The sequence below is a fragment of the Aquarana catesbeiana genome, linkage group LG01 (assembly GCF_042186555.1).
Source record: "Aquarana catesbeiana isolate 2022-GZ linkage group LG01, ASM4218655v1, whole genome shotgun sequence".
NCBI classification, from domain to species: domain Eukaryota; kingdom Metazoa; phylum Chordata; class Amphibia; order Anura; family Ranidae; genus Aquarana; species Aquarana catesbeiana.
Window position 1 is genome coordinate 523,887,889 of NC_133324.1, and position 861,355 is coordinate 524,749,243.

Sequence of the window (861,355 nt, forward strand, 5' to 3'; positions counted from 1 at the left end):
TGAATGTATCACAGGTGGACTCCAATCAAGTTGTAGAAACAGCTTAATGATGATCAGTTTCTACCTGAGCTAAATTTTGAGTGTCATGGCAAAAGCTGTGAATACTTATGTACATTTGACTTTCGTTTTTTTTTTTAATAAATTTGCAAAGATTTCAAACAAGCTTCTTTCATGTTGTCATTATGGGGTATTGTTTATAGGATTTTGAGGAAAATAATTAATGTAATCCATTTTGCAATAAGGCCGTAACAAAATGTGGAAAAAGTGAAGCGCTGTGAATATTTTCCGGATGCACTGTATCTTACCGGAGGGGCGTTCACAAAGGCTTCATCTGACTCTCCAGTGAGCAAACACGGAAGAGGCTTTAACACCTTCCCGCCCAGCCTATACTAAAATGACAGGCAGGAGCCGTGTTCTAGGAGGACGTCATATGATGTCCTCCCAGAACGCACCTCTCACAGGGCCTCACAGCGGCGTGACCTGTCAACTGGCTTTGTCCACCGCACACAGCCGATGACTGATCACTGCACCGCCCAGTGTCATGTGATTGCTGTGACCAATCATAGCAGATCACATGACAGTTGTAAACAATGGATGGCTGACTTTCATTTCCATCTATTGTATACAATTGTGTAGTTAGCTGTGATTGGACACAGTAAATACATGGTACAGACAGGCCAATCACAGCCCATATGTACCATGTGATTAGCTTTGAACAACCACAGCTAATCACAACAAAAGACACTGCATGAACTAGCCAGTGTCCCTGATCACTACCACACCAGTTATCTGAAAAGGCTGTACTGCACAGGTAACAGTTAAAAAAAAAAAATGATAAAAATTGTTTTTTAATTTCCTAATTTTCCAAATAGATGTGACAAAAAATTACAACTTCAAAAAATTTGCCATGCCTCTTACTAAATACCATTGAGTGTCTGCTTTTCAAAAAGGGGTAATTTGTACTGTCCTGCCATTTTTTGGGCCTGAGGGTGTCACTATATAAGGATCGATCAATTTTCAGATATACAATATATACCATCGTTTGTGGACTCTATAACTTTCCTACAGACTAAATAATATACACTGATTTGGGTTATTTTCACCAAAGAAATGGAGCAAGAATACATTTTGACCTAAATTTTATGAAGAAATATTATTTATTTGCAAAATGTTATAATGGAAACAAAGAAAACACATTTTTTTTCAAAAGTGCCTGGAATTGACATGGTTAAAGAGCTGATAAAGCAAGAAGAGAGAAAGCGGGGAGTGGGGTACCTCCTCTAGAAACAGAATAAGATGAGAAACTGGTATCGCACAACCTCACCCCAGTCAACCAGGGCTATCAGAAAGTGCATAGGCCAAAATCTCGCACAAGTAAACTAATTCTTGTCATAGTGTTAATGGTTTATATAATTCAGAGGAAATGAAATCTATCCATAAAAGCCAGATACTGTAGATTTTGTGATATTTATCCAAACATTGGTACCGCCACTCCTCTGCACACTGTTTTTTTTTGTGCCTTCATTAGCCAATCTTTGACTGTTTGAACCACTGAGGCTTTCCAGTGTAATGGTATAAGGCTGTTACCAGCGTTCAGAAGGTGGGGAACCAATGATCGCTTATAGGAGCCACAGGCATATGTGTATCATGGAGTAGTATTGGGATCATCTCCTAACTGATGTTGGTTGGTCAGGTTCCGTACTTCTCCCCAATATGATTTAATAAGGGACCGATCCCACCAAAGTTGTAAAAATGTGCCTTTCTGCCTGCACCCCCTCCAGTAGAGTGCGGACGCCGATGTTTCTGTGAAAATGTGGAATAGACTCCCTCAAGAGCTGGTTCTGGCCAGCTCAGTAGATTGCTTTAAAAAAGGTCTGGATTCTTTCCTAATAGACATAATATAACTGAATACTAACATTTATAGGTAAAGTTGTTCCAGGGTATATCCGATTTCCTCTCGGGGGATCAGGAAGGAATTTTTTTCTGCCGCTGGAGCAAATTGAATCATGCTTTGCTGGGGTTTTTTGCCTTCCTCTGGATCAACTGTGGGTATAGGATATGTATAGAGGATTGTATGATTTCTTCTTTTTTTTTTAGGATATATACACTATATTACCAAAACTATTGAGACGTCTGCCTTAACACGCACATGAAATTTAATGCCATCCCAGTGTTAGTCCGTAGGGTTCAATAATGAGTTGACCTACCCTTTGCAGCTATAACAGCTTGAACTCTTCTGGGAAGGCTGTCCATAATGTTTAGGCGTGTGTCTTTGGGAATGTTTGACCATTCTTCCAGAAGCGCATTTGTGAGGTCAAGCACTGATGTGGACGAGAATGCCTAGCTGTTAGAAACCATGATTTAGATTGAGACAGAAGTACAGTTAAATCTCACTTGTTTAAAAATAATAATAAAAAAGGTAAACCGAGTAAACATAGTCAAAACATAGCCAGAGTTCAGGAACCGGAACAGACAGTCAGAAAAGCCAAAACAGGGAGCCAGGGATGAGCGTAGCAGAACAGCAAGCAGGATCTGGAGCCAGAAGGAATGTCAGCCAAGCAAGTCTTTAACAGGAACACATGAGAGCATCTCTAGAGATGTGACCAAGGCGAAGGCAGAGATCATCTGGGCCGGACGGCTTAAGTAGGCAGGACTGATGAGCAGGATATCAACAGGTGAGTCACTGTGAAGAGATAGGTGCTGGCATTTAGCAGACAGCTGAGCTGCCGGCTTTCAGAAGAAAGGGCTGAGCCCAGACAGTACCCCCTCCTCAATGACCCCTCCCCTTCAGACCACCAGGCTTGAGGGGAAAACACCTATGGAAATCACGCAGGAGGACAGGGGCATGTACGTCCGAGGATGAGACCCAAGAGCGTTCCTCCGGACCGTACCTTTTCCAATGCACCAGGTATTGTATGCGCCCATGGAACCTACGGGAATCAACAATGGACTGTACTTCATACTCCTTTATAGTTCTCAACCTGTACAGGGTGAGGACTAGGCACTGAGGTGGTAAAGCGGTTGCAGACCAAAGGTTTTAATAAGGAGACATGAAATACATTTGAGATACGCATATTAGAAGAAAGGTCTAATGCGTAAGCCACTGCGAAGAACACGGAAAGGCCCAGTAAACCGAGATGCGAACTTCAGAGAGGGAACATGAAGTCGGTGGTTGCGAGATGACAGCCAGACCCTGTGCCCAACCTGGTAGGAAGGTGCAGGCAGGCGTCTCCGGTCAGCATGAAGTCTGTACCTATCGTTAGCATGTCGCAAAGCTTCCTGGTTTTGTGCTCAAGTGGAACGAAGACCACGGAGATGCTCCTCTAACGCAGGAATACTCTGCGGAATAAATCAGGTCAGGCAACATGGAAGGATGGAAACCATAGTTCGCCATAAAAGGGGACAATCGAGAAGCAGAATTCAAGGCACTATTGTGAGCAAACTCCGCCCACGGTAAGAGGTCTGACCAGTTGTTATGATGGTCAGAAATATAGCAACGTAGGAATTGCTCCAAAGACCGATTGGCTCGTTCTGCGGCCCCATTAGACTGCAGATGATACGCAGAGGAGAAAGCAAGCTGAATTCCCAACTGTGCACAAAAGGCTCACCAGAACCGGGACACAAACAGACTACCCCTGTCCGAGACAATCACTTTGGGTAGCCCATGTAAGCGTAAGATCTCCCGAACAAAAATGGAAGCCAGTTCCTTAGCAGTGGGCAACTTCTTAAGTGGAATACAATGAGACATTTTCGAGAACCGGTCAACCACCATAAGGATAACTGTGTTGCCCTGGGAGTTAGGTAACGCCACAATGAAATTCATAGACAGGTGGGTCCAGGGTTTTTCCATTGGGTATGGGTTGTAGAAGACCCACTGGAAGGTGTCATGGAGTCTTACTCTGAGCACACATGGAACAGGCAGCTACGAAGGCGGTTACATCAGCACGTAGACTAGGCCACCAGAATTGTTGGGAAATGACCCAAAAGAGTTGATTCTTCCCAGGGTGGCTGACAGCCTTGGGAGACAGCTGACAGTAAGTCTGGAGCACAGCTGTACAGAGACTTTCTGGGACAAAGCAGCGGTCACAAGGCTCCCCAATTTTGTCACCCAAAGGAGAAGTGAGACTGGTGCGAACCGTAGCCAGAATACAATTAGGAGGAATCACAGGAACCGCAACAGATTTCATCTTGGAAGTGGAGGAAAATTGTTGAGCGAAAGCGTCAGCCCTTACATTCTTAGTACTGGGTAAGAATGAGACAATGTATTTGAAACTAGACAAGAAAAGAGCCCATCGTGCCCAGGAGAGAGGTTTAGCCTCAGACAAGAATGTGAGATTCTTATGGTCAGTAAGAATGAGAACCGGCACAGTGGTACCTTCGAGGAAATGTCTCCATTCTTTCAGGGCTAAAATGATCGCTAACAGCTCTCTGTCACCAATCTCGTAATTGCACTCTGCAGGTGACAGTTTCTTGAAAAAGTAGCCATAAGGATGCATAGCGCTCTCAGAGGTAGGACGTTGAGACAGAATGGCGCCAACTCCAGTCTCAGAAGCATCAACCTCAAGGATAAAAGGTAATGTAGGATCAGGATGTGCCAACACAGGAGCAGAAACAAAGGCAGCCTTGAGACTCTCAAAGGCCTTAATGGACTCTGGTGACCAACTCTGTGGGTTTACCATCCTTTCTGGTCATATCAGTCAGGGGCTTGGCTAGAGACGAGAAGCTATGAATAAACTTCCGATAATAGTTGGCAAAGGCAAGAAAACGCTGCAGAGGACGTAAACCCACGGGTCGGGGCCACTGTAGGACTGCTGAAAGTTTTTCTGGGTCCATCGAAAAACCAGCAGTGGAAATTACATAACCTAGGAATTTAATCTGTTCACGATGGAATTCACACTTCTCCAATTTGCAATAGAGATCGTTCTCTCTTAGTTTCTGAAGCACGACAGACATCTGTTTGGTGGCTCTCCAGGGACTTGGAAAATATGAGGACATCGTCAAGGGGAATCTAGGATGGAAAAGGACCTGGGGGTCCTAGTGGATGATAGGCTCAGCAATGGCATGCAATGCCAAGCTGCTGCTAATAAAGCAAACAGAATATTGGCATGCATTAAAAGGGGGATCAACTGCAGAGATAAAATGATAATTCTCCCGCTCTACAAGACTCTGGTCCGGCCGCACCTGGAGTATGCTCTCCAGTTCTGGGCACCAGTCCTCAGGAGGGATGTACTGGAAATGGAGCGAGTACAAAGAAGGGCAACAAAGCTAATAAAGGGTCTGGAGGATCTTAGTTATGAGGAAAGGTTGCGAGCACTGAACTTATTCTCTCTGGAGAAGAGACGCTTGAGAGGGGATATGATTTCAATTTACAAATACTGTACTGGTGACCCCACAATAGGGATAAAACTTTTTCGCAGAAGAGAGTTTAATAAGACTCGTGGCCACTCATTACAATTAGAAGAAAAGAGGTTTAACCTTAAACTACGTAGAGGGTTCTTTACTGTAAGAGCGGCAAGGATGTGGAATTCCCTTCCACAGGCGGTGGTCTCAGCGGGGAGCATTGATAGCTTCAAGAAAATATTAGATAATCACCTGAATGACCGCAATATACAGGGATATGTAATGTAATACTGACACATAATCACACACATAGGTTGGACTTGATGGACTTGTGTCTTTTTTCAACCTCACCTACTATGTAACTATGTAAGATAAACCAACACACATAACTGCAACAAATCTCAGAGCACATCGTTAATAAGTTCCTGGAAAACTGCCGGGGTATTACAAAGGCCAAAAGGCATTATGAGGTACTCATAATGGCCTGTTCTGGTATTAAACACAGTTTTCCACTCATCGCCCCCCTTAATCCTCATGAGATTATATGCCCCTCTCAAATCAAGCTTTGTGAAAACCGTTGATCCCTTGAGGCGGTCAAATAACTCTGTAATCAACGGAATCGGATAGGCATTCTTAATCGTGAAACGATTGAAACCCCTATAATCAATACAAGGTCTCAGTTCACCACTCTTCTTCACAAAGAAGAAACCAGGACCAGCAGAAGATGAGGATTTGAGGATGAAACCTCGAGAAAGTGCATCTGCAACATACTCCTCCATGGCATTATCCTCCAAGACCGACAAAGGGTAAACCCGGCCACGAGGGGGTATGGCACCAGGTTGAAGGTCAATTGGGCAATCATACAACCGGTGTGAAGGCAAACTACTGGCTTGACCTTTGTCAAAGACATCTCTAAAATCGCGGTACTTCTCCGGCAGGGAGGAGAGTGAAGAGGTGCACAGGACCTTGGCTACCTTATGGAAGCATGTCTTACTGCATTGTGGTGACCAGGAAAGAACCTCAGCACGGAGCCAATCAAAAGAGGGGTTGTGCCTCTGTAACTAAGGATAACCAATAACCAGCGGAAACTTAGGTGAGGAAATAACTTGGAATTGGATTATCTCATGGTGAAGAGTCCCTACGGCCATGGACAACGGAACAGTCTCATGAGTCACATGGGCAGGCTGTAGAGGTCTCCCGTCAGGAGCCTCAATGGCAAGTGGAGTGTCACGCAGCTGCAGCGGAATCGAGTGCTTCAATACAAAGGCAGCATCAATGAACAGGCCTGCAGCCCCAGAGTCGATTAGAGCCTGTATCTCGACGGACGACTCAGCCCAAGAAAGGGTAACTAGAACCAGGGGCTTATCCTTCAGGATAACTGGGGACGAAACAACGCCACCTAAAGTCTGTCCGTGACAGGACCTCAAGGTTCGGGCGTTCCCTGGACGGGTAGGACAAGACTTAAATATTAAATAAAGGCACAATCTCTCCCTCCCCCTAAGGGTTCTCTTATCCGCAGAGAGACACGTGAAGCCCAAGTGCATGGGTTCATCTTCACTGATCGACTCGGTACCAGGAGGCATGGGAGGTGAGGGAGGCAAGGGTGGGACTGCAAAGCTCGGAGACAAATGTACAAGAGGCTTCCGCAAGCGCACCTTAAAAGAGTCTTTCTCTGAGTCTGGAGTCAAAGAGGATGGTAAACGTGATCAACTTCTTCAGCTCAGTGGGTATATCTCGGGCTGCTATCTCATCCTTGATGGTATCGGGGAGACCATGAGAAAAAGCAGCAACGAGGGCCTCATTGTTCCACGCAACCTCTGCTGCCGGAGTATGGAATTCAATGGCGTAATTGGCAACAGTTCTCGTACTCTGATGAACATGAGGCACTTGGCAGCAGAAGTGGAGCGTGCGGGAACGTCAAATACCCTTTTAAAAGAAGCCACAAACTCAGGGTAACTCAAGACAACAGGTTTTTGCTTCTTTCATAGAGGGCTTGCCAAGGCTCTCTCAGAAAGCAAAGATATCACAAAACCTACTTTGCTTCTGTCCATGGGAAACGCCTAGGGCAGCATCTCAAAGTATATCTTAACCTGGTTGAGAAACCCTCTGCATTGGACTGGATAGCCCCCAAATTCCTGGGAAAGCGGAGCGAAACCAGACATACCTCTTATAGAGGTAATACTCGAGGCAGGTGCCTGCACAGAGACTGGTGCAGCAGCAGGGATGGCCTGCAACACAAGTTGTACCAGAGCAGCCACAGTGGGAGATTCCAGGTGAGCCGTGCGACTCAGGAGCGTTTGTAATGCCATGGCAAACTGATCCATGCGGTGATCCTGCTCATCCAATGTGGAAAAAATATTACCAACAAGTGGATTGACTGCATCTTCTGAATTCATGGCCTTCACCTACTGTCAGAAACCATAAATCAGACTGAGACAAAAGTACAGGTAAATCACACTTGTTTAATAATAATAAAAAAAGGTAAATAGAGTAAACGTAGTCAAAACATAGCCAGAGTTCAGGAACCGAAACGGATAGTCAGACAAGCCAAAATGTCAGGGAGCCAGAGAACAGCGTAGTAGAACACCAAGCAGGATCTGGAGCCAGAAGGAATGTCAGCCAAGCAAGTCTTTAACAGGAACACAGGAGATCGTCTCTAGAGATGTGACCAAGGCGAAAGCAGAGATCATCTGGACTGGACGGCTTAAGTAGGCAGGATGAACAGGATATATTCAACAGGTGAGTCACTGTGGAGAGATAGGAGCTGGCAATTAGCCGACAGCTGAGCGGCCAGCTTAGAGAAGGAAGGCCTGAGCCCAGCCCTGACAGTATGGCAAGGTCAAGGTAAATATATAATGAAGGATAAGTAAAGATGAGTTTTTATTTTTAATAGCCTACTAGACAGAGCTGGTATTCCAAAAATCACCAAGCAAGAGAACCATCTTGTGCCCAAATGGGGATGTGAAGGGAGGCATCCAATGTAAGGATGGAATATGCTAACACAGGAAATATCTGGGTGGTAAAGATACTAGGAAATTTCCTTCCCCTGCATCATACATCCAAAAGCTAAGAAAGATGGCCGGGGGCTGGGTACAGTAGGCAAGTTTGTACAGCTGCTGTGGACCATAAGTTGAGAGGAAGGAGAACCACCCAAGAAACCATGTAAACTGGGGGATTTAAACCATTTTTGATACCATTTGGCAATAGTGTACCTCTTATCAAGGTCAAGACCTAGGCAGGGGAGGACAGACTAAACACCTTATCTCAGAAATGGCAACTGGTGAACTTAAGCCATGCAATGGATGAGAAAAAGAGGTGTGTTGAAGCTCAGGACCAGGCCTCATGTTTAAGCCATTGGAGGTCATATCATGGTGGAATGCAATAGTTGGGTTCCAGGTTATGTAAATAACCTCCTCAAGTAGAGGGGATTAGGAACTAGTCATCCAAGAGAAAGGAACTACCTTTGTGCTGTCTTCAGAAGAATCTGCCCGAAAACAAAAAAATCCTGAAAAGGGAAATGAGCAGTTGGTACCTAGAAAGTAACATGTCAGGAAAAAACACTTGGCACAGCCTTTTGGGAGTAGAGAACGTGTCAGCTGTCAGGTTTTTATGACAGAATTCAGGTGTTTGGAAGCCTATAGCCACAAACTCCCAGGGTTATCCCAGGGATTACGAACAATACCACTAATCTAGCAAATGGATGGTTTACTGCCTATACTGATCAGTATCCTTAACACAGTACTAGGCAACTCCGCTATTTGATATTCTACATCGAATTACAGGCATTCTAAACCCCATTGCCACGAAATGTTCTATGTCGGGTGCATTTTTTCAAACAGAAGGATGCTATACTAAATAAAGCACGGGAGAAGGGCAATATAGACTTTGATGATGCTAAAATTACCCTATATCCAGATTTATCAAAACGGACCTTGGCTAAGCAAAAAGCAATTCGTCAATTAACAAGAGCTCTTCAGGAAGCTGAGCTCACCTATACAGTGCCTTGAAAAAGTATTCATACCCCTGGAAATTTTCCACATTTTGTCATGTTACAACCAAAAATGTAAATGTATTTTATTGGGATTTTATGTGATATCTGACAAATACATATCTGAAAAGTCTAATGTGGATTTCTATTCAGCGCCCTGTACTCTGATACCTCTAACTAAAATCTAGTAGAACCAATTGCCTTCAGAAGACACCTAATTAGTAAATAGAGTCCACCTGTGTGTAATTTAATCTCAGTATAAACATAGCTGGTCTGTGAAGCCCTCAGAGGTTTGTTAGAGAACCGTAGTAAACAAACAGCATCACGAAGGCCAAGGAACACACCAGACAGGTCAGGGATAAAGTTGTGGAGAAGTTTAAAGCGGGGTTTTTTTAAAAAAATCTCAAGCTTTTAACATCTCACAGAGCACTGTTCAATCCATCATCTGAAAATGGAAAGACTGTGGTGCAACTGCAAACCTACCAAGACATGGCCGTCCACCTAAACTGTCAGGACGGGCAGGTAGAGCATTAATCAGAGAAGCAGCCAAGAGGCCCATGATAACGCTGGAGGAACTCAAGTGGGGGAATCTGTCCACAGGACAACTATTAGTCGTGCACTCCACAAATCTGGTCTTTATGTAAGAATGGCAGGAAGAAAGCCATTGTTGAAAGAAAGTATAAGAAGTCCCATTTGCAGTTTGCGAGAAGCCATGTGGGGGACACAGCAAACATGTGGCAGAAGGTGCTCTGGTCAGATGAGACCAAAATTGAACTTTTTGGCCTAAAAACAAAACGCTATGTGTGGAGGAAAACTAACACTGCACATCACCCTGAATACACCATCCCCACCGTGAAAACATTGTGGTGACAGCCTCATGTTGTGGGGATGCTTTTCTTCAGCAGGGACATGGAAGCTGGTCAGAGCAAATGGAAAGATTTATGAGGCCAAATACAGGGCATTCTTAGAAGAAAACCTGTTATGCCGCTATGCTATGCCGCAAAGCTATGATAGTTTTTCCGACGGAATTACGCTCAAGCTTTGTCTTGCATACACACGGTCACACCAAAGTCTGACCGTCCAGAACGCGGTGACGTACAACACGTACGACGGGACTAGAAAAGGGAAGTTCAATAGTCAGCGCGCCACCCATTGAGCTCCTTCTGCTAATCTCGTGTTCATCTCATGTTAGTAGAAGTTTGGTGAGAGACGATTCGCGCTTTTCAGACTCCTGCTTTTTTCAGATCGTTTTACTGCTGTTCAGTTTGTGCTTTCGGGTTTTGTATCTGGTTTTCAGTGCGTGAAGTTAGTTCGTATCTGTTTTTCAGTGCGTTCTTGTCCGCTCGTTACTGATTTTCAGCTCGCTCTTCACAGGCCTTGCTGTTCTTCAGTGCGTTCTGTTTAGTTCGTTCTGACCAGCCAACCGTTGGGAAGCCATGTTGTGGGTACGTGCTCATCGTAGAGTTCGTGCTGTGCGGGGACTTGGTGTAATAGTCCTATTTATGTTGCCTCAGTTGGGCCAGAAACTCCAATGACAGCCCTGGAAGCGGGCCGTCCTGGCTTGCCCCCCTAAAGCACCCGTGAAGTGCGAGAAAAATATGTAGAATATTTTACAGCTAGGGGGGCCATTGCTATGCTAGCACATTTTGAATAAATGTTCTCTTTTATCAGATCAAATCTTGATTTTCATTTACTGCTTGGGTTTATTTTTGCTGTCTCCTAGGTTCTCCTAGTGTACTTGTAGTGCCAAGTGGTTTTTCCATTATTAAGTAACACCCATTGTCACTGTAAACACCAACTTAACACAAAAAAAGGTATTGATCATTGAAAGAGGAAGCCACACATTGTTGAGTAGAAAGCCTTTTACTCCGTGCACATTCACATGTGCATTTTATAAAACATTTGGCGGTAAAAAAAACACTTTTATTTTTTTCAAAGTTTTACCTTGAAATTTCTTAAAAAATAAACAAACAGGCATGTTTCCAAACATAATATACACAACTCTGGAACTTACAAACTTCAACATTGCAAAAAAGACAGCAATATCAGACATTTTATAGTGTGAGAAAGGTCTTGATCTTGCCTTCATCAGATGGGGTGAAGTCACCCTTGTAAAAGCCAAATTTAGAAGATGCACACAAATTGTGAGTCATTTCCTTTCTGATCCCATACCTAATATCAACATGTGCTATCTCCTATATGGGGGATCAATGGACGTGTTTTGGGGGTGCAACGACTTCCTCTCACCTACTAGAGTTGGGAGGAAGTGGTTGTACCCACAAAACGCGTACATTGAAATCCCCTGATGGCAGATAGCACATGTTGACACACTGTGCATCTTCCAAATTTGGCTTTTAAACTGTATTAAAACTTTTGATAAAATTATTGTAAAAAAAAAAAATTCCAGGAATCTTTTTAGGATTTAAATTCTCCCTAGTACATCAATCATGTTCTTCAGTCTTTGTTCAATCTCCTTGGTTTTTTCTTTGATAATGTCCAAATCACGACTACAAAACATGATAATAATAATACACCATGTATTATAAATATGCAGGCATACATCAATTACCTGAATCTGTGGTGTCTGACACTGACCTTTTGTGGTGACAATCTCCTTCCTCCACATCCTCAGGTTGTGAGCTTTGTTCCCCTTCTTCAGGAGTTGGTGGGGGGGGTCCCCGGTCTAATCATATTTTCCGAGTCTTTGCTCCCCGATGATAATGAGACAAAAGGTATGCTTAGCACACAGATATTTTAGTCCAGAAATAGGGATATGAAACATTGCTTGGAAGTGGGATACAATTTTCTGTTTGGCAGAGTTCAAAGCTGAAGACATGATTTTTGACAATTTTCACACATGTAGACACCCCAAGTATGCACTGGAGTACCTATGTGGGACACCCTAAAAAAAAAAAGTTTGTTCTTGTGTCCCACACTAGTGCTCCAGAGTCGAGATGTGTAAACAGCTGCTGAATGTCATCTCCTTACATTACACTGAATCAGGTTTGCAATTCATTCTAGTTTGAAACACATCTAGACAACAATGTCCTAAACTTCTTTGAATAAAAATGATCATGACCAAATGTAGTTAACCCTGTATCTGGCAAAAACAGCGTATTTATTTGCGAACGAACAATGTTTACTACGACCGATTACTGTGCCAACGAACATGAAAGTAGCAATTTTCAACTGTCCAACAGTAAAGAAAAGCACATGGAGCAGCATGCAAGTAATAATAAGAATAGGAACACACAACAACAACTTACTTTTTAGAAGCACTTTCTTGATCCTTCTGTACTGATCCTGCTCCTTTAATTTGAGGTCCGACCAGCGTTTCCTCAGTTGCTTCTTGGATCGTCGTACCTCAAAATTCCGGCGCAGACTCTTCACAACTTTAGTCATGATCTTGGCCTTTCTCACATTTGGGTTTAGGTACGGTCCATACTTCCCATCATAGGCGGCTTCAATATGTTGACCATCTCCACCATCTCTTCAAGGACATATTTGAGACCTTAAATCTCCTCCTCCTGGATCGGGCCGTTTCTTGCTCCAGGCTTTCCTCCTCGTTACTATTAACCACCTGCTGTGTCTCCGCCATGTTCCTCTCCCACTGCGACGAAAGGGATGGGGCGGGGAATATTCTAGAAAGAACATCAGGGGTGGGCAATGTGGGCGTAGTTTCACGCATGCGCAGTGTATATAAAGCATAACACGCGTGCGTCGTGCGTAGGATCTGTGAGCTGAGGAAGGTGTAGCGGAAGCGCTGATCGTTATAACGAAGGTACAGTTTTAAGTTGGTGCATCAGTGGCCTTTACTGCTTATAGATTAAGGCCTATATTGGGTCAAGATTAGGAGAGTTTCGCCTGAAATTAGGGTTTGTCTTGTGTTGTGTCTTGCAGAGAAAATGGATCTATTCAATGACGAGGACTTTATGCCCATATTCATTGATATGTACAGGGAGCTGCCCTGTCTGTGGCAAGTAATCCACCCCTATTATAACAATCAAAGAGGAAGGCAGCGCTGGATCAATTGGTGGAATTTGTGAAGCCGGGGATCCCCACGGCAGACATCCCCTATTTGAAGGCCCTAATTGGTGGCATGAGGAGCACTTATAATAGGGAGCTCAAGAAGGTCCAGGATTCCCTGAGATCAGGAGCAGCAGCAGATGACATTTATGTCCCCAAGCTGTGGTACTATGACAGACTGCATTTTCTGGCAGGCCAGAATGAACCCAGGCCAGCACTCTCCAGTCTTCCTTCCACACTTCCTTCCCCCCCAGCTGAGGCTTCTGACGTCCAACCTGGGCCTTCCAGGCAGCAACATGTGGAGGAGCCCAGCTTGAGCCAGGTATAGCATTCTTCAAAATATTTCTGGTTGTCAAATTAATGATGTTAAATATATCCTAATTTTGATCACTAATTTCTGATTTCACAAAGTGGTTTACATATCAATAGACAGTAGTGGCCACAAATTTTTGGGACAAGAATGAAAAATGCTGGGGTCAGAATGATTGTCTTTTCTATTTATTAACATTCAATTTGCAACAGTCATGAGTTTAAAATTGTGTGTGATTGATGAACCAAAAACTAAAACGATGTCCCTTTTTCATACACCGGAAAGCCTGAGCCAGAGCGTGGAAAGTGGCAGCCAGAGGTGGCCGGGCCCAGTAGCCTGCCAGAATCGCAGGTCCCTCCCCTCCGCCTTCCACCAAAAAGTGTCAGGAAGAGGAGTAACGTGAAGAAGGCAGCAATTGGCCTATTTATGAAGGCTACTGCGGCCCTCAGAACCCCCCACAGTGTTCAAGAGGACTTTGCATACATTACAGCCTGCAAAATGCTGGAAATGGAGGAGGGCCAACGCCTCTTATGTGAGGAAGTGATGTTACAAGCCCTAAACAAGGGCTTGAGGGGCCAACTCAAAAGTCAAACCCACATTTGTGAGTTGAACCATGGTCCTCCTCCTTCACCTCCTGCCACACCTCCAACACCACAGCCACAGCCTGGAAGGAAGCGTCTAAGGAAGACCAGAGAGTGATGGCCTGGGTTCAGTCTGGTGTGGCAAAAGATGCAGGCTGTTGTATGACCACAGCCTGGGGCCAGATATGTCATCTGCTGCTGTTCCTGATCTCTTGTAGTCCTGGACCGGATTGTGCTCACTATTATAAGGACTCCTCAGGCCACCAATTTTGACTGTAAAATTATTGATGTCTGCCCTGGGGTACAAAGGCTTTGCATACCTCACCAGTTTCTCTAGCGTTGTCTTCCTCTTTATTTTGATATGACCCAGAATAAATGGATATTTTGTTTTCAGAAATACTTGCCTATGTGTTTTACTTCAAAAAGGACAGTTTTTTTTGAGTAGGCAGGTACATTTAAAAAATACAATGTCAAATTAACAAGGGACACTAACCAACCTCATTGAGATTTACAAAGACAAGATAATAATGGTGGTGTGAAAACGACATACAAAAAAAAAAAATGGAGAGCACTATAAAATAATTAAAAAAAAAAAACAACAGATCTTTATTCCAAATAAAATAAAAAATGACTATAAAAATTAATTGAAAACATTTCTCAATCAGTTAACACACCAAATAGCCAGCAGATGCCGAGACCTCATTAAATTGGCTTCCAGCTGAGACTCAATGACCATCTAATTGGGCAATCATGTGATACTCCATTGAGCTATATGAGTTTGTCTTTTTAATATTTGTTAGCTATGAGTAAGCACTCAGTCCTGAGTGCGAAACGCGTCAGATTACCTGTACTTTCTGCATGACAGTCTTGTTGTTTTGATGATCCCATTTTTTCAATAAAGTGAAGTTTTTTGACTACATCCAGTGTGCGGCATCCAAATCTTCTCCTCCATTCAAGCCCATTTTAGAAGACTAAGCGGCTCCGTCTTGTACTTGATTCTAAGCATGCATGGTTTTTGGAATTGCATACACACGAATGGAATTTCCGATAGAAACTTTTTCCATCGGGAAAATTGAGAACATGCTCTCAATCTTTTGCTGGCGGAAATTCGGCCAACAAAAGTCCGATGGAGCATACACACGGTCGCATTTTCCGACCAAAAGCTCTCATCGGTCTTTTGCTGGCTGAATGTCCGATCGTGTGTATGCGGCGTTAGAGTCTGCGAAAGACTTGAGATGGGGCGGAGGTTCACCTTCCAGCAGGACAACGACTGCCAGCCAGGGCTACAATGGAATGGTTTAGATCGAAGCATATTCATGTGTTAGAATGGGTCAGTCAAAGTCCAGATCTAAATCCAATCTGTGGCAAGACTTGAAAATTGCTTTTCACAGATGCTCTCCATCCAATCTGACAGAGCTTGAGCAATTTTGCAAAGAAGAATGGGCAAAGATTTCACTCTAGATGTGCTAGATTGCAGCGAGAAAGGTGGTTCTACAAAGTATTGAGGGGGGCTAAATACAAATTCACACCTCACTTTTCAGATATTTATTTGTAAAAAATGTTGAAAACCATTTATCATTTTTCTTCCACTTCACAATTACATGCCACTTTGTGTTGGTCTATCACAATAAAATACATTTATCTTTTTGGTGGTGATATGACAAAATGTGGAAAATTTCAAGGGATATGAATACTTTTTCAAGGGACTGTAGATGAGGCTTTCCATTTCATCTTCAGACGAAAAATAGTTGCTCCTATGTTTTCTGCACTCCCGCGGATCTCCCAAAATCTTGGCCTGCCTGCGGAAGAACTGGAGCTATGGCCAGATCCCCCAATGCTGACATTTCCAGCTGTACCAGCATGGGAACCGTGGCAACCTCCACGCACCATTTCTGGGAAATCTCTAAGACCACCTGAGAATGGGTGCTCCTGTTGATAGGGGCTTGGAGATGTAAAAGTGACAGATTTTATATATATATATATATATATATATATATATATATATATATATATATATTTATAGTGATGCTGAATTCCAATTCAAAGATCTTTGACTGGCTGTATAGAATACATATTTGACTATATAGAATGATGTCTACTTAACTATGCTAATTTTGATTGTAGGAACTATATGTATTTCTTTTACTTTTTTTTTCTATTTTGGTGGGGTTCCTTATGCCTACAAAAAATTAGAAACAATTGCTATGATACATGTGTGTTGATATATTAGGCTGATATTTGTTCAATTGCTGGCCTGCGGGCTTAGAGGTATGTGAATCGACTATCCTTTTGTCCAGATTATCCTACAAGTAGTAGGTCTTTATGATGGCACTATAGATTATCAAATGAATCAAACATGGAAATGTTTTTCATGGGTCCCCCCCTTTTCCTCCCTCCTTTCTTTTTCCCACATTCTTTTTTTTTTTCTTTCGGCTATACCAAGAGGTGTATTAGGACTATGGTGTATTAGGACTCCTGGGGGGGGGGTCTGACCACATGATAATGTTAATAATAAATCAATTATTATGTCCTCAGTAAAATTTGGGTCCCTCAATGTAAGAGGACTTAATACCGCACAGAAATGATCACAAACAATCTATAATATGCATAAACAGCGTGTCCACAAGAGATGCACTTTAAAACATCATCAGCTCCGCCCATGCCTACCCGCCATTAAGCTCTGTGGCATTTTTGTAATTGTAATTTGTAAATCCAGTAAGTAAATCTAGAGGTGTGGCTATAGGTTTTCATAAAATGATCCCAGTCTCGGTTGTTCAAGAGTTAAGCGATACAGGGGGTAAATTTCTTCCTAAATGTAAAATTGACAAAATGTTTATGCTCCTAACCTGGGCCAGATCCATATGCTGCTCGCGCTCCTGCATAAATTAGATTCTCTGGCTGAAAAAAGAATAGTGCTCGGAGGGGACCTAAATATTGCTCTTGATCCATTATTAGACACTATCGTCTACCCTTCCTCGCTTCTCCCTGTCTCAGCTTAACTGACTCAAGTGCCTATTCCACGAATTTCAGCTAGTAGACATGTGGCAGGTGCTAAATCTGACTGAACACTTGTCACTCCCTAACCCATGCCATATTTGACTTATTTCTGGTTTCACATAACTTGCTTAGCTGGCAACCTCAGGCATCTATTGGATCTCAATTATGGTCAGATTATTCTCCACTCTTTTTTTTTTTTTGATTAACCTACCACACTTCTCTAAACCAACAGCCTCTTGGAGGCTGAATGAAACCCTCCTAAAAGACAAATCGACTTGCGAGGCGGTCAGACACACAATCTCTCAATGCTTATTGGATCATGTACAGGACACAACTGCACAACCATTTAAATGGGAGAACCTGAAATGTGTCATTAGAGGGTCCCTTATTTCAGAGGGTGCATGTTTGAATAAGAATGCTCTAAGGATATTATATGGCTCCTGCAGGAAGTTCACACATTAGAGCTTGCCCATAAACGTTCACTTCAAGGTGATGTCTTTCAACAATTGGAAAGCAAACACAAAGATCTCCATCAATTACTTGATCAAGCTTACTTCCGACACAAGGACTGTACAAGTAGAATTATCTATGAGTTTGGCAATAAGGTAGCCTGTCATCTGCCACGTCAACAGAGGGAGGTTCCAACACCTGCCGGTTATCTGGCCCTTGGTCTATCTACGAACTTATTGAGCTTACTATCTGGTAAGCATGCATTCTTAAAAGTGGAGGATCACTGCAAGGGGTGTCGTTTTCATTTTCCACTTTTAGACACTGATCCCTATGAAGAGCTAATTGGGGACTCTTCCCATCCTTTAGAAGATTTCCTTTTTTGGTTCTGGGACTTTTTTATTTATGGTTCACTATCTTGTGTTTTTGACATTTTTGTGATTTTTATTTCATGATATTGACTGTTCACTATTGATTTGTGTGCTATTCAATTTAATTTTCGAGGATTCACATACACTTCCATAATCAATTGGGCGTCTTTTCAAATATGCCCTAACATATGTTATGAGGGTTTAGCGCAGTTTTTTTCTTTGTTTTTGTCCCATTATTGTGTATTGCACATTTGAACTGCAGCTCTTGTTAGCTTTATTTTAGAGCAGTGTTTTTGTTTCACATTTGTATATTGGTAGACCATTAGCTAAGTCAATCTGCAAAAAATGGGAACATACATACATATATTCTTAAACTACGTTGTCCTAAGAGGGGGCTGGTTCATTTATCTGAAGATATCACACAGACGTTCCATGATTACTACACGACTCTCTACAACATCCTCGATCCCTTCACGGCTCCCGATAATATTGTCAGGGACGTTCTGGCCATAGCGCAGCCGAAGCTCCGAGGCAGAGGCGGCTATGCATGCGCAGATGCGCTCCTGCAGGTGCCTGTCTTGCCGAGCATAGGCTGAGGCCTATGTACATGTGCATAAATGTTAGCCCGCACAGGCGAACGCATATGCGCAAATGTGAGCGCCTGTTAGCCATTTATGCTGGTGCCAAATGGCCTATATAAGGGCAGCAGCTGCACTGGTGCATTGCTGTCTGATCTGCAGCTTTACCCGTATACTTGTTCCTGTGATCTCTGCTTGATTTCTGTATTTGACCCGACTTATCCTGACGTTTGCTCTCCACCTATCCTGACCTCGGCTTGCTTTAAGACTTTGTTATATCTTTCATCTGCCGGATAACCTGTTGCCAACCTTTGCCTGCACTTTGACCATTCTCTGCCTGTAATTTATGCTTGTATCTGATCATCTGTTGCTGACCTGGCTTGTCTGACTCTGCATCCAGTTATCCATCTGTCCTGCTCTGCATGGTGCTTGGTGATGCCGGTCCACCATCTGCTGTGTGTCTGCATCTACTGTTCCTGCTGCCATCTGCTGCTTCAGCTATCAAGCCCAGCTCTGGTTACGCACCTGCCACACACCTTGACCAACGTAAGATCTTTAGCCACTTCCCTACCCGGCCATAGTAATATGACGTCCACAGATGGGATCTCCCATCCTGGGTGGACGTCATATGATGGCCTGGGCTTCCCAGCTGCGTTGCGTGTGCCCGACGGCCGCGATGTCTGCCGGGCACCTGCGATTGCCCGTTAACCGGGTCAGACCGTGGATCTGTGTGTGTAAACACACAGATCCACGTCCTGTCAGTTGAGAGGAGACCGATCTGTGTTCCCAGTACAGAGGAACACCGATCGGCCTCCTCCCCTTGTGTGTCCCCTCCCCCTACAGTTAGAATCACTCCCTTAGGAAACATTTAACCCCTCGTCTCCCCCTAGTGGTTAACCCCTTCCCCGCCTGTCACATTTATACAGTAATCAATGCAATTTTATAGCATTGATCGCTGTATAAATGTGAATGGTCCCAAAAACTGTCAAAAGTGTCCGATATGTCCGCCATAATGTCGCAGTCACGAAAAAAAAATCACGATCGTCGCTATTACTAGTAAAAATAAATAAATAATTAAAAAAAAAATGCCATAAATCTATCCCGTATTTTGCAGATGCTATAACTTTTGCGCAAACCAATCAATATACGCTTATTGCGATTTTTTACCAAAAATATGTAGAAGAATATGTATCGGCCGAAACTGATGAAAAAATATATATATATATTTTTTTTTTAAATTGGGATATTTATTATAGCAACAAGTAAAAAATATTGTGTTTTTTTTCAAAATTGTCGCTCTTCTTTTGTTTATAGCGCAAAAAATAAAAACCGCAGAGGTGGTCAAATACCGCCAAAAGAAAGCTCTATTTGTGGAGAAAAAAGGACATCAATTTTGTTTGGGTACAACGTCGCAGGGCCACGCAATTGTCGTTTAAAGTGCGACAGCGCTGAAAACTAAAAATTGGTCTGGGAAGGAAGGGGGTGAAAATGCCCTGTAATGAACCGGTTAAGGCAATCCTACCTCACCACGCTCTCGTGGCCACTGTTGCAACACCAGTGGCCCTTGAGCCAGGGTTGTATGAGAGGTCACCCTCTACACGTCAGGCTCTGCTACAAGGTATGTGACAGTATCAGATAGCCATGTCTGAGCATGCAAGAGGAACATTTCCGATGGACGAGATCTGCCAACACCTTGCTGCTTGCTACGTTCAGCAGGAAGAGCATGTGCAGTCCTTGGCTACACCTGCAGGTTCTAACACAGCCTCTTCGTCTGCTGCTACTGCACCCACAGTGGTAATGTTGCCGCCTGAACCCAGGGTTCCCACACCAGAGAGGTTTTCAGGGGATCAAAGTAAATTCAGAGCATTCTGCAACTCATGCCATGTTATACTTCTCCTTGCAGCCATGGGCTTTTTCCCTAGAAGCCACAAAGGTGAGGTTCATTATTTCATTGCTCAAAGGTGAACCTCAGACCTGGGCCTATCGGCTGCTCGAGGGGAACAATGCGCAGATACATGCCATGCCATCCTTCTTTGATGCCATGGCCCAGTTATATGATGATCCGCAAAGAACTGTCACAGCAGAAGCTGCTCTCCATGCGCTCTAGCAAGGCCACAGAGCGGCCAAGGACTATGTTACAGACTTCAGACGCTGGAGCGCAGATACCCAGTGGAATGATGCAGCTCTACGACATAAATTTCGCCTAGGCCTCTCTGAGGATCTAAAAGATGAACTAGCTCAAGTTGGAGTACCAAATACCTTGGAGGCCCTAATTACTTTGGCCATCCAGATTGACAGATGGCTCTGTGAATGCAGGACAGGGAGATCTACCCAGCAGTCCCGTCCTGTATGAATGATGCCAAGGGTTCCAGTTTTTGCTCACTCTGCTTCTGCTAGTTCTGTTCCTGTCAATGCTGCACCTGACTTTCTGGAACCCATGCAACTTGGATTGATGCGTCTTTCTCTGACATCAGGTGGCAAAGTAACCTTTGCTTGTATTGTGGAGAGGCTGGCATGTCCTGCAAATATGCATAAGTGTCTGTCTATTTCTTCTGCTAACCTGCCACCATTGTCTGCCAGTGCAACTCACTTAGCTCTCCCAATTTCTTTCCAGCTACCGGGAGGGGCAATCACAGTCACCACAATTATTGATTCTGGGGCATGCAGTTGCTTTATTGACTTGGCTTTCACAGCACAGCTATGGCCAAAGACTCAAGGACTTTCTGTATACCTGGCAGATGGCTCTTGTATTAAGTCAGGACTAGTACCTCCTTTACCTGTTGTTTCTCCCACTAATCACAAAGTACTGTTGAGTCTTGATGCTATCTCATCACCTCTTTTCCCTGTCATTCTGGGCCTACCCTGGCTGCAGACGCACAATCCAAGAGTTGATTGAAGTATAGGAGAGATAAGCTTCCAATCTACCAAATGTTGGGAGCACAGTCTACCAGCATCTCCAAATGTTCCCATAAGCCTGTTATATATGGACTCTTACTATGAGACATGTCAATTGGTACCTGAATCTTACCACAAATACCTTGATGTATTCAGCAAACAGGAAGCTGATACCCTGCCTTATGCATTGGCCATATGACTGCCGGATTGAACTACTTCCGAGGGCTGAGATCACCTTCGTGCAAATTTTCCCACTTTCTAAAAGAGTATATTGATGAAAGTTTGGAAAAAGGTTTCTACCTCTCCAGCAGGGGCAGGAATATTATTTGCTCAGAAGAAAGATCACCCTCTACGTCGATGAGTAGACTACCTAGAACTCAATAAAATTACAGTAAAAAAAACATTATCCTCTTCCCCTTGTACCTGAGTTGTTCCAGAGGTTAAGGTCTGCAACCATGTTCACCAAATTAGATCTGCGAGGGAGCCTACAACCTGGTTCAAATCCATGAGGGAGATGAGTGGAAGACGGCCTTCTGTACCAGATTCGGCCACTTCGAATACCTGGTAATGCCCTTCGGCCTGTGCAATGCTCCCGCCATCTTCCAGCATTTTATTAATGATGTATTCAGAGATTTCCTAGACATTTTCGTGATGGTATACTTAGACAATATCCAGATTTTTTCTGTGTCCCCCGATCTACGTCGGGGGCATGGCAAGAGTGTTTTGTGCCGGCTACGCCAACACGGACTATATACCAAGCCTGAAAAATACGAATTTGAGCATCCATCCATCCTGGGCTTTATTATCTCAACGGAAGGGGTTGAGATGGATCCCCAAAAGGTCTCTGCTACTCTAGATTTCTAGATTCCAGATTGGCCTGCACCCACAGACAAGAAGGGGGTTCAGCGTTTTGTGGGGGTTTGCAAATTTCTACAGGATATTTACCATTATCGCCCCATCAGACAACTTACCAGGCAGAGCTTTCAATTCCATTGGACTCCTGAGGCACAGGTTGTGTTTGAGATATTAAAGAGACTTTTTACCTCAGCACCTATCTTAAGTCACCCAGACCTGTCTCTGCCGTATGTACTAGAGCTGGTTCAGAAACTGCTGTAGGGGCAGTCGTGTCACAATGCCAGGGTCTCAAGAACTTAATGCACCCTGTGGCTTTCTTTTCTAGAAAATGCTCTCAGGCGGAGGAGAATTACGGTGTCGGGGATTGATAGTTGCTTGCCATTAAAGCTGCTTTCGAAGAATGGAGGTATCTGTTGGAAGCGGCAGCTCACCCAATATCGAAACCTCGAGTATTTAAGAAATGCCAAACGCCTGGGGCCATTCCAAGCTCGGCGGGCATTATTTTTCTTGCGATTCGTGTTCTATATTACTTACCAACCTGGATCAAAGAATGTCAAGGCAGACACATTGTCCCATATGTACGATGACCCTGCATAACCATCTATGCCAGACACTATCTGGTCCACAGGTAACTTTCTTTTGTTGCAAACGAATCTCATCGCACAGGTTAAACAAGCCTATGTGGGTGTTTCCAGTCCTCCCGGAGTCTCATTGGTACCTAAAGAAGGACTGCTTTGGCAAGAAGATAGAATATTCATACCAGAGAGGGTGTGAGTGTCTGTTTTGAAACTTCTTCATGATCTCCCTTTGGCAGGCCACTTCGGATTCCACAAGACACTTGATCCAGCACAGCGCACATCTTGGTGGCCCAATCTGGGCAAGAACTGTAAAGAGTATGTGAACTCATGCACCATTTGTACTCAGAGTAAGACCGCTAGAAGCAGAACCTGGGTTCTACTCAAACCATTGCAAGTCCCAGATAGAGCATGGAGGATGATATCTATGGACTTCATGCCTCATCTGAAGGATGCACAGCCATTTTCGTGGCCGTGGACCAACTGTCCAAAATGGCTAATTTTTTGCCTCTAAAGAATACACCCTCTGCCATGGAGACTGCTTGGGTTTTCATCAAAGAGGCTGCATGGAGTCCCTGCAAATATAATCTCTGATCGAGGGGTGCAATTCACTTCACGCTTCTGGAGAGCCTTATGTGAAGTCTTGAAAATCAAATTATCCTTGTCCTCTGCTTACCCACAGACCAATGGACAGACAAAGGACCAATCAGACACTCGAACAGAACATCCGATGTTTCACATCATTTGTCCAAGACGATTGGGCATCATTACTACCATTGGCAGAGTTTGCATACAAGAACGCCCGCCAATTAACTGGGCAGTCCCCATTCTTTGCCAACTATGACTTTCATCTGTCCTTTTTGCCTGATTTTGTCCCTGAAGCCACAGTTTCAGCTATTCAGAGCATGGTGGACTTTCCCAGCCATAATAATAAATTACTACAAGAAGCAATGTCTAAAGCTCAGGCAGATAACAAGAAAGCTTTTGACAGGAAGAGAAGGGGGGAACTGAACCTCCAGGTGGATGACCAAGTGTGGCTGTCTACAACAAACCTTAAGTTGGCTTGTCCCTCGAAGAAACTTGCACCTAAGTTCATGGGGCCATTTCTGGTAAAGAAGACACTTAATGAGGTATCGTATGAATTATCATTAACAGACTCGTTTATAATTCACCCAGTATTCCATGTTTTGCTTTTAAAACCTGCAGTGCCAGATTCCTTCCCAGATAGAGGTTCCGGGCCACCTGAGCCTGTACTTGTGACTGGGGATAAGGAATATGAAATAGAAGTTATTCTGGATTGTAGGAAAAGAAGGAATTCAGTTACAATACTTAATTAAATGGAAGGATTACGGGCCTGGAGGAGAACTCCTGGGAAGCTCAACAAAATGTCCATGACTTATCCATGCCTTCTTCCACAGCCACCCATAGAAAAAAGCCAATGGGGCATCTAGAGGTTGCTCGTAAGGAGAGGGCAATGTCAGGGACGTGCTGGCCATAGCGCAGCCTAAGCTCCAAGACAGAGGTGGATACGCATGCGCAGATGTGCTCCTGCAGGTGCCCGGCATAGGCTAAGGCCTATGTGCATGTGCGTAAATATTAGCCCGTGCAGGCTAACGTATATACACAGAAATACGTGTGCCTGTTAGCCATTTATGCTGGCGCCAAGTGGCCTATATTAGGGGTAGCAGCTGCACTAGTGCATTGCTGTCTGATCTGCAGCTTTACCAGTATACCTGCTCCTGTGATCTCTGCTTGATTCCCGTGTTTGACCTGGCTTATCCTGACCATGTTTGCTCTCCACCTACCCTGACCTTGGCTTGCCTTAAGACTTTGTTATATCTTTCATCTGCCTGATATCCTGTTGCCAACCTCTGCCTGCACCTTGACCATTCTCTGCCTGCCATTTATGCTTGTATCTGATCATCCATTGCTGACCTGGCTTTTCTGACTCTGCATCCAGTTATCCGTCTGTCCTGCCTGGTGATGCCGGTCCGCCATCCACTGTTCCTGCTGCCATCCGCTGCAGCTATCCAGCCCAGCTCTGGTGACGCACCTGCCACACACCTCTGCGATCAGCATAAGATCTTGCAGGCACTCTTACCCCACCGCGCTCTTGCAGCCACTGTCCCAACACCAGTGGCCTTGGAGCTGGGGCTGTACAAGAGGTCTCCCTCTCCACGTCATGCTCTGCCACAAGGTACATGACAAATATGCAGGGGCGTCAAAAGCTTCTTCAAAACATTTTGTCGCTTCCTAAACTAGACCAGTCCATTGGCAATTTATTGAATATTCCCTTCTCTACAGAGAAAATACTCCAACCGATTAAGGCACTTCCGTCTGGCAAGAGTCTAGGCCCAGACGGACTTTCGAGCATATTCTATAAACAATTTCAAGATGCTTTAGCCCCCAACCTGGATACTACTTTCAATTCAATTACTGATGTGCTCTTTCCCTCAACAATTGCAGGAAGCCCATATCACTCTTATAAAGACTAGAAAGACGCTACAGAATGCTCAAGCTACTGTTCCATTTCTTGAATTAATGTTGATCTTAAAATTTATGCTAAATTATTAGCATATAGACTCTAGTCGGGCATCCCTTCGATTATTAGTCTAGATCAGGTTGGGTTGGTTTTCATCTACGAAGCATGGGATAATGCTATTAAAATATTATCCCTTATTTCGCACTGCCAGTCACGGAAGGTTCTTCTATGCCTTCTTTCACTGGACTCCTGATGTTTTATTTTCTATATTGGGTGTTCTTGAAAACAACACTTGAGCAAACTGGTCTACCTCCGGACCTGGTACATAAATAAATGGCCCTTTATTCATGTCCAACAGCTCGTATTAGGGTGAATGGTTTACTTTTGGACCCTGTCCATATATCTAACGGGACCCGCCGAGGATTTCCTCTCTCGCCGCTGATCTATACACTCGCAATGGAACACCTGGTGATGGCAATATGTGCTAATAATTCAATACACGGAGTGGACACATTGCCAGCAAGCAGTACAAAATTAGCCTATTTGCGGACACTACTAATCCACTAATAGCCTTTCTTTCACTGTTAAAGGAATTGGAACTTTTTGGTACCCTGAGCAACTTCAAAATAAATGCAACAAAATCAAACGGCTTAGATATTTCACTCCCTGCAGGTACCCAAGATACCTTTGCAACTTCACAAATTATACAAGTTAAATCATAGCCTGCTTTTGTCCACTATGCAGCGACTCCTTAAGAGTTGGTCATCTATGCGACACTCCTGGTTGGGACAGATGTCCCACTTTAAGATAGATATCCTCCCCAGATTCCTTTACATCCTCCAAACAATTCCAATCCGGGTCCAGCGCTAACTTTTCCGATTGGCACAGTCTATTCTACTTAAATTTATCTGACATTTTGGTGGAGGCGAGACGATGGTGGTGCAGGCCTGTCTCATCTGGAATTATATCACACTGCAACATTAATTTATAGTAGAATACTGGACTGGTTTCATCATGGCTCTGTCAAGCACTGACCTCCCTCCCATGGTTGCTTCGCATTGATCACCCGCCTCCAGCACAGCTAACGCTTTTGCTTGCTTCACTCTTATATGTCTGGGACACGACCATCGTAAAATACAGAGTTTCTTCACGGCCGGGGCTGTTGACTCTGATATTGGGCAGCCCGGTGTTTTTACCCGGTTTGTCAGATAAGGGATTCCTTTGCTGGGAATCATCACATCCATCGCCTATCTGGCACGCACTGACCTCGAAGGGCCTGAAATCATTAGGAGAGCTTAGCTCCTTCTCTTGCTCCTATAGAGGACAGTAGCTTCAATATTTTCAACTACGTCATTTCTATGATGGATTGAGTAAGAAGTGGCACCATGGAGATCTGACTCTTAATTGAGGAGCTATGCCTTTCTGACTCAAAATGTCTACATGTGCTATCTAAAATATATGGCACTCTACTGTTTCACACATTTCCCAATTGTCCTTTTTATATTCGAGACTGGGAGCAAGAATTAGGCAACAGATTGGCCTAGGAGGACTGGGATAAAGCCTTTATTCTTACATTTAAATCCACTCCAGCCCCCCCACTCACAGGAACAAAACTACAAAACCTTAACTAGATGGTATCGCTGCCTGACTTTACTAAATGAGATTTAACCCTATCGGATCCATGTTGGAGATGTGGTGAGTCAAGAGGTACACATCTACATGTGTGGTTGTCATGCCCGTCAATAAAACTATTTTGGTTGGCTTTATTCAAGCACAGCCATTTGATTACGGGCAAGGTATGGCCTGGGACCCCTGAGGATGCTCTCCTCTCCATGATCCCAGGATCAATTGAGTCCAAACAGGGAATATTCAGATTCTTGTTGATAGCAGGGAGTGCATCGATCTCCAGCCACTGGAAATCCCCAGTAATACCAACAATACAGGAATGGGTAGTGGAAGTGAACAATACTATGCGTATGGAAGAGATGGTAGCTATAGCGAATGAAAATAACCCCAAGTTTAGGGAAGCCTGGTCCCTGTGGATGGAATTTCTTGATCCCCCCTCACTCCTATCCTCTATGAGTGAATAGACTATATACTGGCACATCGGCTTTGAAAGTCCTACCTAGTCATTTCCCAGGGTCAGACACTTCGGGACAACAAAGATACAGATTTATTTTATTTTACTTGGTAGCTGTGTATGGTTGATATGCTCTGGAGGACACTACTTCAATTTTTCCTTTTCCCTCTTTTTTTTTTTTTTTCTTTCTCTTCTTTGTTTTTTTTAATTACCTTGGTCTTCCCCTAAGGTTTAGAAAATTGGAAAATGTGGCCTTGATGGTAAACATTTTATTATTATAAACTGGTTTAATTTTGTTTTGGAATTATTGAAGAATAGGAGGGCATATAAAATCATGGGTGAAATACCAACATATAGCTATCTCTCAGGATCAAGAGGTTAAAAGTGTTACGTATTGCAGAGAGACTTATTAGAGTTGGGGAGTAAAACATCTGGGTGTGGGATAAGGAGACATAGAAGTGGGGAAAAAGAGAAAGGAAGAGGAAAGAGGAGAGAAAGGGAGGAGGAAAGAAATAAGCAAGGGGGGGGGGAGTTCAGGAGTAGTGTAGGAAGGGAGAGGGTCATAAGGGAATTGAGCAAACCTTGGTGCAACAAACCTGTTTGATGGGATCAGGAGGTGTTTCCGGGTCGACAAGGGGGTGCCAGTATAGCTTTCAGGGAGTCCGAGGTAAAGTAATTAATCCAGATGAGCTATAGGACCCTAAATTTGTCAAAGGTGTCATTGTCTAGGGCTAGCATCTCTTCCATGCGCATGATGTCATTGACCATTGAGATCCATAGGGGCAAAGGGGGGGGTTTCCAGAATAGGGCAATAAGCTGTCTGGCGGCTGAAAAGAAAAAGTGAAAAAAGGTGCGTTTTTGGAAGGCTATGGAGCCTAGGAGCATGGATAATAAAGCTATCTCTGGGGTGGGTGTCAGTGGCCGATCATATAAGCTGCTATATATGGCAAAAACCTGCGACCAGAGGGGTTGTATATCCTTACAGCTCCACCAAATGTGTAAATAGCTACCCTCTGCCGAGCCACACCTCCAACAGGAGGTAGGTACTGATGGAAATATTTTATGTAGAGATTGAGGGTCCCTGTACCATCTGGAGAGGAGTTTAACGTTTTTTTGCACATTATAATATATGGTATAACATATTGGATTCACTTGCTAAGTAGCATATCTATTGTTCATGCACTATAGTACTTTTTTTGCATCATTTATAGGTTTACATTGGAATATATTGCACATTGATGCGCCCTATATTGTTCTGTTTATTGTGTATTAGTAAATTACTAATTTAGGAGCAGCATCAGTTGGTTTAGTACACGTTGCACACACATTTTTTTGGCGCCGGTCCCATTAATTATTCATTCGATCTGTTTGCTAATTGCAATTTTTGGGGCTACCTATTAGTTAAACAAAATATTTTTCAGGATCTGAACAAACCCATTTAATTTGATTACTATTCACTATCACCCACAAGAGTGATATGTAATTATACATGTGAAAACGTGATAAAGGCTTTTTTTGATCATTTGACATTAATATTGCATAGTTCGTTTAGTCATCCACTTTTTATTTATTTTTTTTGTTGGTGAATCTATTTCATATGGATATTTTTAGCTTTCTTAATAATAGACAAATCAATTTGGCGGATATTTTTCAGGAACACATGGAAAATTATGTGAATTTAGATCAGGCATTTAGTCAGCTGAAACATGACATGGAAAAACAAATCAGAGTCTGGTGGGATGTGGCCACCCTCGAACTGTATATCAGGGAGAACATAATCCCCAGAAGTCTGAGGTGGGATATAGGGCCGCATGACAGCTTCGAGGACCCCAAACTTATGACCGAATGGTATGACTTTTTTAATGCTAATGAAAAGAAGCTTACGGAGATGATTGTTTGTAGGAGAAATATTAAACTTGGTCTCCTTCAGACAAAAATCTCATCCTCTAAAGATAAAGTATAAAGATAAAACTGCCATTTTGAAAAAAGAACTTATTAAATATGATAATGATATTAAAAAGAGAAAAATTAAAAAACACTTGAGAGATCTTAAGGACTATAAAGAAGGGAATGTGTATAGGTGGCAGGAAGATATGGTGAAAACAATATCACGAGAATCATCCATGGAACGGGAGGATGTGCCTTTAATTGGTCAGGTCTCTGTTACCCATATGGCTACCCCCAGGGGAAAGGGCAAAGGAACCCAGGGTGCTAATGTTCAGGACCAAGGTAGACCCAAGGGATCTAATTCATCTGTGAAAAAGTTACCCCCTCCCCTTAGAACTAATAATAGATCTACAGATGCATCTCGTTATGAGGTACATATGGAGAATAGATATTTACCTTTGAGAGAGAATACCCCCAAGAAACAGGAACATTATAGAAACCATCATCCTTCACATACATACCCTAATGGATACATACCCTAATGTACAATGTGGTGGGAATTATGATGACCACCACTATGATAATTATCCACCATACCCTCCTCCTCCATATTCATACTATAGGCACCATGAGACTTCACAAAGAAGACCCTATAGGGGAAGGTCTTTTAGAGGAGGTAATCGGGGTCGAGGGTACCATAGACCCCCCCCACAAGGGTATGATAGTACTACCAAACATCGGGGGAATGGAGGGATTGGAGGGATTGAACCTTACAAAGCAGCCCCCTGCCCCCACACAAACCGTCAGAAGAAAGAAAAGAGGATGTAGAGGAGGCAGACAGAAAAAGAAAGAGAGAAAACTAGAATCGGGCATTTTTAATCTAGCAGGTGAGACCTTTTCTGAGGATAAGTTGTACGTCCTTCAGGAAGGCCTCAAATTTGCTCCAGCTAAGTTCCTGGATAAATCTGATACCATTAAAAAAATTTTTTTGGGAGGTAAAATCGCAAGATAAACAGGACAAAGATACAAATTATGCACACAGTGGTCTTAAGAATAAGTCCACTTTTAATCCTAAACCTTATGGTCATAAATTTATTGATGGAACAAGAAGATATCAAGAAAATAAAAAGCGGTAAAAAGAGAAAAGTCAAATCAGTTTGGGAAGCAATAAAAAGGTTGGAAAAGAAAAAAGAAATAGTCATCCGTCCTGCTGCCGATAAGGGAGGGGGTTTGGTTATTCTTAAAAAATCAGTATATAAAGAGGAAATGGATAAAAATTTAGGTGATGGAGACACATATGTCAAGTTAAAAAGCAACCCCACTTCCAAACTAAAAAAGAAATTAGAGGAATGGTTAACGAAAAGCAAGCAAAAAGGGCATATTGGACAAAAAAAGAAGCCAGGTACCTTAGCCTTAGGGCCCCTAGGATACCAGTAATGTATCAAATACCCAAGATGCATGAAATAAAACAGACCCACCGGGTAGACCAATCATTAGTGGGATCAATTCCCTCTATTCACGAACAGGAGAATATTTGGATACTTTTTTTCAGCCTTCAGCAGCCAAGGGTCAGGCATTTCTGAGGGATTTAACATCCCTCAGAAATGCCTGACCCTTGGCTGCTAAAGGCTGAAAAAAAGTAGCCCTTACTGGCAAATGGAGTTATGAGGAGATACAATATCTGGATTTAGAAATTTTTAAGAAAGGCACCCAACTCTACACTAGAACCTTTTTCAAAGATGTAGATTGAAACGGGTACATCTCCACCCGGAGCTGTCATCATCCGGGGTGGATCAAAGCCATACCTAAGGGACAATTTGCTCGTATAAGGAGAAATTGTGACCTGGATGAGGACTACTGGAAGCAGTCTGGAATCCTGTTAGATAGGTTTTTAGAAAAAGGATACAATCAATCTGAGCTGCAAAAGATCAGGTTGGAGGTATCCAATGCTAATCATGTGACTAATAATAACAAAAAGAAGAATAACAATCAATTTGATTTAGCCTTTGTCACCGGGTATAATGTAGATTATAAACAGATTGAAAAATCAGTAAAAAACATTGGCCCATACTTCTCAAAGATAGCACCTTAAATAAAATCTTACCAAAAAGGCCCTCGTTTATATACAGGAAGGCGCCAGGCCTTAGGAACATGATAGCGGAAAATATAGTAGAGCCCCCAAGAACTGCAAAAAAATGTTTCTTGACACTTTTGGTTTCTACAGATGTGGACAATGTGAGTCGTGTAGGGTAACCGCAGATGAAAAAAGAAAAACCGACATGTTTATGGGTACCAATGGCAAAGAGTATAACATTGACAAGTTCATATCCTGCAATTCCAGATATGTTGTATATCTTCTCACGTGCCCTTGCGGGCTATTATACGTGGGAAGAACTACAAGATGTCTGTATAAAAGAATAAACGAACATGTAACCAACATCAAAAATGGGTATAAAATACATAGTGTTTCCAATCATTTTAGAACTCATCACCGTAAAAACCCATCTCTTTTAAAATTTTACGGTATAGACAAAGTTGTACCACATTGGAGAGGGAGTGATATGATCACCAGGGTTTCGCAGGCAGAAACTCGGTGGATCTTTGAGCTGGGATGTCTTGTGCCTGCTGGTATGAATATCGATATAGACCTGAATTGTTTTGTGACTGACTATTAAAAGGGTTTTTTTGGTTTTGGTCTTCTATAGATAAATACTAATTGATTTGACAGATAGGCCCCATATTTGAGGGGTCATTATTTTCTTTCTTTTTTTAGATATTTTAGGTTACTTCCAATATCTATTATTGGTCTGTAATACCTCCTGTGAAGTTTTTTATGTTTTTTTGTATTTTTTATGTTTTTGGGGATTTTTATATTTTTTTCATGGTTTAAATTTTTTTCATTTTTTATATATTTTTTAAAAATAAATTTCTAAAATAATTTTAAAATAAATTTGATTTAATTTTTCATATCTTTAATTTAATTCATATTTATTGGTATTTATTTATTTTATATATATAATCTTGGGGATTTATTAAATAAAATGTAAATAAGGTTATATATGTATGGTCAATATTTGCATATATATTCCCTATAGTTTTTTAGGATATATCGAGATCTGGCTTCGCAGACGAGAAGTTTTTTTCCCCTTTAGTCAGCTGTTTTGTTTCTGACCAATCACATTACAGGCAACAGTACATAGGCTCCAGTAAAATGGCGCCTGAGCCTATTTCCTGAAGACGCGTGCACAGCGTGAAATGTATTGAAAGGGAGGCTCGATACACTGTCACGAGTCCTCCGTTCCTGGAACAGCTAGGACACTAGCCAAGTCGTTTGATCAACACCCATAGAACGTAAGACACTGCTCGGTCTCTGCTTCCCTTCTCAGCTGCAGCTTAGTTTGCTGTTTTTTCATCCTGTACCTGCACATTGTTTGGGAGTTTTAGCTTGTTGAATAAAGACATTTTTACACTAGCCAAGCTTTCTGTGGCTTTATGGGGAGCCACTTTTTGCAGATTTGGCAGAGGCATTTAAATATTGTGATTCAGCGATAGAAGTCACATACAATATCTGCTGATTGGTGAATGGAGTTTTATCTGCCAAGATTTGGGAAAGATTCCTTGTTGAAGACACATGGTTAATATGCCCGAGGGTCTGCCACCGCTGGAAGTTTACCATAGAGATTTCTGGTGAACAGATGGTCCCCAGTCATCTCTATGACCCTCGGAGGCCTGGGCGCGATGTTATGACGTCACATCCGGGCCGGCAGAAGTAAACAAAGCCAAGGACGTGGCTGGAAAGGCAGAGAGTGTTTTTTTTTTTTTTTATCTCAGCCTTTCCAGCCTGAAGGAGAGATGTGGGGTCTTATTGACCCCACATCTCTCCATAAAGAGGACCTGTCACGCACTATTCCTATTACAAGGGATGTTTACATTCCTTGTAATAGGAATAAAAGTGATCCAAAAATTTTTTTTAAAGAGAAAGTGTAAAAATAAAAAAAATTAAGTAAAATAAAGAATAAAAAAATAAATAAATTTAAAGCGCCCCCGCGTGCTGTCGCACAGAAGTGAATGCATAGGTAAGTTGCGCCCACATATGTAAATCACATATGGCGATACCTCACACGTGAGGTATCGCCATATGCGTTAGAGCAAAAGCAACAATTCTAGCCCTATGGAGATTTTTAAGTACCGAAGTTTAGCGCCATTCCACGAGTGTGCGCAATTTTAAAGCGTGACATGTTAGGTATCTATTTACTTGGCATAACATCATCTTTTACATTATACAAAAAAATTGGGCTAACTTTACTGTTGTGTTTTCTTTTAATTCATGAAACATCACTGCGCAAATACTGTGTGACATAAAAAAAATGCCATTTTATTCCCTAGGGTCTCTGCTAAAACAACAAATATAATGTTTGGGGGTTCTGAGTAATTTTCTAGAAAAAAAAATTATGATTTTTACATGTAGGAGCGAAGTGCCAGAATTGGCCCGGATGGGAAGTGGTTAAGTTGTAATTTTTTGCCACTAATTTTGGAAAATGAAATAAAAAAAATTTATGTTTTTTTCACATACTGTCACCAGTGCAGTACAGTGTCATCATATAACTGATGTGGGGGTGATCAGGGACACTGACTTGTGACAGTATGTAAAAAAACCCAAAAAACTAGTTGCCGCCTGCCCACCGTCAAATGACGGGGGGGTGGCTCTGGCTCGACATCACATGACGGCATCCCAGAACGGCCAGCAATCAGTGCCCACCACTGCCCACAAGTGCCACCAATCAGTGCCCATTAGTGATGCCAGTCTGTGCTATCAGTCCCGCCTATCAGTGCTGCCCATCACTGCTGTCCATCAATGCCCATCAGTGCCACTTATCAATGCCCATCAGTACCCCCTATCAGTGCCCACCAGTGCCGCCTATTAGTGCCCATCAGTGCCACCTAACAGTGCCCATCAGGGCTGCCTATCAGTGCTCATCAGTGCCACATATCAGTACCACCTATCAGTGCCCATAAGTGAGACATATTAGTGCCTCCTCATCAGTGCAACAAATCAGTGCCCATAAGTGCCGCCTCATCAGTGCCACCTCATTAATGCCCACCAGTTCAGCCTATCAGTACCCATCAATGCCGCCTCATCTGCGCAAATCAGAGAAGGAGAAAAATTTACTGACAGAAACGAAGTAAAAAAATTATTTTTTTTTACATTTTTTTTTTTTTTTTTTAGTAAAAAATTAAAAACCCAGCAGTGATTAAATACCACCAAAAGAGAGCTCTATTTGTGTGAAGAAAATCGTAAAAATCTCATCTGGATACAGTGTAGCATGACCGCGCAATTGTCATTCAAAGTGCGACAGCGCTAAAAGCTGAAAAATGGTCTGGGCAGGAAGGGGGTGTAAGTGCCCTGTAGGCAAGTTGTTAAACTTTGTTCTTTCTTTATTACAGTTGTTTTTCTTTTTTTACTTTTACATATCTGCGACCAGAGCAATACAGTGTTACCACAGTAACACTGTACTACTCTGGGGAGGTGGTCAGATTTTTTTTTTTTTTTTTTTTACACACTATGATTGCTTTTTACAGTAATAATCACTGTTACAATTCCTTGAAAAAGTATTCACACCCCTTGAAATTTTCCACATTTTGTCATGTTACAACCAAAAATGTAAATGTATCTTATTGGGATTTTATGTGATAGACCAACACAAAGTGGCACATAAGTGAAGTAGAAGGAAAAATGATAAATGGTTTTCAAAACTTTTTACAAATAAATATCTGAAAAGTGTGGCATGCATTAGTATTCAATACCTTGTAGAACTACCTTTTCGCTGCAATTACAGCTGCAAGTCTTTTTGGGTATATCTCTACCAGCTTTGCACATCTAGCAGTGAAATTTTTGCCCATTCTACTTTGCAAAATAGCTCAAGCTCTTTCAGATTGGATGGAGAGCGTCTGAACAGCAATTTTCAAGTCTTGCCACAGATTCGCAATTGGATTTAGGTCTGGACTTTGACTGGGCCATTCTAACACATAAATATGCTTGGATCTAAAGGATTCCATTTAGCTCTGGCTGTATGTTTAGGGTTAAAGTATAAAAAACACAAAGCGCTGTGATGCTTAATAACTGATAAATACACATTAACCAAGTGAGGCTGCTATCAAAAAAGAGTGTTTTAGGGATCACTTAAAAAAGAATAAAATATGGTGTTTGAAGCGCTTCACAATGTGATATAATAAATGAATAAATGGCCTATAAGCCACTAGTAAAATGCTCAAATAAATCCAGCAGTGAATAATTACAATGGTAAAAATCCCTAAAATAAATCCAGCAGTAAAAAATGTGTGTAATTATATAAAATTAGTGACACCAAATGTGTAGATAAAATCCTCATAAAAAATAAAATAATAATGTGTTCAAAGAGTTCAATCCATAAAATGTATACAACAATCCGATTGACATAGAGCCTTGATCTAGTCCCACTAGCAAAGTTCTAGAAAATAGCACAGACTTGCTTAATTGGGGTGCTCATTGATACTTTTCAGCAACAATGTTTCTTTGCTTTTGTTCACATCAGCTGTGACGATCACCAACAGACCTCACAGAAAAAGCAGATAAGAGAAAAAAGAGATCATTGCGCAATGGTCTTGATACCAGGTACACAGGCAAACTTGTATCTAATCCACTCACGTGCGCCTAATAGTGACAAGGCATATGCAGGTTTCTATATAGCAGTCAGCCGCCTCAGACAGGAGCAGAATCGCTGCAGTACACTGTTCGATACTGCCAGTCTGCACAGAGCGTCCTTGGCTCCTCCCACGCATTGCGTCACGGTCACGTGACTTTTTCAAGGATAACTCAAGCTCTTACGGTCTCAGCTTTATAGCACAACGGCAGAGTGGTTGCCATGGCTACAGCGTGATTTTTTCATCATCCTGCTTCCTGCATATCCTTCATTACTGTTAAAAACTTCTTTTTATTTAAACATATAATTCATATAAATATCGTTGATTTCTTAAAAAACATTAATTTCATAAAAAAACGCTGCATATATATAAAATAATGGGTATCCATAATCTAGTTACATTATTAAACTCCCTCCAGTGGTCAAAATTAGGTATAACATCTCAAAAGGGATATGCATACAAAGCAATCTCCCAAACGGTGTTGATAATTGACCTATAATGAATAATTAATAATAATAATCAGTAAATCAGATAGGGTCTCAAGGAAATGGGGTATCCACATGCTGTACTGATATAATTAGGTAAAGAAGGGGGTAAATAATAGGTGATGACAATATATGATGCAAAAAAATAAAATTAAAATTATAAAATTAAATATGGAAAGCCAAATAAAATATTGTTAATAAAATTCCGTGATGATATGCTACCATAATAAATTAATAAAACATTAATAAGATATTGGCTAAAATTAAGAACTGAACCAAATGTTACTAATAAGAAATAAACCTAGTATTGGACAAATCCCTATAGGATTCCAAGGCTAAAAACAAAAATATGAAACAAAAATATGAGAATCCTCTAAAAATCAGAAATAAAACAATTAAGGTTGAATTCAATGTTCAAACCATGGGGTTCTAGTGTACGCATCTGGAATATCCATTTGGATTCATTCTTGCTGAGTTCCCTAACTTTATTGGAACCCCTCCAATGAGGCTTATACTTTTGAATAGCCCAGAATTGGAGACCCCTAGGGTCTCTATTGTGACACCTGTCAAAATGTTTTGAAGCACTGTGCTTTGGATAGCCTTTTCTAATGTTCTGGATATGTTCTCTTATTCTCTTCCACATTGGTCGTTTCGTTCTGCCAATGTATTGGAGGGAACAGGAGCACTGTAAAACATATACCACCCCCTCCGTCCCACATGATACAAAGTCCCTTATTTCAAATTCTTGTCCAGTACTTGTTGAGGAACATTTCTGACATTTGTATACATTTTGATTAGTATTTATGCAGGCATAACACCTCTTGCAGGGATAAAATCCTTTACCCTGAAAAAAGGATAAATCAGTTATTCTTTTGGGTGGGTTGGGTACATTTTTAGCTATAATGTCCCTTAGAGTTGGGGCTCGTCTATAGATAAATCTCGGTTTTTCTGGGAGTATGTTTGCCAAGGTAGTATCAGTTTTTAAAAAAGACCAATGTTTTTTGATAATCCTCTCCATCCTCTTATGTTGTACACTAAAGTCCATTATCAAAGGTATGTCATCTGTTTTATCATTTACCTTGATTTTATCTTGGATCAGCAATTCTCTTGAGGTTTGGTTGACTTCTGTTATTTTTTCTTCTATAAAATATTTACTGTAACCTTTTTCTTCAAACCTCTTCCCTGTCCACTGAGCTTGTTTGAGATAGTCATTGTTTTCTGAACAATTTCTCCGTAAGCGAATAAACTGGCCCTTGGGAATGTTAATTAACCATGGCTCATAGTGGCAACTTGTTACTGGTATATAGCTGTTCCTTTCCACCGGTTTAAAGAAAGTTTTTGTGCTGATGGTATTGGCTATTAATTCTATTTCTAGATCAAGGAACTGGATTTTTGTCTCACTAATTTGATGTTCAAGTTTTTGGTTCATATTCAGACGTTGGAAAAAAGATTTTAAACTCAGTTCATCACCCTTCCAAATAAAAATACAATCGTCTATGAATCTTTTATACAGTACCAGTTCCTCTGGAGTGTTTGAAAAAATGGCATCCTCCTCCCATTTTGCCATGAATAGGTTGGCTACACTCGGGGCATATTTAGCTCCCATTCCAATACCCGTTAATTGTCGAAAATAATTATCATTATACCAGAAGTAGTTATGTTGAATACCAAAGGCCAGGCTTCTGAGAAGAAATATTTTCTGTTTAGAAATGAGATGGCTAAATGAATCCATAGCCCATTTAGATGCTTCTATTGCATCACTATGTTCAATTATTGTGTACAGTGAAGCAACATCAGCAGTTGCTAACAGATATCTATCATTAGGGTCCAGGATCAGAGATTTTAGTATTTGTAATAGATGCTATGTTTAGGGTTGTTGTCCTGCTGGAAGGTGAACCTCCGCCCCAGTCTCAAGTCTTTTACAGACAGGTTCTTCTAAGATTTCCCTGTATTTGGCTCCATCCATCTTCCCATCAACTTTGACAAGCTTCTCTGTCCCTGCTGGGAAAAGCATCCCCACATGATGCTGCCACCAAGTTTCACAGTGGGGGTGGTGTGTTCAGGATAATGTGCTGCGTTAGTTTTCTGCCACACATAGCATTTTGCTTCTAGGCCAAAAAGTTCAATTTTGCTCTCATCTGACCAGAGCACCCTCTTCCACATGTTTGCTGTGTCCCCCACACGGCTTCACGCAAACTGCAAACAGGACTTCTTATGGCTTTCTTTCAACAATGGCTTTCTTCTTGCCACTCTTCCATAAAGGCCAGATTTGTGCAGTGCACGACTAATAGTTGTCCTGTGGACAGATTCTCCCACCTAAGCTGTGGATCTCTGCAGCTCCTCCAGAGTTACCATGGGCCTCTTGGCTGCTTCTCTGATTAATGCTCTCCTTGCCCGGTCTGTCAGTTTAGGTGGGCAGCCATGTCTTGGTTGGTTTGCAGTTGTGCCATACTCTTTCCATTTTCGGATGATGGTTTGAACAGTGCTCCTTGAGATGTTCAAAGTTTGGGATATTTTTTTATAACCCAACCCTGCTTTAAACTTCTCCACAACTTTGTCCCTGATCTGTCTAGTGTGTTCCTTGGCCTTCATGATGCTGTTTGTTTACCAAGGTTCTTTAACAAACTTCTGAGTGCTTTACAAAACAGCTGTATTTATACTGAGATTAAATTACACACAGGTGGACTCTATTTACTAATTAGGTGACTTCTGAAGGCAATTGGGTCCACTAGATTTTAGTTAGGGGTATTAAAGTAGGCTGAATACAAATGCACGCCACACTTTTCAGATATTTGTAAAAATTTTGGAAAACCATTTATCATTTTCCTTCCATTTCACAATTATGTGCCACTTTGTGTTGGTCTATCACATAAAATCCCAATAAAATACAATTACGTTTTTGGTTGTAACATGACAAAATGTGGAGAATTTCAAGGGGTATGAATACTTTTTCAAGGCACTGTATAAGCAACTATTTTATGAATGACATCCATTTATTCAGTGTATACTATTGTGATTAGCTGTGATTGGCCACAGCTAATCACATGGTACAGAAGGTACAGGCTGTGATTGGCCATGTCTGTACCATGTGATCACTGTGACCAAAAACAATAAATGATATGAACTGAAGTCATTCATTTCTGTACAGTTCTGCCATGTGATCTGCTGTGTTGGTTAAAGTGATCAAATTGTACCAGCAGCGCCCTGGTAAACTGATCGAGGTGCATTCCTGGGAAGACGTCATCTGACATTGACCCAGGATTAGAAAGCTCCCGCCTTGCCATTATTTGTCTATAGGCAGGGCAGGAATTGGCTAATGAAATATAAAGAAAAACATAACAAATATAGGTCAGGAATACAAGGTACTTCCGATCCCAGCGCTCAAATGGTACTAGGTTACTGCACTTACAGCCGCTATTATAAATAAACAATAAGATATAGATGACATATGATAAAAATCAAACATTAACAGCGCTTCATGTAAATCAGACCGATATACATTGATGTAATGACATCCTGTGCATTAAGTTTAAAAGTTCTCCAGTACTGTGTAAACTACACATTCAACACAAAGTCTACTTCTAATCATATGGTGCTCCTTACCATCCCTAGTATGGATAGAGGTGGAGACATGAACATCATTGAATCATCCCAAAAAAGTTCAGTATACTGCTTTCATTCAAGGGAGGTATAAAACTGACGTTCTCCAATCCACCAGTGCAAACAAGTATTCAGCTACTACACCTTCACCAGTCCACCTTGTGTGTCCCCTTTGTGTGTGCGCTTACCAGAGAGGATTTAAAGCTGAGCCTGTTAATCTCCTTTGCAGTATGGATCAGTGGCTGTCAAACACGTTATGGAGCCGGTGTTCATAGCATGAAAAAATTAGAGGGGATACCGCTCATAGTGTTACTCTGTTTATTAAAAAATAATCAAAGTCCCGCCTCATACAAGTTGTGCAGACTACACTATGAGCGGTATCCCCTCTAATTTTTACATGCTATGAACACCGGCTCCATAACGCGTTTGACAGCCACAACAAAATCCGTTGTGTATACAAATCCGACGCACAAAGTTCCACGCATGCTCAGAATAAATTAAGAGACGAAAGCTATTGGCTACTGCCCCGTTTATAGTCCCGACGTACATGTATTACGTCACCGCTTCCAGAACGATCGGATTTTCCGACAACTTTGTGTGACCGTGTGTATGCAAGACAAGTTTGAGCCAACATCCGTCGGAAAAAATCCATGGATTTTGTTGTCGGAATGTCCGATCAATGTCCAACCATGTGTACGGGGCATTACTGATGACCAGTGGAGCAAATATTCGAAAATACTCTCAAGGGTTCGATAAACGTGTCAACCCATAGAATCATTATGCTCTGAATCCACCCCGCAAAGACACTTAGTCTAAAACCATCTACTCCTTACTCTTTGCTAACCACCCCAGGAAACTTGCCACTTCTGGGAGAAAGAACTCTCATTAAATCTTACTGATGACCAGTGGAGTAAATATTCGAAAATACTCTCAAGGGTTCGATAAACGTGTCCACCCAAGAAAATGGTTACAAGGTCCTCAACCGATGGTACAGAGTTCAAACCCTCATTAATAAATTTGCTCCAGCAACATCAAACTTATGCTGGAGATGCAACTCCGAACCTGGCTCTCATATTCATATCTGGTGGTCCTGTCCCATTATCCGAAAATTCTGGAATGAAGTTCACAACATCAAAAGATAACCACCCTTACCTTAGACTTTTCCCCCGCGCAACTTTTACTGCACCATACCACACTACCCAGATGCTCTTATTTTAATCTTTAACAATGCACACGCTGAATGCAGCTAAACTATGTATCTTGGTCCTATGGGCAAATCCAGTGCCCCCTTAACTAAAGATTGGTTTCTGAGAATCAATAAAATTGCTTAAATGGAAGAGCTCATAGCCATCTCCCATGAAAACATCTCCAAACACAACACTCGTTGGGCCTGCTGGTCCCATTTTAAAACCACTTCCGAATACATCCAAATCATGAACCCGCACAATACCTAAAATTACCCCCTATTTCATCCTTTCATCGACCCCATAACACCTCGCTAAACATCAGGCTTATGGAGGGATCAAGGATGGATGAACCGAGGTTCAGGGTCATATAGGAGGCTTTTGCCCCCCCTATCTCAGTCTATTCCATCCTCCCATATGCCAGCCATACCCTCCCCCATCTCTACAACTTCTCCCCCAAAAACCGCCCCCACCATAACCCCTACACTTACCTTACCTGTAACCATATACCCCCCAATCCTCCCACACCCCCTCACACACAAACAACGGAACTAACCAAGGCTGCCAGCTGGATTGGCGGTCCTGATCCACTTACAAAACACAAGTAACCTACACTAACTGACACATATAACACCGAAAACATACCCAACATATCACCCTGCAGAAACACTAGGGGTCATTACAACCTAGGTGCCCCTGGACGACATAACCTATTACGAAAAGCGTAGGGAAGAGCATCGTGCTTGCATCACCTTGCATTGTCGTGGATGTTCCAGTAGGACAGGTTTGTCTGTGTGTTCACGGCCGGAGCACCAGATATTATAGGCGTTATATTTACCATTTACATGTGAGTGCAATACATCTTTATTTTATTTATAATAAATCGAAGGTTTTACACTATTGGAGCCTTTCTTATTTTTCATGCCATATATGCCACGTATGAGCTGGGGAGATACGATACGATGGGATCTGAGCTCCAATACCTCCATTTGATATCTTTGGATGTTTAATAACCACCTATGCATCTCGGATCTGAGTTTACCTGTTTAGCTCCGGAGGGCTATCTCTGTACAAGCTTCCCCGGATCCTCTGTAGTGGGGGGTCATGGGGCTCTGGTAAGCGGCTAAATTTTTATCACTGGTGGTGGATTTAACACAGCATCATTCACGTCATGGAAGGCTTTATATGTATTACAATTTGATGGACTTTTTCTAACATTCAGCAATTATTTGATCACTGGTGTTTGATTTAAATATATATGTTTGGACACTACACTTTATGTCCTATAATCATTTATCAATTAATTTTTTCAATTTTTCAATTCTTTGTTTTTAATAATTATTTTCGTTTTCAATTTTGGCACCGCATCCATTTGTGGTAACTTTTTCATGTCACATACATTTATGTCTCACGGGCAGTATCGTTGATTGATTATATTATTGAGTCATTATTGTAGTGCAATTCTATTATTTTCTTTTCATTACAACCGATCTTAAGAAACAGTCCCAAACCACAACACAATAACATCCAATATGAACTCGCCTCTTCATAAATCCGACGAACTCTGATTTCAAAGAAACAAAATCTCACCTTAACTCCAAACAATCCCACTACCCAACTGACCCAAATAATCTCTGTTACATACCATTATTCCTCTGAAGTTGGTATACATGTTTTCTTTTGGTGAGTAATACAAAATTCTTGTATATCCTTAGACCGTTGGGTCCATGTAATTACTGTTATACATGTTTGACTATTCCTAATTTTTTTCACTTCAATAAAATACTATGGGAAAAAAAAAGAAGGCTACTGTGATTCACAGTTTGAATGATAAAGTTTATTAATCACATCCTGCCAGGCCTATAGCAAAATAACGACCGGCGGTGGTTTAATTGTTGTGACTGGGCGTCATATGACGTCCTTCACAACATGCCGCTCATGTGTGGCTTGGACACACTGCAACTCTGATCACGGTAAAGAGCCTATGACATAGGCTCTTTACCATGTGATCAGCTTTGTCCAATCACAGCTGATCACAGTTTAAATAGAAAGTGTGGGCATTCCTCTATTCACGCTGAGTGGCTCTCCTGCTAGAGGGGGTTTGTGCTGATAATCAGTACATTGAATATCAGTACAGTCCCACCAGTGATGCTAATCAGTGCCCGCCAGTGGTGCCATTCAGTGCCCATCAGTGATGTCAATCAGTGCTGCCTTTCAGTGCCCATCAGTAATGCCAGTCAGTGCCTCCTCATCAGTGCACATCAGTGAAGGAGAAAAAATACTTATTTACAAAATTTTGTAACAGAAAAACATTTTTGGTCTTTTTTTTCATTTCTTTAGCAAAAAATAAAAGTAATCTGTGGTGATTAAATGCCAACCAAAAGAAAGCTCTATCTGTCTCAAAAAAAATTATACAAATTTTGTTTGGGTACAGCACTGCATGACCGCGAAATTGTCATTCAAGGTGCAACAGCACCGAAAGCTGGAAACTGGCCTGGACAAGAGGGGGGTAAAAGTGCTCGGTATTAAAGTGGCTAAAATATGCTGATTTTTGGGAGGTGCTAACGTGTAAGTGTTGCCTTACTTTCACTGGCGTGTGCTTTATATACTCCTGCAGGTCATGCAGTTATTGTAACCCTTATAAAAACAATTTCATATTTTGAATGCATTTTTGGTGCTTTTAAAATTGTTGAATTCAGTCATTTTCATTTTCTGACATTCTCAGCCCATCTTTTTTTTTTTTTCCAGACAGAAATTTAGTCAATTTTTTCATTTCAGGCTTTAATACAAAGTTGATATTTCTACTTGTACAGTATAATATAATCAATACATCACATTTCTGCTGTACCTTCAGTTATAAAGACATTTGCTTTTGGTGATTAATATGAACAGAGGCTTGAAGCTAATATTTACCGTATATCATAAAAGCGGCTTCCATATTGCTAAATGCAATATGCCCTGAATCGGGAACAAATTTCTCACCTTTTTAACTTCTCAAAAAAAACAAAAAAAAACAACTTAAGCAGTGCAAGTGCCTTTTGCATCATATTCAGAATGCCCTTTTACATGGTTTACATGGCTTGCTTAGCTACAGGATTAACAGAATCTTACTGATTGTTCCACAAGATGAAAAGTCTTGAGCAACAGATGCAATTTTGCATGACACACTTTTGTAGGGTTTGCAGTACGGGCACTAATGTGGGGGGCCAGTGAGAACAGTCTTAGATATTGCCAAGTAGCACAATTCAGTTTTAGATAGGTAGTCCCTAATGCAAAAAAAACTATATATATATATATATATATATATATATATATATATATATACACAGTATATAGTGTATCATACCATCTTTTACTCTGGATATTACTATAAATTAAATGGTCAATAGAAGACACTCGTAAAACTAGTTGAGCTGCTATTTTATGTCCCCCAACCGTTTCAGTAATAAATATTTTGGTACATTTATGACAAGCCCAAGTTCCTCTGTCAGAATGATATGCTAAAAATGTATGTACATACGTATATGTATGTATGAGGATCCTTTTATGATCTGGAGTAGAAAAGTAGTGTGATGTTGACCTGTATATAGTTCCCTTCACGCTTAACATCTCCACAGTGAAAAAATAGTATTTGAACAGAATATGGACAGCAGCACATTTCTTCATTTCATGGACATTAAATTATTTACAAAAGGAACCACAATATAAAAAAGGAGTCTAATTTTAATGTCACTTGAATGAATACAAATACAATACTTAAAGCAAGCTACTGGCATACACTCAAAAGTATTATACAAGCCACACTCTTGTGGTTGTGGACTCTGCATCATGTACATAGAAAAACACAAGTTGGCTGCAGTCAGAAAACTGCCAGATGTTAGTCTGCAGCAAATGTCTTATCTTCTTCCAAATGAAAGTTTTGTGAACTCTTATAGTGAGTCAAGATCAGTAAGATTTAGAAGGTTGAGGCCTTTTGCAGGACTTAAATAAGGATATGTGTGAGCTGTTAGTAATATGTTTGAACATAACCACGATTTACAAGGAATGTTTCAAGTCAGAGGCAGGTTGTAGTGGCTCTGCAGGTAAATTACAATTAATCCATGCCATAGTTTACGCCAAGGGCCAGCCTAATTTCACTTTTTGCTTGAGTGTTTTTCTTTTTTTTTTTCTTCTTTTTTTTAACAAAGGCTCTCTGTTAAGACACAAGCATACATAACTAAATTTTACCGTTTCACAAGAACATTGCTGTTATTCTGCCCAAACAGTTCTACTTTAAAATACTCAAATAACATGAACCTCAGGGATGCCACATTATTTTTTCCTATTCTTCTAATAAAGAACATATATTATTTTGCTATCTGAGAGCACCACTTCCGGTTTGAGATCCATGTATACTTAAGAAAGGGGCTTGAGGTATCAGAACCAAAAGCATTTTGAAATAGAATTGACTCAAGTGTCAAAAATAAGCTCTGCACCACGGAGTTCTGAATGTGAAGTCTGTAGAAATGTTTTCAGTAACCTCCCATCCCTGATGCCAGCCCCTTTTTTTCTTTTGTAGTTTATAGGATTACTCTTTTTAATAGGGTCAGCAGAGACTGCATCGATATCAGTGGTTGATCATGTTCACTTGTTCATAATGGCTTCTTATGTTGCATAGTGATCAAAGCTGCCCAGATACTCCAAACTGGCTTGGTAACAAAACTGGTATTCATCCTAAAACAGAAAAGAGAAAAAAAGGTTATCAGGGTTTTTCTCCAACATACATACAGTATCTCACAAAAGTGAGTACACGCCTCACATTTTTGTAAATATTTTATTATATCTTTTCATGTGACAAAACTGAAGAAATGACACTCTGCTACAATTAAAAAGTAGTGAGTGTACAGCTTGTATAACACTGTAAATTTGCTGTCCCCTCAAAATAACTCAACACACAGCCATTAAAGAGGAAGTAAACCCTGATGGGTTTTACTTTCTCTTTGTTTCCCTACAAAGGTAAAGCATAATGGGCTACTATGCATCGCATAGTAGCCCATTATGTGTCACTTACCTGACACAGGAGCCTGCGATGTCACCGCTGTCCCCTCTTCCACGAAGCGTCTATCTTCCTTCCGGGTATCGCAGCTCCGGCGCTGTGATTGGTCGGAGCCGCGATGACTTCACTCCCGCACATGCATGCTCAGTGCGCCTGCGTGCCGTTGTCTACGGCTCATGCGCCGTAGACATCGGTGCCTGTCTTGCAAAATTAGGAGATATTTCTTGCACCTACAGGTAAGCCTTAATCTAGGCTTACCTGTAGGTAAAAGTGGTCTGTAAGGGTTTACAACCACTTTAATGTCTAAACCACTGGCAACAAAAGTGAAAATGTCCAAAATCGGCCCAAAGTGTCAATATTTTGTGTGGCCACCATTATTTTCCAGCACTGCCTTAACCTCCTTGGCGGTATGATGTCAAATTTTTGCGTCTCAAAGCGGTACAATTGTTTTGCATAGAAATTTGGCGTTTTATATTGTAGGCCTGTAATTCTTAGCAATAAGACACTTAAATCTGTCCAAACAAGAGTCTAGCAGACATCCCCGGTATGATAAAGTTTTAAACACAAAATCATAAATTATAATATAATAAATAACTGAAAAAAAAAAAAAAATAATAATAATTTCCTCACGATTCACTATCGCTCAATTCTGCAAGTGTTCTAATTTACTATCGCTGTTTTCTAGCTGGTCTAAAACTGCTTTTGATGTAAAGGGACACTTTTTTGTTGCTATGGACAATCTCAAGTTTCCAGGCAGAAAGAACAGTTTTTATTATATAAAACTGCATGCAGGGCATTGGACAAACCACTAGGGAAAAAAGGGATGTGAAATGATTTCATACAGTAATGTAATCTGTAAGATTACAGTGTACTGTGTTATGAATTTTCTATTTTTTGAATTTGCCGCCGGGCTCCGCCCCCCTGCGTCCCAACATTCACAGGGAACGGAGCCCGGCACAGAGGCATCGGGCAGAGGTCACAGCCCGCAGACACAGAGGGGGGACATCGCAGGATCCTGGGGACAAGGTAAGTACACTGCACCAGGATCCTGCAATGCAATCCTGAGTGTGGCTCGGGGTTACCGCTAATGGTACTGAAATTTAACCCCGAGCCACACTTGGGAAAACTGCCAGGGAGGTTAACCCTCTTGGGCATGGAATTCACCAGAGCTTCACAGATTGCCACTGGAGTCCTCTTCCACTCCTCCATGATGATATTACAGAGCTGGTGGATGTTAGAGACCTTGCACTCGTCCACCTCCCGTTTGAGGATGCACCACAGATGCTCAATAGGGTTTAGGCCTGGAGACATGCTGGGCCAGTCCATCACCTTTACCCTCAGCTTTTTTAGCAAGGCAGTGGTTGTCTTTGAGCTGTGTTTGGGGTCGTTATGTTGGAATACTGCCCTGCGGCCCAGTCTCCGAAGGGAGGGGATCTGCTTCAGTATGTCACAGTACATGTTGGCATTCATGGTTCCCTCATTGATCTGTAGCTCCCCAGTGCCTGGCAGCACTCATGCAGCCCCAGACCATGACACTCCCACCACCATGCTTTATTGTAGGCAAGACACACTTGTCTTTGTACTCCTCACCTGGTTGCCGCCACACACGCTTGACACCATCTAAACCAAATAAGTTTATCTTGGTCTCATCAGACCACAGGACATGGTTCCAGTAATCCATGTCCCTAGTCTGCTTGTCTTCAGCAAACTGTTTGCAGGCTTTCTTGTACATCATCTTTAGAAGAGGCTTTCTTCTGGGATGACAGCCATGCAGACCAATTTGATGCAGTAAGCGGCATATGGTCTGAGCACTGACAGGCTGAGCCCCCACCCCTTCAACCTCTGCAGCAATGCTGGCAGCACTCATATGCCTATTTCCCAAAAACAACCTCTGAATATGACGCTGAGCACGTGCATTTAACATCTTTGTTTTACCAATAAATATTTCCAAACTACCATTAGAATCCTTAAAAAAAAAAATTCATACACTTATGGTAAATTAGCCTACGTAGGTATTGTCCTTACATCCCCTTCAATTAACACATATAAGGCTAACTTTCTACCACTTATACAGTTTCCCAGGATATCTTACATATTACAAAATTCAAACTGAATTGGTTAGGATGCATAGCAGCATTTAAAATGACGGTGCTGCCTAAGATTCTCTATCTTTTTAGAACAATCCCTATCAAAATACCAGGTAGCTTTTTCCAAAAGATTAATGCCCTCCTTAAAAGTTTTATACGGCAAGGGAAGATCCCAAAAATAACGTTTTCTAAACTACTAAAGCTAAAACAACATGGGGGAGTAGGTTTCCCAGCATTGGAAACCTACCATAAAGCAGTATTGCTAGAACAACTGCACGCATGATTTGAATCTCCTTCTGATAGACACTGGTTCTCCTTGGATAGGGCATCCACGGACTCATCAGACCTTATCTCCTTACTATTAGCAGCCAGAACTGGCCTTCCAGTACATATACCCAATCTCCCTGCTATCCAGGCATCTATGTACACCTGGAATGTGAGCCACCAAAACCATAGACAACAAATTACAAATATCCACATCACCGCTCCTATTCCAGTATTAGAATACATAAAAACACGACCTTGGACCTTTCACAGGGTACAATACATTATAGACATTGAGGTTAAAAACACGAAATATAGCCACTATGAAACCTACCAGGTAAAACATTGACTTACAAAATGTGATATAAGGTCCATAGAGGTAAATAGAGAGATTTGGCAAGAGCTCCAAGATAGACAATTTAGAAAGGGAGACATTTCAAGATTCTATGCCCATCTACAACCTAACGATAGCTGTATCAAAACGACGCCAATGTTGGCGTGGGAAAGAGATTTAGGCCCCACTTTCAGTCATTTGGAATGGAAACAAGCCAAAGGAATTACCTTTAAGGCATCTAGATGTGTTAATCACTGGGATAACTTCCTAAAAATGCTAAACAAAAGCTCCTAAACTGTTTCCCCCTTAAGTTATCCAAAATCTTTCCTGACTCCACAACTGAATGTTGGAGAGGATGTGGAGATACGGGGACTATATTCCATGTGTTTTGGAAGTGCAGATGCCTAGGCAGCTTCTGGAATGGGATATTCTCCCTGATATCCAAAGTCACAGGCTTCTTCATTTCCCCTACACCAGAGATGGCTCTCTTACATCTAAAATTAGACAGAGTTCCTAAACAATTACATTTTCGGATTGTACAAATTCTCACCGCAGCCCGTATGACTATAGCATATCTTTGGAAAACTAATATAGCCCCCAATGTGTTAGAAACTATAAAAAAAAAAAGTGCAGAATTCTGCCCAATATGAACGAACACTAGCATATGGTATAGACTCTATACAAAAATTTTACAATAATTGGAATTGTTGGCTCAGCAGATTTCCGATAAGAGATACATAATCTGAAGACCACAACAGGATCTGATCTCTTGGAATTTTTTAGGTCTTGGCATTATATGGTGTCTATATTATGTTTGGTTTTGTTCTCTTAGTTTTGCTAACCACTTTGCTTTCTGTAACCCTTTAGTTTTAATAAAAGAATCATCCTCCAATTGGGGAACAGAGTTATAGCTGACAAGCTTTCTGACTGTATCTTAATTGCCTAAATTTGCTTAATAGCATTTCTTGATTAATATATAATATGTAAGAAGATTTAATGAATGTATCTATGTAACTTGCAACTATTCAATAAAAAAACAATTCAAAAGAAAGAATATATTATCTTTTTTGTATTATCACCAAAATATATCTGATATAATTTTACACTGAATTTTAGTTAATAAATATATATTTTTAGCATATTGTTGTTATCACTTGTCTTCAAAATAGCATGGATAAACAAACTTTAATTAATTGGTTGTATTTGTGGAAAAATTTGAAAATCTCCCTTAAACCACCAATTTTGCATAATTCCATAAATATAATATTGTTTTAATATTTCAGTATAAACATTCTGACACTCCGAAACGCATGCATCAATACGCCTCCTGTCCATCACCAATGATGCTGTGACAGTTTGCCCTGCACCTCCTCTCCAGCCTCAAAACTCTGGAATCCACCGGCATGGCCGGGACTGGTGATTGCACGGACTACAGCTACACATACAGACATTGACCAGTGAGGTTTACTATAAAATGTGCCATATTTTATATTACTATGCAACTTCATTACCATCCAATACATTTGTTTGTTTTTAACGCTACACTTAGACTGGCACCGCTTCTCTCTTTTTCCATTTGATTGCAGAGCCATCTTCTACTCTGACAGCTGGCTGCCAATAGAGTGACTAATACTGGGACCCTATATATCAGGCTCACCCTAGCATCTTATGGACTTTCCAGTGTAAGGACTTTTTTTATATATCTTTTTAAATGTTCCTTATAACTCTTAGACATTATTTCTATATTTGCAAAATCTGTGTGTATCCTATTGTCAGTTCTGTCACCACTTCACATTTCTTTGGTACTGTTCCTAAGCACTCTCAAACACCCATTCCTTACAGTGTTGAGAAGCTGATGCCAAAACTATCCAATTTGTCACTTTCTCTATAAATATGTATATATAGATACACACACACACACATTGTTCATAATATCACTTTCACTTTGCATGTTGAATATGTATTTTTTTTACTTTTATTAAAACAATATTAAGCAAATATCCCTGAAAATGTGTGGCATAAACTTGTACTTTATCTTACCTCTGTCTGTACCATTGCTGGTCTTTGAGTTCGCAGCATCTTTACCGTCTGGAAAACATCTACAACCCCCTCATAGCGCATTCTTTCTAAGACGATACTGAGGGTAATGAAAACCCCTGTCCTGCCAACACCAGCACTGCAAATAAGGATAGAAAAGATAATGGAATAAAACAAGAAGAAGGATCACACAAAAACCGATGCAAAGAGCCAAAACATTTAATATGCAGTTTATTTTATATAAACAAATAATTATAATAGGATCAAGTCAAATGCAAATGTTCTGCATTTGAGCTTCCCTGCCAAATGGCTCTATTTTTAATATTGACATCAATTTTCTGTACCTGGTGGTCTCTTTAGCTAAATACGTATGGTTGCCAGCATCTTACTCTACCAAACAGTCCTAATTCTAGCCAGCATAAACACTAACTCACTTTAGTCTAGCCCAGTGTTTTTCAACCTTTTTTCAGTCAAGGCACCCTTTAAAATTATAGACAATCTCAAGGTACCCGTTAAAATTAGGGTTGTCCCGATACCACTTTTTCAGGACCGAGTACAAGTACCGATACTTTTTTCAAGTACTCGCCGATACCGAATACCGATACTTTTTTTTTATGTCACGTGACAGTGTTTTTTTTAATTTTTTTTTTTTAACAGTGCTTTTTTTTTTTTTTGGGGGGGGGGGGGTGAACGGTGTATGTGTGTGTGTGTGTTTTGTTTTGTTTTTTTTTTTTTTAAATTTACAATTTTTATTTTTTACAATAATTTTTTTTTTATTCTTTATTTGCAATATGTGTTTTTTTTGTTTTTGATTTTTTTTTAATCAGCCCTGTTGGGGGGCTTTGGTGAGATATCAGGGGTCTTAACAGACCTCTGATATCTCCCCCTTGAGACAGAGAAAGAGACAGAGGATAGAGATTCCCCAGTCCCTTTCTCTGCAGCCTCAGCTGCACTGAGAATGAATGGAGAGAAGACAGCGGCTCCTCTCCATTCATAAACTGACACATAGTAATCACAAGAGATTACAATGTTTCAGTTATGTGAATGGACAGAGTCAGCTGACTCTGTCTATTCACAAAGGAAGGAGGAGGAGGACGGCGGAACGGAGGGGGAGAACGGAGGGGGACAGAGAAGGAGGGGGGAACGGAGGGGACAGCGGAGAGGCACAGAGGAGGAAAGAGGAATGGAGGGGGAGAACGGAGGGGGACAGAGAAGGAGGGGGGAACGGAGGGGACAGCGGAGAGGCACAGAGGAGGAAAGAGGAACGGAGGGGGACAGCGGAGAGACACAGGGAAGGAAAGAGGAACGGAGGGGACAGCGGAGAGGCACAGAGGAGGAAAGAGGAACGGAGGGGACAGCGGAGGGGGACAGAAAAAGAGAGAAGAACGGAGGGGGACAGCGGAGAGGCACAGAGGAAAGGAGGGGGCATGGAGGATAATGCAGTGACAGTCAGCGGTGAGCGATCACCGCTGTGTCACTAAAGCAGCTGAAAGCCGCTGGGGGAGAATCTTGTATCTCCCCCATGCGCCGATCACAGCTGACTTTTAGGTATCGGGGAAGCATCGGGAGCATTTGCCCGAGTACAAGTACTTGGGCAAATGCTCGGTATCGGTGCCGATACCGATACTAGTATCGGTATCGGGACAACCCTAGTTAAAATTATGGACATTCTTGAGGCACGCCATTCTAAAACGTAAAAAACTATTCCAATAGTGTTACATAATGCAGCAACATCCACACATGTAGGACACCCAACGTTAGAGGTAATGTTTTTCTTCCAAAGCAAATACCCTTTTGCACACTGGCACTGACTAATATTCCAATGCTTCTCTTCTCCTTCAATTTATCTCCATCAATCAGCTAATGTGCCCCAGTGCTGAGGGAGAAGCAGAGGAGGGATGGACAAGGATGCTGTGGAGGCGACAGACATTCTCCTTATCAACTGATGACATAATTGGTTGTTAGGATGCCAATGTCTAGAAGGTCGTAATGGTTCATAATGAAAACCTGTGGCTTTGTGTAACTAAAGACAGGCTTCATCCACCTGCTGACTTATATACGGTTTTTGATACATTTTTAGGCATTTTGCCAAGGCACCCCTGAAGTAGCCTCAAGGCACCCTGGTTGAAAAAGGCTGGTCTAGCTCACAATCATTAAGTGTACAAAGGAGGCTGAAGAAAACAGAGGCACTAGGAAAAACCTATGAATACAGCTCAGGTTGGAGTTTAACTCCATACCTTGTGACTTTAGTAACCTGCTTATACTTGTAGAGCTGATGTAAGCAAAGAAGGGAAATGTGTATGGTCCCGCTGGTGAGGTATCACCATCAAGTAGTGTATAGCATACTTTGAAAAATGGCTGCTCTCCCAATCCAGTCTCTGTAGTTAACATATGTGAGATGGCCTCAGGCTTGCACCACTCCAGAAGCCATGCCCTCTGAAATGTTTTGCCCCACCCACTGGGGCTTAGTCATTGAGTGACTTTATGCCTTTAGTATGTCTTTCTGAATATCATTTAAGTGGCATTTCTTTTCTTAGGCTTTTTTCCCCTCTATTTTCACCTGGTAATCTGGCCCGTAACACACCTCCTGTATTACAGTACCCCCACTCTGGATGAATGCGCACAGGGGGCACCTTTGGACAACAGCATTGCCAGTCTGGGGGCGGGGGGGAGTGTTATATGAACTAGCAGATTTACACTAACAAATTTAAGTCAAATTCCTGCTGATGTTACAGTGGACAGCTTGCTCTTTTGAAAAATAGATAAAAATGCGTGTATAGGGCGCTCTGAATAGCAGGACTAAGCAGATGGTTGTCTTTATTGAAGATAAAAGTATTCGAATGGCATAAAATTTTCATACACTTTAAGGCATCACTCAGAAGAGTAAAGCAATCTCTAAAGAACAAAACAAAACAGAAAAGAGGCGCCTCTAAGTGCAGTATGTTTAAACTTTTAATATCCCAAAGGGATTAAAAACACTTACAGGAAGGATGTTAAAAGGAGCTCGTCACAAGTATGTTGAGGAGGTGATTCGGCATTAGGTATGTCCCAGTGTGTATCTAAAGTTCCAAGAGATAGTCCAGTCAGCAACATGAATCCCAAAGAGGCCAGCAAAGGGAAGCCGCAGCTCTGGGAACGCTAATGGTGCAGCCGTGCTGCTGGGGACAGCGTGGAACGCGAGTACTGGAAGTGATGTCAGCAGGAAGGGGACCAAAACCAGCGTGGACCGCAACCGGAAGTGAGGTAATCTAAATGGGACACGTTTCAGAACTAGTGATTGGTTCCTTCTTCATACAAATGGCTATATATTAAAAAGGCTTAACGTCTTATAGTCTAAGGGCGGGACTGAAACAGAGCAACAGTAGCCCAGGGTTATGGTGTGCTGTACAAGCACTAGAAACACAAGGGATGACACGAATAAGTGTACAGGGTTGCACAAAAATGCATACTAAATAAAAACAAGATAAATAAGACAAAACCAAATGGAGAGAAGGCTCTAATTTGTCAATGACAATGGGCATGCGGGTAAAAGCAACCGCATTGCATATCCATTCATTTATATGGACATGGTATAAAATAATATAATATTTTATACCATGTTCCCTATTGTTTTAGAAGTGACCCATAAGCTCTTTTCACTAATATACAATCGTTCACCCTATACAATGTCCCCCAATGCATATGAGGTTCTCCTAATATCCATACATGTATATATGTATTTGTAAATTAATGAATATGCATTGCAGTTGCTATGGTCTATCTTATACCTGCATGCCCATTGTCATTGACAAATTGGAACCTTCTCTCCGTTCTTTTTTTGTCTTGTTTATCTTGTTTTTGTTATCCCTTGTGTTTATGGTGCTTGTACAGCACACCATAACCCTGGGCTAATGTTGCTCTTGTTTCATTCTCACCCATAGCCCACCCTTAGACTATAAGAAGTTAAGACTTTTTAATTTCCAGCCATTGGTATGAAGAAGGAACCAAGCAGTAGTTCTGAAACGTATCCATTTTGAATACCTCACTTTCAGTTGCGGTCCATGCTGGTTTTGGTCCCCTTCCTGCTGACATTACTTCCGGTACTCGCGTTCCACGCTGTCTACGGCAGTGTGGCTGCACCATTAGCAGTCCCAGAGCTGCGGCTTCCCTTTGCTGGCCTCTTTGGGATTCATGTTGCTGACTGGACTACCTCTTGAAACTTTAGATACACACTGGGACAAACCTGATGCGGGATCACCTCCTCAACATACTTTTAACATCCATCCTGTAAGTGTTTTTAATTCCTTTGGGATATTAACAATTTAAACATACTGCTTTTGAAAAGTAACAGACTTACTGACCAGATCTCGATAAAAAAAGAAAGAGAAAGAAAGAAAAAGAGAAAAAAGAAAGAAAAAGAAAAAAATAAAGAAAAAGAAAAAAAAAAAAAAAAAAGAAAGAAAGAAAAAAAAGAAAGAAAAAATGGAAAGAAAAAAAGAACGAAAGAAAAAAGTAAAAATAAAAGAAAGAGAAAGAGAGAAAGAGAAAAAAGAAAGGAAAGAAAAGGAGAGGATGAGAAATAAAAAAAATGACATCACATCAAAGCATGCACTTTAATGTTAGTTTAATATTGGATGTACTTATAAAATTGATGTACAGACTTTACTATCACATTTTTTCCTCTTTTTCTGGCACTTATTGTGTTTTTTTCAGAGCATATTTCACTATTAATACTTTGTCCCCAATGCTATTCACTCCTATTTTATATTGGGTTCTTTGGTAGCACTGCACTGTTTTCAGTTAACAATTTTTTTTGTTAAAGGTAGAGTGAGATCACCTTTTTTTGTGCTAGCTGGCGACCTATTTTATATATACTTAATTTTTATTGAAGAGTGGTGCGCAGGTGTATCTTAGGTTATTATTGTGAGCTGTAAGCTTACAGTATGAATGCCCCTGTGGTTGCCAGTATTAATAGGTGGGCTAAACTGTGTCTTACTACAAAAGAGGTTACCCATTCATAATGTGGAGGAGTTTGAACAAAGGGGACATAGGGCAAATTCCAGCACCTTTTGTGGTATTATCTGTTTGTTTGGAACAGGATGCAGATTACTATGACAAATTAAAAGATTAACTTAAGCAGTGTGTGTTGAATTCAGTAGTTCTGTTTAACTAATTTTAAATTATTTAAAAGAGTAACAACAATACGACACAATTGAAAACCCAGACATACGTATTATAAGCAAAAGAAAAAACAATAGAAAACCATATGGGTTTTGTAGACACCACAATATGAATATAGTTACTAACATATAATACAAGGTGTATCCCCTAGGAGCTTATCCTTACAATCATATACAGTGGGGACGGAAAGTATTCAGACCCCCTTAAATTTTTCACTCTTTGTTATATTGCAGCCATTTGCTAAAATCATTTAAGTTCATTTTTTTTTTCCTCATTACTGTACACACAGCACCCCATATTGACAGAAAAACCCAGAATTGTTGACATATTTGCAGATTTATTTAAAAAGAAAAACTGAAATATCACATGGTCCTAAGTATTCAGACCCTTTGCTGTGACACTCATATATTTAACTCAGGTGCTGTCCATTTCTTCTGATCATCCTTGAGATGGTTCTACACCTTCATTTGAGTCCAGCTGTTTGATTATACTGATTGGACTTGATTAGGAAAGCCACACACCTGTCTATATAAGACCTTACAGCTCACAGTGCATGTCAGAGCAAATGAGAATCATGAGGTCAAAGGAACTGCCTGAAGAGCTCAGAGACAGAATTGTGGCAAGGCACAGATCTGGCCAAGGTTACAAAAAAATTTCTGCTGCACTGAAGGTTCCTAAGAGCACAGTGGCCTCCATAATCCTTAAATTGAAGACGTTTGGGACGACCAAAACCCTTCCTAGAGCTGGCCGTCCGGCCAAACTGAGCTATCAGGGAAAAAGAGCCTTGGTGACAGAGGTAAAGAAGAACCCAAAGATTACTGTGACTGAGCTCCAAAGATGCAGTCGGGAGATGGGAGAAAGTTGTAGAAAGTGAACCATCACTGCAGCCCTCCATCAGTCGGGGCTTTATGGCAGAGTGGTCCGATGGAAGCCTCTCGTCAGTGCAAGAAACATGAAAGCCTGCATGGAGTTTGCTAAAAAACAGCTGAAGGACTCCAAGATGGTGAGAAATAAGATTCTCTGGTCTAATGAGACCAAGATAGAACTTTTTAGCCTTAATTCTAAGCGGTATGTGTGGAGAAAACCAGGCACTGCTCATCACCTGTCCAATACAGTCCCAACAGTGAAGCATGGTGGTGGCAGCATCATTCTGTGGGGGTGTTTTTCAGCTGCAGGGACAGGACGACTGGTTGCAATCAAGGGAAAGATGAATGCGGCCAAGTACAGGGATATCCTGGGCGAAAACCTTCTCCAGAGTGCTCAGCACCTCAGACTGGGCAGAAGGTTTACCTTCCAACAAGACAATGACCCTAAGCACACAGCTAAAATAACGAAGGAGTGGCTTCACAACAACTCCGTGACTGTTCTTGAATGGCCCAGCCAGAGCCCTTACTTAAACCCAAATGAGCCTCTCTGGGGAGACCTAAAAATGGCTGTCCACCAATGTTTACCATCCAACCTGACAGAACTGGAGAGGATCTGCAAGGAGGAATGGCAGAGGATCCCCAATTCCAGGTGTGAAAAACTTGTTTCATCTTTCCCAAAAAGACTCATGGCTGTATTAGATCAAAAGGGTGCTTCTACTCAATGCTGAGCAAAGGGTCTGAATACTTAGGACCATGTGATATTTCAGTTTTTCTTTTTTAATAAATCTGCAAAAATGTCAACAATTCTGTGTTTTTCTGTCAATATGGGGTGCTGTGTATACATTAATGAGGAAAAAAATTAACTTAAATGATTTTAGCAAATGGCTGCAATATAACAAAGAGTGAAAAATTGAAGGGGGTCCGAATACTTTCCGTCCCCACTGTATATATAAGCACTTTCATTCACAAGCACTGCACTATTGGGTCCAGTTTGAAACCCATTGACTACACACAGGAAATTGCCATTTAACTAATGATGAGATTTTGGTAAAAGTTTTGGGTGCATTGTTAATTACCAAAGGGAATGCTTACACGTGTAATTGGGTATTTTGTGGGATTTTATTGTAATTAATTTAAATCACTTTGTAGAGATCAATTATTTCTTTTTTTTTTTTTTTTTTAAGAATTTGTCGAGCGGCATAAAAAACAAATAAAAATAAGAGTACAGAACACTGATGAAAACAGTTGACTTCTTTACAAGTGATTCCTGGTGGTTACTGGTTTAATTCTGACTGTACCTGCAATGGACTGATATTGGACCATCTTGACCAAACTGTTCCTTAGTTTTGTGTACTTGGCCAATGAAGTCAATAAAACCTTCTCCTGATTTTGGCACGCCTTGTTCTGGCCAATCAGTAAACTGAAATTGTCGTACTGTACGAGACTGACCATCCTGTGGAGAGACAGGTTACATTAAATGTTACAGAATCTGGTTACATTAAACAGAGAAAATTGTCGATAACAAAACATTCAAAGTTTTTTTTTTTGTCAATAATCAATGTTTTTTTTTTTTTTTTAACAATAACGGAAAAAATAATGGTGTATGGTAAACTGACAGTATGTAACATCATACATTTGAATATGTCATATAGGAAGTGAGTAGTGTTTATTTTAATGGTTTCTAAATCATTTTGACTAAGCCCCTATTCCTATACACTATACTTGTTTTCATTATAATCTTGGAATTGGACATACCCGTTTTCTTATCACTATGTAAAGTTTCTCTGCAATAATAATTTCTATACAGGTGGGCTAAAACTTGCCAAAATAGGATATCTGACTTACCGTAAAATCTTTTTCTTGGAGTACATTACAGGACACAGAATTAGTGCTCAGGTACATGGTGTTATGTTGCTGCCATGAGGCGATTGAACATTAGCAGAACAGAGCTGTAAGGACAACCCAGTATAACCCCCTCCCACTCCCAGCATGCCTTAGTTTTGTTAGCAAGCAATAGTAGAAGTGGATCATAAGAACAGGGGCAAGTGATCTATGTCCTGTAATACTCAAAGAATTTTCTTTTATGTTCAGTTAAAAATCCTACATTAGGGACACAGAATGATTATTCAGGCACATTGAGACGTTCAAAAGCAGCTGCCCTAAGGGGGTGGGCAACAGAGCAAACAAAACTGCCTGAAGAACCTTATGATTAAAACCAGCATCAGTTGTGGCTGAACATCCTCCTAGTAAAAACAAATGTATGAACAGAAGGCCTGGCAAATCTGATAAACAGATGCCTGATGTTCAAAAACACTAACTGATCTTGTGGAATGCTCTTTGACTAGGAAAGCGACAACCTAGCCCTGGAGGTTATTAACTTGATTGATAACCTGTCAAATCCACTCAACAATAATGGAATGAGAAGGAGGATTACCTTCAGATACGGCAAACAGAGTTGAAGTGTTGAAATAGAGCTGTAGCTAAGATCCACATCCAGACAATGGAAGCAAATCTCCATAGGATTTTTAAGCAGGACAAAGAGCAGGCAGAACAATGTTGTGGTTAAGGTGAAAGGAAGAAACCACCTTGGGAAGAAAAGAGGCCTGGAGTTTCAAAACAACCTCATCTTTGTGTAGCCCAGTAAAGTTTTTTTTTCTGCAGATTTAGGCTGTCAACTCAGCAACACACCTCACAGAAGCGATGGAGATAAGAAAGGCAACCTTGCAAGTAAGGACAGATAAAGGGGAATACCTAGAAGGTTCAAAGTGTGGTCTTTGGAGATCCAAGTGTGATAGTAGGCTTTGCGAGAAGTCAATTTCCTAGCCTTCAAGAGCATAGGGATAATCAAATATGATAGACCCTTGTCCCTTAGGACCTGGGATTCAAAAGCCAAGCTGTTAAAGCCAATGTCTGAGAAGTAGGGTGACAAACCAACCCTTGAAACAGAGGATCTGGAAAATCAGGGAGGGTCTACATTGGATCTGTCAGGAATATTGTTCAGTACAAAGATAATCACCAAAATGCCCCCTCATCTCGATCCTGCAGAGTAGGTGAGGAAGTGGCTTCAGAGGAGGAAGAGCATATATCAGGCTAAAGTCACCAGAGTATCCCCTACAAAGGCTACAGAATCTCTGGACATGGAGACAAACCTGCTTTAATTTGTTGTTGAACCTGGAAGCAAGGAGGTCCATGTCAAATGCTCCCCAAATTGTGGCAGAGGTCTGGAAACACCTCAGGGTGAAAAGATCATTCTTTAAAGTCGAGACTTTAAGTGAGGAAGTTTTCCTACCAGTTTTCCATGCCTAGGATGTGCATGGCAGTCAGATCCCCTTTTCTTTGAGCTGCGAGAGCTCTGGTGGTTAATGTAAGCCACTGCCGCTGCATTGTTTGACTGAACTCTGGTCATATGACCTCACAGAGAAGAGGTCTAGAGTTGAAGTGATAACCAAACTGCCTTTAATTCCAGAACATTGATAAGGAGCTGAGTTTCCTCTGATGTCCTTTATACCACAGGGTACCCAGGACTACTCCCCCGCCCGACAGCCTGCCATCCATCATGATCACAGAGCACCTTTCAAACCATTGGGAGGAAGAATCTTCCTTATTTAAGTGTCAAACTTGTGACCTCCGATGCCAAAGCAAACCTGCTTCTGCTGGTCAGACATATGGGATGATCTGGAGACTGCACCCTTATGTCCCATGCTGCCAGAATTTTGTAAAGATCCTCATTATAAAATTAAGGGTTGTATGGCACCTGAAAAGTCCGAACATAGGAGACTGGAGTCCAGGGAATGGAAAACCCTGGGAAAGGCTGTGTCTAAGGTCTGTTCAAGATACTCCAAGTAATGAGACAGTTTCAGCATTGATATCTGGAGATTTAGGATCCACCCAAATCTCTGCCTGGTCTGCAGGACACTGACAGACCCTGATTCGACTCTTCTCTCAAAAGAATGTTTTCCAGACGGTTTGACCACTTTGGGCACGCTCTGAAAGCAGAGAGAAAAAGGTGCAGTGTAGAGACTTGTGGACTTGGAGGACCCCCCAGTCCATGACTTAGAGCAGAATTGAGTTCCAGTATCTTGGACCTGGAGGCCTGAGAAAAATTAAAGGGATCTTTTTTTTAGCCTTAGGAGATGAGGGTTTCCCAGATAGATATTTTTCCTTCTTTTTCAAGAGCAAAAAAAAGCACACTTCAACCCAATGACGTCATTAATAAAGTTGTCTAGGGATTCACCAAAAAGCTGCTCCCAATGAAAAGGCATATGCCTTTCTTGTGCAGATGAGCTGCAGTCCAACATTTGAGCCAAAGTGTCATTTGTACCAAAAGGAGGCCCATCCTGTATATTATTTAGCCCTTAATATAGGGTTGACTGCAATTGACTGTGGGCCAGGCATTTCCCTGTTCTGCCTAGCAACATGACAGGGATCTACTGCTCCCAGTGAGAAGGTGGAGGAGCTCAGATGTGAGGAAAGATTAGCTGATCTGAATTGACTCTTTTGAGAAGACGCGGATAGGGGGGATATGATCAACATGTATAAGTGGTCCAAATACTGAACTTGGAGTAGAGTTATTCACTTTCAGGTCATTACAGAGGACAAGGAGGCGCTCTTTACATCTAGAGGACATTTTTTTTAAATCCACATATGAAAATGCTTCTTCACAGAAAGCTGTAAAAAAATGTGAAATAGCTCAATTAAGAACTAGTTCTGGCCGGCTCAGTATATATTTTTTTTAAAAAAGCGCATGATGCATTCCTAAATGCACAAAATATAACTGGATATTACCATTTATAGGTAAAAAACTGGTGTCAGGTATAAAGTCATATCTGCAGCAGTCTCCAAGCACTGCTTTTATGCCTAAATTCTACGGGCATTCTGACAAAGCTTACTATCGAAGATTGCTCGATCCCTTCCACCTTCTACACATTCCTGTTGGTTCATCACTATAATGGATTTACTGACCAAAAGACTCTGACTCGTTACTTTGGGTACACTTGTAAATGTAACAATGAGCTTCTGAATTCTGTAAACAGCAGACATTTCTAATCAAATAAGCTAAGAAAAATTGTAAAGAACAGGAACAGACAAAGCTCCATCTGCAGCCTATATATAAAAAAAGAAAAATAGTCATGTACAATATTTCATATTGACCTGCCAAAAAAAACAATTCAGTTTTTTAGTCAAAACCATAATTAGTTTAGGAAAATATCATTTAAAGCACTATATGTTTTTAAAAGCAGCATGCTGTATTTTATGCAGCATTTCCAATCTTACCCTGGCATCTGTGACTTTAAACTCTCTTAAAATGTACTGAGGCATGTTGTATTCAGCCATTGGATCCACAACAAAATATTGATATCGAGCAGATCGCTCAGCTGGCCAATACTGGTGGCACTTTTCCTGTATAATAGAGACAGCGTATTTACAGAGGCACAGAAAATATTAAAGATACATATCAATTTGCCATTTTAAGGCCTCATGCACATTGGACGTTATAGAAAAACCCAGTAGCGTTAGCTGTAGACAGCTGTAGCTGTAGAATGAGTTTTGCAGCATTTTTGCAGTAGCGTTATTTAGCTTTTTTTTTTTTAGCAAAGCTATACTCCCACAAAAGCTTATGGCTCAAAAACACATATAAACGCTGAATAGCCGTGTTTTTCAGCGTTTTTAAGCTTTTATCACAGTTAGAGAGTTTTTACAGCTGAAAAACTCCTCTCAAAACACACTAGTTCTGGTTTTTATTCCAGCCAGAAAACGCCCCTGCCAAGAAACACTGATAACAGCCTATGTGTGCATGGACACATACATGCTAGAGAGTTTATTGGCTACAGAAAAAAATGCCTGAAGTTAAAAACAGCAGCTGTAAAAACATCCAGTGTGCATGAGGCCTAAAGAGAAAAGAATGTGTGCAGTGGTAGCTAAATTGGTAAGTTTACGTAGAACACCTGTTAATTATTAATTGGTCTGTTGCAGTTATTCTTAATAACAACTTCCTGCCGCCTGTGCACATATATGTGGCCTCATAGAAGTGGGCCTTCTTCTGTGAGGCCGCATATATGTGTAAATGTGTTTGTGCTGAGAGCTCGCTGCACAACGAGCTCCCAGTACACTGACTGGGCTCTCGCCGACAGCCCTGGGTCTTGTACTAACGATCGGGAATCTGGTCTTCCACATGATTTGTCAAGGTGGCCATTAATAACAAGACAGAAAGCAATGGGGAATCCAAAATCGAATATTTGTCTCTATAAACAGAAAATCTTCCAGTGGTGACACCTATAGTCATAGGACTTCTATTTTCTGGCTGTCGTGTCTGTGGCCCTAAAAGTAAAGGAAAAGCTCCCCACAGGAAGTACAAAAAAAATATAGGTTAGATTTTAACACCAGCACACACTATCTAAAACTATAAAAACATTTTTTGGCTACAGCTCTGCTTTAAGTTATTGCACATATTACCACTACATACTTGAGCAATAGAACCATGCATGAAAGTTTTCATGTTCTATTAAGTGCTAAAAAAAAAGCATGCAAAATTTCTTCATAACAAAAGTGGTGTGTGAATTACCAGGGATGGTATTGCGGGAGGAGTTTCATTTGGTACATAATCAATAACCAACCAACCAATAACCAAGTCAAAGCATGCCATTTCAGGGCCACCAGACCCATCTGAACACTTCCCCATACCCTTAGGCTGGGTTCACACTATCTTTGTATGCAGCTCACAGCAGGGGTCCGGTGCGTGCCCGTTTACTGTTTTCACTGTTTTAGGTCTGATTTCAGCCCAAATTATATATGGTGTTATATGTAGGCATTCTAGGCATGCCACATTGGTATCTGTTAATCTAGTTACACATATCAAAGGGGACTTGTTGATGTTAATATGCAAATTTGTCATCTGTGGACTTTGTTCTGTGTTGGAAGTCAATAAAGTGCATCTCTCTGGAAGAATTGGGTTGCTGCAGAAGAGTACTTACATCATCATTATAATAACTACTAATTAATTATCTACCCACTATACTATATATCAATACAAAATGTACCAAAAGACGCACAGGGCCTCTGTGCAAATTCGCAACGGAGATGCAGCAGAGATATGTGAACCGGCTCTATAGAGAGCCAGTCAAAATCTCTTGCTATTGGGGAACCCGCATCCAATTCGCAATAGTGTGTATGCAGCCTCAAACTGCATCCCACAAAGTGTGTTCACAAAACACCACTGCTCTCCTGTGTGAAAGAACTAAAAGTCAGTGAAACTAGTAAAGTAGTTGTAAACCTTTACACATACCCAGTGAAGTGTTGAGCCTCAGGTGATACACAAAGATGATAAAATCCACCTACATAAGTTCTACCTGTTAATCTACAGCTATTCCCTTCCCCCATTAGAGCCTTTTAAAAACACACAGATCAAAGGATTTTTCTCAGCTCTGTCAGGCAGGGGGCGGGGATCTGACGTCACACACACTACAGAGTTAGAGCCTAGGTCAGCAACCTTGCCCCCGCCTTCTACTTTCAGGTGCCAGTCCTTCCCCCTTCTGCCTCCTCCGCCACGCCTTAGGTCCTTCTCTCTCCCTCCCCTCCAGCCTCCTCCGCTGCTGTTATCAGTGAACAGCAGAGAGCGAGAGGTAGCACAGCTCAGGGCAGGGGGGACAAGCTGGCCAAATTAAGTTAACAACATAGGAAGTACCCTTTTGGTGAGGTCTTCCCTGCCGATAACTCACCCCACCTCCCACACCTATCCCCACCCCCTATCAGCCCCACTGTATTACCTTCCTCTCTGCCACTCCTTGTCCTTGCTCCTCCTATCTTCCCAGCTAATCCCTCATCACCCTCTGCGCTGTTTACCACTATCTAACCTGTTCCTCCACCCTGTGCTAGGAACCCCATATCTCAGCCACTCTTAGGGAATCTCTAAACTCCACCCACTCCCTCCACTTCGACTCGAAGGACTCCATTTTCGTCCCTTCGCTGAACCTAATATATTCTAGGCTGTGGAATTCGTTGATTTTAATTGAATCATTCTCTCATCTTTGGTCTTCCTTTCCTATACCAGTACAAGGGTATAAGACTCTTAGCCGCATCGATGAGCTGTGGTACTAACGTTTTCAAATATGTCTTGCTGGGTGTTTCGCTCTTATGAAATAAGCATTCCCACAGATCATCCTGGATAACCCCGTTGGTGATCTCTTTTATTATCTCCCTTACTTCCCCCCAGAATTTTCTAATTTCAGGGTATTGCCACCAAATGTGCGCCGTTGACCCTATTTAGTTACATCCCCTCCAGCAAAATTGTGAGATTTCCTTCTGGCATTTATGTTCACAATCAGGTGTTATGTACATTCTCGCCAAACACTTGAAGTTCAACTCCAATATTTTAGAGTTAACAGACTTAGCACTTGTAATCCTCAGGATCTGCCAGGCTTCAGGGTCTGTAATCCTGCAGTCCAGCTCCTCCTCCCACTTCCTCATATATGCTGGTACAACCGTGTTCCCTAGCTCCACCAGGACTTTATAGGTCCTAGAAACCCCCTCCTCCTTTTTTTTATCTGTACAGATTTTCTCCAGCGGACGTAGATTATCTACCGACCTAATTGGCTGTGGGAGTGAGGCTATAAAGTGGCACAATTGGTTGTATCGCCATGGGTCTATGACGAGCAAACTATCTCTGTCGAGCAAACTATCTCTGTCTTTAAGTTCCTGGAATGTGCATATTTTTTCCTGGTTCATCACGTCTTTAAGTTGAACGTTATCCTCCAGTATCCACTTTCCAAACCACTCCTCCTTCCCCGATGCAAAGTAATCTGAATCCTTAAGTGACATTAGGGGTGAATTGTACCCCCATCCCTCCCTTTTATGCAATGAAACCCATATTTTGAGTGCGTGTCTAGTAATGTGCTGTGTTCTGGTGCTAAGTTTTCTTAAGTGGGGTGGGATCCATACTATCTTGTTTAACAAACTACCACTGATTGTGTTTTCTATTTTTACCCAGAGTTTATCTTTGTTATTGGTCACCCAATCAATTACCCGTGCTAAGGCGATTGCCTCATAATACTTTCTAATGTCTGGTGCTCCCCACCCTCCCGTACCCTTTTCTTTAGTTAACTGTGCAAAATTTAAGCGAGGTTTTTTCCCTCTCCAGATAAATTTTAAAAACATCGTATGTAAACTCCCGAGGAATGCCTGTGGAAGTGCCACCGGGAGAATCTGCATTTTGTATGTGATTTTAGGTAGTATTACCATTTTATAAATATTAATTCTACCGGCCCAGGATAACTGTCCGTGTGATATTCTATTTAGCTCTTGCTTTATTCCATTTAAAAGGGACATAAAGTTCGCCTGGAATAGGGCCTCTTTGGTTGTAGTTATTTTTACCCCTAAATATTTGAGTTCTTTTTTATTCCAAATAAATGGGAAGCATTTTTGGTATGCCTTATCTCTGAGTTTACCCCTATTGATATCCAATGCCTCTGATTTAGTCGGGTCAACCCTAAAATTAGAGAGCTTACCATAATCTGTTAGCGTGGAAACGATATTCGGAAGGGATATCCTCGGATGCGTGACGTATAACATAATATCGTCCGCATAGGCGGCCAGTTTGTACTCTTCTATGCCGATCCTACACCCGCTAATGTCTGGGTTTAGCCTGATCCTGGAAAGTAGTGGTTCAAGTGCCAATATGAAGAGTAACGTGGAGAGTGGACACCCCTGTCTCGTGCCATTGAACATTTCAAATGGCTCAGAGAATAAGCCGTTAATCTTCACCCTCACTGTTGGTTGGGAGTATAACGCCTTTATCCAACCTAGGGCTCTTTGCCTAATTCCTATCTCCTCTAGGGTACACATCATGAAGCCCCAGTCTACTCTGTCAAATGCTTTTTCAGCATCTATAGACAGAAGTAGACCTGGGGCTCCACTCTCTTTGATTTTCTGTGTAACTAAGAGCATTTTTATACTATTATCGCGTCCCTCTCTACCCGGAATGAACCCAACCTGGTCAGGGTGTATGATCTTTTTGATAATTTGTTTCAGTCGGTCCGCCAGCACTTTTGCGAATAATTTCGTGTCGACATTTACTAGCGAGATAGGTCTATATCTGGAGCACTGTGTGCTGTCTTTACCTTCTTTGAGGATAATAGCTATATTAGCCTCCAAAGCTTCTCTCCTCATTTCCCCTTTGTCCCCTATTTAATTCATATAAGCACACAAGTTAGGGATTAAATAATCCTGATATTTTTTATAGTAGAGAACTGTCAGCCCGTCCGGGCTGGCGCTCTTGCCAACTGGCGTTTCCTTAAGGGCTCTTCTTACCTCCTCCTCTGTTATGGGGGCCTCTAAAATATGTTGGTCAATTTCCAGGATTTTGGGCATACCACTTTCTTTAAGGTAACTTTTGATTTCCACTTTTTTTTTCCCCCTCCCTTCCTGGGCATCCTTTTTATTGATGGCGTACAACTCCCCGTAGTAGTCCCGGAAAATTTCCGCAATCTCGCTGTCTTTGAATCTGATATCGCCTGCCTTTGTTTTTATTTGATCAATATAGTTGGAGGATTTTTTCTTCCTCAGGGCTTTAGCCAATAATCTCCCTGGTCTATTACCACCTATGTATCTTTCTTTTTTCACTAGTTTGTAAGTTTTTCGGGTTTCTTGTTCTATTAGGGACTGCAAGGCCTCTCTCCTCCTTAGTAGACTCATTAAGACCTGCCTGTCCCCCGTTATCTTATGTAGTTGTTCGAGATCGAAGATTTCTTGATTGAGAATTACTTTGTCTTTCTCCCTTCTTCTCTTTACCTTGGATCCCACCATCAAGAAGATCCCCCGATATAGGCTTTGTGGGCCTCCCAAACTATAGCTTCTGATGTCTCGCCCAATACATTCGTTTTAAAGAAAAATTCCAGCTCCTCTTTGATGCCTTTATCTATTATTCTATCTTGGAGGAGGTCCTCATCAAGTCTCCAACTCTTAACCCCGATTTTGCGTTTACCTAATTTTCAGCTGTAGGCTTATTGGGGTGTGATCAGAAAAAGTCATTGTGCCAATGTCCGTGCCCACGACCTCCTCCAGGAGACGATGCTCCAAGAGGAAGAAATCTAATCTGGAGTACGTCGCATGTACGGGGGAGTAGAAAGAGTAGTCTCTTAGATCGTAATGTTGCGTCCTCCAAACGTCTACCAATTGACTTAGTCGCAGCTTCTTTTTAAGTTTGTTCAACCACATCCCGCCAGTCCCCCGCGCACGCGACGTACAGTCTTTACTTGGTTCTAAACACAAGTTGAAGTCCCCTGCTATTGACGTCCCCCCCCCGCCTCGCCTGAATTCCTCAAACTTTGCGAGGTACCTGTAAGAGTTTTTATTTGAGCCGTATACATTCGCCAGTGAGCATGCTGCCCCATTTAGTTTGCCTCTTAAGAACAGGTATCGCCCCTCTGGGTCGACCAGCCTCTCCTCTCTAATATAAATGATACATGCTTAGCGAAACCTATCGCCACTCCTTTAGCACCCCTAATCGGGGAATCACCATAATACCAGGTCGGGTGTTCCCTGGAATGGATGCTCTGATTCTTACCCAGGAAGAAGTGCGTCTCCTGTAATAGAGCAATGTCAGCTTTCAGTAATCTTAGTAAGTTTTAAGGTTAACCCGCAGGTGATTGGTTGCTAGGTCCTAAGAAACCAATCATCAGATTGTTAATATAAAAAGTCAGTCTGCCAGCTCCCACCCTCTGTCCAGAACTGTGCTGCCATTTGGTCTCTCTTGTGTGCACAGGTAGGATGCTATGGAACACTGCAATGAGAGGGAGGGGGTCCAGATGTCACTGCTATAGGGGAAAGGGGGGGGGGGACACTAGTGTGTGTGTGTGTGTGTGTGGTGATGTGAAGGGGCAGTGGACACTACTATGGGCAGGGCCACCCCCATAGCAGTGTCTTCTACCACCCTTCACACTCCCCAAACCCTGCATTCAAAGCGTGACGCACTCCTTAACCCTGCATTCTGAGCATAACACACTCCTTAACCCCACATTCTGATCGTAATGCACTCTTGATCCCTGTATTCTGAGCATAATGCACTTCTTAACCCTGCATTCTGAGCGTAAAGAACTGGTGAACCCTGCATTCTGAGCGTAACGCACTCCTGATTCCTGCTTCTGAGCATTACACACTCCTGATCCCTGCATTCTGAGCGTAACACACTCCTTATTCCTGCTTCTGAGCATTACGCACTCCTGATCCCTGCATTCTGAGGGTAACGCACTCCTGATCCCTACATTTTGAGCGTAACACACTCCTTAAAGCTGAACTCCACCCAAAAGGGGAAGCTCCACTTGTTTGCTTCCTCCCACCCTCTGCTGCCACATTTGGCATCTTTTGGGGGGGCAGATTCACTCCCACTTTTGTGTAAGATCGCTGCATCGTTGTGCAGTGATCTACAAAACTTCTGGCCCCTCCTCCTGTCCCCCCCTGCTGCCTTCCGGGAGACACACAGGTCCCAGAAGATAGCAGGACCATTTAGAAAATGCAGCTAGACTCGCTCATGCGCCGTAAGAAACAGGCTTCAAAGCTGTAAGGCTTCACGGCCTGTTTCCATTACTAAAGAGGCTGGCGCCTGCACCTGGAGCCAATGGATCGGCTTGGAGTACTGACTTTGCTGGCTCCCTGGACAGGTAAGTGTCCTAATATTAAAAGTCAGCAGCTACAGTATTTGTAGCTGCTGACTTTTCATTTTTTTTTTCTCCAGGCTGGAATTCCTCTTTAACCCCGCATTCTTTGCATAATGCACTGGTGAACCCTGCATTCTGAGCATAATGCACTGGTGAACCCTGGTGAACCCTGCATTCTGAGCGTATTGCACTCCTGAACCCTGCATTCTGAGCGTAACGCACTCCTGAACCCTGAATTCTGTGTGTAACGCACTCCTGGACCCTGCATTCTGAGCATAACGCACTCCTGAACCCTGCGTTCAAGTGTAACACACTCCTAAACCCTGCACTCTCTTGTACTTATTTTATTTTTGTGTCCACAAACATCTACGTTTGGGGGTAACAATGTATCATCACCCGCAGTAGATCACAAAGGCAATGTGTTTTGATCACAGTGCAGGAAACATACATGGAACATGCCTTTCTGGCACCGCATTCTGGTGTGAACCGGCCCTAACAACAGGACACTGTGCCTGGTGATCTTTGACTTCATCAGTGTTGTTCAAGTAGATCTCCATCTCTATAAGGTTCCCTACCCCTGAGTTAGAGAATAGAGCTCCAGTGAAACATGATACGTGAGTGGAGGGAAGGGACACATCCCCCTTTCCACACTGCTGTAGAAAAATATAGCCAGCTGAGGCTATGAGTCACCTGATGCGTGCTGAAGAGGGGGCGGGCCGTCTCCCTCTAGGCTGTTTTGTGGGCTCAGAGTCTTTTCAGTGACTCATTCATAAAGCAGAGGAGAGATCAGACAGAGAGGAATCTTTGACTTTGGATTTAAGATTCACACTATAGAGGGATGCGCTTTGTTAATTTTCATGTCTGATGTTTACAACTACTTAAATATTATATTCACCTGAGCTGTGCCCATGCAATGCAATGACATGCTGTGGGATTCTGTAGCCATTTGTGACTTTTTACACAGCTAGCAATTAGCTGCAGTGGTCATAGCTGGACGCATTTTGTGTGTGGAAGTCGCAGGGTGTATAATGGCTTGTGTGAATGTAACCTTAGAATCTGAATCAAACTCTTTCATCTTTTCATCTAGCCGAATGTTGAAAAATGAGCTACTCCTATTTCTGACTAGTAGCTGTGGGTTGCCTCCCCTATCATGCATCATCCCCCTATCATGCATCTTTGCATCCCTCTTGCCAATCATCAGCAGTTGGAAGACATACAAGAAAGAAGCAAATGTTGGATTGAGTCAGTTTATCAGCCACCAGTAAAAAATGACAATTCTGTCTAAGCAGACCCCCTAGTAAAAATGTTTTTTGTTTTGGATAAAGTAGGGGGAGATAGGAACCTCAGTTATTTTTTTTTCTGCCTATGTTCTTGTTAATATAATTTTCCTCCCTTTCCTGCCCTGGTGACACAATTGGAAACAAAGAAAGCTCAACAGGGATACAGACAGCAACAAAGCATTGTACCCTTTCCTCACTCTAATAAAAGTGCTTTTATGGCTGTGTGTATTCCTATTATGCCCTGTACACACGATCGGATTGTGTTGTCAGAAATTCCGATCGTGTGTGGGCTCCATCGGACTTTTTTCATCTGAGTTTCCGACACACAGTTTGAGAGCAGGATATAAAATTTTCCTACAACAAAATCCGATCGTTTAAATTCCGATCGTGTGTACACAAATCCGACGCACAAAGTGCCACGCATGCTCAGAATAAATTAAGAGATGAAAGCTATTGGCTACTGCCCCGTTTATAGTCCCGACGTACGTGTTTTACGTCACCGCGTTCAGAACGATCGGATTTTCTGACAACTTTGTGCGACCATGTGTACGCAAGACAAGTTTGAGCCAATATCCGTCGTAAAAAATCGGATGGACTTTGTTGTCGGAATGTCCGATCGTGTGTACAAGGCATAAAAGAGATTCTCTTCACTTACTGTCCCACTGCCAGAAATGAAGGAAATGGGGTGAATGATGCCACAAACAGCAATAAATACTATATCTAACTTTCTCCACTACAGTCAAAAATAACAAAAAGTTTTTATTGGAGTTCTACCTAAACAACTTAAATGCCAACTGATGAAAGGACACATTTCAAATGGCTACTTTCTTTTTTGTCTCAGTTTTACCATCTGCTGTTGTTTGGCAGTTGACAGCGAGGAAGCATAAGATGCTCTTCCACAGTGATATCCCTCCACCAAACTATGCACTCACCAGAAGATAAACAATAGCAAGCCTTGAACTGCTGATTAGGGATGAGCTTCGTGTTCGAGTCGAACCCATGTTCGACTCGAACATCGTCTGTTCGCCGAATTGCGAACGGTATGGGCCGTTCGCGCCAAATTCGTGTGGCGCGTCACGGCCCATATTTCACTGCGGCATCGCAGTGCATTGCTGGCTAATGATTGGCCAAGCATGCTCTATGACCCCCATGCTTGGCCAATCACAGCGCCGTCTGAACAGAGAGCCGTAATTGGCCAAAGCCAAGGAGGCTTTGGCCAATCATGGCTCAGGGGATTTAGTACATGCCCCACACTATATAAGGCCACCTGCACGGCGGCCCTGTGTAGTGTGTTCCGGCGTTTATAGATAGAGAGAGAGAGACAGACAGTGTCATTTGATTTAAGTTAGAGAGATTAGGCAGGACAGTCAGTCAGCTACACTTACAGTGTATTGTGTATATATATGCATCCCATGTGTTGTGTATATATATATATATATATATATATATATATATATATATATATATATATATATATTACACTGTATTCAGTTTAGCTAGATCCGTTCCTGTTATCTTGCTACTGACAGGCAGGCTTGTGTTGTTACAGTATTTACAGCTACCTGAAGAGAATTGCTGGTGTTCTTTTGATCCTATTAGTACCACAGTCAGGCAGCTAGATTATTTACAGTTATGCCCCGTACACACGGTCGGATTTTCCGATGCAAAATGTCCGATCGGAGCGTGTTGTCGGAAATTCAGACCGTGTGTGGGCTCCATCGGACATTTTCCATCGGATTTTCCGACACACAAAGCTTGAGAGCAGGCTATAAAATTTTCCGACAACAAAATCCGTTGTCGGAAATTCCGATCGTGTGTACACAAATCCGACGGACAAAGTGCCACGCATGCTCAGAATAAATAAAGAGATGAAAGCTATTGGCCACTGCCCCGTTTATAGTCCCGACGTACGTGTTTTACGTCACCGCGTTTAGAACGATCGGATTTTCCGACAACTTTGTGTGACCGTGTGTATGCAAGACAAGTTTGAACCAACATCCGTCGTAAAAAATCCTAGGATTTTGTTGTCGGAATGTCTGAACAAAGTCCGACCGTGTGTACGGGGCATAAGTGTAGTGCGTCCTCCTCACAGTGTTCAGCTAAAGCTACAAGTTAGTTTAGTGTGACCTCTGCACATTGTTCAGCTAAAGCTACAAGTTAGTGTAGTGCGTCCTCCTCACAGTGTTCAGCTAAAGCTACAAGTTAGTGTAGTGCGTCCTCCTCACAGTGTTCAGCTAAAGCTACAAGTTAGTGTAGTGCACAGTGTTCAGCTAAAGCTACAAGTTAGTGTAGTGCGTCCTCCTCACAGTGTTCAGCTAAAACTACAAGTTAGTGTAGTGCGTCTTCCTCACAGTGTTCAGCTAAAGCTACAAGTTAGTGTAGTGCGACCTCTGCACAGGGTTCAGCTAAAGCTACAAGTTAGTGTAGTGCGTCCTCTGAACAGTGTTCAGCTAAAGCTACAAGTTAGTGTAGTGCACAGTGTTCAGCTAAAGCTACAAGTTAGTGTAGTGCGTCCTCTGAACAGTGTTCAGCTAAAGCTACAAGTTACTGTAGTGCGTCCTCCTCACAGTGTTCAGCTAAAGCTACAAGTTAGTGTAGTGCGACCTCTGCACAGTGTTCAGCTAAAGCTACAAGTTAGTGTAGTGCGTCCTCTGAACAGTGTTCAGCTAAAGCTACAAGTTAGTGTAGTGTGACCTCTGCACAGTGTTCAGCTAAAGCTACAAGTTAGTGTAGTGCACAGTGTTCAGCTAAAGCTACATGTTAGTGTAGTGCGTCCTCTGAACAGTGTTCAGCTAAAGCTACAAGTTAGTGTAGTGCGTCCTCTGAACAGTGTTCAGCTAAAGCTACAAGTTAGTGTAGTGCGACCTCTGCACAGTGTTCATCTAAAGCTACCTATAGAAGATTGGTGGTGTTTTCCTGATCCTATCACTACCGCAGGCAGCTAAATAAGCTACAAGTTAGTGTAGTGCGACCTCTGCACAGTGTTCAGCTAAAGCTACCTGTAGAAGGTTGGTGGTGTTTTCCTGATCCTATCACTACCGCAGGCAGCTAAATAAGCTACAAGTTAGTGTAGTGTGACCTCTGCACAGTGTTCAGCTAAAGCTACCTGTAGAAGGTTGGTGGTGTTTTCCTGATCCTATCACTACCGCAGGCAGCTAAATTATTTACATGTTAGTGTAGTGCGACCTCTGCACAGTGTTCAGCTAAAGCTACCTGTAGAAGGTTGGTGGTGTTTTCTTGATTCTATCACTACCGCAGGCAGCTAAATTATTTACACGTTAGTGTAGTATGACCTCTGCACAGTGTTCATCTAAAGCTACCTGTAGAAGGTTGGTGGTGTTCTCATACTACAGACCCTTTCAATTTTTCACTCTTTGTTATATTGCAGCCATTTGCTAAAATCATTTAAGTTCATTTTTTTTCATCATTGATGTACACACAGCACCCCATATTGACAGAAAAACACAGAATTGTTGACATTTTTGCAGATTTATTAAAAAAGAAAAACTGAAATATCACATGGTCCTAAGTATTCAGACCCTTTGCTGTGACACTCATATATTTAACACAGGTGCTGTCCATTTCTTCTGATCATCCTTCAGATGGTTCTACACCTTCATTTGAGTCCAGCTGTGTTTGATTATACTGATTGAACTTGATTAGGAAAGCCACACACCTGTCTATATAAGACCTTACAGCTCACAGTGCATTTCAGAGCAAATGAGAATCATGAGGTCAAAGGAACTGCCTGAAGAGTTCAGAGACAGAATTGTGGCAAGGCACAGATCTGGCAAAGGTTACAAAAAAATTTCTGTTGCACTTAAGGTTCCCAAGAGCACAGTGGCCTCCATAATTATTAAAAAAAAGACGTTTGAGACAACCAGAAACCTTCCTAGAGCTGGCTGTCTGGCCAAACTGAGCTATCGTGAGCCTTGGTGAGAGAGGTAAAGAAGAACCCAAAGATCACTGTGGCTGAGCTCCAGAGATGCAGTCGGGAGATAGGAGAAAGTTGTAGAAAGTGAACCATCACTGCAGCCCCCCACCAGTTGGGGCTTTATGGCAGAGTGGCCCGACGGAAGCCTCTCCTCAGTGCAAGATACATGAAAGCCCGCATGGAGTTTGCTAAAAAAACACCTAACGGACTCCAATATGGTGAGAAATAAGATTCTTTGGTCTGATGAGATCAAGATAGAACTTTTTGGCCTTAATTCTAAGCGGTATGTGTGGAGAAAACCAGGCACTGCTCATCACCTGTCCAATACAGTCCCAACACTGAAGCATGGTGGTTTTCAGCTGCAAGGACAGGACGACTGGTTGCAATCGAGGGAAAGATGAATGTGGCCAAGTACAGGGATATCCTGGACGAAAACCTTCTCCAGAGTGCTCAGGACCTCAGACTGAGCTGAAGGTTTACCTTCCAACAAGACAATGACCCTAAGCACACAGCTAAAATAATGAAGGAGTGGCTTCACAACAACTCCGTGACTGTTCTTAAATGGCCCAGCCAGAGCCCTGACTTAAACCCAATTGAGCATCTCTGGAGAGACCTAAAAATGGCTGTCCACCATTGTTTACCATCCAACCTGACAGAACTGGAGAGGTTCTGCAAGGAGGAATAGCAGAGGATCCCCAAATCCAGGTGTGAAAAACTTGTTGCATCTTTCCCAAAAAGACTCATGGCTGTATTAGCTCAAAAGGGTGCTTTTACTAAATACTGAGCAAAGGGTCTGAATGCTTAGGACCATGTGATATTTCAGTTTTTCTTTTTTAATAAATCTGCAAAAATGTCAACAATTCTGTGTTTTTCTGTCAATGGAGTGTGCTATGTGTACATTAATGAGGAAAAAAATGAACTTAAATGATTTTAGCAAATGGCTGCAATACAACAAAGAGTGAAAAATTTAAGGGGATCTGAATACTTTCCATCCCCACTGTATATATCCCAGCTTAGTGCAGCTACAGGCCATTAATATGTCTGGAAGGCCAACAAGGAGAGGCAGACAGTCACAAGCCAATAAAAGAGGGCAAGCAGGCTCTGTGTCTAGAGGCAACAGTGCCGGTTGTGGAGACGGTGCATCCTCATCAGCACGTGGCCGTGGGACACGCTTGGCCTTTTTTTCGGCAGCTGGCCGTGTTGAGCCGCAACATGCTGAAGACTTGGTCGAGTGGATGACCAAGCCGTCCTTATCCTCCTCATCCTCTCTCACCCATGCTCAGGGTACTTTGTCTGGCAAAGCAGCTGCCAACGCGGCCTCTTCCCTCGTGTCAATGGCATCAGTGACTCCTTCCCTAGCCCCACCATGTCCTCCTGAGGAGTCCCTCGAACTGTTTGACCACAGTGTTGGGTACATGCTCCAGGAGGATGCCCAGCATTTAGAAGGCTCTGATGATGATACTGAGCTAGATGAAGGCAGTAACGTGAGCACGGACAGAGGGGGTGCCCAAGAAGGACAGCAATCTGGCAGTCATGCTCCCCCTGCTGCAGCATACTGCCAGGTTTGCTCCAGTGATGAGGAGGGAGGGGATGATGAGGTCACTGACTCAACGTGGGTGCCTGATAGAAGAGGGGAGGAGGAGGCACATCTCCAACGAGGCAGGATGCCCTCCAGGGGCCAGCCTAAGGGCAGCACACTGACTGCATCACACCGCAAAGCTCTGCATGTGCAGTGCGCTGCCGTCTCTGCGTGTTATTCCAAAAGTTCTTTGGTGTGGGCCTTTTTTGAGACGAGTGCATCAGATCGCACCGCTGCTATTTGTTGACCTGCCATGCAGTTCGTTGGCAAGCGTATCTAAAAGACCCACACCAAAGAACAAAGAGGACCTCTCCTTGCTCCTCATCAGCTGAGATCTCCAACCCCACTATACCTTCAGTCCTCTATGAGACCTGCACTGAGAGGAATGAAGGTGTAGAATTAGGTGTGTCACAGCCAAGTACTTGTGGGCAATCTGCTTTCGGTACACAGACCTCAGACTGTACCAGGCAAATTTCCCTGACCCAGCTGCTGCACCGCCGAAAGAAGTTCGCTTCCAGCCATCCACATGCCCAGCGGTTGAATGCTAGCTTGGCAAAATTGCTAGCACTTCAACTGCTACCTTTTCAGTTGGTAGACTCTGCCCCCTTCTGTGAGTTTGTGGAATGTGCAGTTCCTCAGTGGCAGGTACCCAAACGCCACTTTTTCTCACGGAAGGCGATTCCAGCTCTCTACCGGCATGTGGTAGGCAATGTCCATGCCTCGCTGGACAGGGCGGTCAGCGGTAAGGTGCATATTACCGCTGACTCAAGGTCCAGCAGGCATGGACAGGGACGTTACCTGGGAAGTTTCACCGCACATTGGGTGACTCTGCTGGCAGCTGGGAAGGATGCAGGACAAGGTGTAGTAGTGTTGGAGGTTGTTCTGCCACCACGCCTCCAAAATGCCACTAATGATTCTGACACACCTCTCTCCTCCACCCCCTCCTCCTCTTCTTCCTCCATGGCCTCTTTCTGTGCTTTGTCCTTGGAACCAGCGGTGCTCCGTAGGCTTTCAAGGTGCTACGCAAGAACGCAGGCCAGAAGATGCCATGCGGTGCTTGAGCTGGTGTGCTTGGGGGACAGGAGCCACACTGGGGCAGAGGTTCTGTCAGCTCTGCAGGGGCAGGTTCAGAGGTGGTTGACGCCACGCCAACTTAAGGCAGGAATGGTGGTTTGCGACAATGGCACCAACCTCCTCTCCGCCTTCCGACAGGGACAACTGACCCATGTGCCCTGTTTGGCTCACGTCCTTAATTTGGTGGTGCAGCGGTTCTTGGGCAGGTACCCGGGCTTACAGGATGTCCTGAGGCAGGCCAGGAAAGTCTGTGTGCATTTCCACCGGTCATATAATGCCAGTGCTCAGCTGGCAGACCTCCAAAAGGAGTTTAACCTGCCTAAGAACCGCCTAATCTGTGACATGCCCACCAGGTGGAACTTAACGTTGGCTATGCTGCAGCAGCTGCACACTCAGCAGAGGGCCATCAATGAGTACCTGTGCGACTATGGCACCAGGACAGGGTCAGGGGGGCTTGTTTTTTTTTTCCCACGCCAGTGGGCCATGATCAGGGATGCATGCACTGTCCTGTTACCACTTGAGGAGGCCACGAGGATGGTGAGCAGTGACAGTGCATGCATCAGTGACACTGTCCCCCTTGTCCACCTGTTGGAGCAATCGCTGCGTGGAATAATGGACAGGGCACTTGAGGCAGAACAGAGGCAGGAAGAGGAGGACTTCCTTAGCTCTCAAGGCCTCCTTTATCCAGACAGTGTTCCTGCGTGCCCGCCGATCACACAGGAAGAGGAGGAGGAAGAGGAGGAGGATTGTGTCAGTATGGAGGTGGAGCCTGGCACTCAGCATCAGCAGCAGTCTTTAAGGGATCAGTCCCAAGAAACACATGGACTTGTACGTGGCAGGGAGGAAGTGGCTGTGGACCACGTCGTCCTTAGTGACCCAGAGGACCCTGGACCGAATGCTTCAGCAAACCTACGCTGCATGGCCTTCCTGATCCTGCAAAGCCTGTGTAAGGATCCTCGTATTCGTCGTATCAAGGAGAAGGACCAATACTGGCTGGCAACCCTCCTTGATCCACGTTACAAGGGTAAGGTTGCGGACCTTATCTTGCCGTCGCAGAGGGAGCAGAGGATGAAACATCTTCTGGAGGCCTTGCAGAATGGTCTGTGCAACGCGTTCCCAGAGACTGGGAGGTTACAAACTCCTGTTTCTGAACAACGTGTTGCTGAGGCTTCGGTCAGTCAAAGAAGGAGCGGTGGAGAAGGTGGCCGTCTGACCGATGCATTCAGACAATTTTTTAGTCCGCAGCCCCAAGGTATGATCGGTTCCAGCAACCATCGCCAGCGTCTGTTTTACATGGTGCAGGAATATCTAGGGGCAAGATCTGACTTGGACACCTTTCCCACCGAAAATCCTCTGGGTTACTGGGTCTTGAGGATGGATCACTGGCCAGAGCTTGCACAGTATGCAATTGAGCTACTGGCCTGTCCTGCATCCAGCGTTCTTTCGGAACGCACATTCAGTGCTGCTGGAGGCTTTGTAACCGATCACAGGGTGCGTCTGTCCACCGACTCAGTTGATCGACTGACCTTCATAAAAATGAATCAGTCTTGGATCACCACCAGCTACCAAGCACCTGATGCTGATGTAACCGAATAATTTTTTTTGAAATGTCAGATCCCTTCAAAGACTGCCTATGCTGATGCTGAGTGACTATCCTGTTATGCTGAGTAATTATCCTCTTCCTCCTCAATGATCATGCTGGTAGCTTGTAAGAACATTTTTGGTTCTGGGCACCGCCACCAGTGCCTAAGGCCCAATTTTTCAGCCCCTGTTTAACAGGGGCATGTAATTACAATTTTTGATGCAATACTTTGCAGCAGGGCTCGTTCCTGCGTTCCAACTAGAGTATCTGTGAGGGGTTGCAGTGTTGTGGCAACAGCACCAGTGCTAAGGCCCCATTTTTCAGCCCCTGTTTAACAGGGGTGTGTAATTACAATTTTTGATGGAATTCTTTTGCAGCAGGGCTAGTTCCTGCGCTCCAACTAGAGTATCTGTGAGGGGTTGCAGTGTTGTGGCACCAGCACCAGTGCCTAAGGCCCAATTTTTCAGCCCCTGTTCAACAGGGACATGTAATTAGAATTCTTGATCTAATATTTCACAGCAGGGCCCGTTTCTGCGCCCACCAAGATTAACTGTGTGGACTTCTGAAGAGGAGCACAGACAGCAAAACAAATGTCACAGGGGTGATAACCCTTCCCTATGTTTTCCAAAAAGCTTAAAAACAGATTTTTTGGCTGGAGCTACACTTTAAAAATGTACCAGTTCAAAATTACAAACAGATTCTACTTAACAACAAACCTACAGTGCCTGTCTTGTTTGCACCACCTGTATACTGCTGTTCACAGTATATAGGGCCTGGGGGCCCCACGCCTTTCCTTTTTTTAATTTGGGTGCGGGGTTCCCCTTAATATGCATACAGGACCCAAAGGGCCTGGTAATTGACTGGAGGGTACCCATGCCGTTTGTCTCACTGATTTTCATCCATATTGCCAGGACCCGACATTACATTAAAGCTGCAAGCAGTTTTAAATGACTTTTTTTCCTTTAAAAATGTCATTTTGTGCAGGGACTGTTCTAAGCACGGGGAACACGTGCCACTTTACAGGCATACTATAGACACCCCCAGGTACGATATTTAAAGGAATATTTCACTTTTTTTTTTTTTTTTACTTTAACCACTTCAATACCAGGCACTTAGAAACCTTCCCGCCCAGGCCTATTTTTAGCTTTCAGCGCTGTCGCAATTTGAATGAAAATTGCGTGGTCATGCTACACTGTACTCAAACAATTTTTTTATCATTTTGTTCCCACAAATAGAGCTTTCTTTTGGTGGTATTTCATCACCTGTGCTGTTTTTATTTTTTGCGCAACAAATAAAAAAAGACCGAAAATGTTGAAGAAAAACAAGTTTTTCTTTGTTTCTGTTAAAAATTTTAAGTACGTTTTCTTCTTCAATGACGGGCACTAATATGGCTGCACTGATGGGCACCAATGAGGTGGCACCAATGAGATGGCACTGATATGCAGCACTGATGGGCACTCATAGGTGGCACCCATGGGCACTCATAGGCGGCACTGATGGGCATTCGTAGGTGGCATTGATGGGTACTTATGGGTGGCACTGATGGGTACTTATGGGTGGCACTGATGGGTGGCATGGATGGGCACTGATAGGCTAGCACTGATGGGCACGGATGGGCACTGACAGGTGGCACCGATGGACACTGATTGATGGCACTAATGCCCCTAAGGGTGGCATTGCTGGGCATCACTGCTATATAATGGTGCCAATCAGTGCCCATTTGTGGGCACTGATTGGCACAGATTGGACACTGACTGGGCAAATGTGGATAGCCATGGGGTACATACCTGGCCATCCACATGTTGCCCCTCTCCCTGGTGGTCCTAGTGGCGATCCCTGGTGGTCCAGTGTGGTGATCTGAAGGGGGGCTGCGCTGATAAACAATCAGCACAGACCCCCCGTCAGGAGAGCCGCCAATCGGCTCTCCTCTACTCGCGTCTGTCAGACACGAGTGAGGAAAAGCCGATCAATGGCTCTTCCTATTGACATCGTGATCAGCCGTGATTGGACACGGCTGATCACGTGGTAAAGAGCCTCCACCGGACTGACACACTGCTCCACCGATTGCTGCGGTGTGCGCCCCTGCGGGCGCACGGCGGCATGATATCCTGCTGGACGTCATATGACACCCAGTCAGGATAACTGAACCATCGCCCAGCCGTCATCTGCTATGGGCCGGGCGGGAAGTGGTTAAGCATCATTAAAATCACTGCTCCCAAAAAACAGCCGTTTTTAAAAGTTTTTTTTGCATTGATACATGTCCCCTGGGGCAGGACCCGGGTCCCCAAACCCTATTTAGGACAATTCCATGAAAATTAGCCTTTAAAATGAGCACTTTTGATTTCGAACGTTCGAGTCCCATAGACTTCAATGGGGTTCTATAACGTTCGTGCAAATTTTCGGTCCGTTCGCAGGTTCTGGTGCGAACCGAACCGGGGGGGGGGGGGTGTTCGGCTCATCCCTACTGCTGATGTGCAGTATGATGATACTAAAGTCCGGTGTGTTAACTGTGTGATAGGTTTCAATGGGATAAAACGCTGTGCAAAAGTAGCTCACCAATTCATTTCAGTGTGTCTTTTCACACTGGGCCGGTGCGCTTGCGGGACGTTAGGAAAAGTCCTGCAAGCAGCATCTTTGGGGTGGTTTGGGAGCGCTGTATACAGCGCACCTAAAACGCTCTGCCCATTGAAATGAATGGGCAGCCCCTGAAAAGCGCTTCGGAAGCACCGCAACATGCTAGCCACCCTAGTGGCTGAAAAGTGCTGCTTAAACAACGCTAAAACAAACGGCGCTTTAGCACTAACGAGGCCGCAGCCCCAGTGTGAAAGGGGTCTAAGATTTTTGGCAAAGTTTTTGACTGGGAAGGAAACCCAAAACCAGCTCTAGAGGAAATTGTGAAGCAACTGTTTTGCGGGTAGAGTAAGTTTAACCTTTTTGCTCTGGTAATCATTGCCTATAGTACAGAAAGTGATGAGAAATTCAAAATATTAGAGTTGTCAGGTAGGTTTAGGAAAATCTTCCAATGGGTAAGTGGTTTGAGTGGCAACTATCCAAGAATGGAATTTCCCTCACTTTGAAGAATTTCTTCTCAATTTCAATTGAATCTTCAGGAGAAGAAGAAAAGGCAGACCTTTCCAACAGATCACAAGCAGCGAAAAAAAAGCAGCAAAAAAAACCAAACTGACGATTTTCAACCTTCTACAAACAAAATATGGCGAAATATACACTTGAAATTAGATTTACATGTCTCTTGGAGACTCACGCATATCAAAGTTATTATGGAGTGTTTTGTTGATACAAGCTCTTCGGACTGTACCAGAGTCCTGGTTTCTGAAGCTCCAAGGTTGAGAGGTATAAAACCACACTGCAGAGAAAAGTAGGGAGAGGTGAAAACAGCACAATAGGTGGTGTTTAAAGAGGAGTTATTAGCCATTTTTGCTTTTGTAAATAAAGATCTGCCCTTACCTCAGGCAGTACTGACACAGTGACGCCAGCACTACCTGATGAAAACTATAGAGGGGTGCTTCAAAGAGAACGGCCTACTCGCATGGAGCTGACTGAGGAGTTGGATCTCCTCTGCAGGAAGTTATCTGCCTTTGTGCCAAAAGCTGCATTAAACAGCAATACAAATCTCCAAAAGATCAGGGAGTGAACCACGGCAGTGGAGGGAAGGGTGAGCGACGTAGCGGCCTGGCTGTATCGCAATGAGCAGATTCTTCGTTGCCAAGGCCGAGAAAATGGAGCAGGATAAACCCTGTTTGGTAGTTGAAATGCTGGGAAGTATAGGGCGCTAAATTCCTTTCTTTGTTCATCATTCTGAAGAGGAACTATAAACGTTAAACATTACACAGTGAGTGACTAACGCAAAAAATATCTTTATTTTTTTTTCATTACTCACTATCTTCACCACTAGCAACGGCCAACACGGGTGACGCTACCGTGTCGGGTGCATGTGAGTTATGTGAAGTCATGGGTTACATGGCTACCGTTTCAATGCTCAGTTGGCATAAAAGGACAGATGGATCGTATACCAGTAAAGAAATCACTAATTAACCACAGGTGCCTTGAAACACAAACGTCCATAGATGGATGTGAATGTCCAACCGCACAGGAGGTGTAAGTACTCCAAGGGGTGGTGATGGTCTGATGGTTGTCAGAAAACACCTGGCATCATACAGCGACTTCCCAACCGAGAAACTGGGTCCCAATGGGTCATTCAGAGAAAGTGCAAAAAAGCCTCTTACCAGATCCTGTGGATTCCCATGTCAGCGACAGGGAATCGCATGCGCAGTTTGTCACAAATGACGTGGAATGGGAGCTCAGGAATCGCCAATCCCTTGGATTGTGGTCTGTATGGATCTCGGCCGACAACCGGATGGGTCCTCACAACGAACCGTCCTCACACCGAACCGTCCCAGCGTGCATCAGAAGTTTCACAAACGGTCCCCCGAAAGGAGCAGTTGGAGGGACTGAATCTCATGCGGTAAATGTGGAAACAAAAAGAATGTGCCTCCACATGGTGCAGATAAAAAAAGGGGTGTTTTTATTGACAAAAACGACCATATACAAATAAAAGCGTGATCACGGTGGATAAAAACAAATGGGCAACAAGGAGAGTGGTGTATGTACCCGACGCGTTTCGACCTAGGGGTCTTCAACAGGGGCATAGACCACTCACTCCAAGTTGCCAAATATATATAATAAAATTATTTAGAGAAGGACCAATCACAAGGGCTGAAAAACCGGGAGATTTGATTGGGTGAATACAATCACATGACTTGCTTGGATGTCTAAACATGAAAATCATACACAATTTCTATATAAGTAAATGAATGACATTAGGGTGAAGCCCAGGAGACTGTATAAAGGTCTACCAGAAGAAAAATATATAGCTCTATGATCTCTCTAACAAAAATAAAGCATTTAAAGATTTAATGAAAACAGCACTCCTCTGCTGACAGTCCGGCAGAATGTATCGCCCTGTCGGCCAGAGGAGCCAATCCTCAATAAGAAGACAAAAGATGTTAAGTGGAGCTGATCAATAGGTGGCTATGTATTAGCCGGCCTCTATCCCTGAACGCCCACATGACCAGTCTGTGTAGGAAATGATGTCGCGTCCGTGGGCGTGTCCGACGTTTCCCTCTCACTGCTGTACGTACAATCCGTACACCGCAGAGGGATGGGACTTAAATAAACCTAGCGTCCCGGCAATGCAATCCAGCAAGCAACGGACGCTAAATGAGACAAAACAGCATCCCTATGGTGTATGTGTACAAAAATGTGCTATGCAGCAGACCGGGACCCGATGACCCGGAAGTGTGCATAGAACTCCTGTGAACCGGAAGTGTATGGGAAGTGGGGACACATATAGTGAAATATAATGTGTTTGGGAAATGACTGGCTGAAGTGAAATCGCATAAGTGTGTAAGAAAAAAAAAAAAAAAAAATACTGGAGTGACATTGTAAATGTCTCTTAAAATCCATATGTGTTTTGGTGGGACTGAAATAAAAAAATATTAAAAAATATGCGCTAGGGATTTTAAATAAAAAAGAAAAAAGTTTTCTAGTCCCACAAGTCCCACGCATTCCAGCTATCTATTATCTTCCTAAAGTCCATAAGGACTCAGTCAATCCCCCTGGCAGACCCATTGTCAGCGGGATTGACTCAGTCACAGCCCGTATTGGTAAATATGTAGATTTTTACTTACAGCCGTTGGTTCGTTCCACGCAGTCCTATCTCAAGGACACTAGAGACACCATTAGATTACTGGAACCTGTTTCGGTTTCAGAAGGGATGCTTCTAGTCACAGCAGATGTGGCGGCACTTTATACGTGCATCCCACATCACTTGGGCTTTGAGGCGGTGGAGAAACACCTATCTAGAGACAACAAGCTCCCTTCCCTTCAGCGTAATTTTATTATGCAATTACTCATATTTGCAACGGAACACAATTATTTTTGGTTCCAGAATCAATTTTTTCTACAGAAGAGGGGCGTGGCTATGGGGGCCAAGTTCGCCCCCAGCCTCGCCAACCTCTTCATGGCCCAGTGGGAGGAGGATGTCGTCTATGCGGCCCAGAGATCCGAGTTGATCCTCTGGGCCAGGTACATAGACGACATCCTCTTCCTATGGGATGGTGACCGTACATCACTTGACAGTTTCATGACCAGTCTCAATTCTAATGATAGAGGAATATCTTTGAGCTATGAGGCCAGCTCTACTAGTGTACATTTTTTGGACCTTGAAATATTTGTGGTGGACAAACATTTGGAGTTCCGCACGTATTTCAAGGCCACCGACCGGAACGGATTCATTCCTATTGACAGTTGCCATCAGGAGCAGTGGCTCAAGTCCGTTCCCCGTAGCCAATTTTTGAGACTACGACGCAACTGTACCAATGCTATTGATTTCCAGTCACAATCGCTAGTTCTGAGAGATCGATTTATTGAAAAAGGTTATGATCCCAGACATCTAGACGAGGAACTCAATAGGGCACTATCCACTGATAGAGAATCCACTTTGATAGAACGCCCCAAATCTACAGCTGAACCTATGCACAAATGGGCTTTCTTCACCACTCACTCCATTCAGTCCAAACAAGTGAAAGCTATATTCAAAAAGCACTGGAAGGTACTTTTAAATGACAATCTACTTGGGTCAGTTCTTCCTGAACGGGCGGCTGTTGTATTCAGGGGAGCACGGTCCATTCAAGGACAGATTGCTCCGAATATAATAGACCCCCCCAAAAGAGTTTCATTTTTTCAGGAATGTCAGGGTTATTACCCCTGCCGTAGATGCAATGTCTGCCTCCACAACATTCGAGGCAGACAAAAAAGTACCACTTTCCAATCCACAGTCACCTCCCTCACTTACCAGATGAAACACTTCACAACTTGTACATCACAATACATTGTCTACCTCATTACTTGCCCCTGCCACAAACAGTATGTTGGGCGTACCATCAGAACTTTCTCTATACGAGTTAATGAACATGTGGCAGGTATCAAGAAAGGCAAGGACAAACATACAGTTCCCCGTCATTATCTGGAACACCATAATAAGGACTCTACCGGGACTTTATTCCAGGTGATCGACAAATTTGTCCCACATTGGAGAGGAGAGTCCCGCCTCCGAGGAGTGTCACGCCTCGAGACTTATTGGATATGGGAGTTGAGGTCCTATTTCCCGTTAGGTTTAAACGTGGAGTGGGACCTCAACTCCTTCATCAACCAATCCTAAATTCCTTCTACATCTCTATGCATGTCCCTCCCTCCCTTTATATTTTATATTTTTTACTTCATTATTTCAACATTTTTTCTCCCCCCTCCCCCCCTCCTCCTTTTTTTTTTTTTTTCACCTATATTCACAAGTTGGTACACAGCTTATATATGGTGTACCTAGAGGGTTATCTATTCACCCAATTGAAATTGGTCCAATCAAAATTGACCCATTCGGTCTATGCTGATGACTTTTTGCAGTCAAGGGATCATAAGGTTGACTGCCAGATATTTGGGTCACCTTACAAATCCACACATTCCCTTCACATATATATTCATTTTAACACATTTTACAATGTGCGTTCCGGAGAATTTGTGTTCACATAATTTAATATTTTTTTATTTCAGTCCCACCAAAACACATATGGATTTTAAGAGACATTTACAATGTCACTCCAGTATTTTTTTTTTTTTTTTCTTACACACTTATGCGATTTCACTTCAGCCAGTCATTTCCCAAACACATTATATTTCACTATATGTGTCCCCACTTCCCATACACTTCCGGTTCACAGGAGTTCTATGCACACTTCCGGGTCATCGGGTCCCGGTCTGCTGCATAGCACATTTTTGTACACATACACCATAGGGATGCTGTTTTGTCTCATTTAGCGTCCGTTGCTTGCTGGATTGCATTGCCGGGACGCTAGGTTTATTTATTTAAGTCCCATCCCTCTGCGGTGTACGGATTGTACGTACAGCAGAGATGAGTGGGACGTTTGCTCTCCGATTGGCCCAGTGAGTCATGTGAGAGGGAAATGTCGGACACGCCCACGGACGTGACATCATTTCCTACACAGACTGGTCATGTGGGCGTTCAGGGATAGAGGCCGGCTAATACATAGCCACCTATTGGTCAGCTCCACTTAACATCTTTTGTCTTCTTATTGAGGATTGGCTCCTCTGGCCGACAGGGCGGTACATTCTGCCGGACTGTCAGCAGAGGAGTGCTGTTTTCATTAAATCTTTAAATGCTTTATTTTTGTTAGAGAGATCATAGAGCTATATATTTTTCTGCTGGTAGACCTTTATACAGTCTCCTGGGCTTCACCCTAATGTCATTCATTTACTTATATAGAAATTGTGTATGATTTTCATGTTTAGACATCCAAGCAAGTCATGTGATTGTATTCACCCAATCAAATCTCCCGGTTTTTCAGCCCTTGTGATTGGTCCTTCTCTAAATAATTTTATTATATATATTTGTCAACTTGGAGTGAGTGGTCTATGCCCCTGTTGAAGACCCCTAGGTCGCAACGCGTCGGGTACATACACCACTCTCCTTGTTGCCCATTTGTTTTTATCCACCGTGATCACGCTTTTATTTGTATATGGTCGTTTTTGTCAATAAAAACACCCCTTTTTTTTATCTGCACCATGTGGAGGCACATTCTTTTTGTTTCCACATTTACCGCATGAGATTCAGTCCCTCCAACTGCTCCTTTCGGGGGACCGTTTGTGAAACTTCTGATGCACGCTGGGACGGTTCGGTGTGAGGACGGTTCGTTGTGAGGACCCATCCGGTTGTCGGCCGAGATCCATACAGACCACAATCCAAGGGATTGGCGATTCCTGAGCTCCCATTCCACGTCATTTGTGACAAACTGCGCATGCGATTCCCTGTCGCTGACATGGGAATCCACAGGATCTGGTAAGAGGCTTTTTTGCACTTTTTCTGAATGACCCATTGGGACCCAGTTTCTCGGTTGGGAAGTCGCTGTATGATGCCAGGTGTTTTCTGACAACCATCAGACCATCACCACCCCCTGGAGTACTTACACCTCCTGTGCGGTTGGACATTCACATCCATCTATGGACGTTTGTGTTTCAAGGCACCTGTGGTTAATTAGTGATTTCTTTACTGTTTCACCATTATAAAGACCTATGTTCCTTTGTACATGCGCTGCATTTTTCTATATGCCTATTTTGTTGTTTTTGTCAAAGCAGCAGCTTTTTATTTATTTCACTGGTTAGCGCGGTGTTTTCTATTTACCTCTTGGATCGTATACCATACAGCCCCTGGAAGGTTCTGGCTATGTGTGTTTAATCATGGCTAGATCCAGGGCATTCATCTATCTCTGTTTATGTTTTCTTTTCTACTGTTCTGCCGTGCAGTTGCGCGAGACTTTCCATCTTTTACGAACACTGTTTCCAATGCACAGCCCCCCTGCAGGGCAAATGCTTTTTGATGCAATATAATCCACTACACTCGGGCCATCATGCAGTCCAAGTCAACCTGATCTCTAAGAGTCAGATGGCTCACAAAGGGTCCATTTTCAACATATTTCTAACTGTATGCAATGTTGTCCACACCTATAGTATCGTGGAATGTCCGAGGAATGAATGACCCCCTGAAAAAGGACCATGATCTCCTCATGTTTACGCAAATTCCACCCCGCCATCATTGGCCTTCAGGAGACTCATCTCCTGAGAGACAATGTGGGGTGTTTGCAATACACCTGGGTTTGCAATACACCTGGGTCATATCACTCCAGTCACTCCGCGTATTCACGTGGGGTGAGTGTATTGATACACAAAGCATTGGTATACCAGGAACTTGATTCGATGGTGGATGCTTCTGGTAGATTTGTCTTTAATTACTGTAAACTGTATACTTTAACATTGCTGCTAGCTTTTATATATATCCCACCCCCGTTCTCACGGGATGTGTTACAGTTGTTGCTGACGTACCTGTCAGGTAAGCCTGATGTCCCAGTGCTGATTATGGGAGATTTCAATTGCTATCTAGACCCTAAATTGGATAGACACCCCCCGGCCCCTCCCCCTAGGGGTAGCAGGGGTACTGCGTTGAGCTGCCTACTGGCGGAGGTGGGCTGGACAGACATATGGTGCATACGTAATCTGGGCGCGAAGCAGTTTCCTTGTTTTCCCAAAACCCACGGCTCATTGTCACGTATTGACCTCAGTATAGGCACGCCCAATATAGGTGATCACACATCCAGGGTGATCACACACCCACCTCGTTGCCCAAGGTGCCTTGGAAGCTTAATGCATTTTGGCTCAAACTGTTCACCTCCCCTGAGCGAATAGCAACCCAAATTGATCGATTCTTTCAATCTCATAGTCACGTTACGGATAAGATCCAAAAATGGGAAACTTTCAAAGCCTACCTCAGGGGGGTGTTTATTGCAGATATAGCTACAGTTAAAAGAAACTCCTCAGCCCTATTGGAACAGGTGGGGGACCAGGTGCGTCAGCTGGAACTATCTAATGTCATGGATCCTACGGACTCTGCAAGGGAGGCATGGATTTCGGCCCAGGATTCTCTGGACCCGCTTGAGATCCTCAACTGCAAAACGCAAGCGATTCTTCACCAAGCTGGCATTTTATGAGGAAGGGGAGAAAACGGGACACCTACTGGCAAGGATAGCTAGGTCGCAGCAACAGTCCCCGGCAGTTGGAGCGATCCGCGCTGCCAATGGCAGGGTGGTTAATGACCCAGAATACATTATATCTGAGCTGGCATCCTTCTACAAAGACCTCTACAGGGTGAGGGATGGCTACTCAGATACTGATCTTGAAACCTGTCGGGGATTGAGTTACCCTCTCTGTAAGAGGAGGCCAGGCAGCAGCTGGAGGCCCCTCTGACCTTGGAGGAGCTACAAAGAACGGCATGCTCCTTTCCCATGTGTAAAGCGCCGGGGAAGGATGGCATCCCCATGGAGGTCCTTACTCAATATGGTGAACAGATAATGCCACACTTACTAGAAGTATTTAATGCCTCCCTCGAGGAGGGACATCTACCGCCCTCAACCTCAATGACTAGAGCAAACATAATCCTGCTGCTGAAACCCGGGAAGGATCCGGTTGACCCAGGTTCCTACAGGCCTATATCTCTCCTTCAGAGCGATGTTAAAATCCTGGCTAAGGTCTTGGCGCTGTGGGTCAACCGGATCATAGCATCTATAATACACCCTGACCAGGCAGGCTTTATGCCGCAAAATCCACAGCCACTAATCTCAGGCGCCTGTTTCTAAACATGCAGCTGCAGGCAATGGGGAAACAGGGCTCTGTTGTCCCTAGACGCCAATAAGGCATTTGACAGTGTTGGCTGGCGATACCTATGGGCGGTGCTGTCCAGGTTTGGGTTTGGAGATCGATTCATAGCCTGGGTTAACCTGTTATATGCCTCCCCGCAGGCGACTATCAGGATGTCCGGCAGGATGTCTCATGCGTTCACTTGGGCAGGGGCACAAGGCAGGGTTGTCCCCTGTCTCCCCTGCTCTTTGCCATCGCTATTGAGCCACTGGCGGCTGTGGTGAGGACAAGCCAGGGGATTACAGGATTTAGGTTTGGTGACCTTCACGAGAAGATTATGTTATATGCCGACGACATGATGCTTTTCCTGGGGGACACCACTGCTTCTTTGGCTGAGGTGATCACCATTATTTCATGATTCAAGCACTTTTCTGGCCTGACGATCAACTGGTCCAAGTCGGCCCTGATGGTGCTAGATGGGGAACAAACGGTGGATCTGCCGGATTCCTGCCCGATCCCGGTGGTAACCTCATTCAAATACCTGGGAATACAAATATCACCTAAACTTGCGGACTATTGCCATTTAAATATACACCACTTACTGTCTAGATTTAGAGACAAAATTAACGCTTGGAATAATCTTAAACTTTTGCTGGCAGGTAAGGCAAATTTAATAAAAATGATACCGTTGCCACAGCTACTATATTTCCTACACAATTGTCCGGTTGTGCTCCATCTGAAAATCTTTAGGGTGGTTAACACCCTCTTTAGACGTCTACTATGGAACACAGGCCCCCCCAGAATTAAATTAGAACAGCTGCAGAACCCTAAGGATAGTGGAGGATTGGCAGTGCCTAACCCTTGGCTGTACTATATCGCGGCCCAAATGCAGCATCTGATTCCATGGCCCAGGATCCGGCTGGCTCATCGGCACGGCTGCTACTAATTGGATCTGGAGCGGAGAGTATTCCGATGGGTTTGGAGGCTCAGATGTTCCACAAATCTAACAAACAGACACCCACCTTCACTTTAATCCAGAAAATCGGGAATAAGGGTAGACAACTACAAGAGGTGACTGGCTTTACGGAATATAGTCCGATATGGGGAAATCTCTCCTATGTCGAACTAGCAAAACTAAAACAGGGACCCAGATGGTGCCCCTTTGGTGTGACTTTACTTTTGCACATATTTCAGAACGGCAAGTTAATGTCATTCTCTGAACTACAAGCCAGGTTTAACCTACCTACTACTATGTACTACCCTTATCTCCAGCCCTAACATGCAGTGGGTGCGCAGGGAGACGCTACCCACTGGACTATGTCGATCACCCCCATTTTCCATTTATTGCAGACCAGCGCGGAAACTAAAGGGATTATCTCACATTGCTACCAGATGCTATTTTCGCATCACTTAAAAGCTCACCCAACTAAGACACCATCCCTATGAGAAAAAGATGTAGGTCCACTCACGGGTGACCAATGGGAGGAAGTCCTGCAATCAATCAATATATGCTCTCTCAACGTGGTTCAAAAGATCTCCCAATTATATATAGTACTTAGAGTACACTACACCCCACTTATATTATATAAAATGGGTAGGCGGCCGGATTCTCTATGTAGCAGATGCAGGCGAAATCAAGGTGATCTCATCTACTTACTCTGGGGATGCCCAAAACCCCATAGGTACTGGAATGAGGTGCTTGGGACGCTTTGCATACTAGGGGTCCTGGAGGAAGTTGACCTGGAGGAGGTGACTAGAATAGCACTCTCTAGGGCATTGTTCCAGGCACGCAAAATTATTCTGATTGGCTGGAAATCGGTCTCCCCACCCTTAGTGGCATCCTGGATAGCATATATGGGAAATTCCTTGGTTATGGAAAAATACATTTATCAACACAGGGGTAGCCCTGGCAGATTCAAAAAAATTTGGGCACCGTGGCTGGAAACCCCTGGACTAAGTCCCAGAGAATTGGTAATGACTAGAATGTTGCAATGCCCTGCGGAAGGACCATAAAGGTTTAGTGATGGACAATAGCCAGATGTATGATATGTATTAGTATGTTGGGAGGAATGTACTTTTTGCATGAAAGTGTATTAATATGTGTTGCTTGTGCATTGGAAACTGTGTGAACTTGTTCAATAAACACCTTTTTGATAAAAAAAAAAAAAACAGCAATACAAGCTACCGCAGGTGGCTCATCCTGTAGGAACTAAGTGCTGCATTATATTCTATTTTGTCTGGAGCTGGTTCAGCTTTAAACAGCAAAGACGCTACAAAATCATTTTACTATGTAAAATATTCCTCTTATTTTCATTCATTCTGAACTTCATGCAATGGTGCAACCATATCTCAAACCTCCTATTATTTATTAATAAAATGCATCTTATAAGATTTTGCAGTAGTAAGTATGCAGTTATAAAGGAAAACACTTACTCTGCCAATCTCTCGAAGTTTTGTTAACATTACAACAATTGTGGAGTTATTTTCCCAAAGCATCCTCCAGAAATCTTCTGTGGTTTCTGCAAGAGGTCCTTGTGTTGCAATATAGGCTTTTTGTTGTCTAGAAAATGCAAAGTTACATATTAGTGTTTGCACACAAATATCACACAGCTATTTTTTTTTTTTACACTAAAAGATGCCATACCTGTATCCATCTATAAAGCTGGCATTAATATAATCTGAACCTTCCACTCCTCTGATTGGCTGCAGGCAAACTCTTGTGGTCTCATATGGCATGATATTAACAAGGCGGTTCTTAAATTTGTTGCATGGAAGATTGGCACTGATAAATCTTGAAGTGTGAGCTTTTGAATTGGCAAGGCGCTAAAATACAGAGAATAATTTGTACTTCATTTTACCTTATAAAACAATGAAAACTTATGTAACGATACACAGACACACATGCATACTAAATTTCCTATTATTTGAGCACTGTGTTTTTGTAAACAGTAAAATTAGGATTTTTTTCTACAGCTTACCTGTAAAATCCTTTTCTTGGAGTACATCACGAAACACAGAGCAGCCATAATAACTAACTGGGTTATACGCCACCTATAGGTGAATGGACACTGGCAAACCAAAAAAAAAAAAAAAAACAGGAAGTCCTCCCCTATATAACCCCTCCTACACAGGAAGTACTTCAGTTTTGTAGCAAGCAATAAACTTCCCAGACAAGAGGGGAGGGATCTCTGTGTTCTGTGATGTAAAAGGATTTTACAGGTAAGCTGTAGAAAAAAATCCTAATTTCTTTATCGTACATCACGGGACATAGAGCAGCCATAATAACTAACTGGGACGTCCCCAAGCAATGCTTTTTGAGGTTAGGGAGCCCATTATGACCAAAGAAACACCATCAGAACAACAGGATCTATATTGATGCCTGCAGTACACTCCGTCCAAATGCAACATCCTCCCAACATTCACTTGATAAAACCTAGTGAATGTATGTTCCTAAGATCAAGTAGCAGCCTTGCAAATCTGAGCCATCGATGCTTGATGACGAACTGCCCATGAAGCACTCACTCTTCTGGTAGAGTGTGCCCTTACTGGAAAAGGCGGAGCCTGAACAATCACTTGGCAGATCCACTGAGAAATAGTTGACTTAGATGCTGCCTGTCCCATCTTAGGACCTTCTGGCAATATAAACAGATCTCTCCATAAAGAGGACCTGTCAGGGCTGTGCTATCAAGGGATGTAGTTCAAGGGATGTAGCAATAAAGTTTAATCAAAAAAAAGAAAAAGCTTTAAGTGATTGTAAGGGTTCAATAAAAAAAAATAAAAATAAATATATCATACTTACCTCCACTGTGCAGCTCGCTTTGCACAGAGTGTTCCTGAACTTCGTCTTCTGGGGTCCCCTGGTGGCTCTCGCGGCTCCTTCCCACATCAGATAACCCCCTAGGAGAAGCGTTCTTCCGAGGGTGTTACCTTGCGGGCGTGCTCCTGAGTCCAGCATTTGTGTTCATAGACACGAATGGCGGACTCGGCCCCGCCCCCCGCGTCATTGGATTTGATTGACTGCAGCGGCAGCCAATGGCTGCGCTGCTATCAATCTATCCAATCAGGACACGAGACACCGGCCAGAGCTGGTGTGCTTGTTCCCGTTGCGCAAATTTCAGGGCTCAAGTAAGTATAAGGGGGGCTCGAGGGCGCTGCTGCATTAAAAAAAATGTCACCTTAATGCATAAGATGCATTAAGGTTAAAAACGGCGAAGGTTTACAACCCCTTTAAAGATACAGTGCCGAAAAAATAAATAAAACAAAAATTTTAAAGCACCCCTGTCCCCTCCTGCGCATATGCAAATGCAAACAGGCACATAGGTCCCACACACATACTCAAATGGTGATTGCACCACACGTGAGGTATTGTCACGAACGTCAGAACTCCAGACCTCCTGTGTAACTCTAAACTGGTAACCTGTAAAAGTTTTTAAAGCGCCACCTATGGAGATTTTTAGATACTGTAGTTTGTCACCGTTCCACCGATGTATGCAATTTTAAAGCATGACATTTTAGGTTCCTAATTATTTGGCATAACATCATGTTTTATATGTGTCACCAGACCAGTGTAAGCTAGTGACATTGTTCCTGATTACACCATACCAGTGCAATGTTGCCCCTGCCTGTAATAACCCTGGTCTGTTGATCCCGTTTCTGCCTGTTGCTTGGACTGACCCTTTGACTGTTTGCTGACCATGTCTCTGGCTGTCGCCTGAACTGACCCATCTGCATTTCTGACTATGTTCCTGCGAAACACCAGTCCTAGCAATCCCCTGCAGACAAAGGCACTCCTGGAACCACAGGAATGCATCTGTTCTTCCTTTCTTTAGCCTCTTCTACTTTGTGGCCAGTGAACATGGTATTCCATGCACCAGTGGTCTAGGCTTGCATGGCTTATAAGAACCGTGACTGCTATAGGTGAGTCTACACTAAGCTATATTCCATGACCACTTGTATAGAGGAGACCATTACAGTACATTGGTTTTGATGCAATTGGTTGATTTGTGTGATACACAAGATACAATGTTCGGTATATAATCAGTCTAAAAAGTGAAAAAAGTATCGCCTTGGGAGGAGTAGTAGAATGTGTTTTGGGTTGTAATTCTAAGTATGCCCATGCTGTGTGTGAGAAATTTCTTATTAACCACTTAAGGACTGAGCCTCTTTCTGAGATTTGTTGTTTACAAGTTAAAAACATTTTTTTTCCCCAGAAAATTCCTTAGAACCCCCAAACATTATACATTTTTTCTAACACCCTAGAGAATAAAATGACGGTCGTAGCAATACTTTCTGTCACACCGTATTTGCAAGCGCACTTTTTTTGTAAAAAATACACTTTTTTTAATTAAAAAATAAGACAACAGTAACGTTAGCCCCATTTTTTTTATATTGTAAAACATAATATTACGCCAAGTATAATGATATCCAACATGTCACGCTTCAAAATTGCGCCTGCTCGTGGAATGGCGACAAACTTTTTTAACTTTAAAAATCTCCATAGGCGACGTTTAAAAAATTCTACAGGTTGCATGTTTTGCGTTACAGAGGAGGGCTACAATTATTGCTCTCGCTCTACCGATCGTGGCGATACCTCACATGTGTGGTTGGAACACCGTTTTCATATGCGGGCACTACTCACATATGCGTTCACTTCTGCACGCAAAAAAGTATTTATTTTAATTTTTATTTTTACACTGTTTTTTTTTTTAAATGTCACTTTTATTCCTATTACAATGAATGTAAACATCCCTTGTAATAGAAAAAAAGCATGACAGGACCTCTTAAATATGAGATCTGGGGTCAAAAAGACCTCATATCTCATATTTACACTAAAATCCAATAAAAAAAAATTGGCATTTAAAAAAAAAAAATTAATTAATTAAAAAATGGCCCTTTAAGAGCTTTGGGCGGAAGTGACGTATTGACGTCGCTTCCGCCCAGCAATGGTATGGAGACGGGTTGGGGCCATCTTCCCCTCACTCGTCTCCATACCCAGCAAGTGATCGTTTTTCCACTGTGTTGGTTCTCCAGGACCTACAAAAATGTGACAGGTAGTCAATAAATTAGATGCATTAATTATGCTCCTACAATGGCTGAAGGTGCTCCTTGGATTTTGGGTCCCTCTATGTAACTAGACTGTGAAAAAGTCTTACATATTTGGCATCATCATACTTGGGAGAAGTAGTAGAATGTGTTGTAGCTTGTAATTCTAATGCCCCATACACACGATCAGAAATTCCGTCAGAAAAAACTTGGATGGTTTTTCCGACGGAATTCCGCTCAAGCTTGCCTTGCATACACATGGTCACACAAAAGTTCTCTGAACTCTCGACCGTCAAGAACGCGGTCACATACAACACTACGACGAGCCGAGAAAATGAAGTTCAATGCTTCCGAGGATGAGTCGAATTGTTTCCGAGCATGCATGATTTTTTGAGCATCCGAATTGCATACAGACAAACGCATTTTCGGATAGGAACTTTTTCCGACCAAAAAATAGAGAACCTGCCCTCAATCTTTTGTAGGCTGGAATTCTGCCAGCAAAAGTCCGATGGAGCCTACACACGGTCGGAATTTCTGACCAAAAGCTCACATCCGACTTTTGCTGGCGGAATTTCTGATCGTGTGTACGGGGCATAAGTATGCCTATGATGTGCTTTGGAAATATCTTATTGACAACTTTTATTTTCTTTCCTGCATTTTCCAAAAACTTGTGGCAAAACAATGCATTTTCAAAAGACTCACAATACGTAGTTAGGTTGAAAAAAGACACATCCATCTAGTTCAACCAATAAAAAGGGAAAATTAAAAAACATACAATGCCAAATGCACAATCCTATGCCCACAGTTGATTCAGAGGAAGGCAAAAAACACCAGCAAAGCATGATCCAATTTGCTCCAGCAGGGAAAAAATCCCTTCTTGATCCCCCAAGAGGCAATCGGATATTCCCTGGATCAATTTTGGTAATATCCAGTTATATTATGTACATTTAGGAAAGAATCCAGGCCTTTTTTAAAGCAAGCTACTAAGCTAGCCAGAACCAGCTCTTGGGGGAGTCTATTCCACATTTTCACAGCTCTTACTTTGAAGAAACCTTTCCTTATTTAGACATTAAATCTCTCTTCCTCCAGATGTAAAGAGTACCCCCTTGTCCTCTGTGATGACCTTAAAGTGAATATCTCAGCACCAAGTTCACTATATGGACCACTTATGCATTTATACATGTTGATCATATCCGCCTTAATCTCCTCTTCTCAAGAGAGAATACTGTAAATGCAGTTCCTCTAATCTAGCCTCATAGCTGAGCTCCTCCATCCCTCTTATCAGTTTGGTTGCCCTTCTCTGCACTTTCTCCAGTTCCTCAATATCCTTTTTATGAACTGGTGCTCAAAACTGAACTGCATATTCCAGATAAGGAATTGCTAATGATTTGTACAGGGGCAAAATTATATCTTTCTCTCCAGAGTCTACACCTCTCTTAAAACCTTTCAGAAAATACCTTGTAGTGTTTGCTTAGCAAAATAGAGTCATTTTGTGTTTGCCTCTACTGTCCTGGTGCTCCACGGCCCCCAAGAATATGACAGGTAGTCAGGAAATTAGATGCGTAATTTATGCTTCTTGAAAGCCCAAAGGTACTCCTTGGATTTTTGGCTGCTCTATGCATTTAGGCTGTGAAAAAGTCTCACACGTGTGGTATCCCCATGTTTGGGGTGTAATCATAAGTATGCCTTTGCTGTGTGTGAGAAATATCTTATTAAAATGACAACTTTGTGAAAAAAAATTCTATTTAAAGCGGGATTCCGTCCCTGAAAAAAAAAATTTAAAAGTCAGCAGCTACAAACACTGTAGCTGCTGACTTTAAATAAGTACTTACCTGTCCCGGGTGCCCGCGATGTTAGCCGCCCGAGGCTGACCCGTCCCTCGGCTCTCGGCACCACCATCCTAAGTAAGGGAAACAAGCAGTGGAGCCTTGCGGCTTCACTGCCAGTTTCCTACTGCACACGTGCGAGCAGCGCTCTGTGAATGGCCCTGTGGTGTTCTGGGAACACACACAGTTCCCAGAAGGCAACGGGGCTGCTCACTGAGGAGCAGAACACGCCGTGGAATAGGAAGAGGCAGATTAGGAAGACTGCCTAGCAACAAGGGTTTAGGCAAGTTTAATTTTTTTTTTCAAACTTTTTTTTAAAAATTTTTTCATGCAATTTTTTTTTTTTTTTTTAGGGTGGCCCTCCACTTTAATTACAATTTCAAAAAACTCACCACACCTCTTGCTAAATGCCTCCTTTCCAAAAAGGGGTCATTTGGGTGGAGGGGGGTATTTGCACTGCACTTTCACAGACTAAATAATATACACTGGACATGGGTTATTTTGTCATGTTACAACCAAAAACATACATTTTTGGGGGGGATTTTATCTAATAGACCAACACAAAGTGGCACATAATTGTGAAGTAGAAGGAAAATGATAAATGGTTTTCAAATTTTTTTACAAATAAATATGTGAAAAGTGTGGCGTGCATTTGTATTCAGCCCACCTGAGTCAATACTTTGTTGAACCACCTTTCGCTGCAATTACAGCTGCAAGTCTTTTTGGGGATGTCTCTACCAGCTTTGCACATCTAGAGAGTGACATTTTTGCCCATTCTTCTTTGCAAAATAGCTCAAGCTCTGTCAGGTTGGATGGAGAGCGTCTGAACAGCAATTTTCAAGTCTTGCCACAGATTCTCTGCTGGATTTAGGTCTGGACTTTGACTGGGCCAGTCTAACACATGAATATGCTTTGATCTAAACCATTCCATTGTAGCTCTGGCTGTATGTTTAGGGTTGTTGTACTGCTGGAAGGTGAACCTCCGCCCCAGTCTCAAGTCTTTTGCAGACTCTAAAGGGTTTTCTTCTAATGCCACGTACAGCGGACTTTCCAGCGGACTTTCCAGCAGACTTGGTCTGGCGGACCGGACTCTTTCGGACAATTCGATCGTATGTGGGCTCCAGCGGAGTTTTTTTTCCCAAAAGTCCGACGGACCTAGAAATAAAACATGCTTCAAATCTTTCCGACGGACTCGAGTCCAGTTGAAAAATCCGCTCATCTGTATGCTAGTCCGACGGACTAAAACCGACGCTAGGGCAGCTATTGGCTACTGGCTATCAACCTCCTTATTTTAGTCTGGTCGTATGTCATCACATACGAATCCATCGGACTTTGGTGTGATCGTGTGTATCCAAGTCCGTTCGTTTGAAAGTCTGGCGGACCTACGCTGCAAAGTCGTCAGAAAGACTGTCAGACCTAGTCCGTCGAAAAGTCCGCTCGTGTGTACGCGGCATAAGATTGTCTCATATTTGGCTCCATCCAACTTCCCATCAATTCTGACCAGCTTCCCTGTCCCTGCTGAAGAAAAGCATGGCGTGTTCAGGTTGATGTGCAGTGTTAGTTTTCCACCACACATAGCGTTTTGCTTTTAGGCCAAAAAGTTCAATTTTGGTCTCATCTGACCAGAGCACCTTCTTCAACATGTTTGCTGTGTCCCCCACATGGCTTCTCGCAAACTTCAAATGGGACTTCTTATGGCTTTCCATCAACAATGGCTTTCTTCTTGCCACTCTTTCATAAAGGCCAGATTTGTGTAGTGCAGGACTAATAGTTGTCCTGTGGACAGATTCTCCCACCTGAGCTGTGTTACCATGGGCCTCTTGGCTGCTTCTCTGATATTAATTAGCATTAACCCTCCTTGCCCGGCCTGTCAGTTTAGGTGGATGGCCATGTCTTGGTAGGTTTGCAGATGTGCCATACTCTTTCCATTTTTCAATAATGGATTGAACTGTGCTCCATGAGATGTTCAAAGCTTGGGATACTTTTTTATAACCTAACCCTGCTTTTACTTCACCGTAACTTTATCCCTGACCTTTCTGGCATGTTCCTTAGCCTTCAGTGATGTTTGTTCACTAAGGTTTCCCTAACAAACCTCTCAGGGCTTCACAGAACAGCTTTATTTATACTGAGATTACATTACACACATGTGGACTCTAGTTACTAATTAGGTGACATTTGGTGAGTGGCTTTTTTCTTGCAACCCTCCCAAATTTGTGGAAAATTTGTGATATTGTTGTCACATTCACACAATGACCATACTTTGTCATAAATTCCTGCAACTGCTTCAGTGTTGCTGTAGGCCTCTTGGTAGCCTCTCTGATCAGTTTCCTCCTGGCTCTTTCATCCAGTTTGGAGTGATGTCCTGATGCAGGGAGGGTCTGTGTTATACCAAATACCTGACACTTCTTACTTGTGCCTGTCCCCAACTTTATCCCCGAGATCTTTTGACAGTGCCTTGCCACCCAAAGTTGACTGTTGGCTTCAGTTGCACTACCAAGGACTGAAATGCTCCAGGAAATTTATTTTAATGCTGAGCTAATCAAAATGACCACAGCTGATCACAGTTGAAAGTCAAATGGTTTTGTGTGCCATTGAGAAGGTGATTAGCTACACCTGCTTGAGTTTACAAGTAATTTTTAGGAGGGGGTGATTTGTTTTCCAACTCAGTGATTCTGTTTTTGACTTTTTTTTTCTGACATGTTGGGTGTTAATATCTTTACTTGGATGTTATAAATTGCACTGAGTAAATACAGCTAGATAAAACAAAACTGTGTCTGTCTTTGTTTCAGGCAACAAAATGTGATCATTTTAAAGGGGGGGGGGGGGTGATTCTTTTCTATACCCACTGTAAGTAGAAGTGGTACTGGGGTGGGCTGGGGGTTGGGAGTGTGTCCACTGTTAGTTTACCATTTAGAAAAAATGTAATGGTGAACTAAGACTTTAAGCAAGGTAAAGGTATCACCATTTAATAAGAATGAACCACAATTCACTGCAGCTGACGATCTGGAGTCTGGAATGATGAAGATGACCTGGGTGCCTTTGAGTTCTAGCCTCCTCATGGAAGACGCTTAGAGGGGGACAGCACATAAATCAGAGCGTACTGATCCCACAGCACCACTAGATCATCTACTTCATCTGCCAGGGAATACTTGGCTCTGCTGACATACCCGCCCAATTCCCTCTTGAAATGGCATGCATTCAAATCCACATCTGATGTTTCTCACCAATGACAGATAAAACCCCTCTTGGTGTGGAGACCATGCTCTGGGAAAGAGGTCTGCAATATGCACCGTAAGGGGGGCCAGATTTTGTTATAGCATACAAAAATATATATAACTGTGCTTAGGATAAAGAATAGGTCTGCTGCCTCCCCTAATAGAGCTCCCCTAAGGGATCTCTAGATGATGAAAAACAAAACAAAAAATTTTGGGGTAGATGGCGCTACCTACTGATAATTAATACCAAGACGTGGATGAAAATAGAGAAGGGGGAGCAGAAGAACTGCACCACAAATAAGTGTTCCCCAACAATGCTCAATGTATATGATCCCAAACTCAAATAAAATACCAATGCTTCAACTATAGATGTGTCTGTGATATATCAGTGAGTGATATATTAACATCATATGCACCATATGGATGTGTGCCTGAGTGACCTTCCAGATTTTGCTGTTCTGTTCTTCTGAGAACGTGACTGACTTCCTTAGGATTCAGAATCAAGGCTTTTTGTGCCCCCTTTATGAAGGTGTTTCGTGGAAGCAGGAGGGATTCAGAAGGTAGTCTGACCCAAATGCATCAGGAAGCAGCAGGTGAAGGATTTAGCTGCAAATAAAAAGAATGGCTGCTCCAATTGTGATCATTGTTTAGCCATTGCAGGGGCCAAGCAATATTTCAGTTTTCCTGCACCATTAGTTTGTAATCCTGCTTGCATTCCACCCTGGAGCGTAGTAGGGCGGCCACATGCATGTCAGTGGCGTGTTGACGCGAGACACGGCTCTGCCCGGCCCCTCTCTTTGGGGAGGGGGGGTGTGAACACACAGTGCACTCAGAAGGCGAGGGATCCATGATGGACGCTGGATGCCCAGACTTAGGCACCAGCGTTACCATCTTGCCTTATCAGTTGTCCCCTATTATTTAATTGGGGATTGAATCATCAAGTACTCCAGCTGGGTAAATCTGCCCCTTCCTGTGTGGTCATTCCTGCAGTACACAACTGGGAGTAGGTTGCACTGCAGCTGACTGTGGAGACCAAGGTATGCTGAACTATGAGCAGATTGTTTTGATTTTAATCATGAGATATATAACTGGATACTAGGCAGATTTAATCTCTTAGTACTTTGCTTATGACTATATTACAATTTAAATGTCTCTAAGGCCCTGCATACCTGTGCATCTTATTTACAACTCTCTATATCTGCTTATCTATACAGATGAGCATCATAATAAACTCTCCAATGACTGATTACTAACTGGCTGTTTGGCAATACATGGTGGGAGTCTTTGCTCCATTACCTGGGGTCCCTGTATGTGCAGTTTTGGGCTAATTTCCTTGCGGTCCTCGTGGTTTCATCTAGTGCATGTCTGCGCTGCCTTCTCTGAGAAACAACTGATCACTTACTCATCAGTTATATGCAATATTTGTTTTTTATAATTTTGTAAGTATGACATATGATCTGTTTATACCATATATAGATACACAAATGCACTTTTCTTTGCGCTATATGCATTTTTATATTACTATGTTACTAATACAATATATTTATATTGTAGAACTACTACTACCCATTTGACATAATATATATAAAACACAAAGCGCTGTGATGCTAAATAGCTGATAATTACATATAAAACCAAGTGAGGCTGCTATCAAAAGAGAGTGTTTTCAGAGTCACTTAAAAAGAATAAATAATGATATTTGAAGCGCTTCACAATGTGCATGAAAATGAATATATAAGAATAAATATAAATAGTAAAATAAATCCAGCGGTGAGTAAAAATTCCTAAAAAATCCAGCAATCAAAATAGAGTAAAATTATAAAAAATTAGTGACACCAAATGTGTAAAAAAATTCACATAAAAAATCCACATAAAAATAAATATATAGGGATGTATTCAGAAGGTTCAATTATACAGGTGTAGAATGCTGATTGGTATAGAGCTTTTGATCACTAGCAAAGCTGTTTAAAAACACTTGCTTAATCAAGGTGCTCATTGACCTTCATAGTAACAATGTGCTTTTTGCTTCTATTCACAACCAATGTGAGAATCATAAACAGGCAGATAAGAGAAAAAACCAATCATTGTGCAATAGTTAGGATACCAAGGTACACAGGCAAACTTCAATCCACTCACGTGTGCCTTATAATGATAAGGCATATGCAGGTTTTACTATAGCAGTCAGCCACCTTAGACAGGAGCAGATTCAGTGCAGTACACTGTGTGATACTGCTGATCTGCACAGAGCGTCCTTGGCTCCTCCCACGCGTTACATCACAGTCACGTGACTTTTTCAAGGATACTTTTTTTCTCCTTCACTTGCTAATGACACATAAGTAATGTATTCCTGTTAAAAATACACAGTTCTTCTTAAATATAAATCAAGAATGTGGGAGGGGCCAAGGCCTGTTCTCAGATGAGATGCTGACAATATTGGGACCCTACACATGCTATCCCCTCTTCTTGACTGATGGGTCAGTTTTCACCATTAACCCTTTCACTGCCAAGGCCACATGCTGTATGAACCTACAGAAGTGCAGGTAGCCAAGGTAGCCAAGTCAGTACAGCGTACGCACCTCATTTCCCCCTCACCTATAAGCTTATGGTCACTTCAATGACCATAAGCTTATATCAGAATTGTTCAGCAGACAGTGCTGAACAATTCTATAACTCTGATCAGCGAGTTACAACCCGCTGATCAGAGTTATTAACCCCTAATCTGACAACCCCACCCATGCCACCATTTCCCTGCCCCCTGCTTCTCCACCCTTTCTCCAAAAGAGATATGGGGGTCTGTTTAGACCTCTGATATCTCACCAAAGACCACCCCAAAAAAACAGAAACATAGTAAGACCCCCCAGGTCTGCCTGCACTCACCCCCCATGGTGACGCCCCCCCCCGCACTCACCCCTCCACAGTGACACCCCCCACTCACCCCTTCACGGTGACACCCCCCCGCACTCACCCCTCCACAGCTTCCTCAGCTTTTCCTCCTGGCCAACCTGATCCATCAGGATTGGCCAGGAGGAGAAGCCGGAAGACAATAGCAAATATTAATTTGCTATTGTCACAAGTGGGTGGGTTCGGGATGCAATCCTCTTCGCCCTAAGACCAACTTTTTTCAAGCCAATTGGAGCCTCAGGCTCTAATTATGTGGCTTGAAAAAAAACAAACTTATGAGTCCGGCACCCTGTGAGGCAGCGGCACCCCAGCACTCCTAATGAACTGGCCGCTCCTGGTAAGACCCCTTTCACATGGAGCGAACGCTGTCAAGCAGATCCGCCTGCTCAGCGGGGGATCTGTCTGCTGATCTCCGCTGAGCAGACGGATGACAGGTCCGTTTCCGCTCCGCTGATGCCGCTGTCCTCTATGGGGCGGTCAGATGGAAACGGACCACCTGTCCATTTCCATCCGAAACCATCCGATCCGATCTGCAAGATGGATGGGGTATGGAATCTCCATCCATCGGTTTTTAGGGGACTGGACTGGATCGGATGCAGGTGGGTGTAAACCGGCATATTTATATCAGCCTCTATAGAGAACAATGGGTGGTTTGATTGGGCCCGCCTGAAAAATGGACAGGCAGACCAGATCATACAGGGCATACACAGCGTACATTTACAGGGATGCACAAGTGTTCAGTGCATCTCTGTGCAGGCAGTCCCATTGATGCCATTTGGGATGTAGCACCTGCACGAACAGAGCAGTTGCTCCCAATTTTACATCCATGTAGGCCCACATGCATGTCCCTGAGCTCACACTGCCTGCGTTCGGGGTCATGTACCCACACCCACACGGACGTCAGATTGGGAACAGCAGCTATGCCTGTGCAGCAATTGCATCCCAATTGACATAAATGGAACTGCCTGTACGGGGATGCATGGAACACCTGTGCATCCCTGTGTGGGTAAACATGGCCCCCCATGGGCATACACTTTAGTATGCCACATGTGAACAATGCTTTAGTAGCAATTTAGCAGGAATTTTGTAAGTTATGTTGTGTTTATGTGTACTATTAATGATTTGTGTATTTTTAGCGAAAATATTGTTTTGATAAACATTTGCGCAAATATCGCGCTGCCTTAAAAATCAGTAGCACCTTCTTTCTAGTCTACTGGCCATGTGCTTTCAGAAAATGTATGGTTTGATGGGTCTTTTACGAATTCTGAAAGCTGTAAGTGAAAAATGAAAACCTCCAGATTTTTAGAGAAATTTTTGGGTACATTCGATTTTCACCATTTTGCAAAAAGGCGCAATTTTAAATTTACAAATATTTGTTATTTATTAGCTCCATACAGGTTAAGCTTTTATATTTAGTAGGGATTTAGCAGGAATTTGGTATAATTAGCTGTGTTTTTATCTGCTACTAATGGTTTTGTATTTTTGTGTATTTGTATTTTTGTGTATTTTTTGCGTATATATTGGTTTGATAAACATTTACCGCAGGGTCTAAAAAAATCAGTAGCACCTTCTTTTTATTCTAGAGGTCATATAGATATGGTTTTGGGGGTCTTTCACAAATTCTGAAAGCTGTAACGGAAAAATGAAAACCTTCAGATTGTTTGAGAAATTTGGATATTTACATTTTTGCGCACGTTCGATTTTCACCATTTTGCAAAAAGGCGCAATGTAAAAATTACAAATATTTGTTATTTATTGACTCAATACAGGTTAAACTTTTATATTTAATAGGAATTTTGTAAAATTTGCTGTGTATTTATCTGCTAATCATAATTTTAGTGGATTTGTAGCAAAAATATTGTTTTGATAAACATTTGCGCAAATATCGTGGGACCTTAGAATTCAGTAGCACCTTCTTTTTATTCTACTGGTCATGTGCTTTCGGAAAATATATGGTTTGGGGGGTCTTTTACAAACTTTGAAAGCTATAAGTGAAAAATAAAAAAGCAAAGGAAAAATTGCAAAAATGGTCTGGCCACCTGAGTGTACAAAATGGAGCACAGGGCCTGGCAGCGAAACCGTTAATGAGAGCCTGATGCAGATGCTTGTCTCCCCCTCATTCTTCCTGCTCAATCAAGTAACTATTCGGTTTAGTGAGGCCCCATTCACCTATGAGTGTTTTTCTGCTTGAAAGTCTAAAATGGACAAAATCACATTCATTTCAATGGCCCCTGTTCAAATCTAAGTGCTCTGTCACGTGTAGCAAAATGCCTGTCGCTCAAAAAGGTACACAAGCTTCTTTTTGGCAGATTAGGCCCCATAGACTTCGCTGGGAACGCCTGAAAACGCATAACATGAGAGTTTCACAAGCATTTTGTTGTGTTTTCTGCTCAAACAGCAGCTCTCCGCCCCTAATCTCCTCCACCTCTACTCCCCCTAGAGCTTTCTATTGGCTAAACAAAAAGTTGTAAAACACTTGTAATACACTTCTAAAAATGCTAAAAAAACTCTCAAATAAAATTGCCTGAAAATTGCTCTGCTCTGGTGTAAATGTAAATAAAACCCTCTGTTTTTAATGTGAATTGCTAGACAGGGTCAACTTGGTTGTTTTGCAGGCTAGCTGGTAAGTGTGCTGGAAAATCTTTTTTTGTCTGTGATGTGCGTTGCCCTTCCATGTGCACCTTACTGCAAACAGGTTGGGGTGGTTGCCACTTTTTTGTACAGTTGGCTGAATTGGATGTGGGGACGCACTGGATGCCTTTAGCTGCCACTGTGCGTTTTCTGGGCGTCCCTGTGTCTTTATGGAGGGCTGAGATCCCTTCAAGCAAACCTGCCCTTAATCTATGCACTGCTATGTATGCTCCAACTTGGGAGACCCTGAAAATTTTAGAGTTAGGACCGCAGTATTCAAAGGAGCCTTTGCAAATGTGTGCAAACAAAAACCTCTGTTTTTAACGTGAACTGTTAGACAGGGTTGATTTGGTTGTTTTCCACAGGCTAGCTGGTAAGTGTGCTTTTGATCTGGTGTGAATGCAGCTTGAAAGATCATTCGAGCAGTGTCACAGCTTAGCAGTAGAAGCAGCATGATAAGCGTACACGCTCCAACTAGGGATGAGTTCACTTAGGCTACTTTCACACTGAGGCGTGCGGGCGCTGGCGGTACAGCGGCGCTAAATATAGCGCTGCTTTACCGTCGTTTTAGTGGCGCTAGCGGGGCATATTTTACCCCCCGCTAGCGGGCAAAAAAGGGTTAAAACCGCCCGCAAAGCGCCGCTGCAGTGGCGCTTTGCAGGTGGGTTTGGAGCGCTCCCCCCATTGTTTTCAATGGGAAGGGGCGCATTAGGAGGGGTAAATACACTGCTCCTACAGCGCTCCAAAGATGCGGCTTGCAGGGCTTTTTAGACCACCCTGCAAGCGCACCGCTCCAGTGTGAAAGCCCTCAGGGCTTTCACATTGGATTGCATTGAGCGGCTCTTTCAGGGCGCTTTGCAGGCGCTATTTTTAGCACTTTAGCACCTGCAAAGCGCCTCAGTGTGAAAGGAGCCTTAGGGAAAGCATGGCCACACAACAGCCAAACCATTAAGCAAAAGATGAGGACGATTGCCTGCTGTTACCACTCCTGACCATTCAAGCAATGCACAGTCTGTTGGTCGCTCTGATCAGGGAATTGGACAGCAGATAATGACCGTGTATAATGATGGTGGACCAAACAACTATATTATTCAGTCTTAAAAAAATATAATACACATTTTATTTCAGTGCAACCCCCTTTAAGGTAATAAAGCTTTTAAAAGAATTCTGCAAAGTGATTGGCAATATGTTGAGGGTTCATAATTTGACAGCATTATCGCCAAGCAGATAGGATATTTTAGTCTTTTATGGGGTGCTGGAGGTGGTCCACAGTGGCTGGCAGTGGTAGCTGTGCGAGTTGGGTGTAGTGCGGCGCTCCTGGTTCAAGCTGCCATCTTTTTCTGTGGGCCAAGCCCCGCCCCTACAGGGTACCTTTTGCTGTAGTTCCAGAACTGATGGGAACTTCATTTTACAGAAATAAAAATTGAAATACAAATGTAGATTCATACATAAATTCAAACTTCTAAACTAAATAGGGACAGACTTTTTTGTTTGACACCATGCCACTTGAATTTCTCACATCTGACAATAAAGCTTATTTTCCTGTAAAGAATAGGCATTTATTTTTATATGGATACAGTGTTGAAAGCACTTAAAAGCACTGTTTTAATTGCAACTTGTGTGCTTATTAGGGACATTTAGCCCTCATGCACACAGGCTGTTAAAAAAACGTTATGAAAACGCCAGTATTTTAGCAGTGACTTTTTTCAGCTTTTTTCAGCGTTTTTGTAATAGCGTTTTTTAGCGTTTTTGAGCGTTTTTCCGCGTTAGCGTTTTTGAGCGTTTTTTTTTTTTTCAAATTTTTTTTTTTTTTTTTTTCAATGGATCAAAAACGCTAAAAAACATTGGTGAATGACGTTTTTGAGCGTTTTTGAGCGTTAGAGCGTTTTTACAGCTGAAAAACGTCTCTCAGAACCCACTGGTCCTGGGTTTTTTTTACAGCTTAAAAACGCCTATGCCACTTGCAGCTCAAAAACGCCTAGGTGGGCATGAAGCCATAGACTAACATAGACAGGCCTTTTTAAGCTGCAAAAAAAGCTCAAAAAAGCAGCTGTAAAAACGTCCGTGTGCATGAGGACTTATTCTCTCTAATTGACCTGACCTCACTGGGGATGAAAGTGAATGTATTATCATAATTTTGAGTTGCCACAGGGCAAAAGTAGAGGGGAAATTTTCCATGGGGGACATTTGTTCCCGTGACAAGTGTCTAATGCCCTGTAAACACGGTCGGATTTTCCGATGGAAAAAGTGCAATCAGATTGTATTGTCGGAAATTCCAATCGCGTGTGGGCTCCATCGGACTTTTTCCGTCGGAATTTCCGACACACAAAGTTTGAGAGCAGGATATAAGATTTTCCAACAACAAAATCCGATCGTTTAAATTCCGATTGTGTGTACACAATTTCGACGGAAAAAGTCCGATGGAGCCCACACGCGATTGGAATTTCCGACAATACAATCTGATTGCACTTTTTCCATCGGAAAATCCGACCGTGTTTACAGGGCATTAGACACTTGTCACGGGAACAAATGTCCCCCATGGAAAATTTCCCCTCTACTTTTGCCCTGTGGCAACTCAAAATTATGATAATACATTCACTTTCATCCCCAGTGAGGTCAGGTCAATTAGAGAGAATAAGTCCTCATGCACACGGACGTTTTTACAGCTGCTTTTTTGAGCTTTTTTTGCAGCTTAAAAAGGCCTGTCTATGTTAGTCTATGGCTTCATGCCCACCTAGGCGTTTTTGAGCTGCAAGTGGCATAGGCGTTTTTAAGCTGTAAAAAAAACCCAGGACCAGTGGGTTCTGAGAGACGTTTTTCAGCTGTAAAAACGCTCTAACGCTCAAAAACGCTTGCTCAGAATAAATTAAGAGACGAAAGCTATTGGCTACTGCCCCATTTATAGTCCCGACGTACATGTTTTACGTCACCGCGTTCAGAACGATCGGATTTTCCGACAAATTTGTGCGGCCGTGTGTATGCAAGACCAGTTTGGCCCAAAATCCGTCGGAAAAAATCCGATGGATTTTGTTGTCGGCATGTCCGATCAATGTCCTATCGTTTGTACAGGGCATAAGAGTGGTAACCCCTTACATTGGAAAGATGTCCTGCCACTTCCTGTTAAATTACAGGACAGGAGGGTCTCCCATCCGGACCTAGCTGAGAGTATACCCCCCCTGTTAACTGATTTCTGGGAGCGGAACACTGGGTCCTCCTCTCCTGAAATCACTTGGGATGCGTTTAAAGCATATACGAGGGGACAATACATCTCATCTATTGCCCATATTAAAAAGAAACAATTAAAGGAGACCCAACTACTGCAACAGTCAGTGACAAATCATACCTCTACTTATAGCTCGGACCCCACACCATCTCATTTTGACTCACTTATGGCAGCTCAGAGAGAACTGAATCTTCACTTGACAGAGGTTACACGACTTGAAACTCATAGGGGCAGACAAAGAACCTTTGAACAAGGGGACAAAAATGGTCGCCTGCTGGCCCTATTGGCGCAGAATGACCAACCACTTACGCTTGTCTCCACTCTGCAGACTGCTGATGGGGACATGGTGACTTCACCCTCTGAGGTTTTACAAACGTTTACTGCTTTTTATGAAAAGTTATATACCTCCACCCTGCCCTCTGACTTTCAGCCTGTGCGGCTACGGGACCTGTTAGACCCCTTGGCGCTGGGCTGGCTGTCGGATCAGGAGCGTGAGACACTAGTTAGGCCATTTACGGCCCTAGAGGTTCTAAATGCCATCCAATCCTTCCCATCTGGTAAGGCGCCGGGGCCGGATGGCCTTCCAATTGACTTTTATAAGTCGCATGGAGACCTTCTGGCACCCCTGTTGGCCCAGTTATATAATATATGCCTGAAGGATGGCAAACTACCCGACTCCATGTATCTTGCATATCTGACTTTAATACACAAACCCTCTAAAGACCCAACCTCCTGCGCCTCGTACCGGCCAATTGCATTGCTAAATAACGACTTTAAAATTTTGACCAAACTACTTGCTCTACGACTATATCCCCTATTGCCTTCAGTCATTGATTCGGACCAAACTGGCTTTATGCCCCGTAGATCCACGGATGTCAACCTCAGAAGGTTATATACCAACATACATGCCCAACATCACAACACGGGTTCGAGAACTATAGCCTCACTTGACATAGAAAAGGCTTTTGACACCGTAGAGTGGCCTTTTCTTTGGGAAACATTGCGTAGAATGGGGTTCCCCTTGTTGTTTATTCAATGGCTCCAGGTATTGTACAAATGCCCCACTTCATCGGTGAGACTGGGGGGTGGACTGTCGGCCCCTTTTAGGCTTACCAGGGGAACCCGGCAGGGCTGTCCTCTCTCTCCGGCATTATTTGCCTTAGCTATTGAACCAGTGGCAGAGGCGCTCCGTACGTCCCCGCATATTAAAGGTCTTCGTATTGGCTTGCTGGAGGAGAGGCTGGCCCTGTACGCGGACGACATGCTACTGTTCCTTAATTATGCTGGCCCGTCCTTACAGGGTGTTCTGAACGTGTTAGACACTTTTGCGGGAGTCACCGGGCTAAGGGTCAACTGGTCCAAATCCATACTTTTTCCGATAGATCAGGCGGCCAAAACTACTTCCTCCCCAGACTGTGCACTAAAATGGGTGGAAACTTTTAAGTACCTGGGGGTCCATATATCCACACAAGCATCAGATTTCATCTCGCTTAACCTTACCCCTATACTTTTGGACACTAAGATAAAACTCAAAACGTGGAGTAATTTACTTCTGTCAGTCTGGGGACGAATAAATCTCCTTAAAATGAAAATTATACCCAAATTCACGTATCTGTTCCGCCACTCCCCTCAGTGGATACCTAAATCGTTTTTTAATACAATGAATCAATTGTTCTCATCCTTTATCTGGGGCTCCTCGCCACCCAGGTATCGGCTGTCGACTTTGATGCGGCCGACAACGCAGGGTGGTATGGCATTTCCTGATTGCTACAAATATTTTCTGGCTACCCAACTTGTGACAGTGGCCTGGTGGCTGCACCCTGACAAAACTAACTCTTCCACAGCCCTGGAGGCCACGATAGTGGGCTCTTTTGAAGCTTTGCAATTCCTAATATTCAGAGGCCCTCAAGCCCCATATCATTTGACACCCTCTATGCATACCACCCTGCGGGCTTGGCGGGCAGGTCTAGATATAGAAAAATACAAATCAACCGAGATCTCTCCTAACACCCCGATCTGGCTGAACCCTACTTTGCCACACATTTACAAACTTCCAGACCCCTTTGCTTGGACTAAGTATGGTATAAAAATTATCTCCCACATAGTGTCACAAATGTCATTATCTCCCCTTTCACACCTTTCGTCCATGTATAACATACCTCATCATTACCAATTTCGCTATCTCCAATTGTCACATGCTTTTGCTGCGCAGTTTCCGCGCGTTTCCTGCATCGTTGTTCAGTCGGGACTGGAGAAGACACTTAGAACTAAATGTGCAGAGAAACCCACCTCACAGCTTTATGAGCATTTGGTCTATGTGTCTCTCCCACCTTTAGATAAGCTTTGGTCTCCCTGGCAGCTTGATATACCCTCGCTGGACAATGATGATTGGGATGACGTTTGGGATTTCCCTTTCCGCTCCTTAGTTTCTATGCGGGATAGGCTGATCCAATTTAAAATAGTGCATAGAGCGTACTTTACTCCACATAGACTCCATAAAATGAACCCTACATGTCCATCGGAGTGTTGGAGATGTGGAATCTCCCCAGGAGATTTCTCTCATATTTTCTGGCATTGCCCTAAAATTCAGCAATATTGGAATGAGGTACTCGACACGGTAAATAGAGTCGCATCAACTACACTACCACATGCCATGGAAGTCTGTCTATTGGGGTTAATTGAAACACTTGTACCAACAATGGCAAAACGCACATTGGTAGGGCTATTGCTATTCTATGCCCGGAAAAACATTGCCATGCAATGGAAGAAGCCCACCCCCCCTTCATTGACACAATGGAAGAGTCTGGTCAATAATAACCTTCCTTTATATAGAGACACATACTTCAATAGAGGGTGCCCGATGAAGTACGATAGGGTCTGGCGTACTTGGTTAAAGGATGTAGAAACAGCTGGTTGAGTCTTCAATAATATGATGGGGGTTGCGGGGGGGGGGGGGGGGGAGTAGTGAGAATTTATTGGCTACGATTGGAGAGAGAACTTGACGTCTCAAATGACCTCTAAATAGATACAACAAGAAGCGAGCCATAGGTTAACTCATCATGCGATAAATAACACAAATTATAATAGCTTGTCATGTGATGTGTGGGATACTTTATATAGGCACCACAGGCTTTTTTTTTTTTTTTTTGTTTAGTTTTTAAGTTGTATATGTATTGTTTGTCTTGAAAATGCAATAAAAAAAATAAAAAAAAAAAATAAAAATTACAGGACAGGAAAGGAAAAAACAAAAAACTGATGGTGGTTTTAACCTTTACCCACTCTATCCAAAATGAGAGAAAACGTTTTGGCTCTTGATAAACTTTAAGCCTTTAATTATATATAAACATTTCAGAAGTACTCATTGCACTAAAGTGAGAAGTGTGCTTGGCATCCTGATCTCCTAATCAATTACTCCAATAACAGCTCTGAATATATCTTAACCGTTTACATTTACAGCTCTGAATATATCTTAACCATTTACAATAGCCATTGCTACTGTGTCTAATGCCGTGTACACACGACCGGACTTTTCGACAGAAAAGTTCCATAACAAGTTTTAGACTTGTATAGTGTCTAAAGCAGGCATGTCCAAAGTCCGGCCCGCGGGCCATTTGCAGCCCGCAGTCCGGTTTTATATGGCCCCCACATGCCTCCAGCTTTTGTCACCCTTGTGGCCCCCCTTGCTCCGCACTCTGTAATGTTTCTATGTATATAAATACACCGATCTATGTTCCGTAATCCTCGAGCACCTCTCACTGACAAGCAGGGGCGTGTTCCAAAACCCTCCGGGAAGCTGACAGCACGTGGCGCCAATAGCAGACACTGAGTCATATCACTGCGGCAGCTGCAGAGCTCTCAGTGCCTGTGATTGGCGGCAGTGATTGGCTGCGGCGCCGCGTGCTGTCAGCGTCCCGGCACGCTTCTGCATGATCCCTGAATTGATTGGCGCTCGGGGACAAGTGCACACCCAGAGAGATTATATTATTATTATATATATATTTCGAAAAACAACTCATCCTTGCCCTGATCTGAGCCTGGGGGCAGATTACAAGTGGGGGCCAGAAAGAATATATAAAAAAAATAGGTCATCCTTGCCCTGATCTGAGACTGGGGGCAGATTGCAAGTGGGGGCCAGAAAGAATATAAAATATATATATATATATATATATATATATATATATATATATATATATATATATATATATATATATCCTTGCCCTGATCAGAGCTTGGGGGCCACAAAAGTGATAAAGGCCAGATATCTCAGGAGAGAAAATAAATCATTTTTACAAAACTGAGCCCATCCTCTGGGATTTGTTTGGGGGCCAAAGAGGAGATATATATATCCAAATAACAGCTCATCTTCACCACACACAGCCACAAAGGTAGGAGAATTCTTGTTGGGCAGTGTATTAGTGTATCGGTCAAACACGCTTAGACCAAAACCCCTGGCACTGCGCTCACATGATCCCTTTCCCTTCTGGTCAATTTCTAAAATGGCGACTGTAAACAAGAGAAGGAAAGTTGACAGTGAGGGCCACCGTTTCCAGGACAGGTGGAAAGTGGAATATTTCTTCACTGAAATACGGAATCACTGTGTTTGTCTGATATGCCAAGAGACTGTGGCTGTTTATAAGGAATTTAATGTCAAGAGACACTACCAGTCGCGACATAGCACATACGACAAGCTAACAGGGCATGACCGCAGTGAAAAGTTGAAGCAACTTGAAGCTGTTTTAATGTCGCAACAGCGATTTTTCACAAGAGCCCGTGAGTCAAATGAAAATGCCACAAAGGCAAGCTATGAGGTGGCAACGTTAATTGCTAAAAATTGCAAATCTTTTTCTGAGGGTGACTTTATCAAAGAATGTGTTATGAAAATGGTTGAGAATTTTTGCCTGGCTCGTAACACTGTAGCACGGAGATTTGAGATTTCATCAGATATTAAGAGACAGTTGACATCCAAAGGAGTGAATTTTGACTTCTTTTCAATAGCCTGTGATGAAAGCACGGACCTATCTGACACGGCTCAGTTGCTGATTTTTATGAGAGGGGTGAACGATGAAATGATTGTGACTGAAGAGCTACTTGACCTCCAGAGCCTTACGGACCAAACAAGAGGAAAAGATTTATTTGTTTCTGTTAGTTCCGCCATAGATGACATGAAACTGCCTTGAAACAAACTTACTGGGATTATTACTGATGGGGCACCTGCCATGGCTGGTGAACGAAGTGGATTAGCAACCCTAATCTGTAACAAGGTGATCGAAGAAGGAGGCAAAGCTATTAAACTCTATTGTATCATTCATCAACAAGTTCTCTGTGCTAAACATCTCAAATATGACCATGTTATGAAACCGGTGGTAAAGACTATTAATTTTATTCCCTCTAAAGCCCTGTGCCACCGCCAGTTTAAACAGTTTCTACTGGACATCCAGGCTGAATACGAAGATGTTTTATATCACAACGATGTAAGATGGCTCAGTCGGGGGTCTGCACTGCAGCGTTTCTACCCTCTCAAAAAGGAAATCGGAGAATTCTTGGAAACAAAGGGACAACCAATGCGAGAACTATCTGATCCGATTTGGCTGGCTGATTTGGGGTTTCTAGTTGACATAACAAAGCATCTGAATGTACTGAACACCAGTCTTCAGGGGAAAGATGCAGCGGTGAACCAGCTTTATTCATACCTCAAAGCCTTTGGAACAAAGCTGCAACTTTTCATAAGGCAGTTATCACAAACACAGCCCAATCTCATACATTTTTCAGCGTTGCAGGAAATAATGAACAATTTTCCACAGGACAATATCAGTGCACAAATGAGCAGATATGCAGCAGACATCACATCTCTGGCTGGGGAATTTAAACGGTGCTTTCAGGATTTTGCAGCTATTGAAAAGGAGATCAGCCTTTTCTCCTCTCCATTCTCTGTTGACCCCGATGATGCTCCAGATCAGCTGCAGCTCGAGTTCATTGAGCTGCATTGTGACAGCGAGTTACGCAGTCATCACCAACAGCTCTCTCTTGTGAACTTTTACCGCCAACTGGATAAGAGCCGGTTTCAAGAGATTCGAACATTGGCTAAGAAAATGCTGAGCTTGTTTGGCTCAACATATATGTGTGAGAAGACATTCTCTGCTATGAACTTTAACAAGAACCGCGTGAGGACAAGACTAAGTGACTCTCACCTGCGGGACATTTTGCGCATCAAAACCACTGCCTTTGACCCAGACCTAGCTTATGTGCTGCAGTCCAGATCTCAGTTTCACCCTTCACATTAGTGCAGACAAGTTTTCTTTTTCAATTGAGATGAATATATTGTAAAATCTCAGTTAATGTCAGTTGGTCTAAATCAGTTATGGATATATTTGGACACAAGATGTATACTTGGTGTTATTATTATTATTATTATACAGTATTTATATATATATATATATATGTTATGTTCCTGTTTATATTTTTTGAACTTAAAAGTTGACAGACAGCCTTTATTATAATAAGTAATGTACTTTACAATTTTCCTGACATATATTTCAGCTTCCTGGATTTTTTTCTTCATCCGGACTTCAGATATGAAAGGCAGAGTGATTTAACACCTGTTTAGATTTGTCATCCATGTGACAAAATTAAAAGTATGCCGTTTGCAATAAACTTTGCATAAAAATTTAATTTGAATTTAATTTTAATGGTTCAAAAAAAGTCAGGCAAAATGGTCGGCCCTCATGCAGGTTCACTTCATGAAATCTGGCCCTCTTTGAAAAAAGTTTGGACACCCCTGGTCTAAAGCCTCGTACACATGATCGGACTGTTGGCCAACAGAGCGTCAGACTTTTGTACAAAGGGTGTGTGCCAGGAGCTTGTCTTGCATACTAATGGCACACAATTGTCGGCCAACAAACACAAACATAGTGACATACTACGTGCAATTTCAGCTCTTGAGCACCACCCTTTGGGCACCTTCTGCTAATGTCGTATTTGGTGAGCATTGATTCCGAGCATGCGTGTTTGTACTTTGGACTTGTGTGACGGACTTGTGTACACACAATACGAAAATCTGACAACAGACCGTTGTCCGCTGAAAATTTACTAGCCTGCCATCCAACATTTGTTGGTAGAAAGTTGGACAACAATTGTCTGAAGGAGCGTACTAATGGTCGGATTTTAGGCAAACAGTCTGTCATCACACAATTCCCTGACAAAAATCCGATCGTGTGTACGAGACTTAAGTCCAAAAGGGTTAGAACCTCTGCCTGTGTTTTTTTTTTTTATTGATATCCCAGTGATTGAGTACAAATGCATGGGGTGCATCTTATCAGGGGGACAAGAAGGTGAAGGAAAATCCAAAATTATGAGTTGTCACTATAACAGGAATAGAGGGGAAATCTATTGGGAAAACCACATTTCCCTGCAAAGTGCAACTCCCCTTGCAAAGTGAACAGCCTCTTCACCTCTAGTAAATCAATTCCAGTCTGAATATATTTCCGTAACTTCCGAGGGATTATTATTCCCTTAGACAGAAGTCTAAGCAAGTCGCAATTAAATCGGCAAAAAGTAGTACAGGAACCTTTTTCAAAGTCGCTGCAATTTAAACGGCTCCATTGCCGACAATAATTTGTGCGACTTGTCATGCGATTTGGAGCTGTCAAATCACATGACAAATCGGACCAGTGTGAACCGGGTTTTAGGCTCCATGCACACTAGCTTATTTTTAAGCTTCTAGAAGCTAGTTTGAGCATTTTTTTTGCCTCTAGAAGCAAACAGTGTTATTCTATGTGTCCTTGCACACTAAACTAGAAGCGTTTTGCCAGCTTCAGCTTTTAGGAGCAGAAAAAAATGTGATTTTCCAGCTGAAAAAAAAAGCAGACTGCGCCTAAACACTGTTAGCCAGTGGCCTGCCAACGTCCTTAACAACCAGTGTATTGCTGGTTGTTAAGGAGCAGGCCGGCAAGCCAGCCACCGCATCCAAAACAGATGAGCCAACAGCTGTCAGCAGGGTTCCCCGATGCCGGCTGAATGTAAACACAACTGCCGGCAATAAAAATTGAGAAAAATAAAACTGTGTGCCCCCCCCTTATGGGTCTGGTACAGATGTTAAGGGAAACCCCATGCCAAAAATAAAACAAACAAAAAAAAAGGTGTGGGGTCCCCCCCAAATGCATACCAGACCTTTAGTTCTGGTATGGATTTTGAGGGGAAACCCCATAATAATTTTTTTTTTTTTAAATGGCGTGGGGTTCCCTCCAAAATCCATACCAGACCATTATCCGAGCATGCAGCCTGTAAGGCTAGGTAAGGATGGGGGGGGGGGGGGACTAGTCCTGGGCCTGGCATGGATTGGAGGGGTCCCCCACACAATTTTTTATTGCTGGCAATTGTTGTGTTTACATTCAGCTGTCAGAAGGGAACCCCGTGACAGCTGATGAGTGATCCGTTGTTAAGGACTCAGCTATACACTCACCCAATCCTTGACAAAAACGTTTTTTGCTCCTGAACTCTCTTGAAAACATGGAGCCTTAAATAGGTTTGATTCAATGATCCTTCTAAGATCATAATTGATCCTTCAAAAACATCATACTTCAGACAATGGTTTGTACAATGCAACTTATGGCTAAATAAAGGAATTACAACAACAACAAAAAATCATATTTCAAGATTGCAACAAGGAAGGTTTTGGGTGTTAGCGTGCAGTGATTTTTGTTTCTCATCAATCCATGAACTGTTGTCTCAGAAACATTGGTGTTTTGCAAATCTGAGATGTGAAGCAATGTAGAAGGTTGCTGTTTGTTAAATAAAACTTTTTTTTATTATTATTAGGACTAGAGGGTTCTTTACTGTAAGAGCAGCAAGGATGTGGAATTCCCTTCCACAGGTCAGCGGGGGGGGGGCATCAATAGTTTCAAGAAACTATTAGATAACCACCTGAACGACCACAACATGCAGGGATATACAGTGTAATACTGACATATAATCACACACATAGGTTGGACTTGATGGACTTGTGTCTTTTTTCGACCTCACCTACTATGTAACTATGACTTGGAAAAATATTAGACAACATTAAAATCCTTTAGAGTTTACATAATTTTTCTTCCAACTGTAATGCTGGGGTATAAAAAATGTAAAAAGAAAAGAATTGCACTAGGTGCAAAAAAATGTGAAATGAAAATATATTAGTGAAAATGACAAAAAAAAATTTGAAAAATATCCTGCAGCTGAACACAATAACCCCGATATACGGGCACAAAGAATAAAAATAAAAGTATAAGTGCAGCGCTGTGTTTCCTGATTGATCTACTAAGCCTGTTTTGACCCCCCTGAATAAGGGAGGTCTCAGGCTTTCTGGTAAGCCTCCACCTTTTTACTCTCAGGTGACGGGCAGCACTGGTGGAAAAAAGTTTAAATCCAGAATCTCTTATTGGATATATACCATCCGGATATCTTTACTTACAAACTATTTTTTTTACACAATTTTTCATGGTTTTATTTGCCCTAATGGACGTTTAATTATCACTTGCACTTGATTAGCATAATTGCACTTATTGTTATCATTGTATTTGATTAGCACAATCGCACTTATTGCTATTATACATTATTTCATTATTTGTGGTATCTATCTAGCGCTGCACTTATACTTTTATCTTTAATGCTGGGGTAATTGGGAGTTCAAGGCTTTTAAAGATTGATTAATGGTGGGATGCAATATAACCCGGGGAAGCCCATTGGTGAAGAACACTGTTGATTATAGGGAAGATGTAAATACTATTATTAATTATTATTATACATGGTTTACTGTATATAGAGCCAACAGTTGGCACAGCGCTTTTACAATGAAAGGGAGACAGTACAGTTGAAATACAATTATTATACATTTCAATACAAGAGATTTAGTAGGGCCCTGCCCAAGACCACTTACAACCTAAAAGGGAGGGTTGAGTGGTATAAAGTATATTTGTGTTTGGATGAGTTGATAAATGGACGTTTAGGAGCAGTTGGCCATCTTTTTCAACTGCTCCTGAACTCTCCTCTGTGTTATCTTATAAGTACATGTACACAGGTTCATTTATAGTTGTTTCTATGCAGTTGCATTTAGAGGCTTTTTTTGGAACCCAAAAAAATGCGTTCAGAAGCTGTGTATAGAAGCATTTCAAACGCCAAACGCGGCTACCCGCGTTTAGGCGTGTTTTCATCTAGTAGCGTTTTTAAAGGGAAACTTTTGATTTATTACTTTTGAGCCTGGAAAATGCTAAAAACACACCAAAAACTCAATTATCAATGTATGCAAGCTTGATACACCATGTGATATTCCCCTCATAAGCCAATCATGCTGTACAATACACAACTTGCATTACTTGATGCTGAAGTTGAATAGGAATTTCACTCACCCGTCAACCATTGAGAATTTAACCTGACGACCCCCACATTGAGCTTTAGACCCTAATGTCTGGCTGTTCGCATTTCTTTATGACCCAACATGTTATAAAGTTTTCCAGCTAGCTAATGAGATTTATAAAATTGTCTCTTGCTTCCCCCAGCCTGTAACCCTATATCAATCTCTCACGTGTTATGCGAACTAGACGGGGTCTAACCTTTTCCAAGAGAACGTCAAAGGAGGTGGCAATTGACATGCATGTAAAATTAAAAAATTTCTTTGGGTAATTACGAATATTAGAAAAGTATCCTGTGAACATGCGTAGAGCCATCAATGGATGTGTCCAGTAGCGACGAAATCTGGTCCTCACGCAATTTTCTACATCTTTGGAGCCTCAGCAAAAGCAACATCAGGAGCACTTCCTCACACATGCTCATCATGGGATCCATATTAACAAACCAACCAAAAAATAACAGCTAGCTACAAGCACACTGCTTTCTCAGCTGCTACTCACACTGTTCTCTCACAGAATGGCTTTAATAAATACTTGTTTTTAGTGCTTTCTAATCATTTGGGAGGGTCTCCTGAGGTTATCTTTAGTAAACGCTCCTGAACGCAAACGCGGCTAAATGGGGCTTGTAAACGCTGCAAAACACACGTTTTTAAACGTGGATTACTAGCTGTGATGTTCCAGCATTCAGGAGAGGTTGAGAAACGTCCCGTGTACATGAAGCCTTATTGGGCAGAAGAAGGGTGGGCTTCCCTGAATAGAGGAGTTTGGTGCTTTTAAAGTATAATTAATACACAATTTTTTTCAATAACGGGGAGTAATTTTTTCACCGTGTCTGTGTATAGCTGTGTGCGTGCAGCTCACTGTACTGGGGTGAATAGGCAGGTAAGCAACTTTAATGCAGAAGAGACAAAGCATGCCTCTCCTGCATTAAAAGTCCTGCCTCTTTGCCCTTTTTTCGTTTTTTAAAGTTCTACTTTAAGGAGAACATCAGTGATTACAGCAACCTGCATGGCTGCAATATGAGGATTTAAATAACCAAGTAATTAAGCTTTCCAGTTGCATTGCATTTTAATTTATATATTCTGTGCAGTTCTTACCTTGAACTCTAGCTCCATGCCTGTAACATGTTCTCCAACCTCAATCTGAGCTAACTTCTGAATATATGTATACAGATTTCTTGCTGGAACTTCTGTGTTCCCACATGCCACGGCTTCAAACAAGGCATCATGGATAAAGCTGTATTGATCTTCTGTCTGTACCATGTAATTTCTCTGTGAGCGCATTAGTGTCACGTGCCCATAAATATCTACTGTTTTTTCATGTTTTATTCTTTCTAGCATTGCATCAATTACTATAAAACACCCAGTTCGCCCAACTCCAGCACTAGAAAAAAAAAGATCCAACAGTTAATATTAAAGATGAGCAAGGTCAGGTTCACAATGGAAGATCATTTTATACTCTTTTGCATGAATCTTGTTATGGGTTATTCATTAAGACATGCACAGCTTAGATAGACATTACATTTTTTAGTTTGGAATATTTGTAAAAACCTTTTAAACCTTCAATACGCTGCTCACATATTTAACAATACAAAGATTGTTGTGGGTGGATTAAACGAGGTATGCTCTAACATCTTACAATTTGTGTTTTAACTTTCCTACTCCCCCAAAGCAAAATTGAGCTAGAGCTTTTGTTTTGACTTTCCCTGAACCAAAACTGTTGCAAAGCATCATTCACAGTCCTAAACTGCCATGGCGTGGCCAGTAGACCTGTGGCTAGGATCCTAGGTATTCTAATAAGCGGTGGCTGCTCAGCTGTACAACTGAAAGACAAGCTGAAAAGAGATGAAAGAATGTAAGAATGTATACACATATGTAATTGTTGTAACCTGCAATTCGAGACAGATGTCCACCCTTGGATGCCAATACATTTTTGTCTAAGTGCAGACATTTGTTCCTAACTACAAATAATCGCTGAATGAGTAGATACATGCTTACAACCACAGACAGCCCCAGTTCCTTTCAGCCCGTTATTCAGCTATACAGCCTAAGCAGCCATTGTTGTTTGGAACACCTTGGATTGTTGCTGCTGGTATCTCTAGGTATACTTGCTCCATCATGACAGTGTATGACATGTGAATGAAGCCTAAGAGGCTGAGCTTGCTAAACTTGTTTTTTTTTTCCAACCCATCAGATGGTGGAATTTTTGCATCAATTAGTCTATTCTTGCCAGCGGTTGTAAACTGGCAGTAGTTACATGCAGATAGATATTTTAACCAATCCAGCATGTAGCCTGTCTATGCCAGGGTCAGTGTTTCTGCTGAGTTTTGGCTGCACACAAACTGGTCGCAGCTAATCTCCCAGTTTGTTTCCAGCCATAGTACAGAGTGTTATTGTGTTCACAGGTGCCATTTAGCTGCCTCTGAATGCAGCAAACTAGCCACAGATACTGTATTTGCCCATCTGAATGTAGCTTAAAAAATATCTGTAAAAATGTAATGGAAATGCTCTGGTCTAAACAGTATATTTGGTCAAGATAGTTAGCTTAAGGCCCCTATACCTGCAGTGAACAATGATTGGTCCTGCATCAGGAGGATTACATGTTTTTACTCTTCTGAGGAATGCAAGGAATGGAGTTGGATACTCAGGAACTCCATGGTCTGGCCAGGCTGTAAATTGGAATTGTCGGACCTCTCTCTTTTCGGTTGATCCATTCTGCAGAAACAAAATAGTCTTGTAACTACTTGTTAAAATTTTTAAAAAGTGATCTCTTTACTTGCAGTCAAATTTGTATAAAATGTGCAGTGCTAAAAAAGTCAAAAAAAAAAGTTCATAAACTGATTTTTAAAGTGCAAGCGATCTTCAAATCCCCCCAAAATAGCCAAATGTCTCACTCACCAGAAATCCTTAAGTGCAGCAATAACGTGTCACTCACAAAACAGCACGAGACATGTGAACACCAGTGAGAGCCGTCACCACACCAATTGCCACCCACATGTTTTGGGCACTCACCGTCATATATGCTGCCCAAACTTTAAGCAGCAATAAGGCTATTGTGAATTAACCATGCAGGTGTCACTGAGATCCTTTCAATCACAATACAGGTATCACAAGGATCCTTCCGACAGCAATACAGTTGTTACAGGGATCCGTCCAACAGTAATGCAGGCCATGCTAGTATCCTTCCAATATTCTCTGGGGAGCACAGCACAGAGGCTCTCATCCATCACATGTCATAAATCATAGACAAAAGGTGCCATATAGTGTAGTATTTAGAGTTGCCACCTCATTCCTTTAAACCCGAACACATATGAATTACACAGGTTCTGAAGGCTAATTTAATTCAGATCAGGCAACAAGTGAGTTTAATTACCACCTTAATCAGCCTCAGAACCTGTTTAATTAATATGCATTCGGGGTTTAAAGGGATGAGGTGGCAACCCTAGTAGTATTTATTAAAAAAACTATCAAGGTCCAATGCAGTAAGAGCCTCAAAAAAAAAAAAAAAAAAAAAAAGTAACCTTTTTTTGTCAAAAATGAAAAAAAGTGAATAAAAACATATGCCACAAACGCCAACACTCACATATATCGCCACCTCCGACACATCCAGCATGGCAGTCCAGCACGTCTAGCTGCCCTAAGCCTGTTTCACACTAGTGTGTGTCTTTAGGGGCCTCTAGTGGATGTACCAGTGGTCATGATTATGTAGCCTGGCACTTACAAAATGGTGTTGACACAACTTCCTGTCCAGCACCATTTTGTCAGTGATACTTCCTGTCCGGCACCATTTTACTGTGGACCAAGCAAGCTAAAACCATACTGCTGCTGCCCAGACCAAAATAGGAAAAAAAAAAGGAATAAAATATACGGAGAAAAGGGCCAGGACCCATCCGATATTTGCATACATATCCTTAAGGACTCAAAGCGGACTCCATCTTATTGTGGTCCGCCCAAATAAACGAATACATTAATCATTAACTTACTAACTGCAATAAATGTATCAATAATATCAGACTCCATTATTTAAAATATCCATCATACTCCAAAGTCACGATCAGGGGCTGGCTACAAAATCTCCAGAAACATTAAAAGTGATATTACTCATCTTACATATTTATTTTTAAATACACTCTACCCCTATATACTCTTATATATTGAAAGTATGTAAAAGTAAAGTTTTACACCCTGGAAGCAAGATAGGAAATTATATAATTATTTTTAAAAATATCAGAAAAAACTACCTAGATGCACAACATGATAATACATTCAAGATTCAATTGATATCCCAATCAATGTTATGTCCATGTGAAAAAAAGGTTTTCAGTTCATACAACCAGTACATTTAAGCTTTAGAAATTTCTCTGAATATGAATAGAATATTATAATATATTCAATATATATGTAAGATGAGTAATATCACTTTTAATGTTTCTGGGGATTTTGTAGCCTGCCCCGGATCCTGACTTTGGCATATGATGGATATTTTAAAGGGTTTGTTAACCCGCATGTCTTACTTTATATAATCTGCTCGGTCTTCTAATGATATGTCCCCCTGTGTATGTGTGTTGTAAAAAAAAAAAAAAGAAAAAAAGAAAAGCCGTATATACCTTATCTGTGAGCGCTGATCAGTGGTCATGTGACGCGCCACATCCCTCCTCTCCTCATCTGACAGATGCAGCCGGAGAGGCCCAGATCCCCTCGCTGATGTCAGTCTGGAAGGGAGGAAGAGAGGGCTGGAGAGGGCCAGAGAGAGCCGGCGCATCACCTGACTGCTGATCAGCGCTCACAGATAAGGTATATACGGCTTTTGTTTTATACAACACACACACAGGGGGACATATCATTAGGAGTCAGAGTAGATTATATAAAGTAAGACATGTTATTAAAGCAGCAGCAGGGGTGGACCCTGATACAGGAGCCGACGGGCAGGGAGGGAAGGGGGGAGGAAAACACAAGAGGAAAGACAGCAGGGCAGGAGACATGCAAACTGACCAAGGTGTCAGGGCTCAGCAGCCATGATTATCATGGTCAGTTTACATAGAGGAGGGGAGAAACTGGTAGGATCAGCCAGGTTTTTTAGGTGTTACATGGGTCCAAATGACACAGCACAAGCACTGTGTCATATAACATGCTTTAACCAGTTGCCGACCGCCGCACGAACATATACGTCCTCAGAGCGGCACGGGCAGGCAAAAGGACTTACAGGTACGTCCTTGCCTGCCCGCGGGTGGGGGGTCCGATCGGGACCCCCCCCGGTGCCTGCGGCGGTCGGCAAATCTCCCCCGGCGATCGGTGGTGAGGGGGAGGCCATCCATTCGTGGCCCCCCCCTCGCGATCGCTCCCAGCCAATGGGATCATTTCCCTGCCTCTGTATTGTACACAGAGGCAGAGGAAATGATGTCATCTCTCCTCGGCTTGGTATTTTCCGTTCCGGCGCCGAGGAGAGAAGACTGTACTGTGAGTTACACAAACACACACACACAATAGAACATGCCAGGCACACATTACACCCCCGATCCCCCCCCGATCCCCCCCCAATCACCCCCCCCCGTCACAAACTGACACCAAGCAGGTTTTTTTTTTTTTTCTGATTACTGCATTGGTGTCAGTTTGTGACAGTTACAGTGTTAGGTCAGTGAGTGTTAGCCCCCTTTAGGTCTAGGGTACCCCCCTAACACCCCCTAATAAAGTTTTAACCCCTTGATCACCCCCTGTCGCCAGTGTCGCTAAGCGATCATTTTTCTGATCGCTGTATTAGTGTTGCTGGTGACGCTAGTTAGGGAGGTAAATATTTAGGTTCGCCGTCAGCGTTTTATAGCAACAGGGACCCCCATATACTACCTAATAAATGTTTTAACCCCTCGATTGCCCCCTAGTTAACCCTTTCACCACTGATCACCGTATAACTGTTACGGTTAGTTTATTTTTTATAGTGTCAGGGCACCCGCCGTTTATTACCGAATAAAGGTTTAGCGCCCTGATCGCCCGGCGGTGATATGCGTCGCCCCAAGCAGCGTCCGATTAGCGCCAGTACCGCTAACACCCACGCACGCAGCATACGCCTCCCTTAGTGGTATAGTATCTGAACGCATCAATATCTGATCCGATCAGATCTATACTAGTGTCCCCAGCAGTTTAGGGTTCCCAAAAACGCAGTGTTAGCGAGATCAGCCCAGATACCTGCTAGCACCTGCGTTTTGCCCCTCCGCCTGGCCCAGCCCAGCCCAGCCCACCCAAGTGCAGTATCGATCGATCACTGTCACTTACAAAACACTAAACGCATAACTGCAGCGTTCGCAGAGTCAGGCCTGATCCCTGCGATCGCTAACAGTTTTTTTGGTAGCGTTTTGGTGAACTGACAAGCACCAGCCCCATGCAGCGTCAGGTTAGTGCCAGTAGCGCTAACACCCACGCACGCACCGTACACCTCCCTTAGTGGTATAGTATCTGAACGAATCAATATCTGATCCGATCAGATCTATACTAGCGTCCCCAGCAGTTTAGGGTTCCCAAAAACGCAGTGTTAGCGGGATCAGCCCAGATACCTGCTAGCACCTGCGTTTTGCCCCTCCGCCCGGCCCAGCCCAGCCCACCCAAGTGCAGTATCGATCGATCACTGTCACCTACAAAACACTAAACGCATAACTGCAGCGTTCGCAGAGTCAGGCCTGATCCCTGCGATCGCTAACAGTTTTTTTTGTAGCGTTTTGGTGAACTGGCAAGCACCAGCGGCCTAGTACACCCCGGTCATAGTCAAACCAGCACTGCAGTAACACTTGGTGACGTCCCATAAGTGCAGTTCAAGCTGGTGAGGTGGCAAGCACAAGTAGTGTCCCGCTGTCACCAAAAAGACAAACACAGGCCCGTCGTGCCCATAATGCCCTTCCTGCTGCATTCGCCAATCCTAATTGGGAACCCACCGCTTCTGCAGCACCCGTACTTCCCCCATTCACATCCCCAACCAAATGCAGTCAGCTGCATGAGAGGCATTTTCTTTATGTCCTCCCGAGTACCCCTACCCAGCGAACCCCCCCAAAAAAGATGTCGTGTCTGCAGCAAGCGCGGATATAGGCGTGACACCCGCTATTATTGTCCCTCCTGTCCTGACAATCCTGGTCTTTGCATTGGTGAATGTTTTGAACGCTACCATACACTAGTTGAGTATTAGCGTAGGGTACAGCATTGCACAGACTAGGCACACTAACACAGGGTCTCCCAAGATGCCATCGCATTTTGAGAGACCCGAACCTGGAACTGGTTACAGTTATAAAAGTTACAGTTACAAAAAAAAATGTAAAAAAAAAAAAAAAAACACATACAAAAATATAAAATAAAAAAAAATAGTTGTCATTTTATTGTTCTCTCTCTCTCTATTCTCTCTCTATTGTTCTGCTCTTTTTTACTGTATTCTATTCTGCAATGTTTTATTGTTATTATGTTTTATCATGTTTGCTTTTCAGGTATGCAATTTTTTATACTTTACCGTTTACTGTGCTTTATTGTTAACCATTTTTTTGTCTTCAGGTACGCCATTCACGACTTTGAGTGGTTATACCAGAATGATGCCTGCAGGTTTAGGTATCATCTTGGGATCATTCTTTTCAGCCAGCTTTCATGTAAAAGCAATCCTAGCGGCTAATTAGCCTCTAGACTGCTTTTACAAGCAGTGGGAGGGAATGCCCCCCCCCCCCAACGTCTTCCGTGTTTTTCTCTGGCTCTCCTGTCCCAACAGGGAACCTGAAAATGCAGCCGGTGATTCAGCCAGCTGACCATAGAGCTGATCAGAGACCAGAGTGGCTCCAAACATCTCTATGGCCTAAGAAACCGGAAGCTACGAGCATTTTATGACTTAGATTTCGCCGGATGTAAACAGCGCCATTGGGAAATTGGGAAAGCATTTTATCACACCGATCTTGGTGTGGTCAGATGCTTTGAGGGCAGAGGAGAAATCTAGGGTCTAATAGACCCCAATTTTTTCAAAAAAGATTACCTGTCACTACCTATTGCTATGATAGGGGATATTTACATTCCCTGAGATAACAATAAAAATGATTTAAAAAAAAAAAAATGAAAGGAACAGTTTAAAAATAAGATAAAAAAAATAAAAATAATAAAGAAAAAAAAAAAAAAAAGCACCCCTGTCCCCCCTGCTCTCGCGCTAAGGCGAACGCAAGTGTCGGTCTGGCGTCAAATGTAAACAGCAATTGCACCATGCATGTGAGGTATCACCGTGAACGTCAGATCGAGGGCAGTAATTTTAGCAGTAGACCTCCTCTGTAAATCTAAAGTGGTAACCTGGAAAGGCTTTTAAAAATGTATTTAGTTTGTCGCCACTGCACGTTTGTGCGCAATTTTAAAGCATGTCATGTTTGGTATTCATGTACTCGGCCTAAGATCATCTTTTTTATTTCATCAAACATTTGGGCAATATAGTGTGTTTTAGTGCATTAAAATTTAAAAAAGTGTGTTTTTTCCCCAAAAAATGCGTTTTAAAAATCGCTGCGCAAATACTGTGTGAAAAAAAAAAATGAAACACCCACCATTTTAATCTGTAGGGCATTTGCTTTAAAAAAATATATAGTGTGTGGGGGTTCAAAGTAATTTTCTTGCAAAAAAAAATTATTTTTTTATGTAATCAAAAAGTGTCAGAAAGGGCTTTGTCTTCATGTGGTTAGAAGAGTGGGTGATGTGTGACATAAGCTTCTAAATGTTGTGCATAAAATGCCAGGACAGTTCAAAATCCCCCCAAATGACCCCATTTTGGAAAGTAGACACCCAAAGCTATTTGCTGAGAGGCATGTCGAGTCCATGGAATATTTTATATTGTGACACAAGTTGCGGGAAAGAGACAATTTTTAATTTTTTTTATTTTTTTTTGCGCAAAGTTGTCACTAAATGATATATTGCTCAAACATGCCATGGGAATATGTGAAATTACACCCCAAAATACATTCTGTTGCTTCTCCTGAGTACGGGGATACCACATGTGTGAGACTTTTTGGGAGCCTAGCCGCGTACGGGACCCCGAAAACCAAGCACCGCCTTCAGGCTTTCTAAGGCCGTAAACTTTTGATTTCACTCTTCACTGCCTATCACAGTTTCGGAGGCCATGGAATGCCCAGGTGGAAAAAAACCTCCCCAAATGACCCCATTTTGGAAAGTAGACACCCCAAGCTATTTGCTGAGAGGTATAGTGAGTATTTTGCAGACCTCACTTTTTGTCACAAAGTTTTGAAAATTGAAAAAAGAAAAAAAAAAAAATTTTTTTCTCGTCTTTCTTTATTTTCAAAAACAAATGAGAGCTGCAAAATACTCACCATGCCTCTCAGCAAATAGCTTGGGGTGTCTACTTTCCAAAATGGGGTCATTTGGGTGGGGGTTTGTGCCACCTGGGCATTCCATGGCCTCCGAAACTGTGATAGGCAGTGAAGAGTGAAATCAAAAATTTACACCCTTAGAAATCCTGAAGGCGGTGATTGGTTTTCGGGGCCCCGTACACGGCTAGGCTCCCAAAAAGTCCCACACATGTGGTATCCACGTACTCAGAAGTAGCTAAATGTATTTTGGGGTGCAATTCCACATATGCCCATGGCCTGTGTGAGCAATATATCATTTAGTGACAACTTTGTGCAAAAAAAAAAAAAATTTGTCACTTTCCCGCAACTTGTGTCAAAATATAAAACATTCCATGGACTCAACATGCCTCAAAGCAAATAGCTTGGGGTGTCTACTTTCCAAAATGGGGTCATTTGGGGGGGTTTTATGCCATCTGGGCATTTTATGGCCTTCAAAACTGTGATAGGTAGTGAGGAGTAAAATCAAAAATGTACGCCCTTAGAAATCCTGAAGGCAGTGATTGGTTTTCGGGGCCCCGTACGCGGCTAGGCTCCCAAAAAGTCCCACACATGTGGTATCCCCATACTCAGGAGAAGCAGCTAAATGTATTTTGGGGTGCAATTCCACATATGCCCATGGCCTGTGTGAGCAATATATCATTTAGTGACAACTTTTTGTAATTTTTTTTTTTTTTGTCATTATTCAATCACTTGGGACAAAAAAAATGAATATTCAATGGGCTCAACATGCCTCTCAGCAATTTCCTTGGGGTGTCTACTTTCCAAAATGGGGTCATTTGTGGGGGTTTTGTACTGCCCTGCCATTTTAGCACCTCAAGAAACGACATAGGCAGTCATAAATTAAAGGCTGTGTAAATTCCAGAAAATGTACCCTAGTTTTTAGGCGCTATAACTTTTGCGCAAACCAATAAATATACACTTATTGACATTTTTTTTACCAAAGACATGTGGCCGAATACATTTTGGCCTAAATGTATGACTAAAATTGAGTTTATTGGATTTTTTTTAGAACAAAAAGTATTTTCGGTCTTTTTCCGTGTATAGCGCAAAAAATAAAAACGGCAGAGGTGATCAAATACCATCAAAAGAAAGCTCTATTTGTGGGAAGAAAAGGACGCAAATTTCGTTTGGGTACAGCATTGCATGACCGCGCAATTAGCAGTTAAAGCGACGCAGTGCCAAATTGTAAAAAGTGCTCTGGTCAGGAAAGGGGTAAATCCTTCCGGGGCTGAAGTGGTTAAAGAAGCAGTATCCATTTTTTTTGGGGGGAGGGGTGTTAACATACGCTTTAAATAATACAGTCTGATATTATTTATACATTTATCGCACTTAGTAAGTACATGATTAATGTAATAGTTTATTTAGGTGGACCACAATAAGACGGAGTCCACTTTGAGTCCTTAAGGATATGTATGCAAATATCTGATGGGTCCTGACCCCTTTCTCTGTATATTATTTACCTCTTTTTTTCCTATTGTGGTCTGGCCAGAGGCTGTATAGTTTCAGCTCGCTTGGTCCACAATAAAATGGCACCGGACAGGATCACTGACAAAATGGCACTGGACAGAACGTCACGTGGACACCATTTTGTCAGTGGCAGACTATATAATAATGGCCACAGGTACATCCACTAGAGGCCCCTGAAGATGCACTCTAGTGTGAAATGCACGTAGGGCAGCTAGACACGCTGGATGTCTCGGGGTGGGGATATATGAGTGTTGGCGTTTTGTGTCATATATTTTTTATTTACTTTTTTTGTCATTTTTGGTTATGTCTTTATGAGGCTCTTACTGTCAGTATTCTAATAAATACTACACATTATGGCACCTTTTGTCTATGATTTATGACATGTGATGCATAAGAGCCTCTGTGCTGTGCTCCCTGGAGAATATTGAAAGGATATTAGCATGACCTGAATTATTGTTGGAGGGATCTTTGTGACACCTGCATTGCTGTCGGAAGGATTCCTGTGACACCTGTATTGTGATTGGAAGGATCTCAGTGACACCTGCATGGTTAATTCACAGTAGCCTTATTGCTGCTGAAAGTTTGGGCAGCATATGTGACGGTGAGTGCGCACTATGTGGGTGGCGGTTGGTGTGGTGATGGCGGTCGGCTGTTTGTGACACTGCTGTTGTACATATGGTAATTTCATACAGTAGTACACTATATAGTCTTGCTTTCTTCCTATGCCATATCCGGAGTCCTAACGACCATAAAGAGGTTCCAGTTATTCTGGAGGTTATGGATACATGCGTTATTGCTGCACTTAAGTAAGCAGCCAGGATTTCTGGTGAGTGAGACATTTGGCCATTTTGGGAGGATTTGAAGACCGTTGCACTTTAAGAATCAGTTTGTGAACTGTGCAATTTTTATACACATTCTTTCCATGAAGATATTATATATATATATATATATATATATATATATATATATATATATATATATATATATACACATACATACATACATACATACATACATATATATATATATATATATATATATATATATATATATATATATAGGAAAAACACGTAGAACGATGCTTGATGCAAAAAGTGTCCTTTTACTGAAAATTATTCCATTACATATTTCAAATATAAGCAAGCCACTGTACAGTCGCTCTTCGTCAGGCTTTTCTGGCTGTGTGTGAAAAGCCAAACCACACTATGTTCTCTTATCAACACCCAGTCCAGTACACACCTGTGTTCACTTAACTAATTATCCTACACAAACCACCTATACACGATCAGACATCTAACCTTGCTGCATAAATCTAGTTACAGTAAACCATCCTAGATTTCCTAATAGAAAAATATTTACAACAGATTCATCCTGTTATGTATCATGTATCATCAGCATAACATTAAGAACTGACTAAATTCTCTCATTTAATTAATTAGATCTTTCCAATTATTTTTCACAAATATATATATATATATATATATATATATATATATATATATATATATATATATATATATATATATATATATATATATATATATATATATATATATATATGTTAATATTCTTGATCATGTCTCAAATTTCTTCATAGACTCCAGCTGATATTCTGCTATCTAGTATTCCCAACGGGGACTCTTTGTGAACGATCTAGAGAAAATACAATACAAAAATATGATCGTAACTTCTTTACAATCTCGTACCAAAAAGATTCCTACATAAATAAATATAAATCATAATCCTTGTTCATACCATCAGGATGCAAGGACTGTAATTTATTAATCCACCAAACTTCACGTCTTTTTAATTTCAAAATCCTATCGCCCCCTCTTTTGTCATGAGGAATCTCCTCTAGCACCATAAATCGTAAATCGGTGTCTTTGTGTCCCATTTCTGAAAAATGACGCGATACAGGAAGACCTGATTGGGGATGTCTAATTGTGCTGCGATGTTGTGCGATACGGTCTTTAATTTTTTGGGTCGTTTCCCCCACATACAGGAGATTACAGGGGCATGTGAGAATATAGATCACATATGATGACTGACAGGTGTAAAAGCCATTAATTATTATCTTATTGTTAGTTCTGGGATGATAGAAATTGTTGCCCTTAGTCATTAGGTTACATTGAATGCAATTAAGACACGGGTAACAGCCCTTCCTTTTACTACCGAGAAAAGTCATTCTTTAATCCTCCTGCCTATCAGGTTTAAATTCAGATCGTACCAAAAGATCGCGCAAGGTTTTATTGCGCCGATACGCTTTCATGGGAGTTAATTAAAACTCCTCTATCTGAGGATATGATCGTTTCAATATCGTCCAATGTTTTCTCAATACATTAAAGATCCTATCACTATAACTACTAAACTGGAAGACAAATGGATTCCTAGGTTTATCAGATAAATATCTTTTCTTATTGGAGATCTTGATAGGGTTCAAAATTTTATCTAATTCCTGTCTAATTAGACCTTCTGGGTAGCCCCGCTCTTTGAATTTACAGCACATTTCATCTAATCTCTGATCTCTTATTGTGGTATCACTCACTATCCGCATCTCTCTGAGAAGTTGGCTTCTAATGATAGAACTAAAGACGTGGGGGGATGGTAACTATCATATCGTAGTAGCTGGTTCCTATCTGTGGGTTTCGTGTATATATATCAGTTTCAATCCGTCCTTGTTTTATATATGCCCATATATCTAAAAAGGGTACAGAATCCCCGCCAATGTGGATTTTAAACTGAATATTTGGTGAAATACTATTAATCATCTCATCAAAGGTTTTGAGTGATTCAATGTTGCCCCGCCATATGGCAAAAATGTCATCTATATAGCGCCACCAAGTGGCGCAATGTTCCTGAAAAAGATCATTGACAAAAATATGTTTTTGCTCAAAATCATGCATAAATGAACAAGCATATGGCGGGGCAACATTGGAACCCATAGCCACCCCCGTCAGTTGCACATAGTAACGATCCCTGAAAAGAAAATAGTTATTATACAAGATCAATTTGAATAACTTTTCAAAAAAGGCAATCTGAGCTTCTGAGTACTCGTGACAGTTCTTAATTAGGTTCAACGCTGCTTCAATACCAGCCACATGAGGAATTGATGTATATAAACTTGTTACATCCCAAGTGACAAGGATACATCCATCTTGAATTTGTGGTAGGTCCCCAATTTTTGTCAGAAAGTCACCAGAGTCCTTGATGTAGGATGGGGTAGTTTTCACCAAAGGTGATAGCACTCTATCCAATAATTTGGCCATGGGTACAAAAATCGAATCTCTCCCCGATACAATCGGGCGTCCCGGTGGGGAATGTTTGTCCTTATGGATCTTGGGGAGTATGTACAAGACCGGGATACGGGTATGTGTTGGTAACAGAAATTCATACAGATCATGTGAAATTAACCCTTCTTTAAATGCTGGTTTAACAATACTCTCCAAGATCTTTCTAATGCTCCATGTGGGATCGGACTGTAGTGGTTTGTACACTGTGTCATCATCCAATTGTCGCTTGATCTCATTCTCATACGCCTGGGGGTCCATAATGACTACCGAACCCCCTTTATCAGCAGGTTTACAAATAATATCATTCCGTTTAGTCAATTCCCGTAACGCAATTCTTTCATGAGGGGACAAGTTGTTAGGTACATGATCTCTAAAGTCCACTTGTTGTATTAGACGTTTCACATCTCGAGTGACCTGAGAGGAACCAGGTATACCGATGGCCACGTCCATACAATCGACGAGGTCGTAGCGATTATGGAAGTCACAGGAGAGAAATATCTGACAATTCTTCAGCCAATACAGACACCGATTCCTCATCCAATTTTTTACAAGCAGATCGGAGAGAATTGTCCACCACTCGGATGCAAACCAGGTCCCGTTACAACAGAGAAGGGAGTCACTACAGATATCGCAACACACGAGGCAACCGTGGCCGATCAAGGGAGACTTAGTACATAATATCTCCAGGCGGGTTCTGTCATCGGATGAGGTAGGACTTTTTAACCGTGGTTTATCTTATTGCCCTAAGAGTCATCTAGATCCATTTCAGTTAGATCAAGACCTGTATCGCCTATTCCGTAATATTAGATGGAAGGTTAATTTTCTTCACAGACCACTTGTCCCTAATGAGATACCTGAAGGGAGGCTGAGTAATAAAAGTTTGGGACTGGTGATGAAATCTAAATCTGTTCCCCCCACTACTTATGTACCTGTTGAGATGTTTGTACAGGAGGTCACTCGAGATGTGAAACGTCTAATACAACAAGTGGACTTTAGAGATCATGTACCTAACAACTTGTCCCCTCATGAAAGAATTGCGTTACGGGAATTGACTAAACGGAATGATATTATTTGTAAACCTGCTGATAAAGGGGGTTCGGTAGTCATTATGGACCCCCAGGCGTATGAGAATGAGATCAAGCGACAATTGGATGATGACACAGTGTACAAACCACTACAGTCCGATCCCACATGGAGCATTAGAAAGATCTTGGAGAGTATTGTTAAACCAGCATTTAAAGAAGGGTTAATTTCACATGATCTGTATGAATTTCTGTTACCAACACATACCCGTATCCCGGTCTTGTACATACTCCCCAAGATCCATAAGGACAAACATTCCCCACCGGGACGCCCGATTGTATCGGGGAGAGATTCGATTTTTGTACCCACGGCCAAATTATTGGATAGAGTGCTATCACCTTTGGTGAAAACTACCCCATCCTACATCAAGGACTCTGGTGACTTTCTGACAAAAATTGGGGACCTACCACAAATTCAAGATGGATGTATCCTTGTCACTTGGGATGTAACAAGTTTATATACATCAATTCCTCATGTGGCTGGTATTGAAGCAGCGTTGAACCTAATTAAGAACTGTCACGAGTACTCAGAAGCTCAGATTGCCTTTTTTGAAAAGTTATTCAAATTGATCTAGTATAATAACTATTTTCTTTTCAGGGATCGTTACTATGTGCAACTGACGGGGGTGGCTATGGGTTCCAATGTTGCCCCGCCACATATGCTTGTTCATTTATGCATGATTTTGAGCAAAAACATATTTTTGTCAATGATCTTTTTCAGGAACATTGCGCCACTTGGTGGCGCTATATAGATGACATTTTTGCCATATGGCGGGGCAACATTGAATCACTCAAAACCTTTGATGAGATGATTAATAGTATTTCACCAAATATTCAGTTTAAAATCCACATTGGCGGGGATTCTGTCCCCTTTTTAGATATACGGGCATATATAAAACAAGGACGAATTGAAACTGATATATATACACGAAACCCACAGATAGGAACCAGCTACTACGATATGATAGTTACCATCCCCCCCACGTCTTTAGTTCTATCATTAGAAGCCAACTTCTCAGAGTGATGCGGATAGTGAGTGATACCACAATAAGAGATCAGAGATTAGATGAAATGTGCTGTAAATTCAAAGAGCGGGGCTACCCAGAAGGTCTAATTAGACAGGAATTAGATAAAATTTTGAACCCTATCAAGATCTCCAATAAGAAAAGATATTTATCTGATAAACCTAGGATTCCATTTGTCTTCCAGTTTAGTAGTTATAGTGATAGGATCTTTAATGTATTGAGAAAACATTGGACGATATTGAAACGATCATATCCTCAGATAGAGGAGTTTCAATTAACTCCCATGAAAGCGTATCGGCGCAATAAAACCTTGCGCGATCTTTTGGTACGATCTGAATTTAAACCTGATAGGCAGGAGGAGAAAAGAATGACTTTTCTCGGTAGTAAAAGGAAGGGCTGTTACCCGTGTCTTAATTGCATTCAATGTAACCTAATGACTAAGGGCAACAATTTCTATCATCCCAGAACTAACAATAAGATAATAATTAATGGCTTTTACACCTGTCAGTCATCATATGTGATCTATATTCTCACATGCCCCTGTAATCTCCTGTATGTGGGGGAAACGACCCAAAAAATTAAAGACCGTATCGCACAACATCGCAGCACAATTAGACATCCCCAATCAGGTCTTCCTGTATCGCGTCATTTTTCAGAAATGGGACACAAAGACACCGATTTACGATTTATGGTGCTAGAGGAGATTCCTCATGACAAAAGAGGGGGCGATAGGATTTTGAAATTAAAAAGACGTGAAGTTTGGTGGATTAATAAATTACAGTCCTTGCATCCTGATGGTATGAACAAGGATTATGATTTATATTTATTTATGTAGGAATCTTTTTGGTACGAGATTGTAAAGAAGTTACGATCATATTTTTGTATTGTATTTTCTCTAGATCGATCACAAAGAGTCCCCGTTGGGAATACTAGATAGCAGAATATCAGCTGGAGTCTATGAAGAAATTTGAGACATGATCAAGAATATTAACATATATATATATATATATATATATATATATATATATATATATTTGTGAAAAATAATTGGAAATATCTAATTAATTAAATGAGAGAATTTAGTCAGTTCTTAATGTTATGCTGATGATACATGATACATAATAGGATGAATCTGTTGTAAATATTTTTCTATTAGGAAATCTAGGATGGTTTACTGGAACTAGATTTATGCAGCAAGGTTAGATGTCTGATCGTGTATAGGTGGTTTGTGTAGGATAATTAGTTAAGTGAACACAGGTGTGTACTGGACTGGGTGTTGATAAGAGAACATAGTGTGGTTTGGCTTTTCACACACAGCCAGAAAAGCCTGACGAAGAGCGACTTGCGCTCGGAACTGTACAGTGGCTTGCTTATATTTGAAATATGTAATGGAATAATTTTCAGTAAAAGGACACTTTTTGCATCAAGCATCGTTCTACGTGTTTTTCCTATCTTTTATGGTGGAATTTTGGGAGTCCACACTGACGGTGTCTTGATTGAACAAGGATATCAAGAGAAGAAGGTAACCCACCTGATGTTTATTTATATATATATATATACACACACACATACATACATATATATATATATATATATATATATATATATATATATATATATATATATATATATATATATATACATACATACATATACACAGTCAGGTCCACAAATATTGGGACACGGACACAATTTTTATCTTTTTGGCTATAACTGCAGACTTTCCTCTTTAATTTGAGGGTATATACATCCAAATCAGGTGAACGGTGTAGGAATTACAACAATTTGTATATGTACCTCCCACTTTTTAAGGGACCAAAAGTAATAGTGGAAAAATATGAAAAAACTGTGCTAAGACAAATAGCTAATGGAGCTGTATCCAAAATACAGCCCCTCAAAAGCTGCAATTCTCATGTAAACATAGGTACAGGAAAACAAATCGGAAAAAAACTAGAATCGCGCTACCAAAAGATTATTGTCAGTAATCAAAATTGATCTTGTAAATTCATCTAATGATAATGAAAATCATAAACTCATTAAATATTGCCCAAACATCTAAATGTGCATATACATAATGATAATGAACCATTAATAAATTTGTGCTTATTAAGTTGAAATATGGTACATCAAATACAAAGTGTGAATTAAACGTTCATGTTGAGTCCAAAAATGATTGTGAAAAAAAACATCTGGTGAATGGATAAATGAAAATGAATTAAAACCAAAAGTGAACGTTTAAGGAAAAAAGAAAACACCCGTGCAAACATAAATAAATAAAAAGTCCATAAGATGCAGGCAGACTATCTTCAAAAAACGTTGGATAGGAGTTTATAGTTGAATCCACCACCAAATCAACAGAAATGGACTCTTACCATGACAGAGGATCAAGGAATGCGTGAATCCACAGAGCTGGTGGATGTTAGAGACCTTGCGCTCCTCCACCTTCCATTTAAGGATGCCCCACAGAGGCTCAATAGTGTTTAGGTCTGTTTTTTAGGATCGTTATCATGTTGGAATACTGTCCTGCGGCCAAGTCTCTGAAGGGAGGGGATAATGCTCTGCTTTTGTATGTCACAGTATATGTTGGCATTCATGGTTCCCTCAATGAACGGTAGCACCCCAGTGCCGGCAGCACTCATGCAGCCCCAGACCATGACACTCCCATCACCATGCTTGACTGTAGGCAAGGCACACACATCTTTGTACTCCTCACCTGGTTGCTGCTAGACATGCTTGACACCATCTGAACCAAATAAGTTTATCTTGGTCTCATCAGACCACAGGATATGGTTCCAGTAATCCTTGTTCTTAGTCTGCTTGTCTTCAGCAAACAGTTTGCGGGCTTTGTGCATCATCTTTAGAAGAGGCTTCCTTCTGGGACGACAGCCATGCTGACCAATTTGATGCAGTGTGTGGTGTATGGTCTGAGCACTGTCAGACTGACCCCCCCCCCCACCCCTTCAACCTCTGCAGCAATGCTGGCAGCTCTCATACGTCTATTTCCCAAAGACAACCTCTGGATATGACGCTGAGCACGTTCACTCAACTTCTTTGGTCAGCCATGGCGAGGCCTGTTCTGAGTGGAACCTGTCCTGTTAAACCGCTGTATGGTCTTGGCCACTGTGCTGCAGCTCAGTTTCAGGGTCTTGCCAATCTTCTTATAGCCTAGGCCATCTTTATGTAGAGAAACAATTCTTTTTTTCAGATCCTCAGAGAGTTCTTTGCCATGAGGTGCCATGTTGAACTTCCAGTGACCAGCATGAGAGAGTGAGAGCGATAACACCAAATTTAACACACCTGTTCCCCATTCACACCTGAGACCTTGTAATATGAGTCACATGACACCGGGAAGGGAAAATGACTAATTGGGTGCAATTTGGACATTTTCACTTAGGGGTGTACTCACTTTTGTTGCCATCGTTTTAGACATTGAAGGCGGTGTGTTGAGTTGTTTTGAGGGGACAGCAAATTTACATTGTTATACAAACTGTACACTCACTACTTTACATTGGAGCAAAGTGTAATTTCTTCAGTGTTGTCACATGAAAAGACATAATAAAATATAAAATAAAAGATTTACAACAAAAATGTGAGGGGTGTACTCACTTTTGTGACATACTGTATGTATATGTATATATATATATATATATATATATATATATATATATATATATATATATATATATATATATATATATATTATACACAGTATATAACTTTATTGCCAGCAGCTGTAGGATAGGTGTTTAGCGCTGAATTGTTTTGTTGTACATTTACTAGCATTTAAACTTACCTTATGAAGGGAGAAAGTTCGTACACAAAATGTTGCCAATTCAATGGTGTCTAATAGTGTTACTTGAATAATTCCATATGTGTCTGCACCTCGACTTGGCCAATACTGGTCACATTTAATCTAAAAAAAACAAAACTTTTTTTAAGTGTATTGTAACATATTAAACAACACCTTCTAGTTCAATCTTCATCCTCCTATATCAGTGATGGCAAACCTTGGCACCCCAGATGTTTTGGAACTACATTTCCCACAATGCTCATGCACTCTGCAGTGTAGTTGAGCATCATGGAAAATGTAGTTCCAAGACATCTGGGGTGCCAAGGTTCGCCATCACTATCCTATATATTTCACCTTACCTACCAAAAACTACCTATGCAGGTAAGGGGCTTCTCTAGATAAAAACAAACTCTGCAGCTTTGACCAAAGTTGAATAATGCCCTTGCCCTCCTGAAGTCTGACTGAAAATCTCCTCAAGATCACTTCATCCTGTCCTTAATGCTAGGATGTTGCTAAGAGACTCCTAGCTCATACCGTTCACCTCCACTATCCCAGGAGCGAGCTCTCTCTATGAACCACCACTCTCTCTGCCCTGACACAGTAGAAAGTGAAGTTTTAATTTTCTTTTTACTTTCCTTTTCTTTTTAATGTTACAGATGAGAGCAAAGAGTCTCTAAAGTAAGTGTTCCTCACTGCTAAGAACTTGGGGAAATGTAGCAGAAAGTGGAACCCGAAGACCCCCTGGTCACACGGCTGGCACTGTCTATTTTCCTTGGGCTTGCAGGTCTGTCTGTGTTGCCCTGACTTAATTGCTAGAGTGTAGGTGCTGAGTTGTACAGGCTCAGTGTCTGCCTTTGGGATCTTGTAGCATTCCCAGATATGGGGTTTGATGTTGTGGGGCTTTTCGCTCAGTGGTAGTGCTTCCCAGTGAGTTCACAGTCCACTTCAGAAATGTGGTTTAAGGCCTTGCTGGCCCACTTTTATTAATAAAACTGAAAGTGCACACAGAAAATTAGTTTCCCATGCAGGGGTTTCCACTATGAACATAAATGATGTTCAGGCTTGTGGCTCTCTCTAGCTGCGCTGCTGCTTAGGCCTTTTGCCTTCAGACCATATAACACAGCACCTCAGTGCTCCTGTACAAGCTCTGTACCGTGTCTCTTTTCCAGCTCCTTCCTGCATTGTCACTGACTGCACCTGCACTTTGCAGACATTCATGCTCTGGCTGCCCCTTGCAGCATCTCTGAACCCTGGGGAAGGATTGGGGTCCTCCTGACCTCTATGCAGAGACCTCCTGTCTCTGGGGTAGAGCCCTGAACTGTGGTCAGGTCCTAGATTATGTTTGTGAACACCTGCTGGTTTCAGGTAAGACCCAGACAAAGGATTGAAGACTCCTTCCCTCCCAAGTCACTTCAAAGTCTCCGACGTTCAAACCCTGATTCAGAACTCACATTCTGGAGTCCCTCAAACTTTATTTGAGAACCCTATGTTGTTTTCTCTTACATTATAAAAGTAGCAGGGCCTTAAAAACAGGGCTAGCTTGTAGTCTGTCTGCAGTGACTGGAAAGAAGTTTGTTTTTGAGAGTTCAGACATCTTTGGCATTGTTCATTATGTCCTTTGGGATTATTTTTTTAGGCTGTATTGTAAAGAGTTTCGAATGGACAAGGAGTTGTTGCAAGCTGAATGGTTTGGACTGGTAAGGTTTTTGGTGGAATGAGTTGGGTCTGCTGTTTTGAAGGTGGTCTCAGTATGAGAGTGCCCCTTTCTGTACTGTGAGCACTACAGGAACTCTGCCTAGCTTAGCCTGGCAAGAATTGCTAGAGGTTCTTGCATAATTCTACAGTTTATAGAATATTTGCTTTAAGCTGCAGGCACATTTGAGTTGGTTTAGGTAGGCGACAGGGATCCATACTTCATTGCCATAAGAGAGGACTGGAATGAGGACATTGTCAAAGCTTTTAACCATTTCAGCCCCGGAAGAATTTACCCCCTTCCTGACCAGAGCACTTTTTGTGATTCGGCACTGCGTCGCTTTAACTGACAATTGCGCGGTCGTGTGACGTGGCTCCCAAACAAAATTGACGTCCTTTTTTCCCACAAATAGAGCTTTCTTTTGGTGGTATTTGATCACCTCTGCAGTTTTTAATTTTTGCGCTATAAACAAAATAAAGCGACAATTTTGAAAAAAAGCATTATTTTTTACTTTTTGCTATAATAAATATCCCCAAAAAATATTTAAAAAAACATTTTTTTTTCCTCAGTTTAGCCCGATACGTATTCTACATATTTTTGGTAAAAAAAAAAAAATTGTAATAAGCGTTTATTGATTGGTTTGCGCAAAAGTTATGGCATCTACAAAATAGGGGATAGTTTCATGGCATTTTTATTGATAATTTTTTTTTTACTAGTAATGGCAGCGATCAGCGATTTTTATCGTGACTGCAACATTATGGCGGACACATCGGACAATTTTGACACATTTTTGGGACCATTGGCATTAATACAGCGATCAATGCTAAAAAATTGCATTGATTACTGTAAAAATGTCACTGGCAGTGAAGGGGTTAACCACTAGGTGGCGCTGTAGGGGTTAAGTGTGTCTTAGGGAGTGTTTCTAACTGTGGGGGGGAGGGGCTGTGTGTGACACTACACTGATCGCCGCTCCCGATCACAGGGAGCAGAGATCAGTGACAGTGTTACTAGGCAGAATGGGGAGATGCTTGTTTACATTAGCATCTCCCCGCTCTTACTCAACGTGAGACGATCGCGGGTATCCCCGCGGACATCGGGTCTGCGGAACCCGCGATCATGGAGCTCCCGGCGGGCGCGCGCCCGCGAGCCGCCTCTTAGAGGGCAAAGTACAGGTACGTTAATCTGCCTGTACATGCCCTTCTGCCGCAGTATATCTGCGTGAGGCGGTCGGGAAGCGGTTAAAGTATACAGTAACTAAAGGCACACATTTTGTTAGTTTTGGATAGAGAGGAGAGGGATTAGAACACCTGTCAGTTTTTATTGCGGTCTGTGTCTCCGTTAGGGAGATTCGCTCTCTCTATTTGTCCTGTTTACCATGATCATTGAAAGTAAAAGACAATCCCAAATTTTGGGCTGTCCCCAGAAAAGCAATAGAGGGGAAATCTTCCAATTGGGACACTAGTTCTGATGAGCCGGGGTCCCCAAAAGATTCCCTTAATTTGCAGGGATTTTCTCTCACTTTTTGTTTTGGCTAGGGGACAGGAAGTGGAGTTAAAGCTCCCCAATAGGAGACAAAGATGTAAAAAATAAACCTTACGGGGGTAAACCCTCCCTCACCCTATCCAAAAAAAAAAAAAAAAAAAGTTTTGCCTATAGTTCTACTTTAAGCCAGACTCCTATCAGTGGTCTGAGGTGGTACAGCTGCCTTGTGATTACATAACATATATATAGTACACATCACTAAACATATGCATTAAATGGACATACAAAAGTGCATTTTCCATGTGCAACAGTGAAAATTACAGAGTATTATAATAAAGTCCATAAATTAATGGGATAAGTCACCCAAGTGTTGATTGAGATGTGGAAAAAATCCTGATAACTAAGGATAAAGTGTTTGATCCACCACCACCAATGAAGATATTGGCCGCTCCCAGAGACCCATGACCCCCCACTAGAGAGGGTCTGGGTAAGCTGTTAAAAATGGTTGCTCCGGACCACCATCAAGGAACCAGATAGTATCACTACGATGAAATATTAGGGGCCTCAATGTCAGATGGATAAATGGCACAATGGCAGGACATCAAACTCTCAGCAACGTGGTTGACCATAAATGGAAAAGAGAGCTCCAATAGTGTAAAATCATAAGGTTTTAAGTAAAAGTATTTAAACACTCACATGTAATATCAGAATGTTGAACGACTGAAGAGAAGTCTGGGGCACTGTCCGGATGCCCACAGACAGCCCGTCCTGCTGGTACACAATAGCGATGGGGGGTATTTCATTGTAGCGATACTATCTGGTTCCTTGATGGTGGTCCGGAGCAACCATTTTTAACAGCTTACCCAGACCCTCTGTAGTGGGGGGTCATGGATCTCTGGTAAGCGGACAATATCTTCATTGGTGGTGGTGGATCAAACACTTTATCCTTAGTTATCAGGATTTTGTCCACATCTCAATCAACACTTGGGTGACTTATCCCATTAATTTTATGGACTTTATTATAATACTCTGTAATTTTCACTGTTGCACATGGAAAATGCACTTTTGTATGTCCATTTAATGCATATGTTTAGTGATGTGTACTATATATATGTTTCATATACCTTTCACTTGGTTTTGCACTATATGATGGCTAGTTGTCATTTGTATAGCTTGTTTCATTAGTGCAGTTCCATTTTTTCCAATTGTTCACCTTATGTCTGTGTTACACATAGGAACTTGCAGTTTCACTTTTGTTTACACATTTTTTTACCTACGCGCAGTTTTCATTTTCTTTCTTTTTGTGATTACATAAACCAGGGGTGTCAAACTCAGTTTCATCGCAGGCCGTATTAGCATTTTGGTTGCCCTTAAAGGGCCGGTTCCATTTGTAGGACTAAGTTTCCAGAGCACCCCTCCCCCTTACATCAGATGTCAAAAGCCCCCCCACTATCAGAATTTAAGAGTCCCCTACCCTTCCTTACATTACAGTGCACCCCCTTACCTTGTGCTACTGCAAAACTGGGAAACAGAAAGTACAGGGTCTGGAGGAGGACCAGAGGAGAGTTGGAGTCAGTTGCTGGAGTCTGCTGAATGCAGAGATTAGGGAAGGTGAGGGGGTGCTTCGGCTGCACAGAGAGAAGTCAGATCTGTAAGAGGAGTTCTGCCCTCCTCTCTGCTGCTGACTGCTGAGAAGGGGAGGGGGCTAAGACAAGCCTCTCTGTGGCTGCAGAGAGAAGAGCAGGATCTGGCAGAGGAGTTCTGTCCTCTCTACTGCCAACTGTTGAGAGGTGGAGATGACGGAGTGCTGCAGCAGCAGGAGAGATGCAAGGGCCACATGAAATGGCTTGGAGGGCTGAATTCGGCCCCCGGGCCTTATGTTTGACACATGTAACAGACGTTTCTGTATGCCTTGTTTTTGAGGGCCTGTGGCTCGCTTAAAAACGTCCTGATTAGTTATTTTCTAGACAGAGGTACAGTATGTGTAGCTGTTAAATAATCAAGAGTGCAAATGTTTAATGTAAAGGAAGAACTCATTAATGGTTTTGTGTTCCTTCCTTTAGAACACTATTCTTTTTTGCTTTCTTTGGGTTGATGGGCAGTGCCCATGCTGCACAGTATTTCTCCAGCACTTGCAGACTGTCTTGTAGGCCTTTCTCTGCTGCTTACAGTAATATGAGGTCATCTGTACACAGCATGAACACCAGTGTCACGTAAATGGAGTTCTGACTGAGCGTCGGAACTTCGGGGGGGGGGGGGGTGCGCATTGCAGCGATCGGTGGTGCGGCGTCAGTCTGAAACACCACTACACCAATCTAGGTAAAGAGTCTAGGTAAAGGCTCTTTACCACATGATCAGCTGTGTCCATTCATGACTGATCACGATGTAAACAGGAAGAGACGTTTATCTGCTTTTTCTTACTCGCGTCTGACAGACGCGAGTAGACGAGAGCCAATCGGCGGCTCTCCTGACAGGGGAGGTCTGTGCTGATCCCCCCCCCCCCCATGGATGCCCACTCTGGACCACCAGGGATGCCGTCAGGAACACCAGGGACATGGATGGCCAAGTATGTCCCCCATGGCCACCAGGGATGCCACAATGTGCCCAATATATGCCAATCAGTGCCCACAAATGGTGCCAGTCAGTGCCCATTATGAATGCCTGCCAGATCAGTGATGCCCAGCAGTGCGACCAGTGTCCATCAGTGCCACCCATCAGTGTCCATCATTGCCACCTATCAGCACCCATCCGTGCAACCTATCAGTGCCACCCATAAGTACCCACCAGTGCAGCCTATCAGTGCCCATCATTGCCGCCTATAAGTGCCCATCAGTGCCGCCTATCAATGCCCATCAGTGCTGCATACCAGTGCCACCTATCGGTGCCACCTCATTGGTGCCACCTCATCAGTGCCCGTCAGTGCAGCCTCATCAGTGCCCGTCATTGAAGGAGAAAACTTACTTTTTTACAAAATTTAATAACAGGAACAAGGAAAAACTTTTTTTTCTCTAAATTTTCGGTCTTTTTTTTATTAAAAACCTCCAGAGGTGATCAAATACCACCAAAAGAAAGCTCTATTTGTGGGAACAAAATTACAAAAAATTTGTTTGAGTACAGTATAGCATGACCGCGCAATTGTCATTGAAAGTGCGACAGTGCTGAAAGCTAAAAATTGGTTTTGGCAGGAAGGGGGTGTAAGTGCCTGGTATTGAAGTGGTTAAGCAATAGTCATCATGGATCCATGAGATACCAAAGTTGTCAAACAAATCAGATTTATTTTTATGAGGTGGTAAGCCAAATCATAGACAAAGGAGTGGCTGTGAATTTAGTCTACCTGGATTTTGCAAAAGCGTTTAACCCTTTCATGCCAAAGCCTATTTCTGACATTTGTTGCTTACAAGTTAAAATCCACATTTTTTTTACTAGAAAATTACTTCGAACCCCCAAACATTATATATATAATTTTATATATAAATGATATATATTATATATAATATATTTTTTAGCAGAGACCCTAGAGCAGTGATAGTGAACCTTGGCACCCCAGATGTTTTGGAAATACATTTCTCATGATGCTCATGCACTCTGCAGTGTAGTTGAGCATCATGGGAAATGTAGTTCCAAAACATCTGCAGTGCCAAGGTTTGCCATCACTGCCCTAGAGAATAAAATGGCGGTCATTGCAATATTTTATGTTACACGGTATTTGCGCAGCGGTCTTTCAAATGCAATTTTTTGGGGAAAAAAAGACACTTTCATGTATTAAAAAAACCAAAAAAATGTAAAGTTAGCCCAATTTTTTTGTATAATGTGAAAGATGATGTCACGTTGAATAAATATATACCTAACATGTTATGCTTTGAAATTGTGCACACTCGTGGAATGGTAACAAACTACGGTACTTAAAAATCTCTATAGGCGACGCTTTAAAAAAATTTAACGGTTACCAGGAGTTAGAGTTGCAGAGGAGGTCTTTTGCTAGAATTATTGCTCTCCCTCCGACGATCGTGTAGATACCTCGTGTGCTTTGAACACTGTTTACATGTGCGGGCGCGACTTACGTATACGCGTTTTCTTTGCTGCACAAGCTTTAAAAAAATTTTCTTTTTTTTTTTTTTTTTTTTTTTTTTAAATTTGTCCCTTTAAAAAATAAAAATCTGATCACTTTTATTGCTGTCACAAGGAATGTAAACATCCCTTGTGATAGTAATAGGTGGTGACAGGTACTCTTTATGGAGGGATCGGGGGTCTAAAAGACCCCAAATCCCTCCTTTGCACTTCAAAGTATTCAGATTGGCAAAATCGGCGTTTCTGAATACTGAAAAAAATATTTTTTTTAAATCTGCGCCATTGGCAGCCGAGTAAACCGAAAGTGACGTAGTTTCCGGGGTTTTACATCGGAGACCCGATCAGAGCCGAATCCGGCTTCGTTCAGTTCTCAGCCTAGGTGATGAAAGCGCCGAATGGTGGTTCGGGTCTCCCGGTGGGACGGGAGGCCCTAGAAGAGCGTCAGAAGGCGTTGGGAGACCAACCGCTGACTCTAAAAAACAGTACTGGGGTGATGCCTGTAGCTGCCGAACCTCCCCGGTATAACCCCTTCGAACTGAGAATGCATATATACAGTTTCTCACACATGGCTAATGTGTAGGATACAGTCTACAGGGTTCGAATACTGGCTAAAAGACCATATATAGAATGTTTATTATTATTGATTCATACTTTGAATGGTCTAAGGTTATTAGTGGTGTGTACCCCAAGGTTCAGTGTTGGGAACCTTATCTTTTAACATATTTATAAATAATAAAGAGTTTGGGAAAAGCACCATTTCAGCGTTTGCAGATAACACCAGTCAGGCAATGGAATAACATCCTTAATCACTTGTCAACCAGGCTTTTTCTAGTACTTTTTGTTTACAAGTTTAAATCAGTATTTTTTGCTAGAAAATTACTTAGAATCCCCAGACATTACACATTTTTTTTTTAGCAGAGACCGTAGGGACTAAAATGGCGATCGTTGCAATTGAATTATGTCACATGGTATTTACGCAGCGGTTTGGGAAAAAATACATTTTAAGAAGTTAAAAAAAAAAACAATATACCCCAATTTTTTGTAAAATGTGAAAGATGATGTTATGCCGAGTAAATAGATATGCAACTTATCATGTTTTAAAATTGCGCATGTTCATGGAATGGCGACAAACTACGGTACTTAAAAATCTCCACAGGCGACGTTTTATATGCCTTTAGGTTACCTGTTTAGCATTACAGAGGTCTAGCGCTAGAATTATTACTCTCACTCTAACGTTCACGGCAATACCTCGCGTGTGTGGTGTGAACCGTGACATACGTATGCGTTCACTTCTGCGCGGGAGCATGGAGGGATGGGGCTTTAAATTTTTTTTCTCTTATTTATTTTACTTTTTATTTTTACACTGTTCCTTTTTTTTATCACTTTTATTCTTATTGTAATGTATTCCTAGAGTAAACATCCCTTGTAATAGAAATAAGGATGACAGGTCCCCTTTATGGAGAGATCTAGGGTCAAAAAGACCCCAAATCTAGTCTTTACCATTAAAAGAGAAAAAGATAGAAAAAATCTTTACTTCGGTCTCAGTCTGATTCATGGTTTCTGACAGTAGGCGAAGGGGCCATGAATTCAGAAGATGCAGTCAATCCACTTGTTGGTAATATTTTTTCCAGATTGGATGAGCAGGATCACTGCATGGATCAGTTTGCCATGGTGTAACAAATGCTCCTGATTCGCACCGCTCACCTGGAATCTCCCACTGTGGCAGCTCCGGTACAATCTGTGTTGCAGGCCGTCCCTGCTGCTGCTGCAGTCTCTGTGCAGGCACCCGCCTTGAGTATTACCTCTAGGTAATGTCTGGTTCCGCTCCGCTTCCCCAGCAATTTGGGGGCGATCCAGTCCAATGCAGAGGGTTTCTCAACCAGGTTGAGATATACTTTGAGATGCTGCCCCAGGCGTTTCCCACGGACAGAAGCAAAGTAGGTTTCGTAATATCTTTGCTTTCTGAGAGAGCCTTGGCCTGGGCAAACCCTCTATGGGAGACGCAAAAACCTGTTGTCTTGAGTTACCCTGAGTTTGTGGCTTCTTTTATAAGGGTATTTGACGTTCTTGCATGCTCTGCTTCTGCTGCCAAGTGCCTCATGTCCATCAAACAGATGGAGCCTTCCATACCTAAAAAGAATACTAGCAGAGCCAGTGGACATTCCTGAGAAGTGGCAACAAAAAGATGTGTTTGTGACGCTTGATTTTTTCAGATTTCTGGTGAGTTTAACCGCAAAGGGGCGAGTTTCTTCTCACGCGGTGACAAGCCTGTGTGTGTGTGGTGCATGAATATATGAACTTTCATCACCCTTAAGAAATTTGATTCACTCACCTGAAACCACTTCAAGGGACTTTTTCCACTTATATGAGGAATTATATAAGAGCGTGTCATATGTATATAGATTGACATGAGCGCTGCTATGGTAGTTTAAAGTCGCATGACATTTTGGATGTTTTTATTGCTATTGGTTTTACAGAGTACGAGAACTGTTGCCGATTACGCCATTGAATTCCGTACTCTGGCATCAGAGGTTGCTTGGAACAATGAGGCCCTTGTGGCTGCTTTTTCTCATGGTCTCTCGGATACCATCAAGGATGAGATAGCAGCCTGAGCTTTACCCACTAAGCTGGAGAAGTTGATCAGGTTTGCCATCCTCATTGACTCCAGACTCAGAGAAAGACTTCCTTTTAAGGAGCGCTTGTGAAAGCCTCCTGTACTTTTGTCTCTGAACTTTGCAGTCTCACCCTTGCCTCCCTCACCTCCCATGCCTCCTGGTACCGAGTCGGTCTGTGAAGATAAACCCATCTCTGCGGATGAGAGAACCCTTAGGAGCAGGAAGAGATTGTGCCTTTATTGTGGCCAGGCAGGTCACTTTTTGAAGTCTTGTCCTACCCGTCCAGGGAACGCCCGAACCTTGATGTCCGGTTACATACAGACCTTAGGTAGCGTTGTTTCGTCCCCAGTTATCCAGAAGGATAAGACCCTGGCTTCGGTTACCCTTTCTTGGGCTGAGTTGTCTGTCGAGATACAGGCTCTAATCGACTCTGGGGCTGCAGACCTGTTCATTGATGCTGCCTTTGTATCGAAGCACTCGATTCTGCTGCAGCTGCACGACACTCCACTTGCCATTGAGGCTCTTGACGGGAGACCTCTACAGCCTGCCCATGTGACTCATGAGACTGTTCCGTTGTCCATGGCCGTAGGGGCTCTTCACCATGAGATAATTGAATTCCAAGTTATTTCCTCACCTAAGTTTCCACTGGTTATTTATTATCCTTGGTTACAGAGGCACAACCCCTCTTTTGATTGGCTCCGTGCTGAGGTTCTCTCCTGGTCGCCACAATGCAGTAAGTCATGCTTCCAGAAGGTAGCCAAGGCCCTGTGCACCTTTTCACTCTCCTCCCTGCCGGAGGAGTACCGTGATTTTAGCGATGTCTTTGACAAAGGTCAAGCCAGTAGTTTACCTCCACACCGGTCGTATGATTGCGCAATTGACCTTCAACCTGGTGCCATACCCCCTCGTGGCCAGGTTTACCCTTAGTCGGTCTTGGAGAATAGGGCCATGGAGGAGTATATTGCAGACGCACTTTCTCGAGGTTTCATCTGCAAATCCTCGTCTCCTGCTGGTATCTTCTTTGCAAAGAAGAGTGGTGAACTGAGACCTTGTATTGATTATAGGGGTCTCAATCGTTTCACGATTAAGAAGGCCTATCCGATTCCGTTGATTACGGAGTTATTTGACCGCCTCAAGGGAGCAACAGTTTTCACAAAGCTTGATTTGAGAGGTGCATACAATCTTGTGAGGATTAAGGAGGGCGACGAGTGGAAAACTGCGTTTAATACCAGAACAGGCCATTATGAGTACCTCGTAATGCATTTTTGCCTTTGTATCGCCCCGGCAGTTTTCCGGGAATTTATTAACAATGTCCTCCGAGATTTGTTGCAGTTATGTGTGGTGGTTTATCTCGATGATATCCTCATATTTTCCAAGTCCCTGGAGAGCCACCACACAGATGTCTATCGTGTGCTTCAGAAACTAAATATCGAGAAGTGCGAGTTCCATCGTGAACAGGTTAAATTCCTGGGTTATGTCATTTCCACTGCTGGTTTTTCAATAGACCCAGAGAAACTTTCAGAGGTCCTACAGTGGCCTCGACCCGTGGGTTTACTTCCTCTGCAGCGTTTTCTTGGCTTTGCCAACTATTATCAGAAGTTTATTCCTAACTTCTCGTCTCTGGTAAAGCCCCTGACTAATATGACCAGAAAGGACGGTAACCCACAGAGTTGGACACCGGAGTCCATTAGGGCCTTTGAGAGTCTCAAAGATGCTTTTGTTTCTGCTCCTGTGTTGACACATCCTGATCCTATGTTACCTTTTATCCTTAAGGTTGATGCTTCTGAGACTGGAATTGGCACCCTTCTGTTTCAACATCCTACCTCTGAGAGCGCTATGCATCCTTGTGGCTACTTTTCCAAGAAACTGTCACCTGCGGAGTGCAATTACGAGATTGGTGACAGAGAGCTGTTAGCGATCATTTTAGCCCTGAAAGAATGGAGACATTTCGTCGAAGGTACCACTGTGCCGGTTCTCATTCTTACTGACCATAAGAATCTCACATTCTTGTATGGGATCTTTTCTTGTGTAGTTTCAATGACATTGTCTCATTCTTACCTGGTACTAAGAATGTAAGGGCTGATTCTTTGTCACAACAATTTTCCTCCACTTCCAAGATGGAGTCGGTTCCAGTTCCTGTGATTCCTCCTGAACGTATTCTGGCTACGGTTTGCACTAGTCTCACTTCTCCTTTGGGTGAAAAAATTCTTGCTGCTCAGGTCCATGCTCCTTCTGAGAAACCTTGTGACCGCTGCTTTGTCCCAGAGAGTCTCCGTACTGCCGTGCTCCAGACTTACCATTCTCCTAAGGCTGCTGGCCACCCTGGGAAGAATTAACTCTTTTGAGCCATTTCCCAACAATTCTGGTGGCCTAGTCTATGTGTTGATGTAACCGCTTCGGTAGCTGCTTGTTCCGCGTGTGCTCAGAGTAAGACTCCACGACACCTTCAAGTGGGCCTCCTATAACCCATACCCAATGGAGAGAGGAGTTACCCAACTACCAGGGAAATACAGTTATCCTTATGGTGGTTGAATGGTTCTGTATTCCACTTAAGAAGTTGCCCACTTCTAAGGAACTGGCTTCCATTTTTGCTCAGGAGATCTTTCACTTACATGGGCTACCCAAGGTCATTGTCTCGAACAGGGGTAGTCAGTTTGTGTTCCCATTCTGGCGAGCCTTTTGTGCTCAGTTGAGAATTCAGCTTGCTTTCTCCTCTGCGTATCACCCGCAGTCTAATGGGGCCGCAGAACGAGCCAATCAGTCCTTGAAGCAATTCCCACGTTGCTATATTTCTGACCATCATAACAACTGGTCAGATCTCTTACCATGGGCGGAGTTTGTTTGCCCACAATAGTGCCTTGAATTCTGCTTCCCGATTGTCCCAGTTTATGGCGAACTATGGTTTCCAACCTTCCATGTTGCCTGACTTATTTGTGCCGCAGAGTATTCCTGCATTAGAGGAGCATCTCCGTGGTCTTCTTTCGACTTGGGCACAAGTCCAGGAGGCTTTGCGACATGCTAATGATAGCTACAGACTACATGCTGACCGCAGACGCCTGCCTGCGTATTCCTACCAGTTTGGGGACAGGGTCTGGCTGTCATCTCACAACTTACGACTTCGTGCTCCCTGTCTAAAGTTCGCACCTCTGTTTATTGGGCCTTTCCGTATTCTTCGCAGGAATAACCCAGTGGCTTACACATTAGACCTTCCTTCTAATATGCATATCTATTTCATGTCTCCTTAATAAAACCTTTGGTCTCCAACCACTTTACCACCTCGGTGCCTCGTCCTCACCCTGTACAGGTTGAGAACCATGAGGATTATGAAGTACAGTCCATTGTTGACTCCCGTAGGTTCCGTGGGCGCATACAGTACCTGGTGCATTGGAAAGGGTACAGTCCGGAGGAACACTCTTAGGTCTAATCCTCGGACGTACATACCCCTGTCCTCCTCTGTAATTTCCATAGATGTTTTCCCCTCAAGTCTGGTGGTCCTCCGAGGGGGAGGGGTCATTGAGGAGGGGGTACTGTCAGGGCTGGGCTCAGCCCTTCCTTCTCAAAGCTGGCTGCTCAGCTGTCAGCTAATTGCCAGCTCCTTTCTCTGCACAGTGACTCACCTGTTGATGATATCCTGCTCGTCAGTCCTGCCTACTTAAGCCATCCAGCCCAGATAATCTCTGCCTTCGCTTTGGTCACATCTCTAGAAACGCTCTCCTGTGTTCCTGTTAACCACTAGCTGCCCGCCCACTGTCATATAACGGTGGGATGAGGCAGCTCCCGTTCTAGGTGGACGTCATATGATGTGATCACCTTCCCGAGCTACTAGGGGGCGTGCGCAAGCCGCGTCACTGGGGACCCGATGCACGTGCCCGGCGCCCGCTATGTCCGCCGGGCACCCACGATTGTCCAGTAACCGAGCAGGACCGTGGATCTGTGTGTGTAAACACACAGATCCACGTCCTGTCAGAGGAGAGGAGACCGATGGTGCATCCATTGTACATAGGGACACCGATCGGTCACCTCCCCCAGTCAGTCCCCTCCCCCCACAGTTAGAATAACCTCCCTAGGACACACATTAACCCCTCGATCACCCCCTAGTGTTAACCCCTTCCCTGCCAGTCACATTTACATAGTAATCAATGCATTTTTATAGCAGGGATTGCTGTATAAATGTGAATGGTCCCAAAAATGTGTCAAGATATGTCCGCCTCAATATCGCAGTCACAATAAAATCGCAGATCGCCGCCATGACTAGTAAAAAAAAAATAATAAAAATGCTATAAATCTATCCCCTATTTTGTAGTCGCTATAACTTTTGCGCAAACCAATCAATATACGCTTATTAAGATTTTTTTTTTACCAAAAATATGTAGAAGAATACATATCAGCCTAAACTGAGGAAAAAATTTGTTTAAAAAAAAAAAAAAAAATTGGATATTTATTATAGCAAAAACTAAAAAATATTGTTTTTTCAAACTTGTCCCTATTTTTTTGTTTATAGCACAATAAATAAAAAACGCAGAGGTGATCAAATACCACCAAAAGATAGCTCTATTTGTGGGGAAAAAATGATAAAAATTTCATTAGGGTGCAGTGTAGCATATAGACCGCGCAATTGTCATTCAAAATGCGACAGCGCTGAAAGCTGAAAAATGGCTTGGGCTGTATTGAGGTGGTTAAAGACTAGCTTGGCTGACATTCCTTCTGGCTCTAGTTCCTGCTTGCTGTTCTACTACGCTCATCTCTGGCTCCCTGACGTTTTGCCTTGTCTGACTATCCGTTCCTGTTCCTGAACCCTGGCTATGTTTTGCCTACGTTTACTCGGTTTACCTTTTTATTATTATTATTATTATTATTAAACAAGTGTGATTTAATTGTACTTCTGTCGCAGTCTGATTCATGGTTTCTGACACATAGAAGGTCAGAGTGTTAAATTCCCTAACCTTCAAAAATTCCAATTCCTTTTGGGAAATTAGACCCTCCCTGGAAGCCAAATGCAGCAATCGATTGAGTTTATCCACTACAGCTGGAAAGGGATTAGAGGGAGGTTTTCGGGATGTGTGGGGGTCCTTCAATTGGCGCATCACCTCCTTTTCGTATAGATCCGATGACATTAGAACAATATTTCACCCCTAATCACTACCTTGAATAACCAAATTTGGAGCTTCGTCCAATTCTTGTAATGCCAGTCTCTCCTGTCTAGTCAAATTATCCAGTCCCTTCCAACCCCAATTGATGTGGTTGAGATCCTGTCTTACCAGATCTAAGAAGAGGCCAATCCACTTATGCTTAGATAGTGGGGGCATCTAGATCGAATTTTGACACCAGATAGTCTACTAAAGGTTACACTTGGCGTCTCGTCTTCCGAATCACTGGATTGATTTAATTCCAGTAGGGAGACAAGAGTATCCAAGGCTTCCTTTTCATCTTTATCTATCTCCACATGTGTTGGATGGTAAATTGGACTGTCTGCTTCTATGTCAGTAGCTGAAAGCCACTTTCCTCAAAAACAGGTTGAGGTCTTTAAAGATCTCAAACTCGTTCATAGAAGCCGTAGGAGAGAAAGATCAGCCCTTTTGTAATAATGAAATATGATGTGTATTGAGGGGGAACTCAGATAGGTAAGCGGGATCGACTCAATAACATCTAGGATTGGAAAATACATAGACCATTATCTCCAGCCTCTGGTGAAACTTATTTTGTCCTATTTAAAGGACACTGGAGATACTATTAGAAAAGGTACAATACCATAAGGATCTTATTTTGGTGACTGCGGACGTGTCCGCTTTATACACTTGTATACCACACAGTTTGGGCCTTTCAGCAGTTGAATTTTATTTGAACAAAAACTCAAATCTCTCACTTATACATAAAAATTATACTATGGAGCTTTTAAGATTCGTTACAAAACACAATTATTTTTGGTTTCAGGGCAACTTCTTTTTACAGACCAAGGGCGTGGCCATGGGGGCCAAATACGCCCCAAGCCTGGCTAACCTGTTTATGGCCCTTTAGGAGGAGGATGTTGTCTATGCCCTTAACAAGCCCGAATTGGTGTTGTGGGCCAGGTATATAGACGACATCCTCCTCCTATGGAAGGGGGATAAGGCTTCCCTCGATGCTTTCATGGCCATTTTGAACCGGAACGATCGAGGTATTGTTCTGAATTATGAGGCCAGTACCACAACTATACATTTTCTAGACTTGGAAATCACAGCTACTAATAATCGCCTGGAACTTAGGACCTTCTTTAATCCCACCGACAGGAATGGCTACATTCCGGTGGACAGTTGCCACCATCTGTGGCTTCAATCCGTCTCCCGAGGCCAATTCCTCTGCCTTAGGCGGAATTGTATGAGGGACAGTGATTTCCTCTCTCAGTTCCATATTCTCCAACAAAGATTTGTAGCTAAAGGCTACAAGCCCTCAGATCTCGACGCTGATATTAGTGCGGTCTCCCTGACACTATATATTAAAATGATGATGTAAGTACTCTTCCGCAGCAACCCAATTCTTCCAGAGAGATGCACTTTATTGACTTCCAACACAGAACAAGGTCCAAAGTCCACAGATGACAAAAAATCCGACAGAGTATATAATTCAGAGTCCCATTTTCTCTAGATTTGCGCCTTCATAGTCATACACAGACAAGACGATATGAACTATAGAGTGAACGCCATGTTATATTCACTAGACACTGAATGGCTGAGCAATTTGATTGGCCGTCTCCATTCAGGCCTTTGATATGCTTTAGTCTTTCAGACAGACAACAACCCCCAGCCGTGAACAGCTGCAGTCATAAACTGCCCCAATTTGCACTCCCGCATATCAACATCAACAAGTCCCCTTAGATATGTGTAAATAGATTAGATTAACAGATACCACCTGAACACCCTTTGAAATGTTCAATTAGGTTAACAGGCCATACCTCACACCTAGGTAGACTTGCATAAGATTAACACATCAAAGGGTCTTCAGCTGTCCCCTTGCTATGTTAAAATTCAGTTGACTTGGACAATTCAACTGAATTTCTGGTCAACATGGCACTCCAATACAACATTATACATAAATCGGCCAACATATTACAACACCCTCCTGGAGACTAAACCAAAAAGGGCCAGAGATGATAAATCCAAATGGCCTTTTTTTACGTCCTTTTCTATTCAGCATAAAGAGATAAAAAAGATCTTTAACAAACATTGGAAAGTCCTACAGAGTGATAAAATCCTGGGAGCCTTTCTCCAAGAAAAAGCAGGAGTCATCTTTAGGGGAGCACGCTCTATACAGGGCGACATTGCTCCTAATACTATTATGTATTTTGTTCTTTCCGGAATGTAAAGGATATTTTCCTTTCAGAAAGTATAATGTCTGTCTACATAATGCTCTAGGGCAGTGGTTCTTAACCTGGGGGTCGAATGACGATTTGCCAGGGGTCACCGAGTCCTGGGCTGTTCCTGAAGCCTGCACTGCTCTGCCAGCCTACCTGTGATTATAGTTGCCATTAAAAGTCTCCACTACAGTTCTCGGATCAGCAGATGACCTTGATCAAGAACACCTAAGTTGGTTGATCAGAACTCCTCCCCAGCACTGCTACTGATCCCACCCCCCACCAGCACTGCCACTCACCCCACCCCCTCCAGCACTGCTACTCATCCCACCCCCCACCAGCACTGCCACTTATCCCACCCCCCACCAGCACTGCCATTCATCCCACCGCCCACTAGCACTGCCACTCATCCCACCCCCCGCCAGCACTGCCACTTATCCCACCCCCCGCCAGCACTGCCACTCATCCCACCCCCCCCCAGCACTGCCACTCATCCCACCCCCCGCCAGCACTGCCACTCATCTCACCCCCCACCAGCACTGCCACTCATCCCAACTCCCCGCCAGCACTGCCACTCATCCCATTACCCCCACCCACCAAGGAGTAGGAGAATGAATAAAAATAGAGAATACATGGAAGGGAGAGTAAAAGAGGGGAAGGAACAAAGAAAAAGGGAGAAAAAGAATAAGAGAACAAGAAAGACAGTTAGAAAGAGGGATGGGGGGAGACAAACAAGAAATTAGGATAGAGAGAGATAAAAGGGAAAGAAAGGAGAACAAAGAGAAAGTGTTACATCCTAAAATGTACCATAAGGGGTTTTAATACTGTACGAGTGCAAAGGAGTGCTAGATGTCCATGGGTTAGGGGCGCAAATTACTTGTTTTGCCTTGGGTGCTGACAACCCACGCTACAAAAATAATTTTACTGTTAGGGGTCCCCACAACTTGGGAAATTTTATCAAGGGGTCACGGCACCAGAGAGGTTGAGAACCACTGCTCTAGGTAGATGTAAAACTGACACTTTCATGTCCACTGTTACCATGCACATATATTCTATGAAGCACTTTACCACCTGTGTAACGAGGTACATAGTGTACCTTATTACATGTCCATGTAAGAAACAATATGTGGGCCGGACTATTAGGAATTTCTCCATTAGGGTCAACGAACATTTGGCTAAAATCAAGAAATGATGTCCTAAACACACTGTTTCTCGTCACTATCTTGAACACCATGGGAAAGATCCAACTGGTACCCAGTTCCAGATCATAGATTGTTTTGTCCCCCACTGGAGAGGCGACTCATGCCTACGGGGTGTGTCTCGACTTGAGACCTTTTGGATATATGAGCTCAAGAGCTACTCGCCCCAATGGCATGAATGTCAACTGGGATTTAAACAGCTTTATCAATCATGCCTGATCCAGTTTTTTATTTTTTATTTTTCTGATTATCCCCCCATTTTATTGAGGTAATTGATGTAAGTAGGCTTTTTCCATACAATACCCCATTTTGAGTTTCTTTAGGCATAAATACATTTATTCCATTACATATATTGTCCCAGCATACAACTACATGGGCCTTTGGGGGTTTACACCAGGACCCATGTATGTATATCTTTTGCGTGCATTTGGATATACTACTCCATATGCATCAATTTGGTGCGCATGTTGAGTGGTTACTGCTTATGCTACTTGTGAACTATATATATATATATCCATATCCTTGATGCTTTTTGTTATGTTTCTGGGTGTTCATTATATATTGTTTTATATACACTGTACATATTTCACTTTTCCCCTTTAGTGGTAGTGGACTCCTGGGCTCCCTCTGCTGGTGAGTGCTACTATGCACCCTCCGGTAGGAGATTGGGCCACGATGAGCCCACTTGCTTATCTTGGGTTTCTGTCGCCTTGATGTGACATTTGATGATGATGCTGCGACGAAGCCCTATTCCCTCAGGGAAAATGGGAACTTATGTATCGCATGCAGAGACGGTCACGTGACATACTGCGAACATGTCATGTGACTTTGTTTACATTGAGAGGAGTGTAGGTACACATCATGCATGCCAGGGTCTCCATGTGATCTCTTCGAAGGGTCGCACTACATGACCCGACAACGTAATTGCGGCCGCTTTGTCATTGGAGAAGTAACCCGATTCGATATGGGATTTTGGCGTCACATGATCTTGCTGCCCAGACCCGCCCTCCTATTGGCAAATCCATTGAAGGAAGTGACGACGTCCTTACATTGCCCTGTTGATTTGACCGTGGCGATGCGCGGCTCAACTATCACTGAGCATGCGCACGTATTACGTTCATCACCGGGCTTGTGTACATTCCCAATGAGAATCGTGTGTGATAACATGACCTCCCAAACAGTGTTCTATTGGCCTATTCTTGTCAGGTAATGGCGGACTAAAGTGAGGCCTGGAGCGCACTACATGACGCTCGGTCTCCATTTTGGACCATATTATTCTGACATAGAATTTCATGAAATAAGCATTTTTAAACTAAGTTTGAGTTACCCTTTGTCATTTCAGTATATATACTGCCATGTTATATACAGTTTTAAATAAGTCTAGTTTGATGAGCCTGTTGTCTGGGCGCTCCCTTGGTCCCGCCCCTTGAAGGGCAGACCATCTTGTTAGGAAATGTATTTAACCCAACAGGAAGAGCCCTCCTCCTCACATTTATGTGGACTGTTATCTTATGTTTGATGCTTACACTCATTGTGTTTGGAATAAAAAATAAAAAGTGCAGCGCTATATTTAAATGAAAACACATCTAAAAATGTGAAGGTGATTTGGAGGGGTCTATATATAGATCACCTCTACATAAAAATATGATTATGACCAACACAATTATTCTATAAGTAATATCAAAAAGGATCTTGTGAAGGCACCTGTGAATATATATGCAATATACTCAATAAAGAAGTGTTCTCATACAAACGATATTACTGCATCATGACAGTCCTAAAGAAGGCATAAACTTAAAGCAGGGTTACACCCAAATTTTGAACAATATCTGTATGTATTCTCTTCCTTGCCTAGATGCTGACATGCCGTTTAAAAAAATTGAAATCGCCGTAATTACCTTTTATTTTTCTATTCTTCTTTGCACTTCCTGGTTCTCCTTCCGTGGGAGTAGGCGTGTTTCTAGCCTCTCCCAGACTCCTGGGAGCTAGTCTCAGGCTTCCCAGGATGCCACTGAGCATGTGCGGGAACGAACGGTGAATGCTGGGAGCACAGCATTCACCGCATCCAGGAAATATATGCTTGTGGGCTTCAAATGCCCACAATGAAGATGGAAACCACCTGCAGTGAATAATATAAGTTATTCTTTCCGACGAAATCTGACACAGGCGGACATATTACACACAATATGTGAGTATGTAATGCTGAGAAGAAAAGTTAGTGAATGAACTAAAAAAAAAACAAAAAAAAACGATAGATAGGTGGACCCCCGCTTTAAATCTTACTCAAAAGGTAACATAAAAAACTTTGTAGTGAGAAGGTGACAAATGTGAATAAATGGACTCAAAAAGTCTCTGGGGGTTTGACAGTTCTTTTGAATGTGGAAGTGATCCCAGAACTTATATTTGGATCTCACCCTACTAAGTGCATGTTTAAATCAAGGATAAATCTAAACATGCACTTAGTAGGGTGAGATCCGAATATAAGTTCTTTAGGACTGTCATGATGCAGTAATATCGTTTGTATGAGATAACACTTCTTTATTGAGTATATTGCATAAATATTCACAGGTGCCTTCACAAGATCCTTTTTGATATTACTTATAGAATAATTGTGTTGGTTATAATCATATTTTTATGTAGAGGTGATCTGTATATAGACCCCTCCAAATCACCTTCACATTTTTAGATGTGTTTTCATTTAAATATAGCGCTGCACTTTTTATATTTTATTTTTTATTTCTATACACAATTTGTCTAATTGTTAGTGCTGGCCGCTTTATACAATCGAGTTGGCGCAGCAGTTTCTTTTCTTCTATTTAACTCATTGTGTTTGAGCACAGCTGATTTTGGTTTTTACACATCACACTTGGCTTTTTTATATGTACCACACCTATAGCACATGCACTACTTTGTTTTAGTGTGCATACTAGCGCTACACTATTGATTTACTATGACTATTTTTAAGTTCGGAGTAGTTTCTCTATTGGGATCAGTCATAGTGGAAATTGGCTGTATTAACTCTTGCGATTCCCTGATCTGGTCTGTCTGTGTTTGGTTCTTTTCTTTTTTCCTTTTCTTTTCCTTTTGCTCCTTTCTGGTTGGTTTTGGTTGTAGTTTTTGACAGACCTGTGTCGTTCTGTATAGTGTGAGCTTTGTCTAAAGAAAGTCACTGATTTGTCTATATGTTCTGATTCACTCTCAGATGATGACACCCCACTCTTAGAAGGCCTACTATTTCTACCCCTGCCACATCTGGATCTACTTCTACCGCAAGGTACAGAGAGGTCAAAGATTAAATCACTTTCCCAATCCCGTATATTTTGGTAAATGTTTTCCTGTTTGGAGGTCCTCAGATTTTTCTGTACTCTCTCAACCTCTCTCTTTAAAAACTCATTATGTTTTTCCAAATCCTGATCCTGTTTGAATGGTTCCAGTAGTGCAGCACTCTCATCAATCTCAACCTAAATCTCATCCAGTTGAGCTTTTTCCTCCACTACAATCAATCGCATTATATCAAGTCCTCTATCCACACAACTCTTCTTCCATTTCTCAATGAACCTTGGGGTTTGCAGGTGTTCTGCTGGGATTACCTTCTCCCTGAGTCCCCTAGGAATAACACCCTGGGCAATAGGGGAACTCAGGGAGGAAATATCCCACTTCCTAATGAGATGTTCAATAATTATTTTTTTGTGATTCGTTTTTTGAGAGATTCATGAGATGGATCTGATGCTGTTGGATCTGGGTTAAATGCTGCTGATATTTCCTGGTCAATCTTATCATTCAATTTATATGCCATGTAGATCACTCCCAATATACCTTCCAATTTAAACTGCAAAAGTGGTAGGTGATCAAGCAATATTGAAAAGTTTTTTTGGGTCGCCGGATGACTGAGAAGGGATACTGAGAATATCCCGCATAGACAGTTACTCAAAACATGAATAAAAGACACCCAGGCAGACCAATAATTAATTAGTGCACAGGGTAGTTCAAAGTCAGAACCCTATCACTATGCTGAGGCCCCCACCTAAAAGGACCAGTGTGGTTCCTTAAGGTCATGCATAAACATGAAAAAAAATGGGGATTAGAGATCACCAAGAAACCTTATAAACGAACACTATGGACCTAAAAAATCAACTTTATTGAATATGGTTAAAATGAATTAGTGACTAAACGGTTATTCCTAGATAAAAACCACCCTCTACTAGGTCAACCCCCACTGCGCCTAGGATGTTTCACCCAGATGGTGCTACACATCCGGTGAAATGACACCTACCTATAGCTGCCACTTAATATGTAAGACAAATATGCAATGGAATTTAAATTTGTGCTGAGTGATACCCAATCACCCCCCGTGACAAAATTAAATTGTGGCGCTCTCTCTAAAGAATTAAATCATCTCCTACAGTGAAAAATACAAAATCTAAAATCTAAATCTAACCCACACCCTAATAATGGTGTGTATCTAAATAATAATAAACGACTGTACAACAGGTATCTGAAAAATGCCTGCTGGTACCCTCACAATGTGTTCATTGTAAGAAGTAAGTGAAAACAACAATAGTGACACCAAAAATACCTAATACATAACGTGACTTAGTGTTAATATTAATCAGATGTTGCTATACAGGTTCACATATAGTAGATAGGTGTACAATCTATATATATAGGTGCATAAACACAATGCAAAAAATAGTGTCCGTGATGGTAATCAAAACCAACATATGATGTGCAACGACAAGTCCTTCTGCTGTAAGCATGTGAATACTTCTACCAGAAATCTTCCACCACACCTCTGTGCTCAGTGACCACTCTCCCTATGGACAGTCACTCACCAGCTCCTCATGCCTCCACTTTCGTAAGAGGCTAAAAAGGCATAGATGACTGCTGCTACTGGCAAGGATTAGGCCATGTCCATCCAGGAGGTTCGTTCCATATAGAAAAAAAGACTTCCAATAGTGTAATACCGTAAACACTTTAATAATTCACACTGCAAATTACACTACAAAGGTTCCACTCACATTGTGTATAAAACAAACAGCACAGCAAACTCCACAGCACTCTGCCCGATTGAATATCAACCCACAGCTGAGATAAACCTCCTAGGGGGTGTGCGGTCACAGCGGACCCTCTAATCGCCAGCGTTCAAAGTGTCTCTCACCCTCTCGCCGCTTGCTTCATAGATGGGTATAGCTATCCTCCCCACTGGGTAAACTAAACAGCCAGCTTCTTCCTGTCACTAGTACGTGGTGTTCCTCTTCTTACGGCCACGCCCCCGACATGTTTCGATACGCCTGTACCTTAATCATGGGATAGGCCGTTTTGGACATCCATCATCCCTTATATTCCCTCCCATTGTCAATCTGACTGAGGACGCACAAGTGCGCATGCGCGCCTCCATATTCGACGGCCAATCGAATGTTCTCCGTCGGAGATAAGGGCACCCTAGTGCGCGTGCGCATCTCTCTCCCCAGCGTCTGCGCTCTACGAGTGTCCCCGTGACCGCAAAACCCCGCTGCTTTGTATAACACAGCTCATAATGTAGCTGCATATTCTAGCGCTGTAAACTTAATTCCTCCCAGCCAGCATAGATGGTGGGCTACCAGATAGCGCTATTATACCCTGACATGTTAAACGGAACCCTTCCTATACCTTTCACATATTGCAGCGATTCACCTATATAAAAGCATGTATCCACATTATCTTCTCTATGTTCTTATACACTCTCATAATACAATCTATTAAAAACATGGTTACAAACTCTTCTAACCATTGCTATGGTGAGAAAATTGGTATATCTTATAAATATTGAATGAACTATATTTACGTATACATATAAAACCAAAAAATTAAAACATTAAATTAAATAAGCAAGAATGGCTGAAATACATTATTTCAAACCCCAACCCTCACTGTTTAGTAAAGGATGGGGAATAGATTCTATAAACTTCATAAAATTACACTACAAATTGATCTGCTCCTAAATTCGATAGACAAATAATGCTCATATTAATAATAATTATAAAATCTACACGAAATAAAAATCCAAAAATTAAAAATTTAAAACTACCCAAAATTATTTTTCACTCGTAGCAGCATGAGTGAATATGGAATATTGGACCATATAGTCTACCTCCAGGGACTATCTAAAAATCATTTAAAAAACAGTTAAGATCTAGTTCGATATTTAAGCCTCTCGGAGTTAAACTCTTAAAAAGAAATATCCATTCCGTCTCTCTCCGTGATAGGTCCCTTACTCGGTTGGAACCCCTCCAGGACGGATGGACCACATCGATACCGCAGAATTGTAACAGCGAAGGGTCTTGTTGATGTTTGGTCTTAAAGTGCATGGATACACTGTGGTACTTGTATCCATTTTTTATGTTGGTGAGGTGTTCACTAATACGGATCTTTAACTGTCTTTTCGTCCTCCCAACGTAGTACAAGCCACAGGGACACCACATGAGGTAAACCACATGTGTGGTGGTGCATGTACTAAACTCTTTAATTTCAAACCTTTCCCCTTCCCTGTTGGTCACATTGGTGATACCTCTGTTACTGACCCTCACTGTTTTGCAGCAAACGCACTTCCTGCAACAGAAAAAACCTTTAAAATTAAAGGATAAAGTTCTCGGTTTTGGTGCGTCCAGAATCTTCCTCACTATTTGGTCTCCTATGTTCGGGGCCTTTCTATAAATGAACTTCGGACTTGTTGGTAATATTCCTCCCAAATGTTTATCTTTACAAAGAATATACCAGTATTTTTTATAGATGTTCTCAATCTCTCTATACTGGTAGTGGAAACCTGAGATGAAACTTAATTGGTGTTGAGGTTCACCTCTGGGTGCTTCTTTCTCTTTCAGGCACTGTTCCCTAGGGATATTGGCCACTTCTTGCACAACCTTAGTGAGCTCTCCATTTTTATACCCCTTCTGAATAAATTTCTCTTTTAAGAAATCTGATTGGGACAAATAATCTTCTATAAGAGTACAATTCCGACGGATCCGCAATAGCTGACCCTTCGGAATGTTTTTTATCCATGAAGGATGATGGCCGCTGGCTACAGACAGGTAGCTATTGCGGTCCGTCGGTTTAAAGTACACCTTAGTTTTTAACGAGTTATTAAATTTCTCAATAGTGACATCCAAGAAATTTATTGATTTATCACTAATCAGGTATTCCAACTTGATATTATTCGTATTCTTATTCAAATGTTCCAGGAAGAGTACCAAAGCTTCCCTAGATCCCTCCCATATCAACAAGATGTCATCAATGAACCTTCGGTAGAAAATCAATTGAGGTCTATGGATATTGAATACCTGTCTATCCTCCCATTCAGACATGAACAGGTTGGCGAGGCTGGGGGCATACTTAGCCCCCATTGCCACGCCAACCTGTTGGGAATAGAACTGTCCATCAAACCAAAAGTAACTGTGGGACATGCAGAAATCTAGTGCATGTCCCACAAATTTCTTCTGTATATAAGGGATGTCGTCTCTTTTGCTTAGTGCCCAGTTCAGGGCTAATGACGCATCTTCATGTTGTATACTTGTGTACAACGAAGCTACGTCTGCTGTTACCAAATAAGACGTTATTGCAGGGTTAAATTTCACTAGTTCTAGCCGGCGTAGCAAATCTGAGGTATCTTTCAGGAAAGCTCTAGTCGCCTTTACGCTGGGTTGGAGAAATCTGTCTAGATATTCGCCAAGTCTGGCAGTTACAGATCCAATCCAATTAACTATAGGACGTGGGGGAGGTTTCTCGGTGTTCTTGTGCACTTTAGGTAGTGTGTAAATTACTGGTATACGATTGGCACTGGGTACGAGATATCTTTTTTCCTTCGAGTTTAGGGCTTTTACCCCAAAACCCCAATCCACCAGTGCAGCCAATTGGGTACTATACGAGTCTGTAGGATCAGATTTTAGCTTTTTATAAGTATTTTGATCACTTAATAACTCCACCAGTTGTTTATGGTAGAACTCCTTCTCCATAACCACCACCCCTCCACCTTTATCCGCTGGGCGAATAATAATGTTTCTCCTCTTTTCCAAGGATTCTATCCCCTCCTTAAAATACTGGGGGTTCACTCCTTTCCTCACTGGAAGGTCCTCAATATCTTTCAATACCAAGTTCTTGAATACCTCCACATAATGATTGTTTGGAATTTGGGGATTGAAGATTGATCTATTTTTCAAGCCACTGTCTATTTTGTCCGATGTCACCACAGCTCTCATACCTGCTTCCACCGGATGGCTCAAGAAGTGCTTTTTTATGTTCATTGAACGAATGAACTTATGTGTATCAATATACACCTGAAATTTATTCATTCTTTTTTTCGGAGCACATTTAAGGCCCAAATTCAAAATATTGATTTCCTTATGATCCAACTCAATTCCACTCAAATTGTAAATTCCTGTGTTTACATGTCCCTCGGTCGTTTTTTTGGATTGCTTGGATCTCCCTCCCCTACATCCTCTCCTTCTTTTGGTGGGGGCTTTATATTCATCCCTTGTGCGTTTGGGGGTCCAGATCTTCCTCCCCCTCTCTGTTGTTGTATCCGGGGGTATCCTCTCGGGGTGCCCCGCCTCCCTCCCCTCCCCCGTGGTCATGTCTGAATGGGAGGATAGACAGGTATTCAATATCCATAGACCTCAATTGATTTTCTACCGAAGGTTCATTGATGACATCTTGTTGATATGGGAGGGATCTAGGGAAGCTTTGGTACTCTTCCTGGAACATTTGAATAAGAATACGAATAATATCAAGTTGGAATACCTGATTAGTGATAAATCAATAAATTTCTTGGATGTCACTATTGAGAAATTTAATAACTCGTTAAAAACTAAGGTGTACTTTAAACCGACGGACCGCAATAGCTACCTGTCTGTAGCCAGCGGCCATCATCCTTCATGGATAAAAAACATTCCGAAGGGTCAGCTATTGCGGATCCGTCGGAATTGTACTCTTATAGAAGATTATTTGTCCCAATCAGATTTCTTAAAAGAGAAATTTATTCAGAAGGGGTATAAAAATGGAGAGCTCACTAAGGTTGTGCAAGAAGTGGCCAATATCCCTAGGGAACAGTGCCTGAAAGAGAAAGAAGCACCCAGAGGTGAACCTCAACACCAATTAAGTTTCATCTCAGGTTTCCACTACCAGTATAGAGAGATTGAGAACATCTATAAAAAATACTGGTATATTCTTTGTAAAGATAAACATTTGGGAGGAATATTACCAACAAGTCCGAAGTTCATTTATAGAAAGGCCCCGAACATAGGAGACCAAATAGTGAGGAAGATTCTGGACGCACCAAAACCGAGAACTTTATCCTTTAATTTTAAAGGTTTTTTCTGTTGCAGGAAGTGCGTTTGCTGCAAAACAGTGAGGGTCAGTAACAGAGGTATCACCAATGTGACCAACAGGGAAGGGGAAAGGTTTGAAATTAAAGAGTTTAGTACATGCACCACCACACATGTGGTTTACCTCATGTGGTGTCCCTGTGGCTTGTACTACGTTGGGAGGACGAAAAGACAGTTAAAGATCCGTATTAGTGAACACCTCACCAACATAAAAAATGGATACAAGTACCACAGTGTATCCATGCACTTTAAGACCAAACATCAACAAGACCCTTCGCTGTTACAATTCTGCGGTATCGATGTGGTCCATCCGTCCTGGAGGGGTTCCAACCGAGTAAGGGACCTATCACGGAGAGAGACGGAATGGATATTTCTTTTTAAGAGTTTAACTCCGAGAGGCTTAAATATCGAACTAGATCTTAACTGTTTTTTAAATGATTTTTAGATAGTCCCTGGAGGTAGACTATATGGTCCAATATTCCATATTCACTCATGCTGCTACGAGTGAAAAATAATTTTGGGTAGTTTTAAATTTTTAATTTTTGGATTTTTATTTCGTGTAGATTTTATAATTATTATTAATATGAGCATTATTTGTCTATCGAATTTAGGAGCAGATCAATTTGTAGTGTAATTTTATGAAGTTTATAGAATCTATTCCCCATCCTTTACTAAACAGTGAGGGTTGGGGTTTGAAATAATGTATTTCAGCCATTCTTGCTTATTTAATTTAATGTTTTAATTATTTGGTTTTATATGTATACGTAAATATAGTTCATTCAATATTTATAAGATATACCAATTTTCTCACCATAGCAATGGTTAGAAGAGTTTGTAACCATGTTTTTAATAGATTGTATTATGAGAGTGTATAAGAACATAGAGAAGATAATGTGGATACATGCTTTTATATAGGTGAATCGCTGCAATATGTGAAAGGTATAGGAAGGGTTCCGTTTAACATGTCAGGGTATAATAGCGCTATCTGGTAGCCCACCATCTATGCTGGCTGGGAGGAATTAAGTTTACAGCGCTAGAATATGCAGCTACATTATGAGCTGTGTTATACAAAGCAGCGGGGTTTTGCGGTCACGGGGACACTCGTAGAGCGCAGACACTGGGGAGAGAGATGCGCACGCGCACTAGGGTGCCCTTATCTCCGACGGAGAACATTCGATTGGCCGTCGAATATGGAGGCGCGCATGCGCACTTGTGCGTCCTCAGTCAGATTGACAATGGGAGGGAATATAAGGGATGATGGATGTCCAAAACGGCCTATCCCATGATTAAGGTACAGGCGTATCGAAACATGTCGGGGGCGTGGCCGTAAGAAGAGGAACACCACGTACTAGTGACAGGAAGAAGCTGGCTGTTTAGTTTACCCAGTGGGGAGGATAGCTATACCCATCTATGAAGCAAGCGGCGAGAGGGTGAGAGACACTTTGAACGCTGGCGATTAGAGGGTCCGCTGTGACCGCACACCCCCTAGGAGGTTTATCTCAGCTGTGGGTTGATATTCAATCGGGCAGAGTGCTGTGGAGTTTGCTGTGCTGTTTGTTTTATACACAATGTGAGTGGAACCTTTGTAGTGTAATTTGCAGTGTGAATTATTAAAGTGTTTACGGTATTACACTATTGGAAGTCTTTTTTTCTATATGGAACGAACCTCCTGGATGGACATGGCCTAATCCTTGCCAGTAGCAGCAGTCATCTATGCCTTTTTAGCCTCTTACGAAAGTGGAGGCATGAGGAGCTGGTGAGTGACTGTCCATAGGGAGAGTGGTCACTGAGCACAGAGGTGTGGTGGAAGATTTCTGGTAGAAGTATTCACATGCTTACAGCAGAAGGACTTGTCGTTGCACATCATATGTTGGTTTTGATTACCATCACGGACACTATTTTTTGCATTGTGTTTATGCACCTATATATATAGATTGTACACCTATCTACTATATGTGAACCTGTATAGCAACATCTGATTAATATTAACACTAAGTCACGTTATGTATTAGGTATTTTTGGTGTCACTATTGTTGTTTTCACTTACTTCTTACAATGAACACATTGTGAGGGTACCAGCAGGCATTTTTCAGATACCTGTTGTACAGTCGTTTATTATTATTTAGATACACACCATTATTAGGGTGTGGGTTAGATTTAGATTTTAGATTTTGTATTTTTCACTGTAGGAGATGATTTAATTCTTTAGAGAGAGCGCCACAATTTAATTTTGTCACGGGGGGTGATTGGGTATCACTCAGCACAAATTTAAATTCCATTGCATAAAATGAATTAGTGCAAAAAACTACCACTGATGTAAACATTAAAAAATGACAATGTTGTCAAACAACTCAGAGACCTGCCGGCAGCACACCTCATACACCCACCACATACAGTCCACACTGCAATAAGTCTATGGGGATAAATGGACTCTCTCACAATCAGTGGGATAAGAAAGGATGAGATTATTCAAATGGTGAAGCTACTCAATCCACAGAGACCAAAACCCGGTAAGAGCTGTGAAAATTTGGGATCAACACCCTCAAGAACTAGCCCTGGACAGAACTTTAAAAAAAAAAAAGAAGCTGGATAGCTTCCTAAATGCACATAATATAACTGGATACTAACATATAAATAATCACACCAGGGACAGTTGATCCAGGAAATATACCGACTGCCTCCTGGGGTTTTTTTTTCACCTGCTGGAGCAAATTGGTTTAAGCTGTATTGTTTTTTTGCCTTCCTCAGGACCAACCGTGGGTATACTAGGATTGTGTATATGGAGGCTTTCTATTTATTTGTTTTTTTTTCCCCATTGGTTGAACTGGATAGACTTTTTTCAACATGACAAAATACGTAACTACTGTATGTACAGCTAGTCCTATAGTGAGGAACACACTATATTACCAAAAGTATTGGGTCGCCTGCCTTTACACACACATGAACTTTAATAGCATCCCAGTCTTAGTTCCTAGGGTTCAACATTGAGTTGGCCCACACTTTGCAGCTATAAGGCTTCATATGTACACTGCTGCTGTTAAACGGACATATAAGAGTAGTTGGGCATTTTTTTCAGCTGCCCCTGAACTCTCCTCTGTGTTATCTTATCAGTACATGTATACAGGGTCGTTTATAGTCGTTTCTAGGTAATGCAAAAAAATGCATTCAGGACGGATGTTCAGAGGAGTTTGAAACGTCAAATGCCCGTAACAGCTTGTAAACATGTGTAAACGCGGTATTTACAGGCGTTTTTCATTTTTTGGCTATTTAAAAAAAAGAAAAAGCGTTTTAAAAACGTTTCTAAATGCAAACACGGCAAAACGCCGCATTGGAAACGCGGCAAAACGGACGTTTTAAACGTCGTTTACCATCTGTCACGTTAAATCATTCAGGAGAGGTTGTAAAAATGTCCCATGTACATGAAGCCTAACAGTTTAAACTCTTCTGAGAAGGCTGTTCATAAGGTTTAGGGGTGTGTCTATGGGAATGTTTGACTATTCTTCCAGAAGCGCATTTGTGAGTTCAGGCACTGATGTTGGACGTGAAGGCCTGGCTCACAGTCTCTGCTCTAATTCATCCCAAAGATGTTCTATCGGTCAGGACTCTGAGTTGCTCCACTCAAAACTCGCTCATCCATGTCCTTATGGACCTTGCTTTGTGCACTGATCCAAATCATTTGGTGGAGAGGGGATGTGTGGGTTTATTTTTCAGGTGTTGGGCTTGGCCCCTAAGTTCCAGTGAAGGGAACTCTTAAGGCATCGGCGTACCAAGACATTTTGGACAATTTCATGCTCCCAACTTTGTGGGAACAGTTTGGGGATGGCCCCTTCCTGTTCCAACATCACTGCACACCAGTGCGCAAAGCAAGGTCCATAAAGACATGGATGAGCGAGTTTGGGGTGGAGGAACTTGACCTGCCTGTACAGTCTTGACCTCAACCCGATATAACACCTTTGGGATGAATTCGAGCGGAGACTGCGAGTCAGGCCTGACCTCACAAATGTGCTTCTGGAAGAATGGTCAAACATTCCCATAGACACACTCCTAAACCTTGTGGACAGCCTTCCCAGAAGAGTTGAAGCTGTTATAGCTGCAGCTGCAAAGGGTGGGCCAACTCAATATTGAACCCTACGGACTAAGACTGGGATGCCATTAAAGTTCATGTGTGTAAAGGTAGGCGTCCCAATACTTTTGGTAATATAGTGTATATACAGTGCCTTGAAAAAGTATTCATACCCCTTGAAATTTTCCACATTTTTGTCATGTTACAACCAAAAAGTAAATGTATTTTATTGGGATTTTATGTGATAGACCAACACAAAGTGGCACATAATTGTGAAGTGAAAATGAAAATGATAAATGGTTTTCAACATTTTTTACAAATAAATATGTGAAAAGTGTGACGTGCATTTGTATTCAGCCCCCTTTACTCTAATACCCCTAAATAAAATCTAATGGAACTAATTGCCTTCCAAAGTCACCTAATTAGTAAATAAAGTCCTCCTGTGTGTAATTTAATCTCAGTATGAATACAGCTGTTCTGTGTTCTGTTATGCCCCGTACACACGGTCGGACTTTGTTCAGACATTCTGACAACAAAATCCTAGGATTTTTTCCGACGGATGTTGGCTCAAACTTTTCTTGCATACACACGGTCACACAAAGTTGTCGGAAAATCCGATCGTTCTAAATGCGGTGAGGTAAAACACGTACGTTGGGACTATAAACGGGGCAGTGGCCAATAGCTTTCATCTCTTTATTTATTCTGAGCATGCGTGGCACTTTGTCCGTCGGATTTGTGTACACATGATCGAAATTTCCGACAACGGATTTTGTTGTCGGAAAATTTTAAAGCCTGCTCTCAAACTTTGTGTGTTGGAAAAGCCGATGGAAAATGTCCGATGGAGCCCACACATGGTCGGAATTTCCGACAACACGCTCCGATCGGACATTTTCCATCGGAAAATCCGACCGTGTGTACGGGGCATTACTCTGATACCCCTAACTAAAATCTAGTGGATGAATGAAAAACAAACTGCGCTAAATGATCCAAATAAACTTAAAGCAGCAACTCTGTTGTGAGATACATGAACCACAATTATAAAAAAGAGCTGCGCATCTCTTTTTTATAATTGTAAAATCTAGTGGAGCCAATTGCCCTCAGAAGTCACTAGTAAATAGAGCACCTGTGTTTAATTTAATCTCAGTATGAATACAGCTGTTCTGCGAAACCCTCAGAGGTTTCTTAGAGAACCTTAGTGAACAAAAAGCATCATGAAGTCCAAGGAACACACCGGAAAGGTCAGGGATAAAGTTGTGGAGAAGTTTAAAGCAGGGTTAGCTTATAAAAAAATATCCCAAGCTTTGAACATCTTACATAGCACTGTTCACTCCATCATCCAAAAATAGAAAGAGTATGGCACAACTACAAACCTACCAAGAAATGGCCTTCCACATAAACTGACAGGCCAGGCAAGGAAAGCATTAATCAAAGAAGCAGCCAAGAGGCCCATGGTAACTCTGAAGGAGCTGCAGAGATCCACAGCTCAGGTAGGAGAATCTGTCCACAGGACAACTATTAGTCACGCACTCCACAAATCTGGCCTTTATGGAGGAGTGGCAAGAAGAAAGCCATTGTTGAAAGAAAGTCATAAGAAGTCCTGTTTTTGCGAGAAGCCATGTGGGGGACACAGCAAACATATGGAAGAAGGTGCTCTGGTCACATCAGAACAAAATAGAACAAAACGCTATGTGTGGCAGAAAACTAACATTGCACATCACCCTGAACACACCATCCCCCACCGTGAAACATGGTGGTGGTAGCAACAAGAAAACCTGTTAGAGTCTGCAAAAGATTTGACTGGGGCAGAGGTTCACCTTCCAGCAAAATCCAAGAAAACGGGCAAAAATTTCACTCTCTAGGAGGTGCAAAGCTGGTAGAGACATCCCCAAAAAGACTTGCAGCTGTAATTGCAGCTTAAGGTGGTTCTACAAAGTGTTGACTTAGGGGGGCTGAATACAAATGCACGCCACACTTTTCACTTATTTATAAAAAAAAAAAAAAAAAAAAAATTAAAATCATTTATAATTTTACTTCCACTTCACAATTATGTACCACTTTGTATTGGTCTATCACATAAAATCCCAATAAAATAAATTTACGTTTTTTGGTTGTAACATGACAAAATGTGAATAATTTCAAGGGGTATGAATACTTTTTCAAGGCACTGTGTATATACTTATACATTTAAAATATATATATATATATATATACATACACATACACATACACACACACACACACACACACACACACACACACACACACACAAACACACACACAGTGGGGACAGAAAGTATTCAGAACCCCCTTAAGTTTTTCACTCTATGTTATATTGCAGCCATTTGCTAAAATCCTTTAAGTTCATTTTTTTTCCTCATTAATGTACACACAGCACCCCATATTGACAGAAAAAACACAGAATTGTTGACATTCTTGCAGATTTATTAAAAAAGAAAAACTGAAATATCACATGGTGCTAAGTATTCAGACCCTTTGCTCAGTATTTAGTAGAAGCACCCTTTTAATCTAATACAGTCATGAGTCTTTTTGGGAAAGATGCAACAAGTTTTTCACACCTGGATTTGGGGATCCTCTGCCATTCCTCCTTGCAGATCCTCTCCAGTTCTGTCAGGTTGGATGGTAAATGTTGGTGGACAGCCATTTTTAGGTCTCTAAAGAGATGCTCAATTGGGTTTTAGTCAGGGCTCTGGCTGGGCCATTCAAGAACAGTCACGGAGTTGTTGTGAAGCCACTCCTTCGTTATTTTAGCTGTCTGCTTAGGGTCATTATCTTGTTGGAAGGTAAACCTTTGGCCCAGTCTGAGGTCCTGAGCACTCTGGAGAAGGTTTTGGTCCAGGGTATCCCTGTACTTGGCCGCATTCATCTTTCCCTGGATTGCAACCAGTCGTCCTGTCCCTGCAGCTGAAAAACACCCCCACAGCATGATGCTGCCACCACCATGCTTCACTGTTGAGACTGTATTGGACAGGTGATGAGCATTGCCTGGTTTTCTCCACACATAATGCTTAGAATTAAGGCCAAAAAGTTCTATCTTGGTCTCATCAGACCAGAGAATCTTATTTCTCACCATCTTGGAGTCCTTCGGGTGTTTTTTAGCAAACTCCACATGGGCTTTCATGTGTCTTGCACTGAGGAGAGGCTTCCGTCGGGCCACTCTGCCATAAAGCCCCGACTGGTGGAGGGCTGCAGTGATGGTTGACTTTCTACAACTTTCTCCCATCTCCCGACTGCATCTCCGGAGCTCAGCCACAGTGATCTTTGGGTTCTTCTTTACCTCTCTCCCCAAGGCTCTTCTCCCCCGATAGCTCAGTTTGGCCGGACTGCCAGCTCTAGGAAGGGTTCTGGTCGCCCCAAACGTTTTCCATTTAAGGATTATGGAGGCCACTGTGCTCTTAGGGTCGGTTCACACTGGGACGACTTGGGATCCGACTTGTACGCCCTCAAGTCGCCCCAGAAAGAGATTCACATTTAAGTGAATGGGAGCGTCTTAATAGACACTACTGAAGTTGCTCCGACTTCAGAGCGTACTCCCTGTACTACCGTCTCGCATGATCCGACTTCGGCATGCGACTTGTGCTCAGATGATCTTGAGGGGGAACTCCGCGCCAAATTTTAAATAAAAATCCGGCATGGGTTCCCCCTCCAAGAGCATACCAGGCCCTTGGGTCTGGTATGGACCTTGAGGGGAACCCCCTACGCCGAAAAAGCGGCGTGGGGGGTCCCCCAATCCATACCAGACCCTTATCCGAGCACGCAGCCCGGCCGGACAGGAATGGGGGTGGGGGACGAGCCAGCGCCCCCCCCATCCTGAACCGTACCAGGCCGCATGCCCTCAACATGGGGGGGTTGGTGCCTTGGGGAAGGGGGGCGCGCTGCGGCCCCCCCACCCCAAAGCACCTTGTCCCCATGTTGATGAGGACAAGGGCCTCTTCCCGACAACCCTGGCCGTTGGTTGTCGGGGTCTGTGGGCTTATCGGAATCCGGGAGCCCCCTTTAATAAGAGGGCCCCCAGATCCCGGCCCCCCACCCTATGTGAATGAGTATGGGGTACATCGAACCCCTACCCATTCACCTAGGGAAAGTGTCAATTTAAAAAAAAACACTACACAGATTTTTAAAGTAATTTATTAGACAGCTCCGGGGGTCTTCTTCCGACTTCGGGGTCTCTCCGGTTCTTCTCCGCGCTCTCCGGGTCTTCTGCCGGGCTCCTCCGCTATTTTCTGCTCTTTTGCCGCTCTTTTGCTATAGCGGAGGAGCCCGGTCTTCAATCTTCTGCCTTCTGCCCTCTTCTCCTGATGTTGACACGACGCTCTCTGGGGCTGGAATGCACTCTGAGCGCTCCGCTCTGACTTATATAGGTGGTGACCACGCCCCCTTATGCCGTCACAGTCCCTGGGCATGCTGGGACTGGGACGTTTTAGGGGGCGTGGTCATCACCCAATGACCACGCCCCCTTATGCAGTCATAGTCCCAGCATGCCCAGGGACTGTGACGGCATAAGGGGGCGGGGTCACCGCCTATATAAGTCAGAGCAGAGCGCACAGAGAGCATTCTAGCCGGAGAGAGCGTCGTGTCAACATCAGAAGAAGAGGAGAGGGCAGAAGACGGAAGACCGGGCTCCTCCGCTTTAGCAAAAGAGCGGCAGAAGAGAGCGGAGGAGCCCGGAGGAAGATCCGGAGAGCGTGGAGAAGAACCGGAGAGACCCCCGAAGTCGGAAGAAGACCCCCGGAGCTGTCTAATAAAATACTTTAAAAATCTATGTAGTGTTTTTTTTTAAATTGACACTTTTTCCCTAGGTGAATGGGTAGGGGTACGATGTACCCCATACTCATTCACATAGGGTGGGGGGCCGGGATCTGGGGGCCCCCTTATTAAAGGGGGCTCCCGGATTCTGATAAGCCCTCCGCTCGCAGACCCCGACAACCAACGGCCAGGGTTGTCGGGAAGAGGCCCTTGTCCTCATCAACATGGGGACAAGGTGCTTTGGGGGGGGGGCCTGCAACGCGCCCCCTCCCCCAAGGCACCAACCCCCCATGTTGAGGGCATGCGGCCTGGTACGGTTCAGGGGGGGGGGGGCGCTCGCTCGTCCCCACTCCCATTCCTGTCCGGCCGGGCTGCGTGCTAGGATAAGGGTCTGGTATGGATTGGGGGGGGACCCCCCACGCCGTTTTTTCGGCGTAGGGGGTTCCCCTCAAGGTCCATACCAGACCCAAGGGCCTGGTATGCTCCTGGAGGGGGAACCCATGCCGGTTTTGTATTTAAAATTTGGCGCAGAGTTCCCCCTAAAGATTCATACCAAACACAGTGGCGGGGATCCAAGTCGGATCCCCGTTCATTGAAAGTCGGACACATGTCGCAGGGCAAAGTCGGATCCACAAGTCGCGTTGAAGTCGCGTTGAAGTCGTGTTGCCCCTGTGTGAATCGAGCCTTAGAAACCTTAAGTGCAGCAGAAATTTTATTGTAAGCTTGACCAGATGTGTGCCTTGCCACAATTCTGTCTCTGAGCTCTTTAGGCAGTTGCTTTGACCTCATGATTCTCATTTGCTCTGACATGCACTGTGAGCTGTAAGGTCTTATATAGACAGGTGTGTGGCTTTCCTAATCGAGTCCAATCAGTATTATCAAACACAGCTGGACTCAAATGAAGGTACAGAACCATTTCAAGGATGATCAGAAGAAATGGACAACACCTGAGTTAAATATATGAGAGTCACAGCAAAGGGTCTGAATACTTAGGACCATGAGATATTTCAGTTTTTCTTTTTTAAGAAAGACTTCACAACAACTCCGTGACTGTTCTTGAATGGCCCAGCCAGAGCCCTGACTTAAACCCAATTGAGCATCTCTGGAGAGAACTAAAAATGGCTGTCCACCAATGTTTACCATCCAACCTGACAGAACTGGAGAGGATCTGTAAGGAGGAATGGCAGAGGATCCCCAAATCCAGGTGTGAAAAACTTGTTGCATCTTTCCCAAAAAGACTCATGGCTGTATTAGATCAGAAGGGTGTTTCTACTAAATACTGAGCAAAGGGTCTGAATACTTAGGACCATGTGATATTTCAGTTTTTCTTTTTTAATAAATCTGCAAAAATGTCAACTCTGTGTTTTTCTGTCAATATGGGGTGCTGTGTGTACATTAATGAGGAAAAAAAAAAGAACTTAAATGATTTTAGCAAATGGCTGCAATATAATAAAGAGTGAAAAATTTAAGGGGGTCTGAATACTTTCCGTCCCCACTGTATATAAACACACACACACACACACACACAGGCAACAGTAACTCAAATAACCACTCGTTACAACCAAGGTATGCAGAATATGTATATGAACATAAAAGGGAAGTAACGGGTTCTGTTAAGGTATGTCCACAGAGATATATACTCACCACAGGCTACCCGGGTAGGAAAGCGGCTACTGAGGGTCTTAGTCAGGGCTAATCATAAAAGTACAAAATGTATTAAATCCAAAAATTACTAGCTAAAAAGATGCACAATGTGGAAAGCAGTATCATTGCAACTTCACACATATTGGTTCAAAAGTTTAAAACACTGAAAGTGAGGAATAGAAGTTGACAGGGGACAGAAAAAACACACATGACATTACACAAAAACAAAATGGTCCAGACGATGCTACGCTACTCTTTTTTAGCGAAACGCGTTGATGTCATCACAGTTACGTGACGCCAATCAGAGTATGCCCTGCTCTAACAGGGATTAGGAACGGAAGGCTACTCATTCTTCTGCCTGACCCAAACAGCATTTGCCGTGCATTGCCCCGTCGATCACTCTACCTTATCAGAGAGCTGGCTGACCTTAAGTGCGACTGATACACAGCACTGGCCCAGCATCGATACAGTGGAAACTGTAGAATGCCTGAATTCATCAGGATGTGGTAACGTATGGACGTACGTCCTCACATATTACTTGTTGGAACAGCTGATCTGAACTACTTCCTTTAAAGAGGTTGATCAGAAGCGTGCTACATGAATTTCTTGATTCTCAACAAATTCCAAACAGTGGTCCTCCCCTGCACATTCACTCACCTTGCAGTTAGCCTTGGTCATTATATGAATGGACAAAAGTGTTGTGCTTATTCTGCTAGTGAGTTTTTGAATATACTGAATACTGTGCACCTGGGTTGTAATCATACACACACACATTGAGAAGCACCCTGTGTGGATTGGACATCAAGTGTGAGGGAATCTTGCTGAACTTGTGGTACATGATCACCAATGTTTCTTAATCTTTGTGCCTCCCCACCATCTGGCCAATCACGCTAATAGGGTGGTTAGTCCTTCTCTTAATCCACATATCTGCAGTGATCTAATCTTGGACAGAGTGCTCTAAGGAGCTCCTAGGATTAAGGATACTGTCATGAAGATCCTGCCAGTAACCGGCGTCCCAGGCGCACGGGAACCCGGCCACGGGTCCCATTGCGCATGCGCACGCGTTCACGGGTGCGGTCACGCACGGGCACGCGCGCGCGCACTCCCGCTGGTGTCAGGCGGGCTATTTAAACCTGCCTGTCACACTCCATCCCCGCTGTCTGCTCTACAGCGTTCTGTGAGTGTTACCTGATCTGATCTGTGTATCCTGTTATCTGACCCGGCTTCCTGTTTGACGATCCTGCTATCTGCCTGCACCAGACCCTCTTGGCTTGCCTGACCATCCCTCTGCATTACCCCTGGTACCTCTGCTGTCCGAACGTTACTGACCACCGGCTTGTTGACCCTCCGCTGTGTTCATCAGCTTCCAGTCTGCTATTACCTGCTGTTGTTCCTGGTTCCAGTCCAGCGTTCCAGGCTATCTTCTGCTGTGTTCCAGTCCAGCGTTCCAGGCTATCTTCTGCTGTGTTCCAGTCCAGCGTTCCAGGCTATCTTCTGCTGTGTTCCAGTCCAGCGTTCCAGGCTATCTTCTGCTGTGTTCCAGTCCAGCGTTCCAGGCTATCTTCTGCTGTGTTCCAGTCCAGCGTTCCAGGCTATCTTCTGCTGTGTTCCAGTCCAGCGTTCCAGGCTATCTTCTGCTGTTGTTCCTGTCCAGCGTTCCAGGCTATTACCTGCTGTTGTTCCTGGTTCCAGTCCAGCTTCCAGTCTGCTATTACCTGCTGTTGTTCCTGGTTCCAGTCCAGCTTCCAGTCTGCTATTACCTGCTGTTGTTCCTGGTTCCAGTCCAGCGTTCCAGGCTACCTTCTGCTGTGTTCCAGCCCAGCGTTCCAGGCTATCTTCTGCTGTGTTCCAGTCCAGCGTTCCAGGCTATCTTCTGCTGTGTTCCAGTCCAGCGTTCCAGGCTATCTTCTGCTGTGTTCCAGTCCAGCGTTCCAGGCTATCTTCTGCTGTTGTTCCTGTCCAGCGTTCCAGGCTATTACCTGCTGTTGTTCCTGGTTCCAGTCCAGCTTCCAGTCTGCTATTACCTGCTGTTGTTCCTGGTTCCAGTCCAGCTTCCAGTCTGCTTTTACCTGCTGTTGTTCCTGGTTCCAGTTCTGCATTCCAGTCTCTGTCCTCAGTCTACACCTCAGACTACTGACTCCAGAGGGTGCCACCACTACTGGACTTTCAGCAACTGTTGATCCTGCCAGGCACCCATACCACTCTTCACTCCTGGCCCTCTGTCTCCATTCCAGGGGAACGGGAGTGGGAGCTGTAAGGGAGGTCTTTTCCTGCACTTCAGGCTCACAACCTACCAGGTACGTGACAGTAGCAGACAGCCATGTCTGAGTCTGAGCAGGGAACGTCTCCCATGGAGGAACTCTGTGCACACCTGGCAGGATTGACTGAAGCAGTCAAAAATCTGCAGCAAGAATACACCAGACTGGAGGAACGAGTGTTAACCCTGTCTAACCCCATTGGGGCCCAGGGAGCTTCCTCTGCTCCTGCTCCTTCAGTTGGGCCTTCCTCAACGGTGGTGATGCTCCCTTCGGAACCTAAGGTTCCCACACCTGAACGTTTCTTCGGAAATCGCCATAAGTTCAGAGCCTTCCGCAACTCCTGCGAATTATTTTTTGCTCTTCAGCCACGTACCTTTTCCCTGGAGGCTACAAAGGTGGGCTATGTAATCTCTCTACTCTCTGGTGACCCCCAAACCTGGGCCCATCGCCTCTGAACTGGCCAGGGTGGGTACACCACAGACTTTAAATGCTTTAATCGATCTAGCTATCCAGATCGATCAACGCCTACGAGAGCGCAGGTCTGAGAGAGCTATGGGGTCTTCTCGTCCAACTTGGGTTACCCCTAAGGTTCCCCATCACCCATCATCAACACCACCTACCTCCACGCTAAACTTACCTGAGCCAATGCAATTAGGAGTCCTGCGGCCTTCACTCACCCCAGAAGAACGACAACGTCGTCGAGAAAATAACTTGTGCCTGTATTGTGGGGAACCCAGGAACTATGTCAGGAACTGTCCCCTTAAACGCCGTAAGTGTTTATCGCTATCTACTGACTATGTGACATCTCTGGTTAAAAATACCACTCACCTTGCTCTTCCTCTTCTGCTACAGCTTCCAGGGAAGGATCTACAAATCACCGCCATTATTGACTCAGGAGCTTGCAGCTGTTTCATGGATTCTCGTTTTGCCATCCAACACCAAATACCTTTGTCACCTAAAGCCCATGGACTCTCTATCCATCTAGCTGATGGGACCGCTATCAAGTCTGGACCTGTCACCCAAGAGACTATGCCAATACCCGTTTTCGTTTCCAACGTCCATCAGGAACAGCTGCGCCTGGACATTATCGCTTCACCCCTGTTCTCCATAATACTCGGCATGCCATGGTTACAGGCCCATAATCCGGACATAAATTGGATCACGGGTGAGGTGACCTTTCCCTCTCCTTACTGCCAACAGTTTTGCAGAACCCAGAACATCCAGGAGAACTCTACTCTGTTATGCCTAGATACAGATCCTAGTCTACATCAATCCATTCCTTCCGCCTATCATGATTTTCTGGACGTATTTAGTAAACAGAGGGCAGAGGTGTTACCCCCTCACCGGACCTATGACTGTCCCATTGAGTTACTTCCTGGTGCTGAAATTCCTTTTGGAAGAATATTTCCCCTGACTGAGGTGGAGCAAGGGGCATTGAAGGAATACATTGACGAAAACCTCAAAAGAGGCTTCATTCGTCCATCCACGTCCCCCGCAGGTGCAGGCATCTTCTTCGTGCAGAAAAAAGATAAAACCCTCAGGCCGTGTGTGGATTACCGCGAACTAAACAAAATTACTGTGAAGAATCGGTACCTTCTCCCCTTAGTACCAGAGTTGTTTCAGAGACTGGGGACGGCTACCATATTCACCAAACTTGATCTCCGTGGGGCCTACAATTTAGTTCGTATTAGGGATGGAGATGAATGGAAGACCGCTTTTCGTACCCGTTATGGACATTTTGAGTACCGCGTGATGCCTTTCGGCCTGTGTAATGCCCCTGCCACATTTCAATACTTTATTAATGATGTGTTACGTGACTTTCTAGACCTGTTTGTCATCGTCTATTTAGACGACATATTGATTTTCTCTTGTTCCCTTGAATCCCATCGCAGGCATGTCAGAAGTGTATTGGGCCGACTTCGACAACACGGTCTATATGCAAAGGCTGAAAAATGTGAATTCGAACAGGAAAGTATTCCATTTTTAGGTTTAGTCATTTCCAGTAAGGGCATTAAAAATGACCCCCAGAAGGTCACGGCTGTTCTAGATTGGCCAGTCCCGACTGATAAGAAGGGAATCCAGCGATTCGTTGGATTCGCTAATTTATTAAGGGGTTCTCAGCCATCATTGCACCCATCACACAGCTTACCAAACAGGGTACACGCTTCCATTGGTCGGACGAGGCTCAAAAGGCTTTTGAGACTCTCGGGCCTTTTCACCTCCGCCTCTGTACTAAAGCATCCAGATTCCTCTCTGCCATTTATTCTAGAAGTGGATGCATCTGAAATTGCTGTAGGAGCAGTATTATCCCAAAGACAGGGAACCAAGGCCCTGCTGCATCCTGTGGCCTTCTTTTCTCGTAAGTTATCCACGGCAGAGAGAAATTATGATGTAGGTGACAGAGAGTTGTTGGCAATCAAGTCAGCATTGGAGGAGTGGCGCTATCTGTTGGAGGGTGCCGCTCATAGAGGTTTTAATCTTTACAGATCATAAGAACCTGGAGTATTTGAGGTCTGCAAAGAGGTTGAAACCACGTCAGGCCAGGTGGGCTCTCTTTTTCTCCAGGTTCTCCTTCCATGTCACTTACCGTCCTGGCTCCAAGAATACCAAACCTGACGCCCTGTCTAGGATGTTTCACAAACCTCAAGAGATTTCCCCTCAAGACACCATTTTGTCTCCGGGGAACTTTCTTCTACTTCAGGGAAACCTGCTTTCCCAGATTAAACAGGCCTCCGCAGGAATAGAATCTTCCATTAAGACAGAGCTCCAGGTTAAGGATGGGTTATTGTGGCATGAGAGTAGGATCTTTATACCTGAAACACTACGAGTTTCAGTACTAGAGCTTTGTCACGATCATGCGCTGGCTGGGCATTTCGGTGTGGCTAAAACCACTGATTTGGTTCAGCGCACCTTCTGGTGGCCTCAGCTGCGCAAAGATTCTAAAGAGTTTGTAGAGTCCTGTACCACCTGCCTTAGGAACAAAGGGCACAAAACAAAGGCATGGGGTCTACTAAAACCCTTGCCTGTCCCAGATAGACCCTGGAAAATGCTCTCTATAGATTTTATTGTAGAACTACCCCCGGCCGGGGGCTTCACTTCAATCTTTGTCATAGTGGACCGGTTGTCGAAGATGGCGCACTTTGTCCCAATGAAGGGTACCCCTTCAGCTACAGAAACAGCACAAGCATTCATTAAAGAGGTCGTCAGGCTCCATGGGGTACCAGTTAATATCGTTTCAGATCGAGGGGTACAATTTACCTCTCGATTCTGGAGGGCTTTGTGTAAAACCTTGGACATTGAACTCTCATTTTCATCGGCTTATCACCCCCAGACTAATGGGCAAACAGAAAGAACAAACCAGACCCTTGAACAATATTTGCGCTGTTTTTCTTCCTTTGCCCAAGATAATTGGATTGCTGTTTTACCATTGGCCGAATTCGCTTATAACAATTCTATTCATTCTGCTATCAAGCAAACTCCGTTTTTTGCGAATTATGGTTTCCACCCCTCATTTTTACCAAATTCTCTTCCAGAATGCACAGTACCCGCAGTTCAGGAGAAATTGGATTTCTTTACCTCTAACAACCAAGTTTTACAGGACACCATGACCAGAACCCAGGAGTACAACAAAGCAACCTTCGATAAAAAGAGGCGAAGTGAGCTCTTACTTGCACCTGGGGATCAGGTATGGTTGTCCACCATAAACCTCAGGTTGGCCTGCCCTTCCAAGAAATTGGGTCCCAAATTTCTTGGACCATTCCCTGTTAAACGGAGAATTAATGAAGTTGCATATGAACTTGAACTCCCGGATTCACTAAAGGTACATCCAGTTTTTCACGTGTCCTTGCTTAAACCATCTATTACCAACCCATTTCCAGGTCGAAGTACGGATCCTCCTGATCCAATCCTGGTAGATGGGGAAGAGGAATTCGAGGTGGAGGCTATCATGGACCACAGGAAAAGAGGTAACCAAAATCAATTCTTAATAAAGTGGAAGGGGTTTGGCCCAGAGGAGAGTTCTTGGGAACCAGAGGATAATATTCATGCTGAAGACCTGTTACAAGCCTTTAAGACAGCTCATCCAGAGAAATTTTTTCAAAGGGGCATCCTGAGGCTGCCCCTTGGGGGGGGGCAATGTCATGAAGATCCTGCCAGTAACCGGCGTCCCAGGCGCACGGGAACCCGGCCACGGGTCCCATTGCGCATGCGCGCGCGTTCACGGGTGCGGTCACGCACGGGCACGCGCGCGCGCACTCCCGCTGGTGTCAGGCGGGCTATTTAAACCTGCCTGTCACACTCCATCCCCGCTGTCTGCTCTACAGCGTTCTGTGAGTGTTACCTGATCTGATCTGTGTATCCTGTTATCTGACCCGGCTTCCTGTTTGACGATCCTGCTATCTGCCTGCACCAGACCCTCTTGGCTTGCCTGACCATCCCTCTGCATTACCCCTGGTACCTCTGCTGTCCGAACGTTACTGACCACCGGCTTGTTGACCCTCCGCTGTGTTCATCAGCTTCCAGTCTGCTATTACCTGCTGTTGTTCCTGGTTCCAGTCCAGCTTCCAGTCTGCTATTACCTGCTGTTGTTCCTGGTTCCAGTCCAGCGTTCCAGGCTATCTTCTGCTGTGTTCCAGTCCAGCGTTCCAGGCTATCTTCTGCTGTGTTCCAGTCCAGCGTTCCAGGCTATCTTCTGCTGTGTTCCAGTCCAGCGTTCCAGGCTATCTTCTGCTGTGTTCCAGTCCAGCGTTCCAGGCTATCTTCTGCTGTTGTTCCAGTCCAGCGTTCCAGGCTATTACCTGCTGTTGTCCCTGGTTCCAGTCCAGCTTCCAGTCTGCTATTACCTGCTGTTGTTCCTGGTTCCAGTCCAGCTTCCAGTCTGCTATTACCTGCTGTTGTTCCTGGTTCCAGTCCAGTGTTCCAGGCTACCTTCTGCTGTGTTCCAGCCCAGCGTTCCAGGCTATCTTCTGCTGTGTTCCAGTCCAGCGTTCCAGGCTATCTTCTGCTGTTGTTCCTGTCCAGCGTTCCAGGCTATTACCTGCTGTTGTTCCTGGTTCCAGTCCAGCTTCCAGTCTGCTATTACCTGCTGTTGTTCCTGGTTCCAGTCCAGCTTCCAGTCTGCTTTTACCTGCTGTTGTTCCTGGTTCCAGTTCTGCATTCCAGTCTCTGTCCTCAGTCTACACCTCAGACTACTGACTCCAGAGGGTGCCACTACTACTGGACTTTCAGCAACTGTTGATCCTGCCAGGCACCCATACCACTCTTCACTCCTGGCCCTCTGTCTCCATTCCAGGGGAACGGGAGTGGGAGCTGTAAGGGAGGTCTTTTCCTGCACTTCAGGCTCACAACCTACCAGGTACGTGACAGATACCATCCTCATTCATAGACTTTACACCTACTGGACTAGAATCCGGATATAGTGCTCTAACAAGTTCTCATACCAGGACAACACTATCACCAGATCATTTCCAATAATAAACCTCACATCAGAAATGAATCCAGTAAAAGTTAGTTTGTACTGTCTCAGGGGCCATTCACATGTAATGTCATGTGTGTTTTTTTTGTCAACTTCTATTCTTCACTTTCAGTGCTTTAAACTTTTGAACCAATATTTGTGAAGTTAGAATGAGACTGCTTTCCACATGTGCATCTTTTTAGCTGGTAATTTTTGGACTTAATAAATTTTGTACTTTTATGATTAGTCCTGACTAAGACCCTCTGTTGCCTCAGTAGCCGCTTTCTTACCCAGGTTGCCTGTACCTTGGTTTCTTCTTGTATGCAAAATATGTAGGTTGTGCTTTAAAAAAATATTTTTAACCACTTCCGGACCACCCACCATGTATATACTTTGCTACATTGACGTTATATACCGTTGTTATGGCAGCAGATAGCTGACATAACCCCAGTACAGTTTTAAACGGCGGACGGTCTGCTTTAACATAAAAGTGGTCCCAGCAGCGGATTCCCCAAGAGATCACTTTTATGGGTGGCAGGAGAGGTGACCCCTCCCATTTATTTTCGCAGCTTACGGGAGCTGTCGGTAGCACCTTAAATGATCCGATCACCTGATGGGCAGAAAGTCGACTGAGGGCAAGATAGCCCCCACTCTACTCTATGTCACTGGAGGACTGGAGCTACGTCAAACGCCACTTCTGCCCTCCGGCCTTAAAAGGAAAAAAAAATTTTCTTCAAAAAAAAAAAGACTGTTTTTTTTATTGCTTTTAAGTGTAAATGTGAGATCTGAGGTCTTTTTTGACCCCAGATCCCACTTTAAAGAGGCTCTGTCCTGTTTTTTTTTTCTGTTACAGGGGATGTTTACATTCCTTTGTAATAGGAATAAAAGTGATCAAAAATATTTTTTTTTTAAAGGGACAGTGCAAAAATAAACAATATAAAGTAAAATAAATAAGAAAAACTAAATTGTAGAAATTTTTAAAGCATCACCTATGGAGATTTTTAAGTACCAAAGTTTGTCGCCATTCCACAAGCATGCGCAATTTTAAAGCATGACACGTTAGGTGTCAATTTACTGGGCGTAACATTATCTTTTACATTACAGAAAAAAAATTGGGCTAACTTTACTGTTTTCTTATTTAAAATAAAAAAGTGTATTTTTTCAAAAAAATTGTGTTTGTAAGACTGCTGCGCAAATACGGTGTGACAAAGTATTACAACAATCTCCATTTTATTCTCTAGAGTCTCTGCCAAAAATAAATATATCATGTTTGGGGGTTCCAAGTAATTCTTTAGCAAAAAATACAGATTTTAACTTCTAAACAAGTGTCAGAAATAGGCTTGGCACTTAAAGGGGTTGTAAACCCTCTTTTTTTTTTGTTTTTTTAAAATAATAAACATGTCATACTTACCTCCACTGTGCAGTTAGTTTTGCACAGAGTGGCCCCGATCCTCCTCTTCTGGGGTCCCTCAGCGGCGGTGGTGGCTCTTCCCTGCATCGAGTGTCCACGTTGGAGAAGGCTCCCAAGTCCTGCATCTGTGTCCATTCACACAGAATGCAGGACTCGGCCCTGCCCCCCCGGTGCCGAGTCCTGCTCGTTCCCAGCCGGAGGATGAGAGCGTTCAGGGCTGCAGCACTACAGAAAGTTTTTCACCTCAATGCATAGAATGCATTAAGGTGAAAAACCATGAGGGTTTACAACCCCTTTAGGTGGTTAATTATTTTTATTTACATTTTTTTGTACACTTTTTTAAAATGTATCTTTGTTTCTATCACAAGGGGTGAAGAAGCTTTGGGCAGTGTCAGGTACCTTTTTTTAAACACCAGGGATCTATCAAACACATATACTTCCCAGAGGAGATCGGAGAACATCTCCTTCTCTGTAGGCAGCCAACTTGACCACTTACAGCAGTCCTGGGCTCCCTTGTGGAACAGCTGTAAAGCCGCTTGATCACTTTTATAGGAAAGGCGATCGCTGACTCTATGAAAGTGTAGTGGAGTATGAGTGCAGCTACAGCCATGATCCTGGGATAACTACTCATTGCCCAAGCCATATACAAATTTATATATATATATATATATATATATATATATATATATATATATATATATATACATACACACACATATACATACATAGATACACACATGCATAGATACACACACATACTGGCCAGCAAGTGGTTAAAGTCCATAAAACAGGCAAAGATTTTTCCACGTTTTGTATTGTGGAGATGATTCTTGATGGGAATGTGAAAAGATGTAGATGTGTTCTATGGTTTGGCATTAACCCTGTTTGACTTCTGTTCAGGACATTATACTATGTTGGTAGGTCGAGTCAACACAATGCGACCCCTTGTGGTCCTTTAATGTATTTGGTTCTGCCTTTCAGGGGTGACTATACTACCGCATAGCCTTCCATTTTAAAGAGGGACCAAGCACAATGTTTTGAATTCACTCCCACCAATTCAAAAGGTCACATCAGCTGACCTTGTGAAATGGCTGGTCTGAATGGTAAGAGAAATTCTGTGCCAGTTTCAAGGATGGATACTTGTTAGCCACAGACAAATGTATTGCTGTAGAGTAGAGGGTTAGAAGAACTGGGGTTTATAAAATGTACCTGCCTTTTGAAGAAAAAAAAAAATTGCAAAAATTCTCACCCGAGACTTTTCCTCTAGTCGTGTCATCATCACTATAGTGGCAGAACGCTGCTCCCATACCATCCGCCAGAAGTCTCCAAAGCTGTCTGGTAGAGGACCTTGTGTAGCTATGTATGCATTCTGTTTTCGGTATCCATCAATATAGTTTGCATTGACATAGTCACTGCCAAGAATTCCTGCAAAAAACAACATCCATTATTTATTGCTAGAGGACTAAAGCAGGATTGGATAAAATAACTGGCATCTGTATTTTAAAAAAATCAATCAACTTTCACTATATGAAATACAGGGTTATGATTTTACAAGACAATCAGTATTATTTAACCAGGCAAAATGCAACAACTTTGTAAGGTACAGTCATCAGTTACAGTAAAGTATAGTAAACCTGTCTTTTTAAACAAACCCGTTCCTCTTGGGCCTGAGGCAATGGGATTTTTTTCATTTCAAATAGGTTTTGCATTTCCATTTCCATACAAGTCTATGGGAATGCAAAACCTGCCTAAACCGGTCAGATGCAGGTCAGAAAACAGTCAACACCTTAGATTTGTCTTAAACCGATGTTAAACCAATGCAACTGGCACAAGCCCAATGTCCATTGACACAGTCAGGTTGGAAAAAAAAAGTCCATCCAGTTCAAGCAACAGAAAAAAAACCTGAATAAACAGAATAGATAAATGGAAAACCTCCACATACAGAATCCTATAGCCATAGAAGATCCAGGGGAAGGCAAAAAAACCCCATGAAGCATGGCCCAATTTGCTCCAGCAGAGGAAAAATAAATTCTTTCCTGATTCTCCAGAAGGCAATCAGATATTCCCTGGATCAATCCCTGGTGTTATTACATATACAGTGGGGACGGAAAGTATTCAGACGCCCTTACATTTTTCACTCTTTGTTATATTGCAGCCATTTGCTAAAATAATTTAAGTTTATTTTTTTTCCTCATTAATGTACACACAGCACCCCATATTGACAGAAAAACTGATATATCACATGGTCCTAAGTATTCAGACCCTTTGCTCAGTACTTAGTAGAAGCACTCTTTTGATCTAATACAGCCATGAGTCTTTTTGGGAAAGATGCAACAAGTTTTTCACACCTGGATTTGGGGATCCTCTGCTATTCCTCCTTGCAGATCCTCTCCAGTTCTGTCAGGTTGGATGGTAAACGTTGGTGGACAGCCATTTTTAGTTCTCTCCAGAGATGCTCAATTGGGTTTAAGTCAGGGCTCTGGCTGGGCCATTCAAGAACAGTCACAGAGTTGTTGTGAAGCCCCTCCTTCATTATTTTAGCTATGTGCTTAGGGTCATTGTCTTGTTGGAAGGTAAACCTTCGGCCCAGTCTGAGGTCCTGAGCACTCTAGAGAAGGTTTTCGTCCAGGATATCCCTGTACTTGGCCGCATTCATCTTTCCCTCAATTGCAACCAGTCATCCTGTCCCTGCAGCTGAAAAACACCCCCACAGCACGATGCTGCCACCACCATGCTTCACTGTTGGGACTGCATTGGATAGGTGATGAGCAGTGCCTGGTTTTCTCCACACATACCGCTTAGAATTAAGGCCAAAAAGTTCTATCTTGGTCTCATTAGACCAAAGAATTTTATTTCTCACCATCTTGGAGTCCTTCAGGTGTTTTTTTTTTTGCAAACTCCATGCGGTCTTTCATGTGTCTTGCACTGAGGAGAGGCCCATCTCCCGACTGCATCTCTGGAACTCAGCCACAGTGATCTTTGGGTTCTTCTTTACCTCTCTCACCAAGGCTCTTCTCCCCCGTTAGCTCAGTTTGGCCAGCTCTAGGAAGGGTTCTGGTCGTCCCAAAAGTCTTCCATTTAAGGATTATGGAGGCCACTGTGCTCTTAGGAACCTTAAGTGCAGCAGAAATTTTTTTTCGTAACCTTGGCCAGATCTCTGCCTTGCCAAAATTCTGTCTCTGAGCTTGAGACAGTTCCTTTGACCTCATGATTCTCATTTGCTCTGACATTCACTGTGAGCTGTAAGGTCTTATATAGACAGGTGTGTGGCTTTCCTAATCAAGTCCAATCAGTATAATCAAACACAGCTGGACTCGAATGTGTAGTACCATCTCAAGGATGATCAGAAGAAATGGACACCTGAGTTAAATATATGAGTGTCACAGCAAAGGGTCTGAATACTTAGGACCATGTGATATTTCAGTTTTTCTTTTTTAATAAATCTGCAAAAATGTCAACAATTCTGTGTTTTTCTGTCAATATGGGGTGCTGTGTGTACATTAATGAGGAAAAAAATGAACTTAAATGATTTTAGCAAATGGCTGCAATATAACAAAGAGTGAAAAATGTAAGGGGGTCTGAATACTTTCTGTCACCACTGTAAATGTTAACATCCAGTTATATTTTGTGTATTTAGGAAATAATCTAGCCACTAGTTCTTGTGGAAGCCCATTTTCACGGCTCTTATGCAGCGTACACACGATCGGACATTCCGACAACAAAATCCTAGATTTATTTCCGACGGATGTTGGCACAAACTTGTCTTGCATACACACGGTCGCACAAATGTTGTCGGAAATTCCGAAAGTCAAGAATGCGGTGACGTACAACGCATACGACGAGCCGAGAAAAATGAAGTTCAATAGCCAATTTTGTGTTCAATTTTATGCACCGAAATTGTGTACACACGATGGGAATTTCCGACAACGGATTTTGTTGTCGGAAAATTTGATAACCAGCTCTCAAATTTTTGTTGTCGGAAATGTTCAATGAAGCCTACACACGGTGGGAATTTCCGACAACAAGCTCACATCGAACATTTGTTGTTGGAAATTCCGACTGTGTGTACGCGGCATTACTGTAACAAAACAGATCCATATGCGGAGGTTAAAGCTCTGTTCCTCCAGACAGAGTCCTCCCTTCTCTTCTGTGATGACCTTAAAGTGAACTTCAGTAATTTTTTCAACTTTCCATCTAATAAATCTTCTGTCCTTGTTTTAACTTTGGATAGTAAAACATTTTTTTCTGCCAGTAAATACCTTATACAGCCCTGTTTCTCGTCTGGTAAAAAGGCCTGGGCTTATAACATCATGCACAGCTCTTCCTCTCTCACTCTTGTGAGAGTTTGCCAGGATGGGAGGGGGGGCAAGTCATAAGAATACCAATGAGTGCTGCAGGGCTGCAGAGCTGGAGGAGTGCCTCTGTGTGTCTGTGTAATCCAGAAAGTGAACAGGCAGTAGCTTCAGCTGCCCACAGTTAAAACGGTTGCAGCAAGACTCAGTGAAGGGAGATTTCTGCAGCAAATTTGGCAAGTAGAGAATCACAGTATAAATACAATAATATGAAAAGTGGTTGGAGGGAAGCTTCAGAATGGCAAAGCTGTTTTTAATACAAATTATGTGAGCAGACTGCAGTTCCTCTTTAATGTGAATAACTCTACCCCAAGTTAACTATATGGACCACTTACAGAATGTATCTGTACATGGTGATCATATCCCCCCTTAACCACCCTGCTAAAGGGTGGCACCTGTGCGCGTGTATATAAAATTGTGATCCAACACTTCCAGGTAGGAGGCACGCATGTGTGCCCCCAGCGACTCGCTTCCACTATGATTATACACAGGAGAAGTGGATTGGTGGGTGCAGGGTACCCAATGTCCTCTGCCACCCACCGATCATCAGGCAGAGAGATAGAACTGCGATCTGCCTATGTAAAAAAGTCAGATCGCCATTCTGACAGGAGGGAAGGGATGGAGTTTGTGTCCCTGGGTTTTTTTTTTGGGTATCACGATACCGGACTTCACTTATCACGGGGTGTTACTAGTAGTCATTGTAGTCATTTACACATTACTCCTTTCACCTGCTTTTTATGTTATACTAGATAGTGTCTGGTATGCATTAGTTTATATTCATGTTTTTTGCACTGTAGTTGATGTTTATTTGTATGGTCATCACCACTGACCCCATATGTCTTGTTAGCATTTCTTAATCATTTTGATTGTATGGTTTGTTTGCTTATTGTTTATCACTTTTCACATTGTGGTTTAGGGTCTACTGCCCTGCATTAGAGGGGGTGTGAGCATTCACCTCAAGCCCACATTTAGGGGGGTAGCGCCATTTTTCATCTCTTTGTGTCCTTTCCTTAGGGGTGATTCAGGTTTATACAGCACTAATCATTGTATTAGTGTCACGGTCCAAAAAGTGTCAAAAGTGTCAGTTAGTGTCAGAATGTCTGCTGCTATATCACAGTCCCGCTATAAGTCGCTAATCGCCGCCATTACTAGTATATATGTAGCAGAATACAAATTGGCCTAAATTTATGAGGAAAAAAAAAAAAAATTATTGGATAGGTTATAGCAGAAAGTAAAAAAAAATAAATAAAAAATTATACATATATATATATTTATTGTTTTTTTTTTTCATAATTGTCTGTCTCTCTTTGTTTCTAGCGCAAAAAAACAAACAAAAAAAAAACACAGGTGATCAAATACCACCAAAAGAAAGCTCCATTTGTGGGAAAAAAGGACATAAATTTTATTTAGGTACAATGTTGCATGACCGCGCAATTGTCAGTTAAAATAACGCATACAATAACTCAGTGCCGTATCGCAAAAAATTAGCTGATCTTGAAGGGGGCTGAATCTTCCGGAGGTGAAGTGATTAATCGTCATTTCTCAGGAGAGAATAAATTCAGTTCCGTTAATCTTTCCTCATAGCTGAGCTCCTCCATGCCTCTTATCAGTTTGGTTGCCCTTCTATGCACAGAATGCTGCAGCATAGCGGCGAGTATGAAGGTTAATTTTTTTTTATAAATCCCAAACTTCTCCTTAAAGTCTATGGTCTAACAGAACACCCAGATTCTTCTCAACCGCTGACTCTACCAGTTGTACTCCACCTTAAATGTATGATGCCTACAAGTGCCTAACTTTACACTTATCAACATTAAACCTTATTTGCCACATTGCTGTCCAATTAAACAGTGCACTAAGGTCTGCTTGCAAGTTGGAGACATCTTGTAAGAATGTTATTTCACTACATATCTTGGTGTCATCTGCAAACATAGAAATTGTACTTTTAAACCTGAAATCTACAGCAGGGGTCATCAACTACCGGACCGTGGCCTTTCTGCAGCCCGGCCGCGGGTGCAGGCGGCCGGCAAGAGACACCTGGGCGGCCCGGCATGAGACACCTGGACGGCCAGCATGAGAAAGCCGGGCGGCTGGCATATAAGGGCTGGGCAGGCGGCATGAGACAGCCGGGCGGCCGGCATATAAGAGCCGGGTGGATGAGAGAAGCGGGCAGGCAAACAGAGATGACATCATCTCTCTCCGCCCCCCGCATCACCGTTCTTCTGCCCTCACAGCCAGTGTTCTGTCAGCCTCAATGTCGGAGGTGCGGCGGGGAGCAGAGAAATGACATCATCTCTCACCGCTCCCGCCCCGCATCACCGCTCTCCTGCCTTCACTCGGAACCCACCATTGACAGAGTGTGAGGAGAGGGGAGCCAGTCAGCGGCATCTCCTCACAGAGGACGTCTAGGTATATAATCAGGGCACTGATCATCAGTGCCCTGATTACAATTAAGTGCCCACAAATGCCAGCAATAAGTGCCCACCACTGCCAGCAATCAGTGCCCACAAGTGGCAGCAATCAGTGGCCATTAGTGATGCCAGTCAGTGCTGACTATCAGTGCTGCCCATCAATGCCCATCACTGCTGCCCATCAATGGCCATCAGTGTTCACCAGTGCCGCATGTCAGTGCCCACCAGTGCCACATATCAGTGCCCATAAGTGCGGCATGTTTGTGCCTCCTCATCAGTGCCACCTAATCAGTGCCCATAAGTGCCGCCTCATCAGTGCTCATAAGTGCCACCTCATCAGTGCCCATCAGTGCTGCCTCATCAGCGCCCATCAGTGAAGGAGAAAAGTTACATATTTACAAAATTTACTGATAGAAACTAAGAAAACATTTTTTTTTCAAAACTTTTGTTTTTTTTATTTTTTAGGAAAAAATAAAAAACCCAGAAGTGATTAAATACTACAAAAAGAAAGCTCTATTTGTGTGAGGAAAATGATAAAAAATGTTACGTGGTTACAGTGTAGCATGACCATGCAATTGTCATTCAAACTCTGACAGCGCTGAGAGCTGAAAATTGCCCTGTATTGAGGTGGTTAAGGACACGTGGGTTTAACCTCTTCAGATCCGCGCTATTGCCAAATGACAGCAACAGCGCGGATCTACATGAGTATGAGTGATGAGTCTACTGACGTTGTTCCGTGCACGAGTGGCCTGCGCGCCCCCTGCAGGGCGCGCGGTGATCAGCGAGTCTATGAGACTCGCCTGATCACAGATCAGAGTAAGGGGTCGGTCCCGACCCCTTACCACATGATCAGCTGTCAGCCAATGACAGCTGATCATGTGATGTAAACAGAGCCGGTAATCGTCTATTTTTCCTCCTCGCGCTGACAGCTTGAGGAGGAAAAAAAAAACCCAATCACCGGCGGCCATGAGAGGGACATCAGTCCCGATCACGGCGATCATCTGCCCCCTGCCAGTGACACAGCAATAGGCAGCAGTGCCGCCTACCAGTACCCATCAGTGCCCACAGTGCCACCCATCAGCGCCCACATCAGTGCAACAACAGTGCTGCACATCAGTGCCACCTATCAGTGCCCATCAGTGTCACCTACCAGTGCCCATAAGTGCCCATCAGTGCCGCCCATAAGTGCCCATCAGTGCCGCCCATCAGTGCCCCCCATCAGTGGTACCTATCAGTGCCCATCAGTGCCACCTATCCGTGCCACCCATCAGTGCCCATCAGTGCCACCTTATCTGTGCCCATCAGTACCGCCTTATCTGTCCCCATCAGTGCCGCCTTAACTGTGCCTATCAGTGCCGCCTTAACTGTGCCTATCAGTGCCGCCTTAACTGTGCCTATCCGTGCCCATCAGTGCAGCCTATTAGTGCCCACCAGTGCCGCCTCATCAGCACATATCAATGAAGGAGAAATATTACCTGTTTGCAAAATTTTATAACAAACTATGAAACATGATTTTTTTTTCAAAATTTTCCATCTTTTTTTGTTTGTTTAGCAAAAAATAAAAATCCCAGCTGTGATTAAATACCACCAAAAGAAAGCTCTATTTGTGGGAAAAAAAATGATAAAAATTTCATTTGGGTACAGTGTTGTATGACCGCGCAATTGTCATTCAAAGTGCGACAGCGCTGAAAGCTGAAAATTGGTCTGGGCAGGAGGGGGGTTTAAGTACCCAGTAAGCAAGTGGTTAAGCAATCTAGTCCAGGTGCTTAATTAACCTTTATTTTTTCTGAATGTTTATGGACCACATCAGTTTTATGCCATTGGGGTTCATTTGGGGCTGTGTCAATACTATCCCCAATATGAACTTGAGATCTCCCATTTTCCTTTGTATACACAGAGCCGAAGAAGGTATTTAAAGCGGAGCTCCACCTAAAAGTATAAGCTTCGCTTGTCTGCCTCCTCCCCCCCTCCGTTGCCACATTTGGCACCTTGTGGGGGATGGGGGGGGTAGCGGATTTTAACAGGCACCCGCTCCCACTTCCTGCCTCCAGGCCTTGCTGCAGCTGGCCCATTGAGAAAGTGCAGTGCGATTCACGCATGCACAGTAGGAAACCGGCTGTGAAGCCGCACGGCTTCAGTGCCGGTTTCCCTTACCCAAGATGGCGATGCTAGCACCGAAAACCAACTCAAGAATCGGCTTGGGTGAGGACAGGATCCCTGGACAAGTAAGTGCCCTAATAAGTAATGTATTAATAATAAACAGTATTTGTAGCTGCTGACCTAAAATTTTTTGGTTGTGGGCTGGAACACCTCTTTAATATATTTGCCTTTTTGCTAATAATATGCTTTAAGAATTTTTGGGGGTTTTATCCTATCCTCTTTTGTAACCTGTTGTTTGGTTTTAATTTGTGCAGCCTTTCAAATGATGACAGTGTTCCTTCGTTTTATATTTTTTAATGCCCTTTTCTAATTCTTTACAGCTTTTTTTTTTCCTTACCTTTTGACATGGGCCACATTTATTTTCTTTTTAGTCTTTTAACCACTTAAGGACTGGAAGACTTGCCCCCAGGCCATTTTTTGCGATACGGCACTACGTCGCTTTAACTGACAATTGTGCAGTCGTGTGAAGCTGTACCCAAACAAAATTGATGTCCTTTTTTCCCACAAATAGAGCTTTCTTTTGGTGTATTTGATCACCTCTGCGGTTTTTATTTTGTGCACTATAAACAAAAAAAGACCGACAATTTTGAAAAAAAATAAACATTTTTTACTTTTTGCTATAATAAATATCCCCCCAAAAAAAGTAAAATGGAAAACTGTATCAAATACTTACCGTAATTTTCCTTTCCTGACGCCAATACATGGTAGCATACATATGATATAGCCCCGCCCCTATATCCACCCACAGGACCTGTTTACCTCTATAAAAGTCTGACTGAAAGCTACCTCCCCCATTCTCCGTATAAAGCACAAAGATCAGAGGGAGGGTTCGTATGCTGCCATGTATTGGCGTCAGAAGAGGAAAATTACGGTAAATATTTGATACTATTTTCCATTTTCCTGACGCCAACATGGCAGCATACATATGATACATAATGAGCTTTTGAGAGGGAGGGTTTAATGCTGCAAACCTAGTCTTTATTTGACAATAGACAAAGAATCTTGGATAGTTTTCCTCCTAAACTCTACTGTAGTAAGAGCTGCTGGATCCACCCTGTAGTGTTTTAAGAACGTATGATGTAATGACCAGCTAGCCGCTTTGCAGACTGTTTCCAGAGACACTCTTGCCTATGCCGCCCAAGAAGAAGACTACATCGCCTTGGTTGAGTGAGCTCTAACCACCTCCGCATCCTTCCTGGCCGCTCTATATGCCCGGTAAATACTTTTTATTATCCAGGCCGAGATGGTTCTGGCCAAGGCCTCTTTCCCTTTAAATTTTCTGGTAGGTATGATGAAAAGTCTGTCAGAATGTCTGAATATAGAAGTAAATATATTGCAAAATTTGCAATATATTTGGGACGTTGGCATACTCATACCTATCTGTATCCACAACGCCATCTTGTGGGGATACATTTAAATTTAAATTTGAATGTAGAAGTAGCCTGGAGATAGGCTTTGAGGACTTTTGGAATGTCCAACTCGTGCAGATCAGCATCTGATTCCGCTGGGAGAGCTGGAAGCACCCATTCACTGGAGAGTTGAAATATTGATGCCACTTTTGGGACAAAATGATCCAATGGTCTCAGCACAACCCTGTCTGGGAAGAACATGGAATAGGGTTCGGCTGCCCCCAATCCTTGGGAGTTCCGACACCCTTTCCCTGAAGTTATGGCTATAGGAAAGCCGTTTTTAAGGTGATATCCCATAATGAACAGTCTTTTGTCGGAGCACAAAGAGGATTTGCTAGAAAATTGAGGACTACTGCCAGGTCCCACTGAGGGAACCTATTTCTCTTGGGAGGGCGTAGTCTAAGTACTGCTCTCATTAAGTCCTCCACCAGCAGGTTTGCTGCCCATTTCTTTTGGGTAAAAGCCGAGATGGCTGAAATTTGCACATTAAGTAAACTTAGGCTGAGCCCCAAATCCAATCCGGATTGCAGGAAAGACAGGATTTGAGATACATTTGGGTCACTAGGGTCAAACTGACATCCGGCTGCAAAGCTTGTGAACCTATTTCATATTCTGGAGTAGATGGCATTGGTTGACCCCTTTCTGGAACTCTGTAAAGTTCTAATAACCTCTGGAGAACATCCTAACTCTTGTAACCCCTGCCTTTCAATCTCCAGGCTGCTAAGGCCAGTCATGATGGTTGTGGATGTAGGATATCTCCTTGCGACAGGAGATGAGGAGTCACCGGCAGAGTGATCGGTGGGCACACGCTGAGATCCATTGCCAGAGAGAACCATGATCTGAGAGGCCAGTAAGGTAATACTGTGATGACTGTCAAATTCTCTGTCAACAATCTCCTCAGGAATTTCAGGATTAAAGAAATTGGAGGAAAGGCATAGGCCAGTTGCACAACCCAAGAATGCGTCAAGGCGTCCGTCCCCTCCGCTAATGGATGAGGGTAGCATGAGAGGAATCGGCGCACCTTGCAGTTGGTTGATGAGGCAAAAAGATCCAGTTGCGAACACCCCCACTCAGTTTGAACACGTCGGGGTGAAGGGACCATTCGTTGGGATCCTCGAATTGTTTGGATAGGCGATCTGCTTCCTATTTCTGACAGCCTGGAAGATATATGTGACAATCACAGCAGAATCGCATCGCATTTGGGGTGCCCTGAAAGGATACGGCACCTAATGCGTGTTGTACAGCGACTGCCACGAAATTTAAAATCAGATTGTATGGTGTGTGATAATAAGTTTTCTCCTTCTTTGGAGGAGGTTCCAGATCCTCCCATTCCAGTGCAGCTTTTACTGCCTCAATAAATGGTGGTATCATTGCAAAATAAAAGCCTGAACCTTCAGGATCCTGTGCCGAGGAGGAGGCAGTATCTTCTCCCTCTGCCTGGAAGGTTTGCTGTAATACTTGCTCTGGGGAATCAGCCCGCCTAATCCGCTGGGCCGGAGTCGTCCCTGAAGTGCCTGATACCCCTCTAGTTAGAGAGGGTTGAATGGCTTGGTTTAGACCCGGTGCAGGGCCCACACTCTGTTCGTCTGCTTCTGTCCCTGGTTGTCCTAGATGACAGGAAAATTCTGCCAGGGAGTCGCAGACTACTTTCTTGAGCAAGGTTGACACCTGCTGACTCTCATACTCCTGGTCTCTGGCAAGCTGCCTGAAGCAGTTGCTGCAAATTAGCTTTCCTGGCATAGGGTCATCTCCACATGACCAACATTTGCCTTTTGGGCGCTGAGCCCTCGGAGTTGAAGCTGTGTGCTTTCTCTTAAGTGTACATTTGCGCCCTTTGTACTGGGGTCTGCCAGGACTGGAGGAGTCACTTTCCGCCCTGGTAAAATCCTGACGATCCAGAGGGCCTCTGGACCTCCTAGAGTGGGAGTGTGAGTGGCTGGGGCTGCAATAGACAAGAAGGCACGCTCGTCAGAGCATAACGCACTCTTTTTCCCGCATCTTCTTACTTACCCAACGTTGGCCCTTACCTGGTATTGCAGTGGTCTTGGTTATGTGGTGTTAGGCTCATGCTGACGGAAGAACCGAAAGGTACAAGGGGGACTGCATGGCAACAGAGAGAAATAAGGGAAAAGAAAAAGAAAAAGAAATCCATATATAGCCCCCCCTTTTTTTTGGGCAAAGAGAAGCAAATTTAAACAAATTAAATCTGGGAGAAACCCCCCCCCCCCATCCCCTAGTAATACATTCTTCCTTGCTCCCCCTCCCTTTTATCCCCATTACTAGAAAAGCAAGACTTACCGGTCACTGACTGTTCCTCAGAATGAGATGCTGTTTCTCTGGATGCCTAAATCGCATCCATTACCTGGCCATCTGTGCCCTTTAAATAGAGCACCTGTGAGAGACACTCAGTCCTCCCCAGCCTCTGTTCTAATCAAAAAAGGGCTAGTACAATTGGAGGGAAGCCAACGCCCATCCACACAAAAAGACACTTTTAAGCTGGCTTCACATCATACAATGCTCTGCAGATTTTTTCACTCAGATTTACCAAAACCACACAATATGAGGTCAAACCTTAAGAGCCTCAATTTGTATGCAATCAGGCAGGCCCCTGCACTACATGGTCCCAGCAAATGTAAAGGAAATCAGACAACAAAAGCTGCATAGTGTGTATGAGGTCTTTAGAGACATGAGAGCAAGAAAAAGAAAAGAAGTTCCATAGGAGAGATGCAGTCCCAGCTGCTGGATCCAGACCCCGCAGCATGCATACCACAAGAGGGATATCATCTCTGATTAGAGAACACCTCGGCCCCAAAAGACCACCAGAAGGGGCCCCCCATCTTGCTGTGTGTGCGTTTAGCAGCCTAAGATGTGGGACTGAGTGCTGGGAGAGGCTTGAACCCAGACGGACTCCAACGTAGTCGGCAGGAAAGAGCTTATCCTGAGTGTAACCGTCTGTAGGTGTTGATCTTTAAGGACAAAAAGCAGAATGGGGAAGGTAGCTCTCAGTCAGACTTTTATAGAGCTAATCAGGTCCTGTGGGTGGATATAGGGGCGGAGCTATATCATATGTATGCTCCCATGTTGGCGTCAGGAAAACTAAATTTCTTCATCAGTTTAGGTAAAAAAAAATATCGCAATAAGCGTTTAAACATAAGTTATAGTGTCTACAAAATAGGGAATAGATTTATGGCATTCTTTATTATTTTTATTTATTTTTACTAGTAATGGCGGTGATCTTCGATTTTTAGTGGGATTGCAGCAGACAGATCGGACACTTTTGACACTTTTTTGGGACCATTGACATTTATACAGAGATCAGTGCTATAAATAGCCACTGATTACTGTATAAATGTCACTGGCAGGGAAGGGGGTTAACACTAGGGGGCGATCAAGGGGTTAAGTGTTCCCTAGGGAGTCGTTTCTAACTGTGGGGCAGTGTACTGACAGAGAATAGAGAGAGATTGCTGTTCCTGATTACTAGGAACAGCAGATCTCTCTCTACTTCCCTGACAGAACATTTTAAAGCGGAGTTTCACCCAAAAGTGGAACTTCCGCTCATTTGTCTCCTTCCCCCCTCTGGTGCCACATTTGGCACCAGAGGGGGGGGGCTGATACCTGTGACCTTTGACAGCCAGCGCTTATAATCCAGAGTCCACAGAGATCCTCCTTATTGCGTAAGTGGAAATTCCATTTCACTTTTAGGCCCCATTCACATCTAGTGGGGACGCACGTTTTTTGGCACCTTTTTTCCCCTGACACACATAGGGCAGCCCATTGATTTCAATGCCCTATGCGCAACAAATGCGGCAAAGTAGCTCATGGGGCAATTTGGTGTGTTGCGGTTTGCTTTTTGGCCAGAACCATAAACGCTACATTTAGAGAGGAGTCAACAAGGCCTATGATAAAAGGTATGGAGGTGGATCGCTGATGTTTTGGGGATGTGTGAGCTACAAAGGCACAGGGAATTTGGTCAAAATTGATGGCAAGATGAATGCAGCATGTTATCAAAAAATACTGGAGGAACATTTGCATTCATCAGCCAGGAAGCTGCGCATGGGATGTACTTGGACATTCCAACATGACAATGATCCAAAACAAGGCCAAGATGACCCTGTCATTGGCTACAGCAGAATAAAGTGAAGGTTCTGGAGTGGCCATCTCAGTCTCCTGACCTCAATATCATTGAGCCACTCTGGAGAGATCTCAAAAATGCAGTTCATGCAAGACAGCCCAAGAATTTACAGGAACTGGAGGCTTTTTGCCAAGAGGAATGGGCAGCTTTACCATCTGAGAAGATAAAGAACCTCATCCACAAATACCACAAAAGACTTCAAGCTGTCATTGATGTTAAAGGGGGCAATACACGGTATTAAGAACCGGGGTATGTAACTTTTGATCAGGGTCATTTGGGTAGTTTCTGTTGCCATTATCATTTAAAAAGAGTAAACACAGTTTATTGATAATAAATGGCTTCAGCCAAACACTAACCACGAGTGAAAGAAATATTTTTGTGTTATCATTCATATTCTCTGAAAAATGGCCAAGAAATCATAAATTCTGCCAGGATATGTAAACTTATAAGCACAACTGTACATATACCTATGGAGAGACATTACTGCTGATCTTACACTGGAGATTTCAGTTTTCTCCTCTTGTTTTTAAACTGTTCTCATACTGTATTCCTCCATCCCCATTTTAATCTCTATATTATTGTGAGGGTCAAGAACATTGCATCCTCGGGACCCCTTCCCTGAACATGAGCGCAGAGTGTTTTTCCTGTCTGATTTTAGTAGAGCCTCCTTTAATTGAGATAACTGCTGACAGTTAACAAGAGGTAAATTGTTGACTTGCAGAAGAAGTTCGGCAACACATTGGGAAGATCTTGTACACTAAGTTCCCTTTGTATTTTATGTTTTGGTATGCCATGTTATTTCTTCTAAACTTTGCAGAAAGCCAAATATAATTTCTTATTTCATACAATATAGTCTTACAAGTTTTTATATTGTGACATATGTGAATATTATATTCTATATATACAAAACAAATTTTAAATAAGAAGTCTTATTATTTCAATTAAAATTCTTGTATTGCACAATTATTTACCTTCAACAGGCATAAGGATAACCCGAGAGTGATCATAGGCAATAACATTAGCATAACGATTTTTGGGTTTGTTGACTTCAAGGTTGGAGTGCTCCCATGTAAACTGCTGTCCAGGATCAATTGACTGAAAAGAGAGTTTAACATCAAGTAGTGGAAAATAATGCCATATACGATTTATGAATATATTAAATAACATTGTCCAAACAGAACTGTAGTTTGGTAGAGGTGATTTCAAAAGCTAAACAATGTGTTTTAAAAATCTTCAAAAATAAAGCTAATCTCATATTTATACATATTTATATTGTAGCTGAAGACAGATATTAGAACACAGTCAAATATTAGAAAATTCTACAGACTTACACAAAATGAAAAATTTTGGATAGCGGAGAACAGATACAATTTCTGTCAGGTTTTTATGTCTGCCTGTGACACCAATAACTCTATAAGGAATTGGAGGTACAGGCATCCCCAGACAGGAAAGCATAGACCGCAATAAAAACTGTGCCAGAAGTTCTAATCCTTCCACAGTACACTAAAAATTTACCATCACTTTCTGTCCTCACATTGAAAGGAAATTATTATTATACAGGATTTATATATCGGCAACAGTTTGCGCAGCGCTTTAAAACGTGAGGGCAGACAGAACAGTTAGAAAATTATTAAATACAGGAGGAATCAGAGGACCCTGCTTCATTAGAGCTTACAATCTAGGAGCGAGGGTCAAGTGATACAAATGGTAATAGCTGTGGGGGATGAGCTGATGGAGAAAATAAAAGTACAGTTGTTAGGTGTGGGCAGAATAGGCTTCTCTGAAGAGGAGGGATAGGGACACAAGCAGAAATTAAAGCCTAACAGACGTTTTCCCCCTCTCTACCCAAATAGGGATAAGCGTCAAAGAACTTTGTTCAGATACCAAATATACCAATACTGTAGCTGTGTCCGCATTAAATAAAACAAATATTTAAAGGCAGCTAGAGTAAATACCATAACTAGCCTATAAACTCATCTGCACTTTTTAAAACGGTAGTAAACTCCAGTGCACAAATCATTCCCAACTATAGTGCCACCAATTTATACCTTTTAAAACACATTGCAATCTGATTTATCCACCTACCATGCCCATTGCTTCTTTTCCAGTGTAGTTTTGTTTATATGTATCTCAGCTGAAGCCTGCCCCATTTTAGCTCCTGTCTGCTTCCTGCTCTCAGCATACTTCCGCCCTTCCTCTGTGTCTCGCGCATGTGCAGTGGACCTTTGCGCTCTGTTGATGCTGAGCGCCGATGTTACATCCCCTGTGACGTAGCAAGTCACATGGGGTGCATCAGGAAAACCTTGCAAGATTACCCGCTGATGATGCAGGCACTGCACAAGAGGAATAGACTGACAGCCCACAAAGCATGCCATAAATGGGAGGCATGTGCCGGTGACGTCATTGAAGTAAACATTGGCGATCTGTTCTAAAGGGCGCACATTGGAGCAATATGAAAGACATTCACATGTAAGTTACTCTAGGCTGCTTTACATGGGGAAAACTATTGAATTAGAGTTTACTTCCACTTTAATGTTGCTTGAACTAGATTTGGGCCATGTTGGCCCAAACAAACTATTTTCTACATTAACAGGAGTGCGCTGGATGCCCTGTATAAACTGTTTGTAGCCCAGCTGTGTCCTGGCACCCAGAACAAAATTGAATTGGGCAGAGCACTGCCCAGCCATTCATAAGCAGCTTTGTATTTTCTGAATGAATGAGTCTGAATGGATCATGACGTCATCCAAACGCCGTTCTTCACTATGTTCTGCTGCTCCAGTGAGAGTCATGGATCTAAATGTTCTTCCTGACTGGATGTCTAGATTTTAGGTGTGGCTGCACATATTTACATATCCTTTGGCAAGTAAAACAATTCCTATACATTATAAACTCACGGGCACTTTGTCAGGTACACCTAGTACTAGGTTGGACCTTTCACCTTCAGCACTGCCTTAATTGTTAGTGTTCGTGGCATAGGCGTTGGAAAAATTCCTAATGTAAACAAGCATCTCCCCGTTCTGCCTAGTGACAGTGTCACTGATCTCTGCTCCCTGTCATCGGAGCAGAGATCAGTGACGTGTCACACACAGCCATGCCCCTCACAGTTAGAAACACACCCCTAGGACACACTTAACCTCTACACTGCCACCTAGTGGTTAACCCCTTCACTGCCAGTGTCATTTACACAGGAATCAGTACATTTGTATAGCACTGATTGCTGTATAAATGCCAATGGTCCCAAAAATGTGTCAAAAATGTCCGATGTGTCCGCCATAATGTCGCAGTCACAATAAAAATCGCTGATCACTGCCATTTAAAAAAAAAAAGTTATAAAAATGCCATAAAACTATCCCCTATTTTGTAGACGCTATAACTTTTGCGCAAACCGATCAATAATCGCTTATTGCGATTTTTTTTACCAAAAATATGTAGAAGAATACTTATCGGCCTAAACTGAGGAAAAAATTGTTTTTTTATATATTTTTGGGGGATATTTATTATAGCAAAAAGTAAAAAATAATGCATTCTTTTAAAAATGGTCTCTCTTTTTTGTTCATAGCACAAAAAAAAAAAAAAAAAAAAAAGCGCAGAGGTGATCAAATACCACCAAAAGAAAGCTCTATTTGTGGAAAAAAAGGACGGCAATTTTGTTTGGGAGCCACGTCGCACAACCGCGCAATTGTCAGTTAAAGATTTGGCCAGCCAAATGGTCCGGGGCTTAAGTGGTTAAAGTAGAACTATAGGCAAATCTTTTTCATTTTGAATAGAGCAAGGGAGAGTTATAAGCCCTGACAGCCAGGTAACAACCGCGCAATTGTCAGTTAAAGCGACGCAGTGCCGAAACGCAAAAAGTGCTCTGGTCAGGAAGGGGGTAAATTCTTCCGGGGCTGAAGTGGTTAAAGAACTTCAGTCTAATGGATAAGCAGTATATAATTTTTAAACAACAAACATTCTCTGGCATATAAGTCTTCCATCATAAATAAAATGCTGTGTAAAGAACTGTTTATGGACTCAAATTCTTACCTCATATTCCTGAGATAATTTTAGGTTGTCATTGGCTTTTAAGTGTTCTGTGTGGTCAGAGAGCTCAGCAATCGGTATTGGTGGGTGATTAAGCATGCCTTAAGGAAAGGAAAAACACTTAGTTTACAAAATAAAAAGGAGGTCAGCAAAAGGCTTTGAAAGTGAGATCTGCAGTAGAAGGACAGGTATTAGAACCAGTTAAAAGTAAAATCTTTTTATCCTAAAAGTTAGAATATAAATGAGACCTGCATATCCCAGCAATGGGCCATATTCATCATATTCTGTAATTAAGCCTTTTGAAAGGGACAAATAGAATAAAAAAATATTTATGCAAGGATTTTTCTACAAAAGCACCAAAAATTATCAAAGAAGTGTCAATGAAAGACATACATGTGAATCCTAGATGTACTATAATGGATACAATGGTGGAATGGGTTCGCCAAGATGGTTACACATTGAAATTATGGCTAGTCATGACAGTAGAGATTTCTCTTGTTCGGCTCACAGATTCCTCCATTCACAATAAACAGCAGGGATGGAGGCATTTCCCCTGCTGGCTATTTCCCCTGCTGGCATCTGTTGCTCCTTGAATACCCAGACAGTGACTGCATCTAATTGGATGCAGTCACTGTTTGGCCACAATTTTCCACCCAGCTTTCATTTTTCAAGTGAGGGTTGTCATACTGACAAGTACACATAAGGCTTGAATTTCAGCCAATTCAGCAGAAATCTGCCAAAATTTTAGCCATGAAAAGCAGGTTTAAGCCTCATTATTGCAAAATGTTATTACTTAATAACGTAATAAAATACCCTAATCAGACTTGTAAAAGTGAAAAAGAGGCATGCTATTTCACAACATTAACTGCTGGTATCTTGTAACATATAGAGGTGCATTTATTGTTAACAAGCTTTCTCTATATACAAACATTCCTAACATGCCCCCTTAGGAAGGAATGGGAGCATACCATCTTTGTCTAGGCATCATCCAATTTAAGTATCAATTTCTAGCCTAAAATGCATGCCTAGGGATTATGCAATGATTTCTCACAGAGACAAGCCCCCTGCTGCTGCCTCTCAGCCTGGGAACTGCTAGAAAGTTATAAAATATTTATTGGGGAGAAATGCTTTTTGACTGATTACATTTTTTCTTTTAATTACTGTATATTACTGTTGTACACTGACATGCCAATAATTTATTCACACAGTCTAAAATGTATTCACACAGACTCAGCCAATGAGAAATCCCAAACATTAGAGAATGGGAAAAATGTATATTAATAAATCCATAGCTGTTGAATTTTAAAAGAGGTAATATCAATGGCAAGATATGGCTGCCTTGTAAGCACTATGAGCCCTGTCACTGCACACAGCCTTTGGGTCTAAAGATTTGGGTGGTGACTATAGAACATTTTAAAGCTCACCACACACATTATACTCAGATCACATCACAATGTATTGCAGGGGCCTGCCAGATTGGATACATACTGTATTGATTGTAATGTTTTAGGTCCACCTATTACATAGTTTTGGTAAATCTAACATTGATTTACAAAGATTGTAGTTAGACTATAACATGTATGGTGACTTTATCGATCAAAAGTATATAAACGTCACTTCATACCACACAATATCATGAAATAATCCTCGCCTACTTAAAATGAATTACATGACAAGCTGAGAAGGCACAGTGAGGTGGACGCCTAAAATTTATCATAGACCTGTGATAACAATTGACTGACATGACGCTTATTAATACGATAATGTGTTTATCTCAAGTCCACAACAGTGCCTTCCAAAGTTCAACGTGACCTCTTTTTTTAGCAGCTCTTCTCTGCTCACTTTTTGTCCTCCCAAGAAAGGTTTGTTGGTGGAGTGCTCCGTAGCAGAAGCCCAGGAGCTGGTTTAGTTCTTTGGCTTAGTGCAGAGCATGGACTATCACATGGCCAGTACTGAACTGACTGGGGTCAGGAGGAGCCACTGGCACTCAGTGGGTAGCCTGCTGTGCTCCTGACTGGATTTGAGGTCTAAAGCACAATGGGCCACATGTACACAGTATAGTATGAGAATAAATACACATTCACAGTTTTGAATAACTAACTAGCTTTTAAGGACTTCAAATGTGACCCTCAAATTTGTGGTAGGCACACAATAATAATTTTCTTTAGCACCAAAGTAAATTGGAAAGAATCCCTGTTTAACTTCAATATTCATTAAATAACAAAAAAACAAAAAACAAAACAGTATTCTAATGTCTCTCATGGACTCTGGCAAGTTGCAAGTTCTTATTTATTAATCTTAAAGGGAGTCTCACTCTCACTCTCACTGCAGAAGACTGCAGGATTTTTAATGTATTTCTTAGTTTTAAATAAGGATCTGGATGAGATTACTTCCTTTTCCCCCCAATACGAACCCTGAAGTGACACACAAATACACACAAAGCATACACAGCACATGAAGATATTACATATACCATAAACACAATGCAGAAACTTTAAAACAATGGTTTACAGTTTTGCAGGTGATCCTGAAAAAAGTTGTGTTCAGTGGTCATGTAATTGATGTACACCTAGAATTGAACAGTTTTATTACAGTTGAAAGGATAGTTCACCTTTACAAAAACTGCCTATGCAGATAGGGGGTGTCTGTAGATAATATTATATATAATATCTGTAGTTATTATCTGCAGCTCTGACTTATATTGCATAATGCCTTAACTTGAATACTCCCAGGACATTGCTAAGTGAGGCCTAGTCATTAGTGCTCAACTCCAGGAGTCACAGGAGTGAGCTCTCAAATGCTGAGCTCAGAGCTACTGTATCAGGGGAGAGAACTAACCCTTTAAAAGTTTAAATATTTTGCAGATTCTATTAAAGGAACACTCTGACAACATCTCAATATTTATAGGCGATAAAAAAGGTCTTTAGCAATATGACATTTAGGACTTATAAAAAATAAAAGTAAACTGGCTTATCTCACAGGTGATGCAATTTATTAACAATATGTGGAGAGCTATTGAAAGATGGCAATATGTTTTACAGGTATATGCAATTAAGGGCTTTGAAAATACAAGGTGACATATATCAGCTGCACCACAGTCATGCAGCCACCTTCGATGAGCTGTGCGTTAAATATCACAATATTAATGAAGCCTATTCAATGTGTTGATGTCTGCATAGCCGTGGTAAATATTTGGATGTGTGCAAACATGTCTCCATGTTTGCAAAACCCATTCAGGGCCACAGCACGAGATGCACAAGATGTGTGACTTTGGTCTTCAAGTTTCTAAAGACGTATTTAAAACATTATTTACAAACCACAATACTATAAAACACACACTTAAATTAACCGTGCTATTTTAGCTGCTCAATAAATGGACACACTTTGCCAATGTAGATACACGTCGACACGATGGCACGGACAGGCAAATGGGTGTACAGATATGCCCCTTTAAGTTTGCTGCCGTGCCATGCCGTGCGCGATGCCGGCACATGCCCACCGCAAGCTCCGTGAGTGTGATCGCGGGTCCTGAGGACTCGATGCCAGCGGGGATACCAGCGATCGTCTCACGGGGAGGAAGAATGAGGAAATGCTGATGTAAACAAACATTCCCCTTTTCTGCCTAGTGACAGGACACTGATCACTGCTCCCTGTAATTGGGAGCGGTGATCAGTGTCATGTCACACATAGCCCATTCCCCTACAGTTAGAATCACTCCCTAGGACGCACTTAACCCCTACAGCGCCACCTAGTGTTAACCCCTTCACTGCCAGTCACATTTACACAGTAATCAATGCTTTTTTAATCGCACTGATCGCTGTATAAATGTGAATGGTCCCAAAATAGTGCCAAAATTGTCCGATCTGTCCGCCATAATGTTGCAGTCACGATAAAAAATCGCCACCATTACTAGTAAAAAAAAAAAATATTAATAAAAATGCCATAAAACTATCCCCTATTTTGTAGACGCTATAACTTGTGCGCAAACCAATCAATAAACGCTTATTGCGATTTTTTTTAACCAAAAATATGTAGAAGAATACGTATCGGCCTAAACTGAGGAAAAAATTTTTTTTAATATATTTTTTGGGCATATTTATTATAGCAAAAAGTAAAAAATAATGCTTTTTTTTCAAAATTGTCGCTATTTTTTTGTTTATAATGCAAAAAATAAAAACTGCAGAGGTGATCAAATATCACCAAAAGAAAGCTCTATTTGTGGGGAAAAAAGGACGTCAATTTTCTTTGGGAGTCACATCGCATGACCCCGCAATTGTCAGTTAAAGATTTGGCCAGACAAATGGTCCGGGGCTCAAGTGGTTAAAGTAGAACTATAGGCAAAACTTTTTCATTTTGGATAGAGCAAGGGAGAGTTATACTTTCACTTTTAATGATAATGGTAAACAGTATAAATACAGAGGGTAAATCTCCTTAACGGGGACACAGACAGCAATAAAAACTAACAAACTTTCTAATCCCTTTGCATTCTATCCAAAAGTTAAAAAAAAGTTTTGCCTAGGAAAAATCTACAGGATGAGTGGAAACAAACCTGTTTTAAACAAACTCCCAACAGAAATAAATCAGCATGCATTCAAAATAGAAATATTACTTCTTGATGATTAACTGTTTAACATGCAGTCGATTTTAGCAATGTCTTTGAGATTTAAAGGACGAATGTGGACTTAAACACACATACGCTTCTCTCTGCTGCAGAATCAGTATGATGCTGCATCTTTTCCCCACCAGATTTAAGCCTGAGAACCGAGCGATCATGTGACCACTGCTTGCTCAGTTCTCGGTCCACTCTGAGCAGAGAGCGGTGACTGTCAGTCACCGCTCTCTGCTGTACCTTTCCAGTGTCCGCTGAAGCAATGGGCTGGGGAGGGTTAGGGAGTAGATGTCTCAGGCTCATGCTGAGAGCCTGAGCCAGCTGGCGGTCAGACATCTGGCTGGATCTCAACATTATTGTCTGGATCCTTCCAGAGTCTGGAGTGGCTCTGTGATGTCAGCTGGCAGTGTGCTCTAAAGCAACCAGATAAGACAGTGCTTTCCAGGTTGGTCCCTTGAGCTTTGGGGATGCGTTCCCAAATGTATACAATATGAGCCAGGTATCACAGCATCACAGTTTTATTGCCCACAATAAAATAAGTTAAAATCAATGTGTAAGCTGAATGATACCATGCTGGGAGCTTGTAGGCATTGGTGGGTAAATCTTCTTGAGGTCCAGTACACACCCCTGTCCTCTTGTCAAAATAAGATCCTGGGCCTCTTATCTCGGGCAGTGCACTTTAGCCCATTGTCGGCTCATTCTGGGTCACAAGACAACACAAGCGCACCGCTGTGACCCACATGGGAATTAGGGTTGTCCCAATACCACTTTTTTAAGACCGAGTACCGATACTTTTTTCCCCGATACTGATTACCGATACTTTTTTTAATATCATGTCACAGTTTTTCTCCTTCACTGATGTGCGCTAATGAGGTTGCACTGATGGGGCACTGATAGGCTGCACTGATGAGGTGGCACTGATTGGGGGGGGCACTGATGAGGAAGCACTAATATGCAGCACTGATGGGCACTGAGAGGATTAGGTGGCACTGATGAGGCAGCACTGAAGGGCACTGATGGGGGGGGCACTGATGAGGAGGCACTAATATGCAGCACTGATAGGATTAGGTGGCACTGATATGCAGCACCGATGAGCACTAATAGGTGGCACTGATTATGCAGCACTGATAGGATTAGGTGGCACTGATGGGTACTAATATGCAGCACTGATAAGCACTGATTGGATTAGGTGGCACTGATGGGCACTTATATGCAGCACTGATAGATGGCACTGACTGATGGTTGGCACTGATATGCAGCACTTATGGGCACTGAAATGCAGCACTGATTGGCAATTGCTGGCCTGGCATAATAAATTACATGAATGATGAGAGGAAAGGAAGGATTTTGCAATGCTATATGGCATATACAATTGCAAAATCCTTCCTTTCCTCTCATCATTCATGTCATTTATCATATAGTATATGCTGCAATGCCCATCTTGGTACACTTTGCACTCGGCCACAGTAAGCAACAGTGGACATCTTGTTACACCCAGCCTGAATTATATGGGCTGGGTGTAACAAGATGTCCGCTGCTGGCTTACTATGGCCGAGTGCAGGGTATACCAAGATGGGCGTCTGGATGTTCAACCTCTGTCGGACAAACGGAACGTCACTTACGTTACCGAATGTGACAGCTTCGGTCACCGATTCTGATGGAACATGCGGCTGCGCCCTGCACCCCGGCCAGTTTACCTAGTTCCACTGCTGCCAGCCTGTTGAGGACTCTCTCTCCGCTCTGCCTGCTGACTTCTGGTTGTGAGCAACGTCGCATCATTCCGAGGTATCGGATTAGGCATTGGGAGCATTTGTGTGAGTACAAGTGCTCGCGCAAATGCTTGGTATCGATACTAGTATCGGTGTCAGGACAACTAATGAAAATCATGGTAAAAAAAATGCAATAGTTCTCTTTTAATATATTACAACTGAAACCAGCCCTGAGTAGCACCAGGGTATCCCAATTGTTCTAAGTATGCCAATAAGTTGTAGCTGGGCCAGGGCACATGCATGAAGGATGAAGCATTGGTTTGAAGAGAACTAATGTTGAACTGCCAATTTTCCTTACACACCAAATATGTACAAATATTCTGATATGCTAACCAATGACTATAGCAAGCACTTATATTGATAAGAGCACAATAGATTTTTTTAAAGTCCACTAAGTCTTTATTCGCCACAATAAAAGGGTCACAGCAGTAGTCAACGTGGCTCACTGTTCCCTTCTGTTCTGGTGGGGCTCCCCAACACTGCATAGCACTTGTTCCATCTAAAGGGAACAGAAAATGCAAATAGACTTCCCTTATCCCTTGCTTCCTCACTCTCTTCTCCTGTCTCTGATGTTACTTACAATGCAGAATGTCAAGGTGCCTGTAATGTCATGTATCGGAGCACTGAAGAAAAGCGGCTTTGAGGAGCAGGTCATGTTAGGAGGAAGCTAAGAATAAGGCATGTGACAACGTGACCGTAAAAAAAAAAAAAAAAAAAAAGTTTTGCGGCGTTTTCAAGGCACTTTGGAAGCGCTGCCCATTCATTTGAATGGGTAGAGGCACTTTGGGAGCGATATTTATAGCGCTCCCAACCTGCCTCAAAGATGCCGCTTGCAGGACTTGACGTCCCACAAGCGCACCGCCCAAATGTGAAAGCACACATTGCATTGAATGCAAGGCATTTTTAAGGCGCTTTTCAGAGGCGCCAAAACACCTGAAAACTGCTTCAGTGTGGAAGGGGTGTTAAAAGTATTATCACCAAATGTATACACTACCCTGATGCACTTGCCAGATTTTTCACACAGCAATTTCCCTGCTTACATTTGCCACAGCAAAGCTACACAGTACATTCTCAACAGACGGGTAGGATCTTTCCAACCACAGCCACAGGAGTTTCCACATTTATTGAGAGACTATTCACATACAGTATTTACTTATGGTACCTGGGTGGTTAAACTTTTTTTTGCTAGATGTCAATAATCCTATTTATTTATAAACTTTAAGCCTCCTTCACAAACTGCCCTTTTGCACTAGCGATATGCTTGGATTAACTCTAATGCCCCATACACACGATCAAAAATTCTGCCAGCAAAAGTCGGATTTGAGCTTTTGGTCAGAAATTCCGACCATGTGTATGCTCCATCGGACTTTTGCTGGCAGAATTACAGCCAGCAAAAGATTAACAGCATGTTCTCTATATTTCGGTCGGAAAAAGTTCCTATCCGAAAATGCGTTCGTTTGTATGCAATTCGAATGCGCAAAAAAATCACGCATGCTCGGAAACAATTCGACGCATGCTCGGAAGCATTGAACTTAATTTTCTCGGCTCGTTGTAGTGTTGCACGTCACTGCGTTCTTGACGGTCGAAAGTTCAGAGAACTTTTGTGTGACCGTGTGTATGCAAGGCAAGCTTGAGCGGAATTCCGTCGGAAAAACCATCCAAGTTTTTTCTGACGGAAATTCCGCTCGTCTGTATGTGGCATATGAGTTGATTTACTATAGGCAAATAGACTGTGTGCTTTGCAAGTGAATGAAGTTGCACTCTGCAAGGGCAATTTGATCCAGAGTTTAGTACATTGTAAATGAAAAGCTTCACTTTGCAAAGAATACCCAATCACATCACATGCAAGGAAAATAAAAAACAGCATTTTGCTTGCACATGATTGGATGATGGAACTTAGCAGAGCTTCCCTTCATTTACTAAGCTCTGTACATTTGCAAAGTGCACAGTCTGTTTGCTTTTAGTAAATCAACCCCTATGTGTGGCAAGGGTTATATATTGGCAAAAGAGTGCACTCGATATTGGACAGTTTGTATGCAAGAGATTCATTTGGAGGAAACTTGCTCACTTTATATAAAGCTACCATTTGCTTTAGGCTAATTCAAGCCTGCTTCTAAACAATTGCTCAGATACAGCTTTGCTGCACTACAGTTTTCATTTGTCTATGTGTATATGCTTTGTAAGCATCTTATTTCTTTAAGTGTGGTATCTGGAATCCATGTACATTTCCTATTAGCAACAGCCATCTACTACTGGCAATAAAGTGCACTTGATATTGGACAGTTTGTATACAGGAGATCTGTTTGAAAGCAACTTGCTCATTTTCCGAACAGCTGCAGAAGGATATTTACAGACTGTTTTTCTATACCAGCGTGAATGTCTGGACTAACCTTAGAAGTGGCAAATATTGGTAATAGAGGGCACTTGATACTGAGCAGTTTATATACAAGAGACCCTTTATAAGAGATCAATTTGGAAGCAACTTGTTCATTTATCCTGCAACTTTCATTCGTCATATGCTAATTTAATAACTGTTTTCTAACTATTGTTCAGATTCAGCTTTGCTGCACTACAATGTTAATTTGCTTGTGCTTCACACTCTTGTTATTTTCCCATTGGTGCTATAAATCTGGACTGGTGCAACGGCCCTTCATATGACTAGTGAGCATCTTCTAGGGACATTGCAAGCAGGGCCGTCCCTACCATGGGACCCGGTGGGACCATTGGTCCCGGGCAGTAGGTTTTGAGGGGCAGCACATTGACGCCCAAGAAGACAGTGGTCCCGCCCGATCGCTTTGCTCCTTATCCCACTGTGTGGATGGCCCAGCGCCACTGCTATTAGTGGTAATGGCAGAGCACTCGCTGCCATACTCGCACAGCTGGCTGCTCACCCATCCTCTCCAGGGCTCCCCCCCCCCCCATTTCTGATGACATGTTGGGACAAGAGAAAGTCAACTGACTGAAAAGTGATTCGCTGAACATACCATTTCAGTATATCTGCTTACTATTATCAGTGTATGAGTGGTGAATGGAGTGCGTTTGTGGTATGCTCAGCCATGGCTCCCCTTTGTTTTTAAACGACAACGTTGTCATTTTTACTGTTAGGGCCTGTATCTGTCACTCACGATAGCCCTCTTTTTTGGATTGCTGTATACATTTTTGTGTGGTGTTTTTTCTACGTACTTAATACATTTTGGCCTTATCCAGACAGTGCCTCAGGGTTTTCTTGTCCTCTTGAGAGATTATTTCTCTTTGTTTTTTCTTGTATGCTTTAGGACACTCCTAATTGGTATTCCGCATCCTACATACGGTTGATTGCCTGATGTAAGCCTCTTCTGTTAAATAATTAAATATGTTTATTGGTTGATCCGGGCTGACCTCACCCATTTTTCGCCTGTGAAAGTCAACTGACGGGCTGACGGCCAACAGCGTAAATGGGAGGAGCTTTCTGCTGAGCAGAGACCCCATGATGAAAGAGGGATCGCTGGAGGCATGGATGACGCTGAGAGAAAGTAAGTGCCAGCGCCACTAATCCCATCTCTACCACCCCTGCCTGTGTCTAACCCCCCTACCACTCCTGCCTGTGAACCCCCCACCACTCCTGCCTGTGTCTAACGCCCCCATCACTCCTGCCTGTGTCTAACCCCCCCGACACCTATGCCTGTGTCTAACCCCCTGCCTGTGTCTAAACCCCCCTCACCACCCCTGCCTGTGTCTAAACACCCCCTACCAGAGTCTAAACCCCCCTACCCCCCCCCACGCCGCCTCTGTCTGAAGCCCACCACCACTGTTGCATGTAAATCTGACTTCCTGATAAATTGAATTTTTGTTTTAATTGTCATGATATAAAATAATAGATGTGGGGGCCTTTTTGTGGGCGTGATTTTTTTTGGGGGGGAGGGGGCAGCATTTCATTCCTGGACCCAGACAGTGCAATATCAAAACTATAGGCATGCAATAGCCCTGGTTGCATGCCTATAGTTTTTGACTTTATAGAAATTCTTCTGCATTTGAACAGCAGGTTTATTTAAACTGGGTGGCTGCAAAGAGGTTTATTTACTGCAATTCAATGCAATATTATGTACTCTCTACAAATAGAATCCATGTAGATGTAGTATCCACAAATTTCCTAACAGTATAACTATTTGTGATATTTTTGTACTACACTATTTGTGTACTACCCTTTTTACTATATTGTGGAGTCTCTAGCAGGGGTCTCCAAACTATGGCCCTCCAGTTGTTTAGGAACTGCAATTCCCATCAAGCCTAGTCATGTCTGTAAATGTCAGAATTTTCCAATGCCTCATGGGACATGTAGTTCCACAACAGCTGGAGGGCTGTTTGGAGATCCCTGCGTCTATGTTTTTTTATATAAATATATGCTACTTTTAAAAACTATTCATTACAAGTCACGTTTTATTAGATTTTTCTTTTTTGTGTGTTGCATTTCCATTGTTATGGTGTTCCAAAATCTTTAGCTATTTATACTAAAGCCACGTGCACACGATCGATTTTCTGACCGGAAATGTGTGATGAGAGGCTGTTGGCGGAAAATCTTACCGTTTGTATGCTCCATCGGACAACTGTTGTTGTATTTTCCACGGACAAATGTTGGATGGCAGGCTTTAAAATTTCCACAGACAAATGTGTGTTGTCGGTTTTTCCGAGCGTGTGTACACAAGTCTGTCGGATGAAAGTCCAAAGTACAAACACGCATGCTCGGAAGCAAGGACGAGCCAGAAGCGGTCGGTCTTGTAAACTAGCGTTCGTAATGGAGAATTGACATTTGCGACATGGCAAATTATGAAATCTCAAAATGCAGCGCACAATTGTCTTCTCATTTAATGGGATAATAATGAAGCTGCTTTGCTGGTGATACTGATGGAGTTCTGCCAAACGTATTTTAAAAGGCTTTTATTTTCTAGTGATATCAAGAATAATATTATCATGCTTTTTTTTTTTTTGGGCAAGTTACCACCACACCATTATCCCATAGTTTTTAAGGTCAAAGATACAATTATGTTGGTGTCCCTTGTCAATTTTACATTGTATTTTTAAAAACATAACTGCCTACTCCCAAAATGTCATTTGAAGTAAAACACATAGCCAAGTATTATTCTCCACAATTTTTTTATTGTGCATTAACCACTTACGGACAGCCCGCTGCAGTTTTATGTCGGCTGTTTGAAGGAGGATATCATTGTTATGGCAGCAGGTAGCGGCCATAACCCCGGCATCCTATTCTTCAACAGGCAGTCCACTACAAGATAAAAGTGGTCTCTGCGGCAGAATCGCCGTGAGATCACTTTTATCGGCGGCAGGAGAGGGCCCCCCCTCCCGCCGCACTCCTGTGCCTTACGCCGCTTACCGGAGCGGGGGCGATTGCTTCCTGTCACTAGCTGGGTATAGAGATGAGTGAGGGGAAGATGGCCCCCACCCGTCTCAATACCATTGCTGGGCGGAAGCGACGTCAAAACGTCACTTCCGCCCACAGCTCTTAAAGGGCTATTTTTTAAAACAATTTTTTTAAATGACAATTTTTTTTTTTTATTGCATTTTAGTCTAAATATGAGATTGTAGGTCTTTTTGACCCCAGATCTTTTTGACCCCAGATACATTCCTTGTAATCGGAATAAAAGTGAATATTTTTTTTTTAAAAACAAAAAGTAAAAATAAGAATTTTTTTTTTTTTTTTAAACGCACCCCGTCCCGACGAGCTCACGTGCAAAAGCGAACGCATACGTGAGTAGCGCCCGCATATGAAAACTGTGTTCAAACCACACATGTGAGGTATCGCCGCAATCGGTAGAGAGAGAGCAATAATTCTAGCCCTGGACCTCCTCTGTAACTCAAAACATGCAACCTGTAGAATTTTTAAAACTTTTCCTATGGAGATTTTTAAGGGTAAAAGGTTGTCGCCATTCCACGAGTGGGTGCAAATTTGAAGCATGACATGTTGGGTATCAATTTACTCAGTGTAGCATTATCTTTCACAATATAAAAAACAAAATTGGGCTAACTTTACTGTATTCTTTTTAATTTAAAAAAAAGTGTATTTTTTCCCAAAAAAAGCACGCTTGTAAGACCGCTGTGCAAATACGGTGTGACAGAAAGTATTGCAATGACTGCCATTTTATTCTCTAGGGTGTTGGAAAAAAAAGTATAATGTTTGAGGGTTCTAAGTAATTTTCTAGCAAAATAACTGTTTTTAACTTGTAAACAACAAATCTCAGCTCGGTCCTTAAGTGGTTAAAAAAAGAAAACAAATAAAATTAGACATGCTATCTGCCAATAGAACTTAATCAAAAAGTGCATTCTATGCATCCAAAAATATAGAAAATATACCAAATCAAATCATTATTCAACCAAAAAATAAAATAAAAGCCTCACGCATGTGTCCTACTTCTTAATATAGGAGGTCACCAATGCCAAAAGTTGGTGAAAGCAGGGGTCCGTTATCTGGAGATAATTCCGAAAATCATCCGTGTTATTCTCCTGGAGCTCCTGCAGCAAAGGCGTATGACATAATTGGTCACCATTAATAAAGCAAACAATTTTTGGTCCAAGAAATCCTCCTCCTCCTCCTGTTCCTGGACTTAAGTCAATGCAATAACTCCAAGGCCAATAATGAATAACACAGTATCTCCCCCGATTCCGCAACATGTCTGATTGACGAACGGCTGTTCAGAAACGAACTTAAAAGCACGAAATGAAAAGCGCAAACTGAAAAACGCAAAATGAAAAGTGCGAATCAACACTCACCAAACTTCTACTAACACGAAATTAGCAGAAGGAGCCCAAAGGGTGGCGTTAAAGAGTTGAAACTACTTGTAGTACGTCACTATGTTTGTTGGCCGACAATTCCTTGCCGTTTGTATGCAAGACAAAATCCAGGCACATGCCTTCGGACAAAAGTCAGAGGTTTTGTCTGCAGAAAATCCGATCGTGTGTACGAGGCTTTAGTCTTAATTCTTTACAAGTGGGTACACACTTTATGAAGTAATTTTTGACTGATTACTGTAAATATAGAGATGTGCAATTGACAACATACATTCCGAAACAGAAGAGGAGCATGCATGTTTGCAACAGGTTCATTATGCTTTGTTTTATCAAACATCATTATTCACTTTTGAAAAGAGGGTGGCAGGGTTAGAATCTTAGGTTTTATTGCTTTCTGTATACCTATTGGGGAGATTCCCTTCACTTCCTGTCCTAGTGACAGACGGTGAGGGGGCATCCAACTATGTGAAATTTCTGCAATAGAGAAAGAGAAAAGTAAAAAAAAAATTGAAAACATATAAACCCCCCAATATGTTTTACCACAAGCGGGGAAAGGTTAGAACCTTGGTCGAGTTCTGTTATTGCCATCTGTGACTTCCTATCCAGCTGACACTAGTTCCCCGCATTGCTTGGTGCCACTAAAGTAGTCTCCTAAGCCTCATTAGTCACAATCAGCAATAGAAACCCCACTTTCTTCAAAACTTAACAAAAATGTTACTGCATGCCTAGGGTATGCAATTGCCTCTGTTATATAAACCAAGAATCAAAATACTAATCACTGTATATCAGACTTTACACATTTCTGGGGTACTGCCTTTGGGTTACAAAGGCTCAAACACAAACATACAGCCACACAGACTAGAAATGTGTTGTGTTTAAATTATATCAAAAATAAAAAGGAGATGATCTTCAATAATGCAGTAAACATTAAATAAACTGAGGAGCTCTCAAAAAGTAAGAAATTAATTTCCTACATGAAAATGACTTTCAGTCCAGTAACCCACTAGAGCAGGGGTCTCAAACTGGCGGCCCTCCAGCTGTTGCGGAACTACAAGTCCCATGAGGTATTGCAAGGCTGACAGTCGGTCAGGCAATGGCATGATGGGACCTGTAGTTCTGCAACACCTGGAAGGCCGCCAGTTTGAGACCCCTGCACTAGAGCATACGGTAGATATATTAGAGTTTACAGTACCTGTGAGTTCAGCAAGTTGGGTTGACAAAAAGGATAAATGTGATGTTCCTGTACTTTGTATAGCATGCAGATTCCAAGTGAGTAAACATGTGTATGTGATTGTTGGCAGACAAAATGTTTTTATGCAGTCAGAATACTGTTGAATGTCTGCGCACCTCACCATGTCTTTTACATATGTATATGAGAAGGGTATTAGGCTGCAGTGTACCTGACTTTGAATCGTAACAGACCAACAACGAATACGGTAAAAACTGCACATCCAGTAGCAAGCAGAAAATGTGTTGTCAGAAATAATGTGGAATTAGGTTTTGGAAGTCATGAAAATGCAGTGGAAATACACACTAGCAACAGAGCAGAATTCTTTAAGAAATTACAACACACTGTACATACAACATTTTATATCCAAAACTGCAGAATAGCAGAGACAAACACATATAATTTGCAATAAAAGATGGAATGTGAAAGGTTCAAAGGACATAAAGGTAAACAAATAGGGTGAAAAGAGAAAACAGTGAGAAACTGAAAGGTCAACTCTCCCCCAAAACTGATATTTTAATTCTGGGTGACCGCAACAAGAATGAATGGCTCACTGGCTTCTAGCATCTCTCAAGACCTCCAGTTGTGGGATTTTCTCACAGTACCATGCTTCTAAGACTAATTATGTGAAGGGACAGATTTACCATTAGGCACAATAGACCCGTGCTTCTAGGCAGCAAGGACAAATGGGCAGATTTTACCTACATAACTACTGCCCATATGTGTTGCATCAACACATTTTAATTTTATCACAATATGCTAGGTTAGGTTAAGACCACAAAAGCAAAGAACAGCCCTGTGTAAAAGAAACAATCCTAACATAGGGATGAGGCCTTGTGTGCCAAATACTATGTGCCAACAAGCTCCAGTAATTATTATATATCACTGGCCATAAACAATGAAGGTGTCACTCTCTTGCAGACAGATTTACCAATAACTTTGTCAATTTACATTATAGGTAATCCACTAGGACAGAAGGGCACCAACTGTTGATTTACTAGTGGCCAAAGCAGTTGGATAGAACTGGAAATCCAGGTAGAGATACCTTGCTAGTGAAGTCCACAAGAGCTAAAAGAAGTCACCCTGTATTTTCTTGTTAGTCGCCACACAAAACTGAAATGTCAATTATGGATGAAGTTGACCTTTAAACAGTAGCTGGAGTGGTAAAATAAAACAACAAAATTTGAAACAAAAAGACAGGAACTAACTTTCAAAGTCAAATTCATGGTCACTGAGGGGACTGCTGAGACCAGAATCTGCAAAGAACAGTAAATAAAGAAATAAAAACAACTTGTTTTGATGTCTTATTCACATTCAAGAACAGATAGTGAGTTACATTAATAACAAAGACATTCCATTTGTTTCTGTTTATGGTGAGATGTAACGGCTACATGTAAGTGGTGTAGCTCTGACACAGTCTGTAAAAACTGTAAATACTAATGGACAACAAAGGTCAATAGAAAAACACAACTGGTTTTACCCACAGTAATGCACCGGGGACCAGCCACCATCTTCTTCTAGGTATTAGTAACATAAAAAAAACTAGTATTGAAGCCAAAACATTGTATTTAGATTTGGATAAGTTTTGGAATGGTTAGGACACCTGCCAGTTTTTTATTTCTGTGTCTGTCCCATCAGGAAGATTTCCCCTTCACTTCCTGTCCCAGAAACACAGCAGGAAATAAATGTAAATCTCTCAAAAAATTGCAAAGGGGTATCCACTCTTAGAGAATTGTCACAATAACAGGTTTACTCACTGAAAAATTTACTCTCATCTCCTGTTCCTGCACCAACACAAAATTTGGTGAGTGCATATCTCCCCAAAGAAGACACAGAGAGCAATAAAAACTTGGCAGGGGTTCTAATGCTTACTGGCATTATCTAAGACTTAAAAAGTGTTGGCTTTATACACACTTACATACTCTACTATAGGTTGTGTAGAGGTTGAATCTAATTTACTATGATCAGTAAATTCCTCCCATGTCTCCTATATGCGAGATGCCAGAGTTATAAACGTAAACTGCATGTGACCAGTCAGTTAGGAGACGAATGCTGGAAATGTTGAAAGTTGTATGCAAAAATTCTCAAATGTAGACTAAGCCTGCCATGTTCCAGTAAATAGGTTGCTCATTCATGAATCCTATTTACCAGGATGTTTATACAGAAATGTACTCACAGAAAATCTGTGTATACATAATCCCTCTAATGGGTTTTAGGATATAAGTGACGTTATTTTTCTTACTTTTTACATTAATACTGTTCTTACACTTGCTAGTAAACTTCACTTCTATATTTTCAAAAAACATTTACTTAAATTTCTCTCTCAAAAAATGCTAAACAGCAAGCAAAATACCTGTCTTAACTTATTATAATGGCCAAGTAGATTTAAAGGATTTTGAGGTGACAGGGCATGAGGAAAGAAATGGACACAAGTCAGGGCTCTGGTATTAAAACATGTATAATATAAAAATTGGCTCTCAAAAATGTAAAGTATTTTTGTTTTAAACAATTTTAGTCATGATCACTAAATAAGTGCTGAGTAAAAATAAAAATGACATGTTCTCAAAAGCCTACAATTGTAAAGGGATCATGCCATCTTTTATTATTTTTATAGCCCAAGTCCAACCAAAACTTTTTATTTCGTATTTCAGGCAAGGGTTAGATTTTATATTTCAGGGAAATAATCTTTTTTTCAGTGTGGTGTCTCCCCCATTAGTTTGAATGCATTAACATGCATACTTGGGTGATAAAAGCAAGCATGTTAACCCATTGGAGCTGGCGCCTCCCAGCCCTTTAAGAGGTTTAGGATGCCTGGAGGCTGTCATAGTGGTCACATGAACGGAAAGCTCCCAATCGCAAGCCGCCGGTAACTGTGCCAGAAGCGTGCTCTCAGCTCAGCTGTTTTTGCAATATTGCACGCAAATATGAGGCTGCTGGGCGCTAAGGCCCACCCGCCGAGAGGCCACATATTTGCGTGCGGTCGGCGCCAAGAGGTTAAAGCAACAACTGTTTACATAAACTTTGGTAGCTTGAACACGATCCCATGATTGACCATCATCTAAATATATGGTTATCCTAATCGGACCTAATCTGGAATATGCAGTTCAGTTTTGGGCACCAGTTCATAAAAAGCAAATGGGAGAACTGGAGAAAGTGCAGTGAAGGGAATCCAAACTGATAAGAGGCACAGAGGAGCTCAGCTACAGTATGAGGAAAGATAAGCTGAACTGAATTTATTTTCTCTAGAGAATAGGCATTTAAGGGGGATCTGATCACCATGTATAAATACATAAGTAGTCAATATAGTGAACTTGTCAAGTGATTCACATTCAGGTCATCACAAAGGACAAGGAGGCACTCTTTACGTCCGGAGAAAAAGATATTTAGCCTCCAAATACGGAAAGGCTTCTTCACAGTAAGAACTGTGAAAATGTGAAATAGCCTCCCCCAAAGAACTAGTTCTGGCCAGCTCAGTAAATCATTTAAAAAAAGAGCTGGATGCATTCCTAAATGCACAAAATATAACTGAATAACAATATTTACAGGTAATAACAACCCCAGGGGTAGTTGATGCAGGGACTATGCAACTGCCTCCAGGAAGAATTTTTTTCCCCTACTGGAACAATTTTAATCATGCTTTATTGCTTTTTTCACCTTTTTAACGGTGGGCATAGGATTGTATATGAGTTTGCTTATTTTTGTATTGGTTGAATTGGACAGACATGTGTCTTTTTCAAACTGACTAACTATGTAAGTAACTACACACTGGGAAACAATATTCCTCAGGTTACTTTTTAATGTGCTATATTTTAATCACCCCATAAGGCCTCATGCACATGAGCGTATTAAAGTACCCCTAAATACGCTGGATATTTCTGAAAATCAAGCGTAAATACGCTGGATATTTCTGAAAATCAAGCGTAAAAAATGCTTGGTTATGGTGCGTAGTTATGAATGTTTACATGTGTATGGCATGGAGTGTAAACACTTTCTACTGTCTGGTATATCAATATATGCTGGCCACTTGAATAAATTTACACACATATGCACGTTTGGGTACATTTATGCAGGTTTACCCACGTACGTGCATACATTTTGCTCATGAGGTCCTCTCTGAACACAGCTTTAGGACATTTTTTTTATGTCTCTAAACACTGCTCCTAAAAAAACTGATCATAATCCCTGATGTGCATGGTGACATAAGCTAACATACAACCCCAATTCCAAAAAAGTTGGGATGCGGTGTAGAATCTATAAAAAAAAGATTCCAATGATTTTCAAATCTCATAAACCCATATTTTATACCCAATAGAAAGTAGAAAATTGAAAAAATAAGGTAATTTTGAAATTGATGGCAGCAACAAAAAAATTTCAGACAGGGCAACGAAAAGCTGGCAAAATCGTCGAACAATATCAAAAACAATGTTCCTCAACATAAAATTGCAAAGACTTTAATTATATCATCTACAATACATCAAAAGTTTCCGAAAATCAGGAGAAATCTTTTTGCGCAAGGGACAAGGTCGAAATGTAATAATGGATGCCCGTGATCTTCGGGCCTTCAGAGGGCACTGCATTAAAAACAGGCATGTTTTTGTGATGGATATCACTGCATGGGCTCAGAAATCACCATCTGTGAACACAATTTGCCGTGCCATCCAAAAATGCAAGTTAAAGCTCTATCATGCAAAGACGAAGCCATACCTGAATATGATCCAGAAATCCTACTGTCTTCTCTGGGCTAAAGCTCATTTAAAATGGCCTGCTCCAAAGTGAAAAACTGTTCTGTGGTCAGACGAATCAAAATTTGACATTCTTTTTTGGCAACCATGGGCACCACATCCTCCAGACTAAAGAGGCTAGGGACCTTCTGGCTTGTTATCAGCCCTCAGTTTAAAAGCTTGCATCTCTGAATATATGGGTAGTACATTAGTGCATATGGAATGGGCAGCGTGCATATCAGGAAAGGCACCATCAATGTTGAAAGATTTATCCAACTTTTAGAGCAGTATATGCTCCCATCCAAAAAAACAATTTTTTCAGAAAAAAAACTTGCATATTTCAGCAGCACAATGCTAAACTGCATACTGCATCTATGACAGCAGCACGACTTCGTAGTAGAAGAGTCCAGGTATTTAACTGGCCTGGCTGCAGTCCAGACCTTTCACCAACTTAAAATATTTGGTGTATCTTGAAGCAAAAATATGACAAAGAAGATCCAGGACTGTTGAGCAGTTAGAATCCTATATCAGGCAAGAATGGGACAACATTTCTCCCCACTACTACAGCAACTGGTCTCCTTAGTTTCCAGACATTTACAAAGTGTTGTTGAAGAACGGATCCTATACCGTGGTAAATATTGCCCTGTTACAACTTTTTTGATGTGTTGCTGTCATCAATTTCAAATTACCTTAAATATCTTAAAATAGTACATTTTCTCAGTTAAAACATTTGATATGTTTTCTATTTTTTATTGTGAATAAAATATGGATTTTGGAGATTGGGAAATCATTGCACTCTGTTTTTATGTATATTTTACACAGCTTCCTAACTATTTGGAATTGGAGTTGTTGAACTGAGTTTAAGCCTAGGTTCACATTGGTGCGATTTGACATATGCTGTATGCCTGTAAAAACTTTTTTTTTTCACATCTGTGTGCATTAGGCCTTATACAGTGGGGACGGAAAGTATGCAGACCCCTTAAATTTTTCACTCTTTGTTATATTGCAGCCATTTGCTAAAATCAGCACCCCATATTGACAGAAAAACACAGAATTGTTGACATTTTTGCAGATTTATTAAAAAAGAAAAACTGAAATATCACATGGTCCTAAGTATTCAGACCCTTTGCTGTGACACTCATATATTTAACTCAGGTGCTGTCCATCTCTTCTGATCATCCTTGAGATGGTTCTACACCTTCATTTGAGTCCAGCTGTGTTTGATTATACTGATTGGACTTGATTAGGAAAGCCACACACCTGTCTATATAAGACCTTACAGATCACAGTGCAGAGCAAATGAGAATTGTGAGGTCAAAGGAACTGCCCGAAGAGCTCAGAGACAGAATTGTGGCAGGGCAGAGATCTGGCCAAGGTTACAAAAAAATTTTGCTGCACTTAGGGTTCCTAAGAGCACAGTGGCCTCCACAATCCTTAAATGGAAGACGTTTGTTTTTAAATGGACGACCAGAACCTTTCCTAGAGCTGGCCGTCCGGCCAAACTGAGCTTGCGGGGGGAGAAGAGCCTTGGTGAGAGAGGTAAAGAAGAATCCAAAGATCACTGTGGCTGAGCTCCAGAGATGCAGTCGGGAGATGGGAGAAAGTTGTAGAAGGTCAACCATCACTGCAGCCCTCCACCAGTCGGGGCTTTATGGCAGAGTGGCCTGACAGAAGCCTCTCCTCAGTGCAAGACACATGAAAGCCCGCATGGAGTTTGCTAAAAAAACACCTGAAGGACTCCAAGATGGTGAGAAATAAGATTCTTTGGTCTGATGAGACCAAGATTGGAACTTTTTGGCCTTAATTCTAAGCGGTATGTGTGGAGAAAACCAGGCACTGCTCATCACCTGTCCAATACAGTCCCAACAGTGAAGCATGGTGGTGGCAGCATCATGCTGTGGGGGTGTTTTTCAGCTGCAGGGACAGGACGACTGGTTGCAATTGAGGGAAAGATGAATGCGGCCAAGTACAGGGAAATCCTGGACGAAAACCTTCTCCAGCGTGTTCAGGACCTCAGACTGGGCCGAAGGTTTACCTTCCAACAAGACAATGACCCTAACCACACAGCTAAAATAACGAAGGTGTGGCTTCACATCAATTCCGTGACTGTTCTTGAATGGCCCAGCCAGAGCCCTGACTTAAACCCAATTGAGCATTTCTGGAGAGACCTAAAAATGGCTGTCCACCAACGTTTACCATCCAACCTGACAGAACTGGAGAGGATCTGCAAGGAGGAATGGCAAAGGATCCCCAAATCCAGGTGTGAAAAGCCTTGCGGCTTCACTGCCCGTTTCCTACTGCACATGCGGGAGTCGCATGGCGCTTTTTGAATGGCCCTGTTGTTTTCTGGGACACACACATGTCCCAGAATACAACGGGGCAGCTCGCCGAAGAGAAGGAAGTGACAGAACAGCGCCTCGGAATAGGAAGAGGCAGATTAGGAGGACTGCCTAGCAACAGGGGTTTCTAGTAAGTAAAAAAAAATTTTTTTTCAAATTTTTTTTTATACATTTTTTGTAGAATTTTTATGTCATTTTTTGTTTTAGGGTGGACCTCCGCTTTAAAGAGTCTGATTATCCATGGACTGGATGCTAATCTTCTTTCTTGATAAACTGAAAGTGATGACACTTGACTCTTTAAATGTACTAAAGCTTAGACCTTTATCTACACCACTCTGTAGAAACTCTAATGCCCCGTACGCACGGTCGGACATTGATCGGACATTCCGACAACAAAATCCTAGGATTTTTTCCAACGGATGTTGGCTCAAACTTGTCTTGCATACACACGGTCACACAAAGTTGTCGGAAAATCCGATCATTCTGAACGCGGTGACATAAAACACATACGTCGGGACTATAAACGGGGCAGTAGCCAATAGCTTTCATCTCTTTATTTATTCTGAGCATGCGTGGCACTTTGTGTGTCGGATTTGTGTACACACGTTCGGAAATTCCGACAACGGATTTTGTTGTCGGAAAATTTTATAGCCTGCTCTCAAACTTTATGTGTCAGAAAATCCGATGGAAAATGTGTGATGGAGCCTACACACGGTCGGAATTTCCGACAACAAGATCCTATCACACATTTTCCGTCGGAAAATCCGACCGTGTACGGGGCATAAGTCTGCCACTGAGCTTTGTGCTTTGAAGGTGTTCTCTGTGCACCATCTGTTAAAACACTTCCATACTCTCTGGTAGATGTTACGTGTCTCAACTTTCTGCTTTTCAGCAGTGTATCTATTAAACAGCTTGAGAACCCTTTTCCTTTCAGCAGCTGCTTTTTAGATACCAGGCGGCCAAGTTCCACCTTTTCACTTGGGGACAGTATACTGAGCCCTGGGAGAGTAGATCTTCCTGGATTGGTAGGAACCAGGGGGACTCTACAGCAAGTTCTTTGAGCATAGAGAACCACGGTCTCCTCAGCCAGTGGGGTGCTTTGAGAATCAGTGTTGTGTTCTTAGTATGGAGTTTCCTTATTACCGCTGGTAGTAGTACTGGTGGGGGAAAGGCAAAACATTTGTTGAATGTCCACCTCTGTGCCATCTACCCCAAGTGCTCCATCTTCTCTTTCAGGGAGTAGAACGCTCTGACTTTTCTGCTTTCTTTTGAGGCAAATAAGTCCACCTAGATTTTCTGAGAATGTCTGTGTGTATTTGAGATTTTCTAGTAATCTCCCGGGGGATTCTGCAAAAAGGAGAAGGTCGTCTAAATAGGCATCGATGGATATGCCTTTGACTCGCAGTCGTGCCAGAGCTTCCGCCAGAATTTTTGTAAAAATTCTGGGTGAAGAGGAAAGGCCAAAGGGTAGAGCTCGGAATTGAAGGTGCATGGATTCCTTTTTTGTTTCTATTGCTAACCTTAGAAATTTCTGACAATTTTGATGTATCGGGATGTGTAGGTATGCGTCTTTTAAGTCTAGGGAAACCATATAACAGTTTGGAGGTAATAGAGCCTTCACTGTGTATATGGAATCCATTCTGAATTGTTTGTAAGTTATAGATAGATTTAAGGATTTGAGGTTGAGGATTGCTCTGTCCTTTCTCAAGGGTTTTTGTACTCCGAATATGTGGGAGTAGAAGCCCTGCCCTCTTTCTTCCTTTGGTACCTTGGTGATTACCCCTTGTTTTCTGAGATCCTTTATGGTTCTCATTAACCCTCTGGACTTTTCTTTGTTTTTTGGAAGCTGTGTGGTGTAAAGCCTGCTTGGGGGTAATCTTGAGAACTCTAGATGATACCCATCTCTTATCGTTCTCAAAATAAACCGATTGGAGGATATCTTTTCCCATTGTGGGAGGAAGGCCCCCAGTCTTCCTCCCACTGTGACTAATTTGTCATTTGTTATTACAGGTTTGTTCAGGAGGACGAAAAATCGCCCCTCCCTTGCCTCCTTTTATTCTGCTGTGGCTGACTCCAAGCTGCTTTGCGTTTCAGCGGAAACGCCTTCTTTTTATCCGCTGTACGGTCCAGCACTTTCTCCAACCCTGGCCCAAACAGCAAGTCCCCTGTAAATGGGATCCTGCAAAGTTTGGCTTTGGACGCGCAGCCCCCCTGCCATGTCTTTAGCCATAGAGCCCTTCTTGTAGAGTTGGCTAGTGCGGAGGATCTGCCTGCCATCCATACCAGCTCTGCTGAAGCGTCTGCGAGATACCCAATGCCGCGCAGAAGTGTGGGAAAGGAAAATAGAATCGAATCTTTTGCAGTTCCTTCCTCAATGTGTGCCTGAATTTGGGTCAACCAGAACTATACATTTCTGGCCACCATCGTGACTGCCATAGCTGGCTTTAAGCTCCCCACTGTGGAGTCCCATGACTTTTTTTAATAGCGAGCCCATCCTTTTATCCATTGCCTTAGTAAGACCCCCATATCCTCAAATGCCAAATCCGTGTGTCTCGAAACTTGTGAGAAGGCTGCATCTAACTTTGGGGTTTTGTTCCATACTGATGATGGGTCACCTGAAAGTGGAAACCGTCTCTTTAGGGCTTTAGAAAAAAATATTTTTCTTTCTGGTTCCTGCCATTCTTTTTTAACTGCCTCTATTAAAACCTTATGAACAGAAAAATTCTTCTTTTCCTGTTCTCCTAAGCCCCCATACATCTGATCATGTAGGGATAGAGGTTCCTTTTCCGTTTGTATACCTAGCGTGGTATAAATGGCCCCCAAGAGATGGTCGACCTCTTCCAGTGACAGCTTGTATTGGGATGGATTTCTGGAATCCCCTTCCAGAGCTTCACCCTCTGATTCTTGGGAGCCGGATGTTGCACTGTCAGGTCCCTCTTCCGCCTCCTCTCTAGGGGCTACTGAAGGGCCTGCACTAGTGGAGGGTATTGCTTGCGTCTTTGGTAACGCTGCCTGTACTGGGGAAGGAGCAGTCTGAAGCTGCGGGATCTGAAACTCTTCAAAGAAGGTTTTAAAGGATTTTAAAGTACTAGATAACTCTTTAACAGATGCCGCTAGCTCACTCTGCTACGTGGAATGTTCCTGTACTAATTTGCTAATACATTCTTTACATAATGCTTTCCCCCAGGAGTCTATAAGTGTAGTTTTACAGGAAGGGCACCTCCTCTTTGAGCTATGAGGGGGCCTGGTTTTGTCTGTTTTCTGAAAAGACACAAAAAAGAAACCCAACAATATTAATACTTCAGTAACCCTCCCCTGCAATATTGCAGGTGTGGGCTTGCCTCACCAGGGACCCCATGAACCACCCTCTGACACCGGAGGGACCTTTACCTACCCCCCCCTTTCCATGTACTCCTAAGGGGGGGGGATGGTAGGCCAGGGGAGTTCCACCCTAGGTTTCCCTTACCTTCACATGGCTGGAGCTGGTCTCTGCTGGAGCAGTGTCTCTTCCCTCTGTGTCCGACATAATGGTGTCACCACTGGAGCCTCTGCTGTCTCTACAGCATGTGCGGCTCCTCTCCAGGCCATGCCTGGCTCCTTTTCATAAAACCCGGAAGTGCACGCCCCCTCCGCCGGATATGATGTCACCAGCCACAGACTCCGTGCGGTCCTAATACCCGGCATGGTTTACACTGCCAGTGCTACCACACGCTGCTGAGGGTATGGGACGGCTGGACATGCACCTCTTCTCACCGCGCTCGGTGCTGAAAGGGAGCCCCCCCACCTCCACCTGCTCTCAGGGATGCGGGGGTGACAGTCTTTGCCAGGTTAGTTCCTTCCTGGTCTGTCCAAGGAGCCTCTGCTCCCTTTTAGGACATGCTGCCTGAGCCTCCCTGGCTCTCCTGGCTTGGTTCCAGTGGTGTCTCCCCTCTGGAGGAAACACAAATAACTGAGGAGCCAGCAGGGGAGGAGTAAATTTGTAGAAGGCTGGCGCGGTGTTTTCTACAGAGGGGAGGAGCCAAGGTCTCTCAGGTGGCTGTCCTGAAAGATGATTAGGGGAAAGTGCCCTGTATTGAGGTGGTTAAGGACTACTTTTAATATTCTTTTACAAACATACACATTTTAAAAGTATAGCTTAATATTGCTTCCCTTCTCTAGAGCATTGAGCACCATGCATTTACTGATAAAATAGTTGGTATGGAAAATACCTTCCACTTCCTAAGGGCATCATGGGCCCCTGGGCAAAGTAATGCACTGGGGCCCCTACCAGCCTGCATCGGGTGCCCCCATCACAGTGCCCATGTACATCATGTTACCCCATCACAGTGCCCATATACTGTACATCAGGTGTCCCCATCACAGTGTCCCCTTACATCAGGTGTCCCCATCACAGTGTGCCCTTACATTGGGTTCCACCATCACAGTGTCCACATAAATTGGATCCCCCCATCACAGTATCCTTTTACATCATGTCACCCCATCACAGTGTCCCCTTACATCATGTCACCCCATCACAGTGCCCATTTATCAGGTATCCCCATCACAGTGTCTCCATACATTGGGTTCCCCTATCTAAGTTACATAGTTACATAGTAGGTGAGGTTGAAAAAAGACACAAGTCCATCAAGTCCAACCTATATGTGTGATTATGTGTCAGTATTACATTACATATCCCTGTATATTGCGGTCATTCAGGTGATTATCTAATAGTTTCTTGAAGCTATCAATGCTCCCTGCTGAGACCACCGCCTGAATTCCACATCCTTGCCGCTCTTACAGTAAAGAACCCTCTACGTAGTTTAAGGTTAAACCTCTTTTCTTCTAATTGTAATGAGTGGCCACGAGTCTTATTAAACTCTCTTCTGCAAAAAAGTTTTATCCCTATTGTGGGGTCACCAGTACAGTATTTGTAAATTGAAATCATATCCCCTCTCAAGCGTCTCTTCTCCAGAGAGAATAAGTTCAGTGCTCGCAACCTTTCCTCATAACTAAGATCCTCCAGACCCTTTATTAGCTTTGTTGCCCTTCTTTGAACACTTTGTAAGTGTTCATTAAAATCAGCTTCCCCCATCACAGTGCCCCCTTACAGTGTCCCCATACGTCAAGAGTCCCCCATCACAGTGTCCCTATACATCAGGTTCCCCCATTACAGTGGCCCCATCACAGTGTCCCCATACATCAGGTGTCCCCCATCACTGTGTCCCTTACATCAGGTTCCCCCCCATCAGTGTCCCCATACATTGGGTTCCCCCATCACAGTGTCCCTTACATCAGGTTCCCCCATCACAGTGTCCATAAAGATCAAATGTCCCCATCAAAGTACCCTCATACAACAGGTGTCCCCATCACAGTGTCCCTTACATCAGGTTGCCCCATTAGTGTCCCCATACATTGGGTTCCCCTATCACAGAGGCCCCATACATCAGGTGCCCCTTCACAGTGTCCCCATACATCAGGTGTCCCCCATCACAGTGTCCCTTACATCAGGTGTCCCCATCACAGTGTCCCTTACATCAGGTGTCCCCCATCACAGTGTCCATATAGATCAGATGTCCCCATCAAAGTACGCTCATACAACAGGTGTCCCAATCACAGTGTCCTCTTAAATCAGGTGTCCCCCATTACAGTGCCCCCTTACATCATGTCACCCCATCACAGTGCCCCCATACATCATGTCACCCCATCACATTGCCCATATAATGTACATCAGGTGTCCCTATCGCAGTGCCCCCATACACTGGGTTCCCCCATCACAGAGTCCCCATACATCAGGTGTCCCCCATCACAGTGCCCATATTGATCAGATGTCCCCATCACAGTGCTCCCATATATTAGGTGTCTCCATCACAGTGTCCTTTTAAATCAGGTTCCCCCAATCACAGTGTCCCCATACATCAGGTGTCCCCCATTAAAACCTCCACCTACCTGAATGAAAGCGGCATCACTCCTGTCAGACACTAACAAGCTCCCAATGCCCCCTCCTCCATAGGACGACATGACAATACACCCTGGACAGCTGCCCCTCCCCTTATCCCGGCCCTAGTGGCGAGCACTAGGCGAAGCGCGGTCCTCCTCCGCTTTAAATGCTGTGCAGTGTGCAGGGAGTCGTGCCTGTGATGTCACTGGTTGCTAGACGACAGGCGGCTCTAGCAACCAGTGGCCAGTAAGGCTCAGGTGGAGGTGGACGCGGAGCCAGAGCTATGTCGGGTTTTGCTGGCTCTATCAGTTTCATTCCGGGACACTGTATTGTTCCTGAATGAAGGGCCCGGGACAATCCTAGATCATTGGAGCGACAAACCTGGCCCTGATGAGGCCCCATATTCGGCTGGGGCCCCTGGGCAGTGCCCAGGGGTGCCCGCTTGATAAGACAGCCCTGCACTTCCCTCCTCCCCACAGATCAGTTCCACATTTAAGGGGCCTACTTGTATAAGTCCTGTGTGGTAATCCAAAAATGAATAAATAAAATGTTAATTAAAAAAACATAATTATATATATATATATATATATATATATATATATATATATATATATATATATATATATATATACACATACACTACCGTTCAAAAGTTTGGGGTCACCCAAACAATTTTGTGTTTTCCATGAAAAGTCACACTTATTCACCACCATACGTTGTGAAATGAATAGAAAATAGAGTCAAGACATTGACAAGGTTAGAAATAATGATTTGTATTTGAAATAACATTGTTTTTACATCAAACTTTGCTTTCATCAAAGAATCCTCCTTTTGCAGCAATTACAGCATTGCACACCTTTGGCATCCGTCCACAACACTTTTTTCCAGTCTTCCTCTGTCCAATGTCTGTGTTCTTTTGCCCATCTTAATCTTTTTCTTTTATTGGCCAGTCTCAGATATGGCTTTTTCTTTGCCACTCTGCCCTGAAGCCCAAAATCCCGCAGCTGCCTCTTCACTGTAGATGTTGACACTGGTGTTTTGCGGGTACTATTTAATGAAGATGCCAGTTGGGGACCTGTGAGGCGTCTGTTTCTCAAACTAGAGACTCTAATGTGCTTATCTTCTTGCTTAGTTGTGCAACGCGGCCTCCCACTTCTTTTTCTACTCTGGTTAGAGCCTGTTTGTGCTGTCCTCTGAAGGGAGTAGTACACACCGTTGTAGGAAATCTTCAATTTCTTTGCAATTTCTCGCATGGAATAGCCTTCATTTCTAAGAACAAGAATAGACTGTCGAGTTTCAGATGAAAGTTTTCTTTTTCTGGCCATTTTGAGCGTTTAATTGACCCCACAAATGTGATGCTCCAGAAACTCAATCTGCTCACAGGAAGGTCAGTTTTGTAGCTTCTGGAAGGAGCTAGACTGTTTTTAGATGTGTGAACATGATTGCACAAGGGTTTGCTAATCATCAATTAGCCTTCTGAGCCAATGAGCAAACACATTGTACCATTAGAACACTGGAGTGATAGTTGCTGGAAATGGGCCTCTATACACCTATGTAGATATTGCACCAAAAACTAGACATTTGCAGTTAGAATAGTCATTTACCACATTAGCAATGTATAGAGTATATTTGTTTAAAGTTAGGACTAGTTTAAAGTTAGCTTCATTTAAAAGTACAGTGCTTTTCCTTCAAAAATAAGGACATTTCAATGTGACCCCAAACTTTTGAACGGTAGTGTATGTATATATATATATATATATATATATATATATATATATATATATATATATATATATATATATATATATATATATATATATATATATATATATATATATATTTTTTTTATTATTAATTTATTTATTTATTTATTTTTTTTTACAGTTTTGAAAGCCATAATAATTTTGTATTGTCTTTAATTTCTGTGCATGGGGTTTTAAAAAAAATGTGTCTTTTCAAATTAGATATCAACTGTACATCTTTTCCTGAATGGCACATTAAGCTATTAGGTCTATTATTAATGATGCAGAATTTTAACCTAATATTTATTCACAACTAAAAATAGTTTACATGCCAAAAGTTGTCAGTGCCAATTTTAGCTTAAATTATAGAGGTCTGCAAACAGGATTTAAGGGGTTAAGATATATACAACTGAAAACTGTCAGAGAGGCACATCTGACTCAAATTACTATATATTAATATGCAATATTCACCTGACAAAAATATTTTTAAAATTTTAATTTTGTTTTAGGTCAAATCATAACAAAGAAAATGTCTAATTTCAAGCCCCTGATTCTTGCTTTCAGCAGCTGCAGCGAACTATAAGCCAAACCCTTCATAGGACAGATGCTGCCCATATCATCAGTTTAGATGTCTAAAATAGATGTGACAGTTCTAATAACAAAAATCAAAATAAGCAGGGATGATGGTTTCTTGGAAGCTTCCATTCACACAACCAAAGTCAATTAAGTATTTTATTCTGTATGTAGACTTTAATTAATTACTTTACTTGCTGTATATACTTTGTAAAATTCAATAAAAGAAGCAAAAAAGGACAGCAGGTCATATGTTGGTCCTTTGGTGTTAGGTTGATAACACTCTTCTAACAGGACATTTATACTGTAAATGTTAAAAGGGATTAGAAGACTTTATTGTTTAGTTAGTATAGTTACTCATTGATTATTAATATTTATATAGTCAAGTAGAAAGAAACACAAATCCATCTAGTTCAACCAAAAGGAAAAACATATAGAATAGAACAAATAGAAACCCTCCATATATACACAATACTATAATTAAAGTTGATTCAGAGGAAGGCAAAAAACCCATATGAAACATAGTCTAATTTGCTCCATTGAGGGCTTATTTTTTAAGCTATAATATTATTAAATATATACTGTATATAAATAATTTATTCAAGAGGAAGTTCCTTAACCAAAAGGAAATGTATTTTTATTTAAAAACATCATTAACTTTATGGACCAAGTCAGATGTGAAGTTCAGTTGCCTGCAACAGAACTTTACTTAAACCCAAAAATAAAAATGTAATATATTGCAGCTTACCGATCCTTAGATGTGGCTGCATTAGTTTTCTTTTTTTTAGGCTTTTTGCCCTTTATTTTACCTGATGATCCGACCAGTAACACATTTCCTGTCTTAGGCTGCTTACACAGAGATGCTTTACAGGCGCTATAGCACTAAAAAATAGCGCCTGCAAAGCTCCTGTAAAAAGCCTCTCCTCTAACTTCAGTGTGAAAGCCCGAGTGCTTTCACACTGGAGCGGTGAGCTGGCAGGACGCCAAAAAAAGTCCTGCAAGCCACATCTTTGCAGCACTGTAGGAGTGGTGTATACACCGCTCCTAAAGCGCGGGCAGCGCCGCTGAATCGCCGGCATAGCACCGTTTTGTGGCCAGTTTTAACCCTTTTTCGGCCGGTAGCTGGGCGTTTTTAACCGCCACAAAAACGACGGCACTTTGCCGCCAATGCCCCCAACGCCCCAGTCTGAAAGTAGCCTTAGGGTGTGTACATTTTGGATGAACTAGTAAAGCAGACACCTTTGGACAGCAAAATTGTCGGTCTGGGGAGAGGGTAGTGTAAGATGCACTAGCAGGTTTAGATGGACTTGACTAACCTATTGATGCTGAACTTCAGATAACACTTTCTAAGCAGTTACAGCAGTTTATTTTTTCTTTTGGATGGTTTGTCTTAACCCTCTAAGTCGCATGTGTCAAACACAAGGCCTGCCAGATCATTTTATGTGGCCCTCGTACCTCTCCTGCAGCTGCGGCAACCCCCTCATCTTGGCCCCACCTTGTCTCAGCAGTCAGCAGCAGAGAGGACGGCAGAACTCCCCCTACAGATCCTGCGCCTCTCTGTGCAGCCACAGCACCCCCTCGTCTCTGCCTCCCCTGGTCTCAGCATTAAGCAGACTCTGGCAGCACTTTCTGCTTCCAAGGTCTGCCCCAGCTTCTTCCTGGAAGCAGCACAAGGTAAAGAGGGTGCACTGTGATGTAAGGGAGGGTGGAAGACTCTTGACTTCTGATGGTGGTGTGGGGGGGCTCTTGACATCTGATGTAAGGGGGTGGGGGGGTCGCCGTGCTCTGGACATTTACTTTTAATTCTGAGAAGAATACAATTCTATGCCAGTTGAAAAGGAGGGTTGCACACTGCTGGTATCTACAAGAAACACCATGGCAGAACCATGTTCCATCTGAGCAGTTTCCAATAAAGTTACTTGTGGATGATACCAACGAAGTGCGACCCTCTTTTTCAGACTTGCATCTGCTACAGGAATGTGAGTGGGCTCAGTGTCAGCCTACACCTGCTCTTCACAGCTTACATCTTTATGGTTGAACTGGATGGACTTGTGTCTTTTTTTCAACCTGACTATGTAACATCTTAAGTTATTACTAAAACCAGTAATATTCAAAGGCAGAGGCAATTATTTAATATGATAAAGAGTTTGATACATTTATACAGTCTTAAGCCTCGTACACACGTTTTGATTTTCGGACGACAGAACGTCCTTTGTTGCTAGTCTCATGTCGAAAGTGAAGAGGTTACTAACAATACGAGAATTTTCGTTTGACAGAATATAACGTCAGAAGTGACGTAACGTGTTGAATAGTTTTGTATGTATTCTTTCGTTTCTGAGCATGCAATTAAATTGAGTTTGACACCCCTGCGCTAACTGCTACTTTGTATGGACAGCTAACTGCTACTTTGTATGGACAGCTAACTGCTACTTTGTATGGACAGCTTGGTCTGTTAAAGGAAGCTGGAAAATAACAGACTTATGCCCCGTACACACGGTCGGATTTTCCGATGGAAAATGTTAGATTGGAGCGTGTTGTCGGAAATTCCGACCGTGTGTGGGCTCCATCGGACATTTTCCATCGGATTTTCTGACACACAAAGTTTGAGAGCAGGATATAAAATTTTCCGACAACAAAATCCGTTGTCGGAAATTCCGATCGTGTGTACACAAATCCGATGGACAAAGTGCCACGCATGCTCAGAATAAATAAAGAGATGAAAGCTATTGGCCACTGCCCCGTTTATAGTCCCGACGTACGTGTTTTACGTCACCGCGTTCAGAATGATCGGATTTTCCGACAACTTTGTGTGACCGTGTGTATGCAAGACAAGTTTGAGCCAACATCCGTCGGAAAAAATCCATGGATTTTGTTGTCAGAATGTCCGAACAAAGTCCGACCGTGTGTACGGGGCATTACTAGCCAGATCACCTGATCAGATGGTCCATTCACCCCTATGGACCGGCTGGTGTAAACAGACTTGTGTCCATTTACAGCTGCCAACCTCCAATCCAATCAGCTAAAGACAAATGGGAGAAGATCTGTCCTCCGTGTAGGCGGATCGGAATGAAGGCAGTCAGGTGTAAACAGACAGCAGAGTCTGTTTACACCCGGCCGCTCATAGAGCAGAGCAAGTTCTGTCCATGTCCACTCTGCATAAACACATTCTCAATGCCTGAACCAGCAATATGTTTCTTCAGAAGTTGAACTGTATTGATCCTATCACTGGGCAGGTTTTGCCTACACACAATTTGACACCTTTCTAAATATGTCCATGTAAGCAAGATAATACTGTATGTATAGCGAGTGCACAAATTACACACTTGACAACTGCAAAACATAGAATTTTTTTCTTCTATTCCTATAATTGAGGCAGAGATATTCATCTCTTAATATTTTAAAAAGAGGGATCTGACCACTTATCATTCCACTTTGTTGCTATTATCCACTGCTTTTTTAAATCTATGGGTCCCAGAATGTCCCACTATCCTCTCTTCTATCAGTACCGGTTCACACCAGAACGCGGTGTGGGAAACCCATTTCCTGCACCGCATTGAAAACACACTGCAGTTGCGATCTCCACCCCGAACGCAGGTTGCAAATGCATTGTTTGCCTACACCAGATCGCATGGTATATAAGTACTATGTAATATGGTTGCAGTGAGTTTCCAAAAGTAGAGCAGGCACTACTTTTGGTGCGGTGCAATTTAAGCCCGTTCAAAATGAATAGGCTGAAATCGCACTGCATGTGAATTGCACAGAAACACAAAGCTCGTTCCTGTGAGATTCCTGGTGTGAACCGGCCCTCACTGTTGAACTGCATGCCCCAGTATTTCCCATTTGTATCTGCCCTGTCTCTGTAAAATCCTGAGTCTCAGCATTTACTATTAGTGTAATTTCCCCATCTCTGAAACTGCAATTTCAGCATGTTCCATGGAAGCATCTTCTATATGTAAATACTATAATACTTGTCCCAGGATATGACATTCATTTCTCTCCTATTAATGTTCAACTCGAGCAAGTCCTAGCAAGCCAAACTGTTAAGCATGCTTCCTCTGTAGAACTACAAGTCCTATCATGTTGTTCTTGTGGGTACCTTTTTTACAGAACTACAAAGTGCAGCATTTCATCACCATCACATTTTAATGCTTATGTTGCAGCACAAAACAGATGTGTCTTAGGAATCAATATTATTTAATAAGTCATATCATAGGTCTGTGTATTGCCATGCACTGTGATGTCCAGTTGAACAAAACTAGAAAAAATGCATGTAAATGAGCTACATTAGACATTAAAACACACTATACATGGACAAAAGTGGATGTTAATAGATGTGAACCTGGCCTAAGCCTACCATGTCTAACTAGTTAGTCTCTGTGTGGAACTTCCAGTATAAAGTCCTAGCATGCCCACTCTTTGTATGAGACATGTACTTTGTTTCCCCTGGACTGGATGCACTCCCAGACTGTCAACCACAATACTGTATCACCCAGGACAAGCAACCACTGGAACATGCACATTTTTTCACACATACGCACTGACCTTTTTAAAACACACTTTTTTCCCCATGCTATGTTTTTAATGGCATACATTTATAGCAAAAGAAAAAAAATGTGATCTATTTAAAAAAACAATCATCTTCATCAATGGTTTGTGTTGATGTACTGCATACAATAAAATCATGAAGGATAAAACATATACTGGGCTCAATTTATGAAATGTTATCTATCGCTTTAAGATTAGCTGTAAAATGCTCATAGCAAATTTTCTAAATTCACTAGCAAAAAAAACCTAAAATACTGCATGCACCATTTCTTGAAGTGATGTGGTACTTTACTAGTACAAACCTGCAGTATTTTAACACCAGCATCCTTACTAACCAGTGAACAGCTGCCAACCATGACTCACCTGCTGTCAGTGGGATTCCTCACTGACAGCAGAATCTAAACCAAAGAAGAGCCTGTATTAAAAAAATAAAACAGTGTGCCCCTCCCCCCCCAATCCATGGGGTCTGGTATGGATTTTGAGGGGGATCTCAGGGAAAAAAATTGGCAAAATCCATACACCCTTATCTGAGCATGCAGCCCGGCAGGCCAGGAAAGGGGCCATACCAGGCCACATGCCCTCAGCAGCTATCCACTATCTGTTAAGGATGCGGTGGGTGCCGGATCCATAACAACCAGCTGAAATTTCATACATTCCTTTAATATAGCATGCTTGGACCACTACTTACTTAACGCATTTATTTACTTTAGTAAATTTACTTTAATTCTGTTTTATGCAGTATTTACAAAGTTTTTTCGCTTTTTGGGGTAAATACCACATAAAGGGATAGTTAACTGACATTTTCAGTATCGCATGAGATATTTGGGAAAAATGTGTCATGTGACCCAAATACCGCATGTGATATCCTTTCATGAATTGAGCACACAGTAATTTGTTTTCACCTATCTATAAACAACTGAATGAATCAACATACGTTTACTGATTTAACATAGTAAACAAGAGCATAGTCAGGTAGCCAAATTTAAGGCATACACAGTGTAGATGTGTTCCAGAGCAATGGTGCTCAAGCTTCTTCATGCTGGCACCTTAAAGTCAGTTAGCCATTGTTTTCTGATCCAGATAGTGCATCTCAATAGAACGAATATAATGTCAAATAACCTATGGGTCCCAAGAATTTATTTTAGTAGCTCATTTTGAGGTTTCAATCCATAGGTTGTACACCTTTAATCAAAGAGTTAAACATGGCTTGTCTTCTTATCCATTCTCTAAATTAGCAGTGTAGATGTAAGCATGTGTACTTTTACATTTTTTCCAGTGGTTCCTTTAGGAAAATATTCAATTTTTGCTTACCTGGAGTCTGAAAATTAATGCGTCTCATCTCCACTGGATCTGTTGGATGGTGAGGGGTGATCTCTGCATTATTCAGTAAACATTTGGTCCTGGGTTCTGAGTTTTTCCGTTTGCTTAAAAATGTAAAAAATGCATAATGAATTGCTGCTTTGTTCTTAATTATTTTTAATAAAAGTCTAGATTGGACATTATGTCACATCTTTGATACAATGTCAACCTTGTTTAGAGATTATTTAGGGAGTGGTCTTAATGTTTTAGTCAGCTATTATTGCACAACAGACCTTTAAAGATGAAAGGACCAAAATCAAAGCACCACCAAGATCCCAGACATTTCCAAAGACTTTTGACTGAGCTTGTGAGTTTTTACTGCGGTGTGCTGTGTCACCTGAGAGCTGAGTATCATCCTACATTTGCAGAAACTCTAGGAACCAGCTTAGAAATCTATTATGCATCTGTAAGTCCTCAAAACATGGACTTTTAAGACCACACACTGTATATTTTAATTCAGGGTAATAGAAATATTAAAGTATATTTCACTTCAAACTTAAAAAACAAATCTAACTAAAGTAAAAAAAACATTGATTAGATTAAGAGAGCAACAGATATTCTTACCTGTCTGGTTTGCTATATGTGGAAGCAACAGAAGAAAAAGCAACAAGTTATAATACATTTTTTTTAAAACAAAAACACTATTTAAACATTGTTATTTGTCAGTGAATAAAAAACAAAATGTGACATACGGTATACACTATATTACCAAAAGTATTGTGGTCCCTGCCCTTGCTGTTATCGCTGCAAAGGGTGGGCCAACTTAATATTGAACCCTGCAGACTATAACTGGGATGCCATTAAAGTTCATGTGCATTTTTGACCGTCAAAGTGGTGGGCAATTATTTCTGCAACCACAGACGTCATCAGGGAATGCACACTTGCATTCCCCGATGATGTACGTAGTTGGACGAAAAATGTTGGACGGGGGTTGGTGAAGTCACATCAGAAATACTGCAACAACCATCTTGTATTTTCTTCTGTTGGCTTTTCTGTGTTTATGTGTACATCCTCCATTTTTACTCAAAATTACTACACTATGAGATGTGTCTTTGTGTTCCACTTCTATTACATGCATTGGTGAGCTCAATCTGGTGTTGTAGAAAACTACAGGCTGTCAAGGCTGTGTGTCAGCCAGGCATTCTTAGATCTTTTTAATTTTAGAGATCCCACGTTTCCACTAAGAGCGTTTGCTACACTTGGGGACAGCTGTTGTGGACACGCAGTGTTTTGAAATGTTACCTGTGGCAATGTCTCTGGCTCTTTATATCCAGTGTTATATGACATGGTCTTTTGGAGACATGGGGGCTGATTTATGAAAGCCGTGCGCCATCAGTAGAGGTGCACGGCGAGGCACAACGCACATTTTCATATTTACGAAACGGTGCGCCGGGAACAGAGGGCGAATCCCCCAATTACTAAAGCGATCTCGGCGCGCGGGAGAATGCAATCTGTGCGCCACTATGGACATGGGCGCACGGCATCTTCAATTCAATATTAACAGGAGATGGAGGTGCCAATATTATGGGGTGATGTGAGGAAATTTAGTAACAACTGCCCAAGTAACAAATATGCCCAAAATAGAATGAGAAAGTAACTTTTTCAGAGAAAGCCTGCTGTGCCTGCAAGTACGTTTAGAACTGCGTGAGATCAATGTTAGCTCTTGCGCTCGTTCAAATGCGTTTGTTCACTGCGCAGCCAAAATCTTAGTAAATGTTAAGCAACGTACATGCAATTGCGTGGGTTGAATGGGTGCACCTCTAAACTTGTCAATTTTTATTTTTACGCTGGTTCACCTATATGTATTTTTTTAAGGAGATTTGCACACAGGTCATGTTAGTGGCAATGTTACATTGCCAACATGTGACATGCACCTTGTTAAAATTATGTAAAAAGACTCTTGCTCCTCTAGCTCCTCCCAAAAGGCCATTTAACCTTTCCATTCTAATGCATATGATTGCCTTGGGCTAGCTTTTGCTTTTAAAGGGGAACTCCACACTCCATTCTCCAATGCTCTTGTATCCCCCCCTCTAATCCCTTGGATTGCCATGGGCTAGCTTTTGCTTTTAAAGGGGAACTCCACACTCCACTCCATTCTCAAAAGGCTGTGAGCTGCCTTCACCAATCCAAACCACATCTTTTTTCAGAGCATAAAACAGGGTCAGCTAGGAAAGGGGCGAGAAGAGCGATCGCCCAACCCCCCCTCCTGAATCATACAAGGCCACATGCACTCAACATAGCTGGCTACCTTTGGGGCATGTTGAGCTCAGCCCAATACCAACCACAAAGCACCTTGTACCCACTAGTTTAAAGGGGCTTTCCACCAAGTTCCCCCAAGTTACTAGCTTTTAAGCAATTTTGCATTTTTAAAGGCACTTCTCCTTGTTTCGTTTTTGGGGTTGTCCAAATTGGTGACATTGATATATGTCCCTCAGGGTGGGACCTGGGCCCCCATACCAATTTTAAGGCCAAGAAGAAAAGCCAGCCAAGTCGGGACTAGCAAAATTGTATATATATTGTATAACTTTTGCCCATGTTAGGCTCTTTGTTTGCCTGGAATGGGGGGGTGTTTGTCCCATCTGTAATTTTGTAGAATGCTGGATGATGTGCTTAATTTTGGACAGGGGGTGGCTTATTTTGTGCTAGCTGCATTTGGGTTGTTCTGGGCATGCTCCGGGACTTTGTTTTTTTCCTGTTGCTTTTGGTGTGTGAAATGCATTTGGGTTGGTCTGGGCATGCTCAGGGACTTTGATTTTTTTTAGTGTGTTAACAGCACTTGGATTTTTCTGGCATGCTCATAGTGTGTGTTTTTTGGGTTAGTAATTTAGGGACATCCTTAACAGGTGTACCCACTTTGAAGTTCTGTCTCTACATTGGGTGAACTTTTGTGTGTTTCATGGACTGTGCATGTGTTTTCAATTGCCTCATTAGCACGCAAACCTAAGTTATATAAAGTGTTTGTGTGTCAAGAGAGTACATTTGGGTGTCCTTGTAGAGTTTGTAACACATATATTTTCTCTTTGTATTTTGTTTGTATTTTGTTTGTCATGTCTTTGCAAAACAGATGTGTTTTAGGGCAAGTTTTGTTTATTTTTTTTTCAGGGGAGGGGGATATTTTGCCCTGAAATATTTGTGATGATGTGTGTCGTTAATAGGTTGTTAGTTTCACTTTGATTTAATTGTCTGTGCTGTATTATTTTGCAAAATCTTCCTCAAGATGTTGTGACTAATAAATCCTTAAGAGATTGTCCGTTTGTGGGCGCAGTTCTTTTAACTCCTGCTAATTTCCTTTGCAAAATGGTCAGACCTCAAAGCCATATTCTGTTAGTGTCTCAAATTAACATACATGTGTTTTTTGCTTTCCTTGCACTTTTCCAAGTCCTGTTTTGTTGACCAATAAAATTTGTAGCAAATTTTTATGTTTTATATGTTTTGTTAATTTTCATGCAACAGATTTCCTAGCTGCAGCTTAACTGGGCTGATTGGCATGGCAAAACAAAAAAAGGTGTGATTTGTCTAAAAGCTACTTTCCTGGTGCCTTCATGGCAGCATATGCATGGATTGTGTGTATGCTGCCATGGATAGGCACCAGGAAAGGAAAATTACAGAGAGGTAAGTATTCAATTTTCCATTTCCATTCCTGTGCAAGATGAAGGAAATAGTTCAAAAAGTAGCTGCGCTAAAGAAAAAAAATTATACTTAATATATAATGAAACAGTATATATACCTCTCAGTGTGGAGGTGATGCACCCGTGATGTGGTGACAATATGTGCTATTAAGAAAAACTTATTGATACCCTATCCAGCGACAATATATGTAAAATGATGGGTACATTCAGTCCATTCCAATAAATGACGGGGAAGGGAGAAAGTTCACTGGCAGAATGTTTCCTCAAAAGTGGGTGAGACAAGAATCCATGCGGTGTGAGTGCTACAGTAATAACACCAAGAAGAACGTGATGACAGAAGGGTTCCTCCACCAATGTAAATGCTGCCCCTTACCAGCTCCTTTGATCTCCTGTTACAGAGATCATACAGGCATGTGGCTATCAACCCCAGCCACGGGTCTTGGCAAGGAAGGGTCCCACTGTATCTCTCCACCACAAGTCTTCTAGGTATTGCGTTAAACGCTCATCCCCCATACGAACAAACAAAAAAAGGCTCCCATAGCGTAATACATTTTACACAGTTTAATTATTAGATTATAGATTATTGTACAGCATAACTGTAAGTGTATTTTTTTATCTTAATTAAACTGTGTAAAACATATTACGCTATGGGAGCTTTTTTTATTTATTTGTATGGGGGATGAGCATTTAACGCAATACCTAGAAGACCTGTGGTGGAGAGATACAGTGGGACCCTTCCTTGCCAAGACCCGCGGCTGGGGTTGATAGCCACATGCCTGTATGATCTCTGTAACAGGAGATCAAAGGAGCTGGTAAGGGGTAGCATTTACATTGGTGGAGGAACCCTTCTGTCATCACGTTCTTCTTGGTGTTATTACTGTAGCACTTACACCGCATGGATTCTTGTCTCACCCACTTTTGAGGAAACATTCTGCCAGTGAACTTTCTCCCTTCCCCGTCATTTATTGGAATGGACTGAATGTACCCATCATTTTACATATATTGTCGCTGGATAGGGTATCAATAAGTTTTTCTTAATAGCACATATTGTCACCACATCATGGGTGCATCACCTCCACACTGAGAGGTATATATACTGTTTCAATATATATTAAGTATAATTTTTTTTTTAGCGCAGCTACTTTTTGAACTATGTGTATTATAGTGTGGGTGTCTCACATTTTCTAGTTGCAGCTTTGTGTTATTTTATATACTCTGTATATTATTTATACGGGTTCTATAGGGATAGCGCAGTAATTTTTTCTGTTATACAAGATGAAGGAAAACCTGCAAACATGGCCTGTTGGGGGTACTTGAGGACAGGGTTGAGAAGCACTGATTTAGAGCACTGGTCTAAAATCTAGCTCAAGACAAGCCTATTCTAATTGTGAGCATTTGAGGGAAACTAAGTGAGTGTTAGGACCCCTGCTTGTCTTTTGTAGGTTGGGCTTTGTGTACCTTTTCTGAAAATTGGCTTCACTTCCTGTCACATAGCCAAGCAGGAAGTGAGGGTAAAACCCTACCTCTCTTTCCTTGGGGACACACAGGTCAATCTAACTAAAGTTATATTTTATTGTTGTTTGGGATCTTTGTGAACCAAGTTTTATTGGCACATCTGTTTCACAGTACTTGACCCTGATGTTCTCTATCTCCACCTTCTGTTCTTGTCCCCAATTCAGCTAGAGATTTTGCAGCTGTGGTCTCAGCTCTGCACATGCTCAGTTTTCAGTGAGTTTCTATGCCGAGCATTTCCTCCCTATCACATCTGAGCAGCCCAGGTGAGGCGTAGTAAATGACAGCCCACTCCCTCCCTCTTCCTCCATGCCCACTAATCAGCTAAACACAATGTTGGTGGGATATTACATGTAGATTAATGGTGGCTTCACCTCCTTCTTATTCTAAGATACAGGCTGGAGGGGAGAGACAGAGCCTGTGACTGGCATAAATCTGCATACACCCACACCATTTTATTTCCACAAAATATTAAAGATTTAATTTCAAATATACACTATATTACCAAAAGTAAGCATGTTTTGGAGGTCAGGCACTGATGTTAGACAAGAAGGCCTAGCTTGCAGTCTCCGCTCCAATTCATCCCAAAGGTGTTCTAATGGGTTGAGTTTAGGACTCTGTGCAGGCCAGTCAAGTTCCTTCACCCCAAACTCGCTCATAGATGTCTTTATGGACCTTGTTTGTGCACTGGTGCGCAGTCATGTTGGAACAGGAAAGGGCCATCTCCAAACTGTTCCCACAAAGTTGGGAGCATGAAATTGTCCAAAATGTCTTGGTATGCTGTTACCTTAAGCCATACCTCCCAACTTTTGAACTTCAGAATGAGGGACACTTAATGGAGGAAGTGACCTGCGGTTTGTGCGTAACGTGGCAAAATGGGTATGGCCAAATGGTTAAGAGTGGGAGGAGCTGAAGGGGCATGGTTAAAAAAAATTGCGCTTCCTTGTACTTATAAAAACAGCTTTGATTGCTGTGCCCCAAGCTGAAGTCTGAAGGACACAAACCCAAGCACAATCATAAAAAAAAAAAAAAAAAAAAAGAATAAAAAGCTTCAATTATAAATGGTTTTGCACAAACTGTGGAAGAGTGTGTTATGCTAAGTGTGGAAGGATTCAGAACTGTGTTTCGTATATGCTGCAAGTTCAGGAATGCGTTATGTACAAGGTGCAAGGTGCATTTCATAAAGAGTGCAAGGTTCAGGAATGTGTTGCGTACAAGGTACAAGGTTCAGGAGTGCATTGCATACAGAGTGCAAGGTTCAGGAATGCAATACGTACAAGGTGCAAGGCTCAGGAGTGCACTGCATACAGAGTGCAAGGATCAGGAATGCGTTGCGTACAAGGTGCAGGGTTCAGGAGTGCATTTCATACAGGGTGCAAGGTTCAGGAATGTGTTACGCACAAGGTGCAATGTTCAGGAATGCAATATGTATGGAGTGCATTGTACAGAGTGCAAGGTTCAGGAATTTGTTAAACTGAAAAGACACCAATTAATTAAACATATCACATTTATCTTCTAAAATCTTGATTACCAGCATACAGGAGCGAAGGCAAGAATGCAGGCATCAGATAGATAATAAATGAGTGCAGCCTAGCAGGACATGCAGCAGTGTGAACATCCATCCAGCACAGCCAGGGCTTGGTGGGCAAGCCGGAGGCGTATGGTCGCAATGAGTGTGAGTGCAGCTGTCAAATCGAAGCTCTGATGTCGGGGTGGGTGGGCCAATATGCGGGGCTACGCCCCCATGCATACAGCCTGTGTTTATAAATTGCTGGCCAGGGAAGAAGGTGGCAGGGGGCAGGACCAATTATAACTATGTGCACCCACAGTGGTATATGATAAACCTGTGTGGGTGCTCATACAGTAATTACAATTGGTCCTGCCCCCTGCCACCTTTTTCCCCGGCCAGTAATGTATAAACGCCGGCTGTTTTGTCTATGTATGGGACAAAGGGGCGGAGCCCTGCATATCGGCATCGCCCATCCCTGACATCAGAGCTTCGATTTGACAGCTGCACTCACTCTTATTGCGGCCGTATGCCTCCGGGTTGCCCACCAATCCCAGGCTGTGCTGGATGGATGTTCACACTGCTGCATATCCTGCTAGGCTGTCATCAGCAATGTAATAATGCGGGACAATGACCCTGTACAACAGGAACATGGGACTAAAATTGAAATGCGGGAAAGTCCAGCCAAATCTGGGACTGTTGGGAGGTATGCTTAAGAGCTCCCTTTACTTGAACTAAGGGGCCAAACCCAACCCCTGAAAAACGACCCCACACTATAATCCCCCCTCCACCCAAAAATTGTCCATAAAGACATGGATGAGCAAGTTTGGGGTGGAGGAACTTGACTGGCCTGCACAAAGTCCTGACCTCAACACCATAGAACACCTTTGGGATGAAGAGTGGAGACTACGAGCCAGGCCTTCTGGTCCACATCAGTGCCTGACCTCACAAATGCGCTTCTGGAAAAATGGCCAAACATTTCCATAGACACACTGCTAAACCTTGTGGACAGCCTTCCCAGAAGAGTTGAAGCTGTTACAGCTGCAAAGGGTGGGCCAACTTAAAATTGGACCCTACAGACTAAGACTGGGATGCCATTAAAGTTCATGTGCATATAAAGGCAGGATTCCCAATACTTGGTAATATAGTGTATATCTGTATGGCAATTTAAAACAGTTTATTGATTCTAATAATTTATTATTATTTATTTATTTTCTGTATTCCAAAGGCTGTTTTTTTTCTGTTTTTTTTTTTAACATGTGACCAGCAGCTCCTCCTGCTTATGTTGCCCAGCAGACAGGCTTGGAAAGATTTGAGTCATGTGACAGCTGTATATCAATTAGGAAAAAGGTACTTAGACTTTTTTTCTATTAAAATAATTACAGTGCCATCATCTACATGGCAATAGAAGGGATAATGTAAATTAAACAGTGTGTTTTTAATATCACTTTAAGCTCAACCCAGATATAAGGCCAAATGGTTTAACAAGGACACAGATCAGTTTTAAGACTAGCATGGGTATTTACAGTGCCTTGAAAAGGTATTCATACCTTTTGCATTTTTTCACATTTTGTCATGTTACAACCAAAAACGTAAATGTATTTTATTGGGATTTTATGTGATAGACCAACACAAAGTAGCACATAATTGTGAAGTGTACGGAAAATGGATAAATGGTTGTGGTGGCGTGCATTTGTATTCAGCGCCCTTTACTCGGATACCCCTAACTAAAATCTTGTGGAACCAATTGCCTTCTGAAGTCACCTAATTAGTAAATAGAGTCCACCTGTATGTAATTTAATCTCAGTATAAATACAGCTGTTCTGTGAAGCCCTCAGAGGCTTTTTAGAGAACCTTAGTGAACAAACGGTATCATGAAGGCCAAGGAACACAACAGACAGGTCAGGGAGAAAGTTGTAAAGAAGTTTAAAGCAGGGTTAGGGTATAAAAAAAAAAAATCAAGCTTTGAACATCTCATGGAGCACTGTTCAACCCTTAATCCGAAAATGGAAAGAGTATTGCACAACTGCAAACCTACCAAGACATGGCCGTTCACCTAAACTGACAGGCCAAGCAAGGAGAGCATTAATCAGAGAAGCAGCCAAGAGGCCCATGGTAACTCTGGAGGAGCTGAAGAGATCCACAGCTCAGGTGGGAGAATCTATCCACAGGACAACTGTGTGCACTCCACAAATCTGGCCTTTATGGAAGAGTGGCTTGAAGAAAGCCATTGTTGAAAGAAAGCCATAAGAAGTCCTGTTTGCAGTTTGCGATAAGTCATGTGGGGGACACAGCAAACATGTGGAAGAAGGTGCTCTGGTCAGATGAGACCAAAATTTAACTTTTTGGCCTAAAAGAAAAAAAATGCTATGTGTGGTGAAAAACGAACCCTGCACATCATCCTGAACACAACGCCATCCCCACCATGAAACATGGTGGTGACAGCATCATGTTGTGGGCATGCTTCTCTTCAGCAGGGACAGGAAAGCTGGTCAAACTTGATAGGAAGATGGATGGAGCCAAATACAGAATAATCTTAGAAGAAAACCTGTTATGCCCTGTACACACGGTCGGATTTTCCGACGGAAAAAGCGCGATCGGATTGTGTTGTCGGAAATTCCGATCGTGTGTGGGCTCCATCTGACTTTTTCCGTCGGAATTTCTGACACACAAAGTTTGCGAGCAGGCTATAAAATTTTCCGACAACAAAATTCCGATCGTGTGTACACAAATCCGACGCACAAAGTGCCACGCATGCTCAGAATAAATTAAGAGGCGAAAGCTATTGGCTACTGCCCCGTTTATAGTCCCGACGTACCTGTTTTACGTCACCGCGTTCAGAACGATCGGATTTTCCGACAACTTTGAACGACCATGTGTATGCAAGACAAGATTGAGCCAACATCCGTCAGAAAAAATCCATGGATTTTGTTGTGGGAATGTCCGATCAATGTCCGACCGTGTGTACAGGGCATTAGAGTCTGCAAAAGACCCTAATGACCCTAAACATACAGCCAGAGCTACAATGCAATGGTTAGATCAAAGCATATCCATGAGTTAGAATGGCCCAAAGTCCAGCCCTAAATACAATTGAGAATCGGTGGTAAGACTTGAAAATTGCTGTTCACAGACGCTTTCCATACAATCTGACAGAGCTTGAGCTATTTTACAAAGAAGAATGGGCAAATATGTCACTCTCTAGATGTGCAAAGCTGGTAGAGACATACCCAAAAAGACTTGCAGCTATAATTGCAGTGAAAGTTGGTTCTACAAAGTATTGACTCAGGGGGGCTGAATACAAATGCACGCCACATTTTTATTTATTTGTAAAAATCTCTGAAAACCATTTATCACTTTCCTTCCACTTCACAATTATGTGCCACTTTATGTTGGTCTATCACATAAAATCCCAATACAATACATTTACTTTTTTGGTTGTAACATGACAAAATGTGGAAAATTTCAGGGGGTAAGAACAATTTTTCAAGGCACCGTAAGCTACCCTTACCTTCCCACTGTTGTTACCATAGGCATTTTTAAGGCCATATTGGTTTGTTTTAAACCAGTGCTAAAACGGTTAGTAGGTAGAGACTTATGGCAGAAGAGACTCGGTTTGCTTTTTTTTTTTCCTGGTGACAAATATTTTTTTTTTTAACTGACAACAGCGATAGCGTGACAGACTGCCATGGAGGAGGGCACGCTAAAAGGTAAATGTGTTATATGTGCCTATATGCTGTGCATGTTAGCCCATTTTGGGTAGAGCTCTGAGGGCTTACAACAAATACAGTTTAAAACCAAATTGCACTTTCAGTAAATCAGCTAAATATATGCAAGGTGGATCAAAACAGAGGGGTGTGCCAAGTCTTTCAGTTAATTTTCTGTAGAAAGCAGCCACATCTTTAATAGAAAAGCAGTTCCCTGGCAACATACTATAGAAAAGGACCCTTGCTCTTTGTGTGGAAGCAGTGGTCTCTCTGTAGGGTTCTGACACGATTTCAAATGCTATCTAACTTAGGTATTAAAGTATTTTAAAGATCAGAAGCTAAGCAATATAGTGTATAAAAAATGAATAATAAACAAAATGTTAGCAACATAAGCAACCATATACAACACTTGTCATATCCTACAACATTTATCACAACATTTAAGTTAATTACTTTTTGTAGAGAAGTATAGCAATCACGATGCAGATTATGAAAACAACAGCCAAAACTGGTCCAATAACCCAAATCAGGCCTTCTTCACCGTCAGTAATTGGTTGAGGATCTGGATCTTCTACTTGAATAGGATCAGAATATGGACTAGCAGCAAATATCTTCTGTAGGAAAAAAAGTAAAACACAAATCAAAAATTATAATCTTAATATATTAACAGGTTACTTTAAAAATAAACAACACATCATAAAGGTATGTAGTATAATGAAGGAGTGGGCTAGAGGTAGGGTGGTGCTTGCCCCATAGGCTAGTCCAACCATGCACCAGGCCTGTTCTAACAGCTGTCGATTTTAGCCTATTCATTTCCCGTTCAGATCTTATATCAAAGAACCTAGCACAAGGAATTCTTGCAACAATGACCTTCTCAGTGACTCTGAGATCACACCAGATTGAATCAAGGTCTGTATACTGTATCTGTATTTATACACACACACACACACATACATAATGTCAGTAATACTGGGGTATGTTAATGCTGGGGCATTAACATCCAAACAGTTAGCACTAACACTTTGATCCAATTACCATGGAAAGTCAGATGTTATTGTCTATAGACAGGGTGGGATGTGAGAAAATTGTGGAACCACCCTGTACTAGTTATATAAGCCAATCCTTGGTGTCAGAAAGACTTGAAGTGTTAATACTTATTACATTTACATACTAGATTTACATGGCTGAAGGTGTGAATCATTGTCAAAACACGGAGATAGAGATGATAAAACAGCACTGGAAGACAGATGGTGTCAGGCGGCCGTCACACCTGTTCTACAATGGCTGTTTCAGTTTGATGTAGACTGGTTTCTCCACACCTCTTGTGAACCAGCTGTCTTCTGTCCAAATGTGTGCCTCACTGTCTTCAAAAAAAATTCCTTTTTCCTTAAAGGATAGTAAAACACTGAGTCTTATTGAATGTAGAATTTGCCCTCTTGTGTTTGGCCATTTGTTTTTGAGAGGTTGCACCATCTCCCCAATGTGTAGACCTTTGCACTCCTCACTACAGTGCACTGCGTATACCAAGTTACTTTGCTTGTGTCTAGGTGTTGGGTCTTATGGATGTACACGTTCTGTCTATGTTTATTGCGGGGTCTGAAGGACACAGGGATGCAATGTTTGTTAAAATTCTTCTGAGTTTTTATGACACCCCAGCAACATATGGGATAACTATAATACTCCATGTGTTCTACATCCTCCCTCTGTTTGATGGTCCTGTGTTTTCACTCAGCCTTGTAGATGTTTTAACAAAAGCAAAGTCTGGATAGCCACAAACTTTCAAAGCACGGTGTACTTTGTCTTTAAACTCTATGTGTGTTGTTATGATCTCAGCCTGATGAGAGTTCTGGTAACCACCAGTTTGTGTTCCATTGGATTGTGGGAGTCAAAAAACAGATAGTGGTCTGTGTGGGTGTGTTTCCTGTAGACTTTAATGTCCAGAAAAAAAAGATGCAACATCATAGGACACTATTGTCTCTTCTGGCTCTAACTACAGTCCACTTACCTTGCTGACAGATTCTTTGGAGTTCTGAATATGTTGTTCCCTGTTTCCAACTAAATGTGATAAGATACTTAGTGATGTTATATGTGGCAGAGTTGATGCTGCTAACAAATGGAGCCAGAGAAGCACTCGACATACTGACAAACATTCGCCTTCACCCATGTAAATTGAGGAATTAACATTTATGAAGCCTTCCTGCAACCAAGAATGGGGTTATACAAGTAGTACAGGGTGGTTGCACAATCTGAGCATACCAAGAATAAAAAACATATGCCAGATGTGTCTTACCAGTCTTAATTATTCCTGTCCAATCTGTTAGGAAATTGTCTCCTAACCTCATACACTAATAGACTACTATGACCTGGTTCTAAACAGGACAAAATGCGGTATAAAATGTAATACTTTATTCATACCGAAAATATACTTATAATAAAAAACAATCAAAACTGATAGCAACTATCACAACCCTACACCATAATAAAAATAAGAACATTGTCACGCAGATACCGCCACTAGTCCAGACCACTCTTATGCCCCGTACAAACGGTCGGCTTTTCCGACGGAAAATATTCAATGGGAGTTTGTTGTCGGAAATTCCGACTGTGTGTAGGCTCCATCAGACATTTTCCATCGGAATTTCTGTAACAAAATTTGAGATCTAGATCTAAAATTTTCTGACAACAAAATCCGTTCTTGTAAATTTTGATTGTATGTACACAATTCCGATGCACAAAGTTCCATGCATGCTCGGAATCAAGCAGAAGAGCCGCACTGGCCATTGAACGTAATTTTTTTTGGCTCGTCGTATGTGTTGTACGTCACCACGTTCTTGACATTCGGAATTTCCGACAAGATTTGTGTGACCGTGTGTATGCAAGACAAGTTTGAGCCAACATCCATCGGAAAAAAAACATGGATTTTGTTGTTGGAATGTGCGATCGCGTGTACAGGGCATTACAGTGCAACGTCTGGCTGTACAGAGACACTGGGTTAAGCACAATCAACTAATAGATGACCTTGTCACAACATCTCATTCCAGAATATTAGTAGGGTCATCCTAGAAAACTCCAGAGGATAAATCATCTGTCTACAACAATATTTAGTCTTTCAGCCAAAAGGGAGTTCCATCTAGGCAGCTGCTGTATAATCATTGATAATTAAACTCGTACTCTCAAATCACCATGTCACCCAAGTGATTAAAAGGTCCTTCAAGGGATAGAATGGATTATACCACACTCTTAAACTGTTTACTAATTCACACGTTTCCACAGGACATTGCAATATTGAGGGGTGGATAGTGTATACAAGTACAAGGTGTGACAATTTAGTTCCTGGACTGGACTGTGGAAATTTTTTTGGGAAACAGCTAAAAGTCGCATGGTGCTAAGTGAGGGGAATAAGGTGGTTGGTCAAGTTTTGGAATGGATTTCTGGATCAGGAACACACAAACACTTAACGCATCATGTGCAGGAGCATTGTCGTGGTGGAGAATCCACTTATCAGACCAGTTCTGATCTTTTCCTTTGAACCAATTCCTGTAATCTTTTCAGAATTTCAAAGTAACAATGTTGGTTGACCTTTGTACCATGTTCTATGAATTTGATAATGAACTATCCCCCTGTGATAAAAAAAAGGCAGAAAGTTTTTCAGCTTAATGCATTATATGCATCAAGATAGAAAGCCTTCTGTTTGCAGCAGCCCCCCTAATACTTACCTGAGGCCCAGCTCGATCCAGCGATGTTGCACAAGAGACACGGCTATCTGGGTCTAGCCCTACTCATTGGCTGACAGCAGCGAAGCGCTGATGGCTCCCGCTGCTGTCAAAGTCAGTGAGCCAATGAGGAGAGAGAGGGGATGGGGCTGCTGCTCCATGTCTCAATGGACACAGGGAGCGCTGCCCCCATAGCAAGCTGCTTGCTGTGGGGGTACTCAACAGGTGTGAAGAGCCAGGAGCACTGAAGAGGGACCCGAGATGAGGAGGATCTGGGCTGCTCTGTGCAAAACCACTGCACACAGCAGGTAAGTATAACATTTTTTTTTTTGTTAAAAACAACAAACAAGACTTTAGTATTACTTCTACAATGGCAGAGCTTCATTCTTTTAGGATCCGTGGGTGTATGCCATCTGGTCCAGGTGTTTTATCCACCTTTATTCTGTCTAAATATTTCTGGGCCATATCAATTTTGAGCCATTGTGGATCATTTGGTGCTGTGTCAATAGCATCCCTATTATGGCCATTAGCTCCCCCATGCTGCTTTGAATACACAGAGCTAAAAAAGGTATTTAAATACATTTGCCTTCTCTTTGTTCCCAGTCACCCACTTTTGGGGTTTGTCCTACTATCTTTCGCAATCTGTCTTTCGTTTTGAATTTTTGCGTCCTTGATTTCCTTTTTTTTACATATTCTGTTATATTCTTTGTAACATTTAAACAAGGATAGTGTTCCTTAATTTTTATATTTTTTTAAAATATCTTTTCTTATTTATATTTATTTTTTATGTGAGCCACATAGGTTTTATTTTTAGCCTTTTAAACTTATTGCCCATGGGAAAATACTTTGCAGTGAGTTCACATACAGTCTTTTTGAAGAATTCCCATTTCTGTTCTGTGTTCATCAATGCCAATTTTCCCTCCCAGTCTTAAGCCTCATACACACAATCAGATTTTTGGCAGACAAAGCGCCAGACTTTTGTCTGAAGGGCGTGTGCCAGGAACTTGTCTTGCATACAAACAGTACACAATTGTCGGCCAACAAACATGAACGTAGTGATGTACTACGTGGAATTTCAGCTCTTGAGCGCCACCCTTTGGGCACCTTCTGCTAATGTCGTGTTTGGTGAGCACTGATTCCGAGCATACCTGTTTGTACTTTGGACTTTTGTGTGACAGACTTGTGTACACATGATAGGAAAATCTGACAACAGACTGTAGTCCTCTGAAAATTTACTAGCTTGCCATCAAACATTTGTTGGCAGAAAGTTGGACAACAATTGTCTGGAGCGTACTAACGGTCGGATTTTAGACAAACAGTCTGTCATCACACAATTCCCTGCCAAAAATCCGATCTTGTGTACAAGGCTTAAGTCTTGGAGAGCAGCCCTCATCCTTGGAAAATTTGCTGTCTTAAAGTGGAAGTCCACACTAACACTAAAATCTCTAACTCTACAGACATCCACAATCTAAGACTAACCTAACCTTCTTCTTTACAGGCTAGCCCTGTAAAGAAGAAAACTACACATACCTTTTTTGAAGCCGATCTGGTCTCCAGCGGCGGAAGCTCTGCAAAGAGACAGCCGACAATGGCTGGGAAATAAATGGGAAGGGACGTCACCCATAGAATTACTAAGGGGCTTCCATTGTTGGCTGCCTCTTCTGCAGAGCCTCCACAGCGAAGCCGACGCTGACAGCTTGGTACCAGACCGAAGCAGCTTAAAAAAGGTATGTATAGCAATTTCTTCTTTACAGGGCTAGATAAGTTAGTCTTAGATTTTGGATGCCTGTACATTTAGAGATGTAAGTGTTACGGTGGACTTCTACTTTGCAGTTAAGTGTTTTTATATTTCTAGTATGCATTTGTTGCTTACAGCTAATATTAAATGAAATCATGTTATGGTCAGTGCTACCCAGATGTTCTTTTATATGAACATTAGTAATAAGCTCTGCATAGTTTGAGATTACCGGGTCCAGCAGAGAATCATTCCTACTTGGGGTCTCTATGAACTGTACCATAAACTTGTCTTGTAATAGTTTATACATTTTTGCCCTATAACTGTCCCTGCAGTGCCATTACTCCAGTCAGTTTCCAGGCAGGTAAAATCCACCATTATTATTAATGTCCCAGTCTTTGCAGCCCTTTCTATTTTTGCAAGGAGCCGAGTCTCCACCTCCTCATTAACACTGTGAGGTCTACTATAACAAATTCCTATGATTATTTTTGTAGTACGTACACCCATGTGCAGTTTCACCCATAATGCTTCAGCCTCATCACACTCTCAATCAACTAGGTCCTCTTTCACACTCGCTATGAGATCACTTCTCACATGAAGACAGACACCACCACCCCTCTATTTTACCCTGTCTTTCTGAAGGAGAGCATAGCCAGGAATATTTATAGCCCAGTCATGCTAAGAATGAAATAGTGAGAACAACTGACTCCGCGCCAATATGAGTGAATAATATCAGTAATTAAAAATCAAAAAATATTACTTTAGATAGTGGACCATAACCCAAAAAAACACAAACAAGCTGCTCCCCAACTTGAACATAAAATGATCAGATGGTAAATAGATAGATAAGGGGCGCTAATAATTATCTAATGGATAAACTATTATATTACAACTTATTTTATAAATATGCTTAGTGTATACCTTTATAAAGGGAGGTAAATATGAATATGCAATTAGTGTTAACTGGTGAATTTAAACCATAAACAATAACACACAAAACCAACAGTGATAGTTTCAGTGACAGTGATATACAATCTCCATTTGCAGTGAAAAAAAATTTAAATTATAGCGATATCTTCCAAAGTGAGCCAGTTTCTTCCTGTCGATAGATAAAAAGTTCCTTCACCAAAGAGGAAGAGGAAAATACACCTTGTAGAAATGGATATCTGCTTACCAGATACCAATGACCCCTTTAATCAAAAAGAGAGTCATTAGCGCTTTTGCAGGATTGTGCCTGCTCACATGGATGGCTGGACAGCTGGATGACGATTAGGCTAAGAACCCCTCCGGTCCCAATCGTTCAAACATGGGATATATGTAAAAGTCTCCATAGTGTAAAACCGTTTATTAAAAAGCTAAGGATACATTAAAAACGCCAAATGGCTGCTTACATTTGTGGGTGCCTACCTGGCACTGGGGCTACTCGCTTGTCAGGGTAAGATTGGGATCAAAGACCCGTCTCACCACTTCGAAGAACGGCGTGCGTTCCACCCAGCGTGAGAAGCAACCAGAGAGCCGGATGTAAGTAAGAATCAAGTGACCACGTACCTCCGACGTACGTTTCGTTATGAACGTCCTCAGGGAAGCGTACGTTGGTCACTAGGTTACGAGTTTATAAAGAAAAAGGGGCGGGTGAAAAAGACGTGATAGGAAGAAGTTCCGTTCACATCAATAAAGTTGGCATTTTAAATGGCAATAGTTAGAGGAGTAGAGTAATACTGCCCCTGGTGGTTCGAATCCAAAGGATTCAATAATCACTCCAACTAAAAAAATTGACTAATAAAAACTAGCAGTAATTCTCATTACCAGATCCTGCTCCCTCTAGTGGCTATTTCCGAATGTTGTCGGGAATTACCCATATTCAAGATGTTGGTATAGTACTAATTTGTAATTCGATAATTAGGACAATAAATATAAAAAATGAAAAATTATAATAAATCTAAATTAAACCATGGTATTTTTTAAACTCTGTAATCCCGTGCAGCCACAGTCTCGGTTAACATTGTCATAATTGAAACGCTTTACTATCCTTATATTGGTCACAGCAAGATAGTCTCATATATTATTGTGGATATATTAAAATGAAAGAAAAAGGAAAATAAAATGATCAAAAATGAAACATAATTGGCTCTAGTTGGAACTTGTAATAGGTTAGAAAGACTAATAGGCCAAAACAGTAAGTGTTGTTGGTATGATTCCATAAATTTATGGATACAAAAGTATGACCAAATAGTATCATAGTATCATCCCTGCGTCGGCGTCACTCCTCCACGCCGTACGCGTGACGTTGGTCCCGCTGTCGGCGTTGTGTTTTTCTTCCTGTGCGGACACGTGGACGGCGGCGTCCCCAGCAGCTGTGGGCGGCTAGTGCCGCTGCGCTGGGGGTGGCCTCGGTTCACCTGGTGTCTGCACCGAGTGACGCTGGGGGGAGTTTCCCGGCCTTGGGGAGGGAGGGGGGGGAGTGGCTGGGTGCACATAAGGGGCCCCCATTTCTTGCTAGTCCACCTTCAGGCAGCATGTCCATCACTGGGCAGGACACAGATGACCAGCATTTACTATCTATAGGTAAGGGGGCATTACATGTTTATACGTCTTACCACATTTATTTTGTGATTGGAGGCTCTGATTAACCTAGGAGCATACCTTACACACATCATTTTTATTTTTACTACAGACCTGCTTTCCCCCCCTCACATACCAGTATGGACATGCTTCTCTATGGGGAACCTCTGTGTGCGCTTGGCGCCCTCTCTCTCTCCCCCTGTCTGAGTGTTCCTCCCTCAGCTCCCGGACCTGACTCATTTGGTGGCCTGTGAATGTGGAACCCATGGAGTTTGCACTCCTCGGCCAAGTGAGTATACATTGGGGAAGTATGGCTTTCTGCCTCCCCTATATGCATATCTCTTTTTCCTTATGCACCATCAATTTTTACTTATTGGACTTTTTTATTTTTATATTATTTTATTTTTGTTTTTAGATGTGGGTGCTTAATTGCCCCTGAAGAGTGTTTGTTACACGAAACGCGTCGGGCTTACTATATGCACCACATCAACATGTTTTTTATCGGGGTTACACATCTATAGGTTCCCTTATACCAATACTGTAATTGTGTGCATTTTATGGATGTTACAACTTTTTAATCATCTCTTGCCTGGCATCATTTGGGTTTTGTCATTTTTATTTACCATGTGTATATATAAGGATGTATATATATGTACAACACCTGACTGTATGATGCACATTTTGGAATAATACTGTGCCACTAGGCTATTGTTTATCAATAAATGGTTTATTATATGGTGATTGATCCTCTGGCCTTTTTTGCACACCTCATTTAAAGTCCCACTTTTCCCGTTTCCAGTATGCACAGGGATGGAGACCCACGTCTCATTTAAAGTCCCAACCTCGCTCCTTTAAACTCGATTAGGGATGGAGGTGTGCATTGAGGCCTCTGGGTTACCTCACCATAATGGACACCAGTCCACAGGACACTTGCCCTGAATCGTTGGCCTCCTATTGGGGGTTGTCTAGTATGACACGTCCTTTTTTATGCATCTGTTTGTGTACATGCATCCTTTCATTCAGTAATTTATTATTTTATATATCATCATTATTATTATTTTTTACTTTTTATTTTTTTATTTTTTCCCCATTTGTTGCGGTTTTGCAGTGCGCCTCCGACAGGGAGTCCACGTTTCCATGGTTATCCTCCTGTCTCGGCGTCCGGGAGCTGCGACGCATGGTGGGGTCCCTCCCCCTTTCCCCTCCTCTCCTCGTCATCCTTGTGGGTGACGGGGGATCGGGGCGGATTCCCCTCCCTGCGTCGGCGTCACTCCTCCATGCCGTACGCGTGACGTTGGTCCCGCTGTCGGCGTTGTGTTTTTCTTCCTGTGCGGACACGTGGACGGCGGCGTCCCCAGCAGCTGTGGGCGGCTAGTGCCGCTGCGCTGGGGGTGGCCTCGGTTCACCTGGTGTCTGCACCGAGTGACGCTGGGGGGAGTTTCCCGGCCTTGGGGAGGGAGGGGGGGGAGTGGCTGGGTGCACATAAGGGGCCCCCATTTCTTGCTAGTCCACCTTCAGGCAGCATGTCCATCACTGGGCAGGACACAGATGACCAGCATTTACTATCTATAGGTAAGGGGGCATTACATGTTTATACGTCTTACCACATTTATTTTGTGATTGGAGGCTCTGATTAACCTAGGAGCATACCTTACACACATCATTTTTATTTTTACTACAGACCTGCTTTCCCCCCCCTCACATACCAGTATGGACATGCTTCTCTATGGGGAACCTCTGTGTGCGCTTGGCGCCCTCTCTCTCTCCCCCTGTCTGAGTGCTCCTCCCTCAGCTCCTGGACCTGACTCATTTGGTGGCCTGTGAATGTGGAACCCATGGAGTTTGCACTCCTCGGCCAAGTGAGTATACATTGGGGAAGTATGGCTTTCTGCCTCCCCTATATGCATATCTCTTTTTCCTTATGCACCATCAATTTTTACTTATTGGACTTTTTTATTTTTATATTATTTTATTTTTGTTTTTAGATGTGGGTGCTTAATTGCCCCTGAAGAGTGTTTGTTACACGAAACGCGTCGGGCTTACTATATGCACCACATCAACATGTTTTTTATCGGGGTTACACATCTATAGGTTCCCTTATACCAATACTGTAATTGTGTGCATTTTATGGATGTTACAACTTTTTAATCATCTCTTGCCAGGCATCATTTGGGTTTTGTCATTTTTATTTACCATGTGTATATATAAGGATGTATATATATGTACAACACCTGACTGTATGATGCACATTTTGGAATAATACTGTGCCACTAGGCTATTGTTTATCAATAAATGGTTTATTATATGGTGATTGATCCTCTGGCCTTTTTTGCACACCTCATTTAAAGTCCCACTTTTCCCGTTTCCAGTATGCACAGGGATGGAGACCCACGTCTCATTTAAAGTCCCAACCTCGCTCCTTTAAACTCGATTAGGGATGGAGGTGTGCATTGAGGCCTCTGGGTTACCTCACCATAATGGACACCAGTCCACAGGACACTTGCCCTGAATCGTTGGCCTCCTATTGGGGGTTGTCTAGTATGACACATGTCCTTTTTTATGCATCTGTTTGTGTACATGCATCCTTTCATTCAGTAATTTATTATTTTATATATCATCATTATTATTATTTTTTACTTTTTATTTATATTTTTTTTTTTTTTTCCCCATTTGTTGCAGTTTTGCAGTGCGCCTCCGACAGGGAGTCCACGTTTCCATGGTTATCCTCCTGTCTCGGCGTCCGGGAGCTGCGACGCATGGTGGGGTCCCTCCCCCTTTCCCCTCCTCTCCTCGTCATCCTTGTGGGTGACGGGGGATCGGGGCGGATTCCCCTCCCTGCGTCGGCGTCACTCCTCCACGCCGTACGCGTGACGTTGGTCCCGCTGTCGGCGTTGTGTTTTTCTTCCTGTGCGGACACGTGGACGGCGGCGTCCCCAGCAGCTGTGGGCGGCTAGTGCCGCTGCGCTGGGGGTGGCCTCGGTTCACCTGGTGTCTGCACCGAGTGACGCTGGGGGGAGTTTCCCGGCCTTGGGGAGGGAGGGGGGGGGGGTGGCTGGGTGCACATAAGGGGCCCCCATTTCTTGCTAGTCCACCTTCAGGCAGCATGTCCATCACTGGGCAGGACACAGATGACCAGCATTTACTATCTATAGGTAAGGGGGCATTACATGTTTATACGTCTTACCACATTTATTTTGTGATTGGAGGCTCTGATTAACCTAGGAGCATACCTTACACACATCATTTTTATTTTTACTACAGACCTGCTTTCCCCCCCCTCACATACCAGTATGGACATGCTTCTCTATGGGGAACCTCTGTGTGCGCTTGGCGCCCTCTCTCTCTCCCCCTGTCTGAGTGCTCCTCCCTCAGCTCCCGGTCCTGACTCATTTGGTGGCCTGTGAATGTGGAACCCATGGAGTTTGCACTCCTCGGCCATGTGAGTATACATTGGGGAAGTATGGCTTTCTGCCTCCCCTATATGCATATCTCTTTTTCCTTATGCACCATCAATTTTTACTTATTGGACTTTTTTATTTTTATATTATTTTATTTTTGTTTTTAGATGTGGGTGCTTAATTGCCCCTGAAGAGTGTTTGTTACACGAAACGCGTCGGGCTTACTATATGCACCACATCAACATGTTTTTTATCGGGGTTACACATCTATAGGTTCCCTTATACCAATACTGTAATTGTGTGCATTTTATGGATGTTACAACTTTTTAATCATCTCTTGCCTGGCATCATTTGGGTTTTGTCATTTTTATTTACCATGTGTATATATAAGGATGTATATATATGTACAACACCTGACTGTATGATGCACATTTTGGAATAATACTGTGCCACTAGGCTATTGTTTATCAATAAATGGTTTATTATATGGTGATTGATCCTCTGGCCTTTTTTGCACACCTCATTTAAAGTCCCACTTTTCCCGTTTCCAGTATGCACAGGGATGGAGACCCACGTCTCATTTAAAGTCCCAACCTCGCTCCTTTAAACTCGATTAGGGATGGAGGTGTGCATTGAGGCCTCTGGGTTACCTCACCATAATGGACACCAGTCCACAGGACACTTGCCCTGAATCGTTGGCCTCCTATTGGGGGTTGTCTAGTATGACACATGTCCTTTTTTATGCATCTGTTTGTGTACATGCATCCTTTCATTCAGTAATTTATTATTTTATATATCATCATTATTATTATTTTTTACTTTTTATTTATATATTTTTTTTTTTTTTCCCCATTTGTTGCGGTTTTGCAGTGCGCCTCCGACAGGGAGTCCACGTTTCCATGGTTATCCTCCTGTCTCGGCGTCCGGGAGCTGCGACGCATGGTGGGGTCCCTCCCCCTTTCCCCTCCTCTCCTCGTCATCCTTGTGGGTGACGGGGGATCGGGGCGGATTCCCCTCCCTGCGTCGGCGTCACTCCTCCACGCCGTACGCGTGACGTTGGTCCCGCTGTCGGCGTTGTGTTTTTCTTCCTGTGCGGACACGTGGACGGCGGCGTCCCCAGCAGCTGTGGGCGGCTAGTGCCGCTGCGCTGGGGGTGGCCTCGGTTCACCTGGTGTCTGCACCGAGTGACGCTGGGGGGAGTTTCCCGGCCTTGGGGAGGGAGGGGGGGGAGTGGCTGGGTGCACATAAGGGGCCCCCATTTCTTGCTAGTCCACCTTCAGGCAGCATGTCCATCACTGGGCAGGACACAGATGACCAGCATTTACTATCTATAGGTAAGGGGGCATTACATGTTTATACGTCTTACCACATTTATTTTGTGATTGGAGGCTCTGATTAACCTAGGAGCATACCTTACACACATCATTTTTATTTTTACTACAGACCTGCTTTCCCCCCCCTCACATACCAGTATGGACATGCTTCTCTATGGGGAACCTCTGTGTGCGCTTGGCGCCCTCTCTCTCTCCCCCTGTCTGAGTGCTCCTCCCTCAGCTCCCGGACCTGACTCATTTGGTGGCCTGTGAATGTGGAACCCATGGAGTTTGCACTCCTCGGCCAAGTGAGTATACATTGGGGAAGTATGGCTTTCTGCCTCCCCTATATGCATATCTCTTTTTCCTTATGCACCATCAATTTTTACTTATTGGACTTTTTTATTTTTATATTATTTTATTTTTGTTTTTAGATGTGGGTGCTTAATTGCCCCTGAAGAGTGTTTGTTACACGAAACGCGTCGGGCTTACTATATGCACCACATCAACATGTTTTTTATCGGGGTTACACATCTATAGGTTCCCTTATACCAATACTGTAATTGTGTGCATTTTATGGATGTTACAACTTTTTAATCATCTCTTGCCTGGCATCATTTGGGTTTTGTCATTTTTATTTACCATGTGTATATATAAGGATGTATATATATGTACAACACCTGACTGTATGATGCACATTTTGGAATAATACTGTGCCACTAGGCTATTGTTTATCAATAAATGGTTTATTATATGGTGATTGATCCTCTGGCCTTTTTTGCACACCTCATTTAAAGTCCCACTTTTCCCGTTTCCAGTATGCACAGGGATGGAGACCCACGTCTCATTTAAAGTCCCAACCTCGCTCCTTTAAACTCGATTAGGGATGGAGGTGTGCATTGAGGCCTCTGGGTTACCTCACCATAATGGACACCAGTCCACAGGACACTTGCCCTGAATCGTTGGCCTCCTATTGGGGGTTGTCTAGCATGACACATGTCCTTTTTTATGCATCTGTTTGTGTACATGCATCCTTTCATTCAGTAATTTATTATTTTATATATCATCATTATTATTATTTTTTACTTTTTATTTATATTTTTTTTTATTTTTTTTATTTTTTTTTATTTTTTCCCCATTTGTTGCGGTTTTGCAGTGCGCCTCCGACAGGGAGTCCACGTTTCCATGGTTATCCTCCTGTCTCGGCGTCCGGGAGCTGCGACGCATGGTGGGGTCCCTCCCCCTTTCCCCTCCTCTCCTCGTCATCCTTGTGGGTGACGGGGGATCGGGGCGGATTCCCCTCCCTGCGTCGGCGTCACTCCTCCACGCCGTACGCGTGACGTTGGTCCCGCTGTCGGCGTTGTGTTTTTCTTCCTGTGCGGACACGTGGACGGCGGCGTCCCCAGCAGCTGTGGGCGGCTAGTGCCGCTGCGCTGGGGGTGGCCTCGGTTCACCTGGTGTCTGCACCGAGTGACGCTGGGGGGAGTTTCCCGGCCTTGGGGAGGGAGGGGGGGGGAGTGGCTGGGTGCACATAAGGGGCCCCCATTTCTTGCTAGTCCACCTTCAGGCAGCATGTCCATCACTGGGCAGGACACAGATGACCAGCATTTACTATCTATAGGTAAGGGGGCATTACATGTTTATACGTCTTACCACATTTATTTTGTGATTGGAGGCTCTGATTAACCTAGGAGCATACCTTACACACATCATTTTTATTTTTACTACAGACCTGCTTCCCCCCCCCTCACATACCAGTATGGACATGCTTCTCTATGGGGAACCTGTGTGCGCTTGGCGCCCTCTCTCTCTCCCCCTGTCTGAGTGCTCCTCCCTCAGCTCCCGGACCTGACTCATTTGGTGGCCTGTGAATGTGGAACCCATGGAGTTTGCACTCCTCGGCCAAGTGAGTATACATTGGGGAAGTATGGCTTTCTGCCTCCCCTATATGCATATCTCTTTTTCCTTATGCACCATCAATTTTTACTTATTGGACTTTTTTATTTTTATATTATTTTATTTTTGTTTTTAGATGTGGGTGCTTAATTGCCCCTGAAGAGTGTTTGTTACACGAAACGCGTCGGGCTTACTATATGCACCACATCAACATGTTTTTTATCGGGGTTACACATCTATAGGTTCCCTTATACCAATACTGTAATTGTGTGCATTTTATGGATGTTACAACTTTTTAATCATCTCTTGCCTGGCATCATTTGGGTTTTGTCATTTTTATTTACCATGTGTATATATAAGGATGTATATATATGTACAACACCTGACTGTATGATGCACATTTTGGAATAATACTGTGCCACTAGGCTATTGTTTATCAATAAATGGTTTATTATATGGTGATTGATCCTCTGGCCTTTTTTGCACACCTCATTTAAAGTCCCACTTTTCCCGTTTCCAGTATGCACAGGGATGGAGACCCACGTCTCATTTAAAGTCCCAACCTCGCTCCTTTAAAATAGTATCATAGAAAGTTTTATGAAGTTGATAAATTATATTGAAAATATGGTAGTATATATATACCATTGATGAATGGCCCAAAATGCTAGTCGTTGGTCAGAAAACAATTTAAATCTAGATCTATATTCATTCCATGTGGTTGCATGGTCTGTAATTTATAGAGCCAATATGTTTCATTTTGGGATACAGCTCTCTTCATGTGGGTGTCCCTCCAATTTTTTGAAATTTTATCAATACCATAAAATGTACACAATGTTGGATCACTGTCATGACAGAGTTTAAAGTGTCTGAAGACACTATGGTTAGGGAAACCATTTTTTATGTTTGTAAGATGTTCATTAATTCTTATTTTCAATTGTCGTGTGGTTCTGCCCACGTATTGTAAGGAACACGGGCATTCCAAAACATAAGTCACGTGGTCAGAGTCACATGTAATAAGAAGTTTGATTTTACATTCTTTTTTTGATGCTACAGATTTGAATTGAGATATTTTCTTACTTGTACCCGGTTTCCTAGTGGTTTTGCAAGCTTTGCACCTAGTGCAATAGTGGAAACCAGATCCATCCAAAAAAGTGGGCGATTTCCTTGGGGGGTCTGGTACATTGGGAGCTATACGATTTCTGAGGCTGGGAGCCCTTCTGTATATAAATTTTGGTTTACTGGGCAGGGAAGATTGGAGATCTTTATCTTTAAGCAGAATAGGCCAAAATTTCTTGAAGATACTTTCTACTTCTCTATATTGGCGATGGAAGCCTGATATAAATGCAGAGTCACCTTTAAATTCTTTTTTTGATTTGGTGGCCAGCATGGACTGTCTGTCCATGGTTGACACCTGTAGGACAAGTTTTTCTAGTGTGTTAATGGGATAGCCCTTCTCTACAAATCTAGTGGTGAGTGTTTCCGCTTGTGAAAAGTAATCTTTATCATTATCGCAATTCCGCCGTATGCGCATATATTGCCCCTTGGGTACCGCTCCTATCCATTGCGGATGGTGGCAACTATGCGTAAAGACAAAGGCATTGCGATCTGTTTCCTTGAAAAAAGTCCTTTGGTATTAGATTGTTTAGTGAGTGTTAGATCTAGGTAGTTAACTGTAGTTAAGCTATGTTCCGCTGTAAATTTTAGATTATATTTATTGTGGTTCATGTTCCGCTGTAAATTTTAGATTATATTTATTGTGGTTCATACACTCCAAATATGTCAAGAGACATAAAAAAGAATAGAAAAGAAGTGAATGGGGTCTGTTTTTAAAGATGGTTTCTGATTCCCATTTATTTAATGTGATGCTTGCCACACTGGGGACATAACATGCTCCCATGGCTACACCACCGGTTTGGTTGTAGTATTCATTCAAAGCCCAGAAGTAGTTGTTCCCCATAGCCATAGACAATCCTTCAATAAGAAATTTAATTTGTGATTTTTTCAAAGTGGATTTTATTGAAAAAGCCCACCTAACTGCTTCCAATACATCTGTTTGGCACAGATTGGTATAAAGAGACTCCATGTCTATTGTTACCATTAAAGTGTTGTCAGTGACAACAGTAGATTGAAGAAGTGTGATTAGTTATCGACTGTCTTTGAGATAGGATTGGCTCTGTGAAACTAAAGGCTGGAGGAATGTATCAAGATATTCCCCACCCTAGAGTACAGGGAGCCAATCCCACTCACTATTGGGCGACCGGGTGGGTTCTCTTTGTTTTTATGTATCTTTGGTACTATGTATAGCACTGGGATTCTGGGTGTACTTAAAGTAAGATATTCTGCTTCCTTTTGATTTAATATTTTTTTGGTAGTTCCTTTTGTAATCCATTTAAGTAATTCTTGTTTTAATCTCAGGGTCGGATTGGAGTTCAGCTTTTTATATGTTGTGGTGTCACTCAACAATCTTGTTAATTCTTTATTATAGTTTTCTTTAGTTATTACTAATCCCCCCCCTTATCAGCAGGTCTCACCACTATCTGTTTGTTCTCCTCCAGTCTCTTGATTCCTTCCCATAATGTTTGGTTAGTTTGGTGTTTTGATACTTCTATTTGGCGGACTTCATCTTGGACCATAGTCCTGAACACTTCTATATGATGGTTGGAACTCTTTTTAGGGTTAAATACAGAGTTATTTTTCAAACTACTATGTATAAATGGATCATCAGTCTCCTTGGGTATGGGGTTACTAATTTGGCCAGAAAAATGTTTTTTGATATTCAATTTTCTGATATACTCCACAATATCCACAAAACAAATAAATTAAACTTATCTATATTTTTATTTGGCGCAAATTTCAAACCCTGTGACAGAACTTCCAATTCTATATCAGAAAATATGATATCAGTTAGGTTGAATATTCCTGATGTCAGTTGTTTCTCTTCCTTTTTCTTTCTCTCTCTGCCTCTTCTTCCTCTCTTTCTACTCTTTCTGTATAGTTCTGTTGGGGATTGTTTGGGATTCTGTATGGCTCTCTCCATTCCCCCTCTCCCTGGTGTGGGTAAGAATTTTGTACCGGTCTGCCCCTAAAGTTACCTCTAAAGTGGCCCCTGGGGGGTCTGGGTGGGTATTGAGTACGATTGTTGACATAGTATCCATATTGCTTACTGACTCCGTCCAAAAGCTGCAAGAAGTATATACGCAGATTGATAACCGTCTCCAGCAACTCATGGGATCACCTTTACCTACAGCCACAGCTCCCGCTCCTATCAGTGGGGTTCCTTTTTCTCAGGCTACCACTAACCCTACTGTAGTAACGGCACTTCCAGAGCCAAGGGTTCCCAACACCTGAGCATTTTTCAGGAGACCTCAAGAAGTATAGGGCTTTTAAAAACACCTGTTCCCTCTATTTGGCCCTTCAGCCCAGAACTTTTTCGTCAGAAATTATAAAGGTGGATTTTGTGATCTCCCTTCTGGCCGAGGAACCCCAAGCTTGGGCCCACAGCCTGATGGAACAAAGTAGTCTTGTGCTGAATTCATTTGATTCTTTTTTTTGAGAGTATGTCCCAACTCTATGACGAACCGCAGCACACGGCCACAGCTGAAGCAATCCTGCACAGCCTGTCACAAGGAAGAAGACCAATAGAGGACTATACGGTGGAATTCCGTAAATGGGCGGCTGATACAGGCTGGAATGAGCCTGCCCTAAGATACCAGTATCGTCAAGGTCTGTCTGAGGTGCTTAAGGACGAATTAGCCAGGATGGAGACCCCAGCCTCTTTAGAGGAGCTGATCCAATCAGCCATCAAGCTGGATAGGCGCTTGCGTGAGCGACGTTCAGAGCATTTTCAGGAGCCGCGTCCAGCTTGGACATCATCCAGGCCAATTCCAACCCATGTATCATCTCCAGCTGCAGTCAGACTGTCACTGACTGGTGACAGTCAGGAGGGGTAGAGGGGGAAGTGCCAGGGAGGCCGATCCAGGACTGGAGCATCCCAATAAGTACGCTCCATTGAGTGACATTGGTGTAACCAGTCAGGGACCAGCACTGCTGGAGATGAGGGACTCTCCTAGCTGCCAGGGGAAGAACTCCTCCAGTGAGAGTGGGGGGGCAGCAAAGGGAAAGGAAAGACAGATTCTGGTTTTAGGGGACTCAATTCTTAGAAGGACAGAGAGAGCAATCTGTAACCAAGACCTGAAGCGCCGAACAGTATGTTGTCTACCGGGCGCTCGGGTTCGGCACATTACGGATCTTGTGGACAGATTACTGGGAGGGGCTGGGGAAGACCCGGCTGTCATGGTGCACGTTGGCACCAATGACAAAGTCAGAGGCAGATGGAGTGTCCTAAAGAACGATTTTAGGGACTTAGGAGCTAAATTGAGGAAAAGGACCTCCAAGGTAGTGTTCTCAGGAATACTACCGGTACATCGAGCCACACCAGAGAGGCAGAGGGAGATTAGGGAAGTAAACAAGTGGCTAAAGAGCTGGTGTAGTAAGGAGGGGTTTGGGTTCCTGGAGGACTGGGCCGACTTCTCAGTCGGTAACCGGTACTATAGAAGGGACGGACTGCACCTAAATGAGGAGGGTGCAGATCTGCTGGGAATGAAGATGGCCAAAAAGTTAGAGGGGTTTTTAAACTAGGCGATGGGGGGGAGGGTCCAGAGACAGTGATAGCCAGCGCGGAAGATATTCCAGAGGGTAGTATTGGGGGCATTAGTGGTAGGTTAACCAAAGCACAAAAACACAAGGTGAGTATAGTAGCAAGTCCAAGTTGCAATCTTGAAACACCCAATACGAGGACAATATGCGACCGGTCTAAACTATGTGGCATGTTCACCAATGCCAGGAGCCTGGCGGACAAGATGGGTGAACTAGAGATACTGTTGTACAAGGAGGATTTGGATTTTGTGGGAATTTCAGAGACCTGGTTCAACAGCTCTCATGATTGGCTGGCAAACATTCAAGGGTATACCCTATACCGCAAGGACAGAGAGGGTAAAAAAGGGGGAGGGGTATGCCTATATATCAAGAATAATGTACAAGTGAATGTGAGAGATGACATCACTGAGGGGGCTAGGGAGGAGGTGGAATCTTTATGGGTAGAGCTCCAAAGGGATGAAGCTAAGGGGAAAATAATACTGGGAATATGCTATAGGCCCCCTAACCTGAGGGAGGAAGTGGAGACGGATCTCCTATCACAAACTGGATTAGCAGCAAGGATGGGAAGTGTTATCATAATGGGGGATTTTAATTATCCAGACATAGACTGGGCGGAGGGAACCGCGCATTCATTTAAGGCTCGCCAGTTCCTTAGTGTCTTGCAGGACAATTTTATGGGTCAGATGGTAGACGCACCAACTAGAAATAAAACATTACTAGATCTACTGATTACCAACAATACAGACCTGATAACAGATGTGGAAATACGGGGCAATTTAGGTAACAGCGATCACAGGTCAATTAGTTTCAGTATAAATCACACAAATAGGAGACATGAAGGGAACACAAAGACACTGAATTTCAAAAGAGCCAACTTCCCTAAACTACAAACCTTGCTAAAAGGCATAAATTGGGATAAAATATTAGGAACAAAGAATACGGAGGAGAGATGGGTTTGCTTTAAGAGCATATTAAATAAGGGCATTAGCCAATGTATCCCATTGGGTAATAAATTTAAAAGAGCGAACAAACATCCTGGATGGCTTAACTCCAATGTAAAAATGCATATAAAAGCAAAGGAGAAGGCCTTCAAAAAATACAAGGTTGAGGGATCATCCACAGCATTCAGAATTTATAAAGAATGCAATAAGAAATGTAAGGGTGCAATTAGGTTGGCTAAGATAGAACATGAAAGACACATAGCGGAGGAGAGCAAAAAAAATCCCAAGAAATTCTTTAAGTATGTAAACAGTAAAAAAGGGAGGACAGACCATATTGGCCCCATAAAGAATGAGGAAGGACATCTGGTTACAAAGGATAGGGAGATGGCAAAGGTATTGAATTTATTCTTCTCCTCAGTCTTCACGAGTGAATCGGGGGGCTTCAGTAACCAAAACTGCAGTGTTTATCCTCATGACACAACACAGGAAGCACCTACATGGTTAACAGAGGACAGAATTAAAATTAGACTAGAGAAACTTAACATTAATAAATCACCGGGACCAGATGGCTTGCATCCGTACTTAGGGAACTCAGTCAGGTGATTGCCAGACCGTTGTTCCTAATTTTTACAGACAGTCTATTGACTGGAATGGTACCAGCTGATTGGAGAAAAGCCAATGTAGCACCATTATTTAAAAAGGGCCCAAAAAACATCCCTGGGAATTACAGACCAGTTAGCCTAACATCAATAGTATGTAAACTCTTGGAGGGGATGATAAGGGACTATATACAAGATTTTAGTAATAAGAATGATATCATTAGCAGTAATCATCATGGATTCATGAAGAATCGTTCTTGCCAAACCAATCTATTAACCTTCTATGAGGAGGTGAGTTGCCATCTAGATAAAGTAAGGCCCGTAGAAGTGGTGTATCTGGATTTTGCAAAAGCATTTGACACAGTTCCCCATAAACGTTTACTGTACAAAATAAGGTGCGTTGGCATGGACCATAGGGCGAGTACATGGATTTAAAACTGGCTACAAGGGCGTGTTCAGAGGGTGGTGATAAATGGGGAGTACTCAGAATGGTCAGGGGTGGGTAGTGGGGTTCCCCAGGGTTCTGTGCTGGGACCAATCCTATTTAATTTGTTTATAAACGACCTGGATGGGATAAACAGTTCAATCTCTGTATTTGCAGACGATACTAAGCTAAGCAGGGCAATAACCTCTCCGCAGGATGTGGAAATCTTGCAAAAAGACCTGAACAAATTAATGGGGTGGGCGACTACATGGCAAATGAGGTTCAATGTAGAAAAATGTAAAATAATGCATTTGGGTGGCAAAAATATGAATGCAATCTATACACTGGGGGGAGAACCTCTGGGGGAATCTAGGATGGAAAAGGACCTGGGGGTCCTAGTGGATGATAGGCTCAGCAATGGCATGCAATGCCAAGCTGCTGCTAATAAAGCAAACAGAATATTGGCATGCATTAAAAGGGGGATCAACTGCAGAGATAAAACGATAATTCTCCCGCTCTACAAGACTCTGGTCCGCCCGCACCTGGAGTATGCTGTCCAGTTCTGGGCACCAGTCCTCAGGAGGGACGTACTGGAAATGGAGCGAGTACAAAGAAGGGCAACAAAGCTAATAAAGGGTCTGGAGGATCTTAGTTATGAGGAAAGGTTGCGAGCACTGAACTTATTCTCTCTGGAGAAGAGACGCTTGAGAGGGGATATGATTTCAATTTACAAATACTGTACTGGTGACCCCACAATAGGGATAAAACTTTTTCGCAGAAGAGAGTTTAATAAGACTCGTGGCCACTCATTACAATTAGAAGAAAAGAGGTTTAACCTTAAACTACGTAGAGGGTTCTTTACTGTAAGAGCGGCAAGGATGTGGAATTCCCTTCCACAGGCGGTGGTCTCAGCGGGGAGCATTGATAGCTTCAAGAAACTATTAGATAATCACCTGAATGACCGCAATATACAGGGATATGTAATGTAATACTGACACATAATCACACACATAGGTTGGACTTGATGGACTTGTGTCTTTTTTCAACCTCACCTACTATGTAACTATGTAGCTCCTGAGGTCGAGCCTATGCAGCTCGGCTTGGTCCGTGCCCCTCTGACCCCTGAGGAAAGGCAATGCAGACGTCAATCCAACCTGTGCTTATACTGCGGGGGTACCGGACATTTCCTACGCAGCTGTCCATAAGACCCAGTAAGTCCTACCCGCAAAACTTGGTGAACTGTCAAGTCAGTACTGTTCCTAAAACTTACATGATTCTGTTTGTCTCCTTACAGCTAGCGGAAGGGGAAACTCGCCTGCCGGCTATAATTGACTCAGGAGCTTGCAGCTGTTTCCTAGATGTTACCCTGGCTCACATTCTGCATATCCCCCTTCAAACCAAGGCACGAGGTTTACAAATACATCTGGCAGACGGGTCGCTTTCTCGCTCAGGACCCATCACCCAAGAGACTCAACCCATTCTTGCTACCACGGACTCTGGCCACCAGGAGTTCCTATGATTCAATCTCATCCATTCTCCAATCTTTCCTATTATACTAGGTCTGCCCTGGCTCCAGGCGCACGACCCTCAGATAAACTGGAGTACCAAGAAAGTATCTTTCTCATCTCAATATTGCTCCCAGCACTGCCTCTCCCCAGCTCCTAGTGTCTGCTCAACCATCACAACCACGCCTGACAACCTCCAACATGTCCCTTTTGTATACCTCGAGTTCCAGGATGTGTTTGACAAACAAAAGGCCGACTGTTTACCACCACATCGGCCATATGATTACCCGATTGACCACCTGCCCGGCTCGGAGGTCATGTTCGGGCATATTTTTCCATTATCAGAAACCGAGCTAAAGGCCCTCAAGCAGTATATTGATGAAAACCTTGAGAAAGGCTTCATTCATCCCTCTTCTTCACCAGCCGGAGCTGGTATCTTTTTTGTGGGGAAAAAAGATGGGGCCCTAAGGCTATGTGTGGACTACAGACAACTTAATAATATAACAATCAAAAACAGATACCCACTGCTACTCATTCCTGAGTTACCTAGTTACATAGTTAGTAAGGTTGAATAAAGACACCAGTCCATCCAGTTCAATCTGAGTGAGTGTGGGTGCGTGTCTACAATTATCCCCATTTATTTAAGGTACCCATATAGTGCCGTCAATTTAAGAAGCGCTCCACGCATACATCACACTCACATTGGTCCCTACCCTCAAGGAGCCCACAATCCAAGGTCCCCAACTCACATTCATATACTAGGGCCAATTTTGGACAGAAGCCAATTAACCTGCCAGCATGTCTTTGGAATGTGTAAGAAAACCGGAGTACCCAGAGGAAACCCACGCAGGCACAGGGAGAACATGCAAACTCCAGGCAGGTAGTGTCATGGTTGGGATTCGAACCAGCGACCCTTTTTACTGCTAGGCGAGAGTGCTACCCAGCCACCACTGTGCTGCCCTAAAAAACAGTTATTTAAACTGTTCCGATCAGCCCGAATTTTCTCCAAGTTGGATCTCAGAAGCTCCTATAATCTCATCAGGATCCGGGATGGGGTTGAGTGGAAGACTGCTTTTAGGTCCAGGTTCGGACATTTTGAATACCTGGTGATGCCATTTGGGCTCTGCAACGCCCCGGCCACCTTTCAACATCTGGTGAATGATATATTTCAGGAATACCTTGATGACTTCTTAGTTGTCTACCTGGATGACATTTTCATCTTTTCCACCACTGTTGAATTGCACCGAGTGCATGTAAAAAAGGTCCCCACCATACTCAGGCAGCATAAGTTGTACCTCAAAGCCGAGAAATGTGAGTTTGAGAAATCTGTTGTGCAATTTTTTGGGATTCATTATTTCTACCAACGGGGTCGCAATGGACCCACAAAAGGTCAAAGCAATCCAAGAATGGCCGGCTCCATCTGATAAGAAAGGGGTGCAACATTTTATAGGGTTTGCCAACTTCTATAGGAGATTTTTTGTTGGATTTTCTTCTATCGTGGCACCCATTACCCAGTTGACACGCCAACACAGTCATTTTCAATTGTCTCAAGCAGCACAGGAAGCCTTTACCAAGCTAAAAGCTTTATTCATCTCCGCACCAATTCTCCGTCACCCTGACCCAACTCTACCATTTGTATTGGAGACAGATGCATCAGAAACCGCTACAGGGGCCATTCTATCCCAGAGACATGGGCCCAAAGCTATTCTACACCCTGTAGCCTTCGCATCTCGGAAGCTCAGCCCACCAGAACTCAACTATGATGTAGGTGATAGGGAGCTGCTGGCCATCAAGTTTGCCCTAGAAGAATGGAGGGACTTGTTGGAAGGCGCACTCCACCTGGTTATAATCTTTACAGATCACAAAAATTTAGAGTACCTCCACACACCGAAACGCCTAAAACACAGACAAGCCCGTTGGGCCCTCTTTTTCGCTCGTTTTAACTTCCACATATCTTACAGACCAGGCTCAAAGAATGGAAAAGCAGACGCACTTTCTCGGATGTTCTCTGCAGATCCTCAAATAGCTGAACCCAGTACCATCCTGTCTTCACAAAACTTCCTTGACCTCACCCGAGCAGACTTAATAACCTTCATCAAGTCTTCATCCGGTCACTGCTCGGACTCAGAGATACATACCCTAGAGAAACATGATGATCTACTCTGGGCCCGGGGAAAAATTGTTGTACCACGTGAAACACGGCCTTTGGCACTCAAGACTTGTCACGACCATAAATTGGCGGGTCACTTCAGGACAAGGAAAACGACTGAATTGATCTGTCGTTCCTTCTGGTGGCCAGGGTGGAGACGAGATTGTAAGGATTACGCCTCTTCCTGCCCCCTTTGCCAGCGTAACAAGGGTCAAAACACCAAGTCCTGGGGGCTACTAAAACCCTTGCCCATCCCAGAACGACCATGGGATGATGTATCCATGGATTTCATTGTGGACTTACCTGCCTCAGAAGGGTTCACTACCATCCTGGTCGTTTTGGACCGCCTCTCCAAGATGGCTCACTTTTTGCCCATGACGGGCACCCTTTCTGCTTCGGATACAGCCAATATCTTTCTCAAAGAAGTAATCAGACTCCATAGTGTGCCTAAAAGTATTGTGTCAGACAGGGGCATTCAATTTACTTCCAAATTCTGGAAAGAACTCTGCAAAACCTTGGACATTAAGACTTGCCTCTCTTCAGCGTACCATCCACAGAGCAACGGCCAGACGAAGAGGACAAATCAAACCTTGGAGCAGTACCTCCGTTGCTTCTGTTCTGGCTCTCAAGACGATTGGGCAACTCTCCTCCAGTACGCCGAGTTCGCTTACAATAACTCTATCCATTCCGCCACTAACCAAACACCCTTCTGGGCGAACTTTGGGTTCCATCCTACATTCCTCTCTAACAACATTCCTGAAATGTCCGTTCCTGCCGTTCAAGACCGGATAACTTCCTTACAGTCCAACTTTCAAAAAATTCAGGATACGTTACAAAAGGCTCAGGATGGCTATAAGAGACAGTATGACCGAGGGAGGAAGGAGAACCCAATCTTCAATGTTGGCGAGGAGGTCTGGTTGTCAACTGCGAATCTTAAGCTACCCCTGCCCTCAGGGAAACTTGGCCCAAGGTTCATTGGGCCCTTTCAAATTAAGAGGATGATTAACCCCGTGGCATTTGAACTGGCATTACCGAACTCTTATAGAATTCACCCAGTCTTTCATGCATCCTTGTTGAAGCCTGTTGTGTCCGGCCCTTTTCCCGGGAGAAGAGAACTTCCTCCCCCGCCAGTTGAAGTGGACGGGAAGAATGAGTTTGAGGTGGAGTCCATTTTCAATTGCAGAAAAAGGGGCAGGCAGCTTCAGTACCTAATCCATTGGAAAGGATATCCTCCTGAGGACAATTCCTGGGAGCCCGCTAGGAACCTGCATGCTCCACGCTTAATTCAAGCCTTCCACCGGGAACATCCAGAGCTGATGTCCAGGTTGGGCGTCCAGTGTCCGCCCCTGGGGGGGCACTGTCAGAGAAGGACTTCTACCTTCACTCGCCATGCTCCTGTGCGCATCCCCGGGGATTTTCGCTTCGGCGCACACACGTGCGCGGCCCGATGGTGTGGCGCGTGCACAACAGTTCCCTGGTGCACGCAGTTGCTTGAGTGTGCGCACGGTAGCGTACACAGTGTGCGCAATAGCGCACGCTGTGGCGGGGCTATTTCAGACGGCTCTGGCACCCAGACAGGTTGCTGGTTTGTCGTCAGCTTCCTGTTTGTGCCTGTTTCCAGTTTGCCATATCTGATCACCTGCCTTGACCCGGATTGTTCCTGACTACGCTGCTTCTCTCCTCGATCTGACACCTGGCTTGCTTTAACGGACTTTGCTTGATCTGCCTACCAGTGTTTGACCCTCGGCCTGCCTAACGGACTTTGCTTGATCTGCCTACCAGTGTTTGACCCTCGGCCTGCCTAACAGACTTTGCTTATTTGCCTTACCTGGATTTGACCTCTGGCCTGTTTCACGGACTTGTTTACTTGTCTTTGCACCTGATCCCTCTGTCCTGCATTGGACCCTCAGCCAGTTCCTGAAGCTCAGCTACCCTTCATACAGCTGCTCAGATTCTTCAGGAACTCACACCTACTGGTGGCCCGTGCCTCCGCGTGCTACCTGTTCCCTCCGGGGGGACAGGGTGCGCGTGGTCGCAAGGGCGAGCTGCTCTCGGCATCTCGGCCTCAGTAAGTACTATCCGTGACACCTTCTCATTATAGAATCCCCTATTACCACCAATTGACTAGGACTACCTGCACTACCCTCACCACCCCTACTAGATGGGCTGCTCTCCCGGCTGTTAGGGGTAGCAGTGACTTATAGAGCTGACACCTCTGAGCTTGCCACCCCCACTTCTTCTCCCAACTTGGCAAATCTGTTTGGGTGCTCAAACCCAGGGCTAGCCTTTCTTTTCGTCCCTACCACTCTCTCTGACTACAGTAACCCATCTTCCTACCTGATAATCCTGACTTACTGCTCCACCCTCCACATCATCCCTTTCTAACCACCTGCTCAGTGAGCAGAGGCCCCCTTTAAGGCTGTCAGTTCTGCCCAGTATTACTTGCTCCTCCAGATAGTTACATAGTCAGGTTGAAAAAAGAAACAAGTCCATTTAGTTCAACCATAAAAATAAATAAAATAAAAAATAATATCATACAATCTCATATAATCAATCCTATACCCACAGTTGATCCATAGGAAGGCGAAAAACCCCAGCAAAGCATGATCCAATTTGCTACAGCAGGGAAAAAAAAATCCTTTCTGATCCCCGAGAGGCAATCGGATTTTCCCTGGATTAACTTTACAACTTTACCTATAAATTTTAGTACCCAGTAATATTATGTACATTTAGGAAAGAATCCAGGCCTTTCTTAAAGCAATCTACTGAGCTGGCCAGAACCACCTCTGGAGGGAGTCTATTCCACATTTTCACAGCTCTTACTGTGAAGAAACCTTTACGTATTTGGAGATGTAATCTCTTTTCCTCTAGGCCTAAAGAGTGTCCCTTTGTCCTTTGTGTTGACTGTAAAGTGAATAACTCAACACCAAGTTTACTATATGGACCCCTTATATATTTGTACATGTTGATGATATCCCCCCTTAATCTCCTTTTCTCAAGAGAGAATTCAGTTCCCCCTAATCTTTCCTCATAGCCGAGTTCCTCCATGCCTCTTATCAGTTTGGTTGCCCTTCTCTGCACTTTTTCCAGTTCCCCGATATCCTTTATAAGAACTGGTGCCCAAAACTGAACTGCATATTCCAGATGAGGTCTTACTAATGATTTGTACAGGGGCAAAATTATATCTCTCTCTCTGGAGTCCATACCTCTCCTAATTCAAGAAAGGACTTTGCTCGCTTTGGAAACCGCAGCTTGACATTGCATGTGATTATTGAGCTCAATGACAAATTTTTTTTTTTATTGCATTTTTGTGTAAATATGAGATCTGAGGTCTTTTTGAACCCAGATCTTATATTTAAGAGGTCCTGTCATGCTTTCTATTACAAGGGATGTTTACATTCCTTGTAATAGGAATAAAAGTGACACCATTTAAAAAAAAAAAAGAACTGTAAAAATAAAAAATAAAAGGTAAATAAGAAAAAAAAATATATTTTTAAACGCGCCCCGTCCCGCCGAGCTCGCATGCAGAAGCGCCGCATATGAAAAGTTGTTCAAACCACACATGTGAGGTATCGCCGCAATCGTTAGAGTGAGAGCAATAATTCTAGCCCTAGACCTCCTTTCTAACTCAAAACATGCAACCTGTAGAGTTTATTAAACGTCGCCAATGGAGATTTTTAAGGGTAAACGTTTGTTGCGATTCCATGAGCGGGCGCAATTTTGAAGCATGACATGTTGGGTATCAATTTACTCAGCGTAACATTAATTTTCACAATATAAAAAAAATTGGGCTAACTTTACTGTTGTCTTATTTTTTAAATCAAAAAAGTGTATTTTTTCCAAAAAAAGTGCGCTTGTAAGTCCACTGTGCAAATACGGTGTGACAAAGTTGCAACGACCGCCATTTTATTCTCTAGGGTGTTAGAAAAAAAAAATGTATAATGTTTGGGGGTTTTAAGTAATTTTCTAGCAAAAAAAAACTGTTTTTAACTTGTAAACAACAAATCTCAGAAAGAAGCTTGGTCCTTAAGTGTTTAAGATAAGGTGCTGCAAGATGCGGAGGACATGAGGGAGAACGGGGATGGGAAGAACCCTAAATAGGTATAGTATTTTGGGAAGGAGGGACATTTTGATAGCATGAATACAACCCAACCATGAAATTTGGGCGATATCCCAAGTATCTAACAGGTGTTTCAAGGAAGATAAAAGAGAGGGATAATTGGCTGCATATGAAGAGTGAAAAGAAGAAGTAATGCGAACCCCTAGGTATGGTAGCGAGGGTGTCCACTGAAAATAAAATTGCGTTTGCAAGGAGTCATAGAAGGCATCAGATAAAGAAACGTTCAAGGCTTGTGACTTGGATGGATTGATGTGGAGACCCGATATAGTTGCGAAATTACTCATGAGGGAGAGGTGGTTTGGTAAGGTGGTGTGCAGAGAGGAAATCTATAGGAGCATGTCATCCGGGAAAAGTGCCAGCTTGTGGGTTATACACGCCAACGCCATTCCCTGAATGTTCACATTAGCACGTATATGGGCCGCTAAGGGTTCTAATGCGATAAGCAAAAGCAGGGACAAGGGGCAGCCTTGCCTAGTGCCCCTAGACATGGGAAAGTAGGAAGACTTATAACCCATATATTTCCCAGGAGCCAAGAGGGTGCTATAAAGTGAGTCAAAGCAAGACAAAAATCTCTAATCCAACCCTCTATGATGCAGCACCCCTCACAGGTACAGTGCCTTGAAAAATTATTCATACCCCTTGAAATTTTTCACATTTTGTCATGTTACAACCAAAAATGTAAATGTATTTTATTGGGATTTTATGTGATAGACCAACACAACATGGCACATAATTGTGACGTGGAAGGAAAATGATAAATAGTTTTCCAAACTTTTTACAAATAAATATGTGATACCCCTAACTAAAATCTAGTGGAACTAATTGGCTTCAGAAGTCGCCTAATTAGTAAATAAAGTCCATCTATGTGTAATTTAATCTTAGTATAAATACAGCTGTTCTGCAAAGCCCTCAGAGGTTTGCTAGAGAACCTTAGTAAACAAACAGCATCATGAATGCCAAGGAACACACCAGACAGGTCAGGTATAAAGCTGTGGAGAAGTTTAAAGCAAGGTTAGGTTATAAAAAACTTCCCAAGCTTTGAACATTTCATGGAGCACGGTTTAATCCATCATCGGAAAATGGAAAGAGTATTGCACAACTGCAAACCTAACAAGACATTGCTGTCCACCTAAACTGACAGGCCGGGCAAGGAGAGCATTAATCAGAGAAGCAGCCAAGAGGCCCATGGTAACTCTGGAGGAGCTGTAGAGATCCACAGCTCAGGTGGGAGAATCTGTCCACAGGAAAACTATTAGTTGTGCACTGCACAAATCTGGCCTTTATGGAAGAGTGGCAAGAAAAAAAGCATTGTTGAAAGAAAGCCATAAGAAGTCCCATTTGCAGTTTGCAAAAACTCATGTGGAGGACACAGCCAACATATGGAAGAAGGTGCTCTCTCTCAGATGAGACCAAAATTAAACTTTTTGGTCTAAAAGCAAAACGCTATGCGCGGCAGAAAACTAACACTGCACATCACCCTGAACACACCATCCCCACTGTGAAACATGGTGGTAGCAGCATCATGTTGAGGAGATGCTTTTTTCAGCAGGGACAGGGAAGCTGGACAGAGTTGATGGAAAGATGGATGGGGCCAAATACAGGGCAATCTCATAAGAAAACCTGCTTGAGTCTGCAAAAGACTTGAGACTGGGGCGGAGGTTCACCTTCCAGCAGGACAACGACTCTAAACATACAGCCAGAGCTACAATGGAATGGTTTAAATCAGTGGACTTCAAACTGCAGCCCGGGGGCCACATGCGGCTGTGTGCTTGCATTTTATGTGGCCCTTGGCTAACAATGAAGGGCAGAATTCCTACCAGTGACATCAACGATGGAGCACAGTTCCTCCCAAGGACAACAATGGGGCCCAATAACACCAATGATGGGGCACAATTCCACCAAATGACACCAACAATGGGACCTAATGACACCAATGATGGGGCACAATTCCCCTCAATAACACCAATGATGAGGCCCAATGACACCAATGATGGGGCACAAGTCCTCCCAATAACACCAACGATGGGGCACAATTCCTCCCACTGACAACAATGATGGGGGATTGTTTATTCCACTGATGCTGGGACATTTTGTACTCCCAATTGCCACAGTCCGGCCCCCCTAAAGTCTGGAGGACAGTAAATTGGCCCTTTGTTTAGAAAGTTTGGACACCCTTTTATGATCAAAGCATATTCATGTGTTAGAATGGCCCATCCAAAGTCCAGACGCTCCCCATACAATCTGACTGAGCTTCAGCTATTTTGCAGAACGGGCAAAAAGAAGAACGGGCAAAAATTTTACTCTCTAAATGTGCAAAGCTGGTAGAGACATACCCAAAAGATTTGCAGCTGTAATTGCAGAGAAATATGTTTCTACCAAGTATTGACTCAGGGGGGCTGAATACAAATGCATGCCACACTTTTCACATATTTATTTGTAAAAAATTTGGAACACCATTTATCATTTTCCTTCCATTTCACAATTATGTGCCACTTTGTGTTGGTCTATCACATACAATCCCAATAAAATGCATTTACGTTTTTGGTTGTAACATGACAAAATGTGGAAAATTTCAAGGGGTGTGAATACTTTTTCAAGGCACTGTAGGTCTAAACAGGACTAAAAAAAAGGAATCTTAGCATCGAGATTAAAAAATCTTATGCCTGAATTGATAAACATAGACCAAGTAGGCTTTGTACCAGGGAGGGAGGAAAGGGACAACAGCATAAAAACAATGTTAATAAAAGGTAAGGACAAGGTGAGGAAATCCCCAACGCTACTCATTTCGATCAATGCAGAAAAAGCATTCGACCGAGTAGATTGGGGATTTATGATGGATGCACTCCGGAGTATAGGTTTGGGACCAAGAATTATGAGATGGATCAGTAACCTATATAAACACCCTACAGCCAGGGTCAGGGTTAGTGGAAGTATGTCGTCTGCTTTTGAGATGTTCAATGGTACAAGGCAAGGATGCCCACTCTCGCCGCTACTATATGTAATTGCATTAGAACCATTGTTAGCAAAAATACGGAACAATGTGGATATAGGAAGGGTTAAAAACATTTACGTTTTTGGTTGTAACATGACAAAATGTGGAAAATTTCAAGGGGTATGCATACTTTTTCAAGGCACTGTAGGTCCAGGAAAGTGTATCAAAAGCTTTGCGGAGGTCCAGAGAGCAGCATAAGCTGTAGAGATCTTACTTTCACTTTCAATGATAATGGTAAACAGGACAAATAGAGAGGGTGAATCTCCTTAACGGGGGCACAGACAGCAAAAAAAACTGACAGGTGTTCTAATCCCTCTCAACCAAAACTAAAAAAAAAAAAAAAAAAGTTTTGCCTTTAGTTATACTTTAAAAGGATAAGTTCACATCTGGAACATTCACATGTTTCATTTGTGGTTAGGATAGAACATGTAACAGGCTTCAGTTCCTGTAGCCTCTTCCCACCTGTGCCCACGCGACCGCGTCGTTCATTCACAAAGTTCTGTGAATGAATGAACTACAAATGTCGTCACACTTCACGGCTGACAGCTTGTAGTTTTTAATGGACTGTGAGGGCACTGGTGAGCACTCCCGTAATTCATTGATTCTTTCTGCAATTCAGTAACTGCCTGCCAGTATCGGAAGTACGGGCAGAATGTGTACTGACAGTCTGCAGGATCGTGAGTGCAATGCCTTACAGGCTGCAGAGTAAAAAAATATAAAGTTTTGCCATATAGGGTACTAAATGCTCTTTAGCCACGCATATTTAACTATTGTTTCATGATATTTTATAGATGTTTGAACAATGGAACAAGGTCTGTTTTTTTTTTAAGAATACCTATCCAGATGATAAGGTAAATCTCATATCTGAACTGTTTGTTAAACAAGTGGTTCTCAACCCATTAAACTTTTGAAGGCCCTGGAGCACCAGGACAATGGAATTGCCCACAAAATGACCCCATTTTGGAAAGCAAACACCCCAACCTATAATCTATGAGGCATAATGAGTCTTTTGAATGGTTCATCTTTTTCCAGAGGTTTTTGGAAAATGTGGGGAAAAAATGAAAACGCATTTTTTTTTTTACACAAAGTTGTCAATTTATAAGATATTTCCAACACACAGCATGTACATAGCAAACATGACACCCCAAAATACATTCTGCTACTCCTCCTGAGTATAGCGATACCACATGTCTGAGACTTTTACACAGCCTGGCCACATACAGAGGCCCAACATCCAAGTAGCACCTCCAGGAGTTTTAGGAGCATAAATTACACATATCATTTTCTGATTACCGATCACATTTTCTAACACATAGCATGTACATACCAAATAACAAAAGATTACCTGTGGTTTTAGTAGCGTAGTGGTTACAAATTGCCATAGATATATGTCGGCTCTTTAAAACGGCATTGCACGCACACGCAGCATGTCCTGGAGCCGAAGCGCGTGCCTGGCGGGCACGATCGCTCATGACAGAATGAGAACAGAGATGTGTGTGTGCACAAAAACACAAATCCCGGTTCTCTCAGGTGAGAGGAGACAGATCGTGTGTTCCTACTAAGTAGAAACATCAGTCAGTCCCATCCCCTTAGTTCCTACTAAGGGACCATATCTAAAAATTTAGATATGTACATAATATCATTAGTAGTAACGAACATAGATTTGGATAGAGAAAGGTCTGTGGACATAGTATATCTAGATTCCGTTAAGGCAACTGATACAGTACCCCACATACACTTCATTTACAAAATTTGGGTCTTCTGGCATTAGGGAAAATGTATGTACCTGGATAGAAAACTGGTTACAGGAGCGTCTCCAGAGAGTGGTGATTAATGGCATATTTTCTGAATGGTCAAACTTAGATCCATGTAAGCAAGCAGTCTGGAGGTCAGGAAAGGGGGGGGGGGGCAAGCAAGTGCCCCCCCCTCCTGAACCATACCAGGCCACAGGCCCTCAACATGGGAAGGGTGCTTTGGGGTCCCCCCAAAGCACCTTGTCCCCATGTTGATGGGGACAAGAGCCTTGTCCCGACAACCCTAGCCATTGGTTGTTGGGGTCTGCGGGCGGGGGGGATTATCGGAATCTGGTAGCCCCCTTTAACTCCCCTATGTGAATGAGTATGGGTTCATCGTACCACTACTCATTCACCAAAAAAAGCAGTGTAGTGTAACAAAAGACAATAGCCAGTTTTCGCCGCTTCTTCCTCCGGTCTTCTCCTTCCCCGCTGGTCTTCTTCTTTTGGTCTTCCTCCAGGTCCTTCTTCCAGTCTTCTTCCAGTCTTCTTCTTCCTCCGCCACCGACCAGCTGAAGATCCAAAAATGACCGACCCCCTAGCGGTGCGGCCCGCCGATCTGTCCGCTTCCATGGCGCACATGTCATATATAACTATGGGGCATGGCAACTGGAATGCATCATCGGGAGACCCTGCCCCCCCTTGTGACATCACGGACCAATCATGCCCAGGTGGGGAAGTCACAAGGAGCGGGGTCTCTGAATGACATCATCTGCCCCATTGCATCATTGGAGGAGGTTCGTTTTTTTAAATCTTCAGCGGGAGCGGCAACGGAAGAAGAAGACCGGAGGACTAAGCGGGGAAGAAAAAGAAGACCGGAAGACTAAGCAGGGGAAGAAGAAGACGACCAGAGGACTAAGCAGGGGAAGAAGAAACCGGAGGAAGATTGGAGGAAGATGGAGAAGACCAGAGGAAGAAGCGGGGAAGGAGAAGACCGGAGGAAGAAGCGGAGAAGAAGACATTTTTAATAAAAGGAATTGTCAAAAACTGGCTATTGTCTTTTGTCATATTACACTACTATTTTTGGTGAATGGGTAGGGGTACGATGTACCCAATACTCATTCACATGGGGGGTGGGATCTGGGGGCCCCCTTGTTAAAGGGGGCTTCCAGATTACGATAAGTCCCCTGCCTGTAGACCCCGACAACCACAGCCTAGGGTTGACGGGATGAGGCCCTTGGGGACAAGGTGCTTTGGGGGATTCCGAATTTACAAAGGCATGTTCGCCGCTAATAGCACGCTCCGGGAATCGCGCCTTTTGCCCACTTGAACTTTTAATTGGCTCAATTGGGCGCTATTTTAATGCACCACACGATCGCATATTCACGCTATAGTAAATGACCCCCATAGTGTCTGTATCATTGAGAGAAACTCTTTAATCTAAGAAGTTGGAACAGAAGAGGCTCGATCTTGAACTGGGTAAGGGGTTCTTTACTGTAAGGCGGGCCATACATTAACCACTTCAATACAGGGCACTTATACACCTTCCTGCCCAGACCAATTTTCAGTGCTGTCGCAGTTTGAATGACAATTGCGCGGTCATACATCACTGTACTCAAACTAAATTTTTATCATTTTGTTCCCACAAATAGAGCTTTCTTTTGGTGGTATTTGATCACCTCTGCGGTTTTTATTTTTTGCGAAACAAATAAAAAAAGACCGAAAATTTTGAAAAAAATAAAAGTTTTGCTTTTGTTTCTGTTAAAAAATTTTGTAAATAAGTTTTCTCTTTCACTGATGGGCACTGATAAGGCGGCACTGACAGGCACTGATAAGGCGGCACCGATGAGGTGGCACCAATGAGCGGGCACTGACATGCGGCACTGATATGCATTGATAGGCGGCACTGATGGGCACTCATGGGTGGCACTTGGAGACACGGACATGCACTGAAAGGCTGCAAAGATGGGTTCTTATGGGTGGCACTGATGGGCACTGATAGGCGGCACTGCTGGGCACCGATACGCGGCACTGATAGGCATCCCTGGTGGCACTGGCAGTGGTAGGCATTGTGAGTGGGCACTGATTGGCAGCTGCCTGGGCACAGATTAGTATTTCCCTGGGGGTCTAGGGGGCATACCTGGTGGTCCAGTGTGGATGGTTTCCCTGGTGGTCCTTGGCGGCTTCCCTGGTGGTCCTGGGTAGGATCCAAGGGGGGGCTGTGCTGATAAACAATCAGCACAGACCCCCCCTGTCAGGAGAGCAGCCGATCGGCTCTCCTCTACTCACGTCTGTCAGACGCGAGTGAGGAAAAGCCGATCACCGGCTCTTCCTATTTACATCGTGATCAGCCGTGATTGGACACGGCTGATCACGTGCTAAAGAGTCTCCGTCAGAGAGACTGACACCCCGCAACAACAATCGCTGCAATGCGCGCCCCCGGGGGCGCGCAGCGGCTCAATATCCTGCGGACGTCATATGACGCCCAGTCAGGATATTGAAACCACTTTGCCGCCATCATTCTGCTATATGGCGGGCGGCAAGTGGTTAATCATTTTTTATTTTTGTTCAACCAAGTTGAACGAAAAAAGAGATACAATTCCCTCATCCACACATTTGTGGTGGATGGGGCAATCACTCCTGCTATGCTATTATGCTCTGTTCTATAGCTGGCAGCACTGCTTATTTGGGAAATACCCAACAGGCTGGTTGTACACAAGTCAATTGATAGATGTCTTTAATTATATATATATATATATATATATATATATATATATATATATATATGTATATATATATTGTATACAGTAATAGCACTGTGTGTATATGCATATCAGATTTTCTTAATCAACAAAATAAGAAAAAAAACAAATTAGTCTCACCACTTCAGCACTTTCAAGCATGGCCATGATAAAAAAAACATATTTCTGTCCAACTTCCAATGCCTTGTTTTCGAAGCCATCATAGTTCTTTTGGTCTCCAAGTGTGAAATGTCCAGGCAGAGACTGGAACCGAGCTGCCACAAATGGTTTAGGGTACTCCAGGTGTCTTAGGTAACGCAAGCTACGACGGTGCTGCTTTGTGATAGTCTGAACTAGCTGTGAGATGTAAAAAGGTTTACAGGTTATTATAATTTTTCTCCTTTCAAATCAACCTTAAAGTAATGCAGCATAAATGAATGTTTATCTATAGTCATTTTTTGTATCTGCCCCATTGGGTATTTCCCTTTACTATCTGTAAGGGAGACACAACAGAAAGTTAGAGGAAATAAAATATCAGTGAGGGTAAATAAAAATCTGCAAGAACTTCTAACCCTTCCCAACTATAAAAAAGGTTTTGGCCAAGGTTATGCTCTAAATACAGAAAATTATGTATGGAAATGTATGGATGTAAGGCCTTGTTCACACGTATTTAAGTGTATGCCCGTGCGAATGCCGTGTTTGCCCACACGGGGATGCACAAGCATTCCGTGCATCCCCTTGCAGGCAGTCACATTCATGTTAATTGGAACACCGTGCCTGCACAGACACAGCCACTGCTCCCAATCCGACAGCTGTGCAGCCATGAATGTAGCAGTGTGAGTTCTGGGCTGTACACTCAAATGGTTGTGCAAATTGCTGTGCACCCTCTCTGTTCCAAATGACATGAATAGGACTGGGGGACATCCCCATGCAGGCAATTCTCGTGTGGGCAAACACGCCCTTTCATGTGAATAAGCTTACGTGCATCCATTTGAATGAGGCCTAAGTACAGAAAAGAAATTATTGAGCAACAATTGTTGTGTTAGTCAGAGACCCTCTTTTTTTCTTTCCATAAGTAAGCATTTATCTAATTTCCATGGGCACAATTAAACTGCAGGCAGAAATAATATACACCATTTAATCTGGGCATGTTTTCTTTAAAAAAAAAGTCTACAATTACATAGAAATAGCCTAAATAGCGGATTCTGTCCTGATATTAGCCTTCTGTATATCATGCATATCAGAACTCACACTGGGAGAAAGAGGGAAAAGTCATAAACCTGGGTATACACTAGTAACATTTTGAATGAAAATATGTATGAAAATTCTTAGAACAATATTGTTTAAAAAGTAGCTCAAGATTTCATTTGTTTTACCAAACGAAAATCACATTCACTGTTAGAAAATCGTACATTCAAGAAAAACGTTCCATCCTGCTCCTTTGAATTTGTGGTTGAAAACAAATGTTGATTTGACCCCAATGATTAGAAAAATGAACAAACAACAAAAAAATTATGAACAAAAAATTCTACTAGTGTATACCCAGCTTAACCGCTAGCCGACCAGCCGCTGCAGTTATAAGTTGCTCCTTTAGGACATCATAGCAGGCACAGGCGCATGCCGTGTGTCCCCGGAGCCGATGCGCGTGTCCGGCGGGCGCGATGTTCGCCGGGCACCCGCAAACGTTTGTGACAGACCGAGAACGGGGATGTATGTGTGTAAACACACAAATCCTGATTCTCTCAGGGCAGAGGAGACATATTGTATGTTCCTACTAAGTAGAAACACTGATTGGTCTCCTCCCCCAGTCAGTCCCATCCCCCCTACAGTTAGAACACACCTAGGGAATACAGTTAACCCCTTGATCGCCCCCTAGTGTTAACCCCTTCCCTGCCAGTGACATTTATACAGTAATCAGTGTCTATTTTTAGCTCTGATCGCTGTATAATTGTCAATGGTCCCAAAATAGTGTCAAAAGTGTCCAATCTGTCCGCCGCAATGTCGCAGTCCTGATAAAAATCGCAGATCGCCGCCATTACTAGTAAAAAAAAAAAGAAGATATAAAATTTACATAAATCTATCCTCTTTTTTGTAGACGCTATAACTTTTGCGCAAACCAATCAATATACGCTTATTGCGAATTTTTTTTTTTTTTTTTACCAAAAATATGTAGAAGAATATAAATCGTGCCTAAACTGATGAAGAATTTTTATTTATTTTTTTGGATATTATAGCAAAAAGTACAAAATACTCTGTTTTTTTAAATTGTCGCTTTTTTGTCTATAGTGCAAAAAATAAAAACCGCAGAGGTTATCAAATACCACCAAAAGAAAGCTCTATTTGTAGGGAAAACATAAATTTTGTTTGGGTATAACGTTGCACAACTGCGCAATTGTCAGTTAAAGCGACGCAGTGCCGTATCGCAAAAAATGGTCCGGTCAGGAAGGGGGCAAATCCTTCCAGGGCAGAAGTGGTTAAGGCAATCCCAATGCTCTTGCATTGAACCATGCTGTCAGCAAACGGTCTGTTGACCTGTGTCATTAACCACTGGGCTTCCACTGATGACATCGATTTAAGATGCTTTTGCGATCAATTAGAGTCAGTTGGCGTGTACATTTGGCAGGAAGTTGACCTCTTTATGACTTGCTTCAAGCAGATTTTGCATACTCACAGACTTACATGGAAATGCAAAACTCATTTGAAATGAACAAATGCTATTTACACAGGCCACACACACATTTTCAGAGGAGAAAGAAGAGCATAACATCCATAGGTGTGTTGCTTCTCCTGCACAGTCTGATCACTGGCTGGGGCAAATTGCTGGTCAACCTGCAATGCCAGTTTGTAGCAGAAAAGGGAAGTGTCCAATCTGGCTGCACTATCAGGAAGGTGTGCCTGGACCACAAGGCTGGTTAAACAGAATTTTAAACTTTGTAAATAGTTCAATTATATGTATTTCAACTGTGTATTTAGCAGTCTGCCTGTAGTTCAGTATTTAAAAAATTACCTAAAACTAACTTTCTTATAAAAGTTTAAGAACTTTTTCTGTGGATTGAATAACTGATAGCTGCCTAAGTGGTACTGTATGTTTATTGATTTATACTCCATTACTAGTATTAAAAAGATAAAATTTGTCGGAATTTGACAGACATTTGTCATGTTAAAACATCACTATATTAATATGTACTGTATATCAACAAGTCATTGTCCTCTGCAACTACTGACAATAAAAAAAATACTACTGTGCGTAAGACTGTTTCTAAGTTGTTGGCACTGAAAACAAATGTTCCAAATATGGCAAGAACTAGCAAAAAGTAACTGCTTATTGGCCTGTGTCAATAGGCTTCATAGTCAAATCCAGTGTGCTTCTGACATCATTCAGAATTCATTGTAGGTACATTTCATTACCCTGCTTCAAGCTGATTTTGCATTCCAAAATTTTATGGGGCAGAAAGCAGTTCTCAACTTCAACTAATTTGTGTTGACACTGGCCCTATATAAGTTTACTAACCTGCTCTAAATCCATTTCTTCAGGGCTTCCCCAAGGGTTTAGAAATTGCCCACGCAGTTTCCTCAAAGGCACTACTACAATATAGTAATGTCTGGAAAAAAAAAAAAGGAAAAGAAGATAAAGCTTTTGTAAGCTGTTATCAAAATTCATGGTATAATTTATTCTGAAATCACAGCATGCATTCGAACAGTGTTTAAATATATAAATGTATTCACTACCAGCCAGCTTTTTCAAAATATAAAACATTCTTTTTTTACACATAATAAAACAGACTATAAACAGATCCGAAATTTCCTAAAGCCATACAGACCTTGCAAAAGCAAAAACAGATACCAATAACCATAAACTTCAGATTCTTTATTGATTAAAAATTCACAGCATTGGACCAATCATGAACACTAGCACATTTCAGCTAAAAAACCTTAGTCTAATGCCACATTCACACCTGCACATTCTAGGAAATTAGCAAAAAATGTGTCAAAATGTGCATTATTTCTTAATGGCACCCCAAATGCAGCTAACAGATGGACAAAATGTACAAAAACGCTGAAGGTTCACCACCCCCAGCTCCCATTCTAAGCCCTGGTATAGCCACCTCAAGGGTCCCCGCAGCTGAATCTGCAAAACATACCCCATCAGGAGGGACGTTTCAGAGCATTCTAATTGGTCAGCGCAGTCACATGGGTGGCGCCGATCAATCAGAACCTGCGTAGCTGTCCTGTCAGCGGGAAGAAGACGCGTGAATGCCGAGGGGATTTGTAAGCCATGGACCCCTGAGGCGGCTATACCGGGGCTCCGAACGGGAGATTGCCGCGCAACAGGTCAGTGGGACTGAAGGGGGATGAGGAGGGGGATCCGGTGTATGTTCACCTTACAGATTTTTCTGTAAAGGTGAACTTGCGCTTTAACAACCAGTGAATAGCTGGTTGTTATGGAGCAGGCCTGGAAGCTGGCCTCCACCTCACTCACAACGGATGAGTCAGAACAGTTGCCAGCAATAAAAAATTGTGAAAAAATGGCGAGGGGATTCCCCCCCACCCCTCCTCCAATACCAGGCCCTTCTTTTTTTTTGTGCCGTCATCTCAGCCCAACCATTCAAACTTCTGGGGCGTGCGAACCTGGAAGGGAGACCAGGTGAAGATGAAAGCACCTTTATTTTAAGGCAAGTCTGTTATAATGTGCTAGTAGCACATTATGACTTAAACTGCCTGTGGGCCCCAATTTTTTTATTGTAAACTTTTCTACTGCTTTAAATTCCACTGAATTATCAGCACCTTCACCAAACATTACAGCTTACCAAATAATAGGACCTCTAAACTACAGGAGGTTGGGCTAGGCTTGTGTAAAGTGATAAACAGGAGAGTGATCAGATCCAGGCTCTTAATCAGGTGTTCTTTCCCCATTTGGGACCAAATAATCAAATTACATTCCTCCGCAGTTCCTCTGGTGTTCAGTGGTGCCAATCAGTGTAAATAATACAATGACATAAACCAAAAGTGTAACCCATAAACCATCTATTGTAATAAAAAGATTAAAACATACATATAAGCCCCAGAAGTTTGGCATTCAATGCAGTGTCCTACATCACTCTTGCTGGCTCCCAATGCATTTTAGCCAATTAGCCATCATCAGGGGCTGGCAGTGTGATAATAACATTCTGGGGTGTATGGATTTGAGTGAGATAAAATACCCATCGGCATTACCAGCTTTTTCAGAGGGCCCTGAAGCTTTGGTATCCTGTCTCAGCCACAACCATGTACCAGAGAATGGTCCTTATATAACTACTGTTAAGTTATTGCAGATACTGTAATACACACGGTCAGAATTTCCAACAACAAATGTTCGATGTGAGCTTGTTGTCGGAAATTCCGACCGTGTGTATGCTCCATTGGACATTTTCTGTCGAAATTTCCAGCAAAAATTTGAGAGCTGGAGCTCAAATTTTCCAACATCAAAATCGGTTGTCGGAAATTCCGAGCGTGTGTAGACAATTCTGACGCACAAAATTCTACGCATGCTCGTAAGTATGCAGAAGAGCCGCACTGGCTATTGAACTTAATTTTTCTTGGCTCGTCGTACATCTTGTATGTCACCGCGTTCTTGACGTTCGGAATTTCCAACAACATTTGTGTGACCATGTGTATGTAAGACAAGTTTGAGCCAACATCCGTCGGAAAAAAATCCAGGATTTTGTTTTCGGGAATGTCCGATCGTGTGTACGCAGCATTAGTCTCAATGCACACTGGGGTTAAAAACATGTCTGTTCCCTTGACAGAAAAAATGCTCATATAGAGTGTTTTTTGTGCAGAGTTTAGGCAAGTTTAGGAGAGTTTATGTTTTTTCAGCCAGAAAGCTCCAATCAGAAACGCAAACCAGAAGGTTCTGTTTTTCCAGCCTCTAAACATGGAGCTTAAAATATGCCTATAATCATCCTAATATGCAGTGACACATAGAATAACACTGAGCTGCTTCTACAGGCAGAACACAAAACTACTGTAGAAGTAGCAATTTTTAGGCCAGTGTGCATAGATCCTAAAGCTATTTCAGCATTTATAATGCAGCTGTTACAACCTGGCTGCTTGATCCTGCCTTTATTATAAATCTGTAGTTTGACTGCTTGATAATGTGTTTACCATACAGTGACTACTGCTTGACTTCTCTCTGCTACACTGGTGATATGAAACCAAGGTAACCAAGTTTCCAGTGGAAGTAGAAGTAATCTGGAGGAGGGGCAAGTGGAGGAGTTGATGAGGATAAGAGTGGGTCCCATGTTGAAGCTTTGTCAACATTATGACCTCACACTGGAACAGGATGCTTTAGGATAAAGTTGTGAGTGTATCAACTGACCAGCTGGAATAAGAAACCAGCATCCCTGAACCTATAAGCAATATTGCTAAGGCAGCTAACTATTTATATTTTATAAAGAGTTCAATATAATTTAAAGTGGTTCAAAAGGCTGCAGGTTTTTTTACTTTCATGCATTCTATGCTCTCTCCTTCCTCATTGGCTCAGACACAGCAGCAAGAGCCATTGGCTCCAACTTCTGCCAATCACAGCCAGTGAGGAGCTTGAGTGCCCCCACCATAGCGAGCAGCTTGCTATGGGGGCTCTCAGCAGGGGGAGGAGCCCAGAGAGCCTGGGGGACCCAGGAAGAGGAGGATAGGGACTGCTCTGTGCAAAACTATTGCACAGACCAGGTAAGTATAGCATGTTTTATTTTTCCTTTAGCATCACTTTAACAGTACATTTTTAAATATAATGCAATGGGGAAAGCTCTCTGTGGTTTTAGAAATTGTGGGTATAATGTTTTTAGTATATTTTATTATGTGTAATAAAGGAGTTGTGTAATAAAAGACCTAGTGCAAGAAGGATGGATTTGGGTTTCTAGAGCACTTGGCTGACTTTTCATTAGGGTACAACCTATATGCTAAAGATGATTTGCACCTAAATGGAAGGGAGTCTGCTGTATTGGGGGAAAGGTTTATGGGAAGGCTGGAGGAGTATTTTAACTAGGATTGAGGGGGAGGCTGAATTAGATTATAATGGGGCAGACAGCGGTCAGTCCCTATTGGTGGGCGGAATGGGGAAAGATTGGGGGAGGTCTATGGCAGATTTGAAATGGTACTATTTGTACTGAAATAAAAAATATGCAAAATACATGGGCAAAATGTGACAATGAAGTGTTTGTTCACCAATGCCTGAAGTCTGCCAAACAAAATAGGTGAATTAGAAGCTTTGGTGCATGAAGAGAACTATGATTTAATTGGCATTGCTGAATCTTGGCTTTATTCTTCACATGACTGGGCTATTAATATTCCTGGCTATGCTCTCTTTCGGAAAGACAGGGTAAAACAGAGGTGTGGTGGTGTCTGTCTGTATATGAGAGGTGATCTCAAAGATTTAGGTCTGGACTTTGACTGGGCAATTCTAATACATGAATATGCTTTGATCTAAACCATTCCATTGTAGTTCTGGCTGTATGTTTAGGGTCATTGTCCTGCTGGAAGGTGAACCTCCGCCCCAGTCTCAAGTCTTTTGCAGATTTTAACAGGTTTTTTTCTAAGATTACCCTGTATGTAGCTCATCCATCTTCCCATCAACTCTGACCAGCTTCCCTGTCCCTTCTGAAGAAAAGCATCCCCTCAACATGATGCTGCCACTACCATGTTTCATGGTGGGGATGGTGTGTTTAGGATGACGTGCAGTTAGTTTTTTACACATTTTGCTTTAAGGCCAAAAGGTTCATTTTTGGTCTCATCTGACCAGAGCACCTTCTTCCACATGTTTGCTGTGTCCCCCACATGGCTTCTCGCAAACTGCAAATGGGACTTCTTATGGCTTTCTTTCACCAATGACTTTCTTCTTGCCACTCTTCCATAAAGGCCAGATTTGTGGAGTGCATGACTAATAGTTGTCCTGTGGACAGATTCTCCCACCTGAGCTGTGGATCTCTGCAGCTCCTCCAGAGTTACCATAGGCCTCTTCTCTTGGCTGCTTCTCTGATTAATGCTCTCCTTGCCTGGCCTGTCAGTTTAGGTGTATAGCCATGTCTTGGTAGGTTTGCAGTTGTGCCATACTGTCCATTTTTGAATGATGGATTGAACAGTGCTTCATGAGATGTTCAAAGCTTGGGATATTTTCTTATAACCTAACCCCGCTTTAAACTTCTCCACAACTTTATCCCTGACCTGTCTGGTGTGTCCCTTGGCCTTCATGATGCTGTTTGTTCACTAAGGTTCTCTAACAAACCTCTGAGGGCTTCACAGCAACAGCTGAATTTATACGGAGATTAAATTACACAGAGATGGACTCGATTTACTAATTAGGTGACTTCTAAAGGCAATTGGTTCCACTAGATTTTAGTTAGGGGTATAAGAGTAAGGGGGCTGAATACAAATGCATGCCACACTTTTCCCATATCTGTAAAAAAAATTGTAAAACCATTTATCATTTTCCTTCCACTTCGCAATTATGTGCCACTTTGTGTTGGTCTATCACATAAAATCCCACTAAAATACATTTACGTTTTTGGTTGTAACATGACAAAATGTGGAAAATTTCAAGGGGTAAGAATACTTTTTCAAGGCACGGTAGACCTGTTATTTTAACTTTTATAGTTGGTAAGATACTGGAGAGTTTAATAAAAAAAACACATAGATGAGTTCTTGCTGAAAAAAAAATATTTTAAGCAACAGCATGGAGTCATGAAAGACAGAAGTTGTCAGACAAATCTGATTTCTTTTTTTGAGGAAGTAAGTAAAACCTTGGACAAAGGAGTGGAGGTGGACTTGTATACTTAGATTTTGCAAAAGCATTTGACACAGTTTTCCCAGACAATGGAGTGGCTGTGGACGTAATAAACTTGGATTTTGCAAAATCGCTTTACACAGTTCCCCACACTTGGCTAATGTGTAAAGTAAAGTCTACAGGCTTGGAAAAATCAGTTAGTAAATGGATAGCAAACTGTATGAAAGACAGTATTCAGAGTAGTGGTTTGATTCATTGATTGATTTATTAGTGGTGTACCCCAAGGTTCATTGTTGGGACCATTACTTTTTTAATATATTTATAAATGATATAGGGTCTGAGAATCAACTTGGGGACAACCAGCCTGTCGGATTTTTCATGCGATTCTCGCTATCCCACCGGGAGAACACAATAGCTCAGGTTACAGGAAAGGAAATTGCACCATCTACAATCTACGCCGGCTTTAGTCTTCCTGAAGCAGTGAAGGATACCAAGTTTTATACTTTTTACATGTTTGCACTAAAAAGATTTGTTATTGCATTAAATATATAGATTTGTAATCTATATATTTAATCTCTCAACAACTGCAAAGATGAGATAACTTAAGTTTAGCAATACAAGAAAACAGTGGACAAGTATAGTAATTGCTTCACATTGAATTTTGCTTTCATGACTAATACAAAAAGGTACAGTTCTGCAGAAACAAAATTAAAACACAAAGAATCAAGCCCGCTTGATTACTTTCCATGTGCTAAAGGAATTAAGTTTAGTAACTGAGAGCTCACATATAGCTTATTGACTGGTCAGCTACACAAGACTAATATATTCATATGTTCATAGGCAAGTCATATTCAGATGTTGGGTATTCTTCTAATGTGATATCTGGATTTGTACTACGGAGCTTCTAGGACTGATCAGAGTGATTCTCTGTGTGAGTGGTGACCATTCAGAATCAATCAGATCAGGCCCTGCAGAAAGGGAAGAAGAGTAGGGATTTCAAATCCCCAGAGTCCTACATTGTCTGCGGGGGCACTGGAAGCTCACAACCCACTTAGGTAAGTACAATGGGGGAGTGTAGGGTGTTAGTTCACGTTTTAATTTTTCTGAAAAGGTGAACTTAAACTTTTTGAGCTGTGTAAAATGCACATACACAAGCACATATACAAGCATATATCAAATAGAGATACTCCTGAAACATAATTCCATATATGCATACTTTTGTTTAGCTGTATGTGTACTTTAGTAAATTATAATACACTCTAACATTAAAATTTTTAGGTATTATTTTACAACATAAAGGTATAGACAAACAAAGAACATGTATTGAAGTATTTACCTCACTGATTCAGACATTTCCACATCTGGCAGAACTACTGTAATGCTACCATCTAGTTGCGCCTTTGCATTTACCAAAGGTTTCACACCCAGCATGTTAGGAGCTGTGCGGACAGCGACATTCTGCTGAAGACCACTCAAGGAGTTTCCATGATTGGTAAGCGTAAAAGTATAATGTGTTTTGGGTTTCAGGTTTGTAATTAACTTCTTTGTTGTCCGTCCATCTACATCCACTGTCTGCATATTATACTGAATCTTGAGCAACAGAAGAGCACAGCATGAACAACAAACATTAAAAAATATACAAGTAATAAATACTTTTAGCTGACACTACAAACAAGCCAACAACATGAATTTAAGTCCTAATATCTTAAATGTTATCCTCCAAAAGTGAAAGCCTTTGTGTCACAAAGGCACACAGGAGGTCTAGTCACTAGTGATAGTTGTTAACATCTCAGCTGGGCTGAGGAACATGGAATACCTTGTCCTATGTAGCTCTGTGCTTCCGAAGACATGGCTAATTTGACAGCAGTTTGGAAGGAGACAGATCCATCTTACTTACAGCTCGTCTCAGCTCAGAGGACTTTTCTGTGTTAAGCTCCCGTCTCTTGCCACAACTTGTCTCAGGAAAGTGCTACAACAGAGTTACAATTACTGCAGTTACAGTTGATCCATCACCTTCCAAGCTGCTGTTGGATTTGCTGTGTGGGGAGAGAGGCAGCTCAGATTTAATAACCAGATTCAGGGAACACCTAGCTACATGGAACAATATAGAATAATGTAACCCATTTGTAATGGAAGTTCTTGTTTAAACCATATTATACACTGAATGCTCAGTAACTGACCAAAAAATTGCAACACTGATTGCTCAGTTATGGCCAAAAAAAAAAATTTTGAAAATCTGCTCTGCTGCCTGATCTGGTCCTCTGGCTCAATAATCAGATAATCTTTCTGTATATGTTGTACCAGCTAAAAAAATAAATAAATTAAAAAAAATCAACAAGGTAGTCATCCTGCCCCACACAATACCAGCCAGCATACCCAGCCAGATGAGCTTATTTTAGAGGCTGTCAGTGTGCATGGCCCTCTCCATGTGGATACTGACTTGAACACCCTTCTCTTTCGGGGCAGGTCCCTCAAGTGTGTAACAGAGAAAAGAAACTGAGGCCCCAATAACAATACAGAAAAATGCTGATACCAGACTTTACCATCATTCTGGTACTGCAGAAACAGGTGGGCTCTAAAACTCTTACTTGAAACGAACCTGCCCACAAAGTTGCTAACTCCCTGTGAACTGGTAAGTGGATAAAGAGCTGAACTGACACAAAGTTAAAAGACACATGTAGGAGGTAAAAAAACAAAAAACTTGGTTAGATATACAGTAAAACAAACAACTGGATATTTACTTCACCTCCTTATCAAAAAAGTGAGTGAATGAACAAATTTGAAGTCAATTTACTGCTGTGAATCTCCATGAAATTCAGTCGTTTTGAAGCCAGAAGTTACAGAGTAGGAGTAGTTTTGCTCTATAAACTTAAGGTAGATAAAGTACTAAAGTTCAGACTGCTGGACTGTAACAGAACTCTCCTGCATGTAATTTTAGTGACCTTCCAATCTTCGTAGAAGCCCCAAAACCCAATCTTCCAACATATTCATATACTTCCACCTCTCCTAAATGAATGCATTTCCTCATTGATAATAGTATGGCACACACTGCAAAAAGCAAGAGGGCCACAGTTGAACCAAAGTTGAAACATGCAAAACTAAAGAGTCTATGGGGTACTCTGTAGTAACTAAAGTAAATACAGTCACATGCCTATAATTTAGCTGCTGGTGTTAAATATTAACTGTACTAACTTTGGAACAGGTACATGTTTACTACTGTCATTTTTTTTAGCACAAAAGAGAAGACCTGGTATGGGAGAGAAAGGCCTGGTTCACACTTGTTCCAGCTCCGTTCTGCGTGTAGGGCAGCCCATTCACTTCAATTAGCTTTCCTACTTGCAGGAAGGCAGGGAAAGAAGTCCCCAACCCCCTATAAGATCACGCCTCAAGAAACTGTGTGGTGCTATGGCACCAAGTGGTTTCACATACTCAAAAACGCAGATCTTTTGCTGATATATGGGGGTGCCATTAAGAATTAATGGCGCTCTCACACATCTGCTACACAGTTCCTGACTTGCATAATGTAAACCTAGCCTTACGTAGTATCATTAATATCAGTATTTTTATATCTTAAAGTCAAATCAGCATCCCTTTAAATGCCTGTTACTTGAACAACTAGTCAAAAGCCAGTGTGTAAATCAGTAAGCTGATCTGCATGGCTCAGCAACAAATTACTGTGCCTATAAAGAGAATCTTATATGTTGATCACAGCAGGGAGACTATGTTGTTCACAGCAGGGAGCACAGGATTCAACATATACTGCACCTAGGATATAGGCAGACACCTTGGCACTGACAAATTAGGCTCAGGTCTCTGAATGCGGAACTTATTAAATAATCAACAGTGAGAATACTCAAGAGCATTACTTTGTTTGTATTTTTTGCAACCCATGATGTTGGGGTGTTTTTTTCTTTAAAGAGACCCTGTCACCAACTTTAAAAATTCCAGGTAAAAATAAAAAAAATTGTGTTTACTTGCAGTGTTTCCCTTTTTCATAGATAATTTTCTATTCGCTTCCAAGTAGCCTTTGAGCTTGCAAGAAAATATGACTATGCAGTTCTAAAGCACAGCTATATCCCTTCTTGCAGTCACAGTATTCTCTTCTTCCAACAGTATCCAATTACTCTCTGTCCTCCACCCCTCCCTATATAACCCTTTATTAAGCTGCCCTGGTAGAGGCTAGAAGAAAAACGAGTGACAGCCCTGATTTTGTTGGGGCTGCTGATATCACATCCAAGATGGAAGTGCTCAGCATCAGTCTTAGGGTATTTGGATTTCTACACACGCAAGCTTTCAAGCATACAACATGTTAAATACACATATATTCTTATGGGAATATTTTTGTTGAAATTAATGGTCTGGTGATGGGGGTCTCTAACCTTTTCTTGTATTGTAAGTGGTTCACATAGCTTAATTTACCAGTTCATCAGGGAACGGATAATACCTTCTTCTTTTAAAGCCACAGAAACAAGTCAGCTGTGCATTATTCCCTCTAATGTCCACATCACCATTTGGGGTGATGTTGGCATATGTCCATGTATTGGGGACATAGCTTTCTTCGGGCCTATTATACTGTGGTATTTCCTGTGTTTTGAAGGCTGTTTTCTGTAACATGTGCTTTGCTAAAAAGCGAAATAAAAAAAAAAAAAAAAACTTTAAATACAAAGCCCAATGCCCAGCACTGACCTGATGTTTTGAGAAGACTAACTTTTTTTGGGCCCCTCTCTTGAGACACTGTACTGGTCCTGAAATGTTTATTATAATGTATATGCATAATGTGGAGCTCTCATGCTCTTGGTCTTTTAGCCACTGATATTCTAGCCTGAATGACTGATGTATTCATTTGCTATCATTCGATAAAACCCCTTTTTTTTAATAAAAAAAATAAATACATAAGAAAAAAAAATGGTGTACTGGGTTATATTAAATCTGTGTTTAATCCCAAGTTTGGTAAAGGGGATATTATATAGCATGTTTCTATTAAAGCTGCTGCCCATCTCTCCGTGGTGTAATTTTTTTTTTAAATATTTAAATTCGCCAGGGTGGAAGTGGTAATGATCCATAATGGGAAAATCCTGTTCTTGAAAATGCTTGGTACTTTTTATGGAAAAAGGAACTTCCCTGTACATTAGTTTCACCAGACCAAAGAACCTTTTTAGTAAAAGATATATGATCCATCCTAATACCTTGTATGGTGTTATTGAGTTGTAATTTTCAGGAAACTCCCAGCTAAGGAGAACAGAAGTCTTTGTTACCATTCTGACCTTGAAATTTTTTGGCATTACTGAAAAACAGCAAAGACAAAAGAAAGATTACCAGAACAAGTTATTAAAACAGAAAATTCCACTTGAAACCAGTGTTTATAAAAGTACACTGAAGTGAGTGAAAAGAAAAACTGAGTTAGTGTTCTTTTTTGTAAGCTGCATCCATCTCTACAAACCCACACTTTGCTTCATGACTCTAAAACCAGAAATGCCATTATGAAACTACTAAATGGATTAGTTAAAAAAAAATATTTAGGTATGAAATATGTAAACAAGAATATTTCAAGGCACATATTAAAAGGAAGGTGACAGAGAAGGCATCCCACCTTAAATGTCACTGGTGGACCCAGAAACTCAAGAGAAGTGTCTTAACTAGACTTTAAGAAAAGAAAAAGCACTTACCTGACCATACTTTCAGATTCACTCAGTTATTAGTAAAATAAAAAAAAATACCATTCCAATTATTACAGTCACACTGGAGCTGGAGGATTCAGGCGCTGCTTGCTTTCAAGAACCAAAACTAAAAGCCAAGGAAATAAGACTGATAAGGCCTACCTTGATTTAGATGAAAAGTGCGGTACTGGACACTTGGACTGTAAGGCCCAGGCCCTTTACTGGTGTGTGCACGTATTTTGACTTCATACACAGTGTTAGGCTTCAGATTGCTCAGCAAGCAAGAGCTTTGAGAAGATGGTAGGTCCAATTCCAACACTTTTTCAGGAATTTCAGCAACCCAGTAGGCTACTGTATACTTGGTGATATCCCCATTCTTTTCGGCCAAAACAGGAGGCAGCCAGTTTAGCTGGATAGTTACAGAACTGATATTGCCAGGCTCAATCAATAGAGGGTAACCTTTAGGTGCTTCCCCTGGTATGGCAAACTCTTTTACAGCTTCCTCACTAAAGCCCGCCCGGCCTTTGACCGCCATTTTAAAAATGTATTTTGCTCCTTTATGGACATTGGTGGCTGTGTATGTCTTTTGTTGAGGTCCAAACTCTAGTGTTGATAAAACTTTAGCATCATGGTGCCCAAACTGTAGGCGGTACCCTAGGATGTGCTCAACTGACTCACTTGGTGGTCCCCATTGTAATTGTAGGCTGCTCTCCGATGTCTGATGCACAGAAAAGTCAGGTTTTCCAGGAACTGTAAGAAGAAAAAAAAAAAAAAAAAAAGTTTATCTGATGCATTTTAGCATTACTAGTTAAAAATACACTTTAATTACCACTTTCCTCTACAGGCAAACTAATCTCAACATCTGAATGCACATGGCCTATTAGAGGGTACTCACATTTAAATTCTTATTAAAATTAGAAAAACTAAGCACACTACTACCACTTGAATTAACTAGAGGTGGTGTTTTACACAAAAACTCACAATAAATGTTTGATCTTAGAACATATGTTCTAACAAGGAAACCTATATAAACATATTAAGTTGTATTCCAGAACAATTATGTGAAGTAACAAGGTGAACTGGTTGTCAAAAATGTAACATAGAACATTAGTCTATAAATAAATGGCTTACATTTTACAAAAAAAATTGAAATTTAAGTTTGTGCTCAAATTTATACATGTCTATGAAAAAAAGGACAATCCACTCACATGTTTAAACTGTATAAAGTACAGGATATGACAGTGTATTAAAGTGACAACAGAAAATGTATACTCAGCACTGCCTCTCTAAACCATAAATGTACATATACTCGCATCAAATATGTATGATGTGACAACATGTATAGCAAAGTGCCAATAAAGTGCAAAAAAATGCATTCAATAAAAGTAAAAAAAATGCAAAATAAGGTGCAATCAATAAAGTTCATCAAGTGTGAGGTATAGGGCTGGTGACACGTTGATGTAATCTTGGTGACTTCCTGTGCTCCCCTCCTGGATCCCCACTCACTAGATAAATATGATAAATACGTGTATATCAAGATGGTGTCTCCTGTCCAGCAGATATGCAGATTGATTTTTAAAATTTTATTGAATGCATTTTTTTGGCACTTTGCTATACATGTTGTCACATGATACATATTTGATGCGAGTATATGTACATTTATGGTTTAGAGAGGCAGCGCTGAGTATAAATTTTCTGTTGTCGCTTCTTTTGGGGTACTTACCTTGCACTACAGCAGCAGACCTACTACATATGTACTGGGCGTGTGTGTGTAAACGCACACATATATGTACATTTTGTATTTATTCAACAATTTATTTGCAATTTTATTTGCTATTTTATTTATTTATTTTTTTCTCCACGTCGTGGGTTTTATCTTGATTATTTTTAAGTGTATTAAAGTGTTTTGTAGGAATGTAGTATATTATGGGTGTAATTTTGTAAACATGTAATATTTACCAGGTAAAGTCATCATTTCCCATGAATACCCCCCTCGAGTTTAATTACCATCAATAGCCTGGTAAACATTACATGTTTGTGGTTAACATACACAAGAGAGAATATTTTTGTGCCAACATCCACTGTTTATGGTTATAGATTACAAAAGCCATACTTTCTGAAAATAGAAACACACAGCACAGCTCAATCCTTCCTCCCCCCTCACTGGACTTGACTGACAGCAGCGAGCCAATAGCTCCCGCTGCTAGCAGTTTGTCTTGTGAGACCAGGGAAAGAGACCATCGCTGCTGCAGAAAGGCACAGCAGTGGATCGAGGGGGGAAGGAACAGGCAGTGGAAGGTATTTTACCTTAGTGCAGGTAGTGCATTAACCATTTGACCTCTAGAAGATTTACGCCCCTTCATTACCAGGCCATTTTTTGCGATATGGCAATGCATTACTTTGACTGAAAATTGTCATGTCGTGCACTGAACCCAAATTAGTTTGGTGGTATTTGATCACCTCTGCGGTTTTTATTTTTTTCTCTATAAACAAAAAAAAGAACAGTTGTGAAAAATAATATATATATATATATATATATATATATATATATATATATATATATATATATATATTTTTTTTTTTTTACTTTGTTATACAACATATCCAATAAAAAAAATGTAAAAAGTCTAATTTCTTCATCAATTTAGGTCAATCTGTATTCAGCTACATATTGTTGGTAAAAAAAATCCCAATAAATGTATATTGATATTAGTTTGAGCAAAAGTTATTGCATCTACAAACTATGGGATATGTTTATTTATTTTTTACTAGTAATGGCGGCGATCAGTGACTTATAGCTGGACTGCGATATTGCGGCGGACAATTTGGACACTTTTTGGGGACCAGTGACATTAGGTCCAGGGTACCCCCCTAACCCCCCCTAATAAAAGTTAACCCCTTGATTACCCCCCGTCACCAGTGTCGCTAAGCGATCGTTTTTCTGATCGCTGTATTAGTGACACAGGTGACGCTAGTTAGGGAGGTAAGTATATAGGTTCGCTGTCAGTGTTTTATAGCGACAGGGACCCCCATATACTACCTGCTAAAGGTTTTAACCCCCTGATTGCTCCCTAGTTAACCCTTTCACCAGCGATCACCGTATAAGTGTTACGGGTGACGCTGGTTAGCTAGTTTGTTTTTTGTAGTTTATTACAGTTTATTACAGTTTATTACAGTTTTAGGGCACCCGCCGTTTATTACCCTATAAAGGTTTAACCCCCTAATTGCCCGGCGGTGATATAAATTACATTTTTAGGGTCAGCTTAGGTCTGCGTCGCCCCAGGCAGCGTCAGGTTAGCGCCAGTACCGCTAAAACCCACGCACGCAGCATACACCTCCCTTAGTGCTATAGTATCTGAGCGGATCGATATCTGATCCGATCAGATCTATACTCCCCAGCAGTTTAGGGTTCCCTGAAACGCAGTGTTAGCGGGATCAGCCCAGATACCTGCTAGCACCTGCGTTTTGCTCCTCGGCCCAGCCCTGCCCAGCCCACCCAAGTGCAGTATCGATCGATAACTGACACTTACAAAATACTAAGCACACATAACTGCAGCGTTCGCAGAGTCAGGCCTGATCCCTGCGATCGCTAACAGTTTTTTGGTAGCGTTTTGATACAGTCGCTGACAGGAGCTTTTTTGCCTGTGAGTCTCACTAGTGTACCCCTAAATTTAGAGCCCAAAATGGCAAATCAAAGGTACACTAGTGAAGAGGCCTACACGTTTCTGAGTATGACAGATAGTGAAGAGGAAGTCACTCATCTGTCAAGTTCAGGCTCAGAATACGAACCTGTAGAGGACAGCGGCTCCATGACAGATAGCTCTGACGACAGAGTTGTGGTCCCTGCTAAGGTCAGGCGTACCAGACCCCAATCTTCTTCTGTCCTTGAAGTGCAAGAACCGCAGGGCTCTCGTATGGAGCAGAGAAGTACTAGCGCCGCTATTCCTTCTGGTGAACTGGCAAGCACCAGCGGCCTAGTACACCCTGGTCGTACATCCAGCACTGCAGTATCAGGTGGTGACGTGGCGAGTCCCATAAGTGCAGTTCAAGCTGGCGAGGTGGCAAGCACTAGTAGTGTCCCGCTGCCACCAAGAAGACAAAGACAGGCCCGTCGTGCCCATAGTGCCCTTCCTGCTGCATTGGCCAATCCGAATTGGGAACCCACCACTTCTGCAGCACCCGTACTTCCCCCTTTCACTGGCCAACCCGGAATTCAGGTGGAAACAGTTGACTTTACGCCACTGGATTTTTATTCACTGTTTTTCACCGAAGATCTCTATAGATCTATTGTGGACCAAAGCAATTTATACGCTGGTCAACACATCGCCGCTAATCCCCAGTCCTCCCTTGCCAGAGATTGGAGACCAATTACGGTCTCCGAATTTAAGACCTTTCTGGGCCTTTCCCTCCTCATGGGGTTGAATAAAAAGAGTAAGTTGTGGTCATATTGGTCCACTGACCCAATTTACCATTCACCCTTGTTCTCTGCTTCCATGGCCAGGGCACGATACGAGCAGATTTTGCGGTTCATGCACTTCAACGACAATGAACTCTGTCGTCCTCGTGGAGACCATGCATACGATCGGCTCTACAAAATTCGGCCCCTCGTAAACCACTTCAACCAACGTTTTGCAGACTTGTTTACCCCCCATCAAGTTGTCTGCATTGATGAGTCCCTGATTAAATTTTCTGGCCGCTTGTCATTCAAACAGTACCTTCCCAGCAAGCGTGCCAGATACGGGGTCAAGATGTATAAGCTCTGTGACAGGGCCACAGGCTATACATATAGTTTTATGGTTTACGAGGGCAAAGATAGTCACGTAGAGCCGACAAACTGCCCTGACTACATAGGAAGCGCTGGCAAGATAGTGTGGGACTTGGTGTCACCCTTATTCGGAAAGGGGTACCACTTGTACGTGGACAATTATTATACGAGCGTGCCAATTTTTAGTCACTTGTTTGATCAGCAGATTGGAGCATGTGGCACCGTGCGACCTAATCACCGGGGCTTTCCCCAGCGGCTTGTAGATTCCCGTCTTAGGCTGGGGGAGAGAGCCTGCTTGAAGTATAATAATTTGCTCGCTATGAAGTGGAGGGATAAGAAGAATGTTTTCGTTCTCACCTCCCTTCATGCAGACACGACGACCCAAATTCCTACGGCGACTGGTGTTGTGGAGAAACCCCTCTGTGTCCACGAATACAACCTTAATATGGGAGTGGTGGACCTCAACGACCAGTTGTTGGCGCCGTACCTAGTTGCCGTAAGGCCAGACGCTGGTACAAAAAAGTGTCTGTTTATTTATTTCAAATGGCTTTGCTGAACGCTCAGGTGCTATACAGAGCTTCAGGACAGACTGGATCCTTCCTTAAATTCCAGGAAGAGATCGTCAGAGCCCTTCTGTTTCCAGACGGTGCTCTACCTCACCTTCCCCAACCAAATGCAGTAAGCCGGCTGCATGAGCGGCATTTTCTTTATGCCATCCCGAGTACCCCTACCCAACGAGCCCCCCAAAAAAGATGTCGTGTCTGCAGCAAGCGCGGATTTAGGCGTGACACCCGGTCTTATTGTCCCTCCTGTCCTGGCAATCCTGGTCTTTGCATGGGTGAATGCTTTGAACGCTACCATACATTAGTTGAGTATTAGCGTAGGGTTCAGCACTGCACAGACTAGGCACACTAACACAGGGTCTCCCAAGATGCCATTGCATTTTGAGAGACCCAAACCTGGAACGAGTTACAAAAGTTAAAAGTTACTAAAAAAAAGTGTAAAAAAAAAAAAAATAAAAACACAAAAAAAAATATAAAATAAAAAAACCAAACATAGTTGTTGTTTTATTGTTCTCTCTCTCTCTATTCTCTCTCTATTGTTCTGCTCTTTTTTACTCTATTCCATTCTGCAATGTTTTATTGTTATTATGTTTTACCATGTTTGCTTTTCAGATTTTTTATACTTTACCGTTTACTGTGTTTTGTTGGTAACCATTTTATTGTTTTCAGGTACGCCATTCAGTTGCAGCGCGGATTTATTTATCTTGACAGCAACAGCGTTTGCTCCCACGATATATAAAGCCGTGACTCCAGCGCTGTCGGAGGTGATTTCACCACCACAGTTACATACTTCAGCATATATGCCGAAGCGTGGGGGCAGCAGTGGGTGGAGGAGCAATTTGCTCCTGCCTTTTGCGGGAGGATGCCCCCATGCTTCGGCATATATATATTTTAGGCACAGGTTGCGTTAAATGTTTTATTTTTTACTATGTTTTTTTTTTTTGTATTTGCTTTGCAGGTATGGTAAGTCTTACTGTTATACTGTAATGTTACTTTGTTTTATTGTTAACCATCATTTGCTTAGCAGGTACGCCATTCAGTTGCAGCGCGGATTTATTTATCTTGACAGCAACAGCATTTGCTCCCACGATATATAAAGCCGTGACCCCAGCGCTGTCGGAGGTGATTTCACCACCACAGTTACATACTTCAGCATATATGCCGAAGCGTGGGGGCAGCAGTGGGTGGAGGAGCAATTTGCTCCTGCCTTTTGCGGGAGGATGCCCCCATGCTTCGGTATATATAAATGGTGCATGTATGCCCATCATTAGAAGTGGGTGGATGAAGGGAGGTATTCTAATGGTGGGCATACCCACCGATCAATATCTTTTTTTCGTTCAGCCCACAGGCTGCATGAAAAAAAAGTTTACAATATATGCCTAACAAGGACCAGCAACGTACTGGTATGTTGCTGGACTTTGAGTGGTTATACCAGAATGATGCCTGCAGGTTTAGGTATCATCTTGGTATCATTCTTTTCAGCCAGCGGTCGGCTTTCATGTAAAAGCAATCCTAGCGGCTAATTGGCCTCTAGACTGCTTTTGCAAGCAGTGGGAGGGAATGCCCCCCCCCCACCGTCTTCCATATTTTTCTCTGGCTTTCCTGTCCCAACAGGGAACCTGAAAATGCAGCCGGTGATTCAGCCAGCTGACCATAGAGCTGATCAGAGACCAGAATGGCTCCAAACATCTCTATGGCCTAAGAAACCGGAAGCTACGAGCATTTCATGACTTAGATTTCGCCGAATGTAAACAGCGCCATTGGGAAATTGGGAAAGCATTTTATCACACCGATCTTGGTGTGGTCAGATGCTTTGAGGGCAGAGGAGAGATCTAGGGTCTAATAGAGCCCAATTTTTAAAAAAAAGAGTACCTGTCACTACCTATTGCTATCATAGGGGATATTTACATTCCCTGAGATAACAATAAAATTAATAAAAAAAAAATAAAAATGAAAGGAACAGTTTAAAAATAAGATAAAAAAGCAAAAAAATAATAAAGAAAAAAAAAAAAAGCACCCCTGTCCCCCCCTGCTCTCGCGCAAAGGCGTCGGTCTGGCGTCAAATGTAAACAGCAATTGCACCATGCATGTGAGGTATCACCGCGAAGGACAGAACGAGGGCAGTAATTTTAGCAGTAGACCTCCTCTGTAAATCTAAAGTGGTAATCTGTAAAGGCTTTTAAAGGCTTTTAAAAATGTATTTATTTTGTCGCCGCTGCGCGTTTGTGCGCAATTTTAAAGCATGTCATGTTTGGTATCCATGTACTCGGCCTAAGATCATCTTTTTTAATTCATCAAACATTTGGGCAATATAGTGTGTTTTAGTGCATTAAAATTTAAAAAAGTGTGTTTTTTCCCCAAAAAATGCGTTTGAAAAATCGCTGCGCAAATACTGTGTGAAAAAAAAATATGAAACACCCACCATTTCAATCTGTAGGGCATTTGCTTTAAAAAAATATATAATGTTTGGGGGTTCAAAGTAATTTGCTTGCAAAAAAAAATTATTTTTTCATGTAATCAAAAAGTGTCAGAAAGGGCTTTGTCTTCAAGTGGTTAGAAGAGTGGGTGATGTGTGACATAAGCTTCTAAATGTTGTGCATAAAATGCCAGGACAGTTCAAACCCCCCCCAAATGACCCCATTTTGGAAAGTAGACACCCCAAGCTATTTGCTGAGAGGCATGTCGAGTCCATGGAATATTTTATATTGTGACACAAGTTGCGGGAAAGAGACAAATCTTTTTTTTTTTTGCACAAAGTTGTCACTAAATGATATATTGCTCAAACATGCCATGGGAATATGTGAAATTACACCCTAAAATACATTCTGTTGCTTCTCCTAAGTATGGGGATACCACATGTGTGGGACTTTTTGGGAGCCTAGCCGCACACGGGACCCCGAAAACCAAGCACCGCCTTCAGGCTTTCTAAGGGCGTAAATTTTTGATTTCACTCTTCACTGCCTAGCACAGTTTCGGAGGCCATGGAATGCCCAGATGGCACAACCCCCCCCCCCAAATGACCCCATTTTGGAAAATAGACACCCCAAGCTATTTGCTGAGAGGTATAGTGAGTATTTTGCAGACCTCACTTTTTGTCACAAACTTTCGAAAATTGAAAAAAGAAAAAAATAAATAAATTTTTCTTGTCTTTCTTCATTTTCAAAAACAAATGAGAGCTGCAAAATACTCACCATGCCTCTCAGCAAATAGCTTGGGGTGTCTATTTTCCAAAATGGGGTCATTTGGGGGGGTTTTGTGCCATCTTGGCATTTTATGGCCTTCAAAACTGTGATAGGTAGTGAGGAGTGGAATCACAACTTAACGCCCTTAGAAATCCTGAAGCCGGTGCTTGGTTTTCGGGGCCCCGTATGCGGCTAGGCTCCCAAAAAGTCCCACACATGTGGTATCCCCGTACTCAGGAGAAGCAGCAGAATATATTTTGGGGTGTAATTCCACATATGCCCATGGCATGTTTGAGCAATATATCATTTAGTGACAACTTTGTGCAAAAAAAAAAAAAAAATTGTCACTTTCCCGCAACTTGTGTCAAAAAATAAAATATTCCATGGACTCAACATGCCTCTCAGCAAATAGCTTGGGGTGTCTACTTTCCAAAATGGGGTCATTTGGGGGGTTTTGTGCCATCTTGGCATTTTATGGCCTTCAAAACTGTGATAGGAAGTGAGGAGTGAAATCAAAAATTTATGCCCTTAGAAATCCTGAAGGCGGTGCTTGGTTTTCGGGGCCCCGTACGCGGCTAGGCTCCCAAAAAGTCCTAAACATGTGGTATCCCCGTACTCAGGAGAAGCAGCAGAATGTATTTTGGGGTGTAATTCCACATATGCCCATGGCATGTTTGAGCAATATATCATTTAGTGACAACTTTGTGCAAAAAAAAAAAAAAGTGTTACTTTCCCGCAACTTGTGTCAAAATATAAAATATTCCATGGACTCAACATGCCTCTCAGCAAATAGTTTGAGGTGTCTACTTTCCAAAATGGGGTCATTTGGGGGGGTTTTGTGCCATCTTGGCATTTTATGGCCTTCAAAACTGTGATAGGTAGTGAGGAGTGAAATCACAACATTACGTCCTTAGAAATCCTGAAGGCGGTGCTTGGTTTTCGGGGCCCCGTACGCGGCTAGGCTCCCAAAAAGTCCCACACATGTGGTATCCCCGTACTCAGGAGAAGCAGCAGAATATATTTTGGGGTGTAATTCCACATATGCCCATGGCATGTTTGAGCAATATATCATTTAGTGACAACTTTGTGCAAAAAAAAAAAAAAAAAAAAAATTGTCACTTTCCCGCAACTTGTGTCAAAAAAGAAAGTATTCCATGGACTCAACATGCCTCTCAGCAAATAGCTTGGGGTGTCTACTTTCCAAAATGGGGTCATTTGGGGGGGTTTTGTGCCATCTGGGCATTTTTTGGGCTTCAAAACTGTGATAGGTAGTGAGGAGTGAAATCAAAAATTTATGCCCTTAGAAATCCTGAAGGCGGTGATTGGTTTTCGGGGCCCCGTACGCGGCTAGGCTCCCAAAAAGTCCCACACAGGTGGTATCCCCATACTCAGGAGAAGCAGCTGAATGTATTTTGGGGTGCAATTCCACATAGGCCCATGGCCTGTGTGAGCAATATATCATTTAGTGACAACTTTTTGTAAATATTTTTTTTTTTTGTCATTATTCAATCACTTGGGACAAAAAAAATAAATATTCAATGGGTTCAACATGCCTCTCAGCAATTTCCTTGGGGTGTCTACTTTCCAAAATGGGGTCATTTGGGGGGGTTTTGTACTGCCCTGCCATTTTAGCACCTCAAGAAATGACACAGGCAGTCATAAACTAAAAGCTGTGTAAATTACAGAAAATGTACCCTAGTTTGTAGACGCTATAACTTTTGCGCAAACCAATAAATATACGCTTATTGACATTTTTTTTACCAAAGACATGTGGCCGAATAAATTTTGGCCTAAATGTATGACTAAAATTTAGTTTATTGGATTTTTTTATAACAAAAAGTAGAAAATATCATTTTTTTTTCAAAATTTTCGGTCTTTTTCCGTTTATAGCGCAAAAAATAAAAACCGCAGAGGTGATCAAATTCCATCAAAAGAAAGCTCTATTTGTGGGAAGAAAAGGACGCAAATTTCGTTTGGGTACAGCATTGCATGACCGCGCAATTAAAAGTTAAAGCGACGCAGTGCCAAATTGGAAAAAGACCTCTGGTCCTTAGGCAGCATAATGGTCCGGGGCTCAAGTGGTTAAGGTAGAAAAAACTTTTGACTTTAGAACCCCTTAAATTTGGTATACCAACACAATTTTTAAATGTGTAAGGTTAAAACACTACTTGTATCGCCAGCTTTAGGCTCCAGTATTTAATACAGTTATAGAAAACTGTATCATATACAGACAATAAATACAACTGCTGATAAAAAACTATAAACAAAATGATTTCTGGAAACAGGTCCTAGCATGCTAATTACCATTTTACCTCAGAAAGAAACTTAAAGTGGTTGTTAAGCCCCTTTCACATCTTCATACCATCCCCTTTGTGTTCTAATCCTGTGTGCCCCTGTGTAAGTGATTTTTAAAAAAAAAGCCCTGCTATACCTAATTTCAGAGCTCTTCTCAGCGATCACATGATCGGCTGGCTTTCTTCTCTCCCCATCTGACAGATGCAGCGGGCGGGGCAGAGATTACTCCACTGACGTCACTCAGGAGAGGAGGAGGAGAGGAGAGAGAGAGAGAGAGCCAGCCGATCATGTGATTGCTGAGAAGAGCTGTGAAGTGAGGTATTGCAGGCTTTTTTTTTAATAAAATTACTCACACAGGTATAAAGATGTGAAAGTTATTTGAGCAGCAGGAGTTGCGGTGGGGGACACTGTCACGAGCTGACAGGCAGGGAGGGGGGAGAGCACAGAGGAGACAGAGCAGGGTTGCGGATAACGGAGGCACGTAAACTGACCATGGTGTCAGGGCTCAGCAGCCATGATACACCTTGTTCAGTTTACAAAGGGGAGGGTATAGTCAGGCAGGATCAGCCAGGTGTTACAGTGGGCCAAATGACACAGCACAAGCACTGTGCTGTATAAAATGCTTTAAAGGAACAGGATTATTTTTTTTTTGGGTTAACAAAAACTTTAAGGCGTAGTTACTTAGTTACTTAGTAGGTGAGGTTCAAAAAAGACACAAGTCCATCAAGTCCAACCTATTTTTGTGATTATATGTCAGTATTACATTGTATATCCCTGTATGTTGCGGTCCTTCAGGTGCTTATCTAATAGTTTTTTGAAACTATCGATGCCCCCCCACTGAAACCACTGCCTGTGGAAGCGAATTCCACATCCTTGCCACGGCTTCAGTAAAGAAACCTCTACGCAGTTTAAGGTTAAACCTCTTTTCTTCTAATTTTAGGCCACATGTCTTATTAAACTCCCTTCCACAAAAAAGTTTTATCCCTATTGTGGGGGGTCACCATCATGGTATTTGTAAATTGAAATCATATCCCCTCTCAAGCATCTCTTCTCCAGAGAGAATAAGTTCAGTGCTCACAACCTTTCTTCATAACTAATTGTCAGGGCTGAAATAGCAGAGAACAAGTGCGCAAAACCACAATTCCACAGCTTAATGGACAATGGTAACAAAATTAGACCAGCTGCCAACATAAGGGGTGTCCTCACCCACCCTAGTGTATAACGTCTTAATGGTGAAAGTAAGTGGCGCTCATCTAGGTGTACCATTGATATGCTGCAGTGCATACTCCAACCTTCTCATGTGAAGGAGTAACTAAACAAATCTCAAGTGTTTGAATACTAGTGGTTGGTCTGGATTAACCGTAACTAAAAATCACCTGTGTAAAATATTTCTAAAACTTAGTGAGTAAAAAATGGTCACAAAATGATTATTGATGGTGAAAAAAATGTTGACATAAATAAATTACACTTCATAAATAAATACAATGTGCATAATAATCCACACTATTAAGTGATCAAGTGTAAAACAAAGTGACAAAAATATGCATATGAAAATGTGATCCTATAAAAATGAAGCACACTTTAATACCCCTCCCACCTAATCAAAAGGCTATGAAAATAGAAATGATAAAATCAAAAAACAATCGTGAAAAATATAAGTGATCAAGTCCAGAAATAAATGTTGTTTCATGCAATGCGACTCTTGATATCCATATAAAATCGTAGCATGCCAGTAAGGTGACTTTGTGCTGAATTCTTTCACTTCACAAATTGGTGCAACACACAAGTGTTTCCCCCAGCCTCTCACCTCAAATAGCGGCCCCCAATGGGCCAAATCAAGCAGATGGTAAATGCTTAAGTGCAGGGTCCAGAAGCTGTTCACCTCCTCCAACAGGTATACGTGGGTCAGGCTTTCTATACTGGGCACCACCGCTCACATAGACCCCAAAAATGACAATGAGAAGGAGATGCTCCCATAGTGAAGTATTTCAAATACACGTTTATTTAAAAAATGTAGTAACTTACAGTTCCAAATCAAAAATGACAGCAGAAACGAAAGGAGCTTCCGGGTTCGGCCGTCCCCGGGAAGCGTCGGCACCTGGCTCCTCCTACCCTGACGCGTTGCGTCACAGCACGTGACTTTATCAAAGGGATGAGGAGTCCGGTGCCTGCTAACCTATTTATATCGGCGCCGCTGTCATGGCAACGACATAAACAATACTTAACTTCCGATCCAAGGTGTATGTTTTAAGACAAGCTTAATGGATAATGCTGGCAATTCATGATGAATAATAAATAAAACTTCATGCACCATCTACCAAATATACTATACATCAAAGATGCCTATGTTAAAACCTTAATCTGATATGCATAAAAAAATTGGTCAGCTTGGTTAGATTACACCATTTGTGTACACTTGGCAAGTGTTGTAAAATGTCTATCACCAGATTAGCAGTTTCATTTATTATGATTCACTATTGCTGAGCAAGACATTCCTTAGTCAACTCCTGTCTTCCCCTTATTCATAACCTTTATAGGTACCCTGTGTCTTCTTTGCTATGGGTGTAATGTAGTAGATGAAAGTTGTTGAGTTATCACTAGATGGCAAAAGGGAAATAAGCAGCTATATATATATTTTTTAAATATATTTTTTAAATATTTTAACATTTCTTTTACACATATTAGACTAAAGTTTTTTTTAGGCATTTTTAATAATATAGTACATGTGATAGATTGTATATGAAGTATTTTTACCCATCATGTATTACCAGTAGTATCCATTAAGCCTGTCTTCCTAATTCCTATAGATAATCTGTGTCTTTTCTGCTATATATGTGAATTTACACAATAGATGAAACTTTGTGGAGTCACCACTAGATGGCATATGGGAAAGAGTATCTATATTTTAGCAGTGTTATTTAATTATTTTTTTATGCATATCAGATTAAGGTTTTAACATAGGCATCTTTGATGTATAGTATATTTGGTAGATGGTGCATGAAGTTTTATTTATTATTCATCATGAATTGCCAGCATTATCCATTAAGCTTGTCTTAAAACATACACCTTGGATCGGAAGTTAAGTATTGTTTATGTCGTTGCCATGACAGTGGCGCCAATATAAATAGGTTAGCAGGCACCGGACTCCTCATCCCTTTGATAAAGTCACGTGCTGTGACGCAACGCGTCAGGGTAGGAGGAGCCAGGTGCCGACGCTTCCCGGGGACGGCCGAACCCGGAAGCTCCTTTCGTTTCTGCTGTCATTTTTGATTTGGAACTGTAAGTTACTAAATTTTTTAAATAAACGTGTATTTGAAATACCTCACTATGGGAGCATCTCCTTCTCATTGTCATTTTTGGGGTCTATGTGAGCGGTGGTGCCCAGTATAGAAAGCCACGTATACCTGTTGGAGGAGGTGAACAGATTCTGGACCCTGCACTTAAGCATTTACCATCTGCTTGATTTGGCCCATTGGGGGCCGCTATTTGAGGTGAGAGGCTGGGGGAAACACTTGTGTGTTGCACCAATTTGTGAAGTGAAAGAATTCAGCACAAAGTCACCTTACTGGCATGCTACGATTTTATATGGATATCAAGAGTCGCATTGCATGAAACAACATTTATTTCTGGACTTGATCACTTATATTTTTCACGATTGTTTTTTGATTTTATCATTTCTATTTTTATAGCCTTTTGATTAGGTGGGAGGGGTATTAAAGTGTGCTTCATTTTTATAGGATCACATTTTCATATGCATATTTTTGTCACTTTGTTTTACACTTGATCACTTAATAGTGTGGATTATTATGCACATTGTATTTATTTATGAAGTGTAATTTATTTATGTCAACATTTTTTTCACCATCAATAATCATTTTGTGACCATTTTTTACTCACTAAGTTTTAGAAATATTTTACACAGGTGATTTTTAGTTACGGTTAATCCATACCAACCACTAGTATTCAAACACTTGAGATTTGTTTAGTTACTCCTTCACATGAGAAGGTTGGAGTATGCACTGCAGCATATCATTTATGTGAATATAACAGACACATTGGTTATACTTACTCCCTCGTAGTATGTATGTGTTGCTGTATCACTTATAGGCAACATATATTTGATGTAATAAGGTAGTACTCAGTTTTTTCTGGCTACTTTGATTCATCATTGTGAATGGTACACCTAGATGAGCGCCACTTACTTTCACCATTAAGACGTAATTGTCAGGGCTGGCTCAGCCCGTCCTTTTCTGAGCTGGCCGCTCAGCTGTCGGCTAATTGCCAGCTCTCATCTCTCTCCAGTTACCCAGCTGTTCCTGATCCTGCTCATCCTGCTCATCTGACCTGCCTACTTAAAGCTGTCCAGCTCACTTCATCTCTGCCTTCGCCTTGGTCATATCACAAGAAACCATCTCCTGCGTTCCTGTTTAAAGACTGGCTTTGCTGACATCCCTTCTGGCTCCTTTGCCTGCTTGCTGTTCGACTTGGATCCCTGACTTCTGGCCTGGCTGATTACCCGATCCGGTTACTGAACTCTGGTTATGCTTTGACTATGCTTACTCTATTTACCTTTTTTATTTTAATTAATATACAAGTGTAATTTAATTGTACTTCTGTCTCGGTCTGATTCATGGTTTCTGGCAGTATGCGAAGGCCACGAATTCAGAAGATACAGTCAATCCACTTGTTGGTAATATTTTTTCCAGATTGGATGAGCAAGATCACCGCATGGATCAGTTTGCCATGGCGTTACAAACGTTCCTGAGTCGCACGGCTCACCTGGAATCCCCCACTGTGGCTGCTCAGGTACAACCTGAGTCGCAGGCCGTCCCTGCTGCTGCGCCAGTGTCTGTGCAGGCACCCGCCTCGAATATTACCTCTATAAGAGGTATGTCTGGTTCCACTCCGCTTCCCCAGCAATTTGGGGGTGATCCAGTTCAATGCAGAGGGTTTCTCAATCAGGTTGAGATATACTTCGAGATGCTGCCCCAGGCGTTTCCCACGGACAGAAGCAAAGTAGGTTTCATGATATCTTTGCTTTCTGAGAGAGCCTCGGCCTAGGCTAACCCTCTATGTTTGACACAAAAACCTGTTGTCTTGAGTTACCCTGAGTTTGTGGCCTCCTTTAAAGGGGTATTTGACATTCCCGCACGCTCTGCTCCTGATGCCAAGTGCCTCATGTCTATCAAACAGTACGAGAACTGTTGCCGACTACACCATTGAATTCCGTACTCTGGCAGCAGAGGTTGCTTGGAACAATCAGGCCCTCGTGGCTGCTTTTTCTCATGGTCTCTCGAATTCCATCAAGGATGTGATAACAGCCCGAGATATACTCACTGAGCTGGAGAGCTTGATCTCGTTTTCATCCTCATTGACTCCAGACTCAGAAAAAGACTTTCTTTTAAGTAGCGCTTGCGGAAGCCTCCTGTACATTTGCCTCCGAGCTTTGCAGTCCCACCCGTGCCTCCCTCACCTCCAATGCCTCCTGGTACCGAGTCGGTCAGTGAAGATGAACCCATGCACTTGGGCTTCACAAGTCTCTCTGCAGATGAGAGAACCTTTAGGAGGAAGGAGAGATTGTGCCTTTATTGTGGCCAGGCAGGTCACTTTTTGAAGTCTTGTCCTACCCGTCCTGGGAACACCTGAACCTTGAGGTCTTGTCATGGACAGACCTTAGGTGGCCTTGTGTCGTCCCCAGTTATCCAGGATAAGCCCCTGGTTTCGATCACCCTTCCTTGGGCTAAGTCGTCTATCGTGATACAGGCTCTAATCGACTCGGGGGCTGCAGGCCTGTTCATTGATGCTGCCTTTGTATCAAAGCACTCGATTCCACTGCAGCTGCGTGACACTCCGCTTGCCATTGAGGCTCTTGACAGGAAACCTCTACAGCCTGCCCATGTGTTTCATGAGACGGTTCCGTTGTCCATGGCAGTAGGGGCGCTTCACCACAAGATAATCCAATTCCAAGTTATTTCCTTCCTAAAGTTTCCGCTGGTTATTGGTTATCCTTGGTTACAGAGGCACAACCCCTCTTTTGATTGGCTCCGTGCTGAGGTTCTGTCCTGGTCACCACAATGCAGCGAGACATGCTTCCGGAAGGTAGCCAAGGTCCTGCGCACCTCTTCACTCTCCTCCCTGCCAGAGGAGTACCATGATTTTAGCGATGTCTTTGACACAGGTCAAGCCGGTAGTTTGCCGCCACACAGGCCGTATGATTGCACAATTGACCTTCAACCTGGTGCCATACCCCCTTGTGGCCGGGTTTACCCTTGGTTGGTCTTGGAGGATAAAGCCATGGAGGAGTATGTTGCAGACGCACTTTCTCGAGGTTTCATTCGCAAATCCTCGTCTCCTGCTGGTGCCGGTTTCTTCTTTGTAAAGAAGAAGAGCGGTGAACTGAGACCTTGTATTAATTATAGGGGTCTCAATCATTTCACGATTAAGAATGCCTACCCGATTCCATTGATTACTGAGTTATTTTACCGCCTCAAGGGAGCAATGGTTTCCACGAAGCTTGATTTGAGAGGGGCTTACAATCTTGTGAGGATTAAGGAGGGCGACGAGTGGAAAACTGCGTTTAATACCAGAACAGGCCATTATGGAGTACCTCGTAATGCCTTTTGGCCTTTGTAACGCCCCAGCAGTTTTCCAGGAATTTATTAACGATGTCCTCCGAGATTTGTTACAGTTATGTGTGGTGGTTTATCTCTATGATATCCTCATATTTTCCAAGTCCCTGGAGAGCCGCCACACAGATGTCTGTCGTGTGCTTCAGAAACTAAGAGAGAACAATCTCTATTGTAAACTGGAGAAGTGCGAGTTCCATCGTGAACAGGTTAAATTCCTGGGCTATGACATTTCCACTGCTGGTTTTTCGATGGACCCAGAGAAACTTTCGGCAGTCCTACAGTGGCCTCGACCTGTGGGTTTACGTCCTCTGCAGCATTTCCTGGGTTTTGCCAACTATTATCGGAAGTTTATTCGTAACTTCTCGTCTCTGGTCAAGCCCCTGACTGATATGACCAGAAAGGACGGTAACCCACCGAGTTGGTCTCCGGAGTCCATTAAGGCCTTTGAGAGTCTCAAGGCTGCCTTTGTTTCTGCTCCTGTGTTGGCACATTCTGATCCTACATTACCTTTTATCCTTGAGGATGATGCTTTTGAGACTAGAATTGGCGCCCTTCTGTCTCAACACGTCCCACCTCTGAGAGTGCTATGCATCCTTGTGGCTACTTTTTCAAGAAATTGTCACCTGCGGAGTGCAATTACGAGATTGGTGACAGAGAGCTGTTGGCGATCATTTTAGCCCTGAAAGAATGGAGACATCTCTTTGAATCTCACATTCTTGCCTGAGGCTAAACGCCTCTCTCCCAGAAGGGCGCAATGGGCTCTTTTCTTGTCAAGTTTCAATTACATTGTCTCATTCTTACCCGGTACTAAGAATGTAAGGGCTGACGCCTTGTCAAGACAATTTTCCTCCACTTCCAAGTTGGAGTCGGTTCCGGTTCCTGTGATTCCTCCTGATCGTATTCTGGCTACGGTTTGCACCAGTCTTACCCTTTCCTTTGGGTGACAATATTCTTGCTGCTCAGGTCCATGCTCCTCCTGAGAAACCTTGTGACCGTTGCTTTGTCCCAGAGTGTCTCCGTACTGCCGTGCTTCAGACTTACCATTCTCCCAAGGCAGCTGGCCACCCTGGGAAGAATCAACTCGTTTGGGCCATTTCCCAACAATTCTGGTGGCCTAGTCTACGTGCTGATGTAACTGCCTTTGTAGCTGCCTGTTCCGTGTGTGCTCAAAGTAAGACTCCACGACACCTTAGTGGGCCTCCTACAACCCATACCCAATGGAGAGAGGCCCTAGACCCACCTGTCTATGGATTTCATTGTGGAGTTGCCCAACTCCCAAGGCAACACTGTTATCCTTATGGTGGTTGACCGGTTCTCAAAGATGTGTCATTGTATTCCACTTAAGATGTTGCCTACTTCTAAGCAACTGGCTTCCATTTTTGCTCGGGAGATCTTTAGCTTACATGGGCTACCCAAGGTGATTGTCTCAGACAGGGGCAGTCAGTTTGTCTCCTGGTTTTGGCGAGCCTTTTGTGCACAGTTGGGAATTCAGCTTGCTTTCTCCTCTGCGTATCACCTGCAGTCTAATGGGGCTGCAGAGTGAGCCAATCAGTCCTTGGTGCAATTCCCAAGTTGCTATATTTCTGACCATCATAACAACTGGTCAGACCTATTACCATGGGCAGAGTTTGCTCACAACAGTGCCTTGAATTCTGCCTCCCAATTGTCTCCGTTTATGGTGAATTATGGTTTCCAACCTTCCATGTTGTCTGACTCGTTTGTTCCGCAGAGTATTCCTGCATTAGAGGAGCATCTCCATGGTCTTCGTTCCTCTTGGACACAAGTCCAGGAGGCTTTGCGTCCACAACTGCCTGCTCCTTCCTACCAGGTTGGGGACAGGGTCTGGCTGTCATGCCGCAACCTTCGACTTCGTGTTCCCTCACTTAAGTTCGCACCTCGGTTTATTGGGCCTTTCCGTATCCTTCGCAGGATTAACCCAGTGGCTTAGCGTTGGACCTTCCTCCTAGTATGCGCATCTCAAATGTGTTTCATGTCTCCTTATTGAAACCGTTGGTCTGCAACCGATTTACCAACTCGGTGCCACGTCCTCACTCTATACAGGTTGAGAACCATGAGGAGTATGAGGTACAATCCATTGTTGACTCCCATAGGTTCCGCGGGTGCATACAGTACCTGGTGGAAGGAGTACGGTCCGGAGGAACGCTCCTGGGTCTCATCCTTGGACGTACATGCCCCTGCCCTCCTCCGCGATTTCCATAGACGCTTTCCCCTCAAGCCTGGTGGTCCTCCGAGGGGGAGGGGTCGTTGAGGAGGGGGTACTGTCAGGGCTGGCTCAGCCCTTCCTTCTCTGAGCTTCTATGGCTCAGTCCTTCCTTCTCTGAGCTTCTCAGGCTTTGCCTTCTGGCTTCTTTGCCTGGTTGCTGTTCCACTTGGATCCCTGATTTCTGGCCTGGCTAATTACCCGATCCAGGTATTGAACTCTGGCTATGCTTTTATTTTTATTAATAAACAAGTGTAATTTAATTGTACTTCTGTCCTGGTCTGATTCATGGTTTCTGACACTAATATCCTCCCGACCCTTTATTAGCTTTGTTGCCTTTCTTTGTACTCGCTCCATTTCCAGTACATTCTTCCTGAGGACTGGTGCCCAGAAATGGACAGCATACTCCAGATGAGGCCGGACCAAAGTCTTGTAGAGTGGGAGAATTATCGCTTTATCCCTGGAGTTAATCCTCTTTTTAATGCATGCCAATATTCTGTTTGATTTGTTAGGAGCAGCTTGGCGTTGCATGCCATTGCTGAGCCTATTATCTACTAGGACACCCAGGTCCTTTTCCATCCTAGATTCCCCAGAAATTCACCCCCTAGTGAGTAGATTGCATTCATATTTTTGCCACCCAAATGCATTATTTTAATTTTTTCTACATTAACCACTTGCCGACCGCCGCACGCCGATGTACGTCCAACCCCGGTATCCCCGTTTTCGTGTGGCGGTCGGCTTTCAGATAAAAGTGGTCTCTGCAGCGGATTCGCCACGAGATCACTTTTATCGGTGGCGTGAGAGGGCCTCCCGCCATGATCCGGTGCCCTCCGACGCTTACCAGAGCCGTCGGTAGCGGCGGAGGCGATCGCGTCTGTCTCCTTGCTGTGCCTGGAGACGAGTGAGGCTAAGATGGCGCCCACTCGTCTCCATGACACTGCAGGGCGGAATCGATGTCAAAACGTCACTTCCGCCCATACGTCTTAAAGGCACATTTTTTTTCAATGTCATTTTTTTATATGACTTTTTTTTTTTTATTGCATTTTAGTATAAATATGAGATCTGAGGTCTTTTTGACCCCAGATCCCATATTTAAGAGGTCCTGTCATGCTTTTTTCTATTACAAGGGATGTTTACATTCCTTGTAATAGGAATAATGGTGACACTTTTTTTTTAAAAAAAACAGTGTAAAAATAAATAAAATCATGTAAAATAAATAATAAAAATAACCATTTTTTAAAAAAAAAAACCCCCCGTCCTTGACGAGCTCGGGCGCAGAAGCGAACGCATACGTGATTAGCGCCCGCATATGAAAACGGTGGTCAAACCACACATGTGAGGTATCGCCGCAATCGTTAGAGCAAGAGCAATAATTCTAGACCTCCTCTGTAACGCAAAACATGCAACCTGTAGAATTTTTTAAACGTCGCCTATGGAGATTTTTGAGGGTAAAAGTTTGATGCCATTCCACGAACGGGCGCAATTTTGAAGCATGACATGTTGGGTATCAATTTACTCGGCGTAACATTATCTTTCACAGTATAAAAAAAATTGGGCTAACTTTACTGTTGTCTTATTTTTTTATTCAAAAAAGTGAATTTTTTTGCAAAAAAAAGCACGCTTGTAAGATCGCTGCGCAAATACGGTGCGAAAAAAAGTATTGCAATGACCGCCATTTTATTCTCTAGGGTGTTAGAAAAAAAACAATATATAATGTTTGGGGGTTCTAAGTAATTTTCTAGCCAAAAAAAAAAAAAACAGTTTTAAACATGTAAACACCTAAATTCCAAAACGAGGCTGGTCCTTAAGTGGTTAAACCTCATTTGCCATGTAGTTGTCCACCCCATTAATTTGTTCAGATCTTCTTGCAAGGTTTTCACAAGAAGTTATTGCCCTGCTTAGCTTAGTGTCATCCATAAATACAGAGATTGAGCCGTTTACCCCATCCTCCAGGTCGTTTATGAACAAATTAAACACGATTGGTCCCAGCACAGAACCCTACCTAGAAACCTACCCCACTTCCCACCCCTGACCATTCCGAGTATTCCCCATTCCCCACCACCCTCTGAATTTGCCCTTGTAGTCAGTTTTCAATCCATGGACTCACCCTATGGTCCATGCCAACAGACCTTACTTTGTACAGTAAACGTTTATGAGAAACTGTATCAAATGCTTTTGCAAAATCCAGATACACCACATCTACAGGCCTTCCTTTAGCTAGATGGCAGCTCATCTCCTCATAGAAGGTTAATAGCAAGAATGATTCTTCATGAATCCATGCTGATTACTGCTAATGATACAGTTTTCATTACTAGAAACCTTGTATATAGTCCCTTATCATCCCCTCCAAGAGCTTGCATACTATTGATGTTAGCCTAACTATTCCTAAAAAAACCCTCCCATCTCCTACCTATCCTGCACATTCTGTGTAAAAAAGATCTGTGTAATTACCTTTTTTCTTTCTATCCAGTCCAGACATGTGATCCTGGCGCTCTGGCACCCCTGTGTAAAGGAGTGCTGAACAATGGCTGTGAATTCTGGGAGCCGTGACATCACCCCTAGGCTCTAATGGCCCAGCCGTTGCCGGTGTTCTATTGAATAGTGCCCGCCGTTGAAAAGTGCCCACGCATGCACAGTACAGAAGGTTACTCCAGCTGATTTCCAGATCAGCTGGCATGACGTCACCATAGCGCCTGCGCACATCCTAGGAGGCATTTTTCGATGGGAGATACCATTTGACGGGCACAACTAAAAGCTATGCAAACAGCGGAAGGAGACCGTAGTTGTCCTCGATGTTGTGGGGCGGATTTACAGTGTGTTCAAGGTCGGGTTTTGTCTGTGTTGCAGGGCGAGTTTGGTGTGTTGAACAGCGGGTTTTGGCCGTGTCTAAGGGCGGGTTGCAACACAGACAAAATCCACCCTGCAACAGCGAGGTACAATCTGACTACAGTCTCCCTCCACTGTTTGCATAGCTTTCAATTGTGCCTGTGAAATGGTATCTCCCGTCTAAAAATGCCTCATACGATGTGCGCATTCGCCATGGTGATGTCACACCAGCTGGTCGGGAAATCAGCTGGAGTAGCCTTCCATACTGCGCATGCGCAGGCACTTTGGACGGCGGGCACTATTCGATAGAATACCGGCATGCCATCCTGTAAACTGCACCAGCTGCTCACTGACACAGGGGAGCTAGAGCTGCAGGATCACATGACTGGACTGCAGCAGATTAAAAAAAGGTAACTACACAGAATTCTTTTACACAGAGTATGGAGGAGAGGTAGGAGGAGGTGGGATGTAACGTTTTTTAAGATTAGTTATTGTCAAGCTTTTCTTCCACTTTAAAAAGTAAAAATTTTACATGAACAATGAGAACAGTGGAATCACACCCTGCTTCAAAGCACCTAAAACTGCAAACTATGATTACACATCACATAAAAGGCAGTACAGCGCATACATAAATAAATTATAAAAGAAATCAACAAAAGTCCATATATAAATGGTGAATGCAGACAAAATCCAGCAATTCCTCCGGTGACACAAGTGACATGAAAAACTTGCAGAGTGACTGTAGTGAAAAAGGACCTCCACCTTCAGTGACACAAGCCGCTCACCTTTACAGATGGACCCCTGAGTTAATCAGTCAGGTCAAAACAGCAATTCCCTCGCAGGGATGGTGGTAGGAGGAGATGCATACAGTGGGCCCTATCCCAGAGAGACATAAACAGTTCCTGTTGAAATGTTTAACTTTTTGTTTAGCCAAAAATAATTTTTGGTTTAATCGCCAATTTTTTCTTCAAAAAAGGGGTGTTGCAATGGGCGCCCGCTTTGCTCCCAGTGTGGCCAACCTTTTTATGGCCCACTGGGAGGAAAATGTGGTGTTTAAGCACCGCCCCCCTGAACTAGTATGCTACAAAAGGTATATAGACGACCTTATCATGATCTGGGAGGGGGACCAGTCTAGTTTAGATACCTTTGTCCAGAAACTTGATAATAATACCAAGAACATCCAGTTGTCTTGGAATTTTAGTAAAGAAAAAATAGTGTTTCTAGATCTTGAGATCTGGAAGGACAATGAAGGGTTTCGATTATGTAATTACCTCAAACCCACAGATCGTAACTCATACATCCCTCTGGGATGTAACATTCCCAGGGGGCAATTCGTCAGACTTAGACGCAATTGTACACGAGATAGTGACTTCATCTCCCAATCTACGTTACTTTCATCTAGGTTTGTGGAAAAAGGATATGATACACATAATTTAAAAAGTGAGGTTGAGAAAGTTTAGCCATGGACAGAGCTTCATTGATCTCTGATAAGGTTAAGGATACTAGTTCAAATGTTTCGAGTTTTAAAATGGTGCGAAACTATAACATTCAACACAAACAATTTGAAAAAGTAGTTTCAAAAAATTGGTCAATCCTCAAGCAGGATCGTGTGCTGGGTCCCTTGCTGCCACCTCATCCGATGTTCAAATACAAAAAAGCTCCATCTTTGCCTGATCGCCTAGCCCCAGGTGTGGTGGATCCCCCCATACAATCAGGAAGTAGATTGTTTTCCTTTCTTTCAGGTTTCTACGCCTGTGGGCGATGCACAGCCTGCAGGCATTCTAAATGCAATAATAAAAAACCTAAAAGTTTTAGGGCCACCTCCACTGGTAAGAAATATAAAATAGATCAACTTATCACCTGTACAACAATTGGGGTTGTCTACATGCTTCAATGCGAATGTGGCCTTCAATACATAGGAAGGACTTCCCACCCCTTACATGTCCGTTTAGGAGAACATGTCAACAACATTAAAAAGGGATTAAAAACACACAATGTTTCCAAGCATTTTAAATCAGTACATGGACAAAATCCCAGGGGTCTTAGCTTTTGGGGTATCGAGAAAAAATCGAGTAAAAAAAAAAAAAAAAATCGAGTAAATAAACATTGGAGGGGGGGCAACTTCCTACATCAACTCAGTCGCAGAGAATCCCATTGGATTCACGAGACTAAGGTCCTCGTTCCGGGGGGCCTGAACGTCGACTTTGACGTTAATTGTTTTATTTCTGATCGATAGTGACTGCTCTTTGAATTTTATTAAATGTTGAATATGTTGCACTTATGTGTTTTTAACATGTATTATTAATCATGCTGTGGTATGTGGATGATCCAGGATATTGAGCTTGAGCGCGGGGTTAATGTCGTTTTTTTATTTAACTTTTCCCCTTTTTTTCTTTTTAATATTATAGCTTGCCTAAGTCTTTATAGATTGGTTTATCAGTACAATAAATATTGGTTACTCATTAATAGCCACTTTATAACAGGTTTCCATAGTTGTATTGTGGACATTGCTGTTCCTGTTTACATTCTGTGCCTTTAAGTACTTCTTCCTGAGTTACCATGGAGATGGGTACGCATTGTTGCTTATTGGCCATTCCGAGGAGCGGATATGTGTCACCACGTCCGTCCGTCGCCGCTGAGGAAGTCCTGCCCCCTTCTAGGGACGTAACGCGTACGGCATCTGAACGTGATTGGATCGTGACGTCACCCGTGCTCCGCTTGTCTATCTCACGCTCGTAGCCTTCGCACTGGGGCACAGTGCAGTATATTGTAAGTGTTTCCGCTACTTTTAATAAAGCTTCAGCAGTATTCAGAGAGCACTAGATTTTTTCATATCTTTTTCATGTGACTACTGCATACGCACCCGCTGTTGATGTTTGATCAAGTCCTGTATGCATCTCCTCCTACCACTATCCCTGTGAGGGAATTGCTGTTTTGACCTGACTGATTAACTCAGGGGTCCATCTGCAAAGGTGAGCGGCTTGTGTCACTGAAGGTTGAGGTCCTTTTTCACTACAGTCACTCTGCAAGTTTTTCATGTCACTTGTGTCACCGGAGGAATTGCTGGATTTTGTCTGCATTCACCATTTATATATGGACTTTTATCATTTATTTATGTACTGCCTTTTATGTGTATGCTTTTTGGGATTTGATAAATTTACCCTCAGTACCACAGCTGCTTTTAGTTAGGGTTTATGGTCTGCGCTGGTTGACTCTGTTTATAAATGATTACACATCAGCAACCCATTGATAGTGAAATACAGAAATGGCACATTCAATAGAGAGTAATGTTGTACGTAGCATGTAATGCCAGATCCTACGAATACAATATTTATCAAAACATTATGTACCAGGAAGAACACACACAAAAGCAAAAAACACATCCTTAACCCCTTCCCGACAAGCGTACACATATATGTGGCCACACAGAAGAGGTTCTTTATCTTTGGGGCCAAATAAGTGCGTTACTGTTTTTGTGCTGAGAGCGTGCAGTTCAGTGCCCTTCCAGCACAGAGAACCAGCTGTCACAGACAGCTCTGGGTTTCATACCAATGATAAGGAACTGGGAGGACCAATTCCCAATCACTGTTTGTGCAGGGGCATGTCCCAGATGGAGGATAAGTGGATTTACGAATTAAAATCCTTTGTCCCTCACAGTATGAATGTGGACTGAAACCTTAATGCCTTTATCAATAACGCTTGACCCAGTCGTCTGTCGTCACTTTCCATAGGTCTAGAGGGACATTTTTGTACTAACGAGGTAGCTAAGGCAATTTACAGGTTCTTTGTAGGCATCTTTTTCTATACATTTTATACATTGTTTTAGGAATTGCTTCATGTAAGGTGTTTCACTGTAGTCAGGGGATAGAGATGTACAAGCCTTTTTGGTGAGAGATCGCACATTTATTGGTTAATTCTGCCATCTCAAAACGAGGCTTGAATTGCACCTAGAACCAGCAAGGCTTGACTCTAAAACGAGGCTTGACTCACATCCAAAGCGAGGCTTGAATGCTCTCCAGTGGCCATCTTGGTTCCAAATCGAGGCTTGGAGATCTACACTATTACCAATATGGCCATACCTTTGATTAGAGCAGTGTGGACGGCTGTACCCTGCTTAATTTTGGACAGTATATATTTGCATGGTGTAGGACATAGACTCTATGCCTCAGAGGACGTTAATTCTAACGAAATGCATCGGATGGAGTCCTTGAGGAACTACGCACGCCAATCCTGTATACTGGTCGATCGACTTCTAGGATGTCTTGGATCTAATAATGGCACAACTCGATGGCACAACTATAAGCCCATCCCCACATGCCAAGGTTCTAGGTGTAGTCCTGGACTCTGAACTCTCCTTTAAGCAACACGTCCAATCACTGTCCAAATCCTGCTGCCTCAATCTCCGCAACATCTTCAATACGCCCCTTTCTAACCAATGACACAACAAAGCTCTTAATTCATTCGCTGGTCATCTCTCGCCTTAACTACTGCAACTCCATCATGAATGCTGCTGCCAGACTCATCCACCTTACCAATCGCTCATGCAGGACTTTTTCCAAAGTCTCTCCAATCCTATGGAATGCCCTACCCAATCTGTCCGCTTATATCCTACTTTATTAGCTTTTAGACGATGCCTGAAAACCCTTCTCTTCAGAGAAGCCTACCCTACCCACACCTAACAACTGTATTTTCATTTTCTCCATCAGCTCATCCCCCACAGTTATTACCTTTTGTTTCCACTTGGCCCTCCCTTCTAGACTGTTAGCTCTAACGAGCAGGGCCATCTGATCCCTCCTGTATTGATTTGTATTGTAAGTGTACTGTCTGCCCTCATGTTGTAAAGCGCTGCGCAAACTGTTGGCGCTATATAAATCCTGTATAATAATAATAATACTTGTTTTAGACTGGATTTCTGTAAGTGTTTAGCACTGATTTCTTTAAATAAACTGTGGCTGTTTTATCTTTCCTTCATGGGCCCTACTATGGAGTAAACTTTACCATCAGCCATGACAGTACCACCACCTGCAAAATAATAGAGGAAGTTGATTGGATCTTCTATACTTCCATATTATGCCTGTCTAGATTCCTATAATTTGGAGTCTAGACCTCTGGTAAGGAGGCATTTTATATCAATATCGGTGGAGGTGCACATCTCTCCATAAAGAGGACCTGTCACGCACAATTCCTATAACAAGGGATGTTCACATTCCTTGTAATAGGAATAAAAGTGATCAGAATTTTTTTTTAAAGAAAAAGTGTAAAAATAAAGAAATTAAAGTAAAATAAACAAATAAAATAAAATTTAAAGCGCCTTTAGCCCCCTGTACGCTCCCGCACAAAAGCGAACACACACGTAAGTCGTGCCTGCATATGTAAACGCAGTTAAAATCACACATGTGAGGTATCGCTGCGTGTATTAGAGCGAGAGCAACAATTCTAGCACTAGACCTCCTCTGTAACCCTAAAATGGTAACCTGTAAAAAATTTGACACTTGTGGAGTGGAGTTTGGTTCCACTCCACAAGTGTGCGCAAAAGGGTGACATGTTAGGTATCTATTTATTCGGAGTAACATCATCTTTCACATTATACAAAAAATTGGGCCAACTTTACTGTTTGGTTATTATTTAATTCATGAAACTATTTATTTTCCCCAAAGAAAAGCGTTTGAAAAATTGTTGCGCAAATACCGTGTGACATAAAAAGTTGCAATGACCGCCATTTTATTCCCTAGGGTGTCTGCTAAAAAAACATGTATAAAGTTTGTGCAAAACAGCAGGAAGATCCAATGTGTCCAAAATGCTTCCACCATCCAATGTACGCCAGTGGTCGAGTCAAGCCTCTGTATAAATGAAACTCCTGGTTTCACGGTGATCTAATCCTTTTTCCAGGGACACCCAGCCAGATGGATAACAACGGCTTATAAATTCCTTTACAGGCTCTTCTTTCCCATCATATGCAGTTCACATGTAATAAAAAGAGGGCTCCATGGTGTAGTATTTAAATAAAAATTTATTAAACTTAGTAACTGCATTCAACATATTCCTCTGGTTCTTTTAACAATAAAATTATTAATATTTTTGGTTGCAGTAACCTCGGCTAGGAGGGTGTCAGAATTGGCAGCTCTTTCATGTCGAGAACCATTTTTGATCCTACACCAAGATAGGGTAGTGTTGCGACCCCACCCAGCTTTTTTGCCCAAGGCGGTTTCCATTTTTTATTTAAATCAAGATATCACACTACCTTGGTTTTTCCCAAATCTTAGTAACACAGAGGAAAAGTTGTTTTCTTTAGATGTAGTATGGGCAGTCAAAGTCTATTTAAAAATGTCAGCTCAGCTTTGTTAAACCAATTCTTTATTTGTGCTGCCGGATGGGCCCAGGAAGGGGCAGGCGGCATCAACATCGACCATTTACCAGTGGATCCACCAGGTTATTGTTCAGGCATATGGTTTAAAGGGAAAGGCCCCCCCTTTTCGGGTAAAGCCACACTCTACCAGGAGGACAAGTGCCTCATGGGCAGTGCATCATCCAGTGTCTATGGCTTAGATTTGCAAGGCCGCTACTTGGTCCTCAGTGCATATATACACTAAGTTTTTATCAGGTGGATGTTAGAGCTCGAAATAGGGCTGAGTTTGGCCGCAGTGTGCTGCAAGCGGCGGTATAGGTCCTTTGTTCTAATGACAGTCTTTGTGATTACTGTCTCCCTCCCCTCAAGGGCATTGCTTTAGGACATCCCAGATAGTAATTATTATGGCTACTCTGTGTCCTGTGATGTACGATAAAGAAAGTTGGATTTTTCCAATGTTTTACCTATAAAATCCTTTTCTTGGAGTACATCACGGGACACAGAGGTCCCTTCCCTCTTTTCTAGGATCTTCATTGCTTGCTACAAAACTGAGGTACTTCTTGTATGGGAGGGGTTATATGGAGGGGGACTTCCTGTCTTTTGATTTGCCAGTGTCCATTCACCTATAGGTGGCGTATAACCCAGACAGTAATTATTATGGCTGCTCTGTGTCCTGTGATGTACTCCAAGAAAAGGATTTTTACAGGTAAAGATATAGGGAAAATCCCATTTTTTGCCTGCACATGATTAGATGATGGCAAGGCTTTACCATATTTACTAAGCTCTGAGAGCATGTGCACTTGTAAAGTGCACAGTCTATTTGCCTTTAGTAAATCCACCCCTATGTATTATGTTGGCTACCTAGTCACAGGGAGCCAACAATTACATTTTAGAAAATTGTGCCAAAGATTTATCTATTCCTAGGATCAAACCCCTTTCTGTTCATACTCACCTCTTTCCAGCATCAAAAACAATAATGCCACTGTAACCATCAGTAGGAACTATTACAACCTATCTAACATAATGGTTATTTTAGTCATTTTGTTATTTTTTGTTCAGCTGGAGAGCTAGAATGAGGTTCCAAACCAAAGCCATAAGCAACGGCCAAAAAAGGATGGTGAGGGGCACAGCAAATCTATTAAGCAATGGCTCCCTAGATTTCTGGTTCATTTTGCATCCCAGTGCACCCAGCCCCACCATCCAGTATTCTTTTAGTATTTGATTTTGTCACAGGCAAGCACACAGCACTGTCTGCGGCAAGGAAGGAAATACTTAGATTTACATGAAAAAAAATGTACAATTTCATATATTTTCAATATCAGATATTTTAGATTTTTATTCAAAAGAACTTTTACCAGTTGCTTATATTATATAGATAATATTACTCTTCAGCCCTGGTTCACATTGATGCGATTTGGCATGCGATTTCAAATTTCAAATCGCATGCCAAATTGGCACCAATTGCAGCATCGGAATCGTGTGCCACACAGATTCCCAAAAGTAGTTTCTGTACTACTTTTGGTGATTTCGAGGTGCGATTTCTATTGACATCTGTGCAGAAACCCGCACAGGTGTCTCTGAATTTGCCCCCGAAGTCTGGACTGACATTCAGGAATGAAATTGTGTGAGTTCAGCTGAACTCGCACTATTTCATTCCCGCAGTCAGTGTGAACCTAGGCTTAATGTTATTTTTTCTCTTTTTGTTGGAAAATGACATGCACAATTTTTCAAACAAATCTAAAATTAATTTTGACTCTCAAATATATTAGTCATTTCTAATAATGTTTGATCCAAGAATATTTTGGCTGTATTTATCGAACTGAATCGCATAAAAAAAATTAGCAAACATTAGCATGTATGGTCACATACCACGCTGAGCAAATACTCTACCTGTGCAATTTTGGACTTAGTATGTACTCACCAGCACTCTTAGTGGTAACAACCTTTGGTTTGCAGCGTGCACCATCTCCTTTCATAGTATATGCAGCAACTGTGATGGAATAAGAGGTTTCAGGTTGAAGTCCAGCTATAATCATTTCCTGTCAATTCAAAAGAGAGGAATTCTTGATCTTTGTGTTCAGTGTGTATGTGCATTAAAGAGTGCTGATATAATGATAACCAGGGACATACTTCACATAAGCATAGGAATACATTTCCTTTAATTTGATAAAAAATAATTACTGGAGCATTCAGATCTGCATCTATTAGGTTGTATGTAAACCCTAACAAACATCTCTTCTTTTACTCCCTTAATTAAAATAGTTTTGTTAACCATGTTTAAAAAGAGGCAAAATACCTGCTAATTCTTCTAGAAATATTTTTAGCTGGTAGCTTCCTCCTATGCTGTCTGCCTGTGCACAAGGATGGGTTATTGAGATGAGGAAGGGGAGGAATTGAACAGAGGCTTCAAAAATGAAGTAGACAAGGCCGATAATGCATATATAAAGCGGAACTAAACCAACCGATTTAACGGTTTCAAAAAAGTAACATTCCTGGCATGCCGGGAACGCTGTCACATTTGCTTGTGCTGTCAACCAAACTTTCAAACCATCAAAAAGCTGGTGTCATAACTGATCACATGAGCAGCACCATAGCAGTTGCAGATCAAACAGAAGCTAAGATGGCAGCTCCCTTGGCTGAAAAGAATGGGAGGGTTTAGTTCCACTTTAAGAATTCAGAGCCGTTTTGTCATTTGAAAGAGGAAGGTAGGAGCATACTACATTGCTTGCACATCAAGTTTGTTTTCTGTACTTGCAGAATGTGTTAAAGTATAAAACACAAAGAAATGTGCATGTGCTTTTGATTTGAAAAAAGTAAGTGGAGGGCAAAGGACTAGTCATCAGTATTCCCTGTAAGCTCCTTGCAGGTGATCTTTTCCCTATTGCTAACATGGCATGCCTTGTTCTCCACTATGTTTCCTTGTGGGGCAGGTTATCTGTGTAAAGGAACAAGGCTTTGCTTCCTCAGGTCAGAGTTGTCCCCCTGATGATTTTGATAATAATACAGCAGGCACAGAGAATCAAAGATGCAGAAGCAGGGAGTGCAGATTCCTTTCCAGAAAGCACCACATTAATTAGATCACCAAATAGAACTTCAAATTTAATGAAACTAGCAGTCAGAGGCAGCAATGCCTCTCACACTGTAGTTCTACAGCTATGAGACTGAAGGCATAGGAGTGCTAGGGGCACCATCCCTTTCTTGGGAAGAGTACAAAGGTTATATTTTTCAGGGTTTGTTTTCATTGTTTATACAAAAGAACAGTTCTAGAGGTTCCCTAAACTAAACCATAGCAACACTTCACTTTTTTACATTTAGGTCCACATTAACACAAACAGATTTGTTAAAGTTTGTTAAAATATCTGAGGGATGCGATCAATAGGATCTACTTTCTTTTTAAAGAAGATGCTGTGCAACTAGACAGAACACAGATAACAACTATTAAATTATAAAGGGGCACAGAGGGCCTCAATTATGAGGAAAGATTAGCTGAACTTTACGCATGTGAAGAATTAAATGACTTTGGTAAAATACTGTACATACAGGATCCATATAGCAATTTAAGTGAGTAGTTATGCACTTTAGCCCATCTGTAGATGAAAAAAAAAAAACAAAAAAAACCTTTCAATCCCACCCAACATCCACCCCATACCCTTTCGCTACTACTTTTTTACTTACCTGAGTTTACCACCATGTGGCCCTTCAAAGTGCCACAGAGACTGATGATCCACTGCGGAGAACCAGGCCCACTAAGACCTTGTTGTCACCCCTTGAATGTTGTGGCCTAAAATCTTCAGGATTCTGTTAGGACCCCTCAAATAGATCCTGTGATTTAGGACTTGTCATGTTAATTGACCATAGATTCAAATAAGAACTTGGGGGTTTTAATGTTTTTTTTTCATATAATCTAGGGATTAGTTGGGAAAGGGGAAGGGGGTTGAGTTGTCAGGATGCAATTATTTTTTGTTGCTTAAGCTTGGTGGATATATTTTTTTTTCGACCTACCCTACCATGTAAATAAAAAATTAGATGAGATAAATAGGCGCTTTCTCACACTACATACAGTATGTGCTGCTAACACTCATCTGTAGAATAGAGAAAAATTTGATGTGTACAGATAGTGTGGGCATTCAAGGACAAGGTAATTCTTTTTAAGACAACTGTTCACTTATAGAAAGTGTGTGTAAGATATTATCAGTCTAACAATATTATAGAAAATCAGTCTATTCTCTGGAGGCTCCTCTCATAAAACAGGATGCCCTTAAAGCCTAACTCAAGCTTTGCTATTACTTTAAATAGTTTAAATAGTTTGTTTGGCCATAGTTCAATCTCAGTGTTTGCTGATGATACAAAGCTCAGCAGGGCAATCACTTCATCACAGGATATAGCAATTCTACAAGAGACCTCAATAAACTAGAGGGATGGGCAGGTATATGGCAGAAGAGGTTTAATATTGAAAAATGTAGTATTGCACCTGGGAGCTAAAAATATGACTACAAGTTAGATGCTAGGGGAGAATCTTTGGGGGAAAACGAGGATGTAAAAGGACCTTGAGGTCTTGGTAGATAAAAGACTCAGTAATAGCATGCAATGCCAAGCTGCAGAAAGCAAGGCCAGGAGACTATTAACATGCATTCAAAAGGGGGGCGGAGCCGGCACCGGACATGTAGGACGTTCAGAGAGAGCTCCATCCATGAGACTGTAATCCTACAGCGATTCTGCGAGCAGGGGGCCTGCGATTGCCTTCCCTTGACTCGGGGAATACTCAGAGGCCCCTCCTGGATGGTTAAATACAGGCAAAATTTGCCTGGGGGTCCTAAGATGGCGCTGGCGGCCATGAGGCAGCAGCTGCGGAGCCACACAATACACAGCTCTGGGACAGTGGCCTGGAGGTCCGTGCTGCAGCAGGTCAGTCCTAAGACTCCATGGGCTCAGCTAAGACCCAGAGGGAGATCACTGGACCAATGGCATTCCCCGCCTGCACAGTCTAACCAGGAGGGGAAAGGGGATCTTGAACCCTCCCTTAAGCAGATAAAGACAGCTATTCACCTCTGCCAGTCCACCCTGAAACATTGAAGGGCCCGAAATGAAGTTCTCCTTCATGAGGCAGGATGTGCAGGTGAGAGAGCGGATGGCTGCTGCTGAACAGCAGATCAGTTTTCTCAAGGACTCAGTCAGACCCTTGGAAAACTGACGCTCAGGTTTCCAGAAAGGCCCTCTCTGAACATACTGCGAAGATGGCGGATATGGAGGACTGTATGCGCAGAAACAACATTCGCCTGGTGGGCTTTCCAGAAGGGGCAGAGGGACGTATCCTGAAGATTTCCTGGAATGTTGGCTTCAGGCAAATATGGAACCTGGTACCTTTACCCGACTGTTTGCCATTAAACGCGCTTATCATATTCCTGCTCAGGCACCACCGAAGATTCTGCATCAGATGATTGCACGGATCCTGCATTTCTGCGACCGAGAAAATATCTTGCGGGCTGCGAGATCTTGTCCAGAGATGGAATTTAATGGCTGCCGCATTTCTATTTACCCTGATTTTTATGTTACAACTAAGAAGCAGCGGGCCAGTTTTCAACAAGTGAAGAAGCATCTTTGAGATCTACATATGATCTACAGCAGTGTTTCTCAACATTTTACTGTGAAGTACCCCTGCAGGTCTAAAAAAATTTCCTAACTACCCCTGTCTCAAGAAAGTAATTTCTATTGTTTGATTGTCATGGTTTCTGTGTGTGTGTGTGTGTGTGTGTGTGTAATATCAGTATGTGTTTGTGATGATTTTTGTTTGTGTGCAAAATCATTGTATGTGTGCATGCTGCATTGACAGATACACACACATATACTGATAAACACACACAGAATCACAAATTAACACAACGACACCCACACATACAATCCCAAATTAACACATCGACACCCACAAAATCCCAAATTAACACACCGGCAGACACACACACAAACACACACAATCCCAAACACATATTTATAATCCCAAATTAGCACAGTGGCAGACACACACACACACACACATAATTCCAAAATACACACACTTGCAGACACACACATAATTCCAAATATACACACTGGCAGACAGAATCCAAAATTAACACACTTGGAAGCGCACACACAGAATCCCAAAAGAACACACTTGCAGACACACAGAATCCCCAAATTAACACACTGGCAGACACACATAATCCCAAATTAAAAAGTTAACCAGTAGGATCACACAGTTAAGTCATTATGACAAAGCCATGCAGCCTCTGTGCTCACTCGCTGTAGGTAGTGGATTTGCTGCAGGTTGGAGCGGCTGCACTGCTCCTCTTCCATTGTGGCTCCTGGCCTCTGAATGACTTCACGCCAGGCAGGGCGTAGGTTGCTCCTTTCAGGCCGAGCGGAGAGGGAAGTGACTGTGTTGAATGGATGCAGGAGCGCACTCGTACTGCTGCATCTCTGTAAACATAGCACTGTGTAGCTAGGATGACCACGTTTCCAAACTGCTAATAAGGGACACCCTTCCCCTTCCAAAAAAAAAAAAAAAAAAAGGGGGGGGGGGAATGTCTCGGGGTTGACAGGGAATTCAGTGGCGGGTGATTTGTCATTCGAATAGCTGGTGTGTGCACTGAAATCATCCCAACACCATACTCGACGAGGATCAGGATGATCAAATCACATTATTTCTATTACTACATTGTAATATATAATGAAATAGTTCAACTCACCATAATGCAGAATCAGTGGGAACCCCAAGCTTGTCACTTGCCACCAGATGCAGCATGCCACCGTTGCCTGCCACCAGATGCAGCTTGTTACTTGCCACCATCGCCTGCTGTCAGATGCTGTGTATCACTTGCCACCATCGCCTGACACGAGATGCAGCATGCCCCCGACGCCTGCCACCAAATGCAGCTTGTTACTTGCCTCCGTTGCCTGCAGCCAGATGCAGTGTGCAACTTGCCACCCAAAGCCTGCTGCCAGATGCAGTGTCACTTGCCTGTGCCACCCGCAGCCTACAACCAGTCCAACACACCGGAGCCCCGGGAAGGTGAATGCCCCTCCTGCCACTGGCTGCTGGATGTCACTGTTCATGGTGACGGATGAGTGAGCCTGGAGGTCAGAGTGTAAAACTGGAGGGAAGAGACAAGCCTAAAAACTCCACTAATATTTGTGCTATCACATTGAACGTCAGCTGAATCCCAATGTGACTTAACATCTTACTAATCACAGGCGGCCAGATGATGGAGATCTCCCATCATCCACCCACATTATTCCACAACTCCTATCATCCACCAACAATGTTCCACAACTCCCATCATCCACCCACCCATATTATTTCACAACTCCCATTATCCTTGCACATTATTCCACAACTCCCATCATCCACCCACGTTATTCAACAATATTGGAATAATGGGGGGGGGGGGGATACAATAAAGCATATAACAGAATAAAAAGACTGAAGATAACAGATGACAGCACACAGGAAAAGCCCTCTGTAACCTTCACACGGGAATTTCAATCAGCCGGCCAGTAAATTGGATGGGAGGAGATGTTTCTAGGAAACAAGTGAGAGGTGAGCGGCGAATCCTGAGGGGGAGAAAATTTGCACAGTTCCAAACCAATGCCAAAATAAAATGTGTGACTGACTGCAACAAGGAGGAGAGAGATATCACACCATAAGAGCCTCTACGGCCAGTGGAACTGCAGTTATTATACAGAAAATCAGCCAAATGCAAACATACACTGGTCTGGCTGGCGCTAACCAAAGGGGACCCAGAGGACAGCCCACTCAGGACACCCCCGCCCCCAGTGCATCCATGCCACTGGAGAAGATGCAGGGAGGAGGTGGGTGGAGCTAAACACGGCGCAGAGAAGGAGGCAGTTAAATCCTCCTCGTCAATGCTGGGCCCGGCCTTGCACTCCTTCTCATGATGTCACTGGTTGTTAGACGTCAGGCGGGCCGCGGCTAGCAACCAGTCTGGGCAGCGAGCCAGTGGCAGTGGTGGAATATGTAAAACGGGTCTCGCCAACGCGCCAGCTTTTTTTTAGGGGGTATCAGTTCAGCCCTGCTTCCTTATATTGGATGTTGTCCTGCAACTCTCAGAATGATGCTAACTAGACTGGACTTTTACAAGATACTGTTTACATGGATGTTTTTTTTTTTTCTACAAGACTTACTTTTTATTTCTTAATGGGTTTTTCAACTACCAAGAATTGGTGTCGTAGGCCTGTATGATTCCCTTGTGGATCTCGCCTCTGTTCCTAGTGGTTTCAGGTTATGGACATGAAGCACTTGGCAAGTTGGGCTGGGTGCAGGAAGGAGGGGTGGGGGGCGATTTTATTCTCTTTACAGTTATTTTCTGGATTTAAGTTTGTTTTTTTGTGGTCTTGGGAATGTGTATAACTGCCTTAATGTGCCCTTTTTTAATTGCTTTGTACCCCTTGATGTCCATTTGGGTCTCTGTATTGTGTTGTGTGGAGTCCTGGAGCTCTGGCAGAATGGGCATCCTTATTCTGATGCTACAATACTCCTTTATGCTATATTCCCCTATTATAAAAAATGGAGTTGAATCTACAGTTGGTGTCTTGAAACATCCGAGGGCTTCATTCAAAATTCAAACGCTCACTGGTATTTGATTATTTCAAAAAGTACAAACCGCATATTATTTTCCTGTAGGAGACCCAATTGCAGGGCTACAGGAATCTGACTTTAAAAAGGGCTCATATAGTTGGGGAGTATCATGCTACTATTTCCTCCTATGCTAGGGGGTAACTACTCTGGTGACAAAGGCACTTCCTATTTCTATACAGGCTGTGGTCGCTTTGTATTCAGAGATGCATAGGTCGTTATCCAAGATGACACTGTACTTGCTGAGGGGTCCCGGTTGGGCTTGGTGGATTTGAGCCAATATTTGCCAAGAGCGATCTATGATCTCTCACCCATGTCCCTACATCTTCATCTGGGTATTCAGCAAGGTTTCCATCACTGGCGAATTGAGGCTAACTGGTTACAAGAAGAATATGTTAGGATTGCATGCACAAAAGCTATCTGTCACTATTGGGTAGAGAACCATGCCAGTGGATCACGATTGCTCCCATGGAAAGCCTTTAAGGCTACTCTGAGAGAGGTTTTCATTGCGAAGGTACGAAGCTGTAAATTTCAGCTCGCTTCTACGGTGTCAGAGGTAGAGAACGCTGTTTCTCTTGCGGAGGCTGCATATGTTCGTGAACCTACACCTGGTAGGTTGGTGGACTGACAGCAGGCGACTCGTGAGCTCCGATCGGTCTTGTCTGCTCATACTATCAAGAACATGCTGGCTCAGCGGTGGTGTGTTTTTGAGTATGGGGACAAGAGTGGTCGCTTATTAGCTTACTTAGTGAAATCTGATTATGTGCTGGTACATATAGCTGCTATCTGACTGCCACAAAGGGAAGGAGTAGATGACTTACAGGCTTTTATTCAATTCTATAGAGATCTGTATGCGTCCCATGCTTCTGTGAGTCAGGCTGCTCTCTCCGCTTACCAGTCCGAGATTGACCTCCCAGAACTTTCAGAGGATGATCAGGTTTTGATGGACAAGGACATTAAGATGGAAGAAATTGAGGCAGCCATTGCTTCCTTTTCTCCTCTGAAATCTCCCGGATTGAATAGCCTGCCCTCAGAGTGGTACGGAATGTTTAGGGACATGCTGGCTCCCAGATTACTCCAGGTGTTTGACTCAGCGAGAGAGAAGAGTAGACTGGCAACTTCTATACGGGAAGCTCTTGTGGTCTTAATACCGAAGAGTGGGAAGGATACTAAAGAGTGTAACTCGTACCGTCCGATCTCGCTGATGAATGTTGACACTAAGATTCTTGCTAAAGTCCTGGCAGGTAGACTACAGGAGGTCATTTTGAAATGTATTAATGCTGATCAAACTGGCTTTATGCCAGGTATGTGCCCAGATGAATATTAGACGACTTTCTGTAAATTTGCAATCTCTATATGATAACTCCGATGCAAGGGCTTGTGTTGTGGGTGCGGCCATTGTATACTGACCCAGTGGTGCGTATACATATTAATGGAGTAATTTCTGATCCCTTTCCTATATTTTGGAGAACTAGACAGGGGTGCCCCCTATCCTCCCTTCTATTTACTCTGGCAATTGAGCCGTTACGCAAAATTATGAGCAGATACTACCTTTTCTGGTTTGCCTTTGGGCCAACTGGAAGAACGCATGTCGTTGTATGCTGATGACATGCTTTTAAACCTGCAGGACTCGGGTCCCTCCCTGTCCGACGCTTTTGCCCCGATTCAGGAATTCGGGGACTTTTCCAGGTTCTGTATAATCTGGTCTAAATCATCTCTGTTCCCAATTGATGATGTCCCGAGTATTCCTGCTAGCTGCCCCATTCCGTTGTCCAGGTCTTTTAGGTATTTGGGGGTCCAGATTTAACTTCTGGTGTCTAAATTTTTGGACATTTTGTCACCGTTTTGTCAGCGTAGTTTCGGGGGAAGGCTTTACCGCTTACCCTCCTGGGGTGCATGTTTTGCTGGGGTTTTTCGCCCTCCTCTGGACCAACTGTGGGTATAGCATTGTGTATATGGGATTGTACGAGATAAATAAATAAATATATATATAGAGATATATCTATATATATAAATTTATTTATTTTATTTTTTTATTGGGTGAACTAGATGGACTTGTGTCTTTTTGCTGCAGTAGCCCAGTTTGGGAGGGGGATAGTTTAGCTACATAATATTCCATTGGTGGCACTCTTGCCAGACGCGGATCCCACTAAATTGGTCTCCAGATATTATGCGGCTTTGGGTTCTGGGGATTCAGTTGGTTGGGAAAGCTAAAGCCCATTGGATTGGTGTTGCACCAGAGTTCTCAGATGAGATGTGGAGTGAGGTGCTTGATACATATCTAACCACTGTTATTGCATCCACAGATAGGATGATTCAGTTAAGATATTTGCACCAGTTATATTATACTCCAGCTCGCTTATCTGTATGCATAAACAAGACTCTTCTGTATGTAATAAATGCCAGGTACCTTTCTACACATGGTATGGGAATGTTCTAAAGTTAGGCCCCTGTGATCCCAGGTGAAGGAGTTCATTGCTGATAATTATATAAGACATAAGTTGCATGGTGAAAATGGTGAAAAGAATGAAACAATAAAGAACCAATATAAAAACAGTTCATGTAGTGCTCCAAAAACAATATCAATGGTAATAATAAGCAAAAAGTCTCTTGCTGGGTGTCCAATGAGTGAATGGAATGCTGTTTAAAACTTCACCCGAGTGCACCTCCACCGTGAGTCATACAAAATGCTTGCTTACCAGAACACTAGACTCCAAATTATAAGAGTCTAGACATGCAGTGGATAGTAAACCTATGGTCAGAACAACTCCCTCTGCTTTAAGCTAAAGAGGATGGTATCATGGCTAAGAGTGCAAATCGCTCCAATTCACAACCCATGAGGAAGAAAGGAACTGCCCACATAGAGTAAAAAACACCTATAGGAAAGGTTCCTCTCCACTTGCACGCAGACACAATGCACTCACCAGACCTAATTGACACCTATTACAGGGAGTGAAATTAGGCATATGGGAAAATCCAAGATGTCTTACATGAGGCCACAGGAATGAATCCAAACCGCTGCTGTTATCCATTCAATATTTATATAGATAGCGTATTCAAAGCTCCAGTTTTACCATATGGAGAGGAAAGAACGCTCTCATGGTGCTGTAATTCAAATCATTTGTTTAAAAATAAGGTTGTATTGCACTTCATTAAAGAAGACAAGGATCAGCATATATTGTATAGGAATCATCGGTTAGTGCTCCACCTGCGTTTCAGCTGACCGGAAATAACGCATTTCAAACACGACCTACGGCCACATCACCCTTAACGTGCAAAATCTCGTCTGATCTCGGAGGCAAAGCAGGGTCGGACCTGGTCAGTAGCTGGATGGAAGACTGCCTGGGAATACCAGGTGCTGTAGGCTTGGGTCGCTTGGGTAGGCTTGAGATACGTTATTTCCGGTAGCTGGGTCGTGTTTGGTTAATGCATTTTGTGTCTGCATGCGGGTAGAGAGGACTCACTGAGGACATTTATTCACGTGTGGGATTTATACATGAACTTTTTTTTTATAATTCAAATGAAGATTTATTCACTATGGTGATTTATGATATGTAATTTATGATATAAATGCGCAGTTTCTTCTTTTATTTTCACAAAGTAATGCTAAGAACTAAAAGCCAGCATAAGAAAATCAAAAGTTCTCGGGAACTGGTCTGCTTGTAAACAGATTCGGCTTGCGTGATCATATCAGACATGGACCACGCAAACCGAATAGGTTTACAAGGGGACCATTTCCTGGGAACTTTAGATTTTCTTATGCTGGCTTTTATCTGGATTTCTGTAAGTTCTTAGCATCACTTTGCACACATAATAAAATACCTTAACGTTTTACACAAAGACAATTTCTTTCCTCCTCATGGGTTGTGAATTGGAGCGATTTGCACTGTCAGCCATGACACTATCCTCTTCAGCCTAAAGCAGAGGAAGTTGTTCTGACTGTCAGTTTACTATCCACTGCATGTCTAAACTCTTATAATTTGGAGTCTAGTGTTCTGGTAAGCAAACATTTTGTATGACTCACGGTGGAGGTTCACTCGGGTGAAGTTTTATACAGAATTCCATTCACTCATTGGACACCCAGCAAGAGAATTTTTGCTTATCATCACCATTGATATTGTTTTTGAAGCACTACATGAACTGTTTTCATATCGATTCTTTATGGTTTCATTTCATTTTTTTCACCATTTAGCGGGAATTTATGTCTTATATATGGTTTAACACAAATTGTTCTGTTGTGGTGTTGCCAGCAGCTTTCACTTACTTTGTTTATTTGAATTGTATGACCTATGAGGCCAGGGGAGCTTCAAAAAGGTTTAGGAAGGTTTGGTTCCGCTGGCTTTACTCTACTCACACACTAGAAGGGGAAGTCAATATTTGAAGGGTTAGGGGATGGGAGGGGAAGGAATGATGTTCTCTTAGATGGTGTATTGAGGAGAACTAGCACACACATTACTGGGACAGGAGGGGATACATTTTTTGTTTCGGATACTAAATGTTTATGTTTTAAATATCGGAGTATGAGGTTTACTGTTAACCCTGTTAAAAAAAATGGGGGAAAAGGTGCTTATCAGCTTCTGAGGTAAATTGTTTTCAAATGCATTGTCTGTGACATGTGAGAATTTTGGTAACAGTTGTTTTGGATGGATCAAGCCTATTCCCTTTGTATGTCTCTGTATATCTATGGACATTTTTCTGTAATGGAAATGCACCTGTTTGTAACCTCTGCTGATGTTTTTTTGGAAAGAATTTTTATTGCCAAACAAAAAAAAACAAAAAAAAAAACAAAAAAACACATGCATTCAAAAGGGTATTTACTCAAGAGATAAAAATATAATTTTACCACTTTACAAAACTGTGGTTCGGCCACATCTTGAGCATGCCATACAGTTTTGGTCACCATTTCTCAAGAAGCATGTCCTTGAACTGGAGAGAGTACCAAGAAGGGCAACAAAGACAATAAAGGGGTCATTTACTATAGCGTCGCAGTGCTAATTAGTGCTAATTACCGCAAATTAGCGCTGAAACGGTATTCACTATAGCGCTGGTAAAAAAAAATACTCCCAAAATTGAATTTACTAAAGTTCCCTGAAAACAAATAGCGCCCAAACCCTTACTCTGCTAAAACCTGGAGTAGTGTCAATAGAAATAATGTTTAAAGCATGATATAATTGCCTAAATGGTACTGAAATATGCGGTATATTGTTTGATGATAATCTGCTTCTAAACTGTGTGAAAAAATGATTTCTACACTGAAATATCTTTAAAAGTCTGAAAAGAGATAAATTCCCCGTCCCTGTACATCTAGGTGCCAACACAACTGAACATGCTCAGACCTGCAAACAGCTCTCATTTTAGCTCCCATGGCTTTTTTACAGGGCACTATAGTAAATACCAAAATTAGCGCTGGGCTAAAATGCATTTTTAAGAATGAAAATCGGCGCTTTTATAATCCAATGCAAGTTTCAGCCATTGATTCTTATGGTACAATTGTAACTTTCCCAAATAAATACTTTTAATGTTGAGATGAAATGTATCTTTCTCTGAAATAAATGTTCCTTGCAACAATGTTGCTGCTTCTAATTTATTTTTTTCTCATCTATTTTGTTTTTAAGAATGCTAGAATATTGAATGTTTTGATAAAATATTTTTTTCTCTCTCACTTTCACTTGTTACTCTCCATCTCACAAAAATCTTTACCCAAACTCACACAGGTGTCTTTACAAACCGCAAACAATACCATTACTGATGCAAATTTAAAATGGTTCACGTTTATTATTTCCAAATAATCATAATTTGAGCCCCAAAAATGTGATATGTGTACCAACATCAGAAATCAAAATGTAATTCCCAAAAATTAGAGAGTAACATCACTATTCTACACTCACCCACCAAATATCACAGAATAAATCAAGAAGAATAACTCTAGAGTAATTCCACCACCTATATGTCCAAAGAGATGCAGTATTTATGTGTATTTACGTCAGGGGTCTCAAACTGGCGGCCCTCCAGCTGTTGTGAAACTACAGGTCCCATGAGGCATTGCAAGGCTGACAGTTACAAGCATGACTCCCACAGGCAGAGGCATGATGGGACTTGTAGTTTCGCAACAGCTGGAGGGCCGCCAGTTTGAGACCCCTGATTTACGTGAAGGAGGTTCTCACATGTGGCAGCTCTGTGGCTTAGAGGTTAGAACTTGAGGGTCTCTGAGGGTCTGGGTTGGAATCCCAAACATGCAGCTTCATGTAGAAAAGTTGTCTCATCTCCCAGGTCCTAAAACTGTGTCTAAATGTAGTGTTTATGTGTAGGAGGGTTCCAACACCATTGTAAATTTTGCCAGATACACTATCTAGCCAAAAGTATTGAGACGCCTGCCTTTACACACACATGAACTTTAATGGCAGCCCAGTCTTAGTCCGTAGGGTTAAAATTTGAAATGGCCCACCCTTTGCAGCTATAACAGGTTTTGGGAAGGCTTCCACAAGGTTTAGCGTGTCTATGGGAATGTTTGACCATTCTTCCAGAAGCACATTTGTGAGGCCAGACACTGATGTTGGATGAGAAGGCCTGGCTCGCAGTCTCTGCTCTAATTCAGCCAAAAGGTATTTTATGGGGTTGAGGTCAGGACTCTGTGCAGGCCAGTCAAGTTCCTCCACCCCAAACTGACTCATCCATGTCTTCATGGACCTTGCTTTGTGCACTGCCATGCAGTCATGTTGGAACAGGAAGGGGCCATCCCCAAACTGTTCCCACAAAGTTGGGAGCATTAAATTGTCCAAAATGTCTTGGTATGCTGACGCCTTAAAAGTTCCCTTCACTGGAACTAAGAAGCCAAGTCCAACTCCTGAAAAACAACCCCACATCATAATCCCCCCTCCACCAAATGATTTGGACCAGTGCACAAAGCAAGGTCCGTAAAGACATGGATGAGTGAGTTTGGGGTGGAGGAACTTGACTGGCCTGCACAGAGTCCTGACCTCAAAAAACAGAACACCTTGGGGATGAATTCGAGCGGAGACTGCGAGTCAGGCCTTCTCGTCCAACATCAGTGCCTGGCCTCACAAATGCACTTCTGGAAGAATGGTCAAACATTCCCATAGACACACTTCTAAACCTTGTGGACAGCCTTCTCAGAAGAGTTGAAGCTGTTATAGCTGCAAAGGGTGGGCCAACTCAATATTGAACCCTACAAACTAAGACTGGGATGCCATTACAGTTCATGTGCGTATAAAGGCAGGCGTCCCAATACTTAGGTCAATATATTGTATATTGCTTGTGGCACTGAGCATGGACTTAGGACTGGTTCACACCACAGAGATGCAGACATGTGTGAGGCTGTCCGCTGGCTAAGTGGGTAGCAATTTCATCTAGCGGCACTGGGGTTGCTGGTTCAGTTCCCCAACATATTAATGATTGTGTTGAAGTCTATATGTTGTCCCTGTGTGGGTTTCTCACCACGATCCAAAGACATGCTGGCATTTTATTTGTCTCCTGTCTAAATAGTCTCTAATGTAAGAAAGTTAGTTTTGGACTTTAGATTGGAAGCTCATTGCAGCCAGGGACTGATGTTAATGTTTGTTAGCACTAATCATACCCAGGGACTTGGACATTTAAAATTGTAAGGTTTACACTGCACAGGTACATATGCTTACATATTAAAACTGTTGCTTTGTTTAAGTGCATGCAAATGGACTTCGATCTTTGGCCTGTAGTTGGAGATTTGATGCACATAGCCAAGGGCTAACACAGTTGCAAACAGTTTTATGTGTTCCTGCTCATCAGGTGCAATCACTTTAGACATACATGAAGAGACAGATTGAAAGATACTGGTGGGCTTGTACTTCTGATAGGCGTGTGTCAATGTGCTAACAATATACCTATCTTATATAAAGGGCTGCAGTAGGGGGGTTTGTTTGGCCTGAGAAGGCCAGGTTTTTTGCTGTGATTTGTGGGGGAGAAGGAATGATATTTTGCATATTGACAAACGCCCACCTAAGGCTGTTCGTTTGCTGAAATGTGGCAATGCTGTCAATGTGTGTGTATTCCTGTCTGAGTAATAAGGAGAGCCGGCAAAACTGTAATCCTTGAAGTGTTGTTTATTGGTACATCAGAGTGACAATAAAAGGACACTTCAAGGATTACAGTTTTGCCGGATCTCCTCGGGCGGCACAGTGGTGCAGTGGGTAGCACTTTTGCCTAGCAGTAAGAAGGGTCGCTGGTTCGAATCCCAACCACGACACTACCTGCCTGGAGTTTGCATGTTCTCCCTGTGCCTGCCTGGGTTTCCTCCGGGTACTCCGGTTTCCTCCCTCCCACACTCCAAAGACATGCTGGTAGGTCTAAAATTGTCCCTAGTATGTATGAATGGGAGTTAGGGACCTTAGATTGTAAGCTCCTTGAGGGTAGGGACTGATGTGAATGTACAATGTATATGTAAAGCGCTGCGTAAATTGACAGCGCTATATAAGTACTTGAAATAAATAAATAAATTACTGTTGCATTGGAGTGTGTTGAGACACATCGAGCCTCGGCACCTGTGAGTGGACCTGGTGTATGGATTGAGTTGTCCCTGCAGAGAGCGCTGTTACCTTTCTTCTATTCCTGTCTGAACAAGCATTCATGGTTTGGGAGCATCTGCTAACCTTCTACTCTTTGAAATGCAGCTTCCAGCAGAACATACTCCCCAATGTATGCGTGTGGATTGTGGGGTGGTGGTGGGTGTTAGTTTGAATATGTGCCTTTTTTAATATGTTGGAATGCTTTGTAAGAATAATGACTGTTAAGTATGTTTCTATAATCTTGCAGGTAAAAATGTGATGTGTTGCCCGTTATACACTGAAAGTAAAGCTGTGTTCACTCTAATGCCGCGTACACACAGTCAGACTTTCCGACGTAAAATGTGCGATCGGAGCTTGTTGTCAGAAATTCCAACTGTGCGGCTCCATCGGACAGTTTCCATCGGAATTTCTGTCGCACAAAATTTGAGATATGATTCTCAAATTTTCCGACAACAAAATCCGTTCGCGCAAATTCCGACGTGTGTACACAATTCCGACGTACAAAGTGCCACGGATGCTCAGAATAAATTACGAGACGGAAGCGCTCGGTCTGGTAAAACTACCGTTTGTAATGGAGGTAGCACATTCGTCACGCTGCAAATTTTAAAATCTTTTAATGCAGCGCACTCTCTTCTTCTTTATGCTAGAATAACGTTGTTTTGCTGCTCATATTCACACAGAGTTCTCACAAACTGATTTCTTTATTATTTCTTGCGAGTTCATGAATATAATTTTTTTTATTTTCGTCAGATCTCCAAAAGAATTCGTTTTTTTGTTTTTCTTTTTGGTTGTTTTTTTTTAATCAAGATCTCCTGTTTTTTGTTTTTTTTTTGCAGGTTGTGTGTGTCAAGTTACCACAACACCATTATTCTCTAGTATTTTTTAACCTCAAGGAGGTTGTTTGGTGTTGGTGTCCCTTGTTAATTTGACTTTGTATTTTTGAACTGTACCTGCCTACTCACAAACTGTCCTTTTTGAAGGAAAACTCATAGGCAAGTATTTGTGAAAAATAAATATCCCTTTATTAGGGGTCATAACCAAATAAAGAGGAAGGCAACGCTGGAGAAACTGCTGAAATTGGTGAAGCCTTTGTACCCCAGGTCACACATCAATTATTTGCCAGCCAAAATTGGTGGCCTGAGGAGTCCTTATAATAGTGAGCACAATCCGGTCCCAGACTACAAGAGATCAGGAACAGCAGCAGATGACATGTATGTCCCAGGCTGTGGTCATACAATAGCCTGCGTCTTGTCAGACCAGACTGAACCCAGGCCATCACTTTCTTGTCTTCCTTCCAGGCTTACATCCAGACTGTGGCTGAGGTGTTGGAGGTGTGGCAGGAGGATGGTCCAACTCACACAGGTGGGTTTTGTTGGTGATTTCGCCCCTCAAAACCTTATTTCGTGTGAGGTACATGATTTCACAAGAGGCGTTGGCCCTCCTCCATTTCCTGCAGTTTGCATGCAGCCATGGAGGCAAAGGCCTCTTGAAGAGTGGGGGTGGTTCTGAGGGCCGCAGAAGCCTCTCCAATCAGCCTGAGCACTGACTCCTCCACGTTCCTCCCCTTCCTGGGCCTTTTTGGTGGAAGGCGGAGGGGAGACACCTGTGATTCTATCAGGCTACTGGGCCTGGCCACCTCCTGGCTGCCACTAACCCCTGCCACCTCCGGACTGCCACATTCCACAGCCTCCTCCTGGCTGCCACATTCCACAGCCTCCTCCTGGCTGCCACATTCCACAGCCTCCTCCTGGCTGCCACATTTCACGCCCTCCACCTGGCTGAGGCTTTCCTGTGTATGAAAAAGGGACATAGTTTTAGTTTTTTGGTCATCACACACAATTTTCAGCTCATGACTGTTGCAAATTGAATATTAACAAATAGAAAAGACTATCATTCTGACCCAGCATTTTTCATTCTTGTCACAATCATTTTTGGCCACTACTGTCTGGGCTCCTCCACTTCTTCCTGGCTGGAAGGCCCAGGTTGGGCGTCGGAAGCCTCAGCTGAGGTAGAAGGAAGCGTGGAAGGAAGGGTGGAAGTAAGAGTGGAGAGTGATGGCCTGACTTCAGTCTGGTCTGACATAAAAAATTCAGTCTCTCCTAGTACAACAGCCTGGGTACATAAATGTCATCTGCTACTGCTCCTGACCTCTGGGAATACTGGACCTTCTTGCACTCCCTAAGATATGTGCTCCTCAGGCCACCGATTTTTGTTTTTAAATACGGGATGTTTGCCGTGGGGACATGCGGCTTCACCAACTCCAGCAGTTTCTCCATTGCTGCCTGCCTCTTTAATTTGTTGTTATAATGCGGATGTTTGACCTGCCACAGACAGGGCAGCTCCCTGTACTTGTCTATGAAGATTGGGAGAAAGCTGCTGTCTTTGAACCCATCCATTTTCTCTGCAAGACACAACACAACACAAGACAAACCCTAATGTCAGGCTAAACTCTCCTAATCTTGACCCAATATAGGCCTCAATCTATAAGTAGTATAGGGCCAGTGATGCACAAAGTTAAAATTGTACCTTCGTTAGAACGATCGTCGCTTCCGTTACTGCGTCCTCCGCTCACAGATCGTATGTTACGCTTTATATACACTGCGCATGCGTGAAACTCTATTCCCCCCCCCCTTGTCTTTCGGCGCAGTGGGGAGAGAGCACATGGTGGAGACACAGCAGGTGCATGATAATCTCAGCAACGAGAGCCCGGAGCCACGAACGTCCCAATCCAGGAGGAGATTCAAGGCCTCAAATATGTCCTTTAGTGAGATGCTGGAGATGGTGGACATCTTGAAGAGGGCTGACTATGATGGGAAGCATGGACCTTACCCAAACCCAAATGTCAGAAAGGCCAAGACCATGACTAAAGTTTTGAAGAATTTTGGGGTACGGCGATCCAAGGATCAACTGAGGAAACGCTGGTCAGACCTCAAATTGAGGGAGCACGATCAGTACAGAAGGATCAAGAGAGTGCTTCTAAAAAGTAAGTAGTTGTCCTGTGTTCCTATTATTATTATTACTTGCATGCTGCCCCATGTGCTTTTCTTTACTGTTGTACAGTTTAAAAAGGCAACTTTCATGGCCATGGGCACATAAATTGGTCGTAGGAAACATCATTCGTTCGCCCACTAAAATACAATGTTTTGGGCACATGCAGGTTAACTACATTTGTTCAGGCCTATTTGTATTAAAAGAAGTTTGTTGTCTAGATTGGGTGTATAACTAGAATGAAATGCAAACTTGATTCAGTGTAAAGGAGAGGACACTCAGCAGCTGTTTACACATCTGGACGCAGGAGTACTAGTGTGGGACACCAGAACAAACTTTTTAGGGTGTCCCACACAGGTGCTCCAGTGGATACTTGGGGTGTCTCCAAGTAATAAAAATGTCTTCAGCTTGGAACTCTGCCAAAACACACAATTGTACGACAATTCCAAGCAATGTTTCATATTACTATATCTGCCCTCAAATATCTGTGTGCTAAGTATACCTTTTTTTTATTCACATAGGAGAGAAAAGACTCGGGACATCTGAGGACACCAGGGACCCACCACCTCCAAATGAAGGGGAAGTCACCAAAACACAAGCAGAGGAGGAGGAGATGTTTTGGAAGTGTGCCAAATTGTCACCACAACGGGTGAGTGTCTGAGACCACAGCTTCAGGTAATAGATGCCTGCATATTTATAATACATGGTGTGTTTTTTTTTTTTAGGTGATGTGGATGCTGTGGAACAAGAATGTCATTTCACAAGTGAAAGTGCCCAGATCCTCATCGGGGATATAATGGGGTGCAATCGCGATTTAGAAAATCTTAAGCAAAACATCAATGATGTTCAACAAAAAAATGAAGAACATCATTGATGTTTTAGGGAGAATCTAAACCACACAAAAATTTTACCCTTTTTTATTGTGTATTTTTGCTTTTAAAAAAAAGTTTTAAAGTATTTTAAAAGCCAAATTTTGAAGAAGCACACAGCATGTCAACATGTGCTAACTGCCATCACGGGAGATCAATGTACGCGTTTTGTGGGTGCAACCCCTTCCTCCCAACTAAAGTAGCTGGGAGGAAGGGGTTGCAACCCCAAAACACGTCCATTGATCCCCCATGATGGGAGCTAGCACATGTTGACATTAGGCATGGAATCAGGAGGGAAATCCCCATTTTGAGTCTCAATTTGTGTGCATCTTCAAAATTTGGCTTTTACAGGGGTGACATCACCCCATCTGATGAAGGCAAGATCAACATAGTTTTGACATACTAATGTCTGATATTGCCTTCACTTTATCAAAGTTGAACTTTGTAAGTTCCTGAGTTGTGTATGTTATGCTTTGAAACATGCCTGTTTAACCAAAAAAGGCTATTTCTAATTACTGTGACAAAAAATAATGTTATACAACAAAGATGTTGGTTTGTTCAAAAACCCTTTTATAAACACACATGTGAATGTGCTTTGAGTAAAGTTTTATACTCAACAATGTGTGGCTTCTTCTTTCAATGCTCAAAAGCATTTTTTGGAGTAAGCTGGTGTTTACAGTAACAATGGGGGTTATTTACTAAAGGAACATCCACTTTGCACTACAAGTGCAGTTTCAACTACACTTGTAGTGCAAAGTGGATTCTCCTTTAGTAAATAGCACCTACAGTGCTTTATAATTTCCAACAATCATGCCATTTTCGCGACTCCCAAAAATTACTTCATGGTGCTTACAATTATGAATATTTTTATCATTAATGCATTACATACATTAACAACAAAAACAAGTGTGTGTGTAGCAGACCCACAACATAATAGCTGAAGAAGAGATTGTCACCTCATGTATCAAAGAAATTACGTTTGCACTATTGAAGAAAATGGCCAAAAAAAAAAAAAAAAAGCCCATTGGAGAACCTAGGAGACAGCTGAAAGAAACACAAGCAGTAAATCAAATGAAATATTGGGAAAATATATATCTAAATATATAAACTCGCGCTGATGGTGTGAAAAAAATGGGTGATAAAAAAAATGAATGAAGCTGCTATAGAGAAAGTGCTAGACACCTGGACATAGTGATAAAATATAAATACAGTGCTCACAAACAAAAACCCATAATAAGTGATAACAAAAACAAAGTCCATATGAAACTGTGAAGGTGATTCACAAATAATGTGTAAAAATGCAGGGAATGCTTCACATCTGGTGTGCAGGAAGTGCAGAGAAAATATTGCAGAAAAATTTTCAGGTGTACCAAGACACCCCCACATGTGTCCCCACTCACCAAATCACAATGACACCGTTGTGTCATTGTGATGACACGACATGTTGTAGGATGGCAGGTTCACTGATGAGATGATAAACGATCCTTCAACGTTAATACTCAGCCATACAAAAACAGGTACCCAAAAAGGAAGAAAATGGGGGCCCAATAGTGAAGTATGCTAAGATTGAAAATTTATTGCGCATAAAAGGTTATACTTACAAGTAAGTAAGTTAAAATCAGGCATTGAAATGATCAGAGGATGCAGCAAACACGGTTATTAGCGTTCCAACAACACCGGAAATGACATCAGTACCGGAAGTGCGTCGCATCAATGCATTTTGCCCTCCCACAGGGCGTCATCAAAGGACCTATCTTCCGATTGGAACTGACTGCCTTATATCACAAAAGAGAAAGGTACACTCCCCTTCCTCCACCAATCAGATCGGCACAGTGGCCATTTTGTTGGTTGTGAAAACATGTTGCCCCTATGGATAAAGCACACTCCATAAGAGGGACTAAACCACCATGATATTGGTTGGATAAACCTCAAAATAAACAGACGTCAGTTCCGGTGTCGTGGGAACAAATGACAACATACTCAATCCAATGCTTTAATACATAAGTAAAAATCACAGGAGGCAAAGAAATAAAGAAATAAAATAAGTGAAAATAAAAATAAAGCCATAAAGAAAATGGGAAATACAAATTTAAAAATAAAGATAATAGTAAAAATAATAATAAAAAAAAATAAAAATAAATGAAAATGAATAAAAGTAAAAATAACAAAAAAAATAAAAAATAAAAGTTAAATAAAGAATGAAAATAACAATAAAAATAAAGATAAAAGTAAAAATGAAAATAAAAAAAATAAACACAAAATAAAAAGAATAAAATAAAAATAAAATAAAAACAACAAATGAGAAAATAAAATGAAATGCAAGCCTCACCAGATCAATAAATATAATTAAAAATAATTAAAAACTAGACAAGAAACAATTAAGATCTAGTTCAATGTTTAACCCCAGAGGGTTCATCGTCCTCAAACGATGAATCCATTGGGTCTCATTACGAGAGATGGCTCTCTTAAGTTTACCTCCTCTCCAATGGGCTTCAACTCGATCAATACCACAAAAAGTGAGACTACTGGGATCCCTACCATGGAATAACCTGAAGCGGTTGGACAAGCTGTGGTGTTTGAAACCCTTTTTAATCCAGTTGACATGTTCACATAAATGAACACCCAATGCTCTGGTGGTCCTGCCCACGTACTGAAGTCCACAAGGACAGGACAAGAGGTACGTGACGTGGGTGGTCCCACATGTGATGAACTTGTTGATCTTAAAGGACTCACCAGAGGAGTAGGATCCACCTTTTTGGACCAAGTTGTTTTTTTCAGCTGTGGGAGGTGTGTAATGTGTAGAACATCAAGGAACACACTTGAGTTCACATCCCACTCCTCTGGTGAGTCCTTTAAGATCAACAAGTTCGGTATCAAGTAACCAATATCAGGAAAGCCGGCCTCAGTCCCAACTGAGGCCACATAGTTTTTGGAAGAAAATTGTGCAGAATGCAGCAGGCAAGCACAATATGGTTCAGTTTATATTCCCCCATGTGGATTGGTGTCAGAAATAGGTGGAACCGGCTGGCCATTATCCCAAAAGCATTCTCCACCACTCTTCTGGCTCTGGCCAGCCGGTAATTAAAAACAATCTGGTCCGGGGTAAAGGTCCTCATGGGAAATGGCCTCATCAGATGTTCACCCAGTCCAAATGCTTCATCAGCAACAAAGACAAACGGGAGTCCTTCCATGTTCTCTTCCGGAGGTGACAATCCCAAGCCACCACTCTGGAGACACTTGTAGATCTCCGTCTGGGCGATTACTCCACCATCCGGCCATTCTTCCCCATGAACTCATATGTCGCCAACACCACCGCCAACATCACGATACTATTAAACCCCTTATAGTTATAATAGTATGACCCCGAGTTGGGGGGTGGAACTATGTGGACATGTTTCCCATCAATTGCCCCTCCACAGTTGGGAAAGTCCCAACGATCGGCAAAGTGGGATGCCACAGTCTGCCATTCCTGTGGCGCTGAAGAAAACTGTGGAGTCAAACAAGAAAAAAAAAAAAAGTCATTTTGCACATAAACATTGCGAACAGATTAGACACAAACATTCTTGGCCAACATCAGTATAACATTTATTTGAAGGAGTATAAGGTCCAATTATCAGATTCCTCCCCCCCCTCTCTTTACATGGCCCATTGTAAAAATTTGAGGGAGGGGATGTTTTGGACAGGTAACCCTCTCCACTTCATTGAGAGCTGAATGCATACATAATGTGTGTTACTTTGGCCAGCCCCTCCTTACTTACACTAACCCACTGGACAGGTAAGAAGTGTCATAATACAAAAATAAAAATACACACTGTACAAATGGAAGCACATTTTTACATTCTGCAATTACCTATCAAGATAATAGGAGAACAAAACTTTAAACAGTACCATTTGAAAGTATTCAGGCAGGCCCTTGCACTACATGCTTTGGTGAATTCATCCATAAATATGAACACAAAAGAGGTAGTTATAGTGTGTATGGGTTTGGCAAAGTCAGCAGATAGAGGATTGGTATCAGTTGACTTAGCAGTTGGGGGGAGGGAGGGTTCCAAAATGATTTTGGGACCCCCAAAAAAAGCCTCAGGCACTCTGCATGAATTTAAGCACACAAATAACATTTGGACACATTTTAGGGGATGTTTAGGGTAAGCACTACAATGGAGCTGCCAAAATACATTGTTAAGTGACTAGGCTAGGTGTGTATGGGTCCAGGATAGCATGACGGGGAGGTTAGTGAAGGCAAATATGCATGAAGGATAAAAAAGGAAGTTTAAAAAATTCAAGCATGCATGAGAACAAAGGGGACATTCACAGCATATTACAATCATGGTAATTAGAGAATGAGGAAAGAAATCCAATACATTAGCAAACATTAAATACATAGAATGTGATGTTAAAGGATAAAACTTACCATAATATAGTGCTTCTGCAGGACCTGAATGATGGCAGAGCAGGTCTCTGGTATAATGATCCCCAGAGCCTGGGGGAGATGCCTGTTGAGAACTTGATGTCCTGCAGACTTCTCCCCATCGCCAAGTACCTCAACGTGGCGACTAGCCTCTGTTCAGGAGTGACGGCTTGCCGAATGCAGGTGTCCTGCTTCATAATATAAGGGGACAGCAAAGCCAACAGACGGTGAAAAACGGGGTCCGTCATCTGGAGATAATAACTGAAATCATCAGGATTATTCTCATGGATCTCCCGCAACAAAGGCATATGAGAGAATTGGTCACGCTGGAGTAACCAATTCTTGGTCCATGAACTCCTCCTCCTCGCCCTGTTCATGGACTGGGCTTGGGTCAAAATAAGAACCCCAACACCAAGCCCCTGCATAGCACGAACTCTATGACGAGTACGTAACCGCAACGTGGCTTCAAAACGGTGGGCTGGTCAGAACGAACTAACAGAATGCACTGAAAAACAGCAAGGCCTGAAAAGAGCGAGCTGAAAATCAGATACGAGCGGACAAGAACGCACTGAAAAAACAGATACGAACTGACTACATGCATTGAAAACCAGATACAAACTCACAAGCACAAACTGAAGAGCACGAGTCTGAAAAGCGCGAATCATCTCTCAAACTTCTACCAACACGAGATTAGCAGAAGGAGCCCAAAGGGTGGTGCACTTGGTATTGAACTTCCCTTTTCTAGTCTCGTCGTACGTGTTATACGTCACCGCGTTCTTGACGTTTGGAAATTCCGACAACTTTGTGTGACCTTTTTTATGCAAGACAAGTTTGAGCCAACATCCGTCGGAAAAAATCTATGGATTTTGTTGTCAGAATGTCCGATCAATGTCCGATCGTGTGTATGGGGCATTAGGTTTAGACAAATTTTAGATTGTAAACTCCTATGAGCAGGGCCCTTAAAACCCAGTTGCTAACTGTTTTGCTGTTTTGTAGCACCATATATCCTGTATAATTTTTTTTTATGCTAGTAAATGTACATAATTTTGTTACATACTGGCAAAATAAAATTACATTATTGAGCTTATTTGTTGTTTTTTCTCTTTTCTTTCTTCTTTTTAATTAGTTTTGGGGTGGTGGTTTTGGGGAAGTGCAATATCATTCTTATACCCATGGAAATTATAAGATATAATTGTGCACCAAAAAACTGAATCTCTTCAGCACACCTACAAGTAAATGATAAAGGTTTTTAGGTGGAGTCTTTGTATAGAAGAGAATTGTTTATATGTGGAGAATTGCAGGTAATGAATTCAGCTGGATAGGCAGTGTTTGTATGTGTCAGCCCTGATTCACATTGATTGATTGACACGTCAAATCGCATTCCAAATTGACGGCAATTGCACCATCCTTATCGGTTCAGCGTTGCAATTTCCAAAAGTAGAAACCTGCACAGATGTCTCTGAAATTCCCCCCGCAGTTGGGACTGACATGTAGGAATGAAATAGTGAGTTCAGCTGAACTCGCACGATTCCTCCCGCTGTCAGAGTGAACCAGGGCTCAAACTGGGCCTTTGTCTTTGTAATTCACCTGCTGCAATCCCAGGGACAACATTTCTTATCAAACTCCCTTTAGTTTGCCTTCAAATATCGTTATATGTAGAAATATAGATTTGCATATCTGCAAATAAACGAAAATAAAAAAAATACTAATCGTGGTTGCGATCAAATATTTGCAGCTGCGATCAAAAGAGCGTGGTTTCACATGGAAATGAGTCATTGTATTCACTTGGAAGTGCCTGTGCTGGTCAGGATCTCCATCTAGGTGGACATGGCGAGGTCCCTCTTGAGCAAATAGGAGGTGCTGCTCATTTGCCGGGTAAGCATAAGATATGTACTTGTGCTCACTCAATGTAGGGGTGGATGTGGCAGTTAGAGTTGCCACCTCATCCCTTAAAACCCGAATTACACAGGTTCTGAGGCTAATTAAATGCAGATAAGGCACCGAGTTTAATTACACCTTAATCAGCCACAGAACCTGTGTAATTAACATGTGCTTGGGTTTAAAGGGATGAGGTGGCAACCATAGTGGTAGTTAGATTTGGTGTGGGTGGGGTTCACTGATTTGCTTGGCATCACCACACATCACTTCCTGCATTTGTTCTGCTGATGTAAATCAGTAATGACTATGCAAATATAAACAAGAGCTCCTTTTATTAAAAAAATAAAATAAATAAATTATATATATATATATATATATATATATATATATATATATATATATATAGAGATAGATAGATAGAGAGAGAGAGAGAGAGAGAGAGAGAGAGAGAGAGAGAGAGAGAGAGAGAGAGAGAAGAGAGATGATAACCATTTATATCTGTGCTACTTCAAGTCGCACCAACTTCAAAGTAGTCTCTGTACTACTTTGGTGTGACTTTCCTGTGACTTGAGGTACATAGGTGGCCATATTACACAGGCATTCCCAGAAGTTGGAGCCAAGTTGCAGCGGCAAAGTGGCAGCAAAATAGTGTGAATGAGATTCATGGATAATACCTTTGAATTTGGCCCTATTGTCACTTGTGCATCCTGAAAGTGGGACACATTCGTCCCTGCACTACCTTGGTTTGACTTTGATGCGATTTGAGGTCCATACACCACAAGATTACAGGGGCATTGCTTCTCGTCACGGCAAAGCTGTGCAAATTTAAAGTCGCACAAGTGCAAATAGGGCCTAATTCAAAGGTGTTATCAATTAATCTCATTAAGTTAGTTTCACACTTCGGTGACTTTTCATGCAGCTTTGGACCTCAGAGTCGCATGAAAAGTTACCACCCATGATTTCCACTCATATCTATGCAACTTCACCCATGTTCACGTAGCTTTGAATTGACATGTCAAATTGCAGGCCAAATTGGCGCCTACTGACGGCAATGGAACTGTCCAAATTGGTGCGACGCCACACCGCTTCCCAAAAGTAGTTCCTGCACTACTTTGGGAGACTTCAGGGGGCGATTTCTTACCTCCCAACATTTTGAGATGGGTATAAAGGACACCTATTAGCAAAAGTATGTAGGCATAGGACACACCTCCTTAAAAGGAGAATTATAAAAAAAAATGTATATTATATATATATATATATTTCGATATATATCTATATCGATATATATCTATATATATATACATATATATATATATATATATATATATATATATATATATATATATATATATATATATATATATATATATAGATAGATATATATCTATATCTATATAGATATATATCTATATATATCTATATAGATATAGATATATATAGATATATATCTATATATAGATATATATATATAGATATAGAGATTGTTATCCATACTTAGCATAATTTTCCTTTCCTGGATCCTCCCCATGTCAGCCTTCTATGGGTCAGCTCCGCCCCCTAGGACCCCTGCAGGACCGCCTCGCGACAGATAAACTGGGTGGGAATCCTCGGCTGACATGGGGAGGATCCAGGAAAGGAAAATTACGGTAAGTATGGATAACAATTTTCCTTATTCCTGGACCTCCCCATGTCAGCCTACTATGGGATGTACCAAGCAATATTAAGAAGGGAGGGAAGACAAAGAAAAAAAATAAAAAATAAAAAATAAGCCAAACCCTCAATGCAATGCTACTCAAATTTGGGCAACAGCCGCCATAATAACCATAGAGCCAAATGTTTCCTCAGGCGGACAAGCCAAATTAAGCCTGTAATGCCTAATAAAAAGGTGTTGGACGCGTTCCAGCTTGCTGCTCTGCAAACTACCTCAGGGGCGACCTTCGCATATGCTGCCACACCCCTTTGATCTCTGAAGGAGGAGGAAGGCCCAGCGTTTTGTATGCCATATGTATGGTCTTGACAAATCAGGAAGACACACCTCTGGATGTTGCTGGCATACCCTTTTTAGGCCCCATTGGGAAAACCTACAGCTGATCTTGTTTTCAAAAGCTTTTAGTCCATTTCAGGTAGGTTGAAACTGCAGAGACCAGGTCTAACCTACTCCACTCATCAGCTGTATCCGCCGGAAAGGCTGGGAGAATGACCTCCCAGTTCATACGAAATTATGTGGCCACCTTACGTAGAAAGCTCGGTATCGGCCTAAGGACTATCTTGTCTGGGAGCACCAAACAATATGGTTCTTTAGATGAGAAGGCACACAACTCGGAGACTCTTCTGGCCGAAGCAACTCCAGAAACTTTGCAGAAACTCCAAAATTTTAGCTACTGAAGGAGATCCAAGGTCCCAACCCTTTTCTGTAGTATTCCAGATCCGGTGATAGGTTACATTCGTGGACCTCTTACAGGCCTGTAATAATGTCTCCACTACACCGCCCGATAGACCCAAGCCAGTTAAAGCCCCCCTCTCACTTCTAAGTCATTAACTTCATCCTCCTGCGGTTCGGGTGTCAGGCCCCACTCCGCAGGAGATTTTGACAAGGAGGCAGTGGGATTGGTGAGCCCAACTTTATCGTCCAAGCCAGAGGGAACCACGGCTCCCTGAGCCAGTAAAGGTAGGACAACTATTGCTGTGACCCTTTCCCGCTGAATCTTTAGCAGGATTTTGAGAGCCAATGGAAGTGGCGGGAACACATACACCAAGGGGAAGTTCCAAGACCTGGTCAGAGCACTCTGACCCAACGCCTGTGGATGCCAGGTCCGGGAGAAGAAGCAAGGCAGTTCACAATTCTCCTCCAATGCCATAAGATCTATCAAAGGCGTCCCCCAGACCCTGAAGATTTTGCGTAGGTACTTGGGGTTGAGGCCCCATTTGTTGTGATCCCCAAAGCCTCGACTCAAGCGATCTGCTAAAACATTCCCAGGCCCTGGGAGATAAGATGCTGTAAGAGAGCCAAGATTCTTCTCTGTGCATAGGAAGATTGACATGCCACCTGAAGGAGAGGGCAACTTCTTGTTCCCCCTTGATGAGACACATAAGCCACCGTAGTTTTGTTGTCCAAAAGAAGCTTGACAGCTCGACCTTGCAACATAGGTTGGAATGCTAAGAGAGCGCGTCTGACAGCATCCAATCCCAGGAAATTTGAACTCTTCGCCCCACAAAGGTTTCATTGGCCTTGAACCTGCTGTCCCAGGCAGTGTGCCCCGCAGCCTGCCAAACTGGCATTGGTCATCACCACTATTGGTTCTGAGGCCTTCAACAGAACTCAGCGGGAAAGATTGCAAACTACTGACCACCAAACCAGGGACCAGATTATCGGAATTGGCAGATAGATTTTCTGGAGTGATGATCCCACTGAAGAAGAAAGTTGCATTGAAACCTTCTTCTGCGCCACCTGACCCATGGGACTACTGGAACTGTGGCTGATAGAACCCCCAGATACTGCATGCATTCCTTCACCATCATAGAAGGCCTGGCCATCACTGCTTTTGTCTGAGACTGGATCTCCTGGAGCTCATTTGACAGACCCAGAAGTAGCATGTCATCTAGATAATGGAATATTTGCACTCCCTTGACCCTGAGAGTCGCGACAACAGCAGACAGTAGCTTTGAAAACGTTCTCGGAGTCATTAAAATGAAAAATGAGAGCCTTCTATGGAAAACCGAGAAAGTGATGGGGAGATGAGTCTATGGAAACATGAAGATACGCATCCGCCAGATCGATAGAAACCATCCAGTCTCCTGACTCCACGATTGAAATGATCGTTTCCAATCACTCCATTTTGAATGGTGGAACCTTCATGTAAGAATTCAGGACTTTGAGGTCAAAAACTGGTCCGAAACCCCCTGAAGCCAACCCCCTGAAGCCACTGGGACCAAAAACAGAGGGGAACATACTCTTTGACCCAATTCGTGCCTTGGAACCGGAAGGATGGCCCTTGCTGCCAACAGCTCCCCTATATATCCTTGCAAACATTGCCACCTTTCCAAATCGGGAGGAAATCCAGTTTCTACGAACAAGGTCTGAGGGGGCCTTGTTCTGAACTCGAGACGATAACATGATCGAATGACGGCTACAATCCAGGCATCCTGTAATTTGTCCGCCCAAACCCTCCCGAATTGGGCTAGTCTTGCTCCTACTTGACAGGGTTTAATGGAGACACCTTCAGAAGGACTTATTTGAAGCCTTAGGAGCTTCGTTGGCCCTGGGCTTGGAAGGTTTCTGGAAGGTTGAACCAGCTCAATTCCACTGTCTGAAAAACTGTCTGTAAGCACTGGCCTCTCTGAATCCTTCTTTGGATCTCTTATAAAACCGAAAGGGCTGCTGTTGTCTTTTTTTCTTCTGCAGGATTAGGTCAGATCTGCTGCCGGAAACCCGCTGAATTTCTGATTCTAATGCCGCGTACACACGGTCGGACTTTTTGACCGGACTTGTCCGACGGACACCAACGGACCAAATCCGGCAGGCAATCCGATCATGTGTGGGCTTCACCGGACCTTCAGCGGACTTTTCCAGTCGCAAATCTGACGGACTTTAGATTTGGAACATGCTTCAAATCTTTACGTCGTAACTCTGCCGGACCCAGAAATCCGTCTGTATGCTAGTCCGACGGACAAAAACCCATGCTAGGGCAGCTATTGGCTACTGGCTATCAACTTCCTTATTTTAGTCCAGTGTACGTCATCACGTACGAATCCGTCGGACTTTTGTGTGATCGTGTGTAGGCAAGTCCGGTCGTTAGAAAGTCCGTTGAAAGTCCGCCCAAAGTCCGTCAAAAGTCTGTCGGACGGGCTGTCGGACTTTTGTAGCTGAAAAGTCTGACCGTGTGTACGCGGCATAAGTCTTCCCGAAGAGTAGCTTCCCGTCGAATGGAACCGAAAACAGACTGTGCTTAGAAGCTTTATCGGCCAGACCAATGCTTCAACCATAAGGTTCTGCGGGCTGTGACGGAATGAACCATTATCTTTGCTGTCATCTTGACTTGGTCGACAGCCACAAACTCTACAGCAGTCTTGAAAACCGCAAAGGAGAAGAACTGCCACTTCCCAGACTTTCATCCAAACATCCATCCACCAGCTCCGCTACCCACACTCTAAGGCTGGATTCACACCCATGCACTCCCAGCGCTCCCTGCATTCCGCAGACCCGCACCAAAGAACGTGTTCCAAAGCAGACTATGGTAAATGAACGGTAGTGCAAATCCGCAAAAAGCACCAAAAAAGCAAAGGTGCGAATCCAGCCCAAGTGCTGCTGCCACAGAAGTGAGTGCTACCGCCGGTCTGCAGGCTGCTCCGGCCAAACCATACAACCTTTTTAGGTCTGCGTTTATTCTGTGATCTATAGGATCCCTAAAAGAGACTGAATCCTCCAGCGGAAGCGTAATGTGGCGGGCGAATCTACGTAATGAAGCATCCACCTTAGGCGTAGTGTCCCAAGGGGTACAGCTTCGATACTCTATTATGCACATTGAGCTTCTTCTCAGGCCCCGCCCACTCATAGTCAATTACTTCTTTAATTTCAGAAATGAATGGGAAGGGAGGTAATGATTTCTTTAAAATACGGGTAGTATCTTTGCTGTTTCTTTGGAAGTGACGATTCTTCCTGCCACTTCATCGCATCCTTAACAGCCTTCACCAAGGGGGAACCAGTGCAAAAATCAAACGTATCCGATTCCGAGACCATCTCAGCCTCAGATGGATCCGAATCGCTATCGACTTCAGAGTTAAAACGCACTGAAAACACATGACCTGAATCTGCAGATGCTGAAGATACAGCAGGATGAGCAGGATTCCTTGAAACACTCTTTCACCCTTCCTTGACTGCGTGCTTAATGTAGGATTTAACCTGGCGTGCTTTCGCAGCATTGTCCTGAGCCACCTCCTTGAAGCAAGATGCATACCCGCTTTCCTCTGAGGACCTCAGTTGAGCAGGCCCAACAGGATCTTTCTTCTGCCTGGGATGGCGATGAAGACCTATCCGAAGAGGAGGAGTTTCTTCTGTGTCTGCGCCTGGATTTGCTCTTTCTAGAGGCTTTCTGATGTCTTGACCTCTCTTGGCTCGGGTCCGAGCGACTAAAGTGAGGTAAGGGCGAGGGAGATCTGGAATGCTGTGACAACAAGCGTCTATCCAGCTGCATGCAACTCTGTGATTTGTCATGTCTAGTCCCTTTTTTACTCCTTTGAGGCTGGAATGCTGATTTGGAACCTCTTTGCGGGAGTTTATCCCGCACTGGGCCCTTCTCTCTTTAAAACACAGAGGATGTGCTCTCTTTTAAAAAATAAATAAATAAATACAATTAAAATAAACTTCTCCACCTGAATCTTCAGTACTAAGGCAGCTAGGCAGACAGACAAAATTCCCCAGACCTATAAGGCACAGGATAATAAGATAATAAAAACACTCTAACAGACAAGTAACAGAGCAGTAAGCAATGAGAGTCCTGGAAGGAGGCTTACCAGAGCAGAGCAGCAGATTGATCAGCTGGAGGCTGAGATTAGCCTAGAGGACAGAGCCTACTGCAAATCAGCAGTGAGCATTCTGGTGTTTGCTAGGCAACCCAAAGAGGAAGCTGCCTCTGACCTCACCTGCTCAACTCTGAGCTTCCTGAAAGGAATACATGTGGAAGCGGTGAACTACAAGTCCCAGCGAGCCAAACAACTGCCTGAACACACAAAAACATGGAAGGAGAGAGTGCCAGCACCTGCCTAACGAAGGTATATACAGTCATTTATACTGCCAGTGACCTTTGCCAGTAATACACAGTCATTTATACTGTACCATACAATCCCAGCACCACGGGAACCCATCTCCTCAATAGATTTACAGCCTATATGGGGGGTCTTCTGAATCGGGAGAGGCTGAACCTGAACAGGATGGATGGTGGATGGAGAAAAAAAAGAAAGAAAAAATAATAAAAATAAACTTTAAAAGGCGTCCGGAGCAAGGACGAAAAAAAAACAAAGGTGTGGGCAGACAGCCGCCCTTTATGGGCTAAGAAAGAGGTGGTCCTGGAGGGGTCAGAGGGGGCGGAGCTGACCCATTGTAGGCTGACATGGGGAGGTCCAGGCAATGCCCCTGTTGAAGACCCCTTAGTCGAAACGCGTCAGTCTCATACACCACTCTCCATGTTGCCCATTTGTTTTTATCTACCGTGATCACGTTTTTATGTTGATGGTTGTTTTATCAATAAAAACACCTTTTTTTACCTGCACTATGTGGAGGCATGTTTTTTTCCCTTTTTACATCTTTTGAATGAGGTCCAGTGCCTCCAACTGTTCCACAAGTGACTTTCTGATCCACGCCTTGACCGTCCACTGTAAGGATCTGCCTGGTGGCTCCCGGAGATCCATGCAGACTACAGCCTAGAGGATCTGAGTGTCAAGACCTTCCTTTCCACACCTTTGGTGGCATACTGCTCATGCGATTCCCTGTCACTGACATGGGAATCCACGGGATCTGGTAAGAGTCTCCTTTTTTATTTCTTCCATGATTGGTTCGTCCAGTTGAGAGGTTGGTTTATGGTGAAATTTGACTTCAGACAACCATCGGAATACCACCATCCCCTGGAGTACCCCCATTTCTTGTGTAGTGGGACATTCACATTCACTTATTGACTTTATGTTTAATTCACCATTTTTGTTTGATAATATTTTCCAGCACCAATTCAGAACCTCAGGAGTTCTGATTATTCACTTATGTAGTATGCGCTGCATTTTTTTCCATATGAATGTGTTGGAATGGCCTAGTCAAAGCCCAGACCTCAATCCAATAGAAAATCTGTGGTCAGACTTAAAGATTGCTGTTCACAAGCGCAAACCATCCAACTTGAAGGAGCTGGAGCAGTTTTGTAAGGAGGAATGGGCAAAAATCCTAGTGGTAAAATGTGGCAAGCTCATAGCCGCAAAAGGTGGCTCTACAAAGCATTGACTTTAGGGGGGTAAATAGTTATGCACATTGACCTTTTCTGTTATTTTGTCCTATTTGTTGTTTGCTTCACAATAAAAAAAAAAAAAAAACATCTTCAAAGTTGTGGGCATGTTCTGTAAATTAAATGATGCAAATCCTCAAACAATTCATGTTAATTCCAGGTTGTGAGGCAACAAAACACGAAAAATGCCAAGGGGGTGAATACTTTTGCAAGGCACTGTAGCTCCGAGCCGTCTTCTTCCCTGTGCTGTCTTCTCCCGACGCTGTCTCTCCCTCTTCCATCTTCTCCCCGAGCTGTCTTCTCCCAGAGCTGTCTCTCCTGCCACCGCCGTCTTCTCCATCTGCTGTGTTCTTCCGCACTGCCGGTTACCCGCTAGAAAAAAAAAAAAAAAACAGCTCTTGGCGGTCTTCCTCTGCTGTGTTGTCACCCGCTGTGTGGCGTATCTTACATAGCCATGGGGCGGGCTCTCCAGGTGACGCTGTCGGATGGCCACAGAAGAAGAGCAGCTTTTTTTATTAGCGGGTAACCGGCTGCGCAGAAGAACACAGCAGCGGAAGAAGACAGCAGCAGCAGGAGAGACGCTCTGGGAGAAGACAGCTCGGGGAGCAGAAACATCAAACACTAGTAAACGTATTTTCTATGTATGATTGTGCTACGCCCAATAAGCTAGTTGTCAGCACTTCTACCTTGAAAAACTCAGGCTTTGAAGGACTCATGGGTTCAAATCCCACAGAGAGATACTAAAAGATTGAATTGGTGAAAAAAAGGCGAATGACCATTAGCCAAATAGCCAAAGCAGCATATGCTAAAAATAGACGAATGCCAATTAGCCAATGCACTTTAAAGCATTTGGCTGATTCTATTATATTAACTCTTCAAATGCATGCAATGGTAAGTATTCAATAATATTATGATATGGAATTCCAAACACCACACACTAGCTAACGGGCAGTTTACAATTCATTGTTTATTTTAATTCGCTTGTGCACTGAATAAACACACACAGCTAGTGGATGGTAGGTTGGCTGAGATTTGAACTTATACCACGAGTGCTGTGGAGACATCTGAGCAGACCACCAAGCCATTGTGCTAGGTACGCTGAGACCTGCATAATAGTGTAGTATGATTAAAGAATGAACATAATGGTCCCAAAAATGTGTCAAAAGTATCCGATGTGTCCGCCATAATGTCGCAGTCAAGATAAAAATCACAGATCGCCACCATTACTAGTAAAAAAAATAAATAAAAATGCTATAAATATATCCCCTATTTTGTAGACGCTCTAGCTTTTGCGTAAACCAATCAATATATACGCTTATTGCGATTTTTTTATACAAAAAATATGTAGAAGAATACACATCGGCCTAAACAGAGAAAAAATTAGCTTTTTTTTAAAAATAAAATGGGGATGTTTATTATAGCAAAAAGTACAAAATATTGTGTTTTTTTTTCAAAATTGTCGCTCTTTTTTTGTTTATAGCGCAAAAAATAAAAACCGCAGAGGTGATCAAATACCATCAAAAGAAAGCTCTATTTGTGGGAAAAAAAGGACATCAATTTTGTTTGGGTGCAGCGTCGCACTCTGATTGAAAGTATTTAACAAACAAAAGAAATTGTAAGAAAAAGTAAAAAATTATGTTAAAATATTGAATTAAACATCATTTAAAATGTATTTTTTAACATGCTGTCACCAGTCAGTATCCCTGATCACTGCCACACCAGTCATATCATGATGCTGTACTGCACTGGTGACTGTATGTAACAAAAATGTTAAAAAAAAAAAAAAAATGTATTTCATTTCTTAATTTTCCAAAAAATTGTGACAATCAGTACATCAGGATTGATCAATTTATAAATATATATCATAGTTTTTAGACACTATAAAACTTTCCTACAGTCTAAATAATATATACTTATTGTGATTTTTTTTTTTTACCAAAGACATGTAGCAGAATACATTTTGGCCTAAATTTATGAATAAATTTGATTATTTTTATTGGATATATTTTATAACAGAAAATAGAAAACATTCTGTTTTTTTTTTATTTATTTCAAGATTTTCAGTCTTTTTTCGTTTATATAATAAAAAATAAGAAACCCAGTGGTGATCAGATACCACCAAGAAAGAAAGCACTATTTGTGTGAAAAAAATTATAAAAATGTCAAGTGCCCACAGAGCAAGCAGCTGAGGCTCTCGTGCACATCGATGGATCGAGATGGGGCTCAGATAAGCATTGGGGGGGGGGGACTGAGGGGGCTGCTGTACTCATAGAATGCATGAAGGTAAAAAATCTTGTGCCTTTACAACCACTTTAAGTGGTTAATGTTATAGCGGTAAGGATATGGAATTCCTTTCCACAGTTGGTGGTCTCAGTTGGAAGTGTAGATAAATAATAATAATAAAAAAAAACTCTCATGTGTTCTGATGTGTTTCTTAGCAAACACAATGTACAGGGATATACAAACCCACAGGTTGAACTAGATCAACTGATGTCTTTATTCAATGTCGCCAACTATGTAGCATAGGTACTCTACCTAAATCCAAGCATGCAAAGTTAGAAGACTTTGAAGTGTACAAGAATGCAAATACATGAAGGGAACAGCACAGGTCTAGCACACCAACAAAGTAAAGACAAGGAATGACCAGTGGACAGCACACAGAGAAGACAAAGGAAGAACTGGAAGCAAGGTAGCTATATAGACGCAAAGGCTGAGTAAAGATGGGTATAAGCAATAAAAAAAAACAAGTAACGGAAACAGATCAAAAAGCCTAAGCATAAAAAACACAGACAAGAAGGAGACGAAGGACAGGACAAACTAGTCGAAAAGATCTGCTGAAAACAGAAACAGATAAACGTTTAAGATTATAGAAATTTGGGTGGCAGATCAAACTAATTTCCAAGAAGGCTGTGCCACACAGTTTGTCAGCGGGGAGGGGGAAGTGAAAGGCACAGGCTAAATGTAAGTAGTAGGGAAAAGTCAGAGGAAGGTATAGATTTGGTTGAAATCACAGTGGCAGCACAGAACCCAACATTCAGTTAGATTGGCACTCTACCTGAAGTGCATTCCAAGCAACTAAAAAAAACTCATTTTGCAACCTTAAATTGGTTCTGAAATAGGGGCAAAAGTGTTAAGCACTATGAACTGAACTGACAAATATCAAAAAGGGCAAACAGTATTTAGTAACAAAAAACACAAGGTTGATAAAGCCACTAGGATCAGGGTGAATAATATCACAGAAGTCAAAATCACCAGGGGCAAAATGTAATCTCACCAGAAGTCAGAAAGAGTGATGCCCAGCAAAATTAGAATCTAAAAAGCTACAGCCAACCAAATCTGAATCAACACAGTGATGCCCAGAGTAAGGCTGCTTTCACACCGAGGCGCTTTGCAGGCGATAAAGTGCTAAAAATAGCACCTGCAAAGCTCCATGAAAGAGCCGCTCAATGCGCTCCAATGTTAAAGCCCTGAGGTCTTTCACACAGGATTTATATAGCACAAACAGTCTGTGCAGCACTTTACAACACGAGGGCAGACAGTACAGTTACAATACAATTCAATACAGGAGGAATCAGAGGGCCCTGCTCGTTACTCATGCGGTGTTGCAAATTACACCCAGTTACATCACAACTACTGGAGCAGGGAATCCCACATAGGTGAAGATTTCCCCTTTAAGTTTACTGAAGCTAAGAAAGGTACGTATTACTCCATTTCAAACCCAGGTGATGACCCTGACCTACTTTGAGCCCCTGATTCCTTAAACACCTTGGAAAACCCACAGTGTTCATCCACCCCTTCAATTAATCTACCCCACCTCTACACTCATCCAGAGAATCTGATCCATCTCCTGGAGCATCAGCAACTGGGTACTCAAAACCACCTAATCCTCTGACTGAGAAACTTTCTGCATCTATGAAACCTCATTTCTAACCTCCTGAAGAAACCTGAAGGAAGCCTGCACTCAAGCTCGAATCTCTGACCTATCATCTATGCGGTGTTGAGGGGACTCAATTCTTAGGACAGAGAGGGCAATCTGTAACAAGGACCTGAAGCGCCGAACTGTATGTCGTCTACCAAGCGATCGGGTTCGGCACATCACGGATCTGGTGGACAGATTACGGGGAGGGGCTGGGGAAGACCCGGCTGTCATGGTGCACGTTGGCACCAATGTCAGAGGAAGATGGAGTGTCCTTAAAAACAATTTCAGGGACTTAGGAGCTAAATTGAGGAAAAGGACCTCCAAGGTAGTATTCTCAGAAATACTACCGGTACCTCGAGCCACACCAGAAAGGCAGAGGGAGATTAGGGAACTAAACAAGTGGCCGAGGAGCTGGTGTAGAGAGGAGGGGTTTGGGTTCTTGGAGAACTGGGCAGATTTCTCAGTTGGTTACCAGTTCTATAGAAGGGAAGGACTGCACCTTAATGAGGAGGGTGCAGTTATGAAGAAAGGTTGCAAGCACTGAACCTGTTCTCTCTGGAGAAGAGACGCTTGAGAGGGGATATAATTTCAATTTACAAATACCATACTGGTGACCCCACAATAGGGATAAAACTTTTCCACGAAAGGGAATTTAATAGGACACAAGGCCATTCACTAAAATTAGAAGAAAAGCGGTTTTACCTAAAACTAGTCAAAAGTGGTTGTAAAGGGTTTACAACCACTTTAAGTTATTATGACAGTGTGGATGATCCTGGATGGGTTTTAGGATTCTTTAGGCCAGTAGTGCACAAGGGTTTCCTCTCTATCCCAGATCTCTTCTATTATGCTAGCCATTGTCACTAAGTTGTGACCGGGATAAGTAGTAGAATTTTACCTTTTGCAACCAATCCACCCTAGTAGCCTTCTCTGGATACTGGTAATCCCTCTAGATACATACTATTGTATAAATTCAAAATATAACAGTTCCTTTTGGCAATATCCCAATAAGAAGCTTCCTGATGACGCAAACCATATTGCAAAACGCATAGAGGCTGCTGGGAACTTTCCTATCACTTCCGGTCATAGGGGCGTGAGGCTTGGAATGCACGTCGCTGTGAGGAGATATTGGAACAGAGTGGGAAATAGACTGAGACTCAGCTCTCCACACACACTGCTGGATCAGCTTGGTGCCGGCTTAGGTGCACCTTAACATGTGAGTTTGACTATGTTTTTAATTTTTAAATAAAATTAGAGTTACATACTACACCATGATGGCTATCTATATGTCTTTATGAGTACTAAATAGAGCAAGAAGCATTGATATACTGCTTGGACAGGCTGCTATTGGATCCATCATAAATGGAGTGGTTATCCTAAATTAACCAAAGGCGCATATCCTTATCGTATCTGGTGAGGTGAATTAGGAGCACTTTATATTGAAAAGGAACATTATTACTGCACAAAAGTGATCACTCACTGAGGACATCCAGTGTACTGTGGTTTATACGTACATGTTGGGGATATTTTTTTGCACTGTGCAGCACACATATATATTGATATGTGAATTTCATGATCACTAAGTAATATTGGCACATTGTATGATTTCAGTTTTCATTTTTTTATATATTTTTTATATATATATATATATATATATATATATATATATATATATATATATATATATTTCTATTTTCATTTCTTAATATTTTGTTAGCACTAACACTTTAAACAGTGATTGGTAACACTATCAGGATTATTATGTGGGAAAAATTAATTTTTTGATATCAATATAGCTGGCATAAGAAAGCACTTTATTGTAGGATTAATATAAAAAAAATTATTTTGCACAATTTGCACATTTTATGTTTTAGGAGTGGTTATTATACTTAGAAGTTAGCGCAATCCACTATTTACTACTAGGGCTAGAATTATTGCTCTCGCTCTAACATTCGCAGCAATACCTCACATGTGTGATTTGAACATTGTTTACATATTTGGACGCGACTTATGTATGCGTCCGTTTCTGCGTGCGAGCACACGGGGACAAGGGGCACTTTAATTTTTTTTATTATTGTTCATTTTACTTTTATTTTTCTAGTTTGACACTTTTTTTACATCAATTTTATTACTATTACGGGGAATGTAAACATCCCTTGTAATAGCAATAAGCATGACAGGTCCTCTTTACAGTGAGATATTTACCGCTAGGCTGGGAAGCCTGAAATTAAAAAAAAAAAAAAAAATCTCAGCTTCCCAGCCGAGGCGGCGCCATCTTTTCGAAAGCAGAGGCCGGGGCGTGACATCATAGCATCATGCCCGTCCTCCGAACAATCATAGAGACTCTGGTCTGGGGCATCTGGTCCGCCGGAAATCTCTATGGTCAGCATCCAGGGGCTGGCGGCAGCGGCGAGCCCAGAGGAAGCACCGGAGGGCGGCAGGAGGGTGGATGTCCCCTCTCATCACCCTTAAGAACGATCAAGAGGCTGAACAGCCGCTATGATCATTCTTATGGTGTAGGGAATCGCTGGCTGAAAAAGAAGATATCTAAATGATGTATGTAACTGCAGGCATCCTTCAGATATCACCGCTCAAAGTCAAGGACATGCGGCGGGCGGGAAGTGGTTAAAGATGTATTAAACCCAAAGCAAACATGTATTACATTGCAGCTTGCCAATTCTTAGATGAGATGGCTGTATTCATTTTCTTTAAGGCTTTCTTTTATTTTGATCCTGCCAGTAAATCTGTTTTATAAGAGAACAAGCTGTCCTGCAGATGTAGCAGTTAGATGGTTGAGACAAACCATTTAACAATGACGGTTATTGATGGAAAATCTTTATCCCAAAAGAAAAAAATCTGCTGAAACTGCCAGCAAAGTATTAGCTAGAGTTTGCCTTTAATTTGTTAGTGTATCAAAATCTAGGGCATATAATACTACCCTCTCAAGGACTGACAATGCTACTGTCCAAAGGTGTCTGCTGAGCCTTTATCCAGCGTATAGGCACCCTAATACAGCAAGTGTGTTACTGGCCAGATCACCAGGTGAAAACTAGAAAAAGAAAACCCAATGCAGCCACCACATCCAATGATTTGTAAGTTGTTGCATATTTTACATTTTGGGTTTTGGGTTTAATAAAGCTTTAACCCAGTGTCGAAAAAATGAATGGATTTCCAAACAAGCACAAACACAGGCCTTCTCTGATAAAAGCTCTTTGCATTTATACAACTGAGACACTACTTTCAGGCTATGTTGAAACATCTAATGCTCACTAAGCTCCCTTTGAAACACTGTGCTTGAAAGGCCTTATATCGTCTATTTAGGTTCAGCAGGGACCAGCCGAATTTTGATCCATACATGGGCACCCTGGTTGTACACCATTGATCAACTTGTGAACAATCAGTCTGATTTATTGCCACTAGCTGTAAGCCAAAATGCTAATTACTGTGTTCTGCTGGCAGGGCCAGCTCCCTGCGCTCCCCGCTGGCAGAACACAATATCACTGCAGGAGCGATTCCCCAATCAACACTGACTGTGTTGATGATGGTGGAATCGAGCACTTTTCTTTCCTTTCACCTGTTGTGGAAGGAAAGAAAATTGCATAATGTATGGCTTGCTTGAGGCCTCATACACATGGGCGTATGAAGTTTAGAGGTATCTTTGTTGCCAGAAATTGGCAGAAAAAAGTCTCTAAACTCGTGTTTTTTTCACTTGCGTTTAGGCGCGTTTATGCACATATGTTGTTTAGAAGCATTTGAGCATAAACTTATTATACTGGCTATTCTGTTCATGTATTCTAGCCACCAGAATAACATTTATGCACACTTATGAGCGTTTAGGAGCATTTATACTGGTTTGCACTTAAAAAACACAAGAGCGCTTCTCCAGGAACATGTGACTGGGCTATTTTTTTTCTGCCCCTGAATGCTGCACATAAAAACACCTGCATGTGCATGGACACATTAATTAACATGCAGAAGTGTTCAGAGGTGTGAAAAAAATGCAAAACGGTCCATAAAGCAGCATTTTTTGTGTTCATGTACAAGAGGCCTAATACTGCTGCTTTATGTTGGAGAGGCTGTGGCCAGACTGGGTATCAGATATAATATTAGCTACAAACCATTTTAAAATCCACCCTTATGTTTTTAATAGATGTAACAGGCCCTTGGACCAGGATTGCTGTTTTCCTGGTAAGCCTCTGTATCAGTAGAGAAAAAGGCAGTTGTGTACTCATGTGGCAGAGGTGCCGTGGAAGAATATGATGATAATCTTAACATGGAAACCATTGGTGGGAAAAAATCTGACCAAAATTTGTAATCTTGAAGAAAGCAATATTTATAATCTTGATAAAGCAATTACGTTTTTTTAAGTTCTGTAATTTCCTCAGTTTATAGGTGTAGCACAGATTTCAAAGGCTGCCGTGCAGCTTGCAAGTAGTGGTGAGCATCTGCCATAAATTACAATCAGCTACAAGGCTATTGCAAGGTTGCATTTGCCATTTCCCTATGGCCACTTAGAACCTACAGTTTTAATTTACACTCATCTTTTTCATCATATATATCATGTCTTTGCACCATCTGCTTTAACCCAATATTACATCATAAGGGCTCTCCCTTTTCTTTCATGCCTTTTTTGACTCTGGGAACCACCACCAAGCATATTATATGTACAACTATACATTAGGTTGTTGCGCTCACCCTTATACTGTATGAATTTTCTACCAATTATTTAAATAACATCAATATTGAACAGTGCATATACATCATTAATTGCTATCTAATGTAATACTCTGTAAATCCAGTGAGATAAAAACAAAATAAATCAGAAAAGTTAAAATAAAAACACAAACACTTTTGTAAAATTGGGTGTTCTACAAGTCCAATCAATTGTACTCTTCATATAATTATCCACCGTGTTCGAATCAATTGTGAATCCAAAAAAAGCTATCGCTATCTGTGATTAATCACCACCTTCCAATTTAAATGCTTACCAGAAAGCAGAAATAAAAACGCCTGTGTATATTCCCTTGAGCCAACAAAAATGATAGAATATGACAGGGAATTGGGAGAAACGTAAAAACATAGTAGTGAGGCCTGCGGGGAAGGGGGGGAGGGGGGGGGATTGGTCATCAGTGATAAACAAGACTATGGAGCAGAGTTGTGATTGGTCAGGGACACCACCACATATAAAAAAAATTGAGAAAGAACCCCACTAGAGAATTAAAAAATAAATTAAGAGATTTTTTTGAATAACGGAATTAAAAATAGAATACTGAATAAAAAAGAAGGAAGATACCTACTACCAGAGACACCTAGGGTACCTGTAATTTATCAGGTGCCCAAGATGCACAAACATAAAATCAAACCACCTGGAAGGCCAATCATCAGTGGAATTGATTCCATCCATTCTAGATTGGGGAGTATTTAGATGTTTTTTACAACCTCTAGCAACCAGAGGTCAAGCCTTTATTAAGGATAGCAAGGACGTAATCGACAAATTAAAAGAGATACAGGTAAACGACTCCACCCTGTTGGTAACGATAGATGTGGAGTCGTTATAAACCAATATCAAGCAGGCTGATGCACTGCCAGCAGTGACATGGGCACTTAGAAACCAATGTGATCTAAAATGAAAAAACAAAGAAAATTTATTTTGGAAGGACTAAGGATAGCCATGGCAAATATTTTTTTGTGGCATAAACATGAATATTTTACACAGGTAATAAGCATGCCCCAAGTGTGGCCAACATATTCCTCAACAAATGGGAAAGGGAGGATATTTTTGGAAAATGTTGCCCACAAATGTTTTTACACAAAAAGGTTCATAGACGATATATTGACAGTATGGAAAGGTGACCAAGAAAAGCTCAATGAATTCATGGAAGATGTAGGGGCTAAGAAATATGGAATAAATTCACTGTAAATGTACATAATTACACCATCAATTTTCTTGATTTGGAAATTTTTAAAAATGGAAGCCAGTTAAATACTAGGACACATTTCAAGGACACCGACTGGAATGGATACATTCCTTATAACAGCTGTCACCACCCACAATGGAAAAGGGCCATACCAAAAGGGACAGTTCCTAAAGATAAGATGTATCTGTAATCGTATAGAGGATTACCGCCTGCAAACAGATATATTAATTGACAGATTTGTCAATAAGGGATATAAAAGGGAAGAAGTAGAAAACACCAGAAATCAGGTAGAACTAATAGATAGGGAACATATGCTCAAGGATAGAATAGGTAAAAGTAGAGATCAAAATGAGGTACCCTTTATCACAGGATTCAATATAGACTATAACATATTAGAGAGTATCATAAAAAAAACTGGCCAATTATATGTGGGGATCCAAATTCAGGAAAAATCCTACCTTCCAAACCAAAATTCATCTACAGGAAAGCAAGAAGAATCAATCAGAGATGGCATATGTAAAAATGTACCAGATCCACCAAAAAAGATTTAATCAAAGTTTTTTTCAGGTGCGGCAAATGCAAACCTTGCAGAACCACCAGAAAGGGAACAAGGAACATGACCGAATTCCAGTATAACAATACCAAACAAAAATATAAAATAAATACGCTTATTACCTGTTGCAGCACACATGTGACCTATGTGCTGGAATGTAGATGCGGCCTCCAATACATTGGGAGAACAACAAGGAGACTCTCAATTAGAATAGGGGAACATGTAAAAATTATTAGAAAAGGCGTTCAGACACTATAGTGTCTCTAACCATTTTCGATTGAAACATAATAAAGACCCCCAACACCTTAAATTTTATGCCATAGATAGGATAGAACCACATTGGAGAAACAAATATGCGAAGGGAGGTATCACGGAATGAAACTTACTGGATATTTAAGTTAAATTCTTTGAAACCCAAATGGGTTAAACGTGGAATTGGATATAAACTGCTTTTATTGCAAATTATTGAAAATATATATATATTATTTTTTCTTTATATTTACATTTCTGTGCATATGTATAATGTCTAATATATAGGTTGTGATAAATCTGTATAATAAAAAAATAAAAAATAGGGCTAACAAATTTTTAAATTAATTTATAGCGTAATGTTGTATTAAGAATTGAATGTTTGTCAAAGCCGGGTCAGGGTTCCACTAATATCTGTTTATACACACTTATGCCCCGTACACATGATCGGACATTCCGACAACAAAATCCATGGATTTTTCTGACTGATGTTGGCCCAAACTTGTCTTGCATACACATGGTCACACAAATCTTGTTGGAAATTCCGAACGTCAACGCGGTGACGTACAACACGTGCGACAAGCCAAGAAAAATGACGTTCAATAGCCAGTGCGGATCAAAATTTACAACAGCGGATTTTGTTGTCGGAAAATTTGAGATCCAGATCTCAAATTTTGTGTGACGGAAATTCCGATGGAAAATGTCCGATGGAGCCTACACACAGTAGGAATTTCCGACAACAAGCTCCCATCGAACATTTTCCATCGGAAAATCAGACCGTGTGTACGGGGCATAAGACATTGCTGCTAAATTCCCCCATTTAGGTTTACAACAGAATAACAACAAGGGATGAAAGGGTAATTAGTACCAGTAAATAAAATGTCAGGAAAGTGTACTTCCGGTACAGGGAAGGAAAGGGCACAATAGCGCCAGTAAACAAAATGGCGGAAAACTCATTTCTGGACTGGGAATAGCGGATTGGATGATTAAAACTCAAGTATAGGCATAAATACCTTCAGCAAGATGGCGGAATTAGCTTCCTGATGATGCATATGTTATGCGAAACGCATTGAGGCTAATTGTGCAACGCTGACATCACATCCTGCCTATGAACCACACTCACATTGAGGCTTGAACTGCACAATGGCTCCCTGCATACAGAGAGGAAATTACTGGAACGCTGGACAGACTCAGTACCGGTCTAAGGCACATATGCATGTGAGTATAAACTTTTAAAACTTTTTACAAATAAAAAACAAATGTGGAATTTTGTGCGATGACCGTTTTTTATGAGTACATAAGAAGCCACATTGGAGAACCATAAAGAATATAACTCTGTACCTGGCAGAACCGTTATATACTGGGTGTAAAGGAATATACACAGGCGTTTTTATTTCTGCTTTCTGGTAAGAGGTTAAATTGGTAGGTGTTGGTAAATCACGGATCACGATAGCTTTTTTTGGATGCACAATTGATTCGAGCATGGTGGATAATTATATGAAGAATACAATTGTAGAACACACAGTTTTGCAAAAGTGTTTGTGTTTTTTTCATTTTTCTGATTTTTTTTAAATTTTGTTTTTATCTCACTGGATTTAAAGAGTATTGCATTAGATAGCAATTGATGATTTATATGCACTGTTCAATATTGATGTTATTTAACTAATTGGTAGAACATTCATACAGTATAAGGGTGCTCGCAACTACCTAATGTATAGTTTTATTTTTCACTCACACCAGTGGTGATAATTAGTTGCAGCATAACCTTCACTTTAATATATTTGTGTTTTGCGCCGGTGGCACTTCATTACCACATATTATACGTACAGCCCAGGATCACATACTCAACATTTATTTAACCATGTCCTAACAGCATCCAGATGTGAAATCTTCCATCAATGGAAAATAACCTATCCTACTTGAGTGCCAGGTATTACTTCACAGACCTCAGTTTGTTTAGAATATGGAACATCTCAAGGCACAACTGAGACACGCAGCCAACTTTCAATAAAGACAATACATCCCAAACAGAAGGGGACAGAAAAGAATTGGGGCTTATCGAATGACAATGAACACTTACTTGATAATATAAAATGCAATTATCTATTAATTAAATATAAGTATAAAACATGGAGGTAGATAGAGGTAACAAACGCTCGACTAGCCCAAATCGTAATGACAGGTCACACTGGACTAGCCAAAATTATACACAGACATGTAGGACAACATATAACAAATAAGACAAAACATCCGGACGCCAAGTGAATCGGTGTCAGTTGTGCTTACTTGGAAATGCCGAGTGTTTAGCGACAGCTTAAAAGGTAGAACAACCTGACACCAACCCCCTGGGTAAAAAATGGTTAAAAAATGGGGAAAGAAGGCTCATGAAGAGGAGGAGGGGGAGGCAGGCGAGAACAGGGTAAACTGCCAACAAGAGAAAACTACCATACGAAAACAACAAACCCCCAAACAGAAACAGATGAACAGGGATTGGAGTACAAACAAGGGCGGTGCCCGGACCAGAAGTCAGAGGAACCAGAGAGATCACTGACTAGGAGAACCAGCGGGACTGACATGAGAGTAATTAATCTCTCTAATTTTCTCCTTGCCCAAAGACATACCGACCCATTACAGCGTGGTATGTCTTTCTCGCCTACCAGTCACATGGATGAATTCAATGTTTTTAAAGATGTTACCCCTTTTCTCTGCAAGGTTTTCCTCCGTTTCCTTCATACAAATAGGTCAACAGCTAGTGAAGGGATAGATACTTCCAACAGTAGGGACAAAGAGATTTTGGAAATCTTAAATTCTCTGCTGGATGAGAATGAGGAAACGGAGGAACCTATAGGACCACAAAAGAGACAATTGAAGCTCAACTCCAGGTCCAAAAAAAATGCCATTGCTAAATAAAAATAAGTGGCTAAGTCAAAAGGGTGTGACAACCTGTCTCCTGATGAATGTAGAGCTATCAGGGAACTATCCAAAGCGAAACAAACTGTCATTAAGAGAAGTGACAAGGATGGAAATAGCATCCTTATGGATGAAAGTGATTATGAGGAGGAAGTCTTTTGACTTTTGGGAGATGTGAAAACATACAGAAAATTGACCGGTGACACCTTCCTTAAATTAACAAAGGATTTAAATAACAAACTTAAATTTGCTGGGGAGGCAGTTCTTCTTAGCAAACGTGAATTGGAATATTTGACGGTCAAGGAGTTTAATATTCCGATTTTTTACATCATCCCAAACGTGCATAAATCCCTGGTGAACCCACCAGGGAGACCGATAGTCTCTGCAGTAAAAGGGCCACTAGAAATAATAGGGAAATACCTTTATAACCTACTAAAATCTGAAATCGTATGTTAAGGATACAGGCGATGTCTTAGGACGAATCTTAGAGATTAGACTGGAGGAGGAGATATTGTATGTGGGCATAGATGTAGCATCCCTCTATACATCAATCCCCCACGAGTGGGGGACCAAGGCAGTAGAAGTTTTTCTCTAAAGGCATTTTCCGGATTATGGACCCCAAAATTAATTCTTGGTGGACCTTTTGACTTTTGCTTTGGACAACAACTTTTTACAATTCCTTTCCAGATTTTACCAGCATGGTACCTCGATGGGAGCACCATGGGCCCCGGCATATGCCTGCCTCCATTTGGGGCTATGGGAGGAGGACTTGGTCTACATCTCGCCGATGTACCTGAGCCACATACATACGTGGCTCAGGTACATCGATGACGTGTTTGTCATCTGGAGAGGTGACGAAGGGACCCTTAAGGAATTTATGGAAACATTGAATGTAAATGACCGAAACATTAAACTTACATATGTTTTTGATTGTGAGCGGATCTCATTTCTGGATCTCTCGAATGGCATTAGGGATTTGGGCCTGTCAACTCATACATTCCGGAAGAAGACCTCAGCGAACACGCTGTTAAAAGTGGACAGCCACCACCCCAAATGGCTTAAAGACAGTATTCTGATTGACCAATTACTCCACATTAAGCGCAATCGCTCTAGTGCGGTGGACTATAGATGGGAGAGTGATACAAGCATTTCCGGGAGTGTGGATATCCACACAAACAAGTAAGGAGGGCAAAGTGGAAAGTGGCTAGCCGTGACCTCTCTGCCCTTCTAAATAAGGCATCAAAAACTTTAACCACAACACAAGAAACGGGCCCCGTGAGGATAATAACCCAATTTGGTACACAATGGGACACTGTCAGAAACATATTTCAAAAACATTGGGGGATACTTACTAATACACCAGGTATAGCCTAAATAGTAGGCCCCACCCCAAAGATGGTAGCCAGAAGGTCTAGAAATCTGGGAGACACCTTAATACAGTCAAAACACACAAGAACTGCAGACACAACCTGGCTGTCACAATATCAGAGGAGTAAGGGGATGTTCCCCTGTGGACACTGCCAGGTGTGCCCGTATGTCCATAGAAACGGCAACCTTCTATGATTCTCAAATGAAACGTAGCTTCCAAATCAGGAACCTTATCAATTGTGCCACAACTTCGTCATCTATATGTTAACATGCCTCTGTAATAAGATCTATATTGGCAAAACCAAACGCCCATTGAGAATACGTTTGGGTGAACATATGTGGGAGATTCTTGATAAGAACCCAGATAAAACTGTGGCAAGACACTTTGCACAATTAGGTAACAAGGTAACCTGTCAGGCATGAGGGTCAAGGGTAAATATTCCCTTAATCTCCCACCAAGAAGAGGGGATTTTGATCAGGTCCTCCAACAAAAAGGAAAATGGTGGATTTTTTGATTAGGTTCCCTCATGCCTGCTGGCCTCAATAATTAATTGAATTTACAGTCCTTTTTGGAGACTTAGGTTGTGATTTATGTCAGCTATATCACTCCTGGAGATTAATTAGTTAATGTAGGGCTTGTGAAGCCCTGTCTGCATGTCTAAGTCCTACCTTATGTTATTGAACCCTTCCCTCTTTGTTGCCTACTTTCATATATATTTTTGAAGTTCACCCCTGGGTCTCCTCATGTTTTCAGCACGGTTGCTGTCGGAATATGGAGTGACCGAGTTATGCTGAATGATTTGACAATGGATATATGACACTGTTTTGTATATCTGAAATGCTTTCATTAGATATTCTGTACCTGTTGATCATACAATGTCCCTGTATTTGGGAAAGGAAATACAGAAGAAGAAAAACTGGTAATGTGCATGCTTAAGTTCAACAAACGATACAACATCCTTTACTTTACATGTTCGTGTGCTTCTCCTTTAAAATTCTTTTATTATGGGGCGAGCATATTTGAGGACGTCGATAAAAGGAGTCCTCATTCGCTGCCCTAACGTCCAGACGAAGCTACGCATCAGCATTGTGAAACGCGTTGACGTCACTTCTGCCCGGACGCCACGCTACGGCAACATCCCCGTGGCTTTTGCAAACCCTCTGTCAGAGTAATGGGTTACGATCGCCTGTTCAAGGCTGATGGGAGATAACTAGAGAGGGTTCTCTCCCCACAGATCCACTCCAGTCTCTATAGAAGGAATAGTGGAAGCAGGATTTCTTTGGCTTTGCAGCACGGTGCCCCTATATGACATGCGACCAGAAGGTATCTCCAGGCACTAGGAGACATTGACAAAGTGTAGCAGCGCTGTGCTAGAGAATGAATCGTGCTGACTGACCCTACACTTGTTATGAGGAGTGGTAATGTATAGTACATACAGTATACCAGTATCATCCGTGCACTGCCATTTAAATGCCTACTAATCAAAGTCAAGGCCTTTATTGGACTTATCTCACTAGCATATATCCATAATCTGGCATTATACAAGTCTATATAGATATCAGGAATTTTGATGGACATTTTTGCTTTGGAGTATCTACTGGTTAGGGCATTATTAACTTTATAACAGCTATACTATAGCATTTCCCCTATTTACAGTCATGACTGGATTTCATGATCCTTCTTTCCCCATTTTTTACCTATCCTTTCCTATGGCTCGAGCCCTCAGGGGGTTGGTGTCAGGTTGTTCTACCTTTAGCTGTCGCTAAACACTCGGCATTTCTGAGTAAGCACAACTGACACCGATTTACTTGCCGTCCGGACGTTTTGTCTTATTTGTTATATGTTACCTGTGTCCCACATGTCTGTGTATAATTTTGGTTAGTCCAGTGTGACCTGTCAATACATGATTTGGGCTAGTCGAGCGTTTGTTACCTCTACCTCCATGTTTTATTTTTATATTTAATCAATAAATAATTGCATTTTATATTATCAAGTAAGTGTTCATGGTCATTCGATAAGCCCCAATTCTTTTCTGTCCCCTTCTGTTTGAGATGTATTGTCTCTATAGTGCTAACAGCAGCTGAATGGCAGACAGTACTATATACATTTAAAACATGCTAGTTCATGTCTCTTCCTAACATATGTGTAACCTTTCAGTAGAACATGGACACAAAGTCTCTCTTCCATCCAGCTCTACTACACTATTACCTACTATTAAGGGCTCATGCACACTGCAGCTAAAAAAAGCTGCTTCTACGGGCATTTGAGCTTTTATTTCTCTGCCTCTGGAGAAAAAACAGTATATAAAAAAATAACAGAAGCAGGAGAGTGAAAAAATGCACACTTGTGTACATAAGGAGAAGGACTACGCACTGTAGTATCTATAGTATAGTATAGAGTTCTGTAATGCCTTGGCCTGGGAGGAAAGGGGGCCATCTAACCACCACCCCTTTTCCTTTATCTCTCTTTCTTTCCCCACCTCTTCTCCTTTTCCCAGTTTCCCTTCAAAACCCTCTCTATACTTCACTTTTCACAGATGCAATTACAAAGTGCCATCTTAAACATGACCAAGAAGAAGTAATGGATATACTCACCACAATGCCAAGTGTAACTGCCGCCTGGGGTGGCCATTTTTGTCATCCCCACTCCTACAGCAAAGATGTGCACCTTTGGTAGTGGTAGCGCTGCCTGTATATGTGTGCCATACATTGCATCTACACAGACTGATGCAGTGGCTAGTAGCACTGTGCTCAGTGATGCTGCCTGCCAAAGGTGTGAACCTTTGCTTTTACCTTTGATTTTATTAAAGTTGCACTGAGAAAAGACTAGAGAATTGTCTGTACACTTTGTTTTATCCAGCTGTATTAACTCCCAAGTGAAAGATAAAACACCAACATATCAGAAAAAAATAAAAAACAGAATCACTGTTGGAGAAAGGATCACAAAAGGAGTATTTTGTTGAACCACCTTCTGCTTTAATTACAGCCTTTAGTCTGTCGGGATTTTACTCTAACTTTGCACATATAGACTTTGCAATATTTGCCTCTCTTCTTGCACAACTGCTCAAGTTCAGTTAAATTTGACTGTGACCGTTTGTGGATTTTCAATGGGGTTTAATCACTTCCATACAGGGCACTCTTACCCCCTTCCTGCCCAGGCCAATTTTCAGCTTTCAGTGCTGTCGCACTAAAGCCCTGTACACACGATCGGACTTTCCGATGGCAAACGTTCGATATCAGGCCGTTGGCGGTAAATCTGACCGCATGTATGCTCCATCGGACAATTGTTGTCGGACTTTCTGCCAACAAATGTTGGCTAGCAGGTTTTCAAATTTTCCGCGGACAAATGTATGTTGTCGGATTTTCCAAGCGTGTGTACACAAGTCCGTCGGACAAAAGTCCAAAGTACAAACACGCATGCTCGGAAGGACGAGTCAGAAGCGGTCGTTCTTGTAAACTAGGGCTCGTAATGGAGAATTAACATTCGTGACGTGGCAAATTATGAAATCTCCAAATGCAGCGCACAATTCCCTTCCCCTTTAATGGGATAACAATGAAGCTGCTTTGCTGGTGATACTGATGGAGTTTTTGCAAACAAATTTTCAAAGGCTTTTTTTTTCTAGTGATATCAAGAATATTATTATTATGCTTACCACAACTCCATTATCCTGTAGTTTTTAAGATCAAAGCTACAACCAATGTCCCTTGTTAATTTTACATTGTATTTTTTAAAATGTAACTGCCTACTCCCAAACTGTCATTTGAAGCAAAACACATAGCCAAGTATTATTCTCCACAATTTTTTTATTGTGCATTAAAAAAAAAAATTATGCCGTATACACACAAAGGTCTTTCGACGGAGTTACGACGGACTTTCGAACGACCGGACTTGCCCACATACAAACGGACTAATGTACGTTCGAAAGTCCGTTGGTTTGAATGTGATGACGTACGAAGGGACTAGAATAAGGAAGTTCATAGCCAGTAGTCAATAGCTGCCCTTGCGTCCTTTTTTATCCGTCGGACTAGCATACAGACGAAAGAATTTTTTTCGACCGGACTCGAGTTCGTCGGAAAGATTTGAAACATGTTCCAAATCTAAAGTTCGTCTGATTTTCGACAGAAAAAGTCAGCTGAAGGTCCGATGAAGCCCACACACGGTCGGATTGTCCGACGAATTTGTTCCGTCGGACCAGTCCGGTCCAAAAGTCCGGACGTGTGTACACAGCATTAGACATGCTATCTGCCGATAGAACTTAACCAAAAAGTGCATTCTGTGCATCTAAAAATATAGAAAATATACCAAATCAAATCATTATTCAACCAAAAAAATAATGTCAAAGCAATAACTTCAAGGCCAATAATAAATAACACGTTATCTCCTCCGATTCCGCAACATGTCTGGTTGACGAACGGCCGTTAAGGAACAAACTGAAAAGCACAGGAAAAAAAGCGCCAAATGAAAAGCGCTAAATGAAAAGCGCTAAATGAAAAATGCGAAAAGAAAAGCGCGAATCAAAACCCACCAAACTTCTACTAAACACGAAATTAGTAGAAGGAGCCCAAAGGGTGGCACTAAAGAGCTGAAAAACCACATAGTACGTCTAGTACGTCACTACGTTCGTAATTGTTGGCCAACAATTGTGTGGCCATGTGTATGCAAGACAAGTTTGGGCCAACGCCCTTCGGACAAAATTCCACGGTTTTGTTGGCCAACAATCCGATCGTGTGTACGAGGCATTAGAATGACAATTGCAGCGTCATGCATTACTGTACCTAAACTAAATTTTTTATCATTTTGGAGCTTTCTTTTGGTTGTATTTAATCACTAATGGGTTTTTTATTATTTGCTAAACAAAGGAAAAAATACTGAACATTTTTTTTTTTTTTAATTTTGGTTAAAAAATTTGGTATAAATAAAATGTAAATTTTTTTATTACGCTTTTTGATACTTCCTGGGTACCAAGATAGTCCATTTTTTTCCTTGCCGGGGTGCATAACAGGGGTAGCCCCTAGCTTTTCTAAATATTGTTATCACTAGGATGATGGTATCTTGTAGCACCATAGTTATTTTAAGGCACACACTTTACTCTTAGCATCACAGAAGAGGGTGTGATAGAGTGTGTTTACCACTCTGGACCACACCTCCCTTATTACAATACCACCTTTCACCCACTTTCTATACAATCTGATTGTACAATCTCCTTTAGATTTCCCATTAGCTATGTAGTACAAGGGCCTGATTTGATACAAATTGAATAGATTGTTCAGGTGTGTCCTCCTATGCCATAGTTCTAGTAAATCTAAAAGGAAATTGTACAGATATTGTACAATCAGATTGCATAGTGTATGGCCATCTTTATACAAGTACATTGGAGAGAGTGGACAGAGACAGTTGTCAGACCTCATTCACATCTCCACATCACAGAAACTTACATTCCCGCATGCGTCTGTTTTGGCTTGTTTTCACGCGTCACACATAGGGCAGCCCATTCACTCAAATAGTCTGCCCTACGCATGATAATCACCTTAGAGAAGCTCCAGAACTTCTTTTGGAGCGGAGCATGGTGCGGTGCTGCAGTTTTTGGTGCATTTGCCGCACTTGGGGGCCTGTGATGACAACACAAGCACGGTGCACATTTGCAGCATGTCTGAAACGCATGGCAAAGCGCACATTTTCTGTGCCTCACTGTTCTTGTGTAAATGCACCAATTTCCCTTTCAGGTCACACTCACACCTAGAGTAGTGAGAGCACATGTTTTTTGGCTCGTTTTTCCAGTGACACACATAGGGCAGCCTGCTGACTTCAATTGGCTGCGCTACACATGGCAAAGTAGCTCATGGGACATTTTGGCGTTGTGCGAGTTGCGCGTTTTTTACTGCATTTGTCACCTGTTTTTTTCATGTGGCAAAAGGTTTGCTTCTGTGTGTGGTGTGACATTAACAATTAATGACACTAAAAAGAGCAACTAGGTAATTTTATGTGTATAAATGTGGCCATAGACTGTAAAATCTCTAAAAAAAAAATAAATAAATAAATAAAAAGGTGAACTTATGCCGTAACTCCGAAGGACTTTTTGACGGACTTTCGACTGAGTTCCGATGCAACGGACTTGCCTACACACGATCACACCAAAGTCCGACTGATTCGAACGTGATGATGTACGACCGGACTAGAATAAGGAAGTACATAGCCAGTAGCCAATAGCTGCCCTTGCGTCGTTGTTCATTTGTCGAACTAGCATACAGACTAATGGATTTTTCAACCGGACTCGAGTCCGTCAGAAAGATTTGAAACATGTTCTATTTCTAAAGTCCGTCTGATTTTTCGACAGCAAAAGTCCGATGAAACCCACACACGATCGAATTGTCTGGCGGATTCGTTCCATCGGACCTTTGCTGTCGAAAAGTCTGGTCGAGTATACACGGCATTAGTCTTTAATGGAAAGAAATTATCTGGAGGAAAATGAATATACAAATTGAAGAACAGAATATTATTCTCAATTCTACTATTACAAGTAGTAGGAGTTGGTATATAGATGAAAACTGACAAGCTCAAGAGCCTAAAAAGGGGCAGGCTACGGAGGGAAGGGGTTGTAAAATCAGCACAGTTAAGCCATTATATAAACAAGGGTATAAAATCCTTGATGGAGAATGGCAAGCTATTCAGTAATCTGGTATGATAGCTGAACTGTGCACTTTCTATTAGCCAGTCTGAAAGAAAGTTGCCTTTTGCCTACTGGGTACAGCCTGTAGATAGAGGAACATTGATTCTCCTTCTATACACTCCATACATAAACTCATGCAGCTGAAATTCAGGGCAATAGCAGTATTCAGAAACGAAATCGTTTTAATCATAATGACATGGCTGGTTAGTGTGAATCATACACCCAAACAATTCTTGCAGCCTGTGACGGATTTATAAAGCCAAAAACTTATTTCATGTAAACAAACAATAGAAACTAAGGAAAATAAACTATTATGTATAGTCTACTGCTGAAAATTCATGACAATTCATTAACTTGCATCTGTACCCAGACTATGTATTTTAAAGTATTTATATATTCTTAGCAATCCGTAAAAGAGCTTTAAGTTCCGGTTCACATTTATTCGACCAGGAATCACACTGCATTCCTGTTCAAATCACATGTGATTCATTGCAGTGCAATTTGAGCCTATTCATTTTGTATGGTTTAAATCGCACCGCACCCGTACGTAAAAGTGCATGCACTTTTTTTGCTGCACTGGAATTTGATTGCATGGGTGGCGCAGGGTTTTTTGGCTGGGCAGTGGGGTTGTGTGGTGGGTGGTAAGCTCACTTGCTGGTTGCTGCCTGGCTTACCAGTGCCCATTAATGCTGACCACTAAACTCACCTACCTGACATACACACACACACTGACCTACCTGACATACACACACTGACCTACCTACCTGACATACACTGACCTACCTACACTGACCTACCTGACATACCTACACTGACCTAACTGACATACACCCACTGACCTATCTGACAAATACACTGACCTAACTGACAAATACACTGACCTACTTGACATACACTGACCTACCTACCTGACATACACTGACCTACCTACCTGACATACACTGACCTACCTACCTGACCAGACTTCATGTGTCCTATAGCAGCAGCTCAGCCGTGGTGTGCGAGGCAGCCAGAGGAGAGGAGGAGAGCCGCCCGCCCGAGTGCCGATCGATGTGGCGTGGCGGCCGCATTGTAATTCCCACCTTCTGGAGAATGCAGCGCCTATGATGGACGCCACACGTCCCACCATTGGACCAGTGGGACGTTCATCATAGGCGCTGCAGGCTCCAGAAGACGGGGGCCTGCTATGTGACTCGGCCGCATTCGGAATCAGATCATCCCCGCTCGGCGGCACTCGGGGCTAATAATAGAACAGTGCCCACCCTAGACCCGGGCTTTTTGGGGACCCACTCGGGGCTTCAGCCACTGTCAGCCCCCCCTGTCGACGCCACTGACGGAGTGCGACTGATGTGGTATGGGAAAGGCACAGGAATCACTGTGAATCACACACAACATCAATGTGAACCAGGACTTACTGTGAAGTAATTAATTCTCTAAAATCCACTAGCTACCTGTTTACATTAAAGAGCTAGTAAGCTGCCAAGATCCTGTTACAATACAAAGTGATGGGCAGAAAGCTAAGATTTCAGTGATTCTGTTATAATTGTTAAAGATTTTTTTAACAATACCTATAGTTACACAGATAAGTAAGGGGTTGTTTTAAAACAGTTTTTTTAAAGACCCTTTTATTATTTTTTTCAAGTAAAACTATTTTTTAACACATTTTATCATACATTAGAAACATTTTAAGGGGGTTTGTTAAAGCATCATCCACAAAATCCACAAACCATATGTGCTGAGAAAAAAAAACGTTGCCACGTCTGACTTCTTCAGAAAAAGCTGGGTACCTGGCTGTTTTGTTGATCAAATGGCTTTACTACTTCCCCAGTCTCTAACAATGCAAATAAGGAATTCACTCTAAACACACTGGCTGCATGCTTATACCAGGTTAAAGCGGGGGTCCACCTATCTATCGTTTTTTTTTTTTTTTTTTAGTTCATTCACAAACTTTTCTTCTCAGCATTACATACTCACATATTGTGTGTAATATGTCCACCTGTGTCAGATTTCGTTGGAAAGAATAACTTATATTATTCACTGCAGGCGGTTTCCATCTTCATTGTGAGCATTTGAAGCCCACAAGCATTTATTTCCTGGATGTGGTGAATGCTGTGCTCCCAGCATTCACCGCTCGTTCCCGCACATGCTCAGTGGCATCCTGGGAAGCCTGAGACTAGCTCCCAGGAGTCTGGGAGAGGCTAGAAACATGCCTACTCCCATGGGAGGAGAACCAGGAAGTGCAAAGAAGAATAGAAAAATAAAAGGTAATTACGGCGATTTAAATTTTTTTAAACGGCATGTCAGCATCTAGGCAAGGAAGAGAATACATACAGATATTGTTCAAAATTTGGGTGGAACCCCGCTTTAACCAAGCAAGTATTTTCATAAGAAAATCAGCAGTGGCAACCTCAAATTTTTCTTTCAGATCGTGTTTCCATAAACAGCAATATATTAGAAGATGCTTACAGTTCAGTTATGGAATGCACAAACATAAGGCAAAAAGAGGCTCATATTACTTACATATTCAGCTGTATCATCCATTTCCCACTGAGTATGGATAGGCAGGTAGAGAAAGAAAGAATATTAAGAATTGCAAAATAAGATTGACGGTGATGACCAGCTCTACTGGAAATCAAAACAGAAGGTCTCACAATAATTGAAAGTGTGTATAGGATAGAAATATTCGCTTTCCCGATTGCAAGAAATCAGATACTTCCTTTCATAGGTTTCTATCAAAATAGGATAGAAAGGAGAATCCAATATATTTTGCACTTTGTATACTGTACTTTTCCAGAGTGCAATCATTCCTGTAAACATACACAGGATTTTTTTCTGCCTCACTTGACATTTTTTACTTTCTCAAATTATATTTCTAATGCGTTTTTTCAAAAAGGTTTTGCAAAAGAAGCAAGTGGTATAAGTTACTGTAATTTGCATACAGCTCTTGGCTATAGAAAGAGTTAAAGTAAACCAGTCAAACAATTTAAACATGTCCAACTAAAAATCCAGTCTCGAAATGTCGAAATACAACATGATGCATGCTATATTGTTAACCGGACACCTGCTTCAGTAAAAACCTTTGGTTTCGAATCACTTTTTTACTAAGAGCCCTGACTTTCCAGATCCCTGTGCATCTGAGATCATTTCAACAGCCAGTGTACAGCATGTCTGGGGGATAAAATCAGTACACCTATGCAATAAATGAACATTTATAATTTGATCCTATCAAAATGCTGCTAGTACTTCTGGCACAGTCATTTGGAGTGATGAGACCAAAATTGAGCCTTTTGGCCACAACCATAAACACTACATTTGGAGAGGAGTCAACAAGGCCTATGAAGAAAGGTACACCATTCCACAGGAAATTTGGTCAAAATTGATGTTTAAGTGCCTCCTTCATCAGCAGCCCTGCTCTGTCTTCTCCTCTCTGCTCTCCCCCCTCCCCTCCCTCTGCCTGCTCGTGTCAGTGGCTGCCCCCCCCCCCACCCCTGCTGCTCTCATATCTAATATAAAATCCTCCCATCCCCTCTGTAATATAATAATAAGTGTCCCTGTGTCTGTGTTATATAAAAAAAATGCTGATCTGTACCTACATCAGAGCAGCTCCCGGCGCTCACGTGACTCACGTGACTCCTCGGCTCTCTCTCCTCTCTTCCCCTCCTCCCCAGCTGATGTCATTGGGAGTGCTCGGCCCCCGCCCGCTGGAGCTGTCAGCCAGGCAGAGGAGAGAGCCGAGGAATCGCGTGATCACCAGGAGCCGCTGTGATATAGGTACAGATCGGCATATTTTGTTATATAACACAGGCACAGGAACACTTATTGTTAAATTACAGAGGGGGTGGGATGATTTAATATCAGTGGCTTAACAACCACTTTAGGAGCTGACAGCATTTCTGGAAGGAATAAACAGTCATTTTCTGTACTATAGTATTTTTAATGGGATATACCATGAACAATGGTGCATGTATAGCAGTGTGCAATATTACTGGTCAGAGTAAAGGCTGGTGTGCATAACTAAGTCAGGGAAATCCAGTCCCTGGAAAGAAACTGAAATGAAATTAGAGATACACAGAGGAGGTGCTTTTGACTAATAAAAGTGATTTAAGCATATTGAAGTACCCACTTTAAGGCAGAACTTTTACTTTTAAACACTTAAGAAGGCCAACAGGTTTAATTTAATTGAGCTGTGGGTGTTTCCAAATTACACCTATAGCAGCTATTTTTCACTTATGTGCCGTTGATCTACAACCGTCAAAAGCTATCTGCAAGAATGTACTGTGCATTTTTTTTTACCAAATTACCTGAGAATCAGTCAGCATAACATCCCTTATAAAGGGAAGCCCTTTAGCCTCTCCATTTTCAATTTTAACATAGTGAACTTGATAGCCACGAATTTGGCCGTGTTGACGGTTTTGGACAGGAGAACGCCAAAATACTTTAATGGCGGTCGAGTTTAATACTTCCACCTCAACTTTTCTTGGTGGAGCACTGGGCACTGAAGAAAAATGAAAAAAATTCAAATCACTTTTTTTTTAAATAGCGTTTCCTCCACTAGAACAAGAATATTTCTGAACTATGGAACAAAAAAAGCTAGGTCATAGGCTGTGTATACATCGATGAAGACTTTTTTTCTTTGGATAGAGTGACTAAAGACTAGCATCTTTGATGGGCCTTACTACTATCTTGGCATTCATTACGGAGATTTCCCCTCACTTTCCCAGTGACATCAGTTTCACCAGAGAGGATGAGAAAAATATTTATTAAAGTAGTAAATGAGACGAAATCTCTCTAATGGAGCACTGGATAGAAGTAAAAACGTGACAATGGTTATAAAAATTAAGTTAAATTTATTCTGCAGTTCACATCCATTTTACTATAGAGCAGCAGAAAACTAAGCTGACACTTCTTTGAATTAAGCAATGCATCATAAGCTGAATCAGATTCCAAGGGAAGGCAAGATACATATGGACGTCCCAATTTAGACAGGTGTATGCACATTCTTTTTTTGTTATGTCCACAGAGCTATTGCAGTTCACCCAAATTATGGGCATGTATTAGGCAAGTAGAAGTTAAACTGTGGGCAAAAAAACCAAACATATTATGCAGTCTATTAATAGCATTAAGACAGCACTGTTATGCCCTGTACACACGACCGGTTTTGCCGTCGGAATAAACTCCGAAGGTTTCTCCGACAGAACTCCAACGGAATTCCATTCAAGCAGTCTTGCCTACACACGGTCAAACCAAAGTCCAACCAAAGTCCGACCGTTCAGAACGCGGTGACGTACAGCACGTACGACGGGACTAGAAAAAGGAAGTTCAATAGCCAGTAGCCAATAGCTTCCGTCTCGTACTTGCTTCAGAGCATGCATTTTTGGCCCGTCTGAACAGCATACAGACGAGCGGTTTTCCTGATAGGAATTGGTTCCTTCGGAAATATTTAGAACATGTTCTATTTCTAGGTCCGTCAGAATTTTCAAAAAAAAAAAAAGTCAGATGAGGCATACACACGATCGGAATATACGATGAAAAGCTTCCGTCTGACTTTTTCTGTCGGACATTCCGCTCGTGTGTACGCGGCTTAACACAATTATATTAAACGTTGGTCCTGACAGCAGATCCAATACGTTTCTACTTCCTGTAAAAATGACCAAGTTGCCCAGCAAAAGTGGCAGTTACAAAATTAGGACAAATAATATAAAATGGTTGTGATGCTCATAACTGTCAGCTTTTATTCATAGCAAAAGAAAAAAAAAGTTGCTGTAACTGTTTAAAAGTTTTTAGGTGGAGCTGACCTTTAATTTATCTTTTATTCTAAAGTCCATTTAAAATGACATATAATTCCACATGGTGACAACACTACTGCATGGTTTAATGTTCACAAAAAGAACAGCACTGTCACCCAATAAACAGAAAGTGGAAAAAAGCAGATCTACTGACAGGATCATCAAACAATAAAACTAAGTTACAAAGGGTTCTCGGGAAAACAAAAATGGCTGTATTACAGCTTATTTAAAACATAGGAACCAAAAATATTTTATACTGCAGTTTAGTTCTTACCCTTATATGCGGTGGCTGCATTAGGTTTAGGTGCTTCCCCTTTGTTTTCACCTGGTGATTATGCAGATAACACACTTCCTGTCCTAGGGTGGCAACACTCACTCGCTGTAATGTTTCTGTGGAGGAACAGTGTTGTCACCCTATGACAGGACTACTGTAGCCCTCAGAAATTAGAACAAGGTAAATAATAAGGGCACAGAGCACAGGAAGTTAACAGTTAAAAAGGTTTCTGACAGGATCAACAGTTCTTTTGTATATCCAAGTATGGCAAACTGCTTTCCAATTGTATTATTAACAGACTAAAATGGAGTTTACATACATGTTAATCCCTCACCGGGGGAGCATTTATTTCCTGTTTTTCACATACATAAAAATGCACTTCATTTTAGAAAGCAGAAGGCATATAGTATAAAAACTTAGCTATAATGTTTTATGTCACACAATATTAGAGCATTGATCAACTTGGTACATTCAGCCTGCCCATACACGGTTTGAATATAAGCCGCTTCCTGATGAGAATCGAACCAGATAGGGCCTGCATTAGAGTTGACCATTAACACATCAGCACAGTGGTGTAGTGGTTAGCACTTTCACCTAGCAGCAAAAGGGTCGCTGGTTCGAATCCCGACCACGACACCATCTGCCTGGAGTTTGCATGTTCTCCCTGTGTCTGCGTGGGTTTCCTCTGGGTACTCCGGTTTCCTCCCACACTCCAAAGACATGCTGGTAGGTTAATTGGATCTTGTCCAAATTGGCCCTAGTATATGTGCAAATGTGTGTCCCAAGCGCGTTGAGATCCTATGGGGTAAATGAGCGCGCTATATCAAGATGCAACTCAACTCAACAATGGTTCTAGGATTTTTCCCCTTATTCCAGTGTGCATGGTGAAAACCAAAACGTGTTGTGCAACTGTGATTTATATACATGTCTGCCTTAAGCATGTATGGCTTCAAACTATTTATATATATATATATATATATATATATATCTATCTGTTGCCTTATGGGATTATGTGAAATCTCCATTAATCACTGTAAAATATTGCAATTAGAAATATATTTCAGTTAGAGGGAAATATATTTAAAATACTGAGTGTTGTGTTGGTGTTATTGTAATTAGTTCAACTTCAAAGGTTGGCCTTTTGTTCTCCCTGATAACATCTTCCCTGGGTAGTAAACAACAGCCTTCTTTGACTCATCCAATCAGGCTGTGCCCAATATACATTTACTAGGTACAGTGACCAATTAGGGAGAATTATATTAGCCACACTACAGAAAGGAGGGGGGGGGGGTATAATGCTTTGTGACCAAGCTAACTCACTCTTTGGTGTGGGAACAGACAGCAGTCACCATGGGCTGACCTGAAGTTAACAGGTAATCTAATATACTTGTATTTTATACTGTACTGTAAATATGGGTGGCGTGGGTAATTTGTAAATACCATGTAAGCCAGGAGACCTACACTGTACATTGTGTTGTAAATACTGTCAGGTGTGTACTTTGTGAAGATTATGTAACCCTATTAATAAATGTGTATTGCGAAGCGAACTACCTCTTTGTTGTAAGATCTCTCAGATCTAGATATGTATATGTCCATACTACTACAATGATTGAGGTGTATGCACAAAATACAGAACTAGTCTATATATATATATATATATATATATATATATTTTTTTTTTTTTTTTTTTTTTTTTTTTTCCACATTTTTTAATTTTACTTACTTTTTACCATCACAAGGGATCTGATAAGCCCCCTGTGTTATAGCACTTTTTGAGTAAAAGGCCCTGTAACTTGGACACCAGGAATCTTTGGAACACTGATGCCTTCCCTGCATGCATTCAAAAGCAAGGTAGAAGTGATCCGGTGGCTATACGGGACTGTGGTGTGGGTGCACCTGAGAAGATACTGGGAAAGCTTAGAATATCTGCGCAAGCTCTGGAAAGTGGCGCGTGCATGCACAGTAAGACAGCTTGAAGAGAAGCCGTACAGACTCAGTGGAGATGCACAGGTAATAATGGATACTACCCACCAATTTAAGTGAAGCAATAGGTAAACTTTTAGGGGACTCCATGGAGCAGCAAAGCACACACAAAGTTTCCACAAATAAAGGACAAAGCCCTGTGTTACTCTGCAAATCCTCTATAGTATAGCCTGCAGCCTGCTTTCAAACAGTAAACAAACTTAAAAGGTTTAGTGCTAGTGACAGCCTGCATCATATGCATGTCATTTTTGGTTTTGCCCACAGTTACAAATTAAACAAGACAAACATTTGCCTATTATAATAAAGTACTTGTGCCTTTTCACTAAAACTACATTAGTTTAATTCTAAAAAACAGAAACAATTAAAGAATGAAATTACCATCTTCATCTGTGCGAACAACAACGGGCGAGCTCTCCGGGCCAGGTCCTACTGCAGTATATGCGACAACGGTGATACGATACTCAGTCCATTTTTCTAATGCTTCCAGAAGGATTTCAGTGGTCTCAGATGGAATGTCCTTCACTTCTTTTACTTCTGGGTCCTCAGAGTCCAAAGCACCATAGCGCACACTGTATCCAGCAAGAATGCCATTATGGCTTTCTGGTGGGGGTGGCTGCCAACTTACCAGTATTGTGGTAGACTTTGTGCTGACACACTTTACATCTTGAGGGGGGGCAGATGGTTCTATGAGAGGACAATTAAGGGCAGGAGGGATAGGGCAAGTAGAGAAACAAAAGATGGGAAAGATAAAATAAAAAAGAAAAAAGGAATACAACTCAAAAAAAAAAAAAAAAAAAATTAAGAACGTGAACTGTGAACTGTTAGAAAGTAATACTTGTGTAAACAGAAAAAAAGTTCAAAATAAAATATGAATACAGGCAAATTATATGGGGTAGGTTCTATTCACTAGGCAATTTGTCTCTTGAGGTTACCTAAATGTTATATGGAAATGTAATTGTCTAAATCTTCACTTACTAAATGTTATATGAAAATTTAATTTATTGTCTAAAACTTATTACCTATATAAAAACTGTAATAATGCATTTACCTTCTGCAGTTATTTGATTTTTAGTTGGGAAACTGGCCATGTTTCAGGAGCATTTGATCACAAAATAAAAAATTTGTTTAGCTCCTTATGCGCTGAATTAATATGTTCAACGGGTTTACAGAGTACTTTTCTCTTAGACAGTTCTTCATTTTGTCCCTACTGAATACTACAACCATTTTGAAGTGTCTATAAATTGGACAATTATTGTGTTACTTGTGATGTGCCACAAACTGCTATGTGAACAGGGCAGAGGCACCTCAATATTGAAGAGGCAACAGAGTAAATTACAGTGATTTATTACTGCATACCTCAATGTATGTATTCATCATGTGACTACCTCTGTAGTGTTCTAAGGTGGATAAGTGGATGTCTATAACAATTCTCACAGGATCTTATCATGTACTGTAGTCTGGGCCCCTTTCTCATTTCTTCCCTCTGTGCTATGGGCTCACAGTAAGTCTTTTACCTTTCACTGTTTCCACAGGTGGTGGATGCAGAAAAGAATCATGCTACATCAGGAGGCATGCTGTCCAACTTTTAAAGAGTCTTTTAGCAGAAAGCAATTATAAATAACCAAGCCAGTTTCTCAGTGCATATGTAAACAAGATCTGAGTCTGTGTATTAAACTGTTCTTAGTCGTGCTTTGTCCCAACATTTTCTTTATGCATTTCCAAGCTCTTTCCCTCTCGAGAATGAGATTGATGGACTATTTTGTGAATGTTTTCTACATTGCAGCATCTTGTTCCTGTTCTTGCTGTAGTTTAAGCCTTTGTCTGTTAGCCTTGCATTGTTTCATGTCTGTTCCTGTGCTTAATTCATGCTAGTTTTTCATTTGTTTTTTGTGTTTGTTATTAGATGTCAAGACTTATGCTATTGCACTTCCTCTACACAAAGCTCTCTTTGTATATTATGCTTCCTTTCCTTACAATACAATAAACACAATGCTGTGGGGGTTCATTTAACATTGGCAAATGTGTTATAATTAGATTAGATTTAGGGTTATTTGTTAGGGGAACCATTAAGCATTATGGTGGGGTTACATTTTAGGAAATACATTTTATGGTGGGGCTTAATGGACAGTGCTGGTTAGGTTTAGTGTTAGGGGCTCATTTCAAGGGTCATTTCTACGGTTAGGAAATTGCTGTTATTTTAACTTGTTTTTACCGGCAAAAGCCTACCACCAAACAGCAGCAAATTGCTGCGGCTGCGAGAGCTGACCAGTGTGTTCTGGTGGGGGAGAATGGGTGCTCCCCCAGTCAGAACACAACAGCACAGCGGGGAGATCACTGTACTAAGATTGCATTATTATTTTTTCGTTCTGCCTAAGCTGATATCTGTTTTGAATGTAGAAGGACTAGTTGATCTATTTTTGCATCCAAGGACTATTGTTACTTTTAGATGGTTGTGGCAAAATCCTAGCTCCTTGTTCCCTTGCCAGTTTATTTAATTTGATAATTCTCTGAACCTGTCAAAATAATGTAATGTCTTGGGAAGTTTGGTAATCAAGCAGGAAAAGGAAAAAAATAATTAAAAAAATGAACATGAACGTTCTGAATAAAATAAAATCAATAAAATAAACTAAAATTACCAGCATTCAATTTTTCCATCACCTACCTTTTATCATGATAATTTACATTAGACTTTCTGGATATAACTGAAAGCAAGGCAGAGGCCAGATCCTCTTATGTGGCATTGGATAAATGCTTAAACAGAACAAAATTGTATTATGTTCTAATCTTATTTTTGGTTCATTATTGACATGATTAGTAATAACCATGAGAAATTATCAGTAGGTATATATGAAAGCTTCTACTATTTTAGATGGTACTACTCCAAACCACTGTAAGTTTATCTGACCTCCTAAATCCTTGCATTAGTGCTTGGTTCAATAGAATGGCAGGGTTCCTTGTCCAACACAAAGCGCAACATTCTCACAGCTACCAAATGGCCTTACCAGCAACATTCACATGAGCACTTAACATGGTACTGAAACTTGTTCAAACCTGGATTTACATGGCAGTTTAAGACAAAGATGAACTTGGCAAATCCTCAGTTCATGAACTTTCTTAAGGCCTGACAGGATGGACTGCAATTGAGAAGCTCTGGGTTCTTTACTCACCTGTTCTGCTTTTTAACAAGCAGGCTGATTTCCATGCTCCAAGAAAGACCCTTACTGAACATTTAACTCCTAAAGTACCACGAGCTGTATTTTGTACTGTAAATTTTTAAAAACTGCAGTATTTTCCTCTATGAAAACACACCAGAGAATGATTCTGTTGATGTTGTAATAAAATGGTACTTAAGAAGTTAAAATTTGGCGTCTTCAGAAAACAAATAAATATACTTTACCTTTAGTTTAATGGATTTTACTTTAAACTTTGATGGTGCTAGGGCCTACAACCTAGCAGATATATTTGGAGTGAGGCTCGGGAACAAACAGAAGTTTCCTGAAAGCACAATGCACAGTAAGCAAGTGTATGTGTGGGAGAGTGTGATGGGGAACATTGGTTTCCTACCCATGCATGTACAGCAAAGCCCCAGTGCAGGAAACAAGAAGATGGTAAACAATAGAGACAATGGACAACAATGGACTGAGCAGGCTTCCTTGAAAATATTAAGGCTGAAAATAAAATCAGAAAAAGCGAGGTAAAATTTAAAATAAAAAAAACAAACACACTGGTATATATACCAAGCCACACCAGAGTTTTTCAGCCAAAACTCATAGCAAGGCAAAAATACAAGATTCAGACGTAATTCAAAATTACGTTTTGTAATACCGTGGAAAGCTTGAAGTTAATAAAAAAAAAAAAACTGCTTAAAAATTAGCTTTTCGGTAACACACACAATATTGTGTTGCATATGAACCTTTCTTTTTTCCACAAAGCAGTGTGAGTTCTAGGGACCTGAAGCAGAGTGTGGGTACACCACTAGACACATTGATACTTTACAGTTACCTCACATATAAAATTAAGTAATCAAGTAATAATCAAATTTTTGCATAGCATGTAAAGTATTACAAGTGAAAATGCTAATAACTGAATAAACAATGATGAGTTATGTCCATTCAATAATCAAAAATAAAATGTTCCTCAGATTAATGTATCATACTCTTAATAGCATAACAGTAATGTAAGTGATTTTTTGAGATGGAAAAAAGACAGGACACACACAGACTAGCTGCCACAGCTCATGCAGTGAAGAACTAATATACAGGCAAAAAAATCAGTGAAAAGCTTTAGTAAATTGCGGATAATGGGAAATCTGCTCCCATGGAAACTGCCAGAATCAATCCATTAAACTAAAATAACATGTTTTATACACTTAGAGGCTATTGCTGTTACTGCATTCTTTAAACTCAATATCTAGCTAACATTGTGTCAGCAAGCTGATAAATTCTAAAATCTAAGCCAGCAATAAAGCTGTCAATATTGATTTTCAATAAGTGTGGCAGCCCTGGTCACTTGTGCTGAAAGAAAGGAACTTTTAATTAGACATCAAAAAAGTTACAGAGCAATATGTTACAAACTAGTCCAAGATGCAAAACAAAACAGTGAGAGGCCTTAACCAGTTATGTAGCATCACTGCATATAGATTAGATAAATATTTGGGAGTGAAAACACCTGCCTGATTATAAAAGGTAGAAAGGGAAAATTCATTAATAACTGTATTATGATGTATGTCCCTAATATGAAATGTGGAAAGGGGTAATTCATTTAGTACAGCACTATTATATATGTACACACAAAGACTAAATTGAAAAAATAATAATCACTAAACAGAATGGTATGTACACCTAACTAGGTGTACAGATAAATAGCTTTCAACACTTTCTTCATTGTAAATTAAATAATTAATGGATTGCTTGCAGATATACTTGTCTGTACCAAATGACTCCTTGGTAATGACTATAACCTGTGTAGACATTTTCTGCCTAGTCCTCATTTGGGAACAGCTGGTCTGTTTATATTCAGCACACCTAGGTAAAAGGCAAGCACATTAGGCTTTTTCCTAAACGGTGGCCGCTGTGATCATCAAATCTGAACAGGTGGCTGACCCTAACAGTCACATCAGATATTCAGTTAACGCAGGAGATTTTATCTCCTTCATGGCCAAACATATTCTGTATCTTAGAATACTAAGCTCTTCCACACTACAGTGAAATAACTAAGTGCTAATAAAACCAAATCTATAATAAAACCCCCAAAACGAACAAATATTGGCGAAACATCATAAGTCAGCTGCTATACTTAAAAATCCTATAGATACCAAAATATATGAAGATATGGGATCCCTCTAACCCCTCTAAGTCCCATGTGATAAAATGCATAGGGAGATGGACCCAGACACTGTAGGCACTTTGGTGCTGTGTTCACGCTGTGGTCTATGAGCGGGTTGGAGCTGCGCAACCGGCATATTCATTGCTTACAGCTAGAGCTATTCTCATCCACAGCATGATCAACTTTTAATATGTGTCCTCTTTCCATTATACTTTTGTGAGTATAATTTATAATAAATGCTTGGTTATAATTATACTACACTTTGTGAAATTCCTTTTTATCTTGTGATCATCTATTCATCCACCTGTAAATCTGGGGTTACTGTGTGTGCACACAGAGGATCATCATTTCTCGTGATTTTGTTTGGGCTGTGGTTGACCACTTTCCCTGGAGTTGTTCAAGCTGTGTTTGCCTTTCTTTAACAAGATAGGCACGCATGTCTAGGGAGTGCTTTTCCTGTGTGGTGAAAAGAACACTACAGATTAAAGTGGTTGTAAACCCTTACATATATCAAGTGAAGTGACTGGCCACAGGTGATACACAGAGGTGAAACAAATCCTTCCACACAAGTTGTACCTGTTTATCAAGAGTCAACTTTTCCCTACATGCAAAATTTACACATGATCCCTAATTGAGAAAAGTACACACTATAGAGGGATATGCTTTGTTCATATTTCATGTCTGAGGTTTACAACCACTTTAAGATGGACTTTGTTTCATATGTTCTTTTGAAGAAGCACTGGGTTATACTTTTTAGAAGAAGTTTCAAGTTCTATATATACTTATTTTTTTTTCCTTTTAAAATATATTAGGGTTATATGGGATGTTCAGGCACTTACATGAATCTATATTATATTTGGTCTATTATGTTACCATTTTCATCACTGCAATGTACGTATTGCATCTTATTTCTCACTTAACCTCAGCCCAGTACTATATTTAGATGCAGGATCTTCATCTACTTTGATATTTTGTAAATTCAGTCAGGCTTCAAATTATTTTATTAAATATCTTTTCTATTTGGGAGACATAGGAGTTTTTTTGCTTTCTCATCTAATTCTTGTTAGATGAAAACAATCACAGGCTGGAAACATATGTTTAGCTCTCAGCATCTTCACTGTGGTTGTAAGAAGCAGTCTGGAAACCACACATACCGTATACTAGTGTGTATATTCATGTGCAGACTTCATCTCATTGGGTACAAAACAATATATTCTCACTGGGTATAAAATCAACATATTTTAAACCTTCTAAAATGGAGAATTTAACACTGGTGTGGGAATCCCCTGCAAATTTGGCTGTGATAATTAGGGGTTACAGGAACAACATCAACATTAATAAAATTAAACAATATAACAAACACAACTGAAAGCCCCATGAAGATCAAGCTTAGTAAAGTTTTCACAGTTGCCAATTTTCTGACCTGGATCTGGAAATGCCTTTGGCCTTATTTACACTAGTGTCTGGGGGGGGGGTTGTGTGATAAAACCAAACAGCTAAGCCACAGTTTTAATGGCCCTCAACTGCTCCCCTTTTAGCTGCAAAGACTAGTTGTCTATAAATATGCCGTTATACTTTGCATTGCAGCAACAACTATGAGCACTGTCAGGTTCAGCAGGCAGTAGCGAACTGAATGGGAGTGGCCTGCAATTGTGACGATCAAGGGGTTAAAGCAAGCAGTGAGGATGTGATACAGTGCCTCCTCACTGCCTGTCAAATGTCTTCTGAAGAAAGATCGGAGCGCGGATTGTTCTTTAAAGAGCAACACTATTGTAAACTAGTTCTAATATGCAATTCTGTACTGTAACTGATCTGTGAACTGAAAACGAGTCATGACTACATACATTTTATTTACAAAATCTGTATGAAGAACGATAACCTGTTGTAATAAAACCACTCCATACTAAAAATATTTAAACTATTTGAAAAAATAATTACAGATAAAAAAAAACAGTAACGTACTGAAAGTGCTTAATATGAATGCAGGTCTTATACAATACAGCACTGACAGTTTTTAACCTAATGGCCACAGTTCTTGTACACAGAGAGTGTTCCAATATTTTCTGCTGGTATAGATGAAAAAAAAAAGATATATACATATACTTACTAGACTGCATGGTCCTCTCTTTAACATCTGATGTCCAAGCACCCTGGCCTTGCTGAGACCGAGCTGCAAGGCGAAACAAATATTCTGTATTTGGTTTTAAACCTTCCACTAAATATGATGTTGTTGGGTCAAAGGTCTTTTTGATCTGTAAAAATATATGTTCATTGATTACAGTTATTTCTTGCACATCAAACAGGAAAAAATGTATTGAACAGACTTAACATTTAAAGCGGAGGTCCGCCCCCAACTGCAAAAATTAAAAGCCAGCAGCTGCACATACTGCAGCTGCTGACTTTTAATAATCGGACACTTACCTGTCCTGGAGTTCAGCGATGTCGTCACCGCAGCTGATGTTTCCATCAGTTGTCAGGTGCATTCCGCCTCCATTTCAAGTAAGAGAAACCAACAGTGAAGCCTAAGGCTCGATTCACACAGGGGCAACACGACTTCAGCACGACTTTGCAAGGCGTCTTCAACGCGACTTCAGCGCGACTTTAAGCAATTTACAATGCGACTTCAAGTCGCCTCCAGGACAGGCGACTTTGGCTGTGGCCAATCAGAGAATAATCAGCTCTCTGGGAGGGAGGGGTTTGCCTGGGCAAACTAATTTTTTTTCCTGTAAAGTCGCTTCAATATAGATGGAGATCCGACTTGGAGGCGACTTCCATTGAATTCTATGGGTACAGGTCGCCTAGGAGTCGGATCCAAGTAGTACAAGTAGTACGCTCTGAAGTCGGAGCGACTTCAGTAGTGTCAATTAAGACGCTCTCATTCACTGTAATGCAAATCTCTTCTTGGGGCGACTTGAGGGCTTACAAGTCGGATCCCAAGTCGTCCTAGTGTGAACCGACCCTTACGGCTTCATGCCGGGAACCCTACTGCGCATGCGCGAGGCTCTGCTCTTCTCTCCTACTGGCCCGGTGGCCGGAGAAGGAGGAGGGAGCCCGGGCGGTGACGTCAATACCCACGGCTGAGGCTCCCGGAAGTGGGAACAGGACATCTGTGAAAGACAGGTATGCTGTCCCTCCAAAAGGTGCCAAATGTGGCACCGGAAGGGGGGGGGGAGAAGTATAACGAGCGTAAGTTCCACTTTTTGGGTGGAACTCCGCTTTAACTCTTTAGCAAACATTTAACAGCAGTAAACACACTGCATAAAAAGTTCCATCAGAACTGACTTGCGTAAACATTTTTCTAAACAAGATGACTCATTAGCTTACAGAACAAATACAGTATCTCACAAATGTGAGTACACCCCTCACATTTTTGTAAATATGTTATTATATCTTTTCATGTGACAACACTGAAGAAATTACACTTTGCTACAATGTAAAGTAGTGAGTGTACAGCTTGTATAACAGTGTAAATTTGCTGTCCCCTCAAAATAACTCAACACACAGCCATTAATGTTTAAACGGCTGGCAACAAAAGTGAGTACACCTCTAAGTGAAAATGTCCAAATTGGACCCAATTAGCCATTTTCCTTACCTGGTGTAATGTGACTTGTTATGCCCCGTACACACGGTCGGATTTTCCGATGGAAAATGTCCGATCGGAGCGTGTTGTCGGAAATTCCGACCGTGTGTGGGCTCCATCGGACATTTTCCATCGGATTTTCCGACACACAAAGTTGGAGAGCAGGAGATAAAATTTTCCGACAACAAAATCCGTTGTCAGAAATTCCGATCGTGTTTACACAAATACGACGGACAAAGTGCCAGGCATGCTCAGAATAAATAAAGAGATGAAAGCTATTGGCCACTGCCCCGTTTATAGTCCCGACGTACGTGTTTTACGTCACCGCGTTCAGAACGATCGGATTTTCCGACAACTTTGTGTGACCGTGTGTATGCAAGACAAGTTTGAGCCAACATCCGTCGGAAAAAATCCTAGGATTCTGTTGTCGGAATGTCCGAACAAAGTCCGACCGTGTGTACGGGGCATTAGTGTTACAAGGTCTCAGGTGTGAATGGGGAGCAGGTGTGTTAAATTCGGTGTTATCGCTCTCACTCTCTCATACTAATCACTGGAAGTTCAACATGGCACCTTATGGCAAAGAACTCTCTGAGGATCTGAAAAAAAGAATTGTTGCTCGACATAAAGATGGCCAAGGCTATAAGAAGATTGCCAAGACCCTGAAACTGAGCTACAGCACGGTGGCCAAGGCCATACAGCGGGTTAACAGGATAGGTTCCACTTAGAACAGGCCTTGCCACGGTCGACCAAAGAAGTTGAATGCACGTGCTCAGCATCATATCCAGAGGTTGTCTTTGGGAAATAGACGATGCGGGAATGTGAGTTTTTATTAGGTGGCGATGTGAATGAGGCCTCATGACTGAGTGTCTCCATCCACTCCCTCCTATGTACTTGTATAAAGATGCCATACACCATGCAATCTGATTGTACAATCTCTGTACAAATTCCTTTAGATTTACCAGAACTATTGAACAGAGAACACACCTGAACAATATATTCAATTTATAGCAAATCAGGCAGGCCCTTGTACTACATAGCTGATGGGAGATCTAAATGAGATTGTACACTCAAATTGTATAGGACGTGGGTGGAAGGTGGTATTGTAATGAGGGAGGTGTGGTCCAGAGTGGTGAACATACCCTATCACGCCCTCTTCTGTGATGCAACAAGGAAGTGATGGCTTCTGGGAGATGACCTAACAGGAAGTGAATGCTGATATAAGCTACAGGAAGATATGTAATTTGAAAATCCATTCAAAGATACCACAAGACTGACAAGGTTCTAAATATCATGTGAATGAGGTAAGTGAGAGAAAAGCACATTGGGAGGGCTGGGTCAGGAATGACATTGGAAAACGCTTCTATTTAATATGAAAAGGGAAATTCTGCCCAAAAAGGTGAACTTATCCTTTAAGCTTGACCGCTTCCCGACCAGCCGCCACAGTTTTACTGCGGCAGAATGGCACGGGTGGGCGTAGCGCCGTTACCTTACGTCGGTCGCACGTGCCCCCTAGGCGGCCGCGATGATCGAAATCGTTTTAGAACCGATCAGTCTCCAGGCCAATGATTTATGGCCTGGAGCTGCTGATCGGTCCTGATGAATGAAATCCTCCCCTGCCTGTGTAAGTGTAAACACAGACGGGGAAGTGATGTCATCTCACCTTGTGGAACTCTTTTCCGTTCCAGAGAGAGGAGAGGGGACATCCAAACACTACACTGACACAGTACACATTGGCACACATTTCACCCCCCTGATCGCCCCCCCCAGTTAACCCCTTCACAGCCTGTCACTGTGTCACCCAGTGCAGTTTTCATATTTTTCTTTGATCACTGTACTGGTGTCATTTGTGAAATCAGCATTAGGGTACTTAGTAGTAGCCCCAGATAGCTCTAGGGACCCCCCAAACAAGGTTTAACCCCTTGATCACCCCCTGTCACGAGTGATCACCGTATTAGTGTTAAGGGTGACTCTGGTTAGCTAGTTATTTTTTATAGCGTCAGGGCACCCGCCGTATATTACTCAATAAAGGTTTAACTCCCTGATCACCCAGCAGGTGACATCAGTTTTAATGTCAGTCAGGGTCTGCGTCGCCCCAGACAGTGTCAGATTAGTGCCAGTAGTGCTAACACCCACGCACGCACCATACACCTCCCTTAGTATAGTGTCTGAATGGCTCGATATCTTTGATCTGTTCAGAATTATATTAGCGTCCCCAATAGTTTAGGGTTCTCAAAAACGTAGCGTTAGCGGGATCAGCCCAGATACTTGCTAGCACCTGCGTTTAGCCCCTTCGCCCAGCCCAGCCCACCCAAGTGCAGTATCAATTGATCACTGTTACTTACAAAACACTAAACAGATAACTGCAGCATTCGCAGAGTCAGGCCTGATCCCTGCAAATGCTAACAGTTTTTTTGGTAGCGTGTGAAGCAGTCGCTGACAGTCAGGTGCTTTTTTTTTCCTGTGAGTCTCACTAGTGTACCAGTATATTTAGAGGCCAAAATGTGCAATCGAAGGTACATTAGTGAAGAGGCCTACACGTTTCTGAGCCTGACAGATAAGAGTGAAGAGGAAGTCACCCATCTGTCCGATTCTGGCTCGGAATATGAACCACTAGACAGCAGCGGCACCCTGACAGATGGCAGGGACCACTACTCCGTCGCCAGAGCTAAGGTCAGGTGTACCCGACCCAGTTCTTCTGCTGTTGTTGAGGTGCAAGAACTGCAGGGCTCTCATATGGAGCAGAGAGCCAGTACTAGGGCCGCTCATCCTTCTGATGAACTGGCAAGCACCAGCGGGCTAGTACATCCTGGTCGTACATCCAGCACTGCAGTAACACGTGGTGACGTGGCGAGTCCCATAAGTGCAGTTCAAGCTGGTGAGGTGGCTAGCACATCTAGTGTCCCGCAGCCACCAAGAAGACAGAGACAGGCCCATCGAGCCCATAGCGCCCTTCCTGCTGCATTTGCCAATCTGATTTGGGAGCCCACCACTTCTGCAGCACCCGTACTTCCCCCATTCACTGGCCAACCCGGAAATCAGGTGGAAACAGTTGATTTTACGTTACTTGATTTTTATTTGCGGTTTTTCACTGAAGATCTATATAGATCAATTGTGGGCCAAAGCAATTTGTATGCTGGTCAATTCATTGCCGCTAATCCCCAGTTGATCCTTGCCAGAGATTGGAGACCTATTACGGTCTCTGAATTTAAGACCTTCCTGGGCCTATCCCTCCTCATGGGCATAACTAAAAAAGTGAGTTGCGGTCATATTGGTCCACTGATCCAATTCACCATATGCCCGTGTTCTCTGCCTCCATGACCAGGGCACGATATGAGCAGATCTTGCAGTTCATGCATTTCAATGACAATGAACTCTGTTGTCCTCGGGGTGACTCTGAATACGATTGGCAATACAAAATTTGGCCCCTTGCAAACCACTTTAACCAGCAGTTTGCAGCCTTGTTTACTCCCAATCAAGTTGTCTGCGTTGATGAGTCCCTGATTACGTTTTCTGGCTGCTTGTCATTCAAACAGTATCTTCCCAGCAAGCGTGCCAGATATGGGGTCAAGATGTATAAGCTCTGTGACAGGGCAACAGGCTATACATATAGTTTTATGGTTTACGAGGGAAGAGATAGTTACGCAGAGCCAGAGAACTGCCCAAACTACACAGGGAGCGCTGGTAAGATTGTGTGAGACTTGGTGTCAGCCTTATTCGGAAAGGGGTCCCACTTGTATGTGCACAATTATTACACGAGCGTGCCACTTTTTAGTCACTTGTTTGATCATGGAATTGGCGCATGCGGCACTATGTGATCTAATCGCCGAAGCTTACCCCAGCAGCTTGTAGATTGCCATCTTAGGCTGGGGGAGAGAGCCTGCTTGAAGTGTAATAATTTGCTCGCTGTGAAGTGGTGGGATAATAAGAATGTTTTCGTTTTGTCCTCCCTTCACGCAGACACGACGGTCCAAATTCCTATGGCTACTGGTGTTGTGTAAGGATGAGCCGAACACTCCCCGGTTCGGCTCGCACCAGAACATGTGAACGGGCAAAAAAAAAAAAATCGGACGAACAAACGAACACTGTTAAAGTCTATGGGACACGAACATGAAAAATCGAAAGTGTTTATTTTAAAGGCTTATATGCAAGTTATTGTCATAAAAAGTGTTTGAGGACCCGGGTCCTGCCCCAGGGGACATGTATCAATGCAAAAATAAAGTTTTAAAAACAGACGTTTTTCGGGAGCAGTGATTTTAATAATGCTTAAAGAGAAACAATAAAATGAAATATTCCTTTAAATATTGTGCCTGGGGGTGTCTATAGTATGCCTGTAAAGTGGTGCAGTTTTCCCATGTTTAGAACAGTACCACAGAAAAATGACATTTCTAAAGGAGAAAAGTCATTTAAAACTGATCGTGACTGTAATGAATTGTCGGGTCTCGGCAATATAGATAAAACTCATTGAAAAAAACGGCATTGGGTCCCCCCCCCCAGTCCATTATCAGGCCCTTTGGGTCTGGTATGAATATTAAGGGGAACCCCGAACCAAAAATTAAAAAAAAAAAAACTGCGTGGGGATCCCCCTCAAAATCCATACCAGGCCCTTCAGGTCTGGTATGGAAATTAAGGGGAACCCTGCACCAAATTTAAAAAAAAATGACGTAGGGGTCCCCCCAAAATCCATACCAGACCCTTATCCGAGCACGCAATCTGGCAGGCCGCAGGAAAAGAGGGGGGATGAGAGAGCACCCCCACCCTCCTAAACTGTAACAGGCCACATGCCCTCAACATGGGGAGGGTGCTTTGGAGTAGCCCCCCAAAGCGACTTGTCCCCATTTAGATGGGGACAAGGGCCTCATCCGCACAACCCTTGCACGGTGGTTTTGGGGGTATGCAGGCGGGGAATCTGGAAGCCCCTTTTAACAAGGGGACCCCCAGATCCCGGCCTCCCCCCTATGTGAATTGGTAATGGGTATATTTTACCCCTACCATTTTACCAAAAAAAAAAGTGTCAAAAATAGTATAAAAGACAGGAGACACTTAGGGACAAGTCCTTTTATTAAAAGATAAAAAAATAAAAATGTCCCGCAATGTCCATTCATCTTCTATCACGCCGCCCGACGAGCCAAAAAAAGAAAAAAAAAAGCCGCAACACCCCTGCCTCCATGGTAGGCTCCCGCCGAGTGACGCTTCTTCTTGATGACAGCTGTTATATAGCTGAGGGCAGGGCCACTCTGTGACATAAACAGGTGACCCCGCCCCCCTCTGACGCCATGTGACGTCAAAGGAAGACGAGGTCGCCCGTTTACGTCACTGGGTGGCCCCGCTCTCAGCTATATAACAGCTGTCACAGAGAAGCGTCACTTCCAGATTCCGATAAGCCCCCCGCCCGCATACCCCCAAAACCACAAGGGTTGTGGGGATGAGGCCCTAGTCCCCATCAACATGGGGACAAGGTGCTTTGGGGGGCTACTCCAAAGCACCCTCCCCATGTTTAGGGCATGTCGCTTGGTACGGTTCAGGAGAGGGAGCGCTCTCTTATCCCCCCTCTTTTCCTGCGGTCTGCCAGATAAGGGTCTGGTATGGATTTTGGGGGGACCCCTACACCATTTTTTTTTTTAAGTTTGGCGCAGGGTTCCCCTTAATTTCCATACCAGACCTGAAGGGCCTGGTATGGAACAGCAGTGATTTGGTTAAAATGACTGCTTCCAAAAAAACGGCCGTTTTTAAAACTTTATTTTTGCACTGATACATGTCCCTTGGGGCAGGAACCGGGTTCCAAAACACTTTTTATGACAATAACTTGCATATAAGCCTTTAAAAGGCGCACTTTTGGCTTTTCATGTTAGTGTCCCATAGACTTTAACATGTTCCGCGGCTTTCGAATTAGCCACGAACACCGCATATTGTTTGGTGTTCGCGGAATGTTCCGAACAACTAAAGTTTGGCCTGAACTTATGCTCGGGCCAAACCGTTCGCCTATCCCTAGTGTTGTGGAGAAACCCCTGTGTTCACGAATATAACCTTAATATGGGAGGGGTGGACCTCAATGACCAGTTGTTGGTGCCGTACCTAACTGCCCGTAAGGCCAAGCGCTGGTATAAAAAAGTGTCTGTATATTTATTCCAATTGGCTCTGCTGAATGCTTATGTGCTATACAAAGCTTCAGGACAAACTGGATCCTTCCTTAAATTACAGGGAGAGATCATCACAACCCTTCTGTTTCTAGACGGTGCTATGGCCCACCTTCCCAATGCAAATGCATTGAGCCGGCTGCATGAGAGGCATTTTCCGTATGTCCTCCCTGGTACCCCTACCCAAAGAAATCCCCAAAGGAAATGTCGTGTCTGTAGAAAGCGCAGATTTAGGCGTAACACCTGCTATTATTGTGCCTCCTGTCCTGACCAACCTGGTCTTTGCATTGGTGAAGGTTTCAAACGCTACCACACACTAGTGGAGTATTAGCGTAGGGTACAGCATTGCACAGTCCTAGGGCACAGTTATACAGGGTCTCGAAAGATGAGATGGCCATCACATTTGAGAGACCCTAATCTGAAACGTTTACAGTTTATATAAAAGTGCAAAAAAAAAAAAAAAAAAAAAAAAAAAACACACAAAAAAATAAAAAAAAGCCAAAAATAGTTGTAATTTTATTTTTCTTCTCTCTCTATTGTTCTCTCTCTTATGTTCGCTCTCTATTGTCTGCTCTATTGTTCGCTCTCTATTGTTCTAGATCTATTGTTCTCTCTCTATTGTTACTGTATTTTAGAACTGTAATGTTTTATTTTTACTATGTTTTATTGCATTTGCTTTGCAGGTATGGTATTAAGGTACTGTATTATGGTACTGTAATGTTACTTTGTTTTACTGTTAACCATCATTTGCTTAGCAGGTACGTCATTCAGCTGCAGCAGGGGTTTATTTATTCTGACAGCAACCGCGTTTGCTCCCACGATACGTAAAGCCGTGACTCCAAGTGCTGTAGGAGGTGATTTCACCACCACAGTTAAAAAAAGAGCATATATGCTTAGCATATATGCATATATGGGGCAGGGGTGGAGGAGCGATTTGCTCCCAACATTAGGGGGCATTGCCCCCATGCCTCGGCATATATTTTTTAGGCACAAATTGCGTTAAAAAAATGTTTTATTTTTACTATGTTTTATTGTATTTGCTTTGCAGGTATGGTATGTCTTACTGTTCTACTATAATGTTACTTTGTTTTATTGTTAACCATCATTTGCTTAGCAGGTACGCCATTCAGCTGCAACACTGATTTATTTATCTTGACAGCAACAGCGTTTGCTCTCACAATACGTAAATCAGCGACTCCAGCGCTTTAGGAGGTGATTTCAACATCACAGTTAAAACAAAAATGGTGCAGAAGTGGGTGGATGAAGGGCGGTATTCTAATGGTGGGCATACCCACGGATCAATCTCTTTTTTTCATGCCCAACAAGGACCAGCAACGTACTGGTATGTTGCTGGACTTTGAGTGGTTATACCAGAATGATGCCTGCAGGTTTAAGTGTCATCCTGGTATCATTCTTTTCAGGCAGCAGTCGGCTTTCATGTAAAAGCAATCCTAGCAGCTAATTAGCCTCTAGAACGTCCCCCACCATCTTCCATGGTTTTCTTGGACTCTCCTGTCCCAACAGGGAACCCGAGAATGCAGCCGGGGGTTCCGCCAGCTGACCATAGAGCTGATCGGAGACGAGAACCACTCCAATCATCTCTATGGCCTAAGAAACCGGAAGCTATGAGCATTTCATGACTTAGGTTTCGCTGAATATAAACAGCGCCATTGGGAAATTGGGAAAACATTTTACAGGACAGTTCAAACCCCCCCCCCCCATGACCCCATTTTGGAAAGTAGACACCCCAAACTTTTTGCCGATAGATATGTTGAGTCCATGGAATATTTTATATTTTGCCACAAGCTTCGGGAAAATTACAAACTTTTTTTTTTTTGCACCAAGTTGTCACCAAATTATATATTGCTAAAACATGCCATGGGCATATGTGGATTTACACCCCAAAATACATTCTGCTGCTTCTCCTGAGTCAGGGGAAAGCACATGTGTGACTTTTTGGGAGCCTAGTCGTTTACAGGACCCTGAAAACCAATCACCGCCTTCAGACTTTCTAAGGGCATAAAACGGTAATATCACTTCCTCACTACCTATCAGTTTCGGAGGTCATGAAATGTCAAGATAGCACAAAACTAGAGGTCGACCGATATATCGGCCGATATTTGGCTTTTTTTACTTAATCGGCATCGGCCGATTGTGCTGATAAAAAAAGCCGATAACTTCAGCGGGACTTGCAAATGACTTCTGTAATAGAAGTCAATGCAGTCCAGGCGGTCTGGCTGGGGGATTTTAACACCACACTAAACCCATCGGTAGATAGACTTCAACCCTCGAATCCACATCCAATAACCAACAGAGAAACCAAATTTGCCAAGCTAATTTCCTCCTTTCACCTTGTGGATTCTTGGAGATACAAATACCCACACAAACAATCCTTCTCTTGTTTCTCTTCCTCCCACGGCTCTATGTCTAGAATTGACATGATATTGCTATCATAAAGTCTCGCACCCCGACTACTAGAGACGACCTTTTCTCCCAGACTGTTGTCTGACCATAGCCCATACTGGATTACACTAAATGTGCCCACTGACAAACCAAAGCGGAATTGGCGATTAAACCCGTTCTGGCTCTCACTACTTCCTGAGGATGATGAACTTATGAATGAGTGGAAGTTGTTCTTCAGGAACAACGATCGCTCAGCTCCCCTGGCAGCAGTCTGGGAGTCTTTTAAATCTCATGTTCGCATGATACTCTCAACCCGCATTAACAGAATTAAAACAGATTCCTCTGGAGAGCTTGATAGAGCGATAACGGTACTATCCCAATCTGAACAAAATTATATAGATGATCCCTCTTCCGCAAATGCAGACCTACTTAAACTTCAGACCAGAGTAGTAGCCCAACTCCAATATGGGAAAGAACGACACAAAATGTTCTTTGCTAGACAAAAGCTGTTTGAGCACGGGGAGAAGGCTGGCAAGCTCCTGGCGTATCTAGTACACAATGAAGATAGACCCCCTGTGGTAATATCTTTACACGGTCCTGGCGGTGAATCCATTATAAATCCCCTCATAGTGACATCTATGTTTAGGGGTTTCTTCATTGACCTCTACACCTCAAAAAGTCCTGAGGATAAGGGCCCAATGAACTCCTTTTTGGAGGAGACGTCACTCCCCCAATTAACAGAAGACCAGGTTAATCCCCTTGAGGCACCACTCACTGAGGAAGAAATAGCGTTAGCTATTGCTGGATTTGCCAGGTCCAAATCCCCGGGCTCGGACGGCCTACCAATAGAATTTTACTCCCAATTCAGCGATTTTCTGATCCCAAAACTCCTAACTTTATATAACCACCTATTTGAGACATTTACACTTCCCGCTTCCATGAGAGAGGCAACAATAGTCCTCATACCCAAACCGGGAAAAGATCCAGGATACCCCGAATCCTGCCGCCCAATCTCCCTATTACAAGTAGAGATCAAGATACTAGCCAAGGTACTCTCCCTCCGACTCAATCAAGTCATTCTCTCTCTGATACATACGGATCAGGCGGGGTTCATGCCTGGTCGTAACACCTCGTTCAACCTACGAAAATTGTTTATAAATTTACAGGCTACACATGAAAATGTAGGATCCCGGGTGATTGTAACGCTTGATACGGCCAAGGCATTTGACTCTGTAGAGTGGGGATACTTATGGCAATGCTTGGGAAAATATGGCTTTGGCCCCAGATTCCTTAAGTGGATCAAACTACTTTACCAAAGTCCCACAGCTAGAGTGGTGGCGAACGGGTGGCCGTCTCAAGAGTTTGACCTCAGTCGAGGCACGAGACAGGGCTGCCCTCTTTCCCCACTTCTCTATGCCTTAGCTGCAGAGCCTTTGGCTGTGTCGATCCGTGCAAACCCTGAGATCGTGGGTCTACAAATGGGAACTCTAACTGAAAAAATTAGTTTATACGCGGACGATACTCTATTATATCTCGCTGACTCAGGCCCATCCCTTCAAAAAGCATTACAGTTGATCGAACACTTCGGAACGTTTTCCGGTTTAAAGATGAACTGGGAAAAGTCTCAGATACTACCTATAGACAGCTTCCCACCATCTGAATCATGGACAGACACCCCACTAAAAAGAGCAGACACAATCAAACACCTGGGAATCCATATATCCAGAGACCCGGCTGATTATATTCCCCTCAACATTGAACCCCTCTTTTCACTAGTCAAAACCAAAATACGTACTTGGGCCCGTCTACCACTAGGAGTATGGGGTCGCATAAATCTGATAAAAATGGTTCTTCTCCCAAAAATACTTTACATATTGTGGCATACCCCACTCTATCTCCCATTAAAACACTTTAAGTCTCTCGAAGCTTTACTCAAACCCTTTGTGTGGGGGACTAGCAGACATAAAATCGCATGGTCAGCGCTTAAAAACCCGACAGACATGGGGGGAATGGCTCTACCGGATCTGAACCTTTATTACATTGCATCACAATTATCACAACTATTCCATATAGACAAGACAGACAATGTACGCTTCCTGACCCTTCTTTGCTCCAAAAGTGTGCAACTCACAGGCGATTCTCTTTACGCAATTTCGGCGGGATCCAGGAATACTGAAGTGGGGGGAGACAAGAAGTCCTTGTTACACCATTATAGACGCATTGGGACCTTGCTTCTACCAAACTAGAAATACCAAGACTACACGATCACACACCGATATGGCACAATAGAGACATGTCAGAATTCATTAACATGCCGGACTCGGAGTTGTGGGAGTCTAGGGGAATTTACTATATACATCATCTGCTGTTCAATGGAACTCTCAAAGCTTACGATACACTCAAAGAGGAGTTTTCTCTTCCAAACTCCATGTTCTTCAGATACCTGCAAGTAAGACATGCAACCCAAACACAATTCTTGCAGGTTGGGGCTCCGCCTACTCTTCATCCCGTTATGGCTATTATTAAAAATACAGACCCACGTGGACTAATATCCACATTTTATAAGATGCTTCTAACTCCTACCTCGTCAAAAATAGCGTTTGATTTGAAGCCTCCATGGGAGAGAGAGGTAGGCCTGATGGAAAATGAGGAGTGGGAGGAAGCCCTCGAGACATGCAAAGCAGTATCACCAAAACTATCGGACAGACTCTCTCAGATTTACATAACACATAGAACATACCTCACCCCAATTCGAGTAGCCAGATATAAGCGTAATCAGTCTACTCTATGCCCGATGTGCGGCCAAGAAACAGGTACGTTCTTTCATTTAATATGGACATGCCCCAAGATTCAACAATTATGGAAACAGGTCATAACATTTCTACACGACACCATGGGTTCCCCAATAACGCTAGAACCAAAACAATGTCTCCAAGGGATATTTCCAGACACAGTTGATAAATTTACCAAGGTATTCCTACACGAGACTCTATTCTCCGTCAGAAAAATTATTGCAAGAAAGTGGATGAGACCATCCCCTCCCAGTGTGACAGAGTGGAAAATAGAAGTTAACACTACCTTGCCATACAAAAAACATATTTACATTAATAGAGGATGCCCGACCAAATATAACAAAATTTGGGATCGATGGTTGCAAGAACCTGAAACTTGCACTTAATCATAAATTCGCTCAGTAATATAACACATAGATCTCTGTAGCTAAAACTCTATTCCAGGTGGCCATCGGCCACCACGATTTCTAAATATCGGCATCGGCCAGAGAAAAACCCATATCGGTCGACCTCTACACAAAACCCCCACAAATGACCCCATTTTGGAAAGTAGACACTTCAAACTATTTGCTTAGAGGCATGTTGTGTCCATGGAATATTTTATATTTTGCCACAAGTTTCGGGAAAATTACAATTTTTGTTTTTGGCCTAAATGTATGACTAAAATTAAGTTTATTGGATTTTTTTTTATAACAAAAAGTAGAAATTATCATTTTTTTTCCAAACTTTTGGTCTTTTTCTGTTTATATTGCAAAAACTAAAAATCGAAGAGGCAATCAAATACCATCAAAAGAAAGCTATTTGTGGGAAAAAAAGGACGCAAATTTAGTTTGGGTACAGCATTGCATGACCACGCAATTACCAGTTAAAGCAGCGCAGTGCCAAATTGTAAAAAGTGCTCTGGTCATTGAGCAGCCAAATCTTCCGAGGCTGAAGTGGTTAACTGCATACAGGCAAGTCTACTTAGAGCCGGTTCACACGGGGGCGACTTGTCAGGCGACCTAGCCGCCTGACAAGTTGCCTCCCGTTCTGTACAATGGAACCGTTCTAAGAAGAAAGGTTCCTGTACTACTTTGGGGGCGACTTGCATAGACTTCTATACAGAAGTCGTCTTGCAAGTCGCCGCGGCAGTCGTGTGCAGGTCGCCTCGGTGAGGCGACCTGCAAGTCGTGCCGCTTCTAATGTGAACCGGCGCTAACTCTAGAAAAAAGACAAGCAGCATTTGAATTCCTAATATGACAGACAGCAAGATTAGAATCACAACATAAATTGAGTTTAGCCTCAAGGAATTTTAAAGAACTCTTGAAGATTATTTCAGAGTGGGACTGCAACTAATGATTATTTTCATAATCGAATAGTTGGCCAATTATTGTTACGATTAATCGGATAATGACCTTAAAAAAAGTGTGGTGTTTAATTTAGTTAATATGTAAAGTTAAAAAAAAGGTAATTTCTTCTTAAATATCTATATGCAGTGGTAAATATAAATAACTAGCTATATGGTTAGTAGGCAAAATCTCTAATCCACTCTGAGAATAACAGACAGAAGAGATATACTGTATATACTAATAGAGGTTGAATCTGGTAAATATCAGACTCAGAGATCAACATTTTTATTTAAAGAAAAAAAAATTAAAGACACTTTTGCCGATTTTCAGACAGAACTGTAATATATTATGTATGACAGACTTCCTTGTCATAGGCAGGTGGCTTGATAAAAGCTACCTGCACCTGCGGTCACTTATGCTGGCCATAAAAAAACAATGTTCCTTCAAAAAAATGTTATTTCATTTTAATAACATTTGTTTGATTTTCTAATCGTTAGTGGGGTCAAAGATTTTTCGTATGAATATTCTCGTCCGAAAATAGATACGTGTATGACCAGCATAAGGCTTGGTTCACACCTATGCAGTTAGCTGAGCAGTGCACTAAGCTGTACGTGTGCTGCACTGTATTTCCTGATATGTAAACAAATAATGCATTCTGTATGCAGGCCAACTTATTGGCTGACCAACTAATCGATAATGAAAATAGTTGACAACGGACCAAATCGCACATTCTAGATCTTAAATTAGGCGCCACAACCAAAAGTTTACTACAGGTCCAATACCCTTTTGCCTGATTAGACAAGAACATATCATAATCTATAATCTATAACAAAGCTAGAATTATCCTGGTCCGGCATACTGGCAGCATTCAAAATGCTCCACCTGCCACAAATTCTTTACTTATTCAGGACTCTTCCCATTCCCATACCCAAATACTTTTTCAAATCTCTCCAAACCGTATTCAACAAATGTATATGGAAAAATACCAAACCTAGAAGCGCACATTTTACACTCATGAAAACACAAATTAGCGGGAGGTTCAGTATCCATTGACTTTGAGGACTACTACTTAGCATCAGCACTGGACCAACTCACCAAATGGTTCCACCCAGATCTTGGTAAGCTGTAGGGCAAAATAGAGTGTTCATCGCTACTGCGCCCAAATTATAGTGGCTGATGAGCACCCCTCACAAATACCGTCGGCATTACCCCCTACAATGAAAACCCCGGCTATTGCATGGAAAATACGGGCCCAAACTAGTCATACCTTCCCTAACACTCCACTGATACCAATCCCAATTGAGTCCCTTCACCACCTATCACCAGATTTATCGCTATCCATGTGGTCCTGTCAGGGAATCAAATCCATTCAAGACTTATTCCAAAGCTCCCGACTGAAACCCTTTCGCTCTTCTACAATGCAAATTTAAACTACCGCATACCGATTTATTCAAGTATATTCGTGTCAAACCCTGCCTTGATACAATACGTCTTCCCCTATATACAATACATCCAAAAGCATGGGAATTTTTAACAAATCCATCCCCAAAAGCAAAGGGGTTATCTTTATTCTATAATATTCTACACCAAAAACTCTGGGAGACTGATTTAGGACAAAAATAATACACAGAACATCAATGGCAGCGAGCCGTACAATCAATATACAAAGCAACTAAATGCTCTGCTTTATGGGAACTCGCCCAAAAACTGTCCCATAGATGGTACATAACCCCTTCAAAACTTGCATTCTTTAGTACAAATTCCCCAGAGATATGTTGGAGATGCAATTCAAACAAAGGTGACATGCTTCACATATTTTGGCAGTGCAACCGTCTCAAAAATTATTGGAAAACTATTTTCCAAGTCCTAATGGATATTGCAACACAACATATCCCCCTGTCACCATACTTGGCGATCTTAAACCTCAATATAGACTCTGTACCACAGCCCTTCAGACATGTAACCACACACATCCTGCTAGCTGCAAGACTGAGTATAAAAAGATTGTGGAAAACAGAAATGATAGTTATGAATTAGCCATGGCTTCCAGTGGAGATTGTCTAGCTAAAGAAAAAAGATTGTGATTACCATGGGAACAATGGTCGGGTGCTGCGAAATTCCTGTGATGTAATAGAAATTACCCTTAGTTTGGTCATGATATAGCAACAAGTCAGAATTGAGAATTTTAGTAATGTTTCATATTTAGGTTATGCAAAAGACACTAGATTTATGTCTCCCCCAAGTAACAAAAGAGGTCCCATTGAGGTTTCTTGGGGGAGTAGGAACCACAACTTCATGGTAACCATATAAGTATACCTGACGTATAAGTTTCTGCTTTTGTATAAACTTTTGCTTTTCTGTTAACCCAACTCATATAACATATTTCTATGTATTGAAGTGTACACACTACTTCGTAACAAGACGTACAATGTCTACATTGTTTTCTTTTCTTTTTTTTCTTGGATCTATTATAAAACAATAAAAAAACATTGATCCAAACATAGTTGACAACTATTTTCACATTTGATTAATCAATTGTTTCGGCCCTATTTCAGAGCAGTAACATATAGAAGTGAAAAAAAGGGCAGGGGGGGGGGGGGGTGAGGGTACTTAGTGGGACTTTATATGAAAAGTATGTGAATACGTCTCCATTTTTATTACTTATTTATTTATTTTTTGTTTCTCACATTTAGAAGTGGCCTTTACTATGAGGCAGTGAATGAATTCCTATACCAATGGAGGAATTGCATGGGGCTATAAAAAAAAAAATTACGAAACCTGGAAAGTCCTGGACCAGGTGGTCTTCTCTCAGGATACTATAAGATGTTAGAAACTGACATAGCATACTATGTGAAAGCCTTTAATAGCTTAAAGTGGAGGGCCACCCTAAAATAAAAAATTGCATCAAAAATCTTTAAAAAAAAATTAAAAAAAACAAAAACAAAAACATTTGAAATTTTTTTTTTTTAACTTACTTGAAACCCTTGTTGCTAGGCAGTCTTCCTAATCTGCCTCTTCCTATTCCGCGGCGCTTAATCCTCTTCGGCGAGCGGCCCCGTTGCCTTCTGGGAACTGTGTGTCCCCCAGAAAACCACGGGGCCATTCACAAAGCGCCGTGCGCATGCGCAGTAGGAAACGGGCAGTGAAGCCGCAAGGCTCCACTGCCTGCTTCCCTTCGTTAAGATGGAGGCGCTGAAGGCCAATCCGATGGAGGGATCAGCCTCGGGCCACAAAGCATCTGCTTAGGAGTTGGAGGAAAAATTAACATAAATAAGTTGAGCCAGTCCTAAAAAAATTTGACTTTATGACTTGAAACTACCCTACCAACCCAAGATGTGTGACCCTCTAATGTTTTTAGCAGTTCTCCTTAGTTTTAAATTTGGGGTTTTAAGGGTAACCTTCCAAGCTGTCGAGAAGTAAATTTATGATAATATTAGTGCTAGTATTTTAAATTTTACCTACTTGATAAAATAAAAAATGCCAGGGCAAGTACCATGATTTCTGTGAGAGGAGATACATAACCACAAATGTGGAACATAGACATTAAATTGCATACGTGTACCTAAAATGAAAAATGATATCTGATACTAGGTCCAGTTTAACCACTTGTAGCAGATAAATATTTTTTTTAAGTAGCATTTTTTTTGCTTGCATTTATGGGAAAAATGATTAATCATACTAATGAAGCTTAAAGAAAGAGCAGGCATATCCCACACCAGAATACACTGAACGCTGATTTTCCACTCCTCATACTACAGTTGTGTGAAAAAGTATTTGCCCCCTTCCTGATTTTTTTTTTTTGCATATCTCTCACACTTAAATAATTCAGATCATCAAACAAGTTTTAATATTATGCAAAGATAACTCGAGTAAATCCAATATGCAGTTTTTAAATTATTATTTAATTTATTAAGGGAAAAAAGCTGTTCAAACCTGCCTGGCCCTATGTGAAATAGTAATTGCCCCCTCCCATGCTGAATTATGAAGGAACTGTGATTAACCACAATTTTTTGGAAAGTTTAGTTAAATTTCACTTGCCACACCCAGGCCTGATTACTGCCAGACCTGTTGAATCAAGAAATCACATAAATAGAAGCTGTCTGACAAAGTGAAGCACGCTAACAGATCACAAAAAGCCACACATCATGCCAAAAATCGAAAAAAAACAGAACAGATTAGAAACAAAGTAATGTACATGTATCGGTCCAGGAAAGGTTTCAAAGCCATTTCTAACGCTTTGGTACTCCAGTGAACCACGGGGAGAGCCATTATCCACAAATGGAGATAACTCAGAACAGTGGTGAACCTTTTCAGGAGTGGCCGGCCTACAAAAATGACTCCAAGAGCATGATGACAACTCATCCAGGAGGTCATAAAAGAACCCAGAACATCTAAAGAACTGCAGGCCTCACTTGCCTCAGGTAAGATCAGTGTTTATGATTCAACAATAAGAAAGAGACTGGGCAAAAATGGCATCCATGGGAGACTTACAAGGCCAAAGCCACTGCTGACCAAAAAGAACACAAAGGCTCATCTCAAATTTACCAAAAAAAAATCTCAATTATCCCCAAGACTTTTAGGCAAATATTCTGTGGACTGATGAGACAAAAATGTTACTTTTTGGAAGGTGTGCGTCCCATTACATCTGGCATAAAATTCATAACAAGAACATCACACCAACAGTCAGACATGGTGGTGGTAGCGTGATGGTCTGGGACTGCTTTGCAGCTTCAGGACCTGGATGATTACCTTAATTGATGGAACCATGAATTCTGAGCTCTACCAGAAAATCCTAAAGAAGAATGTCCGGCCATCGGTTTGTGACCTCAAGCTCAAGTGCACTTGGGTTAAGCAGCAGAACAATGATCCGAAACACTACAGCAAGTCCATCTCCAAATGGTTCAAAGAAAGCAAAATTTAGGTTTTGGAGTGGCCTAGTCAAAGCACGGACTTAAATCCAATTGAGGTGCTGTATCATGACCTTACACAGGCCGTTCATGCTGGAAAACCCTCCAATGTGGCTGAATTAAAACAATTCTACAAAGAAGAGTGGGCCAAAATTGCTCCACAGCAATGTGAAAGACTCATTTCCAGTTATCGCAAACACTTGATTGTAGTTGTTGCCGCCAAGGGTGGCACAACCAGTTATTAGGTTTGGGAGGGGCGATTACTTTTTCACTTAAAGCCAGGCAGGTTTGGACAGCTTTTTTGCCTTAATCAATGAAACCATCATTTAAAAACTGCGTTTCTGGTTATCTTTGTGTAATAATAAGAGTCATTTAAGTGTGACAAATATGCAAGAAAAAAAAAAAAAAAAATCAGAAAGGGGGTAAATACTTTTTCACACAACTGTATAAGGCCCCTTTCACAGGGCTTTCCAATCAGGTCCGCCTGTCAGTTTTTCAGGCGGACCTGATCGGACGCTCCATTCACCTCTATGGAGCGGCGGATGTCAGCGGTGACATGTCACTGACATCCGTCGATATCTGATCCAACCCTGTCTGTGAAATCCAGATGTATAGTGACTCCATTTTCCATCTGTCTGGAGGATCGGATGGGATTGGATCAAAACAGACAGGCGGTCCGTTTTCATTCAATCTCCCTATAGAGGAGAGCGGGGCTCTGACAGGTCCGTTTTTGCACAGTGGGCGGATTCGGACCTGTCATCCCCCTGCTCAGCAAGGATCAGTGGATCAGTCCCCTGCTGAGCAAAGCAGAGTCCGTCGGTCGGACTGCCTGTTTGAAAGAGCCCCAAGTGTGTAAAGATAACAACCAACACAACTTAGTGCACACTATTTTTTAGTAATATACACAGGTAGATTTACTAAAACCGAATAGTGCCAAATCTAATGCAGCTGTGCATGGTAGCCAATCAGCTTTTAACTTCAGCTTGTTCAATTAAGCTGTGACATAACCTGGAAGCTGATTTTTATGCAGAGCTGCACCAGATTTTGAACAGTTTTAGTAAATCAACCCCACAGTATACCTGCTGCATTCTTACTATAGACTGTGCACTTATATTTTCTAAAATGGGCACTTGCTTTACCTAAACACAATGCATACAGGACTTACAGCCATTCTCTACCTACCTCAGGCCCTTTCTCGCCTTCTTTGTAAATCACTTCATACTTCACAATACTGTCCTGGCGTGGAGGACTCCAGGTGAGACTAATGCTGGTTTCTGATTTGGCTTCAGCTCTGAAATTCATTGGCTGTCCAGGAACTACATAAAGAAAAAAACATAGAAAGTTAACATGCAATGAAATGTTTTCCTATTTTATTGTACCACGTGTATATTATTGTTAAGGCATCACTGATAATTTCATTCACTTCCTGTCCTGATGATAGCATTGTGACCAAGAAAGGAAAGGATTGAAAATCTCCAATAAGGACACAGACAGCATTTAAAAGCAGGCTAGGGTTCTATTAAAAAATAGGATTTTTGATGCTGACTGTTATAGTTTTCTCTCACTTTCTGTTCTAGAGACAATTTTGTCGCCAGCAGTGGATAAAAAAAAAAGTCTCTACAATAGTGGCACAGAAAGCAATAAAAACGGACAGACTCTGACTCCTTATTCTATGCAAAATTATAAAAAGGTTCTAGCTGAAGATACATTTTACAAGGTTGTTGATATAAAAACAGAAGAGCATAAAATTCATGATGTCACATGAGTGTCTCTCTCATAGAGCATAGAGTGTGTGCTGACAGTTCACCCCTCCCTTCAGACAGGAGAGTAGAGAGAGATAGAGAGCTGGTCAGTTTCTCCTCCTCCGCCCTCTCCTCCTGTGTTGTGAGCCCAGCAAGGAGGCACCCACAGAGGCAGGCACCCCCTCGTGAGATCTCCATATTAGAAGGTTTTGGCCTTGAGCCAATCATTATGGGACTGTTCCAGAATATTGTTCCTTCCGGCATGCAGCCGACGCATAACAGGTTCCCATGAATGGTTCTCCTCTAGCTGCCTCGTTTTTTTACCCGGTCTGACATCATTCTTTCAACATATACACTATCCTTATATTGTCGGTCTGGCACAAATGAACATATAATATTTGATCTGAGGGGCCATGAGTGCTACATGAACATAAGGTCATTCTTAGAGAATCCATACATGTATACATTATTTTCAATTCTCAAAATCCCTGATGAAGGTACCAGAGCTACCGGAAACTCGTCGGGTATCGGGGTACATCACTCCCATGAGAGTACATTAACGATTGTCATCCTGTAGTTTTTTTTTTTTTTTCTCTGTTCTTGACTATGCCTCCATGCTGTATGGAATGATTTGTTTGATTTTCTTTTCTGATTTTTTAATATACTGTATAATATAGATGCTTTCACGTCTTTTTTAAGATCAATAAAACAATATTTTTTACTTGAATGGGTCTGGTGGTCTGTTAAAGTCCCAATCCTAGGGGGTTTTTTTGTTCAACAATTCATGTGTTGTGAACCCAGGTGAGGTGCACTTGGAGCCACATCAGGGTTGGTCGGATTGTGGCTTCAGCAGTGGACCTAGCTACAGTACATTCTGTATATCCTGGAGGGAGTGAGAGTAAGATACCGATCCTCACTGTCTCTTCTTGCAAACCTCATGCCGCTTATCTGTGCTACACAGTGGCGACTGGTGCTCAAAATTTTTTTGGGGGGCACAAACAAAATGACAAATTCTGGAGAAAAATCCCCATCAAGTGCAGCCTCATTGTGCCATAAAACGCAGCCACTCTGCCCATCAAACGCAGCCACTCTGCCCATCAATTGCCGCCACTGTACCATCAAACACAGCCACTGTGCCCATGAATTGCCGCCACTGTGCCCATCAAACGCAGCCACTGTGCCATATCAAATGCTCCCACTGTGCCATCAAATGCTGCCACTGTGCCTCAAATACAGCCACTGTGCCCCATCTAATGCAGCCTCACTGTGCCCCATCTAATGCAGCCTCACTGTGCCCCATCTAATGCAGCCTCACTGTGCCCCATCTAATGCAGCCTCACTGTGCCCCATCTAATGCAGCCTCACTGTGCCCCATCTAATGCAGCCTCACTGTGCCCCATCTAATGCAGCCTCACTGTGCCCCATCTAATGCAGCCTCACTGAGCCCCATCTAATGCAGCCTCACTGAGCCCCATCTAATGCAGCCTCACTGAGCCCCATCTAATGCAGCCTCACTGAGCCCCATCTAATGCAGCCTCACTGAGCCCCATCTAATGCAGCCTCACTGAGCCCCATCTAATGCATCCTCACTGTGCCCCATCTAATGCAGCCCTGAACCTCACTTACCTTACAGGCAGCTCCGCTCACGCCGTGCGTTCCACGGAGCTGCAGACGTCACTTCCGGGTTCCCTGAAACAGGGTAATTGCGCCGCAAAGCAGGTCAAAAGCCTGCAAATGAATCGCCTCGTCTGCAATCTCATGATATTTATTTATTTTGTGACTGCTGGGTGGGGGAGCGGAGCCCGTGCGCCTCCTATGGAGGGGCCGCTGTGCTTATCTACTCTGCTTCAATTAACACATGTACACTGCTGCTTACCTAAATGGTTAACTCTTTACAGCTTAACAACTACAGGCTGGTGCTTCCGGTATCAATGGCATTTAACACCTTAGTGTCTGCTTGTATATGTGGTTAGCCTTTCATAGCTACATGTATAGCTAATGCTGCCTTCTGACAAATGAAGAAAAGTGTAATGTCTGATTATAGATCAGTCTTGATTTTATTGTCCATCCTGCTTACTACATTTAGGACTGATGGATATTTATTTTTCTTTTTTTGTGTGTCTTTTTAACTACACATCTCTATTCAGAGTGAACAGTGCAGTTTGCTGAAAAGGCCAATGATTTTGCCCCACCTCCTTATGATCTATCCAATCTCTGTTGTGCCTGCCCCATCAGCTGTGTCCATACTCCACCCCCTGATGCACACACAGACACACATTCTGTGTGTATGTTAAGGTGTGCAGGACAGGTGGCAAATTGGAGTATATGCACACTAGTGGCTGGAAAATTGGTATGTTTAAACACCACCTCCTCCCTAAACAATTACACTAATGCCCCCCTCTGCTGCTCTGATTGAAAAAGACTGCCACTCCTCTGAAAAGCAATCCACACACAGATTTCTTTTCAGAGGCAATTGACAGGCAGTGAGGAGGCGGAATGCTGCCTCCTCACAACCTGTATTAAACCCCTAAATGCTTCAGCACAGACCCTTTTATTGAATGGGATGCATTTAGTAGTAGTGGGTTATAATTCTTGAGAGTAGGTGCATAAATTATGGCAGACTTGTAGGGGCCCCAGAGCATTACTTTGCCCAGGGTCCCATGATGATACTAAGATGGCCTCAAAGCATCTTCAAAGCCCACTTAGAAGTTTATGGCAAAGCTCGCTTGAATCACCTAAAGCTTTTGAGAAGCTTTAATTCAGCTTTAGCTTCGCTTTGTTTTGGAGAAATTGCAGGTGGGGGGAATTTCCTCTCACTTCCTTTTTTAGCTATGGGGCAGGAAGTGCAGGGAAATCTCACCTATGGAACACAAGGCAAGAAAAAAAATAATTACAGGAGTTATAACTAGAGGTCGACCGATATATTGGCCGATATTTGGTGTTTTTTACTTAATCGGCATCGGCCGATTGTGCTGATAAAAAAGGCAGATATAACTTCAGCCGACTTGCAAATGACTTCTGTAATAGAAGTCAATACAAGTTGCCTGAAATCTTCTTCTCTCCTCTCTGGGCAGCCTGACAATTCTAAAAAAAGGAACCTGAAGAGATACAATGTTTACACTTATGAATGAACTGAACTCCATGTGAAGAAGCTCTCAGTTTAACCATTTAAAGACTAAATCTTTTCTGACATTTGTTGCTTACAAGTAAAAATCCTGTATTTTCTGCTAGAAAATCACTTAGAACCCCAAACATTATATATATATATATATATATATATATATATATTTTTTTTTTTTTTTTAGCAGAGACCCTAGGGAATAAAATAGCGGTTGTTGCAATATTTTATGTCACACGGTCTTTCAAACTCATTTTTTTTTTTTTTAAAATACACTAATAAATTAAAAAAAAAAACTAAAGCAGTAAAGTTAGCCCATTTTTTTTTCGTCCAAAAGTTTTGATTACCTGTTTTTGTGTATTTATTATTTAAGATATAGCTTTTTTTAATTTTTTTTAAATCTAAATTCTACATACAAGTGAACTGATTGGAGGTTTGTGTTGTTTAATAAATGTTTAAATGTAAAAAATTTTCTGTATCACTTAAGGTTGCTTTCACACTGGAGCGGGCATGCATTGATGGTAAAACGCTGCTAGTTTTAGCGGCGCATTACCGTCATTTTAGCGGCGCTATTCGGCTGCTAGCGGGGAGCTTATAACCCAGATAGCAGCCGAGGAAGGGGTTAAATGCTCCCCTGAAGCGCCGCTGTTGAAACGCTTTGCAGGCGCTTCGGCAGCGGTGCGCATTCATTTTAATGGGCAGGAGTGGTGGTATACACAGCTCTAAAGATGCTGCTTGCAGGACTTTTTTTAACATCCTGCCAGCGCATCACCTCAGTGTGAAAGCACTCGGGCTTTCACACTGAGACTGCAGGGGAGCCGTTTTACAAGCGCTATTTTTAGCCCAAAAGCGCCTGGAAAAAAAAAAAAAAAAACTCCCCAGTGTGAAAGGGGTCTAACTGTTAGATTTTATGAAATGAAGGGGAAAAAAAAAAAAAAAAAAATTCGGCCTAATAAAATTGGCATCACATATCGGCCATTGGCCACCGTGATTTCTAAATATCAGCATCGGCCAGAGAAAAACCCATATCGGTCGACCTCTAGTTATAACCCTCACTCAATTTAAAATGAAAAAATGCCTTTAGTTCTACTTTAACTAAAGGTCCTGCAGGCAAATGTAATATGTTCAAGGTCTGTAAATGGTTAAATAGAGTAGACAGAATTGTGAATTCAGGAAATACCAGAAATGCACTTGAACATTTTTAAAGTAAATTCAAATTTTAAACATGTCATCGACAAAGAACGGTGATGGTGGAAACACCTCTAACATTGAAGAGAACCCACCACTGATATACCTGTTAAACTGAAAAAACCTTTTTCTTTTTATCTCTTTTCACCATGAAATAACCTGCACTCATTGCAGTGCACAGATTTTAAAAGTCTATAGGGAGGACCTTCTTTTCTATTTCCCTCCATAAAAACCTTAAAGTGTTACCAAACCCACAACAGTAAAATCTGTCTGTATTTGCAACATAGCATGCTTGTTATACTCACTGTGGCACTTAAGGGGTTAATCCCCTGTATTGTGTAAAAAGGTTGTTTTATCCTGTATACACAGATCTTCCCCTCCTGCACTGTCTATCTGGCCAGCTTACACAGGCAGAGTAGCCAACCTGCACATGCTCAGTTGTGTCTTTTATGCGGGAGAGAATAATTACTTGTTGATCAGAGCTAGCCAGGTCACATGATATTGACATCACACATGTGGGCGTGTATACAGGCTGCGCAGTTTATCCCTGATAGGGATGAGCCAAACACCCCCCAGTTCGGTTTGCAGCAGAACATGCGAACAGGCAAAAAATTAATTCGAACACGCGAACACCGTTAAAGTCTATGGGACACGAACGTAAAAAATCAAATCAAAGTGCTAATTTTAAGGGTTAATATGCAAGTTATTTTCATAAAAAGTGTTTGGGGACCTGGGTCCTGCCCCAGGGGACATGTATCAATGCAAAAAAAAGTTATAAAAACTGTTTTTTCGGGAGCAGTGATTTTAATAATGCTTAAAGTGAAACAATAAAAGTGAAATATTCTTTAAATTTCGTACCGGGGGTGTCTATAGTATGCCTGTAAAGTGGCGCATTTTTCTGTTGGGTTTAGGACAGTCCCTGCACAAAATGACATTTCTAAAGGAAAAAAAGCAATTTAAAAGTACTTGCGGCTATAATGAATTGTCTATGGGAGAAATCAAAAGTGCTAATTTTAAAGGCTTATATGCATGGTATTGTCATAAAAAGTGTTTGGGGACCTGGGTCCTGCCCCAGGGGACATGTATCAATGCAAAACCTGGGGGGTGTCTATAGTATGCCTGTAAAGGGGTGTATTTTCCCCATGTTTAGAACAGTCCCTGCACAAAAAGACATTTATAAAAGGCAAAAAAATCATTTAAAACTACTAGCTATAATGAATTGTCGGGTCTCAGCAATACAGATAAGTCATCGGAAAAAAACAGCATGGGATCCCGCCCAGTCCATTACCAGGCCCTTTGGGTCTGGTATGAATATTAAGGGGAACCCCGAACCAAACTTAAAAAAAAAAAAAAATTGCGTAGGGGTCCCCCCAAATTCCATACCAGGCCCTTCAGGTCTGGTATGGATATTAAGGGGAACCCTGCGCCAATTTTTTTTTTTTAATGGTGTAGGGGTCCCCCTCAAAATCTATACCAGATCTGATTTTAAAGGGAACCCTGCACCAAAAATTTTTTAAAAAATGGCATGGGGGTACCCCCAAAAATCCGTACTAGACCCTTATCCAAGCACGCAACCTGGCAGGGCTACCCCAAAGCACCCTCCCCATGTTGAGAGCATGTGGCCTGGTACGGTTCGGGGGGGGGGCGCTCTCTTGTCCCCCCTCTTTTCCTGCGGCCTGCCAGGTTGAGGGGGGCCCCTACGCCATTTTTTTAAAAATTGGCGCAGGGTTCCCCTTAATATCCATACCAGACCTGAAGGGCCTGGTATGGAATTTGGGGGGACCCCCACGCAATTTTTTTTTAAATTTTGGTTCGGCATTCCCCTTAATATTCATACCAGACCCAAAGGGCCTGGTAATGGACTGGGGGGGAATCCCATGCCGTTTTTTAAATGACTTTTATCTGTATTGCCGGACCCGACAATTCATTATAGCCGCGAGTGCTTTTAAATGACTTTTTCCTTTAGAAATGTAATTTTGTGCAGGGACTGGACAAAATTTTGTACCCCCAGGTACGAAATTTAAATGAATATTTCACTTTTATTGTTTCACTTTAAGCATTATTAAAATCACTGCTCCCGAAAAAATGGCCATTTTTAAAACTTTTTTTTGCATTGATACATGTCCCCTGGGGCAGGACCCAGGTCCCCAAACACTTTTTATGACAATACCATGCATATAAGCCTTTAAAATTAGCACTTTTGATTTCTCCCATAGACGATTCATTATAGCCGTGAGTACTTTTAAATGATTTCTTTCCTTTAGAAATGTCATTTTGTGCAGGAACTGTTCTACACACGGGAAAAATGCGCCACTTTATAGGCATACTATAGACAACCCCCAGGTACGAAATTTAGAGGAATATTTCACTTTTATTGTTTCACTTTAACCACTTGACGACCGCCTCACGCCGATTTACGTCGGCAAGGTGGCACGGACAGGCAAAATCACGTACATATACGTGATTTGCCTTCCGCGGGTGGGGGGTCCGATCGGACCCCCCCCGGTGCCCGAGGCGGTTGTCTTTTGTTCCACGGCGATAGGAGATGAGGGGGAGGCCATCCGTTCGTGGCCCCCCCCTCGCGATCGCCGCCGGCCAATCACATCATTCCTTTGCTGCTGTATGCTAAACAGCAGCAAAGGAAATGATGTCATCTCTCCTCGGCTCGGTAATTTCCGTTCCGGCCCGAGGAGAGAAGACAGGTATGTGAGTGCACAACACTACACAACACAGTAGAACATGCCAGGCACACTAAACACCCCGATCCCCCCCCAATCACCCCCCCCCCCTGTCACATACTGACCCCAGCAGTTTTTTTTTTTTTTTTTTTTTCTGATTACTGCATTGGTGTCAGTTTGTGACAGTTACAGTGTTGGGACAGTTAGTATTACCCCCCTGTAGGTCTAGGATACCCCCCCAACCCCCCCTAATAAAGTTTTAACCCCTTGATCACCCCCTGTCACCAGTGTCGCTCAGCGATCATTTTTCTGATCGCTGTATTAGTGTCGCTGGTGACGCTAGTTAGGGACCTAAATATTTAGGTTCGCCGTCAGCGTTTTATAGCGACAGGAACCCCCATATACTACCGAATAAATGTTTTAAACCCTTGATGGCCCCCTAGTTAACCCTTTCACCACTGATCACCGTATAACTGTTACGGGTGACGCTGGTTAGTTTGTTTATTTTTTATAGTGTCAGGGCACCCGCCGTTTATTACCGAATAAAGGTTTAGCCCCCTGATCGCCCGGCGGTGATATGCGTCGCCCCAGGCAGCGTCAGATTAGCGCCAGTACCGCTAACACCCACGCACGCAGCATACGCCTCCCTTAGTGGTATAGTATCTGATCGGATCAATATCTGATCCGATCAGATCTATACTAGCGTCCCCAGCAGTTTAGGGTTCCCAAAAACACAGTGTTAGCGGGATCAGCCCAGATACCTGCTAGCACCTGCGTTTTGCCCCTCCGCCCGGCCCAGCCCAAGTGCAGTATTGATCGATCACTGTCACTTACAAAACACTAAACGCATAACTGCAGCGTTCGCAGAGTCAGGCCTGATCCCTGCGATCGCTAACAGTTTTTTTGGTAGCATTTTGGTGAACTGGCAAGCACCAGCCCCAGGCAGCGTCAGGTTAGCGCCAGTAGCGCTAACACCCACGCACGCACCGTACAGCTCCCTTAGTGGTATAGTATCTGATCGGATCAATATCTGATCCGATCAGATCTATACTAGCGTCCCCAGCAGTTTAGGGTTCCCAAAAACAGTGTTAGCGGGATCAGCCCAGATACCTGCTAGCACCTGCGTTTTGCCCCTCCGCCCGGCCCAGCCCAAGTGCAGTATTGATCGATCACTGTCACTTACAAAACACTAAACGCATAACTGCAGCGTTCGCAGAGTCAGGCCTGATCCCTGCGATCGCTAACAGTTTTTTTGGTAGCATTTTGGTGAACTGGCAAGCACCAGCCCCAGGCAGCGTCAGGTTAGCGCCAGTAGCGCTAACACCCACGCACGCACCGTACAGCTCCCTTAGTGGTATAGTATCTGATCGGATCAATATCTGATCCGATCAGATCTATACTAGCGTCCCCAGCAGTTTAGGGTTCCCAAAAACGCAGTGTTAGCGGGATCAGCCCTGATACCTGCTAGCACCTGCGTTTTGCCCCTCCGCCCGGCCCAGCCCAGCCCACCCAAGTGCAGTATCGATCGCTCACTGACACTTACAAAACACTAAATGCATAACTGCAGCATTCGCAGAGTCAGGCCTGATCCCTGCGATCGCTAACAGTTTTTTTGGTAGTATTTTGGTGAACTGGCAAGCACCAGCCCCAAGCAGCGTCAGATTAGCGCCAGTACCGCTAACACCCACGCACGCACCGTACACCTCCCTTAGTGGTATAGTATCTGAACGGATCAATATCTGATCCGATCAGATCTATACTGGCGTCCCCAGTAGTTTAGGGTTCCCAAAAACGCAGTGTTAGCGGGATCAGCCCAGATACCTGCTAGCACCTGCGTTTTGCCCCTCCGCCCGGCCCAGCCCAGCCCACCCAAGTGCAGTATCGATCGATCACTGTCACTTACAAAACACTTAACGCATAACTGCAGCATTCGCAGAGTCAGGCCTGATCCCTGCGATCGCTAACAGTTTTTTTGGTAGCTTTTTATTCAACTGGCAAGCGCCAGCGGCCTAGTACACCCCGGTCGTAGTCAAACCAGCACTGCAGTAACACTTGGTGACGTGGCGAGTCCCATAAGTGCAGTTCAAGCTGGTGAGGTGGCAAGCACAAGTAGTGTCCCGCTGCCACCAAGAAGACAAACACAGGCCCGTCGTGCACATAATGCCCTTCCTGCTGCATTCGTCAATCCTAATTGGGAACCCACCGCTTCTGCAGCGCCCGTACTTCCCCCATTCACATCCCCAACCAAATGCAGTCGGCTGCATGAGAGGCATTTTCTTTATGTCCTCCCGAGTACCCCTACCCAACGAACCCCCAAAAAAGATGTCGTGTCTGCAGCAAGCGCGAATATAGGCGTGACACCCGCTATTATTGTCCCTCCTGTCCTGACAATCCTGGTCTTTGCATTGGTGAATGTTTTGAACGCTACCATACACTAGTTGAGTATTAGCGTAGGGTACAGCATTGCACAGACTAGGCACACTTTCACAGGGTCTGCCAAGATGCCATCGCATTTCGAGAGACCCGAACCTGGAACCGGTTACCGTTATAAAAGTTAGTTACAAAAAAAAGTGTAAAAAAAAAAAAAAAAAAATATATAAAATAAAAAAAAATAGTTGTCGTTTTATTGTTCTCTCTCTCTCTCTATTCTCTCTCTCTTGTTCTGCTCTTTTTTACTGTATTCTATTCTGCAATGTTTTATTGTTATTATGTTTTATCATGTTTGCTTTTCAGGTATGCAATTTTTTATAATTTACCGTTTACTGTGCTTTATTGTTAACCATTTTTTTGTCTTCAGGTACGCCATTCACGACTTTGAATGGTTATACCAGAATGATGCCTGCAGGTTTAGGTATCATCTTGGTATCATTCTTTTCAGCCAGCGGTCGGCTTTCATGTAAAAGCAATCCTAGTGGCTAATTAGCCTCTAGACTGCTTTTACAAGCCGTGGGAGGGAATGCCCCCCCACCGTCTTCCGTGTTTTTCTCTGGCTCTCCTGTCTCAACAGGGAACCTGAGAATGCAGCCGGTGATTCAGCCAGCTGACCATAGAGCTGATCAGAGACCAGAGTGGCTCCAAACATCTCTATGGCCTAAGAAACCGGAAGCTACGAGCATTTTATGACTTAGATTTCGCCGGATGTAAATAGCGCCATTGGGAAATTGGGGAAGCATTTTATCACACCGATCTTGGTGTCATCAGATGCTTTGAGGGCAGAGGAGAGATCTAGGGTCTAATAGACCCCAATTTTTTCAAAAAAGAGTACCTGTCACTACCTATTGCTATCATAGGGGATATTTACATTCCCCGAGATAACAATAAAAATGATTAAAAAAAAAAAAAAAAATGAAAGGAACAGTTTAAAAATAAGATAAAAAAGAAAAAAAATAATAAAGAAAAAAAAAAAAAAAAAAAAAAAAAAGCACCCCTGTCGCCCCCTGCTCTCGCGCTAAGGCGAACGCAAGCGGCGGTCTGTCGTCAAACGTAAACAGCAATTGCACCATGCATGTGAGGTATCGCCGCGAAGGTCAGATCGAGGGCAGTAATTTTTGCAGTAGACCTCCTCTGTAAATCTAAAGTGGTAACCTGTAAAGGCTTTTAAAGGCTTTTAAAAATGTATTTACTTTGTTGCCACTGCACGTTTGTGTGCAATTTTAAAGCATGTCATGTTTGGTATCCATGTACTCGGCCTAAGATCATCTTTTTTATTTCATCAAACATTTGGGCAATATAGTGTGTTTTAGTGCATTAAAATTAAAAAAAGTGTGTTTTTTCCCCAAAAAATGCGTTTGAAAAATCGCTGCGCAAATACTGTGTCACCTGGGCATTCCATGGCCTCCGAAAAAAAAAAAAAGTGTCACTTTCCCGCAACTTGTGTCAAAATATAAAATATTCCATGGACTCAATATGCCTCTCAGCAAATAGCTTGGGGTGTCTACTTTCCAAAATGGGGTCATTTGGGGGGGGTTTGTCCCACCTGGGCATTCCATGGCCTCCGAAACTGTGATAGGCAGTGAAGAGTGAAATCAAAAATTTACACCCTTAGAAATCCTGAAGGCGGTGCTTGGTTTTCGGGGCCCCGTACGTGGCTAAGCTCCCAAAAAGTCCCACACATGTGGTATCCCCATACTCAGGAGAAGCAGCTGAATTTATTTTGGGGTGCATTTCACATAGGCCCATGGCCTGTGTGAGCAATATATCATTTAGTGACAACTTTTTGTAAATATTTTTTTTTTTTTTGTCATTATTCAATCACTTGGGACAAAAAAAATAAATATTCAATGGGTTCAACATGCCTCTCAGCAATTTCCTTGGGGTGTCTACTTTCCAAAATGGGGTCATTTGGGGGGGTTTTGTACTGCCCTGCCATTTTAGCACCTCAAGAAATGACATAGGCAGTCATAAACTAAAAGCTGTGTAAATTACAGAAAATGTACCCTAGTTTGTAGACGCTATAACTTTTGCGCAAACCAATAAATATATGCTTATTGACATTTTTTTTACCAAAGACATGTGGCCGAACACATTTTGGCCTAAATGTATGACTAAAATTTAGTTTATTGGATTTTTTTTATAACAAAAAGTAGAAAATATCATTTATTTTCAAAATTTTCGGTCTTTTTCCGTTTATAGCGCAAAAAATAAAAACTGCAGAGGTGATCAAATACCATCAAAAGAAAGCTCTATTTGTGGGAAGAAAAGGACGCAAATTTCGTTTGGGTACAGCATTGCATGACCGCGCAATTAGCAGTTAAAGCGACGTAGTGCCAAATTGGAAAAAGACCTCTGGTCCTTAGGCAGCATAATGGTCCGGGGCTCAAGTGGTTAAGCATTATTAACCACTGCAGGCCCGAAAGGATTTACCCCCTTCCTGACCAGAGCACTTTTTACAATTTGGCACTGCGTCACTTTAACTGCTAATTGCGCGGTCATGCAATGCTGTACCCAAACAAAATTTGCGTCCTTTTCTTCCCACAAATAGAGCTTTCTTTTGATGGTATTTGATCACCTCTGCTGTTTTTATTTTTTGCGCTATAAACGGAAAAAGACCGAAAAGTTTGAAAACAAATTATATTTTCTACGTTTTGTTATAAAAAAAATCCAATAAACTCAATTTTAGTCATACATTTAGGTCAAAATGTATTCGGCCACATATCTTTGGTAAAAAAAAATGTCAATAAGTGTATATTTATTGGTTTGCGCAAAAGTTATAGCGTCTACAAGCTAGGGTACATTTTCTGGAATTTACACAGCTTTTAGTTTATGACTGCCTATGTCATTTCTTGACTGCCTATGTCATTACAAACCCCCCCCCCAAATGACCCCATTTTGGAAAGTAGACACCCCAAGGAAATTGCTGAGAGGCATGTTGAGCCCATTGAATATTCATTTTTTTTGTCCCAAGTGATTGAAAAATGAAAAAAAAAAAAAAAAAAAATATATTACAAAAAGTTATCACTAAATGATATATTGCTCACACAGGCCATGGGCATATGTGGAATTGCACCCCAAAATACATTCAGCTGCTTCTCCTGAGTACGGGGATACCACATGTGTTGGACTTTTTGGGAGCCTAGCCGCAGACGGGGCCCCGAAACCAATCACCGCCTTCAGAATTTCTAAGGGCGTAAATTTTTGATTTCACTCCTCACTACCTATTACAGTTTTGAAGGCCATAAAATGCCCAGATGGCACAACCCCCCCCCCCCCCAAATGACCCCATTTTGGAAAGTAGACACCCCAAGCTATTTGCTGAGAGGCATGTTGAGTCCATGGAATATTTTATATTTTGACACAAGTTGCGGGAAAGTGACAAATTTTTTTTTTTTTGCACAAAGTTGTCACTAAATGACATATTGCTCACACAAGCCATGGGCATATGTAGAATTGCACCCCAAAATACATTTAGCTGCTTCTCCTGAGTATGGGGATACCACATGTGTGGGACCTTTTGGGAGCCTAGCCGCGTACGGGGCCCCGAAAACCAATCTCTTTTGATTTCACTCTTCACTGCCTATCACAGTTTCGGAGGCCATGGAATGCCCAGGTGGCACAACCCCCCCCCCCCCCCCCCCAAATGACCCCATTTTGGAAAGTAGACACCCCAAGCTATTTGCTGAGAGGCATGGTGAGTATTTTGCAGCTCTCATTTGTTTTTGAAAATGAAGAAAGACAAGAAAAAACTTTTTTTTTTTTTCTTTTTTCAATTTTCAAAACTTTGTGACAAAAAGTGAGGTTTGCAAAATACTCACTATACCTCTCAGCAAATAGCTTGGGGTGTCTACTTTCCAAAATAGGGTCATTTGGGGGGGTTTGTGCCACCTGGACATTCCATTGCCTCCGAAACTGTGATAGGCAGTGAAGAGTGAAATCAAAAATTTACGCCCTTAGAAAGCTTGAAGGCGGTGCTTGGTTTTCGGGGTTCCGTACGCGGCTAGGCTCCCAAAAAGCCTCACACATGTGGTATCCCTGTGCTCAGGAGAAGCAACAGAATGTATTTTGGGGTGTAATTTCAGATATTCCCATGGCATGTTCGAGCAATATATCATTTAGTGACAACTTTGTGCAAAAAAAAAAAATGTGTCTTTTTCCCGCAACTTGTGTCACAATATAAAATATTCCATGGACTCGACATGCCTCTCAGCAAATAGCTTGGGCTGTCTACTTTCCAAAATGGGGTCGTTTGGGGGGGGTTTTGAACTGTCCTGGCATTTTGCGCACAACATTTAGAAGCTTATGTCACACATCACCCACTCTTCTAACCACTTGAAGACAAAGCCCTTTCTGACACTTTTTGTTTACATGAAAAAATTATTATTTTTTTTTGTAAGAAAATTACTTTGAACCCCCAAACATTATATATTTTTTTAAAGCAAATGCCCTACAGATTAAAATGGTGGGCGTTTCATTTTTTTTTTTTCAAACAATATTTGCGCATTTTTTGGGGAAAAAACACTTTTTAAAATTTTAATGCACTAAAACACACTATATTGCCCAAATGTTTGATGAAATAAAAAAAGATGATCTTAGGCCGAGTACATGGATACCAAACATGACATGCTTTAAAATTGCACACAAACGTGCAGTGGCAACAAAGTAAATACATTTTTAAAAGCCTTTAAAAGCCTTTACAGGTTACCACTTTAGATTTACAGAGGAGGTCTACTGCTAAAATTACTGCCCTTGAACTGACGTTCGCGGTGATACCTCAGATGCATGGTGCAATTGCTGTTTACATTTGACGCCAAACCAACGCTTGCGTTCGCCTTAGCGCGAGAGCAGGGGGGGACAGGGGTGCTTTTTTTTTTTTTTTTTTTCTTTATTATTTTTTTTCTTTTTTATCTTATTTTTAAACTGTTCCTTCCATTTTTCTTTTTTTAATCATTTTTATTGTTATCTCAGGGAATGTAAATATCCCCTATGATAGCAATAGGTAGTGACAGGTACTCTTTTTTGAAAAAATTGGGGTCTATTAGACCTTAGATCTGCGCTCAAAGCATCTGACCACACCAAGATTGGTGTGATAAAATGCTTTCCCAATGGCGCTATTTACATCCGGCGAAATCTAAGTCATGAAATGCTCGTAGCTTCCGGTTTCTTAGGCCATAGAGATGTTTGGAGCCACTCTGGTCTCTGATCAGCTCTATGGTCAGCTGGCTGAATCACCGGCTGTATTCTCAGGTTCCCTGTTGAGACAGGAGAGCCAGAGAAAAACACGGAACACGGTGGGGGGGGGGCATTCAATCCCACTGCTTGTAAAAGCAGTCTAGAGGCTAATTAGCCGCTAGGATTGCTTTTACATGAAAGCCGACCTCTGGCTGAAAAGAATGATACCAAGATGATACCTAAACCTGCAGGCATCATTCTGGTATAACCATTCAAAGTCGTGAATGGCGTACCGGAAGACAAAAAAATAAAACAGAGTAAACGGTAAAATATAAAAAATTGCATACCTGAAAAGCAAACATGATAAAACATAATAACAATAAAACATTGCAGAATAGAATACAGTAAAAAAGAGCAGAACAATAGAGAGAGAGAACAATAAAACAACAACTTTTATATATATATATATATATATATATATATATATATTTTTTTTTTTTTTTTTTTTTTGTAACTAACTTTTATAACTGTAACCGGTTCCAGGTTCGCGTCTCTCAAAATGCGATGGCATCTTGGGAGACCCTGTAAAAGTGTGCCTAGTTTGTGCAATGCTGTACCCTACACTAATACTCAACTAGTGCATGGTAGCGTTCAAAACATTCACCAATGCAAAGACCAGGATTGTCAGGACAGGAGGGACAATAATAGCGGGTGTCACGCCTATGTCCGCGCTTGCTGCAGACACAACATCTTTTTTGGGGGGGTTCGTTGGGTAGGGGTACTCGGGAGGACATAAAAAAAATGCCTTTCATGCAGCCGACTGCATTTGGTTGGGGATGTGAATGGGGGAAGTACGGGCGCTGCAGAAGTGGTGGGTTCCCAATTATTAGGATTGGTGAATGCAGCAGGAAAGGCATTATGGGCACGACGGGCCTGTGTTTGTCTTCTTGGTGGCAGCAGGACACTACTTGTGCTTGCCACCTCACCAGCTTGAACTGCACTTATGGGACTTGCCACGTCACCAAGTGTTACTGCAGTGCTGGTTTGACTACGACCGGGGTTTACTAGGCCGCTGGTGCTTGCCAGTTCACCAAAACGCTACCAAAAAAACTGTTAGCGATCGCAGGGATCAGGCCTGACTCTGCGAACGCTGCAGTTATGTGTTTAGTGTTTTGTAAGTGATAGTGATCGATCGATCGATACTGCACTTTGGTGGGCTGGGCGGAGGGGCAAAACGCTGGTGCTAGCAGGTATCTGGGCTGATCCCCCTAACACTGCGTTTTTGGGAACCCTAAACTGCTGGGGATGCTAGTATCGGATCAGATATTGATCCATTCAGATACTATACCACTAAGGGAGGCATATGCTGCGTGCGTGGGTGTTAGCGGTACTGGCGCTAATCTGACGCTGCCTGGGGCAACGCATATCACCGCCGGGCGATCAGGGGGCTAAACCTTTATTCGGTAATAAACTGCGGGTTCCCTGACACTATAAAAAATAAACGAACTAACCAGCTTCACCCGTAACAGTTATACGGTGAACAGTGGTGAAAGGGTTAACTAGGGGGCAATCAAGGGGTTAAAACATTTATTAGATAGTATATGGGGGTCCCTGTCGCTATAAAATGCTGACGGCGAACCTAAATATCTACCTCCCTAACTATAGCGTCACTAGTGACACTAATACAGCGATCAGAAAAATGATCGCTTAGCGACACTGGTGACGGGGGGTGATCAAGGGGTTAAAACTTTATGGGGGGTGGGTTAGGGGGGTATCCTAGACCTAAAGGGGGCTAACACTAACTGCCCTACCACTCTAACGGTCACAAACTGACACCATGCAGTAATCAGGAAAAAAAAAAACAAATAAAACTGCTTGGTGTCAGTGTGACGGGGGGGGGGGGGGGGGGTGATTGGGGGTGTAATGTGTGCCTGGCATGTTCTACTGTATGTGTGTGTGTTGTGCACTCACATTACAGTCTTCTCTCCTCGGCGCCGGAACGGAAAATGCCCAGCCGAGGAGAGATGACATCATTTCCTCTGCCTCTGTGTACAATACAGAGGCAGGGAAATGATCCCATTGCCTGGGAGCGATCGCGAGGGGGGGGCCACAAATGGATGGCCTCCCCCTCACCTCCGATCGCCGGGGAAGATTTTCCGACCGCCGCAGGCACCGGGGGGGGGACACCCCCCCCCCGCGGGCAGGCAAGGACGTACCTGTACCTGTAAGTCCTTTTGCCTGCCCGTGCCATTCTGCCGACGTACATCGTCGTGCGGCAGTCGGCAACTGGTTAACCACTTCCCGACCGCCGCACGACTATATACGTCCTAAGTTTGAACGGGGATATCGTTGTTATGGCAGCAGCTAGCTGCCATAACCCCGGTATCCCCGTTTTCGTGCGGCGGCCGGCTTTCAGATAAAAGTGGTCCCTGCGGCGGATTCGTCGCGAGATCACTTTTATAGGTGGCGGGAGAGGGGCCCCCCCTCCCGCCGCGATCCGGTGCCCTCCGCCGCTTACCGGAGCCGTCGGTAGCGGCGGAGGCGATCGCGTCCTCTGCCGTGCTGTGTATAGAGACGAATGAGGCCAAGATGGCGCTCACTCGTCTCCATGACACTGCTGGGCGGAAGCGACGTCAAAACGTCACTTCCGTCCACGCCTCTTAAAGGCATATTTTTTCAAATGTCATTTTTCTAAATGACTTTTTTTTTTTTTTTTTTTTTTTATTGCATTTTAGTATAAATATGAGATCTGAGGTCTTTTTGACCCCAGATCTCATATTTAAGAGGTCCTGCCATGCTTTTTTCTATTACAAGGGATGTTTACATTCCTTGTAATAGAAATAAAAGTGACACAATTTTTTTTTTTTTTTTTTTTTTAAAGTGTAAAAATAAATAAAATATTGTAAAATAAATAATAAAAAAAAAATTTTTTAAAACCCCCCTGTCCCGACGAGCTCGCGCGCAGAAGCGAACGCATACGCGAGTAGCGCCCGCATATGAAAACGGTGGTCAAACCACACATGTGAGGTATCGCCGTGACCGGTAGAGCGAGAGCAATAATTCTAGCCCTAGACCTCCTCTGTAGCGCAAAATATGCAACCTGTAGAATTTTTTAAACGTCGCCTATGGAGATTTTTGAGGGTAAAAGTTTGACGCCATTCCACGAACGGGCGCAATTTTCAAGCATGACATGTTGGGTATCAATTTACTCGGCGTAACATTATATTTCACAATATAAAAAAAAATTGGGATAACTTTACTGTTGTTTTATTTTTTTATTCAAAAAAGTGAATTTTTTCCAAAAAAAGTGCGCTTATAAGACCACTGCGCAAATACGGTGCAAAAAAAAGTATTGCAATGACCGCCATTGTATTCTCTAGGGTGTTAGAAGAAAAACCATATATAATGTTTGGGGGTTCTAAGTAATTTTCTAGCAGAAAAACCTGTTTTAAACATGTAAACACCTAAAATCCAAAACGAGGCTGGTCTTAAAGTGGTTAAAATCACTGCTCCCGAAAAACAGCAGTTTTTAAAACTTTTTTTGTATTGATACATGTTCCCTGGGGCAGGACCCAGGTCCCCAAACTCTTTTTATGACAATACCATGCATATAAGCCTTTAAAATTAGCACTTTTGATTTCTCCCATAGACTTTTAAAGGGTGTTCTGCAGCTTTCGAATTTGCCGTGAACACCCCAAATTGTTTGCTTTCTGGCGAACAGGCGAACACCCGATATTCGAGTCGAACTTACGTTCGACTCAAATGTAGGCTCATCCCTAATCACTGGCCGTGAGCCGAAAAGGTATATAGTGGCAATATTTTCATGTAAAAATAAGTTTTATAAGCTGTGGGCACTGGGGGGGGGGGGCAGATGAACTATTTTCATATCACTTGGTTTAGTAACACTTTAAAGTGGTTGTAAAGGTAAAATTTCCTAAATTAAAATAATAAGCATGTTAAACTTACCTGTTCTGTGGTATTGCACAGAGCGGCCCTTAACCTCAACTTCTGGGTTTCTCCACTGGTGCTCTCGGCTCCTCTTCTGTGTGTGTCCCCATTTCAAGACACTTGCTATGGGGGCATACCTGTGGACTTGCTCCTGAGCCTGGCAGTGTGCATCCTAGGCACGCACACAGTGTGGTTCGGCCCCGCCCCCACTCCCTCCTTACAGGATTCGATTGACAGCAGCAGGCTGCTGCCTCTGTGAGGAGAGGAATACAGACCAGCGCCACTGCACAGGGGCACATCGCTGGATCGAGATAGGACTCAGGTAAGTATATAGAGCTTTGAGGGGGTGATACAATTATTGGGACATTTTTTACTTTAAAACAGAGAATGCATAAGGGTTTATTTACACTTGCTTCGGCTTCAACACACATTAAAGCGCTTACCACTTCAACATGCTTCTATGATGTGTGTTTGATGCTTCCATGGTGCTTCGATGAAGCTTTAGTGATGCTTTGGTGAGGCTTCAATGATGCTTCGGTGATGCTCTTTTGAAGCTTTGTTGAAGCTTGGCAGGTGCACTGTGTGTGTGTGGATATCTCATACATGCAATTTCTCCAAAACAAAGCGAAGCTAAAGCTGAATTAAAGCCTCTCAAAAGCTTTAGGTGCTTCAAGCGAGCTTTGCCATAGACTTCTATGTGGACTTTGAAGCACCACTAAAGCTACATGGGGTATAATTTTTGAAGCGAAGCCGAAGCAAAGCAAACGCAAGTTAAACAGGACTGTAAGCTAACCATTTTATTTAGTGACAGGGGCTTTGACTGGCGTTCAGAAAGCTTTAACAAGTTATCTGTATTTGCGGACGATACTAAGCTAAGCAGGGCAATAACTTCTCCATAGGAGAAGTTCATACTAGAACCAAAGGGCCTGGTATGGACCCATGGGGGGGGGGAACCACACGCTGTTTTTTTTTTTTCACAATTTTTTTTTTAGCTGGCAATTTTTTTTTTTTACATTCAGCGGGTAAGCCCACTGACGACTCATCGGTTGTTAAGGAGGGGCCGGGAAGCCGGCCGCTGTGTCCTTAGCAACCAGCTACAGTGGCTTGCGAAAGTATTCGGCCCCCTTGAACTTTTCAACCTTTTGCCACATTTCAGGCTTCAAACATAAAGATATAAAATGTTTATTTTTTGTGAAGAATCACCAACAAGTGGGACACAATTGTGAAGTGGAACGAAATCTTTTGGATTTCTGAAACTTTTTTAACTAATAAAAAAATGAAGTGGGGCGTGCAAAATTATTCGGCCCCCTTGCGTTAATACTTTGTAGAGCCACGTTTTGCTGCGATTACAGCTGCAAGTCGCTTGAGGTATGTCTCTATCAGTTTTGCACATCGAGAGACTGAAATTCTTGCCCATTCTTCCTTGCAAAACAGCTTGAGCTCAGTGAGGTTGGATGGAGAGCGTTTGTGAACAGCAGTTTTCAGCTCTTTCCACAGATTCTCGATTGGATTCAGGTCTGGACTTTGACTTGGCCATTCTAACACCTGGATACGTTTATTTGTGAACCATTCCTTTGTAGATTTTGCTGTATGTTTGGGATCATTGTCTTGTTGGAAGATAAATCTCCGTCCCAGTTTCAGGTCTTTTGCAGACTCCAACAAGTTTTCATCCAGAATGGTCCTGTATTTGGCTGCATCCATCTTCCCCTCAATTTTAACCATCTTCCCTGTCCCTGCTGAAGAAAATCAGGCCCAAACCATGATGCTGCCACCACCATGTTTGACAGTGGGGATGGTGTGTTGAGTGTGATGAGCTGTGTTGCTTTTACGCCAAACATATCGTTTTGCATTGTGGCTAAAAAGTTCGGTTTTGGTTTCATCGGACCAAAGCACCTTCTTCCACATGTTTGGTGTGTCTCCCAGGTGGCTTGTGGCAAACTTTAGACGAGACTTTTTATGGATATCTTTGAGAAATGGCTTTTTTCTTGCCACTCTTCCATAAAGGCCAGATTTGTGCAGTGTACGACTGATTGTTGTCCTATGGACAGACTCTCCCACCTCAGCTGTAGTTCTCTGCAGTTCATCCAGAGTGATCATGGGCCTCTTGGCTGCATCTCTGATCAGTCTTCTCCTTGTCTGAGCTGAAAGTTTAGAGGGACAGCCAGGTCTTGGTAGATTTGCAGTGGTCTGATACTCCTTCCATTTCAAAATGATCACTTGCACAGTGCTCCTTGGGATGTTTAAAGCTTGGGAAATCTTTTTGTATCCAAATCCGGCTTTAAACTTCTCCACAACAGTATTACGGACCTGCCTGGTGTGTTCCGTGGTCTTCATGATGCTCTCTGCACTTTCAACAGAACCCTGAGACCCCATTCACACAGGGGCAACACGACTTGCAGGTCGCCTCAGCGAGGCGACCTGCAAATGAATGCCCGGGCGACTTGCAAAACGACTTCTGCATAGAAGTCTATGCAAGTCGCCCCAAGTCGCCCCGAAGTCGTACAGGAACCTTTTTCTAAGTCGGAGCGACTTGCGTCGCTCCCCTTAGAACGGCTCCATAGTACAGAACGGGAGGCGACTTGTCAGGCGACTAGGTCGCCTGACAAGTCGTCCCTGTGTGAATGGGGTCTTAGACTATCACAGAGCAGGTGCATTTATACAGAGACTTGATTACACACAGGTGGATTCTATTTATCACCATCAGTCATTTAGGACAACATTGGATCATTCAGAGATCCTTGCTGAACTTCTGGAGTGAGTTTGCTGCACTGAAAGTAAAGGGGCCGAATAATTTTGCACGCACCACTTTTCAGTTTTTTAATTGCTAAAAAAGTTTAAAATATCCAATAGATTTCGTTCCACTTCACAATTGTGTCCCACTTGTTGGTGATTCTTCACAAAAAATTAAAATTTAAAAATGTTTGAAGCCTGAAATGTGGCAAAAGGTTGAAAAGTTCAAGGGGGCCGAATACTTTCGCAAGCCACTGTATATACAGTGTAAAAAAAAAATGCAAATCGCAGCAAAAACGCGTTACTTGCGCTTTCGATGCAGGTCCATTGAAGTCTATTACATGCAAAATGCTGCATTTTGCAGGAAAAAAGTCCCCGACCCTTTTCTAAAACGCAGAGGTACAAAAATGCATTGATGTGAACATGTTCCATAGGAACCCATGTTAAAAAAATTTCCCTGCATTTCTAAAAAATGCAAAATGCATCAAAAAAACGCATTAGAGTGAATAGAGCCTTAGGCTCGATTCACACCTATGCAAGTTGCTTTTGAGCGTTTTTGGAGTTTTTTTTGTCATGCTTGCCACGTTTTTGAGCAGCGGTTTTACAGCGTTTTTGCGTTTTTTTTTTTTTTACAGTTTTTAAAAAAAATAAATAAAAAAAAAAAACGGCAAAAACGCATCAAAAACGCTGTAAAAACGCTGCTGGTCCATTGAATTGTATTAGGCTCCATTCACACTAGCGCGTTTTTTGATGCATTTTGCATTTTGCAGAAATGCACGGGAATTTTTTAACATGGGTTCCTATGGAACATGTTCACATCAATGCTTTTTTGTTTCTCTGCATTTTTGGAAAGGGTCAGGGACTTTTTTTCATGCAAAATGCAGCGTTTTGCATGTAATAGAATTCAATGGACAAGCATCAAAAACGCAAGTGCACCGTTTTTGCAGCGTTTTTGATGCGTTTTTGCCGTTTTTTTTGTTTTTTGTTTTTTTTAATTTTTTTAAAATTTTTTTTTTAGACTGTAAAAAAAAACTGTAAAAAAAAAAAAAAAACCGCGGCAAAAACGCCGCAAAAACGCAGCAAAAACGCTGCTCAAAAACGTGGCAAGCATGAAAAAAAAACCTCCAAAAACGCTCAAAAGCAACATGCATAGGTGTGAATCGAGCCTAAGGCCCGATTCACACTAGCGCGTTTTTTGATGCATTTTGCATTTTGCAGAAATGCACGGGAATTTTTTAACATGGGTTCCTATGGAACATGTTCACATCAATGCTTTTTTGTATCTCTGCGTTTTTGGAAAGGGTCGGGGACTTTTTTTCATGCAAAAAGCAGCGTTTTGCATGTAATGGTTTCTCAATGGACAAGCATCAAAAACGCAAGTGCACCGTTTTTGCAGCGTTTTTGGTGCGTTTTTGCCGTTTTTTTTTTTTTTTTTTTTTTATTTTTTTTTTTTTGTAATTTTTTTTTAAGACTGTAAAAAAAAAATGAAAAAAAAAAAAAAAAAAAAAACGCAAAACGCAAATCGCGGCAAAAACGCGGCAAAAACGCGGCAAAAACGCGGCTCAAAAACGTGGCAAGCATGAAAAAAAACCCTCCAAAAACGCTCAAAAGCAACATGCATAGGTGTGAATCGAGCCTTACATGCAAAACGCTGCATTTTGCATGAAAAAAAGTCCCTGACCCTTTCCAAAAATGCAGAGGTACAAAAAGGCATTGATGTGAACATGTTCCATAGGAACCCATGTTAAAAAATTCCCATGCATTTTTGCAAAATGCAAAATGCATCAAAAAACGCGCTAGTGTGAATGGAGCCTTAGGGCCCGGCCCATTCACACCTTTGTATTATGCTGCATTTTTTGTCTGATTTTTTTTTTCCATTTAAATAAATAGAAATGCCACCAAAACCAATGTTGGCATGTGTTGCAATGCACTTCACGCTACACATCAAATCGTAGTGCAAGTGTGTCATGACATACATTTACATGTGGTTTGATGCATTTTCATTTATATCAACAGAAATGCATCAGACAAAACTGAAAAGCATTAAACCTCTATAAAATTTTATTTTGGAGATTTCTACAACTCATGGTAAAACTGATCAATCCCTGGCAGGGTGGATTTTAAAATATGCTTTGATTGCTATTTATATCTGTAACCATACAACACAGGACTAATATGAGTCTGTATTTTAAAGTTACTGAAAATAAATATAAAAACTTCCCCTATGCAACCAAAAAGTTGACAGCAGTTCATATTTAAATAAGATCTAATTTAACTGATATTTGAAAAGTGCCACTCACCTCCTTGCTGTGTTTTCACTTGGATAGGATCAGAGAGTGGGCCATCACCTACAGATGTAAAAGCTAAAACTCTGACAGTATAGGTTTCATGTTCCAGTAAATTTCCTATTGTGGTTAAAAGATTATCATCCACATTATATTTTAACCAGCTGCTAACTGGCTGGTCAGGCTCCATAGTGTAGTAAACACGATATCCCCGTATTTGCCCATTTGGTTCCACGGGTTCTTCCCACTGAATTATCATTGTAGTAGAGGTAAGCATGCGAGCCTGTACATTTCGAGGGGCACTGGCAGGAGCCTGCTCTCCAGTCCGTGTCACTACAGGTTCACTGGGTGGTCCTTGGCCGATAGAGTTAACTGCTGACACCCAGATCTCATATTCAGAATTAGGACTGAGTCCACCAATGCTGTATCTTGTAGTCGTGATATCCTCCTTTATTTGATATGGCCCATCCTGTGTTTTGGATTTGTATTCTATAACATAGTAAGACACAGGATCAGGATTCCCAGAGTCCCATGTAATTGTTATGCTCGTAGCTGTAGTCTCTGTTACCACGGGAGTCCCAGGTGCCTTAGGAAGGGCTAAAATTGGGTGAACAAAACACACAAGAAAAACAAAAAAATGTCAAAATATATATTTATTTTATTTTACTTCATAGTTACACAGCTTTCAGCTTTCAAGTTCAACCAACAGGCAAAAGTAAATCTATTATAAAAACTAAATATATTTCTTCAAATAACTCACAGCTAGGGATATCTGTAAGATTTTGTTTGTGTCTGAAGAATGAGCATATACTTGTATCCAGAAAAGAATTTTAATTATCATTTATAATTTAATACAATACATAGTACAAAATATATACTTCCAAGTACAATCACTGTGATGCCTTTTTTTTCTGTAAATTGTAAGATTTCAGTAGATTTCTACATTCTCCATCTCTAATAGCTATCTAGCTATTGGTGATCACAATTGGTGATTGCGATCACCAAACGATTTTCAGATTAACTTCGTCAGAAGAGTAATTGAGGCTATTTTTTGTGTGATCGCAAACCCACAGAAGCTCAAAAAAACATCCTGAGAAGCAAGCAAAGGGACACAAAAGAGAGTGACTCTGGGGAAGACCTGGCAAGCCAGGGATTTATGTAGTTTTTATGTCTCTTATTAAAGAATCTCCCCAATTCTTTCCACACCCTTAAAACTAGGGGTGCACCGAAATGAGAGAAATTTTGGTGCAGAAACCTTCACTTGGCCGAAATGGACAGTTTTAAAAATATATATATATATTCCTTATAAATAATGGTATTATATTTGACTTTTTAATTATTATCATGAATTTAAATTAAATTATTTTGGCCATTATCAGCACCTTTTTGAAGCTGCGTTAAAAATCCAGCTTGCATATTTGGTCAGTAAAAAAAAAAAAGTGCCAAAAATGCACCTCCCCATTGAAATGCATTGAAAATGCAGCCAGAACACATAAAAAATATACCCGTGTAGTGGTTTTGATGCATTTTTTGAGTCACATGACCTATGAAAAACACATCATAAGCATGGTAAAAATTGCTGTAAAATCATGGGCGTATTTTGGCAGCATATATCGGCGCTTTTTTTTTATTTCAGCACAAGACTGAAAACCCTATTTTCTGCCGATAATTTATAGCAGCCAAATTTTTGGTGCATCACTACTTAACCATTTGCTGACTGCCCGTCGTCGTTATACGTCGGCTGTTTGAAGTGGAATATCGTTGTTATGGCAACAGCTAGCTGCCATAACCCCAGTAACCACTTCTTCAGCGGGTGGTCGGCTTTCAGATAAAAGTGGTCTCAGCGGCGGATTTGCCACAAGATCACTTTTATCGGTGGCGAGACCCCCCATTTTTACTATTGCATTTTAGTGTAAATATGAGATCTGAGGTCTTTTTGACCCCGGATCTCATATTTAAGAGGTCCTGTCATGCTTTTTTTCTATTACAAGGGATGTTTACATCCCTTGTAATAGGAATAAAAGTGACACTTTATTTTTATTTTCTTAAAGAACAGTGTAAAAGCAGGAGATGGGGATCTGGGCTATCCATATCAAAACCTTTAGGAAATTCACACTGCAAGATACCCTGGAACTGTTAGTGGATCCCAGGCTGTAAAGGACCACTGTCATTGTGCTTATGATCTGCTATAATAATAGTATGTAAAATGAGAAAATTCACAATAATGGGTATTCACTCACAAAACAATTGCTGAAGCAGGAAGGTTTAATAGCCATCTATGACCAGGGAAATGTAAGGTTGCAGCAAGGAGGATAAGTTATGGATCTAGCAAGGATCCAGTTGGATCTCACAGTAACAGCTGTTCATATGTGCCTTATATTGACAGACCAGACCAATGGTCTGTCTCAACTCCCATGACCTTGCACTATGAGTGACAGGACTTACCTTGAGGTTCTCTCAAGATGCCCAGTCAAAATAGCTTTTTATGAATTGCAGCAATGGCTGCAATTACAGTATGTCACAGTTTTTCCACTGGAATTAGCAGCTAAACCTTAAAGCGGTTGTATGTCCGCAAAGAAAACAAACAAAAACAACAAAAAAAAAAAACTGTAAGGCAAAGGGATAACAAGCTAGTATACTAGCTCATTATGAAATACTTACCTTAGAACGAGCACCGTCATCGCCTCCCGGTCACCGCTGAGGGAGCTGGCATGTTCTCTCTGCGTTTCTTCTGGGTTTGCGGCCCCAGCACTGTGAGGGGCCGAAGGTGTGATGACATCACTCTCGTGCATGTGCGTGGGAGTCCTCTTTCCCGGCAAGAATCCACCCGACCTTCAGAGCGCATGTACCGCTGACATCAGCGGCTGCATGCAAGGTGAATATCTCCTAAACCTGTAGGTAAAAACGAGGCTTACCTGTAGGTAAAAATGTGAAAGCGGGGTATACAACCGCTTTAAGGTTGTTAAGTAACTGCTTAGCAACTTTTACATTTACATGACATCAGTAGCTGATACCACTGTTAGGAGATTTTTATTTGAATTCCATAGTCTTTAACATGACTTAACGTGGTTGTAAACCTAGTTACACCACTTTTACCTACAATAAGGCTTACCTGTAGGTACTGGAAAACATGCATGGTTTAAGAGATATTTACCATTTACGCTTGCGCATGCGCACTGAAGAGAGGGCACGATCGTGAAGTTTCTAAAGGGACGTCACGCGACTCCGGCCAGTCACAGAGCCAGAGTCCACAGCCCCGGAAGCAAGAGGGGAGAAGATGGATGTGGCCACCAGCGGGGACATTGCGGGCTTCGTTTGCAGGTGAGTGCAACATAATGGGCTAGTATGCATTATGCTTTTACTTTGCAGGGGAAAAAAAAGAGGAAGTAATACCCATCAGGGTTTACTTCCTCTCTAATGCATCCTTCCTGAACTCATCTTTACCCTGGTTTGTGACAGCAGTGCCTAGGTAACTTTATCCTCCTTGCTTCAAGATCTAGGGAACATAGTGTGTTCAAAGTCTCGCTGTGAAGATGCTACCAGCCCCGTGCTGCAACATCTTCTGGTGAGATTTTAGCTACTCTGCATTCCCCAGGATTTCATTGGAGGATGATAATATTACCCCCACACCACAGAAGCCAAAAGAAATGTGTATCTCTTTTTTTGCTACAATTTTTTTGCTTTACTAGCATTTAGCAAGCGTTAAAGCGGGGGTCCACCTGTCTATCGTTTTTTTTTTTTTTTTTAGTTCATTCACAAACTTTTCTTCTCAGCATTACATACTCACATATTGTGTGTAATATGTCCGCCTGTGTCAGATTTCGTCGGAAAGAATAACTTATAATATTCAATGCAGGCGGTTTCCATCTTCATTGTGGGCATTTGAAGCCCACAAGCATTTATTTCCTGGATGTGGTGAATGCTCCCAGCATTCACTGCTCGTTCCCGCACATGCTCAGTGGCATCCTGGGAAGCCTGAGACTAGCTCCCAGGATTCTGTGCGGAGTCTGGGAGAGGCTAGAAACACGCCTACTCCCATGGGAGGAAAACCAGGAAGTGCAAAGAAGAATAGAAAAATAAAAGGTAATTACGGCGATTTAAATTTTTTTAAACGGCATGTCAGCATCTAGGCAAGGAAGAGAATACATACAGATATTGTTCAAAATTTGGGTGGAACCCCGCTTTAAAGGAGCAGAGTCAAAAACAGCACACCTTGTACTACATGCAAGGTCCTTTTTAGTAAGCAGGAATACTTTGGATGGACAGCAACAGGCACCAATATATTTGCCAGTGCTCCAAACTGCCATAAACTGCTTTGACAAGATTTACCCAGCAACTGGAAGTGCACAGTTAATGTTTCCTTTTTTTCAATGAGAATACATAAGGCATGGCCAGCCTGCAGATTTTTGTTTTACCTGTAAAATCTTTTTCTTGGAGAGTACATCACAGGACACCTTCATATCCATTACAACTGGGTTATGCTGCCACCTTCAGGTGAGTGGACATCTCTTTCCAGGTATAACACCTCCAAGCTAGGCACAGCCTTGGTTATGTTGCAAACCATGAACACCACAATGAGAGGAGTGGAATCCCTGTGTCCTGTGATGTATTACACGTATCTACAGGCACAACAAAAATCCAATTTTCATACATCCAAGGGGGCATCTTCATGGGATGTACCAAAGCATCGAATATGAGTGGAATGCAAAACAGCAAAAAAAGTCAACAGACCCCAAAAACCAAAACCACAATTAGGTTAGAACATCACACAGCTGCCTGCAAGACCCTCTACATGAAGAAAGCATCCACAGAGGCTCAAACATCTACCTAGTAGAAATTAGTAAAGGAATGGACTGAAGACTAGGTAGCCGTCTTACAAACTTGAGCTACATACCGTATATACTCGAGTATAAGCCGAGATTTTCAGCCTTTTTTTTTTAGGCTGAAAGCACCCCGCTCAGTTTATACTCGAGTAACCACCGTCTGCCTACATGATCAGCGTGTCATGCAGATAGACGGCGACTAGCGTATCATAAAAACATTCGGTGGCCATTCCAGTGTTCAAAAGCAGCGCCTCCTCCTCCACACTCAATTTCCCAGCAGTCAGTGTTCAGCCTATCACAGACATCTGCTCATCCTCATACCACCGACGAAATGGGAAACGGCTTTTGAACGCTGGAATGGCCGCCGAATGTTTTTATAACATGCTGACCGGGCAATGGTGGCTGCAGATCGGCACACGGAGGATGAAGATTGGCACAGGTAGGCTGCAATGGACACAGGGAGGTATGCACAGGACACAGGGAGGCATGCACCGGACACTGGGAGGCACAGGACACTGGGAGGCATGCACAGGACACTGGGAGGCATGCACAGGACACTGGGAGGCATGCAGCTGCAGATGGGCATTGTTGACCCTCTTTTCCACTTACAGTAGCTGCTGCATTTTTCACTCTCAGCTTATACTCGGGTCAATAAGTTTTCCCAGTTTTTTGTGGTAAATTAGGCGGCCTCGGCTTTTATTCAGATCAACCTATACTTGAGTATATACGGTAAGCTTAAAGTGATTGTTAAGCCACTGATTTAAAATCATCCCATCCCCTCTGTAATTTAACAATAAGTGTCTCTGTGCCTTTGTTATATAAAAAATATGCCGATCTGTACCTATATCACAGCGGCTCCCGGCAAGCACGTGACTCCTCGGCTCTCTCCTCTGCCCAACTGACAGCTCCAGCGGGCAGGGCCGAGCACTCCCCCAGACGTCAGCCGGGGAGGAGGGGAAGAGAGGAGACAGAGTGAGCCAAGGAGTCACGTGATCGCCGGGAGCCGCTGTGATATAGTTACAGAGTTATAGTTATATGTTATATATTTTTATATAACACAACCACAGGGACACATATTGTTCTATTACAGAGGGGATGGATGGATTTTATATTAGATATGAAAGCAGCAGGAGCAAGGGGGGGACACTGACAAGCGCAAACAGGCAGGGAGGGGAAGGGGAGAGGATGGAGGAGAGGACAGAGCAGGGTTGCTAATGAAAGAGACACGTAAACTGACCACGGTGTAAGGGCTCAGCAGCCATGATAAACCATGGTCAGTTTACAAGGGGGAGGGTATAGCCAGGCAGGATCAGCCAGGTTTTTTTAGAGGATACAGAGGGCCAAATGATACAGCACAAGCACTGTGCTGTATAACATACTTTAAGGGAACAGGAGCTGTTTTTTAACTACTTCCCCACCAGACCAATTTGCTAAAAAAAAAAAAATAACCCCCAAGCCTTGATTTGTCATAATTGTGATGATTATGGCTTACAGCTCATGAAAACCCCAAATCCACAATCTCAGAAAATTTGAATATTACATGCAATCAATAAAACAAGGATTGTACAAAGAACAATATCGGACCTCTGAAAAGTATAAGCATGCATATGTACTCAGTACTTGGTTTGGGCCCCTTTTGCAGCAATTACTGCCTCAATGCAGTGTGCCATGGAAGCTATCAGCCTGTGGCACTGCTGCTGAGGTGTTATGGAAGACTAGGATGCTTCAATAGTGGCCTTCAGCTTTTCTGCATTGTTCGGTCTCATGTCTCATCTTTCTCTTGGCAATGCCTCATAGATTCTCTATGGGGTTCAGGTCAGGCGAGTTTGCTGGCCAATCAAGAACAGTAATCCCACGGTCATTGAACCAGGTTTTGGTGCTTTTGGCAGTGTGTTCAGGTGCCAAGTCCTGCTGGAAAATTAAGTCAGCATCCCTATAGAGCTCGTCTGCGGAAGGTAGCATGAAGTGCTCCAAAATCTCCTGGTAGACGGCTGCGTTGACCCTGGACTTAATGAAGCACAGTGGATCAACACCAGCAGATGACATGGCTCCCCAAATCAACACAGACTGTGGAAACTTCACACTGGACTTCAAGCATCTTGCAGTGTGTGCCTCTCCATTCTTTCTCCATACTCTGGGTCCTTGGTTTCCAAATGAGATGCAAAATTTGCTCTCATCAGAAAAGAGCACTTTGGACCACTGAGAAACTGACCAGGTCTGTTTTTCTTTAGCCCAGGTAAGACGCTTCTGACGTCGTTTGTTGTTCAGGAGTGGCTTGACAAGAGGAATAGGACATTTGAAGCCCATGTCCAGGATCCATCTGTGTGTGGTGGCTCTTGATGCACTGACTCCAGCCTCAGTCCACTCCTTGTGAAAGTCCCCAACACTTATGAATGGCCTTTTCCTGACAATCCTCTCCAGGCTGCGGTGATCCCTGCTGCTTGTGCACCCTTTTCTTCCACACTTTTCCCTTCCACATAACTTTCTATAAATGTGCTTTAATACAGCACTTTGGGAACATCCAACTTTTTTTGAAATTACCTTTTGAGGCTTTCCCTCCATATGGAGGGTGTCAATGATGGTTTTCTGCACAACTGTCAGGTGAGCAGTCTTTGCCATGATTGTGATTCCTACTGAACCAGACTGAGAGACCATTTAAAGACTCAGGAACCCTTTGCATTAGTTATGGCTTAATTAGCTGATTAGAGTGGGACACTTTGAGCCTAGAATATTGCACATTTTCACAATATTCTAATTTTTTGAGATTGTGGATTTGGGGTTTTCATGAGCTGTAAGCCATAATCATCACAATTATGACAAATCACAGCTTGAACTATCTTGCTTTGCATGTAATGAGTCTATCTCATATATTAGTTTCACCTTTTAAGTTGCATTAGTGAAATAAATGAACTTTTGCATGGTATTCAAATTTTTTGAATATCACCTGTGTGTGTGTGTGTGTATATATATATATATATATATATATATATATATATATATATATATATTTTTTTTTTTTTTTTTATTATATACATACATATACACACACACACTTTTACACGCATATGAACTTTAATTGCATCCCAGTCTTAATCCGTAGGGTTCACTATTGAGTTGGCCCACCCTTTGCAGCTATAACAGCTTCAACTCTTCTGGGAAGGCTGTCCACAAGGTTTAAGAGTGTGTCTATGGGAATGTTTGACCATTTTTCCAGAAGCGCATTTGTGAGGTCAGTGTGTTGGACGAGAAGGCCTGGCTCGCAATCTCCGCTCTAATTTATCCCAAAGCTGTTCTAATCGGGTTGAGGTCAGGACCTTGCTCTGTGCACTGGCACAAATCATTTGGTGGAGGGGGGATTATGGTGTGGGTTTGTTTTACAGGGGTTGGACTTTGGCCCCATTAGTTCCGATGCAGGGAACTCTTAAGGCGTCAGCATACCAAGACACTTTGGACAATTTCATGCTCCCAATTTTGTGAGAACAGTTTAGGAATGGCCCCTTCCTGTTCCAACATGACTACGTACCAGTGTACAAAGCAAGGTCCAGAAAGACATGGATGAGCTAGTTTAGGGTGGAGGAACTTGACAGGCCTGCACAGAGTCCTGACCTCAATCCAATAGAACACCTTTGGGATGAATTAGAGCAGAGACTGCGAGCCAGGCCTTCTCGTCCAACATCAGTGCCTGACCTCACAAATGCACCTCTGGAAGAATGGTCAAACATTCCCATAGGCACATTCCTAAACCTTGTGGACAGCCTTCCCAGAAGAGTTGAAGCTGTTATAGCTGCAAAGGGTGGGCCAACTCAATCTTGAACCCTACGGACTAGGACTGGGATGCCATTAAAGTTCATGTGCGTTAGTGACACGACAAAACATACCTAAAATTCCTAAAACGGCGCTGTTTGCAGACTTGCTGGACGAGATCCCCAGACATCTTCGAACCTTCATTTATATTTAAGCAGCTAACATTACTATAGCGCAAACATGGAAATCTCCAGTGTCGCATTAGTAAAACATAAACTTTCCTGGATCATGGTCAATGAAAATCTGACCAGCATCCTCAGAGACAAACAAGCCAAATTCGAAAAAGTGTAGTCCCCCTGCATTAACCACTTGCTGCCCGCCATATAGCACAATAACGTTGGCAAAGTGGTTGCGATATCCTGACCAGACATCACATGATGGTCAAGATAACAAGCCACTGCGAGCCCCCGGGGGCGTGCATTGCGGTGATCATTGTTGCGGCGTGTCAGTCTGACACACCGCAACTCCGATCTAGGCAAAGAGTCTCTGACAGAGACTCTTTACCACGTGATCAGCTGTGTCCAATCACAGCTGATCACGATGCAGACATGAAGAGCCACTTATCAGCTTTTCCTCACTCGCGTCTGACAGACGTGAGTAGAGGAGAGCCAATCGGCTGCTCCTCTGACAGGGGGGTCTGCGCTGATTGTTTATCAGGGCAGATCCCCTCGGATGCCCACTCAGGACCACCAGGGATGCCACCAGCCACCAGGGATGGCCACCACTGGTGACCACCAAGTATGGTATCCCTGGTGGCCATGGGTGGCCATGGGTGGCAATGTGTGCCCACACATGATGCCAATCAGTGCTCACCAGCAATACCTGCCAGTGCCTCCTAATCAGTAATGCCAATCAGTACCATCTATCAGTGTCAGTGCCACCCATCATTGCCCATCCATGCCAATCAGTGCCACCCATAAGTGCCCATCAGAGCAGCCTTTCAGTGCCCATCTGTGCCACCTCTGAGTGCCCATCAGTGCTGCATATCAGTGCCGCCTATCAGTGACCATCAGTGCCACCTCATCCATGCTCATCAGTGCCACCTTATCAGTGCCCGGCAGTGCAGCCTCATCAGTGCCCATCAGTGAAGGTGAAAACATACTTATTTAAAAAAACTTTTTTTTTTTTTTTTTTAATTTTCGGTCTTTTTTTATTTGTTTAGCAAAATATAAAAACCGCAGAGGTGATCAAATACCGCCAAAAGGAAGCTCTATTTGTGGGAAGAAAATTATAAAAACTTTGTTTGGTTAGAGCGTAGCATGACAACGCAATTGTCATTTAAACAGCAACAGCGCTGAAAGCTGAAAATTGGCTTGGGCAGGAAGGGGGGGGGGGGGGGGGGGGAAGAGTGCCCAGTATTAAAGTGGTTAAATACCTTCAAGCCCCAAAGCTCCTGGGAATTCAGTGGTCGGGGACCTGGGCCAAGGGAATCGGCTCTCGTTTCTTTTCACTCTTTTTATGATTTGTGGCTATGGATGCAAATGGAGAGTTCTAGAGCCTCTCATATTTCAATATCAATATAGGAGCTAAGTAAAGTGCCTTGAGGCACTAGATTAACCTTGGTTAGAAGGGCTCCTATACCTCTTTATGCTACTGCATTAACGTTTGATCATCTGTTGCAGCAAAGTTTTTCAAAGTAATGTCCCTGATCTGTTTATGTTACAGAGTAATTATAATTATCTTGCAGGGGCGGCTCCAGCCCAAATTTTGTGGGGGTGCTATGCAAGTGCTGGAAAGAAAAGCAAGGGCGATGTGGGTGTGGCTAAAATGGGTGTGGGCAAAATTGAGTGATTCTTCCTAATCTATAAACTAAGGAAAGGGTTTCCGCGCTCACGGACCTAAAGGCTTGCAGCCTCCCCTTGCACTTACCCCCGAAGGTGTGAGTTATTAATAAAGAGAAATTGATTGGGGGTGGGTGGCGCTACCTTATCAGGGTACCTTAATTTACAATTTAATAAGCCTCAGAGAAATCAAGAAAAAAAAATATATATAATAATAAATGCACCCCTTAATCCCTCTTTAGGTGGTGGATCTAGATGTCCAGCATTACCTGAATAGAGTGTGCTAACAGGTCATTCTCATACCTGCATGCAGGTGTACACCATATGGTTATTCAACACAAATTAATTGAGTGACAATTAATAAAAAGTCAATAGTGACAAACCGAACCTAATAAAGTGAATAAAATAATGTCCAAATGTGCTTGTAAACATAAAAGTGAATTTGAATAGTCCCAACATTAGACATATAGTGCAGGGTTGTTCTTTAGATAATATAGAACTAGTGAAAAATTAATAAAAATGATAAATAATGATGAACAGCTTTGTGGAAAAAATTAATGAGAAAAATATAATGTAAAAAGTGTAACAAAGTCCAGTAGCAGGAGGTAAAAAACGTCTGTGATAGGTGACTTTCGTGAACACAACTGATCTGATCAGATCCTCAAAGATCCCCACTCACCAACTCCCTGCACCCCTGCAGGGGTAGTAGGCATGTAGTAGTAGGCTGCAGTAAGATGTATATGGGTCCTCAGGGTACGCAGCTCCAGCTGTAAGGTATCCTTCAGTGTATCCTCATAGAGAAGAAACAGGGCTCCATAGTGTGATACTTTTTAGGTAGTTTATTTATCACAACAATACACAAATAAACCAAATAAATAAATATAAAGCTTAAAAACCAAGCAGACAGTCACACCGCGTGTAAGCTGTTTCGTATGGAGAGTGCAGGGCCTCTAGAACCGTCAGCCGCGCGGCGTGCGCCTCAGCTGCGTTCCACACTCTCCTACTTCCGCGTGTGACGTCAGTGCGTAGCTCCGCCTTACGCGCTTCGTCATCGACGTTGTAAGAGGCCCTGCACTCTCCATACGAAACAGCTTACACGCGGTGTGACTGTCTGCTTGGTTTTTAAGCTTTATATTTATTTATTTGGTTTATTTGTGTATTGTTGTGATAAATAAACTACCTAAAAAGTATCACACTATGAAGCCCTGTTTCTTCTCTATGAGAATACACTGAAGGATACCTTACAGCTGGAGCTGCGTACCCTGAGGACCCATATACATCTTACTGCAGCCTACTACTACATACCTACTACCCCTGCAGGGGTGCAGGGAGTTGGTGAGTGGGGATCTCTGAGGGGGAGCACCGCAAGTCACTGGATCTGATCAGTTGTGTTCACGAAAGTCTTCTATCACAGACGTTTTTTACCTCCTGCTACTGGACTTTGTTACACTTTTTACATTATATTTTTCTCATTAATTTTTTCCACAAAGCTGTTCATCATTATTTATTATTTTTATTATTTTTTCACTAGTTCTATATTATCTAAAGAACAACCCTGCACTATATGTCTAATGTTGGGACTATTCAAATTCACTTTTATGTTTACAAGCACATTTGGACATTTGGACATTATTTTATTCACTTTATTAGGTTCGGTTTGTCACTATTGACTTTTTATTAATTGTCACTCAATTAATTTGTGTTGATTAACCATATGGTGTACACCTGCATGCAGGTATGAGAATGACATCTAGATCCACCACCTAAAGAGGGATTAAGGGGTGCATTTATTATTATATATATATTTTTTTCTTGATTTCTCTGAGGCTTATTAAATTGTAAATTAAGGTACCCTGATAAGGTAGCGCCACCCACCCCCAATCAATTTCTCTTCCTAATCTATAGCTTGTAGTGTGCCACCTTTCCCTCTTTGTATAGGTTAAATAGGGCCTGGAGGTACACTAAAGAGATTGTGGAAGTAAAATAAGCTCCATTGAGGCCAACAATTAAAGCCCCCAGCTAGGGTTGCAACCTCATCCCAAACCGAACACATATGAAATACACGAGTTCTGAGGCTAATTTAATGCAGATAAGGCACCAAGTGCATTTAATTACCATCTTAATCAGCCACAGAACCTGTGTAATTAATATGTGTTCGGGTTTAAAGGGATGAGGTGGCAACCCTACCCCCAGCATATGTCAGGACAAATAATGATAACCCCTAGCAAGGTGTCAGAGCCAACAATAACCTCAAGTCAGTGGGGTAGTTTTGTATAATAATTCAACAACCACAAAGAACCATCTAAAAACTCAGTCACACACTGAAAACAGGCCATGCAGTCAGGCATGCTGTCCCGTAGCCCAAAAAACTGTGCTAAGGGTAAATATCACCACAATAATTCAAATAAAGCAGTAAAAGCATAAAAAGTATCAATAAATAATATATAAATTAAATATGTGATAAAAACGATAAAAAAGTGTAATCTGTGCATACATATAAAGTGCAATGTGCAACACAAGTGACCTCTATTAGAATTTCACAAGTTCATTAGAATTGTCTACAAGCAGAGTACTTAGGTCCAGGTGTAGCTGTATTACCTGTGTATTACCTGGCATAAATTGTTGAAATACCAGCTTTGTAAACAAGAAATTGTAGTTTGTTTAGGATGAAAAATCATAGAGATAAAAAGGCCATGCAATCACTTGTGTCCTCCGTGGCTACATAGTGCTTACTTGTCTGCAGTTGAAGAAGTCTGAGACGTGTCTCAACACTCACAAGCTCCAGCATGGATGTGTGTCAGCTGGACTAAGCAGGGAAATCCAGGCATGTGCATTTTCTGCACCATGTTCAAAATCACTGCGGGTGTCAACACATTGTAAACCCCAAACGTAGATCGCAAGCACAGTGTGTTTTGGTGCACAAGATCACATGGTACTACCGTATCATGTGATTTGGCACAGTGCATTTTTGAAAAGTGCATACGCAATTTTTTGTGCAGTCTGATGTGATTTGTAGCCATTCAAATAAATGGGCTGCAAAATCACACCACACTGAATTGCAAAGAAACTCGGAGCAGACTTCTTTGAAAACTGATCCACGTGCAGGTTGCTTTTCAGAGGTGCTTGGCATTTGGTGAGGAGGCAATATGTCACCTCTCCACCGCCTGGTTTAAACCTACAATGGTTGTACTACCAAACTGCAATTGCGAGCATTGCACGGCAATTATAGGTTTAAATTGGCCTTTTCACCACCTGTCAAACATTCTTAGATCATTTTTAGAGGAACAGTGGTGCCTGTTGCACTTGTAAACCAACCCCTAGTTGCATTTGGTGGCAGTACCCGAAGCCTCGGTTCACACTGGGACGACTTGTCAGGCGACCTAGGTCGCCTGACAAGTAGCGTCCCGTTCAGTACAATGGAACCGTTCTAATCGGAGCAACGCAAGTCGCTCCGACTTAGAAAAAGGTTCCTGTACGACTTTGGGGGCGACTTGCATAGACTTCTATACAGAAGTTGTTTTGCAAGTCGCCCCGGCAGTCGTGTGCAGGTCGCCTCGGCGAGGCGACCTGCAAGTCGTGCCGCCTCTGGTGTGAACCGAGACTGAGGGCTTGTTTACAGGACAGGTTGGGATTAGTAAAACCCTGTGGTTGAGTCACACTTTTACCTTCCCCAATCCCTACCCCTTTTAGCTGCAGAGGCAGCAGCCAAAGATGTAAACGTCATGTTGTGCCCATATAGCTGATAAGCTGATATTGTGCATCTATATGGGCACAATAGCATCTTTATGCTATTGTGCATATATAGCTGCTATTGTCCCCATATAGCTGCTTTTGTGTCCTATTATGCCCACTGACCTTAACTTCTTGCAGCGCTTCCAGCTGCTGTGGATCCCGCTACCAAAAATGAGTGGCGGAGTGCTATTGGTATCACTCCACCCGACAGTGGGGTTGCCACCTCATCCCTTTAAACCCGAACACATATGAATTACACAGGTTCTGAGGTTAATTAAATGCAGATAAGGCAACAAGTGAGTGTAATTAATACGTGTTTGGGTTTAAAGGGATGAGGTGGCAACTCTACCTGACATTGCAGCTGGAACTATAGACAAACCATTGGCTCACGAGGCAGGCTTGATGCCTCCTTGGCTGCTTGCTCCCTTCTCTTGTTCTGCGGTCGGACGCCACCTTCATCCGCGATCAGTGACAATAGGTTGGCAAGCCCAGGACCAATCTACTGGTCATCATAGGTTGCCAAACTGGGCTCTATAGGAAACATGATTTATTCGATTAGAAAGGCATGCTGGATGTCTGTGTTCCCTCTGACACTGTCCCCGAGGATTTTTAACAACAGCCTCCTGGTGTGTGATAAATAGAACATATATAGAGAATGCTTTCCTCTGGTCCCCTTGCCCCCTTTCTCCATTGCCTGCACTAAACCAAGGAGCTGTGACTGTCCAGGCTGCTGCACAAGTTGGTTCTCCCCTCCCTGAAGCAATGTACAGAAAAAAAAGACTCACATGGGAGTTTGAGAGCTGAGGGGTCATTTTGGCTTCTTCTTGCCCTGGCATTGAAAATCAAAACAAGGCGGCAGAGAAAGGGGGAGAGGTTGCAGCATGGACGCAGGCTGATTGGATAAGCCTGAGAACCCTCCCCCCTCCCTATGCAGGTCAAGGCAGTGAAACTGTAAATATTTTTGAAAATTATATAATATATATATATATATATATATATATATATATATACACAAACACATACATACATACAGTACAACAAAAGTACAATAAAAGTGAGTACACCCCTAAGTGAAAATTTCCAATTTGGGCCCTATTAACCATTTCCCTCCCTAGTGTCAGTGACTCATTAGTGTTACAAGGTCTCAGGTGTGAATGGGGAGCAGGTGTGTTAAATTTGGTGTTATCGCTCTCACTCTCACTGGTCACTGGAAGTACAACATGGCACCTCATGGCAAAGAACTCTGAGGATCTGAAAGAAGAATTGTTGCTCTACATAAAGATGGCCCAGGCTATAAGATGATTGCTAAGACCCTAAAACCGAGCTGCAGCACGGTTGCCAGGAGACCATACAGCGGTTTAACAGGACAGGATTTGCTATGGTCGACCAAAGAAGTTGAGTGCACGTGCTCAGCGTCATATCCAGAGGTTGTCTTTGGGAAATAGATGTATAAGTGCTGCCAGCATTGCTGCAGAGGTTGAAGGGGTGGGGGGGCAGCCTGTCAGTGCTCAGACCATACGCCACACACTGCATCAAATTGGTCTGCATGGCTGTCGTCCCAGAAGGAAGCCTCTTCTAAAGATGATGCACAAGAAAGCCCGCAAACAGTTTGCTGAATACAAGTAGACTAAGGGCATGGATTACTGGAACCGTGTCCTGTAGACCAAGATAAATTTATTTGGTTCAGATGGTGTCAAGCGTGTGTGGTGGCAACCAGGTGAGGAGTACAAAGACAAGTGTGTCTTGCCTACAGTCAAGCATGGTGGTGGGAGTGTCATGGCCTCGGGCTGCATGAGTGCTGCGAGCACTGGGGAGCTACAGTTCATTGAGGGAACCATGAATGCCAATATGTACTGTGACATACTGAAGCAGAGCATGATCTCCACCCTTTAGAGACTGGGCCGCAAGGCAGTATTCAAACATGATAACGACCCCAAACACACCTCCAAGACAACCACTGCCTAGCTAAAGAAGCTGAGGGTAAAGGTGATGGACTGGCCAAGCATGTCTCCAGACCTAAACCCTATTGAGCATCTGTGGAGCCTCCTCAAATGGAAGGTGGAGGAGCGCAAGGTCTCTAACATCCACCAGCTCCGTGATGTCGTCATGGAGGAGTAGAAGAGGACTCCAGTGGCAACCTTTGAAGCTCTGGTGAACTCCAAGCCCAAGAGGGTTAAGGCAGTGCTGGAAAATAATGGTGGCCACACAAAATATTGACACTTTGGGGCCAATTTGGACATTTTCACTTAGGGGTGTACTCACTTTTGTTGCCAGCAGTTTAGACATTAATGGCTGTGTGTTGAGTTATTTTGAGGGGACAGCAAATTTACACTGTTATACAAGCTGTACACTCACTACTTTACATTGTAGCAAAGTATCATTTCTTCAGTGTTGTTACATGAAAAGATATAATAAAATATTTACAAAAATATGAGGTGTTAACTAGATGGTATTACACCCCGTCGAGGCTTAGTAAACTTTCAGACTGGTGTTGGAGATGCAGAAAAGAAGAGGGAACCCTTCTCCATAATTTCTGGTCCTGCACTAAGATTAGGAAATATTGGCTAGAGGTTCAGAAACTCTCAAAAACTTACACACTTCTCAATACCAGATGATCCAGCTTTTTTTTTTTTGCTCCATTGCTCACAGATCCCAGTGCAGGTATATAAAAGGTCTGTACTGTACCACTTGGTAAATGCTGCCAAGGCCTGTGTCACTATGTGTTGGAGAGACACAAGACCACCCTCTATTGCAAGGTGGTTTATAAGGTCAGAGAAATTGGAGCCATGGAAGACTTGGTCTACTCAGCCCAAAACAGAAAAGAACAATATTTTCAAACATGGTCAGTATGGGACCGATTTGTATTTTCAGAAGAAGGAAAGAGAAAGATGGAAAATAGAATGGGGGAGTGAAGTCTGTCTGTGTGGAACCTCTACATCTTGCTGTGAAGGGGGGAATGGAGAGGGGAGGGGCTTGGGTTTTGAGGGGGTTTTTTGGGTTTTTTTTTTTTTTTTTATATTATGTTTAGTAGGGTTTGGGGTATTTAGTAAAAGGAACTAAAGGGAGGATTAGAGAATTAAGTAAGGAATGAGATACCGGGAATAAGTTTTGTGGTATTGAGGTCTCAATTTAGGTAATAAGGGTACAATCCGTGGATGTCTGTGTAGAGATTGAGGAACTCTAATTTAACATAAAATGCAAGTATAAAGTATTAAACAGATGTATTTGTAAGTGTTGAAATGCGATGTAATTACCTACTCTCCATCACCCTTTATATAAATAAACAATTAAGAAAAAAAGAAGGCAGTGCTGGAAAATAATGGTGGCCACACAAAATATTGACAATTTGGGCCCAATTTGGACATTTTCACTTAGGGGTGTACTCACTTTTGTTGCCAGTGGTTTAGACATTAATGGCTGTGTGTTGAGTTATTTTGAGGGGACAGCAAATTTACACTGTTATACAAGCTGTACACTCACTACTTTACATTGTAGCAAAGTATCATTTCTTCAGTGTTGTTACAGGAATAGATATAATATTTACAAAAATGTCAGGGGTGTACTCACTTTTGTGAGATACTGTACATACACACACACAAACATATAACATTTTCAGACCCTATAGAACAAAAGAATAAAATTTTTTTTGCCGCACGGTATTTGTGTAGTGGTAGTAGGCGACACCTTTACAAGTTACCAGTTTACACAGGAGGTCTAGTGCTAAAATTATTGCTCTTGCTATAACGTTTGCTGCGATACCTTACATATGTAGGTGCTAACATATGCATGTGCTACCTATATATGCGTTCGCCTTAGTGCACGAGCATTTTTATACTGTTTCTTTAACTTTTATTTTAATCACTTTTATTGCTGTCACAAGGAACGTGAACATCACTTCTGACAGCAATAGGCAGTGACAGGTACCCTGAGCTACCTCGCTGCAGACCCATTTGTCCGCAATCTCCACTTTCTGGGAAGGTCAGCAATGTTTCCCCCACTTTAAAAAAGTGGTGACACCTCTTCATTGGGAGAAGGACTTGTTCCCAGGCCTTGTGGGTTTTGAGGTCTATGGCTTCTTGTGGAGTTGGGTATTGAGCTTAGGCTTAGAGCTGGAGGACTGGGATTGGTAAAAGGAATTAGAAGGAAGAGTCTGCAGCAAACCTGGGCCCCGGGGTTCCTCAGGATTTGATTCCATAGAGGGAGATTGTTCAACTTCCTCTACCTCCTGCTTCTTTTTCTCCCACTTCTTCAAGTAGATCCTCAGTCAGTTCTTCCTCCATTAGCAGGGAAGAAGGGAAGGAGAGTGTTTCTCTTTGCAATCTATGTGGTCTAAACAGGAAAGAACACCAGAAAGTTGGTGTTGTAAACCAGCAATAGCCCATAGCCCATGAAAAGTCCTCCCATAACACAAAGGAACTGGAGGAAGCTGTCCTGGATGGAGTTGAAAATCCAGATAAGTGGAGGGGATCAGAGCCACACAGAACCAAATGATCTTCAGGGGAGTTACTGCAGGGGGAACTATGGCTAAGCTCCTCTTTACTTGTTGAGGAATTTGGGAAACTTCTCCCTCATTTTCCCCACCTCTCTGCTGTTGCTGAGACATGACCTGCTGACAATGAGTGGACTCTGGTAGTAATAATATAGCCCACTCTCACCTGAAAGGGGCAAGTACTAGTAACTGCTCCCAGACTGGTAGAACTTTACTCTAGAGCAGGGGTTTCCAAAATTTTCTTAATAAAGGGCCAGTTTACCATCATTGAGACTTTAGGAGCCGGACTGTGCCCATTGGGAGTAGGAAATGTCCTGGCATCAGTGAGAGTATACAATGCCCCATCTTTTGGTGTCATTAGAAGGAATTGTGCCCCATCATTGGTGTCATTGGAAGGAATTGTGCCCCATCATTGGTGTCATTGGAAGGAATTGTGCCCCATCATTGGTGTCATTGGGAGAAATTGTGCCCTATCATTAGTGTCATTGGGAGGAATTGTGCCCCATCGTTGGTGTCATTGAGCCCTATCATTGGGGTCATTGGGAGGAATTGTGCCGCTTTGTTAATGCCAGTGGGGGGAATTGTGCTCCATTACTGGTTGCAGTGGATGAAATAGCACCCCCCAAGGGCCGGATAAAAGCAAGCAAAGGGCCACATCCAGCCCCTGGGCTGCAGTTTGGAGACCACTGCCCTACAGAAAATCATGAGATAACTGCCCTCAGTCCAACGATCCATCAAGAAGGTTTGATTGTACCACCGAGCACCCGGTGCCACAGGAACTGTTTGTTCTTTCCTACGCTGATGCATAGAGCGAAGAGTCCAAGATGGAAGCCGCAATTGAACTGACCCTAATGATAGCACAAGTGCACTGCATAGGTTTATGTAAGCCATTTATCTACAGCTAGGAGTGGAAGGAAAAGCATGACCCTCCCTGCTAGATGGCACCAGCCGGCCCCTACAGAACATTGCTCCTGCAGTATAGAGCTTGGGGTGGCCGCAATGAAGGGTGCAGTAAAAAAGTACACACTCTATAGAGAAAAGCAAGGGCAGAAAATTATAGGAAAAGGGAAGGTACAACCATTAAATAGGACCCCATCCAAGGAACTCACCATTCTCAAAAGGCATGCCACTAGGACCTTCAGGGACACAGCTCCCTGGCTGGGGATTTACATCCTTGAACCATATATCACTCTGCCAGCTTGCGAGGCACTACAGAATTGCACCAAGACATCAGACCATCACCTAAGACACCAGCAAAAAACTGAGGCTGTACCACGGTAGGAGGAGATATAATTAGAGGGGAATTAATTATTTTTTTATTTTTGCCATTGTCCAATGACCTGAAGGTGGCAGCATAACCCTACTGTAATGGATATGAAGATGCAATGTGTCCTGAGTTGTACGATAAAGAAATTTGTATGTATGATAAGGGGTTTCTTCAACAGTCAAAAATGATTGTTATTGCTCTCTCTGTTCAACAGCAGGTGGTTTAACAACTAGCTTCTGTCGAACAGTCCTGCTGGAAAACCAGCATGCAGGCCTGAAGCGCTTATCTGTGTATTCTGACAGGGGGAATGTCCCTACTGTCAGAATACAATACGCTTGTGTGGATGTGGAGATCTGTGTGTGTGTGGTTTTTTTGTTCAACCTGCTGCTTAAATGAAAAAACTCAGTGTGTATACCCTTCTTTACACATTCTAATTCTCGAAGAATTTGGGCACTGAGACACCAATTTGAAATGGAATTAAGTTACATATGGCCACCCAAACATTTGTACTTGAGGTGAATTAAAGCGGTATTAAAGTTTCTTGATTTTATATTTTTATTAAAGTCAGCTTTTGATACTGCGCTTAGACTGGCGCTTCTTGCTTTTTATTTCTAAATTATAACCCTATCTGTCCCCCCAAAAAAGTGTATAATACTTTAGGGTAGACTGCAAAACCTAAAAGAAATGAAGTGCATAACAAAGACATCGCCAAAATGAAAAAAAAAAATGGCTATGATATAAAATTTCTAAACTTTCTTGCAGCTGCTCACAATTCTGAAAGGGCTAATAATTCTGACAGAGAAGCCTTGCCAAAAACACAGCTAAATTAGCTGATGTAGCTTTCAAATGTTTTCCAGCTACATACATGTTCACACTTCCACAATCAGTTGTAATATGAAAAAGACACATTCCAGAAAGGAACTGTTCCATGGTCCATTTCTTCAAAAATAAGACATCAAACATTCGCCATTCTACAGGAGCAGTGCACTTCAACTACAAGGTACCCCCGTAATGTTTCTGTGCTGATTGTCAAAACCTCCAAAATATACAGTACCTAATCAGCTGACTCAGTTGCTGATGTACTATATAAACTACACAGGTGTTCTAGTAGATTCGTTTTATAGTGAACATGTGTCCAGACTAGGCATTATGAAGAAATTCATCTTCAAAATTCACAACAGAAGCACTGAAATCTTAGATCTTTTCCCATTACAACAAAATCTCAGCAGAGTCTCTTATGACAGAGTCACTTTAAAGGCTCCTTTAGACCTATGGGATTTTCCAGACAGACATTAAATTATTGCCCATGCTCGGCAAGAGACATGCCAGCACTTAAAAAAAAGTACTAAAGTGCAGTCACAGTGAGCTCCAAAACTACTGCTGAGAAAACCTCAAGTCCTTTTAGCATCTCAAAGATCTGAACAAAGCCTATGGCAGGGATGCGTAAGTAACATTTAGCAGGTCAATCAAGCTACAAATGAGCTTGCAATTAGTAACTGCACAGTTGGAATAAATTACTCCTTATAGTGTGAGATATGCATATACTGTATCTGTAGGCTTTACTACAAACTGCTGTTCTGGCATTTGACAGATGAATGAAGGGGCAGATATAAGCATCAGGAAAGGCAGAGCTAAATCTTGACTTGGATACAGCCAGGCTGTATCCAAGGGAGCTCCACAGGACAGAGACCAATCTGAAAACAGGCTAAGACTAACTAAATTAACAGCATGTTTGTTATCTTAGAACATTTAGGCCAGGTCAGGTTCACTTTAAAAAGTTTTTGTGAATTAAAATTAGCAAGCATTAAATACTTACTTAAAACCTAGAAGAAAAATAGCTAAAACGTGTGCATGAACCAAATCTGACAATCTAATACAGCATAATTAAGAAATACTTCTGATATATTTTTGTAAATATCATAAAACATAGTATACATTTTCAGTACCCGTCCATAGCTGAAAAAAGAAAGCTATACTCACATTTAACAGTGATCTGAGCTACCGACTCAATAACCCCAAGACTTGACATAGCGACACAGGTGTAATTAGCAGACTCCTTGACGTTGGTAAGTTCCAGAACATTACGCCCCACAGGCATGTCATCTTCTGGGGTTAAATCTTCAGCACCCATCATCCATTTCACATAGGGCATGGGTGAACCAACCGCAACGCAAGTTATATTTACATTACCTCCAGGCATAATTTCATGGCTCATAGGTAAAATGGAGAAACGCGGAGCTACACGACGAACTGCAGATAAAATTAAGAAGGATACAGAAGAATGACTTAAATAAAAAGACTGAATATTAAAGAAAACATATTATGAAATTAAAAAATATATATATATATATATATATATGTAAACACTTTGAAATTAAATAAAAAAATACTACACAAACAAAAAGTGAGAATATAGAAACATGAAGCCATTATTCATACCAAAAGGGTTCCATATATCAGGAGTACACCCATCACAGCACATATAATACACAAAAATTTATTAGGAATTTCTCATCTTTATCAACAGGTATGGGGTGTCACAAACTAAATAAAGTAACCAGATGTCTACTACTATATTATCCCAGCATTATCAACAATTAATATGTCAGTGTTTAAATATATACCTTACAGAAGTTTCAATTAACAAGATTGATAAGATAAATCATTTCATGTCAATTGGATTTGACTATTACTACCATTTCAGATAGTCAAAAAAATAGCCAAATCATGCTTACATTAGTACATGTAACTAATACTTTGGTGTACCACATACCAGCTGCAGAAATGAGAAACTCTAATGAAATTTTTGTGGTTTTGGGGCGTAAAAACCCTAACAAAGCCTCTTTAGAATCTGACACGGTTTCATCGATAAATGCAGCTTTCAGAAACACAAACATCATGCAAAAGAAGTATAATTTACTTAAAGAAACTAAATAAACATAAACTAAAACAGGGAAAAGAAACGACAAAAAAGGGAAGGGAGGGAAAAGACAGAAAATGCAGAGGAGTATAACATAAGGGCAACTAGCAAATGCCCGCAGTAATAGTGGATGTAGAAAAGGCATCGGGGGATTAAGGGCAGGGAACCCACTTAGTGCATTAAGCTACAGCATATGTGACTAAATGTGTTTCAACATATGGAGGCCTCCAACCTTGATGATATATAAAAAAAGGTTTTCATTGTAAAAAAAAGTGATGGATTAACGCTGATAGTAACAGTGACATGTTCTGTGCATCCCCCTTGCTGATAGGTGGATGCAGTTTTCAAACCTCGCAAGTTAGAACATGGATCAAAGGGTTGACGCAGCCCCTTTTTTTTTGTGACTCTGTTCCTGGTGAAGACAATTCAATTTTTTGAGGTCACTCAATAAACCTGCTTTGACTGTACAAATGAATAATTATTACAGACTTAGCAAACAGTATACATATTGTCTTGAAAGTTGCTTAAATCTAAAAAAAAAAAAAAAAAAGTCTCAATTTTTTTTTTATTTGAAAATCAAAGTTTAAGTTCAAACAATGATTAGAAATCCGCTATATAAACACTGTGAGAAATGGCATAAATATATAGGGATGTCATTGAAGGTGATAATTTTGTACTTTTGCTAGTATTTCTTGTTCCAAAGAACAGAGTCACAGAGGCCCCACCAAATCCTCAGGCACACCCGACATACAATGAAGAAAAGTTAAAAGAAAAAAAAAAAAAAGAATAAAAAAATAGAAAAAGAAAAGGAGCATGCCGACAATAATACAGGGGGGTGCAAGTCTTCTGATGGGGCCAACATATAACCAAGTGCAGAGAGTAGAAATGATAGCTGACAAACCCTGGTCAGCAAACACATTTGCAGACAAACAGCAGCAAGTGATGCATACACTGTGTTGTCATGAGAGCAAAATAATACATTTTTTTTTAAGATCTGAATCAAAATAGAGTTTTGAAATATGAATTGGTTAAAAATAGAAAATATCAGAGTTTGAATGAGAGAAAAAAATGACAGTACTTTGGAGATTTGGATCTGCTATTCTAAGTATATGGAAAAGAAAGAAAAGCACTCACAGAGCATAATGCCTAATAAATTCTATCCAATTTTCCGATTTTAAAATCTGAATAAAACTACATTTAATTATGTCTAAAGCCAAAACCCCAGTACTGCTGACTAAGAAAAAAGTATAGTAGAATACAAAATGTTACATTTTCCAAAAAAAGTGAGCTCCTTCTGTGTAGGGACTGTTCTGATAACTGTCCAAGAGAGGATCTTCCCTCACTTTGGTGAGAACCCTCTCATCGAAAATAAACCCTCCTATCATTTTCAGCCAAGGAAGCTGCCATCTTAGCTTCTGTTTGATCTCCAACTGCCATGGTGCTGCATATGTGATCAGTTATGACAGCAGCCATTTTGATAGTTAGATTTGCCGGCATGCCTGGAATGGTCCTCTTTTTTTGAAACTGTTAAACTGATGAGAAATTATGTGAATTTAGTTCTGCTAATTAATGCTGTTTATCTGGGACAGCAAGTGAAGGGAAATCTCCTGAATCATTCACAGCAAAAACAAACCAAAATTTCCTACAGATACACATTAAAGGGGCATAGGTGACTGAATTGGGGAAGGTTTTTAACTGGTATGCAATTAACTTAATAAATAAAACATGCATTATCCTACATAACATAATATTTTCTCAGAGGATACAAATGCATCATAAGCAGTCTTGCATTAATGATGTGGTGTAAACAATATTTACCAACTGAAGGAAAATTTAAAGAGGAACTGGAGTCTGCTCACATAATTTGTAATAAAAACATCTATGCCATTCTGAAGCTTCCCTCCAACCACTTTGCATATTATGTTTATATACTGTGATTCTGTACTTGCCAAATATGCTGCAGAAATCTCCCTCCACTGAGTCTGGCTGCAACCATTTTAACTGTGGGCAGCTGAAGCTGCTGCCTGTTCACTTCCTAGATTTACACAGACACACAGAGGCACATCACCAGCTCTGCAGATTTCATCGGCCCTCTTATGACTAATTCCCCCTCCCTTCCTGGCAAACTCTCTCCAGAGTGAGAGAGAGTGCTGTGCATGATGTCATTAGTCTAGGCTTTTTACCAGACAAGAAACAGGAAGTGGATTGTATAAGGTATTTACTGGCAGAAACTATCCAAAGGCAAAAAACAAGGGCAGAACTGTAAAAAAAAGTTTAATAGAAAGTTTATTAAAGTTAAAAAACTTTAATAGATTTAAAAATTGAAAAAATTACTGAAGGTCCGCTTTCAATAAGCCTCAGCTGATTACCTTAGATCATGTTTTAGGGAGGCTTCACAATGACCTGCTGTGCTTTTGCTAATGCGCAGCTAACCCATGGTTTTTGTGTGGGTTAGCTGCGCTTTCCCATAGACTTCTATGAAGTCCTGAAATTTTGGTGTGGTTTCAGAAAGAGCACCGAAACTCCTGCATGCAGAACATCATAGAAATCTATGGGAAAGTGCAGCTAACCTGCACAAAACCTGAGGTTCAGCTGCACTTTGGCTAAAGTGCAATGGGACCGCCCCGGGGCAGTGTTAAGCCACTCTGAAGCTTAGTTCTCATCTGTCCCAGAATCTACTGAGCTCCTGCCTTTCAGTATGGAACCCCAAGTTTTAAATAACATCAGAGCCTCACAGTGATTCTACAGTGTATAGCACTGTAGAATCACTGTGAAGCTCTGATGTTGACTGGGGACACATTGTGCTTATTAGAATTTACATCCTGATATTTCTAAGTGACATTAAAAAAAATGCACCTGACCACAGATATACTCAAACATGATTATATACATATGATTATTTCCATAAGTTTGACACTCACTGCAACCTTTATCATTCTACTACTTGAAAGATCAAAGTTTCATATGACCTGATTTCAGGGGATAACAAACAGCAAAACTGACTACCACCAATCCAAATTAAAATCTGTACACTACATTTTGTACACCTACCTGTCTACTGTTTGGCTGCTATCAGAACAGTGGTTAATACTATGGTCATTGTGTAACAGTTATGTCATTGGCAGAGGACATATGTAAACAAAGTACAATTACTTACCTACTAACAGGTTTTAATGATAAGAAATTACCATTATGTCTAGGACAAGGATTCCTTTGCTTGCAGAATAGAAATTTGTCTGTTAAAGAACTCCATTAAGAATCATTAATTTTAACATGCATATATCATGCCCCCTATTGGTTTTCAGCACAAAAAAATCTGTATCCTTTACATCTAAAACATTGATATACAGTATATACTGTACATATATGCAATTTTTTTTGTATCCCATATCCTTAAAAGTTGTCATTTAATTTTTCCTACATGTGCGATTTAACCTACATGTCAGCATGACATGGCTGAGCAGTGAAATCTGCTCTCATGATGTCCTGTGCATGCAAAATTTGGTATAATCCTGTTACCATTTACTGGCTGGCAGACCTATTTGCATTTAAAATGAGCTCTTGATGAGTTTCAGCAAAAATGTCAGATGCTTTTTTCCCCACCTCCAAGAGACATTGTTGGGCAAATTCACCAGACCTAGTATGTCTCTTTATTTCTGGAGGTGAAGCAATATCACAGAGGCTTACAGAATTTCCTTGTCCCTGTGATTTCTGAAATATTTTTTCGTAAGCATTTTCTGGAGAACCTCAGCTGTACGACTGGATAGTTGGCCAGAGGGCGGTGCATAAGGTCTCATGCACACTACATGCTCTTGACATTTTTTTCTCCTGCAGGAGTTCAGCAGCAGCAAAAATGCTCCTCCTCTTCTCGGGTCCACCGTTGCCGCTCCTGGCTCCAACCCCCCACCACCAGCGAGTGCTCCCATAGCAAGCTGCTTGCTATGAAGGGCACTCGTGTGAGCCCTTTCCCGAGCCTTGCTGTCTGTGTCTATTGACTGCATGCAAAAGGTTTTTTGCCTACCTATAGAACCAATTTAATATATGTGCTTTGCTGAATAAAGCATTCTCCACTGATTTGTTACCATATATTCATAATACAAAAATGGTCAATTCACATTTTTAAAACATAGACCTCAGATGCAGAAAAATTAAGGCCAACCACCCCCCTCACCACACACAGGATTCAAATTATATTTAGTTGCACCCAAGACAGACATTTTTTCTTAATGCTCACAGGCTGATGAGGCCTATGCAAAATGAATTCTGCAGCACTCCTGGGCAGGCCATTCAGAAAATACACACCGCAACTCTTTCACCTGTCTTCTTTTTTTCAAACAAAATTTACAATTTTCAATAAACAAGAAAAGTCTGTAAGAAACCCTTGTTTGTAAGGATTAGTCCAGAGGAAAAGAAATATCAGGATGAGTAAATATATTTGAGAACATAAACATAATATATTATATAGCGATAAATGGGAAATCAACATTTTACAGTTGTCACAAGAGGTGAGGGGCAATCTTCCCATGGGACAGTTGTTTTGGTGACAAAGGGGTCCCAAGACTTTCTATTGCTTCTGCAGCACAGGAAGTAAAGGAAAACCTCCCAAGGGGGATACAGAAAAAAAGTCCATATAGCTGAAATTCATACAAGCAGCTTGTATGGCCACTTCTGCCTAGTGAAAGATGCAAAAGAGTCATTCAGTAGGCAGTAGCAGGCCACCTTGTAAACAATCATGCGTAACCGGATGGATCATACACTGTTTACATGTCAGCCCTGCAAGCAGTATCTTTGGGGTGGTGCGGGAGCGGTGAAAACACCGCTTCTCAACCGTCCCTGCCATTGAATCAATGGGCAGTGGCGCTTTTCGGGCACTTTTTTTTTTTTTCAATTTCTTTATTGTTTTTTCTTCATGACAAATATATATCCAAATATAAAAATACAACACTTATCAACCACCAAATACTATTTACCATTATTTATACTCCCCCCTCCCCACCCCCTTTTTATTACTAAACCTCTGCCGTGACTCCCGACCTCCCCCCTTCCTCTGCTCTCTTTAATTCTACATATCTCCTTGACAGCTTAAACTCTCTCCAGACCCTCCATTTACTTTAAAATCCTTCTATTCCATCCTCTCCACAGAGCCTGAGATATTTCATATTGTAAATCTCATCTACTTTTTCACACCAACTTCCCATCTTAAGACTTTCTATCTCCTGCCACTGCCGAGGTATTAAGCTTTTGGCTGAATTCATTTGATGGGGAACCAATGTTTATTAGGGCATTCTTACCCCATGAAACAAACACCTCCATGGTTCCTCTGGAATCTCTATATTGGTAATTTTTGGGCACTTCCACCATATGTGGGCCATTGTTCGTACTACACCACATTTCCCCCAGCATAGTTGTGAAACTTCCTTTTGACATTTATGTGTCTTATCCGGTGTAATATACCAGAGTGCTAAAAATGTATAATTCATTTCTATGGTGTTACGGTCTATTGCCATGGAATGTGTTATCTTGAGAATTTTCCCATAATCTTGATCTTTCTCTCCCTTACCCAGTTCTTCTTCCCACTTTATTATGAATGGCGGTATTTCTGACCCCTTCAATCTCACAAGCACTTTATACAGTCAGGTCCATAAATATTGGGACATCGACACAATTCTAATCTTTTTGGGTCTATACACCACCACAATGGATTTGAAATGAAATGAATAAGCTGTGCTTTAACTGCAGACTTTCAGCTTTAATTTGAGGGTATTTACATCCAAATCAGGTGAACGGTGTAGGAACAGTTTGTATATGTGCATCCCACTTTTTAAGGGACCAAAAGTAATGGGACAATTGGCTGTTCAGCTGTTCCATGGCCAGTTGTGTGTTATTCCCTCATTACCCCATTTACAAGGAGCAGATAAAAGGTCCAGAGTTCATTTCAAGTGTGCTATTTGCATTTGGAATCTGTTGCTGTCAACTCTCAATAAGAGATCCAAAGAGCTGTCACTATCAGTGAAGCAAGCCATCATTAGGCTGAAAAAACAAAACAAATCCATCAGAGAGATAGCAAAAACATTAGGTGTGGCCAAATCAACTGTTTGGAACATCCTTAAAAAGAAAGAACGCACCGGTGAGCTCAGCAACACCAAAAGACCCGGAAGACCACGGACAAAAACTGTGGTGGATGACCAAAGAATTCTTTCCCTGGTGAAGAAAACACCCTTCACAACACATAAAGGGGGGGTTGTGACCTGTCCATACCAACATTATGAGCGCTGACATGTCTCCATCCCAATTAGTAATACCAAAAGGAGAAAAGAGAAAGCAGGACTTTAATGAGACGTGTCAGCGCATAAATATTAATAAATTGGCCAGGCACATATAGAGTTGGCCTGTATCCAATATAAGTATAATCCGGACATAATTATTCTATAACCAGGGAAACACTAGGCGTAATCACAAAGGATTTACAGCAATATTCGTATAAAACATCGTTTAATACTTCATTAGACATAAAGAGAATTGTTAAAAATCAATCAATCAAGGGTATGGTGGATACAAAGCGTATACAGTTACAGTTCAGGTAGTTGTTAAATTCTAGGCATCCTTGAGTTGTTAACTCTACGCGTTTCTTGGCTTACAACCAATCATCAGGAGTTCAAATGCATAATAACTAGAAAATAATAAAGCAGCCATTAATCTAATGATTGACATAAACATATCGAGAAAGCAAAGACTACAATAGTACTCACAAGTAAATTAGATAGATGATAAAATGAGAAGGTGGTCCGGCCCTCATTTTATCATCTATCTAATTTACTTGTGAGTACTATTGTAGTCTTTGCTTTCTCGATATGTTTATGTCAATCATTAGATTAATGGCTGCTTTATTATTTTCTAGTTATTATGCATCTGAACTCCTGATGATTGGTTGTAAGCCAAGAAACGCGTAGAGTTAACAACTCAAGGATGCCTAGAATTTAACAACTACCTGAACTGTAACTGTATACGCTTTGTATCCACCATACCCTTGATTGATTGATTTTTAACAATTCTCTTTATGTCTAATAAAGTATTAAACGATGTTTTATACGAATATTGCTGTAAATCCTTTGTGATTACGCCTAGTGTTTCCCTGGTTATAGAATAATTATGTCCGGATTATACTTATATTGGATACAGGCCAACTCTATATGTGCCTGGCCAATTTATTAATATTTATGCGCTGACACGTCTCATTAAAGTCCTGCTTTCTCTTTTCTCCTTTTGGTACCCTTCACAACAGTTGCCCAGATCAAGAACACTCTCCAGGAGGTAGGTGTATGTGTGTCAAAGTCAACACTCAAGAGAAGACTTCATCAGAGTGAATACAGAGGGTTCACCACAAGATGTAAACCATTGGTGAGCCTCAAAAACAGGAAGGCCAGATTAGAGTTTGCCAAACAACATCTAAAAAAGCCTTCACAGTTCTGGAACAACATCCTATGGACAGATGAGTCCAAGATCAACTTGTACCAGAGTGATGGGAAGTGAAGAGTATGGAGAAGGAAAGGAACTGCTCATGATCCAAAGCATACCACCTCATCAGTGAAGCATGGTGGTGGTAGTGTCATGGCGTGGGCATGTATGGCTGCCAATGGAACTGGGTCTCTTGTATTTATTGATGATGTGACTGCTGACAAAAGCAGCGGGATGAATTCTGAAGCGTTTCAGGCAATATTATCTGCTCATATTCAGCAAAATGCTTCAGAACTCATTGGATGGTGCTTCACAGTGCAGATGGACAATGACCCAAAGCATACTGCGAAAGCAACCAAAGAGTTTTTTAAGGGAAAGAACTGGAATGTTATGCAATGGCCAAGTCAATCACCTGACCTGAATCTGATTGAGTATGCATTTCACTTGCTGAAGACAAAACTGAAGGGAAAATGCCCCAAGAACAAGCAGAAACTGAAGACAGTTGCAGTAGAGGCCTGGCAGAGCATCACCAGGGATGAAACCCAGCGTATGGAGCTATCTATGCGTTCCAGACTTCAGGCTGTAATTGACTGCAAAGGATTTGCAACCAAGTACTAAAAAGTGAAAGTTTGATGGATGATTGTTAATCTGTCCCATTACTTTTGGTCCCTTAGAAAGTGGGAAGCACATATACAAACTGTTGTATTTCCTACACCGTTCACCTGATTTGGATGTAAATACCCTCAAATTAAAGCTGAAAGTCTGCAGTTAAAGCACATCTTGTTTGTTTCATTTCAAATCCATTGTGGTGGTGTATAGAGCCAAAAAGATTATAATTGTGTCGATGTCCCAATATTTATGGACCTGAATGTAGATCCTTGAGATCCCGCTCTTTGTTCCTTTTGCCATACATAGCCGCTCGCCGTAAGTCCTCCTATGATCTTACGGGTTGAGGCAATGATGTAACAAAATGTTTCAGCTGGGAGGACCGCCATTATCATTAAGTCATTTTTTTGTTTTAAATACTGTAACGTGTATATTTTGCCTTTCATCGTGATATCTTTTAATTGTGCATCTTCTTTTTTTATCCATTCCCCAAACAATCTCCCTTTCCCCGGTGGAAAAAAATGTGTTTCTTTTAATGGTATCAGGGGTGAATTCAATTCCCATTTTTCCTTTGTGTGCAGCAAATCCCAGATTGCCAAGATTTTCTTTGTTATTACATGTGTATTTTCACTTATTTCTCTATATTCAGGTGGTATCCAAATTATTTTCCCCAGTGCTACATTGCTAATCGTGTTTTCCCAATTTAACCCATCTTTTTTCCTTATTCATTTTTACCCATTCTAACACCCGTGATAATAATATTGCATTATAGTAATTTTTGATATCCGGCACCCCCAGCCCCCCTTGCTTTTTGTCTTTATTCGGTACCGCAAAGCTTATCCTTGGTTTCTTTTTCTGTCATATAAACCTGAATAGTAACGTTTTTAGTGTGTTAAAATAAGTTTATGGTAGGGGGATTGGCAGCATTTGCATTTTATACGGGATTTTAGGCAAAATTGCCATTTTAAAAATATTTATCCTGCCTAACCAAGAGAGGTGTCCTGTTGAAGTTTTGTTAATTTCCATTTTTATTTCTTTCTGTTTTACTGAGTACAGTTCTCCATAGTATTTTTGAAATTTCTTTTTTAGTATCCTAGCCAAGTACTTCCTCGTATTTTAGCATGCCGTATCTTCCATGCATCCATCAGCTGATTCTGATGCAGTTTCTTTTTTAATGTCTTCAATTTGGCATTCCCACTCCCCTGTACCCAGGAGTACTATCTATCTCAGGTTGCATACAGAAATTAAAATCTCCTGCTACAATCACTCCACCTTTTTTAAACTCCATTCGTTTCTCGATAACCGCTTTTAAGTATTTTATTGGATTCTTATTTGGGCAATAGATGTTTGCCAGAGTGTAATCCACCTCATTGAGTCTCCCCCTCAGGAACAGGTAACGCCCTTCAGGGACCACCAACCTCTCCTCTAGTGTGAACCTTACTCCTCTGGCAAACCCAATGGCCACTCCCTTAGCCCGTTTTGTTGTAGAGTCTCCGTAGAACCATATTGGCAAGTCCTTTAAGCTTAATTTTATAGTTGTTTCATGGGAGATTTGAGTATCCTGTAGAAAGGCTACCTCTCCAGAGAGTTGTTTAATTTCTCTTAACATATTGTTTCTTTTTGTAAATGTATTTAACCCCTGTGCATTATATATAATCATATATATATATATATATATATATATATATATATATATCATATATATATATATATATATATATATATATATATCATATATATATATTATCATATATAAGTTTTCGGGCGCTTTTAATCCATGGTTAACCCCTAAAGTACACTAAAGAAAAATGTAATGCACACAAACACAATAATATTATCCAACTTGGTAAAAAGATGAGGTTTCATCAAGTAAATACATACTAAAAATGTCAAGCCTTAAAACTGTGCATACCCATGAATTGACAACAAACTTTGGTACCCAAAATGGTACATCACTTTAAAAGCCTTTACAGACCATTAATTTAGAGTGAACTGTGAATGATTACATTATAATTCTTGCTTGCACACCAGGATGCGCAGGGATACGTATTATGGCTATTACAACTGTCATTTTCTTCTGTAGGCTCATTCAACATGCACATTTGGACACATATGTAAGTTGGGGCATGGGGGGGACTGCTTTCAAACTATTTATTCTTATCTGTGATACTTAAAATTTTTTGAAACTTTTTTTTTTTTGCTTAGTTTGCATAATGGACGTGACTGGTGACATCAGGGCTCATAGATCCACTACCCATCACTTTTTGACCCCAATTAAGCACAGATCGTGATTTATCAACTTCTTCCCCAGCCACAGCTGGGAATGACAGTGCTGACACTGGAAATGATGAAATGCATGATGCTTCCAGCTTCATTCACTGGAAGGATACTCAACAAATGGATGTTCACTGGTCTCTTTCTGTTCTACCGGCTAAGACCTGCTTACCCGTTCTGGGTCCGCAGGGCAGTGGAGCCTGGGAAAAAATGGCAGGGGTAGTTGATCCAACAGAAAGATGATAGTAGGCTTGAAAAATGTAAGAATGTGTTTAAAACTCTGTGTTGCTGCTAACATAAGCCTTAAGTCAGTGGCAGCAAGTGAACAAAGCACATCCATCTATAGTCTGTACTAGCCTGAAACCAACGCACCAAGTGTAGTTCGTTGATCTCTCCTCACTCTGCTATCTGCATGAGTCACTGATAGAACTGTAAGCCGAAACCTCTGACTCTTAGGTAACAGCCTGCCCCCCTCCAGCAGGTGACTTATAGACTCAGGTCTGTGTTTGTCTCTATGAGCCTGTTAAAGGGGGTTTGTCCCTTCCCTCCAATCAGCTATCATATTTCACAGAGCTCTGTGCTCTAGATCTGCAGTGTGTGTGTGTGTGATGTCAGACACCTGTCCCCTGAGAGATTATGCAAAATGTGTGTTGTGGAAGACTGTAGAGGATACAGGACTGCAAATAAAGGGGTACAACTTATGTAGGAGGATTTGTTTCATCTCTTCATTGTGTATCACCAGAAGCTTGTCATTTCACTGGGTTTACAACCACTTTAAGCAACACAAGATGAAGTATTCAGTTACATTGGGTTATATACTCTTAATGAGATTGGACACTGGCAAAAAAGAGCTGTACAAACAGCCCAATAAAGCCACTCCCACTCTTAGCCTGACTCAGTTTTATAGCAAGCAATAGTGTATCATAAGAACACAGGGGAGGGGCTTGTCTCCTTAATGAACTCCAAGCATTTTTATGCTATAGTAAAATAAAGTCCCATTTTCTTAAAGAGGAGTTCCAGTCTCCCCCCAAAAAATTTAGGTCAGCAGCTACGAATACTGTAGCAGTTGACTTTTAATATAAGGACACTTAACTGTCCACGTATCTAGCGATGTCCCTACCCAAGCTGATTTTTCACTCGGCTTTGGGTGCAGGCGATGGCATCTTACGTAAGGGAAACCAGCAGTAAAGCCTTTCGGCTTCACAACCGGTTTCCTACTGCGCATGCGCAAGCTGTGCTGCACTTTGTGAATGGCCCCTCAGTGTTCTGAGATCTATGATGTGTCCCAGCAGGCTGTGGGGGAAGGAGGAGGGCAAACAGAAAATTAGACTGCCTAAAGGGAGCTGTAGCTGTGAGGCAGACTCGAACAGCATCTAATACATCAAGGCAATGGATCTTTTTAGGAGGTTGATAATAGATGATGATGATGATAGAGAAATGTGTAGTGCAATTTGTGTAGCACAAGAAAGACTTCTTTTCAGGATAAAGTGAAATTAAACCTGAAAAAGAAAAACACTGACAGGTAGGATTTTTATGAAAGAAAAATTTTCTCTTGTCATAAACCTTTCTGCCTTTCAGCGTTTATGTACACGGAGTTGCACATATACAGCTCTGTATACATTTACAGCACCCCTCTGTGCCATGATGATGTTGCTCCCATACACATGCTTTAGGTGCAATGGTAGAAGTTCCAGAGGGGAAAAGGTACAGACCCGGAGACAAACCAAGTCAGCTTATTCTTGAAGCCAGAAGGTTCATGTCTAGAGTTCCCTATCTACAACAAGGCCTTGAAACACCTCAGGGTAAGGAGACCATTCTCTGGAGTCCAGACGTTGATGACTGAGGAAGTCTGCTTGTCAATTTTCCATGTCTAGGATGTGCATGGTGGACAGGGCTAGAACGTGAAGTTTTGCCCAAGCCAGAATCAGATCCTCTTCTTTTTGAGGTGCGACACCTCTGGTTCCTCCCTAATGGTTGATTTACACCAGTGCCATGGAAATGTCGGACTGAATCCTGGTTGGATGACCATGCAGATGAGAGGTCTACTGTTGAAGTGATAACCAGATGGCCCCAATTTCCAGAATATTGATCGGAAGACAAACTTCCTTTGACAACAAAGTCCCTTGAACCTAGAGGATATTCAGGATTACTTCCCAGCCTAATAGTCTGGCATCAATTAGGAGAGCTATTCAAACCACTGAGATAGGGGTTTTTCTGGATTGCATCGCTGAAATTGTTACCCACCCTGCCAGGGCAAGCCTAATCTTGCTGATCAGATATATGGAACAATCCAAGGACTGCATCTTCACCATTTACCCTGTCAGAATGTTGATCTGCAACAGTCTGGAATGAAACTGTCCAAAATGAACTGACTAAGAAGGCCACCATCGAGTCCAAAACCCTCATGCATGACTATACAGTCCTAACACTGCAGTGGAAAGTCCAGAATTTGTCCAAGGGATGGAAAACCTTGGACACGGCCGTGTCTAAGATCAGGCCGAGATACTCCAAGTAACGAGACAGTTCCAATGCAGATTTCTGGAGATTTAGGATCTAACTAAAGGGGAACCTTGAAAGTGAGCAGGTGATCAATGGGGTTGATGTGGAGGGGCAAGTCAGGATTATCAGGTAGGAAGATAGGTTCATGTAGTTAGAGGGAGTGGTAGGGGCTCGCAGGAAAGGAAGGCCAGTCCTGTGTTTGTGCACCAAAACAAATTTGCCAAGTTGGGTGAAGCTGTGGAGTGGGCAAAACACAGAGGTGGCAGCCCTGGATGTCACTGCTATCCCTAATAGCCAGGAGAGCAGCCTATTACCACCAACTCTCTAGGCCTACCTGCACTACCCTCACCACCCCTACTAGATAGTAGGGGTGGTGAGAGTAGTGCAGGTAGGTCTAGACAGTTGGTGGTAATAGGGGAGTCTATGAACAGGAGGACTGAAAAATTTGTCACCAGGATCGCCTCAACTGAATGGTTTGCGGTCCCCCTGGTGCTAGGGTTTGGCATTGGTGGACCGGGCTGATAAATTACTGGGAGGGGCTGGGCATGACCCAGATGTCTTGGTCCATGTTGGAACCAATGGCAAAATACATGGAAGTTGGAGGTTCCTTAAGAATTGATTTAAAGGACTAGGTTGCAAGTTGAAGGGAAGGACCTCCAAGGTGATATTCTCTGAAATATTGACTGTGCCATGTGCAAAACAGGAAAGACAGGGGGAGGTTAGAGAACTGAATGCGTGGCGAAAGACGTTGTAAGAAGGAAGGGTTTGGGTTTCTAGAGCACTGGGCTGACTTTTCATTGGGGTAAAACCTATATGCTAAAGATGGTTTGCACCTAAATGGAAGGGGGTCTGCTGTGCTGGGGGAGAGGTTTATGGGAAGGCTGAAAGGGGTATTTAAACTAGGATTGAGGGGGGAGGGTGAACTAGAATTCAATTTGGCAGACAGGTCAGTTAGGGGTCAAACATTATAGGGGCGGGGAAATGGGCATAGATGGGGAGAGGGTTATGGCAGGTGAAGAGCAGGTTCCCATGTTACAAACAACTATTGGAAATTATAGTGCTATTTGTACTACTAAAAAAGATATGCAAAACACAAGAGCAAAATGTAATAACGCATGAAAGTGTTTGTTCACTAATGCCAGAAGTCTGCCAAGCAACATAGGTGAGTTAGAAGCTTTGATGCAGGAAGAGAACTATGATTTAATTGGTTTTGATGAATCTTGGCTTCATTCTTCACATGACTGGGCTATTGATATTAATGGCTTTGCACTCTTTTGGAGAGACAGGGTAAAAAGGAAAGGTGTCAGGGTCTGTCTCTATGTAAGAAGGAATATCAAAGCGAGTGTGAAAGAGGACCAAGTTGATGGAGAGTGTGATGAGGCTGAAGCATTATGGGTGGAACTGCATATAGAGCGTAGTTCAAAGTTAATCATTGGAGTTTGTTATAGGTCACCCAGTGTGATAGGAGACCATGATCCAGAATATCTGTATCAGGCTCCCTAGGGAGGACACTGCAGGACATATCTACAACCTCTAGCTCAGAATCTACAGTCCTACATTAGGGACATGTATTAGAACTGCTACAAACCTACAAATGGGAAGAAAGCTACGTCTGGATGTCTCTAGACATAAACTCCTTATACACATCTATTCCCCACCATTTTGGCCTCACAGCCTTAGAACATTTTTTATCCCAGGACCCATACATGAGTCATTGCCAAGCCCAATTTATTTTGGAAGCCACCAAATTTTGTTTATCACGCAATTATTTAAATTTCAATGATCAACTGTTCTTACAGATACCAGGCACCGCAATGGGCGCTAATTTTGCGCCATCATATGCCAACCAAGCCATGGGTTTGTGGGAGACCCAGTACGTATGGCGCAAAAATCAATTTTCCAAAAACTTGATTTTTTTCGGTTGTTACATTGATGATATTCTAATTATTTGGGACGGCCCTAATGAATCCACCACAGAATTTGTTGCACATTGCAACAATAATCCACATGGGCTTTCATTCACATATGTCACAGACCCACACAAGCTGGCATTTCTAGGTCTGGAACTATACCACACTGGAGACACTATACAGGCCAAAAAGTACTTCAAGCCAACGGCAGGGAACTCTCTGCTACATTATAGGAGCTGCCAATATCAAAAATGGACCGACGATATCTCAAAAGGACAGTTCTGGCGACTTCGACATAACTGTACCAGAACAGAAGATTATGTTGAACAGAGTAGCATTTTAAAGAACAAACCCATGGAAAAAGGGTACCCCGATACCCTTATTCAACAAGCATATTCACACAACCTAGCCAAAAAAAGTCCAAAAAAGAAAAAAATAGCACTTTGACCATACTATTCAGTTCACCACAAAATTTCATACAGAACATAAAAAAATGGAACAAATCCTCAAAAAATATTGGAAAATATTGATGGAAGATCTTCATCTCCAACCCCTTCTTCCAGAGCAGCCACGAGTCACTTACAGAAAAGCCCCAAACCTTAAAAATAAAATAGCCCAGATAAATTTAAATATAAACACTGTACCCACCCCCTCCACTCAGCTTTGCCTTATCCCCATTGTCGGTATGTATAGGTGCAACAAACCCCTGCGCAAAACCTGTGCTTTCATCAAACATGGTAAAAAAGAGTTTGTTGCAAAAGGAAAAACCTACAAATTCGATGAGTTCTACAACTGCTCCTCAGACCATGTAGTCTATGGTTTGAGCTGCAGATAGTAGAACAGATACCCAGAAACCTCTCAAAAGCTGAGAGATTCCACAGGCTTTGTGAACATGAGACTTTCTGGATCTACTCTCTAGATATCCTCTCGCCTGGTGGCTTGAATGAAGAACTAGAGGTGTCCACTATTTTGTAATATTAACCCAAGCCCCCCCCCCCAGTTTTTTCTGCAGAACATCCTATCCCTTCATGTGATCAATGGGGTTGGAATATATCCGGGGTGGTGGGATCCCCAGATGAGAGTAAGTAAATTAATCTGAGCCATAACATTGGTACCATAGTACATATTTTCTATAAGGTGACCTCTATTCAGACATATACATTAGCTACATAATCTCGTGTGGTTCTCGTTTGAGATAAAAAAAAATTCAATATCCCATTATCCCACAGAATTCAGAGAGTAGTGGTTAATGATTCTTACTCTGAATGGTCTAAGGTTATCAGTGGTGTACCCCAAGGTTCAGTGCTGGGACCCTTACTCTTTAATATCTTTATAAATGATATTGAGTCTGGTATCAAAAGTAACATTTCTGTCTTTGCAGATGACACCAAGCTATGCAGTGGAATAATGTCCTTACAGGATGTCTCCAATTTACAAGCTGACCTCAATGCTCTGTCTAATTGGGCGTCTATGTGGCAGATGAGGTTTAATGTTGAGAAATGTAAAGTTATGCACTTGGGGGCTAAGAATATGCATGCATCATATATGCATGCTAGGGGGAGTACAACTGGGGTAATCCGTAGTGGAGAAGGATCTGGGGGTTTTGGTAGATCATAAGCTCAATAATAGCATGCAATGCCAAGCTGCGGTTTCCAAAGCGAGCAAAGTCCTTTCTTGTATTAAGAGAGGTATGGACTCCAGAGAGAGAGATGTCATTTTGCCCTTGTTCAAATCATTAGTAAGACCCCATCTGGAATATGCAGTTCACAGTTTTGGGCACCAGTTCTCAAAAAGGATATCGGGGAACTGGAGAAAGTGCAAACTGAATTTGTTCACTCTTGAGAAGAGGAGAATAAGGGGGGATATGATCAAAATGTTCAAATATATAAGGGGTCCATATAGTGAACTTGGTGTTGAGTTATTCACTTTACGGTCAACACAGAGGACAAGGGGGCACTCTTTACGACTGGAGGAAAGGAGATTTCATCTCCAAATATGGAAAGGTTTCTTCACAGTAAGAGCTGTGAAAATGTGGAATAGACTCCCTCCAGAGGTGGTTCTGGCCAGCTCAGTAGATTGCTTTAAGAAAGGCCTGGATACTTTCCTAAATGTACATAATATAACTGGGTACTAACATTTATAGGTAAAGTTGATCCAGGGAACATCCAATTGCCTCTTGGGGGATCAGGAAGGAATTTTTTCCCCTGCTGTAGCAAATTGGAGCGTGCTCTGCTGGGGTTTTTTGCCTTCCTCTGGATCAACTGTGGGTATAGTATTGGGTATATTGGATTGTACGATTTTTTTTTTTTTGTCTTTTTTTTTTGTTTTTTTTATTGTTGAACTGGATGGACTTGTGTCTTTTTTTCAATCTGACTAACTATGTAACTATTAATTTTTATTCACAATCCACCAATATTAATTAATTGTATACATTGGAAGTATGATACAATCCCCACCTACATCAGATTATATTTATAATCCTAACCACACATGTACATTGTTACCGTTGTTTATCATGTTTTATTATGATGTACATGTGGAATTTATGGAATATGTTTTTTTCAATATAAGGAAAAGGAAAAGGAAGAAAAGAACCTCCAAAGTAGTACGCTCAGGAATACTACCGGTACATCGAGCCACACCAGAAAGGCAGAGGGAGATTAGGGAAGTAAATAAGTGGCTGAAGAGCTGGTGTAGTAAGGAGGGGTTTGGGTTCCTGGAGGACTGGGCCGACTTCTCAGTCGATAACCGGTACTATAGAAGGGACGGACTGCACCTAAATGAGGAGGGTGCAGATCTGCTGGAAATGAAGACGGCCAAAAAGTTAGAGGGGCTTTTAAAGTAGGCGATGGGGGGGAGGGTCCAGAGGTAGAGATAGTCAGCGTGGAAGAAATTCCAGAGGGTAGTATTGGGGGCATTAGTGGTAGGTTGACCAAAGCACAAAAACACAAGGTAAGTACAGTAGCAAGTCCTAGTTGCAATCTCGAAACACCCAATACAAGGACAATATGCGACCGGTCTAAACTATGTGGCATGTTCACCAATGCCAGGAGCATGGCGGACAAGATGGGTGAACTAGAGATACTGTTGTATGAGGAGGATTTGGCTTTTGTGGGAATTTCAGAGACCTGGTTCAACAGCTCTTATGATTGGCTGGCAAACATTCAAGGGTATACCCTTTACCACAAGGATAGAGAGGGTAAAAAGGGAGAGGGGTATGCCTATACATCAAGAATAATGTACAAGTAAATGTGAGAGATGACATCACTGAGGGAGCTAGGGAGGAGGTGGAATCCTTATAGGTAGAGCTCCAAAGGGATGAAGCTAAGGGGAAAATAATACTGGGAGTATGCTATAGGCCCCCTAACCTGAGGGAGGAAGTGGAGACAGATCTCCTATCACAATTTGGATTAGCAGTAAGGATGGGAAGTGTTATCATAGTGGGGGATTTTAATTATCCAGATATAGACTGGGCGGAGGGAACCGCGCATTCATTTAAGGCTCGCTAGTTCCTTAATGTCTTGCAGGACAATTTTATGGGTCAGATGGTAGACGCACCAACTAGAAATAAAGCATTACTGGATCTACTGATTACCAACAATACAGACCTGATAACGGATGTGGAAATACGGGGCAATTTAGGTAACAGCGATCACAGGTCAATTCGTTTCAGTATAAATCACACAAATAGGAAACATAAAGGGAATACAAAGACACTGAATTTCAAAAGAGCCAACTTCCCTAAACTACAAACCTTGCTAAAAGGCATAAATTGGGATAAAATATTAGGAACAAAGAACACGGAGGAGAGATGGGTTTGCTTTAAGAGCATATTAACCCCTTCCCGACCGGCGCACGATGTACATCGGCAGAATGGCACGGCTGGGCAAATGGACTTACAGGTACGTCCATTTGAATTCCCCGCTGTGCCATTGCGTGCGCGCCGGCCGGGAGCTCCGTGAGTCGGGACGCGGGTCCCGCGGACTCAATCGCCATGGGGATACCCGCAATCGCCTCACGGAGAGGACGAACGGGGAGATGCTGATGTAAACAGTATCTCCCCGTTCTGCCTAGTGACAAGTGTCACTTAACACAGCTCCCTGTCATCGGGAGCTGTGATTAGAGTAATGACATTGCTAGCCCATCCCCCTACAGTTAGTAATCCCTCCCCTAGGACATACTTAACCCCTCCCCGCCCCCTAGTGGTTAACCCCTTCACTGCCAGTGTCATTTACACAGTAATCAGTGCATTTTTAATCGCACTGATCGCTGTATAAATGACAATGGTCCCAAAAATGTGTCAAAAATGTCCGACATGTCCGCCATAACGTCGCAGTCACAATAAAAATCGCTGATCGCCGCCATTACTAGTAAAAAAAAAAAAAATTTATAAAAATGCCATAAAACTATCCCCTATTTTGTAAACACTATAACTTTTGCGCAAACCAATCAATAAACGCTTATTGCGATTCTTTTTACCAAAAATATGTAGAAGAATAAGATCGACCTAAACTGAGGAAAAAAATTGTTTTTTTTATATATTTTTGGGGGATATTTATTATAGCAAAATGTAAAAAATAATGTGTTTTTTTCAAAATTGTCGCTCTTATTTTGTTTAGAGCGCAAAAAATAAAAATCGCAGAGGTGATCAATTACCACCAAAAGAAAGCTCTATTTGTTGGGAAAAAAGGACGTCAATTTTGTTTGGGAGACGCGTCGCACGACCGTGCAATTGTCAGTTAAAGCGACGCAGTACCAAATCGCAAAAAACGCTCTGGTCAGGAAGGGGTTAAAATCTTCCGGGGCTGAAGCGGTTAAATAAGGGCATATAAAAGCAAAGGAGAAGGCCTTCAAAAAATACAAGGTTAAGGGATCATCCTCAGCATTCAGACTTTATAAAGAATGCAACAAGAAATGTAAGGGTGCCATTAGGATGGCTAAGATAGAACATGAAAGACACACAGCGGAGGAGAGCAAAAAAAAATCCCAAGAAATTCTTTAAGTATGTAAACAGTAAAAAAGGGAGGACAGACCATATTGGCCCCATAAAGAATGAGGAAGGACATCTGGTTACAAAGGATGGGGAGATGGCGAAGGTGAATTTATTCTTCTTTTCAGTCTTCAGGAGTGAATCGGGGGGCTTCAGTAACCAAAACTGCAGTGTTTATCCTCATGACACATCACAGGAAGCGGCTCCATGGTTAACAGAGGACAGAATTAAAATTAGACTTGGGAAACTTAACCTTAATAAATCACCGGGACCAGATGGCTTGCATCCGAGGGTACTTAGGGAACTCAGTCAAGTGATTGCCAGACCGTTGTTCCTAATTTTTACAGACAGTCTACTGACTGGAATGGTACCAGCTGATTGGAGAAAAGCCAATGTAGCACCAATATTTAAAAAGGGCCCAAAATACACCCCTGGGAATTACAGACCAGTTAGCCTAACATCAATAGTATGTAAACTCTTGGAGGGGGTGATAAGGAACTATATACAAGATTTTAGTAATGAGAACGGTATCATTAGCAGTAATCAGCATGGATTCATAAAGAATTGTTCTTGCCAAACCAATCTACTAACCTTCTATGAGGAGGTGAGTTGCCATCTAGATAAAGGAAGGCCCGTAGACGTTGTGTATCAGGATTTTGCAAAAGCATTTGACACAATTCCCCATAAATGTTTACTGTACAAAATAAGGTCCGTTGGCATGGACCATAGGGTGAGTACATGGATTGAAAACTGGCTACAAGGGCGAGTTCAGAGGGTGGTGATAAATGGGGAGTACTCGGAATGGTCAGGGGTGGGTAGTGGGGGTTCCCCAGGGTTCTGTGCTGGGACCAATCCTATTTAATTTGTTCATAAACGACCTGGAGGATGGGATAAACAGTTCAATCTCTGTATTTGCAGACGATACTAAGCTAAGCAGGGCAATAACTTCTCTGCAGGATGTGGAAACCTTGCAAAAAGATCTGAACAAATTAATGGGGTAGGCAACTACATGGCAAATGAGGTTCAATGTAGAAAAATGTAAAATAATGCATTTGGGTGGCAAAAACATGAATGCAATCTATACACTGGGGGGAGAACCTCTGGAGCAATCTAGGATGGAAAAGGACCTGGGGGTCCCAGTAGATGATAGGCTCAGCAATGGCATGCAATGCCAAGCTGCTGCTAACAAAGCAAACAGAATATTAGTATGCATTAAAAAGGGGATCAACTCCAGAGACAAAACGATAATTTTCCCACTCTACAAGACTCTGGTCCAGCTGCACCTAGATTATGCTGTCCAGTTCTGGGCAGCAGTCCTCAGGAAGGATGTACTGGAAATGGAGCGAGTACAAAGAATGGCAACAAAGCTAATAAAGTGTCTGGAGGATCTTAGTTATGAGGAAAGGTTGCGAGCACTGAACTTATTCTCTCCGGAGAAGAGACGCTTGAGAGGGGATATGATTTCAATATACAAATACCGTACTGGTGACCCCACAATAGAAATAAAACTTTTTTGCAGAAGAGAGTTTAACAAGACTCGTGGCCACTCATTAAAATTAGAAGAAAAGAGGTTTAACCTTAAACTACATAGAGGGTTCTTTACTGTAAGAGTGGCAAGGATGTGGAATTCCCTTCCACAGGCGGTGGTCTCAGCGGGGAGCATCGATAGCTTCAAGAAACTATTAGATAAGCACTTGAATGACCGCAACATACAGGGATATACAATGTAATACTGACACATAATCACACATAGGTTGGACTTGATGGACTTGTGTCTTTTTTCAACCTCACCTACTATGTAACTATGTAACTATAAGAAGGTTGTTTTTTTCAATTTATGTATGTTGTTTTTTGCTATTTTACCTTCTGTTAAATGGTCATTTTAATCAATGCTGCCTGTGGCAATATAATTAGCTTGAAAAAGGAGCGCACATTCCTCCCACCACCAGGGTGCTCTACCCCAGAAACTAGTTGCGAACACGCCTGTGACGTCATCCCGACCATCGATGCGGTCCAGCGAGCGTTCCAAGCCTCCTCTCCAGCTCTCCTCCACTACACCACCATTCTGCAAGCCAGGAGAGATCACAGAGTGGCCGTGATAGATCGCCTCTGTTAGACCAGCGCGATGGATGCCTCGCTGAGTGTTTACTAAGAGATGTACCCGTCATTGTAATTCTTAATGTAAATTACTATGTGAATTTTTCTTGACATTCAACATCGAATGTACTCAATATATATTTTTTTTATGTTTACATCAAATGTACCTTCATCACCCAACGTAGTAACTTTAGTTGTAATCTATCTGCCCATATATGTATGCACGGACAGGTACTAAATATATATATATATATATATATATATATATATATATATATATATATATATATATATATATATATATATATGCACACCTCCATCTCATTATGCTGTTACAGTGTGTTAATCCTGCTCTAAACCTGTCTGTTCCTTACAAGTACATTAAGATGAAATGCACACTAAATCCAATGTGCTGATTATGTCAGAAGTCCAGTCACATGACTCTAGCCCTTTATGAAACCAACATCCATCAACAGGTCTGCACGCTGCCCCTCTTTTCCCCCAGCTTATAAGCAGACACCAACCCCTCCCATCTCTCCCCCCCTCACCACTCACAAGCTCATTGCGCAAGCATGGGCGTAGGTCTGACGAAGGAGCTGTGCATGCTCCGAAAAGCGATAATGCCCACCACCTTCACCTGATGTCATATCGGCCGCATGCGTTCCAGCTTGTTTCCAGAACCCGGGTCGCCAGGTCACCAGGGACTCTGACAGCTACAGGACGTCTCTCTCTCTCTCTCCCCCAGACAGACGAGAATTACAGCGATCTGTAAGAGGACAACACATTATATGCCTATGACCTCTTACTATCTTGTAAGTGTTTTTAATCCCATTGTGCATGTAATAAATCTTTTAACCACTGCACTTGGAGGTGTCTTTTTCTTTTCTTTAAGACCCTCCAGAGCTTCTTCTTCTCTACAAAGTGCTGCCTTCAGTGCCATTCCTCCACTGCTACTAAGGACCAAGGATACCCAGCCCACATCTCTCCCTCCTTTCTATAAGTGTAAATCTAGGTCCCATCTGAGGTTTAACCCCTGAGGGACCCTAGTTTTTAATCTAAATATCCACCATGCCACTCTATGTAAAAGACGTCTGTTCCTATCACCACCCCTGGGCATAGGAGTCAATCTCTAAATGCCAGTAAACCTAAGACCCCTTTCACACTGGGGCAGTGCGGGTATCACCGCTGTTATAATGGCGCTATTCGGCCGCTAGCAGGGCATTTTATCCACCTCTAGCGGCCGAGGAAAGGGTGAATAGCAGCCATGTTGTGGAGATGCTGAAGTGCTTTGCAGGTGCTTCGGCAGCGCTGCTCATTCATTTCAAAAATTGCGTTTCGAAAAACGCTTCGCAAATACAGTGTGACATAAAATATTGCAACAACTGCCATTTTATTCTCTAGGGTATCTGCAAAAAATATATATAATGTTTGAGGGTTCTTAGTAATTTTCTAGCAAAAAAATACTGATTTTAACTTGTAAGCAACAAGTGTCAGAAAAAAGTTTAGTCTCTAAGTGGTTAAACTGACCTCATTTACAGATGAAAGTACATCCCTTTGATCTAACAACAAAATGTTTATTGTTATCTCCTAAACTTAGCAGGCTGCCCGCTCTCTTCACTTGTTACATAGAATCAGGGAAATGCTGTTTTAAGATCGGGAGGGGGGTAGAATCGCATTTTTGATTCTTTAACGATTAATTGTGCAGCTCTAATACCCACTGTATAATGTGTGTGAAAGTAAGTTGCTCTTTTTTTAAAAAATATGGTATATTTTCTATTAGCACTAAGTATATACATATTTAAAGTGGTTCTAAAGGCAGATGGTTTTTTATCTTTATGCATTCTCTGCATTAAGGTAAAAAAAACCTTCTGTATGCAGCTCCCTCCCAGCTCCCTCCCATACTTACCTGAGCCCAATCATGATCCAGTGATGTGCATGAGAGCAGAGGCTCTGTCTGCTCTCTCCCTCCTCATTGGCTCAGAGACAGCAGCAGGATCCATAGCCAGGAACGCCAGGGGTGGACCTGAGAAGAGGAGTATCAGGCTGCTCTGTACAAAACCATTGAACAGAGATGGGTAAATATGACATGTTTGTTATTTTAATAAAAAAAAAAAAAATAGAGCATTTAGAATTACTCCTTCCAAGTTTGGTAAAGAATCTCATTATCTCCCTCTATTATTCTAGAAAATTTCAAACATATAACTAGCAAGAAAAGAGAGAGGCTATACTGTACGTACAGGCCACAGTTTATAGTACTGCATAGCAATGGAAAGGCAACTTGTACTGAGGCATAAGAGGCTGCATGTAAGGCCAGTATTTACAATGGCCAATCAAGCCCCGCATTCAATTCAATGGCCAGTGAGTCCTGACATTATAGATGATATAGGAATGTCTTCCACTCACAGTTCTCAAAGACATCTACCTATTCTTTTATAGCCTTAGTATAATTTTGGCGATAGAGAATTGTGAGGAAATAACAAATACAAACTTAGGTAGTGATACTAAAAGTAATTTAAAATACATTTAGGCTCTATGCACACTGGTGTAAAAAACGTTGCTTCTACAGAAGTTTTGTGTTTTGCCTGTAGAAGCAACTCAATGTTATCCTATGTGTCCATGCACATTAGAACGTTTACAGGCATATTTTGAGATTGTTTAGAGGCAGGGAAAAAACCCTTCTCATTCGAGTTTCTGATTGGAGCTCACTGGCAGAAAAAATGGAAAACTCTCCTAAACTCGTCTAAACTTTGTACAAAAAATGCTCTATACGAGCGTTTTTTACTCCAAAGAGAACAAACTTTTTTTAAGCCCAGTGTGCATGGAGCCTTAGAGCCCATTCCCCCACATTTATGTTTTGGTTCTTCCCCCCACTCCAATGCATTTTTTTTTTTTGTGAACCCAGCCTAAATCTTGTTCTTAGACAGGGCGTTCTCCTATACTTGGTCTCTTACTTGATTCTTGCTCATCTGTGCAACAACTCTTCCACCGTAAATTTCCCAGTACGTCAGGGGGATCCCCAAAAGGAAGGGTAAAGTCTCAGTTCATTTGAGAATTGAGAATCAACCTGGGTTACTGTCCACAGCTGTTCATGATGCAACTGAGTCTCTAAAGGATCAGTCTACTTTTTTACACCTAGGTCCCAAACTTGATACCTGTTCATCAGTGTAACAACTTTTCTAAACTCCTGAGAAACTACCATAGGTCTTTTAAAATCCTCACTCCCACTGGTTCCTAAGGAAAAGTACTGCTGGACAATTCCTCTGAAGTCATGTCCAGGAAAGCTATATATACCCACTCAGTGCACTTGAGAGTTGCCTGTGTGCTATCTAAGTATCTGGTCTCAGGAACCGTTTAAGTGACTTTTGTTCCAAAGCTGATTCCGGTAACGACATTGTACAGCGCTTTCTTTCTGCCTGCTGTTAGCGGTTGCCCTGCCCAGACGAAGGCTGCAACCTGGGAGCCGTCTGCAGGAAAGCACATCATCCCTTGCAGGGTGCTCTGGTAAACACTGGGTGGTGCTTTAGACCATGTACTTCAGCCCTCTTTTGGGCCTTTATTCACCTGGAGACACAGAGAGGTACACTACATCCGTGACAAAATCAGACTCCATTTATATGAAAAATGTTCCTGTAACTGGCTTTGAGTATCCAAAATGACTGTTATATTCAGTATCTGATTTAGCAAGATAAACTTTACTCTTGTAGTGGCAAGATGTAGAGTGGGAAAAAATGCCCCAAATTGCTTTAAACCTACTGATAAGTAGGTTTCACTCCATTTATTTAGTCTTTAATTTATTGCATACTATGTAGAACACAAAACGCTGTGAACATCCCAAGGTCTACTGGAATTCTCACTACTCTATGGTGGATGGGAACAGAGCTAGCAACTGTGGCACAGGAAGATCTCATCATTGAAGTCCCCAAAAGATATAACAAGCCATTAAGTGACTTTGTACCAACAGACTTCACATATAATTAAAACATAAACGTAGGGTAAATTTTACCTTTAATGCCAAAATCTTTAAAGTAAAGGCATAAAATACATATGAAGTACATATATTTTCTTTTTGTAATTACAAACATACCAATCATCTTATTCTATTGATTTTGTTTTGGGTGAAGGTTGAAGGATAAGGCTACTAACTATTGCATCTTTCAGAAAACAGATATTCCTCTGAGAAAGAAACTGCCAATGGTGCTTCCTGTAGCGCTAAAAGTAATCTACATATCAAAGGAGTAAAACAATTTAAATCCACTTTCTCCTCTTTAAAGCTTTTAGTGGTGAAAATACCATTGGATCGTCAAAGCATGTATACCATAAACTCACAATAAGCCCAATGTCTTGGTCTTAGAAGATCATCTAATTTAGACGTTGAAGTCTACACAGTTCTGCCATTAAAATTATTATTATAAACCTATGTTAAGATCTGTTTTTGTCTTCAAATCAGGCAAGCTGTAAAAATACAAAAATCTTTGAGTGTATTTTTTAATAAAAAATGTTATTGCTTTCTATAAATAAAAACTATTACCACAAAGAGTAGTTGAATTGGTTTTGTTTTACATGACCACTCCTCAATATTTTAAAATTGACACTTATGCTGCCTTTTTGGGTTTGGCTGTCTTGGAGGGTTGTTTGGTGGCTAGACCAATTTGTGTCTGGCCCCTCCCCCTATCCTCCCTTAAGTCCCTAGGGGGGGGGGATATTTGTGGATCTGTGAGGGGATTCATCCGAGGCCCTATGCTGCACACATTTGGAGGATTTATTTGATTTTTATCTAAGCAGCACGGTGAGATCGGATGTTCTGGTCAGCCCGCCTTTTTTTTTCCTTTAAGTAGTTTTCCTTTTCCTATAAGTAGTTGTGGAGTTTTGGAACTAGAGTTTTTTTTTTTTATTCATAAAAGTGAAAGTTTTATAAATAAAGGGGAGTGAAAATTAGTTATACATGGATCTACAGTCTTTGTCTCATCCACACCAAAACAACAACTTTTTGGAAAGTAAGCAAAAATCTTAAAGACTCAAAATTCAGAGAGAATCAAAATCCAAAGTTCATGCTATGTATAAAAGTTAGCAAGAAAGCTTGGAATGTAACTTGCTGAAACCTTCACCCTAATCTCCCTCTAATGGTAAGTCTCTGCCAAAACAATGGGCACATGATTTGTGATATGGGGGAACATCTTGGCTCAAGAGAGCTGTTGACTGATTATTTCTGTCTAAGTGTCATAGCCCTTTAGTGTTCATATAAAGGGAAAGATAAGCTTTGACCAGGTGTTATTATAATGTATGCTTCTTGCACCTTATTACCTAATTGTTATGGTAGTTATTTGAAGTATATCTTTCAGCATAGGTGTGTGCAGCCTATTGCATTAGGGTGTGCACTCCAAAGCTCCAACACATATGCGTTTGACATATTTACCGGCCTTTTCCCCGTTCTCCATCCTGAAACAATGGGAGGAAGGGGGAGAAAGGGAGCACATGGGGGACCCGGGCAACAGAAGGAAGAGAAACAGGGAAAGGAGGGGTGGCATATATTAGTACCAATCCCCTATATTTTCCTCCTGTGGCAGCTGAATGTTGACAAAAGGGAGAGGAGGAGAAGCCTACTTTCAGCCGCTGCAGGAGGAAAATACAGATCAGTTCCACAAAATTCCACCCCTGCCGCCTCTCCTGTCCAGGTTCTGAGGATCGGCAAGAAAGGATTGCGGTTTACCTGTCACCTGCCCACCATTGACAGGTTGCCAACCCCAGGATTAGGGTATGCCCAGGCACACCTGGCACACCCCTTGACGCACGCCTATGCCTTTCAGACAGTATCTGAAGAAGAAAACAATAATAAGCCTTGTCAACCTGTTTTTTTTTTTTTTTTTACCTTCATTTAAATATTAATAGACAGTACACATTAGAGAAGTTTTGACTTAACAGTCTACTAGACATTGATTTGTAAGCAGTTTACACATTCAGCTATGAGAGAACTTCTTTCCCTCTTTTTATTTTGTATTGCCCTTTGTTCTGAATATGGATTTTGTGAACTGTATTCTTCGTAATTAAAAGTATGCTCTGTGAGTACTCTTTACAATTATCCTCCGGTCAAACCTCAAACTTTCAAGCTCCGATTTTAGAGAACAAAAATGATAAAAGTATAATTACTATAAAATAAAATATAATGAAATGACCATCTGAAGCACTGACAAAATTTAGTAATTAAATTGCACTCCAACAGTCAGCAAGCGGTGGCTCCAGACAGGGTGGGGGAAGACAAATATTTTATCATTTTGGTGAGACAGGAGTTGTTCCATCTTATTCCAAAATGTAAAGGAAAGGGTTGTGAGGAGGGGTGCCAAAAATGTGCAGCCTCTACATTATAACTGAAGCTTAGATTACACCTGTTTGTGATTGCATACATTGCAAAAAAAGGTTTGTAATCAATAAATACTAGTACTTATATAGTCAACTAGACCAAAAACAAAGCATGTTAGCAGAAAAAAAGGGAAGAAGTAGAATTTTTACACCTAAGTTTAAACTTTACAAGGTGTAATCTAATCTATTTTGTCCAAAGCAAACACACAGCAATGCATAAGTAGAACATACAACACTTACAATTACACATTTACTGCCTTGGAACTTTGTTCCTGCCAAGTGCAAGTTATAACTATGTCATGCTACTTAGAAATGCCTGCTCTCATTTAAAAAAAAAAAGTAAATGCTACTGAATTATCTGACTATTTTGAGATAACTATGCCTTTTTATAAAAGCTGTGAAAGAATAATATTAAAGAATTAGCTGTTTTTTTTTCTCCTGGGATTTAAAAAAACACAAATTATCCCTATAGAAAGGTAAGGCATTAAATGGTAAGGTTTATATGATCCAAACCCTTGGTGCAATAAATATTGTCAAGGTTTAGCTCTTTAGGTGTAACTGCTGTTTCACTTACATTCTGGGCTTCGCATCAGAGCAAGGGAAAGGTGAGTATATGATGAACAGATGGTGAAGGGCCAGGGGATGCAGCAATACAAGTGTCTTACCCCTTTCACACTGAGGCGCTTTACAGGCGCTATAGCGCTAAAAATAGCACCTGCAATGCGCCTGTAAAGCACCTCTCATATCACTCCTCTGGGGCGGTGCGCTGGCAGGATGTAAAAAAAGTCCTGCAAGCAGTATCTTTGAGACGCTTTAGGAGCGGTGTATACACCGCTCCTAAAGTGCCCTTGCCCATTGAAATGAATGGACAGCGCCGCTGCACCAGCGCTTTGCCGGTGCTTTTAACCCTTTTTCAGCCGCTAGGGAGGGTTAAAAGTGCCCCACTAGCGGCTGAAAAGCACCGCTAAAATGACGGTAAAGCGCCGCTAAAAACAGCGGCCCCACTGCCGACTTCCTCAATGCCCAAGTGTGAAAGAGCTCTAACTGCACACCATATGGTTAAAAGTTTAGGGACACCTACCCTGTTTCTCAGAAAATAAGACCTAGCGTGATTGTCAGTGATGGCTGCAATATAAGCCCTACACCCCAAATAAGCCCTACCCTGTTTCCCCCGAAAATAAGCCCTACCCTGAAAATAAGACCTACAAGGACTTTAACTAGGGCTTATTTGGGGGGGGGGGTAGGGCTTATATTGCAGCCATCACCGACAATCACGCTAGGTCTTATTTTTTGGGGAAACAGGGTATCCATCCCACCTTTATGATCTTGTTGGTCATCTTATGGGATGGGAACTAATATGAAGTTGTGCCTCTCACCCCACCTACCCCAGTAGCTAAAATAGCCTCCATTCTTCTGTGAAAGCTATTCACAAGATTATAGAATGTGCCTGTGAGAATTTGTGCTCATTCAGCAAAAGAACATTTGTAATGTCACATACTGATGCTGGATAAGAAGACCTGGCCCATCCTAAAAGCATTCAAAAGGGTTGAGGTCTTTATTAAAATCCTGACATGGTTCACAATGGCACAGTCATACATGAACAGAAAAGGGCCTCCTCCAACTTCTTGTCACAAGACTGGAAGCACACAATTGCCTAAAAAGTCTTTGTACTGTATGCTGCAGCAGTAACAATGGAAAGACCTGAAATGTTGATAGGCTTCATTTTTAAATTGTATTACTATTTTAAATAAACCATTGTGTTTCTTAGATATATTACCTAACTTTAATACTGCACAAATGTGGTATTTGCTGTGTAACATGACATGTTGTTTAACACTTACAAATATATTTTATCACCACAGGGCAGGAACAAAGTTTTTATTTTGAACATGCAACTACTGTCTAAAATGCAACAAAACTTTAAAATTTGAACAACTACAGAGCAACACAGTAATAACAAAAACAAATAAGGTTACATTAAAATAAAAAATGAATAATAAATTCATGCGAATAAAGTTCCATTCTTCTATCATGCATCAGACTTACTGCCCGAGCACTCAATAATGACGACGAAAAGTGCAAAAACCCAGCAACATTACCAAAGGATGCATAGAGGTGTCTCACAATGCAATATCATCTCAATCCCCAAAGCCCATGGACAGTTGCACTGCCCTTCATTGAAAGAATTATTTTTTTAATAATTTATTTATCTTTGTATGTAAAAATGTGGGTAAAGAACGTAAAAAAGAAACAAAATAAAACAAAACAAAAACAAAAAAAAACACACCAACCTTCTCGTAGCTCTGAGGGATGTTAAGGGGTTTGATGCAGAACACAATGACATGAGGAGAAGAGAAAAAATAGGGGAGACACAGAGAGAGTAAAAAAAGACCTTCTCCAGGCTTTCAGCTGCAAAGCGACTAATCCATCTATATATATATAGATATATATATATATATGTAAATTAAAACTAGCAACAAATATATTTACTTATCTTCTGCATTTTTACCTACATTTTTACTCCATCTTTTTAGCATATGCTATACTGGACACATATATATAACATTTGCTTTTATAGTGTGTGTGTATATATATATATTTATATATATATATATATATGCTCAGTATACATTACTTGTTATTTAGCAACAGACCCAATGTTGTCATGATCATTAGAAACTGCAATGTTGTTTTGAATCACAGTAACAGAGAAAGAATATAATGATCTCTACAATATTGGGTCATAATGCATTTATGTATGCATAAATATACTCCTCAATTGCAGATGCCCTAAAGTAAAATAAGATCAAGTATTTAGGCATATTTAAGATGTTATTATCTAGCATTATTTAAACCCACCAATAACTAACTATTCATGAGACATATGCAGATTATTAGATACTTTTTCCCAAATATTTTATTTATACATTCCCAATATAATTATTGCAGCTGTGTGGCATTCTCCTAATATTTAAAAAAAAAATTTATTCCATTACATTTAACTATCTATACACAAAATAACTTGGTTATGCGTCTGTCATTCTTTGTTTTGGGCTATGCAATCACTATATTTGTATCCTGCCAGAAGCACAGCAGGAGTCCATAAGTGGTAGAATTCTTTGTTGCGTTTAAACTGATCAAAAAAAAAAAAAACACGCATTTTGTTGAATAAAGTCTGAAATGTTCAATATGTATATTTTTATTCTGTAAAATTTCTTGACACTAACGGCTTTTGTCATTTCAAAGTATCAATTAAAGCATGTAGTAAACACATATAATATGTGTTGATGTAATAAATACACGCCATGTTATCGACATTACTAATAGAACCTAGCACAGTAAAAGTAAATAATATCCTAAAGTACACTTTTATATGTCTGCAGCGTGCTTAAGAATTATACCTATCCTGTTCATAAATAATATGATCTAGTAAAGTATACAATTAATATATATTGACAGACCACTTTCAGAAACATTAAATTATTAAAAAGTTAAAGCCAGAACTGGAGATATGAGGACAAGATAGCAAGTACGGCCTACAGAATGTTCACATTACCAGTGTGCAGAGCCCAGCTGCTCCCTACCTCTCACATAAAGATTAGCAGGTGAAGAGTAGCGAACGCCAGCACTGTTGGTTGCAACACATTCGTACTTCCCCTGATCAGTCTCTTCACTGTTTTCAATTTGTAAGGCACCTAAAGAGAAAAACAAAACAAACAAAAAAACAAAAAACAAAAACAACACAAGTTAATATAAACACTAAAATATTTTTTCCTATAGTACTAAGACCTAATGGTAACACACAAGAAGCCTTCTGTTATACCTACTGTTAAAGTGGAGCTCCAGCCCCCCATCCAAAAATTAAAAGTCAGCAGCTACAAATACTATAGCTGCTGACTTTTAATATTCGGACACTTACCTGTTCAGGGATCCTGCGATGTCGGCACCCCAACCGTTTTTTCCGATCGGCTCACAGGTGCTGCCACCGCCATTCGTGGCAAGGGAAACTGGCAGTGAAGCCTTACTGCACTGCGCTTTTTAACTGGCCTGGCGGCAGAGAGAGGAGGGGGGCTGAACTTCTGGGGGAACTTGACACAAACAAGCGGAGCTTCCACTTTTGAGTGGAACTCTGCTTTCAATACAATATTGTATTTCGTAACCACCAACTGACAATCCTAGTCAGAATGCAACAGTTTAAATATACAACACATATATATATATATATATATATTGTACTTGGTCTTCAAATTGACAACATGGCATATGCTTTGCTTAAAAGGAAGCAAATAATGATTTAAAATATGCATTGAACATTACTAAAGTGTTTGTAATTACATATTAGGCACCACAGCATTTTGTAGAAATGTAACAACATATGTATTACAGATATACACCTATATTAGAAAGAATTATAGAATATATTCAAACAAAAGAATGAGCTAGAAAATATATTTAGAATATGAACATTTATTTTAACAAATTTTGATCTGAGATTTTTGAGTAATTACCATGTTGTGGGATGGTGAACTTGATAAGATGTGAAGGAGGGGGTAATATTAAAACTGCCACTAAATCTAAAACTGCCTATTTAAATGATGAGGCCAACAGGTGAGATGTGTATGTGTATTATAGTATACAAAAAACTGTGATCTGTTTTTCACAGAAGTCATAATAATTAAAGGCTGTCCTTTATAATAAACATTTAACATTTTTTTTACTTAGACAAACCTTTACAAACAAAACATTCCAATCAATTTACTACAGAATTTCTTGATATATTGAGGCATTTTTGGTGCCTTGGTGATTATCTTTGCAAATAGTTCAGGCAGCATTTTAAAAGATTGTGTCTATTACTATAACTTAAATGAAGAACAGATTATAATTTAGCAGTTGCTAAGGCAGAGATCCTAAACATTCAAAATAGGGGCATGAGAATACATACATCATATATATATATATATATATATATATATATATATATATATATATATATATATATATATATATACATAGATTGATAGATAGATAGATAGATAGATAGATAGATAGATAGATAGATAGATAGATAGATAGATAGATAGATAGATAGATAAGATAGATAGACAGTTAGCTTTGCTTAGAGTATCTGATATTGCGAAGGTAATGCAACATATACCTTTACATTTTAGATTTAGTGGCTCCTTAAATAGTTTTATATAATTAGGTCCATTTATTTGTTAAAGAAATGTATAAGATCAGTAATACTTACCAAGCTCTGGATAAAATGTACAATGTCTGTGCATTGTAATCATTAAGTGGTCTATAATACTGCTAAACCAGAAGTAGTACAATGACAATGTACTGTACTTACAGAAAATATAACCTATACTCAAGAAAAAGAACAATAAAAGGGCCCAAATAAATATAGAGCTAAATAGACAAGGTGAAAAAAGATTTCAATAACTTAAGGAGGCGTTGCTATATGGAAATGCCTTACCTCGAATTGGTGTATTTTCTGTAATGAAAGCAAAGAAGAAGAGTGACATTGGTGAGGAATTAAGGTTTAGATTACCAGGCACAGAGCCAAAAAAGGGCCTGTATCCAGGAAGAACTTCTGCGAATGATCCACAAACATTTCTTTTTGCCTCATGGTAAGAATTTTAGTTAATGGAATATTTTTCTAAAAAAACTGCAGGGTACCCATTAACTACATTTAGGGATGAATTTTGTGGGCTAACAATGCAAAGGCTGATCAAAGCAAAACTCCAGTGTAAACTTTACACTTTGCAAAGATGACAGTAAAGGAGTTGCTACGATATCCAAATATTGCAAGTTACGTTGGTTTTATGGTTCTGGGAAAGAGTATAAACAGGCAAATTAGCAGTCATATGGCTACAAACATCCTGACAAGTTTATTTTGTCCATATTTTGGTATGAATAACAGTAGTTCTGTAAAGAAAGGAAGAAAGCAAGGAAGCATATTTTTTTTGCCACCGAACGTTATCATTATCCCTGTTACACATAACAAATTACTTCATATGTAATGGCATTTGATTTCTAACAGATATGTTCAGTCACTTAAACTGCTCTTACAGCTCAATGTACATCTCATGAAAAGCTGGGGATACTATATTCACAAAACAAAAAAAACTGGGACCATTTTTTATAATGAAAAAAAAAAAATACTCAAAGCAGCAATAGATAAACCAGAAAAACTAAAAATTATGCAATTTTTCTACAGTAAGTACAATGGTATGCTGCAATTTTGGATAAAAAAGTACATACTATCACTTCTCATTCATTCTCCATACATTCTTCCCGTAATCAGCTGTTCTTCCACCTATTTCTCATGCTATACCAAGCATTCCCGATGCAGTCCTTCAACACTAGTTATATTGCATCTCCGCAGCGTCATGCAGCGAGTCACGCTTGCACCTTTTCTCAACACCAATACTTTCATTACCTATTTCACCCATACATTCATCTTTACTCAAATCAGTTTTCAGTTTTCCTTTTTTCTACCATCACTAATACAACTTGTACCATTACAATATGTACTCACACCTATTTGGCAGTTCTCTCATCTTTACCAGTACAAAGTTATGTATTTATCTTCCAACGCAATGTTGTGTATTCACTTATTTATGTACGTTTGGCTCTACATACATATGTGTGCGGGTCTGTATGTGTGTATATCCATTTATACATGTAATGCACCCCATCAAAGAAGGAACCTGCAGTAGCCTAGGCACAGTGGTCAACAACTGCAACTACTTATGGTGTCAGCGCATACTCTACATAATTCTTTCATGCATGTTTTCAGCTAAAAGCTTCCAATGATGCTATTTTTTAAAGTACATGTGAACGTATATCTGTATATGCACGTCATTTTGTATGTGTTTACGAGACATTTTTTACATATATATATTTTATACATTATATATTATATATATTCTTTGATTGCTATGTTTTTAACATTTGCATTAGCATCTGCAATTCTACTGCTATCTACAGCGCCTTGCAAAAGAATTCACCCCCTTGGCATTTTTCGTGTTTTGTTGCCTCATAACCTGGAATTAAAATGGATTGTTTGAGGATTTGCATCATTTAATTTACAGAACGTGCCCACAAGATGAAGATGGTTTTTTTTTTTTTTTAACAAATAGGACAAAATAACTGAAAAAGTCAATGTGCATAACTATTCACCCCCCTAAAGTCAATACTTTGCAGAGACACCTTTTGCAGCTATCACAGCTCCAAGTCGCTTTGATAAGTCTCTATGAGCTTGCCACATCTTACCACTGGGATTTTTGCCCATTCCTCCTTGCACAAGTGCTCCAGCTCCTTCAAGTTGGATGGTTTGCGCTTGTGAACAGCAATCTTTAAGTCTGACCACAGATTTTCTATTGGATTGATGTCTGGGCTTTGACTAGGCCATTCCAACACATTTACACGTTTCCCCTTAAACCACTGAAGTGTTGCTTTAACAGTGTGTTTAGGGTCATTGTCCAGCTGGAAGGTGAACCGCCGTCCTAGCCTCAAATCACACACAGAGTGGTACAGGTTTTGCTCAAGAATATCCCTGTATTTAGCACCATCCATCTTTCCCTCAATTCTGACCAGTTTCCCAGTCCCGACTGCTGATGTGATGCGTTGGGTCTGCGCCAGACATAGAGTTTTCTTTGATGGCCAAAAAGTTCAATTTTAGTCTCATCAGACCACAGCACCTTCCTCCATACATTTTGGGAGTCTCCCACAGGTCTTTTCGCAAACTCAAAACATGCCATTTTGTTTTTTTCTGAAAGTAATGGCTTTCTTCTGTCAACTCTGCCATAAAGCCCAACTCTATGGAGCATACGGCTTATTGTCCTCCTATGTACAGATACTCCAGTCTCTGCTGTGGAACTCTGTAGCCCATCCAGGGTTACCTTAGGTCTCTGTGCTGCCTCCGTAATTAATGGACTCCTTGCCCGGTCTGTGAGTTTTGGTGTGCGGCCGTTTCTTGGCAGGTTTGCTGTTGTGCCATGTTCTTTCCATTTGGTTATGATAGAGTTTATGGTGCTCCTTGGAATCATCAAAGATTTGGATATTTTTTTATAACTTAACTCTGACTTGTACTTCTCAACAACATTGTCCCTTACTTGTTTGGAGAGTTCCTTGGTCTTCATGGCAGTGTTTGGTTAGTGGTGCCTCTTGCTTAGGCACCACTAAGGCCTCTAGGGCCTTTCAAAATAGTGTGTATATGTAATGACAGATCATGTGACACTTAGATTGCACACAGGTGGACATCATTTCACTAATTATGTGACTTCTGAAGGTAATTGATTGCACCAGAGCTTTTTATGGGCTTCATGACAAAGGGGGTGAAGAATACATACGCACATGCCAATTATCAGTTTTTTATTTCTGAAAAACAGTTTTATGCATATATTTTTCTCATCTTACTTCACCAACTTAGACTATTGTGTTCTGATCCATCACATATAATTCAGATTAAAGAAACATTGAACTAAAGGCTGTAATGTAACAAAATAGGTAAAAAGCCAAGGGGGGTGAATATTTTTGCAAGGCACTGTATATCTGTTTGGTGTCTGTTTAATTTAGAGTGCTGTGATGCAGAAGGAGAATTCCTAGAGTGAAGGTGAATCCGCCCACAAAGCTACACCACCTATGTAGTGCTACACTGCCCATCCAGCCTCCTCTATCTACTTATACATATTGTAACACACAGACCAGATTTGGCTCTCTAAGGCTCTGATGAACCCTCAAACCGCGTTAGACATTATTTGATTATCCCTTGCATGGATATCACTTTATAACAATCTATCAAGTATTTAACATTGCTTTTTATCCATTTGTACGAATACGTAGTATTTCTCTGTATATACCCAATTTGTTTAGAATAAACTCCTTTTTAATGATTCATGCATTAGGCCACAAGCCTTCCTTTTTCTTTACATATAGCATTTCTGACTTCCCTTAGTCGGCCTAGGCAGCGGGGCATGCATTATCACTTCCCACTTATACTATCAATAATTACTACCACCCTATTAAGGCCCTCTGCATTAGCGCAGGAGAATATCTTTTCTGTAACGACCACCCTAATGCAGTTTTACTGCTAGAGGGCAGGTGCTTTGCGCAGGATCACGTATATATACTTACGTGATCCCGCATATTCGGGAAGCGCGCTCCCACTCTGATCACCAACTGATTATTCACAGCGGGAGCCAATCAGTGTGTGCCACAGACTAGATGTCCACCGGCACCCGGCAATCATTTGTTACAGAAACAATGCAGATTACCGTTCTGTCAGTAGGGAAGGCATGGATCCATGCCTTCTCCTAGTAAAAGCACCTCCCACACAGTACACAAACACAGGCTAGGCACACAGTTAATTCTTTGATTGCTCCTGATGTTAACCCCTTCCCAGCGAGTGTCATTAGTACAGTGACAGTGCATATTTTTAGCACTGATCACTATATTAGTGTCACTGGTTCCTCAAAAAAGTGTCAAAAGTGTCAGATTTTTCCGGCGCAATATCGCAGTCCCACTATAAGTCGCTGATCCATGCCATTACTAGTAAAAAATATAAATAAATAAAAATTCCATAAATATATCCCATAGTTTGTAGACGCTATAACTTTTGTGCAAGCCAATCAATATACAAATCGATATACGCGTATCAGGATTTTTTTTTACCAAAAATAAGTAGCAGAATGCTTCTATCGCAACAAATAAAAAACGCAGAAGTGATCAAATACCACCAAAAGTAAGCTATGTTTGTGGGGAAAAAAAGGACATCATTTTTATTTGGGTACAGAGTTGCACGACTGTTCAATAGTCAGTTAAAATAACACAGTGCCATATCGCAAAAAATGGCCTGGTCAAGGGGAGTAAATCTTCCAGAGCTGAAGTGGCTAGAGTAGTATAGCGTTTTTTTTTTGGTTTTTTTACATACTGTCACCAGTCAGTGTCGCTGATCTTTGCCACACCAGTTATATGATGACGATGTACTGAACTGGTGATAGTATGTAAAAAAAATGTTTAAAAATTGTCAAAAAAAAAAACTGTTTAATTCTTTTCATTTTCCCCAAAAAAATTGACAAAAAAATGACAACTTCAAAAAACTTGCCATGCCTCTTACAACTTTCCAAAAAAGGGTCATTTTTGGGCCTCAAGAAATGAGATAGGCAGTCAGTACATCAGGACTGATCGATTTATATATATAGGACTACATATTAAACACTTGTTTTGGTTATTTTCAAAAAATGTAGCAGAATACAGTTTGGCCTAAATGTATTAAAAAAGATTATTTATTTGCAAAATGTTAAACAGAAACGAAGAAAAACCTTTTTTTTTTTTAACTTTTTTTGGTCTTTTTGTATATTTTGCAAAACATAAAAAACCCAGTGGTGATTAAATACCACCAAAAGAAAGCTCTATTTATGAGAAGAAAGTGATAAAAATATGGGTACAATGTTGCATGGGAGCGCAATTGTCATTCAAAGCGCGACAGCGCTGAAAGCTGCAAATTGGTCTGGGCAGGAAGAGGGTGAAAATGCCCTGTATTCAAGTGGTTAATATATATTTTTTTGCTTTTTTTCCACTAATTCTAGATGTGCTTCTTTGATGCAAAATCTGAAAGAAGCCAATTTACAACAGTCATCAGAACGATGATATATCCATTATCAGACAGTTGATTTCAGTCAAAAAAACAAGTAGCATCTCTGCTGTGCTATGTTTAAGACCCCTTTCACACTTAGGCGCTTTTCAGATGTTATAACACTAAAAATAGCGCCTGTAAAGCTCCTGAAAATCTCCTGAAAATCGCCTCTCATACCTCCCCAGTGTGAAAGCCTGAGTGCTTTCACACTGGGGCAGGGCGCTTGCGGGATGGGAAAAAAGTCCCACAAGCAGCGTCTTTGGGGCAGTTTGGGAGCCGCTCCCAAAACGCCCTGCCTATTGAAATGAATGGGCAGTGCTGCCGAAGCACCTGCAAAGCGTTTCGTCAGCGCCGCAACACGGGCGCTTTTAACCCTTCCTTCGGCTGCTAGCGGGGGTTAAAAGCACCCTGCTATTGGCCAAAAAGTGCTGCGAAAACTACAGTAAAGCGCCACTAAAACTAGCGCAACTTTACCGCTAACGCCGGACGCTTTCAGTGTGAAAGTAGCCTATTACTTTGGAAATCTTTTATTATGTACTGTAAATGTTTCCCTGTAAGAAAACATGGCAACCATCAGGCTTGGTTCACACTTCTGCGATGCGTGAAACCCTGCAAATCCGGTGCGGGTTCCCGCATCGCACCTAAATCGATGGAGAATAAATCTCTCTAATGGAGACCAGTAAAGTAGCAGTAAAAGCCCAATCAGGGTTCTTTTTTTTTAATAACATGTCATACTTACCTGCTCTGTTAAATGGTTTTGCACAGATCAACCACAATCCTCCTCTTCTTGGGTGCCCCGCCTGTGCTCTTGTCTCCTCCCCCTGTCAATTGCCCCCAGAGCAAGCTGCTTGCTCTGGGGGCACTCCTGTGTGCTTGCTCTCAAGGCCTGCTCTGTGTGTCTAGTGACACACACACAGTGTGGCACAGCCCACCCCTGGCTCCCTCTTCACTGTCTGTGATTGACAGCAGCAGGATTTAATGGCTATTGCTGTCTCTGAACCAATGAGGAGAGAGAGAGAGTAGAGAGCCGTTACTTTTAGAAAAGAATGATATGACTAACCAATAATAACAATCTTGCTTGAGGTCTCATTCACACTACCCACACAGGAAAACGATCTGTTATTTTTGTACTATTGAAATGTCAAATGTCATTCATTTCTATGCACGGTAGCTCAGTTGCAATGCACAGACAGAAAGCTGCAGAGAAAAGCAGACACGGTGCGTAAGCATATTTCCACACAGCAATATTCCACACCTGCATTCTATTGTGTAATTTTCTAACAGAGCAAATAGAAAGAAATTGTTTTCTTTTTGCCCTTGTAGAGACTGGCAGTTTTCTACTGCAGAAAGAGCCAGTCTTCGCTCAGGTCTGAACAAGCCATGAAAGTACAGGTAAAACAAAAAATGAACGCATATTCATAAAAGGAAATGATTAAATATTTGGTGTGACTCTTTGGAATAAAAACTGCAGCAGTTCTCTTAGGTTCAATTATAGGCAGCTTCTGTAGGTATAATTTATACAGAGATATACAATCAGCGCAATCAGTCATAAATCCACAATAATATAAAAGATATTGCTAGCTGAACACTTAAATGAGAATTTCACAACACCTCTAACAAAGTATCTTAATATCATAAAAGTGCAGCGCAATAAATTAAAAGTTCATGTAAAGTTCATATAAAGCCAATCCTCAGCAAAGATAGACATAAACTGGTGAGTTAAAATTGTGTCATAGTCATCATTCAGGTGTAGAAGGTGCTCAATCTCAATCACCAAAAAAACAATTGTGGCCGCTCACCTTATAAGTACGACCCCTGAATCAATAGGACAGTCATAACACGCTTTCCCCACTGAGGGTAACACGTGAATGATCCTCAAATACCTCACATGTACAGAGCATGAATAAAAAAAATCAAGAGAGGGGAAAAATAGTGCTCTCTGCTATATTTATTTTATTAAAAATAAGTAAAAAACACACTTACAAAAGAAGGCACTTGGTAAGGAACAGTACACACCAATCAGTAAGATAGCCACATTGATGTCAGAGGCGTGGCTCCTCCGCACTTTTAAGATATGAAACTTCTGTAGGTACTTATGTGGTAGACTGTTTAAACTTTAGTACTTGGTCTTTAATGAAAGACCACCCCTCCACCCCTCATTTTTGGATATACATTTTTTTTCTTACCTTAGTAGTAAAAAAGGTGAACTTCCGTCCCAGCCTCGCCGCAGCAAGGTACGTAATTTTCTCTTCTGGCTCTGCTCCTCCGCCTTCCCCCTGCTGCCTTCTGGGACCTGTGTGTGTCCCAGAAGATGACAGGGCCATTCAGAAAGCATTGTGTGACTCACGCAATGGAGAGGGCGAACCAAGCCAGAAGGCCTATGTCCACCCCTTCCCAAGACTTTCAGAGCTGGCCCAAGGACCTGTGACCCTACTCATCACACAGTGACAAACGTGTATACACATCAAACAAAGGAATACAAAAAAGTGACAAACACGGGGATAAATAAAAAGAGTGGGGAGATAGGGAGGTGGGAGAGTGAAAGTGACCATTGTGCAATAAAATGGCCGGCCCTCCGACCAGGAATAAAAATTTCCACTGTTCCTAGCCAAAAGGCCCGGCCCAAGAGGCAGGTGTGAAAAACGTGTGTTGTGGTGAAGTGACCATGGTGCCATAAATCAAGTGCCGAAACACAGTGACTGCACGGCACCCCTGAACTGCCACTTCAGGGGTACATTCACCACTGGCTTTTCGTGCAACCCTGACCCCCAGCCCAGACCACATCAGCCCCCACCGCAGCCAGGAAGGCCTGGAGTTCAGGAAGCTTGGTGAGAGCCCTTTACGATCGGGCTCCACCATTGCTAAGGAGGAGTAAGCGTTCTCTCCCAAATAACTGACTGGAGCTAGAGCTACCACAATCCAGGCCAAAAGGCCAGGGACCCGACCCTCCAGATCAGACCCCGTGGTTCTCCATCCCCATCAGAAGGCTTCCCTTTCGGCTACGAAGCGTTCTGGGTCACCTTTACTCCAGCAGGTTTTGCATAGCAACCGCCTTCCCATCTCTACTTCGCCATAGATCAGGGACAGAAGCAAGCGCCACCTCCTGGAAACTGATAAGAACAGATACTACACTTGATCTTAGCCAAAAGGCAGAGAAGCTTTCAGGCTGAGTAAACATGCAATCAAATAATCTATGGGGCTGTCGGATGGAAACAGACCACCTGTCCATTTCCATCCGACTGTCATCGGAATTCGATCCACCAGAAGAATGGGGAATGGATCCCCAACTGTCTGTTCTTAGTGGACAGGATCGGTTCGGATATCAGCAGACACGTCTGTTAACACCCGCCGCTCCATACAGAGCAATGGATGGTCCGATCGGGTCCGCCTGAAAAACCGACAGTGTTTATAGAGGATAAAAATTTTAACGAAATAACTCCTGCGTTACCAAATAAAAATTAAATAAACACCACCACTTTATAAAGGATAAAAAATATATATTTTTATGAAAAACACAATAAAATTAAACCAAAATAGTTCTAGGTTCTCTTAAAGGAGAAGTACAGCCAAAGCTTGTTTGGCTGTACTTCTCCTGTGGATCACAAAAGTGCAGTCCGTTATGCGCTCCTGTGACCCACTTTCAGCAGCCCGGCTGAGGTCACAGAGCTGGTCCAGGCTCGAGAAAGATCGAGACCATATGGTCGGGATCTGCCCACATGCTGGACCGGCAACTGGCTCAACCTCTCAGCGAGCCGCTGAGAGCCTAAGCCAACCGCTCTCTCCACAGCCCAGTGTTCAAGTGAGCGCGGAGGGTGGCAGAGCAGAGAGCGGTGACTGACAGTCACCAGCTCTCTGCTCAGGGAGCCCTGAGAACTGAGCAGTCAGAAGTGTTTGATCGCTCGGTTATCAGTCCGGCAGGGATAGATGTAATATCGGACCATTTGCTGCATCCACCTAGGCAAGTATGATTCCAAAAAAACAAACAAATTCCCATACTTCTCTTGTAAATGATGCATGCTGTGTATAGATTAATTGCTTACACTTGATATTTCAACATACAAAAAACAACTCTAAGGGTAATTTTTGGATGGAAATCGGTTTACACTCTCACAATCACAGACAGCAAAACAGAAAATATATCACTTCAGAACTAAAGTGTCAGCAACAGGTGCGCATAACAGTCATATGACAGTCCTTTGTTCTGGCTTCATACTTCAACAGGTAACTCCAAGCCTTGCTGCCCCCTTCATATTAGCGGGTTCCTTAAGAACTACGGGACAAGACAAGATGGATGCACCATGCATTATCTCAGATACCATTTAATGTAGAAAAAACAAACATAATATATTCACAAACCAACTTGATCACAGACTTAAAAAAATCACTAGGAAAACAGCCTTGCTGTTGAAAACACATCCTGTCAAGCTCTGAAGAAGAGGGTATGGCCCTCAAAACACTATAGCTGCTGCCTCTTCCATGAAGTGTAGCCTAGGACTGCCCCATTTCCAATGTGCGTGATCTACAGAGAGGCTGGTTTCATAGTGATTTATCAGCCTATGATCGAGTTGGTTTGTGAGTATATTACGTATGTTTTTTTTATACAATAACTAGTACCTGAGGCAACACACTAGGCTGGTGCATCCTTCTCGTTTTGTCGTTTACTCTCACAACCACACCTGGGGTCAGAGGTGATAAAAAAAGTAGACAGATATAGAAGTCTTCTCCACTTCCCTCAAAAAGAAAGAAGAGTTGTTACTTAAACCATGCTGCTAAGAGTTGCATCTGTAAAATCTAAAACAAAAATTGTGATAATATTTTGTGAAATATAACAAGAACAAGTTGTAAACCTTTTAGACCATCAGATGATGTATCTTATAAAAGTATTGCAAGTACTACAAGTTTCAGCCAGCATTTTTACTTTGCTACTTTTGATTCACACCTTGCCTATTTTCACAAATGCACCTATGTCTAAGTGTTTGTAAGCCCTCGTTCACATTGAATGCAGCTTTGAAATTGTGCAACTTCATTTGTAATTGCACATGTCAGTGCGACTTTGAAGACATTTATGTGGCTTCATGCACAGATGTCTATGCAAGTCGCACCCAAAATCACCAAAAGTAGTGAACAGTGTAATTGCCGACATTAGGGTGAACGAGGGCTCAAGCTCTGAAATTAAAACTGAACAAAGCATTTCCTACCCCCACCCCCACGGGAAGATGCCTCCAGACTGGTGAGTGTTGGAATAGGGAAGGGGTAGGTACAGAGGTAAGTGTTGAATGGGGAGGGGGGGTTGCAGAAGTGAGTGGCAGAATGGGGAGGACAGAGATGAGTGGTGGTGGAATGGACGGTACAGAGGTGAGTAATGGAATGGGAGGGGGAGGGTGCAGAGATGAGTGATGCAATGGGTGGTACAGAGGTGAGTGATGGAATGGGGCGGGATGCAGGGATGAGTGATGGAATTGGGGCTAAGGCTCGCTGCCCAGGACTGTGTCACTCACTGTAGCACTGGACATGGACTCTGGAGGAGAACTTGGAGAAGAGGACAGAGGAGGCAATGAGAGGAGCTGCCCAGAGGATAGTACCTGACTACCCTGCACGCGAGCCATCACTGGAGGAGGGAATGAATACACTAAGGTGAAGGGGGACACTGATATAAGAGCTCTCCTTTATCTCTGTAACTCTCCCTTACATTAGTGTATTTACTCTGCTTGAGGGGGTCCATTTCCGGCTTTCCCACTTACATCAGAGTCTGCAGGATTTCCCTTACAGTGCATGGCGGAACTTTGTGGATCCTGTAAAGGAGAACTCTGTGGACTCTGATGTAAGGGAGAACTTTGTGGACTGTGATAAAATAGAAACTCTGTGTTAAGGGGAGCTCTGTGAACTCTTATGTAACCAAAGACCCCCCTTACATCAGTTTTCCTTTACACCAGAGTCGTCAGAGTGCTACTGACACCATCCACTGCCTACTGACTGACACCGTCCACTGCCTTCTGACTTACACCATCCACTTTTAAAGTAGGCTAAGTTTATATTTTTACAGAGACATTTTTTTTAATATTTTCTAAGCTTTGCTTACTATTTAGTTAGACCTTAATTTCTTAAAAAATTACCCTTGCATTATGTAAATTCTGAAAATGAAGATGTGAAATAACCATTTAGGCTCTTGGAGTATTTTGGCACACAGTGGGAGTATATTAGCGTGCGGTAGAAACAGAAGGTGGTAGTGGGGGGGCCCTAGGTCAACTTGGCCCACAAACTTCAAGCTATGCCTCTTGAAGTTGGGTGTTATTGCTGCTGTCTACAAAATATTTGGACGCTCGCAAACTAAAAAAGAAAAGTTGAATGTCAAGCACCCGTACAACCCCACCTTTAACAACCATTCCTCAGTTTTGAAAGCAAGAAGTACATAAAGACCAACAAACAAACAGAGGGCCGAGAAACATGTCCCTCAAAGAATTTTAAGAAAAAGATTTTAACGTAAATTCAAAAATGTTATCTGCTTTATCATCCATTGAGAGACACAGGAAACAGTAAGAACTTCCAAAAATAGTCCAACTGAGGGGTGGGCATTAGCCAGGTCTGGAATAGAACCAGAGGTCATCTGTAACAAGTCTCAACAAAAAACACCAAAAGGATAGAGCACCTCTGAGGCTACTAAAGCAGTTTAATTGATTTGGACATAAGAAATATATCAACTATTACGGTGTGTCCCACACCACCAACCTGCCTCGCACCTCCCCCAACCACCTCAACACCCTCCAACCAACCCTCTCCCCCCTTTAGTATACCTGTAGCCCCAACCCTGCCCCACCTATCCCTCCTGAGCACCCTAGTTCCCCCCTCAGATGGATAGTTGAACCTCCAATGAACCTTTTACTGGAAAGGACAATGCTGTAGATGGTATAGGTGATGGAAATAAGGAAACAACCTCAATGAGAGCCATTTTGAAAAAAGGCAGGTGGTGATCCCCAAGCCTGGTTGTGTACAGTGCCTTGCAAAAGTATTCACCCCCTTGGCATTTTTCGTGTTTTGTTGCCTCACAACCTGGAATTACCATGCATTGTTTGAGGATTTGCATCATTTAATTTACAGAACATGCCCAAAACTTTTTTTTTTTTTTATTGCGAAGCAAACAACAAATAGGACAAAATAACAGAAAAAGTCAATGTGCATAACTATTCACCCCCCTAAAGTCAATACTTTCGAGAGCCACCTTTTGCGGCTATCACAGCTCCAGGTTGCTTTGGATAAGTCTCTATGAGCTTGCCACATCTTACCACTAGGGTTGTCCCGATACCGATACTAGTATCGGTATCGGCACCGATACCGAGCATTTGCCCAAGTACTTGTACTCGGGCAAATGCTCCCGATGCTTCCGCCGATACTATGACAGTCAGCGGTGATCAGCGCGTGGGGGAGTTACAAGCTTCTCCCCCCGCGGCTTTAGTGACATACAGCGGTGATCGGTGCTTGTAACTCCCCCACACGCGATCACCGCTGACTGTCACCTCATCCTCCTCCATGCCCCCTCCATTCCTCTGTCCCCCTATGCTGTTCCCCTCTGTTTCTCTGTCCCCCTCCATTCCGGCGTTCCGCTGTCACCCTCCGTTGTTCTGTCCTCCTCCGCTGTCCTCCTCCGTTGTTCTGTCCCCCTCCGTTACACTGTCCTCCTCCGCTGTCCCCCTCTCCGCTGTGTGAATGGACAGAGTCAGCTGACTCTGTCTATTCACATAACTGAAACATTGTAATCTCCTGTGATTACGATGTGTCAGTTTATGAATGGAGAGAAGCCGCTGTCTTCTCTCCATTCATTCTCAGTGCAGCTGAGGCTGCAGAGAAAGGGACTGGGGAATCTTTATCCTCGGTCTCTTTCTCTGTCTCAAAGGGGAGATATCAGAGGTCTGTTAAGACCCCTGATATCTCACCAAAGCCCCCCAACAGGGCTGATCCAAAAAAAACAAAAAACACACATATTGCAATAAAGAATAAAAAAAAAGATTGTAAAAAAATAATGAATGTAAATAAAAAAAAAAAACACACAGAAACCGTTCACCCCCCCTAAAAAAAAAAAAAAAAAACCACTGTCACGTGACATTAAAAAAAAGTATCGGTAATCGGTATCGGCGAGTACTTGAAAAAAAAGTATCGGTACTTGTACTCGGTCCTAAAAAAGTGGTATCGGGACAACCCTACTTACCACTGGGATTTTTGCCCATTCCTCCTTGCAAAACTGCTCCAGCTCCTTCAAGTTGGATGGTTTGTGCTTGTGCAAACCATCAATCTTTAAGTCTAAACCACAGATTTTCTAATGGATTGAGGTCTGGGCTTTGACTAGGCCATTCCAATACATTTACACGTTTCCCCTTAAACCAGTGGTCATCAACCCTGTCCTCAGGGCCCACTAACAGGCCAGGTTTTATGTATTACCTTCAAAATGGATAGCTAATGGTGACTGATCATCCTTGCCGGCAAGGTGTTCCCCTATCTAAAATATCTTCATCTTTTCCCTATATAGGCTTTTTGGCATGGGCATACTATCCTGTAAATTACCCACGAAGATGAACAATTAGGAAAAAAAATTGATGTAGTACGAATGTTTTCCTAATGAATCCTGAAACTCCTTTATTTTGTCTACATATTTGCATACAGAGCAGTGTCCACAGGCAAACATGTCTTTTAAGGGGGGGTGGATATACATGGGCTCATCTACTCCTTCTAAACACACTGCGTACCACCGTGTCACCAATTGTAGGTGCTTTCCTCGCTATAATCCAAGGTTTATTTCCTATTATTTTCACCAATCTTGCATCCAGCATTAAAATATGCCAGTGTTTGTTCAACAGTGACTGCAACTGGTGCCAGTGTGTACCACACCTAGTAACCATATCCTACTTTTTCTTTACCCCTTTGTTCATGTTTTCTTTTTCCTTTTTTGTAAGAGTTGGGTCCTATTTTGTTGTAAGGCCCACACCCTACTAGGGTGTTCAGGAGGAATAGGTGGGGGCAGGGTGGGGCTTCGGGTATACTGGAGTGGGGTGGGGGTTGGTTGGAGGGTGTTGAAGTGGTGGGACGAGGTGGTGGTGTGGGGGGGGACTCTCCATGGGGGTTGCGGGTCCACTCCATAGTAGCCGATATATTTTTTATGGCAAAATCAATAAAACTGCTTTAGTAGCCTCAGAGGTGCTCTATCCTTGTGGTGTTTTTTGTTGTGACATGATGTTTTTGGATGCCCAACTACCAAATGTGGGAACCTGATCAACAAGAATGGTCAACAAAGAGAACACTAGGGAGCTCACCAAACTCAAAACAGATCCATAAGGGAAAATAAACAACAGGTCCACAAGGTAAGTCTGGCTGATCTAAAGATGGCAAAAGGCCCAAGCCTTAAGCGCTTCACCCTAGGAATCAGGGAAGAAAGGCCCAAGAAGAAATAGGGATGTCTAAGAAAGAGACAATGAAGATAGAGAACTATCTAGAGTAATACCCCAAGGGGATGGTCAAAGACCTATGGGGATGGTCAAGATTTAAAGGGATCATCAAAGACCTAAGGCGTTGGAGACAATTCCAATGAAACCACCTTAAAGGGGATCTAAAGTCCCATTCATGAGAATAGTATAGCCAAGCATAAAATACCAAAACAATTCATTTTAATAGATGTGCATCTACCTGACTATTCCAAGGTCAGTCAATCATGGCATCCACTGATGTAGATCCACATCAGTCACGATGAAGGATGTTCCTGCCGACATGTCCACTCCTCAATGACTACTTACTGCAAATGGTGGTTCCAGGCCCTCTTTAATATAAAAGGGGCTGGGGAGCCTTGTTTATTTCACTGACCAAATATGGTCATGTCCATATTTGGTCATGTCTCTTTATCCCTGAGACTGGTCTCTAACCTGAGCTCTAGTAGGAGCATACTGTGGATGCCCAAGGCATTGCTAAAGACAGTCCAAAGAGCCAACGCAGGGAAGATGACTTAGCTGTTCTTTGAACATCTCATTAGAATCCCATCCATGTAGACAGTGCTCCTTAAGCTTTTTTAAAGCTGTCAGTCCTGTGTGGGCCCAAGTTCGGACGCTGACAAAAGATCATCACAGCTAAAGCGCAAAGCTCTAGACATCTGTTGATTCTACTCCATACCATGGAAATCCACCTCAGTAGTGAAAAGATTCTATTAAGTTTAATTCATTCTGACATGGTTTGACAGATCAGAGTTACAGACAAAACAGAATTGAAGGTTAAACCAGAATCTAAGGAGGTAACTTAACTTCCTATCAGCAAAGTCACCAATGCTAAGTATACCTTCAAACTTTTCAGTGGTATCGTTTAACATGGCTCACAAAACCGTCCACACTGGATACAGACCACCTGTTATTGAATCTCTTCTCAAAGGGGACATTCTCTGGCTCAGTCACAGATGGGGCCCTAAACCTTTCAGGGTGTCTCAACCAGTGGGTGTAGCAGCCACTGGAGCTTTAAAGGACTAAAGGCCTATAACAGCAGGCTGATCCCCCAAATGCAAGATCATATGCACAGCATCAATAAGATTTAAAACAAATATTTCTAGTCAAGTCAAATAAAGGACACTGGGATGACTCAAAAACAGCTTATCCTAATTTTTTGGGAATCTGAATCTAAAATGGCAACAGGGGCTGCAGACCTAATTTAGCTCACAGAAAGACAGACTTTCAGAAATGGGGCCAGAGCACGCTTAAAACCCCTATGGAAAGAATGACCCAGTAGCTAGCTAGGTACAAGCAGCTAGAGAGCCCCTACTGGACGAAGCCATGACCCTGCCCGGTGGAGCTAAAATAAACTACACAGATATAAACCCTATAAAGATAGGGGTCCTGGGTTCAAAATGACAGTTTCAGCTGAAGAAAGCTCAGGAAAGCTCTCCCAGAATCATTAGCGGAGTATAGGCTGAGGTCACCTGCAGCAGCAGGACTATCCTTTGTGTCTTTGAGAAGTCACACTGTGCTGCAATGTGTCAGCATCTAGTCCCAATGTGAGGTAAGGTATCAAGAACACACAAACCTGGACAGCTGGTGCTGATGAGAGTTTCAGGCAGACGGAGGAGACCAAGTCATTGTAAGCAGGCAGTAGAGTGGTGCCTGAGGCTGGAGATGGACTTGGTGCTTCAGGAACATGCATAGTAGAATACCAAAGTCTGAAAGGTGTCTGTAGGGTTTATCCTGTTCAGCGAAAATAGCGATATGTCAGCATAATTTCACCTATTGCAGCCACTTTTGGCTTAGGGCTAGAATGCCTACTGGTATTTGGACGCCCACATGACTTCAGGCCCCTCTGGGGAACGGATGATTACGACACCAGGAACTAGCGTGGAGCTGGTTACCAATAGGAGTGTTTGCGAGGCTTGTGTGGCGTGGGAGAGGTTTTTTTGATCACTGATTCTTTAAGCTGTTTGTAGACTGGTGCGCTGGAAGCACCAGTAGAATAGTGCTTATAACGTTTAAAAAATGTATTTATTGCAAAAAGAAATACAGGGTACCCATATTCTACTGGTGCTTCCAGCACACCAGTCTGCAAACAGCGTAAAGAAAAAAAATCAGTGATCAGAAACACCTCTCCCGCTCCACACAAGGCTTGCTAACACTCCTAATGGTAACCAGCTCCACGCTAGTTCCTGGTGTCATAATCGCTCGTGCCCCTTTGGGACAATCCAGGCTAGCCCTGTAATCTTCCAGTCCAGCAGGGTCCAAGCAATGTTTCCAAAGCTGTTGATGAATATATACAGATATGGGCACTAAAGAAATCATTATCATTTTTTTACAGGATTTATATAGCAGCAACAGTTTACACATCACTTTACAATGTAACAGTACAATTACAATACAGTTTAATACAGAAGGAACAGGAAGGCCCTACTTGTGGAGCGTACAATCTAAATAAAATTTATTTTCATGTTTTTTCAGGGCAGTACAGAAAAAGTTTTAATTTTTTGCAGTTCACCTCTTACAGGAATGCATTTCTGAAGTACTTGCAATTGTTAATTCATTAATAATTTGTTAATAAACACTTGATAACTTGAATTTAAACAAAATGACTGCAACCTGGAGATTTTAGTGAGTATTACTACTATGCCTGAAAAAAAGGAAATATATTTATGCAAGTAAATAAAGGCAAATTTTTTATTATAGACCTTATCATGGATGATATGGTCATGGATGAATAATTCCCTTTTAAGGGGTACGGCATTGCAGAATGCAAATTAAAAGGATAATTGCAAAGAATAGTAAAAAAAAAGTCACAAAAACTAAAGTGTTACTAAACCTACAACAGTACAATTAGTCTGTATATGCTTGTTATACTCACTGTGGAACCTAGGGGGTTAATCCTGCACATTGTGTAAAAAAGCTATTTGATACGGTCTTCTCTGATCCTCCCCTTCTTCCACAGTCCCCAATCCATCTCCTGATAGTACAGAGCCCTGGGGGCAGTCTGCACAAGCTCAGTTTGGTGTGTTTTGCTAGAGAGTTTTTTTTTTCTTGGGACCATGCATGTGATCAGCACAGGTCCGATCAGCACTGTCCAGACAGAGGATCAGGGGTCCTGCATCCTCATAGAACAATCAGAGGAGAATGAAAATTCCTCCTACAAGCTTTAACCCAGTGCTTGGCCAGACACTGATAGAAGTCACAAGACTGCCATATGCTGCTGATGAGAAAAGGTATTTAGCAGTTTATATTTACTAAAATAATTGCATTTACATGTTCTGTGTACTGTGGAAGACAAGATATAGTGAATGCAAAGACCTGGGTTTAGTAACGCTTAAGTTTGGAAAATGTTTCTGGGATTTTATCAAACTTTCTGAACAGGCAGCATTTGCTAGACAAAGCTAACAATTACAACACTTTTCTGTTTTCTGTTAAAGTGGTATTAAACTCGAACCCAAAAATTTAACATACTTTAGCTTACCAATCATTAGATGTGGTGGTTGCATTAATTTTCTTTTTTAAGGCTTTTTTCCCCCTCTATTTTTGCCTGGTGATCTGCCCAGTAACGCACCCCCAGTATTAGGCTACATTCACAATTAAGTGTCACGTTTTCAAGCGTTTTTTCACGTTTATTTTTTTCAAGTGTTTTTTGGAACAGAATTTAACGTTTTTGCAGCTTTTGTCAGGCGTTTTTTCAGGTGTTTTTCAACTAAAAGGTGTGGAGTGCTGCTGAAAAAGGGGCAGAGAGCTGCTGCTTGAGCAGAAAGTGTGTGACAAAATGCTTGATAAAACGCTAGAAAAAAGCTCATGTTGCACTTTTCAAGTGTTTCCATTAAAGTATATGGGGGCAAAAACGCTTAATTCTGCTGGAAAAGTAGCTCATGTACCCTTCTGAGCAACAGTCGTTTTGCTACAAGCAATAGGACACTCAGATGTAAACAAGGGCTACCGAAAAAAATAGATCTTTGCTTGTTGAGCGTTTTTTTAGCTTCAAGCTACAAAACACTTAAGTGTGAACGGGGCCTCAGAGTGCCTCTACTTTGAATGAAGGTGCACAGGGGCACCTTTGCACAGCACCATTGTCAATCTGGGGGAGGAAGTGGAGTGTTAGATGTACTAGCAGATTTAGACTAGCAAACTGAAGCCAAACGCCAGATAGCACTGCAGTTAAACAAGCAATTACAGCAACAGTTTTGTTCCTTTTGGGATAAAGGTTTTCCTTTTATAAATGAAAGCTGACCATTGTAACACCCCTGTCAGTGGTAAATGGTTTGTCTCAACCCTCTAATTGCTACATCTGCAGGACAGCTTGTTCTGTTGAAAAACAAAGACTTACTGGATGGATCACCAAAAGAAAAAAGAAAGAAAGCCTAAAAAAGAAAACCAAAACAGCCATCACATCTAAGAATTAGTAAGCTGCAAAATAATAAATGTTTGCTTTTGGGTTCAATACCACTTTAGCGATATATAGTAAACCTTAAGTGCTTTTCTAACAAAAACTATGGAAAATAATTCAGAACTACATGTAAGTTGTTCCTTATGAAACACATTTCTAATTCCTTCTGAAAGTTGAGACCAAAATATATAAAACATTGATTTTTTTTTACAAAATAATAGGGTTGTACTATTATAGAACATTCTACCTTGTTTTAAAGCACCTTTACAACAATGTGAAAATACAGCACTTACAATGTATTAATTTCACAATATTCAGGTGCCAGTGCTGCTTAATTGTTTCCATGCCTTCACTCTTTCCCAGATCCACAAGCGGCTGACCTACACATTATTCACTACCCCAGTCCTGTAAACAGCACAAAATGTTAACAACGTGATGTGCTATGACCATCTTTAATAACTGTATGGGTTTTTTTCACATTCTAGAACACAAATTATGCAGTAATACTGTTTACAGGATATAGGAGTATACAACTTATTTACGAGTTGTTAACATTATGAGTTATTAACATTAATTTCTAACTACTGGTAGTAACTTGCTTAGCACAGAGTAAGGAAAAAACAGGGAATAGCTATTGTTAAAATAAGCAGGTTTAAAAGGAAAATAGGACTGATGCTTTTAAGGGAAAGGGGTTTTAGAATGACATTTAAGGGTCAAATTGAAGTGTATAGTTTGTTTATGCACATTAGATACTGTACATCCACATTTGGTGGAAAATCTGCCATTAGGTTTAGAAAGGGGAAAAAGAGAATCCTGGATAAAACAAAATGGAATTTTTATATATCAAGATTAAAAAAGTGATGTCACCAGAACTTGTTGTAATGCCAAATCAGATAGTTTGATAGAGGATACAAAACAAGTAAGTAAAAATACATTTTCAAAATTATATAATATAATGAACATGCCTATGCAAATACAGTAACATCTGCCACTAAAAAATATTAAAGTAGAACTAATTCCAGACCACGGATTTTCAGATATTTGCATATTTTATGCAGTAAAACAGATTTTTTGACTTATTGTAGATGTTATTTTTGGAGTATATTATGGGACACTGTATGAGTATTCAGGAACACTAAATTAATGCTGCTGCCTTCAGGAAATTGGTTACTGGGAAAACAAACATCTAAGGTCAGTAGTATAACCTCTCCAACTCGCAGCATGCCTCAGTTTTCTTAGTGAGCAATAATAACCGTGGGACATTAGAACAGAGGGGAGGGACCTGTGTCCCATACTGTACTCCAAGAAAAGCATTTTAAAAAGGGACACAGAATTAAAGTAGAACTGTAGGCAAAACCTTTTTTTTCATTTTGGATAGAGTAAAGAAGGGTTATAACCCCTTTTTTTGTCATCTGTGTCCCACTGGGGAGGTCTATCTTTTTCTTGTCCCATAGCCAAAACACGAAGTAAGAGGAAATCCCTGTAGATTAAGGGAATCCCCAGGTCACCAGAACTAGTGTCCCCATTGGAAGATTTACCCTCCAATTCTGTTCTGGAAATAATCAAAAATTTGAGATTTTCTTTTACTTTCACTTTCAATGATAATGATAAACAAATAGAGAGGGTCGATCTCCCTAATGGGGACTGGGGAGCAATAATAACCTTCTAATCCATACCCACTCTGTCCAAATCTAAAAAAAAAAAAAAGTTTTGCCTTTAGTTGTAGTTTAAGTAATTTAGTTACATTGGGATGTCCATAGGTAAGCCAACTCGGGTAGGTAGACGGGTAGGTAAATAGAAAAGCCAACGAAACCTACCAAATTAACAGCTGGGTTCCACAAAGTCTACAAAACTGCCTAAAGAAACGTATGACCAAAGCCAGCATCAGCTGAGGCCTGAACATTGCCTTGGTATGAACATAAGAAATTTGTGAACAGAAAACTAGGTAGAGCTATGCAAATATAAGAAACAGGGACCTCACGCTAAAAAAACCTATGAAGCACTAACCAGTCTAGTGGAGTGCACTTTGACTAGCGATAACCTTAAATTAAGAGTTAACTAATTCACCTAGCAATAATGGAATCAGAAGCAAGACGTAGCATATCAGTATCTTCGGTAACAACAGAGTCAAACGGTCAAAAGATAGTTGTAGCACAGCGATAAACTTGAACATCTAGGCAACTGAAGGAAATTACCTCTGGATATTTAGGAGCAGGACAGAGATAATAGAATAAAGTCCTGGTTAAGGTGAAATGAACAAAACCGCCTTGGGCAGGAAGGAGGCCTCAAAACAAACTTGTGCTTGAGAAACAGAAGAAAGAGTTCTTTACAGGTTAAGACGGCCAACTCAGAAACTCGCCTTTCAGAAGTGAGCACGACGAAAAAGGCAACCTTATAAATAAGGATAGACGAAGTAATATCCTAAAAGGTTCAAAGGATGGTCTTTAAAGAGCTAAAAGAACCAGGGTGAGATACAATGGAGTCACTAGGGAATGTACAGGTGAAACAATGTGACAGCAGGGTATGAATGCCTTCACTAAGGAGAGAGATGCAAGGGGTTTATGAACAACAAACCACTAAGGTCGAGATTTGACCCTTGATGGAACTTGAGGCTAAATGCTCACCCAGACTAGAATGTAGAAAGGACAGGATTCATATCACTGAGAACTTCCTGAAATGGAATTTCCTCATTCCGCTCCAAAAGGCATATGCTTTCGAAGTCAGATGTTAGGAATTTGTGAAAAGTTGATTTTCTAGCTTTTAAGAGCAAAGAAATGACCAAATCTGACGGGCTCCTGTCCTACAAGATCTTGGCTTCCACAGACAAGCTGTTAAAGCCACTGACCGGGGGTGGCAAAACAGGTAAGATCTGGACAATCTGGACGGGCTCACAGATTCTGCCAGGAGTCGGATAAGTGCCCCATAATCCTGGACCAGTTCGCTGTAATAGGAATCACCAGAAAAGCCCTTTGTCTGAGTAGACAGGTTGAACTGATTCCATGGAGTCACCAGATTATCCACTGCAAATAGCTGGATGATCCCTGAATTTGGAGACAAGCCTGCTCAATTTTCTGTTGACCCTGGAAGCCAGAAGGTCCATGTCCAGGATTTCCCACATGCAACAGAGGTTTTAAAACACCTTTGGGTTTAAGGTCCATTCTACAGGGTCCATATGATCACTACACATGGGATCTGCATGGTAGTCAGAGCTGGAAGTTCTGCCCAATGCCAGAATCAAATCTGCTTCTATTTGAGCTGCAAGACCTCTGGCATCTCAGAGATGCTTCATCTAACCCACTGGTACTGTCAGATGATCGCTCAGACAAGAAGTCAATCAACGAAGGGATAGCTGAATGAACCTTGTTCTAGAATATTAATTAGAAGCCAAGCTTCCTTTGACCATCAAATCCCTTGTACTAAGAGGGTCATAAGCACCTTCCAAACATTTGGGAGTAAAGAACCTGTGACCCAACCAAGGCAAACCTGATCCTGCTGGTCAGGCATAAAGGACAATCCAGACACTGCACACTTTTGTCCAATGCTGACAAAATGTTGAGTTGCAACCATCTGGAATAAAATTGGGCACATGAAACTAATGTGAAGGAGGACACCATTAGGCCAAAAGCCTTCAGGCAAAAGCAGAGGGTCGGTTGTCTCCTGGACTGCATTTGAATGTGAAAGCAAAGAGACTGGAGCATGGAGCATTGGAGATTTAAGATCAACCTGAACCTTTGTAGGGCTAGTCACAATCTCTTGAACAGTGGCATAGAGTCAATTGTTCCCTCATAAGAAGACCATAAGAAGACCATCCACTATGGGGATTGCTCTAGCCTGAAGCAAAGTGAGAACAGGGGCTAGCACCTTGGCAAAGACTCAAGGTGCAGTGGACAGTCCAAAAAGGAAAGGACAACAAATTGGTAGTATCGTGCCCAAAGAAAAAACACAGTGAGTGTTGATGACTTGATGTCTACAGATCAAAGAAAATCTCCTGGATGGAGGGATGTAATGTCACCTAGTGGTTTCAATATGGGATTTTTGTACCCAGAGGAAGGTTTTGAGACTCTTTAGTATGCGGTAGATGCCCTCTTTTGCTTTGGGGACAGTAAAAAGGTTGAAAAAGAAACCCTGAAATCTCTCTTCTTTTAGGAGAAAGGCAAATTACCCGTTGGGAAAGGGGCTATGCTAGAGCAATGTGAAGACCTACCAATTTCTGTGGGGATGTTGGCAAGTTTGACAACCTGAAGCAAGGGGGAGGCATAGACCAAAATTCCAGAATACAACATTCAGAACTCAAAGCTCTGAAAAACCTAAAAGCAAATGACTGCAAATGCAAAGGATAATTGATGCATCTCTACTCTGACAAGTGAGGCCTTTTTTTAGGCCTCATGCACACTGCTGCTGTTAAACCCACGTTTTTGTGAGTTTGGGCGGTTTTTTTTTGTCCTTAATCTCCCCTCTATGTTATCCTATGTGTCCATGCACACATTGGTAGTTTTTAGCAGTTTATCAGCAGAGGAGTTTATAGGCTGTTTTCTGAATGCCCTAAAATCACATTCAGGAGCGAAATTCTGACCACAAAAAAAGCTGAATGCTGTTAAGCGCTCATGAACACGCATAAACTCAAGGCACGATTAGCACTTCAGCGTTTATTTTGATGGCCAGAATAAATTGAAATTCTGGCCAATGAAGTAAACTCCCAAACTCCAAACTTTGTTAAGTGGTGATAAACTCACCTAGACAGTTTTTGAAAAAATGCAGCTTAGGTGAGTTTATACCGCTGATTTTCTCCCGTCAGGATAAACAGCATTTACAAAAAAACAGTGTGCATGAGGCCTTAGATTAAGGTTTTTCCAGGCAGAGATTTTGCCCTCTTTTTCTAGTAATAAAGGCCTCATGCACACTGTTTTCCTGTAAACGCTGTTTATCCTGACAGGAGCAAATCAGCGTTATAAATTCAGCTATACTGCATTTTTTCAAAACAGTTTAGGTGAGTTTAGCACAGTTTAAAGAGTTTAGGAGTTTATTTATTTTATTGGCCAGAATTTTTATTTATTCTGGCCATTAAAATAAATAAACGCACCTAGGGTTTAGGCAAGTTTATGTAAGTCTATGCACGTTTAACAGCATGCAGCATTTCTTGCAATCAAAATTGAGAGTTTAAGGGCAGAAAAAAAAACACCTAAACTCACAAAAATGTGAGTTTAACAGCAGCAGTGTGCATAAGGCCTAAAGCTGATGGTTCTCCAGGTCCCTGTCAAACTATTTTTAGTACTAAAAAATCAACTGGGAGGAGTAATCAGTATTGTCAATCTCATACGCAACTTGGAACAATAAAAGCCTGGCTTAGACTCAACTGCACCACAACCTTCAGGTATATTATATAAACAATTAGTAAATTCTTGATGACACTCCAGTGGAAGTATAGAACACTTAACCATATAACATATATTATTCAAAATCATAGAAAATATAAAAAGAAACATATGAAAATACTTAAAACACAAATATTGTCCAATAATTAAAAACAACTTGACATAGCCTCTGCTCCTTAAATAATTACATTTTTAACTGTAATATAACAAAATCTCTACCCCAAGTGTCCAACATTATAGGGTGAGCTCATTTTTCACATATATCACTTGTCAGATCCAAAATGTCTACAGGACAGAATAGAAATTATCTTATCCATTCCCTGTAGAGAAGTGTGCTCATAAATCCTCCAATACGTTATCCAAGTGAAAGATTTTCTAAGATTCTGTCAACCAGCCCAACAGGAAGCCACAATACGCTTTATAGCCTCTTGAAGGATGCATATACCATGGGCGGTGTGGACCATCATTTGATTCAGTGCACAGTTACATTTTGTAGGTCCCCACTTCAGGCCACCTAGCTGGTAACCCCATCATAGGGTATGATGGTATATCACTGTCCATACATCAAACCACCTCCATCCACCTCCACCAGAGAAAGTAGGGGAGATTTACTAAAGCTTGTTGTTTACTATGCACTGCTGCACCAAATTCTGTGTGCACCAATTTTAGTAAATTTCCTGCAGTGGGAGGAGTAATAGGCGATGCCCTGCTCAAGTAAAATGCTTAATATTTGTTGCATAACAAGATGTCTCATCCACTTGGGGCATATACAACAGTCCAGGCATTCCTCAGGTGAATAACACACAATGTCTGAGATTGAGACAGTGAACAAATTCCAGCTTTGGCCCCTTTAAGGAATGGTAGCAATATAAAACAAAGCACCCAGGTAGGCATCCATAAACTAAGCAAACAATAATGACATTAGTGGCATATACTGTTCAGTCCTGGTCTGATTTGCACCCCACAGGGGACAGAGACTCATACAGATAAAGCTGACCAGTTTCGCTGGTCAAGCCGGCTGCACCAGGGGAGCTAACCCTATAATGTTGGACATTTGGGGACCCCTGTTATATTATATTTAAACATCCTATCATTCAAACAGCAGAGGCCATGTCCAGTTGTTTTTAATTATTGGACAATGTTTGTGTTTTAAATATTTTCATATATTTCTTCTATGTTTTCTATACATTTAAATAAAATATAAATGTGAAAAAACTTTCCACGCTACCCCTGTGTATAAACCACCTATTACTCAACTCTAAGGAGTTGAAGAAGAGCACTGCACTTTTTGTGTGACTTTAAATAAAATATGCTATATGGTATATATAAGTACTGTATGTTTCCACTGAAGTTTTTCCATGCACAATTTACTAATTGTTTATATTATATATCTGGAGGTTGTGGTAGAGTTGACTCTAACCTATGCTTTTATTGTTCCGAGTTGCATACTTTTTTTCTGGGCAAAAAGGAACTTTTCCCCTGGTGACTTCCTTAATCAAGTTGTCTAGGGAATCACCAAAGAAGATTTCCTGATCGAAGGGCGTATGCAAGAGGTGTTTCTTGCACTGATGCTCCACAGACAAACATGTGAACTAAATGGTCTTTCTTGTATATACCAAAAAGAGACCCATTCTGGATATTTGGAATATAATATCTACTAGCCTGTCAACACAATAGGGTAGGGCCAAAGACATGAGCTCCAGTTGCTGGAGAGCAGAGGAAACTGTCAGAACCGATCCAGGATCCCAGGACATATGGACCACACAACTAAGGTCTGGCAAATGGACACTGTCAAAATGGCAGGTTGCAGAGCAGGCCCTGTGAAGGACAATACAGCCTCAAACTGGCCTATGGGTTAACCACTTAAAGATGCCCATCGCATATATACTGTGGCAGGGCGGCTCTATTGCATGAAACAACGTACCTGTATGATGTTTAATGCAATAGATACTGTGGGCGCATGCGCCCGCTGCATGGAAGAGGAGCCAATCAGCAAGTGTGGTGGACCAGATGTCCGCCAGCCACCCACGATCGCTCCACAGAGAGGCAGAACCAAGATCTGCCTATGTAAACAAGGCAGATCCCCTTTCTGACAGGGAAGTATACAGAGATGCTCTTAAGAGTATCCGAGTCGCCAGCCCTTTTCTGATTCAAGTATTGCATTTTGCGGCCTGAACGTCCTGGCTAGAGCACCGGATCACAGTTCATAGAACATCATACTGGCAGTGGAGCTGGGGTATCATTTTGCTTCTCAAGTATACAGAGATCTTCTGTTCCTAGTAATCGGGAACAGCGATCTCTGTGTTCTTCCTGTCACTAAGTCCATAAATCTATCCGATAGTTTGTAGACGCTATAACTTTTGCGCAAACCAATCAATATATGCTTATTGGGATTTTTACATAGTTACATAGTTAGTCAGGTTGAAAAAAGACACAAGTCCATCCAGTTTAACCATAAAAAAAATATATATATATATATATATATCATACAATCCAATCCTGATGCAGATGCTGCCTCTGTTTAGTTGACAATTTCCTGTCCAGCACCTTTGGATTTTCATTCAAAGAATGTCATGCAGGAAGGTGGTAACAGGGCCACCCACAAAGCTAAATTCAAACAGTGCATGGTTCGCTTTAGAAGGGGCTTCTAGCCTTTTATTAGTTTTTAAATTTGGGATGGACATTAAGTCAGTCAGTCAGCAGGCATCACCCCGGCATTGTTTTTTAGAGTTGGCAGTCGGCGTTCATGTGATAACAACCGATGCGGCTAAATAGCCACATGGCCGTTATCACAAGCAGCGGGAGGGAACCTCCCTTCCCCCTGCTGCGCCCGAGTCTCTCGCCCCACCATTTCAGTGATGTACCCAAATGAAATTTTTATCATTTTTTCACACAAATAGAGCTTTATTTTGGTGGTGTTTAATTACCACTGAGTTTTTTATTTTTTGCTATATAAATGAAAAAATACCCCACATTTTGAATTTTGTTTCTATTATAAGATTTAGCAAAGAAATAATCTTTCCTTATGAATTTAGGCCAACATGTATTCTGCTACATTTCTTTGGCAAAAAATAACTCAAACCATTGTATATTACATATGGTATATATACTTGAAAATCAATATATCTCATTTCTTGCCATTGCCAAAATGCCAGGACAGTACAAATACCCTACAAATGATCCCCGTTTGGAAAGTAGGCAGTCAAAAGTATTTAGTAAGTGGCATGACGAGGTTTTAGAAGTTACTGACACTGGTGACAGTATGTAAAAAAAAAAAGGATATCATTTTTTCATTTTATTAACTTTTATTTATTACAATTCTTTTTTTTTTTTTACATTCTATTACCATAGCAACACTATAATCGCTTATAACAGTGATTCTGTTATAAGCAAGCTTTTTTTAATAATTATATCCATTGTGGATTTAGTTAATCACATCCAGTGTGTACTATTCTGATTAGCTGTGATTGACCACAGCTAATCACATGGTACAGATGGGCTGTAATTGGCCCTTTCTGTACCATGTGATCACTGTGGCCAATCACAGAAATCAACACAATAGTACATCATAATGGGCTATGAATGAAAGGCATTCAATGTGTACAATTGCCATGTGATCTACTGGGATTGGTTGATTGAGGAAGGAAAATTTTCAATGAAGTTTAAATGAGCAGTAGGGGTGTTGAAAATAATTGGTGCATCGATGCATCGCGATTCAGCCTTAAACAATTCTGCATCGATGCAGAGACCAGCTGAATTGTGATGGCGCGCCCTGCCTCTACTGACGTCTACTCGACATGCCCCTGTCAGAGTTCTCCCCTTCCCTCCTTTTGTCAAAGTCCTCCCCCTCCAGCCCGGTCGTGGTTCCCTCACATTACTCAGTCACTTCTCAGAAGGCGGGAAGAGGTTTGGACGATCTGCTCAGGGCGGAGTCCTGTGACGTCCAGATTAGGAGGGAAGAAGAATGAGGAAGTCTGAAGGGCAGAGTTATATGATGTCACAGAGGAGGCAGGGTTGGGTGGTCCGGAGTCAGGAATAGGGTGGAATGTATGGCCAGTAATGGAGGAGAGCGGAGTTGTTGTCCGCCTGTCCGGAGCCGGGATGGGGCCCCCTGTACTCATTACACTGATCTCTGCCTGACAGCGAGTCACCACTCTACACACCGACTGACTACACCTGGCCTGACTGCCTTGTTTGTGATAGGAGGACCTACTGCCAGGGGGACACCAACCTCCCTACACAACTGTCTGCATACCGACTGTGCCGGGGGGGTCTATACTACACATTAACCCCCTCATCACCATCCTCCCACTGTCTATGATCTGTAAATTAACCACTTCACCCCCTCCCCCCACACACACCTGTATATTGTGCACCCCCTTCCCCCCCACACACCTGTATACTGTACACCCCCTCCCCCACACATCTGTATACTGTAAACCCCCACACACGTATACTGTACACCCCCCCACACCTGTATACTGTGCACCCCCTTCCCCCTCACACGCATGTATACTGTAAACCCTCTCCCCTTACACACACTGTACACCCCCTCCCCCCACACACACCTGTATACTGTTCACCCCCCTCCCGCCACACCTGCCTTTCCTGACGTCATTCCAGCGCACGGTCCTCCCGTGTATGCCTCGTCGCCACTCGCCAGCCATCTTCCACGTCCACATAAAAATATGTGCAGTATCATTTGTTCTTTAAAAAAAATTGTGCATTGTGAAATTTTGGCAGTAAATGTCAGGAAAAACGTTCTCAGTCTATGCTATTCTCCATTGTAATCTGGTGACACAGATGCTTGTATTGCTGGGACACTCTGCTACATCTTTATACACAGACCGATGTAAAACAATATGCCACATAATATACGAACCCTCTTAAAGCAGTTTGATGCCTAATACTGGTGTGGTTTGCTGTGTTCACACTTTGCTACGTGCAGAGAGTGTCCCTTTTTTTTCACTAATATAGCAAAAAAAAGTGGTTGATAAATGTTACCAAAAGAAACTGTCTCAAAATAAATATTTAAAAGTGATTTGGGTACAGTATTGCATGACTAACTGTAATGCCGTGTACACACGGTCGGACTTTTCAGCTACAAAAGTCCGATAGCCTGTCCGACAGACTTTCGACAGACTTTTGGCGGACTTTCAACAGACTTTCTAACGACCGGACTTGCCTACACACGATCACACCAAAGTCCGACGGATTCGTACGTGATGACGTACACCGGACTAAAATAAGGAAGTTCATAGCCAGTAGCCAATAGCTGCCCTAGCGTAAGTTTTTGTCCGTCAGACTAACATAGAGACGAGCGGATTTCTGGGTCCGGTGGAGTTACGACGTAAAGATTTGAAGCATGTTCCAAATCTAAAGTCCGTCAGATTTGCGACTGGAAAAGTCCGCTGAAGGTCCGGTGAAGCCCACACACGATCGGATTGTTCACGGACTTGGTCCGTTGGCGTCCATCAGATCAGTCCGGTTGAAAAGTCCGACCGTGTGTACGCCCCATAAAACTATCACTGCAATGAAAACTGAAAAATGACCAGGTAACAAAGGGGTATTACAGGCTGGTACTAAAGTGGCTTTATCCCCTTAATGACCAGGCCATTTTTTGCGATACGGCAATGTGTTATTTTAACTGACAATTGCGCGGTCATGCAACGCTGCACCCAAATAAAATTGATGTCCTTTTTTTTCCCACAAATAGAGCTTTCTTTTGGTGGTATTTGATCACCTCGGTTCTTATTTTTTGCACTATAAACAAAAGAAGAGCGACAATTTTGAAAATATATATATATTTTTTTAATTTCTGCTATAAAACACATCCAATAAAAAAAAAAAAAAAAAAAATTTCTTCATAAATTTAGGCCAATGTGTACTCTGCTACATATTTTTGGTAAAAAAAAATCCCAATAAGCGTATATTGATTGGTTTGCGCAAAGGTTATAGCGTCTACAAACTATGGGATATTTTTATGGCATTCTTATTTATTTATTTATTTTTTTACTAGTAATGGCGGTGATCAGAGATTTTTAGCGGGACTGCGACATTGCGGTGGACAAATCGGACACCTGACACTTTTTGGGAACGAGTGACATTATTAAAGTGATCAGTGCTAAAAATATGCACTGTTACTGTACTAATGACACTGGCAGGGAAGGGGTTAACATCAGGATCGATTAAAGGTTTAAACGTATCCCTAGGAGCTGCTTGCTAACTGTGTGGGGGATGGTCTGACTGGATGAAGACAGAGATCGATGTTCCTGCTTAGCTGGAACACATGATATCGATCTTCATCCCTGTCAGAACAACGATCTACCTTGTTTACATAGGCAGATCGCTGTTCTGCCTCCTTGAGGAGTGTTTGCGGGTGGCCAGCAGACATCGGGTCCGCCGGACCTGCTGATTGGCTCCCCCTCTGTCAAATCGACGTGCACGTGCCCCCGCTGTCTATTGCACGAAATGACATAAAGGTACGTCGTAAAGCCGCCCTGCCACAGTATATCTGTGGTAGGCAGTCTTTAAGTGGTTAAGCATACCTGTATCAGAGGAAGCAACATACTTACCATTCCTGAGGCCCATTTGTTGATATGGTGTCTCTTCAGGTTTTAACGGGTCACCACGAAGGAAAGTATATTACCTCTTCCCATAAAAGTATCTTTAAAACACAACTCGAGGCAACTAAAAAAAATTAACCCTTTTAGTAGTACTGCACCTGCACTGCAAGGATTACCTGCTTGTTTACGTCTAGGGGAACAAAAAAGGTTTACTTACTGATTGTTTGCTCCTCTCTACTGCTAGACCGGTCCCCACAGCTTCTTCTCCCCCATGATCTAGCGGTCTAGGATCCTGATGTCATCAAGACCAAAGCAGGGTCCATGCCCTACAGTGGACGTGTTGACGCTGAGGGACAGTCTACTGCCGGAGTTTGGGGAGCACTTTCTGACAGGGAAGCAGAGGGTCAGGTAGGTTAAAGTGTTTCTCCTCTTCACTAGAAAAAGCAAGCAATTGACCCTTGCAGCTTAACCGCAAGGGATCATTTTAAATGTTCCCTAAGATGGACTTTAACATACAAAGTGATAAAGTGTGCTAACAGGATCACTACGAGTACACTACTTGAAGCCTATGTTGTTTACCTTCCTCATTCTGTTTCCTGTAAACCAATCATAATTGAATCAATGGCTGTAACAAACTAATTAGTACTGACTTTTAACACGAGGATAAAAAACAACAAGGAGAAACTGCAGTGGGTGTGTTTGTCAATTCCTTTCCTGCATCACAAAAACACGGGTTCTCAGATAATCCAAATGGTAACAAAAGGGAGTGGGGTACAAATACAGAAATGCTTGGATGACAAAAAAATACTTAGCTGGTAGCTTATATGTCTCAAGGCTTAATTGTGCCTGGACTGTACCTTTAGGTGAAAAAAAAAAATCTCAACCAAGACAGTAGGCCTTACTCTTTATTCACGATTCCTATTTGTGGTGGGGACCAATGGTTAATGTGACTGGGCCATGAACAAATATGAACAGCATTCAGCATTGCAGAATATGCCACCGTCACAAACTTCATTAACGCATTTCACATGTTTGTAATCAATGTCATTATTCTATGTGCTGCCAGGAACATGCTTGCTAAGCTCTAAACAAAACAACTTGTAAGCATTTCAGATTTCAGTATATTGGCTTTACATTTCCAGAGACACCTACTTAAGTCGACTGCTAGCTTAAAATCTAAGAGCCTTATTTAATAATAAGTGCCAGCAGCAAAGAGACGCAGCAATCAATCATAACTAATTTTACTATAGGCAGACCAGTATTTTTTTTTTTTTTTTTTTAACGACAGGTACATGCACTGTGTGCATGTCTATGCAATGAACAGACATTACTGACCCTTTATCTATAAAACATAGTAGCAATAGGTCATGAAAATGTAATACAACATGTTAACTATTCTCTAGATATCTGATGTGATATAGGAGGTACTATACCTTTGGTGGTTACTTGCTCCAACTAGATCAAACGATTATTCCCTAAAGCCAATGGCTATGGATATTAAAATAAAATCTAAACCTTGTCCTGCAGTTAAAAAGACTGATGCTTAAAGTCCCCAGTGTAATATAATTATGTAAATACAGCCCTCTGTGCAACAGAACTTGAAAATATAAAAGCTAGGGAAAAATATATTTAACCATCATACCAAGCAACTGGAAGAAATTCCACCAAATTGTGTTTTCAGTTGTGCAGGTAAAGGAACTTTTTAAATATGTTGGGAAGAGGGTAGAAGAGAGTTTATTTAATGAGGTATGTTATTATGTTAGTTAAAAAGGGGGTTTTATTTGCTTCAGTAGTACAGCCATTACAGATGTTAGTATTATATGCAAAGCATGCGTTATCAAAGCTTGTTAGAATTAGTTAGGGCATATCTGCTTTACTTGGGTCTTTAGTTTATCCACCAACTTACCAAAGGTCTCTGAGTGTTAAAAAGAATAAAACAAAGGAAAAGAAAAAGTTTGTTAACCATATCTCTGGCACAAGAGTAGGCAATATCATATTATCAAACACATACACTGTGTTCTTTATTATAAAATTACACTTTGATAAATGTACACATTTTGTTTACATAAACTATGTTGTTGTATTAATGATATAAATCCTGAAATAACACTGTTCTATATTAGTTTAGCTTTTGAAAAAAATATTAGAGACTTTTAAAGCCTAAGTTTTGTAAAAAAAAAATCAGCACAGGGGACATTACTTACTATCAGTGTAATTATCCCCTTCAGCTGCTGTTTTTTGGTTTAGTAGAAATCTTCTCCCTATGATTCTGATAGTAATGTCCCTTGTGCTGATTTTTTTTCTAAACTTAGGCTTTAAAAGAGAAAACAAAAATACTTTCCAGGAGAATTACACTGTTTTAAATCTTACATATTAAATCAGGACTGCATCTTTAATTAATGCAGAAGGTAATTTTTATGTACTAACAGAAAGGAGACACACTGTTTTTGTATTTTGTATTTTTTTGCTACTTGGGATTTAACTACTTGCTGGCAATCACCTTAAAACTTAATTCCACCTTATTTACGGTATAACATGCTAACGTACCTCAGCCCCTGCCCCTCTCTTTGTTTGTGGTGCTCCTGTTAGGGTGCTGCTCTCAAGTGTCTGCTTTGGGGTGAATACGTAAAAAGTAACACTGTTTACATTTTATATATATATATATTTTTTTTTTCATAATCCACAGATACTGTATATTCTTGTGTTCTCCTGAAGCAAAGTTGTGTAACATTTTTAAATTTTGCTCCTTATTCGTAAATGCAACACCGTACCATGTAAATTTGGAACTACCTCACATGATCTCTAAAATATGCGTTAGTACAGATCATCTGTTTAATGTTTATGTATAAACGGTAACGATACTAATCAAATGCACTGATACCTGAAACTGATACTTTCAGGCTCGGTTCTTTCAGCTGTCAGCAGGATTCCCCCCACTGTCAAAATAGCCAATTCATCGAGATCTCCAATTACGTCACTTCCGGTTACTGTAAAGCATCAGTAGTTGGAGATTTAGACGAATTTTGACACAACACCGGCAAGCGTGTACACTCCGGTACACGATATTATGAGCGGACATTGTTAGTTTGCCCTATACTAAACAACAACATGGCCGCCTCCGAGGAGGCGACAACTTTTTCCTCCTTAGTCGCTGTTATGTCAAAACAGCAAACTCTTCGTGTACCGGAGTGAACACGTTTGCCGTGTTTGTGTAAAAACAGCAATTCTTCTAAATCTCCAATTACTGATGCTTTACAGTAACCGGAAGTGACGTGATTGGAGATCTCAATCAATTGGCTATTTTGACAGAACACCCGTTTTGATCAGTTGTTAAGGAGTGGGTCTGCTGCGTCCTTAAGAACTGATGACTCATTCAGCTGTCAGCGGGGTTCCCCTGTTGACAGCTGAAGTGTTAAAGAAGTCCAGCAATTGGAGCTGTCAGAAAAAAAAAAAAAGCAGCCGGGCAATGTTTATCAAAAAGAGAGAGGTAAAAAGAAACATTGCATCTTTCTGTTTCTTCATCTACAGATCAAAGGGGTGAACTTCGATCTGTAGATGAAGTAAATTTAAAGCAAAAAAATAGTAAAAAAGTAAAAAAATATATTTTTTTGTGTTTTTTATTAAGTGTTCCTCTGTTTAACCCCCTATATTAACCCTTAATTTACTCTAATAAGCCTTAATTAACTCCTTATTCTCCTCCATTTAATTTTTTTTTTTTTGTTCACTTCTATTTTATAAAACTATTAATAATTAAAACTTTTTTTTGTTTGCTTTGTATAATTGTTTTACACCTTAAACGTATATTTACACGTTTCACATTGAAAAAAGGGCAAACTAAAAAAATAAATGTATTTCATTTGTAAATAACTTTTCAATGCTTTGTACCATTGCTGACAACTGAAGTGTAAACAAAACAGTTGCAGTAGATATCAGTAATTGGTATAGGCGAGTACTAAAAAAAAAAGTATCGGTACCCGTAGTAAAAAGAATGGTATCGGTGCATCCCTAATTTTTGGTTTATATTGTATGTATTGTTTGCCACCATAAAAGTCCCATTTGATTTCAATGTTTGCGCATAGTAATTTTGACAGGGATGTGGTGCTAAGACACACCAATCATCTTAACATCTTAAAAAGGATCTACTACAATAACAAAATTGTGGTGACAATTTAAAAGCCTTCACAGGTCTTCAACTTAGAGCTAACAATCAATTATTATGTCCCTAAAATTATCCCCCTCATTCCAGCATTCGCAAAGATAACCGACATGTGGTGCACAAGCATTTATGTGCGCACATGTTAGAGTGCAAAGAATTGGAAGCTTTTAGCACTGTATATACGGTATAAAAATAAAACAAGGGTTAAATAACTTACTCAATAGGGAGCCATTTTTCTATTTGTCTAAACAACTTTTGCTACACTTTTAAACTAAAGTACTACAAAATTTTGGAAGCACGATTGAGCTCTTAAGGCTTATCATGAATTTTATCAAGAAACTCAGTTAATAGTAAAACTGTCTAAATAGGTTTATGGACAGATATATAGAACTACAAGTTTGTTTAACCCTTTCATGAACAGAGTTTTTTGAAGCTTAGAACCCCATAGTTTAGAAGAAAAGGTACAGTTTTAAGTTTTCTGATTGACAGCAGGTCTGAGAATAATGAACATACAAAGTTACACATTTCTAATTCTCTGATGCAAGGTTAGTTAAAAGGTAAGTTCACCTTTATACACATTTCACAAAAATGCCCCCCATGCACTACAGTTATCCCAATATATTAAAATGCTGTGCTCCCTAAACAAATGCACACCTCTTCAGCTGTTAACACCATTGTCCTCAATCTATCCTGAAGGTGGCAGGACGTACTCAGCTCTGGATGCACGGCCCCAGAAATCCGCCAACCAGCACTCCAAGCCTCCCTCCCTACCACGCAGTCCACTCTCGCAGTTCAGCAATTTGTCTGAGTAAAGGAGAGCAGATTATGCAATCATAAAATGTAAAGCTGAATACTATACATACTAACTATGAAAATTAATAATAATTATAAATACTAATACTAACTGCATACTAATGCTGCTAAACTTATTATACGCACGTGAAGAACTGCATTTTATTGTATTGGGTACGCTAAAGTGCATAGGGCCCTTTTGAGAAATGTATATAAAAGGTGATCTTACCCCTTAACATTTTCATGGCAAGGGGCTTTTTACATTTGGATTTAAAATGTAATTGTGGTCACAAAGGGATTGATTAAACAACTGAAATAATAACACTATTAAGAAAATACTGACTGTTACTTTAAATGAATGAGGCTTTGTTCATAATGGTACTGGATACAGAAGGCCTTGCCTGCATTTAAATAAAGTGCTATTCTCCTTGGCTTTTGAATACACTCATGCCAAGAAGAACAATCAAATTCAAGGCATCTGTATAGTCTAACACAAGGCAGATATTGCAAGAAACTTTTGGGACAGTGTGACACATAGGAAAGAGTGTTCAGATTTGTTTTGCTCAATACAACCTTTTGTCAGCTAAGCCAGAGGCCACTAAGCTGGCATTAGGAACTGACTTAGGTCAATAACATACTGTTTGCTGTATTAAATCCTTAGGGCCTTCTAACTGCTCATACTTTCAGGATCTATTTGAAGATTTTTATGCAAAACTAGAAGGGGTTTCCTTTTACTCTAACCTATTTGGTACAAAAGCAAACTTCCATGTCTTTCTAATCGAACAGGAAATAAGACTTAAAGTGGTTGTAAAGGTTTGGGTTTTTTTTTAAATAACAAACGTCATACTTACCTCATCTGTGCAAGGGTTTTACACAAGCGGCCCCGATCCTCCTCTTCTTGAGTCCCTCAGCAGCGCTCCTGGCTCCTCCTCTTCTCAAGTGCCCCCACGGAAAGCCACATTTCATGGGGGCACTAGTGCAGGCACGCTCCCGAATCCTGCTGCTGCGACCATTGACACAGACAGCAGGACTCAGCCCCGCCCCCGGCTCCTGTTTCACAGGATTTGGTTGACAGCAGTGGGAGCCAATGGTTCCCACTGCTATCCATCTATCCAATGAGGACCAGGACAGCAGCTGGAGCTGCTGTGCTTGTCCCCGTCTCTGGAATGATCGGATTCAGGTAAGTAAAGGGGGGGGGCTGCTGTACTACAGAAGGTTTTTGCATTCTATGCATTAAGGTGAAAAACCTCGAGCGTTTACAACCCCTTTAAAGGAAATTTATGGTCACAGCATACACTTTCATTTTATAGCATCCACACTGTTCTCACTGTCTGCTGACCATCTCTTTCCACAAGTTCCTGGATTCCCTGCATGCTTTGCATCTTCCCTCAAGCTACATATCCTGTGGTACCTTGCTGCCTGCAAGCAGTGATTTCTGTACCTCCTGATATTCTTCCTCAAGCACTTCTGTAGTTCAGAAGGCAGGCTCTGTGAATTCTGTGACACAGCAGTGCCTATCAACATGGTAGAATAAAAACATGTCACAGAATTCAAGGAAGTAAATGTGTGGTGATCTTCACAAAGTGAGTTTACAAACTTCAAGATTGTTTAAAATAATAGGAGTAGGCTATAAAGAATTGAAATACATTGTGAAAATGAATGATATGATTTTATATCTTGACCATAGATATGCTTTGAAGGAGTTTCCCACAATAGAAACTATCCTTGCCCATATTAAATCCTGACAGAATATTGCTCATACTCTTTCTAGATATAAGCAGTTTTTCAGCGCTATGCATATTCTATCATTGACTAGCAAACAGAAGATAATGTAATATGTGGCAGCTACATCAATTAAGCTTTGTGCTCCTTTTTTTATACAGTTTTACAGAGCTCTATAAAATTCTCTAGGTAAATAAAGCCATAAAATAGTATTAAAACTGTTGTTCGGCAGGATCCATTTCACCTGAAAGCAAAATCGGTTACTGTACCTGGAAAAAAATAAAATGGAGTTGTGGAAAAAGAGACACCTCAGTGTTACTTTGCTAAATGGTTACAAGTGTTAGAATTTTAATTTACCACAGGAAAACTTTATACACTTTGAAGAAATAGATATTAATTTAACCAAACACAAAATTATCAGTGTTTTTCAGTGAAAACTGTACATATGATCGGATGAAAACAGACAGGCGGTCCCGTTTTCATACGATCCCCCCATAGAAGAGAGGGGGGCTCTGACAGGTCCGTCCCTGCACAGTGAGCAGAAATGGACCTGTCATCCCTGGCTCAGCAGGGATCAATGGAGTGATCCCAGCTGAGCAAACGGAGTCCGTCAAATGGACACGTGTGTGAAAAGGCCTTACTCATCCTTTTTTCAGGCTAAGAACATTTTCAGCAAGTACAGAATTTTCTGGCTGCTCTTGCCAGAAATGCAATGTTTTTGTTGCATCCTATAAGATGAAAAGATAACTATTAGTCCACCATGTAATGAAGACAAAACAAGGGCAGACATTTTTTAAGTCCAACCTGTGTGTCAATGATGGCTCCTTTCATAGATACAGGCAGTCCCCTACTTACAAACATCCGACTTACAAAGGACTCCTACTTACAAACGGAAGGAGACAACAAGAAGTGAGAGGAAATCTACTCCTAGGAAGGGAAATTCTCTCCTGTAAGAGTTATTATGGGAAAAAGGTGTCTCCACTGATGCTTTATCACCAGTCCATGTTTCCCTAACAACCCAAAATTTTCAAAATCCAATTGTCATAGGGACAGAAAGTGAGGTGAAATCTTTTGAACATTGGCACAGACAACAAAACAAATGTTACAGGGGTGATAACCCTTCCCTATGCTATCCAAAAAGCTTAAAAATAGATTTTTTTGGCTGGAGCTACACTAAAAAAAAAAAAAATGTACCAGTTCAGACTTACAAACAAATTCAACTTAAGAACAAACCTACAGTCCCTATCTTGTTTGTAACCCGGGGACTGCCTGCACTGGGGAGAAATGAGCTTAGCCACAAAGGGACAGAAATGCATTATTCGCAGGATTACCAAGTGAGCATAAAAGGAAAATAAACTGACAAAAGGAAAACAAATGCAGCGCCTACATCTAAGGTCTGGTAAGCAGTAATACATTTTATTTTTGTTTTTGGGTTTAAGTATGCTTTAAGTATAAGTGCACCATAGTCATCCTCTCCAGCATTTAAAGAAACCCTGTTGCCAGTCCATTCATTTCAATAACATTCCTCCCATAAGACTATGGGGTTGATTTACTAAAGGCCAATAGACTGTGCACCTTGCAAAGTGCAATTGCACGCTGCAAGGGCAGTTGCTCCAGAGCTTAGTAAATGAGGTAAAGCTTCACTTTGCAAAAACTATCCAATCACATGCAAGGAAAATAAAAAAAATGCATTTTTGCTTGCACATGATTGGTTGATAAAAGTTAGCGGAGCTTCTGCTTATTTACTAAGCCCTGGAGCAACTGCTCTTGCAGGGTGCAACTGCACTTTGCAAAGTGCACAGTCTTTTTGCCTTTAGTAAATCAACCCGTATGTGTGTAATTAACATGATTTATGCATATGTTAAATTCCTGTAAAAGCCTCCCTTTTTTAGGCATTCAAACGGCCTTAGAGGGTTGCTGGGTGTGACCATCGTGGACGTGATTTCAGCAGCAAAGTGACATTGTATAAAATACAGATGGGTGTAGGAGCAGGGCCAACATAGACAGTCAGACACACCTCTATGGTGAGGCAAAATGAAACTATGGTAAACTATGGTTGTACTAGGAAATCAGCTTCCTGAAATGGTCAAATTCCCTAACAAGTTCAAAGAATTGTTTTGTGGTAAGGAAAAACACAAAAGTAAAAACTTTTTTTTTTTTCTGGGCCTTTATCTGATTTTTCTTATTTAAATGATGACAACGTTTTAAAGTATAGATTCCAAATACACCATGCAAAACTCTTGGCATCCCCTAGCAGAAGCTGTGAATATTTAAGTTAAGCTGAGAAAGTTAAGAGAAAAGGATCACCAAGTTGGCCCCAGTAAGGACAGTAGTTGTACTGGCTTATCATTGGCCCTGGCTGTGTGACTAATGGTATTTTGTTATATTGTAACATAACACGATTAAGATAAAAAATAGCATTTTATTAACCAGGAAGAAAAATTATTCATATTAAACAAGCACTTGCTTATAGATAACATGCTCAAGTTCATACTGTGTATACAAATGCATGAACGTGCATACATTTTACTTCTTTCCCTAAACATGATTTCATATACAGTAATACCTTGGATTACGAGCATAATTTGTTCCAGAAGAATGCTTGTAATCCAAAGCATATTTTAAAGCAAGTTTCCCCATAGGAAATAATGGAAACTCAGATAATCCGTTCCACGACCACTGCTTGTCTATGCAGTACCGCATGTGGCCAGAGGTGCGGCGGAGCCGGAGACACTCGGAGACGCTCAGGGACGGAGTGTTTTCGAGTGGCTCCGAGCGTCCCCGTGCCCCCGCACCTCTGGCTAAATGCGGTACTGCACACCCCAGAGGTTTGAATCCTGCTCGTCTTGCTGAAGAACACTCGCAAAGCGGGTCAGGATTTTCTTTTAAAAACAGCTCATATTGTGAAACGCTCATAAATCGTGTTACTCGCAATCCGAGGTTCCACTGCATCTTGAACATTGTTGCTTAATTTATACCTATGTGTTTCATTGGAATAATATGTCCACTTCTTCAGAGGAACAGACGCTACCAAAGAGACCTTTATTTCAATTCTGTCAGTTCCCATATTAATGGACTCCATATGCAAAACAGGTGGCGGGAATATACTGTATACAGGTGAAGCGGCGGAAAAGTTCCCGGTTTTATGTCAAATATACATGGATATAAATAACAGCCACCTCATTGGGGAATATTGGGAGGTGCCATGACCCCCAGTGGGTTGTATCGCAGGTCTCTGAAACTGAAGTTGTGGCAAATATGGTGATGTAAGCACAGCACATCTGTGAATGCTTCCAAGATGTAACATGTTTGCACATTCATGCATTTGTGTACATGTAATGAATTGAGGCATACAATCTATAAGCAAATGCTTTCTTATAAGAACAATTTTAGTCCTGCTTCGTGAAATACAACACTTTTTATCCAAATGGCGTTTTTTTGCAATGGAACTACATACCATTACAGTTCCAATTGTTCAGTGTTTGATTCATTGAATTAAAATGGAGATGTAAGTACCAATATTTGGTAAAAAGGCATATATCCTGTAGAGCCCTAATACCTAATAACTATATATTAGAAAACAATGCTCCAATAGATAACAGATAAAATAGGCTTCCTAACCAGTTCACAAGGAAATTACTAAAAATTTTTTACTTAAAACTAATTTAGATTAATTAATGTGTATAACGCAAAGTTTCCAAATGGGTCACAAAATATTTGCCCTAGAGGAAAAAAAATACAAAACAAGAGAACTATATGCAGTTCATAATTTCCAAAAGGTAAACAGCAATATCCGCAAAGGTGCATGAAAAGCAGAATATTGAATTATAAGACATTCTTGTTTGGGGGGGTAGGGAAGAGGCATAGTCATTTAGCAATAGCAGTATTAGAGCAGGAAGCTGACAAACTAAAAATATTTAATACTGGCACAGCAGCATTAGATAAAGACAGTAATAAGCAAACAAGGAAAATTACACTTATAATTTTCATTTGGAGTAGCAATACACCACCAGCACTATGGGGGAAGGGAGAATGACATTTAAAAAAGAAATTATCTGTCTAAGTATAACACAACTATATATATATATATATATATATATATATATATATATATATATATATACACACACACACACCCTAAACGTTAACCTATGGCCAGGCTATAGACATTCAAGTATTTGCATTATCCTAATAAGCAGTAAATATGCTTTCAAAATATCCTTGCTGACCTGTAACTGCATACTTTGTGAAGCAATTCATCCTCAAATTCAAAACAGAGGCACTGTAGGCAGATTCTACAATAGTTGGTTTCTCAGCCAATTTAGCTCATCCGCACTCTGTTTTCCAGTTATGGACAACATTGTAAAATAAAGCTAGAGCAAGTACTGTAAAATGCATGCAGCTAGTGATGGCACGTTTTAAAGATCATTTTCTGCTTAAGAATATAATACCAGAATGTCCATAGCCCAGCCACATGTTTATTCTAATTAATATAAACGCAAATATAAAGATACAGTACAATGCTTGGTTGAGAGAGACAAACAATATTGCTTAGAGCCCTTGCACACTGGGGCGGTTTGCAGGCGCTATTGCGCTAATAATAGCGCCTGCAAACCGCCCCGAAAGTGCCGCTGCTTTCATTCCAGTGTGCAAGCCCCGAGGGCTTGCACACTGGAGCGATGCGCTGGCAGGACGGTAAAAAAAGTCCTGCCAGCAGCATCTTCGGAGCGGTGAAGGAGCGGTGTGTATGCAAACCGCCCCGAAAGTGCCGCTGCTTTCATTCCAGTGTGCAAGCCCCGAGGGCTTGCACACTGGAGCGATGCGCTGGCAGGACGGTAAAAAAAGTCCTGCCAGCAGCATCTTCGGAGCGGTGAAGGAGCGGTGTGTATACCGCTCCTTTACCGCTCCTGCCCATTGAAATCAATGGGACGGCGCGGCTATACCGCTGGCAAAGCGCCTCTGCAGAGGCGCTTTGCGGTGGTATTTAACCCTTTCTCGGCCGCTAGCGGGGGGTAAAACCGCCCCGCTAGCGGCCGCATACCGACGGTAAAACGCCGCTAATAATAGCGGCGTTTTACTGCCGATGCCGCCCCCCGCCCCAGTGTGCAAGGGCTCTTAAGAAATATGGCACTAAGAAAACTTCACAAATTAAAGCATATGTAAACCCATTCAATAACATTTCTGACATGGTAAAGATATTTCAAAAATAGTTTTTAATATCTTTAAATCTGCAGCTTTCACTAAAAAAATACCTGTACATTGTACCAGTTCAGACACTTCTTGTAACAAGATGAAAACACTCTGTTCTTATCTCTCACACTTGTTCTCCTGTGTTGTCACTCTGTAACATGCTCTCCAGTGGAGAGTACAATCAGATCTATCAAGGTTCATCGTGCAGGCATGGTCCATTGTTGTCCCCATTATAAAATGCAAAGCAGAAGTTGCTAGAGTGCATGCAGACAGAAACTAACTACAAAAAAACTAGAGAAGCATAATGGTATTTTATTTCAATACATACATGATTATTCTTTATGATTTGCTGTGGCAAACTAAATGTCATTCAGAGAGGGTTTACATATACTTATATATATATATATATATATATTTATATATATATATACACACACACACACGAACACACACTGGAGATCAAAATTAGGGAACAACCTACAATTTCTTAAATTTCAAGGACGCTGCTTAGTCCTGTTTTGTTAAGCATATTTCACAAGTTACATATATTTTGAAGCACAGAATAAAAAAAATTAGATTTAAAAAAGAACATTGATAAAAATTAGAGAACACTTTCAGATACCTCCCAGTTATTGGTGTTAATCTGGCACCTTGTGCTAATTTCTTTAATAACCTGACAAACCTTATTTAACTGGCAGCCTAACTTTCCAGTTTTCACTGACCTTGCAAGATGGTGAGCCGTTCTAAAGTGACTGAAAACCCTCCGGCTGGAGGCTGTCCAGATGAAGACCAAAGAGATGGCCCTTTAAGCCATAACAAGAGAAGTTTGTCTTTTCAAATCTGTGACCTCTAATATATTGCATCTATACAACGTCACAAACTCATTCAAGTCCCCCAAGATTGCTGATCGTCCACGAAAGACAAATGCAAGAGAGGACAGGATAATGCAGAGAATCTCAATGGGCAATCGGTTCAACACTGCAGCTGCGATTGCCAGTGCAGCGCTGAACAGGGTAAGGATCTCTCTCCTCATACAGTGTCTCACCGTTTAAGAGAATTTGAACTGAAAGCCCACTGTGCAGTGATCAAACCTCTCAACAGCAGAAAGAATCAAACAGCTAGACTAACCTTTCCTGAGAAGCATGTTGTGTGGACAGAAGAGAACTGGTCTCTTTGGGTCCGGTGGGAAACATTATGTTCATCGTCAAACTGGGGAGAGGCAGAACCGAAAGTGTGTAAAGAAGTCAGTGAAAGGTGGAGGGGGGAGTGTCATGGTTTCTGCAGCAGGAGTTGGGTTCTCATAAAAATTTGCATTTACTCTGCCATGTAGCTGTATAGGAATACAGCTACATATAGCAGAGTAAGTGCAAATGTTTATCAGAACCTTCTCCGACAACATGTGGTTCCTTCCCTGCGTTCCTCACCCAATCAGCCAGCAATTTTCATGCACGACAATTCCCCATCACACAGCAAAAATGGGTAAAGCAGCTCCTTGAAGCTGAAAACATTGAAATAATGAAATGGCCAGCCCAGAGTCCTGATATAAAGCCAATAAAAAACCTCTGGAAAATCCTTGGCGACAAAGTTATGGCCAAGAGAAGAAGACTGGAAAATAAGTGGAACAAAATCACACCAGAGCAGTGTGAGAGACTAGTGATGTCCTGTAGCCGCAGAAGCCATTTAAAGCAGGGGCCTGTACACGTCCTACTAATTGTTGATTTTTGAAACCTTCAGAAATTTTAGTTGTAATCTTTCTCCGTGCTACAGTCATTGCTTTTCTCTAATTTTGATCATTGTGTTTTTTTTTGTTGAAGTGTTTTAGTTATTTTAAAAAACACTGTTCTATTAGCATGGTATATAGCCACAACAAAAATTCCATCAAATGTGGAGCAATGAAGATTACATTATTTTTGAAAGAAGCAAGTGTTCATAAATTGTTCTCTAATTGTGATCTCCAGTGTATATATCTTATATATATATATATATATATATATATATATATATATATATATATATATATATATACACACACGCTCACTATATTGTCAAAAGTATTGGGACACCTGCCTTTACATGCACACTTTAATGGCGTATTACTCCGTAGGGTTTGTAGGGAGTTGGCCCACCCTTTTCAGCTATAACAGCTTCAACTCTTCTGGGAAGGCTGTCCCCAAGGTTTAGACATGTGTCTATGGGAATGTTTTGCCATTCTTCCAGAAGCGCATTTGTGAGGTCAGGATCTGATGTTGGACGATAAGGCCTGGCTCCAAGTCTCCGTTCTAATTTATCCCAAATGGGGTTGAGGTCAGGACTCTGTGCAGGCCAGGCAAGTTCCTCCACCCCAAACACGGTCATCCAAGTCTTTATGGACCTTGCTTTGTGCACTGGTCCAAATTAGTTGGTGGAGAGGGGATTATGGTGTGGGGTTGTTTTTTAGGGTTTTGGTATGGCCTCTTAGTTCCAGTAAAGAGAACTCTTAAGGCGTCAGCATACCAATACATTTCGGACAATTTCATGCTCCCAACATTGTGGGAACAGTTTTGGGATAGCCCCTTCCTGTTCCAATATGACTGCGCACCAGTTCACAAAGCAAGGTCCATAAAGACATGGATGAGCGATTTGGGGTGGAGGAACTTCACTAGCCTGCACAGTTTCCTGACCTCAACTCAACAGAACCCATTTGGGATGAATTAGAGCGGAGACTGCAAGCCAGGCCTTTTCTTCCAACATTAGTACCTGACCTAACAAATGCGCTCCTGTAAAAAATGGTCAAACATTCCTATAGACTACACTCCTATACAGTCCTAAACCTTGTGGACAGCCTTCCCAGAAGAGTTGAAGCTGTTATAGCTGCAAAGGGCAGGCCAACCTAATTTTGAACCCTACGGACTGACTGGGATGCCATTAAAGTTCATGTGCGTGTAAAGGCAGGCGTCCCAATACGTTTGAATATATATATATATATATATATATATATATATATATATATATATATATATATATACACACACGCACACACACACACATATACACAGGTGCATCTCATAAAATTAGAATATCATCAAAAAAGTTAATTTATTTCAGGAATTAAATTTAAAAAGTGAAACTCGTATATTTTATATAGATGCGTTACACACAGAGTGATATTTTTCAAGCATTTCTTTCTTTTAATTTTGACGATTATGGCTTACAGCTAGTGAAAACCCATAATTCAGTAACTCAGAAAATTAGAAGATTACATAGGACCAATAAAAAATGGATTTTTAATTCAGAATTGTTGGCTTACTGAAAAGTATGTTCATGTATAGTATAGTATGCACTCAATATTTGGTTGGGAATCCTTTTGCATGAATTATTGCATCAATGCAGCATGGCATGGAGGCGATCAGTTTGTGGCTCTGCTCAGGTGTTATGGTAGCCCAAGTTTCTTTGATAGTGGCTTTCAGCTCATCTGCATTGTTGGATCTGGTGCATCTCATCTTCCTCTTAACAATACCCCACAGATTCTCTATGGGGTTTAGGTCAGGTTAGTTTGCTGGCCAATCAAGCACAGTGATACCATGATCATTAAACCAGGTATTGGTACTTTTGGCAGTGTGGGCAGGTGCCAAGTCCTGCTGGAAAATGTAATCAGCATCTCCATAAATCTGGTCAGCAGAGGGAAGCATGAAGTGCTCTAGAATTTCCTGGTAGAGGGCTGCGCTGACTTTGGACTTGATAAAACACAGTGGACCAACACGAGTAGATGACATGGCTCCCCAAACCATCATTGACTGTGGAAACTTCACACTGGACCTCATGCAACTTGGATTCTATACCTCTCCACTCTTCCTCCAGACTCTGGGACCTTGATTTCCAAATGAAATGCAACATTTTCCACAGTCCATGATGATTTGGGGAGAATGTCATCTGCTGGTGTTGGTCCACTGTGTTTTATCAAGTCCAAAGTCAGCGCAGGCCCCCTACAAGGAAATTCTAGATTACTTCATGCTTCACTCTGCTGACCAGATTTATGGAGATGCTGATGTCATTTTCCAGCAGGACTTGGCACCTGCCCACACTGCCAAAAGTACCAATACCTGGTTTAATGATCATGGTATCACTGTGCTTGATTGCCCAGCAAACTAACCTGACCTAAACCCCATAGGAGAATCTGTGGGGTATTGTCAAGAGGAAGATGAGAGACGCCAGACCCAACAATGCAGATGAGCTGAAAGCCCCTATCAAAGAAACCTGGGCTTTCATAAAACCTCAGCAATGCCAAGGCTGATCGTCTCCATGCCATGCCGCATTGATGCAGTAATTCATGTAAAAGGAGCCCTGACCAAGTATTGAGTGCATACTATAGTAAAAGAAAGAAATGCGTGAAATATATCACTCTGTGTGTAACGCATCTATATAAAATATATGTTTTTTTTAACTGAATTCCTGAAATCAATTAACTTTTTGATTATATCCTAATTTCATGAGATGCACCTGTAATATATATATATATATATATATATATATATATATATATATATATATATACACATACATAGATAGATAGATAGATAGATAGATAGATAGATAGATAGATAGATAGATAGATAGATAGATAGATAGATAGATAGATAGATAGATAGATAGATATAGATATATATCATTCTTTTTTTGTGTGGGCTTATGACAGTTCTTGCATTGAAGGCATGTACTGATTGGGGGTATAGCCCCTCTCCAAGCTGGTAAATTGTTACAGAAGAATGGTAGAAAACAAAGAGATTTATTTAAAGACAGTACATGGTTGAAGATGACATGACATGACATACAGGCTAGGGAGTGTGGCACAAATTATATACAGACAGCTTAGACACATTGGTGTTTAATTATTAAAACTGGAGAGTGTAAATCTGGCCCAGTTCTGTATAAAAACCATACAGGTGCCGTTTTTTTTTTTGTCAAAGCTTAATTGAACAAGCTGAAGTTAGAAGCTGATTGGTAACCATGCACAGCTGCACCAGTTTTTGCACTTTCCAGTTTTAGTAAATCAACCCCACTATGTGTGGCTTATCCTGTAGTTAACTGTATCTTGATTTTTTTTTTTATTATATCTTTCTCTTTGCAGATTTTTTTGAGAGGAGGCTGAACCCTGGAGTGTCCTCTCAGCCAATAGTTATGCACAGTTGCCAGACAACTACCTACTACCTACCTAACTATATTTTATCCTTCACCCTGGGTTCACACTAGTGCGATGCGGGAACCAGCGCGATTCCAGCAAGGGTTCCCACATCGCTCCTATCCCGTAGGCAGTTCACGCTGCCTTGTGTGAACCACTGCAGGTGTCATTGACACCCCCAGTTTAGTTCACAGATCGCAGTGCGAACTGTGAACTCGCACAGAAATGTGATCGCATAAGTGAGAACACCCATGCTATCCAATTCTAGTGCAAGGAAAAACAAGTGCACTATTTTCTGTGCGAATCCATTGGGAGTTCAGCCATACAACTGTATGGCTGAACTCGCATTGCTCAGAGATCGCGTTAGTGTAAACCCAGGCTAAGTGTTTGTAAACATCAGACATGAAATATGAACAAAATATACCCCTCCATAGTGTATACTGTCTCAATTAAGAGGACTAAGGGGTTGATTTACTAAAATTGAAGAGTGCAAAATCTGGTGCAGCTGTGCATGGTAGCTAATAAGCTTCTAACTTAATTAGACTTTGACCCAAAAAATATATAAAAGCCGAGTAGAGCTGCACCCAGGGCTGCTGATAAGGTGACACCAGCAGGCATCCTGTAGTATTTCACATTTTTACACATACTGTGAGCATAATGTTGTTCCCTGTGGCTCCCAGATGGGAAATCATATTCCATGGGTTGATTGGGGGGGGGGGGGGGGGGTGTTGCCAGGCCCATCGGTTCATCCAGAGGGCCCGGGAGACTGTAGATGGAGGGACTTTTTATTCTATTTTGGAGCATATGTGGATTTTCACAACAACCTGTGCCGCATTTTCTGATGGTGAGATTAAAGTCCCGGCTCTCTCAGTCCCTGTGCTGCTGGCAGAGGAGTGATTCGGCTTACACATTGCCCGTCTCCTTCAGCAAGTGCTGAGAAAAGTAGCAGCAGCGGAAGAACCGTGGCAGACTAGCAGGCTCAGGGCAGGTTGGAAGCGATAGATCTGTGCAGCAGTCCATGTCCATCCCCCTGACACTGTCTCAGCAGCCAGCAGTGCACACAGAGGGATCACTTACAGAAAAAACAATGTACAGTCAGGGCCAGGACAAGGGGTGGCTGCACTGGGCACTGTGGAGATTTGGGGGATTTGTACTAGGAGGGTGGATTTGTGTTAGGAAGGGGGGGGGATTTGTGCTTGAAGGGGAAATATGGGGGGGACTATTGTTAGGAGAGGGGATTTGGGGGTGATTTGGAACAGAAGTATTTGGAGGGGGGTGGAAGTCTCTACATCTTCCCAGTAAGATCAGACAATCACACCAATCTTCCCCCACCTTCACTTTCTCCTGTTTCTTTCTGCTCTCCCCTCACATGCATCTTCACTGCTCAGACTCTGCAGCCTCCAGTCTCAGATCTGTCTGCCTGACACTCTTTCCTTTCCAGCTTACTTTTTATCTCTTACAACTGTTGAGCAGCTCAGTACATTATCTGCAGTCATTTAAGGTTGCTGCAGTAGGAATGAAAGAAAAAGTAATCTCTATGGCCACCTTGAAGGACTGCAGAGAAGGTACTGAGCTGCTCAACAGTTGGAAGAGATTAAAAGTAGGCTGGGATGGGAAGGGAGTCAGGCAGACAGTCAGTGTGTGGACCCCTAGAGAGGAATGCCCAGATCTGAGACCACACACTCCTTTACACAGGTGGGTGGGGCAGTGCAAGCAGGCAGTTGGGCTGAATTTTTATCACCCCTGACCACCCCACCAAGGAGATGCAGCCACTCGGTAATGTTTAATGGCAAATATTAAATGGCATGTCACCATGAATATGGTGCATCACAAATGCCCTGCAACTGCATGCAATGAACATGGCTGGGGTGTTTTGGATCAGCAGAGTTCAAACAGGCTGTAAAGGAACTGACATATTGCCCCCTCACTGCTTGTCAAACACCATGATAGCCATCCATCCAAATTAGCCTTTAAAGTTCTTTTAGCCACTCTTTCTTCCTTCGAGTTCCCCTAGAGTCCTTTAGTTCCATGCATCCCAACAGTACCAAGTTCGCCTCCTTCTTCCCACTGACATACTGTACAGTATTTGCCAATCAGTCCTCCTCAGACTGACACCAGTGATGTAGTAGTATTTTTGCCTTCACGTGACACCACTAATGTGAGGACATTTTTCCCTTCTAGTGACATCACTAACACAGGAGCATTTACCTTTGCCACTGTTAACCCCATATTTATACACCAATTTTAACTGCTTCAGTTCACTGCAGTGTACCACAACTATTTTTACCATTTCAGCACGTCACTATGTAACTATGTCACAATATTACATATATTACAAACATTACACCATTGTTAGCCCTGTCTACTCCTTCACTTGGGAGGGGGGGCACAGATTGTCATCTTAGCCCTGGGTGCTGTATGACCTTGAGTACATGCGCGCACACACACACACCTTTCCCATGCCCTGACTGCTGCCTGTGTTGAATCGTACAGCAGATAAATGCGATCATCATCATTTCTATAATGATGATAGTTACACAGTACAGGTGCTTTAAGCCATAGCACCTGTGTGATCATCATGATGATAATCATGATGATCATTGAAGGACAGTGAAAGGCAGCCTTAGGCCCCTATCACACAAGGCGGACTCCTCTCCGATGATTCCCGACTGATCAGAGCAGAGCGGGTGGATGACAGGTCTGTGTCCACTCAGTTTAAGCAGAGTGGACATGGACAGAATCCACTCTGCTCTATGAGCAGCCGGGTGTAAATGGACTCAGCTGTCTGGTTAAACTCAACTACCCTCCGATCTGCCTAGACGGAGGAGGACATATCCCCTTCTGTTTTTTTGCGGATCGGATTGGAGGTAGGCAGATGGGCAGGTGCAGGGGGTGGGGTCAGGAGCAGGGTTGGGGGCCCCATCAGTTAGGCTGTATAAGGCCCCATGGTTTCTAACAGCGGCCCTAGCTGCACCAGGTTTGGCACTCTCCCTGTGTCATTTCTGTCTGCTGTTTCATTCCTCTGTTATCAGCGTAAATCACTTCTGATAAGTTTTCCTGACACCAAGAGGTAAAATGTGACAGGGGAGGGAGCTCTAGCTGATTGACAGCCTCAACTCTGTTCCTGTGCAAGGGGGGGGGGGTCTGTTCCCTTCACACACCCCCCCCCCCAATCCAATCAGCTCTTCAGAGTGTAACTTTAGCTCTCTGCCCTCTTTTTTCTGACAGCTCAGACAAGCTTTCTAAATTTTGGACTTTGAATGACTGTAGAGAACAGAAGACTGCAGATAAGTAGGTACAACTTATGTAGGATGATTTGTTTAATCTCTGTGTATCACCTGAGGCTAGTCACTTCAACTTGGTATATGTAAGGGTGTACAGCCAGTTTAAATTATCCACGTAAAGATGAGATAACAGTCTTCTAATCCAGGCTCTCAGAGTTTTGGACCCTTGTAGACTGGCATGCCTAAATGTTTGACTGTCCTAAATAACTGATAACTGCAGTACCTGACAGAAATTAAAAAAAAAAAAAATATATATATATATATATATATATATATATATATATATATACACACACACACACATATATACATGAAATATGGTCATGAAAATGTAACAGTCACATAAATTGCTTAAAAAACAAGCCAATGCAAGATGAAGAAGGGTACACAATTGTTTCACTTAATTCAAACCATTTGGAGTTAAAACAGCACAGTGGTTGGTTTCAGATGATAAATAAAGTAGGCTATTTGGCACAGCTACACACCACAAATGGGCACAATGTCTACAGCAACTTTTTGCTAAATTTACCTGAGTGGGTCTCCATCCTAATTATTTTTATTAGAGAGAGTATGCCAAGTGATGAAATGCATGCTAAGCAATGTATAAAATAGGATCTGAGGGCATTGAGCATCAAAATGACATTCTCATTTACTTGAAGAAAGCCATTGTGGGAGGATTACAATGAAAGAGTGAGAGAGCAACAGGAGGTAAAGCCAGCAACCTTGGCATGAAAATCTTGCAAGTAAACTGAGAAACATAATAAGCTAGTGGATGATTTGAACTAGCTGCACATACTAAGATGTATACTTGTAAAAAATAAATGTAGCAGAGAATCCGCTTGTCTGTTAAGTGTAGGCATTTATTTCTCATTGTGGAATATAAAATGACGCAATGGGGGTTATTTACGAAAGGTAAATCCACTTTGCACTACAAGTGCAGTCGCTGTAAATCTGAGGGGTAGATCTGAAATGAGGGGAAGCTCTGCTGATTTTATCATCCAATCATGTGCAAGCTTAAATTCTGTTTTTTATTTTCCTTGCATTATTTTCCTGCACTTCCAAGTCCACTTACAGTGCACTTGCAGTGCAAAGTGGATTTGCCTTTCGTAAATAACCCCAATATTGGGGGTTATTTACGAAAGGCAAATCCACTTTGCACTGCAAGTGCACTGAAAGTGCACTTGGAAGTGCAGTCGCTGTAGATCCGAGGGGGACATGCGAGGAAAATAAAAAAACAGCATTTTAGCTTGCACATGATTGGATGATAAAATCAGCAGAGCTTCCACTCATTTCAGATCTACCCCTTAGATTTAGAGCAACTCCACTTCCAAGTGCACTTTCAGTACACTTTCAAGTGCACTTGCAGTGCAAAGTGGATTTGCCTTTCGTAAATAACCCCCAATGTGTATCTATAAAATTACCTTTTTATTAACAAAATGTTATTTAGTATAGGTCACTCATGTCATGTTGTGCGTCTGCTGTTCCACAGATGCAGAGGACACACTGGGGTTGATTTACTAAAACTGGAAAGTGCAAAATCTGGTGCAGCTGTGCATTGTAGCCAATCAGCTTCTAACTGAGCCAAACTGATTGGCTTTTGTGCAGAGCTACACCAGATTTTGCATTCTCCAGTCTTAGGAAAACAACCCCACACTGCCTGCTTCCTGTGGGCATAGACTATACTTTGCATATAACACAAGTTTTGATGCAGTCATTCCATTCTAATGTATTTAAAATGAAATACGTTTTTTATGTAAGAGTGAAAAAAAAATCCACACTGAATTTTTGCCCCCAATATCTGTTTCCTCCCTTACCTGATCTTAGTTGTTTGATTCTTCCATTACTGGCGGCAGGATCTACTGGAAGGAAGTCTTTAAACCAGGTGATTTCAGGATCTGGATTTCCACTAGCTGCACACAACATAGTAGCTGTTCTTGTTCGTTCTACAACCTTAAGCTGGGGGCCCATGTCAATATTAGGAAAGCCAGGAGGAAGCTGATCCTCTGCACACAAAAATCATTAAGCAGACAACACAAAAAAAACATCAAAGCTAGATCATTCAATGCCAGAAAGAAGAAACTATTAATTTAGGTTCAGCAGATACATGAATGCTTATACTTTTGACTTTCCTGTTTTTTTTTTTTCTCCCCCTCCATCAACATGCTAAAGACATTTTTTTACTAAAACCTGTTTTAATCCAAACCAAGGAACATCATTACTGGATCTCTGTGCTTCTGTATGCAATGCAGGCAGACCAGGGCTAGTGGAGGGGTTAACAAGAAGCTGAACATAGCTTCCTGAAAATATCACAGCATCCTTCCTAAGTATTCCTCACATGAGCCTTCAGCCCTGATGCAAGCAGTGGACTCTCTCATTGGAGGAGTTGTGCAAATATGGAAATGCCTTGATGGACAGATGTAAGTGTGGAGGAGTAGGAAATTCAAGGCAGACTGTATTTGCATGCACACTCCCCTAGGTAACACCCACACGTGATGCTGAGCTTCCATGGTTAAAAGAATTTAAATCCAATTAATGAAAGGTGCGGGCCAGAGACAGTAAAGTTGGGGAGGAAAAGGCTAGATGCTTAACTTCCTCCAGCCAAGAAATGAGACTATTTGATTTGCTAAGGCTTCTAAAATACACACTGTTAAAAGCTCACAGTATGCAGTAGAATCAAAGTAAGCAATTTCTCTTCAAGAGCCTGTACAACTGTGCAAAACTGAAGTTAAGGCTGGAGTTCTGCTTTAAGCCTGGTCAAACATAGATCTGATCATTCGATGCAACAAAGGAAGTAAGTATTTGGGACAGAATATGGAAGTCAGAGACTATTGGGTCATAGTGCAGCCTACAAGAGGATCTGGACACTGGCAAACAAAAAAAAAAATAGTGACCAGCATGGTATAACCCCTCTCACTCTCAGCATGCATAAGTTTTGTATCAAGACAGTAGCAGGTTCATTTGTTGCCCCCAACAAACTTATGAAAAAGATTTTACGGTAAGTACAAAAATCCTAATCTACTTCTTGTTCATTGGTGGCCACAGAATTCAAAAACGATTGGGATGTTCAAATGTAGTCCAACTGAGGGGTGAGGAACTGTTAAAAAACACATGAAAACAGAACTTGGGGCTGCCTAAGCCAGCAAGAAATGGTGGACAAGGAAGCTGGGATCACCAGGAATGACAAAGAGACCCAGTCTTTCTAATGGAAGCAGTGGCTGTGAGGTAGACACGCACCACACAAACTATGTCCATGTCTCCTTCTGATGTACTGAAGCCTGATAGAGGGATGATAAAAGCACAATGTCCTGGTTGAGGTGAAGGAGCAAAACCACCTTGGGAAGGAAGGGCTAGGCTTCAAAACCACCTTGTACTTGTGAAAGACCAGAATGGGTTCACAACAAAGATCAGACACATGCCTAGCAGATATATGGCGATAAGGAATGCAGCCTTGTGAACAAGAGTGAAATAGGGAATATGTCATGTGACGCTCAACATGATGCCCAGTGAGTGTTTCTTCTGCCTTTAGCAGCCTCCCATGCCTTAACGCAAGTAGGCCTACCAGCACTTAGCTGGAGTAGGAGCATTAACCTGGCTTATGCTTCTAACAAGGTTCTAAGGGTGGTTTTTGAAGTGCTAAATTAACAAAATTCAAATCCTATTCAAGGAATGACAGAGGGAGCCATATACCATGTATTATGGTCTTAATCAAAGAAGAAGCTAGCAGCCTCTGAAACAAGAAAGCAAGCAGGGAGATCTGTCCACTGATGGTACGAGTCAAATGTTGATCCAGGCATAATTGCAAAAAGGTCAGGATTTACCACACTGAGTATTTTTGGGATGAAAGTTACATTCCTCACATCAGGCATCATATGTCTTAGGCCTGCCATACACGGTTTGAATCTCGGCCAGTTCTTTCGAACCAATTATGGGCAGGCTGAATGTACCAAGTTGATCGATCGATCACCTTGGGTACAACCAACCTGCTGGCTTCGCTTTTGATAGAAGACAAAATTGCTGATTCCCGTCAGCACTGCCTGTGTTGATGGGGGAATCGTGCAAATTTCTTTCCTTTTCTTTCGCATTGTGTGGCCTGCCTTACATGTGCAATCGTAGACCGGAGAGTAGACTTCTTAGCATTTAGCATTGTAGGAATTACCGATTCGAAGAGATCCCTCTCCCTCCTGGGCTTTAAAGCCAGCAACTGTGAAGCAGGACGGTAAACAGGTCCTTACAACAGAAGATCCAGACAATCTGGAAGAGCCATGAGTATGATCAGGTCAGAGTACAATATCTGCTTGAGACAGGCCAGAGCTATGACCGTTACCAGAACACCCTTCATATTGATCTTGCCAAGCAAACAGGGAGTTTCATGAAAGCAAAGGCATAGATCAGGCTGTACTGAACTCACAAAGCCAGCAGAGCATCTGCTGCTTCCGCCAAAGGATCTTTGTACCAAAAAACAAGCTTGCCCAGTTTCTTATTGAACCTGGAGACCAGACGGTCCACATCCAGCATCCTGTCACACAGGTCCTGGAACACTTGCAAGTTCTATTCCCCCAGATCCAGGCATTGTTGCTTGACATTTGCCTATGCTTGGGATATTAGCAGTGGATAATGCTAGAATGTGAAGTTCTACCAAGGACAGAACCCTTTCTACCTTCCTTGCTGCAGCATGAATTTGGGTTTGACCATGATGATTGATGTATGCTACTGCCATGGCTTTGTCTGACTGAATCTTGATTGAATGACCCTTCAGTTTGAATGGTCAGTGTCACAGGGACATTAAATCACTGACTTCTGTAGGTACAGGATTTACACAAACCTTTTCAAGGTCTGAACTGTACTCATCACAATGTCTACCAGGACCTTTGCTGACTGTTCCTTTACAGAAGGTCATCAAGATATTCCACAATGGGGATGCCAAGGGAGCATAACAAGGCAAGCACAGGGACTAGAACATTGGTGAACAACCAGGCTGTGGGACACAGGTCAAATGGCAGAGCTACGCACTAGGGGTGGTGACCCACAGGAAGGCAAAGGAATGGAGGATGTGCTAAAAAAATGGGGACTTACAGCTAAGTATTCTTGAAGACACCGATCCAAACCGATTCCTCCTATTGGTTTGGGAACTGTGCAATGATTGGAATCCTTTCCATCACAGAACTGGGCAAATAATCTCTTGCGGCAGTAGAGCTGCATAGGTTTCATGAAGATCTGCTTCTCTGTGCAGTAACACAGGCAGGTTGGAACATGTGAATCAGAAAGGGTGCTTAGAGCTCTAACTTGTAGCCTCTGAAAACGACCTCCTGTACCCAGGCATCTGGGATGCTGTCTGCCCAGGTATGCGTAAAGGCTAACAGACATGTGGAGGAGTTGAAAGGCATATGCAGTAACTGCTTTTTGCACGCTTTCACAACATTTTAACCAAAAGTTTCTCCACTTTTTTCTCAGGAGACTCTTATGGGAAATAAAATAAAGAACCACTAATATCTCCAAACAGTATCTCAGGGCTATAGGCATGAGCTACAAATGCTCAGCCAAAAGGGGGGGTATCTGGATCCATTCTCATGATTCTAGACTATTCCCCTAATGTTTAACATATGACAGCCAGGGCAGGTTGCAATGATGAGCCTGTCAAAGGGTTTGAAAAGAATGTCCAAACACATCCTCCACGACAATCATCAGTTCTTTATTAAGATGGGAAACTGCCAGATCAAAGCGGGAACAGCTCACTTCCTAATAAATGACTCCTCAAAATGGGTATAGGGAGTTGTTAACAGGAGTCTCCCAGTTTTAGAAAGGATGCCTATGTGTAACATGTACGTTAGAAAGGTTTCAGTGGTCTTAGGTAGACATGTGCACTGCCAAAATTTTTTATGTTTTGTATAATTCGTGTTTTTTTTGTTTTTCGTGTCATTCGTTATGATCGAAATTCGTAATTTTGAATAAATTCGTAACTTTGGAAAAATTTTAATTTGTTACGTTCCATTCATTTAGATCCTGTATTCGATAATTTGTAAAAATCCGTAATTTGAAAATCCGAAAATAAGAACGAAAATCCAAAAATCTGAAATAACTAACTAATAATTAACTATTAAATTATAGGTATTGGAATGTCCTTTCAAATTTGGCTGTTAGTGAACGTAACGAATACGAATTTATCCAAAGTTACGAATTATCCAAAATAACGAATGCCGCATCTAAACGAATGGAACGCAATTAATTATTAAATAACAACAATTTAAAAAAAGAAATTTTTATTATTATTCTTCATTAATAATTTGTTACGATGCGGCATTTGTTATTTCGGATAATTCGTAACTTGGGATACATTTGTATTCGTTACGTTCACTAACAGCCAAATTTGAAAGGAGATTCCAATACCTATAATTTAATAGTTAGTAATAGTTATTATTAGTTAGTTTTATTATTTAGGATTTTCGGATATTCAGGTTTTCTAATTTTTGGATTTTCGTTCTTTATTTTCGCTCTTTTGAATTTTCGTTCGGATTTTTGAATGTTCAGATTTTCGAATTTCAGGTTTCTGAATTTTCGTTTATATTTTTGGATTTCGTTCTTTTGAATATTCGGATTTCGTTCTTTAGACTTTTCGAATTTTGGATTTTCGTTTTTGAAAAAAATTGTTAAATGGGTTTTCGTTAAAACAAATATTTCTGAATTAACTAATTTGCCAAATTTAGTCGAAAAACTAATTGCACATGTCTAGTCTTAAGACTTCTTGGAGATTCAAGACAGGTGACAGCCTAATAGACTTAACAGGCTGTCTCCAAATTTCCACCCCCCCCTTTCTTATTTTTTCCCTAATCCCCCCCCCCCCTTCATTTTATTTAAAATTAAGCAGCACAGCAGGAATCAGCCTCTCCATTCATATTACAGCTGATCCTTTTGTTATCATTTCTAATTATCACTATTTAGCCTGTATTTACATGTATTGATCTATTAACTTGTGACCATTTACTATATATGTCAACTAGTCTTATTTTGGAATATGCCTCGCTCTCTGACTATACTTTTTAAAAAAAAAAAAAGAATTTGAAAAAAAAAAAAATCTACAGGCTGTCATTCCATTTTTAAGTAGTAAAAATTTGTATTAAAAGTATTAAAAAAGTTAGATAGTGTGCACCAATAGGTGCCTAAAAGGTTTCTCTAAACCTGGGAGCTGCCTGCGAGTCCTCAGGGCTACATTTGTTAAGGATTCTGAGACTCACCATCAGACAGAGAAAGCTCAGAGGCTGCAGGCAGATTAGTTAATGATTCCGCGGGGGAAGGCAATGAAGAAATACTCAGAAATTAAGGTTGAAATTTGACTCAAGAAATACTGCCTAGCTGCAATGAAATCCTAACAGGATAGAACCGAGGAGGGCATGCCTGATGGAGCTAAAGAAGACTCTGAGACACGTAGAAATTCAAGCAGAGGACAATGGTTCAGGCTGTCAATGTCAGATCCTTGAGAAGATCACTGCAGGCCTCCCCAGAACTGTTAGTGGATTATGAGCTAGAAGGAACAAGTACAGCAAGAAAACATAGCTCAGGACACCAGGCAAATCTTTGGGTACTCACAAACTGGCTGCTGGTAGCAGAAGAGATTCAGACAGACAGAGGTGACCAGGTCCCTTTAGGCAGTAGCAGACTAACCGAGGTGGCACTGCAATTCTCATTTTGGAGCAGCGGCAGGAAGATGCTACCTCAGGTTGAATGGCAGAAACAAGAGTAGGGATTGTGCATGCAACACTCCACCTAGTAATGCGGCACACAGTTCCCTTGGTGTCCCTTCCAGACTGGACCAATGTAACTAAATAAAAATATCCATACCTGGAATTCTTCTTTAATACAACTGGTGCAAATTTGTAGGTCATTATCACCATTAGGTATACAGTTGTGCCAATAATTTTACATAGCTTTTGCAAAATTGATAAGATTTGGATCATTTTTTGAATGATCAGACCCATACAAAATGTGGCTCGGGGTTAAATATCAGTACCATTAGCAGTAACCCGAGCCACACTCGGGACTGCATTGCAGGATCCTGGTGCAGGTTACTTTCCTTGTCCCCAGGATCCTGCGATGTCCCCCCACCGTCAAATGATGGCTGGGCAGTGCGGCTCTCGTTCTGGGCGGGCGTCATATGACATCCGACCATTTAAACAGGGCATGTGCGCGGCCATGATGAAGTCACTTTGCACTGCGCATGTGCGCGATCGCGAGCATGTCGTTGGCAGCGTGTTCCTGGGAACACTGCTCGTCACCAACGCTGGTAAATACCCATTGGCCGGCAGCTGTTTACCACATGATACTTTCACAGCCGATTACTAAATGAAAACACAGACTGGTAACTAGCTGGTACTGGCTCTTCCCTCCTCACACACCGTTTCCAGTGTGAGGAGAAAAGAGCCAGGAGCAGTAAGTTACAGATTTGTGTTCTGTAGTGTCTGCACCAAGCACAACACTTGTCCCATCGCCCCCCATTAACATCTGTCACCACAGTCACCCCATAAAGTGCACCTGTCACATTAGTGATCATCAGCGGTGCACCCGTCACCCATCACCCATCAGTGACCGTGCCCTGTCACCCATCAGTGACCGTGCCCTGTCACCCATCACTGACCGTCAGCGTTGCACCCGTCACCCATCAGTGACCATCAGCGGTGCACCCGTTACCCATCAGTGACCGTGGCCTGTCACCCGTCTGTGACCATCACCCGTCAGTGACCATCACCGTCCGTGGCCTGTCACCCATCAGTGACCATCGCCCGTCACACCGTCATCACCTATCAGTGAACGTCACCTGCCACCCATCGCACAGCCCATCAGTGACCGTCGCCTGCCACCTGTCACACAACCATCAGCGTCATGTCCAAAAGATTATATACCAGTGAGGAGGCGTTCCTGATCCTCTCCATGACTGATGAGAGCAGCGGGAAGTTCTCATCAGATTCCAATTCTGATTTTGAATCAAATTCGGCATTTGAACCGATTGAGAGCAGTGAATCGGCAAATGATTCAGAGGAACAATGGGTCCCTCCTAAAAGGGCATGGCGCTCTGAAAACCAGGCAGCCTCCAGCAACCAGGATTATATTCCCAGGCCCAATAGCAGCGCTGCAGCCAGCGATAGGCCCCGGGAACAAATGCCCAGTACCAGTCCCACCGCCGACGATAGGCCCCGGGAACAAATGCCCAGGCCCAGTACCAGTGCTGCCACATCACGCCTCAGTACCAGCACAGGGAATTCAAATCCTCCAACTATTGGACTGTCCCATCCCCCAAGAGCCAGGACCTCAACATACATGCCAGATGGTCTTGCCAACCCAACATGGCTGCATTCCAACTCGGGATTACCAATTATTCCCCCTTTCACAGCACAGCCAGGTGTGCAGGCCAACACCCAACATTTTATAGAGATCGATTGTTTTTATCTGTTTTTGCCCGACACTTTGCTGCAATTCATTGTGGACCAGACCAATTTATATGCCCAGCAGTATATTGCCAACAACCCCTAATCATCATATGCCCGTCTGTTTGAGTGGAGAGATCTGAATTGGGAGGAGTTCAAATTGTTTATGGGCCTCACAAATGAAGGACATGCCTATTGGTCCACCAACCCCATCCACCACATGCCCATTTATTCTGCCGTAATGTCCAGGTCCCGATACGAGATGATTATGAGATTCCTTCATTTTAGCAACAACACCCAGTGCCCCAACCCCTCCCCCCCCCCCCCCCCCGCAATCATTCAAATTACGATAAGTTATATAAAATTCACCCACTGATAAATTTCTTTTCCCAACGATTTGCTGAACTCTATGTCCCCGATCAGAATATATGTGTAGATGAGTCCCTGGCACTCTTTTCAGGCCGGCTAGGAATAAAGCAATACATTCCTAGCAAAAGGGCCACATACGGAGTCAAATTTGACAAGCTCTGTGAGAGAGTCACGGGATATCTGTATGCGTTCCGCATATATGAAGGAAGAGATTCCCAGCTCCAGCCCCCCGAGTGCCCGGCCTACATGGACACAATTGGAAAGATTGTATGGGACCTGGCATACTCACTTCTGAACAAAGGATATCACATATACCTTGACAACTTCTACACCAGCCTGCCCCTTTTCAAACACTTATACATCGCAAAAAACGTGGCCTGTGGAACCTCCAGAAAGAATAGGAAGGGCTTCCAACAATGTCTAGCGAACAAAAAGCTGCAAAGGGGGGAAAGAGCAACATTGAGATGTAACAAAGTGCTGGCCTTGAGGTGGAAGGATAAAAGGGATGTGCACATGATGTCCACCATCCATGACGACCCTACAATTGAGGTTCAAAGATGAAGAGGTCCCATTGAAAAGCTAACATGTATCCAAGATTACAATCTCTACATGGGGGGGGGGGGGGGGGGGTTTCAATGATCAAATGATTCAGCCCTATTTGTCAATAAGGAGGTCCCAATTCTGGTACAAGAAGGTAGCAATTTATCTCATCCATTTGGCCATTTATAATTCCTACGTAGTCTACACCAAATCCACAGAAAGCCCCACCCCCTTCCTAAAATTTAAAGAAGAAGTTGTCAAGTCCCTCATCTATCTACACTGTTTTATACAATTAAAATTGCAAAATACCTGGCTCTACCAAACGTTACCCCATAGGCAGAAGGATGTCATCACGTGCATGCAGCATCATGTGCAATTTTTGGGTTGTTGTCTGATTGTGCCAATGGGCAATACACTCAGCGAGGGTGTATAAACAGAGGAGGAGAGAGATTTTCCCTTTGTCCACAGTTGTGGGTGTGTACTTTTAATGAGTTCAGAAAGGTGAAAGGAAAGAAAATGATCTGTGAGTACTGTGTCTACTGGCTGCATATAAGCTAGGAAAGAGAGTGTAAGTGAGGCTGCTGTGCATTTTCAGCTGAATGGTGACCATGTTTGTTGTGTCCAGATCATCCAAGGAGGGATTGTACAGAATACTGCTGGGCATAACGCGTAAGGTGGGGTTCCGATTTATGTCATCACATGAGGTGGAATTAGAGCGGAAATAGATTAGTACACAAAGGTATATGTTAGTGGATCCCAGACTGAGTGTGAATGATCAGCTACTGCTAGGCTACATGTAAAGCAATACATTGGGTTGTTTTACGGGAGTATGCTGATTTCACACATTTTTGATAAACTTTTTTAATTGGAGAGCACTAGATTTCTTAATTCGTGTCTCTGAGGAGGAGTGGAGGAGTTGTTGTAGGCTCGATGAAGACAACATCTTTATATACCTCTGGAAGTGGAAGTCCCTGGAAGTGACTTAAGGTTTTCTAACATCAAGCGCATATAAACCTTAGAGGTTATATAAAGCGGTGAGCACATATATTTTTATATTTAAGCGCGTGGTGTTGGTTTGTAGAAGTTGTTATAGCACCGTGCAATACTGGAAGATGTATTATCTCACAGATTGAAACATAGTATAGAAGACTCGCTGTCTGTTGGGTTCTTTACTACACCGTTCCTTAATATGGCTCTATCGTTTTTGAGAAGTTACAGAAGATTCTTAGACTTTAGGTAGTCTCACTTCTAGCACTTCACATTTTTTTCTTTTTTCTTTGATTGTTGTGATTGAATCTCATTGTGTTCAGTTGCTTAGGGAAGTAGTTTTTATGGTGATATAGGCATCCACTGCTGCACAGTTTGTTGTTGATCTTAGAATCTTGCAGCTGAGAGGATAGCTTTATGCCTAATTATGAAAGGGGGATACTTTGTGGCTATGGTAACTTATACGAGAGAGCTAAGATGGGCAGGAATTGCTTTCAGTAACACTGGGCTCACTACCGCCCCCTATGTATTAATATATGTTTGTAATTCTTATAGATATACAAGCTTATGAAACAGAGAGAATTCCAACTCCCATTGTCTACCATATACTGTATGCACAATTATGATGGCACATGAGTATGCGGAACAAGTCATATTTGTTAGTAATACAGTAATATAAGCTCTTGAGTTTAGGTGGTGTGGTTGAAGTCCATATGGGGAGTTGTAGAGGTGTTGAGGGCTAGTACCCCTTTAGTTTGTGTTTTTGTTTCTCCCCTTATTTTGGGAGTAGTCGCTGGAGCAATGTATGATCACACTTTATTTTTCTAAATTCCAGCTCCGCTATGCACCAGTATAGCTTTCGTGTACTTTTTTTGCAAAAATATCAACGCTTTCCATTAAATCTGCAATCACCTACTTTTCTTGCGCTCATCCATGAATCCAGAGGTTTCCATTAGTAATGTCTTTCTTCCTCACAGACTAACATCATGACACAGTAAGGAGTTGACCTCATAAGCACACACCCTGCATCAACCACCCTCCCACTCCCAGGTGCATGTTTTTTAACAACTTCAGCCCTGGAAGGATTTATCCCCTTCCTGACCAGAGCATTTTTTGCGATTCGGCACTGTGTCGCTTTAGCTGACAATTGTGCGGTCGTGCGACGTTGTACCCAAGCAAAATTAACGTCCAGAGGTATTTCATCACCTCGTTTTTATTTTTTGCGCTATAAACAAAAAAAGACCAAAAATTTTGGAAAAAAAGCAATATTTTTTACTTTTTGCTAAACTAAATATCCCCCAAAAATATATTAAAAAATACATTTCTTCCACAGTTTAGGCCGATATTTATTCTTCTACATATTTTTGGTCAAAAAAATTGCAATAAGTGTATATTGATTGGTTTGCGCAAAAGTTATAGCATCTATAAATAGGGGATAGATTTATGGCATGTTTATTATTAATTTTTTTACTAGTAATGGCGGCGATCTGCAATTTTTATCAGGACTGTGACATTATGGCGAACAGATCGGACACTTTTGACACTATTTTGGGACCATTGACATTTATACAGCGATCAGAGCTACAAATAGCCACTGATTACTGTATAAATGACACTGGCAGGGAAGGGGTTAAACACTAGGGGGCACTCAAGGGGTTAAGCGTGTTTCCTGGATGTGTTCTAACTGTAAGGGGGATGGGCTCACTACAACATGACAGAGATCACTGCTCCCGATGACAGGGAATAATTGATTCATTCATTTAAAAAACGTGCACCTGGGAATGGAAGAGTAAATGATGCAGGGTGTGTGCTAATGAGGTCAGCTGGTCAACTCCTTCCTGTTTCATGACCTATAGTCTGTGAGGAAGAAAGACATTACTAATGGAAACCTCTGGATTCAGGGATGAGCACAAGAAAAGTAAGTGACTGTAGATTTAATGGAAAGCGTTGATATTTTTTCAAAAAAAGGACATGAATGTTATATTGGTGCATAGGGGAGCTGGAATTTAGAAAAAAAGTGTACAAAAGGTGAACTTACCCTTTAAGCATTTTGCAATTTTAATTGTATAAATAAATACAGTTTTTACCAGTGAAAATAATTGGTGATTTCATTACACACATGGAAACTTGGTACCAGTAAAGTCATAGGGGTTCCTGGAATGTATTCCTGTGTCTATGTTTTATAAAAAGTTGTAACTATGTAAAGATGAATTGTGTTGATAGTAGAGATGCACCGAAATTTTGGCGGCTGAAACATATTGTCCGAAAATGGTGTTAATAATGCACGTGATTTTGCCACGATTTTACCGCAATTTTACTGTGCTTATGGTGGTATTCATAGGTCATGTGACTCAAAAACCGCATCAAATGGGTAACACAGGTACGTTATTGATGCGTTCCTGCTGCATTTTCAATGCATTTAAACAGGGAGGTGCGGTTTTTTTTAACTGACCAAAAATGCAGCAAGCAAGATTTTTACACCACAATAGAATCGCAACAGACATGTGAAGATATACATATAATTTAAAGAAATGCATTTTTCTTCAGCTTTCCTTGCACTACAGGTGCCGATAACAGCCAACAATAAATTCATATTAATTTAAATTCATGATATTAAATTAAAAAGGCCAATATAATACAATTATGAAAATACATATATTTTTTAAAAGCTGTCATTGTCGTTAATACACCCCCTAAGAACATTATAGTATCTCAGTTGGGGGAGATGAAGTATAATTTTATAATAATAGTTGTTATTATTATTATTAATTATGTACGCTGGTCACCCAAGCCAAGAAAAGCATACCTCCAGCCTTTTAATAGTCTCCTCCTAAATGGAATCTATTTGTTTAAACTGTGACATAAAAAAAGAAAATCCAAAAATGCTGTATAAAGGGATTTTTTTAGTAGAAGGAGAAGAAAGTGCATGGTATTGGACTTTTCAGATAAACCGATACCTCAACCTCAATTATTCCCATTTTTTATTACTCAAAATGCTAATCTTATATAAACAGTATTTTTTTTAAGGGGACAAACAATTTTAATTGGTATGGTTGTTTACCTCTGAGGACTGTGAGTTTGGCACTAACTGTAGCTTCACCTTTACTGTTATGGGCAACACATTCATATACATTTTCATCTCTCGGTGTTCTAAGAGGTTGAATACGAAGAACTGCACCAGCACCTTCATCAAATTCTATAGTCTGGAGAAAGAGAAACACAAAGTATGCAGATATTGCATTATTAAATATTATACTGTATGTTGTCCATTAAATATTTTCTTAATACTTTTAGGTTGCAATAACACTTAACAGTTTTTGTGGCACAAGGTTTGAAATGAATGAAAACCTTTGACGGCATTCGACGTTCAGCGATTTTAAGAGAGAGATAAAGAAAGCAAACACACACTCAGGTAATATTACTTTGTAAAATGCTTTGAGTCTCACACTAGCAGTGTTAATTTCATCAGAGGCCTTTTTACAGTGACGAAAACTAAACTAAAATTACAGCACATTTTCGTCAACTGACAAAAACTATGACAAAAATAGAATCCGTTTTTGTTAAGGAACGAAAACTGGACGATAATGGCAAGGAGGGACGTTTACCCTCATGAATTTACTGTATTTATCGGCGTATAACACAGTAGGCGGCGGGGATCAGGCGGTCCGCCCAAGGGTGCCACACACTGGGGGGTGGTCAAGCCAGCCGCCCCGCCTCTCCTGGCCCTTAGACAGCACTGCCAGCAAAGTCTATCATTAGGAAAAAAACATTGCCAGCCCCTTCTCCTATACTGCTCCTCCTCCTGTGTCACTTATTGTAAGCTGAAGCTTCTAATCTCAATAGCTTTGTTCTTGTTGGCCGCTCTGCTCCTCCTCCTCCGGGTGTTGCTTTAGATTGGAGGGGGAGGAGGAGAGCGGTCACATGACCATCCATGAATCTTCAGAGGAGAGCAGCCATGTGACCACCGGGTCCATGCAAGAACGAAGCTATGAGGTAAATTTAAAGACTTTGATTTACAATGAGAGTGACACAGGAGGAGCTGTGTATGAGAAAGGGCTGGCAGTGATTTATTCTTAACTTTAGAGTATGCTTGCAGTGCTGTCCTAGGAGACTGGGGGTCTCCTGGGAATGCAGGTGGGGGCTGTGCTGTGTACTGTGGGGGGCTTTGTATTGTGCAGAGGGTGGGAGCTGTGCTGTGTACTGTGGGGGGCTTTGTATTGTGCAGAGGGTGGGGGCTGTGCTGTGTACTGTGGGGGGCTTTGTATTGTGCAGAGGGTGGGGGCTGTGCTGTGTACTGTGGGGGGCTTTGTATTGTGCAGAGGGTGGGGGCTGTTCTGTGTACTGTGGGGGGCTTTGTATTGTGCAGAGGGTGGGGGGACTGTGTACTGTGCACATTCAATTTTAGTTGACTAAAATTATTATATTAGACTAAAATGTACTGGAGATTTTAGTCGACTAAAATACGATGACTAAAATGGGACTAAAAATAAAATGGCATTTTAGTCCTAAGACTAAGACTAAAACTAAATCGAAATTTGCTGCCAAAATTAACACTGCACACTAGCAACATGCTTACAGGAGTGGAGAGAAAAGAGGTAATCTTATCCGTTTGCTGTCTTTGACAAGGTTTTAAAAGTGCTGGAGTTCAGATGTACCTGTGCTATCTGGTAGGCTTGATGTAGATTGAATCCAAAGTTTTTTTTCTCTACAGTTTTAGGCCAGCCATAGACGGTTCAAATCTCGGCAGGTTCAGCAGGAATCGGCCGAGATTCAAACCATGTATGAGCAGGCTGAATGTACCAAGTTGATCGGTTTATCAACTTGGGTATAACCATTCTGCCGGATTGTACTTGCGATTATCGCTAGTAATCAAAAAAAATTATTGCGCTGTAAATATACTCAAATAAACATGTATTCAAATAATCAAAATCACGTAGTGCTCATACACCGGTGAGAATAAAGTGCTATAAGTGCAAAAAAGAAAATTCATCCATATATACATGTAAAGCTGTAAACACGTGCATTCATAAATTATATTATTCAATAAAGTGCCAAGTAAGGTATACAGATTGAATATTTTCAATTAACCTCCCTGGTGGATTTCCCGAGTGTGGCTCGGGGTTAAATATCAGTACCATTAGCGGTAACCCGAGCCACACTCGGGACTGCATTGCAGGATCCTGGTGCAGGTTACTTACCTTGTCCCCAGGATCCTGCGATGTCCCCCCACCGTCAAATGATGGCTGGGCAGTGCGGCTCTCGTTCTGGGCGGGCGTCATATGACGTCCGACCATTTAAACAGGGCATGTGCGCGGCCATGATGAAGTCACTTTGCACTGCGCATGTGCGCGATCGCGAGCATGTCGTTGGCAGCGTGTTCCTGGGAACACTGCTCGTCACCAACGCTGGTAAATACCCATTGGCCGGCAGCTGTTTACCACATGATACTTTCACAGCCGATTACTAAATGAAAACACAGACTGGTAACTAGCTGGTACCGGCTCTTCCCTCCTCACACACCGTTTCCAGTGTGAGGAGAAAAGAGCCAGGAGCAGTAAGTTACAGATTTGTGTTCTGTAGTGTCTGCACCAAGCACAACACTTGTCCCATCGCCCCCCATTATCATCTGTCACCACAGTCACCCCATAAAGTGCACCTGTCACATTAGTGATCATCAGCGGTGCACCCGTCACCCATCACCCATCAGTGACCGTGCCCTGTCACCCATCACTGACCGTCAGCGTTGCACCCGTCACCCATCAGTGACCATCAGCGGTGCACCCGTTACCCATCAGTGACCGTGGCCTGTCACCCGTCTGTGACCATCACCCGTCAGTGACCATCACCGTCCGTGGCCTGTCACCCATCAGTGACCATCGCCCGTCACACCGTCATCACCTATCAGTGAACATCACCTGCCACCCATCGCACAGCCCATCAGTGACCGTCGCCTGCCACCTGTCACACAACCATCAGCGTCATGTCCAAAAGATTATATACCAGTGAGGAGGCGTTCCTGATCCTCTCCATGACTGATGAGAGCAGCGGGAAGTTCTCATCAGATTCCAATTCTGATTTTGAATCAAATTCGGCATTTGAACCGATTGAGAGCAGTGAATCGGCAAATGATTCAGAGGAACAATGGGTCCCTCCTAAAAGGGCATGGCGCTCTGAAAACCAGGCAGCCTCCAGCAACCAGGATTATATTCCCAGGCCCAATAGCAGCGCTGCAGCCAGCAATAGGCCCCAGGAACAAATGCCCAGTACCAGTCCCACCACCGACGATAGGCCCCGGGAACAAATGCCCAGGCCCAGTACCAGTGCTGCCACATCACGCCTCAGTACCAGCACAGGGAATTCAAATCCCCCAACTACTGGACTGTCCCATCCCCCAAGAGCCAGGACCTCAACATACATGCCAGATGGTCTTGCCAACCCAACATGGCTGCATTCCAACTCGGGATTACCAATTATTCCCCCTTTCACAGCACAGCCAGGTGTGCAGGCCAACACCCAACATTTTATAGAGATCGATTGTTTTTATCTGTTTTTGCCCGACACTTTGCTGCAATTCATTGTGGACCAGACCAATTTATATGCCCAGCAGTATATTGCCAACAACCCCTAATCATCATATGCCCGTCTGTTTGAGTGGAGAGATCTGAATTGGGAGGAGTTCAAATTGTTTATGGGCCTCACAAATGAAGGCATTCCTATTGGTCCACCAACCCCATCCACCACATGCCCATTTATTCTGCCGTAATGTCCAGGTCCCGATACGAGATGATTATGAGATTCCTTCATTTTAGCAACAACACCCAGTGCCCCCCCCCCCCCCCCCCACAATCATTCAAATTACGATAAGTTATATAAAATTCACCCACTGATAAATTTCTTTTGCCAACGATTTGCTGAACTCTATGTCCCCGATCAGAATATATGTGTAGATGAGTCCCTGGCACTCTTTTCAGGCCGGCTAGGAATAAAGCAATACATTCCTAGCAAAAGGGCCACATACGGAGTCAAATTTGACAAGCTCTGTGAGAGAGTCACGGGATATCTGTATGCGTTCCGCATATATGAAGGAAGAGATTCCCAGCTCCAGCCCCCCGAGTGCCCGGCCTACATGGACACAATTGGAAAGATTGTATGGGACCTGGCATACTCACTTCTGAACAAAGGATATCACATATACCTTGACAACTTCTACACCAGCCTGCCCCTTTTCAAACACTTATACATCGCAAAAAACGTGGCCTGTGGAACCGCCAGAAAGAATAGGAAGGGCTTCCAACAATGTCTAGCGAACAAAAAGCTGCAAAGGGGGGAAAGAGGAACATTGAGATGTAACAAAGTGCTGGCCTTGAGGTGGAAGGATAAAAGGGATGTGCACATGATGTCCACCATCCATGACGACCCTACAATTGAGGTTCAAAGATGAAGAGGTCCCATTGAAAAGCTAACATGTGTCCAAGATTACAATCTCTACATGGGGGGGGGGGGGGGGTGGATTTCAATGATCAAATGATTCAGCCCTATTTGTCAATAAGGAGGTCCCAATTCTGGTACAAGAAGGTAGCAATTTATCTCATCCATTTGGCCATTTATAATTCCTACGTAGTCTACACCAAATCCACAGAAAGCCCCACCCCCTTCCTAAAATTCAAAGAAGAAGTTGTCAAGTCCCTCATCTATCAACAAAGAACCCTCCCAGAAGACCTTCGCTCTGATGCTGTTAGCCGACTTCATGAGCGCCACTTCCCGTACAACATTCCACCATCTGAAGCAGGTTGAAAACGGCAAGAGAGGATTTTGAAGAGATACCAGCTACCATTGTCCCCAGTGTCCCTCCCAACCTGGCCTTTGCATTGGTAAATGCTTCCAACTTTATCATACATCCCTAAAATATTAGCCCATATTTTTAACAATTTCTTCATTTTCATCATCTGTGCTGACCATTTTCCATGTTTCCCCAAATAACCATGCCACTGCCTTCCACATTAACTGACCCTGGCCTATTTTGTGACTATGCCTCTGCCTACAGCTTGGACTGCTTCCACGTGAACTGACCCTGGCCTGTTTTATCAACTACGCTTCTGCCAACCGCTTGGACTGCTTGCACATGAACTCACCCTGGCCTGTTTTATGAAATATGTTTTTGCCTACCGCTTGGACTGATTTGTTGCCCTGCTACTGTAGTACACAGGAGTCTTACATATGTGAAGGGCTCCATAATTGTTTTTCCGGATGGAGAAAACTATTTTTTTATGTTTTCTCCGGGTTTCGTAATTTCCGGATTAGGGTCTGTAGTCTGGAGGCTTCATAGAGATTTGGGTGGGCGAAGCCTCTACCCCTGTGCACAGGTCTTACCCGATTGCGGCCCTCAGCCTGCTGCTGACTTACTGCCATCATGCCTCTGCCTGCCAGCATGAACGGACCACACCTCTTCCTGCTACCTGGACTATGCAAATAATTAGCTGTAGCAAGGGGCAGTATGTTTATGAAGGGTTGGAGAGTGGTACAATAATGAGTGTCTGCAGGTAACAGTGTACCAGAACCAATATTATGGCTGTGCATCTCTGCCTGGACAATTTCTATGGACTGTGCTGTGCTGACAATATCCTTGTGCTGACTATAGACAATATTCCTGCCTGCTGCCTGGATAATTACTATTGCTGTCACTAAGCACATCCCTGCCTGCTGCCTGGACCAGTGCTCTCCTCTGTGGACACTACTAAAAGCACAGGTAATGCTTTTTTTTTTTTTTTTTACCTTTTCCGCAATAGAATTTATTTTGGATTGTAATTCTTGGTATGCACATGCTATGTGTTAGAAATATGAAGGGCCTTCAAAAATGTTAGGTTGCCAGGAAATTATATATGTAATTTATGCTCCTAGAACGCCTGATGGTTCTACTTGGATGTTGGGCCTCTGTATGTGGCCAGGCTGTGTAAAAGTCTCACACATGTGGTATTGTCATACTCAGGAGGAGTAGCAGAATGTATTTTGGGGTGTCATTTTTGCTATGTATTTGCTATGTGCCGGAAATATCTTATAAATGGACAACTTTGTGAAAAAAAAAAAAACGCGTTTTCATTTTTTTTCCACATTTTCCAAAAACTTCTGGGAAAAAATGAACCATTCAAAAGGCTCATTATGCCTCATAGATTATACAATGGGGTGTTTGCTTTCCAAAATTTTTGTGGGCAATGCCATTGTCCTGGTGCTCCAGGGCCTTTAAAAGTGTAATAGACTTCACCCTATATAAATCTGCCCTTCTAAAATACAATTCCTGCCTCTATGCTGCCAAACAAGCCTACTTTGTCTCTCTTATTAATACCTTGTCATCCAGCCCCCGTCGGTTCTTCTCAACCTTTAACTCTCTGCTTCGTCACCCACCGCCTCTACCCACTAACTCACTCACTGCCCAAGAGATTGCCAATCACTTCAAAGACAAGATTGATGCAATTCGTGAGGACATCTCCACTCTGCGTACATCTTCCCCACCCAACATACCTTGCCTAACAGCACAATCAGCACTCTCCTCTTTTGAATTGGCTACTACTGAAGAAGTTACAAAACTTTTCTCAGACGCCCACCTCACCAATTGTCACTTGGATCCTGTTCCCTCACAACTAGTACGGTCACCCACTTCTATCCTATGCTCCCTCACTCACATCTTTAATCTCTCACTCTCTAGTGGCACCTTCCCCTCCCCTCTAAAACATGAGCAGATCACTCCCATACTTAAAAAGCCCTCACTGGACCCCACCAACCTGAACAGCTTAAGACCCATCTCATTGCTCCCATTCACCTCTAAACTTCTAGAACGCTTAGTCTACAACCGTCTTAGCTCCTACCTCAGTGAAAATAACCTTCTTGACCCCTTACAGTCTGGCTTTCGCTCGCAGCACTCCACAGAAACTTCCTTACTAAAACTCACTAACGATTTACTAACTGCAAAAACCAACAGCCAGTACTCCATGCCCCTACTACCTGACCTCTCTCTGCAGATACTGTTGACCACCTGCTCCTTCTCAATAAACTACAATGCCTTGGCCTCCGAGATTCTGCTCTATCCTGGTTCTCTGCCTATCTATCACAGCGTTCCTTCAGTGTCACCTACAACTCTCACCTCCTCTCCATTGCACCTTTCTGAGGGGGTCCCCCAAGGCACTGTTCTTGGACCCCTTCTCTTCTCTATCTACACCTCCTCCCTTGGCCACTTGATAACCACCCACGGCTTCCAATACCACTTATACGCTGATGACACCCAAATCTTTCTGTCTACTCCTCACCTCACTCCTTCAGTCTCCTCTCGCATTACTAACTTACTAACTGACATATTAGCATGGATGTCGCACCACTTCCTTAACCAATTCCGGACCGCCGCACACCGATATACGTCCCTACTTTGAGGACGGATATCGTTGTTATGGCAGCAGCTAGCTGCCATAACCCCGCTATCCACGTGTTCGGCCGGCAGTCTGGTACAAGATAAAAGTGGTCTCTGCGGCGGATTGTTTTTAATTAATCTATGTGTGTCCATTGTCTTTTATAATTTTCCAATAAAATACCTTTATCCAATTTATTTTTTGTAGTCTAACACTATTGTGCCTCCAAAGTCCCATGCCTAGAGTTTTTCTTTTATCTATTATCCGATTTTTGGGGACGTTGGCACAAACCGTTACTGAGTACCTGCAGAGTCACACTGCTTATTGAGGTACTTTGGCACTAGGTTTCCCATTTGATGCTGAACCTAGGGATGGAAGCATCCCATTTAAACTCCTAGTTTAGGTGACTTCTTTACTTTATTTATTTTTTGTCATCTATATCTTTCTTTTTTTACACGTATTAAGTTACGAGGTTTACATATCGGAACACGGGTTAACACACCGGCCTGTGATGGATTTTGTAGGGACCGCCTGGTTGGGTTACATCAATGATGTTCAAACCAGCTGCTTAACTGATACAGGACAAGAGATCGGACTGAATCATTACCTAATTAAAATGAAAAAATTGCTGAAGAAGAAGTCCAACCTGCACTGGCATGTGGACTTTCTCCAGCAATATGCACGTGATAATCTAAGCCCAGTCGGGTTGAGAGTCCAAATATTTCCTTCTTTTCAAAATATAGGTACTGAATTTAAAATCGCATGGGAAAAAATTCTCACCCAGTGCAGTACTGATCTCATTAAATTGTTGATATCTCACCACCAGGCTGAACTTGTCCTCCTTGATGAGGAAATTATCACTTTTCAAACTAAAAATGACAATTTAAAAAGCCATGCACAGTTTAACCACAAATGGCAGGAAGTTAGGGAATACATCACCAAAATCAATAAAGATATAATTTTTAAAAAACAAAATAAATTCATGAAAGACAGGACGGCCTTTATGGAGGGCTACGCCTATCATTGGCAGACCCCTTCCCATAATCGAAGACCCCGTAAAACAAATCCCAAAAAACAACATCCCAACAATGGAAGTATGTTCACTGACGATGATACGGAAATTGACTCTGATTCTTCTCTTTCCACTTTTTCTTCACAGGCTCCCATTGGAAAAGACCTGAACGTCACTCCTAACGACACTGGTGCACGTAAGCGACAATATGGTGGTGGGCACTATACACCCTATCCCAAAAAGAAAATTGACAAACAAGACATTAAACGCTCGAACGGCTCACTACGTCAGGGGCCTCCCTCTATCCAGGGTGGTGGCACTGATTCACAGTCCAACTATATGGGCCCCAATGCTCACAAAGCACTACAAATGCTAAACCAGCAAATTCGCACTAACCCAACACCTACAACATTTCAATCTGGCCCCAGTCGGGACACCCCAAACACTTCTTTCTCTAACAACACACTCACTAATGCAACACAACAACCTAACTTTTCCAACCCTCTAAACTCAGTGAACTCTGTATCCCTTACACAATCACAAAATTGTAGAAGACAAAGCACTCTTGATTCCCACATTGTTTCAAATGCTACCTCCACTATATTTTTTTTCCCATGCTAAGGATTCCGCCACCTCACACCTAGGACTAGACGTCCTGAACCTCACTCCTTATCATTTTTCTGAACAGGACTTAAATGTTCTAAAACTTGGTCTAAGTTTCTGTCCGTCGCAGAAAATTGATAAATATGAGACCATTAAAGACGTTTACCTGTTTGCCCGTAATCTTACCTACAAATTTCTGTTTGATCCAGATAGATTAAGGAGTAAAGAGGAACGGGAATTCTCAGAGAGCATAAAACACTTTAAGATGGATGAGTTCCGAGCACTACGGGACCTAATCCTCCTGTTGGAGGAAAGTGACAGTACCCACCCCACTGACATCTCCATCTCAACACCCCCTACCCCTTCCATATCTCTATCCAACAGGTTGAGAGTTAAATCTCGTCAATTTCCTGACTTATCTCAGAATCCCCAAATTTGGACGTTCCTACAAAACGTGATCAGTGACATTAAACATATGGATCTACCCCATAGAAAAAACAACCTAACTTTTACACAGCGTCAAGCCATCTCTAAAATATACAATCACCCTGACATTGTTGTAAAACCCGCCGATAAAGGCGGTAACGTAGTTCTTCTGACCAGATCCTCTTATGAGAACATGTGCTTGACCATTCTATCCAATAAAGACTGGTATCGGAAAATCCCCCTATCAGACACCATATCTTTCAGGAATCACTTCCTGGACATTATTGGAGACGCTTATCTAAGAGGTTTAATCGTCAAAGATACCTATGAGTACCTGAATGTTCGGTCTCCCAGGGTGGCGACATTCTATGCACTCCCTAAAGTGCATAAGGATCCGGTGTCGCCCCCTGGGAGGCCGATAATTTCAGGTATTCATAGCTTAACAGACAACGCCAGCAAACTTGTAGATGCTACACTCATGCCCCATGTCATGGCCCTACCGTCCTACACCAAAGATACGCTAGATCTTTTAAAACAGATCGAGGGGTTACCGGTCCCTCCTGATTCCCTGCTCGTGACGCTTGATGTGGAGGCCCTCTACTCCAGCATCCCTCACGAGCAGGGGATCGAGACGGTCCGCACCTTCCTGTATGAGGAGGATCACCACCAGTGGAATTATAACGAATTCATTTTGAAGCTACTCAACTTCATCTTGACTCACAATACTTTTGAATTTATGGGTTCCCACTACCTCCAGGTGCAGGGCGTAGCCATGGGCACCTGTTGTGCCCCTGGCTATGCCAACCTGTACCTGGGGGGGTGGGAACGTCACCTGTTTTCTCTAGACCAGTACTCAGAATTTATAGATCAAATTTTGATCTGGAAACGCTACATAGATGACATTTTCATCATCTGGACAGGAACCAAAAAGACCCTCAAAAAGTTCATACAAACACTTAATGTTAACCAGTTTAACTTAAAATTTACATACCATTGCCATACCGATACCGTTAATTTTCTGGATCTCGAGATTTACAGGGACACTAATAATACCTTATCCACAAATTTATATAGGAAAGCTACAGCAGGAAATACACTGCTACATGCCACAAGTGCGCATCCTCCCCCCCTCATTAGAAGCATACCGTATGCACAATATCTTCGCCTTCGTCGAAATTGTACTAAAATGACGGATTTCCAACACCAGTCCAATCTTCTGAGATCCCGACTCCTAGCTAGAGGTTACAGCCGGTCGCTCTTACGTAAAGCCTTTAACAAGGCTAAGAGCAAATCACGCACCGACCTTCTCTATGTGAAAAAAACCCAACCACAAAAAACCACGGTCAGACTAATTACTCAATTTTCCTCTCATTATCACGACATTAACAACATTTTGAAGAAACACTGGCACTTCCTGACAAAAGACCCTATTCTAAAGAAATATGTTAACACACACCCTGAAACAGTTTACAGACGGGCAACCTCCCTCAAGGACAGACTAGTTTCTAGCCAGTACAAGTCCTACAATCCTTTGACCCCACAACTATCAAGGGGCACAGCGCCCTGTGGTAGTTGCTCCTTCTGTCCATGGGTATCCTCTGAATATCCCGTTTTACTTCCTAATGGTGACATCCACCATCCTAAATTTGCAGCCACATGCTACACCCAAGGGGTGGTCTATCTTATGAAGTGCACCTGTGGGGTTTTTTATGTGGGCAAAACGGCCAGGCAGCTCAGACAAAGAATCAACGACCATATTTACTATTCAGGAAACGGGAAAATGCTCACCCCTGTGAGCAGACACCTCGACCTTTATCACCGTTTCAATACTTCGTCTATTTCCTTTACTGTTCTGGCCGTTGTCCCCCAAAACCCCAGAGGTGGCGAATGGGACAAATTTATACTACAAAAAGAGACCCTCTGGATCGAGCGTTTGAACGCCACCAGGGCACCTGGCTTGAATGAATCTCATTCATATAAACCCTTTCTCTGATTCATACTAAGCCCCTTCTAGCATGTGTTATCTTCTGCCCTGAGAAGTGTCTATTGAGTGAAAATAACTGTTGACTACATGTTATGACACATCATAGCCGAATCAATTCTATTCAAGTCCCCAGATCAATGTGTTCACATGTTCTCCTCCTCTCTGTAATAAATTGCAGGTTATTGATATTACCTATTTGTCTTTAATGTTCCCATATGGGATTCTATAAATCATTGATATAAAAATTTTTTTGTGTACATTGCATATTTAATTTTTATTTCTATGCACGCCAGAGTGATGGTTCTGGGACTATCCCTTAGTGTTGGTCTCCTTTCTAATTGGCATGGTTCCTGTCTTGATGAGTTCCGCTACCCAGCGCCGCACACCTGATCTGATCTCTTGACCGGATGTGCGGCGATTGTCGGAGACACGGGGACTTCCCTCCCCTCTAGCTCCGCCTTTGGTGTCTGCGTCATCCGCTCGGTCCCGTCCCTCCTCGCACTGCTTCTCGGCGCATGCGCGGAATATCCCCGGCGCCGCGCCGTTTCAGTGTGGGGATGACGTGATGCGGCGCTTGCGCAGCAGCCTCTAGCGGGCCCGGAACACGTGATGCCTTTCTAGCCACCTGTTTCCGGCTGGAGTTACCATATATAAGGATGCTATCCATCCTGCTCCTATGTGGCCACAGCACCGGTCCCTGCCAGATCGGACGGCGCATTCCTGTGCTCCCTCTCATCCATCTAAGGGTAAGATCATACCTGTCTCACTAATGCCTTTTGATCTGCAGGCAAAATACCTCTTTGCCTGCAGCGCTTCTCTGATTACATTATATGGCACTATTACTATGATTGCTTATTCCCCCTTCTCTTTTCTCACATACCAGCACTACAATGACAAAGCCTATGCTTTCCCTCTTATGGATACTTGATGCTACATTTCTTTGAGAGGTTCCAGGCTGTGGCCGACTGCTGTCTCCAACTCAATTCAGATATCTTATACCCATGACCAAATTGTGATCATTTGCATTACAATCACTACTGATAGGTTTATGCAACCTTACCTTACCCAATTGGTAAGTGAACTCTGCCCCCCATATATATATTTTTTACTACTTCTTTTTTCCTTTTTCCCTTTCCCCTTTCCCTCTTTCTCCCCCTTTTTTCCCCCCCTCCCCTTGTTTTCTTTCCCCCCTCCCCTCTTTTCCTTTTCTTTCCTTTTCCCTCCTTCCCTCTTTCTCCCTTCCCCCTCCCCTTCTCTCTTCCCTTCTTTTTCCCCCCCCTTTCCCCTGTTCTTCTCCCCCTTTCTCTCCCTCCCCCCCCCTTTTTGTCATTTCCTTCCTTTTTGTGTTTGGCTTTAATGCCTTAAATCTTTTTAAAAAATACAGATACATTGAGACCCCACAAAAACTTTCTAACTCAGTGTGTATTCTTTGTTTCCCCTGTCCTTGCTGACTCCAACCATCAGGCTTTACCATGTTCTGTCTGGAGACCATAATCTTTCATAGGGCTTGTCCCATTATCCATTTCACCTGGCATTGGTTATACCTTCAATATTGATACCTATATGTGTATTGTGCTTAATATTTCATGTCTTTTGATTTTGTTTTTGTTGTTGTTTCTTTTATGTATTTTAAACTTTAGAATCTCTAGCTCCTGAGGAAGCGTTCTGCGTAACGCGAAACATGTAGAGCAACTAGAGAATATCTCACCGTGGATTACCAAACCTGCTGCACTTTGTCTGCCACAATTGTGTACCTATCTACTGTTCAATACCCAGGGGAAGTATTTCTCCTATATATGGACTAAGTGATATATGTATACATTTATAACCTTCTTTATGTTATAAAAATATGCAGGTTAGGACTCTCACGGTGTATGATTATTAGGGTCCACATCTAGCCTGAATTGTTTTTAATTAATCTATGTGTGTCCATTGTCTTTTATAATTTTCCAATAAAATACCTTTATCCAATTTATTTTTTGTAGTCTAACACTATTGTGCCTCCAAAGTCCCATGCCTAGAGTTTTTCTTTTATCTATTCTGCGGCGGATTCGCCGCAAGATCACTTTTATCGGCGGCGGGAGAGGGCCCCCTCCATGACACACATGTGAGGTATCACTGCGATCGGTAGAGTGAAAGCAATAATTCTAGCCCTAGACCTCCACTGTAACACAAAACATGCAACCGGTAGAATTTTTTAAATGTCGCCTATGGAGATTTTTAAGGGTAAAAGTTTGTCGCCATTCCACGAGCGGACGCAATTTTGAAGCGTGATATGTTGGGTATAAATTTACTCGGCATAACATTATCTTTCACAATATAAAAAAATTGGGCTAACTTTACTGTTGTCTTATATTTTAATTCAAAAAAGTGTATTTTAAAAAAAAAAAAAATTGCGCTTGTAAAACCGCTGCTCAAATATGGTGTGACAAAGTATTGCAACGACTGTCATTTTATTCTCTAGGGTGTTAGAAAAAAAATGTATAATGTTTGGGGGTTCTAAGTAATTTTCTAGCAAAAAAAAACTGTTTTTAACTTGTAAACACCAAATCTCAAAAAGAGGCCTGGTCTTAAAAGTGGTTAAACTAAATCTCTCTAAAACTGAGCTATTAATATTGCCCCCTGCCCGTGCCCCCCTCCATGACTTTTCCATCAAAATCAACAATGCAACTATCAGTCCCTCCCCTCACACCAGGGTACTAGGTGTAATCCAAACTCTGACTTGTCATTTCAATCTCAAGTCAAATCGCCAAAAGTTTGTAGAATTCAACTCCGTAACATCTCTAAAATTTGCCCCCTTTTTAAAAAATGAAACCACCAAGTTCCTCATTCACTCCCTTGTTATCTCTCGCCTTATTGCAACTTCCTTCTAACTTCCTTCTCATTGGCCTGCCTCTCCATAGGCTATCCCCTCTTCAGTCTATCATGAATGCTGCTGTCAGACTTATACACCTTACCAACTGCTCAGTGTCTGCCAACCCTCTCCTCCAATGCAAACAAAGCCTAGGGAATGCCCAGGAAAAAAACAAAGCCTACTTACCACCAGCTCGCAGATAACCAAATTGACCTGTCTAACAGTACGCGTTAAAAACAGGGGTTTAGTCCACACGCATTTACATATGAGCATATGTGAGGAAATGCTCCTGACGTTGCTCTTGATGAGGCTAGAACGACGTAGAAAATTGTGTGCGATGTCCAGAGTCAGAGTTTGTCGCTATTGGACTCATCCATTGATTGCGCAGCAGATGTTGGTAAGATATTTTTACAACATGAACGTACAGATGCGTACCTACTCCAACAAATTTTTTTATTTCACACGCATGTCCATTGCCACATTTGACCTCCTACTAGAAAAAGCACGACCCAGTATGACACGCATGGACACCAACATGAGGAACCTCTGTTGGTGACGATCAAATATATATATATATATATATATATATATATATATATATATATATATATATATATATATATATATAAAATCAATTGATGTACAGATGTATTATTTTTGTTTTTACTTTATTTTTTAAAAATATTTTTTGTCTATTTTATGCAAATGTAAACGTTAATTTCATTTTTTATAATATATCACATTTTTATTTGCATTTTTTTTAAAAATATTTTTAATAATTAAATATTAATTGATTAATACATTTTTGGGATTTTTTTTTCCATTAAACTATGTTTGATCAATTCAGGGGTCAAGCTCAATGGTGGGGTCATCTTGGTCAAATCTGATCATATGGGTCAAATTCCAATTAAAATTCGTCTGAACCCATTTTTTTGCTTTCAAAGAAACTCTGTTAAACGCAACTGCCTAAAAACGGCAATAAACAAGACTGTTTACATGGTCACACAGGATAACATTGAATGAGTTCAGGGGCAGTTGAACAAAACATCCAACTGCCTCTGAACATACGTTTAGCAGCGTCCCGTGTACATGGGGCCTTAAGCGATGTGTAAACTGCTGGTGCTATATAAATCCTGTATAATAATAGGTGGTTGAGAAATTAGATGTATAATTTATGCTCGTAAAATGCATGAAGGTGCTACTTCAATGTTGGGCCTTTGTATGTGGCCGGCCTGTGTAAAAGTCTCACACATGTGGTATCGCCATACTCACGAAGAGCAGTAGAATGTATTTTGGGGTGTAACTTGTTGTATGCATATGCTCTGTGAGAGAAATAACCTGTGACAATTTGACAATATGACAATTTTGTAAAAAAAAGAAAAAAAAAATCTTAATTTTGCAAAGAATTGTGGGAAAAAAATTACAACTTAAAAAAAAAACTCACCATGTTACTTACTTAATACCTTGGAATGTCTACTTTCTAAAAAGGGGTCATTTGTACTTTCCTGACTTGTTAGTGTCTCAAGAAATGAGCTAGGCCTTCAGTACATCAGGTGTGATCAGATGTGATCAATTTTCAGTAATTGGCACCATAGTTTGTAGACTCTATAACTTTCACAAAGACCAAATAATATACCCTAATTTGGGTTATTTTTACCAAAGATATGTAGCAGTATAAATTTTGGCCGAAATTTATGAAGAAAAATCACTGATTTGCAAAATTTTATGACAGAAACGAAGAAAAAGGCATTTTTTCACAAAATTTACGGTCTTTTTTTTTATAGCACAAAAAATAAAAAACCCACTAGTGATTAAATACCACCAAAAGAAAGCTCTCAGTATGCGCAGGGCATGCGTTCAGCATTTCCTTATAAAACTGTTCAGAATTCCAAGTTTATCCTTGCCAGAAAATCCCACATCGTAAATACCTTCCATATGTCAGCATGTCCCTAATACAATGGTCTACACGTGCATATATGTCCCAGGCAGTGTGTCATTGTTTTAACATGGCAATGTGGTTCATATTCCTTGTGGACAGCACATAATACTGCTTATGAACCACTTTAGGACACAAAGTGGCATATACAATATCACAATAATCAGAAAAATTACTGCTAATCAGGTAGTATATGTGTGTATACAGTATGGTGCTTGACCAAATTAGGTTTGAGAACTGATATTAACTCTTTAGCTGCCACCAATGTATGTCATATGTCGCCAGCAGTGGGTGGGAAAGAGGTTGTGGTGACTGGGGGTGGTTTACACACACACTGTAACAGCCAGGAATGTGTACAAATCTGACAAGCTGACTGTTGGCTGTCAAATTAAAGTGATCCAGCTGCTTCCACAAACCTCCTGGCAACACTGCCCCAGACGTACAAACACGTTGATTGTACCACACCTGTTACATGTCCGTACATGCCGGAATGAGACCAATAATTTTAGCTCCATTATTTACAGTTAACGCTAAACTGATGAACTGTAGGAGCTTTTAAATTGTTGCCCATGGAAAATGTAGGGTACCAAAAGTTTGTTCCCATTTTACGTGTGCAGATAATTGTAAAGTTTTGCTTAAAGTTGGGTAAATATTTACTCGGTGCAACCTTGTCTTTTACATTTTGCCAAAAATTGGGTAATATAATCGTGTTTGTGCGCCCATCAATCCAATCATAGTGTATCATTTACTGATATGTTGCACATGATAAACCATTGCATTAATATCTTATGACATAAGAATCTGGAACTACCACTATTTTATTTTTTTGGGGTCTCTGCTTTCAGAAAATATACAGAATACAGAATATGTGTGCAAAAAACCCTCTGCTAGAGAAAGGCTGTCTCATGATTGTCACAAAACATGCATGTACCTTGAGGCAGCCCGAGCAGGTGATGGTATTTTAACCTAATAATACTATTGAGGAATTAATTAATGGTAAGGTAAAAATATTTTTTGTGCACTGTATGCATGTATATCTCCTTAAACAGAACAAGCAATTTAGTCTTGATTTTTTAAAATAGAAAGATAAATCTGCATGTAAATAGGTGTAATATTACTAATCTAAAATGTGCCATGTTAAAAAAAAAAAACATGTATTTAAAAGCTATGAATCTACTGACCTACAAAAGCAAAAACATAAGAAAATAAACTAAGAATATCCATCTAAAGATAGAACTTTTCCCACCATGTTAAAAAGTAGAACTTTTCATAAAGGGGAGCGTTATAAGAGGATGGACTTTTTTTTTTTTTTTTCTTTTTTTGCCACTTCAGCGAAGTATTTTCAGGGGCTATGTTTTCAACTTTGCAGTTCAATCTCGTCCCTATAGATATTCACATCATTATGGCTTTTTCCACGGCATTTATTAGCCGTTCACTCCTGATTATACATATATCAAAAGAGAACAAAACAGCCCCTTCAAAATTTTTTTTTTTCCCAAGTGACCTACCTAGGCCAACCAAGGCCATCCCTCCCCCTTCCCCACCTATTGATATAGCTCGTCTAGTTTGTCTATATACAGTAAGGGCAACAATCTATATTCCCCACATCTCATCTGCTCGAAGTGAATACCTAAAATTTGCCAAATCCTTCCATATCTCCTCGAAGATTTCCATCTTTGTCCCTTCACTGTACCTCAAGTATTCAAGACGGTAAATTTCATTAATCTTGCTGAACCACTCCCGCACCGTAGGTCTCCTTTTGTCTTGCCAGTATCTGGGAATAAGACTTTTGGCAGCATTTAAGAAGTGAGGTAACAACGACTTCAAATATACCTTCATGGGGATTTTACTACCATGATGTAGACACACCCAAGTGTCAACGGGGATATCTATACTTAAAATCTCACTGATGATTCGCTTAATCTCCCCCCAGTATTCTGTAATTACCGGACACTGCCACCATATGTGCGCCGTTGTCCCAATTTCTCCGCAGCCTCTCCAACAAAGCTGCGACATTCCCTCCTGGATTCTATGTGCGCTATCTGGGGTAATATACATCCTTGTAAGGATCTTATAATTCATCTCTGAGATCTTACAACTAACTGAGGTGACATTCACCCTTTTCAAAATCGACCCCACCTCCTGTCTACTAATCTTAATATTCAGCTTTTTCTCCCACTTCTCAATAAATCTCGGGCTCACCACACCTTCCATTTCGTTGAGGACTCTATAGATCTTAGAGATAACCCCCCTCCCTTTTTTCTCAGCACATAATTTCTCCAAGAGGAGTAGGTTCTCCATCAACCTAATTTGCTGCGGGAGTGAGTCAACAAAATGTTTCAGCTGACCATACCGCCAAGAATCTATTACCAACCATTCGTTTTTAGCTTTTAGTTCTTGAAATGTGCACATCTTGCACTGTTTCATGCTCGTCCTGTGTCCGCTCTGCGTGGGTCTTCCCGACATGTTGCCGATCGGGGATGAGGCTGCATAGTCCCCCCCACCTCCACGCGGTCCCCTGTATGTGACCTCTCACTCGGACTCCCCGGCTGATGAAGACGGCAGATTCCTAGGCATCCCGACTGGAGAGCCAAGGAACGGCTTACATGAGTACATGGCAGCTCTGCAGGAAGGAGAGTAGAGCGGCAGAGCAGCAGTAAGTAGGAAGATAACAGCTGAGAGCAGTGAGATCGTAGCGAACGCTCACCCCGGATTCCTGGAGTGCTGCTGGAGATCTGCTTTGAGGTAAAAGATATCTGGTTTCACTGATGGTTGACAGTTTCTATATGCCGAGGAGGTGGTTGCCGTGTCTCGGGTGAGTCTGGTTGCTACAGTTCGAATAACAGGCACAACACCCTCAGGAAAGTTTGGCTGTAACATGTGATACAGGGACATGCCACACACAGAACCCAAACACACTGTGAAGTATACGGGGACAACAGTTGTATCAGAATGAGACTGTAAACACATTGCGGACTGTCTTGCAACTGAAAGGACCCCATGTTTTATTAATTTCTCTGCATAATTTACCGCATTAACCTGCATCTTTTTACCTATGTTTAATTCTGAGGAGGTTGTAAAGGAGGGTAAATTGTGTGCCCCCAGCCGGGGATTTAAACGTTATGACCAATAAGACTGTACCGTGTACTTAACGGATGGACCTTATGCCAGCCTAAACAAAGGAGATGGTAGCGGACAATTACACATAGGTAGATAAATCATTCGGGCTGATTTCCCCCCTTATAATAACCAACAGATGATTAGTAGATGCATGGCTGGCCGCGATTGAAGACAAGCTGTAGCTCCTAATATAGCCTAGTAGGAAAGGTAGCAGACTTCACATCAGTGTGCTGGGTGAATCTAATAACGAATGTACACATTCGCGGAGGGCCTCGTCCTCTACGCCCCCCTCCTTTTTTTTTTTTTACGTGCAGCGAACTGGGCTGCAGATATCTCAACAGTTAGGAGATAGGGGGAAATGAGGGGTAAAGCTGGGCGAGGGGCTTCAGGCAACCCACCTAGAGTAAGTGCCAGCCCAGGAACTATAAAAAAATATATGACCCAAGAAGGTGCTAAAGAAAGCCCGGGGAAATCGTCAGGAACCAAAAACAAAGTAACTGAGAGCTCACAGAAGAACGGATTAAAGAAACAACTGGGAGTCTCAGATAATGCAGTAGGAGGAAGTGAGACGCCACTAGACGAACCCACAATGGATACTCGACAAAAAAAACTGCTACCAACAAAAGATGAAATGGCGGAAATGTTCGAAGCGTCAATAAAAGGCGAAATTGCAAGGTATGAATCATTTACTGCAAAGGGTGGAGGACACAGAAGATAGTCTAGCTACACAGGGAGAGGAGATAAAAATGCTTAAAGCACAGATGGCCGAGATGCAAAGGGACCAAAGAAATTTATTATATAAAATCGAGGACCAAGAAAACCGAAATTGAAGGAAAAATCTTCGGATTAGAGTTCTACCGGAGGCAAGAGGGGATAACGATGAATTACAAGAAAAAATGAATAGTATTTTTGGTTATATGATAAATAAAACAGGAACTAACAACACAATCAAGTTCGAAAGAATCCACAGGGTGAGGAAGTCCGCCGAAATAACAGGAGATGTCCCAAGAGATGTTATCGCTAGATTCCACAATTTTCAGGATAAAGAACAGATTAGGATATACTTGAAAACCAACCAACCTGCTAAATATGGAGAGACCACCCTCCAAATTTTTCCTGATCTGGTGGCAGAAACCCTAGCTAGAAGAACCTTAAAACCCCTGCTGGAGCAGTTGAAGACGCACAATATTCAATATTCATGGGGTTTCCCGGCGTGCCTAATAGGACGCAAAGAGGGAAAATCGGCAACTTTAAGGTTTCCAGAAGATACGCCTAAATTTTGTAAACATTTCGAGATACCAATAATAGAAATCCCGGAATGGTGGAAAAAACGGGCAACCGGAGAAAACGCAGAAGAACTGCAGACGTGGCAACCAGTAAACCAACCTAGACGACGATAATTGAAATATTAATACATGAAATGTGAAGCAGAAGAAATCAGACCACTGTACGCAGACTAGAGGCTAGGGGTGGTGGGTGGGTGGTTCGGGGGTCAACGGGGGGGGGGGGGGGACTCGGGCAGTGGCGGACACCTCCCCCCAAAACTACAATTGGGGAGGGTGAACGGGCTCTGCCGAGTGTCAACATCCGAGTCCAACCTCGAAGGGGTTAACCGTTCAGTCAGGTGGTGGGAGGAGGGCTGCGGTTTTTTCTTTTCTATTTGGGGCTAGGGGGATGCTAGCCCACCCCGGGCGAGTGGGACAGGGGGGGATGGTAGGGGGGGCTGGGGGGGGGTTTGGGTTAGTGTGAGGGTTTGGGTGGGTGAGGGTGGTGGGGGCGTGGGGTGGGCGGGGGGGCGGAGGGGGGAGATGCACCAGAATAAGAATAGGAAGAGCTTCCGAGTTAACGGCTCCTACCCACTATATGGTTTAGCTATCCGAGAGTAAGGAAAGATGTCTAGGTTAAATATTATATGTTATTATGTAAGGGGCTTGAACTCCCCCATAAAACGAGCCAATATATTAAGTGAGCTGAAATTCCTGAAAGCTGAAGTTGCCATGCTCAGGAGACACATCTTTGTATAAGTAACTGCCAAAAAATCTACTCCAGAGATTTCCCAGTATGGTTCTATGGAGACTCAAAAGGTGTTGCCATTGGGTTTGCCAGAGGGGTAAGGTTCGAGTTGGAAGAGAGAAGGACCGACTCGGAAGGACGATATATCTTTCTGAGAGGTAAAATAAATGGATCAGCCTGCTCTCTGGCAAACATTTATGGACCAAACAAGAATACCAAATATGTAATGGGGGTTTTGGCCAAGCTCGAGAAATTTAAGAAGGGGGGGGCTATAATAGCTGGGGATTTCAACTTGTGTATGGATCCAGTGAAGGACAGTACGTCCCGTGCACGGGGGTCGGGCGGAGTTTGGGTGAATAAGTTAAAAAAGAAGCTGCACCAGCTCCAGCTCGTGGATGTTTGGAGGATACAGCATAATAATCTTAGAGACTATACTTTCCACTCCCACGTGCACGGGACGTATTCACGAATTTATTTTTTCCTGGTTGAACACAGACTACTGGAGGCGGTCTCCGATACGGGTATAGGTAACATTGCATTTTCAGACCATGCCCCGGTGAGCCTCCAATTGAAAATAGGGACACCCCAAATACAGGGTACTGGCTGGAGATTGAATGAGGAGCTCCTCCAAGACAAAGATGTTGAAAAGAGGATTAAAGAAGAACTAGACCTGTACTTCAAAATAAACATGCCTGGGGAGACAACTGAGGCCACAATCTGGGAGGCCCACAAAGCTTACATCAGGGGCATACTAATAATGGTAGGAGCAGAAAAAAAAAAAGAGTAGGGCAAATGAGAAGAATGCTTTGTTTAAAAATATTCACGAGTTGGAGCAACAACACAAGATATCGGGAGACGGGGAGGTGTTGGCTAGACTACACAGGAGGAGGGAAGAGTTGAGGGACTTAATGGAGCAGGAAACGCGTAAGGCTTTTAATCTAGTGAAAAAAGACAGATATATAAATGGCAATAAAAAAAGAGGATGGACTTTTGATGCAACGTAACAATGCTTGTTTTTTTATTGCCAAAAAAAGAGGAAGATTTACTCAGACAGAGTTTGGTATATGCATCATAATGATTAAAGATATGTGCGCGAGAAAATGTTGGTCTATTTTATTAAGCCTGTCATTTTATTAACATTCTTATTTTTTCAGCTAGATTACATCTCTAAAAATATGCCTCAGTTTAGCTTTGTTTGCTCTTATACAATGAAAAGCTTTTCTTCTGGACCTCTCTGCTGCCTTTGATACAGTAGATCACCCCCTCCTCCTCAAAAAAACTCCTTTGGTTTCCGTGACTGTACTCTACACTGGTTCTCATCCTACCTTTCCCACCGCTCCTTTAGTGTCACTTACAACTCTACTTCTTCCTCTCCTCTTACTTTCTCTGTCAGGGTACTCCCAAGGTTCTGTTCTTGGACCTCTCCTTTTCTCAATCTACACCTCCTCCCTAGGTCAGTTGATTGCCTACCATGGCTTTTAATATCATCTCTACACTGACGACACCCAAATCTACCTCTCCACCCCCCCCCAACTCACTCCAGCTGTCTCCTCATGCATCACCAACTTACTAACAGACATATCAGCCTGGATGTCACATCACTTCCTCAAACTCAAGCTATCCAAAACCAAGTTCATGATATTTCCTCCCCCACGTGCCACTTCCCCTGATTTCAACTATCAACCCATCCCCCCATGCCAAGGTCCTAGGTGTAATCCTGGACTTTGAACTATCCTTTCGACCCCACATTCAATCGCTGTCCAAATCTTGCTGGCTCAACTTCCGCAACATCTCCAAGATACGCCCCTTCCTAACCAATGTGACCACAAAGCTTCTAATCCACTCCCTGGTCATCTACTACCTCAACTACAGCAACTCCTGCCTCATTGGCTCACCCCTAAATAGGCTATCCCCCCTTCAGTCGATCATGAGCGCTGCTGCCAGGCTCATCCACAAACCGCTCAGCACCTGCTATCCCTTTCTGCCAATCCCTCCACTGGTTGCCACTCAACCAATGAATTCAATTCAAAATACTAACAATAACTTAAAATGCCATTTACAACCCAGCCCCTAGCTACAGTATATCACCAACCTGGTCTCTCTCTCCTCTTCACTCCTCCCAAAGCCTCCTGCTCTCTAGCTCCCTTGTCATCTCATCCCGTGCTCGTCTACAGGATTTCTTCTGACCTCTCCCATCCTCTGGAATGCTCTACCCCACTCTGTCCCATTTCAGACGATCCCTGAAAACTCATCTCTTCAGAGAAGCCTATCTGGACCTCACCTAAAACAACTCTCCATTTATTTTCACCATTAGCATATCCCCCACAGTTATTACCTCTTGTATCTCCTAACCCCCTCTCTTAAGCCTCGTACACATGATCGGATTTTCCGACAGGAAATGTGTGATGACAAGCTGTTGGCAGAAAATTCGACCGTTTGTATGCTCCATCGGACAATTACTGATGGATTTTCCGTGGACAAATGTTGGATAGGTTTTCAAATTTTCCGCGGACAAATGTCTTTTGTCGGATTTTCCGAGCGTGTGAACACAAGTCCATCGGACAAAAGTCCAAAGTACAAACACACATGCTCGAAACCAAGGACGAGCCAGAAGCGGTTGGTCTTGTAAACTAGCGTTCGTAATGGATAATTAACATTCGTGACATGGCAAATTATGAAATGCAGCGCACGATTCCCTTCTTCTTTAATGGGATAATAATGAAGCTGCTTTGCTGGTGATCGATGGAGTTATTGCAAACAAATTTTCAAAGGCTTTTTTTTTCTAGTGATATCAAGAATATTATTATGCTTTTTTTTATGTTGTGTCCCTTGTCAATTTTACATTTTTTTTAAATGTAACTGCCTACTCCCAAACTGTCATTTGAAGTAAAACACATAGCCAATAATTATTCTACACAATTTTTTTTATTGTGCATTAAAAAAAATAAAACAAATAAAATTAGACATGCTATCTGCCAATACAACTTAACCAAAACGTGCATTCTGTGCATCCAAAAATATAGAAAATATACCAAATCAAATCATTATTCAACCAAAAAAATAATAAATAATGTCAAAGCAATAACTCCAAGGCCAATAATAAATAACACGTTATCTCCTCTGATTCCGCAACATGTCTGGTTGATGAACGGCCATTCAGGAATGAACTGAAAAGCACGAAATGAAAAGCGCAAAATGAAAAGTGTGAAATGAAAAGCGCAAAATGAAAAGCCCAAAGGGTGGCGCTAAAGAGCTGAAAAACCATGTAGTACGTCACTACGTTCGTGATTGTTGGCCAACAATTGTGTGCCATGTGTATGCAAGACAAGTTTGGGCCAACACCCTTCAGAGAAAATATATATTTTTTTTTTCTTTTTTTTCGGATAGATTACACATGGGCAAGATTGTTGTGCTGAAGGGGTGGAAGGAAGAACCTTGGTATCTAAACAATAAAAGATCATGAAAAAACAATTCCAAAAGCGAATTTAAGTGTCTGGAGGCCTACAGCAACAAGTGTCCAGGGGATTCTTTGGTTATCCGGGGGATAAGGAAGAATCCTATAATTTAGCACCCCAAAGACATGTCGAAAGGGAATAGTCAAATCTTAGACAGTAAGAGAAGATTCACAGAGATATGTGGACCGGAGGGAAAACTAACCCGCAAACTGCCTTCAATAGTAGGGAAGAAAATACCTGACAGTAGAGACTTACTTGCAGATGTACAGGGGTCTTTCAAAGTCCCTGATTACATCATTGTGATGAAACATGTTGGGCAATGAAGGACTCTGGAGTAAAAGAATTGCTCTGGGAGAGGTTAGACTGGCTCTGATGTCTGTGCAGCGCTGACACACAGCTCGGCTTAATGTGCAGCTTACTGAGTGTTACATCTCATAGTGAGATCCTTAACCACTTCGGTTCTCACACCTGTTTACCTCCTATGGACCAGACCATATTTCCACATTTCTGCTATGTGTCTATTCATGAATCTATAACTTTGTAATTATTAATGATAAAGAATTGATACATACCATATATTGTTTTTTGTGGGACAAACGGGGCTTTTTTGGTACTATGAGAATTTTTTTAATGTATTTGCATTATAAGGGGAAGAAAAGTAAAAATCTGAAAACAGTTTGATCAGTAATATTTTGAACACATGAACCATTACTGCGGGGAAAACATATACATTTAATCCTGCTGCTTATTTTATTTACTGCAACATTAAAATTAAATTTTTGGTACAAAGCATGTTAAAGTTATTTACATAAGAAATAAAGTTTGCGTCTTTGTCACGCAATTCTTTTATTGGCTAGAATTATAGTCAGAGGGCGGTGAGGTGAGGCAGAAGTGCACTTGCGGTTAATAGCCCCCTCTGATTCCAGAAGTGGTGATAGCCCCTGGAATAGGTCTGGCTTAGTAGCTGTACATTTAGCCTTAGTCAAACAGTTCGCATGTAGCTTGCCTTTAAGGGAGCTAAAGTCCTGGGGCTGGAGTGGTGACAGTGTCAGACCTTGCTCTTAAGCGAGGAAACCTCTATCAACTTGAGAGGAATTTGGAGTTTCCTCAGCGCCTCTGGCAGACTCAACAATATTGTGTGGCGTGTCCGTATGTTCAGCTGAGCACACATGCTTCTGTGTAGCTCAGTCTCCAGCTTGAAGTTTACAGCCAGTATACAGCACCTTTATCATCAAGATGGGCAAATTCAAGGGGTCCCATATTTTCTAAACACCCACAGTGACCCAACCGCTGACACCTGCTACAGTGAGTATAAAAGACTACTTTGATATGGTGGAAAGCTCTCTCACTCAACAAAGAGACAAGATGGTGCCAGACCCCTCTTTGTACCAAACGCGGCCTTCCACCTCCATTGTGCCAGGTAATGCTTCACAGGACCCCAATTACTCACCCGTATACTCTCATGGTGACATCCCAGACCTTATCACACTTGAAGTCAAGCAACTTCCTGACAGCCAAACTACATCTCCGCAGCAACATCCAGGGGGCCCACTCTGAATGGCGGAAGCCCAGCGGCCTGAGCAGAGTTCCTGAATCTTAGACCAAATTACCAAAAGCCATACACTACGGCCTGCACCTACTCTGTGTAGCGACCTGATTTTTTCCAGCTGAAATTAGGTGGCACAGTGGTGTAGTGGGTAGCAGTCTCACCTAGCAGTAAAAAGGGTCGCTGGTTCGAATCCCAACCATGACACTACCTGCCTAGAGTTTGCATATTCTGCCTGTGCCTGCGTGGGTTTCCTCTGGGTACTCCGGTTTCCTCCCACACTCCAAAGACATGCTGGTAGGTTAATTGGCTTCTGTCCAAAATTGGCCCTAGTATATGAATGTGAGTTGGGGACCTTAGATTGTGGGCTCCTTTAGGGTAGGGACCGATGTGAGTGTGCGATGTATGTGTGGAGTGCTGTGTAAAATTGACACAGTGCTATATGGGTACCTTTTATATAATATATAATGGAGGAGCATCTTAATGAGACACAATGTACAGGGATAGGGACAATTGTAGACATGCACCCACACTTGCTCAGGTTGAACTGGATGGACTGGTGTCTTTATTCAACCTTACTAACTATGTAAAACTATGTAAACCCATGGTAAGCACACAGGGTCCTAGCCCAAACTCTGCTGAACCAGGTGAGATACAAGCATGCTCCTTAGCTACTCTTAGTATTTCAACTACACTCTTCCCTGGGTAGTAACAACTGCAATATCACCATTACAATCTGCAGTTGAACACCAAAAAACACACAGGTCCAAAGACTGAAGCACAGCAGGCTGTACCGCAAGCTTATCCTCAAATGCAGAACAGACCGCCATCCCAAATCATTCACACCCATCCAAAGGGCATCCTACTACACTGTGCTCCAGGACACATGTCAGACAATGGTATGAAAGATGGGACTCCACTTCTATCAATTTACCAGTGATAGGGTCCCGAGATCCTCCGTACCTACTCACTTTAAATAACATCTACAACAACATCACACTTCACATAAATTAAAAGTATCCCCACAAAAAATATTTCTGTTTCCTTGTCCAAGAGGTAAACTACACATGCCACACTGCAATTAAAGCCATGAGCTAAACTCTCAAGGTACTGCTCAAAATTCTACCATGAGAGATATATTTAAAGACATCTGGAAGATATCAACAATAGAGGGTGTAGAAACAACGTTCGATTTAAAGGCCTTCCAGAAGCCACAAGACTGCATAATCTATAGGAGACCCCACAAGTAATTTTCAGTAACATACTGGGCGAGCCATCGTCCCACCACAATAAATTAGATCAGGCAGACAGAGTTCTATGTCCAAAAGCACTACTATCCCAGCCATGAGATGTGGTCTGCAGAATTCACTCTTAAGCCTCATACACACTACTATTTTTTTTTTTTTTTTTGTCGTTCAATGTTAGTACAGCGATCTCCCCTGCTGTGTTATTGTGTTCTGACATCCCTCACCACCACCAGAACACTCCGGTCAGCACTCTCAGCCATTGGCTGAGGGTGCTGATCTGGAGCCTATCGGCAGACCTTTTTTGGTCATGCCCCCTTCAACAGAAGCTGGGCCAAGTGTCAGCCAGTTTCTACTGAACCGGCCGACGCTGCATGACATCGGCCCGTGTATGCTTGGCTTTACTCTCTTAAAGTGGAAAAATTGCTTAAAGCTCAAAATATGTGTAACAGAGCTAGAAAAGGTGCACATACAAATCTACCCAGACCTATCGTGCCTTACTCTATGTGAATGCAGACTCCTCCAACCACTCCTGGCAGTACATAGAGATGCCAATATTCCTTACCAACAGGGTTTTCCCTTCAGCCTAACGGCAAGCAGAGAAGCTAAATCTTCAACTCTTAAAATCCCAGAGGACTTACCAGCTTTTTGGAGAGAACTGGACATTATTGGTTTCGAGCTACCAGGATGGGACCTCTTGCCAATGCCCTCTCTTGAACCCCGCCTTTGGCAGATAGTTCATTCCACAAAAAGACGATGTTCCTTAGGTTCGCTAAGAGAGTGACTCTACCTCTACAAGAAAATCAGAACTAATCTTCTTTTACCTTGGATAATCATACCTCCAAGGGTGACAACTTTTCTTCACCATTGAACGTCCAGGTTGACCCACACTTACTCACCTTGAAGTTTTCAGCAAAGCATTGCCTTTAAGAAAACTGCTTAAAGCTGATTTCCATGTTTCCTATCACTTTAAACAGTTAGTTTGGACCAAGTTCTTGCAATAGAATGATTTCCTCCACTAAGTGCTACAGTGTCTTTAAGCACTGTATGTAATTCATGTAGCTTCAGCTACATACAGTACACAATGCTGGGTTCCTGTCTCACACCCGTAACAAAACAGTCGGGCTGAGCCATACTCAGCCATTCATGAGCATCTTTGTATTCTGTGAATGGTGTTTGTATAAAGTAAATATAAAGCTTCCTCAGATTTACCAAGTCAAAGAGCTTGACGTCATCAGCACACTCCTCTGAGGATGGAGTTCTCTCCCATTTTTTCTAGGAGGCCTGGAGGTAGGTGGGTTTAAATGTACACAAGTCCATTTACACCTGCCTGTCCACGGGGATGAATGGACCTTCCAATCAGGTCCGCCTAAAAAACTGACAGTCAGAAAGATGTCTGACAGAATGTATGTATAATTTACTTTCCCAAACATTCACCTATAGTTAGCTGTAAGTGGCTGGCAGACCCCCTCATATTTCTCTCCTCTATTCTCCACTCATATCTATCTTAAAGCGTAACTCCACTTTTGTTGAGAAAAAACATTCCCCTCTGGGTGATCAATGTACATTGCAAGGATTATAAAACTTTGTTGCAGATTCCTACTTTTTGTTATTCTGAAGAAATCCCTGTGTGTTTCTCTGTGCCTCTGTTCTGAGTAGGTCTAATGGGAGTGGCTTCATAATTAACTGTCAGGTGTGGTGCTACAGGGCACTAATGAAGAAATCTGCTGGGCCTGCATCCCTTTAGATGGGTTCCTATTGAAAGTATCTCTCCAAAAATGTTTTGTTGTAAGGGATGCCTGAAATCTGACTTCTATCTTAGGCAGACTTCTGGGAAAATTGGTGAGCCAATCACACAAGCAGGAAATTATGTTTCTGGGGAGTGGTCATTACAAACTCTATACAGAAAACTCCAGGTAGCCATTTTGCAGTGTATTCTCAGAAAAGTATACTGGCTGCAGATTGAAAAGGAAAGGTAATTTTTAATAACATTCAATTAAAAAATGATTATGTCGCAATCGTATGCGCTATATTATCTTTTCTTTATTTGCAATTTTTTTTTCCCCACAAGAGTGGAGTTACCCTTTAAAGAATGCCTATTCGGAGAGGTGAAGGGTTGTGGTAGAGAAACAAACGTGCAGTCATTATTGGCAAGTCTGCCATGTTTGTCTGCTTTTGTAACTGCCTACATAAAGGTGCCACTTTACCATAATCTTTCACCCATTCTTATTATTAATGAGAGTGTTTACCTTGAATTAGTGTTGTTTACACTTTTATTTAACCATGGTAAACTGTATTTATGTTTGACTCCTCATACATTGCTCGATCCATGTACAAGGGATGTTTTCTCAATTTTTGTCTCACAGTCCACCATACCCCATATTACAACACCAGTTGGGACAACCCAAGAACCTCTAGATTATAGAGCTAAAAGTATCCCAAAATCATATATCTTAACTGTACCTACAAGTTCTTTACATCACCTTAACCATCACTCCCCTTCATCCTTTCAGACAGGCAATGAACGTGTGAGCTCTTAAAAGCTCCAGACCAGGAACCCCCCACCCCGAATTGCTGTTATGAATGTTCCACCAGTCAGTACAACTTTTGTCCTTTCTACTCTCAACTGAAGAGGAATGGGCATCATAGAATCGCTGTTGGTAACAATGTGCCAATATTTGCTCATTTGGGCTATACGTTACAAGTTTTTTTATCGGCTTGTTCTTGTCCTGGTTATGCTCACCTTTACTCTTTCGTCACACCCCATCTTGTCGGACCTCCCTACTTATCTTCAGGGGTGAGATGTTCGCTGCATTCCCTTCTTGGCAACCTCGACCAAACCAATGAAGACACCTACTAGGTAAGCCTGAATCCTCGCATCTCTTACTTAGCATCCAAACCCGTAATGCATTACAAAGATGGTAGAAAGAATTAATTGGTGAATTCATTTGAACGGCGCTCTCTCTTAAAGCAAAAAAGACCTGAATGTACTATACAGTTCAAGTGCATAAAAAGTACATAACAAACAATGTCAGTAAACAATTTCACAAAATATATAAAATATATCACAAAATCTAGTGAAATAAATTCAATTATGTGCACGTGAATCTTCTTAATCCTGGTGAACAATAAGAAGTGACTGTAGGTCTTCTACCACCATCACCTGCCAAACATTCTACTCACCAAAACTCCATGACACCCATTACAGGTTCTCCCGACCTCAACACCAGTCCGTCAAACGTCCAATCATCAGTGGAGAAATGAAAGGAAGAAGAGGACTCCCATCCCATAGTGAAGTATATCACGATTTATTTCAAAAGTTTAAAAGGTAAAAAACAAATATCCATCACAGCCAAACATGCATTTGTAAAGGAACGCCGGTTGTGCTTCAGCTGCGTTACAAGGGGCGGAAGTGACGTATCACGCTCAAGGCACCCCACGTGTTTCATCAGCACGCTCTGACGTCATCAGGGGTCATGTGATCGGATGCGTCCCTTCCTAATTTATACAAATCTGCCATTGAAGGATATCCAATTCAATCCTTGCCTAATAATTCATCAAAACTTGAATATTAATCCACAATGGTATAAAAACAATGAAGTAAAATATACAAAAGGTTAAATGGATTTTTCTACAAAATCCCATATTTTTTTTTAAATATATAAAGAAAAATTCTTTAAATAATTGAACTGAATTCAAATAAATTGGAACACCTTTTACAATAATTCAAATTACTTAAGGTTTAAACCTAGAGGCATGGGGAAAAAAAAGAAAAAAGCTCTGCTCTGCTATTAAGGGTACTGTGATCAAGACCTTATACCTTCAACGACAGATTATGAATATGGACAGGGAACAATTATTGAAGGACAAGCCTAAAAAGAAGCCAGAACAAGACTTTATAGCATTTTTAACCAATTTCAATTGAGATTACAAAACGCTGGTGCAGATAGTTATGAAACATTGGCCACTATTTTTGAGGGATAAAACATTATTAAAACTGTAACCCAATCGCCCCAGATTCATCAATCGATGGGCACTTAATTTAAGGAACAAATTAGCCCCCAATGTGTTAGACCCCCCCAAAGATAAAAAGGTACCTTTTTGGATGTAACAGGGTTTTATTACTGTAAAACAAAATCCATTAATTTAAACCTTTTTTTATATTTTTCTTTATTGTTTTATACCATTGTGGGTTCATATTCAAGTTTTGATTAATAATTAGGCAAGGATTGAATTGGATTGGATATCCTTCAATGGGGATTTGTATAAATTAGGAAGGGACGTATCCCAACACATTACCCTTGATGACATCAGAGCATGCTGACGAAACGTGTAGGGTGCCTTGAGCGGGATACGCCACTTCCGCCCCTTGTAACGCAGCTGGAGCGCAAACGGATGTTTGGCTGAGATGGATATTTGTTTGTTACCTTTTAAACTTTTGAAATAAATCATGATATACTTCACTATGGGAGTCCTCTTCTTCCTTTCATTTCTCCACTGATGATTGGATGCCTGATGGACAGTTGTTGAGGTCGGGAGAATCCCCCATTGGCATAATCTTTTCAGCGCTTTTGACTACCTGTAATGGGTGTCATGGAGTTTTGGTGAGTAGGATGTTTGGCAGGTGATGGTGGTGGAAGACCTACAGTCACTTCTTAATGTTCACCAGGACTAAGAAGATTCACGTGCACAAATTTGAATTTATTTTGGACATTCACTAGATTTTGTTTTTTATGGACGTTATATTTTATATATTTTGTGAAATTGTTCGCGGACATTGTTTATTATGCACTTTTTATGTACATTCAGGTTTTTTTTGCTTTAAGAGAGAGTGCGGTTCAAATTAATTCACCAATCAATTTTTTCTCACATACGTTTAACCACTTGCTTACTGGGCACTTAAACCCCCCTCCTAGCCAGACCAATTTTCAGCTTTTAGCGCTGTCGCACTTTGAATGACAATTGCGAGGTCATACAACACTGTACCCAAATGAAATTTTCATCATTTTTTCCCCACAAATAGAGCTTTCTTTTGGTGGTATTTGATCACCTTTGCGGTTTTTATTTTTTGTTAAAAAAATGTAAAAAGACCGAATTTAAAAAAAAAAAAGGATTTTTTTTATATTTTGTTATAAAATTTTAAAAAAGGTAATTTTTCTCCTTCATTGATGTACGCTGATGAGGCGGCACTGATGGGCACTGATAGGTAGCAGTGATGGGCACTGATGGGTGGCAGTGATGGGCACTGATGGGTGGCAATAATGGGCACTGATCTGTTACATTGATAGGCAGCACTGCTAGGTGGCACTGATTGGCACCACTGGTGGGCATTAATAGGTGGCACTTGTGGGCATTGATAGGTGGCACTCATGGGCATTGATAGGTGGCACTGGTGGGCACTGTGGGCACTGTCAGGTGGCAATGGCAGGTGGCACTGGCAGGGGGTACTAGTGGCACATATGAGGCATTATTGCCTCTTCCTCTTTGGGACCGATGTCCCTTGCTGATGAGCCGGTGATCACCTTTTTTTTTCTCCTCACGCTGTCAACGCGAGGAGAAAAAGAAAACGATCACAGAGTTTCTGTTTTTTTTTTTTTTTTTTTTTTTGGGAAAATAGTCTTTATTGAAATTAGGCATAAATTTATACAGCACATTTGAGGTCTATGCATAGATACATACAATATTATCACATGTGGTACGATTACATACATCAGCGCCTTACAAGGCTGGCATTGCATAGCAAAGATATTTCTATTGTTAATAGCTCTGTAAAGTTCTAACAGACTGAGTTGGAACGTTTATTATATAGTTGTGCGTTTTGGTTATTAGGTGTTGATATTCTTGTTTTCACGCATTACTATACACATGTCTCCCCGTCTCCCAGCCATCCGTCCCATATCCTTGAGTATTTGTGACTGTTTCCCCTGTGTTTGTAGATCAACTGCTTGTATGGGAGGGAATTGTTAACATCCCTCTTCCAGCTTGTTATGGTGGGGGTTATGTTCTGCATCCAAGTCTTAGCAATCACTTTCCTGGCCATAAACAGGACTTCAGATATAAATGTGGCTTGGTATTTATCAATATCCACGTCTGGAAGAAGACCGAGTATGCACAGTTTTGGATCTAGCACCACAGGGGAACCCATTTGGTCGTGTAAGAATTTGATCACTTGACTCCAGTATGTTTGAATAATAGTGCATTCCCAGATTAAGTGAAAGAAGCTACCCCTCTCTGCCTGGCAGTGAGGACATACTACGGGCCGTGTAGGTTGAAATTTCCTTATTATGTTAGGTGTAAGGTATGCTTGGTGAATGATGTATGTCTGTGTTAGCCTGTCAGACAGTTTTGGAGATGTTACTTTAACATTTTCTAGAATTTCCTCCCAGTCTGATTCACCAATGGCTCCTATATCTCTTTCCCATCTTGTTTTGGCTTTTTGTATCACTTCTCTAATTCTGGGTAATCTTATGGAGTAGTAAAGGTTAGATATCAATTTTTGCGAATCGGCTCCCATAATTATATCCAGGATTTGGGGATATTCCAAGATGCTACTTTCGTTTCTGAATTGAGAACGTAAGGCATGTCGGAGTTGTAGGTACTTAAAGAATAATTGTTGCGGAATAGAGTATTCTTCCTTAAGAGTTTGAAACGCTTTGGGCCTAGCGCTTGCCATTACTTGGTGCAGGTATATAATTCCATATCTGGCCCACACAATAGGGTCTGGGATTTTTTTGAGTTCCACAAGCTGGTCGTTAGCCCATAAAGGAGTGTGCGTGTGGATATTCCCTATTTTAAGTTTTTTCTGGGCCAGTCCCCATATTCGTTGATGATGTTTAAGTAACCCGTCATTAAATTGTGGACCTTTCCTATGAACCTGACCCCCTCGTAGTATAGTTTGAAGAGGGGTAGATAAGGGACTGTCTTGGCTACTCGCTACTAGTGTACTGTATCTTTGTCTTTCATTATTATGGTAGTGGTGTATATGTGACAGTTGTGCCGCTATGTAGTATTCCTGCAGATCTGGCAGAGATGTTCCCCCCATATCTGTAGGGTTTTTAAGGACATTCCAAGCTACCTTATGTCTTTGATGCCCCCAGACAAAGGTGTTCAAAATTGATTCCATTTTTTTGAAAATCCCTATGGGGATGTATAGTGGGGCATGCCATACCATGTAGAGGATCTTAGGTAGGATAATCATTTTTATGATATTTATCCTCCCCATTACTCCCAGAGGTAGTTTGGACCATGCTTGCGTTTTGGTTTTTATCATGTTAAACAATGGCTCTATGTTATTGGTTGTATATTCGCGTAAGTCTCTTGTAACCAGTACCCCTAGATATTTGATAGTGTTTACTCTGACTAATGGTAGTTCTGGGTGTATATTATTTGGGGGAAAATGGTCTATAGGGAGTATCTGTGATTTTTCCCAATTTATCCGTAGGCCTGAGAATTTCCCCATTTTGTCTATTGTGTCTAGAGCTGCTTGAAGTGATGGGCCCTGATCCGCTAAATAGAGTATCGTGTCATCAGCGTAAAGTCCGATCTTCTCTATATAGTCGCCTATTCTGAGACCCACTATGTCTATGTCAGCTCTTATAGCTATGGCCAATGGTTCCGCAGCCAGGGCATATAGCAGTGGAGAGAGGGGACACCCCTGGCGTGTGCCCCTCTCTAGGGGGAATTGCTCCGACATACAACCATTGACGAAAACCCGTGCTTTTGGTGACTGGTAGAGTATTTGTACCCACTGTATAAAATTGGGACCGAATCCATATTCCTGTAGACATTCCCATAGAAAAGGCCACTCCACTGAGTCAAAGGCCTTTGCTGTGTCTAGGGCCACCACTACTCTGGTACCTCGATTATCGTGTTGTGCTTGAATATTTAGAAAAAGTCTTCTTATATTCATGGCCGTATTTTTCCCGGGCATAAAGCCGGTTTGGTCTGGGTGTATTAAGGAAAGAATAACTTTATTTAGGCGGGATGCTAGAATTTTGGCCAGTATCTTAATATCCACTTGAAGTAGTGAGATAGGGCGGTAGGATTCGGGGTATCTGAGGTCTTTTCCTGGTTTAGGTAAAACTATTATCTGTGCTTCCTGCATTGATGGAGGGAGTGATTTATGTTCAAATATTTGTTGGTATAGTTTTTGCAATTTCGGGACTAGTATTTCAGGGAATGCAGTGTAGAATTCTAGTGGCAGGCCATCTAGTCCGGGGGCCTTGGATTTAGCTAGTTGGGACATTGCTTCAGATATATCGTCTTGGCTGATGGGGGCGTCTAGTTGCTTTGCCTGTTCTAATGTGAGTCTAGGGAATTGAATTCTGTGTAGGTGGTTTTTAATTTCTTGTGCGGAGTATATTGTCTGAGTTTTATATAAATTTCTGTAGAAGTTTAGGAATATGTCTGCTACTTGGTGTGGGTCTGTCACCTCGTCTCCCTGTGGGGTGGCTAGGGTCACCACTACTGGGGGTTTTTCATTTAAATGTGCTAAATATGCCAATAATTTACCTGCTCGCTCCCCGTGTTCAAAAATTTTTTGTTTTTTGAAAAAGACCTGTTGCTTAGCTTTCTCTATGTGCATTTGGGTTATTACTCTGGATTGTATTTGTACTTTATGGAGATTATCTGTATTGGGTTCTTGTGCGTATACCTGTTCCAGTTCCTGTAGTTTGTCAGTGGTCATCTGTAATAGCAGTTTAGAGGAGTTTTTAAATCTATTTATTCTTAGTGATAATAGTCTACTGGCTTGATTTTTGAAGTTGTCCCATGCTGCAGTATCTGAATCTGTGGTTATTAAGTTGTTTAGCATATATTGTAGTTCTTGTCCTACGCTCTCGAGATCTGGCAGGACCGATAACCAGAATGGATTCAGCCTCCACCGAGAGGCGGGCTCTGCTTTTAATAGAGATGCTGTTATCCAACAAGGTGAGTGGTCTGATAGAGCTCGTGGAGCCATACCCGACCCTGTAATTTTGGGTAGCAGTGCATTTGAGGCCATTATAAAATCAATTCTGGACATCGTGTCGCAGCTTACCGAGTGGCATGTGTATGCTTTTTTAGTCGGGTTTTGCCATCTCCATACGTCTGTTAACGCGAATTCTGTAAAAAGTCTGCAGAGTCTGGTTTGGTGCGGCACAGTCCTGGACGCATCTCCCAGGTCTGGTCTGTCCAAATTTGGATTCATGGTTTGGTTAAAATCCCCCATCCAGATAGCTGGAACTGATGGGTTTTGTGCCATGAATGCCAATCCCTTCAATACTACCTCAATCGAAAAAGGGGGGGGGATATAACATGCCAGAATCAATAGGGAGTTGCCTCCTATGGTGGCGTGTAGGAAGATGTATCTTCCCACTCTATCTGATTCTAGTGCGATTAGTTCAAAGGGCACTCTTTTGGCTACTAATATCGATACCCCCCTTGATTGATTGGTATGCGTACTGTGGTATAGCCATCCTATCCATGGTTTTTTTAAGGCTACCTGCATCTGACCTGTGATATGTGTTTCTGTTAACGCTATAATATCTGCTTTTTGTGATTTTAGAAATGTTAGTGCTGCGGTTCGCTTAACCTTATTCCGCATTCCGCGGACGTTCCATGTTAAAAACTTTACACTGGCCATGTTAGTTTCTGGATGTAATTAGTGTATTTGCCTTCTTGTAAGATCTCATAATGATAATACCCCCTCAGTCTGCCTTTTCCACAGTACCAGTGTGCTAATGCATATTTGTTGTTGACTGTGTATTGCCTATTCAGCCACTTTAAAGTCATAACAATTCTTATATTCCCAAAGTAAAACATATAACATATCCTTTTAACTGTTCCCATCCCTCCCAGCTGCACACCTCCCCAACCTGATGTGAGCATATATACCCAAACTGTCAGCATATAACATATCATCCAGCGGTTACCTTCCACTGGAGGCACAATTCTTAAAAGCAATAGATGAGTTTTTCTTTTATGCTGATCCAACTTTGCTAAAGGGGCGACTGTTCCCCTGTCGAACGTGGAGCATTGATAATCAGGACTACCACACATAGCAGTTATTGAGTTCCTCTTGCCCTCTTCTCCCTCTTTGCAGCGGGTTAATTTAAGTCCCTTGTTCCAGGATACTATAGTAGAGTTCGTTCCTGTTCTTTAGAGGTCTTGCAAAGCAGATCACTTTAAACTGTCCCCACTCTTTTCAAACTGTAAAGGCGCAACCGGTAACCTGCGCAATCCTATTTTATAATCCCCCAAGCTCCATAGCAACTTTATACATGAGCTAGCGTTCTTGTTCCCATCCGTCCCACCCGCACACAAGCTGTGTATGCCCCCATTCTTCATGTCCCTCATCTGGACTCCGGCTCCCCCCAAAAAGATCCCACGACCCTAATATTTACGAATTTTGTTCAAAGTCAGAAAGTACTCACTGTTGTTACGTGTTCTTGGACAGATTAAGCAGGTCTATTTCTGCGATCCAGCCATGCTGTCGCTGCCGCCGGGTCATCAAAGAACTGTACTCTTCCGTCCTCCTCCACCCGCAGCCTAGCAGGAAATAACATGGCATATTTAAGATGGAGGGTCCTCAATCTGCGTTTCACCTCCTGATATTGTGCTCTTCTCCTTTGCACTTCGCTGGAAAAATCCGGGAATACTGCAATCTGACTGTTCCCGATCTGTATATTTCCTCTTTCCCGGGTGAGTTTGAGGATTTTGTCTCTGTCCCGAAAGTTTAGAAATTTGGCGATGAATGTGCGGGATGGCGCTCCGGGTGGTGGTGGCCGCGCGGGAATGCGGTGCGCTCTCTCCACCGCAAACATGGCTGAAAAGGCTTCTCGGCCGTATGTTTTGATCAGGAGCGTTTCTAGGTATGTTGCTGGGTCTGCGCCTTCCTCTTTCTCTGGCAGTCCTATGAATCGGAGGTTGCAACGCCTGAGGCGGTTTTCCATGTCATCTTGATGGGCATGGAGTTGTATCTGTCTCTGCATCTCCTCTGTAGTATGTCTCATGGGGTGTAAGGCATCTTCCGCGTTGCTGATCCTGGTTTCAGCCTCTGTGACTCTGTCTTTCAGTTTTGAGAAGTCCTGTCTTATCAGGGATAAATCAATTTTCACTTCGTCTATCTTTGCAGTCAAGGTACCTTGTAGGGCGGCTATGGCATCCAGGACTTTGGCGGTATCTGACGCCTGAGGAGCGGGGTCCGCGCATGCGCCGGCTCCATTATCTTGTTGCATGTCTTTGTCCTGGCGGCGATATTGAGCGAGCTTGTCTGCCGTCCCAGTGTTTCGTCTCGGTGGGGACATAGTCTGCTTCTGTCCCGGGATAGGAGGGGGAGCCCGTGGGGTGGAATATTCCTGTGAAGCGCTCCAGAGGATCTCTTTTTTTGGGGGTTTTGTGTGCAGGGTCTCGCTTTACCACATACCCCCCCGGGTGCTGCACCCCTTGAGGATGTCCTGGGGTCCAGATTCTTGCAGACTAGTCCTCTCTAGGGGAGCCAGGCAGGCCAGGGGAACTGGTGGAGCCGATTCTGGGTGTAGCAATATGGCCGCCGCTCTCAGGACCAGGCCGGAGCCACGGGCCGCTCCACAGGCTGGTACAGGGCACAGAGGCACAGCGTCAGGGGCCACAGGCAGTCCGGGGGCCTATGCAAACAGGGGTCAGCCTCGGGGGGTCCCAGCACGCCCGTGGGACGGATCGGAATCGCCGCCGGGTGGAGCAAAATGGCCGCCGCTCCAGGCACTAGGCCGAAGCCGGGGACTTTCCTAGTTTTCCGGCCCCAGAACGGAGCGCTCCGGTTTTCGCGGCCTCGGGGAGCGTTCCTGGCAATCCAACCGCACCAGAAGCTTTGCAGGCACCAGGGTATCTCTGCTGGGGTGTTTTTTCTGGTAGGATTAGCAAGATACAGGCAGGATGGCTGATGCAGGATTTTGGGCAGAGGAGCTCTCTATGCAGACGTCCTACTCCATAGCTCGTCAGGCCACGCCCCACAGAGTTTCTGTTTTGATCAAGTGATCAGCTGTCATTGGCTGACAGCTGATCACATGGTAAGCCCCGGTTCATACAGTTCTGTACTACGGAACCGTTCTAATAGGAGCGACGCAAGTCGACGGGACCGGCCCCTTACTTGGATCGGTGATCACCCGAGTCTCAGTGATTGGTGATCACAGTGCTCCACGCTGAATTCAGGTCCGCTCTGTAGCTGTCACTCGGCTATAGCGCGGATGTAAACTGGTTAATCTACAAGGAGCTGCTCTCACCAAAATTATTTGTTTACACTTACCACCATTTGTGCAGGTTTGGGGTGTCTAACCCCACCCCCCCTTTTTCTTTGTATTACAAGATGGTGTTATTATATTACAAATTTATATCTCTTAACGTTAAGGGACTAAACTCAACTCAACCACTAAGCGCAGACTAACCCTGAGGGAAATTAACCGCTTGCCGACCGGCTCACGCCAATATACGTCGGCAGAAGGGCACTCTATGTCCATGGGGATACCCGCGATCGTCTCACGGAGAGGAAGAACGGGGAAATGCTGATGAAAACAAGCATTTCCCTGTTCTGACTAGTGACAGGACACTGATCACCGCTCCCTGTGAACAGGATCGGTGATCAGCGTTGTGTCACACATAGCCCATCCCCCCCACAGTTAGAATCACTCCCTAGGACACACTTAACCCCTACAGCGCCCCCTAGTGGTTAACCCCTTCACTGCCAGTCACATTTACACAGTAATCAATGCATTTTTAATCGCACTGATCGCTGTATAATTGTGAATGGTCCCTAAATAGCGCCAAAAGTGTCCGATCTGTCCGTCATAATGTCGCAGTCACAATAAAAATTGCTGATCGCGGCCATTACTAGTAAAAAAAAATTATTAATAAAAATGCCATAAAACTATTTCCTATTTTGTAGACGCTATAACTTTTGCGCAAACCAATCAATAAACGTTTATTGCAATTTTTTTTACCAAAAATATGTAGAAGAATACGTATCTGCCTAAACTGAGAAAAAAATTTTTTTTATATATTTTTGGGATAGCAAAAAGTAAAAAATAATGCGTTTTTTTTTCAAATTTATCGCTATTTTTTTGTTTATAGCACAAAAAATTAAAACCGCAGAGGTGATCAAATACCACCAAAAGAAAGCTCTATTTGTGGGGGAAAAAGGATGTCAATTTTGTTTGGGAGCCATGTCGCACAATTGTCAGTTAAAGCAACGCAGTGCCGAATCGCAAAAAGTGCTCTGGTCTTTTGCCAGCCAAATGGTCCGGGGCTGAAGTGGTTAAAACTCTTAATCCCAATATTGTCTTCCTACAAGAGATTAGATTTATTCGTCATCGCAACTTACAATCGTGAGTATATGCTGAAGTAATAATATTCATAAAAAAATGCAAGTCCCTTTACTCCCACTACCATCCTTGATCAAACGGGTAGATTCTCCACGGTCAATGGGGATCAGACACAATTACGTTATGCAATATATACACTCATAACGCAAAACAAATCTTTCGGACAGTGCTATCTAAAGTATCTACCTTCTCCCATACTTATTTGGTGATAGGTGAATATTTTTAATTTACTCTTCTCCCAATCTCTTGACAATCTTATCCAGCAGGGTAAACCACCTCCCAAGGACAAACTACCTGACCTGAAATTCCAATCACTCCTTAAACAATACTGGTTGTTTGACCCTTGGGGGTCAATGAATCCAACAGGAAAAAGATACACTTTTTAATCCCCAGTATACAAAACCAAGTGGAGACTTAAAGTATAACTAAAGGCAAAACATTTTCTTTAGTTTTGGGTAGAGTGGAGAGGGATTAGAACACCTGTCAGTTTTCATTGCTGTCTGTGCCCCTGTTAAGGAGATTCACCCTCTTTGTCCTGTTTACCTTTATCATTGAAAGTGAAAGTAAAAGAAAATCCCAAATTTTTGGTTGTCCCCAGAAATGTAATAGAGGAGAAATCTTCCAACGGGGACACTAGTTCTGGTGAGCTGGGGGCCCCCCAAGGAATTCCCTTAACTTGCAGGGATTTCCTCTCACACATCCTGTTTAGATATGGGACAGGAAGTGAAGGGAAATGGGACACAGATGGTGAAAAACAAAATCTGACGGGGGTTATAACCCTCACTTGCTCTATCCAAAATGGGGGGGAAAAAAGGTTTGCCTATAGTTCTAATTTAAGAATGACATGATTAAATCACAATAAGAAAATAATCTATGTCAATATTTTCAACTTATCACTGGTTCAGTGAAAGGCAGACAAGGAAAGAGAAGGAGTCCAGTTCCAAAGGAGACTAGCAAAACCTGGAACCTCCTTGAGTAAGCGTGGTTATCTGTGGACATTAGGGGCGGTTCCTGAAAAACTTTTGCTGCATATAACCCATGGTCTATGAATCAATTCCTGTGTCCTACACTCTTACAATAAAGAGATGGCTTTTTCCCCAGGTGGTTTTAGCAGCGACAAGTGTTATTACATGGTAATAAGTTTTAATTTAGCTGTTGCTTTCACATTTAGAAATGTTTAATGACTTGCTTCAAGTAAATGTATTTTTTTCATAAGTTGTTTACTTTTCTACTGATGGGTTGAGGTGGGATTTTCTTTGGGTGGAGATATTTACTGATGGTCACAAGGGGGGGGGGGGGGGGGTGTTATTGGGGTGTGGGGTTTTTTTGCTGATGGGGACAAGAAGGTTTTCTTTGGAAATGGAAGATTTGTGCTGGAGGTGGGATTTTTGCTTGGGGAGGGGTAAGGGGGTGGTTTTGCAAGGGTGTGGGCGATTTGTGCTTGGGGGATGGATACATATTCTTTACCCCTGTATATTATATATTCCTGACCCCTGCAATTTGAGTATTACATACCCTTCTTCAACCCATACCAAGGAAAGAGGAATCTTGACTTACCTGTAAATTCCAAATATTGGAGCTGTATACACTTATGAGCTTGTACCTTCAGTTGATTGGACACAGGCAAAACTTTTGATGACGCACCCCCTGGGCATCTTCTCTATAATCATACCACACCTTGTGGGTCCTCACTTTTGTAGCAAGCAATGCAGAGTAACCCAGGACTAACAGGTAGGGTTGCATGTGTCCTGTACTGTACTCTAATAACTGGAATTTACAGCTAAGTCAAAATTCCTCTTATCTTAATCGTACAGTTCGGGACATAGGGCATAGACATCCTCGAACAATAAATGAGAAGGGTGGGAACCAGCTAGGCAAACAGAACTGTGCCAACATTCCCAACAACATCTCTTGGAAGAAGTGAGTCATGCTGACAACAGGGGAATGAGGCACCAGAGAGAAATGACACTTGGCGCTTTGGAAAGGGGCAAGTAAACACTACAGAAATGAGTGCTTTGTTCAGATTTCATGTCTGAGGTTTACAATCACTTTAAAATAGAATTTTTTGACTTACCGTAAAATCTGTTTCTCTGAGTTCATTGACAGACACAGCCTTCTTTATTCTGAACTATAGGGTTATATCGCCCTCTACAGGAGTAGGACACTAGGCAGAAAAAAGACCTGGCTACGCCCATGGGCAGTCCTAGGTGATATACACCCCCCTCTCTGTTATAGGCCTTCAGTTATGCAACAAGCAGTATCAGAATTATTAAAACTCCATAGAGGGGTGGGTGCTGTGTCTGTCAAAAATCCTATTTTCTCATTTGTTCATTGACAGACACAGCCTTCTTTATTCAGAACCATTGGAATGTCCCAAAGCAGTGCCAAACATGAGGGGTGGGGTAGCCAACAAAAAAAACAGGCCAAGCAGACAACCTGGAGCTCAGCAAGAACAACCTGGAGCCCATCTGACCAGCAAAAAAAAAACCTCTAGACCGCAGCCTGCAGAATCTTGCGGCCAAAAGAAGCATCTGCAGATGCCAGTACATCCACCTTGTAAAGTTTTGTGAAAGTGTGCACCGACGACCAGGTGGTCACCTTGCAAATGTGCGTTACTGATGCCTGATGACGGAAGGCCCAGGAGGCACACAGTGCCGAGTTGAGTACGCCTTCACCGGGAAGGGAAGAACCCGACCCTTGATAGAATAGGCCTGAGTCACCGTCTGCCTGATCCATCTAGAAATGGTCGCCGAGAAAGCAGATAGCCCCTTTTTTGGTCCATCCGTGATCAGGAACAGGGAGTCTGACTTTCGAAAAGACTCAGTGGCCAACAAATACACCCTGACAGCCCATACCACATCTAAGGTGTGCAAGGCAAATTCCCTCGGATGTTGCGGCCTGGGACACAGAGAAGGTAACACAATGTCTTAATTTAAATGGAAATCAGAGACAACCTTTGGAAGGAAAGAAGGACAAGGACGAAGCACCACCCTATGAATCACCAAGTAGGGCGTGCGACAAGATAGCGCCGCCTACTCTGAACCCTGCAAGCAGAAGTAATAATCACAAAGAAGGCCACCTTCTGTGATAGCGTGAGCAGAGGAATTTCTCAAATATTTTCAAACGGAGGCTTCTGTAGAACCGAAAGTACAAGATTCAAGTCCCACGGTGGCAAGGGAAATCGCACCGCCGATGGAACCCCATGTCGCACTCCCTGAATGAAGGTACGCACCAGGGAATGCGAAGCCAGGGAGCGCTGGAAGAAAACTGCCAAGGCTGACACCTGGCCCTTGACAGTACTCAAGGCCAAATTCTTTTCAATGCCCCTCTGAAGAAAAGTCAAAATCCGAGTCACCGAAAAGAAACAAGGGTGAAACCCCACTGACTCACACCATGAAATGTACGCTTTCCACGTCCGATAATATAAGAGGCAGCCGCCAGGGGGCATCTGCAACCAGACGACGCACCAGGTCAGCGTACCAGGACGGACTAGTCCACTAGAATGACTGGAGTTCCTTCGGCTTTGATCCTGCGCAACAGCCGCGGCAGAAGCTTGAGAGGAAGAAAGGAGTAGATCAGACGATACTGGCCCCAGGCATTGACCAGAGCGTCTGAGGCTTTCGCCAGAGGGTCCTGAAACCTGGCCACAAACCTTTGCACCTTCCTGTTGATTCGGGATGCCATCAGATCTACCTCTGGAGATCTCCAGAGTAGACAGATCTGTTGAAATATCTCCTGATGGAGGGACCACTCCATCTTGGACCCCTTGGTCCAATACTTGACAACTGAGGTAATCTGCCTGTCAGCTGTCCACCCCCGGAACGTAAATGGCGGAGATGGCCGGGACAAAACGTTCTGTCCACCGTAAAATGCCAGCTACTTCCAGGCCAGCTAACACACTCCTTGTTCCTCCCTGGTGGTTGACATAGGCCACCGCCGTGACATCGTCTGATTGGATCCGTATCGGGAGCCCCTGAAGTCGATCCATCCAATGATCCAGACAGAGTCTGATCGGCCGGAGTTTCAAGATGTTAATAGGTAGCCTGGATTCCTCCAGTGTCCAGAGAAACTGAGCCGAGCTCAGGCCCAGGACTCCTCTCCACTTAGAAAGACTGGCATCGGTGGTGACCACCGTCCAGTACAGCGGGAGAGAGGATTTTACCTGCCGAAGAGCCGGGGAACGAAGCCACCAGACCAGGGACCCTTTGGTTTCTTTGACTCAGCCAAATCTGACTGTCTAGAGACTTGAAACATTTGTCCCATTTTAACAAGATCTCCCTTTGCAGGAGTCTCGTATGGAACTGAGCGGCCGCCTCGAACATAGACACCATCAGGCCCAGTACCCACATGCAAGTCCGCAGGGAGACCCACCTGCTGGACAGCAGCAAGCGGGCTGTCGCCTGTAATTTCTAGAGTTTGTCCTGCGGAAGGGCCACTCTGGCCCGAGCGGAATCCAGAGTTGGACCCAGATAAACCAATTTCCGGACTGGAATCAACGCAGACTTTTGGCAATTTATCAGCCACCCAAAATCTGCCAGTCTGAACAGTGATCTCAACGTCACCCCTCAGGGCCGCTAGGAACTCTTCTCGCAGAAGAAGGTCATCCAGGTAGCCCAGAACAGCAATTCCCTGCTGGCGCAGCAGCACCAGAACTGGTGCCAACACTTTGGTGAAGACCCCAGGAGCGCAGGCAAGACCAAAGGGTAATGCCGCAAACTGATAATGCTTCTCTCCCTCAGCAAAGCGGAGGAACCACTGGTGCTGTGCACAAATCGGAATGTGCAGGTAGGCATCCTTGATGTCGATGGAGGCAAGAAAGTCCCACTGATGAAGAGATGCCACCACGGAGCAAATGGACTTCATTCTGAACTTCCGCACCCGCACATAGCGGTTCAGAGCCTTGAGGTCCAGAATCGGACGTACCGTACCCTCCTTTTTTGGGATCACCTCTTGGAGCAACAGGCCTTGCACCGCATCCCAGAGGGCTAACAAGCGGTCCGGAGACAGATGCAGATTGGACGGAAAAAATCTGATGGCGGACAAGTCTGGAACTCGATCTTGTAACCAAACAGAATCACTTAGTGGACCCACTTGTTGTTTAACAGAGAGGTCCACGGGCTCAGAAACCAGCGAAGATGTCCCTCCCCCTGGAATGCGGGTAAGGGCGTCTCTTCATGCCAAAGGAGCCTTATCTGGGGGTCTGGAGAAGCCCACTCTCAGTTTGCCCAATCAAAGCCGCTTGGGACCTCCCGAGGGGGAGTTGAAAGACTTCGAGCCTTTGTCAGTGGACCCTGAGGGACGAAAAAACTTTCTGTGTCCTGAGAAGGAAGGGCCACGCTTGCGATTTGGCTCCTTTCCCCCCCTTCTTTGACTGTGGAAGAAAAGCACTCTTCCCCCCGTAACACTCTTAATGATATCGTCCAGAGTGGCCCCAAACAAACGATCGCCTTGAAAAGCCAGATCAGTTAGGGCCTTTTTAGAGGCCTGGTCTGCAGTCCAACACTTCAGCCACAATACCCGTTGAAGTACTACCTCTGAAACAGATAGCTTAGAAAGCAAGGGAGCTGCGTCCAAGGAGGCATCGCAGACAAATTGCAGCCCCTGGACCAGTTGGTCCGCTAATTACGTGAAGGCAGGAGGAAACTAGTCACCTTCCAGGTCACGGCGCAACAGCTTTGCCCATTCTGTCAGCGTTTGCAACACCAGAGCAATAGCCAAAAACGGCCGACGCGCCGAACCCGCAATAGAGAACATAGAGCAGCTCAGAGACTCTGCCTTCCTGTCAGCCGGGTCCTTAAAGGCTGGAGAGTCCTCAACTGGAATCATAGTGGTTTTGTTCAACCGGGGGACCCACCATAGGTGGAGTTGTCCATTTTTTGAGCAGGCTTTCCTCAAAGGGATAACGCACAGCAAAACACTTTGGGGTCACAAAGGGGCGTTTTGGACGCTCCCATTCTTTATAGACAAACTTGTCAAAAAAAGAGGAATAAGGGAACACTTTTGCTGCGCGAGGCGGCTTGTGAATGCCAAAGGGGACCGGCACCTCCACCGCACCCGTGGCTGCATCCTATATTTTTAAAGTTTCCCGCACAGAAGCAACCAGTGCGTCCACCAGCGATTTCTCGTGTGCAGCCACTGGGTCAGAGGAATCATCCTCACTGTCAGAAACATCTAGGAGCCCGTCCACGGCAGTCAAATCAGATTCAGGAGAGATAGATGAAGCAGGGGAAGGCAGGGGACGCTTCTTACTAGTCTGCCGCCCAAGAGCCACCTCCACTCGGGACACAAAGGACTCCAGGGTCGCCGTCAGTGCGTCAACGGATGACTGGGACCCAGAGAGACCTGCAGCCTCTGACAGGGGGTCAGGTGGGGAAACATGCTCCTGAGACTCCATACGAGAGAGAAAAAAAAGAGCCCCACACCAAGAGTGACCACTACAATGGGACACCCCTCACACCGGTAGTTGTACCGGACCACCAGGACACCACACTGCAGCCTGCAGCAGAGAGAGGAGGGATCCCCCAGACTCACCACCCCTCTAGCGTAGCGCTTGCTACCTCAGATGTAGACCTGCACACACATGGCATCCAAGAGAGAAGAAAACATAGAAGTCAGTGCCAAGTTAAAAGGAGGAGCTTCCGCCTGCCAAAAAAAGCCTTCCTGGGCTACACAGTAATGGCCGCCGTTGCCTGAGCCAAAATCCACCATATCATGGCCGCCGGCCGTAGGAAGTCATCAGGCACTAGGGAAAATGATGCCGGCTATGGCAAAATGGCCGCCGGCCGTGCTACACGAGACTAAGAACCCTGTAGCCTCCCAGGATGAGAACGGGAGAGAGGATCCGGGCACCGGACCCAGTTCCTCCACCCTGGTAAGCACAGCGCCTAGGCAGCCCGCACCCCAAGCCCACCAGTACTCAACCCCGTCCCCCAGGACCCACCACAGCCACACTACCCCATAAGGAGGGGGAGGGGGAAAGGTGGGTTACCGCAGGATCGACCGACCCAGGGAGGGGCCCACGTCCGCCACAAAACCCCCCTAAGGGGAAAGGGGAACATTTACTTACCATACCAGGACCAAGCAGCACCGCTCCAGACAGAACCTCATCACCACCGAAGTGGGGGGCTGTTGTTCATGAGGGATGCTGCGACTCGAGCTGAGACCTGGTCGTATGCGACCTCGCGAGAGGTTTAACTCTCAGGGCCAGCCCCCTTCCAGTGGGGCTATGTCGAGGCGACCTAGCGTGTAGCTGCAGTCTGCACGCGCTCACTGGCCAGACTGGGGTGACCACTGGATCGAATGTCCAACCCATCGCCCAGCCCGGCAGCTGATTGTAGATCTCACCGAAAAAATCCAGGAAAAAAAACATCAAACTAAAAAATAAAAATTGCCAGGACAAGAGATCCCAGCAGGGAACTAGGTCCTTACTCCTGACTAGGCAGAAAAAAAACTGAAGGCCTATAGCAGAGACGGGGGTATATATCACCTAGGACTGCCTATGGGCGTAGCCAAGCCTTTTTTCTGCCTAGTGTCCTACTCCTGTAGGGGGCGATATAACTCTATGGTTCTGAATAAAGAAGGCTGTGTCTGCCAATGAACGAATGAGAAATAAAGGTTTTGACAAGCAAGAGCAAAGCCAGAGTTTTCATGTCTTCATGTTATACAGTTTGAATATCATGTCATAAATATATTATTTATTATTGTAAAAGAACATATTCCACACTACTTTTTTTTTTCTTCAATTCTTCCAGAAAAAAAACAGCTTTGAAAAAAAATGGGGAAAATAACCTTTTTTTTTCAGGTCTTCCCATCTAAAATAAGGGCTAATCAGGGCTTCCAGTGCCAGCACTAGAGGGCACTTGGTCCTGGCCACAAGCAGAGGTAGTTTGTTGTTGAATCTGAAGACATCAGTGTGAAGGGCCCATTTCCCTTGAGGCAGTGGTGGCTGAGGTAATCCATTCTCCATTTGCCCACTCCTGGGATGTGGACCGCAAAGATCCCTGGAGAGTGAGTTTCCATTAATAAGATGAACTGGCTTGCTTTCTTCAAGGCTGCATGATCCCTGCCCCTTGTTGGTTATGTAGGGTTATGGTAGGGCACAACGATGGTGTTGTCTGATTTCACCCTGACTGGGTGTCCTTGCAGCAAGGGAGCCCACTGTTGCAGAGCCATGCCTATTGCTCTGAGCTGCAGAATGATGATGGAGAGCTTGGCTTCCACCGATCATTATGTTGTCTGGACCGTGAGGGACTTGGACACTCCTCCCCAGCCTGAAAGACAGGCAACGGCTCTTATTACTTTCCATTGGTAAGGAAGTAAAGACTTCCCCATTGTTAAGGCTTTGGTGGAGAATCACCAAGAAAGGGAATCCCTTGCTTTGCTGAGCATGAGAATAGCTAGGTCAAGGGAAGGAGTATGCCTGTTCTATTTAAACACGATGTTGTGCTAGAGAGGTCTTGAATGGACATCAATTCCCAGGAATGAGCTCAGAGCATTTTCTTCTCTGGGAAAAAAAAACCTTTGCTTGGGATGTGACCAGACTTAAGTATTCAAGGCTAATAACCCAACCGAAAGCCTGCATCATCTGAACTGTCCTTCGGATGTTTGCAGACAGCTGAAAGAAAGTGTGAGGAATCCTTTAGGAGAAGGTCATCCATATAACCTGTGACCTGGATATCCTGAGTTCTTAGAAGAGTAAGAAGTTGCGTTAAGACCTTTTTTAAAACCCTGAAAGCAGAGGATTCGCAAATGTCAGTGCAACAAATGGGCAATGATTGTCTTCTAAGCACAGAAAACACTGATGAGAATGAAATAGGAATATGCACATCGCGGATGTCTACATATGTCAGGTATTCCCTTGATTCAGAGAGACAATAACAGACCTTGTGGATCCCATTCGAAATTCTGTAATTTGAAGCTACTGTATCCGTTACGGAAATTGAGGTACAGAATAGGAAAAATCCTTTGAACTTGTCTTGTGGGGGTACTGGCACAATTACTGTCTGGGACCAGAGATGGTTCAGGGCATTCTGCAAATCTGACTATTCTTGGGCAGATTTTGATAGAAGAAAGCGGTGAGGAGGTAGAACTTTGAACGTTATTTTGTACCCACCCATTAAAGCCACAGGTGTGGGACATCTGTGACCGCAGAGTAGCAAACGTAAAGCCCAACTCCAGGATCCTGCTAAGTTTGCACTTGTGCGTGCTCTCCCTAGGCTCTATTAAAATGTTGACAAATTGTAAATCAGAATGGCTTACTTTTCTTGCAATTCTGCACTTTCGTATCCCACTGGCATCATCATGCCCCTTTGAAAATGTCTACTTCTGTGCACTGGGAGGAGAGCATTTTTCTTCTCCCGCGTGGCATTTGTTTGGAGAAACAGCACTTCAATTCCCATGATGCAAGGGCAAAGGTAGAAGTGACAGCCCAGGTGTGTGGGCAGAGCTTGCTGGGGATGAGATGACGAGGATCTGGCTGAGCTGAAAGATGAGCTGGGGCTGATGTCACCTCTCACTGTAATAGAACTACAGCAAGGAAGGTAACAGATCAGTGGCCAGGAAGAGAGAGGACACAGTGGCCATCGATCTAACTGGTAAATCAGGCCTACAGATATGGAGAATAAACCTGGATAAATCATGATCATTATACCCATTAAAGCACTCAACACCTCATTTTTGCAAGGTAAGAAAACCACCATTATAGATATAAAAAAAATCTATGCCCAAAGATTAGCTTTAATATACACCCTGCCCACACTTAAGAGTGAGGGCACCTTTTCATTGGGAAGAGGGCTTTAGGGAAGAGATGGTGGGCTTTGTCAGCCAAGCTTTATCCCGAAAAGAAAGGGCTGAACTTAGGTACTGAATTTGATGTCTGCTTAGAATGATTAGGTACTCTATGTTTTGAAGAAATAGAAGCTACTGAGGAGGGGGAATTTTCTGCTGTGGAAGTAAAACCTTCCCTCTTGTGACATCTTTAAAGTGGATGTGAACCCCCACATATTCCCAGTGAAGTGAACAGCCTCAGATGATACACAGAGATTAAACAAATCTCCTTACATATGTTTTACATACATATCTGCTGTCTTCACCTTGACAGTATAAACTGTTTAGAAAGTGCACGTCCTGTTAGAATTTTCTCTTCCTAATTCATCTGTAGGGGTGGATTATCCCGACCGTGAGTGACACCATTTGCCTGGAGTTTGCATGTTCTACCTGTGCCTGCGTGGGTTTCCTCCGGGTACTCCGGTTTCCTCCCACACTCTAAAGACATGCTGGTAGGTTAATCAGATCCTGTCTAAGTTGGCCCTAGTATATGTATGAATGTGTGTTAGGGACCTTAGGATGTAAGCTCCTTGAGGGTAGGGACTGATATGAATGTACAATGTATATGTAAAGCACTGCGTAAATTGACGGCGCTATATAAGTATCTTAAATAAATAAATTGCTAGACACTAGGACAGCTGATTGGAGGAAAGGCACACACCCCCTCCCCACACACGCAGAGGTTGCCTGTGAATAGTTTATCTGTGTGATAATCTATTTATAGCAACCTCCCTCGATACATACTTCAAGCTCCTGTCTAGGAAAGCTTGTCAAAAGTTATCTGACTGATAACAAAGAACAGAGCAGGACAAAGCTACGGGACTTAGTGCTTTGAAGAGAGATAAAAAAACACTGCATATAGATGTGCCCAGCTCAAATTTCATGAATCGGTTTACATCCAATTTAAAGCAGGGGTCCACCTATCTATCGTTTTTTTTTTTTTTTTTTTTTTTTTTTTAGTTCATTCACAAACTTTTCTTCTCAGCATTACATACTCACATATTGTGTGTAATATGTCCGCCTGTGTCAGATTTCGTCGGAAAGAATAACTTATATTATTCACTGCAGGCGGTTTCCATCTTCATTGTGGGCATTTGAAGCCCACAAGCATTTATTTCCTGGATGTGGTGAATGCTGTGCTCCCAGCGTTCACTGATGAATTAATGAATTTGTCAAGTGGCTCACTAAAAAGATATCCTTCATACTGCATACGTGTGAAGTGTCTTATAAAGACCGCTTCAGCTTTCCAGACTTTTAGCCATAAATCTATGCACATTACTTATTCTAGGGCATCCACACAAAAAACAGAGCAGGCGGTAAGCTGTAAGGCCTGGTTCACACCTATGCATTTTTTTGTTCGTTTTTCGGTTTTACTGGAACAGTACAGCACATTTAATATGTTTTCCTATGGATGTAGTTCACATCTGTGCATTTTATGGAAAGGGTCAGGGACTTTTTTCCGGTTTTTGGTTCCGGTTTTTGGTTCCATAGACCTTCATCCTTCAATGGATGAAAAGCATGTATTGAAAAACGCAAAATGCACCTGGAATATGCAAACTGCAACCTGCATATGTATGAATCGGGCCTTAAGGCACTGTCCTGGAATACAGGGTTCTGTTTATTGTCCTAGTTCAGATAGCTGCAGTTTGACAGAAATCGCATCAATAAATGGTTACAGAGCTGGTAGAAAGCCTTTAAAATGGTTCTACAGGCTAGACAGTTCTTACCTAAATGAATTCCCTGCATTAATGTAAACAAATGTCCCACTAGTTGTATTGCTTCCTCACCTCCCTTTATAATTACCTATAGTATAGTAATAATCCTATCTTGATCCAGCACTGTGCCCGTCTGCAGCGGCACTGTTCTCTCTCTCCTTACAGGCACAGAGACAGCAGTGGGAGCCATTGGCAAGCCATGCTGTGTGTGTGTCAATGGATGCACACAGCCTGGCTTAGCAGCGAGTCCGCAGGTGTGCCACCATAGGAAGCGGCTTCCTGTGGTGACACACAGGGAAGAAGAGGAGCCAAGAGTGTTGGTGAGGGACCCCAGAAGAGGAGGTTCCAGACTTCTCTGTGCAATACCAGAGCAGGTATGTATACCGTGTTTATTATTTCAGTAAAAAAGAAAACTACCCTTGACAACTGCTTTAGAGCATCTCAAATGTCCCCTCTGCAGAATCTTTTAATGAAGGAATTAATACAGTGAGATGTTTAAAGCTGAACTCCAACTTTTGCTACACTTTACATAATTTGCTTGGGCCAAGCTGGCCCAAATGATCTATGTCCCTCACTAACATGTGAGACTGCTGGATGTGTGGTATAAACTGTATGTATCCAATTGGAGAAAGCAACGTATGGCAAGTAATACAAAGCTTCCTCTGGCTGAGTCAAAGGTTGTGACATCAGCCCTCCTCTTTGCCAATCAGAGGAGGCTTTGTATTCATTGCTAGAATACATTGCTTTCTCTTATTGGCTGAGCACCGATCAGATAGACTCTAGTGTGTTCTAGGTATCAGACAGGAAGTCTCGGCTCAATCCCGCAACACAGTGCGATATGCTGTATGTAGCCTCAGTTTATACCGCACATCCAGCGGCCTCACATGTTACGTGTAGCAAAAGCTGGAGTTCAGTTTTAAGACTGAGATGGCAGAATCAACTGTCAAGGGAGACCATTTATGATTCAGCAACAGTATTAGAGACAGCTCTTATGGGATTGTATGAGAGTCTATCTTACTTAGTTTACAGGGGACCTCAAGCCTCCCCATCTCTGACTGCCCCGATGCGTGTCACTGTTCACGCATGGGACAGGGCACGAATTTTGATGAAAACTGAAGATGGGAGTTGGTCACAGGACACCCCCCTCTGGTTCAACCCTAGACTAACACACTTTGGTGCAATCCCTGACCCAGTGATATGGGCCAGGGTTGCCATTAACTGAAGCACATAGTGGGGGGGGGGGGGGGGAATTACTCACGTTTGACCAACTTAAAGATAAATATAATCTTCCTAACTGGTATTTATTTAGATACCTCCAGTTAAGACACACTTTTCTTACGCAGTTCAATTCTGACACACTAGAGCTGGGAACATCCCCATTGGAGAACATGCTGGGGGCTGAGGACCTACAAAAACCGCTATCAACAGTTTACAAAGAACTATTTGTGGAAAGGCACAAAATGCTCAACAAATGCAAAGACACATGGAGTGCATTAGTAACAGATTTTGGGGGGGAAGATTGGGATGATATGTGGGATCACCCGTTCCAGACTCTGGTGTCGGCCAGAGATAGGCTCATTCAATTGAAAATACTTCACCGGGTGTATTACACCCCTGCAAGGATAGCTGGGATATATGGTACAGGTGCAACAGAATGCTGGCGATGCACAGTTAGCCATGCTGATTTTGACCACATATTTTGGCAGTGTCACCCGATAAGGGAGTTCTGGGAAAGGGGTAACACGCACTATACAGGAAGTACTTTCGGTACCGATTCCTGTTACAGTCGCAGTTTGCTTGGCCTAGTGGAGGAGTTGGCGCCCCGAAGGGCGCAAAGAACTATGATCTCTCTCTCCCTTTTTTATGCACGTAAAGCTATCTTATTGTGTTGGAAAAAACCTGAACCGCCCACAGTGTCCTACTGGAAAGGCATAATCAATAAAGCACTACCTTTTTACAAAGCAACATACTTAAGCAGGGGTTGCCCTAAAAAATTTGAGAAAGTATGGCAATGTTGGCTGGACGACAAGGACACCTTGAATTGATCTGCTACGGTGGGGGAGTGCTTCAGCAAGCACTCTATGTATTGGGTAAAATGATGATGTAATCCTGATTAGATAATTATCTGACTGTGCGATGACTGGGTGTACCATTGATCCATAGAAAACAAAATGTTTTTTCATTTTTTTGAACAGTTATGAATATGGAATGTGATAATGTGATTTAGCAATAGTGAAAGCAATATTGAAAGGCTGTACATGTGATTTAGCAATAGTGAAAGGCTGCACAAGGGTTAGGGGGGAGGGAGAGTGGGGAATTTTGTTACACGTTGTACTGTACTGTATGAGCTGTTAAAATGTTAATAAACAAAAATTTTCAAAAAAAAAAAAAAAAAGGCAGACTATTTATTAGTGAACTCTTTGTCCATCAGATAGAGTTTGGCAGTGAATTTTTTTCTGGATTGATCCAATTGTCATAGATTGCCCATACTATTTGTTCATGAACAGGGAATGTCCTTTTTTTAGATTTAGCAGGTCTCTTTGTACCCAAAGGGGCATGGAAAGACAGGGAAGAATCAAGTGTGAAAATACCAGGGCTTTGTGCACAGAAGTGATCATATCCACATTTGCAAGCATTTTGTATATTGCAACTTCAGGTGTATAGAAGACTGGGTTTATAGAAGACTAACAATTTGTGATGTTACAGACTTATTCCAAAATGAATACCGCACATCCAGCGACCTCGCATGTTAAGTGTAGCAAAAGCTGGAGTTCAGTTTTAAGACTAAGATGGCATGATCAACTATCAAGGCAGACCATTTTTTAGTGAACTTTTTTTCACAGCCTATGCCATGACACTCAAAATTGAGCTCAGGTGCATCATGTTTCCACTGATCATCCTTGAGATGTTTCTACAACTTGATTGGAGTCCACCTGTGGTATATTCAGTTGATTGGACATGATTTAGAAAGGCAAACGCCTGTCTATATAAGGTCCCACAGTTAACAGTGCATGCCAGAGCACAAACCAAGCCATGAAGTCCAAGGAATTGTCTGTACACCTCAGACAGAATTGTATCGAGGCACAGATCTGGGAAAGAGTACAGAAAAATGTCTGCAGCATTGAAGGTCCCAATGAGCACAGTGGCATCCATCATCCGTAAATGGAGGAAGTTTGGAACCACCAGGACTCTTGCTAGAGCGGACTGCCCGGCCAAACTGAGCAATCAGGGGAGAAGGGCCTTAGGGAGGTGACTGAGAACCTGATGGTCACTCTGACAGAGCTCCAGCATTTCTCTGTGGAGAAAGGAGAAAATTCCAGAAGAACAACTACCTCTGCAGTACTCCTCCAATCAGGCTTGTATGGTAAAGTGGCTAGACGGAAGCCACTCCTCAGTAAAAGGCACATGACAGCCAGCCTGAAGTTTGCCAAAAGGCACCTGAAGGACTCTCAGACCATGAGAAACAAAATTTTCTGGTCTGATGAAACAAAGATTGAACTCTTTGGCCTGAATGGCAAGCGTCATGTCTGGAGGAAACCAGGCACTGCTCATCTCTTGGCCAATACCATCCCTACAGTTAAGCATAGTGGTGGCAGCATCATGCTGTGGGGATGTTTTTCAGAGGCAGGAACTGGGAGACTAGTCAGGATTGAGGCAAAGATGAATGCAGCAATGTACAGAGACATCCTTGATGAAAACCTGCTCCAGAGCGCTCTGGACCTCAGACTGGGGTGAAGGTACATCTTCCAACAGGTCAACGACCCTAAGCACACAGCCAAGATAACAAAGGAGTGGTTACAGGACAACTCTGTGAATGTCCTAGAGTGGCCCAGCCATAGCCCAGGCTTGAACCCGATTAAACATCTCTGGAGAGATCTGAAAATAGCTGTGCACCGATGCTCCCCATCCAACCTGATGGAGCTTGAGAGGTCCTGCAAAGAAGAATGGGAGATACTGCCCGAAAATAGGTGTGCCAAGCTTGTAGCATCATACACAAAAAGACTGGAGGCTGTAATTGATGCCAAAGATGCTTCAACAAAGTATTGAGCAAAGGCTGTGAATACTTATGTACATGTGATTTTTTTTCGTTTTTTAATTTTAAAACATTTGCAAACTTCTCTCACGTTGTCATTATGGGGTATTGTTTGTAGAATTTTTAGGAAAATAATGAATTAATTCCATTTTGGAATAAGGCTGTAACAAAACAAAATGTTAAAAAAGTGTTGCGCTGTATGTCTACCTTTTTTTTTAGGCCGGGCATATCGTGATCTGAATCAGGTAGACAGCAGAGGTGCGGAAGGGGCTTAGTGTTTTGGAGCCCTAGACAGAAATGGCTATATTAGAGTTGTTAGTTGTCCGAGAAGTTATGACATAGTTGCATAAAAATCTACCTTTGTCAGGTAGGCCACTTGTTGCATGCCTAAAATGGAATTAGAGTCAGATGCAGGCTGGTGTTAAAATTGGGTCCTGCTCTGGTGCAAGGGAAGCCTCATCACAATGAGGTTGAGTGATGCACAGGCCTTCGACAGAGCCAATGTTCACCTAAGTTTTCACTCTGGCTCTTTTGCCTGGTTTCCATCATAGGTAACAGTAAGGATGACTTCATGGGGTACACACAAAGTAGGGTGCAGAATACAGAGTAAACATCTCCACAAGGAGTATGCAGCGCCTCGGGCGCAGCCTGTCCTGTAGCGAAGCCCTTACTGTGAAAAGCCAGAAGTAAGCGCTTGAGTACCTATAAGGGCTTTAGGTGGAAGTGGCAGTAAAGTGTTCAACCAGTGGTGTGGTGGACTGGTCATTCACATGAGAGTGTGTTCTGAGTGGTTGAGTTTTAGCACAAATTTTGAAAAGTTTTCACTGTAAAGTTATCACATGTTCCAAATATAGCCCCAGTGCTTACAGGGTAACCCGGTTTTTCCAATACATGACGCTAGGCCCTAAAGGAGTCCAGGATTCACCCATCACTGTGGGCATACTCCTGAAGGGGTCTTAATTCCATTAGGACCATGGCTCTGTGCAGGATCCAGTACCCAAAGCAATATTACAGGTCGACCCCTTGGTTTGGGGACCACAGATTAACAGAGGGTGTACAACATTATATGCCACTGACCTCAGGCTATTGATCCCTGGAGTGGTGCATTTTGCCTGTGTTACACTAACTTTTGTGAGTATATCTGCTTTTAATAAATTATGTGGTTTTAGCATACTACTCTATAGTCTTTTGTTCTTTCTCACACCCAATTATTACTTTGAGGTGCTGGCTTTGGATAACTAGTGAAGGGCCGTAGAGATGGTGGTATCCTGAGTGGTGTCCCCCCAATTCAATGATTTCCGTACTGTTGATCTCTTATCATTTGGAGATCATTACTGTTTGGTAAGGGAACTGGCACACCTGTCTCTGAGATGGTTTAGGATTCTTACACGTGGACTTTCATTATTTTCAAGATTTCACATTTGGACTTTTATACACAGTGCCTTGAAAAAGTATTCATTCCCCTTGAAAATTTTCACATTTTGTCATGTTACAACCAAAAATGTAAATGTATTTTATTGGGATTTTTGTGATAGACCAACACAAAGTGGCACAGTGGTTCAGTGCTCGTAACCTTTCCTCATAACCATGGTCCTCCCGTTCCTTTATTCGTTTTGTTGCCCTTCTCTGGACTCTCTCCAGTTTCAGCACATCCTTCCTGAGGACTGGTGCCCAGAACTGGACAGCATACTCCAGGTGCGGCCGGACCAGAGTTTTGTAGAGTGGGAGAATTATGGTTTTATCACTGGAGTTAATCTCCTTTTTAATGCATGCCAATATTCTGTTTGCTTTGCTTGCAGCAGCTTGGCATTGCATGCCATTGCTGAGCCTGTCATCTACTAGGACCCCCAGGTCCTTTTCCATTCTAGATTCCCCCTGGGGTTCTCCCCCTAGTGAGTAGATTGCTTTTATATTTTGCCATCCAAATGCATTATTTTACATTTTTCTACATTAAACCTCATTTGCCATGTAGTTGCCCACCCTATTAATTTGTTCAGATCTTCTTGCAAGGTTCCCACCTCCTGCGGAGAAGTTTTTGCCCTGCTTAGCTTAGTATCGTCCACAATTACAGAGATTGAGCTGTTTATCCCATCCTCCAGGTCGTTTATGAATAAATGAAATAGGATTGGTCCCACATTACACATTGTTCATTACGGTTTACAAGGAGTTAACTTTATTTCTTACATACTTATTTTTGTATTGATCACTACAGAGAATCTGTTTTTGCACACCTTTTAGATTAATTATTTTTGTAATTATTTTTTTTATGCCAAAAGCTGGGTCAACAACTAAGAGATCTCTCTATAAAAATCTTCCCTTGCTATGACACTGTGGTCCTGGTAAAGACCGAACACTCCATAGGCACTGCATTTTAGTTAACCACTTGAGCCCCGGACCATTATGCTGCCTAAGGACCAGAGGTCTTTTTCCAATTTGGCACTGCGTCGCTTCAAGACTAGCCTCGTTTTGGATTTTAGGTGTTTACAAGTTTAAAACAGGTTTTTTTGCTAGAAAATTACTTAGAACCCCCAAACATTATATATTGTTTTTTTTCTAACATCCTAGAGAATACAATAGCGGTCATTGCAATACTTTTTTTGCACCGTATTTGCGCAGCGGTCTTCTAAGCGCACTTTTTTTGGAAAAAATTCACTTTTTTGAAAAAAGAAAAAAGACAACAGTAAAGTTAGCCCAATTTTTTTTTATATTGTGAAATATAATGTTACGCCAAGTAAATTGATACCCATCATGTTACGCTTCAAAATTGCGCCCGCTCGTGGAATAGCGTCAAACTTTTACCCTTAAAAATCTCCATAGGCGACGGTTAAAAAATTCTACAGATTGCATGTTTTGCATTACAGAGGAGGTCTAGGGCTAGAATTATTGCTCTCACTCTACCGGTCGCGGCGATACCTCACATGTGTGGTTTGACCACCGTTTTCATATGCGGGCGCTACTCACGCATGCGTTCGCTTCTGCGCGCGAGCTCGTCGGGACAGGGCGCTTTAAAAAAAATTTTTTTTTATTATTATTTATTTTATTTTATTTTATTTATTTTTTCACTGTTTTTAAAAAAAAAAAATTTGGATCACTTTTATTCCTATTACAAGGAATGTAAACATCCCTTGTAATAGAAAAAAGCATGACAGGTCCTCTTAAATATGAGATCTGGGGTCAAAAAGTCCTCAGATCTCATATTTACACTAAAATGCAATTAAAAAAAAAAAAGTAATTTAAAAAAATGACATTTGAAAAAATGTGCCTTTAAGAGGCGTGGACGGAAGTGACGTTCTCATATTTAGACTAAAATGCAAAAAAAAAAAAAAAAAAAAAGTCGTTTAAAAAAATGACACTAAAAAAATTGTGCCTTTAAGAGAAGTGGGCGGAGCCATCGTAATGACGTCGCTCCGGCCGTCACATGGTATGGAGATGGGTGGGCGCCATCTTGGCCTCACTCGTCTCCATACCTCAGCAGGGAAAGGACCCGATCGCCTCCGCCGCTACCGACGGCTCCGGTAAGCGGCGGAGGGTGCGGGAGAGCGGCGGGAGGGGGGGTGGCACCTCTCCCGCCGCCGATAACGGTGATCTCGCGGCGAACCCGCCGCAGAGACCACCATTATCGTGTACGGAACCGCCCGCTGAAAAGATGGATACCTCGGTTGTGGCAGCAGCTGCTGCCGTTACCGAGATATCCATCTTCAAAAAAATGACGTATATATACAGTGGGCGGTCCGGAAGTGGTTAACTGCTAATTGCGCGGTCATGCAATGCTGTACCCAAACGAAATTTGCGTCCTTTTCTTCCCACAAATAGAGCTTTCTTTTGATGGTATTTGATCACCTCTGCGGTTTTTATTTTTTGCGCTATAAACAGAAAAAGACCGAAAATTTTGAAAAAAAATGATATTTTCTACTTTTTGTTATAAAAAAAATCCAATAAACTCAATTTTAGTCATACATTTAGGCCAAAATGTATTCGGCCACATGTCTTTGGTAAAAAAAATGTCAATAAGCGTATATTTATTGGTTTGTGCAAAAGTTATAGCGTCTACAAACTAGGGTACATTTTCTGTAATTTACACAGCTTTTAGTTTATGACTGCCTATGTCATTTCTTGAGGTGCTAAAATGGCAGGGCAGTACAAAACCCCCCCAAATGACCCCATTTTGGAAAGTAGACACCCCAAGGAAATTGCTGAGAGGCATGTTGAACCCATTGAATATTTATTTTTTTTGTCCCAAGTGATTGAATAATGACAAAAAAAAAAAAAAATATTTACAAAAAGTTGTCACTAAATGATATATTGCTCAGACAGGCCATGGGCCTATGTGAAATTGCACCCCAAAATACATTCAGCTGCTTCTCCTGAGTACGGGGATACCACATGTGTGGGACTTTTTGGGAGCCTAGCAGCGTACGGGACCCCGAAAACCAATCACCGCCTTCAGGATTTCTAAGGGTGTAAATTTTTGATTTCACTCTTCACTGCCTATCACAGTTTCGGAGGCCATGGAATGCCCAGGTGGCACAAACCCCCCCCAAATGACCCCATTTTGGAAAGTAGACACCCCAAGCTATTTGCTGAGAGGCATATTGAGTCCATGGAATATTTTATATTTTGACACAAGTTGCGGGAAAGTGACACTTTTTTTTTTTTTTTGCACAAAGTTGTCACTAAATGATATATTGCTCACACAGGCCATGGGCATATGTGGAATTGCACCCCAAAATACATTCTGCTGCTTCTCCTGAGTATGGTGATACCACATGTGTGGGACTTTTTGGGAGCCTAGCCGCGTACGGGGCCCCGAAAACCAATCACCGCCTTCAGCGTTTTTAAGGGCGTGAATTTTTGATTTTACTCTTCACTGCCTATCACCGTTTCGGAGGCCATGGAATGCCCAGGTGGCACAAACCCCCCCCAAATGACCCAATTTTGGAAAGTAGACACCACAAGCTATTTGCTGAGAGGCATGGTGAGTATTTTGCAGCTCTCATTTGTTTTTGAAAATGAAGAAAGACAAGAAAAAAACATTTTTTTTTTTCTTTTTTCAATTTTCAAAACTTTGTGACAAAAAGTGAGGTCTGCAAAATACTCACTATACCTCTCAGCAAATAGCTTGGGGTGTCTACTTTCCAAAATGGGGTCATTTGGGGGGGTTTTGTGCCACCTGGGCATTCCATGGCCTCCGAAACTGTGATAGGCAGTGAAGAGTGAAATCAAAAATTCACGCCCTTAGAAAGCCTGAAGGCGGTGCTTGGTTTTCGGGGTCCCGTGCGCGGCTAGGCTCCCAAAAAGTCTCACACATGTGGTATCCCCGTACTCAGGAGAAGCAGCAGAATGTATTTTAGGGTGTAATTTCACATATTCCCATGGCATGTTTGAGCAATATATCATTTAGTGACAACTTTGTGCAAAAAAAAAAATTTGTCTCTTTCCCGCAACTTGTGTCGCAATATAAAATATTCCATGGACTCGACATGCCTCTCAGCAAATAGCTTGGGGTGTCTACTTTCCAAAATGGGGTCATTTGGGGGGGTTTTGAACTGTCCTGGCATTTTATGCACAACATTTAGAAGCTTATGTCACACATCACCCACTCTTCTAACCACTTGAAGACAAAGCCCTTTCTGACACTTTTTGATTACATGAAAAAGTTATTTTTTTTTGCAAGAAAATTACTTTGAACCCCCAAACATTATATATTTTTTTAAAGCAAATGCCCTACAGATTAAAATGGTGGGTGTTTCATTTTTTTTTTTCACACAGTATTTGCGCAGCGATTTTTCAAACGCATTTTTTGGGGAAAAAACACACTTTTTTAAATTTTAATGCACTAAAACACACTATATTGCCCAAATGTTTGATGAAATAAAAAAGATGATCTTAGGCCGAGTACATGGATACCAAACATGACATGCTTTACAATTGCGCACAAACGTGCAGTGGCAACAAAATAAATACATTTTTAAAAGCCTTTAAAAGCCTTTACAGGTTACCACTTTAGATTTACAGAGGAGGTCTACTGCTAAAATTACTGCCCTCGATCTGACCTTCGCGGTGATACCTCACATGCATGGTGCAATTGCTGTTTACGTTTGACGACAGACCGCCGCTTGCGTTCGCCTTAGCGCAAGAGCAGGGGGCGACAGGGGTGCTTTTTTTTTTTTTTTTTTTTTTTCTTTATTTTTTTTTGCTTTTTTATCTTATTTTTAAACTGTTCCTTTCATTTTTTTTTTTTTTTTTTTTTAATCATTTTTATTGTTATCTCGGGGAATGTAAATATCCCCTATAATAGCAATAGGTAGTGACAGGTACTCTTTTTTGAAAAAATTGGGGTCCATTAGACCCTAGATCTCTCCTCTGCCCTCAAAGCATCTGACCACACCAAGATCGGTGTGATAAAATGCTTCCCCAATTTCCCAATGGCGCTATTTACATCCGGCGAAATCTAAGTCATAAAATGCTCGTAGCTTCCGGTTTCTTAGGCCATAGAGATGTTTGGAGCCACTCTGGTCTCTGATCAGCTCTATGGTCAGCTGGCTGAATCACCGGCTGCATTCTCAGGTTCCCTGCTGAGACAGGAGAGCCAGAGAAAAACACGGAAGACGGTGGGGGGGGGCATTCCCTCCCACGGCTTGTAAAGGCAGTCTAGAGGCTAATTAGCCGCTAGGATTGCTTTTACATGAAAGCCGACCGCTGGCTGAAAAGAATGATACCAAGATGATACCTAAACCTGCAGGCATCATTCTGGTATAACCACTCAAAGTCGTGAATGGCGTACCTGAAGACAAAAAAATGGTTAACAATTAAGCACAGTAAACGGTAAAGTATAAAAAATTGCAGACCTGAAAAACAAACATGATAAAACATAATAACAATAAAACATTGCAGAATAGAATACAGTAAAAAAGAGCAGAACAATAGAGAGAGAATAGAGAGAGAGAGAACAATAAAACGACAACTATTTTTTTTTATTTTATATTTTTGTATGTTTTTTTTTTTTGTTTACACTTTTTTTTGTAACTAACTTTTATAACTGTAAACGGTTCCAGGTTCGGGTCTCTCAAAATGCGATGGCATCTTGGGAGGCCCTGTGAAAGTGTGTCTAGTCTGTGCAATGCTGTACCCTACGCTAATACTCAACTAGTGAATGGTAGCATTCAAAACATTCACCAATGCAAAGACCAGGATTGTCAGGACAGGAGGGACAATAATAGCGGGTGTCACGCCTATATCCGCGCTTGCTGCAGACACAACATCTTTTTTGGGGGGGTTCGTTGGGTAGGGGTACTCGGGAGGACATAAAAATGCCTCTCATGCAGCCGACTGCATTTGGTTGGGGATGTGAATGGGGGAAGTACGGGCGCTGCAGAAGCGGTGGGTTCCCAATTAGGATTGGCGAATGCAGCAGGAAGGGCACTATGGGCACGACGGGCCTGTGTTTGTCTTTTTGGTGGCAGCGGGACACTACTTGTGCTTGCCACCTCACCAGCTTGAACTGCACTTATGGGACTCGCCACGTCACCAAGTGTTACTGCAGTGCTGGTTTGACTACGACCGGGGTGTACTAGGCCGCTGGTGCTTGCCAGTTCAATAAAAAGCTTCCAAAAAAACTGTTAGCGATCGCAGGGGTCAGGCCTGACTCTGCGAACGCTGCAGTTATGTGTTTAGTGTTTTGTAAGTGACAGTGATCGATCGATACTGCACTTGGGTGGGCTGGGCTGGGCCAGGCGGAGGGGCAAAACGCAGGTGCTAGCAGGTATCTGGGCTGATCCCACTAACACTGCGTTTTTGGGAACCCTAAACTGCTGGGGACGCCAGTATAGATCTGATCGGATCAGATATTGATCCGTTCAGATACTATACCACTAAGGGAGGTGTACGGCGCGTGTGTGGGTGTTAGCGGTACTGGCGCTAACCTGACGCTGCCTGGGGCTGGTGCTTGCTAGTTCACCAAAATGCTACCAAAAAAACTGTTAGCGATCGCAGGGATCAGGCCTGACTCTGCGAACGCTGCAGTTATGCGTTTAGTGCCTTGTAAGTGACAGTGATCGATCGATACTGCACTTGGGTGGGCTGGGCTGGGCCGGGCGGAGGGGCAAAACGCAGGTGCTAGCAGGTATCTGGGCTGATCCCGCTAACACTGCGTTTTTGGGAACCCTAAACTGCTGAGGATGCTAGTATAGATCTGATCGGACCAGATATTGATCCGTTCGGATACTATACCACTAAGGGAGGTGTATGCTGCGTGCGTGGGTGTTAGCGGTACTGGCGCTAACCTGACGCTGCCTGGGGCTGGTGCTTGCTAGTTCACCAAAATGCTACCAAAAAAACTGTTAGCGATCGCAGGGATCAGGCCTGACTCTGCGAACGCTGCAGTTATGCGTTTAGTGCCTTGTAAGTGACAGTGATCGATCGATACTGCACTTGGGCTGGTCCGGGCGGAGGGACAAAACGCAGGTGCTAGCAGGTATCTGGGCTGATCCCGCTAACATTGCGTTTTTGGGAACCCTAAACTGCTGGGGATGCTAGTATAGATCTGATCGGATCAGATATTGATCCGTTCAGATACTATACCACTAAGGGAGGCGTATGCCGCGTGCGTGGGTGTTAGCAGTACTGGCGCTAATCTGACGCTGCCTGGGGCGACGCATATCATCGCCGGGCGATCGGGGGGCTAAACCTTTATTCGGTAATAAACGGCGGGTGCCCTGACACTATAAAAAATAAACGAACTAACCAGCGTCACCCGTAACGGTTATACAGTGATCAGTGGTGAAAGGGTTAACTAGGGGGCAATCAAGGGGTTAAAACATTTATTAGGTAGTATATGGGGGTCCCTGTCGCTATAAAACGCTGACGGCGAACCTAAATATTTACGTCCCTAACTAGCGTCACCAGCGACACTAATACAGTGATCAGAAAAATGATCGCTTAGTGACACTGGTGACAGGGGGTGATCAAGGGGTTAAAACTTTATTAGGGGGGGTTAGGGGGGTACCCTAGACCTAAAGGGGGCTAATACTCACTGTCCCAACACTGTAACTGTCACAAACTGACACCAATGCAGTAATCAGAAAAAAAAAAAAAAACTGCTGGTGTCAGTTTGTGACAGGGAGGGGGGGGGTGATTGGGGGGGGGGATCGGGGGGCGATCGGGGGGGGGGATCGGGGTGTTTTGTGTGCCTGGCATGTTCTACTGTGTGTGTAGTGTTGTGCAATCACAGTGAAGTCTTCTCTCCTCGGCGCTGCAACGGAAAATATCGAGCCGAGGAGAGATGACATCATTTCCTTTGCTGCTGTTTAGCATACAGCAGCAAAGGAAGTGATCTGATTGGCCTGCGGCGATCGCGAGGGGGGGGCCACGAACGGATGGCCTCCCCCTCACCTCCGATCGCCGGGGGACATAACAGGACCGCCTCGGGCACCGGGGGGGGGGTCCGATCGGGCCCCCCACCCGTGGGAGGCAAATCACGTATATGTACGTGATTTTGCCTGCCCGTGCCGCCTTGCCGACGTACATCGGCGTGAGGCGGTCCTTAAGTGGTTAAGCCCACACTTATGAAGAGTGGAACATTAATTTTCTTACATTTTATTAACAAGTGGAAATAGACTTTTTTTTAGATAGCACAATAAGAGCAACTAGCATGTATATAAAATCAAAGTTTTATTACTACCCCTAAAACATACATACATATAATACATACATACATGCAGTGGGGACGGAAAGTATTCAGACCCCCTTAAATTTTTCACTCTTTGTTATATTGCAGCCATTTGCTAAAATCATTTAAGTTCATTTTTTTCCTCATTAATGTACACGCAGCACGCCATATTGACAGAAAAACACAGAATTGTTGACATTTTTGCAGATTTATTAAAAAAGAAAAACTGAAATATCACATGGTCCTAAGTATTCAGACCCTTTGCTCAGTATTTAGTAGAAGCACCCTTTTGATCTAATACAGCCATGAGTCTTTTTGGGAAAGATGCAACAAGTTTTTCACACCTGGATTTGGGGATCCTCTGCCATTCCTCCTTGCAGATCCTCTCCAGTTCTGTCAGGTTGGATGGTAAACGTTGGTGGACAGCCATTTTTAGATCTCTCCAGAGATGCTCAATTGGGTTTAAGTCAGGTCTCTTGCTGGGCCATTCAAGAACAGTCACGGAGTTGTTGTGAAGCCACTCCCTTGTTATTTTAGCTGTGTGCTTAGGGTCATTGTCTTGTTGGAAGGTAAACCTTCGGCCCAGTCTGAGGTCCTGAACACGCTGGAGAAGGTTTTCGTCCAGGATATCCCTGTACTTGGCCGCATTCATCTTTCCCTCAATTGCAACCAGTCGTCCTGTCCCTGCAGCTGAAAAACACCCCCACAGCATGATGCTGCCACCACCATGCTTCACTGTTGGGACTGTATTGGACAGGTGATGAGCAGTGCCTGGTTTTCTCCACACATACCGCTTAGAACAGGGATCTTCAAACTACGGCCCTCCAGTTGTTGCAGAACTACACTTCCCATGAGGCATTGTAAAACTCTGACATTCACAGACATGACTAGGCATGATGGGAATTGAAGTTCCTGAACAACTGGAGGGCCGCAGTTTCAAGACCCCTGGCTTAGAATTAAGGCCAAAAAGTTCTATCTTGGTCTCATCAGACCAGAGAATCTTATTTCTCACCATCTTGGTGTCCTTCAGGTGTTTTTAAGCAAACTCCATGTGGGCTTTCATGTGTCTGAGCGCTTTAGGCAGTTCCTTTGACCTCATGATTCTCATTTGCTCTGACATGCACTGTGAGCTGTAAGGTCTTATATAGACAGGTGTGTGGCTTTCCTAATCAAGTCCAATCAGTATAATCAAACACAGCTGGACTCAAATGAAGGTGTAGAACCATCTCAATGATGATCAGAAGAAATGGACAGCACCTGAGTTAAATATATGAGTTTCACAGCAAAGGGTCTGAATACTTAGGACCATGTGATATTTCAGTTTTTCTTTTTTAATAAATCTGCAAAAATGTCAACAATTCTGTGTTTTTCTGTCAATATGGGGTGCTGTGTGTACATTAATGAGGAAAAAAAAATGAAATTAAATGATTTTAGCAAATGGCTGCAATATAACAAAGAGCGAAAAATTTAAGGGGGTCTGAATACTTTCTGTCCCCACTGTACATACATACATACATACATAACAGCATAAATAAAAATACCTTTTTACACTTAGCCCTTCAGCAGACCAATGACCAACATGAATCCATGCTGACTTAGGGTACTCAGCTTGCCACCCAAGAAAATACATTTATTTCTAACAGGTTAACAAGTAACAGGACATTTTTCTTTACTCAGTCCTGAAATGTATTTCTGTGTTGAGGTGCTACTCAAGATGTCAACTCAATAAAGTTACATTATCCAGAGACATTTCCCAAATGATTATTGTAAAGAAATTTTGGGAACAAAAACTGTGTTTTGTAAATTAATAATGTAACGTAAAGTAAGCGGACATGCTATTTTTACCTCAAATCGTTGGGAGTTCACTTTCTTGCCTCGTTTGTTCCATGTTACTCGGGGCTTGGGATCACCTGTAGCCTGACATACAAAAGAAGCCACACCCCCTGAAACGCCAATTTCATCTGTGGGCTTTTTGATGAATTCTGGGAAACCTTAAAAAAAAAAAAAAAAAAAAACAACAAAATATACGATCATTACAAACATTACAAATCCATTCAAAAATTCTTTACATGTACAGTATATACTATAGCATCCAAATATTACACGGTATTGGCTAAGATGTTCATTTAAAGTCAATCTGCCATAAAACGTGTCTATATAACCTCTGAATATTGCATGGCCTTAGTTAAGATGTTTATTTAAAATTAAAGTCAATCTGCCATGAAATGTGTCCATGTGAACAACAGAGCTGAAGAACAAACACCAACCTGTGTAGGTCTTTAAATGTTCCCCTTTCATAACATGTTACAGTACACAGTCCTCTGTGAATGGAAATCTACAAGGTCCGGCAGCCTTTGTGGCTTTTGGATAGTAGTTTTTAAATGAACTACCACAGCGCTGTGAGCGCTGTGGTAGTTCATTGAGTCTTCCTGTCAGAATGTATCGGCTTCCTCGTATGAGGTAAGAGCAAGCCAATACACTGAGAGACCAGCAGGAGACCTGCATGGCATCAGCAATCTGCTTTACCTGCAAAAATGCATTTATAATTTTTTGTCAAAAGGCAAACTTATCCTTTAAATCAATCCCTGTGCCACTGAGGAGACATCTTGGGTCCTAAACCTAGCCTGTACCTGCCCCCTAGTAGTGAGCAGTACAGGTTTATGAGTGCATAACATAAAAGTTAAAAATTAAAACATTAAAATGTGCTCATGAACAGGCAAAACTTCTCTAAAGTATAAGTGCAATTGAGTGCACTTCAGTCTCACAGATGCACAGATCTGAACTTTCACATCCCAGGTAGATTTGGACTGACACCCAACAGTCATTAGTAAATGTTAGCAGTGAGCAAAGCAGCATTATATGAGCGTACCACTTACTGTGGCAAGGATCCTGCAGTTTGAATGACCAAGTTAACATTGCCTTCATATGCATAGTTGACCCTTAGAATGAGCTCCTGCACACTGCTATTTGCCCTCTTGAAAGCTGAGCATTTATTTGTTTAACCACTTAAGGACCGGAAGGATTTACCCCATTACTGACCAGCTCATTTTTTGCGATACGGCACTGCATCACTTTAACTGTCAATCGTGCGGCGCTGTACCCAAACAAAATGTATGTTCTTTTTTTTCCACAAATAGGGTGGGTGGTATTTGATCACCTCTGCGGTTTTTATTTTTTGCGTTATAAAAAAAAAAAGAGCGACAATTTTTTTTAAAAAAGCAATATTTTTTACCAGCATGTTACACCCCCTTCCTTTCCTGGACACTTTCCAGTGTTCTGATAGATAGATAGATAGATAGATAGATAGATAGATAGATAGATAGATAGATAGATAGATAGATAGATAGATAGATAGATAGATAGATAGATATTGGAAAATTGTATCAAATACTTACCGTCATTTTCCTTTCCTGACGCCAATAGATGGCAGCATACATATGATATAGCTCCGCCCCTATATCCACCCACAGGACCTGTTTAGCTCTATAAAAGTCTGACTGAGAACTACCTCCCCCATTATCTGTATAAAGCACAAAGATTAGAGGGAGGGTTCATATGCTGCCATGTATTGGCGTCAGGAAAGGAAAATTACGGTAAGTATTTGATACAATTTTCCTGACGCCAACATGCTAACTCATGCCGCGTACACACGAGCGGACTTTTCGACCGGACTGGTCCGATGGTCTATCCGACGGACTTTCGGCGGACTTCCAACGGACTTTCCGAACAAATGGACTTGCCTACACACGATCACACCAAAGTCCGACAGGATTCGTACGTGATGCCGTACGACCGGACTAAAATAAGGAAGTTGATAGCCAGTAGCCACCCTGTCGTGTTTTAAGAACGTATGGTGTGATGACCAGAGGCACTCCGTGCCGCCCAAGAAGACATCGCCGTGGTTAAGTGAGCACTAACCACATCCGCAGGATCCTTCCTGACCGGGCATATAGAGCGACCGCTCTATATGCCCGTTGAATAGTTTATACTATCCTGGCTGAGATGGTTCTGGCCAAGGCGTCTTTCCCTTTAAAATTTTCCGGTAGGTATGATGAAAAGTCTGTCAGAATGTCTAAATGTAGAAGTAGCCTGGGGATAGGCTTTGAGGACTTTTGGAATGTCCAACTCGTGCAGATCAGCATCTGATTCCGCTGGTGAGGCTGGAAGCACCCATTTACTGGAGAGTTATCGATGCCACTTTTGGGACAAAGTGATCCAATGGTCTCAGCACAACCCTGTCTGGGAAGAACATGGAATAAGGTTCGGCTGCCCCCAATTCTTGGAGTTCCGACACCCTTCCCCCTGAAGTTATGGCTATTAGGGAAGCAGTTTTTAAGTTGATATCCCATAATCAACAGTTTTCTGTTGGAGCACAAGGAGGGTTTGCTAGAAAATTGAGGACTACTGTCAGATCCCATTGAGGGAACCTATTTCTCTTGGGAGGGCATAGTCTAAGTACCACTCTCATGAACTGCTCCACCAGCAGGTTTGCTGCCCATTTCTTTTGGGTTAAAGCTGAGATGGCTGCAATTTGCACCTTAGGCTGAGCCCCAAATCCAATCCAGATTGCAGGAAAGACATGATTTGAGATACATTAGGTTCACTAGGGTCAAACTAGGGTCAAACTGACGTCCAGCTGCAAAGCTCGTGAACCTATTCCATATTCTGGAGTAGATGGCATTGGCTGACCCCTTTCTGGAACTCTGTAAAGTTCTAATAACCTCTGGAGAACATCTGAAACTCTTGTAACCCCTGCTTTTCAATCTCCAGGCCGCTGGCGACAGGAGATGAGGAATCACCGGTAGAGTGATCAGTGGGCACACGCTGAGATCCATTGCCAGAGAGAATCACAGTCTGAGAGGCCAGTAAGGCAATACTGCGATGACTGTCAATTTCTCTGTCAAAAATCTCCTCAGGAATTTCAGGATTAAAGAAATTGGAGGGAAGGCATAGGCCAGTTGTGCAACCCAAGAATGGGTCAAGGCGTGCATCCCCTCCGTTAATGGATGAGGGTAGCATGAGAGGAAACGGCTCACATTGCAGTTGGTTGATGAGGCAAAAAGATTCAGTTGCGGACATCCCCACTCATGGAGGAACACTTCAGGGTGAAGGCACCTTTCGTTGGGATCCTTGAACTGTCTGTATAGGTGATCCGCTTCCAAGTTCTGACAGCCTGGAAGATATATGGCCCTCAAATCTGGGAGATATTGTGCCAATGTCATGATCGGTTCCACCTCTCTCAAGAGGGATTGGCTGTGTGTACCACCTTGTCGCTGTATGTAGGACACAGCTGCCGTGTTATTCAGAGGGAGCAGAACTGGGCGACCCTGTATGTGAGGCAGCAAGGTGGCCAACGCCATATATGCTGCTTGTAGTTCCAGAAAATTATAAACTAGGCCCTGAGTGGGAAGTATCCCTCTGCCCTGCATCTTGAGTGGTTCACAGGTGGCGCTGGCATCTGTGGTAACAATGATCTATGGCTGCGGCCCTAATGGACAATGCTGTTTAGCATTTCTTGTTTCGTCTACCACCAGAGACTCTGGCGCATCTGGCTGGTGATCCTGACTGGCTAGGCTAGACCAATTCTCTTCAACCGCATCAGGAAGCCTTGTTTGCAAACTCTGAGTTTCCAGTGAGCCCAGGGGTTCCTCGGGATACATGAAGCCATCGTCCTGAGAAGACTCATGCACTGGGATGCTGACATCACTGATGCAGCCAATGCCTGTTGGAACTTCTCCCTGATTTTGGGGAGTTTCTGAAGTGGCAAAGAAACTATGGCCGCCTGAGTATTGAGGCTTCAGCTGGCTCTGGTAATGCCTGTCCCCCAACGCAAATCTGAGGAACTGCTGGTATGACTGAAGGATCAGGACATGCTGGTAGGCATCCTGCAAGTCCACTGAAATGCTCCAGTCTCCTGGTTGAATAACCTGGATTATGGTATGGAGAGACTCCATCTTGAGTATCTCTATCCGGATAAATTGATTCAGTCTCTTGAGGTCGTTCTGGATGCAGCCGTTTGAACAGCCAATAATGGCCTTGCGTCACTGTGGACTGAATCCGCCAATTTTGGAAGTGGTCTTGCCAGAACTGGGCCACTTTGAGCAGCCTGACTCCAACTGCCTCCTGGGCAGTGTTAAAAGGGCTTCAGGGTATCTGAGGGAGCCGCAGGGGCCTTAGCTCTCTGTGATATATTACGAAGGTTGACTGTGTACTCCTCCAACCCCTTCTGGAGTCTTTGGATGGGCGAAAGCCTCCGAAATCCCAGTACCTGTTTGGCGCTCCTCTGCATGGTTGCCCCCTCTGGCGTCTGGACCTTCGATCTTGGGGCAGAAGGCCTGATTTTCCTCCTGTAACCCTGCAGATGGCCGTCTCCAGTTTTTGGCCAAACAGCTCTTCAAAAGGCAGTTTACAGCAATGCTGCTTTAAGGATGGGTCGGCCGCCCAGGGTTTTAGCCACAATGCTCTTTTGGCTGTGACTGAGCTGAGCATGGCTTTGGAAGACTTTCGAATGATGTCTATAGCTGCCTCACCTACAAAGTCCGCCAAGAGTTTTATCTTATCAAGAGCCTTGAAGATTTTTTCTTTTGGCAGCTTTTAACGCTTGCTACTGATGTTAAAGCCACAGTGGGCTTACAGGCACCACCTGCCGCGAGCTATGACTTTCTTGAGTCCATGTCAATGCGTCTATCAAGGATATCGCGAAAGGAGGAAGAGTCTTCCATCAGAAGTGTCACATTCTTGGCCAGTCTGGTGACTGCCGCATCCACCGTTGGTGGGTCAGATATAGAAGCCGCATCCTCCTCCGTGAGTGGATAAAACTTCTGCAACCTATTGCTTGAGGAGGATTTTCTCTCCCCCTTCTCCCATTCCTCCTGAAACAGGCCTCTTATTTATGTCATAAGAGGAAAGGTAGCTACCTGTTTCTTTAGGTTCCTCTTATGGAACCCAAAGGCTTGTTCACACTTCCAGGCTCTGCTACTGCACTGAAAAGCGAACTGTACTTAGGAGGCATTTGATATTATCACATAGAGGGGACAAGTGTTCCCGCTATGCGATTTTTAAAGAGAGATTTGCACGCAATGTTGCAACGCGCATCGGGGTGGCCCATTCACTTGGCCCATTCCCTACGCCTGCAGAAAGAAGCCCCTGCTCCTATTTAGGGGCGACAAGCTTCGCACAATGTTTTTAAAGGCGCGTTCTCCCACGTGACAATCACAGCAGAATCAAATCGCATTTGGGGTACCCTGAAAGGATAAAGGCACCTAATGCGTGTTGTGCAGCGATTGCCACACAATTTAAAATCAGATTGTTTGGTGTGTGATAATAAGTTTTCTCCTTCTTTGGAGGAGGTTCCGGATCCTCCCATTCCAGTGCAGCTTTTACTGCCTTAATGAATGGTGGTATCATCGCAAAAGCAAAGCCTGAACCTTCAGGATCCTCTGCCGAGGAGGCGGTATCTTCTCTCTCTGCCTGGAAGGTTGGCTATAGTACTGGGTGTGGGGAATCAGCCTGCCTAATCCACTGGGCTGGAGTCACCCCTGAAGTGCCTGGTAACTCTCTAGTTATAGAGGGTTGAATGGCTTAGTTTAGACCTGGTGAAGGGCCCAGGTCCGAGCTGACCAGAAAATTCTGCCAGGGAGTCCCGGACTACTTTCTTGAGCAAGGTTGACACCTGCTTACTCTCGTACTCCTGGTCTTTGGCAAGCTGCCTGAAGCATTATCTTTCCTGGCATAGGGTCATCTCCACATGACCAACATTTGCCTTTGGGTGCTGAGCCCTCGGAAGAGAAGCTGTGTGTTTTCTCTTAAGCATACATTTGCGCCCTTTGTACTGTGGTCTGCCAGGACTGGAGGAGTCACTTTCTGCCCTGGAAAAATCCTGATGATCCAGAGGGCCTCTGGACCTCCTAGAGCGGGAGTGTGAGTGGCCGGGGCTGCTATAGACAAGAAGGCACGCTTGTCAGAGTAAAAACACACTCTTTTTCCAGCATCTTCTTACTTACCCAAAGTTGGCCCTTACCTGGTATTGCCGTGGTCTTGGTTATGTGGTGTTAGGCTCATGCTGGCAGAAGAACTGAAAGGTACAAAGGGGACTGCATGGCAACAGAGAGAAATAAGGGAAGCGAGAGGGGGAAAAAATACATATATACCCCCTTTTTTGGCAAAGAATAACAAATTTAAATAAAAGAAATCTGGGCAACCCATCCCCTAGTAATACATTCTTCCTTGCTCCCCCCCCCTTCTAACCCCATTACTAGAATAGCAAGACTTACCTGTCATTGACTGTTCCTCAGAATGAGATGCTGCCTCTCTGGATCCCTGAATCGCAAAGGCATCCATTACCTGGCCATTTGCGCCCTTTAAATAGAGCACCTGAGAGAGAGACTCAGCCCTCCCCGCCTCTGTAATAATCAAAAAAGGGCTAGTACAATTGGAGGGAAGCCAACGCTCATCCACACAAAAAGACTCTTTTAAACTGGCTACACATCATACAATCCTCTGCAGATTTTTTCACTCAGATTTACCAAAACCACACAATACGAGGTCAAACCTTAAGAGCCCAATTTGTATGCAATCAGGCAGGCCCCTGCACTACATGGTCCCAGCAAATCTAAAGGAGATCAGACAACAAAAGCTGCACAGTGTGTGTGAGGTCTTAGAGACATGAGAGCAAGAAAAATAAAAATAAAATGTTTTATAGAAAACTGACAGACCTAGAAAGAGTTCCATAGGGGAGAAGACATCATGCAGTTCCAGCTGCTGGATCTGGACCCCACAGCAGGCATGCCACAAGTGGGATTTCATCTCTGATTAGAGAACACCTCGGCCCCAAAAGACCACCAGAAGGGGCTCCCCATCTTGTTGGTGCATTTAGCAGCCTAAGATGAATTGCGTTGTGGGGGGGGGGGTTGAACCCAGATGGACTCCAACATAGTCGGCAGGTAAAAGCTTATTCTGAGTGTAACGGTCTGTAGGTGTTGATTATTGAGGACAAAAAGGAGAATGGGGGAGGTAGCTCTCAGTCAGACTTTTATGGAGCTAAACAGGTCCTGTGGGTGGATATAGGGGCGGCACTATATCATATGTATGCTGCCATGTTGGTGTCAGGAAAGATATATAGATGGGATAGATTTGGTTTGTTTTTTAGACAGATAGAGCTTTCTTTGGCGGCATTTAAAGAGGAAGTAAAGTCTTATTTTTTAACTGTACCTACATGTAAGCCTATATTAAGACTTACCTGTAGGTACTGTGAATATTTCCTAAACTGTGCATGACATCATCAAGCGCATGCCGGACCTTCAGAGCCCATACCGTAAACGGTGGCTCTCGTGCGCTTGCGCAGGAGTGAGGTCATCATGGCTCCGGCCACTCACAGCGCCGGAGCCCGCAAACCTGGAAGAAACTCCAGGGAAGATGTTAGCTGTCTCATCGGTGTGGGGGCGCGGCTGCAGTGCTTCGTTCTAAGGCAGGGGTAGGCAACCTTTTGAGCAGTGTGCCGAAAAATGTTTTCAAAGAAATTGAGCGTGCCGATTTTATAACAACTTCACACTCTCAATCACGAAAATAATTTTTTTAAGTAAATGCTGTAAACTACTTAAGTAGGAGTGAGAAATTAACATCCTGCACTCTCACGCCTCAGATCAGCCCCAATTCATGCAACTTCACACCTCAGATCACTGTCCCCCCTGCAAATCTGTTTCACCACTGTAATCCCCTGCACATCTGCCCCACCACTGTAACCCCCTGCACATCTACCCCATCACTGTACTACCCTGCACATCTGCCCCACCTCTGTACCCCCCTGCTCATCTGTCTCTCCACTGTAACCCCCCTGTACATCTGCCCCACCACTGTACCTCCCTGCACTTCTGCTCCACCGCCGTACCCCCCTGTACATCTACCCAACCACTGTAACCCCCTGCTCATCTGCCCCACCACTGTAACCCTTTGCACATCTGCCCCAACACTGTAACCCTCTGCACATCTGCTCCACCACTGTAACCCCCTGCACATCTGCCCCACCACTGAACTACCCTGCTCATCTGCCCCACCTCTGTAACCCTCTTGCTCATCTGCTCCACCACTGTACCTCCTGCACATCTGTCCCACCTCTGTACCCCAAAAATAGGAGGTTGGGACTTTAAATGAGGTGGGCAAATGAGACCAGAGGGACAATCACAATCACGTAAAACATTTATTGATACATAAAGACACAAATAAATTACAAAAAAGGTAGTAATATCCAATCATATGAACAGTCCCATCTTGCCTGTTGAGTGGGGAACATAATGAGCAGCCCCCAAATGGTACAGGATAAAACAAATGAGAAAAATTGATTCATAGCAGTAGCATGAGATCACAAGGTAAACATTAAAGACTTGTGGATATATAAACCTAAAAAAGTCTATAATAAGTATGGTGCTTGTCGTAAGCCCGACGCGTTTCGTGTATCAAACACTCTTCAGGGGCAATATAGCACCAAAGTCTAAAGGGGAAGAAAAGGGGACAATATGATAAGAGAAACGCGTCGGGCTTACGACAAGCACCATACTTATTATAGACTTTTTTAGGTTTATATATCCACAAGTCTTTAATGTTTACCTTGTGATCTCATGCTACTGCTATGAATCAATTTTTCTCATTTGTTTTATCCTGTACCATTTGGGGGCTGCTCATTATGTTCCCCACTCAACAGGCAAGATGGGACTGTTCATATGATTGGATATTACTACCTTTTTTGTAATTTATTTGTGTCTTTATGTATCAATAAATGTTTTACGTGATTGTGATTGTCCCTCTGGTCTCATTTGCCCACCTCATTTAAAGTCCCAACCTCCTATTTTTGTATACGCACAGGGATGGAGACTTAGTGTCTCATCTAAAGTCCCAATCTTTATTATTTTTTATCTTATTTATTCACCTCTGTACCCCCTGCTCCTCTGCCCCACCACTGTAAATCCCTGCTCATCTGTCCCACCAATGTATCTTCTTTCCATTCTGCCCCGCCTGTGTACCCCCCTGTACATCTGCCCAACCATTGTAACCCCCTGCTCATCTGGCCCACCACTGTTACCCCCTGCTCATCTGCCCCATCACTCTACCCCCCCCGCTTTTCTGTCCCACCGCTGAACCCCCTTCCCATCCCTCCCACCACTGTACCTCCTGCACATCTGCCTAACCACTGTACCCCCTTGCTCTTTTGTCCCACCACTGTAACCCCACTGCTTATCTGCCCAATGCTCTTCTGTCTCACTACTGAATCACCTTCTCATCTGTCCTAACACTGAACCCATCTGCTCTTCTGCCCCACCGCTGTAACCTGCTTTCTCATCTGCCCCACCAATGTACCTCCTGCACATCTGTCTCACCACTGTACCCCCTGCTCTCCTGCCCCACCACTGTAACCTCCTGCTCATCTGTCCCGCCAATACACCTCCTTTCACATCTGACCCACTCCTCTAACCCCTGCTTTTTTGTGCCACCATTGGCCCCCCCTTCTCATCTGTCCCATCGCTGTACGCCCTGCTCTTCTGTCCCACTGCCGAACCCCCTTCTCATCTCTTCCACCACTGTACCTACCTGCACATCTGCCCCACTGCTGTACCCTCCTACTCTTCTGTCCCACCTCTGTACCCTCCTGCTCATCTGCTCCACCAGGGGCAGATCCGGGGGGGGGGGGGCAACGGGGCAATTGCACAGTCTCTCTCTCCCACATCAGTATCATCAGCTGATCAACGATGCTGAGAGAGAGACTCTGTGTAATGTCATAACGCCGCGCTGGACCAGGACGGAGGAGGTGGGTGGAGCCGCACCGCTGGCTTGACCTATAGTTTTCCCTACACTGGTTGCTAGCGCCTGGGCCGCCTGGCATCTAGCAACCAGTGACATCAGTCACGTTGGAGCAGCTGAGGAGGAGAGCCCCAGCATTCAGAGCGGAGCCTTCTTCCTTTTCCGCCCCTGAGCTGAGAATGTTGGCTCCACCCACCTCCTCTGTCTGTCTTCTCCACGCTGCAGGTTGCAGCGTGTACACAGGAGAAAGAAGCAGTGAACACTGTCATCTGATGCTGCCCTGCCTGCAGGCAGTGCAATTACTGAGACCCCTCTCATCACCATTGCTCCTGCATGGGAGCCCCTCCCCCCACCAGAGCACCAAAATACTTTACTAAAAGTGAGTAAAAAAATTAACCAATGTGTAAAAGTACAAAACACGTGTGTGCCATTATTTATGAAAATAAAAAAATTTAAAAATGCTGAAGCTGCCCTTTTAGTCTTGTTCAACGTAAAACCCTTCAGCTCCAGAAAGTTTTAACCACCCCCCTGTTCATGACCAGTGACAATTTTGAAAAAAAAGCAATATTTTGTACTTTTTGATATAAAAAAAGTCTTCATCAATTTAGGCCAATATGTATTCAGCTACATATTTTTGGTAAAAAAAAACCCCAATAAGCGTATATTGCTTGGTTTGCACAACAGTTATCGCTTCTACGGCATTTTTATTTTTTTAGTATTGGCGGCGATCAGCGATTTTTAGTGGGACTGCAACATTGCAGCGGACAGATTGGACACCTGACACTTTTTTGGTGACCAGTGACACTAATACAGTGATCAGTGCTAAAAATATGCACTATCACTGTACTAATGACACTGGCTGGGAAGGGGTTAACAACAGGGGCGATCAAAGGGTTAACTGTGTCCCTAGGGGGTGCTTGCTAACTGTGTGGGGGATGGATTCACTAGATGAACAGAGTGATCCATGTTCCTGGTTAGCAGGAACACAAGATTACTCTGTTCATCTCTGACAGAACAGCAGTCTGCCTTGTTTACATCGGCAGACCGCTGTTCTAGCTCTGTGGGGATCGATCGCGGGTGGCCGGACTGTACGATACATTAAATACAGTTCTGTATGTAACACCTTATTTTCTGGCAGTGTCCCTCCGGAGACTAGACTCTGGATCTGCGCTGTACCGTCTTCTCATCTATGATATGCGTGATATGCAAAGTGGTGAAATGAAGCAGAGATGAGACACATCTACCTGTCCTGGCACACTCATCCTGCTGATTCACCTCTCGCATCCAGCCCACGTGCTTGTATGTGATGTCACATACAAGCATCTGAATCGGATGTGCAATGATGAGCTCAGGTCAGAGACATTTTCTGAAAGCAGTGGGCCTGTGTGCAGGATCATAAGTTGGGCCCCCCGCAGCTGAGAAAAAGTGCGGCACAGCAAATGTTGGGTGTGATTTTCACTGCGCTGAATACTGGCTGTGGCTTTAAGGGACACAGAGTGCAGGGGTTCAGTAGTAAATGACGCAAAGGTTCAGGAATAATTTCAAAAAAGTTCTCAGAAGCTCAACAGTAATTCCACAACCTGTCACCTGATTGTGGTTTTCTCAATCACAGTGAAATCCCTTCTTTCCGAGATTGGTAGTGGCAACCAAGCGAGTCATCTTCCTCCAGATGGTAGGTGGGGCTAGCAGGACTGTGATTGGCTTTAGCAGTGGCCAAACACAGTCCTCCTCCCCCTGCAAAGGACCGCCCCCCTAGCAGAACTGCACCCAATCTCTTCCCCATCACAAAAGCTGACGATCAAAGCTACAGCAAAGTTAGAGAACCAAACAATGTTTTCCATCTTTTACAATGTGTGGGGGCACCGTCCCTCCCCCTCAGTGCAGGTGCGGCGTGGGGAATTCTGAGGTTGGAATGCATTAGTGGCTCACTGACACTTCCCTGCGCTGCTCTACTGATGGGGAGGGAGTCAAGTGCTGGCAAAAGAGGCTTTGTGTGCCACTTGTGGCACCCGTGTCGGGGGTTGCCTAAGCCTGTTCTAAGGTAAGTATTTGATAATGAACTAGTATGCGATGCATACTTGCTCATTATGCCTTTGTCTTACAGGTTTTTTTTGGTTATTTTTTCTCGGGGTTTACAACCTCTTTAATAAACACTAGATTATTTTTATTTCTTACTATGTAAAAGCAAATAAAAAAAAACTGAAGTTAAATAAAAATGCCTTGCTTTCTGTTAGAAAAAAAAGTCAAATAGACTTTTTCATAAATGTAGAATAAAACATCTTCTGCTACATTTGTAAGTGCAAGATAGAAATGATCAGCAGCAATCACCCTTCCTCTTACACCGATAGAGGTGGTTAAAAGCATAGTTAACTTTTACCAAAAAACTGCATGTAGATAAGGGATGTCTGTAAATTAAAACAAGCTGTGCAGCTTTGACCTGAATTGAACAATGCCCTTGCTATATGTGTAAGCCATTTAGGTACCTCATGATGACTAACCTGAAAACTCCCACAATGTTGCTAGGATATTGCCATGAGAGGCCCAGCTATTACTATTCAACGTCACCATGCATTTTCTCTCCCCTGATGAAATAGCTCTGAGCTCAAAGTTATGCCACGTACGCACGGTCGGACTTTTCAGCTACAAAAGTCCGACAGACTTTCGACAGACTTTCGACGGACTTTTGGCGGACTTTCAACAGACTTTCTAATGACCGGACTTGCCTACACACGATCACACCAAAGTCCGACGGATTTGTACGTGATGACGTGCACCGGACTAAAATAAGGAAGTTGATAGCCAGTAGCCAATAGCTGCCCTAGCGTGGGTTTTTGTCCGTCGGACTAGTATACAGACGAGTGGATTTCTGGATCCGGCGGAGTTACGACGTAAAGATTTGAAGCATGTTCCAAATCTAAAGTCCATCAGATTTGTGACTGGAAAAGTCCACTGAAGGTCGGGTGAAGCCCACACACGATCGGATTGTCCGCCGGATTTGGTCCGTCGGCCAAGTCTGTTCGAAAAGTCCGACCGTGTGTACGCGGCATTAGAGTTCACTTCAGTAATGGTAAAGGCAAACAATAATAGCTGGGCTCATCTTAGCAACGTCCTTGGAGTTTTCAGGTCAGGCTTCATATGGTACCTAAATGGCCTATTATTTTAAAAAAACTACAGATGATAACTGTGCGCTTAAAGATAATGGAATAAATTAATTTAAGATTTCCAGCAGCTGCTCCAATCGGTACAATGTGTCCCCAAATAAAAAATGACAAATTAAAATTGCTGAATGATGTAGCGCTTTGCTATATATGAAACATAATAATGTGATACTCCATATAGTGAAAAAGAATATTAGTGAAAAAGAAAATGTGTATCACAAGTGTGAATCTAAACAAGAGTATTATACAAGAGTATAATAAACTCTATATAATAATAGTGTAAACTAACCCAGCTCCTCCCGGCCCGTTGCATCACTACACATTAGAGCTGCACAATTAATCGTTATCGTGATTAATCGTCAAGAATAGTTATCGCGATCTTGACTAAAGTGGTTCACAATTCTTTCTATGTAAAGAATTCTCTCTGCTCTTCTGAAGCCACAGCCCTCAAAAGAAAGGAAGAGAAAAACCGGGCAGTCTGCCAAGAAACAAAACATTCTTTATCAGTTGAACTTAAGTATAAACATTGTAACAATTTGTCAATGGAATAGACTTCCTGTGTAAGTGAAAAAAGTTTAACCACTTAAACACTAAACCTTTTTCTGACATTTGTTGGTTTCAAGTTAAAATCATTTTTTTTGCTAGAAAATTACTTAGAACCCCCAAACATATATATTTTTTAGTAGACACCCTAGAGAATAAAATGGTGGTTGTTGCAATATTTTATGTCACACTGTATTTGCACAGCGGTCTATCAAATGCAATTTTTTTGGAAAAAATTACTTTAATGAATTAAAAAAAAAATCTAACCAGTAAAGTTAGCCCATTTTTTTTGTATAATGTGAAAGATTTTACGTCACGAGAATCGTGATCTTTTTATGCTAAGCAAAAAAATCGTGATTCTCATTACTACACATGTGACTTCAGTGACACAATGCTGCAGGAGGAGCTGAATGACATGAACCCCCGAGTCTCAGCCAGACTGGAGGTTTTTTCTGTGGATTACGGTACCTCGATTGCGCTGTTCACTCCAAATTTTAATGTGAGTGTTACTATTTTTTTTTTTATCAATAAACATTGATGGTTTTACACTATGGGAGATCTTTCTATTTATACATGATCTAACGTGGGAGCAAATTGGAGAGGAGCCAACAGAGACGAAATACACGGGCAGATATTCAGATATCAACACGGAGAGACATGCTAACAATCATGCTTGATCTATATGAAAGAATAGATCTAGCCCTGAGGTGAGGTGACATCCTCACAACATGCGGTGGGGATCTTGTAATATTTGGATATAATGCGTGACACACTAATATAGAGTGGAGAAAGAAAAACACCATCTGAATGTCCTTTGCATTTATTGGAGATCACTGTGGAGACCCCAACTAAATCTTCTGGATATTATAAACTTTGGGACTGTTTCCACATTTTCTATCACTTTTTCTTTGTATCAAGGCTGATGAGATTCATGAGGTTGAGATTCATACACAAAATGTATTGCACATCAACACTTCAAGTATTGCTGTTTAGATGCACTTGATGTTTATAGTTTAATACGTACAGTATCTCACAAAAGTGAGCAGATCCCTCACATTTTTGTAAATATTTTATTATATCTTTTTATGTGACAACACTGAAGAAATTATATTTTGCTACAATGTAAAGTAGTGAGTGTACAGCTTGTATAATAGTGTAAATGTGCTTTCCCTTTAAAATAACTCAACACACAGCCATGAATGTCTAAACCGCTGGCAACAAAAATGGGTACACCCCTAAGTGAAAATGTCTAAATCGGGCCCAAAGTGTCAATATTTTGTGTGGTCAGCATTATTTTCCAGCACTGCCTTAAGCCTCTTGGGCATGGAGTTCACCAGAGCTTCACAGGTTGCCACTGGAGTCCTCTTCCACTCCTCCATGACGACATCAAGGAGCTGGTGGATGTTAGAGACCTTGTGCTCCTCCACCTTTCGTTTGAGGATGTCCCACAGATGCTCAATAGGGATTAGGTCTGGAGACATGCTTGGACATTTCATCACCTTTACCCTCGGCTTCTTTAGCAAGGCAGTGGTCATCTTGGAGGTGTGTTTGGGGTCCTTATTATTTTAAAATACTGCCCTGCAGCCCAGTCTCTGAGGGGAGGGGATCATGCTCTGCTTCAGTATGTCACGGTACATATTGACATTGGCATACATGGTTCCCTCAATGATCTGTAGCTCCCCAGTGCCGGCAGCACTCATACAGCCCCAGACCATGACACTCCCACCGCCATGGTTGACTGTAAGCAAGACACACCTCTTTGTACTCCTCACCTGGTTGCCGCCACACACGCTTGACATCATCTGAACCAAATAAGTTTATCTTGGCCTCACCAGACCACAGGACATGGTTCCAGTAATCCATGTGCTTAGTCTGCTTGTCTTCAGCAAACTGTTTGCGGGTTTTCTTGTGCATCATCTTTAGAAGAGGCTTCCTTCTGGGACGACAGCCATACAGACCAATTTGATGCAGTGTGCGGCGTATGGTCTGAGCACTGACAGGCTGTCCCCCCAACCCTTCAACCTCTGCAGAAATGCTGGCAGCACTCATACGTCTATTTCCCAAAGACAACCTCTGGATATGATGCTGGGAAAGTGCACTCAACTTTTTTGGTCGACCATGGCAAGGCCTGTTCTGAGTGGAATCTGTCCTGTCAAATCACTGTATGGTCTTGGCCACCGTGCTGCAGCTCAGTTTCAGGGTCTTGGCAATCTTCTTATAGCCTAGGCCATCTTTATGTAGAGCAACAATTCTTTTTTTCATATCCTCAGAGTTCTTTGCCATGAGGTGCCATGTTGAACTCCTATGAGAGAGTGAGAGCGATAACACCAAATTTAACGCACCTGATCCCCATGCACACCTGAGACCTTGTAACACTAACGAGTCACATGACACCGGGAAGGTAAAATGGCTAATTGGGCCTATTTTGGACACTTTCACAGGGGTGTACTCGCTTTTGTTGGCAGCGGTTTAGACATCAATGGCTGTGTGTTGAGTTATTTTGAGGGGACAGCAAATTTATATTGTTATACAAGCTGTACACTCACTACTTTGCATTGTAGCAAAGTGTAATTTCTTCAGCGTTGTCACATGTACTCACTTTTGTGAGATACTGTATGTATGAATTTGTGACATTTTTTTTATCTTTATGTAGATATCATTGAGCACAGACAGCACTTGATTAGTTTACTACATTATTATAAAGAGTTTATTATACTCATTATTTGTTTATTATTTATTTCTTTTTTAGATTCACACTTGTGGCACTTGTTTATTTTTTCACTAATATTCTTGTTCACTATATGGAGTATCACGTTTCATATATAGCAAAGTGCTACATTATTCAGCAATTTTAATTTCTATTATTATTTTTATACAGGATTTATATAGCGCCAACAGATTGCACGGCGCTTTACAACGTTAGGGCAGACAGTACAGTTACAATAAAAGTCAATACAGGAGGAAATCAGAGGGCCCTGCTAGTTAAAGCTTATAATCTGATGCCCCGTACACACGAGCGGAATGTCCGACAGAAAGTCTGACGGGAGCTTTTCATCGTATATTCCGATCATGTGTATGCCTCATCTGACTTTTTACATCGAAAATTCTGACGGACCTAGAAAGAGAACACGTTCTAAATATTTCCGATGTAACCAATTGCTATCGGGAAAACCACTCGTCTGTATGCTGTTCCGACGTACCAAAAAACGACGCATGCTCTGAAGCAAGTACGAGACGGAAGCTATTGGCTACTGGCTATTGAACTTCCTTTTTCCAGTCCCGTCGTACGTGTTGTACATCACCGCATTCTTGACGGTCGGTGTGTACGCAAGACAGTTTCAGCGGAATTCCGTTGGAACTCAGTCAAAAAAACCTTCAGAGTTTATTCCAATGGGAAAACCGGTCATGTGTACAGGGCATAAGAGGTTTGTAAGTGATACAAAAAGGTAAATAACTGTGGGGGATGAACTGCTGAAGAAAATGAAAGTATAGTTGTTAGGTGGAGACAGGATATGCTTCTCTGAAGTATAAAGTTTTCAGGGATTGCCTAAAAGCGGACAGAGTTGAAGATAGTCAGACAGATTGGGGTAGGGAATTCCAAAGGATGGGAGAGGCTCAGAAGTCCTGGAGGTGACGAGGGAGCTAGAGAGCAGGAGGTCTTGGAAGCAACAATGAAGACGATTTGGTTGCTATATAGAGACTAGGTTAGTGATGTAGCTGGGGGCAAAATTGTGGATGGCTTTGTAAGTTATTGTTAGTATTTTGAATTGAATTAGTTGGGAGAGTGGCAGCCAATGGAGGTATTGGCAGAGAGGGGTAGCAGACGCTGAGTGGATTGTAAGGTGGATAAGTCCAGCAGCAGCATTCATGATGGACTGAAGGGGGGATAACCTAGGTAAGCCAATGAGGAGGGAGTTGCAGGAGTCGAGGCGAGAGATAACCAGGGAGTGAATAAGGAGCTTTGTGGTTTTATTGGTTAGGAAGGGACGTATTCTGGAGATGTTGTGGAGGTTAAGGCTGCAAGCTATGGAAAGTGATTGGATGTGGGGCTGAAAGGAGAGTTCAGAGTCCAGGATAACACCTAGCACCCTGGCATGCGGGGATGGGTGGATGGTTTTGCCATTGCTCTTGACAGAAAAGTCAGGGGAAGAGGCACATGGGGGAGGAAATATTATAAGCTCGGTTTTGGACAAGACAAGAACATTATTCAACTTTAGTCAAAGTTGCACAGTTTTTATTTATCTATAGACACACCTTTATCCACATAGGCAGTTTTTGTTAAAGGTGAACTAACCCTTTAAACAGTAAGTGCACAGAAAGTTAAGCAGGATCTTACATAGATATTCTTTACTAGTTGGTACCAGACACACTTTACTACATAGTTTACAGAATCCCCTTGGTCATTACAGTAAGTCCCCTACTTACTAACATGTTTTCACTCAAATAAAACAAAAAAATACTGTAAAGAACACATTTTTAATCATACAGTACAGTACCTTGAAATGTAAAGTGGTACAGTATAATAGTTGGCATACAGGGGCTAGCATGGAGTGAACAGGGAAGAAGAGTTACTGACTGGAGGAGGGGGAGGAGGTGGAAGATGGTGGAGCTGCAGGATCGTCAACAACAGGAGATGGAGAGCAAAATGCAATTTCACTCATGACTGATGTTAATGGAACTAAAGGATCTTCAGCAATAGAAGATGGAGGGCAAGCTGCAATTTCACTCATCCCTGATGTTGCTGGAACTGAAGGATCTTCAGCAATAGGAGATGGAGGGCAAGCTGCAGTTTTTCTCAGGCCTGATGTTGATGGCACAGGTTCTGGTTCCTTGCTGGATTCAATTCTACCCTCTTGAAAAAAATTATCCTGTAACGTACCTTGTGGCAGAGCCTGACGTGTGGAGGGAGGCCTCTTGTACAGCCCCGACTCTGGGACCACTGATGTTGCGACAAGGGCAGTGAGAGCACGGCGAGGTATAAGTGCCTGTAACATTTACTGTCAGCCGTGGCAGTGGGCAGCAGATGCTTCGCCAGAGACAGGTCAGATCACTGGAACAGCAGATGGCAGCAGACCAAGAACTGGGGAGACAGCAGGTCGCAGGTGCTCGACAGGCAGCTGGCAGGCAGCAGGTGTGATAGGACTGGCAGCACTCAGCAGGTGAAAGACCAGCAAGGATCAGGTAGCATACAGGACAGGTGGAAAACTGGATGGAAGGTCAGACAAGCCAGGTCAGCACTAGACGGTCAGATACAGGCATGGACTGCAGGCAGAGAAAGGTCAGGATACAACCAGAGGTCAGCAACGTAGAATCAGGCAGTTGACCAGGAGGCAGAGCAAATCCAGAGACCGGCCAAGGTCAGGGCAGGTAACGTTTAAGCAAGGTCAGGGCAAGCTGGGTCAATAACAGAAATTAAACACAGGAACAGATGCAGGGTCATGGGTAATAGCTGTAGATCAGTCAGCAATTCACTAGTGCAGCTGCTGCTGCTGCTCTTTAAAAGGCCACTTGGTGCCAGTATTAGCCAATGCGTGCCTGTGCACCGCAAGACTGGCACCCACAGGGCCACGCTTTCGCATTTATGTGCACCTCAGAGCATCACTTGCGCTATAGCTGGCACTTACCTGATAGATCCGGTGATGTCTGGTAGTAGCTCTTTTTTTCTCATCATAGATAACACGTAACACTGGATGGCATCTGAGCAGCTGTTGCAACCGTTGTACACCATTCTAAGTTTGGGTCCTGTGCTTCAAAAACTAACAGTGCCTCCTTGTAACAAAACGTGCCACACTCCGCTTGAGTGCTTTCGTCATATACAGCTTCCTCCCAGTTTGAATATAGATATCAGATTTTCCAAACCGTTGACAACCAATAACTAGACAGTACTTGTTTTGTTTGCTAAACATGAAACTGTTCAATGTTTTATTAATCTGAATTATATGTGATGGATCAGCACACAATAGTCTAAGTTGGTGAATTAAAATTTGAAAAATATATACATAAAACTATTTTTCAGAAATAAAAAACTGATAATTGGCATGTGCGCATGTATTCACCCCCTTTGTTATGAAGCCTATAAAAAGCTCTGGTGCAACCAATTACCTTCAGAAGTCACATAATTAGTGAAAAAAATGTCCACCTGTGTGCAATCTAAGTGTCACATGATCTGTCATTATATATACACACCTTTTTGAAAGGCCCCAGAGGCTGCAACACCTAAGCAAGAGGCACCACTAACCAAACACTGCCATGAAAACCAAGGAACTCTCCAAACAAGTTCTTCTCAACAACATTGTCCCTTACAAGTCAGGGTTAAGTTATAAAAAAAATCCAAATTTTTGATGATCCCTAGGAGCACCATCAAATCTATCATAACCAAATAGAAAGAACATGGCACAACAGCAAACCTGCCAAGATACAGCAGCACACCAAAACTCACGGACTGGGCAAGGAGGGCATTAATCAGAGAGGCAGCACAGACACCTAAGGTAACCCTGAAGGAGCTGCAGAGTTTCACAGCAGAGACTGGAGTATCTGTACATAGGACGACAATAAGCTGTACGCTCCATAGAGTTGGGCTTTATGGCAGAGTGGCCAGAAGAAAGCCGTTACTTTCGGCAAAAAACAAAATGGCACGTTTTGCATTTGCAAAAAGGCATGTGGGAGACTCCCAAAATTTATGGAGGAAGGTGCTCTGGTCTGATGAGACTAAAATTGAACTTTTTGTCCATCAAAGAAAACGCTATGTCTGGCGCAAACCCAACATCACATCACCCAAAGAACACCATCCCCACAGGGAAGCATGGTGGTGGCAGCATCATGCTGTGGGGATGTTTTTCAGCAGTCGGGACTGGGAAACTGGTCAGAGTTGAGGGAAAAATGGATGGTGCTAAATACAGGGATATTCTTGAGCAAAACCTGTACCACTGTGTGTGATTTGAGGCTAGGACGGAGGTTCACCTTCCAGCAGGATAATGTCCCCAAACACACTGCTAAAGCAACACTTGAGTGGTTTAAGGTGAAACATGTAAATGTGTTGGAAGGGGGGGGGCGTGGTTGAGATGGAGACCTAAGAGGACGTGTGTGTCGGGCGCTCCGCATCTGAGAGGCTAAATTATCCTTTTTACATAGGACTATCGCTTCCTATCCTGACTGAGAGGTGCAGGCGGACCTCGGGCATGAGAAAGGGAAATTCTGGATCGAATCGCAAGCGGAATCCTACCTCTAATTCCCCGCCGCTGTCCCGTGGTGCACGTGCTCTCGCCAAGAGCAACATGGCGTCTCAAACTGACCAGTCAGACCCGTCCGCATTTGGGGGTGTGAGCAGTTTAGTGCTCTAATGCAAGCCATCACGGGCTGCCAGACAACACTTACAGCGAAAATTGAACAGATCCAGATGGAGATGGGGCTGGTGAGGAGAGACATGGACAAGTTCCGTGACAGGTTATATGAATCTGAGAGAAGGATTGGGGACACAGAAGACACAATCCGAGAGCATGGTGCCTCCCTCCGCACTCTGCAACTTAAGATGAAAGCCGTGGAGACTCGTGCGGAAGATCAGGAGAATAGGAATCGGAGGAATAACCTCCGCCTGGTGGGCCTTCCTGAAGGTGCCGAGGGCCGCGACCCGGCTGCATACACGGAGAGACTCTTGCGCAAGCTACTGCCACAGGCTCCTTTCTCCCCTTACTTTGCGGTGGAGAGAGCGCATCGGATGCCATCCGTGAGGGGCCCGCCGGGAGCTCTACCTCGGACCTTTATTTTCAGGCTACTTAATTTCAGAGACCGGGATCTGGTGCTCCATGAGGCACGTAAACTGGAGGAGCTGCGCTATGAGAATGTTAAAATTATGATGTTCCCAGATTATTCTATGGAAACTCAGAGGCAAAGGCGCACTTTTGACCACGTCAAAGCCCAATTACGTGCGAAGGGGCTGAAGTACAATATTTTATTCCCGGCCAAACTTAAGGTGGTGGATGGTGAGTCATCTAAATTTTTTACATAACCTGAAGAGGCAACCCGCTGGCTGGAGTCCCTCCCGGGGGCTCGTTGATCTCGTTCTCCGCCCTGTGTTCATCTCCACTTCTCCTTCCCGGTCACATGCTGTCTTTGCCTGCATAGAAGTCATTAGACTCACTGATCTCTTGAGGCTATAATCCCTCCCCGTTTGGTGAGACTCTGCGAGAAGCGAGCCTCCCCCCCCCCCCCAGGAGACCGGAGGTTTATGTTATCCGGCGAGTGGTGACTTCTGACCCGACACTTGCGAGGATACAGGGGGTCCTTATGGTAAGCGGTTGTGACACGCTTTCCCCCGTATACCGCTCTGTTTCCCATGTGCTGAGTAGAGGGTGTGTGGGCAGTCATAACCCGGTTTGCTAGGCACCTTCTGTGTTCTGTCTCTCCTGCAAAATGGAGCTGAGGATCCTCCTTTATTTCCTGGAAGGAATTTCTTTTAATGGCCCTCCTGCCCAGGATGATCGACCGAGGGGGTGGGGGATGGACTCCGGATCTTCTACCTCTACAGCTGCAGGACTCACATGTAACTATAATTTAATCCCTGCTCAAGAATTGTGGCTATGTTGGGACTCACTGTCACACACTGTGGCTTTCCGGGGATTTGGGGTGGGGGTGTGCATGGAGAATTGAGGGAGATCTCATCATTCCTTTTTACTCTGGGTTTCAGTTTCTTCTACAGAGTATTTAATCGGTCATGTCAGGTTAAATAGTAACTAAGTTTGAGCCCTTAGTTTGATCCAAGTGTAACATGCTGCGTGTTCTAGATAGATATGTTCCTATAAATGTGGATTACTATCACAAGTTGCCTCCAGACATAACGATTGGCGGAGTGTCCTGTTCCCATCTTCAGGAAGATGTCCTGGGTGTGTTCCCTCTTACGCACTCCCCCCACAGGAATCTTTCCTAAACTGTAGATATATAAGTGTTTGTTGGGATAGGTTCGGGTACACAGACACCCTGAGATATGTTTATCAGGGTGTGGGGTGGGTTGGGTGGGGTTTTATGTTTTTTGTTTGGTTTTTCGATTCTTTCCTTTTTTTCTTTTCCTTTTTCGTTCTACATCTTTGTTTTGTTTGCTCACATTTGATCGGACAGAGTATAATAATGGTAAATAGGCATAATCTGTGGTGCTCTACGCTAATAATCTGGATACTATGGGTCAGCAGGCTCCCCATGGTTCTGGACTTGGTGGAGGTGTCGGACTCTTCGGGTCCTGGCTACAAGGATCTCCTGTTACTTACCCCCCCCCCCCCCCCCATTTTTCTATAATATGGCTCCATTGAAAATCCTATCGTGGAATGTCAGGGGTCTCAACAATAAAATCAAACGCTCCTTAGTCTTCGAATATATAAGAAAATATAATCCCCAAATTTGTATATTTCAAGAAACTCATTTAGTGGGAAGCAAAATTATGAGTCTTAAACGTCCCTGGGTGGGACATCATTACCATGCCTCCCACTCGAGTTACTCCCATGGGGTTAGTATTTTGATACACAAATCCCTGGGCTGTTGAGATCCTTGGGGTAAAGCTGGACCCGGAGGGACGATACGTGCTGCTCCATGTGCTTGTTGACATGATTGAATTGGTGATCGTTGGTGTATACTTGCCACCTCCTGCTAATCTCTCCCTCCTCCAATCTATTACCTCGTTGTCACAATTCCCCACAGATAACGTTCTCCTAGTTGGAGATTTTAATATCCCACCCAACCCTTCTTTAGATAAGCTTTCGTCAGACCCCCAAACAGAATCTGCCCTCTCTAGATGGGCGCAGGTGTTTGGGTTGGTGGATGTCTGGCGGTGGAAGCACCCCTCAGATCGCATGTATACCTGTCATTCCTCATCACATAACTCACTATCCCGTATAGACCTCATATACGCAAGTGTCAGTATGCTCCCCAAACTACAGGATATCAGTATACTTCCCGCGGTATATCAGACCACTCTCCTCTACTTTGTTGCATCCAAACTACGACGCCCTCAGCGGATAGGATCTGGTGCCTATCCAAATTTTGGATAACACATCCCACTATTGAGTTTGAAATAACTAGCTTAATTAAACAATTCTGGACTCTAAATGCAGGCACCACCTCACCGGGGAATGATTGGGAGGCATTTAAGGCCTACATTAGAGGTTGCTATATCTCCTCAATTGCCACTGAACGCAAAAACGATCTGATCACATTGGAACAGGCGGAGGCAAAGGCCCAGGCCCTTGAGGCTCGGTATGCTCAGACCGCCAATCCCATCACAGGTCAAGATATGAGGGTGGCATATAGAGAGGTGATGTTACTCAGGGTGGCCAAGGTAAAAAAGCCCCAAACTAGTTCAAACCCAGCGAATTTTCGAGCAGGGGGATAAGACGGGCAAACTGCTGGCTTGGATCTCTAAGGAGCAGTCCTCAGTTTCCACTATAGCACGGCTTAGGAAAGAGGACGGGACCTTGGTGGCTGCCCCGGTGGAAATCAATGCCAGCTTCATAGAATACTACTCTAAATTGTATTCCTCTAGGGCAAACTACTCTGTTGGAGAGCTATCTGAGTTTCTAGATAGAGTATCATTCCCGGTTCTTTCTTCCTCAGCGAGAGAAAGTTTGGAGGCCCCGATTACCCTGGAGGAGGCACAAATTGCACTAGCCTCAATGCAATCAGGTAAAACCCCGGGGCTGGATGGATTCCCAACAGAATTTTATAAACAGAATATAGAGGCAGTGGCACCCAGGCTACATTACATGATCACCAAAACATTACAGGCGGAGGCCCTTCCTCCCTCCATGGCTCAAGCTATTATAATAGTGATTCCCAAGGCGGGTAAGGACCCTCAGCTTTGCTCGTCATATCGGCCAATATCCCTCCTTAATTCGGATGCTAAAGTATTGACAAAAATCCTTGCTAGACATCTGAATGAGATGATTCTCACCTTGGTGCATGAAGACCAATCGGGCTTCATGCCTGGCAAGGGTACGGATATCAAACTCCGTAGACTGTACTCGGTCTTGGCCTCGGGGATTGGAGACAGCTGTCCTGCGGTAGTGGCCTCCCTGGATGCAGAGAAAGCTTTCGAGTCGGTTGAGTGGCAGTATCTGTGAGAGGTCCTCCGCAGGTTCGGATTTGGTCCAGTCTTCGTCTCCTGGGTCAGGGCCGTGTATAGGGCTCCGACGGCAAGGGTCTGCACCGGTACTGTCCTCTCTGCACCCTTTTCTCTGAGTAGGGGTACGAGACAAGGATGTCCCTTATCCCTTGCACTTGCGATAGAGCCCATGGCAATCCTCCTTCATTCTGACCCTGTGATACAGGGTATTCCTATAGGTCCCCTCCACGAAAAAATATCATTATATGCCGACGACACTCTCCTATATCTTACAGATGACGGCGTTTCCCTGCGGACTGCGCTCTCGGTGATTGATGAATTCGGAAGGTACTTAGGGGTGTGTATAAACTGGGGTAAATCCATACTATTCCCTCTTCATCCCGGCACTGATCCCCCCCCCCCCCCGGATGAGCAGCTCCGGAGGGTTTCTCAGTTCAGATACCTGGGGGTGGAGATACACAGGGATCTAAAGCAATTTATTGCTCTAAATTTGACCCCGGTGGTCTCCCAGCTGTCCCATATGTGTGTATTTTGGAAAAATCTTCCGCTCACACCTGTGGGTAGGGTCAATCTGATTAAGATGACCGTGCTGCCAAAGTTCACCTATCTTTTTAGGCACACTGCTATACCTATACCTGTCTCTTTCTTTAACAAGCTAGACAGCATACTTACTTCTTTCGTGTGGAAGGGAGCAATGCCTAGGATAGCTAAAACAACGCTGCAACTACCAGTTATAATGCGCCCATTGTAACTGGTAGTTGCAGCGTTGTTTTAGCTATCCTAGGCATTGCTCCCTTCCACACGAAAGAAGTAAGTATGCTGTCTAGCTTGTTAAAGAAAGAGACAGGTATAGGTATAGGAGTGTGCCTAAAAAGATAGGTGAACTTGGGCAGCACGGTCATCTTAATCAGATTGACCCTACCCACAGGTGTGAGCGGAAGATTTTTCCAAACTACACACATATGGGACAGCTGGGAGACCACCGGGGTCAAATTTAGAGGAATAAAATGCTTTAGATCCCTGTGTATCTCCACCCCCAGGTATCTGAACTGAGAACCCTCCCTCATGGCTTTACCATGCTTCATAAAATACTACTGGGCAGCGGTCCTAGTTACCGTTCGATGGTGGCTGTCCAAAGCACTGGCTAACCCCGCGTCTAAATTGGAGGCGGCGCTGTTGGGCTCCCTTGAGGAGCTAAATGTCTTAATACATAAGGGCCCTAAATCTAGCACCCGGGTGACTACGCTCATGAAGACGACAATTAGAGTATGGGACACGGTTGCTTTGAAGATGGGGAAACCGAATACGTGGTCCCCCTCGACCCCGCTGTGGGGTAACCCCCGTTTACCCCACTTTGCTTCAATACCGGACCCGAACATATGGGTCAGATATGGAATTATAAGTCTGGGTGACATCGTTTCCGAAAGACAGTTGCTTACTTTTGATGCCCTAAAACGTAACAGAGACCTGCCGAACCACATGTTCTTTCGGTACCTTCAACTACGCCACGCATACCGGTCCCAATCCCCCCCCGGGGATAGATCTACAACTATCTGATATAGAAAACATGCTGCGGTCTTTAGACGGTGGAGGTGCACTCTCTAACATTTATAATAGACTGGCCGTGCTGGATACCACTAGGGTCTCACGATTATACACAACATGGAAGAACGATATCCCGGGCCTAACTGACGAGGACTGGGAGGAAGGGGTTCAGCAATATCTACCCCTAATGATTTCAGCCAGAGACAGATACACCCAGTTAAAATTTCTTCATCGAGCCTACTACTCCCCTGCACGCCTGGCAACGATTTACCCGGGTAGATCGGCAATATGCCCTAAATGTGGTTCGGATGATGCAGACTTCATCCATGTGGTTTGGTCCTGTCCTGTGGTGGAGGGATACTGGAGGGAAGTCCTATCTGAGATTAATTCTATAGGTAAGGTCATGGTTCCATTTAGTCCTATTCTGCTCCTGTTAGGTATTTGCGATTTCCTTGAAGCCCCCCAGAGGAAGAAACTATTTGTTTTCTATGCGTCCTTTTATGCGAGGAAAGCTATTCTTTTACAATGGAATCAGACTCAGCCCCCCACAAAGCAGCTCTGGCTGTCCCTGGTAAATGCCGCTCTGCCCCTCTACAAACTAACGTACCTAGGAAGAAACTGCCCACACAAATTCGATAAGATATGGGCCTGTTGGGTTAAGGCGAGACACCTGTCCCTAGAATAATTTCTGGTAGTTATACTATCCCCATGTCACCTCCCCTCTAGCACCACCTTCCTGTGCGATCACTTTTAAACTCCAATTCACTCATAGGAACTAAGTGCAAGTTGGACTTGGTGAGACCCGCCCTCCCCCCCTTTTTTCTTCTTCCTATCCTTTCCCTCTCCCCCCATTTCCTTCCCATGTCTCTCCCCCCCCCCCTCTTCCTCGCCCCTAAGTCCTTTAACTGTTATTTTGGCTAATATTGTAAATGCCAAGTTATCATTTACTTTTGTAAAAATTGTTGCACTTGCTATAAGTGTGTGTTTGCACAACAGATTGTTCCACTGTAAAACGACTATGCTAAATGGTATTGTAATGTGATTTATTCTCTGTCTGTCTGAAAAATGAAATAAACTTTATGTTAAAAAAAAAAAATGTGTTGGAAGGGCCTAGTCAAATCCCAGACCTCAATCCAATAGAAAATCTGTGGTCAGACTTAAAGATTGCTGTTCACAAGCGCAAACCATCCAACTTGAATGAGCTGGAAATATCTTCAAAGTTGTGGGCATGTTCTGTAACAAACACACAAAATGCCAAGGGGTGGTAGGAAGGTGGTAAAAGTGCCTGGTATTGAAGTGGTTAAAACAAGTAAATATGATATATTTTCCTATCTATTTACTAATGCTAGCAGTATAAAGATTCAAAATAGTCAATGTTGCTTGACAGAGTGAACTTCCACTTTAAGTTAACCAATGGTTAAGTTTAACCATTGTTCTGAAAAAAAGATTCATAATTGGATAATTGGTTAATTGGATAGTGTATTGTGGCGATTATTTTATTTGATACAAAACCGACATCTTTGAAACTAAAAGCTCTGGTCCTTGGGGGGAATTAAGCTACAAGCTTTTAAAGGAAATGTAATGTATACATGTGTAGAAGTTTTGTAAAATTTTCTTTACTTACATATGGTAAGGACTAAAAAAAAAAAACTTGTGGTGTACTAAAAAAAAAGTGGTGAACTAAATATCATACAAAATTATAATTAATAAAGACCACAGCAGCTATTGCAAAGGTACTAAACCTTAAAGATATATGTAAGAATTTCAACAGCGCTTATGGATAACATACTAGGTGTGTATATATAATAAAGTGCAAAGTGCAAAAAAACAAATGCCTAATGGTAAATAATACAATGAAAATATATATGTAAAGTGCCAAGTGCTTCCAACGGCACTAACGTGACAAGATTGAAAGGAAATGTTTGGAGACCACGCTCTGTAGAAGAGCACAAAATCCCCTCTTGTGACCCCACTCACCAGAGCCCGTCGACCCTCAGCTTTGCAGTCCAGGGGTCAAAAAACGCTTAGTGGAGTCACGATGGTGAATCCAGGATTGGAGAAGCTCCCACAGGAAATGGATGTGTGGACAAGGGAAACAATATATTAGAGGAAAAGAAAAAAGGCATATAGTGAAGTACTGCAGACACTGTTTAAACTGCGCATCGACAAAACGCCACTCACGAGACAGCTTGTAAAACAGGCATCAGTATAATCCGGGTTCGCAACAGCAGCGTGGTTCCACGGATACCGGAAGTAGTGTCACAGGTACGTAAAACCGGAAGTGCGCCGACGCGTTTCGCCCCTCCTCCAGGGTGTCATCAAGGACATCACTTCTGGTTTTCACACAGTGTAATTTATGTGCAAGAGAGTGAGTGTCTCCAAACAGATCCACCAATCAAATTAGGAGAGAACCATCCGATGTAATTAAACATCCACTTCCCTTGACTCACATAATTTCCTGTTATTGCCGTGGTAATGACAAAAAACTTTATGGACAAACAATCTAATTAAAAAGCATGTATACAAAGAACATGTATAAAAACATTAATAATAATTTGATTCATTGCAGTTCATACAATACATTATCTACAAATTTAAAAAATAAATAAATACATTACGCTGTGTGAAAACCGGAAGTGATGTCCTTGATGACGCCCTGGAGGAGGGGTGAAACGCGTTGACGAACTTCCGGTTTTACATACCTGTGACGCTACTTTCCGTATCCGTGGAAGCACGCAAGCAGAACCATGCTACGGTTCCGAACCCGGATTACAATGATGCCTGATTTACAAGCTGTTTCGTGAGTGGCGTTTTGTTAATGCGCAGTTTAAACAGTGGCGGCAGTACTTCACTATATGCCTTTTTTCTTTTCCTCTAATATATCGTTTCCCTGGTCTGCACATCAATTACCTGTGGGAGCTTCTCCAACCCTGGATTCACCATCGTGACTCCACTAAGTGTTTTTTGACCCCTGGACTGCAAAGCTGAGGGTCGATGGACTCTGCTGAGTGGGGACACAAGAGGGGATTTTGTGCTCTTCTACAGAGCGTGGTCTCTGAACATTTCCTTTCAATCTTGTCACCTTAGTGCCGTTGGAAGCACTTGGCACTTTACATATATATTTTCATTGTATTATTTACCACTGGGCATTTGTTTTATTGCACTTTGCACTTTATTATGTATACACATCTAGTATGTTATCCATAAGCGCTGTTGAAATTCTTACATATATCTTTAAGGTTTAGTACCTTTGCAATAGCTGCTGTGGTCTTTATTAATTATAATTTTGTATGATATTTAGTTCACCACTTGGCACGAGTTTTAGTTTGTTTATATTTTGTTTTCTCATTAGAGTGCACTCAGCGGCCATGGAAATTTTCACGTTTGTCAATAAGGAATTTAAATGCAGATGATTTTTTCTCACAAAAACCAATGGCAACCATGATATTAACCAGGATTTCAAACACCTCAGAGGTGTTTTGGATAAACAAGTTAAAACCTGGTGGGGCATTTTTGCAATAGGCAAATATATTAAAAACAACATCACCCCCAGAAGACTGAGGTGGGATGTTGCCCCTAATGATGGATTGATTGATAAGGAACTTGAAGACGAGTGGTTTTCTTTTTTCAATCATACTGAGAAAAAACTACTAGAATTGTTAATAACCAGGAAAGAAAGGAAACTTAAATTGCTGGAGGCCAATATTAATGCTATAAAATCGAAATTAGGGCCTTCCATTGCTACAGGGGAATATAAAGATAAAATGAAACATCTACAAGACTTTGTAGAGAAATTAAATAAGGAAACGCAAAAGAAAAAAATGAAAAAATACCTTAGAGATACCAATGATTATAAAACAAATAAAGTATGTAGATGGCAAGAAATCATTGAAGAACCGGCCAGTAACTATAGGGATTCTACGGAAGAAAGAGATATTGGTCCTTAGTATCCTAAAACTCCTGTAAAATATGAAGGGCAACGGAGAGATTTTGAGAGGGGTGACCACTATGGGGGGGGGGGGGTTCACCTCATCCTGTAACTCCACATTATGGAGTCCCTACCTATTACAGATATGAACCTCTCAACCATGATTACACACAGCAGTCAGCTAGGGGGTTCTCGTAATATTAGGGGATATGAGTATAGGGGAGGTTATGGTGGAACATCTTGGACCCCCAAATATTACAATCAGTATCCACCTAGGGGGAGAGGAGGTTATCCAGGCAATAGTAATCATAGAGGGGATTTTCAAAGGAGAGGATATGGGGGTCCGCCTCGGAGAGCAAGAGGTGGCCACAATCCCAGAAGGCGTGGGAGAGGCCATTATCCTCAGGATGTGAGGGAGGAGGAATGGAGACCATGGTATTCCATGGCGCCTCCTCCACCACACCAAGAAGCAACAAGAAGAGAAGAACCAGAGGATGCAGAGGAGGGAAAAGGCAAAAGAAAACGAGAAACATAGACGGAGGGATATTTAATTTGAGTGATGCAGTTTTCTCGGAGGAAGAAAACAAGGTTTTAGAATTAGGTTTAAAATTTGCTCTAGAAAAAAATCTCAACAAGTTTGATGTTTTTATTGATTTCCAGAAGTTCATACGTAAAATTAACATTAAAAAACTTTATGCTAAAAGCAATTTAGCAACAGATCAAGTTGCAGCAGAATTTATTCATACGACCTTGAGAAACAATTCAGTTTTTAACCCCAAACTGACTAATAATCACTTTGTGGAAGTTTTTAAATCTGTAGTTGAGCAAGATTTAGAGAAATTAAAAGTTTGCCTAAGTAGACAGAAAAAAGATGTTGAAAAAGGCTTTTGGAGAAAAAGAAAAATATAGTGATCAGATCAGCTGATAAAGGGGGGGGGGGGGGGGGGGTTGGTAATTTTAAATAAAAATGATTATTTGGAGGAATTAAACAGACTAGTAACCTATAAAGTTAAAAGGTAATCCTAGTAACAAATTTAAAGCCAAGCTGAAAAGGTTGGTCATGGAAGCACACAAAGTTGGAATTATCAACAAAAAGGAAACTAGTTTTCTTGTTCCGGATGCCCCTAGGGTTCCGGTCATATGTCAGGTGGCAAAAATTCATAAGGATCCTCTCAAGCCCCCAGGAGACCTATAGTTAGTGGGGTAAATTCCCTTTTCTCTAGGCTCAAGGAATATCTTGATTATTTTCTACAGCCCATTGTCCAGAAATGCCCAGCCTACCTCAAAGATAGTAAGTATCTTATAACACTCATTGAACCTTTGTGAGTGAATGAACATTGCATTCTAGCGAGTGTGGATGTTAATTCACTGTACACTAATATACAACATCATGCATTGGAGGCAGTAAAATGGGCTTTGGATGGTGTTGATATGAAGCCCAAGCAAAAAGATTTTCTATTAGAATCCTTGATACTAGCAATGAGTCACAAATTTTTTTGGGCATGAGAAGGAATACTATAGGCAAAAGAGGGGCGTTGCTATGGGGGCTAATAAGCCCCCTCAGTGGCAAACCTTTTTATGAGTTGGTGGTAGGCAAAGGCCATTTATGGAAGGAGTATATCACAGTTGAGTTTCTATAAACGATATATCAATGACATTTTTATAATTTGGGCAGGATCAAAGGAATCTTTTTTTTTAATTTTTGAAGCCATTGGGTGATAACCCATATGGTATTTCCTTCTCTGAGACATATGGCCATGATTCAGGTAATTTTCTGGATCTGACCATTTTCAAGGAGGGGGAGAGGCTTCTCACCCGCACTTTCTTCAAGGAAGTTGACAAATGGTTATATACCATTGGGCAGCTGCCACCATCCAAGATGGCTGAATGGTATCCCCAAAAGCCAGATGCTAAGAGTAAAAAGAAATTGCAATAAAATTGAAGATTATAATATTGTTGATTGGTTCCAAGAAAACGGCTATAGAATTAGCGATCTTAAAAGTACAAAAGAAAAGATAAGAAATATGGATAGGGAATCTCTTTTCAAGAAAAAAACACGTAAAAAGAAAAATCATGGTGTTGCCTTTCTGACAGGCTTTACAAGACAACACAGGCAATTTGAGAAAATAAATTAAAGAACACTGGTCATTACTACTCAAAGATTTATTTATTTATACCAAACCTCCAACTCTTAGGTTAAAATTGGCACATAACGTGATCAATCCCCCCAGGTAGACTCTCACCTTCTTGGATCAAACAGGTTTCTTCAGTTGTGGTAAATGCATGATCTGTCGAACCTCCAAACATAGAGTTAGGAAAACTACACATTTTAATTCTTTTTCTCAAGGCAAATCTTATGAAATCAAAAAAATTATTATGTGTGGAACTACCCATGTCACGTACCTTTTGTCCTGCCGTTGCGGCCTCTAATACGTAGGTAGAACTACTAGAAGATTGGGCATCAGGTTACGTGAACACGTGAATAGGATTAGAAAAGGTTATAAACATCACAGTTTGTCTAATCATTTTAGATTGTTCCATAATAGGGACCCCCGGGGTCTCAAATTTTGTGGAATTGATAGGGTCGAGGCACATTGGAGGGGCTCTAACCTCAAGAAATCAATTTCACAAAACGAGACCCAGTGGATAAATAGGTTGGGCACTTTGAGCCCCTATGTTTTAAATATTGAATTAGACCTAAATTGCTTTTTGTCTAACTGGTAAAGTTTAAATTTTTTATTTTATCCTTATTATTTGATTTTTATTACCATTTTTTATTTCCATTTATTTTCTATTTTATTTTTATTTCTATTTTCATTTTATTTTTATTTTTTATATTTATTTTAATTTTTATATTTATTTTTATTTTAATTTTTATATTTATTTTTATTTGTAGATAATAATTTATTGTATGAACTTCAATAAATCAAATTATTATTAATGTTTTTATACATGTTCTTTTTAAACATGCTTTTTAATTAGATTGTTTGTCAATAACGTTTTTTGTCATTAACACGGCAATAACAGGAAATGATGCGAGTCAAGGGAGGAGGATGTTTAATTACATTGGATGGTTCTCTCCTAATTTTATTGGTTGATCTGTTTGGAGACACCCACGCTCTTGCACATACTTTACGCTGTGTGAAAACCGGAAGTGATGTCCTTGATGACGCCCTGGAGGAGGCGCGAAACGCGTTGGGGCACTTCCGGTTTTACGTACCTGTGGCGCTACTTCTGGTATCCGTGGAACGCACGCGGAACCACGCTACGGTTGCGAACCCGGATTACACTGATGCCTGTTTTACAAGCTGTCTCGTGAGTGGTGTTTTGTTAATGCGCAGTTTAAACAGTGCCGGCTGTACTTCACTATATGCCTTTTTTCTTTTCCTCTAATATATTGTTTCCCTGGTCCGCACATGAATTACCTGTGGGAGCTTCTCCGACCCTGGATTCACCATCGTGACTCCACTAAGCGTTTTTTGACCCCTGGACTGCAAAGCTAAGGGTCGACGGGCTCTGGTGAGTGGGGTCACAAGAGGGGATTTTGTGCTCTTCTACAGAGCGTGGTCTCCGAGCATTTCCTTTCAATCTTGTCACCTTAGTGCTAAGTACTTTGCACTTTATTATGTGTATACTAAATATCATACAAAATTATAATTAATAAAGACCACAGCAGCTATTGCAAAGGCACTAAACCTTAAAGATATATGTAAGAATTTCAACAGCGCTTATGGATAACATACTAGGTGTGTATTTCAGTATGTTATCCATAAGCGCTGTTGAAATTCTTACATGTATCTTTAAGGTTTAGTACCTTTGCAATAGCTGCTGTGGTCTTTATTAATTATAATTTTGTATGATATTTAGTTCACCATTTGGCGCGAGTTTTAGTTTGTTTATATTTTTTCCAATCAAAGAAACTTTATATGTGAATATTTTGTATTCCTAATTTTAGGCAGCAGGTGGAGCTTTAGGGCTCCTATTCACATTTGACTTTTATGCTGTTAGTCTCTATTTAAAAAAACCTGGTGATCCTACCATTACTGCTGGGTTTTTGTCTCAAACTGACAACAACAAGCATGTAAGCAGACTCATGCTTCCATAATCAGCTTGCATCCCTTTACTTGCTGCTGGTTGCAAGATGCTGTGACAACACACAACATGCCACCAAAAAGGCATCCCCCTTCCTGAGGACTTCCTGATGAGGCCTTTCCGGTGAAATGCATTGAGGTTCTGGTTGCGGTCGTTACTTCTGGGTTTCGCTGACGTCACATTCAACTCAGGTGGAACGCACGCCGATTCTCCGGAGAGAACGGCAGCAAATACAAGATTAACAAACTGTTTGAGCTGGTGCTGGCCTAGGCACATAGCAATGTAATTGCATTTGGCTGTACTGATTTTAGATTACATTTTAATAAATGTACTGCACAATCATTGGACAACTCTTTTTCTTTGTTTGGGATAACATTTTCCAAACTGGGTGAGAGAGAGGATAAAAGGCGGGATGCAGAGTACACCCTACCCATGTTGCTGATTTAAAGTGATAAGGCTGAGAGGGTCCTGGTGGCCAACAGAATCTAGTGAGTGGCCCACTATATAGCACGCGGTGGAGCACAGTGTTGTGTAAAGTGCACACTTATATTGAAAAGCACAGTGGTAGGCATATATCAGCACATACAAGAGGTCTTCAGATTACACTATATTTTAAACATTTTATAGGGTTATTGGAACTCATCTGGCTGAGATGGTAATAAGAGTCTAAAGACAAAGAACGCAGACATCTCAGGAGTGCTTTGAAAGTTTGCGGCTACAAAGACATGTCTGTCATTAAAACATCAACAAGGTCAAGCAAAAACACAGGACCAAAGGGACAAAACAGAACACACAGAGCAATATATTCAAATTGCTATGTGTGTTGTGAGTTTTTCTGCGGTGTCGGAAAAACTCACATGCATGTGTCTATTAAGTCCAGGAGTACAGTGAGACAGGAGCTTGCACATCCAAAAGACCCAACACCCAAACACAAGTATAGTAACTTGGTATATGCAGTGTAGTGTAGTGAGGAATGCAAATTCCTTCACATTGGGGAGACGATACAACAGCTGAACAAATAAATGACCCAATATAGAAGGGTAAATTCTACATGTAAAGATTCAGCAGTTTTCCTGCACCTTAAAGCCAAAATCCAAGTGCAGAAAAAAATAACCCTTGTAGTGGGATTTTTTTTTTTTTTTGCTGTGCTAAAAGTTAGGCTTTAATGAAGAGGGACTTTGAATTTAGTGCTCACTGCCTCCAAAAGAACACTACGACATCTGCCTTATACAATACAATTAAAGATGATTTCTAAATAACCTCCTTTGTCGACAATCTTCCGCTGCTCATGTCAGCTGGTGTACCAGTTTGTAGCCGCATAATGCTGGCAATAGCCAGGGTTAATTTGTCAAGTGTGGTCATGTGACATTCTTGTCCAATTAGAGTCTCTTTTTACTTCTGGGACAGGAAAAGAGCCCCTCACTGGTAAGCACTGTCATGTGACTTTGCTGACCAATACAAGCTACACATTACTCGGCATTATACTGCTACATAGCATATGGGGCTGTGTACAGAGTTTAAGCACTTGCCGAACAGCCGCCGTCATTATACTGCAGCAGGTTGGCACGGCTGCACGAATTGGCATAGGTGTAAGTCAGCTGTCTCATGAGCGATAGGGGGCGAGCGCACGGTGTGGTGCCAAGGCTGATGCGCATGGCCGGTGGCCACAATGTCCGCCAGCCACCCGCAATCATTCCCAGAACGGGGATCTGTGTATGTAAACAGATTCCCTTTCTGACAGGGGAGTAGAGAGAGATCTGCTGTTCCTAGTGATTAGGAACAGCGATCTCTCTCCTCCTCCAGTCAGTACACTGCCCCCACAGTTAGAAACACATCTCTAGGGAACACTTAACCCCTTGATCGCCCCTAGTGTTAACCCCTTGTCCGATCTGTCTCCCGCAATGTCGCAGTCCTGCTAAAAATCGCAGATCGCCGTCATTACTAGTAAAAAATAAATAAATAATAAAAATGCCATAAATCTATCCCCTATTTTGTAGACCCTATAACTTTTGCGCAAACCAATTAATATAGGCTTGATGCAATTTTTTTACCAAAAATATGTAGAAGAATACATATTGGCCTAAACTGATGATGAAATGTATTTTTTTTTGGGGGGGGGGGGGGGATATTTATTATAGCAAAAAAATAAAAAATATTGGTTCTATTTGTGGGGGAAAAAAGGACATACATTTTGTTTGGTTACAACGTTGCACGGCCGCGGGTTTCTCCACATCCAATTCGCATAGCAGGAGAATGTGACTGGCTCTCTATGGAGCCAGTTCACATATCTCCAGGGCGGCTGTGGAGCGCACTGCACAGAACTGCTGTGCGTCTTTGTCTCTGTTTTAGGGCCGAATTCAGGCATAGATTCGGCCCTGATTCCCCCCTGTGAGATCCGCACCCGGTTCCAGTGTAAACCAAGCCTCAATATTAGGACACTTACCTGTCCAGGGATCCTGCAATGTCAACACCCCAGCCGATTTTTCAGCTTTTGGGTGCTGCCGCTGCCTTTCCTTGTGAGGGAAACCGGCAGTGAAGCCTTGCAGCTTTAAAGCCAGTTCCCTACTGCGCATGCGCAAAGTGTGCTGCGCTCTGTAAATGGCCCGACAGCGGAGGAAGGAGGAGTGGGTTTCTCCGCGGCAAGGTCTCCCGGAAGTGGGGATGGGTACCTGTCAAAAACAGGTACCCGCTGCCCCCTCCCCCTCTCCCCCTCGAAAGGTGCCAAATGTGGCAGAGGAGGGGAGGGGGGGAGAAAACAAGCAGAGCTTCCCCCTTTTGGGTCGCACTCTGCTTTAAGGGCCCTTTCATACTGATGCGCTTTTAAAGCATTCCATTTGACTTACAATGAAAGGTGCCTTTTTTTTGTGCACTTTTGAAAAACTGCACCAAAGATGTAGCATGCATAACTTTTCAAAGTGCAAATTATCTATGAAGTTGAAATAGTAGCATTCAGGATACTGGTTCAGTTTTCACTTACTTACCATCTGCCCTGAGTCCAGAGAGAACATGGCTAAAAAAACACACAAATAGCACCACGCCAGGACTGCTCATGGTCATCCAGCTTGTGACTCCCTGGATCAGTGCAACTACTATAGCCTGGGCTCAAACTGGCAGCAGCATCTGTGGGAAAAAAAGTACAAAACAGAGATTGTTGTTATTTAAAGTGGGGTTCCACCCAAAAAAACAAAAATACATGAAAAATCCTAAAAAACAAAACAAAAAAACATTTGGATATTTTTTTTTTTTTACTCACCTCTAAATGCCTGTTGCTAGGGGGTCCCTCGTAGTCTGCCCCTTCCAGTGCCTGGGCTGGTGACATCACTTCCCCCTCGGCACAGGAACGGCTCCGCTCTGCTCCCTCCCTCCTGTCAATCATCTGGGACCCATTACAGGTCCCAGGTGACTGAGCGGCCAATCATGGCGCGCGGCGCCGTTCGCGCATGCGCAGTGGGTGCCAGGCTGTGAAGCCACAGCCCGGCGCCCACAGTTGCAATGCTGGCGTCGCTGAACAGAGGGGGAGACGAGCGGGGCTTCGATCCCCCTCATCACTGGACCCAAGGACAGGTAAGTGTCCAATTAAAAGTCAGCAGCTGCAGTATTTGTAGCTGCTGACTTTTTTTTTTTTTTTTTTTTACATGACCCCCTGGGTGGAACTCCTCTTTAACTACAAAGTGTAAGCTATAACTTGTAAAAACATCTTTAATTATTTACAGCCAATTATGTGATTTACACACATTACCCACACTACACAAACTAGCTTTCTGGTCCCATGCAGTGCCTTGAAAAAAGTATTCATACCCCTTGAAATGTTCCACATTTTGTCATGTTACAACCAAAAACGTAAATGTATTTTATTGGGATTTTATGTGATAGACCAACAGAAAGTGGCACATAATTGTGAAGTGGAAGAAAAAATGATAAATGGTTTTCAATTTTTTTTACAAATAAATATGTGAAAAAGTGTGGTGTGCATATGTATTCAGCCCCAGAGTAAGTACTTTGTAGAACCACCTTTCGCTGCAATTACAGCAGCAATTCTTTTTGGGTATGTCTCTAACAGCTTTGCACATCTAGAGAGTGACATTTTTGCCCATTCTTCTTTGCAAAATAGCTCAAGCTCTGTCAGACTGGATGGAGAGCATCTGTGAACAGCAATTTTCAAGTCTTGCCACAAATTCTCAATTGGATTTAGATCTGGACGTTGATTGGGCCATTTTAACACATGAATATGCGTTGATCTAAACCAAGGGTCTCAAACTGGCGGCCCTCCAGCTGTTGCGGAACTACAAGTCCCATCATGCCTCTGCCTGTGAGAGTCATGCTTGTAACTGTCAGCCTTGCAATGCCTCATGGGACTGGTAGTTCCACAACAGCTGGAGGGCCGCCAGTTTGAGACCCCTGATCTAAACCATTCCATTGTAGCTCTGGCTGTATGTTTAGGGTCGTTGACCTGCTGAAAGGTGTACCTCCACCTCAGTCTCAAGTCTTTTGCAGATGCTAACAGGTTTCCTTCTAAGATTGCCCTGTATTTGGCTCCAACCATCTCCCCATCAACTCTGACCAGCTTCCCTGTCCCTGTTGAAGAAAAGCATTAGGTGAAGGAAAGAGGTGGAAGGCACGTGATCTGACGTTTTGATCAAATTGATACAGTTTATTTATATACAGAAACAAATAAATGCAAATAAAAAGTAGCTAGGTATTCATAAAAAAGCCACCTTTTAGCACTTGCCCTTGCATGGGCATGTCCAATTTCTAAAATTTTAATGTGTATATTTTGTAACCCTGTTTTTATGAATACGTAGCTACTTTTTATATACATTTATTTGTTTCTGTATACAGGTGATACTCGAAAAATTAGTGCAAAAGTTAATTTATTTCACTAATGCAACTCAAAAAGCGAAACTAATATATGAGATACATGCAAAGCAAGATAGTTCAAGCCGTGATTTGTCATAATTGTGATGATTATGGCTTACAGCTCATGAAAACCCCAAATCCACAATCTCAGAAAATTAGAATATTACATGCAGTCAATAAAACCAGAATTGTACATAGAACAATATCGGACCTCTGAAAAATATAAGCATGAATATGTACTCAGTACTTGGTTTGGGCCCCTTTTGCAGCAATTACTGCCTCAATGCGGCGTGGCATGGAAGCTATCAGCCTGTGGCACTGCTGAGGTGTTATGGAAGACCAGGATGCTTCAATAGCGGCCTTCAGCTCTTCTGCATTGTTCGGTCTCATGTCTTTCATCTTTCCATTTGGCAATGCCCCATAGATTCTCTATGGGGTTCAGGTCAGGCGAGTTTACTTCCAATCAAGCACAGTAATTTGGCAGTGTGGGCAGGTGCCAAGTCCTGCTGGAAAATGAAGTCAGCATCCCCATAGAGCTTGTCAGTGGAAGGAAGCATGAAGTGCTCCAAAATCTCTTGGTAGACAGCTGCGTTGACCCTGGACTTAATGAAGCACAGTGGACAAACACCAGCAGATGACAGGCTCCCCAAATCAACACAGACTGTGGACACTTCACACTGGACTTCAAGTATCTTGCAGTGTGCGCCTCTCCATTCTTCCTCCATACTCTGGGTCCTTGGTTTCCAAATGAGATGCAAAATTTGCTCTCATCAGGAAAGAGGACTTTGTACCACTGAGCAACAGATGAGATCTGTTCTTCTTTAGCCCAGGTAAGACACCTCTGACGTTGTTTGTTGTTCAGGAGTGGCTTGACAATTTAAGTTGCATTAGTGAAATAAATTAACTTTTGCACGATATTCTAATTTTTCGAGTATCACCAGTATAAATAAACTGTATCAATTTGATCAAAGCGTTAGATCACGCACCCTCCACCTCTTTCCTTCACCTGGCTCTCTTCGGACCACCCCTGGTCAGCTTAGGCAGCAGGACACGCATGATCATCTTTTAATTCCCTCCCTTTGAAAGTACTACCACTCTATTCTAGCAACGCCTTCACAAGCGCAGGAGAAATTCTTTCTTTGTTTATATTTTTGAAGAAAAGCATCCCCATTACATGATACTGCCACCACGATTTTTCACGGTGGGGATGGTGTGTTTAGCGTTTTGCTTTTAGGCCAAAAAGTTCAATTTTGGTTCAACTGAGCAGAGCACCTTCTTCAACATGTTTGCTGTGTCCCCCACATGGCTTCTCGCAAACGGGACTTCTTATGGCTTTATTTCAACAATGGCTTTCTACTTGCCACTCTTCCATAAAGGCCAGATTTTTGGAGTTCACGACTAATAATTGTCCTGTGGACAGATTCTCCCACCTGAGCTGTGGATCTCTGCAGCTCCTCCACAGTTACTATGGGCCTCTTGGCTGCTTCTCTAAATAATGCTCTCCTTGTCCGGCCTGTCAGTTTAGATGGACGGCCATGTCTTGGTAGGTTTGCTTTTGTGCCATACTCTTTTCATTTTCTGATGATGGATTGGACAAAGCTCCGTGAGATGTTCAAAGCTTGGGATATTTTTTATAACCTAACTCTGCTTTAAACTTCTCCACAACTTTATCCCTGACCTGTTTAGTTTGTTAGAGAACCTTAGCAGAATGACGGTTGGGCGGTGGTTTCATAATCCTGACTTATACGACATCCAGCAGGATAAGTCGCTCATCCAGCAATCGGTAGTGCGGTGTGCCGCTCTGACACACCGCATCTCCGATCTCGGTAAAGAGCCTATGACAGATGCCTTTTACCATGTGATCAGCTGTATCTAATCACAACTGATCACATCAGCTTTTCCTATTTTCATGCTGACAGGGCGTGAGTAAAGGAGAGCAGATAAGAGGCTATTCTGACGGGGGGGTCTGCGCATTGATTATCAGTGCAGACCCATCAACGATGTCAGGGGCCAATCCGTGCCCACCAGTGATGCTTGTCAGTGCCCACCAGGGATGCTTGTCAGTGCCTCCTCATCAGTGCTGCCTATCAGTGCCATCATTGCCCATCATTGCCACCCATCATTGCCCATCAGTGCCATCCATCAGTGCCCAGCCTCATCGGTGCCCATCAGTGAAGGAGAAAATGTACTTATTTACAAAATTTTAACAGAAACAAAGAAAAACAATTTTTTTCCAAATTTTCTGTCTTTTTTTATTTGTTTAGCAACAAATAAAAAACCCCAGTGGTGATCAAATGCCACCAAAAGAAAGCTTGTGGGAAAAAAATTATAAAATTTTCATATGGGTACAGTGTTGCATGACCGCGCAATTGTCATTAAAAATATGACAGCGCTGAAAGCTGAAAATTGGCCTGGATAGGAAGGGGGTGAAAGTGGTTCTAAAGTCTAAATATTTTTTACCGTAATGCATTCCTTAAACGTGGCCTGTGAAATTGCGACAAACTTCAGTACCCTATATTTTCTATAGGCGACGCATCAAAAGCCCCCTATAGGTCATCAGTTTAGTGTTACGGAGGAGGTCTTGTACTAAAATTATTGCAGTCACTCCGGCATGCATGGTGATATGTAACATGTGTATTGAAATCAATGTTTTCATGCGTAGGCACTCCGATGCTTGGGTGTAACTTTGTTTTTTTTTAATTAAAGAAATAAAAAAACATTTTTGCTTAACTTTTTTTTTTCATCACATAGGACACAAAGAGTCCCCCATGTGATGATTTTTTGGTGACAGATTCTTTTTAATGAGACATGTGGGATCTAAAAGACCCTGCATTTCTCCTCTGGGCTCCACTGAATGTATTGCAGTACGTATTGCAGACACACAACCGCTCTCCTCCCGTTCTTGTTGGTGACCCGGAAAGCGATGTGTATGACATCACTTTCGGGTCACCCTGTCACTTTCCCCGGCTAGCATAGCCAGAAAAGAATGTATTGCAATGCCCTCCACCTGTCGGCACCCGCCACGATGGCGGGGGGCGCCATTACCGGGGGGGTATGGAAGCAATGGGGCAACAACATAGCCACCTGAATGCTTCCACCTGACAGGCAGGAGTCAGTTTTACACACAATACCAGTGGCTGCAGCCATCAAATGTGTGTGAAAAACCCCCCCCACCCCCATCCCCGCTGTCAAGTCCCTACAACGTACAGGCCTGGCAGCGAAAGGTTACACCTGGGTGGCTGAATTCCAGGGCATAAATAGGATATAATAATGATAAGAAAGTGTCCATTAACCACTTCAGACCTGGAAGATTTGGCTGCTCAATGACCAGGCCATTTTTTGCGATTCGGCACTGTGTCACTTTAACTGACAATTGCGCGGTCGTTCGACGCTGTTTCCTAAACAAAATTGATGTCCTTTTTCCCCCACAAATAAAGCTATCTTTTGGTGGTATTTGATCATGTCTGCGGTTTTCATTTTTTGTGCTATAAACAAAAAAAGAGCGACAATTTTGAAAAAAACACAATATTTTGTACTTTTTGGTATAATAAATACCCCCAATTTTTTTTAAAAAAAAGCTAATTATTTCCTCAGTTTAGGCCAATATGTATTCTTCTACATATTTTTGGTAATAAAAACCGCAATAAGTGTATATTGATTGGTTTGCGGAACAGTTATGGCGTCTACAAAATAGAGGAAAGATTTATGGCATTTTTTTTGTTTTTATTTTTACTAGTAATGGCGGCGATTAGCGATTTTTATAAGGACTGCGACATTATGGCGGACAGATCGGACACTTTTAAACACTTTTTGGGACCATTGACAATTATACAGCGATCAGCGCTATAAAAATGCACTGATTACTTTGTAAATGTCACTGGCAGGGAAGGGGTTAACACTAGGGGGGCGATCAAGGGGTTAACTGTGTTCCCTAGTGTGTGTTCTAACTGTAGGGGGATGGGAGTGACTGAAGGAAATGATAGATTGTTGTTCCTAGCTACTAGGAACTTACGATCTGCCTATCCTCTCCTCACAGAACAGGGATTTGTGTGTTTACACACACACGTCCCTGTTCTGGCTCTCGTGCCCGCAATCATGACCACTGGCCACACGCATTGGCACCCCCGTAGTGCAGCGGGTGCGCCTGCTATTCCGCTTAATAGGACCAATGTACAGCTACGACGATTCACGGGATTGTATAATGCGGCTGGTCGGCAAGCAGTTAAAAACAAGGCCAAGGGTTCACCGTCGGCATCCCAACAGTACAAAAAAATGCAATAAAAATTGTAAGCCCATGATCAGGGTGGCTAAAAAAAAAAACCACGAGAGAGACACATAGTGGAGGAGTGTAAAAAGATCCCCCACATTTTTTAAATATATTAATAGTAAAAAAAGCAAGGTCAGAGCATATTGGCCCCCTAAAGGATAATCATGGGAAATTGGTTACAAATGACAAGGAGAAGGAAACTTAAAGAACTTAAGGAAATTAAAATGCATTCTCCTCCTCAGTTTTACAAAGAAAAAAGAGGGCTATAATAAACAAGACTGTATTGTTAGGCCCCTTTCATGCTTGTGCAACTTGAAAGCCGAGCGACTTTGACGCAACTTGAGGCAATGCCTGTGTAATCTTGAGGTCTATAGTCTTGCCATGCGACTTTGCAGTCCCAAGTCACAGGACAAATCGCACAAGTGTTAAAAGGGCTTTAGCAACACTGTTTGCAATGCACGGTTGTGGCTAACAGAAGACAGTGTTCAAAAAAGACTAGAAAAACTTAAAGTGGAACTTTACACACATTCTAAAAACTGCACCAAAGTAAAGCTCACCACATTACAGTATAATGAGTGGTCTTTAGGCTCCTCATGTCCCCATCAAAGCTGCGCATGTGCAGCCTGAAGAGTTTTCAGCATGTGAGATTTGCCAAATTTCTTATTGCCGGTTAAAGCGGAGATCCAGGCTAAAATGCAACTAGGTCTTGAACAATAGAGTACCCAATCTCCCTTCATTTTTGGATTTTTTTTCTTTTTGTCGTTTTGTACCTTTTTAGTTGTTTTCAAGTTGGTCTTTCATTCTACCTGGCCGCAGCGAGGTACGTCATTTCCGCGTTTGCATCGGCCCCCTCCTCCTTCCCCCCTTCTGTGTGTGTCCCAGAAGACAACGGGACCATTCTGAAAGTGCAGCGCGGCTCGCGCACGCGCAGTAGGAAACCCTTACCTACAATGCCAGCACCTGCACCCAAAGCTGATAGACTAATCGGCTTGGGGTGCCGACATCACGGGATCACTGGACAGATAAGTGTCCTTGTATTAAAAGTTTGCAGCTACAATATTTGTAGCTGCTGACTTTTATTTTTTTACAGGCTGGAACTCAGCTTTAAGCTGTCATCGCGATAACAGAGCAGCTGTCATTTTCAGTGCAATCCCGGCAGTGTTTATCCTTCTTCCCTGTCTGCTCTGTTCCCGGCTCCTCTGCCTGGACCTGCTCATTTACACACTGCCTGTTCTCATAGTCTGCCCCTTTCCTGCACACAGCTCGGTTCTTCTCCCTTCCATCTATCTGCTGTGCTTCCCTGTTTGCTTATCTCCCTCAACCTCATCTCCTGACAGTCTGTTCAGTTCCTGATCTCAGTGTGGGGCTAGGACTGAAAGTGCCGATTGTAACCTGACACCCCACCCCCCAAATGGCAAATTACTCCACTGATCAGAGGGCAGAGTATTGGTGGTCTCATCTGTGCAAACACCTTGGACCTAGCCCCCTCACTGTAGGGTGACGAGACGTCCCCAGTTTCTGAGGACAGTCCCCGGATTAAGGACACTGTCCCTGGACCACGTCTGTCCCAGGATTCAGGAGGGGTTCCCATACTTATTGCTGACAGCCTAGCCCTAGCAGGACATGCAGAAATGTCAATATCCATCCAGCACAGCCAGGGATTGATGGGCAAGCTGGGAGCTTACTGCTGCAGTGACAGTGAGAGTGACTGGAGCTGTCAAAACCAAGCTCTGATGTCGGGGATGGGCGGGGCCGATATGCGGCGCTTCGCCCCTCTGTCAGACAGCCCGTGCATAAACAAACAGCCGGCGTTTATGCATTGGTGGGCGGGGAGGAAGGTGGCAGGGGGCAGGACCAATTGTAACTAGAGTATATGTACCCACAGCGGTGTTTAATTCAGGTGTATTATACACCGCTGTGGGTACACATGCAGTAGTTACAACTGGCCCTGCCTCCTGCCACCTTCTTCTCTGCCCACCAATGCATAAATTCTTGCTGTCACCATGACCATGCTTTTTTCCCTGCCACTGCGTTTTTAAAAAGGTGCACCTTTTTTGAGGAAAATGCAGGCACGGCAGCCCATTTAAATGAATGGGCTACCTTGCCCACACAAGTGTGAACCAGACCGATAGAAGAAGTATGGTCAAAGCTCATTTGGCTGTACCTCTCCTATGAATCACAGGAGTGCAGTTTTTTCCGCACTCCTATGTCCCACATTTAGCCAACAGCAGGCTGAAGTCCACTGTCGGCTGATATCACAGAGCTGGTACAGACTCTAGGAAGATTAAAGTCGGGATCCACCCAGATGCCTGACCAGCAGCTGGCTCAGCCTCTCAGCGTTCAGCCAAGAACCTGAGCTCCCACCCCCTCCACAGCCCAGCGCTCCAGTAAGCATTGGAGGGGAAGAGCAGAGAGTGACTGGCAGTCACAGCTCTCTGCTCACAGAGGAGGGAAGAACTGAGTGATCAGCGGTGTTTGATCACTCAGTTCTCAGTGTGGAGCCAGCGGGAGACAAATGCAGCATCACCTAAGTATGTAAGTTTTATTTTTTTTAATTCCTGACTTTTTTTCTTTTTTTACTCCTCTGGGCTCCACTGAATGTATTGCAGTACGTATTGCAGACACACAACCGCTCTCCTCCCGTTCTTGTTGGGTATTTGTATTTTTAAAATACCAGTCTTTCATTCCCTAACACTGCACCCTCTCTCCTATCAGGCGCAACATGGACATGCAGCCCCCCCAGATCCGGTCACGATGGAGGGCTGCCAAAATGCACCTTCGCTTGTGTGGGCAAAAATCCTTGCACCAGGCCTGGCCGTACACCCCTGGCTTGCCCACCAATCCCTGGCTGTGCTGGATGGATGTTCATACTGCTGCATGTCCTGCTTGGCTGCATTCATTTATTATCCACCTTATGCCACCATTCTTGCCTCAGCTCCTGTATGCTGGTAATCAAGATTTTAGAAGATAAGTGTGTTATGTTTAATTAATTGGTGTCTTTGCAGTTTAACTAACTGCTGAACCTTGCACTCTGTACAATGCACTCCTGAACCTTGCACTCTGTACGTAATGCATTCCTGAACCTTGCACTCTGTACAACACACTCCTAAACCTTGCGCTCTGTACTTAATGAATTCCTAATCCTTGCGCTCTGTACATAATGCATTCCTAAACCTTGCGCTCTGTACATAATGCATTCCTAAACCTTGCGCTCTGTACATAATGCATTCCTAAAACCTGCACGCTGTACATAGCATCCTCCTGTACCCTGCACAAAACATCCTCCTGCACCCTGCACAAAGCATCCTCCTGCACCCTGCACAAAGCATCCTCCTACACCCTGCAAGTAGCATCCTCCTGTACCCCGCATGTGGTGTCCTCCTGTGCCTTGTACGTGGCATCCTCTTGCACGTAGCACCAGCATACAGGGGGCACACTGACCACCAATATGCAGGGCCAGTGGTTACCAGTATACAGAGGACAAATCAAGTAAAACAAGTACCATGCAACAAAAAAAAATCTCCAAAAGCAATAAGAGAATCTTGTTACCTGGTTCTCTCATCTAACGCGAATTAATAAAAAGCAATAAATGCAGCACTGCCCTACACTTCATCTATAAAATTGTGCAAATCGACTTATAAGTGCAATGGTAAAACCTATAAATAAATATCCAGTGCAAACCAACCAATGTATTGCAATATAGTAGTGATGGTGTCACCCCCTCTGCAGATAGTGGTGAAACCCCTATATATATATATATATATATATATATATATATATATATATATATATATATATATATATATATATATATATATATATATATATATATATATATATATATATATATATATTTATTTATTTATTTTTTTAAATGTAAAATATGTACATCAATTATTAAGATTATATATAGGGGGTTTCCCCACTATCTGCACATTGCAGCTATGCAGTATTTCTTACCTTGTGCAGAGAGGGTGACACCATCACTACTATGTTCTAATACACTGGTTGATTTGCATTTTTGTTATTATTGTATGTAGGGGATTTCACCATCATTTGCCTATTGAAGCTCTGCAATTTCTCAAAATATTTTTGCAGAGGGGTGACACCATCACTACTATATTGCAATACATTGGTTGATGTGCAATGGATATTTATTCATACAGCAGGTTTTACCATTGCACTTATAAGTCCATTTGTACAATTTTATAGTTGAAGTGTAGGGTTGTACTGCATTTTTTAGGCTTTTTATTGCTATACAGAGGCCAGGACATACTGATCACCACTGAAGAAACCTCCACTTGCTGGCCTCACCCACTTTCTGGCCATGTCCACAGGTGTGCGGTAACGCGCCGCATTAGCATCCTCACTTTTACCTCAAGCACCCCCAAAAAAATTGTCTGGAGCCGCCCCTGCCCGGATTGGATTTGATTTTTGCCGCCTCATCCCTCCCTCCAAGGTTTTTATCTTATCTTCTTAACATTTGGTAGTCCTATGCCAAAAAAATCCTAAGAAGTATCTTTTTTTTCTTATCTCATGTACAAAATGTGAGAAATAACGTATGTCTAAAGCCTCGTACACACGATCAGATTTTCCGACGGGAAATGTGTGGCTAGCAGGTTTTCACATTTTCCGCGGACAAATGTGTGTTGTCGGATTTTCCAAGCGTGTGTACACAAGTCTGTCGGCCAAAAGTCCAAAGTACAAACACGCATGCTCAGAAGCAAGGACAAGCCAGAAGTGGTTGTAAACTAGCGTTCGTAATGGAGAATTAACATTTGTGACGTGGCAAGTTATGAAATCTCGAAATGCAGCGCACATTCTCTTCCTCTTTAACCACTTGCCGACCGCCACACGACGATGTACGTCCAAACTTTGAAGGGGTATATCGTTGTTATGGCAGCAGCTAGCTGCCATAACTCCGGTATCCCCGTTTTCGTGCGGCGGCCGGCTTTCAGATAAAAGTGGTCTCTGCGGCGGATTCGCCGCAAAATCACTTTTGTCGGTGGCGGGAGAGGGCCCCCCCGCCGCGATCCGGTGCCCTCCGCCGCGATCCGGAGCCGTCGGTGGCGGCGGAGGCGATCGCATCCGTCTCCGTCCTGTGCCTGGAGACGAGTGAGGCTAAGATGGCGCCCACTCGTCTCCATGACACTGCTGGGCGGAAGCGACGTCAAAACGTCACTTCCGTCCACGCCTCTTAAAGGCACATTTTTTCAAATGTCATTTTTTTAAATTACTTTTTTTTTTTTTTAATTGCATTTTAGTGTAAATATGAGATCTGAGGTCTTTTTGACCCCGGATCTCATATTTAAGAGGACCTGTCATGCTTTTTTCTATTGCAAGGGATGTTTACATTCCTTGTAATAGGAATAAAAGTGACACAATTTTTTTTTTTTAAAAAACAGTGTAAAAATAAATAAAATAATGTAAAATAAAATTAAAAAAAAAAAAAAAAAATTTTAAAAACCCCCCGTCCCGACGAGCTCGCGCACGGAAGCGAACGCATACGCGAGTAGCGCCCGCATATGAAAACGGTGGTCAAACCACACATGTGAGGTATCGCCCTAGACCTCCTCTGTACTGCAAAATATGCAACCTGCAGAATTTTTTAACCGTCGCCTATGGAGATTTTTGAGGGTAAAAGTTTGACGCTATTCCACGAGCGGGCGCAATTTTGAAGCGTGACATGTTGGGTATCAATTTACTTGGCGTAACATTATATTTCACAATATAAAAAAAAATTGGGCTAACTTTACTGTTGTCTTATTTTTTTATTCAAAAAAGTGAATTTTTTCCAAAAAAAGTGTGCTTTTAAGACCGCTTCGCAAATACGGTGCAAAAAAAAAATTGCAACGACCGCCATTTTATTATCTAGGGTGTTAGAAGAAAAAAACATATATAATGTTTGGGGGTTCTAGCAAAAAAAACTGTTTTAAACATGTAAACACCTAAAATCCAAAACGAGACTGGTCCTTAAGTGGTTAAAGGGATAACAATGAAGCTGCTTTGCTGGTGATACTGATGGAGTTATTGCAAACAAATTTTCAAAGGCTTTTTTTTATAGTGATATTCAGAATAATATAATGCTTTTTTTTTTTTTATTTGGGCAAGTTACCACAGCACCATTATCCCATAGTTTTTAAGATCAAAGATACAACTATGTTGGTGTCCCTTGTCAATTTTACATTGGATTTTTTAAAATGTAACTGCCTACTCCCAAAATGTCATTTGAAGTAAAACACATAGCCAAGTATTATTCACCACAATTTTTTATTGTGCATTCAAAAAAGAAAACAAATAAAATTAGACATGTTATCTGCCAATAGAACTTAACCAAAAAGTGCATTCTATGCATCCAAAAATATAGAAAATATACCAAATCAAATCATTATTCAACCAAAAAAATAATGTCAAAGCAATAACTCCAAGGCCAATAATAAATAACAAGTTATCTCCTCAGATTCCGCAACATGTCTGGTTGACGAATGGCCGTTCAGAAACTGAAAAGCACGAAATGAAAAGAGCGAATCAACACTCACCAAACGTCTACTAACACGAAATTAGCAGAATGAGCCCAAAGGGTGGCGCTAAAGAGCTGAAAAACCACGTAGTACGTCTAGTACGTTTGTGATTGTTGGCCAACAATTGTGTTGCTGTGTGTATGCAAGACAAGTTTGGGCCAACGCCCTTCGGACAAAAATCCACGGTTTTGTTGGCCAACAATCCAATCGGGTGTACGAGGCTATACAATCATTCCATAAACACATACCACATGCACTGCATTTATCATATGAGGAAAATATGCTTATAAAATAGTTTACTATTTGCCAATAAAAAAAATATATATATATGTCCCTAGATTTAATTTTAAAAATCTGGTCACCTTACCTCACTGAGAACGTAGTCAGGATATAAGGCTGAGGGAGATGAGCAGGTCGGGAAAGAGGTGCCAGTGTTCTGTCGAATAGTGCCCTGGACGGATGGCAAATGTATCGCCATCCATCTGTTTTTAGCGGGTCTTGTCGGATTGGATGACTGGCGGGTGTCAGCAGACACATCTCCGTTGACATCTGCCTGCCCATAGAAGTCAATGGGTGGCCTGCTCGGATCCGCCTGAACAACGGACAGGTGGATCCAAGCAGGCTGATCGTGTGAAAAGGGCCTAAATCTCCACAATGGGACAAAGGTGGCAAAAATAAACCTTACAGGTGTAATAACCTTCCCTTACCACCATTCCACCGCACAGACAGGGAACCCCCATTCCACCACACAGACAGGGAACCCCCATTCCCCGGCACAGACAGGGAACCCCCATTCCTCCGCACAGACAGGGAACCCCCATTCCCCAGCACAGACAGGGAACCCCCATTCCTCCGCATAGGCAGGAAACACCCATTCCACGGCAGAGACAGGGACCACCATTCCACCATAAAGACAGGGATCCCCATTTCACTGCAGAGACAGATCACACTATCATCATAGTAACCCTCACTGACCCAAAACACCAATATTTCACCCTAAACGATACAGCTGAGTTTTTCTTTTAGAGCCCTTTCACACCGGGCCGCCCATAGCGTCGGCGGTAAAACGCCGCCATTTTTAGCGGCGTTTTACTGTCGGATTAGCGGCCCATTTCGGCCACTAGCGGGGGGCTTTTACCCCCCGCTAGTGGCTGAGAAAGGGTTAAAACCGCCCGCAATAGCGGCGTTTTGCCGGCGGTATCCCAGCACTGCCCCATTGATTTCAATGGGGAGCAGCGGTGGAGGAGCGGTAAACACACCGCTTCTTCACCGCTCGAAAGAAGCTGCTGGCAGGACTTTTTTTCCCGTCCTGCCAGCACAGCGCTCCGGTGTGAAAGCATGGTGCATGGTGAGGTTTTTGATGTTGTCATTTTTTTTCCCCACAATTCTTTGCAAAATTAAGTTTTTTTGTTTTTTTTGTTTTTCCACAAAATTATCATTGTAATAGGTTATTTCTCTCACATGGAATGTGTATACCACAAATGACACATACATTCTGCTACTCCTCCTGAGTATTACGATACCACACGTGTGGGACTTTTTCACAGCCTGGCCACATAGAGAGGCCCAACATGCAGGGAGCACCATCACGTGTTCTAGGAGAATAAATTACCTGTCTAACTTGTTGACTACCTATTACACTTTTGAAGGCCCTGGAGCACCAGGACAATGACACGTGACACTGATGTGGCACTGATGACAGATGGCACTCATACGTGACACTGATGACAAATGGCACTAATATGTGGCAGTGATGACACATGGCACTGATAACAGATGGCACTGATACGTGGCACTGATGACACGTGACACTGACAGGTGGCACTGGGGATAGGTGGCACTGGAGGCAGGTGGCACTGGGGACAGATGGCACTGACAAGTGGCACTGGGGACAGATAGCACTTTGGACAGATGGCGATGGGGACAGATGGCACTGATAGGTGGCACTGGGGACAGATGGCACTGTGTTGTGTTAGTGTACCTGATTTTTTTTCACTCCCGCTGCAGCACAGAAGCTCTCCCTCCTCACATGCTGTCTCTGTGTGAGGAGGGAGAGCCGGCGATGAGAGATGATCTCATATGTTTACATATGAGATCATCTCTCGTTGGACACTCCGATTGTGTGCTAAATGGCCGCTGTGATTGGCCATTTAGCATGATCTGTGATTGGTTGTGTCCAAGGGACACGGCAAACACAGATTTCCCCCGCCAAGCGCCCGGGGCGGCGCACAGGGGGAATGTAAATAGGATGCCATCCAGGGATGCCCTCCCGGCAATTGAGTGCCGCGCTTTAGCCATCTTTCGGCTATAGCGCGGGCTCGAAGTGGTTAAAAGCAAAAACCTGTCAAAGTCCCCCATATCTGATGAGGGACAGCAGTCTTAGGCCCCTTTCACACTGGAGCGGTTTTCAGGCGGTATTGCGCTAAAAATACCGCCTGAAAACCGCCCCTAAACAGCCTCCGCTGTTTGTTCAGTGTGAAAGCCCAAGGGCTTTCACACTGAAGCGGTGCGCAGGCAGGGCGGTGAAAAAAGTCCTGCAAACCGCTTTTTTGGAGCGGGGAAGGAGCGGTGTATTCACCGCTCCTTCCCCGCTCCTGCCCATTGAAATCAATGGGACAGCGCGGCTATACCGCGGCAATACCGCGGCTATAGCCACGCTGTACGAGGGATTTTAACCCTTTTTCGGCCGCCAGCGGGGGTTAAAACCGCACCGCTAGCGGCTGAATACCACTGCAAGAACGACGGTACAGCAGCGCTAAAAATAGCGCTGTTGTACCGCCGCCGCCCCCACTGCCCCAGTGTGAAAGGGGCCTGAGACATCTGGTGATCAGATCGCAGCTGCAGCACAACAGTTGCACTGCTGTAGAACTGAAATAACTGTAGAATACAAAGTCCATATCCTCCAGACTATTGCAGCTCACAAGTCATAGACTTTCACATAACCATATGGTAGCTGGAACTTTACAGACAGTTCAGGCACTTTAGAGCATTAGAGCAGATAAAACAGTTCAGCTTCTTCACCATCAGAACAGATAGGACAATTCAGGTACTTGACCATCAGAACCAAAAGTTCAGCTGCTGATTGTTTTTTTTTCCAAATTTTCGGTCTTTTTACATTTATAGCGCAAAAAATAAAAAACCCAGAGGTGATCAAATACCACCAAAAGAAAGCTCTATTTGTATGAAAATAGGACAAAAAATTCATTTGAGTACAGTGTTACATGACTGAGTAATTGTCATTCAAAGTGTGAGAGCGCTGAAAGCTGAAAATTGGTCTGGGCAGGAGGGGGATTTAAGTGCCCAGTTGTCAAGTGGTTAAACTCTTCGAAAGGAATAGTTTGGTGTTCTTATAAATTTTTTTTTTTTTTTTTTTTTTTAATTTTGGATAATTTTTGTTTTTCAGCCCTAACATAGCCGAATTAGATTTTCTGTGCAGGTAAATCAGACAGGGAAAGGAAAGAAGGTATCTTCACTATAGATTAGATAGATAGATAGATAGATAGATAGATAGATAGATAGATAGATAGATAGATAGATAGATAGATAGATAGATAGATAGATAGATAGATAGATAGATAGAGCCCCATTTTTTATTTAAGGCAAACCGGGGGGTGGGAGGAGGATTATTTTTGTTTACAATCATCAGGTGCTTTCCTTCCAATGCTAATATGTTGCCTTTATGTACAGTTGTAGGCATTCTATGGTTTGTGAGCCGGGGGTGGAGTGTTAGGGAAATTGCATATTACATACAGTATATACTCGAGTATAAGCCGAGTTTTTCAGCACTTTTTTTGTGCTGAAAATGCCTCTCTCGGCTTATACTCGAGCCTATGTCCATCTGCAGTCTCGTGCGCCTGATCTCCCGGCGCTGTGGCGTCAGTCTAGTCGACGGCCGTGCGGTGTAACAAAGCGCCGCCTCCTCCTCGCCCTCGCCTGTTATAGGCGGGACACTGACTCACTGCTTTGATTAACTGAATCAGTGTTCCGTCACGGACGGGGAGGCGGAGGCGGGAGCAGGGCTTTGTTACACTGGCCGCTGTCTAGACTGACTGCATGCATGTCACAGCGCCGGGAGATCGTAAGGCTGCAGATGGACACAGCGCCGGAGATCAGATAGGGAGAATGAGAACAGTGAGACGGCCGTGCAGTGTAACAAAGCACCGCCTCCGCCTCCTCCTCGTCCTTGCCTGTGATAGGCGGGACACTGACTCACTGCTTTGAAGAACTGAATCAGTGTTCTGTCACGGACGAGGCGGAGGCGGGGCTTTGTTACACTGGCTGCCGACTAGACTGACTGCATGCATGTCACAGCCCTGGGAGATCGTAAGGCATGCAGATGGACACAGCGCCGGAGATCAGGTAGGGAGAATGGGTACAGTGACAGTGAGGCATGGGCACAGTGAGGCATGGGCACAGTGAGAAATGGGCACAGTGAGACATGGGCACAGTGAGGCATGCAGATGGACACCCTAGGCTTATACTTGAGTCAATAAGTTTTCCCAGTTTTTTGTGGTAAAATTGGGTGCCTCGGCTTATATTCGGGTTGGCTTATACTCGAGTATATACAGTACTTCCTTATTAATAATGTGGCTCAATAATGCATTTAAAGCCTTTAAGGGCATATAACAGGGATCTGCAATTAGCGGACCTCCAGCTGTTGCAAAACTACAAGTCCCATCATGCCTCTGCCTCTGGGTGTCATGCTTGTGGCAGTCAGAGTCTTGCTATGCCTCATGGAATTTGTAGTTTTGCAACAGCTGGAGGTCCGCTAATTGCATATCCCTGGCATATAAGGACATAAGCATGGCTTTACCTTTCTACCAAAACAATGTTATTGTTAACTAATGACCAAGTCCCTGAGGGGTCAAATTGCAAAGGAAGTTGGCCAGGGGTGGTCTTTTCCCTTACACACAAGTCCTTTATTACCACAGTCAAATCCTATAAGGTCTTTGTCTCATATCAGAGCTGCCTTAATGAGGCACGCGTCTGTGGTCATCTGTGCCATGTTGCGTAACAGCAAACGGGATCGTAGCAGAAAACCATCCTTAGTATTCTTGTTATATTTTCTAATATTATCTGTAGCTGTCATTACTTTTAATAAATGTTATACTTTTAAGTATTTGTGTGATCTTTCTGCACATATCGAATAAAAACCCTAAAAGAACTTAACAGCCGCAAAACATCGTAAAATCGCACTACGATTTTGTTGCGTTTTGCAGTCAAAGTAGGCTATGTGTACATGAAGCCTTAAAGTGTTTGTAAAGGGTGAAGGTTTTTTACCTTCAATGTGCAGCATCCCCCCCAGCCCTCCCTAATACTTACCTGAGCTTTGGCTCTCCGGGGACTCTCCCTCCTCACTGGCTAAGACAATGGCTCCCGCTGCTGTCAATCACAGCGAGTGAGCCAATGAGGAGAGAGGGGGGGCAGGGCTGAGCCATGGCTCTGTGTGTCAATGGAGACACAGAGCCGCAGCTAGAGAGAGAGCCTGCTCGAGTGCCCCCATTGCTGTTGCTCTGGAGGGACTTGGTGGAAAAGAGGCGCTAGAAGCGCCGGTGGGGGACCTGAGAAGAGGAGGATCGGGGCTGCTCTGTGCAAAACCACTGCACAGAGCAGGTAAGTATGGCATGTATTGTTATTTTTAAAAAAATATATATATATTTTACTTTAATATCACATTAAAGCGGAGTACCACGCAAATGTAGAACTTTCGCTTATCCGTCTCCTCCCCCCTCCGGTGCCACATTTGGCACCTTTCGGGGGGGGGGACAGGTACCTGCGGCCCAATCTCCCAGAAGAGCAGCGCGCTTTGCACATGCTCGGTAGGGAACCAGATGTGAAGCCGAAAAGTTTCACTGCCGGGTTCCCTTACAAGAATGGCGGCGGCTGCACCCAACAGCCGATCCAAAGATTGGCTGGGGTGCCGACTTTGTGGGCTCCCTGAACAGGTAAGTGTCCATATATTAAAAGTCAGTAGCTGCAGTATTTGTAGCTGCTGACTTTTAATATGGGGGGGCTGGACCTCCTCTTTTAAGCTCTTAAAGTTTTCTGATGTAAGGTATTTCATACATGTCAATGTGTGTACATATTGTAGTTAATCTGTTATATTGTAAATTCATGGCTTATGCTGTATTATGTATGTCTAATGACTGAGAACCCTATCACAGATATAATAACCTCTTACTGTCCACATAATGCATATGTGCAGGGGCAAAGAGGGTGGGCTTTGACACCCACATATGTATCCATGGGCCAAAGAGGTTTCTCTCCTGAGGTTGCATATGTTAATATCAGCATTTTTGGCAAAAACCTAACCCCACCCGAAAGATTACATATTTTCTGAAGGCAAAGGCTCAGTAGAATAAAAAGATGGTAGTTGAATTGCATGATATTTGCACAACGGTTTATCAAACCTATATGCGCTATAAGAAATCAATTAAATTCATTTTATTGCACGCAAACACAATATAAGGTCAAATTTTTTATTGTTTATTTTTTACAAAACAAAACATGAGGATGTTTCAAGTAAATAGTTACCAAATACTGTATGTCAAGCCTCAAATGCTCTGAGAAACAATGAATCAATATTCAAACTTATCTATGGGTGATGCATGAAATGCACTTAGAGGTCATAAGTTTAGTGTTAACCATAAATGATAACAGTAAAAGAAAAAAAATCAGACAGCGCAAAACCAATCCTAACGATGAACAGCAGCTGAACACTGAAGGTTAATATAAAACAATCCTTGGGTTGAGCTTGAATAAATAAGCAGTGCAGCGCTCAGAAATGGTCATTAATTACTAAAAACAACAAGTCCCAGAGTGTAGAGTTTCTGAAACAAAGAGGTGTCAACAGCTGACACCGACAGGAAGAGGGAAGACTCCTTAGTAGTGAACAGGGTGCTTGAAAACCATGATAATGATATTAACCACTGTGCATTTAATTCCATGTGTTCCGCCACCAGAGGTACAGGCCGCTCACCTTAATGAACCACTGTGCACCTTAATCAACCACCTTAATCAACCACTGTGCATCCAATTCAGTGTGTTCCACCACCAGAGGTACAGGCCGCTCACCTTAATGAACCACTGTGCACCTTAATCAACCACCTTAATCAACCACTGTGCATCCAATTCAGTGTGTTCCACCACCAAAGGTACAGGCCGCTCACCTTAATGAATGGACCTCTGAACTAACAGACAGGTCAATCATGCGGTCCCTTCATAAGGGTAATTGTAAAAGTTGAGAGCTGACTACCTGTAGGGTCCTCCAAACGATCTCCACATTCATTCGATAACCCAATGTCACACTCTTTAGTCATGCATTGCTCATGTAAAATTAAAATGAAAGAAATATAGTGCTCTCCATTTGGTAAAAGACACTGATTTAATCAATAAAAATATTACTCACAAAGACGGCACTGAATTCCAGTGCTAGGATACAGGACATGTAATGATGCATATAAAACCAGGTAAGTGGCTGTACTGACATCAAATAGCCCCTCGCACGCGTATCGTCTGTGAGTACGGACTTCCTGGAGTCCAAATGGAGATCACTATATTTCTTTCATTTTAATTTTACATGACCAATGCATGATTAAGAAGTGTGACATTGGGTTATCGAATGAATGTGGAGATCCTTTGGAGGAACCTACAGGTAGTCAGCCCTCTCAACTTTCACAATTACCCTTATGAAGGGACTGCATGAATGACCTGTCTGTTAGTTCAGAGGTCCATTCATTAAGGTAAGCGGCCTGTACCTCTGGTGGTGGAACACACTGAATTGAATGCACAGTGGTTAATATCATTATCATCGTTTTCAAGCACCCTGTTCACTACTAAGGAGTCTTCCCTCTTCCTGTCGGTGTGTCAGCTGTTGACACCTCTTTGCTTTAAAAACTCTACGCTCTGGGACTTGTTGTTGTTTTTAGTAATTAATGACCATTTCTGAGCACTGCACTGCTTATTTATTCAAGCTTAACCACAAATGAGAATTATAGGTACTCTTTATGGGGACATCAGGGCCCCAAATGTCTCTCCTGTCCTTTTGCTCAACACTAGACTTCAGCTTTAGGCTGCATGTACACTACTAAGGATGAGCTCAGGAGTGTTCGCAACCGCACGTGCCCAAGCTCGCCAGGAAGCTGACACCCTGCAGCAGTAATCACAAGTAGTAAGACATTTCCCGATCTGTGCAGCTGCGGATTGGGAAATGTCTCACTGCCTGTGATTTAGCGCTGCGCGGGCACGTGGAGTTGCGAACACGCCTGATCTCATCCTTATACACTACAGCTCCTAAACTTAAGTTTAGGAGCTTTTGGCGTTTTTTTTGCCAAAGTTCCTAAACTCAAACTCCATAAAAGCCTACGTGTTCAGGAATGTTTTGACCGCTGGCCGCAAACTGCAGCAAAAGCGCTGTAAGGTCGCGGTGAGTATTTGCAGCGTTTTGCATTTTCCCACGGCCGGTGGTCAAAATTAGGCTATGTGTACATGAAGCCTTAAAGTAATTTTTATATGACATTTATATTTTCATATACTTGAAATTTAATGTTTGTTAGTTTTTGTTGTTACTTTTGTTTGTTGTTGTTTTTAGCCTTTCTTTCATTTTTCCCTGGTGATCCAGCCAATAGGTCTGTTGTTTTTCAACAGAACAAGCTGTCCTGAAGATGTAGCAGTTATAGGGTTGAGATAAATAATTTAACACTGACCGGGGGCTTACAATGATAAGCCTTTATTTATGTAAAACTTTTGTCCCAATAGGAGATAAACTGTTTGCTGTAACTGCTTAAAGTGGAATTTCACTCTCTCAATCATTATTGATCATTTGTAATCCTTATGCTGCTAGCATTAGTAAATAGATAAGAAAGTATCAATATAATAATCCTAATCACAATCAGTGCAATTTCTTTGTGACACTCTTCCAAAACAATCATCATGTGCTTCCAGCTAAACACTACTTAGTGATTTCGCAACACCATTTAGTCTAAATTATACCAAAATTAGTATAGCAGAACAACTATTCATAGTTGATTAATATTTGGAAAATATATAAAAACAGTGGTACAACCTATCTCATTAATCATTCCTTATAAAACAATTTAAATAGAAATCAATATTTAGGCCTCTAGACTAGAGACTAAAACTTTTGTCTCATAAATCCAAAATGATTCACGTTGACTTAAGTACCTAATAAAATCCTCCCACCCCACCCCAATGATTATGCTTTTTTTACTCCCCAAAATTTTAAACCTTTCGGTTCCCTATTATGGACCTCTCTGAAATGTTTGAAGAAATGATTAGATGTACTGCTGTTTTTATCCACTTGCCCTCCGGAAGATTTAAACCCCCCCCCCCCCTCATGACCAGAGTATTTTTTGTGATACGGCACTGCGTTACTTTAATTGACGTTTGTGCGAAACACTGTGTTTTTTATTTTTCACCTCTGTGTTTTTTATTTTTTGCACTATAAACAAAAAAAACCCGACAATTAAAAAAAAAAAAAATTATTTTTTACTTTCAGCTATAAAACACATCCAATAAAAAAAAAAATAAAAAATCTGATTTCTTCATCAATTTAGACCAATATGTATTCAGCCACATATTTCTGGTAAAAAAAAATCCCAATATTTTATTATTTTTTACTAGTAATGGCAGCAATTAGCAACTTTGTGGGACTGCGATACTGCGGTGGACAAATCGTGAATCCAGCAGGAATCATACTGGATTTATTCCTTGGGTACCCTCGTGCCAGGAGGTTTAAATGAAGAAATCGAAGTACACAACCTACTGTAACTTCAGATATAATTGTTGTTTAAACATCCATCCTCTGATTTTCCCTGACCACATACACCCTATTGTAAATTCAGATGTCATTTTGGTATGAACACCTATCCTCTGATTTTTACCTGTCAATTGTATTATAGTATGCTGTTAATACTTACCCATACATAGATTTGAATTTATATGGTCAAGTTTGCTCTATTTAACAAAACAATATTTGGGGGGGGGGGATCCCCCAAATATAGTATTGTTAAGTATCTTAAGTATCATCTTAAGACCCTGAGGTGTTTTTCAGGCGCTTTTGGGCTAAAAATAGCGCCTGTTAGGCTGCTTTCATACTGGGTGGGAAGACATTAATAGTAAAACGCCGCTAGTTTTAGCAGCACTTTACTGTCATTTTAGCGGCACTATTCGGCTACTAGCAGGGTGCTTTTAACCCCCGCAAGCGTCCGAATAAAGGGTTAAATGCGCCCCGTGTAGCGCCGCTGCCGAAGCGCTTTGCAGACGTTTCAGCAGTGGTGCCCATTCATTTCAATGGGCAGAAGCGGTGGAGGAACAGTATATACACCGCTCCTCCACTGCCCCAAAGATACGGCTTGCAGGACTTTATTTAATGTCTTGCCAGAACAGCACCCAAGTGTGAAAGCACTCTGGCTTTCACACTGGGACTGCAGGGGAGGTGTTTTTCAGGCGCTTTACAGGCCTTACTTTTAGCCCAAAAGCGCCTGAAAAATGCCTCACTGTGAAAGGGGCCTAAAGCTCCTGAAAAACGCCTCCCCTGCAGTCCCAGTGTGAAAGCCAGAGTGCTTTCACACTGGGGCGCTGGGCTGGCAGGACGTTAAAAAAAGTCCTGCAAGCAGCATCTTTGGGGCGGTGAATGGGCACTGCTATCAAAGTGCCTGCAAAGCGCTTCAGCAGCGACCTACGCGGGCACATTAAACCCTTTATTCGGCCTCTAGCAGGGGTTAACGCCCACCCCAGTGTGAAAGCAACCCAAGTCATAGCCCTCTGTATTTGTAATGAATATGGTACATATGCATATTGGTACAATTTTACACCCTCACACACCATTTAGTATCCAGGCTGAGTCGTATAAGGGATGTCTTTACCATAACCCAGCATGTTATATTGATATGCTAATACAGTGGGGCAAAAAGTATTTAGTCAGCCACCAATTTTGCGAGTTTTCCCACTTAAAAAGATGAGAGAGGCCTGTAATTGTCATGATAGGTATACCTCAACTATGAGAGACAAAATGTGGAAACAAATCCAGCCAATCACATTGTCTGATTTTTGAAAGAATTTATTTGCAAATTATGGTGGAAAATAAGTATTTGGTCACCTACAAACAAGCAAGATTTCTGGCTCTCACAGACCTGTACTTTCTTCTTTAAGAGGCTCCTCTGTCCTCCACTCATTACCTGTATTAATGGCACCTGTTTGAACTTGTTATCAGTATAAAAGACACCTGTCCACAACCTCAAACAGTCACACTCCAAACTCCACTATGGTGAAGACCAAAGAGCTGTCGAAGGACACCAGAAACAAAATTGTAGACCTGCACTAGGCTGGGAAGACTTAATCTGCAATAGGCAAGCAGCTTGGTGTGAAGAAATCAACTGTGGGAGCAATACTTAGAAAATGGAAGACACACAAGACCACTGATAATCTTCCTCGATTTGGGGCTCTACGCAAGATCTCACCCCGTGGGGTCAAAATGATCACAAGAACGGTGAGCAAAAATCCCAGAACCACACGGGGGGACCTAGTGAATGACCTGCAGAGAGCTGGGACCAACGTAACAAAGGCTACCATCAGTAACACACTACGCCGCCAAGTACTCAGATCCTGCAGTGCCAGACGTGTCCCCCTGCTTAAGCCAGTACATGTCCAGGCCCATCTGAGGTTTGCTAGAGAGGATTGGGAGAATGTCATATGGTCAGATGAAACCAAAGTAGAACTGTTTGGTAGAAACACAACTCGTCATGTTTGGAGGAGAGAGAATGCTAAGTTGCAACGAAAGAACACCATACCTACTGTGAAGCATGGGGGTGGCAGCAACATGCTTTGGGGCTGTTTCTCTGCAAAGGGAACAGGACAACTGATCCGTGTCATCCGTTGTTAAGGACTCGGGGGGCTGGCTTCCCGGCCCGCTCCTTAGCAACCAGCTCAATGCAGTAAATGACAGCATTAAATAATGCGGTAATTACCGCTAAGTCGAATAAATACTGCATTTGGTATATCACGCAAAATTTTTAGTGTACTGTACTTTCACAACTGATTTACTGCAAGCGTTATTTTACCGCATTTTTTTTTCATTTACCGCATCTTAAATATTATCATTTGTATTTTCTGTGTACCCTTTAGTCAAGATTAGGTCCAGAGGATTGTTGCACAACAGCACAGGAAATAAATAAGAATTTCTGGGAAACAATAGGACAAATTGGAAAATTACCAGTTCTGGAAAAACAGATAATTAAGATGATATAAAATATCTTAATGGTCAGTGGGGCCAAATTTTTTTAAAAAACATGTATTCTTGCCAGCATGATGACCTAATTTTAAGACAAACATGTTATATAACCATTACACAATAACCCCGTTATTCTTATTGGTCAAGGACAAGTGTCCACCTTTCTTTGTAATTCATATATACACTATTCAGTCATTAAAATCTCTGTGTGAATCCATATTTCCAAGTGCACAAACTACCTAAATTTGCTGCATGTGTCAATAATGATCTTTGCCTGAACTAGCTGCAGGTAGTTAAGGGGACTACCATAGGAAAAATGGCATTAGAGAGACTTCCCTGTATGTGTTTGGGCTTAGTGAGCAATGTCTGTGGGGAGAACATGACACTGTTCATTATGCATTTACGCAATGTTTAGAATGAAATTGTAAGTACAGAACAGTAAGGAGTCTCAAACATAGAATAAACTGCAGAAGGAATGGACACTAGGTTGTTAGCAAAAAACAGTACAAATCCAAGGGTACAGCTTCATCTGATATGCCATATTGCTGCTATAGAGCCCTAGCTCGTCCTAGTGTCTTCAGGAGGAAGGGCGTCTGTTCGCCAGTTCTGCTGAATCAAACTTTTACTCATGAGACTTCATTTTAAATCAACAGTTGCTGGTAGTTTAACTACTTAACCACTTGCCTACTAGGCACTTAAACCCCCCTCCTGCCCAGACCAATTTTCAGCTTTCAGCGCTCTCACACTTTGAATGACAATTACTCAGTCATGTAATACTTTAGCCAAATGAATTTTTTTTTCATACAAATAGAGCTTTCTTTTGGTGGTATTTGATCACCTCTGGGTTTTTTATTTTTTGCGCTATAAATGAAAAAAGACCGAAAATTTTGAAAAAAAAAACGCATTTTTCTTAGTTTCTGTGATAAAATTTTTCAAATTATTAATATTTCTTCATAAATTTTGGCCACAGTTTATACCACTACATATCTTTGGTAAAAATAACCCAAATTAGTGGATATTATTTGGTCTCTGTGAAAGTTAGAGAGTCTACAAGGTGTGGTGCAAATCATAAAAAATTGATCACACCTGATGTACTGAGGCCTATCTCATTTCTTGCGACCCGAACAAGTCAGGAAAGTACAAATATCCCCCAAATGACCCCTTTTTTCAAAGTAGACAATCCAAGGTTTAGTAAGATGCATGGTGAGCTTTTTGATGTTGTCATTTTTTCCCACAATTCTTTGCAAAATGAAGATTTTTTTTTTTCCCACAAAATTGTCATTGTAATAGGTTATTTCTCTCACATGGCATGTATATACCACAAATAACACCCCAAAATACATTCTGCTACTCCTCCTGACTATTACGATACCACATGTGTGGGACTTTTTCACAGCCTGGCCACATACAGAGGTTCCAACATGCAGGGAGCACCATCAGGTGTTCTAGGAGCATAAATTACACATCTAACTTGTTGACTACCTATTACACTTTTGAAGGCCCTGGAGCACCAGGACAATGACACGTGACACTGACGTGGCACTGATGACAGATGGCACTGATGACATTGATGTGGCACTAATGACAGATGGCACTAATACGTGGCACTGATGACCGGTGGCACTGATGACAGATGGCACTAATACGTGGCACTGACAGATAGCACTAATTTGTGGCACTGATGACACGTGACACTGATAACAGATGGCACTAATATGTGGCACTGATGACAGATGGCACTAATACGTGGCACTGATGACAGATGGCACTAATACGTGGCACCGATGACAGATGGCACTAATACGTGGCACTGATGACACTGATGACACAGCCACTGATACGTGGCACTGATGACATGTGACACTGATGACAGATGCCACTGATACGTGGCACTGATGACACGTGACACTGATAACAGATGGCACGTGACACTGACAGGTGGCACTGATGACAGATGGCACTAATATGTGGCACTGATGACAGATGGCACTTATATGTGGCACTGGGGACAAATGGCAGTGGGGACAGATGGCACTGACGTCACTTTTTTTTCGTTTTTTTTTTTTTTTTGACTCACGCTGCAACATATGATCTCATATCTTTACATAGGAGATCATCTCTCATTGACACCGCCGATCGCGCTGTAAATGGCCGCTATGATTGGCCGTTTACAGCGATCTGTGACTGGCTGTGTCCAAGGGACACGGCCAGCACAGAACTTCCTCGATGCGTGCCTGCGGCAGTGCGCATCGCGGAAGTAAACAGGAAGACGTCCAGGGTAGGCCTCACGGAAATTGGCGTCCACGCTGTAGCCGCCTTTCGGCTATAGCGCGGGTGCGAAGTGGTTAAGGACCAGGCCTATTTTTCAAACTTGTTGTTTACAAATTAAAATCATTTTTTTTTTACTAGAAAATTACTTACTATAGAACCCCTAAACATTGTATATATTTTTTTCAGACATCCTAGAGCAAAAAATGGCGCTCATTGCAATACTTTATGTCACACCATATTTGTGCAGCAGTCTTACAAGCGCAAATTGTTTGGAAAAAATACATACATACATTTTGAATAAAAAAATAAGGCAACAGTAAAGTTAGCCCAATTTTTTTCTATATTGTGAAAGATAATGTTATGCCAAGTAAATTGATACCCAACATGTCATGCTTCAAAATTGCGCCCGCTCATGGAATGGCGACAAACTTTGACCCTTAAAAATATTCAGTTTTGAGTTTTGAGTTACAGAGGAGGTCTTGAACTATCGCTCTTGCTTTAATGATTCTCGCTTTAACTATCGCAGCAATACCTCAAGTGTGGTTTGAACACGACTTACGTATGCGTTCGCTTCTGCGCGCGAGCACGGTGGGACGGTGCGCTTTAAATTATTCCTTATTCATTTTACTTATTTTTCATTTTTACACTGTCTTTTTAAAAAAATATATATATTTAGGTCACTTTTATTCCTATTACAAGGAATGTAAACATCCCTTGTAATAGAAAGAAAGCATAACAGGATAACAGGACCTCTTTAATGTGAGATCTGGGGTCAAAAAAACCTCAGACCTCACATTTATACTTTAAAGCAATAAAAAAAAAAAAAAAAAGGAGGGTAAAGGACCGATCGTCCATGCCGCTACCGACAGCTCTGGTAAGCGGCAGAAGGGGACACCTCTCCCGCTGCCGATAAAAGTGATCTCGCAGTGAATCCACCACAGACATCACTTTTATCTGTAAGCGGACCACCCATTGTTTAAAAAGAAACCAGGGTTATGGCAGCTATCTGCTGCCATTACAACGGTATTCAACGTCAAACAGCCGACGTATAACAACGGCGGACGGCTCGCAAGTAGTTAATTAAAGGCCGGATAATATAGATCTTAGTAGTGTACCCAGTCAACCAATGAGCAGGGCCTCCCTGATGCTACTGAGAATTGTGTGATTTATTGCAACAGCCACGCTCTGGACATAGAAGTGATACTTAGAAGGTGATCACTGGCAAGGCGACCTAGGCAAAAGCTTTAAGTGATTGTAAGGCTTCGTTTTTTATTTTTTTAAAATAACAAACATGTCATACTTACCTCCACTGTGCAGTTCGTTTTGCACAGAGTGGCCCCGATTCTCGACTTCTGGGGTCCCCCGGTGGCGCCGGTAGTTCCTCCCTGCATCGTATAACCCCCTAGGAGAAGCGCTCTCCAGGGGGGTTACATTGTGGGCGCGCTCCAGAGTCTAGGATTCAGGGTGCAAGGACGCCGAATGTAGGACTCGACCCCGCCCCCCGCGTCATTGGATTTGATTGACAGCAGAGGGAGCCAATGGCTGCACTGCTATCAATCTATCCAATCAAGAGCCGAGAACCCCGGGCAGAGAGGAAGAGCGCGTCTCCGGCGGGGGGAATACAGGACTCAGGTGAGTAAAACAGGGGGGCTGGGGGCCGGTCAGTGACAGCAGTTTTTTCACCTTAATGCATGGGATGCATTAAGGTGAAAAAACATGAGGGTTTAAAACCCCTTTAAAGTGGTTTTAAACCTCAGACATGAAATCAGAACAAAGCACATATTTCTAAAGTGTTTACTTCCCTCTCTCCAAAGCACTGAGTGTAATTTCTCTCTGCTGTATAGTTTCTTTGTAATCAGCAAAAAAGTCAATTCTGACAAGTTTTCCTGACACCAAGAGTTAAAAAAGGTGAAAGCCTCAGCTCTGTTCCCATGTGCTTTGTGAAAGTAGAGGGGGTGGCCCGTCCCTTCAATCAGCTCTCAGAGCCCCTGTACAGTATGTAACTACAGCTCCTTGCCCCCTGCTGTGTGAGGCTGTGAAATTTATTTTCATCTCTGAGTTTTACAAGGATGTACACCAGTGGTCATCAACCCTGTCCTCAGGGCCCACTAACAGGCCAGGTTTGCAAGATAACTGAAATACATCACAGGTGATATCATTTGCTGCTCAGTGATTGCAGTATTCTAGTCTGCATCTCCCCAAGGTAATACATAAAATCTGAACAAAAAAAATATATGAATTATGTGCAAAATAGAAACACAAAAAGGTGCAATGTTTGTCCCGTCAGAACAAAACAATCAACTAAGAACATATACCACCAAACTAAAAAGAATTATCTGAATTAAACCTATGTTAGGATATGTATTGAGATAAAAAAGTGAAATAAAGAATATACTAGTAAAAACAAGGAAAAAGTCCATGGAGTGTTCTATAGTCCAATGTAAGGATCAGTAAAAAGAAGAAGTGGAAAGACCCCCAATAAGTCCTTTCCAGAATGTAGTCCCACACTATTGCCAACAGATGATAAGGAATGCCGGATGGCCGCTTACCAGAACCATAGGACCTCTGTTACCGAGGTCTAGTGGGCACAGACAAGAGGAAATACCGTACTCAGGCGAGAGCGGTAGATTCAAACGTCCGTCCGGCTCCTCTCCTCCAACGGTGAAACCTGGCTCCGCTCTGCTCCGTGGGACCCACGTTGGCAAGTAGGAATGGGGGCTTTCAAAATATGTGTCATAGGAACAAAGAAGAGGGATACATAGTGCAGTCCGTTAAAATTAGGGATTTATTAAAATACTGACATGCACAGTATTTTCCAATAAAAAGATGATGGTTCCCGCTCATGCCCAGAAAAGCCCACACAAATGTCCCGCAGAAGGACGGCCACCACGGCGTACCCGTAAGGGACCCTAGGAGCAGGGCTTTTTTTCAGGGGGAACTTGGTGGAACTCAGTTCCACCACCTCTGGTTCAGACCCTTTGGTGCCTGCTCACTACAATCACTTGTAAACGCAGAAGTCTGGTGTCTGTGTTTACAAGTGACAGCTCTGCACTCTGTATGTAATACAATCCTGGTAGTGCCCCTTTAGGACCCTCCTACTGTTTTAATGAAATTTGACTGAACACACCCACTATTTGATGTGATTTGGAAGGTGTGTGTAGGGGGAGGGGTTTTGTGGGGCCGTGGTTAAGTTCCAGCACCTATTGTTTGAGAAAAAAAGCCCTGCCTAGGAGGATGGTAAAAGAGCATAAATTATAAACAGACTGAATAAAGTGGGATTACATATAGAAGGAGAAATTACCCACACATGAGCAAACGGTAATGCCGGCCATCCGGCATTCCTTATCATCTGTTGGCTATAGTGTGGGACTACATTCTGGAAAGGACTTATTGGGGGTCTTTCCACTTATCTTCTTTTTACTGATCCTTATATTGGACTATAGAACACTCCATGGACTTTTTCCTTGTTTTTACTAGTATATTTTTTTTTTCACTTTTTTATCTCAACACATATTCTAACATAGGTTTAATTCAGATAATTCTTTTTAGTTTTCTGGTATATGTTCTTAGTTGATTGTTTTGTTTTGTTCTGACGGTACAAACATTGCACCTTTTTGTGTTTCTATTTTGCACATAATTAATTTTTTTTTTTTGTTTGGGTTGCGCATCTATTTTCTCACATTACCCATACTTCCAAGCTGAGTATTCCAGTTTTTTTAGATTACAGCACCGTCACTTTAATACTAACACTTACTGCATTTACATTTACATTATATTTTTATATATTGTTTTTTCATTAGTACTCACTGGGGGTAGCGCGGATTGCCCATGTTACACAATACATAAAACCTGGCCTGTTAGTGGCCCCGAGGACAGGGTTGATGACCAATAATGTACAGGACAAATGTAAATAAACAGGTACAACTTATGTAGGATGTTTTATTTCATTTCTGTGTATCACCTGAGGCTAGTCACTTCACTGGGTACAGGTATGAGTTTACAACCACATTAAGGGGCCGATGGGGGGTACCTATACCAGAGCTCACTATTGTAGTTGCTACAGTACTTCTTAGCTGACAGCAGAGCAGGGTCGCTCACTTCACGCCTCTTTCATTCAGAGAAAGCCTTGCATTCTCTTCACAGAACACCTGATTGGAAAAGGGAAGGTTGTGATGTTCATCCACACCTCTCCCTTTTACAGAGCACGCCTTGCATTCTGTGCAAAAATTGTTTTTTGGTCATACTTCAGCTTTCATCTTCAGCATGATTTTCCCTAATTCCCCCTATGCAATTCTATGCATACCAATGCCTCCCCCAACGTGGTTTAATTGGTGCACAACCTCCCATTACACATGCATTTGATGGAGGGGGGCCTCCTCACAAAAAGCACTGTCCCCTTGATCCCCTCTTAATTCTGCCATGGGCTGCACATTACAACTGTGCACCCCATAGCGGGCACTCTGGGTCATTCCCAATGTGCATGTATGCTCTCCCCACTGCAGCTGAGCTCAGAACATGCATACAGTTTAAATGACCTGGAGTGCCCACTATGGGGCACACAATTGTAATGTCCAACCTATCTTGCAAATGGCAAGATTCATGGAGATTGAGGGGTCAGCATTTTTTTTTGGAGACCCTCCAACAGCTGCATGTGTAATGGAGGAACATGCGCCATTTAAAATGGGAAAAGTGGCGGTATGTACTAATATGGAATTTAACGGGGATTTTTCTGAAAATCTTGCTAAAGGTGAATTTAGATTTTAAATGAAAATATTTTGGATAGTATTAAATATACAAAATAAATCACTAAACCAAAAACTGTACTTTATCACATTTTTGTCCATGTGTCAGCTGATAATAAACATGAGCTGGGCAAAAAAAAGACTTTGGTAGACAAATTAGAATTATTGTGAGGTTAAAGTGGTTGTAAAGGCAGAAGGTTTTTTATTGTAAAGCGGAGTTCCACCCAGAAATGGAACTTCCGCTTATTTGTAGCTGCTGACTTTACTTTTTTTTTTTCAGATGGAACTCCGCTTTAATGCATTCTATGCATTAAGATAAAAAGCCTTCTGTGGGCAGCAGCCCCCCTAAAACTACTTACCTGAGCCCCATCTCGATCCAGCGATGTGCATGAGTGCTTCAGCCGTCCGGGACTCTCCCTCCTGATTGGCTAAAACACAGCAGTGGCGCCATTGGCTCCCGCTGCTCTCAATCAAAGTCAGTTAGCCAATGAATAGAGAGAGGAGGTGGGGCCGAACTGTGGCTCCATGTCTGAATGGATACACAGAGCTGTAGCTCGGCTCAGGTGCCCCCAGCAAGCTGCTTGCTATGGGGGCACTCGACAGGAGGGAGCGGCTGCTGACTATTAAAGGGTTAAATAGCCTGAAGAATGAGGAAAGTTGCAGGGGAGGTGTGTCAGCTGACAGTGTTTCTGGGTACTCATCAGCTTTAAGGTTCTGTCACATGTGCAATTTTGTTGCTGGCAACAACTCATCAATGACAGAATTTCTATATAGAGCTGAAAAACACACAACCTACAGTATTTCCTGTTGCTTCCTCACGCTGTTTAGATGAGCAAGCCATCGCTGGCAAGGAACAATCTGCAGCTTTTCCATCGGTAATAGCTTACTCCTCAAGACAGCAAAGAAGCAACTTGGGGAAGAAAGGGAGTACTTTTTCTGCTCTGCATAGTAATCCTGTCACTGGTGAGTTGACGCCAACAACAGAATCAATTTTAGTTTGGTTCAATGCAGCTCAGGCAAGGGTAATCAATCACTTAAAAAAATGTATAAAATTTGCGAGCTGCTACATCAAAACTAAGTGTGCCTCAGTGAATCTCAGAACACAAATCCAAATTAATGAAATGAAGCAAACCTAATAACAATGCAAATATGAAGTATTGTATGTTCTAGTTTAACCACTTTCCGACCGCGCACGCCGATGTACGTTGGCAGAATGGCGCGGCTGGGCAAATAGGCGTCTCATTGAATTCCCCGCCGTGCCATTGCGTGCGCGCCGCCGGCGGCGTGCGCCGGCCGGGAGCTCCGTGAGTCGGGTAGTGGGTCCCGCGGACTGGACCGCTGCGTGGATACCCGCGATCGCCTCACCGAGAGGACGAACAGGGAGATGCTGATGTAAACAAGCATCTCCCCGTTCTGCCTAGTGACAGTGTCACTGATCTCTGCTCCCTGTCATCGGGAGCAGAGATCAGTGACGTGTCACAGCTAGCCCATCACCCCTACAGTTAGAAAACACTCCCTAGTACTGACTTAACCCCTCCCCGCCCCCTAGTGGTTAACCCCTTCACTGCCAGTGTCATTTACACAGGAATAAGTGCATTTTTATAGCACTGATTGCTGTATAGATGACAATGGTCCCAAATAGGTGTCAAAAATGTCCGATGTGTCCTCCATAATGTCACAGTCACAAAAAAAATCGCTGATCGCCGCCATTACTAGTAAAAAAAAAAAATTATTAATAAAAATGCCATAAAACTATCCCCTATTTTGTAAACGCTATAACTTTTGTGCAAACCAATCAATAAACGCTTATTGCAATTTTTTTTACCAAAAATATGTAGAAGAATACATATCAGCCTAAACTGAGGAAAATTATGTTTTTTTAATTATTTTTTGGGGATATTTATTATAGCAAAAAGTAAAAAATAATGCGTTTTTTTCAAAATTGTCGCTATTTTTTGTTCATAGAGCAAAAAATAAAAACCGCAGGAGGTGATAAAATACCACCAAAAGAAAGCTCTATTTGTGGGAAAAAAAGGACGTCAATTTTGTTTGGGAGCCACGTCGCACGACCGCGCAATTGTCAGTTAAAGTGACGCAGCGCCGAATCGCAAAAAATACTCTGGTCAGGGAGGGGGTAAATTCTTCCGGGGCTGAAGCGGTTAAAGCAGCTGGTATGCTCTAAATGCGACTCCCATACTTATCAGCAAATAAATAAAAAATATTTAAAATAATGCAGTGATACATATTAAATACCGATATGACATGAACTCAAAAACAGAGTGAAATAATAATTAACACAAATCCAGCATCGTGGAATATAACTTCATCACAATAAACAATAATGTCCTTTGTTTTTAAATGTATTCCACCATCCGTGCTCCTATTAGATGATATGCAGTGCTCAGCATTAATGAGTACACCCCAACAGATTTGTCAGCAAACCTTTACTTTCCTTTCAGAATCAACATTTTCTATGGGACACTGTACAACAAAATACTGCCACAAATGTGGGCCATTGGTTGCAACCAAGATTTGTTAATTTGCACACACAAAAAAGTATTTTTCCTCACAAATTACTTCAAGAGCTTGTTGCAAAAATGAATACACCCCAATGCAAGTCTTATGCCGCGTACACACGATCGCACATTCTGACAACAAAATTCATGTTTTTTTTCCGACGGATGTTGGCTCAAACTTGTCTTGCATACACACGGTCACACAATGTTGTCGGAAATTCCGAACGTCAAGAACGTGGTGACGTACAACACGTACGACGAAACTAGAAAAGGGAAGTTCAATACCAAGTGTGCCACCCTTTGGGCTCCTGCTAATCTCTTGTTAATAGAAGTTTGGTAAGAGACGATTCGCGCTTTTCAGCCTTGTGCTTTTCAGATCATTACTGCTCTTCAGTTTGTGCTTGTGGGTTCGTATCTGCTTTTCAGTGCATGTAGTCAGTTCGTATCTGTTTTTTCAGTGCGTTCTTGTCCGCTTGTTTCTGATTTTCAGCTCACTCTTCTCAGGCCTTTCTGTTTTTCAGTGTTTTCTGTTAGTTCGTTCTGACCAGCCGACCGCTTTGAAGCCATGTTGCGGTTACGTACTTGTCGTAAAGTTCGTGATGTGCAGGGGCTTGGTGTTGGGGTTCTTACTTTGACCCAAGCCCAGTCCATGAACAGGGCGAGGAGGAGTTCATGGACGAAGAATTGGTTGCTCCAGCGTGACCAATTCTCTCATATGCCTTTGTTGGGGGAGATCCAGGAGAATAATCCTGATGATTTCAGGAATTATCTCCGGATGACGAGCCCCGTTTTTCACCGTTTGTTGGCTTTGCTGTCCCCTTATATTATGAAGCAGGACACCTGCATGTGGCAAGCCATCACTCCAGAGCAGAGGCTAGTCGCCACGTTGCAGTACTTGGCGACAGGGAGAAGTCTGCAGGACATCAAGTTCTCAACAGGCATCTCCCCCCAGGCTCTGGGGATCATTATTCCAGAGACCTGTTCTGCCATCAATCAGGTCCTGCAGAAGGACTATATTAGGGTAAGTTTTCTCCTTTAACATCACATTCTATGTATTTAATGTTTGCTAATGTATTGTATTTCTTTCATCCTTCCCTAATTACCATGATTGTAATATGCTGTAAATGTCCTCTTTGTCCTCATGCATGCTGGAAGTTTTTACTGCTCCTTTTTTGTCCTTCATGCAAATTTGCCTTCACTAACCTCCCCAGCATGCTATCCTGGGCCAATACCCACTTAGCCTAGTCACTTAACAATGTATTTTGTCAGCTCCATAGTAGTGCTTTACCCTAAACACCCCCTATAATGTGTTTAAACTTTATTTGTGTCTTTAAATTCATGCAGAGTGCCAGAGGCTTTTTTTGGGGGTCCAAAACTCATTTGGAACCCTCCCTCCCCCCAACCACTAAGTCAACCGATACCAATCCTCTATCTGCTGACTTTGCCAAACCCATATACACTATACCTACCTCTTTTGTGGTCATATTTATGGATGAATTCACCAAAGCATGTAGTGAAAGGGCCTGCCTGAATACTTTTAAATTATACTGTTTACAGATTTGTTCTCCTATTATCTTGATGGGTAATTGCAGAATGTAAAAAGGTGCTTCAATTTGTACAGTGTGTATTTATATTTTTGTATTATGACACTTCTTACCTGTCCCCTGGGCTGCCAATAGTGTAAGTAAGGAGGGCTGGCCAAAGAAAGACACATTATTTATGCATTCAGCTCTCAATGAAGTGGAGAGGGTTACCTGTCCAAAACATACCCCCCCACCCCTAAAATTTTTACAATGGGCCATCAGAGGGGGTGAGGAATCTGTTAAGTGGACTTTAGATTTTTGGCCGCATAAGTTGGGGGACCATCTTATGCGGCCATTTCCTATGAGGACCCTCACCCCGGACTAGAGGGTTTTTAACTACTGGCTGGCCAGAGCCAGAAGAGTGGTGGAGAATGTCTTTGGAATAATGGCCAGTCGGTTCTGCCTATTCCTCACAGCTATTAATATGGCGGAATATAAACTCAATCACATAATTCTTCCATGCTGCATTTTACATAACGTTTTGTGCAAAAATGCAGCAAACTAAGTGGCCTCAGTTGGGACTGAGGCCGGCTTATTACCATATACAACCCTGACAGCTCTTGAAGCTGGCCGCCCTGGCTTGCCCCCCCAAAGCGCCCGCGAAGTCCGCCAAAAGTATCTTTTTTTTTTTTTTTTTTTGTTTTGTGATTTTTTTTTTTGTATCACATCCTTTTTTATTCTTGCTTTTTCAAATTATACATAGTACAACAAAGTAACACAAAAAGATTACCCCAATACATCCTTTAATATCCCATAACACAACTATTTTCATCCTAGGCCAATTAATTTACCCGGGCGTTTTTACCCCCCCACCTCCCATCCCTCCCCCCTCCCCTAAAACCCCAGTGCCCGTCCTCCACCCCCGGCACTTTACTTATATTAAGATGCACTTAGCTTAAGCCTAACAAATCATATTATCCGGATGGTAAACCCTCACTAAATGTATACTACCGCTAGTGCATTATTCCCTCGTTCATAACTTCAAACCCTCTATAAAAATTCATATTGCATTACTCATTCCCTGGCACCATAAGTCCCATATCCTAGTAAACTTCTTATAGCTTCCCCTTCTAATATAAATTGTCCTTTCAGTTCTTACTACTGAGTTCATTGTTCTGAGCCATTCTTCGAGTGTAGGGGGTAGAGCTGATAACCAGGCCTTCGCTATCAGTTTTCTCGCCTGATATAGGCATCTTACAATTGCTGTGTCTATAGGCCCATACTCAATGTTCTGACTAATTAGCCCCAGCACACAAGGCTTAGCCTCTTGTTCTAGTTTTATCCCAAACCTCGTTTCTATAATCTTTAGGATCTCAGTCCAATACCTGACCAGTTTCGGGCATCTCCACATTAAGTGTATAAGATCGCCTGTCTCTGAGCATCTAGGACATTTGTCGCCTGGTCTTCGACCAAATCTGTGCAGCCTCTTGGGGGCATAGTAGGCTCTGTGCACCAACAGGAGGTGTGAAGCCCGCTGCGACGGAGAGAGGGACACCAGCAGACCAAGCCCCAAAACTCTCTTCCACTGATCCTCCCCCAGCTCCCCCACATCAGCCTCCCACGCCTCCCTGGTGCGCGAGAGTGGTTCTAGGTTCGTCGCCCTGGCCGTTAGTTGATCATAAATTCCTGATATCAGGCCCTTAAGGTTAGTTACCCTTACCACCTTATTAAGCAGCAACGCACTGCACCATTCCAATGCCTTGGTCTTAAATTGTTTATCTAAAGCATGCCTGAGCTGGTATGTAGTTCTTGCAGCTGCCCATTCTGCCATAATGGTGATAACTTTGTGAAGCCCCTATATCACATCTCAGTCTTCACTAATTGCCAAACTCTGGTAACTAATTTGTATGTTGGGAGTGCACAAAGACCCCGCTTCCAGTGCCCCTGCTAAGGATTTGTGCGGCTTACCTGATAGCATAATTCTTACGTTAGCGTTCGCCTCTCCCTCACATTCACACCCACCCAGATGTTGCAGCTGGGACACCAAAAAATACCTATATGGATGCGGGACTGCTAATCCCCCCTCCCTGGTAGGGCGTTGCAGGGTTTGAAGGCTAATCCTGGCCTGACCCTTCCTCCATATCAACTCCAGGAAAAGGGCATTGATTTTTACAAACCAGTCCCTCCCAATCCAAACTGGTGAGTTATGTAAAATATACATTAATTGTGGCATCCAGATCATCTTGACCAGATTTACACGGCCTGCAACCAATAGGAGGAGTCGGCTCCAAACGTCTTTTTTCCTTTTGAATTTATCTAATAGCGGGGCTAAATTGTCCCTAATATAATGATTTGGGTTATTATCCAAGACTATACCCAAATATTTGAGCTTATCCACCACCCTAATGCAGGGAATCCCCTGCGGGGGAGAGCCTATAGTCGAGTCAATCGGAAGAAGCATAGAGTTCTCCCAGTTGACCATCAACCCTGAGATCCTCCCAAATCCTTCCACCAACTGCATTGCCCTTACTAATGATGGCCCCATGTCCCCCAAAAATAACATCGTCAGCGTATAACGCTATTCTTTCCTCACCCCCTGTTCTTCTATAACTCTGCAGACCGATTGCGTTTCTTACCACCACCGCAAAAGGCTCCATTGCTAGGGCGAACAACAGGGGGGATAACGGGCACCCCTGCCTGGTTCCCCTCTCCAGGGAGATCCGTTCCGAATATACATTATTTATTTTTAATCTAGCACTGGGTTGATGGTATAATATTTTTAGCCAATTTATAAATAGGGGCCGAACCCATATCTTTCCATTACCCACCATAAATACCCCCATTCCAGAGTGTCAAAAGCCTTGGCAATATCCAAGGACAGGACAGTTCTGGAACCTGCATTTTCTACCGGCGTTTGGAGATTCAAATAGGTTCTTCTTATGTTTTTACTAGTGGACCTGTTCTATATAAATCCGGATTGATCCGGGTGGATCAGAGAGGAGATACATTTATTTAACCTGGTTGCCAGGACTTTGGCCAAAATCTTGACATCAGTATCCAGCAACGAGATTGGTCTATATGATGATGTATCTAATTGGTCCTTCCCCTCTTTCTGAATTAATACAATTGTGGCTTCAGACATTGACGATGGTAATCTACCGGTTGTAGCTGACCAGTTCAGTGTCTTCAGGAGTTCGGGAGCCAACACCTCCCCATACTGTTTATAAACTTCAGCAGGCAATCCATCAGGGCCTGGGGACTTCTGGTTCGGCATTTCCACTATTGCTCGCCGGAGTTCCTCCAGTGTTATTGGAGCATCCAGACTATTCATGTCTGTATCCAGCAATACCGGGAACTTAATACCTTCCAGAAACTTCACCATCTCACCCTGTTCTGGGCAGTGTCGCGACTTATATAAATCGCTATAATATTCTGTAAATATTACATTAACTACCAAAGGATCTGAAGAGATTTCTCCTTCATTTGTCTTAATCATAGGAATTGTTGAAGAGGGTGTATTAGTTCTGGCCAACAAGGCCAGCGTCCGACCTACTCTTTCCCCCTCCTCAAAGTTCCTCTGCCTCTGGAAAGCTTTCTTATTTTCTGCTCTTCTAATTTCTTCCATTTTATATTCTTGAAAAAAGAAAAATAAATATCTGCGCTAACTGAAAAAGAACATCAAAAAGCAGCTGGCATAGTTTGTGGATTTCATCAAACATAAATATAAAGGTCAGAATGCAGCGCTTAAATAAAATAAATGTCCAAATATAAATAATAGTCCATGGAACTCAATCGGCAATACAGATGACATGGAAACCTCCACCAGACTTCAGTGTGTAAAGGAAAAGCACACCACACCCTCGTACTATCAGTCTGCTTACCAGAAAGATATAAACAATATGCGATGTACTCATATGGTGCAGAAGGTCAGCAGCAAATCCAAATGGCACACTCTATCATTGGTAAGCACAGCATGGAAGCAATCAGGTCATCATATATCACAGGCTCAGGACTCACATTAACGATAGATGTATTGGTGCAGTCATCAACAGGAATAAACCAATGAAAAGAAAGCAACAATAGTGAAGCCCGTAAGATAAAACAGTCAAGATTTATTGTAGTCTACTTACAGGTAGGAAGTAAATTCATCGCAAAAAAAAAGGAACAATCCGCGACTCTCAACGTGCTTGCATCAACCAGCCTGACATGTTTCATCCTATGTGGATATCATCAGAGGCATGGCCAATGGTGCAAGCACGCCCACATATATAGTACACATCATAAAGTCCTGCTGTCCTCTGATAGGGCAGCACGACAAATACAGCAGCTGTTTAAAATAGCAAATTCCGGCCGTGCCTGCGCAGTGCGGCCGTGCTGTCATTAAACCAGGAAATGACAAGACCGCTTTTGATAGGCCGCACATGCGCAGTGCGGCCGTGCGTTCCAGCGCGAGAGGGAAGTGAAACCAACCCGCACAGCATTAAAATATAAGGGGGTGGGACAGCCAGATCAATGCCGTCCTTCCTGGTTGGTATAAACGACCCGACCGCGCATGCGCGGTACGATCGTACCAACCAGGGATCATATAATGGAACGAGGGGAGAACAGAGGAATAGGTAGACCGCGCATGCGCAGCTAAACTGTGCAGATCGCGAGACAGCCTCAGTGTGTTCTCCATATGATCGGCGGAACTGAGTCACAGCCAACCAGAAAGGGGAAGCAACAGAGGGCTGCACTCATGCCTTAAAACATCCGGAGGGTGAATAACACTCGGACCGGAAGTGTAAAAAGCCTAGGCATATAAGCATATCATATCTAATAACATATAGCAGCCGTACAATGTTTAATCAAATGTTATTTTGCATTAACATTTTAAAAAGACCTGCATAGATCAGCAATTAAAATATTAAAAAATATTTAAAAAATAATAAAGCAATATCCGATATTGAAGAGGAAAAAAGGAGGTTCTCAATCGAATACAGCGATATAAAAAACATTAAAAGTTAGGTGCTTATATCCAAGATGAGTGTAATCAAACAAACGAATAAGCACGAAAAAATTTATAAAAATTAAGAAAAAAATGTAAAAAATAATAAATGATAAACAGTAATAGCTACTTAAATCTAGACACTGCCCCCTAGTGTCGAAAACCAATCTAAAAGTATATATATATTTTAGCTGTTATTGATAAAACAATTCACATCCCAATCAACATTCATGCCGAAAGGGGTGTAACTCTTTAGGTCATATATCCAGCGGGTCTCTAATTTAGAAATTTCCCGTTTGGAAGAACTACCACGCCAATGAGGATTGAACCTGTCAATGGCCACAAAAGTCGTTCCCATGGGATTCCGATTGTGACATTCCAAGTAGTGTCGAGAGACAGTGTGTTTCGGGAATCCCTTCTTGATATTCGTTATATGTTCGTTTACCCTAACATGCATGGCCCGTGTTGTACGGCCCAAAAAAAAAAACAAAAAAAAAAAAAACAAAAAACAGTACCAGGAATAAATGAACCGGCGTGCAGTTAACCTCCTATTTAGGAATAAAAAAAAAATCAAGACCATAGAATAACGCTGTTCTAAACCAGCGCTGTTACACATAAAACTGCAAATAAAAACCCTCCAACCACTCTTTTGACAGCACCAAACTACCACATGTGCCCTTATTCCCCATAGCCGTTTGGCCTTTTGCATCAAAACCACAATAACCCTTCTTACTACACTCAGTGGTAATATTATGAGGAGGGAACGGGGAGAGTCTGGAGAGAAAATCCCCCCCACCCCCCCACCCCCACCCCCTTCCCCACCACTATCTAGGATTTTTTTCCCCATTCCTTCTAGTTTTTGTGAACTTTAAGTGTTTGTGCTTCTTTTCTTTCGCCTTCCCAAACTTTATTAACAGTGCTCTATGATTTTTTACCATTTTAAATACCACTATAGTGCCCATTCCTTTAGGTGAACCCTTCCCCCCCCCCCCCCCCCATTGCCTAACTTGGCTTGCCCTAGGGGCATTACATGTGACCTTTCTATTCCCCTCAACCCACTCCATCCACTCCCCTATCCCCCACTCTGAATATAACTCAATTATCCTATTTGTCAATCCCTTCTGCCCCCCCCCTCCCCCCCATCCCATGTAACCCTCTCACCCCGAGGGCCAATAAGACCCCCATCACCAACCTTAACATTACTCTCATCCTTCACTACGACACTCCACCCCTCTCCCTCCCAGCCCCTACTGCTGCAAAAAAAACAAAAGGGAACATCCTATGTATGAAAGAGGTTTCTTTTACACGTATACTATTTCATCTCTATAAGTTCTTTCTGTTCTCTTCAAGCCAGTCCGTGACTCCTCTGACACATTAAAAAAAAAGAGTTTTCCCAAAAGCCTCAATCCTCAGTCGCGCTGGGTATAATAGAGCGTATGGAATATTATAGTTCCGTAAATTACACCTAATGTCCAGAAAAACAGCTCTTCTCCTTTGCAAATCCGGGGAGTAATCTGGGAATATTGATATTTTAGCACCATTGAAAAAAATATCCCCTTTTTCTCTGGATTTTTGCATTAATTTCATCTTATCTTTATAATTTAAAAAATGCATTATCAATGGTCTCGGGCGGTCTCCTGAATACTCTGACCTGTGGGCTCGCTCAATGGAAAAAAGATGAGAAAAGGACTCAGCCCCAAAACTCTCCTTCAGCTATTTTTCCATAAATTCTTCGGGGCGAGAGCCCTCACTTTTCTCAGGGAGACCCATCACTCTCACATTTTGTCTTCGTGACCTATTTTCCCATTCATCCATTTTAAATTTGTTGGCGTCTAGCTGGGCTTGCATTTTTTTAAAGTCCTGCCGCATTGGGAATACAATATCTTCCACTTGATTGACCCTTTCCTCCACCTCCTTAATTCTCTCCGCTGTTTTCTGAAAATCTTTCCTTATACTACAGAATTCTTCTTTTAGGACTCTTAACTCTTCGCACATCCCACTTAGTGAGCTCCTGCAAGCATTTATTGCGCATAACACCTCTTCTAAAGTGGGTTCTTGTTCGCTAGCTATGATCGGGTCAGTAATAGCATCCACAGATATTCCCGGGGGTTCCCTCTTAGGGGTTTTTTTATTCATTGATCTTACGCTAGCCGGTGGAATATCAGCCCCTTTCCCAATACTCTTTCTATCCCCCCGACCTCCCACTGACACTTTCCCTGTGGGGGGCTGACCACTTTTAACTGGGGACTGCGAGGAGCCGTGTGCGAATTTTTCCAGCTTCGCTGCAGCTGCCAGTGCAGATGCACTTTGGCTCCCTTTTTCTTTCCCTGTTCGGGTGGTTTGTGTGGGTATATTTTCCTGAGGCTGCTGCTGATCCTCCCCCTTCTTCCTAGTCATGATAGGATAGGTACTATAGGGCGCTATTTAGCAAACTTAGCCTGGACTGAGGCAGCTAGTTATCAAGCAATCTCAGCTTAATTAAAGTGTCCAATCCTCCCAGAATCAGCAGCCGAAAGAGGATAAACCCCCAGATGTCTTACAGCAATAAATACAGTCACTATACCTAAGGTTGTTTAAAGTCCGCTTCTTTACCTTCCTCCAGGCTGTGATTTGCAGATTGCAGACTACGATTACCTCCGGACTCCCGGCCTCCTCACTCCCAGACAGCGCAGAGGAGACAGCCAGCCCTGGGATCCTCCACACGGGGCCCCCGTTCCTCTGCTCGTCCCTCTGAGCTGGATTATCTGATGCTCACTCCTCCGTCCAGCACAGGCTGCCTTCCCTCAATCTCTCATACTCCCCCTCGAGCGTCTCACAGCTGACAGCCACAGCGGGCACGATCCATCCGGTCTTCGGTCCACAGCACGGCAGCGCGGCAGCACAGCGGGGACTCTCACAACTTCTCTGCACGTCTCCACCTCCAGCCAGCTCACCGATCCCCCTCACACCAGCACCCAGCAGGGAACGTAGGTAGGGATGGTATAGACACCGGAGGGTCATGGTTCATTTAATAAGCTAAAAAAACTTGACAGGCATTACTGCAGCATCAGGGCTAGGATCGGGAGAGAGCACACACGCTCGACCGCTCACACCTGCATCCGGTCATGCCCCCTCCAACACATTGGATAGTCTAGATGCAAGTCATAGCAGCTAATCTGCTAAAAGTATCTGGAGTACTTTGTGGGTAGGGGGGCCATTGATATGCCAGACAATGTTTAAGAAACATTTTTAAAATTTTTTTTTTGGGAGAAACTGAAATAATATTTCCTTTGATTTACTGCTTGTGTTTCCTTTAGTTGTCTCCTAGGTTCTCCAAAGTGCTATTTTTTTTTTTTGCCATTTTCTTCAACAGTGCAAACTTAATTTATTTGATACATGAGGTGACAATCTCTTCTTAAGCTAACTATAATGTTGTGGGTTTGCTACACACACACACCTTGTTTTTGTTGTTAATGTATGTAATGCATTAATGATAAAAATATTCATCATTTTCAGCACCATGAATGAATTTTTGGGAGTCACAACAATGGCGTGATTGTGGCAAATTATAAAGCACTGTGGGAGTTATTTACTAAAGGAAAATCCACTTTGCACTCCAAGTGCACTGCAAAAGTGCACATGAAACTGCACTTGAAACTGCAATGAAATTGCACTTGTAGTGCAAAGTGGATTTGCCTTTAGTAAATAACCCCCATTGCCACTGTAAACACCAACTTAGTACCAAAACTGATATTGAGCATTAAAAGAAGAAGCCACACATTGTTGATTTTCTCAATTTTTACTATGTGCACATTCACATGTGCATTAAGAAAAGGGTTTTTGAACAAACTAACAAACCAACATATTTTTGGAATAACATTTTTGTGTTTGACGGTACAAAATAGCCTTTTTTGTGGTAAACAGGCATGTTTAAAAGCATAAAATAATACACAACTCAGGAACTTACAAAGTTCAACTTTGATAAATTGAAGGCAATATCAGACATTAGTATGTCCAAACTGGGTTGATCTTGCCTTCATCAGATGGGTAGATGTCACCCCTGTAAAAGCCACATTTTGAAGATGCACACAAATTGAGAGTCAAAATGTGGATTTCCCTAATGATCCCAGGCCTAATGTCAAATGTGCTAGCTCCCATCATGAGGGTTCAATGGACGTGTTTCATGGATGCAACCCCTTCCTCTCATCTACTTGAGTTGAGAGGAAGGGGTTGCACCCACAAAATGTGTACCTTGATATCCCGTGATGGCAGATAGCACATGTTGACACACTTTGTGCATCTTCAAAATTTGGCTTTCAATATACTTCAAAAAAGTTTCTTAAAAATGTTAAATATCAACAAATTTAAAAATTTGGGTGTGTTTTAGATTCTGCATAAAATATCAATGATGTTTTTGAGTCTTTTTTCCACATCATTGATGTCTTCCTTGATCTTCTGTAAATAATGATTGCACACCATGATCTCCCCGATGAGGACATGTGCACTTGCACTTGTGAAATGAGATACTTCTTCCACAACATCCACATCACCTAAAAGAAAAAAAACACACCATGTATTGTAAATATGCAGGCATCCATCTATTACCTGAAGCTGTGGTCACTATTTCGCCCACTTCATAAACCTCTTCTTCCTCCACATCCTCAGATTGTGGTGTGGGGATTTCCTTTTCTTTAGGAGGTTGGGGGTCCCTGGTGTCCTCAGATGTGCCGAGTCGTTTCTCCCCTATGTGAATAAAAAAAAGGTATACTTAGCATACAGATATTTGAGGGCAGAAATAGTAATATGAAACATTGCTTGGAAGTGTCATACAATTGTATGTAATTGGCAGAGTTCCAAGCTGAAGCCATTTTTTTTTCCTTTCTAAAGCTGGAATACTTACCTTTTTTGTACAACTTTCACACATGCAGACACCCCTAGTATCCACTGGTGCACCTGTGTGAGACACCCTAAATAGTTTGTTCTGGTGTCCCACACTAGTGCTCCTGCGTCCAGATGTGTAAACAGCTGCTGAGTGACCTCTCCTTACACTGAATCAAGTTTGCATTTCATTCTAGTTACAAAACCATCTAGACAACAATGTACTAAACTTCTTTTAATACAAATAGGCATGAACAAATGTAGTTAACCTGGATTGGCCACAAACATCGTATTAGTGGGCGAACGAACGATGTTTACTACGAATGATTACTGTGCCCACGAACCTGAAAGTTGCCATTTTAAACTGTACAACAGAAAAGAAAAGCACATGGAGCAGCATGCAAGTAATAATAATAATAGGAACACACGACAACTACTTACTTTTTTGAAGAACTTTCTTGATCCTTCTGTACTGCTCGTGCTCCCTCAATTTCAGGTCTGACCAGCGTTTCCTGAGTTGATCCTTGGATCGCCGTACCCCAAAATTCAGGCGCAGATTTTCACAACTTTAGTCATGATCTTGGCCTTTCTCACATTTGGGTTTGGGTAAGGTCCATGCTTTCCATCATAGTCGGCCCTCTTCAAGATGTCCACCATCTCCCCCATCTCTGCATAGGACATATTTGAGGCCTTAAATCTCCTCCGGGATCGGGACGTTCGTGGCTCCGGGCTTTCATCATTGCTGCTGCTGTCTGCATGCACTTGCTCTGTTTCCGCCATGTGCTCTCCCACTGCGCCGAAAGACAAGGGGCAGGGAATAGACTAGAAAGAAGGTCTGGGGCAGGCAGAGTTTCACGCATGCGCAGTGTATATAAACCATAACACGCGTGCGTCGTACGCACAATCTGTGAGCAGAGGAAGGAGTAGCAAAAGTGCTGATCGTTCTAACGAAGGTACAATTTTAACTTGGTGCATCAGTGGCCTATACTGCTTATAGATTGAGGCCTACATTGGGACAAGATTATGAGAGTTTAGCCTGACATTAGGGTTTGTCTTGTGTCTTGCAGAAAAAATGGAAGGCTTCAATGATCATAACTTTCTCCCCCTATTCAAGTACAGGGAGCTGCCCTGTCTGTGGCAGGTGAAACATCCGCATTATAATCATAAACAAAAGAGGCAGGAGAAACTGCTGGAGTTGGTGAAGCCGGTGATCCCCACGGCAACCATCCCCTATTTAAAAGTAAAAATTGGTGGCCTGAGGAGCAATGATAACAGGGAGCGCAATAAGGTCCAGGATTCCATGAGATCAGGAGCTACAGCAGATGCCATTTATGTCTCCACGCTGTTGTACTATGAGAGACTGCGGATTCTGTCAGACCAGACTAAAGTCAGGTAATCACTCTCCACTCTTCCTTCCACCTGAGCTGAGGCTTCCGATGTCCAACCTGGGCCTTCCAGTCAGGAAGGAGAACTGGAGGAGCCCGGCTTGAGTCAGGTATAGCATTGTTCAACATATTTCTGGTCGTAAAATTAATGATGTTAACTAGATGTTATTATTGATCACTAATTTCTAATTTAATAAATATGTTTTACATATCAATAGACAGTAGTGGCTAAAAATGTTTGGGACAAGAATGAAAAATGCTGGGGTCAGAATGATAGTCTTTTCTATTTGTTAACATTCAATTTGCAACAGTCATGAGCTGAAAATTGTGTGTGATTGATAAACAAAAAAAACTAAAACTATGTCCCTTTTTCATACACATGAAAGTCTCAGCCAGGATCAGGCCGTGGAATGTGGCAGCCAAGAGGAGGCTGTAGAATGTGGCAGCCAGGAGGTGGCACGGCCCAGTAGCCTGACAGAATCTCAGGTCCCTCCCCTCCGCCTTCCAACCAAAAGGCCCAGGAAGGAGAGTAATGTGCAGGAGGCAGTGCTTGGGCTGATTCGGGAGGCTAAGGCGGCCCTCAGAGCCACCCCCACTCCTCAAGAGGCCTTTGGCTGCATGACTACCAGCAAAATGCAGCAAATGGAGGAGGAACAATGCCTCATCTGTGAGGAAATAATGTATTTGACACTAACTAAGGGGTTGAGGGGCCAACTCACAAACAAAACATACCTGTGTGAGCTGGACCATCCACCTCCTCCTCCTCCACCTCCTGCCACACCTCCAACGCCACAGCCTGGAAACAAGCGTGTAAGGAAGAGTGGAAGTAAGACAAGAAAGTGATAGCCTGGGTTCAGTCTGGTCTGACAAAAGACGCAGGATGTTGTATGACCACAGCCTGGGGACATATATGTCATCTGCTGCTGTTTCTGATCTCTTGGACTCCTGGACCGGATTGTGCTCACTATTACGTGGCCTCCTCAGGCTACCAATTTTGGCTGGAAAATACTTGATGTGTGCCCTGGAGTACAAAGGCTTCGTTAACTTTCACCAGTTTCTCCAGTGTGAAAGCAGCCTTAGGCAAAAAGCTATATTTCAGGCAATAAAATCCAAATAACAAGAATTTAACTACAGGTGTCCAGCAGATAGCTGAATAAAAAAGGGCATTACTTAAAGTGGAGCTCCACCCAAAAGCAGAAGCTCTGCTTATCCTCCCTGGCGGTATTCCCGAGTGTGGCTCGGGGTGAATTTTCAGCACCAAAAGTGGTAACCCTGAGCCACACTCGGGATCGCATTGCTGGATCCAGGTACAGCTTACTTACCCTGTCCCCAGGATCCTGTGATGTCCCCCCGCTGTGTGTGCGAGCCGTCCTTCGTTCGATTCATCACAGCGACGCACGGGGACCGAGAACGCCATCAAATTCAAAAAGTGAAACACACACTATACATACAGCACACTGTAATCTTACAGATTACATTACTGTATGCAATTATTTCACATCCCTCTTGTCCCTAGTGGTTTGTCCTGTGCCCTGCATGCAGTTTTATATTATAAATACTGTTCTTTCTGACTGGAAACTGGAGATTGTCCATAGCAACCAAAACCGTCCCTTTACATCAAAAGCAGTTTTAGACCAGCTAGAAAACAGTGATAATAAATTAGAATCACTAGCAGAATTGAGCGATAGTGATTCGTGGGGAAATCCGTCATCAAACACTGAAAGTAATGACAGCGACAATTCTGCAACTGAGCAAATTTCAGTGTTTTTGATTTGATTATATTATTGAATAATTTTTAGTATTATTATATTATTATTTGTTATAATTATTTATTATATTATAATTTATGATTTTTTGTTTGAAACTTTATCATACCCAGGCTGTCTACTAGACTCTTGTTTGGACAGATTTAAGTGAGTTATTCCTAAGAATTACAGGCCTACAAAATAAAACGCCAAATTTCCATGCAAAACACTGTACCGCTTTGAGCATCAAAAATCTGAAATAATCATACCGCCAGGGAGGTTAACTGCTTCCGACCCCCCCCCCCCCCGGTGCCACATTTGCCACCTTTCGGGGGGGGGGGGGGGGTGACGGGAACGGGTACCTGTTTTTGACAGGTACCCTTTCCCACTTCTGGAAGACACATCGCAACGGTGCCAACCCCCCCCCCCCCCCGAGGAAGTTTGTCCCCCTCCTCCTTCCTCCGCCGCCGGGCCAGAAAGAAAGGCTCCACTACCGGTTTCCCTTACCACGAATGGCGGCGGCACTATGCTCTTAGAAACCTTATATGCAGCAGAAATTTTTTTGTAACCTTTGCCAGATCTGTGCCTTGCCACAATTCTGTCTCTGAGCTCTTCAGGCAGTTCCTTTGACCTCATGATTCTCATTTGCTCTGATATGCACTGTGAGCTGTAAGGTCTTATATAGACAGGTGTGTGGCTTTCCTAATCAAGTCCAATCAGTATAATCAAACACAGTTGGACTCAAATGAGGCTGGGTTCACACTGGTGCGACACGACAGCCGTCCTACTTTGGATCCGACTTTGCCCTGCGACATGAAGCCGGCATGTGTCCGACTTTCAATGAACAGGGATCCGACTTGGATCCCCGCCAATGCCCGGCACTGTGTTTGGTATGAATCTTTAGGGGGAACTCCGCGCCAAATTTTAAATAAAAAACCGGCATGGGTTCCCCCTCCAAGAGCATACCAGGCCCTTGGGTCTGGTATGGACCTTGAGGGGAACCCCCTACGCCGATAAAAACGGCGTGGGGGTCCCCCCCAATCCATACCAGACCCTTTTCCGAGCACGCAGCCCGGCCGGACAGGAATGGGGGTGGGGACGAGCGAGCGCCCCCCCTTCCTGAACCGTACCAGGCCGCATGCCCTCAACATGGGGGGTTGGTGCCTTGGGGGAGGGGGCGCGCTGCGGCCCCCCACCCCAAAGCACCTTGTCCCCATGTTGATGAGGACAAGGGCCTCTTCCCGACAACCCTGGCCGTTGGTTGTCGGGGTCTGCGGGCGGGGACTTATCGGAATCCGGGAGCCCCCTTTAATAAGGGGGCCCCCAGATCCCGGCCCCCCACCCTATGTGAATGAGTATGGGGTACAGCGTACCCCTACCCATTCACCTAGGAAAAAAGTGTCAATTTAAAAAAAAAACACTACACAGATTTTTAAAGCATTTTATTAGACAGCTCCGGGGGTCTTCTTCCGACTTCGGGGGTCTCTCCGGTTCTTCTCCACGCTCTCCGGATCTTCTGCCGGGCTCCTCCGCTCTCTTCTGCTCTTTTGCCGCTCTTTTGCTAAAGCGGAGGAGCCTGGTCTTCAATCTTCTGCCTTCTGCCCTCTTCTCCTGATGTTGACACGACGCTCTCTGGGGCTAGAATGCTCTCTGTGCGCTCTGCTCTGACTTATATAGGTGGTGACCCCGCCCCCTTATGCCGTCACAGTCCCTGGGCATGCTGGGACTATGACGGCATAAGGGGGCGTGGTCATCGGGTGATGACCACGCCCCATAAAACGTCACAGTCCCAGCATGCCCAGGGACTGTGACGGCATAAGGGGGCGGGGTCACCGCCTATATAAGTCAGAGCAGAGCGCACAGAGAGCATTCTAGCCCCAGAGAGCGTCGTGTCAACATCAGGAGAAGAGGGCAGAAGGCAGAAGATTGAAGACCAGGCTCCTCCGCTTTAGCAAAAGAGCGGCAAAAGAGCAGAAGAGAGCGGAGGAGCCCGGCAGAAGATCCGGAGAGCGTGGAGAAGAACCGGAGAGACCCCCGAAGTCGGAAGAAGACCCCCGGAGCTGTCTAATAAAATGCTTTAAAAATCTGTGTAGTGTTTTTTTTTAAATTGACACTTTTTTCCTAGGTGAATGGGTAGGGGTACGCTGTACCCCATACTCATTCACATAGGGTGGGGGGCCGGGATCTGGGGGCTCCCTTATTAAAGGGGGCTCCCGGATTCCGATAAGCCCCCCGCCCGCAGACCCCGACAACCAACGGCCAGGGTTGTCGGGAAGAGGCCCTTGTCCTCATCAACATGGGGACAAGGTGCTTTGGGGTGGGGGGGCCACACTGCGCCCCCCATGCCCCAAAGCACCCCCCCATGTTGAGGGCATGCGGCCTGGTACGGTCCAGGAGGGGGGGGGGCCGCCAGCTCGTCCCCACCCCCATTCCTGACCGGCTGGGCTGCGTGCTCGGATAAGGGTCTGGTATGGATTTTAGGGGGGACCCCACGCCGATTTTTTGGCGTAGGGGGTTCCCCTTAGATCCATACCAGACCTAAGGGCCTGGTATGCTCTTGGAGGGGGAACCTATGCCGGATTTTTATTTAAAATTTGGCGCAGAGTTCCCCCTCAAGATCATCTGAGCACAAGTCGCGTGCCGAAGTCGGATCCCGCAAGACGGCAATCCGACTTTGATCCGACTTCAATGATAGTCAATAGGCTGAAGTAGGATCAAAGTCGGACCAAAGTAGTACAGGGAGCATTTCTAAAGTCGGAACGACTTGTGTCGGACCAGTTAGGACGGCTCCCATAGGGAAACATTAAATTTCACACGTCATGCGACATGAGCTCCCAATGTCGGAAACGTTTGTCGGACCAGTGTGAACCCAGCCTGAAGGTGTAGAACCATCTCAAGGATGATCAGAAAAAATGGACAGCACCTGAGTTAAATATATGAGTGTCACAGCAAAGGGTCTGAATACTTAGGACCATGTGATATTTCAGTTTTTTTTTTTTTTTAATAAATCTGCAAAAATGTCAACAATTCTGTGTTTTTCTGTCAATATGGGGTGCTGTTCGTACATTAATGAGGAAAAAAATCAACTTAAATGATTTTAGCAAATAGCTGCAATATAACAAAGAGTGAAAAATGTAAGGGCGGGGGTCTGAATACTTTCCGTCCCCACTTCACCACTGTGTATATATATATATATATATATATATATATATATATATATATATATATATATATATATATATATATATATATATATATATACATATATATATATATATATATATACATATACATATATATACATATACATACACACACACACACAAACACAGTATCTCACAAAAGTGAGTACACCCCTCACATATTTGTAAATATTTTATTCTATCTTTTCATGTGACAACACTGAAGAAATGACATTTTGCTACAATGTAAAGTAGTGAGTGTACAGCTTTTATAACAGTGTAAATTTGCTGTCCCCTCAAAATAACTCAACACACAGCCATTAACCACTTCAATACAGGGCATACACCTTCCTGCCCAGACCAATTTTCAGCTTTCAGTGCTGTCGCAGTTTGAATGACAATTGTGCGGTCATACAACACTGTACCCAAACTAAAGTTTTATCATTTTGTTCCCACAAATAGATCTTTCTTTTGGTGGTATTTGATCACCTCTGCAGTTTTTATTTTTTGCGAAACAAATAAAGACCGAAAATTTTGAAAAAAATTAAAGTATTGCTTTTGTTTCTGTTAAAAAATTTTGTAAATAAGTAAGTTTTCTCTTTCACTGATGGGCACTGATAAGGCGGCACTGATGAGGTGGCACTAATGAGCGGCAGCACTGATGGGCACTGGTAGGCGGCACTGATGGGTGGCACTGATATGCAGCACTGATGGGCATTGATAGGCAGCACTGATGGGCACTCATAGGGTGGCACTGGTGGGCACTGATAGGTGACACTGATGGGCACTGAAAGGCTGCAAAGATGGGTTCTTATGGGTGGCACTGCTGGACACTGATAGGCGGCACTGCTGGGCACTGATAGGCGGCACTGATGGGCACTGATACGTGGCACTGATACGTGGCACTGATAGGCATCCATGGTGGCACTGGCAGTGGTGGTAGGCATTGTGAGTGGGCACTGATTGGCAGCTGCCTGGGCATTGATTGGCAGCTGCCTGGGTACAGATTGGTATTTCCCTGGGGGTCTAGGGGGCATACCTGGTGGTCCAGTGTGGATGGCTTCCCTGGTGGTCCTGGGTGGCTTCCCTGGTGGTCCTGGGTGGGATCCGAGGGGGGCTGTGCTGATAAACAATCAGCACAGACCCCCCCCGTCAGGAGAGCAGCCGATCGGCTCTCCCCTACTCGCGTCTGTCAGACGCGAGTGAGGAAAAGCCGATCACCGGCTCTTCCTATTTACATCGTGATCAGCCGTGATTGGACATGGCTGATCACGTGGTAAAGAGTCTCCATCAGAGACTCTTTACCTAGATCGGTGTTGCGGGGTGTCAGAGTGACACCCCGCAACAACGATCGCCGCGATGCGCGCAGCGGCTCAATATCCTAAGGACGTCATATGACGCCCAGTCAGGGTATTGAAACCACTTTGCCGCCGTCATTCTGCTATATGGCGGGCAGCAAGTGGTTAATGTCTAAACTGCTGGCCACTAAAGTGAGTACACCCCTAAGGCTCGGTTCACACTGGGGCGACTTGTCAGGCGACCTAGTCGCCTGACAAGTCGCCTCCCGTTCTGTGCTATGGAACCGTTCTAATCGGAGCGACGCAAGTCGCTCCGACTTAGAAAAAGGTTCCTGTATTACTTTGGGGGCGACTTGGGGCGACTTGCATAGACTTCTATGCAGAAGTCGTCTCGCAAGTCGCCCCGGCAGTCGTTTGCAGGTCGCCTCGCTGAGGCGACCTGCAAGTCGTGCCGCCGATGTGTGAACCGAGCCTTAGTAAAAATGTCCAAATTGGGCCCAATTAGCCATTTTCCCTCCCCAATGTCATGGGACTCGTTAGTGTTACAAGGTCTCAGGTGTGAATGGGGAGCAGGTGTGTTAAATTTGGTGTTATCGCTCTCACTCTCTCATACTGGTCACTGGAAGTTCAACATGGCACCTCATGTCAACAAACTGTTTGAGGATCTGAAAAAAAAATTGTTGCTCTACATAAAGATGACCTAAGCTATAAGAAGATTGCCAAAACCCTGAAACTGAGCTGCAGTATGGTGGCCAAGACCATACAGTCTGATTTAACAGGACAGGTTCCACTCACAACGGGCCCTGTCATGGTCAACCAAAGAAATTGAGTGCACATGCTCAGCGTCATATCCAGAAGTTGTCTTTGGGAAATAGACGTATGAGTGCTGCCAACATTGTTACAGAGTTTGAAGGGGTGGGGGTCAGCCTGTCGGTACTCAGACCATACGCCACACACTGCATCAAATTGGTCTGCATGTCTGTCATCCCAGAAGGAAGCCTCTTCTAAAGATGATGCACAAGAAAGCCTGCAAACAGTTTGCTGAAGACAAGCAGACTAAGGACATGGATTACTGGAACCATGTCCTGTGGTCTGATGAGACCAAGATAAACGTATTTGGTTCAGATGGTGTCAAGCGTGTGTGGCAGCAACCAGGTGAGGAGTACAAAGACAAGTGTGTCTTGCCTACAGTCAAGCATGGTATTGGGAGTGTCATGGTCTGGGGCTGCATGAGTGCTGCCGGAACTGGGGAGTTACTGTTTATTGAGGGAACCATGAATGCCAATATGTACTGTGACATACAGAAGCAGAGCATGGTCCCCTCCCTTCGGAGACTGGGCCCCAGGGCAATATTCCAACATGATAACGACCCCAAACACATCTCCAAGACAACCACTGCCTTGCTAAAGAAGCTGAGGGTAAAGGTGATGGATTGGCCAAGTATGTCTCCAGACCTAAACCCTATTAAGCATCTGTGGGGCATTCTCAAATGGAAGGTGGAGGAGCGCAAGGTCTCTAGCATCCACCAGCTCCGTGATGTCGTCATGGAGTGGAAGAGGACTCCAGTGGCAACCTGTGAAGGTCTGGTGAACTCCATGCCCAAGAGGGTTAAGGCAGTGCTGGAAAATAATGATGGCCACACAAAATATTGACACTTTGGGTCCAATTTGGACATTTTCATTTAGGGGTGTACTCACTTTTGTTGCCAGCGGTTTAGACATTAATGTCTGTGTGTTAAGTTATTTTGAGGGGACAGCAAATTTACAATGGTATACAAGCCATACACTCAGTACTTTACATTGTAGCTAAGTGTCATTTCTTCAGTGTTGTCACATGAAAAGATATAATAAAATATTTACAAAAATCTGAGGGGTGTACTCACTTTTGTGAGAGACTATATATATATATATATATATATATATATATATATATATATATATACACACATATGTTTGGGGGTTCTAAGTAATTTGCTAGCAAAAAATACTGATTTTAACTTGTAAGCAAGTTTCAAAAAAGGTTTAGTCTTTAAGTGGTTGAACTGACCTCATTTACAGACCGAAGTTGATCCCTTTGATCTAAAAGAACTATATGTTACAATGTTTCTCTTTAGCGATTGTTGTGAGGAATGTGGCAGGCTCCCTGTTTTTGTTTTTGTTTTTGACAGCTGTTGGCTTGAGCAGAGAACTCTCTGCATTGAATCCAGGAAATGCTTTTTTTAAGATCAGGACGGGGGGTAGAATTGCGATCTTGATTCTTTAATGAATAATCGTGCAGCTCTACTGGACAGGTAAGTGTCCTAATATTAAAAGTCAGCAGCTTCAGTATTTGTAGCTGTTGACGTTAAATTTTTTCGGGGGGGGGGGGGGGGGGACACTGTTTTAACAAAGAAAACCCCTTCCCATTCCATGCTGTCAGCAATGGCACCACATGGAAGAGAAATGTCCCAAGGCCTGAGAAAGAAAATAATTTCTTTACACAAGAAAGGTGAAGGCTACAAGAATATCAGCAAAGCTTTACTTATCAGTCAGAATACTGTAGCAAAAGTGATACAAAAATTTAACAAAGATGGAACTGCAATTATCTCACAGAGACATCCAGGCCCTCCACAGAAGGTAACACCTTGGCAGGAGCGTCCTCTGATGAGAAGGGTTGAAGTCGCCATGCAAGTTCACTGAAGTAGAAAGCCAAACTGGGGTGATTGTTTCCCATAACACAATACGGTGTACACTGCAGAGGAATGGTATGCATGGGTGTCGTCTACGAAGGAAGACTCTCCTAAAGCCCATGCACAAAAAAGCCCGCCTAGAATTTGCTAGGGTCCATGCTAAAAAAGGAGAAGACTACTTGGATTCTGTACCCTGGAGTAATGAGACCAAGATAAATGTTTTTGGAACTGATGGCTTCAAAACTGTTTGGTGTCACAAAGGTGAGGAGTATAAAGAAAAATGCATGGTGCCTACAGGGAAACTTGGTGGCAGTGTCTTTCTGTGGGGCTGCATGAATGCTGCTGGTGTGGGAGAGCTGCATTTCATTGATGGTGTCATGAATTCACAGATGTACTGCTCCATATTGAAAAAGATGCTACCATCATCACGTACTCTTGGTCGTGCACTTTTCCAACATGACAATGATCCAAAACACACATCTAAGGCCCACTGTTGCATTTCTGAAGAAGAACAGGGTGAAAACGATTCCGTGGCCAAGTATGTCTCCTGATCGGAACCCAATCGAACACCTATGGGGAATTGTGAAGAGGCAAGTTTAGCATTACTCTCCATCCAGCATCCAGGCTCTAAAGGAGGTTGTTCTTTAAGAATAGAAAAAGATAGATGTGGCAATATGTCGCCAACTTGTTCATTTCATGCCTAGGAAACTTGGTGCTATCCCGTCTCCATGCAAAATCGTGAAGGTCATACAAAAATACTAGATGTAGTAGTCTTTGTAGTAGTCTAATTTGAGTAAAACTAAAAATTTTGTAATCTAAGTTATATTATTAAAGTGGTTGTAAACCCTTACAGACCACTTTCACCTACAGGTAAGCCTAGATTAAGGCTTACCTGTAGGTGCTTGAAACATCTCCTAATTTACTATTTCCCCGTACGATGAGTTCTTCTGCGCATGCGCCGATGTATTCAGAGCATGCGCACTCTTGAAAGGGCACGCTGTGCTGTTTCAAGCTGGGGTCATGCCGTGGCTAGCGGCTCCCGCGCGCATGCGCGGGAGTGACGTCACGCGACTCCGGACAGTCACAGAGCCGGAGTTCGCGGCCCCAGAAGGAAGAGGGGTGAAGAATGGACGCTCGCTGCCAGTGAGGAAATCGGGGACATCGCAGGCTTCTGTATCGGGTAAGTGACACATAATGTGTCTCCTATGCGATGCATAGTAGCCCATTATGCTTTAGCTTTGCAGGGAAACGAAGAGGAAGTAAAACCCATCAGGGTTTACTTCCTCTTTAACCTCCCTGGCGGTATGATTATTTCAGATTTTAGGTGCTGAAAGCGGTACCATTATTTTGCACAGAAATTTGGCGTTTTATATTGTAGGCCTGTAATTCTTAGGAATAATTCACTTAAATCTGTCCAAACCAGAGTCTAGTAGACATCCTGGGTATGATAAAGTTAGAAAAACGAAATAAAAAATTATAATATAATAAATAACTATAAATAATTATAACAAATAATAATATAATAATAAAAATTATTCAATAAAGTAATCAAATCAAAAACCCTGAAATTTGCTCAGTTGCAGAATTGTCGCTTTCGTTACTTTTAGTGTTTGATGACGGATTTTCCCACAAATCACTATCGCTTAATTCTGCAAGTGATTCTAATTTATTATCGCTGTTTTCTAGCTGCTCTAAAGCCACTTTTGATGTAAAGGGACAGTTTTGGTTGCTATGGACAATCTCCAGTTTCCAGGCAGCAAGAACAGTGTTTATAATATAAAAGTGCATGCAGGACACTGGGCAGACCACTAGGGACAAAGGGGATGTGTATTTATTTGATACAGTACTGTAATCTGTAAGATTACAGTATACTGTATCTGTACTGTGTGTTTCACTTTTTTGAATTTGCCGCCAAACTCCGTCCCCGTGTGTCGCAACGCTCGCAGGGAACAGAGCTCGGCACTGTGAATCGAGCGAGACACAGCGCCTCGCCGATCACAGCGGGGAGACATCGCAGGATCCAGGGGACAACTCTTCCTGGATCCTGCGATGCGATCCCGAATCTGGCTCAGGGATACCGCTTTTGGTATTGAAAATCCACCCCGAGCCAGACTCGGGAATACCGCTAGGGGGGTTAAAGCGATTGTAAAGTCGTTTTTTTTTTTTTTAGTTAATAAAAACATGTTATACTTACCTCTCCTGTGTAATGGTTTTGCACAGAGCAGCCCAGATCCTCCTCTTCTTGGGTCCTGCTTCGGTGCTCCTGGCCCCTCCCTCCTGAGTGCCACCACAGCGAACAGCTTGCACTGGGGGCACCTGGGCCGAGCCACAGCTCCCTGTGTCTATTTAGACACTAAGCTGCTGCCCAGACCTGCCCCCTTTTCTCTCCTCATTGGCTGACTGACTTTGATTGACAGCAGCGGGAGCCAATGGTGCCACGCTGCTGTCTCAGCCTATGAGAAGGGGAGTCCTGGGCAGCGAGACACTCCTGCAACATCGCTGGATCTAGAGGGACCTCAGATAAGTATTAGAGGGGGCTGCTGCACTCAGAAGGCTTTTTATCTAAATGCATAAAATGCATTAAGATACAAAACCTTTTGCCGTTACAAGCACTTTAACTTTACTTTCATGTAGAAAGCTAAGCAAATGTTCTATAAAACTCAGTTTTGTAAAAATTTTGGAAATTGTTCTTGTGTTCATTGAGATATTGATGCAAATCTTACTTTTCAAAAGATCTCTTAGGCAACTACCCTTGTGAAGATCCAGAGCCTCTGTCACCACTGTTGGAATATTCCACTCCTTGTCACTTTACTATCAAAGTAAGATTTTCATATATACTTGCCATTGATAATATTGGAGCTGGGGATTCAGTATTCCAGTATATCCATACATTTCCCCTTTTTTCATAAATGTCTTATATTGTGTAGGAGAGCTGGGTAAAGTCTATTTCTCCTCTCTCCATTTTTACTCTGGGACTCTACAGTTCTGTTATGGGAAATTTTGGTCAGCCCCACCAATGAATGCAATTCAAGTAAGCATATATATGAGTCTGGTTAAACACCATGCGTTATTTATTACTGCCAGTTTTTATGGTGATTATCTTATCCTATTTGGCAGATTTGTCTTCCTAGTTGAAGACTGGGTGTGTCCTCTCGTGGGGTTACCCCCATCCCTCAGTGGGCAGAGATATGTGGGTCCCACGGTAGCATGCAGTGACAAATATTTTTTTCCTTTGGATTTTATATGATGCGGTTTTGTGTTTAATGTCTCTTGCCTATACGGGTGAGTAAATAATACTAATAAAAAAAAATAAATAAAATAAAAATTACCATGATTGTAATATGCTGTGAATGTCCTCTTTGTCATCATGCATGCTGGAAGTTTTTAAAGTTCCTTTTTTGTACTTCATGCATATTTGCCTTCACTAACCTCCCCAGCATGCTATCCTGGGCCCATATACACCTAGCCTAGTCACTTAACAATTTATTTTGTCAGCTCCATTGTAGTGCTTTACCCTAAACACCCCCTAAAATGTGTCCAAATGTTATTTGTGTCCTTAAATTCATGCAGAGTGCCAGAGGCTTTTTTTTGGGGTCCCAAAATCATTTGGAACGCTCCCTCCCCCCAACCGCTAAGTCAACCGATACCAATCCTCTATCTGCTGACTTTGCCAAACTCATACACACTATACCTACCTCTTTTGTGGTCATATTGCTGTATGAATTCACCAAAGCATGTGGGTAAAGTTTTGTTCTCCTATTATCTTGATAAGTAGTTGCAGAATGTAAAAAAGTGCTTCAATTTGGACAGTGTACTGTATATTATTTTTATTTTATTATGACACTTCTGCCCACTTCTGTCCAGTGGGCTGCCAATAGTGTAAGTAAGGAGCGGCTGGCCAAAGTAACACACATATTCATGCATTCAGCTCTCAATGAAGTGGAGAGGGTTACCTGTCCAAAACATCTCCCCCCCCAAATTTTTTACACTGGGCCATCAGAGGGGGTGAGGAATCTGATAAGTGGACCTTATAATTTTGTCTTTAAATACTCCTTAAAATAAATGTAATACTGATGTTGGCCAAGAATGTTTGTGTCTAATCTGCTTGCAATGTTATGTGCAAAATTACTAATTTTATTTTTCTTGTTTGACTCTACAGTTTTCTTCAACACCACAGGAATGGCAGACTGTGGCTTCCCAATTTGCCCAGCGGTGGGACTTTCCCAACTGCGGAGGGGAAACTGATGGGCAACACGTCCACATAGTCCCACCCCCCAACTCGAGGTCATACTATTACAACTATAAGGGGTTTAATAGTATTGGTGATGTTGGCGGTGGTGTCGGCGACATATTAGTTTCTCTATGTGGACGTGGGGAAGAATGGCCAGATGTCGGATGGTGGAGTCATCACCCAGACCGAGTTCTACAGACAGCTCCAGAATGGTGGCTTGGGATTGCCACCTGCTCCTCACTGCAATAAACATGGCGGAATAAAAAAATCAATCACATCGTTCTTGCATGCTGCATATTACATAACTTTTTAAGAAAAAATGCATCAAACTATGTAGCCTCATTTGGGACTGAGGCCGGCTTATTACCGGATCCAACACATCTGACGGCTCTTGAAGCTGGCCGTCCTGGCTTGCCCCCCCAAAGCGCCCGCGAAGTTTGCGAAAAGTATCTAGAGTACTTTGTGGGTAGGGGGGCTATTGATATGCCAGACAATGTTTATCCACTTGCCGACCGGGCCATAGCCGGAAGACTGCTACAGCGCGGTCGGCTTATTCTGGGAGGGTGTCCATGAACATCCTCCCAGAATCCCGCTCTCGCGCGCACCCAACAACATCCGTGACTGCCAGGTCCAGAGGACCCAGGGCATCATGGATCACGGTAAACGGCCACTGATCGTGACTGTTTACCATGTGATCGCTCCATCAAATGACGGAGCGATCACATGTAAACAAACCGGCGTCATGTCATGACGCCGGTTGCTCTCTCCCCTCTCTGTACCGATCGGTACAGTGTGAGAGGAGAGGGGGAGAGAGCGGATAGCAGCAGTGCTGTGGGATGGATGTGTAGTGCCCACAGCGCTGCTCTGTGACAAATACAGTCACATTCATCCATCCATGCTCAGCCATCCCTCTATACTCTAATGCCCTGCACTACTCTGCAATACCCAGCAATACCGTGCAATACTCTGCAATACCCTGCAATACTCTGCACTTTTCTGCAATACTCTGCAATACCGTGCAATACTCTGCAATACCCCGCAATACCCCGCAATACTCTGCAATACCCTGCACTACTCTGCACTACTCTGTAATACCCTGCAGTACTCTGCACTACTCTGCAATACTCTGCAATACTCTGCAATACCCTGCAATACTGTGCACTACTCTGCAATATCCTGCACTACTCTGCAATACCCAGCAATAATCTGCAATACTGTGCAATAATCTGCAATACTGTGCAATAATCTGCAATACTCTGCAATACCCCGCAATACTCTGCAATACCCACAATACCCCGTAATACTCTGCAATACCCAGCAATACTCTGCAAAACCCTGTGATACCCAGCCATACTCTGCCATACCCAGTCATACTCTGCGGAACCCTGCAATACCCTGCCATGCTGAGCCATACTCAGCTGTACTCAGCCTCTGTATGTGGTCAGGCTGTGGAAGTCTCACACATGTGGTATCACCGTACTCAGGAGTAGGAGAATCTATTTTGGGGTGTCATTTTTGGTATGTACATGCTATGTGTTATAAATATTGTATAAATGGACAACTTTGTGTTAAAAAAAATGCATTTTAACCACTTCCCGCCCGTCGTCATATGACGTCCTTGACTTTGTGCGGGGATATCTGAATGATGCCTGCAGCTATAGGCATCATTCAGATATCAGCTTTTTCAGCCAGCGATTCCCTACACCATAAGAGTGATCATAGCGGCTGTTCCACTGTTTGATCGTTCTTACGGGAGGCAAGAGGGGACGTCCCCCCCTTCCCGCCGCCCTCCGGTGCTTCTACCGACTCACCGCTACTATCGAAGCCAGGATTGTTTTCTTAATTTTTTTTTCAGGTTTCCAGCCTAGAGGTGAGATGTGGGGTCTTATTGACCCCATATCTCACTGTAAACAGGACCTGTCATGCCATATTCCTATTACAAGGGATGTTTACATTCCTTGTAATAGCAATAAAAGTGATCAAAATTTTTTTTTTTTGGAAAAAAGCATCAAACTAAAATAAATAAAGTAAAATGAACAATAAAAAGAAAAAAAACATTTTTTAAAGCGCCCCTGTCCGTGTGCTCGCATGCAGAAGTGAACGCACGTGTAAGTCCAGCCCACATATGAAATGTGTTTTGGGGTGTAATTTGTGGTATGCATATGCTGTGTGTGAGAAATAACCTGCTAATATGACAATTTTGTGAAAAAAAAAAAAAAAAGAAAAAAAAATCTTGATTTTGCAAAGAATTGTGTGAAAAAATGACAACTTCAAAAAACTCACCATGCATCTTTCTAAATACCTTGGAATGTCTTCTTTCCAAAAAGGGGTCATTTGGGTGGTATTTGTACTGGCATGTTAGTCTCAAGAAATTAGATAGGCCATCAGTACTTCAGGTGTGATCATTTTCAGATATTGGCACCACAGCTTTTGGACTCTATAACTTTCACAAAGACCAAATAATATACAGCAATTTGTACTTATTTTTACCAAAGATATGTAGCAGTATAAATTTTGGCCAAAATTTAAGAAGAAAAATTACGAATTTGCTAAATTTTATAACAGAAACCAAAAAAACTTCATTTTTTTACCGAATTTTCAGTCTTTTTTCTTCTATAGCACAAAAAATAAAAAACCCAACGGTGATTAAATACCACCAAAAGAAAGCTCTATTTGTGTGAAAAAAAGAACAAAAATGTCATATGGGTACAGTGTTGCATGACTGAGTAATTGTCATTTAAAATGTGAGAGCACCGAAAGCTGAAAATTGGTCTGGTTAGGAAGGGGGTTTAAGTGCCCAGTTGTCAAGTGGTTAAGAAACATTTTAAAAATAAATTTTTTTGCTAAACTGAAATAATATTTCCTTTGATTTAATGCTTGTGTTTCTTTTAGCTGTCGCCTAGGTTCTCCAATGGGCTTTTCTTTTTGGCCATTTTCTTCAATAGTGCAAACGTAATTTATTTGATGCATGAGGTGACAATCTCTTCTTCAGCGATTATGTTGTGGGTCTGCTACACACACACACCGTGTTTTTGTTGTTAATGTATGTAATGCATTAATGATAAAAAGAATCATTTTCAGCACCATGAATGAATTTTTGGGAGTCAAGAAAATGGCGTGATTGTGGCAAATTATAAAGCACTGTGGGCGTTATTTACTAAAGGAAAATCCACTTTGTACTCCAAGTGCACTTGAAAATGCACTGAAAGTGCACTTGTAGTGCAAAGTGGATTTGCCTTTAGTAAATAACCCCCATTGCCACTGTAAACACCAAGTACCAAAACTGCTATTGAACATTGAAAGAAGAAGCCACACATTATTGATTTTAAAACTTTTTACTCTGTGCACATTCACATGTGCTTTAGAAAAGGGTTTTTGAACAAACCAACATATTTTTTGAATAACATTTTTGCGTTTGACAGCACAAATAGTCTTTTTTGTGTTAAACAGGCATGTTTAAAACCATAAAACAATACACAACTCAGGAACTTACAAAGTTTAACTTTGATAAACTGAAGGCAATATCAGATCCTTGAAAAAGTCACGTGACTGTGATGTAACGCGTGGGAGGAGCCAAGGACGCTCTGTGCAGATCAGCAGTAACACACAGTGTACTGCAGTGAATCTGCTCCTGTCTAAGGCGGCTGACTGCTATAGTAAAACCTGCATATGCCTTATCATTATAAGGCACACGTGAGTGGATTGAAGTTTGCCTGTGTACCTTGGTATCCTAACTATTGCACAATGATTGTTTTTTTCTCTTATCTGCCTGTCAAATGAGATCTGTTTATGATTCTCACATTGGTTGTGAACAGAAGCAAAAGAAACATTGTTACTATAAAGGTCAATGAGCACCTTAATTAAGCAAGTGTTTTTAAACAGCTTTGCTAGTGGGACCGGATCAAAGCTCTATACCAATCTGATTCCACACTTGTATAATTGAACCTTCTGAATACATCCCTATATATTTATTATTTATTTTTATGTGGATTTTTTATGTGGATTTTTTTACACATTTGGTGTCACTAATTTTTTATAATTTTACACTATTTTGATTGCTGGATTTTTTAGGAATTTTTACTCACCGCTGGATTTATTTGAGTATTTATATTTATTCATATATATTCATTTTTATGCACATTGTGAAGCGCTTCAAATATCATTATTTATTCTTTTTAAGTGACTCTGAAAACACTCTCTTTTGATAGCAGCCTCACTTGGTTTTATGTGTTATCAGCTATTTAGCATCACAGCGCTTTGTGTTTTATATATTCAATATCAGACATTAGTATGTCCAAACTTTGTTGATTTTGCCTTCATCAGATGGGGTGATGTCACCCCTGTGAAAGCCAAATTTTGAAGATGCACACAAATTGAGAGTCAAAATGGGGATTTCCCTCCTGATCCCATGCTTAATGTCAACATGTCCTAGCTCCCACCATGAGGGATCAATGGACGTGTTTCGGGGTGCAACCCCCTCCTCTCAGTGTCAGGGCTGGGTTCAGTCCTTCCTTCTCTGAACTGGTTGCTCAGATGTCTGCTAATTGCCAGCTCCTTTCTCTGCACAGAGACTCAGCTGTTGATGATCTGCTCGTCAGTCCTGGCTACTTAAAGCCGTCCAGCTCACTTCATCTCTGCCTTCGCCTTTGGTCACATCTCAGAGACTTTCTACTGCGTTCCTGCTGAAGACTTGCTCGGCTGACGTCCCTTCTGGCTCCTGACCCTGCTTGCTGTACTACTACGTTGATCTCTGGCTCCCTGACATTGGCTGACTACCCGATCTGGTTACTGAACTCTGGCTATGTATTGACTACGCTTACTCTGTTTACCTTTTTTTATTATTAAACAAGTGTGATTAACTGTACTTCTGTCTCGGTCTGATTCATGGTTTCTGACACTCAGCTACTTTAGTTGTGAGGAAGGGGTTGCACCCACAAAACGGTTACATTGATATCCCGTGTTGGCAGATAGCACATGTTGACATACCGTGTGCATCTTCAAAATTTGGCTTTCAATACACTTCAAAAAATTTAAAAATATTTAGAAAATATCAACAAAGTGAAGAATTTTGGTGTGTTTTAGATTCTGCCTAAAACATCAATGATGATTTTGACTCTTTTTTTAACATCATTGATGTCTTCCTTGATCTTCTGTAAAACCCGATTACACACCATGATCTCCCCAATGAGGACGTGTGCACTTGCACTTGTGAAATGAGATTCTTCTTCCACAACATCCACATCACCTAAAAGAAAAAAACACACCATGTATTAAAAATATGCAGGCATACATCTACTACTTGAAGCTGTGGTCTCAGACACTCACCTGTTGTGGTCACTATTTTGCCCACTTCATAAACCTCTCCTTCCTCTACATCTTCTGGTTGCATCGTCTGCTTTTCTTTTGGAGGTGGGGGGGTCCCTGGTGTCCTCAGATGTCCCGAGTCATTTCTCCCCTATGTGAAAAAAAAAAAAGTTATACTTAGCACACAGATATTTGAGGGCAGAAATAGGAATCTGAAACATTGCTTGGAAGTGTTGTACAATTGTCTTTTTGGGCAGAGTTCCAAGCTGAAGACATTCATTTTTCCCTTTCTGAAGCTGGAATACTTACCTTTTTTGTACAATTTTCACACATGGAGACACCCCTAGTATCCACCGGAACACCTGTGTGGGACACCCTAAAAAGTTTGTTCTGGTGTCCCACACTAGTGCTCCTGTGTCCAGATGTGTAAACAGCTGCTGAGTGTACTCTCTTTACACTAAATCAAGTTTGCATTTCGTTCTAGTTACAAACCAATCTAGACAACAATGTACTAAACTTCTTTTAGAACAAATAGGCATGAACAAATGTAATTAACCTGGATCTGCCCCAAACATCGTATTAGTGGGAGAATGAACAATGTTTACTACAAACAATTACTGGGCCCACGAACCTGAAAGTTGCCATTTTAAACTGTACAACAGTAAAGAAAAGCACATGGAGCAGCATGCAAGTAATATTAATAATAGGAACACATGACAAAAACTTACTTGACAACAACTTACTTTTTTGAAGAACTCTCTTGATCCTTCTGTACTGATCCCGCTCCCTCAATTTTAGGTCTGACCATCGTTTCCTCAATTGATCCTTGGATTGTCATACCCCAAAATTCCAGCGCAGACTCTTCACAACTTTAGTCATGATCTTGGCCTTTCTCACATTTGGGTTTAGGTAAAGTCTGAGATCAGAATGTTCGTTGTTCCGGGCTTTCGCCGTTGCTGCTGCTGTCTGCATGCACTTGCTCTTTCTCCGCCATGTGCTCTCCCACTGAGCCGAAAGACAAGGGGCGGGGAATAGACTAGAAAGTACGTCAGGGGCGGGCGGAGTTTCACGCATGCGCAGTGTATATAAAGCGTAATATGCGCGCATCGTACGTACGATCTGTGAGTGGACGAAGGAGTATCGGAAGCGCCGATCGAAGAACGAAGGTACAATTTGAACTTGGGGCATCAGTGGTCTATACTGCTTCTAGATTGAGGCCTATATTGGGACAAGATTAGGAGAGTTTAGCCTGACATTAGGGTTTGTCTTGTGTTGTGTCTTGCAGAGAAAATGGATGGCTTCAATGACCACAACTTCCTCCCCATATTCATAGACAAGTATAAGGAGCTGCCCTGTCTGTGACATGTGAAACACCCGCATTATAATCATAAACAAAAGAGGCAGGCAGCGCTGGAGAAACTGCTGGAGTTGGTGAAGCCGGTGGTCACCACAGCAACCATCCCCTGTTTGAAGGCAAAAATTGGTGGCCTGAGGAGCACTTATAATAGGGAGCGCAATAAGGTCCGGGATTCCATGAGATCAGGAGCTGCAGCAGATGCTATTTATGTCCCCAGGCTGTTGTACTATGAGAGACTGCGGTTTCTGTCAGACCAGACTGAAGGCAGGCAATCACTCTCCACTCTTCCTTCCACCTCAGCTGAGGCTTCCGATGTCCAACCTGGGCCTTCCAGTCAGGAAAAAGAAGTGGAGGAGCCCGGCTTGAGTCAGGTATAGCATTGTTCAACATATTTCTGGTCGTGAAATTAATGATGTTAACTAGATGTTATTATTGATCACTAATTGCTGATTTAATAAAGTGTTTTACATATCAATAGACAGTAGTGGCCAAAAATGTTTGGGACAAAAAGGAAAAATGCTGGGGTCAGAATGATAGTCTTTTCTATTTGTTAACATTCAATTTGCAACAGTCATGAGCTGAAAATTGAGTGTGATTGATGACCGAAAAACTAAAACTATGTTCTTTTTTCATACACAGGAAAGTCTCAGCCAGGAGGTGGCGGGGGAAAGTGGCAGCAAGGAGGTGGCCGGGCCCAGTAGCCTGACAGAATCCCAGGTCCCTCCCCTCCGCCTTCAAACTAAAAGGCCCAGGAAGGGCTGATTCGGGAGACTTAGGCGCCCTCTGAGCCACCCCCACGCCTTTGGCTGCATGACTACCAGCAACATGCAGGAAATGGAGGAGGGCCAATGCCTTTTGTGTGAGGAAATTATGTATACGACCCTAAATAAGGGGTTGAGGGGCCAACTCACAGCCAAAACACAACTGTGTGAGTTGGAGACCATCCTCCTCCTCCTGCCACACCTCCAACACCACAGCCACAGCCTGGAAGTAAGCGTGTAAGGAAGAGTGGAAGTAAGACAAGAAAGTGATGGCCTTTGTTCAGTCTGGTCTGACAAAAGACTCAGCCTGTGGTATGACCACAGCCTGGGACAGATATGTCATCTGCTGCTGTTCCTGATCTCTTGTAGTCCTGGACCGGATTGTGCACTATTATATGGACTCCTCAGGCTACCAATATTGGGTATAAAATAGTTGATGTGTGCCCTGGGGTACAAAGGCTTTGCCAATTTCACCAGTTTCTCCAGCATCGCCTTCCTCTTTATTTTGCTATGACCCAGAATAAATGGCTATTATATTTTCACAAATACTTGCCTATGTGCTTTACTTCAAAAAGGACAGTTTGTTTGTGAGTAGGCAGGTACATTTCAAAAATACAATGTAATAATCAGGGGCGGACTGACAACTCATGGGGCCCCCGGGCAATAGGAGATTATGGGGCCCCCGGGCAATAGGAGAAGATTATGGGGCCCCCGGGCAATAGGAGATTATGGAGCCCCCAGGCAATAGGAGATTATGGGGCCCCCAGGCAATAGATTATGGGGCCACACAGTATACACACACACACACATACAGTATACACACACAGACACACAATATACACACACACACTGAAAAGGTACTGGAGAGGCGGGGCAGCTATAATCTTGGGAAAATCCGACCGTGTTTATGCGGCAAAATAGTGATTTACCCTTTTAAAACCTTTTTTCCCTTCAGTTAACAAGTAAGGCCTCATGTACACTGCTGCTGCTAAACGAACGCTTAGGAGCAGTTGAGCATTTTTTTCAGCTGCTCCTGAACTCCCCTCTATGTTATCTTATCAGTACATGTACAGAGGGTAGTTTCTAGGCAGCTGAGTTTAGAGGCCTTTTTATGAAAGCAAAAAAAAGGAGTTCAGACGCTGAGTTTAGAGGCATTTCAAGCGGCCAAGTGCTTCTAAACACGGTAACTCGCGTTTAGCCACAGGCATTTTTCATTTTTGGCTATTTTGAAAAAAAAAAATTTTTTATTCAAACGCTTTTAAACGCAAACGCGGCAAAACGCCACTAAACGCAGCAAAACGGACGTTTTAAACGTGGGTTACTATCTGTCAAGTTAACTCGTCCAGGAGAGGTTGTAAAAACGTCCCGTGTACATTAAGTATGCACTTACATTGCAAAGGTGCTGATCACACCAGATATGCATAATTACTTAGATGTGGCAAATCTATACAATATCACAATAGCTTCAAACCACTATAGAATACCGCAATTCTGCGTCCAAACAAGCATTGTGACGTCATCCAAGGTCCTCCCCCTATGCGTTTCTTCACCTCACAAGTGACTTCCTCAGGGGGATCCCGATTTGAAGCGATTGCTATATTGCACAGATTTGCCATATTTGAGTCATTATCCTCTACATATTTGGTGCCCGCCACACCAGTTACAGTGTCCCTGATCACTGCCACGTTAGTTATAGTGTCACTGTTTATCGCCACAGCAGTCACAGTGTTACCATAAAGACTTGTTAACATTCTCTCCAGAGCCATCCAAGTTCAGATCGCTCTTCAGAGAGGCAGTTGTATTGCCGACTCACCACCTGCTTTGACCCCTTGGACCCTGCACAAGCAACCCTATTCACTTGAATGGGTCACGGTCGGTGGGTACAGAGGGTATAATTCCTGCCACAGCTGCAAAGCAAAATATTACAGCCACGGCATGTACTAACCCTGGCCTGTTTATTGACCACATTTTTGCCTGTTGCTTGGACCGATTCTTTGCCTGTTTGCTGACCATGTCTCTGCCCGAGCCTGAACTGACCCATCTGCACATTCCACTGACTACGTTCCTGCAAGTCACCAGTCCAAACCATCCTCTGTGCACAACTGCACCCCCGAAACCACAGGAACTCTTTCCTTCTTCCTTTCTATTGCCTCTTGTACTTCTTGGCCAGTGAAAATAGCATTCCTGGGGGCAGCCACATACCAGCAGGGTAGGCTTGCACTTTAGGAACAGGGACTGCTACAGGTGACACTACACTAAGCTATATTTCCTGACCACTCATTAAGAGGCGACCATTTAAGTACATAAAAGATACAATGTTAGGCATATAATCAGCCCAAAAAGGCTCACACATGCAGTATTGCCATACTCAGAAGGTGTAGCAGAATGTGTTTTGGGGTGTAATTCTAAGCATGTCCATGCTGTGTGAAGAAATATCTTAATAAATTTACAACTTTGTGTAAAAAAATAAATTTTCATCTTCATGCCACATAAAACAATGCAGTCTTGGACTTAATATGCCTCTTAGAAAATATCTTAGGGTATTTGCTTTCTAAAATGTAGTAATTTTATGGTGTTTCCACTGTCTTGGTGCAGCAGGGCCTCCAAAAATATTATAGGTAGTAAGGAAATTAGAGTGTAATTTATGCCCCTAGAATGCCTGAAGATATCTCGATACTCAGGAGGAGTAACAATATGTGTTTTGGGGTGTAATTCTAAGTATGCCTTTGATGTGTATAAGAATATCTTATTAACCTGTTCAGATCCGCGCTATAGCCGAATGACGGCTACAGCGTGGACCTGCTTTGCCGGGAGTACGTCTATTGACGTCCTCCCGTACCCAAGCGGCCTGCGTGCCTCCTGCAGAGCGCGCGCGGTGCGCTCTGTGATCAGCGAGTCTGTGAGACTCACTGGATCACAGATCAGAGTAAGGGGTCGATCCCGACCCCTTACCATGTGATCAGATGTCAGCCAATGACAGCTGATCGTGTGATGTAAACAGAGCCAGTAATCGGCTATTTTTTCGAGGAGAAAAAAAAAGCCGATCACCAGTGGCTGTGAGAGGGACATCGGTCTCCATCACGGAGAGCTGCCACCAGCTCCTCAGTGCCCACCTGTGCCACCTGCCAGTGCCACCAACAGTGCCGCCTACCAGTGCCCACCGTGCCACCCATCAGCAACCACAGTGCCACCTATCAGTGCCCACAATCAGTGCCTCATCAACAGTGCTGCACATCAGTGCCACCTATCAGTGCCCATCAGTGTCACCTACCAGTGCCCATCAGTGCCATCTATCAGTGCCACCTATCAGTGCCCATCAGTGTCACCTACCAATGCCCATCAGTGCCATCTATCAGTGGTACCTATCAGTGCCCATCAGTGCCACCCATCAGTACCGCCTTATCTGTGCCCATCAGTGCTGCCTTATCTGTCCCCATCAGTACCGCCTTATCTGTGCCTATCAGTGCCCACCAGTGCAGCCTATCAGTGCCCACCAGTGCCGCCTCATCAGCGCATATCAATGAAGGAGAATAATTACCTGTTTGCAAAATTTTATGACAAACTATGAAACATGATTTTTTTAATTTCAAAATTTTCCATCTGTTTTTGTTTGTTTAGCAAAAAATAAAAATCCCAGCTGTGATTAAATACCACCCAAAAAGAAATATCTATTTGTGTGAAAAAAAATGAAAAAAATTTCATTTGGGTACAGTGTTGTATAACCGCGCAATTGTCATTAAAATTGCGTCAGCACTGAAAGTTAAAAATTGGTCTGGGCAGGAGGGGAGTTTAAGTGCCCAGTCAGCAAGTGGTTAATTGACAAATGTGTGTGAAAAAATCATTATCATTTTCTTTCATGCATTTTCCAAAAACAGGTGGCAAAAAAATGACAGTTTCAAAAGACTCATTATGTCTTATTAGAAAATACCTTGGAGTGTATGCTTTCCAAAATGTGCTCATTTTGTTGGTGTTTCCACTGTACTGGTGCTCAGGGGCCTCCAAAAATCTGATAGGTACTCAGGAAATTGGATGGGCAATTTATGTATAATTTATGTTCCTTGAAAGCCCAATTTTAGGCCCTTCTTTGCATCTAGCCTGTGAAAAAGTCTCACACATGTGCAGGGCCAGCCCAAGACATTGTGCTGCCTGGGCCCAAGAATGAAATGCTGCCCCCCCCCCCAAAAAAAAAAAATCACGCCCACCGAAAGGCCCCAACATTCATTATTTTATATCATAATAACTAAAATTTAATTTATCAGAAAATCAGATTAAAAATGCCATAAATCTATTCCCCATTTTGTAGACGCTATAACTTTTACAGAAACAATATAACTGTTAAACAAACAAATCAATATACGCTGATTGCTATTTTTTTAACCAAAAATATGTAGTGGAATACATATTGGCCTAAACTGATGAAGAGATTTTTTTGGGGATATTTATTGTAGCAAAAAGTAGAAAATTGTTTTTTTTTTTCCAAATATGTCGCTATTTTTTTGTTTATAGCGCAAAAAAAAAAAAAAACACAGGAGGTGAACAAATACCACCAAAAGAAAGCTCTATTTGTGGGGAAAAAAACAGGATGTCAATTTTGTTTGGGTACAGCGCCGCACGACCGTGCAATTGTCAGTTAAAGTAACACAGTGCCATATCGCAAAAAATGGCCTGGTCATTAAGGGGGCAAATCTTCCGGGGCTGAAGTGGTTAATCAGGGCTGGGCAAGGCAGTACAGTACAGTACAGTACACTTAGGGTCCTTTCACACTGGGGAGGTTTGCAGGCACTATTGCGCTAATAATAGCACCTGCAAACCAACCCGAAAGTGCCGCTGCTTTAATTCCAGTGTGAAAGCCCTGAGGGCTTTCACACTGGAGGGGTGCGCTGGCAGGACGGGAAAAAAAGTCCTGCCAGCAGCATCTTCTGAGCAGTGAAGGAGCGGAGTGTATACCGCTCCTTCACCGCTCCTGCCCATTGAAATCAATGGGACGGCGCGGCTATACCGCCGGCAAAGCGCCTCTGCAGAGGAGCTTTGCGGTGGTTTTAACCCCTTCTCGGCTGCTAAGAGGGGGGTAAAACCACCCCGCTAGTGGCCCAATACCAACGGTAAAGCGCCGCTTACAATAGTGGCGCTTTACCGCCGACAATGCCCCTGCCCCAGTGTGAAAGGGGCCGTACAGTACTCGGATTTGGACTCCTGCAGCCAATGCTGCTATGGGAAACACACTGGTGGCAGAATGGACAGGGTGAGGGTCAATGCCGACCCTCCAAAACATGGACACAGTGACAGGCAGACTGCAACACCTCAGGCAGTGGCTGGTGCTGTGCAGGGGAACTGTGGACAGCTGCTCAGCTCACACTCAGGCACAGGCAGCTCTCTTCAGAAGTGCTCCCTTCCCTCAGGCTCTGAGCCACGCTGAAGAAGATGGAGGAGGTGGGTGGGTGGAGGCGGAGCTAATTGACTAGGCGCGGAGGCTGAGCGCTCTGAATGCTGGGGCAGCTGTGGCCTCTGATGTCACTGGTTGTTAGACAGTCGATTCTAGCAACCAGTGCAGCGTACAGCCAACCAGGATCGGCGCTGCTCCAGCTGACTGATCCGACCTCCTCCTGACAGGTAGGGAACTGCCGGGCAGCTACCAAGGTACAGGGAAAGGAGTGTGCAGCCTATTGCATTAGGGTGTGCACCCCAAAGCTCAAACACACATGTGTTGTCAAAAGTATTGAGACGCCTGCCTTTACACGCACATGAACTTTAATAGCATCCCAGTCTTAGTCCGTAGGGTTCAATATTGAGTTTGCCCAACCTTTGCAGCTATAACAGCTTCAACTCTTCTGGGAAGGCTGTCCACAAGGTTTAGGAGTATGTCTATGGGAATGTTTGACCATTCTTCCAGAAGCACATTTGTGAGGTCAGGCACTGATGTTAGATGAGAAGACCTGGCTCACAGTCACACTCTAATTCATCCCAAAGATGTTATAACGAGTTGAGGTCAGGACTCTGTGCAGGCCAGTCAAGTTCCTCCACCCCAAATTCCCTCATCCATGTCTTTATGGACCTTCCTTTGTGCACTGGTCCAAATCATTTTGTGGAGGGGGATTATGGTGTAGGGCTGTTTTTCAGGGGTTGGGCTTAGCCCCTTAGTTCCAGTGAAGGGAACTCCTAAGGCGTCAGCATACCAAGAAATTTTGGAAAATTTCATGCTCCCAACTTTGTGGGAACAGTTTGGGGATGACCCCTTCCTGTTCCAACATGACTGCGCACTACTGCACAAACAAGGTCCATAAAGACATGGACTTAGCAAGGGTGGTGGAAAATGTACAAGTGCAAAAATTCACATTATAATAGTAACTAAAACATTTAAAATTAAGTGTAACAATCTAAAAAATAAAAGTTCTATAATGGTGTGAACCTCTCAACTAAAAAAGTTGTTGCACTTGAGGTGACTTTGCAATCATTATCTGTAAAGGGGTTTTCACCAGCCCTGCTAAGTTTCATTTTATACAGCATGTTTTATTTTCAGTTTGATGTGCATTATATGTAAAGTTGCGTATAAGAGACAGGTATTGTCGTAATATTGAAGCCTATTGAGATTTCCATGCATTAGAGGATTCCACCATTATTGTTAAGTTATTGATCAGTAAGTTAGCGCTGCACTTTTTTTTTTTTTGTAGTGTGGGAACACGTAAGTGCTTAGCGGCAGGCCTTTTTTTATTTTACCTCCAGTAGTTTATTGTAAATAGTAGTGTGGTGATTACCTATTATACTAAAGATCGGCATGATTGGCAGCACTAATGGCACTGGTAGGCTGCACTGATTGGCACTAATAGGCAGCACTGATTGGCAGCACTGATGGGTACTAATAGGCAGCACTGATGGGTGCTGATAGGTGGCACTCATGGGCATTGATTGGTAACACTGATGGGCACTGATTGGCACTGGTAGATGGCGCTGATTGGAAATACTGGCACTGATAGGTGGTATTGTTTGGCACTGATATTAGGCGGCACTGATTGGAAGCACTGAGTAGCACTCACTGCCACTGACAGAGGAGAGGGAATTTCACACTGAGCCGATATTGACGCTTAGTGAAACTGACATGTAATGTAACTGCATGCAGAGAGAGACCAGCTGTCAAAATTCAGTGGTGATGTCTGGGGTGGGCGGGACCCAGCCAATGATTGGGCTGCTTAAGAAAGGGGGCAGGGCCACATACACATAGCTGCCTGCCCAGACCCCATCCCATTGGCTGGTGTTTGATAGCTGCTGGGTCCCGGTCCCGCCCACCCCTGACATCAACGCTCAATTTTTACAGCTGGTCTCTCTCTGAATTCAGTTACATTACATGACAGTTTCACACACTGAGCGTCAATATCGACTCAGTGTGAAACTGCCTCACAGGAAGCACAGACTGAACACTCATTGGATTCAGCCTTTCACAGCAGTCCCACAGGCAGATTTTGGAAGACAGCCGGCACGGGTGATTAGGGTATGCCTAGGCATACTCGGCACACCCGTGCGTACGCCTATGGGTACGGGTACAACTTGTCACTGCCGGCTGCCGCACCTCTTAAAATGCCGCACCTCTTAAAATTTTTTTTTATAAATAGCAAAAAATAACAAACTCAGTGGCAGTTATATACCACCAAAAGAAAGCTCCATTTGTCTAAAAAGAATTATATATATATATAGGGAGGCTGGGAGATGAGGACGTGACGTAGGACGCGACGTGAGGGGGAGGGGCTGATGCCGGCGCCTGTGTGAGGATCTGGGGCGAGCGGCTCCGGACGGGAGAGAGCTGCGAACGGGGCGATACACTGCAGAGATCCCGGTGCAAGTGTTCCACCGGGATGTCCTGGCTCCCGTGAAGGGCCCCCCCTTTCTCGTTCCCCGCGCCCACGGACGGCGTCACATACACAGTATACGACCCAGCCGGTCGGCTGGGACGTGACAGATCTGGAAACGAGCAGACAAACAGCTGATTATCAGCTGGAGGAGAAGCCCAGTGAGCGAGAGCGGGAGGAAGGGTAGTGAAGCCGCTCAAACAGCGTGCTGTCCGCCTGAACTGCTACCCGACGTACCGGACACCTGACGACCCCCCCTGAGTTTTCTCTCCCCCCCTGCTTTTCACCCAAGATCAGGACTGCGATCCTACGCTGAAGGAGGACTACTGCTTAGAGACAGCGTCAGAAGAAAAGGTAGGAACCTCTGCATATCCTTATGAGAAGTAACTGGAAAGCATAGTGGTTTATGGATGGATAACTACCTGCATAATCAGGGTCTGAAAAGTGTCTGAGCGCAGGGAATTTTGTGTGTCCCCTCCTGGACCTGGCTGCGAATCTGTGAACAAACTGTGGGTGCTATGTCTGTGGCTTGACTTCCCCCGCACGCTTGAGATCTGACTCATATACTCCACAGTACATCACCCCAGGGTCCTTGCCTTGCCTCTGGAAGAGACATAAGGAGGGGGACCGATAAGGTCACTCTCTCAGGTTCCAGTTATTTGGAAGCCTGACATAACTTAAGGAAAAACCCAGCATAAATGTAAAGACTCCTCCCTAGGCGGGCGATAAGGATTGCGACAGGCGAGGAGGGCTAGGAGGGCTCCTCCTTGGACTCTGTGTGTATTGGTTCACAATTTTCCTCTTTTTGGTTTTTTCTTTTTCCCTCTATTTTTCTTTATGTGCACGTGGTGGGTAGGCACCACCAGGAGGGATCGAGCAACACGTCGTGAGAGGGGGTCTGATACCCCAAAAGCGGATACCCGGTGGAAGCATGAGAGGGCGGTCCCAAAAAACAGCAGAACCTAAAAACTCAAGAGAGAGCCTTAATACTAGCACCATTCAAAAATATCTTACAGAATCAAACCCAAAGAGTCCAGGGCAGGATATGAAACCCTCAGGAACAAATGAAAAGAAAAAAGAACAACAGAAGCAGAAGGGGGGACAGGGGGCTAGGCCTAAGGAGGACTCGGGTCTGGAGGGGGGAGTGATGAGTGACACCCCGGAAGAGCAAAGAAGTATGGATCGTGGCATGAATAGAACAGAAATGCTGGAAATGTTTGCTAAACTGGAGGGAGTGATAAAATCGGAAATTATGAATGTACGCTCAGATATGGGCCATTTACTCCATAGGGTGGAAGAAGTAGAAGAGGTATCAGCAAAGCAAGCAAAGACAATTTCTGAACTCCAAGATCAAATAGTCAAGATCCAGAGCGAAAATCGCATGCTGTCCTACAAAATGGAAGAGCAGGAGAACCAGAGCAGGCGACAAAATCTGCGAATCAGATCCATCCCGGAACAAATGAATGAAGACCTTGGGGAGAAAGTGAGAAAAATATTCAACCCCATTTTGGGTAGAAAGGTGGAGGAGGCCCTCAAGATTGATCGGGCCCATAGGGTAAGGAAACCCCCCAATCTCAATCAAGATATCCCCAGGGATGTTATCGTGAAGTTCCACTTGTACGAAGATAAGGAGAAAATATGGAGGAATCTCAGGGGTGCTCCCCCAATTTGCTTCGAAAATAAAAACCTACAGATTTTCGCGGACATATCGGCTGGAACCCTAGCACGAAGAAGACAGATGAGACCTCTATTAGATCAACTTCGAAGGGCCAACCTGAAGTATAGCTGGGGGTTCCCAACATCCCTGTTAGTTGTCAAAGATGGGAGAACACATAGGATGAGGTTTCCAGAAGAGACTCAGGATTTTTGCGCAAGTGTGGGGATCACGATGCCAGAGGAACTGAGATAAGAACCATAATGATCGCTCCACTAAGCTCATTTGAGTATGAGGGGGACTCTGAGTTGGTTTTTTTTTTTTTTTTTTCCCCGGGGGATTGTTGTGAGCAACTAAGAATACGGGACTCGGGACTTTGGGCAATCTATAGTGCAATAAGGTGATGGCTGTGCGGGGGGTGGGGGGGGGTGTGGGTCCTAGTAGGGGCGCTAGCCTCTTGTCCTCTTAAACCTCCCTCCGTGCGGGGGGGAGGGGGGGGGGAGAGTTTTTTTTTTTTTTTTTTTTTTTTTATCTCTCTCCCCACCACCTTCCCCCGCGTAGCGGGGGGGCGGCACGGGTTGCCGGCTTATCGGCACCACCCCTCGAAGCAGTGCGCGCTGTACGGGATCTGGAACATCCTCTACAAGCGGGCCTTGGGCTGGGTGGCAGCCGGGGGGTTGGGGGGAGGGGCCGGGGTGGGGGGTGTTCAGGGGTGGGGATGAAGGGGGGGGTGGGGTGTTCCTGCGAGGGGGATCTTAGAAGGGCAGAGAGGAGCGGCCAGGGCCGTGAGCCTAAGTAATGCCTGACCTCAAGTTTCTCTCATATAATGTAAAGGGCCTCAACTCTCCCGTAAAAAGACATAAAATTCTGAAGGAATTGCAACATTATGGGGCTGACATAGTTTTTCTCCAAGAGACTCATCTGGTGCTGGAGTCTAGGATCAGGCTTTTCTCTCCGGGCCTGCCGCAATGGTTTTATAGTGACTCCCCCATCAGAAGAGCAAAGGGGGTGGCAATTGGTTTCTCAAAGGCTACAAACTTCTCATTAATAGATAGACTGACAGACCCGGATGGCCGGTATATTTTCTTGAAGGGCAACATCGGAAATAAGATATTCACTCTGGCGAATATATATTGCCCCAATAAGAAACCAATGTCTTTTCTCGGTCAGGTGTTGACGAGGCTGATGAATTTCAGAGAGGGAGAGGTGGTATTGGCGGGAGACCTCAACTTCTACCTGGACACTGGTCTCGATACTACGTCCCGGGCACAGGGGACGAGCAGGGCCTCTACTGCCGCAATTGGGCGGCGGCTTTTTGACTGCCGCCTTGTAGATGCTTGGCGGACGCAACACGCCAAGGCTGAGGCGACCTGCAAGTCGTGCCGCCCATGTGTGAACCGAGCTTAAGCCTCGGTTCACACTGGGGCGACTTGTCAGGCGACCTAGTCGCCTGACAAGTCGCCTCCCGTTCTGTGCTATGGAACCGTTCTAATCGGAGCGACGCAAGTCGCTCCGACTTAGAAAAAGGTTCCTGTATTACTTTGGGGGCGACTTGGGGCGACTTGCATAGACTTCTATGCAGAAGTCGTCTCGCAAGTCGCCCCGGCAGTCGTTTGCAGGTCGCCTCGCTGAGGCGACCTGCAAGTCGTGCCGCCCATGTGTGAACCGAGCTTTAGTGTCAGGAAAACTGAAAATTGTATCAAATACTTACTGTCATTTTCCTTTCCTGATGCCAAACCATGACAGCATACCAGTGATAGAGCTCTACCTCTTGTCCATCAGGACCAGTAAATAGCATAAAAAAAAAAAAGGAGTAGTTATTTGCATCCCCCCCTCCATTCTTCGTAACAAGCCACAAACAGGGTGGGGATGTATGCTGCCATGGTTTAGAGTCAGGAAAGGAAAATTACGGTAAGTATTTGATACAATTTTCAGTTTTCCTGACGCCAACATGGCAGCATACCAGTGATAAATAAGTAGCTGACAGGGTGGGTAATGTTTGACTAACATAAGACATTTTTATTTATAACATGACAGTTTGGATAGCTCTTCTACCAAAGTCTACAGATGACAAGGCGTCTGGGTCCACTCTATAATGCCTTAAAGAGGAAGTAAACCCCGATGGGCTTTACTTCCTCTTTTGCTCCCCGCAAGGCCTGCAAATGAAAAGCATAATGGGCTAGTATGCATCGCATACTAGCCCATTATACGACACCTGCAAAATGAAGCCCGCGCTGTCCCCTGAGCAGGCCGCGTGTATCTTCGCCCCTCTTCCTTCCGGGGCCATAGACTCTGGCTCTGTGACTGGCCCGAGTTGCATGACGATACTCCCGCACATGCGCATCCGTCAGTCATGGCACGCGCTGGGGGAAGAAACAGCACAATGGTCCGTTTCTTCACAGCGCATGCGTCGATGACGGCATCGGCGCACAAGTGAAATATCTCCTAAACAGCACACGTTTAGGAGATATTTCCACTATCTATAGGTAAGCCTTATTCTAGGCTTACCTAAAGGTAAAAATCAACACAAAGGGTTTACAACCACTTTAAGAAAGTATTCTGGGAAGACCATGATGCCGCTCTACAGATGGCCTCCATTGATACATTTGAAAGGGCTGCCCACGAAGGCGGCAACCTCTCTGGTAGAGTGCGCAATCACTGAGGAAAGCTCACAACACTTCGCTCAGTACGCTGTGCATTTAAAGTGGATGTAAACCCTCTCCTATACCCAGTGAAGTGAACAGCCTCGGATGATACACAGAGATGAAACAAATCTCCCTACATAAAGTTTTACGTGTACAGTATATCTGCTGTCTTCAGCTTGCTATATTCTTTAGAATTCTAACATCATGGTAGAATTTTTACTTCCTCATTCAGCAGTAGGAGTGGAGTCTTGGCATACATTAGGAGAAATCTGATTGGAGGAAAGGCACACACTCCCCTCCACATAGGCAGAGACTTGCAGAGCTGTGCTGTGAATAGACCAGCTCACTGCTAATCTATTTATAGCCCCACCCGACACAAATTTCAGAATGATTTTATCTCCCTTCTCTGAGAACTTGTCAGAATTTATCATGCTAACAGAAGAACGAAACAGCAGAAAGACACGGGACTTAGGGCTTTGGCAAGAGATAAGTAAACACTACAGATATATGGTCAAATTTAATGGATCGGGTTTACATCCACTTTAAGTTGAACAATCCAGCTTGCCAAAGTCCTTGCAGTAGCTTCCTTTCCCTGATGCTTTCCAGCTGGGATTATGAAAACTTTATTCAAGGACCTGAAGGATTCTGTAGCAGAGAAATATTTTTTTAACATTCTGTAAACGTATGTAAACGAATGTTCTTCCGGAAAGTTGGGAAAGCCCAGGTGCCCATCTGGTAAAAGGATGTTGCTACCTTCGGTACAAAATGGTCTACGCGATGCAATTCCACTCAGTCTAGGAAAAATACAATGTGCCTTTCTGAGGCTACAAGGGTCTAAAGTTTAGAAACTGTTCTGTCTGAGGTTGTTGCAGTTAGAGAGACCGCATTATGTCCCAAAATGAACACTGCTCAATTGGAGCAAATAGATGACCTGACAGGAAGTCCAATAATACAGACAGATCCCATTGGGGAAAGACGCTCTTATTTGGGGTGCATGTTTTAATGACTGCCTTTATGAATTGTACTGCAAACTTACCCATTTGGTGGTCCCCTACCTTAGAAGTTGAGGGTCTTGTATAAGCGGTGACTGACTCATGGCTGGAAGGTAAGTGGGACAGCCAGCAGAAATGCGGATAGATAGGAAAGAAAACAGTACTAGGATAATAAGAAAACTTAGAAGAGGAAGAGAGAAGCAAGATTTTTTTGTGTTGTACCTGTAGAAAAACAGCAGGGGGCGCTAACGGAAGCCTGTCTGCAGAGGAATTGTAGGAGGCAGGAGGAGACAGGAAGGACAGATCCACCCTAAGGCCAGGAGGCCCTGCTTTGTCCAAGGTAAAAACTAACATTTAAATTGCTCTGGGGAGGCCAGAGACATAATACTGCTTACTCTTCCCTGGTGTGTTGAGGTATGGAGGAAAAAAAAGAATGGAGGGGAGACTAATACGTCCTTTTTTATGCTATTCACTGGTCCTGAGGGAGTGGGCAACAGGCAAAGCTTTATCACTGGTATGCTGCCATGTTGACATCATGGAATAGGTTTGCTTTTGCCTTAGGAAAAAAAAAAAAGACGTTAACTCTGCTAAGACACTAGCAAAAATTGAAGACTAATGAAAAGGTTATAGTGGCTGTTTAGTAGTCTCAGAAGTCCTTCTGACCATGCATCACTTGCTGCCCAGCGTATGTATATATACAGCCTGAGCAGCTAGCAGTTATACCAGGATCATGGTACCATTTTCTAGAACCGGCGATCAGCTTTCCTGTAAAAGCCATGCGAGCCGGATCACTTTTACAGTGCCCAGAAGGGATCCCCGTCCTCTGCTCCGGTTCCTGGGCACTCCCATTCTACCAGGGAGCCCAGGACAGCGGTAAGCGGTCAGGCTGACTGCACACAGAGGAGATGGAGGAACATCACAAGGGCTGAAACAACTAATCGATTAATCGACAACTGATCAATTATGAAAATAGTTGTCAACTATTTTCATAATCAATTAATCGGCCAGCCGATTATCTGGCCTGCATACAGAATGCATTATTTGTTTACATATCAGGAAATACAGTGCAGCACACATACAGCTCAGTACACCATCCATACATGTCAGGAAGTGCCTGAGAACTTGTGAATGTGAATGTGTGAGGAGCAATGCCTCATGGAACATGTAGTCCTGGGCAGGAAGTGAGTGGGTCTAAAAGCAGAAGTTTTTTTACCTTGCTATAGGGGCGCTCTATACTATAATTTGCAGCACTCTAAAGGCAGGAGGAGCAGAGACATCGGTGGGGGACCCCAGAAAAGAAGAATCGGGGCTGCTCTGTGCAAAACCATTACATAGACCAGGTAAGTATACCATGTTTGTTTTAAAAAAAAATATGACTTTAAAGACTGTGCAGGGAAGATCAGCATCTGAACACAGAGAAGGTAGAGGCTGATTGGAGGTAAGAGAAGGCATTACTATTACATTTAAAGTAAACTTTTACATGGAGGCAAGCCACATTTAGAGGAGGCAGGGCACATTACATGGGAGCAGGGCACATTACGTGGGAGCAGGGCACATTACATGTGCCCCAGTGTGAATGGGGTCTAAATAAAAAAATGTGATCTCTGAGTCTGATGATATTTACCAGATTCAACCTCCAATAGTATATACAGTATATCTCTTCTGTCTGTTATTCTCAGAGTGGATTAGAGATTTTGCTCCCTAGTCATATAGTTGATTATTTATATTTACCACTATTTACCACTTCATATAGATTTTGAAGAATAAATTGCCTTTTTTTAAACTTTACATATTAAATTATACACCACACTTTTTTTAAGGTTATTATCCGATTAATCGAAACAATAATCGGCCAACTAATCGATTATGAAAATAATCGTTAGTTGCAGCCCTAAACATCACACACACCTAGCTCCAATAGCATAGGTTTTTTCCTCCACTAGTGGGAGATTACTTATTTTTAACCTTGTCTACACCATTTGGTATAATAGGGTAGTGCCACGTACCCCATTTTTTCCTTTCATTTTATGTAAGTTCCCTTGGGAACCTAACGGGGGGGGCTGCAACCTTTATTTTTCCTGAGCGCGGAGTATACCATATATCTGACCCCAAGCTATTTGCTAAGAGGCATGTTGAGTCCATGGAATATATTATATTTTGCCACAAGTTTTGGAAAAATTACAAATTATATATTTTTATTTTTACACAAAAATATATTAGGGTATATATTAGGGGTTAAAAGTTTTTGCTACTTTTGTTTTTTCTTTTTGATTTTGTGTTTTTATTTATATGTAAAATTATATGATTGATTCATATTAAACATATTTTATAAACGTTTCCAACCACTAGATGGCGCTAACCTTTCAAGGCTATATATGCAGTATATAAGAACACTGAGTACACGTGAGACCACGCCCCTGATGATGGTTCTATGACAAAATGCGTTGCATGGAGCTGGATCATGTGACTTCAGCACGCACGGAGGTCGGCTATCTTGATGGTTGGAAACATTCCTAGCTTACTATTGATGCACATGCGTGTTTTTATCTGACACGGGGTGAGTGTGTTTTTTGGATTTTAAATGAAAAACTTTAATCGAACATACTGCACTATGAGATGACTCTTGCTTTGTTGGAACCTTATATCCATTGGAGCCCCTATGAAGTGGGGTGGCGTTTGAGTGGTTGGATTTGTGGCAGACGCAGATGACCGCTGTGTCTGGTGGTCCACTGTGGATGGTGGAAGTCGGTGTGTGTGCGCCTGTTGGTGGAGGATCCCTGACAAGATTTTTCATTACCACTTGGATTCCACACTGACTCGATTAAATGAACTTTCCCTTTTAAACTATATTTTGATAATCCTTTTAACGCTGCACCTTTTGTGTGTTATGTGTATTGTGTCAGCCGCTTTTGTATCTTATTTCGTTTTTGTAAGCGCAGGTTTATTGTTATTTGTTAGCCAGCACTTTAGTTCGCCGTTCGCTGTTGGCTGGGTCACAGGAGTGCAGAACTGCAGTAAGTGCAAAAGAGCTTTGGCCTACTTCTCTTTTTAAGACTTTAGTTCTACTTTAAGTAAGCGACAAACAAATTACAGCCTATATCCAGTTAACACTTTTAACCACTTCCCTACCACAGTAGGTCATATGACGTCCTTGACTTTGTGAGGGGATATCTGAATGATGCCTGCAGCTACAGGCATCATTCAGATATCTTGCAGCCGGCGATTCTGTACACGATAAGAATGATCATAGCGGCAGTTCCGCCACTTGATCGTTCTTGTAGACGACAGGAGGGGACGTCCCCCTCCCCCCGCCATTATCTGGTACTTCTCCGGGCTCTCCCATGCCAATGGGGGACCGGATGAGGACGATAGAGATTTTCGGTGACCAGATGGTCACCAGTCATCTCTGTGACCGTCAGAGGCCCGGGCGCGACGTTATGATGTTACGCCCGGGTTCCTGGAAGTAAACAAAGCCGTGACTGCGGCTGTCAGCATGAGATCAGTGAATTTTTTTTCTCGATCTCATGCTTTCCAGCCTGGAGGAGAGATGTGGGGTCTTATTAACCCCGTATCTCTCCATAAAGAGGACATGTCACAATAGATTCCTATTACAAGGGATTTTTCCTTGTAATAGGAATAAGTGATCAAAAAAATAAAAATTAAAAAAAAAAAAAAAAATTAAGTAAAATAAAAAATAAAATTAAAAAAGAAAAAATTTAAAACGCCCCTGTCCCCGGTAGCTTGCGCTCAGAAGAGAACACACATGTAAGTCCCGCCAACATATGTAAACGCCGTTCAAACTACACATGTGAGGTATCGCCTCGTGCGTTAGAGCGTGTGCAACAATTCTAGCACTAGATCTCCTCTGTAACTCTAAACTGGTAACCTGTAAAAAATTTTAAAGCTTCGCCTATGGAGATTAAGTACTGAAGTTTGGCGCCATTCCATGAGTGTGCTCAATTTTAAAGCGTAACATGTTAGGTATATATTTACTCAGCGTAACATCCTCTTTCACATTATACAAAAAAATTGGGCTAACTTTACTGTTTTGTTATTTTTTAATTCGTGAAACCGTTTTTCGTTTCCAAAAAAAAGGCTTTTGAAAAATTATTGCACAACTACCGTGCAAGATAAAAAGTTGCAATGACCTCCATTTTATTCCCTAGGGTGTCTGCTAAAAAAAATATATATATATAATGTTTGGGGGTTCTGAGTAATTTTCTAGCAAAAAAAATATGATTTTTACATGAAGGAGAGAAGTGCCAGAATAGGCCCAGTATGGAAGTGGTTAAAGTGATTTTTTTTTCTTAAAATAACACACAGGTATATGTGATACTTACCTGTCAGAAACTATGAAATCAGGCCGAGACAGAAGTACAGTTAAATCACACTTGTTTAATAATAAAAGTAAAAAGAACAAACTTAGTCAAAACATAGCCAAAGTTCAGTAACCAAAACAGATAGTCAGCCAAACCAGAAGTCAGGGATCAATGTAGTGGAACAGCAAGCAGGATCTGGAGCCAGAAGGGATGTCAGCAAAGCAAGTCTTGAGCAGGATCGCAGGAGATAGTTTCTGTGATGTTGACCAAGACGAAGGCAGAGCTCCTCTGGACTGGACGGCTTAAGTAGGCAGGACTGACGAGCAGGATATCATCAACATCTGAGTAACTGTGGAGAGATAGGATTAGCCAATTAGCCGGCGGCTGAGCGGCCAGCTCAGACAAGGAAGGGCTGAGCCCAGCCCTGACAGTACCCCCTCCTCAACGACCACTCCCCCTCGGAGGACCACCAGGCTTGAGGGGAAAACGTCTATGGAAATCACGGAGGAGGACAGGGGCATGTACGTCCGAGGATGAGACCCAAGAGCGTTCCTCTGGACCGTACCCGTTCCAATGCACCAGGTACTGTATGCGCCCACGGAACCTACGGGAGTCAACAATGGACTGTACTTCATACTCCTCATGGTTCTCAACCTGTACTAGGTGAGGACGTGGCCCCCGAGGTGGTAAAGCGGTTGCAGACCAAAGGTTTTAATAAGGAGACATGAAATACATTTGAAATACGTATATTAGAAGGAAGGTCTAATGCGTAAGCCACTGGATTAATCCTGCGAAGAATAAACCGAAGTGCGAACTTCAGTGAGGGAACACGAAGTCGGAGGTTGCGAGATGACAGCCAGACCCTGTCTCCAACCTGGTAGGAAGGTGCAGGCAGGTGTCCGTGGTCAGCATGGAGTCTGTACCTATCATTAGCATGTCATAAAGCCTCCTGGACTTGTGCCCAAGTGGAACGAAGACCACGGAGATGCTCCTCTAACGCAGGAATATTCTGCGGAACGAGTCAGGATACATGGAAGGTTGAAAACCATAATTCACCATAAACGGGGACAACTGGGAAGCAGAATCCAAGGCACTGCTGTGAGCAAACTCTGCCCACGGTAATAGGTCTGACCAGTTGTTATGGTCAGAAATATAGCAACGTATTAATTGCTCCAAGGACTGATTGGTTCGTTCTGCGGCCCCATTAGACTACGGGTGATACGCAGAGGAGAAAGCAAGCTGAATTCCCAACTGTGCACAAAAGGCTCGCCAGAACCAGGACACAAACTGACTACCCCTGTCCGAGACAATCACCTTGAGTAGCCCATGTAAGCGAAAGATCTCCCGAGCAAAAATGAAAGCCAGTTCCTTAGAAGTGGGCAACTTCTTAAGTGGAATACAATGACACATCTTTGAGAACCGGTCAACCACCATAAGGATAACTGTGTTGCCCTGGGAGTTGAGCAACTCCACAGTGAAATCCATAGACAGGTTGTTGCCCCAACCCCTGCAACCCTGTAACGGTCACTTTTGCAGGACAGCTTGGTCTACATGTAAATTTATTTACAAAAGGCATATAAAGTGTAGAAATATCCACAGGGAAACAAGTCAGACCAAATACATATTTCAAATGCTTGAGCAGTAGATCCAATGTTATTTTTACATCAGGGCAATATAAAATCTCTTTATCCTTTTCCCCAACATTCACCCGTTTGTTTCAACAATAACTTCCATATGAAAGCAATACCTAACTTACAATGCAAGCTATTTTCTTAAAATAAAGTGCATGCCTAGGTAAAATAAATGTTTGTGTCTTTATAGCAAACAGTTTTCTTTAATAATTCTGCAAGTACAGTAAAACACCTGACCCGACAGAAATCCAATTAACTTTTTTGTGGTGAGCTGACAATGCTGCCTCTGCTGCACTGAAATTCCAAGTAGTTTGTAAGCCCTGCTAGGCAAAAAAATACCTCCCCCTCTATTATGGAAGTGCTCTGAAAGAGGAAGAAGAGTATTCTGTAGTCTGACGGGGGAATACGTTGTCCAGGCTGACAACACTGCTTAGAATTTCAGTGCAGTTTAGTTGTCAGTCTAAGAAAATATATGCAAATGTATAATATATATTTAAACTGTCATGACATACACCAAAGCAGGGTTTCTCAACCAGCGCTCTGTTATCATTATATCCTCCCAACGGTGGCTTCACTTCCCCCCTGGGGCCCTTGGCCCGCGCTGACAGGGTGCTGCTACAGACCATCAGCTGGCGAGCATAGCGTGTAGATGCAGACTAAGGAGATCTCATTAACCCCACACTGTCAGCATTGCCAATGGCTTTTCCTGAGGTCGCGCAAATACTTAGGACCTTGTAGTCCCCTGGACATGGTTACTGATTACTACCAATGCAAAGTGATTTCCCAGAGCAAAGTAAAAGGTTTGCAGGGAACACCAATGCAAAGCTGGAATATTGCAATGAGCATTGCAATTCTGTTTTATATTTTATTAGTGTTTGTGTTTTATATTTACTTGTTTATTGCTATAGCTACAGCACATTGATCATACACACATTCACACATCTGGAGCACAAGATTTCACACAAGATTTACACAACAACTTTCACCCAGGATTCACAATTTTTTTGACTGAAAATGTGTAAATCTTGGGTTAAGTGTGAATCTTGAAAACCGTATAGACCTGTTTGGCTCTTGACACGAGCAGGGGGTCTTACCTATAATCTTGTGCAAATCCTATCTGGTTTCTGTGAGTTTATTTCTGTACTTTATACTAAGCCATGTCCATTTCTCCTACAGCAAGCGGAGCAGTTCTTCCAGGAACTGAACCTTCCTTCACTCCCAGGTGGGGCACATGAAGCTCTCAACGCAAACATCTCGAAAGCTGAGGTCCTCCGGGCAATCAAATCCCTGAAGCCCACCGCGGCTCCGGGCCCCGACGGATTCTCAGTTCTCTACTAATAAGACATTCTCTGTGTTGTTGGCACCTCACCTTGCCAACTATTTTAACGCTTTAAAGTACAGCTAATTGCCTTCTCCAGACGCCTTAAGAGCTCATATATCAATGGCCCCTAAAAAGCCAGAGGATGCCTGTGAGCCTCAGGCCTTCCGACCAATATCCCTCCTGAACGATGACCTGAAGATTCTGGGTAGAACCCTGAGCACACGCATCAATGTATTGGCCACTTGATCCACAGGGACCAGGTGGGTTTTGTCCCAGGGAGACAGGCCAGTGATAATGTCTGGAAAGTGGTCATTCTCATTTATCTTTTACATCATCTGAACATTTTCGGATTCCTTCTCTCTCTAGATATTTACAATGCCTTTAATACCCTGTCCAGGGAATACCTGCTATTTGTGCTCTCTCTGGGGTTTTGGGGAAGCCTTGCTAACCTGGATCATGCTTTATATTCTGGCCCCTCTGCTTCTGTTAAATATGCCGGATAGCTCTCTGCACCCTTTTCTATCCACAGGGTCACGAGACAGGGGTGCCCCCTGTCCCCAGCCTTGTTCCTTTTGGCCTTGGAACCTCTAGTGCTCACACTTCGTGTGGACCAAAACGTGACCTGAATTCCTTATGCAGGCCAAGACTTCAAATAAAGCCTCTTCGCTGATGGCGCCCTCCTGACCTTGACTAACCCCCCTTACAACTCTCTCTAACCTTATATGCCTCTTGACACGTTTCTCTATTTCGGTCCTCTGTATTAATTTGTAGAAATCCATGGCCCTAAAAATGTCTCCCTAGATCCCAACCTGGTCGCATGCTTGCAGTCCCACTTCCCTTTCCGCTGGGCATCTTCGTCCATTGACTATCTGGGAGTTAGACTGACCCCCACCTACTCCTCACTCTTCGCCGCCAATTACTACCCTCTGCTTCGGTTGTTGACCGCCTTTATGCAGTCGTGGCAATTCCCGCACCTGTCCTGGATAGGCCTTTATCTGTGCTAATAAACGCCCTAGAATCCCCAAGGCCAACCTCTTCATACATAGAATACAAGGAGGCTAGGGGGTTCCCCATGTTGCCAATTACTATGTGGCGGCCCAGATCTCCCAATTAACGCTACTCCATGGACTTAGTGAGGTACTCAAGCTCACTTATGTCTGCCTTTCTGCCCCTGCTACCCATTACTAATAACCCATTGTTCCCCCCTGGGCTCTCCATGCCTCAGGTGTTTGCGTGGTGGACTTCCTGGGGCCTTAGCCAAGTACGCCATTCTTTGACCACACGTAATCTACCAACGTGGTCTGCATTTTGTGAGTCCTATGATGCTCCCCAGTCAGAATTCTTTCGTTTTCTCCAGCTCCAACACTGGATAGTTTCACTGCGGCGTACCTCCTCTTATGCGTTCCAGACAACCACTTTTGAACACACCTGTCTACATTATTGACTTATCTCCACTCTCTTTGCATCTTTGAATGGCTGATCAACTTTCACCTCGCTTTCCTATGTGTCCCAGTGGGAACGATATCCGGGTACTGAGATCGACCCGGCGGATTAGAGCAAGGCCTGGACTTCTGTAGCTTAATGTTTCTTCAATACTGCCATCATGGAAGCAGGGTACTAGCAAAGTGCTATTGAGGTGGTACTGGGTTCCAGCTTGTATTGCCCATGCCAACCTGGCCTCTAGTGATCGCTGTTTCCGGGGATGTGGCCATCGTGGGGATGTTATACATACTTGGTGGACCTGCCCACAATTGGTGGGATTCTGTCCCACAGTGTTTGGCTTGTACTCTGTGCCATTTGAATATCTGAAAAGAGGTTAAATCCCGGCTATCCCGGGTTTATTTGCTTGTCAGCAAATCTGTTTATAGCGGCTAAAAGAACAATCGCTCAGGCATGGAAAAAACCCATAGCCCCTTTTCAGGAAGTGAAAAACCGTTTGACGGCCATGATGGTCAAAAAGTCTAGAATTCTTAAAGACACACACGCTAAGTTCCTTAAAGTGTGGGAGCCATGATTGATGTATGCCTTCCCTGAACTCCCCCTGACTATTGTGGGTTAATGCTGACTGGTATCCTAGGTGATCCCGGGTCCCCTTCTCCTCCTTTCTCCGCTTTTCTCCACCTCTACTTTCCTCACCATATTTTCCCCCTATCTCTTTCCAGGGCCCTTAGCCCTCCTTAGCTATCAATGAATGCCCAGGACTATTTCAATGCTGAGCTTTTATAGATCTGTCCTGGTTACTCTTGCACTCTATGGTGTTAACCCCAAATATACTGTACGTATGTTGCACTCTCTTCTGTGAGCATTTAGATAGGAGGTTTCCCTCCTCTGTTTATGTTGTACATTCCATGTTTTCCATGCGCCAGTCCTAGCCCCTGCGTGGGCAGCCTAGGTGCCCCTGACATTATTGTATGTTTCAATGCTAAATCTGCAATAAAAACTATTGAACCAGAAAGTGTGAATTTTGGGTGGCAAAACATATAGACTTCCAAGACTATGCCATCAGCAACAGCAATGGGTGACAGTCAGGAGGGGTAGAGGGGAAAGTGCCAGGGAGGCCGATCCAGGACTGGAGCATCCCAATAAGTACACTCCATTGAGTGACATTGGTGTAACCAGTCAGGGACCAGCACTGCTGGAGATGAGGGACTCTCCTAGCTGCCAGGGGAAGAACTCCTCCAGTGAGAGTGGGGGGGCAGCAAAGGGAAAGGAAAGACAGATTCTGGTGGTAGGGGACTCAATTCTTAGAAGGACAGAGAGGGCAATCTGTAACCAAGACCTGAAGCGCCAAACAGTATGTTGTCTACCGGGCGCTCGGGTTCGGCACATCACGGATCTTGTGGACAGATTACTGGGAGGGGCTGGGGAAGACCCGGCTGTCATGGTGCACGTTGGCACCAATGACAAAGTCAGAGGCAGATGGAGTGTCCTAAAGAACGATTTTAGGGACTTAGGAGCTAAATTGAGGAAAAGGACCTCCAAGGTAGTGTTCTCAGGAATACTACCGGTACATCGAGCCACACCAGAGAGGCAGAGGGAGATTAGGGAAGTAAACAAGTGGCTGAAGAGCTGGTGTAGTAAGGAGGGGTTTGGGTTCCTGGAGGACTGGGCCGACTTCTCAGTCGGTAACCGGTACTATAGAAGGGACGGACTGCACCTAAATGAGGAGGGTGCAGATCTGCTGGGAATGAAGATGGCCAAAAAGTTAGAGGGGTTTTTAAACTAGGCGATGGGGGGGGAGGGTCCAGAGACAGTGATAGCCAGCGCGGAAGATATTCCAGAGGGTAGTATTGGGGGCATTAGTGGTAGGTTAACCAAAGCACAAAAACACAAGGTGAGTATAGTAGCAAGTCAAAGTTGCAATCTTGAAACACCCAATACAAGGACAATATGCGACCGGTCTAAACTATGTGGCATGTTCACCAATGCCAGGAGCCTGGCGGACAAGATGGGTGAACTAGAGATACTGTTGTACAAGGAGGATTTGGATTTTGTGGGAATTTCAGAGACCTGGTTCAACAGCTCTCATGATTGGCTGGCAAACATTCAAGGGTATACCCTATACCGCAAGGATAGAGAGGGTAAAAAAGGGGGAGGGGTATGCCTATATATCAAGAATAATGTACAAGTGAATGTGAGAGATGACATCACTGAGGGGGCTAGGGAGGAGGTGGAATCTTTATGGGTAGAGCTCCAAAGGGATGAAGCTAAGGGGAAAATAATACTGGGAGTATGCTATAGGCCCCCTAACCTGAGGGAGGAAGTGGAGACGGATCTCCTATCACAAATTGGATTAGCAGCAAGGATGGAAAGTGTTATCATAATGGGGGATTTTAATTATCCAGACATAGACTGGGCGGAGGGAACCGCGCATTCATTTAAGGCTCGCCAGTTCCTTAGTGTCTTGCAGGATAATTTTATGGGTCAGATGGTAGACGCTGCAACTAGAAATAAAACATTACTAGATCTACTGATTACCAACAATACAGACCTGATAACAGATGTGGAAATACGGGGCAATTTAGGTAACAGCGATCACAGGTCAATTAGTTTCAGTATAAATCACACAAATAGGAGACATGAAGGGAACACAAAGACACTGAATTTCAAAAGAGCCAACTTCCCTAAACTACAAACCTTGCTAAAAGGCATAAATTGGGATAAAATATTAGGAACAAAGAATACGGAGGAGAGATGGGTTTGCTTTAAGAGCATATTAAATAAGGGCATTAGCCTATGTATCCCATTGGGTAATAAATTTAAAAGAGCAAACAAACATCCTGGATGGCTTAACTCCAATGTAAAAATGCATATAAAAGCAAAGGAGAAGGCCTTCAAAAAATACAAGGTTGAGGGATCATCCACAGCATTCAGAATTTATAAAGAATGCAATAAGAAATGTAAGGGTGCAATTAGGATGGCTAAGATAGAACATGAAAGACACATAGCGGGGGAGAGCAAAAAAAATCCTAAGAAATTCTTTAAGTATGTAAACAGTAAAAAAGGGAGGATAGACCATATTGGCCCCATAAAGAATGAGGAAGGACATCTGGTTACAAAGGATGGGGAGATGGCAAAGGTATTGAATTTATTCTTCTCCTCAGTCTTCACGAGTGAATCGGGGGGCTTCAGTAACCAAAACTGCAGTGTTTATCCTCATGACACAACACAGGAAGCACCTACATGGTTAACAGAGGACGGAATTAAAATTAGACTTGAGAAACTTAACATTAATAAATCACCGGGACCAGATGGCTTGCATCCGAGGGTACTTAGGGAACTCAGTCAGGTGATTGCCAGACCGTTGTTCCTAATTTTTACAGACAGTCTATTGACTGGAATGGTACCAGCTGATTGGAGAAAAGCCAATGTAGCACCAATATTTAAAAAGGGCCCAAAAAACATCCCTGGGAATTACAGACCAGTTAGCCTAACATCAATAGTATGTAAACTCTTGGAGGGGATGATAAGGGACTATATACAAGATTTTAGTAATAAGAATGATATCATTAGCAGTAATCAGCATGGATTCATGAAGAATCGTTCTTGCCAAACCAATCTATTAACCTTCTATGAGGAGGTGAGTTGCCATCTAGATAAAGGAAGGCCCGTAGACGTGGTGTATCTGGATTTTGCAAAAGCATTTGACACAGTTCCCCATAAACGTTTACTGTACAAAATAAGGTGCGTTGGCATGGACCATAGGGCGAGTACATGGATTGAAAACTGGCTACAAGGGCGTGTTCAGAGGGTGGTGATAAATGGGGAGTACTCAGAATGGTCAGGGGTGGGTAGTGGGGTTCCCCAGGGTTCTGTGCTGGGACCAATCCTATTTAATTTGTTCATAAACGACCTGGAGGATGGGATAAACAGTTCAATCTCTGTATTTGCAGACGATACTAAGCTAAGCAGGGCAATAACTTCTCCGCAGGATGTGGAAATCTTGCAAAAAGACCTGAACAAATTAATGGGGTGGGCGACTACATGGCAAATGAGGTTCAATGTAGAAAAATGTAAAATAATGCATTTGGGTGGCAAAAATATGAATGCAATCTATACACTGGGGGGAGAACCTCTGGGGAAATCTAGGATGGAAAAGGACTTGGGGGTCCTAGTGGACGATAGGCTCAGCAATGGCATGCAATGCCAAGCTGCTGCTAATAAAGCAAACAGAATATTGGCATGCATTAAAAGGGGGATCAACTGCAGAGATAAAACGATAATTCTCCCGCTCTACAAGACTCTGGTCCGCCCGCACCTGGAGTATGCTGTCCAGTTCTGGGCACTAGTCCTCAGGAGGGACGTACTGGAAATGGAGCGAGTACAAAGAAGGGCAACAAAGCTAATAAAGGGTCTGGAGGATCTTAGTTATGAGGAAAGGTTGCGAGCACTGAACTTATTCTCTCTGGAGAAGAGACGCTTGAGAGGGGATATGATTTCAATTTACAAATACTGTACTGGTGACCCCACAATAGGGATAAAACTTTTTCGCAGAAGAGAGTTTAATAAGACTCATGGCCACTCATTACAATTAGAAGAAAAGAGGTTTAACCTTAAACTACGTAGAGGGTTCTTTACTGTAAGAGCGGCAAGGATGTGAAATTCCCTTCCACAGGCGGTGGTCTCAGCGGGGAGCATTGATAGCTTCAAGAAACTATTAGATAATCACCTGAATGACCGCAATATACAGGGATATGTAATGTAATACTGACACATAGTCACACACATAGGTTGGACTTGATGGACTTGTGTCTTTTTTCAACCTCACCTACTATGTAACTATGTAACTATGTAACTTGACAAACAGTCTAAATAGTTTATCAGAGATTTGCAAACTGGCAATATGACTAACCTCCAAATAATGCTGCCCATCAATAAAAATTGAGCTTCATTTTTAACCAGAAAAATAATGCCTGTATTCAAATTATAATTGCTTAGTACCTTAGCTGAACAGGTTGGGGGGCTAAGGGGCTGGGGTAAAACATGGTGGGATTTTATTTTGTTTTGTTTTTTTTATCTTCTTTAACCAGAGCTCCATGATAGCATGGTCACTTTATGTATCGTTTACTTCCTCTTAAAGTACAAGATGCTGTGCCAGCACACAGTGAGCTTGTATCTCCATAGTTAGTTTACTGCCATGCACCTAGCCCTGCTTGTTCCTTGTGTCACTCTAGTGCTCACTTTACATGGTTATAGGTGGGGAGTGTCAAGGAATGTCAGCCATACCTTACTATCTGACTGAGGATGCTTTGGACTGTCTCCATGGAGCTAAAAAGCTCCAGAGATACACAACACCTATGCAAGCCAACAAGCATAGTTTTGAGGATCATCCAACAGCCTTTGACGCTAGAAGAAGAAAAGAGCATGAAGCAGTCACGTGACTGCTAAGAAGGAGAGGAGCTTCAGTCTGTAAACATTACTATAAGGACACCTGTCCCGGAATCCTGCAATGTCGGCAACCCAAACGGATTTGTCAATCGGCTTCGGGTGCAGGCATTGGCATTGTAAGGGAAACTGCCTTCAGAGTCGTTTTCCTAATGAGCATGCGCGAGTCACGCTGCACTTTCTGAAAGGTGCTGCTGTCTTCTGGGACCTGTGTGTGTCCCAGAAGGTGGCAGGGGGGAGGAGGAATGGCCAGAAATGGAAGTGGGAGTGGGAAAGGAGAGGTGTTTACAAATACTTTAAGGATGCCTTGCACGCAATTATGCAAAGTTCTGCAGCAGTACCTACAATGTTTTAATCCTACATATTGATTGCAAACTGGATCTGTTTACCGAGCCTGGCTTCTGCTTTACTACATTGGACCTTTGGATATTCTAAAGCCTCGTACACACGATCGGATTGTTGGCAGGGGATTGTCTGTTGACAGACTGTTGTCCTAAAATCCAACCGTTAGTATGCTCCTTCAGACAATTGTTGTCCAACTTTCAGCCAACAAATGTTGGATAGCAGGCTAGTAAATTTTCGGCAGACAGCGGTCTGTTGTCAGATTTTCGTATCAACTGTACACACGTTCGTCACACAAAAGTCCAAAGTACAAACACACATGCTCGGAATCAATGCTCACCAAACACGACATTAGCAGAAGGTGCCCAAAGGGTGGCGCTCAAGAGCTGAGATTCCACGCAGTACGTCACTATGTTTGTGTTTGTTGGCCGACAATTGTGTGTCGTCAGTATGCAAAACAAGATCCTGGCACATGCCGTTTTGACAAAAGTCTGACTCTCTATTGGCCAACAATCTGATCGTGTGTACCAGGCTTAGCACTGGCTTAAAGTAAACTTGCACTTTAAGGGATATGAAGGCTATCACAGTTGACCTCCTTCTGACAATAATAGTTGCCTGGCTGCTTTTAGTCTTTTCCTGAATCACTGATTTGGAACATGCATGTGACTACTCAAGTAACAGCAAAGATAAAACTTCTGATCTGCATACAATGTCATTGTCAGTAAAAATACTTAAAGTGGATACATAGAAAACCAAAACTAAAATATATGATGCAGCCTGTTGCCAGAATTAAAAAATAACTAAAGGCAATTTTTTTTTTTTTAGTCTTGGATATAGTGGAAATGGATTAGAACACCTGTCAGTTTTTATTGCTGTCTGTGTCCCCATTAATGAGATTCACCCTCTCTATTTGTCCTGTTTACCATTATCATTGAAAGTGAAAGTATGAGAAAATACCAAATTTTGGGTTGTCCCAGAAAAGTAATAGAGGGGAAATCTTCCAATGGGGACACTAGTTCCGGTGACCTGGGGGTCCCCAAGGAATTCCCTCATTTGTTGGGATTTCTTCTTACTTCCTGTTTGGCTATGGGACAAGAAGTAGAGAGAAATCTCTGCAATGGGACACAGATGGCGAAAAAGAAAAAAATGACAGGGGTTATAACCCTCCTTTGCTCTAGGGGTGCACCGAATGGAAATTTTGGTGCCGAAACTGAAAATTACAGTTTTTAAAAAATAATATTTATATTTTTATATATAATTGTATAATATTTTGACTTTTTAATTAATACCATCAATTTAAATTAATATGAATTTATTGTTGGCCATTATTGGCACCTTTAGTGCAAGATAAGCTCACGAAAGATGCAGTCTCTGACCATCTCTTGTATCATGTCCTCAGTCTCTAAACATCTCTTGTATCATGTCTGCAATCTCTTACTTAAACTTAAACACACTGCTAATAGTATTAGCAAAATTTCCATTCGGTGTAACTCTAGCAGACATGATACAGGAGATGGTCAGAGACTGCAGACATGATACAAGAGATCAATGCAGCCTCACCAATGCCCGTCAGATGCAGCCTCACCAGCGACCCTCAGATGCAGCCTCACCAGCGTCTCTCAGATGCAGCCTCACCAGCGCCTCTCAGATGCAGCCTCACCAGTGACGGTCAAATGCAGCCTCACCAGTGCCGGCCAAATGCAGTGCCTGTTAGATCCAGCCTCACCAGTGTATGTCAGATGCAGCCTCATCAGTGCCCAAACCACTTAACACTAGCAGGGGCAATTGACGTGTTTTGCGCTTTTTTTTTTTTTTTTAGACTGTAAAAAAAAAAAAAACGAAAAACGCAGTAAAAACATTGCAAAAACGCTGCTCAAAAACGTGGCAAGCATCACAAAAAAAACTCCAGAAACGCTCAAAAGCAACATGCATAGATGTGAATAGAGCCTTAGGCTGGATTCACACCTATGCAGTTTTAGTGCTTTCTGCATTTTGCAGATTTGGACTACAGTTAATTTAACATTGTTTCCTATGGAACACGTTCTGTAGTGTAAATCTGCAAAATGCAAAAAGCACAAAAAATGCATAGGTGTGAATGTGAATCCAGCCTAATACAGGATGTGTGTTACCGGCCAAATCACCAGGTGAAAACAAAGGGAAAAAAGACAAAGGAAAGAAAACTGCAGCCACCACTTTTAATGACTGGTAGGCTGCAATATAACACATTTTTTGTTTTGGGTTTAACACCGCTTTAAAACCTTATTATCTCAAAAGGATAAAAAAAAAAAAAAAAAACGTGAACTGCCTAAAAGTGTTTACTGAAGTCAGGTTTTCATTTTTAATCACTTAAGCCCATTTAGGTCTACTAGTCTCGATGGCTGCAGCACCGATCTCAGCTGCAGCTGTCCCCCGCCGGCTCTATCCTGAGAACTGAGCACTCAAACACCACTCTCACCGGCTCTCTGTTCTGCCCCCTCAGCGCTCACTGGTGTCCTGGGCTGTGGAGGGGGTGGGAGCAGCTAGCTCAGGCTCTCAGCGGCTTACTGAGAGGCTGAGCCAGCTTCCGTTCCAGGCATTCCTCAGCCTGGACTGACTCAGTGTCGTCGGCCAACAGCAGGCTTTAGCTGCACTCCTGTGTTCCATAGGAGAAGTATCGCCAAATAGCTTTGGCTATACTTCTTTCAATAAAGTTGAAAAAAAAGCATAAAAAATTTGATGAGTGGCTACAACGTATTGCAGTCCGGTTGAAAAAAATCACACTAGTGAGCGTGAGTTATGCACAGCAGAAACACGTGCCCACAGGGCTGAACAAGCAATAAGACAAGATACTACAACCCCTGGCAAAAATTATGGAATCACCAGTACCTGAGGATGTTTCTTCAGTTGTTTATTGTTGTAGAAAAAAAAGCAGATCACAGACATGGCCAAAAACTTAAGGCATTTCAAATGGCAACTTTCTGGCTTTAAGAAACACTAAAAGAAATCAAGTGGTGGCCAGTAACAGTTGGATTTATAGAACAAGCACAGGGAATAAATTATGGAATCACTCAATTCTGAGGAAAAAATTATGGAATCACCCTGTAAATTTTCATTACAAACACTAACACCTGCATCAGATTAAATCTGCTTGTTAGTATGTAGGTAAAGAGGGTAACTCATCACGCAGTGTTGCACAAGATGTTGGTTGTTCACAGTTGGCTGTGTCTAAAACATGGACCAAATACAAACAACATGGGAAGGTGGTTAAAGGCAAGCATACTGGTAGACCAAGGAAGACATCAAAGCATAAAGACAGAAAACTTAAAGCAATATGCCTTGAAAACAGAAAATGTACAACAAAAATGAGGAACAAATGGGAGGAAACTGGAGTCAACATCTGTGACCGAACTGTAAGAAACCACCTAAAGGAAATATGATTTACATACAGAAAAGCTAAAAGAAAGCCATCTCTAACACCTAAACACAAAAAAACAAGGTTACAATGGGCTAAGGAAAGGCAATCGTGGACTGCGGATGATTGGATGAAAGTCATATTCAGTGATGAATCTCGAATCTGCATTGGGCAAGGTGATGATGCTGGAACTTTTGTTTGGTGTCGTTCCAATGAGATTTATGCAGACGACTGTCTGAAGAAAACATGTAAATTTCCACAATTATGATATGGGGCTGCATGTCAGTTAAAGGCACTGGGGAGATGGCTGTCATTAAATCTTCAATAAATGCACAGGTTTACATTGAAATTTTGGACACTTTTCTTATCCCATCTATTGAAAGGATGTTTGGGGATGATGAAATCATTTATCAAGATGATAATGCATCTTGCCATAGAGCAAAAACTGTGAAAAAATTCCTTGAAGAAAGACACATAAGGTCAATGTCATGGCCTGCAAACAGTCCGGATCTCAATCCAATTGAAAATCTGTGGTGGAAGTTAAAGAACATGGTCCATGACAAGGCTCCAACCTGCAAAGATGATTTGGCAACAGCAATCAGAGAAGGCTGGAGCCAGATTGATGAAGAGTACTGTTTATCACTCATTAAGTCAATGCCTCAGAGACTGCAAGCAGTTATAAAAGCCAGAGGTGGTGCAACAAAGTACTAGTGATGTGTTGGAGTGTTATTTTGTTTGTTTGTTTTTCATGATTCCATAATTTTTTCCTCAGAATTGAGTGATTCCATAATTTACTCCCTGTGCTTGTTCTATAAATCTAACTGTTACTGGCCACCACAATTATTTCTCTTGATTTCTTTTAGTGTTTCTTAAAGCCAGAAAGTTGCCATTTGAATTGCCTTTAGTTTTTGGCCATGTCTGTGATCTGCTTTTTTTCTACAACAATAAACAACTGAAGGAACATCCTAAGGGACTGGTGATTCCATCATTTTTGCCAGGGGTTGTAGATGGATTTTACAATCATAGAAGATACTTATATTACATAGAATACTTAAAAGGGGGCGCACCATTAGAGCCCCCTTTTTTGGGACGGCGGTCACCCAGCCCTGGTGATAGTTTAGGTTAGCAGGTATTTAGTGTGCTGTGCCTTTAAATGCATACCTGAGTTGCAGGTGGCCCAATCAGATCCCAGGGAAGGTTCTGGTATTCCTGGGAGAAGTGATAAAAGGGGCTGCTGAGGGTCTGTACTTCCTCTTGCAGCAGCTGGACCTGGAAGAGAAGAAACTGCAGCCTGACCTGGAGAGCAAAGAGTGACTGACTTGCCTTTAAAACGGTTCTCTTTCCTGTCATTGCGAGCGGTGCGGATGAAAGATCTTGTGAGGGCTTTTGTGGAGAGAGCAGAGAGCCAGGGCGGAGAGGAATGGATGCGACGCTGCCTGGCGCTGTCTGTCACAGAGGACGGTCAGCAGAATGCAGAGGTGAGAGAGGCTCAGCCAGTCCAGCCCTCACCTCAGAGAAGAGCAAGGCGGAGCGTCCCTCCGGAGCGTCTGGTGGCCGGAGGAGGAGAAGAACAAGCCGCCGGGTGGGCACGTGCAGAAGAGAGGAGAAGCATGGCGGCGGTGCCCAGGAGACGGTCGGGACAGAAGAGGCGGACCTGCACTCAGTCGCCAGCCAGGAGGAGGGGAAGAGGACACTCGGCGCCACAAGAAGAGCGACAGGAGAGGACTGAGCTGCCTGTGTCTGCTGCAGGCTCTCAAGCAACAGCTACTCCTCAGCGGTCGGCTCCTCAGAGTGACCTGGTCCCGGGTGCACTGTTCCACAGCCTACAGACAAGCATGAGTGTCCCAGCGGGGGAGGTGTCATCAGCTGGGCAGAGTGAGTTACAAAAATCCACTGTGAATGATATCTTGGGTTACCTGTCAGCTATCTCTCATGCTCTCTCTGCTGCTGGTATTGCCTCTCCTATTCTTCCTCCTTCTCTGGCTGTCTCCCCCTCTGGGTCTGACTCTGCTAGCTTTAAAATCTCTGAACCTGTAAATGTCCCTGCTCCTGTGTCATTTAGTCAGTCAGGCAGTACACACATTGGGGATGCACACATGCACACTCCTGTTAGGGATATCTTGTCAGTCCCTGAGGCATGTTTAAAAGGGGTTATGCCTTGTGAAATTTCTCCTTTGGGGTATAATCTCCCTTCGGCGGTTAAAGAAAAAATCTGGTGGGGAGATTTTGTGGAAGTTTTATCTCTTCTTCCCACTGCAAAAGAATTTAATTTGAAATCAGATAAAAAAGGGGAGCAGGAGGAAGATAGGCGCAGAACGGTACCACGATCGTTTAATAATTGGTTACAGGCATTTTTTGTTTTTGCAAGCGTTCTGGTCGAGAAGCACCCGGAATTGAGCGGGGGTTTGTTCCAGCACTTGGACCACGTCTTGGAGGCTTACAAGAATTTTGGAGGTCTGGGCTGGTACGCTTATGACGAGTCTTTTCGCCAGAAGCTAGCGGTCCACCCATCTTTAAGATGGGGAATGAAAGACGTGGGCCTATGGCTTAATTTAATCTTGCCTCAGGGAGCGCCTAGTATGCGGCAGTTCCCTGCTAATCCGGGTACCCAGGTTTCGCCAGGGTATTGCAGGGGTTGGTGTTTTTCGTTCAATGAGAGTCAGTGTCGTTTTAATACTTCTTGTAAGTATAGACATGAGTGCTCTTTTTGCGCAGGGCCCCATCCTGTGGTGAAATGTTTTAGGAAAACAGCGGTGGGGGTCCCGTCTCAACGCGATATTTTTCCCAAGAGCCTGCACGCCAGTGAGGCTGGAAAACATGCGCCCCTGGCTGGATCTATACCCAAGCAGGGAGAAAGCGCTTTTACTAATTGAAGGGTTTTCTTTTGGTTTTCCTCTCCCTTCTTTTACTGGCTCTGGTTGTACTATTGTGGATAATCTGAAGTCAGTTAGGCAGTTTCCTGAAGTAGTGAGGGAAAAAGTTTCCAAAGAAATTGCAGAAGGTCGCATGGCTGGCCCGTTTAAATTCCCCCCTTTTAGCGATTTTTGCATATCACCGCTAGGTGTGGTCCCCAAGAGGGAACCGAATTCATTTCGTTTAATACAGCATCTTTCTTTCCCGAAAGGGGGCTCGTTGAATGACGAGATTGACGATTCGCTGTGTTCAGTCGCTTATGATGAAGCAGTGGGCAAAATTAAAGCATGCGGCCGGGGGACATTGTTGGCAAAAGCCGATGTGAAGTCGGCTTTCAGGTTCTTACCCATTGCCCCGGCAGCTTTCAGTTCTTTGAGTTTTTATTTTGACGGGTTTTATTTTTTTGACAAATGTCTTCCTATGGGATGTTCTTTGTCTTGTACATATTTTGAAACTTTTTCTACTTTCATTCATTGGGTTATGTGTTTTGAGTCTGGTCAGGATTCGATTGCACACTACCTAGATGATTTTTTGTTTATCGACTCGGCAAATTCTGACATCTGTTCTCGTCTTCTGCAGTTATTTGTGGCTGTTACAGAACATTTTGGGGTTCCTCTGGCTGCCGAGAAAACTTGTTATCCTGCAACTTTCATGGAGTTTTTAGGTATATTGATCGATACCGAGGTGGAAGAATTTAGTTTGCCGCAGGCTAAGGTAGACAAGATGAGGAACCTTATTGCAGTATTTTTGCGGAGATGTAAGGTGTTATTGAAGGAGATGCAGTCATTACTAGGTCTCCTGGCTTTTGCTGGAAAAATCATGCCAGTTGGGAGGATTTTTTCTAGGAGATTGTACATGGCAACTGCAGGTTTGAAATTTCCTTTTGCTCACATCCGTTTAACGGCTTCCCTCAAAGATGATTTGGTAGTGTGGGCTGATTTTTTGGCGACTTTTAACGGGCGTTCCTTTTTTCAATCAGATTTTATCTTTGCTCCTGATTTTTGTCTGTTCACTGACGCGGCAGACTCCAAGGGTTTTGCGGCAATTTGGGGATCGCATTGGAGCTGTGGGGCTTGGCCGGAGGCATGGATTCGAATGAAGGCTACTAGGAACGTCGTGCTCTTAGAGTTTTTTCCAGTTTTAGTGGCCGTGGCGCTTTGGGGAGAGTTTTTTGCCAACCGGCGGATTCTGGTAGAAACGGACAGTAAAGGGGTCCTCTTCGCTGTCAACTGTCTTTCTTCCGGCTCTCTCTGGGTGGTTAAGATTTTGCGGCATTTTGTCTTTTTATGTTTAAAATTTAACATTTGGATCAAGGCGAAGTACACGCCGGGGGTTTTGAATAATCTGGCTGACTCTCTTTCCCGTTTCCAGATGCAGCGTTTTCGGGAGCTGCTCCCAGGGGCGGATGCGGAAGGAACGCAATGCCCGGCGTACTTGTGAGAGCTAATTTAGCGGGAGTGATGGATGCCGTTAAATGCTCAGTTTCTTCCCGTACGTGGGCAGACTACTCCGTGGCTTGGAGGAAGTGGATGCTATTCGCTGGAAATGCGGGTTTTGATTGGGAGTCTCCCGAGGAGCAGGCTGTTTTGGCCTTTTTGGCTTTTCTAATGGAAGGCCAGCCCTCTTATGGTTCTCTGGCTAAGACCCTGGCAGGAGATGAGGGGTCTCCCGTCCTGCTCTAGTTTTTTCCTGGTAAAGCAGGCCTTGAAAGGCTATTGAAGATCAACTTTTGTCCCGGATGACAGGCGTCCTATTGGTTTATCTCTGCTTAGGCGCTTGTGCGATGCCACGTTAGGGGTATGTTTTAGTGGCTATGAGGCTTTGCTGTTTAAAGTAACTTTTGTGTTGTTTTATTTTGGTGCCTTTCGGGTTTCTGACCTGCTTCCTGGATCCAAGCTGAGCTCTTTGGGTTTGTGGTCGGAGCATGTGCTAGTTGACCACGGTCGCGTGCAGGTTTTTCTGAGACGGTCGAAAACGGACCAGCTGGGGCGGGGGGAATGGGTGACAGTGTCGGCATGGAGTGACGCCTCAGTTTTTTCGGTGGCGCTAGTTACCGGTTTCCTCGCCACACGTCCGGCGGAGGCGACTCATTTTCTCAGTCATTGGGACCAGTCTCCTTTAACTAGGTACTAATTTGCTTATGTTCTGAAACGCTGTCTTGGAAAATTGGGTCTACAAGATTTCAAGTTTTCCTCACATTCATTCAGAATAGGAGCAGCGTCTGACGCTGCTGAAAAGGGGTTGCCAGCCAAAACCATAATGGGTTTGGGAAGGTGGAGGTCAAACTGTTTTAAGAGATATATTAGACCTAACTTGTCACTTTAATTTTCCAGGTTTTCAGCATTGTGTTTGGATTCTGGGCCACTCATACATATATTGGGCTCGGAAACGTGCGGCCCAACGCAGGTATTCTGTCAACCTATCGTTACTGCCGGAATTCTTCAATCTGTATTGGGAAGGAATAAGAGGTTTGCGGTGGCAACATTTATTTTTTCATTTGTCTCAGTTACATCAGGTTTGGCCACCGCCTTCAATTTTGATAGTCCATCTGGGAGGCAATGATTTGGGTTCAGTTCGTACTTTAGACCTTTTATTTATGATTAAACAGGATCTGTATAGGTTCCATTTGACTTCCCCGGGTACGATCATTGTATTTTCAGAAATTGTTCCTCGTTTCGCTTGGCTGTCTTCCCCGTTTTCCAAAGTAATGGAGAGGATGAGGAAGAGGGTCAATCGGGCGTTGGCAAAATTTATGCCACTTTTGGGGGGATTTTCTTATAGGCACGTGGATCTGGAAGGGGGCATCCCAGGTCTTTATAGGCAGGATGGGGTCCACCTTTCAGATGTAGGTGCAGATATCTTTAATCTTGGCTTGCAAAGCAGCATTGAGAGGGCCGCGTATTTGGGGTAGGCCGGCCTGGTTGCACAAGTCCGGCTGGTGGGGACGTATTTCTTTGTAAATAAAGGTTGAGTAGCCCGTGTTCTGAAAACTGGGCAAAGGTTTTGCTGTTAAATAATTAATTTCATTTGGAAAATTGGAATTATTATGTTTATTTATATGAATTTTTTGTAACCAATAAAATTACCGTGGGCATTTTTTGCCATATACGATGTATGTGTGTTTTTTTTTTTCCTATTAATAAGTTTTTATGGTGGTACCTGGGAAACTAAGGGGCAAGGTGTGGCCTGCTGTCCCATACTTAAAAGGGGGCGCACCATTAGAGCCCCCTTTTTTGGGACGGCGGTCACCCAGCCCTGGTGATAGTTTAGGTTAGCAGGTATTTAGTGTGCTGTGCCTTTAAATGCATACCTGAGTTGCAGGTGGCCCAATCAGATCCCAGGGAAGGTTCTGGTATTCCTGGGAGAAGTGATAAAAGGGGCTGCTGAGGGTCTGTACTTCCTCTTGCAGCAGCTGGACCTGGAAGAGAAGAAACTCCCTCCCTCCCTCCCCGTCGCGGTGTATTTTATGTGGTTGGGTCACCCCGGATTCCGGGGGGGGACGTATTTCTTTGTAAATAAAGGTTGAGTAGCCCGTGTTCTGAAAACTGGGCAAAGGTTTTGCTGTTAAATATTTAATTTAATTTGGAATTATTATGTTTATTTATATGAATTTTTTGTAACCAATAAAATTACCGCGGCCATTTTTTGCCATATATGATGTATGTGTGTTTTTTTTTCCTATTAATAAGTTTTTATGGTGGTACCTGGGGAACTAAGGTTAGGGGCAAGGTGTGGCCTGCTGTCCCATAAAGAAAGTTTTGTTGAAGGTATGTTGTTGCTTGTCACATTCGTTCAGCAAACTTTTTATACCTAGACCTCTAAGTTTACCTCAATACTTGATGCAAGCACAACCAAACTTTTTGGCTCCTACAGTTGTATAAAAGACATTGGCTTTGTTTAGAATTACAATCCTTACCTACTTGCGCTGATCTTGACCTGTTCAGATGTTATAACATTTTCTTGTAAGCCAACTACAAATCAGACCTTTTTGCTCTTTGATTAAAGCGGAGTTCCACCCAGAAATTGAACTGTTGCCCAAAAGAAGCCTCCTTCTTTTGGGGAACAATGTCATGCGTTGCGATTTTCCACAAGTGCATAGCGATTTAAGTAATGGCATTGCAAACGCATCCAGCGCTTTGCTGTGATTTTGAATTACGGGCAGAATCGTGGTGTGAATGGAGCCCTAAATGAGACAAAACTGGCAAGTAACATCAGCTCTATGTTTACAGATAAAGAAATGAAGAGGTTTGGTTATGTTCTGCTGCTTAGCTGTATCTGGCACAGGGTGTCATGAATCTGTGCTGGGCACAATGCAATCTCAAAACTATCAAGGAATTCTGGAGCAAAACATATTGCTCAGTGTTAGAAGGCGCTAAGTCACAGGTCATGTGCCTCCAAATGGATAATGGCCCAAAACAAACAGCTGAAATAATGGCTAAGAACAAAACATTGGACTATGGAAAGAGATGAAATATGCAGTATGAAGAGGGAATCCCTGAAACCTAAGACAGTTGAAAAATGTTGCTCAAGAGTGCACCAAACTACCTTTTGGAATGTGCAAAAATCATATCGAGAGCTACAGAAGTCACTTGTTTGTGGTGATTGCCTCTAAGCATTGTGCATCTAAATATTAGATTAAGGTTTTCATCATTTTTGTCATCAATATTAGATTAAAGCGGGGGTCCACCTATCTATCGTTTTTTTTTTTTTTTGAGTTCATTCACAAACTTCTCTTCTCAGCATTACATACTCACATATTGTGTGTAAAATGTCCGCCTGTGTCAGATTTCGTCGGAAAGAATAACTTATATTATTCACTGCAGGCGGTTTCCATCTTCATTGTGGGCATTTGAAGCCCACAAGCATTTATTTCGTGGATGTGGTGAATGCTGTGCTCCCAGCATTCACCGCTCGTTCCCGCACATGCTCAGTGGCATCCTGGGAAGCCTGAGACTAGCTCCCAGGAGTCTGGGAGAGGCTAGAAATACACCTACTCCCATGGGAGGAGAACCAGGAAGTGCAAAGAAGAATAGAAAATTAAAAGGTAATTACGGCGATTAAAATTTTTTTAAACGGCATGTCAGCATCTAGGCAAGGAAGAGAATACATACAGATATTGTTCAAAATTTGGGTGGAACCCCGCTTTAAGGTCTTCATCATTTTTGTCAATCCAGTTTTTCTTTTTTTTTTTTTTTTTTTTTTTTTTTTTTTATTTAAAATGTTCTGTTGAATTTTTAACAAAAGCAAAGTCAGATTTTTATTTTAATTATGGAATAAACAAGGGTTGATGCCAGTTACTTTTGTCTGGCTCAACTTTTTTCTGAGAAATTTGTGAGTGTTTCTTATTTCGTGGAAAGGTTCCAACAAATTTCTCCACAGCTGTAGTTGCTTTAACCTAATAATGCTGAATTCCAGGCATCACCCCTAACCACAACTAACCCCCGAGCTAAGTAAAACCTAAGGGAAGCCTAACCTAAGAAAATCCAAGGCAAAGTCCCTTTTACTTACCTAAATTCTCTTTCCTTACATAGTTAGTCAGGTTGAAAAAAGACACAAGTCCATTCAGTTCAATCCTTCTTTTTAGGGTGTCCACATCTTTGCCTGGGTGATGTGTACACTTGTGCACGATTACAACCTTCTAGCTGCCAGCGTCCTAATGACCACTGGCATAATCAGTTGATAAGGAGAATGTCAGTCGCCTGCATAGCATCCTTGTTTGACCCTCCCCTGCCCCTCTCCATCAGCATTAGGGTCACATTAGCTGAGAGATGGAGAAAAACTGAGAAAGAAGAGAAACCTTGGAATACTAGTTAGTACTAGTTTGCAAAGGAGTATTTACTTTGGAAGAATAAATCACCTCTAACATTGGTCGTCCTACGCGTGTAGATGTTGCTGCATTATGTAGATGTAGTTATGTAGTTTTTACGTTTTAGAATGGGGTGCCTCGAGACTGTCCATAATTTTTAAAGGGTGATTTGACTGAAAAAAGGTTGAGACACTGATCTAGAAGACCACAGCAGCACCATGACACCATAAAGAGGTGGCTAGTTAGCATTGCTATGGATTGCAGTGCTGGATCCACAGGTCATACACCAGTCAGCAACACATGCAAAGGACACAGTTATCAAACATCAAAAAAAAAAAATGCTGTTGAAAAATAATTGAAGAAGGTTGGTTTGGGACAATTGATTGTAATTTTTTTGGCCTCGTTAGAGCTTCGAGCCAGTCCCTAGTTCTGAAGGGTGGATTCCTGGCCTTGTATATCAATTTTGCTCTGCATTGTGTGTCTTCCTCTTTCAGAAGGCATATATGTAAAAGTTCACCCCGTTAGAGAGCCAGGCCAGGGAGTACACCCATAGCAATAGGAGTGGTGCCAAAGAACTGGTCGCTGTGCATTTATCAAAAATTCTGTATTATAATGGCAGCTGCTGATAACAAGAGAAAATCCTAACAGCTTTCTCAAGATTATTGTTAGTATTTGTAGCAACATTATTTAAAGTGGTTCTAAACCTTACATATTTTTCTACCTTAGGTAAAAAATGATTAGGCACCAGTACTGGCCCCTAAGCCTCCCCACCCCCCCTTATACTTACGTGAGCTCTCATCTCTCCACCCACTTACGGGTCTCACAAGCTTTGCTGAGGCAACGGCAGCCATTGGCCGCTGTCAATCAAAGTCAGTGACGAGGGAGCGGGGGGCAGGCCAAAGTCTCACTGTCTGTGTCAATGGACACGCAGCAGGGCTTGGAAGTGAGCCCGCACAAGTGCCCCCATGGGAAGTGGCTTTCTAATAAGGGCACTAGCCAGAGAGGAGGAGCCAGGAGTGCCAGCGAGGGACCTGAAAAGAGGAGGTTCGGGACCCCTCTGTGCAACTCTCTAAGTATATTCTTTTTGTTTTTTACATTTTTTTCTTTTACAACCACTTTAAAGTATATTTTATGGAATCATTTTTATGCAATCAATGTTTGGGGATTGATGAATATCTGAAACTTCATGAAAGGGTTGAGGAGCTGAAGAGTTCAGGGACCCCCAATTAGGGTTTACATCTACTTTAAAATAATTGAATTGTCCTTGTTGAAGTACTGGAGAATTAAAAGTGTTGGTTGCATTCATCAGTTTGTTTATACTTTTTTTTTTTTATAAAAAACTGGTTGAAATTCACTAAATGTGATTAGCACAAATATGTGCCTAAAGCCACCCTGTCAAAGGGTTTAAAAAATTATAATAGCACTACCCTTTAATGAAAACAACTTTATACTTTTCTATTTGGTGGCTTATTTGCAGAAATGTTCCTCTGTAGCCAAGTTTCCAACATCGATCCCATTCCAGGTTTGTTGAGGAAGATTTGTGTATTTTTACAGAAACTATGAAATCCAACTAGGTTTTAAACAATAGAGCACAACGCCCCTCCTCATTTTTGCATATCTTTATATTTTTTTTAGTACCTTTTCTGTAGTTTTTCAGCTGGCCGCGGCGAGGTGTGTCACTTCCGCGATTGCATCGGGCCCTCCTCCTTCCCCCCGCTGCCTTGTGGGACACACAGAAAGCGCAGCGCGACTCGCGCAGTAAGACACCGGTTGTGAAACCTGAAGGCTTCACTGCCGGTTTACCTTACTTGTAATGCTGACGCCTGCACCCAAAGCTGATGGACAGATCAGCTTGGGGTGCCGACATTGTGGGCTCCCTGGACAGATAATTGTCCTTATATTAAAAGTTAGGAGCTACAGTATTTGAAGCTGCTGACTTTTCAGTTTTTTTTTTTTATACAGGCTGGAACTCTGCTTTAGATACCTTTTTAATTTTTCTAAAATGTGCCCCTTTTTAACTAATGAAACCACTAAACTGCTCATTAAATCCCTTGTTATCTTTTGCCTTGACTAAAGCAACTCCCTTCTCTTAGGCCTACCTCTGCACAGGCTATCCCCCTTCAGTTTATTATAAATGTTGCTGCCAGGCTCCTCTACCTTACTAACTACTCAGTGTCAGCTACCCCTCTCTGTCAATCCCTCCACTGGCTTCCAATTGTAATTTAATTCAGAATGTCTCCTCCCGAGACATACTGCTTTCTAGCTCTCTTGTCTCCCCCTCCCATGCTCATCTCCAGAACTTCTCCAGAGCCTCTCCTATCCTTTGGAACACTCTACCTCAATCTGTCCGGCTATAGGAGTACTCTGGCCACCTTTATGCGATCCCTGAAAACTCATCTCTTCAGGGAAGCCCATCACACCTCCAACTAACTACTGTTTTTTTTTTTTTTTTTTCCATCAGCTCGTTTCCACAGTTATTACCATTTGTACCACTTGTCGCACCCTATTAGATTGCAAGCTCTTATGAGCAGGGCCCTCTTAACCCTCTTGTTTTTTTTGTGTTGTAACTGTACTGTTTTCCTTTATATTGTAAAGTGTATAGAAAATTTTCCCAAGTTTCCCAAGTAAGAATCATTAAAAGCTGACTCAAATTTTACCCTTTTCTTATCATTTATAGATCTGTTACAAATAAACTTGAGCCATTAAAGAAGAAATCCGGATGTGGATATTTTTGCATAGTTAGACTGGTCTGGCATGGACCAGTGTAACCATGCATATACAATACCTGTAGGATCCCTCTAAACTGGAAATCACTGTAGTAGACTCCACTACACCAGTGATCGCCTCTTGCTTTTGGATCCCATGCTGATCAGCTGCCTAGCTGCACCAATAAAAGAGAAGTATGGGGGGTTTTTTTTGATTAATACTTACCAAGCTGGATGCAGCATCGGTCTGTCCCCCGCCGCCTCTGCACAGAGAACCAAGCGATCGAACACCGCTGATGGCTCAGTTCTCACAGCTCCCTGAGCAGAGAGCTGCACATACTGTCAATCAGCAGCTCTCCGCTCTGCCCCCCCCCGCGCTCACTGGAGCGTTGAGCTGTGCTGGGACGGGAAGCGGCCATCTCAGGCTCTCAGCAGCTCGCCGAGAGGCTGAGACGGGCATCAGTCCAGGCACCTGGCGGATCCAGACTTTATTGTCATGATGATGCGGTGCCTGGTCTGATTTCTGTGACGTCAGCAGAGAGTGGACTTCAGCCCACTCTCTGCTGAAAACGGGTCACAGGAGTGCAAAACCCATTGCACTCCTGTGACCCATAGGAGAAGCCCAGTCCAATGAGCTCAGGCTAGACTTCTCCTTTTGCACAGAAGGTCAGCAGCTAGGCAGAGGCACCATTCAGAGAATGATTTGCATTTTAGCAACAGAAGCAAAGAATTCTCTGATTGGATGAGGTGAAGACCATGATGTTGCCACCCCACCTCTCCACCTTGCCCACGGAAAGCTTTGCATTCATTAAAAAATGCAAAGCGATCCATAAATGGCTCCCGTGCCGAGCGGGTGACCTCCTTAGTTCACACTGCAGCATCTCAGCACAGGAGGTCACTGAAGTAGTAATGTCTACAACAGTGATTTCCAGCTTCAGGGGATCCCACAGCTATGGCATATGTATAGTACATTGGTCCAAGGTGCACCAATGCAACTAAGTAAAAATATCAATAATTGGAATTCTTCTTTAACACAAAATAGTAAAAGAAAACAAATGATATTTTACATACACACTCAATATCACTTTATATAGAAGTTATTCTGGATGCTGTATGGGTTGAGTAACATGTTGAATAAGATTTGCAATAAAGCATCAATGACATCACACAAGGGCTGTACCATCCAACTGTGGGGTTCTTCATCTATTGTTTACAATGCCAACTGCCATTAGCCACAAATCATTATTCTAGTATGGTGGGTTATTACACCCATACTCCTAGAAAACCCCAGTGTAATACAATCGATGCAATTGACTTATACAGCTAGAGATCTTCAAGCAACCCTTCCATACACTATCATGCATTTAACTGAGCAAGATTCATTTCTCATAAACAATTCCAGCTGTCCAAATATCCAAAAAAAAATCAAAGCCTGTGCAACATTGTAAAGGTATAAAAGATTGTATGGTGCAGATTGAAAGGTGTACTGCTCCCTTTCCGTTTGCGGCCTACAATGGAGATGTTTCCAATCGTTTTCTCCCCCTCCCATTCACTGGTAGGAGGAATGCAGCTATCCAGAATTATCAGCTATTCACTTCCCTCCCCCAGCAGAACAACAGATGGTCTTACAGAGTGGGTGATGAGGATACCACTCAAGAGTACAAGAAGCTGTATTCTCTACTAGAATCTCCTCAACGCAAAGCTTTTTTTCCCAATCAGTCATTTGATTGCTTCCTCTACCCATTTGTACTCCAATTCATTGATTTATAAAATGAAATCTGAATGTTGCTCATGATCCAGGTGGCATACTCTTTGGGTCAAGGTTAACATGTAATTCAAGAGGAGGAAAACCTACTGTGTAATAATAATAATCTTTTTTTTTTTTTTTTTTTTTTTTTCCAGCATCGATTCTGTCTACTGTACTGATTTCTTTAAATTTGAGCCAATCAGACCTAACAGGTTTTTTTGCCCCCTTACAAAGAGCAGCAGCAGTGCATTCTGTACTCCATTGCAAGAAAGTGACAGCAGCAACCAAAATCTGATTGACATTTTTACAGTACGTTATGTCAACTGTATAGGACTTAAAAAAAAAAAAGAGGAACAGAACCCAAGAATTATGCTCTTGCAAAAAAAAAATCACTGTCAACGCACAACACAACGCTACCACAGGCCTCATAGGGTGAAAAAAAAATGAAATCTATGACTATGCAATAATGGATAATAATGAACATCTCCCATATTGTAGCATTGAATTCTTGCAGCCAGACTCAGGTAGATTGCACCACTATATTCCAGTGCCCGCTATATTCCAATGGTAAGGCAGAGCAAAATAAATATATAAATGGAACCGCTCTGACCTCCCTTTCCCAGCCCAATCCGCTAACCATTACATCATAAGAGCAGACATAATAAGCTAGGAAGGGGTGAAGGGAAGAAAAGAAGTCTCCATCACAGGCTCCCCCAGCCATTGTCGTGAGCCACCTTTAACGAACACAATTGCTATCAGGCTATATTGTCATTTCTCACCGGCAGCATCGGGAGGTGAAGAAGAAGCCGCGCTCCGCTCTCCGAGCATCAATCAATCATCCGAGCGAAGTGCACGGTACTGAGGCTCCAGCCACCGGAAATACCGTGCCCCGAGGCGATGACCCAGCAGAGAATAACGGGAGGGGCGGAGCCTGCGCGTTCCAAGGCGGTGTCTGGAAGGGAGCGGTTCTCTCAGGGCTCCCTATGCGTACGCCGAGCGTTGTTTAGCCCTGATGTTGCAGTCCTTCTCCGTTCAGATGGTGTGTGCCTGTCTTTTACCAAGCGGGGTGGAGCCTGTCATTGCCAAGGCGGTGCCATGGTGACTACATCACCGTTAGATGATGAGACCTGTTATCCGCACCCAGGGGCTATTGTGGCGTTTTTTGGTGCCGCAGGCTAGGTGGAACACGATGCCCCCACCGCCCAGGGAATAAGTGTTCTCATGGAACCAACAAAAGCGGCTTACTGTCACAGTTCGCTATGCCAGCTTTTAGAGGCCAGAAAAAAAAACAAAAAACATACAGCATCGATGATTGGATGATGTTAGTACGTGTGATGATTTATAGGCCTCCTGAAAATGCTAGTGATTGGGCCAACACCATGTGCTTTTTGGGTATACCCTTTTACTGAGCACGTAACGCGCATGTGCGACAACAAAGAGGGTGGGCCTTAGCGCCCACATGCTGCAAATACGCGTCCATGGCAGTTGGAGTTTTTGTGCTGAGAGTGCGCTACCAGTATTTAGTGACTGAGTGGTCCTATCCAATCATGTTACCACGGTAACAGTCAATCATACCGTGTTTCCCTGAAAATAAGCTTCGATCTTATATCAAATTCAGGGATCAAAAGACCCAATAGGGCTTATTTTCGGGGTAGGGCTAGTCATGTGCTGTCTTCTCTCCCCATCTCCCTCCCTGCCTGTCAGGAATCCCCAGCGGCCAGTGGAATTGAGTTAAAAGTGCCTGTAAAATCCTAAAATGCACTGTATTACAGTACTATACAATGTGCATGCCTCTGCAGTCCACCTATGACAAACACCGTACCTTCCTACAGTAGCGCTTCCGTGACCCGCCCTGATCAGTCTTCCATGCTCCAAGCACTGCAGAGGGAGGAGGGCCCAAGATCCCCCACTGGCAGAAGAGGAGGAGAAGAGAGCAACTGGGGATCAGCTGAGCGCTGCTCAGCGCTTCCATGGCCCGCCTGATCAGTCTTCCCCACTCCGAGCACTGCAGAGGGAGAGGAGAGATCACCCGCTGGCAGGAGAGCAGCGGGGGAAGCAGCTGAGCACCACTCGGCACTTCCATGGCCCGCCTGATCAGTCTTCCCCGCTCCGAGCACTGCAGAGGGAGGGGGGCCTGCGATCCCCCAGCTGGCAGGAGAGGAGAGCAGTGGGGGATCAACTGAGCGCCACTCTGCGCTTCCATGGCCCGCCTGATCAGTCTTCCCCGCTCCGAAGCACTGCAGAGGCAGGGGGGACCGAGATCCCCCGTTGACAGCTGGGAGGAGAGCAGCGGGGGATCAGCTGAGTGCCGAGCGGCGCCGCAACGAAGGTATTCACCAAGAACAGATCACAGAAACATACACAGTCTAGACCAGTGTTTCTCAACTCCAGTCCTCAAGGCGCACCAACAGGTCATGTTTTTAGGATTTCCCTCAGATGAAATGGCTGTGGTAATTACTAAGGCAGTGATACTGATTAAATCACCTGTGCAAAATAATGGTAAGCCTGAAAACATGACCTGTTGGGGCGCCTTGAGGACTGGAGTTGAGAAACACTGGTCTAGACCACACAATACAGTGCATTTTAGGATTTCACAACCCTTCCAAACTAGAGTTTATTTTCGGGGTAGGGCTTATATTGCAGCCCTCCCCAAAAATCACAGCAGGGCTTATTTTCAGGGTAGGTCTTATTTTTGGGGAAACACGGTAGTAGTTACTTGATCAGGAAGTACAGTCCCCTCACTTTAAAAAAAAAACTGAAAGGCCTCATTGACCTGGCCATTAAAAACACATCCCTTCTAATGACTGGTGACTAGGGGTGTGCTTGATATTCGGGTCGAACATGAGTTCGACTTGAACATCGGGTGTTCGCCTGTTCGCTGAAGAACGAACATTATGGGCCGTTCGTGGGAAATTTGAGCGCCCGCGGAATGCCCCATAATGCACTGCGAGATCACAGTGCATTGCTGTATGATGATTGGCCAAAGCATGCACCTGACCTGCATGCTTTGGCCAATCCCAGCGCCCTCTGCTAAGAGAGCCATAATTGGTCAAAGGCAGGGTGTCTTTGGCCAATCACGGCTCAGGGGGACTAAGTCCACGCCCCACACTATATAAGGCTGCCTACATGGCGGCCCTGTTTAGTGTTGTTGGCGTGGACGGAGAGATAATGTGATTTAGATTAAGCAGGCAGGTTATTCAGTTAGTGGCAGTGTATGTATATATATATATATATATATATATATATATATGTCAGTCTAGTATATATTTTATATATATATATACACACACACACAGTATCTCACAAAAGTGAGTACACCCCTCACATTTTTGTAAATATTTTATTATATCTTTTCATGTGACAACATTGAAGAAATTACACTTTGCTACAATGTAAAGTAATGAGTGTACAGCTTGTATAACAGTGTAAATTTGCTGTCCCCTCAAAATAACTCAACACACAGCCATTAATGTCTAAACCGCTGGCAACAAAAGTGAGTACACCCCTAAGTGAAAATGTCCACATTGGGCCCAATTAGCCATTTTCCCTCCCCGGTGTCATGTGACTCGTTAGTGCTACAAGGTCTCAGGTGTGAATGTGTGTTATATTTAGTGTTATCGCTCTCACTCTCTCATACTGGTCACTGGAAGTTCAACATGGCACCTCATGGGAAAGAACTCTTAGAATCTGAAAAAAAGAATTGTTGCTCTACATAAAGATGGCCTAGGCTATAAGAAGATTGCCAAGACCCTGAAACAGCTGCAGCATGGTGGCCAAGACCATACAGCGGTTTAACAGGATGGGTTCCACTCAGAACAGGCCTCGCCATGGTTGACCAAAGAAGTTGAGTGCACCTGCTCAGCTTCATATCCAGAGTTTGTCTTTGGGAAATAGACGTATGAGTGCTGCCAGCATTGCTGCAGAGGTTGAAGGGGTGGGGGGTCAGGCTGTCAGTGCTCAGACCATACGCCGCACACTGCATCAAATTGGTCTGCATGGCTGTTGTCCCATAAGGAAGCCTCTTCTAAAGATGATGCACAAGAAAGCCCGCAAACAGTTTGCTGAAGACGAGCAGACTAAGGACATGGATTACTGGAACCATGTCCTGTGGTCTGATGAGACCAAGATAAACTTAGGTGGTGTCAAGCGTGTGTGGCTGCAACCAGGTGAGGAGTACAAAGACAAGTGTGGCTTTCCTACAGTCAAGCATGGTGGTAGGAGTGTCATGGTCTGGGGCTGCATGAGTGCCGTCGACACTGGGGAGCTACAGGTTTTTTTTGAGATAGCCATGAATGCCAACATGTACTGTGACATACTGAAGCAGAGCATGATCCTCTCCCTTTGAAGACTGGGCCGCAGGGCAGTATTCCAACATGATAACGACCCCAAACACACCTCCAAGATGACCACTGCCTTGCTAAAGAAGCTGAGGGTAAAGGTGATGGACTGGCCAAGCATATCTCCAGACATAAACCCTATTGAGCATCTGTGGGGCATCCTCAAACGGAAGGTGGAGGAGCGCAAGGTCTCTAGCATCCACCAGCTCTGTGATGTCGTCATGGAGGAGTGAAAGAGAACTCTAGTGGCAACATGTTAAGCTCTAGTGAACTCCATGCCCAACAGGGTTAAGGCAGTGCTGGAAAATAATGATGGCCACACAAAATATTGACACTTTGGACCCTAATTGGATATTTTCACTTAGGGGTGTACTCACTTTTGTTGCCAGTGGTTTAGACATTAATGGCTGTGTGTTGAGCTATTTTGAGGGGACAGCAAATTTACACTGATACACTCACTACTTTACATTGTAGCAAAGTGTAATTTCTTCAGTGTTGTCACATATAATACATATACACATATAATAACATATTTACAAAAATGTGAGGGGTGTACTAATTTTTGTGAGATACTGTGTATGTATATATATATATATATATATATATATATATATATATTCCGCAGCATCCAGTCAGTGTAGCCTAGATCTACATTCTACAGTGCATTCCATGGTGTACTATTTCTAATCTACTTTAGGCCGTGTATTTGATATAGTCAGTCTAGTTAATAAATGTGTGTGTGTGTTAGAAGGCTGGCCGAAGCCAGCCTGTATTTGTGGGAGGAGTCTGAGGGGTATATATCATTCCACCTTTATCTGAGCCGGCGTCGGTTATTTTTCAGGGTCGCACGTCATTTCCGGATTGTTTGGGTCGCCGCAGCACTTCCGGTTTTCATTGCAGAGGGGTTGGTCGGCTACAGGAGTCTTGTGGCGGTTCCCCTCCTGGTGCTGATACCGGGTTTTATGAGGAGGCGCCCACTCACCCACCCACCACTCCAGTATCTTCAAGGGGGAGGGAGGCCCACCCACCCACCTTCCACACCTGTATAATCAAGGGGGGGGCGCCCGCCCGCCATTCCAACTTTCACGCCGGTATATTCAACAGGGGCCTGCATCGGATGCCAGGTATCTTGCCGGGCCGGAGGAGGGGGCTGGCCGCCGCTCACAGCATGCCTCCAGTGCTCAAGGATTTCCAGGGGGTTTGTTAGTGGGCCCCGCCCACCCGCCTGCTTACTCATGCCGGGCATCCACAGGGGGGCCCCCGCATTGCTCAGCTGTCAGTCCTGGTTGGTTCGGGTCGGGGGAGCTGATAACAGGGGGGGTGCCGATAACGGGGGGGTTGCCAACAATAGGGGGTTGCTTGTGTGTCCCTCATTGCCACTATTATGCTCGGGAGGGGGGGGAGACCACCCTCCCTCTGCATGCCTCCATTGCTCAGGGATTTCCAAGGGGTGCTGACAACGGGGGGGGGGGCTGCTTGTGTGTCCACAGATAATTTCAGTGCATGTGGACTTGTCCAGGGCACTCCATGTATTTGCATGGCCATGATCTGCCACACCGTCCAATCAGCAGGCTGTCTCCACCCTCTTGGCATGGTAACTCTTTCCTTACCGACTTCTGCCTTGAGGATTTTCCTAGTACTTACTCAGGGTCTTGTGACAACTGAGGGGTCGCAATCACAGGGGGGAGAGTGCAGTCCAGCAGGCTAAACGTTCAGCATCATTTGTGTGGTCTGTTGAGACATCTTTCCCTGCAGACTTCCAGGGGGAGGGCGGTCACTGAGGATAAGTACTGAGGAGAAGGGGGGCTGTTTGGTGGGGTAGCTCCACTTCCATGATCTTTCATGGTACATGCCTCTGTGTTTCAGTCATAGCGTGTTTTCAATCAGCGTGTTTTCAGTCTCAGTGCGTTTTCAGTCTTAGCGTGTTTTCAGTCTCAAGTGGTTAGTCACAGCATGTTCAGTCATAGCCATGGCTGTCGCAACGTGTTTCAGTCTTAGCATGGTCAATCACAGCGGTGGCTGTTATTCGTGTTTGTCGCAATGTGTTCTGTCATAGCGTGTCTTGTCCACAGCAGTTGCGTGTTCAGGCACAACCGTGCTGACGCAGTATGCTCAGGCACAATGGTGCTGTCGCAGCATGTTCAGGCGCAATGGTGCTGTCGCAGCATGTTCAGGCGCAATGGTGCTGTCGCAGCATGTTCAGGCGCAATGGTGCTGTCGCAGCATGTTCAGGCACAACGGGGCTGTCGCAATGTGTTCAGGCACATCGGTGCTGTCGCAGCGTGTTCAGTTCCTAGCGTATTCAGTCTCAGCGAGTGTCATCTTGGTCAGTCAGCATGTTCAGTCACAAAGGTACTCTCATAGTGTGTCCTCTCATAGCGGGTGCAGTCCTGTGGTTCCAGTTATAGCGGATTTCTGTCATATCGTGTTTTCTGTCAGAATGGTCATGTCGTAGCCATGCAGTTTCAGCATACAACATAAGCCATTTCATCTTCACTTGTTTCCATGTCATCATACCTTTCGTCTATGTTTATGTGTTTAGGTTTATGTGTTATGGGTTTAGTTAGTTAGTGCTCACATCTCAGGATCTGTCACGTCTACAGATCCATACGGGTTGAGGTTTCATTTTTTAAATGATTGTTGACCACAATCTTCTTGCCTGTATACCATACGTCATACGATGCATGTTTCATTACACCTATACGACTACCCACCACGTCTGTTGGTACTTTAGCCCTGAGTGTTCAGTTTAATCACCTGTCTCTGCGCTGCAGGTTTCTCAGGCTCATTCACTACATACCAATGGGGGGGGGGGGGGGGGGTGGCATCATGTCTCTTTCACACGCTATGGTCTTCTCATTACTGCTCACATCCTCATACTCAGGTAGGCACAGAGGATGGTGTTCTCGTGTCTGGTTGTCTGTCACTTTCTCTACTATGTGTTTTTCTTGGGTTCGGGCATGCCGCACGTTCAGGAGCAACCATTTCACATTCATTCCTCAACCCCATGTGGGGCTTCAGTGCATGGTAGCACTCCGTCATTTAGGAGTTGGTCCATTTTTCAGCTGACAGCTGTGCTTGGGGGGTTTTCCTTTCCCAACCACAGCCGGGACAGCGGTACGTTTCAGATTCTTTCCAATTCCATTCCAGCTACTCCCATCCACTAGCACGGATCATGTTCTGGGCACTATTCTTTATATACAGATTCATGTGGGCTGAATATGCTCTCCACGGCCGGTTCCGGTTGCAAGACAGGGTGGCAGAGATCAAAGCTCGCTTGGTCTGAAGTAGGGTGTCAGCGCATCCCCTCAATCCGTCGGTCTTGTTAAGCTTCTGGTTTAATATGTCTGAGCCAGGTAATGTTCCTTGTCAGACAGCCCCTGCCGGAGAAATTTTTTGGGCCTACACGCAGGCCTCATCTCTATCTCATCGGAGTCTTTCGCATGTAGTATCTCAGGTTCAGCAGACAGTCATGTTTTCTTTGCCAACCAGGTTACTGGAGCCAGAAATTTCCCAGGGGTGCTTGGTCTGGTTCTTCACTTTAGTTCTGATGATAGGGGTTGGCACACCGGGGTGTCCAATGGCAAGTTTCTGACATTGTTTTTCTTTTTGTTTGAAAAATTCCCACAGGAAAAAGGCAGTCAATCGAGGTACTTGTCCGTGGGTTTGTCGATTTAGCACTTTCCACAGGTGGGGGGGGTTCATGGTTGTCCAGCTGATGCCTCCATATGCTTTGAAGCTACTCCCATCAGACCTGCCCGCTAGTAGGGCAAGTCAATGGCGCAAGTGTCATTTCACCACTGGGTTATCCTTTGGAAAGAAGCGGTCCTTACTTTGACTCCTTCACCAGGCTCTCCTTTGGATCTTGGGTAGCTGCAGGGGGGTGAGGGGTTAATTCTGTCAAGTTGAAGTCCTGTTGGTTGGAAACCCTGGTGATCACACAGGGATCTGCAGTTTCACAGGGTGTGTGCTGAGCCAATGTCCCCTTGACGGCCCACAAGTGGTAGGTTATTCTTTGTTTCACTCTCGGCATAATCTCTTGATTGCGGGGTTGCTTGGAGGAATGTTCAGGTACGTCAGACCATTCCTGGTTGTCCGATCCCCAGCCATTCAGAAAGGGGGGGCTTACAGTCACTTTGGGTTTGCTGTGTCATGCCATAAGACTTATTGCCCAGGATGGAGTCTGGCCCTCTTTTCCCCATTTCAGGTCTCTGACTCAGTTGTCAGGTCACGAACGGAAGCACGACCCGATCAGTATCATGTGGGACCAGTTGCTGTGTGTCTGGTATGGTTTCCCCATGTTATCGATGCATATTGCCACATGTTTTGGGCCTTATCCGCCAACACGATCATCCATATTTATCAGGTATCCAGCACTTCAGACCCCTACAAACTCCTGGCAGTGCGTCCATTTTTGCAGCTTACCCTCTCAAACTGCCCTATTCCTAGAATAGACAGACAGGCCTGGGGTTCGTGTGAATTTCATAGGGCTTCTCCAGTGATGTCCGTTTTGATGTGTTTGATCTTCTCTGCTATTTCGCAGGGGCCCCTCGGGTTAGCCCTCGCTCCCCTTCCCCCAGGCGTATCCTCTCACTCCAACAGTTCGTTCTCATGGCTGCGTTTCCCGGGAATTAGGCTCAATCCAAACCATGTACGGGATATTGATTTGGGTTCTGGGCAGTTGCGCAGGTTCCAAACAGGGGGTCCATTCTTATCTATTCAGGGGACGCTGGTTTCCTCCTGTTATAGCAGATACATACCAGATCCATATACAGAAGATATCCGGGCATGCGCTACTCCACTAGACAGATTGTTACAGACCCTTCATCAAACTTTCTTATCACACCTACTTCATGTCTTTTTGCCCTCTTTCAGGCTTACTGATCAGCTAGGCCAAGGCACACCTCAGGCCTTGGTAGTTAGGGTATCGCATTTCCAGTGAAGACTCTGACTACAAGTTAGAAGGCTGTCCGCAGGCCAGCCTGTAGTTGTGGGAGGAGTCTGAGGGGTATATATCCCTCCTCTTCCTCTATCTGAGCCGGCATCGGTTATTTTTCAGGGTTCCCACCCACCTGGTTCCCCCAATCTTCATGTACCCCTTTATACATAGTACCTTTTCATATTCATGCATTCAGGGTATGCCCTCTTTCAGGCTTACTGACCAGCTAGGCCAAGGCACACCTCAGGCCTTGGTAGTTAGGGTATCGCATTTCCAGAGAAGACTCTGACTAGATATATATATCTTTATATATATATATATACATATATATCTCTATATATATATAGATATATACACACATATATCTATATATATATATATAAATATATACACTCTGCAGAATCCAGTCAGTGTAGCCTAGATCTACATTCTACAGTGCATTCCGTGGTGTACTATTTCTAATCTACTTCAGGCAATGTATTTGATATATATATATATATATATATATATATAGCCTATATCTACAGTGCATTCCGTGGTGTACTATTTCTACTACTTTTCTGGTGGTGTCCACAGTACACAATACAGTACAGCCATAGTGCAGTTGCTACTACTTTTCTTGTGGTGTACACATTACACAATACAGTACAGCCGTAGTGCAGTTGCTATTATTTTTCTGGTTGTGTACACATTACGCATTACACAATACAGTGCAGTCCTAGTGCAGTTGCTACTACACTTCTGGTGGTGTACACAGTACACAATACAGTACAACCGTAGTGCAGTTGCTACTACTTTTCTGGTGGCTTGTCCTTTTTTTCTGAAGCTGGTCGTGTTATTGAGACAGAACATGCAGAAGAGTTGGTGGAGTAGATAACAAAGCCATCCTCATCCTCAGTCACCCAGGCTCAGAGTAGTATGCCTTCCAATGCAGCTGCCAAAGGGGCCTATTCCACCGGCTCCTTGTCCACAGTCACTCCTTCCATAGCCCCACCATCATACACGGAGGAGTTCCCCGAACTATTCGACCACAGTGTCAGGTACATACTGATGGAGAATGCGCAGCAATTAGGCTCCGATGTTGGTTCCCAGGTTGAGGAAGGGAGTAACGTGAGCCTAGAGAGAGGGGGTGTCCAAGAAGGACAAGAAACTGTCAGTCATATTCCCCCAGCCACAGCATACTGCCAAGTTTGGTCCAGTGACGAGGAGGGAGGGGATGATGAGGTCACTGACTCTACTTGTGTGCCTGATAAAAGGGAGCAGGAGGCACAACTCCAATGAGGCAGGATGTCCTCTAGGGGGCAGATTAAGGGCAGCCACCCTACTGCATAGCTCCGCAGGTGCAGGGCGCTGCTGACTCCCTGCTGATTTTGAAAAGTTCCTTGGTGTGGGCCTTTTTTGACACGTGTGCAGCAGATCACACTGTTGCTGTTTGCAATCTATGTCTGAAGCGGATCAAGCATGGCCAGAACAGCAGCTGCTTGGGCACCACATGCTTGACCGGACATATGACGACCTCCCATGCAGTCCGTTGGCAACAGAACTTGAAAGACCCACATCAAAGAAAAAGGCGGACAACTCTTGGCTCCTCATCTGGGATCTCCAACCCCATTATACCTCCAGTCCTCTCAAAAACCTGCACTGAGAAGAATGAAGGTATAGCACTAGGTGTCCCAAGTACTTTCAGCCAATCTGCTGTCAGTACAATCTGCTCCGGTTCCCCAGATGAAGACACATGATCGCGTCATAACGCGTAGGGAGTGGCCGGAGTGATACGCACATCAGGAAGACAAGTGAGAGGGCGCTGAGAATGCCAGATTGTCATTTTATTCACTTTGCCTCTTATCTGTCACAATGTAAGAGTCCAATTTTAGACACTTAATAAACATCCCCCCATTGTTTAAACGCTATTACACTAGTGGAGGCCTCTCTTTTTCTCCCCCGCCACTGGGGTGGCAAATTCGGAGCATTTTCAGGAGATATCGATGAAGGAATTTAAAAGAGAGACCCACGAGCTTCACTGACAGAACCCATCAGCAATTATATCAACATATCCTTAATGCTAATATTTACCAACTTGAAGTTGAGAGTTCTGTGAGACCACACTTAGAAGTTATTATATGGAATCTTTATGGGTTATTTAACCATATCACATCACCAGCCAGTCACTCAATAGATGACCTTCAACTATTTAAACTCCACACAGAAGAGACTTTTTATGCATTATTGATTGTGTTCTATGGACTAAATTATTTTCCATCATTCACATTATATATATATATATATATATATATATATATATATTTATCCACTTTGTTTTTGATTTTTCTCTTCACTGCTGTTTTATTATCACATATGATATTAGTAACTTTTTTGCACATGTTTTAGCTTTTATAACCTCAATTATGTGATGATTTTTAGCATTTACTCTAGCATTTACTATTTATGTGAGACTATTATGTCCCTCTAGTGAGTGTTCACATATCACACAGTTCACCAGATTGTTATTTTATATTTTTTTACCCCTAGTGCACTGCACGCACACCATTAGGATTGATTATACTCTTTATACACCAGAATATTGCGCAAAATCACTTCTTTTTATATTATCATCACATTGTGTTGTTGTGAACACCTAGATTTTGCTGCAATTCTATAATATTATTGTTTTACACTATGTTATCCATTTAGCGCGAAGGACACTTTATCACATGTTTATTTGCACATTTGAGTAATATTGTCATTTAGTTATGCATATTGACACATTTGCACTTTGATGCTTTATATTCATTTATTCATTGCACTTTCTAGTAATGCTGTGGTTCAGTTATGCTTATTGGTACTTGTGCACTTCTTAACAATATAGATGTATCATTGCACAGAGTGGTACTGTGGATACATAAACATAAAGGAAGTGCCGTGTCCTAAAATAATTAGTCAAAAAGAAAGGGAGGGACTTTGGACTTTTTAGGCACAGTGACACAAAATAGGTTACAAAAAATATTTATTGAAAAAACATATAAAAAACATTAATTATAAAAGCCACAAAGAATCTATATACATAAATACTCAATAAAGTTGCTGCTGTACAAAACCATACATGTAGATAAGGACTCGGAAGTGTTGCTATCCATCCAAGGTATACAAGAATCCGAGAGTATGGCTTGACAATAGACCAACGATAATGATTCAAACTGGGAATGTGCTCAACACGTTGCGCGTGTCTTCACGCTTCTTCAGGAGCATAGAGTATTGTAGCTAGCAGAGATAAACAGAGTCATAAAATTAATATTATAGTATTCTAGCAGCCAAGAAAATATAGCATCAGTCAGTACAGCTCTAGAACCTGTGATGGTCAAAACACAACAGTGCAGACTAGGCAGAGATAGGGAGAAATCAAGAGTCACCATGGGGGCATACAAAACATTACCTTAAAATGTACAATAAGATAGTTACTAGGTAGAAATTAGCTTGATAGAATCAATGTTAACGATAATATATATGAAATTAAAGCAGAAAGTAGTAATTGATAGTAATAGGGTACAGAGTACCCTGGGTACAGAGTCATTTAAAAACACAGTTGTTTAGGACACGGACGGTCTACAAAAGCTAGGTAATGTATAAAATACAAAAAATGTAAGGTCCAATGTGGGCATGAGTACAAACACTGCCTATAGAGGAATATAAAATATTAAGATAATAGAGGATGGCAATAATCTGAATATTTCAATTGGTAGATAAATTGCAAAACAGCTCACCAATAGAAAGATAAATTGCTGTGAAGACTGTGTATGGTAAGCACAAAAGACCCTATTAAGGGTCATGCTGGATCCAAAGGTCCATTGTAGAAGGGGTCCAGTAATGTATTGACATGTACATATGTAGGGGGACTAGGCCCTATATATAGTCCACATGAGGGAAACAGGAGGGGACGATGAGAAGATGAATATAAATATAACCTACAAGGTAAATAAAATAGGCAGGTAAGAGTAGTATACTAACATAAGATAAGCAGTGACTAAGCCAGCCCATAGGGATGGATAGATCATACCTTGATAACGTGGAAAAAACGAGCAGAGGTGTGCCAGCGACCGTCAGCAGTGTCAGCTAGTGAAAAATACCAGGACCTTGTCCTATTTGTGTGTACGTCCCACCCGTCGTAAGCGAATCGGCGATGCCGATGTGACGTCATCCGGACCGGCCGAGATATTCCACTGCACATGCGCCAGATCAGCGAGCGCGTCATCTAAGGAGTGATGACGCCGCCTCATGAAGAGGGACGCATGCAGCCTGAAATAGCAATGGTCAGCAGAGTAGGAGAGCAGGAGGCTCCCCCGCTGGCCAATGCACACGTCACAGCACAGGATGAAATAGTGGTGTGACGCTGGGCGGCCACGTAGTGACTAAAAAGCTCGCCCCCAGGGGGCGCCCACCCGAGCTAAATGGTCAGACCAACACAGGGGAAAAGCCGCTAGACGGTGTAGCAATAAGGGTATAGAAAGCATATACTACATTAACAAAAAAATATATATGTACATAGAAAATTTGATTAATACAAACATCAATAGTTATAGATAGCAACAGTGGTCGGTGTCTAAAATTAGGAACCAAGCACTGACATTCCAATAAAGAAGAGATGGATATACATCATACATAGTAGAATCTAAAATGATTTAATGGGACGAGATTGAAGGATCACACACTAGGACTGGGAATAAAGGGTCAAATAAAAAGTAATTATGTACAGAGATAGAGCCATATACGTTTAAAAAGACAGAGTGTCTCAAACAGAAAGAGGTCAATTATATGGGAAAAATTGTATATCAAAGAAATAGTTTGTAGGACTGAGCCTCATTAATGCCAGGAGCGTGGATAGCATCCAACCGCTCTATCCATAGAGTCTCTTTTCTTAGTATCTGTTTATCCCAATTGCCACCTCGTGAATCCTTAGGGATAACTGCAAGGGCAATAAAGGAGACCACGAGGTGTCAAATTTGTGGTATAAATCCAGATGTCTACTCACTGAGGTAACCATCTTACCTCCTCCTGAGTAATAGATATGGTCATTGATACGAGAACGAAAATGTGTAATAGTTTTACCCACATAAAAGGCTTTGCACTTGCATGTCATTAGATAGACAACCCCTTGGGTCTCACAATCAGCATGGAGGGTGGGGGTGAATATTTCACCATTGGGGAGTATGAAACGGGTACCTGTATGGATCAAAGGACAGAAAGTACACCTACCACATCTGATAATACCATTAGGGCGGTGTTGGGATAATCGGTTATTGGAATAATGGCTCGAGGTAAGTTTATCCAGTAGGGACCTAGACCTACGGAAGGTGATATCAGGAGTGGGGCTAACATATTTGGCAAGGATAGGGTCATCTCGTATTGGGGACCAATGTGCTAACAAAACGTCACGCAATTCAGCGTGATGTTGAGAGTATCTAGTTATATACCTCACTATTTGGTTAGATTTAGGAGCCTTCGTTTTGTACAACAGGGAGTTGCGTGATTGGCACAAAGCCCTGTTGTATACTCTATGTAGGAGGGATTTACTGTAGCCCCTTGCCTTCAAATGATCACAGAGTATATTTGAATTCGTAGTTTAAATTCCTTCTTTAATTTCATACATATTATCATTAACATTGTTTCTATCGAGCTAATTTCTACCTAGTAACTATCTTATTGTACATTTTAAGGTAATGTTTTGTACGCCCCCGTGGTGACTCTAGATTGCCCCCTATCTCCGCCTAGTCTGTACTGTTGTGTTCTGACCATCACAGGTTTTAGAGCTGTACTGACTGATGCTATATTTTCTTGGCGGCTAGAATACTGCATATTAATTGTATGACTCTGTTTATCTCTGCTAGCCACAATACTCTATGCTCATGAAGAAGCGTGAAAACACGCGCAACATGTTGAGCACATTCCCAGTTTGAATCATTATCGTTGGTCTACTGTCCAGCCATGCTCTCGGATTCTTGTATACCTTGGATGGATAGCCACATTTCCGAGTCCTTATCTATATGTATGGTTTTGTACAGCAGCAACTTTGAGTATTTATGTACATAGATTCTTTGTGGCTTTTATAATTAATGTTTGTTATATGTTTTTTCAATAAATATTTTTTGTAACCTATTTTGTGTCACTGTGCCTAAAAAGTCCAAAGTCCCTCCCTTCCTTTTTGACTACTTGTGCACTTCGATGCATTTATCTGTCATATTTCACATTTGAATTTGCATTTATTACTTTGATGCGTTTATATGCATTTGTCATATTTCACATTTTTATTCATATTTATTAGTACCGTATTTATTGGCATATAATACGCACTTTTTTCCCCTGAAAATCAGGGGAAAATCGTGGGTGCGTGCTATAGGCCGATCCCCCCCAATTGTGTGTGATCGGAGCGATCGCCGCCGACATACACAGCCGTGTGTAAATTTAAATATGGTGCCAAGACTGCAGGGACTCGGCGGATACACATACCCGAGAGTCCTCGGCTTTTCTCGGCGCCGCTTACAGTCCCGCCCATAGGGTATGTGTATCTCGGCTCCGCTGAGTCCCTGCAGTCTCTGCGCCATATTTAAATTTACACACGGCTGTGTATGTCGGCAGGGATCGCGGCGAGCACTGGGGCAAGGCTGCACTGGGGCAAGGCTGCACTGACAAGGCTGCACTGGGGCAAAGCTGCACTGACAAGGCTGCAATGGACACTGGGGCAAGGGTGCACTGACAATTCTGCACTGGGGCAAAGCTGCACTGACAAGGCTGCAATAGACACTGGAGCAAGGCTGCACTGACACTGAAAAGGCTGCAGATGGACACCGATAACGCTGCATTCATGGGCATTTTAATGTAAGTTTTTCTTCCTTAAACTTCACTCCTAAAAGTTTTTTTCCGTAAAATTCCCTCCTAAACTTGGGGTGCGTGTTATACGCCGGCGCGTGTTATACGCCGATAAATACGGTATTTATCTATTATTAGGTCCGCTTACCTTGTAGAGGTATTTTGTTTCCCTCATCCACATGCGTTTATTTTGACGCAGTTGTTCTATCATGCTATAATTTAGTAGCATGTCTAACACACTCTAGCGCAGCGTAATTTTTTTTTACATTTGTCATTTGCATGCGTATGAGACGTGTTTAACTCACGCAGCTGAGCAGTGTTTTATTAAGTGTTTTGTGGCTCACAGGATCTTTCCCATCAAAGGATAGCACTCAGCATCAGTCTTCAAGGGATGGTTTTCAGTCCCCAGAAACCCAAGGAGTTGTACATGGTTGGGAGGAGGTAGTTCCCAACAACGTCATCCTCAGTGACCCAGAGGACTCACAATTGAATGCGTCTGAAAACTTAGGCTACATGGCCTCCCTGATTCTGCAAAGCCTGCAAAAGGACCCTAGAATGCGTGGTATCAAGGGGAGGGATCATTACTGGCTGGCAACCCTTCTTGATCCACGTTACAAGGGTAAGGTTGCAGAACTCATCCTGCCTTCGCAGAGGGAACAGAGGATGAAACATCTACAGGAGGCCATGAAGAAAGGTTTGGGCAATGCGTTTCCAGACCCTGGGAGGTTACAATTTCCTAGTGCTAGACAACGTGTTGCTGAGACTTCGTTCAGTAAGAGGAAGAGCGGTGAAGAAGGTGGCCGGCTGACCGATGCCTTTAGACAATTTTTCAGTCCTCAGGTCTAATCGGTTCAAGCAACCATTGCCAGCATCTGCATTACATTGTGCATGAATATCTTGGGGCAAGAGCAGACTGGAAGACCTTTCCAACAGACCATCCACTGGGTTACTGGGTCTTGAGGATGGACCACTGGCCTGAACTTGCGCAATATGCAATTGAGCTTCTGGCCTTTCCTGCATCCAGCGTTCTTTCTGAATGCATATTCAGTGCTGCTGGAGGATTTGTAACGGATCATAGAGTGCGCCTGTCCACAGACTCCGTTGATAGGCTCACATTCATCAAAAAGAATCAGTCTTGGATCAGCAGCAGCTATCAAGCACCTGATGCTCATGTAACTGATTTTTCTATGGATGTGGGATCCCTTGAAGACTGCCTATGCTGCGTTATTATCCTATTCCTCCTCAATCTTGATGATGCTAGCTTCCAACAATATTTTTGGTTTAGGGCACCACTGCCTAAGGCCCAATTTTTCTGCCCCTGTTTAACAGGGGCATGTAATAACAATTTTTGATATAATACTTAACAGCAGGGCCCGTTCCTGCACCCACCAAGAGTAACTGTGAGGGCTTACAGTGTTGTGGCACCACCACCACCACTGCCTAAGGCCCATTTTTTCTGCCCCTGTTTAACAGGGGCATGTAATTACAATTTTCGATCAAAAATTTCACAGCAGGGCCCGTTCCTGTGCCCAACAAGAGTATCTGTGAGGGGTTACAGTGTTGTGGCACCACCACTGCCTAAGGCCCAATTTTTCTGCCCCTGTTTAACAGGGGCATGTAATTACAATTTTTTATCAAATATTTAACAGCAGGGCCCGTTCCTGCACCCACCAAGAGTAACTGTGAGGGCTTACAGTGTTGTGGCACCACCACCGCCTAAGGCCCAATTTTTCTGCCCCTGTTTAACAGGGGCATGTAATTACAATTTTTGAAATATTTAACAGCAGGGCCTGTTCCTGCACCCAACAAGAGTAACTGTGAGGGCTTAGTGTTCTGGCACCACCAACACCTAAGGCCCAATTTTCTGCAGAGTATATAGGGCAGGCAGTATAGTATATATACTTCTGTTCAGAGTATATAGTGCCTGGGGGCCCCCCACACCATTTTTTTTAAATTTGGGTGCAGGGTTCCCCTTAATATCCATACCAGACCCAAAGAGCCTGGTTATGGGCTGGGGGGGAACCCATGCAGTTTTTCTCAATGATTTTCATCTACATTGTCGGGACCCGACAATACATTACAGCCGCAAGCAGTGTTAAATTACTTATTTTCCTTTAGAAATTTAATTTTGCTGTGGTATTGTTCTAAACACGGGAAAACTGCGCCACTTTACCGGCATACTATAGACACCCCCCAGGCACAATATTTAAAGGAATATTTCATTTTTATTGTTTCACTTTAAGCATTCTTAAAATCACTGCTCCCGAAAAAATGTCTGTTTTTAAAACTTTTTTTGCATTGATACATGTCCCCAGGGGCAGGACCTGGGTCCCCAAACACTTTTTAGGGCCAAAACTTGCATATAAGCCTTTAAAATTAGCACTTTTGATTTTTCACGTTCGTGTTTCATAGACTCGGATGTTCTGGTGCGAACCGAACCAGGGGGTGTTCGGCTCATCCCTACTGGTGACCAGAACTCAACGGCATACTCAAGATGTGGCCAAACCATAGTTACATAGTTAGTCAGGTTGAAAAAAGACACAAGTCCATCTAGTTCAACCAATAAAAGAGGAAAAAATAAATAAATCATATAATCCCATATTCACAATCCTATACCCACAGTTGATCCAGAGGACGGCAAAAAAAAAACAGCAAAGCATGATCCAATTTGCTACAGCAGGGGTAAAAATTCCTTCTTGATCCCCCGAGAGGCAATCGGATATTCCCTGAATCAACGTTACCTATAAATATTAGTATCCATTTATATTATGTACATTTAGGAAAGAATCTAGGCCTTTTTTAAAGCAATCTACTGAGATGGTCAGAACCAGCTCTTGAGCAAGTCTATTCCACATTTTCACAGCTCTTACTGGGAAGAAACTTTTCTGTATTTGGAGATTAAATCTCTTTTCCTCCAGATGTAAAGAGTGCCCCCTTGTCCTCTGTGATGACCTTAAAGTGAATAACTCAGCACCAAGTTCATATGGACCACTTACAGTATGTATTTGTACATGTTGATCACATCCCCCCTTAATCTCATCTTCTCAAGTGAGAATAAATTCAGTTCCTCTAATCTTTCCTCATAGCTGAGCTCTTCCATGCCTCTTATCAGTTTGGTTGCTTTTCTCTGCACTTTCTCCAGTTCCTCAATATCCTTTTTGAGAACTGGTGCCCAAAACTGAACTGCATAATCCAGATGAGGTTTTACTAATGATTTGTACACAAACTGATATCTCTCTTTCTGGAGTCCATACCTCTCTTAAAGTGGAGTTGCACCCAAAAGTGGAACTTCTGCTCTTTTGTCTCCCCCCCATCCTGTCCCCACTTCCGGGAGTCCGGGACACAGCAAATTACGTAACAGCTCGGCTCCCTCCTCCTTCCCTGCCGCAAAGGCCAGTAGGAGAGTGCAGAGGTGCCTCGCGCATGCACAGTAGGGACCCGGCGTGAAGTCGTAATGCTACACTTCCGGGTTCCCTTACCGAAAATGGCGGCGGCAGCACCTGAAAGTTGATGGAAACATCAGCTGCGGTGCCGACATCGCTGGACTCTAGGACAGGTAAGTGTCCTATTATTAAGAGTCAGCAGCTGCAGTACGTGTAGCTGCTGGCTTTTGATTTTTGAAGGTGTGGGCGGACCTCCTCTCTAATACAAGAAAGGATTTTGCTCGCTTTGGAAACCGCAGCTTGGCATTGCATGCTATTATTAAACTTATGATCTACCAGAACCCCCAGATCCTTCACCATTGATTCCCCCAGTTGTACTCCCCCTAGTATGTATTATGCATGCATATTCTTAGCACTCAAGTGCATAACTTTACATTTATCAACATTAAACCTCATCTGCCACATTGTTGCCCAATTAAACATTGAGCTCAGCTTGTAAATTGGAGACATCATGTAAGAACGTTATTCCACTGCATAGCTTGGTGTCATCTGCAAAGACTGAAACGGTACTTTTAATCCCAGACCCTATGCCATTTATAAAGTTATTAAAAAGTAAAGGTCCCAACACTAAACCTTGGGGTACACCACTGATAACCTTAGACCATTCAGAATATTATTCATTAACCACTACTCTCTGAATTCTGTTGTTTGGCCAGTTTTCTATCCATTTACAAACTAATCTTTCCAAGCCTGTAGACTTTACCTTACACTTTAGCCGTGTGTGGGGAACTGTGTCAAACACTTTTGCAAAATCCAATTATACTATGTCTACAGCCACCCCTTACCTCCTCATAAAAAGAAATCAGATTTTTTTTACAACTTCTGTCTTTCATGAATTTCATGAATCCATGCTGGCTATTGCTTAAAATACCTTTTTTCCAGCAAGAACTCATCTATGTGGTCTTTTATTAAAAAGCATCTCCCCAACTATAGAAGGTAAACTAACAGGTCTATAGTTACTTTATAAAGGCTTTGATGCCTTTTTAAATATAGGCACCACATTGGCCTTACGCCAATCCAGTGGTACTATTCCAGTCATTAAAGTGTCTCTAAAAATGAGAAACAATGGTTTTGAAATGACAGAGCTCAATTATTTTAGGATCCGTGGGTGTATGCCGGTCCAGTTTATCTACATTTATTGTCGAAATATTTCTGGATCATATAATTTCTGAGCCATTGTTGATCATTTGGGGCTATGTCAATACCTTCCCCATTATGGAATGAGCTCCCCCATGCTCCTTTGTATGCACAGAGCTGAAGAAAGTATTTAATAAATTTGCCTTCTCTTTGTCCCCAGTCACCCACTCTAGATTATTTTGTAAAGGGCCTACATGCTTAAACCTGACCTTTTTACTATTAATATATTTGAAGAATTTTTGGGGTTTGTCCTATCTTTTGCAATCTGTCATTCATTTTGGATTATTGCATCCTTGATTTCCTTTTTACATATTCTGTTATATTCTTTGTAACATTTAAATGATGATAGTGTTCCTTCATATTTATATTTAGTAAAAGGCTCTTTTCTTATTATTTATAGCTTTAACCTGCATGCTATACTAACAAAAAAAAAACACAATGTGTGATAATGGTTCCCTAGGGTTACTGATATAAGGGGGAACCTTTATATCATTGCTCCCTTACCTTACTGTATTCAGTCCTCCTTACATCAGCGATCCCCCCTCAGACTGGCCTTGCTATACTATCACTGACCTCCTCTCAGGTGCACTGTGCAGCGGTCAGTCAGACGGTCCTCTCTGGGCTTCAGCTTGGCAACTCTGGTTTCATCCTATATTATCCTCTCCGCAGTCCACACACATCAGAGTCCTCCCGTGACCCTAGTCCTGGCAGTGCTGCTGCTCTTGACTCCCCAGTAGGCTCCTCCCCCAGAGACTGCACACATGATACGGGAGATGGTCAAAGGCTATGCGGCCATGATACAGGAGATGGTCAGAGACTGTGTGGCCATGATACAGGAGATGATCAGAGACTGTGCAGCCATGATACAGCAGATGGTCAGAGATTGTGCGCACATGATACAAGAGATGGTCAGAGACTGCAGATATGATACAGGAGATGGTCAGGGACTGTGCGGCCATGATACAGGAGATGGTCAGAGACTGTGCAGCCAAGATACAGGAGATGGTCAGAGACTGTGTGGCCATGATACAGGAGATGATCAGAGACTGTGCAGCCATGATACAGCAGATGGTCAGAGATTGTGCGCACATGATGCAAGAGATGGTCACAGACTGCAGACATGATAGAGGAAATGGTCAGAGACTGTGCGGCCATGATACAGGAGATGTTCATACTGTGCGGACATGATACAGGAGATGGTCAGAGACTGCAGACATTATACAGGAAATGGTCAGAGACTGTGCGGATATGATACAGGAGATTGTCTGAGACTGTGCAGCCATGACTCTCCCACTGTACTTATACTCACCTTTTCTTTATGTGGGGGTAAGTAGAGAGTCCTTAGCCCTGCAGAAACTCTTAACGTGATCTGGAGCTTGCACATTTTTTTTATCACTGTGGCAAGTAAATAGTGCTATGGGAGGCCATGATACAGGAGATGTCAGAGACTGTGCGGCCAGGATACAGGAGATGGTCAGAGACTGTGCGGCCAGGATACAGGAGATGGTCAGAGACTGTGCGGCCAGGATACAGGAGATGGTCAGAGACTGTGCGGCCAGGATACAGGAGATGGTCAGAGACTGTGCGGCCAGGATACAGGAGATGGTCAGAGATTGTGCGCACATAATACAAGAGATGGTCAGAGAATGCAGACATGATACAGGAGATGGTCAAAGACTGTGGGTCCATGATACAGGATATGGTCAGAGACTGTGCAGACATGATACAAGAGATGGTCAGAGACTGTGCAGACATGATACAGGAGATGGTCAGAGACTGTGCAGCCATGATAAGAGATTGTGCGCACATGATACAGGAGATGGTCAGCGACTGTGCGCACACTATTATTATTAATAATAATACAGGAGATGGTCAGAGACTGTGTGGCCAGGATACAGGAGATGGTGAGAGACTGCGCGGCCAGGATACAGGAGATAGTCAGAGACTGTGTGGCCAGGATACAGGAGATGGTCAGAGACTGTGCGCACATAATACAAGAGATGGTTAGAGACTGCAGACATGATACAGGAGATGGTCAAAGACTCTGGGGCCATGATACAGGAGATGTTCAGACTGTGCGGACATGATACAGGAGATGGTCAGAGACTGTGCAGACATGATACAAGAGATGGTCAGAGACTGTGCGGCCATGATACAGGAGATGGTTAGCGCACATGATTATTATTATTAATAATAATAATAATACAGGAGATGGTCAGAGACTATGCGGCCAGGATACAGGAGATGGTCGAAGACTGTGCGGCCAGGATACAGGAGATGGTCGGAGACTGTGCAGCCAGGATACAGGAGATGGTCAGAGACTGTGCGGCCATGATACCAGAGATGTTCAGACTGTGCGGCCATAATACAAGAGATGTTCAGACTGTGCAGCCATGATACAGGAGTTGGTCAGAGACTGTGCAGCCAGGATACAGGAAATGGTCAGAGACTGTGCAGCCAGGATACAGGAGATGGTCAGAGACTGTGCAGCCAGGATTCAGGAGATGGTCAGAGACTGTGCGGCCAGGATTCAGGAGATGGTCAGAGATTGTGCGCACATGATACAAGAGATGGTCCAGGACTACAGACATGATACAGGAGATGATCAGAGACTGTGCGGCCATGATACAGGAGATGTTCATACTGTGCGGACATGATACAGGAGATGGTCAGAGACTGCAGACATTATACAGGAAATGGTCAGAGACTGTGCGGATATGATACAGGAGATTGTCTGAGACTGTGCAGCCATGACTCTCCCACTGTACTTATACTCACCTTTCCTTTATGTGGGGGTAAGTAGAGAGTCCTTAGCCCTGCAGAAACTCTTAACGTGATCTGGAGCTTGCACATTTTTTTTATCACTGTGGCAAGTAAATAGTGCTATGGGAGGCCCCCAAGTTGTACATAACTCTTCATGCACACATAGCTAATAGATGGCAGAGCAGTGACTTGAAGTGCCCATTCCATATCCATACTTCAGGTATGCTTAATACACATTCAGTCTGCCCCCAGCACACACTATAAAGCTCCCATAGACAATGCTGTACAGAGCAACTAATGAGCAGCAATGACGCAGCTCACCTGTGTCCAGTCCAAAGCACACCACTCCTGTCATCTCCGGTCTCCCCTCCTCCCGGCATCTTCATGCTCCTCCAAGCACTCGCTGCACACACACGTGGTGGGTGACAGGGCCGTAGCAATTTTTTTTTCCTGGGGGGGGGTGTTCAAGTCTCACAAACCCTAAGGCCCCTTCCACATGAGGTAGACTCCACCAGGTGTCCTAAGTGCGAAATCCACTGAGCGGAGCAGGTAGATGGCTTATGCAGAGTGGACACGGACACAGCCCGCTCTCCTCTATGGGTGCCTGTCTGTTTACACATGACTGCAAGTGGAATCTGATCCAATCCGCTAGATGGATGGTCATGTAGGGTGTATAAATGAGACCCAAGACTGGATTTTAGCTTACCTGAGCAGGTGCAAAGGGCAACATATTGTGGTAGGCAGTAAATGTATTGGAAAAAGGAAAAAGGCGGGACTTTATATGAAGCGCGCAGTCAATAATGAGGGGTCAGGAAATTGTATATGTTATATAAAGCATGATAAAATCTTCCATAAAAATAGGTACATTGGTTACAAAAATTCATCATTTATTGCATATATTTATATTATATCGGTATTACACATTGTACGTACAAGGGTTCATGATCCATCTGTATTACATATGTCTATATTACACTGGTATTACACATTGCATGTACAGAGGCTCTACGCGTTTCGTGGAGTATTTATATCCACTCTTCAGGTACGACAATGTGTGTTAGCTGAAAATAAAACATAATTCAAGGTCAATGCTTATAAAATATAAAAAATATACATTTTTATATTTTTTTGTGTATATATATATATATATATATATATATATATATATATATATATATATATATATATATATACAATTTCTTGACCCCTCACTATTGACTGCGTGCTTCATATAAAGTCCCGCCTTTTTCCCTTTTCTCATATTGACAGGGATGGAGGCATGAGACTCTACTAAGTCTCTGCCTCATACAAAATCCTAACTTCTCCCCATTTCTTGTTAAGGCAGTAAATGTATTGATATTTTTAACCTTAACCTTAAAACTGTGTCCTAAGACATGTTATGAAATGCTTTAAGAGATAAAAAAAAGTGCACTGCATACCACAGGATGGTGCCCTTTGCACCTGGTCAGTAAGGTTGGCTCTGATTCAGTCCCAATATGCAACATGAGCAGTTGCAAATGGCACCATATTATGGCAGGTAGTGCACTCACTGATTTTTTTTTTTTTAACCTTTTAAATATTGTGTAACATAATACATTTTATTAAGTGCCCTGCCTACCATAATATGGTGCTTTTTGCACCTGATCAGGTAGCACATTAATGCCGCGTACATACGATCGCACATTCCGACAACAAAATCCATGTTTTTTTTCCGACAGATGTTGGCTCAAACTTGTTTTGCATACACACGGTCACACAAATGTTGTCGGAAATTCCGAACGCCAAGAACGCAGTGATGTACATCGCGTACGATGGCACTATAAAAGGGAAGTTCAGTACCAAGTGCGCCACCCTTTGGGCTCCTTCTGCTAATCTCGTGTTAGTAGAAGTTTGGTGATAGACGATTCTCGCTTTTCAGCCTCGTGCTTTTCAGATTGTTACTGCTCTTCAGTTTGTGCTTGTGGGTTCGTATCTGGTTTTCAGTGCGTGTAGTCAGTTCGCATTTGTTTTTCAGTGCTTATTTTATAGTACGTATTTGATTCTCAGTGCGTTCTTGTATGCTCGTTTCTGATTTTCAGCTCGCTCTTCTCAGGCCTGTTTTTCAGTGCTTTCTGTTAGTTCGTTCTCACCAACCGACCGTTTTGAAGCCATGAGGACCCTCACCCTGGACCAGCTACTGGCTGGCCAGAACCAGAAGAGTGGTGGAGAACGCTTTCGGGATAATGGCCAGCCGGTTACACCTATTCCTTACGGCAGGGCTAGCCCTACCATGGGACGCGATGGCTCCAGGTGGCACTTTCAGGGGACCAGCCCGTTCCGCCCGCTCCGGATCCCACTGTGAGCAGCCCTGTGTTCTGCCGAGAAAGGTCCCCCATCAGATAGTGTCGGCCCTGTACTGCGCAGGTGCAGCGCTTGCGCAGTACGGAGGACAAAGGAGATGCCGAAAGTCTCTGAACATGAACAGCTGTTCATCAGCTCTACATGGCGCCTGCGCAATTAAGAGTACATTGTGCCACACGCTCCCGCTGTTCATGTTCGGAGACTTTCGGCGTCTCCTTTGTCCTCCGTACTGCGCAAGCGCTGCGCCTGTGCAGTACAGGGCAGGCACTATCCAATGGGAGACCTTTCTCGACAGGACAGGTGAAAGGAGCGTGTGGGCAGAGCAGGGAAAGAGTCAGTGGGTGGGACAGTCGCCTTGTGAGCGGGCTTGCTGGCCAATCAGCGGGCCGGCGGGCAGGGGGAGCAGAGAGATGACATCATCTCTCTGCTGCCTGCCTTTACTCTGGGACACAGCAAGTGGCAATCCGCTACGTGTGGCAGGTGACGTTGTGGCAAGTGACAATCTGCTACGTGTGGCAGGTGACAATCCACAAGGATGTCATGGCAAGTGACAATCCACAATGTGGGGCAGGTGACATCATGGCAAGTGACAATCCGCAACGGGTGGCAGGTTATGTGGCAAGTGACAATCCGCTATCTGCTACGTGTGGCAGGTGACGTCATGGCAAGTGACAATCCACAATGTGTGGCAGGTGACGTCATGGCAAGTGACAATCCGCAACATGTGGCAGGTGGCGTTGTGGCAATCTGCAATGTGTGGCAGGTGACGTGGCAAGTGACAATCCGCTACGTGTGCTGGTGACGTTGTGGCAAGTGACAATCCGCAATGTGTGGCAGGTGGCGTTGTGGCAAGTGACAATCCGCAATCTGTGACATTGTGGCAAGTGACAATCCGCAATGTGTGGCAGGTGACGTCATGGCAAGTGACAATCCGCAACGTGTGGCAGGTGACATGGCAAGTGACAATCTGCTATCCGCTACATGTGGCAGGTGACGTTGTGGCAAGTGACAATCCGCAATGTGTGGCAGGTGACGTCATGGCAAGTGACAATCCGCAACGTGTGGCAGGTGACGCTGTGCCAAGTGACAATCCGCAACATGTGGCAAGTGACAATCCGCATCTGATGGCAGATGACATTGGCAAGTGACACGCTCGGGGCTCCCACTAATTCTGCATTATGGAGAGCTGAACTATTTTATTTCATATAACAATGTAATAATAGAAATATTGCACTTCAATCATTTTTTTTGCGTTACGGCACTACGTCGATTTAACTGACAATTGCATGGACGTGTGACGTTGCAGACAAACAAAATTTACGTCCTTTTTTTTCCCACAAATAGAGCTTTCTTTTGGTGGTATTTGATCACCTCTGCGGTTTTTATTTTCTGTGCTATAAACAAAAATAGCGACAATTTTGAAAAAAATAAAATATATATTTTTTTACCTTTTGCTATAATAAACATCCAAAAAAATAAAAATGTCTTCATCAGTTTAGACCAATATGTATTCTTCTACATATGTTTGGTAAAAAAAAAGCAATAAGTGTATATTGATTAGTTTGCACAAAAGTTATAGCGTCTACAAAATAGGGAATAGATTTAAGACATTTTTAATATTATTTTTTTTTTTTACTAGTAATGACGGTGATCTGCGATTTTTAGCGAGACTGCGACATTGCGGTGGACAGATTGGACACTTTTGACACATTTTTGGGACCAGTGACATTTATACAGTGATCTGTGCTATAAAAATGCACTGATTACTGTGTAAATATCACTGTCAGGGAAGGGGTTAAATGTGTTCCCTGGGAGGTGTTTTTAACTGGGGGGGATGGGACTGACTGGAGGAGGAGAGAAATCTCTGTTCCTAATCACTAGAAACAGCAGATCTGTCTCTCCTCCCCTGTTCAATTGGGGATCTGTCTGTTTACATTGACAGATCCCTGTTCTGGCTCTCTGTGGAGTGATCGTGGATGGCCAGCTGACATTGCGGCCGCTGGCCGCACACAGGTCATTTTATACATGTATAGAGCCATGTGTAACAACTTTAGATGCGCAACTAAAATAATATAAATAAATGTATAAAAACCACATATATTTTTAAATATAAGTATATGCACATATGTTAGAGGGTTTAGTGCGGATATTCCACCATATATAATGTATAGAGCGATGACAGGTCCTCTTTATACTCCTATACATGTAAACAACCATGACAGGTCCTCTTTATACTCCTATATACATTTATAGAGCCATGACAGGTCCTCTTTATACTCCTATATACATGTAAAGAGCCATGACAGGTCCTCTTTATACTCCTTTACATGTATAGAGCCATGACAGGTCCTCTTTATACTTATATATACACGTATAGTGCAATGACAGGTCCTCTTTATACTCTTATACATGTATAGAGCCATGACAGATCCGCTTTATTCTCCTATATACATGTATGGAGCCATGACGGGTCCTCTTTATACTCCTATACATGTATACAACCATGACAGGTCCTCTTTATATTCCTACATACATGCATTGAGCCATGACACGTCCTTCTATACTCCTATATACACATATATAGAGCCCTGACAGGTCTTTTTATACTCCTACATACATGTATAGAGCCATGACAGGTCCCCTTTATTCTCCTATATACATCTATAGAGCCATGACGGGTCCTCTTTATACTCCTATACATGTATACAACCATGACAGGTCTTTTTATACTCCTACATACATGTATTGAACCATGACACGTCCTTTTACACTGCTAGACACATGTATAGAGCCATGGCCGGTCCTCTTTATACTCCTAAATACATGTATAGAGCCTTGACCGGTCCTCTTTGTACTTCTATATACACGTATAATGTCATGACTGGTCTTCTTTATACTCCTATACATGAATAGAGCCATAACAGGTCCTCCCCTATATGTCTATATACACGTATAATGCCATGACAGGTCCTCTTTATACTCCTATACATGAATAGAGCTATAACAGGTCCTTTTTATAGAGCCATGACCGGTCCTCTTTATATTCCTACATACGTGTACTGAGCCATGACACGTCCTTTTACACTCCTATACACATGGATAGAGCCATGACAAGTCTTCTTTATACTCCTACATACATGTATAGAGCGATGACAGGTCCTCTTTATACTGCTATACATGTAAACAACCATGACAGGTCCTCTTTATACTCCTATATACATGTATAGAGCCATGACAGGTCCTCTTTATACTTCTTTACATGTATAGAGCCATGACAGGTCCTCTTTATACTTATATATACACACATATAGTGCCATGACAGGTCCTCTTTATACTTATATATACACGTATAGTGCCATGACAGCTCCTCTTTATATTCCTATACATGTAAACAACCATTAAAAGGTCCTCTTTATACTCCTATATACATGTATAGAGCCATGACAGGTCCACTTTAGTTATCATGATATAAAATAATGGATGTGGGGGCATTTTTTTCTTTTTCTTGGGCCGGCACTGCCTTACGACAATAAACATGGTGGAATATAAACTTAACCATATAATCCTTGCATGCTGCATTCTCCACAACTATTTAAGGAGAAATTCAATGAATTATGTGACCTCAGTTGGGCCTGAGGCGGGACTTCAAGACCAAACCCTGATGGCGCTTGAAGCTGGCCGTCCTGGCTTGTCCACAAAAGCTCCCGCGAAGTAAGACAAAAGTATGTCGAGTACTTTGCAGGTAGGGGGGCCATTGAAACATTTAAAAATATATATTTTAGTTAAACTGAAATAAGATTTCCTTTGATTTACTGCTTTTGTTTCTTTTAGCTGTCTCCTAGGTTATCCAATGGGCTTTTCTTTTTGGCCATTTTCTTCAATAGTGCAAATGTAATTTATTTGACACATGAGGTGAAAATCTCTTCTTCAGCAAACTATTATGCTGTGGGTCTGCTATACACACACACCTTGTTTTTGTTATTAATGTATGTAATGCATTACTGATAAAAATATTAATAATTTTCAGCACTATGAATTAATTTTTGGGAGTCACGAAAATGGCCTGATTGTTGCAAATTATAAAGCACTGGGGGAGTTATTTACTAAAGGAAAATCCACTTTACACTCCAAGTGCACTGCAAAAGTGCACTTGAAAGTGCACTTGTAGTGCAAAGTGGATGTGGATTTGCCTTTAGTAAATAACCCCCATTGTCACTGTAAACACCAACTTAGTCCAAAAACTGCTATTGAGCATTGAAATAAGAAGCCACACAGAGAAGAAAACGTTTTACTCTGTGCACATTCACATGTGCGTTAGAAAAGGGTTTTTGAACAAACCAACATATTTTTGTAATAACATTTTTGGTTTTGACAGTACAAATATCCTTTTTTGTGTTAAACAGGCATGTTTAAAACCATAAAACAATACACAACTCAGGAACTTACAAAGTTCAACTTTGATAATTTGAAGGCAATATCAGACATTAGTATGCCCAAACTGTGTTGATATTGCCTTCATCAGATGGGTGATGTCACCCCTGTGAAAGCCAAATTTTGAAGATGCCCACAAATTGAGAGTCAAAATGGGGATTTCCCTCCTGATCCCATGCCTAATGTCAGCATGTGCTAGCTCCCATCATGGGGGATCAATGGACGTGTTTCGGGGTTGCAACCCCTTCCTCTCAGCTACTTGAGTTGCAAGGAAGGGGTTGCACCCACAAAACGCGTACATTGATATCCCATGATGGCAGATAGCACATGTTGACACACTGTGTGCATCTTCAAAAATTGGCATTCAATACACTTCAAAAAAGATTAAAATTTTTTTTAAATATCCACAAATGGAAGAATTTAGGTGTGTTTTAGATTCTGCCTAAAACATAAATGATGTTTTTGAGTCTTTTTTCAACATCATTGATGTCTTCCTTGATCCTCTGTAAATCCCAATTGTACACCATGATCTCCCCGATGAGGACATGTGCACTTACACTTGTGAAATGAGTTTCTTCTTTCACAAGATCCACATCACCTAAAATAAAAAAACACACCATGTATTATAAATATGCAGGCATACATCTATTACCTGAAGCTGTGGTCTCAGACACTCACCTGTTGTGGTGGTATTTCGCCCACTTCATAAACCTCTCCTTCCCCCACATCCTTTGATTGTGTTGTTAGTATTTCCCCTTCTTTATGAGGTTGTGGTCCCTGGTGTTCTCTGATGTCCTGAGTCTTTTCTCCCCCATGTGAATAAAAAAAAGGTATACTTAGCACACAGATATTTGAGGGCAGAAATAGGAATTTGAAACATTGCTTGAAAGTGTCGTACAATTGTCTTTTTGGGCAGAGTTCCAAGCTGAAGACATTTTTTTTCCCTTTTTTTTTCCCTTTCTAAAGCTGGAATACTTACCTTTTTTGTACATTTTTTTACATATGGAGACACCCCTAGTATCCACTGGAGCACCTGTGTGGGACACCCTAAAAAGTTTGTTCTGGTGTCACACACTAGTGCTCCTGCGCCCAGATGTGTAAACAGCTGCTGAGTGTCCTCTCCTTACACTGAATCAAGTTTACATTTTCATTCTAGTTACAAACCCATCTAGACAACAATGTACTAAACTTCTTTTAATACAAATAGGCCTGAACAAATGTAGTTAACCTGGATCTGCCAAAAACATCTTATTAGTGGGCGAACAAACAAATGTTTACTACGAACGATTACTGTGCCCACGAACCTGAAAGTTGCCATTTTAAACTGTACAACCGTAAAGAAAAACACATAGAGCAGCACAAACGTAATAATAATAATAGAAACACAGGATAAATACTTTTTAAAAGCAGTTTCCTGATCTTTCTGTACTGATCCTGCTCCCTCAATTTCAGATCTGACCATCTTTTCCTCAGTTGATTGGATCGCCGTACCCCAAAATGCTTCTGCAGACTTTTCACAACTTTAGCCATGATCTTGGCCTTTCTCACATTTGGGTTTGGGTAAGGTCCATGCTTCCCATCATAGTCGTCCCTTTTCAAGATGTCCACCATCTCCGCCATCTCGACAAAGGACATATTTGAGGCCTTAAATCTCCTCTGGGATCGGGACGTTCGTGGCTCCGGGTTTCGTCGTTGCTGCTCTCCTCTGCATGCACTTGCTCTTTCTCTGCCATGTGCTCTCCCACTGCGCCAAAAGAGAAGGGGTGGGGAATAAACTAGAAAGAACGTCAGGGGTGGGTGGAGTTTCATGCCTGCGCAGTGTATATAAAGTGTAACACGCGTGCGTCGTACCTACGATCTGTGAGCAGAGGAAGGAGTATCGGAAGCGCCGATCATTAGAACGAAGGTACAATTTTAACTTGGTACATCAGTGGCCTATACTGCTTATAAATTGAGGCCTATATTGGGACAAGATTAGGAGAGTTTAGCCTGACATTAGGGTTTGTCTTGTGTTGTGTCTTGGAGAGAAAATTAATCTATTCAATGATGAGGACTTTATCCCCATATTCATTGATATGTACAGGGAGCTGCCCTGTCTGTGGCAGGTAAACCACCCTTTTCATAACAATAAACCAAAGAGGAAGGCAGCGCTGGATCAATTGCTGGAATTTGTGAAGCCGGTGATCCCCATGGCAGACATCCCCTATTTGAAGGCCCTAATTGGTGGCATGAGGAGCACTTATAATAGGGAGTGCAAGAAGGTCCAGGATTCCCAGAGATCAGGAGCTGCAGCAGATGATATTTATGTACCCAGGCTGTGGTACTATGGTACTATGACAGACTGCATTTTCTGGCAGGCCAGACTGAACCCAGGCTAGCACTCTCCAGTCTTCCTTCAAGGCTGAGGTTTCCGACGTCCAACCTGGGCCTTCCAGCCAGGAAGAAGTGGAGGAGCCCAGCTTGAGCCAGGTATAGCATTGTTCAACATATTTCTAGTCAAATAATTAATGATGTTAACTAGATGTTCTTATTGATCAGTAATTTCTGATTTTACAAAGTGTTTTACATATCAATGGACAGTAGTGGCCAAAAATGATTGGGACAAGAATGAAAAATGCTGGGGTCAGAATGAAAGTCTTTTCTATTTATTAACATTCAATTTGCAACAGTCCTGAGCTGAAAATTGTGTGTGATTGATGAACCAAAAACTAAATCTATGTCCCTTTTTCATACACTGGAAATTCTCAGCCAGAAGGAGGCTGTGGAAAGTGGCAGCCAGGAGGTGGCGGGGGTAAGTGGAAGCCAGGAGGTGACCGGGTCCAGTAGCCTGCCCGAATCCCAGGTCCTTCCCCTCCGCCTTCCAAAAAAGTCCCAGGAAGAGGAATAACCTGGAGGAGGCAGCACTTGGCCTTTTTCGGAAGGCTACTGTGGCCCTCAGAACCCCCCCCCATAATCAAGATGACTATGCCTACATGGCAGCCTGCAAAATGCAGGAAATGGAGGAGGGCCATGTGAGGAAGTTATGCTACAAGCCCTAAATAAGGGGTTGAGGGGTGAACTCACAAGCCAAAGCCACGTTTGTGAGTTCAACCATGGTCCTCCTCCTCCTCCTGCCACAACTACAACACCAGAGCCACAGCCTGGAAGCAAGCATGGAAGGAAGACAAGAAAGTGATGGCCTGGGTTCAGTCTGGTCTGACAAAAGAAGCAGGCCGTTGTAAGCCTGGGGACAGATATGTCATCTGCTGCTGTTCCTGATCTCTTGTAGTCCTGGACCGGATTGTGCTCACTATTATAAGGACTCCTCAGGTCACCAATTTTGACTGTAAAATAATTGATGTCTGCCCTGGGGTACAAAGGCTTTGCAAATTTCACTAATTTCTCCAGCGTTGCCTTCCTCTTTATTTTGTTATTACCCATAATAAATGGCTATTTATTTTTCACAAATACTGTGTTTTACTTCAAAAAGGACAGTTTGTGAGTAGGCAGGTACATTTCAAAAATACAGTGTCAAATTAACAAGGGACACCAACACCAACCTCCTTGAGGTTAAAAAATACAAGATAATAATGGTGTTGTGGTAACTTGACACAAAACGAAAGAAAACATTATGGAGATCACTATAAAAAAAAAAAAATAGGAGATCTGGAGAAAAAAAAAAACACTATAAAAGAAAAATTCTAAACATTATTATGGAGATCTGAGGAAAAAAAAACAAAAAAAAATTATTCATGAGATCACAAGAAATAATAAAGAAATCAGGTTGTCAGAACTCTGTGTGAATATCAACAGCAAAACAACTTCATTATTCTAGCATTATCAAGAAGAAGAGAATGCGCTGCATTAAAAAAGTTTAAAATTTGCAGCGTGTCTAATGTGATAGCTCCATTACAAATGCTAGTTTTACCAGACTGAGTGCTTCCGTCTCGTACTTGACTCAGAGCATGCATGGAATTTTGTGCGTCGGAATTGTGTACACGCTCGGAATTTACAACAACGGATTTTGTTGTTGGAAAATTTGAGATCCAGATCTCAAATTTTGTTTGTCGGAAACTCCAATGGAAAATGTCTGATGGAGCCTACACACGGTCGGAATTTCCGACAACAAGCTCCCATCGAACATTTGTCAGAAATTCCGACCGTGTGTACGCGGCATAAGACTGGATAATAGCCAACCTTACTGTTCAACCTGGGCATTGCGAAGGGCACCATATTGTGGCACCCTTTCCTTCCAGTAACCCCCCAAAAGCAAAAATATGCCCCTCCAAGCAAAACTCCCTCCTAAAGCAAAGCCCCCTTCCCTCAATCATCCCACTTAGACCCCTTTTACACTGGGGCGCTTTTCAGGCGTTTTAGCTCTTAAAATAGCGCCTGAAAAGCACCTCTCATGCCTCACCAGTGTGAAAGCCAAAGTGCTTTCACACTAGGGTGGTGCGCTTGCAGGACAGAAAAAAAAGTCCTGAAAGAAGCATCCTTGGGGCGGTGTGGGAGCGGTGTATACACCGCTTCCAAAACGCCCTGCCAGTTGAAATGAATAGGCACCGAAGTGCCTGCAAAGCGCTTCAGCAGCACCGCAACATGGGCGCTTTTAACCCTTTCTTTGGCCGCTAGGGGGGTGCTTTTAAAGCAGCGCTAAAATGGTGATAAAGCAATGCTAAAACTAGCGGTGCTTTACCGCTAATGCCGGCACAGCCCCAGTGTGAAGGTTCACATTTGTGAGTGGTTCCTCCTACAGGTCTGCACCTGTTCCCACAGCCACAACTATCTGTAACAGAAAAACAGGATTGATGTTTGTGGGTGCCATTAATCCTAATGGCATGCTGCATGCACTGGAAATCACACCCACACTGGGAACTGCGCTGCACTTGCGATTCCTGTGCTGGCTGCGATTCCAGAAATGGTGGAGGGTCCTTTGGACCTTTTCCCTGTATTTCAGGAGGCACAGGAGCCCATACGGTATAAATGGGCTGCCATGCCCACACAAAAGGCAGGGCCACATCAGTGTGAACTAAAGGAAAAAATTCCCCCCTCTGCTTCCTATGAACTCCCCCACCCCCAAGCAAAACACCACCCTCCCTCATATAAACCCACAAAATTAACCCCCCTGTCTCTAATCCCCCCTCAAGGCGAAAATATCTCCCTAATTTCTAATGCTGAAGAAAATCTTCCTTCATTCAACAAACTTCCCTCCCAGAAGCAAATCTCTGCCATTAACCACCCACTGGAGTCAAGCCATCAGACAGTTCCAAATCAGTATTCAACACAGAAATAACATAACATAATGTAATATATAAACCAATGATTACACAGAGTTGTCCCACATATATCACCATCTCTAACATTTACATTAACATGGTATGATTTTACTGTGGAAATTTAAAGATCCAGAGTCCCAAATGCCAACCCATTGGTTACACAGTGATATTTTTCCAATATTTCTAAATGGGTCAAAAACAAAATCTCCCATTGGACCAATATGTTTGCAATGCACATGTGTCATACACCCCCCCCTCTATGATATCTTACAATACGATATGATTTTAATGTGGAAATTTAAAGGTACAGAGCCCCAAATATCAACCCATTGGATACAAACTGATATTTTTGCACTACTTCTAAATGGGTTAAAAACAAAATCTCCCATTGGACCAATACGTTTACAATGCAGATGTGTCATACACACAACCTCTATAATATCTTACAATACGGTATGATTTTACTTTGGAAATTTAAAGATAGACACCCAAATATGAACCCATTGTCTACAAACTGACATTTTTGCACTACTAAATGGGTTCAAAACAAAATCTCCCATTGGACCAATACATTTACAATGCATATGTGTCATACACACCCCCCTCTATGATATCTTACAATATGGTATCATTTTACTGTGGAAATGTAAAAATATACAGGCATACAAATACCAACCCATAGTTTATAAGAGCAACACTTTTCAAATGTTCTAAATACTTAGAAAAAAAAATCTCCAATTGGAGCAACATATTTACATTTAATCCCTTCATGCATTAGGCCTCATGTACACAGGGCATTTGTAAAGCTACTTTTAGCGGTGTTAGATCTAACGTCATCTGGAGGCCTCGCCCCCTTGTGACACTGCCCCATCATGCCCTGGACAATGATGTCACAAGGGGTGGAGTCTCCAGATGACATCACCGTGTGGCCCCGCCCCATGGCTATATAAGTAAGGCACACGACGGCCCCAGTATTACAGTGGGAGAGGGCGTTGAGAGAATATTGGAGGAAGAACAGAGGGAGAAGGAAGCGGGAGAGGAGACCCGGTAGAGGGAGAAGACAGTGGAGAGAGAAGAACCGGCAGCGGATGAAGACATCGCCGGAGGGAGAAGTAATAGGAAGGAAGAGGCCTCCCCTCCCGCAGACCCCAACAACTAATGGTCAAGGTTGTCGGGAAGAGGCACTTGTCCCCATCAACGTGGGGACAAGGTGCTTCAGGGTGAGGGGTGCAGGCCCCCGTGCCCCAAAGCACCCACCCCCCCATGTTGAGGGCATGTGGTTTAGCATGGTCCAGGACTGGGTGGGGGTGCTTACTCGTCCCCCCCCTTCCTGACCTGGCAGCTGCTTGCTCAGATAAGGGTCAGGTATGGATTTTGGGGGGTGCCCATGCCATTATTTTTTTGGTGTGGGGGGTTCTCCTTAAAATCCATACCAGACCGAAGGGTCTTGGGGGTAACCCCACGCCAGATTTTTTTTTTGGCGAGTGTTCCCCTTCAAGATCGCAAGTCGGATCATTGTGATCTGACTTCTGGTGCGACTTCTATTCAAATCAATGTGCTCTCATAGGGAACCATTGATTTTGAATAGAGGCAGAGAAATGCTGCTAAAACGTGTGTGGCTAAACGTACATTAATGCCAATGCAAAACGCTACTAAAATTATGTTTTTACAGCCGCTTTTTCCTGGCATTGGTTTTCTAAGGCCCTGTGTGCATGAGGCCTAAGTCTAATAGTTATATGCCCCCTCCCCCCCAAAACAGGGAGTGGATTTTTCAGGGATGATGTGGCTAAACTTATTTTATCTGTTGAATTTCTGTAGAACTGGCTGATTTACTGCTACGAATATTTTTCAGTACCCCTTGTTTTTCTTGCCTTTTATTTATTTATTTATTTTTTAAATTTCTCTATACCAGTGTTAATTTTGACCGCAAATTTTCATTTAGTTAAAGTTTTGACTAAAATGCCATTTAGTTTAAGGCCCCTTTCACAATACTTCGACTTCAAAGTCGTGCGATGCGGCCACAATTTAAGGGAATGCCTGTGCAACTCGCATCAAAGTTGGACCAAAGTAGTGCAGGGAATACTTTGAAGTAGGCACGACTTGAAGTTGCAATAATATGAATGGTTGTCATTGGAAATCATGGAGAACGACTTGTCATGCTACTTTGCAGTCCCAAATCGTGGGACAAGTCGTACAAGTGTGAAAGGGACCTAATGCCGCGTACATAGGATCGGAAATTCGGCCAGCAAAAGACCGATGAGAGCTTTTGCTCGGAAAATGCGACCGTGTGTATGCTCCATCGGACTTTTGCTGGCCAGCAAAAGATTGAGAGCATGTTCTCAATTTTCCCAACGGAAAAAGTTTCTATCGGAAATTCCGTTTGTGTGTATGCAATTTCGACGCCCAAAAAAACATGCATTCTTAGAATCAAGTACAAGAAGGAGCCGCTCAGTCTGGTAAAACGACCGTTCGTAATGGAGATGGCACATTCGTCACACTGCAAAGTTTTTAATCTTTCGATGCAGCGCATTCTCTTCTTCTTCATAAAGCTTGAAGAATGGAGTTGTTCTGCTGCTCATATTCACACAGACTTCTCACAAAACGTATTTCTTTATTATTTCTCGTGATCTCCTGAAGAATCTTTTTGGTTTTTAAAGCCAGATCTCCATAATAATATTTAGAATTAATTTTTATAGTAATTCTTTATTTTTTTGGAATTAAGATCTCCTGTTTTTTTTTTTATTATTATTTTATAGTGATCTCCATTTTTTTTTGTAGGTCACGTTTCCACAACACCATTATCATCCTGTCTTTGTAAATCTCAATGAGGTTGGTTGGTGTCCCTTGTTAATTTGACATTGTATTTTTGAAATGTACCTGCCTACTCAAAAAAAAACTGTCCTTTTTGAAGTAAAACACAACATAGCCAAGTATTTCTGAAAAAAAATATATCCATTTATTCTGGGTCATAACAAAATAAAGAGGAAGGCAACACTGGAGAAACTGGTGAAATTTGCAAAGCCTTTGTACCTCAGGGCAGACATCAATAATTTTACAGTCAAAATTGGTGGCCTGAGGAGTCCTTATAATAGTGAGCACAATCCGGGCCAGGACTACAAGAGATCAGGAACAGCAGCAGATGACTTATCTGTCCCCAGGCTGTGGTCATACCACAGCCTGCATCTTTTGCCAGACCAGACTGAACCCAGGCCATCACTCTCTGGTCTTCCTTAGACGCTTCCTTCCAGGTTGTGGCTCTGGTGTTGGAGGTGTGGCAGGAGGTGGAGGAGGAGGAGGACCATGGTTTAACTCACAAATGTGGCTTGACTTTGGAGTTGGCCCCTCAAGCCCATGTTAAGGGCTTGTAACATCACTTCCTCACATAAGAGGCGTTGGCCCTCCTCCATTTCCAGCATTTTGCAGGCTGTAATGTATGCAAAGTCCTCTTGAACACTGTGGGGGGTTCTGAGGGCAGCAGTAGCCTTCAGAAATAGGCCATTTGCTGCCTCCTTCACGTTACTCCTCTTCCTGCCAATTTTTGGTGGAAGGCGGAGGGGAGGGACCTGTGATTCTGGCAGGCTACTGGGCCTGGCCACCTCCTGGCTGCCACTTTCCACGGCCTGGCTGAGGCTTTCCTGTGTATGAAAAAGGGACCTAGTTTTAGTTTCTGGTTCATCAATCACACACAAATTTTCAACTCATGGCTGTTGCAAATTTAAGGTAATAAATAGAAAAGACTATCATTCTGACCCCAGCATTTTTCATTCTTGTCCCAATCATTTGTGGCCACTACTGTCTATAGATATGTAAACCACTTTGTGAAATCAGAAATTAGTGATCTAAATTAGCATATATTTTACATCATTAATTTGACAACCAGAAATATTTTGAAGAATGCTATACCTGGCTAAAGCTGGGCTCCTCCACATGTTGCTGCCTGGAAGGCCCAGGTTGGACGTCAGAAGCCCCAGCTGGGGGGGAAGGAAGTGTGGAAGGAAGATCAGAGAGTGCTGGCCTGGGTTCAGTCTGGCCTGCCAGAAAATGCAGTCTGTCATAGTACCACAGCCTCGGGACATAAATATCTGCTGCAGCTCCTGATCTCAGGGAATCCTGGACCTTCTTGAGCTCCATAGTATAAGTGCTCCTCATGCCACCAATCAGGGCCTTCAAATAGGGGATGCCTGCCGTGGGGATCACTGGCTTCACAAATCCCACCAATTGATCCAGCGCTGCCTTCCTCTTTGATTGTTATAATAGGGGTGGTTTACCTGCCACAGACAGGGCAGCTCCCTGTACATATCAATGAATATGGGCCTAAAGTCCTCATCATTGAATAGATCCATTTTCTCTGCAAGACACAACACAAGACAAACCCTAATGTCAGGCGAAACTCTCCTAATCGTGACCCAATATAGGCCTCAATCTATAAGCAGTATAGGCCACTGATGTAACAACTTAAAATTGTACCTTCGTTATAACGATCGGTGCTTCCGCTCCACCTTCCTCCCCTCAAAGATCGTATGTACGATGCACACGTGTTAAGCTTTATATACACTGCGCATGTGCGAAACTCCGCCTGCCCGATGTTCTTTCTAGAATATTCCCCGTCTCTTTCATCGCAGTGTGAGACGACATGGCGGAGACACAGCAGGTGCTTAATAGCAGTAACGAGAAGGAAAGCCTGGAGCAAGAAACGTCTCGATCCAGGAGGAGAAGATTTAAGGCCTCAAATATGTCCTTTGAAGAGATCGTGGAGATGGTCGACATATTGAAGAGGGCCGACTATGATGGTAAGTATGGACTGTGCATAAACCCAAATGTGAGAAAGGCCAAGATCATGACTAAAGTTGTGAAGAATCTGCGCCGGAATTTTGGGGTACGACTATCCAAGGAGCAACTGAGGAAACGCTGATTGGACCTCAAATTAAGGGAGCAGGATCAGTATAGAAGGATCAAGAAAGTGCTTCTAAAAAGTAAGTAGTTGTCGTGTGTTCCTATTATGATTATTACTTGCATGCTGCACCATGTGCTTTTCTTTACTGTTGGACAGTTTAAAATGGCTACTTTCATGTACGTGGGCACAGTAATCGGTCGTAGTAAACAGTGTTCGTTTGCAAATAAATACAATGTTTTTGCCAGATACAGCGTTAACTACATTTGGTCATGATAATTTGTATTTAAAGAAGTTTAGGACATTGTTGTCTAGATGTGTTTCAAATTGCAAACTTGATTCAGTGTAATGTAAGGAGAGGACACTCAGCAGCTGTTTACACATTTGGACTCTGGAGCACTAGTGTGGGACACAAGAACAAACTTTTTAGAGTGTCCCACACAGGTGCTCCAGTGGATACTTGGGGTGTCTACATATCCAAAAAAGGGAAGTATTCCAGCTTTGGTAAAGGAAAAAATCATGTCTTCAGCTTTGAACTCTGCCAAAAAAGACCTTTGTACCCCATTTCCAAGCAATGTTTCATATTCCTATTTCTGAACTCAAATATCTGTGTGCTAAGTATACCTTTTGTTTCATTCTCATAGGGGAGCAAAGACTCGGAAAATATGAGGACACCAGAAGAAAGGGTACAAAGCTCACAACCTGGGGATGTGGAGGAAGGAGAGGTGGTGGAGATTGTCACCACAACTGGTCAGTGTCAGACATCACAGATTCAGGTAATTGATGTATGCCTGCATATTTATAATACACAGTGTGTATTTTTATTTTTGGTGATTTTCAGGTTGTGGTACCAAAATCCAGTGATTTCACCAGTGACAGTGCCCCACGGATGATCCAGGAAATCATGTTTTGTAGTCAGGATTTGGTCATTATTAACAAAGACTGAAGAACATGATTGATGTACTAGGGAGAATTTAAATCCTAAAAAGATTCCTGGAATTTTTTGTTTTTAAAAAAAAAAAAAATGTTACCTAAAGTTTTAATACAGCTTAAAAGCCAAATTTGGAAGATGCACACAGTGTGTCAACATGTGCTATCTGCCATCGGGATTTCAATGTACACGTTTTGTGGGTGCAACCCCTTCCTCCCAACTCTGGTAGGTGTGAGGAAGTGGTTGCACCCCCAAAACACATCCATTGATCCTCCATGATGGGAGATAGCACATGTTGACATTAGGCATGAGATCAGAAAGGAAATCCCCATTTTGACTCACAATTTGTGGGCATCTTTTAAATTTGGCTTTTACAGGGGTGACTTCACCCCATTTGATGAAGGCAATGTCAAGACCTTTTTCACACTATAAAATATCTAATATTGCCTTCTTTTTTGCAATGTTGAACTTTGTAAGTTCCAGAGTTGTGTATGTTATGTTTATAAACATGCCTGTTTTTGTATTTTTTCAGAAATTTCAAGGTAAAACTTTGAAAAAAAAAATGTGTTTTTTTTACCGCCAAATGTTTTCTAAAACGCACATGTGAATGTGCACGGAGTAAAAGGCTTTCTACTCAACAATGTATGGCTTCTTCTTTCAATGATCAATACTATATTTTGTGTTAAGTTGGTGTTTACAGTGACAATGGGTGTTATTTAATAATGGAAAAACCACTTGGCACTACAAGTGCACTAGGAGAACCTAGGAGACAGCAAAAAAAAACCCTAGCAGTAAATGAAAATCAAGATTAGATCTGATAAAAGAGAAAATGTATTCAAAATGTGCTGGCATAGCAATGGCCTCCTTACCTGTAAAATATTCTACATATTTTTCTCGCACTTCACGGGCACTTTGGGGGGGGTAAGCCAGGACGGCCAGCTTCTAGGGCCATCATTGGAGTTTCTGAAAGTCCGGCCTCAGGCCCAACTGAGGTAACATAATTAGGATTATTACCCCAAGCCCCCCGCACAGCACAAACTGTACGACGAGTATGTACCTGCAACATGGCTTCAAAACGGTCGGCTGGTCAGAACGAACTAAACAGAACGCACTGAAGAACAGCAAGGCCTGTGAAGATCGAGCTGAAAATTAGTAACGAGCAGACAAGAACGCACTGAAAAACAGATACGAACTAACTGCACGCACTGAAAAGCAGATACAAACCCACAAGCACAAACTGAACAGCAGTAAAATGATCTGAAAAAGCATGAGTTTGAAAAGCGCGAATTGTCTCTCACCAAACTTCTACTAACACGAGATAAACACGAGATTAACAGAAGGAGCCCAAAGGGTGGCGCGCTGGCTATTGAATTTCCCTTTTCTAGTCCCGTCGTACGTGTTGTACATCACCGCTTTCTGGACGGTTGGACTTTGGTGTGACTGTGTGTACGCAAGACAAGCTTGAGCGGAATTCCGTCGGAAAAACCATCATAGCTTTTTCCGATGAGAATTCCGATCGCGTGTATGCGGCATTAGTCATATTTTATTCATCTGAATTGTTTTAGTTTTAGTCTAGTTTTAGTAGACTAAATAACAAGGCGGCCTGAAACCCGGGCACCCAACGTCAAACCTGGACTGTCCGGGTAAAACCCAGATGGGTGACAACCCTACAGGTATGTAATCTCGGTCATTACATTTTAGTTGATTAAAGCTACTATAGATTTAGTCAACTAAAATCTTATGTTATTTAGTCTACTAAAACTAGACTAAAACTAAAACAATTCAGATGTCTAAAATATGACAAAGTAAATTCCATTTTAGTCAAAATTAAAACTAGATCAAAATTTGCGGTCAAGATTAACACTGGCATTGAAAAATGTAAAAAAATAATTAAAAAAAAAAGGGCAAGAAAAACACAGGGTACTGAACATTTTTCATAGCAGTAAATCGGCCAGTTCTACAGAAATTCAACAGATAGAATAAGTTCAGCCATATCATCCCTGAACAATCCACTCCGTTTAGGGGGGGCCATAAGAGCCCTTTCACACACAGCACGTGGGCGTTGGCGGTAAAGCTTTACCGTCATTTTATAGGCACTTTTTGGCCGATAGCGGGGCACTTTTAACCCTCCTAGCGGCCGAATAAAGTGTTAAAAGCACCTGCAAAGCGCCGCTGCCGAAGCGCTTTGCCAGCACTGCCCATTGATTTCAATGGGCAGAGGCGCTTTTGGAGCGGTGTATACATCGCTCCAAAAGTGCCTCAAAGAAGGTGCTTGCAGGACTTTTTTTGGACGTGTGCCAGTGCAGCGCCCCAGTGTGAAAGCACTCGGGCTTTCACACTGGGATTGAAGATAAGGCATTTTTCAGGCGCTTTACAGGCGCTATTTTCAGCGCTAAAGCGCCTGAAAAACGCCTCCAGTGTGAAAAGGGTCTAAAACCATTAGACTTATGCCGCGTACACACGGTCGGACTTTCCGGCATACTTGGTCCGGCGGACCAGAGTGTGCCGGACAATCCGCCCGTGTGTGGGCGGCGGCGGACTTTTCCGGCGGACTTCTTCCCAAAAGCCCGCCGGACCTAGATTTCAAACATGTTTGAAATCTTTCCGTCGGACTCAGTTTCGGGCGGAAAGTCCGCTCGTGTGTGTGCTGGTCCGACGGAAAGCCCGCTCGTGTGTAGGCTGGTCCGACAGACCAAATACGACACGAGGGGATGGTATTGCATCTCGCGCTCGCTGCAATAGGAAAAACAAATCTTCCTATTGCGGCGAGCGCGGGGCATACCAGGCCCTTAGGTCTGGTATGGATTATAAAGGGGAACCCCGCTACGCCGAAAAAACGGCGTGGGGTCCCCCTAAAATCCATACCAGACCCCGATCCGAGCACGCAGCCTGGCCGGTCAGGAAAGGGGGTGGGGACGAGCGAGCGCCCCCCCCCTCCTGAACCGTACCAGGCCGCATGCCCTCAACATGGGGGGTGGGTGCTTTGGGGGAGGGGGGCGCCCTGCGCCCCCCCCCCCAAAGCACCTTGTCCCCATGTTGATGAGGACAAGGGCCTCTTCCCGACAACCCTGGCCGTTGGTTGTCGGGGTCTGCGGGCGGGGGCTTATCGGAATCTGGGAGCCCCCTTTAATAAGGGGGCCCCCAGATCCCGGCCCCCCACCCTATGTAAATGAGTATGGGGTACATGGTACCCCTACCCATTTACCTAGGAAAAAAGTGTAAGTAATAAAACACACTACACAGGTTTTTAAAATATTTTATTAAACAGCTCCGGGGGGGGATCTTCCTCCGGCTTCGGGGGTCTTCTTCCGGCTTCGGGGGTCCCTCCGCTTCATCTTCTCCCGGCGTCCGGTTGGTTCTTCTCCGCTCTCCGGCCTCTTCTCCCGGTGTCGCAGGTCTTCGGCCGGCCCCTCCGCTCTCTTCATGTAGCTCTATTGCGAGCGGAGGTCCGGACTTCTGGGCTTCTTGGCTTCTTGGCTTCTTGGCTTGGCTTGGCTTGGCTTCTCTTCTCTTCCCCCAGATGTTGACACGACGCTCTCTCCGGCTGGACTGGTTTCTGAGGGCTGCGTTGTGACTTATATAGGCGGAGACCCCGCCCCCATATGATGTCACAGTCCCTGGGCATGCTGGGACTGTGACGTTTTAGGGGGCGTGGTCGGGGGGCGTGGTCGACCACGCCCCCTAAAACGTCACAGTCCCAGCATGCCCAGGGACTGTGACATCATATGGGGGCGGGGTCTCCGCCTATATAAGTCACAACGCAGCCCTCAGAAACCAGTCCAGCCGGAGAGAGCGTCGTGTCAACATCTGGGGGAAGAGAAGAGAAGCCAAGCCAAGCCAAGAAGCCAAGAAGCCAAGAAGCCAAGAAGCCAAGAAGCCCAGAAGTCCGGACCTCCGCTCGCAATAGAGCTACATGAAGAGAGCGGAGGGGCCGGCCGAAGACCTGCGACACCGGGAGAAGAGGCCGGAGAGCGGAGAAGAACCAACCGGACGCCGGGAGAAGATGAAGCGGAGGGACCCCCGAAGCCGGAAGAAGACCCCCGAAGCCGGAGGAAGATCCCCCCCCGGAGCTGTTTAATAAAATATTTTAAAAACCTGTGTAGTGTGTTTTATTACTTACACTTTTTTCCTAGGTAAATGGGTAGGGGTACCATGTACCCCATACTCATTTACATAGGGTGGGGGGCCGGGATCTGGGGGCCCCCTTATTAAAGGGGGCTCCCAGATTCCGATAAGCCCCCGCCCGCAGACCCCGACAACCAACGGCCAGGGTTGTCGGGAAGAGGCCCTTGTCCTCATCAACATGGGGACAAGGTGCTTTGGGGGGGGGGGCGCAGGGCGCCCCCCTCCCCCAAAGCACCCACCCCCCATGTTGAGGGCATGCGGCCTGGTACGGTTCAGGAGGGGGGGGGGCGCTCGCTCGTCCCCACCCCCTTTCCTGACCGGCCAGGCTGCGTGCTCGGATCGGGGTCTGGTATGGATTTTAGGGGGACCCCACGCCGTTTTTTCGGCGTAGCGGGGTTCCCCTTTATAATCCATACCAGACCTAAGGGCCTGGTATGCCCCGCGACGGGGCTCGCAAGGTGTCAATCTCGCCGATAAAAGCGGCAAGATTGACATCCTTTTCTAGTCCCGTCGCACCTGAGTCACGTTCAAAATGAACGGACTTGTCCGTGTGTGGGCAAGTCCGTTCATTCTGAAAGTCCGCCGGAACTCCGGCGAAAGTCCGTCGGAAAGACGGGCGGACTTAGCCCGCCGGAAAATCCCGGCGTGTGTGGGCAAGTCCGTTCGTTTTAAAGTCCGGCGCACCTGGCGGACAAAGTCCGTCGGAAAGTGTGCCGGACCAAGTAGGATAGAAAGTCCGCTCGTGTGTACGCGGCATTATGTATGAAGGGGTGTAAATGTAAATATGTTGCTCAAATGGGAGATTTTATTTTTTAAGTATTTATAACTTTTAAAAAGTATTACTTTCATAACCAATGGGTTGGTATTTGGGGCTCTGTATCTGTAAATTTCCACAGTAAAATCATACCGTATTGTAAGATATCATAGAGGGGGGTATGTGTGATATATATGCATTGTAAACGTATTGGTCCAATGGGAGATTTTGTTTTTAACCCATTTAGTAGTGCAAAAATGTCAGTTTGTAACCAATATGCTCATATTTGGGGCTCTGTATCTTTAACCAGTTGAGCCCCGGAAAGGATTTGCCCTCTTAATGACCAAAGCATTTTTTGCGATACGGCACTGCGTTGTTTTAACAGACAATTGCAGAGACGTGTGACGCTGTACCCAAACAAAATTGATATCCTTTTTTTCCCACAAATAGAGCTTTCTTATGGTGGTATTTGATCACCTCTGCGGTTTTTATTTTTTGCGCTCTAAACAAAAAAATAGCAACAATTATGAAAAAAAAAAAAAAATTTTTTTTACTTTCTGCTATAATACATATCCAAAAAAAAAAATATATAAAAAAACTAATTTATTCATCAGTTTAGGCCAATATATATTCTTCTACATATTTTTGGTAAAAAAAAAAAAGAATTGCAATAGGTGTATACGGGATTGATTTAAGGACTTTTATTTTTTTTTATTGTTTTTACTGGTAATGGTGGCAATCTGAGATTTTTAGCAGGACTGAGAAATTGCGGCGGACAAATCTGACCCCAAATTACACTTTTTGGGGACCAGTGACATTGCATTGATCAGTGCTATAAAAATGCACTGATCAATGTATAAATGACACTGGCAGGAAAGGGGTTAACACTAGGGGGTGATCAAGGGGTTCAGTGTGTTCCTTCAGCGTGTTCTAACTGTAGGGGGATGGGATTACTGAAATATGACAGAGATACATCCCTATCATGTCACTAGGCAGAACAGGGAAATGCCTTGCTTACATAGGCAGTTCCTGTTCTGCCTCTCCTCGCCACTATCACGCTCCCACGGCGCATGGGCACCCGCTATCCTGCTTTTACAGACTGACTTACAGGTATGTCAGTTTGCGCAGGAAAGCCATTCTACTGACGTATATTGGCGTGACACGGTCAGCAAGTGGTTAAACGCCCACAGTAAAATCATACCATATTGTAAAATATATCATAGAGGGGGTGTGTATGACACATCTGCATTGTAAACGTATTGGTCCAATGGGAGATTTTGTTTCTGACCCATTTTGAAGTATTGCGAAAATGTCAGTTTGTTGCCAATGGGTTGATATTTGGGGCTCTGTATCTTTAAATTTCCACAGTAAAATCATACCGTATTGTAAGATATTATAGGGGGGGGGGGGTGTATGACACATCTGTATTGTAAACGTATTGGTCCATTGGGAGATTTTGTTTCTGACCCATTTAGAATTAGTGCAAAAATGTCATTATGTACCAATTGGTTGGTATTTGGGGCTCTGTATCTTTACATTTCCACAGTAAAATCATACCGTATTGTAAGATATCATAGAGGGGTGTGTGTATGACACATCTGTATTGTAAACATATTGGTCAAATGGGAGATTTTGTTTTTGACCCATTTAGTAGTGCAAAAATGTCAGTTTGTAACCAATGGGTTGGTATTTGGGGCTCTGTATCTTTAAATCTCCACAGTAAAATCATACCGTATTGTAAGATATGATAGAGGGGGTGTGTATGACACATCTGCATTGTAAACGTATTGGTCCAATGGGAGATTTTGTTTCTGAAACATTTTGAAGTATTGCGAAAATATTCAGTTTGTAGCCAATGGGTTTATGTTTGGGGCTCTGTATCTTTAACCACTTCCCTACCCACATATAGTCATATGACGTCCACAGATGGGATCTCCCATCCTGGGTGGACGTCCAATGACGGCCTCGGGTTCCCAGCCGTCTAGGGGGCGCGTGCGCCCGCCGCGTTGCTCGGGACCCAGTGCGTGTGCCCGGCGGCCGCGATGTCCGCCGGGCACCCGCGATTGCCCGTTAACCGGGCCGGAAAAAACAGATCCACGTCCTGTCAGGTGAGAGGAGAGCGATCTGTGTTCCCAGTACAGCGGAACACTGATCGGTCTCCTCCCCTTGTACGTCCCCGCCCCCTGCAGTTAGAAGCATTCCCTAGGAAACACATTTAACCCCTTGTGTCCCCCTAGTGGTTAAACCCTTCACTGCCTGTCACATTTACACAGTAATCAATGCAATTTTATAGCATTGATCGCTGTATAAATGTGAATGGTCCCAAAAATGTGTCAAAAGTGTCCGATGTGTCCGCCATAATGTCGCAGTCACGAAAAAACTCGTGATCGCCGCTATTACTAGTAAAAAAAATAAATAATTTTTTTTTTTAAATGCCATAAATCTATCCCGTATTTTGTAGACGCTTTGTAAACTTTTGCGCAAACCAATCAATATACGCTTATTGCGATTGTTTTTTACCAAAAATATGTAGAAGAATACGTATTGACTGAAACTGAGGAAAAAATTTGTTTTTTTAAAAAAAAATTGGGATATTTATTATAACAAAAAGTAAAAAATATTGTGTTTTTTTTCAAAATTGTCGCTCTTCTTTTGTTTATAGCGCAAAAAATAAAAACCGCAAAGGTGATCAAATACCACCAAAAGAAAGCTCTATTTGTGGGGAAAAAAGGACATCAGTTTTGTTTGGGTACAACGTCGCACGACCGCGCAATTGTCGTTTAAAGTGCGACAGCGCTGAAAACTAAAAATTGGTCTGGGAAGGAAGGGGGTGAAAATGCCCTGTATTGAACCTGTTAAATTTACACAGTAAAATCATACCGTATTGTAAGATATCATAGAGGGGGGTGTGTATGATACATACGGACTTTGAACAGGTAAAAAGGCGCAATGTGCAGATACCTCAGAACGTAGTACCCAATAGTCCAAGGGCAAAGATGGAGGGAAGTATATGTGTACACATATGTACACTTGTGTATGTATATAACAGTCGGTCAGTCAGGGCAGCCACCAAGAAACTAAAAGCTGGTTCCAATAAGCTAAGATAAAAACAAGGAAAAGGGCGCCTCTGAGTATGTATCATAAAACAATTTATTTACACAACAGTATCCACTCACATGAAAGAAAGAGGAGTTGTGTTCATGTCCGTAGTCTGGGCTGAGGAGATGGTGTAGGACTGAAGGTTACAGCAGATCCTGTGTGGCTGGCACTCCATCAAATACAGGCAGGAATGGGTGGAGATGGTTGAGCACAGCGCAATGCAGTCTCGTTCAGCGCTCCCAGCAAATGCCTATCACAGTCCGGAAAAGAAGGAATCCATCTAAGCGGTCTCACCAGGCCCAGGGAATTCGTTCTCCCAAAAACCAGTAAGGATGTTTGAAGCTGCTACTGTATATCCGTGTCATGTGACAAAGTAGCCCATAGTTAGTGGGTCTTATGCTTCCCATCCCAGCAGGATCTTCCATTCTTTGGATAGCGTAGGACCCACTAACTATGGGGTACTTTGTCACATGACAGGGATATAACAGCTTTAAACATCCTTACTGGTTTTTGGGAGACCGAATTCCTTGGGCCTGGTGAGACTGCTTAGGTGGTCATTTAAGTCGTTGGTTTGCCTTTAGAGTAATAATCTGGATGGATTCCTTCTTTTCCACCAGACTGTGATTTGCTGGTGATTTTCTGAGACTGCATTTGCTGGGAGCGCTGAATGAGACTGCATTGCACTGTGCTCAGCCATCTCCACCCCTTCCTGCCTGGATTTGATGGAGTGCCAGCCACGCAGGATCTGCTGTGACCTTCAGTCCTACACCATCTCCTCAGCCCAGACTACGGACCTGAACACAACTCCTCTTTCTTTCATGTGAGTGGATACTGTTGTTTAAATAAATAGTTTTAGGATACATACTCAAAGGCGCCCTTTTCCTTGTTTTTATAATACATAAGGAGACCACACACCCAGGGACGTAGCTAAGGGGGGGTTTCGGGGGTTGAACCCCCCCCCCCCCCCAGAGCATCAGTGCAGGAGTAGTAACATTGTGTGTGCTTCAACTACATCGCTGCACTCGACAGGCACCGACTCCTACATGCTTTTGTGTGCTGCCTGAGCCTGCTGTTATACCGTCCGACCACAGGGGTGCACTGTTGGGCTTGGCTTTGGCTGAGGGAGACTATCAGCAGGGAGGGGTGGGGTCGATAGCTCCATTGATGCTCTGACCCTGCCCTATGTAGCCTATGTGCTCGGAGGCTTCGGAGCAGAGAGGGAGCACTGAGAGTGATAAGTGGATTTGGGGGCCCCAAGAAAATGTTTGCCCAGGGTCCAATCAATATCAAAGACGGAACTGCCTCCTCTGTACATCTGAGAGCCCCATCATGGACCACTTAGAGCCCCGCCCTGGACCGCTGAAAGCCACGCCCCTACTGCGGAAAGCCCCGCCCCATACCGCGAAAGAGCGGGAGGTGAGCCTCTGGCCAGGTAGGTCTTTCTGCCAATAGTTACACACTGCCTGTAGACAGTAAACTCACTGTTATGCTATGTAATTTTCTGTAGTCGCAGCCACAGTCTCTGGTCATTTCCTGTAGTCGCATCTGCAGTCTCTGGTCATTTCCTGTAGTCGCAGCCGCAGTCTCTGGTCATTCCCTGTAGTCGCAGTCTCTGGTCACATAGACGTAGATGTGGATGATGTTCTGAAGTGCTGCTGCTGCCCATTGACCCACCCAGTCCATCCCGGGTTACTAGGTGTGTCCCTCTTTCCCTTGTGTCCTCCTCAGTCAGGCTAGCTTAGAACTGCAGTGCTGCAGAATTGATTCCAGTCATTCTACTGGCATCTGAGATTGTGGCAACTGCTGGGAAAGTTGGTGAATGAGGCGCTGGACTGAGTCTTCCATAATTGCTGTTGTGTTAGCCTGTTAGGCACATGTAGAGATTTGGGATCATGGGCAGAATATTGCTGTGATTCTGCCTGCCACCCCACCCAATTCCAAATCACACTGCAATGCTGGCAAAATGCAGCCCATGTGTTTGTGATCCATTCATTTTTACTGGCACCACAATGTGGTGTCTTTTTGCTGTGATTGTTGAGTGCTTTATCGAACAACAAGCATCCAAAGCCACACTGTGTTTTGGTACCACTAAAAATGAACGAAACACAAACACATGTGCTGCGTTTTGCCAGCATTGCGATTTGGAATTGCGGCCAAAATCATAGCGATTCTGCCCACGATCCTAAATCGCTACATGTGAACAGTCAGGGCCTAACAGGCTAACACAATAGCAATTATGGAAGACTCAGCCTCAGCATATTTTATAGGTACAAGGAAACCCAGGTTTTGTTTAAGACCCTCCCCACTATCATGTTTGGCCACATCCACTTTTTTGCAGCGGCGCGCTGCACGCGCCACAGGACACTGCTTTCCTGTCATGCCCCTCATTCTCAAGTTCAAAAGTTTATAGGTATGTTCTGTATGTATGGACTGTGCACAGTACCACTTCCCTTGTCTAGTATCCTGGGTTAACAAAAAAAATCAGTGAGTGCCCTGCCTTCCACAAGATGGTGCCCTTTGCACCTGCCCAGTGAGATTGCCTATTACAGTGCACCACCCTGTGATAGGCAGTCCAATGGCAGAGAACACTGATCCTTCAGGTTTTTTCCATTTTTCGTTCAGCCAGTACCAGGCCTTACAGTGGACAATAGCCAACTTCACTGGGCAATGTTCATAAAAACTGGAAGAAGGCAAAACTGAAATCAGGTTCGATTTTCAAGAGGATCTGAGAAAATAGAATTAAGGTTGTGATTGCTTACTATGAGCAACACATAGCTTTTCCTTTTTCCAGTCTTTATGAATTTGGCGTAATTTGTTTTGTTTAACCACTTGCCGACCAGCCGCCGCAGTTGTACAGCGGCATAATGGCACGACTGAGCGAAACAACGTTACCTTACGCCGCTTCACCCTGTGGCCACTAGGGGCGTGCGCATGCCGCTGGGGGCGCATGTGCCCGCTGCTTGCCCCTGGAGCTGATGAGAGTGCCCAGCGGTCGCAATGACTGCCGGGCTCTCACGATCGCTTATAACACGGCGAGATCCCGGTTCTCTGAGGGGAGAAGAGACTGATCGTGTGTTCATATAAAGTATGAACACCGATCTATCTCTTCCCCTAGCAAGTCCCATCCCCCCTTCAATTAGAACATGTAGCAGGGAACAGTGTTAACCCCTTGATGGCCCCCTAGTGTTAACCCCTTCACTGCCAGTGACATTTTTACAGTAATCAATGTATTTTTATAGCACTGATCGCTGTATAAATGCCAATGGTCCCAAAAATGTGTCAAAATTGTCAGTTGTGTCCACCATAATGTCGCAGTCCTTATAAAAACCGCAAATCGCTGCCATTACTAGTAAAAAAAAAATTAATAAAAGTGCCATAAAACTATCCCCTATTTTGTAGATGCTATAACTTTTGCACAAACCAATCAATATACACTTATTGCGATTTTTTTTAACAAAAATATGTACAGTAGAATAATACATATCGGCCTAAACTGAGGAAAAAAAATGTATTTTTGGGGGATATTTATTATAGCAAAAAGTAAAAAATAGTGTTTCTTTAAAAAATGTCACTCTTTTTTGTTTATAGCGCAAAAAAAACAAAAACGTAGAGGTGATCAAATACCACCGAAAGAAGGCTCTATTTGTGGGGAAAAAAGGATGTCAATTTTGTTTGGGTGCGACGTCACACGACCGCGCAATTGTCAGTTAAATCGACGCAGTGCCGAATCGCAAAAAGTGCTCTGGTCAGGAAAGGGGTAAAATCTTCCAGGGCTGAAGCGGTTAAAAATACTTTTACTTAGTACCTGCTGCTGAACCACCCCCAGAGCAAAAAATTATCTATGGCCCTGCACCCACACATAGAAACACTTTCTGGACGAACACGAAGCTTGGTGATAATTGACCACTCCCCATCTTGTTGGACTTTGCTGCTAGGACGAATCAAATATACTGGTAGCCCTTTGGACAAATTCCCCTTTTAAATAGTGGTGAGATACTGACCATACAAATATTAACCACTTCCGGACCGCCCATCGTCATTATATGGCAGGTCCATCCAATTCTTTAGTGGGCGGTCCACTTTCAGATAAAAGTGGTCTCAGTGGCGCATTTGGCGCGAGATCACTTTTATCAGTGGTGAAAGAGGCCCCCACTCTGGCCGCTTACCGGTGCCCTCCACCAGCAGCAGCGGAGGCAATCAGGTCCTCTACCCTGCTTGGCATGGAGCTGATTGAGAGGAAGATGGCCCCCCACCTGACTCCATACCATTGCAAGGCGGAAGCGACGTCATAACGTCACTTCCTCTCAGAGCTCTTAAAAGGGACTTTTTTTTAAATTGCATTTTAGTGTAAATATGAGATCTGAGGTCTTTTTGACCCCAGATCTCATATTTAAGAGGTCCTGTCATGCTTTTTTTCTATTACAAGGGATGTTTACATTGTAATATGTTTCCATATGTAATATGTTTCCTTGCAATAGGAATAAAAAAGTGGCACCATTTATTTTTTTTAAAAAAGTGTAAAAAAAAAAAAAAAAAAATCATAATGATTTTAACGTGCCCTGTCCCGACAAGCTCACGTGCAGAAGTGAACACATATGTGAGTAGCTCCTACATATGAAAATGGTGTTCAAACCACTCGTGAGGTATCACCAAGATCGTTAGAGTGAGAGCAATAATTCTAGCCCTAGACTTCCTCTGTAACTAAAAACATGCAACCTGTAGAATTTTTTAAACGTCGCCTATGGAGATTTTTAAGGGTAAAAGTTTGTTGCCATTCCACGAGCGGGAACAAATTGAAGCGTGACATGTTGGGTACCAATTTACTCGGCGTCATATCATCTTTCACAATATAAAAAAAATTGGGCTAACTTTACTGTTGTCTTAGAAAAAAGAGCATGCAACAAGTGCAACAGGGGCCGCCCCCTTGGACTTTTAAACACTTAAGCCCCGGACCATTTGGCTGGCCAAAGACCAGAGCACTTTTTGCGATTCAGCACTGCGTAGCTTTAACTGACAATTGTGCGGCCATGCGACGTGGCTCCTAAACAAGATTGACGTCCTTTTTTTCCCCACAAATAGAGCTTTCTTTTGGTGATATTTGATCACCTCTGCGGTTTTTATTTTTTTGCGCTATAAACAAAAGAAAGCGACAATTTTGAAAAAAAAAAGCATTATTTTTTACTTTTTGCTATAATAAATATCCCCCAAAAATATATGAAAAAACATTTTTTTTCCTCAGTTTAGGCCGATATGTATTCTTCTACATATTTTTGGTAAAAAAAAATAAAAAATCGCAATAAGCATTTATTGATTGGTTTGCGCAAAAGTTATAGCGTCTACAAAATAGGGGATAGTTTTATGGCATTTTTATTAATAATTTTTTTTTTACTAGTAATGGCGGCGATCAGCGATTTTTATCCTGACTGCGACATTATGTCAGACAGATCGGACACTTTTGGCGCTATTTTGGGACCATTCACATTTATACAGCGATCAGCGATCAAAATGCATTGATTACTGTGTAAATGTGACTGGCAGTGAAGGGGTTAACCAGGAGGGGGCACTGCAGGGGTTAAGTGTGTCCTAGGGAGTGATTCTAACTATAGGGGGAATGGGCTACGTGTGACACGACACTGATCACCGCTTCCGATCACACGGAGCTGTGATCAGTGTCAGTGTCATTAGGCAGAACAGGGAAATGCTAGTTTACATCAGCATTTCCCCCGTTCTTCCTCTCCGTGAGACGATTGCGGGTACCCCTGCGGACATCGAGTCCGTGGGACCCACGATCACACTCACGGAGCTCAGGGCAGGGTCAGCGGCAAATTTAACCACTTGAGCCCCGGACCATTATGCTGCCTAAGGGCCAGAGGTCTTTTTCCAATTTGGCACTGCGTCGCTTTAACTGCTAATTGCGCGGTTATGCAATGCTGTACCCAAACGAAATTTGCGTCCTTTTCTTCCCACAAATAGAGCTTTCTTTTGATGGTATTTGATCACTTCTGCAGTTTTTATTTTTTGCGCTATAAACGGAAAAAGACCGAAAATTTTGAAAAAAAATGATATTTTCTACTTTTTGTTATAAAAAAAATCCAATAAACTCAATTTTAGTCATACATTTAGGCCAAAATGTATTCGGCCACATGTCTTTGGTAAAAAAAATGTCAATAAGCGTATATTTATTGGTTTGCGCAAAAGTTATAGCGTCTACAAACTAGGGTACATTTTCTGGAATTTACACAGCTTTTAGTTTATGACTGCCTATGTCATTTCTTGAGGTGCTAAAATGGCAGGGCAGTACAAAACCCCCCCAAATGACCCCATTTTGGAAAGTAGACACCCCAAGGAAATTGCTGATAGGCATGTTGAACCCATTGAATATTTATTTTTTTTGTCCCAAGTGATTGAATAATGACAAAAAAAAAAAAAAAAAAAAATATTTACAAAAAGTTGTCACTAAATGATATATTGCTCACACAGGCCATGGGCCTATGTGGAATTGCACCCCAAAATATATTCAGCTACTTCTCCTGAGTACGGGGATACCACATGTGTGGGACTTTTTGGGAGCCTAGCCGCGTATGGGACCCCGAAAACCAATCACCGCCTTCAGGATTTCTAAGGGTGTAACTTTTTGATTTCACTCTTCACTGCCTATCACAGTTTCGGAGGCCATGGAATGCCCAGGTGGCACAACCCCCCCCCCAAATGACCCCATTTTGGAAAGTAGACACCCCAAGCTATTTGCTGAGAGGCATATTGAGTCCATGGAATATTTTATATTTTGACACAAGTTGCGGGAAAGTGACACTTTTTTTTTTTTTTTTTTTTTTTTTTTTGCACAAAGTTGTCACTAAATGATATATTGCTCACACAGGCCATGGGCCTATGTGGAATTGCACCCCAAAATACATTTAGCTGCTTCTCCTGAGTATGGGGATACCACATGTGTGGGACTTTTTGGGAGCCTAGCCGCGTACGGGGCCCCGAAAACCAATCACCGCCTTCAGCGTTTTTAAGGGCGTGAATTTTTGATTTTACTCTTCACTGCCTAACACCGTTTCGGAGGCCATGGAATGCCCAGGTGGCACAAAACCCCCCCAAATGACCCCATTTTGGAAAGTAGACACCCCAAGCTATTTGCTGAGAGGCATGGTGAGTATTTTGCAGCTCTCATTTGTTTTTGAAAATGAAGAAAGACAAGAAAAAACTTTTTTTTTTTTTCTTTTTTCAAATTTCAAAACTTTGTGACAAAAAGTGAGGTCTGCAAAATACTCACTATATCTCTCAGCAAATAGCTTGGGGTGTCTACTTTCCAAAATGGGGTCATTTGGGGGGGTTTTGTGCCACCTGGGCATTCCATGGCCTCCGAAACTGTGATAGGCAGTGAAGAGTGAAATCAAAAATTCACGCCCCTTAGAAAGCCTGAAGGCGGTGCTTGGTTTTCGGGGTCCCGTACACGGCTAGGCTCCCAAAAAGTCTCACACATATGGTATCCCCGTACTCAGGAGAAGCAGCAGAATGTATTTTGGGGTGTAATTTCACATATTCCCATGGCATGTTTGAGCAATATATCATTTAGTGACAACTTTGTGCAAAAAAAAAAAAAAAAAATTTGTCTCTTTCCCGCAACTTGTGTCGCAATATAAAATATTCCATGGACTCGACATGCCTCTCAGCAAATAGCTTGGGGTGTCTACTTTCCAAAATGGGGTCATTTGGGGGGGTTTTGAACTGTCCTGGCATTTTATGCACAACATTTAGAAGCTTATGTCACACATCACCCACTCTTCTAACCACTTGAAGACAAAGCCCTTTCTGACACTTATTTTTTACATGAAAAAGTTTTTTTTTTTTTGCAAGAAAATTACTTTGAACCCCCAAACATTATATATTTTTTTAAAGCAAATGCCCTACAGATTAAAATGGTGGGTGTTTCATTTTTTTTTTTCACACAGTATTTGCGCAGCGATTTTTCAAACGCATTTTTTGGGGAAAAAACACACTTTTTTAAATTTTAATGCACTAAAACACACTATATTGCCCAAATGTTTGATGAAATAAAAAAGATGATCTTAGACCGAGTACATGGATACCAAACATGACATGCTTTACAATTGCGCACAAACGTGCAGTGGCAACAAAATAAATACATTTTTAAAAGCCTTTAAAAGCCTTTACAGGTTACCACTTTAGATCTACAGAGGAGGTCTACTGCAAAAATTACTGCCCTCGATCTGACCTTCGCGGCGATACCTCACATGCATGGTGCAATTGCTGTTTACGTTTGACGACAGACCGCCGCTTGCGTTCGCCTTAGCGCAAGAGCAGGGGGCGACAGGGGTGCTTTTTTTTTTTTTTTTTTTTTTCTTTATTATTTTTTTGCTTTTTTATCTTATTTTTAAACTGTTCCTTTCATTTTTTTTTTTTTTAAATCATTTTTATTGTTATCTCGGGGAATGTAAATATCCCCTATGATAGCAATAGGTAGTGACAGGTACTCTTTTTTGAAAAAATTGGGGTCTATTAGACCCTAGATCTCTCCTCTGCCCTCAAAGCATCTGACCACACCAAGATCGGTGTGATAAAATGCTTCCCCAATTTCCCAATGGCGCTATTTACATCCGGCGAAATCTAAGTCATAAAATGCTCGTAGCTTCCGGTTTCTTAGGCCATAGAGATGTTTGGAGCCACTCTTGTCTCTGATCAGCTCTATGGTCAGCTGGCTGAATCACCGGCTGCATTCTCAGGTTCCCTGTTGAGACAGGAGAGCCAGAGAAAAACACGGAAGACGGTGGGGGGGGGGGCATTCCCTCCCACGGCTTGTAAAGGCAGTCTAGAGGCTAATTAGCCGCTAGGATTGCTTTTACATGAAAGCCGACCGCTGGCTGAAAAGAATGATACCAAGATGATACCTTAACCTGCAGGCATCATTCTGGTATAACCACTCAAAGTTGTGAATGGCGTACCTGAAGACAAAAAAATGGTTAACAATAAAGCACAGTAAACAATAAAGTATAAATAATTACATACCTGAAAAACAAACATGATAAAACATAATAACAATAACAATAACAATAACAATAAAACACTGCAGAATAGAATACAGTAAAAAAAGAGCAGAACAATAGAGAGAGAGAATAGAGAGAGAGAACAATAAAACGACAACTATTTTTTTTTATTTTATATATATATTTTTTTTTTTTACACTTTTTTTGTAACTAACTTTTATAACTGTAACCGGTTCCAGGTTCGGGTCTCTCAAAATGCGATGGCATCTTGGGAGACCCTGTGAAAGTGTGCCTAGTCTGTGCAATGCTGTACCCTACGCTAATACTCAACTAGTGTATGGTAGCGTTCAAAACATTCACCAATGCAAAGACCAGGATTGTCAGGACAGGAGGGACAATAATAGCGGGTGTCACGCCTATATCCGCGTTTGCTGCAGACACAACATCTTTTTGGGGGGGGTTCGTTGGGTAGGGGTACTCGGGAGCACATAAAAATGCCTCTCATGCAGCCGACTGCATTTCGTTGGGGGATGTGAATGGGGGAAGTACGGGCGCTGCAGAAGTGGTGGGTTCCCAATTAGGATTGGCGAATGCAGCAGGAAGGGCACTATGGGCACGACGGGCCTGTGTTTGTCTTTTTGGTGGCAGCGGGACACTACTTGTGCTTGCCACCTCACCAGCTTGAACTGCACTTATGGGACTTGCCACGTCACCAAGTGTTACTGCAGTGCTGGTTTGACTACGACCGGGGTGTACTAGGCCGCTGGTGCTTGCCAGTTCAATAAAAAGCTTCCAAAAAAACTGTTAGCGATCGCAGGGATCAGGCCTGACTCTGCGAACGCTGCAGTTATGCGTTTAGTGTTTTGTAAGTGACAGTGATCGATCGATACTGCACTTGGGTGGGCTGGACTGGGCCGGGCGGAGGGGCAAAACGCAGGTGCTAGCAGGTATCTGGGTTGATCCCGCTAACACTGCGTTTTTGGGAACCCTAAACTGCTGGGGACGCTAGTATAGATCTGATCTGATCGGATCAGATATTGATCCGTTCAGATACTATACCACTAAAGGAGGCGTATGCTGCGTGCGTGGGTGTTAGTGGTACTGGCGCTAACCTGACGCTGCCTGGGGCCGGTGCTTGCTAGTTCACCAAAATGCTACCAAAAAAACTGTTAGCGATCGCAGGGATCAGGCCTGACTCTGCGAACGCTGCAGTTATGCGTTTAGTGCCTTGTAAGTGTCAGTGATCGATCGATACTGCACTTGGGTGGGCTGGGCTGGGCCGGGCGGAGGGGCACAACGCAGGTGCTAGCAGGTATCTGGGCTGATCCCGCTAACACTGCGTTTTTGGGAACCCTAAACTGCTGGGGACGCTAGTATAGATCTGATCGGATCAGATATTGATCCGATCAGATACTATACCACTAAGGGAGGTGTACGGTGCGTGCGTGGGTGTTAGCGGTACTGGCGCTAACCTGACGCTGCCTGGTGCTTGCTTGCCAGTTCACCAAAATGCTACCAAAAAAACTGTTAGCGATCGCAGGGATCAGGCCTGACTCTGCGAACGCTGCAGTTATGCGTTTAGTGTTTTGTAAGTGACAGTGATCGATCGATACTGCACTTGGGTGGGCTGGGCGGAGGGGCAAAACGCAGGTGCTAGCGGGTATCTGGGCTGATCCCGCTAACACTGTGTTTTTGGGAACCCTAAACTGCTGGGGACGCTAGTATAGATCTGATCAGATCAGATATTGATCCGATCAGATACTATACCACTAAGGGAGGCGCATGCTGCGTGCGTGGGTGTTAGCGGTACTGGCGCTAATCTGACGCTGCCTGGGGCGACGCATATCACCGCCGGGCGATCAGGGGGCTAAACCTTTATTAGGTAATAAACGGCGGGTGCCCTGACACTATAAAAAATAAACGAACTAACCTGCGTCACCCGTAACGGTTATACGGTGATCAGTGGTGAAAGGGTTAACTAGGGGGCAATCAAGGGGTTAAAACATTTATTAGGTAGTATATGGGGGTCCCTGTCACTATAAAACGCTGACGGCGAACCTAAATATTTACCTCACTAACTAGCGTCACCAGCGACACTAATACAGCGATCAGAAAAATGATCGCTTAGCAACACTGGTGACGGGGGGTGATCAAGGGGTTAAAGCTTTATTAGGGGGGGTTAGGGGGGTACCCTAGACCTAAAGGGGGGTAATACTCACTGTCCCAACACTGTAACTGTCACAAACTGACACTATGCAGTAATCAGAAAAAAAAACCTGCTGGTGTCAGTTTGTGACAGGGGGGGGGGTGATTGGGGGGGATCGGGGGGGGGATCGGGGTGTTTTGTATGCCTGGCATGTTCTACTGTGTGTGTGTGTGTTGTGCACTCACATTGATGTCTTCTCCCCTCGGCGCTGGAACGGAAACTACCGAGCCGAGGGGAGATGACATCATTTCCTTTGCTGCTGTTTAGCATACAGCAGCAAAGGAGTGTTCCCATTGGCCGGCGGCGATCGCGAGGGGGGGGCCACGAACGGATGGCCTCCCCCTCATCTCGGATCGCCGGGGAACAGAACGGGACCGCTTCGGGCACCGGGGGGGGGGTCCGATCGGACCCCCCACCCGCGAGAGGCAAATCACGTACATGTACGTGATTTTGCCTGCCCGTGCCGCCTTGCCGACGTAAATCGGCGTTAGGCGGTCCTTAAGTGGTTAAAGGGATGTACCTGTACATCCATTTGCCTGTCTGTGCCATTTTGCCGACGTAAATGTTCGTGTGGCAGTCGGCAAGCGGTTAAGGCAGAAATAAAGGTAATGGAGTAAATAAAATGCAACCATGTGCCAGTTTTATCGAGTACACAGTATCTGATACATTTTGTAGTCCTAAACAATCACATTAAAATATACAAAAAGTACACCAATGAACCAGTTAATACAGTTAATATATATATCAAACCTAAAGCGAATAATCCAGGCACTGCCAGAGTCAAGCTGAGGTCAGTCCATGAAGATTTGTAGCATACATCCCAACATGTTTCAGAAATTTTATTGGTACATATTTTCCTTCATCAGGGAAGATTTATACTTGGGTGACTTTATCTTTATCTGCAACATAGTTACATTAGTATTTGTACAATAGTACATAAAAAACAAGTGATTTTACATAATGAGCTATATAGTATTTTGGCTTTAAAGGTACTTACATATAGGGTTCATTGAAAAGACATGGGAAAATGGTAAAAACAAATGCAGGGAATCCACGTTGTCTGAAAGAGTCCGCATGGACACAAAGATGGACAAGCATGCAACCCAGAGCCAGCCACTGATTCACATCCACAAGGGACGCCCTCATGTTAAACCAGCAAGGCGCCCCTTTCGACAGTATGGAGACATTACAATTAATGACACTTTAGCACCTCTGAACTGTGATTTATTTCTCACAGTACAGCTCTATGACTATATCATTATTTCTATAATTGCATGCGTGCAATGTGGATGATTTACTTCATTGTTAACCATGTCCATTTAACCACTTCAGCCCCGGAAGGATTTACCCCCTTCCTGACCAGAGCACTTTTTACAATTTGGCACTGCGTCGCTTTAACTGCTAATTGCGCGGTCATGCAATGCTGTACCCAAACGAAATTTGCGTCCTTTTCTTCCCACAAATAGAGCTTTCTTTTGATGGTATTTGATCACCTCTGCCGTTTTTATTTTTTGCGCTATAAACGGAAAAAGACCAAAAATTTTGAAAAAAAATGATATTTTCTACTTTTTGTTATAAAAAAAATCCAATAAACTCAATTTTAGTCATACATTTAGGCCAAAATGTATTCGGCCACATGTCTTTGGTTAAAAAAATGTCAATAAGCGTATATTTATTGGTTTGCGCAAAAGTTATAGCGTCTACAAACTAGGGTACATTTTCTGGAATTTACACAGCTTTTAGTTTATGACTGCCTATGTCATTTCATGAGGTGCTAAAATGGCAGGGCAGTACAAACCCCCCCCAAATGACCCCATTTTGGAAAGTAGTTACCCCAAGGAAATTGCTGAGAGGCATGTTGAACCCATTGAATATTTATTTTTTTTGTCCCAAGTGATTGAATAATGACAAAAAAAATAAAAAATTACAAAAAGTTGTCACTAAATGATATACTGCTCACACAGGCCATGGGCATATGTGGAATTGCACCCCAAAATACATTCAGCTGCTTCTCCTGAGTACGGGGATACCACATGTGTGGGACTTTTTTGGGAGCCTAGCCGCGTACGGGGCCCCGAAAACCAAGCACCGCCTTCAGGATTTCTAAGGGCATACATTTTTGATTTCACTCCTCACTACCTATCACAGTTTTGAAGGCCATAAAATGCCAAGATGGCACAAAACCCCCCCAAATGACCCCATTTTGGAAAGTAGACACCCCAAGCTATTTGCTGAGAGGCATGTTGAGTCCATGGAATATTTTATATTTTGACACAAGTTGTGGGAAAGTGACAATTTTTTTTTTTTTTTTTTTGCACAAAGTTGTCACAAAATGATATATTGCTCAAACATGCCATGGGCATATGTGGAATTACACCCCAAAATACATTCTGCTGCTTCTCCTGAGTACGGGGATACCACATGTGTGGGACTTTTTGGGAGCCTAGCCGCGTACGGGGCCCCGAAAACCAAGCACCGCCTTAAGGATTTCTAAGGGCATAAATTTTTGATTTCACTCCTCACTACCTATCACAGTTTTGAAGGCCATAAAATGCCAAGATGGCACAAACCCCCCCAAATGACCCCATTTTGGAAACTAGACACCCCAAGCTATTTGCTGAGAGGCATGTTGAGTCCATGGAATATTTTATTTTTTGACACAAGTTGCGGGAAAGTGACAATTTTTTTTTTTTTGCACAAAGTTGTCACTAAATGATATATTGCTCACACAGGCCATGGGCATATGTGGAATTGCACCCCAAAATACATTCTGCTGATTCTCCTGAGTACGAGGATACCACATGTGTGGGACTTTTTGGGAGCCTAGCCGCGTACGGGGCCCCGAAAACCCAGCACCGCTTTCAGGATTTCTAAGGGCGTAAAGTTGTGATTTCACTCCTCACTACCTATCACATTTTTGAAGACCATAAAATGCCCAGATGGCACAAAACCCCCCAAATGACCCCATTTTGGAAAGAAGACACCCCAAGCTATTTGCTGAGAGGCATGTTGAGTCCATGGAATATTTTATATTTTGACACAAGTTGCGGGAAAGTGACAATATTTTTATTTATTTTATTTTTTTTGCACAAAGTTGTCACTAAATGATATATTGCTCCAACATGCCATGGGCATATGTGAAATTACACCCCAAAATACATTCTGCTGCTTCTCCTGAGTACGAGGATACCACATGAGTGGCACTTTTTGGGAGCCTAGCTTCATACGGGGCCCCGAAATCCAATCACTGCCTTCAGGATTTCTAAGAGCGTTAATTTTTTATTTCACTCCTCACTACCCATCACAGTTTTGAAGGCCATAAAATGCCAAGATAGCACAAAACCCCCCAAAATGACCCCATTTTGGAAAGTAGACACCCCAAGCTATTTGCTGAGAAGGCATGGTGAGTATTTTGCAGCTCTCATTTGTTTTTGAAAATGAAGAAAGACAAGAAAAACATATTTTTTTTTCTTTTTTCAATTTTTAAAAGTTTGTGACAAAAAGTGAGGTCTGCAAAATACTCACTATACCTCTCAGCAAATAGCTTTGGGTGTCTATTTTCCAAAATGGGGTCATTTGGGGGGGTTTGTGCCATCTGGGCATTCCATGGCCTCCGAAACTGTGATAGGCAGTGAAGAGTGAAATCAAAAATTTACGCCCTTAGAAAGCCTGAAGGCGGTGCTTGGTTTTCGGGGTCCCGTACGCGGCTAGGCTCCCAAAAAGTCTCACACATGTGGTATCCCCGTACTCAGGAGAAGCAACAGAATGTATTTTGGGGTGTAATTTCACATATTCCCATGGCATGTTTGAGTAATATATCATTTAGTGACAACTTTGTTCAAAAAAAAAAAAAAAAAAATTTGTCTTTTTCCCGCAACTTGTGTCACAATATAAAATATTCCATGGACTCGACATGCCTCTCAGCAAATAGCTTGGGGTGTCTACTTTCCAAAATGGGGTCATTTGGGGGGGGTTTGAACTGTCCTGGCATTTTATGCACAACATTTAGAAGCTTATGTCACACAATACCCACTCTTCTAACCACTTGAAGACAAAGCCCTTTCTGACACTTTTTGTTTACATGAAAAAATTATTTTTTTTTGCAAGAAAATTACTTTGAACCCCCAAACATTATATATTTTTTTAAAGTAAATGCCCTACAGATTAAAATGGTGGGTGTTTCATTTTTTTTTTCACACAGTATTTGCGCAGCGATTTTTCAAACGTATTTTTTGGGGAAAAAACACACTTTTTAAGATTTTAATGCACTAAAACACACTATATTGCCCAAATGTTTGATGAAATAAAAAAGATGATCTTAGGCCGAGTACATGGATACCAAACATGACATGCTTTAAAATTGCGGACAAACGTGCAGTGGCGACAAACTAAATACATTTTTAAAAGCCTTTAAAAGCCTTTACAGGTTACCACTTTAGATTTACAGAGGAGGTCTACTGCTAAAATTACTGCCCTCGATCTGACCTTCGCGGTGATACCTCACATGCATGGTGCAATTGCTGTTTACATTTGACGCCAGACCGAGAGCAGGGGGGGACAGGGGTGCTTTTTTTTTTTTCTTTATTAATTTTTTGATTTCTTATCTTATTTTTAAACTGTTCCTTTCATTTTTATTTTTTTTTAATCGTTTTTATTATCTCAGGGAATGTAAATATCCCCTATGATAGCAATAGGTAGTGACAGGTACTCTTTTTTGAAAAAATTGGGGTCTATTAGACCCTAGATCTCTCCTCTGCCCTCAAAGCATCTGACCACACCAAGATCGGTGTGATAAAATGCTTTCCCAATTTCCCAATGGCGCTGTTTACATCCGGCGAAATCGAAGTCATGAAATGCTCGTAGCTTCCGGTTTCTTAGGCCATAGAGATGTTTGGAGCCATTCTGGTCTCTGATCAGCTCTATGGTCAGCTGGCCGAATCACCGGCTGCATTCTCAGGTTCCCTGTTGGGACAGGAGAGCCAGAGAAAAACATGGAAGACAGTGGGGGGGGGTCATTCCCTCCCACTGCTTGTAAAAGCAGTCTAGAGGCTAATTAGCCGCTAGGATTGCTTTTACATGAAAGCCGACCGCTGGTTGAAAAGAATGATACCAAGATGATACCTAAACCTGCAGGCATCATTCTGGTATAACCACTCAAAGTCCAGCAACATACCAGTACGTTGCTGGTCCTTGTTGGGCATATATTGTAAACTTTTTTTTCATGCAGCCTGTGGGCTGAACGAAAAAAAGATATTGATCAGTGGGTATGCCCACCATTAGAATACCTCCCTTCATCCACCCACTTCTAATGATGGGCATACATGCACCATTTATATATGCCGTAGCATGGGGGCATCCTCCCGCAAAAGGCAGGAGCAAATTGCTCCTCCACCCACTGCTGCCTCCACGCTTTGGCATATATGCTGAAGTATGTAACTGTGGTGGTGAAATCACCTCCGACAGCGCTGGAGTCACGGCTTTATATATCGTGGGAGCAAACACTGTTGCTGTCAAGATAAATAAATCCGCGCTGCAACTGAATGGCGTACCTGCTAAGCAAATGATGGTTAACAAAAAAACTAAGTAACATTACAGTATAACAGTAATACTTACCATACCTGCAAAGCAAATACAAAAAAAAACATAATAAAAAATAAAACATTTAATGCAACCTGTGCCTACCTAAAATATATATATGCCGAAGCATGGGGGCATCCTCCCGCAAAAGGCAGGAGCAAATTGCTCCTCCACCCACTGCTGCCCCCACGCTTCGGCATATATGCTGAAGTATGTAACTGTGGTGGTGAAATCACCTCCGACAGCGCTGGAGTCACGGCTTTATATATCGTGGGAGCAAACGCTGTTGCTGTCAAGATAAATAAATCCGCTCTGCAGCTGAATGGCGTACCTGAAAACAAAAAAGTGGTTAACAATAAAAAAACAAAGTATAAAAAAATTGCATACCTATAAAGCAAACATGATAAAAACATAACAATAAAACATTGCAGTATAGAATACAATAAAAAAGAGCAGAACAATAGAGAGAGAATAGAGAGAGAACAATAAAACAACAACTATTTTTGTTTTTTTTATTTTATATTTTTTTTGTATTTTTATTTTTTTATTTTTTTTGTATTTTTTTTTTTTTTTAACACTTTTTTTAGTAACTTTAACTTTTTTAACTGGTACCAGGTTTGGGTCTCTCAAAATGCGATGGAAGTGTGTCCTAGTCTGTGCAGTGCTGTACCCTACGCTAATACTCCACTAGTGTATGGTAGCGTTCAAAACATTCACCAATGCATAGACCAGGATTGTCAGGACAGGAGGGACAACAATACCGGGTGTCACGCCTAAATCCACGCTTGCTGCAGACACGACATCTTTTTTGGGGGGCTCGTTGGGTAGGGGTACTCTGGAGGACATAAGGAAAATGCCTCCCATGCAGCCGGCTTACTGCATTTGGATTGGGAAGGTGAGGTGGAGCACCGTCTGGAAACAGAAGGGCTCTGACGATCTCTTCCTGGAATTTAAGGAAGGATCCAGTCCGTCCTGAAGCTCTGTATAGCACATGAGCATTCAGCAAAGCCAATTGAAATAAATAAACAGACACTTTTTTGTACCTGCGTCTGGCCTTACGGGCAATTAGGTACAGCGCCAACAACTGGTCGTTGAGGTCCACCCCTCCCATATTAAGGTTATATTCGTGGACACAGAGGGGTTTCTCCACAACACCAGTCGCCGTAGTAATTTGGGTCGTCGTGTCTGTATGAAGGGAGGTAAGAACGAAAACATTCTTATTGTCCCTCCACTTCATAGTGAGCAAATTATTACACTGCAAGCAGGCTCTCTCCCCCAGCCTAAGACGGGACTCTACAAGCCGCTGGGGAAAGCCCCGGCGATTAGGTCGCACGGTGCCACATGCTCCAATCTGATGATCAAACAAGCGACTAAAAAGTGGCACGCTCGTGTAATAATTGTCCACGTACAAGTGGTACCCCTTTCCGAATAAGGGTGACACCAAGTCCCACACTATCTTGCCAGCGCTTCCTATGTAGTCAGGGCAGTTTATCGGCTCTACGTGACTATCTTTGCCCTCGTAAACCATAAATCTACATGTATAGCCTGTGGCCCTGTCACAGAGCTTATACATCTTGACCCCGTATCTGGCACGCTTGCTGGGAAGGTACTGTTTGAATGACAAGCGGCCAGAAAACTTAATCAGGAACTCATCAACGCAGACAACTTGATGGGGAGTAAACAAGTCTGCAAAACGTTGGTTGAAGTGGTTTACGAGGGGCCGAATTTTGTAGAGTCGATCGTATGCAGGGTCTCCACGAGGACGACAGAGTTAATTGTCGTTGAAGTGCATGAACCGCAAAATCTGCTCGTATCGTGCCCTGGTCATGGAGGCAGAGAACACGGGCATATGGTGAATTGGGTCAGTGGACCAATATGACCGCAACTCACTCTTTTAAGTTATGCCCATGTTGAGGGAAAGGCCCAGAAAGAATTTAAATTCGGAGACCGTAATTGGTCTCCAATCTCTGGCAAGGGAGGACTGGGGAATAGTGGCGATGTGTTGACCAGCGTACAAATTGCTTTGGTCCACAATAGATCTATAGAGATCTTCGGTGAAAAACAGCGAATAAAAATCCAGTGGCGTAAAGTCAACTGTTTCCACCTGAATTCCGGGTTGGCCAGTGAAAGGGGGAAGTACGGGTGCTGCAGAAGTGGTGGGTTCCCAATTCGGATTGGCGAATGCAGCAGGAAGGGCACTATGGGCACGATGGGCCTGTGTTCGTCTTCTTCTTGGTGGCAGCGGGACACTACTTGTGCTTGCCACCTCGCCAGCTTGAACTGCACTTATGGGACTCACCACGTTACCAAGTGTTACTGCAGTGCTGGATGTACGACCAGGGTGTACTAGGCCGCTGGTGCTTGCCAGTTCACCAGAAGGAGTAGCGGCGCTAGTACTTCTCTGCTCCATACGAGAGCCCTGCGGTTCTTGCACTTCAAGGACAGAAGAAGTTCGGGGTCTGGTACGCCTGACCCTAGCAGGGACCACAACTCCGTCGTCAGAGCTATCTGTCATGGAGCCGCTGTCCTCTACAGGTTCGTATTCTGAGCCTGAACTTGACAGATGAGTGACTTCCTCTTCACTATCTGTCATACTCAGAAACGTGTAGGCCTCTTCACTAGTGTACCTTCGATTTGCCATTTTGGGCTCTAAATTTAGGGGTACACTAGTGAGACTCACAGGCAAAAAAGCTCCTGACTGTTAGCGACTGATTCAAAACGCTACCAAAAAACTGTTAGCGATCGCAGGGATCAGGCCTGACTCTGCGAACGCTGCAGTTATGTGTGCTTAGTGTTTTGTAAGTGTCAGTTATCGATCGATACTGCACTTGGGTGGGCTGGGCAGGGCTGGGCCGAGGGGCAAAACGCAGGTGCTAGCAGGTATCTGGGCTGATCCCGCTAACACTGTGTTTATGGGAACCCTAAACTGCTGGGGAGTATAGATCTGATCGGATCAGATATCGATCCGTTCAGATACTATAGCACTAAGGGAGGTGTATGCTGCGTGCGTGGGTTTTAGCGGTACTGGCGCTAACCTGACGCTGCCTGGGGCGACGCAGACCTTATCTGATCCTAAAAACTTAACTTCTATCACCGCCGGGCAATTAGAGGGTTAAACCTTTATAAGGTAATAAACGGCGGGTGCCCTAAAACTGTAATACACTGTAATAAACTATAATAAACTACAAAAAACAAACTATCTAACCAGCGTCACCCGTAACACTTATACGGTGATTGCTGGTGAAAGGGTTAACTAGGGGGCAATCATGGGGTTAAAACCTTTAGCAGGTAGTATATGGGGGTCCCTGTCGCTATAAAACACTGACAGTGAACCTATATACTTACCTCCCTAACTAGCGTCACCTGCGTCACTAATACAGCGATCAGAAAAACGATCGCTTAGCGACACTGGCGACGGGGGGTAATCAAGGGGTTAACTTTTATTAGGGGGGGTTAGGGGGGTACCCTGGAACTAAAGGGGGGGTACCCTAGACCTAAAGGGGGCTAACCTAACTGCCCTAACACTTATAACTGTCAAACTGACACCAATGCAAAAAAAAAAAAAAAAAAAAACTGCTATTGGTGACAGATTGACAGGGGGTACAGGGGGGTGATCGGGGGTGACTGGGGGGTGACAAGTGTGCCTGCGTGTTCTACTGTTAGTGTAGTGTTGGTGCAACTTACTTGGATGTCTTCTCTCCTCAGCGCCGGAACGAAAAGACCGGCTCGAGGAGGGATGACATCACTTCCTTTCCCTCTGTTTACATTACAGAGGGAAAGGAAGCATTTTCATTCGCCGGGAGTGATCGGGAGGGGGTGGCCAACAATGGATGGCCTCCCCCTCACCTCTCATTGCCTGCGAACAGGAGCCGACCGCCTATGGCACCGGGGGGGGTCCGACCGGACCCCCCACCCGCGGGAGGCAGATCACGTATGGGTACGTGATTCTGCCTGCCCGTGCCATTCTGCCGCAGTATATCTGCATTAGGCGGTCGGCAAGTGGTTAATAGGTAATCACCAGGTTTCTCTTTTTCTTTTGTATTTTTGTTTGTTTTTGGTTATTTTCGTGTATTTTTATTGTACACATGTTGGCTGTTAGTTTGCTCTTTGTCCACTGGGTGGCGTATGGTGTGCTCCCTGGGCATTGCTGTTTCTTCACAAACACCCGGCGGGTAGGCTCCACCCGTGCATGGCTAAATGGATGACGGGGTTCTCCTTGTCTCCATGCGGGCCATATGTGTGGGGAGGAGCTCCTACCTGTCCCCACTGTGTTTTTCTAACACAGGTGGGGACTTTCCTTTCGCCGGTGACGTGGCAGCGCGTGGCGTCATCACGCCAGGTGGGGTGGGGCTACGCCACGTGCCTCCCCGTCAGAGACGCTCTGAATTCTGGCCTCAGCTGTTTTTCATACAGCTACTGGGGCAGAATAACCAGCATTACCCAAACAACCTGTGAAGATTGGCTCTCTCTCATCAGCTAACTCACTATTTAGAGCGCTCAGACACAACTGGCATGTCTCAGTCTGAGGACTGCTGCTCTGATGTCTGCACCTCGATTAGCACAGTGAAAGGTAACATACTAGTTTATATAGGCAATTCTGGGTAACACATGCCCTTGTCTTGCTGTTACAGCACACTAGCTGTGCTTGTACACTTATTCTAAAAACATTGATTGTATTTCTTTTGTTTATTTATGGCCTTTCAGACAGCAATACTCCTTTGCTGGTTTAACATCAGGGCGTCCCTTGTGTATTTGAATCAGTGGCCGGCTCTGGGTTGCATGCTTGTCCATGCGGACTCTTTCAGCCAACGTGGATTCCCCACATTTGTTTTTACCACTTTTCCATGTCTTTTCAATGAACCCTATATGTAAGTACCTTTAAAGCCAAAATACTATATAGCTCATTATGTAAAATCACTTGTTTTTAATGTACTATTGTACAAATACTATGTAACTATATCTATGTTGCAGATAAAGATAGTCACCCAAGTATAAATCTTCCCTGATTAAGGAAAATACAGTATGTACCAATAAAATTTCCGAAACAAGTCGGGATGTTTGCTACAAATCTTCATGGACTGAGCTCAGCTTGACTCAATTATTATTAGCTTTGGGTTTGATATATATGTCTATGTATTAACTGGTTCTTTGGTGTACTTTTTGTATATTTTAATGTGATTGTTTATGACTACAAAATTTAACAGATACTGTGTACTCAATAAAAGTGGCACATGGTTGCTTTTTATTTACTCCATTACCTTTATTTCTGCCTTAAAAGTCCAAAGGGGTAGCCCCTGTTGCATGCTCTTTTTTTCTCATGTTTTAAGGATGTTGGCAGCCCTACACATTTAATTCCCATAAATAACCTTCTTCTTTACTGTTACGGTGTGACAGAAAGAATTGCAATGACCGCCATTTTATTCTCTAGGGTGTTAGAAAAAATAAATATATATATATATATATATATTTAAGGACCGGGCCTATTTTTCAAACTTGTTTACGCGTTAAAATAATTTTTTTTGCTAGAAAATTACTTAGAACCCTCAAACAGGGTTCTAAGTAATTTTCTAGCAAAAAAAATTATTTTAACGCGTAAACAAGTTTGAAAAATAGGCCCGGTCCTTAAAGGGGTTGTAAACCCTCGCCGTGTTTTTCACCTTAATGCATTCTATGCATTAAGGTGAAAAACCTCCTGTGCTGCAGCAGCGCCCCTAAGCCCCCCTTATACTTACCTGAGTCCCATAATTCCCACGACGGGAACGAGCACACCAGCTCCGGCCGGTGTCTCCTGTCCTGATTGGATAGATTGATAGCGCAGCCATTGGCTCTCGCTGCTGTCAATAAAATCCAATGACGCGGCGCCGGGGGTGGAGCCGAGTCCTGTTGTCTGTCTACGGACGCAATAGCAGGACACGGGTGCATGCCCGCATGGGTGTCCATGAAGGAGAGCGCTTCTCCGACGGGGCACTAGAGAAGTGGAGTAGCCAGGAGTGCTGAGGAGGGACCCCAGAAGAGACGGATCGGGGCAACTCTGTGCAAAACCAACTGCACAGTAGAGGTAAGTATGACATGTTTGTTATTTTTTTTTGTTTTTTAAACTGAACCTTTACAACCACATTAAGTGATTAATCAACTTCTTCCTCCCAAAATTTTAGGAATTGCATGTTACCGTTTATGTTTTAACCTTATCAAGTACAGTGTGTAGGGTAGTCTAGCATTTAATCATTTTCCCACATAATTAATTATGCTGTGTGTTGAAGCCGTGTCTGGGTGAAATTGGGTATAAACCTGTATTGCATCTAATTTGGCTATTGTGGTCCAAAGGGAAATTGTCTATTGCCCACTCCAATTTGGTAGTACCTGTTAAGTTAGGACTTCTTTCAAATTAATAATATCTATCTGTTGGCTCCCCAAGATATATTTTCATCTTTCTTCTGGCCGGAGCAAGTTAGAAAATTGTCTTATGAGCAAAAAGGGATATTATTTTTAATAGTTGAAGACATGGTTAAACACCCTTTTTTTTAGTTGGTTGGAGTTGTCCCAGGATACTTTTAAATTATAAGAGAAATTATTTTATTATTGTTTTGATGTCTTTGATTATGTGTATGAAATAATAATCACCAGAAATTCCGGTTTTGTATGAAGTTGTATAATTATACTTGTATATTAATACATTCTATTTACTTATTAATTTAATTGGGAGATATTTATACATTGGTAAGAAGTCCCCATAGATTAACAAACTCTGGAAATTATTGTGGTATACTACTGATTGTCTGAACAAAATTCATATTTTATTGATTTATTCATTTAATTGGCTGGAGGCACTGCAATCCACTGTACTTTCATTCAGACACTATTTTTTTTATAATTTACCATTCGCCAGAACACTAAATTTTATTTGATCAAAATTCCCCATCTTTAGTGTAGCACCCTCTACCTTAGGTAGGTAGGTGCTAGTGTAGGTCTTTTGTGTAAGTTGCCAGCGTGGGTAAATTTAGGCAGGCCTATGCTGTGAGCTAGGCCTGTTTGTTTTGATCTGGGGCAGGGGAGTGGTTTTA

At 42.7% G+C, this 861,355-nt stretch overlaps 1 protein-coding gene and 1 pseudogene across 17 annotated transcripts; both read right to left on the minus strand.

Annotated features, from left to right (window-relative positions):
* Positions 1 to 45,067: 45,067 nt before the first annotated feature.
* On the minus strand, positions 45,068 to 789,293 carry PTPRS (protein tyrosine phosphatase receptor type S). Of its 17 annotated transcripts, none has more exons than XM_073594489.1 (35): positions 788,977 to 789,293; positions 676,268 to 676,406; positions 638,972 to 639,117; positions 571,027 to 571,168; positions 558,471 to 558,659; positions 503,502 to 503,612; positions 502,209 to 502,220; positions 470,793 to 471,062; positions 448,932 to 449,513; positions 424,805 to 424,938; positions 404,586 to 404,730; positions 397,532 to 397,837; positions 393,412 to 393,605; positions 391,631 to 391,657; positions 334,135 to 334,252; positions 303,549 to 304,136; positions 302,916 to 303,013; positions 299,066 to 299,319; positions 292,483 to 292,573; positions 289,113 to 289,328; positions 252,948 to 253,105; positions 242,095 to 242,207; positions 222,155 to 222,202; positions 206,564 to 206,661; positions 203,512 to 203,635; positions 189,329 to 189,504; positions 140,751 to 140,870; positions 123,298 to 123,452; positions 121,836 to 122,121; positions 93,163 to 93,341; positions 92,952 to 93,078; positions 62,420 to 62,545; positions 58,444 to 58,598; positions 51,123 to 51,258; positions 45,068 to 46,075 (listed from the first exon to the last, which is right to left on the minus strand). In XM_073594489.1, the coding sequence occupies exons 2-35, from the start codon at positions 676,341 to 676,343 to the stop codon at positions 46,007 to 46,009; spliced, it is 5,769 nt and encodes a 1,922-aa protein (XP_073450590.1). In that variant the 5' UTR covers positions 676,344 to 676,406; positions 788,977 to 789,293; the 3' UTR covers positions 45,068 to 46,006. The 17 variants fall into 17 exon arrangements, with proteins under 17 accessions (XP_073450590.1, XP_073450581.1, XP_073450671.1 ...); XM_073594480.1 differs by having other exon boundaries at positions 252,948 to 253,108; positions 788,977 to 789,291; XM_073594570.1 differs by having other exon boundaries at positions 252,948 to 253,108; positions 304,065 to 304,136; positions 788,977 to 789,287.
* On the minus strand, positions 513,589 to 513,721 carry LOC141124364 (U2 spliceosomal RNA; annotated as a pseudogene).
* Positions 789,294 to 861,355: the final 72,062 nt, after the last annotated feature.

Coding starts and splice junctions, on each gene's coding strand:
- PTPRS (XM_073594480.1), bottom strand. CDS start 676,343: ATGACCATGAGCAGTCCTGGCGTGGTGCTATTTGTGTGTTTTTTTAGC. Junction 424,939..448,931: donor AGTGAAAACACAGCAAGGAG/GTGAGTGGCACT, acceptor TTCTTTATGTAG/TTCCTGGACAGCCAATGAAT. Junction 58,599..62,419: donor TTAAAGTCACAGATGCCAGG/GTAAGATTGGAA, acceptor GTCTCTCCACAG/GATGGTCAGTCTCGTACAGT.